This window comes from Myotis myotis, unplaced genomic scaffold, assembly GCF_014108235.1.
Source record: "Myotis myotis isolate mMyoMyo1 unplaced genomic scaffold, mMyoMyo1.p scaffold_m19_p_11, whole genome shotgun sequence".
Classification (NCBI taxonomy): domain Eukaryota; kingdom Metazoa; phylum Chordata; class Mammalia; order Chiroptera; family Vespertilionidae; genus Myotis; species Myotis myotis.
Window position 1 is genome coordinate 11,174,958 of NW_023416315.1, and position 944,886 is coordinate 12,119,843.

Below are 944,886 nucleotides of genomic sequence, written 5' to 3' on the forward strand. Positions count from 1 at the left end.
TGCATAAAGTATCACCAAGGACACCCATACAAAGGAGATGCCTGAGTCCTGCCTACAGAGCTGCTGATTTGGTAGGTTTGAGGCAGAGCCCTGGAATCTGTGTTTTTAACCAGGTTCCCCAGGTGAATGGGAGGTAAGTATTGGAAAGACTAGTTTTAGAAATACTGCTGTAGAGGGAAAGCGAACAAGAATAAAAATAATAAAAGCTGGCCCTGACCGGTTTGGCTCAGTGGATAGAGCGTCAGCCTGTGGACCGAAGGGTCCCAGGTTCGATTCCGGTCAAGGGCATGTACCTTGGTTGCAGACACATCCCCCAGAAGGGGGCGTGCAGGAGGCAGCTGATCGATGTTTCTCTCCAACTTTCTATCCCTCTCCCTTCCTCTCTGTAAAAAAACAATAAAAAATATTTTAAAAAAAATAATAAAAGCTGGTCCATAGAGGTATGAGAGGTGATGAGGTCTAGAGAAGAGGTGGTAGGATATGCATCATAAAGGAAGAATACACGTACCCCTCTAGGACAGAAGGAGAGTAGCAAGGCTGGCTATTGATTGATGCACATGCTTGTAGTTAGCACACAAAGATGAGTGAGTTTCATTCTGAAGGTTTCTTTCTCTTTGAAATAAACAATAAAATCATTTACTAAGAATATTGGCAAGGGTGAAGAGTAGACATGCAAAGACATAATTTTAAAATGGATATTTTTAGAGAGTGAGGAAGAGATGGTCATGAAGATAACAGCATTGCCAAGCAGCTGAGGTCCAGGTGAAATGAGATCCTATTAATTTGCAGCAACAATGATCTATGATGTATAAAGCTGTGACTCTTCCCTTTCTCCCTTCAGTCTGTATCTCCCATCAGGCTCTAAAGTTTCAGTTTTTGTTACAGGTGCGGCACGAAGGAGTAAGCTAATCATTCTAGTTGTCAGTTTATTGTCTCTCGGCCCCAAAACCACCCTTCAGGCCCTGCTTTGCGATACGGGGCTGTGCCTTGTAAACATGTCTCCTACCAGCTGGCACAATGTCAGGAGAGTGCTGGAGAAACACCGTAAGAGGGAAGGGATTCTCACAGTGGTGCTTTCCTCCTTTTTTTTCTTTTCTTTTCTTTTTTTTTTTTGACCTTGTTTCCCCATCTTTATTCTATTTAATATCTAAAATAGGCAGTCCTCGACCATACCAGCTACAGAGCTGATGGCATCTCATCAATGACAGTGACCGAGGGCCAGACTGCTGTTGGGAAGTGATTATCATCGCTTGCACATGGGTCAACTTGGGAATAGCAAATCATATTGTCATTTTAATAATATATCACTGATCAAAAGCATTGGCCCTTCCCTAGGCAGTTTGACTCAGTGGATAGAGCGTCAGCCCGCAGACTGAAGGGTCCGGGTTTGATTCTGGTCAAGGGCACATGCCTGGGTTGTGGGCTCAATCCCCAGTAGGGGGCGTGCAGGAGGCAGCTGATCAATGATTCTCTCTCATCATTGATGTTTCTCTCTTTCCTTTTCCCTTCCTGTCTGAAATAAAAGACGATATATATATATATATATATATATATATATATATATATATATATATATGTATGTATTTAAAAGCATTGGCCCTGAGGGGAAGAAAATTTACAAAGTAGAATCTCTCAAGGGAAGATGAAAGAAGAAATGTATTTCTCTGACCAAAAAGAAGAAATGTATTTCTCTCTCCAAGGTTTAGGGCAGGAGAGAAATTAAGGGGAACACCTACCAAGTATGAAATTGATGGGCAGGAGCCCTACATTACTAAGTATGCTACTTCTCTCATTCCGTGGACATGCATTGGAAGAGTCAAAGTCAAAGCTCAGCAACAAGTAAAGTGACTTTGCTGTTACTGCTGATGGCATGACTGGACAACTGCACCCCTGTACATTTTAGTCAACATTTTAAGGCTTCTTTAAAAGGCAATGTGAGAACTAACTGTTTCAAAACCTTCTATCTACTTCTGGTTGGCTTTTCAATGTCAGCGCCAAAGCTTGAAGAGCAAGCATCACTGGCCCGAAAGAAGCCCAGAGATGAGCGTGGACACTCTTCACACGTGAGGTAGCACCACATCTCCTGAAGCCCTCACGGCAATCTCCTGGGGGAAATATGGACGTCAACACCTCTGACTGAGGGCGGTTGAACTCTGAACGGGAAGAAGTTTTTGGAATGGTAAGCAACTTGTTTTCTTTTGAGGTAAATATGATTTTGCAGACTTAAGGGACTATATACTACTGTTAATATCTTGAAGAACAAAACACATTGAACATCCTTCCAGAAAGTCTGGGGGAGAACCTATACCCATAATAGAATTATGGCTCTCATTTCTGACAGTGACCATGAAATCAATCATTTCCTTACTTCTGGAAGGACATATTGTAATGTATGTGGTTATATGCAGTTTTTACACTAAATTTTTAAAGAACAAAAATAATGTAAACATGAGTATTATTATATATTATAAAAATCTAGGTCTAAATATGTTTTAAGAGTTCTTTCAATAAATGTAAAATAAAAGCATAAGACATTTAATTTTACAAACCATAAAAACAAGATATTATTAAATTGTAAATTCTTAATATCATAGAATCAATAAAATATGGTTTATAAAATATTCCACAAAAAGTAATGACATAAAAAATATGAGATATGAAGTGCTTTCTCTGTTCTATGAATGTGGAGCCTGTTATTACATACTAGAGGCCTGCTGCATGAAATTCATGTGTGTGGGGGGGGTGTCCCTCAGCCTGGCCTGCACCCTCTCCAATCTGGGACCCCTCGGGACCGGCAGTTGGACATCCCTCTCACAATCCGGGACCGCTGGCTCCTAACTGCTTGCCTGCCTGCCTGCTGGATCGCTGCCTAACTGCCTTCCCCTGCTGGTCTGATCGTCCACAACTGCCCTCCCCTGCCAGCCTGATCTCTCCCCTAACTGCTTGCTCCCCTGCTGGCCTGATTGCCCCTTACCACCTCTGCCTCAGCCCCCCCCCCCCCCCCCACCGTGGCTTTGTCCGGAAGAAATTTAGGTGTCCAGAAGATATCTGGTCTATCTAGCATATTACCCTTTTATTAGTATAGATTACTAGATACCAGTTAACCTTTTACCTTCAAAAGGGAATAGGTAAGCATTTTACCAAGAGCTTAGTGATGAATTTCTCTATTTCCAACCTCCCATTTCTCCATGTATATGACTTCCACACACACATTCTGTTCTTAGAAGCAGAGCAGCTAGATAGAGAAGAATCTAGTGTGGGGAGATTAATAAAATTTTGTAATTCACATCATTGCTAGAATATTCTAGGACTCTTTTTGGTAAATTTGTCACACTCTATGGAACACTTTTAAGTACAGCTTCTGTTAAATTCTGCCCTATGTCTTATTTAAGTAGCAAGCATGGAGAGAGTGAGAGTGAGAGAGAGAGGGAGTCTATTTTGTAGACTATACCCTATGAATGGGATTAGATCTTACCATAATTATGTAGCGTCCCTGCACAAAGTGGAAAAATAAAGATTTCAGTGATGCTTACAGAATATCTATGACATAATGAATACTGTATTTGCAGTGTAAGATAGGTTGCGTAGCAGATCAGTTCCTTTGGAACCAACAGTATGGCTATCAGAGAAGAAAGGCTCAGGGCACAAACCTCACAGTTTTGGTTTTCTACAGTTCCAACCTAACGTTTCATTCTTCGTCCTTGCTTATTTTATCCTCATTAGGTTCATACAGAGTTTAAATTTATTCCCCACCCAAAACCCACAGGAATCAAGCAAATGTGTTTTGATGGATTTCTGTAGTTTCCTTTCAGAACCAGATGTTGGACAGCAGCCATCTTAGTGAAAACACTTGCTAGATGAGTCAGGTCAAAAAGGGAAGGATATCTAAAGAAGAAATCAGTGATATTCAGCATAAACACAAGTCAGAAATTTAATTAATTACTAGACGTTAATAACTCAAAGATCGGAAGTCAGTAATCCCTGGAAATGACATGGACTTCCATTTGCCAAGGCTAACAGCCACAGCTAAGGACCAGTCGGCCAGCAGCAGAGATAAACCCTCGGACCCTGGTATGACACTATATTCAAGGCTGACTGTACAATGGGAACAGGAAATAATCAGATCTTTTGAAGATTAGTGGACGCTGCCTCTGACCTAACACTACTTCAGGGAGACCCGAAATGCCGCTGTGGTTCACCAGAGGAGGGACTTACGGAGGTCAGGTAAGCGATGGAGTTTTAGCTCAGGTCCATCTCACAGTGGGTCAGGTGGGTCCCTGAGCTCACCCTGTGGTAATTTCTCCAGCTCCAGAAAGCATAATTGAAATAACAGGCCTATATAACAACTAGCAGAATCCCCAGCAGTTCTCAAATGTTAGTGGCACCACAGTTGCCTGGAGGACTTGTTTAAACACGGATTGTCGTGCTTCTGGTTCAGTAGGTCAGGAGTGGAATGTAAGAATTTGTTTTTCTAACAAGTTCCCAAGTGATTCTGATTCAGCTGGTAAGGAGGCCATCTTTGAGAAGCATTCATTTAAACCATGGTGATGATTATAATAATTAAACATTTTAATTTTGTGTTGATGTCTTGCTCTAAGTATCTGAGACCAAAAAGATGCTATGTGGGGGGGGGGGGGGAGATGTTGGGAGTGTACAGATGGGTCAATATGAGTATCCAGCCAATATAAATGATGAGATGATTTGGGTTCGATATTTGTAGATACCAAACCAATGAGGGAAATATGAAAAATTCAGAAATTTTGTTAAGAGAGCCCTATTAAATTTGAAATAAAATGCAACTTCTGGCCCAGCCGACATGGCTTAGTGGTTAATTTTTTAATCCAAATTTTACCTCAATTTAAAAAAATCAAACGAATTATTTTATTGATTAGAAGTAAGAATACCAAATAGGTGCCTATAAATATAATACACTAGTGGCCTGGTGCACAGATTCATGTACATTGAAAGGAAATTAATTAGAAAGTGGCCAGTGGGGTGGGACTGGGCAAGACAGGCTAGACAAGCCCTGGAGCCAACCTCCCACGGTCCCTCCCTGGCCGGTTGCACCTGGGGTGGTGCCACAACTCGAAGGGCATCTGCGGTCATTCCAGTTCGGCAGTAAACCAGATTCGGGGCGACAGTGCCCCAGCAACAACATAACCCATGGCCAAAGGTGGAATCGTGCGGCCCAGTGAGAAATCGGGCTCCCTCCTCTCTGGTTCCAGGGTGCTTCACTCCTGCATTGAGTGTCTGCCCCCTGGTGGTCACTGTACGTCATACCTACCAGCCGGTCAGATGGTCCGATGGTCACTTAGCCATATATATATATGGCTAAGTGGATGGTATGAACTCATTTCAATAATGTATAAGTAATTGTTTTAATCTTTGTTGTCTATTCTAATATGCTACTCAATTTCTATAAGATGCTAGCAGATATTAGTACATCTAAATAATGCTTGCCTCAAACTGTGGGGGAATGAGTGAATAGGAGTTGGAATCAGAGGGTTTGGGCCCTCTGTGCCATGCCAGCTCATACCACTCACCCCTTGAGTATACATCACACCCCACAGAAGGCTCCGATGTGGATTAAAGACCTATAGCATCATCTAATAATGCCTCTCTAATGGAGATAGACATCATTCTGGTAATGCAATTTGTGCCCTTAGAGACTTGGCAAGCTTTTCCCAACACGCTTCTACCAGCACAAGCCAACCATGTGCACTAAAACACAGCACATCTGATCTCACCTTGCCAATCCATACACTTTTTTTTTTCAACTCCAAAGGTACCACCTTAGAATGGTTTGTGATTTTTGTTGCTTGTAGGTCATTTTTTAGTCTACTAGTTACACCCCGCTTCATAAATAAATATGCATATTGGGAAATTTAATTGTCATGTGGGACATTGCCCTGGTTCAATGGTAGTCTCCAAGTATTCTTTTTCTTTTCTTTTCTTTTTTTTTTTTTTTTTTTAAGAGAGAGGAAAGGGAAGGGATAGAGAGATAGAAACATCCATGAGAGAGAGACACCAATTGACTGTCTGCTGCTGCACGCCCCCTACTGGCGATCAAGCCCTCACCTTGATTCTCATTTAAGCAATATTTATAGGACGTGCCTTTCCTCTGCTGCATTAACATTCCTTGTTGACCGTGGAGCTATGAGGACCAGAATTAGGGTTGAGCAAAGGGGATAAGCAGGTAGAAGGTCCTCAGAGTTAACGTTACACACAGTTGCTCTAGCAAAGAGACACAGAGGCAAGTACTGGCCACAGCTGTGTTTCACCAATTAGGCAGATGATCAGCTACATATTTTATTTATACTTCTTGCCTTGATAAGTGGGGTCAGAATGGTGTCAATAATCAATATAAGGTCTCAAATAACTGAGTGCTTAATGTCTCGTATTCGTGCATCACAAATATCAGGTGCCTCTTGATCTTTTAATCCCTACTTACATTATCCATGATCTAACTTGTATCACAGGTTAACAACTTGCTTATCTATGTTAACGTAATTCTGCCCATGTCATGGAAGCCATTTGATTACATATTATTTATATTTAACATATTTTATGTCTCACTTGTCTGAAAACTAACTTATTTACTTTCTATGTTTAACCCAGCTACTAAATTTTATCCTTCCCATTTGGTTTTATTGTGCTCCATAGCAGAATTAAATATTCTCAGTTAATATATGAGACACATAATACATTAATGAGAAAATGACATTTTAATACCATAAGCTATGTTCAACGCATTACATTATATGTAGCTTACATATTATAAAACTCCAGGCTTTTAGCCAAAGGATACAAAAGATCAAACAGTGATAACCCACATATTACTAATGTCCTTTCCTCTTTGATACAGGACCTAGTACTATCTGTATTTGTTGTCAGGTAATTTGGCAAGTCCTTAGAGTGCTCAGATGCACTCACAAATAGTCTGCCTCATATTTGCACTGTACCTTTCTGGTGGATACAATGCGCTCATATATTTAAGGAATAGAATATACCTACCTTCAGGAAGGTATATGCTCCAACAGAGAAACTTATTTCCAATTGTCATTTGGAATTTATTTTTAAAATCGCCCCCCTCCCTCCCCCATCTCAGTGAAGTTCTAATGAGTCTGGTGTGGGAGCTAGGTAAAACCACATCTCAAGGATTCTGAGAAAGTCTGAAAATAATAGTGTCTGAGGCTGCCTTACTGGATCAAGCTCAATATTCTTTTCTTAAAATATATTTTTATTGATTTCAGAGAAGAAGGGAGAGGGAGAGAAAGATAGAAGCATCAGTGATGAGAGAGAATCATTGATCAGCTGCCTGCTGCATGCCCCACACTGGGGATCGAGCCCAAACCCAGGCATATGCCCTTGACCAGAATTGAACCCAGGACCCTTCAGTCCGCAGGCCAACACTCTGTACATTGAGCCAAACCAGCTAGGGCAAGCTCAATATTCTTGAAGCTTCCTTAAAGAATCTTTTTTGAGGCACTAAGGTCCTATTCCAATGAGTTTCTTGTGGCCCTACCCCTCTGATTCATCAACAACAAACCACATATATGTGTCAGTCTCTGAATCAAGCTGAGATACCCCACACACATACAAAAAATAAAATAATTATTATTCCATTTTTTAAAAACAAGCTTGAATGATAGGTACCATCACGGTTGAAGAACATGTAGTTCCACGGAGATAAAGAAAGTTGCTGAGTATGATAGCCCTTGCCTGGGTCTGTCATGCTCAGACCCTATTAGTCTTGTCATGCTGGAGGTTACGGCACACATAGTTATCTCAAGATGAGTAGGGATAGGAAATGCTTTGCCATCACTACTACATAACCTCTTACCCATGAAGCTAGATGGCACTTGTGGGGAAAGAAATTATTTCTGGACCCTGATTGTTAACTCCAGGTGATGGGGTTTGCACCAACGTATAATTATGCCCTTCTCTTTTCATGCTGATGGTAACAATACAAGTAATCATTAAGTTGGTGAGTGAAAATTACACAGATGATCAATCCAATATTGGTCTCATGAATTCCCTTCCATATAATCTATGAGCCTTGGCAAGCAGGAAGTGGAAATTATTGGAAGATCATAAATATTACAATGTCTATCCTATAGTCCCAGATTTCATTATATTAACTACTAGAGGCCCGGTGCATGAAATTTGTGCACAGAGGGGGTGGGGGTCCCTCGGCCTGGCCTGCACCCTCTCAAAATCCAGGACCCCTCGGGGGATGTCCGACTGACGGTTAGGCCTGATCCTGGGAACAGGCCTAAACCAGCAGTCGGACATCCCTCTCATAATCTGGGACTGCTGGCTCCTAACTGCTCTCCTGCCTGCCTGCCTGATCGCCCCTAACCACTTGCCTGCCTGATCACCCCTAACCACTCTGCCTGCCTGCCTGCCTGATCACCCCTAACCACTCTGCCTGCCTGCCTGATCGCCCCTAACCACTCTGTCTGCCTGATCACTCCTAACTGCTCTCCTGCCTGCCTGCCTAATCACCCCTAATTGCCTCTGCCTTGGCCCCCACCACCATGGCTTCATCTGGAAGGACATTTGGAATGATTTCTGGAAGGTCTTTTGGCTGTCTGGTCTAATTAGCTTATTACACTTTTATTATTATAGATAAGAGGGTGTGTCTCTAACAGAAATCTTAGCATTACAGAAGAAACTCTAAACAGTAGCCCCGTCATGAAGATCTGGATAGTTCTGGCAATTTGGAGGCTGGAAAATTATCTACTTCCTTTAAGGAAAACTTTGGACCAAGAGGCAATATTTAAGCAGATCCCTGGAACTCAAAGTCGATGGCATATTTCAGAACAATCAAATTTAATATGGTTTGCGGTTTTGCAATAAAATCTCATATGATCCTAAGCAAAGAATGCAACTCTGTAGAGTCCAGGAAAGAACTTGAACTGACAATACTAAAAAATAGGTTAAACCAAACCAGAGGAAGCAGACAGTAGGATAGGAAGCTCTGCCAACACAGGGTGGATTGGAACAGATAGTCACATACATTAACATTTTCCCAAACATCCTCTCTCCTGAAAGCCAGTGTTACCACTTGGCCTGCCAAAGGCCATGTGACCAGCCATTAATAACAAACTCAGGTCAAGCATGTCATATGAAGCTCTTAACCCTTTAATCTTATAACAGTACTTTTTAATTATTATTATTGATTTTAGAGAGGAAGGGAGATGGAGAGAGAGTTAGAAACATCAATGATGAGAGAGAATCATTGATCTGCTGCCTCCTGCACACCCTTTACTGGGGATTGAGCCTGCAACCCAACCATGTGCCCTTGACCAGAATCAGACCCAGGACCCTTCAGTCTCTGGGCCAATGCTCTATTCACTGAGCCAAACCAGTTAGGGCACAACAGTACTTTTTTGAAGATAAGGTAGCATGTTTCTGTGTTGAAGAAATTTGAAAATTTGAGACATTTGAAGAAGTTGTCTCAAAGGACATTTTCTTTCAGAAGTTATGTAGTCTTTTTCTTTGCTGAATACTATAGAAGCTGATAGTTGAAATTATGCCTAACAATTAAAATAATATTTTTTTATTTATTTTTAGAGGGAGAGGAAGAGCGAGGGAGGGAGAGAGAAACATTAATGTGAGAGAGAAACATCGATCAGCTGCCTCCTGCACACCCTCTACCAGGGATTAAGCCTGCAACCTGGGCATGTGCTCTGACTAGGAATCAAACCAGCAACCCTTCAGTGCACGGAATGCTGCCCAGCCATCTGAGCCACACTGACCAGGGCATGATTAACATTTTAAGACATTCACAATTTCTGAGAAATTATTTTCTGAGTTTGGACATTCCTCAAACAAAAAAATAATAAATATTCTATTTACACACAAGAAATAGAAATGTTATTAATTACTGAAATGCTATTTTATCCTGTAGGCAGATACTATATATGGAATTTTCATTCTCATCCTAACAATCTTCTAAGTAACTCTGCTGTGTAGAGTTGAACTTTGGAGAAACCAAGCCTTAGAAGAGCTAAAGTAATGATGCTACTCAGTTTGGGGGCTGGCTTTATGGGACTAAGGTCTCCTACCCCATCTCCCTGATTTCCATACTTTTCCTACAGAAAATACGACCAAACTTTCTCTGCAACTGAATATGTACTTCTTAATAAAACTTTTCCCCCCAAAAGTTTTATGGTAAAATACCCATAATCACCACTTAAAGGTGTACAAGTCAGTGACATTAGGTAAATTCATATTGTTATGCAATTATCACCACCCTCTATTTCCAGAACTGTTTTCATCTTGCATAACTGAAACTCTGTAACCATTAAACAATAAATCCCAAACACCATTCTAACTTTCTGTCTCTCTGACTGTGACTACACTAGTGGAATCATACAGTATTTGCCTTTTTGTGACTAGATTATTTCACTTAACATAATGTTCTCAATTTTCATCCAAATTGTAGCATATATCAGAATTCCTTCCTTTTTAAAGCTGAATAATAGTCCACTATATGCATATGTGACATTTTGCTTATCCATTCATTTGTTTATGAACACGTGGGTTGCTCCCAGGTTTTAGATATTGCAAATAATGCTGCTATGAATATGGGTATATACATATCTGTCTGAACCTCTGATTTCATTCTTTTGGATATATACCTAGAAATGCAATTGCTGGATCATATGGTAAGTCTATGTTTAAATTTTTGAAGAATGCCATTCTATTTTCTATAGCACCTGTACCATTTTACATTCCTACTGATAGTGCACAAAGGTTCCAGTTTCTACCATTCTCACCAGCACTGGTTATTTTCTGCTTTGTTTATTTTTTTAATATATTTTTATTGATTTCAGAGAGGAAGGAAGAGGGAGACAGAGATAGAAACATCAACGATGAAAGAGAATCATTGATTGGCTGCCTCCTGCGCGCCCAACACTGGGGATGGAGCCTGAAACCCGGCCATGTGCCCTGACCAAGAATCGAACTGTGACCTCCTGGTTCATAGGTTGACACTCAACCATTGAGCCATGGTGGCCAGGCTCTTCTTGTTTTTTTTAAAAAAAATAGCCATCCTAATGAGAGTGAAATGGTATCCCATGGTAATTATGATCTTCATTTCCTTAGTTATTAGTGATGTTGAACATTTTTTCATGTGCTTTAAAAGGTGAGATAAAAATGAGTTAAAAAGTATTCCCTCATCTTCAATTTCTTGGAAAATTTTGAGAAGAAATGGTCTTAGTTTTTCTTTAAATTGTAGAATCCACCAGTGAAACCATCAGATTCAGGATTATCTTCATTGGAAGATTTTTTTTTTTAAATATATTTTATTGATTTTTTACAGAGAGGAAGGGAGAGAGATAGAGAGTTAGAAACATCGATGAGAGAGAAACATCGATCAGCCGCCTCCTGCACATCTCCCACTGGGGATATGCCCGCAACCCAGGTACATGCCCCTTACCGGAATCGAACCTGGGACCCTTCAGTCCGCAGGCCGACGCTCTATCCACTGAGCCAAACCGGTTTCGGCTCATTGGAAGATTTTTAATAAGTGATTCAATCTCCTCACTCATTATAGGCCTACTCAGGTTTTCTATTTCTTTGTGATTCAGTCTTGGTATGATTTCATGTTTCTCAGAAAATGTCCATTTCATCTAGATTATCCAATTTCTGGTATATAATTCTTCATAGTATTTTCTTATGATGCATTCTATTTACGTAGCATCCATGGTAAAGTCCACAATTTAATTTCAGATTTTAGTTCCTGGAGTTTTATCTTTCTTTTTTTTGCTTAGTCAATGTAGCTAAAGTTTGGGCTCACCTTGTTTGGGACTCTACACTTCCTGTACTTATAAGTCTATTTCCTTCATCAGGTTAGGTAAGTTTTCAATCATTATTTCTTCAAATATGTTTTCAGTCCCTTGCTCTCCTTTCTCCATCTGCTACCCCTATGATATGAATGTTTGTATGCTAGATGTTGTCACAGAGGTCCCTTAAACTATCCTCATTTTTTATTTTTGCTATTCTGATGGGTGTTTTCTATTATCTTGTCTTCAATATAGCTGATTCCATCCTATATTTCATCTAATTTGCAATAAATTCCATCTAATGTATTCTTCATTTCAGTCATTGTAGTCTTCATTTATGGCTGAATCTTTTTACATGTTTTCTACATCCTTTTTTTAATGTTTCTTATCTCTTTGCTGAAGTTCGCACTGAGGTCTTATGTTCTTCCCATAAATTCATTTAGCATCCTTATAACTAGTCTTTTGAACTCATCATCTGGTAGATTGCTTGCCTCCATTTTGTTCTTTTCTGGAGTTTTAGCCTGTTCTTTCATTTGTGATATATATATATATTCTACTCATTTTGGCTGCCTCTCTGTGTTTGTTTCTATATATTAGGCAGATCTGCTTCATCTCTCATCCTTAGCAGGGTGGCCTTATTTAGTTGGTGTCCTGTGGGGTACAGTTTCATTTCACATCCTAGTTTACAAGCACACTTAGAAACTATTGTTGATCATAATTTTGTTAAAATGTATCCTCTGAGATTCTGGCATGTCAAAGCATTCTTTCTACCTCTCACTATTATTGTCATTATTTTCCTGGTTGTTATTTACCATTAATTTATAAATATTCATGGACAGGAAGTACAATGAAATAGAAAATTTCAGTAATTCTAAAAAATGGTCTCTTAAATTATCTAGTGTGATTACTAACTAACTTCAGTTTCTCTCAGCCACAATCTAGTCCTCTATCATTTTTCCAGTATTGGCCCATATTTTGAAACAGCATATAATTCAGTAGTACCAGACTTCATAATCTATTATCTAGCCTGCTAACATTTTCAACTACCTCATTTACTAATCCATTTTTCTCCCATAAAACCCAACCCTAGATCAATCCAAACGGCTATAATTGGTAATTACATACGGCTGGAGGCTAATTCCAGCATGTCATAAATGAAAGAAGTTTTATCACATACATAGACTATTAGCTCTGAATATTAAAAATAATCCACACAGATTAGTCCCCAATTCAGGGTCTCCATGGTCATTTGGGCTTATGATATTGTTTGCTATTTCCTCCACATTTCTCCAGTTAACTTTTCTAATACTCACAATAATTACTTTGTACTTCACCACTTTCATTGAGTTTCTTCCCATCACAGCCCTATTCTTTATTCATAAAAAAGAGATGCTCAGTTGACCACATTAAATGTTCTTTACAATGAAGAAAAACACAGAGAAAATTATTTCCACTTAAAACGGACAAAGAACATGACCATCCATATGACTAGCTAAGTGTTAGTTATCACCCACCAATCTACCCTGCACTGGGCATGGGAGGGGGACTTGTTTGACAAGAATGCAAAGAAATTGCTACTAACAGGAGGTGGTAGAAGTGAACAGATTTTACCAATTTGGATACATAATACCAGATTTTAAAATTTTAATTCCACTTTTAGGAATCCATCCAAAAAATTGGAAACTGGTGTTTTTTTCTTCTAATTTTATAGGAGAAAGTAGAGGTAGAATGAATATAAAGCTAAAGACTGAAGTTTGAGTAATGGTTATTTCTAGGGTCTGAGATAAATGAAATAAGCCAATCAGGACAGAAAAGAGACATTCAAGGGGGTAGATGGGAAACTGGAAAGTGCAATATCAAGTAAATCAGTTAGGAAAATAAATTCCAACAGGAAGTTAACAGTATCAACTCTATAGAGAATCAATTGGCATGATTTTCAAATGAATGAAATGGGCTGACCCATTTGAAAGCTGACATTGGAATACTATTGACACCTAATACCATTTATGGAAATTGTGAAATGCTCCTGTTGCTCACCAACTGGTTAAAGTTCCATGAGGAGTAAATACACATACATTCACTTTTGCTGCCTTTTAAAAGTCTCTTGCATTCAAATTAAACCAAGTGATCACTAGATCTAAAGTTTTCATCTCAGGTTTTCCACTAGGCAACCTTGCACTGTTAATTTGCTCCAGGCCATCAAAATAAAGACTATTTGTGAAGTTGGCGGCTCCTATAAAGGTCATCTGGAAAATCCGGGGAAGGGCCCTGAGCTGCTGGGAAAGGGAAATTGTCCTCTGGCCTATGAGCTGGTGTGTTTGTCTGCTGAGTGGCTTCAGTGGTTTCATCTGTTGCTGAAAGAGCCAAGAGGAAAGGATAAAACGGGCTGTAACCCACACCACAATGAGCACGACCAGAACAGTAACAAGTGAATGTTTTGTTTGTGTACTGCCCCTTCTGGCACATTGAGTTGCTGCATAGATTGTATGGGCTTTTCTTATTTTCATTTATTTATTTAACATATTTCTATTGATTTTAGAAAGGAAGAGAGAGGGAGGGAGGGATAGAAACATCAATGATGAGAGCGAATCATTGATTGATTCTCAAATCATTGATCGGCTGCCTCCTGCATGCCCCCTACTGGGGATGGAGCCCGCAACCTGGGCATGTGCCCTTGACTGGAATGGAACCCAGGACCCTTCAGTCCATAGGCCGATGCTCTATCCACTAAGCCAAAGCAGCGAAGGTGGCTTTTCTTATTTTTTGAATGAATGTATGGGCTTTTAATCATCATTTAAATATGAGTGATCTAAGCATAGCATTCACGTGCCAGCACATACAACTCCAAATTATGATTTTTCAATGCATAGTATCATGGCATAAAGGGTAAATAATTCCCATATTCTTGTATCTGGTGTGCATTCATTGGATGTTCACAGAGAGGAAAGACTTGATAACACCTGTAAACTGATTTTTGTTTTCAGTCAAATAATCACTGATTAAGCACTGACTCCATTTCAAATTATGAAAATAGGCTGGTGACATATCACCATTTGGATCTCTGAGGTTGAGATTGGTAGGTCAACACCAGGCATTGAAAATTCTCAATTTTCTTTTAAGGCTTTCTTTTCCTTAATCTTGAAGTGCTAAGGGAGAAAACCAAAAGAAATAAATTATAATAATATTCCACTAAAGCTATCAAACTGATTAGCAAAGATTATAAGGAACAAAACTCAATCTTTATGGACATTGTTTAAGGAAATATGAAGATGTAGACTTATTCTCTTTAGTAAGATAGAAAGTTGTCCCAAATCTTATGAATGAAAATAGGAACCCCAAGTTATAATTATTTATTTACTTAGAAATTATGTGCATAGAAATGTATCTTAAGGACCTAATAAGATGTGTCTAAATATCTAAGTATAAGAATGATTGTTGTGTCTAGTAGATTGCTTGCTTCCATTTTGTTCAGTTCTTTTTCTGGACTTTTGTTCAGTTCTTTCATTTGGGATGAGTTTCTTTGTTTCCTCATTTTGGAAGCCTCTCTGTGTTTGTTTCCATGTATTAAGTAGAACTACTATGACTCCTAGGCTTGGCAGAGTGGCCTAATGTTCTGCAGGGTCCAGTGGCACAGCCTCCTCAGTCACCAAATCTAGCACTTGAGATATGCCCCCTGTGTGGTCTGTGTGCCTCACCTATTGTAATTGAACCTTGACTGCTATTGGCACATCAATGGGAAGGATTGACTGCCAGGCCCATTAGCTGCAAGGACTAGCTGAGACCACTGACCACTGACCTCTGACCACTGTGGAGGATCAGCTGTGCAGAGGCCTATCTCATAGAGCAGGACTTACTTCAGCAGGGCTCTGGTGCCCACTGAGTCTGTCCCTTGAGTGTATCACTTGTGGAAGTGGTTGGAAGGTGGTGCTTTGAAGCTGTCCACTGGGTCTGCTGGCTCTGTGGCCCACCAGGAGGTGCAGGCCAAGTCAACCACTGCCTGTGCTTTGTCTGGGGCCACCCATTATGAGCTACAAAGCAATCTTCAGATGGCTGCTATTTGTGCTAGCCTTGGAGGTACTCCAGAGAGATCAAGCTATGAATCAAGACCAGCTGCTGCTAGTGCTGGGTCTGAGGCGACTTAGTAAGAGGTATGGGGCTTGCTGAGACCTGATGCTTCTTGTTTGAGAGGTTTTAGACAAATCTGAAGCTGGGCCAAGACAGGCTAGTTGCTTTAAAAAGCCACTGGAAATAGCATGGGTGGGTCTGAAAGTTGGGTGCAATGGAGCCTCTGGGAATCACCAGGGCAAGGCAAACAGTCTGAGCCAGGTTTATGGTGTCTCAGATATGGTGCTTGTTTGCCAGCTCTGTGGGGGGGAAAGGCACAATGGTCTCTGCCAGTACTTCTGTCTGGGACAAAGCTGCCTCTCCAGCACTCACTCTGATGCCAGACAATTTAGTTCCTCCCCTTGTGTCCCTGAAGCCTTTTGAGCTGCTTCCCCAGTGATGGAGCTTAGATGGAGCAAGCCTGAGTAAGTCCATGGATGGACCCTTTAAGAGGAACTGCCTGGGACTCCAGCAGCCTCGGTCACTCTCAGCCTCAACCCCCACTGTTTTTTACAGCCAGAAATCATGGGGACTTCTTTTCCTGGCACTGTTACCCTGAGCTGTGGGTTTTTGTGTGGGGCTGTGACCCTTTACTCTCAAGGAGGTACCTCTGCAGCCGAGATATCCCTCCCAATTATTATCTGGCACACATGGGTGTGGGGCCAGCCTGTTTTGAGTCTCCACCCCTCCTACAAGTCTCAATGTGACTTCTTCTTTAAACCCCTATTTGTAGGACTTCCATTCAGTTCAATTTCAAGCAGTTCTGAATGGTATTCTGTAGTTTAGTTGTAATTTTGATGTGGTTGTGGGAGGAGGAGATGAGTCCTGCATTTACTTACACCACCATCTTGATCCAAAGTCCCATCTATCTTTTTCAGAAATGAATTTCAAAATAAGACATCTGTTTCACTTTCCCCTTAATACTTTAGCATGCATATTATTAATTAGATTTCAATATTTGTTGTTCTTTCCTTAGGTAAAATTTACACACAATAAAACATACAAGCCTTAAGTGGGCCATTAGATGAGTTTTGACACATGTATACACCTGTGTATCCTAAAGCCCTATCAAAAGATAGAACATTACAACTACCCAAAAAAGTTCACTCTTGCCTCATCCTCACTTCCTGCCCCATTCTGCCAAAGCAACTTTGTTGATTTTTTTTTCCCCAACACCGATGAGCTTTATCTGCTTAGACCTTCATATTAGTGGACTCATACAATAGGCACTTTTTTGGGTAAAGCTTTTTTCACTCAGCACTGTTTTGTTGTGGGTGTAGGTGGTTCATTCTTTTTTGTTGCTGAGTACTGCTCCCTTGTATAAATGCACCGTAGTTCGTTTATGCATTCTCCCAGGACATCCAGGCTAGAAGATGTGTAATGTGTTTGTAAGTGAAAAGAAAAAGCCTGCAAAAGAGGCTAGGTCATATGGTTTTGTATTTCTAAAACACATGGACATTCAAATACACACACACACACACACACACACACACACACACACACACCCCTACTCACCAAGACTTATCACAATGTGATTTCTTAGATTCAGATTGTTGGAGATTTTATATATTGCAAATATCATGGAAAATGGTGGCTTAGAACCCTTATACCTTCATTTACAAACCAAAACTCTCTCTGCTGTATCTGTGGATGACCCTCAATTATGTTATTATACCATTTAAAGCATTTTTATACACATATAAAAAATCTCCAACAATCTGAATGGAGACAATAATTATATATATTTTGTATATATAATCATCTAGCTTTCTATCTAAATAACACTCAAAAAATTCTATGTAATACTCAAATGTTATTATATTTATATATAAGAACACTTTTGAGTCCTCAATAAATATATATGTACTATATACTTAATAAAAATGTATTATAGGCCCTAGCTGGTCTGGCTCAGTGGATAGAGCGTCGGCCTGTGGACTGAACGGTCCCAGGTTCGATTCCAGTCAAGGGCATGCGGGCACATCCCCAGTGGGGGCTGTGCAGGAGGCAGCTGATTGATGTTTCTCTCTCATCGATGTTTCTATCTCTCTGTCCCTCTCCCTTCCTCTCTGTAAAAAATCAATAAAATATATTTTAAAAAAGAAAAAATGTATTATATATTATGTATTTAAATCAGTTCATAGAAACACATGTGTGCCCATATAAACATATGTGTACACACACATATATGCATTGATATGTATAAAAACACCTTTGGTTACTATGTGCATAGAAAGCTATCTGAGAGGACGGTCACCAACACTATAACTGGGTTTGCTTTTAGTGGTAGAACATGGGTGATTCATTTTTTTGCTTACTTGCATTGTGGCTCTTCTGAAATTAACACTTAATAACTAACAAATCACCGCTTTAAATGAGGACACTGCCTGTGAGGGGCTGCAGGGAGCTGAGATGAAAAGAAACATGGGGCTTTAACACAAGTCTCCTTCCCTGAAACCGATGGGGAGAACAGATTGTAGCTGCGTGGCTGGCAGAGCCACGACATGATCGTCTCCCCACAGAGAGGTTTGGTTACTGTAAAGTGACTAACGTGCCGTCTGCGGAGAAACAGCTTGTGAAAAACTCTCTTGCAAAGGCCCAGACCGGAGTCCTGTGCCTGGATTAGAAAGCCACCTCATAAAATCCCCCAAAGTTATTTTTTCTCTGTAAAGAATGTGGATTAACCTTTTGTTGTTTGCTAAGGGTAAGTTTAAACAATGAAATGTTTTACTAAAAGTGATTGAGAACACAGAATGCCCACGCAGAGAAAAACCTGAGTTTGTATAACATGATAAACAATGCTAAATAAATGTGTTGCATCATATCACCTTTAAAGCCACATGAGGCTCATTGGGTAAGTTTTAGTTTCACTGGCAAAATGGAAATAGTTAGGTGATTGTGACTTCCCCAAAATCATGGAAAGTGGTAGCTTGGAACCCTGGACCTTTATTCATAAACCAGAACCCTCCCTGCTGTATCTATTGAGGAATGCCGGGCTGACCTGCAGACTCTGAACAGTGGGTGAAGGTTTACTCTAACACACATTTCTGTGAAAGAGAGGCTAAGGCACTACTTGGCTATCGCCGCCAAGTAGCCCTGTTCGCCTGCTCCCTTTGGCTTTTATTGTCATCACAGACTGAACTAAAATTAAGCTCTAGATACAATTAGCAGGGTAAGTATCCTTGAGAAAGTATATGCTTCTACAAGGTCAGGTCTTTAAAGACTAAACACAGAGATGCTAGCAAAACACCCCAGGGGATTGGAGTTGTTTGGAAAAGTCAAGGTAGGGACTGCTGCCTTCGGCAAGGTCCCCTCAGAGGCCCCGACCTTTCAGAGAATCCTCCTTACAGACATTCCAACCAAGTCCTGTGCTTCCCCACAGAGGACCCTCAATTATGTTATCGTTCTATTTAAAACTTTCTAAAATTGTTATATCTTAATTCTAGGCTCGGTGAGATTTTTTTGTCATTAAAGCCGAAAGGCAAAAGGAGTCATTTGAAATAGATAGTTATCTCACCGGTCTGCAGCAAGATCCCAAGAGGAGAAAAGAGCATCTGACTTTTGTGCTCAAGCCTTTAGGTTCTCAGAAAATGGGACAAGAGGCTGAAGAGCCAGCCCTGACCTTTTCCTCTCCCTTCTCCTACACAGGAGGGAAGTGATTCAAAAGCACAGGATTATTGGTGAGGCAGGAAGAGAACCCAGGCTTTCCTACTTGGGATTTGAGAGTCAAGCTATTGAATGAGGTTTAGCAAGGGCCTCTTGAGGGTCAACAGACACCTTGGTTTCATGGGTACTAGTCTCTCTCTGCATTTATCTCTCATTATGCAAAGAGTTTAGTGAGGTCTTTAGCTAAACCACTGTGTGAGAGCCTAAGAGAGCAGCCCTTTTGGCCACGGGAGGACCATGGGATCCTGTAGTTTCAATGAGAGTAGACAGAGCGCTGAATGTGGTATTAGAAGATGATTTTAATTCCGGCCTTACCCAGGGTTCATGGCATTTAAACACTCTAAGTGTGTTTCCTAATATGGGCGGAACATATATCAAATAAAATATGTATCCTGTTAAAGGACTTGCTATAGATCCCAGTTTTAGCATCCCCAATTAAAATAATGAATTCATATTTTTTATTAAGCACTCATTTGGTTAACACTTTTTGCTAGGCACTCACTGATGACTATGTAAGGACAAATTAATGATTGAATGATTGAAAATCTAGTCTAGAGTTGACATTCTTAATTTGAATTCCAACTTCACCACTGATTGATTATCTACAAAAGATTGGGAAATTACTTAATTTCTCTGATCAGTTTTCTTCCCCAGCTGTCTACCTGCTCTCTATCTATGAATCTGTCTCTATTTTACTTGATAGTTCAATTTGTTTATTAAATTCTCCATATCAGTGAAACCATATGGTACTTTTCTTTCTCTGACTGGCTTATTTCACTTAGCATAATCTTCTCCAGGTCCATCCAGGCTATCCCAAAGGGTAAAATTTTCTTCCTTTTTAAAGCAGAGTAGTATTCCAGACATACAGATGGCCAATAGACATATGGAAGGATGCTCAATGTCACTAATCATCAGAGAAATGCAAATTAAAACCACAATGAGATATCACCTCACACCTGTCAAAGTGGCTATTATCAATAAACCAACAAACAACAAGTGTTGGCGAGGATGTGGAGAAAAGGGAAGCTTTGTGCACGGTTGGTAGGAATGCAGATTGGTGCAGCCACTGTAGAAAACAATATGGAGTTACCTCAAAAAATTAAAAATGGAGCTTCCTTATGACCAAGTGATTCCTCTTCTGGGAATTTACCTGAAGAAACCTGAAACACTCATTCAAAAGAATATATGTACCCTGATGTTGAGAGAATATTTTTAAAGGACTCAACTGCTGTTGGTAATTCTGGTTTGGCTCAATATTTTTTGTGTTATTTGGAGGGGGGTGGGGAATGGGGGGTAGTTCAGCCCCAGATCATTGCTTTAACTGCCCTGGGGTATGGCTAGAGGCCTCAGTCAGGAAGAGCTTAGAAGTCTATGTTTTATTTATTTATTTTTGTCCATTCCAATGATCATTTAGAAATGTAGCAGTCATGTTTTGCTAAATTAGAAACATTTTCTAGAAATTTTAGCTTGGGGTTAAATGCACTACCTATGAGAAACTCTGATCTGTGAGCTGAATGAAAATATGTTTTTATGGATGACCTAGAGGTTACTATGGTAGGCGAAATAAGTCAGACAGAGAAAAACAAATACCATATAATTTCACTTACATGTCAAATCTAAAAAACAAAATAAATGAACAAATAAAATGAAAACAAACTTATACATACAGAGAACAAACTGATGGTTGCCAGATGAGAGAGGGATTGTGGGGCTAGGTGGAAAAGGTGAAGGGATTAAGAAGTGCAAATTGGTACTTGCAAAATAGTCACAGTTGTAAAGTGCAGCAAAGAAAATATAGTCAATAATATTGTAATAACCATATAAGGTGTCAGTGGGTACTACTAGACTTACAAAGAGGGTTTCTTAGTAAGTTATATAAATGTCTAACTACTATGCAGTATACTCAAAACTAATATATTGAATATTAATTATAATTTAAAATTTTTCTAATTAAAAAAATGTGGGAAAAATTTTTTAGCACATATCTCCTTTTGGTGTTAACCCAATCTGGGCATAGTATAACATGTCCATTATTTAGAACAGTGATGTTCTTTCAAGCTACTGACATGAGTTACTTACTCAGTTAACAGAATAGTCCAAATTCGAGTGAGGACACTTGTTTCAACACAAACACTGCAGTAATAATGAGTTACATTCCCCTTATAAATTAATACTGAAGGCCAACAGACACATGAAAACATGCTCAACATCACTTGTAATTAGGGGAATGCAAATTAAAAATAACGTGATACCATCTTACACCTATCAGAATGGCTACCATCAATAAATCAACAAATAACAAGTGTTGGCAAGGCCCAACAATACCACTTCTGAGTATATATTCAAAGTAAAAAAAAAAAAATCCCACTAATTTGAAAAGATATATACACACTATGTCCATTGTAGCAATTACAATAGTTGAGATATGGGAACAACCTAGGTATCCATTGATAGATGAATGACTAAAGAAGTGGTACATATATACAATGGAATATTATTTGATCATAAAAAAGAGTAACATCTTAAAAAAAAAAAAGAGTAACATCTTGCCATTTTTGACAATATGGCTGGACCTAGAGGGTATCATGCTAAGTGAAAAAAGTTAGACAGAGGAAGACAAATTACCATATGATTTCACCTATATATGGAATATAAAAAAAATGAAGAAACAAAACAGAAACAGATCCCTAAATAAAAAATAAATTTAAATTTTGTCAACAAAAGTTCCATATTTCATGTTAACAAAAGCTATATTTGAAGGCACATTCCAGTAAGTATGGTCTGACATAAATGACACCACTCATAGCAAACAGCAACAGGCCAGCTGCAGTTCTGAATCATGTCTCAGTACATAGGGCATGCATATGAACTCTGACTCCTAGGCAAAGTTTCTGCAACTCAACGATTTATATAATGGGTATGATAAGCTTATGCATCACAAACTCTAATGAAAGTGGTGTTGCCAGGCATTGTTCTTGAAACAACTTGTAATAAGAGAAAAAAAATATTTTTTTTCTTCTGTATCTCTCTTTTTCAGGAAGAAGCAAAAGACAACATAATGAATTGGAGACAATTGGAAATGGTTTATATGGGCAGAGTCCAAAGGTAAATTGACGATTATAGGAAATAGCATTGAAGTCTCCAGTTTTTCCCTTGGTTTTACCTGTCTAGGCCCTTGGTGGTAGCCATTCTTCTCATAGTCTACCTGACTGCTACAGAAGGGTTAAGAACTATGTAATTACCTAAACATTTGCTAAGCTTGCTTGTTGATTGATTAATTACTAATGATACTTACCTGAGATATTTTCCTTCAAGACCAAAAGGTAAATTATGCTAAGCGAAACAAGTCAGAGAAAGATAAGTATCACATAATCTCACTCATATGTGGAATCTAATGAATAAAATAAACTAATGAACAAAATAGATCCAGAGACATAGAAGCATGGAATAGACGGTCGAATTGCAGAGAGAAGGCAGGGGAGAGTGGGTGAGCGGGAAGAGATCCACCAAAGAACTTGTATGCATATGTGCATAACCCATGGACACAGACAATATAGTGGTAAAGGCCTGGGGTTGGGAGAGGGGGCTAAAAGAAGTCAATGTGGGGGAAAAGGGAGACATATGTAACACTTTCAACAATAAAGATTAAAAAAAAAAAAAGACCAGAAGGTATAGGTAAGAAAACAGCTAGAAAACTGCCCCAGAGCAGTTGAAACTGACCAGAGGACACTTTTATGGCCTTGGCATGAACTTTTCTACTTATACTCTCATTATAATATTAAAATATTTGCCCAAGGTGGGGCTTGTTCATCATTCTCTGTACATGAGATATATGTATAGCCACCTCTGCTTACTATGCACGCTCACCCCAAACATATCTCAATAGGCTATGATATAAGAAACTAAGCCTATAATACATTGTGGTCTTTTGTTCTTGAAGAGAGCACTACTCAGAGAATGATCCCCAGTGCACTCCCTGCTCACTGGCTTGCAATATAGTTCCTACTATCAAAATCAACTTGGAGTTCTTTTGGCTAACATCTACCAGGTGGCCAGGCCCCGTTTCATGTTGGTAACATTCTTGGTTATACGAAGGGCAAGAAAGCCTGTAGACGCCTAGTCAGGCCATCTAAAACATAAAGAGTTCTGATCAGAAATGCACACTGAAGAACTCCAAACCTTGGTATTTCTGAAAACAGACACATCCAGGTGCCACGACTGGCAGGGGTCGTGTGGGTGACAGCACAGACGGTGGTTAGTTCTGTCAAGCTACACTGATGCAGCCCTTGCTTCTAGGATGAGATTTCATTTAAGGACTTTGAGTGAGCTCTTGGAGCTGCCTAACTGACTGACATGGGAGACCCACACCAAGCAGCCAAGGCCCCAGAAGGGGATTGGGTTTAGACGTTTGGCCATCTGCTACAATCTTCACTTCATTCTGGGAAGCAGGCAAAGAGCTCACTCACTTTGCAAAGCTGAGGGAAGCTTTTCCAAGAAAACACAGGAGCCAAGGCCCAGCTTAGGTTCAGAAAGTCACTGCCCCAAAGATTCCATCAGTCCGTGCAAAGATGACAGAGGTAGTTCTGGGTCAAACTTGTTCTTAACACATGTGCAAAAGAGACCACCCAAGAGGTTCCTCTTCCTGAGGGGGGAAAAATGGCCTTTCTTCCTTCTGCCTTCCCCTGTTTGCAATTCTGGAACCAGGAGCAAGCTGATGGCATCCGTGGAGGGCCAGAAAGGACCATTCCTATTTGTTGTGGGCATCTGAGACATCAGATATCAAGAGGAATGCTATTATATGCAAAGCACTTTCAAAGGCAAAGCATAGAAAGGCTTTAACAAATGAAAACAGGCAGCTCACGAATGCATTTTTGTTTTCCTTTCACACTTGTACAATATCACAAAATCAGGCAGAGGTGCCGAGTGGTTTTGCTGTTGTATCAGTTCCTGTCTAAGCCTCCCTTTCCATATTATAACCTTAGTATTTTTTATTCTTTCTGTTATGTGACTTGCCTTTTCATTCTGTCCTCCAAATAACATCAAGTTGAGCTTAAGGCTTTGGCATCTATGAAAATACAAGGTCTCCTTCCAGTAGTAATATACTTGATTACTGTTTTCATTTAAGATGTGAAGGTCAGAGTCCTATCAGTTGGGCCCAAAATAACCTCAACCAAGTTCACCAATTTGCAAACTGCAGACTAAATCTGGCCTGCAGATATTTTGTTTGGCTGGCCCAGTGATTTTTGTTTTGTTTTGTCTTGGTTTTGTTTGGCTTTATCTTGTAATTGAATTTGAATGACTTTTGGCAGAAAAATTTTTCTCAAATTCCACAGACCCCAGCCCTCCTATTCCCATGAAATTTGCAGGCATTTGGGTTTGTGATGCCTGCCCTATATAGTAAGTGGTGACAGTAGGCATTCATGTCTTATTCCCAATCTCATAAGTGCTTTCTATAATTTACCTCTAAATATGATAAGAATCTTTCCTTGTTTGTATTTGTACTACTTGGATTTTCTTGAGATGCTCATTATCAGATAAAGAAGACCTTTCTATTCTTAGTGTACTGTACGTTATTATCATGAATGCTTGTTTAATTTTTAAAAATATGTTTCTGCCTCTATTGAGGGAGCATATAATTTTTATCTGTTAATTGCTAAATTAGATGGCTTGATTATAAATGTTAAACCAACATTATATTCTAGGAATAATTCCATCTTGGTTTTGATATATTCTTCTTTTATATACAGAGGTTGGTTATGTTTGCAGTTATTTTGTTTAGAATTTTTGCCAAACTTGAAGAGAAAGCATAGTTTTAAATTTTTCATTTTAGAAAAGAGAACGTCCTTGTTGGGTTTGGGAGGTCAAGAAAATGCTGAGCTCATTACAGAAGGTGGGTTTCCTTTTCCCTTGGGGAAAATGTAGGTTAGTTCATATTGTGGAACAGGTTTTAATTTCAAATTCATTTTCTTTAATATATATAGAACTACTTATATCTTCTTTTTCTTAATGTGATACTTTGTTAGTTTGCGTTTTTCTAGAAATTTGAGCTTTTAAAAAATGAAATTTCAAATGTATTAGAGCAGTGTTCTAAACAATAGCTTCTTATTACCTTCTTAATGCCTACATATTTCTAAGGATATTTCCTTTTTCATTTATGATATTAAGACTTGAATCTTTTCTCTATTTTTCATCAACCCTGCTAGGAATTTCTCAATGTATTTATCTTTTCTTAGAGCTATCCTTTTTTCTTTATTTTCTCTATTATATGTTTGTTTTCATTTAATACTTTTAATTTATGACAGATATGACTGCACCATGAGACATAATTAAGCATTGAGGTGTTGGCAACTATGCCTTGAATCATCATGAATGCAGTAGCTGCAGGCTCTGACAATCCAGCTGTGCAGGTGGCCCAACTACCATGAGCAACATTGCCGTCAGTGATGTGGCTTCCTGAGATGGTGAATAATATTCTAATCAAACCAAATACATTCTCCTCTCAATTTACAGTTTTTACTGAAAGATCCTATGTATATTAAAACTGAACAGGAATACTTTGTGTTAATATAAAAGAAGCTGGGCTCTATGTAGATTTTTTAAATCTATGTAAATATTCAGGGAGACAATTTGGAAGTTGTGCAAAATGTGGGACCATTATTTGATTGCAGGATACTTTATATTCCTGGCCCTTCTCACTGAGTGTCCACTGTATTTTCCAATCACTATGACAAAAGGGAAAAAAGCGTTCTAAAATTTCCAAAATGCTCTTGGGTGACTCCATCCTCCCCATTGAGGTATAACACACTTATAGAGGAAAAGTCAAATGGCAGATTGCCCTCACTTTTCTTGGTCCAAAATGGATCTTTCTTTAACTCCTCCTTCTCCCTTCTCCACTATCACTCAGGGTTGACTACTGGGCTTCACTTTACCTCTCCTGCTCAGACATGCTGTGGCTCCCTGGGGTCTGCCCTAACAGAGGCTTTCTCCAGGCGGTATTCAGTCCATTCCTACAATGTAATAGCACTCACTTGCCACCGGTACAGCGATGCTCATGCAAGGTCTGCTCTCAACTGTGCAGCAGCCTTGATTTTGGTTCCTCTAAAGCTTCTGTGGGTAGACTTCCACCCCACTTCTTCACTTGGGCCATCCTGGACTGACTTCCGTGTCGCCTGAGACCTTCATTCTAGCAGGTGGTCACCTCAGCGTAAGGCTCCCTCCTGGAGATGGCAGGGAATTTTCCAGATCCAAAATTGGCATCAGGACTGACTAGAAGCACAATAGGTCCTCACAGGATTTGGTACTCAAGGTCACTACATATTTTAGGAGCAGTGCCTAGATTATTTGTCAATTTCAAATTCCTTCACCCATGCTTCAACCTAGTTGTACTTCTGCCTCTTTAGGGCCCGAATTGCCTCCTTTCTCGGGCCAACATGGTGGTGTGTACCAATTACAAAACTGGCATTTCCTCTGCTAGTAGCAAATTCTAGGATGATGTTAACCCACCCAATTACAGGGGCTGCAGCCTCCAGTTTCATAGCTAGCTGGGATGTCCCCCATGGTGGGTCCCTGCCACTGATGCATTCGACATGTGCTTGATACTGGGCACTCAGCTCCGGGATTCCTGACACTGCTGGCATTGGGACAGTTGCCTTCCTCCAGGCACACCTGCCCAGGTTAGACATCAAATCTCTTCTGACCTTATCTTTGACACAAGCTGCTGCTTCCCTACCAAGCGACGGCAATGCAACGAGGCTCTCTGCTGCAAGGGCTGCTCACATACTGACCCGACTTGATGAAACTTTTCCCCAGTGAAACTTCTACCAGCTATGCCTCTGTAGACCCAGAGGCACCCATAGTCAAGACAGCTGCCAGGAGCCGGTCCATGCTTGCTGTTTCAAGGGACCTGGCATATATGGCATACTGTTCTTAATATGTTTGCTCACCTTCTTGGCACTATGTGTTTTAACCAAGGTCTCTGAGAAAGGTTGTTTCCCCAGGTAGGGATTTTCCCCTGAAGTTAGGGAGGGAATAAAACCTCTTAACTAGTGCCAGGTGGGTAATTAATCACTTTAACTACGAACAATCATGCTTAAGCTACATAATCTTTACTCCCTGGAATGGAGATAAGAAACGCCCTAACCTTTGTAATAGAGATTGATAGGATTGAATCAACTGGTATAAATACAGATGTAATAAGACAGCAACACACAGAACTTAGAATACGGAACCAAGAGAGACAGAACCTAGGCACAGAACCTACACAGAACGTTCTCTAGAGACAGAAGAACTTCGCTGGAGAGAACATGGCAAAAGATCCTGGACAGAAACTGGCCTCAGAACCTAGCAAGAGAACATGGCAAAAGATCCTGGACTGAACCTGACTACAGAAATGGGCAAGAGAACCTGACTAGAACCTGGTGACTGAACCTGGCTGGAGAACCTGACAGCCATGACTCCAGCTGTTCCCAGTTAACCACCAAACCAAGATTGAAAAGGAGTGTGGTTTTTGCATGAATATTGACGATTATGTTTTGTTTTGTTTTTTTTAGTTATGCTTTCTTCTTTCCTGCTGTGACCCAGCTGTAACAGTCAGAGGAGCATACGTAACCAATGTCAACATAACTAACAAATGGTCAACAAATGGTTGATCGAAACTTCCCTGAGTTTGGTGTGTTATAACAAGATAGGACAAACTTGAGGAAAGCACTTTTGGATATAAGATACTATTTAGAGCTTCCTGTATCCACATATTTTCCCATACTGTGGGATTTTTACTCCACCTCACCACTTGCCAGGATTGGCACTACTCATCATCTATCAAATTCAGACAAAGCCAAGCCATGAGCAAAGATGCACATGTCTGTTGGAAAGGTTGGCCTCATTCTAATTTTGGCCACAGGCTGACTCCTCTGTGTGTAGAATGCTCCTAAATTAGGTGCTTGAGGTAAAGGTAGTGCCAACAGCGTATTATAAAATGAGAAAACACATACAATGGACTCTGAAGGATACCAGAGCATAGACACTGACTAAAACTTTTCTTTGTAAATATTTTCTTTATAGTTAGTCACTAAAAATTATAGAGCTTCAGTCACCAAAAATGTATTTCTTATCCATAATCACTAAAACCAGAAATGTAACTTGATTATGAACTTGAAACAGAACATTTTTATTCTGGTTTTCTTCATGGGAATTGCCTGACTTTGGTAGAGTAGAAACAGAAAGTTAGAAACTTATGAAAAAGAACCAAAGAAGCCTGATGCACCAAGCACCCATTACAATGTTTGATAAATAAAATTTCATTTATAAAATTGAAACTATCTAAAGAGCATTGCATGTTAGCTTTGTAGAGAACTGGGCTATATCTGAGTTAACATTCTGTCTGCTCAAAAGCTTTCTAAAATATCTGGCCAAATACATTCATTCTCCACACAGGAGTGGTTTCAGATGCACACATGAGATCACAGTTCCAGGCCACACACACCTGCTCTCAACGCACTTGTATGTTCCCTGGCTTGGTCACCAGTGGCCACACCTATTCAAGAGGCATTATAGACAGCAGAAAGGTGCCTATTGCAGGTGCCATCTTCTGTGGCCTTTTCACACTAATATGCTGCACTGCTAATGTAGAAAAGTTTGCCATGCAAAATGAATAAAGTCCTCCTTTTAAGGAATACAAATTGGAAGATTAGGAAGGGGAATTTAAAACATACTAAGATCCCACTTCATGGAATTTTCACACATCATATTTCCTTAGTACAAAAATCTGTATTTGGGAGAGAGGGAGAAGATGGCAGCTAAATAGGCAGAACTTTCTTGCACTGCCTCCCAGGGCCAGACCGGAAATAAAACTAAGTTGGGCAGCGTTCACCTGGAATTACTAACCGGGGTCCACCTGAGGAGGAGACTTACAACAGGAAGGACGGAAAACACCTGAGGCTGGTAGAAGGGCAAGGTCATGAGAGGCCTAACTTCACAGGTGGCAGACGGAGCGGGAGGAGGATCTCTGGGCTGCAGGGGCTAGTTCTCCCTGAGAGGACTGAGGCCCGGACCCCAGGCTGTGCCCCACGTAACATGCAGCCATGAAAGGCGGCAGGGCTTCCCGCTGCCAAGGACACTGAAACAGGTTAGAGATAAAGCCACAGTTTTGTTTAAAAACAACACAGAGCCCAGGATGTTCATTTGCAGCTAATCAATCACCTGAGGCTTTGGTGGAGGGAGGGCAGTGTGGGCCATTTTTCCTCAGAGGCACTGACCCCTCTCCGAAACCACAGCTCAGGAAAAGGAAAATACCTCGCCCTAGGGATACAGCCCACCCTCCTCCCCTCCACTCCCCCACCCACCCACCCCCGCCCTCAGGAGCCCTGCCCTCCACACCCTGCCTCTCAGCCCTTGCAGAGGAGACAGCAGCAGAGGCCACGCGTGTGGGTGTGCACAGTCTCAGCGAGCATCAGTGACTGGCTTGGAAGAGGGGCCATCTGAGCCCACTGTCCTGGGAAGCTGATTGGTGCTTCCACCTACAGAGCTGATAGAAACCCCCAGTTTCCAGCGGATCCCACTGGGCTGCACTGGAGGGTCTCCATCCAGCAGAGGGCAGGGAAATATTCTGGGTCCCCCTCAGAGAAGGAGCTCTGGGACCTGGGACGGGGAAACTCACCAACACTTTCCCCCTCACGGGAGAATGGAGGTCTTATGCTCCCCATTCCACCTCAAGCCCTTCCAGAAACAGGCATTTTAGTGATTAAGATTGATAGACAGCTGGCTGGCAGGCGGGGGAGGCGGAGCCTGGGGAACCTGGGGAACCTGGGGAAGTTTGCTGACCCATTCCTGGGCCCCGTGCTGCTAACAAACTGGCCTTAGATGGCAGCGTGCCCCCTCCTGGGAGCAGCCAACCCCTGTGGAGACAGACACAGACTGTGAGTCACTTGAAGCTTCAAACAGGTTGCGGAGAGCCAAAGAGGACACTTTCTGACAGTGGCTGGCACCTACGTACCTCCCAGGAGGCCTGGAGTTGGCAGACAGAACAGTCAGCCTCAGTCAACAGAAGAGCAGGAGCCAAAGGGAGCTCCCAGGAGGCACTAAACTCTGAGATGACGTCACTTCAGGTTTTTTTTGCATTATCTTCTTTATACTTCTTCTTTATTGAATTGTTCCACTTATAATTGGAATCTAAAGAATACTGTAAGACAAAGAGACACATAAGAGAGAAAAAAAACACAGCAAAAACAAATATGCAGCTGATATTGGTTGAGTAAATGAGTCCTCCATATAACAGAATACTGTATTGTCACAGTTTTTAATGCATTAAGAACTATACTAAATCCTATTGAAAATCTTCACAAAAGAGTATCAAGCGAAAATAATAAGTTATGGAACATACCTGGTTGAACACATTTTCATAAAAATATGTTTATTCATGCAAAATCTGGATAGATAGATATCTATATATAATAATAATGGTAGTTACCTTTATCTTTATTTTTTAATATCTTTTAAAAATCTTTATTGTTGAAAATATTATATATGCCCCCATTTTCTCCCCCATTGAGCTCTTCTAACCCATCCCAACCCCCACCCCTGGCCTTCACCACCCTATTGTCTGTGTCCATGGGTTATGCATATATGCATACAAGTTCTTTGGTTAATTACCTCCCACCCACCCACCCTCCCCCAGGTGATTACCTTTAAATGGTGAGGGTTAATTTTTTTCTTTATTACTCCTATTTTTTCTACAATTGACTTGGATTGATTATATAATAATTATGCAAGTACAGTAGAAAGTATATTCTTATCGTCTCAGCCTCCAGTCAATGAAATGACTAGGAGAAATGAAAGTAGGTTCATAGCATCCTAGAGTGGCTTCATGGCCACTTTCTAATTGTTGCCTAAACTCTCAGCTTTCTTGCTTGGGAAATTTCTATTCTACGTTAATGCCAGATGGTTTGATGAAAAACCTGTGTTGGCCTTAGCTTTTACTATGAGTGAAATGGGCTCGTTTTACCGTATAATTTGAATGAGATTCACAATCTAATATGAGTGCTTATAAGAATGACATGAGGTTATGTGAACAAAAACTGCATCAAAATGGTTTACATGTTTTATTTATTCACTGCTGTTTTTAACCATAAATGACCAGAGACCAGGAAGAGAAGCCATGTCCTAGCTCAAACCATAAATGGCTGAAGTGTGGCATATTCTGTACTCTGTGTCCATTAGTGAGAGGGTTAACTTGAAACGCAGGCAGATAGGGCAGGGATCCAGTGGAAAACAAAGGCAGGTGGAACATAGGCTGGGGCAGACATGGCAGTTTGAGCAGCCTAATCACAGAAACCAACCAAGCAGAAATTATAAAATGTTTTTGGACACAGAGCAGGAGGCATGGGGAACCAAGGGAGGACCTTCAGCAGCGCAGTGCATGAATGCATAGAAACAGAGAAAGGACACACAGAAACAGGGCAAGTTCAGGTCTGTTGCTGGGCAAGAACAATGAGGGAATCAACCAGGTAACGACTCGGATAGACACAGAAGCAGCAGGCTTGTAGCAAATATATGCCCCTGGACTATGGAGCTTTAAGGGAGGGCACCCATTATTGGGCGCCCCCTCCTTGTGAGGGGGGTCTGAATCTGCTTGTAAAAATTTTCCACACTTTTGCTTAAATCTTCTGGTGGCTGGTTTGGCTCAGTGGACAGAGCATCAGCCTGCAGACTGAAGGATCCCAGGTTTGATTCCGGTCAAGGGCACACACCCAAGTTGCAGGCTCGATCCCCAGTCAGGGGCTTGCAGGAGGCAGCCAATCTATGGTTCTCTCTCATCATTGATGTCTCTATCTCTCCCTCTCCCTTCCTCTCTGAAATCAATAAAAATATATATATTTTAAAAATCTTCTGTCCATAGAGCTCATTCTTCGGGATCACAAGACACGAACCCGGGAAAAACCCTCAGCCCTGGCTCACCGTTCCAGTTATCATTAGGACTAAGACAGAACTGTGTTCTTCTAATAGTTAATTTTGTGTACCTCTTTGTTAAATTATCAAGGTATTAGGAGATTAAAACTAGTACTTGAGTCTTTCTGACACATTGCTCTACAAACCACCTTTAACTTTTAATAGAATTTGTTTTACTGTAAGAGAAAGTTTGCTCTGTAACTGTTGACTTGTTTCAGGTTTTTCTTCACAAGAGATTGAGCTGGTAGGCTAGGAGAGCACTGGCAGTGGTTTTACCGGAGGAGAAAGATGTCTAATACTCAGAGATGCCTTTACTCAAAGGCAAGTGGCACAGGCTGCTGAAGATAAGAAAGCAAATGTGAAAGCAACGATTCTTCCATGTACTGAACGTATACTATGGGCTAAGTGCTTTAGGTAGTATCTTTAAACCTGACTATAATCCTGCTTTATAGATGAGGGAACCAGAGTATGACACAGCCCAACCCAACAAGCTGAGAAATGACAGATTTTAGATCATTTTTGTCTGATTTCAAAGTCCCGCTTTCCATGAAATTATAATACCCCTATAATTCTACCATGCCTTATAGTAATGTTTAGGCTTTTCACAGTGCCAGCATGTAATAAATACTGTGGATATTTGTTGACTGGTATGACAATCAAAAGAAGTGCTTAACATTATATTCACAGATATGACTGACTAATGGACATTTTTGCAACATACAAAAATCCAAAAGACATTTAATTGTTGTTACTATAAATGTAAATTCTATCTATTCTTTCCTGAAAGGTGTTGTGATATGAAACATTTAAACTTGCTTATTGAGAATAAAAATGTCTTCTATTCAGTTTTGATCCACTTCCAAACCAAAGGAACTTTTCACTGGGGTTTGAAACAAAGTGCTGAAATGATCCATGTCCCTTTCTAGACTGTAACCGCAGTCCCTTCATTCAGATGACCTCAAGGCCTGACCAGAGAGTACTCAGCTGCTCCTTCCGGTTACCTTTTCATGCTGGCTTGTCCTTAATATAGCTAATGCTCCCCAGATGTATCAGCTGCAAGCTCTCTTTAACCCTAGCTGGTCTCGCATGCAGCGCTTACTGCTTTTCAGAGACACAGAGGGAAAAGAAATATCTAGTAATAAAGAAAATTACAGATCATTGAAGTGTCATCAAGGCATGGCAATATACCGGCAAAGCTACCAAATGCATGTTTTTATTTTAAATGTTTTACTTTGGAAAATTTCAAAACTATATTAAGAATAATATAATGGCTCATGCGCCATTATCTAGCTTCAACAAAATCATTTCATGTACACCCTTACTCACATTCGCCTTCTCAAACTATTTTGTAGCAAATTCCAGACATTTTATTTTATGAACAAGCTAGAGGCCCAGTGGGGTCCCTCGGACTGGCCTGTGGGGATCAGGCCAAAACTGGCTCTCCGACATCCCCCGAGGGGTCCCGGATTGCAAGAGGGTGCAGGCCAGGCCAAGGGACCCCACCAGTGCATGATCAGGGTGAGGAGGGACCATGGGAGGGATCCAGGGCGTGTCCAGCTGTCTTGCCCAGTCCTGATCGAGGCTAATCGGGGGCCAGCCTGCTGGGGAGTGACTGCAGGAGGTTGGCTGGCTGGGGAGGGACCATGAGAGGGCTCCAGAGTGTGTCCAGCCTGTCTCGCCCAGTCCTCATCGGCCAGACCCCAGCAGCAAGTTAAGCTACCGGTTGGAATGTCTTCCCCCTGGTGGTCAGTGCGCATTCACAGCGACTGGTGGAAAGGTCGAACGAACAGTTGGGCATTTAGCATATTAGGCTTTTATTATATAGGATATTTCAGTATGTAACTCTAAAATAAAAGGACTCTTTCTTTTTATAAACCACAATATCATGATTGTATCTCTAAAAATTAATAATATTGAATGTCATCAAATATTGGGTCAATGTTCAAATTTCCAATTATACCTTTGTTTTTTTTAATTTCAGAGAGGAAGAGAGAGATAAAAAACATCAACGGTGAGAGAAAATCACTGATTGGCTGCCTCCTGCACACCACACACTGGGGATTGAACCTGCAACCCAGTCATGTGCTGACTGGGAATCGAACTGTGACCTCCTGGTTCACAGGTCAAAGCTCAACTACTGAGCCACACCAGCTGGACTCCAATTATATCTCTAATGACACAAATTTTTCTCATGTGAGTCAGCATCCAAACAAGGCCTACATGCAATGATTGGTTAATATAGTCCTTTTAAGTCTCTTTTCACCTTTGGCTTCTTCCTCCACCACCCACTCCCCTTTGCAAGTTATTTGCTGAAGAACTCGATTATTGGTCTCATAGGATTTTACTGATTACATGCCCGTAGTATAGATTAACATGTTCCTCTTTACTCTGAATTTTCTGTAAATTTGTCATTGAATCTAGAGGACTGACCACATTCAGGTTTGAATTTCAGAAGAGTCCTTGTTAGGAGGTGCTTTGCTCCTCCATCAGGTGAGAGCTAATGTCTGGTTATCTTTCCCTTTTTTGATATTAGCAGTAATTGAAGCTCAACTTTTAAGTTAATTAGTTCATTTTAGGCTCCAAAAGGAGGATACTCCAATGCTATAATTCTTTTTTATTTATTTGCTGAAATACCACAATAAAAAGTCCTGCTCTTATCTGCTATCTGGTTATCCAGTGGTTCTTTGTTTATGAGTTTTTAAAATTATAAATTGGTTCACTAGTGTCTTCTGATTATTTATGATTTCATTAAGAACTCATGAACTTAAACTTATTTGATATATTTTAATCTTTTGAAGGTTTCTGCCCCTTTCATTTATCTTTATATTGCCTCATCTTTGACTGACTTTGCAAGTTGATTCTAAAGTCTTTGACATAAATCTAGTAATTTTTGCTAGCTTCCTTGTTATTTATGTTACAAGAATTTCCAAGATTATCGTGTACAGTTCTTGTTCAGGACCTGGAATTTAGCCATTTCTTCAAGGAGCTCTGGTTTCTTTCAGAAGGAAATTGGATTTCAACACCAGATTCTAGGTGCTGGAGGTACTCATTGCTACTGGCTGCATCAGTATTTTTATGAATTTTCAGTTGAGGAAAATTAGAAAACAGATTTTTTTTTCAAGCAAAAAATATTCTTAATTTATTTTGATACTTCAAAGTCAGGATTAAAGGTCTTTACTTAATCTTTTCTTTCTGTTTTTCCTTTCTCCCTTGCAAAGAATCTTGCTTGTGAAGGACACTGGATAATAGGATTATGATGTCACAAAATTATATTTTAATACAAAACCGTCACTATCCCTATGTTATGATTACTAAAAACTGTTTAAAATTGTTTCCAGAATGTTTAGTCCTTAGGGCGTATATTATTAGAGATGTACAGTCAAAAGGTGTTGGTTTTTTAAGTTACTTGGGTTAGTTTCTGTGTGATTATGCCAGCAACTAGTTACCCATTTAGATTCATTTATATCTTTTTTATTTCAATTTTTAGGAATGAATTTTTTGTTATATAAGGTGCTTGCATGGTTTCAAAGTCAATTCTATAAAACAATATATATTCAAAGAAGTCTACATTCCATCCCTGTTCCTTTCTATTCACTCTGTCCCTTTAGGGGAGATGTCAACATTAGGACTGGTACATATAACCATTACACACAGTATTTCTTTCTTTATTACCATTATTTATTCACAGCTCTACAATTTAGGACCAACAGTCTTAAATTGATAAATTTCAGTCACTTTAATTGTCTGAAGGTTATTCGCTAGTAGATACCTCAGGAATAACTCATGGGATATTGAGATACAATTGACTGTTCACTTGAAAAAGTTTATTTGAACTTGGCTCAGATATTATATTTTTGGTTTAACTCAGAAGCCATAAATTGTTGCTATTGAAAATTCTTGATAATTTGAATTTATTTTATTTTATTTTTTTATTTCAGAAAGGAAGGGAGAAGGAGAAAGAGATGTAAACATCAATGCTGAGAGAAGAATCATTGATCAGCCTCCTACTCCACACCCCACACTGGGAATTGAGCCCGCAACCTGGCCATATGCCCTGACCAGGAATCAAACTGTGACATTCTGGTTCATAGGTCGACACTCAACCACTGAGCCTCAGCCAGCCAAGCCACAATTTGATTTTCTTTCAGTTTTAAGTGACTTAACTTTTTGTGTAGATGTCAAAGAAGTTACTACTCATTTTCTTTATTGACCAATAATTTCATTAGACTTTTCTCAGTGTTCTCAGTCTACTTTCCGAGGCACATAGTGTGCTTTTTCAACATCTTCTCTTAGGTATACATATTCTTAATTTTGGGAAAGTTTGTTTTTAATTGTATATATTTTTTATATTCCTCTTGTTTTATTGTTTTGGTTTTCTTTTTCAGGGACTCTTATTATACATATGTTGTTTCTTCTTTTCTATCTTCCATAATGATGGATGTATCAGAGATTTCCAGATGGCTGATATCTGAATTGCAACTACCAAAAGCCAAACTGTGAGTGAAAGGTAAAATTTTAGGAAACCAAGTCCAAGGATAGACATGATTGGCAACCTTTTGAGTTGAATGCATATTGTCTGTGATTCAGACAACTCACAGGCTGCCTGTTTCCTAGTAATCATATGTCCTCTTATTTTCATAATTGGCCAAAATAAGAAATTACATCAAATTTACAATTGCATTTGAGATTATCCAGAGTTTCCAAAATAAATTTTACAAAATAGTCCCAAGGGAAATTACTTATAATTCATGGCTAGGCAAAGCTTTGTTTTCTCTAAAAGCTGTGTTTCCTTTTCTTGATGAGAGTTAAGATAACTAGACTTTTTATTTTTCCCTGACTGCTAGGAATATAAGCCAAACTGTGGCTCAGTCTTACAATAATAAACATAATTTTTCAGAGATCCTTATCACATGCATGTATTCTTTAACTTGGTCCCAATTTTTACTTTCAAGGTTTTTAAACTTTGGAGCTAAAGGACAATATTCAGTTTACAATATTTAGTTTGAATATGCAATTTTTTGCTGAGGAAGTCTTGACAGTTTATCACATTCTGATTCTAAAATGGGCCTGTGGTACAAAAAAAGTGTTAAAACTACTGCTTGCATATTAATTATTTAATTTTATTTATAAAACAGAAGATTTTGTTCTAGTTGAAAATTTAATTCTCAGTGACATATTAAAAATTGTTTATTTTTGGTATCACACTAAGATTTTTTTAGCTTCACAAAATATAATTAATAATGAACTGATGAATTTACAGGGCAGACTCCAATCACTGAAAATTGAGTCATGCCATTTATAAGCCTAGAAGGGGAAAAATACTAAGCTCTTTTTCTACAAATATTATTTAAGAGCTGATGAAAATTCTTCACCTGACTTCACTAAATTTAGAAAGAAGGCTAACATCATATGTGATCATTCTAAATAGTATCTTCCTGGAAATAGGTTGAGACATAAACCACTTCAATAACGTTATTTATTATTTCTATATACATTAGTTTCCTTTTATTTCTTCTCCAAGTTTCTCTTCTTCTTACCATTGAATTGTGTAATGGAGCAGGGAAAAATGCCTTGCAGTCTTTTGGCGAACATTTATCCAATTGGTCATAGGCTTATCACCATTCATCAGATGCCTCTGGAAAAATGCTTCTATATACTAAATCAATAGTTAAGGTCTGCAGACTGGCCGGTGTTGCTCAGTGGTTGAGCGTCAACCTATGAACCAGGAGGTCAGGGTTTGAGATTCCTGGTCTGTACACATGCCCAGGTTTGGGGCTTGATTCCCAATGGGAGGTGGGGGGCGTGGGGGTACAGAAGGCAGCAGATTGATGATTCTTATCATTATTGTTTCTATCTTTCTCTCCCTCTCCCTTGCTCTCTAAAATCAATAAAAATATATACTTTTTAAAAAGTTAAGGTCTACAGATAGTTCCCTGGATTGATGCATAAAGACAAACTATATCGTAAGATAGAGCGTGTTATAGAGTTAAAACAAATACTAAAACTACATTAATATGCTATCTATGCCAGTAGGATGAAGAGATACAACAAGGCATGCAGTATTTCTTAAATCAAAGCTGAACAAATTTAGGAGGAAAAAATTAAGCTTGTGTTTGGAAATCCCAAGTATCTCAATTAAATGTGTAATTGAATTGATTCACTTATCTAGCATGCATTCATTTTGTATTTTGCCAATGATTTATTTTTAACTATTTGTGTCAATTCTTTTTTTTTCATTAAATTTATTGGGGTGATATTGGTTATAGAATTACAAGTTTTAAGTGTACCATTCTATGATACATCATCTGTATATTGCATTGTGTTCCCATGACCCAAAAGTCAAATCTTCTTCTGTCACCATACACTTGACCCCCTTTTCCTGTTACTACCTTCTCTTCCCTCTCCTGTTAACCACCATACTGTTGTCTACGTCTATGAGCTTTTGTTCATTTGTTGCTTTTAGTTTTATATCCCACATATGAGTGAAATCATATGGTTCTTGATTTTTTTCTGTTTGACATTTTTGCTTAGCATAATATTCTCAAGATCTATCCATAATGTTGCAAATGGCAGTATTATTTATACTTTTTTAATATTTATCTTTTCTTATGGCTGAATAGTATTCCATTGCATATATGTTCCACATCTTCTTTATGCATTACCCATCGAAAGACACTTCAGTTGTTTCCATATCTTGGCCACCATGAATAATGCTGCAAAACAGCATGTTATTGTCAGAGAAATAGACACCACAAACAATGGAACAAAACCAGCATGTGTATGGGCAAAATAATTTCCAACAATGAAGAAAAGAAGGCCTCTCCAATAAATGGTTCTGGGAAGTTGGAAAGCCCCGTGTGAAAGAATTAAACTAGACTACTGGTTGTCTCCATATACAAAAATTGACACAAAATGGAATAAAGACCTAACTGTAACACCTGAAACAATAAATTACATAGAAGAAAACATAGGTACTAAACTTAAGGACCTTGGTCTTGGAGAGTATTTTTATGAGTTTGACTCCAAAGCAAGGGAAGTAAAAGCAAAAATAAATGAATGGGACTATATCAAACTAAAAAGCTTCTATACAGCAAAGAAATCACCAACAACACTAAAAGGCAACCAACTGAATGAGAGAAGATATTTGCAAACAATTCTGACAAGGGGTTAATATCCAAAATATAAAGTCCAACTTCAGTTCTTGAAAGTCTCCCATCTCAAACAATTCGATTTTTGATCAAGTTGTTCATGGGAAATGTCTCTGTTGTTGAACAAAACTTCGGTTCTCAACCAACAACCCTTTCATGCTGATACCTGTGTGATCAGTGAAGACAAACAAAGGAGAGAATGGGTGAGTATGGGTCAGTTTACCCTTAAACCTCCTATGGTTAACATCTCAGGAAATTGTGCTGTGAATATTTTCCTGTGTTTTTGTTTGTTTTTTATTTTGGGGATCTGTAATGGATTAATTCAATTTACATTATTTCCAATGGGAAAAAAGTGATTCTGTTTTCAAATGGTCTCCTGGATTGAATTGTTTAAGAACTGAGGTTCCACTGTATAAAGGACTCACATTCAAAACCAAACAAACAATCCAATTTAAAAAATGGGCAGAGGACCTGAACAGACACTTCTCCCAAGGAGACATACAAATGGCCATCAGATACAGTGGGGCCTTGACTTATGAGTTTAATACGTTCTGAGACCGAGCTTGTTAAGGAGCTCATTAACTCAAATTACTCTATCAACTCAATGCAAAAAATCCGCCAAGAGAAAGCTGGTATCTCAAAAAACTCGTTAGTCGGGACACTCTTAAGTCAAGGCCCCACTGAAAAGGTGCTCAGCTTCACTAGTTATTAGTGAAATGTAAATCACAACTACAATTAGATACCACTTCACACCTGTTAGAATGGCTATATCAACAAGATAAGTAATAACAGATGTTGGAGAGGTTGTGGCAAAAAAGGAACCCTCGTTCACTGCTGGTGGGAATGTAAACTGGTACAGCCACTATGGAAAACTGTATGAAGGTTGCTCAAAAAAATTAAGAATAAAGTTACCATATGACCCAACCATATTCTTCTGGGTATCTACCTGAAAATATTGAAAACATTTATTCACAAAATTATATGTATTCCTATGTTCATTGCAGCATTATCTGTGTCAAATTTTTATGTCTTTTTCTAGCATACAGTAAGTTTATAATCTGTGGACACTAGATTGTTATTTAAATAAAAAGAACTTTGTTCACTTGAGAAATAAAATTATCTTATTTTGAACCTATTGGAAATATGGTTGTAATTTACATTCTCCTTGCAAGTCTAAGAAGTCAGCTCTGAATAATTTGTTCCTGTTTTGCTATTCTTAGTGCAATTAGATTAAACAGTTTAAAACGTATAGACTTACACTTGACTTGACATTTTAAACTATTTAGAAAATGGCTGATGATTAAATATTGAATAACAGTAATATACATAATTTTCCATGAAATGAATAAAAACTTTTAGTGAAATTTCCCAAATCATTTGCACTTTAAGCAAATGATTACACAATTTTGGTCTGTTGAGTTATTCAATCAACAAAGAAAAGTAGTTAACTGGCAGTTTGACAGACCTGAGGTAGGAGAAAGATTTTGAGGTTGGAATTTGTTTACATGCACGTTTTTATAAATTGTGGAGTTAGCTTCGCGGCCTAAGGTGGATTCTGACACTGACGCTTTTCTTTCTTTCTGCCGATTCAATTCACAGGGACAGTGGCACTTAAGGAGCCAAATGGTTAGGTTCAAGCAGTTATTAAGATAAGCAAAGTCTCACTCGTTTCTGTGGTCAGACATGCGTTTTTAATTATGGGAGAGGTAGGTAAGCACTGATGCTCTGGTTAGATAGAAACTGGCATACTTTTTTTTCTAAGCTCATTAGAGATTATAGCTTGCCAGTTTACACATATACACACACTCAAGAGGTCTAAAATAAAGTCTAGTTCCATATTTTTTGTTTCTATATTCTACTGATCATTTTCTAAAGGGATAAATACAGCTTCAACTGTAATCCTAGATTTAAAAAGCAAAAAGTGAAAGAAAAAAAAAAAGAGAGAGAGAGAGAAACAAAAATTGACCAGCTTTCAGTTCACATTCTCTCACACCCACTCTCTAACCTCTAGGTCTCACTGGGGCCATATTACTCAGTTATTTACCCCTAAACCACACAATCCCATTTCTTGACCACGTCTTATTTTCCCTAACTGTACTCCAACACTTGCTAAAACAAAGGACTCAAACTGCATCAGAGAAAACCCCACAAAAATTTTTGTTTATCTTTCTTTCCACCCCACCTTTCATCAAATGAATTCCTTAGAAGTCACATCATGATTAATAATGCTGATTTTCAGTAGAATCGTTCTACTAATTTAACAAAAATCAGAATCGTAAAGACAGAGGATTAAACATCATTCAAATACTGTTATTTCTTCTGCATTTTATCCTATGGCTGTAAAAAACCAAGAGTGATTTCTAGTAATCTGGCATCACTACATATGAAGCACATCAGAGAAAATTTAATTTAATAAACAACTCATTTTACAGTAGCCTCACTCTTCTTACTATGGATGTTACTTTTCAATAATTTTTAACCTCAATCTCCAGTAACCTCAATTTAAACTTACGTTCTTACTAAATAGACTTTGGATGACTTTTCATTTCTGTTTTCTACTTCTCTATATTTTCTGTAAGTCCCACTATCAAAATATAAGCGTGCAAAATATAAGAATGCAAAACCTTATTTTCAAAAGGTTTTGTGACATAATCACCTCTTTAAACTGCAGAAATAACCAGGAAATATATTCTATGCCAGATTGCTTCTGAGTAACCACATACATGCACAACCAACCATCATGGAAGGGAGACTCAGGATCCTGGAGACAACAGGTTACCTGTGGCTACAGACACCATTTTAAAGATCAGACCAGCTCTGAGCTGCTATAGCCAAGCTATTAAAAATACATCAGTTCTATAGGTTTCACCTGCCATGTAGGGTTGTTTATATAGTTTTGTGTAAAAGACAGCAGTGGGAAACAACTAAACTATTATAATGGCTAAAATTAAAAGCAACAGCAGACACTTGCCAATATAACGCATGCTTATTCCCATCTTGGTATCTGTTTCCTGGAGGACTAAAAGGTGGATTTTACTGTAGGTAAACTATAGCTAAAAAAGGCATAATGCCTTTTATATAGTAACAGTTTCATAAAATGCTATTTTTGATAGACCTCAAAAGCCAGAAGTGTTGCTCCTAGGCAAAAATAACAATGAACATGATTAAGTAACAGTGAGCATGATTTACTTTTACAGCTTTAGTTAAGTAGTTGCTTAAGAATTTCAGTGTTATATTTGAATTAACTTTAAGCACTCTTTTGCCAAATTAAAGAGCTTAAGAATTTTCAATAAAGATTCAGCAGATTGATGAATTTAATAATTTAATAAAGCTTTAATGGTTTAAAATGTAATTATTTAAATAAAAATTTATGTGCGTGTGTGTGTGTGTGTGTGTGTGTGTGTGTGTGTCCCTCAGCTGACCTGAACTCTGTCCAATCCAGGAGCCCTCAGGGGATGTCCTACTGATGGCTTAGGCCCGCTCCCCGTGGTTCTCTGCTCTCTGCGGGGCCTGCCTGCTCCACCCTGCAAGGATTGCCAAAGCAGGCCATGCTGGGAGCTGCCTCTTCCCTGCTGTCAGTCTCCATGAAGGTGATGAGGTTACTTTGCATACTCACTCCTGATTGGCTGGTAGGCATTGCAAAGGTATGGTCAATTTGCATCTTTCTCTTTTATTAGTGTAGGGAGATATATATATATATATATATATATATATATATATATATATATATATATATATATATATATTTCAGAGAGGAAGGAATTGGGATAGAGAGAAAAACATCAATGATGAGAGAGAATCATTAATTGGTTGCCTCCTGTATGCCCCACACTGGGGAACAAGCCTGCAACCCAGGCAAGTGCCCTGACCGGGGATCGAGCCATGGCCTCCTGGTTCATAAGTCGACACTCAACCATTGAGCCATGCCGGCTGATCTAATAGCTCAATTTTGAAAATGAAATGTATTTTAACAAATATGCCTTTATAATGATTCAAAGTGTGTGTATATACACTTTGGGGGACACCCTATATTTTTGTTGTAATAAGTGAGTGAAACAATGTAGGGAAGTTCAAAAATGTGCAAAGTTTGTCCTGGCTAGGGTGGCTCAGTTGAATGGTAGCAGGTTTAATTCTAGGTCAGGTCACATACCAGGTTGCAGGTTTGATCCCCGGTCAGGGCATGTACAGGAGGCAACTGATCAGTGTTTCTCTCTCTCTCGCTCTCTTGCTCTCTCACTCTCTCACTCTCTTTCTCTCCCTTTCTGCTTCTAAAATCAATGAAAAACATATCCTTGGGTGAGGAGTAAAAATAAGTCAGCACAGCTAGCAATCACCTACCACAGCAGCACAAATCTTATTAACCCACCCCACTCTGACGTCAGCCCCTGAAAGTCTTATTGTGCATCTTTCTATGCCCTTATTTTTGCTCATACAAACACATATGTGTGTTACATGCTAGTTGAGTTGACTCCAATTCCTGGCTATCCTATGAGTGACCACGATAGTCTTACTCAACTCCTATAGACTCATGACTAAGGCTTCTTTTATGCAGTCAGTCCATCTCATACTTGATCTTGCTCTTTTCCTGCTGCCTTCTACCTTTCCAAGCACTATTGTCTTTTCCAAAGAACCCTGCCTTCTCATGATGCGCTCAAAGTAGGCAATGGCCACCAGGTATCAAAGTTTTGGTTTTGTCATTTTTACTTCCAGAAATATTTCAGGTTTAATTTGCTCTGGAACAACTTGTTTCTATTTCTGGCAGTCCAGGGTATCTCTAGAGCTTCCCTCCAACACCGTATTTCTAATGAATCCATTTTTGTCTCATTAGCCTTCTTCACTATCCAACTTTTGCACCGATAGCAGTAATCAGGAATACAAGGGTGTGGATGATCTTAACCTGGGTCTCTAATGACACATTTTTTGCTCTTGGAGATATTTCCTTATTCTCCCATTGCCACCCTTCGAAGTCTTAGTCTTCTCTTGATATCTTGGCTGCAGTCTGCATTCAAATTGATGACAGAACCGAAGTAAGTAAAATCATTAACAATTTCAATGTCTTCATTATCTATGTCGTGTATTTCTTCTATAGTTATGATTGTTGTCTTCTTATGTTCAAGCGCAGTCCTGCTTTGGCAGTTTCTTCTTTCACTTTCATCAGAAGTCATTTCAAATCGTTATTATTTTCACCAGTAAGATACTACTATCTGCATATCTTAACTCAATGATATTTCTTCCACCAGTATATACACATAGCCCCACACATATAGTGATAGATATATCTACACAGAGTGTGGTTTATTTCCTTTATCCTGAAAGAGAATCATGATACCCATAAATAGATACTTACTGTTTTCTATAAATTAGCAGGTAGAGATCCACCTTGTTTGAATTTCTGTAAACATACATATGCACATACAAAGCATGTCATACTATTATGTATTCCTTATTAGTAGTCTTCTTCAGACTTTGATTTTCTACATACCTCACTTCCCACTCTATTTCTTGCACTCATTGACCCTACCCTGCCCCTACATTATGTATCCTTTGTAATTTCATATACATACACATTCCACATACATTTTTGTCATTGTTTACTTTACAAAAGTGGAATATTAAATACTCTCCCCTACAGGTCATTTTTCTCATTCAACACATTTTGAAATACCACAAGTCCCAAGGCAGTTCCCATAGCTTCATTATTCTTTAATAAAAGCTGTTAATCTTGCATAATATTCACACATAATTCATTTGACCATTTTCCATTAGGATGGCATTCATCTTGCTTACACTTTATTTTTGCACGCTTTAAACAATACTGTAATAATTTTATGTTTCATATATTTCTCTTTATATATTCTGATACCCTAATACCCATAGGATACAGTCCCTGAAGCTAGACCATTGGGCTGAGTGTATGCAAATTTCTAATTTTAACAAACAATCGTATGGCATTTCTCTGAGTAATAGCCACTTGGTTGCCTTTGTTTTTGGCACAGTGATGGGAGCATGTTATGGTCACAGTAGCTTGATAAGTGACCTTCCCATCATTTTCATTTTGTGGCTCTAGGTCAGACACCCATATTGTGACTTGGTTGGTGTGGAGGCTGATGTTTTATTGTATTTTTAGGATATTTAGTCTATTTAGAAAGTTTACACAATTTTGGTTCCAGTGACTAAAGTGACTTGGACTAAAAATAAGATTGGTTTTTACAAAAATAAACCCTTCTAGCATTAGATGATGGCAGTGTGTGCCAGTGATCCTTCAGAGTTCTTAGATTTGGTGCTTAAGATTGTAAATAGGAGTGCTCAGGGATGAGAGAAAATACTTTATGTCTGTTATTTGTAAGAACAGAATGTTCCTGAAAGACAAAATGAAAAATGTGTATTTTATCATGCTGCTTGGTCTAGAGTAGAGGTGGGAAGTAAGTTTCTTTTATTTTGCCAACTCTGAAGAATTGATAGTGGCTTCCAGGAGTGCTCCGTGGAAAGAATTGGGATAGAGAGTTGGTACTCTGCTAGAAAAGATGCTAAATGTTAGTGATACTGGCAAGGATTGAGTGTGAGAGGAGAGGCAGGACGTGTAACATAGTGGATATTTCTATACTAACAGGAGGTGACAGGGGCATGGTCGAATACTCTATTCCTAGCTGGTATTTCCTGGGTAGTTTATACCATACTTCGAATCTACTGTCAGGAATCCCCTGTGGCCTGATTTTCAAAAATAAATTATAACATCTATATAAAATGCACTTTCACAGCTATTACACACATATGTGTCTATGCTTCTTAAGCACAGTGAAAAAATTTTAATTAATTAATATAATTAAATACTTTAAGAATTTTAATTCATTTTGATTAATTTTAATGTTTAGGAATTGTCCTTAAATATCTAGTTAAAATGAAAGCATATTTTGCTTAGTAGTTAAATAATATGTTAGCAATATATTTTGATGAGCTTTTAGTGAGGATTAAAATTACTGGAGAAGTATAAAGAAATTTACATAGATGAACAAAATGAATTCTACATTCAGAGTCTGAAAACCAACAAACACCTTTCCTGACTAAATGTGTATATATCTGGGTGATATGAAGTTTTAGACACTTCTCAGCTTATTACAAATTGTTTTTAAAAGATTTATATTCATGTTGTAAAGATACCTGTTCCTGACTTTTTAAAAAATGGAGGTTTTAGTTTTTCTTACTGGTCTGCAGGGTTTATTTATATATTCTGGATACTAATCCATTGTAGTTGTATGAATTCAACTATATTCCTCTAGTTTGAGAATTATATTTTTCATTTTATTTATGGTGACTTTTAAGGAAGTTATTTTTTGTTTTTTGGAATGTTACAGAATTATTATTATCATTTTACAATTTATCTTTATTACTAAAAGTATTCCAGATGTCCCCTTTTCCCTCCCATTAACCCTTTCCTCCCCTCTTGCACCCCACTCCAGGCCTTCACCACACTATTGTCTGTGTCCATGGGTTATGCATATATGCATACAAGTTCTTTGGTTAATCTCTTCCTGCCCATCCATCCCCTTCCCTCTGAGATTCGTCAGTCTTGCATGCTTCCATGTCTCTGGTTCTATTTTGTTTGTCAGTTTATTTTGTTCATTAGATTCCATATGTAAGTGACACATATGATATTTGTCTTTCTCTGACTGGCTTATTTCACTTAATATAATAATCTCCAGGTCATTCCATGTTGTCTCAAAGAGTAATAGATCCTTCTTTTTTATAACTGCATAGTGTTCCATTGTATAAATGTACCACACCTTTTTTATCCACTCATCTACTGATGAGCACTTGAGCAGATCTTAGTTGCTATGAACATACGCATACATATATTCTTTCTGGTTGGTGTTTCAAGATTCTTAGGATATATTCCTAGATGTGAGATCACTGAATCAAATTTTTAATTTCTTGAGTAAACTGTACACTTTTTTCCATAGTGGTTTACCAGATGGCATACTTCACAGATCTAGAACAAATACTCCAAAAATTTATATAGAATCAAAAAGACCCCGAATAACTGCAGCAATCTTGAAAAAGAAGAACAAAGTTGGAGGGATCACAATACCAGATATCAAACCATACTACAAAGCCATTGTAATCAAAACAGCCTGGAACTGGCACAAGTATAAGCACATAGATCAATGAAACAGAACAGAGAACCCAGAAATTGACCCGAGCCACTATGCTCAATTAATATTTGACAAAGGAGGCAAGAGCATACAATGGGTTTGACAGTGTTTTCAATAAATGGTGTTGGGAAAATTGGACAGATACAAGCAAAAAAAATGAAACTAGACCACCAACTTACACCATACACAAAAACAAACTGAAAACGGATAAAAGGTTTAAATGTCAGTCATGAAACCATAAAAATCCTAGAAGAAAACATAGGCAGTAATATCTCAGACATCTCACATAGCAGTATTTTCACTGATACATCCAAGGAAAACAAAGGAAAAAATTAACAAATGGGACTACATCAAACTAAAAAGCTTCTGCACAGCAAAAGACACCGTCAACAAAATGAAAAGGGAACCTACTCCATTGGAAACATATTTTTCAATGATACACCTGGTAAGGGTATAATTTCCAAATATACAAAGATCTCATGTACTTCAACACAAGAAAGACAAACAATACATTTTAAAAAATGGGTAGAGGACCTGAATAAACACTTCTCTCAAGAAGATACACAAATGACCAAGAGACATATGAAAAAAATGCTCAAAGTCACTAATCATCAGAGAAATGCAAACTAAAATCACAATGAGTTACCACCTCCAACTCCTGTCAGAATGGCTACCATCAATAAATCAACAAACACGCCGAGACTGGTTTGGCTCAGTGGATAGAGCATCGGCCTGCAGACTGAAGGGTCCCAGGTTCGATTCCGGTCGGGGGCATGTGCCTGGGTTGCGGGCACATCCCCAGTGGGAGATGTGCAGGAGGCAGCTGATCAATGTTTCTCTCTCATCGATGTTTCTGGCTCTCTATCTCTCTCCCTTCCTCTCTGTAAGAAATCAATAAAATATATATTTAAAAAAAAATAAATCAACAAACAAGTGCTGGTGAGGATATGGAGAGAAGGGAACCCTAGTATACTGCTGATGGGAATGCAGATTGGTACAAGACAAGAAGTTTTCAATTTTAACATATCAAACTTATTAATCACTTCCTTATGGTTTATGCTTGTTGTGTGACTTGTTTAGAATATTCTTCCCTACCCTGATGTCATAAAGATATTCTCCTGAACTCTCCCACTGGGGTAGGTATTATACTACAGATCAAGAAATATATGTGAAGATTATGCTAGCTGCTAAGTATACGGTTTCAATTTGAAATTCAAGGCTAAGAAAATGACCACTGACTGGAATCACAGACTTAGTGGATACTCTGTGAAATGTACCTGGGTCAAGATGCCTTTTATTACTTCACTTTTACATGCCCTCATCCTAAAAGGGGGACCATTTTCCTCTTTGGGTCAAGTTGGTCCCTGTGCCCAACCACCCTCAATATGTTTGGGTTTTCCCTTTGCCCCACTGGTCAATGGCTTTTATATCCTTTGAGAAAGGGCTAGGAAAATTACCACGAGTTCTGGGAAGTTGTAGGATCCTATCTTCTTGTCACCGAGCCTCTGCTTAAACCCAGTGGATCCGAGCCAGGAAAGTAAGTGTTCATCTCTTGGGCTCCTTGGAAGATTGTATTCTGTTAATACCTCCAGAGCTGCTCCTGCCTGTCACGCTAACCTGCCATAGCTGTGCTCACCTCCGATCCGATAGTTAGATTTAACCCCCTGCCCTCTGTTATTTTGGGACCATCCCCTCTCTATCTATGAGCTCAATTCCAATGACAGTTCCACGCTGAGAGAAAAAGTTTCTCAGTGATGCTGCTGCCTGTGTCCCCAACACATTCTTTTTATTGTCCTAATAAATGGAGTGTCCTCCAGGCTCTCCTGTAGAATATAGTCAGCAAATAAGTTTTTTGACCTGATATGCTATATTCACATGTGAATGTGTACTTCTGTGAACTTTTTGGTCCTTTCCTCCACTCCCTGCTGTAGCAATTTTGGTAGTTCTGTTTCACTGAGTGGGTGCTATTGTTTTTGCCAGGCATCCAAGAATGATCCTAGTAGTGTGTTAACATTGTCCCTTTGCTAAGGGATTAGACCATGTAAGGTAGAAATGTGCTTCCAAATTTTTTAAAAAAACACTCATCCAATTTTATGACCTGACCCTTAACCCAACACCTTCAAAAACTAGTTCCATGTCCTCTACCACTTCTTAAAGATAGACGTGAGTAGATCCTGTTGCTCCAGACTGCCCTCTACAGCCACTTTGGGATTTTTGTTGGAAGTTCACAGAATCTAGAGTTTAAAATAGGCGAAATTGAGTCTTTACAGTAGTGGTTCTCAACCTTCCTAATGCCGCAACTCTTTAATACAGTTCCTCATGTTGTGGTGAGCCCCAATTTCATTGTTACAAATTGAACATAATTAAAGCATAGTGATTAATCACAAAAACAATATGTAATTATATATGTGTTTTCCGATGGTCTTAGGCAAACCCGGTGAAAGGGTCTTTCAACCCCCAAAGGGGGGACAGAAACAGATTATTTCCCTCCACTTGTCTAAGTAATTCTTAATTGGCTTTACCAAAATCTCATAATTTGCTCTATTAAAGGTTTGAATGCATTTTGATAGGACTCTCCCTAGGTATGTCTATATTTTAGTTGCGCACTGAAAATATTTTGTTCCTGATATAGAAATACAACTGATTTTTATGTATTGATTTTATATAAAAAATTTGCCAATTTCTCATAGATTTTGTTCATTGATGAAAACTATACCTGCAAAAATGAAACTTTTTCTTTCCTATTGCCTTCTTTTTTCTACTCCATTGTCTCCATCGTACCAGCTAGATCTCACAGCCAATGGTTGAATAGAAGTGCTCTTAAAGGAAATGCCTTTAACATTACATCTTTAAGTTTGATGTTTACTATACATTTTTTGTTTGTGTCTTTTTATTTGTCTTTTATAAAATTAATGAATTTTCATGCTTTTCCTAATTTGATAAAATATTTTTAAAATCATACATGAATACTGAATTTTAAAAGATGCTTTTTTTTGCATCTATTAAGGTAATCATGTGTCATTCTCCCTTTAATAATGTGATAAATTATATCAATTGATTTTCTATTGTTAAACCAACATTGCGTTTCTAGGATAAACTTAATCATACTCAAGATGTATTGATTTCTTAAATATTTCTGTATACAGATGGCTAGTATTTTATTTGATTGCTAATATTTTGCATTTTTGTTCAAGAGTGTAGTTATGTAATTTTTATTTATTTGAGTATTCTGGTCAGGTTTGAACATCAAAATTCTCTATTCTCTTGAAAGAGTTTTATAAAAAACTGAAATTCTTTTTTCCTTGAATGTGTGGTAGAATTACTTTGTGAAGTTGTCTGGGTCTGATGTTTCCTTTGTGGGAAAATTGTTATTGACTTTGAATCATCTTTACTCAAGGAAAATATGTATTTCTTGGTATTTTCTGAGACACCAATTCCCTGTCAGGTGAATCATAGTACTTTTACTTTACCAAATTATACCAGCATCATTATCTATGAGGAAGGATATACTTACTGAATTACTACCAACAGTGGCTGGAGATTACTGAATATTCTGTTTCTATAGCAGAATTCCTGGCATCTCATCACAAATAACTTCACAATTTACATATAAGTAACAAAAAAAACATCAGTGTAGTGTACATATTTTAGAAATCTAGATTTGGAAAGTGGTGATCCTATATAATAAAAGGGTAATATGCAAATTGATCCTAACAGCAGAACGACCGGGAATGACTGGTCACTATGACACACACTGACCACCAGGGGGCAGACGCTCAATGCAGGAGTTGCCCTCTGGTGGTCACTGTGCTCCCACAGGGGGAGCTCTGCTCAGCCACAAGCCAGGCAGATGGCTGCCAGTAGAGCGATGGTGGCGGGAGCCTCTCCTGCCTCCTCAGCAGCGCTAAGGATGTCTGACTACAGCTTAGGCCTGCTCCCCACTGGCAAGTGGACATCCCGGGCTGCCAGAGGGATGTCTGACTGCCAGCTTAGGCCCAATCCCCCGGGGAGTGGGCCTAAGCCAGCAAGTGGACATCCCCCAAGGGGTCCCAGACTGCGAGAGGGCACAGGCTGGGCTGAGGGAACCCCCCACCCCAAGTGCACAAATTTTTGTGCACTGGGCCTCTAGTATTAAAATAAAAGATAAATTTCCTGAGTGGCAAAACTGGTGTGGCATTTATGTTTATTTAGACCAATTTTCAATCATTATTATTTGTACACTAGAGGTCTTGGTGCATGAATTTGTGACAAGTGGGCTTCTTTGGTCTGGCCTGCGGGATCAGGCAGAAACCAGCTCTCTGACATCCCCCCAGGGGTCCCAGATTGCAAGAGAGCACAGGCCACACTGAGGGACCCCACAGGTGCATGATTGGGGCTGGGGAGAGACCCGGTAGGTTGGCCAGCCAGGGAGGGACCACGTGAGGGCTCCAGGGCGTGTGCAGCTTGTCTCACCCAGTCCCAATCAGCTGGACCCCAGCAGCAAGCTAACCTACCAGTTGGAGCATCTGCGCCCTGGTGGTCAGTGCACATCATAGCAAGCAGTTGAGTGGCCTTAGCATATCATTAGCATATTACACTTTAATTGGTTGAATGGCCGACCAGACAAACAGACACTTAGCATATTAGGCTTTTATTATATAGGATGGCTTTATTTTCCTCTCACCATTCTTTGGGTATGTTCTGGATATGTTCTCTCAAGTGATGTGGCTATACTTGAACTCCATTTCTTGGTTGTGGTTAGGCTATGTCAAGACTACTGTCACCTCCCTAAATTTAAATATAAATCTATCATTCTGACTTCCAGTTTCTGGCCTGTCATGTTAAGATCTGGCAGGTCATTAGTCTTGTTCTCACAACAAGAAAGAAGGCGAACAAACTAAAAACTCAACAATTCTTCACAGGTCCACCTGGAAATTGAGGTCACAGGGCAAGCCACTGCCACAAAAACTAGAGAGAGAGAGAGGGGCAGATATTGATCATCATATTTATGGGAGAGAAGTCTGCAACTTTTAGGTAGAAACACCTAAACTATAACTGACAAATTGCTGGAGGCTCAGTGTGGTTAAACTTTACGTTTTTGTAGATTTTTACCTCCAGGTTCTCAGGCAAAGATTAGAGGGAAACCCTCTACTGTTTCTGGCAGGGAGAAGGGAAGGTAATCATTTTGAAATATATCCAGAACTCCATTCTTCTTAAGAAGGGCCTGTCTTCAGGGAAAACTATTTACCCCAGCCGAACTGACCTGCGGGAGGAAAATGCCCAGCTCCAGCCCTCTCTAGCCTTCCTGTCTCACCTAAGAACAAAGTGGTGAGTCGTAGAACTTAGAACTACTTGGGAAAGTCAGTGCAGGGCACAGGCTCACTAAAAGATTAATAAGCAATCATCGGACTAGAAAGATTCTGCACTCAACATCTTACTACCACATTGATAGGGCCCCTGCAGTCAATAACAGTCAATTACAACTTAAAAAACCGCAAAGCTCAGACCCCTTTTAAGAAGGAATCTCTATGGAAACCCAAGACAACAGGAGTCAATTAAGGTCATGATGACAGTAAAGGAAATTTCAGCCTCTGACATCTACAGCTGCCACAAACATGAAAAAGCCTAAATTTATCATTCAAATATTTCATTGAATTTGTGTGTTCACTCTAATATTGAATCAAAAGAGCAGCTTTTGACATTTTTTGCAGTTTTATTTTATTTTTATTACAATTCTATATTACATCATTTGTATATTGTATTGTGTGTTCACCACACCAAGTCAAGTCTCCTTCCATCAATACTTATTCATCATTTATCCTCGCCTACCACTCCACCCCCCTTTCCCTCTGGTAATCCAATACTGTTATCTGGGTGTTTGAGATTTTTTCAAATCCTTTCATCTTTTTCACCCAGCCCCACAAGCACCCTTCTATCTGGTAGCAGTCAGTTTGTTCTCTATATCTATGACTCTGTTTCTACTTTGTTTGTTTATTTTGTTCATTAAGTTACACATATAACTAAAATCATGTGGTATTTGTCCTTCTCTGACTGGCTTATTTCAGTAAGCATAATAATTTCCAGGTCCGTCCATGCTGTCACAGGAAATTTCTTTCTTTTTTACAGCTGCATAGTATTCCATTGTGCAAATGTACCCCTGCTTTTTTATCCAGTCATCTACTGATGGGCACTTGGGCTGCTTCCAAATCCTGACTATTGTAAATAATGATGCAATGAACCTAGGAGTGCATATATGCTTTTGAATTAGTGTTTCAGGTTTCTTCTGATATATTCCCAGAAGTGGAATCACTGGGTCATAAGGCAGGTCGATTTTTAGTTTTTTGAGGAAACTCCATACTTCTTTCTACAGTGGCTGTACCAATCCACATTCCCACCAACAGTGCATGAGGGTTCCTTTTTTTCCACATCCTTGCCAACACTTATTGTTTGTTGATTTATTGTAAAAAGGCTTGCTGAAGTTTAGATATATTGGGACAGGGTCAGTAGAGTAAGTAGAGTATATAATCAGCAGATAACAATATATAAATTCACAAGTTTAATGTGACGAAAATATATTGACTGCAACATTTGGTACATTCTGTATTTGAAAAACAACTTTTGAAAACATGACGCTAACATGTTATTCAAAATCTTTCAAATGCTTTAGGGGAAAAACCTTGTGTAAAAGCCTCTGAAGTCGTAAGTGAAATATGATATTTTGAAATATGTTCATGCAATTTTCTCCTTTTCCCTTGCTTTTCCTTGTTTATGTACTCCTCCCGTTCCATCCATTACTTAAGAGAATATTTGATGGTTGTGATGAAACATTCATAGAACAGTGCTCAGTGTTGACTTCTAAAACATGATTCAAAAGCTGCTTGAAAGAGCATAACATTTAATCGTAAGCGATGAACCAAATGTGTAAGCCAGGATATAGAGAAGGATGGAGGAGGTAGGATGGAGGATTATGAGAGGCCTTCTGGACTTGACAGAGAGGAGCAGAATCCGTACCCAAAGTCTGCTCAGCCTTTGCTCTGTTGGCACTTGCTCTGCAGTTGAGCACCCACTGCAGGTGCCTGTATTGCCCACTTATTGTACAATAAGGAAGTGCCTTATTATGCCCTAAGATTGTTGGCTTGTCTAAGTTACTCTATGTAGGCAACTACCCCCTAAGCCCAGGTACTCCTAAGCCCTCAAAGTAGAGGATGGGCCCAAGACACCCAAGGAAGCAGTGACAATATGGAAAAGTTTGGATAGTATTGTTTGGATCCATCCTAAGAACTGTATTTGCCTTTCACCTGCCCCATCTCCCAGACCCCAGAAAAAGCAGTGGTGGAGACCTTGGCCATGACAAAGGAATCATAACATTGCCATTATACTAGTACATGCTTTAAAAATATCTCTGTTATCTGTTTTCCTACCATTATATTGTGAATAAAAAAACAACACACTAATGGAATTAAAGTGGAAAAGAGTGGCAGACTAGCTAATACCAGAGAGGAAATATAATTTAGTAGAAGCAGCATTATTTAATATTTAAGAACACACATTTTGAAGCCAGAATCAACAACTTCAGTGTTCTGATTTTTAGCAAACTATTCTTCTGAACCTGTTTTCTCATTGCTTAAGAGGAGATGATATCTTCCTCAATTATTATGAGACCTAAATAGGATAGTATATACATACCCACACATATAACCACACAAAAGCCTGGTTATATCATTCTTATCTGTTAGCACTACTTTTACCCAAATTCATTGAGCACATTTTACCACTGGCTGCTGTAAATTGACTCCAATGGAGATAAAATTCTAAGAGATCATCAAACAAAGGAATGCCTTAGTGTTCCTGGATCCCTGGTATTTACATACCCAAGGGCAACTTTCTCTCACAGGAGTACAGAAAGAGGACAGTGATAATCTATTACTGGTCTGAGATCTAGATATCCATATTAAACATATGCACAGGGGATCCTTAGGTCTAAATAGCTACATGGAACCCCAACCCATCACTATTGTCACCTTGGTCTCAAGTTTTGGGTAAGGAAATGAGATTTTTGTACAAAATTCTTTGTGCAAAATATTTGATTGTGTGGTTTTCCTCTTATTTATTCTTTTACATGATGAAGGGCTGCTTTTTTGAACATGTTGCCCAGCGTGTATTAGGTATATTGCACATCAGGAGATAGAAACCACAAACACGTCCTTTGTCCTTGGGAATCTTAGAATATAGTGGGAGCCACTTACCCAGTGTTTTCCAAACCCGCATCCAGCACTGTAAAAACATGAGGTGAGACGGCTTAAATCATTAGTCAGTGTTTGATTCCTCCTTACGTGCATCTTAAATCTACATTGCCATTTTCGAAAAGGCACAATCTATAAATGTCCTTTCCTCAGTACATTTTCAAGGAAGTTGCAATAAAAGATAAAGAGAAATGTAGAAAGAAGAGTAGCCAGAACAGAGCAAACAGAACTCAAGCCTGCCTCTATAATGTATTCACCATGTGGTCGGTCAAAACCACAGCCTTGAGGGAAGAGGCAAAGAGGAAGAATGCTCTAATTTTACCAGAGCTAAAATCATGAAAGTATCTCCTTCTGAGGGGGAAAAAAAGGAAGGAAGGATGGAAGGGGGAAAGGATGGCATTATATTTGACTTGCTAATTTGTAAGTGCAATTAAGGTTAAAGTCATACTTCCCTTCACAAGAAAACATAACCGAAGGCATCATGAATGAGCAAGAGAGTTTTTGTTTGTAAAGAACTTCTCAAAATTCTGTTTTTCTCCTGGAAAAATGTGGTTTATCTAATTGATGGCTGAGGAAAACCATCTTTTTAAACTTCCCACTCAGTGAGTCACCCCGGGGTGTGTCTGCCTTGCAGCATCCTGTGAGATCCAGTAACCTAAAGTGGCATGACCGACGCAGCCCCAGCCTCATGCGTCAAGAGGAGATACCAGGAGCTGGGAAACCACATGGAGCCCAGTTTTCTAAACAGAATGGTTAACAAAATTGCATGTTAGGAAGCAGGATTTTATCCTTTAAAGGCTCAATACCTATTTTTAAAAAGAACCTGTCTAATGGTTCCTATCAACACCCAGGAGTCTACAATTGGTGAAGGCCAAATTACTCTAACTGAAGGGGAGGTATTACCGCCTTAGGGCTTCTTCATGTTTACCTTGAAGAGAATCTCCATTAAGTGGGGATGAAAATGAGGAAGTCCTTTTCCAAACACAACTGGAGACACTGACAAAGCAGAATAAATACCAAGCCAGACAACCAATGAGTAGTACTTAGAAAGTCTTTGCAATCTTGCCCTGTACCAAAACTCTTCTTTCCCAAACAAGAGATGTGTGTGAATAGGTGGCTTGGACTTTTTGGAAAAGAACAGAAAAGATAAATTGAAATAATGTCAAATAATCTTTGTTGAAAAAATTATCTACCTTATTTATTCTAGCTAGTCCAGAGTAAGCATTTCTCTAGGTGTGATAAAAAAAAAAAAAGAATGTATTTGAATAATACTTGGGGCTCTTTAAAATTCATCTAATCCAACTTCCAGAGTTAATTCTTTAGATTAAGTCGTAGAGGCTAAGATATGACCCAACAAGAAGCAAGTGTTACCTCAGACTAAAATGCCTTTACTCAGATCTTCAGGGATTAATACAAGGTGTCCCCCAAAAATGTATACACACTTTAACAGCTGATAGTTCAATTCTGAAAATGAAATATATTTTAATAAACACTGCCTTTATAATTACTCAAAGTGATTTAAACTGTCTCACCTCATGTTTTCACAGTACTGACAGCTTTATGGGAGTTCTTTTGTAAGGAACTATCTTTCTTTTGCTGCTTTTAAGATTCTCTCTGTCTTTAATCTTTGGCATTTTAATTATGATATGTCTTGGTGTGGGCCTATTTGGGTTCATCTTGATTGGGACTCTCTATGCTTCCTGAACTTCTGTGACTTATTCCTTCACCAGGTAAGAGATGTTTTCAGCTATTATTTCTTCCAACAGGTCCTCGATGCCTTACTCTCCCTCTTCTCCTTCTGGTACTTCTATGATGATGTTGTTACACTTAATGTCCCAGAGGTCCCTTAAGACCTTTCTCACTTTTTAAAATTCTCTTTTCTTTTTGATGCTCTGCACGGGTACTTAACTGTCATCTTGTCCTCTAAGTTGCTGATTTGATTCTCTGCTCATCTAACCTGCAGTTGATTCCTTCTAGTTTATTCTTCATTTATGACTAGTTCTTTTTTTAATGGTTTCTATGTTGTTGTTTCTTTGAAATATATTTTTATTGATTTCAGAGAGGAAGGGAGAGTGATAGAAAGATAAAAACATCGATGATGAGAGAGAATCATTGATTGGCTGCCTTCTGCATACCCCTTACTGGGGATCAAGCCCACAATCCGATGTGCCCCTTGACCAGAATCAAACCTGAGACCCCTCAGTTCACAGGCTGATGCTCTATCCACTGAGCTAAACCAGCTAGGTCTCTATGTCATTTTTAATGCTTACTATCTTTTTGTTTAAGTTCTCACTGAGGTCACCAATTCTTCCCCAAAAGTTTGAGCATCTTATAACCATTGTTTTAAACTCTGCATCTGGTGTTTTGGTTGCTTCCATTTCATTTAATTCTTTTTCTAGGGATTTCTCTTGCTCTTTCACTTGGGGCATATTTCTTTGTCTCCCCATTTTGTCTCTGTGTATTAGGTAGATCTCCCAAATTTTTCATGATGGCTTCATGATGAAGGTGTTTTGTTGGGCTCAGCGGCACAGTCTTCCAGATCACCTGAGCTCCATGCTCCAGGAGTGTTTCTTATGGGTAATGTGCACGTGCACTCTCCTGTTGTAGTTGAGTCTTGAATGCTGTTGGCCCTTTCATGAGTGGAGTTAATCCTTCAGGCTTGCTGACTATAAAGGTTACCTTGATCACAGTGGGTGAGACCCTGTGCAGGGGCTGCCCCCTGAGGCCCAAGTTGTTCCCAGCTTTGTCTGGTGCCTTCTGGAATTCTCCTTTGGGGGTTCCATTTGTGTGTCTAGTTGGGTTGAACTCTGGTGTGATCTGAAGCCCACTGTTGGTTGTGTTGGTTCTGGGTCCACTTGGGTGGGGTTCAGCTATTGGTAGACATCAGACAGTGTATGTAACCAGTCTTGGGCTACTTATTTGAAGCTACCATACTGTTCACTGCTTGTGGCTGTGTCTACTGGGCCTATGTGGGCATAGAAGGGGCCAATCTGTTTATTAGTCGGTTTATTCTAGCTTAGAGTTAGTGGCAGATCTGTAAAAGGACTGAGGCTCCTTGAGGTCCACCTCCCCTTGTCAGTTACTCTGCCTCCACCTGAGGTAGCCTGGTCTTCCTCCATAGCCTCCTGAAAAAAGACTGTAGAGTGGGTCCAGGCTGGCTGTGACCCACAGACCCTTCCACAGGTTGTGAGCTCAGAAGGGCAGGGCAACTGGGGTTGGAAGGACAGGGTTTATGGGCCGCTACTTGGGGGTCATGTGGTCAGACCCTCAATCTGGAGAGAGTGGCCCTTGTTCCAGAGCCAAACCTCAGTCTCTGCCAGAGTCTTCAACTCCAATGTCCTCAGGAGGGCACACTAGAGGTTCAGATAGGGTGCAGTCAGCCATCCCCTCTGCAGAAACAAACTTAGCCAGGCAGAACCACTGGGCTCAGGGGGACAGATCCAAAGAGTCTCCCATTGGGGGATGATACCAGCCCAGCCTGCAGGAGGCAGCTAAGCCCTTCATCCCAGTCCCAGACAATAGCCTCTAAGGGACTCATACTTTGAATGCTCCAGCTCTTAACCCCTCTTTCTTCTCCCTGCAGAACTGAGGAGTGGGGTACATGGGACTTGGCAGTGCTGATCCAGTCTCTCATTGAAGTGGTGCCCACAAGCCTGTAGGAGGGGGGTGGGCACTTCTTTCCCTTCCTGGCATAGCATGGGCTGAGCTTTCAGGGACAACAGGATCGGCCCTCTGCAATGTATCCACACATCTCTGCACCCACCTGTCTGGTTCCAGGACAAAAGCTTCACCAGAGACACACTTTGAAAATCCCAGCTCTGCACAGCACTCTGATCTCCCTGCATGGCCAGACTCTGCAGGATGGGCTGGCAAGTGACTCAACAGGTTGGGGAAGGGGTGTCAGCTGTGTGCTTGATGTGGGGGAGACTGGCCCTCTTTCCAAAGATACACGGTTTAGTCACTCTCTGAGTCTCTGTCAAGAGCCTCCCCAGAAATACAGGGTTCCCCAAATCACTGCTGGGTGCAGCCTGCAAAGCCCTCACCAGCAGTTGGGAACCAGGCAGTGCACTCCCAAGGCAGGTGCTATAGCAATAGGAATGCTTGTCCCTGGGAAGGTGGCATCTGAGTATCCCAAGTGGACTGAATCAACACTGATTTCCTCCATTATAGTCAATGCTGTCTCATCGTCACATCTCTGCTGCTCTGGGTAAGGGATCCCTGCATGGGATCGAGACCCCACATTCCTGTGGGGACAAAGTTTTACAGCCACAATATCCCTCTGGCTTCCCAGCCACCACACCGCAACTCTGCCCTTACCAGCCTCTATGTGGCTTCTTTGTAAATCCTTGGTTATAATATTTCAGTTCAGCTAGCCTTCAGGTGGTTATTCAGGTTGATTGTCCTATAATTTAACTTTAAATTTGGTTTGGAGTGGGGAGCAGGTGAGTGTAGCTTCCACCTACTCTGTAGCTATCTTGGAATCCACTAATGATAGATGTCTAAGTGGTTAAATTCAAGTGTGAAATGGCTGTTACTCAAAACAAAGCCATTGGAGTTTGTGTACATCTGTAGAAATAGAATACTCATAAGCTAAAATATACTTTCCTTTCATTTTGCTCAGATTTTTAAAATTAAAAAAATGCTGCCTTTATTTTTCAGGAAAAAAATCACACACGCACCATGCTATCTTTATGGTGGTTCTACAATAAACATAATTTTTTTTAAATTCTGGGTACATTCTATTCTTTAACCAATTTTAGGTAACAATTTTTATCACAAATATCAACATTAACTCAATTTATGGTGAGTTCATACATTTCCCAGAAATTTCATCCTCAGTATAGATTCTCTGTGGCTTGGGGTTTTTCTACAGTTATTTAACACCACCAGCAGAATGCTACCTCCATCCCCTCCTGGTCATTAAAAAATCTTAACCTTGAAGGTCATTAAATTTTTTACACCAAACATTAATTTTGATTAAGGCAATCCATTATTTGTTTTTATTAGCCTCAGACTATGTGCAAAACCAAAGCTTAACAATCAATGCAACTATATGATTACTGAATGTGTTATGACTAATGAAATTCTCTTTCACAAGGATGAACACCAACCAAGGCCTGGTTTGCCAGGTGAAAAATGTTTTGTTTTGTTTTTCCCACCGGAATGAAACATCATTAGTTCACTAAATATTAACTGTGGGCACTCATTATTCTTCACTCACTTCAAGTTTCTTGTATTGCCAGGGCCAGAGGGTTTTGAATTTGTTCAGGGTTCCACCAACAAGATCCACTCTTACAAGAAGGGACATGGAAGGAGCAGAAGCCATCTTTTTCCTGTGACAGCGGTTGGAGGTGTGAATTTTCAGGTGTGAGTTGTTGTTTTTAAATTAAATTTATTGGGGTGACATTGGTTAAGAATTCTATACAAGTTTCAAGTGTACAATTCTGTAATATACCATCTGCATATTGCATTGTGTGCTCACCACCCAAAGTTGAGTCTCCATCCATCACCATATATTTGGCCCTTATCTACCTAAAAAAATTGAAAACATTTACTCGTAAAGATATATGTATCCCTATGTTCACTGCAGCACTATTCACAGTAGCCAAGGTAGGTGTGAATTTTTGTAGGAGTTTAATGCCACTCGCCTTCCCGGGTGCTGTGAAGGAAGGAATCTGACATCTGCAGCAGACTGCTGGCCCTGGGCGGCAGCAACTCTTGTCTCTATAACACTAAAGCTAAAACTAGTTTTTGCTACATTAGACTTTCAATGGTGTGTTGTTTTTTTTACCTAATTCTAACCTAGAGTTTTTTATTACTAAACCGTAAACACAAGTGATCACGGGGAAAATGATGCTAAGTATTAAGTAACATTAAGTGCCAGAGAAGTAAGCCACCTAAAAGTGCAGATGGAGCTAAGGGCAGGGGGAAGCTAGCAGAAAGGGAGCGTTTAGAATCTAGAAGTCTCAGGAAAAGCTGGAATGCTGAGGAGGGTCAGTGAATTCTGATCTAAGTAGAGGGAGGTAGTTCTCTATCCATTTGTACTGCTTGCAGCGTATGGGTAGACCATGACTGTAAAAAGTAAATGGCAACAAGTAAATCCCACTTCATCCAGAGTAAATGAGAAAACTGCTTCGTTTCGCTCCTACTTCTATTAGTTCCCAGCAGATTTCCACACAGGAGCCCAGTCTCCCCCCCACCCCACCCCCACCCTCACCATCTGGCAGCATCTGTCACTTAATAAGTCACTTAATAAGCAAGTCTAAAGATTATTTCCACCATTTCACCGGAGAGGTGTGGTTATTAAATGATTGCTGGTGTGTGGAAATGCCCAGGAGAGAACAGGTCCAAAGCAGGACTCACTGGTCAGGGCAGCTAAGCAGGTCAGCTACGGAAGTTAGCCCGAGTAATTCATGCTGGCTTTTCCCGAGAATTCTACTGCTCTGAAGAATTAGGGCAGTGGTTCTCAACCTTCTGGCCCTTTAAATACCGTTCCTCATGTTGTGACCCAACCATAAAATTATTTTCGTTGCTACTTCATCACTGTAATGTTGCTACTGTTATGAATCGTAATGTAAATATCTGATATGCAGGATGGTCTTAAGCGACCCCTGTGAAAGGGTCGTTCAACCGCCAAAGGGATTGCGACCCACAGGTTGAGAACCGCTGAATTAGGGGCATTAAGGAATCCAGATCTGGCTCTTGCTACCACTTGCCACGCAGAAGGCAAGACATTGGAATCGTTCTGGCACCTAGAACTAAAATGTCACCTTTTTACTTACAGCTAAGTCTGACATGCAACCTTGCTCACTTCATTCTCATATTTACGCTGGGTCATGTTAGTCATTAAAAAATATAGCGCTAAGACCAAGTACATTCCATCCTATCTCTCCAGCTGGATGTACCCATAAAACCTGTACAGAATGTTTGGAAAGGCTATTAGAAGATTCCGAAAGTAAAAATAGGAGGCAGATTGAGGAAGACCAGAATTTCAAATACTAAAAAAACCAGTAATGAGTTTAACAGTTTTGCCCTTCAATATCCGCCAGCCCGCCTGGAGACAGCCTGTCACCCAGAGGTGGGTACTGACACAGAAAGAGAGGAGAAGTCCTCGAGTTTGGCCTCAAGATGTGAGCATGGGATCTCCAAGGGCTCCAAGAGAATGGAGAAAAATCACTCACTTTGTTATTGTTCTCACACCTCAACTCCATGGCAATGACAGTAGGGACAAGGGCAGCAGCATAGACTTGCAGGTGCCTTAAGTTCTGAGGAAGGGAATGCTTCTCTCTAATCAGAGGGCCTGTGGTTTCAAGAGACTGAAGTGAACTCCCATGGCTTTTCTATTCTCTGTCCTCTTGCCTCTCAGTTGAAAAATGGATAAACCTGTGGAAAGTGTACAGCAGAGCAGGGCTAAATGGATAAAACCTGGGGTTTCTGTCTGAAAGACTGAAGGGGAGTCACAGAAAACCCCTTTGGGCAGCAGGTAGATCATGGGCAGGAAGGAGGTTTGGTACGTGAATCCTGTGCATTTCTTTATGAACTCCTGGGCTCACTTCGAGCCCCACATACATGGATCTGATACTAAACAGCACACCAGCAGTTGTTCAGTTATGAACTATGCAAAGAGATAGACTGCCGGGGTCCAGCCCCAGCAGGTCCAGGGGTCCCCAAAGGTGTGGACGGAGTCGGCAAAGAAGGAATGACATGGAGACAGCGTTCAGTTGATCAGCAGCCTAGCCAGGATCTCTACCCAAGTTCTGGTTCGGATCTCCAAGGAAGTTCTGGTTCAGGATCTCCAGCCAAGTTCTGAGTCCATGTTCTCTTGCTAGGTTCTCCAGGTTCTCCAGCCAGGTTCTGTAGCCATGTTCCCTCGCTAGGTTCTCCAGCCAGGTTCAGTCACCAGGTTCTAGTCAGGTTCTCTTGCCAATTTCTGTAGTCAGGTTCAGTCCAGGATCTTTTGCCATGTTCTCTCCAGCGAAGTTCTTCTGTCTCTAGAGAACGTTCTGTGTAGGTTCTGTGCCTAGGTTCTGTCTCTCTTGGTTCCGTATTCTAAGTTCTGTATTCTAAGTTCTGAGTCTTACTGTCTTATTACATCTGTATTTATACCAGTTGATTCAATCCTATCGATCTCTATTACAAAGGTTAGGGCGTTTCTTATCTCCATTCCAGGGAGTAAAGATTATGTAGCTTAAGCATGATTGTTCGTAGTTAAAGTGATTAATTACCCACCTGGCACTTGGTTAAGAGGTTTTATTCCCTCCCTAACTTCAGGGGAAAATCCCTACCTGGGGAAACAACCTTTCTCAGAGACCTTGGTTAAAACACATAGTGCCAAGAAGGTGAGCAAAACATATTAAGAACAGTATGCCATATATGCCAGGTCCCTTGAAACAGCAAGCATGGACCGGCTCCCAGCAATAGACCCCTGTCCAGATCCTTCACTGGCTACTGGGTGGCACACACTTAAAACAATATTTATTATGTATATTATAGTCCAGTGATGGCGAACCTTTTGAGCTTGGCCTGTCAGCAATTTGAAAAACCCTAACTTAACTCTGGTGCTGTGTCACATATAGAAATTTTTTAATATTTGCAACCATAGTAAAACAAAGACTTATGTTTTTGATATTTATTTTATATATTTAAATGCCATTTAACAAAGAAAAAGCAACCAAAAAAATGAGTTCGCGTGTCACCTCTGACATGCGTGTCATAGGTTCGCCATCACTGTAATATAGTCCCTAACTTAGCCAATAAAGTGTCTATTCAAAGAGATGTAGTAAAAAGCACAATAGGTAATATTGAATACTAAAAGAGAATATTTGAACACCCAAAAGGAGATAGAAAAGGGGAAACAATAATAATTTATAAATGAGGAAACAAACAGAAAATAAACAAAATGACAGTACTAAATTAAAAAATCAACATTATGTTAAATATAAATAGTGTAAATGCACAAAATAAGAGAGATTACCAAAGTGGTTAAAAACATATGACCCAACTATATATGCTGTCTACAAGAACACACTGCAAATGTAATTACATGGGTAAGTTAAAAGGAAAAACATGGAAAAAATACGTATCTTTTAAACAATCCTAACTCTAATGGGCTGGTGTATCTAGTGAACAATAGCCTTCCAGGAGCCTGGGTATACGGAGAGGGAGGTGGCAGGAGTTCCAGAGGGTAAGTGGTTAGTGAGGGCCATGGTGGGAGCTGTGATCCCATAAAATTATGACCCATCACCTTATGTTCCCAACACATGGTCACATGAAGCTGGAAACTGGCTAAAATAGATGGTTTAAAGCAGCAGTTCTCAACCTGTGGGTCGCGATCCCTTTGGGGGTCGAACAATCCTTTCACAGGGGTCACCTAAGACCATCCTGCATATCAGATATTTACATTACGATTCATAACAGTAGCAAAATTACAGTTATGAAGTAGCAACGAAAATAATTTTATGGTTGGGGTCACCACAACATGAGGAACTGTATTAAAGGGTCGCAGCATTAGGAAGGTTGAGAACCACTGGTTTAGAGAATAAATCAAATTGGACTTATTCCCACCATCTCATCTTTCCAAAAGACCGCCTTCTTAAAGATTAAACAATGTTCTTTTTTTCAGAATTTGAAAAACTAGTATATCCATGGGGGGAAATGTTACTGCACCCAGCCCCTCCCATTGAGCCATCCTGAAGTCTGGCATGTGTGTTTGCCAAAGGCACTTGGTTTTCAGATGCTCTGCTTGTGCAGCGCCCACCTCTTTCCCGTTGGTTGTTGCCATGCTTTGACTCCATTTCTCTCAGGTCCTATAGAGTCAGGGTCCGATTTTTCACCCTCATATTTATACCTTTACCTTTCAAGGAAAAAAGGCTGCTTGGTATTGTTGCAAGAGGACAGGATCATCTTAGATCCTTCACCTCTTCCTCCCCAAAACCTCTAGACCTGGGTCTCGCCCAATTCCAGATATTAGGAATGATAGGCATTTTAAGCAGATCAAGGTAGAAAAACAGTATAGCTAACAGCTGGGTTACCCTTCTCCTACTCTCAAAGCGCTACTATCCCTGAAAATGCAAAAACAATCTCCTGAGGGGGGTTGGGGGAGAGAAGCCTCAGCAAGATTATGTCTAGCTCTGACTAGTCACAAGGTCCAGAACCCTTCAGACAGTCTAGGCCTCCTGGAGGGGTGGGAGTTGGGGGGGGAATAAAAGAAGGGCCACCACCAAGAAGCACTCTTAACTACCAGAATGTATCTGTAGTGGCCATTCTTTTATCTGCTGTAAGCTCAGACTTGGAAAAAGAAGATGTGATACATACATATAGTGGAATACAACTCAGCCGCAAGAAAAGATGAAATACTGCCATTTGTGACAACATGGATGGACCTTGAGAATATTAAACTAAGTGAAATAAGTCAGAAAAACCTGAGAACCATATGATTTCACTCATATTTGGAATATAAAACTGAAACTCATGAACACAGACAGCAGAGGAAAGGGGGTGGGGGTGGGGTAAGGGGTTGGAGGGGGCTTAAAATATGGTGACAGAAGATGGCTTGGCTTTGGTGGTGGGCACACAGTGCAATATGCATATCTTGTATCATACAAATGTATACTGATACCTATGTGACCCTATTAACCAAGGCCACCCCAATACATTTTTTTAAAGAATGCTTTTACTAGAGATCTGACCTTCTGTTAGGAGTTCTTAAGATTTGAACTCCAATGAAATCTTGTCAGAGATAGTGTCATAGAGACAAGAAACGAACATCAAAACAAACAAATAGCATTAGCTTGGACTATTGCCCTGGGACAGTTTTGCTAAAAGCATTGTTCATTTAGATAGGGAAGTGAACTACCTGTCCTGTCTAGTTCTTTGTGCCGTCATTATTTCATTGGAGTGTCCGGTCTCCTGGTTCAGCTTTAAGATCCTGGGCTGAACTTTTGCAGCTGGAGGACTAGTTAGTTGGAAGGAAATGGCTCATGAGGGAAAAGGTCATACTCTCAAAATTCTTCTTAATACCTCGTCAATTGCTTGCTCAATCTCTCACTGAACTCTGGAGAGAGTCTATGATCTTTAAACTGGCTTGCCCCCAAAGCAAACTGGTTTCGCTGTCCTTTAAGTAGGTCATGTCCATTTGGAACTTTGTTCTCTTATTCTGGTTTTCCTCTGTCCTTCTCCAAATCTATTCTGCTTCTTTGAAAAGTTGGTTCCTCTATGCTAGGTCACAATATTCTTGTTTGTTTGTTTGTTTGTTTGTTTGTTTGTTTGTTTTGTGGGTTTTTTTCTCATTAAACTTTGTTATTTTAATGGGTCTCAAAATTCTGTGACAGATTTTTGGTCATGTTGTTTCCATTAAAAAGTACTGATTTTAAAAACTAATAACTTAAAAACTGCCACACACACACAAAAGAACCAAATGGTCCACAAAACATTCTCCTTTCCTTCTGAAGGTTTTACGATGCATTGTAATCATTAACCAGTCTTTTACTATTAAAATTAAACGGCCAATTGAGACACACAGTTCTGAGACCATTCTTCCACCACTGATTAAGACTGGGGTGGCAGGTGTTGGAAATAATATTCATTTAGCTTCTGAGCTTTCTGGGCAGACTTGGTGGCTTTGCCAGCTCCAGCTGCCTTCTCGTCCACTGCTTTGATGGCACCCACAGCAACTGTCTGTCTCATGTCACGAACAGCGAAACGACTCAGAGGAGGGTAGTCAGAGAAGCTCTCAACACACATGGGCTTGCCAGGAATCATATCAACAATGGCAGCATCACCAGATTTCAAAAACTTGGGGCTTGTTCCCAGAACGACAATCAATCTTCTCCATCAGCTCAGCAAATTTGCAAGCAATATGAGCTGTGTGACCATCCAGCACAGGTGCATAGCCTGCACTGATCTGGCCTGGGTGGTTCAGGATAACCACCTGAGCTGTGAAGCCAGCTGCTTCCCCTGGTGGGTCATTTTTGCTGTCACCAGCTACATTACCACGGCGAACATCTTTGTCAGACACGTTCTTGACGTTGAAGCCCACATTGTCCCCAGGAAGAGCTTTACGCAAAGCTTCATGGTGCATTTCAACAGACTTCCCTTCAGTTGTAACATTGACTGGAGCAAAGGTGGCCACCATGCCAGGTTTAAGAACACCAGTCTCCACTCAGCCCACAGGGACAGTACCAACACCACCAATTTTGTAGACATCCTGGAGGGGCAGGCGCAGGGGCTTGTCAGTTGGACGAGTTCGTGGCAGGATGCAATCCAGAGCTTCAAGCAGTGTGGTTCCACTGGCATTGCCATCTTTATGGGTGACTTCCAACCCTTGAACCAAGGCATGTTAGCACTTGGCTCCAGCATGTTGTCACCGTTCCAACCAGAAATTGGCACAAAGGCTACTGTGTCAGGGTTGAAGCCAATTTTCTTAATGTAGGTGCTGACTTCTTTAACAATTTCCTCGTATCTTTTCTGGCTATAGGGTGGCTCAGTGGAATCCATTTTGTTAACACCAACCATCAGCTGTTTCACACCCAGTGTGTAGGCCAGAAGGGCATGCTCACGGGTCTGTCCATTCTTGGAGATGCCTGCTTCAAATTCACCAACACCCCCAGCAACAATCAGGACAGCACAGGCAGCCTGAGATGTGCCTGTGATCATGTATTGGATGAAGTCTCTGTGCCCTGGGGCATCAATGATGGTCACATAATACTTGGTGGTCTCGAATTTCCACAGGGAGATCTCAATGGCGATACCTCGCTCCCGTTCAACTTTCAGTTTACCCAAGACCCAGGCGTACTTAAAGGAGCCCTTCCCCATCTCAGCAGCCTCCTTCTCAAATTTCTCGATGGTTCTCTTGTCGATCCCACCACATTTGTAGATCAGATGGCCAGCAGTGGTGGACTTGCCGGAATCTACGTGACCAATGACAACGATGGTGATGTGAGTCTTTTCCTTTCCCGTCTTGGGTTTGGGCTTGAGTTTCTGGTGGTTTTCACGACACCTGTGTTCTGGCGGCAAACCCATTGCGAAAAAGCTGTGTTGTGCTGTTGTTTTTTATAGCACTTGTGTATACCTGCCAAAATAAGAGGCACAGGATGTCTAAGGTTAATGTTGTCAGTGTATATCTTGGGTCTACAAGTGGGTTTTAAATCCTTAGAAACCATGGACACTGGCTTACATTTATTTTCCTATTAATAAGACAAAGCAGTTGAAATTTATCTTAAAGTTCAAAAGTAATTGTCAGCTTATTTGCAAATCCTTTTCCTAGCCCAGGAATCATAGTTTTCCCCTGCATATTCACATTTACGCTGTGGTATGCTTATGCATTGATCAAAATACATGCTCTGTATACAAAGAAAAAGCAACCAATTTTTTTTGTTACAACATGGAATAGTTGTCTCTATGGGTGTCATGGTTAATATCTGTTTAAATGGAAAATTACAAGTACAGATAAAAAAATCTTGGTTAATAGATTTTTTATTATTAACAGATGTAAATCCTCTGATAGTAATTGGCAATAAAATCTGCTGTATTCTTGTAGGCATTTTAGGGGACAGATAATATGCTGAATACTTTGCTGCTTACTTGCGTCAGATTTGTTTTGTTACCTTGAGGTGTCCCCTGATTGCCCGTACACCCAGTTTTTTTGTTTCAGGGAAACATTTGTAACAATGAGCTTTTAATAAGAGTAGGTGCTTTAAATACAATGCTAATTATAAATTATTAGACATTATAGAGACATACAAAGAGTAAAATCATCCTACCCCTCAACCCTAGCCCCAGCAGGAACTACTATAAACAAATTGGCACAGGGGCTGGCAAACTATAGCCTGGCACCTGTTCTTGCAAATAAATTTTGTTGGAACAAGCCACACCCATTCACTTCTATATCGTCTAGGGCTTTTGCACTACAACAGTGAAACTGAGTAGTTGTGAGACTGTATGGCCAGCAAAGCCTAAAATATTTACCATCTGGCCCTTTATAGAAAGTTTGCTGACTCCTAATTTAATATGGCATATTCACTTCCAGTTTTTTTACAAATGTACAAATGTACATTTGTTTTTTTAAAAATCTTACTTATATGTGCCCTGGCCCGTGTCATTCAATGGTTAGAGTGTCAGCAGGCAGTGCCTGGGTTAAATTCTTGTTCAAGAGTACATACCTGGGTTGCAGTTCGCTCCCCACTCCCCAGTTGGGGTGGGTACGGGAGGCAACCAGTCAATGTGTATCGATATTTCTCTCTCTTTCGCTCTCTCTCTCTACCCCTCTCTTCCTTCCATTCTCTCTAAAAAGCAATGGAAAAATATCCTAAGGTGAGGATTAACAAAACAACAACAAAAATGTTACTGAAATGTACCATGCATACTAAAAATTGCATCAATGTAATTATACAGCTTGATGAATTTTCACAAAGTGAACATCCCCAAATAACCAGCACCCCATTCAACAAATAGAACATTTCTAGCAACTTAGAAGCCTTCCTCATGCTCCTTTCCTGTCACTATCATCCCTTACCGGTGACTTTATCCTGATTTTTTGTTTTGTTGGGTTTTTTTCATAGGTTACTAGAGGCCTGGTGCACAAAACTCATGCACTGGAGGAGGGGGTCCCTCAGCTCAGCCTGCGCCCTCTCGCAGTCCAGGAGCCCTCAAGGGGAAGCTCCCACCACCTCCACTGAGCTTGCTGAGTGGTTTTTGGCTGAGTGGTGATCCCCCTGTGGTAGCACACTGACCACCAGGGGGAGGCTCCTTAACTGAGCGCCTGCCCCCTGGTGGTCAGTGCACGTTATAGCAACCAGTCATTCTGTGCCGGAAGCCGGTCCATCCTTGCTGCTTGACACAGTCGCTGCAGGAAAGAAACATCTGCACAGCATATGTTTCAAGGGACCTGGCGTATATAGCATACTGTTCTTAATATGTTTGCTCCCCTTAGCGCTGTGTGTTTTAACCAAGGTCACCTCTCCAAGAAAGGTTGTTTCCCCAGGTAGGAATTTTTCCCTGAAGTCAGGGAGGGGATGAAACTCCTTAACTAAGTGCCAGGCGGGTAGTTAATCACTACAAACAATCATGCTTAAGCTACATAATCTTTACTCCCTGGAATGGAGATAAGAAACGCCCTAACCTTTGTAATAGAAATTGACAGGATTAAAATCAACTGGGATAAATACGGATGTAACAAGACAATAAACAGCAGAACTTCGCTGGAGATCCAGACCAGAACCTGGCTGGAGATCCTGGCTAGAGATCCTGGCTAGGCTGCTGATCAACTGAACGCTGTCTCTGTGTCATTCCTTCTTCGCCGACTCCATCCACACCTTTGGGGACCCCTGGACCTGCTGGGGTTGGACTCCGGCATCTGGCGCCCGAACAGGGACTACCTGGGGAAACAACCTTTCTCGGAGAGGTGACCTTGGTTAAAACACACAGCGCTAAGGGGAGCAAACATATTAAGAACAGTATGCTATATACGCCAGGTCCCTTGAAACATATGCTGTGCAGATGTTTCTTTCCTGCAGCGACTGTGTCAAGCAGCAAGGATGGACCGGCTTCCGGCAATTCTGCTGTTCATTTGATTTGCATATTAGCCTTTTACTATATAGGATTTTTGTCTGTTTTGAACTTAGAAACTAAGTACATATACATTATGTGTTCTGTGCCTAGTTTCTTTTGTTCAACATTATGTTTTAAGAATCACCCATATTGTTGCATATGAAAACACTTTATTTATTCCCATTACCTATAGCATTTAACTATGTAAACTGCCAAACTTTATCCATTCTATACTGCTCGTGGATTTTTTGTGTCATTTTCAGTTTGGGGCTATTTTGAATAATGGAGAAATAAACATTTTAAAAAATGTCCTTTGGTGAATGTATACAGGCATTTCTCAAACATCCTATTCTGTAACAACTTTCCATGCAAATCCATATAGAACTGCTTTATTTTGTTTCAACTGTATTGCATTCAACTATATGATGTTCTAAAACATATTTCCCTGTTGTTGGAAAATAGTCATTCAGTTATGTGGCAGAGACTGCTAATTGTTCCCTAAAATCCATTCTGCTTCTGTCTATGATAATAGTCCTTTTATGTTTTTAACTAGGCTCCTGGCTGCCCAGGATAAACACTGTATTTTTCAATCTCCCTTACAGGTACATAAAATAATGTGATTAAGTTCTAGACAATAGAATGTGAGTAGAAGCATCCTAAGAGATAGGATGCTTACCCCTCTGTCTTTCTACCTCCATTCCTCCATCCTACGGGCTATGAGCACATGCTGCCATCTTTATCTGTGAGGTTGACGCCAATACGATGGTGCCACAGACATATAAAATTAAGTTTTATACCTGCCCTGGACTGCCCACCTGGGATTTTACATGAGGGGAAAAATGGATATCCATCTTATTTGAGCTACAATCGTTTTTCTGCTACTTGTAACTAAAATGAATTCAACTTACACAAGTTAGTTTCCAATTTTTGTTTTACACACATATGACAGTGAACATCTTTTTATATTATTTTAAATTTTTATGTATCTATTTTATGTAAAAAAATCACTGAATTGAGCGAAGTTTTGTCCCTAAGTACATTGGGTGTCAATTTGCTCATATGTTAAAAAAAAAAAAAGAAACAATAAAATAAAAGAACCAATGACCAAACTCTAATTTTCCTTTTCATGTCTTTGTTGAGGGAAGTTGAGCAAATTTTCATTTGAAGAGTGTATTTTTTTTCTTCACGTGTGACTTTTCTGTTCAAATGCTTTGCCCACTTTTCCATTTTAAAAGCTCTTAATAATTATTTTAACCAATATTTACATATGGTTTATCTTTTAATTTTTTTGGTTAGCTTTATGTTTTTTGCTATATTCTAGGACAAGGTTTTATCATTCTTACAAAATTAAGATATTCCTACACATTTCTTTTCTAGAAGAAATTTAGAGTCAGGTACTCAAGTTCCAAAAATATAGATTTGATAATTTGATTCAAATTTTGTTAAACATATTTAGGCTGCAGGAGGCTAGGATAATTAACATATAATGATATTGTATATTCTCATTTAGTCAGATTTTTTTTTCCATTTAGTTAAGTCTCATAGTCTAAGTAATATTTTATAGATTTATACATGTGATTATACTCATGTGGTTTTTTTCTGTGTATACTAGTAATAAGATATTTTAGAGTTGTTAATATGAATTTGAAATTTTTATCTTTAAAATTTCAACTTGATTAAGGATGGTTTATGATAATTCTCTTGAGTTTCATATTATCTTATTTTAAAATACTTTTAAAATTGAGATATAATTGATATATAACATTATATTAACTTAAATTACATTAGTTACATTAGTGTTAGGTAGAATATGATGATTATATATAGTATATATACCATAATATATATATAGTGAAATAATTGCCATAATAAGTTTAGTTAACATTTATCACCTCTTATAGTTACAAAATTACTTATTTCCTTGTTGTACAAACTAAGTCTTATATTATCGTTTATCTGTCCCTAAATTCAATGCTTTTTTATTTTCTAAAAACCATATCCAGTGGCAAATAATTTATGTTCCATTCTAATATGTTTAGTCTCATTTAATACACTATTTTTTCATATAAATAAAAAGTGGTTTGGTTTTTTTTTAGAATAGTTTACTAATTTTAAATTTTTTTAGAGAGAGAGGAAGGTAGCCGAGAAGAGCACTGATATGAAAGCGTAACACTGACAGGCTGCTGCCTGCACGCTCCCTACTGGGGATCAAGCCTGCAACCCGGGCACATGCCCTGATCAGGAATTGAACCAGCAGCTCTTCAGTGCATGGATGACACCCAACCAAATGAGCCACACTGGCCAGGGCAAAAGTGGTTTGTCTTTCATTGTAACAGAATTTCTTACACTTGGGGTTGCTAAGTAAGAGAAGGGACATTTACAAAGCCTTATTTTAGCCCAGTTACTCAGCAGACTTCCTCACTTTGTTTCCTTTCCCCTGACAACCACATTCAGAATGTCATCAGTTCTTTCATTATTTTATTTTCTTCATTCCTACCACCTTAGTGAAACCTTTTATATCTTGACCATGTTGGCCACAAAGACCAATTAAAATGGTGTGAAAAATAGACATAGGTTCCCATGTCTGGCCTCTGGCATCAAAATCTAATTCAGTAGGCCCAGCGTAATGCTACCAATTGGCAAAGTGTTTCTTCCATTAAAAAAAAAAAAAAGCCTAACCCAAGTCTTTTTTTGTTTTCAAATCCTCACCAGAGGATATTTTTCCACTGAGATTGGTTGCTTCCTGCATACACCCTGACCAGGGCCCAGCTCAGGAGCCTACAACTAAGGTACGTGCCTTTGACCTTGACTGGAATTGAAGCCGGGACCCTTTGGTCCGCAGGCCGACACTCTATCCACTGAGCCAATCCAACTAGGGCCTAACCCACGTCTTGAGATAAAATTTGGAAATGATTATACTGGGATATACTGTGGAGCTCAATAATCTAGAAACTTCTGCAAGAGAAAGCAAAGTGATTTGGAAATCGCTTCACTGTCATAAAGAAAATATTTTGGCCGCTCTGAGGGACGTTCCAAGCATTAGTTTGAGTCTTACCTCAGTCACATAACCCCTTCAGGTCAGCAGAAAGGTCAAAAAACAACTGGCCAGAGTTCAGAATGAGCATGCTTTTGAGATTTGTGAGAAGGAGAATTCAGATCTCAAGTCTGCAGACACTCTGGCCATAATTCATTTGCTATTGATACCATATGATTGCAATGACATTCAATGGTGTAAGGGCAATGCTTGCTGCCAAGACAAAAAAAAAATTGCATGAAGCTTTCTGATTTTGGCTACTCATGTAACAAAGATCTAATTTTGGTTATTTTCTTTCTTTTTTTCTTTTTTTAACCCTCCAAGGACCTTGTGGTCATTCTTCGCTTCAGTCTCCAACTATTCTATTCCCAATTGGTCAAGGTCGAAATTTTTTAGGTTTGCAGAGACTATCTCCTTTAAGATTACAAGAAGATGGAAAGAAAACATCTGTCCTGTAATTTATTCCACAGGTAAAATGTTACTTCTTTCTCTTTTATAAGCAGCACCACCAGAATACAATCTTAAAGATCTAATGGGAGAGAGACTTGCCTATAAAATTTACTTTCTGCTGATGTTGGCAGTTGGGGGTGGGGGACCTCCCAACCCAGATCCATCCATTCTGGAAATGGTAGATGCTTTTATTCTCCAGAAGATGGAAGAGTAAGTTATACTCACCGCCTAAGAATAAATGAAGTTCTTAGACTTGCCTAGTTGCAATGATATACTAAATTCAGATTAGTTGAAACAAGCAATCCCTGCAACAGACACTTATGCCACCAATGGATGCTAGTGTTTTGGCTTTGCTTGGTGGATTGGTAGTCAAGTTGATCCTTACTATTCAGACTGCCTCTTATTCTTCTGAGGGCCACAATTATCTAGCTGGCTCATTTGATTTTTGTCAGAAAGATTCTAAAACTGAAGTGAATCAGTCCAAGCACAAAATCAGGAAATGAGATGGAAATAATGAAAGGTGGTCGGTAAGATTTCTACAAATAAAAAATAACATTTCAGTGTTTCTGATGTTTTCAATACAAGCGTATTAAATTGCTATTAGTTTCACTTTTTAAAAAATGTATTTTATTGATTTTTTTTACAGAGAGGAAGGGAGAGGGGTAGAAAGTTAGAAACATTGATCAGCTGCCTCCTGCACATCTCCTACTGGGGATGTGCCCGCAACCAAGGTACATGGCCTTGACCAGAATCGAATCTGGAACCTTTCAGTCCGAAGGCTGACACTCTATCCACTGAGCCAAACTGGCTAGGGCTAGTTTTACTTTTTAAAATGTCCCTGTATGTTTATAAGCTACAGTAAAAAAGTTTTTAATGTGTTGACAAAAATTTTTAAAGGTCCCAGAACAATGGTAACTTCCTCCCCTTAGGTTAATAAGATTGTTTGCACACTCTGCACAGTCATTTTTATGGTCTCTCACTCCTGAGCAAAGCAAAGATGGCCTGTGCATCTGAGCGGGGCGGGTACAATGGGGAGGGAAGCAACATGGTAGACATAACGTAGACATGGTAGACAAACTGCAAGGACCATGATTAAGTGGCTGTGAAGGCTAGGTTGAAGATCACACAGGGCAGAGCAAGAGTAAGCTCACAGTTGTGAGTACACGAAACACAGTTTGTTCTTGTATTACTATTTATTAATTATTGTTTTGCTTTCCATGTGAACAACTGTAAACCTACTTTTGCCCAAATCTGTAGTGGGTATGCTTAGCAGGGAGCAGAAATAAGTACAGAGTTGTTAGAAGAAGAAAATGTGAAAAGAACCTTGTTTTGGAGACAGACTCCAGGACAGATTTGGTTTAAGAAAATGATGGTTGTGACCTTTAGAAACAGTATGATTATTTAGGAAAGATTCAGATATGTAAAATATCTGATGTGACCGGGCACCAAAATTTGACAATTTGTGATACGGTTGGGGGACAGGCACAAAGTCTACCTTTAAAAAATGTAAAAGAGCTTCTGCATTTTCTAAATCTGGCTGGTTTCCCGCTAGTTGGTGTGGCTCAGTTGGTTGAACGTTGTTCTGTGCGCCAAAGGGTCAGGGTCACGGGTTTGATTCCCAGTCAGGGCACGTACGAGAGGTAACCTGTCCATGTTCCTCTCACATCAATGTCCCTCTTAACCCTTCTCCCTGTCTCTCTTTCCCTATCTTTCAAATCAACAAAAACATGTACTCGTGTGAGGATTTAAAAAATAATAAAAATAAATAAATCTGTCCGGTTTAGGCATGGTTATTTTTAAAAGATAAGTTGTCCTCCTGGAAGATTTGCCTCTTTAGTGACAAATGTCACCTTTCTGCATCTTAAAGAGATGCTATTTCAGAAATAAGGCTGACAAAGGCAGTTAAAAGAGGGATGCACGTCAGTGCCCCAGGGTCAGGAAAAAGGAACTTCTCCTAGGGGAGGAGTGATGATCAAGAGGGTCCAGCCAGCGGAGAGAGAAGACCATGCCTCACAGGAGGAATCAGAGCTGAGATCCCTGCCCTCCAGAGCTTCAGCTAGGAAGGCTATTGTTCTGTAGTGTGAAGAGCAGTCCTCATTCACCATATTCGTTGATGTGATTAAGTTGGATAAAGTACAGAGAATAAAAGTTCTTTATGATAGGCCAGATTCCATGAGTGGGAATTCCGGGGAGTCAAATAAGGGAGAGAATACGCCCCAATGTAAGAGACTTTCCAGTAACCTCTTCCGTTCCACTCTCCACCCCTCCCTAAATCACTCACCCAAGAAATACTTTGCTGGACGCTGAAGTGGCCACAGCTGTGGTCCTAAGAAAACATCAGGATACAAAATGAATCATTCCCTCCTTTAGTTAACTTTTTTTTTTTTTTTTGAGTATGCAGCATAAAAGACAGGTGCTATTGGAATAATAAACACCATTAAAGTGTTTGGAAGTGGTCAGTTTCCATGAACAAAAGCTTTCCAAAGAGCCATAAATTTTTGTAAGGTCAAAGAACTAAAATTTTCCCTGTATCAGTATTAAGCAAAAAGGTCATTAATGCTTCAGGGGACTGTAATGGGTCTGGAAGAGGTTGACTTAATCCTCCCCTTCTGCAGTTTATCAGATCACCCTGTGCGCCTCCTCCACTGCCAGACCCCTGGCTGGCTGGAGCAGAGCCACTGGCTGACGCCCTGCCCAGCCAGACAGGGCCTGCAGGCAGCCACCCAAACTGTCAAGGTCTTCTATGACTTATGTAGACTCATTCTCAGATGAGGATCTCCATCTCCATCCCTCCCTGCCCCTCCCATCCCCCCAAAAAACCCCGAGATCAGTCCTCTATGCTCCCAATGAAAAAGGAGAGGTACTTATAGTCTTTTAGTCTATCAGGACTGAAAAAAATGCAACTCCCAAAGCATTTAGGATTTTAGGTATAGAGACCAGGTCCTTCAGTCACAACAGGATCCTCAGAGAAAAGAGAGAGGACAGGCTTACAGATGCCACAGGTGCTTGGACTTACATGTTGCCCCCAAAAGGTGAGCTTGTCCTCTAATTCTAAAGGGGCTGGCTTTGATCATCATTTTGTCATAGACACCTTCTCTCAGGAAGCTGATAATAAACTGTAATATTTTAAACTTGTACTATGTCCAGGGCGTGTGTGTGTGTAATATTTTCTTAGTTAAATCCTACACCTCTAATGCAGAAAGTATTTCATTGCACAAATATGAAAAAGAATACTTAGTGACTTTCTCAAAGATACTGATTTTAGCTGGCTTGACTGCCAAGAGTTCCAGGCAATGAGGATCCAGTTTCCTTAAGGAAAACGATGGTTTGCTCATCTTCCAAAGCAGCTCTGATCATTGTCTAGAGACAGTCTCCGGTCTCGCAGTTCTTTGAACCCTTCCTAAGGAGACCCCAAAAACTTGCTTCTAAGCATAGCCTGAGTTTTTCATCCACAATAACTACACTCTCCCCTCCCCACTCCAGTCCATCTAATGTGAGACATCACGGACATTCCTTCAGGAAAAGAAATGCCTGGTTGCAAATCATTCCCTTCCACTGATTTGTAGACAGTTCCATTAACATCACCCAAGTTCCCATGCTGTGGTTTTCAAATAAGACCAAGTTCTCAGACAGTATTCTTCATCTATTTATCTTTAGTCTCAATAGCTATATATATATATATATATATATATATATATATATATATATATATATATATATATATTTTAGAGGCCCAATGCACAAAATTCGTGCAAGAGTAGGCCTTCCTTCCCCCGGCTGCTGGCACCAGCTTCCCTCTGTCTCCCAGGACCTGAGCTTCCCTTGAAGCCCTGGCTTTGTCCAGAAGGTTGTCCGGAAGGATGTCTGGTCTAATTAGCATATTATGCTTTTATGATTATAGATACCAATATTAAAATAACTATGCTGTCCTTTTAAGAATTTACCTTCGTTTATGAATACAAATAATGGATCAACTTATCAAAGAGACTCATTATGTAAGAATTTCATTATGAGAGCTTAATGATGGAAAACATTCATTAATGAGTTTGTACATTTCACAAAGGAAGACTGATATATTCCAAATACACATTGTTAAGTTAAATATAATTTCCACCCCAAGAGAAATATCTCCTCCCCCGCACCACCCTTTATCCTAATGTAAAATTCTGGAGTTGGCTTTCAAAGCTGTATCTTGGCTCTGAAATCTTCAACTCACCAACCTCAGGGTTCCAAAACACACCCTATCTTGCTCCCCTTGCGAAGTTACTGCCTCTGAGCGCGCACAGCTGAGCTCCATGGAGCGTTTTAGCAATCATGGGATCTAATTCCCACATCTTGCTCTGAGAGCTGAGATTTATGATCCCAATAAAGATTTCAACAGAAAAATGAGGGTAAATTGCTCTGAGGAACTCATTTTAAAATACTGCCCTAAAATTCCCCACTCACCACCCCATTTATCATGGGTTGAAATAAAAGCACATATGGGCTAATATTACAGGGTCTAACAGGGTGAAAATGTTCTGAAACTACTAACAGTCCTTTCCTAGTACTGTATTATCTCTGAAATTCCCTTTTGGAACAATGATCTTGATTGGAAATTTTTTAAAATATCAGACAAAGCTGTTAAGACATAAATGGCGGACAAAGAAAGGACACTGTTAGGAGAGACATTTACCTTTAACCATTTTAACAAGCAAACTTAAAAATGTTAATAAGTTATGCCCTAGCTGGTTTGGCTCAGAGGATAGAGAAGGGGTGGGCAAACTTTTTGACTCGAGGGCCACAATGGGTTCTTAAACTGGACCGGAGGGCCAGAACAAAAGCATGGATGGAGTGTTTGTGTGAACTAATATAAATTCAAAGTAAACATCATTACATAAAAGGGTACAGTATTTTTTTTTTTTTAGTTTTATTCATTTCAAATGGGCCGGATCCGGCCCGCGGGCCGTAGTTTGCCCACGGCTGGTAGAGCGTCAGCCTGTGGACTGAAGGGTCCCGGGTTTGATTCCCATCAAGGGCACATGCCTGGGTTGCTAACTCAATCCCCAATAAAAAGCGTGCAGGAGGTAGCCGGTCAATGATTCTCTCTCATCATTGATGTTTCTATCTCCCTCTCCTTCTCCCTTCCTCTCTGAAATCAATAAAAACTATATTAAAAAATATTAATAAGCTTCTGGTATAAGAGATGGCTGCTAGTCCCGGACAGAGCCTCACCCACCTCCCCACTGAAACACCCCTGAAAATGCAGGCAAGAATGAGAATGCATATCACCACTAAAAAGCCAAGAGTGGCAGCCAGCCTAGTGCCAGATGGGAAGGTTTCCACCTTTAAGCCGATCGGGGGCTCAGGCCAGCACAAGGAGTAAAGCTGCTGGCCTGAGAAAGGCTCACAGATGTTTTGTCTTGTTCCTCATTCCTACTGTGCAGACATTGCTCTCAGACAGTACATCCAGGATGATGTCTCCATTGTCTTTCTGATTCCCTGCTCACCTCCCATAAACAAGCACCTGCCACATATATCATATGTGTGTCCTGCTTTTCACTGCTCCATATACAGTTTGAAAAACCTAATTAAGTTAGTAATATATGCCTATTGGGGAAAACCTGGGGAATCAGAAAACTACAAAAAAGAAATAATCACTGGAGATACCTGACATCAATATTTTAGCAGACTTTACCACCTGTATGTATTCTCACGTAGCTAATCCCTTTAGCAGCGCTTGGTACTCCCAGTTCTAGCCTTGTCATCTGCCCATCCCCCTAAAAGACAGTTTCACACCCTCTTCTCTTTCCATAAACCTTAACCTCCCCTCTCTGGTTCCTACTCTCTGCTGAAGACTTCAACTCACCCAGAACAGATCTCTCTAAAAAATACACCAGACACAGGTCTTACCCCATGCACTTTGCCTTCTGTGTGCTCCTAGGACAAACCCTCCTCTTTGTACTGGGTCCCCTTCCCATCTCCTCCTCTGGGTTTTATTTCCACTCCTGGCTCACCATTTCCTCTCTCCTTTAATGGGTCATTCCCAAGGGGAAAATATACCATAGTATTTCCATTTTAGAGAAGCCTTGTCTTGACCCCATATCTCTCTCAGCTCCTGCCCATTCACAGGAAAAGTGCTTGCAAGAGTTGCCCATGGTCAGTGTTTGTTTTGTCCTCCCCTACTCCTTTCCTATACAACACAGTTCAGCCTGGGTCTCCTTTGTCCTGAAGATGCCACCCATCTTCTGGTCTGTGCCACGCCTCCACAACTTTGTTAAGCCCCAGAGCTGACAGGAATCTGCAACAGTCCCATCATCTCCACAGCTCTACTCACCTGTGGATTCAGATGAAATGCCACACGACAGGGCTTAAGGTCGGTCTTCCTGGATAGCCATTCAGGGACCCAGTGATGAGTCCTCATAACCAGGGGGAAATAGGAGTCAAGCAGAAAAGAGACAATGAACCCAGAAGGATACATGAGGAATCATCAAGACACCCTCTACCCTCTTTCTCTGTTTTTTCCTTTTTATTGCAGACTGAGGTTTGATTACATATCTGTACATAAGCATGTATATACGCCTCTTGAAGGCAAAGATCCAATCTTTTATGTTGATTGCAATATCACCAGATCTCAGACCAACATAGAAGGCACTCAATAAATATTTTTGTTAGGGAATGAATGGAGATTCAATACTCACAATTTCTCATCTTGTCCTTTTCACACAACACAATAGCTTTTGGTTTTCTTGTAGCATTGACTGCACTGTCCTTCAAAATCCAGCCCCAGCCCAAATTATCAGCCTCTTTATATGCATCTGACCATTATTAAGCCTACATTTCAGCCATCCCAAACAGACCTGAGCTTTTGTATTCTGTTGAACTTTCACTTACTGATCATTCCTATTAGTTTGTCACAAACTCCCTTTTCTGCAAGCTCCTTTTTCTCATCTTAACTTCCAATGTCTTCCCTACCTTCTTCCCCTGACAGTATGAAAAGTTATTTACTCTCTTTTCTGTTTACCCAAAAGTGCTTCACTCACTCATTTAAAAGCATCTAGACCCAGGCCAGATAGCTCAGTTGGTTAGAGCATTGTCCTGATACACCAGGCTCAATCCCTGGTGAGGGCACATACAAGAATCAGCCAATGAATGCATAAATAAGTGGAACAACAAATCTACGCCTCTCTCTCTCTCTCTCTCTCTCTCTCTCTCTCTCTCTCTCTCTCTCTCTCTCTCTTCTCCATCAGCTCCGTTTCCAAAAAAATTCCCTCTGACTAGATTCCACTGAGTTTTCCCTGAGACGGAGTGACTTGAATGTTGGCATAGAGCAGTGGTTCTCAACTTTGGCTGCACATTAGAATCACTTGGGAATCTTTTTTTAAAATCCTGATTTCTGGGCCTCATCCTCCGGAAAATCTGTTTCTTTGTTATGGGGTGGGGCCACAACATTAGTAACAAAGAAACAGAATTTCCGGAGGATGAGGCCCAGAAATCAGGATTTTAAAAAGATTCCCAGGTGATTCTAATGTGCAGCCAAGGTTGAGAAACACTGGCATAGAGGGTTTAAAAAAAGTAATCCTAATAGCTGGTTGGCTTGGTTTTGTTTGTCTGACAAAAGGATTTATATTCCTTTCAGCCTGATCTTTAGGGTCCAGGATTCTCTAAATCATTTCTGAAGCCCAGAGTCTGCATCGGGGTGTGTCCTGGGGTTGCTCCTTTGCCCCATTTGGCCCCTTCTCATGCTGCCTAGAGGGAGCTATGGAGTGACTTAAATTTGCCTCTGCTGAGAAGACTGTGAATGCTCAAATTGGAGTATATCTTAAAAAAAAAAAAAAAAGGCAAAAACACCTGCTGATCTAAGTAGTTGGATAAGGGATCTGCCCATTGGCAGGTTTATATTTCCAGCCATAGGGGTATAATTCCTCTAGGAACAAGAAATGCTCTGTGTGTATGTTCTGTTAAAAACAACTATCATCTCAGCTGCTGGCTCTTTCGTTAATTTTGCAAAGCTACTGGACAAGCCACTTGGGGTCACTCAGTCAATGAGAGCAGGGTTAGAACAGGACAGTGAGTAAAAGATAGGGCTCAGATGCTCTTAATTTAAAAAGAACGGGAATGTGGGAGCCAGGGAGAGGAGAAAAGAAAGGAGAGGCAATCATTGAAATAAATGGCCAAACAACATGGGGCAATTTCCAAGAGAATCTTGAGGAGTTTCCTTGTTCAATCTTACGATGCATTCTGTGCTGTCTGCAAACTCCTTCTATCTGCCTAAAACTGCAGCAAAGACCTTGAGTAACTTGTTTGTTTGTTTGTTTGTTTGTTTGTTTGTTTGTGGAGATAATGGAAGAAGGATAGATCTATGTCTCAATCAATGCCAAGATATGGATAATAAGAAATAACAGCAAGTGCAGGTAATGATAGAGCAATGTCTGGAAGTGACTATGAGAATATAAGTCGCTTCAAGAATAATTCACAGTGCACAAATTCTGGGTATTAAGGGGGAAAATATCCAGAAGTAGAGACACATATTTGGATTATCCAACATAGGAATTCACTATTAGGGAGTGATTATTGGATATTGCTAATGGAGGTTTGTACAAAACTGCTTGGAGTCCCAAGGATAGAATGACTACTTGAACAGAACCGAATTTTCCCAGTGTACTGTGGATTTTTTGAATGAGCACTTGCCAAGTATCGTCCATTGATGATGACTAGAACTGGGAGTTCTTGCTGGACAAACTTCCCTTCAAATTCCTTAACATAACATGGGCTGTGTACAGACTATTTAAGGAGGCTGTTGTTGGAAGTGCCCAAAGGCCCTTCTTACAGTCAGATTCTGCCCTACCTGCGCTCTCTCTTGCCCTAGAGGAGTTCAGCACTGCAGCACGTACAGTATCATCCAGGTAGACAAGCATGAGAATTTTGCTTTCAGAGAGAGTCATGAAGTATTCAAGGACCTAAAATAACTCCACTATGACCAGGAGGAAAGTCCTCAATTAGGACTGAATGAAAGCCAGCAAAAAACAAGATCACATGTCAAAGAGGATGAAGTGAGTCAAATTAGGAGGAAAAGCCTAGACTAAAAGTGAGGAAGAACTGCCCGGGAGAGATTTAGGGCATGGGACAGAGGTGATTGTCTCATAGAATTGTTGCATCCCTGACTTGCAAGTACTTGCTGTCAGCCAAGTTTTTTAGGTTTCATCTGAGTTGGTTCAACTTAAATGTATAGGTTCAGGACAAGGTGTCTCAGGGAAAGAGCTTAGAGAACTCAATGGTAGCTGAGTCTTCGTGGGAGTGCCAGAAACCAGTAGAAGTCAAAAGTTCTGGTTCATTCGCCGTATCCACAACCTAGGATTTGAGGTATAGTTGAAAGAACATCAGTTACAAAAGAAAAATGATTGATTCCCAACCCCAAATACCCACCTTGCCAGGCCATTTACGAGGACCAAATAAGTATCTATGAAAGTACCTCATGCAGTGTTCAACAAATATTAGTTTGAAGCTTTACTTCTCTCCCTCCTTTCTCCCCTCCTCTCTTTCTTCCTCTTTCTCCTGTTTATCTTTTAGACCTTAGAAGCATCGCTCTCTGACCATCAGAGCCACCGAGACTTCCAATAAAGTCTGATTTTCAGTACTCACGTAGACCCTGCCACAGTGACCTTGAAATGCATTAATCTGCTGGCTTCCTCCCACACCAGCTCAGTGAGGGTGATGCTCTATGCCCACATGGACGTAAGCAGAGGGTGATTGTAACCCTGAGTCAGGGTCCCTTAGGGAACATGAGCAGAAACCTCAGCAAATGCAAAGCATGTGTTTTATACATCAGGAGAGAGCAAGAGGGCAAACCATCTGCCAACTCTTTCCACTGCTGACTGGGGAGGTCTTGCTGAGAGCATCCCAGCAGTCACTGTTCAAGCCTCCCCAGAGGCTAGTCATTCTCCTTTTCTCTGTGGCAAATCCTTGTTCATAGTCTAAGTGACATAGATTTGATAACGTCCTCTAAAAAGAAGTTACCCGTAGAGTTACAAAACAGGGTGTAAGCAGACCATATTGATATTCATGTGACCAAATCTGTACAGTGTTTATTTTGTACACAGACGGAAAAAGGCAACTGCAGCCCAGGGGAAATGTTTGGAGGCGTCTGCAGAAGGGTGGTAGCTGAAACCATGAGATCACTCGGGGAGAGAGTGGATGCAACATTTAATGAACAGACAGAAAAATGACATTCAAAGGGCATAGCCATAGCGATAAGAATGTCTCTAAAGAATCAAAGCTAAAACTTTCAAGAAGTCAAGTTGGGTAGGGGCTAAGAGTATGGGTTGACATGCAGGTTGGAAAAGCTTCTTCGTGGTTGCCCACTCTGCCCAGGATAAGATCCTAAATTCTTCACGACGCCCACATTTCCTTCAGCCTCATCTGACACCATTCTCTCATTCTCCCACTTCCACATCTCCGTTCCAGCCTCCCTGGCTTTCTTTTAGTTCCTCTTCGGCACCATGTTCCCTTCTACCACAAGCCCTTTGTATATGCTGTTCTTCTACCTAAATTACTCTTCCCTTAAAGTGCACTTTAATTTGTCTTTCTGATCTCAGAGGAAGCATCATTTCCTCAGGGAAGCCTTTCCTGACGGATCCAGGACCAGGAAAATTTCTTAATTTTATGCTTTTGTAGAATCATGTTTCTTTCTATCCTACACTAATATTTATAATTGTGTGCTCATGTGTGTTCTTTCATAAAAATGCCTCACCCACTGGATTGTAAACTTTATGAGTGAGACTCAAGAAATTCCTAAAACAGCCATTAGGATTTTAACCCAAAAGCTATGGTTATTCAGCAGAATTAAGTCTGGTGTGAAAAGAGACCCTCTCTGCCCATTGGTGCATGCCTAAACAATTCCATCAAAATCACTTTGGTGTTTCTCCATGATTTGGCACTCAAGACACACCCTGGCACATCTCAAGCTTATGAACTTGCTGGTTCCATTAATATAGGACAATCCATAAAGCAGGTTCTCTAGCCACTAGCTCTTAAGCTTTGGAAGGGCTAAAAACGCCTTGAAGAGTTCAATGAAAGCAATGGCTATTGTTATGGGTTGATTTGTGTCCCCTCCAAAAAAAATATATTGGCATTATAACCCTTAGTATCTGTGAATGTGATATTGTTTGGAAAAGGAGTCTTTGCAGATGATCAAGTTTAAGATGAGGTCATTAGGGTGAGCCCTAATCCAACATAACTGATGTCCTAACATAAAAGGGAAATCTGGACACAGAGACCGACATGGACAGAGGGAGACAATGTGAAGACACGGCAAGAATGCCATCTTGTAGAATGGGAGAGTGCCGGAGGCAACCGGAAGCTAGGAAAGAGGCTGGGAACAGATTCTCCCCGAGAGGCCACAGAAAGCACAACACTGCTGACACCTTGATTTCTGACTCCTCGCCTCCAAATCTGTGAGGCAGTGCATTTCTATAGTTTAAGCCACCAAGTTTGTGGTACTTTGTTAAGGCAGCCCCCGGAAACTAATACAGATGCGCTCTCTCTAGAAATAAAAGCTCTTATGGACACACACAACTCTGCATGTAATTTAAGGTGTTCACAGACCCACCGCAACCCTGTTTAAAAATTCCTGAACCAAAATCCCAGAGGGTAAGGGCAAAGAAAAAAAGAGGGAGAAGAAAATGGGCATCAGCAACTGTGTGCTTGCTCCATGTCTGGCCCTTGTCTAGACACTTGACATGAATTATTTTGTGGAATCCTCATAACCACTCCATGAAGCAGATGTTAGCAGCCGCATTTCAGAGAAGAGGACATCGAGGCCCTGAGAGATTTAATACAGTGCACTAATTTGTACATCTAGAGAGTGGTGGAGCTGGGAGTACAGCCTGAGCTTGTTTTACCCTGAAACCAATGCTTTTTCCATTCTTACCCTGCTTCTGTGCATGAGTGATATGTGAGATGCAAAGCACATGGTGTGTGGTTTCCGGGGCTGTGAGGTTACAGAGAGACCAGGGTTATGCATGTGTCAGTGGCTTCGAGGGAAACAGGAGAATAGCTAATTTTTTTAAGTTAAAAAAAAAAAGTTAAAGAAAAGCCATTTCTTTGACTACTTTCCATTCATTGTATAACATTATAGCTTCTTTTGAAGAAGGATTTTGGTAGGATTTTTTTCTCTTGCTAGGCAAGGATAGAGACAACAAAGAATTAGTTGGGTTATACTGACAATAATTGTTAATAGGAATGTTAGGATTTTTAGGGATGGGAGAGTAATGTGGATGAGAAAGCAAAGCAAAAGAAAGTCTCTCACTCATCAGGAAGTATTTACTGATCATCTGCTTAATGGCAGGCTCCATGTTCTCTGGACAAAGTGTGGCCACATAGAGCCTTAAGTCTAAAGGAGGAAATCAACAGTTACATCTGTCAATACAATAAAGTAAAATGTTGTGTGAGAAGCAACAACAAAAAAGTTTACTGTACAGCAAATAGTGGGGGTAACTACCCACTTTCAGTTGGGGAGAAAGCTGGGTCTAAGTTTACTGAAGTCTGAGTAGTGTATCCTAGCACAGGGAGTAAGAGAGGGGTTGTTTCAGGCAGAGGAAACATATGCAAAGGCCCTGAGGCAGCAGAAAATATAAAACATTTGAAGACCTGAATGCAATTCACCACAACCTAAGTGTGGAATGGGAAGAGGTAAAAAAGTAATGACACTGGAGAGGTGTGCAGGAGCTAAACCATGCAGGGCCTTGTCAGTAACGGCATGAGTTTCCTCTAGAGAGCAATGAGAAGAGGTCAAGATTGGCAACAGAGGAGGGAGGACTATTGGCTGTGGGAATCAGGCAAGTGAATTCATCTCTGTGGGTCTTAATTGCTTCATGGTAAGAGAGAGTAAGAGCCACTGTGAAGACCAAATTAGACATCTCATGCAATATTCTTAGAATAGTTCCCCGGGCAGCACTGGCTCTTCTGCCCGTAATGCAGCAAGACCTGGTGGAGGCCTGCGTTACTGTCAGGTATAGTATTGGAAGCACCACACCTTCTCTCCCACCTGTCTCCTGAGAAGGGCTCCCCCGTGGCAACTGCAGGAGTGACACTTTGCCCACAGCCTCCCTGGATCATGCACAAGTTTTCAACAGAATTTACCTATTCCACCTTGGTCAGGGGCTGAGCTGTTTTCTTTCATCGTCCTCAGACCAGGTCGCAAGTCTTCCGGTCTGTCAAAGGCAGGCTGTCCAGGGCATTGCATGCAGGAGGGGCAGCAGGCAGTGTCCAGGGCATTGCATGCTGGAGGGGCAGCAGGCAGTGTCCAGGGCATTGCATGCTGGAGGGGCAGCAGGCAGTGTCCAGGGCACTGGGGCATTCAAGGGTGCACTGCTGGCAGCCCATACTCTGTCTCAGCATGGAGCTCACCAAGGCTTAACTTGTTCGGGCTTGCTGTGGGGTGGCGGAGACACCCTGGAAGCATGCATCAGAATCTTTATGCTATAGGCTGCGTTGTTTTTCAGCTTTTAAAAACCTTTAAGTATTTTGGGTTCTGCTTCAGTGAGGCCTGGGGGAGGCAATACTTAGAAACATCACTCTGCCTCACCACCACAGAAAAACTTCAGAAAATTCCGTTCATTTGAGGACTTCCCTCTTCTCTTTCATATGCAATTGTAGAGACTCGGTCAAAATACGCGTGGGTGTGAGTTACAGCTCTTCCAAACACACGGTGCCGTGGGACATGGGAATTAAGGTCACATTCGCACTATTTGCCAGCCACCAGGCCTCTGAGGATGAGGACAAAACCCATAGATATGTGGGTACCAGAAAACAGGCTATCGGGGTTCTGAGGATTTCTTCTCATTAAAGACAGAATCTCCTATATGCTGAATACCCACCATGCTCAGCGAACTATTGTAGTTGTTTGTTCAAACATTATCTTTTACTCTGTTAAACACATGAAGTGATTATTAGGATTATCATCTTTACAGCTATAGAAAATAGGGCCCACGGAAGTCTATAAATTGGACCAGAATTTCACACTTCCTGTTAGGGCCTGACCTGTGTGAATCCTAACTGTATCTCTGCCTGGCTTTGTGACCTTTGACAAGCTACTTAATCTTGCTGCGCTTCGATTCCTTAACTATAAAATAGGTAAGGAAACTATTCACCTAATAAGACCATTATGAGTTAGATGAAATATTTACAACAGTGCCTGGTGGTTAGCAAATGACTATAAACAAGTTAGCCATTACTATTATTACAACTGGAAAGACAGCAAAGTCCCAACTTCATCAGGGCAAAGTAGGATATTGCCCAAGGCTTCTGGGGTAAAAGTAAATACATCTATAACCAAATAAACGAACAAGGCAAAGAACATCCAATACCAGACTTCAGCAGCTCATTCCAAGAAATCCTTCCAAAGAAAGAAAGAAATCCACCACCTAGCCACACAGGCTGGGCATAATTTAATTTTTTTAGCTCACACTTTTGTGCCCCATACCACCCTCCAAAAAGGAAGGAAGGAAGGAAGGAAGGAAGGAAGGAAGGAAGGAAGGAAGGAAGGAAGGAAGAAAGAAAGAAAGAAAGAAAGAAAGAAAGAAAGAAAGAAAGGAAGGAAGGAAAGAAAGAAGGAAAGAAGGAAGGAAGGAAGGAAGGAAGGAAGGAAGGAAGGAAGGAGGAAGGAAGGAAGGAAGGAACCTCTAGAGCAGATACATGAGAAATGTTGGTTTTTAAAAATGGTTTTCCAGGAAGAGCTAATTCCTTTATTTACGTCTCTCACACCCCCTCCGGTTTCCCCACAACTTCATTAAGGACCTGGATGAACTGGATAATACCATCTTTGTCCCATGATTATCTGCCATTATTACTGGCATCCTCCAGTAGAACCCATCCAGAGAATTTTAGAGGAGGCTTGCCGTCATTAAAATCTTCAACCTCAAAGTTTATCCAGCTTATCCTCAGCTACAAGTAGGATAACGGAAAGACAGGGGTTTAGTGACATTCCTTAATGGGCAAAGTCTGAATCCAAAGTTGTAGCTGTGGTTATAGGCCCAGAACTTTCCATAGGCTCTTTTTCTCAGAGTTTGGTGGTCTATGAATTCAGTTCAATTAGCAAATTTATATTGATCATTGTGCAAATAACTATGAGGATTTCCAGAAAAGTTGAAGATGGGGTCTTGCTCTTGAGGACAGTAAAGTGTAGTTGGGAAACATGAACTGATCTTACATTGAAAGTAATAAGTGACTGTGGGAGGATTGCTGGGAAATTATGATGATACTGAATTATTTCTCATACACTGGCTGAAGCATGATTGAAAACATTCCATCATAATTTAATTTAAAAACATATATTTTTATTGACTTAAGAGAGGAAGGGAGAAGAGGAGAGAGAAACATCAATGATTAGAGAGAACCACCGATCGGCTGCTAAGCCCGCAACCCGGACATGCACCCTGACCTCCTGGCTCACAGGCCAACGCCCACCACTGAGCCACGCTGGCTGGGCATGATTTAATTTTTTTAACTCACACTTTTGTGCCCCATACCACCCTCCAAAAATCAGATGCTTACTTATCCACCCATGTAAGGTGGATAAGAATCAGGAGGGATATCCAGGTCCCCAGCGCAGGTCCCAGTGCCAGGAAGAGAAGTCCCCATAATCCTGGCTGTAAAAACCAGCAGGGATTGTGGTTGAGTGAGATGGAGGGTTGCTGGAGTCCCAGGTATTTTTCTTAAAGGCCTGGTGGGCATGGACATACTTCAACTCATTTGCTTTGAGCTCCAGCCCTGGGGCAGCAGCTCAAAAGTCACCAGGGACATACAAGGAGGAGCTGAATTGTCTGGTTTTGGAGTGAGAGCTGAGGGGGGCAACTTTCTCCCAGACAGAAGTGCTGGCAGAGGCCATTGATCCTTTGCCGAGCCCTCCCCACACAGAGCCAGCAGACTGGAACCATTTCTGAGTCTCCAGGAACCTGGCTAACACTGTTTTAGCCCTACCCTGGTGATTCCCTGAGACCCCACCCAACTTTTGGGACCCACCCAAGCCATTTCTAGTGACTTTTCCATACAAACATCCTCTCTAGGCCCATTATGTAGACTTTCCTAAACTCTTTCAAAGAAAAACCAACTGACCTTGGCGTACCCTGCACCTCTTTTTAAGTGGCCCAAGGCCTACCACTAGTGGGAGCCTGCTTCAGTTTGCAGCTTGGCCTATGCCAAGCACCTCCAACCCCAGCACAGGTAGCAACCATCTGCAGATCACTCTCACTTAGCAAAGCTTCTTCTAAGAAAGTAACCCTGATAATAGGGCAAATTGGGGCAGAAAGGCCCCACTGGGTCAGTGGGAGAGAAGGTAGGACAGCTCTGTCCCAGGGCTGGGCCTGCAGGGTGGAAGGTGGAAGATAATAAATACCCCAGTGCTTGCAGGGATCTTGGCAATTTGCTTTAGGAGAAGTGGGAGTTGTTCTTTCGTAGCATAAAAGCTCAGAGATACACGAGGCAGGGTAGGCGCAAAATGGCACCCATATTCTGGCCCATTGTCTGGAATACCATGGCTGCAGGTAAGTGAGACACAGGATGTTCTTCTTTATTAATATTGAAGAGCCCTTCTTCTTTCTGACGATAATGTCCACTAGAGAGGTTTACGTAAGACTGGCGACTAAGGAAACCCTCCTGCCACCAGGCCTCACTCCTCAGGCTCTGTGGTTATTGGGAAAGAGAGAGCGGTGCCAAGGGCTGAGGCTGGGAAAGGAATCGGGACACCATGCTACGGAGACTCCACTTTACTTGGAGACCGTGAGAACCACAGGAGCAGGGCACCAGCAGGTGCGTACTGAGGTCCTACCAGATGTAAAATCCCTCTGGAAGGCGGGCTTTTCACCCATTTCTGTGAAATGGCTTAACTACTGAAAAAAAGTATGTCCCTGAATAAAATAAAAGAAGTTCCTTTCTCCTTTGAGTAGGAGTGCAGATTGGGGGGGGCACAGCAAAGATCCACCCCGAAGGGGAATGAGCCCTGTGGAGAGCAGCAGGCCATCCTGTGGGTGCAGAGATAAGAAGGGGGCAAACTGTCACCGGCTTTATCAGACCGGCCCACCCTGAAGTCACTGGGAAAGTCCCCATCTGTGCGTGGCTTGGCTGGGCTTCACTCTGCCCTGTGGCTCTTCCAACCAGCATGTGCCAGGGAGCGAACAGGGTTCTCATATTGGCTTCTGACTGCCTGAATGAGCAGACGAGGGCTTCTAGAAGAAAAGACGAAGGAAAGGACCAGGGGTATGAAGGTCTTGTAAAGCTAGTGGTGCTAAGAGCATGGACCTGAATGGTAGCTCAGGGGATGGACAAGAGACTGCAGCTCTAAGAACTAGTCTGATAGGACTTGGGACACTGGTGGCCTGTGAGGACTGAAGGAGAAAAACGGGTCCAGAGTGACTCCAATACTTCTGACCCAGGCAATTGGACTTTAAGCAGAAGAGCAAGCTTTGAGAGAGGAGAAGGAATTCCATTTAGATCACATGAAGAACTTTATTCAATTGAGAAGAGTTTTAACTCCCTTATAACCAAGATAACTAATATTTGTTACCAAAGCAAATATGTCAAAGAATACTCTGAAATGCAATTAAATTTGTTTATTGAAATAATAGACACAGTGAGTAATACAGATTGTTTCAGCATAATATAGGTGTCACACATTTCTCCTGGTAATAGATAAACAGATGAGCAGAAGCAACACAATGAAAGAATAATCTAGAATAATACATTCTATTACTGGGAGGCTCCCAAGAGATCAGCAAATCCAACCCCATTAACAGATGAGGAAACTAAACATTAGAGAGGCTGGCATTCTCCACGCTACAAATTTTTAGGGCATTCACCATGTGCCAGGCACTTCCTTGCTGCTGGGCATATAAAGCTAACAGAACACGGTACCCATACTGTAGGAGCTCCTAGCCACGCTTGTGTGTGACAGTGTCCGGTCAGCAGGGCGTTAACACTCAGCCTAAATAAGCACTGTGAGAACTGCATGCTTTAGCTGCAAGGTGCACCCTATCCAGGCGTGGGGGCAGTTCTCTGAAGGTCTTGTGCGAGCTGACCTATGAGGGATGAGCAGAAGTCGGGTAGACAAAGAGGTTGTGTCCCAGGAAGGCCAAAGTGAGGGAAAGCATAGTGCATTTTGTTAATCAAAGGAATCAGAGTACAAGGGAACTCTAGTCCTGGATTTTGGAGACAATAGTCTCGGGACTCCCAGTTCAGGGCTATTTTTAGAATACTACCTGTCTCTGGAGGTCTCCTGACAGTCTCTGATGATTCCGCACAAGTATCAATACTCTTGCATAGAAAAAAGGAAGCATAGTGGCTCATGCTCACCAGGGGTAGACATTAGGGTTTTCAAACTCTCGTGTTCAAAATGTCTCTTTAGAGGAACAATTACTTTGTATTATAGCCTTTCATTTCTTTCCAGAATATTTATATTAACTGATTCATGCCATGAACCCTTAAGTCCGGAAGGGACTTTGAGGGGTTATTTTTTCAGTAGCCTAAGGAGCATGGGGTGGGGAAGGGGGAGCAGTCCCCTTCCCAGTGGAGGCATAAAGGAGACACTATCTGTGGGGAACTTAAATATTAATAATAAACGGAACAAAATTGTTCTGCTTTGTATTATCACCACGTGCCAGGAATCTGGTGATTCTCAGTCAATAATAAAGCGTTCGCTGCCGAGGCAAACTGCCCCTACTGATCTCCAGCCCCACGTAAGCCATTGCACTGCATAGACACGGGCACATGCAGAAGGCACAGCACCCAGGTCGGCTACACAAAGTCCCCGCGTTCCTCTCTTCAGCTCACATTACCACATCGTCTCCGTCCTAGCCAACATCATGTGTACAAAAAAACAAAACAAAAAACCCCACATCAATGTCTTTCTCCAAAGTAGATTCTCATCTCTCAAGCTCAAATAGGTTTTGAGCGAAGGCCGCCGGTGTCCGATGCCGTCACTCGTGCGTCCACAGGCCTACCAGGAGCAGTCCTCGCTCATCCTCTCCAGCTGGGCCGTCTGGCACGTGCTCGGGGGAACAAACACGGAGGGGTCTTTAATACCCAGCGTAATGTCGAAAAACCGCGTGGACAATATCACACTGTAATTTTGGGTGAAGGTTTCCTGGACCGGATAACAATCCTTGGCTGTATAAATGCCAATCCAAGTTTCATCTATAAGAGGAAGGAAAGTTGACTTTTAATGTAGAAGGCAGGCAAAATGCTTGCATTTTTTTGTTGCAGTAAATTATACATAAAATTTACCATCTTAACCATTTTTAAGTGCAGTTCTGTGGCATTGAGTACATTCACATTGTTGTGTGCCCATCACCACCACTCTCTCTAGTACAGTGGTTCCCAACCTTCCTAATGCCGTGGCCCTTTAATACCTCATGTTGTGGTGACCCCCAACCATAACATTATTTTTGTTGCTACTTCATAACTGTAATGTTGCTACTGTTATGAATCGTAATGTAAATATCTGATGCAGGATGTGTTTAGGTGACCCCTGGGAAAGGGTTGTTCGACCCCCAAAGGGTCGCGACCCACAGGTTGAGAACCGCTGCTCTAGTACCTGTTCATCTTTCCAATTGAAACTCTATGCCCATTAAATGCTAACTCCCCATTCCCCCTCCCCCTCGGCGCTGGCAACTACCATTTTCTTCCTGCCTCCATGAACCTGACTACTTGACACCTTATATCAAGGGAATTATACAGTATTTGTCCTTTAGTGACTGCTTATTTCATTTAGCATAATGTTCACCCATGTTTAGTATGTGTCAGCATTTCCTTCTTTTTTAAGGCTGAGTAATATTCCATTATATGAATACACCACAGTTTCTTTATCCGTTCATCTGCTGATTGGCACTTGGGTTTGTTTCCACCTTCTGACAATTATGAATAATTCTGCTATAAACATCAATGTTCCAATGTCTGAGTCATTTCTTTCAATTCTTTGGGGTATGTGATCAGAAGTGGAATTTTTGGGTCATATGGTAATTCTATGCTTATTGTTTTTGCAAACTGCCATACTGTTGTTCATAGCATAAAGGCCTGTGTTTCTGACACAGTCTTGGGCTAACCATGTTGACAGAGGAACAGAGAAGAGCTTCATGTCTTTGTCTAAAAGCGGACACTAAAAGTAATGGCAGTAAAGACTTTAGGAAGTGATATGGGGGAAGGAAAAGGAGGCATCCAACTCTAATCTGTAACATAGACAAACACCTTCCATGTCACCGGTCTGCGGAGGTGGGGTGGGGGAACATCCAATGTCAGGGTCAAGGCTAAGTCCATGAGAGGTCATGTGGCAGAAAGGTACAGGTGGGGGTAGAAGGCTGAGGTGTTTCAAGTATGATGCTTATAGCTTGGTGCTACGCAACTAGCAGAGTACATGTGGACACTTCAATGGGGGGCCGCGGGGGAGAGTACACAATCTGATAACGCTCTTAAATCTCCCTAACAGCTACCTTCCCTAGTGGGCTTAAACATATTCCCCATGATGCTCTCTGAGATGCAACCTGCCCATATTTTTCTGACCCCTTACACGATCTGGCTGACTGCCTGTCGGACCACTCCTGAACGATGATCTGCTCCTGGGGTCCCCCTATGGAGTACTGGTCCTCAAAGGTGGCGTTCTGAGGAATGTCAAGAGGGTCCCAGGAATCTGTCAGGGTGATCTTGGAACACAGCTTGGTGGCTTGTTCAATCTGAAACATCACTCCATCTTTATAGAGCAAAATATATTCAAATAACCTGAAAGACAGAGTAAAAGAGAAATTTCAGCACTTTAAGTGACAATCATCATGGCTTTTTATCAGCACATGGACCAAAAGACTTTGATATAAATTACTCTTAAAACAGAAAATAGTTTTGCTTGTAGGCAATCATTTACTTATTTATAAACACTAGACATACAATCTGAATATAAAATAAAGTTCTGAGCTCAAAATGGAATATTCACTGGACAATTACTTATCAAGCACCATATGCCAGACTCTGTGCTTAGGATACAAACATGAGAAAGACCTGAGTCTGATGAACAGATATCTGTGACCTATCTTTTAGACACAGGGTCAACAGGAGGGTTTGACCGTTGGCTTGGCTGAGCTCTCCTTACAGCACTAAGTCAAGGAATTACAGATACTGAATATAGAATGACAAGAACCTGCTGAGGACGGACCAGGCACCTCAGCCCCATTGTCTTGACTGTCAGTCATGAGTAAAGGGCTTTGGTGAGAATGGGTGCCCCTTGAATACTGGGAGGAGGCTGAGATGAATAAGGACAAAAGCTGAGGGGGACTCAGAGCGAATGGCTTCCCATGCAGTTTGTCTGCAGGCTCTCTGCCTCATCTCTCACACCCAGGTGCACACCTATACCCAGGCTATGCCTGGAGTCAGCAGACCACCCCATGATCACCTTACACGCTGTGTTGTCAACCATCCTGTGCCATTCCTTTTTTTAAAAAAAATCCTCACCAGAAGATATGTTTTATTAATTTTTAGTGAGAGAGGAAGGGACAGAGAGAGAAAGAGAGAAACCTTGATTTGAGAAGCATCTATCAGCTGCTTCCCTTATGTGCCCCCACTAGGGAGCAAACCTACCATCTAGGTATGTGCCCTGAGAGGGAATCGAACCCTGCACCATTTGGTGTATGGGAGGATGCTCAGCCACACAGCCAGGGCCCTGTGTCATTCTTAAAGCTAGAAATCTTGGATGGAGCCCACTGAGTTTCTTTTGTTTGTTTTTTTACTTTAAATATATATATTTTTCAATTACAGTTGACATACAATATTCTGTTAGTTTTGGATGTACAACCCCATGATCAGACATTATATGACTTACTAAGTGATCACCCTAGTAAACCTTGTACCCATCTGACACCATACATAGCTAGAATAGTATTGACTATTTTCCCTTTGCTCTACTTTACATCTCCATGACTATTCTGTAAAAACCAATTTGTACTTCTTAATCCCTTCACCCTTTCCACCCATCCCTCCAACCCACCTCCCATCTGGCAACCACTAAAATGTTCTCTGTATCTATGAGTCTGTTTCTGTTCTGTTTGTTTATTTATTTTGCCTTTTCGATTCCACATATAAGTGAAATCATATGCCCACTGAGTTTTTATGCGTTTGCCAATCCAAAACTCAGGCCATGCTGCGGGTTGACGGAGAGCGAGATTGCAGCCCTGACCTCAAAAAGTGACATTTGTAGCACCTGAGGGCAGAAGAGCCTAGAGAAGTGGCTTTTCCTGAGCAAATAAGGATAGTTAGCACAGCTGATCTGTGGTGTGAGACTCGCCCTCCTCCACAGTCCCCGTGGGGGATGCCTGTTCGCCATCTCAAGTCTGAGCTTACACATCATTTTCTTCAGGAAAGGGTATTACAAATGATCACTGTCTATGTGGTTAGAACAGTGTTACTGTTAGGATTATGCTTCTGTTTTCTATGAGCTGGTATAGAAATATATACATGACCTCATTTGACATATTTAGACATATCTAACCTGCTTATTACACAAAACATTTGAAATGGCTTACAAGAGTCAAGCTCCAGCACAGACCTTTAGGAATGCGAGTGCATGGAGACAGAAAAGGAACTGTTCGTTTTATGCCATACTGCTAAAAAAATGGAGTCAGCCTCTTATATGCACACAGGATTCACATCAAACTATAAGCCCTTTGGGGTTAGATTGTCACTGTTTTCTCATGCCACAGTTTTCTCATAAGGTCCCTGGTGCATGAGGGTCAAAACGTTCATGGAAGGAATGCAAAAACAGCATCAATGTCAGAGCACAGTCCGTTTGTTAACGTGGTAGGGAAGCTTGCTGAACCAGAGGTGGGCATCTGACGTAGGCAGGACAATCTGCTTCGCTCCCTCAGACATGTGGAATTGTAACAGAAGTTCTGCCATCTCTGGATCTGTCATATGTAAACACAGAAGTCATAGGAGCCTATGGCACAACATGTGGACTGAACAAGAGCGAAGCATGAACAGAGAGAAGCATGAGCAAGCTGGGATTCCCAGAGCTGATCAGTTCCCATGTGCATTTCTTTTCTGAGGCCCAGTGCCTGGAAAGTTATGATAAGTTGCCTTTGTTCTAGTAAACTTCCCTTTTTCTGCTGGAATCTCATTTCTAATATAGTGGAGGGCTCCACTGTTCCATCTAGAGTCCCAGGTAACAGCTGCCAGCACAGCTGTCTGAGAGGGGCACAGCACAGCCCGCTGCAGAACCAAGGGCCACCAACGGCTGGTCAGGCACCTGCCAGGGAAGGGAAGGAGACAGCGGGAGAAGAAGAGCCAGCTTCACTGTTTTCCTAAGGTCGGCTCTGCCTATACCAAAAAGCACAATTTGTTTTTAAAATGAGAATTCTAGGCTTAAAACAATCATTACAGAATGTTCACATTTGTTCCTTCTGGGTGGTCTGAACACAGGTGTTTATTATGGTGTTCTCTGTTCTTTTGTTTTCCAAAAAATATATATATTTTTAAACGAGTGCATAGTGTGATATTGAGTTATGTCAACAGTCCCTTAAGTAAAACAGAAAATAATCATATGATGAGAAAAAATAGAACTGTAACCATTTGCTTTGCCAAATACCATGTGCCTATACAGGAGAGTACTGCTCTGCACGAAGTTTTGGGATTTTCCTGATGCTGTAGTGGCTTGTATGTTTCTGTGAACACGTGCAGAGTTCAGTTGTCAGATTCTCCATGGCAAATAGGATACAGGGCCTGGGACCTGACAGAGCCAGAAGGTCAAAAGCAGAGGTCAGCCAAGGTTGAAATGAGTCACCGGCCTGGGAGGCTGTGCGGATAATAACTGTAGACCCGAAGAACTGACCAACTTCAACAGAAACTAGATTCTGGGAGGTGAGATCAAAGCCTGGCCCTGAAGCGAAGGAAGTTGTCAGAAACTGTACCCCTGGGGTGTAGTCAAGCAAGGTGAGGTGCTGAAATGGATTGGAGGGCAAGGCAGGCAGGCCAGCCCTGGGTCAACAACAGCATGCAAACTCCCCCTTGCTGGCCAGGCACCAAGTAAATCCGGTTCTGAGAGGCCGGCCGCTGGGTGTCAGCTGTGAGCGAGGTCAGGCTCCCCAGGTCCGGCCCCCAGTCAGCAGGCCGAGCTCCACCACAACCTCCCCCAGGGGGTGAAGTGTCCCATTTTGCTTTTGATAAAATTCTCTGCCTACATTAACAATTTCTATTGTTTCCAGAAAATTCCTTTTCCTTAGAAAACTCCTTTTCCTTAGAAAACATGCTCTACCATCCCCGTGTTTTCTAAAACACTAACGACCTGCAGCTGATCGATGTTTCTCTCTCATCGATGTTTCCAACTCTCTGTCCCTCTCCCTTCCTCTCTGTAAAAAATCAATAAAATATATTTTTTAAAAAATTGTACACCTGAACATTACGTAATGTTATTAACCAATGTTACCCCCCAATAAATTGAATTTTTAAAGTTAAATTATAAAAAATTCCGAGAAAAATAGAAGAGGAGGAGAGGCTTTGTCCTATTCCACCTCCTTCATTTCGTGTCTTTGAGCAGAGCTGGGACAGGACATATGCTTGCAGTGGAGGCAGCCACTTTTAAGTGATGAGGCAACAAGTCGGTATGCTCTTGCAACTAAGAGCCAACGTTCTAAGAATGGCATAGTAGACGGATGAAGAAGAACCTGTGGCCTGGATGAAGCTGTTGAGTCAAGCCTAAAGACACGTACCACCAGAATTTTGAGGTACAAACCAAACATCCTCATAGTTAAGCCTTTGATAGTCAGATTTACTGCAGCTGAAAGCATCTTAAATGAAATAAGTAAAAACCACTGCTTTACAAGGTATTACCTATTGGGTTCCTTACAACAAATCTACAAGTCTTTGGGAGTCTCTCTTCCAGAATAAGCAGGGCCCAAGAATGTGGCAAGTCCTAAAACCCAAAATACCAATGCCTGACCTGGGCACAAATGACCCTGAACAGCTACTGCCTTTACAGCCAAGAGCCAATTGTTTTTCTGTCCTGAATTAGGGTTGTCAGGAAAAAAAGCAAACAACAACCAAAAAAAAGAAACAACAGCTTAAGGACTAGAAAATTCAGCTCACTGACATGTTATTAGCTTTCTTTCTTCCTTCCTTCCTTCTTTCCTTTTTTAAAGAAGAGAATATATAAGGCTCAGAGCATAACTTAAGAGTAAATAATTGTGCCAGGATTCAACGCAAGGTCTTTCTCCAACCAGACTCATTCTAACTCACAACACCATGCTTCTTCCCTCCTCCCACAGGGGGAAGGAGTGATTCTTCTAGCCATGTGGAACTTCTTGGCTATCCAAGGTATATTAAATCACAGAAAAGGGAGTGGACAAATATTCTATTGTGATTACAAAAGGACTTTGGCTTTTATGAAAGAAATTGGACAAACTTTGGATTTGTTTAATATGCACTGTAATAGATTAGTAATGCATGCCGGCTCTCTGACGCTTAGCAGGAAGAATTGAGCTGCGGCCACTTGCCATTCTGGCGTAAACCAAGGCTGAGTTACACCCTACAGTAATTACCAGACACAAAAGAAAAACACTATATTGAAATGGTTGTGCTAGACACAAACTCATTGTGCAGGCTGATGCCAACCACATACAACAAAAGGAAAATTAAATTACTTGAGAATGCAGTCCTAGGAAAAGTAAAATCAAAGGGTGATTATGTGTGGAATTTAAGAAGCTGTAAGGTGATGGCTCTCCTCTACTTGGATTCTACTTCAAAAGAGGAAAACAGTGCTCAAGAAATTGAAGAGATTTTTTTTTCCAAAAATGGACCTGGGTGAATACTGGCAAGGTGTAGGCATAGATTCATTCATCTGATGGGAGATAATAAAAAACTTCTCATGCGACAATAGTTCAACATGACCTCTTTTTTTCCCCCCACCACTAAAAGGAACAACCTCATTAGCACTGAGATATCCCTGTTGCCCTGGTACACAGTGATTTCTAGAACTACATATCAGCAGATATTAAAGAGGTTGGGAGGCTACAAGAACAGTCATGTTCATAAAACCAGCACTATGCTTTTCAGTAGCAATATATAGGTTCCCTCCGTGTTGGAATATAAACACACACACACACCCTTCCAGCTAACAGTTAATGAACCTAAGATACAAATCTTATTTTTTGTATTCACTGGGACTTGGGTTATTGCTGTATTTAAGAAAAGAAAAGGAATAATGTGTGGCCACAAGGATAGCTTCCTAATGAAAAACATGATCATCAGAATAGAAGATGCAGAGGGGGCAGTGTAGCGTACATTTGGCTATGGGGAATAAAAACAGAAGCAGAGAATTTAAAGGTGTTATCCCAGAACTAGGGGGAAAGCATAAAGTGATGAAAGGCTAATAAAAAGATAAGAAATTTTGGGGACAGATGTAAGAGAACCAATACATGTAAGTAGAGAGATATTCTACAAGGAACAAAGAAAGAAAACAGTGTATTAAACCTCTAGAAATAGTAGGTAAAATTTCCCTAGAGCTAGACATAACCTGGAGATGTTAATTAATACAGTTCAAGGATAATAGAAATAACCTACAAAAACTTGGGCAGAAAAAATTATTAAAACTAAGGTAAAATTACTTTGGTATCAGACTTCACTTCTAGCACTCTAACTGCCATAAAAATTTTTAAGAAAAAGGATTATTATTATTACCTCATGAATTGTATACCCCCCAAATCATCGTTATGTAAGACAGCAATAAGTAGATATCCTCAGACATTCAAAGTCTCTGAAGAAAAATTAACTGAATATGTTCTCTAACTGGAACATGAGTCAAAACAAAGGATTCAGGTAAATAAGAATATTAGTATAAAAGAAATTACAGTAAAGAGTAAAATAATGCATGTTTCTTTTTAAAAAATTTATCTTTATTGTTGAAAGTATTACAGATTCCCCTTTTTCCCCCATTGACTCCCTTCACCCTGCTCCCACTCCCTCCCCAGCCTTGTGACAAAGCTACTTAGAAGTTTGTACAAGCACACACATTATAAAAATTCATCTGTGTTAAAACCCATGAAGAAATTGACCTTTTAGAGGTTTGACCAGCATGACAAAAGAAGGAAAGACTAAAAGCCATCCAAACACTTTAAGTTCTTTTCAATATACTGGGCAGTACTTAAAGAAACACTTGTCCTTTACCAGGAAAAACAACAACAATAACATAAGAACTGTATCCTGGCATCAGAAAAGCAGATTTCCAAGCTTCATTCTCTAACTCCCTAAGGAGAACTGAGACCTCATGAGAGTGGCTCCTCTGGGGTTCCCAGTGTAAGCCAGACAAGACCTGGAGCTGGGCAAGGAGGAGAATCACTGTCCAAAATCTAGAGGGACAGGTAGAGGGCTCAATTCAGAGAAAGAAGGCCCTCACATCCAGAGGAAACATATGAACCACACCAGAACACAGAATCTGATGTGGCATTTCAATGGATATTAAATCTGGGGTAGATTCTCTCCCCAGCATCCTTGGCTACCAGCAGTGTGAGCTGATGGATTTGTCCTCTGGTTCACAGTCCCATTTCTCCTGAAATTAGAGTTTCCCTCCTCTTGAGCTTCCTCCACATTTGCTGCCTCGGCCTCCCCACTTCCTCCAGGCCTCCCTGCCAAGAGTTCTCTTGAAGCAGCTGCCTTCTGTTTGGAGGCCATCTGTCCCAAGAGCTGCTTTCTTTGGGGGGTCTGAGAGTAACGTAGCAACCTGTTAGGGGTCTGATTTTTCAGATGACCTCTCAGTTCAAAGAGGAACCAAGAAAAGAAGAAAAGAAGACTGCTTCTGAAGGAGGCCATTGGTGCTTGGAAAACTTCCAGTGCCCATATTGGAGCAAATTCCCCAAAACTGAGATTGAGGAACAAGAGACCCACTGAGAACAGTGTTTGCTGAGAGAACGGCTAGGGAGAGGCTTGTGCATAAAAGGAATTTGGGGAATCCAGTTTGGAAGTTGCCCTCCAAGGGGTTCTCTACTACAATTCTGCTTAAAGTTTTTCAAAATATGGGTAAACGGTGTGATTTGATTTCAAAAAATTATTCTTAACCTAGGAGATATACAATGTAAAATATCAATGAATAATACACCATAAAACCATTGCAGTAATCCATGAGTGTATGGATTCGAGAAAAAGAAACAGGGGTATCAATAGACAAGGTAGAGTTGTTTAAGAGTTAGTAAGATATTCTGTACAAAATATAAATAGAATCTTAAAGAAATGGAAGATTTCATAGAAAATGTAAATAATCAAAAATAACTCAGAATGAAGCAGAAAGTTAAATGGATCAATATCCAGAGGGAAAGCCTGGCCTGTGTGGCTCAGAATGATGAAGGTTTTGGCCAAGATGATAGTAAAGTTGTGTTCAGATTCTGAATCTATACTGAAATTAGAGTCAATAGGATTTGCTTATGGATTACTTGTGGCAAGAATTAATCCTAAGCAACTTGAATTGCTATAGGCTGGGATAAAAAAAAAATTAAGAGGAAGAACTTTTGTTTGTTTATTTGCTTGAAGAACACACATTAGTTCTGGACATGTTGAGTTTGAGATGACTACTAGAGATCCAAATGAAGAACTCAGCTAACCATTTGGATATATGAGTGTAGAGTTCAGGAGAGAGCTGTAAGCTTCAGATACACACGTGGAGTTTTCCATGTAAAGATGGCATTTAAAGCCATGACCTAGATGAGATCAACAAGAGAGAAGTATAAACAGAAAAGTAAAGGGATGAGCCCTGGGGTGTTCTACTATTAATGGTCTGAGAGAAGAGGAGGAAAAAGAAAGGAGACTGAGAAGGAGAAGAAATAAGGTGGAGAGGAAACTAGAAGAGTGTAGGAATGTAGTTTCCTGAAAGCCACATGAAGAAAGTATATCAAGATGGAAGAAATGGTCAACAATAAAACAAGGACTGATAAAATATCAGTTGATTAGTAATGTGGAGCACATTGCTCTTGACCACAGCAGTTTCAGTAGAGATGGTGAAAGTTTGATTGGAGGGGGTTCAAGAGAGCATGAGAGAAAAGAAATTGAAGTTAGCATAAGATTTGCTTTCAATATAAGGGGAGAATGGGGTTCCAGCTAGTAGAATCAAGAGAAAACATTTTTTCTCTAAAGATGGGTAAAATAAATTATAAAGGGGGGAAATAGAAGATTTTTACTGGAATTGGGGAAATATAAGACTATCACATTTATTCCAGGAAAAACAAACCACTAATTGGTGGAATATTTTCAGATCTTTGGGCACTTTGCCTCTGACCATCATCTTTGAGATCAGAATCAGGAAGAAAGAGTTCAAGGTTAATGGAAAGAAGTAAATATGTTTTCAGAGCAGTATGGTGACTACCTCTGGCTTCTATTTATGTTAGTCTTACACTGGCCAGTTCCTTTACTTTCCTGGGCTTATCTTCTTTGAAACTTCTTGTTCTTCACTGTCACATTTCAACAACAGACCCATAGAATTAAGATTCTGAAAGCAAACTTTATGTGCTTCCAAGAATATCTTATTCTTGAAGAAAAGCTCAGTATTTCAAGTCAGCCTGGTTTATTTTTCAAGGATCAAAAGGCCACAAGCAGTCTGAGCTAATGAAAGAAAAGGCTGGCTCTAGCCATTAGGGATCTAGAGGAGGAATTAAAGTCTAAAGGAGCCATTCTCTTGCCTGACTAGCATAGCTCAGTGCTGAGCCTCAATCTATGAGCCAGGAGGTCATGGTTTGATTCGAGTTATCAGGTCTCATGCCCAGGTTGTGGGCTCAATCTCCAGTGTGAGGGCATGCAAAAGGCGGCCAATCAATGATTCTCTCTCATCATTGATGTTTCACTCTCTTCCTTTCCTCTCTGAAATCAATAAAAATATGTTAAAATAAATAAATAAATAAATAATAAGAGTCATTCTCCTGAATTTCTGAAAATCATAATTTCATAAAATGAAATCCCAATCCATGCAAACCTAGGTTTATGATCAAATAAATTTGTTGAGCACTTTATGTTAATTTACCTCCCTTAGCCACACAGACACATTCTCAGAATTTACAATGATGTTACCCGGAGAGATTAAAAAAGATATACAAAAAAAAAACACACACACAATGTGATCTCTATATTGCTCTCATTAAACAATTTGGAGCCATTAGACAGGGCCAAACAAGGTAGGCATCTGTTTGGTCTGTCCTGGGAGGCAGCACGCAAGCAGGGCGAGGGGACATCATGTAAAGAGAAGCATCATAGCAATGCACAATTGGTTACCTAATGCAACTGAACAATGGGAGCCAGTTTCCTCTGAAAAGGGAGTCACAAAAGTGAACTGGAGAAAACTAGAATGAACAACATGATAGTAGGTTAGAATTAGAGGCATTGGTATAAATACCTCTATGAATTAGAATTGGAAACTTAGAAATAAATGTAGATGTAAAAGTGTGTATATATGTGTGACTATGTGAGTGGTGTGTGTGTGTGTGTGTGTGTGTGTGTGTGTGTGTTCAAACCTATATTTTCTTGATTTGTCCACTGAGAAGGTTGGGAGCAGCCAACTCAATAGCCATGAGCACAACTATAGCAGAGATCATGGCTTCCAAATATTATTCTCCAGTAAAAGTAACTAGAGCTTCTTGAGAAGTAGATTATTTATTCTAAGACTCTGGCAGGGAAAGTAAAGGTGATCTTGGAATATCTTGTTTGTCTGAAAGCACCCAAAGACTAAGAGAGACATATCAAAATAACATAGAGGCCAACTTGAAGAGGGTCCCACTAGCCAAATATGGAACAATTTGAACATCAAAATAAACAATGAGAGCAAATGAAATGATAATCTTTGAGCCCATGCTGATATAAGTAAATGGATAAATCGAAAGTTTAATGAAAAATGGAATATGCACATGGTTTTAAAATATCTCCCTACAAAATACTTACTATTTATAAAGTAAAAAACTGACACTTCACACTGAGGAAATCTTCCAAACATAAGTTAATCAAATGATCCAAGTAAACATCAGAATGATATTCCTACCATAGGTGAATAACTTGAATCTGATTATGAAGATAAACCCAAACTGAAAAACATTCTTACAAAAAAACTAGACTGTAATCTTCAAAAGTACTGAAGTGCAAGAAAGACTGACAGACAGAAAAAGAACAAAAGACATAATATCTACATGCAATGCTTAAATATAAACTGGATCCTTTTGCTATAAAGAACATGAAAAGAACAACTGTCAAAACTTGAATGAGACCTTAATTTCAAATGGTAGGAATGAATCCATGTTAATTTCTTTATTTTTATGGTTGTGTTGCAGCTATGGAGGGGAAAAAGTCCTTCTTGGTAGCAAATGCACACTCAAGTATTTGGGAGTTGTGGGGATATCAAGTTGGCAACTCACTCTCAAATAGATCGGGGGGGGGGGGGGGGCGGGGTGAGGGGTGGTAGGGAATGACGGCTGTGGACTACCATTGCAACTTTTCTGAAAGTGTGAGATAGTTGCAAAAGAAAATAAAATTATTGCAACAAAAAGAAAAAATAAGGTACCTAGGAATAAATTTAACCAAGGAGGTAAAAGACCTATACTTAGAAAATTATTGAAGAAAAAAATTAAAGAAGATACAAATAAGTGAAAGCATACTCTGTGTTCATGGATTGGAAGAATTAACATAATTAAAATGTCCATACTACTCAAAGCAATCTATACATTCAATGCAATTCCTATTAAAAGACCAATGGTATAATTCACAGGTCTAGAAAAAATATTGCAAAAATGTATATGGAACCAAAAAGACCTGAATAGCCCCAGCAATTTTGAGAAAGAAGAACAAAGTTGGAGGTATCAATGCTACTTGATATCAAACTATACTAGTACAAGGGCATTGTAATTGGCATAAGAACAAGCATATAGATAAATGAAACAGAACAGAAAGCCCAGAGATACCCATGCCTTTATGGTCAATTAATAGTTGACAAATGAGGCAAGAGCATACCGTACAGTAAAGACAGTCTCTTCAATAAATGGTGTTGGAAAAATTGGACAGTACATGCAAAAAAAAGAAAGAAAGAAACTAGACCACCTACTTACACCATACACAAGAATAAAATCAATATGTACCGAGAAAAATGTTAGAATCTATTTCAAATTCATTGTATCATGACAGAAACAGAAATTAGCCTCATATCATAAAAGCACAAAATAGTGCTTTTATGGTATAATTTAAACTTATCTGTACCTAACTTAAGAAAAGAGACCTAAATATTTAGTATCAACATTGCAGGTATCATTAAATTAAATTAAAAAATGGTAAACAGTGATGTTCTGAGAAGCTAAGGACCTTGTTGTGGTGAAGCCAAGATTAGAAGCAAGGTTTGCCATCCATAACTGTCTAAATGAATGCCCATCCTCTCCTCACTACACTAGGTGATTTTTTGAGGGGAAAAAATAGATTAGAGAAAGGATAATCTGCCCTAGACAGTTTAGTTCCATGGATAGAGCTTGTGGACCAAAGGGTCCCGGGTTTGATTCCAGTCAAGGGCACGTGACTTGGTTGCAGGCTTCTACCCAGCCCAGGCCCTGGTCAGGGCATGTGCAGGAGGCAACCAATCAAAGTATTTCTCTCACATCGATGTTTCTCTCTGTCTTCCCCTCTTTCTTCCACTCTCTCTAAAAGAACAGTTGGAAAAATATCCTTGGGTGAAGAGGAACAAAATAAAAAAAGAAATGACATTCTGTTCTCTAAGAAATAAAGTGCTCTGAAAAAATTGAGGCAAACATGGACTGCTGAGATTTTGAATAAAAACCACTTGCCAATACTTATTTTTCTTTTCATCTTTTACCCCCCCCCCAAAAAAAATCCCCAAACAGATAGGATTGATTGTTTGTTTGTTTTTAATTTTTCTATTACAGCTGACATTCAATAATATATTAGTTTCAGATGTACAGCATAGTGTTTAGACATTTATGTAACTTATGAAATAATCCCCCCAATGAGTCTAGTACCCACCTGACACCACACATAGTTATTACAATATTATTGACTGTATTTCCTATGCTGTACTTTACATCCCATGACTATTCTGTAAGTACCAATTTGCACTTCTTAATCTCTTCTCCTTTTTCATCCAGGCCCTAAATCCCTTCCAATCTGGCAACCATCAAAATGTTCCCTGTATCTATGAGTTTGTTTCTGTTTGTTTGTTCGTTTTACTTTGTTTTTCAGATTCCACATGTAAGTGAAATCATATGGCATTTGTCTTCCTCAGTCTGACTTATTTCACTCAACATAATGCCCTCTAGGTCCATCCATGTCGATGCAGATGGTAAGATTTCAGTCTTTTTTATAGCGGAGTAATATTCCATTGTATATATGCACCACTTCTTTTTTATTCACTATTCTGTTGATGGGCACTTGGGTTGCTTCCATATCTTGGCTATTGTAAATAATGCTGCAATGAACATAGGGGTGCATATATCTTTAAAAAATGGTGTTTTGAATTTTTTCAGATAAATATGGTAGTTCTATTTTTAATTTTTTGAGGAATCTCATTGTTTTCCATAGTGGCTGCACCAATTTGCAATCCCACCAACAGAGCACAAGAGTTTCCTTTTTTCCACATCTTTGACAACACCTGTTGTTTGTTGATTTATTGATGATAGCCATTCAGACAGATGTGAGGTGACATATCATTGTGGTTTTACTTCGCAGCTCTCTGATGATTAGTGATACTGAGCATCTTTTCATATGTCTACTGGCCACCTGTATGTCCTCTATGGAGAAATGTCTGTTCAGGTCCTCTGCCCATTTTGGGGTTAGTTGTTGAATAGTCTTCTAAGATAGTATCACTCACTTATCAATCCATATTTTCTTAATGCTTCTCTGCTCACTCTACATGAGTAGCTTCGTCAATTGCAACACTCTAAGGCGCCATTTCATAAGTGCGAGCAGTAAGTTATGGGCAACCTAATAAATTCAGCATCTACATTGTTCCTTCCATAGAGTTCAACATGTTGACTGATTATGAAAATAATCTTGCTTTCCTTCAGTCTTTAAATGTAATACTTATGAGCTTAATCAAGGAGTCAGAAGAGACTGTGAGACAAAAAAAAATTAACAAAATAGTATCAAATACTAATATTTCCCATTCTCTGCTAAGCCTTGTCTTATCTGAAGCTTGTAAAGTTGTTTAATCTTTTCCATCCTCTCAGGGTAAAGAGAGCCTGGAAAATCCTAGTCACTCAATAGTAACTGTCAATAGTACTTTCCATAACTATCTGAATGCAAAATAAAAATCTTAAGAAGTTGATCCAATTCTAAAACGTACTTCTCAACTTACTAATAAATATGAAGAGACAACCCATCCATATTTTCTTCAAATAACATCTGGTTTCTTGGCCAGACTGCTAATACATGAAAAAGTTCCTGAGTTTCTTCCAACCAATCTACATTTAAAAAGCTTTAAAATGTATCTATGCATTAAACATTCTTTTCTACATCCGACTTAGGGCCAGAGATGGGACTGTGAGATAGAACCCTGCCAAGAAATTGGAAAGAGGGGGGAATAAAATTATCTTCTAAAAGTTAAACTGTGAAACCAGCACTTGATGGATCAGGGCAGGAAATAAGAAATCACCACATAGAACAAAAAAGCTTTCAAGCCAGCAAGACTTGGCTGTGACTCCGCTAAAGATACAACACACACACATAAAGACCATATCCGTCAGTCATGGAGTCATAGAGGAAGAAAGGTTGCTATGGCAGACCTGAGTAAGACCCGCCAAGGCTCTGTGCAGAGTGGGGGGAACCTGGACTAGCAATGAACCAGTGACAAAGCATGTCTATAGTGAAAATGAATGTACCACTTTATCTTAGCCTGATTACTCTGAGCTGGCTTGTGTTATTCGTGTTATTCGTGATGGAAAGCTCAATATTGAGCTTACAGCCTAGCCTAGAGCAGGCAATCATTAGATCCAATGAATTTGTTCCAACTCTTTGCTCACAATCTCCTGATTATAATTTGGCTCCCACGCAGTTGGGCCTACAGGGAGAGAATTCTCAATTCTTGTGGATTTGAGAATCCTGGCCCCCATGCCGACTACAGCACTCGTTGAAATATACAGTTTAGCATTTGGACTTGCTTAATCAACTCAGCTCCCAAAGGAAGGGCCCCGGGGTGCCCTGAGGGATCAGGTTTCTGAGCTCACAGGGCTGGCAATGAGTCTCTGGGCCATGGTTAACTCACCAGGATGGTGATGATAATGGTGGTGACAGGGGCAGCATGGCCATGTGCTGAGCAACCTCTGTGTCAGACACTGCACTATGTGCTTTTCACACTTGAACTCTTTTAATCCCAAAACAATCCAATAAACTAGGCGTTATTACTAATCCCATTTTATAAATGAAGAACCTAAGATTAAGAAAGCTTTAGTAACTTACCCAGAAACCCACATTAGGAATCTGGATTCAGACCCAGATTTGTCTGACTCTAAAGCGTAATCTCTTAAAATTTTAATACACGATCTCAGAGTAAACCCTATCCTTCTCTGGGCCACACTCTTCTCTGCTTCTACAGTGTGCTTTGGGCCATCCAGTTCATCTCCAACATGACTATTCATCAATACACCACTACTGTACCAGCCTTCACATCAGTGCACATGAAGAGTAGCAATCAATCCTTAACTAGAAGCTCAGAAGGTCAAACCCTACCTCAGTGAACAGCATCACCATTTATTCCATGCCATCATATGTTACCTTCAGAAGCCAAATGACGCTTCGCTCTCCATCACCACCTTAGCCACACACTGTCTAATCATTTGCATGTCCTTCAATAAACCTCTTCAACACTTCCCTATTGTGTCCACTTCTCACTGTCACCGTTGCCATTACCTGTCTTTCACCTAGACCTCTACAAAACTCTCCTAGGGCATGCTCTTGCTTCTACTCTTGCTCTCCTTCATTCTCAACCTTGCATCTAATGATCTCAATATTATCCAATCATGCCAGTCCACTGTTTAAAAATCCTTCAGTGGACCCCCAACCTCTCATCATACTCTGTGCTTCAGTCCTAACAGTGATTGGCCTGCAGTTCTTGGAATATACTCAGTCATGTCTGCTCTAGAATGACACACAAGCTGGACCTGGAATATACTCGCATCCCCCTGAACCATTGTTCCCTCCACACCTCTTCTGGTCAGCTTATACAGGGGCTTTAGGACTCACTCATGTTTCCCCTTCTCCAGGACACCTGGGTTAGGTGCCCATCTGAGGCACTCTCATCATGCAAACCATCCCGCCTCTCCCTGTATGGAAATTTTTTATGTGTGTGATTCCACCCCCAGACTGTGGCCTCCCTGAAGCCTGTTTACGCACAGTGCCCCCACACACAAACACAAATGCAGATATAATAAGTGAATAAATGAACAAACAAATGTGTAACACAGATGTAAAACTCCAGCCCTGCTCCCTCAAGTTCAGTTGTGTGACTTAAGAAAGGTGTTTTGTCTCCCTAGACCTCAGCGTCTCTATCTGTAAAATAAGTACCATAAATCCTTTACTGTCAAGGTCTTGTGAGATTTAAACCAAACCGTACAATACATGTGACGTCCTCAGCACCACGCTTGGTATGGAGCAAGTGCTCAAATGCTGGTTGTTACTATTATTGTTACTATGTCCTTGGAGACCTACCCGAAAACATTCACGTTCTCGCAAGGCCTCCCAGATATTCCCAGACCCTACGATGACTCGGCCGCTCCAGGCCTTCTAGCACTTACATTTTACATTTTATAATGCATTAGCTTGCACTCCTGAATGTACTGCTTTGAAAGGATCCCATACTTTCTCCACGATGCCTAATACTCAGCAAAAGCTTTTAGGTGAAATGGCATCCAGATTTGCTACAGATTGTATTCCCCGCTGGAGCCTTAGCCCATGGACATTCACATGGCACCTCCTGATGATGCAAATGCGACACAGAAAAGCTAGCATAACCCTGAGAGGAACACACAGAGAAATGGAAAGGCTTGGAATTGACAGGTGGTGATCCCAAAATAGAAACCAAGGCTTAAAGGGGTCATAACTAAAAGGAGGTCTCAGAAAGGGGATGTCCTTTATCACAACAGATATGGAAAGGTGAATTATAGACCAGCGGTTTAAAAGAAATTATGCCATAGCCCTTCCATGGAATTATGCAGCCCTTAAAAATAGATAGTGGGCCAACTAATAACATGGCAAATAAAAACACATAAGACCTCATGTTATATAAAAAAACATACAGATAATACAGGGTTTTGATCACAGGATGTAAAATGTAAGGGAATAAACCAAAATTTTAATATTTGTAACAAGGTGATGAATTCCTGGGCATTGTTTTTCTTCGGTCAACTCCCCACACTATTTGTAGTGTCAGATCCTTTAAAATGTAAAGACTCTCCCTGGCCAGGTGGCTCAGTTAGCTGGAGCATCGTCCTGTACCCCAAAAGGTTGTAGTTGGATTCTGGATCAGGGTACAGACGCAGGTTGCAGGTGCAAGCCTGGGTCAGGGTGCGTAGGGGAAGCAATGGATCCATCGATGTTTCTCTCTCTCCCTTCTTCTCTCTCAAAAATAATCATAACAATAAATAAGTAATCAATAAAAAACATATTCTCAGGTGGGGATTATAAAAAAAAAGGGTAAAGACTAATTCTTTAAAAATCTATGTTCTGGGTGCCTCCCTCGCAGATCGTTCCAGGAAGAAATTGGGCAGAAGACAGGCGCTAGGCCGAGGAGGGCTCCCAGAGCCTGGGGCCTGCCAGGTAGTATGATCTCGCTCCCGCCAGGCTCCCTTTTCACTGGCCCCCGCCCCTGGGGCCTCCTTTAGTGCCCTCCAGCAGGCAGCCCCCGGTGGGCCCAGTCCTCCACCCAACCCCAACCGGATCTGTGCTCCTGGCAAAGTTTCTCTTTGGTAGAAAGGAGGCGCCGTGACAGCTGGAAATCCGGCGCCAGCGAGCAGCCCCCGAAGCCTGAGCCGACCCGGCCGCCCCCGCGCCCCGCGTACCGCTTGCAGGGGATCAGCGCCTTCCTCTCGTCCAGCACCCGCACGCGCTGGTTGAGCCCGTCGTAGGAGAGCAGGGCGCGGCCGTAGCGCCCGCTGCTCTGCCGGTACAGCGCCTGGCGCCCTTCCCACTGCTGCGGCGCCCGGCACGGACGCGGCGTCCCCGGCGACCCCCAGGGCTCCGCTCGCAGCGCGCCCGCCCCGAGGCCGCCCAGGCCCCAGACCCAGACCCAGAGGCCGCCCAGCAGCCAGGCGCCCAGGGCGCCCCCGGCCCCGCGGAGGGGAGCGCGCCCCGGCATCGCGGTCCCCCAGGCTCGCCGCCCCGCCCGGGCCAGCCCGAGACCGAGGGGGCGCTACGCAGCGGGCGGCGGCAGCTGGTTCTCCGCGCTGTGCCCAGAGGCCTCTGGCCGAAGTTGCTGTTTGTCCCTGTCGCGGCCACTGCAGCTGTGGAGAGGAGATGCCGGAGAGCGGGAGCCGGCCGGCCCGGGAAGGCTGGGGGAGTCGCGCAGGAGCTGTTTCTGCCCAGGCCGCTGCCCTGGCTTTTCACTCGCTCTCTGCTGCCAACAGGAAATGCAGTGGCAGCGGTGCCACTAGCACCCTGAAGGGCATCCAAGTTTAAAAAGTGGAGGGTGGAGGGCACGGTGCAGAGGAATATGTTTCTCCGCTCATTTAAATGTTCAGCAGCCCCCCCCACACACACACACACACCCTGGGGGACAAAATCCAGGTGAGGAGCGCAGTACTGCTGCGCTTGTTGGCCCACAGGCCTTGCTCCTTTGGCTAAAATTGCCATCTCTTTCCTCCAAATGAAAAGCGGAAAGAAGAGTCCCTTGCTGATGCCTGAGGGAGCTCACTCGGGTGTCACTGTGGAGAAGAGGCAGGGCAGGCAGAAGTGGGAAGAAGGACAAGAGATGCGGTTAGACTCGCAGTGGTTCGCAACCTGTGGGTCGCGACTCCCTTGAGGGTCCAACGACCCTTTCACAGGGGTCGCCTAAGACCATCGGAAAAACACTTATATAATTACATATTGTTTTATGATTAATCACTATGCTTTAATTATGTTCAATTTGTAACAATGACATTGGGGGTCACCACAACATGAGGAGCTGTATTAAAGGGTCAGGGCATTAGGAAGGTTGAGAACCACTGCGTTAGAGGTAAAGTGGTGATAGTGGGAACGCAGAGGGTGGAACAGAGTTGGGAGCTACGGAGAAGGATTTAGACTCAGAGAGGGTTCTGGTTTGGGATTTGAATAGTCCTGAGCTAGAAAAGATAAATTCCGTTCAGAATTGATTTTGAGATGACTGTGGGATAGACCGGTAGAAACAGCCAGGCGAGTTGAATAAGCACTTTCAGAGACCAGCCAGGGCAGAGATCTGGGTGGTGAGCCATTGGCATCTAGGTACTCACTGAAGCCAGAGTAAAACAGCGGTTCTGCACCCAGAGAGGCCTGGCCCCTCCCCCCAGGGGGCAGTTGGCAGTATCTGGAAACCTTTATCAGGGGTGGGCAAACTTTTTGACTCGAGGGCCACAGTGGGTTCTTAAACTGGACTGGAGGGCCGGAACAAAAGCATGGATGGAGTGTTTGTGTGAACTAATACATGTTAACCCTGCTGCTGGTGGCGGAGCGGAGGGGAGAGCAAGAGAACCCTCCGCTCTTTCGGCTCCAAGGGCCGGATAGAACAGCCCAAGGAGCCGGATCCGGCCCGCAGGCCGTAGTTTGCCCACGGCTGGTTTAGATTGTCACAGTGGGGTGGGGACTAAGCTGCCAGTGGCATCTCGTGAGGCCAGGGATGCTACTACCCATAATGCACAGGCCAGCCTCCTCCCCCCCCCCAATAAAGAATTTTCTAGCCCTAATGTCAATAGTGCTCAAGCCAGGAAAACCTGGAGTAGCAGCAGGTGTAAAGAGCAAAAAGAGGGATGAGGGTGACGCCCCAGAGAACAGACCTTTGACGGATGGGCAGAGAAGCAGGCACTTGAGATTGAAAAGGAATCACTAGGGAGAAGCTAGTGGCCAAGGCAACGTCCTCAGTTACACAAGCTTTTAGCAAATCTAGCAAAGCAAGGCCAAGGATGGGCTAATGGATTGCGTGCTAAAGCAGAGCCTGAAGAGGGAGATGGGTTGACAGAATCCTCGTGAATCCCTCACTGCCCCCCACTGTCCTCCCTGGCCTGAAACACTAGGGACAGACTACCAGCAGACCCTCAGAGGGTAAGCCAAGAGCTTGATGGAGAAGGGCTCTTCAGTTCTCAGCCTTTCTTAAAAGACATGCCACGGAGAGCATCGAGGAAGCACCAAAATATGACTTGGGACTTGCACAGTTAAACAAATGCGGCACGTTCACACTGGCTGCGGACATATGAGCCCCCTTCAAGTTTTCCTCCTCAACCAGCTCACAGGGAAGAGGGCAGGTCAGCTTTTTCTCAAAACTGTATGTTCTTCCCTCGGAAGAACTTGGGTTGAAAATCCTTTTCACTAAGTCAGGGGTTCAGCCTCACTGGATTTTACTGCTGGAAATACCTTGAGATCTCATGGGGCTCTCTCTTTGCTTGCTATGTTGCTAGCCTGGCTTAGCATTTCTGAAGTTTGAGATCTGTCCTAGAGAAAACTGAAATACCTGTCTGGACGGGCCTGGCTGTATTTGGATGCCCGGAGCTGCCCCTAAATTCCGAGGTTCTCAACCTGTGGGTCGCGACCCCTGGAAATACATCCTGCATATCAGATATTTACATGACGATTCATAACAGTAGCAACATTACAGTTATGGAGTAGCAACGAAAATAATTTTATGGTGGGGGTCACCACAACATGAGGAACTGTATTAAAGGGCCGTGGCATTAGGAAGGTAGAAACCACTGCGCCTAAATGGAACCCAACTCCTGAGGTAAATCCTGAAATGCATTTGTCTCATTTATCCTTCAAACTTATGTGTTTAATTCATGTACCCACCCCACCCCCAATGAGATCATGCATTTAAAGCACCTGGTACCTTGCCTAGCCCATTGTAAGTGTTCAATAAATGTCGGTTGTGCTTTCTGTTCCTTGGGTATTTTAGTCCTCAGTCCTGATCAGAGTCAAAACCAAACGAATTTGGTGGTTCTAAGTTTTGGAGAGAAGAACCTGTCTGCCTTAAGTTCAGATTTCCAATGAAACTATGTCTTTAAACATTAACATTCAGAGAACATGTTTGCATATTCTAATGCCCTAAAAAAATAACATATACCAGCAAACTTACTGCCTGAAGATCTATGCAACAAAATGCCATCCTTTCCTGTGGATAGCTGAGCCAGCAGTTTGTTTTACTACCTCTTCTTAAAAATAAAAGAGAAAACAAAACATACATACTTGCTTTCCATAGTACATAGCTTCTTACTCAACTTAAACAACAGTCTCCAAGCACATCAAAAATCAAGATTTTAGGTTGCTGGGTTAGAATGACTTAGCATGCAGTGGGGAGGATAGGGGGGGATCTTTCAGACTGTGGTGCCCATAATCTTCCTTGTTTTAAGAGCTTAATGAAGCTCTTCCTGGGTTTCATTCATGTTGGAGAGAGGAATAGGGAGTTAGAAGAAGAAAGGGAAAAGTTGGTAGAAGGAAGACATTTCTCAAACTAGAAGATGCTATTGAACCTTTAGGCAGTTCTGTTACTGGAGCTGGTAGAGACCAAATGCCATTCTGGAAAAACTTGAGCCCAAACTAATGTCAATTAGCCACTACAATAACAACAAAACAAACTACATACAACGTGGGGCGGAGGGGGGTAGTTTGTTTACATCTCAGCCGACAATTACTACTGCACTCTCCCATCCCGCACACAATCTCACTACTCAGCGCTTCTCTCACCCCCTACTGGAGGAGGCAGGTTTTTTTTCCCCGAATTAAAGGGCCGCAGAAGTCCCTATTTCCCTCCAACTGTGTACATGGGGAACCTATAAGCCTTATAGTAAAGGCGCAAAGTTCAGCTTTGACTCAGAAGAGGATCTGTTTTTCTCTTGAAATCCTCTCTTGCACCCTTTGGGATCCGGTGTCCAAAAGGACAGCCAGAGGCGCTTTTTCTTGGTCCGAAGAGAAAGGACGGGCCAGACCCAAAAGGAGGGACTTTGCTGGGGGAATGTCAGATTCCAACCCAGGGCTGCGGCCCGGAGGAGATGATGTCACCGCTGCTGCCAAGAGAGGGCTGGGGGTGGAGCGGCGGAGGGGGAGCCCGCGCCGCGCCGCGCCGGCTGCTGCCAAGGGAGCGTTCCGAGCCCACGTCAGGGGAGGTGTCCTGTCGGGATAAATAGGGTCCCGCAATGGCCGTGGCTGGCTGCGCTTGGAGCTGCCGCGTCCGGGACTGGAGCTGCCAGTGCGGGTTCGCGCCCCGGAGGCCGAGGTCTGGCGCCGCTCGCGCGCTGCGCTCCAGAGGGCGGACACCCCCGGCCAGCCCCAGCGCCCCGCGTTGCTGCCCTGGGAGTCTGGGGGTCCTGTGCCCTAAAGGACTTCCTCCGCGGAAAAGGGAGAGAGAAAGATCGGGTGGGAGCCGGGGAAGAGAGGCGCCTTTCCGCCTGTCGGGGTCGCGGCGCAGGACGGCGGTGCCATGCTCCTCTCCGTCCTGGCCACGCTCTGCCTGTGGCTGCGCCTGGCGCTGGGCGTGCGCGGCGCCCCGTGCGAGGCGGTGCGCATCCCCATGTGCCGGCACATGCCCTGGAACATCACGCGGATGCCCAACCACCTGCACCACAGCACGCAGGAGAACGCCATCCTGGCCATCGAGCAGTACGAGGAGCTGGTGGACGCGAACTGCAGCGCCGTGCTGCGCTTCTTCCTCTGCGCCATGTACGCGCCCATCTGCACCCTGGAGTTCCTGCACGACCCCATCAAGCCCTGCAAGTCCGTGTGCCAGCGCGCGCGCGACGACTGCGAGCCCCTCATGAAGATGTACAACCACAGCTGGCCCGAGAGCCTGGCCTGCGACGACCTGCCCGTCTACGACCGCGGCGTGTGCATCTCGCCCGAGGCCATCGTCACTGACCTCCCGGAGGGTGAGGCCAGGGGAAGGACGGAGGGGGATGCGGACACACCCTTGGCGGTCGCTGCCCCGGGAGAACCTTCCGCCGCACCGACAGCTGCCCGCAGGTGGTCGGTCGGCCCCTCCCCCATCCTACCTCCCAGGGCAGGGCTGGTGACTTAACTTCTAGAAGAGTCTGATTTCTCGGTAGGAATTTCAGAGCGGGAAGAACACCCTGTCCCATTAAGGGGGGCGAATTTTGCTTACAAAGGGAGCCATTGGGGTTGGCTTCATTTCAGCAATAACGGGAGAGTCATAGCAGCAGCAGTCAAAAGGAATGGAGGTCTTAAGGTGGGCCTGGCCAGCGTTAAGCACCTTACATGTATCCTTTAATTTTTTAAAAAATATTTTGTTTTTGTTTTTGTTAATCCTCACCAGAGGATATTTTTCCATTGATTTTTTTTTTTTTTTTTTTTGAGAGAGAGTAGAAGAGAGAGGGAGAGAGAAACATGGATGTGAGAGAGAGACATGAATTGCTTGCCTCCTGCGCTCGCACGCCCGGACCAGGGCCAGGGATCAAACCTGCAACCGAGGTATGTGCCCTTGACCAGAATCTAACCAAACCAGGGCCCTTCAGTCCGTGGGCCGAGGCTCTATCCACTGAGCCAAGCCGGTTAGAGTTCCTTTCATCTTTAAAGCAATCCCACCAGGATTCTCCACTGAATGTTAGCTCTTGGAAAGGTCTTTCCGAAAAAGCATTTCCAAGCATCACTCCCCACAGCAGTGCACTTGTGAATTTAGTCACCCTGGAAAGTTGAGATGTCTGTCTAATGATCTTTAACCACGAGCCAACATTTGTGACATCTTAGTTCACTGGATCTCATTTTCCACTCCCTTCCTTTGTCTTGGTCATTTTGCTGTTTTCCTAGGAAGAAGGAGCAGGTTTAAGTCCACTTGTTGAAGTGAAACCTAAGAATATTTTTGCATTCTTCTTACCCCTGACCCAGCTGGCCGCACATTCAAAGAGATTATGGTGTATTGCCTCAAGTTATGCTTACCCCTCAGAGCACTGACCAAAACAGGAAGGAAGGGAAGTAAAGTGAAGTGCTTACAAAGGGAGAGAAAAAATCGAAACTCCTTTAATTCAGTTTAAGAAAAAGCTATCTTTTTTTGCTTAAATTATATAAATGACAGAGGATTATGCTTGTTTTGGATAAACAGTCCATGTAGCTATGAACTGTTTCTGCACTGCAAAATGTAAGGTGGGGATTTGGAAATACTCTGGCTATTTTGTTTAGTATAAGCTGATCAACATTTTGAAATGGGTTTGAAAAGGAATGGCGTAATTTGTCCGGGTTGGCTGTATGTATCAGAAAGTTAAATGGATGTGTGTTCACAGCATTTTGTGCTGGATAAGGCAGTCTCACCTGAAAGTCTTTCCCAAACCCAGGGATGTCTATGTGAAAGAAATAGTCCACAATCGCATGCCATTTTTACTATTTAGTATTTGTGTGTGTGTGTGTGTGTGTGTGTGTGTGTGTGTGTGTGTGTGATGCTGCATTAGTTTATGTCTCTAGATGGTTCCTTGTTCCAGCTGGGCGAACTGACCAAAATCACTGACCACACCCGTGTGACCCTGTGTGTGTTTCAGACGCGAAGTGGATAGATATCACACCAGACATGATGGTACAGGAAAGGCCTCTTGACGTCGACTGTAAACGCCTAAGCCCGGGTGAGTTCTTTGTCCTCAAGACTCAGTTTTTTTTCTCCCAGAATGACTTCTCTGAATCCTTTTCCAACATTTTGTCTCTCTCTTGCCTTCTTTAGACCGGTGCAAGTGCAAAAAAGTGAAGCCAACTCTGGCAACATATCTGAGCAAAAACTACAGTTATGGTAAGTCATCTAATGAGAACATTCACTTTGGGATTTGGCACATTCCAAAGCCAGGTCGGCTGGCCATAAAGTAAAGAAGAGGTTTGGTGATTTTTGTAGTTAACTGTATGAGTTTCAAACGGCATAATAACAACTATAAAGCTTCTTGCTTTTCTGGGTAAATCAAATAAGTACAAAGTAAATTACTCAGATGAAAACAGGGATGTGGCTCAGTTTGCAAGTTTGACATCATGATCCTATTTGACTTGGTGAGACGTCCTCCCCAGCCAGGACAGCACACTTCACTTGTTCTTTCCATAAGATTTCATTGCTGCAGGGAGGATGGGTGAGTGATCCATGGATTTTATTATCTGAAGCCTGTAGGCCCAATAATTAAGATCTGCTCATGTATCTTATCAGTAGCTATGAATATTTAAACCTTAAAGAAATCGTAGGTGCAACTGGTTTGGTTCAGTGGATAGAGCGTCAGCCTGTGGACTCAGGGTCCCAGGTTCAATTCCGGTCAAGGGTATGTACCTTGGTTGCAGGCACATCCCCAGTAGAAAGTGTGCAGGAGGCAGCTGATCGATGTTTCTCTCTCATCGATGTTTCTAAATCTCTATCCCTTTCCCTTTCTCTCTGTAAAAAATCAATAAAATATTTTTTTAAAAAAAGTTGTAGGAATATGTTAATGCCAAGACTATTGCTGTAATTATTGGCATAGCTTAAATGCCCTCTTCTCTCTTCTTTGAAAACACACACACATCATTTTCTTCAAAGAATAAGTCAATAATACTATAGTGAATGTTTTAAGTCAACTTAATTTTACTATCATCACTTGAAAGTAATTTTAATTTAAAAAATTTTTAAATATCTATTTGGGCTACTTTATGTTTCTTTGGATTTCTTAAATTATTTCTGCTGAAATAACAAAAACTATTTTAGGAAAAACTGTTCATTTTATTTGCTAAGTTTGTTTTTCATATTCAAACTGACATTGTATATTATAAGAATATATTATATACACGCATGAAGGAAAGAAGATAATGGCAACATAAAAGTCTGAAAAAATAACCTTTTTTTTAGGTTGTCAGATTTGAGAATCATATATAGCTAATGTGGGTAATTTAACCAAAAATATACACTTTCTTTTTAAGTAGGTTTTTGTTGTTTAAAACCTGTTCTATTTAGATATAGTCTTAATATGATCTACTTAGTCTGTCAGCTGAGTTATGCTCTGATGCTATTCTCTGGGTGTCTTGGCCTCGTTGCTACTTTGATGATGAAACCATTTCTATTTCAATCCTTTGGCTTCTTCATAAACCAGCTTTCTCGGATGGACTCCAAAGCAGGTCCATAGTAGGCTGATTACAATTGCATGGCCGGCAGTAATAGCAAGGGACCGAAAGAGCCAGAATTTAAAGCGTGAACAGGCACAGTAACAGAAACAACCATCTGTAATAACAGTTCTACCTTTACTCACTTCAGAACCTTGCTTTGATAGCGTGGGAAGTTAAAGGATTGAGAAAAGTGATCCTCAGAGAATCCTTCCAGTCAAAAATCTTATGACTCTAATGACTTCCTCTGGAACAGAGGAAGTTCAAGCCTCAGATGGGTAATTGAACCATACAAACTTTAAGGTGGCTTCTGATTCGGAGAATATGAGTCTCACTTCAGATCATCACAAGGCAGAGTATAAACAAATATTTGCTTATAAGAAATTTTTATTCACTACATTTCCTGATATGTTTTTGACAAAAACAAAAACAAAAAAACCCACACACCTAATTTTATAACTATAGAACTGCAGGGCTGAGAAGGATCTACAGAATTCTCTGATCAAACCCTATCTATAGCCCAAAGAGCAGTCACTGACCCAAAGGCAGAACCCAAACTAAGCCTGCTTGTCAATTTACTTTTACATCTTGAGCATGAACTTTTAAGACAATGTTGACAATATGGGAGACCTTATATTTAGCATGTGATTGTGGGCTTTTTGTCTGCATTTGGGCAACTTGGACATGACCATAATTACAGGAGTGATTCTTTAAGAGAGGCTTGGGAGTTGGCATGAATACAGCATCCTATTTTTCTCCAAAGGCTTCAACAACACTTATATCAATTTTTAAATTGCAGTCATTCATGCCAAAATAAAAGCTGTCCAGAGGAGTGGCTGTAATGAAGTAACGACAGTGGTGGATGTGAAAGAGATCTTCAAGTCCTCATCACCCATCCCTCGAACTCAAGTCCCCCTCATTACGAATTCTTCCTGCCAGTGTCCTCACATCCTGCCCCATCAAGATGTTCTCATCATGTGTTATGAGTGGCGCTCACGGTAGGCACAGAGGGGCAGAAGGAACTGAATATGGCTTAAGAAAACATGAGTCTCATTTAGTAGGTAAAAAAAAAAGGTACCAGTCTTTTAAAAAAGCAATTTTAATAGAATCTTCCTTGGGATATTATGTAACTACTAGAGGCCCGATGCACGAAATTTGTGCAAGAGTAGGTCTTCCTTCCCCCGGCTGCTGGCACAAGCTTCCCTCTGGCACCCGGGACCCGGGCTTCCCTTGCAGCCCTGGCTTCATCCAGAAGGACATCCGGAAGGACATCTGGTCTAATTAGCATATTACACTTTTATTATAATAGATAAAGTAATTCTTCACAGAATTAAGGAAAAATAAAAATATAAGTATTTGAATGGGATCTTTAAAAATCAATGGGATTCATTAAATGATTTCAAAAATGAAAAGGCAGATAAATTACTTTGGGTAAAACCAATTCATTTCAGCTTGGCTGGTGTGGTTCAGTGGTTGAGCATTGACCTATGAACCAGGAGGTCAGGGTTTGATTCCTGGTCTGAGCACATGCCCAAGTTGCAGGCTTGATCCCTACTAGGGGCATGTAGGAGGCAGCCTATTAATGATTCTCTCTTATCATAGACATTTCTATCTTTCTCTCCCTCTCCCTTTCTCTCTGAAATCAATAAAAATGCATTTTAAAAAATAAAATGCTTTAAAAAAACAATTCATTTCAAGTCATTCAAATCAATCTTACTGTGGCAAATACTGAATGTTTTAAAGTTTCTTTAATGACTTACAGGTCAAGTAAAGATGGCCATTTGAGACTACAGTTCCACACTTTTCCCTTATTATACACTTAGTTTACAATTTTTGGTATAGTATTACACACACGCATACACACACACACATTCACTCACTCACTCATATCTCCAGCTGGAAGTGTGTTCCCCAAATCTCTTTCCTTAGCAACGTTTTATGTAATTGTATATTCCTTATAACATAAAAATCAAACACTTCAGCACAGGTTCCAGGATGAGCCCCAAACTTGCTGCAATATACTTCTCCAGCAAAATTATTCATTTTTATATAACAAGTGTTCCCCTTGATTCTCTGTCATTAATGCTTATCTGTTTATTTCTTCTAGATACAGCTCAAGACTCTACTTCTTTAAAAAAAATCTTTTGAATTTGACCTCACTTGAAACTTTCTTGTTCTGTACTCTATCAGCACTTGGGCACACTCCTCAAAAAGCTGTTCTACTTATACTAGTATCGTGGCTCTCTAAAGAAGCTTTTCTTAAAGCTATTCTACTTATATCTTGCCTCTCTAAAGAAGCTGAATGAGTGAATGCCTAATGAATATTTCTAGGCTTACCTCTTACATGGTGTTTGTATCTGCTACAGTATTCGGTGCAGCTCTGGGGATGTGCCATGTTGCTAGTCATTAAATTCTATTTAGATATACGAATGGGTTATTAATTAATTAGATAAGAGTTTTCATGTCATCTTTCCCAAGTTAGTTTGTAAATTTAATGCAATTCTGATCAAAATCCCAGTAAAAATTTTGTGACAATTGGAATTTATGTGTTCATAAATAATGCTAATGATCATTTGGAAAGGTGAACTAATAAGGGCATGTTATTTTGAAAATAAGAGGGAGGAGCAGAAGTTTTCTTAATGAGACATTCAAATTGGTAGAAGGCTACACTTGTTAAAATCATGTGGTAAAAGAGTAGACATAAAGATAAATAAAGCAGAAGAAACAGATTCTAATGCATAAAAGAAACTTTATTATGTAAGAAAGAAATATGGCAAGTCAATAGGAAATAAAAATATTTAGTGAAAGCTGCAAGTATTTTTATTTGGAAAAACAGTACATATTTTCACTTCATACTCTAAAGTATATTTCAAATGGATTAAAGAGATACATTTTTAACATTACCTTTATTGTTGAATATTACAGATGTCCCTTCATCTCCCCACGACTCCCTCCACCCCCCTTCCACTCCCTCACCCGGCCTTCACAGCACTGTTGTCTGTGGCTATGAGTTATGCATATATGCATATAGGTTCTTTGGTTAATCTCTTTCCTCACCCTCACCCCTTCCCTCTGAGATTCATCAGTCTGTTCCATGCTTCCATGTCTCTAGATCTATTTTGTTTGTCAGTTTATTTTGTTCATTAGGTTCCACATATAAGTGAGATCATGTGATACTTGTCTTTCTCTTAACGGGCTTATTTCCCTTAGCATAATACTCTCCAGGTTCCTCCATGCTGTCCCAAAGGGTAAGAGATCCTTCTTTTTTAGAGCTGCATAATATTCCATTGTGTAAATGTACCCACCCTTTTTATCCACTCATCTACTGATGGACACTTGGGTTGTTTCCATATCTTAGCTATTGTAAATAGCACTGCTATGAACATAAGAATGCATACATTATTTCTGATTAGTGTTTCAGGATTCTTAGGATATATTCCTAGAAGTGGGATCACTGGGTCAAATGACAGTTCCATTTTTATCTTTTTGAGGAAACTCCATACTGTTTTCCATAGTGGCTACACCAGTCTGCATTCCCACCAGCAGTGTATTTTAAAAACTTAAAAAGGATAAAATTAAGTAAATAAATGTATGCTATCTGAATGACAAAATATTTTGTAAACATCATAGTAATGTAAAAAAAATTACAAGTAAAAATGTCAGTACACATATTTGACCACATACTAGCATGTACATAAAAATCACAAATAAAAAGGCAAATAAAAATTGAGAAAATACAACAGGTGTGACAATGAAATAGTAACCTTACTCTCTAAAGAGTTCATATAATATTTCAACATTAAGCCTGCAACATAGATATGTCTGTACCTAAATCTGTAGAGACAAGATCCAGAAGGAATACAAAGAGAAAATAAAACATTTAAAAAATTATCTCCTTAATTCTTCAATCCAAATAAAAAATATATATATATATATACATATATATGTATATATATAGAGAGAGAGAAAAATAGAATATAGAATATATTATAGATACTCATAGTAATATTATTAGGTTACTAAAATTATATTTTTGAATTCTAATTATATCATAAAATGCATACAGGGTGGGTCAAAAGTAAGTTTACAGTTGTTCATATGGAAAACAATACAATAATTAATAAATAATTATACAATAATAATAATTATTAATAATTATACAATAATAATTAATTATATAATAATAAACTGTGTTTTGCATACTCACAACTGTAAACCTATTTTTGCCCCACCCTGTCCTATATAATAAAAGCCTAATATGCTAAGTGTCCAGTCAGCCGGTCGGCCGTTCAACCAATCAAAGCATAATATGCTAATGATATGCTAAAGCCACTCAACTGCTTGCTATGACATGCACTGACCACCAGGGGACAGACACTCCTACTGGTAGGTTAGCTTGCTGCTGGGATCCGGCTGATCGGGACTGAGCGAGATGGGCCAGACACGCACTGGAGCCCTCCCGCAATCCCTCCTTCCCACATCCCTCCCTGGCCCAATCGTGCACTGGTGGGATCCCTAGACCTGGACTGTGCCCTCTGGCAATCCGGGACCCCTCGGGGATGTCAGAGAGTCGGTTTCGGCCTGATCACAGAGGCCAGGCCAAAGGACCCCACTGGTGCACAAATTCATGCACCAGGCCTCTAGTCTAATATAATTATTAAATGTACTATATGATATAAATATACAGTGTGCTCTAAAACATATATATATACACATATATGTATATGTACAAGGAAGAATGAAAGGATATATCAACAAAATATAAATGGTGGATTGTGAGGTTATTGAAGAACATTTTTTTAAATTTTTTGTATTTTTAAACTTTTTATTTTCATAAACCGAAAACGCTTATTAAGATAAATTACTCTTTTTCAGGATGATGCTTCTTGAAAATTGTTTAGTTGAAAAATGGAGAGACCAGCTTAGTAAAAGATCCATAGTAAGTATAATTAACAATATTAGGAATATGGATTTAAATGTATGTAAAGAAAATCTGTAGAATTTGGGAATTCTTCCCATTCTTTTGGATAGGTAGTTATGAGTATAGCTATTCTCACTTGGAATTTTTATCATAAATCTCTTTTCAACTTCAAAGACAATTTGGCTGCATCTAATACTGATCTACTGGTTATTTCCAGATTAAATTAATTTTTTTGGTTTCTTTATTGAATTACATGTAATTGCCTTAGCAAACAGTCAGGTACTTGAGCAGAATTTATATCTAGAGGGATTAAAACAGACATATACATGTAGAGGTGTGAATACCTAGTTCTAAAACTTATCCTATCACAGTACAAAGTGTAATCTTTTCCCCTATACTTAAAGTAATTATTTTGTATTTTGTACTATTCATGATTTTAGTGGTAATGTCGTAGAAATATTGGTAATTCAATTAGAAGAGTTAGAGTGATTTTTTGCCCAGACGTGTGAAGTCATACTAGAACTAAATAAATAAGGTCTTTGGGCCAGGCCAGTGTGGCTCAAGGGCTAATGATCGACCTATGAACCAGGAGGTCACAGTTCAATTCCTAGTCAGGGCACATGCCTGGGTTGGGTTGTGGGTTCGATCACCAATAGGGGCGATGCAGGAGGCAGCAGATCAATTATTCTCTTTTATCATTGATGTTTCTATCTCTCCTTTCCTCTCTGAAATCAATACAAACATATATTTTTTAAAAAGAAATAAGGTCTTTGGTTTGAAATTTTCAAACTATCTCTTCTTCTGAAATATGTTTAGATGTATTCAGGAGAAATTGTGTTTTAAGGTTCACAAAGGTATTGCAACTGTTTATGATTTCCTTGTTTGCATTAATAAAACACTTGGTTAAGGGGAAAGTTATATTAATACTAACTTATGTAACATAGCCTCCCCTACTCGGTATATTTTTGACTAAAAGAACAAAACACTACTGTTATATCTGAGCTAAAATCTCATCAGTTGCTCAGGAGTACACCTTAGTGTTACTGGACAGAAAATTCTGGAAGAATTAGTTATCTGGTTCCCAAGACTGCAGTAGATTAGATGCATCAATGTAGAAGGTAAGTCTACCATGAGGACCTGAAGGGGGGAAAAAGCTTTCAAGAATCAGCTGTTTGGACCATTTACTTTTGTAACAAACTTTACAATACACTTCAGTAAGAATTTGAAAATATCACCACACAGAAGCAACATACAGTAAAGAGTTTACTATTTTAGAACACCTTAGTAGGTTGTTCATTTCATTGCAATTCTTGTGCTTAGGAGAATGCCTGCCCTACGGTGGTGCTCAAACTCTTGGCTGATTGAAATATATTCTAACAAAGTTGCAACATGTGTGTTATAATAAAAAGCAAGGTCTATTTAAGTGGACTCACTTTTTCATTTTTTTTTCTTTATGCAGCTGTTTAAATAAATAGTATTTTTGTTAAAAATAGTAAGTCCTTTTCTATCAAGGAAACTTGACTGTTCAGAATGACACATTTCCCATCAGCTCTGGCTAGCCAACACCGGAGTGGATTACTAGCTGTAGGTGGTACTTCTGTCTTCTATTGGATATAAGAGAATTAAGTGAATCCATAAGTGTGGTGAGAGGCCCCTGATTTCTGGTTGGGCTGGATAAATTTCTGCTTTTAGCCAGGTGTGCCGTTTTTAGAAAGCTTTGCTGTGTAGGAATGTTGCATTAGAGGGCCTTGGGCTCTGGAGTCAGACTGGTGAACTTGAATCCTAGCTCTGGCATCTATCAGCTGTGTGGCCTTCTGCAAATAACCTTGGTGGGCTGGGTCCTGGTCATGACAATGGTGTCCACCCAGAAGGGCTGTTGTGAGTTTCAATGACATGAATGCATGTCCAAACCGCATCATGAGTCTCTGATACACGGTAAGTGCTCAACAATGGAGAGTAGCTATTACAACTATTGTCGTGATTAGTCTGTAACAACGGTGGGGGGAATGTCATTAGTTCTGATATCAGTGGAGTAGCATAACGGGGTGAGATGTGCTTGACAGTCATGTTTACCAATTGCCTCCCAGCAGTGGGAAGAGAGGCTGCAGGAACAACAGAGAACCATCCAGGACAAACAGCGAACAGCCGGGCGCACCAGTCGTAGTAATCCCCCGAAACCAAAGGGAAAGTCCGCTGCGCCCAAGCCAGCCAGCCCCAAGAAGAACATTAAAGCGAGGAGTGCCCCAAAGAGGACAAACTCGAGAAGAGTGTGAGCTGACTGCTTTCCAAAACGGAGACTTCCTCTCAGGATGAGGCCAGGCGTTGCCCAGACAGCCCGTGGAAGGCCACACACCCCTTGTCTTCACAACGAAGATACTCTTCGTAGACACATCTTGCAGCATTTTTCTTAATGATATGCTTCAGTTTTTCTTTTCACACCACTACAAGCGTAGTGGTAGGTATGCCCATTGGTACGGAAGGTATATGAAAGCTGGTCAAAAAAAAACAACACATGTTGTGTTCAGAATAGACTGTGTGCATATTCTGTGAGAGGTCCAGGTAGGGAAATACACTTTTGTTCTTTCAATTTGATCTACTGGGTGCATTGTAAAATAAATGCCACGTTGCAAAAAAAAAAAAAAAAGCATCTATTTTTTTTTTTTTACAATATGTTTTATTTCAGTTAGACTTCTGTTGTTAGAATCTTAGCAATTTAAAAAAAAATGTGATTGAAAGTAAAAGCAAGAGGAATGGATGTTTAAAAGATCTTTATGTTTATTGTTTGTGGAAGAATTTTTGTAATTAAAGGGGATTTTTAAACAATCTAGAAAAGTAGGATATGGAACATTGTAATGAGTATTTTTGTGTGCGTATTGTTTCCTTTTTTTTTTTTTTTTTTTTTTTTTACAAAGAAGCCTTTCTGCTCTGTGTTTAGCTATAAACTCTAGAAAATAAAATAATAATGATGATGATGAATAAATAAAAAGGGAAGGCAGGCAAACAACATCTGGGTCCTTGTTTTCTGGTTACCATGCCATGAGGCGGGGAGCTCTGATTTTACATTCATGCTTCTCATCAGTACCCTTTAAGTGTCACCAGAAACAGAGTTTCTTTCAGCTATTATGACTAAGGTACCAGCTAGTCAACCCCAAACATCTTACCTGTGGGTGTGGTACTTGTCTCACTCCCCAGGACACCCTAGGTTTCCTGAGGCCAAGTCTCTCTGCTGGTTGCAGGTGTTTACAAGGGCCTTGGGCCTGAGGTGGGAGGACCAGGATCCAAAACCTCGGGTTGCCAGCCTGCTATGAGACTGCTGCCACACACCAATTGTACACCTGAAAAAGGTCACTTGTCCATCCACTACTCAGGAATGTAAAAGAACAACCTGAAAGCTTAAGAGTTAAGTCTCCTCTAAAGGATGTACCATGGTCCCTGGTTTTCAGAAAAGGGATAAGGTACATGTTGCATTCACACAATATAATTAAACAAATTGTTTTATTTCATACCTATAGCCATGGGGACACAGAAGTGAGGTGTGTGGGTAAGCCAGGGGAGAGTGGAAGAATAGGACAGGCACTCATCTCCCCCCGAAACCTTGACTTTGCCTGCACTGCTACCCCAGGGCAACAGAATTAAAGGAATCCAATAGATTGACCCACAAAAGGGTAGTGTTTTTGCTGTACAAAAGCCAAATCTCATTGGCCCTTAAGGAAGCCAGGTTGGTGTTTAGCATAGCATTCAAACTAAAGAAACCTAGGAAAAGCCATTAAAAGGCATTGCTAGCCTAGTTCACCTTCTTAGCATAGTAGGAATTCTTTGGGGAAGGGGACTTAGAAATGGAACTCCATGGGGGAGGAGATAAAATGCTTATGTAAGACCTTTTTTTTTTTTCTTTTTTTTTTTGTTTTGTTTAGTGCAAAAGAAAGTAAAGAGTTTGGAGATGACTTTACAAATTTAAATACTGCTTACTTTGAATATTTAAATGATGTATTGATTATCACACAAAAATTTAACCAGGCACATTTATCAGTTTAATTGATAAAAGGTTAACAAGGCCACCATTTGTTTATTATTTTGAAAAAGTTGAAAATGAACATTAGCTCACAATATGACAAATATGGAATTGGCCTTTGTGTGAGAGTCAAAAGTTTATTTTTCTCACCTAAATATTTCTCCACCTAAATACATGTGAGAGGAGGTAAATATAAATACATGGAGAGGAAAGCTGAGGTTCTAGCTCTGAAATGGAAATTATGAGAGCTGGGTTACTTTAATTTAAAAAATAACATATTTTACTATAGGTTTATCAACACATTTTGTAATTGAAGACAACTGGAGGCACTTATTTTTAAAATAATTTTGTTGGTCTTTCAATAATATGGTAAATGTGTGTTTTCTATAAAGCATTCAATAAATACATAAAATAGAATAAAAGTAATTGAATTAAAATCCTACATAATCCCATTCACCACTATTCAGAGGCACTCACTATTAGTATTTTGGTATATAATTTTCCAGGTGTTTCCTGTGCATATTATGATTTGGAAAAAAAATAAAACCAGGAGCCTATAATGCATACTGTTTCATAACCTGCCCTCTTCACTCATAGTTCTTATGTCATTAAGCTGATGCCACTCCTTTACAATGACTGTGGCATATTCCATGGTACGTATCACTCAGCAAGTCCTTGTGGGTTGGGGGACTGGCTAGTTTCTTAACAGAACATACTGAATAGACACACATCTTGATAGCTAGTATCTGTGCCCATCCTTCAGTAGTTTTTGGAGATGTTCATTTAGGTAGCATTGCTAGGCTGAGGAATATGACCACAGGGAAAGTTCCAGATCATATTATTACATTTCCTCCAGCATGCTTGGACCATAGATGTATCAAAGCGCTGACTTTCCAACTCCTCACTGAGATTGTTTCCTCCTTCCCGTAGTTTTTATAAATTTAGCTGGGAACTGGATGTCATCTATGGTGAAGCTCCTCTCTTCATCTGTGAGCCACTCCCAACCTCCAGGCAGCTGGGAAATGAATGACTGACCACCCTGAAGTGGGTATAGAAGATAGATAAATAGATAGATAGATCGATAGATAGATAGATAAGATAGAGTTCTCAATTTCGGGGGGAAACCTATGCAACTATCTCAATTTTTTAAATGAATCTAATTTAATATAATTTATCAGCTAGAGAAACCAAAGAATTAGGATTTACCAGAAATGCCAATAGATTTTTTTCTCTTTCCAGCTTTCTTATAAGATATATGAGAACTTAAAGAAATAACCTTACTTTCTTATTTTCCAGTTCTAAACCAATGCAGTCTGACCACCCTTTCGGTTTCTGGCCTTGGATGGTTAGAAGATTGTCCACTGCAAACTTAGAGTAAAATTCTTTTACTTGAGCTAGCTCAAGGGTACTCCTGCTTGGTGGAACCAGTTCCTGAATAAAAAATAAATAAAAATTTACCACAAGTCTCTACCTGCTGTTTTCACCAATTCAGAAAGAAAAATGGTTATTTGGGAGCATGGAATGAAAAAGTCGAATGGGACGTTATAGGTCATCATCTAGCTTGTTGATGTCAGGGCTTGATTGATGTCACACATGTAGCTAGAGAAAGATCTTGGGCCCCAGAGTTACTCAACTTCACTTTAGCTGACCAAAGTGCAGTTGTTTTTCAGTAACATAAAACCGTGCTACTAGAGGGACTACTCATCTATCACGAAAGAAACAACAAGAGAACAAATTTCTGCTTCAGGTTATAATATGTGCTAATACTGACCATATTTCCTAACTGAAAATACTTTTTGAAAAAAGCATTTTATACTGCGAGATATGTTATACTGACAGACATGCCAAAAATTGTAGTTTATTGTTACCTTTGTGACTTAACTAATAAGCAAGCAGTATTGTGTTCTCAGATCAAGTACCTGGATAAGGATCTGTGTTAACATCAGTACTCCCCTCTCCAACCCCAGGAAATTCTTGACACTATGATGGCAAAGAAACATCCCCCTTTTATTATTCAAACAAAAGAGATAAAAAGAAAAACAAAAGCACCCCAAATATCAAAAGAGCGACCCCAAATGTCAAATTAGCATGTTATATGAATCCTTTCATATGTTCTCCCTGTTTGCATATATGGATTTAATAATGACACATAAATATTTTTTCCCTTTAAGAAATGCAATGGAATCTTCATTTTTCACAGCTGCAAAACATAACTGTATGAGAGTTGGTTTTGCCAATAACTTGTGAGAATAGACTTTTAAATGTGGTTCCCAGGCATGCTAGGGTAGGACACCGTTTTGTGACAATATTTTTTCTACTATTATTGAATTCTCAGGACCAGAAAAAATGGGTCATGGATAGGTTTTTTGACATTTTTTCTCATAAACATGTTGCTTTTACAATTAGAAGATACGACAAAAATGAGATGAATTTAAGCTACACAGACATGAAAACTGTTTCATTGATTATGTGTTTGTTAATCTGTGTCATCAGAGCAGCAGACACCAAGAGGGAATTAAAGTAAATGAGAAAGGATTCTATTAGAGAAAACCCCTGAGAGAGAGAATAGGCGGGAGCTGAATTGGAAAGAGGAAAGGAAGCACTTCAGATTGCCTTGATGTTAAAGACCGTTTGGCAAGTCTATCGGGAGCATCAGGGAGTCCCTCATCTCCTGGAATGGCTCTGCCTCTGTAACCTACTGCTCCGTCACTGACCGGGAGCAGCCCAGGGACAGCCTGGTCTTGATGCAAAGGTAGCACTAGATTTCAGACTGTGGTGTCCGGATACTTGGATAATTATGGCCCCTGTGGTTGGAGTCTGGACTCACATCCTCATGGCCATCACAGTATGACAGTGATAAAAATATTGAGATTTTGCCACTACATTTCAGCAAAATCTGTAAAGTGGTGGTGCCAGGCAACAAAATGCCTCTGTCGACTTTTGTAATTGTCGTCAATACCCTATTTGAATCCCTAAACCTCAAAAACTTTTATGTCTCTTATAGTTTATTTAAAATTTATTGAAGAGAAAATGTGTTGAGTATGACTACAGATTTTACGTATTTATCCTATCCAAGAAAGGTCTCTTTATACTAGAATGCAAAAACAAACAAAAAAACCACCACAAACATTTTAGAGGTATTTAATGGCAATAAGGAATGCTATGATGTGTAATTTTGCCTTTACCTGTTCGGATAGCATAAGCCTAATATACCTAGCTGCCATATTTGTAAGAGAACAGTTTTATAATTCAATAATGCTAACATATGTAGCTGCAACATCTAGTTGAGGACCATTTTATAATTAGAAGTTTGGATCACATTAGTGATATACTTTGAGAGGGAAAAAGATCATACTTTATTGACAATAAAATTTAGCTGACAGCAGACTCACAACCAGAGGGCTGAAACCAAATCTCACAAACTTGTACTAACATGAATAATACAGTACAATATAAAGAACTGACATTAAGCAGAACATGGTATTATGAATAAAATTCCATGACGGTACTGAGAAGTATCTAAAATGCTGCTGTTGAACCATACGGATGGATTTTTTTCAAGTTCATTAACATGTTTAGTCCTCCAAAAATTTCAAATATTTATTATGTCATTGAAATATTTTAGCAGCTGAATAACATGTGGAAAATGGCCCAGTAAAATTTACTTCTTTATTAAAAGCATTTAAATAACTGGCTTGGGAGGTTCGTCCAAAGTAGCCTCCAAGGGTGAACAAGTTCAGACGCAGTTCAGGCAAGCATCTGAATCAGGAGGTCCTTCCAGGGAAGAGAAAGGGCACCAAGAGAGCCCAAGAGGAGGACCCTCAGATAGAGCAGAGCCCGATTTAGGAAATGATTCCATTTTCTACAGAGCATCTGCTTACAGGGAACAGGATCCAGGGAGGGGATGTTATTAGGATCAAATCGGGAATGCTTCAGGCGCCCTATCTTGGAAAGACACCAGAGGGGCTTAGCAGGGCTCTCAAAGAAACTGGTTTCAGAGTCAAGGTGCATGTCTAAGCCTGTACTACACAATGGGGACTGTTCTGTATGGTGAACTTCATGAAGACACAGCTCTGCTTGGCTGTTGAGATAGAGGTGCTTCCCTGACAGGCATACCATTGGCCTACCTTCTGAGCCAGTGCTTGTATTGGGAGCCCATCTCCTCACTATCATGTGTTACTCATCATTCTTACAAAACTCATCTCAGAGCTCTCAGTGTGTGCCCACCAATACTGCAGTCTCCAATTGCCTCATTGACAGTAGTCCAAAACACATGTGTGGTTTTTCTGCCTGAAGTCCAGCTGAGAACCAAAATCAGCCCCTTTAGCTGGAGCCCTGACAATTTCTAGCCTTTTCTAACCTTTCTCCCAGGGCCAAGAAGATATTCCCAGGTATGATTAATCCCAGCCCCCATGTGCCTGCCTCATGCTGTGGTGTCCCACCCACTAAATTCAATACCCTCAAGACCAACATCAACAAAAACTGAAGTGTAATTGACTATATCTCTTTGATCATTATTAGATTTCTGACTAGTTACCCCAAGACTAATTCTATAATCTAAAAGAAATAACCTTTCTCAATATCTTGTTTATAAAATCTTTGTACAGACCGTACACATATATAAACAACTGAGTGAAGCCTGCCATCTGCTGGTGAGGTACATTATTAATTTTTAGAGAGCTTACTGTTTTAATGCTTTTGAAGTTCTAGACCAGGGGTGGGCAAACTTTTTGACTCGAGGGCCACAATGGATTCTTAAACTGGACCGGAGGGCCGGAACAAAAGCATGGATGGAGTGTTTGTGTGAACTAATATAAATTCAAAGTAAACATCATTACATAAAAGGGTACGGTCTTTTTTTTCAATAGTTTTATTCATTTCAAACGGGCCGGATCCGGCCTGCGTGCCGTAGTTTGCCCACGGCTGTCCTAGACCATTTAATAACAATGCACCAATTAACACAACTATATTATGGACACCCAAACACTCTCAAGCATGTATACAGTAGATAAAAGTATTTGATTTGAAGGAGAGCAGAATGTGAAGGAAGTGAGAAAGGTGAAGATTTACACGATGCTTATTCCTCTGCATAATCCAAAGAAAGCTGATAATTAATTTACCCTCGTTTTTTAAAAAATGCATTCTGAAGAAAATGCAATTTTAAAAATTTGAGAAACATCCTTACTGATAATTCAAATGTGACTAGATTTTGTACATTTTACAACACAATGTATTTCCAAAATTTTTCATCACCCTGTTCAGAAACTCTTTACCAATTAAGCAATAATTCCCAATTTCTCCCTCCCTCCCACATCTACTTCCCTTTAGTATACTTCCTGTCCCTATGAATTTGCCTATTCTAGGTACCTCGTACAAAGGGAATCATATAATGTTTGTCCTTTTGTGTCTAGATTATTTCATTTAGCATAATATTTCAAGGTCCATTCATTTTGTAGTATGTATCAATACTTTATTCATTTTTATGGCTAAGTAATAATCCATTGTATTTATATGCCATTTTTGTTCATCCATTCTTCTGTTGATGAACACTGGAGTGTTCTCTACCTTTTGGCTATTATGAATAATGCTGCTGTGAACATTGGTGTACATGTTTACATCCCTGTTTTCAACGTTCCTTGTGTCATCTTTCAGGTAGCCTCCAGACAGGTTAGAACAGAAAAACACAATAACCCTATATAATAAAAGCCTAATATGCAAATCGAACAAATGGCAGAATGACCTGTGGAACAACCGGTCACAATGATGCACACTGACCACCAGGGGGCAGACACTCAACACAGGAGCTGTCCCCAGCCCGCAGGCCCCAGGCCAGCCAAGGCATCCTGATCACCCCACAGATCGGCCCCGATTGCCGGCCAGGCCTAGGGACCCTGCCCCTGCATGAATTTCATGCACTGGGCCTCTAGTTAGTTAATAATATCTGCTCTATTCTCTTTGGCACCAAACACTGGAGTCCCATGCTGAGAACACAGGCTGTAACCTTCAAGAATGTGATCAATTTGGGGAAGTGATGGGGCAAGTAAAAATGTCACAAAGCTTTCATACCGTTTTTTAGTTGCTCCTTTATTGCTTCAGTACTCATTTGGTTACAGTAAACCTTTGATTATTTTCCAGAGCTCTGATAAAGTTTGTCCTGACAGTTTCTGCTTATGTTTTCAATGTCCCCAAGGAGGGATGGGAGTTTATAGCTGCCTACTCTATCATTTTGCTGATGTCATTTCAATGGAGCCTTCTTAGCTCTGCTACACTGAGGGCCTGACTTATTCCCAATCCAGATGCCTACTTCCCCACATGAGCAAAACAGAACTCACGGCATTTCCTTCTTTTTCTCTTTTGGGTCCCCTGTCTTGGAATGGTTGGAGCATCTCGTCAGTTACTCAAGCCAGGAAGCATTGTCTTTTCCCATTTATTTGAAAGAGTGGTGATCAATCATAAGTCCTGTGGATGCAATGCAGCCTTTTAAGGATTCTCTAATCATTCCACTTATCGCTAACTCACAATTTCTACAGATTGCTGTTATCTTCCACATTGATTACTGCAATGCCTCCTGCCCGGGTGGTTTGTATCTCATTCTCCCTCACCATCTCCTATATGCATCTGCTCAAAGCACTCCAATTTTTTTTTTATCTCCTGCTTTTTGAGTCCTGAGCTCCTTTAGAACAAGGACTGTGTGTATTCAGCCCTGTGGCAGTGTCCAGCATATAGCATGAGCTGAATAAAAGAGTCTAGCGTGTCTGAAACAGTCCCACAAGTCTATCCCTTAGAATGATATGATTTAGTATAGTAGGCATAGTAAAAGCAGCCATCAAAATGTCCTATATGTGTATAAATAGCAAGACATACCTACTTAGAAACTTTTAAAACTAAATTCGCTTTCTTGCTTCATTACTTTCGATTTTGAAAATCGTACCCTTTACTCAAGATCTATTTCATCTCTTACCTTCTCAAGCTCCTACCCATCAAAATACACACCTGTCAGTCAATTCAGCACTGTATTATACACTAATTTGAAGTCCCTGATTCTATTCATAATGCTCACCTCATCAAAAGAAAAAGAAAAAGGGAGGAATGTGCAAATGTTAGAATAGATCTATACCAGGTTGCTATTAGATGCTATAAACAGAATGTAGTTGCACTAACCTCATCAACACAAATTATTCATCACTGTCATGCTTAATAATGTACTGTCTTATGGTAGTTATGGTTAGATAGTTTTTGTGAGTTTTGTCTCCCCATTACATTTGCATCTCCCTGAACGTATCAACTTTCAACCAGTGTTTTACTAAACAAAAACCCACAGTTCAAGCAGATATACAATACATATTTTCCCAACATAAATGTTTATGGGTTGTACAATCACGCTTTAGTCTAGCTATAATAATAAAAGCATAATATGCTAATTAGACTGGACATCCTTCCGGACGTCCTCCTGGACGTCCTTCCAGATGACCTTCCAGACAAAGCTGCCACACTGGGGGCCAAGGCAGAGGCAGCCGCTGCTGTGGGGGGGGGGGGGGGGCTGAGCCCCTTGCATGAATTCCGTGCATCGGGCCTCTAGTAATTAAATAAGACTTATGGGATGAGTAGTAGTATGACAGAATCTACTTTTATTTTTGCATTTAATGTTTTGATACAATGTTCTTACATCTAGAGAAAGCCTAGACTAAATGACACTATTAAGGGAGCGATGTACTCTTCTTTCCCTCGGGAACCTGAATGGGTATGGAGGGATTGGTCCATTTCACAATGTTTTCTCATTATGTGGACGGATTCTCAATTTGGCTCATCCAGCTGAAGACAACACTGCACATGTGAAGAGTCTTTGAAAATAAAGAAGGCAAGTAAGTTTGATGGCAAAAGTCACCTATCTTACACTCCACTTCCCACAATGCCCAGGATAGAAACGTTTTCAAGTTTTCCATCAACAACTAAGCAGTTTCAATCCACATGCTCCCCAAATAAGTTGCTCTTTGCCAAGGAATAGAAATGACTGCCTTTTGCTTTATGGTTTCGAATATCCTATCATATTATCATATGTCACCCACAGATAGATAGTAGGTTCCAAGTTTCCAAACACTCAATGAATAGAGTTGAGAGCAGCCGCTTTATGAGACCTTGGCAATTTGAAGAGGAGAAATGGAGGGGAGTCAAGGAGAGGGACTTGATGAGACTGTCCTGAGAGATGGCACAAATAGTTCAGTATCAAGGCTTGCAACCCAAAGGATATCTTGCTTACTCCACTATGTCCCAGGTGCCTGCACAAGGTTTGGCTTTGAGGCTTCAAGGTTGCTATGGAGCAATGTAATATGTCTGGCAGGAAATAGTTTAAGTCAGGAACATAGGGAATGTTCTGATCGGAACAACCTTGTCCTAGACCCAGTCACTGTAACAGCCCAAGAAAAGGAAATAACAGTTATTAGAGAGGTACTGTACTTTAGTTTTCCTTGGGATTCTCGGGATTCTCAGGATCAACCTCTTCAAATATATTTTGAATTGTTTGCATTGCCTCAGTGGCATTAGATGATCCATGGACAGCATTTTTCAAAAGATTTATTCCAAATTGGGCTCGGAGAGAGTTTGGGGACAAGAACTTTGCTTCACTTGGGTCTGTGGGACCCATCAATCGCCTCCAGTCTGCAATAGCATTCCACTTGCTCAGAATCATGACCAAAGATGGACCCCTGCAAATAACAGTGCTTTCAGAAGACTTGGGCCACTTACAACTGTATAGATTGCCTACATGGCTACAGACAGAACACCACAGCTTCATCCAGAGAGCTTTTCTTTGTTCTTTGTACTTATTAGTGTGATTTAATGCTTTCTTTTTTGTTTGTTTCATTTATCCCTCTTCCAACAGGCATAGAAAAGCATTGCTAGAAAAATGCTGTAGTTTATATCTATAGATATATTCCAGGCACTGTTCCAAGTGCTTTCAATGTATCAATTATTTAGCCCTCACAACAAACCTATAGGTTAGGTCAGTGATGGCGAACCTATGACACGCGCGTCAGAGGTGATACGCGAACTCATTTTGGGAGACACCCATCGACAGAGACAAAAAAATTGCATAATTCAATGAGTTGCGCATCACTCGAGTAATATTATTACTCACGTTACTCATGATCAATAATGCAATTCTAAAACCGGATGTAAACATGTACATCGGTGTTGCATAGCAAAGATACATAGTGAAAACATCCAAGATACACTGTTCCAATATTGACATTAATATAAAAAGGTTAAGAATTGCACTATAAAGAGATTAAACTTTACTCATGACATTTTATTTTTACTCGAGTGACAAAATGCCCAATTCTGGGAACGGCCTCGTTATTGTGAACATGTGCCTCGGGTAAGCTTCCCGTGCGTTCGGGTGCATTCGGCAAATGGATGCACGTGATCGTCATGTTCGTTAGGAGACAGGAGTGAGAGGGTTAGGAAAAAGGATATACAGTGCAACAGTGCTCGACAAGACATTCTGCGTGTCGGGTAATTGATTACAGCACCATATATTTGTTGGTTATACATACTATCTTTGAATTGTTTTGCACCAGGAGTCAGTGCAACAACACTGCAAAAAGTTAATAGGTAAGAAACCTATCAACCTTTTAGGAAAAACGCCGTGATTTATATTTATTTATTTTTGCAGCCTTGTGATGGAGAATCAAAAAATTAAAAAGCAAGATTGAATGATAAAGGAAGTGGAAGTAGCAGTAGCCGACCCTTTCAAGACATATGGACCGAGATGTACAGGATTGTCGACAGAAACAACAGCTCATTGTGCATACTGTGTAATGAAACCGTAGTAAGCAGAATGTGGAATGTAAAGAGACATTTTGAAACTAATCACTGGCAGCTCTTGAAAAAAAAGTATCGATGAAAGGAAGGAATACATTTCTAGGCAGCTACACCTCTATAAAAGTCAATCAAATTGCATCATTAAATTTGTAAGATGCTCTACAAATTTAACATCAGCAAGTTACTGTATTGCTCACTCCGTAGCTCAGCATGGAAAAGCCCTCAGTGACGGAGAATTTATTAAGGAAACATTTCTAAGATGTGCACCAGCTCTGTTTCACGATATGAAAAATAAAGATGATATTATTAAAAGGATTTCTGAGTTACCACTCAGTTGAAATACTATCAAAGACAGAATAATAGATCTTAACAAAAATGTACAACATCAATTAAAAAAAGACTTAAATAGCTGTAAATATTTTTCGATTTCTCTTGATGAAACTACTGATGTCACATCAAATGCTCGGTTGGCCATTATTGCTAGATATTCTGATGGTCTCACAATGAGAGAAGAGTTGATAGAGTTAGAATCAGTGCCAAAAAGTACATCAGGAAACGAAATATGTAAGGTTGTTATAAAAACATTCAGTGACCTAAACATTAATATCTCTAAAATTGTGTCAGTCATGACAGATGTGGCACCAAATATGGTAGGAAAAAATGTGGGATTCCTGAAATTGTCTATGGAAGCTATTAGACATCCACTTGTACCTTTTCATTGCATTATCCATCAGGAGGTGTTGTGTGCCAAATCATTCTCAGAGTTGAATGAATTAATGTCAGTTGTAACAAAAATTGTGAATTTTATATCTTCTCGACCCCTTCACAGGCGAGAATTTTCTGCACTTTTACAGGAAGTTGATTCAGCCTACAGTGGACTACTGATGTTCAATAATGTGAGATAGCTGAGTCAAGGTAAAGTACTTGAGCGACTTGTGGAGTGCTTTGAAGAAATTACGGTATTTATTGAGAATAAGGACCTGGCAAACTTTCCTCAGATCAATGATCATAAGTGGGTCAGCAATTTGATGTTTTTTACAGATCTCTCTGTTCATATGAATGAACCGAACTTAAAATAACAAGGTTTTGGCAAAAATATTGACGTTATGTTTGGATACATCAAATCTTTTGAAAGTAAACTTAAAATTTTCAAGCGAGATATTGAAACTGAAACTTACAAGTATTTTCCTCGGATAAAAATGTATTTCAAGAAGGCCACTACAACGAGTGTAATGGAGTCCATACTTATGTACCAGAATATAGTAAACTCGTTATTTGAACAGTTCAGTGAAAGATTCGACCAATTTAGAAGCCTAGAACAGACCATTAAAATAATTAAGTATCCGGATGTAGTTGTTTACAGAACTTTGGAATTAAAGGATTTCCAATGGATGCAAATTGACGATTTAGAGATGCAACTTGCAGATTTTCAAGGTAGCATTTGGACTCGTGTGTTTGTCGACTTAAGGTCGAAACTTGAAAATATGGAACAAAATCATTTGAATAATGAAGAGCGCAATATGAACAAGAAATTTTGAGTGCTTGGAACAGAGTACCTGACACTTTTAGCGACATAAAAAATCTAGCGATGGCTTTGCTAACGATTTTTTCATCCACATATTTTTGTGAGACTGTTCTCAGCATTAAATAATATTGAAACGAACAAAAGAAACCGGCTAACAGATGAAGTTTGTGGCGCTTGCTTGGCCTTGAAGTGCACCAAGTATGAACCTGCAATCGAAGAATTAGCAGACAAACTTTAGCACCAAAAAAGTCACTAATTTCTAGTTTTCGTACCATTTGATTATCATTGTTTTTATTATTAATTTTTCCTAAATGTACATTGTTTTTCTGTTTTTGTTCATTTTCTACATATTTTTTGGTTGATTTTTCTTTGTTAAATGGCATTTAAATATATAAAATAAATATCAAAAATATAAATCTTTTTTTTTACTATGGTTGCAAATATCAAAAAAACATTATGGAAAAAGATGGGAGAAACCAAGATGGCGGCATAGGTTAACACCGGAGATCGCTGCCTCAAACAACCACTTCAGAGATATAACTAAAGGACAGAATGGACATCACCCAGAACCACGGGAAGGCTGGCTGAGTGGAAATTCTACAACTAGGAGGAAAGAGAATATCATACCCAGACTCAGAGGAGGCGCAGTGCTGAAGTGAAATACTCAGGTGCGGAGTGTGCGCGCGGAGCGGGCTGGCGGCGGAGGGCGCGGTTGTTGTTTTCAATCGGGAGGGAGTTTCAGACTCTGAGCTCCAGATCTGGGCGAGTCTCTGGGGACCAAGACTCAAACGGGAGAAACGGGACTGTCTGGCTTCGGTCGGAACTCGAAGGCAGCTTTCTCTCCGAGGTTTGCAGCCATTGCTGGGGCTCTGAGAGGCAGAGCCCCTAGGGAAGAAACTGAGAGTTGCCATAACTGCTTGTTCTGCCCGCCCTGTAGATCCCCGGGGACCCGCCCCGCCCAAGCCCTGCGCAGCGCCATTTGCCGGATAGCCTCAGGCAAACGCTAGATTAGCACCGCCCTAGAGATCCAGCACAGAAGCCCTCCCACTGCAGACACAGCAGACTCTCATAGCCAGTTAGCCTGGAGGTCAAATCACCCCGGTATTGCCGACATCAATCAAGGCTTAAAGGCAACAAGACTGCGGACAAAGACCACTAGGGGGTGCACCAAGAAAGCATAAAAAATGCGGAGACAAAGAAACAGGACAAAACTGTCAATGGAGGATATTGAGTTCAGAACCACACTTTTAAGGTCTCTTAAGAACTGTCTAGAAGCTGCCGATAAACTTAGTAAGGCCCTCGAAAAGACTGGTGAGACCGCCGATAAATGTAGTGAGATCCTCAAGAAATCTAATGAGACCCTCGATGTTGTGATAAAGAACCAACTAGAAATTAAGCATACACTGACTGAAATAAAGAATATTATACAGACACCCAACAGCAGACCAGAGGAGCGCAAGAATCAAGTCAAAGATTTGAAATGCGAAGAAGCAAAAAACACCCAACTGGAAAAGCAAAATGAAAAAAGAATCCGAAAATATGAAGATAGTGTAAGGAGCCTCTGGGACAGCTTCAAGCGCACCAACATCAGAATTATAGGGGTGCCAGAGGATGAGAGAGAGCAAGATATTGAAAACCTATTTAAAGAAATAATGACAGAAAACTTCCCCCACCTGGTGAAAGAAATAGACCTACAGGTCCAGGAAGCGCAGAGAACCCCAAACAAAAGGAATCCAAAGAGGACCACACCAAGACACATCATAATTAAAATGCCAAGAGCAAAAGACAAAGAGAGAATCTTAAAAGCAGCAAGAGAAAGAAACCCAGTTACCTACAAGGGAATACCCATACGACTGTCAGCTGATTTCTCAACAGAAACTTTGCAGGCCAGAAGGGAATGGCAAGAAATATTCAAAGTGATGAATACCAAGAACCTACAACCAAGATTACTTTATCCAGCAAAGCTATCATTCAGAACTGAAGGTCAGATAAAGAGCTTCACAGATAAGGAAAAGCTAAAGGAGTTCATCACCACCAAACCAGTATTATATGAAATGCTGAAAGGTATCCTTTAAGAAGAGGAAGAAGAAAAAAAAAGGTAAAGATACAAATTATGAACAACAAACATGCATCTATCAACAAGTGAATCTAAGAATCAAGTGAATAAATAATCTGGTGATCATAATAGAATCAGGGACATAGAAAGGGAATGGACTGACTATTCTTGTGGGGGGGTGGGAAGGGGTGTGGGAGATGCGGGAAGAGACTGGACAAAAATCGTGCACCTATGGAAGAGGACGGTGGGGAGTGAGGGCGGAGGGTGGGGCGGGAGCTGGGAGGAGGGGAGTTATGGGGGGAAAAAAAAGAGGAACAAATGTAATAATCTGAACAATAAAGATTTAATTAAAAAAAAAAAAAAGAAAACATTATGAATATTTCTATATGTGACACAGCACCAGAGTTAAGTTAGGGTTTTTCAAAATTTTGACAAGCTGAGCTCAAGAGGTTCGCCATCACTGGGTTAGGTACTATTATTATCCCCATTTTATACATATAAGAAAACTAAGACACAGAGAAAGTATATTGGTAAACAGGAATTTAAACCCAGATAGCCTCTAGATCTAATGTGAAGACCTAAATTTTAAAAAAAGGAAGGAAGGAGAAAGAAAGAAAAAAAGGAATAAGGAGAAGAAGGGAGGAAGGGGAGAGAGAAATATAGGAAGGAAAGGAAGGAAATAGAGGGAAAATGAACACAAAATATTAATAAGGTGTCTTTCCAGGAATGAGATTAGATGGAATGTTTTAATTAATTTTTATATTTTTCTGTTTCTACAGTGAACAGATACTACCTTATAATGCAAAGAACCATATTTCAGAAACTTACTCAGATAATACCTCCAACACACTGTTATAAAAGTCTTTCTGTGCTATTTTATAATAAATTTTGTCAGCATGCTCTTTGGTTAGCAGAATTTCCTTCATCTGTATTATATCAAATCCAGCCTCTTTAATACGGTTGAAGATCATCTCTAGAGAAAACAGATATTTGCTCATCATACAGATTGCCTCCACTTTTGCTCCATGTTCAAGTAGATTGAAATAACTAAGGATGGTAATAGCTTTATTTGCATACCGTGGTTTTAAAAGGCAAAACTATGCTCAACTAAATTGAATTTGAAAAGCACCAGACTGACATTCAGAAGAACTTTAATATGTTATTGTAGGTGTTTCATCTCTGAGATGCATCCTTCCAGAAGCCACCTGAATCATCATCGAGTGGACTATGAAAGCGGGAGAGGAGGTTACCAGCTCCTGAGCTAAATGTTAAGACATGTTTCATCTCTGCTACCAGGACCGGGAAACTTCTTGCTAGATCGAAATTGAAAGTGAGAGCCAATCTGAACTCTTCCTCCTGAAGTAGAAGGGAGCTACTGAGGGAGTTAAATAAAGTAAATCTTGTCAAAGTTTCACCCACAGCTTAAACTTGAGTGGCTATACTCTGATTATGTTCAGAACTGGCATTACTCCTTCAACTTTTCTGTAGTTTGAAAAATTTCACTAAACTTGAAGAAAATGTACACATTGGCTTTCATTTTTAAATATTTACCTCTTTGTTTGAGTGTTGCCTGAGGTTTAATCACTGCTAAAGTGTTTTGAGGAGGAAAGAAATACTGGATTTCCCTTTCGGCAGCTTCAAGTGAGTCACTTCCATACAACTGGTTGATCGGCAGGTTTTCCATTGCAAATTGTACACACAAACTTGAGAAAAGAAAACAAGTTAAAAACTATTATGGCATAGCAACATAACATAACATAGAGCACAATATAACACTGTATAAATTGTTCAAAATTATCAAACAAAAGCAACTCATCCCTGATCTAGACATAGTTAAAAAGTAATTAATTACAGAATGGTCTGGGGCATGCGACTTCATTTCAAGGATGTAATAGTCTTTAGAAAGGAAGAAATAAAGACATAAATGAAAGTAAAGGAGGGAAGGAGGGAGGGAGGGAGGGAGAGAAGGTGAAAAGGAAGGAGGGAGGGAGGGAGGAAGGAAATGGACTTTTAAATAATCCTGATAATGGAGATTGACAGATAACTGTGAATGGAGGAATGGATGCCCTAGCACAGTGACAAAGCACGGAATCCTGATCACTAAATAACCAATGGACATAAGACACTGGGGGGTAGGGGAGGCCAGGGGATTGTCAAGGGCAGGGGGGAAAAAAAGGAGACATATGTAATATTCTTTGTAATACTTTAAGCAATAATAAAAAATATATATATTAAATATAAAAAATAAAATAAAACCATTTAAAAAAAATAGTATCAAGCACTAAAGATGGCATTTGACTCTATACCAAAGATACCAAACTATAAACTTTAAATCCAGGAGAAACTGCAGTGGAAACTTCCCAGTAAGCAAGAGCAGCAACAAAGGAGGAGCCTACAGGACAATTCTGTGTATAAAGAAGCAGTACAGCCCTAGCTGGTTTGGCTCTGTAGATAGAGTGTCAGCCTGTGGACTGAAGGGTCCCAGGTTCGATTCCAGCCAAGGGCACATGCCCGGGTTTCAGGCTCAATCTCCAGTAGGGAGCATGCAGGATGCAGCTGATCAATGATTCCCTCTCATCATTGATGTTTCTATCTCTCTCTCCCTCTCCCTTCTCCTCTGAAATCAATACAAATATATTTTTTTTTAAAAGAAGAAGCAGTAGGGATGCTGATGGTCCTGGACAATTCATGTTGGGTTAGATAATTAGTCTGGTTCTGTTTCTGTACAATGGATAAATATATATCTCTTACTTGATATGAATTGTTGCTTGATGTTTTTTGTTTCCCTTTTTTTCTGTCTTTATCTGTCTATGTATGTACGTATGTATGTATGTATGTATGTATGTATCTATCTATCTATGTATATTTTAACAGAGGAGAAGCTCACTGTTCATTGTACTTTCTGCCTTTTACACGCACTTTTGAGTGTAAAATCCAGTGATGGTGAATAGTGTCCCTTCCTATTTATTGACTAGGGTGACATCACTGGAAACTTGGCTTTCTAGCTTCAGCTTCAAGACTCTCTTTGTGCCTCTTGGGTTTCAGTGACCCATTTTTGATTTATCCAACTTGACCTCCCCACTCAGGCCTTGACGATTCTCACACCCTGATTTGGAGATGCTTGTGGCCTAAGTTCCTTGGAGCCTGTGCTTGCCAGGGATGGGGAATCTGCACAATGGTTGACAAAACAGCTTAAATGATCACCAGCACTTACACCGTTCAAGGCGGAGGACTACAACCAGCCCCTCCCTTATGCTGCTAGACATGATTATTGAAAAAAGTGCGTATACATTTGTAAGTGTGAGTGTGTGCATGTGTAAGGATAGCATAGAGGGGCTACTATATTTATCTTTTACCAATGTGACCGTATTTCAGATTAAGCAATGCAGAATGCAAAATCTGCTACTTGCGTGCAGAAAAGGGACAGAGCTCTGTTGACAGTTATCTCTAAAACAACATGAACGACCTGGGTGGAACCAATGAAACTGGAAAAGGGGAACCATTCAAACAGAATGGTCAGGGTTAGTTGCAAGATAGGGGTCATTAGGGCTCTGGATGGGAATCCTCACAACAGTGGGGTGGGAGAGGCAGTCAGTCGGAGCTTCCCCTGGAGGAAACGTCTCTGTGCTGGTGTACTCCCTCCACACCTGGAACCACATTGCTAGAAGAGTGTGCCTACAGGCATAGGCTTCGTGTTGAGAGTCGTTCCTCTCTCTCTAATGCTATGCATTGAATTCTGTGCAACATTTCACTAAGAGGACCTAGGACACTCTGCTCACACTATCCACAGTGGTCAACCTACATTATCCTTGATAGTTATTTTCTGGTACAGGAGCAAAGACCTAAGTGAGCAGGGCTAAATAGGGGATAAATGGTGCCCACTCAAGACAAGTCAGGTTCAAGATATCCTGCCCAAAAGAAGATTATTTCAATATTTATGTCAATGATGCTTCATAAGTCCTGTTATTGTGTAAACAAATGTGTCTAGTTTGCTGTGCCTGATAGAGCACCTCTATTCTTGCTCACTTGAAGCAAGAGCCTTCCTTCCCTGTATTGAATCCTGCTCTGCAACTGGCACAGAGAATTCAAGCGAATTGCAATTCAGTTCGTTTCCATCAGCTCCCTCCCAAGAATGTAGATGCATGAGACACTATCCACACCCCCCGGGTGATAGCAAGCCTAACAGTTAAGGTCAAAAATATTTACAGGGTACCCCCTATGTGCCAGGTAGCATACCATGTGTTAAACTGATTGCAAAGTTTAGTTGACTAACTTAGTAACAGTTCCTGCCCAGGTAGAGACTGCATATTAAGTCAGTCATGATGGTCTTGAAATGCTTATGATCCACTAAAGAACCTGAAGCTCTCATCACACCCTTCTCAAAAGAATTTCTCCTAAATAGTGGACGGCGTTGCAATTCCTGCCAAGAGTTGGCCTTTTGCCTGGGTACCCATCACTTACTTCCCAGTTCCAAACCAAACAGCCCGCAGCCTTCTCTTGCAAAACCTTGGCAGTATTCGGGTTGGCCCTGGGCTAGGCCTCCAGCCGATAGCAGTCCACTCTGACCCAGGAAGAGCAGCTACCCTGAGAACCTCCTTTGAGCTAGAACTCTGGTTCCTATATCCCGTATCTAAAAGGGAATTAAAATGGCTCCTATGAAAACAGTTTGGGACCTATGATATGAATCCAACCTGTTCGGAAGATATCTTTTAGCTTCTCCAACAGTACTTGGTCCAATTAACTCTTTCCAGTGTTGTAAAGAATTTTCTCTCACTAAAACAAGAGCTAGAGATGGACCACTGTTAGAAAATTAAAAACAAAGTTAATAAAAGTCTGACGCAGTAGCTAATTATATAGAGATAATACAAGTATATTTGTTAAATAGACTACAAAAAGTCAAGATAACCCTTTTACCGAATCTAAAATTAATTTTCATTGGTGTATTCTTTAAAGCATATTTATAAAAGGATGAAAGCAGAGAAATGAAAGGGGAAAGGAGACCTTGGTTCTAATACAATGGTTCCTATATTGTTCCTATACTCCTGCAGATTTATATCCTCCTGCTGGATTTCAGCCCCAGGTGTTATTTCACTTACGCTTTCAGAAACCTGACAAATTTTTAGCCTCTCCTGCCTCTCCTAGATCTTTAGATTACCAAAGCCCTTGAGAGTCAATCAGTTTTCTCTGCTTGGAATTGATGATGTTGCACCCCCTGGGTTCCTGGCATTTAACTCAACTGGACTCCAGCCACTTCACCTGGGGTATTTCCATTGCTCCAATAACATTCCAGGAGGACTAGACAGGACGGACAGTTGAACAGAGAATCGACACGGGAGGCAGACTGGCTCAAAAAGCAGACTCAGCGCTTGTTTACAAAATTGAGAGGCTTGGCAACTTGAGCAGAAAGGTTAAGAGGAGATTTAAATAATTCAAAAATAAATCAGACTCTGCATTCTACACTTGAAGTTTATTTTACCTGGTCATGTTTTCTATCACCTTTTCATAATAATTTTCATTTTCATATTCCTTGCACAGTGTTCGTGCCTCTTCTTCTGATAATACCACTGGCCTTTGCATCAGTATATTAAAGCCTTCATTTTTAATAATATTCAAAACATCCTCTAAACAAAAAGTAACATGAAAAGTTTTGAATTGCTAGGTTAGTGGTTATATACACAATATAGAATATATTATCATGGGGACATATAATGCATTTTATTCTATTATGAAATTTAAAAACTTGCAAAAATAGTTCATTAGATTTTAATTTAAGGTGAACAATATTCTTAACATATTAAATTATAATGGTATTTCCAATTTTACATGACATAAGAATCATACACACACACACACACACACACACACACACACACTGAAGTATCTCATTAGCAAATATTTTCTATACTATATGCTTTCTCTCTAAGACTGGCATCAAGGCAGGGCTCTCACCTCTCACTACTTCTATTGACATCAGACTGGAAAAACTAGTTAATGAAATAACACAAGAAAAGAAAATAAAGGGTATACAGATAGGGAAGGAGAAAATAAAACTGTCTTTGTTCATAGATGATATGATTGTCTATGTAGAAACCCAAAGAAACAACAACAAAACTCCTAAAACTAATAAGAGGCTATTATAGCAAAATTGCAGGTTACTATTAATGTACAAAAGTAAATGACTTTCCTATATACTAACAATGACATTGGAATTTGACATTTAAAACAACACAATTTACATTAGTACACAAAAAATGCATCCTAGCAAGTTTGACTCAGTGGATAGAGTGTTGGCCCGTGGACCGAAGGCCGTGGGTTCAATTCTGGTTAAGGGCACGTACCTCATTTGCAAGCTCGATCCTGTGCCCCTAGCATGTGTGAGAGGCAACCAATTGATGTGTCCACAAGTTATTTTGTGGATATGGATATTGAAAAACTGATTCTAAAGTTTATATGGAAACCCAGAATAACCAACTCAACATTGAAAGACAAAAACATTTTTTGAGGACTGATAACTACCCACTTCAAGATTGACTGTAAGACTACCATAATCAGCCCTGCTGGAGTGGCTCAGTTGGTTGAGCGTCATCCCATGAACTGAAAGGTCGCCAGTTTGATTCCTGGTCAGAGTATATGCCCAGGTTGCAGGCTCGATCCTTATTTGGGAGTGTTCAAGAGGCAACTGATTGGTGTTTCCTTCTCGCATCAATGTTTCACTCACTCTCCCTCTCCCTTCCTCTCTTTCTAAAAAAATAAATTAAAAACATTTTTTAAAACTACTGTAATCAAATTAGTGAGGGATAAGCAAAAGAATACACACATAGATCAACAGAACTGAATAGAGAACCCAGAAATATACCCACATGAATATGTCAACTGAAGTGTGACAAATAAGCAAAGGTAATACAGTGGAGCAATGATAGTCTTTTCCACAAATGGTGCTGGAACAATTGGACACACACATGCAAAAAAAATCAATCTAGACATAGACCATATACCTTTCATGAAAATTAAATGAAATGGGTTATAGTCCTAAATGTAAAGTTCCAACCTATAAACTTTCTGCAAGATAACAGAGAAGAAAATACTGATAACCTTTTAGGGTTTAAATTGATTTTTTAATTTAAACACTAAAAGAGCAATAAAAATACCTGACAAGTTGGACTATATTAAAAACAGAAACTTTCCAGTAAAACACACTGTTTAAAAAAACACAGAGCCCAGCCCTGACTGGTTTGGCACAATGGATAGAGCGTCGGCCTGCAGACTGAAGGGTCCCAGGTTCGATTCCGGTCAAGGGCATGTACCTCTCTCTATCCCTCTCCCTTCCTCTCTGTATAAAAAAAAAAAATCAATAAAATATATTTTAAAAAAACAAAAAACACAGAGCCCAAAACCTAGAAAAATCTTTGCAAACTATAGATATTTAAAGAACGTGTATTCACAATATGCAAAGAACTCATAATTCAACAATAAGTAAACAAATAACTCCATTAAGAAATGGGGGAAAAAACATCTGAAGAGACATCTCACCAAAGAAGATATAGAAATAGAAGTTAGCATATGAAAAGATGCTCAGCATCATGTCATTGGGCAATTGTGAATTGAGACAACAATGAGATAGCATTACATACTTATTAGAATAGAAAAAACCTAAACCACCACCTGCACAGCAACAGAAGCTCTCACTACTTGCTGTTTAGAATTGAAAATGGTACAGCACTTTAAAAGGCATCTGACAGTTTCTTACAAAGCTACACATAGTTTAACCATTTGATCCAGTATTCAGGCTCCGAGGTATTTACCCTACTGAGGTGAAAACTTATGTCTCCACATGCAAAAAATCATGTATTAATGCCTATTTCAGCTTTATTCATAATTGCCAAAAACTGAAAGCAACAAAGATGTCCTTCAATAGGTAACTGGATAGACTTTGGTACATCCATAAAATGGCATATTATTCAGCAACAAAAGGAAATGAGCTACCAGGTCACAGAAAGACATAGCGGAATCTGAAATTCATATTAAGTAAAAGAAGAGGCTACATACTATATGATTCCAACTCTTTGACTTTCTGGAAAAGGCAAAACTATAGAGACACCAAAAAGATCAGTGGTAGCCTAAGGATAGGAGGGTGGAAGGGAGGAATGACTAGGTGACTCCATTCTGTATGATACTGTAAAGGGGATACATGATATGCATTTATCAAAACCCATAGAATGTGCAAAATAGAGAACTTTAATGTAAACTATGGATTTTAGCCAATAACAATGTGTCAATATTCATTAATTTTAAAAACATATCACAATAATATGTTAATAGGAGAAACTGTTAAGCATGCATATTGGAACTCTGTACTATATTAATTTTTCTATAATTTTATAGCTGTCCTAGTTTATAAAAATCTATTCATTTAACAAGTATGTAAATATTAAGAAATATTTTAAAAGGCAAACAAAACATTCCAAAGAAGAAAACTATAGGACCAGATAGTTTTGCTAGTAAATTCTGGTAAATATTTAAGAAAAATGTAATATCTATTATACACTGTTTCTTCCAGAAAATAAAGAAGAGTGACAACTTATTTTATGAGGCCTGCATTATGCTGACACTAAAACCAGATAAAGATATTATAAGAAAACAACAAATAATTCTCATGAGTATAAGCATGAAAGCTCTCAACAAAATATTTAAAAATCAAATCCAGAAGTATGCAAAAAGGACAATATACAACAATCAATTGTGATTTATCTGGAGAATGCAAAGCTGCTTCAACATTCAAAAATCACAGTAATTACCTTATTATCAAACTCAAGGAAAAGTAATAATCATGGTAGTAGACACAGAAAAAAATGTTTGAGAAAATGCAATATCCATTCATGATTTTTTTTAAATCCCAAACTAGGAATAAATGGAAATTTCCTTAATTTGATAAAGGATATATAGCACTAACATTATCCTTAACTAGAGACCCAATGCACAAAATTCATGCAAGAGTAGGCCTTCCTTCCTCCGGCTGCCGGCACCAGCTTCCTTCTGGCACCCAGGACCCGAGCTTCCCTCGCAGGGGAGGCCCCACCACCACCACCATTGTTCCCCCGACATGCTGGTGGCCTGGGCCTCCCTCTGTGGGGCAATCATGGGGCAATGGCTGGGCCCCCAGCCAATAGCACTGCACCCACCTTGGCTGGCCTGGAGCCAATAGTGTCATAGCGTGGTCCTGGATGGTCATCTGGATGGTGGTCCAGATGGTTGTTCCGCTGTTTGGCTGTTCAGTCGATTTGCATTTTACACTTTTATATATAGGATGGGAAAAAACTGAATGCTTTCACTATAAGGTCAGGAACAAGGCAAACTTGTCTACTCTCACCTCTCCTAGTCAACATCATACAGGAAGTTCTAGCCAGTCAGTCTAATGATGCAAGCAAAAGGAAGAATCGTATACAGATTGTCTTGATTTTCAGTGTTATTATTGTCTACATCAGTAGTTCTTGGCCAGAAATTCTATCCCCCATGAGTGCATTTGACAATGTCTGGAGACATTTTTTGTTGTCACAACAGGGCGTGGTGAGAGGGAAGATGGGGGTGCGCAGGGATGCTACATCTAATGAGCAGAGGCCAAGGGTGTTATAACCATTTTACAATGCACATGACACAGCCTCCCTCAGCCAAAAATTATCAGTTATCTAGCCCCAAATGTAAGTAGGTCTGAGGTTGAGAAATCCTGGTCTGCACAGACATTCCCTAGGAGATGACATCAAAGATTCTAACACTGAGTTCAGCAACTCAGAGAATGCAAGGTCAATATAAAGTATTGTATTTTCATATACTAGGTATGAAAAATAATTAATAGTGTGAATGTATGGTTTGTATTCTTACTCTGCATTTCACTCTGCCATGTGACTATGGGAGTAGGTTAAAAGTAATTAGCACTTTTTAAGTGTAGGCACTGTATTTATGTTTTCTTATTTTCATCTAATTTTTTTGGTTTTTTTAAAAATTTTATTTTCTTCTTTTTCAGTTAGAGTTTGCATTCAATAATATTCTCTATATTAGAAGAAAGAGACTTGATAAAGCATCTTTTTCAAATCATACTATTAATGAGAGGTTGACCCAAGCTTTGAGTTAAGGCATTTCAGAAATGAAAACTACCAATTTTTACTATATAATAATTCCTGTCACTTTAAAATATTTTCTACAACATTTATAAGCTAGAAAATACTTTGTAAACTCTTTACTGAAAATGGTTTTGTTATTGAAAATTAGTAAATTAATATTAACTAAATTTCTTACTTTAGGTGCTTTTTCTTCAAAGTTAAGTCCTAAAATAATATATTTTAATGTAATTACACTAGGGTTTATTCAAATCCATTTATGAAATAAACAATTTGTACCTTATTTCTTACCTTTCTTTTCTTGAAAGAGATCTGGTCGAAGTAATGCCAGTGTCTTTTCTAATTTCATGTTTTTAAAATCAGGGAAGAAGATATCAATAAGCTTATTAACATTATCTACATCCTCTTCAACATCACAAAACTGACGTATATTTTCTTTAACCAGATATTCTTCTAAACTGCTGAAATTCAAAATATAATTTAAGATTATAAACTGAAGTTTAATAGCCATGACAGAAAGTTAAAACTGATAATATGTTTACAAATAATTCAGAGTTTAATAAAACAAATAAAAATTTAATTTCAAGTGGCTGTTATTGGAAGTGTATACATCCAAAGACCCGGCATCCAGAGATCGGCTGCTAAGCCAGAAACACCGGATCTGGGACAGCGCGACTACGTGGACCCCTGCTTCTCCTCACGGAAAGCAGAGAGAGAACTACATAACCAAACACCTGGAGAAGAGAGATCATGAGGAGACCAAGAACCAGCCTGCATATGAAAGTAAAACAGGCATCACCAGAAAAGGAAGTAAACGAAATGGAGGCAAGCAACCTGCCAGAGAAAATTCAGAGAAATGGTCATAAGGTGGATGAAAAGAATGGAAGACAAATTCAACAATATGTGTAAGAACCAAGAGGAAATGAAGAAAAACCAAGAAGAAATGAAAAATGACATCATTGCTATAAAGAACACAATAGAAAGCATCAACAGTAGACTAGAAGAAGCAGAGGACTGCATCAGTGAGCTAGAAGACAAGGTAGGAAAAAATACCCAAGCAGAGCAGCTTCTAGAAAAAAAAAATTAAAAAGCAGGAGGAGAGCCTAAGAGAACTCTGGGACAACATGAAACGAAACAACATCCACATAATAGGGGTACCAGAAGGAGAGGAAACTGAGCAAGGAATAGAAAACCTATTTGAAAAAATAATGACAGAAAACTTTCCTGATATAGGGAAGAAAAAACTCACACAAATCCAAGAAGCTCACAGAGTCCCAAACAAAATGAACCCCAAAAGACCGACGCCAATGCACATTATAATTAAATTGGCAAACACCAATGACAAAGCAAGAATCTTAAAAGCAGCCAGAGAGAGACAGAAAGTCACCTACAAAGGAGCCCCCATCAGACTAGCGACTGATTTCTCAACAGAAACACATCAGGCAAGAAGGGAATGGAATGAAATATATAAAGTCATGCAAAGGAAGGGTCTGAATCCAAGAATACTGTACCCAGCAAGGCTATCAATCAAAATTGAGGGTGAAATCAGGTGCTTCACAGACAAAAAAGGACTTCAGGAGTTTATTACCACCAAACCAGCAATGCAAGAAATGCTAAAGGGTCTGCTGTAAAAAGAAAAAATAGGAAACGAAGAAGGAACACAGGGGTAAAGAATAAAAATGGCGACTAACAAGTATCTATCAATAATAACTTTAAATGTAAATGGATTAAATGCTCCAATCAAAAGACATAGGGTAACTGAGTGGATAAGAAAACATGACCCATATATCTGCTGTGTACAGGAAACCCACCTCAGAAAAAAAGACGCACACAGACTGATGGTGAAGGGATGGAAAAAGGTTTTTCAGGCGAATAGAAATGAAAAAAAAAGCCAGGGCAGCAATACTTATATCTGACAAATTATATCTCAAATTGAAGGACATAAAAAGAGATAAAGAAGGCCATTTCATAATACTAAAGGGAGCATTGCAACAAGAAGAAATAACTCTGGTAAACATATACGCATCCAAAATAGGAGCACCCAAATACATAAGAAATCTTCTGGAGGAGATCAAGGGAGAGATTGACAATAGAATCATAGTTGGGAGTTTAACACCTCATTATCACCATTGGACAAATCCTCTAAACAAAAAATCAGCAAAGAAACATCAATCCTAAATGACTCACTAGATCAGATGGAATTAATTGACCCCTTCAGAACATTTCACCCCAAAGCCACAGAATATACATTCTTCTGAAGTGCACATGGGTCACTTTCAAAGATAGACCATATATTGGGTCACAGACAAAGTCTCTTCAATTCAAGAAAATTGAAATCAGATCAAGCATCTTCTCAGATCATGATGGCATAAAACTGGAAATCAACTACAATAAAAACAATCCAGAAAAGTCAAACACATGGAGACTAAATAGCACGCTATTAAACAATGACTGGGTTACCAAAGAGATCAAAGAAGAAATAAAAAACATCATGGCAACAAACGACAATAAAAACACAACACTCCAAAACCTACGTGACACAGCGAAAGCAGTCTTGAGAGAGAAGTTCATAGCTCTACAAGCCTACTGCAAGAAATAAGAAACAATGAGAATAAATTACCTAACCCTACAACTCAAAGAGTTAGAAAGAGAGCAACAAGAAAAGCCCAGTGTCAGCAGAAGGAAGGAAATAATAAAGATCAGAGTGGAGATAAACGACATAGAGACAAAAAAACAATACAAAAGATCAACAAAACCAAGAGCTGGTTCTTTGAAAGGATAAACAAGATTGATGAACCTCTAGCCAGGCTCACTAAGAAACAAAGAGAGAGGACCCAAATAAACAAAAATCAGAAATGAAAGAGGAGAAATAACAACAGACCCCACAGAAATACAAAGGATTGTTAGAAAATACTACGAACAACTCTACTCCAACAAACTAGACAACCTGGAGGAAATGGACATATTCCTAGAAAAATACAACATTCTAAAACTCAATCAGGAAGAATCTAAAAATCTCAATAGGCCAATAACTATGGAAGAAATTGAAGCAGTCATCAAAAAGCTCCCAGCAAACAAAAGCCCAGGGCCAGATGGTTTCACAGGGGAGTTTTACCAAACATTCAAGGAAGAACTAAAACTTATCCTCCTCAGACTATCCCAGGTGTAGAAAGACAAGGGAAAACTTTTCCCCTTGCCAATCCTATTGATATAAACTTTCAGGGCAAGCCCCGTTTTGCTGAATAGACAGTACTTTAGATTGACTGAGAGAAATGCTTGTAGCTTTAACATGAATACTATTATGCTTGTCTTTAGATTTTGAGATATTCGGACATCACTTTTCATTACCTACTAAGACATTGCAAATCATAAATTCTTGGTCTTAAGCTACCTGTCCCACTTTTTCTTCACCAGTGAAGATGGGTCCATCTCAGGTTGACCCTCAGGTGGTTCTTGAGGTTCAGTCTCAAATTTAGATACAATTTCCTCTTCCAAGAACGGTACTTGTTCAGTGCTTCGAGATACAACTAGAACACAGCTTAGGCTATGTGTCATTAATGAGATAAACTCTTCAAAGTCAGGCTACAAAATAAAATGATAAACAGGTCAGGTTCCTGAAATGGATAGGCTAACATGGCAGCTGCCACCTAAGTCAAGTAGCATCTTCCCCTTCATGATCACTGGGCAAGGGAATGGTATCCTTATGAAGCCCCTGTTAACAGCCACATCTTTCAAGGATTAAAGCTCACAGCCAGCAGGGATTGATCTTAAAGATAGTATAATACAGTGGTTCTCAACCTTCTGCCCTTTAAATACAGTTCCTCATGTTGTGACCCAACCATAAAATTATTTTTGTTGCTACTTCATAACTGTAATGTTGCTACTGTTATGAATCATAATGTAAATATCTGATATGCAGGATAGTCTTAGGCAACCCCTGTGAAAGTGTCGTTTTGACCGCCAAAGGGGAGTCTCGACCCATGGGTTGAGAACCGTTGGTCTAATAGCTGCCCTGGCCGGTTTGGCTCAGTGGATGGAGCATCGGCCTGCGGACTCAGGGGTCCCAGGTTCGATTTGGTCGGGGGCATGTGCCTTGGTTGCGGGCACATTCCCAGTGGGGGCGGGGGGGAGTGCGGGAAGCGGCTGATCGATGTTTCTCTCTCATCAATGTTTCTGGCTCTCTATCCCTCTCCCTTCCTCTCTGTAAAAAATCAATAAGAAATAAAATTTAAAAAAGATAGTCTAATAGCTATTCTCAAACTCTAGGAATTTTCCATATCATCTGAAGGGCTTGTTATGTGAATGCAGGTTTCTGGAGCCCAATCCCAGAGTTTAGGATTCAGTAGATTTGGGGTGGGGCTCAGGAATTGGATTTTCTCAAACGCTCCCAGGTAAATGCTGATGTTGCCAGTCTAATCCTTTCTGGGGCTAATAGAGATGCTTTGAGTGGTGCATCTAGTTTACGAAGTGCTATGCAGTAGAACTTTCTCCGTGATGACAAACATGTTCTGTGCTCTCCAACATATGTGGCTAGTGCAACTAAGACTGAATTTTTATTTAATTTATCGCTTCTTGGCCTTTTGGCTAAGATCAAGTGTAGTATCTGTTCTTATCAGTTTAATTTGTACTTAACTTATTTCATGTATCTAATGGCTACCACACTGGACAGTTGATTTGTAGAAGCTATGTCTCCTCACCCCCAAGCCAGTGCACTTTCCAGTACATAGCACTGCCTGTATCATATACCGCCAAGCAAGAGAGAATTAAAAAATAGCTTGAGAGAAAGGCTTTTGGGTACAGAAAGAATTAAAGCTTTCCTGTAAAGTGTATGACAAGTAGCCTTCCACCTGGGACAAAAATCTATAGGAAATTCCTGGATATTTACTTCCAGGCTCATGCAGGGAGTGTTAGAGGACATAATATAATGAGGTCTTCATTCCAAAAGAACACAATTAGATCACCCACTTCTGGTCGACTGATGGCGATTTCTCCAGGGTCACCATCTTTGGTATTACCATGGTGTGGACACAAACAGGGAGAGCGGGAGCTTATTTGGTTGGTCACACTTATGCATTTGCTTTTCTATAATGAGGATCTAAAACGGGTAAGAAGGTAGACAACACAGTGGGGGTTTTGTTAAACTTTCTTACCTGCTCGGCTATTTGACTATAGAATTCCCTCACTTGGTTTTCAGTGAGCACTCTATTATCTTCTGCTTCTATGACGAATCCTGCGTTGACAATCTTCAATGAGAGAGCAAGGTCAGATCCAGAGGTTGTAGGACCACGTGCAAAACAAGTCAAGGACATCTGTGTCCTAGGCTTCATATACCACCCCTATTTTAATGCATTTCATGTAAAGACCTCAGCACAATCAATAGGGGACTAGATTTGAAGAGGCTCAAAAATAAATATCACAGAAAGCCCTTGTCAAGCCCTTAGTATTTAAGTTTTCAAGACTTAATCCAGAACACCACAATATTTATATTATTTATGTGAATTGCCTCAAAATGTGAAAAAACTAACAGAATCACTCGGAAAGACATAAATTTCTTAACCATCCATTTTTGAAATCACTAACTTTTTTAAGGCTTTACTTTGTTACGGTTATAGCTCATGATCTATTATATTTTAATTTTCTAACAACAAAAATAAGCGAATTATGGGGAAGGGCAGAATTTAAGATTTAGCCATGTGTTACTTGTCTTAAAGAAAATTTAATGACAAATTCAGTTTGCCTGTCACACTCAAGTATAATAAAATGTAACAAAGAGAAGTTTTTAGGCTAATATAAAAAGTCCAATGAGGAACTAAACAGTGAAATATAATAAATAATACACAGTCCGAAGTGTAACCTGGATTCAAAGCAACTTAGTAATTACATGAAATTATATCAATAATTTGACCTCAATTTGATTGGGTGTACCCAGCACCAATTCTTTCTGCTTCTATTATTAAAGCAAGCTCTGACCTGGTTCCATGGGCTGATTTGATATTGCAGAGCTATATTTACATCTTAGTGACTCCTCTCCTGACGTTCCAATTTGAAAAATTTCTAAATACTCAAATCATGTCTGTTAAGTTACTAAGTGTCTGACAAAAGAAAAAAAAATTCAAGTAACTTTTAACCTTGATAACTTCTCCTTTGTTATAGTTGAAAAATGCAGTGTGTTCATTTTCTTTTTATTAAAACATTTTTTAAACTTTTTTCTGCCCTGTGGGTTATGTAGCTTTTTACTGCATTCCAGAGAAGTGAGGTATGTAGTAGCTATTCATAATTTACATTTCTGAAATGTTGTTTAGTATGTCAAAACAAAACATTTCAGATGAAATGATGATTAATAGCATTGCCTCAACTAAAACAACTATATAATTTGAAAATCTTCACTATTGTAGCTATTAAAACATACTAGAATAAGCAACTGTAAACCATTGGTAAGGATATTATTTTTGAAAACTTTATAAAATATAAAAACAATATATGGGGCACTGAGGTACAGTCTGTGTCCCCCTTCCCACATACACACCAGAATCTGGAAAAAAGGGGGCTGGGGTTTATACTTAGAGAGAAGTATCAATTAAATCAACTCATAATTGGGAGAGAGAATATATGTGCCATGACCCGTGGATCATTAATCAGTGATAATGCTACTATAGCTAAAGAAAGAATACACAATGGGAAGTTCATCGAGAGATACCCAACCCCTTCTGACATAGCTCTCTATGTGATCTCCTCTACTGCACATGCAATATTCTTTCAAATTTCAATATAATTTTGTTGTTTCAACACAAAGTCTTTATTCAGGGGTCAGCAAACTAGAGCTTGCCGTCGAAATCTAGCCCACTGCCTATTTTTTTAAATAAAGTTTATTGGAACATAGTTTCACCCGTTTGTGTACATAGTGTCTGCTGGTGTTTTCTCCATATGATCGCAGAGTTGGGACAGGCCATGTACCCACAAACTTGAAAATAGTTACTAAATGACCCTTTAGAGAAAATGTCTGTTGACCTTTGGATTAGAATGCAATTTTCCTCTAACATTTTTTTTCTCTAAAGCAAAATATTAGATACAACCTTAAGCTATCATGTATCTAAAAAGGACCATACATTTATGACAACATATAGGGAATAAAGCAAGCTAATGTGAGCTTATAACAAGTTTTCACTCAACATGAAAAACATTTGCTGCAATCTGATAGAACGGAGTTATTTAAATAAGGATGCCTGAGTGGTTCTGGCCCTTTAAAGACAAAACATTTAAAGCCATTAGAGGCACCAGAGTTCATTATGTTCTATTTCACTCTACATGATAAGCTCATCTCTAAATTGACAACTAAGGGGTTGTTATTTTTCAGTTAATTGAAACTATTATTGTGAAATATTACTTACATTTTCTTTAATTTCCGTAGTTTTTCCAGTATTCCTAGCCTCGGGTTTGATAATAGCAATACTGTATATTCGGCCTGGGAAAAAATAAATAGAAAAATTTCATTGTCTTGGCACTAAGTCTAGATAATGAAGGTTTTAGTAATTAAAAATGTAAACTACTGATGTCCAGTGAATTTTTGTCCATTGACAGCTTTGTTCTTATTGCGGCATTTCAACTACCAAAGAGGTTCTATTTGGAATCAAAGTGCACATCCTACATTTGCATACAAGAGAAACATTCACAAGAGTTTGTAGTACAAATAATAATAGTAGTAGTTGTAAATTAATAAATACATAAATAAATAAATAAATAAACACAAAAAACAGACGAGGTAGGCACTGGTCCTGAAAGGCTCCGACATAGAGAGCAAAGACAAGGGGAAGGGAAGCAAAAGAAATTTCTTTAAAAAAATATTTTTTCGTATTGATTTCAGAGAGGAAGGGAGAGGGAGAGAGAAACAGAAACATCAGTGATGACAGAGAATCACTGATTGGCTGCCTCGCCCCACACAGGATGGAGCCCGCAACCCGGGCATGTGCCCTAACCACATGCCCTGACTGGAAATCGAACGATGACCTCCTGATTCATAGGTCGATGCTCAACCACTGAGCCACACCTGCTGGGAAAAAGAGGTTTCCTTTTAATAACTGGATCTAGTATTGCACAAATCATAATTTATCCTACCAGTTCCTTATCAATTCATACTGATGCTATTACCAGCTCTTTGCTACTTTAGGTGATGCTGTAATGAGCATCCATCTACTACAAATCCCTTGCCATTACTTTAAATTTTCTTACCCATAGTATCTTTGGATGCTGTCTTGGCAAATTCTGTACTTGAGCCTGCAAGTCCAATTTCATGATACTATGGAAGAAAAATGCAAGTAAAACAATTACATTTTAATGTGGTAGTGAGTTTTTAGAAATTTTATTTCTGATAAACATTTGTAATCGAAGGGATAAAAGGTAAAGTGGAAATGTGCCTGCATTTATCTAATACTGCTTTTCCCAAACATTCCACTAAAACAGGATAAAGAATATGTTAAATAGATAGGGTAGGGGAACTATCATAAATAATGTATATATGCTGTATGGAAATGGTTTAAAAAAAAAACTTTAAAACTTAAGAAGAGTACAAGGAACAAAATAAGAAAGAAGCATAGATTAACAAGAAAATAATAAATACATAATTATCATATTAAAAGATCAAAAGATTTGATAAGTTTCAAGATCCATTCCTGACTATTACTATTAGTAAATTAGAAACAGAAAGATAACACCTTAACTTAAAAAGAAGTCTTGCTCAAAACAATAGTTCATTGCTTACTATAGAGTGATATACTAGAATGGGTGGGGGCAGTGGTGGGGGTCTTCATTACTTGAGAAGCCCTGAAAGTGCTTCTGTGATTCTGTATATATCTATATAATAAAAGCCTAAGCAATTTTTACAGTGGAACAACCAGAACGACCAGTTGCTATGATGCACACTGACCACCAGGGGGCAGACACTCAGTGCAAGAGCTGGCCGCCTGGTGGTCAGCGCGCTCCCACAGAAGCCAGGCTCATGGCTGGCAAGTGCAGTAGCGGTGGCGGGAGCCTCTCCCTGCTCCGCTGCAGCGAGGTGTCTCAGACTGCTAGAGCCCCAAACTAAAAAGAATGATAAAGAACAAACTGAGGTCTTGGGGTGTTTAGTGCCTGCTGAGATCTCCCTTTGGGTCTTGTGCTGATGATGTATAAGGCTGGCTATTTTGTGTGCCATTCACAGGCCTCCCAGTGGGTACTTGGGTGCTAGCCAATGTCAGAAGCTGTCTATAATCGGCTCTCGGCAACCTGATCAAAGCTTCTAATGATCCACAGTTTGTATCTGCCTCTGCTGAGTTGGGCTGCACATGGGAGGGGCCAAGCAGTGCTCCAAGACCCACATGTTAGCAGCATGGGGCCCAGGAGCAGATTCCTTAGGACCTGCCGCCACCCATGTCCTGGAATATTTCCCTGACCTCAGGAGGGTGGAGCCCCTCGAAGGCAGGCCACTGGGGTCTGCTGGGAGCCGGGAGTGCCACTCAGATTCCTGGGAAAGGGAGGGAAATGGTTCCACCCCGAAGCCAGTCACCAATGCCCCCTGAGTCTGACAACCCATAGACCCGCTACTGCCTCCTCAGTGGGGGTTGAGATGCAGGGTGTGGCCAGCGGGGATTCCAGAAATGGGAGGAGCTTCCCCAGGCTGCTGCTGATGGGAGGGGCTGTGCCTGGGGGGGGGGGGGGGATGGATGCTGTGGTATCAATGGGGAGGATCAAGCACTGGAATCCTGGAAGCTTCTCTCCCATGTCTTTTCCCAGTGCATCCCACCCCAGACTCTCCTCAGGTGACTCCAGTTGCACTGCCCTCCCTCTGCCGAAGTCCAGGGTGAGTGGCTGTGAACAAAAATCTTGTGCTCTGACCCTTTAAAAAATAAGAGGATTTGTCCCCGGCACGATCCATCTCTTAGAAGCCCCAAGCCCTTCAACCCTGGGTGCTATATAGGTGGCTATTCCCAGCTCTGGTACTCTGGGATGGGAAGCTCAGATGGGGGTCCAGGCCTCACTCCTCTCAAGGGGGAAACAGACCCACCCCAGCCCGGATATCCCTCCGCACCCTTGGCCTGCTGCCCCTGGGAGCCGGGCCATCCTTTCTCATGACCCCTGCTCTTCCTACCAGTCCTGAGGTGGTTTCTGTTTTTCCTTGTTTAAAAAATCTCTTCTTTAACTAGTCTTCGGTTGCCAATTCAGAATGAACGTTCCCTAATTGCATTTTACTTCTAGCTTGGTTCCAGCAAAAGATGCAAGCAAGATCATCCTATTCCACCGCCATCTTCTCCGTTGACTAATTCCAAATCTATATATATAAAACCCTGATATGCAAATAGACCCAACAGCAGAACAACCGAACAACAAAACAACCAAAACCAAACAACCAGTTCTTATGACGTGCACTGACCACCAGAGGGCACGCGCGGGACATGGCGGGTGTCAGCTGCAGCCGGATGGTGGAGGAGGTGAGCAGGGGCACCAGACCAAGGCAGGGCACCGGTCACTGTCATCGGGGCAAGCCTCTGGTGGTTACTGAAAATTCTTTGCTCCCATGCGCCGCGGTCCTACCCAGCACTCACACCCGCAGCCGGCGTCGGAGCTGATGCTCGCACCTGCTGCTGGCCCCCAGTGCCACCAGTCCCAATCACTTGGCGCAATCAACAGGTGCAAGCGGCGGCTGCGCGCCCCGATCACACCTGAGGACTTCTCCACCTCCCCCTGCTCCTGAGGGGAAATCGGGGCAGCAGCCGCCACTCACACCACTGATGGCGCCAGCCACACTCGCACTTGTTGCTGGCACCAGCCCCTATCGCTCCACGCCGTCAGCAGGGGCGAGTGGGGCCGGTGCCATCAGTGCGTGGGAGCAGCAGCGGCAGAAGCGGGGCTGCCAGCAAACAGGGTACAGGGGCCTACGGCGGGAGGGTCTGGGTGGGGGCCTGGAGAATGGGCTGAGACCCACCCCTGTGCCCACGGTTCCTTTCAAGGTGCACGAATTTGTGCACTGGGCCCCCAGTGTTTAATAACAGACAACAATGCAATAAGCATTTTCTATATTTGTCTCATTATCTTAGGAAAATTTATTGGGAGCATAATTGCTCAAAGGATACCTGTTTTTTTTTAGGGCCTTTGATTCATATTGCCAAGATACTTCCCAGAAACTTTGCAACATTTAGATACCTAGATAGTTATAAAATTAGGGACAGTGCTTTAGGAAAACAACAAAAAAAGATGTCATAGATATTTATAAAATAATATAGCCAGGAGTACAAAGTATTACCTGAGGGCGAACGATTTCACCTGCTGCAATTTTCTTCTCATCATTCACCAAGTTAATAACTGTTTTATTAACAAGTGGTGCGTTTGCACCCTCAATCTTTGCAACAATTTTGCCATTCTATAAAGGAAAAGAAAACATGAAGGAAACATTCATTTTCAAGGTAAGTCAATAATTAACACTTCAACTAAACTAAGTAACCCCACCCTGACTCATACTTCCATCATCCCTTTCTTACAATTGTATTAGCCATTTAAAAATAAGGTCTCAGTGCCTGGCCAGTTTGGCACAGAGTGTCAACCCATGTACCAATAGGTCACTGATTCAATTCCTCTTGGTTTTAGCCTAACAGCACTGGGAAGCCTTCAGAATATTTAAACAGAGGCAGTGACCATGATTAAAACTGTTGTTTGTTAAGATCATTTCACCTACATGTAGAGAAAGGATTAGAGGGGGAGCAGGAGAAGATACACAAATTCGAAGCTACTCTAGAAGTGATGATGAGAGAGATGGCTGCTCAGTCTCTGGCGGTGATGATGGAAAACAAACAAAACAGATAGTGTGAGGAAAACTTGGGTGGTAAAATTGATAGGTCCAAGGTCTGGTGTGGATTGGGTGTGACGTAAAAGAGAAGTCGCTAAGACAACTTTCAGTTCTGGCTTGAGAAACTGGATCAATTAAGGTGTTATTTACCCAAAGAGGCAACACTAGAAGACCATGTTTTCTGCAGAGAGGGAGGATTGGATCAGTTCATTGTGAGATGCCCTTGAGACAACCAAGAGGAAATGTCAAGGCACCAGTTAGACACTCAAGTCTGGAGCTCAAGCATAGGGTTTAGCTGAAGATGTAAACTTGAGTTATTGATACATCAGAGGTGACAACTGAGACATGTGTGGAGATTTTCTGAGTAAAGTATATGGCATGATAAAGTCAATATTTAACAGCTAAGTAATGAAGGATAAGTCTGCAAAGGAGATTGGCGGGGGTGGAGGGGGAGGCCATCTGAAAAGGCAAAAGAACCAAGCCACACAAAAAAACAAAAGAAGCAAATGTTTCCAAAGGAAGACTGGTTGGTCACTGTATTCAATGCAGTTGAGAGGTACAGTATGATGAAGACCTAAAAGTATTCATTATATTTAGCAATAGGCTGGCAATTGGATACATTAGCAACAGTAAATTTGGTGGAATAATCAGACAGAAGTTAGATTGAATGGGTGTGACGTTAACGGGATGAGAAGAAATGGAGTAAAAATAGACATAAAAACTCTTCTGAGAAATGTAGCTGTGAACTAAAGGAGAGAGATGGGTGGGAGCTGGGGAAGGACATGGCATCAAAAAGAAGCATTCTGTTTTAATTGGAAAGACTTACTCATAGTCAGAGGCCAATGAGAAGGATGTAGTTGAGAAAGGCTTAAACGAAACCCGACATTCTAATTACCATTTTCTATTAAGAGGAACTTTCCAACAATTCGGTGAGCTTTCTTGAAACAGCCCTTCCTGATGAAACTTGCTGGAGAGAATATGTTGTCAGCTAAGAATGCTGGCCAATGCGATGGGCCATTGTGGGAATATTTGAATAAACTAACAATGGGCTTGATGATAGTTTTGTGGTTACAGATTGAGACTCCTAAGGCTTATGAATATGAAGCATAAGTGATAACAAAGTCGGAGGCGTAAACGCAGGCGTGATTGAATGAGGTGCACTGCAAGAAAAGTTCATTGAAAGTTAGGTGGTCAAGAATTGAGAGTCCAGTCCTGGCCAGGGGGGTGCAGTTGGTTGGAGCGTTGATCCATATGTACCTCAAAAGGTGCAGGTCCGATTCTTGGCCAGGGCACATACCTAGATTGCAGGTTCAATCCTCGGCCAGAGAGTATATGGAAGGCAACAGATCAATGTTTCTCTCTCTCTCTCTCTCTCTCTCTCTCTCTCTCTCTCTCTCTCTTTCTCTCTCTCTCCCTCCCTCTCTCTTTAAATATCAATAAAAACATATCCTTGGGTGAAGATTAAAAAAACAAATTGAGAGCCCAGGATACTGGGTAGATTGTCAGTGTAGATACTGAAGTCCAGCATGATGGCAGGACATGGGTGTGAAATGAAGACTTTAAGCCACAAGCTCAAGTCGTCAGTCATCCACACAACTGAGCCGAAGACCAGTAAATGACAGGAATAAGGTGGGGAGAATGAGTCAAATTGAGTGGGCCTCCAACAAATAAGGAAAAGATGTTCATTGTAGTGAAAAATAAAGAAACATCAATTCTACTCCTGGCCTCAAGAACAATCTGAGAAAACAGTTCTGGGCAGCAGGGAAAGTGCCCTAAGTAAGGAACCTGACTGAAGGAAAGTCAAGGAAGTGGAACAAAAGCTCAGAACCCAGGGTGAAGTTCTTAGAAGCTAGACAACTGCTTACACCAATTCCAGATGCCACATGGGAGAAGGGTTTGAAAGATGGGGGAGGACTAGAGAAATGGGCCAGAAAAAAAATTCTGAGTATTAGAAGGATGTGGTTGCAGGTAGAAGAACGTTGACTGGATGGTCCATTTAAGATCTACTGACCAGGCCTGGCTAACTTGGCAGGGGGTTGGTCATCCCAGAGCTCCAGTCTTTCTTTTTCAGTCCCATGCTCCTAACTGCTGCTGCTGCTAGAGTCTCCTCACGGTCCCATTTGCTTCAGCCCCTTCCTGCTTCAAGCAGTTACTCATTCTGATTCCCTAAACAGCTTCCGGGCCAGCGGTTAGCAAACTATGACCCAACGCAGAGCCAGTGTTTTGGCAAAGCTGAAAATACTTCGTATCCAGCCCTTCACAGAAGAAGCTGGCTGACCCCTGATCTCACTCATCAAATCCTCCATATCTAGATCTGCAATGCAACTTTAAACTCGTTGAGTCCAGTAATTCAGTTCCTTGAAGTCATGGCAAGAGTATTATTTAACAGAAGGGAAATGTTATATCCAAGAAGTGTTTTCAGGTCATTATTTTTAATGTAAAAGGTGAGAATTGAAGTGCCCAGCAGCAGAGGAGGTCCTTGCCCTCTGTGCAAGGCCTTTCCTTACCACCCTGGTTCTCTAGCAGCCACACTCTTGTCACACGAGTTAGCACTTAACTGGGCACCCTCCTCTAAGAAAACAGCACGTACTACGGTCTTCTGATTATTCAAGTTGTGTGATCACCACAGAATATTTGGAAAATATACAAAAGTATAAAGAAGAAAAATAAAATTATACATCCTTTCCCCATACATAGACAGTCTGATGAATGCACTTTCTGTCTTCATTGGCAAACACAGAGATAGAAGCAATATATATTACAAAATAGTGATCACACAGCTATTTCCTTGGATTGGTATATATGAATATTTATAACCAAATCTCTCCTCCTAGGTATCTAAGAAATTTCCAATTTTTTCACTCCTGTAAATAATAATTCATCATACAAATGTCTGATTATTTATTTTTTAAAAATATTTTTTTTATTGATTTCAGAGAGGAAGGAAGAGGGAGAGATAAAACATCAATGATGAGAGAGAATCATTGATTGGCTGCCTCCTGCACGCTTCCCATTGGGGATCACAACCCGGGCATGTGCCCTCATCCTAATTGAACCGTGACCTCCTGGCTCATAGGTCAACACTCAGCCACTGGGCCACGCTGGCTGGGCTGTCTGATTATTTCTTTAAGAAAGGTAAATACATCTGTGACCAGCTCAGTGTGTGGAAGTCTAATCTCTCAATCCATTTTTAGCCCCTAGAAGGCAGGTTATAGAAAATATACTAATAGATAAGCAAAGATGAAGTAAAAAATCTATAATGACTTTCATCAGAAAAGAGTTCTGTGGTAATTTTATAATGCTACTTGCTCTTTAACTATAAATTGGAATCTGATAATACATTCGAGAAAATAAATATTATACTTACAACACTAAAAAGAAAAATAGGTTCACAGTTATCTCTAAATGGCTGCAAAGTCGCAACGCTGTCAGCTTCAGCCTGGAAAAAATATATTAATATTTCACATGATAATATAGGAAACTATAACAAGTCATTAGCTACACCATATACAAAAAAAACCCAAACAAACACAGATACACATAAATTTTACTTTTATATTTACTCAACATTCTCTTAGTATACAGTAGTTGTTTTAAGTATCAAATTGCAAACACTGGCATGCCAGTCCTTGCATCATTTGGCCTCAACCTGACTTCTGGCTGTTCACCTTTATGGTATCCCACACCCACCCACCCCACACCACCACCCAAAAAAAGAATGAAAGAGGCTGAAAGTAATCTATCATATTAAAGACTAGAAGTCAAATATTTTATTTTAAAGTAATCAGATATCATTATTATAATGTTTATCCTATATAATAAAAGGCTAATATGCAAATTGACCAAACAGTGGAATGACCAGTTGCTATGGCATGCACTGACCACCAGGGGCAGATGCTCAACGCAGGAGCTGCCCTCTGGTGGTCAGTGTGCTCCCACAGGGGGAGTGCCGCTCAGCCACAGCTGGGCTCATGACTGGCGAACCTCTCCTGCCTCCATGGCAGCGCTAAGAATGTCCTGGACTGTGAGAGGGCACCCGCGGGGTTGAGAGAGCCCCTCCCCGAGTGCATGAATTTTATGCACCAGGCCCCTAGTATCATAACAAAGTACTAACAGGTAAAGCATTTAATCTTGCCTAATAATAGACAAACGTAAATTGACCATCCCTCTGCTACATTCACCAGCCAATCAGGGGAGTATGCAAATTAACCCCATAAAGTTGGTGGTTAATTTGCATACATAGGCGCCCAGTGGCCTGGGTCCCACAAACATCATTGGGCACCCAGGTCACTCCAAGGTAGGCCCCGTGTGGGCCCTGAGCAGCCCAGGAAGGGCCTGAGCCAGGAGGCTCCTGGGCATGGCCTGAGCCTGGGATCCGAGCCGAGGGGACCCCTGCCCAGGCCTAACTCTTCGGCCAGAGGTGTTAGGCCTGGGCAGGGGCGCAGCCCACAATGGGAGGGAGCAGGGGCAGAGCTGGCGATTGGAGGGAGCAGAGGCGGAGCTGGCAATTGGAGGGAGCTGGGGGTCCCCTACCTAGGCCTAAAGCCCTGGCCAGAGGCCTTAGGCCTGGGCAGGGGCCAAGCCAGGGATCGGTGTAAACTACAGAGGAAACACCTTTTCTGACCACTCATTGGCTAAGCTCCCTGTATGCCAATGGTAATATTCTTAGTAACTTGGGTAATAAGAATCCAATAAGGTGACCTAGGGTTTTTCTACCACACTCCTGGAGAAAAAAACGAAGGTCTGCTGCTTTAGGGCTAAGAAATGTCATATCCTGCCCTAGCCGGTTTGGCTCAGTGGATAGAGCCTCGGCCTGCCGATAGCAGGGTCTGGGTTCAATTCTGACCAAGGGCATGTACCTACATTGCAGGCTCCTCCCTGGCCTGGGCCCGGTCAGGGCTCATGCAGGAGGCAACCAATCAAAGTGTTCCTCTCACTTTGATGTTTCTCTCTGTCTTTCCCTTTCTCTTCCACATTCTCTAAAAAACAATGGAAATATATCCTTAGGTGAGGATAAAAAAAATAATAATAAAGAAAGAAATGTTATATCCTATGAAAGACACATCTTGAAAATGCCTAAAGAAAGGTGTCATTTTTTCATGGTGAAGGGACTGGAGTCCGTGTTGATGAAAACACCTTGGTGGCTGCGGTGACTGGCAGTGGCTGCAGCAGCGGGGTGATGGGGCTGGTGCCTTCCCCTGATCAGCCCGGTCACCTCCCACAAAGGGAGGCCAGGGTGCAGCTTAGGCCCGCTCCCCAAGGGGAGCAGGGAGTGGGCCTAAGCCATCAGTAGGACATCCCCTGAGGGCTCCCAGTATGTGAGAGGGGGCAGGCTGAGCTGAGGGAGCTCCCCCCACCTCAGTGCACGAATTTCATGCACCGGGTCCCTAGTAACATTATAAAAGAACAATAAATAAGTTTTACTGAATTTTATATGTATTGGTACAATGTTAGTGCAAGTCTCCCAGTCTTTTAAAAGGGAACATAACAGGGGGAAAAAAGTATATGACCATTAAACTTAGGGTGATGTAAAAGGTAATCAATGTCATAGGTCTTAATTTTGGATTTAAATTTACAAGTTCAGAAAGGTCCCCTTCCTTGGCTAGCTGCAGAAAGTAAAATATCCAGCAGAGGGCGACTGTCCATTGTTTACAATGGACATTGTAATTCATTTTCTTTACCCTTTAGGAGCAAGTCATAGAAAAACAGCATCAATCTATGTGAATATACTATTGTTGAATGCGCTCAAACATAACAGAACAGAAACCATTCAAGGACAATGCGCACATTTTTTTTTTAAAACTTAACAGATGCATGTATGGTAGTTAGGCATATTTTGTAAAGATTACTAGCACTTCCCAGTGGGATAGACAAAGTCATGGCCTGTGGAGTAGGCTGAGGAGTTCCGTCTGGTCTGGGTACTGCTGGGAGGACAGTCATAAACCCCACGCCTGTATCCTCACACAGCTCTGAGCCGTGTATGCTGAGTTAGGAGCCTAACAACACAAGATTAATAGAATTTTCTGATGATGCTTGATGGTCTGTGATCCATTTGCCAGCTGTTAGATCCTTCTGATACTGTCTTTTAACTTCTTATACCAACCCGCTTTCTATTGCATGTGCTAATTCCCTTTAGGCCCCACTCTCTGTTCTCTGAAACTAGGTTTTCCTCCCTGCCAAGGATCAACTTTAGAATCACATTCCGGCCCTATTCGGGTAGTTCTGACTCTTCAGAGTAAAGCAGGTTGTTATGGAAAGCTGCCTTTTAAAGCACTACAAGGGCCCGCCCTGGCCAGTGTGGCTCAGTTGATTGGAGCATCATCCCATGCACTGAAGAACTGTGAGCTCCATTCCCAGTCAGGACACATACCCAGGTTGCGAGTTCCATCCCTGGTTGGGGTGTGTGTGGGAGGCAACCAATCACTGTTTCTCTCTCACAATGTTTCTCTTTCTCTCTCTAAAATATATATTTTTTAAAAACTTTTCTAGACAAAAAGATTTAAGGATTGTCTATAGCCAACTACTCTCTCATTATATTTTACTTTTTTTTTCTTTTTCTTATTGGTTCTTTGCCACTTACTGTCTTGAAGATAAAAAAAGAAGAAGAAGAAGAAGAAGAAGAAGAAGAAGAAGAAGAAGAAGAAGAAGAAGAAGAAGAAGAAGAAGAAGAAGAAGAAGAGGAATTAGAATTGAGTTCCCAAGCTTGAGCTTGCTTATTTATAGAAAGGACAGTCAAACACAGGTTGAGGTCAGTAAGCAATCTCATTCCAAGGTCTGGGTTGGAAGGGGTCAAGGAAGGCCTGAAACATGCAACGTGTTGAGGTTTCATGTTTGCTTCAAGGATTATGCCTTGTAGGGGTAGGGAGTAAAGATATGTAATTAGTTATCTGCTTCTGCATCTTAGGTCTAGGTGGTTTGGACATGTTTCTGCCTAATAGAAACAGAATGTGAGCCACAGTTATACTTTTAAATTTTCTAGTAGCCACATTGAAAAACTAAAGAGAAACAGGTGAAACTAATATTATATTTAACAATACAACTTTCTTATACGATAATATATCCAAAATGTGATCATTTTAACATGTGATCAATGTAAACATTATTGAGACATTTCACATACTTTTCTTCATACTAAGTCTTCAAAATCTAGTGTGTATTTTACACTTAGGGTACTTCTCAATTTATGGGCTAAATTTCAATCATAAATAATGGTCTCTAATTTGATTTCATAAAATTTACAGTTAAAAAAAAGTAGATTCACATACCCAAGTTTTCGCAAGCAACTCTAAAAATTTTACAATAATTGAATTGAGTATAGTTTTCTAATTTAAATACATTAATTTAAAAAATTCAGTTCCTAAGTCACACTAGCATATTTCAGTGCTCAAAAGACACTTGTGCCTAGTGGCCACCATATTAGATAACAAAGCTCTCAGTAGTTAATGATTTAATGTGGATACATTGAAAAATACAATGAGTTCGGCTATAATATTTTAATCCTTTGGGTGTCAAATAAATGAGGGAAATCACTATCATTAGAAAATTGCTACCTGGTAAATGCCCAGAGTCCTTCTCAAAGCTATTCAGTAAATAGTATTTGCAGCCCTTATTCTAAGAGACACATTGCATAAGGTCAGGTGAAAAGAAATATCAATAAACAGATAACCATTTCTATACTTTTCTAATGTTCACAACCATGGTCAATAACCTCAACGTTATAGGCATGGGGTAAAAATCTCGTTTGTTCTCAGATCAGGTAGAACTAAGCATATAGTAAAACTACCCAGTAATCACTGTGGTCCATTTTGAAGAGTTGACAGGTTGTTTAAATCAAGACAATCCTTAAAGAGAACGCTTTAACACCTAAAGTAACAAGGAAACAATAGTTTTATGGAAATTAAATCCTTACTACAACAAAATGCAGAATTTCATCTTCGTTCAGCTCATTTTTCAGCTTCCTGAATAACGTCTGCATTGCTTTGCAGGGTCCGCACCAGGCTTGGTAAACATCGATCACTAGAAGATGATGATATTTATGAAAGGACAGAATCAAAGCTTCTGAAAGAGCAGCTTATCCCAGGGCTGGTGCTGGCCAAGGGCAAAGACATAGCAGGGCTTTGTGTGGAGTGGGGAGCCGTGCTCTGTGCTGGGGTGCCATGGGGTGCCCTGGGCCAAACTCCAGGTTACTGGTCAATGGGGGAGCCCCAGTACCTGTTAGGCCTTTGTTCTGCAACATCTCATCCCAGAGGCTTTGACTATTGATGACAGTCTGCAAAACGGAAGGCGCTGTAAACGGCCTTCAAGTGCCAGTGCACCAAGTAAAGAATTGCTGCTAGGTCGTGCCTACCTGTAACTGGATTTCTCGCTTTTTGCCTGCCATTTATCCACTATCGCACGAAAAAGGGGAGAAAAATAGAAAACATTTCAGAGAAATTTAAATCATGTCCTGTTTATGCGTTCAAGCAACATCTTCATGCACCGTAGACATTTCCCTTCCATGTCGGCTTATGTACCACCACCACCACCCCCCCCCCCCCCCAAGAGACTCCAGTGTTCCAAAGGCCTCTCCCTGCTGGGCGCTCTGCTAATGCTGAGGTACAGCAGCCAAACGTCTTCCTAACACAAGAAGCCTGAGCAAGGTAAGAATGTAAGGAGGTAGAGTTTCTTAAAAATATCCATCAGATGCTCAAACGTCAGAGGGAAGGTAGGGGAGGGTGGAGGTAAGGGGGAGAGATCAACCAAAGGACTTGTATGCGTGCATATAAGCATAAGCGATGGACGCAGACAACAGGGGGTGAGGGTGAGGGCAAGACTGGGGGGATGAGGGGACAATGGGGGGATAAAGACACATTTGTAATACCTTAATCAATAAAAAATTTAAAAAAATAGTTGTGTTTGTTTTCCTGGAGCATTATGTTCTCTGTTTTCATCAGCACACGTTCCCTCTGAACATGCTCATGGATCTTGCTGGAGAGCCCCCACCCTCACCCCCCCGCCCCACACCCTTCCCGGGAGACTTCATTTTTAGAACCAGGCTACTAGTTGTAGGGAGCACAGCATAAACTGTCCGCAGGTGTGCAACCAGCGAGGCCCAAATACCTGTTCAGTGCCGTCAGGGGCTTTGAGAGCGAGCGTGTCTGTGAGTGTGACAGCAAACACTAGTGTGAAACAAAGGCGTGACCCAGAGCAACCAGACTACATCCCAGCAAATCGTGTGGATTCCCCCAACAAGCCCTGCACAAAACACAGCCTCCTTTAAGCTCCACGGATGTGTTTAAACAACAGGAAGAAACACACACACACACACACACACACACCCCAGATCTAAGTCGGCCGCTTTGTCTAGGCCTGTGGCCTTTGTGGACAAGCTCCACCAGGTTGAGTACCTGGGGCCCGGCCGGCAGGGGCGGCGTGTGGCCAGGCCCTGCTGCGCTTCCTGTGGGTGCTGATGGGATAGCCCGGGGCGCAGTTGGGCGCCAACGTTTTCTGCCAGCCTTCTGGCCGCCCACGAGCCCAGGCACACCCCACCTCCCCCCACTCCCCGCCCTCCACCCCAACCGTTCAGCTTCTCCCGCCTCCACCCCTCCCCGCTCCTCCCAGCTGCACCGCAGGAGTTCCGAACTGGGCCAAGGTTACCTGCATTTGGCCTGGAAAATCGCTCCCTCTAGCGCCCCTACACTGAAGGGACTGCAAAGGCCTGTTTCCCCCTCCTCCCTCAGCTGCCTCCTCCCTGTATCGGTCTCCCCATGCAAGGCAACAGGTGAAATTAGGTTTTTAAACATTGCTTCTATTGATTGCAAAAACCTTGAATGTTGAGGCTTTGAAACATAAACTTGATGAGATTTTGATTTGGGTCTTCCTAGAATTGACTTCAAGGACAGATACACTCTGAAGATGTTAATAAGAAAATGTGTTTATATTTTATTAGAGCAAAATGTAAATTATAAATGCCAAATAGCCCAGGAAAGATATTACTCCCGAATCGGTCTGATAGTTTGTTATGCTGCTTGCATATAATTGGCATTATCTTTCAAGATTTGTTAAAAGTGTTCTTTCCTACATTGACCTGCCTTCTCTCCCCCTCCCCAGTACAACACTATCTATAGTACTTAATTATTTTCTTGGGTTACAGATTTATTAGCACCTAATTGTCTCATTCGTATATTCACTGGATCTCTAAATATCTCTGAAGTCCCAGAGAAGAAGAACTGATCTTTTTTCAAATTTACTGAATCTTTTTTAAATATATTTTTATTGATTTTAAAGAGAAAGGGAGAGGGAGAGATAGAAACATTGATGATGAGAGGGAATCATTGATTGGCTGCCTCCTGTGCGCCCTCTACTGGGGATGGAGCCTGCAACCTGGGCATGTGCCCCTGGCGGGAATTGAACCTGGGGAACCTTCAGTCCGCAGGCTGAGGCTTTACCCACTGAGCCAAACAAGCAAGGGCTGAATCTTTCTCCTTTTTTTTTCTTTCTTTCTTTCTTTTTTTTTTTTTTTTTTTTTTTTTGCCATTTCTCATGTGTTGAGTCCATCTACTGAATACTTATTTGTTATTTTATCTTTCAACTTTGCAATACCCATTTTTAATAGTTTGCATTTCTCTGTTGAGATTTCCTATCTGAAACATTCATTGACATCATATTTTCATTAATTTTCAAATACCTTTTCTTTTCTTTGAACATATTATTTTTTACAGCTGCTTTGAAATCTTTGCTAAATCTTAACAATTGGTCCCACTCAGAGGCAATTTCTATTAATGCTCTTTTCTTCTTGAGCAAAGGTCATAAGTTTCTGTTTCTTTGCAAATCTCGTAAGTGTTAGCATTGTAAAGACTCTGAGTTCTGTTGTATTGTTTTAAACATTGCTATTTAATTGTTCTAGTAGGCAATTAACTCTCTTTCCAGGACTCAAAATGCAAAACTAGAAAACCCCATAATGTGTAGCATTTAGTAAACAGATAAGCTTTATAATATAAAGGTACAGGTGAGTTGAAAGTCAACAATGGAAAAGATATAATGTAAACATCATAAGCATAAAAAGTTGACATGATTATATTAATATCAGACAAAGTGACTTTAATACAAGAATATTTTCAGAGAGACATTTCCTGATGATAAACAGTTTCATCAGGAAGACAAATATTTTAAAATGTATCTAATAAACAACAGAGCTTCAAATACATGGAGCAAAAAATATTGCCTGAATTAAATGAAAGAAAGGCATATCCATAATCATAATTGGAGATTCTAACATCACTTTCCAAATAACTGATAGAATAAGTACACACAAATCAGTAGATTATTAAAGATGTAAACAACCTTATTCATCAAATTGACCAAATTGACATGTACTGACAATTGCAGAATACACCATCTCTTCAAGTGCACTTGGACTATTTTCCACAATGAACCATATAGTAGGTAATTTAAAAAATCATAATAAATTTCAAAAATTGGAATCTTTCAGCATATTTTCTCTAATCACAATAGGAATAAACTAGAAATCAATAACAATAAAATATTTGGTAAGTTTTTGAACACCCGATAGTTAAGCAACACTCTACTAAATAACCAGTGAGTCAAATAAGAAACCAAAAGGGAAATTAGAAAATACTTCAAATTGACTGATAATTAAAACACGACATATAAAACTTTGTTGGATATTGGTAATTCAGTGGTTAAAGGGAAAGTATAATATTAAAGACATATTACAATAAGACAGGTTTTAAAATACATAATGATCTAAGTTACAACTTAAGAACTAAAAGAAATAACATATTTAAGTAAGGCGAAGAAAGAAATGAAAAAGGTTAGAATAAAAACCGAGTAAATAGAAAACAGAAAATAAGGTGATATTGACAATATCAAAAGTTGTATTTTGTAAAGATCAGTGAGATTATTAAATTCAGAGCTATAGTGATCAAGAAAAGTAGGGTAAACAATAATTACCAGCATCACAAATAAAAGATGAGACATCACTGGTGACTTCACAGCAATAAAAATGACAGGAATGGAATATTATAACAACTTTATACCATCAATTTTTTAAATGTAGATGAAATAAAAATTCTTTGAAGAATGGAACTTGCCTTTTTAAATACAATTATTATAAAATATAAATGTTTTGTGCATTTGAATACATATAAAGATATCAAATTACAGATATTCGATTACAGTGGTTTTTTATCTAGAGTGATGACAAAAAGTAGTTTCAATAAGCCATTAATTATACTGCAATATTTGGTTACTGATACTGAAAATTATCAACTATTCATTCTCCTCAGTATTTTTACAGCAGATTTTCTTTTATTGTCCATGGGTTCTTTCTCAGCTACTTTCAACTGTTTTAACTATGAAGATTAATTCTCATTTAATCTGGCTTTCCTTGCTACTTTAACATGACATTTCACTTATTTTCTGAGCATTGCTTTTTTTTCTAAGCTAATGGGTATTTTTTCAAAGACATCTTTTCCCCCCGTCATAATAGCCATTTTTACAGAAACATCTTAATACTACCCTCTTACCTTTACTAGATAGCTCAATGCCCTTCAAAAGGTACTTTCTCCCCCCTCTTTGATGTGAAAGTGCATACACTTTGGAGTTTAATAATTTAGGTTTAAACCCTGGCATTCCCTTTACCCTTAGACTAACATAGAACAAAGTATATAATCTTTTCAAACCTAATTTTTCTATCTTAAAATAGGGATTGTAGTAGCATGTTTGTGAGATTAATGGTGAAGTATGGTAGCAACCATTTCAGGTGGAAACTGTAGTTTAACTCTAACCCTATTGTTTGGCTTAACAATATAAAAGTTACTTTGATTTTCTGAATTGTATAAATCATCCTATTCGATTGAATGCCTTATCGATTGAATAACTATTCCATTGATTGTTATCATACTAGTCTTAGAGAGCACATTCTACTGTACCTGGAAACAGGACAGCACGATTTCCCTAAATTGTTTTCGTGGCCACAGGTGGTGCGTTCCAGCTGCCTCAGTGGTCCCGAGACCAGAACAGTGCTGGGAGCCGGTCCATCCTTGCTGTTTCAAGGGACCTGGCATATATGGCATACTGTTCTTAATATGTTTGCTCACCTTCTTGGCACTATGTGTTTTAACCAAGGTCAAAGGTTGTTTCCCCAGGTAGGGATTTTCCCCTGAGGTTAGGGAGGGAATAAAACCCCTTAACTAAGTGCCAGGCGGGTAATTCATCACTTTAACTACGAACAATCATGCTTAAGCTACATAATCTTTACTCCCTGGAATGGAGATAAGAAACGCCCTAACCTTTGGAATAGAGATTGATAGGATTGGAATCAACTGGTATAAATACAGATGTAACAAGACAACAGGACACAGAACCTAGACACAGAACCTACACAGAATCTAGAGACAGAAGAACTTCGCTGGAGAGAACATGGCAAAAGATCCTGGACAGAACCTGGCTGAAGAACCTAGAGGCAGAACCTGGCTACAGAACCTGGATAGAACAAGGCAAGAGAACCTGACTAGAACCTGGTGACTGAACCTGGCTGGAGAACCTGGAGAACCTAGCAAGAGAACATGGACACAGAACCTGGCTGGAGATCCTAACCAGAACTTCCCTGGAGATCCTGAACAGAACTTCGCTGGAGATCCTGACCAGAACTTGGCTGGAGATCCTGGCTAGAGATCCTGGCTAGGCTGCTGATCAACTGAACGCTGTCTCCGTGTCATTCCTTCTTCGCCGACTCCGTCCACACCTTTGGGGACCCCTGGACCTGCTGGGGTTGGACCCCAACAGAACAGCACAATTACTCTAAATTGTCCTGACAACTCAGTGGTCGGGAGACCCAAGGGCTCTAGATAATGTGTTTCTATCAATTCAGTGACCCCGAGACCCGAAACTGTAATTAACATGCTTAATTCTGCTTCTGTAATCTGTTTTTTTTTTGGGAGCCAGGTGCCACATTCCAAACCCTGGGATGTAATCAATACCTTTGTGATTTTTGCCTATATAAGTCTGGTTTTTCCACCATCTTATTGCTATGAGATTTGGGAATGACCCCTTATAGTCCCGGATTGCAATAAATGTGACTCTTTAATTCGACTTCTTGAGGCGTCCTTCTGTGATTCGAGGGGTACATTACAACAATGGTATAAATGTTGGAAAGTGCCTAACAGAGAGTGTGTTCCACAGTTGGCACGTATGTTTACTTCTCGCTCCCTGCTTTCTTTGGTTGTTTCCTTCTGAGGCAGGATCTGATGATGACTACAGAATTTTAAAAAATATAAGTTGTCTCAACTAGTACAACACTGAATTGACATTTTCTAACAAGATGTTCTTGGGTCCTAGTTTTATAAGGGCAAATTCCTAAATGCCAAAATTTATAAGAGCTCTGAGATTTTTCTCTCTTGTTACTATTATTTAATTGCTTCAGTAAAATCTAAATCAAAACTCTCCATTTTAATATATTCTGCCTATAGCTTTTATGTGAATTGTCCCTTTTCATATATTTATAAAAATAACTCACGACATCATTTACTGTCTGCACCCTTTGAATTTTATACATAACAATGTGTGAGTGGCTGCTCAAAAAGTCCCTGTGGTGGCTATTTACACTTCTGAGAAGCGCTCGCTCTGAAATCAGACACCTCTGCCCACATCCTGCCACCAAGCCCCTGAAGCCCTCCTGCCCTTGCCTATTTGGAGGACTGATTCCCTCTAATGGGGCTCAGCGTTGTCTTTCCTCTGGTCAGGCATCCTTCACCACAGTTCCAACATGACACATCCCTGCTTATAAGATACTTAAAGCTCTGGGACTCACAGCTTCCCAAGGGGTCCTGCACCTTGGTCTTTCCCAGCTTTAAAGGGTCTGTTCAGGGGTGTAAGGACTGACAATGCAGCCCGACAGCGTGGCATAGGGCAAAGCTGATGATCAAGGTGTGGCAAGGGAGCCACCCCTCACCTTCCCACTTCCAAGCAGACATCACGATCAATCACGATAATCCTTTTCTTCTCGGTCTCAGACCCATTCTCAGCAGAGCCTCAAAGGCTCCAATACACAAGCTTCTGTGGCTTTAGAGTTGCGGGCCTGTGCTTAGATCCTCCTGGAAATCCAACACGAGTCCCAGTGTTGTCCCACGTCAACTACACGGAGAGGAATACTCCCTCCAAGATTAGTCTGGGCACAGAGCAGGGTTCTCCCTCCTCTTCTCTAACACAAACCCTGCTGAGACAGGTTAGTAAGCCAATAGGGTAACAGAGACAGATAGTTAAACAGCCAAGCAGTTTACAGCCATCTAGTGAATCCCAAAATCCTATCTTCCCTAACCAAGGACACTTAAGAGTAAATGGTTTACACTTCTCAGAGCTACTTATCTAACCAGAGGGTAAAGAGCTCAAATCACCCTACTCAGGGAGATGGATAACACAAATCAATTTGTGCCAACCACACCCAAGGATGAATGAAGGCAGGGGAATAAATCTCATTTTGGTGCATCAGCATAAAGCTGCCAAATATTCTATTAAGATCCTCCCCCTAAGACCTCCCCTAGAATTCCCACCTTTGGAAAACAGACAAAAACCTTAAGACACGGGACCCAGCATGGGCGCTCCCGCTATGGAGCACAGCCCCGCCTCCCCTCTTCTCTCCCCAGCCCAGTCTCATGGAGTGTGCAGTGCTTGTGCCTTCCCCTCCTCCCTCTGTTTTCCCCCACGCATGTTACCTTTGCCTTTCTCCTAAGCTCCAAGGGCTCTTTTGCCCCTGTAACTAATTTCCTGAGCCCACACAGCCCAGCTGGCTCATCTTTTCTACTTCTGTGACTTTCTAAATCAACTTTCTCTTATAATTGGAGTCTTGGATCTGAATTCTTTCTTAGCCAGAACTCAAGTACTGAGGTTGCTGCACTGAGGTCTAACCTCTGCCACCACTACCCCCTCTACGGTGGCCCCTAAGGAGCCCAGCGTGACATTATTTTTATTAGTATCTGATACAGTCCCCTCAATCCATAACCAACTTTTCCGTCTCCCTAAATTATTTTCCAAGTTTTCTGATCTGTGATAGCACAGTGGCAATAAATAAATATTCTCTTATGCAGTCAAAATTTAACGTTTACCAGAAATGTATTTAAGATTTGATTCAAGTCAGTTATCCCCACGTGGAGTTCCCCAAAGAACCAGATTATAGTTCCAGCTTGGAAGATCTTTCTAGGAGTGGGATATACCATCTGGAGTGGGAACATAAGGCCTAGCAGAATAGGCCTAAAAGTAGTTGGGAGAAGAGAAGGAGAAAGAAAATGTAATGGTTCATGTTGATCAATTCTGCTTCCTTCAAATAAAAGCCTTTGTATTATGTTCCTGAGTCCAAACAGTATCTAAGTCTGGGAAACACGTCCCCAATCAAGGAATGCAGCCCTATGCTGGGCAGTGGGGCAGGTCGTTGTGGGATGGTGGTCATGGCAGCAAACACACCCCTCAGAGGTGGTAGGGGTAGCTACCAGCCCCACAGTGAGAGGGAAAAGGAGGAGTCAAACTCAGGGAGGAGCTTAACTCCCAGAGGAATGGAGCTGTGATAAGCACTGCGTCAAGGGGAGCTGCTGAGGCCACCAGACACTCTGAGAAGGCAGTGAGACAGCGACAGTGCATCTAGGCCTGAGTCACAAAGGGAGAAAAGTCCACAATGGAACCCAGAGGCCACCTGGCAGGGGCTGTAGCCGGAAGGGCTGAGGCCATGCTGGAACTGTGGTGACGCAGTAGGGGGGGAACAGAGAATAAATCCTGCAACCTCACTCCTCCCTGAGGATGGAATCTCCTACCGGTAACTCCCACGGCCAAACCCAACCAGTGGCCCATTAGCAAAAGATACCCATAGCTCAGCACATCTGGTGCTGTTTTGCCACTAATATAAATACTTCAGCCAAGATTTCATAGCTACTAACCAGTTTTAAATCAAAGATCTCCAGATGACTCCAAACGCTTGTATTAACTATGCTGCCTTGTAAACCAGTAAGGGCATTGTTCGGTTATTTGAGTCATTGAATTTAGTCATGAAGGCAGCATCATTATAAGCAAAGCAAAAGAGCATGTCGATTTTTCTATCAGATAACTGGAATCCAAGTTGGTTGCCTTGGTTGTTTTTGTTTCATTTAACTGATACCAGTATTGATTTTCGTTTACTCTTCACCTGAGGATATGTTTTTATTGATATTTTAGAAAGAGAGGAAGGGAGAGAGGAACATCAGTGTAAGAGCAAAACATCGATTGGTTGCTTCCCATATGCTCCCATTCTGGGGACCAAGCCTCCAACCTAGGTATGTGCCCTGATAGGGAATCGAACCTGCAACCTTTTGGTGCGTGGGACGATGCTCCCACCAATTGAGCCACCCAGCCAGGGCACCAGTGGTGATTTTAATTATGTAACACTACTTGGTCATGTAGGGTAACTTGGACAGGTTAATAACAGTCCCACAGTCTCAAGGTTTTGGGCTCTCATACAGTCTTCGAGTACGCTTAGACTACATCCAGATGTCTTCCACCTTTTACATTTTCTTTTCTTGCTTAATGGATCCATGTCTGGGAGGCATTCTCAGCTTTCTTTTTTTTTTATTGCTTAAAGTATTACAAAGGGTATTACATATGTGTCCTTCTCCCCCCCCCCTACCCCCGCCCTTGACAATCCCCTGGTCTCAGCTTTCTGATACCTACTATGTCTTAGTAAGAATCAAAGTACATCAATTTCCCTTCAATTCTGAAAGGGTTTCCTCTAAATCTCTTGCCTATCGGAGCTATTCTTTCCCTCCAAATATCACAGCCAGCAGCAGTAGATTTATTAGCTATCAGTCATTTCCATAAACATAAATTGAATGAGTTAAGATTTCTATAGAGTCACTATCTTGAGGTTCTATGGACCCCAAAGAATAGATAGTTTGGAGATGGAGGCAAAGAAGATGGTAAGATTAAAGCTCCGTGAGAGTAAATGTAAAAAGGAGAACAGCCTGGATGGTGTATAGGGAAAGCCAATAGCTGTGCTTAGCAGAAATAAATAGTGCGTGAAAAAAGAGGTAGGGGTTAAGTCTCGAAGGGATATATAGAACCAAGGACATTGAACTATGTTATATACTTAACAGAGAACAGACAAAGGTTCTCTTGAGAAGAAGGAAACAATCAATTCTCACAGTTTTTCATGGAAAAATAATTTGGTGATGACTAAGAGCAGACAATTTGAAGTCATAGTAGAATCCATTTAATTGAAACTATTTTGTTACAGTGATAGAAAACTGATTACAAAGCAAGTGACATAACATTGTTTAATGAATAACTCCACCTATGAAACACAGCATATCCAGGCAACAGAAAGTAGTTAAAGCAATAAAAATTTCATTATAAAGAACTAGCTCAGAATTTTCTGTCCCTGAATAATTTCGAATAAAGTGTACCCGGAATGCATGGTGGGGTACAAAACAGACAACTATTACTATAAGGAAAAAGAAGCTCTTGATTTGAGCTCTGAACTCTTGATGGGCCCACAGACCAGGCCTAAGAGCCTTTATCAGTTGAACGATGACACCCACCTGTATCAGAAAGAGGGTCATGACCACTGTGATCATAATGACAATCATAGAATAGTTCACCATAATGACTTTCCTGCGGTTGAGATCTTTGTAGAACTCAAAGCATTGGTATCCTGAGTAACTTGGATCTATGCCATATAGTAAAAAAAATATTGGCAGAAAAACTAGGCTACCCACCACCCAAATACAAATGCTTAAAACTACCGCATGGTACTTTTGTAACTCTTGCATTTGGAGTTTCTTAAAATAGATGAGCAATCGGAGTATGACGATGGCCACATAGAAGACGAAGGTGAGGTACATGTGACCGTATACTATGCTGCTAACCAATCTGCAGGTAAAGGATCCGAGCTCCCAGGCATTTAACGCATAATAGCTGAGGCGGAACGGAAGGCTGACCAAGAGGACTGAGTGCAGCACTATGATATTAAGAACAATAGTGGCCATCACTGATCGGCTCTTCTTTTTGAACATCAGACGGGACATCAATACCGTTCCAACAGTACCTCCAAGCAAAACCATGCCGTAGAGTATTATCAGAACCATCCTGAGGTGTGCCTTTGAGATGTTTGATGGGGTGGTTGCATTGACTGAATCCATGTTTCACCACAAAATGCTTAGAAGACCACAAACCCTTAAATGAGAAGTTTTAGGAAAGTATAATGAACACATTGAGACTTCACAGCAACTGCACATTAATAGTATTGCGTTTTGCGATCCTAGCCAATTATTTACAAACCTAAAACTGTGTATCCAATAAATACTGTCAGAGGCTCTGCTTGATTATCCAAACATATTGAATAAGCAGAGTTGAATGGGACAAAATTATGAAAATAAGTGTTTTTTTTTAATATAAAATTTGGCCGTACACTCAGGTATTCTATTACCCTATACGCCTAGGCTCAGGTATCAAAGCCGGGATCAGTCTGAGACATGTTAGCTCTAGCCTGAAATTTAAGGAAGGGCCAAAAACTCAGTCACCACAGAGAATACTATTTTAATGCAATATCTTTTAGAAATCAAAATCAATGCAAAAAAATTCATAATGGACAACATAATTTTTTTAAAAAATAAAGGCCAGGTCAGTATACCCACAGTGCGTATTCTTGTCAGATCTATAAAGGCCATCCCTCCTATTATCAGAAAACCCAGTCTGTGTAGAGAAGACAGTCTCAATCATGTGTAATTCTTTTAAGAAGATGTATCAGACGACATTTAAAAGTATTTTCTGTGAATAATTTTTGAGCAGGAATATATATTACCGACGTTCTTTTCTTCTTCCTAACCCTGAACCTTTTCCTAGACTGATGTGTGAACATTTTGGTAAAAAGTTTGGGTTTGAGAGTAGGTTCTATTGAGTTTTTATTTGAGTTTTCCGGGTACAGATGCATAAGGGGTAGTGACTGTGTAGCAGGAAGAGTGCTGGCAATCTACCGTCCTGCAAGTAAGTGCCAACCCTGCCGGTTAGCTGCTGCGGGAATGTGCATGGAGCTCTAGCTATGAAATGGGAATGGCCATACTGCTTACTTTAAAGGGCTACTGGAAAACTAAATGAGTTAGTGTGTTTGAGACAGCTTTATAACTGAAATAAAAAGCCATATAGCCCTAACTGGTTTGCTCAGTGGGTAGAGCATCGGTCTGCGGACTCAAGGGTCCCAGGTTCGATTCCGGTCAAGGGCATGTACCTTGGTTGCGGGCACCTCCCCAGTGGGGAGTGTGCAGGAGGCAGCTGATGGATGTTTCTCTCTCATCGATGTTTTTAACTCTCTATCCCTCTCCCTTCCTCTCTGTAAAAATAAATAAATAAATAAATAAATAAATAAATAAATAAAATATATATTTTTAAAAAGCCATATAAAAGTTATGATTCTTGGGGACGGGGTGGGGAAGGGGTAGAGGGTGTCAGTGGGGAGAAAGGGGGAACATCTGTAATGCTTTCAACAATAAAGATAAATTTTAAAAAGTGATGATTCTTAAGGTGAAATAATAAAAGCAAAAAGACATTATTTACCTCTTTCTCCTTACTCTACATAGGGGTAGATACACAGTTATGTTACATAAAATCGTTGTTGCATCAATAAGCATTTAACAAATATCTGACAATTAAAAGATACTTTTCAGACCTTTGAGTATGAGACCCAGGCATCAGCACAGCAGACTTTCCCCTCAGAAAGTGTCTGTGTCCATTTTCCTCATGTACCTCCTGCCCACCTGGCCGGAGCAGAATTTGAGCATTTGTACCTGAGGAAGAAGTTATTCCACAGTGAACATCTAAATATCTTAATATTTTTCTTCTGCTACAACAGAATCGTCTTAGAATAACTTGATTTTCTTTGTGAAAAATTATATTGCAACTTGCGGATTTAATACCCTCACATAAGGATTTATTGTAGCTGAAAAACACAATGTATAACTTGCATAACAACCTAAATTTATGTGCTGAAAGATACATTTTAACAAAGTACACATACGTAAAATATATAGTGCTTATACAACAAGTAAGATACTCACTTAGTTTTAACACTTTGGCAGTCCTCAGGTCTAAGCAGACAAGATTTAAGTTTGAAATTACTGTAAAGCATTGAAAACCTAAATTACTCCATTTATCAGTTCTGCACTTCGAATGGAGACACTCTGAGAAACAGGTTGCACTGTCTCTTACTAGCTGGCTAATCCTGGAACAAATACTTAACTATAAAGTTGTCTCTTCAGCTGTAAATATGAAAGTAGGGGCTCTATTCCCCAAGAATGTTGTGAGAAGTACGTTAGATTATATCTACAGAGAACATGACAGGTTCACTGACAGAGGTCATCAAAGTGTCAATGCCACTTCTCCCCTCTAATGTGCACAGAGATCGTTCACAAACATCAGACCCTTTCTTTTATAGTTGCTTCTCCGAATCCTCTTATGGATTTTTAAATGTGTAGTGGTAAATTCACAGGAAAGGGAGAAGCTGAATCTTACCCTTATGACCACCACAGCCCCAACATTATCCTTCAATAGCCTGTCATTTCTTTGCTCATTAAAACCAAGTACTAAGCTCTGGCCGGTGTGGCTCAGCTGCTTGGGTGTCGTTCCATGCACCGAAAGGTTACTGGTTCGATTCCTGGATTTCTGGTCGGAGCATGCCCGGGTTGTGGGCTCAGTCCCTAGCTGGAGGCCTGCAGGAAGCAGCCTATCCATGTTACACTCTTGTACCAATGTTGCTCTCTCTCTCTCTCTCTCTCTCTCTCTCTCTCTCTCTCTCTCTGCCTTCCTCTCTCTCTAAAAATCAATTTAAAATATTTTTTAAAAACACACAAAAAAACAAGTACTGAAATTTCTAGATCTGTTTTCTATGAAGAAACAAATTACTACCCAAACGACTTACTGTTTCTTTTCCTCTTATGATTTGCTTCTGGTGGAGGACTCAAGGCACCCGGGTCATTTGTTGGTGATCCACACCAGGGCAGGCAATAAGAGCAGTTTGTTATAATCAAGGCTCCGCTACCGACAACAGTCAAGAGAGATCTGGGACGAATGATGAGCTGGAGAATAGCTCAAGCTGTGGACAGAGGTTTCTGACGCTGAACAGTCAAGATGGAGGACCAGATAAACTGGACCACAAACGGATGTTTATTTCTATAGCTTGTGGTTAAACAGTTTCAACATTATTTCTATAAGTAACAACTTGCATTTTCTCTATCAATAACTTATCTGGAAGAATTTTTCCTATTAGTGTGAAAAAATTACAAGTTGTTTTCTTTCAAATGCTATTGTTTTGTTTTGTTTTTATCACATTTGTATGTTTTACCCCAAATGTTTCACATTCAAAATAAGAATGACCTGGAGAAGTACTTTCTATGAGACTTTCATATTCTCGGCAATAAACTAAAAATATTTCTATCTTTGCCTTTCAATTTCCAAAGACTGTCTTCCTTCATTAACTGCCATGTGGAGATATGAATCTTTCGAAGCTTGACCCTCTGGTAATGTCACTCAGTAAGAGCATTCATTTCATTTTTCTCAAAATCTTTCATTTTCTTACATCAACCTTCTCACTTCCTGCACTAACTTCATAATCATCTTTAGCTGGGCTAAGAACTCTAGCATACTTTTAAGGAAGTATTGTGTTTAGTATACATGAAGGTGTAGGAAACCAACATATCTTCAGAAGTTACAGGCAAACCCAGGCCCCAATCATATTATTGTTCAGCTACAGGAATTCCAAAGGACCACGACTCTTTCACCTGTATAGCAAGCTCACTATGGCCTGCATTAAGGTAACAACTGGTAATATTTCCATTTGCTTTGGAAAAGAATGAGAATCATCCCCATCTGAATTACTTGCTATAGAAATGTCTGGTAGTGCTTGTAGCCGCAGAGATATAAAAAAGAATCAAAACCTAATGGAGCCATATTTCAAGGAAAACTCTCAATAGAAGATGCAATTTCTAATTCTTACTATCAAAAGCAAGTTTGTACATACACACATACACAAACACACACACACACAGGGTGTCCCAAAAATATACATACACACCTTAATTGCTGATAGTGCAATTGATTTTTTTTTTCAGATTTAACCCAGTGGAATGTATAATTATTCAAAGTGTGCATACATTTTGGGGGAAAATATAATATAATATATATAATATAATTATTCAAAGTGTGTATACATTTTGGGGGATGCTATATATATATATATACATATATATCCTTATATTAATTCAAAAATAAGAAAATCTAGGTTATATTCTGGATTTGGGCATATTTTCTGGCAGGATTCATTTTACAGATATAAATAAGTTCCTGGAATCAGCGGAATAAAGCCTGTTCCCATTAAAACCAGGCAATATTTATAGATGACTAGTCTGATCGAAAACTAAACTAGGCAATGAGATAGAAGTGACCAAGAGTGGAGCATGAAAATGAAATTCAGTTATAATTTGGAACTATGGCCAGCACACAAATTAAACGTTCACATTGATTATGTAAGGATTTCAAAGTACTGAATTGTATGTATTTATATTTACAGCACAGTTAGAAGAATGCATGTATTCCATATTTTTTCCCACTATAGTCAGAATTCAGGGGTTTTTTTCCCCATAAGCAATGGCCAGATTTTAAAGAGAAATAATAAAACCTTAATATGAGAGTTAGAAGTCAACTAGTCTAGATAGTACAACCCTCTTATTGAAGAAATAAAGCCACCACAATTCAGAGTTTAGAAAACTACCATAGGCCGCAAGGGCTATGTAGGGAGCAGATAGAGGTGAAAACCACATCCCTGTTCCAAGCACTCATGTCCACTGCACCATGATGAACACATGCTGAACCTGAGGTCATGTCTGGTGATCCTTTAACAGTCTATGGCTTAATTTCCCATCTTCTTCTCTGCAATATCTGGAATCTTATTTTTGGAATGGGCCTTAATGTTTAAGTAAAACTATTTTCTGAAATCCTAGCAAATTAAAATTATTCTTTCAATATGGTTCTCTGCCCTAGCCCCGCAAAATGTTAGAATAAGGAATTAACATTGGTGATTAGACTAAAATAGTTTTCATATTTAACTTTATTTTTACATGTTTTCTGGGACCTGCTCTGCCACCAGAGGTGACCATCTGACCATCTCCCAGGTCACAACAATTGAGGCTTTACCATATTTCAAGAGTCTTGTGTTTTAGGTAATTTGTCTCCTAACAGGACAGGAGCATTTCAGAGCATGGAGAAATTCAATCAATAGTTAGGAAATATTTTATTCAACATGAACTTTTCCTACAATCTTTCTTTTAGCTTCAGATCTCTAAGTGCTTTGTATCAATCATCTTTTGGGCCTTAGAATACCAATCTGATTTCAGTATCTAAAAAGTAGGTTACTTCTTTGGAGGTTACAGTGTAATGTGGTTTAATTTATTATTATTATTATTATTATTATTATTATCATCATTGCTCTGCTTTATACTACTCGTTTATGAAAGGAAGATAATGTTTCTTCAGAACACAGAAAAAGAACAGGTTGTTTAACTAACATGACATATCACATGCTAGACTGAAGAATAAGATGTAACTCAGATGAATAGATTAAACTCAACTGCTTTCTGAAATGAGAGATGTCAAGTACTTCAATATCCAGAGGGACCTCCTGACATGGAAATCCACAGACAGAACCTTTTTCATGGTATAATAATATCCAGAAGCCGTACTAGGCCATACACATGTGTTTGTCATTGTAGTGCTTTAAAAATAACCTTCTAGAGCAGCCGTGGGCAAACTACGGCCCGAGGGCCGGATCCGGCCCGTTTGAAATGAATAAAACTAAAAAAAAAAAAAAAGACCGTACCCTTTTATGTAATGATGTTTACTTTGAATTTATATTAGTTCACACAAACACTCCATCCATGCTTTTGTTCCGGCCCTCCGGTCCAGTTTAAGAACCCATTGTGGCCCTCGAGTCAAAAAGTTTGCCCACCCCTGATCTAGAGCAATGTTTCTCAAATGTTACAGTTATGAATCACCTGGAGATTCTGATTCAGCAGGTCTGTGTAGGAGCCTGAGATTCTAACTGGCACCCAGGTGACACATAAGCTGCTGATCCATGGACCACACTTTGTGTACAAGACTTACACTGCCTTGTTCAATATGGTCGACATTTGGCACCTGTGGCCATATCAATTAATTCGAACTAAATCAACTTAACAATTCCATTAGTCATATTTCAAGTGTTCAATTACAGAAAGTTTTATTGAACAGCTTTACTAAAGAAAGCACAATTTATTAAATAATTCCTACTCCCCGTGATCTTACCTCCTCTCTTTCCTAGCGATATGCTGCCAGCTTTTATGTGAAGAATGGCAAGCACTGAATGGTTAAGCAGGTGTATTTGGAACTGGGGGGAGATGGGACAGAAAATAACCAGGAGAAGAACTGTTGAGGAATCCAAAGAATAAAGGGATTTCAAGAACGGAAAGGTCAACAGTGTCAGATGCTGCCAAGAGGACACACAAGCTAAGGTTTGAAAACTGTCCATTGACTGCAAAGGTGTGGGTAGAGTAAGAGGGCAATAGTTGGTGGAATATAGGATCAAATGAGGGTTCTTAAAGATAGAAGATTTTTGCTTATTTATATGATAAAATTTGAAAATGCCAGTCATGGGCCACAAAGGAGGCTGGCCATAGGGATATTCTGGTTTTGAATGTTGAAGTCAAAATGGGACTTGTGGCGACCTAGTTCATGCTTTAAATGTTTGAAGAACTCAAATAAATAGCACAGTCATCAAGCACTTTTGAGATCTTGTTCCAGGCATATGTCACCAGTTTGACTCAAGTAAACTCTTACAAAAAAACTGCCACAGTCATGAAAGATTTCAATTCTGAGGTGCACATCTCAAGCCTTCAAAGAAACCTCACATTTCCTTCTGGCTAAGCAGGCCAATAATTGCTTTGTCTTATTACACCAGTGACCACAGACCTCTTGGGTCTTTTGCAGGGTCTGGTTACTCAACATCTCACCTGACCTTCAAAAATAAACTGTCTTCTCCAGGAGAGGCCAAGCCGCAAAGGATTTTGTTAATCAAGATCTGATGATGCCTTGTTCAGAGTGTGGATAGCAGTTTTAACTAGGGGAGGTTACTTCTGAGCACTGAGTGATGGTGAAGTTTTGGTCTGGCTTCCCTGTGAATTTCATGGCTTTCCTTCCTCTCATAGCTACAAAATGGCAGCATTTGCTTCAGTTTTCAGATTCTCACACCAGTTTATGGAGAGACCAAAAAAGGGACTGTATCCCCCTAGGGCGGTGGTTCTCAACCTTCTGGCCCTTTAAATACAGTTCCTCATGTTGTGACCCAACCATATATTTTCGTTGCTACTTTGCAACTGTAATGTTGCTACTGTTATGAATCATAATGTAAATATCTGATATGCAGGATGGTCTCAGGCGACCCCTGTGAAAGGGTCGTTCGACCACCAAAGGGGTCGCGACCCACAGGTTGAGAACCGCTGCCCTAGTGCCTCTTTTTATCAGGGAGAAAAACATTTCTGGAAGCCCTCCAGCAGACCTGTCCATACACCTCTTTGGCCAGAATAGGATACGTGTTGACTCCACAACCCATCTTAGAACCTTACAGCCTGTGCCTGTGGAAGGGTCTCGCCCCCTGAGCCGACTGCCCTGCAGCACTGAAATGCGCTGTGCTGCAGTGCACAAGGAAGGAGTAGGGACGCCTCTCCAGGAGGCAACATTGGTTGTCTGCATCTTTCCTCTCAGTAACACAAACAAAGGTTTCTAAATGCAGGAAGCAGGTCCCTGTACAATTTACTACATAAATTCTTTATGGTCTGCCCATTATTAAATGATGGCAGTAAAGTTATGGTCAAAGAGCTAAGCTCTGAGCACTATCAATTGTATCTCCATTCATCTTCCTCTAAAACACCATGCACGCTCCCGCCCAGCCCATGCCCTCCTGTGCAGGCCCTGGGAGTCTTTGCTTTGTGTCATCTCAGCCTTTGTGTTGAGATGCACGTAGCTGCATTTCTTACTTGGGTATTTTCTCACGTTAAATTTTTGAAACCAAATATCCCTTCTTCCAACCTCCTTTTCTATTTCCATTTTGATCAAGTCTCTTCTCTGATATTGCACCTCTAACATTTTTCCTTCTGGAAGGGAAAGTGAAGGCACAGTTCTTTAAAGATGCTATAGAAAAGTAATCTGGGTTCTGTTTTTGAAATGACATGAAATCGTGAAAATCTATGCCTAATTATTTCTGTGAGTTGTGTAACTAAGAAACATATAGACTTACTGCTTGATTGACTAATGCTTCAAAAGCTTAATGTTGTTTGTACTTTAAAGTTATTTCAAGAGGATACTTACAGTAAGACTATCTTACCATGGACACAGACAATAGTTTGGTGGAGGCTTGGTACGGATAAAGGGGGTGAATGAGGAAAAAGACCCAAAGGGGACATCTGTAATACTTTCAACAATAAAGATAAATTTTTTAAAAAAGACTAATTTACTTGCCGAAACCGGTTTGGCTCAGTGGATAGAGCGTCGGCCTGCAGACTGAAAGGTCCCGGGTTCGATTCCGGTCAAGGGCGTGTACCTGGGTTGCGGGCACATCCCCAGTAGGAGATGTGCAGGAGGCGGCTGATCGATGTTTCTCTCTCATCGATGTTTCTAACTCTCTATCTCTCTCCCTTTCTCTCTGTAAAAAATCAATAAAATATATTAAAAAAAAAATAAAAAAGACTAATTTACTTGATGTTTGTATTCTTTCTTCCCTTTTTTCCCCAAAATTAAAATAAATGAAACATGATCTCAATATTAAAACAATATTATGTTTGAATGTTCAACACAGTCAAACTCCCCGAATTCCCCCACTCCCCCAACCTTCTGCCACCCCTTAAGGAAGAGGGAGAGAGAGAGAGAAACATCAATTGGCTGCCTCCTGCATGCCCCCTGCTGGGGATCAAGCCCAAAACCCAGGCATGTGCCCTGACAGGGAACCGATGACCACTAACCCACACTGGCTGGGCTATATCAACACTTTGAAGGCGTGAACTGCACCTAGCGCACTGTTTTGCACATAGCCAATGCTCAAAAATATAACTTCTACTGAACAGAATTTAGCATCCTATTGCATTGCTTCAGGCTAGCCTCTTACTTCAAATAACATCCCTTGAACCCTATGTACTTCTTTTCAGCCCCATTGAATTGGTATTGATATGCTAGTAATATTAACAAAATTTACTGAGTATATTCTCTGTGTTCATAGAGGAGCTGGGACCACATCTCTTTTATTGACCATATGTATTCAAAGACTTCTACAATGATCAAGTCATAAAAAGTGTACTATAAATATTTTTTTTAAGTACTAGGCATTTCACATATATTATCTCATATACACCACTGTAAAAATCCTGTAAGATTGGTATTATTGTACCCTTTTTTTCTTTTGGATATGAAAAATAAGACTCAGGAGGTTACAACGTGTGCCCACCATCATTTTGGGAGAGAGAAAATAACTCTGGTTCATATGGCTCTGAAATCCATACTTTCGAGATTTTATGAGATGATACAAGCAAGTATTACTGCCTTTCAAAAATTTACTTTCTGTCTCAAACTGGATCCAAATTTACTTGTAAACAGAAGGATATATTTTTCAGGAGTTGCTCAAGTAAGTGGCAAAGCAAAAACAAGAATTTAAGTCTGTCCAGCTTCAAAGCCCATGCTTTTTACAAGTGATGTACTTTCCAGTGCTAATCTCTGACAAATCTTCAAGTGCTTAGAGATTGTAAAACCACTAAAGGAGAGGGTACTTGCATGTAGGGACTGACTCATTCGTATCTTATCTGCTTGCTGTGTGCTCAGCCATTTTGTTCTTCTGCATTCCTCTCCTTCTTCTGGGCAAAACCTTTCTGCCAATTCAGATTCGGCGGGAGATGCTGTTTTCTAAATAACCCAACAGCCTAGGGTAGCCTTACCGTGCTGTCCAATCACAGCACCGCATCCCCTGGCTGTACATCATAATAACCTCAGGTGATTAAATTTGGATTTTGAGAACTTTTACTGATGAAAAAAGAAAGGCTTGCAGAAGTTATTTCCTCAAAGTCTCCCAAACAGTAAAAGGTAAATAAGGCTAGGGCTCCAATCCTGTCTTAACTCTGAAGTTAAGAACAGAAATATTGATAGTAGTCTATATGAAAATGACAATAAATTTCAATATTAGGGCATTTTAAGATTTTGCTAAATTTTTAACTGAGGTTTGGCTAGTGTGGCTCAGTGGTTGAGCATTGACCCAGGAACCAAGAGGTCATCAGTGTGATTCTGGGTCAGGGCACATGCCTGGATTACAGGTTTAATCCCCAGTGGGGGGCGTGTAGGAGGCAGCTCTCTCATTGATGTTTCTATCTCTCTCTCTTCCTCTCTCTCTAAAAATCAACAAAAACATATTTTAAAATAAAATAAAATTTTAACTGGATATCATGGTGTACAAATATGTATGAAGTAAAGAAATTATCTACAAAAATATAAAAAGTAAAATATAACTCAGATTCAAACACAAGTTAAACAAAATATGATTATTTGTGTCTTTAAGATTTTAATTTTGTGTTGTTACTTTTATGCTAAAAGCTGGGATAGAAATTTTCTATTAAAACTATTCTTTGTTCAACCAGAAAATTACCTAATACAACTGGTTTAGCTCCTGGGGGTATGTCCCAGCAGGAAGTTGGATGAACTGTTTCAAAGTTGATACAGGCAAACTCTTGGGTGAAGAAAGAATAGATTAAATAGGAAAATAGATAACAAGAACAGAGCTCATTTCCCCCAAATCTCGACCTCTCATGATGCCCAAAAAAATCTACTTAAAACATAAATTTGACCATAGTACTCTTTTGCCTTAAAAATCTAACAATGACTCTGATTACCCAGAATATTAAGTGTAAGCTCTGCCAGGTCCCCCTAACCCGCAACTCATATCACATTTCCAGGACCAGCAACATGGAAAAGATCATAGTTCCTTTCGTGCATTCCTGTGAGTACTCAGTAACTGTATTGTTTATCTCATTGCCTTTGTCTATTCTCTCTGTCAAGCTATTTCTCTTCTTCCACACCTTTACCACCTCCACTGCTGTCATCTGTCTTGCTAACAACTTCATCTTTTAAGACTCAGCTCAGAAATTCCTTCTCCAAGTAAGTTTTCCTAACTCCACAGGTTGGGCTGGGTATACCTGCTCTGAGTTCTTACTCAGAGATGCATATCCCTGTTAGCGCTCTTTCCACATTAGTAGTATAATTACTTAAATGTATGCCATGAATTCTGTGAAGATTCTTCAATTTTATTTTATTTTTTTATCAAATTGCTTGATGCTTTTTGATAGGTACTCAGAATATAACTGTTGAATCAATGAATCTAATTCAATCAAGATGTATTCGTCAAATATTTACTGAGTACCTACTAAATGCCAGGCCTAAGAGCTAAGGATCAAAACAAAGTCCTTGCCTTCATTTCCTCAAACTACATGAAGGTAATTATATTAATTTTCCTATTGCTGCTGAAACAAAATAGCACACATTTAGTAACTTGGAACAGCTCAGAGGTATTATGACACAATTCTGCAGGTCAGAAGTCCAGATAGGGTCAACTGGTTCCTCTGCAACAGGTCTCACAAGGTCAAAGTCAAGATATCAGTCAGCCTAGGCTTTTATCGGGTGGCTCTGGTGCAATAAATTCTTTTAAAGGTCATGTAGGTTGTTGGCACAATTTAGCTTCCTGTAACTGTAGAGCTAAAGTGTCTATTTTCTTGCTAACTATCAGCCAGAACACATCTCTTAGCTCTCTAAGCCCCCTGCATTTCTTGTCAAATTGTCCCCACCACCCCTACCACTCATGAATATCTATGACTACCCTCTGTCACGCTTCTACTGCTTCCAGTCTGAGAAAGTTCTCTGTTTTAATGGCTCATGTGATTTAGATTGAGCCAACCTGGATCATCCAGCGTAATTTCCCTTTCTTAACATTTGTACTCTTGAGCCATGACGCATAATGAAGAAGTCATGTGAGCCCACAGCCAGCAGGTGGCCACCTACAAGCCAAGAGAAGAGGCTTCAGAATGAAATCTACCTTCTCCAGACTTCTTGCCTGGGTCTTGTCTTTGGCCTGCCAAGTCCAGTTTTAGCAAGAATCCTGTTAAGTCAGTTTAGAGAGAATTTCCCACCTTGCTATCTTATCATCGTTGGTATCTGATCAAATCTCTCATTTCTCACCCTTAATATCTGGTCACACTGGTCTATCTCCAGCAAGAATTCTGTAAGGTCTGTTTAGTAAGAATCACCCCTACACTTAATGTCCCCTCTTAGTTATTTTCCATCCACTGACTTCTTTCACTCTGCTCACTGAATGTACATCTCCAGCTGTCTTTGCTGTATTCATGATTGAGGCTCAACTGTCTTCCCTATTACAGTATTGGCACCTACAGCCACTAGTCCTAAATGAAGTCTTCCTTATCATTTTAACAAGCCTAAAGAATAACAAGGTAAAGGAATAATTTTTCCTTTAATAATAGGGAGAAACATTTCTCCAAAACTGAAGATACTTCCATATGCCTCTAAAGTTTAATTTGTGCATATATCTTTTAACTATTGTATAGCTAAATAACATGTCTGGATTATGTACTGCAGGGGTTTGCCAGGCATTATGAAGTATAGAATCCATCCATTTGTGCCCCAAAAGCCTAGCAAGCTGGCTGTCACCTCATAATAAATAATAATAACGAGTAATAATAACAGTAATGTCAGTTTAACACTACATTTGGCAGCTCATACAATTCCTTCCTAAAAGGCTTCACATAATCTTACAGGGAGCTAAAGCTAGCACCCATGAGCCGTGTGAGTCTAGGGGGAGAGAGTAACAGTCATGGTAACCTTTTTAGTTTGCAGTCTAGTAATGACACTTTTGTGTGTTTCCTAACCTCCACTGATTTTTAAGGTCAATTCAAGAGAGTAAGGGACGCTGTTGTAACTACCCAAATTCAGTGCTGTCGCATGAAAGCTGCTTGGCATATAAAAGAATGGGCATGGCTGTGTTCTAATCAAACTTTTCTTTTTATGGACAACGAATCTGAATTTCATGTCATTGCCATGTCTCCCAAAGCATTCTTTTTCTTTCTTTTAACCACTGAGAAAAATGTAAAAACCATTCTTAGCTCACAGACGTCACACACACTCACACACACACACACACACACACACACACACACACACACACACACACACACAGCAGCGTTCTGGCTCAGTGGATATAGAGTGCGGGCCTGCGGGCTGTAGGGTCACAGGTCTGATTCCCGTCAAGGGCATGTACGGTTGCAGGCTTCTCCCCGCTGGGGCCCCGGTCTAGAAGGCAACCAATCCATGTGTTTCTCTCTGTCTTTCCCTCTCTCTTCCACTCTCCCTAAAAATCAGTAGAAAAATATCCTCGGATGAGGATTAAAAAAAAAAAAAAAAAAAAAGAGGGAGTGGGCCATATTTGCCCTAAGGGCCATCTCTAGTTTGCTGACCTGGTGTGCACAGAATGTCAGCATTAGGAACATGTAAGTGTAAGTGTGGGGCTTCCTGCGGGGCGGTGCATGCTAACTCCGCAGGCTCCCTTTCAATGAGCTAATATAGGTGCAGGCGTCTCCCAGCGGTGTTTGGTCTGGTGGCCAAGCCCGGGTAAGGTGCCGGCTCAGCGTTAGGGGCGCGGGCGCCTGCTGCTCGCCACCCCCTGGGCGGTCAGCAACCCAGCGTCCAGCTCCCAGGTCCAGACAAAACGCAGCCAGGGCCCTCAAGGACATGGGCACGGAGGCTGCGGTCAGCTGACGGGGGATGGAGGCCCAGAAACAGAAGAAAACAAACTCCCTCGCCCGCCCCCTCGTGGCGCCGCTCCAGGCGCTGGCGGGCGCGTGCCCACACGCACGCCCACTCGCACGCCGCCGCCTCGCGCTCAGTCACGCTCTACTGCGCATGTCTCCGGGCGGGGGAGGCGCGGCCGCCGAAGGGGAGGCAGAGGCCCGAGCGAATCGGAAGCGCTCCTCCCCGGGTGGGCGGGCCGACGCGGGCCGCGTGCGCGTCACTTCCGCCGGGGCGGGGCGAGGCGGAGCGGGGAGGGGTGGAGCCCGGCTGCTGCTCCCAGGTTTATGTTGGAAGCTCAGCTGATGCGAGTCGCCTGGGGTGGACGTCCGTGCAGGGAAGTGGCGCGTCGCCGCTGCCACCGAAGTAGTCGCGGCCTTCATTCGGGTGAGTGGCCGCTGGGGGCCCGAGGCGGAACGATGAGTTTGGGAAGCTGGAAGCCTGGGCGCGCCGGGCGCTTGACCGGCCCTTCTGGTCGCCTCTGTCCGCGAAGGGCGTTTCCAGAGGGAGGGCGGGGAGACTCCCAGGTTGCGGGAGGCCCCGGGACCGAGGTTCCGGAAGGCCGCCGGCCACCGGCCGGAGCTCGCGGGCGCTGAGGCTGTTGGCTGCGCGGTGCCCTTCGCCTCGCCCGCCCCCGTGCGTTTTGCTGGCTCCAGACGCGCGGGTTGTTTTGGTTCCTCTGGTCCCACCCCCACGACTCCCGGCCCAGTTACCCGGAGTCTGCTTGGCCCTCCCGGACGGTAGGTTTTCCAGCAGTTTGCTGGTCGCGGTCAACAACGGTTTTCCCGTTCTGCCGCATTCCCGAATGTCAGTGCTCCGGGTGACCCCGTGGCTTGGTACTTTTATTTATCATCCACTTATTTTTGATCGCCACCTACGTGGAGCTCTGTCCCCAGCTACGGCTGCTTACGCGGGCTCAGGTGTGTGCTTATTAAAAGGTGAAACTCTATGAATCATTACGTTGCATTGCTTCCCGTCATTGTCTTTTCTATCATCACACTGGGAGGAACCTGGTTTCTGTGCCTAATGCAATAATGTCAGAGAAAAGTGGTGACTCCTAGGAACAGCCCAGAGGTTTGGCATCGGGGACTGTGATCCTATTTAAAGTGGTGTTGTTACTTCCAGGAACAGTCCTAATGGCTGAGGTTTCAGAAGTGACAGCACTGTTTCTGTGCATCGAGGAAATGCTGTTAAAACAGTGAAATATTAAGAATGTAAAATATAAATTTTTAAAGCATGTTAAACCGTGAACTGAGAGTTTATGCCTCTGATGAGGCAGTTGTTTCAAGCCCCAATTGCAGCTATTTTGTTAAATTGTTTGTGCAAGTTAGTTGTACTTGCAGTGTAAGAACATGTTCTGACTTCATAATTTTTATTTTTAAAATATTTTTAAGTTTATCTTTATTGTTGAAAGTATTATAGATGTCCCCTTTGTTTTTTCCCCCATTGATCCCCTCTATCTTAATTTTTATTAATCAAATTTTTTCTTAAGTTGGTACTGTTTTCCATTTCTATATGAGATTTAAATGAAAATCTTGAAAGCAATGTCCTTTTAATGAGTGATGTTGAATGAAAGGATCAGTTTCACTAGGGTATATATTTACTTCCAGGAACATGCAAAGTTAAAAGTACCGCTTGTACTTTGACTTGTTTTTTTGGCTCAGGAACGACAAAGGAATTGTGCTGAGGGTACATATTGTCTCACTTGTGGGTCATATGTTTATGAAAACGTCAGAGTTAGAGTTTTGGGCCCCTCATGTCTTAGTTCTCATCTTTCCCATTTCTTATACTTTACTTTGTTCATTGTCCACCTCTCTTTAGACCTTGCTGTTGTATTCATTGCCCTGACTTTTTTCAGGCTGTCTCTCCCCCAGTGCTTTTTTGTTTTCTGGAAGATTTCCTCTTCCTAACTCTGGATGGCAGTCAAGGCTCTGCCCTGTTCTTTCTAAACCAGAGTTTTAACATTTGAAACCAAAGGAATATATTAGTAAGTCCATGAATATCCTGAAATGTCATGGAAAATGTAGTGTATATATGCAAATAAGCACTTTTCAAGGAAGTTTTTTTTTTTCAGGTCCTGTGATACCCAAATGCTCAATAATTATTACTGTAAATCCAAACATGATTTCAGCTGTCACTGTGCTGATAACTCCAAATGTACATCCACAGCCTGTGTTTCTGTAGTACTCCTACACTTGAATGTCCCACTGTAAATACAAGAGATTTTTCTTTCTTATTTAATTGGACCCCTTCCCAGTTATCTCCTATTTACAAATGACATTATTCTTGTGTCTCTGATTAAAAATCCTTAAGTTGTCTTGACACCTCCCTCTCCTTACGCCATTCTTCTCTGCCCTGCGTTGTTGTTTCCCCACTTTCAAAGTGTGGCTAAGAGTAGCCCTCTATTCCATTGTAGTACTGCTAGAGGCCCAGTGCATGAAATCTGTACACAGGTGTGGCGGGAAGGGGTGTCCCTCAGCCTGGCCTGCACTGATCGCCCCTAACCACTTGCCTGCCTGCCTGATCACCCCTAACCACTCACCTGCCTGCCTGATCGCCACTAACTGCTTGCCTGCCTGATCACCCCTAACTGCTTGCCTGCCTGCCTGATCGCCCCTAACCACTCGCCTGCCTGCCTGATCGCCCCTAACCACCTCTGTCCCCGCCACCGCGGCTTTGTCCAAAAGGACGTCCAGAATGATGTCCAGAAGGTCGTTTGGCTGTCCGGTCTAATTAGCATATTGCGCTTTTATTTTTATAGATAGATTATCTTAATTAAAATCCTTGTAACTTTATGTCTGCATTATTGCAATAACTAAGTGAAGTCCCTATAAATTCATTCTTTCTGTCCTCAGCAAAGCCTCCACTTAGAAATTCCCACATTTCTTCTTCATTCTATTTATACCTCCATTGTATTTATACAACCTGTCTTTGTATAAATAGGTAGTCTAAAGAGAAAATTTGAGACTAGAACACCCCTCCCACAATACTTTGAATAACAATGTATTACTGATGTCTTCAGTAAAGACTCATTGGTAACTGATAAAAAAAATCGTCTAATCTTCCCTGTTCTTCTCCAAGTTGATGATGGTACCTCTCACTTTACATTGTTCTCGGTATATTTTTGCAAGCTAACTTCTTTCCCAGCTGAATTTACTCTCAAAACTCTTATCTACACTTACTGGCTTTGTGATTTGGAAGCAGTTACATTAAGCTTGTTGGTTTTGTTAATAACTCTCTCTATTTAGTAATTTTTTGCTTGATAATTGTTATTTCTAATGAGGTACATTAAAATTGTTCCCCCTTTTTTGCTTTATATACTATATCTCAATGTCAGATTTATAGGCGTATTTATAATTGGTCATGAGGGTTATATCTTGTTGGAAAGAAACAATTCAGACCCCTTACTGTAGTCTGCGCTTATGTAACTCATCTTCTGCTTGACTCTTTGCGAATCTCTACCATTTTCCTTCAACCACCTTGTTGTTTTTGCTATTCTTGAATAGACGTAGTTTATTCCTGTCTCCAAAGGTTGGTTGCTTTTCCTCTGCCTTGAAAGCTTTTACCCATATACTTTCAATAATTTGCTTCCTCACTTTATTCAGTTTGTCAATAAAATGTCAACTCAGTTCTTCTCCCCTCCTCTACTAAAATAGCACTCTGTGCTCGCTCTCCCCAGTTCCCAGCTTTATTTTTCTTTATGGCACTTCTCCACCTGATATTATACATTATATTAGTTCTTTATTTGTTAATAGATTGTATTGTTCTCCAAGGCCTAAAAGACTGCTGGAGATTTAATAAATAAATGGATTATTCCTTTTACTATTATGTAGTAACCCTTTTTAAAAAATCCTTATTTCATGATTTTCCTTTAAATTTGCTTGAAAGTGCTTTCTTTTGGTTAGTATACCAGTATGCCTGGAATATTATTTTTCACATTCCATTATTTTCCATCCCATTCTTTGTCATTATGGTATAGGTGTGTCTAGTAACTACCATGTAACTGAAGTTTTCATTTCAAACATTTATTTTTCCTGTTCACTCTTTGTATAGTTCTCTCTTTTTTGTCTCATTATTTTTATTCCCTCTGTTAATATCATTGACATTGTCAATCTACTTAATTTTTTCTATTATTTCTAAATCCTGGTTCCACATTACCCTGTTTTATAGCATGTGGTAGGATTTCCTTTCTTTTTAAAGGCTGCTTGTTGTATTTCTTTGCATATTTTACTTATCTATTCATCTATCCATGGACATGGGTTGTTTCCACCTCTGCTATTGTGAATAGTGCTGCTATGAACATAGCTGTGCAAATATCTCTTTGAGACCCTGTTTTCAATTCTTTTGGTGATTCATAGGATCATATACTAGTTCTGTTTTTAATATTTTTTAGAAGCCACCATCTGTTTTTCATAGTGGCTGCACCATTTCAGTTCCACCAACAGTGCTCAATGATGTTGAGCATTTCTATAAAATAAAAGGCTAATATGCAAATAGACCAAACGGAGGAACAACCAGTCACTATGACGTGCACTGACCACCAAGGGGCAGACGCTCAACACAGGAGCTGCCCCCTAGTGGGGAGTGTTGCTCAGCCAGAAGCCAGGCTCACAGCTGGCGAGTGCAGCGGCGGTGGTGGGAGCCTCTCTAGCCTCCACGGCAGTGCTAAGGATGTCTAACTGACAGTTTAGGCCCACTCCCCGTCAGTCGGACATCCCCCAAGGGCTCTCAGACTACGAGAGGGCACAGGCCGGGCTGAGGGACCCCCTGTCCCCCGCCCCCGAGTGCATGAATTTCATGCACTGGGCCTCTAGTCTTTTCATATGCATGTTGGCCATTTGTGTATCATCTTTGGAGAGAAGTCTAGTCAAGTCCATTGCCCATTTTTATGATATTTTAAAAATATGTTTTTAGCTCTGGCCGGTTTGGCTCAGTGGATAAAGTGTCAGCCTGCAGACTCAAGGGTCCCAGGTTCGATTCCAGTCAAGGGCATGTACCTTGGTTGCGGGCACATCCCCAGTAGGGGGTGTGCAAGAGGCAGTTAATGGATGTTTCTCTCTCATCGATGTTTCTAACTCTCTATCCCTCTCCCTTCTTCTCTGCAAAAAAAATCAATAAAATATATTTTAAAAAATATGTTTTTATTGATTTCAGAAAGGAAGGGAGATGAGAGACAGAGAGAGATATCTATCAGTGATGAGAGAGAATCATCAATTGGCTGCCTCCTGCATGCCCCCTACTGGGGAACGAGCCCACAACCCCTGCATGTGCCTGGACCAGAAATCAAACCATGTCCTCCTGCCTCATAAGTTGATGCGCAACCACTGAACCATACCAGCTGGGCCCTTTGCCCATTTTTAATTGGGTTGATTTTTGTTGTTGAGTTGTAGGAATCTATAATTGGTTTTGAGCATGGCTTTTTAATCCACAAGTACTTTAATTGTATTTTATCAAATATTTCTGTGTTGGGGATTGTAGAGCTTTCATGTTATTTCAGCTTATTGCACTGACTGCAAGTCCTGAGGAGTTCAGAAGAGCCAGGTATGTTTGCTTCTTTTCTTTCCTTACCACTGTAAAATTGGTGATTTTAAAATAATATGCTCACATGCAATTTAGAAAGAGTTTTAGTTCAGGCTACCTTCTTCTGAACAGTCACAATAACTTCTTGGTTTCTGTCTTTCTCAGTTTTGTCCCATTATTCCATTCTGGCACAGATCTCCTGGAATCATCTTTTAATGTGATCCCTTTGCTTAAAATACTTTATTGATAGTTTGATTTTCAATTTCCTTGGCAAGATTTATAAGACTTTTCATGATCTGGTCCAGACTGTCTTTGTAATAGCGTCTTCTACCTCTCTCTATTTATTCTCTTCAGATCCTGGAGCGAAATTACACTACTTGCAGTTTTTGCTGATTTTGTGTATGCTTTTTTAAATGCTTTTTTGTGTTTATTTTTTCTGCATTAATTAGAATTCTCTCCTTTCCTTCTCATCTTTATCCCATGATGAATTTCTTTTTACCTTTGCCCAGTTTTTAGCATATTTTTTTCAGACTTACCTGGATATTTACTCTTCCCTTGTGTCTTCCATTCACAAGGCACCATCTATTAAAGTGCTTTAAATTGTTTGATTTTTTTAAATTATAAAAGTAATACCTGTCTCATTGTAAAAAAATCAGACATTACAAAAATAAAAAGTAAGAGTCCTTCTGTTCTCTTTTGATCCTGCTCCTCAGTTCATAAGAATACATTAACTGGTGCTAATCCTTTCAGAATCATTCTCTCTGTCTGTGTCTGTGTGTGTGTGCTTGTAGCCACAAATTTAAATTACATAAGTAGGTTTTTGTTTTCTTTTATTACATAATGTCTACATCTCCATGTCTTCATGTGTCTGTACTACATATAGTATTACAGCTTCTCTTTTTTCACTGTATTCTGTATGGAGGATATGTCAGTGTACACAGATCATCTGGTTCTCTTTAACTGGTATGGTAATTCATTCCATTGTATGTATGTACCATAATTTAACCATCCCTTGCCAGAAGACATTTAGAGTTGTTTTTCAGTGTGTTTTTTTATTGCAAGCAGTACAGCAGGGGTTGTGTGTATATACCTTTGCATTCTTATGCAAATAATTCTTAATAGGAAAATTGCTGATCACAGAATATGCACCTTTAAAATGTCATAGATTGCATTTAATATTTCATTAGATACTGTCAAATAGCCCTCTGAGTCCCATTTCCCCCATCCATTATCAGTACTGGATATTACCAATCATTTAAATTTTTACCAATTGCAAAAACAAAATATCTGTTTTAATTGGCCTTTTTCTTTGATTCAAAGGATGTTTTCATAATTTTACTGTTTGTATTTATTATTCTGTGACTGGCCTGTTTATGTTATTTGCCTGTTTTTCTAGAGGATTATTATTTCCTTTCTTATTTATATGTGTTCTTTTTCTTTTATTTTTAAATTTATTTTTTTGTATGTGTTCTTTTTATATTGTGGTTATGAACCCCTGAACTGTTAGATATTGCATATAGCTTCTTCTAGTCTGACTTCTTTAATTTAATAAGCACTTATTACTAGATAGTAAAATTCTATCTCTAGTTCTATACTAAAGTTCCTTAGTATCCTGTTTGTCTCTACGGTCTCAGCATCTAGCAACTTGTAGTATAGATTAAATATTCTATAAATGATTTGCGATGAATGAATTATAAGACCTGACTCTTGTCTTCAAAGAATGTAAAGTCTAGCATCACATAAATTTGTCAAGACTTTAACAATAAGGAAGAAAAACAGCATTGTATCTAAATTAGCATATTCAATTAAGTATTGTAGAAAAACTTACCTTTGGCCTTAGCCTGTTTGGCTCAGCGGATAGAGAATCAGCCTGTGGACCAAAGGGTCCCCGAGTTCGATTCCGGTCAAAGGCACGCACCTTGGTTGCAGACTCCTCCCAGCCAGGGACCTGGTCAGGGCTTGTGCAGGAGGCAACCAATCAATGTGTTTCTCTCACATCGATGTTTCTGTCTGTCTTTCCCTCTCTTTTCCACTCTCCCTAAAAATCAATGGAAAAATATCCTCGGGTGAGGATTAACAAAAAAAATAAAGCTGGGCTGGCATGGCTCAGCCTATGAATCAGGAGGTCACGGTTCAATTCCCAGTTAGAGCACATGCCTGAGTACCTGGCTAGATCCCACGTGCAAGAGGCAACTGATCAATGATTCTCTCTCATCATTGATGTTTCTCTCTCTCTCTCCCTCTCCCTTCCTCTCTGAAGTCAATTATAAAAAAAATATTTAATAAATGAAATAAAATAAAAACTTACCTTTGAATAGCTTTTCTAAATTAGTGCTCATGAAACATCCTACTACTCACTTCCTTTTTTCATTGACTTCTGTACTGAAAGATGAATTCTTTTCTATTAGCTTAAAAGTGAAATCTGTAAAATCATAATGGAAATACTCTTTTTTTTTTTTTTAAACAAGTTGCTGAGTTTAGTTCATGTAGTGATGTGTTTTTCTTATACCCAATTTCAATTAGCCCTTGAATCCTAATTTTTGTTTTCTTGCCATTTCAGGTAAGACCATGAATTATGGCATTTCTTAAATGAAGCATTCAGGACTGAAGTGACAGTCATAACAGATAGAAAATAAGTGATTTTTAAGTTATGTCTATTAATTTGACTATAGATATATATATTTACCTCCTTAGTAATGCCCGAAGTCTTTATGGGAAGCAGAAAAGCAAGCAACTACATTTCTTGTGCTCACCTAAACATTACTGGAAGATAAGCCACATCAGTCTACAAAGAGGTTTTCATACAAACAAAATAAGATGTAAATGGACCAAAAGTGAAGCGCATTCTTGCAGTAAGCACTGTTACTCTCCAAGCGACAATGGGTTACATGGAATTTTGAAACTTAGCACTTCTGCTCCCAAAGGACTTACAAAAGTGAGCATTCGTATGTCCCGTATAAAAAGTACTTTGAACTCTGTTTCAAAGGCTGTTTTTGGAAATCAGAATGAAATGATCTCACGTTTAGCTCAATTTAAGCCAAGTTCTGAAATATTAAGAAAAGTATCAGATGGTGGTTGGTTAAAACAGAAAAACGTTAAACAAACCATCAAATCTCTGAAAAACTATAGTGACAAATCAGAAAAGAGTTCTGTTTTAGAAAAGCAAAGTCACGTTATAGATAAAGATAAAGATAGTGGCAAACAAAGTCCTTTACCTTATACAAATAGTATAACCACGAAATTCGGAGAGTCGTTCTATTTTTTATCCAATCATATTAATTCATACTTCAAACGTGTCGAGAAAATGTCTCAAAAAAAGGAAAACAAAGATTTCCAGGACAAGTCAAAACTTGAAGATAAAAAGGGTGAAGAAGGGAAATCCACATCTGCAACTCCTGGTATGCTGACTGACAAGAAGCGAGGCTCAGAATCCTCTTCAGATACTGTGGACAAGTCCAAAAGTCCCAGTGGGACGCCTGAGGTCCTTCCAGTTTCTACTAAAAAAAGTATTGCCAATTTTCTTTCTTATCCTACTGAAGGCGTACAAGCTTTAGTAGGTGGATATATTGGTGGACTTGTCCCCAAATTCAAGTATGATTCAAAGAGTCAGTCAGAAGAACAGGAAGAAGCCACCAAGGCTGAGCAGGCTGACGGCGACGATAAAAATGCACTGGAGAAAAAGCATTTAATTCTTCAGAGAGAAAAGGCAAGTTGTTATTCATGGTGGTTTTAAGTTTTAATTTTTGTCAAATTGATGTTTTATTTTCTAATAGGACCTTAGAAACTTTAACCATTTGTTAGTACTACTAGAGCAGTTTCATTTTATAATCATATATATTTAAATATGTCTCTGTAGATTATAGCAAGAGTGAGTATTGATAACAGAACCCGGGCATTAGTTCAGGCATTAAGAAGAACAACTGACCCAAAACTCTGCATTAATAGGATTGAAGAACTGACTTTTCATCTTCTAGAATTTCCTGAAGGAAAAGGAGTGGCTGTCAAGGTAATTTTAATTTATTTACTCTGGTTTTGTTTTGGAATAAAAATACTAATAAACCTTCTAATTATTTATTTAAATATTTTTGTGGTTTTTATCATACATTTGATCTGTAATATCCAGTAATTGCCCCATTTTTTCTATGATATACGTAATTCTAAATGCTCCCTTTTATATAAATTATGCTATTGGTACTGATATCTATACTTTGAGATTAAACATTTTAAAATGGGAGATAAATCTCAGTGTGTTAGCTTCTCTTTGCCTCAGTTTTGTCAAATATAAAATAGTCAAAAGAATTTATGCCCATTTATTAAATAGTCTGTTTTCATAGAAGTACTATAAAATATGAATGCTGTGTCTGGGCTGAGTCTCTGTACATCTGCACTACTAGAATTATTTGTAATATTTAACAAACAATTTGAAAACATAGTGAATAGATGATGTTGACATTTCATTGGAGATCTGTAGTGCTTATTTTTAACTTGCCATTCAGAAAATAGTATGTATTTCTTAGAGTTCTGAAAGCTAGAAGTTCAAGATCAGGGTGCTAGCATGATCACCTGGTGAGGACCCTCCTCCTGGTTAATAGCTGGTGCCTTCTCACTGTGTCCTTGTGTCCTGGAAGGGGCAAGGGATCTCTGTGAGACCTCGTTTATAAGGGCACTAATCCCATTCATGAGAGCTCCGCTCTCATAACCTGAGCACCTCCCAAAGGCTCCACCTCCTAATAATGCCATCCTTGGGGATAAGGATTTCAACATATGAATTTTAAGAGGACATAAATAATCAGATTTCTTTGGTCTTACACATTCAGTGTCATTGTCTTACACATTTTTCATTTGATTTTTAAAACATTAATTGCTATGTCTATGGTGTTTGGGGATGGTAATTTTGTTGTTACTTTAATTTATTTTATGTATTTGTTACTGATTTCAGAGAGAGGAAGGGAGAGGGAGAGAGAGATAGAAACATCAACGAAGAAAGAAAATCATCCATCAGCTGCCTCCTACATGCCCCCTTCTGGGGAAAGAGTCCAAAACCCAGGCATGTGCCCTGACCCAGAATAGAACTGTGACCTCCTGGTTTATGGGTCGAGGCTCAAGCACTGAGCCACACCGATCAGGCTGTTATTTATTTTAATATATTTTGTTGGTAGTTATATCAGGATCAGCTCTTGGTCTTTGATCATTTGGTACTGGTTTCACATCCCATATATTTTTCTGGATGCTGGACTGTGAATTTAAAAAAATTGCTTAGGATCTAGATTATATCCAGTGATTTCTTTTTCCAGAGACAGTTTACTTATTCCTCTGCTTGAAGCATAAAGTGGGGGTACTGATGACCTCAATTGAATTTGGGTCAGAGCTGGGTCAAGGCTGCATCACAATTTGGTGAAACCTCTAGTTTGCCCTCTTTTTAGGGTGTATTTCTCTAGGGCTTGCAGCTGAGAGCCCGATGTGTTCACTATTACTACCCTCCTAAAATCTCGAGTACAAAAAATTGTACTCTCATCTCCAGAGTTTTTCAGCTTTAACTTCCCATGACACATAATGAAAGAATTCACCTTAAGGTGAAACCAGCTTTGTGGTTGAGGCCCTCAAGTCCTCAGTTTTGTGGCTCCAAACCTGCGCGACTCTAAAAGATGGACTGTTTCTTTGTCCTCCATTATGGCCCTCTTTTTGAACCAAACCCAGTTTTTCAATCTTTAGTTTCTTCTCCAACTCAGCAAATGCTTCAAGGGAAAACAAGCTGTAGTTTATGAACTCACTTTCCAGCAATTATTCCTTCTCCAGAATCTTAGCCCCTCCTGTTCTTATTGCTTCTGCAGCTCTTCAGTACATTTAAACAGATGACTTTTTTTTTTTAATCAAACTTTTTAGTTCTTACAAAGAGACTGTTCTATCCTAACTGGATTGGAAATTAACATAGTCATGCTCCACCATTGCTCAGGTTCCTCTAGTGCAGTGGTCGGCAAACTGCGGCTCGCGAGCCACATGCGGCTCTTTGGCCCTTGAGTGTGGCTCTTCCACAAAATACCGACTTCTGCGCATGGGCCACGAAGTTTCAATCGCACTGTACATGCGCGCCCGCACGTGGTATTTTGTGGAAGAGCCACACTCAAGGGGCCAAAGAGCCGCGTGTGGCTCGCGAGCCGCAGTTTGCTGACCACTGCTCTAGTGGGGCCTTTAAGCCAGAATAAATAAAGCAAAAAAATTAGAACAATAGTATGTATCTTAGATATGATTTATTATAAAAAAGAAACAAAATGAATGCTACATTGGGAAGTGATTTGATTTACTGGAGGTTACACAGCACAAGTGTAGCTGCCACTCAACTTATTCCTTTAAACTTTAAATCTGGGGTACTGACCAGGTAAGATGCTTCAGTGCACAGAACCTAGAGCAGGGGTCCTCAAACTACGGCCCGCAGGCCACATGCGGCCCGCCGAAAACACTTATCCGGCCCGCCGGGTGTTTTTGCCACCGCTGTGTGCATAGGAATTTGTTCATAGTTTTTTTTTTAAACTATAGTCCGGCCCTCCAACGGTCTGAGGGACAGTGAACTGGCCCCCTGTTTAAAAAGTTTGAGGACCCCTGACCTAGAGCGTCTTTGAGAAACTCAACATAGCACCCTAGGATTTAAGTTCTTGCCTCTGATCAACAGTATGAAGTTGAATGCTTAAAATCTTGAATTCCCAGGTTTGTTTAAGCTAATTTTTTAATTGTAATGGTCAGCTTTTGCCTTCTACCTTAATTTTATTTATATATTTCATTGTGAGGTACCCTTGTGTCCCATGTGCAGTGTACACGAGATTTTTTCTTTTAATAGCAAGTTTAATAATTACTATGAAGCAGTTTCATCTTAACTTTGGAATTTAGACAAAATATTGTATAAAATTTATAATAACCTTTTCTTGTAACATTAATAGTTTATAAATTTGTGTTAAGCAAATTACATTTTCTCTAATTCTTAAGCATTCCATTTTTTAAAAGAAATATTTGGATATAGGTTAATTTTTTACCTAGATATTAGGACAGATATATTCTAGATAGTAATTGACATTAAAATGTCAAAAATTAATGTATCATTTAAGATTACTTAGAAAATAATAAACACTTGCACCTTGATTGTGGAGGTCTACACATGTTGGTTAAAAATAGTCATACATTTTCACATTTGATTTCACAAAAGCAACAAAAAGTCTTTTTTTCTCAATCCAGGAGAAAATTATTCCATATTTATTACGATTGCGACAAATTAAGGATGAAACTCTTCAGGCTGCAGTTAGAGAAATTTTGGCCTTAATTGGCTATGTGGATCCAGTGAAAGGAAGAGGAATCCGAATTCTCACAATTGATGGTGGAGGAACAAGGTAAGAATAGAAAATTGATTTTTAAAAACTATAGCTCCAACCTGGCTGTTGTTGCTCACTGGTTAGAGCGTTGGCCTGTGCACCAAAGGGTCAGGGGTCAATGCCTGGTCAAGGTCATGTACCTAGGTTGCAGGTTCAATCCCTGGCCCTGGTCAGGGTGAGTGTGGGAAGCAACTAGTCGATGTGTCCCTCTCACATTGATGTTTCCCTCTCTGTCCCCCTTCTACTCTCTGAAATTCAATGGGAAAAAAAATCCTCATTTGAGGATCAACAAAAAAATAACACAAAAAAACTATAGTTACAATTCAGTCATAGTAATTTTTTTAAACTAATTTGGTATAATTATATCATTACAAAATCAAATTTTTTAAATAAAAGATGAAATAGTTTTTTTTTAATTTACTTCTTTATCAATCTCAGAGCTTCTTTAACATATCTGAATTTCTTTAACCTAGTATTTATATTTTTTTGGTCTTTTCAGACATTTTGGGTAGTTTAGGACAGTTTATTAACCAAGATTCTCTTAAAATCTTGGCAGTGTTTTATAATGTTTGCTTTCTTATATTTGTCTTACCCATATGTCAACTAGTCGTTTAGTAAAGTAATGTTTATAAAAGAATTTTTTAAAAATATATTTTTATTGATTTCAGAGAGGAAGGGAGAGATAAAAACATCAATGATGAAAAAGAATCATTGAACGGCTCCCTCCTGCATGCCCACATTGGGGATCCAGCCTGCAACATATACCTTGACCGGGAATAGAAGCGTGACCTCCTGCCTGGTTCATTGGTTGACGCTCAGTCACTGAGCGACACCACTGGGCTAAATATAGCATTTTTAAATAGTTTCTCCTCATTATACAAGTAAAACTTGGGAGAAAAATATATAAACAAATCATAGCTCAGAATTTCAAGATTATTTTTAATATTTTTATTTCTTCAAATATTTTTATATGATATATACGTTTTATTTCATTTTTATAAGTAATGGAGGTCACGTTATTAAATATATTTTTCTTCAGCATTATCTTTAATTCTTCATGTCTCACCCTGAATTCATAATGTGTATCTCTTATAAGCCATCTTATGTACTCATATTACTCTTCAAGTCCACATTACTTCTTGCAATTAAAAAAAAAAATCAGCATTTTTGGTTTTTTACTTGAATCTTACAATATTTTCTGGTGACTTCCTTTTCACAGTATCAAAGCACAGTTTGGCACTCCAGATTTTATTTTGTGGTGTCTGGCTACCATTGTGTTCCAGGACTTCTCTACCTCACACCTTGTGTTGGGATTATAATGCTTAATTATTTCTGTATATTCTCCTAGTATTAAGAATTATCTGCATTCTAGAGAGCATTGTGCTAAGTGAAATAAATCAGACAAAGACAAATACCATATGATTTCAATTACATGTGGAATCTAAAAAACACAATGAACACACAAAACAAGCTGATGGTTGCTGAATGGGAGGTGGTTAGGGGATGGGTGAAAAGGTAAAAGGATTTACAAGCACAAATTGGTAGTTACAAAACAGTCACAGGGATGTACAATACAGCATAGGAAATACAGTAAAAAATATTGTAATAACTGTGGTGTCAGGCAGGTTACCAGATTTATCAGGGTGAGCACTTTGTAAGTTACATAATATCTAATCACTGTTTTTACACAGGACACTAACATAATATTGTACATCAACTATAATTGAAGAATAAAATTTTTTAAAATAAAAAAAATTATCAACTTGTTACATTCACCCTGAATTTGCCTACACTTCCTAGACTATTTCATCTTTCATATTCATTATGAAGCTATTTGCCACCTTTGGCAAGAATCCAGAAATGAATAAAGTCAGTAGCATAAATTAATACATCCTTAATGTGGAGTATTGTCCTAATATTGTTAAGTTTTAAAAAATGAATAAAAGCTTAAAAAATAAGACAAAACATATAAAACAAAGCCATATAGAAGCATCAGTGACCAGCTACATTGGTGAGAGAAGAAACCAATATATGGCCTCCCAAACTGGTGAGTGGAGGCTTTAAGTATTTTCCCAGTTGGGTATATATTTTTAATCTTACATTGGCATATCTTTGTAGTATAGATACTAGTATAAATTTAAAGACGTGCAGCTATAGCACAGGTTTTGTACCATTACTTAGCTATTGGATATTCAGCCCTGGCTAGTGTGGCTCAGTTGGTTGGAGCATCCTCCCAAACACGAAATGGTGGTGGGTTTTGATTCCTGGTCAGGGCACATGCCTAAGTTTCAGGTTCAATCCCCGGTCCAAGCGTGTGTGGGAGGCAACCAGTCAATGTTTCTCTCTCACATCAATGTTTTTTCTCTCTCTCCCTTCCTCTTGCAAAGTCAATAAAAGCATATCCTCGGGTGAGGATTTAAAAAAAAAAAAGGAAATATCAGATATTCAAAAGTTACCTTAAAAACTTAAGCAACTTTTACTGATGCTAAATTATATTACTAGTTTTCAAGTTTGCATATAAGCTAGAAATGCCATTTTTAGGATTGTTTTGTTCAATAACTTAGCTTTCCTTGAAACATGAATTTTCACTTTGTCTTTATCTTTTCTGTAGGGGCTTGGTTGCTCTTCAGACACTGAGAAAATTAGTTGAGCTTACTCAGAAGCCAGTTCACCAGCTGTTTGATTACATCTGTGGTGTAAGCACAGGTAATTATCATTATGGGAATGCTACATCCCCAGCAGTGCATTAAGAAAAAGAACATTAAGCACTTATATTCAAGATCATTCTTTGAAATAATGGGTATTAATTTCATGTTTTGACGAATAATCCTTTGGTTTACCTAATTAACTTTTAAAAATATTTATTGGGAATAAATTAACATTAAGAGAATAGTTTGTACTGCGTTGTCTAATATTTTTTAAAAAGCCATAGTGACCAGTTATGAGTTATGAATTATTGCCTTATGGTATAGTCACCTTCAGTGATGAAATGTAAGGAAAGTAGGTACTTAAGTTGTACTTGAACCAATAGAATATTAAAGATGGATAAGATTGTACTTAGTTGTGAGAGGTGTCCCTCTGTGAGGCACTATTCTTAGCAGGTGGGTGCTCATGAAAGAGAATTTTAAGTCACAGGGATTTACTCATGGCATAGAATATCAGTTTATGAAATATGTACATTTCTGTTTTAACCACAATATATCTTTTCCATTGTTTTCTAGTTTATGTTAAACTTAATTTATAATACAGTACTTTTTTCCATTTTGTATATTCTAATGTAGAAATTTTGTTTCATAATTTCTGAAAAGTTAATAAATTTATACTTAATTCAAGGGTAACGTACTTACCAGTTCGATAAAATTCAGTTTTTTAAATGTCTGCTCATCTTCATAGTAGTTCTGCTTAAGAGGAAAGGAACTTAAATTTTTGGCAAGTTATTTCTTATGTTAATTACAACTTTTCCACAAATTGAAAAATAGCAATTTCTATTATATACTTATGCCATACAGTGCATGCTATCTTACCTTTATTAGAATAAGACTTTTACTGTAATAAAACATATAAAATATTTAAAATACATTATGATAATAATTTTCGGGGGGTTTTTTGTTTTGTTTTGTGTTTTTTCTTTCTTTGCAATCTCAAAGTAAGCAGTGATGCTATACAGGTCTTTGCTTTGCCCCACCCTCTTCCCATTCCCTTAACCTTTCTCCAGTTTTTTGTTAGTTCAGGAGTAGGATAATTATGTACACTAGGTGGCAGTGTGTCCTACCAATTGCAGCTAGGATATGAAATCTGCTGTTTAAAAGGACATCCCAGAGACCTAATTTCTTTAATTACATTGGTTCCCAGGACCAATCTGAAGAAGCAGTTTTTTAATGAATTGGTAAATTGTTAAGTATACTGTATTCTGTGACCAAAACTAAGGAATTTATTAAGGTTAGAAAGGATATTCTCTACCACAACATCTTAATTATATATCTTAATTAATGTAATGTAAAATAACACATTTTTATATGTTTTTAAATTGTCATTATCATCATTGGCTGCCATTTATGTATCCTTACTGAGGCCTAGTAAATAAATCCCTTTACATCTGTTATCCTAATATAAGAACTTTATAAATTTTAGTTGTTGTAATTACCCTTATTTTTTAGATGAAAAAAATAGGACTCTGATAGGTTAAGTAGTTTGTCCCAGGTGACACAGTTTGAAAGTATCAAAGGCAGAGTTTTAACCAAGTCTGTGATTCAAAATATCTTATAGTATTATATCAACACTGACAAAAACAAAAGATTTTTTCTTTCAGGTGCTATATTAGCATTCATGCTGGGATTCTTTCATATGCCCCTGGATGAATGTGAAGAACTTTATCGAAAATTAGGAACAGATGTGTTTTCACAAAATGTCATTGTTGGGACAGTCAAAATGAGTTGGAGCCATGCATTTTATGACAGTCAAACATGGGAAAATATTCTTAAGTAAGTTATAATTATTCTTTTTAAAAAACATTTTGATGATCTAGGTAACATTTGCATATTAATTTGAAAAAATGCTGAAAAATATGAAATTAAATTATTGATCCTACTAGTTAGATATAATCACTCTTAATATTTTGGTGAATCTGTTCTAGTCACTATTTTCTTGGGTTCATGCATGTGAGATTTTCATGTAAAAGTTGCAATTGCCTTTTTAAAATTTGAGACTATATTGTATATATACCATGTTTTGCATCCTATTGTTTTTACTTACCACATTAGTCTTTCTCCAGAGTCATTAACAGGTATTCTTTTAAAATATTAATTTTTAAACATTTTTTTCCTAAAACACAACAAAGCATTATACTCACTTTTCAAAAATAAAAGCCCCAGTGCAAAAGTACTTATCAAGCCTCCATTTTATTTATTTATTTATTTAAATTCAAAGTGAATTGACAGAAATACACCATAAATTCTTTTGGACACCAAAATTGTTACCTGGTAAACCGGCGTTTTGTAACAAAGTACAGAAAGCTTGGTAATATTAAATCACAGAGAACTAGAGAAAAATACTATGGCAAACTATAATGGACATGATATCCATAAAAAATTTTCCCCGTCCTTTTTGTAATGCACAGTACAACTGCTACATGGCAAACAAGTGTAGCATAGAAGTAAAAGCAAAAACAGACAAACCATAGAAAGAAAGCCACAAGTCTAAAATGGTTAGTTAACAGTTCAAACTCCATAATCAAATCTATCATTGGGTTCATTAGAACAAATCCTCCTACACTTTGCTGTGTATGATTCAACTTTTACCTTACATGAACCAAGTTTAAAATTAGTAGTAGACATTGTAAAAATTAAAAGCTTTTGCTAATGGTATGCCTGCTGATGTTCAGTTGACCAAAGCCACTCTAACTCAGGGTTATGTGGAAAGGAACTATATACAGGGATATAGATATCGGGAAGTGTGATTCATTGGGGAGCATTATTATTATAATCTGCCACACCTACTCTCTGGACTTTTTCTTTTTTTCTCTCATTATTTATTTTTATCGGTGTTTTCTGTGATTATTTTATTTAAGGGACATTTTTAGTTATAGCATCAGTAAAATCTAGAAATGTTGAAACATTTTTTGTGTTTTATCTCTGTGAAATAAACAATGTTCCTGACTTTATTTTTGAATTTATATTTATAACTTAATTCACTAAGCATTTCAGTTCAGTTAATAAATCAAGGTCTAGGGGACCCTTCCCCCTCCCTACTTGGGAGTCCATTCTGTGGGACTCTTCCCTCTCCCCACGTGGGAGTCTGTACTTGTTCTTCAATAAATCTCCACCTTTGCTATAAAAAAAATAAAAATAAAAAAATAAATCAAGGTCTAAACAAAAAGCAAATGCGAATTTTGCTTAAACTGTGAAAGCTGCTTCTAGATTTCTATGAAAAGATAAAGTGAAATACAGTGGGGCCCTGACTTACGAGTTTAATTCGTTCCGTGACGGAACTCGTAACTCAAATTACTCATATGTCAAATCAAAAAGTGAACGAGTGAGACACGTGATGCTGGGCTGAATGTTGTGGCGTTCACTGTGACATTCACTATGCCAACTAGCGGTGGGGTATCTGAAGCTGGCTCGTAACCCGAATTTTAGCTTACAACTCAAAGCAAAAAATCGGCCGAGAGACGGCTTGTATCTCGAAAAACTCGTTAGTCAGGACACTCGTAAGTCAAGGCCCCACTGTATCTATAGAAGGATAAAATTACATTGATCTTCATGCAGAAGATCATAGGTCAAGTTGAGAAAGACAAAGATCTTGTCCGTTTTAGAAAGTATTTTACTTTGATATTTTTAAAAGATTGTGAAGGGTAGGTCACTACCTAGTTTGTAAATACTACCCTTAGGTGAATTCACTAACATTCTAGTTGAAAAATATGAGTATCTTTTGAGAAAAATGTATTTGTCTTATGGAGGCAGGTTGGTAAAAAACGTAGTTTTTATATTCAACTAGAGGCCCGGTACACAAAATTCACGTGTGGGTACGGTCCCTAGGCCTGGCCTGCAGTCAGGGCCATCTTCCCCAGCTTCCTGCAGTTGGAATCACCCCTCTCCCCCATCCACCCCTGGTTTCCCCATCACCATTAGGAGATAGGTGCCTGACGGCCGGGGGAAGGGACCGAGAGGTAGGCTGTTCCCGCCCGCTCCCTGGCCCTGCCCCTGCTTCAGGTGGCCATCAGGTGATCGGAGCCTGCTGGCTGGGGAAAGGGACCAAGAGATGGTCAGTGAGCCTCATAGTGACTGGTCCAGCGGTCATTCTGGTCATTCTGCTGTTAGGGTCAATTTGCATATTACCCTTTTATTATATAGGATACAAGGGGAAAACATAATTTTTAAGTCAGGAAATAATCTGCACTGAAATAAAATTCCCCTATAATGAACTTGTAAAAATTGCTGCCCGAAGCACAATTTCTGTAATGTTGCAGTAATTCAAATGCCAACTCAGATGACTTAACAAATATTTTTTGTGGGGTGACATTGACTCTGTATTGCTAATACAAGTTTAAAGGCTGACTGTCCTGATCTGGATTTTGGACTACTCTGTAACCAGCCTACCCATTCTACAGTCCAGTCTCAGCACAGCAGCTTTATTCTGTCAGGAGGACTCTGAAAACAACAAATTGATTCTGCCTCTGTGCCTTTCCCCTCTTAGGTCCTGACTTTGAATGTGTTACTTGCCATGTTTTGGAGTCCTTTTTAAGCTACACCTCCATGCATCTTTCCCAGATGCTACAGTAGATACTTGTAGTTTGAGTAATAAATTAATAAATACTAACCACATATTGTTTCATATACATTAATTGGATGATAAGCCTCCTAGAGGAGATTCATATACTTTTTTTTTAATTTGGTTCCTCATAGCACTTCGATAAAGCCATGAGCAAACAGTGATTGCATAGCATATATTCCCTAATGTTAGGAGATAATTTTGATATAATTTATTTCTTCTCCTTTAATAAAGGGATAAAATGGGTTCTTCACTAATGATTGAAACAGCAAGAGACCCCACATGTCCTAAGGTAAGTTTCAAGTATATAATACCTCGTTGGAATTGAAGGTTAGGTGAAAATAGTTACGCTGAAGACCTTTTACTAAAGGAAAAATTTCTTAGGAACCTCTTTTTAAGGATTATATTGTTCCTTATATATTGAGTAATTCTCTGAAGATGTGGGATGTGATCATTAGACCTTTTCTTTATATAGTAAAAGTACAACAAAAGTTTAAGAACATGAAAAACTGAGACTAAAGATAAGGAAGACTTATCATAAGGGTTAATCAAATCCAGTGACTTAAGAAAAATTGTGTCATTTTCTCTCCTAGATTTTTAAAAAGAAATATATATATGTATCTTAGATATATATTATATACAAATGAAATCCCAATTTTCAAAATGTAGTTGTTACTAGAATAAGTCTCAGCATGGCTTCTCTTTTGATTTTGTTTGAAACACAGTGATCTGAGTATTGCTTAAGTTCCATGTTCTTTGATAATACTTACTTGATTAAAGAGTAGGATTTCTGCACCTAGGAATTCCATGCAGTTTGTATTTATTTTTGGATAACAAGCTGAAACCATGAAAAATCAAATACAGCTCCCTCTAGTGCTCTTTCACTCTTGCTTATTTATATTTTCTTTCATACTACTAAGTAGTATTTAATTTTTTCAAATTCCAAATATTGCTGGTTACAATGGATATTATTCACTTTTTAATTTACTAGGTAGCTGCAGTAAGTACCATAGTAAACAGAGGGGTCATACCAAAAGCTTTTGTGTTCAGAAACTATGGTCATTTTCCTGGAATCAACTCTCACTATTTGGGAGGCTGTCAGTACAAAATGTGGCAGGCCATTAGAGCCTCGTCGGCTGCCCCCGGCTACTTTGCAGAGTATGCATTGGGAAGTGATCTTCATCAGGTAAGTTGAGTCTATGGCCTATCTTGTAAACCTTTACATGACTAAAAGGAATTAGCACTTACTGAATGTCACTGACCTTATAGAGGCATCAACCGAGGAGACTTTCTTCTTTATGTCTCCGTGTGGCAGAAGATGTGCAGTAGAAGCTATTTTTAATTGTTGGTTTTTCTTTAACAAGCTGCCTGGCTTGAAGAGCATATTTTAGGAAAGATTTTTTTTTTTTTTTTCAGGATTTCATATAAAGTGATTGACATAGCTAATTATGATAGTTTTATTGTTAGAAAAAATGAAGTAGTACATCTGATTGGCTTTCTAAGTGTGGTAAAAATCACAAATGAAGCCCATCCCTGGAAATGCAGAATCCAATCTGTTTGACAGTTTGGGTGATTTTTTAAAATAACTTTTGTTTCAGTTATCATTGACATATATTAGTTTCAGGCGTAAAAGTAATTTAGTAATTTATATATAGACAACTACATAATTTACAAAATGATACCCTGATAAGTCTAAAATCCATTTGACACCATACATGGTCATGTAATATTATTGACTCTATTCCCTACGCTATACCTTACACTTAGTGGTCATATTTTGAAAGAGAGGATATAATAATATATTAATAAACACTTAAATTAGCTATGTTCCAGACACTTATGTAGTTCTTTGCATGTATTATCTCATTTAACCATCACTGCTTATGAAATAGAGTTAGTTCCATTTTACAAATTAAAAATTTGTATCTTAATAAAGGGTAAGTATCAACTAGGATCACAACCGTTAAATGACAAGATGCTTTCAGTAATTATACTGTTTTAAAATTTAGGACTAAATGATATATAAAGTTGAATATTATTTCTGTTTCTCATAATTATTTTTCTATTATATAGACTCATTTACTTTTAAATTTTTTTCTTTGTTAAGTTTTTCCCACTATGGAAATTTTAACTCATAACTTATACTAAGTATTAAGGCAATAAAAGTTTTGAGCTGATACTTCTGAAATATATATATTTTTATATATGCTTAATTTTTTATATGATATCCCACTTAATATTAGTCTCATTTGATCCAGTCTGTAGCCTTTCCTCTTTAGTCACTGATGTATGGTATGTTTTCTTTATTTGTTATTCAGATATATGTTAAGAAAAACACTAATATTTTGAAAGAATTTTCAGGTGTTATTCAAAATATCATACATAAATTATATAGTAACTATATAATTTTAATTTATATGTGTTAATGTTACAGCATTTTTATCAATTTTATCTTTTCCTATATTTTTATATTAGCTAAGTATATTTTAAAATGTTACTGTCAGCTATCTCACTTTCTATCTTTGTACTTAAGAGATTACAGTAGAATTTCTTTTGTCTTTGGAGTAAATTCAGACTTTTTTTGTCAAACCAGTCATTGTTGATTATGTAAGACACCCTTCTCGAATCCTTTCTCTTTTTTCTTTTACCCCCACTCAGGACAAAAGGTGCTAGCTATAGAGGTTTTCTCACATTGATTTCAGGCCTTATTGGTCAAAATAAAGTTTTTATTTTAATACTAAGGGCCCGGTGCACGAATTCATGCACCTTGAAAGGAACTGTGGGCCGCAAGGCTGCAATGAGCACAGGGGCAGGTCTCGGGCCATTCACCACGCGCCCGCCCAGCCCCGCCTGCTGTGGCCCTTGGTCCCCTCTCTACCAGCAGCCCTGCTCCCACCGCCACCAGCACCAGCCCCAATCACTCTGCACCATCAGCAGGTGCAAGCGGGGCTGGCTCCATCAGCAGGGGCAATTGGGGCTGGCAGCTGCCACTCACACCCGCTGATGGCACCAAGCAATCAGAACCAGCAGCTGCTGCTGCACCCATTCGCCCCTCAGGAGCAGGGGGCAGTGGAGAAGCCCTCAGGGGCATTTGGGGCTGGCAGCTGCTACTCGCACCCGCTGATGGAGCTGAGTGATCAGGACCAGCTCCAGGTGCCGGCTGCGGGTGTGAGCGGGGCTGTCACCGGCAGCAGGTGCAAGAGGCAGCTGCCAACCTGATCGCCCCTCAGGAGCCAGGGGGAGGTGGAGAACCCCTGAGGGGCATTCAGGGCTGGCAGCAGGTGCGAGTGCTGGGCGGGACCACGGCACACGGGAGCAAAGAATTTTCAGTAACCACCAGAGGCTCACCCCGATGACAGCAACCAGTGCCCTGCCTTGGTCTGGTGCCCTGGCCTACCTGCCCCACCATCCCACTGTGGCCAACACCTGCCATGTTCCGCACGCACCCTCTGGTGGTCAGCGCACATCATAGCAAGTGGTTCGGTTGTTCCACCGTTTGGTCTTTTTGCATATTAGGGTTTTATATATATAGATGTAGCTTGTTTTTTTTGTTTGTTTGTTTGTTTTTTTATAGCAAAGATGGAAATTTATTAAAGAACAAGTACAGACTCCACATAGGGAGGGGGAAAGGATCCCCAACTTGCTCTTTTTAACAACTGTTTCTCCACATTCTTGCCATGTCATAAATGAGAAGTAACAGCGTATTCAAAATGTAATAGTTAAGTCTTACAACTTTAAAATGATTGTCATGCTACAGAATTGCTGTTATGACAAATATCAGTGAAAGTCTCAAATGGTAAATCAGTGCATTTCAGGGCCATATGTTTGTTCCCAGACTTCAAAAGAAGTGACCTAATTTGCTTTCTATCTAAGAAGTAGTAGTTCTAAAGTTTAATTCAACCTTGTAGAATACACATAATAAACCAAAGTAATTTAGTAGTTCTTTTTCCATTTCAGATAGATCAGCGGTTCTCAACCTGTGGGTCGCCAATCTGTGGGTTGCAACCCCTTTGGGGGTCGAACGACCCTTTCACAGGGGTCGCCTAAGACCATCGGAAAACACATATATAATTACATATTGTTTTTGTGATTACTCACTATGCTTTAATTATGTTCAATGTGTAACAATGAAAATACATACTGCATATCAGATATTTACATTACGATTCATAACAGTAGCAAAATTACAGTTATGAAGTAGCAATGAAAATAATTTTATGGTTGGGGGTCACCACAACATGAGGAACTGTATTAAAGGGTCGCGGCATTAGGAAGGTTGAGAACCACTGAGATAGATCAATGTTATTTCTTTTCATGCTTAGCCATTTTTGTATTGATGCCCATAATCTTTGAATTTAGGTTGAAGTAACTTGTATAAATTTTATGTAAAGCACATGACTACGTGTACAAAGAATATGTTTTCATGTAAAACATTCACTTTACTTTAGAAAGATTGGCACATCGAATTTAATAAGAATATTCAAATGGAATCTAGAGTATAAACAAACCTTAAGTACATATTTTTTACTGCATATTCTCTTCCAGTATTTGAGGAAGAAATGGGGTATTTTTTTCTTCAAAAAACACTGTGTAAGGTTGATTAGCATATTCTAAGGTGTGAATGATCTTGGTTGCTTAAACAAAGAAAACATTCAAGCAAGTTTCTTTCCAATCTTTCAGTAGTTGCCAAGAAGTTTAAAACTAAAATGTGGAACTTACAATCTTCTTATTTGATAAGTTCTTAGAATATTCAGTTATTTTCATTCTCATTTTTAAAACCCCTTTTGACTGTCATGTGTGACATGTGTTTTAATGTAAATTACTTTATACCCTTTCTGGAATTAGGAGAGTGTTATAGATTAATATTCTGTGTAAGCAGTTATTGCAAGTAGGACTATAATTAAGAAGTATGAGAGGTGTGTTTTGGAAGAGCTGTGTGTGGAAAAGTAGCCCCAATGCCGAAGGAGCTGAGAGATCAAAGAACAAGGCAGATAAGTCCAGCCTTGTACGGTAAAGAGTTTAATAGGGAACCTCTGTACAGAAACACAGTCCTGGCAGTAACAAGACGAAATGGATCCCCTCAGATCATGTGCTTATAGCTCTGACACAATGAGAATGTGTGGATGAGCAAAGGTATATGGTGCTGGGAAGTTCTGGTGCCAGAGACAGACAACAAGTTACGAGATCGATAACACTGAGGGCAGCTGGTCCTGGAGAGAACTGAAATCCTGTGATCAGCCAGAGCTCTGTGTACATATTCCAGCACTCACCTGGGCCTATGGAAATGCTAGTCCAGCTTCCACCAGCATCGAGGGGAGACAAGCCACGCTCCCCTTTGATAACAGGACCTTCATTTAAAATATGTGTTGCATTATTGAATGACAATTTAAGGTTATATTTCTCTTCCTATTATTGGTTAAGACATTTCAAATTTCTTTTTCAATATACTACTATAGAATTCAGTAATGTCTTATCTTCCAGTAGAAATGGATTGTTTTCTACTCAATATGTTAGTATTATTTCAGTTAGGTTCTTAATAGAATAAATGACTCTTGGGCCATATTTTCAAGAATAAGTGGGGGTTAGTTGAGTAAAGAAGGAGGCCAGGGAAAGTGTGTTTTGAGATGACAACATGAGCAACGGCATGAAGGCCAGAGAAGGTGGCTCATTCAGAAAACTGCAAATAATTCACAAATGGCTACATTATGGGAGTAGAAGATGACCAATTCTGTGAAACTTCAAAATGCAAAATCTTAAATTAATAGGTAAAAGTTACAGAACTTGTATGCATGCATATAAGCATAACCAATGGACACAAGCCACTGGGGGGTAGGGGTGGCTGGGGGAATGTCGGGGGGAGGGGTGGGGCGGGGAGGAGACATGTGTAATACTCTTTGTAATACTTTAAGCAATAAAAAAAAAGTTACAGAGAGAAATTTGCACTACATTCTACTACATTTTTATAGTACTCTATCAGCATTTTTTATCCTCTTTTGAATTCTTCAAAATAATATTGATAATTGATAAATGCTTAGAAGTACAAAATTTGCCTGCTTTGTTTAGGTTATGTCTGCATTATAATGAATGTGATAACTTTGAAATTATACTGTTAACAAAATTTCAGCTTAAATTTCATTGAATTAATTTGGTTATATTTGACTTGTGAAAGAAGAATTAGCTTTAATTGTTTAGGAGAACCATAATTTTTTTTTATTTTTATTTCAGAGAGGAGAGGGGGGAGAGAGAGAGAGAGAGAAACGTAAATGATGAGAGAAAATCATTGATCGGTTGCCTGCAGCACACCCCATACTGGGGATCGAGCCCACAACCCCAGCATATGCCTTAATCAGGAATCTGTGACCTCCTGATTTATAGGCCGATGCTCAACCACTGAGCCACACCAGCTGGGCAGAGCCATAATTCTTTTCTTAGGTTTTAAATAGGAGCTATATTAACCATTAAACAAAGATAATATATCTTTAAAAAATAATTTAATTCATTTCAGTAGTTTTGAGCAAAATGTGTAAAGCAATCCAAGAAGTTCAAAGAACTTTCATAATAAGAAATGAAAGCTTAATAAGGCCAGTGAGGCCTGTGAGTTTTTACATGACTTCTTTGTATCTGTGGTATGTAAACTCAATTCACCTTAAAGGAACCTTTTGTTTTTAAGTAATATGTTGTTGAATTTATTATGTAATCCAGCTTTTCCTATGAGTAAATTTCAAACTGTTTAAAATATAATTTTTCTTTTCATATTTGTAAAATAGCATTTCACTTTTAAGAGTTCTGTATTATATTTTCTTAACTTATATTTTGCAGGATGGAGGTTTGCTTCTGAATAACCCTTCAGCCTTAGCAATGCATGAATGTAAATGTCTTTGGCCAGACGTCCCCCTAGAGTGTATAGTATCCTTAGGCACTGGACGTTATGAGAGTGATGTGAAAAACACCATGACATCTACAAGCTTGAAAGCCAAGCTGTCTAATGTTATCAACAGTGCAACAGATACAGAAGGTTAGTTGTTTGCTATTTTAGAGCACTTTAACTTCTAAAATTCAGCTTTTAGTAGAATATGCTCATGCTAACTGCAAAAGAGTATGTTATGTCTGTATTTGTGTAGGCTTAGGAAGCACATGGGAGCAAGTCTTCTGTTTTTATTTCTCCTCACTCATTTCTTCTAAATGACCCTAGAATAGAGGCTATTCTCTATGCGGGAGTTAGTGCTGCCTTTGCCTACTTACAGCTGGAAAAGTATCTAAACCTGGATTAGCACAAAGGCTTGGTTGGGGACTATTCTGCCAGTTGCAAAACGGAAAAGAAAAGGAGTCAGGTTGATTGAAATATACACATAACAGTGAGAAAATTAGAATATTTACAGAATTCGATTATTTAGTAATGTGGAGGCAAACTGGAATTAGAATAAGTTCTTCACTCTTCTGCCCCAATAATCTAGTCTTCATATAAAAGCTGAAGTGATTTTTTTAAAAACATAAATCATGTTTTTTACCCTGCTCAAAACCCTCCAGGCTTTCTGTCACACCTAGAACCAAATCCAGAAATATTATTCACTGAAATTTCTAGGCCTTGTAAGACCCAGCTTTTGAATATATCTATTCCTCCCTTTCCCCTCTCAAAATGTGCCCCTTTTATAAAGTGTAGCTGGCTACATTTTCATTTTTTCTGTTCCCCAAACTTGCTAGATCTCTTTATTATTTTATTTTTAAGTCTTATGTGAAGTCAGTTCAATTTTTACAAAGAATTGTTACCACTTAGCTCCTTGCTTTTGAATCTCACATTTTCCATATTACCATCTTATTAGTTAAGTCCTTAGCCTATGGAAGGATCTTAAACAACCCACTGAGGACTTTCATCTATTAAATGATAACCCAAGAAAAGCTGATATACTGGATTTTTCACTATGTGGAATTTTATTGTGAAGTCAATAAAATATTCTTACTGTAAGCAATCTGAGGGGGGAAAAAGAACTGTAATCAGTAAGTTTCATAATACTTAAACACATACTTTGTGCAAACCCTGTGATGGGCTCATTTGAAATTTTTAAGAAACATGAAATGCTGCTTTTATGTATTTATACTCTAGTTTATGAAGAATTTATATGGATATGCACAGGACCTAAAATAGCCAAGACAGTTTTTAAAAAGAACAAAGTTGCCCTAACTGGATTGGCTCAGTGGATAGAGCATCGGCCTGGGGACTGAAAGGTCCCAGGTTCGATTCCAGTCAAGGGCATGTACCTTGGTTGTGGGCACATCCCCAGTAGGAGGTGTGCAGGAGGCAGCTGATCGATGTTTCGCTCTCATCGATGTTTCTCACTATCTCTCTCCCTTCCTCTTTGTAAAAAATCAATAAAATATATTAAAAAAATAAAAAGAACAAAGTTGGAGTACTTACACCCTTTGACTTCAAAACTATACAAATACAAGGGACTGTTATTTGCATAAAGATAGGCATAGGTCAGTGGTATATAATAAGAGAATACAGAAATAGATCTATACACGTAAGCTCAAAAGACTTTTGATAAAGGTAACTCAATGAGTAAAGGATATTCTTTTCAACAAATGGTACTGGGACAGCCAGATAACTATATTCAAAAAATTGAACCTTGACCATTCTATATACAGGAATTAACTTGAATGGACCATAGACCTAATTATAACAGGTAAAACTACTAGAAAAAATACCCTGGAGAAAAATCTTAATGGCCTTGACGTACGTGAAGATTTTTTAGATAGAACACAAAAAGCATGAACCAAAAAAGAAAAATTAAGACTTTATCAAATTACAAATTTTGATATTTCAAAGACACTTTTAATAATGAAAAGACAAGCTACAGACTGAAATAAATTTTAGTAAAAATCCTGATCCATTACCAGAAATACATAATCATATCCAAAATATAGAGAGAATTCTTATCTATAAAAGAAGAAAAAAATTCAGTAAAAAAAAAAAAATGAGCTAAATATTTGAACAGGCATTCCATGAAGAAGATATACAGTGGGGCCTTGACTTACGAGTGTCCCGACTAATGAGTTTTTCGAGATACGAGCCGTCTCTCGGCCGATTTTTTGCTTTGAGTTGCGAGCTAAAATTCGGGTTACGAGCCAGCTTCAGATACCCCACCGCTAGTTGGCGCAGCGAACATCACAGTGAACGCCACATCATCAGCCCAGCATCACATGTCTCACTCGTTCACTTTTTGATTTGACATACGAGTAATTTGAGTTACGAGCTCGGTCACAGAACGAATTAAACTCGTAAGTCAAGGCCCCACTGTACAGATGAAAGACTTCTCAACATCCTGAGTCATTAGGGAAATGAATATTAAAGCCACAAGGTACCACCACACATCCTTTGGCATGGCTGAAATTAAGACTGATAATCCCAAGTTTTGGCAAAAATGTGAAATAGTGGGAACTCTGGTGTATTGATGGTTGTCATGCAAAATGGTATAGAAAATGGTTTGGAAAACAGTACTGTAGTTCTTTAAAAAACAAAGAACATACTTTTACCTTATGCCCAGCAATTTCATTCCTGGGAGAAATAGAATCATCGATCCACAAAAATAACTTAGGTATAAATATTTCTAGGAGGATTATTACTAATATCTAAAAACTGAAGAGAACTAGACAGGAGAGAACAAATTATGCTATACTAGAGGCCCGGTGTACAACATTCATGCACTAGGGGCTGGGAGTGGGGTCCCCTCATCCCAGCCTGCACCCTCTCAGTCCAAGACCCCTTGGGGGATGTCTGCCGCATTGGCAGGAGAGGTTCCCACCACCTCCACTGCACTTGCTAGCCCCTGAACCCAGCTTCTTGCTGAGCAGCACTCCCACAGGGGGAGCACACTGACCACCAGGGGGCAGCTTCTGCGTTGAGCGTCTGCCCCCTGGTGGTCAGTGCATGTCATAGTGACATTCTGATGTTTGGTTGATTTGCAGATTAGCCTTTTATTCTATAGAATTGTATAATGGAATACTAGTCAGCAGTAAAAAGAAAGGAATTATTCATATATGCTACAACATAGATGAATTTCAAAAGCATTTTGCTAAGTAAAAAAGCTTGACATACAAGGGCTATGATTTTATGTGAAATTCTAGAAGAGAGAATGGTAAGAGGAACCAACTATAAAGAAGCATGATGGAAATTTTTAAGTGATGGAGATGGTCTATGTCATGATTGTTGTGGTGGTTACATTGTATATGTGTCAGAACTTGGCTTTTTCTTAAAATTGGTGAATTTTATTGTGAGTAAATTATGCCTCAATAAAGATAACTCCAGAAATTTTTTTTAAAAAAAATGGAGGTTGATGCCGAGGCCGGTTTGGCTCAGTGGATGGAGCGTCGGCCTGCGGACTGGGGGGTCCCTGGTTCGATTCCGGTCAGGGGCATGTGCCTGGGTTGCGGGCACATCCCCAGTGGGAGATGTGCGGGGGGCAGCTGATCGATGTTTCTAGCTCTCTAGCTCTCTATCTCTCTCCCTTCCTCTCTGTAAAAAATCAATAAAATAAAAAAAATAAAAAAATGGAGGTTGAAAAGGCATTTCAGCAGTGGCTAACAGTATGACCAAAAACAGAGAGAAGAAAGTACTAGAGCAAGTATCCTAATTTAGCAGAATTATATGAAGTATTCTGATAGGTGAATTTTATTTTATAGTATATTATTACGGATTCCTTTTCTAAGGTTAATTAGCTGGAATGATAAAATAAGCAAGGCTTTATAATTTTCCTAAAAGAATAGAATTTTTTAAAAAGATAACATTGGAGCCCTGGCTGGTTTGGCTCAGTGGATAGAGTCGGCCTGTGGACTGGAAGGTCCCAGGTTCGATTCCAGTCAAGGGCATGTACCTTGGTTGTGGGCACATCTCCAGTGGGAGGTGTGTAGGAGGCAGCTGATCGATGTTTCTCTCTCATTGATGTTTCTAGCTCTCTATCCCTCTCCCTTCCTGTCTGAAAAATCAATAAAATATATTAAAAAATAAATAACATTGGATCACTGTAGAATAACTTTTCTTAACCACCCTATTGTCTCTGTTTGTTTTAACAGAAGTCCATGTAATGCTTGATGGTCTGTTACCTCCTGACACCTATTTTAGATTCAATCCTGTAATGTGTGAAAACATACCTCTAGATGAAAGTCGCAATGAAAAGCTGGATCAACTGCAGTTGGAAGGGTTGAGATACATAGAAAGAAATGAAGAAAAAATGAACAAACTTGCAAAAATTTTACGTCAAGAAAAAACAACTCTGCAGAAAATTAATGACTGGATAAAATTAAAATCTGACATGTATGAAGGCCTTTCATTCTTTTCAAAATTGTGATGAGTGTGTGTGTATATTCCCATAAATGAAGGCCTGTTCAGAAGATCCACAGACCCAGTGAGAAATCATAGGGTTCAACATGAGTTAACTTTGAAATACTTATGAATTCTGGGGAATCCTGAAAAAGATGGTGCTTGGACTAGCTTGCACAGCACAGAGGCAGAATTTATAAGGGAATTAGGTTTTTATGATGTTAATAATTAGCTATATTTTAAGAATCTTATTGTGCTAGTTGGTTGTTGTAGATATCGGTGTTATATTGTTTGATGTTTGAAAATATATTAATATATGCCAAACAACTGAAAAAATATCATACTTGATATTTTTGCTTTAGTCACCATAATCATGTTGAATTTATTTGATCATTGATTTTCTTCCATGTGGAAAAGCTAATTTCTTTTTAAATTTACATCACATGTATTCACGAGCTACATTCTGCTATCAAAATGTTGCCTTTTACTGTAATATCATTTAAACACACACAGAAAAGTGGAATTTTTTCTGTCAAAGTACTTTTACATTGGAAATATGAAAGAACCAGAAACAGTTTTCTATTCAAACTTGATTGATTCAAAATCATAGGTGAGATTACAGTCAATCACTTTTCACCCTTGAAATTTCAAGATAATGCTGTATGTTAACTTTTCTAGCTCTAGCTTATTATTCAATGTCATAAAATTAATTACTTTAATTTACTAAGAAAATATTCTTATTAACAAAAATAAACTATTGAAATAATTTGTTAAAAGGCTAAAGTCATTTTAAGATTATTTATTATTCGTAATGTAGTTCCCCATTTCTTTGTAGCATTTGATTATACCTATCAAGAGTATGCTTTAAAAAATAAGTTAGGCTTGCCCTAGCTGGTTTGGCTCAGCAGATAGAGTGTTGACCTGCAGGCTAAAGGGTCCTGGGTTCGATTCCAGTCAAGGGCACATGCCTGGGTTGCAGGCTTGATCCCCAGTAGGGGGCATGCAGGAGGCAGCCAATCAGTGATTCTCATCATTGATGTTTCTATCTTTCCCTCTACCTTCCTCTCTGAAATCAATATATATTTAAAAATATATATTTTTAAATATATATTTAAAAAAAATAAGTTAGGCTTGTTTTACCATATTAACTCCTTTAACTGGATTTCACAGAGGTTAATAACATCAACTCCGATCATTGTTTATACCAACCAAATTCATCTTTGTTTTATTATCTATCTGCCTTGTTAATCCTTATGTTTAGATTTTTCAAGAAAATGGAAAAAAAAAGGTAAGTGTCCTTTGCTTTGTATGTATAAACTAAAGCTAAAACCACAGTTTACCAGGTTGTCATGTTGTTCTTTGCTGATTCACAGGATATGGTGTGGTTCAGGGAGTGCTGAGGGGAGCTGAGAGTTTGAATGCTAATCCTGGCTCAAGCTCTAATGCAGAGAGACCCATTTGTGACCTGGAGGAGGGCAGACAGCTTCTTGGTTTCAGATACGTCATTTGTAAAGTGAGGAAAGCTAGCTCTAAAATTTTGCTTACTTTTCTTGATGGTAACCTAAAAAGTAAATTCTGAAAATGTACAAGCAAAAGATAGGAAGAGTTGTGAAAATGAATTTTCAGTCCTACACAAGTAAAATATCTGTTCTTTTGAAAGAAACCAAGAAGAGTCTGTCTTAGAAATAAAATGTGATTAAATTCTCCAACTCATCAATTATATAAAAATATAGAGTATAAAAATTGTTTTGTTGCTTAGGCCTTCTTGGATGTCTCAGATTTCTTATTTCTGTAATAAATGGCATGCTGGTGATATTTCAGTTCTGTTTTTGCTGCAGATACTATTCTTTATTAATAGTACCTCAGATAGAGTTGTCCCTAGAGGCATAGGGGCTGACTGGGATTTCCCCTGGGGGTTATAATTACACTGTGTGTTTCTTCCCCTCCCAAGCCTCATTTTATTCAGGATAAAGTAGATATCAAAGGATCTTCTGAGTGGAGAAGGATGTCACAAAATGTCTGCCTGCAGTCTGAAGGGATAGAGGAGGATCTTACAACTTTGTTTTGGTTGTATAATGGAAGGACTCCTTTCCGCTCCCGCGCCCTCCCAGCACAGTGCCTGACAACTGCCTCTCCTTTTCACTTACTATCCAGCTGCTAATTACTGAAGTAGCTAGGACCTCTAGAGTTCAAAGATCAAAATTTTACCTAACTTGCTATGCTCTAGAAATAATTCTAGTCACAGTTTTGAATAGTATACAAGTATTAGAGCTAGAAAAACTGAGAAAGACAAATATCACATAATCTCACTTATTTGTGGAATTTAATGAACAAAATGTATTGACCAACAAAATAAGATCCAAAGCATGAAGGCATGGAACAGACTGAGATACCTCGATGTGGGATTGGAGGGACAAGGAGAGTAAACCAAAGAACTCATATACATAGCCCATGGACACGGGCAATAAGGTAGTGAAGACCTGGGGGCAGGGAGATGGGGGACAGCTGTAATACTTCAACAATAAAAATATATTTTAAAAATAGTAAAAATTTTAAAAGTAATACTTGATGCAGCATTTTATTTAAATTACCTATCAAAATAATTATTAAAAACAATGCAATTAAAAACTGATACCTGGGGTGCACACCCAGCTTAAGTGACTGGGAAGACTGAGCCACCGGTCACCTACTACACAAGGCCATGCTACCAATTCCAGGAAACATAACAGCTCTGCCCTAATACATAGAAACAAACACAGGGAAGCAGCCAAAATGTGTAGACAAAGATACATGTTACAAATGAAAGATTGAAGCATGCACACCACTGGATACAGAGTTCAAGAAATGGTTTTAAGGTTACTCAGGGATCTTAATGAGATCTTCAAATGAATTAATGAGAGCATCAAGGGGTTAGTAAGACTCTCAAGGATCTTAGAATGTCAAAGACATGGAAAAGGAGCAGTCAGAAATTAAGCATACACTAACTGAAATAAAGAATATTACAGGAACTCAACAGAGTAAAGGATTCGAAAAATCAAATCAACGATTTGGAATATGAGGAAGTATAAAAACATCCAGTCAAGAGCAAAAAAAAAAAAATCCAAAAATATGAAAGTAAGGAGCTTCCGGGACAACTTCAAGTGTACCAACATTCTCATTATGGGGGTGCCAGAAAGAGAAGAGAGAGAGCAAGATACTGAAAACCTATTTGAAGAAATAATGACAGAAAACTTTCCCCTTCCAGGTGAAATAGACTTACAAGTCCAGGAAGCAGAGTCCCAAACAAGAGGAACCCATAGAGGCCCACACCAAGGCACATCATAATTAAAATGCCAAGGGTTAAAGACAAAGAGATATTAGACTTAATAGATGAATTTGGCAATGTGGCAGGATACAAAATTAACGCCAAGAAATTTATGGCATTTCTATACACCAATAGTGAACTTATAGAGAGACTAAAAAAACAATCCCATTTACCATCGCACCAAAAAAATTAAGATATCTAGGAATAAACTGAAGAGGTAAAAGACCTCTACTCAGAAAACTACAGGACGTTGAAAAAAGAGATAGAGGAAGACATAAACAGATGGAAGAACATACCATGTTCTTGGATTGGTAGAGTCAACATCATTAAAATGTCCATACTACCCAAAGCAATCTATAAGTTCAGCGCACTTCCCATTAAAATACCAACAGCATATTTCACAGACCTAGAACGAACTCTCCAAAAATTCATCTGGAATAAAAAAAGACCCCGAATAGCTGTAGCGATCCTGAGAAAGAACAAAGTAGGTGGGATCTCAATACCAGATATCACGCTGTATTACAAAGCCACTGTTCTCAAAACTGCCTGGTACTGGCACAAGAACAGACATATAGATCAATGGAATAGAATAGAGAGCCCAGAAATCGGCCCGAACCAATATGCTCAATTAATATTTGGCAAAGGAGGCAAGAACATACAATGGAGTTAAGATAGTCTCTTCAATAAATGGTGTTGGGAAAATTGGACAGATACATGCAAAAAAATGAAACTAGACCACCAACTTACACCATACGCAGAAATAAACTCAAAATGGATAAAGGACTTAAATGCACGACGGGAAACCATAAAAATACTAGAAGAATCCAAAGGCAACAAAATCTCAGACATATGCCAAAGCAATTTCTTCACCGATACAGCTCCTAGGGCATTGGAAACTAAAGAGAAAATAAACAAATGGGACTACATCAAAATAAAAAGCTTCTGCACAGCAAAAGAAACCATCAACAAAACAACAAGAAAGCCCACTGCATGGGAGAACATATTTGCCAATGTTATCACCGGTAAGGGCTTAATCTCCAACATTTATAGGGAACTCATACAACTTAACAAAAGGAAGATAAACAATCCAATCGAAAAATGGGCAAAGGACCTAAATAGACACTTTTCAAAAGAGGACATTCAGAAAGCCAAGAGACATATGAAAAAATGCTCAAAATCACTAATCATCCGAGAAATGCAAATCAAAACAACAATGAGGTACCATCTCACACCTGTCAGAATGGCTATCATCAACAAATCAACAAACGACAAGTGCTGGAGTGGATGTGGAGAAAAAGGAACCCTCGTGCACTGCTGGTGGGAATGCAGATTGGTGCAGCCACTGTGGAGAACAGTATGGAGTTTCCTCAAAAAACTAAAAATGGAACTCCCATTTGACCCCGTGATCCCACGTCTAAGAATATATCCCAAGAAAACAGAAACACCAGTCAGAAAGGATATATGTACCCCTATGTTCATAGCAGCACAATTCACCATAGCTAAGATCTGGAAACAGCCTAAGTGCCCATCAGTAGATGAATGGATTAGAAAACTGTGGTACATCTACACAATGGAATACTATGCTGCTGTAAAAAAGAAGGAATTCTGACCATTTGCAACAGCATGGATGGAACTGGAGAGCATTATGCTAAGTAAAATAAGCCAGTCAATGAAGGAAAAATACCACATTATCTCACTCATTTATGGATAATAAAGACCATTATAAACTTATGAACACAAATAGATACAGAGGCAGAACAGCCTCGAACAGACTGTCAAACTACAGCGGGAAGGCTGGGAAGGGTTGGGGGTCAGGAAGGGGGGGTGGTTAAGAGACCACCTGAAAGACTTGTATGCATGCATATAAGCATAACCAATGGACATAAGACACTGGGGGGTAGGGGAGGCCAGGGGATTATCAAGGGCGGGGGAAAAAAAAGACATATGTAATACTCTTTGTAACACTTTAAGCAATAAAACAATAAAAAAAAAAATGCCAAGGGTTAATTACAGAGATAATTTTAAAAGTAGCAAGAGAAAAGCAGTTGCCTACAAGGGAGTGCCTATATGATTATCAGCTGATTTAGAATTGAAGGTCAGATAAAGAGCTTCACAGACAAGAAAAAGCTAAAGGAGTTCACCACCAAACGAATATTACATGAAATGTTAAAGGCATTCTTTAAGAAGAAGGAGAAGCCCTAACCGGTTTGGCTCAGTGGATAGAGCGTCAGCCTGCGGACTCAAGGGTCCCAGGTTTGATTCCAGTCAAGGGCATGTACCTTGGCTGCCGGCACATCCCCAGTAGGGAGTGTGCAGGAGGCAGCTGATCAATGTTTCTTTCTCATCGATGTTTCTAACTATCCCTCTCCCTTACTCTTTGTAAAAAAAAAAAAAAAAAAATATGAACAATAAAATGGCAATAAATACATATGTCAACAAATATAAAAATCAAAATAAATGAACAAGAAATCTAATGAATAAAGTAAACTGATGAATAAAATAGAATCAGAGGCATGCAAACATGGAACAGACTGATGAATCTCAGATGGAAGGGGGTTGGGGGCGGGAAGAGATTAACCAGAGATCTTATATGCACATATGCATTACGTATGGACACAGACAATAGGGTGGTGAAGGCCTGGAGGTGGCGGGAACGGGTCGAGGGGTTAAGGGGGAATCTGTAATACTCTAAACAATAAATATTTAATTAAAAAAATAACTGACACCTGCCCAAAAAGAATATTAAAAGAAAAAAAACAAGTCGTCAAATGTTCTATGCCAAGATCCACAGTTCTTAGGACTCACTATAGCATTCTTGCAAAAGAAAGTCTCACCTTTCATTATGTTTTGTCCAATTGGATCAAATTTTTAAAAACATGTTCTAGGATAACACACATAGTCACTCCAATTATGTGTTTGTAGTAACATATATGAACAATAAGGAATTCTTAATCAGAATTTTCTCAAATAGAAAAAGTTAAAACCAGTGTAACTTATACCTCGCTTTGCCTTTCAGATTTATTTTTTAACTTTATTTTTATGATTGACACTATCACAGTTGTCCCCATCCCCCCTCCTTTGCCCACCCCCACACAGCTCCCACCCCACATTCTCCCTCCCCCTTACTTCTGGCCATCACCCCACTGTTGTCTGTGTCTGTGGGTTATGTATATATGTTCTTTGGCCAGTTCCTTCACCTTTCATCCAGTCTCTCAATTCCCCTCTCCTCTGACAGCTGTCAGTCTGTTCCATGTATCCAGGCCTCTCTTTCTATTCATCAATTTATTTTGTTAAAATCAGTGTAACTTACACTCTTCTCTGCCTTTCAGATTTGTTTTAAAAAGTTTTTATAAAACTAGCAGAATTAGTGTCTTTTAAAATAGCTTCCCCTCCCTACCCCCCCCCACCCCCACTCCTCACCCAGAGCAGTCATTAAAGCCACATTCTTATAAATCACAGGTGCTCTTATTTTGCTAATTTTAACGCATTTGGTATCAGGATACAGTTAATCCATACACATCTGAACATGCCTTCAGGCATCCATTTCCAATTTGAATTATGGGAAAAGTACCCAGTGCTGACACTCAAACACTGTAGAAGCAATGGAACTTTATAATTAGTATATAATGAAAATAATGTGTTTATATATGCATATAGAATAAAACTAATATATGCTTTAAGGTTTTGATGAAGTTTACTTAGAATTTTAATACAGGCTTTGTCAACTAATGGTCATTGGCAATTCAATACCAACAGGACTCTTCAATTTGGGGCACAGTGAAGAAAACTTTTAGTGCCAACAGCTCAATTAGGACACATGGGTATGAAAACAGCAAGGCTGAGGAACAGCTCAGTAGCATTACAACTCGATTATGAAGCAGCATGGCTGTGAAACAGCATAGCTGTGAGGCAGCCCTGGGGCGAGGCGGCCCTCTCCTGCTAGACAGCTCTGCTCTGCCCTGTGCTGCTGGTCTGTACTGCTCTCTTCCTGTGCCAGTCTGCTCCAAGATGCCTCAGCTCCGGCCAAGGATATCCAGTCGTCAGTCTTTGGGGGGAAAAGGAAAGTGCACGTTCTGAGCCAGGGGAACTTAGATAGACAGAAGTTCCTGGACCTGGTTCCTGATTGGTCTGTTCCCATGCAGCTAGGACTCCAAATCCCAGCTTGATTGGTCCAAAAGGTACTGTCCTGATTGGTCAGAATGGAACTGCTCTATTGGTCGGTGCAGATGCTGATAGGATAAAGGTGTGCAATTCCAATTGGAGGAGTGGGGGTGGGGCTGCGGGGAGGGGGATCTTCAGTCCTATTAGTTGAAAGACTATTCCAAGAATTCCTTTGTAAGAAGTGGCTCAGGTGACAGAAACACAGTGCAGTAAGGCTATTCAATGGAGGAGGCAGACAACTGCGTTGCAGGCTTCTCCCTGAGTGTGGTTTACATGAGGCCCCCGTGTAGAAATGGCTGCTAGGCTGTTTTGTTTGTTTGTTTTAAATTTTAGCACAGTTGGCACCAGAAGCCCTTCTGGGAAGGCATCTTCTTTCTCAGGGTACACAGCTATACCAGTATCATTTTTTTAGAAGCTTGGATAAGTGGCTATGTCCTGATATTCAGACAGTATCCTATGTGTCTGCAGTAGTGTGTGGAAAAGTACTCTTACATCCATCTCATCACAAGCATAATAACAAATAATAACTCAACCTCAATGCTCTTTAGAGTAATTTTCAGAGCCAGAGTTACTTTAAAAATAAGTATCTTGAATGCACTGCAATCATTTGAAAACATCTGCAAAAGTCATGATTACAATTTAAAAACACGTAGATAAAACTGTTATATGTGGTTCTTTAAGAAGCATTAGAGAAAATGAAGGAAAACAGTCATCGGGTAACAACTAATTGAAATAATGTAGCTTTCTTTATTTTATCTAATTATATTATGCATCCCCAACTCATATGCTTCTTGAGAATATAACGTCTAGCACCCTGTTAAGTGCATTATAGGTCCTTAATATTTTTCTTAAGTTAGGCTTAATTGAATGATCTGCCTTATACCATTATGGGGAGATTGGCAAAATGAAAATGCTTTAAAAGGTACTTTCTGAAACACTTTACTTTTAAAATCTGAAAAAGGGGTTTGTTCTCTATGCTGGTTGTAGAATCACGGCTGGGGTCATTTTCTTCCACGTGAGTGAGACCCTTTGCAGACAATAAAAGTTGCAGTTTACAAACCTATAATTTCATCCCACCCAGCACCTGAGCTAAACATTGTTCACACTGTTTGCATGTCTTAAGATGTTGACAGGGACTCAAACACAACCCTCTGGGCACAAAAAAGGGTTGTTGTTGTTTTTTGAAATGTGAACTTTTTCTTTTTCCTACCTCTTTCTGATCAGTAGCTGTTCATTCTAAAAGCATATTCCTTTCCCTCATAACTGCCCCCTACCTTGGGGTCTTCTTCATTTTGTCACATTGAGGCTTTTGGGGGGCTACCTTGGTGCCTAAACCCTTAAAGATACACCTTATTTTTGTAAGTTTATAGGTAAGGAACTCTGTACCTTCAATAAACAATAATTTGTATATGACACTTATTTATAGTTGCATACAGCATTTATTTACTTTCCAAAACACCTTTAAACATACTTCTTCGTTTTATTCTAACAGCCATTCTGTGGGTTTGGCAAGGCCTGCATTGTTATACCACAAGGAATATATAAAAAGCATTGCATTGAAAAATCAAAAGGCTTGTATGACCTCACCCGGTTCAATAAGATGGCTGGAGCCAGTGGATTCCCAGCCCAGGGCTCTTTCCACTGCTTTCCAAATAATAGTTTGGAGTAAGGAGATTGGATGCAATACTAGTAAGTATGTTTGATCATGGTGGTGATTTGTATTCTTTCCCAATATTGCACAAGAGTTGTATTTCCGTGAGATTTGACTTTATATTTCTAAAATGGGAGTACTTCATCATCTAAATAACATTTGTTAAGTGCCTGTTGTATCATCAACCTTCATTTGAATGACCTCTATAGGATTTCACCTCTAAAGATTCTGTGATGATCTGGATGGAATAAAAGTACAGTGAGTAATCCTATACACTTTGGAAGTACACAAATGGAACAAGATTGGAGTAGGGTTATCCCGTTTTGTATTTACTTTCTCTAAAGTCCCTGGTCATAGCCCACAGGAGGCAATAGGTTTTGTGTTTAAGATGATGATTTTTGTCAGAACTTGAATGGGTTCAAAGTAAAGTCTTAGACAAGTCACTTCACATCCCTGAGCGTGACCTCATTTGAAAAATGCACAGTTGCTGTGAGCATTAAGAATAGTGGAGGTTAAAGAACCTGGGATGTAGTAGGTAGTCAGTAAATAATAGCTGTTATTTTTGTGTTCGGGGCAATTAAAGCACTGAGGGAAGTACATTAGTTTTTACTGCAATGTATTGTTCTAAAATCAAAGTGTGTGTTTCTCAAATACAATGTCACAGTTCTAAGTTGTGCCACAGTCCTCCCCTCCAATCCTTGAAAGGAGCATGGAATCACTTGATATGACCTCTGTATTTTTCTGAATTATCTTTTATTATTGTTATATTGTACCATATGGTGCATTGCTAAAAACATTAGTACTAGTATTAAATATAAATTGAGGATATAAATGATACCCACTTTTGTCAATGTGCAGATAATGTTATAGATCTTGGAGACAAATGCTCTTGTTGCACATGAATTAATGCATTCCATGCTATTTACTTCCAAATTATTTTAAACAATTTTCAATGCCCTTGTTTCTGAAATTGATTTTAAAATAAAACAACAAGTACAAACCTAGAGTGTAAACCTTAAATGTTTTATTTATGCCTAAAAAGATATCCTATATAATAAAGATGTAATATGCAAATGGTCATTACGACGTGAAGCGTAATGACCAACCGTGTAACGACCGGATCATGGATCAGCAGGAGGGTGGGGCAGCGAGCTACAGGAAGGGGCAGGGCAGCAAGCTATGAGGGGGAGACAGGGGGAGCTACAGGAGGGCAGGGCAGCGGGCGGAGAGCTACTGGAGGACGACAGCGAGCTACTGGCCAGCTACTGATGCACAGATTCGTGCGCAGGGCTACTAGTTGTAAGATATTCGGCAAATTATATTTACCTTAGGTTGCGGAATTTACTAACTGTGCAGGTCATGCTATGTGAAATGAAACCAGTTAGCTGTGAAGAAATGCATCACAGCCTTACTGTCGTTACCACCTCAGATGGAGACTGCTGACCTCAGAGTCTACTTCCTTCCCTCAGAGACTAACTGTTCCATCAGAAAATGGGGAAGAGCAGGGCACTTCCAGCTTGGTCCACCTTACCTGGCAGGAGCTTTGGCAGGCAGGGAAGGAACAGTTTCCAGAGACCACATTGGCTTTTGTTGTCCTGGATCTGGGGATTTAATCTTCCTTTGTATCTGAAGAAAGAAGATGTACTATCTTGGTGTCTCCTGTGTTTTTAAACTCATTGTTATTTATTTTTATTTTAAAAAATACATATTTATTGACTTCAGAGAGGAAGGGAGAGGGAGAGAGAGAGAAACATCAGTGATGAGAGAGAATCATTGATCGGCTGCCTCCTGCACGCCCCACACTGGACATGTGCCCTGACCTGGAATCAAACTGTGACCTTCTGGTTCATAGGTCGACAATCAACCACTAAGCCATGCCGGCTGGGTTAAACTCACTGTTTTTTTAATAGAGTGTCCTCCTTGTGGCTCACGCTAAACACTCTCTCTCCCCTTGACATGCACATGCCATGACCATAGTTCCTGAGCCCGGTGAGTTCACTGTGCTCACATTTCATTTGTTCCTTGAGTGAATATTTATTAACCGCCTAATATGTGCCAGACATATTCAAGAAATTACAATAGAACAGTTAGGCGGAGTGGTGAAAGCACCACAGCACCAGACCATGTGCATCCAAAAGGGAGTTTCTTGGTCTTGAAAGCAGGCCAAGCTCTGCTAAGCTTTGCAGTTTTATCAGTGGTTTTCCCATTGAGACCTCCCTTGGAACTGTATTCCTGAGCCAAGACACATATATGTTTATATATATAAAATAACTATGCATATGTTTAATTTTATGTAATTTCTTTACTAACACTGTGGTGGAAATAAATGAAACTTTGAAACAAAACAAACTTGAGTTTGAGAACACACAACCTGAATTTCAGGAACTTATTTAACCCTTCCAAGTTTCGGTTTCTTCGTCTGTAAGGCGGTATTAACAATGGAAAATCATATGGTCATGAGGATTTATTTATTAGTTAATTAATCCAAAATGGATTAATCGAATGCCCATCTTACTTGACAAAAATTTACCTAGACATTTAAAAAAGTAAATAAGCCTCAATATTGCTTTTTAATCAGAAATACCTTCTAGATCCCGTAGAACTTTTGTGCACTTTCATAGACGCATGCATTGGTGAGCAAAAGTATGTTAACGTGTCCAGCATATTTCTGCCTTTAAGTTTTTCTCTTTCAAAATATGCATTTCCAAAGAGAATCATTAAAGGGCCAAAGTCCAGGAGTTCTTTAAGCAAGTACATAGTCTTTGCCTTGCCCATGTGGGCCTACCTTATTATAAGCTTGAAGGATGGTGATGTATTGTATTTCTGGACCCTCTTTTGAAGATCACCAGAATGCAAAGGCCCCTCTACTCCTGGACATGGGAGCATGAGCATTAGCAACCTCAGCTCCAAGTTTCAGTGCCAAGGCCAACCATTGCCCAGGAGCCCACCAGGTACCACGGTCTGACCTAGTGCATTCAAGTAGAAAAGGGAAGAAAAGATAATTAGAAAATAGACCAAGATTTTGATTTAAAATATTTTATTGGAAATATAAGTCTAGTCAAACTTTAGACAAATGATTTTAACCAGTTAACTGCCACGATATTTTGAATTCAATTAAAAAAAAAGTCCGCCGCTTGCGTCTATAGACGCTGATGGGGTACAAATGGTTAAAATTCCCCATATTTCTGTCACCTTAATAGAACTATTTTCATTTGCATATTGTCTTTCTCTTGTGTGCATTTTAGAGTTGCAGAAATAGTGCACATCCTATTATGTGCTCCACTGGTTTTTGGGGGTTTGTGGCCCTTTCAGAGAGTTTGGGAAAGTTGCAGCACAAGCAGAGGCTGGCTGCTGGTGGAGAACAGCCACTGAAGGAGGTTTAAGATGGTGCACTGAGTGGGTGGGGTGGAGTCTCAGGTAATCACCAGGATGGGTCCAGTGGTCTTAGCCAGGTTGATGAAGACTCAGATTGGGCACCTACATGTACCTGCCAGGAATGTGTAGAAAGGGTTCAACAAAGGATCCATGGTGCCCGCCAGCACTGCCTGGGAGAGAGCTGCCCCGCCTACCCTTGGTCTGAAGTCAGTCAGTTTAGTTCCTCCCCATATGTCCCTGGTGCTTTTTGAGCTGCTGTCCATTCACTGGCGCTCCGAGCGAGAGTTTGTGAGTGAGTGGAAATGTGCTTGGGCTGTTTAAGAGGTCACTTAGGTTCACAGCTCTCATCTCACCTGGACAGGGTCCCTGCTGGTTTTCACAACTAGATGTGGGGACTCCTCTTCCTGGTACTGGTGCTCTAGGCTGGGAAGGCTGACGTGGGGCTGGGACCCCTTGCTCCTCAGGGGGACCTCCACAGCTGAGATATTCTTAACCGCCACATGTGGGTGTGGGACCAACTCGTTTCATGTCTCCATGCCTCCTACCAGTCTGGACATGGCTCCTTTATCTCCTTAGTTATAGGTGTACTGTTAAGCTAGCCTTCAGGTGGTTCTCAAGGGTGGTTGTTCTATAATTTAGTTGTCATTTTGATATAGTCGTGGGAGGAAGTGAGCACAGTTTACCTACTTTGCTATCTTGACCGAAGAGAACTTTTAAGATGTGCTCTCTTCGGGCACCCAGTTTTGCACACTGGGAGAACAGTCTCCAGTTAGAAGAATGAGGAGGAGGCCTTTGCAGATCCTAATGGGATTCTGGGGTCCTGGGTACCCAGATGTGGTACCCAGGTGGCATGGGCTACTGGCAAACCAGAGCCGGGCTTTCTAAAGCACAAGGCCCAGGGTAGGATGGTGCTGGACTTGTGTCCTATACAAATTTGCCATTTAAAAATATTGGAAGACCTCCTAGTAAAATTTAAGTCAAGTCTTAAAAGAAAATGTAAACAGAAGTACCATGTCAGTGTCTATTTACTTAATACCTTTGTTGTTCTTTTAAAAATGTGACAAAAACAAATAAGAAAGACTTCAAGTCAACCATTCATTTAGACCTCAGAGTATTGTATCTGAGTCATTTCCTTTCTTTTCTCCACAGTGAATTCATCTCCACTGTACCTGTCATCTGTTCCCTCTTAAGCCAGAAACAAAAGGCACATAGCAAGAGTGTTGCTCAGCATCTCCGTTTTGCAGAGCAACAGTTTTCTGTCCTGGATGACCCCTACTGCACATTGACCTTGGCTAGTGTGAAATCCATTCAGCAGAATGGATTTCTATATCCTTATAGATCGAAACTGTAGGAACAGATGGAGGAATTGGCTGCAAGGAATATGCTTATTATGTTCCGCCTCCTCCCAGCTTGGTTCCTCAAGCACGGGGTGGGCAGAAGGCCCTGATGACTCATGGCTTCTAGAGAAGAAATCCACATATGGCAACCACTAAAATCACATCTCCCTCCAATGGCTTGAGCACTACATTCTTTAGATAGATGTAGGGATACTGTCTTGCTAAGAAACAGGCAAGGAATGGGTTGCAATTTTTGGTTTCTATTTGACACATGCCCAAGTGGCACCAGACAGGCACCAGAATTCTGTGGTTATTTGGCAGACAGCAAGGGGAGGCATGAGAGAACAATTGATATTTTGCATCTGTGGTAACATTCCTCTGCTCACTGGTCAGGCAATGTATGAAGCTGCACATTTTATTATTGACATGTTATCTATAACTGCACACCCTATGATTATCCATGGTGGGTATTAATCACCAACAATGAAACTTCAGGAGGTGTGGGCCAGCTGAGCCTGTGGCTGGCATCCAGAAGAAAGGAGCAGCTCTGGGTGGGCACCGCGGATGGGCAGCGCCAGGCTTGGCTGTGTGAGCGGAATATGTCTTTGGGGTTTGGAACCAGGCGCTGCTGAGGTTAACCTTGGACAGGTCATTCTGATGTCTCATCTGTTTTCCACAAGTGCTTCTTTAACCAGCACCATATCTGCATCTTATGACAACCACCATTTAATCAATTTTCTCCTTTCCCATCCAGAAAATAGATACAATTTGTGTGATCAGATGCAAATTTAGAGTTCTGAGACGCACTTACATAGCTGTATCAGTGATGGATTTAACAGCTTAAAACTAGAAACGTTAGTTATCTCCCAACACAGATGAGCTGGGTGCTCTGGCTCAGGGTCTCTCAAAAGGCTGCAGTCAGGGAGTCAGCCTGGACTGGAGTCATCTCAAGGCTCGACTGAGGGGCACTCTGCTTCCACGCTCCCTTAGGGCTGAGGCAGGATTCAGCTCCTCACGGCTGTTGAACTGAGGGCCTCTTTCCTCACAGGCCATGGGCCAGAGGCATCCCCCATTTCCGTGACGTGAGGGCCACTCATAGGGAAGCTCACAACAGGGCCGCTGGCTTCCCTCTGAGCAAGCAAAGGAGCAAGACAGGTGAAGCCAGAGTATTTTTGTAATAAAATCAGAAGTGACATCCCAGTACACTTTCCGTATTATATTCATTAGAAGTGAGTCACTAGCTCTGGTCTGTACTGAAGGGGAGGGTTAGGGAATGAACACCCAGAAGAGGGGATTGCTGGGAGCCACCTTGGAAGCTGTCCACCATAACAACTATGCCTTTTGATAACATTGGGTTATAATCAAGTCCTTTCAAATAGAAGGGTTTTAAAAATTACTGTCTTTACCACATCCCTGTCTGAAACCTAATGCATGTTGCCCAGCCATGGAATATTATCTTATTACAACAATGACAGTAATGTGAGCCACTTGTAGCAGGCAACCTTGTAATGCTTCTATAGAACATTTTTAGTGATCTACTCTTTCTTACCTAGAACTCAGCCAGTTTTCATATGAGTTTTACTACAGCAGTAAAAAAAAAAAAAAAAAAAAAGCTCTTGGTTACCACCAGAATCATAAAGTGACACAGCTAAAAAACCCAATTTTTGTTTTCACCTAGCCCAACTCCTTCCTTTCACAGTATGGAAACACTAAGAGAGGAAATAACTTGCTCATGGACACACAGCTTGGTACTAGCGTGGCTGGGTCCATGGTAGGTTTTGGTGAACTAAACATTAGTTTTAGGGCAGGGCCTTTGGCACTGCCTTCCCTGGGTGGCCTGAAACATGGATGAAGATCAAGAAAACTAGGATGGATGCCCAGCTGTCATGGCTCAGTGGTCAATCTTCAGCCCAGAAACCAAGAGATGCCTGGTTTGATTCCCAGTCGGGGCACATGCCGGGGTTGCAGGCTCAATCCTAAATAGGGGACTTGGAGGAGGCAGCTGATTGGTGATGCTTTTCGATCATCAATGTTTTTCTCTCTCTATCCCTCTGCCTTCCTCTCTCTCTAAAAATCAATTATATATTAAAGAGCTAAATTTAAAAAAGGAGAAAACAAGGTTGAGGGTTCAATTGCTGGTCAGGTCACATACCTAGGTTGTGGGTTTGATCCCCTGTTGGGGCACATACTCTCTCTCTTTCTCTTTAAAAATCAGTAAGCATGTCCTCAGAGGAGGATTAAAAATAAAATGACATAAATAAGGTGAGGGAAGAAAAAAGTGAAAGAGAAAAAGAGGAGAGGGAACATTCCGAGGAAGAAACAAACAGGGCTGCGAAAGCAGAGGAAAGGAGAAAGGCTCAAGACATATTCACTGCAGGTGCCACTGGAGGGCTCCATGACTTTCTGATACAGCAGCTTTCATGCGATGACATTCTGAGGCACCACACACACACACACACACACACACACACACACACACTGAGTGTACTGTCACAGGAAGGCGGCAGAGCACAGTGGTTAAGACTGAACTCTGGAGCCAGAATGCCCAGGCCTGCGTCCCAGCCCTGCCACTGGCTTGTGTGGCCTCTGCAAGTCACTTAACCCCTCTTTTCTTGTTTTCTAAAATGGGGGTACTACTAGTATATACTGCACAGGGTTGCCCTGGGATTAAGCGAGTTAATCAATGTAAGTGCTGACGATAGTGCTGGGCACATGGAAAATTCTTTTATTATCAACCGACGGGGAAAACAGACTAATGTTATTCTCTGCCCTAAACTGGGATTGAGGATGGAGCGAAGCTTGGAGTGGAGGACAGGTAAGGTTTAGGGATGCAATAAAGAGTGGCAATTTAGGTCAGGAGGCGTACCCATAAGTAGTCAAATCAGAATGCCATATGCATCACCAAGCAAATCAAATGCATAGTCCTTTCGCCCACTGGGGCATCTTTCTAACCCTTTTCCAGATCATTCCTCGTTCCCCTCATGCTCTCTTCTTCTCAGCTCCTCATGCAGCAGCTCTTTGGTTCTGTCACTCATCCTCTCAGGAACTAATCCCCAGCATGTAGCGCTGCAATGCAATTGGAACTACATAATAATTTTATATTATTATAAGTATCATGTAGTACCAAAATTATTTAATTTTATTTTTTGGTGCTGTCACTGGTCCCATTTCTTCTAAAGCTTTCCTCCTCTTCTTTGTTCTTTTTATTGGAGTATATATTCATATGACAAAACATCTGCTTAAACATTTTTTTTTTAAAGTAGGGAACTGAGGGAGACAAAGCCCAGGTTAAGCGGAGTGAGCGCGGAGCCCGCAGTAAATGGCCAAATGGCCAAGTCAGGGACACCTGGCAGCTGGGAGGAACCTCTGGGAGAGCAGGTTGCAGAGGAGAGTCCTGAGGACCTGAGTGCCGGGCCCAGGGTCTTGGACACCATCTAGGATCCCGTGGAGAGAAGTCTCCGGACCTGACCTATGCAGCCTGCAGTGTGTTTGCTAAAATACTACATATTTAGAAAATCTTAACTCTCTTTTTACATTTCAACTCTCCATAATGCTCTCAAAATGGAAAAAAAAAAAAAATAAAAGCAAACTTGAACTAATCCTGTTCTCTAGGACTAGGAAAGCCAATTCCTACCACGAATAGACAACATACCTTACCCTGAAGGCTCCCTTTCTGGGGGCTGTTTGGAAATAAACGCTAGCAAACAAACAAACAAAAGAAAAGGAAATCGTCCCATCTGGTGAGTTTCGAAGAAATTAAATGTTTTAGAAGAAAAGAATAATAAAAAGACCACAGACATCAAAACCCAGGAGCGTGGCATTTAAAAACCAGCCATTTAATTTCTGGAACATCTCTTGCAGCCAAATCCCAACCACTCTCATCCCCCGAACCCCCCTTGCCTCCATCCCCCGCCCCCACAACCCCCCACCGCCCGCCCCGCCACCTACAGGCTCGCGGGATGACGTTCCTGGTAGTGGCGTGGCCGCTCAGGTGAGGGGACCCCCAGCCCCCCAAGGCGCAGGCGGCCAGAGTCCACGGGCGGCTGCCACCAGCCCAGCAGGGGTGGGAGGGGTGCTGGCCGGAGGGGAAGGGGCGGGGACGCCGGGAGTGCGGGAGCCGGGAGGAGGGGAGCGACGCGGGGCGGGGGCGCGGCGAGGGCGGGAGCGGGAGCGGGAGCGGGAGCGGCGGGGGCGCGCGGGCGCGGGGCCGGCCCTGCTTCCCGGGTCGCCGGCTGGTGCGCGCCGCAGTCGGAGCCCCAGACGCGCGGGCGCAGGGACGCGGGGCGCCAGAGCGACAGCTCCCTCGCGAACGCAGGGCATCTGCGCTCCGGGCTCTGCGGCCACCGCTCCGGGCGCCGCGTACGAAGGTGAGTAGCTCGCTGCGCGTCTGGTACGACCCCCGGTCCCGCCAGGGGCAGCGGCCGAGGCGAGGGGCGCGGGCTAGTGTGTGGGCACCGGGGCGCCGGCCCGGGCGGAGCAGAGCGCTGTCCTCGGCGCCAACTCCCTGCTTCTCTTAGGCCCCGACCCCGGCGGGCGCCCGGGTGAGGGCACCGCGGGAGCACCGCATCCCCGGCTGCGCGCGCGGGCGGGCGCCCATCACCGCCTCCTGGCCGTCGCCAACTTATGCCTCCGCGCCCACGCCCCACGCGCTCCGGGAAGCCCTACCTCGCGGGCTCTCCATGGAAAGTTGGGCCTGGAGGGGCTGCTGAGCCGGACATTGGGGTTCCCGGAAAGCGGGCGCGGAGGTTTGGGGGGGTCCCGGGCCAGTGCCGGCCGGGCGGGGAGCGCCGGGGCCGGGCGGGGAGCGCCGGGGCCGGGCGGGGAGCGCGGCGGCCGGGCGGGGAGCGCGGGGGCCGGGCGGGGAGCGCGGGGGCCGGGCGGGGAGCGCCGGGGCCGGGCGGGGAGCGCGGCGGCCGGGCGGGGAGCGCGGCGGCCGGGCGGGGAGCGCGGGGGCCGGGCGGGGAGCGCGGGGGCCGGGCGGGCAGCGCGGGGGCCGGGCGGGCAGCGCCGGGGCCGGGCGGGCAGCGCCGGGGCCGGGCGGGGAGCGCCGTGGCCGGGCGGGTGCGCGTGCAGTTCCCCGCGCCCACAGCTGGGCGTGGGCTTTGTTCGGCTGCGCTCACACCTGCGCGGACCGCGGAGTTCCGGGGCGAGCCCACCTCCGCCCTCGCCGCTCTGGAGAGACCTGGGGGAGGCTGGGGACGGCAGGCGGGGGCTTTCCTGGGCTGGTGGCCCCACAGGTGCGGGCCCGGGGGTCCTGGCGCCCCGCCCAGACTCCCTGGGCTGGTACTTGTTGGGACTGGCTCGCCGGGGCGTGGAGCCGACCCAGGCTCCCAGAGCGGGTGCCTGGCAGCAGCTGGGCCGGGGAGGCTGCGTGGAGCCGCGAGTGACGGAGGGTCCGGAGCATCCTTGGCGCGGCGAGCGCCATCTGCGCCGGGCCCTGCACGCCTCGCGGGTGGGCGCCGCAGCGGGCCGGTCCTCAGCCGGTGGCCGGCTCCGCCGCTCTGGGCCCGCATCTGCCAGCGCCCAGAGCGGGGAGCCAGGGAGTCGTCTTTTCTTCCAGAGCGGTGTGCACCGGGCAGCAAGGGACGCGGGTGGGGTCCCAGGGTCCGGGGGACTGGAGAGCAAGCCAGTTGCCTTCCCTCCGGCTCGTCTCCCTGCCGCCCGCCTCCCGGTCTGCGGCTGCATCCTCTACCCGCGGCTCTCTGTGGCCGCCCCTGCGCAGCGGCGGGCGCGGAGGGAGGGTGCGGCGCTGGGAGGCGGCGTCTCATTCCCTCCCTGCCTCTCTCCTGCCTTTTGGAACCATCCGCTCCAGCCAGAGGCCTCTGGGGCTCGCAGGTGTCTGTCTGAAAAGGGGGAGCGTTCTTTTCCTGCCGAGTCCCGCGTGGTTCATGTGCAGAGGTGCGGTTCCCAAGGGCCCGGCCCTCCCTCGCCCTACACTCTGGCAAGCAGAGGTGGAAGCCAGGGTGGCGAGGCGGGCGGCTTTGGTGCAGCCCCAGGAGCTCCCCCTGGGACTTTCCTGGGAAGGAAAACGGTAGCCCCTGAATGCAGACCCAGGGAGGCTGGGCTGTTGTGCTTGGGGCTGTTTGATATTAACCATGCCCTGCTATTAAAATATTGTAATAATAGGTCACGAGTCAATGAGACCTTTCCGAAGAACTGAAATGGGTTTAGACAATTGGATGCTTTCTACTTAAATGAAAATGAGAGTCAACATTTTTTTTTTTTTTTTGAAAAGCTGCAGATTTGCTTGGTGCTGTGCAGTTTACAGGTATCATCTCATTTCCTTCCACAACGGTCCCATTTTAAAAACTGGGAGATGGACACTTAAAGAAACCAAGTAACTTTCCTAAGGCCCCATAGCGAGGAAGTGGGGGAGCAAGGGCTAGCTTCTTGCCCCTACACGTTGACATTCAAGACTGTGAACATGTGGCCCTTTGGAGGCTTAGTTTAGAGGAAGCCTGAAACCATCCGGTGTTCAAAACCAGGGACATATTATAAGCCCATTTAATTCTAACTCCTGCAGACCTCACAGTAGCGAGCAATATAGTCATTCAGCGAATCGTATTTGTAGAATAGCCTTTTATTGCCCTGTATTGCTCTTGAATTCCTTTACAAGTTCCCTTATTCTTGTTAGCTTTTAAGTACCTGGCTGTTAACCCACAATTCAAGTAGTTACAGTCACTGGACTGTGCTTAGTGGCCAGTGCCCCCCTCTCATTACAGAGACAGAGATTCCTGGCATGTCGCAATTTTTGAGAAACTTAAAAAAAATAAAATAAAGGTAAAGTTTCCATTTGGCAACGTTTCTATTTCAGGTTCCCAGCCCTGAATCCCTTTTGTAGACACTTCTGACTGCGGAAGATTTACTCTTCAAGTTGGATATTGAATTTAAATAGAACTCTAGTATAAAACCTTAAAAAAGCATTCAGTATCCTAAATATATAAGACTGTGTGGTGCGTTTACAAAAATGCTTCATATTAACTACTCGAAACAAGAATTTGAACTAAAGTGAAGTCAGCTATTCCTGGAATAGCTTTTAGCATGATTTTAATTGACTGATCACTTGGAAAAATGAGTTCTAAATTCTACTGACTCATGGTCTTCTTTCAGCCTGCTTTTACTAGTACCTTATTACAGGAAAGTTGCTGAGCATGTCACACAATCCAGGAATTTTAGAGCTGTAAGAGAACACTACGTAAACCTTTGGGTTTCCAAGTAAGTACAGTGGGGCTGGGAGAGGTTACTCAGCTCCCTAATGCAGGGAAGTGATGAGGCCATTACACCACATCATTTAAAAAAATATTTCTATTTATTTCACAAAGGAAGGGCGAGGGAGAGAGAGAGAGAAACATCAATGATGAGAGAGAATCATTGATCAGCTGCCTCCTGCATACCCACCACTGGGGATGGAGCCTGCAACCCAGGCATATGCCCTGACCAGAATTGAACCTCCTTGGTTCATAGGTTGACATTCAACCACTGAGGCACACCAGTTGGGCACCACATCATTTTTAATCATTGCATCAGTGACGATAAATAGAAAGCTCTAGAAATGATCCTTTCTGTGAGGCCGATGTGACAATGACAATAATAGTTGGGAGTGAGCGCTTCAAGAAGGAGAGAGGATATGAGAATGTATACACCTGGGCCAGGGGTCCTCAAACTTTTTAAACAGGGGGCCAGTTCACTGTCCCTCAGACCGTTGGAGGGCTGAGCTATAGTTTTAAAAAAACTATGAACAAATTCCTATGCACACTGCACATATCTTATTTTGAAGTAAAAAAAACAAAACGGGAACAAATACAATATTTGTATTTGCATGTGGCCCGCTGGCCGTAGTTTGAGGACCCCTGACCTGGGCGATAGAAAACTTCCTGAAGAGTCATTTCAAACAATGCTTTTGTGTTGGTGTAGTTTTCCTTGTGTAATTGGTTGAATATAAATTGAATCTGGGGCTATTATTTGTGTATGCACAAAGGAGTTATTTAATGGAACCCCAAGCTTTTCTGATAAAGCGATTCATTCGTTCATTCATTCGTTCACTCATTCATCACCACTTACTGAGTACATGTTCTAGGGACACAGTGTACTGGGGATACAGTGGTGAGCAAAACAGAATTCCTGCCTTATGCCACATACTTCCACATACAGATATTCTTTTTTCACATTCTGTAAATGTACAGCTTGATGAACTTGCACACCCGACTAGTGCTCAAAACAAGGAACAGAGAACATCATGAACATCAGAGAAAGCCCTCTTGTGGCTCCTACCAGTCATTACTCACCTTAAGGGTAACCCCTGAGAAACCCATGCTTTTTTCCCCTGATGTTCTCACATGAAATCAGAGTCTTTGTCCTAGTTAGCTTAGGCTGCCTTAACAAAATACATACTGGGTGGCTTAAAGAACAGACATTTATTTTCTTACACTTCTGGTGGCTGTAAGTCAGAGATCCGGATGCCAGCATGGTTGGGTTCTCTCGAGAGCTCTCTTCCCAGTTTGCAGACTGCTGTCATCTCCCTGTGTGCCCATATATCCTTTCCTTGGTGTATGCCTCTGTGTGTGTGTGTGTGTGTGTGTGTGTGTGTGTGTGTGTGAGTGTGAGAGAGAGAGAGAGAGAGAGAGAGAGAGAGAGAGAGAGGGAGGAGAGACTGCTTCCCTTCCTCTTCTTATAAGGCCACTGATCCTATTGGATTAGGACACACCCTTATTACCTTATATAACTTTAATTACTTTGAAAAGCCCTGTCTCCAGACACAGTTGTATTGGGGATTAGGACGTCAACATATGAAGTGGGGGGGAGAGGGGGGCACAGTTCAGTCCATAGGAGTCCTGATTTGCTGCCTCTGTCAGCAGCCTCTGGAATCTCATTCCCATTTACAAAGAACATTTTCCACTTGAGGAGCATGGTAACTAATAATGAATTTAACAAGAATATAGAGTTCCTAAAGTATTCTTTTTCTCTAGAACAGTGGTTCTCAACCTTCCTAATGCCGTGACCCTTTAAAACAGTTCCTCATGTTGTGGTGACCCCCAACCATAAAATTATTTTCATTGCTACTTCATAACTGTAATTTTGCTACTGTTATGACTCGTAATGTAAATATCTGATATGCAGGATGTATTTAGGCGACCCCTGTGAAAGGGTCGTTCGACCCCCAAAGGGGTCGTGACCCACAGGTTGAGAATCGCTGCTCTAGAAAGTTTTGTGTGCTTGCATACAAAGACTGCTTTAGTCTTCAATTGCTGAGATGATTAGCAAAGAGGAAAATGAATTGAAATTATTGAACATTACTAAATACTTATAGATGTATTTTCCTTTTATGCTTCATGTTTTCCCACCTGAAGGAGCCTTGGCTTTCCTGCCAGGTGAAGTCAGAGGAGGTGGTAGGGACCTCTTAGCATCTAAGCATGTCAGGGGCAAGAATCCAGTAGCTTATTTTATTTAACCTTTTGTCCACCCAGGCAAACGAAAGGCCCCTTTAGTTTAGAGTCTTTTATTGCCATCAGAGGCTAAGACTAGGAAAATGTTCCCAAGTGAACTGGTGGATGTTTATTTTTCCACTCAAAATGTGAATGAGAGGGCTACAGGAAGAAAATATGGGATGGCTCTGCCTCCAGCAATAACCCTTTCAATAGCAGGTTGTCTTTAAATGGGGGAGCCAAATGCATTATATGTATAGAAAATGGGATGTTTTTGCTAAGTTATTTCTTTATTTTGGTGAAATATATGTAACAGAATTTACTGTTTTAACTTTTTTTTTAAAATCCTTACCCGGGGATATTTTTCCATTGATTTTTAGAGTGGAAGGGAGAGTGTGAGACAGAGAGAAACATCAATGTGAGAGAGACACATTGATTGGTTGCCTCCCCCAGGCGCCCCAACCAAGGCTCAGGGCTGGCTCAGGGCTGGCTCAGGGCTGGGGATCGAGCCTGCAACCAAGGTACATGCCCTTGATTGGAACCAAACCCAGAACCCTTCAGTCTTTGGTCCGAAGTTCTATCCTCTGAGCCAAACCGGCTAGAGCTGTTTTAACTATTTTTAACTGTATAGTTTAGTGGCATTAAATACTTCACATTAAGTAACCATCACTGCTGTCCATCTTTCCAGAACTTTTCTCACCTTCCCAAACTGGAACTCTGTGTCCATTAAACATTAACCCCCCATTACCCTTCTCCTGCAACCCTGGAAAGAATCATTCTACCTTCTGTCTCTATGAGTTTGACAATTTGACTACCCTAAGTACCTTATGTGAATGAAATCCTACAGTATTTGTCCTTTTGTAACTGGCTTATTTCATTTCACTTTATAAAATAAGTATAACGTCTTCAAGGCTCATCTTTATGTCTGAATTTCCTTCCTTTTTAAAGCTGAATAATATTCCATTATATATACCAGTACATACCACTTAAAAAAAAAGTATTAACCTGTCAGTGGGCAATTGGGCTCTTTCCACTTTTTGGCACTTGTGAACAATGTTGCTATGAACATGTGTGTACAAATATTTTTTTGAGTCACTGCTTTCAGCTTTTTGGGGCAAGTAGCCAGAAGTGGGATTGCTGGATCATATGGTAATTCTATTTTAATTTTTTGAGGAGCCACCATAATGTTTTCCATAGCAGCTGCAAAATGTTACATTTCCACCAAGAGTGCACAAGGGTTCCAATTTCTCCACATCATCACCAACACTAATTTTCTGTTTTCTTAAATAATTAATAGCCATCCTATTGGGTGTCCAGAGCTATAGCAGTTACTTTTTAATTTATATATATTTTTATTGATTTCAGAGAGGATGGGAGAGGGAGATAGAAACACAATGATGAGAGAGAATCATTGATCAGCTGCCTCCTGCACACCCCACACTGGGGACCGAGCCCACAACCCGGGCATGTGCTCTTGGCCAGAATTAAACCTGGGACCCTTCAGTCCATAGGCTGACGCTTTATCCACTGAGCCAAACCAGCTAGGGCAAGTTGTTACTTTTTAAAGTTATAAATTAATATACAATGTATTGTGAAAAAGTTATTCATAATGTTTTCCAACTTATCAGTTTAACTTTTTAAAAATTATTAATTTCAGTGAGAGGAAGGGGGAGAGAGAGAGAGGCATAGAAACATCAATGATGAGAAAGAATCATTGATTGGCTGTTGGGGATGGAGCCCACAACCCAGGCATGTGCCCTAATCAGGAATCGAACCGTTACCTCCTGGTTCATAGGTCGATGTTCAACCACTGAGCAACACTGGTTGGGCTCAATTTAACTTTTTTTTTTTTAAAAAATATATTTTATTGATTTTTCACAGAGAGGAAGGAAGGGAGATAGAAAGTTAGAAACATCGATGAGAGAGAAACATCGATCAGCTGCCTCCTGCACATCTCCCACTGTGGATGTGCCCGCAACCCAGGTACATGCCCTTGACCGGAATCGAACCTGGGACCCTTCAGTCTGCAGGCTGACGCTCTATCCACTGAGCCAAACCGGTTTCGGCAATTTAACTTTTATTAATAAGGAGATGGGTGGTTTTTAAGAAGTAGTCATTGATTCTGTACTTCGCACAAAGCATGAAATAGAAGCTATATAGCATGCATATCATTGGCCAGGATAAGCCAGCATTGGGGACATACATTAATGTTATTATTTTTAAAGGTTGAATTAGAGCATATATGTCTGTAGTGCACTTGTGCTAAGTGATTTTGCTGTGAGGATAGGTTACATATTAGTATACTTTTATTTTACTGAAAAAATGACACTATTATTTTAACCCATATCAAGAGCAAATTTGCCTCATATCTAGAAATATGTAGGGATGTGCTGGAGCTGTAAATTTCAGGTCTGTGTTGGGCATTTTTCCCCACCATTGAGTCTTCGAAGATGACAGCACAAACCCTCACCACCCAATTATAATTGCTTAGCTGAGCTAATAAAAAAGATGTGGTGTCAATTTAATTGACCTGTTTTACTAGCCTACAAGATTGGAATTTCAAATTAGAAAAAGGTAATTTTTAAAAGTCTGATGGAGGATTTCCCTTAACTGTAAAAAAACAAACAAAACAAAACAACAACAACCAAAAACTAGTGAATGACTACCAATGATGAAGGGAACAAACCTACAAACATTTTTGCTCGTCTGCTGCACATACTGTCCAACTGGCTTATTCAGCTTAAAAACAGGAATGACAAGTAAATCTTAATCTTGTCTTTTGTGCTCTCTGATTTTCTTCCTTACTGCCCTGTACTAAATGGAGCATTGCTGAATTTGCATGAGGATGCAGATGACAGTTACTGTCAGATGAAAGTGATCCTTTAAAAATTCTTCTTGTTAAATGACAGAAAGGGTTGGAAAAAGTATTTTGAATATATACACACACACACACACATACACACACACACACATAAATATGCATATTTAAATGTTATAATGTGCATGGCATATTGGTTCAAAACGCACTGTAACCAGAAAAATACATTCCCAGGGCAATCTGAGGGAATCCTGTAGGAGGCCTTCTGCTGTGTGATATGCAGTGAATTTGATTTATCTTTCTCAAGTGGGCTGAGAGCATTCGGAAAATTCAGTATATGTATTCAGTGTGTAGTACTCTTTTCTCCAAATTTCGACTTTAAAGCGACTTTCATGCCACTTTTAGATGCCCTTGGCATTTGAACAGTCTGATTTACAGCATACATTTTGGGTGAACATTACAAACTCATGGAAAACCCCATTAACATATTCTCTCTCAAGGGAACGGGAAAGTACTAATGTTCCATTAATTATTCCTTAAGGTGAAAGTGGGCTGTGGAAAGGGTTCCATCCTGGAGTGTTTTGGGGCTTTGCGGAAGGACGGCTTGCGAGCGGGAGTGCGGCTGCCTTCCAAGGCCCTGTGTGCTTTTCAGTCCCTCACCTCAATAGAGAGCTGAAAGGACAAAACCGAACAAAGGAGGCCTGTTTTGCCTGCCCCACTTGCTGGGCTGTTGTCTTGGCCCCTTTTCAGTGATGGACGGAGGGGGAGCTGGGTCAAAGTTGAAGAACACTGAAAAGGAATTCAAGCTTCATGTCAAAATTTGAATTATAGCTTCAGTTTGAGCGCCGAGTAGATTAGCGTGAATTGAAATTTGTGAATCTGTGGAAGCGTAAGTGACAGATGGCGTTGGAACAACGTACACGGAGCTGGATGGTGTTCCCCAAATGTTGAGTGCCCCAGTGCGGCACTCGGTAAACACCGAGTTAACTGACAGAAGTTTGAAAACTGTAGGAAGTGCAGTTTGATGCTGTACGCTGCATGAAGACATTGGACTGTGTGAATTAAGGGGAGGCCCCTGCGTCTGGCATGCACTCAGATGCACTTGTTCCCCCTAATTGCATTGCAAATCTTCTTCTGACTGTTCAGCTATCCCGCCTCTAGTATCTGCTTGAATAAATACAGAAATGTCCAATCAGCTTCCCTTGTAAAATCTCATTGCAGTGTTTTGATATTGATCACAGATTGTTTTGAGATGTCACAAGAGAAATCTGTCATAAACAGTGACTAGCCAATGTGTTCTCCTGTATGTGTATATTTAAGAAGGGTGATTTTAGCTTTCTGCTTCCAGAGAAAACCCATCGCTGTTATATCTGTTATTGAAGTTATTAATTATGGCACGGGGTTCCCCATTCAATTTGGTAGGCGGCATCTGATTGAAAACATTTCAGAAAGAGAAGTTAGCTGAGTGTGTAACTGGAAAACTAAATGGCTACTGGAAAGTTGAGATTGCTGGAATGTAAGAGAAATGAAAAATAATTTTGGGTAATTCGAAATGCTTCCTGGGATTCCATAATACTGCAGTTGGGAAATTTTGCTTTGGTATCTTTGGCCACTTAAATGACTTGATGGCAGTAGTCTTTTGTTCTGCTATTAGTGGCACGATAGCTAAAAACCATTTTATATATATATTTAATACATTCAAATGACTATTGCTACTTTTAGAGAAATAATATTGACATGGCAAAAAAACTCTACATGAACAAAATAGTAAAGTAGAAATTTAGAGATAATTTAATATTAATTATGTAATATGAACAAAAGTGAATTTCAGAATTGATTATGCTGACTTCTATTACATGTATTTTACATAGGTAGTGATATATGCTTTGCGTGTCTCACAGATTTAAGGTAGCTTGCAATTTAATAATTGGAATAGGGTTTTTAAAACTCCATGGCTGCGTATGTATTTCTAGTGACAGTTACTTTGTTGTGAAATTAAGTGGAAGGCAAAATATATCAAGGGTTTATTACTGTCCTAGAACTATGTGGGGACTCATTAAACAGCAGGGAGTTCATGGTCAGATTGATCGTTGGGCCTGGGATTGGAAGAGTAGAGATCAGGGAGTGTGAAGGATTCAGATGGAGAGAAGGCTCAGGTGGGTAATGAGAATTGTGACATCCAGGAGAAGTGTGCTATATAGAAGGCAGAAGGAGCAAAAAGAATTTTAAATAATGAGGAGAGAGTAAAGAACAGTGCTCTGCAAAGTCAATAACTTAAAATCTGAAAGAAAAAAAAGAGAGAGGAGAGTAAGAACGTTTGTGGTAATTGCTTGGCTAATGGAGAATACTCTCCATTTCGTAGCACTCAATACTAAATATTTTAAGGAGAATTTTTGGTGGCAACTTGACATCATAAAATGGAAATAACTCATAAGGCACTCTTCAAAAATGAAATATGATAATACATTTAAGAAATGCATTGAGAAGAATTTACTAAGGGTCAAAGCTAAAGTTATTTCAGCATAAAACAGTTAAATTCTTAATCGGATTATCTCTTCTTTCAAGCTATTTTGCTTCTTTATTTACAGAATTAGATATATGAAAAAATGATATTGTCAAACGTGTTTGGGGGTGATGATTAGCATTAAACAGGATTCTTTGCTGTCATAAGGATTATGTGATGAGTGAACTCCTATAACGTTTCAAAGTTCAATTCCAGAACAGCTTTCCAGGGTTATCTACGTGGACAGGTTAATCTGTCTGCTGAATGAGCGCAGCATTATAGATACCAAGTGAAGCAAGCCCAAGCAAATCAGGCTAAAGAAAAATCAGTAAAGAGGTTAACAGGTGGCAAATGAAGACAATCACCTCAGTTTTATGAAAATATTTGATATTTTCTCTAGGGAACATTGAGAGGCCAAGTCTCTCAGGATAAAGAAAAGCAGATAATAGTCATCCAGGCAATCCAGGCACTTTTGGCCTTGTTTGTAATAGAATTCGGTTAGCTTTTCCAGGCTTCAGACTGTGGAAACCCAGTCCTTGCTCTGTTCCCTTAGCAGCCTCAGCTGCATTTCCAGGATGCATGTGGTATGTGTGCAAGAGTCCCCATATTTGATGAATGAATGAATGCAAGAATGAATGACCAAATACTTGACATTGGAAAATGTCAAATGGATCTTTTGTTGTTGTTGTTAATCCTTACCGGAGGATATTTTTCCCATTGATTTTTTTTTCTTGAGATGGTGGGAAGGAGGGAGGAAGGGGAGAGAGAGAGAGAGAGAGAGAGAGAGAGAGAGAGAGAGAGAGAGAGAGAGAGAGAGAGAGACATGGATTGTTTGCCGATGTCAAGCACCCCAACTGGGGTTGAGATCAAACCTGCAACCCAGGTACATGCCCTTGACCAGGAATCAAGCCAATGACCCTTCAGTGGGTGGCCAATGCTCTAACCACTGAGAAACACCATCCAACGCTCAAATGGACCTTTTTTTGGGGGAGAAAAGTGGGGAATTTGGCCCTCAGCCCTGGTTTGTAGACAGACAAAGTCTAGACCAATGGAAATCAGACATTCATAATTTCATGCCTGGATTCTGTATGATTGTAATTTGCTTCCTGGTTCTAATCTAGGCACTTGAGCAGGCAGGTAAAATAATTTACTCCAGAAAGTACCAGTTTTAAAATTGCTACTGTGGAGCCCTAAATGGCATCTTTGTGTCCCAAAAGAGTTCTTCTGTATCCTTTGCTCATGGAGATGATTCAGCATTTGCACGGCTTTCCTTTCCCTTCACTCTCTGAAGCTGGTGCTTGTCATTTCCCTTGGAGGTCTCTGGGTGGCTGCACGCTGACGGAGTTAAGTACTTTCTGAGGTTGCTTTCTACTCTCTGAATCTGAAGAAACCAGAAGTGAGACACACAGGACTGAGATGACAAGTGTAAAGGCTGGTGCAGCTTTGAAAACTAAATTTTCTCACCGTTTGGTTGATCATGAAGTACTCCTCTCTGCTGTTTTCTTTATTTTCCAAGCTGAGAGTTTCTATCCTGGCCTTTCCCAACTACTTAGTGGGTTATATTGGTTAGGTTCAAGGCAGTAGTGCCATGTTTTAGAGACACCTAGAGTAAAAAAATTACATGAAATTTATAATTAGCTAAATTTTGAGAAGTCATTGGTCTACAGAGACTAAGAAACCTCAGTATATGTATAGCATTGGAAAAGTAGCTTACATACTTTACCTAGAAAATGAAGATAAAACAAATTTTCTTATCATCCAAACCTATCTCACAAGAGTATGTCATTATGAAAAATGATAAAAATGAAAGTGCTGAAAGACATCAATCTATGTTCTTATTAGGTAGAATGTACCTGCCATTTTTTCACATTAGTCTGTCAAATTAGCTTCATATATATGTATCATATATCTTTAGCAACAACTTATTATACATGATTTTGAATAAATGAAGTGGTCTCATGCTGCAAATAGATTGATACTCTTTTTGATGCTGCATGATTGGACTGTTTTCAAAACTCAAACTATATATTCTTAACCTAAGTGAAAATCAGATTGAATCAATATGATTAAAAAGTTTGTAAATTCAGCAAATGCTTTTTTCCAAATGTCAGTAATAGTCTTTTCAAATCTAATTTTTTAATTTCAAACCATATCCTATTTATATTTTTCAAGAGGAGAATCAGTAATTTTTTTGTGTGTTTCAGTCACAATTAACTGGCAACCCCACAAACCAATAAAGCATGAAACAATTTTAATATATTAAATAAACTAAGCTCACAAATTTCCTATCTTTAGAGTTTTTACATAGAGAGAGACACGTGTAATGAGGCTTGTAGCAGGTTTGTGTACATGTCATTGTTTGTGTTTATTCTGTTCCTTTGCATCTATTCTGTTCCTCTGTACCTCAGAGGAGAGATAGGCACTTAAGAATAGTGGCCACATAGACACTTTGGAAAACATGAAAAACAGAACTACCATATGATCCAAGAATTATACCACTTCTGGGTATATATCCAAAGGAAGTAAAAACAGGATATTTAAGAGATATCTGCACTCCCATGTTCATTGCAGCATTATTCACAGTAGTCAAAATATGAAAACAACCTGTGTCCATCAACAAATGAATGGATAAAGAAGAGATTTCATATATATTTGTGACAACACGAATGAACCTGGAAGGCATAGAAAAAGGAAAGACCAATATTTTATGGTATTAATTATATGTGGCATCTAAAAGAAAAAGTCAAACTCAGACAGAGAGTAGAAAAGTGGTTGCAGGGGCTGGGGGATGGGGAATCAGGAAGAAGTTGGTAAAAGAGTACAAACTTCGTTATAAGATAAATAAGGTCTGAGGATCTAGTGCAAAACATGGTGATTATTTATATATATATAAGGAGCCAGGGGCCGTCACATCTGAAACAACCGAATGGACGACTGAACAGGCTGAGTGGGGCGACAAGGCCGGCAGGGGGGTTAGTGAGGGGCGACCAAACGACTGAACAGCAGGCTGTGTGGGGCAACCAGACCAGCTAGGGGGGCAGTGAGAGGCGACCAGGCCGGCAGGGGGCGCAGTTGGCGGCCAACAGGCCAGCAGGGGGGGCAGTGAGAGGCGACCAGGCCGGCAGGGGGCGCAGTTGGCGGCCAACAGGCCAGCAGGGGGGGCAGTGAGGGGCGACCAGGCCGGCAGAGGGGGACAGTTAGGGGTGACCAGGCCAGCAGGGGGAGAAGTTGGGGGTGACCAGGCCGGCAGGGGGAGAAGTTGGGGGTGACCAGGCCGGCAGGGGGGAATTTGGGGGAAACCAGGCTGGCATGGGAGCAGTTAGGGGCAACCAAGCCGGTGGGGGTGCAGTTGGGGTGACCAGGTTGGCGGGGGCGGCCGTTGGGGGCAACCAGGCCGGAAGGGGTCCTGTTAGGGGCAATCAGGCAGGCAGGCAGGTGAGCAGTTAGGAGCCAGCCATCCCGGATTGTGAGAGGATGTCCAACAGCCGGTTTAGGCGCGATCCCCAGGATTAGGCCAAAACCGGCAGTCAGACATCCCCAGAGGGGTCCCGGATTGGAGAGGGTGCAGGCTGGGCTGAGGGTACCCCCCACCTCATGCACGAATTTCGTGCACTTGGCCTCTAGTAGTTAATAACACTGTATTGTATAATTAAAATTTGTTAAGGGAATAGAACTTAAATATTCTCACCCTCCAAAAAAATAATAGGTGATGGATGTGTTAATGAACTAGATGGGAGGAATACTTTTCACAATATGATATATACCTATATCGAATTATGATGTACACTTAAATATCTTACAATTTTATTTGTCAGTTATACCTCAGTACAGCTGAAAAGTAATCATTGACCTGGGTGTAGACACAGAGCTTTAGAAATGGGCATGTGTTGTAGGTCAATAGTGTCCCCCCAAATTATGTTTAAATCCTAACCCCTAGTACCTCAGAATATGACCTTATTTGGGGATATGATATTTACAGTTAAAATGAAGTCATTAGAGTGGGCCCTAATTAAGTATAAGCAGTGTTTTCATAAAAAGAGGAAATTTGGAGACCAGCAGCGTGGGAGAAGGCCTTGTGGAGATGAAGGCAGAGATTACAAACCTAGGAACACCAGGGATTCCCAGCAAACCACTAGAAGCGAGGGAGAGGCCTGGAACAGATTCTCCCTCACAGCCCTCAGAAGGAACCAGCCCTGCTGACCCCTTTTGGACTTCTAGCCCCCAGAACTTTGTTCATATGTCTATATATCTATATCCACCAGACATATAGATATATATGTCTATATATCTATATCTACTTTGCGCATCAAAGGATTGTGCTTATATAAATCATTATTTAGAAAGTCTCTATACCTTGAATTAAAACACAGAAATACTGGGATCGGTAGGGACAGTATTCATTTTATTAACTGGACAATGTATGAGGTTGGTAGTTTAATCAACTGATTACTCTTTTTGGTTGTAATCAAGTTGACTCCAAATTGGCTGCCTTTCTCAAGTGCAAATTGTCATCACTTGGGAACTTCAAGTGGAAGATTTTGTTCAAGTCTCTGCAGGTGCCTTTGCTGCTGCTTGCCGATCAGAAGGGGTCTTTGCACTTGGAAAATGGTATGTGTGCTGATATTTCCTCATGCTGAGGAAAGTGAAAGCTTAGATGAGCTATTCAACTACTTCCCTGGGAATGCCGTGTCAGTGGGACAGGGTGAAGGATTACATTGTGGAGAATTTTGAAGCTAAATATAATCAGGCAACACCTCTGTCTTTTGAAGAAGCTGATGGCCAGGTACTTTAATCAACTTCAATATTAGTTTGAGTAAATTAAAAACCCTCACAGCATTTTGGCTGGTCTTTAATGACGTCAGCCCAGTTGGTTGAATGTCTCTTCTTCATTTCCACCAGTGACAGCCTTCTCTGTCTTAGATGGTAACCTCCTTGCTGGCAATGAGCCCACCTAGTAATGTCTTATGTATGGCATTTAATGAGCTGCCACATCCAAAGAAGGGCCTAATTGTTTTAAATACAAACAATGAGATAATTTGGTAGGGAGGTTTTTGGGATGAGCACTGAGGACTTTATACCTCTGAGTCTGTATGCTTCACTAATCCCATTTAAATATGTAAACCACTTGCTAACTTGGGGTTTCCTCCTGGTGTCAGGTCCTCCCTTGCTATGGACTCCAGTCAGGACCAAACCCACTGGCATCCAGCAGGAAGTAATTTGGAATCAGGGCTGTTTTAATTTTGCAGGTTCTTGCAGCCTCTCTTCACCTTGCAAGGCAGTGAGGTGCAAATTGATGGAATGAAATATCCAAGGCCCTAGACAAGAGAAGAATATAGGCACTGGTTTGTTTCTGAAAATCAACAGCTTGGTGTAAACTTTTTATTCGATCTTTTCATATTTGTGTTGAATGACAACTGTGTGAAGATGGCTTGGAAGATTTATGGGAACCATTGTGACATTTGGTGTTGACCGAAATTTATTCGCAAATGTACTCATATGGGGCAGCAGTGCTAGTTCTAGGATAAATTACCAGCTTTAGGTCCATTTTATTGTTTTAAATTGTTAGCCTAGATTTTGTTACATTAAACTCACATTTAAAAATTTTATGTATGAGATGACACTTTCCTTATTTCCTACTCTAGACGAGCAGAATACATCTTGGGAAAGCAGTTACTTTAGGGAGAATGGAAATGGGCTCTGCTCTGGTCATCTGAGCAGAATTTCAGCCCTCCCCAGCCCTCCTTCAATCTCCTCTACATGGTTAGGAGTGGGCCAGTGATGAATATGCATGTGCCACACACCTGTGACCGAGAGAGCCTCCATCCAGAAATGGCAGAGTATCAGTTACTTGAAACGGATGACGGGTGGCAGCTGCTGTCTGTGGCTCACCGGGCTCCCTGCCCTGTGCTGACAGCTGCACATCACATCCTGCCACCACACCACCTCTGCCACCTCCATCCCAAGAAGGGGCTGAGCCTGCTGGCATCACTTCCTGGGCAGTCTGCTCCCGAGGTAGAATGTATAAAGATGTCTCTCTGAATTTTAGAAAATAAGATCACAATGATTTTTACTTTTTGCTATTAATAAATAACAGTAGTCCACGATGTTTATTGGTTACTTAACTATATGAACATCTTACAAACATTATCTCATTTAGTCTTCATGACAATCCTTTATATCAGAGGCCAGTAAACTTTTTTTTATAAAGAGCCAGATGTAAATATTTTAGACTTTGTAGGTTATGTACTGTCTCAAAACAGGGAAAATGTGTACGTGCATGGGCATTTCCATGTTCCTGTACACTTTCTTTACAAAAATAGGTGATGGGACAAATTTGGCTCATGGGTCATAGTTTCCCAACTCCTGCTTTCTGCTATCATACCCTTTTGATAGATGAGAAAACTGAGGCCCAGGGAGTTTAAGTAAAGCAGGGGTCCTCAAACTTTTTCAACAGGGGGCCAGTTCACTGTCCCTCAGACCGTTGGAGGGCCGGACTATAGTTTAAAAAAAAAACTATGAACAAATTCCTATGCACACTGCACATATCTTATTTTGAAGTAAAAAAACAGAACGGGAACAAATACAATATTTGTATTTGCCTGTGGCCCGCGGGCCATAGTTTGAGGACCCCTGAAGTAAAGGGTCAAAATAGCACAGCTGTTAAAATGCAGAACCAAAGGAGTCTGACTTTCATTCCTTAGTCTTAACTCCTATGAGCTACAAGTTATCCTGCCATGAGAGATGACAAGAAATTGGATTTTAGTTTCTGCATGTTGTAAGTTATAGATTTTGACCCAAACTTCTAAGAGAAACCTCCAGTTCCCTTAGAAACATGGAGGGAAGTATCAGTCCATGTCTTGAAGATGCTATTTAGGTAATATAGATAATATAGGTAGTCTAATCTATAGCACATTCAAGTGATGGGACTGCATCCTGAGTAATTGAATAAGCCTTTTAAGGGACTCCAAATGCCCTGGTATTGTGGCCATTTTTGTCATTAGGATTGAAGGAGCCAAATTACCCTAATTTAAAAATATATGTAAACTATTACTTTTTAAAAAAAATATTGATTTTAGCAAGGAAGGGCGAGGGAGAGAGAGATAGAAACATCAATGATGAGAGAGAATTGGCTGACTCCTGCACGCCTCCCACTGGAGATCAAGCCTGCAACCTGGGCATGTGCTCTTGACCTGAATCAAACCCGGGACCTTTTAGTCCATAGGCCAACGCTGTACCCACTGAGCCAAACCTGCCTGGGCTAACTATTACTTTTTAAATTTGATTATACATTGGTGGTCCATGTGTTACGTAGTAAGATAACTTTGGCATATTCCCAGGAAAGATTTTTATTTTTATAAAAAATAAATTATGCTGAGGATTTTTATGTTTAATATAAAACCCTGGAGTGAGAAGTCTAAGCAGTTTTTATTTTCCAGGACGGACAATTTCTTTTGTGTTTTATTTCCATGGTAACAGTTAAGTTTTGACTTGAGAACAACAATATACATGATAACCATCCAGTTGACATTGTTGGGCATCCCCTTAGGAAATTGGTAGTGCATCATGGTATCGAGGTAGCACCTGCAGTAGAATAATACAGGCTTGTGGTTTTTTTTTTTAAAAAAAAAATATATAAAGCAAGGCTGAAGTTAGGAAACATTTAGTTTTAGGCAGCAGTTCAGCACACCCAAAATACCACGAGTGGCCAGACTTCAAAGACGTTCCGGGACACCATAAAGAGCTCCAGAACTCACAGTTCCTGACCTCAGGGTGAATGAAATTGTAGGAAGCAGGCAGCTGGCAAAATGGAGGCTTCATGTGACTAAACATTGTTGCTTGTGCTTTGTCTGAGGGAAACTCAAAATGGAGACACTCCCTGGTGGAGAAATCAGAGAGTGGAAACGCTTGTGGGGAGGTAACCCTACTCTCTTTGAAAATCTGAAGTCTTTGAATTTAAGTGAGCCTCCATTCATTCCTAAGAAAGCCGACAGAGAATAAAACCCAACTAGTGGAGAAGTTGACTGCTGTGTTCCTGTGAAGTGGTTACTGTGAATTAATTGGTGTAACAAATTATAAAGGGCATGGTCAATAAATGTAGAAAAAATTTTGTTGAATCATTTCTTAGAAAAGATAGTCTTAGGCTTAATTCATTTAATGAAAAAAAAATAACCCAAATAAAAAATGGAATTATGATACCACGGACAACCTTTTTGTTTATTTTCTTGTCGTTATTTTACATATCATATAATCTACCCATGGTAAGTATTCAACTTAGTGACTTTTAAAATAAATTTTAAAATTGTGCAACTGTGGTAAACAGATTTCTAAGATGGTCTCTACGATTCTGTTCCCTGGTGTATGAACCCTGTATATTACCTTCCCTTAATGGGCAGGACCTGTGAATGTGATGGGTTCCCATAATTAGACATTATCTGGCAAAAGGGATGGGATTTTGCATATGTAATTAAGGTCTCAAGTCAGTCAATTAAAAGTTAGTGGAGAGAACCAAGATGGCGACGTAGGTAAACGCCTGTACTCGCCGCCTCCCACAACCACATCAGAATTACAACTAAACTACAAAACAACCATCATTCAGAACCACCTGAAATCTGACTGAATGGAAGTCCTACAACTAAAGGAGTAGAGAAGAAAGAATATTGAGACAGGTAGGAGGGATGGAGGCACGGATGGGCTGGTCTGACACCCACATGTGGCGTTTTTTTAATGGGGAAGGATTTCTTGGCTGCAGAGGCCTCCGTGAGGAGCAAGGAGTCCTAGCCGAGCACCAAACCCCCAGCCAGGGTCCCAAAGGTGGGAAGAGAAGTCCCCATAACTTTGGACTGTAAAACCAGCGGGGATTGTGGCTGAGTGACATGGAGTGGCACGGAGGCTCAGACGAAGGCCCACTCCCAACTGGAAGCAAGGGCACAAATGGAGGATTTGGAAGACAAGGTTTGGATTTTTAGGCTGGGATTCTATACATAGGAATAGGTCCCTCATGGTGCAGGGAAGAAAAGGGAGCCTCCATTTGTACCCTTGCTTCCAGTTGGGAGTGGGCCTTCTTGTGGGTAACTCAGGAAAGATTTAACTGGAATCATGTTAATATTTTATATTCATATGTAATTATATTTATATGTAATTACTGTTTTTAGCTCCAGACCCAAAAGCAAAATTATTTTCCAGTTTTTTCTTTTTTTCATGCATTATTGCAGTCTGAGAAAATGCTTTTATTTCCCTTTTATTTTGCTCATTAAGTACTTGAGTATTTAGCTAACAGGTTTTCAACATATTTGTTTACTGTGTTTTTGATAATTGAGAATCTTCCATTTTTCTAGCTGGCTACTTAATTTAATGCAAAGAGGTGTCCTATGTTATTGGAAATTGATAGTCTTGTTATATAAATTATTTAAATGAAAAGAAGCATATCATCTGGCATAATTTAAAGAATTCTAATGTTATCTCTGAAGATTTAGTCACTGATTGCTGTTAGTTGTATTTTAAGTAATCCATATTAGAGGATCAATGCCATTAACCGTTCTTCATTTGTATTCTTTTTAAAAAAGACTTTTAAAAACAGTTTTAGGTTTACAACAAAATTGAGAGGGAGGTACAGAGATTTCCCATATACTTCTGCCCCCACAGATGCACAGCCTTTCTCATTATCAACATCACTCACCAGAATGGTACTTTTTTTTTTTTTTTTTTTTTTTTTTTTACCAAGGATGGACCTACTTTGACACATCAGAATTACCCAAAGTTCATATTTGACCTTAGGGTTCACTCTAGGTCATTCCATGGTGTTGTACATTCCATGGGTTTGTACTAATGCATAGTGACATTCTAATATATCATCGTAATATTATACCTATGTTAGAGGCCTGGTGCACAGATTCGTGCACTGGTGGGGTCCCTCCGCCTGGCCTGTGCCCTCTCACAATCTGGGAGCCCTCGGGGGATGTCGGACTGTGGGTTTCGGCTCAGTCCCGAGGGACCCCACTGGTGCACGAATCTGCGCACTGGGCCTCTAGTAGGCATATAAGATCTTTGGTTAATCTCTTCCTGCCCTCCCCTCCCCCTTCCCTCTGAGATTCATCAGTCTGTTCCACGTTTTTATGCTTGTGCATTGAGCATCTGCCCCCTGATGGTCAGTGTGCATCATAGCTACTGGTTGAGTGGCCGAGTGGTTGCTTAGGCTTTTATATATAGACTAGAGGCCCTGTGCACAAAAATTTGTGCACTCGGGGGGAAGGTGGGGTTCCTCAGCCCGGCCTGTGCCCTCTCGCAGTCTGGGACCCCTTGGGAGATAACGACCTGCTGGCTTAGGCCTGCTCCCGGGGGGCAGAGGGCAGGCCCAATCCCTAGGTGCAGCCCCTGGTCAGGCTCAGAGCAGGGCCGATTGAGGGGTTGGGGCACCACCCCCTGTCACACTCAAGGCAGGGTCGATGGGGAGGTTGCGGTGCAACCCCCTGTCACACACAGAGCAGGGCCAATCCGGAGGTTGGGGCACTGCCCCCTGTCACACACAGAGCAGGGCCCATTAGGGGGTTGGGGAGCTCCCTCCTGTCACGCACAGAGCAGGGCCCAACAGGGGGTTGAGGAGCTCCCCCCGTCACTCACAGAGTAGGTCCGATAGGGGAGTTGGTGCACCGTCCCCTGTCACACACAGAGCAGGGTGGATCAGTGGATTGGGGCGCCGCCTTCTATCACCCACAGAGCAGGGCCAATCAGGGGGTCGGGGCGCCGCCACTCTCACACTCAGGGCAGGGCCGATGGGGAGGTTATGGCTCTACCTCGTCGTCACACACAGAGCACGGCCGATCAGGGTGTTTGGGCGCTGCCCCCTGTCATGCTGATCCCGGTGACGGGAGGCCTTGCGGCTCCGCTGATCCCGGTGCTGGGAGGCATATTACCCTTTTACTATATAGGATAGAGGCCTGGTGCACGGGTGGGGGCCAGCTCGTTTGCCCTGAAGGGTGTCCTGGATCAGGGTGGGGGTCCCCACTGGGGTGCCTGGCCAGTCTGGGTGAGGGGCTGAGGGCTGTTTTCAGGCTGGGAGTGACTGAAGTTCCCAACCGCTCCTTTTTTCCTTTTTTTTTATTTTTTTTATTCTGGGCCAGCTTTAGCTTGAGGCTTGGCTCCAGCTCTTAGGCCTCCGCTCCTGAAAGTAGGTTTCTGGCCTTTGCATACAATGTTGCGAATCTGCTGGCTGAAGTCCCGCGGTATTTGTTAAAATGTTTCAAACTGCAGGCTCAGAGGCCTGCAGCGGCAGGCGGGGAACGTTGGTTTCCTCCGTCACTGTGGCAAGCAAGCCTCATGTTAGTTTCAAGCTGCCTGGCTGCTGGCCGCCATCTTGGCTGATAGTTAATTTGCATATCTCGCTGATTAGCCAATGAAAAGGGTAGCGGTCGTACGCCAATTACCATGTTTCTCTTTTATTAGTGTAGATTATTTTCACATTACATTATGCACATAGATGGATTAATTTAGCTTTAGATGTTAAATTGGGCTGGTAATTCTAATAGAACTCTACAGTAAAACCTTGATATAATGGACTAATTCCTGTGAGGGGGTGTCCATTACAGCCAAAAGTCTGTTATAAAATAAAGCAGGTTTTCTGAATATGTATGTTAAAAAATTGACAGATTAGTCAGTTTATCTGTTTTTACTTATGTAGACACATTTGTGTAATTAAAATTAAGGAAGTATGAAAAGTTTAATTTCACAGAAAAGTTTTCCATATGTATTACAGTAATTTTAAGTTTATACTGAATAGGTCTAGTGAGTGCGTGCATTCAGCAGTCACTGGGAATAGACACATGCACACGGCTGGGGTGTGGCTTAGCGCACTAGTCGGAATATCAGCTGCGTGCGTTAAAACTGCTGCAGAAAGTCAGCCACGTGGCAACAGAACCAATTACCTTGCTCAATGCGGAGTGATCACGTGCTAATCATTCACCAAATGTTACAAGCAGTGACTCTTGGATTTAAATATGTAAAGTATGGTTGTAGATACGTAATATTTAGTTATGTCTGTGGAATTACTACAGTGTTTTTTTCCAACATATGGCATATTCATTAAAATTTGTTTAAAATAACTGAATAACAAAAAAAACCCCTTGTTAATTTAATTATAACAAATCTTGGTTAAAAGCTTTTTAAATTAACAAGGTGTTAATTTTCACCTATGACATATGGACTCGAAATTTTTTCTGTTAAATTCCAAGACCATTCGAGGTCTGCAAAATCATAGTAGCTTGGGAGCCTGCAATCTACAGAAATTCCCTGACTTGAGTAGGTCTGGTCCTTCCCTAGACTAAGTAGGGTGGCAGAAATCAGGCTGGTGAAATTATAATTTGCAAGATCAACTATGTCTTTCTTTTTTTAAATGTTGAAAATAATAATAATCATCATCATCATCACACTGAATATTTTCAGCGCCCTAAAAATCCCCCATGCTCTGCCTATTCATCCCCACCTCTGCACCACTAATTTTTTTATTGTCTCCATACTTTTTGTCATATAGTTGGAGCCATCTAGTAGGCAGCCTTTTCAGATTGGCTTCTTTCTCTTAGTGATATGCATTTAAGTTTTCTCCATGTTTTTAAATGGCTCGATAGCTTATTTCTTTTTAGTGCTGAACAGTATTCCATTGTCCGGATGTACCAGAGTTTATTTATTCATTCACCTACTGAAGGACATCTTGGTTGCTTTCCAAGTTTTGGAAATTATGAATAAAGCTGCTGTAAACATCTGTGTGTAGGTTTTTTTGGATGGACATAAGATTTCAACTACTTTGGGTAAATACCAAGGATTGCAGTTGCTGTATTACATGGTAAGAGTATATTTCTTATTCTTTTTTAAAAATATATTTTTATTGATTTCAGAGAGGAAGGGAGAGGGAGAGAGAGTTAGAAACATTATTGATGAGAGAGAATCATTGATTGGCTGCCTCCTGCACACTGCTACCCCCCCCCCCCCCCCCCGGGTAATCAAGTCCAGAACCCTGGGCATGAGTCCTGACCGGCAATCCAGCCATGACCTCCTGGTTTATAGGTCGACACTCAACAACTGAACCACACCAGCTGGGCTTATTCTTTTTTAAAGCTTGTAGAAAACTTGGCATAGTAAACATGAGACAAAGATTAGCGGTTGAGTTGGTAAGTATTCTATAAAGACAACATATGCAAACAGTGTTCCAAACAACTCTAGCAACTGAGACCAGGGCTGTCCACTAGAATTCTGAACACCTTTCCTAGCATCATCTTCTCTGGCCTATCTCCTTCACCTCCTTACTAACTATCTGCCAAACTTTGCAGCCAGAAGTTGACTCCAAAATGGCCAGGTGAGTCAAAGAAGTGCCAGGAAAAGAAAGCAGCTTGGCTTACGGAAGCTAAGTTCCCTTTTCTTCCACCTCTTGATTTGGTTAGCATGACTCTGAATAGGCCTTTTGAAACTAACATTTGACAATACTACCTGGCTCAGATTTGGGTTATGCTTTTTATAAAAAAACCTTTAAATTTAATGCTAGTCTTGTACACTGTTCTTTTGACAGGAATTGTGAGTCATGATCAAAACCAACGACAGTCGTCAATTGTTGAGGAGTTGCTGCGGCCTATTGCCATAGTGCCACACAAAGCCTGAATTTCCCCAACACAATATGTATATAACAAAGAGGGTGCTTATGTTGGCAGCCCAGTCAGACCCTGTGGCAGTGGAAGGCACACAAGTTGGTGAAAAGAGCACTGGGCGAAGAGTCGGGAGGCTTTGGCTGGAGTTCAGTCAGCCATGAATAACATGACACGTCACACATACCAAGCCAAGCATTTTTCCCACTGACAGAAACAATACTTCCTTCTCTTCTCAGGATTATTATTGAGATAAAATAAGTCAGAGTGCCTTGAAAAAAGTGAAAAAACAGTGGCAAATATTAGTACTATTTCTTTCTTCATTTGGCAATCATATATATGCCCGGCATGCACTGTCCCATTAGTGCACTAGGAGACACCTCGCTGATCTTTGGCTTCTCGGTTAGTGGGGAGATGACCCAGCAAGCATGTCCTTACAGTGCAGTGTGGTTGGGTGTTCGAGCTTACACAGCTCCGAAATGCTGTAAGAGAACGGAACTGGCTAACTCTGCCTAGGGAGATAGTTGAAGTTGTCACAGAGGTAGTGGGTTTTGATCTGGCTCTTGGAAAATGAGAAGTTTGCCAGACTGTAAGGGAGTGAATAGGCAGAGAGGCCTGCATATTCAAAGGCATAGAGGTTAGCTGTGCATACCATTATCATCAAATTAAAATGAACCCAATTGAGAACCTACTTTCCCTCTAGGCACTGCGGAGGACTGGAGAACAACAGTCAAAAAAATGGCCACAGATCCTATGTGTTTTTGGATTTATTTGTTCATTTTATTAGTTTCCTTTGGCTTCTGTAGTAAATTACCACAAACTTGGTGGCTTAAGACAACACGAAAGTATTACTTTACAGTTCTAGAGATCAGAAGTCTTAAAACGAAGGTGTCACCCAGCTGCATTCCTTCTGGAGATTCCAGGGAAGCTCCATCTCCCTTGCCTTTTCCAGTGTTTAGAGGCTGCCTCCACTCCGTGGCTCAGGACTTCCCTTCCCTTCAGAGCTAGCAGTGTAGCATCTTCAAAATTCTCCCTCCGACTCTGGCCCTCTTGTCATTTCCTTATAAGTGACCCTCGGATCACTCGCATAATCCAGGGTAACCCCTCACCATCTCAGGACCCTTAATTTAATCACATCTGAAAATCTCTTTACTCCGTAAGGCGACATAGTCGCAGCTCCAGGAATTAGACCAGGGACATCTTCCAGGGGACCGTTATCCAGCCTACCACATTCATTCAGCCAGTAGTTTTTACTTTCCTACTATTTGTCACTAGCATAAGGTAAATGAGCTTCTTGCTCTTGTGGGTTTACATGAGTGTTTTGGATAATGGAGCAGTTATATTCACTTGTGTGGGCAGATTTAAAAAAGAAGTGTTTCATACCCAATACATCCCAAACTGACCTGCCTTCCTCCCTACACCAGATTTGCTTCATCTCAGTTGATCCTTGTAGTTTGCTTATACCAAATTTTTCAAGTTACACCCAAGTCCTTTTTTACCTTCTATATACCATATCTAATGTGTCAGGAAATCTGGTTTGTCCTAACTTTCCAAATATATTTAGAATCTAGCTACTTCTCCTCACCACCACCAGTTCTACCCAAGATCAGCCCCTGTCTGGATTACTATAGGAGCCTCCTCCTGCTCTGTTTCATGCCTGCCTGCTACAGCTTATCCTCAGCAGAGCAAACATAAGGATCCTCTTAAAATGAAAGTCAGATCATGTCACCTCTTATAACAGCCCATTCCTCTTAGAGCAAAAGCAAGATTCTCTGGGCATTGCTCCTGTTTTGGGCTTTTGCATTGGCTGTGTCTTCAGCCCTCACCCTTTTCTCCCTGGGTTTACATGCCCATTCCTTCACCTCTATCACGTCTTTGTCCAAATGTCCCCTTTTAATGAGGCTAACCTAGTTACCCTATTTAAATTGCAACTCCCTATCCCTTACTTCTGACTCCCCTTGTGTAGTTTTCCATTTTCCATAGTACTTGCCACCTTTTATATATACACTAGAGGCCCAATGCACGAAATTCATGCAAGAGTAGGCCTACCTTCCCCCGGCTGCTGGCACCGGCTTCCCTCGCAGAGGGAGGCTCTGCCCATGTGGCGCATCCCGCCAGTTGGTGGCCTGGGCCTCCCTCTGCGGGGCGATCATGGGACGATGGCTGGACCCCCAACCAATCGCATTGCACTCGCCTTGGCTGGCCTGCCACCAGTGGGTGTCATAGTGTGGTCCCGGATGGTCATCCAGATGGTTGTCCGGATGGTCGTTCCGCTGTTTGGCCGTTCGATTGATTTGCATATTATGCTTTTATTATATTACGCTTTTATAATTTGTTTAGTTATTTTGTCTCCCCCAAGAGAAATTTAAACTTCAAAAGATTAGAGATTTTTCATCTCAAGCACATAGAACCCAGTCTACATTATATTTCTAGCAAATATTTGTTGAATGAATAAATGAAAAAAGTCACAGTGTATGCCATCAAGGAACTTACCTATGTGAGGAAACATGATGGCACCTCTGAAACAATTATGCACCATCTTGGATTCTTTACAATTTTAAGTATTGTACCATCTTTAGGTGGGAGAGTCATAAAAGGTCTGCAGTGAGGGGAAGTAAAAATGAACTCAGGCCTTCTGTGTGAAGAGTGTGTATTTGAGAAAGGATCATTGGGTTAAAGAGGAGACTCCTTCATATCAACTCCCTGGTCTTGTTTTGCAATTCAGAAAGTAAATGTCATTCATTGAGTACCTGTAACATAATGCATATTTTACTAGGCCCTCTGAACAAAGCAAAGTTTCCTCTTTACAGTCTGGAGAACTGGGTCACTTGGTAATTCTTGGAACCCCTTTGAAAAATAATAAAATTTTAGGTCCAAATAGAGCAGGGGTGGGCAAACTTTTTGACTCGAGGGCCACAATGGGTTCTTAAACTGGACTGGAGGGCCGGAACAAAAGCATGGATGGAGTGTTTGTGTGAACTAATATAAATTCAAAGTAAACATCATTACATAAAAGGGTACGGTCTTTTATTTCAATAGTTTTATTCATTTCAAACGGGCCGGATCCGGCCCGCGGGCCGTAGTTTGCCCACGGCTGAAATAGAGTATCAAAATTCCAATTTTCCTTCTTACTCTTGGGTCTTTGCCAAGAATTACTATAAAATAATGTTTTTAAAAGGATAGCATGTATTCTGCCAGCCTGTCAAGAAGTGCTTCTACTCTTCTGCCAACCAAAAGGAACCGAGAGCAGGTGTAAATGAGGTGTGACAGATGAAAAAGAGTAGGAAAGATTTCAAAGCCTGAAAGGAAAGGAGTTCTAGACTGTTTTAAATATGCTTATTGGAGACTATGTAAAATTATTTACATTGATAGCAAGGAAAATATCTGTAAAAGCTATTGTTTTTACTGTATTACAAATTTGCCCCCTGAGGGATGACCCCTGTCTGCTGGGCCTGTCAATGTGTAATGATCCCTCTGCTTGTTCCTGTTCCCTTTTCGTTTCTCTTACCCTCTCTCCTCCTCTGTCTTCCTTTTGTCTAAGGATCTCAGCATCTTTTGATTTGCAGCCTTTGTGAGTTTGTTGGCAAGGACATGTAGGCTTTTAACAAGCCAAAAGGTCACATGTGCAAAGCCCTGGGGACAGTGGGTGGGGTCTACATCCATTTCTTCTTCATTAGGACATTAAAACATATGTCACATAGAAAGCAAGGAGGTCTAAAGTGGAAATGTTTGTATACTTTTATTAATATATTTGGACAAGACTGATGCAGTCTATTCGATCAATTAATTTTTATGATTCTAAATGTATTAGCCAAAAATATATTTAAAGGCCACTTTCCCTTTTCTCAACTGTGTGTAGAACAACTGAATGTTTTTTTATGTGTATGAAAGCATGGGGCTATTACTAATGTCAGTAAGATGCTTATAAATTTCATATACTTTTTCTGTGAAGTTTCAGAATGTTTTTTTGTTTGTTTTCTTTTGTTGTTGTTTTGCTTTACGGTGTCCTTTCTTTGGTTATAGCTATGTATCACATAGCCCATTTGTCTTCAATGACCCATGACCACTTTTTATTAGACATACTTGAGAAGGTCATGGAAGGTCATGGATCTTAACTCAGTTGTAAAGGAGACATTTCATCTTCCTAATTTGCAGATTGTGAGACCACCGGGGAATCTTAAAATTTGATTGATGGTTACTCACTCAAATAAGTTATGGCAGTAAAATAATTAAGAAAAAATAAATCTAGAGCAAAATCAGATTAACTGTGTTTTATAAGAGTTCTCAGGCTTTTTGTTTATTTTTAAAATTGTCATTTTCATTACTGGCTAAGAAGTTCTTCCTAACCAAAACATTGACAAGCTTTCTGTCAGTGGCCATCTCTTGTTGTTGAATAAAGGTGTCTAAGGTTCTGATCTCTTTTTTGGAAATAACTTACACATATGCAGGAAATATGGTGGAGTTCAGATATTTTGAGTGCAGTGAGAATGGTAATCATAAATTAATTGCTCTTTTTCTCTTAAAGATAAATTGGTGATACTTATAAAAATGTACAAAGCAAAGTTTCCTCTTTACAGTCTGGAGAACTGTAATATAATAAAAGCGTATGAGTAATTCTCATGAAAATGTCTCTGTCCAATTAATGACATTGTACTGAATAATAAAATCAGTTCATTCCTCAAGAAACGATTTAGAATGGAAATTTTGAGCCAAATAATAATTAAATGCAACAAATATTTACTGAATGCCTGTTATGTGCTAAATACATTTGTAAAGTAAATTACTTTACAATTTGCTTTCATATGTATTTGTTCCTCATTGTTTTCATATTATCACATTTGATCCTCATAACGGTCTCAAACAGTTGGGTAAACAGTGTTTATTAATTATCCCAACTTCACTATGAGAGAGAAAACTAAAACCATGAACTTGCCATGGCCAGATAGTTGCTAGTAACAGAACAAGTCAAGAAGCCAATTCTTCGGGCTTCCTGTCCTGTGCCTTCCCAAGTATTTAATGCTGCATTCCTTCTGCCTGTTATCACCTGCTGCTCAAGTAAGTGAACCATACCAGTGGTTCTCAAAGTGTGGGCACAGGACCCACCCATCTTCATCGTCTGGGACTTGTTAGATATGGAGATTCTCCGGCCCCACCTCTGACCAACCAACTCAGAAACTCTGGTAGGGCCCAGCCATCTGTGCCAAACAAACTCTGCAGGTGATTCTGATGCACACTCAAGTTTTGAAAACCACTGAACTCAAGAATACATTTCTTTGTCAGTAAACATGTGGGTGAGGCAGTTTATTATTTATCCATGAGAGCTGCCTTGTGGGAGGTACAGGGAGTGTTTGCCTTCTAGGAATTCATCTAGTTGAGAAGAGCAGACTAACTCAGCTGAAACAATTACATGTGCCTGGAATTGTTTCAGCTGAGTAAGTGCGAGGTTAAGGGTAGAGCTATTCATGCAGTGGGTCTTCTGGGAAGAGAGTCATCCCTGAAAGTAGCAATGATTGGAGAAGGCTTCCTGGAAGAAAAAGAAATGGAGATGGGCCTTGAGCTGTTTGTTGTAGGATTTGGAGTGAGGAGGGTAGAGAGTGGGATTCGAGAAGAAAGACAAGTTTGTGAAACAGTAAGGAATACTGGTTTGAGCAGAGCTTTTGTGCTAGGAATAGAAATAGATTGGCTGAGTAATATGGGCCAAATTGTGGTACACTTCCTTAATCAAATGTTGGTCTAGTACAGAACAATGGGGAGCAATAATCAATTTTTATTAAATAACTGATATAATAAAAGCATTTTTAAGGACCGTTAAACTGCTTTATATAACAGGATCCCCATATAACTTTAATATCTCACATTGTTTTTTGCACACTGTCTGCTCCCCCCATAAATATTTGTGGGTTTTGAAGTAAAGTCTGGTTTTATGTGTGTGTGTGTGTGTGTGTGTATTCCTCATCTGAGGACATGTTTCTTTCATTTTTTTTTTTTAAAGTAGTTTGTTTTAGAGAGGGAAGAAGGAAGAGAGACAGGAGGTAGAGATAGGGATAGAGAGATAGATAGATGATAGATGGATAGATAGATAGATAGATAGATAGATAGATAGATAGATAGATAGATAGATGTGAGAGAGAAACATCAATTGGTTGCTTCCCAAACATCCCGTACCAGGGATCAAATCTGCAACCTAGGTATGTGCCCTGACCAGCAATTGAACCCGCAAACTTTTTGGTGAATGGGATATAGCTCCAACCAACTGAGCAACCCGGCCAGGGCAATAATTACATCTTTTGATTGCCGAATGAAATAAGCTTCTGTGTCTTTTATTTGGACGAAATGGTCTTAATCTGCTGATGGAGAAAAGAAGCCAGGGTCTCCTCTGGTTAATATAGCTGGAATTGCACTTCCTCACGGGCTGTCCCATAGCAGAAGCCCCTGCTTGTGTCACCGATGTCCTTGGAGATAGCCCTGAGGGATAAAGAAAAGGTTAAATTCTGTTTAAAAAGGTCATGAGCATGGAGTGTTTTAGCAAGCTTTTCACTCAAAATAAGGTTGAGAGCTTAAAGTGATAAATCTGTTATCTGGAACACTGACTCATGCCATGGCTGAGGTGAGGTGCCACTAGATCTTGTTTCAGAGCCTCATCAATCACAATGTTCATGTTCCCACTTCTCTAGTTCCCTTTTAAAACAAGTTCAAAGGATATAGTCACATTTAAAATGACCTTTTATTTTTATCCCACCATTCTCATAATTTCCTCACTTTTATGTCTTTCTATCCTTTCCTGTCTGATTTGTGAATTTTTCCCACTTTTGTTAAGAAATCCCTACTGAGGGCTGGATTCCCGCTGAAGCCTTTCTCCCCACCCACTCCCTTGGATTTTTTTTCTTCACTTTCTCTTTTTTCTTACCTTAAACCTTTCTTATGTTTGCATTACTTCCATCCCTGACTTACTATATATATATTTTTTTCCCTCAACTACCTCTGCTCTTTGTATTTGCATATATGTAATAATTTTCATATATATGAAAAGATAAAGAATGATGGAATGAACAACACTGTCCTCTATGTTGAGCTTAAGAAGCAGAGGATCACCAATTTAGTTGAATTCCTACCCCCAACCATATCCCTCACACTTCTGCCTGGAGGTAACCACTGTCGTATATTCTATTTCACATCCTGTTCTGATTGTCCAGGGCAGGAGGAAGGATGCTGCCCCCGGTTCTCAGCCTCTCCAGTGGCATCTTCTCTTTGCTGCTGGAAGCTAAGCCTGGACTGGGGCACCAGGGCCTGAAATGAGAAGACCAGCCTACTGAAGCCAGGGGTGGGATGGGCCCGAGCAGGTGGGAAAGGGTGGCTTTCACTACAGACCTAGGCTGCATTGCTCCCCCTTTGAGAGTCATATTTTTATTCAGATGATATTTAGATGATCTTTCCTGACCTCTTTGACATATTTGAATAAGAAAATGTTCTGGGTCCAATGAACTTTCAGTAAGCACTTTCTCAAAGATTGATCGGTGCTGTGCTTAATAGGACTTTATTTATGGGGCTGTAGATTCACTTCTGTCCTTTCTTCCTATTACCCTTTTCTTTTGTATAAAGAAATTCTATTACACTTTAAAATGTATTTTTATGTCAAGAATTTTCTGTATCTTTCAATTTAAGTATATTTGTGTCAAAGCTGAGTGATGTGTATTATATGCTCTGCCTCTCAGTATGTTTGAAATATTTCACATACACTAAAGCGCTTGGGCCAGAGGCATACGGACCTGGGCTAGACCCCAGCTCAGCCACTTACTGGTTGGGTGACCTTAAGCAAGTTACTTAGGTTCTCTCAGCCTTGGTTCTTTTTTTTAATGTGGAAGAATGGAGATAAGGATAGGACTGCCTCTCAAGGCTGTTTATGAAATGAGGTAAAGCATGTAAAGTTATAAAGTGCTTATTGCAGTGCCCGGCATACAGCACTAAATGAAGGTTAGCTGTAGTAATATAGACTTTTGAGATTAAAACACTAAGCGGAGATCTAGTTAATTTGAATCCCTGATTTTAGGATAAAGTATAGCATTTGAAGGCTGTATGGTTGAAATTGCAGCTCAGAAAAGAAGCATGGGGGCGTGGGAATTATTCATAGAAAAAACATTCTTCTGACCTAAGAACTTGCGAAGTGCCCTTGGAGGAGGCATTGTCTGTGAGATACCGTGTTGCTGCAGAGGATGTTGGGACCCCCATGTCCCATAGCTGGCCCACTCTGTATGGTACGTCATAACCATACCTACAGTTTCCTGTGGGGGGGCTGCTGCCATTCTATTTGTCTGATCTTTTTCCTCATGTTAGATAGAATGTGATTAAATATACTGTATCACTAATCACCATAGGGAAGGTCGGAAGGCTCTGTAAACTCTTAAGATCCTAACAATAGCCCTGGCGGTACGGCTCAGTTGGTTGGAGCATCATCCCATACACCAAAAGGTTGCAGGTTTGATTCCCAGTCAGGGCACATACCTACGTTGCAGTTCAGTCCCTGGTCAGGTGCATAGGGAAGGCAACCAATCAGTGTTTCTCTCTTACATCCATGTTTCTCTCTCTCAAAATCAATAAAAACATGTCCTCGGGTGAGGACTAAAAGAAAAAAAAATTAACAATAGCTAGGACCACAGAATTCTCAACATGAGCTGTGCAGATTGATCAGAAAACAAGAGGATTTAACATCAAAATGACTTATTCTGTCAGCGGTTACAATCCCATTGATTTTCCTTGAGTTGCGAATAGCTTCAGTTTTCAATCTGAATGATACCACCTTTTTAAAAAAATAAATAAATGAAACAAGCCCCACAAGTGGCTCAGTAGTTGAGCGTAGACCCATAAACCAGGAGGTCACTGCTCCATTCCAGGTCAGAGCACATGTCTGGATTTTGGGCTCGATCCCCATAGGGGGCTGTGCCCGAGGCACCCGATTGATGATTCTCTCTCATCATTGATGTTTCTATCTCCCTTCCTTTCTCTGAAATCAATGAAACAATCTTTTTAAAAAAAGGAAACAGAATTGGGGTCATACTGTATATTAATTTTGTGTTCTGCTTTTTTCCTTCAAGTAATTTTTCTTTAAATTCACCAGGCAGATAATGGTAAATTATTTTTTACGTATTTTCTTGCTTCTTAATGCTGTTATAGTGATGGAAACATTCTCAACAGAAAGTATTGATATGTTTTGTTATTGATTGATAAACACTGGCTCACAATTTTGGAAATTTGATTACAAAGCTTAATATTTATTTTAAAGTCCTTTAAAATTAACATTTGTGTATTATAAACAAAATTGCAATGATCTATATTATGGAATACTTACAAATATTTGAGTAGATTATTATGAAATACATAAACATTAATGAATGGCATATGAAATTATTGTAGGCTGGACCTTAGTCTGACACAACAAAGATGAGGTTTTGTGAATGAAACCAGAGCATGCTAATATAGCTCACACTAATTTCTCTCATCATGTTTCAACCTATTCCGCTCCATCTAACACAAGTTTGTGATTCTTTCATGTTGTTTAATACACACACAACACAAAATCTTGTTTTCCCAGCACCTACCATTATGTTGAACTCATAGTGGTGGTGTAATGAATCTTTCTTAACTGTTTGTGTAGGGTTATTTTCCTGTATGTGCTATTTTAGGGTGTATGGGGGAATGGAGTTAGGTCTTTGCTTTCAAACAGTTGTGTTTTTCATTAACTCTTAGTTAACAGATAGTTTTCTTTTACCAACATGCTCTTACTATATTAAGGAGATATTTACCTTGAAAGATGCCCCCCAATTCTGAAAGATGCTTTCTTAGAGAGCTCTGAGACAGTGTCATGTAATGGAAAGAATACAAAACTAGGGGTATGGAGACATCTAGGTTATCTGGATACTTATTTGGTTTCTACTCTGGGCTGTGGGAGATTCAACAAGACCAAAGTTAGGAGACCAAACGAATATTGGGGAGAGGAGCTGTGGATACCTTAAAAAGTCAAGTCATAGCATAAATTCACATAGAACAAGTGTAAAATGAGTAGTTGGTCCATAGCTACTATTGGAGGTGGGAAATGTTTTGTGAATTGGGGAATTAATCTCATTTCTTTCTGGATAACTGAGAAACCCCTCCTACTATATAGGTCTCTAGGATTTCCTTTAAATATGTGGCCACAAGAAAGGTGGAAAAGAAGTTATCTGTATACTTATATACTTTTAAAAATCAGCAATACGTATATTCCTAACAGCTTTGCATTCATTCAAAACACACAGATTGGTTTTTCTTTTAGCCAAGTGTCGCTCACTGTTTGGGAAAGGAGATCTTCTTGGAGGTAAAGATGCATAAAGGAGATAATCAAATGTCTGCAAAGATTTATTTTGTGCATGTCCAGAAAACAGAATCTCTGCAGTAATATCTACTGAAGTAGGTATTTTTAATGATCGATGGAGAAATAAATATTGACTAAGAACAAAGAAAAACGAGATCTGTTCTTTTTCCCAGATTCCTCAATCTTGCACAGATATTATAAAAGTATATGCTTTTGTTGGTGCAAGTGACTACAAATTAAATATATATGAATTTAAAGGACTGTTTAAATACTAAGTATCAGACTTCCTGATTTGTTACTGAATAGATGGTTCTGTCATAAATAACAATGAAAAAGGAATAGATGGTTCTTGTCATAAATGAAAAGTGAGGTTCATTTACTGGCCCCAACTTTCCCCCTTTTTAAATTCTGTTCTCTTTTCTGTGGTGTTGCTACTGGAGGGACACAGTGCCCACTGTACACTCCCACCCCAATACCAAAAACTGTAAAGGATCCAACTTTTACCCATCAATGCAAAATCAAATCATTATTTGCTTGCCACGTGTTAAGCTGTATCTCTAGTTTGAGGCATAAAAAGATTTTGTCTTATCTAGAGGGATTTCCTGTATTGACCTGGGAATGGAGACATGCAACTTCCTTGTGGGGGGAAGAGGTGCCTGTGAAGTGAGAGCACTAGGTGAGCTCTCACTTCTCTGTGTCTGGGCATGTCTCGTATATCTGGAAAACATTTAATATGTATCTCAGAAATACCCTTCCCCACTCATAAAAAAGAGAGACTGAATGCTGAGGGAGCTTAGATGGGAAGAGCAGCATTTACTAGACACGCAGTTTTACTTTATTTATATTTTGAGCATTAAAATTTAAAATCCCTTGCAAGTAGTAGGTGAATGAGCAAATAGAGAGGTTGAATTATAAACAATGTAAATCATGTATCTTCTTTGAAATATGTTAAGACAAGGAGGGTGGACAGGAGAAATTTTTGAGTGTGAGCTGGGCAGGATGATGAAGAGAAGAATCGAATTGGTGATTATCTGAAAATAAAATGATTGCAGTACTCCCTGGGGAAATTAACTGCCAGATGAGAAGCATATTGTGAAAACACAATGACTAACTTATCTTTTAAAAACAGTTTGGGGGATGACAACAGTTTTTTTTTTTTAACTTAAATTAAAAAATGAACTAATGAATCTGAAAAGGGTAAAAGAAAAATCCATATGATAAGCACTAACCAAGATAGACGCACTTGAAATTATTTTGGTGAAACCAATTATATATATATATATATATATATATATATATATATATATATATACTGTGAGTGCCTCTTATTATCAAAGGGACTGTGAGATATTTTTCGAGGTTGTGGGAGAAAATAACTCCCGAAAAAAGCTCAAAGAAATGTTTAAAATTCAGAGCAGAATTTAATAATGATTTGTTTGCCACTGAATTGCTTGGAAAGTGTGTCACAATCAAATGCCACTGTACTGATGGTCAAATAAATTTTGTTTTTAAAATATTTTTTTATTTATTTTTTATTTACAGTTGATACAAAATATTATATTAGTTTCAGTTGTACAACATGATAGGCATTTATATACCCTAATAAGTCTAGTACCCGCCTGACACCAAATGTAGTTATTACACTATTATTGACTGTTCCCTATGCTGTACTTTACATCCCCATGACTATTTTTATAACTGGCAATTTGTACTTCTTAATCCCTGCACCTTTTTATACATCCCCCCCAAATAAATTTTTATACTGGAAAATAATCTAGAAAAAACCTACATGGTCATATAAAACGTTAAAATTATATTAAATGTTTTGAATCAATCACATTAAGTATTGGCCTTGACATAATGTGAAAATGAGGATGATGATGTACTTCTAAAGGTGTTTAATAAGTGTGGTCAGGCCAAGATGGCTTTCCTGGCTTAAGCTGTAGTGCAGTGATGGCGAACCTTTTGAGCTCGGCATGCCAGCATTTTGAAAAACCCTAACTTAGCCCTAGCTGGTTTGGCTCAGTGGATAGAGCGTCAGCCTGCGGACTCAAGGGTCCCAGGTTCGATTCCGGTCAAGGGCATGTACCTTGGTTGCGGGCACATCCCCAGTAGGGAGTGTGCGGGAGGCAGCTGATCGATGTTTCTCTCTCATCGATGTTTCTAACACTCTGTCCCTCTCCCTTCCTCTTTGTAAAAAATCAATAAAATATATTTTAAAAAATAAAAAATAAAAACCCTAACTTAACTCTGGTGCTGTGTCACATATAGAAATTTTTTGATATTTGCAACCATCGTAAAACAAAGACTTGTATTTTTGATATTTATTTTATATATTTAAATGCCATTTAACAAAGAAAAATCAACCAAAAAAATGAGTTCGTGTGTCACCTCTGACACGCGTGTCATAGGTTCGCCGTCACTGCTGTAGTGCTTACCGCTTCAAGATGGAGCATCACCACTTCTCCCAAATCTTACCGTCCTCGTCAGTAGAACCCTCCTCCTGAGATCACCCCAGCCATCCGTGACCCGGAGAAGCTCACCTGCATGTACGCTATGAAGGACCTGTTTTTCTTCTCAAAATATGCCGTGGCGGTGTGTGCTTCATGGAGGCATGGGCATCTTTTGTTGGGTGAGAGAATCTCTAGTTTAGAAATATAAGCCAGCAAGTCCTCTTGCACTGGCCTTGACCTCTGGGAAAGACCAACCAAGTGCAGCTCTGTGGTTCCACATCTGTCAAAGCCGTGGGTGGTGGTACCTCTCCCAGTCATGGGAGGTTGTTTCTTGTTGTGTGTCGCAGGTGTAGCTTCTGTGAATGTGACTTCTAGAGGGCCGTGCTTTTATCTCTCTGCTGACTTCAGTGTGGAGCCCATTGGCCCAGCGTTGGTGACAGCAGCTCACAGTGCTACAAGGCTGTGGTTGCTGGTCAGTGTGCGGCATGGAGAATCGCTGCCCACGTGGTGTATACACTGTTGGGAAGTCACGTTGGCTCAAGGGCTGCCATAATATCAGAAAGATGAGTAATGGGTGGCTGTCAGCTAGTGGTGTTTAACCAGACACATACAGAAGTGTCACCTCTGCCGCTTGTAAAACAAGAAAATAAAAAAACAAACAAAGAAGATTCACCTGCCTGGTGTCCAGAGATTTGGGAGTTGTGGGCTGGATGTTTGAGTAAAAAGGAAAAACATCCTATTAGTGATTGTGACATGAATTCCCCCTTGAATTGCTGGGATATTTACCTCAGTTACAAGAAAATTATTTCTTTTCTCCATTGCTAGTTTCATAGGCTGCTGTTGTTATCTTAAATGTCCCTAGAAGCACCAGTAGAAGTTCATCAAATTGTGGAAAGGATGTTATATGGCAAGAGTAGAGAGTCATGAGGCATTTAGTCAGTGACTCCTTAAGAGGAAGATGGGACATTGAAACAAATGGCCAATGACAATAATAGCAGCCCCTGCAAAGTGCTGTTCCCAAACTAGGAATCTTCTCTGGAGAATGTGTGTTTATATTGTCATTTAATTGAGCAGAAAAGTTAACCGCTTGGAGCTGAAATGGGAGGAAACTGTCATAACGCTCTTTTAAGAGTTCACAAAAGTAGATGCTATTCGATAGCAGGGCTAGCAAGATCCGTGAGGAACCTCGCTTAATTATGAATGGCAATAGTAATTAATAGGATGTGGGAGCTGTTCTGCAGGGACTGAAATGTTATTCAAGTTTCCTTTCTCTTCTGCCGGTTTCTTTCTGCTTTGTTGGAGGTCTCAGGCCTTCAACTATGCAGGCATGAAATTCAAGTGTAAAAAGTGGATTATAAAAACCCAAGATTTTCCTTGGGGTATTAATTTATCTAGTTAAGAAAGACTTTTTTATCATTAGGTGTTTCTTTTCCAAAGAGGGAGGCGATTAGATATAAATTGAAAGAGAAAAATCCCTACATGATTGCCTTCTGGGTAGAATGTGAGACCTGCTGCCATAGAAACATCTCTGTGATTATGTGATCAGAGAAATGATGACAAAGCATACTTCTGATAACGCAGAGTTCTTTGCCACAGGCCTACAGTTTTATCTTTCGTGCACTCCCCCCACGTTGTCAACCACATCAATTTTACTGGAATGTCTCAAAACATCTGTAAAATACTGATTAAAATAGACACTGTGGTACTATAAAAGACAGGGCTTGTCTTTATTGTGTCTCTGTCTTACTCCTAGAATTGCATTTGCAGTTTTATTTAAAGCAAATATGTTATCTAAATCTCTTGTGGTAATCCTTGCTAGATGAAGGTGAATATTTTGGCCACACTGAGACAGAGGAACGGGAGCGGCTGGCCCCATTCTATTGTGGAAGTGTCGTTCTTCTGGGTGCAGAAAACGAATGAAGTGTTTCTGAAATGTCTGTGGTATCAGAGGAAAAAACAAAACAAAAAAAAACTCCATGTCAGAAACATAGCCAGAGAAGGCCACAGTGAAAAACACTTGAGGAAAAGAAAAACCACATAAGAGAAACCCTATGGGAGCCACAGAGCCCTCTCATTTCCTTTTTGTGGGCAGAAATTAGGATGTGGGACAACCACTTAATTAAGAAGCTTTTATCGTCTCCTTTGTCATGCTTCTCATTGCAACATGCTCCCCATCAAAGTCCTCTGTGAGGGTGAGGCATTCTTGACCCTTACCTCCGCCCTCCACTGCATACCCACTGCCTCAGCTTTGCTGTCTTCATTAGGGTGACTCCCCAACATCCCCTCCCATCCTCTTCCCTAGCAGTTGGCTGTAGATAGATTGGATGGTTTTCATTTGTTCTGTGAATACCTTTATATTTACTAGATGCTCTATTATAAAGCACACTATAAAATAGTTCCCGTTTTCTAACCCTCTGTGCAAGTAATCCCTTCCTTACTTCCATTTTTGTTTTTCCCACCCTTCATTCTGTCTTCCTCACTTATTCTTACATGTGTAGCTGTCTTGACTCTCCAATTAGATTGTAAGGGTGTGGACAGGATGGGCTTCTTTTACGTCTTTTGTACCTCTACCCAAAGCTGCTCTAATGTGTAATGCAGTGTTTATATACATAGTAGGCTTGCCTTAGCTTGGGTTCTCTAGAAACAGAGTCTGAGGCAAAACTTACATGGAAAGGTTTTTTTGAGGAGGTGCAGTTTCAGAACAGCTGTGCCTCACTAGGGCACAGGGGAAGCAGACCAGTACAAGGTAACATGTTACCAAGCTGCCCATAGCTTCTGGCTCATGACAGAGCCTGAGCCAGACCATCACCCCTAAGGAGACTGAGACAGCTGGTGGGGTTGTAGAAAAGGTGGCAGCAGGGTCAGGGACTGCATTGGGTCCAATACAACACCCAATAAATAAATATTGGCTGAGCAAGTAAACATAATAAATATACTATATAGTAAACATTTATTCACTTCTGGTGGTTAATTGCTTCCTATGTTTTTACCTTACTCGTATTATTGGGAGATACAAAGGGTGATTTAAGAGTCAGCACAAATTAAATACATGAGTATTGAGAGATCAGAGTAGAGGAAGAATAAAAATGTGTGAGGTCAAGGGAATTGATCAAGGAAGGCTTCCTGGAGGAGGTGAGCATTGAGCTGTCTTTAGAAGGCTGCAATGGTAAGGATTTATAAATAGGATGAGAGGCCCAGTGCACAAAATTTGTGCACTCGGGGTGGGGGGCCCTCAGCCCGGCCTGTGCCCTCTCCCAGTCTGGGACCCCTTGGGGGATGTCCACCTGCTGGCTTAGGCCCGCTCCCCAGGATATCAGGCCTAAGCTGGCAGACAGCCATCCCTCTGGCAGCCCGGGAGTGCTCCCCGGGAGATCAGGCCTAAGCTGGCAGACAGCCATCCCTCTGGCAGCCCGGGAGTGCTCCCCGGGAGATTAGGCCTAAGCTGGCAGACAGCCATTCCTCTGGCAGCCCGGGAGCCCCACTTGTCAGCGGGGAGCAGGCCTATGCTGCAGTCAGACATCCTTAGTGCTGCTGAGGAGGCAGGAGAGGCTCCCGCCACCACTGCTGTGCTGGCAGCTGTCAGCTTGGCTTGTGGCTGAGAAGAGCCCCCCCTGTGGGAGTGCACTGACCACCAGGGGGCATCTCCTGCATTGAGCATCTGCCCCCTGGTGGTCAGTGTGTGTCATAGTGACCAGGCATTCCCAGTGGTTCTGCTGTTAGGGTCAATTTGCCTATTGCCCTTTTATTATATAGGATAGAGGCCTGGTGCACGGGTGGGGGCCAGCTGGGGTGCCTGGCCAGCCTGGGTGAGGGGCTGAGGGCCGTTTTCAGGCTGGCCACACCCTCTTCAGGGTGGGGGTCCTCACTGGGGTGCCTGGCCAGCCTGGTTTGTTGGTGATGAACTCCTTTAGCTTTTTCTTGTCTGTGAAGCACTTTACCTGACCTTCAATTCTGAATGATAGCTTTGCTAGGTAGAGTAATCTTGGTTGTAGGTTCTTGGTATTCATCACTTTGAATATTTCTTGCCACTCCCTTCTGGCCTGCAAAGTTTCTTTTGAGAAATCACATGACAGTTGTATGGGTACTCCCTTGTAGGTAATAACTGTTTTTCTCTTGCTGCTTTTAAGATTCTCTCTTTATCTTTTGCCCTGGGCATTTTAATTATGAGGTGTCTTGGTGTGGTCCTCTTTAGATTCCTCTTGTTTGGGGTTCTCTGCGCTTCCTGGACTTGTAAGTCTATTTCTTTCACCAGGTAAGGGAAGTTTTCTATCAGTATTTCTTCAAATATGTTTTCAATATCTTGCTCTCTCTCTTCTTCTGGCACCCCCATAATTTGGATATTGGTATGCTTGAAGTTGTCCCAGAGGCTCCTTATACTATCTTCATATTTTTGAATTCTTTTTTCTTTTTTCTTTTCCGGTTGGGTGTTTTTTGCTTCTTCATATTTCAAATTTTTTGGCTTGATTCTTGGGATCCTCTCTTCTGCTGTTGGATCTCTGTATATTGTTCTTTATTTCAGTCAGTGTATGCTTAATTTCTGATTGGTTCTTTTTTATATCCTTGAGGGTCTCACTAAATTTCTTGGAGGTTTCTAGAAGATTCTTGAGTAACCTTATAACCATGGTTTTGAACTCTATTTCCAGTATTTTGCTTTCATCCATTTCTTTCATTTGTGACTTGTTTCTTTGTCTCCACATTTTGGCTGCTTCCCTGTGTTTGTTTCTATGTACTGGGTAGCTGCTAAGTCTCCTTGAGTTAATGGAGTGGCCTTGTGTGGTTGGTGTCCTATAGGGCCCAGTAGCTCAGCCTCCCCAGTCCCCTGAGGAAGAATGAGGAATTTTTTTTATTAATTGAAGGAAAACAGATGCCAGTTACTTTAAAAAGGCCTTTTATAGGCTGAAGTAGTAGAAAGATGGGAAGGAGTATAAAAAATTAGAATATAATTCAATTCATTATACTAGTAGACGATAACATTTAATAGACTAATTCTGAAAATAAAATTTTAATTTTACTTTGTAGCTTAGCAAGTTTTGTGCAGACAATATGAAAGATTTTATACAAGCTGTTTTGTTCTAAGGATGGCATTACAAATGAGGTATTTTGTTTTCTTATTCTAACTTAAATACTGATCCTAGGTAGAACTAGTATAGAAGAAACAATCGTTTCAAAGATTTTAGGACCCCTTCTTCCATGGTCCCTGATTGGGGCTTAGATATATATGGAGCCCCTCCTTCCTCACTTGCTGTGACAGGGGCCTAATACGTCCTCCCCCCCCCCCCCCCAGGAGGTGAGCCGTTCTTTCCTTGAACAGTTCCGCTTGGTACAGAGTTCTTAGTCTTCTATTGAAGTAGAATCTACCTCTGGGGATGCTTTTCTTCTAATAGACGTTATAGTGAGCTTTAAAAATTGATGAAGGCCCTGTCCCTACCCTAGACCAATTAGGTCTCTGGGAGAAGGGCCCAAGCATCAGTGTGTTTCTCCAAGTGCCTGGGGGAGCTTCACTGGCAGAGGGGATTGCCAGCTACTGTACTCCTGGGTGCCCATCCCATTTTTAAAGAGCTCTCTCATGTTTCACCTCTATCTCTTCTCCAAGAAAACTATCCTCCAGGCTTCATGTGAAACGGCTTGTCATGTTCTAAAGGTCTATATGTTGAGTATCAATTTATACCGAAACGACTATACCAGGGCTTTCCTTTATAAAAAAATTTAGTGAAATACAGTTGTAGTGATCAGAATCACTGCACAAGAAAACAGACCAAAATTTAATCATGGGCTATTCAGTATATATACATGGGCTTATGCTTTTGTATCTATCCTTTAATGGAGTTCGTTAACTTGAAATTCAAGGTCTACTCAGTTGCAACACTGGGACTAAAATGCACTGTAAGAATATGGATTTGGGGCTTTCCTGAGTCAGAAGTCTCTGTGCTGAGCTGGCTTTTCTGAGTCTAGCTCTGTTTTTTAATGATTCAGCATTCTGCTTTTTGTAATGATTTAAAAACCAACCCAGGGCAGTGGCAAAAATAAGCAAAAGATAGGATATATACTTGGCTTGATTTAGTTGGAAATTAACCAAACACAGCTTTGTAAAAAGGACGATATAATAGAATGTGTGTGTGTGTGTGTGTGTGTGTGTGTGTGTATAATATTTTTTTTTTTTTGGTTTCAAGTTTGGTAATGAATTAGAAATTATAATATAGATAGTTTTAGAATCTAGGTTTCTTCCAAAAGTCTATGCATATTATTGTATCTTGCAAGGTAAGGTAACCATAGCTTTGTGTTCACAATTTCTATGGGCATAAGGATTGCTTTTGCCTTGGGAAATTCTGTTAAAATTGAATTTCTCACCACTGAAGTGAGGGTTCATTGCCTGTCTCTCATGAGGTGATGTTCGAACATTTAGAACAGTGTGTGGTGGAGGGAGTGGCTAAAGCATTGTGGCTCCCCCACCATAAAACTGGTTCCTGGACCCTGATCTGGGCACCGGGATGAAGATGGGTGACCTGGTCTGCAGGCATGGTGCCTAGAGACTGGGGTGATCTGAGAAATGGCATTTGGGGTGAAAATGGAATTGAAAACTAATCCAGGCAGGGGTGAGAAGAGGCTCTGAAGAGAGGCCAACAGTGGGTGTCAACAGGTGGGGAAGTTTGGGGAGGAAGTGTCAAGAGGAGCCCCAGTTTTGTTTTCTTTAAATATATTTTTTATTGATTTCAGAGAGGAAGGGAGAGGGAGCGAGAGATAGAAACATCAATGATGAGAGAGAATCAATGATTGGCTGCCTCCTGCACGCCCCCACCTGAGGATCGAGCCTGCAGCCTGGCCATGTGCCCCTGACTGGAATCAAACCTGGGACCCCTCAGTCCATAGGCCGACGCTCTATCCACTGAGTCGAACCAGCTAGGGCAGGAGCCCCAGTTTTTAGTATGAGTGTAGCCGTCTATCCTGGCTGTTAAGAGGAGGGATCAGGCATGGAGCTGAGAGAAAGTTGCAAGATGATCTGACATTTTTTTCCCCTGTAAGGGATATAAACTATTTCATCCGTTTCTACTGAGAAAAAACAAGTTCAATATTACTTAATTTTTCCTAAAATCATGATAGTGGTCAGCAGCCTGGAAATCATACCTTTTTCCAGTTGATGTTTCTCTGAATACTCTGCAGTCATGGACCCTAACCTCACTCTTGAATTCCTGCTTGATGTTCACGCATTTGTTGTGCCTAAAGCAGTTGAATTCTGCCCCTCCGCTGCATTTTCATCTGGTCAGGTGTTTGGCATCTTGCCTACCGCCAGCAGCTCCCGGGACATGCCACACCTCTCGTTCCCCACCCAGAGTGCTTCATTCATTTGTGACTTCCATTTTGTGGTGCCGTATGGAGGCCGGAGGTGACAAGGAACTGTGGCAGCCATAGTTCTGTCCCCGCGACCACACACAGTCATTCCAGTTAACTTAGACCGTTTCTTTCTGAATGAAGGCTGGTTCCATTTCTTTTCTTCTGATCCCTTTCAGAGAGTGCTCAGCTTTGGTGAGGAATGAAACCCTAGGGCCCATTTCCAGCTGGGTGCAGCTCCAAACTGCACTCAAAGCCAACACTAATTATGTTAGAAGTTTCTTATTAATAACAGAGTGAATGTGAGTGAATATTGAAGATTAATTTTCTCTAATAAGAAGGCTTGGCTATTTTGTTATGATGTGAAGCTGTCTCGGTATCTATAGATGGAACTGGCATAGAGCCTCAAATGTCAGGAGGGGGTGATGGTGCCCTCTAGCAGGCTCTTTAAAGTTTGATTAATGAGTTATTACAAATTATTAAGGCAAAATTAAAGTTTTCACTGTGTAGCACTGTTTAAAATAGCAGATTTGTTATTTGTACTTTAAAATGACAAAATCACTTCTTTAAAAATATTCTCTTACCAATCTTTTATCAGTTATGTCAATGAATTGATTAGTTTTAATTTGGGAAGATTCACGACATGGTAGATCAATGATTTTTTATATGGTAAAATATTATGCAGAAACTAAAACTTGATATTATAGGGTATTTAATAACTTGAGTGGAACCCCACTCAAGACCAGTTAAATCAGAATCTCAGGTATGGGTTTTAGGCACCTGGAGTCTTAATTTTTTAACAGCTTTATTGAGCTATAATTCACATACAACTACACATATTTAAAATGAACCAGCAGGGTTGAGAACAATTACAGTGGGATTCAGAATGATGAGCTGTTCTTCTTATCTAATATTTAATACCTAGAGGCCCAATGCACGAAATTCATGCAAGAGTAGGCCTTCCTTCCCCTGGCTGCCAGCACCGGCGTCCCTCCAGCACCTGGGACCCAGGCTTCCCTTGCAGCCCCGGCTTCGTCCGAAAGGTCGTCCGGAAGGACATCCGGTTTAATTAGCATATTACACTTTATTTATAGATAATAACACAAAAGAAAGTCGTTATTGATATTTTCACCATCTAGCCCTTTGTTTCTTTTGAGACATAGTGTGACTCTTTTTGAGGCATAATATGACCACATATGACAAAAAGAAACATTATCGTTATTTTATGCCAGGCTATCTATCAGTGTTACCCGTAAACTCTCTGTCCCAGGAAGAACTGTCTCCACACACAGTCTGAGTTTGAGGGCCAATTGGTTCATCTGTCCTGCTCTGATATGCTCATGAAAATTCAAGCTTTTAAAATAATCTGGGTTAAGGGTCAGCCAGTGCCTCTGATCATATGTAATGGAGTAGACTACTCATTGCCAAAGTACAGATGTGTGGCAACCGGGGAGGGGAGGGCTGGGATGGGGAAAGGTGGGACCAGGCAGGATGTCTGCTGGTGCTGCTCTGAGCAGGCACCCGCCTGAAACCCTCTCATTGAATAATGCTCCATATAGCAATTGTGTAAGACTTTTACTGGCTATTTTTCAGCCAGTGCTAGTAAAATAGTACATATTTAGAAAATGATATAAAAAGTTAGCCAATGAAATAGTATTAATGGCCAATATTAGAAAATTGATTAAGTGAATATGATTTTTATATGGTAAAATATTATGCAGAAACTAAAACTGATATTATAGGATATTTAATAACTTGGAGAAATGTTCATTTTATATTGTTAAGTGAGAACAGCAAGTTACTGAATCCATGCACACTGTATGATACAACTGCTACTTTCAAAAATGTGGACACAGCCCTGACCGGTTTGGCTCAGTGGATAGAGCATTGGCCTGCAGACTCAAGGGTCCCAGGTTCGATCCCGGTCAAGGGCATGTACCTTGCTTGCGGGCACATCCCCAGTAGGGAGTGTGCAGGAGGCAGCTGAATCGATGTTTCTCTCTCATCGATGTTTCTAAGTCTCTATTCCTCTCCCTTCCTCTGTGTAAAAAATCAATAAAATATATATTTTCTTAAAAAATGCAGTCACACATACATACAGGGAAAATATAACACTTGCAAGACAAACACCAAAATATTGACAATTTTTATGTTTGGTGGTGGAAGAAAACACTTGTTCTTCATTTAAAAAAATTCTGTACTTTTCATGTTTTGAAAAATAAAAACACTTTTTTTTAATCAGAGAAAAATATGAACATTATTTAAAAATAGCTTTAAAACTTCCCTCAAATAAAAATAAAACCCCGTCTAAAACAATCCAGACAGAACAAGGAACAAAAATAAATGTAATTAGCATTCCAGCTTCAAACTAGTGTGTTACCCAGTAAGCCCTCACTAAATGTTTTTTAAAGGGAGCTGAGCAAAATAAAACCCTGCTGAAATTGGAACTAGTTCAGTTGCTTTTCAGAATCATCAAACCATTTTGTTTTGTTTATCCTATCAAGTTCGAGGTTGCAAGGCATTTGTATTACAGTCGAGGTGTGATGGCCTTTCGTTTCATTTTGACCGACTCCAGCTGTTTTTCGTAAGAGGACAGGGCAGTGTGCAAATCAGCACATTTCTGCACATGGGCTGCATGTCGCATTAGCTCTTGCTGACTAATTTCAGAAGTGCTTCCATCTGAGGAGCATCCTCCCCAGGGAGAGGAGGTGAAATGAGTCTACACACTCCTTATATTGAGGTAATTGAAGTGGCTAAAGAACAGTAGGAACTCCCTAAATTACTTATGCGTGTGTCCCCTTTCACCAAGCCCCATGTACTGAGCCTTAGCGCCGTCCACTACTTTTGCCACTTGCAGCTTCAGTCTCTCCCTGTGTCTCCGTATTATATCTGTCTTCCGAACCTTCACATGCGCTCAGGTCTCCTCTGGCTTCTCATCTCTGCTGCTGCCCGGGTCACCATTCCACTTCGCTCCTTCCTTTCACTGCCAAGGAGGGGGTTAGTAGTTTACTACCTGATCGCAGCCGGAAGTGCTTTCTTCCTCCTCTGGATCCCCATGTCTTTTATCAGCCGGAGCCCAGGCAAATCCTGTCTTTGACACACTTCTCCCTCTACCTCTAAGCTTTGGGACACAGCAGGCCCTGTGGGGACTGGTTTCTGAGGCTTTGGGGCAAGAACCTGGAAAGGTTTGTAGAGGCTTCTGGCTTTTCCTGTGGAACATATGTCCATGAAGTTCCTTGTGGGCTTTTCAGTGGGCTGTTAAAAAATCCTCACCCAGGGATATTGATTTGAGGCACAGAGGAAAGGGGAAAGAGGAGAGAGAGAGAGAGAGAGAAAGAGAGAGAGAGAGAGAGAGAGAGAGAGAGAGAGAGAGAGAGAGAGAGAGAGAGAGAGAGAGAGAGAAAGAGAAACATTGATCAGGGTTGCTTCCCATATGCACCCCGACTGAAGATTAAGCCCACAACCTAGGTGTGTGCCCTGACTGGGAATTGAACCTGCAACCTTTTGGTGTACAGGATGCCTCTCCAACCAACTGAGCTACCCAGCCAGGGCAGCCTTGTGTGTTTTTTTACATATATCTCAGATCTAAACTTAACTGCCTTTCCAACATTAACAAAGTTTTATCTCTCATGTAGTGGCTCCCTCCCCTCCCCTCATACAAGATTCAAATCCCATCTCTGACATGGACAAGTTCTCTGACTTTGGGGTGTGTTACTGAACTCTGTGCCTCGATATGCTCTTAATGGAACAATGGCCACCTAAGGGGAATTATTGTAGGATTGAAAGAAGCCTTCAGCCTTATACCTGGGCCCTGAAAGTTACTCACTGAATGCATTTTTTTTTTTGAACTGGCTCCCTCTTTTCGTACCTGAAAACTGGTTCAGAGTACTACACTGAGGTGTGAGAGCCTAGCAGCCAGAAAATTGCGCGATTCAAGCTGGCGTCCCAGCAAACTGCCAAATCTTGGTTTATGAGTCTCCCGGGCAGTAACTGCAAAGTCACCAACCACAGTTATAAGTCCATGCGTGCCAAAGTCTTTTCTCTCTGCTTTGCTCAACCAGTGTGATCTGTCCAAAGAACTGGAAATTATAGAAAACATATACAGCAAGTGTTACAGCCCAGGTGAAGTCATACGCTGGAGCTCTGGGTGCTGCCAAGTCGCTCACAGTCATGGAGGAAGGAAAGGGGAAGCATCACATGTCCTCTTCTCTTGGAATTGCCACCCTCCTCTCATTTCCAGTGCCAGTGTCTTCTCACAGGATTTACAAGAGAAGAAAAGTCCCACTGTGCTGGAAATGGTAGAAAACGTTCCCAAACTTGCTTAGTGTTCTTCCTAGCAACAGACCTGGTGACTTCCTCCATGTCTCTTCCGGGTGGCACTGCTCTCCGAGTATTTATCACTTTCTTCCACGTGCTAGCCGCCCAGCCGAGGGTCATTAGCCACTTTCTGTGTCCCAGTTTTCTGCTCTATTAGATAATAGAATTGCTCACCTCATAAGATGATGAAGACCAAACATATGCCAGCCGGTTTCAAAAGTAGCTACATGCGCATGTTGCTTCGTCGTCATTCACTCTGCATAAACAGTGAATGCAACTGTGGGCTGGTGGAAGTCACGTGGACTTAGAATCACAAAGTTTGCCGCTGGGGTCCTGACTTCGGCACTTACTAGCTGTGATGAATTATTGTGAAGCCACCTAGTCTTACTGAAATGCTATCTGTAAAATGTCAAGAAAATACCTATTTTTCAGTATTAAGTGAGATTACTTCTGTGCAAAATAAACCACAAAATGCCATACAACACAACATGGTATTATTATGTCTTTTTTTAAAAAAAATCTTCATTGTTGAAAGTATTACAGATGTCCTCCTTTTTCCCCCATTGACCTCATGTAGCCCGCACCGCCCCCCCACTCCCACCCCAGGCCTTCCCCACACTTTTGTTTGTGTCCATGGGTTATGCATATATGCATATAAGTTCTTTGGTTAATCTCTTCCTTCCAACACACCAAATCCTGCCTTCCCTCTGAGATCTGACAGTCTGTTCCATGCTTCTATGTTTCTGGATCTGTTTTGTTCATCAGTTTATTTTGTTCTTTAGATTCCACATATGAGTGAGATCATGTGATACTTGTCTTTCTCTGACTGGCTTATTTCGCTTAGCACAATACTCTCCAGGTCCCTCCATACTGTCTCAAAAAGTAAGAGATCCTTCTTTTTTACTGCTGCGTAGTATTCCATGGTGAAATGTACCACAGCTTTTTTTATCCACTAATCTACTGAGGGGCACTTGGACTGTTTCCAGATCTTAGCTTTTGTAAATTATGCTGCTATGAATATAGGTGTGCATATATTCTTTCTGACTGGTGTTTCAGGTCTCTTAGAATATGTTCCTAGAAGTGGGATCACTGGGTCAAATGGCAGTTCCATATTTATTTTTTGAGGAAACTCCCTACTGCTTTCCATAATGGCTGCACCAGTCTGCATTCCTACCAGCAGTGCACTAGGATTCCCTTTTCTCCACATCCTAGCCAGCACTTGTCATTTGTTGATTTGTTGACCATAGTCATTCTGAAAGGTGTGAGGTGATACCTCATTGTCATTTTAATTTGCATCTCTCTGATAATTAGTGACTCTGAGCATTTTTCATATGTCTCTTGGCCATCTCTATGTCCACTTTGGAGAAGGGTCTGTTTAGGTCCTTTGTCCATTTTTTTAATTGGATTGCTTGACTTGCTTTTGTTAAGTTGTATGAGTTCCTTATATAAGTTGGATATTAACCTCTTATCAGATGTATCATTGCCAAATATGTTTTTCCGAACAGTGGGCACCCTTTTCATTTTGTTGATGGTTTCTTTTGCTGTGCAGAAGCTTTTAATTTTGACGTAGTCCTATTTATTTTCTCTTTTGTTTCCCTTGCCCTAGGACAGTGATGGCGAACCTGTAAGACGCGTGTCAGAGGTGACATGCAAACTTATTTTCTTTTAAATATATTTTATTGATTTTTTACAGAGAGGAAGGGAGAGGGATAGAGAGTCAGAAACATCGATGAGAGAGAAACATCGATCAGCTGCCTCTTGCACACTCCCTACTGGGTATGTGCCCGCAACCAAGGTACATGCCCTTGACCGGAATCAAACCTGGGACCCTTGAGTCCGCAGGCCGACGCTCCATCCACTGCGCCAAACCGGTCAGGGCACAAACTTATTTTTTTTGGTTGATTTTTCTTTGTTAAATGGCATTTAAATATATAAAACAAATATCAAAAATATAAGTTTTTGTTTTACTATGGTTGCAAATATCAAAAAATTTCTATATGTGACACGGCACCAGAGTTAAGTTAGGGTTTTTCAAAATGCTGACACGCCAAGCTCAAAAGGTTTGCCATCACTGCCCTAGGAGGACCACAAGTATCCAATTAGAATAGTCAAGAAGGTTTGGTTACTCCAGGCAGACTCACTGACTACCATGAGATATTGGAGTTTGACAGCCTGACAGTAATGACAGAGACAGAAAAACTAAAAAAGCAGACACGAGAACTTAAAAAGCTCTTCAGTGTGGGGCTTTTAGCTAAAAGAAGAGATCCCAGGCTAATTGAAAGGTAAATTAGACAAAGCAGTTGAGATCTTTGGGAAACAATTTCACTTTGGCAGGAGTGTACCAGATGACCTAAAATGACAGATTTTGCTAATTTCCATGATTGCCTCAGGGAAGGATGAAGCTAACTTGGCTCTGTTTTTGCAATATGCTTCTCAAACATAACTTCTTGGTCTGCTGCACAGGTAATTACTCTAACTACAAAATTCATGTTGCCAATTATCTCAACTATGGCCTAATTTTTTCTAATGATGCTGGAACCTAATTCTCCTGGGTTTTGCAATCTCTTCCAAATAAATAGTAAAACCTCGATTCAGCAAATGAATTGTTTGGACATGTCAGTTTATGTAGCTATTTATATCTTCAGGATGGTTTGCAGTCTATTTGGAGAATTGGTAATTATTAATTTTAAGTAATGACTTTGGCACTAAAATAAATTTATTTTAATTTATTGACTATTAGGTTTTCTTTTTAAAAAAATAATAGTTTATTGATTTTTCGAGAGGAAGGGGGAGGGAGAGAGAGAGAAACATTGATGTGAGAGTGCAACATTGATTGGGGATCCAGCCCGCAACCTGGGCATGTGTCCTTGACTGGGAATGGAACCAGCAAACTCCCTGTGCACAGGATGACACCCAATCAACTGAGCCACACCGGCCAGACAGTTTTCATTATTTTTATGCCACTATTTGCTCTGTGAAATAGTATCCAGTTTTTATGATAGCATGAACATTATTCTAGGAGGCCAATGCCTTATCCATTAGGCAACTGGGGCTTCTTGAACATTATTCTAGATGGCATGCTTACCTAATTTGTAGGTAACATGAAGGTGAGAGGCATAAAAAATATTTGGAAGGATAGAACTGAGAAGCCAGAGTTTTGAGCAGGTTGGAATAATGAACTCCATTCGATAAAGGTAACATATTAATGGGATGGGGTGAAAATAAACCTTCATTTTTATTTATTGATTTGAGAGAGAGAAAGAGAGAGATATGAAGAGAGAAAGAGAGAAACATCAATTTGTTGTTCCATTTATTTTTGCATTCATTGGTTGATTCTTGTATGTTGCCTGACCAGGGATTGAACCCATAACGTTGGGATATCGGGATGGTGCCCTAACCAACTAAGGCTAATAACAATACTCTAAAGAAAGGAAGTGATTTTACATAATGTAAATATAATGAGACAGCATACTGCAACAAAGATACTTCTCTAAGATTGTTTAGATGAGTGTAAGAAAGTTTGGTGAGTTTTTTCCAAATGAATTGTAAATGATGTTCCAGAGATTTTAGCTCAGCTTTTACACTCCTGTGTCATGATGGACTGAGTCAGTTAGGACAGATTTCAGTGATGACTCTTCTGATAGTTGCCTGAGCTGATTTCTCCAAAATAGCGTAATGAAATCTCAGCAAACTTTATCAATTTGGAAGTGTGTGTGTGTGTGTGTGTGTGTGTGTGTGTGTGTGTGGTGAAGAGAGAAATGTTAATCCTTTCCCAAACAAATTAGTTCTTTAATCTGAGGAAATCTGAATGCACTGGGAAGACTCCTGGATGCTTCTGTTTCCACTTTCCAATGTGAGAAAATGCATTGTGACAAAAGAAGACAAAGCGCCTACAAGGGGGGAGTAGCCTTGCCTCTAGCTGCCTGTTAACTGCATTCCCTCAAGGCAATTTATGGTTAGGAGAGAGACCAGCTCTTTATAATTCTAGTTCCACTATTTTGGAGATAGGACTAAGCTCTCTTGGCTTCAGCTTCTCTTTTATAAATTGGAGATAATAATAGTACTTAGGGCAGAGAGTTCTTGTGAGGATTAAAGCCCTTTTTTCTTAGCACAGTCTCTAGCTCATCTGAAGTGCTCAATAATTTAGCTACCAGGATTATTTTTATCCTTATTATTCCTTAAGGGGCAGCAACCCTGAGGTTAGGCTCCCTTCTGCTCACACAGCCATAGCATCCGTACCTAGTCATCAGTGTGGCTCCACCTCTTCTGATCATGCCCACCCTAGGCTGAAATAGAGTTATGTCCAGCCCAGTTCATGATCCCACTTTATCCTCCCCAGAAGACTTGATTCTGTCCTGGAGTTTGCTCAGACCTTGCACAAGTCACTGTACATCTCAGAGCCTGTCACTGCCTCTTGAAAATTGGGGAACTATTTAATTTTACTGGGATTTTAAAATTTTTGTTGTGTTTTTAATCCTCACCTGATTCTATTGATTTCTAGAGACAATGGAAGGGAGAGGGAGAGACACACAAAGAGAGAAACATCAATGTGAGAGAGACTCATCAATTGGTTGCCTCCCGCACATGGCCTGAGGCTAGGGGTCAAGCCTACAACCGAGGTATATGCGCTTCATTGGAATTGAACCCACAACCCTTCGTCCTCTGGCCAATGCTCTAACCACTGAGAAAAACTGGCTAGGACTGGGTTTTTAAATTTTGGATACTATTACTTTAAATTGAATTTGTTTTTAAAACAAACTTGAGTTATGAGGTGCAAAATATGTGGAAAAGACCATGTTAGAGCTAGATCAAAGAACATCTCTGACTTTCTCTATTTAAAAAAAAAATGACAAAAAACTATACTTGGGCTCCATCCCACCTGAAATTCTGACTTATTGGCCAAGGATTTACTTGGCCTGTGTGGGGGCCAAGCCATCAATATTTTTTGAAAGCTCTCCCTGTGGTGCGAATGTAGCCACAACATCAAGCACTTGGCAAGCCTGGGTGAGGCTGTGAGCAGTGGAGGCAGGTCCGGATCTCCTGTCTTCTGCTCTTCTCACCACAGACTAACCCCAAGTTCTGGTTTCAAAGAGACTTTCTAAACAATCCTTTCTGTGACTCTCACCCTTTTTCATTAAAGGGAGGTATTAAACAAACACACTACTCAAGCACTTCTGTTTAATTAAGGTTTCACTCTGTGTAGTTCTACTCTAACCTCATGCTTGTTTCCCTTATTCCCAGATGCCTCTTTCCCCACTGCCTTCTAAGCCACCTATAAACGTAATTGCATTGCTGAGTTCCTCTCTGGCATCGTCAACCTTGATCAAATACTTAGTTCTTCATTGTTTGTTCTTTTAAGTCTGTATTAGATTCTTCCGAGCCGTGGCCTGTGTGTTGATGTGATTATAAAGCCTGGTGTATTCCCATGAAGTATGAGAGTAGACTAAGATCAAGGGCTTCTTTTTCCTTTTTGATTTGTGTATAGCGTGTTTCCTGCTATTTATGGATCATTCAGACCAAAATGTAATTGGAATTATGTTACCTTTATTTCATTACCTGTTGCCGTTAAACTGCTTAAAGTTTCTTAATCATTGAGGTCCTTAAATACAGTAAACCTTAGTTCAAATTTAATCATGGAGTTTAATATGTATTAAGTTCTCCTTGTCAATTGTAGTAGGATAATAGAATGAAATCTCAGGTCAATAGAATAAACTAACCCCAAACAATTTTTCACTGTTCTGATTTTTTTTCTTTTTCAGGAGTCTTTGTGACACTCTTCTTCAGCAGTCCCCACCCTTGTTTGCTGAAGACTTTCACCAAAGCTGCTCTCAGCTGTTGGCATCATCCTGAGAAAAAGACAGCTTCAAAAATCAGGGAAACGTTCAGGAAACCCTTGGCCCAGCAGATCTTCCAAAGGTGAGGGCCCGTCAGTTCCCGTTTTGTGTTTAGAAATCTAAATGAGTTGTTCTGTATTCTGAAATATACCTCTTATAAAAGAGTGGATAGAGGATTAGGGTGTTGAAAATTCTCTATCCAGAATTGAGTTTTTCTTTTTTAGGAGACTGTTTTAGAAGTTATAAAGAAAATCAATTGGCTGTTTTGACCAAACAGGAATTTACTTTATTTGACATTGCAGTTCTGACCTAAGAAGACTTCTCTCTCTCTCTCTCTCTCTCTCTCTCTCTCTCTCTCTCTCTCTCTCTCTCTCTCACACACACACACACACACCTACTTTTAAAAAAATCAATAACATTTCCTTCTCAGAGAAATGTCTTATGTGTAGTAGTGCCCCCTTATCCATAGGAGAAATATTCCAAGACTCCCAGCAGATCTCTGAAACGGCAGATAGTACCAAACCCCATACTTACTATGTTTTTTTCCTATACATACGAACTTAATGGAAGTGCTTTATGACTTCTCTTTGGCATATCCGAATTGCCAGCATCACCACTCTTGCACATTGGGGTCATTATTTTTTTTTTAAATATATTTTATTGTTTTTTTACAGAGAGGAAGGGAGAGAGATAGAGAGTTAGAAACATCGATGAGAGAGAAACATCGATCAGCTGCCTCCTGCACATCTCCTACTGGGGATGTGCCCGCAACCAAGGTACATGCCCTTGACCAGAATCGAACCTGGGACATTTCAGTCCGCAGGCCGACGCTCTATCCACTGAGCCAAACCGGTTTCGGCGGGGTCATTATTAAGTAAAATAAGGGTTACTGGCTCTGACCTGTATGGCTCAGTTGGTTGGGCCTTGTCCTGTGCCCAGGGAGGTTGTTGATTCGATTCCCTGTCAAAGGCACATGCCTGGGTAGCAGGCTCCATCCCCTATAGGGAGCATGCAGGAGGCAGCCCATTGATGTTTTCTCTCTCCCTCTCCCTGCCTTGCTCTCTAAAAATCATTAAACTATTCTTAAAAGAAAAAAGGGGGGATCACTGGAACACAAGGACCGAGTTACCATGATAGTCGATCTGATAACCAAGAAGAAGACCAAATGACTAGCGGGCATGGACATGCCCGGCAAAGGGATGATTCACGTGCCCAGAGAGATGGATGGGGATGGCGTGAGATTTAAAACTTATCAGTGGTCTAGTTCTGGAATTATTTAATATTTTTGGACCATGACTGACCCTGGGTAACTGAAACTGTGGGAAGCAAAACCATGAGAGGTGGGGAAGCTACTGTATGAGCCTTCATATCTACCTTACCCTGCCTTCTAAGGATTGTTTCAAGGATCAAACAATATAAATTATATGGAAGCACTTTGCAAAGCCATGAAATTATATTTTTATAAGTAAGGAAAACAATGACTATTTCTAAACATTTATAACTCTCTACATATCCTCCCATCTATTTCCTTCCATAGTTTGATTCATTTTTAATTTGATTCAATAAACTTTGCTAGGATTTCAAGAAGCAAAGGTGATAAGCACTTACCTTTCAGGAATATCTGTCAAATTTCAAGAGACAGGCAAATAAATCAATATGCTCAACTCTAATATGATAAACGTATACTGAGAGTGCATTAAGGAATGAAAACGGCATCAAACACAGCCTGCTGTCAGAGGTTTGTGTGTGTCCAGCAGTCTGCCTGGACAAGGTGACCCTGAAATGGCCCCTGAGAGGTAAATAGGAGTGAGCCAGCTAAAGATCAGGGAGGAGGGTATTGCAGACAGGAGCAGTGGGATAGGGGTGTGAAACCCATATGTGGAAATAATAAGTTGTTCTAGGTGTGTGTGTGTGTGTGTGTGTGTGTGTGTGTATGTGTGTGTGTGTGTGTAAGCCAGCCGTGGGCAAACTATGGCCCGCGGGCCGTATTGAAATAAAAGACCGTACCCTTTTATGTAATGATGTTTACTTTGAATTTATATTAGTTCACACAAACACTCCATCCATGCTTTTGTTCCGGCCCTCCGGTCCAGTTTAAGAACCCATTGTGGCCCTCGAGTCAAAAAGTTTGCCCATCCCTGGGTAAGCACTGAGGAGTTCTAAGCTGGCAGTCATTAGCATGTTAGGTGTGTTAACTTGGAGAGGGAATAGAATAGAGAAAAAGCTGGGGGTGAGTAAGATTGAAGGGAGGAAGATTTGTTTTGTAATGATTTGGGGGAAAAGACGGGAGGGCTAGAATTAGGGTAGAAACAGTGAGGAACAGAGAAAGAGAGAAATGTGAAAGAGCTAGAATGTGCTGGGTTTGGTGATAGTTGGGGCACTGGAAGTGAGAAAATGTTAGGACTTGGGATTCTCAGGTCTCTGACTTGAGTGATTGAGAGCACGATGATGCCATAAAGCAGTGGTTCTCAACCTTCCTAGTGCCGCGACCCTTTAATACAGTTCCTCATGTTGTGGTGACCCCCAACCATAAAATTATTTTCGTTGCTACTTCATAACTGTAATTTTGCTACTGTTATGAATCGTAATGTAAATATCTGATGTGCAGAATGTATTTTCATTGTTACAATAGAACATAATTAAAGCATAGTGATTAATCACAAAAACAATATGTAATTATATATGTGTTTTCCGATGGTCTTAGGCGACCCCTCTGAAAGGGTCGTTCGACCCCCAAAGAGGTCGCGACCCACAGGTTGAGAACCGCTGCCATAAAGGGAATTTAGGAGAAAAGAGAACTTATCTTTGGGGAGAAGAAAACTTTGAGGTAAATATGTGATATTGACATAGAAATGTCCATCAGGCAGTTGCAAGTGTAATTGTTAGGGAGGGTCTAGGGCTAAAAACATTAATTTGAGAGTTACATACAATAGTTAAAAATCATTTTTTAAAATATAAATTTGATTTTGTACCTAAGCCTTCAATATTATTCAGTATTAAAAAACATCTCACTACATTCTTAATTTCCATTTCATGTTGCTGTTACCTATTATTTCATTTATATCTGTACTTGTTGGTATTATTTTCTTGGCATAATAAAAGTTAAGATTTTTCCTAGGGACTTACGTGGTAACTTTTTCTAGTTTGGTAAAAGTAAATTGAAACCAGTTTTACAAAACAGTGCAAACCCTAAAATTTAGAAGCGTTATAAGCTGGTCCATTTTCTATTTTAATTCACAGTAGTTACAAAAATTATTTTAAAAAGGTGCTTTGTCTTTCAAGATGCTGTTCTTTTTCTGTATAAATCACGGTTCCTCATCGATTCCTCACTTGCATTGCCCTGTCCAGGATTTGAACATTGCATAAGGGAGACTAAGTGGGATCCTTCTTGCATCTGTCAGTGGGGTAGTGCCAGGGTTCCCCCCCACACACTGTGGGTCTTCCAAGCATCAACCCAGAATGCCATTAAGGGGCCTGTTGTAACAAAGGCTGTACTGTTTGAGAGCAAGTCCACCCAAGTTAGACTTCTGAAATACATTACTCAGAGCCTTCTGTGAGGGCATGTCATGGGCGAAAATTTTAAATTCAAATAATACTTACAATAGTACTATTTTGAGTGAATCTTACTAGGTTAACATGACCTTACCTTACTTTTTTCTATAAGACCTTTTGGAAAATTAGAAAATGCTCCTTTTCTGTAGTCCGCTTCACTACCTACCATCTTTTCAGAAATTTTAAAGATCAGCTAATTTATCACTTTCATTTTTATACACAAGAGAATTAATGTGAATTAATTAATTTAATCAACTTATTTAATACTAACAGCTGTAGCCAGAGCCCTGGTCTGTTGAAACTCATTCTGCCCTTATCACTTCACCTTTTTTTTGTTTTGTTTTGTTAATCCTCACTCAAGGATATTTTTTCTATTGATTTTTAGAGGGAGTGGAAGGGAGGGGGAGAGACAGAGAGAGAAACATCGATGTGAGAGAAGCACATTAATTGGTGATCACACATCACTCCTGGCCAGTGATCAAGTCTGTAACCGAGGAACCTGCTCTTGACCGGAATTGAACCCTCAACCCCTCAGTCCACGGGCGGATGCTCTAACCACTACACGAACCCGCTAGGGCTCACTTCATCATTTTTTTTCTCTTATTCCAAATCTTTATTGAACTGTGAAGTTATCTGTATGTCTTAAAATAGGAAATTTAATTAAGGAAATCAGTTCATTCTGATGGCGTTTGCTTTGGCTAGTCACTCTGCATTCAACAGATTTTGCATTAATAATTTTGGCTCTGATTAAGGTTTTATTCGTTTAAACTTTTTAACAGGTATTTTCTTTTTGGCATCTTTTACTTATCTGTACTGGTTCCACTACAAAAATGAAGGATTGGGAGAGAATAAAAACCATTTGTGTTTAAAATTTAGTTGAAGAAGGACAATCATCTCAACATCCATTTTCATGCCATGTTCTCCCCCAGTAGGTACTTTCAGTAACAAAGATTAGGCACAGTCACTAACAGTGCAAGTACTGGCCTGGCTGTACAATCTAGTTTTGTGAAACATCCTATTTTTTTTTTTCAGTTTTAACCCCCTTTAGATAAAAGATAACTTTCACACATAAAAAAAGACACTCATCAATTATTATAAAACTAACACTTTTAAGCACAAGATATTTCTGACTTGCTCAAATACATTACAATACCCTATGACTTTTATGTACAGAAATTTTATGGAAATGCTGAGTTGGTGTAACTTAGAATGATGTCACATGCATGCAAGTTGTAGGTGGTCTCAAGGACAATGAATTGTTCTCTGAAATTCACAGAATGGTCAGTCATTGCTGTGAAACCAGTGGGCTGGAAATTGTCGGGGTGCGTGTACAAAACATGATTCACTCATCCCGAAAGCTGCCTATAGCAAAAGGAGTTTCCTCTCCTTTCTGTGCAAGACACGAGAAATATGTCTCCCTGATTTGGTCTCTTTCTTTTCTTCTTTTCTTTGGGGGTGGGGGTGGGGGCGTTGGGAGTGGGGCTCTTTTTCTGCCTCTTCTGTCTCTGTCTCTGGGCCTCTTTTCCTGTCTCCCTCATACTCTCTGTGTGAGAGATACATACTAATATGATGTCCCCAAAACATGAGAGCATTGGCAGCTTGTGTTTTTGGACCTGGCAGTGGAAGCAGTGATACCCCCTTCCCTTGGTAAGGGCTGAGAGCTGTGGGTGACACTGTCTGGCATGTTTGCCCTCTGGCTACGTGGGCAGAATGACGACATGCACAGGGATGGACAGATATGAAGACAGTGAGCACAGTTAGTATCAGGGCTGGTAAACAGCTTTCACTTTCATTGCTGTTTAGTGGTAGGGTCGTCTTCTGAACCGTCTGCACCGTGGCCAAAGTACAGAATGCACCAGTATGGGGTGGCTGCTCATTCCAGAGTGAGTGTTACAAGTACCATTATGCAACAAAACAACGGGTAGAGTTTATGTTGGCTTTGGAGTTGCCACTTCAAAGACTGCCCTCCTTCCCACCCTGTGGTTAAAGCACAGAATTCTGCTGAAGGAGGGTTGTTCCTGGGAAACTTCTAGCAGGAAGTAGAAGCCATAGGTGAGTTGCCAGGGTGACACTTTTGAATGGGCAGTCTTCCAACAGGCTCAAATCATATTTTACAGTGAAATGTGTTACCCTATGCCTTTCGGTCGTGTGGGATTTTAAAAAAGAAAGGGGAGAGGAAATGCTGAGCCACCAACTTTTGATACAAATGCAGTCGTATTATAGAGGTCAGAGACTACATCAGCAATTTGTGGGCCTTTTTTGGTGGAGGACAATGACAATGGATTTCTAATCAGATAATGTCCTGCTACATTTGAATTTTCACTCTCCACTGCCTTTTGTTGTTTGAGTAGCTTCGAAATTATTCTTGATTCAGGTTTATTATTAACTTTTTGAACTCTAGCTTCTACACTAATATCTTGATGCTCATGTTAAAATGAGAATGGTGACCAGAGAATTTATTTTTGCATTTGTTAATAGAATAGCAAGGCAGCATAATATGAATTAATGACTCTTCACATTTTCCCATTATATAAGCTGGATTCGTTATCCCCTGGGGATCTATTTTAAATTCATACCCAAATAAACTGTTCCTGCTAGTCGTTGCCTTTCTAGCCTTTTAAAAGATTCTAAATAATGAATAAATAGATAACTATCAAACCCTGACTGGTGTGGCTCAGTTGCGCAGATCAGATCATCATCACGTGTATCAAAAGGTTGCTGGGTTGATTCCCGGACAGGGCACATACCTAGGTTGGGGGTTCAATCCCCAGTGGGGTAGAGTACAGGAGGCAATGGATCTCTCTCTTTCTTCTCTCTCATCCTTCCCCTCTCTTTACAATCAGTAAAACATATTCTTGGGTGAGGATAAAAAAAAAAAAGATAGCGATCAATAATAAATAATTTTTATTTTAAGCTTAAAAAACATTTTTAATGTTCACGTTATAAAATGGAAAATGAAAAAGAACTTCCTTTTCATGATCAATAGTATAAATATTTGTGCTGTTGTGGGTTTTTTGTTGTTGTTGTTGTCTTTGTAGGCAAGAACCAACCTGAAGCAATTGCCTTTTTAACATGGTTTAAAAAATAAAATCTATGAGGAAGGATTGAGGAAAAAAACAAATTATTGTGGGTGCAGAACTACTAATAGGGTTTATTCATTCTTCATACTATCTTTCATTTTGAGGACATATATAGTATCATTGGCAGAACTATTCAAAAATGGCCATATCCACTTGGGTAATAATTATCTGTTAATATTTCAAATTATTCTCTTGTGTTTCCCCTCTTTGCTATCAAAGTTGTCATGTTTTGTTTAGAGTCATCATATTAGTGTGTGTTGTATCACACAGAGGACGTGACACAGAAAAGGGACAGAGACAGGTAACAAGAGAAATGAGGTGAACGGAGAGAGTCTGAAAGGCGAGATAGTCTTCATTTCCTACACATAATAAATCAAAGCAGTATTTATAGTCCCCCCCCCCCCAATCTTATTTCTTTGGCGTTAATGCTATGTGATTTCTGTAACTTGCAAACCCATAAATATGTACACAGAACATATGCTAAGTTGGGGATCAGAATAGAGTCACCATAGTTGGGCTGTGAAATCCCACCCAGATCCCTTGCCCCCTTGAGGTCTACGACACGCTTTCTCCAGCTTCTGGGAATGTTGGCAGCTGAGAACTCATAGCTGGGACCCTTCCTTTGGAGACTGCCCCAGCCTTCAGCTTAAGAGTTGCCTTACTCAAAGTTATACCACCTGCCCCAGAGCAGCAGTGTACATTCAATGACTGGTCTCTTTGGGAACACAAAGGCCCTTACCCCAATGCAGGACAACTTTGTAGGACCTGTAGGGGTGGCTGGGACTTTTGTTGTGACTGCACTACAGCCCAGCTTCTCCACGTGCCTTGCCTGGCTTTGTTCACTCTTCCATACACGTTGAACCCAAGAGCCTTCACCATTGAAATTCCTGCATGCAAATCCTCATCTGGAAATCGAAAGGTTCAGAGTGGGTTAGGGTCGCGCACCTATGACATGAGGCCATAATGTATCAAAAGATTTTTATTTCAGGCACCTGGGTGCAGGTGGGCTGAGTCCAGCAAAAAGGAGTCAGCCGAGACTGAAGGGGGAGGCAGACTTTTGTTAATCCTTGCTGGCTGCAAGCCGTTCTGCTGACGTAAGGGTCTGGTCCGTCATTGGCTCCTCCCTGTGCCAGATGTCTAGTTGTTATCTAGGCTATGCGGTGTTCAAGGCTGCAAGCTTTCTGCAAAATACTGCTAAGCAAAATAAGTTTTCTCTGCCCCATTTTATTCTCTTTAACCCTTTCAGAAACCTGACCTGCAGCAATCACCAGACATGGACCATGCCATGTATGCATGCATGAGTCTGTGACTATGCATCTTTGTAGCACTGATATGGTACTTGCTCTGAAATCATAATTTAGATCTCTAGAAATCTAGCCCAGGGAAAAATAGGGATAACACTACCCATCTCTTAGAGTTGTTGCCAGGATTTGATAGCAAGGTATTCAGTATCTGGCACAAATGAGCACTCATTTAATTATACCTTTAATTATAATTACCATTAATTACCTAAAAATAACCTATAGATAGTGCAGTAGTTCTGATCAGCGGGTTACAGTGCATAATGCATTTCAATGTCATTTGTATTACAACATCTTTTAGTAGAGTATGGAGGTTAATAAAAGATGTATCATCTGCAAATTTAAATAATTTTTCTAATTTGTGAGTCCCCTTTGATAAAGTATGTGGAGAAATTGGGCATGGTTTCATAAGAAACCTAAAGTAGTTTAAGAGATGAAAATAAGTCCTATGAGTAATAGTTAATAGATTTGCCATCTATGTTTGAGTGGAAGTATTTGGTTGGTGGGTGAGGGGAGGTTATTGGACATGTTTTGTCCCTGTTCACAAAGGCCAGAACAAGAGAAAATGGGCATACGTTAAAGGAGGAAGATATTCGGGTTTACATCAAGGGAATTTCTTTGCTCTTGGACAGTAAAACAAAGGAAAGAGCTTGTAGAATATACTTTTAAAAATCTTGAGAAAAAGAAAAGACAGTATTAAGTTCTGAATCACTGAGATGCTTCCCAGAGAATTTATGGAGAACTTGGAACTGTTGATTCTGTGATCCCAGGTTTCAGAAATGATGTTTCCAAGACACTCAAACACATATATTCTATTTTTCAAATGGAAAAAAATAGCTATTTATCCACATTTGTTTTCTTTATAACTAAATTTCTTAGAGTATATTTGAAAATGTCCATATGCACCTTGTATGTGGTTTTCTGATAATGAAACAAGTCTGTTTCACTGGAGAGGTGTCTTTCTGTACAGTTTATAATCTGATAGACATTAACACAGTTTTCAATCTCATTATATGTCATCTCTTTATAAAAATAAATTAACGTCTACCAGCATGGGCCATTTATTTGTAAATTCTCTTGAGACATTGTTAAAATACTAATGAAGGACTTTGGAACAATGGCAAGAAATCTGGAACTTTGAGTAGAACATCTTTTTCAATCAATTCAATGCTCAGAGGTAAGATTAAAGAATGGATATGGGGCTAGGTTTTTACACTAAATGCTCTTTGAAGACCTCAGTATCAGAAGACAAGAGGAAGCCACTAAGAAGTTTCTAAATTACTTTCTAGATTACTAATAAGTATGTTGGGTTTTGCATTTTCTCCTTGGCAAGTCTTGTCAAGCAGTAACAGGCCTGGAGACAGAATGTAGGTGAGAGAGCACTGGACTGGAAGCCAAAATGCCTGGCTCCGGTTCAGTCACAGCCACCAAATGATCTGTTCTTCTCTCGTAAGACTGTGTCTTTAGATAGGTTTCCTTTGAATTTCTAGTTCCAGCGTGCTATCTTAGACACTCATCACACTACAGTAGCTTCTTCAAAAGGAGCCCACAGGGCTGAGGGCTCAACCTCTGAGGAGGGTTCAGTCTGGGAGCCCCATCACACAATGACCCAGAGGAGCTCTGCTTTAATTAAAAAATAATAATATATTTTTTTTAGCATGCACAGGTAGATAGACAGGTTTTGTTTAGGATTTTAGGATCTCACTTTACTGGATCCATTGCTAGAAAAATGAGTTTTAAAGGTATCCTTACTAATACCCATGTTTTCAATATTCTCCCCGGTACATCCCATTAAAATACCTAATTTCATTTCTTCTGTTACGGCCATGCTAAAACTCTTCAAATGGCTCTATATGTCACGAGGAAAAGCATATGCAGTCCTTCCCTTGGTATTCCAGGCCTCCCTGCTTACCTCATGGGTTGAGGTGGCCTCAGCGTTCTAACATAAGATTATCTTGATCTGGTTATTGATTACAAAGCCTGACACTGGGTGTGTTATCACAAACCGCTCATTCAACTGAGCTCCCTCTCTGGTTTTGCTCAGCGTTGTTCTTAACCGTGTACTCAGCTACCTAAGTCATTCTCTTCCTCTTCTGCACACCTCAAAACCCATTGTCCTCCTCCAAAAAGCTTTCTTGATTATTCTATTTCATATTGATCTACCTCTGAATTCTTTCATGTGTTTGGGTATCTATACTAGTCCACATTGCATTTTACCCTGATGACAGTAGTGTTGTGTAGACTGCACAGAGTGTTACTATCGCCCCCTGGGAGCATCAGGGAGCACTACAGCAGTAACAGTGACCGCCACCCACCTAGGGAAATAAAAGTGCTCCAATCAACCCCAAATGTAAAATTTCAGTGTAATATATGCATTAAGACAGGAAGGTAAATGTATTTTGGAAATAAATCTCAGCAACATGGATGGAAATAGAAGTGATCTGGTCCTAATGTTACCTTAAGTAGCAACACATGGAAGCTCAGAGTACTTGCTTAACACTAGATTGCCCAAGGAAGTCGTTTTGACTGCTTTTTAATTTCAATTAGAAAAACAATTATGTATATAAGGACACAATGTCTTAGAATTTTGTGACTTTTTGTACAACATATAAATGCGTTTATTAATAATTGTAGTTACCTCCCCCCTCCTTCATTTCCGGTATATATATATGTGTTATACCTATATTGCCCAAAAGCAGTCATTTTGACTGCTTGGGGGGGGGGGGAATTTTAAATAATCAAATGACTCTTATTATTGAATTGAGTAAATTTCTTATATGACCAGTTCGGCTCTGTATTGAAATAACAGTTTTCATTTTTTTTCGATTACCATCACATGATAACATACAAGTACATGATAAATTGTCGATACTTGATAAGTTGCAGTTGCTCAGTAAGCTAAACTAGTACTTGTTATTCGAATCTTTATGCAGTGATACTTGTTCTAATAAGTTGTTTACTTTATTTCTTTTGCGCCCTAAATTCATGAAAGAAATGTCGAATAGAAGTGAGTTATTGGAAAAGCTAAGGAACATAAGTGAAGAGTGCTCCGATATTATTCTTTCACAATGCAGTCATTTTGATTGCTTTTGGGCAATATAGGTATGTACTAAGTTTCAGTCTTTCTAGTGTTAAAATCGGGCGATACAGGTTTTAAGCCTAATGCTGCCTTTCACTTTGGGTCTGTCAGCAGGTCATTTTATCCTTTATGATTTTCTTTTTAATAACCGTGATAATACTCCTGTTCTTTGTTCTTTGCACGACACAAAGCACTTTTTCATGTTGTTTAACTTTAGCTTCACAGTGACCCAGGAGGTCACTAGGGCAAGAGAGTATCTGTCAAATAGGAAAACTGAGCTGAGGGACACGCCCCAAATCCTAATGGGTTAATTCGACAGGGGGCACTAAAACTCAAATCTCCTGGCTCCTATTTTGTGTTCTACACCCATATTTCTAAAAGTGTGGTCTATAGTCCAGCTGCATAGGCGTCAGCCGGGCGCTGGCTAAAAATGCAGAAGCTCAGGCTCCACCCGAGACCTGCTTAAGCAGAATCTGCGTTTTAACAAGACGCCCAGGGATTTATATGTTCCGTACATTTGGAGAAGTTCTGTAATTTACAGAAAGTGTAAACCTCTGAGGTACAAACATGAAAAGGTTTTATTTTTGTTCCTATCGCTGCCATCACATCTTCTCTGTCAAATCTTTCCTCCCTTTAAAGCGGTCTCTAACAGATCTGATAGATTTTTGAGGTTACTTTCTGGTTTTTAAAAGTTTAGTCCACTTTTAAAATTTCAAACTCTGTGGAAGTAAAAGCCCTCAGCCCAGGTGTGCCCTTCAACATTTTTTTTCCTATTTATCAACCAGCTTTTAAACCACATATGTGAAACCACTTCAGTGAAACTCAGAGGTAAAAACCAAGCACACATATCCAATATAAAATAACTAAGAAATTTCAGTCTTTATTCATTATATTTCACCAGGTTATTGGACCAAGGAAGACATAATGGTTTGGCCAATGAAGGTGATGAAGTATGAGACCATACTTCATTAGGGAGAAACATTTGTTAATCTCTTGTTTTTAATTTTTATTTAAAATTTTTAATATTCCTTGGCTAGCAAGCCAAGAGTTAGATCTATTCACCATGAGCCAAATGATTGCCCTTAGATGTACAAGAGCTCCATTAAAGTTCCTGGGGGCTGTGTTCATTAGAATTCTTAGGGGCTGTGTATCACCCAATTCCAGCCGTGTATTATCTCCAACCTCGCTAACTCCTTGTCTTCACCCATGTAATGAAGCTTTGTATCGGCTCTCCTGCTCCCTCCTCCGTGCCTTGTTTGTTTTCATTTCAACGTGACAAGAAAAGGCAGCTTTTGTCTTTGTTCCTGATTGGCAGACTTTGTAAATATTCATAGCAGGTTCACTTTCCAGCTACTATTTTGTAATTTGTCATTTTTAAATGAAATCTAAAGTGAACAATAACTCCCAGTTCTCATTTAAATACATTTGGGTTGTTAATCTTGATTTTGGAGGTCATGAGCTAGACAGGAATGACTTTTTGAAGACTTTTCCTAGGCTACATCATTCTGAAAAGCAAGGTTGTGTGTGTGTGTGGGGGAGGGACGGGGCAGGGCGGAGTGGTGGCGGTAGGGGGCTGTGACACAGTAGGTGAGCAAATGGATAAGTGAGTAAATGCAAGGAATATTTCCAGAGCATCTGCAGCGGCACTGAGCTAGGCAGTACACCCACTGTCCCACCATATCTTCACAAGGGCACTGTGAGGCAGGTGAAATTATATCCATCTTACAAGCTGGCAGCCGAAGCTTAGGAAAAGTTAGCGGTTTGCTCCAATTCACCAAGCTAGTCCGTGAAGGAGCCAGGAGTCAGAAGTTGTTGAAAGTGAGTCTTCCACAGTGCTCTTCTGGTCGTGCGGTGGAAGTTCACAGTGGCTAAGGTTGGAGTGATTACCTTTAGAGAGTCTGTGTGCTTTTTATTTGAGTAGATTAACTTGTTAAGGAAAAAACATTAATAGACCTGGGCTACTTGGAATAGAGCCTGCCGTTCCTGCCCTCGCTTCAGCCTGAGGCTGGGAGCTAGCTCTTAGCCAGGGGATTGACCCAGTATTCCTTTGGGCTGCCCTTTCAGTTAGTGTTGTCTTTACTGGAGAATACTACCAGCCTCTGCCGTGATCTGCCTGGACGGAGTTTTTCCCACCATCAAGAGAGCTCTGCTCTGCAGAAATGCGTTCCTTTCCCCTCCTCTGGAAAACTCAGCAGACCTAACTCTTAAGTGACTCCCTGGCTCAGCACCACACAATTAGCAGTTGCCATGCACCCCCTTTGCAGACCTCCCCTGCTTCCTGAATGACAGCAGGAAACTCGCACTCCCATGTAAGGACTGCTTTTCTAAACTTGCTAGTCAGGCAGCTAATCTCTTTGAATTGTGAGTCTTTTTTCTTGATTTTTGCATAAAATTCCGTGTCTCTCCGTTTTCAGCCTGGCAGCTGTGGACAGAGGGCTCCCCACACCGCCCCCCCCCCCACCACCACCCAGGCACCTTTCTGCCTTGGATAGGTGGGGGATTGTCGCAAAGTCACAGAGGTGCATGCGGAGGCAAGCCTGAAGCAACTCTTTACCAGCCTCTTAAAAATTTTTGCCAAAATTTGAAACACTATTTGCCTCTGGATATAAAATGAAGGCCCTTGTTTTTGAACTCAGTAACACTCATAGTTGTCTATTATCTGCCAGAAAGTTGTAATTAGTCTTCCTATGCAATTTACCATGTGATTTAGGATATGTAGTTTTTTTTAAAAAAGCCAAGGGCAGGGGTATTTTTAAATACCGTTGATTTTTGTCCCCTGAGTATAAAAGTAACACATAGTCTTTACAGACAATTTATAAAATGAAAAAAAAAATGTGAAGAGAATAAAAGAACAGGTAAAATGATTCTTAATTTTTGATGCATATTTCTTGTTACATTCACCCACATGTATGGATGCACAATGTTTGTTGCAAAGCATTTTAAATGGTATTAATCCTTGGGACTTTAATCCAACCATTTTTTTCCTTTTCAGTTCTTTCTTTTTAGCTTCAGAATGGAGGATTACATAATATATACAAAAGAGGGAAAATAAGTCAGTGTTCAGGACCATTTACTATGGAAACACACTGCCTAGGTTCTGGTCTTGGCCCTATCGCTTGCTAGGCTTGGAACCTTTATAAAGTTACTTAACAATTCTATGCCTCAGTTTTCCCGTATATAAAATTGGGGATAAAACAGTACTTATATCATTCATAGGATTATTAGAATTAAATAATAAACTGTTAGCTCTTATTATTTTAAAAAATTAGTATAGCATATGTAAGGTGAGGAGAATAAAAACAAGCACAACCAACATAGGAAATCTAATATCATTTTGGTGGTGTTTTATTCCTTGATCACATCCCTTTCCCTTCTCTCCCAGAGGTAAGCATTACCCTAAATTATTGTTTGTCTTTACACATTTTGAACTTCACATAATTACTGACATACTAATTTTTACTTAACATTATGTTTGTGAGATTTCTTCAAGGTGACTTTTTTACAATACCAATAGTGTGTGTGTGTGTGTGTGTGTATCACTAGCTTTTTTTTTTAAAATATATTTTATTGATTTTTTACAGAGAGGAAGAGAGAGGGATAGAGAGTTAGAAACATCGATGAGAGAGAAACATCGATCAGCTGCCTCCTGCACACCCCCCACTGGGGTTGTGCCTGCAACCAAGGTATATGCCCTTGACTGGAATCGAACCCAGGACCCTTCAGTCCGCAGGCCGACGCTCTATCCACTGAGCCAAACCGGTCAGGACTATATCACTATCTTAATATGTGAGCTTAAGTGTGATTTCCATTAAGAATAATTGTGATTTCCATGACCCATCCCATGTAACATCATTAAACATCCCCCAGTCCTGCAGTAACATAGAAAGTTATCATTCAGTTAACCCAAGTCCAAATGCATGTGGCCTACCCACTTCCATCCCAGTAGGAAGCTTCATGGTTCACAAGTCCTGCCCTCCTGTTATTATCTGGGCAATCTGCAGTGCCTATGGATAAGGTAGTAACATATGCAATGGCTTTTCTGGGTGCCTAGTGCTGGATTTTCTGGTACAACAAGTGATTTTTGCTTGTCACTTTCACCTTATCAGCCCATTGTGGGAAGAGCAGCTGCACCTCATGGTAGATTTGGGTCTTCAGTTGAAAGGAAGAGGTGGCAGCAGCTCCCCTGTCCTCTGAACAGGTCCCGGAGCACAGCACAGAGGGTTCTGTTCACATCAATGTCTTTGGGCCTCTTTTTGAAGAAGATTTTTTATGTTTTACCAGAAAATTCATTAACAAGTTCCTTAAAGAGGGAGACTGCTTGTTGTATTTAAACTGTGACTTTTAAATGCTTTTGTTTATATGGTGGTTTTCTTGGCCCTAAAAGCCTTTGTTGTTGTTGTCATTTTGCATTTAGAATGAGCCGTTCTTTCCCCAGCCTGTCTAAAGCACATGGCTTCTGTCAGAGCACTTTCTCCATCTCATCCGTGTAGCATATTCATGGAGCTTTTACTCTGGCTTCATAAACTCCTGGAAAAAGTGGGTGGTGGCTTATTCATCTGTATATCCATAGTGGCCTTTGTAGCACCTTACATCAGAGGTGTTCAGGAAGTAGTTATTAATCATTTACAAAAATATGTTCACTTACCCTAAACTTCTGAGAATGCTTTTATGGCATCAAGTTTTCTTGAACCAACAAAGGGAATATATCACTTCCCTGGGACACCTGTGTGCATTAGCGTGCCCTCTGTGCCCCGGCACCCCGTGTTGCTTTCCGGATGGTCATGTGGCTGTTTTGCCTGCTGGTCACATTTATCACTTTGCAGAAGAGCAAAAATATTGTTTCCTTGGTCAGAGTAGGGGATGGAATACTATTAGATGGTTATGTCTGGCACTCAGGAATGCTTGAATATAGCCTTGGCATCCTGTGAGATTCCCAAGGGCTGTCTCAGCTCCAGAAACAAACAGAAAAAAGTCCTACTCTAGTGTGAAAAGCTGGGCTTGTGATGATAAACTAATGCAGAAGGTCCTAGTAAATTGGACCAGCGTGTATGATTTAGGCCCAAGGCCTACGTGGGGCTCTTGCTTCAAATTTTACCACCCAGGAGCCAAGAATTAAAACAGCAAAGTTCCTCTTCCCACTTTCTCAAGAAGTACCCAAGGAAATAAATTTTAGCTCAAATTTTCCCTTTCCTCATTACCTTTGTACCCCAACTATTCCATGAAGGCATTTTTACGACCAATAGATTCAGTGTCTAACACAGCCGTGGGCAAACTACGGCCCTCGGGCCGATCCAGCCCATTTGAAATGAATAAAACTAAAAAAAAAAAAAAAAAAAAAAAAAAGACCGTACCCTTTTATGTAATGATGTTTACTTTGAATTTATATTAGTTCACACAAACACTCTATCCATGCTTTTGTTCCAGCCCTCCAGTCCAGTTTAAGAACCCATTGTGGCCCTCGAGTCAAAAAGTTTGCCCACCCCTGGTCTAACATCTACTAGGTAAAATTGATTCTCATCTTAAACTTGTTTGCTTAAGGCCTCAGAGTGTCTGCAAAAAGAAATAGATCTGAATTATCCTTAGTTGTAATTTTAATCTGAACAAAACAAATTTGTCTTTATAGGAGGCAGTAGGAAATTCTATTTTGTTTAGTCTATAGTCTGTGACAGATTTCTCAGTTTTTTAAGAAGGAAATCTAATTCCGGTGAATAACATCAGTGCATAAATACCAACCAAACGTTGAAGGCTGATATAAGCAGAAGGTGGTTTGAAGAATATCATTAGCATGATTGAAAGCATATATGGATTTTATATGGTGTGAAGTAGTTATGAAAGATGTTATATTTTAAGCCTGGAAATGTGGGTGGACTGCCATCTTGACTAGATTTAAAATTAACCACAGTCTTGAGGCTTTCACATATATATATAATGTGGGAGATGTGTTACAGAAATAGATATAGCAAATGTTGGAGTTTTATCCATCCTACTTTCACTGCTACTTTGTGGCATATAGAAAGAGCTATTTATTGTAATATCAAGGAAATAGAAATATTACAAGAAAATAGTGAATGAAATATTTAGTTATCTGAACAAGTTATGGTTTTATTAATGTGTGTAGAAGTGACATGATGATTACTAATGTATTGTCCCAGAAAGTTTTGACATTTCCTTCTCAATATTTGCTTAATCACTCTTATCAAAATATATATTTTTTGCTATTCATGTCTGATCTTTGGATATGATAATTTTACAGTGGGACTGGAGAACAGTGGGAACCTGTATGCCATATGTGAAAACATATTCTGTTGCCTTACTCTCTGATTTTATTTCTGAGGGCTCTGAGACACTTGACGTAGCAAGTGAGATGGAAAAAAGCCCTCCCAGTACAAAATAATGTACTCCGAGCCCAGATTGTCTAGGACCGCTTTAACTAGGAACTTTGGAAGACATTGGTTCAAGGTTGGATCTTTCCCAAGATTTCAGGATTATATTTAATTCCTTCCAGTAATTATTTGCATCAATTATATCATATCTTTGGGGCACTTTTGGATTTTAGAAAATAATTATATCATATCTTTGGAGAACTTTTTCTGATTTTAGAAAAATATAAGAAATATGATTGAATTCTTTTTTTTTTTTAATATATTTTATTGATTTTTTACAGAGAGGAAGGGAGAGAGATAGAGAGTTAGAAACATCGATGAGAGAGAAACATCGATCAGCTGCCTCCTGCACATCTCCTACTGGGGATATGCCCGCAACCCAGGTACATGCCCTTGACCGGAATCGAACCTGGGACCTTTCAGTCCGCAGGCCGACGCTCTATCCACTGAGCCAAACCGGTTTTGGCATGATTGAATTCTTTACCAAGTCTATAAAATAAATCAGAAGTCCCACCAGAATGAATGATTCTATTTCTCAATATTCTCAGACAGCTGGGATGACTTTTTTTTTTTTTTTTTTTTTTTTTGGTAAGGCCCAGTTTATTATTTAAAAATTTTTTTTCTTTTAAAATTTTTATTAGTTTATTGGGGTGACATTGGTTAACACAATTATATATGTTTCAAGTGTACAATTTTATAATACATCATCTGTTTATTGTATTGTGTGTTCACCATCCAAAGTCAAGTCTCCTTTCATCACTATTTATTTCTCCTTTAACCTCTTCTACCTCTCCCCAAGCCCCTTTCCCTCTGGTAATGTTGTCTGTATCTATGAGTTTTTGTTTTTGTTTTTTGCTTAGTCTATTAATAAACCTAAAAAAAAAAAATCTTAGTTTTTATTACTATAAAATTATCAGTTAAGATTGATATTTTGCTTATCAGATAGCATTTTCTCCAAATTATGCTAAAGGTCAGCTTCAACACTTGGAAATATTATATATCCTTTAAATTTTTTGTTTGTTTCCTAAACACCAGCATTAGGGATGCAAAGGGAAAATTTAGTTTGAGTTTATATGTTAAAGCTAATCAGCAACATATTTTATGATAAGAAAATAGGTTAATTAATGTGGGAGAATTCAAAGATGGATAATTCATTCAACAAACATTTTAGGTAGGGCACAATAATGTTTTGCTCTCAGGAATTCTTAGTCTACTAGGGGGAGAAAAACTTGTCCCTAAGTAAAATTACCCAAAATTTGGGGAAAAAACACACACAAATTCTATAAGCATCATATGAATAAATAACTAAGAAACTACTTGGGAACAAAAAATATTTGAAGAGGAGAAACATAATGAGCTAATAATAACATCTGTTGACATTTCTTTAGGAACAAAATTTCATTAAATCAATTACAATTTTTGTTTATATTTTTAAGGAAAATGCTTTCAAAGTCTTTTCAGTAGATACTTCATAAATACTTTTAGAATTTCAAGAAAATATCATTAGTAATTGATTCTATATTTTGATAAATGTACTAATGTAAATAGTCAAGAACAGTGGTGATGGTGGGGTGGGGAGGTGGTGGAGGTAGAAGAGGGCATAGAGGGGATAAATGGTGGTGGAAAAATAAAATAAAATAATTGTAAATTAGTGTCAAAAATTTATGCTTGTGGGCAGATCAGTAGATAGACTAGTAATTATAAGCCTATGTGTATAAAATTACTTATATAATTAGAATTAATTGGAATATGCTTATAGCCTTTGAAAATTCTGTAACTTGTTAACATGAATTACATTATAAATGTGTAGGTTAAACAATTAAAATAAAGTTAAAATTATGTTAATTGTCTCCATGACAATCTTCTGTTTTATTGAAGAATCTTTAATTTGGCTTCACAAAGGGGGAAATATATGGAATCCATTTAGTATTTTTAATATGGTTTATGTTTTTGGTACTTTTAAAGTACAATGCACAAGGCATGGAGGCATGGAACGGAATGACATACCTCGATGTGGGGTTGGGGGGACAAGAAGAATTATAAACCAAATAACGTATATGTATAACCCATAGACACGGGCAACAGGGTAGTGAAGACCTAGGGGGTGGGGGGTGAGTAGGGCCTGGAAGGAGGTGGGTAAAGGGGGAGAAAATGGGAGATATCTGTACTACTGTCAACAATAAAAAATATTTAAAATACAATGCAAATCAGGACCAAACTGTCTGTTAAATGCCCCCCTTTTAGTTGATCACAGGACAATTCAATAGATTTATTGAATCAATTACAATTTTGTACTGTCCTAAACAGGTCATCTTCAGTGTACTGTTGAGAGGTTTGTATCATAGGTTGCCTGTGTGAGAGTGTATCCCTAAAGTTCCACCAACTTTATCAACACTTTTGGAGAGTGAATCTTTCAGAATTATATGGTTTCTTATGGTATTTGCTTTGCTTCGTGTTTGTTTTGTTTCTGGTTTGAGGAATCTGGTCAGCAGCATGTTTGTTAGGTCAGCTGGCCCTCAGCACTGCAGTGATACAAAGTCAGGCAAACAGATGGAGAAATTTAATTTTCAGTTAGGAAAGGGTTCCATAGCAACATCGGAGTGAAATATGTGTCTGGTTACATTTACGGGGCAACTGTTGTTGCAAACCAAACATACACATACATGTGATCTGGAGAAGGACATTTAAAATACATGTGGTTCATCTATTCCCTTAATGGATTTTTTCTCTTTTTCAATGGATACTTTAAAAAAAAAATTTATTTCAGAAATATTGAGAGAGAGTGTGTGTTTGTATGTGTGTGTGTGTATACTTAGCAAGTCAGATGGCTTTTGACAAGACTTAAACTTCATTTGGTAAATTAAAAAATGTTCCCCCCTTATTGCTATGCATAGAAATTATTCTTTCAGAAACCATGTTTAGATTATATATTCAGCAGAAGTGAGTGGGTGTGAAAGCGCGATTCCATGTGGCCGAGGCTGCTGCAGGAAGAGCTGGTGCTAAATATACCACAGTGGGATCTAGGCAGCTCATCAAAGCCTGGTGAGGAGCGTGATAAAAATAACAGCCCTGTCCAGCCCCCTCTATCTGAGAGAGAGTCAACCTCAAAGCTCAAATAATTAGTGCATTTTCATCCTCACACTATATTCAGTGATGATGAAAGGGCACAATAGTGATACTGAGGCATGATAAGATACTGGACTACTCAAAGCATGAAAAAAAAAATTGAACTCTACAATACGTTAATGCTTGGGTCTTTTCTATATAATTATTGACACTGATAGATAAGCAATGTGTGGTTTATATGGTAACTTTTAGAGATACTTTTAACTGAATTTTCTTATTTCCCAACCATTTTCATAAATGGATATTTATGAGACACCTCATATTTGTATGATCACTTTTTTTAACTCCTCAAAATATTTTTACTTAAAAAATGTGATCTTTCACACAGTTCTTTGTTAAGAATTTCCTTTAGATATATAAGAAAAGAAAGTTGATTTTAGAAACAAGATCATGCTTTGCAAAAACATTAAATATGAAAAATTCCAGCAAATTGCCAAAGCCTAGATATAGATAGGCTTTCAGTATAGATAATTATTTTACTGAGCAAACAATGGATTCATTTGAAAAACAAAACAAAATACACCTTAGTCATGCTATAGGAACCCTATAAATAGAACCTCAGTTTTTAATTTTGGAATTAATCAATCTTAAAAACCATGTTTTGTAAGATGCCACATGATAAGTCAAATAGCTTTTTAAAGTTTAAATCGGGAATAAATTCAAAATGAAAATGCCATATATATAATTTCTATCTAATACAATTATCCAATATTATGTGTAAAAAAAGATGAACCTGGAATTTTAACAGAATAGTATTTCAAGACAATTGCTTTATGGATATAGTGTTTACAGTGGTTTATTCTAGTCAAGTAAGCACCTTTTTTTACAGACATCTTCAGTGTCACAGTCTGTGTGACTTCCATGCCCATCATTGGTTGAGGCAGCCACATTCACTCCTATTCCCATTTAGTTAAAGTAGTTCTGCCATAGAATTGAGTAAATTTTATTCTAACATTTGAGATTAGGTGTATGATACTGTCACCAAAATCATTTCAACAGTTCCTTTTTTTTTAATAGAAATGTACCATTTTATTACAAAGATTCTCACACACCCACCCACACACACACCCACACACACACACTCGCCAAAAATAGCATCTCAAAAAGGAAACTACCAATTCTCACCTGCAGAATGGGGGAGCAAGAGGGGTGAGAGGTCAGAGAGTGTGGGTTTCTTAACTCACTTGGGGCCAGTGGGAAGGTATAACAGAACCAATCTAGATGTAGCTGATGTTACTACCTTAAGGTGCCTGTAAAGAACAGGGGGTTCCTGAAGACCCAGCCATTCCTAGAATGCTCAATATAGGCATCTTTCCAAAGCCACTAGGCAGGAATTTGGCATTTCGGAATTTTGTTCTATGGATGTTTAAGAGAATAGAATCCCTTGCACCCAGAACTGGCACCCTTTATGGTTCAAAATTAAGAACTGGGGAAGGAGGGCAGGGCAGCTATTATAAGAGCGTGCCTAGCACGTGTGCCCTGGGCTCATGGCCTGGTTCCTGTCTAGGCCCTGGGGATATTTATATTTAATATATTTTTATATAAATACACAGAAATATACAATATAAAACCTGAGGGGTTAGAGGAGGAAGGTGGGGCACTTTGCAAGAAGCCAGAACTGGAGAGGACTGCTCAGGCCAATTTGACCTCCTCTTTAACCCCTTTGGCTTCTTGCTTGTCCTCCTTGGTTTTCTCCTCTTCTGTGACTTCTTTCTTCTCTTCTGGGTCTTTCTCTTTTTCATCCTCAGTTTTGACTCTCTTGGCTTTTTTGAAGTTGGAAGAGTTCTTGAGACCACCTTCTCCCTTCTCATCAGAGTCGGAGAACTCTTCCTCACAGGCAATTTGTTTGTCAGAGGGACAGATCGAAATGCGCTTGTCAGGGTCTTCCTCATCCTCATCACCACTCTCCTCTGGAAAGGCGTCCTCAGGAATCGCCTGCGTTTGGACCCCAGGGGCATGGGGCAGCATTCTCAGGTTCTCAGGCAGCCGCTGTTTGATCTTCTCCAGGTACTCATTTGTGTTCTGCTTAGTCATATTGGAAGGACTGATGTGAAGTTTGAAATCTGGCCCAAAGTATTCAAAGTAGTCGTTGTATGGAAGCTCATTAGGAATCTCTGTGTCCAGGGCGACAGCTGTTTCATATGCCCAGCATCGGGCAACATAACGAATGGTGTAGCCACCTCCTCCCAGCATGAGCTTAGGCAGGTCAAAGCTCTTCACAAACTCCACACACTTGGCGTGCCTTTGATGGCCACATTGAAGCAACCTAACCGAGCCCCAGACAGGGAGTCAGAGCCACCCTGTAAGACGACTGCACTGGGTTGAAACATCTCCATCACTTTGGATATGACCGGCTTGAAAATGGCCTCATAGGACTCGTCATCAATCCCATCTCGAAGCGGGTAGTTAACAGCATAATACTTGCCTTTGCCAGCCCCAATATCCCGTAGATCTGCAGTTCCTGGGAAGTACTCTCCATATTTATGAAAAGACACAGTCATGGCCCGGTCTGTGGTATAGAAGGCCTCTTCCACGCCATCGCCATGGTGAATATCAATGTCAATATACAGCACCCTCTGGTGATACTTTAGCAATTCCAGGATGGCCAAGACGATATCGTTGACGTAACAGAAGCCAGATGCCTCAGACTTCTTTGCATGGTGCAGGCCCCCAGCCCAATTCACAGCGATGTCCGTCTGCTGCTTATTAACTTTCACAGCACTTGCCACAGAGCCACCAGTAGATAGCTGACAGAACTCAAACAGGCCATCAAATACCGGACAGTCTTCACCAACGTTGAATCTCTGCATATGCTTGCTGTATTCAGACATGTTATCTGGGCGGATGGAGCACAAGAATTTTATGCAATCATCGCTGTGATACTTGGTCATCTCCTCAGCATTGGATTTGTGAGGACGATAGATTTCCATGTTTCGGTAGAGACCATAGTTAAGTAGCAAATTGTGAGTCATGCGGATTCGGTGAGGTTTCATTGGGTGGCCTTGTCCATAATAGTAACTTCCAACCTCCCCGTCGTCGTCGTAGTAACAGACTTTCCTCCGGGTGCCCTGAGTCTGCGCCATCTTGCTCGCCTGCTGTCGCTCCGGCCCGTCCGTCGGTCTCAACAGTTCCTTCTTATTTATCTTTGGATACAGTTGTTCCCAGTATAAAAATGCTACGGAAGAGAACGCATTTTGACCTCGAATAGTGAAATCTTTAGCCTCTTGACGAAGGTTTACTTAGTGATCTCCCAGGCTTCATGCTAAGACAACAAAGGATCTTTATGGTTTAGTTTGGTGTGATCCAATGAATGGAGTCAGATAGGTCTTGGTTTGAATTCCAGCTCTGTAACTGTTTAGTTAAATCCAGCTATTTAGTTTTAGGAAACTAAAATTTGGAGAATAATAAGTAACTTTAATAAGTAACTTGACCGAAGAGGTAGAGCTAAGATTTAAATTCAGATTATCTGAGTGTGGCACTGGCAAAACTTGGTTTAGAAAGCATATGTATTCATATATAACTTTTAAAAATAAGCAGATATTCAGAATATGTGATTTTGCAACACATTTACATTAGTGACTTAAAGGCAGGGTTATAAAACTTATATGTAAATTGTCTAAAATATAACTCTGTCTATTCTTTTAGTAACCAGGAAATTAGACAAAATCCTGAATCTGATATGTATATGCTTAAAATCTTTGTACATTATTTAAACATCCAAAAATGAAAAGCACAATTTTATCCCCTCCCCCCAAAAGACACCCCACAAATAACCAAAGAAAGTATGTTGTCACGAAAGAAAATTAAATCATCTTTGAATTGGGAAAATGAGATATTTAAATTTGAAACGATTATAATTTTTGGAGCACTCTTTTATCCACAGCTTCAGTATTCAGGCCTTTCGTTTCTATAACTGAGAAGATGCTATTTGTATGATTTAGCTGTTTGATTTTTCATTCTGAATATGTATTTGTCTGAGTACAAAAAAAGAAGAATAAATTAATAATTCATAAGCTAAAAAGCATTTTTATATTATCCAATTTGATCCTAAAGACAACTCTATGAGATAAGTAGGACAGTGGTGAGAAATCTAACATTTGAGAGGTTGAGGTACCGGGAAATGTAATGGTCTAGAGCTGGCCGTTGAATGAGTCAACCTAATTTTAAATCTAACGTTTGCCACAGTTCTTTAAAATGCAAATAATCTTTAAAACTTTAAAATGTAGCTAATAATACCTGCTTCTTGACTTGATTATGAGGATTACATAAAATAATATATGTCAGATGGTAAGTTTTCAGGCAGTCACAAGGGCAGTATGTGTAGGGTCTCTTCACAGATTCCAGGGGTGGGGAACCTCTTTTCTGTTAAGGGCCATTTGGATATTTATAACATCATTCAAGGGCCATACAAAATTATGAACTTAAAAATTAGCCTGCTATATTTGGTCAAACAGTTAATTCACTCACTCCTAATGCTTGGCAAGGCCAGACCAAATGACTTCATGGGCTTTATATGGCCCATGGGCCAGACGTTCCCCACCCCAGGATTACACCCTCCAGCACCATAAGCACCGAGGTACATAGTTACTGCTTTTAGCTCAGGGCGACCGAGGGACTGGCTTCTTTCACTTAGCATAATGTTTTCAAGGCTCATTCATGTTGTAACATGTATTAACTACATGACTAAATAATATGCCATTGTGTGGGTCACCACACAACGTTTATTCATTCATTGGTTGATGGATATTTGGGTTGGTTTCACATTTTAGCTATGATTTGAATAATGTTCCTCTGAACATTTGTGGGCAGGTTTTTGTGTGGATATGTATTTTTAATTCTCTTGGTCTTTACCTAGGAGGGGAATTTCTGGATTACATGGTTATTCTATGTTTAACATTTTGAAGAACAACCAAACTCTGTATCAAAGTGGCCTCATTATTTTACAGTTCAACCAGCAATGTATGATGATTCTAATGTCCACTTTCCTCATCAACACTTGTTATTGCCTGTCTTTTATTACAGCCATCCTAAGTAGATGTGAAGTGCTATCTCACTGCGATTTTGATTTGCGTTTCCCTAATGACTAATGATGTTGAGCATCTTTTCATGTGCTCATTGCCATTTGTGTAAAGTTTTTGGAAAAATGTCTATTCAAATCCTTTGCCCACTTAAAAAGTTTTTATTCATTTAAACAGTGTTAGATTTACAGAAAAATGGCTCGGATTTTGCAGAGAATTCCCTTAAACACCACAACCAGTTTCCCTATTATTAACATCTCACATAAGTATGGTACTCAAGTTACAATTAATGAGCCAATATTGATGCACTATTATTAACTTTATACTTATTTAGATTTTTGGGGGATTTTTACCTGATGTTGCCTTTCTGTCCAGGATCTCATCTCGGATATCACACCACATGTAGTCGTCATATCTCTTTAGGCTCCTCTGTACTGTGACAGTTTCTTAAACTTTTCTTGTTTTTAATGATTTTAACAGTTTTGAGGAGTACTGGTCAGAAATTTTATTAAATGCCATTCTTCTGGAATATTTTGGATGTTTTTCCCATGATCAGACTGGAGTTACGGTTTTTTGGGTGGAAGATCACAGTGCATTAATTAGTATGATTTTCATAATATATCAAGGGTACATACTATCAACGTGTCTAATATGTTGATGTTGACCTTGGACACCTGATGTGGTAGTGTTTGCCAGGTTTCTCCATTATAAAGTCACTCTTTCCGCACCCTTTCCATAGTCTAATAGCCACTATGAGAAAACTCATCTTTAAGAAGTAGGGAGATAGGCTCCATCTCCTCGAGAGTGGAGCACCTTCATAAATTAATTGGAATCCGTCTGCAAAGAGATTTGTCTCTTTCTATTCATTTAAAAATTTTTTCAATTATTTATTTATATTGGTATGTGATATTTATTTTACACTTTGGGCTATAATCTAATAATACTTTATCTTATTCCAGTTTGGGCTATTGGGAGCTCTTACATTTGGTTCCTGTGTCCCTTTGAGATGGGTCTATCATGGTGGCTTTTTATTTATTTATTTATTTATTTTTTTATTTTATTGATTTTTTACAGAGAGGAAGGGAGAGAGATAGTCAGAAACATCGATGAGAGAGAAACATCGATCAGCTGCCTCCTGCACATCCCCCACTGGGGAAGTGCCCACAACCCAAGCACATGCCCTTGACCGGAATCGAACCCGGGGACCCTTCAGTCCACAGGCCGACGCTCCATCCACTGAGCCAAACCGGTTTCGGCCATGGTGGCTTTTTATAACCACTTCCTTCCTTTCTGGCACCACTGGTCCTCCAGGCTCATCTTATATATTTCCTTCCCCAGTCCTAGCATCAGCCATTTTCCAAGGAGTACTGGTCCCTTTTATTAGAAAATGACATTAGAAACCAAGCTGTGGTCACGAGGTGTGCTCATTGCTAGTAGGGTGTCCTTGCTTCTAGGCCTGACAGAGCAAGGAAGTATATAGCACATATAATAACCTGTGTTATACACATACACATATTCCTGTACATAGAGGGATATGTAACCATCTGTATCTATATTAAGCTAAACATGAGTTCATACTAATGTCTCCCACTCAAATCCATTACCACAGATCACTCTAGTCTCCTTCTCCTTGCTTATCTGTAAACTTACACCTATGGCTTCTATCATCAACTATCCATTTACTTAATTGTCTAAGTCATATATATATATCAGATATAACTTTCTCAGTAGTATAGTACTAATGTACAGTTTCTTTTGCCTTTAGTTTGATAGGCGCCACTTGTTTCCAGAGTCAGTTTAGCTTAGCACCCTTTTTCTGCTCCCACGTCAGTGCGGTTGTTTTACACATTTGTAATGCCGTTGTATTGTTTTGTCATATTCTGCATTTCATTCTAGAATTCACCTGACTTCCTAAATGATTTTTTAAAATTTGCATATGTTAAGATTCAGTCTTTATAAAATAAAGTTTAGTGGGTTTTGACAAATGAATAATGTCATGTATGCTAACTACAATTACAGTATCATAGAAAATAGCTTTACTAACCTAAAAAGGTTCTTGTGTTTTACTTATTCAACCCTTTTGCTTCTTCTCAAACTCTTGGCATCTATTGATCTTTTTGGCCCTCTAGTTTTGCCTTTAGAGAATGTCATACAATTGCAATGTAGGTAGCCTCTTCACACTGGCTTCTTTCACTTAGCAATATGCATTTTAAATTCATCCCTTTTCATAGCTTAATAGTTTATTTCTTTTTATCACTAAATACTATTCTATTGTATAGGATTTGCTTATCTAGTGATATTGAAGGATACCTTGATTGCTTCCAGTTTTTGATGATTATGAATACATCTGCTATAAACATCTGTATGCAGGTTTTTATGTTGGCGTAAGTATTCAGCTCAATTGCATAATACCTAGCAGCATGATTGCTGAATCACATGGTAAGACTATGTTTAGCTTTGTAAAAACCTGCCAAACTGTCATTTTGCATTCTCATTAGCAACGAGTGAGAGTCTTTGTTGTTCTGCATCTTCACCAGCATTTGGTACTCTCAACGTTTTGGATTTCAGTTATGCTAATAGGTATATATAGTATCTTATTATAGTTATAATTTGCAATTCTCCAGCAACAAATAATGTTGAACATTTTTTATGTCTACTTTATATCTGTATGTTTTCTTTGGTGAGTGACTGGTCAGATCTTTTGCTCATTTTAAAATTGGGTTATTTGTCTTATTGTTGTTAAGTTGTAACAGGTATTTATATATTCTGGATGTAAGGCCCTTGTCAGATATATGATTTACAAATATTTTTTCTATTGTGTGAGTCTTTCACTTTTTGATTTTGTCCTTTGAAACACAAACATTTTTACTATTGATGAACTCCAATTGTTTTACTTTTGTCACTTGTAATTTTGGGATCATATCTAAGAAAGTACTTTCTAATCTATATTTTATCCTAATAGTCTTATAGTTTGAGCTCTTAGGTGTGTTATCCATTTTGAATTAATTTTTGTATATGGCTTGAAGTAGGAGTCCAACTTCATTCTTTTGCAATGCATGTGTTCGCTTACCCCCGCACCATTTGTTAAAAAGGCTATTCTTTCCCCCGCTGAATTGTTCTGGTACCCTTGTCAAAAGTCAGTTGATCATAAATGTAAGGGTTTGTTTCTGGACTCTCAGTTCTGTTTCATCAATCTATATGTCTGTCTTCATGCTAGTATCACTGTTTTAATTATTGCAACTTGGTAATACATTTTGAAATCAGCTATATGAGTTATTCACCTTTGTTCTGCCTTTCTTTTTTTTTTTTTTAAATATATTTTATTGATTTTTTACAGAGAGGAAGGGAGAGAGATAGAGAGTTAGAAACATCGATGAGAGAGCAACATTGATCAGCTGCCTCCTGCACACCTCCTACTGGGGATGTGCCCGCAACCCAGGTACATGCCCTTGACCGGAATCGAACCTGGGACCTTTCAGTCCGCAAGCCGACGCTCTATCCACTGAGCCAAACCGGTTTTGGCTGTTCTGCCTTTCAACAATTGTTTTGGCTATTCTAGATCCCTTGCATTTCCATGTGAGATTTACAAATATTTTAATCTTTGAAATTTATATTTTAATTGTTTTCTTCTCTTCTACCCTTCCATGCAGCGTTAATGTATGTTTGCGCCTGCCCTTTCTTCCCAATGACTTACGTGGGCCCCTTTCTGTGGACCAATCAACTAGCTGTTAATTAATCCTATTGGAAATATCAGCTGAGGTTCCTCACGGATCTTGCTAGCCCTGCTATCAAATAGCACCTACTATTGGAAATATCAGCTGATTGAATTTGGGCCTTGCAGTGATTTTACCCAGCGAGGATTTGTTTATAATGATATTTGGCTTTTTTTTCTTCCCCACTTTTCCTTCTCTAATTAGTGGAAAGTCTGTAGCCGTCCACCTACCCCAATATCATTTTAATTCAATTTCTTCATACATTTCTATAGATCCCACTTCCCTCAAATATGCTGCTAAAATTATTTCCCTATGTTCAGAAAATTCTATACATTAGGGCAAGATTAATTATCCAAAGTATAGTTATGATCATCTTATTTTTCCTGCTTAAAAAGGTTTTGAGACATGGATGAATCTCAGAAACAGTATGTTGAGTGAAAGAAGGCACACACAAAAGAGTACCTATTGAATGATTGCATTTTCATGAAGTCCAAGACAAGGCAAAGCTAGTCAATGGGAATAAAATTCAAAACATTGGTTGCCACTGGGAGGATAGGAAGGGAATAAACTTGAATGAGACAAGAGGGAATTTTCTAGGGTGATTGGGTTATGTGTTACATGGGTCTAGACTTTTGTCACAACTCATTGAACTGGACAGTGAAGATCTGTGCATTCTCTGTATAGAATTATATACTTCAATTTTTCTAAAGTAAAAGATAAAATATAAACTTTTAACGACTCCCCATTGCCTTTAGCTCAAACACCTTCATTTGTCATTTAGGGTCTTTTAAAATACAATGTCTACCTAATTTTCCAAGTTTCTCTTCCAGGCCCTGTGACCCAGCAAAATAGAATTGTCTCTCTTCTTCACATGCACTGTGTTTTTCCACTTTTGTGTCATTGCTCTCACTTTACCCTCAGTAATGAATGTCGTGCAATAGCTCATTGCCAATCACCATTGGCAAAATTATCTTTCCTCAAATTCCATGTCAAAAGCCATCCCTTTTCTAAATACCTACCCTCATAGCACTTTGTATTTCTCTTATGGCATTCTTGACTTTTCCTTGATTTTAGTGTAATTATTTATATTGCTATGCTTATAGGTGCCTGACACTGTTTATGAACATCCTATTCCTACTTAGCCTATAAGTTCCATGAAAGGCAAGACTTACATTTGCCTCATTACATAATCCATAGGACCTAGAAAAACATTTATTGAATAGATGGAGATGGATTGATAGATAGAAAGATGGATGGATGAGCTAATTGGAGGGGATGGACAGTGGTGAATATTGGGAAGGAGTAGCCATCTCAGCATCTTTCAAAACCTCTAACATATCCTGTGACCTACTTGTCAGGTATAATGAATGAGATGAAATATGACAAAAGATAAATAAAATTTTGGTAGCTCTCAGCCAAGTCCTGAGCTTATAAACGTATCCATGCAAATATGGAAAACATGACAGCTCCTGGAATGATTTTTAAACAGTTTTGTGCAGTCATTTTCTCCATTATAATCCTCCAGCTCCTAGGGGTTATGATGTCCTCATCCTGGCAGTGCCTTCAGACTTTGTCCTCAGGCAGTAATTCCCAACCAAGGCATCTGGCACATTGATGGGCCCAGAGGCGACACTTAGTTGGTTTTGCTAATAAGGTAAACAAGCTCCCCTTGACAAGAGGCAGTGATTTACAATGCTCAGGGAGTTTGCTGAAGCTGAAGCAAGCAAAGATCTGGCGGTTATACAGTCATTGGACATGAAAGCCTGGCTCAGGCTTAAGAGATGCAAGCTTTCAGGAGGGGCTGGTGCATTATGGGTCCTGGGAATCTGTATGTGAGTGGGAATGCAACATCACCTGACACTGGCAAACCTTGCATACGAAACTTAACAAACCAAAGCCAACATCTTCCTCCTTCCCCTTTAAAACTGTGTTTCATGACCCTGGCCAGTGTGGCTCAGTTCACCTGTTTGATTCCTGGTCAAGGCATATACCCAGGTTGCGTGTTTGATGCATGAGAGAGGCAACCAGTTAATGTTTCTCTCCCACATCGATGTTTCTCTCTCTCCCCCCCTCCCTCTAAAATCAATTAAAATTTATTTTATGAAGGAATCTGGGAAAGGTGGTGGGAAGCTTTTAAATCCTTTAAAAGAAAGAGTAGCCGAAGAATATTTTGCCGAAAAAGGAATATTTGTGATTTTCATCATGAGCTTATAGAGATTTCATTTATAAAATTCTTTCCTGAGATTTTACATATAGTCTCTCAAAGGTAAGCCAGTTCTTTATGGCTTCCCCACCATCTCCTGCCATACTTATTTTTTCCACGGATCAGGAGGACCTTGATAGCAAAAGGAATAATGTTTTAGCTTCATTCTTTCCCTTCCCAAATTGGCCACATTAGCAGGGGGAGGGAAAAACTAGAGAAATTTGAATGTTTGTTCAAAATCTCAGAATACTTGTATCTGATTTAATCAATAGAGGAGGTGCATTTACTGACAGCAAATCATAATGTCTAAGGGAGGAACACATATTTTCTTTTTTAAAAAAATTTTTTATTTGTTATCTCGGACAGGAAGGGAGAGGGAGAAAGAGCTAGAAACATCAATGATGAGAATTATTGACTGGTTGCCTCCGGCACGCCCCCTACTGGGGATGGAGCCTATAACCCAGGCATGTGCCCTGGCCTCTTGGATCATAAGTCAAGGCTCCCCCACGATCCATGCAGGCCGGGCAGGAGGAACAGATATTTTCCCAAGGAGAAACAAGAGTTGATCATTAATAAAAATTGCTGCCATTATGCTCAATCTTTGGATTATATTCTGAGCCTCGTTGCTTTCTTCTCTTCTGATGAGCCAAAATATTTTTAATTTGCATAAATAAGTAAACTTTATTTAACTTTACTTAAAAATAAGTATAAAATATAAGTAGCTATATTTTTGACAAGTCAATCTCCTCTTTTTATTTTCAGTGATTGTTTTTATAATATGAAGCCATTGCATACTTTGTAAAGTACATTTTTTTACTAAAAGAAAACACATGTAAGGTAAACATGTGCATCATGAATTACCATTACCCTACCTAAGCACTGTGAATGTGAATCGTGTTTACTGTTGGCACCTGTCAAGTAAAACATTGTTATGAAAACTTCCACAAAATATATAAAGCTATTTCTATATGTGGTTATTTTTTGTAGTAATTCCTGAAAATGTCACATAGAAATTTATTTCCTCCATAAAACTGTATGTATGAAACACATGTCACAGGCAGAGCAGCCATTCTGACGTTCAGGCAAACCTGATGTGCTGCATGTACTTTCTTCAGTAGTTCTTCTGATACTGCCCGACCAGCACCACCTTTGAAGGAAAATTCTTTTTGACTTTAACACAGAGCACCGTTCAGTACCTCTTTGATTGGATTATGCATAACATTTATATGTGTGTCACTTACTGGAGATTAAGTAATTAAGATGCTCTTAATATTACAGGGGAAACATTACAATTCTCGTTATTTTAATGGACTGTTGGACTCCAGGGGTTTGATAATAGGATGCAATGTCTTGCATTCTAAGTTAGCAAAATTCACAAATTTGAGTGTTTGGCAATCTAAATTTGCAAGGCTTTTGATGATCTGTGTAGAAAGACATGGTCTCAGATCAAATCTTAGAGGATAGACCATTCTTACAAATAATAACAGTAATTCATGTAATGGTGGTTGTATTATTAGTGCCATTCAAGCACTAATGACTCCACAGCCAGGGAGTGAGTGGTCTTTTAATCTTTGCTTTGAGAGGGGTCCTGGGGGCCCTGAGGCACTCTGAGGGCTGCAGCACAGCTGTCTCCACTTTATGTGACATTGTCTGTGAGGGCCTCCCTATGGATGACTAATAGGTCTATACAACCCAGTAATTACACTTGTGTTTGTGCTGGAAATACAAAAAGACAAATATTTTCTTTTGTTAAACGTAGATGCCATCTTGTTCCAAAAATAACCTCAATTGGCTGATTAAAAAACAAAAAGTATGATCTGCTCTGCAATCTTGGGTGCAATTTCTGATTCATCTCTATAAAATAAGTCTTTCATTGATTGGTTAAGCAGGAAGTTCGGTATCTCCCTCCACAGGGTGACCTCTTTGTAAAAAACTAAAGTGACACAAATAGGAGCACTCCAGTTCTGAAGTGTATCCAGAATTCTCTGTGGAGTGAGCCTTGCTCTAACCCAGCGGTTCTCAACCTGTGGGTCGCGACCCCTTTGGCGGTCGAACGACCCTTTCACAGGGGTCGCCTAAGACCATCCTGCATATCAGATATTTACATTACGATTCATAACAGTAGCAACATTACAGTTATGAAGTAGCAACGAAAATCATTTTATCGTTGGGTCACAACATGAGGAACTGTATTTAAAGGGCCAGAAGGTTGAGAACCACTGCTCTAACCAATCCAATAAGTCTGTAGCTTCTTGCAGCTACCAGCACTGCCTCTTGGTCCTCCACAGTCCAATGATGATCCTAGTCTACCCTTGAAGGGACCTTGATGTTCCATTCCCCTGGGGATGAGTTGTGGCTCTTGAAGGGAGGCAACACTGTCCCCTCAATGCCACACTTGATGCAGCATCGATTCTGTGTGAGGCACTTTCCGAAAAGCATCGATTCTGTGTGAGGCACTTTCCAGTATACAGGAATACAGTGGAGGATGGAGAATGAAAAGCAAAACAGACACACTTCTGCAGGTAGCATGTATTCTATTGGGAATTCCAACCAACAAGTAACTGATAAGCAATCTGTTTTATGTAATACCATGAAAAGAAAGATGCTATTGATAAGGTCTCTTGTATAGGGACCCCCCAAAATGGAGGCTGCCTCAGTCAAATCTAAGCCCAAGTCAGCATGCTCTTACGGAAAAACACCTGTCAAAGACACCTGACGAACATCAGTCACAATCCTCCAACTCAGTGTAGCTCGCTTACCTTACCCTAGAAAATAAGGAAATCACCACCTGCCCAGCCAATCCTGCCCTGTTTTTGTGTGGCCTCTTCTCATGTTCTAAAAAACCCCCTCTTGCCCCAGGAGGCTCAGAGCAATAATAAAAATAAAATACAACCAACCTAAAACCTTGGCAAGTCTCTAGGCCATAAAGTAACATTCAATTATTTATCAGCCCAATTGTGAATTTTCTGGAAAAAATAATGTAGATTGTACTTAGGTTTTGGGACCTCAGGATTTTTGCCCATCACATGACATAACTCCCAAATCCCCTTTTTGCCAACAAAGTGCTCCCATCAGATCTACTCCTTGGCTGCCCCTAAAGACTTTTCTTCCCAGTTCTAAATTTCTGTAAACCCTGCCCACAATATCAAGCCCAAGGTGCCTTTTCCCCTCATTCGTTACCCCAGTAGATTCTTAATTGCTCTTTTTTTCTTTGACCCTCTCTCAGCACACAGTACACTTTTCCTTAAAATACTCCTTTTATCCTGTCAGTCCCCTGAATGAAATCTTCTGAGGCTCTTAATTCCTTGCCTAAGGACAGCAATCTCCTTAGTTTCTAGATAAGTCTTATCTCCCACTCCTTCACAACCCTCATCCTTAGCTTAACAGAGCTTGTCATGAACATACCTTCTTGCTACCCCTTTGGATTTTTGCTCTTTCTCTTCCCCTACTCTGGAATTTTACATTGTGTCACACACACACACACACACACACACACACACACACACACCATCTCTTCCTACCAAAAAAATTACATCGCCAGTCTTTTCCTTAAAGCCTTTCCTATAATTGGTGCAGCTCAGCAGCGGGAATATAGAAGATTATAAAATAGTATAGTTACACGTATGAGCCAAGCGTTTAGTCCTTGAATGCCTACTTCATACCAACTTCTCTACTTAGTGTACAAAGATGAATGCTCCTAGTCTCAAGGAGCTCAGTCCTGTGGGAGAGATGAATGCAGAAATATACCCTGTAGCACATAGTGAGTGTGATGATTGAGATATGAACAGGGGTTAGGGTTGGGGGTGTTCGGGCAGAGCAGATAAGGTAGGACCAAAGTAGAGGGGCTCAGCTGGCAGGCACAGAGAGCCCAGACAGCAAAGATCTCAGTACCAAGGAGAGCGCCTTGTGCATCCAGCCTTGGATTCCTCGCATTTTTGGAAGCAGCTCAAAACTTCCTGTTAGGCTCTATCCTCACAAGCAAGTTTCTGGCTAAAGGGAACCCTCAGACATATCCTGGGCCTCTTTGCTTAAGGAAAGTACTTGCAAGGTGTGAGGATTGAAGGTTATTTGAGGAATTTATAGCCTTAGAGGGCCCTTTTTAATCGAATCCTCAGAGGATAGTTTTCATTCTAGAATCTGAGATGGAACCCAGGACTCTTATTTTATTGAGATTTTCTTTCTCAGACTTTGGGGGATTGGAGCTGATTCCTAACTAAATAGACAGAATGTATCTCTCCAGTCTCTTATACCATGTACCTGGCAGCTATGATGTTGTTTATGAATGTCATATTTCCTCAAAATATGTTGTAAATTTCTAGAGTAGCACAGTACAATTGAAATATAATGAGCACATATGTAATTTAAAAATAATTTTAATAGCCACATTAGAAAAGTAAAAAAAGAAACAGGTGAAATGAATCTGTTTTATCTAACCCAGTAAATCTAAAATGTTATTTCAACATGTAATGAATATTAAATAATTGGTAAGATATCTCACATTGTGTTTTCCATATCAACTCTTTATAATTCAGTGTATACATGTCCTCATACAGCACATTTCCGTGCAGACAGCCCACATTTCAGGGGCTCAGTTGCCACTGACTCTGGGTGTTAGACTATCTGTATTCCCACACCAGCCTTTTTGACATTTCCTTTCCCCAAACCTCATGTATATTGGCGAGAAAAACACCATCACTGTAAGAGGTGATATCAAACCAAGCGTGTTTTGTCCTCTGTTTACAACTGAGTAGAAGGGGGGAGGAAGGAATGTTTAAGTTTCAAAATAAATTTGTGTATTTTTCAAAATCAGCCTAATAGGATAAACCAGCCAGTTGACTGTGTAATGGTTAGGAAAATGGATTAATGAATGATGACAAAATACTTAGTCTCTACAGATATGTTTCATAATGAGGAAAACTAATGCCAAGAAGGATAATATACTATTTTTCTCCTGAAAAACATTTTTAGAGTGTTAAAAATATGTACCCTGGTGGTGGGAAGAAAAGAGCACTGGAGGTCAAGAGACTTTAATTTTAGTGTTGTTGTTTTTTTATTAATCCTGATATTTTTTCCATTGATTTTTAGAGAGAGTGGAAGGGAGGGCGGGGGGGGGGGGGTGCGGGAGCGGGGAGGAGATAAAGAGAAAGAAACATCGATATAGGAGACACATTGGTTGGTTGCCTCCCATACTTGCCCCAACCTGGGCTGAGGATTGAACCTGCAACCCAGGTATGAGCCCTTTAAAAAAAATTAAATCTTTATTGTTGAAATTATTACACATGTCCCTTCCCAGGTACAAGCCCTTGGTTGGGAATTGAACCTGAGACCCTTTGGTGCACAGGTTGGCACTCTAACCACGGAGTCACACTGACCAGAGCTTTTTTTTGTACTGCCCCTAAGTAGTTAAATTTAAATTCTCAAATAAGTAAATTAATCTGTCCAGCCTTAAGTTTCCTTATGTGTAAAATAAAGAGATTGGGTCAGATTTCTCCCCACTCCTCATTGACTTGGCCTCTTAAGTAAATTTCACAGCCATTGTCTTCTCTTTACTCCTACGGCATAATTTCTTACCTGAACTACCACAGCTAGTCTCCCTAGCAATTTCTCAAATCTATCCTGTTCTCTACCAAACATGTCAAACTCGCAGCCTGCAGGCCGCATGAAGTTGGCCTCGAGTTTGACATGCTTGCCACTGAAGGACTGAAACCTTTCTAAAGAAAAATCTCATTATCTTGTGCATAATGTCATCAGTGGTTCCTAGAACCCATGGAAGTTGGCACGACCTGCTTTTATCTGCTCCCCAGCTTCAACACCTGGGCTCCCCCAGATATATACACTGTCCTAGCTTCTCTAGGCTGGCGCTGCCAGGGTGAGACATAAGATTTGGAGACTGGCTTCGTCAGTTCAGGCTGCTATAGCAAAATATCATAGACTGGGTGGCTTAAACAACAGAACTTTATTTCCCATAGTTTTGGAAGTTGGAAGTCCAAAAATCAAGTTGTTGGCTGATTTGGTGCCTGGTGAACGACTTCCAGGTTTGCAGATGGCTACTTTCTTGCTGTATCCCACAGGCCAGGAGAGAGAGAATCTCTCATGTCTCTTCTTATAAAGGCACTGATCCCACTCATGAAGGCTCCATCCTCAGGACCTAATGACTTCCCGACTTCCCTTAAAGCCCCACTTGCAAGTAGCATCCCATTGGTGACCAGAGTTCAACATATGAATTTGGGAGGACAAAGCATTCTCTTCATAGCAAGGAGCCAATGGATCATCATCATGCAAGGAAATTGTGGGAGTACTTAGATCAATCCTAAATTATCAGTTGCTATTATAAAAATTCAACATATAATTTACTATTTTATAATCTACACTAATAAAAGAGAAAGATGTAAATTGACCGTCCCTCTGTGACACTCACCAGCCAACCAGGAGTGAGTATGCAAATTAACCCAACAAAGATGGCGGTTTAATTTGCATACACAGGGGCGGGGCGGCCGCTTGCGTCCCGGGGTCAGGTGTCCTTGGGAGCCAGGCCGCTCTGAGCCTGTAGGCCCGCGTGTAGGCCCGGAGTGACTGGGGTCCCAGAATGCCCCCAGCCACTCTGGGCCTACTCTCGCAGGTGCTGAGTGGCTGGGGGCGGGGCGGGAACATCCCCAGGATCCAGGTGCTCTGAGCCAGCATGCGTGCAAGCAGCCGGGGGCAAGGTGGAAATGTCCCCCGCATCTAGTGAGCAGACAGCAGGGCCCTACTTGCCCCTGGCTGTGGCAGCGAGGGGTAAGCAGTCCCCCGCAGGGTCCCCACAGAGAGCAGATACCAGGGCTCTGCTTGCCCCTGCGGCGACGAGCCCAAGAGCAGACAGCAGGGCCCTGCTTGCCCCTGGCCCTGGCGGGGAAGGGCAAGCAGGCCCCTACAGAGAGCAGACACCAGGGCCTGTGGTGGCGTCAAGCAGGCAGATCCGCAGAGAGCAGAGAACCACGGAGAGCAGGCCTAAGCTGTCAATAGGACATCCCCTGAGGGCTCCCAGATTGGAGGGGGTGCAGGTCGGCCTGAGGGACCCAACCGTGCCCTCCCACCCCCCATGCACTAATTTTGTGCACCTGGCCCCTAGTGTGCTATTATAAAACAGTAAATTATATGCATGTCATTTTTGAAAAGCTTCAAAACTTAGGCAAGTTTTTCTTGTTTTGTTTTTTTTTAATATGTTTTTATTGATTTCAGAGAAGAAGGAAGAGGGAGAGAGAGATAGAAACATCCTGCATGCCCCACACTGGGGATAGAGCCCGCAACTCTGGTCACATGCCCTGACCGGGAATCAAACCATGACCTCCTGGTTCATAGGTCAATGCTCAATCACCGAGCCACACTGACTGGGCACGTTTTCCTTATTTTGAAACAAAACTCTTTCCATGGTATTTTGGGAATTTTGTGCTAGTTTTAGTTTTTATAATTACCAAATCAAACACCTCACTGATTAATTGAAGAAACTTCTACCTAGTAAGGTAGAGTAACTTGCCAGCATCACACAGCTCACCAAGGTTCATGGCTGAATCTTGAATCTAGACATTGATACTCTCATCCTAGTCCCCCTTTATGTCCTATAGAATATAATCAGTAAAAGAATCAGGTTCCCATTTGAATTCAGTCTTTATTCCAATTTTTTCTTCTTTATAAACAGTCAAATCTATCAGGGGACCCACATCTCTCTTCCCCAGTTCATCAGATACTGCTAGTTTGTTTCACTGAAATTTGCATAGATTGAGTCTGATCCCACTCTCTGGATAGAGTCAAAATCAAGCCTTACTTCTTGTCTTCTCCCCTTTCTTTACCCTTGACTTTCATATAATTAAAGGCAGCAAGAACGATGCCCTGATTTCTAAATTGTACTTACCTTGCTTTTTTCAACTATAAAATGAGAAATGCAAGATAAATAATTTCTATGGCTTCTTCCACTGTAAAATTTCTATTAATACAACATCATTCAAAAGGTACATTTCACACACTAGTCATTTCATAAATATATAGAGAATTAGTATTTCATGAAACAAAATTTTGGGAGTACTAAAGTGTATGAATAATTCCTTGAATTTTACTGTTAAGTGGCCTGAATCCCTGCCACTTTAGAACATGGTATGCTATGACTTTCCATAGCAGCAAAAATGAGTTATGGGAACATTAAATATGTTGACCACACTATAACTTATCTGAAAAGCCCATCTTAGGAATTTTATATCTTATTTAGTTACTATAACTAAAATCATATCTTAATTAAGAAAAGAATCTATTTAACTGTTTGTAATTATTTGTAGTTATTTAAGAGATATGAAAACTATTGTTTTTTGGGTAAAAATGATACTATGTTCAATTCTTGACTTGAATTTTCAATGTAGCTGGAAAAAATTTTAAGATATAGTAAGGTGATGAGAGAGCTTAAGTTCAGTGGGTGTGCATAGAGTCAGGTTGGGTTTCCTCATGTAAAATCCTTTCAAACATTTTTAAGCTTCTAGTGGACCTTAGAAGGATCCATCTGGGAAATTGTGTGATTGGATAGCACAATAGTGAGGATAGGGAAGGCAAATCAGGAAAATCTTATAAGCTCTAACACATTTGCAATCAAAACCCAGATTTAATAAACATAATATTGTTGAAAGGCTAATAGTTTTAGCTGTTAATTCCTACAGATAATTTTAAATCAGCCAATCTCTCTAGTTGGCATCCTTTTAAAAGCCTTCTATGCTTTTCATTATTATATTTTTGTAAACACTGCATCCATTCTTCTGGAAACATACGAGTGGATACAAACATACCAAATGACAGACACCCCACCACAAAAAGCTTCAAATTGGATTAGACAGCCGGAAACCGGCACTTGGAGGGTGGATTGCCTGCTTATGTAAATGAGTTGGATAGTATTATACAACCCTTTAAATATGAGTAATTAACTATAGAAAATAAGGTCAGCAAAACTTTCAACTGGAGAGAGATCGTTTGGATGAAGCAGGGGTCGCGGACTGCAAGCAATTCATGCAGACCAGAACAAAGTGGGTCTGTGGGGTTCCATTTGTGTGTGAAGTCATTTCAAATCAAGTAAACGAGGGGCAATTTCAGAATTAGTGTTTTGATTAGGATAGGTAATTGAAAATATGTTTTTGTTCCAGATACTAATCCCCATCAATGATAACCCTTTCTGCTGCTTGTGGAAAATAGAAAGAGGGAAAAAGAGTTAAGCAACAAAGGGAGACCGGGGACCATTAATGGAGGGATGTTGAATCATGCACAGCCACATGTGTGAGCAGTGACCTTTCCCAGGAATGGAATTTGAGGTGTCGGAGGACGCTGCAGTCAGTTTGTAGCAATACTAAGATTTCTGTGCTCTGGCTGGAGGAAAAAAATTAATCCGAAAACCACGAAAGAGCATTTTTTATTTATTTTTTTTACTCCACCACTTTGGAATTAGCTTTGAAGGAACAAAATCCTGCCGGGATCTTTGGAGACTTCTGTGTGAGATAAGTAGCTAAGCACTTCCTGAATCTAAAGGATGGGAGAGAGATTAAAATAGTTAAATCTGAACTCACCCAAGCATTCTCAAAATTACTTTTTCCTATTTGGCAGCCAACCAGCCAGCCCCTTGTCTTTGCAGTGAAAGCTAAAAAAAAAAAGAAAAAAAAAAAAGCAGCAGCAGCAGTTGACAGAACAGATTCACAGGGCGTGAACCAGAATCAGCTAGGTGAGGAATTGAAAGTGGAAGTATCCACTCCCTTGTCCTTTTTAAAAAAATGTTATCAGGGAAAAAAGGGGGATGGGGGTTCTATATGTCTGGTGAAGGAAAATACATCATTAGTGGCAGAAGCATGTACCGTTTCATAGAGCCAGTTGTGAGTCATGATTTGAATGGCTTGGTCATTTCGAAGTTTAATACACATTCTGATGTGATACCTGTGGTCTGAAGAAATGCACATGAGCCACTTACACTAAGGTTTGTACACTGACAAATTCCAGCTCCACGGTTTTCTTGCTGTGTGGCTTAGGCTGGGTATGTAACCTCTTTGACCATCTAGATATCTTCTGTAAAATGGCAGCAGTCACTGGAAACACATCATCATATTATTGTGAGGGTTAAATTAGTTACTAGGTGTACTTATGCCTAAAACAGTGGTAGACAGACTCAGCACATGCCATCTTTTATTACATCACTATTGTCAGATTTCCCCATTGCTCCTTCCTCATCTTACATATAATATTAAATATATCAAGGGCTCCCATTTTATTATTCCTTAATTACTACATACTGTTTTATATATATTTTAAAATCATTGAACGAAATCCAGTGGGGAGGGTGGCTTTTGCTAGCAAACCCTCTTTCAGGTGTGTGAGTCAGTCACAGGCGCAAGCTGCCCAGTGGGTCATGCCTCTGAGTCAGGTTTCTCGCCTCAGGCAGGACTGTGATATGATCATGTATTTCGCCAGCGACAAAGCCCCATATCAATGAGCTCTTTCCGGGTCAGGCCAGATCTGGTCTTTCTGTCCCTTCCTCACCTTTGCTCCTATTCTTTTAATCTAGGAGGACCTCCCCTATCCTTTCCCAGAGATGGTCACACATCTTGTCATTTTTCTGTTTCCTCTATGGATATTTTAATACCATAAAAAGGATGGCTTTGTACAGTAGTGAGTTTTAGAAATGCCAACTATAAATACATTATATTTGGGAATATGGTTATGAATAAAAGGAGTTAAAGAAGTGTGTAAGCTTTGCAGTAATGACTATATATACACACATATATGTATATATATATACACACATGTGTATATGCATACATATATACACATATATATACATACACACACACACAAGCAAACACACATATGAAATAGAAGGTATGCAATGAACTTGGAAAGAAAAAAGGTAATGGAAAGCCCTGGATAAAGAAGATATAGGAAAATAAAATTGCTTCCAATTATTCTATTCTGTTAATAATTTCATTACAGTTTTTCTTTACTAATTAATTACTTATTTCCATTTTCTTTTTCAACTAATAATGAAGAAAGGGAAGAAAAGGTAGGGAGGAATTGTATGATAAATAGTTGGAAAATAAGAATGATTGGGAGAAATGACAAAATTTTAAAATAAACAATTTATAAAACAGGCAGATTGATAAAAGTAAATTAACATTAAGCATTTATAAATAAATAAGATGATGTTTTGCATATATTGGAAGGTTTTTTCCTTGAGCCTTGTTGAGGTAGGTTACTATTAGGGCCACTTACACATGGAAAAAAATGAAATTTGAAGAGGCAAAATGGCCTAAGGTTACAAACTGGTAAAGGGACAAAGCCAGAGTTTGAACCCAGGACTGTCTGCCCCCAAAGTTCTTAACCACTAGGTCCCTCTGTGAATGTATAGAATAAATGATCTGAAAAAGAAATGGAAAGATGACATAATAACTGAGGAAGAAGTAAGCTTTAGGAAAAAAGAAATATATTGACATCTGAATTGGTGGAAATGAGGGAATGATTGAAAGATATTAAAGGAAAGACAGGAGGTACAGAAGAACAGGAAGTGACAACATGCAAGAAAAGGCATACAGGCAAGAACTAATTATTCATGCTAGTGGATATGTGAGGAGGTGAGGAAGGTTGTATTTGAATGTATTTATCTCAAATTATATATGAGTTCATATTCAGAGTCATATGCAGGAAAGCATAGCCATACTTAGACATTCACTGATTGGTCTAACAGTTAACAGGGACCTACTGTGTTCAAAGCACAATGCTTGGTGTTAGAGTTAATAGAAATAGCTTATAAAATTGGGAAGAAGAGACAATTGCATTTTTTAAAAAGTAAGTAAAAAAATAGATAGGAAATATAAGTGCTAGATGATAAAGTCTAAGGACAGGGAGGCAGTTCCCTGATGACTGCATACCTCTGTCAAATTGTCGTGGGGGCAAATGGATTTGACCTCTGTGTTGATGGAAGGGAGAGATTTAAACAAAGGGAGAGGAGTGAGGAGCACCTTCCAAGGGTGATGTCTGCCAACAGTCAACACACGTGGTCAAAGCTGGAGTGGGCGGGGACCATACACCTGTTCATATGGAAGAGCCTGTGTGTACTTAAGACACATGGAATAACATCTTGGAGTCATGGGTAGGGGCTGGATAAAGGATTTTGAATTACAGTCTAAGTACTATATAGGTCAGTGATGGCGAACCTTTTGAGCTCGGCGTGTCAGCATTTTGAAAAACCCTAACGTAACTCTGGTGCCGTGTCACATATAGAAATTTTTTGATATTTGCAACCATAGTAAAACAGAGTCTTATATTTTTGATATTTATTTTATATATTTAAATGCCATTTAACAAAGAAAAATCAATCAAAAAAATGAGTTCGCATGTCACCTCTGACACGCGTGTCATAGGTTCGCCATCACTGATATAGGTAATGGAAATCTCTTCAACATCCCAATAATACATGCTTAATTTGGGAACATTAATATGTCTTTACACCTATTGAACTGGCCAAAATATTTTAAGGTAAGTTCCAGTACTACAACATGTTAAGGTAACCACAATACACTTCTGGTTGCACTGAAATAATGCAACCATTTAAAAATAATGTGGAATGGTGAATCCATAAAGATTATTTATTTATTATTATTTGAAGAAAAGTTTTTCAAAAGTCCTTGGAGTCTGGTGATAAAAATTGTGGCACAGTATTACGGTGGGATATTGGGTGTTCATTTGAAATTATAATTCTCAATACTATTAGCAATATGAAAAATATTTATGATATAATGTCAATTTTAAAAATTAAAAATGTCAACATTGCAACTGTGTTAAATCATACACACATACACATTCAGACAAGAACTGTAAGGAAACTCTGATACACTGGAGATGGAGGATATTGAAGAATTTTATTGTTTTCTATAGTGTTGTCTAAGGAAAAAAAGATGAGTAGAATGAATTGTGACAGAAAAGGAAAACTCAATTAAAAGAGTTGCATTGATCTTTTAGGGACTCTTAACCTGGATTCTTGAACTTCCTATTGTATGTGTTTAGGGGTTTCTGAATTTTCTTGAGTTAGCATTTCATACTTTCAATACATCCTTCAAGTCATTCATGACTCATCTATTGCTTGGACTACTAAAATAAATCTAAGGGAGTCTGATTTGTAATGTGTCCCACAAACATCCTTGTAACAATTGAGAAATGAAAGAGAATCCATTCATTGAGAATTTTTCTTAGAGCAGTTGGTAGATTTTACAATTCAGAAAAGATTTGAAAATGTGTGATTAAAAAGATCTCTTCCAGCTTGGGTGATTTTGGTGAATTTTGTTAGAGTAGAATTGTCAAACCTATTTTTATGAATGAATTGCTTCTGTATTATTCAAACAAGATTTCAGATGTCACAAGTAAACTCATTTTGAAAAAAAAATGAACTTAAATGTATTCTTATACAGAGATATATTCAGGGAAGATTAATTCTAGAAAAGGTGTGTGTGTGTGTGTGTGTGTGTGTGTGTGTGTGTGTGTAAGTGTATAATTAAAAAGAGGTAGGAAAAATTACTTCACCACTCAGTCACACTTCAGCAATGTCTTGGTTGTTCGAGGTCATTGATTACATCAACTGAACTTCCAGAAAATGGCTATAAATCTTGTTTTACACCTATAAAAGCAATGGGAATTATTTGCTCTGGGAACCTGGGCTGTATTTCTGTTAAATAATTTGGATATTACTGGAGATGGGAAGTCCCAGGCAAGTAGTTAGGTTGAATCTTATGAAATTATTGATGCTTGACCTTTTTTGACCTATCAAATGGCCATTTCGTATGGTGTGATACCTAATATATTTTCTATTCCTTACAACCTCCTTCTTTACTCTCCTCACTTCTACCCCTGTTTGGACTACCTTATTGCTGTTCTATTCTTTAAATTATCTGATACATTTTCATGTATATAAAGATAATTCTAAGATTTTAAATGCAATGCAGTTAGACATGTTTTAAATCTAGTGCATATTGTTTAATATATTGATAAATACATGAATTACCATAAAGGAACTCTATATAAAGTGTTACAAAGATATAGTGTTCAAGAAATTCTGGTCCATTTTAGTATTCTTGTTAAGGATGTGCAGTGTTCTGATAAATTTTATTTGAAAAATTCTTTTCTTTTTTTTTTTTTTTTTTTTAAAGTTTATAGTTTATTAAATCTCTCATGAAAAATCTGCACAACCATCACAGATAAAGTCACCGAAGAATCTTTACTCCTTCTGTAGTTCAATCTCCAGCTCACTTTTTGCCAGCACCAACGTTGGCCTTTGCAGTCCCCCTAACTTTCTTCATTCTGTTCTTGCGTTCCTTTCTCTGTTTTCTTGAGGTCTTCTTCTTCTCATATAGGCCATGTCTTGCAAGTCTGTGTTTGGGTTCATTTTTCTTTGCGTAGTCCAAGGAATCATAAATCATGCCAAAGCCAGTGGTCTTGCCACCACCAAAGTGGGTTCTGAATCCAAACACAAAGATGACATCCGGTGTGGTCTTATACATTTTGGCTAGTTTTTCCCGGATTTCTGTCTTGGGTACTGTTGCCTTCCCAGGGTGAAGGACATCAATGACCATTTGCTTCCGCTGAAGTAGTCTGTTGGTCATGAACTTCCTGGTCCGGATGGTTACTGTGTCATTCATGATGAAGGTTGGTCTTCAAGCAGCCAGGGAGGAAAAAAAAAAGCGAAAAATTATTTTCTTACAGAATCATTCTTAATTGTAATAATACCAGAATTTTTTTCAAAAAATAAATATATATTTATTATATTTAAAATATATATAATATTTTTTTACAAACCATTCTAAATAAATATATATACTCTAAATAAGGTGGGCCAGGAGAAGTGAGAGGGATATGGCAATTGAGAAAAAGAAAAGGAGCTGAGAAGTAATGAATGTTTTGATAGTGCACAGATTCAGAAAGAAAATAAATCTCTGCTGTTCTCTTGCAATATTTAAAAGTGTACCAATTCTTTTTTTGAGAGGGCAGAGATAATTCATATTTTATTTTTAAAAGATATGATCTACCAGAAACGTATAATGACCACAATTTTCTATGGCGTTAGCAACCATCTTTGAATTATATAAACAAAATCTGAAAGATTTGTGAACCATCGTAGTAGAGGATTTTAGCTTACATCTACTAGAAAAATAACAGATCAAGTAGACAAACCTAAAAACGTAGATGAAGAACAAATAATAAGCTCCATTATAAATATAAATATAAAATTTTATAGTCAACAATGAGGTGATATAAATGCTTTTCAAACATCTAACATACGCATTTTCGGTGGAGATGATATCACTCTTTGAGAAGTGAAAATTAGGTCTGAGAGGTACAAAAAAAAATGAGATATTGCAATAGTTTTTACCATCCCCTCCCCTCCAAGCTCAACTTTACCTTAAAAGATATCTTCTTGCTTTTTTTATTAGGGAGAAATTACATTAAATTTAAATTTATTTAATTAAAATCATATTGCTTAGTATTTCATTTCTTAGGGAGAAATTAAACTTAACATTTTCTCTCAATCTCCCTCCTTAACTCAGCATCACAATGCCTTTAGAATCTCGGCACTTTGCCTACCAGTAAATTATGAAAAAACAATAGGATGTCAGTCTTATGTGCCATCATATTATCTGTGGGGTTCCTGGGTCTCTGTACTGTTTTCAGAAACAGATGGCTCTTGTGACACTTTCACCAAATGCCCTGGCGCTTACCATGTCTCTACCATGCAGATCTGCATCTTTGAGAAACATGCCCATTAATGCCCGTGAACTTGTGGGTAGCATAGTATTTCACTAATTAATTCCTTTTTCCCACTCAGTTTAGAGGTACTTTAGCAAAATGTTTTATCTCACATGCAACCAGCTAATTGGCATCCTTTTTTCTCCCTGTAAGGGAACTCAAAAGAAAAGCATTCATCATTTCTGCGCTGGGAATACTTTAAAAATGTTGCAGAAAATTGACAATGAATGTGAACTTGGGCAAATATAAAAGCCTGTTAACTAATGACAAAAATAAAGGTCATGAAGGTAAATTAATAGTTCAGGGTAGAATACTTCCATTCTAGAAGAATGCCTGAAAGAATCATTGCTCATTTTCTAATTCATAGATGGTATTTATTTTTATTTATTTAATATAAATATGTAGCATCTCCTCTGTGCCAGGAACTGTTCTAAGTGATTTACAAATATAACTAATGTAATCCTCCTGGCAACTTTATGATAATGGTTCTGCATTACCCTCATTTTACAGATGAGGAGCCTGAGGCACAGAGGTTGAATATTCTACGCATGCATTATGGTATTTAGAACTATACAATTTGGAGAGAAAGTAACTGTTTCGAAACTGAAAATTTCTGGTTGTATCTATTTTAATAAAAGTCTATTTTCATAATTTTAGATTTAAATGAAGAATTGTATCTGTTAAGAGAACGCATTTGATTTTATTATGTATTTAAATTAAGGTGGGTACCAGGTCATAGCATGTAGAAAATCAGTTACACGTCAGACATGGATAAGCCTGTGCAGTCTGAAAGACTGCATATGGGAAACAAAAAGAAGATACATTTTGGTGCCGTATGTTGCCTCACCTGGTCCCCAACATGGACCTACCTATTTGAGAAGGATGTGTTAAGCAGAATGATGAGTTAATAGTCTGAGGAGTTTAAAATGAAATATCCAAAATTAAATTTTTGAAGACAAAGCAGCTTTTGTGGAAGGAGTAATAGCTGTCAACTTCAACTTTTCTTCATGAAAATATATTGCGAGGTGAAAGAATTACTTCAAAGGGCCCTCTTCTGCAGGGCAGTCCCAGTGGCACTGCTTTAAAGTGGACAATGCCCATTCTTGTCATAAAATGACAGATTTTATTATGGATTTTGAGGAGCCTAGGAAACCCAGCACCTCTGTTTGTCAGAAAATGTTTTGAGTAGTTACCACTGAGTAACTACTGTTGAAAAGTAACAGGTCACAGTGGGAGACAGAGCAAGAAATGGGCCTGCAGAAGCGTTTAGCGTTTAATGGGCCTGTGGCCGCAGTGAAGCAGTGTGCTGAAATAATTCTGATTAGGCTCGGTCAGGCAGGCTGTATAATCAGACGCGGCTCTCCTCCATTCAGCCCTTGCTGTTCAGAGCACAATCACAGTTTAAAGCACCATTTGAAGTAGTCCTTACACTGTTCTTTAAAATGCAGCCTTCTTTCCAATTCCTGCATGAGCCTTTCTGATACTTGTGGGAATAGCTAACTAGGAAAAGATAAGGTTATGTTAACATATTAACAGAAAAACATAGCCACATTCTACTTTCCAATGGGAATGTTTAGATTTATAAAATTCACTCCCAAGAAATGGTTGGAAAATACCAAAAGGGGTAACAGGTAGAAATCCTACTCTCCAACCAGCTTCTGGGACCACCAGTGTGTGGGATATTGGTGACTTGGGCAGCTGATTATTTGGGCTCCCTATCAGCTGGCACCACTAATAACACATACATAGAGCAGCAGATATGCCAGGAGGAAATATCTTTCAAGGCTTTCCCCCATATGCATATATTTTTTTTAAGTAAAAAAAAAAATCAGAAAATTATTTTATGATTTTCAAGTTTTTGTCAGCTAATGTAAAGCTAATTTGAATATGGTAAGCATGGGAGCAGCTGTGCAGAGGTAGGACCCAGGGAGGATCCTGATGTCTCTCCTGGGTTGGGCTTTAGAGGTCATGTGGCTGTGGTTGTTGTTGATCCCCCTGACAATATGCTTTGAGGGAGATTGTGTTACATTTTGGTTGTGCTTTTGTGAAGAAAAGCATTATTCTAAGCAGGTCTTTAGAAGTGCTGAAAAGAGCTTCAAAGAAATATCTCCACCCATTGTTCATGACAATTGCTATAATCAACGGGGAACAGATTTTTAGATTTGTTCTTAGGAAATGAATAACTGTAATAGAAAATATAGTAAATGGACACTTTCGTGGCCCGTGAATGACTTGTAAACCTGCTTTTTCTCAAAGTTTTTCCAGGAAACCTTAAAGCTTGAAAAATAATCATTAGAAACTCAAGCAAAAGCAGGTGGCTTAAGGATTCATGGCTCTGTCAATATTACTTTCTTTAGGTCTTTTTAACATGAAATATAACTCTGACGTATATATAGGACTCTAATGAAAATACTTGTTAACTATTTTTGTTTGTGTACTTATATATCAGTAATATATGACTTACAAGAATAATAATAATAATCAACATTTAACATTTTTTTACAGTTTGATAGGTAAATACAATAGAGACTAGAGAAGCCTAAAGGAGGAATGAAATTGAGAAATAAATAGGTAGGAGAAAAGAGAGAAATAAAAAGTTATATTTATTTAATTAGATCTCACATTCATTAATTAAAGCAAATAGAGTCTCTAGGCTACCACGGAAGGACAAAGGTAGAACTTATTGTTGTGAGTTATATGGATGGCAAGTAGATGTGTATGAGAAGTAAGTCTTGATGCTGAAATAAACAATTCGGTCTCAAGCAGTTACTGTGTCCTGTAAAGAAAAAAAATCTTTACACATGACCAGATAGGAATTCTAAAATGCTATTTTGATTTAATACTAGGTTTAAAACAAAGGAGAAATTATATAATGCTTTACATTTTCCCCCTAGAGGCGAAAATAAGGTGGTTTCTTTCTTAAAACAATGATACTACCAAACCAGAGCCTGTGTGTATTTTGCTAAATAATTTTGAGCAACTAAGCAGATTTTTCTAGCTTCTGAATGGAGACGAGGAAATGTTTAACCCCCATTGTATTGCCACAAAGCCAGGCTGATCGCCCTGGGAGGCCCCAGAGGTCTGAGGAGCTTTGGATTGGCTGCCAGAGGACTTTAACATTTCCCTGCACATGGTCAGGCCACAGCAGGTTCAGTTGCCAACGTTTTATCTGCAGAAATGTGCCGGGATGGGCACTTCGTTGAAGAGTTTTCTCTTGCGACTGGAGGGAGCGGGAGGCAGTAAGATAACTTCGTTTGTAAGGTAATATCTGTGCTTGTTTCTGTGCAGAGGGAAGTGATGTTTGACTCCTAACTGGGACTGATTGATTTTTGTTCCCACTCTCAGGTATCATTTTAATGATTTGTTTAAAACTGAAGCCAAAATCAGAGGTGTATTCCCACTGTAAAGGCTTGCTTGAAACATGTTCTCTGTTCATTGATTTGTTTTTATTTAGCGTGCTGATCTGGTTAGTGGAGTTGGAATAGAAGGTCAGTATCTCTCACAGAGCTTGTTAAACACTTAAAACAAGAACTTGGGCAAGGCAATAACAGATTTAGTTTCAAGTATTGTACTAATAAAATAAAAACACGGTGTAAAGAAAAATAAATGCTAGTAGGTTTGTGTTTGCTATAAGGGCACACCAATAGGGTGTGTTAACATGTAATTGCAATGTATTTTTGTCACTCTGTGTATACATATTTGTTCATAGTGTTATCATGGGCCATTTTTTTATATTATCCGAAGACAATTTCCCAGCCAGACGTATTCTCTCTTATCTGCTGCATTCCTGTTTGTTTGTTTGTTTTTATTATTACAATGCAGTACCTTCGTGCCCAAGCTTTATCCATTTGTCTTTTTAATTTAAAAAAGAATTACATTGTAATTCTTTCTGCACTAGTTTGAGAGTTTCCCCTCAGTTTCCTGTGTTAATTTTCCTGTGTTCCAGAGAATTCAGTGATCAAGAGGATGAGAAAAAGATTAGGGGCAAGTTTTTTTTTTATAAATGCTGTAATTGGATTTGTTAGCTTTAGCTCATGAAGTACCTTCAAAGATCACCTGTAAGATTATATGCACTATCTCAGTTTTTTGAATCATGAAATAAAACATCGTGTAATTATAGTAATGCAACAAAGTTCTGCATCTTTGAAAACACCCCTAACAATCTCCAATATCTGAATTTTTTTACAGCTGGACAATAGAGCAAGTGTATAGAAGACATTCTGCTATTTTCTTTTTCTATTCATATTTTCCGCTGACAGTAGTAAAGTAGCATTAAAATCACTGTAAAATTAACTTACATTTGTATATAGTGCTTTTCAGTATGCATTATCTAGTTTGATCCTCTTAACTATCTTCTGCAGAAAGGGCAGGTCTCCTTATTCCCGTCTTCAGGATGAGAAAACTGAGGTTCAGGAAGATTCAGAGCTGCACCCCAAGCAGAGCTGAATTCTGACTCAGGCGTTCTGGCCCGTGCTCTTTCCAAAACACCGTGTTGGCCCCCCGTACTGGCTGTTTGCTTTAAAGATCAGACTGTTTGAACTAAGCCCTATAATAGGAAGGCTCTGGCAACAGCTGGCGTTAGGTGGATTAAAAATAAAATCAAAGCCTTGGCTGGAAAGTGGAGTAATCAAGAGAGTGAGAGAAAAGGGAGAAAAGACACTAAAGCAGCCAAGAGATGTTTAAAGAATTGTGGGATACGGGCAACGTGATTCATGAGGTCCATGCTTCCTTTTCTCTCATCTAAACAAGTCTCCATCCCTCCAGCGCTTCTTTCCCTTGTCTCCTGTTTTGCGAAATTGGCCACGCTTCGTGACTCCAAGGGCACATTCCATTCCCAGAAAATACACTATCCAATCTATAAATCCTCCCTATATATGACACATGGCCCCAGGTCTCTTGTTTACCTGAATTACATTGGGAACAATATTTATTTCAAGTTGCATTCACTTGCCAGGTCTGCTTTCTTTTCATTCTGAATTTCCTTACTCTTTAAATAACTGTGCTGTGATGGTCTAACTCTACAACTTTGTCAACCCACTTCTCTCTGACTTTCCTGACTGCACTCTGGTTTTCATGGTTTCTTTCATTTTTTTCTCAGGAAATCTCATTATGGATACTAAATTGTATTATAGCCTCACTCTGAAATTCAGAGGAAAACTGAAATACTTTTCAAGCCTTGGCCCCAACTGAAATACTTGCCACCATGTTGTTAGTACAAATAAAGTTTTGCAGTGTTCAAAATATCCTGATGATTGGGAAGTCTTCATCTACTTTGGTACTGGCCAGATCTGTTAATCCTGTTACCTGTGAGGTCTGTGAGCACTAGAAAAGTAGAAGAGTAATCAGATGTGTCTTTTTGTATTAACTTTGAATGCCTCATCAAAAAACATTGTATATGTTTACATGTAGATTTTTATACATATTATATTGTTAACTAATTTTACATGAACATTTAGTGTTTTTTTTTTTTACAATTGAAGATTATAAAAAGAATTTAAAACCCATAATTTGCCCAGCTAGTGTGGCTCAGTGGTTGAGCATCAACCTATGAACTGGGAGGTCACAGTTCGATTCTCAGATTGTGGGCTAGTAGAGAGGCGTGAAGGAGGCAGCCAATCAATGACTCTGTCTTATCACTTATGTTTCTATTTCTCTCTCCCTCTCCCTTCCTCTCTCTGAAATCAATAAAAACATATTTTTTTAAATGGCCCATAATTCATATCATCCGGATATCTCTTAGTAATAATAAAGACATTCTAGTGATCTTAAGATGTGGATAGTACGTTCAGCTCTGAAATGATACGTAAATTTCCCCCTTGAGTCTTCCCTAAAACTAAATACTATTATCAGTCTCTTGTGTATCCTTCCAGGTATCTCTCTATGCATGTGCTAGCCAAAATTGACCTTTTAAGTATAACATTTCAAGTTAAGATTATTATCTGATCACTCTAATTCATTCGGTAGACATTTATTCATGTTCTCCATGTGCTAGACATTGTTTTAGGCACTGGGAATATAGCACGAACAAAAGCAGACAAAAATCTCTGTACGCATAAAAACAGCAAACAGAATAAATCAATAAAATTCGTAATATGTTAGATGGTGATTAGTGCTAAGGAGAAAGATAAAGCAGGGAAATGGGATATGGGGTTGGGTGTAGATTGCCATTTTGGACAAGGCCAGCCACAGAGGGTCTCACTGAGAAGGTGACATTGAGGAAGGCCCCGAAGCAGATGCAGGAACAGGAAATGGAAATGCTTGAAGGAACTAGGGCTCAAGGGTAGACCTCAAGTTCAGGAAAAAAACCACAATTTTTTCTAAATGTTAAGAGGTATTTTTCTCTGGTCAATCAGCCAAAATGAAGAAAAGAGAGATCATTTATTTAAAGTAATAATCCATTAATAAATGTCATGTTATTTCATTTATAGAATGGAAGTTCTCATTCCTGTTTATTCTGCAAAAAAAATGAGACTCAGTTAAAAAGTAAGAGTACCCCCAGCTACCTAGAGGAGCTGCCACAGAATTTCAAGAGCTCTCTGCTTGCACGTTCTTCCTTCACCGTTGGTCCTGAAGTTGCTAAGAACTTTTCCTCTGGGTTGGCTGTAAAGACGAACGTGTTTTCTTCCTTTTTGCACCAGGACAGTGGCCACTGTCACTTCCTTCCTAGAGTACAATGGAACTGCGCTCCAGTGTGGCCACCTCCTTTCTGTTCGTGAAGGGAATGTCTGCCCTTATTGTTTCGTGGGAATCAGGGCTTAACACTTAGGCTTGCCCGGTACCTGGAGTCTAATGAAAGTGGTCCTGGCTAAAGATATTTTTTAAAGCACTAAGTGTTACACACAGTTAAAAGGCAGTAAGCCTTTCTTTGGTTCATATGGACATAAGAGCATAGAAAAACAGGGTAATACTTTGCTTCAAAAACTGTTTTTGTGCATTCCTAGTGGGACTCAGCATGCAAGCAGATTTGTAGAGGTTCCTGAAAATCGAAGCTGTTGGCCTCTTCCTGGACTTCTGTGCCCAATGCAATCGCTCCTCACCCCACCCACCCCCACTTCAGGGGTGGGGCTTTCGCTCCACAGTCTGTGCTGTGGTGCAGTGCCAGTTGAAGAGTGGCAGGTGTCTTTACTGAGAACCTTGATAGAACCCTATCAAGCCACTTGTGCTTTTGGAGAGCAGTGTTCAAAACAAGACAACAGACCCAAAATGGAGTCACTTATGTTAATAAGACTTAACTTACAGTTTCAGCTCTCCTAGAAATGGAACCTTAAACCAGTCAATCAGGAATCGCTTTATCAGCAATAGTTAGGTAATCTGCCTGATAGACTCTTGCCATCCCCTAAAAGAAAGTAATCTAGTAACCAGCTGGCTTTTTTGCCTTGTTCCCAACTTCCTTCTGCCTATAAAAGTATTTCATTTTATATAGCTCCTCAGAGTTCCTTTGTATCTGTTAGATTGGATGCTGTCTGATTCAAATAGAGTTTTCCTCAAATAAACTCTTACAATTGTGTAATATGCCTCCATTTATCTTTTAACAGAGTTCACTTGCTGATTTGACTACATCCAAATGTGGCATGTTCTGATCCTTTCTAAGATGGTCTGATAGAGGGAAAATATTATTATTGACAGGAAGGGAATGGAAGGGAAGGTGTTAAAGAAAAAATACCTGCTGAGAAGTAATCCAAGTAAGAAACCACAGCTAGATGAAGAAGGATGATATTAATAATTAAAAGCCTAATGTGCCACCCTCATGGATCAAGCCACAAATATCTGCTCTGAACTGTTGTAATAGCCTTCTATGTGCCCTCCTGTCTCAGCTTACTCCCCTTCAGCCTATCTCAGCACAGTTGTTCAAACTGCCTGGAACCCTCACCTTACCTGCAAAGCTCTTTCCCAATGGCTCTCACCCTCAAGTCCCTCACATCTTTCCTCAAGGCACACCTTCTCAAGGAGGTTTATCACTGACCACCATATCTAAAATTGTAGCCTTTCCCTATCTTTGCACTCTCATCCTCTCACCATGCCTTATTTTTTCATTCCAACATATTATATTTACTTGCTTACTTGTTTTGCTTACCATTTGTTTCCACCCCACTAGAATATAGTAAGCCATGGGAGAGCAGGACTTCCTGCCTTCTTTATTACTGCTGTCTCCAGCACCTAGGACAGTGCCTGGGACCTAACAGCCATGGGCAAACTACGGCCCGCCGGCTGGATCCGGCCCGTTTGAAATGAATAAAACTAAAAAAAAAAAAGACCGTACCCTTTTATGTAATGATGTTTACTTTGAATTTATATTAGTTCACACAAACACTCCATCCATGCTTTTGTTCCAGCTCTCCGGTCCAGTTTAAGAACCCATTGTGGCCCTTGAGTCAAAAAGTTTGCCCACCCCTGTACCAGGACTAGGTCCTCAGTAGTAACTATTTGTCAAATACATGAATGAATCATGGAAATTTAACTGAGGAAGAGAATTTATATTCTCTAAAAGTAATGAAAGTCATGGATCACACACTTAAAAAAAAAAAACTTAAAATGAAAGAAGTAGACTGCCTACGCAGCCCATGTCTACTGATAGGCGTGTTTCCTGGGTATGCCAGAGAGTTGATTCAGAAAGGAAGGCCTTGGATTCTCCAATGTCATACTTTAATGCAAATGATGCTGGGAGTATCAATGCGAATAACGAAGAAAAAAAAAAGTGGTGGACATCGCAAATGGTTGTTTTGCTTCCAAAGTAATGATTTTCAAAGCAAAGGAATTCTGTCTCTGAAAATGCAGACTTCATTTACATTCTGATCTGTGCAGTTTGTCAAGCTCAGTGATCCAAGGTCAGAGGGCTCTTGTATTTGCATAGACCTTGCTTTGTTAATTTACCTCCTACTAAACCTCTGAATTCCTTTTTATGATGGTGGCATTCTGATGACAATAAAACCAATCTCTCATAACACCAGCAACATTTATACAGCACTTAGACAATTCCTAAGCGAATTGTCTCCAGAGACCTTGAGAGATAGGTCGGGATTATTAACCCCATTTTGTACTCAGAGGGGAAGTAATTTGCTGAATGTCACCTGGTAAGCTATTGAATTCATAATTTAACTGCTTTATTTAGAAATAATGGCTAGTTTAATACAGGTCAGGTTGCATTAAAGATGACCTCTTTTTAAATGGACAGCTTCATATTCGGACTTAACTTTAGTTAGTGACCTGGAACTAATAGTATTTCAGATTTCTGTAAGACCAGGGTTTCCAATTCTCTAGTTGGGAGACGGATCTAGAGAACAGGGAGATTTGAGACTCCCAAAGCCATTATGGTAATGACCAGGAATAGACCCCTCGACCCAGACACTACTACAGAGAAACTTGTAATGGTAGGCTTAGGTATGATTGGGGGTCCTCCCAAGCCATAATTTAAAGTCCTGTTTGAATTCCTGTGCTTTTATCTTTTTAAGTTAATAAAGTTCCCCTTGGTTCAAAAAACCCAGTGTAACTAAAATTGACAATCCGTGCTTGCATAGATAACCAAGAAATGAAGACAGAATCCTCATTTGGAGGTCCCAGGTGCCAGTCATTATCATGGGAAACGCAGGATCGACATTGCTTAAGCTACATTAGAGTTGTGTTTGGAACCCATTTTATTTTGTTTCTGTGGTGGTTCATTTCTTTTTCCTTCCAGAGTATTATGAAAAGACCTCAAATTCAGTTCAATGAACATGCAAACTAATCAGGAAGTTGTGAGGGAAAATAAAAGTGAGAGGACTACTTGTGAGTTCATGTCTGTAGCAAACTAGAGCATCTGAAGAGATTTGCCAACTTTGAAAACTAATAGTAAAAAAAGAGAAATGTCTAGTCTTTACCCAAATGTTTAAAAGTTTTTCAAACCGCTTTCATCTTTATAGTGATATTTGTTTAGTGCCAACAACAACAACAAATGTACAACCAAATTATATGTTTAATTTTAAAAAAATATTTTTTCTCCCTTCCTTTTATGGGAAATGCATTCATTCTTCTTTACTGCTCCTAAATCTGATTTACTGTATATTTATCCCTTTCTTTCCAATCTGACTTATTATTTGTAATACCTGCTAGGAATATGAACTACAGTTTTGGTAACAGTGGGTGGTTTAGTTGGGCCTTTAAAACTTTGCATTAAAAATCAGAAGAATTTTGCACATGAAATTTAAAAACGTTTTGTATCCAAAGTATATTAAATTGCTCAGACCAAAGTATAAATTGATAGAGCAATAAAATTGCTAGCTTTAAATCAACTCATATTAAACTTTACAATTAAGATCTTTGTGAAGCTTAAATTTCACAAAGTGATGGTAGTAGAGGCCTCTGCAAATGAGCTTTAATTCCCAGGACCTATGAAATCAAGGAGGCTTTGGTGGTTTATAATAAAATATAGCTAAAACATCCTTGGAAGCATTCTTCTGGCAATATGCATTGCCTTCTTAAGGTAATTTAAGCAGAACAACAAATTCACAGATCTCAGTTGTATTTGGTGAAAAGGTGAATTGTACAAATTATGTGGGTCAACTTTTCTGAAGTTTGAGAGATAGTTTGGAATCTATTTTGTTGTTCAGAGGTCAGATTAGCCTTTGACAAAAATCAAGTTTGCTCTTTCCTACCAGAATTTGAAACACAGAAATATCTGCCACCTACTATTGAATTTTTAAATCTGCTTAAAATAAAATAGTAAGTATGTGACTAACTTGATTATATATGAAAGGTGGAGTTTCCTTATTCTTTGCATACAGCAGTATGCCAGGCTGAATTTTTTCCCGCTCAACAGTAAATATTAGCATTGATACCATACTTTAAAGGAAGAAATACTATCTCTGGGTTGGATTCTCTGTTCAAGTTCTTAAATATTAATCAAATTGATGCAACATTTAGTTAAATGTCCATTGTCATCTTATGCTTTGTTTTAGTTTTACTTTGCTTTTGAATTTATTGGGGTGACATTGGTAAATAAAATTATATGGGTTTCAGTTATACAATTCTATAGTACATCATCTGTATATGATGCTGTGTGTTCACCACCCCAAGTCAAATCCATTATCATCTTTTGTTAATGAAAGATGCTTAAGTAATCATATTTTGTGATGCTTAATACACTTTCCTGTTTTATAAAATAGTATCGCTGTTTGTTTCCCTGACCCCCACCCCCAAAGTATCCACTTTAAACAGTATTAATCAAGTGTGAGCAACTTAATTTACCAGGCTTACAAATTCAGGTGTCTCACTGTTAATCAAATTCAGCTTTATTAGTAGATTATATAATAGAACTTAAAGAGATTCTATGTTTTGATAAACTCTAGAGAATTAAAAATTGGAGTGATGTTTATAGTTTCTTATTTGATCATGATAATTCTTTGATATGTTAATAACTATCTTTCATCTGAAAGCTTCAAAGAATTTCACCTACTTTTATAATTGTATAGGAATTTACTTGTAGTTCTTGTCCTCATTTTCAGTTGGTCATTTTTAGATTGTTAGAGCAGCAAAGTAAGTATTATTTTTGATCAAGTGATTCCTTCTTCCCTGTACTCGCCCCCCCCACCCCCCAGCCTCCTTAAAGTACATCAGTGGGTCCCACTGCCCTTAGAATAAATAAAGACTGAAAGATCTGTGAGGTGCTTGCTATGTGGCCAGAACCCCACCTGCTTCTTCAGCCTCATCAGGACCACTCTCCCTTCCCCTCTGCTCTGTCCACACTCTCCCTTCCCAACCTTGTTCATCAGATCTCAGCTCAGTCATCATTTAGAAAGACCAACCTCCTTGACTAAGCCAATTCCCATCACCACACACTCTGGGAGCTCCACACGTCTCTGCTTTGATGACTTCAAAGTTGATATTTCAGATTAATTTCTGTGATTAGTTGGTCAATATCCATCTCCTGCAGTCAACTCTAATCTTCATGAAGGCAAAGAAGGGTCTGGTTTGCTAAGGTTTTCATTGTTATTTTTTTACTGTTGTATTTCTGGTGCCCAGCATAGAGATTGGTAAGTGATGGACATTTAAAAAATATTTGTTGAGTATATGAGGGAATGAATAAATAAATGCTATATCAGGGCAGGACTTTTTTTATTCTGTTCATTACTGTACCTTCAGAGCCTAGAACAATGTCTGGGCCATAGTAGTTGCTCATTATATATTTGTTGAGTGAATTAATTTTTCCTGACTTTTCAAAAGCATAGAAAGTATTGATGGGATAGTGTAGGATGTCAGTTGATTTTTTTCCCACCTGTAAATATCCTATTATTCATTAACTTACAAAGTTAGAACATTCATAGCCACATTTTTTTTATTGTGGTAAAATATATTTAACACATGAATTACCATTTTAACCATTAAGTGTGCAGTTCAGTTGTTTTAAGTACATTCACATTGTTATGTGGCTATAACCAGCATCCATCTCCAGAAATTTGTCATTATCCCAGACTGAAACTACCCATTAAACAGTAAGTCCCCATAGAGCCATGTGATTTTATAAGACATTTTTGTTTGCTCTAGAATCTTTTTCCCCAGCACTTTACATGGAAGTTCAATATGTAAATATGTAAAGTTTAACTGTTTTTGCTTCTTTTTAAAAAAAAAACATATGTTATTGTTTTTTTACTGAGAGGAAGGGAGAGGGATAGAGAGTTAGAAACAGTGATGAGAGAGAAACATTGATCAGATGCCTCCTGCACACTCCCTACTGGGGATGTGCCCACAACCAAGGTACATGCCCTTGACCGGAATTGAACCTGGGACCCTTCAGTCCACAGGCCGACGCTCTATCCACTGAGCCAAACCGGTTAGGGCTGCTTTTGCTTCTTGAATAAGGTTGGGTGCCTACCCTTCCTGCGTTTCATTCTGTATCTTGGTTGGTGACATTATCTGGAGACTGTGTTTCAGGACAGGGACACCCAGGGGAGATTGGGGAACCTGGGGTTATGCTGGGGGACATCTTCCCACCCAGGCATGAGATCTCATCTCCCTAGTTCAAACCCAGAAGTCATCTTTGTTTCTTCCTTCCCCTCTTCACCAGTACTCTCTCTCTCTCTCTCTCTCTCTCTCTCTCTCTCTCTCTCTCTCTCTCTCTCTCTCCCTCTCTCTCTCTCTCCCCCCCCCCCCCCCCTCTCTTTCTCACACACATTTGTGGTATATCTCTCCTAAGACTTTGAGCTGCTTAATGATTGGGATCATATCTTACTTGTCTAGATTCCCAGAGCTCTGTAATGTTTGTTGACAGAGTGTTTTCCACCCTGTGGATGAAAACCTTTCCCAATTTTGCTTTCTTCCTGGAAGGAAATTGACAACATCACAAAGTGGTGTATTCACTGTTAAAGCATCATTACCCTCGAGGTGTTCTTCACCTTGTTGCTCACTATGGGTCCCATGACCACCTGCATCAGACCCCCTGGGCTTTCTGTTAGTAGGGTGGGTTTCCAGGCCCTGCCTACCCCTACTGAACCAGATTCTCAGAAACTTTCAGTCTTCCCCATGTTCTAGGTCCCGTGCTATTTTATATTGTATCATGTAAATCTTCTCTATTTGTATGGTTTATTTTAATGATTGTTGAAAAATATTTTCTCATTATCTGCTATAAAAATTCTTAGGACCTTCATATATTTACTGATAATGTAGCCTTCTTTAAACTTTTTCTTCCCTAGGAGAGATAAACATTGTTACTTTAATTATCTTTAATCAGACTTATTTAATATCCTTTTATTGCTTTTGCTCTACTGCTCTGAGTACACTAATATTTTAAAATTAAATATGTTTCTGTTAGATTATAGACACAGAGAAAGGACCAATGAAGAATAGATTCAATTTAAGCTTTCTATTATGTTTATGACATGCTGACTCTACTAGATAGGGCAGAGGTAGCCAGTCTAATAAACCCCCAAATTGTAGAAACTTCACTGGGTTAGAGTTCTGTTCCTTGAACAGTCTAGTGCTCGTAATGTAGATCATTTGTGTGAAGGGAAGGATCCCTGCTCCTCACCCTAGGGACCTATGCTGGCAGAGGCCAGGCCCTGGGACTTCCGGTCACACTGAGCATTGACACCCAGCCCGCAGTGGAGAGATAAGAGGGGTGGGAAAGACATACTTGCTTTTTAAGCATCTAGGGGAAGAAGTGGTACACATTAGCTCTCTGACATCTCACAGTCTCACCCAGATGCAGGGGGGACTGGAAATGTAGACCCTGGACAGGAGCCTCTTCCCCACAAGCACTCTCCATGTGACAGCTAACTATGCCTGCACACTGGACTTCCAGGTTTCTGTGTGTACTTACAGTAATTCCTCCAATAAAGCCACAAACGTGTGCCAATTATAATGTACCATGAAATGGCACAGCAATGTATGTGACAGTGTGCACTGGCAGATTTAAGATGGCGTATGTCCAACCTGACACAGATCAATGCAATTTGCCCTCTATTGGATGTTGCCCACCAGTCTCCAAGGTAGCAAATGATGACTCACTTGAAGCAGTCAAAGCTTCTGGACGTGGTCAGTCTTCAGTCTGTTTAATTTGGTTCACCAAGGGCTCAGTGGTTTCCTTTCCCTGGAAGGGTGAAGCAGGATGCACTTTGGTTCACTTGCAAGTTTCCCATCAGAACGGATCCCATCAGCCTTGCTCCTATCCTGACATGTAAGAGGTCATGGAGTTGGTCCCAAGTCCCAAAGAATTTATTAGCCTTTCAAGAGGCTAAAATTGGGGCTAGAAGCCAGGATCTTGTGTTCCTGGAACACCAGCCAGCCAGGGGGTGGTAGAGTTTGGCCCCTCTGGGCACCGTCTGGTTGAGGTACTAGTTGGAGAACCTGCTTTATTTCAGACCATGCTCTATGCCTTTTGGAATGGACTAGTTCTGTAGCCTGCTGAAATGGAGAGAACTGTGTTTCAAGATGATTTTGGCAGTTTCTCACGCCAAGTTGAATTAAGCTGCTGGACGACAGACATACCCCAGAGAAACCAAAGACAAATGCCAATTTTAATAGGGTTGTTTATCCTTTTCTCTCCAGTTAATAAGTATGAATGGACCCCAAATTCAGTCAAAAGATCATGTCAAAAACAGGAAGTTAAGAAAAAATAAGTGTTTCTGGGTTAGTCCATGATTTTGATACTACTGAAGTTTTGTTAAGACCAAAGATTAAAAAATAAATTTGTAAATTGCCATAATTTTAAAGTGATAAAAGCACAAAATAATTTTGCATGCTTACAGAAATATGTAATAGTGTAGGGGCATAAATATATTGTTACATGTAAGGTTTTCAAAATTGATATTCCAAAAAGTATTTCTTAGCTATGTTTACTTTTAAAGAGCATAAATAGGAAATAATTTTCACAGATGAAAACAGAGTGTGAGGGATCAGATACTTGATATTTTAATATAATCTGCCCTTTGCTATATCATCAATAAGGCCAATTTTTAGAAATTAACCTCACAGGAACCAAAGAATATGTATGTTTAAGATCCTTATAGTTATTCCAGAGAGTATAAACCAAATGAGATATTGAGGGTTAGTGCTTGATGATCATTTGTACCAACTAGTTTTTACAATAACAGATTTTCAGTTGTATTAAATGTTTTGGATTCTAACATTTAAAAAATTAAAAACAAAAATAATTTCTGCAATATTTTCTTGTGCATCAATAATCCAGTCTACTTTGGAAAGATTAAGGGAGGGTCAATATTTTATTTTTCTATGAGTGGCTAAGGCAAGTACTCACTTTCTTGGATTATTGAATTTTTATGTGATACTTATGCGCCATTGAATTACTTTCATTGTAATTGGTTCATCATGTGTACTGTAGCCTTTGGGTTTACATTTTCCACCTAGATGTTACTCATCTTTTCTGAAGGCTACTTTTAAATTACATCAGATCTCATCTTGACCTTTTGATTTAGGATAAGTTGATTATATTTTGGTTAAAAAAAAGTAAACTCTTACTTGGTTATTGGAAAAATAACCCTTAGCAATGATGTATTACTCTATTCCATCAATCTAAATGTGTTTTAGAGTGATGAAAACCCATTGACACAGTTGTCAAAGCAAGAGTAATGAATGTAACAAAAATTCATTCCCTAGAAATGTTTGGCATACTTGCTGACATGGCAACACAATTAATACATAGTCTTCTGGTGGTCTTTGTAAAGCTTGAGGGTTTAAATCATCACAGGGCGGTTAAAACTGAAGCAGTGCTCTCTCAATAATAGCTAGGATGAAATAATGTTTCTACATAATGCCCATGGGAAACCATACCTATGCAAAACTACATCTGTTCTTCTCAAGGTGGGGTGCGCTGAATTGAATTATACTAACAACTATTCAAACTAATCAAAAGAACCACATTGACTCTTCTTTAAAATTTATGTTCAAAAACATCTTCTTCCACACCATTCCTAGTAGTATTTCTATTCCTGCTACTTTTGTAAAACATTATTAATAAAAAAAATATACTTTGCAGAGGGGCATAGAAATGATAGTGCAGTTAGATGTCACTAACAGCTGGAAATCACAGTCGCTGGAGAGGTAGTGATAGTTACCAGCTCAAGCTGCGGGGACTTCCCACTGACAGCTGCTGAGGTCTCCCCATTTGGGTCCTTCCTGCAGGTCCTTCCTGCAGGTCCCCCCTTCTCCCCTCCTGATCCTCTTAGTTCTTGGCTTCCTCAATACCTCTCTCTCAGTCTGATCACTCTTTCTGACAACTTCTGCCCTCCCCTTAAATCTCAGTGGCACCCCAACTCTAAGTTTATTATGTCCTCTCTCAAAAGCCATAGGGTAAAGATGAAAAAACTGCAAGTTTTATATTTAGACAGAAGCAGTATTGTATTACAGATATATAGGGTCATTTACTTAACCTCTCAGTGCTTCCGTTTCTGCCTCTGTGTTGAAGCAATAGGATAATTACAGAATTGGTGCATCACCTGCAATATGTATGCAGGGTCTGGGACATAGTAGTAGTCTATTATCTCTTCTAGGTAAAAATTACAGTAAATGTATTTTTATTGACATGTGTTTTTGATTGTTTCATTTCTCTATATTTAGCTGTGGCCTCTGGTCATCTGTCGAACAGATTTTCAGCAATTGCTCCACAGCAATGTGGTGTAGGCTCTTCATTCACAGTGAAGGTGCCAAATAATTAGGGTGAAGATTCCCCTAAAGGGCTTGGGTCAGCAAACTAAAGCACTCTGTACGTTTCTATTGATTTTACCATACACAGAAATTTGTTTTAGATGGACTTGAAGAAGGAAGGAATAGGCTACCCTTTTGAGTTGCATATACATCTTACCATGAATTTTTAGAGATGAAGGATTGTAGTATGCTTTGGCCAGGATTATTATTAGCTGAGGCTTGGTCTTGAGTCTCAGTAGGCAAGAGGAGGTGACAAGTTCTTTACCCTAATGAGGTTGGCTTGAATGACCTGAATGTAAACTACTCCATTAGGCAGGCTCTGATTCTCTTAAGCCCAAACCAGTGTCAGACATGAACATTGCAAGATGAAGAGAAAGATGGATCCAAGGCCGACATCCAGCAATAGGGAAAGAGGACACAGAGCAGTGTTTCTCGACTGTAAAGTATGGCACTGGGCTAATCTACCTGCCTCAGGTCCTGGGCAGGCCCCAAAACAGAGCTGAGTTGCCCTAAAGAGAGAGATGGTGGGAAGATGGAGAGATGGCTAGGTGGAGAGAAGAAAAATGAGACCACAGCCACATGCTGACCTAATAAAATTCTACCTACAAGATGCACTCACATATTGGGACAACAGAAAATCACAAAATTATTCCATTGATAAAGTAAAAAATGTGCGATACTATCAGCTGTCATGGCCAAATCAGTGTTCTTACCCCTAAATCGGTGTTCCATCTGTATATTCTGATTCTTCTTGGGAAGAGGCAAATGTGGGCTTAGGGAGGAGGCAGTTGTTACCCCGAGAAGCCAATAATCTTGTATGCTGGTAACTGAAACACCCCCTAAACAGTCTCCCTTTCCAATCTCTGCCCTCTCAGTCAGTTACAGTACTGACAAGTTTTCTTTCATCTTTCCTAAAATCTTCATTAGGTCTACATTGCTATCACGTTCAAGTCCAGACTCATAAATTAGGAGGTGCTCAAGAGGCCCTTTACACTCGGTTCCAGGTGACCTCTGCAGCATCCCCTTTTTGCCATATTCCCTGCCCCCACTCCCCTTCATCACTCTGCCTGTAGCTTCATTGCTCTACTAGATGACATCACCCATTTCATCATTGTAGTTACTTTGCTCCTGCCCTTCCTCTATTCAGAATGCCCTTTCTACCCACCTTTAAGGTCCAACTCTTCTGTTATCTCCTGTAGAAAGCCTTCTTTGATGCCCCCTTCTTTTGTGGTCTCATAATGTTCTATAAACAGTGCATTTTATGGTGATTGGTAGTAGTTCCGTTTTTCCCGCTAGCATCTGTACTGAGATCCATTATGGTAGGAAGCATGTCTTATTTACATTTTATTCTTTTTTCCTTATTCATGTTTAATACATTGACAGCTACATAGTAAGTGTTCAGTATGTTTGTGGAATTGCATTATTATTGTGGACGTAGCTTCAAATCCTTGTGGACTCTTTCCTGTATGCTTCTAGAGAGTTTTTTTTAAGTTGGAACTTTTAAAAATGGCTTTTAATTCCAAGGAAGAGCCACTAACCTTCACAACATTAATGTTTTGTTCTGATAAAATATCATTGCATCAAACCCAATGAACATCTCTATTAAGATTGGTTTTACATGTAATTAAGATAAACCTTTTTGCAGTTTAATACAGAAAATACTCTATAACACATGCATAAACTAAAACATCTGAGCTGATTACAGATCTTTTATTTTATTAAAGGAATCATTTGAGATTCATAGTTGTCTTAATATTTGAGTGCAGCCAGGAGTTCCTGAATTGACACTTGTTTCTTGTCTCTGAAGGATTTTTCAGAGGTTGATAGTATGACTTCTGTTTCCAAAAATTCAATGTCCAAAAAGCCACAGATCCTCCTTTAGAAAACCGTGATGTCACTGACTTGGTTGTCTAAAAAACCAACCAGTGAAACCTAATGCCCTCCGCTGTGATTGTACTCCATGCTGTCTTTTTCTGGCTCATTCTCAGCTGGAATATTTGCAAAGGAAACATTTAGGCTGAGGAGACAAGAGTTGGAGAGGACCAAGCTCTGGAGCTGTCCATAGCTGAGCCTTTGTCCTAGCCCAGGTGTGCTGCTCCTCTCTTGTCTATTCCCATCATTTACTTAGGACCCTCATTGAAAACTTGGGGCCTTTCAAAAACAGTCAAAAGAATTCCAGCTCTACTAAATGAACATTTTAAATAATTATGATGATAGTAATAATAATAACAACAAGCAGCCCACAGCAAGAAAGTATTTTCGCCACACTGTATAAAGCATTACGAAAACCTCTATTCCCCTAAACTGAAAAGAGAAAATAGACGTGACTCTTTGGGATGAGATCCATTAAGGGGATAGCCACCACAATTTTAGTTACCTCTCTGCTGTCACTTCTGATTGAAGCCAGCAGTGAAGTGTTTTGCCAAATCTATTCATAATTCCCTTACCGGGGTCCCCCTATAATTGTCTTTCCCATTAGGGAATCACTTGGAATTAATGTATTGACAATCTGCTGTGATTGATGACAAATGGCTTATTAACATTTTCCCCTACTCTTCAGCCCACAGAGCAATACTGAGAAGACACTTGGTTTTAAGTATTAAAAAGAAGAACAAAGTGTTCAGACCTTCAAAGGTAGGAGTTTATCTTCTTAAAACAATGGCTGGTTTGGCTCAGTGGATAGAGTGTCAGCCTGCGGACTGAAGGGTCCTGGGTTTGATTCCGGTCAAGGGCACAGGCCTGGGTGCGGGCTCGATCCCCAGTAGGAGGCATGCAGGATGTTTGAAACATCTCTCATCATTGATGTTTCTAGCTCTCTCTCCCTCTCCCTTCCTCTCTGAAATCAATAAAAATATTTTTAAAAAATAAGGGAATTATACCATAAAATGATTTGATTATATAATATTATTGCCTTATTTAATATGTTTTAATCCAGAGAGTATAATAAAATACAGAGTAGGACTATACATGCAAAAGCTTCTTGTCAAAAAGGATGGACCAAATACATAGAATACACAGTGAAGAAAACCAACCCTTCGTGTCCTTTCATAGTAAAACAACTTTGTTTTACTAAGTTATGAGTCATAAACTTCAGGAAATGGACAGTAGAATAAAAGCCTTGCTAGTAAACAATATTTTCTGAAAGAATTAAAGATTTAAAATGACAAGAAATCATTTACAAGAAAAAGCTTTCTTTTTGATTTAATCGTTTATCAAAAATCTCCCAAGAACATACCATCTGTACGTGATTTTTCTTGTTGCACAGTGAAGTCCAAGTAATACAAAAGTCCTTTTGGAAAGTTTGAATAGTAATTACTTTGATATGTGTGTTCTGCTTTGTAAATCCCCCCACCCCCTTTTCCTACCCCCACTGCTCACTCCGTTTTCATTTATTTAGTCACTTAGAATTATCAACTTTAGAATGGACTCTACCAGGCCTATGATGCCTTCTGAAAGGCCATTATTATAGTATTGAACTTCATGAAAAATATCTTACTTGGAGATCTGGAACACAGTTCAGAGAACCATATCTCAACCAATAATGGCTTTCTTAAAATTTTTATGAGAGCATGATTGTTCAGACATTTAGTCCTATACCTCCTAGGTTTCATTTGGCAAATAAACTTTCATGGACTTTAATTAAGAAAAGAAGATTGTATGCAAGATTTTGAGGTAGTAAAATATTCTAAACATGTCCCTTGTCCTGGAGAATTCTTTAATTGATCCATTCAGATGTTGTTTTGTATTTAAGAGGAAATGATTCATGCCTTATTTGAACTTGCTTACATTGTCTTGTATTGAAACTGATTTTATATAACTAGTTCTTATGCTGTTTCAGAGTACCACCAGAAATTCCCAAGTCGGTAATCTGTGAACTAAGAATGCTGCTTTGTAAATCAAATAACACACACTTTGCTTTGCTTGAAGAGTTCTTGAGAAGTAAAAATTAGTGAAGACTAACAAAATTGCTGAATTGAGTATGACAAATACCAAAAGAGCCTTAAAATCTGTATAAATCGCTGTTTTAATAGAAAGCTTTCTTATTTAATGTAAAATGTCTTCTTTTATAATGTTTTGATACATCTTTACATACCCCTCCAACAAGTGTCCATATTTCATAAAATAAAGAACACCTGTGAAGTAAAGCAATGTAATATGGTAAGACCCATCTGTCTGACAGGGACATGAAAGTCTGTAGTCACCAAATCACAGTTGTTAGGAACTAGGAATTAATAGTAATGATGTTAAGTAGAGTGACCCATCAATAAAACATTACTATCAGTAATAAGTTATTGCAAGTCCTTCTGTAGGTAATATATTGTGTGACCCTAGGAGAGGTAGAAAGATGGCAAGGCCAGGAACTTATCTGTAAATGGTTGTTTCTAGTAAAAGGAGAAAATACATGAAGACAAGGGCCAGGGAAGGGACCACCAGAAAGGAATACATCCGGCCCTTTTATGGGGACAGAGATGGGGCTCAATAAAGGGTGCTGTCCCACTTTTGAGGGTGCTCTCAGCTGGTTTCTGAGGGAGTTTACCTGGCAGTTTCTATTGTTTTCTATTTTATTCCTTGTGTGAGAGTTATTTGACTTAAAGTCTCTGTCTTCTAGACTAAGTCATAGTGAAAAGGTTCAATTCTACATTCTTCTCATTGATCTTTTTGGCCAGTCTTTTGTTAAATGAATGAAGTGAATTTTTAGTTGTCATGCACTACCGAAGCCACTAAAATATCTCATTTTATCTTTGTAAATGATTTAATCGGGTTGAAACTAAATACTGAGTTGTCTTCCCCATTTCTTTCCCTGGCCTCACAAAGACTCCCTAAAACTTCCCGAATTTCTAAAGCACACTTGTATTCAGAAGTCCCCAGGCTATTCAAGAATTCGGCCTCTGACATTAGAATCAGAAAGTTTTTTGTGGCTCCTCTTTTGAGTAGTCTTTCCCACGTTCACTGGTGTGCGTGTTCTGTTCTCTGAAAGATTTGAGCAGCCAGAACTGTGGTGTGTGAACGCCCACTCCTATCCCCACAGCCTTCTCTCTGGAAAGTGCTACTACCTCTTCCAGTTTTCAGTTTACATATAAAAACTGTGTTCACATTCATCATTAATGCTAATGTGTAAATTCTCTCCAAGGAAAATCTGCCTTCCACCTGGCTTGAAAACCCTGAATTAAAATGCAAGAGAGCAATGGTGGAGTTGCAGTAGCAACCAGAGCCAGGAGAAGGGACACCCCCAAATCATTCCATATAATGACTGGTTTTCTTGTCTGGCTGCATTTGTATAAGTTTGGTTCTGGTTGTAACTATGAGTCTGAAGAAGAATCTTGGCCATGCTGTACCTTAAAGCATACCCTTTTTGGCAAGCTATATAAAAATAAATCTCTGACAAGTTATTAGAGTTCTTTAATGATTGTTTTTGGTTAACGACTTGAAAGTTGTTCTTTCCCCTGGACTCTTAGTACTAGCTTTTTAAAATGATGCATATATCTCAGGAGAATGGTAGTGATAGTTGACCCTTGAGCAATGCAGAGGTTAGAAGCCCTGAGCCCTCATACAGAAAAAAATTTGTGTATGACTTTTGACTCCCCCAAACCTTAAGTTATCCTGCGGTATATACATGGGATTATTTCTAAAACCTCCTCCAGATACCAAAATCGGAGGATGCTCAAATCCCCTATATAAAATAGCGTAGATCAATGTACTAGTGTACAGTTGCCCCTCCACATCCACAGACTCCTAACCACTGTTCAAAAACAGTACAGGCATTTCTTGAAAAAAACAAAATCCTGATATAAGTGGACCCACATAGTTAAAACCTGTGTTGTTCAAGGGTCAACTGCAGGTATTGAATAGATAATAGTCAAACTGATAACAGTAAAAAGACTATCTTATAATTAAGTTGATTTGTAAATGTGAATCAGTATTTTATTACAAAGCCCAAATGGGACTACTGTTTTTAATACTATTTAAGAGTAAAGAGATCTATCAGAATTTTGTCCTACAGCATCATTTTAAATCTGAGGACGTTTTTATCCGTGTCATGTGACAGCAGACAAATCCAGGGGACTCGGATCACCCACAAAAGGAATACTTACCTCATGAAACTAGAGTTGAAAAGCCCATGAATAAAGTAGTTACCCCAGGAAGCCTAGAACTTACAAAAACCAAGCCAGGGGTCTAAATCTACACAAAGGATAGTCACCGCTTTATTTATTTATTTATTTATTTATTTATTTATTTATTTATTGAATTTATGGGGGTGACAGTGGTTAGTGAAATTATATAGGTTTCAGGAGTATTTATACTAATAAAAGGGTAATATGCTAATTAGACTGGATAGACCAGACATCTTCCGGACAAAGCCACGTGGCAGGGGCTGAGGCAGACGTGGTTTGGGGCGATCAGGCCAGCAGGGGAGAGCGGTTAGGAGCGATCAGGCAGGCCGAGGGGTTAGGGGTGATCAGGCAGGCAGAGGGGTTAGGGGCAATCAGGCAGGCAAGCAGAGGGGTTAGGGGCAATCAGGCAGGCAAGCAGAGGGGTTAGGGGTGATCAGGCAGGCAGGCAGGTGAGTGGTTAGGAGCCAGTGATCCTGAATTGCAAGAGGGATGTCTAAGTCGGACATCCCCCGAGGGGTCCCGGATTGGAGAGGGTGTAGGTTGGGCTGAGGGATTCCCCCTCTCCCCCCCCCGCCCCTTGTGCACAAATTTCATGCACCAGGCCTCTAGTAGTTCTATAACACATCATCTGTATATTGTAGTATGTGCTCACCTCCCCAAGTCAAGTCTCCTTCCATCACCATTTATCCCCCCAATACCCTCTTCTACCTCCCCCCTGGGAGGCTGTGTGCAAAAGGTGAAGGGATTAAGCAAAACAAAAAAAAATACCAAAAACCCACAGACAACAGTATGGTGATTATCTTTATTGTTTTAAATCGATGAGGTATGTAGTCAACTTAAAAACCAGAATGATAATTTCTTATCCTTACTAACTTCCTTTTTGTCCTGATATATGATAAGTGACCACATCTCTTGAATATTAACACCCTTGGGCAGTCCCTCTACCGTGACTGTGGCAAATTCTTCTCTGAGTGACTGCTCCTCACCAGAGCTGAGCATTCCTGGAAACTCAAAGAGAGAGAGAACATTTTGTTCTTCCATCCTCATGCACTGTCCAGCTTTCCATTTCTATGTGGAGTATGAGTAACACCCTCTGACCTGAGGTCAGATGGAAGAATATTAAACCACGTATACAGTGATTCTGTAGGGAGGTTGAATTATAATACACTTCCTGATATTTAGCTTTGAGTTATAGCATCCATGATTGGGATGCCTTTATTGACTAAGTCCTCATAATTCTTTTTTTTAAAAAAAATTTCTATTTATTTCAGAAAGGAAGGGAGAGGGAGAGAGAGAGAGAAACTTCAATGATGAGAGAATCATCGATTGGCTGCCTTTTGCGTGCCCCCTACTAGGGATCAGGCCTACAACCCGGGCATGTGCCCTTGATCGGAATCAAACCTGGGACCCTTCAGTCCGCAGGCTGACGCTCTATCCACTGAGCCAAACCAGCTAGGGCCTATCCTCATAATTCGTTTTTTCTCTGGAAACTCACCATATTCCCCTCCCACTCCTCTGATCTGCTCAGTTTGTTAGCTGTCATTGAAGGCTCAGAAAGAGCAGTTGAAAGGTATCTGAAGAAAGACACCAGCATACTCTCTTAGGAGAGGGTGAGAGGTGGGTGATCGTATAAGGGTGAGAGAGTGAGGAGAATGGTGGCATTATGTTTTTGTGGCAGCGACAATTAATGCTAGCAGTCATTAAAGGAATCCTGTAACTTTCAAGCATTCTTCCCCTCTATTCCCACTGTGGTCTAGGGGAGAGAAATATCTGCTTTGAAATTGGGATGAGAAAATCGCCTGAGTCACTACACTCCAGAAGAGGAAACGTGTAGCAACTTAGCATTTATACACCAAAAGGCTGATGCAATGACCTTTGCAAATAGCTATTTGCAGATACTCACTGGGTTAGATTTTTTTTCCTTGCTGCACTTTTGGCTTGCAGTTTTTAAATGTTTTCTAGTGTCATCAGAGTTAGAGCTGGTGATGAGATAAGGCTAATTCAACGGGTCATGGGCTTTCATGTGGGGGCTCACTGAAATTACTAGAACTCTGCCCCCAGAGAAGGGAGTCGCTGTCCTGCGACCCGTGTTCCCAACAAGTACCTCTGCTGAAATAACTCTGCTCCTGAGAGGAAGCTTATTTAAAATAATAATTATAAATGGTATCTCTTATTCATTCAGAATGATGATCTTTATGTTCAGCCTTCTCATGCCAAAGTCAATAGTTATTGAATTTCGTGCACCATAACCTACTGAGGGAGATACTCTGAGTGTTGGTAATACTGGAAAGCCTTAAGTGTCCAGGCCCAGGAACCTTGTACACTCAAAGGTAGAAATGTGTGCCTGAGTTCTGCGGGGATTTTATCAGAACCCTTCCTTCCAGCATCTGGACATTTCATCCCTGGCTGCTTTTGGAGGGAGTCAAATCCTGACAGGAGGGTTATCTAGGGAACTACCCAGGAGGAAAATGAAGCCCAGTGTGGAGCAGGCGGCCAGACCCAGGCCCCTGCTGGCAATGCAGGATGTTGCTGTCACATTTGACTGCATACACAAATAGATGCTTGCACTCTTTTTTTCTTCTTGCTTTGTTTTGTTTTGTTTTGTTTTGCCTTTTATTACAGCGTTCGTTTTTGTAAAGCAAAGGAAAAAATCTCTTGGAAGGACTCAAGTTTTCATATCTGCAGAAGGCGTTTCTATAGCTTTTGTCAAATTTAGCTGGTCTGTAAAGTGTCTTTGTTTCTGGTTGACTGTGGTAGAAAGCAAGTCCATAAACTAGTGCAAATACAGGAGAGAATGATTTCTATGGAAAGTGTCCTTGGGTAGGATGTGGTGCCTGGGGCCGATCCCGAGGGGCTTTGTTTCTTGCAGCATGGTGGAAATTCACATTCATATTGCTGCCTCCAGTTCGTTAGCATGCATGGCTAAACAATGGGGCATGCCAGCTGACGTGGCAGCGTTGATTAATGCATTCCTTGAATGTGTTGATTAATGTGTTCCTTCGATGCCTCCTTAAGCCGCCTCTGCACCTGAGGTGTGCGGGATGTGCCTCCTCACCCGCTGCTGCGTCGCTCACACGAGCCCATTTGCACATGGGTCTTCTGTGTGTATATTTTACACCAGTGCCTTTGTAAACAAAACAAACCATAGATCTAGGAGGTTGTTTTTTAAAAAATATATTTTATTGATTTTTTTACAGAGAGGAAGGGAGAGGGAGAGAGAGTTAGAAACATCGATGAGAGAGAAACATCGATCAGCCGCCTCCTGCACACCCCCTACTGGGGATGTGCCCGTAACCAAGGTACATGCCCTTGACCGGAATCGAACCTGAGACCCTTCAGTCCGCAGGCTGACTGAGCCAAATCAGTTAGGGCAGATCTAGGAGGTTTTTTTTACAGAAATATTCTCCTCTCACAAAAGTACTCTACGCTGTAATGTAGAGTGACTCAGTACACTATGAAATTCATAGAAGGGATTATCTTATAGCTAAAGGCATATACCCTTGGTGCCATCTGTCTGTCCTGGGCATGATGCTGCCCTGATTTTCATTTTTGTTATCAAAGTTTTTGTAAACAGAAAAAGCTGAAAATACCTGTGGAGTGCAGTTTTCACTGGAGTGAAACAGGAAGAGAGATGCAGGTGGACTGTCCATTAGACACTTGGTGAACTTGGCATCTTAGCTGGCAGCCCATTCTTCCCAGAGGCAGGGGTTCCCATCAGCCCGGCCAGGATAGTTCTGTCTCCAGTCAGCTTCGTTCAGGGTAGTGACTTTTCTTGCTGTATTATGAATCCCCATTAACCTGCGTATGTTTTCATGTCTTGTTTCCAAAACCTCTCATGTGGACGGGGTTCTGCCTAGCCAATGGTTTCAGAGAAATGAGTGATTGAGAGTTTTTATTTGTTTAGTATCATTTACTTGTTATTTACATAAGAATTCTACTTCTACTTTTTAAACTTTCTGACCCTAGAATTCTCAGCAAGCTGACAAAAATAATGAGAAAGCTATGTTCTAAAATGCTGAGAGACGGCCCAAGCATAGAAGAAGTGATTCAGTAGTGGTGGGGTGATGGTGTTGCCCACTGTGTCTTAGGCTCTAACTGTAACATTTTAGCAGCGGAAACCATCAGTTCTATTCAGAAAAACGTCTTTTAACACTGGGAAAAGCAGAGCAAACAAGTTCCTTCTGAGCAAGAGGGAACTTTTTTTCCTTTTTAAAAAATTATACCAATTTATATTCCCAGTACCAGTCATATCTTTTGTTTTTTAAAGATATTTTTATTGATTTCAGAGAGGAAGAGAGAGGGAGAGAGAGATAGAAACATCAGTGATGAGAGAGAATCACCCATTGGCTGCCTGACGCACGCCCCCCATCATGGATCGAGCCCACAACCCTGGCATGTGCCCCCAACTGGAATCGAACTCAGGACCCTTCAGTCTGCAGGTCGATGCTCTATCCCAGGGGTGGGCAAACTTTTTGACTCGAGGGCCACAATGGGTTCTTAAACTGGACCGGAGGGCCGGAACAAAAGCATGGATGGAGTGTTTGTGTGAACTAATATAAATTCAAAGTAAACATCATTACATAAAAGGGTACGGTCTTTTTTTTTTAGTTTTATTCATTTCAAATGGGCCGGATCTGGCCCGCGGGCCGTAGTTTGTCCACGGCTGCTCTTTCCACTGAGCAAAACCAGCCAGGACCAAGAGGGAACTTTTATATATTAGGGAATTATGAAACTACTACAGGTCTGGTGCACAAAATTCGTGCATGGGTAGGGTCCCTAGGCCTGGCCAGCAATCAGGGCTGATTGGGGCCTTCCTTCGTTCCATGCTGCCCCCGATGGTCAGCACATGTCACAGCGAGCCATCAAACTCCCAGTTTCCCGGTCAAACTCCCAAGGGGACACTTTGCATATTAGCCTTTAATATATATATATAGATTATATAAAGAAGTCACCAATATTTAAGCCATTTAATTATTGTATGAAATTAATGGTGGAGGATGGTATTCTGATCTTTTCAAGAATAAGACTTGAATGAAAATTCCTTATTCCACCTACACTTAGCAATAATAAGACCATTCAAAGGTCTACTTTGGAAATTCATAGACTACATGACTTTTGTTATTTGCTTAAGGACATTGAAACCCATTATTTTTAAATGCTTATGTGTGCCTGTATCACAGGGGATATTAATGGAAAATTAAAAAGTAAAATATTTAATTACTTCCTTGGCATTTGAATACATAAGCATTTTTTGGAACTCGGTATACAGAGTATGTGTTTAAATCATTATAATACATATTTGATGTGAAAGACATATTTGGGAAAATTAAGTTTACTTGATTTTCAGAGGATCTTTCATTACATGATATGTTTAAAAGAGAATTGCACCAAAATGACTATCTAAGTGGGAATTCACATTTGTGATTAGACATGCATTTTCTTGGTTTGCTTGAATTCTACAATAACCGAAGGGGTAAACAAAGAGAAGCAGCGAACGTGATTAATCCGTTTTCCTGCAAAGCTTTTCATACTGTCCTGAATAGAAGGCTTGCTGACAGAAGCTGTTAGCTTGGTGAAGGAAAGGCCCAAGGAACAGGTTATGAAAGGAGAGAATGGAAGGCAGAGAACAATCCACGTGAAGGAGCACAGGGGAAATGGTTTCTGAAAGTTCCTATTTATTTTTTTGTGTCAGTAAGCACAGAGAGCATGTAGTTAATTCAGTTTCCTAAATGGCTTTGTTCCCTAGGGTAACGCCCCCCCCCCCAAAAAAAAAAACCCACAAAGAAAGAATTTGACAAATATAACTGGACAAAACTACCATATTAAAATTATTCAAATGACCTAAAAATATATCTATCAAGTTCCAAGTGTGCTATAAAATATTTCTTCGCTGTGTAACATTTCAGACTTATAGAGAATCTAACTATAAATATGCTTCAATACAAAAAAAAGGTCTTTGAATTGATATGTTGTACAAAATAACTTATTTGACTGGGGTACATTTTCAAAGGCCCTTAAAAAGCTTTCTTGCCATAGAGGAGTGGGGAAAAATAAGTGTGTCTTAGGCAGCCTCTTGCACCATCCTGGGTACTTAGTTCATTCTCTGAACTATTCGTTAAATTGAAATGAATATTGTTATGTACCCAAACCAGAAGTCATCCCTTGGGAAAACCTTCCCACTAATTTTCTCTGGGTCTTTCCATGTGTTGCTGACGGTTGTCAGAGCACCTTCATGGTAAATTAATAGACATTTTCATTTTCCTAAAAACAAAGTTTGAATACTAGGGTGAACATTCCCCAAGTACAGTGATGAAGTAGATTTCAAACATTTACATATAATGGACTTGCTGAACCTGACCAAATTACTTTTATTACTAAAATGTAGCTGCTTTGACCCAGTAAGTGATCCAGTAGACATAGAAAAGGCATGGAAAGAGCTTTATTATAAAGAGTAAACAATTAAAAGACTTTCTTTCATAAGTGTATTCAGTAATCACTGAATGACTTATGGGACCATTGCTCATACTGGAAACTAGACTCTCACTACTTTACTGACAATAAATCAGAGTTTATTCTGGAGTTATTGGGGTCTTATTAATATGAATAAAATACTAACTTATGGGACTTGCATGCACTTCCTATATGGTGACCATCTTCATTAATAAACATTGTTGATGGCTTCTTTCCATATAAGGAACTGTGAAAGGTTCTAACAGTGCACTCTGAATTAAAAGACATGGCTCTTGCCCTTCAGTGACACACTCACTAGCTATAGTATACACATACAGATTGACTGTTCCCATTCTATGGAAGCCTTGGAGTTGATATACTTTGAGTGTATTGCTGTGACTGAAGGGGGAGAAGTTGGAGGTGCTGTGAAGGCAGGTGGGAAAGTGTTGTCTGGGCCAGGAGTTTGGGACAGGTGTGAGATTCTTCCTAAGGATTTTGAATAGAGGAGTCACATAATGAGATCCTGTGAGCTGTATGCAGAATAAATGGATGAAATTGGAAGCCAGAATCCAGCAGTAGGCAAAAGATGATAAGAAGCAAGAGTGCCTGACCCAGGGTCCTACCAGAAGGGCAGAGGAGACAGTTTAAAAATTCAGCGGTTCTCAACCTGTGGGTCGTGACCCCTTTGGGGGGTCGAACGACCCTTTCACAGGGGTCGCCTAAGACCATCCTGCATATCAGATATTTACATTATGATTCATAACAGTAGCAAAATTACAGTTATGAAGTAGCAACAAAAATAATTTTATAGTTGGGGGTCACAACATAAGGAACTGTATTTGAAGGGCCAGAAGTTTGAGAACCACTGGTTTAAATTATATTTCAGTGGACCTATATGCCCATTGAAAATGAAGAATGGGGAAAAGCAAGGCTTGACCTCTGACTAGGTGGATGGATGGCGGTGTTACTGACGAGAATACAAAATGCAGAAGGCTGCTCTTGAGAGGAAGGTAGAAAGGCTGTTATAAATATGTTGAGTCTGAAATGTGTCCGATTGTGAATCTATTGTACTGAGTTTGAATCATGTTTGATCTTGAACCCATTTAGTTCTTGATTGTGAAATGATGTGTGCCCACCGTTGTTTTGAAAAGGTTAATTTGGCTTCCATATTTCATCTTCAATGAAAGCACATTGAAGATGAGGGAAGCAGTTACTACGAGGCCAGCAGAAACTATTACTGTTGTAGATGCATGAGAACTTACATCGCACAACTAGAGAGGCTGTAGGAATGATAAGTGGAGATGCCAGGCATCAAACAAGTTGTAGCTGGAGAACAGAGGCCCCTTACCTTTCCTCATTTTATGTAAATTTAGCTGAGCTTTTGATTGATTATTTCATGAATAGTTGAGCCATCTCTGCCTTAGTTGAGTTCCACCTCTGAAACTCAGAGAACTGAGTTGGCAGCATGATAACTAGTCATCCCAGGTTGTCCTTGGAATTAGTACAGTTTTTTTGAAGTGGGGGCTTTCCCATGGACCACATGTGAGGAGAATTAATGCCATCAATCATCCCAGAGAAGAACTGGCTGTAGAAACCAAAAGGTCAAAAACTCTTATTAACCTAAGGACCTAGAATGTACACAATTTAGACTGAAATGACTTTCTCAAATTGTGATCTAAACAAAGAAATTTTGCCAAGGGCATAGCATTCCCAAGAGTCACTGGGAAAAAATTTTAGAGCAATAACATGGGATAATATGTCATTATTACTAAGCAGACAAATTTGAATCCAATGTAAGAAGAAAGAGCTGCATTGTTTGTTTCTGTTGTTATGTTTGTGGCTATTGTTTTTTTGTCTGGTGGTCACTATTTAGAAAAGATGATCAGAGAGACACATGTTATTTGGCATGTGTCTAACTGATCATGTTTGATGTTAGTACCCAAGGTGGTATTAACATTAAACATTTCCATTTCAATAATTCTTTCAGATTTCTAGGTGAAAGACAGCTTAATCCTAGGGTATGTGCTAAGATGAATCACAAGTCTCAAAAATAGTGTCCTAATGTGATACGTTAGCTGCAGAGGGAATTCATGTGTACTTATGGACAAATTCTGGCATAAAAAATGCCCCAAATAATAATTTTAAGTCATAATTTATATTCAGAAATTTTTCATTTTGAGCTCTTAGGTATTTTATAATCAAAACTCATATCACTGCCCGTTCATCTTCTATGTAATCAATCAAAAGGAAAAGAACTATCGTGTTTTTTTTTTAAGAATAAAAAATTACTTAATTTCCCTTCTACTTCTCATGTACATAAGATAAGCAGAAAAAAAATCTCCACACTTGACCTGGTACTTTTTTCATTTATCCCCGGAAACATGGGATGGAATAAGAAACAGTCATGTGGTTCATGCCAGGGGCACCCAGCTTGCTTCCTTCTGCAGTTAAGTCTTACTGTTACTAATGACCTCCCAAGTGCCTGGTACCAATTCTTCATTAGTTCCTCTTGTCTTAGTAATCATATTGGTGATCCATGTGGACCATGGAGCCTATTTTCTGGAGAACTATCTAATACTTACTTTAATTTATATAAATTTTATTTATGGAAAAGTCCTTCTGGGTTTTTCTTTTTCTTTCCATATTTGACTTGGATTGTTTTGAATCTGGCTGACATATAATATACTTGGGCATCTGTAATGAAATTACATTTATCATCTTTCAATAATTTGCTTCCTGATAAAAGGAGTGGGACTTATTTATTAGAATATATAATAGCACTATTTTTAAATTGTTCAAATTGTGTAGAATTCCTTGTAAATGATATTAAAGATTTCACTACAATTTAAATTCATTTTAATATCAAAATTATCCTTTCTCTTTTTGGTGTTATATATCTGTGCCTTGTATACTTCTTCAGTATAATTAAATGTTTTACCTCTATTTAGAGGTTATAGAGAATCTTGTGTATTTTCCTTTTTTAATTTTATAAAGAATTATTTATAATGAGAATTTATGAATCACTGAAATCTAGCTCTATTGAAATACACATTCAATAAAAGTAAAAATTTTTTCCTGAATAAATGTAAAGTAAAACAATTTATTTTTAAAAGGGTTTTTTTTTGTTGCTGAGTTGATAGTATATTATTTTTATCAAAAGTATTTGAATTAAAAAATATTGTTTTTCATGGTTGAGCTTCTGTTGATGCATAAAACATTTAGTGCCACAAAATCAACACCATAAATTTAATCTTATAATAAATTAGGAAAGAAATTCTAGGTTGTAAAATCAGACCTGATACAAATTTTTCTTGGTCCCTTTATTATTAACATATTTTCTCCTCGTTATATGCCTGCATCAGGGTAGACATTTGCCATTCTTCTTTAGAACTGCTCATTTGACCTGCTCCTGTTTCATAGTTTAGCACAACATAGAGGCAAGTTATTTTTCTCAACTTACCCAGGGATATATTTGACTTATGCTTCTCTGTTTTGTTGGCCTATATGTATGACATGATGGCCTTTTAGAAAATAGATGTTTGTTGTAAAAATAGCACCTGGGATCCTCTAAGGCTATATTCCATAAAGACAAATTAGTTTAATTTCATATAATATATTTTAATGCCTTCCCAATGGTGATGGCCCTTCTTCAATATTTAATAAGGTAAAATTAACACAGTGTAACAATAACAATTGAGAATAATCAAAATATGCCCTAAGCAGTATTTTATTTTTACTATCAGGTTTTTCTTACCATTTTTCATTTTTCTTTTTTTTTTTTTTTAGTCCATGCCTATAAAAAAGTCAACAGAAGTTTTGGAAAGGATTAAATTTTTATATAGACAGTAATACAATAATAGTGGAATTTAATATTCCCAGTAGTAACTGCTCTGAAAGCCATTTTGTTCTATTGTAATAGCAGTCACCCTTTATGAGGCTTACTATGTACTAGACATGTTCTAAGTATGTTTTATCCCATGTTATCCTCACAGTAACCTATTAACATCCTCATTTTATAGATGAAGAAACTGAGATACAGAGTTACATGCATTGCCCATAGACACACAGCTAGTAAGTCATAGAGCAGGGATTCAGACCAAGTCAGTCTAATTCCAGGGCACATATGCTTCACCATCACAGCTCTGCCAGGGCAAGAGATATGCCCACCAGATGCTTAAGTCATTAATAAGGGAAGCTATTGGCTTTGGGAGTTCTGGTCAATGTGCTATGTGTGCATGACAAATAAGGTCTCATGTTGTTACCGTAGGCAGCCCTCAGTCGGAGCAGGGGCCTGGCTGGCCACTTCAGAGGAGTGGGCTTTGGGGGGGCTGTGCAGAGGATGTGGATGTGGATGCACCAGGAGGCAGGGGGTGCCTCAGGACTCCAACCGGCTCTTGTGGATGTGTGGGCACCATGTCCAGTCTCAGCTGCTGCATCCCCAGACTTCCTGATGGCGGGTGCTGCTCCCCCCGCTCCCCACTGCAGTGGACAGGGAGCACCGTGAATCTCCCCCATTGGCCAAGATGGCACACAGGGGAGATTCTTAAACCCAAGGTGCCAAAGGCTAGAAAGATGAATGGATGGGCCGAGGGTGTGGAAAGCTAGGAAGATATGGATAGAAAAAAGCCCACCCCTCCCAATCTCTGTAAGAACCTTGGGCTTGAGCAGGAATGGGGAGCCTTTGAGAAGGGAGTCCACCATGCTCCCAAGTCCTGGCTTTCCTTGGGGCAGGCAGCTGAACCTGCGTTTTTGGTTACAATATGGAAGTCAAAGCTATTACCCTACTGCCCATTCACATAATATAATAAATCCAAAGGCTGTCGAGGTTGTTACCTGCACCTGTGGTTCTAAATATCCATTTCGTGTCTGTGCACATTGCGTGGAATAAAGGGGGGCTACAGAATGAGAAGAAAAACTCTAGGCCAAAAAATGTAATACAGTTAAGAATGCTTGCCTGCTACAAGGTGGTGTGACATCGGTGTTAGCCATTTTTCTTATCCCTTGTGAGGCTGATTATATCTAAAAAAAAAAGTTCTTGGAATTTTAGTGTCAGTGTGATTTGCTCACAGGTATGGCATTTTGTTCACATTCATAGAAATAGTCATAATTAAAGCTTGCTTTTTGTACCTTATCACAATCTTCCCATCTCACCTCTTCCTCCTAGAGAGAGCAGTGGTTCTCAACCTTGGCTGCACATCAGAATCACATGGGAATCTTTGTAAAATCCTGATTTCTGGGGATGAGGTCCAGAAATCAGGGTTTTACCAAGATTCCCAGGTGATTCTGATGTGCAGCCAAGGTTGAGAACCACTGTCCTAGAGCTCTTCCACAGGAACCCAAGGCATGATTTATTCACACAGGATTATCAAAGGAAGCTGGCTGCCTGCTGCTTCTCACCTGATAACTGCTTTAGGAGTGACTTCCTGCTCTTTTCTCTGCCTCCTTTCTATGCTAACCCAGTGTTTGTGTTTTAATCGAAGAATCTGGAAAATAAATGGTCTTGAAGATCTAAAGGAAGGAAAAATTAAATCCTATCATTAAAGTAGTAGGATTCACAGTAGAGGGTTTATCTCTTTGGATGGGGAGCCCTGTCCCACAAATCTCTTAAACCACCACACAGTAAAACTATGTACTCACAAATCCCCCACCTACTTAGATTATAATAATTTCAGTGATGTCTTTTAGACAATGATCATGATTAATATGTACTTTTTTCTTTAAATATGATCATCTATACTAGTAAAAGGGTAATATGCTAATTAGACCTTCCAGACAAAGCCATGGTGGCAGAGCCGAGGCAGAGGCGGTTAGGGGAGATCAGGCTGGCAGAGGGGGGCAGTTGGGGGTGAGCAGCTGGTGGGGGGGGCACTTGGGGGCAAGCAGGCCGGCAGGCAGAGTGGTTAGGGGCAATCAGGCAGGCAGGTAGATGAGCAGTTAGGAGCCAGTGGTCCCGGATTGTGAGAGGGATGTCCGACTGCCGGATCAGACCTGAACCGGCAGTTGGACATCCCCGAAGAGTCCCAGATTGGAGAGGGTGCAGGCCAGGCTGAGGGGCACCCCCCCACTCCTGCATGAATTTTGTGCACCAGGCCACTAGTTAGTAATAATTGCTTTGCAACATGCATTTTATTTAAACTTGTATTTTTTTATGGATGATCTTCTTATCAAGTGTTTTGTTGTGGATATTACTTTTTCCTTATCCTAATTAAGTGTCTACAAAGCCAAAGCCCATATCCTCACTGCCCTGCTGTTTGCCCAGCTCTGCTGTCAGTACATGGGCCTCCTTAATATCCCTTGAACAAGTCAGGCACACTCTCAACCTCAGGGCCTTCACACTATGGTTTCCTCTGTCTCGAACACTCTTCCTGCATATGTTCCAATTGCTTGCCGCCTCTTCTTCATGTCAAATCTCAAATATCACTTTTTTTTGGTGAGCTATTTCCTGATCCTGTGGTAAGTGTGCTTATGCATGTACACACACACACACACACACAAAACAAAACAAAAAAAAACCTTGAAACCCCTACCTCCTTCTCTAGTTCTCTAGTTTTATTTTTTTCTCCATTATACTTATCACCTAAAAAACTATATCATTAACTGTTGTTTTGTTATTCTCTGTCTCCCTTCAGTAGAGTATAAGGCTCATGAGGGCAGGAATGTTTGTCTGTTGTGTTTATTAATGTATCCCAGCACCAGAAATGCTGCCTGGCACACAAAGGGTGCTTAATTTACTCTATGAAGGATCCAATGAATGAATCAACGCAGAGTTATGAAAATTTTAAGTTTCAGCACTTTGTCAGATAATATCATTAGCTTCATAAATTCTACCTCACTTTTGTATAACATTCTGACCTTCCAAGGTTTAGAAATGTCATAATTCAGATCTCAGCTTACTCACAAATTCCACCAGCAGTAGGAAAGGGTACTATGGTTTCCCATTGTTAAATGCGGAGGTAGAGTTGGAAAACAATCAAAAGAAATGTTCCTCTCATTTTTCGGAACAAATGAACAAATCCAGCATTTGTTGTTGAGAGAACAAATGCTCTTCGCAAAGAACTGAAACTGTTCCCGAAATCTTTGAAGTGTGTCATTGATCGTTTAACCAGTAGCTGGAAAAGCAAGTATACCAGGAACAAACATGGGCTTTGTTGGGATGAAAGCTAATCATAAGTTTACAAAGACTGATTGGGCATTTGGTTTGTGACTAATTCCTGGCAGTGACACAGAGGAGGCTCTTAACTGGCCCAGCCAATGTATTTTAAGTAAAGACTCTTGTCTTCAAATAAATTAGATTTTTTGCCTAGCACTCTCAATTAGATTAAAATAGTGCATTGCTCAAGCTATAAATAACATTAAGAATTCTACCAAAGTCACAGCAGTTTCTATGATGGTAGAGGGAAACATATTTATTACTCAGGGATGGGGATTATCATTATTTGTTTCCTAAAGGTTCTTTTTTTTCTTCAATAATTCATTTAACTTGCTGTTACAAAGCCACAATGAATCAGAAAAATGTCCCTAATGGTCTTCCAACTTATGGGTCTGTTTTCTGGCACAAATATTGAGGCCAGCCTGTTTCCTATCAACAATAAAAATCTTTATCAGCCCCAAGGCCTGCCCTTGATGCTGCATTCATGTGGTGATTTCAGGATGCTCGGAGCCCCGCCTGGCCTGCTGGCTGGTACATAAACTTCTGCTAGGGCTTGGTTTCCTTAATTCAATTCTATATTTATTGAGCTGCTACCATTTCAATCATATATCAGACATGGGATTAGCACCAAGTCACCTGTATTCTCTTTCACATGCCAGGGATTTTAAGCTTTAATCCTTGCCAACATGAAACCTCTGAGACCTCATCCACATGTAATGCTTTAGTGGCTCCATATTTCAGCTCTTTCCAGGGAAAGATATCAGGATACTGGCACAGAACTGGCAAGTACAATAGAGAAACTGTCCCAGCTTTAACACTGTATAGAGGCCCATCCTTGTCCACAAGCCATAGGGATACAATGCCAATTGCTTGAAAACCTTTGGTTCTCTGAGTAAGTTGCCTGTTTCTTCTATCCTTCTTAAGACCATAAAGTGTGTGTAAGTGCAGCAGGCAGAAGGGCAGATTTCCATCTGTAACCATGTGGGACTAAGAAGTAGCCTTGGCTTCTTGCAGACAACCTCTGGGATCTCTGCACTAGCCCAGGTGCACTCCTTCAGCAGGTTCAGTGGAGTTCTTTCCAAATAAAGTCACATGTGGAATCGCAGTACATATAACACAGAGAAGAGCTGAGCTGTTCTGTAGCCCCTCCTGTTAAGCCTTTCCTCCGTGCCCTGAAGAGGCTCTGCCGATGACACTGGCTCTGGCGTAGGGTACTGACCACAGAGGTACTTTGGTAGTTGTCACAAATGCTATTGTCCATCCACAGAAACAGGGCCAGTTTAGTGTTGTTTTCAAGTGTACAGACTCAGGAGTCAGACAACCTAATTAGACAACATGAGTCCTGGCTTTGCCAATAATAAGTAAGGAACATGGAGAAGTAACTTGACCACTATGGGCCTCACTTTCCTCATCTGTGAAATGGGAAAATGTTTGGTTTTGAAGAGGTGGAGAAGAGTTAACATAAGCAAAGGACGTAGTACAGAGTAAGCCCTTAGTAAAAAGTAGTAGTTGTGGTAAAAATAAACAAAACTCAATCCCAAATGATATGGAATGCTTCAATTTTAGGGGAGAAAAAATAAGCTCAGTAGCTTTAATAAGGGCTGAAAAAATTTGACACTCTAGCAATCATTTAATCACTATTTCCCACTCTTAATCCATGTTATAATGAATAGTTCTATCTCAAATTATATATATGTAGTAATTGTGCTCCTTTTTGCTGTAAACAAAAAGTTTCTGATGTATGGTGATGCAAATGTGGATTTAAGGGATGCTAATATTATAATGAGCCAGAAATTAATGAACAGGAAACTGAACAAGAATGGGGCAGACAACTTGGCACCAGAGATGGCTTCAGGGCAGGAAGTAAAAACCAAGCATGTCCAGGAAGGGGGAGCGATTTGGAAGACCATAGGGGTGAGCTGGATGAGGGGCTGCGTCTGGCCTGGCTTTGGACAGATTTGACTGCCTGCTGTAGGGAAAACACAAGTGCAAGTCCCACTCCTTGCACCAAGCAAATAGAGTTTGTGATGAAGTGCCCATGTACTTTCCCATCGCACATATAGTCTGCATGCCATTTACTTCAGCCCTTGAATATATCTACTGTGTCTCATTTACTCTTGGCTCAAATGTATTAGTTCTATTACACAGACAGCTTATAGATTTCTTCAGGGCAGGGACAATGTCTTCTGCTTTATATATTTTCAACAATATATTTTCTTGATTTCAGAGAGGAAGGGAGAGGGAAAGAGAACTAAAAAAACATCAATGATGAAAGAGAATCATTGATCTGCTGCCTCCTTCATGCCACTTACCAGGGATCAAGACCACAACTCAGGCATGTGCCCTGACCAGGAATGGAACCGTGACCTCCTGGTTCATAGATCGATGCTCAACCACTGAGCAACACCAGCCAGGCGTCTTTTGCTTTGTAGACCTCTTCCAAAGCGTTTCCACATAGCAGGTATATTTGTATAAGGCAAGGTATAGGAAAAAACAAAAGACATTTTAGGTGTTTAGAAAGGCTGGAGCTCCAAAAAATTAGAGAGAGTGGAGGAGGAGGGAGAGGGGTGTTGGAGGAGCAAAAAGGAAGAAGAGGTGATACCTATATCAGAAGCAACTAATGTCCCTGAGCTGGAACCAGTGAACTTGCTTTAGCTGTTACAAGTGGGTTGGAGACACATGCATTTGACTGTGGATCTGCTCAGGAGGTGCTGTGTCAAACAGGGTTGGGACCAATAAAACATTGCTGGTCCTTCCTGGGCTGCTGGGGTCAAGAATCACACCAGCCCCACTGCTACTGTAGCAACTACCATCACCTGAGTCAGAACCAAAAATCTTGTCTTTACCCTTCTTTCATGTTGCCCACCAGTACCTCCAGTTAGCAGAACCAAATGGAAAGACAATAGGGGAAAAGAGTGTGGAAATTTAATTTGCAAACTCCTAGCTGCAGTAGTACAAAGTATAGTGGGACAAGTATGGAACTGAAAGACAACAGACACATAACTATAGTGGAAAGAGCATTCTATTTAAAATCAGAAGACCTGAAACCAAGCCCATATGTAACACTTAGTAATCATGTGATCCTGTACAAATTACCCGACCTCACTGAGCCTCAGCTTTCTTGCTAGTAAAATGAGGATAATAATGATACTACCCCAAAGAGTTGTTTGGATGACTAAATGAGATAATGCATATGGAAATCATTTAGAAATGAGTATTAGTTACATCACATGGACCTGTTATGAGATAATCATAAGGACTTTTTTTTCCTGCCCATCTTGCATGCACTTAGCCTTTCTTTATGATACAGGAGAACATTACTAAATTGGAGGAGATGTGAGATCAGTGGTATTTGTCAGTTTAGCAGATTAGAAATTTTTTTTTAACAATTCTCTTTTGATGGGTCACATCCCAAGATAAGCAGCTGAGCCCTCTTAGCAGGAAGGAAGGGCGGCTAGCCTTGGGTTACACAAATGAACTTATTAAGGGGATTTATAAAGCCATCTAGTTAATCAGAAAGGAGGAGAGTGAAAAGAGCCTTTCTTAGCTAAGCCATGTCTGCCCGCTGGACAATTAGAAGCACAGTTTTCATTATACTGTTGTAGTCCTCGGTTGGGGTCAGGCATATGAGCTAGGATACAGCTGGTGGTGCATGCAGCAAGGCTGTTAATTAATCACAAGGGGGTGGAAACCGAGGATGAGGCGTTCACACCCTTTGATTTCCAATGGCCCCTGTTCCACTGCATTGACCCTCGTTTCCTAAGTTGACCTCTGTTAGATTTCTATGAACTGTGGCATGTTAGGTCCTCATTTACAAGTTGCCAGTGGAGTTGTTTAGGCAAACCATCGACTTTGGCCTTGATTGGATGAAGATTAGGTTTTGTTTGTTTTTTAGATAGTCTAGACTAGAGTAAAATGCTGGTTTAACCAGTGTGGCAGATTTGGCAGATTTAGCTATTGCTGTGTTTTTACATGAGTAGTAATAACAGCTAATTCTTTCCTGATGCTTTTTCTGTGTCAGACGCCATTCTAAGCACTACTAAAAATTCACTGAACCTTCATAATATCCCTCTGAGGTAGGAACTGTGATCCCCGTTTTTACACATGAGGAAATTGAGGCACAGAGATCTTACTCAACTTATGTAAGACAGTTAGTAAGTGGGGGAATAGGCTTTGAACCCAGGCCAGGCTGGCTCCAGTGTGTGTTCTTGACCCGTAGGAAACACTGTCTCTCAAAAATGGAAGCTTCTTTTACGTCTCTTCTTGTTTGGTGATTGTTCAATTAATTAGACGTGGCACATTTAACACCAGAAACTTCTGTAGATAGAACATACTCCTGAGTTAGCAATCAAGTCCCTGGAGGACATTGTTTCAGCATTTTGTGATTGTCCTTTCAGACTTTGATGTTACATATCTCAATACTCTAACTTACTGAGAATTAAAGTTTCTAAACAGGTTCTTTACAAGTAAAGAAATGTATTGCATAAAAGCACCAGAACCAGCATCTGAGGCCAAGGGAAATGTGGACATGAGTTCTTCAGATAAGGAACCAGTTTCAAGGAGACACATAGCTACTTAGAAGCAGCACAGAGTCAGGCAGCAGCTGGCCATGGCTGTATTTACTTATCCTGGAGCCACATAGCACTTTTATATGAGTTGCTACTACTTCAAAATTAGTTAATTTCATTATCAATGTGAATGTCTGGTTTAAAAAGAAAAAATGTGGTCTGGCAACACTGGGTTTTTATTTCACTGACCACAGTCAGCTTGAGCTGAGTAGCGACAGGCCCTTACCTGCCCAGTAAGCAAGGCTTGAGTCTTCATTCCTCCACTATGCACATTCATTCTTTAATTTTTTTTAATATATTTTTTATTGATTAAGATATTACATATGTGTCCTTGTCCCCATGTTACCCTCTACCCCCCCCCCCGCTCATGCGCTCACAAACTCCCCCCCCCCCCCCCATTGTCCGTGTCCATTGGTTAGGCCTATATGCCTGCATGTAAGTCCTTTGGTTGATCTTTCCCCCTTACCCCCACCCTCCCCTACCCTCCCTCCAAAGCCCGACAGTCCAATCAATGCCTCTCTGTCTCTGGATCAGTCCTTGTTCATCAGCTTATGTTGTTCATTATATTCCACAAATGAGTGAGATCATGTGGTATTTATCCGCTCTCCAGTTCCATCCATGCTGTGGCAAATGGTAAGAGTTCCTTTTTCTTCTTCCTCTTCTTAAAGAATACCTTTCAGCATTTCATATAATGCTGGTTTGGTGGTGATGAACTCCTTTAGCTTTTTCTTATCCGTGAAGCTCTTTATCTGACCTTCTATTCTGAATGATAGCTTTGCTGGATAAAGTAATCTTGGTTGCAGGTTCTTGCTATTCATCACTTTGAATATTTCTTGCCACTCTCTTCTGGCCTGCGTGGTTTCTGTTGAGAAATCAGCTGACAGTCATATGGGTACTCCCTTGTAGGTAACTGTGTTTCTTTCTCTTGCTGCCTTTAAGATTCTCTCTTTGTCTTTTGCTCTTGGCATTTTAATTATGATGTGTCTTGGTGTGGTCCTCTTTGGATTCCTTTTGTTTGGGGTTCTCTGCGCTTCCTGGACTTGTAAGTCTATTTCTTTCACCAGGTGGGGGAAGTTTTCTGTCATTATTTCTTCAAATAGGTTTTCAATATCTTGCCCTCTCTCTTCTTCTGGTACCCCTATAATTCTGATGTTGGTACGCTTGAAGTTGTCCCAGAGGTTCCTTACACTATCTTCATATTTTTGGAATCTCTTTTCTTTTTTCTTTTTCGGTTGGGTATTTTTTGTTTCTTTGTATTTCAAATCTTTGACTTGATTCTTGGGATCCTCTTGTCTGCTGTTGGATCTCTGTAAATTATTCTTTATTTCAGTCAGTGTATGCTTAATTTCTAGTTGGTCCTTTTTCATGTCCTCCAGGGTCTCACTATACTTATTGAGGGACTCATTAAATTTATCGGCGGTTTCCATAAAATTCTTGAAAAACCTTATAAACGTGGCCTTGAACTCTGGCCTTGAAACGTGGCCAGTCATTTGCTTTCCTCCATTTCTGCCATTTGTGACCTGTTTCTTTGTCTCTGCATTTTGGCTGCTTCCCTGTGTTGATAGAGTGGCTTTGTGTGCTAGGTGTCCTGTAGGGCCCAGTGGCTCAGCCTCCCCAGTTACCTGAGGTAGCTATGCCCTGGTTGTTGTAGGATCACTGGTAGGAATTGACCTCCAGGCCAATTGGCAGTGAGAATCATCTGTGTCTGCAGTGGGAGAACTTCTGTGCTGGAGACACCCTTCTGGGGCAAGACTTGCTTCAGTGGGGCTTTGGTGCTCATTGAGTCTGCGCCCTGAGTGTGTCCCTTATGGATCTGAGGAGTTGTGATCTGGATGGTCTCCCTCTGACCACTGGGTACAGTGGCTCTTGGATCTAAGGAGGTGCTAATTTAGCCTCTGCCTGAGGTTACACAGCAGGAACTATGAAGAGAACTGCAGATTCTCCTTCCTTTTTTGGCCCTGATGAGGCTCAGCTGTGAAGCACTGCAAGCCGCTGTGGGGCCTTGGGCCTTCTCTTGGAAGTTCTGGGTCTGTCTGGCCAGGCTGCAGTTAGGTAATTACAGATTGCAAAGGGCCGGGGCATTCATATGCAAAAGCCTCTGCCGCAGCCTGGGTGGGGTGGGGTCTCAAGGAATCAAAGGGCGGAGCAAGCAGCTATGGCGGAGCCTCAGCCCTGCCCTAAGGAGTCGCGAGTCTCAGTGTCCCGGTAACGGCTGCAAGCACCTCTGAGGGAAAGCCGCCCTCAAGTTCGCCTGCTGCCAAACAGTCCAGTTTCTCCCCGTATGAGTCCTGGGTCCCCAGAGACTGCCCGGAACCGGAGTTCAGAGCCGTCGGGAGCTTGTGACTCCCTCCGGGTTCAAAATGATAGCCGCGTCCTCAGGTGCCAGCCCTTTTCCGGGCGCGTGAGCCCCCGTACCTCTGCACTTTACTTCCGCAGCTCCTCTGGCTCTCAGTGTGCTTTTCTTTCCTTCTAGTTGTAGAATTTACACTCAGCCATCCTTCCTGTAGTTCTGGATGATGTCCGTTTTGTGTTTTTGACGTATTTCAATTGTTGTGGGAGGCAGCAATTTCCCCGTGTTTATCTATGCCGCCATCTTAGTTTCTCTCCTCATTCTTTAATTTTAACTGCTTGGCACCCCATAAGCATTTTAGTTTGAGACCACTAGTTTGGGACAAAGACCTCCTGATACCAATAAAGTCTTTTTACACCACCACATAGTTATTTCTGTAAATGATGGCTATTTATAATTCAGATACTTAAAAAATGTTTTAGTTTAAGATTATAGTCAGCATTCAACTTCTCTTATGGGGTGATAAAGTTGTGTCTTTTCTCTCCTTCCCTTTTCTCCCCTTCTTCCCTTTCCCTCCCCTCTCCAAGAATCTGTAGGGGTATAGTACTTTTAGGCAAGATCAAAAGAAACATTTACATGCAATAAATATTTACATATACATTTTAAAACTGGTGACGCACCAAAGAAGATATATAGATAGTGAATAAATATATGAAAAGATGCTTTAAAACATGTCATCAGGAAAATGAAAATGAAAGCAACAAGGATTGTATGGAATTACAAAACAGCCCGATAGCCAAACCAACCTTGAGAAGAAGGAACAAAGCTGGAGTATTCATGCTCCTTGATTTCATACTATATTACAAAGCTTTAGTAGTCAAAATAGTATGGTATTGGTATAAAAATAGTCACATAATAATGGAACAGAATAAAGAATCCAGGAATATGTGGTCAATTAACATACAACAAAGGAACCAAGAATATACGATGGGGAAAAGACAACGTTTCAATAAATGGTGGTGTGAAAACTGGACAACATGCAGAAGCGTGAAACTGGACTAGTACTTAAACCATACACACAAATTAACTCAAAATGGATGAAAGACTTGAATGTAAGACCTAAAACCATAAAACTCCTATAAGAAAACATAGGTGTTAAGTTATGGATTTGACACTGAAAGCAAAGGCAACAAAAGCAAAAATACACAAATGGACTACATCAAACTAGAAAGCTTCTGCACAGCAAAGGAAACCATCAAGAAAAATGAGAAGAAAACCTACATAACGGGAGAAAGTATTTGCAAATAATATATCTGATAAGGGGTTAATATCCAAAGCATAGAAAGAACTCATACTATTTGCCCTGGCTGGGTGGCTCAGTTGGTTGCAGAGTTGTCCCATGCACTGAAAAGTTGTGGATTCGATTCCCGGTCAAGGCATATACCTACGTTGTGAGTTTGATCTCCAGGTCAAGATGCATATGGGAGGCAACTGATGTCTGTCTGTCTCTCTCTCTCCTTCTCCCCCTTTTCTGTCTCTAAAAACTAATAAAAAAAATATCCTCAGGTGAGGATTTTTTAAAAATCTCATACAATTCAATAGCAAAAGCCTCTCAAACAATTCAAATAAAGTTCTTAAAAAAAATTTTTAAACCAAAACACGGGTGATGCTGTCATTAGTCTTTATGACCCATATTTAGCTGTCAAGAAAGACACATTTGAGAGAACAAACAATTGGGAATCGACTTGTCTTTCTCTATATTGTTATGACAGTCATTAAATTGTATTAATTTCTCGTTTTCTAATTATGTATCATCAGGTTTTATGACCTCTAAGTATTTGCTTGCTATCTGGCTATTTTTAATTCAAAAAGAAATTGCATAATGAAACTAATTATATTTTCCATTGAGATAATGCATTTTTAATTACTCAGAAGGGAGTCAAATTAAGTAGTATTTACCCAAAGTAAATGCGGGAGATAATAAAATATCTTGGCATGTTTAATTCAAAACAGTCCCATATACAGATTAATTTGGTGTTGGATTAGAGGTACCTGGAGGAAGAGGTTGCCCAGAAACACAGCTCTTTTCTTTTGATCTTCTATATTTTATCTGCCAACAGTTAAACGAATAGATTCTGGATTTGCCAGTTTCTTTTCCTGTGGAACCACTGGAAATGTGACTAATCCCGGGTGGTTTTGTTCCTGCTCATGTCCAGATTGGTCTCTGAAAGTGACTAGATGTGAGCACTGTAACTCCAGCTTTGTAATGCCGTTTATCTGGCGACAGAAGCCCTATTGCAGTAGTTAACTGTCTTTTTTTTACATTTGCCATGGTCCAGTGGTGTTGCAGAGCTCTGTGGCTTCAGTAGCTAGTTGATGACAATCAGCAGATTCTAAAGCCTTTACAGAACTCTGAAAGAATAGACACTGATAGTGTGCAAAGCTGAAATGAGGAAAGGAATAATGGACATTCAAATGTTGAAGCTTCCAGAAACTTGATTACAGTTCATTTTCTTTGATTAGCTTTTCAGGTTTTGACTTTAATTTTTCATTGTTTAACTTCTGTAAAATGACATTGAGAAAAACATTGCCACATGAAATCTGTCAGAAATGTTTAGACAGTTGTAACCACAAAGAGTGAGCTGCCTGCTTTGTTCTGTACTGTGGCCCTGTTCTGTCCTACCCTGGGAGTTGCTGATTCAAATTTTTAAGGGTGTAAATGATTCCTTTTTGAATGCTTGAGGGAAATGGCGTTTAGCTTTTGTGTGAGATAGGAATGGTGTTCAGCTGACAGAAACTTGAAAAAGAGTGAGTTAAATGAAGTAATAATCTTTTTACTCAGGACAAAGAAGTCTAGCATTTCGAGGCTCAGAAAAACATGGTGCTCCACAGATTATGATCAAGACACAAGCCCCTTCTTGCTTCTGCTCTTCCGTCCTTGTCCTCATTCTTTGAATTTGACGGCTGTGAATGCCCACATTTCCCGCAGCAAGAGAGGGCAGGGCAAAGAGGATGAACGCCTCATGACAGTATTATTTTTCCACCTGACAAATTTATTGGATTTAGGACTGAATGTTGACCTTTGAGACTCTGCGATGAAATGGAGCCTTCAGAATCCGATGAGACTAATGTTTAAGCCTGTCTATGATCTAAAAATGTCTAAGTTCATGTTTAGTGGCCCCATAGGTTTGCCCCAAGGAAAGCTGGGACCCCCTATTATTAGTTTGATTATAGAGGTTGTCATGCTTTAGTGTGTATCAAAATCACCTGAAGGATTTAATGTCATACAGATTCTAATCCCTCTTCTACGGTTTCTGATTCAGAATTTGACTTTCTAACAAGCTTCCAGGCGATACTGATGCCAGTGGTCTGGAGACCACATTTTGAGAACCACTGAGTTAGAAGACTTCTGTCTACAGCAAGTCAAAATTCCTGCAAGTGAGGAACTCCCAGATAAGGCTCTGAAGCCTTGATGTCTGTTGATTCAATTTAATTCAACAACCATTTCTTGGTGTACCTGGCCCTGACAGACACTGCTAGTCATGAGAAGAGAAACAAAGATGAGGTGTCCAAAGATTTAAAAAGCTTACAAACATATGTCAAGTACCTGCATAACTACTGAGAGGCAGAGAATCTGTACTTTTTCTGTTTATACTGTTGGCAGTGTATGTAAGATTTTTAATGGAATGCCAAGTGTCTTTGATCATACTATTCCAATTATTCCAATGATTTGTCTGCATTTTTATTTAAAACAGGGAGTGATGTCCTGTGATCACCCTGAGCCCTAGATAACTTTTGTTTTGGGAAATCCCAGCCCAGTTCACTGCATGTGCTATTCCAAACAGGCCTGTCTTCACTACCCTTTATCATTTCTCCCTAAAATGGAAATGGAGAAGAGCCAATCCTATATAATAAAACCCTAATATACAAATTGATTGAATGGTGGAATGGCTGGTTGCTATGAACTGACCACCAGGGAGCAGATGCTCAACATAGGAGCTGCCTGGTGGTCAGTGTGCTCCCACAGGGGGAGCGCCACTCAGCCAGAAGCTGGGCTCACAGCTGGTGAGTGCAGTGGCGGTGGCGGGAGCCTCTGCAGCAGCACTAAGGAGCAGTGAGCCGGGCGGTAGGAAGCAGCAAGCAGGCGGGCAGTAAGGAATAAGGGGTCCCGGACTGCGAGAGAGCACAGGCCAGGCTGAGCGGACCCCCTCACCCCCGTGCACGAATTTCGTGCACCAGGCCTCTAGTGTAAGTAATAACAGAGAGTCAAGGTCTAAATAAACTTTGGCTGAAGAAATAACTCATATCTCTTCCTGCAGAAGGTAAATTACACCTGCAACCAAAGATAAAAATAAGCAACTTCAGTAGTGATAGCCCATATAGTTAGTTATATGGTTTCTTTCTAGTGAGGGAAACACCTTCTCAACTGTTATTCTTCATCTACGTACTAGTATGTACTTCCTCCTCCCCTCCCTGGTCCCTGCGGATTGCTGAGAAGCATGTAGAGAGTGGAGGTCGTGGTGGGGAAAGATTCTAATGTAATTTAAAGTGTCTACCAACCTGAGGAAGGATTCATGTCTCCAATAAAACAAAACTGTTAAGCAAAGATAGGGAATGTGTGAATCCATGTAAAGTGAGTAATACCCACTTCACAGGATTTGGGAGGATGAAATAAAATAAGGTACATAAAGCACTGAGAAGAATGTTTGATGATATTAATCACTCAATAAATACTTTCTCTTCCACCTCCAATCTTTCCTTTTTCCCCTCTTCCTCCTCCTGTCTTCTTCGTCTTTTCTCCTTTTTCCTCCCTTCTCCTCCTTTCTCCTCCTCCTCCTTCTTTTTCCTGGACTGGCTTCCTCGTCCTCTTATTTCCATTGCTTGATTTGTCTCAGTGAGGACTTCCCTGCTCAAAGAATCTTCTCATTGAATTTATATCATCATTTCCTTTTTAAAAAAATATTTCTATTGATTTCAAAGAGGAAGGGAGAGGAAGAGAGAGAGAGAGAAAAACAAAACATCAATGACGAGAGAGAATCGTTGAATGGCTGCCTCCTGCAGGGCCCACACTGGGGATCAAGCCCCCATCCTGGGCATGTGCCCTGACCTGGAATCGAACCATGACCTCCTGATTCATAGGCCGATGCTCAACCACTGAGCCATGCTGTCTGGGCTCTATCATCATGTTCACCTGTGAGGTTGACTTTGATTTCTGAAATGGTCAAATGTCATTTACAAACAACACTATGGATAAGGCTGGTGAGCATTTGCTGAGCAATGGTCTACAAACTACTGCCACTGCAAATTCGGCCCTCTATCTGTTTTGTATTGCCTGTGAGTTACACATGATTTTTACATTTTTGAATATTGGAAAAAATCAGACTCTCAGGACAGAGAGTTGGAGTGAACTGGATCTGAGTGCAAACAAGGCATTCTGGGACAATTCTATGGCCAAGCTTGGTGGAAACCCTTCTTCTCTTATTTCCTAAAAAAAAGAAAAGAAAGAAAAAAAAATCAGAAGACTATTTCATAGCATATGAAATTCAAATTTCATTGTCCGTAAAGTTTTATTGAAACCCTACTATGAAAAACAGACTACTTTTACACAATGATGCCAGAGTTGAGTTATTGCATCAGAGAATATATGGCAGCCGTGGGCAAACTACGGATCCGGCCCATTTGAAATGAATAAAACTAAAAAAAAAAAGACCGTATACCCTTTTATGTAATGATGTTTACTTTGAATTTATATTAGTTCACACAAACACTCCATCCATGCTTTTGTTCCGGCCCTCCGGTCCAGTTTAAGAACCCATTGTGGCCCTCGAGTCAAAAAGTTTGCCCACCCCTGGTATATGGCCACAAAGCCTAAAATATTTATTATCTGACCCTTAACAGAAAAAGTTTGGCGATTCGTTCTAAAGGAACGGGACAGGTCTGAATTTTAATTTGGTGCTGAAACCAGTTCTGAAAGGGGAGCTTCGTGGTAAGAGCGGCTGCCACAGGGTTAGAGTGAGGATTAAGCTTCTTGGGTGACTATGTGGAAGAGAGCATTCAAGGAGATAGATGGTGGAGTTTCTGATAGAATTGCCTGCACAGAGACAAAGATCCATCTCTCTGCTCTTATTCTGTTAACTCTGACAGAATTCATTGAATGATAAGCATATACAAAGCAGTTCTGTTACTAGCTCCTCCGTGTTTTAGACCATTTTATCTATGAAGCAATCAGGGCACTAGTCTGGGGGAGACCAGTATAGTAGGGCCTCACGGAAACAATCCCTAGGAATGGTTTGGATCTGCATTTCAGAAGATATCCAATGACAATGTAAATCCCTCCCTTTCTCCCAATTAGTTTGTTATCCTTGGGAAATCCATTGTTTCCTTGAGCAAGCTGGGAATTCTATTGTATCTCTTTAGGTCAGGAGAAGGACTGACCAGATCAAATAACCACCTTGAAACCCATTGTAAAGGTTTTTTTAGAAACAGATTGAAATTAATCACATATTCCTTGATAGTACCCCAGATGGAGCCAGTACTTGCATTTGTGAACAAATGTGTATTGTTTTTGTTTTCAGTTAAATGCAAACAGCTATTCCTGGGAGGGTTAGTGGTATAGTGTTTTACTCTAAAGAAATGGAACTGGGTGAATAGGAACGGGTGGGAGGTAGTCTTTTTCCTACAGCCATGTCGAAGACACGATGTGATATGGTCTCCAATGCCTGAGACTGAGAGAGAAGACAGAGGAATAAAGCCTTAGGTGGACTTAAAGCTCAGGTGGTTGAACTAGACAAGCCAGTGAATTTAATAAGTTAATGAATGCCATCTGTCAATTGCATTGGTGCTCCTGCCTTTTCATAGAGGCATCCATTCCTCACTTCTCTCCAAGTCTCATCCCAGCCTATTGTTCACGTTGCTGCTTGAGTCATTCAGTGAGTAGATGAATGAGCCCTTCTCCCACACAACTCTGATTAGCGAGTCACTCATTCAGTGGAGTGCTAATTATGTGCCAGGCATAGTGCTAAGTGCATGGGACACAAAGCAGAACAAGAAGTGTTTCCTGCTCTCCCCAGTGAGGCTCTCACAGGCTCCCAGCGGAGACAGACTTGTAAACAAGTGTAGTGAAGTGGAGTGGGCTCCTAGTAGATGTCTGTGGGAGGAAACATCTCGCCTTGGGGACAGACAAGTAAACTAACAGTTACAGCTCAGTATGAACCACAAGTTGGGCAGAGATGAACATCTGACTCAGAGCAAGAATCTCCAAAGATTTCCAGGGACCTGGCCTGGTGACTCAGTTGGTTGGAGCATTGTCCTGTACACCAAAAAGGTTGTTCCATTTCTGGTCAGGTCACATACATAGCTTGTGGGTTCAATCCCCAGTTGAGTCAGGTACAGGAGGCAAACAATTGATGTTTCTCTCTCTCTCTCTTCTCTATTCCCCTTCCCCTCTTCTTTCTCTAAAAAATCAATAAAGATATCCGGGGGTGAGGATTTTAAAGAACACAAAGATTTCCCAGGGTGAGAATTTTAAAGAACACAAAGATTTGCAGGGAGAGGATTGAGACTCGAGGAATGAGAAGGGAAGAGTGTGAGGCAGGCGGGAAAAACCACATTTAGGAAGGAGAAGCCATATTTATGAAGGCATACCGATTTGAAACAACTGCAGGCAGGTTGAAATGGCTAGAACTGCAGTGTGTATGGGAGGGAATCGCATTAGAAGTGGGCAAGTGTCAAATCATAAGGGGCCGATGTGCCAGGTAGGCAGTCTGAACACTAACCTTGGAATCCTGGGGACCCGAGTAGGAGTCATGTGATCAGGATTTTGTAACGATGCGTTGGAAGCCATGCGGAGAATAGAGTAGGATGTATTGATGCTGGAAGCTGGAAGCCTAGTGAGCATGATTAGTGTATTTAGAGAGGATGAAACAGAGATTGAGGAGAAAGACTCAACTAAACAACATGACTTCTTAAAGTGGGGGAGAAGGAGAACGAGGAGTAGCTGGCATATAGGTTCCAGCTTGAAGTCCAAGCACACAAAAGTTGTTTAAACACTGTACTATTATTGTATGAGAAATTTATACAGGATAGCGTAGGATTCAGGGACAATAATTTTTTAAGAAATGCGATAGAAATTTGGGAATGAATGATATATAGGATGAGTGGAGGAAGAAATGTCTAAAGGGGCCGGGAAAAGGACATCAGAGAGGTAGAAAATGAAGGACATTGTGGATCCTGAGGGAAAAGAGTGCATGCAGGCGGCCAGCAAGTGGACAACAGTGCCACACACTGCAGGAAGCTCTAGTAAGACCACAGCAGAGATTGTCATTCACACCCCAAGAACCTCAGACTTAGACATACAGGATTATCCCAGCAGTGCTTCAACCTTCTCTTCTGGGTGTATCACCTTTTACTTCTTTTCGCTTCTGCCAAATTGAACTGCCAAATTCTGTTTCCTGGGTGTGTTCGTCCATTAACATCTCCTGCTTTTTTTAAAAAAAGGAAAGAGCAGGATATGTTCATTGATTTAGAGAGAGAGAGAGAGAGAGAGGGAAAGAGAGAGAGAGAGAGAGAGAGAGAGAGAGAGAGAGAGAGAGAGAATGGAGAAACATCGTTTGGTGGCCTCCCTGACACACCTGCTTCAATTCTAGCAAGCCTGCTTCAATCAGCTGTAGTTTAATAGCATCATTTTCGGCCAATGAGCAAGAACTTCAAAAATAATTTCCCTCTTATGTTCTATTGTTTCTTGAAGAGTTTTACTAGCTCTTCAGCAGTGTTTGTACTGGTAAACTGTTCTTTACTGGACTCAAAGTTCTGCTAAATTGCCAAGTGCATCGAGACACATTTCTGTAAGAGCTGCATTTTGGCAGTGGATGCCCAGTAATTTCACGAAGGTGAAATTATCAGCGCCCATACTGACAAGCTGAGCTCGGAAAGAATTGTTCTCATGGCTGTAGTTCTTCAGCATGCCACAGAAGACAGTCAAGAGCTTCTCATAGGTGGGATCGGTTACACTGCACAGTGGCCTTAGATGGCCAGTTACAATCTGCACCACCTGCTGGGTCAGCTGCACCTCTGCCCTCATGGCTATCCTATACTTCCTAGAGCAGTGATGGCGAACCTCTGACACGTGTGTCAGAGGTGACACGCGAACTCATTTTTTTGGTTGATTTTTTCTTTGTTAAATGGCATTTAAATATATAAAATAAATATCAAAAATATAAGTCTTTGTGTTACTATGGTTGCAAATATCAAAAAAATTCTATATGTGGCACGGCACCAGAGTTAAGTTAGGGTTTTTCAAAATGCTGACACGCCGAGCTCAAAAGGTTCGCCATCACTGTCCTAGAGCCCTGCCCTTTGAAGCAGCACTTCGTGGTCTTTGCTGTTTAGTAGCCAGCCACACCAGTGGCGAAATCAGTCCAGCACCCACACATGGAATTTGTATAAATTCACTTTTGGCTACTTCTGCTATGGTGTTAGCTACTTTGGCTGAACAGGAAGACTGTGGAATCGACAACCTTGCAAACAGTTGAAGTATTCCACTTCCTTGGATTTTTTCACTTGTCTCCATGTTACTCTGAGCCAGGGCTTGAAGCAGACAATCCAAGCATCCTTCTAAACTACCTTCAGTTCTGTCAACAGTTGTCATTTTCATCTGCTTCAGGTATCACTAAGATTATCCATGCTCCTCCTGAGGGTGAGCAGCTGGCAGGACGGGCGAAGGTCTCTGGTGCAGCCAGGGAAGGACCTACCAGGGAGGGGTGGAGCGCCTGGGAGAAGCAGCCCCTGAAGCTGCAAGCAGCCAAACCAGGGCTGAGAGGAGCGGCAGGGGGGCAGGGGCACGGGTGGGCGGGTGCAGCACCGAGGCAGCCTGAGAAGCACCCTCCCCCACCGCCCCCCAGGGAGCTTTAAAACAGCTACACTGGGGTAAGATCAACCAAAGGACTTGTATGCATGCATATAAGCCTAACCAATGGACACAAACACTAGGGGGTGAGGGCATGTGTGGGGGGTGGGTGGGCAGGGAGGAGGGGGAGGTCAATGGGGAGAAAAGGAAACATATGTACTACTATTTGTAATACTTTAAACAATAATAACAATAAAATAAAACCGGTACAATGATGCCTAGGTTCCACCCCAGAGCTTCTGGCTTAGTTGGTAAGTATTGCCTGGGCATTGGGAGTCCTCCCATCATCTCAGGTGGCTCTCCTGAGCAGCAGAGTTTGAGAACCATTGTTTCTCAAGTTCTCATCTTTGACTGGTGATGACTCATTGTTCCTACATTGAAGTCTGCCTGTAGTTATAAACCAGAAATTTGTTTCTAACGGTAATATATTCTCTCCCTCTCCCTCTTTCTCCTTCTTCTCCCTGCTCCCAACTCATGAGCGAACAATCCTGAAAGCATGACTAACAGGTTTTCTCTCTGTCAGGAGAAAAATGCCAATCTCCACTATAGATGCATTGCTTTGGCCACTTGCCAATGAAGAACAAAACCTTGAATATATAAAAATATTTTATACTGAAATTTTGAGGTGCGTTAATGTCATTAATGGTATAAGGCCCCATATGAGCTTTGTTCTTAATACGTCCCAGTGAAACAGAAATATCTAATACAAATGGTGGGTGCTGCTGTCCAAGTTTTATATATCTGTAGTAATCATGTCTCAGGAAAAAAGCATCTGCAAAGATTTTGGATTGTTGTTGTTGTTTTTTTTTAAGAGAAATGAAAGAGAATGACAGAGAAGCAATCAGGTATCAATCGGTTCATTTCAGACATTAGTAAAGTACACCTGAACAAAAATAGATACAGAGGCAGAGCAACATCGGACAGACTGTCAAACTACAGTGGGAAGGCCGGGGAGGGTTGGGGGAGTGGGTAAGAGATCAACTGAAGGACTTGTGTGTATGCATATAAGCATAACCAGTGGACACAAGACACTGGGGGGTATGGGAGGCTAGGGGAGGGTCAAGGGGAGAAAAAAAAAGGAGACATATATAATACTCTTTGTAATACTTTAAGTCTACCAGACCTGAGGCTCTGAACCTAACTGTCCCCTATACCTGGGCTCCTGAGCATTAAAGAGAAAAAGCAACTTTAAGCAATAAAACAATTTAAAAAAATAAAAAGTAAAGTACGCCTGCTTGTGTTTCATAGGAGAAATGATTTCCTGCTTACCTTCTCTGTTAAAAGTCATAATTTTGGTCATTTCATTAGAAACATTGTAGTAATATCTTTTATTCGTTACGATATATCTTGCTGTACTACTAAGTTTGTGTATATATTTACTCTTTATAAAGAGCTAGGTTTATTTAAAAATACTAAGTAAATGATCATACATGGCTGCTGGAGTTTATTTTATTGTTAAGATATTTAATATTTTATAACAATTATGTCAAAGAAGCAGGACCGCAATGCCACAGTGACTTTATCTTTCTCACGGCTGCCTCCACACACCTGCTCTGTGGGGCCAGTTCTCCTCCTGGAAGAAATCTCCAGCTTTATCCACTCACTTGTGTTTAATCAAAAGTCTTCCACACACTTGAATCCCCGAAACACTCGCAGTCCTGTCATTACTATGTCCAGTGTAGTTCATTCATCAAAGCTGCCAACTTCATTCAAAACCGAAGCTTTGCCCCTCCCTCAGCTCCAGCCTGCCAGTGTGGGTAGAGCAGCCCCCCAGCTGGCAGTCATTTCACATCGTCTCCCCTGAGTTCTCCAGAGACACCCCTGCCCACCTCACAACTGCTACTCGGGCTCTTCCACTAGTACCTGCCTTTTCTGGCGGGTGGATTGTACCCCCTCCTCCAGCCTCTGGGCAGCTGGACACCTCCAGCATCCTTTCAAAAACTTGCCAAGATTTAAATCAAAACTTCCTGCCCCCCATCCATCCCTTTTGGATTCATAATCTCAAGATAACTTGCCTTTCTCTGAACTCTCACAGAATGCCTTGCTACTCCTAAACCATTCATCCCTTTATTCCTTGCATTACAGTTATTTATGATACAGCCTCCTGTCTTATCTCCCCTACTATAGTCAAAGCTCCTTAAGAACTTTCATCATTCATTTTTTATTGCCCACCATGTACAGGATACAAAAATAAAATATTAATAAAAATAAAGGCATTTATAAAAGGTGTAGTTAGGTTATTATCATATGAAGTTAATATTATATACATAAACAAGTGTATAATTGAACACCTAGGGAAATTTCTCTAGTTCTTAATTTTGTTCATTTCATCTGATTAAGGAAATAAAGTCAATTTATGTTTTCATAGTTTTTTTTCACATATTTTAAAATGGAAATATGCAATCATTTAGTTAAATTTATCTAAAATATTTTAAGTTGTTCCATGAAGTAATTATCATAGTTATTGTGTTACACCAAAGAGCAGATAGCAAATTACTTATTTCCTTTAGCAAAAAACTCATTTCTAAAGACTGCTGGGATTTTAGAAGGACAGGTTTTTCATCATTTAATCTTTAAGTGTATTTAATGCCTCTATTTTAAGAGCTTTTAGCATAATAGGCCCATTGCTTCCCTGTCTACCTTCCCTGCCTTCATGAGAAAGATAATTTATCATTTTATCTTTTTTTTGACCTAGTGTTAGTGAACAGACTAAAACAGCTTATTAAATATTTTAAGAAATCATATTAAGGTGGCATTTGTGTCTTTACAACAGCTGCTAGCCATACTGCCAGATTTTTTATTTCATTATGTAAAATGCAATGCCATTGTTATTCCCATCCATCCAGTTAAACATGGACAAGGCTCCAACTGTTTCCAGTAGCACCAAAGGGACTACATGTAAGAGTTCTAGATTGACTTCATCCTAATTTTTGAGACAGGTCATTGAAAAACATGATGCTGAGATTCAGATTTGTGTGCATTTGTTATTGTTCAGTGGGAGGGCTCTATTCCAACTCTTACCATTCTGTGATTTCAATAGTTCTTTTTAAAAGGTGGTCATATCACAAGTGGCTGGGATGGGCTGCCATGGTAGCTCCCAGGCATCCCACTGATTCTCCTTGGCAAGAAAAGAGGCTTTTATACCGCAAGCCTAACTATCTCATTTCTTCCTCACATTTGGCACTCTGGCCTCTTCCTGCTTTTTCAGATTGACCTTCATTCTGGTGAAAGGCGCCAGAATTGCAGAAGCTTCAGTGTTTGATAGCTGGTAGAAAGAATAACTTTATTTTGAACTACCAAAGGAAAGATCATGCTGAATCCACTGAAGTTGAAAAGAGGTCAGCCCTGACCCCAGAGGATCCCATTGTTGTCTTTTCATCCTGATCTTTTAAAATTATATTTACTATTAAGTTGTTTGGATATAGAAATTGCCTGATGAGGTCTCAGACTTTGGATTTTGATAGTAAATGTTAGCACTGTTGCTGCTGAAAATGTGAAATGCCAGTTTTTCTGATGCCTCGGTGCCCAGATTACCCGACTTTAAAACACATTCTGCCCATAGTTATCTTGCTGCCAAATTACAAATAAAACCCAACTCCTTTAGGAAGCATTAAAATGATGGTGCAAACATCTTCCTATTTCCCCCAAATTCCTAGACAGAAAAATATAACATTTTTATATAGTTACTAGAGACCCAGTGCACAAATTCGTGCATGGGTGGGGTTCCTCGGCCTGGCTGGTGATCGGGCCTGATCAGGGCCATCTCATCCAGTCCCGATTGAGGCTGGAGACTGGAGGGAGGTACTGCGGGAGGGTGGCCGCGGGAGGTTGGCTGTGGGAGCACACTGATCACCAGGGGGCAGCTCCTACATTGAGCATCTGCCTCCTGGTGGTCAGTGCATGTATAGCGACCAGTCATAACAGTTGCTTGGCCTTTTATATACATACTAGAGGCCCGGTGCACAAAAATTTGTGCACTCAGCAGGGCGGGAGGGTCCCTCAGCCCAGCCTGTGCCCTCTCGCAGTCTGGGACCCCTTGGGAGATAACGACCTGCTGGCTTAGGCCTGCTCCTGGGTGGCAGAGGGTAGGCCCAATCCCTAGGTGCAGCCCCTGGTTGGGCTCAGAGCAGGGCCGATTGGGGAGTTGGGGCACCGCCCCCTGTCATGCACAGAGCAGGGTGGGTCGGGAGGTTGCGATGCCACCCTCAGTCACGCTCAGGGTAGGGCCGATTGGGGGTTTGGGGCACTGCCCCCTGTCACACTCAAGGCAGGGTCGATGGGGAGGTTGCGGCGCCACCCCCTGTCACGCACAGAGCAGGGTCGATCAGAGGGTTGGGGAGCTCCCTCCTGTCACACACAGAGCAGGGCCGATCAGGGGGTTGAGGAGCTCCCCCCCGTCACTCACAGAGTAGGGCCGATAGGGGAGTTGGGGCACCGCCCCCTGTCACACACAGAGCAGGGCCCGTGGGGGGCGGTTGGGGCACCGCCTTCTATCACACACAGAGCAGGGCCGATCAGGGGGTTGGGGCGCTGCCACTGTCACACTCAGGGCAGGGCCGATGGGGAGGTTATGGCTCTACCCTGTCACACACAGAGCAGGGCCCATTGCAGGTGGGTTGGGGCGTTGCACCCTGTCACACACAGAGCTGCAGGGTGATCAGGGGGTTGGGGAGCTCCCCTGTCAGGCACAGAGCAGGGCTGATCAGGGGGTTGGGGTGCCTTCACCTGTCACGAACAGAGCAGGGTGGATAGGGAGGTTGTGGCCCCCGCCCCCTGTCACACACAGAGCCGCAGGGCGATCAGGGGGTTTGGGCGCTGCCCCCTGTCACGCTGATCCCAGTGCCGGGAGGCCTCGCGGCTCCGCTGATCCCGGTGCTGGGAGGCATATTACCCTTTTACTATATAGGATAGAGGCCTGGTGCATGGGTGGGAGCCGGTTGGTTTGCCCTGAAGGGTGTCCTGGGTCAGGGTGGGGGTCCCGCTTGGGTGCCTGGCCAGCCTGGGTGAGGGACTGAGGGCTGTTTTCAGGCTGGCGGGTGACTGATGCTCCCAACTGCTCCTTTTTTTCTTTTTTTTTAATTCTGGGCCAGCTTTAGCTCTGGCTCCAGCTCTGAGGCCTCTGCTGCTGAAAGCAGGTATCTGGTTTGTTTGGGTTCTATAATCAAAACACTGTTTCAACTCCAGCTCTGAGATCCCGGCTGGCTGAAAGCAGGTTTCTGGGGTTTTGTTTAGCTTCTGTATTTGTAACAATGTTTCAAACTGCAAGCTCAGAGGCCAGCAGCGGCAGGCGGGGAACATTGGTTTCCTCCATCACTGAAGCAAGCCTCATGTTCGCTTCAAGTTGCCTGGCTGACAGCTGCCATCTTGGCTGGCAGTTAATTTGCATATCGCCCTGATTAGCCAATGGGAAGGGTAGCGGAGGTATGGCTAATTACCATGTTTCTCTTTTATTAGATAGGACTAGAGGCCCGGTGCATGAAATTCGTGCACTTGGGGGTTCCCTCAGCCTGGCCTGTGCCCTCTTGCAGTCCAGGAGCCCTCAGGGGATGTACAACTGATGACTTAGGCCCGCCTCCCCGTGGGAAGCGGGCCTAAGCCGGCAGTCAGACATCTTTGGCACTGCTGCGGAGGTGGGAGAGGCTCCCGCCACTGCTGCTGTGCTCACCAGCAGTGAGCCCAGCTCAGGGCTTCTGGGTGAGTGGCGCTCTCCCTGTGGGGGAGCACTAACCACCAGGGGGCAGCTCCTGTGTTGAGCATCTGCCTCCTGGTGGTCAGTACACATCATAGCGACCGGTTGTTCTGCCATTCTGTTTATTTGCATATTAGCCTTTTATTATATAGGTTATGTAGGCATATATGTGTATATATATATGTATATATATATATATATATATATACACACACACACATATATATGTAGGTGTATATATAGATATATATATATCTATATATACAACATATACAATATATTTTTATTATTTTAAGAACATCAGGGTTTTAAAACCTGTAAAACAAACTATAACAATTGTGAAACATAAGCCAGGGTTCTATTTGATTTGTGAGTATGTAAATTTTTCATGAAGATAGGAAATAGAAAATAAAATGGGTAAAAACTGAAAATCCTACCCACACTCATGTAATCAGTGTCTGTCCTGCTACACTTAGGCCAGGAGGCCCACCAAGATAGCACCGATCACCAGTCTCTTACCTTACACTTCCCTATTGTCTGGTATAATAGACCGTGGACAGGTGTTATAAGCAGGCCACCCTCTTTCAGTACCCCTCTGCCTCTCGCTCCCTAAGCCTGTTTCTTCATCTGTAAAATGAGAACATAATTTCATGATTCTTTTTCTGGACTCTTGGGGCCAGATGAGTTTTAGAATTCAGGGTTTTCTTAGAATTTTTATTTTAGAAAAATAACACAGTGTAAATAAATACAAATGTTATAAAGCAGCCCCATCAGGGTCTGGAGCAGCATTGTATAATCAAACACGTTAGTAATTCTGCAGTAACTGTGTAGCTAGTCACACTTAGTGAGATAGAATGTATACACATGGGTCAAAGTTGACACCAAAACTTGTATTTTTCAGATTTTTTTAAATATAATCGAACCTGTACTAATCCCTTCTTTGAGAATGTAAATATTTATTGTTTTTATTAGAATTAATGGCAGATAATGTGGATTTAATCTCTTATAGAAATTGGAATGTGAATAAAAGAATTCTACTCACCGTACACCTCATTCCCATTGAATTTCATTAAAGGCCATTATACTAGTTTTAAAAATGGTGGTGAACTTCACTCTTCAAGGAAATATTCACAAGAGGGCATAAGTGCTTCTTCAGTAATTTTAGATCTAGATACGTTACTCTGCTCTGACATGATTGATAAGATCAGAATTATAGATTTAGAACAGGAAATGAGAATTCTATTACATACAGTTAAAATTAGCACCAGCACATTTCCAGCTTTTTCTTTTTTGCCATAATTCTTACTTGAGGGGATAAAATCAATCACTTCCCTAGTTCAGCCAGCATCTGAACATTCTAAGTGACTTATCTTTATCCAGGCTAACTTGCTGGCTTATGCTTGATGTGCCCTTAGACCAGCAGTTTTCAACTCACTCGTGTACCAGGATTAATGTGAGGTGTCTCATAAGAAATTTTACCAATAATAGTATACCAGAGTTTATAAATTATTTAATTAAAACGAAATGAGTTGCTATTTCAGGTTACCCTGTGCCTATGATAATGTCCTTCTCACTTTCCTAGATTCTAATATACTTCCTTAAATGGAAGAGAAAGGGGAGGGCATTGTGCAGGAGTATGAATGGCAGGAGAATTTTTCTTTCTTTTGAGGACTTTTTTTCTAGCATATCTGCCTATTAAAGTATGTAGATTTTATTTTTTAATCCTCACCTGAGGATATGTTTTTAATTATTTGAGAAAGAGAGAGGAAGGGAGAGAGGGAGAGCAGAAACGTCGATAGGTTGCCTCCTGTACAAGCCCAAACTGTGGGTTGAACCCACAGCCTGAGCATGTGCTCTGACAGGGAATCAAACCCCTCAGTGTGAAGGACGATGCTCCAACCAACTGAGCCATACCTGCCACTCATGTTGATTCTGCAGTCTCAGACCCTTCCTTTTTATTCATGTAAACGCACTTAAAAAAAAAAGACAATATAATTCTCTTATTTCTTTGGCAAAGGTATTGTGTTTATTCTCTAATAGTATAAAGAATAAATAGGAAAAAAAAATCCTAAAGTAAAAACATGAGATTCATTGTGAATTAATTTTACTTACTGAAGATATTTATGTGAAAATGGCTAAATGCAAGTTTCAATTTAAGGAGCCAACTCTGATATGCACTAATTTATTTTATAAGACTGGGCAACTGTGTGAGGTAAGCAGTAATTTAATTATCTATACAGAAGTCTGGTTAATGGGTAATATTTTTGCTAAAGTAGATTCTATGTATGAACATAATAAGAAAATAATGTTATACCATGGAGGAAATGAGCTTTGTCTCCAAGTAAATAAATAGAGTCTTTCCTATTCTTTCCCCAAGCCTTTGAATTAACAATTTATTGAAAGGACTACTGGATTGGAATTAACATTCTCCTTTGATGAGATATCTTCATATTCTGTCTGAGATTACTAGTATATGTACATGTAAGTATCTTTCTGTCTTTTATAAAGAACCCAAGTAAGCTAAACTTAAATGCAGTGTTTTAATTCAAATAATCAAGTATTAAGAAATGGAATTGTTTCCCTTTAAGGGTGAATGGGTCACACTTACTAAAACTTTGTTAAATTTAGAGCATTTGTATTGAAACCCTAGATAACTCTTTAAATTGATTAGAATGGCCTTGATATGGATAAACGTGGCCAAAACTCATTATTTATATTTACACTAGAGGCCCGGTGCATGAAGTTCGTGCACGGGGGGGGGGGGGGAGAGAAAGAGGGTGTCCCTCAGCCTGGCCTGCACTCTCTTGCAGTCCAGGAGCCCTCGGGGGATGTCCGACTGCCGCAGAGGTGGGAGAGGCTCCTGCCACCACGGCTGCACTCGCCAGTTGTGAGCCCAGAAGTGTAGGAGATTGTCTTTTCATGAAGACTTTGTATACCCAGGGGCAAAAAGGGTGCTGGATCTGATTTGGACTTCATCTCTTTTGGCTCAGATTCTCAAGAAAAACATTATCTAAATTTACGTGGAGAACGTGCCATGTGCAATGGCTGCTTGCTCTGAGAGACAGTGGATAAGCATAACCTCACCATATAACGCCTCATTTTGCCGTCATTCCCAGGCTTCACCATGCCAGGAATCCAACGTCTACATTGTGATGAGTTTTGGCAATAACATTTCTTCATAACTGCCTTCCTAGTATGGACATGCCTCTAAGTCAGTGGTTCTCAACCTTCCCAATGCCACGACCCTTTAATACAGTTCCTCATGTGGTGACCCCCAACCATAAAATTATTTTCATTGCTACTTCATAACTGTAATTTTGCTACTGTTCTGAAGCATAATGTAAATATCTGATATGCAGGATGTATGTTCATTGTTACAAATTGAACATCATTAAAGCATAGTGATTAATCACAAAAACAATATGTAATTATATTGTGTTTTCTGATGGTCTTAGGCGACCCCCGTGAAAGGGTCGTTCGACCCCAAAGGGGTCGCGACCCACAGGTTGAGAACCGCTGCTCTAAGAAATGGTTCTGATAGACTAAACGGAAGTGTCTTGTACTTCACCCAAAGTGGTTGCGGCCATGCCATCATGAATAGGGTAGCCAGCATGTAGCCTTTCTGTTACCTGTTAACTCATCAGAAAGAATGGGAAGGGATTTTGACATGCCATTCAGGTGAAGGCCCAAACTGTCAATTTCTATGTGTTTGGGCATAAAATGATGGAAGAGATAAAAGGACTTCTCCTTAGAGTGATAATAACAAATTATAGAGGAACCCTCCATTGTTGCTCAGTGATTAGAGTGCCATCCCATGCACCAAAGGGTCACAGGTTCGATTACTGGTCAGGGCACATACCCAGGTTGTGGGCTGGATCCCTGGTCAGTGCACATGTGTGAGGCAACCAAACGATGTTTCTCTCTCTCTCTCTCCCTCACCCTTCCTCTCTCTCTAGAGTCAATGAAAAAAATGTCCTCCTGTGAGTATTAAAAAATATATATAGAGAGAGGAGTCTTCATGATTTTGTTGTTCACAAGCAGCTGAAGAGGCTTTTTCTCTGTAACTAATTGAGGTTGGCCAACAAGTGGCAGTGGTGCTGCCATTCCTCGCATCTGTGCCAATGTGGCCATGGCTGGTCCATCCTGGCCGTCTCTCTGATAGCACCAGACCCCAGCCTCCAGCTTCTCCACCCAGATCCTCCATGAAGCCACTGACAATGGACTCATGATGGTCAGGGAGTCTAAATCTACTTGTTCCCTTTCTGTAGATGCTTATGAAGGCTCAATATATTTGAGAATCATAATGCCCCATTGAAACGATGTTGTGGGGAAATCTTACAAAGAACACTGTGAAATGACACTTCTTATCCATAGAGAAAATATTTAAACACACACACAATGTTAAGAATTAAAAAATGAAAATTTTCAAGAGAAGTCAGATTGGATGCATGAGAGGAATATTTAGAATGATTTCAACAATTCAGAATTATTCAAAATGCTGAATGTCATTCCAGCACTTTCATGACCACTGTTTTTCTTATTCACCAGTTTTCTCCACTGACAGGTACGCTTTCATTGACTAAACATCAGTGGTGTATTTTAGTGTAAAAGACTGCAAATAAGAAATGCATGGTTTGATGAGAACTTCCCTAATCAGGATACAAATATGCCAGTTAATTCTTGAATCTTGTAGTTTTTTGTGAATCCTTCTAACTATCTTTGAAACTTTATATTTCGAAGCTTTTATCTGTTATTTGTAAGCTAACTCTGAGAACTGCTGTGAAGATTAAATAAGGTAATGATTGCAAATTTCTCAGCACAGACAAAGCCTGACACATAGGAAATGCTCAGTAAGTGTTTAAAACATGAGTATTAAAGATATTAGGGGTTTCCAGAAGGAAGCCAAATTCTGCTGTGCAATTTGGAAAGTACAAAATAGAAGTCAAATGTGAATTTGTTTCTTAGAAGGTGATGAGGAAATAAAACAAAGACTCTGCCTGCTTGCAAAACTGGGTCAAATTGGGATAGGTCTCAACATAGGTATGCTGTGCAGTCATCTATGTCTCACAGAGGGACATTGGGATCCATCTACAAGGTGACCTACCATTACCACTGACCAAGGGCGTGGTCACTGGTAAGACCTTCCACCCGGGGCAGGGATAGTCCAGGGTTGACAGCAGGATCCAGAAGAGCTGTGCAGAGCACCAGAGTTACACAGATGTTAAAGGAAGGGCCAGCCGGGAGTGTCCTGGGTATTATCACACAGGTTTACTTTCTAAATGCAGCTATGTCCCCTGAAGCCCTGAGTGAACCTTAGCTGCTGCACTGTCAGCTCTGAACATCATTCAGAAGGTGGGGCTGAAATGAACCATCAGCTGTCAGAAGTAACACAGGTGCCACCATTGCCCCAGAGGAACCTGGTGGAGCTTAAGGCTCAGATATATCAGTCCCTCTTGCAAACGTAAGGTTAATGTTCACTACCGATCTGGTAGGAGATCATCATTGTTTATCTGCTCTGGGAGGGAAGAGGAGGTGTTTGTTGCTTTCTCATTAAACCTTGCCTTGGGGGAAAGAATAACTCCCCACCCCCAATTCCATAGAATTAGTAACCAACCTAGAAACTGAATGAGGGCTTGGTCCAATTAATCAGACTCTAATTTCTAATTAAAGAGGACAGCTCAGGGAAAGAGAGTCACACATGTCTGTCATAGGAACAATGGCCTTTGGTTTTTGTCCTAACTCTGGAGAAGACCATAAAAAACAATGGGTTGCCTTTAGGAGGCTCATAAAGACAGCTGCTGTAAAGCGATTGATGCCAATTACAGTTGCATGTGGTGTTACTCAGTATGGAGCATGAATCTGTCTCTGAAATACCAGTTTGTTGCCGTGGTTGGACCATTTTTAGAGTGATCATTTCAAGTAAAGGGAGAGGAGTAGTCCTAGTTTTGCTGACACCTAATGACCTTAAGATCCTTGTGATTTCTCCAAGAGTCCCAGTTGTGCATTATCTTTTAAAATTAAACCAAAATAAAAAACACCGAACATGTAAATCAGCTTGCAGAGAATATAAGCATAACTAAAAATGAAATAATGCAGCATTAAATGTCCAGCATTAAAGGGCTTTGCACAGGAAATAGAAAAGAAGATGCTAATCCATGTTATATTTTCAAATACATAGCATTAAATGTAGCAGTAATATTATGGTATGTTTTAGAAACAGCAGGCAATGGAATGTGGAAAGACTGCATCAGGGAAGACCTGCATGGATTATAAGGTAAATAAAGTTGAGGAAATCTCTGGGCCGCTGGGCTGCTATGAGGCCTGGCCCAGGTCACTTTCCGCTGTCTAACATGTGTTCCTCACTCATGGAACCCACCCAACGTGAAAATGAGCTTTTCTGATTAAGCCATCCCATAAGCCTGGGAGCCGAGCTCTGTGGAATAGGTCATTCGTGGAGATGAATGACTTCTCGTCTCCTAAGTGGTTTCTGTGTGACAGTTGTGCTCATGGCAGGGGTAAGAGCTTCCGAGAAACACCCCATGTTTGGTGGCAATTACTCAGCCCAGCTCATGGCTGGGAAATGCCAGCACCTGCCAGATGGTACTGCCAGGAAGTGGGCACCAGGATGAGGAAGCTCCGAGTTGGGGCAATGAACTGCAGTTGGCTCCTCTGCCACTTTGCGCCTGTTAGTGACGAGGCCAGACTATTGTGTCATTCATACGCAGAGGATCTTTCTTCCTGACTTTAAGAGTTAGTGTTATCCTCACCTCCACACTGGGGGACAAAGAGCTTCAGCTCTCATTTCCATCAAAAAAAAGTGGGGGCAAGGAAAGTAATGAAATTCTCTTCTGTGAAGACATTGAGTGAACAGAGTGAAATGAGGCAAACAGATAAAATAATATGATTTGGCTCTTTCTCCTGGCGTCTAGAGTCTGAGAGGAAATTTGGAGTTTGCTGCCACAGGGCATCCAGACGGTTCTTGAGGGAGCCACAGAGAAAAGGTTGTTGCTCTAACTGAGCACCTTGGAAATGGAGGGTTGGTTTGATGGTCTCCCAGACTATGTTATGTTCAATTTTCATTTCAGTGTGCCCCATGTCAAGCTGGTAGCCAAGCTTGAGGAGAAGTTAACGATGTCTGAAAAATGCCTCTCCAAGCTGTGGCTAATGCGTTCTTGCATAGAACGAATTTGCACCCAGGGAGATTGTAGTGGTGCTTCCAATGAGGCAAAGGTGAATAAACAGCTAAGCCAGTGGAAGAATGTGATGTAAAAGGAGAGGAAAATGGGGGCGGGGGGAATTCTAGGCATTGAAGCAGAATGAGTTTTCACATTGTGAGAGTCATTATGAGCCACTGGGACACATTGTGCTCCCTGCAGCGGTGGAGGAGAACCAAATGCAGAGTCCAAGAAATGACCCCGCAAAAAGGGTGAAACTGCATGTCTAGAGATACATGCCTTGTATAAAGCTTGTCCTGCAGATCCTCAGGGGATAAATGTGGAAGGAAACGGATGCTCAAAATTTGTAGTAATAAGGACTTGTCTACTCTTAGCATGCCATGGGAAGATTATGGGCTTTGAACCCACAGGATTGGTTCAAATTCTCACTGTGAGATCTTGGATGAGTTATCTGGCCTCTGCGAATCTGTTTCCACATTGTATAAAGAAGGTAATAAGAAAACTAAAATAAAGCTGGGCACATACGTGCTCAAAAATGGCCATTTCTGTTTTCCCTTGGGGAGAAGATAAAAATCAGTGCTGTTGAGGAGTCCTTATGTTGGGGGGTGGGTACCCCAAGAGATCAGTAGTGAATGTGGTAATTCTGGAGCATGAATCTGTAGCATGAGACTTTGCAAATCCAGTCTAAGACTGCACCCACTTATCTTAGCCTAGCGTCTCTCAAAGTGAGAGACCAAACTTCTGCATAGGTACTTTGTTTGGAAATGTCATCTCAGGGAGCAGAAATATAGGACAGGGGGAGGGAAACAGAGAAAGGGGGAAAGCCAACACAGGATACATGATTGCACTGGCTGTTTCATTCCCCCAGGACCTGTGAGGGGATTATGAAATGCATCTCAAAACTGCCGGGGGATGAAAGTGGAATAAATCATGCATTTATTCACTGGTCAAGTGTGGCCCCACAGAACTAACTCCCCAGTCCTGCTGGGCTCAGCATGCCTGAATGCAGAGTGAATTCCTGGGACACTTGAGCTACAGAGTAGAGGTTAACTAGGGCTGGAAGCGATCCTTTATGAGGAACAAGGTGAGGCTGCGGTCTTGGTGCTCCTGTATACTAGTAAAACTTCTCAAAGTCTGCAGAGGAATAAGACCCTAACAGCAGTGGCTGAAATACAAGGAACAACTGGCATGTTTTTGCGGTGGTGCAGAAGAGGGGTGAACACACCAGCTCTCAGGAAAGGCCCTTTTTGTTTTTCTCCCTAGAAGGGAGGTGCTGAAATAAATAATTTCTTGGAGTGTCTTTAGCCTTTAAAGTCTATGATTAATGAGGATAAAAATATTGCTAAAAATGTATTGATTAATAAAATGTGAATGGACCCAGCAGATCACAGCAATAGTAACTATTCTCCAAAAGATATCTGCCAGCTGTGGACAAGGTATGCAGCAAAATAGAGCTCTATCCAGTGTCTACGTAGAAACCTGAGTAGGCAGTTGTGCTATCCCTTGAAAACAGAGAAATTAGTGTCTGGGCTCTGAGGAAAATCTGGTGAAAAGTCAAGTTTATTGGCTCTTAGTACCGTGACCATTACCTGGGCCTTAAGTGTTTTTTATGATTTAGGAAAGCTTGTTAAAGGTGAAACTTTGGAAGGAGTGCCAGGGTTGTTTTATTAACCTGAAATTTAAGGAGAGGACATGGGGAACCTTTTGAAATTTTCTTGACTGCAGGCAATATTATAAAGTGGATCAGGTTTGTTTTCAGCTCTTCTCTGTCCACCAGTTCCCCTTAACACACTCACTATCTCAGCATCACATACACCCTTTGGGGACCTAGAACCCCACTGGACTGCTCAGATGCCTCTGCTGTCAACTATTCTTTTAAAGATTTTTAGAGAGAGAGAGGAAAGGATGGGAAGAGAAATATCAATGTGAGTGTATAACATCTGTCTGCTGCTCCCTGCACATCTGGCACTGGGGATTGAACCTACAACCCGGGTATATGCCCTGACCAGGAATTGAACCAGGGACCTCTTGGTTCATGGGTCGACGCTCAACCAGTGAGCAACACTGCCAGGATCAACCAGTCATTTTTTATTGACACCTTGTACCTAGAACCTTGCTGGGAGTCAAGTGTGGGAACACGGAACACTGTAAACCTTCCCCAAATGTCTTATCCTCTGGTGTCCATGATGACTAGGTCATTTGAAAGATAAATTTGTATACATGTGGCAGACATCTTTTATGCTCCTCTTCAGAGCCTGTTGACCTTCCCTCCTTTTGTTCCAGCTTTGCCTGGGCTCTGACCAACTTTGCACCCATACACTTCTCATCTCCAGCTCCAGGCTCCTGTGTTGACACCACCGCGGGACCTACTAGGTGCCCATGCCTTGGAATGCACAACCCAGAGGTGACCAAGTAGAGCCAGGGATAAATTCTTCCTCATTTTCTCACTTCATCTAAGGGATGTTTCATAACTGACATTTATATTGCTCCTTGGAGCTCTGGTCTGTGAACTGAACAGTCATGCTCAGCAGCTCAATATACTTCTCCATATTCGTTCTCAGCTTCATTTCCCTAGTACTTCATTCCTCCATAAGAGTGTGTTCCCTGATAAAGTGGTAGCACATCCATTCCTTCAACAAATATTGTAAGGTACATACTATGAGCCAGATACTCTCCAAGACACTGCACGTACAGAGATATTTATATTCAATGACTTATCTGGCATCAGACATTTTCCCAGAAGCCACATCATTTAATTAATTACCTTTGTAGGAAGCCAAGAAATCCTGGCCACGTGGTGTAGAGCTGGATTTGCCCCAATGGGTTAGGACCCAGAGTGGCCAGAAACAAATGTAATCTCACAAAAGAACACAATGAGAGGCAGAGGAGGGACGCCAGGGAAAGGGCATTAAGAGCAAGATAAAGCAGCTGATCTGGGAAGACGCACATCAGAGAAGAGACAAGAAGTCAGGAGTCAAGGAGGTCCAGGGCCTCCAGACAAAAGATTAAAAAAAAAAAAGCTTTTAAATAAATTATTCAATAACTCCTTTAGCAAACTCTTACTGATTGGGGTGGTACTTCAGACAGCTCACAGTTCATAGAGAAAAACAACTGGTCATGAATCAACAATCAAAACATGAAATAACGAGTGCTTTATAAAAGTACACATGGGTTCTTGGGTCGAAGATCAGCAAAGACATTTTTTCCCCTAGAGCTGCTCTGCCTAACCGAACTTGCTGTGATGATGAAAATGAGTTCTGTTCGGCAATGTCCAACACAGCAGCCACTAGCCAGCCACAAGTGGCTATTGGGCACTTGAAATGTGGTTAGTGAGACTGAGGAACTGAATTTTCAATTATATTTCATTTTAAGTAACTTAAATCTGAATAGTCATATGTGGTTAGTGGCTACTGGTTGGGACTGCACCATTCTAGAGGACGACATCTAGCTGAGTCTTGGGGAATGAGGAGGCATTATCCAGGCCACAGGGAGGGTGAGGATCAAGTACAGAGAGGAGAAAGTGTTCCAATCAGAGGGAACAGCAGTGGAAGGCAGAGGGATCTGTGTGTTTGCTTATTAGGCTTGTGATAGAGCAAGCGACAAAAAAAGGAGTCTAGAAAGGTATACGGAGGCTGGGCGTGGCAGGCCTTGTCACATTGGCTAAGTCACCATTTACTAAGGGTGCACCGAGCTCCGGGCATGTTGCTGTGTGCGTTACATACTCATCTCATCCTCTACAGCCCTGGAGCTGGGGTAATGCACCCCATGTTATTGGCGAGGAGACTGAGGCACAGGGAGTTGCTTTAACATAACCAATGCAACACAGCTTCTAAGTGGCAGAGCAGGGTTTAAAGAAAGGTCTGACTCCACAGCCCATCTTCTTTCCACTTTATCTCTTTACCCCATTATGCGTGCCACGCGGGCAGTTTGGGCGTTTGTTTGGTCATTATAGGTAAGACTGTTCTGCATTGGCATTTTTCCTAGGCAGGCATGATGTAAAAGCAAGGAGACAAAGGAATAGAGAGGACTGGGCAGAAGGATGAAGGGTGGTCCATAATGCCCAGGCTGGAAGGAGAAGGAAGTATATATAAGAGAGGACAATGAATGGAGATAGTGGGATAATTAAGAGAACTGAAGGCGAGCACATTGTGGTCAGAGAGGATAATTGCTGGTTTGTTGGCTTTCAGCCAGAGGACTACAGGAGTATTCACAGCCCTGGAGATGGGGGCGTTAATTGGTGGGGACAGCCTTTGGCAAAGTTCCCAACCAGCACATAGACAACCTCTTTTTTTCCCTCCAACAGGCAGAGGCCCAGGCTCCTCCTCTGTGTGAGTTTCAGAATTTTCATTTTTTTAATCTCTATTTTGGTGCCTTATTTTTGCTTAGTGACGGAAATAAATAGCATTGACTTTTAAAAATGTTTGTAACTCTCAGCACACTAAGCAACATGGAGCTGGGGAGGAGGTGGCAGGGATGTAAAGACGGGGGCATGTGCCCTCACCCGCGACTCTTGAGGACACAGACCCTCTCTGCCTGACATATGTTCTAAGAGGTCACGTGACTTAGGTGAGGCGGAAGTGAATGTGAGGTTAAATGTATTTTCTGTTTAAAATCAAAAGTTATGTAGACGCGAGTCTTAATATATCATAAAAATAATTCGGAGAAATACTGAAAAATGTCCTGAACTCTTACTAAGGAAACTGATTTGCACATGGTGATAGAAACATTTTTTTTTGAAAATGGCAAATGTAGCTTAGTTTCGTTGGCATTATCTATTTTAGTTAGAATAGCTCCCGTCTCTAGATTGTTCTCTTAAAATGACTCCTTCAGTAATTCAGTTAGACTCATCAACTAACAGACTGTTTGCCATTTCTCTCAGTATTGCTTACTTTTCTTTTCCAGAAATAAATAAATATATATTTAACTTGTACTGGGGCTAGAGTAAGTATTATATGTGAGAGCACATACCAGGGGAAATAAGGCCGTAAATGTATCCTCTGGCCCTGGCCCATGTGGCTCAGTGGGTTGGAGCATCGTCGGGTCCACCAGAAGGTCGGTGATTTGATTCCGCGTCAGGGCACACACCCAGGGTTTGGAGCCCTGAGACCTCACTGCCGTCCTCTGTGCCTGGAGGACTTGGTTACTCTTCCAGAGCAGAGAGCAGCCCTCACCTCCTGCAGCCTTTCCTGGGGAAGTCTCTCCTCCTGAGCAGAGTCGGTGGCATCATCCTACTCCCTGCTCCCCTCGGCTCGGGACCTGCAGCTACTGCAGCCCTTACCATCTTGTTTTATATTTAGTTCGTGTAGAGCTTGCCTCCCTTCCAGAGCCCAGATTTGAGCACTTTAAGGGCATGAATTATGTCAGATTCACTTTTGAAATCCCCCAGAGTAGCTGAAACTTATAGGAACACAATGAATATTTTAAGTAAAATGTTTGAAACCAGTCCTACAAAGAAGTCTATCTAAGTGCACTTAGACACGCTCTAATGCTGCAAGATTAAAGCTTCTCCCATTAAGCTCTGTCGCTTTAGAAGTGCCCAGGCCTGGCCGCGCCCTCAGGCCTCGTTGCTTCGGTGCCACTAGCGTGAGCTTTCTTCTCAGTTGTGTGGCCTTGCCCTCCGGTGAGAATTTTCAGCACAGATTATTGTCATTTGCTTCCCCTCTGGAGCAAAATTAATTCAGAAATGTGTACAGATGACTTGTCTCCACTTAAACCCTTGCTCACAATAGAAACCCAAAGTACATCTTTCAAACATGACTGACTGTTGCTTTCTGCTTCTTGCTTGTCTACCTGAGAGCTTAGCACAATCTGAGAAGTCTGTACATAAGAGCCAGGTTCTTGAACTAGTTAAATGTATGAGGAAAAAACTGAAAATGTAAATATCATGTTCTTGTAATCAACTTGGATGAGAAATCAGAAGTTAACACTGAGCTGCTGCTCAGTACAGCAGTATCTTCCTAGAAGGGTACTTAGCGTTCCAAAAACATACACAACTTTCTTTTCTACAGGGCTTGTGAGAGGACTTTGGGAGACCTGAAATTAATGTTTTGTACTCTAGCAACTGCCTAGAACAGCGGTCGCCAACTGGTGGTCTGTGAGGTCCGAAAGGTTGGCGACCGCTGGCCTAGAACACTCTTATTTTACATATTAAAGGAAACAAAAACCTAAACTTTGAAAACCTTCCTCAGACAGACTTGGTGGACACATTTAAGATGCTGCCCTTGGCCCGGTGAAGTCTGGCAAGAGTGACCCCATTGTTTACTGACTTAATCCCGAGCCTGCTGGCCTGGCAGGGAGGGGACCTCCCAAACTCCTCATTCCCCATGGAAGCCCCCATGTAGTCATTCTTTTCAGCTCCAGGAATGTCTCCCACATCCCTTGGTCTTAAACTTTGTACCAGGTAGTCTCCCTTGGGATGCTTTCTGCTGCCTCTTACCTGGACTGTGTTCTTTATCCAGCCCTTTCACTTCCAGGCTCTGTTGGCCGCTCTGCCAGGCTTTTGAATTGTCTTCCCCACAAGAGGTTTCCTCATGTTTTGCCCAAGTTGGCCTCACTGGACACTGAGATCCAGCAGGTGATGCCCAAACCCAGAAACCACTGCTGAGCCTCAGCCAAGAGCCCCAAGCCCACTCCTCTCTGAGAACGCACTGAGCGCTGACTTGCCTTACCTGCTCACATCATGCTGCCCCTGGTTAAGACAGTAACATGTGGCTGATACTCATTTTTCATTCCTGCCTTGCCTATGTTCGTCAGATCCAGTAACCAGCAGCCTCACAGAATCTGGTGCCTAATTCTCTGTTTTTCAATTCAGGTCTTAGTGTTTTGCTTCTGCTGTGGCATCTCAATGGCTGTACTATATTTATTGATGGCTGCCGTATTTGGCTCCACTTCCCTGTTAGCAGATGCGGCTCTCATAATTCAGAGTAGAGCTGGAGGAGACCTTGCAGGCCCTTACAGAGGTGCTCCTACGCAAACATTTTCCTTGAAATCTTTGTGATTCCTTTCATATGCTAAAAAATTTTCCATAGGTATTTTTCTACTAAGTTTCTTTGTGAATTAAAGTTTCCGAATCCCCAAAAAGGGATGATGATAATAATATTAATAATGTAACTTTGAACATTTCTCCGCATCTGTAACATTTCTTTCATTCCTTTCTCTTCGTCCTCTATCACTTTCCCTTCTTGCTTCCCAGCTCTTTCCAGAAAGGCGCAAATATTTGTCTTTAGGAAATAAATGCTCAGCTTGCCCATAAACGTTTTTTCCATGAAAACTCAATGGAAGAAACAAGGAGGCAGTAATCCTGGGCTTATTGTTTCTATCAACCTACTTTGCCAAAGACCTCTTAGGGGCTTTTCTGTCCTGATTCTTCCAGAGAGATGGACACTTGGACCCAGAATATGTCCTTCCTGACGGTCGGTATTCCTAACTGGCTCTTTGAGTTGCCATTTCTTTCACACCAAAGCCCTGGAATATATTCTTTCTATGGGGTCCATTTAAGTAGGAATAGAAATAGAACAAGATCTTCTTGTAGGAAAAAGAGGTTCCTGAGAAGCCAGTGTCAATTAGCTCACACAGCAGACTACTCTAAAGCTTTGCCGGTCAGGCTGATTAAATCTCACATTGCAGGGAACATCGTTTTTAACGTGCACACTTTTGTATTCGTAGCTTTCATAGAGAATATGGGCCCCTGAGGAACTAATATTTAACTTTCTGGAAACCAAATTATATTCGAGATGCTCAAGAGGAGGATGTTCTTTGGAGTAACTCTGATAAATTATTTTGGAAGCAAATGGTCACTCACCGATTCATATTTTTGGATGTTCACATGGCCTGTTTAAAAAAAATTAAATGCACCTGGGGCTAAATAGTATTTCATGCATTACAACCCCGTTTTGATGATAAATCCTTTGTAGTACAAAATGCCTATCAGCAAGTGACTCAGATTTGTTCTTTATATAAAATAACCTCTAGGTGGAATGAAAGCTTTTTGGCTATTTAATTTATGATAACATAACCTCCCCAGCACTGATAACCAGTGGAAAACACAATTCTTCATGCCATGTCCGTCTCCATTTCTCATTTTCATGGTCCTGTTGTGATTATACAGAGCCTGGATAACTTAGCAAAATATATTTTGAAATGTTACTGTGAAGATTATAGTAATTTATGACATGGAAGGAGTGATGTCCCTTGGATTCGATAAATCTGGGCCTTCTGCTTCCTCACTCCTGCACCCAGGCCCATGTTTGGGGGAAGCCAACTTATAGGAAAGAGCGATTCAGAAATGCAGTTGGGAGGTGGGCAAAGGAGGTGGCTGCAGCCAACCAACACCCACACAGCCTTGCTCACCACCATCACCCCTCTTCCTGATCCCTGAGGTGAGACGTAAGGCAGCATGAGGTATGAACTGCTGTGCTAAACACTGAGACCTCTGGCTTCATTTCTCACCTCAGTGTAGGCTCATTCTCTTACATGTTCTCTCTTCCCCCCAAACTCCCTCCAGCCCTATGGGGGGGAGCACACATTGACATTTTGACCCAAGCCCTGCATCTCCACCCTGAATGGCTCATAACAGTTTGTAAGTCCTGGCTTCTTATATTTGAAATGTGACAATTTCTTTAAATAACTAGCCTACTATTAAATGGTGCCATTTTGCCATGTGTTGTTTACTTGGCAGATGAATGAGAGGTAGCCCTTTTAATATACTAATATCCCATATGCCCATTTTTGCTGAAGGTTTTAACAAACCTCACATCTTTTCACTGATATTGGTGGAAATCTCAATTTTAGAAAGATAGAGTCAATGATTCAACAAATGTTTCCAAATATATTACTATCAAGACCCATAGTCAGAATTAAATTTCTATTTCTCAGACGTCACCTTTAGAGCAGTTCCCTACCTTTCATTTTGAAAGATTAGAACATTTTTGTTTTATAATTGGAAGGAAACCAACTGGGAAGCAGGCCTTCTGATGAAAGAATAGGCCAGTTTCTAGCTTAATTTTTGCTTTTATGCATTAGAAATAAATTGCTGTAATGCCTAAGACTCTCAATTAGGAATTATCCACAATTATTTTAGTGTGAGCAAATTCATTAGACATCAGTGATAACTGTCTTCTATTTATTCTGCATATAAGTTTTGTGTAAGAAATGTAACTTTTCTGTGCCTTTTGGCTGCACCAACAGATATTTAAGGAACTATATCTAGGAAAAAGCAAAATGATACACCACTTTAGAGGGAAAACCTGTCTGACCATACTGTTTATTTAGAATTCCTGTGGTTCCAATCCTGCTCTTGTATTTGAATCATTAAGGATTCTCTTAAATGTGCATAGTAGGGTCTTTCTGTCACAAGCAAGAGCCAGTCTCCATTTATCTTAATTAATTGTTTCACATATCTGTGCTATATAACAAATCACCACCATAATTGGTGGCTTCAGACAACAATAATTTATTATTTATCATCATTCTGAGGGCTTGTTAACCCTCAGATGGCTAACATCTGGCTCTTCCGCTCTCAGATGATTCTTCTGTTGCATGTGTATTAACAAGCCTTCAGTTGGGAGCTCAGTTGGGAGCTCAGTTGGGACCAGAAAATCGGAAGTAGTCATTCACGTGCCCGGGTCTCTATCCATTAGTCTCTTGTCATTTCGTAGTCTGCTCAGACTTCCCAGAGGGAACATTACAAGAGGATGAGCCCCAGTGTGCCAGTGTTCAGCGCACCCCTGCTTGCATAGTTCTTGCTAAAATCCCATCGGTCAAAGTATGTCACATGGCCAAGCCCAAAGTCATGTGAGAGGGGACTCCCCATGGGTATGGATGCTGGGGGGAGTCCTTCCTGAGGCCACCGATGTAGCAGCTCACCCGCCATGTTAATGGAGGCTTGTTTTAGAATTCGCAGAATGAAGACAATCACAACCACTATTCCGGCAAACTTCATACAGAATTGGAGCATCATGTTAGAGTTTCAGAGGCCTGGTTGCCATAGTGCAACAGGAGCAGACACTTGTTGTCACCTGTCAGGTGCTCCACGGATGCCGTGTCATTCAGTGACTCTGTCTCTATTTCTGTTGATCTTGTTGCTGTTTACTGGCTTCATTCCACTCTTGGTTATGTCATATCCTCTGCTTACGCATGGTTTCTCATGCTGTCTTGCCTCTGGGTGATCTTTGACCTTTATTCCTGCTCTAAACTGTTGACTCACTTTCTCTTTCAGCCTCATGTTCACCCTCCCCACGAGAAAGGAATGTCTTACCACTTCATCAGTCATTCTTCAGCCATCTACAACAGCCAAGTCATCTCACAGGCTCTGTGTGGCTGCTGCCTTCGGTCAGACCCCCCAACCCCTAATTCTTCTAGCCGTGGTCAGGATGGTGGGGTCAGTGACGAAAGTCAGACTCTGAGCATGGCTTGCCTTCAGAATGGAATAGGCTTCTCTCCATTCTGTTTAGCTAATTGTAATTGGATTTGAAGGTGGAAGTGAGCAAGGCTTCTTTTGAGAAACACTATGATCTTTCTGTCTTATTCTATCATTCCTTCTTTTTCTAATCAGCTCTCTCATTCCTGAGGCTGGTGCTGACAACTGTCAACAGATAACTGGCTGGACACGTATAGAACAGGTGCCATCCTTGGTCAGGGTCACTATTAGTCTTACACATAGGGACTTTCATTAAGCATTCTTTATCCCTTTGTCTCAGATCTCTTAATTATATCACTATCTACTATTTCCTTCCTTGTAGTTTCTGTGCTTAATAAAGGAGGTGTGGAAAAGCCAGTATCAAAATAATTTCGTGTGGCAGGTAATTAGATTCCATTGAAAGACATTGATATTTTTGATTGTTTAACACCAGTCAAAAGGCTTTAAATTTTTTTCTAAATCCGAGAGGTCCTTAAAACATTGTTTTATGCCGGGAGCCGGTCCATCCTTGCTGTTTCAAAGAACCTGGCATATATGGCATACTGTTCTTAATATGTTTGCTCACCTTCTTGGCACTATGTGTTTTAACCAAGGTCTCTGAGAAAGGTTGTTTCCCCAGGTAGGGATTTTCCCCTGAAGTTAGGGAGGGAATAAAACCCCTCAACTAAGTGCCAGGCGGGTAATTAATCACTTTAACTACGAACAATCATGCTTAAGCTACATAATCTTTACTCCCTGGAATGGAGATAAGAAACGCCCTAACCTTTGTAATAGAGATTGATAGGATTGAATCAACTGGTATAAATACAGATGTAACAAGACAGCAAGAGTCAGAACTTAGAATACAGAGCTTAGAACACAGAACTAAGAAGACAGAACTTAGAATACGGAACCAAGAGAGACAGAACCTACACAGAACGTTCTCTAGAGACAGAAGAACTTCGCTGGAGAGAACATGGCAAAAGTTCCTGGACAGAAACTGGCCTCAGAACCTAGAGACAGAACCTAGCGAGAGAACATGGCAAAAGATCCTGGACTGAACCTGACTACAGAAATTGGCAAGAGAACCTGACTAGAACCTGGTAACTGAACCTGGCTGGAGAACCTGGACAGAACCTGGCTGGAGAACCTAGCGAGGGAACTTGGCTACAGAACCTGGCTGGAGAACCTGGAGAACCTGGCTGGAGAACCTAGCGAGACAACATGGACACAGAACCTGGCTGGAGATCCTAACCAGAACTTCGTTGGAGATCCACAGCAGAACCTCTCTGGAGATCCAGACCAGAACTTGGCTGGAGATCCTGGCTGGAGATCCTGGATAGGCTGCTGATCAACTGAACACTGTCTCCGTATCATTCCTTCTTCGCCGACTCCGTCCACACCTTTGGGGACCCCTGGACCTGCTGGGGTTGGACCCCGGCAGTTTTATATATTTTTATACTTCTTTATGCAACAAATATCTCCAGAAGGATTTATAAAACTTGGTAATAGTAACACTCACAAGGGGAGAACCTTGGTTTCTGGCTTGCTTACTTTGAATTATATGGTCTTTTGTACCTTATGAATATTGTAATATGTACATATATTGCCTACTTTTAAGTTAACTTTTAAAGTGTGTCTTATCTACATTATCCTGACTTGCGGTTCCTTTAAAAGTCCAGGGCCAGCACTTGGTACAATCCCAGCTGGCACCATTCTCATAGACTCCAGCATGAAGAGGCCCCTGAAGTTGTGCTATTGGCAACACTGGAGATCTGTTGATATTCAGAAACCATTCATGCTTTTTTTATTTTTAAACACCAGTGCCTACCTTGGTCATTCTGTTTGCAAATTGACTAAACGTAAAATAAGAGGATATGAGAGGGAGGGAAATGCTAGGGGCTTCTCAGGGTGTGACAATGTGAGATAACTGAAAGCTCCAGAACTTTTCAGAACTGGAGCTCTAGGTCTGGAGCTTCTCTTACTGTATGTCCTTAGGCACATGACATTACCACCTTGCATTTTGGGTTCTGTATCAGGAAATTGGAGCATGTAATAGAATTTACCTTTAGGGATTATTGACAAGATGAGGTAAATTAAAGCAGGGAGTGGATTCAGTGTGACTCCTGGCACATGGAAGGTTCTTGGTGAATAATAGCCGTCCACTGTGATTGGTTTTTTTCTCCTCATCTATTAAGTGCATATAATACCTGCTTTCCTATTTCCTGGAGCTTTTATGAATATCAAATAAGTTATACTGCTCAGAGGAGTGGAGATTTGAGCTATTTTCAAGTTGTATTCCATTATCTGTTATTGGGGTAAAAAATAAAAGAATCGGTTAATTGTTAACCTTTCCTTCAGTACTACTCCAGGTTCTAGCTACCAGATTCCTTGTAGAAACTCTACTATGGGACATCACTTTGGGCTAGGAGGAAATTAGAAACTTGTTCCTTGGTACTTCATAAAGTTTGCCTTGACAATCTCTGTAGTCACATCTCAAACTACTGTTTTCTGAGGCGCACTCATCGTAGTGTTGTTGCGTAGATTTAAGGGTGACTTTGTTGATGTGTTAATTATGTGAAGTCATTGTCCATTCTCTCTAACCGTCCTTCCATAGTCTCAGACCCAAAAACTGTGATTGAAAAGCACAGGTATGGGCTAGAAATGGGCATTCATGTGCTTATTGGTAAATACAGAACAAAATATAAAAAGTAACCATCCTCAGGTTCATTGCTGAAAAATGCCTTTCACGGTGAAGATAATGTCCCACGCAGTTAGCTATCCAGTCAGTGAGGCCAGCCACTGATGAGTCAGGAGAGCAATGATGAGTGTGCCAAGGAGCATCCAGTCACAAGTTTATTGGCTCAGAGAGTGGGTCATCTTACGTTGTGCAGTCAGCATTAAACCATCCATGCTGGGATGCTCAAAAGTACAGATTAGAAGTAATGCTTGGCCTCCCAGTTTCTTAATTAAACTAATTTTATCTTTCACTTGAAAGAAAAATATTTTATTTTCTTTCTAATGACAAGACTTTTTAAGTAAACAACACAAGAGCTATGTTTCTTGGGCTTAATAACAGCTTTAGGTTTTTAAATATATATATATGTGTACCGAAATAATGCAGGGGAATATTTGCTGTATGGTTTAATATGAATTTTTGGGCTAAAAGAAGTAAGGGACCCTTGAATTGTATATCTTTTCTAATGATGAAAAGTTTACTGAGGAAAGGAGGTAAGAGGTTCTGGAGTTCAAGTGTGAAAAATTGCTTTGAATGGCATTAAATAAAATATTAAAAGGCTTTTTTGTTTATCATTAGTCTGGGTCATTTTAACAATATTTGTGGTTTCAACTATCAGGGTGATTTATATTCCAAAGATGAACCTACCATTTCTTTCATTCCAGCATGCTTTAAAATGTCTGTGGCAAATATATTTTTTTTCCAAATTACAAGCTATATTGTGCTCACATACTCTTTAGCTTTGACTACACATGACTTGCTGTTTCATATTGGGGTTTTATTTATTCGAATGTCATTGTATGAAAAATTTAGTTTTTGTTCACGGTTCTCATGTACGAGAGAATGACCATCATTTTTCAAGGTAAACTACAAGGCTGATGGGCTCCTGGCAGGGCAGGGCGTCGACATCAATATTGAGTGCAGAAGCAGTGGCGTTTCTTTGTGAGACGTGCAGCACACATTACTCTTGCAGAGAGCAAGCGTCATTTCTTTTAGCTGGATTGGATTTGCACTTTGACTGAGTGCTGGGGACTTAATGCTGTCCTTGGGCATTGGGTTTTTCACCTATGACAGCATACGTAGGAGGAGTGAGTGAATTTCCAGGGGCAGGCTTCAGAGGATGGGCTGAGCCTTTGCTTTGTCCTCCTCAAACAGAACCTATCCTGGACACAATTTCGTGGCTACTGGTGCAGTAAAACTTACAACTTCTTGGAAGAGAGACCACATTTTCAATTGTCATAGTTCATGCCTCTCTCATTGTGAGGATTTACTCCTGGCTCTTTAAGTAAGTGCTTTCTCAATTTTTCTTAATTTTTTTTCTTTATGCAACACTGTGATTTAAAATGCGATATTTTGTTCCATATATATACTCTTAAAAGGTAAAGCAGGTTGAATGATACTTACTTTTAGTTGAAGTTGTCTAATGGTTTTCTTGATTTTGAAGGATGACTAGTTAAGGCATCCAGGAAAAATAAATAATAAATGAAGAACTTAAAACAGAAATTGTATGTGGTTGCTTAAGATCTTATGAGCATTATAACGTATTAGTACACCTTTGAGAAAGTGTTTCAGTTCTCCAGCACCTATTCAGAGAGCAAGGCACTTAAGTCGAATAAACTCAATTACTCTGACACATAAATCAGGCAGGTGTGCCATTTGTTTTCTCAGTGTTTGATTCTGTGGTTATCTCTGAATATGTGTAGTATGTACATCAACTTGTTTTAGTGCCATTTATGCTAGGTATTGTCATTTTTCCTGAAGCTTATGAGCAAATTCAAAGTTAGCAATTTAACAGAAGGTCATGAGAGACATAAATAAGTTTGGCTAATTGATGTACACACACAGAAAGACAGTCTGGTTTGTATTTGGGTTAGAAATGGTTGTGTGAGCTTCTATACCTGCCTCTCAATGCTAAGTGGGCCTGATTGTTTATATATTATATTATGGAAAGCCAATTTTCTAGTTCTTAAATGAAACTACACAATATGGATGTTTCATTCACAAAATATTTATATATGTATAGTATCTATATTTAGCACAGTAAATTCTTTTATTTATTTATTTATTTATTTATTTATTTATTTATTTAGCAAGAAGTGTCCAATTACAATAGTAATTAGGTTTATATGAGAACTCAGTTGCTAGCAAAACACGTCTGTATTCTGTGTTTGTGCTCATGTTCTCCTGTGGACAGTAAACAGTTAATCTGCAAGGCACACTAGGTGACATGAAGGGAGAGGGATACAAAGATGGGAGAGGCCTGAAGGAGTAGGGTAGAGAGCATGAATGCAAAAAAAATCTATTTGATTCTCTATCTATCTATCTATCTATCTATCTATCTATCTAACATGTGATGATTAAAGTAAGGAATTTCAGGATTTTTTAGGGGGAAAATGACTTCTAGTTTTAATGATCAGCTAATGTTTCAATTTTAACAGATCTATACAGAAATAAATTGGATCTATACAGAAATAAGGAAATATGGTGGAATGGGCACTCCAGGGAGAAGGAATAGAATAGATAAGACAAAAAAGGTGGAAAAATTCAAGGTATTGACCTAAGAAAGAAACAGACCATCAAACAAACAAAACAAAAAAGTTATGTGGAAATAGGAACAGATAAGGTTGGTAGGATAAAATGTAGCCAAATTATTAAGGGTTTTTTAAATTACCTGTTTAAGGATATATTGAACTCTATTTGGTAGATCCCATACGGCTACTCCCGATATTTAACCACAGAAGACCCTTTAGAAAGAATTAACAGTGCTCGGGAGGGTGACTTCAGTGAGGAAGGCCTGGAGCGCAGAGCCCAGGCGCATCTGCTGCCCGAGTCTAAGCGAAAGATGGGAAGGCCTGAATTGTCAGTAGTTCAGCTGGTAAATCAGTGTGGGGTTTGAAGCAAATTTGCAGCAATGCCCTGGAGTGTCCCAGAAATAATCTCTAGAACGGAGTAGCCAATAGGCCTCCCCGCTAACGTCACACTTCTTAACTGACTTACAAGTCAAGTTTGTGTGAACGGCATGGCAGGCTCTGATGTGAATGCAGATATTTAAAATGGAAATGAATTGACCAAAAAAATGTGAAGCACAGAGACATGGAACAGACTGACATATCTCAACATGGGGTTGGGGGGACCAGAAGAGAGAAACTAAGAAACTTATAATCTTACACGCATAGCCCATGGACACAGTTAATAGGGTAGGGAAGACCCTGAGGGGTAGGTAGGGGCTGGGAGGAGGGAGGTAAGGGGGGGGGGGGGCGGGAATGGGAGATTGCTGTAATACCATCAACAATAAAAAATTATTATAAAAAAATAAGTAAAAAATAAAATGGAAAAATAAAGATAGCAGAGTAGACAGATTTTTGCTTAGCATCACTACCAATATTTCTGACCTGATTTCAGCTGCTTTATGAATAAATGATTATTCTAGTCCCGAGAGTTAAATATTTAAAAATTAGCTCGCTTTTAGAGTTCATGTATAATCCAGGACTGATTTTCTTTGCTGCCGGTTTCCGCTCTTCATTTCCTTCTTTTTAATACACTATAATTTTTATTCTGTCCTTTTTCAGTTTCCTGCATGAAAATTATTTAGACATTGCACACACATCTTTTGTGAGAGAAGAAAAGGAAATTCAGCTTGTGGGTCTCAGCAGGAGTTAAGCTAATGCAGCTGGAAATAATGCCGAAAAAGAAGCGCTTATCTGCAGGCAGAGTGCCCCTGATTCTCTTCCTGTGCCAGATGATTAGTGCACTGGATGTGCCTCTCGATTGTAAGTATTAACGTTTTAAAGCTTTTAGGCCCGGGAGTCAAAACCTCCCCAGCATTTACCGTTACTCTGAACTGTGTGAATGGAGAAGGTGTCTGTGTGATACTGAAAAGCTAATCAAAATTAATTTCGCTTTTACCTTCAGCACCTGGTGTTCATAAAGAACCGCACCAGAGAAATGGCCATTGAAACGATCAGACACATTGCACCCGCCCTATCATTATCTTTCTGCGCCCCCAGGTGCCTTTTGTATACCAGGGGGTAGGGGCTGGCCTGAGAAGGAGTGAATTGCGGGCTGCCCTGATCCTCCCCACAGGGGACTCTTTATAGAAGAAGTCCTGCAAGAAAACTATATGAATTACTTTAAAATGATCGTGGAGACCTCCCCGCTTACACCCGCCCCCCCCCCCACTTCTCCACCCTCTCATATACTGAGTGCTCTAGAAAAGATGGGGGGTAGTCTCTCGGCCAACCCCACACCACTTTTACATCCCCAAACTATGCATAATTCATTTCTCTTCAGGCAAGACAAAATTCACCTTTGATTGTTGAATCTTAAATATTAATTTAGATATAGGAAATGCGTCTTATCTAAAGCATTCTTTGTTTAAAAAACAAAGACCAAGATTTAATTTTTCTTTTTATATATAATTTATTGATTTCAGAGAGGAAGGGAGAGGGAGAGAGAGAGAGAAACATCAGTGATGAGAGAGAAACATCATCGGCTGCCTCCTGCATGCCCTCTACTGGGGATCAAGCCCGAAACTGCAGCATGTGCCCTGGCCAGGAATTGAACCATGACCTCCTGGTTCATAGGTCACTGCTCAACCACTGAGCCACACTGCCAGGCTCAAGATGTAAATTTTGAAAATACAACAAGTCATCTGCAAAAACACTGTTTAAAATAGAGCAAGAACAGCTACTGTATTAGCCTCCTCTTTTCCTAGTAGTTAAGTATATGCTGGACTCTCCCTGGTCTGTGTGGTCTATTTATGAAAAATGAAGACAACGCTTGGTTTCAACTGATCACTTTTCCTGCACTGAAATTAGAATTTCAAATCTGGACAATTACTAAACTTCAGAATTGATTTATTCTTTAAATCTGCATGATTTCTTTAAATCCATTAGCTTCCTGAATAGAACATCCGTTTGGCAAGCTTTCCAAGGTGCAAGGAAGATAGTACTTTCCCGGGGCTATTCGATTGTTGGGATGTCATTTTTTTGCCAAAGAGGTTGCAACTGCCAGTGGAAACACACTTTGTTGAATTCCTTTGCTGTGCCTCTATAGTCTAAAGTACAAAAAAATATAATATTTTGCTTATTTTCAAAACATTCTTTCAATTACCTTAATTTCAATAAAAAAAAAAAAAGGATCACTTAGGCTCATTGGAGTTGGATTGCTGAAGTAAGCATTTGCCCTAAGAGGTATGTAGGAGAGAGATAAAAGCACTGGAGAGAAATGTTTTATTCCCCCTTAATCTGACTGTTCAATCTAACAATCAGAAGGAAATAGTCACCTACGGCTCACTCAATTATTGCTGCTGATGGAGAAGAGGCATAACCGTGATGAAAAGAAAGTCGAGGACAACCAGGGGCTCCTTCATTAACCTTTGCAAGTGCTAGTGCCAGGCAGCCCTGCAGAATCATTTGAATTGCGTACTCATGTGATTGCTTCCCTGCCCCTATTCCTTACATCCCTTCTACCTGAGATGCTCCTTGGTGCGGCTACTGACAATCCCTGGGTGATGGAGGAATTCTGAAAGCAGAAATATGCTGACCATCTGAAAAGTTTATTACAGATATGGGTATTAACCATAGAAATATAAAAACCTGAAATCAGTGTTGGATTTGTCTTGGATGGAACATTGTCATTGTGGCCATGTTCCCATTGTTCAGTGTTATTATCATGTGCATAGTGATGTCTCGGATGGTGGGATCAGACACTACACAGTGTGTGACAACTCAGAATAATTGTAGACTTCAGCTGTTTCCCAAATTGAACATAATTACTTGTCCAGCACAACATGGATGGAATGGAAATAGCCATTCTTATTCTTGGAAGAATTATGTTTTTGTTCTTCCGTGTGTGATATGGGATAACTGCTACAGGAATAAACAAACGAATGGGAGCTTCTTTCTCCTACCACTTCACAACTTCAAGCTCTGCTATACTAGTTTTTTAGGTCAAATCATGTCAAGATGCCCCTTTTATCTTCAGGGTTCTAACGTTCTTATTACTAACATCTGGTTTTCTTTAATCCTGTTTGCCCACTCAACTGCTGATATTGATGGGGAAAAAGCAAAACTTCTTGAAGACTGTAAGTGTCTTTTGGCAATTACTAGGCAATGCGAAAATTTGGCCATGTCTTTGTTTTTGAATGAATAGTGTGAATTAAATGCACAATTTTATGTTTTGTGACTAACGTGTTTTTAAGCATGTGTATTTATTGTGGCTAAATGTTAAAATACCAAGAAGCAAGTTTAATATATCTCCTGCATGAATTCTGAAGACTCAGGTATTACTATATTTCATTTACCAATACTATGTTCTACTAATGTCTGTGCTTTATTCACTTCTGATGTAACTCAATGAGAAAATTCATTAAATTTACAGAAAATGACTATCTGGTTCTAAATGCTTTTTGGAATGCTGGAATACAGACATGTCTTTTGGTACCTTTTAGAAATTGGATGCATGCAGACGCTTCATCCAGTTGGCATCTATATACCCTCTTATCCTTCTTCAGCTTGAGGACCGTGTAGTGAGGTGTTTCCAGGTGCCATTGGTATAATGGCCTGGAGAATTTGAATATTGTTTTGAAGTGTGAAAAAGGCACTAAACAGCCCTCCCTCACAGCATTTCCAAGTGGCCTGCTCTAAGCAAAAACTTCTGCTGCCCCTCGGCACCAGTTGAACAGCATCTATCATCTGCCTAAAAAAAGAGTTTTCAGGCAAATGAAAAATCCTTTGATGTTGGATTAACCAGGAAAATTATGTGAAACCACCTTTTTTACATATTACTTCAAAACATGTGTTAGTTGCTAGGTGATCTAAGCACTGTTCAAATAGGTAGGTCTAGATGGTAAACTCCTTAAGGGTGACATCTAAGCCAATTCTATTGCAAACACATGAGTAGAAGTTCTGGGTCTGATACCACTAGTCATCCACCTCTACCACTTGCAGAAAAGAAGGAGGAATTGGGCTGAGTCACTCCTAAGAATTCCCTCACCTACCACCTATGTTCACTGTTCCCTGGGTGTGAAATTCCAGGTTTCTTTCCATCATCCCAAACTCTATACCCCCAGAGCATACAGAATCACTCAAAGGTGAAGCTGGTCCAAATAGAAATGATTGTGATAATAATGTAAATATAGCTAACATTACTGAACCTTATAGTATTGGCATATACAAATAATTTTACACAGATTGTTTTATTTAATCCTCTAGTGACTCTAGGAATTAGATACTACTTTGAAACCCCATTTTCTCTCTAAGGAAACTAGGTCTTACAGAAGTTAAAAAATTTGCTTGAGGTCTCAAAACTGGTAAGAAAGAAACACACTAGTTCTTATCCACCAGACCAAACTGCTAGCCAACATCGGGAGCTGACAGGGCTGGAAGAATGAGGTTTCTGTGTCATGGTGGAGGCTGCGAAGAGCAGCTGGCTCATCAGGAGGCCAAGGAGGGGGACAGATCTTACTAAAGGGAGGAGAAATTGATACTGTCCAGTATCCTGCATTTAATAGGTGCACAATAAAAAAAAGAGACAGCAATGGGTTCATCTTTTGACCTGTTTTTAGGTGTCATTTGGATATTTAGTAAAAGATGTCTGGTGGACAGCGCAAGGCTGGAGACCAAGCAACACAAGAGATCCATATTTGCAGGTTTATAAGACATTCGATGTGAAAATGATAAATTTAGCTCTGGCCACAATTCGCCACAGTAAAGAAAGGCAAGAGCAGAGCGCAGTTATTAAGCTTAGGGAAACACTTGGGTGGCAGTGGAAGAGTTTCCCAAAGCAAGCACAGAGCATGGGCAAAGGAAAGGGTAGATGGAGAATATGAAAAACTTCAATGATTGAGATAACTCTTTGTTCAGGAGGGGGGCACTATATATTGTAAAATGTTTAGCAGCACCCCGGCCTCTGCAATAACAGATGCCAGTACCACCCCTGGTCTCAGAGGTGACAACCAAAATCATCTCTAGATATGGCCAAATGTCCCCCCAAGGGGTAGGGACAAACTGCCCTGGTTGAGGAACTCTGGTCCATATGAATGGCTCTCCATGGAGGTATGCAAGTCAGTGGTTTCTACCCGGAGAGTTTGGCTCTTTTCTCTGCTGTGTGCCTTCCTAGTCAAGCCTAGTTGCTGCCCTAAGCAAAACAATAAGCTGAAATCAATACTTGCTCTAGTCCTCCCCTGTTCTAACACTCCTGATTCTGATTTCACAAAAAGAACATGGTAATTTTAGAGTGAATTGAGTGTTGGATGTCCAGAAACCAGCATTCTTCAGATTAAATTGCTCTGGGTCAATAACAGTTTTGCACCATGATTTGATAATAAATAATCACGTAACACTTTGAAGAGTGGAATGAAAATATTATCTCCTGTAACAGAGAACTTCCAAATCTATTTATCTTCTAAATAAGACTTTTACCTTTGTTCCTACTAGCCACCTAAATCCTGGTTCTAATAAGACATGTCCAGTCTCTAACTTAATCATCTTTTAAACATTCAGTTCTCAAATTTATTTGTTCCCAACATACCTGGTGGGGCAAAAGTAGGTTTACAGTTGTGAGTATGCGAAACACAAAGTTTATTCTTGTATTATTATTTATTAACTATTGTATAATATTCCATATAAACAGCTGTAGACCTACTTTTGCCCCACTCTGTATATTAACATACATCAGCTCACGAATGAGCATAAGTCAGTTACTCTTTACTAAGAAATGCAAATTAGCATCATCACTTAAATTTCATTGAAAGGCCTGTTTGAACCAAAGGAATTAGAGCAAATTCTCATTGTTACATCAGAAAAGAAACTGTCCTAATATTAAACTTGTATTGGTAATTATTTTCCCAATCTTTTAGTGGGGGAAAATGGGCTTTGTGAGTGCAGATGGGTTACCAAAGGAAGTTATTCCTTGACTTCCAAGTTTTAGGAGACTGCTGGTTAGAATCGACTGGGGCAGGTGCTGCCACCATAGACATTACTAAAAGCATTTGGAGCATATTTAGTCTGGGGTAAGTGATTTGCTATAGAAAAAAATGATGGCTATTATGATATTAAGTGATGTATTTCTTTACATTGTTCTTCTTTCTACAATTAAGTGGTACAACCTCCAACCATCACTCAACAGTCTCCAAAAGATTACATTGTTGACCCTCGAGAGAATATTGTAATCCAGTGTGAGGCCCAAGGCAAGCCTCCGCCCAGGTGGGTGTCACGGTACTGAGCGTAAGCACTGGCACTAACATGAGCTTCATTTCAGGTCCTGCACATCTTCCAAGTATCGTTAGTAGGTTCACCGTTTTGTCCCTCTACTTACAGTCTGTCCTTTTTTGGAAACCCAGGTAGCATTTCTGTATTCATGCCCTTCTGTAAAATGCGCTAAAAACTGTGGGGAGATGTGGAAAGAGCGTGCTAGTGGCTCTCATGGCCTTAGGACATAGGCAGATCCCTCTTTTCTGGGCCTCAGTATCTGTATTTGTAAAATAAAGAACTTGAATTTGATGATTTCTCAGATCCTTCCTATCTCTAGAGAGGACTATGAAATAGCTGTAAGTAGGTTTACTAACTTGGCTGGGTTCAGTAACTCAAGATTTTCCAAATGGATCTTGCAATGAGCACTGCATGAGTTGGGAGAGATGCTAGAGATTATCTGGTCCAATGAATGTATTTTATAGGTGGGAAACTGATCCCTAGTAATTCTAGATATCTTACCCATGACCCCACAGTTAATTAGTGGATGCTTGATAACTTGTCCGGTAATATATAGGAACTTGGGAGAGTTAGGTTATTATTATGAAAATGTAATGTGGATTTTTAATAATAAAAAGTGAAAATTTCTAAATTTTTTCTTTCTTTTTTTAACAAAAAATATCCTTTAGTTATATACCGTAAAATTTACCCATTGTAAGTGTTTGCTTATTTTTAACCAATTGGCTATTGTGCAACAACCACCACTCAGTTTTAGAACTTTTCCTTTGTCCCCAAAGTTCCCTTATGCTCTTTTGCAGTAAATCTCCCCACTACCCTGAGCCTCAGGCCCTAATATAATTTCTTTCTCCATAGATTTCATCTAAATTGAATATAACATGTACTCTTCTGTACATTTGGCATCTTTCAGTTGGCATAATGTTTGGCTATTATGAATGATACTGCAGTGAACATTCTGTGCAAGTCTTTGTGTAGGCATTTGGTTTTATTTTTCTTGAGTAGATACTTCAGAGTGTAATTTCTGGGTTTTATGATAAATATATGTTTAACTTTTTAAGAAACTACCAAACCATTTTCCAAAGTGGCTCTCCCATTCTACGTCCCCATCAGCAATGTATAAATGTTCCTATTTCTCCCCATCCTCTCCAACACTTGTTATTGTCTATCTTGATTTTAGCTATTCTAGTGAGTATGAAAAGATGTTAATTTGCATTTCTCTAATGAGTAACAATGTGAAACACCTTTTCATATGCTTATTAAATATTTCTATATCTTTTTTGGTGAAATATCTATTTAAATAATTTGCTCATTTATTGAGTTATTTGTCTTCTAATTATTGAGTTGTGAGAGTTCTTTATATATTCTAGATACAAGTGCTATATTAGATACATGATTTGCAATTTTTTTAAAAATCTCTTTTTTAAAATTTATTTATTTTCTTTTTTCATCACCATTTATCCCCCCTATGCCTTCTTCCACCTCCCCCCACCCCAATCACCACACTGTTGTCTATGTCCATGAGTTCTTTCTTTCTTTTTATTATTTGCTCAATTCCTTCATCACCACCTCCCCTCACCAGAGGTATCTGCCTGCTCTCTATCTATGAGTCTGTTTCTGTTTTGCTTGTTAGTTCAGTTTGTTCATTAAATTCCACATGAGTGAAATCATATGGTATTTGTCTTTTTCTAACTGGCTTATTTCACTTAGCATAATGTTTTCCAAGTCAATCTATTCTATGCTGTCGCAAAGGGTAAAATTTTCTTCCATTTTACAGCTGAATAGTATTCCATTGAGTGAATGTAACATAGCTGTTTTATTCAGTCGTTACTGATAGACACTTGGGCTGCTTCCAAATCTTGGCTATTGTAAATAGCATTGAAGTGAACATAGGGGTGCGCATATTCTTTTGAATTAGTGTTTTGGGGTTGTTGTTTTGTTTTGTTTTTTAGATAATTGCAAGAAGTCAAATTACTGAGTCAAAGGCAGTTCCGTTTTTAATTTTTTGAGGTAACTCCATACTGCTTTCCACAATGTCTGTACCAATCTGCATTCCCACCAACAGTGCACAAGGGTTCAATTTTCTCTACCTCACCAACACTTGTCATTTGTTGATTTGTTGATGGTAGCCACTCTGACAGGTGTGAGGTGATACCTCATTGTTGTTTTAATGTGCATCTCTCTGATGATCAATGACTTTGAGCATCTTTTCATAGGTCTATTGGCCATCCATATGTCCTCTTTGGAGAAGTGTCTATTCAGGTCCTTTGCCCATTTTTTAATTGGATTGTTCTTTGGGTTTTTTTGATGTTGAGTTGCATGAGTTCTTTATAAACTTTGGATATTAACCCCTTATCAGATGTATCAGCAAATATGTTCTCCCATTTAGTGGAATGTCTGAGATTTTACTTCTATGTTTTCTTCTAAAATTTTTATGGTTTCCAGTCTAACATTTAACTCTTTTATCCATTTTGAGTTTGCTATTCTTATGTATGGTGTAAGAAGGTCCACAGGGTGGTATGGGAGCACTTCCAATTGTTGGAGCTATTGCTTCCCCCCAGGCTGATGCTGCATGGAGGGGAATGTTTTGCCTGAGAAAGATGGCTTCTGCCGCGTAGGGGAATGACTCAGCACAGGGATCCTGGTGGCTGACCTCTCAGCTCTCTTCCCAGTGCCACCAACCCCAGACTGTGCTCACACAGCTCTAGTCCACTCTGCCCTCCCTCCACTTGATCCCAGGATGAGTGACTACAAATTAAATTTTGTGCCTTGGCCCTTTAAGAGGGTGCCCGCATTTCTAGCCATCTCTCCCTAGGGACAGAAACCTCCTGCTTTTCCCAGCCAGATGTTATTGTAGGCTTCTTTCCGAGTTCTGGCACTCTTGCCTGGAGAGTCTGGCTTGGGGTTTAGACCCCACACTTCTCAAGGGGAACCCTTGCACAGCTGAGATATCCTTCTAGAACTTCAGCTGCTGCCTGTGAGTGCCCTGCCATCCCTCTGGGACCTCCATACCTCCTACCAGTTTCCATGTGTCCTCCTCTCCAAGTCCTTGGCTGTAAGACCTCTCTCCAGCTAGTCTTCCGCTGGTTCTTTGGGGTGATTTTCCTATACTTTAGTTAAAACTCCAGTTTGGTCCTGGGAGGAGGTGAGTATAGCGTCCATCTAATCTGCCACCGTCTTGAATCTCAAATATTTTATTTCTGAATTTGTCTATTGCTGGCCTTACAAAACTAGCACAGACTAGCACCTGAGGGAAAAATAAATGTATACTAAATACTGAGGTATATAAAAATCTTTCATCAAAGGCTTGCTTCAAAACAATATAGTCTGACATATTAGAAACACTCTAACACTCAAGCCCTAACATGATATAATTTGGTGGAGTTCCCTTTAGTTTTACCTGTACTTTATCTCAGCACTATTGATATTGTGGACAGATAATTTTTTGTTGTGGGAATGGGGGGCTGTCTTGGGCATTGTAGGTTATTTAGCAGCATCTCCAACCTGTACTGAGTATATGCCAGTGGCACCCACCATACTGCCTCCCACCCTAGCAGTTGTCACAACTCTTACTACAAGGAGAGCAGTGAGAAGGGAAATCCAAGCGGTCCTGGAAAACAGTGAAGTTTAGACAAGTATCCCTTTGTGTGAGCATGGCCCTTGTGACTAGTTATAAAGTGTTTAGTTACACGAGCACTGTGACTTTTATATAAGAAAATCTTCTATATAAATAAAACTGAGAAAGAAGAATTTCAGTTGATAATTTGAAATACTGCCTATGGAATTTATAGAAATTATCTCTAGAATTAAACATTTCTCAAAATACATTAATATAGATTTACCACTTTTAATAACCAACATTTAAAACGCCACTGAACTAGTATTTCTTCCCATCCTACACTTTGCACTTTGGCAATTTGAAACTTGTCTGATTACTTTGAAGGCCTTCCTTGTCACATTTCAGCCCAGAGCAAATTGTTGTAGATAGGTCAACTCTATGAACAATGGAGTTGACAATGAAAATGCTAATGAAGCGTTAAGATAGTGTGCCTAGGAAGCCTCCTTTCTGTATTTCTTTGAAAACTGACAGGCAATTTGTGTGCATGATTTCTTTATTGAGTCAGATTTTTGGGTAGTTCTAATAAAGACATGTACCTTAAAATGTGTGGCCAGCACTCTTTTGTAAGTCATGATTCAATGAAACGTTTTAGGTGTGAAGCCTATTGCACTTTTACGGAATATCAAAATCTAATAACTATTTCTGAAAACGCATAAACTACTAGGAACTTGTTAAAGAGTACGTAATCCTGTTTTTATGTCTTGGGCAGCTTCTCCTGGACCCAAAATGGGACTCATTTTGACATAGATAAAGACCCTCTCGTCACCATGAAGGCTGGCTCGGGAACCCTCATAATTAACATTATGAGCGAAGGGAAAGCAGAGACCTACGAAGGAGTCTATCAGTGCACAGCCAGGAACGAACGTGGAGCTGCAATTTCTAACAACATTGTTGTTCGTCCGTCCAGTAAGTGGGACCTGTCCACCAACAGGTGGCTCTTTTTAAAGCATGGCTCTGAGACTCAGCATCTATTATGTCATCCAAATACTATTACGAGTATATACTAGTAATAGCATTGATTCCAATAATCTGACTTTGTTTTGCATAAAAATTATTGCTCCTTTCCACTTTACCCTAAGTTCCTCAGCCTAATTCTTTGTCAGTCTAGCATGTCTTTTATACAGGTCCAGAATAATAATAAAAAAAAAACACCCGGGGTAAGAAAAGTGTTTCTTTCCCAAATTGATCTAATTATTGATTTTTTATGTATTGTATGTATGAACAAACTTCCTACAGCCAGATGGAATAAATTCAGTATGAAATGGGTGATGAGGTGTGTTATCTTTTTAAAACATTCTTGTTTCAAAATTCAGGTAGAAATAGAGTGGCCTCACTACCTTGCTATTACGTGGCTGTTTTTGCAGTGTTCTATACCCAAATCCTCTCAACAGCGCAAGAGCATGTATTTCAAGAAAAATGACCATTGGCAGTTCTAGTCATTTTAAAAGCTTTTTTAATTACATATGTAATATATGTTCATTACATAAAAAATTAATTCCAAATAAAAAATAAATTTAAAAGTTACTCATGAATTCTTCCATTCAAGAAAATAATTATTGCTTTTTTTCCTAGATATGTTTGTATGTGTTTAAAATGAGCTCATTCTGAAGTACTATTTTATAACCTTTTCTGACTTAACTACGATATGTATATTCTCACATCAGTTTTATCAATAAGTATACTTATATAATACTGTATGATATTAAAAGGTGTAGGTGTATAGTTATGTTATTTGTTTTACAAGTCTTTGGCCGTTTAAGCGTTTTCCATTCTTTTGTAAAGAACATGCTTGTAATGAAATTATTAGGTATCTTCTTAATGATTTATTTAATATAAGCTCTTAGGCTTGGAATCACTGACTCAGAATTTATACTAATAATGGCAGAGAATGAAAATTGTCTTTCTCTCTTTTTTTTTTTTTTTTTACTTTCAACACTGTATTTAAAATTTATTTTCTTGTTATCTTAATGTACACAAATGCGGAGTTACAATTTTCCCAAAAGTTTAGCTTGTCTTTCTAGTGCTCTTTTTCTTTTTCAATCCAGAAATAACTTAGAAGTTGTTATTTCATATCATAGGGTCACCATTGTGGACCAAAGAAAAACTTGAACCAATCACACTTCGAAGTGGCCAGTCTTTGGTACTTCCCTGCAGACCTCCAATTGGATTACCACCAGCTATAATATTCTGGATGGATAATTGTAAGTTTTAATAATATGAATTTCTTTCTTCGAGAGTCTGACAATTATTTGTTGTCAAAGTAAATTATTATCTCTTGTGATTCATAAAATGTTTATAAAATGTTTTAGAGATGCCCAGGAAAATAAATGCTCATTGAAATAAATGTCATTTCATTCATTCATTTGATTTTGGTGAGCACCTACTATGTTCCAGGCACTGCTCTAAATAAACCAAACAAATTTCCTCCTCTCCCCGAGCTTATATTCTATGCTGTAGGAATAGATGGGCGTGGAGAAGGAAGCAGACAATAAATGCCTGTTGAAAGTATGTGTCAGCAATCAGTACTAAGGAAAATCAGCAGAGTTTTAAGCAGAGAATTAATGGAATGAGAGCAAAACAGGCCCCTAAATATTTGGTTGCAAAGGAAAAACCTGGCATAAGCCTCTAAGGCAGGAGCACCCTGGTGTGTGTAAAAGGCAGCAGGGAGGCCAGTGGGGCCAGACTCAGTGAGTCCGAGGGGAGAGTGATAGGAAAGCTGCTTAACTTAATTAGGGTACTCCTAAGGCTTAGGAAGAGCCACACTCAAGGGGCCAAAAAGCTGCATGTGGCTCGCGAGCCCCAGTTTGCCGACCATGGGGTTAGCATGTTACCTTACAGATGGGCCCCACATGGTTCTGCTGGGAAACCAGGAAATCAGGACTTTAAACGTGAGAAATCAGGACTTTAAACATGAGACGCTAATGAGACGCCCAGCGGGAGATGCCCAGCAGGAGTCAGAGCTATAAGAGTCAGAAAAAGATTCAGAGCTCCAGTCAACAGTGTTTGCCTTAGGAGTTTCTTAGAGTCAGAAGCTGGAGGAGAGCAGGGCGGGAGGGAGAGAGTGCAGGTGGTAAGAGCAACGCCTGGAGGACTGAGAACAGGCACCCTCCGGGAACCAAGAATTTAGGGAGAAACCAGCAAAATAGACTAGAAGGAGCTGTCACTGTGGTAAGATGAGAACAAAGAGAGAGCAAAGAAAGAGTATTAAGAAGACAGAACAAGACAAGACAGAACAAGACGGATTAACCAAAGAATTTATATGCATAACCCGTGGACACAGACAGTAGTGTGATGAGGGCCTCGGGAGGGGGCAGGAGCAGGGCGGAGGGGGGCAATGGTGGTGGTAGGGGGATTTCTTTAATACTTTCAACAATAAAAATAATATTTTTTAAAAAGACAGAACAATCAACTGTTTCAAATGCGGCTGGTAAATCATATAACTTCTGATCTGACTGAGAAATGACTACTGAATTTGGGCAACATGGAGGTTCCTGTTGACCTTGACAGGAGTCCTCTAGGTGTAAGGGTGGCAATGCAAGCGAAATATTTGTTGGGAATATATTTTATTCTCAATGACATGATTTCTTCTGAAGTCATGTGCTGTACATATTACCAAAAATAAAATTTAGCTCTAACATCTAATTTCCATTTTGACTCTTATTTGAAAGCACTCAGAGAAAGTATCATGAAGAAATGGAAAATAAACATATACATGAGTAAATGAGCAAACATATCTTTCCCATTATTGCTTTTACTGATTTTGAAAGAATAAGCAATAAATCAAATGTAAATGTCTGGTGTATGACATTGAGAATAACAGTATCTAAATGTCACTGTCAAGGGAGGCCAGTATTTGGTCCTTGGTTCTTATTCAGAAATGATGACCTTTTCACTTAGTAAAGATACATGTATAGTTTCAGAATCATATGAATAAATAACTAATTTTTTTTCCATATTGCACTGCTCGCTATGTCATTTACATACATTTTAGACTGTTGGCATATCATCTGGATCTTTCAAATAAAATTACATCTGGAATATGAGAAAAATTCAGACCTGGATAGCATCCTTCTTGCAAGATGACATTATCAAGTTATTCTATCTGCATACATTTTTTTAAATGTAACGCAAAGGAATTCAGTGGGCACTTTAATTTGATCTACTGACCACCGTCAGCAATAAAATACAGCAGGAGAAATGGAAGAGAATAAATGCATGCTTATCTTTGACTCTCTGTATTCACTAAATAAATGTACATTATTTTTATGAGTTATTTTTAAAACAATTCTTTCTCTAGGGATTAGTGACTCAAAACCATGAATTTACAATCACCAGCCAAATTTGCGTCTTGACCAGAAACTTTATTAACATGGGTAACCAGCCCTGTTTCTGGCTCTGGCTCCACATTTCTCTGCCATGTTTTCTGCCCAAGGGAGCTGCAGGCTTTGAACCATAAGTTTGCCTTTTGTGAAATGTTAGATAGGGCACCTGCTGCAGGAGGAACACAGCGGTGACTCTGACTGGAGAAATCCTCTGGTCCCATACAACCTGGCCCAGGGCCTGGGATGTGCAATTTTTCCTAGTTCTTTCACTTCAAAGCTGAAGAATTTTCCCAGTCTAGACTCTGTGGACTGAGTCAGAAGCTTCAGGATGCATGTTAGCCAGCCCAGTGTAAATTCACGCCCACATCAGTGGTCTCACCTCCCTGCATCCTTCATCAACTTAGAAAAGCTTCCCTTCATGCCTGAAGCTAGACAGTTTCTCAACTGGACCTGAGAGGAAGTAAATGGTTAAACACGAAGCTGACAGTTGCTGATTTAATTAGGGAGCTCCTATGCAGGGCAAGGTGCAGCTTCAGTGCTACATCGGTAGACATGCGGGCGGTAGTCTCTGTCCCCCTGGAACTTGAATTCTGGCACGGGGAGACAGGCAGTAAGCTATGGATATGACAGATGCAATATGTTGTATGTTAGAAGGTGCTACGTAACTCAGAAAAGGAAAAGTAGAGGAGGTAAGGAAGGCTGGGTGAGGTGGGCTTCTGAGGGGCATGTCTGCAGTATTAAATAGTGTCATTATTGCACCCTGTTGTTAATTGCCCTTTTGCTTGCCTGATTCTTCAGTTAGACAAGCTCAGACAGGGTAAGGATCCTGTTATGCCGACACCTGCACAGGGCCTAGTTCACAGGTAGGTGCTCTCACAGTATTTGATGTCTGGCCATTTGTGAAGATGAAACTCAGGTTAATATCCTTATAAGCTTACTTAATGCATATTCTAAGGCATGTGTGTATATATGCATATTTAGGGATTACCTTAAATATTACGAAAAGTCACACAAACTCTTTTTTTTCTGGTTTACGCTTGCTAAATAAAACACTTCACTGTACAACTCTAATCTCATCTCTGTCCTAATCCAGAGAAATTGAGGTCCACAGGTACAATTGGAGATTTAATAATACATAGAACTAGTGGTAGATACATTTGTCTTGCTAATTTGGAAAGTGGTCGCTTTAATGATAGAATGGTCTGGCTGTCTCTCTGCCTTTCCCCAGCCTTTCAAAGACTTCCACAGAGTGAGAGGGTTTCCCAGGGTCTGAATGGAGACCTTTATTTTTCCAATGTTCTCCCAGAGGATTCCCGCGAAGACTATATCTGTTACGCCAGATTTAACCACACTCAAACCATACAGCAGAAGCAACCTATTTCTGTGAAGGTGATTTTAGGTAAGTGTTTAGCTCCCTGAATCTGTCTTTCAATGATGTGTAAAACATATTAACCATTAAGTACTACTGACTTAAGTAAACGGATTCATTGATCAGGGAACTACCTGTGAATATAGTGACTAAAGTGCTGCCGTATGTATTATAAAGAGCATGCATATATGCCCTAAATACTCTGCAATTTTTGCTATCATTAACGTTACTGTTTTCCTGATAGCTTTGTGAATTCACTTGAAGTTCTGCGCATTTGCGTGTGATTTATGCCCCATGAGGCCTTCAGTGGGCAAACCTACAGCTTCAGTTATATGTTCACATAATGCTGGTTAGGGGTGACTGAGTAAATTAATGAGTTAGTCATGTACAATGTAAAGCACTGTTTTTAGTTCGTAGGGATGGCACTTGGTCAGCATAGCTGGATGTGTTTGCTTTCATTGCCCAATATTTTTTCTTGCAATACCTTCTCCCCTACTTTTTACATTCTTCATAATATTCTGTTTATTTCAGTGGATGAATTGAATGACACTATAGCTGCTAATTTGAGTGACACTGAGGTTTATGGTGGTGAGTTATGGTGATTGTAACTGATAATCTCTCCTTCATTGTAGAATTTAGTTCACTAACTTCACCTCCATGGCTATTTAACCTTATTTCTTTATGAAATTCCTAGTTACCACTAGAATAAATGTATGTTTCTTGTGAAATTTAGCTATAAGCTTGCAAACATGCCACTCAAACATTTTCCATGTTGTATGTATAATAATGAAAATTATTATAGCTGTTTTCATGCAAAGAATCATTTCACATAATTTGGAAAAAATGTTCATGTGTGTTCAGAATTAGATTTTTCATTTTTTGTCTTGTTCATAAATTTTTCTCATGAACTAAATAATTGGCAAAGTGCATTAACCTGCTTGAATACTAACTCTTCACCGTCTTAGTAACCTTTAGCAACTAACAGTAAGTGGGTTTTGATTGCAAGTCATCACACTTCCCATCTGTTTTCACATGACATTATGAATATTGTATAATTAGCAACAGTATTTCTCTTAATTTTGTTTAAAACCCAGTCATTATCTTCAGTAGAAGTAATTTTTTACAAAATAGAGCATTTAACTTCATTCTTTCGAAAAGAAAAGAATTTGATTTCCTTAAGGGAAATGTGGATTTCAGGTACAGAATTGATCATTGAAAATTAGGAATTCTGGATATGGGGTGTTCTTAATTATCTAGAAGGCAGAATTTCTGCTGCATTATTTTTTTTACCTTTGAGTATGAAGTAAAAAACATTAAGGTTCTATTAATCAGCAGAATAGACATGCCACAGCTCCTGTTTTATTTTATTTTTAGTGTAATAAACTCCTGAAAGATATAGGCCTCAAAACCATGCCCAAAGTGATTTCAGAGGAGTAAGATTGCCTCTAACTTTAAAATCTTAGGAAAACTATAATTTTACAGTATTCAGTTTTTGTGAGCATCAAATAGTTAATGCATTAAAGTTTTGAAAACTGTAAAGGGCTACAGAATCAGAATATGGTTTGCTTTCTACATTAAGTTTTTCTCAAAGTTCACCAGAGTATAAGACCACATTTAGGCAATATCCCCATGAGAAGGAAGGTGGCCTGTATACATCTCCCAGAGATCTCTGATTTGAGCCCTCTTTATATTTTCATTGAGGAAACCAATTTCAATTTCTTTAACTCCATTATTAGTCTTAATTCGTGGCGAAACTTGCCAGACCTCTATTAGTAACTTTCTAATTTTGTTTTGTGTTGTGTTGTTTTCTATAAGCCTTGCAGTTTGAGGACTTTGACATATTAGACATCTACCACAGATTTATCTCCATAATTAATCAATGGAATTGAGTGTAATGTTGTCCCTGGTGGAAACCAGAATAGCCCTTCCACAGTCATACCCTCAGAAAAATCTAACATCTTCTAGGAAGTAGACAGCTAATTTTGCTTTGAGCACTAATTTTACGTGATGTTTAGTTTGAGAATATGATTTTCCTTTCTATGTCTGCATTGTGAAAATTTACCTATACACAAAAAATTCCTTTAAAATATTACAAATTAAGAAAATATATGAAAGGAGACTAGTTCTTACTATTAGTGTTTATGCAACCAAAATTTTTCCTATTCCTGGATGGCTAAGTGAGCAATGGCTATTTGTAAGGCAAAGAGTGTGCATGTGTATTTTAACAAATTTTACAATGTTAAATAGTTTTGAAAAGGGATTAGATTTTTAGGCAGTGAACTGTGTTTCTAGAAATACATATTCATAACTTTTAATGCATATTGATTTTCTCGTTTGCAGCTAAATCAAGTAGAGAGAGGCCACCAACATTTTTAACTCCACAAGGCAATGCAAGTAACAAAGAGGAATTAAGAGGGAATGTTCTTTCGTTAGAGTGCATTGCAGAAGGACTGTGAGTTAATACTTTGTGTCTTGGTGTACATTTCTTGTAAAAACAGAATCGATTGGTAGAGAAGTATTAACATCATAGGAAGAGTCACTGTCTTATATAATTCCATTAAGCATCAAGAAATATCTGAGAATTATTTCCAAAATAGGCCATATAATCTCATATTATTAAAACATTTTTAATATAATAGTGTTCCTCATGAAATAAGTATCAGTTATCACCTTATGATTGCTACAATTATAATTAGGGTGTATTATTTTGCTACTGTGTGTAACAGACCACCTCAAAACTTAATGGCTTAAAAACAATAGCTATTTATCATTAATCATTTTTCTGCAGGTCTGCAGGGAGGTTGTGCTAGAATGGGCTAATCCAGCTGATTTAGGTTGAGCCTGCTCATGTGTCTACTAGGTGGCTCAGCTATGGGTTCACAGTTCTGAGGCTGTAGTGCTGGCTGTCAGCTGCACAGCTGAGCTCTCGGCCTTGAATTTCTCACATCCCTCTAGCAGCCCAGCCCAGGCTAATTCTAACAATAGAAGCACACACAGCCTTTTAGGGGCTAGCCTCAGAACTGGCACAGTGTTCCTTGCACTATTTCTTACTATAAAGTCACAAGCCCAGCTTCTTTGCAAATGTCTCGTCAAAATCGATGTCACCCCTAGAACCGATGTGCCCTTGGCAGGAGTTGCAGGAAGGCCTCGCTCAGATATAAGAACAACTGTTACATTAGGTACACATTAGAGACAAACTTCTATCTAGTCCCTTCTGATACATGGCACAGAGCAAGTACCATTGATAGGGGCACATATGCTGAAAGCATTGAATAGACTCTCAGAAACATGTTGTGATCACATGTTTGATCTGAGCTGATAACTCAGCAGTCTCCTTCCCAGAACCAGCCTTTAGGAATGAATGGAGGCCTCTGCTGGCCGTGGCAGGAAAGCACACTACACACTACTTGGTTTCTCAAGTACCTGAAAACTAGCAAAGCCCTCATTTAAAGATCCATTAAGTATATATCTTCCCCAGTAGAATAAAAAAACAAACACAAAAAACAAAACCCTTGCAATTTTCTTCACCATTGTGTTAAAAAGTGGTTTAATCTACCAACCTTCAACCTTTTGGGAGCAGACAGACCCATTCTCACAATTTAGTGATTCTCCTTCCCACATGTGATATATTATATAAAAATCTAAAATATGGTTGGTATTTGGAAATTGCATCAAACTTCCAAATTTTTTTAAAGCTTGGAATGCTGTAAAACTAAGATTGAAGCTCTATCACTTATAAATCAATAAACATGAGACTCATAGAATAAAAATATTTCTAATTCTTAACACCTGCCCCGTGGAGTAGCAGGCCTCCAGAGCAGTTCATGACATAGCAAAGCTGTGATCTCATTCTTCTACTCCCACTGCCCTCTCACCTCCAGATCATAGGAGATGCAGATTAATCTGACTGTAAGGAAACACCATAGTGTGCTATCCGATTCCACATGTGCATGGTAGCTTCAGCTTTTCAAAATGATTTCACATTTTTGCCTCTTTTTATATTCACATCATGCCTTATTTTAGAAACCGTTTCATCAAATATATGTGTGTGTTAAATTATTTTTATTTAACCAAATATATCAAAATCAATTTTTAAAATAATCAATTAATCCCACTTGCATTTCTAATGACAAATATTGTGATCTTCCTGAGGGCCTGGATCATTCTTTCTTCATCTTTATCTTCCCAACACACAACTCAATGCTTGGTCTCTAGTTCCGTGCCTAGTAAATGTTTGCGTCGAGTGGATTTTTATTTTACCCTCATGAAAAGCTTCTAAAGCCACTTGATCGAGTTAGGCATTATTATCCCCAGTAAGGCAGCTAAGGAAACTGAAGTCCAAAGAGGCCAAGGAGCCAAGGTCAGAGAACAATTTAGGAACAGGGCTGGCACTTGAAAGCAGATCTTTAACTCTAAGCCTGTGTTCTGGCTTTTCATTGGTCTTTATACTTCATAATTAAATAAGAAACACCGTGAGAAATGGTGTAATACATGAGTTTAATCTCTTCTTGTCAACTGGTATAATATTTTAAAATCTCTATATATACAAAAGCCTAAGTGACCTTTACGGCCGGCTGGTAGCTATGATGCGACTGACCACCAGGGGGCAGGTGTTCAATGCAGGAGCTGCCCCCTGGTAGTGTGCTCCCATAGCCAACCTCCCTCAGCCAGCCAACTTCCCACGGTCCCTCCCCCCCGGCCGGCTGGCCCGATCAGCACCGACCAGGACTGAATGAGATGGGCCCCAATCAGCCCTGATTGCCAGCCAGGCCGAGGGACCCCACCCATGCACGAATTCGTGCACCGGGCCTCTAGTAAATAATAATGACATTAAGGAAAGAGCACCATCTCTCTAATTACTTCATTTACATTACCAGATAGCCTTCTTTGAAATAAAAAAGTTCTTCCATTTGATGTGGAAATGTGTGTAAAAAAAATTCCTGGGCACAATTATGTGTATCATCTCTTTCTCTGTGCATCTCTAACTCTAGCTGATAAAAAAAAAAAATCTAACTCAGTATCATTAATTTCACGGTAATTCTTTTGATTGGCATAGTACCTTTTGATTGGCATGTAAAATTTTCCAAGAGTGCCTCATTGACGAGAACTTGGAAGAAAACATTTAGGTCCCGTCAGTAAAGTAACTCGTGCTGGCATACTCACCGCACCACTGCAGTCAAAGTTTATGGTGTGCCACAAAGTAGCTTAGTTCTGCTTATGTGAAAATGGTAGCTGATAGCCTTAAACATAAGGTTCTGAGCATTATTTATAAAAGTGTGATGCTAGTTAAAGTACCTATATGCTTCTCATTAGCTTTATATAAAGCATTTATTATAAACTTGCATGAAATTTCACCCTCAAAAGCAGTTAGGTAACTTCTTTTTTTGTGTCATCATCCTTTATTTATCTTATCAGGCCTACCCCAATTATTTACTGGATAAAAGAAGATGGAACACTACCCATCAACCGGACATTTTATAGGAATTTTCAGAAAACTCTGCAGATCACTCAGGTTTCAGAAGCAGACTCGGGGAAGTACCAGTGTATAGCCAAAAATGCATTAGGAGTCATCCATCACACCATTTCTGTCACAGTGAAAGGTACATACCATTGTTTAAAATGTATTGCTCTTGCATTCATGCGAGGCCCTAAATCTCCAATTCGTATGCCTTCCATTATATTCTTCAATAATAATAAATGTAAATTTATATCAACATTCATGATACTGTGAATCTCTTCTCATTGCTGTTTATACTTATTGTGCATCTAAATAAGATTAAAAATAGCTTCCTCAAATCTTCCTTACAAAAGAATCCCAACTAATAAATGTAGAAAGAGTGAAGGAAATGGAAAATCACCATTAGAATCCCACCATTACAATTGCTGCAGGCAGGAGCCAGTGATGAGTGCTAAAATTAGTGGATGAAACCTTAAGGAGAAGGAGGATATTTGTATAGCCTCAAGGTATTTATCCCGCCACAAAAGAAAATAATTTACTGAGGCAGTTTTAATAGATGTCTTCACATTCTTTATACTCCTCCCTTAAGGAGATGGAGCTTATGTTCCCTCCCCTTGAATGTGGGCTGAACTCAGTGCCTCACTAAGTAAATAGAGTATGGAAAGCAGGAAAATACTAACTTTACAGTGGAGAAACCTGGCAAACGTCACCTTAACCAGGAGATCAAGATTAACACAACCAGTAATATGTTGATATCACGTGCTCCCTGATATGATGTAATCAGAAGAGCCATCACCCAAAACCTCAGTCTAATTGTGAGAAAACAGACAAATCCAAGTCGAAAGGCGTTCTACAAAATAACTGATCAGTGTTCTTCAAAAGTCTAAACGTCATGAAAGACACCAAAGACCAAGAAATTCTCAGATTGGAGGAAACTAAGGAAATATGACAAATAAATACGATGTGGTGTCCAGGGTCCTGGGACAGAAATAAGACGGTGGGAAAACTGGGGAAGTTCTAATAAAGTGTGTTGTTTAGTTAATGGCGCTGCACCAATGTTAATTTCTTGTTTTGATGACTATACCGTGGTTATATAAGATACTAACATTAGAGATGGCTGGGTGAAGGGCTTCTGGGAACACTATATATTAACCTTGCAACTTTTCACAATTGCAAAGTTTTAAAAATTGCTTCCTAATTTTATAATGACATATATTCTGTGAGGCTCCGCATTTAAATTCATATTTTTTCAGTCCTATCTGCACCTGTAAATTGCTCTAACCCTTGGATAAATCTGTGGCTTGTTTGATGTATGATTAATTAATGTAAAACAGATGATAATTATATCAAAAAGATTTAGAAATAATAACTAGATATCAGTGAGTCTTTTTAAACATTCTTTTGAAAACCTGAAGTATTATTGGAAGCATCACTGATAAACCTACTCACTCTAAAAAATAAAACTAACAAATGTTTTGCAAAATGCTTTTTATTAAAATAGGTCATTATACTAAATTAGCTAGAATTCTTATTTGACTCACATTTTTGTGTGTTTTTTTTCTTTCCTCAATCAAGCGGCTCCATACTGGATCATGGCACCTCAAAATCTTGTGCTGTCCCCAGGAGAGGACGGGGCCCTGATCTGCAGAGCTAACGGCAACCCCAAACCCAGAATTAGCTGGTTGTCGAACGGAGTCCCAATAGAAAGTAAGTTTCCTTGACTGGCTCCCGTGGTGGTATATTTTCAGGGCATAGGTACATGTCAACAGGGAACAAATAGTGATAAAATAATGTGGGTTAAGGAAGGAAGTCATGTATAAGGTAAACAGATTACCTTTATATTTTTATCTTTCTACCTTAGATATTTATTCAGATGGAGTATTTGTACTATCATGGCATGTGTTGATTGGGACTTGGGGATAGTTCCTTTGTTGTTTGTTTGTTTGTTTACAAGCATCATAGGAAGAAGGGCAGGGTCAAAATTAAACTTCACGGAGAAGCTCAGTTTATCTTCTTTGTTCAGAATGTGAAGTGGTTTACAGAAACATCATAAGAGTCAGAGGAGGTGGGGTGGGAGGCTTGGGGATAGAGCCAGTGGCTGGAGGAATAAGAAACATAGCTGTCTTAATTTAAAGAGTTTTTAATACCTAAATATAGCCCAGAAGTCCCCAAGTTCTCAAGGCTTCAGGGGTCACTATTCCACTTAATAGCCAAAGAACACACCCTCTCACCCGGGCCAATGCAGGACACTCAACCTTGACCAGTTTCCCTTCCCGGGGATAGCGGAGATCGTCCTTGAGCAGTTCTCACACAGTCCTGGCTGCAGCTGTCACCTCTCCTGGCACTTTCCCTGGACCACTCCCGAAGTTTTTCTCAGCCAACTGGTCCAGGCTGCCATTCTGCTGCCTTGGACAGACCCTCAAGTGTGGCCACAGGCCTTCCCTTCCATTAATTTCCTAAATCATAGCAAACACCAGTTTTATAAAACTTTGTTAAAGGCTTGAGGATAGAAGGGGATTGTAGCAAACGAAAAGAAAACTGAAAACAAGTATTGCACCTCTCTGCCCCCCATCCTGAGCCATGGCATCCACAGAGAGCCCACCGAGACTCCCTTTTCTCAACCCCACCCACCACCACTGCCACCCGCCGGAGCATCTGGGAACATTTCCCCTTCTTGGAGTTCAGGCCTTCCCTTAGACCCAGACAGAGAGAAAATCCGTTTCTGTTTAAAACCCAGCCTCAGGGAGCCAGGGAATGCTGCTTGGCAGCCAGAATGCGACACAAGAACAAGGGGAGATTAAATTACGAAGCTGATCTTTCTTCCTAATTCGCTCAACATATTGTCATACCAAACCCAGGACAGGCAGTGTCTCTCAGGGAACCTTGTAACCCTGGTTGTATTAAGAGCTTTGAAATGCACTCATAGACATTCCTCTTTAAGTGAAACGTTTGGGGGAAGGATCAACTATGGAAGGCCTTCTTGGGGTGGGGAGGTTGGCTCAGAGCAGTAGTCCCAGGAGATAAGGTAGGGCCTTCTACTATAACCCCAAATTATCTGATTAGGTCCAGAGGAGAAAGAGGAAAAAAAAAGCTGTCAAGTCAGGTTCCATATGAGTTCATTTCTTCCATCGCAAAAGTATTTAAGTCCCCACGGGAAGGAAAACAGGAAGTTGAGTGAAGGTAGGATGAGAATTCCACATGCCTACAGGTCCAGGGTCCCTGACCTCTGCTGTGCCTCAGAGCAGTCACTCTGGTGGACAAGCAAGGAGAGAACCACCATGGCATGGCCGCAGACAAGGATTCTGGCCCACGAGGCTGCCCCATGGTGCTGGGAGCAGGTGCCGCATGTTTACACGGCAGTGATATAAAGCATCCCTACAAGGTGTCTTTCTCCACAGTTGGTGGCCAAACTAAACATGTATGGATTGCTATTTGGAATCTCATAACTAAAAGGCAAAGAGCTGAGACACCTGGTGGGGACCCTCGTAGCTCTCTGCAGGATGATACTGCAGGCTCACGGCTGTTCTCTGCTCCCACCCTCAGCATCTGGACCATCTACTGAGTTCACAGTCAGCCTACATGCCTCACCTTGGGTTTACCTACCCTGATACAACACAAGGAGTAAATGGGGAAGAAAACTGTCAAAAATTCATGGAATTTCAAGGAGCTTTGTGCTTCTCCACTCTGCTGGATGGTTGCCCTCTGAATTTAGAGGCTCCTAAGCAGAATTGCCTTTGAGGTTTGGGACTGTTCTGGAAACAGGGGCTTGGGACTTGTTTCTCATCTGCAGTTTGCTGAATGGTGCACCCCCACTGCTGCATCCAGCAATGATGGGTCCTGGGGAAAGGTTGGCAGAAAGGCAGCGGTAGGCAAGAAAGAGCGAAGCCTGCTGCAGCATACAGTGGCACACAATAGGCATGGTAGGCATTTATAACCTTCAAGAGGGCCTAGACTGGGCCTCGTAAGTTTGCTGGGAGCACAAGCTGATTTGCTGACACACCTTTCACCAAAGAGGCTGCAGAAACCTTGGGTAGATCAGCTGCCAAGGGTGAGGGGCAGGGGACAGCTGTGCCTCTGCAGCGTTATCATGCAGGGAGCTGCGTAGCATCTCTGCCAGGTGCCTGGAGTCCCCACCAGGTGCCACACAGCAGAGGCACTCTCAGGGGACCATACTCCCAGATACACAGCCTCCCCATACCTGGCTTGTAGGCAGTCATCCAAGGACATTGACACTCCTCCTCCCTCTGCAGGCCCTGGCTGCCAAGTGCACATAATTTCTGTGAAGGAGTAATAGGATCAGGAGGATAGAGGGGGATTTTGCTAGCAAAATAGTGTTATTGATTTGTGACTATGCATTTCAGACCTGGGACCTGTTTTACAAAACTGGAAGAATTAACTCAAAAACTGTCTGGAATCTAATCTCAATGTCTTCCAAAACTCTGTCCCCCGAGACTGGCCAGGTTACTTTAAACTTTTCTTGTAGCAAAAATAATAATAATAATAATAATAATAATAATAATAATAATAGACTGCATGATATGGAATTTCCCCCCAAATCACCTAAAATATTCTTTAAACAACCTACAGAAGTCAGGAGAAAGAACACAGCTGCAGAGAACTTTAATCTTATCATGTGACCTGCAGTGTCTGGGAAGGTGTGGAAGTAGAATCCTTCCAGAAAGAAAATGTCCAAGGCCAGGGTCGTGGGCACCACAGTCCCTATCCCTGTCCTGGGAGGCAGCAGGAAGCCTAACATTTGTCAGTCTGTAACCGTGTTCCATGTGAGTTGTGGTCGGCCTCAGATTCTCTCGCATGGAGCATATATAACATCACACCACCATTATGTCAAAAGGTTTCTTTTCTCTAAGACATGAGGAGGGCAGGGAATGAAGAGAGAGAGAGAATGCATAGATCTCCTGCCACAATTATATATATCACTGACATTGCAGGAGAGACTGAAAACCAGTAAGATATGATAAGCAGCCAAGGGAATGGAGGAAGGGACCAGGATATTCCCAAGATTCCACCAACCTTCTTCCTTTCCTCAAAAGGAAAATCCTTCTAGTGGATGAAATAAGCAACTGAAGAGGAAAATCCACCTCTTCACCTAGAGACTTGGTCTACGTTATTCCCAAATGTTCAGATTTCTGGAGATGTTTATGAAGCAGACTAACCCAGAAAAGCTGAGCATTGATCTCATGGTAAACAAACCATTAAGTGCTCCAGGCTCGAGTGCATCTGATAGCTAGTTAACCTAGTTCACAAAGTTATTTTTAAAATAAAATTATGCAATAGACACAGTATTTTTAAAATAATGCTATACATGTAAGCATTCTTCTTCTTCTCATTATCTAAACGTTGGAAGCATTTATAATTCAGGCTGTCATGTCAGGGGAGTTAGATAAAAGAAAGTATTATTGGAAGCCTATCATCCAAGTTCAGAGCCTTACCTTTGGGGCTTTAAGTTCTATGCAGTGATTCTGTGCTCTTAGATTTCTTCCTCCAATGTTCATTATTAGCAAATGAAATTAATTGTTTCTAGACTCAATTATTATTCCTTTGGATAACTTAGCTTTGCACTGGAGAGCTACTCCCACCCAGTAGCCAGCCCAGAGTCCAAAGGCTTCATTCAGGTATCTCTGTACAGTTTCATTCTTTGTCCAAATACCAGCTGAGCCACGGACAGTTCCTGGGTTTGTTTGCATTTCATTGGTAAGTGCTTAAGGAAAATGTAGACCAAGCCCCATGGAGAGAGACCTGCTTGTTCTTTACCTAAAGGGTTTATTTTATTCCTGAAAATCTTGCCAAACATATTCAAAGACTGCTCCACTTAACAGAAATAAGGCACGGACAGTTGGATGCCTTTCATGTAAAGAATAACATCAAAAGGTGCAACTGGGCTGCATAAAACCTTTTTAAAACAGTTTATTTTATGATGTGACTAATGAGTCCCCACTGGAGGAAGACTGTCCTGCTGGCTTTGTTCATTGAGCTGGTCTTCCATGTTCATGGTGCTATAACCTTTTTTATTGTGGTTAAGAAACTCCACATGATATAAAATTTACCATCTTAACCATTTTTAAGTATACGGTCCAGTAGTGTTAAATATATTCACATTATTGTGAAAGAGACGTCCAGAACTTTTCCATCTTGCAAAACTGGAACTCTATACCATTAAGCAACACAGGATGGTATAACTTCTAAAAGCACAACATACTCAAGGAATGTGAGGAGCTCTTCTCACTTAGTCTGCCACCCATCCAGATGAATAAGGCCCAGAGTCTCCGCGGGCCTCATCACTGTCAAATGCCCGTCACTCACTCCCGGCCCTCCACTCCGTGGCATGTCCACAGAGGTGCAGTCCGAATGGACATGTAGGGGTGCCGAGAGTCCCCTGAGGAATCCCAACAGTGAGTGCGCGAGTGCTGGGTCCAGATTTGTTATTCAGCTCTGCTCCAGCACGCCTTGCTGAGGCAGTGGATGGACATCACTGAGAGCATGTGAGTCAAAAGATCCTGAAGATACTAGACTTGGATGTGGAACAAGGAACACGGCTGCCCTGAGGTATACTGCATTCTCAGGGTACCTGGATGCCTGGTCACAGCTGTAGTTCACTTCCTTCATTACTGTGACATTCTGTTCTCTCCTGTAGTTTATTGATAAAACTTATACCCTGTTAAAGGAGTTCAAACTTGTTATTGTCTTCTGGTTAGAAGAACATGTTTCCTAAGGCAATTTTTAAAATATCAGACTCATAAACAGCAGGTATGAGCTAAGAAGCTGACTCAAGTGCCTTGATACAACCTGATCACTAGTTGAACTAACTGGAGTATTTAAGATAATTTCACAAATTACCTATTGATTGTGATCTGAGTGTTGAACATCTACATACAAATCTGTATAATAGTAAAGTTGTGTGGTTTTAAGCCACTAAGTTTGTAATAATTTGTGATAGCAGTAGAAAACTAATGCAGAAAGTATGAGCACATTGAATATGTGTGGTAGAACAAAGATTAATAACTATATTTTGGCTTACTTCTATTAAAGTGAATTAATCACAGATGAACCCAATATTTGAAATTTTAAAGCGATAAAGGAGTCTGAATGCAGTGATAATCATGTCTTAGATGCACATTCATTTCCTGTTATCAAAGGGGAAAATGGTGTGTAGACTGAAAGCCAAGTCTACTTAAGTGGCTCAAGTTGCAAGAGCAGTTGGAGAGAAAGGTGGCTGTGACTCGGTTTTGCTTTGGGTCAGCACGCCGAGGCAGATGCCTGTTAGCCCTTGCAGTGTCCTTTTAAAGCAACGGAAGGCCCCGCCTAGGCTTTAGCATTCACACGAAGGGATTTAGCTCAGGAATGCAGCACCTCCAAATTGTTGGGCATGCCCTGGACATAATTCTCACGTATTACATTACCCGACCAGTGTCATTCCACGTCAGTAAGGACCAATCCCGGTCTTAACATTTTTTTAAGTACTTGAGAGGTTTAGCTGAAAATACTACCTTTCAAAGAATTTTTACACAATGTATTTCTATGCCAGGAATTTCCAAAACAGGAAAAGAAGTATCTTTACATTTGATTATTAGTTCGTTCTTTCTTTCATTCTTTCTTTCTTTCCTTTCTTTCTTTCTTTCTTTCTTTCTTTCTTTCTTTCTTTCTTTCTTTCTTTCTTTCTTTCTTTCTTTCCCTCCCTCCCTCCCTCCCTCCCTCCCTCCCTCCCTCCCTCCCTCCCTCCCTCCCTTCCTTCCTTCCTTCCTTCCTTCCTTCCTTCCTTTCTTTCTTTCCTTTTCAAAAAGAGGCTCTTAAAAGATAGATTTGGATGAGCTAGAGGGATCCTATATTGTTTTTGACTAGTTTTTGCTGTCCATGATTTCTTTGTGAACAAGGAAATATTTTCCTAAATTTGTATTGCAGTTTTCACCTAACTTGTGCTTTTCTGTTCCTGCATCTCTCAAAATAATATTCAGTCAGTCCACTTAAAACTAGGTGAATATCCAGCATACACCCATGCTAAGTGATAACTAAGTTCTGAGGAAGGAAAATTGTGGCTTCTGCCTCAGTTCTTGGTCTTGTCCTTCGTACTGGATATACCTAGATCAGTCTGTATTTGTTCTGCTTACTATAATGTAGACCTCAGCTTTACATCTTCTAAGCAAAGAGGAATAAATGTATACTTTTTTATTTTTACACCCAAACAGTTGCCCCTGATGACCCCAGCAGAAAAATAAATGGAGATACCATTATTTTCTCAAGCGTTCAAGAAAGATCCAGTGCCGTGTATCAGTGCAATGCCTCTAATGAATACGGATATTTGCTGGGAAATGCATTTGTAAATGTGCTGGGTAAGCTCTTCCTCTATTGAAGACATGGCAGGTTAAATTCAGGACTCCTGTTGTTTTCCAGTCATTTTGCAAAAATGCATTAAGCAGCTACTATGTGCAATGCTGGGTTCTTGGAACTAACAGGGATAAAGAAAGCTGAATACGATACAAACCTTGCTCTAAAGGGTATTGCAGTCTACTCTTAATGTTCTTTCATAACACAGTGTTTGTCATGGGCTATTCTTCATTGTACAAATAACCAAATGGTCAGGCTGCTCTGTTCACAGATGGTTAGACCAGCTATCAAACCCCTCAATAGGAAAATGGCATTGAGTTGCCATTAGTAACAGAATGTTACTGCTGTTCCATCCTACAAACAGACAACTTGAGTAACAGTTCTGATTTTTTTAAAAATAAGTCATTAATCATAACAGTTGGCCTCTATCTAAGTCACAGGTGTGCATTTAATTCATAGTAATACATTTTTGAAAACTATGACATATTCAAACATATTCTGAAATGGTTGGTTATGTGAACATTGTTTTCCTTGTAATGGACGAAACTACCAAAATACCAAACTTGTTAAAAGTTTGCGTGAGAATTGTTTTCATGGTGCCAGGGAATTATATTTCAAGTCTTGCTAAGGGTGGTGGGCTCCCTTTCACACAAAATTAGTTAGGAAGCCAACCGACACTTCATATTTCCCCTTTATGCTTGGAATGGAGGTCAGTAAATCAAAGGAAGAGCTGAGCAGTGAGATATTGGTGGATGTTTGGGAAGCAGCTTTGATCTCTGGTTCTGTTTTTTAATCATCAGTGCTGTGCTCTTTTCTGCCGGCTCTGCTCCCACCCACCCACCCCACTATAACTCAGGGGTTATGATGGGCCAGTCACTCAACAAAAATGTACTTAGTCATGATTTTTGTGCCAGACACTGTGCTAGTTCCTGGGGAAAACTAGCACATTCCCTACCTTCAAGGGATTCGCAGTGGAGTAGAAGATATAGATAAATAAATCAATTATTAAAACCCTATGCCTGGTAATATGTGGGGCATGAGGCAGAGGGAGAAGACTTATTTTTCCTCCTTGAGTGTCTGGTAGTGTTATGCCTGATAGAGAATGTATGGGCAGAGGCATATTGGTTGTGCTTTTCCATAAACTCTAATGGCCTTAAAACAAAATGCAATAAAATAGATGGTGGCTCTGGATGTTTATTTTATATTTACTTTACCTTTTCTAAACGTTTCTAGCTGAGCCACCACGCATCCTTACATCTGAAAACACACTCTATCAGGTCATTGCAAACAGGCCCGCTCTACTAGACTGTGCCTTCTTTGGGTCTCCTCTACCTACCATTGAGTGGTAAGTATTGGCCCTATTTCTTTTTAATGTTTCCATTTGCTAACACCTTCAAATTTCTCAATATGTTGGGTTTTAGTCAGAGAACATATAGGGGAAAGGCAGTGCAGAATCCATCATATTATTAATTATTAAATGTATGCGCAAATATTTATTAACTACGTGTTCTGTGCTAAATACTTTCACGTGTCTAATCTGTTTAACAGCACGCATTGTCAACCACAGAGATATATGTAAATGTTTTTTATAAAACTTAAGGTTGTTGCATTTTACAGTGCCATGGACATTACCTGGGACTTCATGAATGGTGGCTAGAAGCGTTGGTTGGGGGACATTCCTTGAAAATCAAATATCATTTGGGGTGGGAAAGAGATTCTATAAGCTCAAAATCAGAATTTGTTATTACTAGTGTTTACCTTTATTACCTCCCCCACCTGAATTTCCTGACTTGGATCCAGCCAAGCTCTACTGTGTCCCTTTACCTCCCACTTTAGCCCTTCCTCTTCCCTATAACACTCCTGACACAAGTTCTGCTCATCACCTAGCTTGCTCACTGTAGCACGAGCTAAAAGAAACAAGGCTAGCATAAGCACAGCTCAGAAAGAATGAGTGAAAGAAAATTGGAGCATTCATTTATTGGTCATCTGTGAGATGCCAGACATTGTGCTGGGCTCCTCCTGCTGATGTGAAATGAAAGCCAGGTGTAAGATGAAAGGATAATCTCACCATATCCCCCACTTCAACCACAGAGGCATGGATGCTTGTGCACACGATTTCCTAGTGAAGGGGGCAGGGTCACACTTAGTCCTGGTTGATTTAGCCTTTTCATCCACCCTTACTTCTGTCTGACACGAGCCAGGAAGCTGAAAGGTACATATGTATGCTTTATCTTTTTTCTACCCTGAATATTTTTCTAGTCATACTTTCAGAAGTACAAACCTTATAGTCTTGAAATCAAAATCTCTTTAGAATGAAGTTACAATACTTCACAATAGGAGGGAAATGTCAAAAAGAGCAGTGTTCATTGGGCCTATTTTATCACTTATTTAGAGATAGAGTCTATAGTAATGTGTTTATAAAATTATAAATCTATCCTTTTGAAAATTACAATTTAAGTATCGTGTATTGTCACCCTAATTCTTCAAGCACCACTGATCATTGAATTCTCCAGTTTTACATCCTGTCTTTACATTGATCCCGCTGACGTGCAAGTTTGCAATATGCTGTGCAGATTCCAAACATCTCTGAACTTGAATCTATAACGCGTATCATGATGTATTGACCTTGAATGTGGCATTTTATGTCTGACTTCAAATTGTGATGTGTTTTGCTTCTCATTGTGATTATTTCCATGAAGGTTCAAAGGAACTAAAGGGAGTGCTCTTCGTGAAGACACTTATGTTTTACATGAAAATGGAACTTTGGAAATTCCTGTGGCCCAAAAGGACAGCACAGGAACTTATACATGTGTTGCAAGGAATAAGTTAGGGATGGCAAAGAATGAAGTTCACTTAGAAATCAAAGGTGAGGCAGAGGTGGCAAATTTTTTTTTCAAGAATTATGTGACTGTGAGCAAATTCCCCAGCTTGGGCAATCGATAACAATAACTTTAAATTTTAGATCCAACAAGGATCATTAAACAGCCTGAATATGCAGTTGTGCAAAGAGGGAGCACAGTGTCCTTTGAATGCAAAGTGAAACATGATCATACCTTGATCCCTACTGTCATCTGGCTGAAGGACAACGGTGAGCTGCCCAGTGACGGAAGGTATTTGAAGATGATCACTTTCCTTTCTCTTGCTTCTGTCTTTAAGCTGCTGTTGACTAAAGGTTTATTGTATAATGACTTAACCATGATATTTAAAAGTTTCTGAAGTCTGCTTTGTCCAAAATAGATACACAGGTTCTTCCTGCTGTAAAATGTCTGTACCTAATCAGGTTATTGAAACAAGACCCTGAGAATGTTTGTCTGTCATTGTGTGTTGGTCTCCTGTGTAATTCAGGAGGAGAAAAACTTTCCAGGCTTTGGACAATGTCCATTGTTTCCTGCCTTGTACAGTGAAGTCTCAACAGATGTTTTCATTACCAGCCTACAAATAAGCAGAAGTATGATCTCTTTAATCACCAGAGTGTGCCTGAAACCTTGTAATTTTTTGTTATTGTTAATCCTCACCCGCGGATATTTTTTCCACTGATTTTTAGAGAGAGTGGAAAGGAGAAGAGAGACAGAGAGAAACATCGATGTAAGAGAGACACATTGATTGGTTGCCTCCCACACATGCCCTTTCCCGGGGCTGAGGACCGAGCCTACAACCCAGGTATGTGCCCTTGATCGGAATGGAACCCATGACCCTTCAGTCCAAGGGCCGACTATCTTACCCAGGGGTCCTCAAACTATGGCCTGCGGGCCACATGCAAATACAAATATTGTATTTGTTCCCATTTTGTTTATTTACTTCAAAATAAGATATGTGCAGTGTGCATAGGAATTTGTTCATAGTTTTTTTTTTTAAACTATAGTCCGGCCCTCCAGCGGTCTGAGGGACAGTGAACTGGCCCCCTGTTTAAAAAGTTTGAGGACCCCTGATCTTACCACTAAGCCAAACTGGCTAGGGCAGAATCTAAAACATTTCAAAGAGCCTAAGCATATTGCAGCCCTTTAGCTTAGAATGGAAAAAAAAATGTATCTATTTTTCAAGTAAGGCCCTCAATTTGACTAAGTACGGAGCTGAAGGTGTGAATTTTAGCTACAAGCATCACCCCTGTTGGAAGGAATGCTGGGGCTGGTGGGAACAGTTTCTGTGGTTTGCCTGCCAGGTGCCGATATGGTGCCCTGTTGTTGTTAATGGCACCTAGAAGAACTATGTAGCCTGCTCCTTTCTATGCCCGGAGTTTCCATCTAGTTCTAGGTTCCAACGGGTCAGTTTTATTTGTGGAATCTGAGTGATAAAGATGAGAAGGAAACATGAAGTAATGACCTTTATTTTAAGTTGGCTAAAGCTTTAACTTGGAAATTCCCTGCGAAGATAGTTGATTTATACAGCCTTGTTAAAACCTTGCATGAATCCTGCCCTGGCCATTGTGACCCAGTTGATTGGAATGCCGTCACATACACCCAAAAGGTGGCAGGTTCAATTCCAGGTCAGGGCACATGCCTAGGTTGTGGTTCGATCCCCAGTCAGGGCATGTGGGAGGCAACCAATCGATGTTTCTCTCACATTGATATTTCTCTCTCTCTCTCTCTAATCAATAAACATATCCTTGGGTGAGAATTTGTTTTTAATCTGCAATAATCCTATTTACATGGATTTGTGTGTTTTTTTACCTACTGAGCAATTTTTCATGCCCACAGTAACCTCCAGAAGACTCTTCGTGGTGATTGCTGATCTAAATCTTCCTGTTTCTAGTGAAAAAGCTGGTCCTGTTTTTTGCATTTACTTTCTCCTATGAGAGTTTATGCATGTAGTAAAAGTAACACAAAATTTCTGCAGTAACTTCTAAATTACTTTAAAATATGCACTTTGTGCCCTGGCTGGGTAGCTCAGTTGGTTGGAGCTTTATCCCATACACCAAAAGTTTGCAGGTTCATTCCAGTCAGGTCACATACGTAGGTTGAGGGTTCGATCTTCAGATAGGCATGTATGAGAGGCAACCGATTGATGTTTCTTTCTTTCTCTCTCTCTCTCTCTCTCTCTCTCTCTCCCCCCCCCTCTAAAATCAATAGAAACATATCCTTGGGTGAGGATAAAAATTAATAATAATAAATAAAATATACACTTTGCTAGAAATTGAGCTGGATGAGTAGTGTTGAAAGGTTTCTTAGCAGCAGAAGCCCTAGGAAACCCTCTAGTAAGGTAACTGGAGCTGCCCCACCTCACCTCTGGATGTCCCTGGTCTCTAAGGAGCTCCTAAAACTCCAGGGACATGGTTGAGCGCCATTGGACATGTGCCTCGATAGCCCTCATAACCCGAGGTTACAATTCATTCTAATTGTTTTCCAACTATAATCATTATCAAAGTGATACCTATTGTATAAGATTTTAGCTTAAATGTGCTACAAATTTTCATCATCTTTCTCTTTTACCAAATTCAGTTTCATGCCAGTAAAACAATCATCAAATGTGGTTAGATGTCCATTTCAGTTGCTCAAAATGTGTTTTATTCACAGGTTCACTGTTGACAAGGACCAGTTGGTGGTAGCTGATGTAAGTGACAATGATGGTGGGACCTACACATGTTTGGCCAACACAACTCTGGACAACGTTTCCGCCAGTGCTGTGCTTAGCGTTGTCGGTAAGAACTGAACACTCACAGCACAACTGTTTTAGGTAGGAAGGAAAGGTTGTCTGCAGTAACTGTTTACTTGTTAGAGTTTTACAATTTTATTGGTGAGTTAAATACTCGTTTTTCTTCTTTGGGAGATACCCAAGAAGCTATAATTTCAGTGTAACTATACTCTGTAGCAGCACTGGAATAAAATGGTGGTTATGCGTATGAGTGATATTTGCATAAGAAAATTGGGGAATATAATCTACTTTTATTTAAAATGGAAGGTTCCCCTCCCTCTCCCACTAAATTGGTAACGCATGTTTATCAATGCCATGGCTCATAGTGAAGCATAAGGCTTCGTTTTATAATCTTAATCATGTTCAATCTTTGTCGTCTTGTGCTATCGTATATCTTTCCATTACTAATTGTGATTAAAATCCTTTATATTAATGTCCTTTCTAGCTCCTACTCCAACTCCAGCTCCCATTTACGGTAAACTAATGAGTCTTCTTTCTCTATTTTCTGTCAAACAATTTCACATTTGCGGAAAAATTAATTTTCTCTGTCACACCTTGTGTTTCTTTAAGGAAAGGGCTGTCACCCCTTCTGTTGTGTTGCTCCTTTACTGCTGTGCATCATTTCTTCATTAGAACTCTGGAACCTTTCACTGAATATATTGCCACTCTCTTCTAAACATTTCATGTGTTATTTTAAAGTCATTTCATGTTATAAATGTCCCTCTTTGATATAATGTCCCTATAAAAAAGCATAGTGTTTGCTCAAAAGCTATCCTCCACATTTTACAGAATGAAAAAGCTATTTTAAATATCATTCCACAAAAATCAGGCTTTTATAGATGTCTATTAGTTTTTTTGGAAAAGTAAATATTTTGAGATTCCATTTTCAAGAAAATTATGTAGGAAAGCCATGGATGTTTAGAACAACATTTGACCTTTGTATCTGAGAAAACCAACTCACTGTGTGTTAACAAAAGATAAACCACTAAAGAAAGACAAGAAAAGGGCAGCTTACAGTTGTGTGATTTTTCTGAGTTTGGAAAATAAGTCAGAAATTATTTCCAGAAATATTTTTGATTAAGGAACCCTCATCTTTATTTAACATGTAAATACATAAATTAATTTTGTGGCATAAACTCAGCCAGATTTATGCTACAGAAGACCTTTCCTTTGTAGGCCTTTATTGCTTCTTTACTGATAGGAAATAAGTGCCCATATTTTTATACGGTCTCTGCTCCTCCAAGAGCCAAAGTTACCCCAGGAGCAAGGTCAGGAAAAGTCCCAAAGAGGAACATGAACTCTCTGGATCTCAGAATCACCATTAGGAGAGGCAGACATGCTTCTGGGATACCTTCATTCTAAAAGGTGTCTGCACCCGTGTGTCCTCCAAGAGTAAACATACCGTCCCATGTGACTGTTGTGCGGAATATCTGCATACGGTGTTCATGCTGAGAGCTACTTCTAGAGCATCAATTTTAGAATGCCCTTAAAAACATAAATATTCTTCAGGAGCCCCCCAAATCCATAACTTAGCCTAGCATGTTTCAGGGAGAACATTTGAGTCTTCTTTGAACGGTACATGTACTTGCTTGTATTTGTTTTTCAGCATTTACTATTCTGTTTCTCATTTATTAGAAATTAAGTTTCTATATCATTTTCTCTGTCTTTGCTCGTTCATGCTCATGAGAAGACACACACTGAGAGTGCTGGTGAACCACCCACACCCACTTCACTGGTTTTGGTTACAAGTAATTTAGTTTCATTTGAGAAAGAAGCAAGCAGAACTCACTGATGGGTTGTCTTGGGTGTGCTGTGTGTTCCCAGCAACCTCGGCTGTTTCCATTTCATTTCAGTTGCATGCTCATTGGCCATTCAGTATGCTGTGCCTTTAATACATCCCTCTATGAATAGTATCACAAGGACAACCTCATAAGGATGGATGGTTAATTATGATGTGTGTTTGGTCTACAGATGTCCCAAATCCTCCCTTTGATTTAGAATTGACAGATCAACTCGACAAAAGTGTTCAGCTGTCATGGACCCCAGGCGATGACAACAACAGCCCCATTACAAGTATGTGGTGCCATTCGCTTCATCGCTGATGCAAATAATGACCATTTTTGAATCACTTTATCATATGCAATTGAAATTCCTTAGAGATATTTGATGGCATTCTCTGCTTCATTACTAACAGAACAAAAACATTTATTTATGGCTTTCTTCTCTTCCGAGCTAGAGTTATTTCTGGTTTATCTTCTGATACGGGACACTAATTGATTGCTGAAGATGTTAATTAACCAAACACACTATCATTTTGTGTTTAAGATCCATAGGAATACTTTAGATTTCTACCACTGTAAGAAGATGTGTTGTAAGTTATTCATTTTACCCATTAATGGGGGAGTAAAGGGTAAGAGGTGCTATAATGCCTAGCCTATATATTGGGAAATTGAGACTTAGAGAATATAGTGGCTTTTCAAACCCACGACTGGTAACAGAATTGTGTGTTAACCTCAGGTCTGTTAACTTCCAGACCCAGGTCTCTTTCTTCTAATTATCCTTTACTGCAAAGTGGCAGCAGCATCAGCATTGTCAACTCCTCACCTTGATGACGTAAGTTTAGGGAATAAAATCAGGTGAGGGACCATACCAGAAAGGTACTTGAAGAGCTTAATAAAATTAGCCTATAGGTAAGTTTAGAAATTTTAAAACCATGAAGGTACTTGATTGTAGACACATGCCTATAATATATTGTTATCTTCAGGTATATACTGCAGAAAGACTAATGAACTGAGCTGCCACTTAACTCAATGCATTAGCTGTTTAGGTTGCTTGGAGACTCTTTTTACCTAGGATACAATGATAGTATTAGAGATCAAGGCATTGCTACTCATTCCTTCATTCCCCTTCATCCAATAGGTATTTATTCAATGACTATTATTTATCAAGCCTTGTTCTAAAATAAAACAATAAAAATTATCTGCCCATATGGCACTTTATTTTAGTTTGAGGATACAAATAAGGTAAAATTACTAATATTGTTATTATAAATAATGTTATTATATATTTGTATACATGTATGTGGGTAACGTGCGCACACACACACGCACACACACACACACATCTCAGGGCTCCCCTCAAGAGAGAACCTGCTGCCAGGAGTGTTAACAGCAGGTCCATCAGCTGCACCTTCCCCAAAGACCTGCTGCAGTGCTCTCTCTTCCTGAGCTGCTCCATTATCTTCCTGAGCCATTCCAGTGACTGAGCACAGCGAGGGTCCTAGAGCTTAGCCGCACCCAGCACGGAACTTGGCTTGGGCTCCTCATTGCCCTGGCTCGGGCTGTAACTGCAGTCTGAGGCTTTTCCTACACACTGCTCCTTCCTCCCCCCATCCAATCACGGACAGCAGACCTTCATCATAGTCTGAAGATCTTCCCTGCCTACTCCTGCTCTCTCTCTTTTATCTTCCATGATTATTCCCCCCCCCCCACCGCCCCCCAGAGTTTCTTGCACTTCTAATTCTGTCTCAGCATCTGCTTTTTAAAGGACTCAAACACATATATATCTATATGCCTGTCTGTGGCATGGGTATATATGTTGTGCATTTGTGGTATATGTTTAGGTCATGCAGAAAAAATAAAGCATGAGAAGGAAGTTAACGAGGACAGGGGTCAGGGCTGTAATTATGAATAGGGTGGTCAGGAAAGGCCACATTAAGGAGGTAACATTTGAATATGTCAATAAAGACAAGAGAAGGGAGAAAGTGAACACACTATGCAGTTTCGGGGGGCGGGGGGGGGGATCTTTCCCAAGAGAGCAAGAAAAAGAGCAAAGCCCTAGAACAGGGGCGTGTCTGCTAGGAGGCCAGTGTGGCTGGAGTGACATGCACAGGAGGAGGTGAAGCAGGGAGAGAAGGTTGAAGAGGTAGAGTTGGTGAGTGGGGGTAGGGTGTGAACTTGCAGGCCTTGTAGGCCCATATAAGGGTTTGGGAGTTATTGGAGGGATTTAAGTAGAGGAGTGATTCATGGATCACTGTGGTTATTCCATTGAAAACAGTCTCTTGGGTCTCAAACTGCATTGAAGTACCCTGTGGAACCTCAGCCAACTCATAGGCTCATAGGGGTGCTTCAGGGCATTTTTTAAGTTTTCAATTTTTAAATTTTGGTATTTGAAAAATAGTGACATCTATAAGGCACCACATGAAATGTTGGCTTGAGGCAGTTTATGGCTTTAATCTGATATTGCTACATCATATTATAATGTTGTCATATCTCTACAAAGCCTTTGCTGTGATAAAAGGCAAGGACCCCGTGAAAATCACTGCGGAACAGGAAATGAGTAAGATGGTGTCCAATCTGTTTACAAGGTTTCAGGAGTTATGTGGTACCCAATAGTAATACATGAATAGTTATTAAGTTATATGAACCTAACTACTTACATGGATGTGTTAATTATTTCTTTTGTCCTAAGGGAGCCATCAAAAAAATTACCGGAACACTAAATGCACCATGAACTGAGAAAGTTTAAGTTCTTGTGAGTTAGTAGGTTATGCAATAATTCAGGCAAGAAATTATGGAGGCTTGAAATTGGCTGAGAGAGATGGAGGTGCTGAAAAATGGTCATATTTGCATGTATTTTAAAGTAGGGCCAATGGGACTGTTGAGAGTATGAAAGAGTAAGGGGGCTAAGAAAGACTTCAAGGTTTTGACCTGAGTTGTCACTATGAATTTGGAGAGGGAAGTGGAGATCAGTTTTGGCCATATCCAATCTGAGATGCTGTCATAGACAAACAAGTGGAGTTGTTGGGCAGGCAGTTAACTGTACAAGTCTGCATTTCAAGGGCTGCAGACATAAATCTGAAAGTGATCAGTTTATGAGACTGGAGATCATCACTTCCAAATTAGTGTGGATTGAAAGGACCAAGCACTGCAACACATGATGTTTCTAATTCACCTTTGTATCTACAATTCATATCATTGCACATGGCAAATAGCAGGCAATTGATGGGTACCTATTTTATAAGGGTAAAACATGTACATACCACAAAATTTCGGTAGATGCAGAGGGTATGAACTAAAATGTGAGTCTTCCTCCCACCCCTGGTTCCCAGCTCCTCCAGTGACACCAATGGTATGTATGTATCTTCTGAGAGGTAATACATGTACATGCAAGCATATTGGAATGTGTATGTGTCAGAGTAAATCTTTTTACTTTTACACAAGTGTAGTACTCGGTACACGGTGTTCTATATCCTACTTGGTTTGGCTTAACAATATACTTTAGAAATTACTTCTTTTTAGTACATATGGAGCAGTTCCATTCATTTTTTATAGCAGCAGAATATTCCATTGTGAGGATGCACCATAATTTATTTAATGAGTGTCCTATTGGTGAACATTTAGGTTGTTTGCAATTAGGTTCTTTCAACTGCAAACCATGCTGCAATGTGGGTTCTTTATCATGTGTATTTGAGCATATGTATAAGCGCGTATATTCTAAATAAATTGCTAGAAGCACAATTTCTCAAGCAGAGGGTGTCTGAGTTAAATATTTTAGGTGTTCTAAATTACCCTCTATAGAAGTTGTACCACTTCACACTTCCCACCAAGTATGAGAATACTTGTTTCCCTGAGTCATAGTCAACGTCAAGGAAGTATGTTCAACTTTTGATTGTTGCCAGTCTGTTTAGTGGAAAATGGTTTTTCACTGTATTTAACTTAACTTCTATAATGAAAAATATTGACCATCTTTTCATATATTTAAACTTTCCTAGGGCCATGTGCGGATCCCGTCTAAAGAGTTTTCAGTAACTACACTCAGCACGCTAGAAAAATATTATTGAGTATTCTTAGGTATTGAAGAGGATGCTAGAACTCTGAAATCAAAATATCTTAATGAAATATTTCTTGAAAGTGAAATAATTCATGTTTGACTACTCATGTTAAATTGTTATTCATTATTCTAGCAACCTACCCTTGAATGACTGAATTCACTGTCTTGCATTTGTTGCGTGTGTATGTTGTGTCCAGAATTCATCATTGAATATGAAGATGCAATGCACGAGGCGGGGCTGTGGCACCACCAAACGGAAGTCCCGGGGACGCAGACCACAGCCCAGCTGAAGCTGTCTCCATATGTGAACTACTCCTTCCGCGTGATGGCAGAGAACAGCCTGGGGAGGAGCTTGCCCAGCGAGGCGTCTGAACAGTATTTGACCAAAGCTGCAGGTAAAGCTGGACTTTTGTGGCATGAAATAAAAAAGAAAAGTTTTCCACTGTTTGAAAAAGACCAAAGCTTACATGTGTGTGGCTGCTTAACTTCTAGAACCAGATAAAAATCCCATGACTGTGGAAGGACTAGGATCAGAGCCCGATAATTTGGTGATTACGTGGCAGGTGAGCTATGTATAAAGCCTTCAACTTTCCTCTGTACACTTTATAATGAAAAAAACTAATTTTAAAATAATACCTGTATTAAAATCCCATTTTACCCATTTTGAAGGAAAATGTACATTGCATATCTTTATTTAATGTATTGTGTAGTAGTTAAAATCTTGATCCTTGGAGCAAAAATGAATGCGTGCAAATTCCAGCTTTGCCACTTACTATGTGACTTTAAGCCAGTTGTTTAACATATCCATTATGTATTTGTATGATTGGAATAATAATAGGACCAACTTCATATAATGCCTACAGCAGTGCCTAGCACATACATGTGCTCAATAAATGCTAGCTAGTAGTATCACCATTGTATAGAACCATCTAGAAGACATGTACCAAGTTATTCCTAATAGTCAACTTCTTTTCTTTCTTTTTCTTTTTGCTTATCTGTATTTTCTGGACTTGGAAAATTAACATATAATTTAAAAACTTCAGATAGCTCTGTTCATGCATGCTCATACTAGTATACTTTTTGTACATACTTACGTATATATGTACATGTAGAAGCATAATAGATGCAGTTCACAAGTTTCAGCCTCCAAGTGAAACAGACAATGATGTACTGTCACACAAACAGGAAGATGTAGAGGCACCTACGTAACTGAATGTTTTAAGTCACCCATCCTTGACTGTGGAGCCAGAGTTTGAGAGGCTTATATGGTATATACTAAAAGATAGAAATGAACAATCTTTGAAATGTGGGCACTAAAAAAGCTTTGAATGTCATCAAAAATGAAAGAAAGAAAAAAGGTCCCTGGAGAATATGTTAGCAGCTTATATTTTAGTGTTTCAGTGCTCACTTTAAGTCTGGGAATTGGTTTTGTTGTTCTGTAAAAGGTTGTGCAGTCGATCTGTGTTATAAGCTCTGATTATTTGGCTTTTCTTGTAGCCCTTGAATGGTTTCGAATCAAATGGGCCAGGCCTTCAGTACAAAGTGAGCTGGCGCCAGAAAGATGGTGATGATGAATGGACGTCTGTGGTGGTAGCAAATGTATCCAAATATATTGTCTCGGGCACGCCAACCTTTGTTCCATACCTGATCAAAGTCCAGGCTCTGAATGATGTGGGGTTTGCTCCAGAGCCAGCTGTCATTATGGGACATTCTGGAGAAGACCGTAAGTGGCTGACACTGTTTTGTTTACACTTTTTCTCAGCAAAACAGACTTAACAAAGTGCAAGCCAAGTCTATTCCCAGACGTGTTTAGAATGGGAGGAAGAGAGGCAGCAATGATTTTGTTCAACATTTCTGAATTTAAACAGCCTACTATATAGAAAATAGGTTCAGAATGTTAAAAGTTATTACTTTTTAAAAAATGTTATTCTTTTCGGGGGAGGGGGTTAATCCTCACTGGAGGATATTTTTTTCATTGATTTTAGAAAGAGTAGAAAGGAGGGGAAGGGCAAAGAGGGAGATAAGAGAGAGAGAGAGATATCGATGTGAGAGAGCCATGTCAATTGGTTGTCTCCAGCATGTGCCCCAACTGGGAATTGAACCCACAACCCTAGGATTCACAGGCAGATGATACTAACCACTGAGCAGCTCTGGCCAGGGCAAGATATATTATTCTTTCAAAGTCTACTCTCAGTCCTTGATCATTTATAGCAGTGGTTCTCAACCTTCTGGCCCTTTAAATACAGTTCCTCATGTTGTGACCCAACCATAGAATTATTTTCATTGCTACTTCATAACTGTAATGTTGCTACTATTATGAATTGTAATGTAAATATCTGATATGCAGGATGGTCTTAGGTGACCCCTATGAAAGGGTCGTTCAACCGCCAACGGGGTCGCGACCCACAGGTTGAGAACCGCTGATTTATAGAATAGGTCTGGAGCATTGCTTCAATAAAGCCAAAATTATTAGACAGTGACTTTTTTTTTGCATGAAATTCAAAATAACATTGGCCCTTCTATCCTCCCTCCCTCTCTTTCCCTAGTCCCCATGGTGGCTCCTGGGAATGTGCATGTGACCGTGGTGAACAGTACCTTAGCTGAGGTGCACTGGGACCCAGTGCCTCTGAAAAGTGTGCGAGGACACCTGCAAGGCTATCGGGTAAGTGAAGGGAGACCTTCCCTGTTCTTTCCTTAGGAACAGCCCATCAGTGAAGGCCAGATGCACTTTTCTTGGCTGGAGAAGTTGTTCTTGAGAGTTCATCTGGTTTATCGCCTCGGGCAGGCCACATCTAAACAACCCCAGCTGAAACTGAATCAAGATTTCACTGTATCCAAAAGTGAGGGGGGGAAATGTTTTCTCCATTTTTCACACAGATAACCTAAGATTTTGCCAACTAAGCAATTAACATACGCACAAAAGATGTAAAACTGATGTTTGAAAAATCAGATATAACAAAATGCACCTAGCTTAAAAACTATACCGACCACATGTGAATACACAAATTATCCTGAAAATAATGTAGACATTAAAAAAAATAAAAGATCATATAGTACCAACTGGGTCATTCTTATGAATATCAACCATCTTCATTCTTGGGAAGCACAGAAAGAAGGGGTTTTTTTTTAATTGATAGTCATCTGTTTTTACATTCACCATAAAGAGTCCCTCCTTTGATTTGTCAACCCTGACCCCTAGAGGTCACTATTTGCACGGCATCATGTTCAATTTTATTTTTTTCTCTCTAACATTATTCAATTCTGTATATGTTGACTTCTCTTTAAAAAAATGTCTGCTAAGAAGAATTTAAAAAGACTTAATAAACAACAATTCTGGACTTTTAACCAAAGTTAATCAACACTTTGTTAATCAACTACAATATAATACAAAAAATAAGAGCGAGAGCCCCAGACTTAGAGTCACTCCTGATTGTCCTATGCCCTGTACAAGTCACTTGGTAACCCAAAGGCTCATCTGTACTGTAGAAATAATAATAATAAACGCTTCACTGTGGGTTTTAGGACTAAACTAAATGACATATTGTACATGAAGTTCTATTAACTCTGGAAAAAGTATCTAAATATTGGCCAGTAATTTTTACTTTTAGAATATTTTACATGTCAGACACTGAAATCCTTCTATTGGCTTTTAGAGAGAACTGAATGGGTGTTGTGCTATTTCATTTATTTCACTTATATTCCTCCAACAAAATAGGATAGCCCAGCTTTATCAGATATTCTTAATTTGACTTTCCTCAATATCTGTGGGCTTCTGACTCTCCTGCCTCAGAATCAGTATTTTTCAGTTTTGCCAGTAAGCTTCCAAAATGCACCAATTATGGGAATTTTCTGGGGAAAAGCCCATAAAACTTTAATCTTGGTTGCCTCCTTATACATCCCCAACTTTTGTTCTTGCTGCTTCAGATTTACTACTGGACGGACCAGAATTCATCAAAAAGAAACAGACGCCACATTGAGAAAAAGATCCTCACTTTCCAGGGCAGCAAGACCCACGGCATGTTGCCGGGGCTGGAGCCCTTCAGCCACTACACACTGAACGTCCGCGTGGTCAATGGGAAGGGGGAGGGCCCGGCCAGCCCCGACAGAGTCTTTCATACGCCGGAAGGAGGTATGAGGTGGACGTGTCTCTGAGACCCTAGCAACATGTGGCACATGCTGAGAGGCTATGTGTGGCAGAAGGGCCCCCAAATAAAGTGTATTCTGGAAGCCGAAGGTGATTTCCCACAGATGAACACAGCACGCACGAGCTGGCTCATTTTCAATACTGGCTTGAGGCCCTTACGTGGACGGAGGGGATGAAGGCGTCACACCACAGAATGCTGCCCTAAAATCTCCTCTCCCTTGGCTTAAATTTTTGTCCACCCTTCGTCACACTGTCAGAAACCGTGCTAACTTGATGTTTATTTGGGTCATTAGGAAGCAAGTTGTATAGCTTCTATAAGCCCAGTTACCTAATCGGAAGTGTGGGAACTAAATGTGATACCCTAAAACCATCTACAAAAGACAATAATCTACAAGTCACAGTTCATTTCTTTCTCAGGGCACCTGCATAGTTTATTCTATACATGAGCTGAGTTAGAGGTTGGAAGTCTTGATAAAATGGGTTAGGAAGCGAAGGAAAAAGTCATTGCAAGTGTAGCCCACTGCAAGAGGAAGAGGAAGAGAGGCCCACATCTTCGTGATGTGGGAGTGAGGACAGGAAGAGTTTGGACATGGGAGCCTACTGGATGAGGGGGAGAGGCCATACGTGAGAAGGATAGGGGTTCGAAAAGGTACTGAAAATCAGCCTTGCCTCTTTTAAATTTTGCCTCAAGCCAGTATTGAAAATGAGCCGGGTAACGTCTATGGATTCATTAGTTCTTTTAGGTAAAAGCAGTTCACAGACAAATTCTGTCCTGGCTCCTGGTTGAAGGGCTCATGATGTCAACAACTTTCCAACAGTCTCTGAAGTCATTCTGTGTCCCGGCTCCCATCTCATCATGACTGCTGGTCCTCCGTCTCATCGCTCCTTAGAGGTTAAGGGCTCCTTCCACTCCAGGCTTTCCCTAGAGAGACTCCACACTGGTCCTGGATAGTTCAGGGGAAGGTGTCATACAAGAGATGAAAGGATAAAGAAGAGAGGGAGTAGCCCAAACTGGTTTGGCTCAGTTGATAGAGCGTCGGCCTGCGGACTCAAGGGTCCCAGGTTCGATTCCGGTCAAGGGCATGTACCTTGGTTGCAGGCATATCCCCAGCAGGGAGTGTGCAGGAGGCAGCTGATTGATGTTTCTCTCTCATCGATGTTTCTAACTCTCTATCCCTCTTCCTTCCTCTCTGTAAAAAAATCAATAAAATATATTAAAAAAAAAAGAAGAAGAAGAAGAACGGGAGTAGCATGCTCAAAGACACAATGGTGTGAAACAGCATGGCTCCTTTGGGGAACTGCAATTTGTGTAGCCGGGAATGGTGAGAAAAGAGGGGAAGGTCAGCTAGGGAGGACCCATATGGATGGTCTTAAATCCTGTGATATTAAGCCGGAGGCTCTTAACCTGGGGACTGTAGTGTCTCATGGGGAATCAATGAATACCAGTATCATGGAAAAAGGTGTGTATTTTTCTAGGGAGTATTTAGGGCTGTCATCAGATTCTCAAAGGGGTCAGTGATCTTCCAGAGTTAGGAACCACTCATTGGTTTGGGGGAAGCTTAGAACTGTGCCGAGCCAGCTTGGCCAAGGGTTTGAAAGCCTGAGTGAGAGTGGTGAAAGGATGAAGAAATGACAGAGAGAATAAGCTGGGTCTAGATGGGTCTTCCTGTGCCTGGCTGAGGCCACAGAGAGAGATCCAGAGGCGAGCTGAGCCTTTATTTTATAGCCAGAGGTAAACAAGGTAGTGGTCACCATAGTTACAATGTTCTTGTGAGTTTCACTTGTTTTGGCAGCACTTGCTGCACCTACCACAGCCCATTAGCTACCTAGGAAGGATCTAGGGCAGGGGTGGGCAAACTTTTTGACTCGAGGGCCACAATGGGTTCTTAAACTGGACCGGAGGGCCAAAACAAAAGCATGGATAGAGTGTTTGTGTGAACTAATATAAATTCAAAGTAAACATCATTACATAAAAGGGTACGGTCTTTTTTTTTTTTTAGTTTTATTCATTTCAAACGGGCCGGATCCGGCCCATAGGCCGTAGTTTGCCCACGGCTGATCTAGGGAGTGTCATAAGGTCAAACCTAATTATGCTAAGAGGACTGTGCCTTCTAAGCTGGGACTTGTTTGTGGCTTTGCCAACAGGTCAGTCCGAGGCTTAACCCTATAGCTGCACCCTACATAGAACTATGAGCCAGGTGTGTTGTAGACAGGCAAAAGCCACAGAGGCACTGAAATGGGGTGGTGGCAGAGAGCAGAGGAGGGAACGAGGTGGAATTCACGGGATTTAGTGTCCCAGGAGATGGTGGGAATGAGGCAGAGGGGGTAATTCAGGATGGCTCCCTGGTTTCTGGCCAGAGTGACAGGCAGAACAGTGGTGCCATCAGTGGGTCTAGGGCAGCCGTGGGCAAACTACAGCCCGCGGGCCAGATCCGGCCCGTTTGAAATGAATAAAACTAAAAAAAAAAGACCGTACCCTTTTATGTAATGATGTTTACTTTGAATTTATATTAGTTCACACAAACACTCCATCCATGCTTTTGTTCCGGCTCTCTGGTCCAGTTTAAGAACCCATTGTGGCCCTCAAATCAAAAAGTTTGCCCACTCCTGGTCTAGGGAATGTGGTAGGTCGGGTAGAGGAGGTCATGATCAGGAGGGAGGGCTGCCACCATCCATCATCCTCTTGAAGGAGCCATAAAAGAAGTCTGGGCATGTCTCCTCTGGCCATTTGCCAACCTCTGCCACAGAGAACCTAACACCTGCAGGCCTGCCCCAGTGCCAGGGTTTGCCAGCAGTGGGGCTTTTGTCCATCACCACGAGATTCTGGGCATCTGTCAGCTTCCGGATGAGACCTGCTCTGTGCCTGGGCAGGCTGGCTCATGCCAGGAGCCCAGCAGGCAGGTTGTTTGGAGACACCTGGTTTGTTGGGGAAAACAGCCCTTAATAGCCCAACACACAGCAGCTTCTACTCAGAGACCCGGTCAGAATAGTTTCACTTAGTCACTAGTTTGCTCGTATTTTCATTTTATTTTTTTAGTTCCAGTAGACTTTCATTATACAAACGCTAAAGTAAGTTCTTTTTTTTATTGTTGCCAGTATTACAGATGTCCCACATTGCCCCTTCTTTACCCCTTCCACCCAGCCCCCACTCCACCCCAGGCCTTTCCCACTCTATTGTCTGTGTCCATGGGCTATGCATATATGTCTACCTATATGTTCTTTGGTTAATTTCTTCCTGTCATCCCCACCCCTCTTCCCTCCGAAATCTGTCTGTCTGTTCTATGCTTTTATGTCTCTGAACCTATTTTGTTTGTCAGTTTATTTTGTTCATTAGATTCCACACGTAAGTGAGATCATGTGATATTTGTCTTTCTCTGACTGGCTTATTAACTTAGAAAATACTCCTTTTTATTTTATTTTTTTATTGGGGGGGGGGGCGGCTGGGAGAGAGAGACCTATTGCTTTGTTGTTCCATTTATGCATTCATTGGTGGCTTCTTGTATGTGCCCTGACCAGGTGTCAAACCCACAGGTGTCAAACCCACAACCTTGGGGTATCAGGACAACACTCTAACCAACTGAGTTAGCCAGCCAGGGCCACTAGTTTGCTTTTATTAAAACATCATTCATTAAACAAATAAGTACAGTATCTTTTTAAATTTTTATTAAATTTATTGTCTTTTTTAAATTTTTTGGTTTCAATCCATATAAAGTCAAAGTCTGTATTTTGAGAGATGGTTTTCATTAATCTAAATGGAAATGGTGAGAAAAAAAGAGAAAGAGAATGGGTAAATGGGTACTTGTCACAGGTTTTTATCAATGTATTTTCAGCTGAATCAGGAACAAGAATGTGTTAAAACAAACAAACAAACAAACAAAAAAACCTTAATGATTGTGTGAACATGGTGAAATATGTCATTTTAATACATTTTGAAACATTGAAAAACCTTTATGTTGACTGTGTTCTCATTATAAGTTCCCAGTGCCCCGTCCTCCTTGAAGATTGTTAACCCAACGCTAGACTCTCTCACTTTGGAATGGGATCCGCCAAGCCACCCAAATGGCATTTTGACTGAGTACACCTTAAAATATCAGCCAAGTAAGTTATTGGGAGAAGGGAAAATGGAAAATATCATTAAAAAGGAAAAAGAAAACTGTTATCTTAAAATACCAACTGGTTATTCTTTATAGCTTTAGAATATGTACATATACCTTCAAGTGTTATTCCAAAAGGAACTTCAAATCATACTTTTTAAAAGAAAAATTACATATATGGTATTGAAAATTAAGTATTCTGTAGATTAATACAGACCTTTGAGCATGAGGTTTAGGTAGGTGCTATCATTAGACATTATCTGTAACTAGAAAATAGTAACCCTCATTCATTTGGCACAAGACCTCTGAACATGAGGTTTGGGATTATTTAACAATACATGACTCCACCTGCCAAATCCCTGAGATGAGAAATGCTGTCGTGATTCAACTATAAAATTCCCTTAGCTTAGGAGCCAGTAGAGACTCTATTTCCCCCTCTTATGCCATATTATAGGAACTGTAAGAGGTTATCAGTTATGCCAGGCAAAAAAAAGTCAGCGTAATCCAAACTTGACATTTTTGGTGGACACATTTATTTATAATAGTATTGCTATAACAATTAATGGGAAATGCTCTTTTTTCTTCTTGACAGTTAACAGCACCCATGAATTAGGCCCACTGGTAGATTTGAAAATTCCTGCCAACAAGACACGTTGGACTTTAAAAAATTTAAATTTCAGCACTCGGTATAAGTTTTATTTCTATGCACAAACATCAGCGGGATCAGGAAGTCAAATAACAGAGGAAGCAGTAACAACAGTGGATGAAGGTAAGATGGGTATGTATAAAATCCATAAAACTATAAGTATTGTGAAACAAAGCTCCTTTACTTCAATGTGTACTTTCTCCTTCCTTCTGACCATGGAATATTCATCTTACCCAATTAATATAAACACTTATGTGTAATTTCTCATCCAGATATATAAAATCAATTATTTAATTCTTATTAGAATATTACTTGATGTTTTCCAAGTCCATGTGAAAATTTTAAACTTATATTAATATATTGAGGTGAGAGTGGGAAATTACAATATTTTGCCACACTTGAATTTGAAGTTCGAGGCACTGTTTTTTCCTTTCTACAACTTTACATATATGCATACACATATACGTACACATGTATGTAATACAAATATATATGCACACACAGACATGCATACATATACTCAAGTAAATATAAGTAATTCAGGTTCTGGTCTTGGTTCACCAGAAAGTAGTTTACTAGTCCACATACTGATTTAGGTTTTCTAGCGATGAAATTAAATAGTGCGTTTATCAAATGAGCGTGGGACTCTGTACCTTGGTAGGCCATCTGGTACAGAGAAAGCGAAGTAGCTCCATTAAAGTATCTAGAAATGAAATTAATACTTTCTTTCATATTTTTTAAAATTATTTTGAAAACCTTTAGATTCAATAAAAATATTGTAAAAGATTTCCTCTTTTTGCATGTCTCTAAATTGTAGAATTGCTTAAGGATTATTGATTTGATTATCTTCCATAGCATAAGAAATTGACAGTGCTACTCCAAAATTGGTTTGAGATATCCTAAGCCTTCTTATATAATAGGCAAGCATGAATAATGTACCTTAAATGTGGATTTGAATACTGCATAAGTTTGGGGACACAAATATGTCTTTGTCCCCTGAACTGGATATGGTGCACTTCATTCTTCTTGCATGCTTTAGCACTGTAATAAGTGTTTTTATATAGCTTTACATGCTCATGGGTGTGTTACATTTAACTATATAGTGTCCTATTTCTGTTTCCCTTCATTAAAGCTGGTATTCTTCCACCTGATGTAGGTGCAGGCAAAGGTAAAATAATTCATCTGCATGACTTTATACATGTGTGAAATTTGCAATGTTAAACATGGGGAAGTGCAGCATGGGTTAAAAGAGAAAATAAAATAAGCTTTGAAACAACAAAAGAAAGAGAAGATCTTGGCAGATCTTGGCTTTAACATTAATATTTAGTCTTTATACAAACAGAAAGCCACACATTACATTTTTCTAAGATTTCTCTCAAGCCTTATCCCTGGTGCAAATCCTAATCTTACCTTTTAGTTATATGATTGTGGCTGGATCAGACAGGACCAAAACTGTGGATTTGTCGCAGGTCCTGTCTATGGCCACGCCACGTATTAAAGAAATATTAGTCATGTGATGAAAATAGACTGTGAGAAATCAGATCAACAGTTTTCCATTCTGATTTAGCTAGACCCCTCATAGACACAGTGTACACTTTGCTGCATTACACTACACTGTCCATTTGAACTTTTGGCTTAGCGGTCAATGCCCTCTATTTATCCTGGGACTAGAAGTCTGTCCACCAGGATCCCCAAGAAGCAAGTCTTTCCGTCTGCCTGCATGCTCTACTCAGTTGTGTTACTCCATCCTGTCGTCACCAAACTTCTCAAGTCTCCTCCTCCTGGGTAATAAATAGTCAATCATCACAATGGATTACTTTTGTTCTTTATCTTGCACAGCACTCTGGGTGAGAAAGATTGGTTGGGAGAATGGTGCTTGAATAAGTTGTAGTATGTCTTCCACGTGAGGCAGTCCCAAAGATCCCCAGTCTTTCACCCTTGGCTGTGGTGGGTCTGTTAGCCTTGGACATGTTTTCTTGGGGAGAACCTGGGGTCAGGGGTTTTCTTAGGCTTTGACAGACTGAATGAGTACAAATAGAAATGAAAAAAAGACCGAGAGAAATCAGTGCTTTGTCCCAAATTATTCAAATCTTGTGAGCTTAGGTCTGATACACATCTTCTGTTTTCTTAGAAATCTGCTTATAGTCAGAGTCTTGGTAAATTATAAAATGTAGATTAGATAGATTTTAGGGTGATTGAATAAGAACCGTAGCCATTTTTGCCCATCTTGATATGTTACCCATGTGTTTTTAGACTTGAACAAAGTTGTAAAACTTCAAAATTTCCAAAATATTGTAAAAAGATGTAAACCTCTCTTTTATATGTATTCTTCTTTCCTGGGACAATTAGATAGCAATTAAAATCCTCGGTAGTTTTACAGTCATTTACTGCCAGGTCCCCTCATAACCTCATTGAAGCAGTCCAGAGAAAACCTGGCCTCGCTCCCTGTGCAAAGGATGCCTGGAGTTAAGAGCAGAATAATTGTGTTGCCACGGGACTGCCTGTGAAGTGAATCTGAGTTTTCCATGGAATTGTCATGTTAGAATAGGACATGCAATCCACTGGGAAAAAATACATCACCTGCTTATTTTAATGAATTAAAACTAACTAAAATAAATCTTTATTAAGATAGTTTAGGTTTTATCGTTTAATGTTACTCAGTTGAATTGCGAATTGCTTATGATTATAGAGATAAGTAAAAATGGAGTGTCAGAAGGTTCTTGAAGCCCCCAGGGTTGAAATCTGATGGATCTCATATAAGAAGAGAAATAGAATTTAAAATTTAAGAGAAAGCTAAATCTGTCCTCATTGTCTATATTGTTTCTTTTAATGGTGCACCAGTAATTAAACATTGCTTGCATAAAATGATGACACTTTACTGATAAGAATTTAAGCTGATCAAAAAGAAATTGCTGTCCTGGATTTCCCTCCCTTAAAAAATATTTCTTTATTTCAATCTAAGAATAAATTTTATCTTCTCTGTTTTTCTTCTCCAGGTGGGGTTTAGATACTCCCTGAGAGAGGAGAATGAAAGTGTCCCACAGTCCTCTCGAAATTTTAATACTCTTATGTATCTTTTATATTTTAATTTAAAGCAGCATGAAAGAGAATAAAGAAGAGATAAATCATTGAGGAAAAACATGTGTGATAGACTCAGCTATAGCAGCACCAGCCTCTAGTGATTTTAACTAACTTCTGGTGGAAGAGGGGAAAAGCGATGCATCTAAGTTTAATTTTTTAGTTTTCTGGAAGATTTTAAGCGATGTTGGTGAAACCCAAGCTTACACATATATAATTACTTAAGCCACGAAGAAGCCAGGATAATTAATTTACCTGTATTATGCCTACTTTCCCTTTTCCTTACCACTCTCCTCAATTTGATCGTGAAAATACTCCTGAGATCTTCAGGAGTAACTTACTTTGATCCATGTCCTTCTTTTGTTTTCAATATCTCTGTAAGAATTGTAGTTGTTTGGATGCATTTGTTCAATTTCTGTGTCCTTTTAAATACAGGGTGTCCCCCCAAAAAAAGTTCTAGTATACACACTAACAGCTGATGATAGCTCAATGGACATTTCTTTCTTTTCAGATTTAACCCATTAGAATTAATAACGGCAGCCAAAGTTTGTATACATTCTTGGGAGACACCTTGTAGTTTTGTGTCTGGTACTCTAGGAAATAGACCTGTGAAGGCATCTGTAAAAATGAACCGAAGCACGCAGTTAATGGATTTCAGTTAAGGTCTCAGTATTGCTGATGGATGGACACTGCCTATGATAGCTTTTACTTTCTCACCCTTGGGACCAGTCTTCAGAACATGGTTGCTAAGTGACTATTTAGGGCCCAGGAATAGGAAGAAACTAATTGGCAAGTCAGAAACTGAACCTGGTTCTTGACCTAATTAGCAGCTGACAATTAATTAAGAGGAGGGCACTGAGGAGCTGGTGACATCCTCTCTGTGGTCAGGCTCTCACTATATAATTATGTCAGAGTTGGTCCCACTGCTACCAGTTAGGTCAAGACACAGGAAAACCTAAGGAGCCAGTAAATTAAAATCAAGTTTAAAGTCTACAGTTTTATTTCACCTGAACAACAACAAAAGACTATATAGAGCAGTGGTTCTCAACCTTGGCTGCACATTAGAATCACCTTGGAATCTTTTTAAAATCCTGATTTCTGGGCCTCATCCTCAGGAAATTCTGTTTCTTTGTTACTAATGTTGTGGCCCCACCCCATAACAAAGAAACAGAATTTCCAAAGGATGAGGCCCAGAAATCAGAATTTTGAATAGATTCCCAGGTGATTCTAGTGTGCAGCCAGGGTTGAGAACCACTGATACAGAGGGTTCAATCAATTTCAACATCTAACGTCTACCTGGCAGGTAAAGTGCAATAGCCTTTTATAAGACACTGTCTATCTAGATGGTAAAACACAGCCAGTTAAGACCAACATACGAAAAAGAGTAAACATAGATGCTGAACTAGTTATTTAACAAAATTGTATATGAACATAGAGGAGTGAACCATTTATTTTGCCAAACAAGATCAGGAAAAACATCACAAAGAAAGTAATAACCAATTTGGCCTTGAGACAAATACAGAATTTTGGCAGATGAGTCAAAGAGGGGGTGTGTATAAATTATTGGTAAGGCAATAAGCAAAAGCATGGGTTTGAAAGCCTACAGGACATTTGGGTTACACCCAAAAGTCCAGTTTGGCCCAAATGTAGAGGGCCTGGGAAAGACCCTGAGGTGTGACTGACGAGGTAGGTGAGGACACATGATTAACGGCCATGCTTGCCTGGCGAAGGAATTTGTGTTTACCTATCAGTAGAGGTCAGTCATCTCCACATTCTAAACAGAAATGTCAGGATTGGACTTGTAGTTTAGAAGCTAAAATATACAAAGACACAGTAGGAAGAGAGACTAGAGTGGACTCCTGAGAAAGCCCAGCTGAGAGAGGACACTAGCACGTTCCAGGAGACAATGTCCGACATATCATAGGTGCTCAGTGAGTGAGTGTTCAGTAAGAAGGTGGATGAGTGAGGAGTCAGAGCCAGGAGAGTTAGAATTCTCTGACAAAAGTGGCCAAACGGACAACCTCAGAAAATCGCAATATCTTCTCTGGGTGTCTTTAAGAATAAGTGAAATGTTCTTCTGTTAGAAATATTTCACTATGGTTCTGCCTTCAACATTTTCCATAATTACAGCAGATTAAGTTCCTCAGTTCCATGATCCCAAAAGTTTTTAAAGAAAATTAATGTTTTGCCTGGGTTCTTTGCCACTGATGTTTTACACACATGTTCATATTCACAGTCTCTGTTTATTGATCATATTCCTATCGTTATCTATTTCTTCAGGTGCAAAATCAATTAGGTCCACGCAATTCAATAATCAATTTTTCTCTCTCTGCTGTTTCCCACCCTTAGCACGAAGGGGCACACAGTATACGTGTGATGGTGAACTCTATCTCAGAAGTCAAGTGCATTATTTAATTTCTTAATATACTTCTCTTTCAGATCTAAGAAGTGCAATTTCATCACATTTTAGATTTATAAGAGGTCTTTAGCTTCTAAATTAGATAACATAATTTGGAATTTAATTTTAGAGTCTGAGTAACCCTTCTGATTTCCTATCCTAGGATGTTTTCTCTGGGATAATAAACTGGTCTTATCACTTTTAACTACCCAAGTTAATATATCTGTAAATATGTTACTTTAAGTTTAGGCACTTGCAGTAAAGCTAGTATAATTGTCAGCTTCAGATGCCCAAATAACACCTTTAATAACTATAGGTGCCATCTTTACTCGTAGCAAGTAACCTCCGTAATTTGGTGTTTTAAGATGCTACGTAGGTTGCAGCATGATTTTTCAGAGCAGGATATGTAATGAGCACTTAGAAGGTAAGATTGTCTTGCTCTCTGGGATGTCAAGTGACATAGTTCTTTTATTTCTTCTTTCTTAACTTTAGATAAAAGCACATTTGGTGACTCTTTCTGCAGCTTTTCTTCCAGAGTACCCACTCCTCCAACACCTCCCAGCTGGTGTTCCTCACCTAGGTCCCTGAACTTAAAGAAGTTTCTGACTCAAATGAGGTCAAAAGCTACTACTGTGAGGAGCATCCTTTCTCACCCCAACACAAATTCTTTAAAGACCCACACTGACATGATAAACAGAATTGGAAGTAGCCACCTAGTATTTGCAGTCTGTGACCTCTGCCCCCAGCATCGTTCAGCAATCCCACATCCCGTCATATATCAGTAAACGAAGGCTATGGTGTTTCCTGGGACTGTATCTAATGGACAACAGTTCACATTATGCAGAACCCGTATAATAGAACTCATAGATTTTTAACCTTGTGCATCAATCACTATTTCTAATTATTGACTTATTTCCTAAGGCTGTAGTTTAAAAAATGAAAAACCTGTCTGTAATAAAAGTGAAGTATGCGTGAACCCTAAATGTCAGCAGTAAATCCTAATTCAGTTTTATTTGCACAGTTTCAGAGTACTTAGAATTATTTATATTTGTGTGCATGGTGTTGCAATTTGATTGTCTGTCTGTTTTATTTTTCTATTGTATATTTATTTCAAGCAGTAAATCCCAGGATCAGCAAACTTACTGTCGCAGCTGCTGAGACCTGTGCCAATATCAGTTGGGAATATGAGGGACCAGAGCATGTCAACTTTTATGTTGAATATGGTGTAGCCGGCAGTAAGAAACAACTTCATTACCCGGTTTTTAATGTGGGGGATACATTTAAAGAGATTAAGAACATTTTAAAGGATTTACTATGGATCATCTTAAAAAATAACTTGATCCAAGTAAATGAGTCAGATTTATCTAAAAAACATTGTAGTGAACCATTAACCTATATATGTTACGCATAACAAAAAATCTGTCTTGTTCCTGTTATCTAAAACGAGGGATGTAAGTTCCATTGCATATGTTATTTTCATATCATGGTACTTAAAACTGTTCTATACCCACAACATGTAAACAAGGGTAATAATGAATTATTATATATGTAAGTACAATAGAAAAGAGGAAAAGTTTGTTCAAGATGGACCTTGAAGTAGCAGAAATCAAGCAGACTTTAAGTAGTCATTTTGCATACACTACTCAACAGAAATTTATCAGAGACTGAAGAAAATTACCACTTGTATTTCAATGTTAATATATTCCTGAATCAGGCTCCCTACTTACATCCTGGCCACTTCTACCAGGAGATGGGGCAGCTCTAATGTTCAGCAGTTTATGAAAACCCCTTGTCCTCTCCTAATGCAGTGTGCTCCGCACATAATAAGCTGGGTGGCCATGGAATGTTTGTATGAAATGTTGAACGTAGTCCAACTTTCTGTTTAAGTCTTAATCAGGCAAATAAATATTTAGTCCTTTAGGAAAATTAATGTGTGGGAAAAGTTGAATTTATAATTTGGATAAATTTGAAGGCATTTATGTTTACTAAAAGATTCATCTTGTTAATCTTAAAAGCAAGTCTTCCAATGCTCATTTAAACTATGTAATATGTAACAGTTCTTTGTATACACATTAGTAGAAAAAGTCAGTAGTGTTTTAAGACAAGGTGTAGGTGAAGAAGCCTCCTTTGTATTAAAAAGAAGATTTAAAACAATGGGCACCTATGCAGTCTTGCAACCTGAACATCAATTGTCATGTAGTTCTTCATTTTAATTGATTTATTTGACTCGACCTAAAATGATATACATAAACATCCTACATTTTGTCTTTTACTTATAAAGAATTTTCCTTTCTTGAAGCATTTAAGTGACTTCTGGTCCCTTAAAATATTATAATTTGTTGTTTTTGCAAAATTTCCATAGGCAAAGAAGAATGGAGGAAAGAAATTGTAAATGGTTCTCGGAGCTTCTTTGGGTTAAAGGGTCTAATGCCAGGAACAGCATACAAAGTTCGAGTTGGTGCTGAGGGGGACTCTGGTTTTGTGAGTTCAGAGGATGTGTTTGAGACAGGCCCAGGTGAGGTGCACACCACGCCAGTTCTGCGCATGCTCAGAGGTGCAGCCACTGGGCACTCCCGCTGGAGATGGGGGCAAGTGGTGCTGCTATGGATAGGACTGTGAATGTCTTTCTGTGGGGTCCTGTTGGGTTGGGAGTTGGTCTTTTAATTGTCTTTGGCTCTTTATATGAAATCAAACAGAATTGAGCAAATCATCTTTTAATGACATTATTGCCAAAAGCAGAGCTAAATATGATTCTTAACTTTCATTATTTAGGTAACTCAATCTTTCACATCATTTACATAAATAAATTGTCCTGCGGAGTTAGAATGGAATTTTTGAAATGCTTTTGAAGCTGAAATAACTCATTGATAAAGTCACATTTTTCCTGTCAAAATGGACTATAGCCCTGCAGAACCTTGCAGTTTGGTTAGACAACTGATGCAAATATTGTTAAATTTGTATAGAACAAGAAATTGTTCAATTTATATATTTCATTGTAATTATATTTAACTGCCTGTATATATTTTAGTTATTTGAACATTATCAAAACACATAAGTAATATTAAAGTCTCTAAAATAAAGAAAAATGTTCATATAAGAGTCAAAAATATTCATATTTGTTCACAAGATGGGAAACAATCCCTGCTTACTTAAATTTAAAGAAGGGCTGTGTGGTATGTGTTCATTTTGTGATTCATATATGTTATGTTCAGTCATTTCATGCATTCTTAAGGAAATGTTGCATTTCCTGTAGAATCTATAGGCAACATGTATTTCTGTGTCTTTAATTACCTAAGCATTATGATTTTAAAGTCACTTCTTATAATTTAGAAAGTATACAATCAAGAGTGAATTCTAAGAGAGAGAGAGAGAGAGAGAGAGAGAGAGAGAGAGAAACCAAAGGTAATAATTTACTAAACTACATTTTTAAGTATTTATGTGCTAGATTCATAATATATAAAGACAAAAATTTTCTGTTATTCTGTTCTTTGTATTTTCATATCCATTTGTGTACAAAGTTCTAGGAAAATACTGTATTATACTTAAATGAAAAATATCAATTGACAGTATTACAAGATGTTTGTTATTATTGATAACTTTTAATTTCAAAATACTAAAAGTTCAAGTAGATATTCTGTCCATTTACAGCGAGAATACTCGCAGTAACAACAGCATTCGCATTTAATCAGCTTTCATCTATTTCAGGCGAATGGTTTTCATGGCTTTTCTCATTCAGTCCTTACAACAATCCTATGAAGTGGGCAGTTATTGCCCACTTATACAGTATGCCAGTGACATGTAATGAGAGATGGAATGCCTGCCTGTCACCCAGTTAGAATGTGGGGGAGCTGAGGTTAGAGTCTCAGCCTTCCAATACTGGAGTAGAGACTCTCACGACCCCACACACAGGGTCCCACAGGTCCACGCTCGAGGAGAACAAGCGGTCTCAGAAATAATCGCTTAGTCTTCCCAGCTCTTATGGGCCCAGGGTCCAGTGAACTCCCAGCTTGCAGATCCAGCTAGAATGAGATTCCACCCATAAAATCAAGGTGTGGCCTTTTATGTCCTTTTATAGGACAGATGGCAAACCCTTTAGAAAAAAAAATGTCTTCAGTGTTGCTATATCTACAGTTCCAGCTGCAGCTGACAGGTGGCTCAATTGAGCCATCACAATGAGTGGACCATTCTTGTGTGCTAGCGATGGAGAAATAGGACAAGGCTACAACCAGTTATTGTCACCTTTTACATATAAATGTAACTATTAAAAAGAGTAAATATTGAATAAACCCTAGACCTTAGTTAGTATATTACCTCCTGGAGCAAATATGTATTGTAAATCCAACTTCCTATTTTCCCAGCTTCACTGCTCTGTCCTGTCGGGCCACTGGGTTAACTCCAGTGTGAAAGCATTGTCTTCTACAGCTCTTGCTTCTCCTCTCCTCCATGCTACGTTCTGAGATTGAATGTCAGTGCTGGGCATGGAAGCATACCGTTCTGGCTAATTTTTTAGCTTTGCATTAATGAGCTACTTTCTGAGTTCTTCTAATTTCAGGAACTAGACTCAACTTTCACCTACACTTGTCTCATGAATCTTGTTAATCTGACACTTTCCCTGCCTTTGATAGTCTGAGCATTTAAGATGTATTTCTCCGTTTTTTCCTGTGACACCAAAGTTGAAAACCAAATCAACCAGGACTACCGGCAGGGTCCTGATGCTGTACCTCTTACCCACACTCCTGTTAGGCCCTCACCTCCTCTTCCTGCTTTCTCATCTCTTTCCCTCAATTACCCTATCTCTTCTTCTCAAATCACAAAGGATATAAAGCAGATTGTTTTTTCTGAGGCCTGTCAGCTGCCTCCAAACTTTAGCCAAGGTAATTTTCCCCCTTTCTATACATTTCTAACTATTTTCATGGAACAGGGCATTTTTATATATAATGGATTTTTAAATTTTTTATTGATTTCAGAGAGGAAGAGAAAGGGAGAGAGAGATAGAAACATCAATGATGAGAGAGAATCGTTGATCGGCTGCCTTCTGCAAGTCTCCCACTGGGGATCCATCCCACAACCCGGGCTGACCAGGAATCAAAATGCAACTTCCTGGTTTCTAGGTTGACGCTCAAACACTGAGCCATGCTGGCTGGGCTATAATGGATTCTTTATAGACATTTATCCCACTGTGTCTTCCGTGCTCATTTTATTAGTCTAAGTAGAACATTTTCCTCAGACATCTACTAGCACAGAGCACAGATTATCCACAAAACACCAAGCAATGCCATGCAGAAGACTGTTGTTAAAACTAACTTCTAGGAAACAAAGTGAATTTCATTCCTCTGGCTTATTTTCTTCTTTCACATTCTTGATATTTGTCTATTTGTTTAATTTAATGGCTTTCTGGATTACCCAAGTAATAACATAACATAATTTTTATAAAGGTTTTAGATAAATTGAAAATCCTCTTTCTCTCTTCAACTCAGTCTTACTAATAACCCACCCATTGAAAATCAGGTTCAATAAGAAAAATCCCCATGGCTTCATTCTGTGTGTGTGTGTGTGTGTGTGTGTGTGTGTGTGTGTGTGTGATGCATAACTTGGGTTTGTAAAATCATCTGTAGTTAAGATGATTTTAGAGTGTCCTGGGAAGACTTGAAGCCTTTTTAGTCATTGTGGACTTTAGATCCATTCTTACATGGATAGGAAGCCAATAAAAGTTATTTTAACATATAGTTTTTGTTTCATATCAACTTCTGGTGCACTTGTGTGTGCATGTATGTATGTGAGTATAAGCACACATATTCACCTGTTAACATTCTGTGTCTGCCTAATTTTAAATAATGAATGGGGTAGTGAAATATTTGGCACTTTTTTCTTCAGACATAGAGGAGGCAATAATTTAAGGTGAATTTGGGTGTTCCTTTATGAACTGTCAAAGAAACATTTCCACTTTTTGCATAGTAGCAAGCTGCCAGTTCAATTTGACAGTCACCATCTTTACAAGACAATGTTTGTGCTAGTTTTTTAGAATCTTACTGCATTTTGCCTTTATCAGTTGCATTTAATTAGTGGAAAATGTAAATACAGACACTATTTATGACAAAGCTGTAAATCATGAAGTATACTAAAAACTCTTTAACTTCAATCAAATGTTCAATAGATTTACACCGGTTGGTTTGGGGTTCAGTTTTGAAGAAAAAGCACACAAAGACCACGTGAGAATTGACAGAAATACACTGCCAAAGAGTATGTAGTGATGGACTTCTAAACTATTTTTACCTTTCTCAGAATACAAAGTCCCTACAACATTTTATTCTTGTAAAGACTTCTGCAGATTTGATGGCTGGGCATGTTTTCAGGAAGGCATCACAATGTTAGAGCATAATGGCTACTACCATGTACCCTGGAGTCAGACAGGCTTGGGTCAAACTCCAGCTCTTGAGCAAGTTCTTTACCCTCTCTGGGCATGGATCTATTTCCCATGCTTATCTCAAAGGATTGTTGTGAAGATTAAATGAGATTTTTTTTTTTCCCTTCCAGCACAGTGCCTTGCAGATAGTAAGAGTTTCACAATGTAAGCTCTCATTATGACCATGTTCATCATCATCACCGTCATTATTGTTGTACCTGTGTGGAAGGGGAGCACTGTCTATACTGGTGCTTATGTTGTATCAAGTTATGATACAACTCAGATCCCCTCTAACCCATGAGGCACAAGGGGAAAGGCTGCTAGCATTTGATTTGTAGCCTTTATTAAATACATTATATTCCAGATAATGTATTTCTCGTTTGATTTCTTTAACACACATCCACATATTTTTCACATTCCTCTTCACACTTGATTTTAAGCGTTTCCTTTTTCTCCCTGCATTTTGTGTGGAGAAAGAAAGGCAATGTGGTGCCACTTTTGTACAGATATCAGAACCTAGGATACATGTAGTCATGCTTATTTCTGCATCCAGAGACCACATACACCTAAGCCAATATTGTTAAATGTATTCAAAAGAAATTCAATCAAATTAAAAGCATGACAGAGGCATGCTTATGAATCTAAAGAAGAAACCTTTTTATCTTTATTATGGCCAAAAGAGAAAAAGGCCTTTTAAAAAGTTTTATACCAATTTATTTAAACAAATTCTCATGGGCATGTCTGAATAGCCATTGATGCTGCACTTTGTCCCATTTGATTGACACTCTTGAATAATATTAGAAATGCTAATTATTCCATGTTTTTCTTAGGAGATTTGGTTGAAAAAGAGGCTTCACATTTATTGACTCAAACAGAATAGATGAAGACTTAAAGAACATGTATACATGTGAATGAGTATTTTCTGTCTTAACTGGTCACTATTCCAGTAATGATGCCTCTGATCAAGATATACTCCAAAGTCTTTTAATATATTTGTATTGATTTCATAGAGGAAGGAAGAGGGAGAGAAAGATTGAAACATCAATGATGAGAGAATCATTGATTGGCTGCCTCCTGCACATCCCCCACTGGGGATTGAGCCTGCAACCCAGGAATGTGCCCTGACTGGGAATCAAACCGTGACCTCCTGGTTCATAGATTGGCGCTCAACCACTGAGCCATGCCGGTTGGGCTCCAAGGTCTTTTAAATGGATCCTAAGCAATATTGATCTTTTGAGGGTAAATTGGATTTTTTAGAAATTTGCAAAAGTTTTTCAGATCCATCTTTTATAAATAAGATGAATAGCAAAGGAGATAAATAACAAAACTAAGTAATGTTTTGAGTGAAAATTGAGATATAAAATAAGGCTGGTTCCAGTCTTATATGGACAGTTTTCTTATGTGCAAAGTTTTCTTTTTTAACAGATTTCCAAAACATTTTGAAAAATGGCAGCATCATTGCAATATTTTAGCCTCCAAAGTGCTGCCTTTGAAGGAAAAATACTCCATTAGATGTATACATTCTGTTCTGCTTAAAATTCAGTCTTATATTCTTACCATGGTACTTACTGAACAATTTTCTTATAAACAGTAAATCTGTTCATTTGTTTCTCGTACTTGAAATAACTCTGAACATAATGTTCAGCAGGGTTTGTTGGCATTTAATGGTATTATCATTCAGATTTCTCTATTTGAATTGTTTTAATTAAGATTTTTCAAAGTGAAGTACTTATGCCTGGTTGGTAACTGACAGATTCCAATTTGGGGCCACATGTAAAACATATACAAGTGTATATACTATAGCAATTTGTTATACAAGAGACTCCAACATCTCTCTCTTAACCCTTTCCCACTGATGCCATCCATTTGCTTTCCAGCAATGGCAAGCCGACAGGTGGACATTGCGACTCAAGGCTGGTTCATTGGTCTCATGTGTGCTGTCGCTCTCCTTATCTTAATTTTGTTGATCGTTTGCTTCATCAGAAGAAACAAGGGTGGTAAATATCCAGGTAAGAAACAAAGATTAAAATTGCCTTATAATGCTGCCTAATCATCCACTGCGTAAAAAGAAATCATGAGTGTAAATCATGCAGCTTGCAATAAGTATATCTTTACAGAGCCATAAACTTGGACTTCCTGGTAAACCATTTTCTATCTTTTTTTATCTAATGGGAGCCTGCACATTGTTGAGGGTCAGAAGACATCTGGTGGGAGTACATTAATCTGTTCTTTGAAGATATTAGTGACTCTGTTTCCTTAGGCTCCACATAAGTCATAGGGGCCAAAATAGCACCTTACAACCAACAGCAGAGGGTGAAGGTACCAGAAGTCTCCCCGAGGAAATAATGCATGAACGGCGCCCTTATGTCATGATGTTGAACATTGCTTTCCTTATAGGGTTAATGTTATATAACCCATATGGTTGTGTAGAAGTGTTTTCTTTCCACTGTTGTGTATCATAAAGAGTGCACTGGTAAAACCTTTGAATAAGGAAACACAAGGTCTATAGATAAGAATGTCATTTTGAAAATTTCAGTTAAAGAAAAAGAAGACGCCCACCCTGATCCCGAAATCCAGCCCATGAAGGAAGACGATGGCACTTTTGGGGAATACAGGTGAGCCTCTTCTCCCCAGCCCGCACCTTCCCGGTGCTGCGGTCTCCGCACTGGTCCCCAGGGATAGGGTCGCAACCTGGAACAGCTCTCCCTGCTGTTTCATATTTTCTTCAAATATTCGTTCATCAACACTTCCATGTCTAAATGTGTACACCTCCCTCGCAGTTAAAATAGTCACTCGCTTTCATTAAAGAACAAATTTCCAGTTTAGTCACAGGTTTAAGGTGGAGTGTCGTCCACTCTGTAGTATTACCCAGAGGCCTTTGCTGTATTGATCAACCTAGCACAGTGGTTGTGTTACAAGAAGAGTTAAAACAACAATAAAGACCCCACAACCCTGCCTTGTAAAGAAAACTATATCTGTTACCTTTTTTTTTTTTACCTGTTACCTTCTAAATGGTGCTTTTAAAAATCAGTGTTAGTCTTTAGTCTTGGATTAGACTTTTTTTTCCAAAACAAAAACCTGTAATTCTGCCCCTTAATCATGAAATGATGACTAGTTTGTTTTAGAGGCTGTTCTTGTTAGTTTTAGATAGCAGTGTTGTGCTAGATTCATAAAATGATTAAAGGAGTGATTCCTCTGACATGTCAAACTTTATCATGTCCAAACATCTAGTAAGGGTAGTTCTATCCTTCCTGTTTCTCAGACCAAAAATCTTGGCATTGTCTTTCTTCTCTATTATTCCATATCTAATTCATCAGAAAACTCTGTCTGTGCTACATTCAAAATATGTCCATAATCTCACTCCTGGATGATTGCCATGGGCCCGCTGCCTTCCAAGAGCAGGGGGCAGCAAACTTTTCCTGGAAAGGGCCTGATAGCAAATATCTGACTTTACAGGGCGCACAGTCCCTGCTTCAACTCTACGCTTCTGCTATTGCAGGGCAGAAGCTGTCACAGGTAATAGGTAATAAACGGGCATGGCCAAATTTTGCTGTTTGCCAACCACTTCTCTCCAGGGGAGGCTGTTCTCAACACTGATGACTGTAATCCTTTTAAAATGTAAGATCGTGTCACTCATCCATTGGAAACCCTCCAGTAGCTTCCCATCTCACCACCAGTTAAAGACAGAATCCTTACAATGTCCTACAAGGAAGGCCCTGATCCAGTCAGCTGTCTAGCCCTATCTCCTCCCTTTTACTTTCACTCATTCCCCATCCTCCATTTCTCTCTCTCTCTCTCTCTCTCTCTCTCTCATTCAGCTCCAGCCACACAAGCTCTTCTCTGTTCCTAGAACATTCTAGGCTTGCCTCCACCTCCGGGCATTTGTACTGCTTGTTACTCCTGCTGGAGTCTCTCTGCCTCCAGCTATCCACCTGGATAAGTCATCTCTTTCAAGTCTTTGATCAGGTGTCACTTCTTAATGAGGCCTTCCCTGGACATCCTAATCCTATTTACATGTCAACCTTTCACACCCTCCCCTGGCACCTCCCATTCTCCCTGCTCAGATCTCTGTTTTCCATGGCACTAATTACCTTCTGATATATTATACAACTACCCTTTTAAATATGTTGATTGTTTATGTTTTCCCTACTAGAAGTAGCTCCATGAGATCAGGGCTTCAGTCTATTTTGTTTGCATCCCCACTGACTAGAACGTTATCTGTCCTACAATAGGCACTCAATAAACATTTATTCGCTAATGAATGGCGGCATGGATGGATCAAAGAAATGCCATAGACCAGCCGTGGGCAAACTACGGTTTGAAATGAATAAAACTAAAAAAAAAAAAAAGACCGTACCCTTTTATGTAATGATGTTTACTTTGAATTTATATTAGTTCACACAAACACTCCATCCATGCTTTTGTTCCGGCCCTCCGGTCCAGTTTAAGAACCCATTGTGGCCCTCGAGTCAAAAAGTTTGCCCACCCCTGCCATAGACTAGAATTTCCTGTATATTACTTGGAACACTAGTTCCACAGAGCAGAATAAGATGAAGAGTTAGAATCCAGGTGACAGAATTCTCATTATTGAACTCTTCAGGGAAATTAAGTGTCTCATCAAGTCATGAGCAATACTTCACAGGAAATATTCAAGCAAAGCCTATAAGTTAATGACCAAAGATGTGCAAGTTATTCTTGCAGCAAGTTGGAGAATGGATGCTATGTCTCCTGAAGTGTCCCAAACACAGGCCACCCCAAGGTTCTGTGATACTTTCCCAGTTGTTTATTAGTAGTGGTGATAACATGATTTATTCAGTTTATGACAAAAACTGTTTTATTTGAAATAGGTAGTTTTCAATAGCACATGTGAACGTCTTATTAAGCTACTACTTTTTCCAATCTTAAGGTCTTATTCTTGGAGAAAAATTGAAAACACTAGTAGGAACTATTGGCAAAATACCCAGAATATTTGTGCATCTTAAAATATTTGTATCTCGGCTAGAAGTGAAAGTCACTCTCAAAAACAAATGGAGCAATAAAGTCCTTGTACAAATTGGTGGGTGAAATTCATCTAAGGCAACCTCTCTTTTTACATTAAGCCTTTTTATTTTTTACTAATTTTGTTTATGTTTTTTTATTTTGCCTGTATTTTTGTTCTTTGAAAGAAAGAAAAATGTTGTCATTGCCTTTCTTTCTTTTTTTTTTTAAGCCAAATGTTACCAGTTAAAGAATAGGTCAATGTGCATATGTAGTTACATGACCATATGAGTGGATGTTCTAAACATAATGATTACTCTTCCCCTTCCAGAGGTTCAACAGAGAAATAAAGGGTAAATGGGTCTTATATAAATATTTATTAAATTACCCTCCCTAGATTCCCATCTGACATGGATAGGCTGCGTGCCACACTTGGGAGAGGAGGAGAGGGGTAAAGAGGATACAAGAAATGCTTGCTTTCGCATTTTTGGAATCACTCACGCTCTAGAATATATTGACATGCCATTAGTAGCACACACATAGTTCTCTTAAGTTAAATTGCGTCTCTTTCAAAAATAATAAATCTTTACCCATTAACTAAAATTCTTACAGAAAGAAATACTATATACTATCAGTATAAGAATTTTGCTTTTCTTCTTAGGCTATTTTCATTTGTTTCTTCTGCATCCTTTTAATGGAATTTGTAGGTCTCTTGAAAGGTAAGGTTAAAGTTTACAAGTCTGGCCTGCACTCAATAATAAAATTATTTGAAATGCAGGATTTTGCTGTTGCTTCTTGCTCAGAAAAAAAAAAATCCGTATTTCACACTTAACCAAAATCATTCTTCATTCATATCCAAGGAATCAGAGATACTACACTGTTTAACATACTAACTTCTCTACTTACCATAATCTTTACCCCCTTTGGAATTCAAAATAGTGATGATTTTTATCTTTCTTCCGTTCATCCTTTTTTAATGCTTGTGATTATTTCTGAACTGTTTCTAAATCAGGAGCCTGAATCTGACATTGATAGACATGCACAATAAGAAGCCATCCACCTACTGAAGATTTCATGATTAAGCCATTTCTGTGCCTGATTTTCATTCCAGCCACACGCCAGTCATTGGAGTCAGCCTGATGATTAGATTTGGCTAGAGAAGCTTGGGACTCCGTATGCTTTATCATAATCGGCATGCATGATCTTTCAGAACAAACTATTTTATCAAAATACCAGTCTTGACGAAAATTTCTTTTTCTTCCAGTGATGCAGAAGACCACAAGCCTTTGAAAAAAGGCAGCCGAACACCTTCAGACAGGACCGTGAAGAAAGAAGACAGTGATGATAGCCTTGTTGACTATGGAGAGGGAGTGAATGGCCAGTTCAATGAGGATGGCTCCTTCATTGGACAATACAGTGGTAAGAAAGAGAAAGAGCCAGCTGAAGGAAACGAAAGCTCAGAGGCACCTTCTCCGGTCAACGCCATGAATTCCTTTGTTTAATTTGTAAGCTCTTTGCCAATATCCCATTCCTCTTAGAAGGTTTATCTTAAGCACTTGTCAGTCAGCCTTCTCATACTGTGAACATAGAGGCAGAAAGTACACATTCTACTGTATGTTAGCACTATGAGAACAGTTAGAGCAAGAACATAACTCAGTCAAATGATATGTGAATGTGAACTGCAGTGCAAAGGGCATACTTTTTCATTCAAAATAGGCATTCTTGATTTTCTCAGAACTGAGAAAAATAATACACAGATCATGTTATTCCCTCTTCAGGATACAGTTCAATATGATGCATGAAAAATGCTGCACAGTTAAAGGACAGACCTGTGTGTGCTATGAAAACATGGTTTGATACTTTGTTTATACTGTTCTCAGCTGAACCCCCTAAATATGAATTCCGTTTTCATTGTCAAGAGTGTTACTGTAGTATTCTCTAGAACTTCAATGTCTTTGTGGACATTGTGGTGAAATTGGTGACTCTGTGTCTAGCTGTTAGTCTTTTTGGGAGACTGTTAGGAACAGGATGTACAGTGTATACTTGCTAAATGAGTTAATCACGACCGTCGCATTTGCTGATGCTTACTGAGACTCTGTTACCTGCTCTTTGCTCTTGTTACCTCGTAGCCTTCTTAATCTTCCAGGTATTACAGCAGTACAGTGTTCTACTTTTTACATCATCTCTATGTTCAGTTGTTTTTAGGCATAAACAAGGTGTATTGCAATGCATTTTGGCATTAGTGCCAGACAAAAAGAACCACAGACGAATCACTCCCATTCAATTTCAAAACGTATTCCAGAAAGCACAGGGCAAGACACATGCAGTGCCTTCAGACAAGCATTCCATAACACATGGCCTTCTGCATCGAAGGTACAGTTGACTCAGAGTCCTAGATTACTGTCATGGTCTAAAAGTAACTTTTAAACAGCAGAGATCATGAAAACTTGCAATGCTGGAAAAAAAGGAAATGTGAAAAATAAAATTAGTAAGACAACTTATTTTAAGGAGCATTTCCCCATCACATAAAAAGAGAAACGTTATTACCAACTGTATACATGATGATTTTGGGGGGAGAAGAGGTCTTTTATAGTTTCTACTAAAACAAGTCCCATTCAGTAAGAAAGATGTCAACTTGGTGTAAATTTTTAAAAACCACAAGTTATTCCAAAACTAAAAGCATACAACAGCATGCCACCAGGAATATATTCTTCTTTAAGTCTTTACCTATGTGGCAACTTTTGAAACTCTCTGCATTAAAAGACCTGTTTGCAAACTGCTGTGGACACATTTCAGAATCTACAAAACCGGGTAAGTGCTCTGGGTAAGGCCCAGAGTCAAGCGGATTCCTATCTGCAGCTTCAAAACACCCATATATATGCTACCGTATTTATGAACAATATCTATCAAATGGTTTGCCTCCACATAGGAAATTCTATAACAACCTATGGTTGAAGGAATGCTCAGTTTCATTTGCCAATAAATTGGTTTCTCATAACTTGCATCAAGTTTAATTTTAAGTAAAGCTTTTTATATGTAGATATTTTGTTGAATTTGTACATACACTTAAAATGTAGATGCTATATGCTTATAGGTGTCACATACAAATAAACATGCAAACAGTGTTTATGTTGTACTGTATAAGAAGTTAGCTAATTAATACAGTGCATGGGATCGGAAAGCATTTCGATACCTTTGGGTTTTTAGTTTCCTCTTTTGCTGTGAAGCTGAACTAGTGAACTATCCGACCCATGGACAGCAAGTTTCTAGATGAACTCCTCTGAGCTTTGCCTGTGGGGCTCAGTAACCTAGTCACGTGGCATCTTTGATACGTGTGGGTAAAGCACAGTTTGAAGCAATCCCAGGTAAAGATGGCCCTAAATGCTTGTGTGTCTCCCCCTCTGCTTTTCACAGACCAGCCTTCCTAATGGAACCAGGCTTGCCTTGGTATCAGAGAGCACAAAGATAAAAGTTACTTTAAATCTGCCAGTGTTTGGGGGGAACAGTAAGAGTACAGGTTTTACTCTTCCCTAACGGTAGATGCTAAATTTATCTGTGCATGAAGGGGTCACTTCTGTAATAGTGCAACAGATTTTGTATTAAAAGTTAAATGTGGTTTTAAAAGTCCCTCTCTTTTGTAATATATCACGTTCCTAGTGGAGTATGAGTGTCCGATGGTATATGTAATGGTACAGGCAGGTACGGCTGGTTTTCCATCAAAAAAGTAACTATTAAACAGTTTTGATCTCTTTGTGATTTTTAACTTTTTCAAACATATATTTCCTAATGTTTTAAAAATAAGGAAAATTTTTATTTTTACTTTTTAAAGCGCACTATATGCAGAGAAAATCAAACACAAAACTGGACACATTATAACACAGGGGTAATAACCTAGGGCTTATCAAAAAAATGTCGATGAAAAGCAGGAGTAGCTATTTCCAGCCTTTGAGACATAGTCTGAGAAATCAGGGACTGCTTCCTTTCCTGGAGCCTGCCCCCCACAGGCCTGGTTCCAGGCCTTGCCAGCCTGGCTTCCGCTGGCCGAGATCGCCACTCTCCAGCCACAGACACCTGCAATGCCTCACCCTTTCCTTCTCAATGAGACAGCTTGGGCATTTACAGATGTTACGGGTATGTCATCCACTTGCTTCTCCTCGGCCCTATTCCTTCCATCATCTCGAACCTGTCTAGCTCTGTGAACTGCCAACCTCCCGTTTGTCCCGCTGTTCCACTACCTGCCCTTATTCACCTGTGCCCTGGTCCCAGCTTTCCACCCACAAGACCTCCTGCTGGCACAGAGCTCCCCCTAACAGTTATTTGGATAACAGCATGTTACAGTAGTCACCCGCTTATCCACGCAGGATATGTCCCGGAACCCCAGTGGGCGCTTAAAACCTTGGGTAGTACCAAACCTTATACATACTATGTTTTTTCATATACATACATATCTATGATAAAATTTAATTTATCATTAGGCACAGTAAGAAATGAATAACAATAACTAATGGTAAAATAGAACAATTATAGCAGTGATGGCGAACCTATGACACACGTGTCAGAGGTGACACGCGAACTCATTTTTTTGGTTGATTTTTCTTTGTTAAATGGCATTTAAATATATAAAATAAATACCAAAAATATATCTTTGTTTTACTATTGTTGCAAAGATCAAAAAATTTCTATATGTGACACGGCGTCAGAGTTAAGTTAGGGTTTTTCAAAATGCTGACACGCCGAGCTCAAAAGGTTCGCCATCACTGAATTATAGCAATATACTATAATGAAAGTTATGTGCATGGCTTTGGGACCATTATGAAGTAAAATAATAACTAGAATACAAACACTGTGAGACCAGACTGTCGATCTGATAACCACGACACCATTAAGTGATGAATGGGCGGGAGCATCTACAGCGTAGAGACAAGGGACAGAGGGATGATTCACACCTCATGCTGGACGGAGCAGGTTGATGCCTGGTGGTTTGCCGTTTAAAACTCATGACTTGTTTATTTCTGGAATTCTCCAATTAATAGTTTTGGACAACCATTGACCGTGGGTAACTGAAACAGCAAAAAGCAAACTTGCGGATAAGGGGAACTGCTGAATGTCAGTCGACGGTAAAATGCTCTACAAACCTTAGGATTTCTGGCACAGAGAGCATTCCCTTCGGAACAGAAGGTTGGGCCCTGCACTTCACACTGTGGGCCCGACGCACAGTCCCCATCCTGAGGACACTCATCAGGCACAGCTCTGCTTAGCCGCAGGGGCTGGCAACCCGGAAGCCTGACCACAGAAAGCGTGGGTCCACTGACACCTTCTGGTTCAGATGGTCTATAATGGGCCTGGCTTACTGTTCATGGCGGGCTTTGGAAATGGCCTGTGGAGGCAAGAGGTATACAAAGAACTGAATTCTCACCCACCCAAACTCAGCAAATCTCTCCCTCTCACAGATATTTCTACACGTGACCACCAGGGGGCTCCCGTGCGTCACTCAGTGCAAAAGAAACTGGGGAAGGGAAGGCTCTGGAGAAACTGTGCAAACTGCCTTTGATCATCAGACTGTGGTCTGACAGCAGAGAGTGATTGCCTGCTGCCACCCGGGAAATGCGTTTGTCACTTCCCCCGATGGGTTCACAGCTTCCAGGGAGTGGCCGCTGTGAGCCTTGTTAATCCTCCTGCTCACGGTGGCCAGGTGGCTGGGCTGGTCAGCAGGAGAGGGAAGAGGAGAGTGCCTCCTGGCTCTCACTAGGCACTCCTCACTGCTGCAAGTGGTGTGTGTGTGGGGGGGGGGGGGGGGGGGAGCGTGTCCTTAATATGTCCCCCCTTTCTCTAGAGCATGCCATTTTGACTGCCACCAGTGCTTTGATGTTGTGTGATTGATTGGCCAGCACAAAAAACACAGTTTGCACACACACCGCTTTTATTTCTACACTTTTTTTTTAAAGCAGGAGAGGATGAGAATACTACCACAGTGTTTACATTGAGAAAACAAACAAATAGTTCCCAGGTTGAGATAGGAAGAGACCAGAACATACATTCCAACTCTGCCATCAGCTAACTGTGTAACCATGTGTAAATGAAACCCCCTTATCTCCCATCTCTAAGTCTCCATTTCTTCAGAAAACAGATGATTTCTAATACCCCTTTCTGCTTAAATCCCATGGTTCTAAACCGCCCCCCCCCAAAAAAAACACACACACACACAAAAAAAAAACACCCCAAACTTATTTAGAGCACCTATGACAGGTATTTGCTAAGTGGGGAGGACACAAGATGAGCTAAACCAGATGTGGTTTCTGCTCTCATGGTGCCTGGAGTCGGTTGTGTGAAGACAGACATTACTCAAATAACCAGTTAAACGAATGTGTAAATGCAAACTGAGCTAAGCCCTATGAAGGGAAGGCACGCTGTTCTGTGAGAGCACAATGGAGGAGGCTGACCTGTGCAGAGTGATCAGGAGCTCCCTGAGAAAGAGCGAGCTGAGAGCTGGGGGACAAGTGGGAGAAGAGAAGGAGAGACGAAGGCCCATGTACTAGGGGCAGACTCTGGGGCCAGGCCATGCTGGAACCTGAGGACTACAGGACAGGTTTTTATATTTATTCAAGGAGCAGTGGAAAGTGGGGAGTAATTATAGCCGTTGAAGGGAGGAGTTCTACGATCAGATCTGTGTTTGGGGAGGAGGCAGGATTCCTGGGATTCAGTGTGGAGAACGGGTTGGAGTGGAGCCAGAAGACTGACAGGAGGGCACCAAGAAGCTTCGCAGCAATGTAGTCAAGAGATGGTACAGTTAGGATCTGGGTGGTAACGAGAGAGGAGGAGAGAAGTGGTGGATTCTAAAGATATTCAGGAAGCAAATTGATGGGAGTAAGAGATAGGCTATGGGAAGTTGAGGGTAAGGGAGGCTCTTAGATTTCTGATTTGTGTAACCAGATAGGAGGTTCGCTGAGGTAGGAACATCAGAAAAGAACCAGAATCGGGGTAAGTTATGAGTTCAAGTTATTAAGTGAGGAGTTTGAAAAGCCTCTGAAACAGCCAAGTAGAAATGACTAGTAGGAATTGGACATATGGGCTTAATGCTCAAAAGAAACATGTAAGCTGATGAGCGGTTATTGAAGCCATGAAGCACTGATGCAGTTTCCGAGAGAGAAAATAGTTACAGACAGGGCTGAGGCGTACACCCTATTAAGAAAGGCGTGTGTATAGATGGAACTCTAAAGGAGATGAATAAACGAGCCAGAGAGGTTGAAAAGAAATGACTTGTGTCGTCTTGGAAGCAAGTGAAAGAGACCATTTCAAGACCAGAGAATGGTTTACAGTGTCACATGACGCTGAAAAATCAAGCAAAATAGGATTGGAAAATACTTTCTAGATTTGAAGACATGGAGGCCATCTGATACCTCGGTAAAAGCTGTTGGGTGGACTGTGGTCACATACTGGAGTGAGTTGAGGAGTGAGTAGAAGATGAGGAAATGGAGACGATGAGATTTGCCATTACCACATGGACGACCCATCTGTCCCTGGCTCAGTTCTTTGACATCTCTACCTCCATATTATAACCTAAACATCCCACTCTCCACCGAAAATCTCTCCAACTTATGTCCCCTCCACTTTCTCTCAATCCTTTACCTGATTTCTTTTTTCCAGCATGGATTTTATGATTCATTATTTTTTTTTTATTTTTCAATTACAGTTTACATTCATATAGTTCATTATTTTTGAAATGCTCTTGCTTTACCCCAAAGTCTTTTGCCCTCTGTCTTTTCTAAATACCTGGGGAGGTATTGTGTTACTCAGGATGCTGTCTACTGTCTGCTTTCTACTGCCTGCCCCTAGGAGCTGAAAGAGAGAACTGATGTCAGCATCATTATAAAGTCATAAATATTTTCAAATGGTTCAACTCTTCACACTGCACAGTAGACCAGCTAATTTTTCTCAGGTTAACTTACATTCTAACACTCAGTAATGACTTTTCTACTCTCCTCAAACATTCAACCCTGCCCCTTCTCCCAGCCAGCCTTACACATCACCCTCAAACAAAATGATTTTACATCATAATGAGCTAAAACAAGAAAAAGAAAGGCAGAGATGGGAATTCCCTCATCTTCTACCAGTAAACAAAAATGTCTGCCTCAATATGCTTCCATCTTCAACTGCAACTAGAACCAAGGGTCAGCTGCCTGCTGCCATAAAAGCCAAACTCGTGAGGCAGGTGCTGGTGAAAAGGAAGGTGGTTTATTCAAGTGCCAGTCACCTGAAAAGATGGGGGGCTCTTGTCCACATCTCTACATCTCAGTGCAGGAGAGGTTTTTATAAGGCGAGGAATGGAAAGCAGAACAAAGAGATCAAGGAGAGGGGGTTGAAAAATTCTGTACATGCAGGTCAGCATAGTCCATTCCGATAATGATCTCAATACTGGGCAAGTGATGGTCTGGCGGGCATCATCCTGGTCTTCGTCGTCCTGGTTCTACATCATCCTTGTTCTACAGTTGAAGGTCAACAAATCTCCCAGAACTGGAATGACTGAAGGTCGGCATCTGCATCTTCTGAAGTTAATTTCTAGGATTCTTATGCAAACATGCTGTTTATTTACAAGCTGCATATTAGCCAGAGTCAGCATTTACAGAGACAGTGTAAAGAGAATGGTGGGGACGTTCCAGTTCCCCAGGATTACACTATCTCTTGTGAAAATGGAGGAGCTGTCCTTCCTCTTGTCATGGATCAGTCCTTCTTGGGTCTGAAAATCTTTCTCCCCCTGGGTGGATTCTCACCCATCAGTCACCCCTTCTTCTGTTCAACTGGATTTTCTATTGACATTTAAACACACTTGAAGTTTCTCGATTCTAAAACAAAAAGACCCCTTTGAAACCTTTGATTCCCCACAAATACACTCCCTTCAGTCATCATGTTCTCTCCTCCACTTCATGGTCAAAAATGTTGAAAAGTTGAAATAATAACCAGGAAAAATAAATGAGAATAAGCATAGAAGCTACTGTTTGCCAGACAGTGCATTCTTTGTTTCTGCTATAGCCTTAAAACGTCTCAAGTTTCACGTCACTTGTCCTATAGACACTGTCTTTCTTCAGCTGTAACCATGCAGCCATTATCTCAGTGAATGACTCAACCTTCTTTGTAAAAAGCCAGAGGTTCTCAGCCAGCACATTGAAATCACCTGGAGCTCTTTAACGTCCTAATGCTTGCCCACGCACCCGTCAATTGTAATTGTCTGACACATGGCTTGGCATCAGCTCCCCAGAGGATTCTAATGTGCAGCCAAGACTGAAACCAATGTAAAGCTCTTGTGTGTGCACTTAAAGTAGCTAATAAACAAAATTTTTAATACATTTCTTTACACATATTAATCTCAAATTCTCTTGTATTGCCTCCTAAAAAACAAAACAAAAAATGAGGGGAAATAGAGCATACATTGTTGGTGGGGGTATCAAATGGTATAGCACTTTGTAAAACAGCTTGGCAGTTTCTTAAAATGTTAAACATAAATTTACCATATGAGTCTGAAATTTCACTCCTAGGTATATATCCAAAAGATATGAAAAAAATGTCTACATAAAGGCTTGTATGCAAATGTGCAAATGTTCATAGAAGCATTCATCATCAGGGCCAAAAATATTATTCAAATATCCATGAACTGATGAATAAATTAACAAAATGTGGTCTATTCATACAACTAAATGGTAAATCCATGCAATTAAATGGAATACTATTTGGTAATTTTTTAAAGTACTAACACATGCTACAACATAGATGACCTTCAGTAACATTAAGCTAAATTAAAGGAGCCATACACAAATACCCTATTTCATAATTCCATCTATTTGAAATATCCGGAAAACCAAATCTATAAAGACTGAAAGTATCTTGTTGGTTGTCCGAGACTGGGAATGGGAACAAGGATTAACTGTAAATTAGCAGTTGGGTTGTTACCAGAGTGATAGAAATGTTCTAAAACTGGATTGTGGTGATGATTGCACATCTCGGTAAATTTACTAAAAATCATTGAACTGTATACCTACAACAAGTGATGTGATGTGTAAGTTATACCCCAATAAAGCTGTTAAGATCAACCATCCCTGGGCTTCTATGTGTCTGAGAAGTGCTCAAGGTTGTGTATAGATGAGGCTTATGAGTGCGGCAACATATAGGCCACTCCATGTCCCGTGCTCTTGTTTCCACAAGACCAGTGGTTCTCAAAGTATGGGCCCCAAACAGCAGCATCCACCCAATGTGTTAGAAATGCACGTTATCGGTTCATCCCACATCTCCTGAGTCAGAAGCTCTGGGAATGGACCAGCATCTGTGTTTTACCAAGTGCTCCGGGCGATTCCAATGATGCTAATGGGTGAGAAACACTGCACACAATCTACATGCCAGGCTCTCTCCTCTCCCACCTGCGGGAATAGGAGTGATTTATCTGTTGAGATTAAAAGAATAAGCGAGGCTCTTTTCATAAGACCAAAGACGCTGAAATAACCCAAATGTCCATCAATAGGTAATGGATGAACAAACTTTGGTATATCACACCAGTATTTATACCAATGAAATAATAATCTGCATTTTTTTTAAAAAAGGAATAAACTACTGATAACAGTAAATCATTCTGCTGAGTGAAAGAAGCCAAACACAAAAATATTATTTTTATGGGACAGGCAAAACTTAATTCATGACAGAAAGCACCAGCCGTTGCCCAGGGCCGAGGGAACTTTGGGGGCTGATGGAAATGGTCTATATTTTTATTATGGTGCTGTTTACAGGGTTGTATTCGTTGGTCAGAACTCAAAACTACATTCTTAAAATAGGTATGTTTTATTGTACATAGTTCTATCTCAATAAATTTGGTTTTAAAAGGAAGAAAAAAAAAGAAACTGGGTCTAAGTGACTCTCTCTCCGTTCCTTCTCTCTGGTCTTCCTACCCAAAGAGGGGGCCCGGGCAGGGGACGTGGGGCAGGAGGCCTTTGTCTCTGCTCCTGTTTGCATGTGGTAAATGCAAGTAGTCCGGACCCAGGCCTGCCTCCCGGAGAAAGATCTGCCAAAAGCCAGCTCTCCCCTGCCTCCCCCAGTGCTGGGTTCCATGGGGAGGCTCTCCGTGGGCATCTGAGTATGCATATCCGCTCTAATCCACACCCACAGCTCCCTGGGGAGGGCCTCCAGGTCTGGGAGACAGCCCCTTCCTAATTTATGTCTCCCTGTGACAAGGTGGCCATCCTGGGGCTTTTCTGAAACCCTAGCTCCTTGCTGTCTCCAGCTTGGCGCTTCATGCCATCCCTTCTCTGTTCTTTATTTTTCTTTCTCAGGTTTTTCCCTGTCTTCCTTACTCCTTGCTGGTGCCTCTCTCAGTTTTGCTCTCCTGGGCCTAAACAGCATCGTATTTCCTAGCTTTCGATTCTCCATCCAAAGGAGGTCTAATTGTCATTTCAGAAGTAACCTATTCAAATATAAATATTCAGTTTTATACTCTGCAACTCTTCCCTTCCCCAGTGTACCCAACTCAGTAAATGATACCACATCGGCTCCGGGTACCAGTGACCCTAGGAGTCACTGTTTTTCCTCCCCCACCCCAACAAAGCCAACAGCCACTTCTCTATGTTTTTTCCAAAATGTATTGGATACATCCAGATAAAGATCTCCAGTCTCCCAACTATCTCCTCTGGCCCACCTGCAAGCCACCACCACACAATAGAGCAGGGTTGGCAAACTTTTTCTTTAAAGGACCAGATAGCAAATAATTGAGGCTTTGCAGGCCATATGGTCTCTGTAGCAAGTACTCGGCTCAGCTGCTATAGAGCGTAAGCAGCCTCAGACTTAAGGCTTATGGCATGTAAGATACTTAGACAAATGGGTGTGGCTGTTCCAATAAAACTTTATTTATAGTAATAGCTGTGTTTTGTGCTGGTCTCAGCTTATCGATAGTGAGGCTATCGGCTAGAAATGCCTGGGGCAAGAGTTCCATCCATTTCAGGAACTCTTGCCTGAAACTTACGGAGTGCCTCTTTAAGACAATCGTTAGGACGCTCAATGAGGCCAGCCAGCTGGGAACGTTTACCTGGGTGGAAGTTCCAAAGATAGAAGTTGGAGGGTCTGCTGTTGAGTCTCCTCAGAGGTGAAGTGTTGCCCTGGTCAGAGTCAATGTCTGTCTACCCAAAGGGAACAAGAATAAATGCAGTAAGGAAAGAGATGACCTGTTCTGAAGAGGAATTCCAGGAGGAGTCCCCTGTAAGTATCCATGATCCTGGGGCTCTATCTGGAAGCCCAGCAAAGGGGACAGCTGGCCGATGAAATGGAAGAAATCCCTCTGCGGGAGAGAGTGTGGTGGGCCTTCTCGGGAGTGTGTCCCCTTCTGGATAGCCTCTGTCGTTTGGTTTGGGAGCAGAGAGTGTACTTGTCTACCAGAACCTTGGCTGCCAAAGAGGGATTCCCCTGGCATGAGCCCAAGCTGTTCAGGGGTGAATTCCCTGATGGCGAGAGGTTGCATGGCCCATTTTTCAAGTTGGTGAGAAGGTCTGTACTCTGAGGCGTCTGTACTTGGCTGCGTGTGGAGGGCTAAGCGAGGGAGTCCGCGATAGTGTTGAAAACAGCGTCTGGTGTGGAGCAGTTCGTGTGGACAGAAACATAAGTAGCAACGATAGGAACTGGGGACCCTAATCATGTCTTCCCTGACTGGCTGCCCCAGGTGGGTTTGCCTTGTATGAGGAAATTGTCCTCAGCGGTTGGCGAGAGCAAACCTCAAGGCCTAGCAATGGCCCAGGAGCTTGAAAATGTAACTGCCTGAGGAAGACCCCTTTTTAGGGCGTCCCTGAGGGCACTCTGCCACTAGCAAGGAGTCTGAGGCGGTGGGATGCCCGGCCACCAGCGCTGCACCGCATACAGTGGTGGTATGCCATCGGTGAGGAATCTGACTCCCTGTTCTAGCTCAGGCTGCTGCCCTGCCCCCTCGCCCTTGCCCGGGGCTTCCCAAGTGGCCAGAGGGGAGGGAGCAGGGAGCATTGCTGCATCCTCGCAGGCTCTCAGCGAGGGGCTGAGCTTGGGGGAAGCCACATTCTCCTGTCATTTGAAAGGCCTTTGACATCAGAGTTACCCTCTCCTGAAGGTACCATTTCTACTTCACCATTTCTATTTCTCTATCCCAGCGCCTATAGGAACTTGGGTACAGAGTGGTACTGGGTGGGGGCTGATTATGGCCTCTGTTTCTAAAAGAGCCTAACAGGATGCCAAAGCTGGCGTCTGAGGGGAGAGTTTCAGGCTGCTGCTGGGGCTGGGGGCGGAAGCTTAGTCCAAACCCACATAGGAAGTCAGATAGACTCATGTTTGGTCCAGAACTCCAGGAGGCACAGTCGGGTGTGGCCACGGACTCAACTCGGACTGTGGAGCCAGCGGGACAAAGGTAAGGCTCGTTGGGCTGCCTGTTGGGCAGTTTCTAAAGCCCACTCTCGGGCTTTATCCCAATGGGAGCTGGCAGACCTGCGTGTGGCTGCAGAAATAGGGCGCAGAATCAGTGAGAGATGAGGAATGTGTTCCTGAAGGACATGAGAAGACCCTGGGATGTGATTGACGGTTGACTGTTGGGGGAATTTCTCGGCCCTGAGACGATGCCCAGAAACTTGATGGTGGAGGCGGCGCCTTGAATCTTGTGGAGGGCAGTTGCCCAGCCGTGTTGGTGTGGGTGGTCTGTGCGGGTGAGCGCATCTGCCTGTATGGCCTCCTCAGAGGGACCCCTGCACGTAGGTCATCAATATAATGCAAGATGGCACTTTCCAATTGGCGGCAGAGTTTATGTGCAATTGCAGGACTGTTTCAGCACCTCGTTGGGAGCCTCGTAAATGAATATATACTGAGCCCCTCCCAGAGTGAAAGCAGGTTGGGCCTGGGATTCCTCCATGGTAAGCACAGACTAGAGCATACGGGCTAATTCAAAAGTTGGAAGGATGCTCCTCAGCCATGGTATGTCCTCAGTCAGTTGTGCGTATAATTTAGGAATTAGAACCTTCACCACGGGAATCTGAGCACTGAGGTGTCAGTAAGCAGTGACAGGTCTCCAGCCAAACGGGGTGTTGAAAGGGGAGGTTGTGGGCTCAATGACCCCATGTCAGGTTTGCTGTTAATCACGGGGCATAAGCCTTCAGTGCCCTGATTCAATGAGTGTTTACCGTCCTGACCTCAGGAGGGAGACTCACCGCGGGTGTCCATTTGGTGAGTCTCACCAGGAAGACCAAGAAAATTGGGCTTGTAACACGGGGCACGGGCACGCCTCCGTGTCTCCATGTCTACAATAAGGAAGGAACCAGCGGGGCCACCAGATGAAGCTCTTTGGTGTGAATGGTCCCAATAGTTACATCTGAATGGGTTTGTAACCTTTGATGGTTTCACCAGCAATGCCCTGTAGGTAGAAGGGCTTCCTGTTTGGAAATCTAGAGGGATGGCCTGGAATCACAGTGCCTGAGCCCTGGGTCCAATAGGGCCACAAAGAACTGTGCATGTTTATTTTCCCAGTGGACCACCAGCATGGCGCAGGGTGATGGTCCCTGGAGGTGGGACAAGACCTGGGAGCTGCCAGCACCCTAAGGTGGGGACTTTGGTGGCTGCCAGTCCTGGAGGCGTGGGAAGGGGGTAGTGGGAGTAGCGGGGACTGGCTGGGCCTGAGGGTTACAGGGCAGCTGTGTGGTCAGAGGCTGGATGACAGAAGGATGCTGGTAGCTGGGACAATGCTGGTTTCAGGGCCTGGAGCTTAGAGTCTGTCGGCCCAGAGATTAAGTGGCCAAGAACCCTGAGCGGTTGTAACTCCCAGGAGAGGTTTGCCTGTGCGTGCCAACTGGGGCAAAATTAGGTGGGGGTCTTACTGGGGAGGGAGTGGGTAGCCCTTTCCATTGAGGGGATTTTGGAGAGGATGAGACTGAAGCATCTGGGCGTCTGCGAGGGACTCCCTCCCTGTCCCGCAGTCGTGTCAGCACCCTCCAGTGCCCTTCGGATGGTTTGTAGCCCAATAAAATGTGGCAGCTCTGTCTTGTAATTAAGGGGAGCTCCTGTAAAAGGGATTCTCTGGATTCAGAATCAAATGGAGTCTCTTCAGGGGTGGAAGTAAAGATGGAGTCTCTCTCTCTCCCTCCCTCCTTCCCTTCCACTCTCTTTAAAAACCAATGGGGAAAATATCCTCGGGTAAGGATTAACAATGAGAGAGAGAGAGAGAGAGAGAGAGAGAGAGAGAGAGAGAGATGCCAGAGAGTTTGCTCACCTGCGCTCCCCACCCACAAGTGAGGACAGAGAGAAGGTGGCCATCTACCAACCAGGAAGCAGGATCTCACCAGGAGCCAGTAGGCTGGGGCCTGGATCCTGGCCTCTGGCCTCCTGGGGGAGAATGTGCCTCTGTTGGTTAAGCTGCCCATTCTCTGGCCTTTTGTTGTGGCAGCCTGAGCTGACAAAGGCATATCCTTTGCAAATTACTTTATATTCATTCACATTCTGTCCCCCCCCCCACCACCACCACCGTGCAAACAATCTTTGTGGTGTTTTTCTACTTCATATGTGTTTTCAGCATCTAATTCTCTGTAGTAAGCAAGAATTTGTGGTGTTACAATGAGGACAGAGAAGAAAATAACTAAGCTGTCTTTAATGCCTACCGAATGCCAGGTACTATCCGAAGTATTGTAGGGACACCATTCCCATTTCAGTCTCGTCATTCCTGTGAGGCGGCGCCCCCTTTTCTTTCCAAATATCGCACAGCAGTAGAACTCTTGCATGTGAACTCAACTGTGTCTGACTCCAAAATATGAGCTCTTTCCTCTGTGAAATTATTTACCCTTACACCTAAAGTACACAAAATAAAACTCTGATGTTCCAATGGGGGGAGAGTGGGCCTAGAGATAGAGGTATATCTTACAGTGAAAGATTAATATGCAAAAATGAAATCAAAGCCTGCTGTACAGTTTAAAGGTCAGTACGTTCTCAGCCCAAAAGCTGTAAGAGGAAAACACACAGCTATCTGCCCAGAATGCACGTTCATGCAAGAACAGAGGCCCACATCTTACTCTTCAGATTTTAGCCTGCAGAGCACAACTTCGGGGCGCCAGTTTTCAAGACTCATCCTGCTCTGCTGGTTAAGAGGCTGCCAGATGCTCTGGAGGGCAGAACCCATACTTGCAAGTGCCTCATAAAGTCCCTAAGACATTGTTGGGACTCGTCTGAGGTTGTCAGGGGTGTGTGCTGATGGTTATTTTCCATAGAGATGGGAAGGACACCGTGAAAATCTGAAAGTCACACCTAACTGCTTACCAGCTCTACTCTGGGTAGCAGACTCATGAGCAGACACTGATTTGGGGATCTCAGCTCTCTACTCAGCCCACCTCAGTCCCACCTCTGACACAAGTAACCAAAGGGAGGAGGTGGAGGGCAAGTTTGGAGGTCTGGACCTGCTGCTTTGCGCAATATAGTCATGGTTACTCCAAGTAATAATGGGTCATTCCATCTGTGGGTGCACGGGCAGTGTTTCAGGGGAGCCAGCGGAGTGTAACAATAGTCCCGGTACTCAAAGCACCTTCAGATCAATTAGAGAAAAAGGTGCCCTCGTGTCCAACAACTAGGGATCTAGGGCCAGGCGCTGGGATAGTATGTCGTTACAAAGACAGATGTGGTTGTGGGCTGAGGTAAGGAGTCCCGGAGAGGACCTTGAGAGATGAATGGAACTGGGAGAGGATAAGGACGGCAGGAGGTGTGGTGCTCCGAGATGTCGTGTCCTCATCTCTGTAACCTATGAATATGTAAAATGGTAAAAATGGGACTAAATTGAGGATATTGAGATGGGGACATTTCCCTGGGTTATCTGAAGGTGCCCAATATAATCACAGGGTCCTTATAAGAGGGAGGCAGGAGAATCAGCGAGAAGAGAGGAGAGAGGAGATAGGACAACAGAAGCAAGAGATGGGAGTGGAGCAAGGAAGGGACAATGGAATGCAGGCATCCCTCTCCGAGCCAACAAAGGCAAGGAAATGGATTCTCCCCTCAGAGCCTCCCAAGAAGAAACCAGACCTGCTGACACCTTGACTTTAGCTAATGAGACTGATTTTGAACTTTGACCCCCATAACAGTGAGATAATAAACTTGTGGTAATTTGTTACAACGGCAATAGGAAACTAATGGGGGGAGAGGTGATTCAATTTGGAAAAGCAGCAAGATGAACAGCCCAAAAGGCAGTGACTCTGCGTGACAATGAACCCCCAGTCCCAATACTGGAGAAGGATGAAGTGTGATGCCATGACCTGTTAGTTTGCTAGGGCTGCATACCAAAGCACTACAGATGGAACAGCTGCAACAACAGAAACGCACTGTCGTACAGTCCGGGAGGCTACAAGTCCAAGTTCAAGTTGGCAGGGACGTGCCTCCTCTGAAGGCAGTGGAGAAGCCCCCAGTCCAGGATAAGTAGGTAAATGGAAAACTGAGAAAGGTACTCCCAGAGGTTGTGCCGACCCCTTAGCCCTGCCCAGATTGGGAGGGTAGTTAAAGCTGGCCAGCCCTCCAAAGACGTTAAGCCTGTGCTCTCATCCCCGCATTCTACCTTCGCAGAGCTCAGTCACCATGTGGGCCGAGGCAAGCTGGTTTTCCTACCTCTACCTCCACTGTGTCCTTGATCATTTCCTTTCAAGGGAACTAAAAGAATAGTGATTTATGTCATTTTATTTTTAAAAATAGGTTGCCTCGATTTGTTGTTTTAACCCCCCAAAATAAAAATAGATTGATAGTCAATTACTAAATACTTATTCAGAGTGCTCTGATACTCAAATGCCCTTGTTATCCAGTACAGGATAAAAGACGCATTCATTAAATAAAAACTGAGAGCGGGTTGTGTGCCAGGCACTGTATTAGGCACTGGGAACCCAGCAAGGATGAACTAGTCATAATCCATGTCCTCAAGAGATTTCCAGACTAGGTATGAAGGCATAAGAAGAGTCAACACTCACCACACAGATGGCAGATGCTACAGTGGACACACCTACAGGGTGTTTCATGTGTCCCCTGAGGGACCCAACCTGGATGGAGCGTTAGGAAGTGTCCTGGAGCAGATACTGGGACATTAGTGGCATTAAACAGATTAAGGAAGTCTTAGTCCATTCAGACTGTCATAACAAAGTACCACAGACTGGGTGGCTTATAAATAACAGCACTTTATTTCTCACAATTCTGCAAGCTGGGAGTCCAAGAGCAGGGTGCCAGCATGGCTGGGTTCTGGTGAAAATGCTCCTTCCCGCTTCAGACTGGAGGGATCTCTGTGGGGGCTCTTTTATGAGGGCACTAATCCCATTCATGAAGGTCCCACCCTCTTGACCTGAGCACCTCCCAAAGGCCCCACCTCCTAATGCCATCATCTTTGGAGCTAGGATTGCAACGTATGAACTTGGAGATAACCCAGAAATTCAGATCACAGCGATGGGTTAACAGACTTCTCCCAAGAAGGGCCAGATGGTGACTGTTCTTGGCCTTGCAGGTGGCCTGTTCTCTTTCCCAGGTTCTCAGCTGTCATTGTAGTGTAGTCCTGGCAACTGTAGACGATATGCAAATGATCAATGTGGATATTTCAACTAAACATTATTCATAAACACTGAAATGTACACTTTATATCATTGTCATGTGTCACAAAATATTATTTTTAAAAAAAAATATTTTTTATATGTTTTAACCTTAAAAGCCAGTCTTAGCTGGTCGGCCATTACTAAAGCAGGTGGTGGGACAGACTGGGCCCGTGTCTTGGACATTGCTGAGCCCTGAGCTAGATGGGGAAGTGAGGAAAGCCAGAGTGAAGAGGAAACAGCTCGGGAGAGAGGCACATAGGCAAATTCAGGAACTACAAGCAGTTGTTAAAGATTAATTTTTTTAAAGTTGAAATCATGAGTCTTATGCAAATATAAGCAAACATGTGCCAAAGATTTAATTTTTTAAATTTTTTTTTTTGAAAAGGGTTATAACATATGATGGCAGGTACCAACTCCCTAATGGGTATAAGGAAAGATGCCAGACAACCCATTCCATCTAGGAGCTGGGGAGGGTACGTATCTGACCTGGGCATTAGAGGGGCGGGGTGCACTCACTACCCTCAGCAGTGATCAAGACCAGCAGCTTCTCTCTGAGAACTCTGCACCAGGAAGACAACTGTCAGGCTGTATCTCTAGTCTCGGGCAAAGATTTTACTTAACTTATTAATGAATGAGAGAACCAGTAGAACATAACTCCTCTGAAGGAAACGTTTTAAGACACACACATATAAGCTATTAGAAATGCTGGGGTCAGTTGGTCGATGTCTGTAAGGCAATGGCCAATTGTGTCTCCACAGGACACAGCGTGCATTTCTGTGGACAAGAGTCCTTTGCATTATCATCAGTGTTCTAAGACTTAGAGTGCGACATAGCTGAAAGAGCGAGATAACCAGGAAGATGCACTGCACAGGAAGCCAGTCTTTTTTTTCTCTCATTTCAAAGACTTTCACAGTTTTCCTGGCACAGTTCAGCTGATTGGAGGGAAGGGCTCTGGGAGGATTGTTGTATGGTAGGTATCAAAACCTGGTCTAATTTATTATTTCTGCTTCTTCCTTATGAAATCAGCTTATTTCAGGGAAATTAGAGGAACTACTAATGTCTGTGTAACCATGGGCAAGTTACTTAACTTCTCTGTGCCTTCGTTTCCTCAGCTGCAAGATGAGAATAACTTGGCACCTACCTCACAAGGCGGATGGGGGAATTAAATGAGGGAGTATGCCCCGCTTGCTACAGAATACTTCCATTTCTCTGGACTCACTGACACCTCAAAGTGTGCTAGCGTGACAGTGCCACAAAAGTGCCACAGCAAAGAATGAAACACCAGAAATGTGGCCAGGCATCATGGGCTGTTAGAGTGGCAAAGAGGCAGGATGCTGTGGAGCCACGGGTGGTTTGAGCTGAATCATTTCACTGTAGGATTTGGTTTCCTCAACTTGAGGGCAAAGAGAACTATAATTATCCATGACTCTTTGTTAACAGTTTTTACTTAGAAATGACACAGCTTGCCCAGCCGGTGTGGCTCAGTGGTTGAGCGCTGACCTCTAAACCAGGAGGTCATGGTTCGATTCCTGGTCAGGGCATATGCCTGGGTTGTGGGCTTGATCCCCAGTGTGGGGTGTGCCAGGAAGCCTCAGGCCCCAGTCCCTCTGGCTGTATGAATTGTGCCAGCCTCCTCTGTAAGGAAAGGTACTAGGAAAGTTGGTTATAAAGGAAACTGAAGGGTAAAGCGACCAGAGCTCTCTCCAGGTGCCAGTGGGCTCTGCCTGGGGTCGCTCTGACGTAACACAGGGCAGCTGACCGAGCCTGCAGGGAGGGCTTTGCAGGCAGGCCCACGCCCACCAGCCCTTGCAGCTTTGACAGCAGGTGTCAGCTCAGCGAGCACTGATCGTAGGTCACTCAGGTTCCCCGAATCTTCTTAATGGCTGGTTGGCTGTGCTTCGTGACCCTCCACGCACCCCGTCAGGACTTGCCAGCCCCCTGGTGCCCCGTGAAGACTGCTGAGCTCTCGTGAAATCTCCTGGAGTCCGGACAAGCCTCGGTGGGTGCTGCTTCCTCAGCCCGGCCGTTAGGTGGACCCCCGAGGGGGGCGGGCCCGGGGTCACAGCTGGACTAGGGTCACCAAGGAATTCTGGTTGAGATAAGGCTGCCATCTCTTGTTTTCTTTTCCAACAAGAAAACAGCTTGATTGCTTTTCCTGAACGATAATAAATGCTCATTTCTTCCCAGGCTGCCTACGTAGGGGTAAGAAACGCTCACTTCTCCCATATTTGAGCTCAACTAAATGCATGGAAGTGTGCTCTTAAAACAAGTGGATTTTAAAATAATAATAATAATAATAGAAAGGAAGAAAAAGTGGACTTATGGTATGTAAATTACACCTAAAGGAATTTGCCGGTTTTGTGACTAAGAAGTGGAGCTGGGACTCCATACTGCTGACCCGGGGCCTGGGCCTGCCTTCCTCTCTTCCTCAGAAGAGGGAGAAAGCAAGAACAAGAGTGAGTGAAGGAGGGATCGGGAACGATGTCCACAGAAAGACTGTAGGCTTTCAGGTGATTTTTATTTTCTTCATGTAAATGAGCATTTATTATCATTCAGGAAAAGCAATAAAGCTCTTTTCTTCTTGGAAAAGAAAACAAGTGATGCCAAGACCTCTGTTAAGAAGAGCTCGCCCAAGCTGGTTTGGCTCAGTGGACAGGGCGTCGGCGTGCGGACTGAAGGGTCCCGGGTCCGATTCCGGTCAAGAGCACATACTCTCTAGCCCTGGTCCTGGTGTGTGCGGGAGGCAACCAATCGATGTGTCTCCCTCACACCAATGCTGCTCCCTTTCTGTCTCTCCTCCTCCCTTCCACTCTCTCTGCAAATCAATGGGAAAATATCCTCCGGTGTGTTAGATTTCATCAAATAATTGAATCGACACCCCTTCCCCTGGGAACTGAGCTTTGGGCCACTTCACGATGGACATTCCCTTTCGCTTAGAGTCTAGGCCAGTGATGGCGAACCTATGACACGCGAACTCATTTTTTTGGTTGATTTTTCTTTGTTAAATGGCATTTAAATATATAAAATAGATATCAAAAATATAAGTCTTTGTTTTACTATGGTTGCAAATATCAAAAAATTTCTATATGTGACACGGCACCAGAGTTAAGTTAGGGTTTTTCAAAATGCTGACACGCCGAGCTCAAAAGGTTCGCTGTCACTGGTCTAAGCCTAAGGCCATTATCTCTCCCATGCGGACCTTCCCAGGGTCTGGACCTGCACAGAGAATTCTCTGCCCAGAAAAGCCCACCTAGAGTCCTTTAAAAACCTCTGACTCCCCATCTTTGGGTGCTGGCGCCATTTGGGGGCTCAGCCCATCTGGTATCCAGATGACCTAATAAATTTATAATCCCTTACCATTTTGGCCTCGTGCGTTCCTCCTTTGGTGATCCTACAGGGGTGAGGATTAACAACAAAAAAGAGCTATCCTGAGGGACTGCTTCAAATTAACTGGCAGACTAACTTTTTGATTTAATGGACAAATTATTGTTCTTAAAAAATACCTCCTCTCTGACAACACTCTAACCATAAACTTAATCCTAAGAGGTAAATAATTAAGCCATTATGAGATGAAGGCATATATCCTAAGAATATGCCATCAATTAACAGGAAAAAAGCCATAGTCACCTATACATGGTTATTTGAAGGCAAATTTCTGAAATTTGAACAGTGTTGTCACTTTAATTATAACTTTTAATTATAATTTTTATTATAAAATTGGAGATACAGATATCAGGAAGAAACCCCTCAAGATATAATAAAACCACTCAAAAAATACAGCAAGCCTTTTAAATGTATACATTTAAATAATGTCTTTTATGAAATTCCAATGTTTGAGATAACTTTAAATACATGCAAATATTTAGTGTGTAGGGTTTTATATTTTGCATCATAATTTAAAAGGCTTCACGGGACATAGTATTAGATTAATAAAGCAGATCACAAACCAATCAAATAACAAACTGAAAAGTCCCTCCATTAAGTCCCTCCGTTTTGCTTAAGCTCCCCATTGGAATTCCTACCTAAAAACCAAATGCTACTCTTTGGTCTCCTGCCACCTGGTGCTGTACGGAAGCTGGTGGTTTGTAAAAAGAAATGAAACAAGTGAGTTCAGCTGATACTGACTGCAGCGTCCTCTCTGCTCAGCCCTGCAATGGGAAAGAGATGATGCCAGTCCTCTAGGAGTTTGCTGTCCAGTGCGCCTGCAGGGAACAAAATTAAAACCAACCGTGGCATCAATTTAAGATATAGCAATAAATAAAAACATGCAATTATATAACAAGTAAGAACCTTTGAAAAAACACTTCAGAAAGAGCTGAAAAGTCTATAAAATTAGCGTTTGGGGAACATTTGTTGAATCTATTCCCTAATCTGATACATACCTAGGTTGTGGGTTCAATTCCCAGCTAGGGCATATAGGGGAGGCAACTGATCAGTCTCTCTCTCTCTCTCTCTCTCTCTCTCTCTCTCTCATCAATAAAAACATATCTTTGTGTGAGGATTAAAAAAGAGAGAGAGAGCCTGGCCAGCGTGGCTCAGTGGTTGAGCGTCCACCTATGAACCAGGAGATCACAGTTTGATTCCCAGTCAGGGCACATGCCTGGGTTTCTGGCTTGATCCCCAGTATGGGGTGTGCAGGAGGCAGCCTATCAATTATTCTCTCCATCACTGATGTTTCTATCTCTCTCTCTTTCCCTCTCCAAAATCAATAAAAAAATTTTTTTTTTTTAAAAAAAAGAGAGAATGGTGTATTCAGGGACTGAATATGTAGAGCACAGCTCTCATGGAGAGTGTGGGAGAGATGTTGCAGCCAGATTATAAACAGGTTTTGTTATGCACACTAAGAAAATCACGGCCTGTAAGTGAAAGGGAGCCAGTGAAGGTTTGTAAGCAAAACAGTTTCACAAGTATAAGTGTGTGTTCCCTGGTGACAATGAGGAGAATAGCTCAGAAGAAACCAGGACAAGATTTAGAAGGCAGCTAGAGTCTTCCTTAGCACAGACAATAGAGTTGTGCAGGCCTGAGGCAGGGGGCAGGGACTACTAGAAGAGGTCCATGGGGGGTGGGGGTGGGAAAGTGGGTATATGTTATCTTTTCCACAATAAAGATTTTTAAAAAGTAAAAAAAAGAAAAAAAAAGAAATGATGGCAGCCCCAACAGACACGTTGATGTAAGGCTGCAGAACACAGAGCAAGTGGAGTGAAAAGGCTGACTTAGGGTTCAGAAGCTGGGGGATTGCCTTCATAGCAGCATTTGATGATCTCATCTTGGGAAAGCTAAGTTAAGAGTCAATCTGAAAATGTAATGACTTAAAACGTTCTGCTTTAAGTAATTGGGGTAATACAACTTTTTGGTCATCAAGACCCGGCCACAAAATACTAAATTTGTTTTTTCTAAGCAAAATAAAACAGTTCAGTCAATACTATTTAGCTTCTTTCTCCAACCTCCTCTCTTCCTCCGCGCCAGCCCACCCCCTACTGTTCCTGAAAGGATCCTAAGCTTAAACAGGCCAGTGAAAGGCGAGACCTTCTGACTAACAAACAATCTTGAGTAGAAACGGTGAGAATCAGGTGCTGTTTCCAACAGAAGGGAACAAAGAAGGAAGCACCAGGAGGACTGAGGCTTTACCTCTCTCCGTTGGGTGATGCTTGGAGACCCAGGCTGAGCCCAGCAGCTTCTTTCTGAAAGGACACGATGGTCCTTTAGGTGGGGTACTCTCCGTGTCCCCCCTGCTGCTGGTGGAGGTGGCTTCCTGGGATGCCGTTGGAATAAGAATTTCTGGCCGAAACCGGTTTGGCTCAGTGGATAGAGCGTCGGCCTGCGGACTGAGAGGTCCCAGGTTCGATTCCGGTCAAGGGCATGTACCTGGGTTGCGGGCATATCCCCGGTGGGAGATGTGCAGGAGGCGGCTGATCGATGATTCTCTCTCATCGATGTTTCTAACTCTCTATCTCTCTCCCTTCCTCTCTGTAAAAAAATCAATAAAATATATTTAAAAAAAAAAAAGAATTTCTGGAAGCCCCACGGGAGGGTGAGGTATCATGGAAAGTTTTATTTCTGTGGATTTAAACCCATGAATTTCCAAGGTCACCTCCTCCTCCGCCCAGTCCAGGAAAAAGTCCCATTTTTGTCTTCAGCGCAGCTAGACACAAAGCCACTGCCCAGAGTTTCCACTCCTTATTCGCACAGCTCAGTCCAGCATCTGGGTAGCTTAGCTTGTGTTCCCAGCTGCAGCCCATGTGTGTGGGGTCTGCATGGCCAAAGGCCATGTGGCTTCTAAGTCCGCATGGCTATGGAGGGAACACAGGAGTGCAAGGAGGGAGCAAAGCGAGGGAGAGGGAGAGGGAGAGGGAGAGGGAGAGGGAGAGGGAGAGGGAGAGGGAGAGGGAGAGGGAGAGGGAGAGGGAGAGGGAGAGGGAGAGGGAGAGGGAGAGGGAGAGGGAGAGGGAGAGGGAGAGGGAGAGGGAGAGGGAGAGGGAGAGGGAGAGGGAGAGGGAGAGGGAGAGGGAGAGGGAGAGGGAGAGGGAGAGGGAGAGGGAGAGGGAGAGGGAGAGGGAGAGGGAGAGGGAGAGGGAGAGGGAGAGGGAGAGGGAGAGGGAGAGGGAGAGGGAGAGGGAGAGGGAGAGGGAGAGGGAGAGGGAGAGGGAGAGGGAGAGAATGCCTTTGTCCAGGGATTTTGTGTTTCCAAGTTTTCACAGGCTCGCATGGGCTCCAGGCCTCCGGCAATTTTCTTTGTTCCCAGGTTAGACTGACAGACAAGCGCCTTCTCTACGTCACCCCACCTTTACTGCGTGTGTCCATCTTCCCCTTTGTTGGGCCTCTTCCCCCAGTGGTTTGCAGGAATTGCAGTGGTTCCCTGGGGAGTGAAAAGTTTCAGCTTCCTGGTGAAGCTGCCCAGTTGACTATGCTTATAATGTCTGGCCTTCCCTTTGCTTTCTTCCTAATATTAATATTAAGAACTGGCTAATTACAATGTGACACCAGTTCCAGCAAGCCACGGTCAAAGGAAAGTCCCTAATACCGCACGAAGCACCAGCCTATGCTGGGAAGAACACAGGGACTTTGGGGGAAGCAGCCGAAGAAATAGTCAAGGCCACTTCCCCCTTTGTCACTGAACCCCATCAATGGTTTAGGGAGGCCAGGCTCAGAGATTTTGATTGTGTGCCTCAGGGGAATGAGAGGGGAAGAGAGAGATTAAGCATAGCTGAGGTCCCTGAATTGAGCAAACGAGTGGGTAAAGATGTCATGAACTGAGATGGTATGGAAATGAGGGAGATGGACAGGTTGGAACGACTGTGAACAGTGTATGCTTGAGGTGCTAGTGAGTCATCCGGATAGAGATTCAATCAGCAGTTGAAACATGAAATCAAAGTTCAGGAAGCAGGTGGGGTTAGAGTTGGAGAAAGAAGTGGTTTAAGTTATTAAATTACCCAACTGAGTTGCCTGAGGAATACACACAGAAAGAGAAGGAGATGTTCAGGTGACAGCTGAGGAAACACCAATGCTCACGGGGAAGGTAGAAGAAGAGAGTATTTTCTGCTTCATCTCCGTGGTATCGGAAAATATAAACAACTTTGTTTGCTTGGTGACTTTCTGATATATTCGAATCCAATTAAATAATGGAGAAATAAAACCTATCACCCCAATCTAGTAAGTACCTAATAGTATCGTTTCCAGAACTTCACATTATAGCTTGCACTACCAAAGTATCCGGGTAATGGTGAAAATGGAGAGACGTTTTCCAAGACTGAGTGAATCCTGAAAGACTGGCCTTTTCCATCCTGAGTACGAACCCATGTTGTGCTGCAGCAACAATTATAGGCAAGGACTGCAGCGTCCTTGGCCCAGCCACGACCTAGCCTCTGGAACTTCTCATTTCTTTCTTTCTTCGTCTTTTCTGTTTGGTATGAGCCATTTCTCCCTTCTTGGCAGATGCCGATATAAATCAATGAAACAAGTTAGTTAATGTTGTCTTAATGTTGTCTCTGTAGAGATGTTTACCGCTCACATTCTAGAAGCCAACATATGCCATGGACTGTCTCGCTCTTCCTCTGTAAGTTTCATCAGACACAAGCTGCCTTTCTGAAGGTAAAGCTGGATGATCAAGCAAAAGACTCTACAGGTTAGTGAATCATGAAAATGCCTGCATTTATCACTCTTTTCCAGGTTGAGAGTGTGCTTTATAAAAGTATTATTATTGCAAGTAGGAAGGAAAATGTGTTTGAATAGGCCCATAATTTTCACCCACGTGAACTTAGAGCATCTCCCCAAACAATTCATTCCTTGAGAGGGCGTTGCACCTCTGTGGCTTTTGTGAGCACAATGTAAGCTTTGATTCTCTGCGAGTCTTCCTCCTGAATTTCACACTGTAGGAGCAACAAATCACTTAAATCTTGGTTATATATTTGGCAGGAATGTTGCAATTTGGGGCTGTGGTCCCTGATTGCAACTCCCCGTAGTCATTTTCAGAAGTTTGGCACATAAATACCGTTTGCTGTAAAATCGAGCCCTCTTTACGTGTGTGTGTGTGTGTGTGTGTGTGTGTGTGTAAGTCAGTCAAAACCTAAGGCAAGTAACTTTATAAATCACCTTTTTTGGCAAGTTTTGGAATACCTCTCTCTTTTTTCCCTACCCTCAGATGCCTCAGGGAAAACATTTTCTACTTAAATTGACTCTCACTTTCAGGTGTGCCTTTACATGCCCTGCCTGCTGCCTGCGCCTCTCAACAGACTCTCAAATCCTGGTAAGTCTCACCTTCGATCTCACTGGCAAGTTGGCATTTTTTTGGGTTAAGTGAAGGTATCAGCAAGCTCAGAATTTGTTGGGTATGTGGGGAAGCAGCATAGAATATAATATATCAGAGCATAGAGTATAATCATTGTTTTTACAGAAGGATCAATAATCAGACATGCATATATCATACAATACCCAATGGGAAGAGTAGAAGCTTAGTGCACAGTGGGATGCAGCCAATGACCTGAAGTTCTCTGTTCCTTGAGGGAAGCATGAAATGAAATGTTGAGCTGCACCATTTAAAATTGTGTATTAGGTAAATGCTTATTTCACGATGGTGATACAACTTGTGACAAGTTAGAAAAAAATTCAAATTCTATAGAACTGTACGTGTCTTCAAAATGTTTCTGTTAATACCCTAGGTGTGTGTAAATACTGTGTTAAAAAAAAAAAACCAAAAACAAAAACACGTACTTTCTGCTGTAATTGAAAGGAAATAAGCTTTATAGCTTCCAGTTCTGCATTCCTCTCTGTGATGCAATTTAGGCAACACAGCTGAAATATCTAATGATTCCTGATGCAAAGTGGGAAAAGATATTACACAAATAAGGGAAAGTTAAACATAACTTCGTTGACTGAGCACAGCCTGCAAGTGAGGGCAGATGAAGTAATGATAGTGAATAATCAGTAAATTAAAATCAATTAGCAACGCCAGAAAGTTAGATATTTTATTGTCTATTGCCACCCTTCATACATTCTGAGACCTTTATTGCCTCACAATATATTTTAAGACCTGTGTCCTCCAGCACCATTCATTAAACCAGGGGTCCTCAAGCTACGGCCCGTGGGCCACATGCAAATACCAAATATTGTATTTGTTCCCGTTTTGCTTTTTTACTTCAAAATAAGTTATGTGCAGTGTGCATAGGAATTTGTTCATAGTTTTTTTTAAAAACTATAGTCCTGCCCTCCAACGGTCTGAGGGACAGTGAACTGGCCCCCTGTTTAAAAAGTTTGAGGACCCCTGCATTAAACAATGACCAAAGTACATCCACATGCTTCTCATCCAAAGAGAAGGTAATAGTATATTTATTCACCCCAATTACTTTCAAAGGCGTCACTTAAACTCACCAGTACAGTTAGCAAGAAAACATTTCACGCAGCCCCTGTGAGGCTTTGCAAATGTCAGCTCTGATAAACCAGCCTGAAAAGCAGCACCAACTAAACGGGCAGCTCGAGGAAGGATGGTGTGGAGGGGATTACCACGGCAGCTCGCCGGTGCGGCATGTGCCGCTGTGGGCTCCATAATGCCTGTGTAGGTGACTTCAGATAACAGAACTCCTAAAAGCTGCCAGACTTACCATAAGACTCATGTAGTTTGGGGCTCAGCAAACCTGAAATGGGAAACAGAAAACAGGGAGTGAGACCAGAGCTGAGCAATTTATAGAAACAGAGGGTGGGATGCCAGGCCCTGGCTCAGGGCGCGGAAGCCACCTGCAGTTTCTCAGACTCAGCACGGTTGATATTTGGGGCGGGATAATTCTGTGTCACGGGGCTGGGGTTGTCCTATGCATTGGAAGATATTGATTTCGGGGCATCCCTAGCCCCTGCCCACTAGGTGTCAACGGTATCCCTCTCCCCTGTTGTGACAGCCAGACGTGTCTGCAGGTGTTGCCAAATGTTCTCTGCAAGGCAAACCAACCCATTGAAAACCAGTGCACACCACTTTTCTGAGAAGCAGAAAAGCTGATCTGGGCCTAGGATTTGCAGCGTAATTACAGGGATCAGCCATAATCCACATTCACTGAGAAAGAAGGCAAGGGTTTATTTGCAGTGGGACGTAGAAAAGTAAGAAAAGCGGGCATGAGTTAAATCGCTTTACCACATTTTACTGGATCATTTCAGGAAGAATACTTTTAGCAGCCTGAATTAACCAGAATTAACCCACCTCTTCAGCTGCTGTGCCTCAGGCTTTCAGAGATAGCTGGATTAAAGGATTTGAAATCCCAATGTTCAATGGGGCCACTCGCATTCTTTAGGGGAAGGAAGAAAGCTAGGGACCCCAGCGCTTCCCACCTTCTTCTAAATGGGCCCTGCAGAAGTCCCTGGTGTGAACGCTTTGGACCACAGGCCAGTGCGTCTGACTTGGAAGCTGTGATTCCTTCACAGGATGTGGTTCAGGATCTTTGCAGAAAGCCTAGTTCTAAGTGAAGACAATACGGGGAATGAAGCCCACCATAGAATGTCTTCCAGCTATGATATAAAAAAATTAGGACTATTGATGGGTGATTATCTCTATAACCCTCTTTGCCTCCCAAGCAATTTCTATTACAATATTTAAATTTTCAGATTTAAAGACAGCCCAGTTTCACACTGGGGCTCTGGAAAGCAAATATATGAATGAAATAGGGAAAATGTTAAGGACTAAAAGCCAGAAACTAGGCCATGGGGGAAGAGGCAGGTAAAAGGTCAGCACCAGGGAACAACCAGGACTGGCAATTGATGCCGGGATCTCAAAATCAAGGTTACAACAACCCGGCAGGAAAAGGAGCCTCCAGGGCATAGCTGAGACTTTCAAGTGGGGGTGGATGAAGTGAGGTTAGTGGAATAGCCAGTAAATAAAAGTCAAGCTAGAATGCTATGCTGCAATTGGTGTCAAGGTTAGACACTGGTGTATTTTAACGCGCACACACACACACACACAAATGCAAACCACAATTAATTCAAGTCATATGTTTTTTAAATATTTTTCTAAGTACTTATTTAAAAATATATTTATTGTTAAGAGTATTATGGATATCCCCCTTTTTCTCCCATTGCCCCCTCCATCTGGTTCCCACCCCACCCGAGGCCTTCACCACCCTATTGTTTATGTCCGTAGGTAATGCATATATGCTTTTTTTTTGTTACTCTCTTCCCACCCACCCTTCCCCTTTCCCTCTGAGATGTGTCAGTCTGTTCCATGTTTCCATGCCTCTGGTTCTATTTAATTCATCAGTTCATTTTATTTATTAGATTCCTTGTTCATTTATTTTGATTTTTATATTCAATTGTCGATAGATATTTTTATTGCCAATTTTTGTCCATATTTCTTTTCCTCCTCCTCCTCCTCCTCTGCCTCCTCCTCCTCCTCCTCCTCCTCCTCCTTCTCTTCTTCTTCTCTTCTTCTTCTCCTCCTCTCTCCTCTCTTCTTCTTCTTCTTCTTCTTCTTCTTCTTCTTCAAGAATACCCTTCAACATTTCATGTAATACTAGTTTGGTGGTGATGAACTCCTTTAGCTTTTTGTTTGTTTGTTTTGTTTTGTTAATACTCACCCACGGTTATTTTTCCATTGATTTTTAGGGCAAGTGGAAGAGAGGGAAAGACAGAGAGAAACATAGATGATGAGAGAAACACATTGATTGGTTGCCGCCCACATAAGCCTGACCAGGGCCTAGGCCAGGGAGGAGCCTGCAACCAAGGCATGTGCCCTTAACTTGAATTGAACCCAGAGCCCTTTGCTCTGCAGTCCAATGCTCTATCCACTGAGCCAAACCGGCTAGGGCTCCCTTTAGCTTTTTCTTGTCTGTGAAGCTCTTTATCTGACCTTCAATTTTAAATAATAGCTTTGCTGGGTAGAGTAATCTTGGATGTAGGTCCTTGCTATTCATCACTTTGAATATTTCTTGCCACTCCCTCTGGCCTGCAAAGTTTCTGTTGAGAAATTGGCTGACAGTTGTATGGGCTCTTCCTTAGAGGTAACTAACTGCTTCTCTCTTGCTGCTTTTAAGATTCTCTCTCTTTGTCTTTAACCCTTGGCATTTTCATTATGGTGTGTCTTGGTGTGGCCTCTTTGAATTCCCCTTTGTTTGGGGTTCTCTATACTTCCTGGACTTGTAAACTATTTCTTTCACCAGGTAGGGGAAGTTCTCTGTCATTATTTCTTCAAATAGGTTTTCAATATCTTGCTCTATCTCTTCTCCTCTGGCACCCATATAATGTGAAAGTAGGTTGGAAGAAGGGGAGGATCAAATCAGCAATTTAGAAAACAAGATTAAAAAAAACAAACAATCAGAGCAGCAAAGAGAAAAAATAATTTTAAAAAATGAGGATAGTTTAAGGAAAATTTTGGATAAATAACATCTGTGTCATAGGGGTACCAGAAGGAGAAGAGAGAGAGCAAGGAATAGAGAACTTATTTGAAGAACTAGTGAGTAAAATCTTCCTTAACCTGGTGAAAGACACAGAAGGTAAAAGACACACAAGTCCAGGAAGCACAGAGTCCCAAACAAGATGGACCCAAAGAGGCCCACATCAAGACACATCATAATTAAAATATCCAAGGTTTTTTTTATCAAAAATAGACCCAGAGACATAGAAGCAGGAACAGATTGTTGAACCTCAGAGGGAAGGCAGGGCAGGGTGGGTGGGAAGAGGTCAACCAGTGAACTTGTATGCATATATGCATAACATGTGGACACAGACAATGGGGTGTTGAGGGCCTGGGGGGCAGGGAGGTGATGGGAGCAGGCTGGAAGAGGTTAATAAGGGGGGAAAGGTGGACCTATGTAATGCTTTCAACAATAAAGATTTTTTTAAAAATTAAAATAAAAAATAAACATATTAAATGCCCAAGGTTAAAGATAATGTGAGAATCTTAAAAGCAAGAGAAAGTCAGTTAGTAACTTATAAGAGAGCTTCCATAATACTGTCACCTGAATTTTCAACAGAAACATTTCAGGCTAGAAGGGATTAGCATGAAATATTTAAAGTGATGAAAAGCAATGACCTATGACCAAGGCTATTTTACCCACCAAGGCTCTCATTTAAAATTGAAAGAGAAATAAAGAACTTTCCAGACAAAGAAAAAATGATAGTAGTTTGTTATCATCAAATCAGTATTATAAGAAATGTTAAAGGGCTTGGAAAAAGGAGAAGAGGAGGAGGCGGAGGAGGCGGAGGAGGAGGAGAAGGAGGAGGAGGAAGAGGAGGAGGAGGAGGAGGAGGAGGAGGAGGAGAAACAAATAGAGGAACATAGTTAAAAAAATAAAATGGCAATAAGTACATATCTATCAGTAAATCATTTTAAATTGTAAATGGCTTAAATGCTCCAATCAAAAGACATAGGTAGCTGAAAGGATAAGAAAACAAGGCCCATATATATGCTTTCTGCAAGAGACCCACCTCAGAATGAAAGATACACACAGACTAAAAGTAAAGTGATGGAAAAATATATTTTATGAAAATAAGAAAAAAAGAAAGCTGGAGTTTGGTAATTTGCATTTTTTTTAAAAAAAAAAAAACAACTTTATTGTTGAAAGTATTACATACGTCTCCCCCCCCCCCCCCCCGCCCCTTCAGCCCATCCCCACCCCCTGGGTTTATCTCTTCCCACCCACCTACCCCCACCTCCTCTCTGAGACCCTACAGTCTGTTCCATGCTTCTGTGTCTCTGGATCTATTTTGTCCATCAGTTTATTTTGTTCATTAGATCCTACATATGAATCCAGGACAACATCAGGATCATTTGCATTTCTAACAAGTTCCCAGGTGACTCTGCTGCTGCTGGTCCCGTCGGGGGACCAATCTCTGTGTTTGCCCAGGACTCAGGGAGATTCCCAGGACCCGGGAACTGTCCAACCAAAAACATTCAAGAAAAAATGTGTCACCTTACTAAGTCCATGAGTCACACTTTAAGAAACATTGAGACAAGAACAAATTTAGATGTGAAGGGTGAGAGGAGGAGGAATAAAAAATGACCCTCAAGTTTCTGGCCTGAGCACATTGATCCACAGTAATGACAGTGGATTCCCAAACTTTGTTACAGATGGAATCACCTGGAATCTCTAGAACATACTGATGCCAGGACTTCACGTCCAGGTATTCTGATTTAATTGGTATGAATGTACCTGGGCAGCAGGGTGTTTAAATCTCCCCGGGTGATTCTAATGTGCAGCAAAGTTTGGGAACCACTGGATTATGCTCTTCCCTTAGAATGGAATCCAGGAGAAGAGCAGGCATATTGGACAAGTTAATGAGGTTTAGGTGTTTGTGAGCCATCGGTGGTTCTCAACCCTGGCTACACATTAGAATCCTCTGGGGAGCATCTTAAACACATTGACACTTGGGTCCCACCCCCAGCGATACTGATTGAATTGATCTGGGATGGGCCCGAGCATTGGTAGTTGAAAAATCTCCCCAGGTACATAGCATAAAATATTATTCAACTCTAACAAGGAAGGCATAAAGCATGCAGGCAGGAGTTCTGAATCCAGAACAACATCAGGATTTGAGATTTCATGCTACCAAATGTATAGCTGGGCCATTGACCAAAGCCATATGCTCTGACTGAGGAAAAGGCAACAAGAATCTGCCACCTAGAAAAAGGGCTCAGGGTCAGGTGTCCCACACAGAGCGGACTTCCTAAGGCTCCATTCTGGACTCCCTATAGGTCTTCACTAGGTTTTGTATGCGGTTATTATACCAAAGTCGCAGATTTTTAGAACAGATAGAGCTCACTTTCAGCTGGAGATGCTTCCGGAGGGCTGCTTCTCACTCAGTCATTGTCTTATGACATTGGACATCTAGAATGCCCCCCAGGCTGTGTAAACTTGGATCACCGAGTGGGAAATTCATCTAAAATGGGGCATTTCAAAATACTGTCTAAAGGACTTCATAAGGAGTCAGGCATTTGAGTTTAGGAGGGTGGCATTCAAGGCAAAGGGCATGAGAGGAGGGTGCAACAAGCAGAAAGTGGTGTCCTCATGCTAGAGTTCAGGGAATGTGAGGTTAGAGGGATAAAGATGTGGGATTAATAAGATAAACAATTTATTAGGACAGGCCTTGAAGGCTAGAATGTTAAAAATATTTCTCACACGTAAATACATGAAAAATATTTTTATACTCACTACCATTCATATAAATACATTAAAATAATAATGATAAGGTATAATTTTTTGCTTTTTAAATTGATAAATATTTAAAAATTCATAATACTCAATATTGGTAAGGGCTCAGGTCAACAGCTGTTCCCATAGGCTGTTGATGAGAATCTAAAATGGGACAAACTTTCTGGACAAACAAACTGAATGGCAGTTTGAACATCCAAAGCTGTACATACACCACACACACACACACACACACACGTATGTACACATGTATATATGCATATGTGTGTGTACTCTTTATGTATGCATATATATATATCTGTATCCACACATGCTGTTTGATTCATTATTTCCACTCCATTTAATATATGCTGGGGAATAATTACGGATATAAACAAAGACTTAGCAAAAATATTTATAACAGGAAAATATTGGAAGCAAGGTACACATCAACCAGTAGGGGATTTGTTAAAGAAATTTTGATTCAGAGGAATACTATTCAGTCATTTAAAACCAACGCAGAAGAACATTTTACCTTCTCTCCTTCCAACCCACTGAGATGCACGTACACTTTCATCCGTGTCAGGGCCCCCACAACAGTGACTTGGGGAGCCCTCTGTCCAGAGGGGCCTGGCTGAATCCACCAAGGGGTTACCGGTTTGGTTGGTGGAAGCCCCCAGGTGATTCTGATGCCCCGCTAGGCTGAAAATTGCTTATGTGAAAATATATTGCTGGTACAAAAAGATGTGTAGGTTATATTGATTGAAAGACGCATATGATGTGATATCATTTTGAGAAAACATTTATATGCAAGGAAAAAAGTATGGAAGAACATGTAGCAAGATATTAACCACTTTTCTCTAGGTGGTAGGGCTATGGATAATAATTCTTTCATTTTGACTGTCTGAATTTTCTGTTTTCAATAATGAATGCATATTTTTTTTTTATTGCTTAAAGTATTACAAAGGGTATTACATATGTGTCCATTTTATCCCCCCGCCCTAGACAGTCCCCTAGCCTCCCCTATCCCCCAATGTCTTATGTCCACTGGTTATGCTTATATGCATGTATACAAGTCCTTTAGTTGATCTCTTACCCCCCTACCTCCTGCCCCCCAACCCTCCCCGGCCTTCCTGCTGCAGTTTGACAATCTGTTTGAGGCAGCTCTGCCTCTGTATCTATTATTGTTCAAAAGTTTCTAATGGTCTCTATTATCCATGAATGAGTGAGATCATGTGGTATTTTTCCTTCATTGACTGGCTTATTTCACTTAGCATAATGCTCTCCAGTTCCATCCGTGACGTTGCAAATGGTAAGAGTTCCTTCCTTTTTAGAGCAGCATAGTATTCCATCGTGTAGATGTACCACAGTTTTCTAATCCAATGAATGCATATTAATCGCATAATTTTTTTAAATAATAAGATGGGCAAAGGAAATTATATTTGTTCCATATTATTTCCCACAAATGATTGCATTTTGTGATTTCAAAATAGAAAACAAATATTTGTAAAAGTTGTATGTATTCTTTTTTGTTGTTGTTAATCCTCACCTGAGGATATTTTTCCATTGATTTTTAGAGAGTAGAAGGAAGGGGGAGAGATAGAGAGAAACATTGATGTGAGAGAGACGTATCAATTGGCTGCCTCCCACATGCCCTGATCAGGGCCAGGTATCGCCCTTGACCAGAATTGAACCCAGGACCCTTCGGTCTGCAGACCAACACTCTATCCACTGAGCCAAACTGGCTAGGGCTATATACTCTTATTTTTTAACATCTTGGGCACTATAGGTATTTTGTGTCCCTAAAGGATAAGAACCATCAGACAATTTTTCAAATCATTTATAATTGATGCAATTAATTGAGTTTATCAGTGACTGATTTAACCTCCTTTTTTTTTTTTTTAACTCAGCAGAATTGGATTTAATCATTTCCTGACAAAAGAATGCAATTTCAACTGACCTTTCTTTTGCACCTTGGTGAGTATTGCCAAAAATCAGTGTTCAGCTTGCATTAAATTGTTCTAAAATATTTAATGGAAATGGTTTTTAAACATATTCACCTTTTTTCTATACTGCTATATATTTGCATAGCTCTTCTGTTGTATAATTGTCAAGCAACTAAAAAATTTCTCTCAAATATGTTTAGTATCCACACATAGTTATTTCTATCACTCTTTCATGGAAGATTAGCCTCAGCAGATAAAGTAAGATATTATTAAAGAAAGCAAAATACTTTCAGATTCATAATTTGCAACTACAATGCATTTCAATTTTTAAAAATAGCTCTGCTTTGAATGTAGCACTTGTCCCAGTAATGTGGTCTCATGAAGAGCTTATAGGCAAGATCCCCTCTTCTGAATAAGCAACAGCTCTGAGCTAAAAGGCCAAATTCTCTATGTCTGTGCTATTTTTAATACGCTGAGAATAATTTACATTAGTCATAGAAAAGATGTTTCCAACAATTTCTCTCTTTGATCTGGACTTTTCTGTCTATAACAGACCTGCTTTTGGTTCCTGAGTACTAACTAACTTGCTTAGAATCTTTTCTTGAAAGATTCATAGTGAATCTCTTCATGGCAGCAAAGTTTAAGAATCTTGTCTTTTGATTGGGTTGTTTATCTTTCTTTTGTTAAGTTGTTTGAGTTCCCCGTAAATGTTGGAGATTAAACCCTTATCAGTGATAACATTGGCAAATATGTTCTCCCATGCAGTGGGCTTTCTTGTTGTTTTGTTGATGGTTTCTTTTGCTGTGCAGAAGCTTTTTATTTTGATGTAGTCCCATTTGTTTATTTTTTCATTAGTTTCCATTGCCCTAGGACAGCGGTTCTCAACCTGTGGGTCGTGACCCCTTTGGGTGTCGAACGACCCTTTCACAGGGGTCCCCTAAGACCATCAGAAAACACATATATAATTACATATTGTTTTGTGATTAATCACTATGCTTTAATTATTTTCAATTTGTAACAATGAAATTGGGGGTCACCACAACATGAGGAACTGTATTAAAGGGTCGCGGCATTAGGAAGGTTGAGAACCACTGCTCTAGGAGCTGTATCGGTGAAGAAATTGCTTTGGTATATGTCTGAGATTTTGCTGCCTGTGGATTCCTCTAGTATTTTTAAGTCCTTTATCCATTTTGAGTTGATTTTTGTGTATGGTGTGAGTTGGTGGTCTAGTTTCATTTTTTTTGCATGTATCTGTCCAATTTTCCCAACACCATTTATTGAAGAGACTGTCTTGACTCCATTGTATGTTCATGCCTCCTTTGTCAAATATTAATTGAGCATAGTGGTTTGGGTTGATTTCTGGGTTTTCTATTCTATTCCATTGGTCTATATGTCTGTTCTTGTGCCAGTACCAGACTGTTTTGAGAACGGTGGCTTTGTAATACAGCTTGATATCTGGTATTGAGATTCCACTTACTTTGTTCTTCTTTCTCAGGATTGCTGCAGCTATTCAGGGTCCTTTTTTATTCCAGATGAATTTTTGAAAAGTTCGTTCTAGGTCTGTGAAATATGCCATTGGTATTTGAATGGGGAGTTCATTGAATCTACAGATTGCTTTGGGTAGTATGGACATTTTAATGATGTTGATTCTACCAATCCATGAACACAGTATGTTCTTCCATCTGTTTATGTCTTCCTCTATCTCTTTTTTCAGTGTCCTGTAGTTTTCCGCACATAGGTCTTTTACCTCCTCAGTTAAGTTTATTCCTAGGTATCTTAATTTTTTTTGGTGCAATGGTAAATATATAGTAAATAGTTACCTTTCGAAAGAAGACATAAGGAAGGCCAAGAGACATATGAAAACATGCTCAAAGTCACTAATTATCCAAGAGATGCAAATCAAAATGACAATGAGGTACCATCTCACACCTGTCAGAATGGCTATCATCAACAAATCAACAAATGACAAGTGCTGGCGAGGATGCGGAGAAAAAGGAACCCTCGTGCACTGCTGGTGGGAATGTAGACTGGTGCAGCCACTGTGGAAAACAGTATGGAGTTTCCTCAAAAAAACTAAAAATGGAACTCCCATTTGACCCAGTGACCCGACTTCTAGGAATATATCCCAAGAAACCAGAAACACTAATCAGAAAGGGTAATAAAGCGGCATAATTCACCATAGCTAAGATTTGGAAACAGCCTAAGTGCCCATCAGCAGATGAGTGGATTAAAACACTGTGGTACATCTACACAATGGAATACTACGCTGCAGTAAAAAAGAAGGAATTCTTACCATTTGCAATAGCATGGATATACCTGGAGAGCATTATGCTAAGCGAAATAAGCCAGTCAGAGAAAGATAAATATCACATGATCTCACTCATTTATGGAATATAATGAACAACATAAACTGATGAACAAAAACAGATTCAGAGACAGAGAAGCATCAATCAGACTGTCAAACCTCAGAGGGAAAGTAGGAGAGGGTAGGGGTAAGGGGGAGAGATCAACCAAAGGACTTGTATGCATGAATATAAGCCTATCCAAAGGACACAGACAACAGGGGAGTAAGGGCATGAGTGGGGGTGGGGGTGGGGGAGTAATGGGATAAGAACACATATGTGATATCTTAATCCAGTGGTTCTCAACCTTCTGGCCCTTTAAATACAGTTCCTCATGTTGTGACCCAACCATAAAATTATTTTCATTGCTATTTCATAACTGTAATGTTGCTACTGTTATGAATTGTAATGTAAATATCTGATATGCAGGATGGTCTTAGGCGACCCCTGTGAAAGGGTCGTTTGACCGCCAAAGGGGTCGCGACCCACAGGTTGAGAACCGCTGCCTTAATAAATTTTAAAAAAACAAGAATTTTTAAAAAAGAATCTTGTCTTTTAATTTTGCAATTTTTAAACCCCAAGTCAATTTCCCAATTAGATTTCCTGATTATGGAGGAAAGACTAGCTCTAGAAGGGAAATGCTAGTTTGTTCTCTGTTGAAAATTCCCTGCCTCAGAGAGGTGAGTCACAAGCCAGTGGGAAGGAACAAGGTGTGTTCGGCTGCACCCCCAGGACTCTAAAGCTCAGACCTGGCCTCAGGTAGTCAGAGAAGAGTTGTCTCATCGACAGCTGGCTTCGATGTTCTCTTTGGGATGAAACCACCATTCAAAATGAGAAGCAACCACTGAAGATGACTGTGCCTCCTCCCCAGCCTCGATAGTGTGTGATTTACACCTTGCTCAGAGTCCTCCACAAGGAGCTTCCCCTCTCTGGAGGAAAAGTCTTCAAAACTAAATTAGCATAATGCTCTCCAGTTCCATCCATGCTGTGGCAAATGGTAAGAGTTCCTTCTTTTTTACAGCAGCGTAGTATTCCATCGTGTAGATGTACCACAGTTTTCTAATCCATTCATCTCTTGATGGGCACTTAGGCTGTTTTCAAATCTTAGCTATGGTAAATTGTGCTGCTATGAACATAGGGATGCATATATCCATAGTCAGAGAAGGATAAATACCACATGATCTCACTCATTTGTGGAATATAATGAACAACATAAACTGATGAACAAGGACTGATCCAGAGACGGAGAGGCATTGATTGGACTGCGGGCCTTGGAGGGAAGGTAGGGGAGGATGGGGGTAGGGGGAGAGATCAATCAAAGGACTTATATGCAAGCATATAGGCCTAACCAATGGACACGGACAACGGGGGGAGAGGGGGGGGAGGGCATGAATGGGGGGGAGGGGGAGAGGGGATAACGTGGGGATAAGGACACATATGTAATATCTTAATCAATAAAAAATGTATTTTTTAAAAAAACTAAATTAGCAGAAAAGTCTGAGCTGCAATACATCCTGGATTTCTAAATCCAAGATTCCCTGATCTAACCCAAATGTCTAGGTTTGCCTGTGGTCAAACCACAAACCAGGGTAACCCCACATCATCAGCTGGGGCACTTTCTGGTTTGACCCCAGGCATTCATATAAACACCGAGCCTATCTGAACACTTTGTCTTGCATTCTGACTAAGGAAAACAAGAAGAAAAGCATCCTAAAACATGCACTGGCCCAGGTTTGGGGAACGGGATGCAAAGTGCAAACCTCATCTAACGTGCATTCTTTGGACTTTTCCTTACCCATATAAATAATGCGGGTGAGTACACCAATGTATGTTTACAGCCTCTGAAACTCTGAAGTGCACTCCAAGGAACATGAAAAATCTTACATGTTTCCGAAAATTATAGCAATATACAAAATTACTGAGAGATTATATAATAATGGTTATTTCTGCAAAGTGATCCTTTGTGTTACAGAAAATTTGCTGTGCATTTTCTTTAAATGACCAGCTCTACATTCATTGTTAGTAAGTTTCTATCTTTAAGTTGTGTGCCATTTTTTGAGGAAAATGTTGATTTTCTAAAGACATAAACATCTTTATTCTTCGTCTTTGTTGAATTAGTTCCAGTGTAATAATTACCAATGTAATAATCTGGCAGCTGGAATCTCTAGCCCAGGGAGGATATTGCTCAGTTTATCTTCAGGCATGAAGCCTTAACTACTTATGTTTCAGGCCACTTTTTGCCAAGTATTTAGACCATAAGTTCATATTTGCACTAAGCATATTACATGAATAATGGTTAACTAAGTCCCAGAATACGCTTATTTCAGAAAAGTACACATCTGAATAAGACAAGTTTGGCCAAGTTAGGTTATAAAAGCAGGTTAAATCTCTAAGGCAACGATTCCAATAAAAGACTTCAGGATGGAACTTGTCTAAAGAATAAAACCCTGAAGGGAAGTCTTAGTTAATCCACATGTAGCATTAGCAGAGATTTTATGCCTGACCTTGTTTCAAAAAGCTTCTATCTATTGGAATCCCAAATTCTAATTAGTTATTTGTGCTGGATGCCAATTCTAGGAATAAATGGAGATCTCCCTTTGGATTATTGGGTGAATAAAAGGTAAATTCATGTTAAAAAATCTAAGATCATTTATCATACAATGAAATAAAAACTGCATGATGGACTGTTTCTTCACGCATCTATCTCAAAGGAAGAGAAAGAAATGTTGGGCCTTTGTTTTAGAAGAATAATCTTTGCCATGAGATTGAAGATAGAAAATATCCTATTCAAACTGGCATTTGGTAACCTGTGGGAAAGTAGATATGATGTATCATATTCTTAACTGTGGAACTATGACCTATGTATGTTTACAGACTGATAATAATAATAACAACAAATATCCAGATTAAAAGAATGCTTCATGTGGGAAATGTATGCATAAGAGAAATAACATTATTTTTCAGAAGTCTGTATTTTTGGAGGAAAAGTTGAAGGAAAGAAACCCATTAGATATAAAACAAATAAATAAAAAATTATTTATTTTTACAATTGAGAAAACTGAGAAGAAACCAGCTTAGTTCATAGTACGGTAATTTTTTTTTTTTTCATTTTAGGCCAATCCTCTCACTCCTGTCTATTGAAATCAGGTCTTGGCATAAAAGGTCTCAGGGGAAAAGTGCATAAGAGCAGCTGGGACAGGGGTTTACTTGATTCACCATCCAGAGGCCAGTGGGGTAATTTTGAGGAAAGAGAGAATTGTTTGGACTTTTTACTTTTCATTTTGAGATCATTGCCGGTTCTCATGCAGCTGTAAGAAATAATACAGAGATATCCCACATACCTTTCACCCAATTTCCCCTGTCTTGCATAACTGTCGTACAATATCCCAACCAGAAAATTGACATTGATATATAGTCCATTGACCTTATTCAAATTTCACCAGTTTTACATACACTCGTGTGTGTGTGTGTGTGTGTGTGTGTGTGTGTATGCGTGTGTGTGTGTGTGTTTATCACATGTGTAGGTTCCTGTATTCACCACCAGAGTTAAGATACCAAACAGTTCCATCCTCTTAAGGATCCCTAGTGTTACCCCTTTATCTCCACCCCCACATCCCTCCCTGCCTCCCCAAACCCCTGACAATCTACTCTCCATCTCTACAATTTTGTCATTCAAGAAATTGAATTATGGAGTATAGAACCATCTGAGATTGGCCTTTTTCACTCAATGTAACTCCTTTGATATTTGCCCACACTGTTGCATATTTCAGTGATTTTCACTCCTTTTTTATTGCTAAGTACTCTTCCATTGTATGGATATACCACAGTTTGCTTAACCATTTACCTATTGAAGTAAATCTGGGTTGTTTCCAGTTTTGTTTTTTTTTACTATTATAAGCAAAGATGCCAGGGATATTTGTATGTAGTTTTTTGTGTAAACATAAATGTTCATTTCTCTGGGAGTGCAACTGCTGGACTGTATGATAAGCACATGCTTAACTTTATAAGAAACCTCCATACTTCCCCCCAAATGGCTGTGCCATTTTACATTCCCACTAGCAGTGTATGAGTCAGCCAGTTTTTCCACATCCTCTCCAGCATCTAGTGTTACTGCTACTTTTTTTATTTTACCTTCATTCTGATAGGTATGTAGTGCTATCTTATTGTGGCTTTGATTTGCATTTCCCTAATGGCTAATAAGGTTGAACATCTTTTAGGGCGTATTTGCCATCTGTTTATCTTCTTCAGTGAAATGTCTACTTGTGCCACTTGCCATTTTCTAGTTGGTTGGTTTCCTAATGTTGAATTTGGAGAGCACTTTACATATTCTAGATCAGCACCTTTGTCAGATTTGTGATTTGCAATTATATTCTCCCAGTCTGCAGCTTGACTTTTTACTTCATGAAGTTTCTAATTTTGATGAGGTCCAATCTATCGATTTTTCTCTACATGGATCATGGTTTTGTTGTCAATTCTAATAATTATTTGCCTAAGCCTCAAAGATTTTCTCTTACATGCCATAGAAGTTTTGTAGCTTTATAGATTTACTAGAAGCCCAGTGCATGGGATTTGTGTACTGGTGGGGGGCGTGGCCTGCGGGAATCAGCCCGCTGTGGGAGCGCCACTCATCCTGGTCAGCCCAGTGGCTGTAGACCCACCTTCTGAGTGGCAGCTCCCACTGTGGGAGCACACTGACCACCAGGGGGCAGCTCCTGCATTGAGCGTCTGACTCCTGGTGGTCAGTGCGCATCATAGTGACTGGTCAACTGGTCACTCTGGTTGTTCCGCCGTTCAGTCACTGGACTTTTATTATACAGGATATTTTACACTTAAATCCATGATCCATTTCGTGTTAATATTTGTATAAGTCATGAGGTTTGGGTTACAGTTTATTTTTTGCCTATGAGTGCCCAATATTCATCACTATCTGTTGAAAAGGTTATCCTTCCTTCATTAATTACCTTTGCACCTCAAAAATCAGTTCAGCCTTTTTGTGTGGATCTATTTCTGGATTATCTGTTCTGTTGATCTATGGGCCTATTCCTCCACCAATATTACTCTCTTGTTTACTGTAGCTTTAATATCAAGTAATTCTGGGTCCTGTGTCTTCCATCTATTTTATTCCTTCCAAATTATCATGTCTATAATTTAAACTGTCGTCAGGAGAAAACTAGTGCCTGGGTTTGGGCCTTGAGACTCAAAACAGAATTTTAACCCTTTCATTAAATTTAAAAAGAGTGTCTTGTTCAAATATACTTTTAAAAGAAAAAATAGAACTATGTCTATAAATAGCTATCAATAAAATATTACAGTCGACTCACATTGGATTTGCATTTAACTTTATATGTGTGTTAACCTTAGAACTTAGCCCCAGGGAGATTCTACTTTGTTTTCTTCAGTCTTCCCAACAATAAACTAATCTATTCATATGTATGGGTTACAAAAGTGTAACTTGAACATAATAGAGCAAACCCTGGGCGAGAACCATACAGGCAGGAAAGAGTTAGGATTACCCTACCCACCCCTCATTTACATGGAGAGATTTAACAGTTACTTTAACTCGAAATTTAACATTTGAAACAAATAGAACTTTAAAAATAGTTTGTAAACTGATAATTAAGAATGTTATCTCAGAGGCTGTGCATGAAAAGTAGAGACTTGAGGTGACAATTGAGATAGAGTTGCTCTTGCAGTCATCTTGTATCTCTTGTGACCAAATGCCTTCCAGACAGATCTGTTGGACAGCAGGTCTGAAGGCCTGCGTGGGCTATACAGACTGAAACCCAAGGGGCATCAATTGTTCCGGGGCTCGTCTGAGCACAACAATCCATGTTATTAAAAGGATCAATTGGCCCTGGCCAGTTTGGCTCAGTGGATAGAGTGTCAGCCTGTGGACTGAAGGGCCCTGGGTTCGATTCTGGTCAGGGCACATGCCCAGGTTGCAGGCTCGATCCCCAGTGGGAGGCATGCAGGAGGCAGCCAATCAATGATCCTCTCTCATCATTGATGTTTCTATCTCTCCCTCTCCCTTCCTCTCTAAAATAAATAAAAAAATATATATTTTTTAAAAAAGATCTGTTAAACTTACACACATTTTAGGAGAAAATTCTTTTCCAAGGATTTCTTAAACTCTCTGGTTGATTTGGTACAGGTTGAAACAACAGGTGTAAGAGGCAGAATTAGGATTCTCTCTCCTCATGTCTGCTTTTGCCCCACAATGACACATGGAGAATTCCCAGTCCAGAGAAGCTGTCCCAGATCGGCTTCTTAGAAGCAGAGCCTGAGAGGGGGATTTGTGTGGACGTGGTTTACTGAGGGATGCTCAGAGGAGTAAGGGAGAGGGAAGTGCAGTCGGATATGGTCCCAGCTGCAGGCAGGCTCCAGCCTCCTCCCAGCGAGAGGTTCTGAGCATAATTTGCACAGTGAAGTGCAATGGAGCCAGCCTTCGAAGTAAGCATTTATCATTCATTGGCTGCGGGAATGGCCCAGGTGGGGACATGAATGCAGGTGGTATAACCCCACAGGCTAAGAGATTTCCATCAGATGAGGGCCCCAACAACATACAGGACAAGGGTCTTAATGGTCAACAGAACTGGTACTAAAAATAGATTAACTTTTCCAACTTAGCCAGTTGCTTCTTTAAGTCTTCTGCTACCCTTTCTAAGTAGCTGTTTCTGTTGTGTTCAAGGGTGGCTCAGTCATGCAAAAGCTGAAGATAAATGCAACAGGGGTGCCTGTCATCCCCCCACCGGCAATCTCCTAGTGGGACGCAGCACACAGCTCACGGCTTCGTCTACCTGTGGGCTGGATGGAGCCCAGAAATACTGCATCCTCAGCTACCTGGAGGTGGGTTGGTTCTTTGTTTATTTGTTGGGCCGCTATTTAATCAATGATGTAGATTCTTCCAGGTGCCTCTGGGGCTGCTCAGACAACAGTGTAAGAGACACCATTCCTTTCAGAACATCAGAGAGACAGGAGACACAACTCAAAGCCAGGAAACCTTGATAGATTAGAAAATAGGGAAGATCTGCTTCATCTATTTCTTGTAACCTGTAGGATTAGACAGAAATGTCTTTTCAGTTCAGTCTTTGAAGGGAATTACTATGCAACGTGGCTGCCTTAGTGACCCCGGGGAGTAAGCATAATTGACTTACGCAGTGAAGCTTGAGGACCTCTCAGGGCCTCAAGGCCATTTTGCTAAACATGAGCTCTCATGGCCGGGCCCTAGAGATAGCGGGGCGCAGCTTGGAATTCCCTGTGCAGTCTCACAAGCCTCTTGGAAACTGCCTTGCCTATAGTATCCCTCTGTGAATGTATTTGGGGCCTTTTTTTTCTTCTCTTAGAGACCAGTTTATTAAAAGGACAAGTTGCCTTGCAGTTCTTTTCCTCCCTGTGTTCTGGGAGCAGCGCAAGTATCCAAGGTCATCTACGCCTCGTACCTGCTGAAAAGCCCGCGGCCGTCACGTCAGGCCTTCAGTGAGAGGACGTTCAGGAAGGAAGTTGGACCCAGGCCGAATGTCGATGGCCCAGGCTTTTCCTCGCATTGTTCTTTAAGGCATCTCCTGGAGGCCTCTGGGAAATGCTTTGTATTCTAATTGGTTTCTAGTAAAAGAGGGTGATTATAAATAAGTGGAGACACTACCTGAGGGCTTAGCGCTGTTCTAAGTTTGGGAAGTGCTTGTGTCAGAAAGCAAATTCTCTACATGTGCGAGGAAATGACCCTGGGGACGTGCTGCTCAACTCTAGGCCAGGTGGGACGGATGACTCTTTAAGTAACTTTACGAGTCCAGGGCCTGTGGACAAAGAAGTGGTTCTCAGCTCTAATATTAGAAACTTTCCAACCCAGACACCAGCCATCTTGTTCTTCTGCCACTGGCATTTACTTACTATGGTCATAGCCAACTCATGATATACTCAGACAATAACCAGAAAGTCATATTCCTACCTCTTCATTTCACTCAACCAAAAACAGAGAGAAATAAAAAAAAATCAAACTTCAGACGCTTTTTTTTTCCTTGGCCTAGAGCAGTGGTCGGCAAACTGCGGCTCGCGAGCCACATGCGGCTATTTGGCCCCTTAAGTGTGGCTCTTCCACAAAATACCACGTGCGGGCGCGCATGTACAGTGCGATTGAAACTTCGTGGCCCATGCGCAGAAGTCGGTATTTTGTGGAAGAGCCACACTCAAGGGGCCAAAGCGTCGCATGTGGCTCACGAGCCCCAGTTTGCCAACCACTGGCCTAGAGAATCACAGAAATCTTAAAAATCTTAGAGCTAGAAAGAAATCTCTGGATATCTCTAGGCTGACAAAGTATCACAGGCGGGGCTGTTCTCCCATCTATTATCTGGCAAGTTGCTGCCAAGCAGAGCACCCTCTCCAAAACCTGCAAGTCATCATGGACCCACAGTGCTACCCAAGCGGGCCCCCCACTTCGTCACCACAACGAAACATCCCCTGCAGCCAGTCTCAGCAAAGACTAGGCTCCTGAAATGTTTACAGGAAGAGTAGCCCGCAAGCCCTGAGTATAAACGTCTCCCCGGTAATCTGTGTAGTATTACTGGAAATACTTTGAAGCCTTGACATCTTTCAGTGGAATCGCAGGACTTCTGCTGCTCTTTTAGCCTCCCCATAAGCAGACTTGATCTAGTTTCCATTGTCCCACGATTTCCCAAGTGCATTTTTGGTTTTCTCCTAGTAGAAGGTTTATGATGGCCAGTGATTCTAAAAAGGTGATATGGATCTCCTGAAAGGCTGGTTTATTTTTAGAGACTACAGATGAAACAGTCAGTAAAATCATTATGCATTAGCCCTGGCCAGTAGCTCTGTTGGTTAGAGCATTGTCCGATATGCTACGGTTGTGAGTTTGATCCCAGATCGGGGCACATGCAGGAATCAACCAATGGGTGCATGAATGGGTAGAGAGGAAGGTTGATGTTTCTCTCTCTCTCTCTCTCTCTCTCTCTCTCTCTCTCTCTCTCTCCCTTCCTCTCTCTAAAATCAATTTTTTAAAAAGATATTTTTAAAAAATCATCAGGCCGAAACCGGTTTGGCTCAGTAGATAGAGCATCGGCCTGTGGACTGAAAGGTCCTAGGTTCGATTCCGGTCAAGGGCATGTACCTGGGTTGCGGGCACATCCCCAGTAGGAGATGTGCAGGAGGCGGCTGATCGATGTTTCTCTCTCATCGATGTTTCTAACTCTCTATCTCTCTCCTTTCCTCTCTGTAAAAAATCAATAAAATATATTTTTTAAAAAATCATCAGGCATTCATTCAATAAATTTTATTGAACATCTGCTATGTTCCAGACACTATAGTAGGTAAGGAGAATACAGCCATAACCAAAGTCCTTGCCCTCATTCATCTTAAAGTCTAATGATGGCAACAGACAGTATTCCAATGACTATACAATATAGTCTCAAATAGTGATAAGCGCTTAGAGAATATTGCAGAGCAGGATAAGGATAGACACTAGCGGAGGCCATAGGGTGGGAGGAGGTGGAATTCTAGAAGTCAAGGAAAATCTCTCTGACCTGAGAACAGCTTGTGTTAAGCTGTGAATATTCCAAGGCAGGAGAGTTCTTGGAAAGCTCAAGGAAAAGCAAGAAGTGCGCACAGCTAGGGCTGAGTGCATCAGGGAAGACAAGCAAGAAGGTGGCCCTGGTGAGGTCATGTAGGCCCTTGTAAGCCATGTCAGGACATAAGCTCAATGTTCACTAGCGCATTCGCTGTTGTAGGCAATTTCCACCACAGGGGATTGTGATAACCAGCTCCTGCTCCCTGAAAGCTTTGCAAAAATGCTCCTCCAGGGCCCCACATATCAGCCAGGAACAACTGTGCGGGTCATTGGCATCGTTCAGAAATCCCTGGAGATTTCCTTAGGAGTTTTAAGTGAGTGTAGCTACAAGCAGACATGAAGTTAAGCAAACTCCAAGGCCAGTCTCGGCAGTATAGCCTTTGAAAATATATCTCAAGCAAAACTAGTTCCAGTTCCCAAAAAGACCTTCTAGCCTGTGAGACAAGAGGTGGGGCTCTCTGATGTGAGTTTATAAAAATCTTTTACAAAATCCACAAGTGTAATACAAAGATTTTGGCATTGGAAGCTTTTCTACCAAAAACTGTCTGAGAGAGAGAGGATGATGATTGCAGATAGCCTAGTGATCCACTGCTTTATTAGTTTCATAGCAAATATTCTTATTTTTTTTACTAAAGGAAATAATTCCACTGAAAGAGTATATTCTAATTACTTCTCTGTAGTTTAAAATAATCTCCAGATCATCTGCCTCTTGTATGAGAAGAAAATTAGTTCCACATGTTTGCATTTTTGCTCCAACTATGTAAATTTATAAAAATTCTTTCATATTTTAAATTCATTTGTTATTGTATTTAAGCACCTATTGATGGAAAAATTGATGTCTTGTTATTTCCTCTGCTGTTTATTTTTAGCCAGATTGAATGACAAATATAGTAAGTACAGCTTGTTTTTAAGTTTAGGTCAACAATAAGTAATTACAATTCTTTATTTTAAATTTTAATGGTGACATTTTCCAGGGGGAACAAAAATGCTTCATTTGTGACTCCAGATTTCCATACGATCCGCACACCCATCCCAACAGCCACACTATTGAGAATGTGATTACAAGTTTTGAACCAAATAGAGAAAAGAAATGGTGGCAATCTGAAAACGGTATGAATAAGATCCTGTCCAATTTTTTCTTCGTATTTTTAATAAAGTGTCTTTCTGTATGATTTTAACAGTGTCAGGCAAGGAGTTTTTTTGGAATGGAACCGTATCCATCAGAATGTAGAGCCCTGTATAAGAACAAATTTCCTTTTCATTTTAAGAAAGATTATTTTTTTCTAGAGAAATAGAAGTGTATTTTAAGCACATAGCTCAGAATGTTTCACTCTTTCCATGTATGAGAAGAAAATATCTCTGCATTCTTTTGTTCTTTGTAAAAAAAAATAATGAGGAAATTTATGAGGTGTTGGTAAATAAAGGCTAATATAAAACACAGTAAGTGGAATTAATAATTCCAGGAGAAGTCTCAGAGTTCACGCCATGTGCTTCTCCTTCTTCAACACATGAAGAAAGAGAGAAAAATGACACTTTGCTTCTTCCTGTAAGCCAAAGGTTTTAATATAAAAATTGAATTGAAAGGATAGTTGGCTATTGACTGAAGTTCTCTCCCTTCTGGATTTATGCCCTTCTCTGGTCACAATCAACTATGATATTGAACCTCACACTGGCCCTGACTATTCTAAGTTTGAACCTGACTGAGGATTCCTCATGTCCCCACCCAGCTTTGGGCCTTATGTGCTTAAATCAATGTAGACTGGCTCACTCATGATGGCTCCTCTTCAACATGGTGCCAGTTTTGCTTTATAACTGTCTAGACTCCCATGCCAGCGTTTGTCCCACATCTCCTCTCAGAAGGAACCCCCTCTGTCAGGGCTGATTACATAGAACCAGGGTTCTCACCCAAGCATTTTAGAGAGGAAACGGAGATCTCCTTCCTGGAAAGGGTGAGGAGCCCATGACAGAGCCTGGGATGTGGCTGCCCGCTCAGCAGCAAACCCTGCCCCAGCCGCTCACCGGAAGGTAAGCTGCCCGCCGTTCATGGCAGCCCAGCCGCTGTGCTGTGAGCTGTGCTGTCCAGTATCGGGGCCCTGGCCACATTGCTCCTGAGCACGTAACACATGGCTAATTCAAACTGAGATGTGCTAGACGTAGAAAACCATCCCAGATTTCTAACACTTAGTTTGGGGTGAAAATGTGTGAGAAAACATTGCTAATTTTTGAAACATTGATGGCATGTTCAAATGAGAATATTTTTTATTTATTGGGTCAAATGTATTAAAAATAATTGCACCTGCTGAAATGTGGCTGCCAGAAAAATTTAAATGACACCAGCGACTCATATTTCTGTTGGACGGCGCACTTTAGCGAGATCAGAGCTTCCACTGGGTCCAGATTAGGGCCAGCCCTCCGTGTCCATGATGAGGTGATGGCAGCAAATAGCCTTCGTGCAAAGTCCTGGCCAGGACAGCTCCGTCTTCTCAGCCACAGAGGAGCCCACAGAGCCTCACCCCAGAGGAAGGCTCTAAGCTGTGTTTTATGCTGACTGACAATAAAACTGGTACAAATGATTGTTAGCAGCTGTTGGAAGGACAGGGTGTGTCGATTGTGCCATGCCCTGGCTTGCTAGCTCACACTGTGGGTACTCAAGATGTGAGTTCAAGGACATGAGCCCCGTTGTTCCACCTATGGGAACTGTCCCGGAACTCCTTTGGTGGTATGTAATACTGCCACACGGTGGCCATGGGCATGGATGTGGGCACGGTCTGGGTAAATCCCATATTGCTCTCCCATAGACCTTCTCCTGGGCATGGAATGGCATGGAAACCACTCCAACAGACTAGGAAAGAGTGTTGATCACCAGCCATGGGCTTTCAAAAGGCTTTCTTATAGACAAGCCACAGTGAGGGGTTAACATGATAAACAGGGGTCTCCCAAAATCACTGATTTTCTCCTTTCTGGATTTTTCTTTAGGTCTCGATCATGTCAGCATCAGATTGGACCTAGAGGCATTGTTTCAGTTCAGCCACCTTATCCTGACCTTTAAGGTAGAGATGTGTAGGTCTGCTGCCCCTTTTATCTACTTACCGATGCTGGGCTTACCTGAAAGTTTGTTTCCCCGCTTCCTTGCAGAGAACGAAAAGCTGTGTATCCCAGACTCCAGCTTTGTCACTGGGGTTTTTGTTCTTGAATTGAATCAAATGCCACCGCTCATTAATTAGTAACTTACATGGTCAACGAGAACAAATGTCAAGCACTAGGGGATAGAGACCACAGAACAAGAAAGGTACTTTCAGGCAAAAAGGGCAAGAACTGGAAATTACTTAAGGAAATATGGAAAGATTGTGATCAAAAAAGGAAGAAAAATTAAAGGGTCTTTGTTAAGGTTGCTGAGGTACCAGAGAAAATCCTGTGCTATAGTCATTCTCTAATCATGCATCAAAATTCGAATTTTGATGTCAGGCTGGTGCTAAGTTGTTGTTATAAAAAAATGAATATAAAATAAAAATTTGCTTTTTAAAAAAACATTAGCCTTTGCCCCCAAAGAGCTCACAATCTAGTCATGGATACAAATTTATATATTTATATATTTATATATAAAGCACATATATAAATTTAAAATCATAATACGGGGTGATAAGTGCATAGACATATTAGAATGGTGGGGAGTTCGTTGACAACACTAAATCTGCTCTGGGGAGCCCAGATAAGCTTCATGGTAGATTTTCAAGGATATAAGGGTTTGCCAGAGGAAAAGCATCCTAGCCGCTGCCCCCCCCCCCCAAAAAAAGAAGAAAAAAACCCATGCACAATGCTGTATAAAATATCCATTACATTAGCTTTTCAAAAATTAATATGCCATCTTTCTCCAATTAATAAATCACATGGCCATAAACATTTTTAAATGGAATTAGATTTTAGGGCAAAATATGTGCTTATAAATACTTGCCCACTTTTGGAAAGAGACTTGGTATGTTCACTGTATAGAGCAGGAGTCCTCAAACTTTTTAAACAGGGGGCCAGTTCACTGTCCCTCAGACCGTTGGAGGGCCGGACTATAGTTTAAAAAAAAAAACTATAAACAAATTCCTGTGCACACTGCACATATCTTACTTTGAAGTAAAAAAACAAAACGGGAACAAATACAATATTTGTATTTGCATGCGGCCCGCGGGCCGTAGTTTGAGGACCCCTGGTATAGAGATTTTAAGGGATACAAATAAAGTTTGAAAACAGAATTAGAAAATATAAATGTTTACTGTGAAGCGGTAATTAAATCTCCCATTGTGAAGTATTACAAGTTTAACTCGTTTTTCCATAGACTTTTCGGCCTGCTGCAATGTTAGTTGAACGTTCCACAGACTATGGACACACCTGGAAAGTGTTTAAATATTTTGCAAAAGACTGTGCTACTTCCTTTCCCAGCATCACATCTGGCCAGGCCCAGGGCGTGGGAGACCTTGTTTGTGACTCTAAATATTCGGATATTGAACCCTCAACTGGCGGTGAGGTAGCATTTCCTTTCTTGGATTCCTTTGCTGTAAAATAACCCTGTTGTGGTTGTTGTGAATGTGGTTGATTTAGATGAAAGCAGTGCTGGCTGAAAAATAACTTGAGCTGTTGGGTTGTAAGAATAACAGTTTAAGTTGAAATGAGTCCTGAATCCATCTCACATTCAGATAGATAATAAATACCTTCTAAGAAGCAGTCCTGCACTGCGTCCAGCTGAAGGTGAGCGGGGACCAGCATCCAGGCTGGGCACCAGGGCCTGGGGGATTCAGAGGCAGGAGCATCTGTTTCGAACCCTTGCAAGGGAGCATGTAGGCAAGTGCAGCCCTGGACTAGTTGTCTCATCTCATCTTAATCTACAAACCACCACGCAGGTGGAATCTGCCAGGAATCTCCCCCTGAACAACGCTGGTAACTGGCAGAGGGTCAGGGTGGGAGTGGGGTTGGCAGGTATTATGTATCAGGTGTCGTAGAAAGAATTGGTGGTCGGCAGTAGCTCCAGAATTCCCTGCCAAATCCAAATTGGTCATGACTTGCTGACCAGTGACCCCATCACTCCACCCAACCCAGAACAGGAGCCCTTCTTGCGAATGGTGTCACAACGGCTCCCGCGAAGACTGTTTGTAACTTTCATTTTCCTTCCTGGTACTTCTACATATTCATATGAAAACCCAATGATAGCCGTATCCTGTGCTAGTTGGGAGGCAATGGCTCGGCCTGCGGGTAAGATCAGGATCTCTTATATAAGAGCATACCCTTTAACAATCAAGTTCTTGGGTGAAATACTTACATTTGCCTACATTTGTTTTACAGGTTGTTTTTAAAGCTTTGGATCCCAGCTTTGAAATAGAAAACCCCTACAGCCCCCACATCCAGGGTAGGAATTGCTTTATATTTTTTCACATCCATTACTTTTCTAAAAATCTCATGTTAGAAGTGTCCTTGTCATTACATTTCTAGAGGACATTAAGGGGATGTCGGTCAAGAAGGGCGCATTGAAACAATACAACCTAAAGGCACTTTGGTTCATTGTTTTTATTATGATTTTCCTTTCTCTAGACCTTGTTACATTAACAAACCTGAGGATAAACTTCACCAAGCTCCACACCCTTGGAGATACTTTGCTTGGAAGGAGGCACAATGACTCCCTTGATAAGTACTACTATGCTGTCTACGAGATGGTGGTCCGTGGCAGCTGCTTCTGCAATGGCCACGCTAGCGAATGCGGCCCCATGGAGACGGTGCCGGGGGATGTGTTCAGCCCTCCGGGAATGGTGAGCCACGCAGCCAGGAGACCAGCTGGCTCCCCTACCCTTCTGTCCTGTCCCGGTGCTCCATGGAGATCGGACTTTCCACCTGGGGATCCACACAGTGCCAGCCTTGTGTCGGGGCAGGTCTGGTTCAGCCTGGCCTGGCAAAGCCTTGTGGATTCTGCTGCTCACGGGCATTGTTGAGCTCATGACCAGCATGTCTAACTATGACTTTAAGGCAGCCCATCTTGCTCTCTCTTGGCTATTTGTTTCTTTAGGGAATGGCGATTTGGTGAGGAGGACCCATAAGTTCACATGCGTTCCCTCACACAAACTTATGGACGGTCTGCTGTAGCCAGTGCCGTGGTGTTTGAATAATAGCTGCTATTGTAAGGATGGTCACCCAAGTAGCAACCTTACACTATGATGACTGTGTCCTCCTAGTGCCAATCTCTCCCCTTCTTGGGACTAGTCTGAGGGAGTGATGTAGTAGAAGAATTGTATTGTCATGCAGAGTGCTTGGGGTGAATCTACTAAATAATTTAAACTAATCATAACCAGACCAGGCATCAGACAAGGCTTGAGACTGAGGCTATTGTACCTTCTTACTCAGCTCTCTCCATGTTTCAGTGGCAATAGAATTTCTCCCTTTGAACTTGGTCATTTAGGGCATTTTATGGAGAATCACACACCTTTCTCCAGTTTCTTTCTGTTTTCTAATTTGCTCTTTCCCTTATGCTTCTAAACCACCCTGGACACACATGCACGTGTACACACACACACACACACACACACACACTACACACATCATCCCTGCAATGTGCTGCCCTGACACTAGCATTCAGAAATACCAAAAAATTTATTGTAAATGTTTACCAAACATCTTAAATTTTTTAATTGTAAAAGTTATTGCATCTAAATAAAAAAAGGCCCTGACCAGTTTGGCTCAGTGGATAGAGCGTCGGCCTGTGGACTGAAGGGTCCCAGGTTCGATTCCGGTCGAGGGCATGTACCTTGGTTGCGGGCACATACCCAGTGGGGGGTGTGCTGGAGGCAGCTGATCGATGTTTCTCTCTCATCGATGTTTCTGACTCTCTCTCCCTCTCCCTTTCTCTCTGTAAAAAAATCAATAAAATATTTAAGAAAAAAAATTTTAAATAAAAAAAGATAGTATAGGTTGGTATTGTAACTACCATATGAGAAACTAAACTTCAAAGAGGCCCATGGTCTGGTATTTCATTTTCCATTTAAAGAACTGCAGCAATGCTTGGCCAGTGTGGCTAAATGGTTAAGCATCGACCTATGAACCTGGAGGTCATGGTTTGATTCCCAGTCAGGGCACATGGCTGTGTTATAGGCTCGATCCACAGTGTGGGGCAGGCAGGAGGCAGCTGATTAATGATTCTCTCTCATCATTGATGTTTCTATCTCTCGCTCCTTCTCCCTTCCTCTCTGGAATCAATAAAAGTATATTTAAAAAAAATAATAATAAAGAACTGCAGCATCCTCAAAGATGAGCCCTCCTTTAACACTGCTTGCTTGTCACAATGCAGGTCCAGGGCCGGTGTGTCTGCCAGCACAATACAGGTGGCACGCACTGCGAGCGGTGCCAGGACTTCTTCCAGGATGCGCCGTGGAGGCCAGCCACGGGCCCCGAGAACAACACTTGCAGAGGTGAGTGGGGAAGAGTCCTCAGCACAGACTGAGGACATTTTTTTGTTCGTTTGGAAGGTGGTGAACCGGGGCTCCCAGCTCCAGCTGCGCGATCTGCTGATGTCTCCCGTTATCTCACCTGGAAAAATCACCACCGTATCAAACCTTCACACCAAAAATTAGCATGAATTTGAAAAATGAAACAATGTGATTGTTGGGTGAGCCCTTTCCAGGGGAGGGACAGAGCCCTGTAATAATATCAGTGGGGATGGTATCAACCCAGGAATTGGGTGAGGACTAGATTCAGTACCAAGATCCCTACTATTGTCCTGAATCACCAGACATTCCATGAATGTGACCTTAATCTCAGATGTCAGATAATAGGAGAAATGAGGTCTGGGTTGAGTTTGACTGGTTATTATACGTTTTATAAATTGCTTAGGCTGATAAAGTGCAGGTTTTTTTGTGATGTACTTGCTGCCTCTAAATTTTGATAAACTTCCGAACGAACTTGTTATTGTTTCTGTTCCCAGATTTGGGGGAAATAAGATTTAGCGGGGAAGAGGTCACGAGGAGAGCTCGCGGAAAAGCCCCATCCGTGCGTCACGCATACATGGCCCAGCACATGTTTATGCCACTTATGGGGGAAACAAACACGAACAGCACAGACACTGCCACGAAGACAGACAAACTCCCCCAAGCAGACTGTCTTTCCCTGTCGCCTGGCGCCACCCCAGGTGGGTGGAAGGCCCCCGGCCACCCTCCCAGCGCTCGGCCCCCGGAGAAGGAGAGGCGGCAGGCTCGGTTTTAACATCTCCCCTGAGAAGCCCAGGGCCTACAGAACACGCGGTGTAAAAAATTCAGACTTACAACTTACAAAGTGAAAGTATTCTTTACCAAACGACAATAAAAATATTGCACTTTCGGGCTTCTGGATCACCCAAAGGATTTACTTTTGTTTACTTGATTTAAAACAACAACAACACACACACACACACACACACACACCCCTAAATATTAACGTTTTGGGGACACATTTCAGAGAGAGTATATGGGCAGAATAAGAGTCCTGGACAGACCTTGGAAAGCACCTAGTTTAACTGTTTGTATACGTGTGTCCATAAAAGAAGGTGGAGGCTGAAGAAAGAGGAGGGGGGTGCAGGGTTCCTGTGCGGGATGCCAGCCAGGCTGCTCCCCAGACCCGGTGAGCCTCGCAGTGACTCTCTCCTTCCCCAGCCTGTAGGTGTAACGGCCACTCGGACCGCTGTCACTTCGACATGAGCGTGTACCTGGCGAGCGGCGGGGCCAGCGGGGGCGTGTGCGAGGACTGCCAGCACCACACCGAGGGCCAGCACTGCCATCGCTGCCGGCCCCTTTTCTACAGGGACCCCCTCAAGGCCGTCTCGGACCCGTACGCGTGCCTGCGTGAGTCCCCGGCCTCTGACCGCTTGCTCCCTTCCACTGGTTTGAGCAAATGCTGATGGAGCAGGCCTCATTTGGCTTAGCGGCACCTCCAAATGGCCCTCTTAGGGGCAGTGAGAGTTTGCAAAACCACGTGAACGCTAAGAGCGTTTCTTTCTCTTCGCAAATTGGGCCAGATAACTCGGGTCCCTCGTGGTAGTCTTGCAGCAGTGGCTTATACTAGAGAATCAGGAAACTTCTGGATTCAACCAGGAGGCGGCAGATGGTTTCAGAGGATGCCTAGACACCTGGACTTTCCCAGAGGTCAGCCCCAGCCAGGAGCTGGCTGCTGACATTAGCTACATTTTACTGCGGTAGGCCATTCAACTATGTTGTTAAGATGCATGAGCTAACTATTATTACCTTTTTTTAAAAATATATTTTATTGATTTTTTTACAGAGAGGAAGGAAGAGGGATAGAGAGCTAGAAACATCGATGAGAGAGAAACATCGATCAGCTGCCTCCTGCACACCCCCCACCGGGGATGTGCCCACAACCAAGGTACATGCCCTTGACCGGAATCAAACCTGGGACCCTTCAGTCTGCAGGCCGACGCTCTATCCACTGAGCCAAACCGGTTACGGCCCTTGCTTCTTTTTTTAACCTTAACATTTTTTTCCTTTTATTTCTAATCTCCGCTTCAAAAAATAAAATATTTCAAATATATACAAAATAACAGAATAATATAGTAAACACCCTTATAACCACCAGCAGCTTTGTCAAAACAGAATGCCTTACCCTATCATCTTCAAGACTTTAATAAAACAGGACAACAGGACAGGTACTATGATGTCCTAGGTGCACATCTGTCCCACTATGTTTGGTAGTTATCACCATACTATTTTCACATATGTTTTATCTACAAACTATATATATCTGCATATTTTCAAACTTTAGATAAATTATATTATGTTGTGTGTATCCTTGAGTATTTCATTAAACACTATATGTTTAAGATTTTTGCTTATCAGGTGGCCCTAGTTTTCCAATTTTAATTCCTTCCTTCCTATAAATGCAACAAAATCTATTTGTCCATTTTTCTTCTGATGCTACAATACCGTATACGTGGCCTTGTGCACATGCACAAAGACTATCCTTAAGAGTCATACCCAGGAGTAGAGTTACTTGGACATAATATGAACTCTTTCAAATTAATTAGATAATGCTGATTGTCCCCTAAGAGGGTATACCAATTAACAGCCCAACCAACAGTGTATGAGAGTGCATGTCGCTCTACATTCTGGCCAACACTTGGTTTGATCACACCTTAATTTTTGCTACTCAAATAGTATCTCACCAGTACTTTAATTTACATTTCCTTGCAGGAATGAGACTAGAATGATGCAAACAAAGCACCTAGGCCCCCAAATTTAAGGAAGCACCATTCTCAGAGTCATGTAAGCATAGGGTTGCCACTTGCATTAACCTGACAGTGAGTGCCTCCTTAAATGTTGTGCCCTGGGCACCTTGCTTTCCTCTCTCTAATACCAGCACTGCTCTCAATTATTGCATAGATAAATACTCCAACCTGATTTCAAACACACGGTGCCAGTTACAGATAACTCTACTGTAAACTAACAAGTTAGCCCACTATTATTTCATGGATGCTGGTGGAGGACATGAAACTCCTGGGTCAAAGACAAAGGACTTTATTACTCACAGCACAGCAAGCAACAAGATGCTTGTGTTGGTCTGAGTTCCCAAGTCCCCAAGCCCCAACTCCCATGGGACAACTCAAAGGATACCAGATGGTTCCTGTACACCTAATGGGTTTACCTCATAGCCAAGGAACACTGGAAGAGGATTCATTGCTTTTATAGCAGTGGAAGCAAGCTCATTCTTTGTCTGGGAGGAAAGGTTTCCTCGTTCCTCAAGGTAGCTGGCTGCAAACACAATCTTGAGCTATGGCCTGGATAAAGAGCAGTTGGGCCTTGCGTTGTTGGCACACTCAGCAAAAATGTTCAGGTGCCCAGTACCCAGAAATCCTGCTTCTTAGGCTATCTCATCAATAGGATGTTATATTGGATGGGGGACTTGCTATGAAACTACAATTTCAAACTATATTAATCACAATACCTAAAATGAAGTCTTACACAGAAGTAATTCAGTAGCTACCTGAATACATACAATATTCTAGATTTCAAACTTTAAACCATCTCAATGTATAAAAAGCAGACATGATGTTTTTTTTCTCAGATTACTTAGTTGGTACCTAACTGCATGAAATTTTACCTTACATGGCCTGTTTAAAATTGATACAAAGAACTGGATTCTCAGGAAAAACATTTTTTTAATCTCTTTCCTAAGTATCCTACATTTTTTTAACCAGAATCTGTAATTACACACACACACACACACACACACACACACACACACACACACACACACAACTTAAAAGAAAATAAAATTGCTCTCCTAGGTACAATCAGTAAAATATAATGATTTGAAACAGGTAATCCAACAGTATGGAAAGAGATTGGGAATAACTAAACCAAGTGTTTTGAACACATTGAACAAAGTCTTGTTCCTTCAGAACCATATCAACTAGATGGTGCTTTTGAAGGAAACCGAGGGAAGAAAACGAGTCCCCCGATATGAAATTAAAAAGCCGTGCTTTGTAAATAAGTTGTTTCTCGAGGAAAGGCAGATGAGGAGCTTGTAAAAACTACCATCATGAGACTCCCAGCTTCTCCCACTTTACCTAAACACATGTTTATGTGTGTGTGTGTGTGTCTGTGCAAATGACGTGTTTTAAGACTGACTAGCAGCAATCTCATATAAATTTTCTCTAAGTTGTTTTTGTTTGACTCTAAATATTTACATAATCTGACTCCACGCATAAGAGTTGACTAATTTTAAGTCTTCCATGAGTAAAATACAGTCAAATGTGATACAGGAAAACACACACACACACACACACACACACACACAAAGATTTGGTAGACTCAGCCACTAATAATAAAGTTTGTTAGAATTAAGTTGTGTAACACCAAGAGGTTTTATGGAAATTCTATTTTAAGGGCCCTGACATAGGGTTATTTCAAAGTAAAGTTACTACTCTCTCACCCACATCCCCCAAAGGCTGCTTCTGCACATAATTAAATTATACTCTGAAACTCAGCGCTGACCCTTTGGAGAGTCTCCCAAATAAAGCTGAGCCTTTTCCTTTTGGCAACTTCTAAAATGAATCCAGTTTGTTCCTTCCTTTCTAGACGCAACTGGCTTTAATTACAAAAGAATTGTGGTTTTTCCAAACTAAACAGAACCCAATGCTGTTTTTCCATAGTAAGATTTTCTCACCAGTCACAATCCAATAGCAAACAATTGAAATCCAAAGATTCTGTCAGACAACCAAGTGATTCAATGACGCCAAGCAATGGGTTTGACTAGACTTTATCACTATAACCTAAATGGTAGTTATGTAAACATAGCCTTAGACCTGAGGGTGTTATTTTTATTAATCTAAAGCAAACATGTATAAATGTGAATAGAATTGGTCCTTAGAATCAGGATATTTATTTTAAAAAAATTTTTTTGCATTCCTTAAATGTGGAATTCCTTGAAAACACAGCACCACAAAGATATAAGAGACCATGGTGGTCATCTGATGTCTCCAACTTGTCCTCTAAACCAAACACCTCTCTGCTGATGAAGGGGTCACTGCTCTCTTGGGCAGTCCTAACCATTAGTTCTTTCTTATACTCAGTTAGGCTCTCCCTTTTGTAACTTCCACCCTCTGGAATCATTCACACTAACAGCATCCTTTATCCTGTGACATTCCTTCCTTCAGTTGTTCAACTGTCTGGGGAAAAAAGCAGGGAAGGGGAAGTTGTACATTAGTTGCTCCTTCGCTACAGGTGACGGTTTATCTCATTTTCCAGAATCTCTTCCAGGTTTTGCCCCAGTAGCAGGCATCCCACAAGAAAACAGGATATGAACATTTCTTGCTCCTGCCCCTTTGTTTCTTGCAGGTGCTCCTCCCAGGAGCAATTCAGAGGCACAGTATTGTACAACCACCACCTCTGCTCCAAAACGTTTTGAGGCCCCCATAGTAATCAATCTGTTTTTAATGTTCAGTTCTCACAGTAGCCATCTTCCTCTGGTCCTCTTACTTTAGAATCACTTAAAAGTCTTTTTTTTTTTTTTTAATGGATGGAATTTTTCAACATTTTCCAAGACCAGAGATCTAAGAGATATTTCTGAGCAGCCCTTATCCACTTGTCTAATTATTTAGACATATTTAATGACTTTAAAAAAGTAAAATAGTTATATGATGAGTAAAATGCTATGCTTACGTTTCAGACTTCCCACAATTTGCCGTTAACTAAGAGAATGCATGTCTGTGTCCCCAGCTTGTGAATGTGACCCAGATGGGACCATATCGGGTGGCATTTGTGAGAGCCACTCTGACCCTGCCTTGGGATCTGTGGCTGGCCAGTGCCTGTGCAAGGAGAATGTGGAAGGAGCCAAGTGCGACCAGTGCAAGCCCAACCACTACGGACTGAGCGCCACTGACCCTCTGGGCTGTCAGCGTAAGTCGACAGCGGCTGGGCAACCAGTCTGGATGTTTTAAAGCGTGGGGCTGCCTGTCAGCTTTAAAATCTGGTCATTGCGCCCTAACCGATTTGGCTCAATGGATAGAGCGTCGGCCTGCGGACTCAAGGGTCCCAGGTTCGATTCCGGTCAAGGGCATGCACCTTGGTTGCGGGCACATCCCCAGTAAGGGGTGTGCTGGAGGCAGCTGATCAATGTTTCTCTCTCATCGATGTTTCTAACTCTCTATCCCTCTCCCTTCCTCTCTATAAAAAAATCAATAAAATATAAAATCTGGTCATGCATTGTGGTGGTTGCCAGAGGGAAGAGGGTAGGGTATGAAGGGGGTCCTAATAAATGGAGATGGGAAATTTGACTTTGGGTGGTGGGCACATGGGGCAATATTCAGATCCTGTAACAGAAAGCCACACCTGAAACCTGTATGATTATATTAACCAATGTCACCTCAAGACATTTATATTTTTAAAAAAAGAAAGAAATTAAAATTTGATCATTGTAAATACCTAAGAGTCCTGCCAGCCTTTCAGGGTCTTTTTGTTTTGTTTTGTTTTTTGCTTGCTTGTTTTTGGCTACCATAGTTCTTTTATGCCTTTTCCCTTTTTATTAAGTTTACTGGGGTGACACTGGTTAACAAAATTATACAGGTTTCAGGTGCACAATTCTACAGCACATCATCTGTGCGCTGTATTGCGTGTTCACTACCCCAAATCAGGTCTCGATTCATGATCATTTATGCCCCCATACCCTCCTCCACCTTCTCCGAACCCCTTCCCCCAGAAATCACCACATTGTGTCCAGAGCCTCTCAGACTTTTAAAAGGGACACAGAAACTCCCATGAATTTTATTCAGTTCTTGGTGGTTTGCCAAGTTTGTCATAAGGGACCAGCAGGGGGTGCTCACATTTTTTCTGCTGGAGCAAACAGTGGAAAATGCCAGGAATTTAATGCCAAGTTGTGAAACCTTTAGAAAAACAGCCTCCACTAGGACTCTCCTACACAGATTTGTTAAATCACATTATGGGTTTCTGTAAAGACTGATGACTTCTTGAGCAATTTTCATACGATGGTTTCTTTTGATTTTTTTAAAAAATATATTTTATTGACTTTTTACAGAGAGGAAGGGAGAGGAATAGAGAGTTAGAAATGTCGATGAGAGAGAAACATCGATCAGCTGCCTCCTGCACACCTCCTACTGGGGATGTGCCCACAACCAAGGTACATGCCCTTGACCGGAATCGAATCTGGGACCTTTCAACCCGCAGGTCAACACTCTATCCACTGAGCCAAACCGGTTAGGGCTCTTTTGATTTTTTAAAACTACTTTTCCCTTTTCTTCTCACGTCCCTCCTAGTATTTTTATGTTCTCTGACAAAGAAAAGAAAAAGTTAAAAAGCCAGGAGAGGAGCTACAGGGAAATAGAAAGAACCGCAGAGTTTTCTGGGGCCAAATGAAAAGACCCTTGGCTTTAGGATCACACACATTTACAGCTGCCTGGGGTCTCAAACAGCCGTAGCATCTTCAGGGAATCCGGGTAAATAAGGTCCCTTCTGTCACAGCATCACACTCCACATTTTTCCCACATAAAGAACTGTATATTATTTGTATATTTTGAGAGCACTTGCTGAATCTTAGTGTGATAAAATTTTCTTCTTGAGTTTAATAGCAAAATTCAATTTCAGGAGAATGAATTACATGTCAAACCAATTTCCCATCACACTTTGCAGAAACCAGACCTTTCCCCTAGCTCACTGACTGACTTTATGCCCTCAGAGAACAGGCCAAATAGTGGTTTTTGTTTTGTTTTTTTCTTTTGTAACAGCTTTAGTGGGGGTTTAATTCACATACCATGCAATTCACCTTTTAAAGTGTACAGTTCAATGACTTAGTATACTCAGAGTTGTGTAACTGTCACTATAATCAATTTCAGAATGTTTTCTTTATCCCGGAATGAAACCCCATACCCTTCTTCTGGCTATATACCCAAAAGATTGAAAGCACAGTCTGGAAGAGATATGTGCACTCGTATCCATAGCAGCATGTTCACAGTGACCCAAAGGAGGATGCAACTCAATGTGCACCCATGAATGGGTAGATAAACACAATGTGGTGTGTACTACGATGGAATATTATTCAGCCTTAGAAAGGAAGGAAATTGGCGCATGCTACAACATGAATGAACCTTGAAAACATCATGCTAAATGAAATCAGCCAGATAAAAAAGGACAAATATTTTATAATTCCACTTACATGAAGTACCTAGACTAGTCAAATCTATACAAACAGAATAAAGAACGATGATTGCCAAGTGCTGGCGGGGGGAGGGAGAAATGGGGAGAGATGGTGTTTAATGGGTAGAGAGCGTCAGTGTTGCAAGGTGAAGAGTTCTGGAGATTGGTTGCGCAGCAATGTGAGTGTACTAACCCTACTGAACTGTAAAATGGTAAAGATGGTCAATTGTATGTTAAATGTATTCTCGCACACAAAAAAGAAAAGAAAACCCACATTCTTTAGCTACTTAAATGGCAAAGATGGTAATTTTTTAAAAATATATTTTTATTGATTTCAGAGAGGAAGGGAGAGGGAGGGAGAGAGAGGTAGACACATCAATGATGAGAGAGAATCATTGATTGGCTGCCTCTGCACACCCCCTACTGGGGATCAAGCCTGCAACCTGCAACCTGGGCATGTGCCCTTGATCAGAATCGAACCCAGGACCCTTCAGTCCATAGGCTGATGCTCTATCCATTGAGTCAAACCGACTAGCAGTGATGGCGAACCTTTTGAGCTCGGTGTGTCAGCATTTTGAAAAACCCTAACTTAACTCTGGTGCCGTGTCACATATAGAAATTTTTTGATATTTGCAACCATAGTAAAACAAAGACTTATGTTTCTGATATTTATTTTATATATTTAAATGCCATTTAACAAAGAAAAATCAACCAAAATAATGAGTTTGCGTGTCACCTCTGACACGCATGTCATAGGTTCGCCATCACTGGACTAGTGCAAGATGGTAAATTTATGTTAAATGTATTCTGCTACAAAAAAAAAAAAATACAAACAACTCATACTCTTTATCTACTACCACCCTATTATCCCATTCCCCAGGCCTCAGTAACACTAATCAACTTTCTGATTCTACTTATTTGTGAACATTCCATAAACTGGAATCCTATCATTTGTAGTCTTTTATGACTGGCTTCTTTCGTTTAGCAGGGTTTATAAAGCTCATCCATGTTATACCATGAATCAGTACTTCACTTCTTTTTATTGCTGGATAATATCCCATTGTATGAATATATCACACTTCATTTACCCATTCATCAGTTGATGAACCTTGGGTTTTCCCATGAACACTGGTTTTTCCTGCATGGGAAAGATACATATCTTGTTCTGGTAGCATAATTTCTTAGTCTTCATAACATAAGCAGGACTCAGAAATGTCTATGTGCGGAAGAGAAAGGGGAGAGGAGGATGAAATGTAACAAGGCAGTAAGAGAGGGAGGAAAGAGATAGGGAAACAATAGGTGCATCTGCCAGAGCGGGAGCCGTCGGTAATTACTGTGACACTCAGACACCCTTGCGCCGAATCCACGGCCCAGCCAGCATCACTCAGGGTAACAGTGCCAGGCACTCAGCTTGCATGACTTCCTCCACTTTCTTGTCTCCTCCTAACGGCCATCCAGTAGGTCTACACGAGGGCTCTGGGAGTGTCTGGCACTGGATCTCCTGTGCAGGGTTGTGTGCCAGACAGTAATCATGCAGCCAGGCAGACAATGAGCTTGGCAGGCCTGGCTGCTCTGTGCTCTTGTGGCCACGTGTTTTGCTCAGTGTGGGCTACTAAGGACATTCACAAACGTGGGGAAATAGAAGTGAATGATTGTGTACCTGTGCTTTCAGCCTGCAACTGCAACCCTTTGGGGAGTCTGCCGCTCTCGACCTGTGATGTGGACACAGGCCAGTGCCTGTGCCGGCCCTTTGCCACCGGCCCACGCTGTGAGGAGTGCACTGTACGTATTTGCCTACGATTTTCCTTGTAGGTTGGGATGCAGATTTCTATGCCATTGCCGAGGAGAGACTTGGTCTTGTTCATTGCTTTCCTTGTCCTATTGTATTTCTGTATTTACACTACAGAAATCAGCAAACAGTAGGAATCGGCCCCCACTCTCCCGCAGAGAGCTGGTTGTTAAACATTCACCAGCACGCCAACATTTACCAGATAGAACTGAACAGGCCCAGCCACCATGTCAATATTTTGTTGTTTTCATTTTTGTTTGTTTCATTTTTATTGTGTTTTGCTTTATTGAGTTTCACAGATGTTCCTGGCTTTTAAAATTTTATTTTTAATTATACTTGCCATTAGTTTCAGGTATACACAAAATAGTGATTAGACATTTATATCCTTTACAAAATGATCACGATTAGTACAGCAGAAGGAATATAGCTCATGTCGATAGCTTTATTCTTTGTTCACCTACCTAAAGTGCCAAGCGGTAGACTATTCGAGCATTTATCTGCCCCCTCCTTCAGGCTCACCAGACCATTGGGCCTCCTCTTCTGTCTTCTGTCCCCAGTCACTTCACCACCCCGGCCACTTCTTGCCTAAAAATACTTTGGATGAGCTCATTAGAAAAACCAGACCAGAAAAAAAAACCAACTTGGATTTAACTGTATTGTAGATTCCTGTGGGAAATAAACTCTTGGTTTTGTTTTTTGTTTTTTTCAGACTCCACTAAACATATGAGCATGTATGTCTAAAATTAGTCAAATACGGCATTTTTACTCCATAAGCAACATGTTATGCAATTAGGGAGTTCAAACCCCACTCGTTTCTTTGTTCTCTGATCTTGGCAGCCCGTCCTGACATTTTAGAGAAAGAAAAAACAAAAACTTAACCTAGTAAAGGAACAGTGACCTTGACGTGTCTGAAGAAATGTAGCTGATAAATATGAAACATGTGCCTATTAGGACATAGTTTTGTGCTAACATGTTAAGTAATTTTACTGAAAACATATGAGGATGGAGCAGAGGAGGCGGGGAAAGAAAGCATGGAAGTAGGGATGCAGACGGCACTGTACATGGCCAGGGCACGTCATCTCCAAGCTTTACTCAGCCACGTGAGCCACGCCAAGCGCGGTGACCACGTGTGGACAGCACGAAGAAGCATGCAGAGCTGTCTACCAGGATCCATGAAGACACTAGGTCGGGGCCTTCCCATAAACCTTAGACTCAGGCTGACGTTTTTGATGGGCAGGTTAACGGCCAGTTTGCAATTAACCCGATTGTATTTGCAGAAGGAAAATAACAGAGAAGTGGGCACTTGTCCACTGTGACTGAGCCCATGCATCTGCCAGGTGCCCCATCCACATCTGTCCCGTGGTGCCCTGGACCTGCGCAGAGGCGGCCACAGGACAGCATACCCTGCCCGGAGGGAGTTTCACAACCGCATCCTGAGTGAAGCAGTCCCTTTCACATTGTTTGCGCCTAAACGGAAATTTGGTCTGGGGAAACTTATCAAAAGTCCTTTGCTGCATTTTGTAACAAATGATAACAACTTTGAATGTTTAAAATAAATATTTTTGAGTAAAATTGGCCATAAAATTTTACCAAGATAAAAAAAAAAAGTGCGGGTATTTAATAAACCCACTTCAAACAATAGTTCCATGCCTAGTAAGAGCTTAATTTTATCTGAGCATGTTAAATGGAGATTTGAGGGGAAGTATTTTTCTGAGCATTCTATAGTAAATCTTACCAGATTTAAGAAATAGTTGTTGGTTTTTCACCAGTTGTTTATACTGACTAAAGGTCAAGATGTTGCAATGATGAAAAGTCTTAAATAACAGAGCTGACTCTCTCAGGGAGAGAGATTATGCCAAAACTACTTTATTTATAAACAAGTGATTCTACTAAACGATGATATTGATATAAGAGTTCAAAATCGGTTTGATTGATTGTTTTACCCCAAAACGTTTCAGTATTGTGTAAGTGAAAACCCCTAGGGATTTGCAGTAAGGGCATCTGTTGGTTTTATAAAAGCAGTTGCAAACAGGCTAGCTGAAGGACTTCTCCTGACTGGCCTTAACCCAGCTTGAGGCTAAATTGGTTCTGTAGGAGGAACTGTGTGGTTTCCATTGCATTTCCACTTGATCCAATACATAGACATCTTGCCTGTCCCCTGCATTTCAAGACCTTGGAATGGGAGCTCTGTGTCCTTGAAGGTCATTACCAAGTGCACAGGCAAAAAGGGCTCCCATGAGATTGTTCAGGCTGTGTGGCCATTTGACAGGCATCAATTGAACTGTAGTGCATTCAATATTATAAGCCAAAGCAGCAAATATCTTCACACCGGAATCAACTGAGCACTTTCTCTTTGTAGGTGGGATACTGGGGACTGGGAAGTCATCTCCATGGATGTTCTCCCTGTGACTGTGATATTGGAGGCGCTTATTCTAATGTGTAAGTCGGGAAAATGAATGACAACACTTCGTGACAATATTCCTCACTCAAAAAAAAATCACATAAAAGCACATTTTTTCTGATATGCTCATCGTCAAAGGTGAAGGAGTTTATTTCATGACAAGCAAAGGGCATTGAAAAGCGATGATCTCGAGACATGAACCAGAGCCCAGTTGACTTATTTTACTTGAAATATTTTTAAGGCTGAGATGACAGTTCTACTGCCCGGGTCTCCCGTGAGAAGATGGGCTAGATGCCTGCAAACATGTGATCTGACCGGCCTAAAACACTAACTTTTTACCGCCCTGTAAAGAGACCCTAAGGTCTCCTTTTCCTGGTTTTAGAGCAGAATCGGCCACTGAGGAAAGAAGTGGCTACTTGGTTTCATGGATCTGGATTGACTGTTCAAGACCAGACTTGTAGAGCCCATGGCCTCTCCTCCCCCTCCCTAGGAAAGTGGATTGATCAATTCAAAAATGGATCCAAACGTGGGGTACAGTTTGCTCGGCACCCCCATGCCTTCATTTTCTGTGTCCCTTCCACGTTTTTTCAGATGGATTTGTTTTTCCCCAGGTGCTCTCCCAAGGATGGGCAGTGTGAATGTCGCCCGCATGTCACTGGCCGCAGCTGCACTGAACCGGCCCCCGGCTACTTCTTTGCTTCTTTGAATTACTATCTGTATGAGGCCGAGGAAGCCATGCCGCTCCAAGGACTGGCCCCTTTGGTGCGTATTACATTTCCTTTCAGTACAGACTTCATTTGGTGGAATGTCAGTAAATACATACAGCAGGCCCTTGAGATCATGGGTAAGGTTCCTGGGAAAGCGCGGTTTTGCCCACAAATGCAGATCAGAGTAGAATTTATTCTATTGTGGAACTGCAGATTAGAGAGACTCTTGAAGGCAGAGTCTGTATTTCATTGATCCGTCTACCCCAGTTCTAGCCTAGAGCCTGGGACATAAGGGCAAAGTGGATTAAGTTGTGATAAAACAGACTTGACTTTTGTTCTTTCATCAGATAGAATGTGTTTATTGAGCATGTACTTGTCTATCTCCCCCACGACACTATGTGGATCCCATTCACCATTGTGGCACCAGAGCCTGTCACATGGGAGGAACTTGATAGATCTTTGCTGATGAATGAATGAATGAATGAATGAATGAATGAATGAATGAATGAATGAATAAGGTACATGAAAGCAGTGTAAACGTGCTCTCACCTCCTGAAGTTGCTCCGGGATTAGCCGTTGTCATTGAAGTCAGCAATGGTCACAGGAGTGTGTGATCGCAAGTGTCACTTTATCTCCTACAAGTCACATTCCTGTGGGATATGTCAACATAAGAAACATCCAAACCTGTAAGAATTTTTATCAGTTTATTTGAGCCAAACTGATGACAGTTGCCGGGAAGCAGAATCTCAATGGATTGAGGAAATGCTCCAGGAAATGGCAGTTTTACCACTTATTTTATACATTACAATCAAAGGAGAAGACACAAGGGGGTGACATGAAATTCATTGGTGATAGATGAGGGAGGTGGGAGCAAGCAAAGTGGGAGAAATCTCTGGGACTGGATAAAATGTAAAACAAATAGACACATACTTCTTTTCCATGGGTGGGTATAGCATAGTTAACAGTTAACGATTAACACGGTAACATTAACTAGGAGGGCTTCCCGTGGTTGTGCTCTCTGGTGAGAGACTGTACCCTGAGGGGTTTGGAAAAAGAGGGTTTCTCAGACATTCCAAAGGTGTGTTGTCGTAGATGCAAAAAGACTACAGACAGGCTCAGGGAAGGTACAGATTGACCTTTGTCAGGGAAGATGCCAGCCTAGGACATGACTACCTGCCGTGACCTGCTTCTAGTTAGAAACTTTAAATTCAGACCATCCTATGTGTTATGTGAGTTTGTAAGGCCGCCATGCAGGCCTCCCCTGAACTTGTCAGGTTTACTATGTGGCCCCTTTTTCATCCACAGATATTTTCCCTAAAAATACTTTTCTTCAAGTCTTGTTAGAAGCACAGGTTCACACATGTAAAACGATGAGAGAAAATACAAATTAGACGCCCATGCCATTCTTCAGCATGTGACTCCAGCCATGTAAGGGCTTATGACAAAGGGAAATGTAATGTGAGGTGAAAGGTAAGGTCTTGAAGGAGAGAAATCATGCGAAAGTTCATTCTGAAGACAGGATTTGGACAGGAAGCTGGAAACTCATTCCAGCTTCCAGGGACTAGGTCATTTCCTGATGTCCCTTCCTTATCTGGACACTGATAGAAATTCAAAGACATAAAATTCATAAGAGATAAGAAAGGCTACTAAGAGTCTTGGAATTTTCTCTTTTAGCGACTGGAATTAGGGCAGCTACAGGAGGCTTTTATTGTCCCCACATAGACTTACACCTGAGGTGGGTGAAATGGAAATGAAATAATTCAATGTCTGCATTCTTCCTGATGGTTTTTAACATTACATCTTTATAATGGTGATGAAAAAAGACTTTTGGAAAGGAATGTTGGTATTTATTTTTAGGCTATACCAAATAATAGAGAAATCTCTATAATAATAAAAGCGTAATATGCTAATTAGACAGGACAGCAGAATGACCTTCCGGACGTCATTCCGGACGTCCTTCCAGACGAAGCTGCAGCAGTGGGGGTCAAGGCAGAGGCAGTTAGGGTCAATCAGGCAGGCAGGCAAGCGGATAGAGGCAATGAGGCAGACAGGCGAGTGGTTTAGGGACAATCAAGCAGGCAGGCAGAGGCAGTTAGGGGCTATCAGGCAGGCAGGTGAGCAGTTAGGGGTGATCAGGCAGGCAGGCAGAGGTGTTAGGGTGATCAGGCAGGCAGGCAGAGGTGTTAGGGTGATCAGGCAGGCAATCAGGCAGGCAGGCAGGCTAGTGGTTAGGAGCCAGCAGTCCCAGATTGCGAGAGGGTTGTCCAGCAGTCAGACATCTCCTGAGGGGTCCCGGATTGCGAGAGGGTGCAGGCCAGGCTGAGGGGACCGTCCCCCCCCCCCCCCCCCGCACAAATTTCATGCACTGGGCCTCTATAGTTGCCTTGGCCTGGCTCCTGACACAGAGTGCCTACATCCTTTGGAATTCCTGAGTAGTAAGAGCACTTAGGAACATCTTTTGTTCTAATATTTGGTCTTTGGCCTGACTCCTGCTGCAGAGCACCTAAATCCTTTGGAACTTCCTGAGTGATAAGAGGAGGTAGGAGTGTCCTTTGTTCTAGTGAGGCAACTCTTGATGGGGTCCTGGATTGCTTCGGAAGGGGGCTGTCACCAGAAAGACCAAGCCATTTCATTAAAAGCTTGAAACTTCCAGCCCCACCCCCATCCTCCAGGAAGGGGAGAGGGCTGGATATTGAGTTAATACCTGGATAATTATGCCTCCATAAAAATCCCAGAAGTACTGGATTCAGAGAGCTTCCACACTGGGGAGCACATTCATGTGCCGGGAGCATAGAGCACCCCAACTCCAAGGGGACAGATGCTCTTCTGTCTGGGACCCTTCCAATCCTCACCCTATATATCTCTTCATCTGACTGTTTATCTGTATATTTTATCATATCCTTTATTATATAATAAAGCAGCAATTGTAGTATTTCCCTGAGTTATGTGAGCTATGCTAGCAAGTTGTTAAACCCCAGGAGGGGGTCACAGGTAACAGCCTCTACTGCTGATTGGCATCTAAGGGGGGAGGCAGTCACATGGGACTGATCTCATGCTAATGTTATCAGTGGAAATGGAGTTCCTGGGGTGCCTCAGGGAAAAGAATTTCCTGAGACCCCCACAGGAGAAGAGGGTCTCATGGAAAGCTTTATTGATGATGTGAAATTAAGGGGGTTCCCCTCCAAGATCCCATCTCTGTCTGTCCCGCCATGGAATCTTGTCTTCAGCAGGGCTAGAATTAAGGCCACTGTCCAGAGTTTCTGTTCCATATGAAAGTACAGTACAGTACAGCATCTGGCTGGCTTACCTGTGTTCCCAGCTGCAGTCCATTGCGTGTGGGGCCCACACAGCCATGGGCCATGTGGCTGCTTAAGACCCTAGGACAAGTGAGCATACAGAGCGAGTACAGGTCATGGAGCAAGTGAGAGCAAGAAGAGGGATGGGATTTTAACTTTCCAAGATGTTGAGCATTTGCAGTGGCTTCACGCCACCCCCTAGCCAATGATCTTTTTCCCAGGCCTTACTGACAGGCAAGCGCCTTCTCTATGTCACCCCCACTTCACTGCACATGCACCCAAATCTTTTGTTTGATCCCTTCCCCAGTGATCTGCAGGGAATGGACTGGTGGTTCCCTGGAGAGCATGAAGCTGTAGCTTCCTGGTGAAGCTGCCCAGGTGATCATGCTTATAACGTCTGACCTCCCCTTTGCTCTCTTCCTACTATTAATATTAACAAACTAGCAAACTAGTTAATTATGACGATAACACTAACTCCAGGTAGATAGTGTCAGAACTGAATTAAATTGTAGGACAACCAGCTGGTGTCAGAGACTTGGGTATGGGAATAGCCCCACACCTCTGGTGTTGTGAGTGTGGTAATAGCGTGAGAGTAGAGGGAAAACACAAGAGTATATATATATGGCTAAGCGATCATCCAACCAGCCTGTAGGTATGATGTGCACTGACCACCAGGGGGCAGATGCTCAGCGCAGGAGCTGCTGAGCTGTGGTGACTTGGCAGCGGTGGTTCTCCGGTGATGCATACCAGAACTAGAGAAGAGGGAGCCCTATTCCTCACAGGGCTGCGTGATTCCACCTTTGGCCATGGGTTATGTTGTTGCTGGGGCATGTCGCCCCGAATCTGGTTTACTGCTGAGCTGCAGTGACCACAGATGCTCTTAGAGCCTCGGCACTGCCCCAGATGCGATTGGCAGGGAGGGACCACAGGAGGTTGGCTCCAGGGCATATCCAGCCCATCTCGCCCAGCCCCACCCCACTAATTAATTTCCTTCTAATTAATCTCCTTTCAATGTGAACGAATCTGTGCACCAGGCCACTAGTACAACTATAAATACGATACTTCCCATTTTTTAGGTAAGAAGACACAAAACAAACATGATTATCTGAAATAGATGGACTGTCACTTAACATTTATTCAGTATGCACCATATGGTGGGTGCTGACAAGCAATTAAATAAGATGATATCACATATACTAATATAGCTCCAAACTGTGAATATAATGATTAAGATGAATCCTTACTCTTCTCTTCACGGCTTAAAGAAAAAGATGGGGAATACAGAATGGGTTTAAAGGGCGAGGAAAATTGCTTAAAGAATTGGAAAGTAATAAATATGACAGAGGAAAGGAAATTAAATGTTAAGTGTTTAAAGGTTAATGACATGAGTAATTTTCCTCACCACTAAGAAAATGATTTTTAATTATAGTATAAAGGATTTAAGTTAGCTACCATTTAATTATTTGTGCATTCATTTAACAAAGTTTATGTGTGCTGTTATATAAATAATACTTCCACTGATTTAATGCTCTGTGCTTTACACTTTATATACATTATCTTATTCTACTTTCCAAATATCCGACATATTATCATCTGTAATTTCCAGATGAGGGGAAACATTAGAGTGGTTAAGTAACTTGCCCAAAGTCACACGGCTGGTGGACAGTGGGTCCTGGATTAAAAGCCAAGTGTATCTGCTTTCAAAATGTGCTCTGAATCCACCAATATATTGCCCATCCACATACATTATGCTGAGCTTCAAGCTTAGGGTGGCATTGAAAGGGATTAGTTGGAGACCCTGCCCTCCTGGAGTTTTTAACTATAGCAACTATATTTACATAGCTAGCTCAGGATTGGGGCAGTGCCATAGGAAAGGGAGAATCAAAAAGTGCACTAGGATTTTGGAGCCTGAGTGACCCTTTATGAACAAGCTTAACACACAGGTAGAATAATCTGGCCTGAGACTTGCAAACAATAAGGGTTTCAATTAGTAGACTAGATGAGAAGACAGTGCAGCCAGGTAATGGCTCAGAGTAAAAACAATGCAGTTGTATTCAGTACAGGTAGAACAGGAAGTTTATATAGGGAAGAAGTATTGAAAAGGAACGTTAGGCTAAATTTATTCTCTGGATAATGAGAACTCCTTGAAGCTTTCTGAGCAAGGGAATGGTGTGATGAAGACTATCCTCAGTGTTCTTATAAATGCAGTCTCACCCAAGAGAAGTCTGGGATGGAGGGAGAGCCGTCTGCACCAGTCCAGACGGGAATAAAGGTCTAAGTTGAGAGGTAACAGAACAAAGACAAAGGATGGAGATGGAGATATGAAAGGGCATGAATTCCAGATCACATCTATGAGCAATTGTCAGGATACTCAAATTGGAGAACTCAGGATGACAATTAACTCTCTTCAAAAGGTTATATACGGCATGCCTCAGAATGTTGCGGGTTTGGTTCCAGACAATAGCAATAAAGCAAGTCATAATATTTTTGTTGGCAGAGGGTCTTGCCTTCGACTGTAAAAACAAACAAACAAACAAACAAACAAACAAACAAAAGCAACATCTGAAAAGCACAAAGTGAAGCACAATAGCACAATAAAACAAGGTATGCCTATATATATAGGGTGTCTCCAAAAAAGTAGACACACACTTTGAATAATCATAAAGGCAGTGTTTATTAAAATACATTTTATTGAGCTATCAGCTGTTAAAGTGTGTATACATTTTTGGGACACTCCCCAAAAAAATATTTGTCTTAGCCCACTTGGGCTGCTTTAACAAAAACCATAGGCCAGTGGCTTGTAAGCAACAGACATTTATTTCTCACAGCTCTGGAGGCTAGAAGTCCCAGATCAAGGCACCAGCAGGTTCAGTGTCCTGTGAGAGCCCTCTGCCTGGTTCACAGACACCTGTCTTCTGCTGACGCCTCACAGGGCAGAAGGGGCAGAAGGGCTCCCAGAGGCCGCTTTTATAAGAGCACTAATCCCACTCGTGAAGGCTCCACCTTCATGACCTAATCACCTCCCGAAGGCCCACTTTCAGATACATCACATTGAGAGTTAGGTTCCAGCATATGCATTCTCAGGGGAGGACACAAACATTCTGTCTGTGCCAACATCCTTGCTGCTCAAACTGTGGTCTGTAGAGCGTCGATACTGTCATCACCTGGGAGTCCATTGGACTGGGAGAATCTCAAGCCCCACCCCAGACCCACTGGATGAGGTCTGCGGCTTAACAAGATCCCAGGCAGGTTCCTGTGCAGCTTGGGAAGCACTGGTTTGTTTTCTTATAGAAACTGCCTGTGGTCACCGCAGTTAATACTGATTGCATTTGCCATAGTATAGAATGTGCTATAGTATGTAGATAGTTAATTCCATGATGTGTTTTCTGTATAGAATTGGTCCAACAGTGTATAATTTTGTGTTATGAGAGGAACACAATTGTTAAGGAAAAGAAAAAATAGATGAGGACCAATTAACATAATCTCAGTGTGTCTCGTCCAAAGGGTTCTCCTCACAGAAAAGTGCAGGAGCAGCCAGTCAGGCACAGTGAGGCTCTGAACAGCAAACACTAGAATAAGAGCATCTTAAAGTGGCCACCGCTGACCTCAGAGCTGCCTGCCCATCATGAGCCGCCTGTGAAATTAAAAACCTGGTTTATGCCGAACCGGTTTGGCTCAGTGGATAGAGCGTCAGCCTGCGGACTCAAGGGTCCCGGGTTCGATTCCGGTCAAGGGCATGTACTGTGGTTGCAGGCACGTCCCCACTGGGGGGCGTGCAGGAGGCAGCTGATGGATCTCTCTCATCGATGTTTCTGACTTTCTGTCCCTCTCCCTTCTTCTCTGTAAAAAATCAATAAAAAATATATTAAAAAAAAAAAAAAAAAAAAAAAAAAACCTGGTTTATGCCCAGCCAGTGTGGCTCAGTGGTTGAGCATCCACCCATGAACCAGGACGTCAGGGTTCGATTCCCAGTCAGGGCACATGCCCGGTTGCAGGCTCGATCCCCGGTAAGGGGCATGCAGGAGGCAGTTGATCCATGATTCTCATCGTTGATAATTCTCTCTCCCTCTCTCCAAAACCAATAAAAATATATTTTTTAAAAATCTTGTTTATGAAACCAACAATGAAACATCAAGCAAATACCAATGTCCAGGGTACAGTGAAATTTTGGAAATGAGCAATTGGAGATTGTAACTGCGCTGGCAGCTGAATGACTAAGGAGAAGATATAGAAAAGGAGCCCACAAAACCAGGATTTTAAGGAAACTGGAGTTGCATGAATGCAATCCCTCTGCTTCAGGCTGGCTGGTGCAATTTGGCTATCCTGGTATAACCCCGCCGTGGGAACTTACAAGGCCAAATCCCACAAACTGTAAGAACTAAGAGGAATTGGTCTGGAGTGTGTCAAAAGTTACAATAGCTAATTAATCTTTGATCTTTGTACCATGCCTATTGTTGATTTTCTACAGCTTTCTTCTTGAGATTTTATGTTAAAACATAGCATTTTTGTACTTTTTCTTAAACACCATGAGACCAGTAGATAAGAATAAATATTTTCCCAGTTCAGAATTTCACTAGTATAGGAGCCCTTAAAAAGAAAACCCAATAATCTTTGGACCACCCAAAACTCTCTGTTTTCACAGAAAAACAAAAAATTATAAACTGCCTCCAATGACTGCTTCCTGAGGCTATTAAATGAGGATCATAATTACCTTTTAAATTATGGTATAATTTGAAATTCTTCAACTATGGTATAATTGGGTCTTTTGTTGCTTACTTAAGCTGTCATTTCTTTTCTTTTTAAGATATTAGCAACAGCTTTGCCTACATGTGATGTGTATTTGCAGCAACAAGGAAGCTATTTCATAATTGACAAAGGAAATATAATACTGAAGAGAAATCAGGAACAGAGCGTCCATGCTGACCAGCAGAGCGAGGTAAGCCATTTCTTCATGGCCATTTCTGTGGTGCCTTCAACCACTAACCCAGATGCACCCAGAGCTGTGCCTGGTCCGTGTGAGTCCCCAGTCAGTGTGAGCTCTATTATCCTCAAGAATAGAGTGGGGGGAAGGAAGAAGCAAGCCCCAAGTAGTTAGAGCCCCTGTGCAAAAACTTCGATCGCTTTATTTCTTTTCACAACAAAAATTCCTGGAAAGCTGGATTCTGAAGAGTTAGAGACTCGGGTACTGTGAATTCACAATTTCTTGTCATTTTAGTATGAAAAAGGTACAGTTCTGAGAAATGGCTCTCCTCCTAATTTGAGAAATGAAACATGCTGATGTCCCTGGGGTGATGGTGCATGGCTTGGCCCTCGATTCCAAGGCGGTTGTAATCGGCCAGTGCTGGCGTGAGGGCCAGGACGATGCCACCTCCCCGGGGCCCTGCTCCAATGGCTTCAGAAGGCTGGAGGGGGCCTGACGACCTCGCAGCCAGCCAACCACTATCAACTCAAAGGTGGGACTGCTTCAGGCCCATGTCCTTCGTTCAGTCGTTACACCGGGATCTTTACTGAGAGTCCCCTGTGCATGTGCGTGAATGGGCATGTTGCAAAAGCAAAGGAAAACAGACGTTGGCTGTCTTGTTTACAAACCTAGCGCCTGAAACGGTTCATTTCATATAAGAGACCTTCTTATGTGAATGAAGTGGTTGAATGAATGGCGACAGAAATATGTAGCCATGGAACCTGTCTAAGATTATTGTTGGGAAATGAGCCATGTGCACAAATGACTGACGTGTGCCAGGCGGGCCAAGTACACAAAGGAGGTGCGCATACGTGACGTGGACTTCAGTTTAGGGAGATCTGGCTCCTGCTGACGGGGTCCATGAAGGCTGGGTAGTGGTGTTCCTCCCTGTGCGTGCCTACGTGCCAGTGGTGGCGGCCTGGCTCTCTCCTGCTTCCGTGGCCCTGCCGCATGCCCAGGAAGCCTTCTCTGGCTTCTCAATCGGAAGTCCTCCTGAATGAGAAGGGCGGGGAAGCCGTCACTGCCCCCTCCCAGGGCTCCCTGTGACAAAGACCAGTCAGCCTCAAGTTTTACTGTGTGCAACTATGACCCTGGGAGTTCGTTTCGAATGCATGTTGTAGGGCAGTGATGGCGAACCTATGACACGCGTGTCAGAGGTGACACGCGAACTCATTTTTTTGGTTGATTTTTCTTTGTTAAATGGCATTTAAATGTATAAAATAAATATTAAAAATATAAGTCTTTGTTTTACTATGGTTGCAAATATCAAAAAATTTCTGTATGTGACAAGGCACCAGAGTTAAGTTAGGGTTTTTCAAAATGCTGACACGCCGAGCTCAAAAGGTTCGCCATCACTGTTCTAGGGCCTTCCCCTTGAGATGCTGAGTCTGAGGATGATCAATAAATCTGCCTCTTTGCCAAGCACCCCAAGGTGATTCTGATTTTGAAGACCTCAATTTAATAGACTCCTGATTTAATAGACAAAACTTCTCATCCAGTACTTGTCATATGTGAAAAGTAACACCCTAATTTTAAAATTCTTTTAACCAAGATTTGTTTTCAGTTAAATTAATAGGTTATTTTTTTGTTATTAGTTCATTGTTATTTTTAACAAATTTTAGCAAATAGGCCATATGTTGGAAGAAACACTATAGTAATTTCATCGATATAAATAAATATTACATATCTACAACTATAGTCTACGTACATATTTAAACCTGAGTTACTACTCGCAAACAATGTTCCCCGAATAATTAGCATGTGGTCACACTGCATCACACATGCTAGCGGATTCTCTTGTCACATGGCGTGACTTTCTGCAGAAGTTTGAACACATGCTGGCCTATGTTCCGACCTGCGCTAAGCCCCGCCCCTCCGTGTGCATTTGTTTGTTCCCAGTGACTGGTGAATGCATGCATTTACTAGACCTATTCAGTATACATTTAAAATTACAGTAATGCATATAGAAAATTTTACTGCAAACTTAAACTTTTCATACATACTTAATTTTAATTACACAAAACGTGTCTACATAAGTAAAAACAGATAAACTAATTTGTTAATTTTTTAACATACACATTCGGAAAACCCACTTTATTATATAACTAGAGGTCCGGTGCACAACATTCGTGCACTGAGGGGGGGGGGTGGTCCCTCAGCCTTGCCTGCGCCCTCTCACAGTCCAGGACCCCTCGGGGGATGTCCGACTGCTGGTTTAGGCCCAGGCCTGAACCGGCAGTCGGACATCCCTCTTGCAATCCGGGACTGCTAGCTCCTAACCACTGCCTGCCTGCCTGATTGCCCCTAACTCCTATGTCTGCCTGCTTGATCACCCCTAACCACTTGCCTGCCTGCCTGATCACCCCTAACTGCTCACCTGCCTGCCTCATCACCCCTAACCAATCTGCCTGCTTTCCTGATTGCCCCTAACTGCTCACCTACCTGCCTGTCTGATCATCCCTAACCACTCGCCTACCTGACTGATCACCCCTAACTGCAGCTTCATCCAGAAGGATGTCCGGAATGACATCTGGAAGGTCGTTCACCTGTCTGGTCTAATTAGCATATTACACACTTTTATTATTATAAATTCCTCCATATCTCTCAATGCCAGAAATATTACTCATGCCAGTGCCTTCCCTTCCCCTTTGGGCTGCCCCAGCTCTCCGGAGATGGCAGTGTTAGCAGTTGCTCTGCTACTGCACCCCAGGGATCATCAGTTGAACTCACGGGGGTTCTCACTGCCGGATGAACAGTACATGAGCCACCTCCAGAACGGCATCTGAGTCAGTCCACTTTTAGGGAAACTGGTACCAACCGTCTCAGGTCAGAAGCCGTGGAAACAGAGCCTAATACTGAATTCTGGTACAAATGATTTATTTAAAAAGTGTTTTTAAGAGAAACTCTTTTTAAAAAAAAAAAAATTGATTTCAGAGAGAGAAAGATCCATTGCTCCACTTCATTTATGTATTCATTGGTAGATTCCTGTGCCCTGACCGGGGATCAACCCCGTAACCTTGGTCTATTGGGACAACACTCTAACCAACTGAGCTACCTGGCCAGGGCTCCAGGAAAACTCTTTGAGAGAGCGAGGAAAACAAGATAGAGAAGGGGAAAGGGTAAGATGTGGTCTCAGGTGAAACAAGCCTTGATCCACAGGGCGCTCAGAAGTGAACACTGCAGACAAAGCTGTCCCGCTCCTTGAGACAACCAGGCCAACAGCCTTGGCTGCGAGCTGTCTTGGGGGGGGTAGGAGGGCAGTTCTCCAGAGAAGAGGAGGCAACACACACACAGCAAGTGGGTGATGGTGCACCAGCCGGGTAAGGGGATCCCAGAGAGGTACCTACAGCGTCTACTGCAATTGTGAGAGTGTTTCTGCAATGTTTGAAAATGTTACATGTGGATGAGTTTACATACACCCCTGTCTATTGAAACCTAGGGGTATAGTTTCTCATTCCCATGTCTGTCTCCAGTGCAAGATTCTAAACTGCTCTGTGGCAGGAACTCTGTCCTACTCATCTTAGCATTCCTAATTCAGAGGCTGACACTGAATTGTTACTAAGCAAATGTGTGTCAAGTGAAGAGAAGTTTGAGGTAGATCACAGAGCAACTTGAACTCCAGGCTAAGTAATTTGGGCGTGATTCTGTTGGCAGTTAGAGTTTGAAATGCTTGTTGGCAGTGATGTGTAATACGTATTGGACTTGGGAGAAAATGGAGAGAACAGCCAAGAGATGGTTGCAGCAATACAGGCAAAAGCAACAAGAGGGAGGATTCCCGTGGAGGCTGTGAGTATGGAGAGGCAGATGCAAAAGCCATTAAAGAAAAATTATCTACAGGATCCAGATGGCCCCAGGCTGACATCTAGGACAGAGCCTTTTGGGGATGTTAATCAATCAAGTGAGTTAGTTTTGTGCTTATCTGCCTCCAAGCAGACAGAAGACCATTTCTCATGTTTGCATGGAAGAAATAGCTAAATAATAAGCACATGTGAGTTTTCTCATTGTCATCAGACATTTAGGCAAAATCCATGAACTAGGCATGGGAATCTTTTCTTTCTTTCCGTTTTTTGGCCGGGATCCTACAGCTGTATCTGAGAAAGCCCAAGGTCATCCATGTGGAATGTGCTGAATTCATTAGCACATGGAGTACTTAAAATTAAGGTGGTTTCCAGTGACGCTGCTTTCAAATCAATCATTCTGTACGTAACATATGTCCCAAAGCTGCAGATTGAGCACGCTATTCTCAGCTGTACTCTGGCCTGGATCCTGGGTGGAATAATTTATCCGTGACTCAGATGGATCATATATGGAAATATGTGGGTTTCTTTCCTTTTTTCTCTCCGAACTCTTCCAGGCCTTGACTAACAAAGGCAAAGCTTATGTACACTTCTCTCTGATTTTAGGGCTCAGTGACTTTTGGCCGGGTGCCTGCCGTTCACGTTGTTTTCCGAGAGCCCGTTCCCGGGATGCCCGTTACGTGGACGGGGCCTGGATTTGCCAGGGTTCTCCCTGGGGCTGGCTTAAGATTTGCTGTCAACAACATTCCCTCTCCCATGGACTTCACCGTGGCCATTCGCTATGAAACTCAGGTATCCTTTAAGTCCAACGGCTTCGAATGGTGAAAAATTGGAATACATTCTTGCACTAAATGTTTCCATCCCAGTCTTGCTAGATATGTTTATCATCAAAGTATTTGCAGAAGAAGGAGAACATCTGGAGAGCATTATACACCAAAGGGTTTCCTAAAGATGCTAAAGCAACATAGCGAGCCACATGCACACATGCTTTATTCCAGGGAGAGAAGCTAAAGTTGGAGTTATATATTTAAGGCCCTCGATCTAAGGAAGTGGTGATGGAATGTTTGTATAAGAATAATAAATAACTAAAATAACATAAACCCTGCCTCTCCTGGGACTTTTTTTCTAAAAAACTTAATAAACTAACATACATGCAGAGATTCAGACTCCAGGGTTGCAGCAGAAGCATTTATTTGCATTTGGATTTCCCCTGAAAGAAGAGAAAAGCTAAAAGCAGGCTGCTCTCTTGTCTCCCATTGCCTTACTACACTTCCTGGCCTTTTAAGAAGTATCTAAACAGAATAGGGAACAAATTAGGAAAATACTTGATTTAAAGCAATAGTTTCTAACCATTTCTTTATATAAACTTTTCTTTGATAATCTGAAACCCCACAGACCATCTCCCCTGAAAAATATTTTCTATGGCGGTGGCAGCGGGGGGGAGGGGGGAACAACGATGGTTCCAAAGTCGCTCTACGGACCACACTCTGGAAGCGCTCACTGTGTGCTTATGGCCAGAGCTGCTGATCCGTTTTGAAAATCTTGATATGACATAATTCTCTGTTTCCCATTTACACTCAAAAGCCAAGGGACTTCAATGAACTTTGACCTAGTGAGTATGACAAGAAAGTTTTAAACATATCTATATATAAATTTTTCCATTGAGAAGACACATCTCTAACAGCTTTAAAATGCTTTTCCAAATTGTAAGGCTTTCAGAGGATAGCTAATTGGCATATAAACAAATATAAATACATCTAGTAATAAAATAACTAAATCATATAATTTATATACTAATATTTACATAATAACGTGAAAAAAATGCATCTCCTTTTGTGGTGCATTCCACACTGTTATTTTTGTTCTGTGATTTATGAACATGATGAGTTAACTGCTGCTTGGAAGGCAGGGGTTAAAGGGAAGACGTGTTGGGAATACAGGGTTCTCTCAGGCTCATGAACTATGTCGCTATGGCCAGAAACAATATTCCTCTACCTGGGTCACAATTCAGACACCAGCGAGGTGGGCCTGAGAGTGAACCTCTAAGACTTTTTTCAACTAGAAAATTCTATTTGCCAAAAGGGCCCTGGGTTACAATTCAATTCCATGCAGTCTTCATCAGGTATATGTTTGTGCATGCAAAACAGGCTCCCACATCCTCACCGTGACATGCTTTTATGTCCTGCCCATCTAGTCCGCAGCTGACTGGGCTGTCCAGGTTGTGGTTAACCCCCCTGGAGGGAGCGAGCACTGTACACGCAAGATCCCACCGCAGAAGCCTCCGTCTTTCGCCTTACCCGCAACCTCAAGGTATGCTCCGGACCTGTCCTCAAACACTGCAGGTTTCCTAGCATTTTGTTCATCTGTCAGTAACATGTATTCAGGAACTATGGGAGAAGAGGTGTAATAACCCTTTCCCATTCTCTCAATGGCTTTGAGATGTGAGAAAGTGAAATGCTACAAGAATAAGAGTATAATATTCAGTTGAGTTCTCTCAGCTGAGAGTCTGTGAGGTAAAAAGCTACTAACTTTGCCTCATCAGAGATTTGTGGCAAAATAAACCAGAGGCCCTGTTGGTATTAGCATGGCAGGTAGGATGGAGGTTGTTTGTATTATCTTTTCCCCACCGCAGTCATGACAACCCATGGCCAATAGTTTCTAAGGCTTTGCTCTCTGGCACAACCTGTGGAAGAGCCACAGAGATTCTGCATTTACTGTCCATCTGGACCTCGCCGCCACCCCACAGTGAAACCCACATCACGGCATAGGTGGAGCACTACCAAATACCGGGGTCACTTCCGTTACATAACTGTACTTTTGTCGTTGAATTGTTGCTTTATTTCTCCTAATACAGAGTCGTGCTGCTTCCCACACCCATCTGTTTAGAACCAGATGTACAATATTCTATAGACGTCTATTTTTCCCAGCCCTTGGAAGGAGGGTCCCACGCTCATTCACACATCCTTGTTGACTCTGTAAGTATCACAGAGCTTGGTGGGTGCTGCCTTCCAAACTGAGCTCCATTAAAATCCCACGTTTAGACTCTCTGGTGAAATGTTTCTTGAGACGTGTGGATGTATTTGTTTCCTTCCAAAAATCACCTATTCTCTCTAAAAGTCACCTAATAACAATTGCAAATCTTACAGAACAGGAAGTGCCTGTAATGGTTTGAAGTGCATCTTGCTCATATTCTATCATTTACTCATATAGAGTCAACACCCTATAAGGTCAGTACTAAGATTTTTCTCATCTGTAGACGACAGGACTAGTTCAGAGTCACACAGGTAGTAGTGAGGAGTCTGGAGTCAGAGTCAGACTATCTGATTCCAGAGCCTCTGCCCTGAGCCAGGACAGCATTACTGAGTTTCGGGGGAAATCCTACCACTTTAAAATTAGCATCTTGCAAGCTCCCATGTATACATAGTCTGCTTTTATGTTGTAATCAGAGTGCTCATACAAGTATGGGTGTGGACATTGTTCACTTCGAATTATACCATAAGCATTTTTTACTATGTTTATGTAGTTTTATTTCTAGAAACAATGCATAGTATTTCTTTGAGTGACTGTTTTTAAATTGTATTTTTCAATTACAGTTTAATATTTTTTATATTAGTTTCAGGTGTACAGCATAGAGGTTAGATAGTCATACACTTTACAAAGTGCTCTCTGCACGTACTTACTATAATAGTATGGACTCTATTCCCTATGCCGTGCTTTACAGCCCTGTGACTATTCAGTAACTACCAAGGTGTACTTCTTAATCCCTTCACCTTTTTCACCCAGACCACCAACACCCCTCCCACCCAGCAGCTATCAGTCTGTTCTCGGTGTCTATGAGTCTGTTTCTACTTTGTTTGTTGTTGTTTTTTGTTTTGTTTATTTTGAGTGACTCCTTTCAGCATCTTTCCCCCACAGAGTAGGACCACAGATGGTCCTTCTAAACCTCCACTCTGTGCACTGCAGACCCAGGCTTGTCGCTGGGCACAGTTTGGCATTGAGTGAATTTATGTAATTTACTTATCTAGTCCCCTACTTGTGGAATAGTTTCTTCTATTTTTCAGTATGTATAGTTGGTACGTATTTTTCAGTGTTTTAAAATATAATCCTATTTATCTAAGGTTTTATGGCTCTTGAAATAACTTATCAAATTAATTTCTGGAGCTATACTTCAACTAATTTTCAGGATTCCCAGTGAAAGTACCAGTTTCATCCATCTTCAGCAAAATTGTATAGAATTGTTGGGGGATTTTTAAAAGTAATTTTGTGTATAAAAATCCAATTGCTTTGCTTAAATTGTATTTTTAAATATTTGTAAGAATCTTCTAATATCTTGATTTAATTGGCAAAATGCAACCTGCAAATTATATTAGAACACAGCCATGCCCTTGTTTTTAAGTATTATCTATGGCTGCTTTCAAGCTACAAAGTCAGAGCTGAGTACTCATTACAGAGACCTTAGGGCAGTGGTTCTCAACCTTCCTAATGCCGCAACCCTTTAATATAGTTCCTCATGTTGTGGTGACCCCCGATTTCATTGTTACAAATTGAACATAATTAAAGCATAGTGAGTAATCACAAAAACAATATGTAATTATATATGTGTTTTCCGATGGTCTTAGGCGACCCCTGTGAAAGGGTCGCTCGACCCCCAAAGGGGTCGCGACCCACACGTTGAGAACTGCTGTCTTAGGGCCTCAAAGCCAAAAATATTTACTACCTGGCCTTTTATAGGAAGAAGTTTGTTGATCCCTGATTTAATTAGATGTATCCATAGTTTGTGAAATGTGTCTTCAGTTTTTTGCCATTGAACATTTTAAATTTATATCCTCAAACTTTGTTATTTCATCATCTACTATAAAATTCAATATGAATCAGGTATATCTTGGATTTTATTCAACAAGCTCATCTATTATGGCATCAAAAAAACAATTGTTTTAAGATTATTTTACCAATGGTAGATTGTAAGATTTAGCAAAAAAGGAAAGGAAAGAAGGAAGGAGTGAACATGTCTTCTTTTCCTGTTATTTTAAAAGCTTGGTCTTCTTCCCCAAATCGACGCATTGGAGGATTTCTACAGCAAGCAGGATGTAGATGGACATCAGCTGCACTCCTGTGTTGAAATTGCCTCAGAACCAGGAGCTCAGGAGCTCCCTGGTGCATATGAAAGGTTTACAGTGAGCATGTCCGCCAGGCTACACAATGGAGCAGTGGGTGAGTATCCCTGAGTAGGCTCTCCTGAAGCACTGCTACTTGTAAAAATGCTTTTTGGAACATGAGTGAATCAACTTAATTTATTTTAGCATCTATTCCAAACAACCAATCTTGCCTGATGATTAGATGCACAGATCAATCTACTGATGTGTTGGAATCAGAATGTGCAGTACAGGAGCTGTATAGAAAGAGGAGCCTTGCAGTAGTAGCATTAAGATGCTAGATTGCAGGAACAATCGTCCTAAAAGTATATTTCTTTAGAAGCCTGGGATTTTAGGACTGAAATGAACTCTAAACAACTTCTTTCATCCGCAAACCGTCACTGAATAAATGAGACCATTAGGGTCTAAAAACATTACTTGCCCATTGCACTAAGTTTAGAGCAGGTTTCTCACCCTCACTAGTTTCCAAATTTTGGCCTTGTTGTGGGGAGGGGGTGAGGTCTGTCCTGTGCATTATAAGATGTTTAGCAACATCCCTGTCGTCGACGTACCTGATACCAGTAGCACCCTTACCCTGGTTGTGACATCCAAAAATGTCTGCAAACTGTGGCATATGTCCCTTGGGGGCAAAATTCCCCCCCCCCCCCCAGTTGAGAACTACTGCTATAGAGTGACAGCTGTAGTGATACCCTGGTCTTCCTAAGTTCCAGGCATTTGCTTTTTTTAAAATATGTTTTTCTTGATTTCAGAGAGAGGAAGGCAAAGGGAGAGAGGGATAGAAACATCAATGATGAGTGAGAATCATTGATTGGCTATCTCCTGCACACCCCCTACTGGGGATCAAGCCCGTAACCTAGGCATGTGCCTTGACTGGGAGTTGAACCGTGACCTCCTGGTTCATAGGTTGATGCTCAACCACTGACCCACACTGGCCAGGCCCAGGCAAATGCTTTTTCTTTCATACTGAAGGGCTACCCATAATCTCACAAGAAGTATGGAATAAGAAAATTCAAAGGTATAGTCCAGCACTAACATAAATCATCGGGAACTGAAGTAATAATAATATCAATAATAATAACTAAATTGGAGCAATTAATGACTAAAACATTTTAAGCCTTTCATTAACTTGAGTAATGTTTATTGTTGTTATATTTAAGTAATGTTTATTGAGCATTTATTAGATGCCAAACACTGTTCTAAGTACTCCATAAACATTGTTACCTTTAATCCGTATAATCCTACATTATCCCCCTTTCACAGAGAAGGGATTAAGGCCTAGAGAGGTACATGAAAGAGAGGAAAACCAAAGCCACTAGGAGCATGAGGTGCTTCTCGGTCACTTCCTTCACCTCTAACAGCCTTCTTTCGTTGCCTGCAGCCTGCCAGTGTCACCCCCAGGGCTCAGTCGGGACCGGCTGCAGCCCACTTGGAGGCCAGTGCCCGTGTAAGCCTCACGTGGCCGGGCGCCGCTGTGACAGGTGCTCACCAGGAAGCTACGGTCTGGGGCATCACGGCTGTCACTGTAGGTAACAGAAAACAGAGACGCTCTTGTTCACAACCTTGGAGTTTCGAAGGGAGGAAAATTGATGTGTGGAGTCTAAAAGGGGAGCAGAGTGGGAATTGACTACATTATTCAGGCTGTCTATGTAGATAAAATGTACTGTAATTTTTTTCTACTGTCCTTTCTATCTATCCATTCACTGGGCACTGAGTGTGCAGAGCTCTGTAAGGAAGTGTGAGTGATGAGAAAACCACGGTTCATGCTTCTGGGAGTTTGCAGTCTATGTCAAATAGAGGGTAGTCCGGGTAGGCTGTGGGACACCATGAAGGGAGTTGGCTGTGCAAACCCAGCTGTGTGATTTGGTCCGTAAGCCAGTGGCTGGAAAGGCTAAAACAATGATGAGATTGGGAAGTGGAGAAAGGGGCCAACACTGCGACCAGGATATGATGCTTCCTGATTCTGGGGTTGCAAAGATCTGAACTCATTTTATAATCTGCCCGTTAGTAAGGACTTGGATGGGGCTTCACCCACAGTAGTAAATTCAGTTATCCTACACATCAACGTATGTAGTTCTCTATTCTACAATGTAAACTATTAGTGAAATACTGTTCCCCACAGAAACCTGCCTTAGGAACCATGAAAACCACCAGGTACATCAATTCTCCTTTCAGGTAGGGAAACATCTTGTCAGTCACGATTCAGAGAGATGGCACACCTTCCTGGTCATTGCCTGTCCAGCAAACTGCCCATAAAACAGCTTGGGTCCATCACCACCTTTTTTTAAATTTTTTAAATTGATTTTAGAGAGGAAGGGAGAGGGATAGAGAGATAGAAACATCAATGATGAAAGAGAATCATTGATCGGCTGCCTCCTGCATGCCCGCTACTGGGGATGGAGCTCAAAACCCAGGCATGTGCCCTGATGGGAAATGAAAACTTGACCTCCTGGTTCATAGGTCGACACTCAACCATTGAGCCATGCCAGCTGGATCATCACTGCTCTTTTTTCCCTTTTCTTTAAAAGAATGAATTGCTTGAGATACACAAAGGAATATATATTTTTTCCATGTAGCACCCTGTAAACCAAACAGGCATCACAATTTTTTATAGGAAAGATGAGCTCAAGTAATTCAACAATTTAGCAGAAAAGGGTTGAGCCTTTACTATCTTGTCCAGGACAAAGAAAAACCTGACGGTTTTGAGAGGTGTGTTCTTATATTTTTTATAGTCTTAAAGTTTGACTCCCAAGATATATGGAAGTTCAAGTCATTAAAAGCACATTACTTGGCTGGGGCTTTTTTCTGGTTCAGGGAGCACTGCCTCCCCACCCCCACCCCCACCCCCACCCCTACCCTTTTAGAAAAAATTTTTAAAAAAGCACATTACTTGTTCAGTTCCTCTGCATAAACATTTATCAGACCCAGTTGTTCACAGCTTACCGTTTGTTGGTGAATTGGTGAATTGTTATTTAACCAGCAGTCACCTGGTGCTCGCTCTATGCCAGGCTCTGCTCTGGGCACTTTAGAGACTCCCTCTCTTCACCTTGATTGGGGTGAGCTGGTAAGTTAGGGACTGCAAAACCAGGCCTGGACCTCTTTCACCAGCACACCATTGCCCCCCACCCCACCGTGTTCTCTTTGCTTTATCTAGTGTGTCACTGCCACCCTCAAGGCTCAACGAGCGCTGTGTGTGACCAAATAACCGGACAGTGCCCCTGCCAGGAAGCGGTGGCCGGCCGCAGCTGTGACGGGTGCCTGCAGGGCCATTTTGGATTTCCCAACTGCCACGCCTGCCTCTGTAATTCGTTCGCTGAGCTTTGTGATCCAGAAACAGGATCATGCTTCAATTGTGGGGGGTTTACAACTGGAAGAAACTGTGAAAGGTATGGAATTCATATGTACTTTTATTTTATTTTTTTTAAATATATTTTTATTGATTTCAGAGAGGAAGGGACAGGGAGAGAGAGATAGAAACATCAGTGATGACAGAATCATTGATCGGCTGCCTCCTACACACCCCACACTGGGGATCGAGCCTGCAACCTGGGCATGTGCCCTGATCAGGTATCGAACCATGACCTCCTGGTTCTTAGGTCAACGCTCAACCTCTGAGCCATGCTGGCTGGGCTGGACTTTTATTTTTAAAATTTTTTTTGTTCTGATCTCACAACACTCCCCAAAGGGCCACTGAGTAGAAACTAACAGTATTGAAGTGTAGAATGGTTGTTCTGGGTGGGAAGATAATGTCATTCCGTCGTCATTCAAAATCTTGTTATAAACCAGACAGTGTCTGATTAAATTAATAACAGGCATTTGCCTGGCACCTTGCTTTTTATATTCCTGAAGTAAGACATGTAAATTGAGTGCTATTATATGGAGCTTAATGACTATACCATGGGACTTTCAACAGCAAAAAGTCCTCATACAGAGCATGAAAAATGAGTTTTCGGAGCTGCACGGTCCTAATGTGTAGCAAATGCACACTGGCTAACATGTAAGCTTTTCCTGGGAACATTCTGGTGAAAATAAATTGCCTTGACAGATGCATCGATGGTTACTATGGAAATCCTTCTTCAGGACAGCCCTGCCGTCCTTGCCCATGTCCAGATGTTCCCTCGAGCAATCAGTTCTTTGCCCATTCCTGTTATCGGAATCCTTGGAACTCAGATGTAATCTGCAATTGTGCTCAAGGTTATGCAGGTAGGCAGGAGGCTTTATGATGGTTGTTTTGCTTCTATTTCACATGGCTATCTGAAAAGTAATCACATATTAATAATTTATCTATCTTGACCAAATGAATGTTGCAGGATATAAGTTAATGGTAAGAAGACACAATGTGGTAAATTGCTGCTTTATAAACAAAGAATTTGAATGATTCAAAAACCAGTGACTATTTAAAATTCATCCCACTGAGCTATAAATGTTAATGCTGTTCTGGAAAACTAACTGACCAAAAGGAGTTCAAATCAAATTAATTTATTTAAAATAAAATCATCACATGTTAAGATATATATGTGATAAAAATAAACATATGTGATATATATTACATATAACATAAGCAATTAAAAAGTAAAAAAAAAATAATAATAATAACCAATCCAATGCTTTCTTTGTATAATTCTGACCAATCAATTTGACTGGCATTTCACAGATACAAATAATTTTTCCAGAAGTCTGGAAGCACTGATTTGGGCATGGAATGGAGACTGCATAAGTTAATTCAATATTTGTATCTGTTGCTCAAAAATTTTATTTTGCATAGATTAAGCATGAGTGTAAACATGTTATGTAAACAAGGAAGAAAACTTACAAAGTCCACTTGATTTAATCACACTTAGAAATATGGTGCTCGTATTTTCTTCAGTGATAATTACCATAACGATAATAAATTACATGGATAATATTTTTATTATCCCTATGGTTACACATCTCTTGTTAATTGCCTTTTCTCTTACAGTCTCTTCTCCCTGTACATTTTGGCTTGGTTGACCATTTTTTAAAATATGTATATTTTTTATTGATTTCAGAGAGGAAGGGAGAGAGAGAGAGAGAGAGAGAGAGAAAGAGAGAGAGAGAGAAACATTAATGATGAGAATCATTGATTGGCTGCCTCCTGCACGCCCCCTACTGGGGATCGAGCCCACAACCCAGGCATGTGCCCTTGACTGGAATCAAACCCGGGACCCTTCAGTCCGCAGGCCAACGTTCTATCCACTGAGCCAAACAGCCAGGGCTTGGTTGGCCATTTTTTAAGAACTGAGCCCATGGTTGGGCTCCCAGAGCATTTCTAAATGGGATGAACCAAAATGTGGCAAGTAGACCCACAGTTTGGACACCTAAGCAAGTGCAGTTGCCTCATGGTTGGAAGGACAAAGAGTGTCAGAGAGAAGGGATGGTTTCTCCATGCAGTGCTCAGTAAGAACAGCCTCTTGGACTCATACATTGAGGAAACTGCTCTCAGCCATCTTCACTGCTAGACACATATCTCAGGCTGCTGCTGCTTCACCTCCAGGCCCGGATGGGGTGGGCCCCGGGGAGAAGAAGGGCTGACATGAACTTTGGGCCTGGGGTACACTGTTTTGACCCTGGTTCTATAAGGATCCAGGGGTCCTGTGCCCACAACTCTTAGGTTTTAAGAAAGACTAGAATCCATTCTTCATCAAAGACGTTTTAGCCCTGGATAATCATTTTGCCCTCCGAATGAATAATAAGCTAAAATGAATGTTTTGTTTTAAATTAGAACACTTTTCCTTATTCATCCTCAATGTGTTACCTCTCATTATCTCTAGAGGTGCCCAATTATTCTCTATTTATACCAATCTCCATCCCCCCTCTCCCAACACACACACACACACACACACACACACACACACACACACACACCTCTGTCACCTCATTCCCTTTTTCTCTCTCCATCTTTCAGGTAAGCAGTGTGAAGAATGCTCTGCTGGTTTCTATGGAAATCCCAGAATTTCTGGAGCACCTTGCCGGCCCTGTGCCTGCAACAACAACATTGATGTCACTGATCCAGAGGCCTGCAGCCGAGTAACAGGGGAGTGCCTTAAATGCCTGCACAACACTCAGGGGCCCAACTGCCAGCTTTGCAAACCCGGTCACTTCGGATCAGCCCTCAATCAAACCTGCAAAAGTAAGCCTGCAAGGCTCCTGGGGGGAGGGGCGGGGGGGGTGGCAGCAGAGTGGCAGCTCACGAGTGTTGTAGCAGCTCTCCCATGCCCGCTTCAGCTAGGCCAGGGGCGTCAGCACCCCCTGGGTGGTGGGCTGGGGCACTGAACTCATCAGCAGAAACGGGTGCAGCTATCATATACTCGCTGGTGTCATTAGTTTGCCTTTTCTGACTATTGCTCTAAGTGCAGTGGTTCTCAACCTTGGCTGCACATTAGAATCACCTGGGAATCTTTTTAAAATCCTGATTTCTGGGCCTCATCCTCTGAAAATTCTGTTTGTTTGTTACTAATGTTGTGACCTCACCCCATAACAAAGAAACAGAATTTCTGGAGGATGAGGCCCAGAAATCAGGATTTTAAAAAGATTCCCAGGTGACTCTAATGTGCAGCCAAGGTTGAGAACCACTGCTCTAGTGGATTTTTAGCATTATTCCTCGGAGTATGGTCCAATGTGCACTGAGCCAGAGTCTTCTAGGGGTGGGGATGAGGCATTAAAATGCAAATTCCTGAGCTGTACCTCAGACCACAGAATTGACACTCTGGGAGTGAGACCCACAAATATGCATTGTGACAAGCTCATCAAGTGACTTTAATGTATAAGTATGAGAACCATTGATGTAGACGAGGACATAGGTTTAATTCTAGGATAAAGAAAGAGGAGAAATAAACTTCTCTTTTTTAGGAGATATCAGTTGGGTGATATTTCAGTTCACCCAATTTAGTAAACCATTTGGTTTCAGATCTCTCACATAAATGGAACTTTGGTGCATGTCATAAGGGAAAAAGTGAGACTTGCAGTCTTTCTCACAGTCTACTATGTGAGCCCTTCGAACATCGTAGGCACAACCAGATGAAACTGCTGTTCTGGGGGACCAACAACAGTTGAATGGGTTCAACCTACTTAATTCTTTGATAAATTCTGTACTATTGTAAGATATTGAGCTGTTTGGAGAAATGATCCATTTCTCCATGTTTGCATGGGTTGTTGACAGCCATTGTTTTCACTGACTTTACCTCCTGTTATCTCAGGATGCTCCTGTCATCCTTCTGGCGTGAATACCTCTGAGTGTCCCCCTAATCGGGGAGCTTGCATTTGTGACCCAGACTCTGGCACATGCCCCTGTCTGCCCCACGTCACAGGGCGGACCTGTGACCATTGCGCTGATGGATACTGGAACCTCATCCCTGGCCGGGGATGCCAGCCATGTGACTGTGACCCCCAGACCTCTCATGGGAGCCACTGTGACCAGGCAAGATACTTTAAAGTTACTAAGCTCATCTTGTCTATTTCCTGCCCCTTTTCTAGAATGGGCCATTTCTTCAGGGGTGCTGTTTCCTTTTGTTGGAGAATGGTACTAGAAACCAAGGTCTGGGCACCAGATGACCATGTCTGTTTTATGGGCTCCCCTCCACTCCTCACACCCGCAACCGCCAAACGTGGAACAAACTGGTAGATCGCCACATGACGGCTTGGCTTCCTAATTCGTGAGGAACTCCTAATGTTCGTGACATCACTCTCTGACATGCTTCTTAGGCCTTTGGGGAAGCATATTTGTAGCAGCTCAACCAGGAGTGCAGTTCAGTCATGGAGATTGGGGGGAGCCTGAGCAGCTGGAAATCAGATGGCGCTGGTTTAACCCGAGAGCCCCTGACAGCAAGAAGATTTGGGGTTGTCTGACCCAAAGGGAATGCCTAGGCCCTAGGGGAAGGCTGCTCTTCACAGGGAGAAAACTTTCACTCGAGCACAGAGGACACATATGAATGTTTAGATCCTCAGCTGTTTAAACACTGTGATAAATGTCTCTCTCTCAGCCAGTAGGCGGTCCCCAGGGCATTCTTGCAGAGAGATCCGAACGTGCCGGCCAGTATTTTCATCAACAGTTTAAGACGGAGCCGGAGAAACAGGCTTATGAGATTTGTGGATATTGCAAAGTTGTAAGCTAATGTGATAAAGACAGAACAAGAGACAAGATATCCTAACAGGCTGCCTTATTGTCTGGAAACCAGATGAGATATTAAGAGGATACAAGTCAAGTTTTGCAATTGTGTTTTTAAAATTTGCATATCTGTTGGGTGGGAGTGATACCTTGGCACCAGCTCATGCGAAAAAAAACATTTGAGGATTTTCACTGTGTGCTTCAAGGGAGCCAGCTGTGTGGATGGGCTATTAAGGAGGCGATGCCCATTCAGCCTGGAGTCGGAGGGGGGGCGGGGGAGGGAACCATACCCAGGTTCAGAGCAGTCCTTGTCCCACTGTCCTCTCTACGAGCCAAACGGCTCCATGAGCACAGTTGTCATTTCTGAGTGCCACATTGTAAACCTTATATTAGCAAACTAATATGTGTCCAAAAGAAGACCACCAGGATAGTGGAGTAGAACCATGCTACCCTCTGGCAAAGGCTTGAAGGAATTAGGGGTGCTCAGCCTGAAGAAGAGCAGCAAACACAAGTTGCGAATGACTGTAGTTGGGAAGAGGGCTATAAGAGGAAAGAGGGAGGCTGCCAGTTTTGTGCAACCCATTAGGCCTCAGAACAATGGGGGCACGCTACAAGGAGCAGATTATACACCAGTGTAATAAAGCACTGCCCAACAATCAAGGGCAACCAGCAATATGACAGCCTTCATGAGCAACAGGAGCCCCTTACCTCTCTACATTTGAACAGAAGCTAGTGGTTACTCCAAAGATGGGTAGCAACGTAGTCGATGCCGTCACTTTTGTAATCATGCTGCGTATTCACGGGAAGATACTGGGAGAGGTGTTGTTTAAGCAGATTTGGTCAAGTATAACCAAGGGCCACTCTACTAGTGATTTGCTTCTATGTTTTTCTCTTGTTAATTTTGCAACCTCCTCAGTTTTCAAAAAAGCTGCTCAAGAATCCAGTGGGGATGGTACAAAAAAATTCAACCCTCTTCCCCAAACGCAATTAAATAACTATTATTAAATGATCAAATTTCAAGTGCAGAGAAAAAAAAATGTTTGTTGAGCAAAACACTGGCCCAATTGGGGGAAACTCCATCGGACATTCCATTATGGAAACATTATTTGCCAAATTAATTGATGAATGTTAGTCCAGGCCTTTAGCCTCTCTGTGTTTTGGGGAAACTCCCATAACTGTAGGGGAAAAGAATGTGGCCCGTTTCCCATTATGTGTTTTGTTTTCATTTACATCTGTGTATGTTTCCCAGTTTGGGGCCACCTGTCCTTGAACAGCTGGAAGCAGGCGGTATATTCAAGCGCCCTGAGCCAAAACACATTGACTCCTGATCCTTGGGATTGTCGGGGGTGGTGGCTGGCCGTGGGAATCATCCCTCCTCTGACTTTGCACAGCTGTATGTTCTAAATCACTGGAGGGAAAACTGTTTTGTATTAAATGCATTTTTTTTTAGATCAGAAAGCTTGTCAATTCCTCACCCATGAATGTTCTCACAGGTCACAGGCCAGTGTCCGTGTAAATTAGGCTACAGTGGGACACGCTGCAGTGAGTGCCAGGAAAATTATTATAGTGATCCACTCGGGCGATGCATTCGTAAGTATTGCTATTTCTAAAAACATGAGTATAGTCAACCGGGTCCTACCACAAGCATGCTATGAACCAACTGACATCCCAACTCCTTTATTTTCTAGAAAACTCCAAAAGTTTAATTCCAGTTTTGAAAATAATATTTTTTGTAGCCCTATAAAAAAAGATTTTCTTCTTCTGTACTAAAACTTTAGGCGTATGAAATATTAGCCTTAGATTCAAACTTGTAGCCTATCTTAACATTCCTCAAAGTCATTAAAATGGAACAGGCCTGTGAGATCATAAGTTGTAGCCAGTTTTCTGCTAGTTGGAAGCATGTTGACAAAAGCAGCTACTCTGGAGTGAATTACAGGCTGGGAGACGGCTCAGAGGAGGCCAGCAGAGGCTTCCTCAACGTGGTTCTCATGCCTCTGGGTTTATCACATAGTCACTTACTCATTGACTCTACAACACACCTAGAGTGCCTACTGAGAGCTCTAGGAAGTGAACATGGAAGACAAGGCCCTGACCTCATGGAGCTTGTGTTCTAGTGCCTCTCCTGCCCTGCCTCAGCACCCGAAGGACTTAGAGATGTGCAGCCAATAGAACTTCCTGCAGAGGTGGAAGTGGTCTACGTCTGCACTGCTCGGTGCAGGAGCCACTAGCCACGCATAGCTTTTGCGCATTTGCAACGCGGCTAGTGAGAAAAATAATGGTTTATTTTATTGACTTTGTTGAAATCTCTCAATAGCCCCATGTGGTTAGTAGCTACCATATTGGACAGGACAGATTTAATGTCTGGATTAGGTCCTAGACCAGTGATGGTGAACCTTTTGAGCTCGGCGTGTCAGCATTTTGAAAAACCCTAACTTAACTCTGGTGCTGTGTCACATATAGAAATTTTTTGATATTTGCAACCATAGTAAAACAAAGATTTATATTTTTGATATTTATTTTATATATTTAAATGTCATTTAACAAAGAAAAATCAACCAAAAAAATGAGTTCACATGTCATCTCTGACACGCGTGTCATAGGTTCGCCATCACTGTCCTAGGAGAAAGGATTTTTTGTATCTCTATTTAAAGTCAGCTTCCAAAAAAAGTCAATTCAAAGAAATAACAGATGTGATGGGCTTATCATCATGTCACCTCTACTTATATTGTAACTCTTTCCTCCTTTCCATTCTTTCATAAATGTGCTTTTGCGACAAAAAAAAAAAAAAAAGACCTGCATTTTCTTGTCCCACTCAAATATATATTCTGACTGGTTTTCTCCAGTACCACGCAATTTAAGTGGAATTACTACTTTAAAAACCAGGGAGAAATTTTGGTTCTTGGAAAATCTGTCTTCCAGAGTGCCTTTCCTTGTGTCCCTTTAATATTTCAATAATCTCATTTTATAAAAATGCTTTCATCTCTTATAGAGGAAACGTTGCAAGTGGTCAACTAAAGCCACTGACCCCACTAAAGCTCCTGGAGAATAACGGTTAGCGAGGGAGAACCTTGGCTTCCAGCTGGGGAGGTGACTTAGTGCCACCCCCAGGCCTCTGGACCAAAGCAAACCTGCCAGACAGATGTCTAATTGAGGGGCCTAATACGTTCATCAGTTTTTATCCATAATTGGCATTCCTTTATTCAACCTGGCAAACGCATTTTTAAATCGCTTGTTCCTTGCAGTTAGTCCAATTACATAGGCTAGTGATTCCCTGGCCTTTTGGAAATTGAAGTAACTTCAGTAGCTCTCTCATCCTCCATCCTTAGGCTTAATAAAAAGAAATCTAGTTAACCAAAGTGCATGTAGCATAGGGTGTGTGTTTTTTTAATTAAGACAAATTAAATTTATTTTTCTTCCTTTTTAAAAAATACATTTTTTATTGATTTCAGAGAGGGATATATATATAAATGAGGAGAGAGAATCATTAATAGGCTGCCTCCTGCATGCCCCACACTGGGGATCGAACCCACAATCCAGGCATGTGCCTAGACATGTGCCCTGATGGGGAATCGAACCGTGACCTCCTGGTTCATAGGTCAGCATTCAACCACTGAGCCATGTTGGCTGGTCTAATTTTCTCCCTTTTTTAAAAAAACCATTTTTAGAGAAATTTTAGGTTCACAGCAAAATTGAAAGGAAGGTACAGAGATTTCCCATATACTTTCTGCCCCCACAGATGCACAGCCTACCCCACAGTCAACATCCCCAAGAGAGTGGGTATTATAATTCATGAACCTACATTGAACATTATAATCACCACAGTCCATAATTTGCATATGCCCACTCTTGGCATTGTCCATTCTGTGCATTTAGACAAATGTATAATGGCATGTATCCATCACTACAGTGTCATGCAGAGTATTTTCACTATCCTAAAATTCCCCCGTGCTCTGCCTATTCTGCCTACCCCCATCCCTAGCAACCATAAATCTTTTTATTGTCTCAATAGTTTTGCCTTTTCTAGAATGTCCTACAGTTGGAATCTTACAGTAATTAGTCTTTTCAAATTGGCTTATTTCACTTAGCATTTAAGTTTCCTCCACATCTTTTCATGACTTGAAGCTCTTTAGTGTTTAACACTGAATAGTATTTTTATTGTGTAATTGTACCACAGTTTATTTATCCGTTCACCTACTGAAGGACATCTTGGTTACCTTCAAGTTTTGGCAATTGTGAATAAAGTTGCTATAAGCATTTGTGTACAGATTTCTGTGTGGACATAAGTTTTCAGCCCCTTTGAGTAAATACTAAGGAGTGATCCTCCACCCTTTTTTTGAGAATGGGAAGTTCTCCTTATGAAATGGAAGACAGCATAAGTCAGCACACCCAGACTGGATTACACTGAGAAAAGGTGTGGTTATGGGAATTCTTAGAGTCTTTGACATGCCTGAGTCACCCTTGTGGACACGAGCAGTAGTCACTAGTACGCTGTCAACCATTAGACCCATGTCCCTCATTGAAATAGGTAAAGAACTCACACACACTCACACTCACAGTAAAAAAAAAAAAAAAAACAACACCTAATTTTCCTATATAATAAAAGCCCAGCAACCGAAACGGCAGAATGATCGGAGATCAGAACTACCAGCCCCTTGCCCAGGCTGGCCCCACCCCCCAGTGGGGACACCCTCCCTGATTGGGGGTATGGCCAGCCTGCAACCTGTCCATGGCCCCTCACCCAGGCTGGCCCCGCCCCCCAGCGGGGACCCCCCAGCCCGATCCGGGGGCCCCATCAGGGCAGGCCAGCCAGCCAGCCTCCACTTGTGCACCAGGCCTCTACCCTATGTAATAAAAGGGTAATATATAAATTGACCCTAACAGTGGAAGGACCAGAATGACCGCTGGACCAGTCACTATGAGGTGCACTGACCACCTCTCAGTCCCTTTCCCTGGCCGTCAGGCTCCGATCGCCTGATGGCGAATGGGGAACCGGGGTTGGGTGGCAGGGAATGTGGGTGGTGTCAGGCCAAGGCCCCCACCCCGCCGGTCACCCCACACACAGAGGGCGACCTGTGGTGGGGGCAGGGTCGGAGAGCGGGTGGTAACAGCTGACCTTTTGGTCCCTTCCCTGGCCGTCAGGCACCAATCATCCAATGGTGAATGGGGAACCAGGGGTGTGTGGCGGTGGGGGAGGGGGAGGGGGGAGGGGGGGGGCCGGCTGCAGGCAGCCAGGGAAGATGGCCCTGATTGCAGGCCAGGCCTAGGGACCATACCCATGCATGGATTTCATGCACCAGGCCTCTAGTTTCTATATAAAAACCATAAACTGATTCATTGGTGGAATGAAAAGAAGAATGCTGTATTTTAATGACCATTGCACGGATCTCTGAAATTTTAAATGTTCACCCTAGAAACGGGAGTTGGGGAGATTCTCAAGGTCTTTATTCTTGAGCTAGTTATAAGCAAAAGACCAGGTGATGACATCTCTGCTCCTTCTCTCTCTCTTTAGCATGTGACTGCAACAGGGAAGGTACCCAGAAGCCCATCTGTGACCGGGACACTGGCATGTGTCACTGCCGGGAAGGTGTCAGCGGCCAACGGTGTGATCACTGCGCACGGGGTCATGGCCAGGAATTCCCTGCTTGTCTTCGGTGTCACTCATGCTTTGATCAATGGGACCACGCCATTTCTTTCCTCTCCAGCGCAGTGCAAGGGTTAATTAGGCTGGCTGCTAACATGCAAGATAAAAGAGAGACCCTGCCTGTCTGTGGGGCTGACTTCAAAGGCCTTGGAGAGAACATGTCTGAAATAGAAAGGATTTTAAAACATCCTGTTTTCTCATCTGGGGAATTCTTAAAAGTCAAGGATTATCATGACTCTGTTCGGTAAGATTTGTGCTCAAGCAATAGATAGTGAAGTTCCTGATTTATCTTAACTTCTACTTTAACAGCCTTCGGTTTAAAAATGTACTTAAATGTGTGTTGACACTAGAGAAATAGGATAGTAAATCCACTTAATAGACTGGTGATTATGTTTATCTGTCTCTTTTTTAAAAATAATTTTTATTTTTAAATTACAGTTGGCATATAATATTAATTTAGTTTCAGGTGTATAACACAGTGATTAGACACTCATATAACTTATTAAGTGATCTAGTACCCATTTGACACCATACATAGTAATTACAATATTATTGACTATCTTATCTATACTGTACTTTACATCCTCATGATTCTATAACTACCAATTTGTACTTCTTAATCTCTTCACCTTTTTCACACATACCCCAACTCTATTCTACGTGGCAACCATCAAAATGTCCTCTGTATACTAGTAAGTCTGTTTCTGATCTGCATGTTTATTTATTTTGTTTTTCAGATTCCACATATAAGTGAAATCAAATGATATTTTTCTTTCTCCATATCATGTATTTCACTCAGCACAACACCCTTTAGGTTCATCCATGTTGTTGCAGGTGGCAAAATTTCATTTTTTTATGGCTGAGACATATTTCATTGTATATATGTACCACTTCTTCTTTATCCATTCATCTAATGGATACTTAGGTTGCTTCCATGTATTGGCTATTGTAAATAATGCTGCAATGAACATATGAATGCATATGTCTTTTCAATTTAGTGTTTTTGATTTCTTCAGATAAATAACCAGAAGTGGAATTGCTGGGTCATTGGCTGTCTCTTGTTATAGCCTTGTTTTAAAGTCTATTTTGTCTGGTATAAATATTGCTACCCCAACTTTTTTTCATTTTCATTTTCATTCAATATCCTTTTCCATCCCTTTTTTTTCAGTCTGTGTTTGTATTTCAATCTAAAGTGAGTCTCTTGTAGACAACATATGTAAGGGTCTTATTTTGTTATCCATTCAGCCATGGTATATCTTTTGATTGGAACATTTAATCCATTTACACTTAAAGTAGTTATTGTCATTTTATTATTCATATTTTTTATCTTTTCTTTTTCTTCTTCTTAAAGAAGACCCTTTATTATTTTTCACCAGAGACCTGGTGCATGAATTTGTGCATGGGTGGGGTCCAGCCAGCCCGCCCTGATCGGGGCCAATCGGGCCAGGCTGGCTAGGGGGAGGGGCCCTGGGTAGTTGAACTCCTGGTCGAGGGGACAATTTGCATATTACCCTTTTATTCTGTAGGACTAGAGGCCCAATGCACGAAATTCATGCAAGAGTAGGCCTTCGCAGCCATGGCTGCAGCCCTGGCTTCATCCCAGAAGGACATCAGGAAGGACGTCCGGTCTGATTAGCATATTACGCTTTTATTATTATAGATAATACTGTTTGGTGGTGATTAATTCCTTTAGCTTTCTTTTTGTCTTGGAAGCTCTTTTTATGTCCTTCAATTCTAAATTATAGCTTTGCTGGGTAAAGTAATCTTGGTTGGAGGTCCTTACTTTTCATTACTTCAAGTATTTCATGCCAGTCCCTTTTCGCCTCCAAAATTTCTGTTGAAATATCAGCTCACGGTCATATGGGAGCTCTCTTGCAGGTAACGGACCGCTTTTCTCTTGTTGATTTGTCTTTAACCTTTTGCATTTTAATTATGATGTGTCTTGGTGTGGGCCTCTTTGGGTTCATCTTAGTTTGCAGCATCAGAGAAGAAGGTGATGGCAAATGCAAACACACAAGGTACACTCACCAACAAGGAACCTCCTTGTCACCTGTGATCATTAAAAGTTAAGACCATGTACAGAAGTAGCACTAAAAGGAACCCTGCTAGAAGCAGATTTATTCTAAATGAAGAACTGATCTTTCCCCTAGGCTGGGCAGAGGTTGTATGTTGAGAGCTGAATGTAGATTGGCTCTCTTAGACTGATTTAAATGAGCCATGTCTGAATACATGTTTTTGAAAACCCAAAGCAAAGGGAGACAGAGAGATGATAAACAGTTGATACTGAAAGATTCAAAAACCTTTTTATTCTAGACCTTGGGTGCTGATCATTTTTTAAGTGAATGATGAAGTATTCCAGTTAACAAGAAAGAGATAAGTCATAAACTGAATTAGAAATTGCCAAATGAAAAATAGGGGGTGAGGAAATACATTCTAATTTTGAGGTAATTGCCCTAATAATGAGGGCAATCTATCAAATGTCATACAAGCTTCACTATGTTTACTCTCATTTTCCCCTGTAGGAAACAAATCATGCAGCTAGGTGAGCAACTGAAAACAGTATATGAATTTCAAGATGTGGAGGAAACAATATTGAAAATGAGGAATGAATCAGACCTCTTACTTGAAAATCTCCAGGAAGAAATTGATTTGTACTCCAGTGCCCGTAATGCAAGCATCATGGGTAAGAGAGAAAATGCACTTCAACTGTCTGTTTCTAGACAAATGTTTATAAAATCCATAGTACATCCCATTAGTGAGTCACCCTGTGCTTACTGCCATAGCACCCCAGCACTTCAGAACATGAAAACACACCCATTAAAGACATTATTTGTATATGAATATTTCAACTTTTTAAACATTGCAGAGCCTAGATAGTATTTGCTCAACATAACGAATGTTTGATACTAAACAAATACCAAAGAAACCTTCTAGAGCCAAACCATGCAAGTGGTCTTGTGAAATCAGCAACTTAGAAATGCTAACATGCATAAGGAAATAAGAAAGATATGTTTCTACAGTATGTCATCCTGAGTATAAGCCACTCCACGTCCAGCAACCAAAAATGCAAAGGAATATGAAGCAAAAAGGACTTTCTCGTAAGGACTTTGCAGGGGTGTGGAGTCATGTAACATACTAGAAGCCCACAATTCACATGGCATAGTTCTCAAAAATGAATGGGCGCTGTGTCGAAGCCAAGATCAACTTGGAGGAGAAATGGAACTCTGAAGCAAACCTTGGATTAGCTCTTCTCCTGATCTCTGATGAGATCTCTGTTATACTTGGAAATGGACAACTTGATACTACCAGGGAGGCAGCACTGAACTTGTTCACACCTAACCCATCTAATTGGGAGGTGAAGCGAAAATATGCATGAAACTCACCTCAAAGGCCATAACACTGTCTGCTTTTCTCTGCCCTAAGTGTATGCTCCTGTTTTTCATCGGATCTTGACTTTAAAGAGAAAAAATACATGACAATTATGACCCTAAAGGAAGACTTAATTTAGTGAAATAACCATCGATGATACTCAATAAATCCTATGTCAAGAATAAGGAATTTGCTCTGATTCCTAACCTGGAAGAAGGTGCCCACTGAAACAAGCCAGGTCGAAGAATGGAAAACTGCCCTCAGGCGAAGCCTCTCAAACTTGCAGTCCAATAGCAGTTCCTGAGGTTTTTCTCAATGTCTGACACTGTGCTGGGGAGATGAATACTCAAAGTCCTTGTCCTTAAGTTATTCCAATCTAGTGGGAAGACAGGCATATAAACAATTGCAAATAAAAGGACTAAATTAGGGCATCTTCAATTGCTTCCAGGACAGAACAGTGAAAATGAAATTCCTTCTGAGTTTATTGGAAAAGGCTTCAGGGAGTAGGTGACAATTGAATTGGGCTTCACAGACTGAAGATAAATTTGCCAGAAAAAGGAAGAAAATCATTCCAAATAATAGGAACATGGTTTTGTTTTATGTTAAAAGAAAATCACGTATGTTAAGAATATGTTAGTGTAACAACCAGGAAGGTTTAAAAGATAAGGTATGGTTGGTGCCTGGATTCTGGTTATGTAGGGTGCAAAGAGTAGGACCGTGGGCCTCTGTTTCCTAAAATATGGAGTTATAGATATAGCCCTAATTTACCATCATTTACATTTAAAAATACCATATTATTTTTATGGATTTGCATTTTAATAACAATATGGAAAATATAGAGAAGTGCTTAAGGACATTGGCTCCATAGTCGAACCACCTGGCTTCAAATCCTGGCTTTGCCTCTTACTAGCAGTGAGACCTCAGGCAAATAGATTACTTCATCAGAGCCTCATTCCTCACTTAGAAGGCGAGGGTGGTCACAGTAATAAATGCCTCACCGTGCTTTGAGAAGGTTAAGGAAGAGCATGGATAGGAAGTGCAGGCCTATAGAAAGCACTCTACAAATGCGAGCTATTGTTGTCAGACTCAACATCAGAGGTGAGCAAAAGACAGCCTGCCAGCAAACCCTACCCACAGCCTGTCTTTGTGAATAAATTTTCATTAGAAGACAACCTCCCCTATTTATTTACTATTGTCTGCTGCTGCTTTCACACAACAATGGCAGGGTTGAGTCATTGTGACAGAAGCACTATGGCCGGGAAACCTACTAATACACTTATCCCCTGACTCTTTGCAGAACAAGTTTGTCCACTCCCACTCTATTTAATTAGGTGAATTTAGTTGGATTATCTCATTAGGGTTCATAGTTAATGCATAATTAATACATCTGTGGAACACTTCACAAAGTATTTTCATAACTCACTCAATCCTCACAAATTACTATCACCAATGTACAGATAAGGAAACTCAATCTAAGAGATTAAACAATTTGATCAAGGACCTAGCCAGACAGTAAAAGGTGAACCAACACTCAAACCCATGTCTGCAGATTTGAATCTTAATGTTCTACATCTATCATATCTATCTATATGTATATATATAAAATACTACATCTAATCCTTCCTCATAGAAGTGTACATTCAAGGAAGAGAATGTTGACTTTTTGTACTGTCATTAAGACAAAGATAGTGGCCAAATTGTGAAATAAGTATCTTAATAGTCAATGTATAATTTCATTTGTTTTCAAAAAATTTATCTTACTTCGATTTATGTTGATGTAGATTTCTCAGAGAACATCAAGAAGTATTATCACAGATCATCATCTGCTGAAAAAAGAATTAGTGAAACTACTTCCATCACAAATAACTCTGAGAAAACCAGGATTGACTTACTTACCATCTTAGATACATTAACCTCAAAAGAAAACTTGTCATTGGAAAAATTAAAACAGATTAAGATACCAGATATCCAAATACTGAAGGAGAAGGTAAATATTCATACAGTGAGTAAAAATGTTTGTGGTTTCTACTTGGTCTCTTCAATTATATTTTCCTGTCTTGCATCTTATTTATTTTTTATTTATTTTATAAAGTATAAATATGTATTACATATATAAATGCTCTGTTAACAATGTATAAATAATATAAATATATTTATTCTTTAAGTCAAAGTTTAAGAACAATCAAAGAGTAAAAATTGTGCCTTCAGTTTATTATTTTACATTATTTACTATTTCCCAAAAGGTACAGATTTCTCCTCCTGCCTCATTATAAGTAAAAGGTAATTTTTATTTATTTAAAGGAAATTAACAGGGAAATGCTAGACATTTGACAATTTTCCCCAAAAACTGTAAGTATAAAAGTGGCACGGATTGGCACAATGCTGATAACAAATAATTTAGATACTGAATCAGTTCCCTAGGAAACATGTAATGGGTCACTTCTGTACACTAAGCATGAACAGCTATTGAAGAAACACGTACGAGCAGAGCAGTGCCTTGCCTCCATGAACCTGGATGGCATTCAAAATAAATCTGTCCGCGGCTGGCTTTCTCACAGAAGTCATTTCTCCGTCAGGTGTGTGGAGAACGAGGGGACACGCCCTGTGTGCTCTCGTCATGTGGTGGCCCAAGCTGTCATGACCCCCTGACCCTCTCGAGGAACGCCCTTCAGAAAGCTCAGGAAGCAGAGTCCATGATTAAGAATCTGAGCAGCCAGGCTCCAGGTCTGAAAAATCAGGTAAATGATGTCTTCAGTTGCTTTATTTGTAAAGCTGTAGCAATAAAGAAAGGGCACTATTTGGAATTTTAAAAACTGCCATTTAGCTTTTAAGCAGATGGATGATTCTAGATATTAGGTATTTTTATGCCTGGAAATACAGGGTAAAACTATAGATGTCTATATAAATGTAGATTTAGAAGTAGATGTGAATATTGACATATTTTCTATTTCTATAATATTTCTATTACTATGTGTTTGTAGGACATAGACTTGTGTAGATATATTTCTTTTATAGCAAACACGACATAGAAATATGAAGACTCCTAGCTTTGAAGCTCTGAAAACTATAGATCTCCCAAAGTATAGAATAATTTTTTATCAATTCAAGGGTATATATGAAATTCTACCAAATATATACAGTTTAATGTTAGAATTTAAGTTAATGTTAGGAAATATTTTAACAGGAATATACCCTTATGCCTTGAATTCCTTCTCTAATAATTTTAAAATATTTCATTTTCTGGTCACATTGATGAGTATACTTTTTAATTACCTCGTTTTCTTTAGCGTTTTGTGAATACATTATATTCTTTTTAAAAGGTGAACACAATTTCAGGTATTCTGTGAATAATGCATTGTATTCATCTTGGGAACAAGATGATGAAGTGCCCCCTAGCTTTGCTCCTTTTTTGACAATCTACGTAGAGCCTTTGATGAAAAAAAAAGTTCTTAAAGCACTGAGGTGTTTTAACCAATGTAAGTTAAATATGATATCAGTCAGCATTCTTGTTTGCAAGTAACAGAAACCAATTCCTAAACAAAAAGGAAATGTACGCAGAGACATCTCAAATGGAGAGGAGGATAGAGGGTCAAGCTTGGGAAAGGGTTGAGAACCACCGATGATACATGTGTGAGCACCTACACACCAGTACGTGTGCATACACACACACACACACACACACACACACACACACACACACACACACGAGCAACAGTTTCCTCCAGGAGCTCACCTCCATGATTCTGAGGCCCACCTGGTCCTGTGTCCTTGCTCCACACGCCCCAGAACCCAAGGATGGAGCGAGCCTCTGAGAAGCCAAGCTGGAGAAAATCCCTTGCACATAGGAAATGTTGAGACATTTTATTTGCATAGTCATAATTCTGTATTGCTACATAGTTTTTCACTTACGTTAGTCTTCATTACTCTAATAAATATTCATGAGGACTACTCTGTGCCAGACATTTATCTAGATGTTGGAAATACAGCAGTGAACATCACAAATGCAAATCCTGATCTTGCATCCTGGTGTTTAAAACAATCCTTAATTGTTTAATAGAATTTTAAATTATTATATTGACCCTTCTTTAAAAAAAAAACAAACAGAAACTGCACACAATTTAAACAAGCCCCATTAAACTATACTTTTAAAAGACAGCCCCTGAGGTAGGTGTTAGCAGAATCTGGCTTAATCAGCACATTAGAGAACTGGAACAGGGTGGGGGTTGTCACGCTGATAAAATGGTGAGCTATTTTCCCCTTGCTTAGAAGGGGAAGCGTGCCAGAGAGATTGTGAGAGAATTCTCAGGAGTCAATTGTGACAGAGGATGGATTGCAGAGAGATGTTTTAAGAGTGAAGTAATTTAGCAATCTCTTTCTTTCTGAATATGGCATCGACTAATCTCCGCTGAGATTTCGTCTGTATAATTTGGCACTTTTCTATCCGGAGTATTTATTTCTGTAATTCTTACTTTACTGTTATACATTCTTACTTGCCACTACCCACTTTTTTATATTGAGATATAATTGGCGTAATATTGTACTCGCTTTAGATGTACAACGTAATGACTTGATATTACTAAATGATTCGCACAATAAATTTAGTTAGCATCACCACGCAGTTACATTTTTTCCTTGTGAGAACTTTTTGAGATCTACTCTCTTAGCAATTGCTATCTACTTTAAAGTTTAAAAAATTCTAGAGAATCAAGGAACAACTCAAAAAATTCAGATACGTATTTTTAATCAGGTAAATATTTTTTGTTCCATCATTTGCCAAGGATATAATTGAATCCTTTTTCACAAAATATGTATGGCTCAATTAAGCTGGCTTCATTGTGGGGCAATAATGGGAGGACCCCCCCGCCCCAATCTGTTTGGTCCTAATTAGCCCAACTTCTGTCACAACCTATTCAACACAGCTCAGCTGGTGGGTGATATTGTCCTTTGGCTTCATGTTTTTACTTTTCCTCAAATTTGCTGGAGTCCCAAGAAAAAGCCCATGACCTTTCTCAAATCACACATTTAAGGATTTACATTTCTAGGCTGCAAGCCTTTTAGTCCTATCGTTCCTCTGTCAAATGTGCAAAGTGTTTGGGATTTATCTTTGCGGCCTGCATTGAGTTCAAACTCATTTCTTAATACAGGGGATGCATTCTTTTAAGCTTTCAAAGAAAAGTGCATTATTTGAATTTGAGGAAGGCTTAGAAAAATAACTATTTTAACTTACATAAAAGAAAACACTCTCTCAACTTATGAGACATAATGGCCCCTTGAAGTAAGTAGTCCTAAGTAATTTCTATGAAATTTGTTGATATTATGGAATGCTAAAGTCTCATTAAAGTAAAACTTGTGTCAGGAAAAGTCATTAGTATTAGGTCAATATTGTTTTCAAATGATGATTTTGAATACTAATAACGTTGTAGGAGATAAATTTACATTATTAAGAAAACACGTAATGAAAACAATATCTTTTTAAGAGTCTTTTCAAATGTTTTAAAGTTGTTTAATTATCTACACTTCTTTTTCATTTTTGGTGACAGTTTTATTTGGTCCAGCTAAGCAATTAAACAGCACAGAATGTACCTAATCATTGTGTGTTTTTCTTATTCCAGATAAAAAATATAAGTAAACTGGCAGAAGTCTCCAAAAACAATTCCTTACAGTTACATGAGAAACTGTGGAATATGAAAAACCAAAGTGAATCTGAAGAAGAAAACATGAATCTTTTAATCAAAAAACTGAAAAAGTTTCTGTTAGGTAATTTTTTTTAAATATTAGGACTAGTTTTTGTTTTTTTAATGTATACTCAAACATCACAACCAATTTTAAATGACATTAATTGGGAATGACATGCCTAAATCAGGAACATAATACACCCTTTGATTTAAAATTTCTTAATGAAAATAATCCCAAAATATTAACTCAGTACCAAAAAAATTGACTCTCTTTTTGAGATTAATTAGTACTAAATACTAGAATTTATTAAAAAAAAAAAATTTCCAAAAATAAACTTAATGTTTAAAGTTATTTTACTTTCTTTTAAAAAGGAAAGTCCAACATAAAGTTTATATCAGATTCCCTGATGTTAGGATTTTATCATCTTCTCTGCTACCAGTGTACATAAGATCAAGGTATGATAAATTTTGGTTAGTATCAAATATCATAGTTAGGTAGCATCTAAAAATATTGGTTATTAACTATTATTGTCTATTTCCCAAGTCTCTTATTGGCTCTCTATGATTGGCCCAAAGGAACTATTTAATTCATTATTGTTATGAATTATTATTATTATAGTTATTATTGGTTAAAGATAAAAATTTTAAAATACAGCTGGATGCCTGGTTTGTAGACTCCATCCCCAGTGAGGGGTGTACAAGAGGCAGTTTATCAATGATTCTCTCTCATCATTGATGTTTCTACCTCTTTCTCCCGCTCCCTTCCTCTCTGAAATTAATTTTAAAAAAGAAGTTATGCCAAAACCGGTTTGGCTCAGTGGATAGAGCGTCGGCCTGCGGACTGAGGGGTCCCGGGTTCGATTCCGGTCAAGGGCGTGTACCTGGGTTGCGGGCACGTCTCCCGTGGGAGATGTGCAGGAGGCAGCTGATTGATGTTTCTCTCTCATCGATGTTTCTGACTCTCTGTCTCTTTCCCTTCCTCTCTGTAAAAAATCAATGAAATATATATTTAAAAAAAAAAAAGAAGTTATATACTTATATGCATAGCCATGGGCAATAGGACAGTGAAGACCTGGGGAGGGGGGCACTTGGGGAGAGGCTGGGAGGAAGGAGGGAAATGGGGGAAATGGGAGACATCTGTAATACTATCAACAATACAAAATATATCTACACTAATAAAAGAGAAAAATGGTAATTGGCGTACGACGCTACCCTTTTCATTGGCTAATCAGGGCTATATGCAAATTAACTGCCAACTAAGATTGGCAGTTAACTGCCAACAAGATGGCGGTTAATTTGCATATGTAGGCACAATGCAGGGAGGCGAAAGGGAAAGCAGGAAGAAGCCCCCTGCCACTGACAGTGATCGGAAACCCAGGGGGGAGCTAAGAGCTGGGGCCGCCTTTGCCCTGCCCCCCAGCCATGATCGGAGAATCAGGTGCCTTTTCCGCCCTGGCCAGTGATAGCAGGAAGTAGGGGTGGAGCCAGCGATGGGAGCTGGGCACGGTCGAAGCTGGCAGTCCCAGGAGCTAGGGGTCCCTTGCCTGGGCCTAAAGCAGAGCCCACGATCACGGGGCCGCTGCAGTTGCGGGTCCCCGCTGCCTGGGCCGGACACCTCGGCCAGAGGCGTTAGTCCTGGGCAGGGGCGGAGCCTGCAACCGCGGGGAGCTGGGGGTCCCCTGCCCAGGCCTGACACCTCTGCCGGAGGCCTCAGGCCTGGTCAAGGGGCCGATCCGGTGATTGGTGATCGGAGGGTGATGAGGCATCAGGCCTCGGCCAGAGGCATCAGGCCTGGGTGGGGGGGCGGAGCCGGGGATTGGGGGGATATGATGGTCCCCTTGCCCAGGCCTGAAGCCTGGGTCAGAGACGTCAGGCTTGGGCGGGGGGTGGAGTAAGCGATCAGAGGGAGATGGGGGTCCCCTGCCCAGGCATGATTCCTGGGCCAGAGGCCTCAGGCCTGGGCAGGGGCCAGAGCCAGTGACCGGGGGGAGATGGGGGTCCCCTGTCCAAGCCTGACACCTCTGGCGGAGGCGTCAGGCCTGGGCAAGGGGCCGATCAGGCGATCGGAGGGTGATGGGGGTCTACGCCTCTGGCCGAGGCATCAGGCCTGGGCAAGGGGCAGAGCCAGCAATCGGAGGGGTCTGGGGGTCCCCTGCCCAGGCCTGATGCCTGGGCCAGAGGCATCAGGCCTGGGCTGGGGACAGAACCAGTGATGGGGGGAAATGAGGGTCCCCTGCCCAGGCCTGACGCCTCTGTCAGAGGCGTCAGGCCTGGGCAAGGGGCCGATCCTGTGATTGGAGGGTGATGGGGGTCAACGCCTGAGGGCTCCCAGTATGTGAGAGGGGGCAGGCTGGGCTGAGGGACGCTCCCCCCCCCACACACACACCCAGTGCATGAATTTCGTGCACCAGGCCCCTAGTTAAAAAATAATAAAGAAAAGGAAAGAAAAAATTTTAAATGGGTTAGTAAAGCAGTCCAAGAAAATTATTTTAAAAAAATACAGCTGGAAATTGATATGGAACCTCATTCTCAAATGATGCAGTTTGGGCACAACACTGTGGAATTAATTTCAAGAGGCTTTGTGTTTCATAGTTCCCTTCCAAATTCAATAATTTAACACTCTACACATGAATTAATTGACAGTTGGGATATCTGTTACAATCTGGGCAATCACTTTATGAATCTGTTTAATATTTATAAAAAAACCCTATGGCCAACCAAGTATATTTTCCAACCTCATGTTTCTAGAAATTATATTAGCAGCTTCTAATCCTGATTTTCAAGATAAGGAAAAATTAGGCAGTAAAAAGAATTAATAAAAATGATCAAAATAATCAGTAAAAATGAATGGGGGTGGAATTAGTCTACTGGACATTTTGTTTGTTCAAAAGCAAATTTTCAATGAGTTAAGAACTCAACTGAGATGGAGGAACACGTTAGCTCTCTCTACAGACACCCGTTTATTTAGCACAAATCGAAACCACCAGACCAATTGTGTGAAAATGGTGGCATACGGTCCCAAGCCCCAGCAATGGTTCAGAAAGTAGGTTCTTGCTTTTCACTTAGTTCACTGGGTCATAGAGCTTATTCCTATATTAGTCCTATTTCTTATTGCTGCTGAAAAAAATACATTAACCTGAAAAATTGAAAAAACTGTTTCCAGATTGTTACAACAAATATTAGACTAGACAAAGAGAAAAATCCTATTCTATAAAAGAAAATTCTCTTTTCTGAGTCACAGGAAGCGGTGCCTTTCGCCCACCTGTTACTTCTCTTTTCCTTGCTAGAAAGCCCAAATAAAATTATTAGACTGTGTGGTGGCCCACTATTCAGTTCTTCTTTGACCATTTTATTTTCCTTGTGATCTGAATTCCTTCTGAACTAAGCTATGTGTCGTTTCTCCTAAAAGTCCCATCTAAAAATTTGAGCTTATGATCTCATAATAAATATCAATAAATGTTTGATGACTGAAATTGTGGTTAAATTAAAACACTCTTTATTATAACATTTTCACGATGAGAATTACCATTTTTAAAGAGCCAACTCCCTGATTCCATTTAAAATATGGTTTTAGTTTATTCATAAACATGCTTATCACATTTTTTTTCCAGAAACATTACAGGGAGTAAAATATTTCTTTTATATTAAACAAAATAGCTAAAGCAAAAGTGATTGCAAAAAGGATATATACTCCTGTCACGTCATTCAAATACGAAAATCCCCTATGGCTCCCACTGCTTCCCGAACGAAGTCCAAGTTACTTCAGGGACTTCTGCGGTCTGCTCCCCATCTCTGACTTCCATTCCTCCAATTTTATTTATTTATTTTTTAAATATATTTTATTGATTTTTTTACAGAGAGGAAGGGAGAGAGAGAGAGAGTTAGAAACATTGATGAGAGAGAAACATCGATCAGCTGCCTCCTGCACACCCCCTACTGGGGATGTGCCCGCAACCAAGGTACATGCCCTTGACCGGAATCGAACCTGGGGCCTTTCAGTCTGCAGGCCGACGCTCTATCCACTGAGCTAAACTGGTTAGGGCCCATTCCTCCAATTTTAGACACCCCACTCTCCCCCGCTACGCCACCCCCACCCCCCAGCTCCAAGAAGGAGCTGTGAACCTGTTTCTTTTATTCTGTGGTTCCCTCAGCTTGGAATGCCCTTTACCCCTCCCCTCACCCTGCGTCTTCACAACCCTCATCTCTGCTGTCCTCCAAAGCCAGGTTTAAAGGTCTTTTTGAAATTCTTCCTGAAGTATTTGCTCCTCCTTCTGGATCCCACATCATTTTGTCTTATATTCTTCTCTTCTGTTCTGTATGATGAGTATTTATATAGGATGACTTCTGTTTCCCCACCTGATGCGAAACCCCTTGAGCAGCGGTTCTCAACCTGTGGGTCTTCGAACCCTTTGGGGACGAATGACCCTTTCACAGGGGTCGCCTAAATACATCCTGCATATCAGATATTTACATTATGATTCAGAACAGTAGCAAAACTACAGTTATGAAGTAGCAACTAAAATAATTTTATGGTTGGGGTCACCACAACACGAGGAACTGTATTAAAGGGTCGCGGCATTCGGAAGGTTGAGAACCACTGGCCTTAAGGATCAGATCTGTTTCTAATTCATCTCTAACTACCCCTGTTGTGCCTCACTGAGGAGCCGGACAGTGACAAAGAGTTATCACTCCACACACTAACAGTCCACCTTCCACTTCAGTTCCCAAAGAGGGCAATTTTATTTTCCTGAAGAGCAAAGCATAGGTGTTCTTAAATGTTTCCTTATTATATGTTATTCACATGGTACTTTCTATATTGTCACAGTCCCTTCTCAAGACAGGCCTTTAAGGAGTAGCATCAGTTATAATTACCCAGTTATACAAATGAGCAAAAATTCTGAGCCTTCTTAATGTCATGAAGGATTAGAATCAAGTTTTATGGGGTCCAAACGCAAGGCTTCTCCATTCTCATTCATTGTGTTTGAATCGTGATGACAGGTATCTAAGCACTTTAACTGCTTTTGTTTTCGTGCTCATAGTAACCTATTTTTTGGGAGGACATTTTGTAGAACATAGGCAATGTCCCAAATTGGTAGTTTTTTACTTTTCCAACAGCATTAGTGTAGCATGTATACAGCCCTACAGTAGCAGCGTTTCTTTCAGGGCAAAGGGAAAATGAAGCATGAGGAAGAACCTATGGGACATAGACAGTCTAATCCCTGAGTTTTGGGGACACCCAATCAAATGCAAGGAGTTCATTGTAGCTACCCTTAAAAGATAGTGTTTGATAAAGAGACATAATGACCTAAAACCCACCTATTTATTTCAGAGGAAAATGTGCCTCCAGAGGACATAGAAAAGGTTGCGAATCATGTACTTGACATCCACCTGCCAATAACATCACAAAATATAACCCATGCACTTGACAACATACAGAAACTTATGCGACTCTGTGAGGACTACAGGACAGATGAGGACAAGCTAAATAAAGCAGCAGATAGAGCCCAAAAGATTTTGGTGAAGGCAAAAGCAGCTGAGTAAGTACAGTTTTAATATTCTCATCTTGCCCTGGCCGGGTGGCTCAGTTGGTTGAAGCACTGTCCTGTACAACAAAAAGGTTGCGGGTTCATTTCCTAGTCAGGGGTTCGATCCCTGGTTGGAATGCATACGGTCAGGGTGCATACAGGAGGCAACCAATCAATGTTTCTCTCTCTCTCTCTCTCTCTCTCTCTCTCTCTCTCTCTCTCTCTCTCTCTCTTCCTTCCTTCCCCTCTCTCTCAAATCAATTACATTTCCTCAGGTGAGGATTAAAAAAAGCCTGTTAGAGCAAAAATGCTAGAATATGCCAGTATTTTAAAAGGTGGTAGGATCACTGGTAAATTTTTCCCTTCCTGATTTTTTTCTTCTTCCTTCTTCTCCTGCTCTCTCTTCCTCCTCCTACTCCTTCTTTATCACGTTGTACTTTCTAACTTTACTATAATGAGCAGTATATTGAAATCTAAAGAAAAAAGAACTACAAAAAAAATGTATGGTGTGTGTGTGTGTGTGTGTGTGTGTGTGTGTGTGTGTGTGTAGGGTGTTATGAGAAAGGAAGGCTCCTGAACTCCCACTGTAACAATAGGGGGAAAAGTATAGACAGGAAGGCCTCATCCTGTATGATTCCAATTACAGGACATTCTGGAAAAGGCAAAGCTATAGGGAGAGTAAAAAAGATCAGTCGTTGCCAGGGGTTGAGGGGAGGGATGAATAGGCAGAGCACGGGGGAATGTTAGGACAGTGAAAACACTCCGTATGGCTCTATAGTGATGGATACATGTCCTTATCCATTTGTCCAAATACATAGAATGTACCCCAGGAGTGAACCCTAATGTGAACTGTGAGCTCTGGGTGATTATGATGTGTCAGCGTGGGTTCATCAGTTGTAACAAATGTGCCCTCTGGTGAGGCAGGTTGATAGCGGGAGGAGGGATATGCCTGTGTGTATCGGAGGGGGGGGGGGGGGGGTAACAGGAAATCTCTGTACCTTCCTCTCAATTTTGCTGCAAACCTACAACTGCTCTTAAAAGAAAAGTCTTTCTTTTTTTTTTTCAAAGGAGAGGATGGGTTGGATGGGGAATGGGGTGTTTTGCAATTGAGCTGTTTTTGCCCCGGGCACAATCATTTCTAATTACGCCTCTGCAACATTTGTCTGATACTTCACTCACTTGGTACATTCTTCCTAAGGTGTTTGTGAGCCCATAGATCTAAGTAGCTGGTGAATGTTCACTTGAGGTGAGCTCATTTCCGTAACATCGCCTATCACTTGGAATGCTTGTGATTTTAACCCCTGGCTGGGGCCCTGGGCGGCTGGAATGTCAGTGAAGCTTAAATAAACCAGAATAAACAGCCCGAAAATGCAGGCCTGTAGTTCTCTCTTTGCTCTCTGCGGAGCCTCTTGACTCTCTCACCCCCACTCCAACAAAGATTTAGAACCTGTTGCTTAAGTTTGAGAAATGACAGAACTGGAATTGGCAGAGAATAGTTTTTTGTTTAAAACTTGGCAGTTATAGCCCCAACCCTCTCTGTTTGTGACAAATTAAGAAGAAATCCGAGCTTATATTTGATGTTCGTATCTGGTGGAATCTGTTTCTGCACATGCATATATGTGTGTTTTTATTGGCATTCCATATGCCTGTTTCTCAAAATGAAGACTCTAGCACTTTGCCTTACTTAAGAGTTTACTTTATAAATTTACTTTATAAATAATTCAGTAAATTTTTTGGTTGAGTTGAATGAATTCTCCAAGTGAAATATATGAATAATTGTATAATATTTTACATTAGAAAAGCAGCAAGGGTTCTACAGACTTCTGACCAAATGTTGAATAAGTGGCAACAAGTTGAAATCACTCAAGGACCGGCAAATTCTAACATCGCACAGCTGACTGCCGAGATAACAAAAATAAAAAAGAGTGCACTGCAGGTATTTCTCTATTTTCCTTGAAACTAACCTGAAATAGATTTTGAGTGTGGAAACAGCCCAGGTTTTACAAATGCCAATGTCACGCCTGACTTGCCTGTCTGATGGGATTTGTAAGGATAAAATAAGACTATGGTAACATTATGCATTTACTGTTCTACAGACTTCTCCCAGCATCACTTCATTTCGTTGTGGACCAATCCTGGGGGATAAAACAGGTGCTGCCACCAGCTTATAAATGAGAAAATTAAAACTCAGGGAGGTTAAGTGACTTGCCTAAGGCCACACAGATAATTAAAATAGATTTGAGGTCAGAGTTTATCCCTTCTGGTACCAGGGAGAGTAAGAGACTCTTTATTTTTTTTGTTGTTATTTTTAATCTTCACCCAAGGATATGTTTGTTTTTTAATTATTTTCGAGAGAGAAAAAACAAGGGGGCGAGGGGTAGTGAACCATTGATGTGAAGGAAAACATTGCTGGTTGCCTCCCGTACGTGCACCAACCAGGCATTGAGCCCACAATCTTTTGGTGTAGGGGACAATGCTCCCACCAACTGAGTCAGCAGCCAGGGCATAGACTCTTTAAAGCTCACAACCCAAAGAAATAAAGTGTATTTGTTGCCAGCTGTTTGTAACTAAATGTGCATAAAATCTCATCGGAGTATCCTAAGGCTGACAGAATATCTTACTCAAAAGTAAGGGTTCCATCCAGAGTTCAGAGAGAGCAAGACCATGGTTTAGCACATGTGATGGATCCAGGAAAGGAAGCCTGGCAACTAGAGGACAGGGCAGGACCTAGACCCAGGCTGTGTGAAGTCTCTTTCTCCCAGCTCCATTCTAGCACACCCCCTGCCCAGAGGTCCCTGTTCTTCAGCTGTGTTTGCTTGCTCTAAATACATGCATCCTGAAAAGAGAAGCAGAAAGCAACAGAACAAGGAGTCGCGCACCAGGAAGTCAAAGGGTTGCAGATGGAGAGGTCGCGTACACAGGGAAACAAAAGAACTAAGCATGCCTCCGGGTTTCCTCCTTCTAGGAATATTCTCTACAACAGGAGTTGACAAAATATAGCTCCTGGGCCAAACAGGCCCACCAACTGCCTCTGTCTCCAAAGTCACAGTGTTTTATTGGCCTCCAGCCACATGTTGTCTGTGGCTATTTTTGTGCTACAGTGGCTCAGAGTTGAATAGTTGCAAAAGAGACTGTGTGGATTAGGAAGTGTAAAATACTCACTATCTGGCCCTTTATTAAAAACGAGTTGCAGATACCTGCTCCAGGAAAACTCTGACACATGCTCAAAGGCACAGGAAGGGACTTCTAGCTCTAAAAATCTGGTGGACCAGTACTCCAATGAGAAAGAGAACACAATACAGACACTTGCCTCTTGCTCTGGGTAGAGGAGGAAAGTCCTCACTAAGAATTGCTAACCACAAGCTGGATCTTCTAGGAGTTTGGGGCAAGGATTCACACTACCTGGGTGGCCCCAACAACCAAAGCTAAAAGTGTCATTAAAAGTGGTCCTGGATTGGTAGTTCCCTCAGATGCCTGACAGAGACAAACAGAAAATCCCCCCCCGCCCCCCCTCCCTTGCAAAGAAATGCACCTTAAAACCAAACCTCAAAGAATTCCGTGGATATGTTTCCCCAAAATATATTGCCTCAAACAAGATAGCAAACAACAGGATCAAAATGCAACAGACTGTGGCTCTTACCATTATTGGATAGGAATGTTTACTATGTTTAACAAAATAAAAAAAAAGGTATAACCAAAGAATAAGAGACAAGAGATAACACATGACCAGTTAGATTTGAGAAATATTTAAATAGGACTTCTTTAAAATAAATAAATAAATAAATAAATAGGACTTCTTGATATGACAAGTATAGTCATTGAAATAAGAAACAAATATAACATGTTCAGTATTTTTTGTAAGGGGGTAGGGAATTAGAAGCCACATGTATCAAGTGAAAAGTAAAAATAGAATAAAATAATGATATATTTGCATAAAGTTAAAAATATGGAACACTGCATATTGTTAGAAATACTGCATAGGCATACAGTTAAAGGCATCAAGAAGAACAAGGAGCCAAAACCGGTTTGGCTCAGTGGATAGAGCGTCGGCTTGCGGACTGAAAGGTCCTAGGTTCGATTCTGGTCAAGGGCATGTACCTGGGTTGCGGGCACATCCCCAATGGGAGATGTGCAGGAGGCAGCTGATCGATGTTTCTAACTCTCTATCTCTCTCCCTTCCTCTCTGTAAAAAATCAATAAAATATATTTTTTAAAAAAAGAAGAACAAGGAATGATAAATATTAGATTCTGGTTAGTGGTTGCCTTTAGGTGGGGAGGTGATATGAGGGGGAGCGGTGCACTGGGACCTTGGCTCACTGGCCATGCTTTTTTTAAAATATATTTTTACTGATTTCAGAGAGGAAGGGAGAGGGAGAGAGAGAGAGAGAAACATCAATGATGAGAGAGAATCATTGATCGGCTGCCTCCTGCACGCCCCCCTACTGGGGATCGAGCCTACAACCCAGGCATGTGCCCTTGACTGGAATCAAACCTGGGACCCTTCAGTCCGCAGGCCAGCGCTCTATCCACTGAGCCAAGCCAGCGAGGGCATCACTGGCCGTGCTTTATTCTCACACTGGCTGGTGGGTGCATGGATATGTTTCATATTTTCTTTTAGACTCTCATAGGTCTGAAATATTTTATCATAACGTTTTTCTTTTGTAAATTGAACTGAAAATTCAAAGGACTGCTTTTCTTTCCCTTCACAGCTGGCTTATTTTCTGAAGGGTAATTACATCATTTCTTTTGTTGTTGTTGTTTGTTTGCTTCTTGTTACATAAAGAATCTCCCTTTTCTCTGTTCTTTAAACCAACAGCAGACGGAAAATAAAGCCCAGGAGACTGAGAATGAACTGGACTTGGCAAAGCAGCAGTCAGCCCTGGAGGATGGACTGTCCCGGCTGCGGGTCAAGTGGCAAAGGAATCAGGAGCAAGCCATCCACGTGGGAGCTCAGGCTGAGTCGGCCCAGCGCCAGGCTGGGGGCCTCCAGGAGGTCATTAGTCCCACCCCTGCCACCAAGAGCATACGGTGCTTCTCTGAAGGCTGATCCTTCACCCCCAGGTTTTGGGGCCATTCATCAGCATTTCCTGTAGTGCTGGTCCGTGCTCAGTGGTGTAGGTTTGTAGGGATCCCAGTGGGCGTGACGGTGGTGGAGGGCTGTCTTTGGAGAAGCAGAAGTCCTCTGGCCAAATCCCCTTGGAGGGTTTACTCCCCACCCGCTCGTCCCAGGATTCTTAATGATCTAGTCACATTTGTCCTGAACTTCCAAACTCTCGCAGTTTATGCCACTATATTGTACGTGTTTGCCCTTTACTCTAATTAAGTCACATAACATATAAGGGAAACAAGAAGTGAAAGTCACCTGCCGGAGAATAGATGAAGTTACAAAAATCAGAGTGAGTTAATGGAACAGTTGTGGAAAGTGGCCCGCTAATTTAGGGTGCTGAAAGGACCTATCAACTCGTTTTCTTAGCAGGATATCTTCGCTTGGTAGCATTAATATAGTAGCTTGAACAAAAGAAAAATGTTAAGGTGTTTTTACAATTGGTCTTTTATCTTGCTTTCAAGCCCTAATGCTCTGGGTAAAGTTTCCACTGACGGGAGCTGAGAACATTTTCTATGGAACAGAGGTTGAGAAAGGCTTCTTGCCCCCTCCCTATCCCCCTTCCATATTCCGTTCCTGAGTCCGGCCTTTATTCATCTATTTAACATCCTAAATTGTCAACCACATAGGCTGACCCCAAAGATTTCCATTCTAGTTCTGAGGGAGATCTTCATACTAACACTTCTGCTTCCCTGCCTGCCTCCCTTTCCACCTCATTTCTGTCCCATCTTTTTGCCAACCAAACGATGTGTCCTTGCTGTGTCGATCTTCCCTGCTGGCTCTGCCCTGCATGGGGCACTGCAGCTGTTTGACATAACTGAGGAGTGTGCAAGGGCAGGACTGGGTCATTCTGTCCTGTGTGTCTCTCACCTTCACGTAGGTCAGGACAAACAATTGGTCCTTCATAAACATTTGCCTTCACATGGAGCAATGATTCATATGTCGTAACAAAGTTTTATTCTTAACTAGCTAAAGCTGATATTTTTTTCAACCTGAAAAAAATGCAATGAAAAGCCATGTTGGAAATATCAGAGTAATTCAAGTATATTGACTGGGTTATGGTTTCCTCTTATTCCTTTTATGAGCAGTATCGGGCAAATGCCATGTATGTGTACATGCTTTATCAATATTTTCTGATGATGGGAGTGTTGCTCTGTTACAGGACTTTGTTGAGCTGAAAAATCAATACGCTCTTCTTCAACATAAGACCAGCGCAACAGGACTGACAAAGGAAACATTAGGAAAAGTGAAACAGCTAAAAGATGCAGCAGCAAAATTGGCTGGAGATACAGAGGACAAGATAAGAAGAATAGCAGGTATCTTTTCTTTTCTCCCACTTTACTGAGCTATAATTGACAAATAGACTTGTATATATTTAAACTGTACAATGTGCCAATTTGTTCGATGTTACATGGTGAAATTATTACCACAATTAAGTTAATTAACAGATCTATCTCCTCACATGGTTACCTTTTTCTTTTTGGTGCCTTTGAGAATGCTTAAGGTCTACTAACGTGCACAATACACTGTTATTAACTACTAGTGGCCTGGTGCATGAAATTCGTGCACATTAAAAAAGGATTAATTAGAGGAAATATTTTTAAAGTGCTATTTGCCCTTTCTCTATAATAGAAGTGTCAGAGATGAAAGAAAATTAGTAAAATGTATATGAAAATCTTTCTCCTGTCAGAGTCTGGGGCACGCCCCGGGACCCAGAGTCAAGTCCCCGCCCACGCGTGTAAGACCCAGACCTAGACCCAGCCAGCCTCACCCTTATTGGGTGAGATCCAGATCCGGCCGGCCCCACCCTTGTCAAGCCCTGCCGGGTGGGGGAGCACAGCCTCAGGTCCCCTGGCCTGGCGCCAGGCAGGGAGTGCAGCCTCAGGTCCCCCATCAAGCCCCGCCAGGCAGGGGGCACAGCCACAGGTCCCTGTTGATTGCTTGTTAAGGCTCATTACAGGAACTCAGCCTCTGCTGTGGGTGCAGCCACCTTGTGTTACAGAATCCCTGCTTCTGCTGTGGGCGCAGCCATCTTGACCATTACAGTGGTGGTCAATTTGCATATTCCCTCTTTATTAGATAAGATAATCAGCGACATAAGTACAGTAGATCCTCAGAACTTACTCATCTTCTAACTGAAAATTTGTACCCTTTGACAAATATCTCCCCATTCCACCCTTTCCCAACCCCTGGCAGCCATCATTCCATTCCACTCTGTTTCTATGAGTGCAACTCTTTTTTTTTTTAATTCTACACATGGATGGAATGAGTAAGATCATACAGTATTTGTCTTTTTCTGTCTGGCTCAGCTGTCGCCAACCTTTTGGACCTCAGGGACCACCAGTGGTCCACGGACCATCGGTTGGCGACCACTGGTCTGGCTTATTTCACTTACCATAATGTCTCCAGGTTCATTATGTTGTAGCGAATTACTAGTGTATATATATACTAGAGGCCCAATGCACAAGATTCATGCAAGAGTAGGCCTTCCTTCCCCCGGCTGCCAGCACCGGCTTCCCTCTGGCACCCAGGACCCAGGTTTCCCTCCAGCCACCAGCAGTCACCTGGGACCCGGGCTTCCCTTGCAGACCCGGCTTCGTCCGGAAGGACGTCTGGTCTAATTAGCATATTGTGCTTTTTATATTTATAATTTTCTTAGTCCATCCATCCACAGACAGAGACTCAGGTTGTTTCCATACCTTGTCTATTGTGAATAATGCTGCAGTGAGCCTGAGAATGCATATACCTCTTTAAGATACAGATTCCGTTTCTTTTGAATCTACACCCAGAAGTGAGATTGCTGGATCATATGGTAGTTCTATCCTTTTCCCCACGCCATCAATTTGACGTACTCCATCATGAGGTAGCATTTTTACCAATTTCAATGTATCATGGACACAATTTAACCACATATGAGTCCTCTGAGGAGAAAGAAGTAGGAGCTGGGTTTGTGCTTTGGGAACTTGCAAAGCCAGTCCTGGTTTGGGGGAAAAGGATAAATAGACAGGAATTAAGGGAAACAAACAAGGGCCTGGAGGTTCTGGGTGACGGCAGCAGGGCGAAGCCAGCAGCGACCTGTGCCTGAAGGAGCAGGGGAGCAGATGGATGAATGCTGTGAAGTAGGCCTGTGGATGCTGGGACAGAAGGGAAGAGGCCATGGTTTTACTTAAAAGCGTACTTCCGGGGCCGCTGTGGCCCAGTGGTTACAGCGTTGGCCCATGCACCAAAGGGTCACAGGTTTCCCAGTCAAAGGCTCATACCTGGGTTGCTAGTTTGATCCCTGGACCCAGTCCGGTCGGGGCAAGTGTGCAAGACAGCCAATCAATCTCTCTCTCTCTCTCTCTCTCTCTCTCTCTCTCTCTCACTCACTCTCTCTCTCTCTTTCTCTCTCTACCTCTCCCTCTCTACCTCTCTCTCTCTCTCTCAATCCTCTCCCTCCTTCCCTCTCCCTCCCTTCCTCTCTCCCATTGTCTCTAAAAATCAATGGGGGATATATATTCTAGGGTGAGGATGAACAACAGCCACAAAAGGGTATTAATTAGCATTCACTCTGTGTTAATCAGAACAAACTGAGATTTACCTTTGGTCACCTTGAAATATCCTTTTCTTAACCCAGTGGTTCTCAACTGGGGTGATTATATCCCCTCCTCTGGAGACAAAAATGTCTAAAGACATTTCTGCTTGTCACAATTAAGGGGGTACAACTAGCATCTAAGGGATGGAGGCCAGGGATGTTGCTAAAGATCCTATAATGCACGGGATACCACCCCCAAACCCCAACAAACAATTCTTCTGCCCAAAGTATCAATGGTACTGAGATTGAAAAACCCTGTCTGAACCTATGCTGCTCATTTTCTCCCCTTGTGCAAATCACTCTTTTAGAATAAGGTGTGATCTAGACTCTAGGGAACCAGGTCACCTAGCAAGGCCAGTAGGTAGCAACCCAGAAGGAATCATATTCTGGACAAGGATTTTGGCCAAAATGGAGATCTTGATGCACACAAAGTGTACACACCTAGAAGGCAAACAATCAGAAAGTTCATTAGGATTTTTGCTTTCCACAAATAATACTCATGATGTTTCTGGGCAATCATCATGTCCTTGACTACCTCTACGAAATATCAAATGATGAGTGGTTTACTTTTTTTTGTTTGTATGTATTATCTCCGAAAGTTTTAAAACAACAATATTCATTTGTAATATAAGTAACTCTCAAAGTTCTAAAATAACCCCAAATCCTCACTTAAAAAATGCATATTATCACTATGACATGAAAAAAAAAGAAAATGCAACATTAGTGTGGGCCAAAGCAAAGAAAAACACATACCAAACGGTTAACATTAGTTATCTCTGGGACGCGGCCCAGGGCGGGGGCGGGGCAGTGAAGAGGAAACCGCACTCTTTACATTGATATAATTGTTTTCTTCTGGACACTTTTTTCCATGTTCAGTATTTTCCTAATAATTTTTAAAAAGAGATACTCGGAAAGATTTAAAAGGACAGACATAATGTTTTTTACTTTATACTCTGTCACACAGGCAATACCATGAATATCAGTTTCTCTTATTCTTAATCCTTCCAAAAGAGCAAAATCATGGAGAGCATATTTTCTGTCTTATATTTGATGTCAGGATCCAAATGGTTTCCACTTATCCCTGGAGACTAAAGCCTTCACATGGTTCTTTTTTTTTTTTTTTTTTTTCTTCACACGGTTCTTGCATTTGGTTGGGAGAGAAGTTTAAGCTGGGGGACTTCTCCTCAGAGAGGTCTAACACAACACATTCCACTTTGCCAATTTTCATGGTAAGACTGCTTTCACAGCTCAACAAGATAGGAAAGACAGACATGGGTTAGGCCACCTTCCTGACTCCGCCGCTGGAGAAGGCGCTGAGCCACAAGGGAAGAGATGCCTGTGGGATCCCAAAAAGCAGCCCTGACTTACCTTGGCAGGTAACTCTCTTACGTTGAGAGAGTCGAAAATGGGCCCCAGTCTGCAGCCAGGGTCCCTCCATAGGACTTTGTCAGCCAGGGTCCCAGAAAGAAATAGGAAGCATGGATGTGGTTCTGGATCACGTATTTATAAACAGAGTTGTCCCCGTTATCTACCCAAGCAGCTGCATGTGGCTGATGGGTCAGCGGGCAGGCCTGCCGGGGGCCAGCCTCGGCTAAGGGGCTGGGCTTCTCTCTGTGGGGTCTTTCATCCCAGGCTGCTTTGCAGCATGGTTGTTTGAAGATTCCATGAGAATAAGTACAGAAGCTGTGAGTCTCTTGAGGTCCTGCAACATCATCTCTTCCGCTTTCTATTGGTCAAAATACCTTGCAAAGCCGACCTGGTTTGGGGGGAAAGGGTACATAGACTCTTCCTTCCTGATGGGAGAAACTACAAAGAATGTGCAAGAATTTGGGGGGGGAGCAAGGGCCTGGGGGTTCTGGGTGACGGCAGCAGTGAGAAGCCATCAGCGTCCCGAGCCTGAAGGAGCAGGGGAGCAGGACGTGAATGCTGTGAAGTAGGCCTGTGGGCGCTGGAACGGACGGGAAGAGGCCAGCCTTGGGAGCTGGAGCTGAGCTGTGAGAACTGACAGAACCTGCTGCTCATCAGGGAGGAGTGTGCTCGCTCTCCCCAGCACCTCTCAGATCCCACAGTGGCCAAGTGTGCCTGACAGCCAGAGGTCAGCGAGCCAGGTGATGTCATCCATGGGGCCAGCTTTCCAGGACACAGAGCGGGGTGGAGACTGGGTCTGGTGGGGCAAACAGAAAGGAGCCAGCACAGTCTTGTTAACGTATGGAGTAGAAACATGGGGGGCTTGTCTTGTTTTTAATAATACACTTTCAAAGCCGAATCCCCTTTTCAATCCCAAATGACCTGTATTTGAAAGTTTCCAGTGACAGAATGTTGACCGCCTTTCATAGTAGCTCTTTAGTCTTTGAGCAGCTGTGACTACTAGAAAGTTCTTTATATCCAGACAAAATCTTTAGGGAGCTTTCACCTGCTGGTTGCATTCTATTTCCTCAGGCTGACCAAAGAAAAAGAAAACAAACAAACAAACAAAAGCCCACATACTTACTCTGCTTTTCTGGCCCTCAAATACTTAAAAACAGCTATGGCACATGTCTTCTTTCCTTTATATGAAAATTGCCAGTGAACTCCATTTTTGTTCACAGGACAGTTTCAGATTTTTTTCATAATCCAGTTCCCTAGGATGTAGGCTACAGGCTAGTTTGAAAGTTCCCCCAAACCAACTGAATGGCCAGGTGTGATCTGACCAAGTGAAGTAGAACATTTACCTTCCTTCTTTGAGAAGTTCCACTTCAACCCAAAGCCAGTGTCTTTTCTAAAGGCCACCTCATTGTCAACCATAGCTCCTCATACCTCTTCCATCCACTATTCTATGGACTCCTTCTTACGGTTTAATATAATTCCCAGATATTTGTTGGTTGAAGAGTGGATGGATGGATGGATGGATGGATGGACAGATGGGAGTGAAGCCAAGAAAGGCATCATGTTGCTTTTACTCTTCAAGGACTTCAATGTTAGAAGGAGAATATGAGGTGAAAATGTCAGTTCTTTTTACTGAAAGACTGGGAAACCCTAAAGTGAAAGATACATGTTAAAAAGAATAGTTAATATAGAAAGAACAGCCCAGTCGGTGTGGCTCAGTGGTTGAGCATCAACCTATGAACCAGGAGGTCACAGTTCAATTCCCAGTCGGGGCACATGCCCGGGATTCAGCTCGATCCCCAGTGGGGGGCATGCAGGAGGCAGCCGATCAATGATTCTCTCTCATCATTGATGTTTCTCTCTCCCTTCCTCTCTGAAATCAATAAAAATATATTTGGAAGGAAGGAAGGAAGGAAGGAAGGAAGGAAGGAAGGAAGGAAGGAAGGAAGGAAGGAAGGAAGGAAGGAAGGAAGGAAGGAAGGAAGAAGAAAAGAAGAAAAGAAAAGGAAAGGAAAAAGGAAAGGAAAGAAAAGAAAAGAAAGAAGGAAAGAAAGAATCTCTGGAAATATAGCACTTCACCAGATCCAATCAATGCTTATCTTCTGTCTCTTCATTTCTAGTCAACTTGAACTAGGTTCAGATTCACATTGATAAATGCCTTTAGGTAGAAAATACTTTTAGACAAATGTATCAGTTTGTCTACTCTGACTTACATGAAAACCTTGAGAAGTCTGGTGAAAATAGTGTTTTATCTAATGAATCAAAACACCAAACTAAATGTATCTTTATGCGATACATAAATCCCACAGGTTTGGTGTCACTTGGGCACCCAGGAGGAATTTATCAAATGGAAATATATAATTCATTTCATTTTCTTTTTTAGATTTAGAAAAGAAGATTCAAGATTTGAATCTTAGTAGACAAAAAAAAGCTGATCAACTGAAACAGTTGGAGGATCAAGTCATTGCCATTAAAAATGAGATTGTTGAGCAAGAAAATAAATATTTAAGCTGCTAGCGTTAGGCAGAGCTGAAGTGCAAAAGCCAGCGCCTTTGTTTCTGGTTCCTGAGGAGCAGCCCGAGGAGCTGTGCTGAACCTGGGAAGCACAAATGAGCAGCCTCTTCGCCTTCCTCCCGCTGGAGCCCTCCCCCTCGGCAGCTCTGCTCAGTGCTGGGGAGTGACACCGGCCCAGGAAACGCCTCTTCCTCTTCCCGTAGCACAGGAGGGAGAAGTAAAGAGGTTGTCTCTGGTTTCAGAAACCTTTCCTCTTGCCTTTCCTAACTTAAAAATAATTAGTTACATATGACAAGTACAAATCAAAATAAGATTCTGTTTACTAATACTAATGCTAACTATTCAAGTGTCCAGGCAAGGGGTGGTAGAGAATGGGGAATTACTAACCAACGGGCATAAAGTTTCAGTTAAGCAAGATGAATACGTTTCCAGAGATCTGCTGTATGTTATATGTGTAGTTAACAATAATGTTTGTCCATTTAGGAATGTATTGAAAGCGTGGATCTCATATTAAATGCTCTTACCATGCTACAATAAAATAAAAATAAATTTAAACAAATTAAATTAAAATCAATTATATCTCGAATACTAGAATGGAATGAATATGGGTGGTATATACTAGTGTTTCTGTATTTTATTTGGATTTGCTTTATCTGTAAAACCATTACTCTATTCTGAATAAAGTGCATGTAACTCAAAATGTAACTTGTTTTTGCACCCCCTTTCCTACATATTTATTCTCTCAGCCAAAGGATTTTCTTTTCCCCAAATGGCACTTGAACAGTATTCAAAGACTACTTTTCATAATTTGTCTGCAAGCATTTCTGCTGACAATCTGCCGGCTTTGAAGATGGAAGGATGTAAGGGGCCCCAAGAAGACGGAAAAAAGAAGAAAACGGATTCTCTTCCACTGCTTCCGGAAAGGAACATAGCCACGCAACGCCTTGATACCTTGATTTTAGCCAGGGAGACCTGTACTAGACTCCTAACCTACAGAACAGTAAGATGAAGCTGTGTTGTTTTAAGCCACTGTATTTGTCATAATTGGTTACAGCTGTAAAAGGAACCTAAGCTACCCTCCATTTGTTTTTTTCCCCTTCAATTGGGCGAGAATATGGTGAGCCAGCTGTAACCACGTAGATGATGAGAATACTGGTGAAACAAGATAGAAGAAATCTAGGTCCCTGGTTGACTGTACAATGAGGTGAGGACGTGAGCTGGGACAGTTTATTAAGGGGACTGTTTTCAAAGATGTGGACAGGGTGGAGGAAAGTCATAGAGGACAGTGCAGCATCCCAGAGCCAGCACTCGGCAGGGGGCCATCACCACCCTTAGACAGGGACAACTGCATTCTGTGTGGTTGAGTGTCCCGACTAACGAGTTTTTTGAGACACCAGCTGTCTCTCCGCGGATTTTTTGCATTGAGTTGATAGAGTAATTTGAGTTAACGAGCTCCTTAATAAGCTCGGTCTCGGAATGAATTAAACTCGTAAGTCCAGGCCCCACTGTAAACCTGGTTCCTTGGTTCAGCAAATAGGAAGCACTCCCGAGAAATTGGACAGGGAAGGAGAGTGACATCAGGGTGTTTATATCCCCAGATCCTCTGCAGGGCTGTCCCCGCGGGCTGCATCCCTTGACCAGAGATCATGGTTCCTCGTAGGTGGCCCTCCTACACAAAATGCAGTAAGTCAAGGCCCCACTGTATATTCCTACTAGAGGCTCAGTGCAGGAATTCAAAATGGGCTCTCTGACATCCCACAAGGGGTCCTGGATTGTGAGAGGGCGCAGGCCAGGCCAAGGGACTCCACCAGTGCAGGATCGGGCCAGGGAGAGACAGGGGAGGTTGGTCAGCTGGGGAGGGACCACAGAAGAGCCCCAGGGCATGTCCAGCCCATGTTGCTCAGTCCCAATCGGCTGGACCCCAGCAGCAAGCTAACCTACTGGTCAGAGCGTCTGCCCCCTGGTGGTCCATGTACATCATAGCGAGTGGTTGAGTGGTCTTTAGCATATCATTAGCATATTTTTTGATTAGTTGAATGGCCTACCGGACACTTAGCTTATTAGGCTTTTATTATATAGGATGTAGGTCAGCCTCCTGGGGCACAGAAGAAGGGCAAGTTGATCGGGAGAGGCACAATGACCTTTGGGTTAAAGCTGTCTGTGCCTGACTCCCCTGGACTAACTGGTCCAGGCAGTCCTTGGAACATCACCAAATTACAATTTTTTCAAACATGACATGAAACCAGATCACCATATGGTTTCATCCCCTCTAAAAATGTATTTGAGCCCTAGCTGGTTTGGCTCATTGGATAGAGCGTCGGCCTGGGGACTAAAGGGTCCCAGGTTCGATTCCGGTCAAGGGCATATACCTTGGTTGCAGGCACATCCCCAGTAGGGGGTGTGCAGGAGGCAGCTGATCAATGCTTCTCTCTCATCGATGTTTCTAACTCTCTATCCCTTTCCCTTCCTCTCTGTAAAAAATCAATAAACTATATTTAAAAAAAAATGTATTTGAGAACAAGTCAAATATTTGCCTTAATATTTAGAGGGAAAATGTCAGAAAGGACTAGAATACGTGCACGGACAAAAATCTTTCCCCCCATCTCTCCCACTCTCAGTAACTACCATGCTCTATAGCAGCTGCTGAAAATCCTCTCCTCTTGCTGCAAACTCCTCCCCACTAACAACTCCCCCAAAGCAGGGAGTTGTTCTCACACAACTCTTCATTCTCTTGGGCTCCCTCTTTCCTTTTCCCTCAGATCTAGCCTCTCCCCTTTGTCCTTGGTCACTCTCGCTTTTCCCTGCCATGTGTGTTTGTTTACAAGACTTGATACTTTCCAAGTCAGGCAGCCCTGCATTGGGGTGAGCCACTCCCACATGGAGGCTGAGGCCTCACAGATGGGCAGCAGCTATACTTCCAGGCAGAGCTCACCCAGCCACCCTGAAGGGAAGCCTTTCCTTCTCATCCAAGTAGGCGTTGTCTAGGAACAAGCAATTGCATTAAGTGGCTAAGCCTACAACATTAAAGGACACATTTGAAAACATTTTATGTGTATAAAGGCATGTGTTTATATGCACTTAAGATGTATGCAAAATTTATATAAATGCAACTATAATGTGTAGGCTTCGCAGTAATCCTTAGCCATTAAACAAATTAGCTTAATTAAACCCTCCTGCATACAAACCTGGGCACATGCACACCCACTCTTCCTCCCTCACACCCTATGCTCCTGCCTCGCCAAAACCAAGCTTGAATAGAACTTTTTTTTTTTCATTTACTTTATGCTTCTAAACAAAAATTCTTTCCCGGCCCTGATTCTGGTGCTTCAGACAAGTGAAGAATCTAAAAACTTTGGTCAAAGAGTCCTCACAGGCTTTTTCCACTATAAGCTTTAAGGTCGTTAGCACCAAGCTGCCTGCCGTCAGGCCTGTTTCTTCCAGCTCCTGCGATAGGATGGAAGGAGGAGCTTCCCCCCTCTCCCTCCAACATAAAGCAGCCGAAGCAGAACCTTTCTAACCACCTGCTCAGCACTTAGCTTCTCTGCGGGGGCATCACTTGAACCTACACCTGACCTTCAGCTGCACTCATTACAGCTAAAGACTGGCCACTCCTTCTAGAAGGCTTCTACTGCTCTCCCACCCTGCCTCGGACTCAGCCTGCCAACTGAGTGAGGTGTTAGACAAAGCAAGTTTCCCACAATTTATATCAAACATTTTAATCAGAACATACAGGGTTTTTTAATAGAAATGTAGTGTTTTCTTCATGTTCATATAAATTGTGTACTTTTTAACAGTCAAGTCATAGATTCATAGGTTGTGGGCTCAGTCCCCAGTAGGGGGCATGCAGGAGGCAGCTGATTGATGTTTCTCTCCCTCTTCCTTATCTCTCTAAAATCAATAAAGACATATTTTTAAAATATACTGTATATATAACATATATATTTTTTATAATTGGAGCCCACTTTCCCCCATTATACCATAGAAATAGGCCTTATCTTTTTAGACAACTGTTTAGTATTCCATTACAGGGGTCTAGCTTATTTACTTACCTAATCCCCTATTGATGATTACTGAAGTTATTTCCAGTTTTCCTCTTGTTATGAACAGTAGTGTAAACATCTTTATAGGCATTATTTGGCATGTTTTTCCAGGGTTAAAGTTATATCTATTGTAAACTAATACATTTCAGATTGCTCTTTAGAAAGGCACAATTGTACCTTCCCAGTGATCACTTAGGCTCCTGCCTTCATGAACCTCATTCCGTTTGACGTCACAAGGCTTGGGGGCCATTTACTGACCATTATATCATTACCACCTTGCAGCTTCTCACATGATTGTGAAAGTGCAGTTTACTTCTTGGTAATCCTCATGCATATTACAGTACCAAGCAGTCCCTGGCAAGTTGGTTAACACTGTATATATCAGTATCTCGTGTATCTAAATCACAGAAAACCCTTTTTATATTTCCCATGAGATAAATTAAACATGCTATCTGCTTTTTTAGAGTACTGGTGTGTATTGGGGATGGCTCATTCCGGCTAAAGAAGTACCTGTGAGTGTTTTCTCTCCAGAGAGCACAATGAGCATAGTTCCCGGCATTTGCTAAAAGAATGCATTCAGCAAATATCTGATGGGCTCTGTGTTCGGTGCTAGGGAAATTAGGATGCTCTCAAGGTACTTACAACTTAGCACATTTGAAAAATATATTAATATTCATTGCACAACTACAATTTTTTTAAATATATTTTACAGAGAGGAAGGGAGAGGGATAGAGAGTTAGAAACATCGATGAGAGAGAAACATCGATCAGCTGCCTCCTGCACACCTCCTACTGGGGATGTGCCTGCAACCAAGGTACATGCCCTTGACCGGAATCGAACCTGGGACCTTTCAGTCTGCAGGCCGACACTCTATCCACTGAGCCAAACCGGTTAGGGCATACACCTACAATTTTTAAATGATTTTATTAATTTGTGTGTGTGAGAGAGAGAGAGAATAACAAATATTTATACTTCAAAATGACTTTTGGTTGGAATTTTTATTTTTAGTTACACCAGTTGTAGACAAATACATTCTCCTTATTTAAACAAAGTTTAAACATTACAGATAAGGCAAGAGTCCCCTTTAACCCCCATCCCAAACAAAATTCCTGTACTTTCCCTTAAAGTACCCACTCTATTATCCACTTCCATGCCTCCTCCTAAAACTTTATCATTGTTATTCATGTATTTATACATTTATGTTTATATAGAAACAGAAAATTATAATGTTCTTCCTTTATCCTAAACCAGTGGTTCTCAACCTGTGGGTCGCGACCCCTTTGGGGGTCGAACAACCCTTTCACAGGGGTTGCCTAAGACCATCGGAAAACACATATATAATTACATATTGTTTTTGTGAGTAATCACTATGCTTTAATTATGTTTAATTTGTAACAATGACATTGGGGGTCACCACAACATGAGGAACTGTATTAAAGGGCCGCGGCATTAGGAAGGTTGAGAACCGCTGTCCTAGACTTTAACTCTGTTGAACTTTAACAGTAGTATATACATTTAAGATAACCCTGGCCTTCTCTAAATGTCGGGTATAAACCATTTGACCACAGTAGTGCTCAGCACATAGTAAATGCCCAAGAAACGTTAAAGAAGGAGAGAGAGATGCTGCTGCTAAAGCTTAAGGTACTCATTGGGTAGATAGGTGGAGTTCCCAAGGTCAAAGGTCAACCAGAGAATGGTGATTACCACCACTTGGGATATCCGAATAGATGGCTGAATTGTCAGCTCCATATTCCATGATTTCTAAACAGGGTCACCAAGAAATCATTTAATCGCAGAGGTTAATAGCAGCATTTCATTAGCCATCTTGAAAAGAGCAAACACATCCTACAGAATCTCTGTCTGGCAAACATATTGTCTGGCAATATGTAAAACAGCACGTAATCCTGGAGTGAACCCAGTGCTGACTTGTTTCTGGCGTGATAACACTGCACCGGCTCTGGGTGGGCTGGCGTTCATAAACCTGATTAGCAACCTTGGCAGCAGCAAGTGCAGCTGCTGTGGTCAAAGAAATTATCTCCTTCAGTAGAGCAGTCTTATGCTTTTAGAGCAGTGGTTCTCAACTTTGGCTGCACATTAGAATCACCTGGAATCTTTTTAAAATCCTGATTTCTGGGCCTCATCCTCCGGAAATTCTGTTTCTTTGTTATGGGGTGGGGCCAAAACATTAGTAACAAAGAAACAATTTCGGAGGATGAGGCCCAGAAATCAGGATTTTTAAAAAAATATATATATTTTATTGATTTTTTACAGAGAGGAAGGGAGAGGAATAGAGAGTTAGAAACATCGATGAGAAAGAAACATCCATTAGTTGCCTCTTGCACACCTCCCACTGGGGATGTGCCCACAACCAAGGTACATACCCTTGACCAGAATCGAACCTGGGACCTTTCAGTCCACAGGCCGATGCTCTATCCACTGAGCCAAACCGGTCCTGGCCCAGAAATCAGGATTTTAAAAAGATTCCAGGTGATTCTAATGTGCAGCCAAGGTTGAGAACCACTGTTCTAGATTTAGAAGGCCAAGGGCATCATGGTTGGGGTAGATGAGGCAGAACTACTGATATTTGAGAGGAGATGGCTTTTACCAGCATTTCCATCACTTCTGATCAAAGAACCCATTCTCCCATGGTAAAAATACTGGATTGAGAATTAGGATCCACTCTCAGTACAAGCCATAAATAGTAGTGGGTGCTTAGCTTGCTAATTAAAGCCAGTTTTCTGGATCACCCTAGGTAATAATTAACAAGCCAGAACTATGGTTTGCAGCAAGAGAGTAGATAAGACTATCACTTCAAGCCTCTGGTACAAAGATATTGCCTAGGTTCAAAATATAGGTTGAGTAAGGAATACTTTTTTATTCAATAAATATATCCATATACCCAAAGGACCTACTATGTGCTAGAAACTCATGTGGAGCTGTGTCAAGGACTGAACTTGAACTTTCAAATGGAGAAAGACAGAATCTGGATAAAAAAGCAGAGTAAAGAACGATTTTTAAAATTTAAAATATTGGAATACAGGAAGTTCTTTTTCCTCCTCTGGCTATTACTGGATTTCAGCATCCGTACAAAGCTGAGGAAAGTAACACCATCAGCCAAAATAAAACTTTCAAAATAATAAGAGATGAACTGAGCTTAATTAAGAAAAGTTTTCCTAAAACTTAACTATCAACCACTGAGTGTAGCTGCCTACTCAATTTGACATTGGTAATTTTCAATAAACATTTTAAAAGAAAAAGCAGTCTTAACACACCTCAAATTTTCGATGCTGATGTATTTTGTCCAAACATTTAGCTTAGATTAAAAAAAAAAAAGAACTTTTTAAATATTTCTATAGTAAACTGTAATAATTTCTTAAACTTCTAATTATACAAATTTTTAAAGTTTGTGAATATAACTATTATAGGTGACAACAACTGACCAGAGAAACAAACAAAAACTCTTATTTTTAAAGGCCTTAAATTTTATTATCTGTGAACTGAAAAGTATTTGTACTTTTTAAAATTCTTATGCTCTTCCTTCTTTAGGTAAGGCACTCATAAAGGAAGGTAAAGATATACCAGAAAAATGAAACTTTGGTTCATGACTAGTATTCAAATCCTAAGGTGTTTAATTGACTACATTTAAGTTAATCCTGCTATGAGTATGATAAAATGTTTAAAGAGCTTTCTTAAAACTTTCTTGTCTTACTTCAAACATTAATCTCTTTCCTATTCATTTTTGAAGTGCCAGGTTAGCAACCAAATACAAAAATTCATCAAGTATAAATAGTGAATTGAAAAAACTCGTCCCACTTTGAGTATTAAACATAGATCAGAAAAATTTTTAAAAATGGTTTGGAATTCTTGGGCATAGATGGGTAGAAAGAGTCATTCTATTTATAGTACCATCCATAGTACTATCTTGAATCAACAGTACCATCTTGCCACCTTTGAATCTAAGTACCATCTTGCCATCTTTTGGGAAGGTGAAATGCAATAGGTATGCAATCTTGCAAAAGGCCTGGAAAGATCATGGTTGAGACCTTCTAACACCTATTTTGGTGACTATCTTAAAACACTACAATACAGTGATATGTCTTTGAGATGTTTAAGAATAGACAGATGACCATTTTTTAAGACAGTGCTGATAAAGACCTGCCTGAATCAGTCCGAATAAACTAGATTATATTGCAGTTTCAAACAAACAAAAATCCCTCCCAAATCACAGGCAAGAACAACAAAGATTTATAACTTCCTCATGCTACACATCCAGACAAATTAAGGGAATGTATGCTTGTTTCAGGCATAGCTGGATCAAGATACTCCAAGGTGGTCCTTCAGGATCTGCCCTCTGGCTCTCCTCAGTTCTGTTTTCCTCTGTGCTGACCCCCCGTCTCAAGCAGTCACCCCCAGCTTCAGGCTGACATCCATATAACTCCAAGTCTAGGAGGAAAGAAAGGTTTTATTCCCGCTCATGAAAATCCCAGTAATTCCCATAAAAGTCCCAGAAGTCACCTAACTGAAACAACTGAGTTGCATACCCATCCCTGAACCAATTGCTGGGAAAAAGGAGATGGAAATGCATTGATTAGCCTGGAGCCCATGGAGGGATTAGCCCCATCTGAATTATGTGGGTTGACAATGTGAAAGGATGAGTCCCCTCAAAAAAATCTAGGTACTGCCCTAGCCGTCTTGGCTCAATGGATAGAGCGTCAGCCTGTGAACTGAAGGGTCCCGAGTTCAATTCTGATCAAGGGCATATGCCTGGGTTGTGGGCTCGATCGCCAGTAGGGGGTGTGCAGGAGGCGGCCAATCAATGATTCTCTCTCATCTTTGATGTTTCTCTCTCCCTCTCCCTCTCCCTTCCTCCCTGAAATCAATAAAAATATATTTAAAAAAAAAATCTAGGTGCTGTTACTAGATGAAGGGATGTTAATTGCAAGTGGTATCTATTGCATGGTCCAAGGCTGAAAATGCCATGACTCCCTGCCTAATTCAGTCCCTGATGGAGTCCATACTATAGAGAGTGACAGTAAAGACCCTTATGTTCCCCCTAATGGTTATAAGGAAGGGTTATTCAGTTTTATTGGTTCAACAAGTAGATATTGAGTGTATATAGTACACCAGAAACTTTGCCACCTGATGGAAATACAAATTCCAATAAAATACAATCCTTGCCCTCAAAGAGCTCCTGGGGGCAAGAACATTAACACAAAACTACAAGTTATTGTCCTACATATTCTAAAAGAGGTATGTAGAAAGTGCTGTGTAACATTTGTCTTGAATTATACTGGTCATTGAATGTACTTTTCTAGATCAATTCTACACTTTTCTAGATAAATTCTGAACTCACAAAGTACACTTAAATCTATTTCAAAATAGAAAAAACCTAGTCTTTTTTCATGAGAATTATATTAAATAAACAGCCAGGTTTTAGGACCTAAAGTTCAAAGTCTATACTGTCACATCCTTGTTTCACTGTCAATCATCATTTAAGATGAGATGCATGAATGGCATTCTAAGACTGTGTGAAAGGTGACCTTGAAAGTAGTTCTTTTTTTTTCTTCTCCAAACAAAATAATAAATGCCTCAGGGAGATAACTGTCACAGTCTTTGCCACAAACAGCCAACAATTTGCAATCCCATCTGCCATTCAAAATTCTACAGAACTCCCCAGGAAAGACTCCAGGTAGTGCCAGGTAAGTACAAGTGGGGAGCAGAGGGTCGTGTCAGCAGAAGTAAAAGCCTGGATGGACTTTACTAACAAAAGTGATTCATTCCCCCTAAATGTGTAACACCTTCAGAAAGCATAGGAAGTCGAATGAAATATAATAAAAAAAAAAGAGGACTTTGTTCATGAGTGAAATTTGAGAGTATTCCTAACATGAACTCAAATCTGTTTTCTTTTTCCCCTGGACTAGAAATTCATGCAAGGTAGAAAGTGAACATTTAAGAAAGTTTTTTAAAACATGGAAACTACTCTTTACTTTCATTCAAGAAACACTTATTGAGTACCTACAGTGTGCCCCATGTCACATCAGGCAATGTTTATGCACAAATGAATGTTTCACAGTACTTGTCCTTGCCTCACTGTCTATGGGGGGAGATAAGGACATAAAAAAAATAGTTACCGCATTATGTCATTCATGCTACAACAGGCTTTTGCAATGTGCTGGTAGAAAGAGGGAGGAGGGTTGTGTTTAAGTGGAGGCTTCAAAGGTGCCTTGTAGTTTACTATGTTGATGAGGTCAAGGAGGGTTCGTTCCGCAGAGGGAAAGAAATGAAGGTATGAAGAGTATGTCATGAATAGGGAACTTCAGGAAGCTCACAGGGGCAGAGGGAAGTCATTGACAGCTTTTGAACAAGGGAGTGACCTGATCAAAAGTTGTGCCTCTGAAAAAATCCTTCTGGCGATGTTATGGAGGGTTAGACTGGAGAAGGGAAGAGTTTGGAAGTAGGAACACCAGCGAGGGAACTCCTGTGGCCTTTGGGACATGAGGAGAGACTAAACGAAGGCAATGAGGCTGGAGCAATGAGGGCATGGCGATTAGTTGCTAATACAGCAGAAATGACTGGGCCTGGGGATGGGTGGAACGAGGTGAAGGAGAGGGAAATGTCGGGCATGATTCCCAAGCTGGGCTGGCTTCAAAAGGCATGTGATCTGTGCAGTCTCCCAGGGTTCTACTGACGCCATAGCGAAATCATTAATTTTTGAACAATGGGTCCCCTATACTCAATTTCATTTTGCACTGTGCCCTACAAATCCTATAGCCAGTCCTGTTTCCAGGTTCCTGTCTTGAGCTAAGCAGTGGATCGCAGTGCCAATAATTGAAATTGGAAACAGATGAACACATTCTGTTTCATGAGGGGTGAATGAAGAGATGAGTTCCATTTTATAACACATGTCCTATGGGTCCTCAAAGTAGGGGTATTCAGTAGGCTGTTAGAAATTGAATGTAAATTCCAAGCAAGGTACAAGCTAGAGCTACAGATGGGGGGAGGACCAAGGCCAAGGGGGTGCAGACCCTGGAAGTGGATGCAAGTGTGCAGAGGGAAAAGAAGCTGGAGAGAGAACCCCGGGGAGCAGCAAAGTTTGAGGGATCAGAGAGAAGGGAAAGAGAAATGGAAGAGGAGGAGTCAGAGTCCTGTGGGAATTGTGTCCTGGAAGCCAAGGAAAAAGGACTCTCGGGAAGGAGGGAGTGACCCCGTAAAACATTCGCCCTAAAGGGATCCAAGAGGATAATGCCTATTGCATTTGACAACTACTGAAACCACTGGTGAGCTGGAAGGCATTCGAATAGGAAGAAGGAAAAAGCAGAGACAACAGTAAGTGCAGATGATTCTTCCAAGAACCTGGCTCTGAAGGCATAGGGAGGAAAGGAGGAGAGTAGAAGGTATGTAGGATAAAGACAGGTTTGTGTGTGAGGACACTATTCTTCGGTGAGATGAGGGCACACACGTCCAGGACAGAAGCCCAAAAGATAAAGGTGGGGGTAAAGATGGACAAATTCATAGATGGAGTGGGCAGAAGGTGAATGTCATACATACTCCCCTCTGCACATATACATGCAAAAACAACAACGAAAACCAACACATCTCATTTTCTTAGCAGTGTTGTTTACTACTGAGTGAGGTCAGAGGGGCTTTAGCCGAGTGTTGAAGGTGAGGAACTCTTGACCCTTTGGAGAGGACACTGACCAGGGCCAGGAATAACTGCCATGTAGCCAGGAGGGCTCAGCTGCTGTGAGAGCTGAGCGAGGCCAGTCTGGGGAAGGAGGCAGAGCCATGCTTGCAATCTGTATGGATGAAAACCTGGACAGGGGGGAAAGTTTTGCCCTTTAATATTTTTCTTTTCATGAAGCTCTGAAGACCCGGCATTGCAACCTTAGAACCCCCACAACAGCACCTGCTTTCTAGGCGCTCTTGGGGCTGCCCAGCCAGCACCTAGGATCCTGAGCAAGTCAGAGGCTGCAGCAGGGCAAGTGCTGATTTGGTGAATAATTAATGCATCGCCGAGACCTGAGGCTCCTGCCTCCCTTGGTGGAAAGCATGTTTATAAACTCATAAAGTAGCTTACTGTATGGTCTAATGATTAAACTTTCCTGGGCCCTATTTCATTACAGCTAAGTTAAAAACTGACCAGCTGGCCACATAAACCTTCCTGGGGTGATTAATTAGAAAACAAGCAAAATCTCCTAACAGTTAGGAACTAACTGGACTAACAACTCATTCCAAGCACTTTTGCCCAGGGCAGGGGGCGCGGGGGGGGGGGGGGGGGGGGGGGGGGGGGGTCAAGAAACCTTAAGCCTTGACTCCATCCATGAAGGCAGCAGAATTGGGCTAATTCAGGGAAAAGGTACCTCTCTTCCCTCTCCAACCCCCAGGCGATGAGTGAGCTTCCATTTACCCCTGTTTAAACAGACCGGTCACACGTGGTGTCATTTGAGAGCCTTCATTAAAGGCCCTCTCCCACCTCATCATGGCCCACGTGATGCTTTAGTTAAAACTGTGGGGAAGTGCGTCTCCTGAGAGACCTCCAGCTCCGTGGCTGAATCATCCGTGTCAAGGTGAGATGGATAAAGGCGTCGCTTAACAAAAGTGTCCTTGGAGAAATCTGAGAGCCATCGTCTAGATATAGGTAAGGAGTACATTTTAAAAAAAACCGAACCAGATGGGTGGCCACCTGGGCAGGTCCTGGGTAAATGTGTGCGCAAAGGCAGCGTCGTGAAGGGCAGTTTCCTTCCCTCGTACGAAGACAGATATCCCGCCTGGCCCCAGCTCAGTGACACCAACACCAGACGGTTCTCTTCTTTCTCAGGAATTAGCCTGACAAGTTGACCCTTTCCAAAGGTTTAACCCGCCTTTCCCCAAAGCTCAGTGCCAGAGTTAGTAGCCTTGGGCACCTTTAGTGACTCACTCCTTACAAATGTAAATTGCACAAGTGCGCGGGAGGTCCCGACCACCTCCCCTCCCCCCCAGCCTGGCGACCTGAACACCCACCGCCGGGACCAGCCCGCGCGCGGCGCACCCCCTGCGCACCCCCGGGGCGCACCCCCGGCGGCAGTCCCGTCGCCCCTCACAGGGCACTGGACGGGCCCAAATCCTGCAGCGACCGCAGGCGCGTCCTTTAAAACAAAAGCGCCCCGAAGGGTGGGACCGCACCCCCTCCTGGCCCAGCAGTGGCCTCCCGCTGCCCGCCCCCTCCGCGGGTCGCAAATTGCGCATGAGCACAGGCGCCTCCCTCGGTTCCTCCCGACGCTAAACTTTCTAATTCCCTTCTTTGGCTGAGGCTGCCGGCCGCCGGGAGAGCGCTCGCACCGCCGGGTGAGCTGAACAAAGTGGCTGCGCGATTTCCCCCTCCCCACCCGCTACCCCCCGCCCCCCGCTTCCGTGGGAGAGGCAGGAAATGGAAGGGCCCCTCTCCTCTGTCTGAACGTTTGCCTTTCCCCCCACTCCACCTCTCCATAAAGGACCACGGAAGACAGGGCAGGCGGCTCGGTGATCGCTCCTCCGCCGGGTCCCCTCGGCTCAAGGGACTGGACATGGGGCTGCTCCAGGTGCTCGCTTTCGGTGTCTTAGGTAATTCCGAGGAAACGGTGGGGGAAGGGGTGGGCTTGGAGGTGGGCGACGAACACCCCATGGCCGTTTGACCCAGCTCCCAGGGCGCCTGGGGGATCGGGAGGGGCTGGAGTGGAAATCAACCCCTAGCCCAGGGTTAAATGCCAGCGCCCTCGGCGGCGGCTGAAGACGGCGCACGAGGATCATCGCCGACCCGCATCCCCTGGGCTCGGGGTCCCGGGCTGCAGGTCCCGTGGCCGCTGCGCGGGACTTTACACCTTCTGCGCGTCCCTGCTGGGGCTCTCCACCGCGGTGCAGGCTCCCCGGGGTGGCAGGGCCAGCAGCGGAGGGCTCCCCGGGAACCCATTTCCCAGGAAAGTGCCCCAGCTGAGCGCAGGCTTCATCCTGGGAACAGATTGGGGCCATGTGGCTTTCATTACCGGCGCTGTCTGCCCCCGGATGGCGCCAGGAACAGCTGGAAGCGGAGCTTCCCTGGAATGGCGAAGCGTTGAAGCCGCTCCAAAGCCTCAGGGATTGTCCGCTCGCCCCTTGCTGGGGGACAGCGGGGTCCCCCGCGAGCCTGTCACCTCGCCCCTCAAACCAGGGGTCTTTGCGCATGCACGCACACACAGGCACACACTCTTCTGTGACCCCACGATCACAGATTTCCGCGCGCGCACACTCGCACTCACTGCGAGGATGCACGGACTGCCACGTGCACGCGGGTTCACACACACTCCAGCGCAGATGCCCCCTTCTCTGTGCCTAAGTCCAGTCACATCGAAGTGGTGGGTTTGCACATCTATCTTTTGTGCCCGGGGCAGGTCAGGGTGGGCGCGATGCCCTTGGCCGCTGGACAAACCTGGGACCGTGTGTGTTTTATGCGACTCCGCCTTCCCCACGCTCACCTCTCCATTGTGTCTTTTCTGTGCATTCTGCTTTCATCTAAACCTACTCTATCTCTGCCCCTGCTTGTTCCTTTTGCTCGGGCTCGCTGCCTACTCCGAAATCCCCCACCCTATCTCTCCGCCCCCTCATCTGCCCCTTCCGCAGCCGTGTTCGGAATCCGAGTGCGCGCTCAAGAACCGGAGTTTAGCTACGGCTGCGCGGAGGGCAGTTGCTACCCAGCCACCGGCGACCTTCTCATCGGCAGGGCACAGCGGCTTTCGGTGACCTCGACGTGCGGGCTGCACACGCCCGAGCCTTACTGCATCGTTAGCCACCTCCAGGTGAGGGCGGAGAGCCGCCTCCAGTCCAGACCAAAGGGGCTGGCCTGGGGACTCCACATCCTGCCAGCGGTCCAGATAGGAAGCCCGGCCAGCCCGGGAGGCCCGGATTCGGCTGGTAGCTCAGCCTTCAGCCCCATCTCAGTTTGCACAGTTGCATCCGCCAAACATTTCCTGCCGCCACCGCTGCGGGCACAGGCATGATAGAAAGGCAGAGCTGCAGACAGACCTGGCCCCTGCCCCGCGCCCTAAACCCAGGGGTTCCAGGAGTGAGTGAGTGGTTTAATCTTTCCCCTTTGGAAAATGTGCATAAAAAGTGGTTTACCCTCTTCTTTTCTTTCTGCTTTTTTTAAATAATGAGTAGTGATTTGGGATTTTCTATTTTTCAAACCTTGCACTTGTGTGAAGGATAGTCCAGCACTTGACAGACACCTTGTAAGGTCTCTTCAGTCATCGGCCCTGTTTTCCTCGCCTCATTTGGCGCTGTTCTCCCACCTACCTTTATTAGCTATCAGGTTCAGATGCTTTCTTTTTCAAAATGCGCTGGTTGCCATGGTACCGTGAGGACCTACATGAAATTTCGGGGTGTTTTCTGTTTCTAAAAGTAGAACCAGATTTTAGATGTCAGAAGTCACATTTTTACAAAATCAAAACCAATTTTTAAAAGGAGACAAAGTGTAAACTGTCCAGAATGAGAATCCCTTTCCTCGATTTTTAAAAAGGAGACTGATAGCTTTGGTCTCTGGAGCAAGCAGAAAGTGAGTCTCACAGGTGGGGCCAGTTCCAAGTCAATTGCTCTAATTTTGGTCGCTCCACCCACCTGTACACCGGCCCTCCAGGAGCAGGACAGAGGGTGGCATGCCTTACACCTTAGATTCCTTAGGCTGGAGCCGCCTTTCCACAGCAGAGGAGAGCCCATTCTGGAGACCTGATAAATTAAACCAAAGGAATGTGGTAAAGTGGATTCCACTCTGCTTCCAGGTTTGTGCAGAGATGTCTAGACTGCTTCCTCCTGATTAAAAGGGAGGCTATAATTAACCTTTTTGTAAGTTCTGGTAATTGTTCTTCAGTATTCGTGTCCTTGACTACAAGTTAATGAAGGCAAATGTTACTTTTTCTATTATTGGCATATCAATTTTACCTAGAATCTTATGCCAACATTTATCTCAGAGGCCTGGACATCCTGTACGTGAATCCCCCGATTCTGAGACCAGCTTTGACCAGAAGGAGAATTGGACCATTTGTGTGGAAAGCAAGTAGCGCTGGACTCTGGTTCACATGACTACCCAAGAAATGGTGGCGCGCTCTCCACATATCAGAGCCCAAAGAAAGAGCCTGGGTGTGCACTTTTCTCAGGCATCTAGTGGGCGTCAACTTACATGAGTCAGGAAGCTTATGTGTTTTGTTCAGGGTCTTATTGCATTCCTCACTTCTGCTCTCCGTAAGTTAGTTCATTAGTGCATCTTGCCAGGCTCTAAATCCTTTTGGGAGGAAGGAGATAAATTGTAAAAGTACAGTCCGTTGATATTGTCCTCATAGGAACATCACCCTTGCTTAAATGTTATTTGTAAGATGTGTGTGTGGGTCTCTATAGATTTCAGTCTCGGCATCATTTCCAGACTTAAGGTTAATTTGCATTTCAGAAAACTTAGGTAGAGAGCAGAGCCCCATGTGGAGAAGGGAACGATTAAGTTTGGCTCTTGATGATTTGCGGTGCTGGAGGACAAAGAGGGGATTTTTGAACTTTCCTGACCCAATGCCAGAGTGGCTGTGGCCCCCATTTTAGGGAGAAGGAAAGTGAGAAGAGAGCAGTTGAAAGCTACTCTAAAACCTAAAGTATGCCTCAATTCCAGTCCAGGTCCACTTTGGTGTTCTTTGAGTTGGTCACAATTTATAGTCCTCCCAACACAGTAGGGCAGCCTGGTCCCCCCTCCCCAGATATCCTGAGAAGTTGGTAGTCTGCAGGCCACCGCTACTGGTTCACAGCTTGGGCAGAGTAGAAGCTAAGAAATCTTATTCTGTAGTTCCTAAAGCTTCTTCAATACCTCTGCCTAATACTTGGTTTCTGCCTGATGTAGGTTTTAGGAAATAAGGGCCAAATTGTGTGTTTTTCCCCCCTTTCATTTTCTGTTTGCTTTATGTTAGCAAAAATTCTCTGAGACCTCTTCTGCATTTTCCTTGAAGACTAAGCCCCTCTAGCTATTTACTGAGATTAAGCCTTAAGCCTAGAAATTTCATTTTAATTACATTAATAGCTGGTGGGAACAATGCTTTCTTTTACTTTTGACCTTGAATTTGCAAGAGAGGAGGACATTTTCAGGAGAATTTCATACTCAGTAAATTAAAGTGAAAGGCATGTGATATGTCATTTAAGTAATTGTGGCACATTCATTTTTCTGGAAGCGAGCAGGTTTGATTTTTGTATTGTGGGCTTGATTTTTATTGTGTCAGAGAGAGAGAGAGAGAGAGAGAGAGAGAGAGAGAGATTGTTTCCTAGACTCATGAAACTCACTTTGCTTTCAGGAGGACAAAAAATGCTTCATTTGCAATTCTCAAGATCCTTATCATGAGACCCTCAATCCTGACAGTCATCTCATTGAAAATGTGGTCACTACATTTGCTCCAAACCGCCTTAAGATTTGGTGGCAATCTGAAAATGGTATGTGGCTGGTGTGGGAACAAGTCCGTGGAATGTGGTTGAAAGGGGTTTACAGACTCCTGGGTGTTTATAATGACGATGGTTCCTCTGTCCTGTGAGCACGGCCTTTGACAGATGTACTGCCCGAAGCAACTTCTCATGCACTTCCTACCAGAAAGTAGTCTTTCATGCTAGACCAAAGAAATTCACAGTCCTCATTCTGAGGGGGCCTTTGGGGCGTGTGTGCAGGTGCTGAGGAGGGCGTGGGAAGGCCCTGTACTATCGCAGGCCCTTCTTCTTCCACAAAAATGTAGCATCTTTCATTTTGATCAATCCCAAGCCCCCACCACTATCACCACCTTCCTTCTATCGAAAGAAAACTTAATAGTGCTATGAATAAGCATTGGGTGTGGTTTTTCAAAGACTTGGTCGACATGAATATACCCAAGTCAGTTTCCCCAGTGAGTGTGTCCCTTTCAATCCTTTGTCCCTTCTTTGCCTTTTGGATTTTGGTTTAATAAATTCATCAAATATACTGTTATTATTGCTGTGGAATTAAGCCAAAATTAGTTTTGCATTTGTTTCAAGCTTGAATGTGAACTTTGGGGAATAGAGGTAGAGTTATGATGTTCGTAATTCATTAGATTTAAAAAAAAAAATTATGAGAGCCCTAACCGGTTTGGCTCAGCCGATAGAGCGTCGGCCTGCGGACTGAAGGGTCCCAGGTTCGATTCAGGTCAAGGGCCATGTACCTTGGTTGCGGGCACATCCCCAGTAGGGAGTGTTCAGGAGGCAGCTGATCGATGTTTCTAACTCTCTATCCCTTTCCCTTCCTCTCTGTAAAAAATCAATAAAATATATATTTTTTAAAAATATGAGAAAGGGCTTTCAGAAATGAACCTGAGCCTGGCCATAGAAAGCATGGACACTACTAGATCTCATTATCACATGCCCTACACCTGAGAAGTTTGTGGATGCTGGCAGTCATTCATCATTCTGTAAAGAAGAACTCTTAGTAGACTTCTTCATTATCCACTATAAAATCCCACATGCATTCTAGAAGATTGTTGGTTTCGGAGGAGGGTTGGCTATTCACTGGTTGGCCTTAGGACGCCATTGGTTACCAGCTTGATTGAGATAGACTGGTCCGCAGAGAGCATGCATCAGTCAGAGCCTCGTTAATTCTGATGGGAGGATGTCTTGGTTGATAGATCAGGGTGAAAGAAGTTTCTGGAAATCTGTTCCTGAATCACAAAGGACTTCTGGAATAGCACAAGCTCATGAGTAGACTCTGAGCATTTCCTGACTGCTCTCGTTCTTCCAGTGAAATGGAGAGACAGAGGAAGGATGCCTGAGCTTTAGAATGGGGACCGTTCCCATTTTAGGTAATAGACAGTAAAATAGTTCATCAAGGTCAGCAAAGGTCTCCTTTGCTAACATTCCATCTGACAGGAAATGCCCAGAACAGGTGCTGTAGTTCTAGAGGAGGGGTTTTTCTTGGTAACATCAGGAGTTTAAAAATTTCTAGTTTTTAATTTGTGTGGCAAGAGAGGCCAAATGCCACAGAGGAGATGTTTCTCAATTAGATTCCTCTGTCGCTCTGACACAAGGTTAGATGACACGAGACTGATGGAACGTGGTCTTTAGAAAGCCAGACTGTTGTTCCTGTGCCCTGTCATCTCTCTGTTGTCTGATAGTTGACAATTAAGGACTTTCTTTGTAAATGTGATTTTTATCTGTTTTCTGTCCAAAATGAGCTTTACATGAAGGCATTAAATGATCAGTTCTCAGGCATAGAATCAGGCTCGGCCTATACAGCTACTTTTAACTTGCCCTCCAAGGTGATCCATTCCCAGGTCTGACAGAAAGCAGATACGCTGTGGAAGATGACCTTGTTTCTTTTCTCCATGGATTTTTCTTCCCATATTAAAAAAACAAAACAAAACAGCTGTAGTGCTTTATTCGGTTATAAATCTAAAATGGAATGTGCTTTTAGGCCACACATTGCAGCACATGGTCTTATGTTGCAGAAATGGCACCAGCCCTGTTGGTATTTATGTTATTTCGTTATCTCTTCACTTTGAACAAATATTGCGAGTTTTTAAAAGCCTGGGAGAGGGGAGACATGTAGTTACTTGGCTAACATTTCATCTGAAAGGAAATGTCCAGAACAGGTTTATAATGTTCTTTTTAAGAATTTAGATAAAGTTAGTATAACTATCATGTTTTTCTTTAACCTCCCAACTAACGCATATCCATCCCAGTGAGCACTTTCCCCTCCCCCCAGTTGACATGGTAGAGTTTCAGCATGAGAGTTTATTTCAAACGTCCTGCTGGTTTCCTGAAAATACACCAGTGCCATGATTCATTCTGACACATTCCTGTCTTCTTGCACTTAAGGCTTCTTTTGCTCTGGAAGGTGGACCCCCCAAAGCTCTCTGAAGTGTAGGAAAGCTGGAAAGGTCTCCTTTCCCAAACAGGCAGGGTCCTAGGGCTGGGGTGGCAGGCCTTTTCCATCTCTGGAATTCCAGTGGTTTTTCAGTGTGTGAAAGCCGCTCTGATGGACCCTCGGGGCCTGGTGCAAAGGCTCATGTGTTTGTGCAGGCTCTCCCCTGGAAAGGGGCGATGTTAGTATTTGTCTGGGCTCGTTTGTTTACTGGACGGACCCTTTGTGTCTTTGGCATTGTTTTCCAGCCGTGGAAACGCATCCAAAGCCTTCTCCATCAGGGCCGGGCTTTTCTAAGTGGGAGTATGACTAACATATGTGGTAGACTCATTTCTTTTCCTTGCTGCTACGTAGAGAAAAGGGAGCATTTGTGTTTCTTCTGAAGGCGGGTTGTGCCCTTGCACTTTAGACTGCAAGCCCAGTCCCTGCTGTGCACAGGAAGCGCCCCTCTCCTTCCCCTTGGAGAGCCTCTTGGCTTAGAGGGCTGGGGAGATGTTTCCTAAGAAAAGATGTCCTTGATGCAGCAGGAGGCACTCTGCCAGATGCCTTATTCCCCGGAACAGATTCCACATGCTGAGCTCCAGAAGGGTGTGTGGGAGACGAGGATCCTTGGACTTGGGCTTTACCACCTGAATTTTTTTTAAAAGAAAAAATTTTTTATTCATTTCAGAGAGGAAGGGAGAGGGAGAGAGAGGTAGAAATATCAATGATGAGAGAGAATCACTGATCGGCTGCCTCCTGCATGCCACCTACTGGGGATCGAGCCCACAACTCGGGCATGTGCCCTGACCGGGAATCGAACCGTGACCTCCTCCTGGTTCATAGGTTGATGCTCAACCACTGAGCCACGCCAGCCGGGCGGGGCAGAGGCGTATTTTCGTCTTGTCTGCACCTTCAGGTTAAGGTAGAAGGCAAAGAGGCTTTCTGTGAGAAGCATAAAGATAACTTAATGGACCCTGGCTGGTTTGGCTCAGTGGATAGAGCGTCAGCCTGTGGACTGAAGGGTCCCAGGTTCGATTCCAGTCAAGGGCATGTACCTTGGTTGTGGGCACATCCCCAGTAGGAGGGTGTGCAGGAGGCAGCTGATCGATGTTTCTCTTTCATCGATGTTTCTGACTCTCTATCCCTCTCCCTTCCTCTCTGTAAAAAATCAATAAATTGTATTTAAAAAAAATAACTTAATGGTCTCAATTGTTCACAGATGTGCCTGTTTACCTTGCTCTTTCCTTTTTATTTAAAAATATCTATAGGTGTGGAAAATGTAACCATCCAACTGGATTTGGAAGCAGAATTCCATTTTACTCATCTCATAATGACCTTCAAGGTAAGGAATCCATAACTTTCTCACAAATGACACGTGAAAGCACCGTATACTCCCACTTTCAAAACAGATGCCTGTTGCGAATTGACCTAAATGGGCACTTAAATATGATTGTTGCTATAAATTGGGATAGTTGAGCAGGTTTTTAAACACGGGCATGAATAATTATGCTTAAATACTCTACACAGCAATAAGTAGAGAAAGCCACTATTCTAAGGTGCTCCCGCCGTAAACTTTTAAGTTGGTATCTTTTTCTTTCCCCGGGGAGAGAGAGGCAGCTCTGACTCTCCCAACCGCAATAAAACATCTGGAGAGTAACTCCCTGATCGCTTGTGTTGATGATTTAGTGCTGACTTTGGTAACTGGAAAGGAAGTGTATTATCTTTCCTTTCCAAGGTTTTGCAGAATTTGTGGGAACAGTGCACAGTTCCTCACGAAATGTGCAGGCCTTCTTAAGCGCGGATTTTCTCATTCTTTTTCTTTTCGAGATGTAAAATGACTCCGGGACCAGGGAATGCCTCTGTACAAAGTCCCTTTGTTTCCTCCTCAGCAGCTGCCTGGAAATGACAGACTTCACATGGCTTAGAGTACATGTTGGTTCACACAAAACCCATAATTTACTTATTACTTCTCCGATTAAAATCACCTGTGAACAGTTTTCAGTGGGAGTCGGGGGCCTTATCTACCCCCTCTCGGGTTCGGAGAAGGTGCCAGGGTAGATTGACCATGTGGGCAGGTGGCCATGAAAGTCTCGCTTGTGTCCTCTACTGAAGCCGGGGAGGCGGGGGCAGGGGTGGGCGAGGAGGTCAGAATGTGACCGGGAGGTACTGGGCTGCTCATTCGCTGCTGTTACTGCTGACCGTTCACACTGTGACACCTGATACCGCGAGGGTGGGGAGGGCTTCCACTAAACACCTTCTTCACTTACTCCTCGTCCCTTCATTGATCGCACATTCAACCTGGCAGTTGAAATGAACACTCAGCTACGCATGAGGGTATTGCCTTCATGTTATGTGACACCTGAATATACTCAGTTATCTTTATTAATGTTTATGGTCCTATCTTTTACTTTGGAAGAGGCTTCTGTTTACATACATGGGTAGCTCTGAGATTTTTTTTGTTATCTAAAAGTCCTTGGGGCACGTATTCTGTAGTTGAAACTCATTCAAGTGAACCCAGTGGGCCAAGGATGAAATTCTGCACCACAGTGCAGAACGTCAAATGGAGAAGGTGGTGATTTAATAACTGAGATGTGAAGAATGGGTACAAGTTGTCAGACATTATGAGAGAGAACTCATCCTTTTGGTTCTAGCTCATGTGTAAACAGCAACATCTATGTGGCATTGGACAAACTTGGGTGTGAATCCCCATTCTGCCCCTTCCTGGCATGTGTGGCCAGAGCTTTGGCTTCCCCCTTGGTAAAGTGGAACAGTAACAACACCTGTGTTAGGAGGTTGTGTGACATACCCCTCTGTTCTGGTTATGGGGTAATCTTGCTACCCGGGCCCATAGTGGAAATGTGATCATTTGCATATATGCTAATGCTTGGCACATAATTGCTCTAATTTACTGATAAGTGAATAAGTAAATGAAACCAGCCATCTTGTGTTTGTGAGAAACTGGTCCAGGCTTCATGGGATTTTGAAAAAAAAAAAAAAAAATTTTTTTAATTGATTTTTAGAGAGAGAGAGGAAGAGAGAGGGAGAAAGAGAGAGAAACACTGACATGAGAGTGAAACATCGAGCAACTGCCTCCTACACAACATCTACTGTAGATGGAGATCTGAAACCCGGGCATGTGCCCTGACCAGGAATCGAACTGGCACCCTTTCAGTGCACGGGCTGATGCCCAGCCAACTGAGCCATCCTGGCCAGGGCTTTATAAAGATAGAGGAGTTACTGCCTACCCAGAGCTTCCAGGCTTCTAGGGAAGAAACATACTTACAAATAACTTCTAATACAAGACAGAATATGCCAGCTGCCATAGCAGAAGTTCAGATCATGTACATTAGCATGGAGGCGTGGGAGAGTAACTTGAGCCTGGGATAGGAGAGAAAGCCTCATGGGGAGAGGACTAGGGCTGCCCTGGACCTGGGCCAGGGGGAATGAGCAGGATTTCAGTGGGAGGAGGTGGAAGCAAAGCCCTTCTGGGCAGAGGAAACAGCCTGAGAACAAGGCCCTGCTGGTGGGACTCTCCTGGCAAAGCTTGTTCAGCACGTACAGTGTCGATTTGCTGTGGGCCGTGAGGGGAGGAAGGGAAATAAGATGACAGAAGGACCTTGACTCCTTGCTGAGGAATGTGAACTTCATAGGAAATAGGGAACAATTGACAAGGAATTGAGACCTGTGTTTCAGGGAGGGAGTCAAGCGGAAATGGCGAAGGAGAGCCTGGGACAATCTTGGGGGCTTCTTGTTGAGGTCAGTGTCGAGGAAGGGCTGACTGACGAGATGGCTGGTGTCCACACACAGGCTGTCTGTGACCCTCAGGTAGGAGGGAGCCGCCTCCTGCAGCCCAGAGGTCCTGCAGCCCAGAGGTCTTGGGAAGCATTATGGGAAGCTTTCCTGATCACACATATCCCGTTGCCCCTGCTACTCCTGCCTCTGAGAATCATCGCCCAGAGGTGGAGCCCGTTTTCTAAGAAAGTCGGTTGGACCCCCTAGAATCAAAGTTCACTCAAACCATGACTTGGAGAAAGATGAGCTGAGCAGTGGAAGGAAAGGTAAGGAAAGGGCTGAATCAAAGCTTACTTAGATGTCGAAGCTGAGTAACTAGAGGGTAGTGACACTGTTAACAATGGTGAGGACAGGAAGCGGGTGAGGATGGAGAATACACGTCACTCTTAATCGTGTTTGCCATGGAGATGGCCGGTTGCTAAGCGGATTGCTAGCAAAATTTATTTAGCATATACTCGGTGTGTTTTTGCCTATAGCCAGATGTTTTCAAACGCACAGCTCTTTTATTTAGTATAAATTCAGAGGCAGCTGTGCAGCAGTGTGAGGCCTGAAGAGGTTGGTGACTAAGCAGAGAGCGTGGAAAGGCTTCCGTTCTGTAGGTAAAATGTGTTGTTCTCGTTTCCAGCAGCTTCTTAACTCCACAGGAAATTGGATAATCCGTCGGTGGCCCTTTGGGACTCAGAAATTTCCAGAAGGGAGGGAGAAGGAAGCCTCGCCAGGACTGGCTGTGAGGCTTTTCCTTTCTGCTCCCTTATGACACAGACATCAGGCTGGTCTGTCCCCACACATCACCACCCAGAAGCTGTTCTCATGGGGAGTGTGCCCTGGTTCAGTTAGCCATTGGGGTTTCCCCCCTTACTTTAAAATTCTAATAAAGTATCATTTTTTTAATATTCCTGAATAGGTTAAAATAAAAAAAAAAAAAGGACTTGAACAACTAGTAGTTGAATAAATCAAAAACTGTCAAAATGTGACCTTCGTTATCGGACACTTGTCTCCTCTTATCCATGGAAAAGACCATCAGGATTAAGAGAGGCAAGAGGAGGTCTGGGAATGTGCCTTTAGTTGTCGCCCAGATTTCTGTTGGGCATTGGTTTTAATTCAGAAGTGTCTGTCTGCAAGGTCCGCTTCACTTTCTTGATCTTCCTCCATTGGAATCTGACTTCACGTCCCAGAATGCGCTTACATCAGTGTTGAAGCCTTTGCCTGCTTTCAATGCTCATTCTAATTCACCTCTTGTTTCCGGTTGACCTTGTTCACCACACCCCCCTAAACCTCTGTCCTGCCTCAGTTTCCAGGATTTCTATCTTCTCGTTCCTTCTTCTCTGACACCCATTTTCAGTCTTCTATTATGCCGTTAGCTACGGAGGCAGAAAGATAGGTTTGGTCTTCATTCAGCTTGGATTTGAATCTAAGCTCTGCCGATAGCTAGCAAGTCAGTTGATATCTCTGAGCCTCAGTTTCCTCATCCGTAAGACAAATGTGTCGTGAGGCCAAAGGAGTTCCCTAGGGCTGCCATCCAAAGCACCACACACTGGGTGGCTTAGACCAGAGGTCGCCAACCGCTGGTCTGTGGACCACTGTGGTCCGTGAGGTCCGAAAGATTGGCAACCGCTATCTTAGACAATAGTCCCAGGTCAAGGTGTCGGCAGAGTTGCTTTCTTCTGTGGCCTTTTCTTTCCTTGACTTACAGACGGCTGTCTTCTCCTTGTGTCTGCACATGGTCTTCCCTCTATACATGTCTGTAGCCTAGTTTCTTCTTAGAAAGAACACCAGTCGTGGTGGATGAGGGCCCACTGTAATGGCCTCATTTCACGTTACTTATGCCTTTAAAGACCGTACCTCCAAGTACAGTCACAGCCTGAGATCCTGGGGGTTAGGTCTTCAACATAAGAATTTTGGGACCACACAATTCAGTCCATAACAGAAGGTTAAATGAAATAATATAATTAAAGTTCAGGGCACCACTCTCCTTCCTTGTCTAGCCCTTTGCTGATGGATTTTCCTGGAGCACTGACTGGCTCTCTTTTATCTTGCCCATTTTTGTTGTTGTTGTTGTTTTGTTTTTAGAGGGAGAGAGAGAAACATCGATATGAGAAACATGAACTGGCTGCCCCCTTCATTTATCTTGGCCCCCCCACCCCCCGCCCCAGGCATCGAGCCTACAACCAGGCATGTGCCCTGACCAGGAATTCAACCAGTGACCTTTTGGTGCACGGGATGGCACTCAACCAACTGAGCCACACCGGCCAGGGCTTGCCCATTGCTTTGTGGGGAGAAGTTATTTATGTGGAGGTTTCAAATATTGTATGTATACAGTGTTCCCAAATCCATGTTTCACGCTCCATCCTTGCAGACCACTGTTTTCAATTGTCCAGTGGGCGTCGTCATGTGGATGCCTCACACGTCATTCGTCCAAAACGAAATGCCTTCACAGCTCTTCTGTGTCTTTGTTATTAGCAGCACAGTCCCCACAGCTACCCAAGCTCAGGTGCCTGCGTTTCTTTCCTCTCCCTCCCTTTGCACTGAAACCTAATTGAGCCCCAAGTGCAATTCAGTATATTTTACTTTCACTACTTTTTCAGTAGTCAATCCCATCCCTTTATCTGTATTCAGACTGTAAGGCTTGAGTTAAGACCTTCATCTTTTTTCTGTCTCTTGGTTTCCTTGTCTCATTTTTTTTCCGTGTCCAGTATCACTGCCACAGAGTTATTTTTCTGAAGTGCAATCTGACCAGTTCATTTTGTCCAGTTAAATCTGTTGCCCTTTCATTGCATAAAGATAAAGGAAACCCCTTAGCATGGCAAACAAATTCCTTCCTACTCTGCCCTCTTCACCCCTTTGAAGTGTACAGTTCAGTAGCATTAGGTATAGTCACAACCTTGTGTAACTATCACCACTATCTATTTCCAGAATTTTTCATCACCCCAAATAGAAACTCTACCCATTAAGCAGTAACTCCTTATTGACCCCTCCCTACAACCCCTGGAAACCTCTAACCTATTTCTGTGTACTTGCCTATTTAAGACATTTCATGTAAGTAAAATATTTGTTCTTTTGTGCCTGGCTAACTTCACTTACTATAATGTTTTCAAGGCTCATTTGTGCTGTAGGAAATATCAGAATTTCAGTCCTTTTAATGGCCGAACAATATTCCATTGTATGTATATTGTTTTTATTTATTCATTTGTTGGTGGACATTTGAGTTGTTTCTACTTTTTGGCTGTTGTGAATAATGCTGCTATGAACGTTCATGTACACACACCGGTCCAAGTCCCTGTTTTCAGTTCTTTTGGGTGTACAGCTAAGGAGTGGATTCCCCAGATTCCTGAGTTAGTAATTCCTTCCTCATGTTTTCCCGAAGCACACCACATGTGACTCTACTGTGGTGTTTGATGTATTGTGTTGTAAATGATTTATATCTATATTGGTACCTCATTGGACTGTCTACAGCATATAGACCGGTGTGTGGTACTGAGCAGTAGTCATTACACAGCTGTTGAATAATTAAATGAAAGGTGGAAAGAATGAGCACTCATACTAACCAGTCATCTTATGGGCCTGGTGACTAAATGTATCAAAACTTGTTGGCTATTAAGGCCTGTTTATAATCAGCTTCTAAAGAGAAACAGCTTACTAGTCTTTGATAGGGTGGGAGAAAGTGCAAAATTTAGAGGATAGACACTTTCCTTGCAAGAAGAGGTTCCGTGGAACAGCTTGAAGTACTTGAAGTCCAGCTATTGTCTGCAATACCAGCCACAAGCATTCATGGTGTGGCACACAGTTAAGTGTTATTTTCATTTGAGATTAAAAAAAAACAACAGAAAAACATCAAATGAGTCTTTCCCACCCTGCCTTTAGACATTCCGCCCAGCCGCGATGCTGATAGAACGATCGTCGGACTTTGGGAAAACCTGGGGCGTGTACAGATACTTCGCTTATGACTGTGAGAGCTCATTTCCAGGCATTTCCACTGGCCCCATGAAGAATGTCGATGATATAATTTGTGATTCCCGATATTCTGACATTGAACCCTCAACAGAAGGAGAGGTTTGTTTGCCTTTTTTTGTATTACATTCTACTTGCAAATCTAGTTTTTGATCATTGCAGAAATACCAATTACTCTTCTCTCTATTTTTAGGTGATATTTCGGGCTTTAGATCCTGCGTTCAAAATAGATGATCCTTATAGTCCAAGGATACAGAGTAAGCTTGTTTTCAGATAAAAGTTTGATGGAAAATAGCAATCATGGAAGAACTCTTAGCCAGAGCACTGCTACCCAGAATCTAAATATACAGTGCTAAATCCACCCTCTTCATTTCTTTTCTTCTCTGCACAACCCTACCAGAAACTCGAAATTGGCAGTAATCAAAGTCCTCGTTGATGGGTAATACATTTTGATAAGAGTGAAAGACTGATGTCATAATACTCAAGCAGTTATGCTTGTCCTAATACCTTATTTATTTTGCTCAGTATAATATATGTTTACTAGTATGTGTGTATAAGCACACACACACACTCACATTAAGTTGCTGTAACGAAGTGTCCCAAAAAATACAGTGGCTCAAGTAAATGGAAGGTTATTTCTCTCTGACAAAACCACCCAGAGGGATTTTCAGAGAAGAGGTGCTCAATTGCCACATGTAGGCTCACTACATAAAAGACAGACTGACATCCGGTTAAATCTGACTTGCAGATAAACAGTGAATTATTTTTTTCGTATAACTATGTCCTATGTAATATTTGTGACTAGCACAAGTATACCCCATAGTATAACTATGTCCCATGTGATATTTGGGACATATTTATTCTAAAAAATGATGGTTTGTCTGAAATTCAATTTAACTGAGCATCTTGTGTCTTTATTGCTAAATCTGGGAACCCTAGCCAGTAGGTCACCCAGGTTCCCAGGCGCCTTCTGTCTTATTCTATTTGTCCGCATGGTTAGAACTGAACCAATGGCTTTGTCCCAACCTGTGGGAGGGGAGGAAGTGATGGGCAAGTGACACAGAAGCTATTATCACTTCTGTTCACATCTCATTGGCCACAATTGGTCACATGACTATACTGCAGGCTATGCTGCAGAACAACTCTAGCTAGATGGCCATGCGCTCTCACACTCTTGACTAGGGCCCTTATGTCAAAGGAAGAAAAGAAAATAGTGAGCAAAATCAGAAGTCTCAGCCACGTTCAATATGTTCAGTGAGGTGAGGGTTGTATTTCCATTTTACAGCTGAGTAAACTGAAGCTCAGAGAGAGAGGTGACATTAATGTCAGATCCTAAACCCCTAAGTTAGGACTCTCAGTTCAGAGCTCTATGCGGCATTCAGTAACCATGCTTACAATTTTTTCAGAATTACCTTAAGATCTTTTGGGAGGCAGAATAGGCACTAATTACAAGGATGGGCTTTGGAATGAGGCAGATTTGGGTTTCAGTCCCAGTGCCTGTGTATTATAGCTTTGTGACCTAGGGCAAGTCATTTGCTTAAAACTTTTTAAAGCTTCTGTTTTTTTCATCTGTAAATGGAGAGAGTAATATTGACTTTAGGGTTATTAGGGAGGGAAAATGAGTTCATGTACATAAATCACCTACCAACATGCCTGACGCATAGAAAGTGTTCGGTAGGTTGAAGCTGCGCTGCTACTGTTGTTGCTGTCAGCGGTGGCTTAGGTCTTGTGTAGACCTGGTCCCTGGTCAGCATGAAAGGGGCGGGGGGCTCCCCCCTTCCCCCTCCCCCCACTGCTGAGCTGCATACAGGCAGGTAGTGGGGCAGGGCAATCCTTATCTCCCAGCTGGGCATGGCCTGTTTAACCACGGCCGCGCCCCACGGAGCCCCCAGCCTGAAGCACGAAGGAGAATGGAAGAAGTCCAGGGGACATTGCCAGGAGACTGTTGTTTCCCCACTTAACTTAATTTCACTGTGGCCCAGACTGTCTCTGATCTGCAATTTGGTCTTTCATTCTGTTGTAAAACAAATATTTAGTGGCACGTCCAGCCCTGTGCGATTTCTGAGTGAGCTCTGTGGGGCCTGCCCTCCCTGCTCTCAAAGTCCAGCTGTGAGAAATGTCCGCCTGGGCTCCTATGACCCCTCACCCCCACCCCCAGGCCCCAATGCCATGTCCCTAGAAGGACTCACGGTCTACTCCTTTTTAGGTGAAACTTGTGGGACTTGGGGATCGTGTTGCCATTATAATTCTGTTGTCTCCTGTTGTGAAATGGCATCAGAAAACCTGTTTCTAGATCGAAGAAGCATCCATTTTAGCTGTTCATGCTTTTGATTTACTTTGTAATCAAGGGAACAATCGCTCTTTGGTTGTTTCTATTGTTGAGACCTTTGAGACTCACTTCACAAGTGATTTTTGCCTCTTGGAACAGCAGTCAGTGCGAGACTCAGTTGTTGTAAAATATGGCAGGAGAGTGGAGGGGAGTGTATTTGCTCTTCTGAGGGCTTCCACAAAGATCAGTTCAAGGGTTTCTAAATACTCCAGCTGCTCTTCAAGTTTGTTGTTTGGCCTCGTCAATGGGCGCTTGTGCTCTTTCTACGTAGGAGGAAATGTTGGCATTCATAAATTCCATTCGGTTCCTCTGTTTAGTTTTTGATTTTACAAAGAGCCCAACTTTAATGCATGGAGTCATGGACTTTCTCTTTCCACCCACGGCTCCTCTATGTCTCTATTGAAAGCTATGCATATATTATAAGTATTTAAAATTGTACTTAAGCTTTGAAAGTATCTGACGAGCTGGGCCAATTCCCTGTCGCCTTGTGTTGTAAATTAGAAGCCTGGGGACGGGGAAATAAGGCTGCATCAGCAGAAATGAAAGTAAAGCTTAGGAGCAGTTTCAGGCTACAGAGCTAAGAGGGGGGCAGATGGAACAATCAATCTGGTGGTGTCCACTGTAGCAAGAGCAACTTAGTAATTAATGAAAACACTGATCAGAAGGTGGAATGGCTCTTGGTTTATAAAGTTACTGTAGAATGCAACTGGCTGCCCAGCTTCTGTAATCAGCATAGATCTATAGACCCAGGAAAAAGAAGATGAAATAAGAGAGATTGAGAAAAAAACCATTTGCCCCATCATGCTAATACTAAGCTCCTTTATCCTTCTGCCACTGTATTTTGTTGGTAAGTTTGTATTGTAAAACTAGGACAAAGAAACTTATAGATCGTCATGTTGCTTCAAAACTTGGTTGAGATATTCTGTACCTGGAGTGTGGTTATCCTATAGTGTTAAATCTATTTTAGTAACTTGGAATACATCTAAATGGTGGGGAATTTCAGATAGTATTTACCTCTCCAGAAATAAATACAGAAATACAGGGTACGGGAAAAGTAGGTTTACAGTTGTGAGTACGCAAAACACAGAGTTTATACTTGTATTGTTATTTATTAACTAGAGGCCCAGTGCACAAATTCATGCCCGGGTGGGGTCCCTCGGCCTGGCTGGCGATCCAGGCTGGCCAGGGGGAGGGACCGTGGGAGGTTGACTGGCATGGGAAGTTGGCTGTGGGAGAGCACTGATCACCAGGGGGCAGCTCCTGTGTTGAGCGTCTGCCCTGTGGTGGTCAGTGTGCATCATAGCAACTGGTCGTTTGGTCAACCGGTTGTAAAGGTCACTTTAGGCTTTTATATATATATAGATTATTGTATTATTTCCTATATCAACAACTGCAAACCTACTTTTGCCCCACCCTGTATGTTTCTTCCTAACTATCTTACACTGATGTCAATGAGAATTTGGGTGCTTTGATAAATCCTTTCCCACCTGGATGGAATTTTCTGATTTCGAGACTGGCACTGGTTGCTACAGGAACCAGATGGCATTGCAGTAGTTAGATTACTGTGTGCCCGTGGGTTCTGACAGTCATGCCACCTCAGTCATAAATGTCTCCGCTTTTCCATTCTTCCCGAAACATCAATCTGCACACAAATCCATCACAGAGTAAACGTTCTCATTAAACTAATGGGAAGGCTGTAGCCTGTCTGTCTTCCAGAGACTGTCCCATCGTGTTACACTTTACTATCATGATCATCGAGATCAGACAAGGAGGGTAAACTTGACACAAGCCATTTTAGTTTGTCATGCCTTGTGGTGAAGAGAAACGATGTATAGCTGCAAAAGAAATCTTGCCTGTTTGATCAGACGTTTCATCTGCTTGGTGTCCTTCATAGATCTCTTAAAAATCACCAACTTGAGAATCAAGTTTGTGAAACTGCATACTTTGGGAGATAACCTTTTGGATTCCAGAATGGAAATCCGGGAGAAGTACTACTATGCAGTTTATGATATGGTGGTTCGAGGAAATTGCTTCTGCTACGGCCATGCCAGCGAATGTGCCCCTGTGGATGGAGTCGACGAAGAGGTGGAAGGAATGGTAAGCAAATGCTCCGCGCAGCTTTCTGCTTACACAGGTGAATCTGAAGAAAATGGAAGCTGGACTTCCCATGAGCCTTTCACGTTTTCTAGGGGTTTTATTTTTCCAGACTTACAGTGAGGCCTTTGCAGCGTAGTTGATTTTCCCTTTGCTGACTTTCTTGGACTTTGAGGATGTGAGGACTGCTCATAGACACTGCATTCATTTTTGGAGATTGTTGCTACGGGCTGATACTGCAGTAGATACTTTAATCAACAAATATTAAAATGTTCTCTAAATAACAATACATCTTCCTTTACTTTAGGGGAGGTTAAAAATCACAAGCATTCCAGTCTTTATGCTAGAAGGCAGAAATTGATCCCAGTCTAAAGAAACTGGAAATTTGAACCTAGAACCACAGAATATCATTTAGGAATTAAATGGACTTTGTTTCTTTATATCTTCTAGTTTCATCCTTTTCCCCTGTGTTCTTAAATCATGTTCTTTTAAAAACTGGGGATTTGGGTGATTTGCAAAATGGATTAAGATAGAGTGTTTCACCAGTTTTCTAAGTACAATGATAATTCTTGTAGACCCAGATGATGTTAAAGCCAGACAGGATTTATTAAACCAACCGTCCTTATTAGAAGAGACCGGGCATTGAGTTTGCCAGAGGGCCCGACATAAGTATGTGACAGATGGAGATTCAAACCGAGTCTGCCCCAGGGTTCCTTCCTCTGGACCGCGGGCCTTCCTTCCCGATGAAGGCTGGGTCTTGACGGCTTGCTGTTTGCCTTCTAAAAGCTTATTAGTCCCATCGAAGAAGGTGCAGGGTTGAGTGCACTTGACCGTCTAAAACTTGTCTTCCCTTCACTCTCGTGAGAAGTTGTTGCATAAAGTTGACTTTTTAACGGAGCTTAGAGGGAGGACTTATCCTAATCTTGTTGCGACATCAGAGAACCCTGTCAAGATTATATTTACTTTCGCTGTACCTTTTGGGTGTGTAGCTAATGTCTTGCAGTCATGTCACTATCATGCATCTCACAATGCATTGGACTGTTTGTTCAGAAACTGTAGAGTCCTGTGGTATGTACTTTGGAGCTATTTTTCAGTCTATGTGAAACCACCTTGTAATGACATGATATTAGTCTTCTGCTAACTGCATTCCTGTCAGAGTGGGTGCAGGGTGGACCTGTCTGTCCTGTTCCCGAATTCCATTCTGCAGAGACTAGTGTTAAGGTGAGATGCCTGCATACATGCCATTTGGTAGGCTGGGAGAACTTACGGTTTATGTGCCTTGCAGTGACACAATGCAAAATAGTGCATCATGGGCCCTCATAAAGCAAAATAATGTGTATGTTTTTTCTGAGTTTTTATATTTCCTTTCTTAAAGGAAAAAAAAAATTGTAAAAGGTAGAATGTAAATGTAAAATAATTGGTTGAAAAAAAATTTAAGTGCTGTGCCAGAAGTGGAAAAAACAAAACAAGCAAACAAATACCTTTCATATGGCATAAGTGGCAAAACTTGCAGTAATGTAAGTTGTTCCCAAGTGGTGTGTATAATTTAATTCTCCATTACAACTTTTGTTGATTTCTATCATAATACATTTTTTTTAACTCATAAGTAACTAGTTTTATGGTTTTTAAAATATTCCTAAGTTACTATTTTCTTTCATCTGGGTTCTCTCCATTGATACTTTAATAAAATATGTATTGAGTTTCCATTATATAGTAGGAACAGTTCCTAGAGATGAGTGCTATAGCCATCAACAAAATAGATGGAACTCACCGTGGGGAGGAACCAAATAAAAACAAACCCGCACTGTGGTGCACTAGAGCTTAGAACTGGTATGAAAAGGGGTTTATATTTTCCATTGATCGTGGAAAAATCTAGCCATTGGCATACCTCTTACTCTGCTCTTTCCTGTTTTTACAACTTTCAAGGTTCATGGCCACTGCATGTGCAGGCATAATACCAAGGGCTTGAACTGTGAACTGTGCATGGACTTCTACCATGATTTACCGTGGAGACCAGCCGAAGGTCGAAACAGCCATGCCTGCAAAAGTAAGTCTCAGCCGGAGGGACATTTTGAGTCAATTCGGACACCAGTATCTATCTATTGGTAAGAGAGAAGGTGATAGTACACTATTTTGAAAAAAGAAAAGTTACTACCCTTTTCCCAGCTTTACCCTGATACTCTTAGGAGACCAATATTCACCCAGTTAAATTAATAAATTACTATTTACTGAGCAGCACGTAGGTGTTTAGCAAATTCAGTAGAAGACGAAGATGTTGTCCCTGACATTGTACCTGTTTTGAAGGCAAGACGCCCAGGAGAGAAAAATGAAAGAAAAGCATGGCCTGGTAGATGATTAAGGTTGGGCTATGGAGTAGAATGTTTGGCCTTGTTTCTTTGCCAGCCCAGCTGCAGCCTCTGGTTTCCTTCCATCCATCCATCCCAGTGGGATTCTTGGGCAGAGGTGTTTGCACACCACCACCCTTCTAACCCCACACGCAGTGATTCCCATATACTGTCCTCCCCTCCGGAGCGTGTCTGCCTCTGCCCCCACTGAGAAGGGCTATTCTAGAAGTTCGGAAAGCAGTGCGGGCTGGAGTGGTCCAGGTTTTGTTAGTAATACACCCCAGCTGTCCCTGGGTGAATAGTTAGATTGTTTAGATCAGTGGTTCTCAACCTTGGCTGCACATTAGAATTACCTGGGAATCTTTTTAAAATCCTGATTTCTGGGCCTCATCCTCCAGAAATTCTGTTTCTTTGTTAAGCGGGTGGGGCCACAACATTAGTAACAAAGAAACAGTTTCCGGAGGATGAGGCCCAGGAATCAGGATTTTTTAAAAAAAATTCCCAGGTGATTCTAATGTGCAGCCAAGGTTGAGAACCACTGGTTTCGATAACTCCCTCCCACCTTCTCCTCTCCCCTTCTTCTTGTTAAGATAAGGAGAACAACATTTAGCTCAAGGCCCCAGGGACATCTGGTGACCACCACAGCATCTAGGCTGGGAAATGATTCGAAGGTTTTATTCAACCAATGTATCAAGGGCAACATTCTGCTGGGCACGGAGCAGACATCAGCGGATAAGACACATTCTCTGTCTCCAGGACATGTTGTGTGACGAGGAGAGATGAGGCTGTAAAGCCCCGTGAGGGCCACGCTGAGTTAAGCTTCACTGTGAGATGATAAGAGGGATCCAGGGGGATTGTTGATCGTGAGAGTGAGAAGATTATGATGAAAGCTGGCTTGGACCAGGATGACTGCCGAGTAGGCTAGAGGAGGAACAGACTGCCCTGAAGCCGGCTAGCTGGCTGCTCAGCAGACCTCAGTTCTCACTAAGGAGCCTGGCCTGGTGTGGGGGTGGGAGTGGGGAGGAAGTGAATCAGGCCTTCAGACCATGTTCCTCAAAGCTGGCAGCCCGCACAGGCTGTGCCAGGAACACGTTGCCTAGAAAATCCTCTGGGCGATTGATGTCTTCCCATCCCCCCCGAGCGGGACCCAAAGGGGCCCTCCAGGCAGTGACAGCCTTCCTGCCAAGAAGCCCCCACGGGGACTTTCCCCCAAAGGTTTTCAACGTTTTGTAGCCCATTGTCTTCCAAGGAGGGCAGGTTGTTGAGTTTCTTTCCTAAAGTCAACACTTTGAAGGTTCCAGCTTGACACGGGATTTCAGGTGACGCAGTGGTGGGTATGTCCTTTCCACCACAGTGCCTTCTGGCTCGTTGCTGTTTTGCCTGAACTTCATCCCTAGTTTCCACAATGAGGTTCCTTCCTGCCACCCCCACCCTCCATTGGTCAACAGACTTCAAAAGGCTTCACTTGACATTGGTCTTGTCACACAGAGTGTAACTGCAACGAACATTCCAGCTCATGCCACTTTGACATGGCAGTCTTCTTGGCCACCGGGAACGTCAGTGGAGGAGTGTGTGACGACTGTCAGCACAACACAATGGGGCGAAGCTGTGAGCAGTGCAAACCCTTTTACTATCAGCACCCGGAGAGAGACGTCCGAGATCCTAACTTCTGTGAACGTAAGTGGGGACAGGCCACGGGGTGGGGCCTGTCGGGCTCGGTTTGAACAGTGTGGTAGTCACCATCCTTCTGTAGGAACTCATCGTATGGGCATGAGACTCAGCCTTACTTTATCTGCTGCATAGGATGCCAGGAGCGGAATTTACTTGGTAGTAAAGTAAAGCCTTCTTTAGTCTATTTTTGTGACATTTGAAGGACAAGGGGAATATATGTACTTATACAAACACACGTTGTGTAACCTGGTGCTTTTCATTCTTGCTAGAATGTACCTGTGACCCAGCTGGCTCTCAGAATGAGGGAATCTGTGACAGTTACACGGATTTTTCTGCGGGGCTCATTGCTGGTCAGTGTCGGTGTAAATTATACGTGGAAGGAGAACATTGTGATATTTGCAAAGAAGGCTTCTATGGCTTAAGTGCCGAAGATCCATTTGGTTGCCAATGTAAGTACATTCGTTTAAAAGTTTGGGAGTTCTCATGTGTGCATAAGTCCCAGACTCCTTTGCAATTCTAAATCCAGACTCCTGCTTCAGACTCGCTTGGTTTATGTTTCTTTACTTCGTTTTATCTTCAATAAAGCTTGCGCTTGCAATCCTCTGGGAACAATCCCTGGCGCGAATCCTTGTGACTCTGAGAGTGGTTACTGCTACTGTAAGCGTCTGGTGACGGGACAGCATTGTGACCAGTGTGTGGTAGGTAAAGCCTCATCGCATTGGGTGGGTAGTTTGTGAATATGACATGTTTTAATAGAGAATGCTTTTCCCTATTGTAGATTCTGTCATCACCCTTATATGTAAAGGTTACATGAGTAGATACTTCACAAAAGAGGAACTACTAAGGAATAAATTTTTTTTAATCCTCACCTGAGGAACATCAATGTGAGAGAGACACATTGACTACGAAGGAATAATTTTGACAAGCTGTTCACCGTCACTCTCGGAATTGTAAAAGAAAACCTCAGTGAAATGCCATTTTTACAGACAAAATTAATACAAGTTTTAAAAAATGGGAATGCTGACTAACACAGACAAAATGAAGGGCTGGTACTCATATGCTGCTGATAGAAATGCAAATTGGCTATAATTTTTGAAAATTTGGAGCTAAGTATCAATAGCCTGTAGAAATGCACATATTCTTTGACCCAGTAATCACACTTCTGGGTATTGATCCTAAAGAAAGAATTAGAAAATTGGACAAAGAGGGATTCACCAGAGGACTCATAGTATCTTTAAGATTATTTTTCTATTACAGTTGACATACAATATTATATTCATTTCAGGTGTATAACATAGTGATTAGATATTATGTATCTAATGAAGTGATCATCCAATAAATCATTGCATCTTTCATTAATCACAGCAAAAAACTTAGAAGCAACAGTGGGGAGAAATAGTTAAGTAAATTTGGGGGCTTCCATACAGTGTGATATTTGGTAGCCACTGAAAGTAACAGCAACATGAGGAAATGCTTATGGTGGTATAAAAATAAAACAAAACAAAACCTCATGATATGAGTGGTATCTTGATTATGTAGAAAACAATTCATCAAGGAAAACAAAATCTGGCAGGAAATATACCCAAAAGTTCATCATCCTGAATTCCAGGTGGAATAATTATGAGAGTAATTTTTAAAAATTATCCTATATCTCTTACAACATTTTTGTGATTGCTTTTATAATTTGGGAGAAGAAATACTACTGAACCCAAACTATATGATCACTAAATATGCATATTGCATATATCCTAGCATATTCTTAAAGTGAATTTCTGGAAGTCTGAATTAAATGGTGAGCCCGGTTTTTATCTGCTCATTAGGAAACATGCATATGTTGAGGCATAAAAGTTCTTTACCCCTCTATGGAGTCTGTCCCATTTCTTTCCATCTCCGGTGGTTCCCGGACTCTGGGATCGCCTCACCTTTCAGTTGTGAAAATAGTCCTTGCTTTTTAGGCTATGTTTCCACATAAACAAATCCTTGAAAAACTTTCTTTATGGAGTTTATGACAGACCGAACTTAAGAAAAATTTAAAGGCCTGCCAAACATTTGCCAAAACTCTCTTACTGCCAGAGTAATTCTATTGAAGAAAATTGGCATCTTTGCTACCTTCTCATGGTGATTGGCTATTTGCAGGGCAAAGAAACTACTCTCATCTGGGGTTATCGTGTGATTATGGGTAACCCTCTCTGACCCCTGAACCTGCAGCCTGGGTGTCCTTATTTCAGAATACTTGTACTCCTTTCTTTCGTAGACTTTCTTCTTTCCCGGTGCAAATGAACGCTTGGCGGAACAGCCCAAACACGCCATAACTTGTTTCTTGCTGAGTCTATTGTGTAATTACAGGAACCCACCTTTAGATGTCTAATCTTTTGTTCTGCAGCCAGAGCATTGGGGCTTGAGCAACGATTTGGATGGATGTCGACCTTGTGACTGTGACTTTGGGGGAGCCCTGAACAGTAGGTGAGTGGTGCTTCACTTACATGTTCGTACTCAGTCACCCAGGGAAGCCCTCCTGATCCCTAGGAGGAGTGACATCATTCTCTGAAGGAGATACTCAAGAATGTGTTCACCTTTGGTTTGAATGCCTGATCATTACTTTCCCTGTGGTCTCAATGCTTTCAAAGACGTATTCGTTCCAAGAGTTAGCTTTGAAACCTTATAATATGTTTATGTTTCTTGGTTTGAACAGTGTTGATGTTCCTTGTTTTTGTGCTTTCCCTTTACAGTATTTTTTAAATTATGGAAACAGTGTATGCCCACTATACTAATAAAAGGGCAATGTGCTAATTAGACCAGATAGACCAGATGTCTTCTGGACGTCCTTCCAGACAAAGCCGCAGTGGTGGAGGCCGAGGCAGAGGCAGTTAGGGGCAATCAGGCAGGCAGGTAGACAGGCAGGCGAGTAGTTAGGAGCCAGTGGTCCTGGATTGCGAGAGGGATGTCCTACTGCCAGTTTAGGCCCAATCCCTGCACAAGGATTGGAGAGGGTGCAGGCCGAGCTGGGGGACCCCCCCCCACCCCAATGCACAAATTTCATGCACTGGGCCTCTAGTAGTTCTAAAAAATTCAAACAATTCTGACAGCTATCCTGTCCTTTCTCTCCTCAAGTTCCATTACCTAGTAGTGCCACTGTTAACAGTTTCTTGTATTTCTGTAGACATCAATAATAGTGCTCAGAATATGTGTTAAAAATTACAATTTCTTTCTTATTTCTTTTAAAATAACGTTAGGTTTTGTTTTTTTTAAAAGAGACAAGTACAAAGAAAAAAAGCCCATGATTTCCCACTTCACGTTACTGACATTTTTTGAAAATCAAAGCAATAGATGTTATGTACACAATTGCACAACTTGCTTTTTTATCTAGAGATCTTTTTTCATATCAGCATGTGTTTATCTACCCCCATCATGTGAAAGTGCGATGATTTATTTACTTCCAGTCTTTTTGCTTTTTAAGTATGTTTCAGTGAATATTCTTGTAGATATATTTTGATGAATGTAGATATAGCTATAGATTAGGTTCCTAATGATGGAACTTCGAAGTCAATGTGGATGTACATTTTTTATTTTAATAGAATGTCAGGTTGTTCTGCAGACAGATTGTGCTGATTTATTTTTCTACAAACCAGTTACAAAAGTACCCTTTTCTCTATTCCCACCAGCAGTTGGCATCATCATTTTATTTTTCACCAATCCATAAGATGAAAAATGAACTCCCATTTTGATTTGTGTAAAGAATTATTTCATTTTATTTTATTCAGCTTCCAAGCCTATTAATGAAAATGACATGTAATACCTTTTAGTTACTTGAATACATTGGTATTCCTTGAATAGAGGAGACATGAAGCTCTATCAGAAATTAATCATAATACACATTTGGCAAGATGTTGAATTTCTGGGCGTTTAATGAACCACCTTGGAGTCGAAGAGAGTTTTGGTCTCCGTTGGTTACAGGATCAGATTCAGAACATCTGGTAAAGATAGGGTGAGTGGCTGCTGAGAGGACAGGCAGATGTTTCCTTGGCCCTGAACTTTCCCAGAGAGAACATGCTGAATTCATTGAGCAAGCTTTATGTACTCATAAATTGACTCTTTTACAAGATTATTTCTCAACACCATGGAAGTCTGCTGGGAGGGAATGGGATTCCAGGCAGCAAGAGCGTGTTCTGTTTGGCCTGTGTTTGGGTCTGTCCTATTCCAGAACACGTAGCAAACTGAGCACAGCGTGTATATAGCCCTCTGGAACTCCAGTACTGAATGTCTATTCTTCGAAAACCTCCAGAGGGGAGGAAGCGAGGAGAATTCCATAAAAGCTGGAAGGAAAGACCAACTACTTGCCTGCTTATGGAACCACTTCTCTGGCTTTCCTTTGTGACTCCCAGAACATGCACTGATTCCTTTCGTGACTTATTCCTCAGTTCCAAACTGTCCTCACACCTCGAACTCTCCTCGAGTAGGTGCAAATGGCACCCATAATTTTCCAAATTGTGTCATAAACTCAGGAATGTCCTATGTTCCTTTACCCTAAATGGTTTCTATTACTTCCACTCCCTTCCTCTTTTTCTCTATTGTACACACGTTTCCTGTCTCTGAATCCACCCCTACACAACCCCTGCGCTGCCCCTCCTGTCTCCTGCAAAAAGAATGTATACCAGTGAAAACCAGAGAGTGCTAATCGAGAGAGTCTGTGACGCAGGTGTGTTAGTGAAAGTTCTACGGCAGGACATTCGATCGCTAACGTGATTGATGAGACACTCTCTTTTGGCATGAGTGATGGGAAAAGGAACCTGTCGCGTTGCCTCTGGTCCTGTGCCTCTGCAGTGTTTTGTCCAGATCCTTTTCCAAGTTGGCCCCCAGGGGACTTTCTCTAAGGACCCCCGTGGGAGTGGTTGAGGCCCAGTCTCTGAAGCACCGGTTCCACTGGGAGAATGCTCGGGGCATAGCAGATTCTCAGGAAATACTTGCGAAATGAATGGTTTGTTGCAACCACTCATCAGCATCTGCTCTCTGATAATATTCCTTTACCTCGCCTTGGACACATAGTAGGTATTGATTAAATGTCGATTGACTTAAAGAATTTGAGAAACAAAATATTTTTAAAATATAAAAACTATGTGCCCCTGAGAAGAAGGCAGTATCTGAATGTGATCCCAAACATGCCTTAGTTACTTTGGCCAGGGACTGAACTAAGTGTAAAAATCATGTGAAGTGGAAAAACTTTTAAAATGTTTTGTATAATGAGCCAAATGGATTTTTGGAGAACAATAAAAGCTTAGTAATTCGGGTCTATTATATTGACAGCTAATCTGGACTTTTGAATATTTTTAAGCAGTAAGACCTAATTAATGTGAATAATATAACCTAAGCCAGATTAACGAAGTTTTGTCTACCAGATAACCTGCTTTAATGGATAAATAAGAATGGTTGCTAGGTAAATACTACTTATAAATGCTTTAAAAAAACTTTTAAAAATGTAAACACCTTTGTATCCTTCCTCAAAATCATTTCATCAATTAATTTATGACTGATATCTGGCTTGAAGACTTCTAACTCCTAGACCAAAGTCCCCTGCCCTCACTTGATCATTCAACAACACATTACTTCTGCATCTCTTTTCGCACTTATTTTAGTTGGCTATGTATTATAGCTGTTTGTATTCGAAAGGTCTCTTTAGACAGGAATTGTGTCTTACTTGTTCTTGAATCTCCCTTTGTACCCAGCACAGAGGGCCTTGCAGGTGCTCAATAAATGAGGAAATGAACTTGCTTATACTTTGAAACAAGAGCAGAAATTAATATATGTTTTCATCAATATATTGAGTGGGCATCTAACCCTTTGTTAATTGTAGGTAGTTGGACATAAAAGTATCGCAGAGGACAGCTCCTTCCCCTTAAAGTATCCTGCTTTGGATAAAATGAGTAGTGCTGACTGCTAATCAATGTAGAACCAACTCTTATTTGTAATCAGAATGATGGAGGAGAAATCAGTGTTGAACCGTGGTGGTTCTTATGAATGATCTTGTTATCCTTTCACTTTTCTCCCAGTTTCTCAGTAATAGAAAAAAGTTAAAACTGTACAGTCTTTGCTCTGCTCCACACTATTTAAATGAAATAGAATGTTCCTTCCAATTAAACAAGTTGCTAATTTCTGTATTTATGAGAAACTTTTGTTGACTAAAATGAAGATTTCGGTAGGGCTGTGTTCCTATCTTAAGGCTCTAAAGGAAAATGTGTTTCCTGCTGACCGGAGTTGTTGGCAGAATTCAGTTGCTTTGGGTTGAGGGATGAGGTTTCGTTTTCCTGCTGGCTCCCAGCTCCCAGGGGCTGCCCACATCCCTTGACTCATGGCCTTCTCCTTTCGTCCTCAAAGCCAACAACTGTGAGTCAAATGATTCTCATGTCACAACGTTTACCCGCTTTTCTGCTTTCTTCTTCCACTTGGAAGAACTCATATGATTAGATTGGGCCCATCCCAACATCCTTAACCTTTATCACATCAGCAAAGTCCCTTGAGCTCTGTGAGGTAACATACCCACAGATTCTGGGGATCAGGCCATGGACATCTTTTGGGGTCATTAATCTCCTACCATAAGTCCTGACTTATTTTGTCTTATCTTACATCCTTATTCTATCTTACTGATCCAAATGAATTAAATCTGTATCTAGTTACAGGGAAATTTGTGGGATTAACATACTTTTATTTATTTATTTTTTAAAATATATTTTATTGATTTTTTACAGGGAGGAAGGGAGAGGGATAGAGAGTTAGAAACATCGATGAGAGAGAAACATCAATCAGCTGCCTCCTGCACACTCCCTACTGGGGATGTGCATGCAACCCAGGTACATGCCCTTGACTGGAATCGAATCTGGACCCTTCAGTCCGCAGGCCGACGCTCTATCCACTGAGCCAAACCGGCCAGGGCAACATACTTTTAAATGTACCATTTCTATCCAATATGATTTTTCCTTGAACACAGGAAAGGATAATTACACGTAATAAATCTTTTGTCTCACTATGGAGGAGATAGCATTTGAGCTTGGCTTTTTTTTTTTAATTTTTTATTAAGTTATTACATATGTGCCCTTATCCCCCCATCCCCCCCATCTCCCCCCGCCCATTCTGAGCTTGGCTTTTTAAAAAATGAGTGAGATTTGAGGGGTGTAACAAGTGGGCAGGAAAGCCTTCTAGCTGCGAGGAAGAAGACTGCTGAAGGCATGGAGAGGGAGTGAGTGTGGCAAGGTCCAGATCTGGTCTGATCTTGACTATCTCTGCTCACATTCCTCCGTTAGCCTCTTTGCTCCTGTCGTTCTTGTCCTCTCTGTCTGTCAAGATCCTCTGCGACCTTCAGAGCCGCCTCTTTCATGATGCTGCCCTTAATCAGATGAGCAGTGCCTGCCTCTAAGCCCACAGTACTTAGCTTGTAGCTCTATATAGGTACTTAGAGCGTTTTTATTTGCTGTATTGGTCAATTGCTTTATTTTTTTAGTCTCCCACATTAAATGGTAATTTCTTTAAGGACAAGGACCATCCCCCCTCCCTCCCCATTTTCCTTTCTCATTATTTAGCCAGAAATAATGGACTTTACCAAGGAAGTAAGGATTGATTCAGAAGAACGTTGACAATGGACCAAAATGTGAGCGTATTAACACCAGCAAGCATAGCCTCCAGGACCAATATTTGCTCAGTAAATATTTGTGGAAGAGTATGAGGAGTGTGGCTGATCTGAAATTAAAGGGCGGGCACCAGAGAAAGAAGCGTGGGTTGTAGAGGCTGCTGGAAACCAGGCAGGGGCCTCGTGATTTGATATAAGATGAGTAGAAACAATCGTGGATTTTTGTGAAAGGCTGAAAGCAATGCTGTGGGAAGGTTGGTTTGGCAGTGTAGACAGGATGGGCTGGGCAGGGGCAGAGAAGAGCTTAAGAGGTCAGTGTGGAAGGTTGCTAGAGTAGCAGGTATAGAAAGATGACATACTGGGCTAGGAGAGTGGCAGTGACAATGAGCAGAAACTGAGCAGAGAAACATCTTGAAATAAGACTTGGATATTGGGGATAAAGAAAAGGGAAGGTTATGTCTCACCTAAAACATCAGAAGAATTTTAAATCTGCTGACAGAAATAGCAGAGCTGAATGTAAGAAATCAGTGGGAGAGGCGACGAGCAGGTGGGGACAAGATGAATTAGAGATGACCGCTGGGCAAACCATGGAAATGTCCCATTCGTGGCTGGACGTGTACACCCAGAGCACGGCTGAATGAGTGCCGAGAGCTGTAGGTGTGAGGGCCATCTGCTCAGAAGCAGGTAAAGCCACAAGAGTGAGGTCGCTAAGGAGTGAGTGTGGGATGGGAGTCGTGCCGCGCAGTGGCAGCAGTTCAGGTCTGTGGACACAAAGAGGAGTGAGTGCCAGGGCTGCTGTTGAGGGAATTCCTTTCACCTGGTCGGGTTCTCCTGCGCTGTTTCTTCTTTAGAACTGGGCTGCAGGTACGAGGCCACGCCAGGGGGCTGCCCACTGGCCTGTCCTCAGCTTTAGTTGCTTATTTTCTAGTGATGGCATTGAAGACTCAAGTTCTTTTCTTCGGGGGTTCGTGTTTTGGACATATGTTCCCTTGGTAATCATCTGGGCAGGAGCTAAAGATTTTCTTTTGTCCATAGGATGTAGCGTTCGGTGCCTGGGTTTTTGGCAATGGCTTTTGTTGGTGGACTGGGCCAAAAGAGGGCTAGGTCCTAATTGGAACAAGCTTTCTCCTCCGGGAATCGGCTACGGGACGTTAAGTGTTCATATTCCCGCAGGGTAAAAACGACTCACGTGATATACAGAAGAAGACTTCGTTTGGACTTAGAGACTTGGTTTAAAATGAACTTTGGGATGAGAAAAAAAAAATAATGACGTCTGGGAATGGGTTTAAAGTAATCGTTTCAAACCACATGACTTTAATGAAGTAAAAATGAATGTGTAGAATTTGGTTTTACCATGTACACAAAGTCATGATACTAAGGAAAAAGACAGACGTAGGCTGAGAACAAAATAAATTATAGTTCATCCCGAGGCCTTTATTACCTAAAAGAGTAATGGACTAATTTTTTTAAAATTGTATTATTACAGTAAATCTATTCTTTTTCCGTTTGTTTGTTTTTAAAACTCAGAACTCCTGTCCTTCATGCATTTGTCTGTTGAGCAGGTGTTTGAGTGTACTCAGCCCTGGGCCAGGCCCTGCGGGGTGACTGGGGTGAATAAGGCACAGCCCGGGCCCTCAAGGAGTTTGCAGTCCAGGAGGGGATTAAATAGGTCTGCCAATAATTATACTACAGAGAGAAGGCCATAAATGCCTTAACGGTACAGCTAAGGAATAATGGAAGCCTCAGGAAGCACCAGTGGAGAATGTAGGAGGAGGGAACCAAACGAAACTTCATGAAAGTTGAGCTGGGCTTTGAAAAATAAGTAGGATTTGAAGACACAGGGCCTCAACTTTAATGAACACCTGCCGTGTCACAGCTTTGTTGTAGAGGTTGTAGATACATCCTTCCTTCTGCAAGGAGGTGGTGGCATGAAAGAGAAGGTGTTGCATTTGATGGAGTGGGATGAGGGTCAGGGAGTGCCACGGCAGGGAGCCCTTGGTGAATCTGGAAAGAGTAGGTGGACCTTTGCCGATGAGTCAGGGAGGAGAAGGGCGTCCCAGGCTGTAAGAACAGCATAAGCAAAGGCAGGAGGTCCCGAGTCCCCCGGCACATTTGAGAGGTTGTAAGCAGCTCAGGATGGGGGAGCGGAGGGGAGAGATGAGGCTGGAAAGGTAGAGATGGCAGATTGTGGAAGTCCTGTCGCACCTCCCAAGGCCACTGTAGCCAGGAAGTGGCAGCAGTTCATGCATGTTGGAGAGGTGCACTTGGGCAGCTCTGGGGCAGTGGCTTAGGTTGGGAAGTGGGAAGATTGGCAGCAAGGATACCAGTTAGAAGACCGTATTTGCTTTTCCTGTGAGTGAGAGAAGGAAGAAAGGCATGGCGCAGCCCGTGGAAAGGGGAAGAGACGCACCAGATGCGGGAGGCGAATTCGCAGAGGCTGGTTCCTGACTGATATGAAGAAGGAATCCAGAGAGTAGTTTCCAGGTCTCTGACTTGGTTGACTCAGTGGTGGTGTTTCCCCGAGTAGAGAGCGTGGGAGGCATTGAGTGCTGTCCTTGTGAGTGCTGCTAGTCTCTGGGACAGCTAAGTCAGAACTGTCCTCCTAGGAGTTGGGTCTAAGGCCCAGGAGAGGGGTTGCAGCTGAAAATTAGGCAAGCAATCTAAGCAGCAAGAGAAGAAAAAAAAAAATCTAAACAGGAACATTTGTTATATCTTATAGAAAACCCCAAGATGGTGTGGACAGGGCATAGTGAAGACAGGGCAGGGGAGGTAAACGTGGAAGACCAGGTCATGCGGAGCTTGGGATTAACCCTGGAAGATGGTTTTTCCAAGTACTTATTTTCCAAAGGAAATAAGAAAATCCCACCTGAATCCCGCACCCCATTTAGTGTTTAATGGCAGATGTGCAACCACATCCAGTGGTTCCTCTATAAGAGGCGAGCGCGCTGACCCGCTCTGCTCCTTCCCAGCTGCTCCACGGAGTCGGGCCAGTGCATGTGTCGGCCCCACATGATCGGACGTCAGTGCAACGAAGTGGAGTCAGGCTACTACTTTACCACCCTGGATCACTACATCTACGAAGCAGAAGAAGCCAACTTTGGGCCCGTAAGTAGCGGGGTGCTTGGCAGGTCGGTAAAGCGGCGTTTGGAAGCAGTGACGGCATGTACACATTTTGTAAACAAACCAGAATTTTTTCGGTGAGCCCAAAGTAAGGATCAGGCCCTTACGAACTTGGGAACAGTCATGTTTAAAGCCAAGTAAATAGGTGGCTCGCAGACACCCCGAGACATTCACTAGTAAGGCCTTTGGTGTCTGCGGGTGATTTTGTGTGCTTTTTCTTCTTCCCATCTTCTTTCCACTTACGCTGCACAGTTGTTGTTGATCTGCTGTATGAGTACTCAGAGAGGACGTTGTTTCCTTTTTCTGTTGCTGTGGAATAAGCCGTTAGCATGTTGTGGCTTAGCCGTGTGTCTGGCACTTCGGCCTGAGTGGCTGAAGCCGCTGGTGGCTGGCTGGGCGATTTTCTCTGCATGACCTCTCCATGCAGCTGTCTCGCGCCTCCTCACAGCACGATGGAGGCAGGATAGTGAGACTTCTTACATGGCGCCTGGCTTCCAAGGAGGAGGAAACAGAACTATCAGGTCTCTTAAAGCCTGGGCCCCGAAGACTCAGAGTGTCATTTTCTTGCCTTTTTTTGATCACCTGATAAGTCTAGACCAGATCTGAGGGTGCGATAACGTAGCTCCTACCTCTTCCTGAGTAAAGCCACACACACACACACACACACACACACACACACACACACACACGGAATGCAGGACTTCTTTGGAGGTGACTAATCACAGGCACCATGTCACCCTGTGAACAAATCCAAATGTGTGTTGAGTTAAGCAGCTCAACTTGGTCAGTTCTCAGCCTCAGTGAACGCATCTGTAGTGAGCATTCCTGATTCTCTTGTTTCCTCACTTGTCCTTGGTGCTTGAAACAAATGTCAATGAGAAAGACAAATAGAAATAAAAAATATTGGACTGACGCAGAAAATTTGGGAAATGCCTTGTGACGCCTAGACTGGCTCACAGCAACATGTAGGATGTTCTCTTTCCTTCCTTTATGCTCATCCCACTGGTTATATCACAGAAGGTCTGTCTTAGGCCTTTGAGTCCCGCCTCCAATATCCCAAGACTACCCCAACCACAAAACTAAAAAGCCAATTTGCTGTTTATATATTAAAAACATTTTACAGGCTACTGGGAAAATGTGACTACAAAAAATAGGCATAATAATACAGTTTTGCACCTTTGGGTGACTTCAGATTACTTTGTTATATTCCATTGAACTGCACTGCAAGTAAAGCATAAAGACTGTCTGCTTGTCCCCAGGGGGTCACCATCGTGGAGCGGCAGTACGTGCAGGACCGGATTCCCTCCTGGACCGGAGCAGGCTTCGTCCAAGTGCCTGAAGGGGCTTATTTGGAGTTTGTCATTGACAACATACCGTACTCCATGGAGTATGAAATCCTAATTCGCTACGAGCCACAGGTAAACCCCCCATGAATTATTGGGGATGGGGAGGATATTGGTAGAGAAGTCTTTCCTCTAATGGACACTGTTTTTGTGAAATTCGGAGGTTACACTGGAATAGAGGAGAACTTCTCTCTGACGTTCTAGCCTCCAGGGAAGTGAAAATGTCCAGTTTTCTTGAATTCAATTTCTGGAGCATTTAGCAATCTCTTGTCAGGCACCTAACCTTGCTGAGAGCTGAGGTGGCGGCAAGAATGTACCAGGTCCTGTCCTTGGCCTCGGGGCCTGCACTTCCCAGGCACAGACACAGGCCCCTAACTGCAAGATCAGAATGAAAGCCTGTCAGCTGGAGGCTGGGCCAGGGCTGCCTAGAAACAGATGCAGGCCTTGCCTTCAACATAGATGACATTTTGACACGAGGAAGTCAGGAATAGCGTGAGCAGCGGAGAGGAGAGTGTTTTGAGAGCCATCCCACATAGCTGGGTGTGCGGGAAACGGTCAGGCATGCTGCTAGGAAAGATGCTAGGACCAGTGAGTGAACTTGGGCTCTCTATGAAGGGGAAGCTATTGAAGGTTTTGAGCAGGGGATTGCCATGATCTGACCCATGTTTTAACGTGGGGGGGAAGGGACGCTGGGAGATGCAGGGAGAGCAGTTGGGGAGCTGTTTCAGGTCCAGGTGAGAAGGGATTAGGGCTGGAACTGGGGTGATAGCAGAGGAAGTGGTAAAGAGGGAAGAGGAACGCAAGCAAGAGTTCTCCAGTGAAACTTGGCAGAGGTCTGTATAAACAGGAGCAGTGGGCCAGTGACGATGGTCCTTTTGATTGGTTGTTTCTCCTTCTAGCTCCCCGACCAATGGGAAAAGGCTGTCATCACGGTGCAGCGACCCGGGAAGATTCCAACCAGCAGCCGATGTGGTAACACAGTTCCTGATGACGACAACCAGGTGGTGTCCTTGTCGCCTGGGTCGAGGTCAGTGTGACAGCGGTTTGCAGCTCAATAGAACCAATATGCAAATTAAATATTTTCTCTATTTTTCGGTGTCTTGCCTTGTGCGTTGTACAGTTACCATGCCAGGGCCAAAGGCAAACACTGACTGTTGACTTGCTTGCTTCGGAAAGAGCTGCGTAGCGCTCTGATTGACCGACTGGATACTTAAAGGTTGACTTTTGCTGTTGTCTTTTGATCTGGGGCAGGTACGTCGTCCTCCCGCGCCCCGTGTGCTTTGAGAAGGGCGTGAACTACACAGTCAGGCTGGAGCTGCCCCAGTACACCACCTCCGACAGCGGTGTGGAGAGTCCCTACACGTTTATCGATTCAGTAAGTGCAGGGCTGTTTCCGACGCGCGCAGGGAAGGCTGGGCGGGAAGTGCTCATCTTCCCCGAGGGTTTGTGGAGGGGTCGTGCTGAGAGCCTAGGCAGTCATCTTTCTACCCCCAAGGGTGCTTTGCCTATTTATTTTAGTAACACCCCTCCTCTGGCCCTAGCTGAGTGGCTCAGTTGTCTCGGCATCGTCCTGTGCACCCAAAGGTTGCTGGTTCGATTCCCCGTCAGGGCATGTACCTGACTTGCAGGTTTGATCCCAATCGGAGCACATGTGGAAGGCAACAGATCGGTGTTTCTCTCTCCCTTTCTCCCTTCCTCTCTCTAAGCATGTCCTCAAGTGAGGATTTAAAACAAAACAAAAACTCCACCCTCTGATTCTTTCTGAAAATATGAAATGTCTTAAAAATGACACTTCAGCCCTAACCGGTCTGGCTCAGTGGATAGAGCGTTAGCCTGCGGACTGAAGGGTCCCGGGTTCGATTCCGGTGGGGGGCATGTACCTTGGTTGCGGGGACACCCTCAGTGGGGGGTGAGCAGGAGGCAGCTGATCGATGTTTCTAGCTCTCTATCCCTCTCCCTTCCTCTCTGTAAAAAATCAATAAAATATATTTTTTAAAAAAAATGACACTTCAAAAACCATCAATCTAAACTCTTTCTGGCAGGAAGATTTTAAGAATGGGAAGGCTTATGAAAAGAATGGAACTTTTTCTTTTCAAGAGTCAAAGAAGCATCTGGGTTTTTACGTTTACGTGCTTCCATTGTGGACACGGGGCACCAGTGTAAGAACACTTTGCTGATCTCGTTTCTTCACAGCTTGTCCTCATGCCGTTCTGTCAGTCACTGGACATCTTCACCGTGGGCGGTTCAGGGGATGGGCCTGTCACCAACGGCGCCTGGGAAATCTTTCAGAGATACCGATGTCTGGAGAACAGCAGAAGCGTTGTGAAAACGCCGATGACTGACGTTTGCAGGAACATAATCTTTAGCATTTCTGCGCTGATACACCAGACAGGCTTGGGTAGGTGTTAGCACAGCTGCTTCTGCCCTTTTTTCTTGAGAGCCAAGAGTACACCTGGCATCGTGAGGTACGTGGGAAAGCAGGCCGTATAGATAGCTGTTAGGCAGTCAGCACAGGAAAAATCGTGTCTCAACATTTGTTTGCCTTTAGCCCTAGCCGGTTTGGCTCCCTGGCCTGGTTGGGGCACGTGCGGGAGGCAACCAATCGATGTGTCTCTCACATCGTTGTTTCTCTCTCTGTGTCTGTCCCCCTCCCTTCCTTGGTTGAGGATGAACAATAAAAAATAGTTGTCTTTTTTTTTTTTAAAGAATATTTCAGTGATAAAGCCCCATTGCAAATGCAATCAATATTCAAGACACACATGTGGGCGGCAGGAGGCGGCAGCGTGTCCAGGGCAGGATGGGCCGCTGGGACGGGGGTCAGAGGAGCAGTGCAGAACTGAAATTTGGTTTTCTCTTTGAAAGGTCGGACCATCTCCCAGAGGTCCCTGGGCCTTTGTCTTAAGGTCCTGTGATGTTTAAGCTTTGAAGGAGAGAAAACCTTAATGGCCTCTTCCTAGAAAAACTACTTGTATCTGCCAACTCTGTGTGTCCTGTGGCTTCCCTCCTGCTCATCACAGGGATGAGATTGGTTTCCGTGGGAATTCTGAATCAGCCCAGGGAGTCAGGGAGGAAGGACTAGAGAGAGCCCCAGGGAAGGGACAGGCCGGGTCGGAGCCGGGGGTGACAAGCTGCCCTCCTTTGTGGGAGGAGCCGCCGCTGTATCCCAGGTGGTGACCTCGTTTTCCCCTGCAGCTTGTGAGTGCGACCCGCAGGGCTCCTTAAGCTCCGTCTGCGACCCCAACGGGGGCCAGTGCCAGTGCCGGCCGAACGTGGTTGGAAGAACCTGCGACCGATGTGCTCCTGGAACCTTCGGCTTTGGCCCCAGTGGCTGCAAACGTAGGTTAACCTGACCGTAAGGTGCTCGTCCAGATGACCTGGCAAACCCTGGCGTGGTTGCCCCCGCCTGGGGGGCACTGCTTACCTCTGGGAGTCGGTCCCGGGCGCCCGTGGGCATCCTCGGGAGCCGACACGAGGGGTGTGTTGGCACGGGATGAGTTTCTCAGGGTGGCTCCCCGCTTGCGTGTCTCTCCAGCGTGCGACTGCCACCTGCAGGGGTCTGTCAGTGCTTTCTGCGACCCCGTCACTGGCCAGTGCCACTGCTTCCAGGGGGTGTACGCGCGGCAGTGTGACCGGTGCCTGCCCGGGTACTGGGGCTTCCCGAGCTGCCAGCCCTGCCAGTGCAACGGCCACGCCGACGACTGCGACGCGGTGACGGGGGAGTGCCTGAGCTGCCAGGACTACACCACGGGTCATCACTGCGAGAGGTACGTGGGCGCGCCGCTGGGAAGTAAAGGGAACAGAGATCATGTTTGGCCGAGTCAGCATCTTCGGGAAACCACAGAAGGAACCTCACCGGGCTCCAGATGGCTCGGTCGTTTCTGACCACGTCAGGATTTTCTAGGAACTCAGTCATTCGCCGAGTGCCTCTCTGGCTTACACCTTCTGTGTGCCAGGCAGGCATTGTTCCGGGCTGGGACGTGGCCGGCGGGCATCTGCCCTCTTGGAGGGGCGCCCTGGAGGCCGCCGTAGATCTGTGCGGAAATCACCTCTGTCCCAGCAGATTCTGGCGGAGGATGAGAATTGTGAAATGTTGATGCCTAACTTCAGGCAGACTGGAAACCCAATCCAAATGGGATGAGTCATTTTAAATAGCTTGTGTTGTGTGTGTGTTTTTAAAACATTTTATGTAGCTATAGTTTCCAGGAGACCGGCCCACATAAAATGTGCGAAAGTAGATCTGCTCTGCAGTCAGCAGATGTGAATGGGAGAGTTGTTACGGATGCAAAGCACCGCACTGGGTGTAATAAGCATGGGACGTAGAACGTGCTTCTAATAACATTACAGCCCTGCTCGCTCGATAAGAAATAGTCCCTATGAGAGAATGACATGCTGACTTCACTATTCATCACTAATTAAGAGAGGCAGACGTGCTATTAGAACCTGCCTTTTTTTTAGTACTGGTCTTCACCCTCCATGTCAATAAATTTTCTCTTTTAATATCCGTCCACTCTATATGGGATTTTTGTTTTTAAAATTTCAGCAAGTTGCCTCAGTCGGTGCAAAAGTCGCTCATCACATGAAAGAGAAATTGTTAGTAAAAATGAATATGTGATTAACTTATGGCATGAAGGTGTGCATGGAAGCCAGTGTGTGGCTCTTGGCTCTGTACTAGAGGATATTCAAGAATTGGTTCTAGCGATTACTTCTTTGAGTAAAAATTACTCCTTCCAACCACAAAACTGTGTTGTAAAAGGCTGTAAGGAAAGAATTATACAAGATTGGAAGACAGAAATTAGTATATTGGTGTCCTCTCTTGTTTTCTGCATTAAATTTCCTATTATTTTTTCAATGGGAGATAGAAAATGAATTAGAGAAAATGAGACAGATGAGAAAATCTGATTACGAGGGGAGCACAGTCAACAAAGGTGGTGTCCACATGCCGATTCGCAATCAGCACACTGTGTAATGTCTTTGCAAGAGCATCCCGTGAGAATGGCTTGGTTTATATTTCCGACTGTTCTTGGATTTACTTGTAAAGCGTTTTGATTTCTTGCTGGACAACGAGAGAGTGTAGGAGGAGGAAAGATATTTAGCCCTAGTTTGGATGACAAAACTTTATTAAGTAATTTACTTCTTGCTTAAGCCGATTTCTCATCATTCTTTTCCTCTTCCAAGATAATTAGTATCAAGCCCATGAATTTAAAAAGAAGCTCCAGGCTCAGATTGTCCCCGACGTGGGAAGTGGAGGGGGAGCCAGGAAATGGACACTCAGTTTCTGTCATTATGCATTTGGGTTTATTTCACCTAGAAAGCTTTCTCAGAACCCAGTGTATGAAATTGCTAACCACCACCAGTTCCACCAGGACATGGTTGTTTTCCTTTGAACAACTTTTCCCTTCTATTTCTTCATCTTCCTCCACTCCCATTTAAAAAATAGTACCTCTGCCTCAAAAAAAGAAAAAAATATATATATATGAAAAACAGACTGAATCGGAAATCATTAGACCTGAGTTCCAGGCCCTGTCCTGCCTCTGACCTGCTTTATTATCTTGGAGGAGTGATCTCACTTTTCCAAGTATCCAGCTTTCTGTTCGTGAATAACTAGGTTGGATTGGATGATCTTCAAATTCCTTTACGCTCTTAGGTTATAGGAACTAAGCAAGTAACCTAAACACCATTCATATTGAGAAGCAGCATGACATAGTCCAAGAATTCTTGCTGAAAGTCAGAAGGCTGGATTCAAATCCTGGCTCGTTACTAACGAGTTGTGTAAGCCTTGCAAATCAGTTAACCGCCAAGGGCTCCTTATCTGCGAGGAGAGGAGATGGGACGTAGCAGTTGATAAATAACATTCCTCACCCCTGACCAACTTTGAAACCACCTGAGAGGTAGATGCAAAAGAGTCGTGCAGCTAGAGCGCTTCCTTATCAGCTCTGTTTCTGGTAAAGGCTGGGTTGCAGAACCTCCACGGTGGGCTAGCTAGCATGTCACCCTCTCAAGCAGAGGCAGAGGCAGACAACCACAGGTCCCCCCACCCCTTCCCCAGACTCGGTGCAAGGAGGGAGCCGACCAGAATGCTCAGGGCAGGCGGGCAGCTGACAGGACAGCGGGGTGCACATGGGGAAATATACCTCTTTCCCGGGGAAGGAGGTAGGGAGGGTCCCGGTGAGGCCAGGGGTGGCACCCTAATGCAATGGCCCTGCAAGTGTGAAACCAGACCAGCAGTGTTGGGCATTACCTGGGACCACCTGAGTCAGAAACGGGAGAAGCCCAGCAGTCTGAGTTATAACAAGCCCTTCCGGGGGATTCTGATTAGAACTAACATTTGAGAACCACTGTTCCATTGGGAAGTGTGTTTCCAAACAGAGAATGCAGCTTCTAAGACGTTTTCTTGTAGCAGGTTTCTTACAAGTCTGGTTCAGGGCCCTCTCTCTTTTGTGACTGATGCAGGTGCTTGGCGGGTTACTATGGCGACCCCATCATTGGGTCAGGAGATCACTGCCGCCCTTGTCCCTGCCCAGACGGTCCTGACAGCGGACGCCAGTTTGCCAGTAGCTGCTATCAAGATCCTGCCACTTTACAGCTCGAGTGTGTCTGTAACCCTGGGTACATTGGTAAGTAATGTAGAAACTCCTGAAGGAAGAGAGGTGTCTTCTATGAGTTAGTTGTTAATGAAGGAAATAGATGAAGAATGAGCCCATCCTTCATTACCAGGGAAGGGAATCTGAAAAGATACTCTTTTCTTGTTTGGCACGTGCGATAGAGTTGTTCTTGAGTCTCGATGATGATAATGTTACAGTATCGAGCGGGAGAGCAAGCTCATTTGAATCCATAAACAAATCCCTGTGAACACTTTTAATTTACATTTGACCTCTCCCTTCCCTTGGCCAGCTCCAAGCAGAAGACTCTCAAAGGAGTGATGTGGCCAATGGACGGACAGAAGGAAGAAAAGAATATCATGTAGGGGGTCCCCAGGGCACCGAGTCAGCCAGCGCTAGATACCTTCTTCTTGTTGGTTATACTTACATTATCTGTCAACACTCAAGGAGTGTAGCGAGTTGTGAAAATAAACTCCCTTTTATTTCACACTTGATCCCATGCTTTCAAATACTAGTTACCCTTATCCACAGCTCAGTAAACATTTACCTGTGGTTTCGGGATTTCTTAGGGAATTTGGTCGTCATGAAGGACCCCATTTTTCAGGTTGCTCAGGCAGGAGCAGTGATTTTTCAGGCAATACAACCCTTGGATTAGGATTTAACACCAAGCTTAGTGTTACCCATTAGATCATTAATTTAGCTCCTAAGCTGCTCGATTCCTGGGCCGTGAGAAGCTAACGGCCCCTGTGCTGGAACTCCTCCAGGTGTCCATGCCCCCTGTGGCCTCTGAGCCAGGCTGCAGCAGTGTTACTTACAGAAGCTGGATTTCCCCCCCTAGGATGTGGGAGGGACCCCCGAGCTGGGTGATTAATGCGGCAAGGAGCACAGCCTGGCTGACTCCCGGTAGGAATGTGGATGGATTGGGCCTTTGTGTCCACAGGCTAAAGTATTGCGCTTGGTTTCATTGAACAATAGGCTCCAGATGCGAGGACTGTGCCCCGGGCTTCTTTGGCAATCCCTCTGATGTTGGAGGGGCGTGTCGGCCTTGCCACTGTCACCACAACATTGACACGACCGACCCAGACGCCTGTGACAAGGAGACTGGGAGGTGCCTCAGGTGCCTGTACCACACGGAAGGAGAGCACTGCCAGCGCTGCCGCTTCGGCTACTATGGGGACGCCCTCCAGCAGGACTGTCGGAGTAAGATGTGTATTCGTTGTGTCGCTTATTGGGAGGGTTTCCGCTTTCTTCTTCCTGGGGGATCCCCTTCTTCTGGTATTTCTTTGCTTTGGGAATACACTTGTCCCTTGTTCAGAGAGGTAAAAGTCCTCTTTTGGCAAAAGAAAGATGAGCCTGATCTTTTTTTTCTTTCTATCTTTTCTTTATACCCTCATTTTCTAGCAGAACTGAAGTCTCAAGGTATGTCTCAGTGCCTGAGAGAGACAACCAAAAGGAAAAACTGTGTAGCTGATCCATGCCATCCAATAAAGTGTATTGATTTTATCCAGGTGCTGCCCAGGAAGCTGCTGGTTGGCTAGGACTTGGAGATCCTTGATGCCCACTCTGGTCCATGCCTTGTCTGCCATGGATGGACAGAGCCTCCGGGGTTGAGGAAAAGAAAGAACCACCTCTAACGCCTCTCTTTCAGAACTTTCTTATTTCTCTCTTACCGAGATCAGGGAGCATTGCCTGCTGTTCCTGTGCACAGCCCCAGGCCCCGTCTTTGTTTATGCAAACACGTGTGGAATGTTGAGGACCTGCAGGGCTGGATTCCTTCAAGTCTTACTAGCTTAAGGGCTCCTATCTGCTGTCTCACACATCCATTACTGCCAGCTCCCTGCCAAGAGTTTGAAATCATTAAATGTCTCAGTTCCCACGGCATATTTTTTTATTATTTCTAGTTAAATCCTCAATTTAACAATGGTTCACCAGCAGCTTATTAAATGTGCATAGTATTTTGAAAATTCTGCTAGACAGAGCGTGCCGTGGTGCACGTCTGCCTGGGGAACGTCAGGACTGTGCAGAATAGAACATCCTCAGAACCTCTGAAGAGCAATAGCTGGAATTCCTTGTGTGTTTGTGGTGTTTCTGGTTTTTTTACCACCTCCATTCTTTTCACTGCTTCTTTGCATTTCCAGGTTGCAGCCTGGAGAGGGAACGTCTTAGCCCTTGGGAGGTGGCTAGCTCACTTGCGTTGCCTGTGGAGTTTATGAACGTGACTGTGTGAGTCAGTCTGGTCGTGCTCTTTTCCAGAGTGTGTCTGCAACTCCCTGGGCACCGTGCAGGACTACTGTAACAGCTCTGACTGCCAGTGCGACAAAACCACCGGCCAGTGCCCGTGTCTTCCCAATGTGGTCGGGCAGAACTGTGACCGCTGTGCCCCCAATACCTGGCAGCTGGCCACCGGGACTGGGTGCGACCCATGCAACTGTGATGCGGCTCATTCCTTCGGGCCGTCCTGTAATGAGGTGAGGTGCTGTGGGGGGCGGGAGGGGGGGGGGGTTGCGGCGGGGAGGCCTCAGGGCTGAGGAAAGATGCCTTTATGAATCCAGGGGACCGCTGTTTGGTGCCTTTGTCCCAGTTAGAGAGAGGAAGGCTCCTTCCCAGTGGCCCTGGCCTTTCTTGTCGCAGGACCCACAGCTTGGCAAACACAGCACCGACTGCATGTCAGCCGTCACTTGTTCCCCTCGGCTGGGGCATCACCATACCTGGAGGCCCCATCCGATGCAGCCGTAGCCTTTTAATAGAGGGGGTCCCCCCACCCCCGACCCACATTAGAAGGTCCCTGGCTGCTGGATCAGACTGCTTCCTTAGCCATGTAGCCCTGGCAGCGCTGTCAGAGCTGCTCAGGGACACACCCTCGGGAAGGAAAGGAGGGCTGCCCCGGCAGGTGAGCCCAGGGGCCTGTCCGTGAGGTGAAGAAGCATGTAAATGAGATGTGATGTGCTCGGCACAGGAGCAGCTAGCTGCTAGCCCCTGGCACCCAGGACAGAAGTAGGACTCCCTCTCCAGTCAGGGTGTGGAGGCCTCGGGCCAGCTGCTCAGTCCCATTCCCCTAACTGGCAGCCGGGAAAGAGAGTGTGAGCGTGTGCCCTACAGCCGGCTGACGGTGACCTGTTTCTGGCTGCAGTTCACAGGGCAGTGCCAGTGCATGCCTGGCTTTGGGGGACGCACCTGCAGCGAGTGCCAGGAGCTCTTCTGGGGAGACCCCAACGTGGAGTGCCGAGGTAAGGCCGTGGCGTCCCGGGCTGGCGTTTGCTCAGAGTGGAGGGAACAGCTTTGTGTAAACTCTAAAGTGCAGTGCAAATTAAGTTGTCTATACAAACTCTATGTTTAATGACAAAATGAATCCATGCTCATTGGTTTAAAAATCTAACAACCTGGCCCTGTGGAAGTGTGGGTAGTGAAAAATGGACCTGCTGTGTTCCTCCTTAAAATGCTTGTTTGTCTCTGCACAGACTCACACACATACACACACACACACACACACACACACACACAGGTATCACAGATACACAAAATTGCTTCTTAAAATGCTTTTCTGCGAAATGCTTATAGCAGCCGTGTATTTCGATAAACTGGTAAACCCTTGGCATTTGTACCATGTGCAGCGTCCCCGCGACGGGAACTGCAGGGCACAGTCACGGGCGCCTTCTTGCACAGCAAGGCAAACAGGACAGGAGCTCCAGGTCTGTCGATGTGAATAAAGCCCAGACTCCTACCGAAGCTTCTGGGAGAATAGGACTGGGAGAGAGAACCTGACATTTTGTTAAGAACAGAAACCTGTTAAAGTCCTATGAATCATTAGGCTTGCTCAAGTCTTATGCTGTAGCAATATATATTTTTTTGACCTGCCAGATTACTTTTCAGATACGGGAGTAAAAACATTTACAGAGAAGATTTTAAAAGATTGTGTCTGTTCTGTTTTCCTATTTGCTTTTCTTCCCTGTGTTTTAAGTTTACAACTACAGATAACAATCTTCTGTAGTTTCATACTTGTTCTTTGATATCTTTTCTTTGTTACATATCTGAAACTCTAGGTCCCTGTTGGACTCTAAATTTAAAAATTATCTTTTTCTTTCTTTTTTTGTAATTTACAGAATACTTTATTGGTTTCTGTAATCAAACCCAGGTAGATTAAGACCTTACATATTTAATACAGTGTATTATCCCTGTACAAGTGGAAAAAAAATTGTGTTTAACGTATCAACTTTTTCTTTTTTGGGTGCAACCGTAGTGAGAAAGTTAGCAGTCCGTTCAGTTTCCTCCTACCAAAGGTCACAAGCCCAGATACTGTGTCTTCTTTAAGTCACCCATGGTTCCTGAACAGCAGGGACATTTCAAACAGTGGACAAGACCAGAACAAAGGGCATATGACTTGTTTCTCCAATTGAGGCTTAGCCAGAAGGACTTGGACCAACATCTTAGGTTAGGTGAGGGTTTGTTCCACAGAGGACATGATGTTTGCCGTGTCAACAAACAAGTGCTTTTCCGTTCCTCGGTCCTCGGCCCAGATGTTGGTTTTAATGGGAGCTGGTTCTCTCACTACCATTCAATGCCCAGGACGTGCCGTGCACCACGTGCGCCAAGATATCTCCTGCAAGGAAAACCCTGCCTGGAATCTGGTTTCCCCAGAGTTCTAACTGCTATTCTGCTACACCCCTCAATCTTGTAATGGCCCTAAGGTCCCAGCGGCTTGATTTCCCCCAGATAATGGCTCTGTCATTGCTCATAGCCCGATTCTATTAGCATGTGTCACTGGGAAAATTGCGTTGGCTGCCAAAGCGTTCTGACCTTTCGCTCCATCTCAGCTCAGTTCACATAAAAAGCCTGTGACCGGAGCCGGAGTCCACCAGAGAATGGTCCATTTAGTACTTGGATCTTTACCCTTTATCTTTAAAGTCTTGGCTCTCAATCTGCCAGAAAAATGGTGGCGTAGGAACAGTATCAGTTTTATTTGGGTCAAAAGTTGATCATGCTTTGGAAACTTTGCAAAGAGCGAAAGCAACGAACTGTTTGCCAAACTCGTTGTCTTACCCAGAAAAAAGGTCAGTCCGTTACATAAGAAACTTGGGGCCCAGATGCCTCTGACACCCTGTGGAGGAAGCTCTTGGTTCACAAAGCGTCCAGCGGGAGTGAGAAGTGACCTAACCCCGGGCAGGCCCCGCCGCTGCAGAGCCGTGTGCCGGGAGGCAGTAGGAGCAGGACCAGGGCAGGGGCCAAAAATGCAGAAGCGGATGGAGTCGGGGCTCTCCGTGCGCTGGGATGTCGTCACAAATGGTAATGGGAGGACAAGAACTTGAAGGGACTGGCCCCCCAGTGATCGGCAGGGACCAGAACGGTTATCGTTGGAAATCAGAGGGAACTATGAGAGAAGAATGCGACCCCTTTTCTCACATTACGTAGTGAATCGCCGAGTTGTCTTCAACTGCAGATCTTCCAGTCGAACAGGGCACGGATTTAGACTCTGGGGTGCCACCTCAGTCACAATAACCTTCTAGAAAGCGGAGGCCCTCGCTAAGCATTCTCCTCGCGGGGAAGAAATGCCGTGACGTAAAAGACAAATCAGTAGAGGCTCCAACATATAAATTGTTGAATGTTCCTATTGTCTGGGCGGGTTGAGGCGCTTGGCCGATCGCGCTGTCTGAACAAGCCCGCCACTGTGCTGGGGTGGAGGGAACGCGCCCGCCCCCGCTGACCATGTCTGAGACGGCCTCAGCCTGCAGCTCTGCGCGGCCCCTCGGAGTCCACGGGTCACACGAGGCATCTCTCTGTGGACTCGGAGAGAGCAAAGAGTCGCGCGTCTTGGGGAAGGCCAGTGTTCCTTTACCCGGGCACGCGGGAAATGTGGGCCAGAAGCGGGACGCTCTGGGCAGTGGCCGTCATGTTTGTTGCTCATTTCACATGGTTTTAGTAGAAAAATTAAGTCCGTTTCTGTGGCCGGGCATAAATTTTTAGAATGCTTGTATTCCTTTCTCAGCCTGGGATTCATTTACAACCCCTTTATTCTTTATTTATTGTCAGTGTGACTCGGGAAATCAGATTTAATTCGGCTCTTTAGAGAATCACCATACTCTTGTTAGTGGAGGGAAGGGTTGCCTTACATAATTCTGGTCACAGGGCATGGTCCCTGAAGAGCTGGGCTGTGCCAGAGGCAGGCAAACCATGGCCATGTGCCAAGTACAGCTAACTGTCTGTCAGTCAGGTTTCATTGGGCAGAGCTGTGCCCGGGTGTGACGAGTTGTCCAGCGCTGCCTTCACGCCGCAATGCCAGAGCTGAATAGTGTGACGGAGACCAACTGGCCTGCAAAGCCTAAATATTTACTATCTGGGCCTTGATAGAAAAAGTTTGCTTACCCCTGGACCAGACGGCCAGCTTCTTTCTGCAGGTGAAGTCGTAGTCAGACTCCAATTTTCATTCCAAAACCGAAGTTATATTACTGAGGCTAAAAAGGAGGCGGGGCTGAGGGAGGGAGAGGATGTAAAGCAAAAAACAAGACATTTAAGAGATTAAAAGTTTTAGATTTCCTGCCCTTACAGTAGAATGGAAATGCCAAGGTAAAGTGTCAGTAAACCTTTGGGCATGATACCGGGAGTCCCATGTCACTTTGGGACAAGGTTGCTGGCAGAAAAGAATGGACCTGTTTCCTGGTGTTTGTATGTAGCACCTTCCCTGGCCCTGGTGGGTTTGTTTCAGAAGGAAAGGTCGAGAACCAACACAGCCCTGAGCGCGGCCCACTGGGCCTGCAGGGCGTGGACACACGAGATAGGCTGCCACCTGAACGGGAGGCGCTTGCAGGCTCTCTGGGGAAACGGGGTAAAATAGTGTAATGGCAGGAGCAAGAAACCTGTGGCGGAGACCTTTTTACCTGTCAGAGAGGCAAGACCAGCAGGAGCTAAAGTCGTTGGGCAAGGTTTCATAGAAAAGGTCAGCTCTAGTCATTTACGGAGCATTTGCCGTGTGCTGAGCACTTTTAGGGATATGGGATGCAAATTCTTGATTTTATCCTTAAAACAATTTGTGAGTGAAGTGTAATCTCCGTTTCACAGTCTAGAGCTCTCTCAGGCTCAGAGAGGTTAAGTGATTTGCCCAAAGACAAATGCAAGTGAGGACCTGCTGTGATATTTAGAGAGAGAATTGTTGTTCTGGCTAAAGGACCGTAGGACAGCATGTAGCAGCAAGCCTGGGGTGGGAGGGGTGCCCTCAGGAAACGGTTTCACTGGACAGAGTCATGGAGAGATTCGGTTTCACCGGACTGTGAAAAGCCTTGTATACCAAGCCACTGAGGCGACTTCCTTCAGTGGGCAGAGGAGGGCTGGAGAAGTGAGGAAGGATATAAAAAGCAGAAAGATTATACCTACTGACAAAGAGGTCCATTGGTTGTTTCCCATTCTCGCATTGACTTACTAGGGGCTTTTTCCCCCCAGGCCTCAGTATCTATTAAATGGTGCAATACTCTTCATTTACCTACCTTTCAGAGAGCCTGTTTGAAATGATAAGAAAACTTAGTAAAAGTGGAGGAAATCTACTGACCCCACCACCAAGAATATATTTACAGAGGAAGGTGGAATTCTTATGGCCCATTAAAAAGGACTGTCTCATTTTCGAAGTGCTGTTCTTCATCATCCTGCTTTGTTCACTTTTGCTATACACTCTCTCCTTCTTTCCAAGAGGAAGTTTTTGATCCTCTGCCCCCAAACCCCATTTCTTAAAGCAAGGCTGAGCTCCAGGTCCACCTGGTCGCCTCTCCCTTTCCCTCGAGAGGAGAAAATCCGCTGGAGCTCATCCGAGATGGTCTGCACTGCTGCAATGTTATAGGTGCCCGTGAGTGTAAGGGATGATTGGAGGGTCTCCTTCATAGTTTGTGTCCGTGAAGTTTTAAATTGTCAGGTGAGAACCAACCTTTCCACTTCAGTCAAAAAATACTCTTGGGGCGACTTTTTACCCGGTTGGAGAAGCAATTCTGGAACAACAGGCAGGGAAGGAAGCACATGTCCTCAGGGGCGTTAGCCGTTTCCCAGCAGCAATTTGAAATTAAAACCTTATGCATGTTAGACATTTGGTATCTTTTCAGAGAGAGATCAGAATCAGTTCTTCATTGATGAAACTGCAGTCCAGCCGTCTGTGAAATTTGACTCTCTACTTTTCAATTGAAGGAAAGGAATGTTGGTCAGTTCAGCCGAACTGGTCCTTGCCTACTGGAAATAGCTGAATTCCTGCCGGCCCTTCAGAATACTGCTCTTAAAGGGACAGGATCCAGAGATCGGCAGGAACAAGAATAGGTGTCACCCCAAATTAGGTGGGGTATGGGAAAAGAACGTGGCTGCTTTTTTCAAGTTATGTAGTTAATTGCCAAAAATGTCCAGTGAAATCATTTGTTGAACAGAATTTTAGACCTCCTGTTGCCACCTTGTTAGCAATAGACTTAAACCATAGCCAGGTATCCTCCTTATGGGGGGAAAAAAACATGGTTATGTAAAAGACAAATGAGGAAAACCTTAATGGGAGTGCACTTGCCTTTTCTTTATTTTTTTAAATCTTCACCCAAGGATATGTATGTCTTTTTTTTTTTTAATTGATTTTTAAAGAGACAGGAAAAGAGAAACATCAAAGTGAGAAACATTAATCAGTTGCCTCCCTTACACGCCCCAACCGGGGATCTAGTCCGCAACCTAGGTATGTTCCCTGACCAGGAGCAGAACTCGCAGCCTTTTGGTGCCCGGGGCCAACACTCTAACCACTGAGCAACAGCGGCCAGGGCTATGACCACTCTTTTTTCTCCTCATCCAATGGAAATGTGATCAAGCAACACCTTGAGCAGGAGACCACCTGGTGCTTACATGGACACTGAAAGTAATAGTAATAAAAGGCATTTACTGAGTGCCTACTGTGAGTCAGCCCTCCCCTGAGGCACTTTAGAATTAAGTTATTTCATCCTGAAAGCAATCCTATGAGTTAGGTATACTCATGGCTCCTTTTTTACAGATAAAGAAACTGTGACTCAGTTTCCTTGCCACCCAGGGTCACATTGCTGGGGTGTGGGGATGGCAGGGTTCACAACCAGGCAGTGGAGCCCACAGGCTGTGCTCTGGCCACGACACTGTACTGCGCAAACTTGCCACTCCAGCACTTGGGTGTGGTTGGCTAAAAAGGCAATGAAAACAACCAATAATATAAGGCAGGATGTAGGGAGAGTCAGATGCAAGGTCCCAGGCCGCAAACACATCTCTCTGGGTTTGGAGGATAGAGGTGCTGTGAGCAGCTCTCAGGACGTCAGTGAGACTGGGTCTAGACCAGTGATGGTGAACCTATGACACGCGTGTCACCTCTGACACGCGAACTCATTTTTTTGGTTGATTTTTCTTTGTTAAATGGCATTTAAATATATAAAATAAATATTAAAAATATAAGTTTTTGTTTTACTATGGTTGCAAATATCAAAAAATTTCTATATATGACACGGCACCAAAGTTAAGTTAGGGTTTTTCAAAATGCTGATACACCGAGCTCAAAAGGTTCGCCATCACTGGTCTAGACACTAGGCAGTGGTTCTCAACCTGTGGGTCGCGACCATCGGAAAACACACATATAGCATATCAGATATTTGCATTACGATTCATAACAGTAGCAAAATTATAGTTATGAAGTAGCAGCGAAAATAATTTTATGGTTGGGGGTCACCACAACATGAGGAACTGTATTAAGGGTCGCGGCATTAGGAAGGTTGAGAACCACTGCTAGAGGATGTTTCAATTAGGGAGTCTTTCAGAGGCAAGTCATAGCATTGGCCCAAGAAGATTTTATAAAGGCATCTGAGAGAGTATGGGTCTGTTGTGCTGTGGTCACCTGCCGGGAGCCGGTCCATGCTTGCTGTTTCAAGGGACCTGGCATATATGGCATACTGTTCTTAATATGTTTGCTCACCCTCTTGGCACTATGTGTTTTAACCAAGGTCTCTGAGAAAGGTTGTTTCCCCTGGTAGGGATTTTCCCCTGAAGTTAGGGAGGGAATAAAACCTCTTAGCTAGTGCCAGGTGGGTAATTAATCACTTTAACTACGAACAATCATACTTAAGCTACATAATCTTTACTCCCTGGAGTGGAGATAAGAAACGCCCTAACCTTTGTAATAGAGATTGATAGGATTGAATCAACTGGTATAAATACAGATGTAATAAGACAGTAAGACACAGAACTTAGAATACGGAACCAAGAGAGACGGAACCTAGGCACAGAACCTACACAGAACGTTCTCTAGAGACAGAAGAACTTCGCTGGAGAGAACATGGCAAAAGATACTGGACAGAAACTGGCCTCAGAACCTAGAGACAGAACCTAGCGAGAGAACATGGCAAAAGATCCTGGACTGAACCTGACTACAGAAATTGGCAAGGGAACCTGACTAGAACCTCGTGACTGAACCTGGCTGGAGAACCTAGCGAGGGAACATGGCTACAGAACCTGGCTGGAGAACCTGGAGAACCTAGCAAGAGAACATGGACACAGAACCTGGCTGGAGATCCTAAGCAGAACCTCTCTGGAGATCCAGACCAGAACTTGGCTGGAGATCCTGGCTGGAGATCCTGGCTAGGCTGCTGATCAACTGAACACTGTCTCCGTGTCCTTCCTTCTTCACCGACTCCGTCTACACCTTTGGGGAACCCCTGGACCTGCTGGGGTTGGACCCCGGCAGTCACCGTTGACATTTTAGGAGGATTATTTTCTTTTATAGAAGCGTGTAAATGTCCCTCGAATGCCTGTACCAGAAATGAGGTCAGGGCCTCATTTGGCAAAGACAACAACTCCAGTTTGCAAGTTAACCCTGTGCTCGGTGCTGAGAATGGAAATAGGGCCCTGGAATCCTGTCTAGTTATGGAAATAACACATTCGGGTTGCTTTTCATTAATCCACACCTTTTCCCAGAAAGGATTTAAGGCAGAAATCAGATGTGTGCACAGGTTTTTTGTTATTTAAATTCTATACAAATACTCAGAAATGTCAAGTGTTGACACAAAAATGTTTCACCTGAGATTTGAGACTGTAAGCCAGGGGTCAGTGGCACAGGCATTGTGATGAGTAATCTCAGCCACCTTCCACTGGCCAGGCCCGCCAGTCTTCCTCGGCACCATCAGGCTCTGCCTAAGGTGCAGCCCTCCCAGCCAGGGAGAGGGTGGGACTGGAGTGGCTTCCATCACTGACCTCTCGAGAGCCTGTGCTGTGAGCAGTCATCACAGTGGCAGCTCCACAAGTTAGATTGTACTTAGTAGAAAGCCTGTGAACTAGATTCTTAGGACTCCAGTGACTTGTTTCGGATTTAGTTTCCTTTTTATCGAGTTCATTGCATTTCGCCAAGTATTCACCATTCTGTTTCGTGACCAGGTAGGGCGAGGTGTTAGCTGCTCTTCCGTGTTGTATCTTAGGCCAGATGCCTCCTGGCATCAGGAAGTCACCTGACTTGTCTGTCCTGATAGGGTCTAAGGAAAGTCCCAGTAAGAGGGAGGCAGAGGCAGGACAGAGCTTAAGAGCACAGACTCTTGAGTTGCAAAGGGCTAAATCTGAACCCCAGTTCAGCCATTTCCTTGCTGTAAGACCTGAGGCAGGTCACCCATCCCACAGGGTTATTGTGAGGGTTCAGTGAGACGATGCATATAAACCATTTCTACAGAGCCCGCACAGTAAGCATAACCTTAAAAAATGTGCACTATATGGCAGCAAACCCGCTGCAAAAAAGCCATAATCTACTTTAAAAACTTCTCCACAGAGGGACCCATTTCAAATTATCATGGGAGAGGGCAAAGAAGTGATTCAACATAGTGCACCAAGGCCTACCAGGGGTGGAAAGCATGGTCACTACCCCCCACTGCATACACAGCTACAATTCATTGGGCATAACTGTCCTTTTTAAATACAGCTTCCGCCCGGCCGGTGTAGCTCCGTGGTTGAGCGTTGATCTAATCACATGCCTGGATTACGGACTTGATCCCCAGTAGGGGTCTTGCAGGAGGCAACCAATCAATGATTCTCTCTCATTGATGTCTCTATCTCCCTCCCTCTCTGAAACCAATAAAAGTATATTTAATACTAAAGGCAAAAAAAGGTGCACTATTTAGTTATGTTACAAAGTGGTCAGCAAGGACTGAGGTAATGCAGGTTTTGGGGGATGCCGCTGCGGTCTCTCCAGGAAAGCTGTGGTCATGGATGATTGTCACCTTGCCACTGTGACGGGGACTGAGGGGACTGAGGGTTCTGAATGCCAAACCTCGTCCCTGGGGTTTGTGACCTAGTAGATCAGCTAGCACTGTTCTTTCCCTTCTAGCCTGTGACTGTGACCCCCGGGGTATTGAGACGCCACAGTGTGACCAGTCCACCGGCCAGTGTGTCTGCGTCGAGGGTGTCGAGGGTCTGCGCTGTGACAAGTGCACTCGAGGGTACTCGGGGGTCTTCCCTGACTGCACACCCTGCCACCAGTGCTTTGCTGTTTGGGACGTGATCATCGCTGAGTTGACCAATAGGACCCAGAAGTTCCTGGAGAAAGCCAAGGCCTTGAAGATCAGTGGTGTGATCGGGCCTTACCAGGAGACTGTGGACTCGGTGGAGAAGAAAGTCAATGAGATCAGAGACATCCTGGCCCAGAACCCAGCTGCGGAGCCGCTGAAAAACATTGGCAGTCTCTTTGAGGAAGCAGAGTAAGTAGTGAATGAGCGTGCGTGAGAGGTCAGTGTTGTTTCAGAGCTGGCTTGGCGTGGGGCTTCCATCAAAGGCATGGCTAGTCCTGTGAGTGAAAGCAGATGCTGGGCCATTCATTTCCCGGCAGTCTCTACTCTGGGCCTTGGGTGTGTGCACGTTGGCACATCACTGGGGACCCAAACTGTGGAAGCTGCAGTATAGAACGTGCATGTGATACTCAGCGTTCCTCCTTGCAAATGGTGCTCTAAGGCAGCTGCACGGCAAGAACACTGGTTTCGGAGACAAAGGACCCCTGAGGAGTCAGCCCGGTTACTTGCTAGGCTGTGAATTTGAATGACTCACCTATTCCTGAGCTGCTTTTCTCCCCTGTGGAGGAGGGAAGAATAATGTTTGCCTTTACCTTACAGAGTAGCAAAAAGAGTGATCTCTGAAATGGTTAATGTAATTGCAGAAATCATTATAAATATACATCATTTTATATGTTTTGCAACTACCAGGGAAATTCCATTACCACAGATAAGACTGTTATTTCCGCTGCTCAGCCTTTGGTCCCCTGGAACAGTGCTTCATTCATCCAATTATAACAATTCCCTGCAGTGAAAGATCCTCCTCATAGCTCTCTCTGGGTAATCACCTCTCTGACGGGGAGTTTATTTTGCCGGTGGAAGCAGAGAGCTGAGTGGTGCCAACTCCACAGGGTCCATGCTTCTCCTCGCCATCTCTCTCCCGCTCTGAAACGTTCCAACTACCTCTGCCAAAAAGGACCCCCAAAACCAGCACAATAAGATCTAGGCTGAGGAACAAAACAGGAAAGGGCAGGAAGCATTTGTTTCCCCAAATGCTGTGTTGTTTTTTACTGCAGATTTCACCATTTGGTGTGAGCAAAGGGAATGTTTCATAGCTAAATCCTATACATTGAAGTGATTTTACATTAGGACAAAACGACAGTAACATTTTTTTATGGGACTTTAATCAGCATCTCTAAGAAGCCAGATGGACTTTTCATCTCGCCGCTACCTGTGAGTAGCAGGCAGGGAACAGCTGACGTTAGCTCATGTACCTGGTAGAAGGTCCTTCCTAGGCCTTCTACATTCAAAGTCCCTTGATGTCAAACCTCAGGTTTTGTGTCCAAGACCATGTGGTTGACGGGCTGTCAGGAAATGTCCGTGTGGGCGATAATGCCTTTACTGAGGAGTTTTGCCTCGTGAAGAGGCTGGAGCAGCCCAGCCTCCTGACGTAGCGATGGGTTTTAGAAGGCTGTGTGCTGAGTGCACGCCCATTTAGGAAATGATTCTTGGCCTTGGTCTCATGCAGCTAAGGAAGAACGAAAAACTGTGGTGCCCTTCAGCCTGTCGGAGGAGCGTTTACATTCCCGAAGCAGCTGTGTTACCCTCACTAGTCAATTCACAGATAGATTGTAAGCACCTCAGAGAAACTGGTTTCATGAATCTTTTCTCAACACAATATACAAGATGCAAGTTTCAGGTTCCAAAGTGGCATTATTTAAAAATGTGCAATGTTAGATTTTTGTCACATAGTATGAGACTTACGAAATGAAAGCCTTCTGCCAGTCAGCAGATTGGTAGTAAGAGCAAAGACTGAAAAACTATAATAGCCTGGGGAAAACAATCATTGGGCTTATAAAATGTAATTGAACCTAACAAATCCTTTTAAGTGCTTTTTCTCTGAATTGGGCTATGGCATCTCAGGCTTAAATTCCATTATTTTCTAATGGCCCCCGACCTTTCAGCATCTCTACATTTTCCCAGTTTTTTATACTATTATATCCCTGAAAAGACAATTATATTCAGTTGGTGACTCAGTAATACCCAGCGCTAAGCTCGTCTCCTCAAAGATTACCTTTTTTGTGATGTATGTGCACGTACACTGTATAGATAAGTAAGTGCGTCACGCACAGCTTTGAAGATATGAAGATACAGAACGAAGTGCAGTTGGGTTTAGATCCCAGTGAAATGCTGTGAAAGCTAAATGTTGATCATATTTCATTCTCCGTAGATACTGCCTTCTTTCTCCTGTCAAATGAAAGGGTTGCTTGTTGGTGGAAGGAGGAGGCTCCTTCGCTGGGCCCTTGCCTAAGGGGGGACCGTGTGGAAGGCAGGGTGGCTCCTGCTGTCTCCTTTCGGGCTCTGGGGCTTTTGTCCTGCATGTCCCATCCTGAAGGAGGTCCCTGAGGTTGGATCAGAGCATTTCCGGTGGTTGGCTGGAGGCATACTTCTACGCTTGGAGTCGCTTAGTCTCTCGAGTTTGAGAGACTGTATGGACTTGAAGCTGCTCACCCACTGAACTGGGACTCCTCACTCTGGGCATGTGCTCATGTTACAACAGAGGTTCGGCACCCTTCACATGGCCCACCCGCCACCGCACAGCTCAGCGGTGCTTCTGTTTTCCTTCAAAGTCCTTGAAGAAAGAAAACTGTTGGATGTCATACAGTCTCATAATGATAAGGGGAATAAAACCAGAATTTAGAAATAAATTGTTACCAACTCCTGACCTGGTTTGAAGTCACCGTATTAGAAAATGTAAAAAGGTTTATTTTACTTGGATAAACTTACCCTTCTCTTTGCAGGAAACTAACCAAAGATGTTACGGAAAAGATGGCTCAAGTAGAAGTGAAATTATCTGACACAGATTCACAAAGAAACAGCACAGCCCAAGAACTGGACACTCTCCAGGCAGAAGCAGAGAGCCTGGACACCACAGTGAAAGAACTTGCTGAGCAACTGGAATTCATCAAAAACTCAGATATTCGAGGTGAGAGTTTTCCGTGCAAGCACTCAATCCTGGACATGGATTAAACCCTCTGTGCAACCTCTTTCATACAGTACTTTCAGAAAAAAAAGAAAAATTAAGCGCCTCCTAACAATGTTAAAGCTTTTCCTCATTGTCTCTGAACCAAGTGAGGACTGAAGTCTCCATTTTACAAATGTGGGACCAGGGCCACAGAGAGACTGAGGCCCAGCAGAGGTCCCAGGAGTGCACAGCGGTCGCTTCATTAGAATGGCATTCGTTTCCTGATTTTTCCGCTAGTGGTTTAACCTCCTGGGCTTCTCTCGGAAGGAGGCTCTGGAGTAGTTAAGAAATTAAGTTGCTACTTAAGAATGTTGGTTAGTCAGGAGATAATTTTGGCCAGTCCTTCATTTACTGTTGTCATAGTATGGTCTAAATAGGACCACCCCCAAAAAGCAAAAGGAAGTAGAAATATGTCAAGTCACACTATCCATGCTGTTTAATACGTGATCACTTATTGTTGGGCTGGGTCCTTAAAGCCACGACAGCCCGCTGCTTTATGTATACAGGACTAGCCCTGCGAGTGCATCTGACTGAGGAAGGGGGAAATTAGTGGGAAACGTAGTCTGCAGGCTGCCTGGCGCCAGCTGTTTAGAAAGACCTGGATGCTGCCTGTATAGAAGCAATTCAGCAGGGTGACTTAATTTTTCATTCAGATGTTCAGCGTCCTCCAGAGCCAGAGTAGGAGGCTTAATGAAACAGTCCATTCATTGACCATGACAGAAAAGTTATCTTTCTCAATGAAGATTTTATTTCTTGCATTTTATAACAAACCATACAGTACCTTTAGGCTGGAAGACACCACAGATAGACATTGCTTAATGAGACTGAGTACAAGGGGATTCACTGTGGGCAATTGGATTTCGTGCCCTAGGCGCCCTGGATAGCATCACCAAGTATTTCCAGATGTCCCTAGAGGCAGAGAAGAGGGTGAATGCCTCCACCACAGACCCCAGCAGCACGGTGGAGCAGTCGGAGCTCACCAGAGAAAGCGTGGAACACTTGATGATGGAGCAGGAGTCCCAGTTCCGGGACAAACAAGAGGAGCAGGCCCGTCTTCTGGACGAACTGGCAGGCAAACTGCAAAGTCTAGACCTTTCAGCCGCTGCCGAAATGGTAAGGGTTAGGGGGCGTGGCCTCGAAGCTGTGGTGCTATAGGAGGAGGAAAACTCCCTGCTTAGTCTTTAATATTGTTCTCTTTGCAAAGGAACCAGGAGTGGTCCCATCTCTGAACACCGATGTGGGTGCCATGACTGAACCAGATTAAAAACAAGGCTCTGTGCTTCGAATCTTCCTTCTCTCCAAGGGGTCTCTCTGGAACACCCAGAGAACCATGCCTGCTCTCACGTACTGTGACTTATTTAAACTTGATCCTTTTCATGCTGTGGGCATTTCTTTTTTACTTGGTTCTGATTTGAAGTGCAAACTCCATTTCGGTAGAGCAATTCAGAATCATTCTGGGATTTCCTAAAAAAAAAAAATTAGAGAGAGCTAAAGAATTTTTTCCATGGGTGTTCATTAAAATGTTCCTTTGTTCCAGTAACTTTACCTGGTGAAGATTAACCCTGAGACCCGCCTAGAAAGATTGCATTTTCCAGAAGCTTTTAAACAGTAACTCTGGAGCCAAATGAAATTGAGTAGTGACTTTGATGAAAATCAGGCTGAAGGCCAAAAAAAGCCAAAGGGAGCCTGTTTCTTCCTCCTGATTCCTTATTGTTTTTCATGGATGAGTAGCTAAGAGAATTTGGAGGGTACTTTTTGTACAGACTTTTATTTCCTAAGGCTTATGCTCTCTTAGCTTAGAAATAGGGTCAGTGGAGAGAGGAAGGTAAGTGCCTCGAAAGCTGTGAGAGCTCAGACCATTTGTTTTGTCTTAGTGATGGTCCCCTTTCCTCCCTGCCTGTCCCCACCGTCCTCCCTTTCTCTGAAATGGACAAAAACACTGTCTGTGCTGTAGTGTGCCTAATTTAATTGATGTCTACAATATATACTCATTATTTCATCTAGTGCAAACAGGGACTAAGTAATCCTGTCACTATTTAATAGAAAACGGAGGCCTAGAGCAATGTGTAAATTGCACCTAGTGGGAGACAAAGTTGTTATACGTAAGCATGAAATGCCAGTTCTTTCGATCTTCTTTGCTTTCAGTATTCCTTAAAAAGTCTAATAAAAACCCATGAATCACAAAAAATCCGCAAACTAAAATGAAAAGCAGCTAAGCATGCTAAAGGATGTTTGCTTTGCATCAGAGAAAGTTTCTTGGGAGTGGGTGGCGGTGGCAGGCTCCTCTGGCCATCTGAATGGGCACCCTTCCCTGTGCTGGCTTTTCCATGTGGTGAGCTAGCTACCTAGGGATTAGCCAGCCTCTTCTGGTCTCTCATGGTATGTGTTGGTCTTAGTTAATTATTCTATGAGAACTCCATACCGCCACTTCCTGTCCAGGGAGGTTTTTGTCCCTTTGTGTTTTTTCAAGTGCCTTCAGTTCTTTGTCTTTGTGTCTATTTAGCTAGACCCGTGCTGGTTTTTCCATGCCTGCCCTGTCTGTTGAAATAAAACAGATCTAATGTGCTGTCAGATTGTTTTTAGAAAGCATCTCTGAGATCTTATGCTGCTCCGATTAAAGCTGTGCTCTGTAGCACACAGAATAAATTTTATTTCTGCAGTTTTTTATGTACTGTAAACCAGATACATGAAAGATTCATTTTGAGAGACAATGGGGTTGTAATTATCACAAAATTATTAGTCTAAAGAGTTGATTTTATTTATCAAAAAAATACTTTTTTACCTCTTAAAAAGAATACTTTCTGCCCTGGGCAGTGTGGCTCAGTTGGTTGGAGCGTCCTCCCATACACTGAAAGGTCACGGGTTTGATTCCCAGTCAGGGCACATACCTAGGTTGCGGGTTCAATCCCCTGTGAAGGTGTGCATGAGAGACAACTGAAACATTCGTTTCCCACATCAATGTTTCTCTCCGACTCCTCCCTCTCACCTCCCCTCTATCTTTAAAATTAATTTCCTTGTTTGGGAATATTCTGTTAACTGCTTTTCCCTGCAGTAATTCTTTTGCTTCTTTTTAGTACAAGCATTTTCTACAAAAGCTCTAAATACAATGTTATTCCTGCTCAGCCCTTTACATCATATAGCAAACTTGTAATTTACCAAGTTGCCATGTCTATGCCATGACCAAGCTCTGATCTTTGGAGATTTTTGGTAGATAAGGAAGGAGGAAAGTCTATGGAGTGTTGCTTATTTGGAAAAGTTACATCCATCTTGGTTTCTAGTTTTCTCTCCCTCTCACATCTGGAATGTTCCCCCATGTCCCCTGCTCAAATCCCACCAGCCAATATCCTTCCCCAACCACAACTACTATAGTCCTCGGTAGTCTCTCCTCTGTCTGCTGTCCTTCGTACTTAACTGCATCTGACCTATTCTTGGCTGCTTTATGATCCTGTCTTCCTAACTAGATGAGAAGCTACTAAAAGGCTAGATAACCGGCCTTTCGTGTCAACCTATTCACCAAGACATTTAACATGGCACGAGTTTACAGAAGGTTCTCAATACCTGGGTTTTTGTGTGCTCTTTTTTTAATCAAAACTAGTTAGAGTACAGGGGTAGCATTCTGTGGCTCTTGGATTGGCAGGCTTCAATCTGAGAGAGCAGATAATGTTTGCACCCTGCACAGAGCCCAGCTGGTATTCCAGTTCATTAGGGCAGAAGGTACTGATGAGGGTCGTACATTTTTGTTGTTTCCTTGCAAAAAAAGCAGGTTAGTTTGTTCCCTAAACTCTCTGTTCCTCTCTCCATCCTGCACCCTCGCTGAGGACCACCTACACACTCTCTGGGGCCACCCAGGCCCTGCCCAGCTGTTACGCTGCAGCACACTCACTGTCTGAACCTCACTCTCTTGGCTTGCTGCAGACCTGTGGCACGCCTCCAGGGGCCTCCTGCTCCGAGACGGAATGTGGTGGCCCCAACTGCAGAACTGACGAAGGACAGAAGAAGTGCGGGGGGCCTGGCTGTGGTGGTCTGGTCACTGCTGCGCACAGCGCCTGGCAGAAGGCCATGGACTTTGACCGAGACATCCTGAGTGCCCTGGCTGAGGTGGAACAGCTCTCCAAGATGGTAATTCAGCGGACAGCCTCATCTTTACTGTTTGTTTGCTTTCAGTGTGGAGTGGAAGGTCTGAAAAGGAGAAACCAATTCAAAGTGCTGACTATTAAAAAAAAAAAAAAAAAAGGGCATTTCACACCATGTATGAAAGTGCAAGTTTTTGCGAGATCAGGGAAATAGATATTTAAGAATTTGCTTTCTTCTCATGACAATAATTTGAGATAACCATATTACTTACCATGGGTGCAGGGTTATGAATACATCCAGCTGCACTACAAAAATTCTCTACTAAGCAACCAAGCATTTATTCTTCTGAAGTGATGCATGAAGTCTTAAGTTCATATCAACTGAAGTATGTATGTGGGTACCTGAGAAAAAGACTAAGGAACATTTATAGGCCACCAAATATTTTGAAGGAGTTAAAAACAACTAGGAAAAAATTAAGATGCTGGCCCTACCTACATGAGAATACTATATAGGAATCTTATACTGAATACTTTCAGTCTATAAAGGAATGTAATATGGTTAAATGGGAGATACTTGTTTCAAAAAGTCATGATTCCAAATGCTAGTTTTTCAACATCATTTTTTGGACCGTTTATAAAATTCTAGTTTGCTTAGAAAGAATGAAGTTGTTCCCTGGGTAATTTATTCCTCATGTTTAGGTCTCTGAAGCGAAACTAAGGGCAGATGAGGCAAAACAGAATGCTCAAGATGTTCTGTTGAAAACCAATGCTACCAAAGAAAAAGTGGACCAGAGCAATGAGGACCTGCGAAATCTGATCAAGCAGATCAGAGACTTTTTGATGCGTAAGGAATTTTTTCATTTTACTTATAGATATTTCTTCCTATCTTGGAATATAAAAGTATTCTATAAGAGTATGTGTTTGGGAGGCCATAATTCAAATCTGCAGAGAAAATCAGTTTCTGGTGGGAAATAAGATTTCCAAATTTAAAAATGTTTCCATTTCTTAAGTTTATCTATGTGTATGTCAGTAATCTTGTCTGATTTTAGGCAGATACAGACACACCTGATACCCAAGTAGCAAATCAAAAAGTGAGAGCAAATCATACACTGTAAGAACTGAGTTTGAAAATTGTTAGAGATTACATATAATGTCATTAGAACCTTAACTTGAAATAGTTTATTTTGGCATTGCCCCCAAAGCCTTGTAATGCTTTTATTTACAGGATATTAGACCTATGGTTAGACAGTTCTGTACCTTAAGTGTTTTGTAAAGAAAATCTTGAGAATTTGTGGTCTAGCACGTAAGTATTGCTGTCAATTTGAGGGTTATCAGTAAGTATAGTTTTGGCTACAAGTTACAGAAAACTCTCAACGGAAATGGAATAAAAAAAGATGTATAACATAACTTCAATAGTAGGATAGCTCTATGGTTCAAAGACCCATGTACTTTTCATCTTTTCTGCTCTACCATTTTAAGCACATCAGCTTTGTTCTCAGCCTCGCTGCTCATGGTTACAAGGTGGCTGCCAAAGTTCCAGCCTTCATATAAAGACACTGTGATATCTAATGGAAGACAAGACCACCTGTCCCTTTTGTAGCATCTTTTTTAAAGGAATGGAGTATTCACCAGAACCCTCTGAGCAGTCATCTCCATAAATCTCACTGGCCAGAAATGAGTCCCATGCATAATGGTCACTGGCAAATGGAATGGAACTACCATATTTGTTTGGCAGACTCATTAGAATTTATGTGAACATGGCTCACTCATAGGGTTGCCAGGCATTGGAACCAACGGAAGGGCACGAAACACACACAATCAGGATTTAATAACTCTGACTTGATAAGCTTACCTTACCTTAGAGGTAGGTGCCCGAACCAAATCAGTATTTTGTTAGCAAGGAAGAAGGGGAAATGGCTAATAAAGAAAGCTAACAGTACTTACTAAAGATACCGCATGGAATATTCTGTGGAAGTTTTCATTCAATGACATATTTTCCTATACTTAAAATCTTAGGGGTCCATTTTTATGTTGAGTTTTTTAAAAGGGTTAAAGCTTAACCTGTTGTTGTTTTTACCTCTTTTCACATTTGACATTCCTTGGCTTCTGATAGATATGCCAGCCTGATTCTCTTGCTTCTTTGTCTGGATTTTTTTCTTTCTGTAGTTTCCTGAATCCACATCATTTACAAGGAATAGCAACTATTTATATTTGCATGTATAGTAGTTTCCTACCTAATCTTTCACCCTCAATTGAAATTTTTCATTGCCTGTTAGGATCAAGTCCCAGCTTTCTACCCTGGCCTCTGTCTCTTCTACAATCTTCATCATTCACACCACTCAACTTTCACATCACTCTGCCCACACTGTCTCTCCACTCAGAGATGTCCTTTCTTCTTTCAAATACTGTTATCCTCCAAAACCTGATGGGCTCCTCAATCTCCACAGAGACCTCCCTGACTCCCAGACCGCAGCACATTCGTTATCCTTTGTTGTCTGCATTACTTTCTCACGTGTACAGATCTGATCTCCCTACACAAAGAGATGATAAAATCTTAAACAGGAAGTTTTGTCTTGGTGTAACCACACTGTGCTAGTACCATAGTAGATGACCATTAAGTGGTTGAATAAGTGAACCATATATGATTTTCATCTCTTTACGGGAACATCTTTGCTTTTAACAGAGGATGGTGCTGATTTGGACAGCATTGAAGCAGTTGCTAATGAAGTATTGAAAATGGAGATGCCTAGCACCCCAGAGCAGTTACAGAACTTGACTGAAGATATTCGTGAACGAGTTGAAAGCCTTTCTCAAGTGGAGGTTATTCTACAGCAAAGTGCTGCTGACGTTGCCAGGGCTGAGATGCTGCTAGAAGAAGCTAAAAGAGCCAGGTATCTGAAGACACTAACAGCATTTGGGGCGGCTTACTCTGTGTATCTAGGCTGGAGTAAAAGAAGTAATTAACCAACAGAAATTTCTGAGTCTCTCTGGGTCATTTCAGGAAGGCTGCTCTTTAAATGTTTTTTTCTGAAAGAAGTACTCTTTTCATGTTCACATATAATACACTGTCTCATTCTTTTACTCAGCAAAAGTGCAACAAGTGTTAAAGTCACTGCAGACATGGTAAAGGAAGCTCTGGAAGAAGCAGAAAAGGCCCAGATCGCAGCAGAGAAGGCAATTAAACAAGCAGATGAAGACATCCAAGGAACCCAGAACCTGCTAACTTCGGTAAGATATTAGTCATTATTATATGTAGGTGAAAGCACTCGCATATACTCTTTTATCCAAAAGGGCCTTTGATACTTAGGAAATCCTTATAATTGAACATTAAGGATTCCTTTCACTTGAATAAAAATCTGAACTATTTCCTTAGCACAGATGCTAACAGTGACGTGTTTTCAAAGACGAAAAAGGACTCTGACAACACTGGAACATTAAGCCTCCCTTCATATTCACTTCCCCAAAAAGCTTAAAATAAGTTTCCTGTTCCTTCAAGAGATCCCATAGAGTCCATTCCGCAGTATGAAGTATGGTATTAATTTCAAGGTCCATTGTTAGAAAACCCCTGCTATTATGAAGCAGCCCCAAAGCAACTACATGGTTAACACCCCTGTCTTAAGATTTATGAGGTGATCATTAGTAAAATTCTACTAGTTTTGAAAAGGACTGGAAAGCAACAAAGTGTCAAAATGACAGTTTCCAATGTCCATTCTAGAGGAACCTAAGAGATCTTAACATAAACAATCTTGTGTTCAAAATGCATGGGAAACATGTTTTATAAGTAAAACTAGAGGCCTGGTGCACGAAATTCATGTGTGTGTGGGGGGGGTCCCCTCAGCATGGCCTGTGCCTTCTCCCTCTTGCAGTCTGGGACCCCTGGGGGGGGGGAGGGGATCGGGCCAGCAGACGTCCCCCATGTAGTCTCGAGGCTCTTGCAGTCCGGGACCCTTCGCTCCCTACCACCCGCCGCTGCACTCACCAGCCGTGAGCCCGGCTTCTGGCTGAGCAGCACTGCCCCTGTGGGAGTGCATTGACCACCAGGGGGCAGCTCCTACTTTGAGCATCTGCCCCCTGGTGGTCATTGCACATCATAGTAACTGGTCGTTACGCTGTTTGATCAATTTTCATGTTAGGGTTTTATTATATACAATACGCTTAGAGACAACCAGATAACAAAGAATTTTCACGTGCATTTAATGCTTTATTGTAAAAATCCTCTCAAAGTAATACAAACATAGTTCTTTTTTAATCAGTTCTCTAAGCAAATTTTTCCTTCCAATTTTAGGAATGTTCATTTTTTATAAAACTAGGTGAAGGAAGTTGGTGACTCGCCTAATCCTTCCCCATTTTTAAGATTAGATGCTCCTAGTACTACCAGCCATCTCAGGCTAACCGCCCTTAATGACTAGTAATACCTGGGAGATGGTTTATTCAAACTGCCTTCCTGCCATTAGTTGATACAAACCTCTATTGCTCTCAGTTTAGACAGGCCCGGCAGTTTAGCCGCCACTTCCTCTTAAACTGTGAGCACCAATAAAGCCTTTTCTTGAGGCTACATGTTCAAATTTAGAAAATTATGTTCTAACACTATAATTATTTTTCAGTATGCTAACATGAACAGTATTTCAATATTTTTTTAAATTACTGTTTTGAAAAGCAAGTTAAAGTATTAATCAAATTTTAGGTGAGGTGTATTTGCCTTAATGATGCATGTTAATAATGGTCTGTTTCTCAGGGAATGGGGGGGACAATAAGTGTTTTAGGTTAGTGACAAGAAATTAAGACAACTAAGTATGCTAATGAAAAGCTTGTCAGAACCAATTCACTCATCCATCTATGTGAGGCTAATGTGCTGAGTGTCCAAACGTCCGACCGGTCACTATGAGGTGCAATGACCACCAGAGGGCAGATGCTCAGCACAGGAGCTGCTGAGCTGCAGTGGTTCTTGGGTGACGCACCCCAGAACCAGAGAGGAGGGATCCCAATTCCTCACCGGGTTGCGCGATTCCACCTTCGGCTGTGGGTTATGTTGTTGCTGAGGCACTGTCGGCCCCGAATCTGGTTTACTGCACACTTGCATTTGCGTTCCACACCCTGTACGACAGCAACTTTGCAGAGTGCCCTCTCGCACTCCAGGACCCCTCGGGGGGTGTCAGAGTTGGTTTCAGCCCATAACCCCAGGTCAGGCGGAGGGACCCTACCGGCCGGAGTGACCCTGCTCACTCCGCAGACACTGGGGAGGGACCACGAGAGGTTGGCTCCAAGGCGTGTCCAACCTGTCTTGCCCAGTCGCACCAGCCACCTTGTAATTAATTTTCTTTCAATGTGCAGGAATCTGTGCACCGGGTCGCTAATAAAACTATTAAGCTTATCTCCTATGAATTATAACTACTCTAAGAATTTTTCTTTTTTATTTTTTTAGCTTTTTAAAAAAAATAATCCTTTATTGTTCAGATTATTACAGTTGTTCCTCTTTTTTACCCCCCCATAGCTCCCCTTCACCCGGTTCCCACCCATTGTCCTCATCCATAGGTGTAAGACTTTTGTCCAATCTCTTTCTCTACCCCCCACACCCTTTCCCCCCGCCCCCCCGAGAATTGTCAGTCCACTCCCTTTCTATGCCCCTGATTCTATTTACCAGTTTATTCCGTTCTTCAGATTTTTTATTCGATTTTTAGATTCACTTGTTGATATGTATTTGTTGTCACTTTGTTGTTCATAATTTTTATCTTTACCTTTTTCTTCCTCTTCTTAGAGAATACCCTTCAGCATTTCATATAATACTGGTTTGGTGGTGATAAACTCCGTTAGCTTTTTCTTGTCTGTGAAGCTCTTTATCATTCAGAATTGAAGGTCAGATAGCTTTGCTGGGTAGAGTAATCTTGGTTGTAGGTTCTTGCTATTCATCACTTTGACTATTTCTTGCCACTCCCTTCTGGCCTGCATAGTTTCTGTTGAGGAATCAGCTGATAGTCGTATGGGTACTCCCTTGTAGGTAATTAACTGTTTTTCTCTTGCTGCTTTTAATATTGTCTTTTGCCCTTGGCATTTTAATTATGATGTGTCTTGGTGTGGTCCTCTTTAGATTCCTCTTGTTTGGGGTTCTCTGCGCTTTCTGGACTTGTAGGTCTATTTCTTTCACCAGGTAGGGGCAGTTTTCTGTCATTATTTCTTCAAATAGGTTTTCAATATCTTGCTCTCTCTCTTCTTCTGGCACCCCCATAATTCAGATGTTGGTACGCTTGAAGTGGTCCCAGAGGCTCCTTACACTATCTTCACATTTTTGGATTTTTTTTTCTTTTTGTTTTTCCGGTTGGTTGTTTTTTGCTTCCTTATATTTCAAATCTTTCGACTTGATCCTCTCTTCTGCTGTTGGATCTCTGTATATTATTCTTTATTTCAGTCACTGTATGCTTAATTTCTGATTGGCCCTTTTTCATATCCCTGAGGGTCTCACTAAATTTCTCAGAGGTTTCTAGAAGATTCTTGAGTAACCTTAAACCGTGGTTTTGAACTCTATATCCAGTATTTTGCTTTCATCCATTTCTTTCATTTGTGACTTCTTTGTTGCTGCATTTTGGCTGCTTCCCTGTGTTTGTTTCTATGTACTGGTTAGCTGCTAAGTCTCCTTGAGTTGATAGAGTAGCCTTGTGTGGTTGGTGTTCTATAGGGCCCAGTGGCTCAGCCTCCCCAGTCACCTGAGGTGGATGCTCTTGGTGCACCCCTTTGTGGGATGTTTGCGCAGTCCTGTTGTAGTTAACCCTTGATTGCTGTTGGTATCACTGGGAGGAATTTACCTCCAGGCCAACTGGATGTGGTGACCAGCTGTGTCTACACTGGAAGATCTGTTGTGCAGGAAACACCCTCATGGGGCAGGACTTGCTTCAGTAGGGCTTTGGTGCTGAGTCTGCCCCTTGAGTGTGTCTCTTATGGATGTGAAGAGTTGTAATCCATTATCATCTCCAAGGAGGTGCAAGGTCAGCCACTGTCTGGGGCCACCCAGCAGGAGCTACAGAGACATCTGCAGATTCCTCCTTTTTGTATGGGGTTTGGAAGTGCCCAGACGAGGCCCAGCTGTGAAGAAAGGCCGTTGCTGCTGCCAGGTAGTGGGCCTTCTTTTGGAATCTCTAGAGTTCTCTGACCCAGCTGCAGTTTGTTTTAGGCGAAAGGACAGGCTATTCATATGCAAAAGCCAATGCGCACAGCTTGGGTGGGTTGTAAATTGGGTGGGGTCTCTGGGAATCACCAGGGCAGAGCGCAAACAGCAATGGCTGCCCTGAACCGGAGAAGTCCCTGGTTCTCCGCGCCCCACGCAGGAACAATGATTACTGCAAGCACCTCTAAGAGTAAGCCGCCCTCACGTTTCTGTCCTAATGCCAGACAGTCTAGTTTCTCCCCGTGTGTCTGGGTCCCCCCAAGTCTCGCCTGTAACTGGAGTTCAAAGCAAGCGGGAGCTTGTATCTCCCTCCCAGTTTAAAGAACAGCACATCCGCCCTAACAGGTTTGGCTCAGTGGATAGAGCGTCGGCCTGCGGACTGAAGAGTCCCAGGTTCGATTCCGGTAAAGGGCATGTACCTTGGTTGCGGGCACATCCCCAGTAGGGGGTGTGCAGCAGGCAGCTGATAGATGTTTCTCTCTCATCGATGTTTCTAACTTCTCTATCCCTCTCCCTTCCTCTCTGTAAAAAAATAAATTTTAAAAAATAAAAAAAAATAAAAATAATACAATAAAGAACACCACATCCAGTGCCGGGGTCCTGCCCCAGCAGGTCCAGGGGTCCCCAAAGGCGTGGACGGAGTCGGTGAAGAAGGAAGGACACGGAGACAGTGTTCAGTTGATCAGCAGTCTAGCCAGGATCTCTAGCCAGGATCTCCAGCCAAGTTCTGGTCTGGATCTCCAGCGAAGTTCTGCTTCAGATCTCCAGCCAGGTTCTGTGTCCATGTTCTCTTGCTAGGTTCTCCAGGTTCTCCAGCCAGGTTCTGTAGCCATGTTCCCTCGCTAGGTTCTCCAGCCAGGTTCTGTAGCCATGTTCCCTCGCTAGGTTCTCCAGCCAAGTTCTGTCCAGGTTCTCCAGCCAGGTTCAGTCACCAGGTTCTAGTCAGGTTCTCTTGCCAATTTCTGTAGTCAGGTTCAGTCCAGGATCTTTTGCCATGTTCTCTCGCTAGGTTCTGTCTCTAGGTTCTGAGGCCAGTTTCTGTCCAGGATCTTTTGCCATGTTCTCTCCAGCGAAGTTCTTCTGTCTCTAGAGAACGTTCTGTGTAGGCTCTGTGCCTAGGTTCCGTCTCTCCTAGTTCTGTGTTCTAAGCTCTGTATTCTAAGTTCTGTGTCTTGCTGTCTTATTACATCTGTATTTATACCAGTTGATTCAATCCTATCAATCTCTATTCCAAAGGTTAGGGCGTTTCTTATCTCCATTCCAGGGAGTAAAGATTATGTAGCTTAAGCATGATTGTTCGTAGTTAAAGTGATTAATTACCCGCCTGGCACTTAGTTAAGAGGTTTTATTCCCTCCCTAACTTCAGGGGAAAATCCCTACCTGGGGAAACAACCTTTCTCAGAGAGGAGACCTTGGTTAAAACACATAGTGCCAAGAGGGTGAGCAAACATATTAAGAACAGTATGCCATATATGCCAGGTCCCTTGAAACAGCAAGCATGGACCGGCTCCCGGCAATCCAGGTGCCAGCACTTTCTTCGTCTCTGCACCTCTTACCGGTCTCAATGCACTTTCTTCACTTCTCTAGTTGTAGAATTTCCACTCAGCCAGCTTTCCCGCGGTTCTGGGTGGTAGTTGTTCTGCCGTTTAGTTGTAATTTTGATGTGGTTGTGAGAGGCAGCATATATAGGTGATTACCTATGCCGCCATCTTGGTTTATCCGCCTCTAAGAATTTTTCTAAGTTAATTAGTAGATGAACTTTTAGGTTAAGAATCATTTGGTTTGAAATACAAATTTTAGTTTCACTATGGCATTATTATTACTCAGAGATAATCCTATGGAAATAGACCCATCCTTAAGAATCATTTCTAAGAAAAAGGGAGTGCTGAGTGAAACTGGTTTTTCTATCTATCATGAGCCAGATTGCTTACTTTGGCTAGTCTTAAAAAAAAATTTAGCCGAAGCCGGTTTGGCTCAGTGGATAGAGCGTTGGCCTGCGGACTGAGGGGTCCCGGGTTCGATTCCAGCCAGGGGCGTGTACCTGGGTTGCGGGCACATCCCCAGTGGGAGATGTGCAGGAGGCAGCTGATCGATGTTACTCTCTCATCGATGTTTCTAACTATCTCTCTCCCTTCCTCTCTGTAAAAAAAATCAATGTTTATTCATTATACTTTGAAAAGAAATCAAATGTGGATTTTTCGCTAGTTGCCCAGATGATGTGTTTCCCCTAACTTTATTTACAGCTCCCATTTCCCAATCCTATCAGTAATTGTGCAGTCTTAACATTCCTGGTCTCTATGTCCTCAGTAATTAACTTTACAGGTAGTTTCTGAAGTGCCATAAACTCCATTACTAGAGTTTCCTTTCAAGTTGATAGAAAAAAATAAAGGTGACTGGAAGTTATAATTTTCCCACAAACATCTGGCAGTTTATGTGGAAATCCCCCTTCTCACATCTGTTTATTTGTGCTCATTGGCCAACATTTGCAGATGTCCTTAAAGTGCTTCTCAACACATCAAGCTGCCTGGGGTGGTTCTTACCCTAAGGAGAAACTTCATGTGCATTTCAGCCTAGATCACCAGAAGTACCAAAAGAATATAGCTAACACACTGTATGCGGGAAACGTATTTATACGTTTTACGTTGACTGGTAGTAGAGCGCGGGACACGTATTAATACGTTTTTTATAGACTAGCGGTAGAATGCGGGTAACGTATAAATACGTTTATTTTTATACTTTTTTATTGCTCTAAAGGGATGGTAACATGCAGATATACGAATTCCAAAGGACAAAATTTGGGTCTCTAACACATACAATGGTAAATTATGTATGTACTTCCAGGTATAACGGTAATCAATCTATTCAACTGCAAAAATGGCCCGCGCCACCTGTTAGCACGCGATAAAAACTACCCGCAAACAATGTGTTAACATGAGATATGTCAAACACCATTTAAAGTTGGGCACTTTACTATGCTTCCTTGAATTTATATTTTCTTTTTAATAATTACTTCTTTTCGTCTAGAAAAAAATGGCATAGCAGTCTTTTAAATCTTCCTAGTAACTTATGTTCATAGCACTTCCTACCACCTCTTAGGTTAATGGCTTGCTGAATGACTGACACTATATTTTTAGATTGAGTCTGAAACAGCAGCTTCTGAGGAAACCTTATTCAACGCCTCCCAGCGCATCAGCGAGCTGGAAAGGAATATGGAGGAACTTAAGCGGAAGGCAGCGCAGAACTCTGGGGAGGCAGGATATATTGAAAAAGTAGTCTATGCTGTGAAACAAAGTGCCGAAGACGTTAAAAAGGCAAGTACATCTCTGTCACTTCATGGCTGTGTTGGTCAAGGAGCAACTAGTCTCACTGCCTTCCTTGGGATTAAGGAACACGGCCCTAATATGGTTAGTTATCAGAAACTTCCAAATGACATGTCCCGACAAAGCAGTCTTTAAAGACACAGATGGAAAAGAATGGAAGTGGATATGAAAAGTATCCAATAAGCATGACCTAGATCCTCAAATCCAAACGTAGACAGGGTTTGGAAAAATGAAATTAAGTTAGGGGTGGAAGTCTTAAAACAAGCATATTGAGCATCTATTTCTGTATTTCAATCAGGAAGATCTTTAGGCATACAGTATTACCTGGCCACTTGAGGAATCATTAAAGAGTTCACAACAGAGACCAGCTAGTAGGAGGGGAACCAACATCTCACCCCTTCCACACTCATTTTGAATTAAACCCCCCTTCTCGTGCTTCTCACTGGAAGGTACTCTAATTTTGCAGAGAAAATCTCACATGATGCAATTTTTTCACCAAGAAGCCAAGTAATTTATTTCTAAATTGTCTGGGTTTTATTTCCAAGGAACCCTTTTAAACTTTTGGGGAGAATGTTCACACTGTAGGGAGTTATAACTAAAATTAATTTCAAGACTTTTCTTGAAATTACTTTGGCTTTGGGGTGGGAACTTGTATCTCCCTCCCAGTTTAAAGAAGAGCACATCCAGGTGCCAGCTCTTACCGGTCTCAATGCTCTTCCTTCACTTCTCTAGTTGTAGAATTTACACTCTACCCTATACCTCTTGGGTCAGGGAAAAGAACAAAACAATAAGAAAATTTCACTTCCACGTCTTTTCCACTCATTTCCTGCAGTTCTGAGAGCATAAATTTCCCAAATAATCTTCTTACAGATCATTTTGCATACATGACATTGATTACAATAAATAGGAACAAAACCCCTTGACATGAAATTCCTATTAACAATGGCTATTGTTCAAAGTGTTTCTCAAAAGAATCACTTGTAACCATCTTTCCAAACCTACACCAATTTCTCCTCTTAACCACCCACATATGCTATCATCTCACCCTTCCTTTAATTAAACCTGTCTTTTCCCCAATTTCTTAGTAACAAGTCTCTACAAACCCTAAATTAGTCAAGAATCCAGATGGCCCTCCTTCCATTTCTTCAAAATGAGCCCTTTTTGAAATTTAAATGTTTAGATCTCAGCACATCTACTTTTGAGAAACTCCTACTCTCTCTACAATGTCTCCATGGAAAAGTGCTAATCAGCAGGAGAGGGCTTAGCCCTAGAGACCTGTTAAAACTCCAAAATGTTTTTAAAAGTTATATCAATATTGTATGTAATTCCACTGTTTCAAGATTGTTTTCAATTGTTTACCACTGAATAGCTTGAAGCCTGAGCCCCCTTGATAGGGGCCCTTAATCCAGAATGCTTGCTGTCCAAGTTAATACCTATGTGACCCAAGCTTGCCACAATTATACTACTGTTCTTATATGTAATTACTGACACTAACATTATCACTTCGTTGTGTCTAAATGTGGGACTGTAGACTCTGGATGGTGAACTTGATGAAAAATATAAGAAAGTAGAAAATTTAATTGCCAAAAAAACCGAAGAGTCAGCTGATGCCAGAAGGAAAGCTGAAATGCTACAAAATGAAGCAAAAACACTTTTGGCTCAAGCAAACAGCAAGCTTCAGCTCCTGAAAGGTAGGTCTGTTCACCTAGGTTCATGCTTTCACAAAGCATTTTTAAATAAATACATTAATAGTTTTTTATTTAAAAGGTGAAAATCCATTCACTTTGTCTCAGGCACTTAATAAAACCTTATAAGCAAAGATAATTATTAGGTTTTGAGATCATCACAGTATAAATTGCTCAGACTTTTTCTTTTTCTCTCTCACAGATTTAGAAAGAAAATATGAGGACAATCAAAAATATTTAGAAGATAAAGCTCAAGAATTAGAAAGACTGGAAGGAGAAGTCCGTTCACTCCTGAAGGATATAAGCCAGAAAGTTACTATTTACAGCACCTGCTTGTAATGAAGGAGGAAGGGCTATAAGACAGCTGAGGTGACCAAAGTAAAATAACTACATTTAAAAACTGACTTACTGATCTTCAAAGTAAAACTCATGGCCTATTTAATGTTCTTAATCACCATACATTTTGTATGGAGTTTAATAAAGTATAGTGCTTTTGTATAAATATGTTTAGTATATTTCTTAAATTGTTACTTTTACTGATTTTAGTGTTCATGAATCCCTTGAACAAAGAATGTTATTTTCACTGTAAAGATGGATTTATAAACCAGTTGATTGCCTCCATGGAGCCCAATGTCTGTTGTCTATAAACAAGCTATTATTCATCTCTTTGCTAAGTCAATATCCTCCATAAATCCACCCCAAACCACGTCCCAGGCTAGACCTGGAGCTACTTGCACAATTTCAGTAGCTGCTTAGCTGCTCCAATCTCCAAAACTCCCACAGTATTCCTTGCTCTAGGAAAAAGAACAAAAAGCAATTTTTAGAAAACTGTGGCTTTTAGGTATTACCACCTAGAACACGTTCGGGGTTGCTCTGGGGAAGGTTTAAATTAAAGTGGGCCAGAGTTTAGAAAGTACAGAATGAGACCGTAATTTCTCAGCTTTTATATTATATTTTAACTCACAAACTACAGATTCTTTGCTAAGATCTGTAGGTGAGGCCAAAACAATCATATGACAAAGAAAATAACGGGAATACAATTGCCAAGCCTGTGCCAACTTTATAGCTGAGCTGGCTGGGTAGCAGGCCAAGCCCTGGTTTTCTCACACATTCTTCAGCAACCATTCTGTGTACTACTTACCCACCCACACATCTAACACAGCTGCATTTGAAGCTGGGCCTGAACAAAAGTTATGTAAACAGCTGTAATTTAAACAATAAGGCAACTTCCCTCTGGTTCGAGGCAGTTATTTGTCACTTTAAGAAAGTGGTCCTACCGCATCACCTACTAGAGAAACTATTTTTTCCCCTATGTATTACACTGTCACTACTTCCCCACTCCCATACAGCTAACCAACCAAAGATCTCACATTGAAACTACGAATTTTAATCAGCTTAATGAACTGGACAATGAGCTCAGCCCCACCTTTCACAAGCCAAGAAAGTATTTCAAACTTATAAAACAAATTTTAAATCTTCACTTACTGTTTACTCAGGCCCACCCCAATAAATTTGCATTCCTATATTGAATGGGAATCTTTAAAGTTGAATTTAACTATTACTTTGTGTCTCTCTATAGCTAGGACTTCGTATTAAATTGTATTTCAGTATTCTCTAATTAGAAACTTTTTCCCTAGAGTTTGAGGTTTAAATAAACTAGCACTTCACATAATATTGGGATTTCAAAAAAATGGCAAATAGCATATATCTGACCAACACTCTTGCTGATAACTGCAAACTGTACACAAAATGTGTTTTCCCCCCCTAAAGATATTAGAGATTAACCAAGCAGGCAGAGGGGAGTTGACACTGAAGAAAGATCAACACTGTATGAAATTCCCATTTTTAACAATTTTTCACTTGAGGGGAGATCCCAATAAGTGGCAACTTTTAGGCAGAAGCCAAGTTTTACTGGTTCAAGACTAGGAGGACAGAATTTAGGGCAACCAAAGTAGTTGAAATATGAAGGAGGGAAACACCAGAAAAGCAAGAGGCACAGGAGAGGACCCCCAAATTGTGCCCAATCTCTGGTTGACCAGATAACTATACATGCAATGAACAGACAATCAGGTGAAGGTAAAATACCCGAATAGAGATCTCGGCAGCTGTCCCCCACAAAGAAGTTAACTGCCCACTGAAACAAAAAATCACTATTTTTAAGTATGTAACGAAATCCAGAATCTTTACATAGTATCATTCATAAGAATCATGTACAATCCAGGATTACTGGACATAAGAAAAAGGAAAATATGACCCATATATAATATGATTAAAACCTGAAAAATACTGCCGAAGCCGGTTTGGCTCAGTGGATGGAGCGTCCGTCGGCCCGCGGACTGAAAGGTCCCGGGTTCGATTCCAGTCAAGGGCATGTACCTGGGTTGCGGGCACATCCCCAGTGGGGGATGTGCGGGAGGCAGCAGATCGATGTTTCTCTCTCATCGATGTTTCTGACTCTCTATCTCTCTCCCTTCCTCTCTGTAAAAAATCAATAAAATATGAAAACAAAACAAAACAAAAACCTGAAAAATACTAAAGATTCTCTTTTTAGCTGATCAACTGATGGTATTACATTCTATACAGCTTTCTGCTGATAAATTATATTCTCCCAACGTTTCCTTAAGACTAATATAACCTTTAAATTTTAATCAAATGAATATCTAGTTTGCCTATTCCTAGTATTTGAAGACAGCTTATTTTCCTCTTTAAATTCATGCTATCCCAAATTGGAGAACTATTTAATCTAAAATGATTCTTAAATTTAGTTAATACATGCAAAAGCCTATTTGTCATTTAACACCATTAAATATTTCAAGAAAGGCCATCTTAAATATTTACCAATAAATAAAATTTTTTGTATAACTTTAAAGAAATATAACTTTAAAGAAACAGTTTACACTTTAAAGAAACAGTCATTTACCCAGCCAAGAACACAATGAAAATCTACATAGGAAAAGACACATTAAAGATTCGCTTACATTGTTTCTCCAAAAGTACAAGCTAAACAGTTTGTAGGTATCACCAAAACAGGTGGAAGGGTAATGACCTTTTAAATGTCTTAATACTACAATGTGGAAGAAAGGTACATCAAGTTTGTAAGAGCTACTAGTGGCCCGGTGCATGAAATTTGTGCGGCGGGGGGGGGGGGGGGGGGGGGGGGGGAGGTGTCCCTCAGCCCGGCCTGCACCCTCTCCAATCTGGGACCCCTCAGGGGATGTCTGACTGCCGGTTTAGGGATCAGGCCTAAACCGACAGTTGGACATCCCTCTTGCAATCCGGGACTGCTGTCTCCTAACCACTCTGCCTGCTGGCCTGATCACCCCCAACTGCCCCCCGCACCAGCCTGCTTGCCCTCAACTGCAACCCCCTGCTGGCCTGCTCGCCCCTAACTGCACCTCCTACTGGCCTGTTCGCCCCCAACTGCCCCTCCTCCGTCGGCCTGCTTACCCCCAACTCCCCCCACCCTGCTGACCTGCTCACCCCTAACAGCCCCCCCTTGCCGGCCTGATTGCCCCCAATTGCCACCCCCTCCACCAGCCTGATCGCCCCCAACTGCCACCCCTTCTAGCCAGCCTGCTCGGCCCTAACCACCACCATGGCTTTGTCCAGAAGGTCTCCCAGTCTAATTAGCATATTACCCCTTTATTAGTATAGATAATAAAGAAAATAAGCCCTGGTCAGGTGACGCAGTCAGTTGGAGTGTTGTCATATATACCAAAATATTGCCAGTTTGATTCCCTGACAGGGCACATACCTAGATCGCGGGTTCAATCCCAGGTCAGGGTGCATATTGGAGGCAACTGATCAATGTTTCCTTCTCTCTCTCTTTTCCTCTCTCTAAAAATAAAAAATTACAAACATATCCTTGGGTGAGAATTTAAAACAAAAAATTGAGCTTACAATGTAATACAGTATGGATGGACCTGGAGATTATTATGCTAAGCAAAATAAGCCAGTCGGAGAAAGACAAGTATCACATGATCTCACTTATATGTGGAATCTAATGAACAAAATAAACTGATGAACTAAATAGGTCCAGAGACATGAAAGTATGGAACAGACTGACAGAACTCAGAGTCAAGGGGTGATGGGGATGGAAAGAGGTAAGCAAAGAAATTACATGCATAGTCCATGGACATAAACAATAGTGCAGTGAAGGCCCAGGGTGGGGCAGGAGCCAGGTGGAGGGGGGTAAAGGTTAGGGAGAGAGGGAATGGAAGACATCTATAATACTCTCAACAATAAAAATAAATTTTTTAAAAAAGTAATAAGAATGCACAAGTAGTCATAAAAGAACTCAGATTATCTTGATATCCACTCAATAAATGAATATTTAAGAAATGTTTATTTTCATATCTTCATTCCCCATTATAATACATGAGTGGCTATTTAACATTTGAATACCTCCTAAATGTGGTTAACTATATACTTCAGACTACAGACTTTGATGGTAGTTTAAAAATCTAAACACGTAAATTCTACCTCTAAACTGCAAGAATTTCGGTATTAAATAAACCAAGTGAGAGACAATCATTTTTTATTTACATGAGTTCAGTTTATACATATTTAAATCTTATTTTAATGACTGACTCTTATGTCCAATACTGAAAACCAAGTTTAAAATAACTTGATCACCTTGCTTCAAACATACTTTCACATACCATACTCCAGCTCCATCCATGTAATAAGTAAATCCAACTTTACTATACCAGGGATAAAAGCTAGTTAACAAATTCACTGAGGTTGAACCTTATACAAACAGCATGGAAATATGCGTTAAAAAATTTTCCAGAGTGCTACTATAAGTAGCATTTCTTTTGCAATATTAATGTACTAAAACAAAATATTAAATTTATTTAAAATGTAGCTATGACATTATTCCATTCTGTTCCAACCTGTTAAATACCTTCCAAAAGTTTCATAATTCAGTCCTAGAATTTCTTGGAGCTGTGAGCATATCCTGTTCAGAAATGTGATCTCTTAAACACTCTCAGGAAATTTCAGAAAAATATAATCTTCAAATTTAAAAGTTGATTGGTTTGCCAAATGATGCAGCCAGGTTTGCTTCTCTAAAAGCTTCTGATAAGGTCTGCAAGAGGAGAAATTTAATATTAAAAATCAAGGACTTGTGTCAGAAGAAAAGAGAGTAGCTATTAATTCTGTTATGTTGTTAATAATTACCGGATGTGCATGACAGACTCTAGCTATATCTTCACAGGATGCTCCATATTCCAATGCAAGAGCAGCTTCATTTACCATTTCACCAGCACCCTTTAAAATAGTAAGCCAAAAAGTAATTTTATTTCCATGGCAAAAACAACTACACACTAAAGGAAGATTAGTTGTAAGAGCAGTTAACTAACTTCTTCCACTCACTCAGGAAAAGCTTAATAGAAAAAGGTGGCACAGAAGTCAAGAACTTGGACTGTGGATTCAAATTATATCACTTACTACCTCAACTACTCACAGACTACTTCATTATATTTATTTGCCTCAAAAATGGGAATAGCAAATTCCTACCTCATAGAGTTACGAAAATTAAAGTTAATGCATTTATTTAGGAAAGATTACAGAGTAGGAATTCAAATGTTCTACTTTCATTACTGTTACATCAGATACCTAGGGCGAGGGCATGCTTCAGATTTAGTGGTAGGGAAAGGCTTCTCTTAAAAGGTAACACGAGCTGAGACGCAAACAATAAAGGAGCCAATCACACAAAGTAGAGGCAGAGCATTCTAAGCAAAGGGTATTACTATAAACACAAAGGTTCTAACCAGGAAAAAAATTTGACCTCTTATGAAATCGAGAGAAAGTCCAAAAAGGAAAAGTAGAAAGAGATGAAGCAGAAAGGTAGGCAGGACCAGATTCGGGGAGGATTTGTAAGTCTTCAGTTGAAAAGAAACTTGGTGAGTGTGAAGCAGGCATATGGTGCATGTTTTAAAAGAATAATTAGCCCAGCCAGCATGGCTCAGTGGTTGAGTGTTGACCTATGAACCAGGAAGTCACAGTTCGATTCCCGGTCAGGGCACATGCTCAAGTTGCTGGCTCGATCCCCAGTGTGGGATGTGCAGGAGGCAGTAGATCAATGATTCTCTCTCATCCTTGATGTCTCTATCTCTCTCTCCCTCTCCCTTCCTCTCTGACATCAATAAAAATATATTTTTAAAAGAAAGACTGTTCTAAAAGAATAATCATGGCTGCAGTGTGGAAAGTATATGATACAGTGGGCAAAACTGAGGGTGATGCTGGTACCTTGCTAGAAATGGTGCACAAAGCAGCCATATTCAAACTTTACTGGTAAATATAACCTCAGAATGTAAATACTTGGTGGTTTTAAATCAATCTACTAAATAGCAATGCTTTCCAAAAACCCTCATGAAATTTCTGGTTTTACAATACTCACTGGTCCTAGAATATGTGCTCCCAATACTCTGTCTGTTGATTTGTGCCCAAGAATCTTCACCATGCCATCTGTGTCAGCATTTGTCTTAGCTCTGCTGTTAGCAGCAAATGGGAATTTCCCAATTTTGTACTCAATACCCTGTGAAAGACAGAAAAATGACAACCTACATAAACTCTGAAAAAGTTTATTCCCATTGGTGAAACCATCCGCCATTTGTTCAGAAAATAAATGCCAAGAAAGTAATTCTTCACAGAACATACAGAAGGAAATACCAAAAGACTTGTTAATGAGATATATTTTGGTATAAACACAAACAAATGCCAATTTCAATCCATCTGTGTATATGTCAAAGCCAAAATGAAAAGCTCTAGAATTAGTTTTGGAATGCAGGCAAGTGAATGATCTCCTTCATGACACTAAGGGAAAAATATATAAACTAAAAGTATAATGTTCTACATAGTAATTAAAACACATTAATATATTAATAACTCTCAGCCGCCAGTATCATAACTCAATTCACACACATTGGAGTATAGCTACCCTAGTGCACCATTACCTCTTCCTTCAACTGCTCTTCTGATTTGCCAACCCAAGCCACTTCAGGGTGTGTGTAAATCACTGATGGTACACAATTGTAGTCAATGTGCACAGCACCACCAGCCATTCCTTCAACACAGATAATGCCTTCATCCTCTGCTTTGTGAGCCAGCATTGGACCAGCCACCACATCACCAATAGCATAGATACTACAACACAGATCAAAAGAAAGAGTAAACTTCTGAAAGCACAGATACTCATCTTCAGTTATGCCATGTTCCCAAAATCTTAGGTTCTAGTTATTAAGTCACCCAAAAATATATTAAATTCAGCTCTTTAAATATCAAAGTTTGGGTTCTAATTTTCAGTAATGAAATTAACTATTTTGCTTTCACATATAATTTACTATTTTTCCCCAAAGCCAATGCAATTTTAAAAAATGTATTTTATTGATTTTTTTACAGAGAGGAAGGGAGAGGGACAGAGAGTTAGAAACATCGATGAGAGAGAAACATCGATCAGCTGCCTCCTGCACACCCCCCACTGGGGATGTGCCCACAACCAAGGTACATGCTCCTGACCTGAATCGAACCTGGGACCCCTCGGTCCACAGGCCGACGCTCTATCCACTGAGCCAAATCAGCATTTTTAAGCATGACAGAAGTCTTATTTTCAAAGTAGTGTTTGACATAAACTTCAAAATTATTGAAAATGCAGTTAATTATGCAACTTACTTTGGAATTTTAGTCTGGAATCTGGAATTGATTGGAATTCTACCTCTAGGGTCTAGTTCGATGCCAAGCTCTTCTAGACCCAAATTCTGCGTAAAAGGTCGTCGGCCAATGCAAACCAAGAGGACATCACAAGTGATAACTTCAGCTTTACCACCAGCAGCAGCTTCAATACTAGATAATGAACAGTGTTACAACTGTTAAACACACTTCTACATAAATAGCTGATAGACTTGGAAATTTTAAGACCAGACAGTTCTCAAGTATTGATGACACTTCTAATAGTGTAAGTTTATTTTATTAGAATTATAACATAGGGTCAGACGATGAAAAAATATACATATTCCCTTGAGGTCTATCATTAAAATCTTAAAAAAAAAAACAGACAGTATAACACAGGTTAAGAAAATAGGTCTTATAGTAAAAAAGATCCAAGTATAAGTAGTGACTCTGACACTAATTGTGTGACCATAGGCAAGTTAATAAGTTATAAAAGTGTTTAATAAATAGAGTGCCAGGCACATAGTAAATCTAGTTAATAATACTGATTTCCCTACATACCAGTCTAAAAATATTGAATTCATTTTACTGAGTCTTGTGAGCTTAAATTTTCTGAATGTATACTATGAAAAAGAAACTACACTAATCATTGTAACAATGATTACAATGAGAACACTGAATTACTTTTTCTACCATCTTCTTAATTATGAATTTCAATAGACTGATTTAACAATACTGAGTTATACTAAGCAATAAAATGGTTTTATATTATAAAATAACCTAAAATTATAAAATACTGAAAGGCTGATAATTTTTCTTAAAGAAAAAGATGAGGATATCATCAAAATCAAATGTAGCATACTTACGAAACATCAATGTTTCCATCTGACTTCTTGGTAGCCCCAGTAACTTTTGTATTCAATTTAAATTTAAATCCTTGCTTTTGAAGGATGCGTTGAAAGTTTTTAGATATCTCCATATCAATTCCAATTCCACCAACATGACCCAAAAACTCAACTGCTGTCACATCTGCACCAAGTCTTTGCCAAACCGAACCCTGCAAATAACAATAAAAAAATCATGAATCAAGATTTCTAGAGCAACTGTTTACTGAATTATCTTAAATAATTTATTACAACATTATTTTCTTTGTTATTATGTTCCTATTAGAGGCTCTGAGCTTTAACACTGTGGTATTTATAACTTTATATATTTATTCACTCTATTCACTCAACGTTTATTGAGCACCTACCATATGCTAGGCTTATATCCCAGTAGAGAAAAATAAATAAAATTCATAAAGAAGATGGTAAAGTGCTATGAGAAAAATAAAGCAGGAAGTAGAGCTAGGACTATTGAAAGGAAAGGAATTGCAATTTTAAATAGTATGACTGGAGAAGGCTTCACTAGCAGTGACATTTGCCCAAAGACTGGAAGAGAAGGAATGAACTATACAGGCAACTGGTCCAGAGAAGAACAAGTGGGAAGAAAGGCCCCATGAGGGGGAAGAAGTACCTCTTAATGCTACTAATTTCTAACGCTTGAGAAATATTAATACTACCTCTTAATGCTATTAATTTCTAACACTTAAAAAATATTTTATTTTCTCAACAGAGAAATGTTTACTTTTTCATTGAAGTTATAATTTAAACTGAATGCTGGTTTTTTAAAGAAAATTTTAAGCCCTAACCTGTTTCACCCAGTGAATAGAGCGTTGGCCTGTGGACTGAAAGGTCCCAGGTTCAATTCCAGTCAAGGGCACATGCCCGGGTTGCAGGCTTGATCCCCAGTAGGGGGCATGCAGGAGGCAGCCAATCAATGATTCTCCATCATCATTAATGTTTTTCTCTCTCTCTCTCCTCCCCTCCCTTCCTCTCTGAAATCAATAAAAATATCTACACTAATAAAAGAGAAACATGCAAATTGGTGTCACTCTGCTTCGCCCACCAGCCAATCAGGATGAGTATGCAAATTAACCCAACAAAGATGGCAGTTAATTTGTATACGAAGGCTCAGAGCGAAGACTGAAGACAACTGAAGACTAAAGAGGCTTGGCTTCTCTGCTGCGGCCGGAGCAAAGGCCTGGGTCCCAGAGGAAAACCAGTGCCAGCAGCCAGGGGAAGGAAGGCCTATTGCACGAATCTCTTTGTGCAACGGGCCTCTAGTTATTTTATAAAAAGAACATTTTAACAATTGTAACTTCTGAATAATTATATGTAAAACAAGCAAGAGGATGTAAATAACAAGCATATATAACAATTAACTCAAAATGGATCAGGAACCTAAGTGTAAAACATAGAACTATAAAACTTCTAGTTTGTGATCTTGAGTAACACTAATACTTCTTAGCTACTACAACAAAAGCACAATCCATAAAAGGGAAAAAATGTATAGAAAGTAACATCTTACAAAATTAAAAACTCTTCAAAAGACAATATTAAGAACACAAAAGAGGACAATGACATCAGCATCACAGAGTGAGAAGACCCTTGGTTTTTGCCCTTAAAGTTACAAGTTGGACAACTATAATTCAACAAATGATTGATTCCCTGCTCAACACACAAACATGTCTGAGAGATCCATGCATCAAGCCAATGAAGGTGGATGTAGTAGAACGAGCATGGAAGGTAGAAGGGAGAAAAACAGACTGGGCTGCAGATGCAGTTGAGTGTCTGCCACAGCCCCAGCTTATGCAGCAGAAGTCAGGCTGCAGCCCTAGCACGGTAGTCCATAGGGCCGGGGGGGCAGAAGCACCATCCTGGCCTGAGTGGCCAGCACCCATTGCAGTTTAACCTGGCGACAAGGGTGGACATGCAGTGCAGCGGTGTGACAGCAGTAGACTAGTGCCCACCATTACTATCAAGCCGCGCCCCCCCAACCCATCATGGCAGAACCCAATAGAGGCAGCAGAGATGCCTCAGCACAGCTTGGTTGACAGCCTCTAGTTACAAGGAGCCAGCACTGGGAACTCGAGGCCCAGAGCCCCATCACCAGCCATACCCCATTACAGTGATAATACCCTAAGGCCAAGGCAACCTGGACAGAGAGAGGATACCTACCTCCAGAGGTAATACTAGTACAAGGCATTTTTCTAGACCAAGACCACACCAACCCACCAAGATCTCTGAGGTGCCAGGTAAGGTAAGAAAAAATAAAAACCACTATAGCACCATCTACTGGACAATAAAAGACAGACCTCAACCTGTTAAATTGTTAAGAACAGAACAGTATCTAAAAAAGAAAATTCACTACCGCAAATGACCAGGCAGAGAAGCAATCCATCAAGTACCATAAATATCAAGGTAACAGGGTAGGTCAGAATGAAAATGAGAAGTCCCCAGAAACCAAACTCAGAGACATGGAAGACTGTGATTTAAATGACAGAATTCAAGACTGCAGTTATGAAAAAAACTAAGTAAGAAACAAGAAAACATAGAAAAGCACTTCAATGAGCTCAGGAATAAAATCAACAACAAAAAAGGGGTACTGAAATAAGAGAGTGAAACTATCTATACCAATGGTTCTCAACCTTCCTGATGCCGTGAACCTTTAATACAGTTCCTCATGTTGTGGTGACCCCCAACCATAAATTATTTTTGTTGCTACTTCATAACTGTAATTTTGCTAGTTATGAATCGTAATGTAAATATCTGATATGCAGGATGTATTTAGGCGACTCTTGTGAAAGGGTCATTTGATCCCCAAAGGGGCCGCGACCCACAGGTTGAGAACCCCTGATCTATACTAATAAAAGGGTAATATGCTAATTAGACCGGGAGACCTTCTGGACAAAGCCATGGTGGCAGGGCTGAGGCAGAGGCAGTTGGAGCGATCAGGCCAGAAGAGCATGGCAGTTGGGGGTGATCAGGCCAGTTGGGGGGGGAGGGGGCGGTTGTGGGGGGCCTGATCACCCCCCAACTAATAGGGGGCAAGCAGGCCAGCAGAGGGGCAGGGAGTTGGGGACGAGCAGCCTGGCAGGCAGAGGGTTAGGGGCAATCAGGCAGGCAAGCAGGTGAGCAGTTATGAGCCCGTGGTCCCAGACTGTGAGAGGGATGTCTGACTGCCGGTTTAGGCCTGATCCCACAGGGCCTAAACCGGCAATCAGACATCCCCCAAGGGGTCCCAGATTTGAGGGGGTGCAGGCTGGGCTGAGGGATACCCCCCCCCATGCACGAATTTCATGCACCAGGCCACTAGTCCTATATAATAAAAGGGTAATATGCAAATAGACCAAATGGCAGGACAACCAACCAACCAAAGGGTAATATGCTAATGATATGGTAAGGCTGCTTAACCGCTCACTATGACGTGCACTGACCACCAGGGGATAGATGCTCCAAACGGTAGGTTAGCTTGCTGCTGGGGTCTGGCCAATCAGGATTGAGCAAGATGGGCCGGACATGCCCTGGAGCTCTCCTGCAGTCCCTCCCCGGCCTAAACATGCACTAGTGGGGTCCTTCAGCCTGGACTGCACCCTCTCACGATCCAGGACCCCTTGGGGAATGTCGGAGAGCCAGTTTCAGCCTGATCCCACAGGCCACTCCCCTTGGGAGGGTGTCAGATGCAGGGCTCATGGCTGGCGAGCGCTGCTGTGGCAGCACGAGCCTCTTGTGATCGGGACTGATTGGCACAAGCCCACAGCAGGCACAGTGGGGCTGGGGTAAGCAGGAGTAGCAGGTAGGTGCTCCAGGTGGTGTTGGACTGCGGGTTTTGGCCCGATCCCTACAGGCCACCAAGAGGGACCCCACCTGTGCATGAATTTGTGCAACGGGCCTCTGGTAAAAAATAACCAAACAGAAATTCTGGAGCTGAAGAACTCAATAACTGAGACAAAAAATGTTTTAGCCTGGAAGATGGTGGCATAGGTAAACACCTGAAATTGCTGCCTTGCACAACCACTTCAAAAATACAACTAAAAGACAAAATGGACATCATCCAGAACCACAGGAAGGCTGGCTGAGTGGAAATTCTAAGAGAAAAGCACACTGAGATTCAGAGAAGGTGCAGAAGTGCAGAGGTACGGAGTCACGTGCGGAAAGGGCTGGCAACTGAGGATGCGGTTGTCTTTTTCAATCGGGAGGGAGACACACGCTCCCAACTGCTCTGAACTCCAGTTCCGGCTGAGTCTCTGGGGACCCAGACTCATACGGGGAGAAACTGGACTGTCTGGCATTGGGCAGAACTCGAGGGCGGCTTTCTCTCGGAGGTGCTTGCAGCAATTACCGGGACACTGAGACTTGGGGCCCCTTAGGGTAGGACTGAGGATCAGCCATAGCTGTTTGCTCTGCCCTGTTGATTCCCTGAGACCCCACTCCACCCAAGCTGTGCGCAGAGGCTTCTGCATATGAATGACCTGGCCCTTTGCAATCTGAAAATTACCTAACAAACTGCAGCTGGGTCAGGGAAAACCAGACCATACAAAAGAAGGCCCAAGGCCCCACAGCAGCTTGCACTGCTTCACAACTGAGCCTCATCTGGCACCTCCATACCCCAAACAAAGTGGAATCTGCAGATCTCTGTGTAGCTCCTGCTTGGTAGCCTCATGCAGAGGCTAAATTAGCACCCCCTTAGAGATCCAAAAGCCAGTGTACCCAGTGGTCAGAGTGGGACCATCCAGATTACAACTCCTCAGATCCATTAGGGACACACTCGGGGCAGACTCAGTGAGCACCAAAGCCCCACTGAAGCAAGTCTTAACCCAGAAGGGTGTCTCCAGCACAGAAGTTATCCCACCATAGACACAGCTGATTCTCACAGCCAATTGGCCTGGAAGTCAATTCCTCCCAGTGATACCAACAACAATCAAGGCTTAACTACAACAAGACTGTGCACAAACCCCACAAAGGGGTGCATCAAGAGTGTCCACCTCAGGAAATTGGGGAGGCTGAGCCACTGGGCCCTATAGGACACCTAGCACACAAAGCCACTCTATCAACACAGGCATGCAGCCAAAATGCGGAGACAAAGAAGTCACAAATGACAGAAATGGAGGAAAGGAAACTACTGGATATAGAGTTCAAAACCATGGTTATAAGGTTACTCAAGAATTTTCTAGAAACCACCGATAAATTTAGTAAAACCCTCAAGGATATGAAAAAGGACCAGTGAAAAATTATTAAGCATACACTGACTGAAATAAAGAATAATATACAAAGATCAAACAGCAGACAAGAGGATCCCAAGAGTCAAGTCAAAGATTTGAAATACAAAGAAGCAAAAAACACCTAACTGGAAAAACAAAAAGAAAAAAAAATCCAAAAATATGAAGATAGTGTAAGGAGCCTCTGGGACAGCTTCAAGCGTACCAACATCCAAACTATAAGGGTGCCAGAAGAAGAGAGAGAGCAAGATAATGAAAACATATTTGAAGAAGTAATGACAGAAAACTGCCCCCACCTGGTGAAAGAAATAGACTTACAAGTCCAAGAAGCGCAGAGAACCCCAAACAAAAGGAATCCAAAGAGGACCACAGCAAGACACATCATAATTAAAATGCCAAGAGCAAAAGATAAAGAGAGAATCTTAAAAGCAGCAAGAGAAAAACAGTTACCTACAAGGGAGTACTCATACAATTGTCAGCTGATTTCTCAAAAGAAACTTTGCAGGCCAGAAGGAAATGGCAAGAAATATTCAAAGTGATGAATACCAAGAACCTACAACCAAGATTACTTTATCCAGCAAAGCTATCATTCAGAATTGAAGGTCAGATAAAGAGCTTCACAGATAAGAAAAAGGTAAAAGAGTTCAACACCAACAAACCAGTATTATATGAAATGCTGAAAGGTATCCTTTAAGAAGAGGAAGAAGAAGAAAAAGGTAAAGATAAAAATTATGAACAACAAATACATATCTATCAAGAAGTGAATCTAAAAATCAAGTGAATAAAAAAATCTGACGAACAGAATAAACTGGTGAATAAAATAGAAACAGGGGCATAGAAAGGGAGTGGACTGACAATTCTTGGGGGGAAAGGGGTGTGGGGGCGTGCGGGAAGAGATTGGACAAAAATCACACATATGGATGAGGACGGGAGGTGGGGGTAAGGGTAGGGGGGGTGGGAACTGGGTGGAGGGGAGCTATGGTGGGAAAAAGCGGAACGACTGTAATAATCTGAACAATGAAGATTTATTTTTAAAAAAATAAAATAAAAAAATGTTTTAGCCTGGAAAACAACAGACCAGATGGAAGAGAGAATTAGCAAGCTTGAAGACAGAAACCTAGAAATGACTCAGGTGGAAGAAGAGAGAGAAGTGAAAGTTTAAAAAAAAAATCAAAGAGCAATATGAGAACTACCTGACTCCATTAAAAAGATCAACATAAGAATAATAGGTATACCAGAAGGAGAATCGAGGGAGAAGGAAACAGCGAGCCTATCCAAACAAACAATAAGAACTCCCCAAACCTATCTATGGAAAGAGCTGGACCCTCCAATTCAACAAGCTAAAAGAACACCTAATTATCTCAATGCAAAAAGGCCTTCTCCAGGACACATTATATAAAAACTGTCAAAAGTTAACGACAAAATTTTTAAGGCAGCCAGGGGAAAAAAGACTGCAACCTACAAAGGAAACCACATTAAATTATTATGAACTAGAGGCTCAGTGCACCAAATTTGTGCACAGGTAGAGTCCCTAGGCCTGGCCTGCAATCAGGGCCAATCTTCCCCAGCTGCCGGCAGCCGGCCCCATCCCCTGCCGCTGCCGCCGCCACCACCACCACCAGTCACTCTCTGTGTGTGGTATGACCTGTGGAGCGATGCGGCCCCGGCGCTGCACATGTCAGCCACCACACCCCTCCTCCGGGTTCCTGGTTCCCCACTGGGCGATCAGAGTCTGCTGGCCGGGGGGAGGAACCGAGAGGTTGACTGGCAGGCCCGAATTGAGGCCTACGGGTTGGGGGTAGCTCTTGGATTGAGTGCCCCCAGTAGTCAGTGCACATCATAGCCAACCAGTCGCTCCACTGTCTGGTCGGTTTGCATATTATCTAGATTTTTCAACAGAAACCTACAAACCAGGAGAGAATGGAATGAATTATTCAAATATAGAAAGAAAGAAACCTCAAGCCAAGAATAAGATGCCCAGCAAAGTTATCCTTTAGATCTGGAGGACAAATAAAGGCTATCCCAAGCAAACCAAACCAGAGGGAATTTACCAAAAACCTACAGTATAAAGTGACATAAGCCAGTCAATGAAGGAAAAACACCACATGATCTCACTCACTCATGGATAATAAAGACCATTATAAACTTATGAATAAAAATAGATACAGAGGCAGAGCTGCCTCGAACAGACTGTCAAACTACAGCGGGAAAGCCGGGGAGGGTTGAGGGGCAGGGGGTGGGGGGTGGGGGGTAAGATATCAACCGAAGGACTTGTATGCATGCATATAAGCATAACCAATGGACATAAGACACTGGGGGGTAGGGGAGGCCGGGGGATTGTTAAGGGCAGGAAAAAAAGGAGACATATGTAATACTCTTTGTAATACTTTAAGCAATAAAACAATTTAAAAAAAGACCTACAGTATAAGGAGCTAGCTCTTTGTTGAAAGCTCTTTTACCTGAAACAAACAAAAAAAAGTATAGAAAACTTTAAGATGCCAGATAGAAGCAGGAAATTACAACTCTATTTCAGAATACAATATTAAACACCTAATTTTAACATAAAGATTAAAGGGGTGGATTTTTAAAGGACTATAAAACTTCTGCAATTTGGAAACAAACGCACAGCACAAAAAGGGAAAATTTATGACAACAAAAACATAAAAGGAAAGGGGGAAAGGACTGAACTTGTACAGGTGAATAAAGATTAAGATGCAATTAGAAGGAAAAGGACTACTGTATGTATGAAACATTTTTACATAAACTTAATGGTAACCACAAAACAAAAATCTAGAGCTGAGACACCTAACAGGGGAATACAGATTAGAAAAAGATGAAAGAAACCAGAAAGACCAGGACAAGACATGATGCTGCCCTGAACAGGGACTCTAAGTAAGTACGTGAATAGAGGATAGTCCTGGCTGGGTGGCTCAGTTGGTTGGAGCATTGTCCCATACACCAAAAAGGTTGCAGGTTCAACCCCTGGTCAGGGTATGTGCATGAGGCAACAGACCATGTTTCTCTCTCTCCCTCTCTCTCTGTCTCTCATCCTCTCCCTCTAAAATTCAATAGAAATATATCCTCGGGTGAGGATAAAAAAGAAAAAGAAGAGCATATATTCATGAGATCTCTACTAGGTAGTATCGCATTAGGAGCCAGTAACTCAATATGGAGCACGAAGGCATGGGAGAAGTCATGTATAATTCCCAAACTTCTTGCTTAGGTCTCTAGAGGGATGGCAGTACCACTTGTTGAGATGGGAAATTTTAAAAAAGGTTTTGTTTTGCTTGTTTAGGGTGGAAGAAGAAGGAGGGTAAGGTTAAGGGTAAGTTACACATTTCTGAAATGAGGACCTGCTGACAGGCATTCAGATATAAAGTTTAGAGGCAAGGAGAAAAAATTAGGTTGCAAATATTTATAAGTCCTTAGGTAACTGATACAGGAGTGAAGGGAATGTTCTATGGAAAGACAAAAAAGGGTTTGGAATAGAACCCTGAGACAGAATCCAGAGTAATATTAACAATTCAAGGGAAGACTGAGAAAGGGAAAGCTGCATAGAAAATAAAGAAGTCAGTTCAAAGGATGGACAGAAAGCCAACAGATGTAGAATCAGAGAAGCTAGGGGAAGAGTTTCAAACACAAGAAAATCGGCACTGCTGCTACCAAATACAACAGTGAAGAAAACAGTTCACTAGACTAAGTAACAAATCCATTCATGTCCTGTCAAGAGCAATTCGATGGCACCAGAAGCCATGGACTTAAGGAGTGAGTGGAGTTGGTGAAATAGAGTATGGACAACTCTTTCAAAGAAGTTTGGCTGTGAAAAGGTGAGAGGGAGATTAATAACTGCAGGAGGATGTGGGATCAAGAGAGGTTTATTTATATGTACACAGCCTGTGTCTGAGTGCAAATGCATCTGAGCATGTGTAAATGGCACATAGGTGCCCACAGAGAGGGATGTTTAGACGTAAATAGGAAGGAAGCAAGAGGGGATAGTTTGAAGATTTAAAAAACGCACAAATAAAAATCACAAAGCCAAGATCCTGAGAAGGCAGGAGATGATGCAATACTAAGCAGAGGTGAAGGGCTCCATGTTAGGAAAAATTGCATTTCCAGTTATAGAAGATCAAGAGAATTGGTGTAACAATAGATAAAAACATTTTTCAAATCTGGGTTATCAAATTAAGGGAGTTTTCATCTGATGGTTTCTTTCTCTTTTATGTGATACTAGAGGCCCGGTGCACAAATTCATGCACAGGTGGGATCCCTCGGCCTGGCCAATTGGGGCTGTCTCACCCAGTCCCGATCGGGGCCGACTGGGGGCACTGGCTGGGGGGAGAGACGGTGGGAGGTTGGCTGGCTGCAGGAGGTTGGCTATGGGAGCGCATTGATCACCAGAGGGCAGCTCCTGCATTGAGCATCTGCCCCCTGGTCGTCAGTGCACATCATAGCAACTGGTCGACCAGTCGTAATGGTTGCTTAGGCTTTTATATATATACTAGAGGCCTGTTGCATGAAGAGATTCGTGCAATAGGCCTTCCCTTCCCTTGGCTGCTGGCACTGGTTTGCCTCTGGCACTCGGGACCCAGGCCTTCGCTCTGGCCAGGCTCTGGCTGGAGCCGGCCCTGGGGCCGTCAGGCTTTGTTGCTCCAGCCCCAGGGCCATCAGGCTTTGCTCTGCCGCTTGGAGTCTATGTATGCAAATTAACCACCATCTTTGTTGGGGTAATTTGCATACTCCTGATTGGCTGGTTAGCGTAGTGAAGGTATGGTCAATTTACATGTTTGTCTATTATTAGGTAGATAGATTTAGAGGACAAGGTCATCTGCAGGCAGGGAAAGACAGTATACTGGCAACAGTTTGAGACAAGTGAGAAATGAAACAGGAAAGTGTACCAACTAGGACAATAATGGGGATTGTCAGCAGGTTTAATCCTATTGAGATTTGAGATTTATGACCAAGAATTTATACAAGCATTAATCTGCAGGGTTTGTGTTTTTCTCCTGGTGTAGTCAATAGCCTGGATATAGCATAAAGAAGGCAGGACCAGAGTTTTGTCAAGCAGGTATGACAGAAAGGCAAAGGACTCAAGAACAGCTGTAAGAAATAGTTAAAGTGATATACTATGGAATCTTAAGCTGAGCTTGAAAGCAGTCAAAACAGGAAAGGGAAGATAGCAAAAATGAAGAGGGATCTATGGACTAGAAAACCTGATAGAGTCAAAATGCCTGTTTACTAGGAATAGCAGAGTAAGAGAGGAAAGGAGGTTATGGTTAGAGAATAAAATGTCTAATTTGTGATTTTTAGAAGTAAAGCAATTCTTGATGATTACAAAGTAAAACGGCCATGGAAAAGAAAACTGAAACTGAGGGAAGAGATCACTAGAAATATAAGAAAGTTGCCAGATGGACAAAAGGGAGAACAATGCAGAAGGTATGAAACTTCATGGTATTCAGAGAACTGCAAGTAGTTTGACATTTCTAACACGGAAGTGTAGAGGGACTGAGATGAGGATGGAGAGGAAGGAAAGAGCCAGATCATGTAAGTCACAGTCTTTGTCTGAAATACAATTTTCTCAGAATAAGAGCTGCCTTCTCAAAGGCTGAATGGCCTGAAGGGCTGTCAGATTTAAATGGCTGAAGGATTGTCAAGATTTTTTAACAATTAGTCAAATTTTAGGAAATAGGAAGGGTGGAAGATACAGGGAAACAAATCTCAAAATAAAAGAGAATGTTCTAATGACTAACGATTACATTACAATAAGTTGTCTTGAAAACTCTTTACAACTAGAAGTATTTAAGTAAATTTCAATGCCGATCTGTCTGCGACATTATACAAAGAATCAAATAGGAGACCTTTAAGTCGCTTCCAACACCATGAGATAATATGAGACAGAAAAGACATCACTTACCAATTCTACACCAATTACTCCTGCACCAATGACTACCATCTTCTCTGGAACTTTTTTTAAAGATAAAGCACCTGTAGATGACACTATTGTATCTTCATCAATCTATATTTAAAAAAAAGATACAATCAAAATTATTTGGAAAACTTAAGAGATTTATAAACTGTGATCTCACACAATATAATCACTAAAAATACTAAGTCATTTATTTGTTTCAAGGTATCTTGACTTCTAACCATATACTCAATTAAAAATTAAAATACTTAAATCTTATCATTCAGCATGTCAAAACAAAATGATCTACTTTAACTTAAGACTGAATTCAAATATATCTTAATGTAAAGTGTTCTATTTCTGGTCAAAATCACTGCAGAATAAAGACAGGCAACTTCCCAAAATTGAATGACTATCAACAAACAGTATTTCAGTAAGAAATCTCTCAAAGTTCATAAATAGCATGAATAAGGTAGTTTATAAAATATACTTCCAAAGGAAGGTTTTGACAATTGTAAGAAACAAATACCGTGATTCCAGGGAAAGGAGTAACTTCTGAACCTGTGGCTATAAGAATGTTCTTTGTGTCAATAACTTGAGTGCTGCCATCAGCTTTCGTAGCAGTGACCTGGTTCTTGCCAGTTATTTTTCCATATCCATTTACATGAACAACCTTTATAAAATATATATAAATTCACAAAGTTTAAAATAAATTTTTTGACAAAAAAACATGATTAACAGCAAAAAATTATTCTATTAAATAATTTATACAATACAAAATGCTTCCTTACTTAGGAATGCTACACATGGAGCAGAAAAAAATTTGTTATGCATTTCAGGTTAGCATATTGTTTTAAATTAAGTAACTATCTTCCAGCAGCCAAGTTCTAATAGTATCACTCTGTCAGCATAAAGCAATGTTTAATGTGTATATAAAATAAAGCAAAAATGCGATATTCAACACACTGACCTTGTTCTGTTTAAATAAGTGGGCAATTCCACCTGTTAAAGCTTTTACTGCAGTACTCTTCTGCTCCATCATCTTCTCTAAATTCAAGCGTACTTCAGACACTGTAATTTGTTAAATAAATCTTTAGTACTTAGCTAAATTTTGAAGCAACATATGATATTTTTCACTAATCATGGTATGGAAAACTTCAACCTAATGCTTATAAAACTGTATGTAAGGCAGTATTAACATTTTAAAATTTAATAACTGATATAATAGTCCTAGCTGGCAAAAGGCTAACAGCATCATATCATAGTAACATAACTTATCAAATACTATAAAAAAATCTGCCTTTGGGGAAAATGCAGTCCAAAATAAAATATTTCCCACTGTGACAACATATTCTCCAAACACCTTATGATCATCATAAGTCTGGAAGAGATTTAAGTCGAAATGGCATAGGAAAACATTACCTGAAATCCTATAAGCTTAATATGCAAATCGACTGAACGGCAGAACGACCAGTCATTATGACGCGCACTGGCCACTAAGGGGCAGATGCTCAATGCAGAAGCTGTCCCCTGCTGGTCAGTGCACTCCCACAGGGGGAACACTGGTCAGCCAGAAGCTGGGCTCACAGCTGGTGAGTAGGCAGGCGGTAAGGAGCAAGGGGTTCTGGACCGTGAGAGCCACAGACTGCAAGAGGTATTGGGCCTAAGCCAGGAGGTGGACATCCCCTGAGGGCTCCTGGACTGCGAGAGGGCACAGGCCGGGCACAGGGACCCCCCCACCCCCCACCTCCAGGGAACAAATCTCAAGCACTGGGCCTCTAGTTCTAAATAAAAGGAAATGCTAAATTTCATGAAACAAAAACTAATAAAAACATACACGAGAAAACTTCAAATATAGATAGCTTAATATAAAAGTTCAATCACTCATTTAATTCGGAAGAGAACTCTGAAAAGCAACAATGTAAGAGGATAAAGAGAAGCTCAACTCATAGAACTTTAGAAGGCTATCTTTAAAATGAGCTCATGCAACCAACATATACTAGAGATGAGAAAGCAAAGACCCTGAGAGATTTGATTTACCTAAGGTCACAGAGCTAGAACATGAATCTTTGTCTACAATGCACGTCTCTTGACTAACCCTGTCTCTTCTTTTCTTAGTGGGTAAGGAAAATGGGTTTTGATTCCACTTTTCATCTAGTTTAATACAGTATTTGCTCTAATGTATATTCACCACCTCTAAACCCAAGGGATTGCCTATGTTATATCCCATTCTTTCAAAAGCCTACTGCTACAAAGAAACGAAGGAAAAAACAGTCCTCCAATGTGTGTTTAAGCCCTTTCTAAAACAGACTACCCTTTTGATGTATCTGTCAACAACAATAATTGGAGAGAAAGAATGAAATAACAGACCCAAAACAATGGCAGAAGAAAAACCACATTAAAATTTTATGAAATGTCCTTTTCCACTATGCCACCATCCCTCCCTCTCCTCTGCTCTTCCAATACTAACAATTAAGGTAGACCTTTCTTCTTTCACCTGCCCATAGCACTCAGGAATCCAGCGGCCACCACCGTGACTTCCAGGTTTCAGAAAAATGAAAACTGACTCTTCACACACACACTTATTCACACACATACTGAATGGGCTGCTTGCAAAAGTTAACAGAGGAACAGAAGATGTCATTGCAGATATCTGGATTAAGCCGTCTTTCATAAGTAAATCTTTCTATATTTTTTTAGATCTTTTTCTCACTCTTCCCTCCCTAAACATTTATTACACATGTATCGAACACACATAAGTCTTTAGTCAGAAAAGTCATGTATGGTTGCTAATATCACTAAATATGGAAAGTATACTTACCTTCAATTCCCCTAGATGCAAAATCTTTTCCATGGGCCATGTGGTAATAATGAGAGTTATTTAATAAAGCCTAAAGGATATAAGACAAAATTATCAAAATTTCAAAAGCAGAATAAAAAAGCACTTATGAAATGACAGTCTGTACAAGAAGTAGTACACCAAGTCAATTTCTATAATTAATCTAAGACAAACAATAATGACATGAAAAATGTTTAACAAATAAGAATAAAAAACAAATTACTTTCTTTAGAAGCAAAGGCATTAAATACACATTTCAGGGTGTTTGCTCCGTTTCATGACATGAAAAGTACAGGCTTGTTTACTAAATACATAAAGTAACTAAAAGAATTTACTACCTACTATCTGTTTCATTGGTAAAGGAAAGCTAAAGAGGAAAAAAAAGTAACTTAAGCCTGATTGATTGGAAAGGCTAGGTATTCTGAGACAAGGAAGCTATTTCAAGAATGTATGGCAGACTGGTAACAGCACTCTAAATTTACAACTAAAAAAAGTGGTTTTTATCACCCATGGACTGTTTATTTTTTAATGACTAATATTCTAGTCTAAACATATCTAATTGGTGGCCAATGAAGAAAATTTCTGCTCTGTACAAAAATGTATGCTCACCTTAGAAGGAATACAACCAACATTCAAGCATGTTCCACCAAGTGTTTCATTTTTCTCAATGCAGACTGTCTACAACCAAAAAAAACACATTACGTATTTAACAGCATATAAGCTGCAATGTTCCATTTTCCTAAAATTCCAAGTATATCTCTCTTCCTCCTTCTACAAAACAAGCTACTCAAGCTGTGTTTGTGAGAATAAAATATATTCTTTTATAACTTATCATTTGAATACCAAACTCAAGCTAACCCACCAGAAGTGAATTATTCTTAGAGACATTTTTGTTTAATATTACTAAATACATGCTTCTAGCTCTATTACTGTATCTTTCAAAGCGTGATTAAAAGCCAAAATGAAAAGTATTGGGGGAAGGGAAAAAATAATGGACTTCACTTTCCAGCCCTCATGAGAATACTCCAACTAATGAACCCTCTCTCCATTAGTCTCAGGTTAAAAATAATGTACAGAATTAAGAAATTATTTACCATTATTAGCTACCTGGAAAGTTTTTAAAAAAATATTTTTATTGATTTCAGAGAGGAAGGGAGAGAGAGAGATAGATAGAAACATTAATAATGAGAGAGAATCATTGATCGGCTGCCTCCTATACGCCCCATACAGGGGATTGAGCTCACAACCCAGGCATGGACCCTGACGGGGAAGTGAACCATGACCTCCTGATTCACAAGTCGACGCTCAACCACTGAGCCATGCCATTTGGGCTGCAAAGTATTTTGTGAATATGATCGACTATTCCCAAATAAAAATGAATCAAAACCCAGTTTTAGTATAACCCTTACCTTGAAGCCTAACTGGGCAGCTTTAATAGCAGCAACGTATCCTCCAGGACCAGAACCTACCACTGTTACATCAGCTTCAACTACAATAAAAGCAAATTGATATAAAACAGTAAATTGCTTAATGTTGACCAAAATCAGTGCATAAAAAAACAACAACCTGATATTTTAAACCTCCAAGAAAGTATAAATAATCAGCATTTTCTACACAGTACTATTTTATTCCCAGGTACTTGGTGTTCCTTGATGTAACTGAAAATAGCATAGATTTTTATATTTCATTTTCCATTTGTTCATTATGAATTTTGTATCTACTGACTTTGCTAAATTCCACACTTTTATTTCATGATAATGAGCCGGCATTAAGTGACACTGGAATACACACATCTATGTAAAGAGCCTGAACTTTGGAATCTGACATAACTGTCTTCGAATCTCAGCTCTGACACTTATTAATTGTGTGACCAAGTGACTTAATTTTTCTGTAATAAACAACAGTGCCTTAAATTATTGATGTTAGGATTGAATAAGGTAATACCTTAGTACTGTCAATAAATATAAGACTGATTATCCCTTTCAGGTTCTTAACTTCTGAGATATCAGGGAAGAGAGAATCAGCTTTCCTATAACACATAGCAAATGTTTTAAACTGAATTTGAATACTGAAAATTTTTACATAGTTTAAGATAATAAGCTAACCAGAGCATTCAATTAACTTTTCTGGATATTTACCAAATAAAGATAAAAAATTAAGAATTAACTCTGAGCAGCAGCCGTAGGAATTTAATAATTGTAATACAAATGTACAAAGTAAGTCCAATTATCCCCATTCTCCTCAATCCAACTTTTAAAAGTTAGGAGAGTCTCCCTCCCTTCTCCCCTTCCACTAATCTTACAACCCCAATTACTGTAGCACTTAGCAGTTTTTATTTTTTTTAATAACATGCTTTCACATATATTAACTCTCAGAACTTCCTATGAGGAAGGTAAGGATGACATATATCTAACACTTCACAGACAAAGAAGCACAAGGTTCAGAAGTCAATTGCCCAAAATCATCTAGCAAGCAAGGGACAGAGACAAAATTAAGCTTTTTGTCTCTACTTCCAATGGTCTTTCCACTACTCAATACTATGCCTTTCCTCAGTTTCAAGGATCATAAACTAAAATCCCCATGAGCAATATCAAGCTTTAGAATTACTAGCTATTTTCCTCATCTGCAAAATAAAGACCACAAAATATCTACCTCATAGGGTCAGAACACAGAATAATGTATGTCACAGGTTAGAATAGACCTGGAAGATAAATAAAAAGCATTCCCTACATTGTAGCTATATTTTGACCTACAAAGAAGGCAATTTTAATGTCTTACCATCCCCTTCTCCTACAAAACATACAACCCTGAGGGGGTAGGAGTGCTATGATCATTCAAAAAACCTTAGCTGGCCCTGAACAGAATCATAGAACCTGTGTTGGAAGATTAACTGATTAGCTATCAATTCTAGCAAAGGACAACTGCAGGGTGGGACACGGTCCTCAGGGTGACCTTTCCTACCCGAGCATATCAGTGGTCCTGCAATTTGGACACTCTGACCTTCCTTCCCTAGGGATAACATGTAGGTCTCAGTTGTATTTCAGCCCCAGGCCCAGAAAAGCAGCAAAACCAGACCAGCAAAGCCAAGGCTGACCAGGTCCTGAGGTCAGTCTTGGCTTTGCTGGTCTGGTTTTGCATTCAATAATGACCCACTGCCCTTGTGCTGACCAACCAATCAGTGAAGACCCTGACCCAGTAAAGACACACCTGGAAAGCTGCCGAATAGTCTAAAGCAGCGGTCGCCAACCAGTGGTCCACGGACTGGTGTGCGTGAGGTCTGAAGGTTGGCGATGGCTGGTCTCAAGATCTCCACCCTTAAAACCCGTAGGATACAGGAGCCAGCAGCTCCCTCCCTCCCCTCTCCTCCAGACTCATGCCTTCCCCATACTCCCTCCACTTCCCCTCCCCTTGACCTTTCTCACTTCTAAGCTATAAGAGCCCTTCCTTCCTTTGCCTTTATAACTTATTTCCTAAGTCCATTTCTTCTACGAAATTACTTCTTCTACCTCTTTGATTTTATAAATAAACTAGAAGCCCAGTGCATGAAATTCATGTACAGGTGTGGTCCCTAGGCCTGGCTGGTGATAGAAGTGCAAGCGTCCAGCATGGAAGGGCAGGTCCCAGAGGACCTCTGGGCAGCACCTGGGCCCCCGTGCACCCCCCTCTGCCTGAGTCACGGTGCCCGAGTCCCCATGCAGAGATGCAGTGAGTGCGGCCAGACTCCGTGGGCCAGGGCACAGCGTAAGCCTCTGGGCCGCCCAGCAGCGTCGCACAGGAAGCCGACTGGGGCAGCACGCTCTCTCCCAGCCGACCACCCAGACCGGCTCCTGCGCGAACTGACGGGGAGCCTGACCAGCCCCTGCAGACCCGGCAGCTGCGGTCCAGCTCACCCAGAAGAGGCCGCGCGGGTGCGGGGCGGGCTCCTCGCTGGTGCCCAGCACCTTAGTGCGGGGACTTCCCTAGCACGCTAGCCCTGGCGTCCCGGGGGAGGGTAGCAGGAGCAATGAGAGCAAGCTTGGCAGACACCCCACATTCTCACCTCCATCCCCATCACCCCCACCCCCGGGGAGCCGGTGACAGGTGATCAGGGCCTGCCAGCCACTGGTCACCCTCTGCAGAGTGATCGGTAGGGGCCGGGTCCCCCGCTATCTGTGGGACGATCGATCGATTGAGGCTGGGCTGCTGGGCTCCCTCAGTGCCTGGGAGCCAGGCAGCGCCCCGCTTCCCCACTGGTCACCCTCTGCAGGGCGATCAGTGGGGCAATTGCTCCGCCTTGGCCTGGCGCCACCTGCTCACCTGCTCCACCATCACCCCCCCCAACTCTATCCACTGAGCCAAACCGGCTAAAGCAAGGAAGCTTCTTCACTTTCAGAAAGAAATCAATAAATAGTTATAAATGTCTACCCTATGTGAAAACATCACTACCTTCAATAACCTTACATTATAATTAGGAGAAACAGGCACATATCAAAGTGTAGATAAATCAAAATTATTTTTAAAAAGAAAATAGAAATAGAAAGAGATATCATAAGGCAGTAAACATTAATTACCAAATTCACTAAATGAGTATAAAGCAACTTGGTAAGGTTAATTTGTTGTTGTATTGCAGAGGGAGGGTTTCTGTTTTTAAATTGCCAATGCCCTTAATCTTTAGTCTATTTCAGTCTATACTTGTCACCACCCAAAATTGCTCTAAAATCCTGAATTCTATACTTCATTTTCCGATCAAAACCCTACAACCGCCTCGACAATAAAGGAGAAATACAGTAAATGAAAAAAAGGATTTGAAGTAAACTGAAGTTCAAATATGAGCTCTACCACCTCTTAATTTCTTAGGCAGATTATTTAATCTCTCTGGGTTTTGATGTAACATAGGGCTAATAATGACAGTTAATACCAGCATCCCAGGCTTGTAAGATCAGAGATAATGCATGTCAAGACCCTTGGAGGATGCCAGGCTTATTACAATAAATGTTTCTTCCCTTCTTAGGTCCACCTCCCAACTTTAGTCTCGGAGCCTCCACTGTCATTCCCACCATCCATAACACCCCACACACCACTATTCCAGTGTTACTCCCTGCTAAAACCCAATTTGGACCTTATTCTCCTACTTTTTCATTAGTTTCCCTGTCTCTTGTTGGATAAGGTCCAAGTTCCTAAATACAGCATACAAATTTCTTCAGGAACTATTTCTCCAGCCTCATCTTCCATCACATTCTGCTTACCCACTAATACCAAGCAGTTGAAGCTTGAGCAACAGTGAATTACTGATAGTGTACGCCCACGGAATTAAGCTGGTTCACCTACCTATATTCTATCCCAGCTACCTTGAAATAAGTCCTGACAGCATGCATTTCACATTACAAACAGTACTCTAAGCTCTTGGCCTGCCTATAAACTACATAGCCACGGTTCTTACAGTCTAACTAGTGGCCCAGTGCACAATATTAGTGCACGCGGGAGGGTGGGGGTGGGGGGGGTCCCTCAGCCTGGCCTGCATCCTGGTGGTCAGACCATGTCATAGTGAGTGGTCAAACTCCCAGTGGAATGACCACCTGAGGGAACCGGCAGTCAGACATCTCTCTCACAATCCGGGACAGCCGGCTCCTAACTGCTCACCTGCCTGCCTACCTGATTGCCCCTAACCACTCTGCCTGCCAGCCTGCTCGCGCCCCCCCCCCCCCCACCGGCCTTCTCACCCCCAACCAGAACCCCCGCCCGCTGGCCTGCTTTACCCCAACTGCCCACCCCCGCCAACCTGATAGCCCCCAACTGCCCCCCCTGCCGGCCTGCTCGCCCCCAACTTCCCCTCCCCACTGACCTGATTGCCCCCCCGCCCCCCCCCCCCGCCAGCCTGCTTGCTCCCAACTGCCCCCCCTTTGGCCTGCAAGCCCCCAACTGCCCCCCCTGCCAGCCTGATCACCCCCAACTGTCCCCCCCCCCTCCTGGCTTGATCACCCCTAACTGCCTCTGCCTCGGCCCCACCACCATGGCTTTGTCCAGAAGGACATCTGCAAGGTCTCCAGGTCTAATTATCATATTACACTTTTATTAGTATAGATCAGCGGTTCTCAACCTGTGGGTCGCGACCCCTTTTGCGGTCGAACGACCCTTTCACAGGGATCACCTAATACCATCCTGCGTATCAGATATTTACATTATGATTGATAACAGTAACATTACAGTTATGAAGTAGCAACGAAAATAATTTTATTGTTGGTTCACAACACGAGGAACTGTATTTAAAGGGCCAGAAGGCTGAGAACCACTGGTACAGATGAAAGAAAAAGAATTATTATAAACACTCCAATCTGCAACCAGAATGATCTTTAAAAACAAATCTAATCATATTATTCCCCTGCTTAAAACATGTCAGTGACTTCCAAATACTTAAAGAGTTAGGATCTTTCATAATCTGGAAAAATCAACTCACCAACATTTTCAACATATTTCAGCCACACGGGCCCTTTTCAAGTTCCTCAAATGCTCTATGTTCCTCACATCAAAATATTCCAACATGCTGCTCCTTCTTCCTGGAACACCCCCTCCCACACCCACGACCACCTTTTCAGATACCAAAATTATTTCCTTAGGAAAGAATTCTGTGAACATTCCCAATCCATATGTAGATTTCATAGCTTCCTATGCTTAGCCTGTAGAGTCCTTATCACAAGTATAATTAATTAATTATCTGTTGGATGTTTGTCTTCCGCAAATAGATTGGAAACTACAAAAGCTGCATCTTGCCTGTCTTGTTCAATGCTATATTCCAGCAACTGGCCCAAACAACTAGCACAGAGTACATTTCAATTTGTTGAAATAACAAATAAATAAGTACTGAGTTATATACTATACCATTTTAAGTCCTAAACAAAGGGTCACAGTCCTTGCCATTAAATAAATACTCCAGATGAATAGAAATATGTAAGTAAAAATGCTTGTTACTTCATCCAATCAAAGATTTATACATGTATCCATGCAGGTACTAAGGGATTTATCATTTACTCAATGTCGAGAGATCACTAAACTGATTCATGAGGGCTCAGTTACCCCATTCCATTAAAATCTAAGTTCCTGCTCCCAACTGCCTGGTAAATAGAAGACACTGAATAATCTTCTTGTTGAATGATTCCAAGAGTGCAGAATTAGCCATGAAGTCTTTAATTGCATGCTTTGGAAATAAAAAACCTAGCATTTCTACTGATGTATGCGTATAAAATAAGTAATACTCCCACTTAACAAAAGAGACAAAGGGTGTATGCCAATTATAACTCAAAAAAACTGAAAGAAAAAAAAAAAAGGACAAAGGGAATAATGGTCAAACCTATTTTCCCACCATCAAATTAGTATTTTTTAAAGGATTTCTTGACCTGTTCAAAACTAGGATAAATTACACACTGTTGGTTACTGATGACAGAATCCTCCCCCTGCTCATTCTTCTAGGAATAAAATCTCCAAAATGATAACAATTTGATAACAGTTAAGGATACAGAATAAAGTTATTTTACAGAATACAGCGAGACTGATGGTCACAGTTTCCCTCAGCTAATGATTGTACAATGAAGCTCTAAGACATGATGTACAAGCTTACTTATAATCATATGGGTGAGTCCAGTAAATGTCAAAACAGATTAATTTCAAATAATCAATATCCTTGGTACTCAGAGACCCATTAGCTTCCTGTTTTAAATGCTTTAAAAAAATAAAATACATATCCTTTATAGAAACTTCAAAAATATAAAAAAGTATAAAGAAAATACTCATAACCCACAGCTTCCTTTCAGGCACATCCTCCTAGTCTTTAAAATGTGCTTTTAATAAGACCATCAAGATTTTCATTCAGGATTTGAAAAAAGTCATCTCACCATTCTAAACAGTGTTAAATAATCAACACAATCTGACCACTGGACAGAATGAACTTTTAAATGTAAATATATAAAACTAGAGGCCCAGTGCACAAATTCGTGCACCAGTGGAGTCCCTCGGCCTGGCCTGTGGGATCAGGCCCAAACCGGCTCTCCAACATCCCCCTAGGGGTCCCAGATTGTGAGAGGGTGCAGGCCAGGCCGAAGGACCCCACAGGTGCACGATTGGGGCCAGGGAGGGATGCAGGAGGTTGGCCAACCAGGGAGGAGCCGTAGGAGGGCTCCACGGCGTGTCCAGCCCACCTTGCTCAGTCCCGGTCAGCCGGACCCCAGCAGGAAGCTAACCTACCAGTCCAAGCGTCTGCCCCCTGGTGGTCAATGCACGTAATAGCAACTTGTCGACTGGACACAGCATATTAAGCTTTTATTATATAGGATCACACCCTCCCCCCAGTTCAAAACCTTTCAGTGGTTTCCCATCACACTTGGAGTAAAATCCAAACTCCTTGGCCTGGCTTACAAAACCCTCCATGATTTAATCTCTACCTACCTCTCTGATTTTACAATCTATGGGTCTGTGCTCCTGCCTTCTTGCAAATCCTTAAACCTCACAATCGAATTCTCACCTGAGACCCTTTGCCTGAAATAATGTTCTCACTCCCTCACTTCACTAGGGCACTTGCTCAGACATATCTCCTCAGAAAAGCCTGACACCTCATCTAAAATAGTCTCTTTTCCTCCCAATTACCTGCTTTAATCTTCCATCACTTCCCAAAATATTTATGTCACTTGTGTATTATTTATATCTCATGGAACTGGACTGTAAGTTTCATAAGAACAGACCTTTGTCTTGTTCACCACCTAGAACACTCTAGGCGCTCAGAAAACATTTAAGTGAATAAATCTATGAACAATTTTGAGGGGAAACTGTTTGACTAAGTACTTACGTGGCTGATCTGCATAAGTTCTCAGAGGCACTACAGAAACTCCCTGTAGGCCGTGAGGTATTCGACTGAAATGGCCTCTCTGGAAGAAAAAAAGAAAATGTCCCTATTATGCAAGCAAAGAACTACTGAAGGTCGATGAAAAATGATTTCAAGCAAATGTATTTATTAATGTATCTTCCATTGCCACCCAGAGATTACTTACCAATTTCTCTTCTTTGATAAAAGCAATTATTTAAAGTCCTCAGCCTCAGCTTACCACATTATCTTTGTATTGTCAATATTCGAACAGCTCATGTTTAGCCTAATAAAAAACGTTACTCAAGTGTTACTTTTTACTAAAGTTTCAGAAAGCATGGCTCACTTATGTCAGGGACCATTTTCAGGTGAATATTAAAGTTCTTAAAGCTCTAACCTCAGTATTTGCATAATCTACGTGATGGCAATCCTTTTGCTTGTAACTACTGCTTCCTAACTCAAATCTACCATGTACCATCTATGGAGATGTTCCCGAACCGTCAGCTAAAAACAGAAAATTAGATGCGGTGATTTCGGAAAACGTACCAAGTAGCGCATTCGCCTTCAAGAGCTCCTGCAGTCTTACAAACGTCACCATAATCTCCACAACCATCTCTAAATGGGGATGCCTACTGTTTCCTAGAAAGAGTGAAGCGCCAAGAAACAAACCCAATACCTCCCAGCACAGCAGGCAAACCGCGGCCGTGCCAAAACCTACACGGAACCTCGTGATGCTCCCTATTCCGAGGCCATTCTCGCACCTGTGGTCAGGAAGGCGGCCCAGAGGGCAGCCTAGGCGTCAGCCGGGCCCTGGCCCCCACGGAGTGTCTGACTCCCAGCGTGTTAACTTTCGGGGAACACAGGCTACTCGGGGTCTCCATCACAGCACTCAGCCACGACCCCACACGTACACAATCTGGCTGTGCGGGTACGAGGATGAAAAGGGAAAGCTGTCGCGGCGACAACCTGCTGCAATTAAGAATACGCCCCTAGACGGCAAAGAACATGAATCCGCTGAAAGCTGCAAGCACGGAAGAGACTTCGGAGGCATTCCTGGGGTACCCCAAGTCTGACTGGCGCCCAGGTAACCTGACCACTGCGGAGAGCTGCGCCACCGGGAGCCGAGGTTAGGGAAGGGTAGGAGATGGGACGGGCCAGACCGACCGACCGTAAGGCACAAGGGCACGTTCCTCCTCCAAGGTGCAGAGGCCTTTGTGCAACCGTATGCCCCACGGCCCTGGCCTGGGAGCGGAGAGCATGTGACTGCGGACTGTCCGACAGCCGGCGGGGCCTCAGCCTCCGGGGTGGGGTGGGGCCGCCGGGACAGAACCAGTTCGGGGCCGGGTGGCAGGGGGGGTCCCACTCAGGCCGCCCGCCTCCCCCGCTCCCAACGGTTAGGCGGCGTCTCGGCCCCGTCAGCGCGCCCCTCGGTGCCTCTGGCTCAGCACGACGCCACCCAGCGGGCCCTCACCTTGGCCAAGGAACAGTATACCCGGCTCCAGCTCTGCATTTTGCCGCCGTACTTTTCCTTCCGCCACCGCTTTCACCTCCGCCAAGCCCCTCCGCCGCCTCGCCAAGGTCTCCCCGCCCTGCGCATGCACGAGCGCGGTGACGTCATTGGCTGGGAGCCGCGCGATTGGCCAGCGCGGCCGGACCCACGGGAACAGCCGTTTCCTTCAGGCTCGGCGTGCGACACTGTCGTAAGGAGCGTAGTGCTTTGTGGCTACGGGAATCAGTGGGGGGCGGGGATAAAAAGTGTGGGCAATTGCAATGCGATCTGCTGGGAAGGCGAGATAAATACACGGGCGAGACCGACCTTTGTCTGACAAGCTCCTGATTGTGTCCGGCGAGGGAATCTGAGCACTCTCCAGGCATTCCCGCTCTTCATCTTCACACCACAATGCATCGGTTTTCGACCTTTTCCATCTCATGGCACACGCAAACTCATAAAATTCTGCAACTCGCCAGAAATTAACTATAGTGTTTATTCATTCACGCTGGACCACTGTTGTTGTGTTCGCTGTTGTCATTTAAAAAAAAAAAATTTGACAATCTAAGGGAAAAGAGGTCAGTGCCCCTAAGTAGTCAGGTGCTACGTGTTTTAAAAGTGAGGGCACACCGGTTGAAAATCACTGACATAACTGCGAGTGTTTCGACTTCTTGGGTGAGGCCCGGAGAGTTTTTAAACAATACCCCTGAGATCTCTCAAGGGAGAGAAGACTGTAGTTTTGAGGTCAAAGCCTTCGGTCTGAACCACAGCTTTATAACGCCCCCTCCCCGCCCCCAGCCCCACATCCAATGCCACGTGAGGGATGTGGCCACAGCCTGGCTTCCCCAGCCTCTGGCTCTGAGCACGCTAACCGGCGATCTGTAGAAAACCTGCCCCCTCAGCTGGCAAACACAACGCCCTGGTGGAGTAAGGAAGAATGGGTGGGGTGGTTGATGGGATTTTAGGTTTTCATAAGAAAGAAAAACGTTGTGTTCAAGAGGTCTAAGGTCCGATTCTTGCTTTGCGTGAACTGTACAGTGTGGGTAAAAGTTACTTCTACATTTCTGGAAGGTTAGTGCCCCGGCACTGTGGATTTAAACACTAATTCAAACTTACTCCTTACCTAACTACGCCCAGTTTTAGGGGAAAAGACGTGAATGACATCCAGTGTCCATGCTCCCTGCTCTTTCCTCAGTACACAGCATGTTGGTCATCACAACCATTTTCATGACTTTAGCACCTGTCTGTATGTACGGATAGCTCCTAGTTTCTCATCTCCGGTCTCTACTTCTCTCCTGATCTCCAATTCCATATTTCCAACTGTCTGCTGTACTCGTCCAATGGGTGGTTCTGTCGGCACTTCCGTTTCAAATATCTGATTGGTCCCTGTTTTTGTTGACTGTTCCTAAAAGCAGACACACAGACAGCATTTGAGTGTCAATGAGTTTTTCCAGGAGACAAACTAGTTCAAATGGTCTCAGAGTTATTGCTATACAGACCTCTCCCTTGGATGTTTTGTGGTTTTAATGAAGAAAGTACTTCATTTCCTAATCATCTCCTTTGTTCGTGTTAAATTGCATATTCTTAAGTGACGCTTAAACAACACCAAAATTGCATCAAAATGCTAATCAAACATTTGTGGTTGATTGAGTAGGTAATAGTGAGTAACAGTATAAGTAAACTGAGAGTCAAAAGCCACCAGTACTACCTGCCCTGAAGGAGGACAGTGTTCTCTCATGTCGTTCATTCTGGTAACTTCTGAAAATGCAGGAAACTTCAAGAAGGAAATGCATATGTTGGGGCAGAGATGAAGGAATTTACCATTAATGCTTCAAAAAATGATTCCAGATACAAGCCACAACCCAAGCATGTGTCCTGACCAGGAATGGAACCAGTGATCTCTTGGCTCCTGGGTCAATGCTCAACCACTGAACCACATCAGTTGGGCTGGACCTTGTTTTTTTTTTATTTTATTTTTTTTTACAGAGAGGAAGGGAAAGGGACAGAGAGCCAGAAACATCAATAAGAGAGAAACATCGATCAGCCGCCTCCTGCATACCCCCCAGTGGGGATGTGCCCGCAACCAAGGCACATGCCCCTAACCGGAATCAAACCCGGGACCCTCCAGTCCGCAGGCCAAAGCTCAATCCACTGGGCCAAACCGGTCAGGGGTGGACCTTGTTCTGACCATGACAGGGTGTGAAAAGGGACAGCGAGGCAGGGTTACAAATTCACTTATGTAATGGGATTAGGTGAAGCGTGGATGAGAGAGATGTTACTTCTGTTGAAATATAGATATCCCTATGATTAAGCGGGTTCTCTGTTATACAAAAGAACATAATCCTCGTCTGCACAAATCAGGCATTTCTTTGATTCCTGTCCACAGGCCAATCAGTATTTTCTTCATTTATTTATTAGAGTCAAAAAGAAAGACGCTCAGAGGTAATTTCTGCAATTCATCCTTTCTGCATTTCCTAAAGAACTGCAAAATTTCCCTGTGTCGAAGGTATTACACTTTGTTATTTTTCTAACAAAAATGAGCCTTAGTTGTTAGCTAAAACATGCTTCCATCAAACATTTTTCTGGAAGGATGTGCAGCCAGTTCTTTTAAATTCATATTTTTTCAAAGACAATAACAAAACTCCTAAAAATGCCAAAATTCCATCCCAATGTAGCAATTAATCAACAAATCAAGCAGTACCCACAGTTGTATACAATGCTGTAAGAAATAGAAAAACTCATTATTATTTTTAATTTTCATGGAAAATTTTAAACACACAAAATAAAAATGTATATAGTATAATGAATTCCATATGTCCATCACCCAGCTTCAACAATTATCAACTCATGACTAATATTGTTTCACCCATATCACTACCCACTTCCCTCCTCCTGTTTTATTTTTAAGCAAAACGCCAGTAGTCATATTTTTTCATCCATGACTATTTTAGTATGTATCTCTAAAATATAAAGATTTTTAAAAATAAGAATTTAAAAAAATGGAACATAAAATGAACTCCTCAAATATCCAGTCACTGTTTAAATTTCCATTTAGGATTTGTCATTATGAACAGTGTTATTTGCAGAGGTCTCCATACATGTCAGTTACTGTGCCAAACATTTTATAAACAGGTGCAACTTAATCTTCATGATGCCACCATGAAGCAGCTAACATTATGCTACATTTCACAGCTGAAAAACTAAGGCGTTAACAATTTGGCTCTTGTCTACTGCCTTCAGAAGGTGTATAAGAATAGTGATAGAAACAACCTGCAAAAACAGAAAGCAGGAACAATTACAATAATTACTGACAGATTACTGACATGTGACCTAAGGTTTTAAAAAAGAGGAAATCTGTGTGTCCTGAAGAGGGCTGAAAAACAAACAAACACACAAACATCCTGGTAAACATAGGTCTGAGAATCCATAATACAAACTATTAAGACTTTCTGGCCACTTTGTAAAGTATCTGATTATCGAGCCACTATGCTGTACAGCTGAAACGAATAAAAAATAATATTGAGACTGCAGACACAGCTGATTCTCACAGCCACTTGGCCTGGAGGTCAAACCCTCCCTGGTATTAGCTACAACAATCAAGGCTTAACTACAAGACTGCGCACAAAGACCACTAGGGGGTGCACCAAGAAAGCATAACAAAATGCGGAGACAAAGAAATAGGACAAAATTGTCAATGGAAGATATAGAGTTCAGAACCACACTTTTAAGGTCTCTCAAGAACTGTTTAGAAGCCGCCGATAAACTTAATGAGATCTACAAGAAAACTAATGAGACTCTCGATGTTATGTTGGGGAACCAACTAGAAATTAAGCATACACGGACTGAAATAACGAATATTATACAGACTCCCGACAGCAGACCAGAGGAGCGCAAGAATCAAGTCAATGATTTGAAATGCGAGGAAGCAAAAAACACCCAACCGGAGGGGCGGAATGAAAAAAGAATCCAAAAATGCGAGGATAGTGTAAGGAGCCTCTGGGATAGCTTCAAGCGTACCAACATCAGAATTATAGGGGTGCCAGAAGATGAGAGAGAGCAAGATATTGAAAACCTATTTGAAGAAATAATGACAGAAAACTTCCCCCACCTGGTGAAAGAAATGGACTTACAGGTCCAAGAAGCGCGGAGAACCCCAAACAAAAGGAATCCAAAGAGGACCACACCAAGACACATCATAATTAAAATGCCAAGAGCAAAAGATAAAGAGAGAATCTTAAAAACAGCAAGAGAAAGAAACTCAGTTACCTACAAGGGAATACCCATACGACTGTCAGCTGATTTCTCAACAGAAACTTTGCAGGCCAGAAGGGAGTGGCAAGAAATATTCAAAGTGATGAATACCAAGAACCTACAACCAAGATTACTTTATCCAGCAAAGCTATCATTCAGAACTGAAGGTCAGATAAAGAGCTTCACAGATAAGGAAAAGCTAAAGGAGTTCATCACCACCAAACCAGGATTATATGAAATGCTGAAAGGTATCCTTTAAGAAGAGGAAGAAGAAGAAAAAGGTAAAGATACAAATTATGAACAACAAACATGCATCTATCAACAAGTGAATCTAAGAATCAAGTGAATAAATAATCTGATGAACAGGATGAACTGGTGATTATAATAGAATCAAGGACATAGAAAGGGAATGGACTGACTATTCTTGGGGGGGAAAGGGGTGTGGGAGATGCGGGAAGAGACTGGACAAAAATCGTGCACCTATGGATGAGGACAGTGGGTGGGGAGTGAGGGCGGAGGGTGGGGCGGGAACTGGGAGGAGGGGAGTTATGGGGGGAAAAAAGAGGAACAAATGTAATAATCTGAACAATAAAGATTTAATTAAAAAAAATAATATTGAACATAAACTGTAATTTAAAAAAGTAAAAAGGAACAGCTGAAATTAATTTTAGTATTAAATTTTATTTAGCATTCCCCCGACATCCACCCACCAAAAGGGTTACTGAGCTCTGGTAGAAAGGTGAATTCCAAAGGAAAATTATCTCAAGATACAGTTGAGGTGTGTCACCAAGAAATTTCAAGGGCTTGCAAATGACCAAAACCCGTTGGGTTTATGTGGCTGCAAAATGTGCTACAACCAACAGGTGGCAGCAACATGCAAACAATATTAAACGTCACTAATTCTCTGCTTGATCTCAACAGTGACAACCCTGTCTTCAATTCTCAATTGCTCAAATAGGTTTCAGCAGATCTCTCCTTCCTCCTGCCATTATAACTGTGATTTGGGGAACACAGAAGAAATAAAAGAGCCTGTAGAACAGTGTTTCTCAAAATATGTTTTGGAGATGCCCCTCCGCGCCTTTTACGTTGGCATCACCAGAAGCCTTGCTAAAATGCTGATTTTAAAGACAGTACCAGAAAAGTGTGTAAAAGATTTTATTAATAATATCTTGTATTGATTAATGTTGAAATAATAATAACCTGGATATACTGGATTAACTTTTTAAAATGTGGCGACTAGAACATTTAAAGTTACATGTGTAGCTTACATCTCTCTCATATTTGTGACTCCCATAATGGTTTATATTTTTATAGAACTTCTCTGCTTCAAAGGCTAAAAATACAGCATGTGACTCAAGTCTGACCAATCAGAGCAATACATTTCCGGGCAATAGTGATTGGTTCAGGGACTTAGGACAAATTAGAAAGCAAAACAAACTCTTGATTGCTCCTTTTTTTTTTTTTTTTTTTTTTTTATTATTATTATTCAACCAGTTTGTCTGCTCTATCCCCAGAGCCTAGAACAGTGCCTGGTGTGAGAAAATGTTCACCTGTCCGAATTCAAAGGATGGACTCGGAGACAGAAATATGGTGAAAACAAGACTTTTAATAATAGTCTCAAGAGTGGTGTCCTTTGTTGCAAGCACACTGGAATTAGCTAGCAAGGCACTATTTATCCCAAGCATGTCAAACCTGCGGCCTGGGGAGCTGCATGCCTTGTTTATTTGGCCCGCGTTAGCCTTTGAGTTTGCACAGGAATCCCTCCTCCAGTTCCTCATTGGCTGAGTACTATGGAGTTTACAACCTGTCCCGAATGCCACCTAGGTTTTATTGTCTCCTACTGGGTTATTTTAAAAACCTGGGCTGAGGCTTTTTTTAGTTGCCTCCACCTCTCTTTGTCTAGGGCAGCGGTTCTCAACCTGTGGGTCGAGACCCCTTTGGGGTCGAATGACCCTTTCACAGGGGTCGCCTAAGACCATCGGAAAACACATATAATTACATATTGTTTTTGTGATTAATCACTATGCTTTAATTATGTTCAATTTGTAACAATGAAAATATATCCTGCATATCAGATATTTACATTACGATTCATAACAGTAGCAAAATTACAGTTAAGAAGTAGCAACGAAAATAATTTTATGGTTGGGGTCACCACAACATGAGGAACTGTATTAAAGGGTCGCGGCATTAGGAAGGTTGAGAACCACTGGTCTAGGGCAGTGGTCAGCAAACTCATTAGTCAACAGAGCCAAATATCAACAGTATAACGATTGAAATTTCTTTTGAGAGCAAAATTTTTTAAACGTAAACTATATAGGTAGGTACCTTGTTATTAACTTACTTAGTGTACTCCTAAGGCTTATTAGGAAGAGCCACACTCAAGGGGCCAAAGAGCTGCATGTGGCTCGCGAGCTGAAGTTTGCCGACCACGGGTGGAATCTTCCTGGAACATGTGCTATCAAGCCACCTGCACAGGCTCTCATACCCTCTCCGCACCTCCCACATCCTGTTTGCTCTGAGGAAATTCAGTAATGACTGGCCACATGCTGTTTCTTTTCTATGAAGATGAATCATAGAGCATGTCTTCTACACTGGCATATAATAGACACTCAATACATGTTACTTGACCAAGTGAATAATGAAAGCTAAGAGCTAAACATTTTGTGTGTATAGTATTTCAGAAATACTCTTTAAGCTTTTTTTAGGTAGTGTTCCCTCCCCTCCCTCTTCCTCATCGCTTCCACTCACGTTCCTCCTTTCTGTCATTTCTTCCTTTTCTGCTTTCAAGGAAAAAAATTAAATCAGATTAATTTAGAGTGGTTCCCAACTAGGAAACAGGAAGAAATGGAAGTGACATCCAGAATCACTTATACCCCTTTATATCTGTCCACTGTAATTAGAAAAAAAATTTCCAGATCTGTGGAAAGAGAATAAAAGTCAAGAGTCAAGAAAAGACCAGAGATTAAAAGTTACATAAGGTATAGCACCTTATGTAAAACTACTATGAAAATGTAGTTTTATGCTTACTACGAAGTTTATATTTTGTTAAAAAAGGATCAATAAGTATTCATCCAAAAGTATAATTATTGTCCTATCATACATTTAAATACACAAAGTCTTAATAGGAAAAAAAAAACACAAACCCACAAAGATGTTTTTAAAAGAAGCAAGAGTCCTGAATTTTTTCCTTCTGAGTCAATCTTGGCTAAAGGATATTCAAAACAAATGAGAAATTTCTGTACTTTTCCCAGTGAAAACTCAAGAATGGGCTTAGAAAACAGATGAGCAAACGGGCAATCCTTGGACCACACCCAGCCCATAGAGTTGTTTTCCAAAAATCCAAATTTTGAGATTCTTTTCAGTCTACATTTCCCAAGGCAGCAGTCAGCTGGAGCTAAGTTGTTCCTCTCTTCTGGGAGTGATTGTTGAACTTTAAAATCTGACTAGGTCTCACTGGTTTATATTTGTCTTACCCTCAGCCCCCTTCCTTTATTTGTATCATTTGCTTGGTTCTTGTTAAGTTTTCAAGTTTGAAATCCCAGTCTTAAGCCAGAAATCAAAATTTCCTAGTTTAATACCACACCGAAGTCAGGCCTGTATTCAGCCAGGACATAGTAGGGTAGATATATCTATTGTTTATGCCATACCGAATTTTTGGACTGGAACCAGGATTCTTTGTCCTCAGGAATCAAAGAACGAGTCCACGGACAGAAAGTGGTATAGCAAAGATGGAGATTTACTGAAGAACAAGTACAGACTCCCACGTAGGGAAGGGGGAAGAGTCCCACAGAAGGGACTCCCAAGTAGGGAGCGGGAAAAGGGTCCCACTGAGTTCTTTTTCACCATAGTTTATAAAGGCTGCAGTTCCTGTGTCCTGATATCCCCTCTGATTGGTCAATATTCCCCTTTGAATTGGTTACTATAGCGATTCCTAAGCTCAAAGGTCAAACCTCACATGGAACATGTGAGGCTCTCCTCCCTCATTGTTCTCCTAATTCCTTCTGGGCTTTCTTCCTCCTTCTTTTTTTTTTTTTTAAGGTTTATCTTCTTTTTTTAAAAAAATATATTTTATTGATTTTTTACAGAGAGGAAGGGAGAAGGAGAGGAATACAGAGTTAGAAACATCGATGAGAAACATCGATTCAGCTGCCTCTTGCACACCCGCTACTGGGGATGTGCCCTGCAACCCAGGTACATGCCCTTGACCGGAATCGAACCTGGGACCCTTCAGTCCGCAGGCCTACACTCTATCCGCTGAGCCAAACCGGTTAGGGCTCTTCCTCCTTCTTTATTTTGTAAATATAGACCTTCCTTGGCTACTTCCAGTTCCCTTGTCTTATGGAAGTATACCTGTTGCTGCTTCCTTGTCTTATGGAGATGTAACTGCACCTGGCTTCCTTGTGTTATGGAAATGTACCTTCTCCCAGAATGCAGCCCCACACTTTCCCATGGACCCCAATTCTAAGAAATCCCTAAGCCTGCCTATGTTACCCCAAAATTCCTGCTTCACAATCATCATTCAGATTTGATAGTGCCCATATTGTACCTGTTGTTAAATATTTTAAATAGAATTCTTGCATAAAATTCTACTGATCAAATTCTTAAGTCAGAAATACATATATATTTTTTAACTTGACAGTTATTTCAGTTGGTATTATGGATATTCAAGTAAATTAAAAACGTTTTTATATAATGGAGACAAAGAATTCAGACTTATAGGCAAAGAGTTTGAATCCTGTTAGATTTGGCTAAAAAAAACCAAACAAACTGTGAATGAGTAAAATATATTTATTAAATGGAAAAATGTGAATAGCAATACCAGCCCTCCAATTGCTTGAGCCCAACCTAGAGATAGTCTTGATCCCTTATTACCTCTCTACTTTTAATCCTTCAGAATGCCTTGATAAATCCAGCTCCAACCATAACTCAATTCACTCACCAACCAGGCCCACCTTAAGCCATTCTCCCTCACTTCTTACCTGGAGTGCTATAAAGACTACCATATATTCTCTATGCTTCCATTCTTCTCCCCTCTCCAATTCATTCATAAATCAGCACCAAGAATGACTTTCTTCAAACACAAATTAGATCAGATTAGTCCTTTGCATAAAAATCCTTCCCTGGTTTCCCATTGTCCTTAGAATAAAGTCAATGTCAGATTATTTACTGTGGCCCTGAATGATCTCACCCAAACATTTCAGACCTCTGCCATTCACTCAACACTCTTCAACTCTTTGTCTCCTTTCATTTCCTCAACAAGCCCATTCCTGCTCAAGGGTCTTTGCACAGGCTGTGGCCTCTAGCTGGAACTCTCTTTCCCCCACTGTTACCATGGCTGACTTAAATACTTCCAGGCTTGGCTTAAATACTTTCTCAGAGGAGCTTTCCCTGATCACCACCCTTTGAAAAGTATGATTCCCTATTGCACTGTATTGCAGGCATCCTGTTTTCTCTGTAGAATGTGTGCCAATTTGCAGTTATTATATTTGTAGGTTTCCTTGTTTCTCTCTGTCTTATTCACTTAACTGTAAGCTCCAAGAGTCTTGGACCTTAACTATCTTGTTCATCTCTTCAACTTCTAGTTCAAGACCTGGCTCATAGAAAGCACTCATTAAGTGGACAAATAAATGAAAGCCTGTTAACTCCTCTGCATCCCCTTTCTGCCCAGGAGATTGTAAACTCTTTTAGGGTGGCAACTCTAACTTGTTATCAATACTTCTATCCCAGAGCTTAGGCTATAATACCCAATAGATAGTTGCTGAATTAAAATAAAACATAGGAAAATATGAGAAGAATCTATATGGGAGGCAATGGAGAATGAACTACAAAGGTGGAAGGGAGAGTAAAAAGTGGAGGGCACAGGCCATTACTTAATTACTAGGGAACTCCCCTTGTATTGCTTTTGCCTTTCCTGGGCACTATTAGGTATTAGCTTATAAGTGCTCCCAGATCCACACAAAACTAGCAGAGTGACAGACTCGGGGAGGCTACGTGGACATTTATTGCAGTTAACATTTTTTAGAATAATTTTTACAACAGATCTCAATGAAAAGATGATCCCATAGAGCTAAAAACCTGGGCTAATTCTAGAACATGAAAACCTACAGCACCTTATCAAAGAGAAGACTTGTGGAAGCACAGATTTCTCTTGGTAACTGTGACAATTGTTTCTTTCAACTTTAAGGCCCTGTGACGTTTGCCCTACACTTTGTAAACTCAGATCTTCACCGAGGCAGGAACAACTTAAACTTCCCGAACTCTCCCAACCTCCTACTTCCATGCGATTATTCTTTTTAGTTTAGAAAAGGTCTCCAGCCTACGGGGAGATCTCTAGGTGTTTTACCTATTTAAATATCTAGTTCAATTTCATTTGCATAAATGTACAAAGATGTATGTTCAAGAATACTCTCTGAAGTGTTGCATTTAATAGCAATCCTCTCAATGTACACAGAGAGGGCTGGTGCATCCATATTATGTTAAACCAGGGCACATCATGTGGTAGCAGGCTCACTACCCAATGGGGGCTGTACTGGAGGCAGCCAATCAATGATTCTCTCTCATCATTGATATGTCTATCTCTCTCTTCCTCTCCCTTCCTGTCTGAAATCAATAGAAACATATATATCAAAAAGATTCTCTGTTTTTCTTTAACCTTTGCCATTTTAATTATGATGTGTCCTGGTGTAGGTCTCTTTGGATTCATCTTGCTTAGGACTCTATGCACTTCCTGGACATGTGAGTCTTTTTCCTTCACCAGGTTAGGGAAGTTTTTCAGTCATTATTTCTTCAGATAGGTTCTTGATTCCTTGCTCTTTCTCTTCTCCTTCTGGTACCTATATGATGTAGACATTGTTTTACTTCATGTTGTCCCAAAGGTCCCTTAACACATTAAGTGCCCTGTCAGTCACCGGTGACGGGCACTATACTTCCATCCAGAAGACAAAACAGGCTGGGCGCTTAATGTGTTAAATTATCCTCATTATTTAATTTTTTTTTTCTTCTTGCTGTGCTGAATGGGTGTTTTTTTCTGCCTTGTCTTCCAAATCACTGATGCAGTTCTTTGCTTCATCCAACCTATTGTTTATTCTTTCCGGTGTATTCTTCATTTCAGATATCGTATTTTTTTTTTTATCTAACTAGTTCTTTTTACGGTTTCTATGTCCTTTTTCAAGCTGTTTTAGTTCTCACTAAGTTCCTTGTAGCTCTCACTAATTTCCTTGAACATCCTTATTACCATTTTTGATAAGTTCCTTGCTCTTATAAGTTCATTTAGCTCTTTTTCTGGAGATTTCTCTTGCTCTTTTATTTTGGGCATATTCTTTGTCTCCCTATTTTTGCTTCCTCTTTGTATTTATTTCTATGTATTAAGTAGATTTCTGTGACTCCCGGTTTGAATAGGGTGGCCTTATGTGAGGCAGTCTCCTTTTTCACCTGTGCAGGTTGCTCCAGGAGTGTTCCTTGTGTAGGTCATGTGGGCCATCCTGTTGTAATTGAATCTTTTTTTTTAACATATATTTTTATTGACATTTTATAGAGAGGAAAGGAGAGAGAGAGTTAAAAACATGGTTGAGAGAGAAACATCGATCAGCTGCCTCCTGCATACCCCATACTGGGGATGTGCCCCCAACCAAGGTACATGCCCTTGACCGGAATCGAACCTGGGACCGTTCAGTCTGCAGGCCAATGCTCCATCCACTGAGCCAAACCGGTTAGGACTGTAATTGAATCTTTATTACTATTGGCCCATTTGTGTGTTGGATCTTCCCTTGGGCTGGGTGACCTTGAGGCTTAACCCCAACCACAGCATGCTAGCTGCTGTGCTAGCTGCCTCAGCAGGGTCTGGTGCCTGCCAAGATCTTCCCTTCAATATGCTGCTTTTGAAGGTTATTGGATCCTGCTCTGATGTTGCCCAAAGCTGGCCACTAGGTGTGTTGATTCTGGGCCTCTGGGAGGGACTCTGGTGCAGGCCAATGTCAGATGCTGCCTGTGACTTGCCCTGGACAATTTGTTTGGAGCTATAAAGTGATCTTCAGTTTTTGACAGCCTCTGCTGGGACTGTGTATGTGAAGGAAGGACCAAGGTGTGCACCAAAGCTGGCTATTACCAGCACCAGGCCAAAGGGTAAGTCAGCAAAAGTTCCAAATTACCCTGAGATTCACCTCCAGCTGCCGGCTGCCTTTTAGGCTAAATCGCTGAATGAGCTTCTGCCAGTATTCAAGTTGCATGAGGTAAGTTCTCAGTGAGTAACCAGGTGGGGTGAGTGGTGCTCATCAGATTAATACAGGTTCAAATTCAGTGCCAGTGCTGGGTCTGAGTCCACTCAACAAAAGTCCCAGGTTATACCAAGACTAGCTGCCACACAACTTTGGAAGCTCGCACAACTTTGTGGTGAGGCAAGGTCTCAGGGTGAGGTCAGTTGAGTTTATTAGGTCCAATCAGACCAAGATTTGGCCGTGTGAAGGGAGGGCTCTGCGTGCGGAAATGGCCCCTATCCTAGAGCCACACAACTCAGTCTTTCCCAGATTCTGCTGGGAGGAGCTCTAGCTCAGCAGGGTGGGGCCTCAGGGAGTAGAGAGGATAGGGCTAATGGATATTCCATGAGGGGGAGCTGCTGGTCAGGCTTTGGGGTAGGTTGGGTGTGTAGCCCCTGCCCCAGGGCCACACAACTCAGTCTATTCCACTTCAGAGCTTTTTTAAAAAAGCTGGTGCTTGGGCCCAACCCCCAGTGAGTCAATCAGTCATCTGGTGCCTGGGCATTGATATTTTTAAATCTCTGTAGGTCAGGGGTTCTCAACCTTGGCTGCACCTTAGAATCACCTGGGAATCTTTTTAAAATCCTGATTTCTGGGCCTCGTCCTCCGGAAATTCTGTTACTGATGTTGTGGTCCCACCCCAAACAAAGAAACAGAATTTCCGGAGGACGAGGCCCAGAAATCAGGATTTTAAAAAGATTCCCAGGTGATTCTAAGGTGCAGCCAAGGTTGAGAACCACTGCTGTGGGTGATGCAATACTAGTAAGTTCAAATTGTCTGGGGATACATTTTGCAGCTGATGGCTCCAGGGTCTATCAAAATGCCACCCTTCTCTGAAGCAAACATTCCCCCTAGCCTTCTCAAGATCCTCTAATGTCCCTCGTTGGTCTGGCCAGAACTGTCTCTCCTATGCTTAATGACACCAAAGTCTGGGCCTCTAGCTGAGAGCTTGCTTGGGCATTTGAACAGATTCCAGTCGGCTTCTTTTTTTTTTTTTTCCCAGTCGGCTTCTTTTTTTTTCTTCTTTTTTTTAAAATATATTTTATTGATTTTTACAGAGAGGAAGGGAGAGAGATAGAGAGTCAGAAACATCGATGAGAGAGAAACATCGAACAGCTGCCTCCTGCACACTCCCCACTGGGGATGTGCCCGCAACCAAGGTACATGCCCTTGACCGGAATCGAACCTGGGACCTTTCAGTCCGCCGGCCGACGCTCTATCCACTGAGCCAAACCGGTTTCGGCTCCAGTCGGCTTCTTAATAAATCACTAGCCCTGCCTGTGTCCTCCTATTATGCCTTTGTATGATGTGGCAAGACTCCAGATCCGGGCAAGAATTCTTTCTATTTAAACTTACCCTCTTGGCAGGCCTGGAATTTTCATTCAATAATGAATCCAGGTGGGTCTACATTCAATCAGTAACAACATTTCTAACGTCAGGATCTGCTAAGGAATATAGCCTCGAACAGTGCACTCTCCAGTGTCCAGCAAAAGTCTGACTGATATTTTAATCAAAGTTCGAGGCCTTTATGCAAACCCACCCTCTCATCTAGATTCCATAGCTCTAGATGCTATCCCTGCTTGAAGCGATCAGAGAGTGCCACACCTGCTCTCCGTTACTTTAGGTTTCTATACAAACGTCACTATGATGGTAACATTTAATAAGATGGCCTTGGAGTTTTCTGGCGAGTTAGTGAAAGGCATGGCTACAGGAATTCCTGCTCTCAATTTTCAGTGAAACTGCATTTGAAGACAATAACATTATCTTTTTCTCGGTGGACAACGTACCAACTATTTTGCTCATTTTACTCGATCAGAAAACGTTCATTAAGCACCTCCTTTGGACACATAGGTACTGGCCATACATAGATAAATCAGGTAAGTGTCTACATTTCCAAGAATTCACAGACTATGTATAGAAAACAAACATAAGGCCCAAACCGGTGTGGCTCAGTGGATAGAGCGTCGGCCTGCGGACTGAAAGGTCCCGGGTTCGATTCCGGTCCAGGGCATGTACCTTGGTTGCGGGCACATCCCCAGTGGGGAGTGTGCAGGAGGCAGCTGATCGATGTTTCTCTCTCATCGATGTTTCTAGCTCTCTATCTCTCTCCCTTCCTCTCTGTAAAAACTCAATAAAATATATTTTAAAAAAAAAAGAAAAGAAAACAAACATAAGCAAAAGAAAAAAAAAGCAGGGGGTGGGGGTGGGGTTGGCGGGGGAGAAAACAAACATAAACAAATCATTGCAATAGAAGAGTTTAGTGCAAGGTGCAAAAAGAGGTCCAATTTCAGCTTGGGCTGGCAATTGGAGAAGGAGGCCTGAAGGCATGAGACAGGTTAAGCATGGTCTCTCCCAGCAGAAGGTTCCCATTTAAATTTTAGAAAACTCATTCTGAAAGCAGCAAGGAGGTAAATTTGTTTAACAAGACATCGAATAGCACTCAAGATGACCCAAGCACTGTTCTTGGTGTTTACATGGAGTAACTCGTTTAATTCCCATAACAATTCTTAGAGATAGAAACTATTGCAGTCCTTGATTTACACACACGGAAATAAATACACAGAGATTCTGCAGCTTGACTGAAGTTGTATGGCTGTTAAGGAACAAAGCCAAGATTTAGACCCAGACCATTTGGCTCCAGAGTCCATGCACTTTGCCATTCTGCTACACTGCCTCAGGGACAGAGAGGGGAGGCAGGCGGACCAGTTGTAAAGCTGATGTAATAGTCTGGGTCAGTGGTTCTCAACCTTCCTAATGCTGCCAACCTTTAATACAGCTCCTCATGTTGTGGTGACCCCCAATTTCATTGTTACAAATTGAACATAATTAAAGCATAGTGATTCATCACAAAAACAATATGTAATTATATATGTGCTGGGTTCTGGGGACAGACATGAGTGAAGTCTAGTCTGTCCTCAGACAATTTACAGTCTAGAAGAGGGGACAGGGGAATGAGTGGCAGGTCATGACGTGGTGTCACTAGTGTGGAGGCGGGGTGGACCAGACGTCTATGCGAGCCCAGAAGAGAAGCCATAACTAGGGATGAGAAAGGGATGGGTACTGCTTCTGGGGAAAGCCAGAACTGAGAGGGTCTTCAAGGACGAATAGAAACTAGTCACATATAACAGTCAGAATCTTAACTGCAAGCAACAGAAACAGATTCTGGCCAGAACCTGTGGAGGGGACATCAGTGGCCACACAGTTTTGGGAAGGGTAAAGAACAATTTGGAGAAGTTCTGCCCATGTGTTGTGGCTGCTGTTTGTGGTGTGGCGTTGCAGATGCCCCCAGGGAACGGTATGCTGGTGCCCTCACCAGTGTCAACACCAGAAGGGAGTCCTCCCTTCCCTGCTTCTTGGTAGCATTGCTTCCAGATTCCACCTTCCAAACAGGGGCAGCTGATGGGCCAAGATGAGGTTACTGCCCACGTCTTAGGTGCCAGGAAAGCTGGCAAATTGAGTGTTGGGTCCTTTCACCTTTTGTAACAGAAGACAAGTGCTGTTTCCCAACAAGATGCGTAAGGTGAGCAATGTCCTCACACATGCGAAAAGGGTTCAGAGACAGTGAGTCAAAATAGGCCAAGTGTTTTTCTGTGTTTTATTATTTTTTATGTTTTTTTAGTCCTCACCTGAGGATATTTTTCCATTGATTTTCAGAGAGAGTGGAAGGGAGAGAGAGAAACACTCACAGAGAGAGACATCGACTGGCTGCCGTCCCACACACCCCGATCAGGGCAAGGGCTAGAGCCTGCAACCGAGGTACATGCCCTTGACCAGAATCAAACCTGGGACCCTTCAGTCTGCAGGCCGATGCTCTTTCCACTGAGCCAAACTGGCGAGGGCCAAATGTTTTCTACAGCAGGTGAAGCAGAGAAGAAAGGCCATTGGGGCAGAGGAGTCAATATGGGTGAAGGCCTGACCTGGGTTGAGAGACAGCATTTGGAGGATTCAGGTACTTCCGCTCTACTGGAGCATGGAGTGGAGAGGAAGAGTCTAAGTCAAAGGAAAGCCCGTTATGTTCCATGTCTGCTAGGGAGCTTGCTCTTTATCTTGTGAATGAATGTACGATAAGGTTTTAAGTTTGGGGTGGGGAACAGGGGAACCGAGGTGGGACAAGGACTAATTAGGGAAGATCTGATTTTTGAAGTTTGAAAATGTATACTCAAGAGTCTTATCAAAGAATATATTTTTTCTGTGTTTAAATCTTTTTTTAAAAATATATTTTATTGATTTTTTTTTTTTTTTTTTTTTTTTTTTTTTTTTTTTTTTTTTTTTTACAGAGAGGAAGGGAGAGGGATAGAGAGTTAGAAACATCGATGAGAGAGAAACATCGATCAGCTGCCTCCTGCACACTACCCACTGGGTATGTGCCCGAAACCAAGGCACATGCCCTTGGCCAGAACTGAACCTGGGATCCTTGAGTCCGCAGGCTGGCGCTCTATCCACTGAGCCAAACCGGTTAGGGCTAAATCTTTTTTTATTGTGGTAAAAGATTGTTCTACAGGATTATATGTATTTCAGGTGTAGAACACTATAATTCAATACTTGTATCCACTACACAGTGTTCACTACTATAAGTCTAGTTACCATCCATCACCATACAACTGATCCCCTTCATCCATTTTGCCCTCCCCCAAACCACCAATCTGGAGAATGTCTTCTTTACCGTGTTAGGTCAGGGACGTGTATTCAGCTTTTCTGGGCATCTTTCCAACCACAGCTTTCCATTCAGCTTTTCTGTGTCATAAGTTAGATACACTTTTCCCAGATTGCAAAGAGGTAATTTCTGGGCTGTAAATTCTAATTACATTTGAGGGAAGTGTGGACACCAGCAGGTAGAAACTGGCCAGGATTGCAAGCATGGTATTTGGTTAGGTCCAGTACAGCCAAGGTCTCCACTAAAGCTGACTTCCCAAGGGTACAAACACTGTGCTAGACCACGGAGACAACGCACTGAAAATGGACATCCTGTTGGTCTCCTAACCCAGAGGAGACGTTGTCTGCAAGTTTCACATGAGAAATTGGGGGTGTGGTGATACTCTGGTTGATTTGGGGCTGAAAATCTGATGGAATTGTAGACTAGTGTGGAAATTTGGAAGAAGGAAAGGAATTTCTTGGCATCTACGTAAAGTGTCACAGCTGTCTGGCTTTTGGGCCAGGAAAAACCACAAGGATGAATAAAGTCCAGGGGGTGTTCATCGCAGCATTATTCACTATAGCCAAAAGGTGGGGACAGCCCAAATGGCCGTCAAGGGATGAGCGGACAAACAGAATGTGGTAGATACATACAATGAATATTATTTGGCTGAAAAAAGGAAATTGACACATGCTACAATAAGGGTGAACCTTGAAGACATTATGCTAAGTGAAATAAGCCAGATACAAAAGGAAAATTTATATAATTCCACTTATATGAGGTACCTAGAGAAATCAAATCCACAGAAACAGAAAGTAGAATGGTGGCTGCTGGAGGTAGAGGGACAGGGGAATGGAGAGCTGTTATTCAATGAGTGTTTGGGATGATGAAAGAGTTCTGGGGATGGACAACAATGGCCAGACAATGATGTGAATGTACTTAATGCCATTGAATCATACACTTGAAAATGGTTAAACGGCAAATCTTGTTAGTTATATCTTACCAAGTTTAAACAGAATAAAACTGAGTCTCAAGAGAAAAGATCCCCAGCCTACTGGCCCTTTTTCTGTTGTTCAAGACCACCTGGCGTTTTCTTAGTCCAGGGTCTTTGTAATAGCTCCTCTTTCCTCCCAGAAAGCTCTTTACCTGCGCTTCCACTTCCAGATGTCACTCAAATTTCTCCGTCGCCAGGCTGTATCGCTTTTTCCTGTTATTATTTATTTATTTATTATCTGTGTGTCTCTCCTAGAATATAAGCTTCCAAGAAAATTCCTTCCGTTTTGTTATCCATTACTTGAAACAGTCTTTGGCCCAGCCAGCATGGCTCAGTGGTTGAGTGTCAACCTATGAACCAGGCGGTAATGGTTCGATTCCCGGTCAGGGCACATGCCCAGGTTGTGGGCTCAGTCCCCAATGTGGGGCATGCAGGAGGCAGCTGGTCAATGATTCTCTCTCATCATTACTGTTTCTATCTCTTTCTCCCTCTCCCTTCCGCTCTGAAATAAAAAATATATATATATTAAAAAGCAAATCAGAGTCTTACCCTAAATTGGTGCTCCAAAAATATTTGTTAGTGACTGAAGGACTGCACCAGTGGGCTCTGGCACTTACAGGGTCAGTGTATGTTCTCTATAAATAGACCTTATTTGAAGTCAAGGCCACAAACTAGGGCTGTGCTGTTTTCTGGAGGACACATCGTTATACTCTCTTTTCTTATCCATTTTCCACTCCCAATTTTCCAAACCCTAATTCCAGTTTAATGTCTTTAAGTGAGTAATACTGAGCCCCTGGACATTTACCTCACCCGTGTGAAAGTCCATTTTGTCCACACCCTTCCTGCTGCCCTGCCCATAAACGGAGAGGCTGGGGCTCTGAAGTGGGGAAGTGATTTGAAAGGTGGCAAAGTCAAACGTCACAGTACCTGGGGCCTGTGGGACAATTCTGGAGTGAAAAGAAGCAAATCTTCCTCCCATAGTCACATTTTATTACAGTCCTGAACTGGTGCAAGGCTGGCTCCTAGCTGTGATAGGCTGAGGAAGTCACTGGGTAGGAAATCCCGGGAGCCATCGGAACGAGTCTCCACTCTAGATTCTGCTGCCACACAACGAGGCCTTCAACACTGACATGCTTGTGCCACCGAGCCGTGCATGACCCCCCCAGGGCTCCACTGCCCCAGAGGCACCTGGGAGCTGGACGCTGGCTCTGGGAGACCTGGGGGATCAAAGAGCTCTCTGTTATTGGGAAATATTTTTGTCCATTGGTCTTAGCCCTTTAAGTTTTACTGGCAGAAAGTTGCTGTTATTAATCCAAATGGTCACAATCCTCAGGTAGCCTTTGTAAGGTCAAAGACATAGATCCAGTCTGGCATCTGTGATAAGGGGCAGGCGAGATGAGTGAGAAATAACATTTATTTTGTACAGTATACCTTTTTCTTAGCAAGGGGCTTTACTTGACCTCATTTAATTTACGTATGATCTTTACTTACTTCTTTAACCACAGACTACAAATCATCTCTAGGGAGTCATTGGGGGAAATAGAATTCAAGTGCATCACTCTTGGAAAAACTACTCAAGGTACAGTTTGAAAGAACAAGTTGACAACAAAATCTATATATCTTTATTAGAGTAATAAAAGAATGGCACATGAAGAAAATACGATGTATTTTTGGATGATTTTGCCCTCGGGTGTGGGCAAAATGAATGAATTTACGCACCTATGCCTCTTCCCATAACTGCCTCCTCTCATCCCTGCCTCTTCTTGGTTTTCTCCATTAATCAGGTTGCTGTGACTCTTAAAAGAAGTAGGAACTCCTTGGAAGTTTTGCTAAAGTAGTTGAAGAGAGCAAAAACAATCTAATATGCTGAACATAAAGGCAAGCATTGCTATACCTCCTCACTACTCCAACTGAGAGGGAAAGAGAGACAGAAACATCAATGACGAGAGAAATATCATTGAACGGCTGCCTGCTGCACACCCCCTATTGGGGATCGAGCCCGCAACCTGGGCATGTGCCCCAACTGGGAATTGACCTGTGACTTCCTAGTTCATAGGTTGACGCTCAACCACTGAGCCACACCTGCTGGGCACACGCTGCTAATTTTAAATATTTTGTCTCCTTGTCCTCAAAAGTCACCCAAATGTCCCAGAAATTCTAATGTTTCTTTAAATCGTGGATAAAATAAAATACACAGGAGTCTCCTCAAATCTTCTATCATATCATATTTCCTTATTTGGGATTCAGAAAATATGACCCATGTACCACTGTGCCACTTAGCCCCTCAGACAAGTCATGGAGATTTGATGTCTATTGTATCTGTTCAATTTCACCCTTCCCAGATAAGCGGGCTTATGTAGCATTAAGTGAAGGGTAGGTTGGGTCATAGTTCTGGCCATTTGATCAGAAGGACGCCTCAAACTGCATGACAACTCCAGATGCACAATTTAGAAGACAGGGAAGGACATTCCATTTGTGTCCAGAGCTACATGATTGTCATTTTAGAGACCCCCAAACAGCACAGCTGAGTTCTGAAGCTCCCAGGATCTTCTCCCCAGTCGTGGGTATTTATGTGTCATGATGATCCATGATGTCAAATTCCAGTCTCTGGGGCAGTGTGATTTACCCAAGTTGGTCTGACCCTGAGCCCTGCAGCTGGAGCAGCCTAGGGTATCACCTGCCAGGCTGGCATCCATACCTACTACAAACCAGGCCAGCGTTGAGGATGACTGGAGACAGAAGCAGGGACTGCTGGCTCCTTCCATAAAGTTTAAGTGGAACCAAATTATGTCTATTGTGCATTAGAACATAGTGGTGATCTGTGTGTGCTCACAATATCCTCGCCCCGCGCAGTGCCACGAAGTGAACAAAAACGCCTCTTAAAGAGGAAAGAATCAGGTTTGATCAATACATTATGCAAGACCTTCTCACAGTCAGTAAATTATTAATTAATAAGTTAAAGCTTTTCCTAATGTGGATGCAATTTAAAAAGATAATTTTTTACTTAAACCATAGTCCAAGATTCAAATATTGATTTCTTCCCTGGTAGTTACAGGCCAAAAGTTTAAACTGCAGGCTTAAATTAATTAATCCTCCTTAATCAAAACCACTGTCTGCACCGAACAACATTTCTTACTCAGGGTTTTCTTAACCATATGTCATTATTTTTTTTTTTTGTAGGAGACACTGCTATTCCCTCTGTCTGGATCACTCCTCCCCTAAATACTCATGGCTTACTCCTTCACCTCCCTAGGGAGGTAGGTGGCTCAAAGTTCACCATATCGATAGGTTTACCCCTGACCACCCAATTTAACATTATATCCATCATTCTCCCCACCCCATACTCTGCATTCAACTTTTCTCCAGAGCACTTATCTCTACCTGCAACTCTCTAAATATTACTTGTCTTATTTATTGCATGTCTCCTTACAAGAATATAAGCTCAAAGAGAACAGAAATTGTTACTTTTTATTTACTACTAGTGGCCCAGCACACAAAATTCGTGCACTGGTAGGGGCCCTAGCGGCTGCCGGCGGGGGGCCTCCCTCCCTTCCCCTGGCTGGCCCCGCCCCCTGGTTGAACCCACAGACAAACTCCAGGTCGAGGGGACAATTTGCATACTATGCTTTTATTATATAGAATTATATCCTCAGGGTCTGGAATAGTGCCTGACACATAGTAGGTGATCAATAAATATATGTTAGATGAATATTAGATAGATTCATGTAATTTATAATATTAACATCCCATTTCCCTGTGGACAGTATATGTTTGTTTTCTCAGTTGGAGGTTCTTGGCACATGGGGGTTCTTGACTCAGGAGCTGTAAGCCAGAGGGCATAAGGGATCTTACATTTCTGTGTACTTGAACTATGGGCACTCACCAGACATTTCTCTGGATTTCTCAGCATAAACAAAGTAAGTCTCAGTTGGAGGCTACATAAGGGAAAGACCATTGTCCTGGAGCTGTGGTGTCAGGCAAGCCACTTAACCGCTGAGTCTCAATTGGTTCAAGTATTTGCTCTGCCTACCTCATCAGACTGAAGAGGGTGAAATGAGAACCTTCGCCTCCCCGCCCCCACTTCCCATGACTCACTGCTTACCTTACCCTCTTGGCCCTCTTCTATTGGAGAAATCTGATAAAATAACCAGAGATAATGTATTAATGGGATAATGTGCCTAGATTTTAAAAAATTATTTTGAATGGAGGCTTTAAGAAGTCCATGGCTTTGCCTAGCCGGTGTTGCTCAGTGGTTGAATGTAGACCTATGAACCAAGAGGTCATGGTTCGATTCTGATCAGGGCACACATCCAGGTTGCAGGCTTGATCCCTAGGGTGGGGTGTGCAGGAGGCAGCAGGTCAATGATTCTCTCATCATTGATACTTCTATCTCTCTCTTCCTTTCCCTTCCTTTTGGAAATCAATAAAAATATATTCTTTTTTTAAAAAGTCCATGGCTTTAATCTGGAAGAACAATTTCAGATTGAACCAAAAAGGGACATTTTTCAAATAGGGTGCAGGGTGGTGTTTCAGGACCATTTGGGCACACCCTAAATTAGACTTCAAAATGATTCAGAGTGAGCACCAAAGCCCCATTGAAGCAAGTCTAGCCCCAGAGGGGTGTCTCCAGCACAGAAGTTCTCCCACTGCAGACACAGCTGATTCTCACAGCCAATTGGCCTGGAGGTCAATTCCTCACAGTGATAACTACAACAATCAAGGCTTAACTACAACAAGACTGTGCACAGAGACCAGAAGGGGGTGCACCAAGAGTGTCTACCTCAGGTAATTGGGACACTTAGCACAGAAAGGAACTCTATCGACACAGCGAAGCATAAAAAATGCCGAGACAAAGAAACAGGACACAAATGACAGAATGGGAGGAAAGCAAACTGCTGGATATAGAGTTCAAAACCACACTTTTAAGGTCTTTAAAGAACTGTCTAGAAGCCGCCGATAAACTTAATAAGGCCCTCGAAAAGACTGGTGAGACCGCCGATAAATGTAGTGAGAACTTCAAGAAGACTGGTGAGACCGCCGATAAATGTAGTGAGATCCTCAAGAAATCTAATGAGACCCTCGATGTTGTGGTAAAGGACCAACTAGAAATTAAGCATACTCTGACTGAAATAAAGAACATTATACAGACTCCCAACAACAGACCAGAGGATTGCAAGAATCAAGTCAAAGATTTGAAATACGAAGAAACAAAAAACACCCAACCGGAAAAGCAAAATGAAAAAAGAATCCAAAAATACGAAGATAGTGTAAGGAGCCTCTGGGACAGCTTCAAGCGTACCAACATCAGAATTATAGGGGTGCCAGAAGATGAGAGAGAGCAAGATATTGAAAACCTATTTGAAGAAATAATGACAGAAAACTTCCCCTACCTGGTGAAAGAAATAGACTTACAAGTCCAGGAAGCGCAGAGAACCCCAAACAAAAGGAATCTAAAGAGGACCACACCAAGACACATCATAATTAAAATGCCAAGAGCAAAAGACAAAGAGAGAATCCTAAAAGCAGCAAGAGAAAGAAAATCAGTTACCTACAAGGGAGTACCCATACGACTGTCAGCTGATTTCTCAACAGAAACTTTGCAGGCCAGAAGGGAGTGGCAAGAAATATTCAAAGTGATGAATACCAAGAACCTACAACCAAGACTACTTTATCCAGCAAAACTATCATTCAGAAGTGAAGGCCAGATAAAGAGCTTCACTGATAAGAAAAAGCTAAAGGAGTTCATCACCACCAAACCAGTATTATATGAAATGCTGAAAGGTATCCTTTAAGAAGAGGAAGAAGAAGAAAAAAGATACAAATTATGAAAACAAATACACATCTATTAACAAGTGAATCTAAAAATCAAGGGAATAAATAATCTGTTGAACAGTATGAACTGGCGATTGTAATAGAATCAGGGACATAGAAAGGGAATGGACTATTCTTGGGGGGCGGCGGGGGAAGGGGTGTGGGGTGAGGGAAGAGATTGGACAATAATCGTGCACCTATGGATGAGGACAGTGGGTGGGGAGTGAGGGCGGAGGGTGGGGTGGGAACTGGGTGGAGGGGAGTTATGGTGGGAAAAAAGAGTAACTAATGTAATAATCTGAACAATAAAGACTTAATTTAAAAAAAATGATTCAGAAAACAGTAGCTGCAGGCTCTGGAGAATTATTTATTGGATTCTGCAATTCACAACATATCCTGAGCACCTTTATGTACCTGGAATTCTGTGAACAAAAGGCTTTGCCGAGTTATCCTACCTTAGCTGTACGTGTGAATTTGGGCCATGTCCTAGGGTTTACAATCTAGTGTTTTCTGCTGAAAAGTAGCAAATCACAGGACTCCTAGGGAGAAGACCCCTTCCCTGCCCTCAGCAAACCCTTAGCATGATCTTTAAATTGATAGACAGTCTTCCAATCCTGGGGAATGTCACTATTGTCCTCATACATCTGAAGATACAGTGGCTAAAATTTGCTTAAGCTTCAACATTCTTTTTATATACATATATTTTTATAGATTTCAGAGAGGGAGAGAGAGAGAGAAATATCAATGGTGAGAATCATTGATCAGCTGCCTCCTGCACGTCCCCCTACTGGGGATTGAGCTCGCAACCCGGGCATGTGCCCTTGACTGGAATCCAACTGGGGACCCTTAAGTCCACAGGCCAGCGCTCTATCCACTGACCCAAACCAGCCAGGGCAAGCTTCAACATTCTAATATTTTATGTCATTCCTCTTTCCTACTGTGTGTTTTTCTCCTCATGTGTTTGAATCTAGGTTGGTGGTTGATTTATGCTGGGAAGAGTGAGTTGGGCTTTATTAATCCTTCACTAGTTGGGACCAAATTTGCCAAGACTTCTCCTGAGAGAAAGGTTTAGGGGGAAAAAAAATTATCTCCTCTCTGGACTTCTAAGACTTTGCTTTGGGAGAAAAAAATTTCTTTTAGCTGTAAACCTCCTTCTATGCAGACTTTCTGGCTGGTGCACACACTCACAAATGTAATCTTAATATACAGAGCCTCAAAAGCCAAGTTCTTTCATCCATTCAACAAAAGTTAATTGAGGTCTTTCTATACACCTGCAGATAAGAGTGAATAAGACAGAACAAAGGCCAGGATGGGGAGAGTTGTGGCTGGAGTGGGCAGAACAGGGTCAGGTGGGGCTGTGTAGGCAGACTCTCCAAATCTCGCCCCCCCCCCCCCATTGACTTCCTCCCAGTGCTTTTAGGCAAAGGCAGGTGTAATAGGACACGGAGGAAGCCCCACCCCCATTTTTTTTTAGGACAACATTGATCTCTCCCTCCAAATAAAGTTCCCCAAGCTAACTCATTGATTTGGTGAAGATAAAGGAGTACAGGGCACAGGAATATGAGAGATGTACAAGAGGCATTTTGATGTATAAAGCCGCTTCCTTGGTTCAATTCCAATTTAATCCCATTTAAACCAAAAATGCAAAAGTAGTGATCCACACTTGAGGCCACTATGTATCACCTGGATTGTCCCCTTTCTGCTCTCCTCTGCTCATTCCACACCTCCAACAAATACATTTCTCTCTGACTAGATCTTATCTCTAATTGTGGTGTCAGGAGTACATGTAGAAATTGGTGTTCCTTGCTGAGATCAAAGCCCTAAAGACATGACAATCCTTCCCTCTCTTCTTCCACGTGACAGTGGGATATCACCAGGAGAGAAGCAGAAACCAACTTTAAGAGAGAGGAGATGTCCCCCATCTGGGTGGCAGAAATATAAGAGTGACTGCGTAACACCCTGCCATCTCCCACACCAAGTCTGCACTTGGCCGGTGTTAGCAAGCCTCCTCCCTGGAGTTTATCTCCAGAGTACGGTCACAGGATTCCTCACACACCCTTGGGCAGCTTAGGGTTCCACGTATACGGTGGAAGAGGCAAATATTTAGCAATAATGTTTCATTAGTAATTTCAAGTCAGCTGTCAAGTGACCTAGACAGCAATTCTTGAAGGATAATGCAGAACACAGTAAACACTTTATAAAGGTAGCCTCATCCTGATAAAGTCAATGTGATTAACACATTGCTGCATTTATGGCAGATTTGATTTCTCCTGTTCATCCATTCCAAGGTGGGCAAAAGATTTTCTCCACGGTTGGCTTGGTATTTGACCTTAACCTCTAGCTATCGAAAACAGTAGCAACTATGTATTGACTGCTAAGCATGAGTCACAGCCTGGGCCAACCACTTTATCTCCTCTAATCATCTGATCCGATCCTCACAGCACCCCTAGGTGGTCAGTTCTATCTCCATCTCTATTTTAGGGATGAGAAAAATGAGGCAAGGAGAAGATATGAAACTTGTATAATTTATAACTCTAATAAGTGATGAGTGTGGGAATCAAACTCAGATATTTTGATGCCAGACCCATCTGCTCATCTCCCTTAAACTATTTCGCATCACCTACCTTTGCTGGCACCAGAGGGGATCTGTCATGGTTTCTTCCAGTCCCCTGAGCAGGGCAGTAGACAGCAAATGGAAAATCACAGTAGAGTAGAGGTAATCTGGAGGCTGTGAGAAGAAGGTGGAGGGGGTAGGGTGGGAGAGGGACGACTTTTGTGCTCCTCCTATTGCAGGAATAAAGTTGCCATGCAGAGCTCTCTACATTCATTCAGGGATGCTTCTCCATTCAGGATGTATTCCTGCCCAATTTTTTACTTTTGGTTTGTGAGAATTGTGCTAAATATGAAAAGTATGGCTTTAAAAAAATAATAAGGTTTGGTTTAATGCAGCTTAATGAATTTTGTGAAAAATTAGTGTGTTCTGGCCAGGTAGCTCATTTGGTTAGACTCTAACCATTAGAGCATCCTCCTGGAATGCCAAGTTTGTGGGTGCCATCCCCAGACAGGGCACATACAAGAATCAACCAATGAATGTATAAATAAGTGGAACAATGAATTGATGTTTCTCTCTCTCCCTTCCCCTCTTTCTCTAAAATCAATCAATAAAAATTTTTATTTATGTTTTTAAAATACATTTTTACTAATTTTTAGAGAGAGAGGAAGGAGAAGAATAGAGATATAGAAACGTTGATGAGAGAGGAATGTCATCAATTGGCTGACTCCGGCATAGTCCCTACGGGGGATCAAGCCTGCAACCCAGGCTTGTGCCCTGACTGGGGAGTGAACCTGAGACCCTCTTGGTTCCTGGGTCAAGGCTCAGCGGTTAAGCCACACTGGCCAGGCAATAAAAAATTGTTTTAAAAAAGAGAACCTCTTGCCACAACCAGTTTGGCTCAGTGGATAGAGCATCGGCCTATGGACCAAAGGGTCCCGGGTACAATTCAGTCAAGGGCACTTACCTTGGTTGCAGGCTCCTCCCTAGCCTGGGCCCTGGTCTGGGCTCTAGAAGGAGGCAACCAATCGATGTGTTCTCTCACATTGATGTTTCTCTCTGTCTTTCCCTCTCTCTTCCACTCTCCCTAAAAGTCAATGGGAAAATATCCTTGGGTGAGGATTAACCAAAAATAAATAAATCCTCTTGTTTAGAAAAAGAAAAGGAAGTGTGTGTGTGGTGTGTGTGGTGTGTGTGTGTGTGTGTGTGTGTGTGTGTGTGTGTGTGTGTGTGTGTGTGTGTGTATGTGTGGTATATGCCACCATTATTTAGGAAAGATAAAAATATTTGCCTCACTCTTTTACTTCATGTTCTGCACTCCAAAGGATGAACACTGAGTGACTTCCCAGTTGTTGAGCTTTACCAGTATTCTGTCCTCTTAGATCTCTCTTGGTTGTTGCTTTAATCAGCATACCAGGCATATGCCACACCCATGCTCCACAGGTCTTGAGCTTTGGAAGCTGTTGCAAAATTAACCCTGAAACTGCTAGACCATTTGTAACTACTCTTAAGATAACATTGGAAAAGAGCAACCTATTAAAATCTTCCTCCCAGGAGGTGCTCCATCTGTATGTCCCAGAACCCAAAGAGACCAACCTATGTATGGGGAGTTGGGAGGTCCTGGTCCAAGTGGACTTGGATGTGGCCTCATGGAGAAGGTTCTTCTACCTTTGGCTCCATCTGGGGCATCTGAGGATTTGAGACAAGGGAAGGTGGTTCACAGTTTATGAGGGTCTCCACAGGCCAGGCGCTGGGCTAGGAGCTTTTTTAAAAAAACTATATTTTTATTGATTTCATAGAGAAAGGGAGAGATAGAAACATCAATGATGAGAGAGAATCATTGATTGGCTGACTGCTGCACGCCCCCCTACTGGGGATTGAGCCCACAACCCAGGCATGTGCCCTTGACCAGAATCAAACCTGGGACCCTTCAGTCCGCAGGCCAACGCTCTATCCACTGAGCCAAACTGGCTAGGGCTGGGCTAGGAGCTTTTACAAATAGTTTACAATCTAATTATTACAATTTATAGCTAATAGTTAACATTATCAAGCACACTTTTTTAAGTGCTTCACAGGTATTAGGTCATTCAAGAGTCACAACATCTAGATAAAGCAGATTTTTTTATTATACCACCTTAAAACACCAGGAAACGGAGTCATTAGGGGTTAACAAACTTTCGCAAGGCCATGCAGCTGGCATATGTCAAAATCAGGTTTTAAACCTAGCCCCAGAAACGTGGTTCTTCACCTCTCTACCAAGCTCTCTCTCAGGAGGAGGGAAATGAAGCTCAGAGGGGTGACCTGACTCAAGGTCACATGAATAGAATGGCAGAGCCAGGGCTCAGAGCCCAGGTTTGTCTGGCATCAAAATACATGCTTCCTACTTCACCTCACTTAATCTTGTGATCGCTGAAATATTTTATCCTACCCTTCAGGAACAAACTCAGATAAACTTGCTTTTCTGTTTCTGCCTTCTCTCTCTTTCCATTTCTCGCTCGACTCTTCCCTCTCCCCTTTTCTCTCCCTCTCCTGTCTTCTTTTCTTTCCTTCTTTCCTCCTCCTTCGCTCATGCCTCAAGTCTGTCAGAAACCCTCAGAAAGGGCAATGAGAGTGCAAGAGGTTCCTGAGCGCTGGCCTCATTCATTTAAGCATGAGGTACATAGCTTAAGAGTCATTGCCAATCTAACAAGAAGCCTGTTAATAATTGAAAAATTAAATGCTTATCTCAAGGAATGTCTACATGATAAATTGGTGCAACTTTTTCAAAGGGGCATTTTGATTTTCATTATGGTCAGCCTATTGACCAATTAGATTGGATCATTAAGTGCTCACGAGATTAATTGTTTAATAATTTGATCAAGGGTTTGGCTGTTGACGTGGGTGTTCGGGTTAACCAAATTACAAGGCCTTATCCTTACACTGGATCCTAGCAAGCCGACATGCACAGAAGTGTAGGCCGTCAACCAAGTTCCCAGTTGTTAGCTTGGGACAACTTGAGTTTCTAAGAGATCCAAAATTCTTTCAGATAAAGGCGTTGACAGAAGTCATAGACCAGAATACTTACTCATGTCTACAACGCTTTTGGTACACTGCACAGTTCGTATATCTCCTATTCAAGCACGAGTACTGTCAGTACTGTCCACGGCTCTGATCTTGAGTCTCTTCTCTTATCTTTCTGTCTACTCATCGTCTTTCATAGCTTCAAGTCCCATCTCTTGCCGATGATGTCCAGATTTGTGTGTCTAGACTCTCAACCAATATTTCTAACATCTCCCCAAAGTTTCTACTTGGCTATCCCTCAGGCATCTTAAATTCAATTAGCACTATATCCCTAGATCTTTCTCTATACAATTCTGTGAGTGGTATTTCTCAGCCACACAAGCTAATAAAATTCTTGCTTCATCCTTGCGACTTCCCTCTCCTACACTCCATAATTGTAGATCTCCAAGTTCTGTTAGTGTATATACCCAGGAGATGTCTTCCAAATATCTTTATTTCTCTATCGCTCCCGCAACTGCCTTGGTCTACCATCTCTTACAGGATTATGGCCACAGCCTTATAACAAACCTCTGGGACAAATTACACATGTGCCTCCATGTTTATTTCTCCCTCTTAGTCACTCAGCTACTGAAGGTCAAGAACTGTCTTATTCATCTTTAAATACAGTTACTAGCAGAACTGAGCTGGTCTCACGGCTCTTTTGTCCACTATTCATGTTGCTGCAGAACTTCATTCTCTACCAATCAGCCATCCCTATATTTCCAATAGTTCCCTATCACTTACAGAACAAAGCTGTGTCACACATTAATGCTTCACAGTTTGGCCACAATTTAATTCTCTACCTCCTTATTTCCACCATTCTTCTTCATGCTCCAGCTGAAACCAGATGTTTTGGCTTCCTGAACACACCATGCTCTGGATGTCCCCATGCCTTTCCATGTGCTGCTGTTTCAGCCAAGAATGATGTCCCCACACACTGTCCTTAGCCTCGCCTGGAAAATGGTTGCTTATCTTTCAAACCCAGTCCAATGTCTCCTCCTCTGGCACACCGTCCCAAACACCGCCCAGGCAGCTCTTTCAAATACACCACCTTGATTTTTATCTTCATGTACGATACTGTTTTGCAAGGACTTATTTACTGCATCATTGTCTGTATTTGTTTCCTGTGGCTGCTGTAACAAATGACCACAGACTGGATGGTTTAAAACAATAGAAGCTGACTCTCTCACAGCTCTGGGGGCCAGAAGTCCAAAGTCAGCATCACTGGGCTCATATCAAAATGTCAGCAGGGCCACACCCCCTCCGGAAGTTCTAGGGAGAATCTGCTCCTCGCCTCGTCCAGCTTCTGGTGGCTGCCGGCATTTCTCGGCAACCAATATCTTCCTCCGTCGTCACATCACCTTATCTTCTCTGTGTTGTAAAGGCTACCTTTTATAAGAATACATATAATGGCTTCTGAGTTTTCAAAAGTCAAAACAAAGCTCCTAAGCACTCTCCCATGCCTTACCTGAAATTGTTTGTAAACAATTTGTGAATTGAAGAGCAAGAAACTACTACAGAAAAGATCCAGTCTTCAGCAGACACCCTGCCAAGACTCCACTCCCCGGAGGGGACCCAGCTCCATCCCAAGGAGAAAGCCTTCTCAAGTGAGATAGGGGAGTTGCTGACCCTTCCACCACAGAAATGTATTTGTGTCATTGGCACCAGCTTCCCCCATCGCTGTTACCATTATGGGAATCCTCTCCAAAGGAGACTGTAGCAAGTAAGGCATAGAGGACACTTACTCCTTTCTTAAAAAATTGAATTCATTGGGGTGCCGAAACCGGTTTGGCTCAGTGGATAGAGCGTCGGCCTGCGGACTGAAAGGTCCCAGGTTCGATTCTGGTCAAGGGCATGTACCTGGGTTGCGGGCACATCCCCAGTAGGAGATGTGCAGGAGGCAGCTGATCGATGTTTCTCTCTCATCGATGTTCCTAACTCTCTATCTCTCTCCCTTCCTCTCTGTAAAAAATCAATAAAATATATTTTAAAAAAAATTGAATTCATTGGGGTACAGGTTTCAAGTGCACAGTTCATTAAAACACCATCTGTGCTCTAGCCTGTTTGCTCAGTGGATAGAGCCTCGACCTTCGAACCGAAGGGTCTTGGGTTCGATACCTCGGTTGGGGTGCATGCAGGAGGCAACCAATGGATGTGTGTCTCTCACATCAATATTGCTCTCTGTCTTTCCCTCTCTCTTCCATTCCCTCTCTAAAAATCAATGGAAAAATATCCTCGGGTGAGAATTAAAAAAAAAAAAAGCAAAGCATCATCTGCACACGCATTGTGCCCCATTGCCCCAAGCAAAGTCTCTCTTCAGACCCATTCCCCTGCCCCTTTGCCTACCTCCACCTACCCTTTAACTTGCTAGTATACCTTAGTGGTGGCGGTCAAGCTAAGTGTGAAAATGCCTTTGGCATTTTTTAAAAAGTGCAATCTATAAAGCAGAGTTCTGTCAAGAATGAGTAAGTTAACAACCAGCGACAGACACTGTGCAGACATTGCAAAATAGATGGAATTACTACAGCAAAATGAGCTCAATGTATTTACCTGCTCACAACTCTAGGAGACATGTTTGCTAGTAAGCTGCTCATCACAAAACCACCAGACGCTGGCAACTTGCATTCCCTCTGAAAGACTTGTGTGTGTGTGCTCTGTGACATGCATAAAACTTATACTTTGCCGTGCGTGTTTCTGCAATTGATATCGTGTGAAACTGTTATGCCCAGATTTCAAGATCCCCAAAAGACCACCCCAGGGAGCCAGCCAGTCCGATGCAAAAGCAGAGGGTCCTTCATTTGAGCTAGCTCGACTCCCCCTCCTGGCCGACGCAGCGACAGGAAGCAGAGTGAGTCTGCCGTGGGAAAAACAGGGTTTTAATAGGGGGTGGAGTGAGGGGAGGGGCGCTGACTGTGGGCCCTGCCGATTGGCCAGGCGCAAGTCGGGTCTTGTTACACAGGATGTGGTCATCTTTATGGCGCGCACGTCCCTTGATTGTCATTGGTTAGTTTAAAGAAATCCCGGGCATGGCCAGCAGAGGTCTGGGCTTCCAGGAAGAAGGTACTTTCTTAAGCACATGGCGGCTGCCCCAACATGGAGGGTACGGGGCAAGATGGAGGGCATAGCCCTCGCCCTTTCAAAACCTGAAAGGGTGGTCTTTGAGTGTTCTCAGGGGCGAATGGTAATTTTTGGGTTGGGGAGCCAGCTTGGGATGTGAAGTTTCACGTGGGCCTTTGCTATTTAACTGTATAAACACCTGTATCTCTATGTCCCGGTCTGGAGCACAGGAGGAATCTGCCAAATACCATCAGTCTTACTTCATCTTCCCATACTGCACAAAGGTTCAAAATGTAAAGAGCTTTCTTGGATTGCAGTAGCTCGTTGGTTGTTCATACATTTACATAAAATGGTCTCCAAACTTTTTTAAAAAATGAAAACATATAATGACATTTATGACTCACCTGGATAATCCAAGTAATGTTCCCTTCTCAAGATCCTATTTGCAAAGACAGATATGGGATGTGTTTTATTCATATTTTTATTCCCAGTACTTAACACCAATAGGCATTCAACAAATGTTTAAAGGGTGGTTGGGTAACAAATTGAATTAAACACTCTCATCTTGCGATATTGTTTGTTTATTCATTCCACAAACATTTATTGATCATTATTATGTATCAGAAACTGCACTGTCATCATAGGATGTACAAGAACAAAACAAACACAGCTTTGCCCTCATGGAACTTGAATTCTAGTGAAATAATCAGGCATAACAAAGGGCACATATAAATAAACGTATAACTACAGTGTGATAAGGGTCAGCAAAGGAAAGAGCCAGGATCGATGAGAAAGAATAAACAGGTAGAGATCAGCAAAGGCCTCTGTGTGGGAGTGACATTGTACGCTGAGAGCTGAAGGATGAATTACAGGTAAGTGAAGGGTGGGTGGATTATTCCAGGGGGCAATAAATGCACAGTCCATAAGGCAATAAAGAGATTAGTGAGTTCATGAAATGAAAGGAGTCCAGAGAAGATGGAGTGTAATGGTCTAGTGGGATCTGGGAGGGGTACTGGCAGGACAAATAATGAGGCTTTGGCATCACATTGTTGATTTGAATTTTATCCTTGACACTATAGAAATTTAAGGATATCTTTGGTGGGCTGTTATCCAACCTACAACAGTACTATTACAAAAATAGAATGGCCGAACCGGTTTGGCTCAGTGGATAGAGCGTCGGCCTGCAGACTCAAGGGTCCCGGGTTCGATTCCGGTCAAGGGCATGTACCTTGGTTGCAGGCACGTCCCACTGGGGGACTTGCAGGAGGCAGCTGATCAATCTCTCTCATCGATGTTTCTGACTTTCCATCCCTCTCCCTTCTTCTCTGTAAAAAATCAATAAAAATATATTAAAAAAAAAAAAATAGAATGACCGCCCTTGCCCTGTGGCTCAGTTGGTTGGAGCATCGTTCCATACACCAAACGGTTTTGGGTTCAATTCATGGTCTGGGCACATATCAAGGCTGCAGGTTCAATCCCCAGTCAAGGCAGGCATGGGAGGCAACCGATCAGTGTTTCTCTCACATCGATGTTCCTCTCTCTCTCTCTCTCTCTCTCTCTCTCTCTCTCTCCTTCCCTCTCTCTCTCTAAAATTAATAAACATATCCTCAGTTGAGGATAAAAAATAGACTTACCCTCAGAAATCCATTAAAAGGGTCTCAGGGACCCCAGAGATTCTAGTGGGCTGCTCTATAAAGATCCAGAATAATAGTAACTTAAACAAAACAGGAATCTTTTTTTTCCCTATATAGAGTTAAACATCAGCAGTTCAAGGCTACCATGGCAGTTTCACAGTGTCAGACACCCAGAATCCTTTCTCTGTGTTCTGCCTTAATTTGTAGGATTCAAGTTGGGTTTGTCTTCAAAAGAGTTACCTTTACCTGTATAATTACATGTCCCAAGTCTATTCAAGGGGAAGAAGGAAAAGGTGGGAGGAGTGCATGCCTCGTCATTCTAAGAATAAGACTCGGAAATTGCATTCATGTCTTCTGCTCCTATCCTATTGACCAGCTCTGGTCATGTGGTCACACCCAGCTGCAAGGGTGCTTAAAAAGGTAGACTTTCGCTGGGCCATCATGGATTCAGCTAAAAATTCTTCTGGAATCAAGTAGTCTCACCTCAGTTCTCATTTAAAAAAAAAAAAATCTAATCTGATTATAGAGATCACTAAGGCCAGCAGAGCCAAGAAATTCTCAAAGGAATGAAGCCAGACCAAATCTTACCCAAAGCCTTTTTTTAAATATTAAAATCTATTTGATTTGGGATTTCAGTTACTTGCAGCCAAAAGCTACCTGGTTCAGTAATGATACAGTATTTCCCCAACCCCAAAGTGAGAATACTGGATTTTACAAGTTCATATGCATAAAGGGAAGGATTTAAAACTGGAGCCCTGACAAATAAATTAGGGGGAAATGGTCACTAGTTTTAATACAAGCTTCTTATTACTGAAAATTCAATCATCAAAAAAAATTTTAGAAGCCTTGAGCACTATGTATTAATGAGTCTGACTTTACCTGGACAAGCCATTAGGTATAATTCAACACAAAACTAAAAATGTCTTACCGGCACAGAGTCTTCATAGTATCAGGAACCTTAGCTCCTTCCATCTTGTTCTACTTTTCCTAGAGTGGTTGCCTGTATCCACATGATCCCAAATAACTTGCCGCCACATCTGAAGTCTCCTCAGCAGGAAAAAAATGAAAGAAAGATCATTTCATGGTCCTCTAAGGGAAATAACCAAGAAAAATAATCTATTACTAATCCCTTGGGTTTTACTAAAAAGAAGAAAAAAGAAAAGAAACAAGGGTAATTGTTTACATAATTTATATTGAATTTCAAAACAATCTTTTATTCCCAAAGCTATGAAATAAAACATTGAATTATCGTAGGGTTTGGGAAAAAGTTGAGGTGGACACACATTTTAGCAACCAATGTTGAATGTATAGACAAGAGAAAAATCCCAGCAAATTTCTTAGGAAATCACATAAAAATGTGAGATGCTAATTTCTGTTATAAGAACCAGGGATCTTACAATCAGTATCTTAAAGCTTCAAATAGATAGGGAAATGTCCAATTCACACTCTTGGATGTCAAATTTTCACAGAAAAAAACATCTAAGAACTTGAATGTGAGGAAATGATTTTTTCAAATTAACAGGAAAGAAGGGATAAGGACAAAAATGAACACTGGCAAGCAGGTGTTCAAGGGGGTCTCAGGCTACATTGCTGAGCCTGGTCTACTAATATCTTAATAGCATGCTTTGGAAGAGGAACTGTATAGTCAAATCTCTATTTACCACAACATTGCTTTGGTTGGTGAATGAAAAGACTAGCCAATGTGTGACACTGGGGATGTGAGAGCCGCCCACCTCGCCTGCAGAATCAGGCCTACTCTCCTCTTGCCCTCGCTGCCTCTTGCAAGAAACAGATATTTGCTGTTAGAAACAGGCAGTTTCCCTTTTACCCCTACACACACACACACACACACACACACACACACACACACACACCAGGGTTGAGAACCTTATGGATGGCAAGAAGATAAGAGGCTGCTGAAACTGAGAGCAAATATTAAAAATGACCCACAGGACTCCCCCCCCCCCCCCCTCCCGCCCTCCACTTCCACCCCCCACATCTACAATGAGGATGAAGACCATCTTCAGCAATCAGACTGTTGACATTCCAGAAAATGTCAATCTCACTCTGGAGGGAAGCACAGTTACTGTGAAGTGCCCCAGAGGCACCCAGAGGAGGGACTTCAATCACATCAACATAGAACTCAGTTTCCTTGGAAAGAAAAAGAAGATGCTACGGATTGACAAATCGTGGGAAAATAGCAAGGAACTGGCTGCCATTCGCATCCTCTGTAGTCATGTACAGAACATGATCAAGGGTGTTACACTGGACTTCCGTACAGAATGAGGCCTGTGTATGCTCATTCCCTATCAGGAGAATTGTTCTCTTGTTGAAATCAGAAATAACTTGGGTGAAAAATACACCTGCAAGGGTTTGGATGAGGTGAGGCATTGCCTGTTCAGTATATCAAGCCCACAAAGATGAGTTAATGCTTGAAGGAAATGACATTGAACTTGGATTCAGCTGTTTTGATTCAGCAAGCCATGGCAGTTAAAAACGAGGATACCAGAAAATTTGGGGAGGGTATCTATGTTTCTAAAAAAGGAACAGTCAGCAGGCTGATAAATAAGCTCTAAGTTGTCCAGCTACAGAAACAGCAAGAGGCCAGATGATTCCTCAGATTATTTGTGATATTTTAAAGATGTAATATAAGCTGTGTGTTGGAAAAAAAAAAAAAGTTCCACAGGGGAGAAAGAAAAAATAAGCCCATGGATGGAACACTCTTTGGAGATTTATAGAGCTTTTTCAGAGCTCTATAAATGTGCAAGAAGTAGAAGATAACATGTAGGGTTGGTAAGCAATTTAATTAAATTTAAAATAATGAGTTTTTGAGCTAGCAATTAGGTTTTTAAAGTATGTAGAATTCACAATAGCCTGTCACTTAATCTTGGCTGCCTTTTCTTGCTGAGTTAGCTTGAATCAGATAGGTGTTGTAGTAAAATATCTTTTAATGTTTCTGGAAGCTTAGAGAATAGTCAATGACAATCCTGTTTCCTTTTGTTTGTTTTTTCTAATAGAGCAATGAGCACTAACTGCAAATACCTAAAAGTCAATTATTAATTCATTTTAGTGAATTTTGTCAAGAAAACTCCTCCTTTTTCAAGAAAGGGAGTCATTTTTCTTTCCCTTTCATACCCAACTGCCCATGACTTACGTGTTCTCCCCACTCTGTTCCTCACATTTTGATTATATGGTATTAAAGTTGGCAGTACTAACCTAGTCTCTTCATAATGAATTCAACAAAGATCCGATGATTACAAATAATAATACTAGTACAAGGAGTTCTTAAACTTACAATACATTGACTTACTCAAAAAGGTATAATAAATCAAAAGATTGTGAATCAAATCTGATTTTCTCATAGGAACAATGCTGCAATAACAGGGTTATACTTTTTCTTTCTAGAACTGACCACAGCATCGCATAAACAATTCTAAATTATACGCCTACATACTATACAATAATGCACTTTCTAATGTGTACATAAATCAATTGCCAATGCAGTCTAATGGTCAAAATATAAGAATTGCATTTATTTAAGAGGGCCTATGGAGAATTTTGGCGAGATGAGCAGTGAGGCACTGAGGGAACAGTTGAGCACTCCAAGAAATGATTGTGCCCGGGGCTCAGGAGACAGAGTGGTTCTTGGGAAATGATCTCTGTCAAGTGAGATAAGATAAGTTCACCATTCAGCTTCACACACCAGAATGGGGAGGGCCTGAGGGCTGGTCATGAGGAAAGAAATGAGAATCTGAGGTCTTAAGTGCCTAGTTGAACCAGATGGTACCTCCTTTTATCCAAGCTTTCGTTGGTTCTGGGAACCTTTTATGCAAGGCGTATCTGCTGTGCTCATTTAAACTACTATTTGCTTCTAGTTTCTCTGTTTTTGGCAATTGGAATAGCAGCGTCTGCCCATCCTAAGAGCACATACAGAAGAAAAGTGGAATTGTTGCCTTGTTCCCACCAAAACCTTTAAAAATCTTCAAAGGTCAGTGTTTTTAAACAGATACAAAATGGTAAAAAAGTTATTATCGTTTTTCTTCTTAACCAAATCTATTGACAAAACCAAAAATTTTATCTTAATTACTTATTGATTAGCCTTGTTTGTTGACAAGTAACATTGGAGTAATAAAAGGGGACTTCATTATTCTGTATATTTCCATAAAATATAATACTTTTTTTTTTTTACAATAAACATATGTAACTTTTGTGCCAAAAGAAGTAAAAATGGAATGTGAACAAGGTAGCCTGGATGTTGTTGCTGCTATTGTTTGCAGGGGTTCGGTCAAGATGGCTAAATAGGTAAACATGGTACTCAGAACCTCCCTCTATCACATCAAAATTACAATAAAATTACAGAATAACCACCATTCAGAACTGCCTGACAACTAGCTGAAGAGAAGTCCTATAATGAAGGATAAATAGAAGAAACCATATTGAGACTGATAGGAGTGGTCGAGACTCAGAACAAGCTGGTTCCACACTCACGTGTGGCAATTAAAAACCGGGAGATATATCTCTAACACAAAGGTGCCCCTGAGGAACAGTGGGTCCTGGCTGCACATCAAAACCCCTAGTCCAGGGTTCCAGTGCCAAGCAGAGAAGTCTCCAAAACTTCTGCCTTTAAAGACCAGCCAAGATAGTGGCTGAGTGAGACAGAGTGCTGCTAGAGTTTCAGGTGTTCCTCTCCAAAGGCCCACACGTAGACTTAGTCAGACTCTCTCCCTCTGAGCTACAGCGCTGGGGCAGCAGCTTGAAAGGCACCAGGGACAAAGGGGGCGGAACTTAATTGTCTGACATCAGGACAGGGCTGGAGGGGCAGCTTTCTCTCAGAGAGAAGTGCTGGCTGAGGCCACTCACTGTTCCTTTTCTGAGTCCTCACCCCGCAGAGCTAGCAGGTGGGCACCATATCTGAGTCTCCATCAACCTGTCTAACACTGTTTGCCTTGCCCTGCTAATTCCCTGAAACCCTGCCCCACCCAACTTACAGCTGTTTTCATAGCTTTTCCTTACAAATGACCTCTCTTGGCTCATGCTGTGGATTTTCATAAAAATCTCTCAAACAAGCAGCATTTGGCCTCTGTGTACCCCATACCTCTTGCTAAGTGGCCTAGGCCTTGCACTAATGGCAACCAGCCTTAGTTCACAGCTCGGCCTCGCCTGGGCACCTCCAAGCCCAGCACTAGTAGCAGCCACCTGCAGATCATGCTGTAGCTCATGCCAAGTGGCCCCAGGCAGGGCACAGGTGGTGGCTGACTTTGCACTTCCTGGGAGGCCCGAAAGCTAGTGTACTGGGTGGACAGCTTCAGACATCACCAATAAGCATGTGTAACTTTTGTGCCAAAAGTTACAGCCCAATTACCTCCATGAGTGACGTATTCAAGGGACCAACTCAGTGGGCACCAAAGTTTCACTGAAGCAAAGCCTGCTCTGTGGGGTCAGCCTCTGCATAGCAGCTCTTGTGCTATAGTTGCAGACAATTTTTGCAGCTGATGGGCCTGGAGACCAGTCCCTCTCAGTGACATGCCAACAACAATCAAGGATCAACTACAACAGGAGGGTGCACACGACCCACACAGGGGTTGCACCTGGAGTGCCCAATTTGGGTGACTCAGGAGGCTGTGCCACTGGGCCCTACAGGACACTTACTACTTAAGGGCACTCTACCAAATCTGGGAGACATCACAGCTCTAACTAATACATAGAAACAAACACAGGGAAGCAGCTGAAATAAGGAGACAAAAAAAGAATAGTTCCCAAGTAAAAGAATAGGAGAAATTGCCAGAAAAAAACGAAATGAAATGAAGGCAAGCAAACTACCAGATACAGAGCCCAAAACAATGTTTATAAGGATGCTCAAGGCACTTAGTGAGAACTTCAACAGCGTAAGGACGCAGAAACCATAAAAAGAATCAGTCAGTAATGAAAGATACACTAACCAAAATGAAGAATAAGTTACAGGGAATCACAGTAGAGTAGATGAAGCAGAGAATCAAATCCATAATTATAAATATAAGGAAGCAAAAAATACCCAATCAGAACAGAAAAAAAAAAATATCCAAAAATTTTAGGATAGTGTAAGGAGCCTCTGGGACAACTTCAAGTGTACCAATATTTGCCTCATGGGGGTGCTGGAAAGAGAAGAGAGTGAACAAGGAATTGAAAACCTACTTGAAAAATAATGCTGGAAATTTTACCTAACCTGGGGAAGGAAATAGACATACAAATCCAGGAAGCACAGGGTCCCAAGCAAGATGAACCGAAAGAGGCCCACACCAAGACACATCATAATTAAAATGCAAAAGATTAAAGATAAAAAGAGAATCACGAAAGTAGCAAGAGAAAAGCAGTTAGTTCCCCATAAGACTGTCAGCAGATTTCTCAGCAGACACTTTGCAGGCCAGAGGGAATTGACACGGAATATTAAAAGTGAAGAAAAGCAAGGACCTACAACCAAGATTACTACCCGGTAAGGCAATCATTTAGAATCAAAGCACGGATAAAGAGCTTCCCTGACAACAGCAACAACAACAAAAGCTAAAAGAGTTCATCATCACCAAGCAAGCATTACAAAAAATGTTAAAGGGTCTTCTTTAAGGAGAAAAAACATATCAAAAGAATGAAAAACAAAATGTTAAGAAATACATGTCTATCAATGATTACGTTAAATACAAATGGACTTAATGTGCCAATCAAAAGACATACAATAACTGAATGGATAATAAAACAAGACCTTTCTATATGCCATCTATAAGAGATTCACTTTAGATCAAAAGACACACACACAGGTGGAATGTAAAGGAATGAAAAATATATTTCATGAAAATGGAAACAAAGTGAAAAGCTCAGGTGGCAAACAAAATAGACTTTGAAACTAACTCTGCTTCTGGGTATTTATCTGAAGAAACCCAAGCCACCAAATCAAAAAGAAGTATACATCCCTATGTTTACTGCAGCATTATTTACAATAGCCGAGATGTGGGAGCAACCTAAGTGCTCATACATACGTGAATGGGTAAAGAGGACGTGATGCATTTATACAATGGAATATGATTCCACCATAAAAAATAATGAAATCTTGCCATCCGCAACAACATGGATGGACCTAGGGCATATTATGCTAAGTGAAATAAGTCAGACAGAGAAAGACAAATGCCAGACGATTTCACTTATACGGTATGTGGAATCTAAAAAACAAAATAAGCAAACAAGCAGAAAAGAAATAGACTATAGATACAGAGAATATTTTTATGGTTGCCAGATGGGAGAGGGATTAAGGAATGGGTGAAAAAGGTGAAGGGACTACAAGGAAGGAAGGACATATTGGTAGTTACAGAATAGTCATGGGAATGTAAAGTACAGCATAAGGAATATAGTCAATAATCTTATATAATAAAGAGCTAATATGCTAATTAGACCAAACAGCAGAACAACTGTCCAGACAACCTTCTGGACGAAGCCCCTTGCATGAATTTTGTGCATCGGGCCTCTAGTCTATAATAGTAAAAGCATAATATGCTAATTAGACCGGACATCCTTCTGGACGACCTTCCAGACAAAGCTGAGGCTGTGAGGGAAGCCTGGGTCCGGGTGCCAGAGGGAAGCTGGTGCCAGCACCTGGGGGAAGGAAGGCCCACTCTTGCAGAAATTTTGTGCATTAGGCCTCTAGTATTCTAGTGACTATGCATGGTGTCAGAGAGGTACTAGATTTATCAAGGCGATAACTTCGTAAGTTATATAAATGTCTAATCACAGGGTTGTACACCTAAAACTAATATAATATTGTATGTCAACTGTAATTTTAAAAGGGAAAATGTTTTTTAGAAACATTGCTGCAATGCAAATTCTTGTATGCATCTTTTAACATATTTGTGAACATGTATCTCTAAGATAAATTCTTAGAGAAGTAGAAGATTAGGCCAAATAGTAAAGATTGTTAAATTTTAATAAATGTCTTTTAAGTGTTGATAAACATTGCCAAATAAATGATGTATACTAGTAAACACCTGTATTCACAGAACACAAGGGACCCTCTCATTAGAACAAATATTTTCAAACTGTTTCATCTTGCAAGACTGACAGATGGATAATGTTACTGTCTTACAATTTTAAGTTGATGCATGAAATTTTAGACATTCTGAGTTTGAGGAGCCCCAGGGTAGCTTAAAGGGAGCATTCTTGTGGGTGGTTAAAAGTATACGGTCTGCATTTGAATGAAGGGGAGGAGTAGAGATGCTGATTTTGGAATTATGACCATAAAGAGAAGCAAGGTCTCTCAAAGAGTGAATGTAGAAGTAGAAAAGCAGAACAAAACTGAGTCCTTGGGACAGAAGTGATGGCAAGAAGAAGAACCTGCTATATGGAGACTGATAAAAGACCAAGAATCAAAAATAGTCAATTAAAATTATAGGCAGAAAAGAATGAGAGTTCCAGGAAGGAAGCAAAAAGTGTAACATGTTGCATTAAGAACTATAAAAATAGCCAACAGAGACCCTTTAGTTTGGCAGAGACATAAAAATGGATTAATTCAGTCTTATTATTATCCAGATGTTAGAACTCTTGTGGACAATATCTATGTTGGAAACCTTTACTGTTTACTAGAAAATTCTACCATGATAAGGCTGGTGCAAAACCCAGCCAGCTCTTTAAACTCCCTCAAAATGGATTTGACTCAGTTCCAAAATGTTAAGTAATGTTGGCAATAAAGTGAAAGGTAGTTTCAAATGACCGGTCTGGCCATCCCATCCCAATGTACAGCCACACCCATGATTTTCCTGGGAGTCCTAACTCTAAAATGAAGGCTAGCAATAGGAGGGAGGCCAGGAATGATGAGGACCAAAGATTATAATGTTAAATTTAAATATAAAATGCAATTCTTCATTATTGCTATAGGAAGGTTTTTTGTTTTTTATATCCTCACCAGATGATTATTTTTCCATTGAGCTTTTTATTTTAGAGAGAGCAGAGGGAAAGGAAGAGGGGGAGAGAGAGCGAGAGAAGCATCAATGTGAGAGAGACATATCAATTGGTTGCCTCATGCACTTGCCTCAGCTGGGTCTGGGGATCCAGCCTGCAACCAAGGTATGTGCCCTTGACTGGGAATCCAACTCACAACCCTTCTGTCCTTGGGTGACCCTCTAACCACTAAGAAAACTGGCCAGGGCTATAAGAAGTTTTATCATACAACTACATACAATAAAACAAAAAAAAACACACAACAACAATAAGCAATAAAAGAAATGTAATTTATGCTTGGAACAAGAGTCATGGGCCCCAGGTGACTGTTTTCAAGTTTGTACAAAGTGTACTTCCTGTAAATGTTTCAGCATTACCATCCACTCCCTTCCTCAACTACCCCTCACCCCCAGATACATCTGAGGATGACTTTGACTCCACTAGATCCCTCTAGTCCAAGAGTTTCTCTTAGATTATATTCTCTAGGATTGTTTCTTCTTTTTCCTTCTCTACTCTTTTCTAAGTCATCTCAAGTTTGATCAAAATAAAAGACATCAGAAAGTTTAATTTGCTTTTGATTGGTGATTACTGGTTGGTTTTACTCTTTTCTCTCCATTCTGAAATTTGAGTTTCCATCTGGTGTCTGGTCTCATCTTGACACTAAGAGGGGTTAATTGAAACTCATATTAAACTGGGAATTATCTTAGATGGACTGGAATCCTTTTGGGGTCAGCCTTTATGAAGTACAAAAGGGTAACTGCCTCATTTCCTAACTCCTTAAGGAAACAGAAAAAGATACTCTGTGTGGACAAGTTGAGCCTTTGAAAAGGGAGCCTGGGCTCCAATAGAAAACTCAGTGTGATTTTAAGTGTAGACATAACAGTAAATCTAGGGGAGGTGAAGTTTTGTTTTTCTCTCTATGGCAAGAAATTTGCCTCCTGGTGTAATTTCTGCCCATTTTGTCAATGAAGTCTGGGGATGCACCTGCACTATGCCAGGAAATTGGTTTTGATCTTTTCAACCACTTTAAAGGCCAACTCAGAAGAAGAAAAATCAAGTTAATTCTTTAAATGAGTCCTGTAATGGTTATACACAAATTGACATCACTGACAAATCAGGGTAGCCAAAATATTAACTGTTTACTCTGTATTTTTTCCTATTTCTTGATTTTTGAAAATCTGATGGAAACTATGGACCATATTTCCTGAAAATTTCACACTTTCACATCACACACACACACACACACACACACACATTTTTGCAGAGCTTTAACAGAGTCCCTGATTTCTAACCACAGATTCTTTGCACCCAGATAGGCACTTCTGTTACATTTAAATTAAATTTGACTCATGGAAATTTTATCCAGAGGCTCTTACTTGGAGCAAATATCTTGCCCAGTCTGGACAAGATCATTTAAACTTCCCTTTATGATATGCACATTTTTGTGATTTGTATAAGAAATACTGCTATTCCAAGGCTATAATGGAATTCTTTTTTCTTCTAAAAGTTGTAAATCTTTGCTTTTTACATTTAGGTCTCTAGGCAACTTGAAAAAAAAATTGTGTGTATGGTGTGAAGTTGGGATCTAAATTTTACTTGTTCCATGTGGCTAGCCAGTTGTCTCAGCACCATTTACTGAATTGTTAGTTCATCCTTTCTCTCCTGTAATGTAGCAGAAATGGAGCACTGTCATAATTACTAAAGCTTTGTAATAAGTCTGTATACCTGACAGAGTAAGTCTCCCCATTATTAGGTTTTTATTGCAATAGCATTTAATATATTAGATTAATCTGAGGGAATGTCTTTATGATATTGAGCCCTCACATCTATGAAGATGTACTAGTACGGCTGTATGTTTTCCTTTTCATCCTTTCAACATTTCATATAATACTGGTTTGGTGGTGATGAACTCCTTTAGCTTTTCCTTATCTGTGAAGCTCTTTATCTGACCTTCAATTCTGAATGATAGCTTTGCTGGATAAAGTAATCTTGGTTGTAGGTTCTTGGTATTCATCACTTTGAATATTTCTTGCCACTCCCTTCTGGCCTACAAAGTTTCTGTTGAGAAATCAGCTGACAGTCGTATGGGTATTCCCTTGTAGGTAACTGAGTTTCTTTCTCTTGCTGCTTTTAAGATTCTCTCTTTGTCTTTTGCTCTTGGCATTTTAATTATGATGTGTCTTGGTGTGGTCCTCTTTGGATTCCTTTTGTTTGGGGTTCTCTGCGCTTCCTGGATCTGTAAGTCTATTTCTTTCACCAGGTGGGGGAAGTTTTCTGTCATTATTTCTTCAAATAGGTTTTCAATATCTTGCTCACTCTCTTCTTCTGGCACCCCTATAATTCTGATGTTGGTACGCTTGAAGCTGTCCCAGAGGCTCCTTACACTGTCTTCGTATTTTTGGATTCTTTTTTCATTTTGCTTTTCTGGTTGGGTGTTATTTGCTTCTTCACATTTCAAATCTTTGCCTTGATTCTTGCGCTCCTCTGGTCTGCTGTTGGGAGTCTGTATAGTATTTCAGTCCGTGTATGCTTAATTTCTAGTTGGTTCTTTATCATAACATTGAGGGTCTCATTAGATTTCTTGACAATCTCACTACATTTATCGGCGGCTTCTAGACAGTTCTTAAGAGACCTTAAAAGTGTGGTTCTGAATAATAGATACAGAGGCAGAGCTGCCTCAAACAGATTGTCAAACTGCAGCAGGAAGGCCGGGGAGGGTTGCGGGGCAGGAGGTAGGGGGGTAAGAGATCAACTAAAGGACTTGTATGCATGCATAGAAGCATAACCAGTGGACATAAGACATTGGGGGATAGGGGAGGCTAGGGGACTGTCTAGGGCGGGGGGATAAAATGGACACATATGTAATACCCTTTGTAATACTTTAAGCAATAAAAAAAAAATAAATAAATAAAAAAAAAAAGAAAGAAAAAAAAAAAAAAAAAAAAAAAGAAAAAAAAAAAAAAAAAAAAAAAAAGTGTGGTTCTGAACTCAATATCCTCCATTGACAGTTTTGTCCTGTTTCTTTGTCTCCCCATTTTTTATGCTTTCTTGGTGCACCCCCTAGTGGTCTTTGTGCGCAGTCTTGTTGTAGTTCAGCCTTGATTGTTGTCGGCAATACCGGGGGTGATTTGACCTCCAGGCTAACTGGCTATGACCTTTTCATCCTTAATGATGTTTTGCAGTTTTCTCCATAAAGTTCTAGTATGTCTTTGGAAAAGATTTATTCCGACTTATCTTTGGAGGTTTTGTTGCTATTCCCAATGCTATCTTTCTTTCTATTACATTTTCCATTTGGTTATTGTTAGTATATAGGAACGCTTTTGATTTGTCTTTGTTCCTCTTGTAGTCTACTAACTTTGCAAAACTTTTTTATGTGTCCTAAAATAAATCACTTGTAATCTGATGAGTGATTCTGATATTCTATCTTATATACATTATTTTCCAGTTCTTTCAGCAACCAAGCCTAAAAAATACAATTTGATCAATGCACAGTAGTTCTGAATAAATGTTGTACATTTGTTAAAATAATTAAAAGCAATATTCTATGCTTTAAATGATGCCACAGCTAGCTAATTCAATTACACACTTGGTTTAAGCTGGAGCTAGATTTAATCATACAAGTTAGATTATTTTAGAACAAACTAGTTTCTTGTCTAAATTCTTTTGGAATTGTGTTCTATCGAATGTAATTCATTCATGTAACTGTCATTCGACCAGTTCTGTAATAGAGTCATTCTTGGTACTGGGTATACAGGATTGGATAAGACAAGCAAGGTCCCTGCTTATCCGGAGCTTTCATTCTAGCAAGGGAGCCAACCACTAAACAGGTAGTTAAAAAAATAATAGCTTATTTTGAAATTATGATGCTATGTTAGAAAAGTAGAGGGTGTTATGAGGGAATACCACAAGAGGAGCTCATTTAGATTTGGGGATCGGAGGAAGTGAGACTAAAACTAAGTAAGAGCCAGAAAGAGAGGGAAGGAGAAGAGCCTTTCAGCAGAGGACACACTGCCTGAACGGAGCTGGCAAAGTCAGAGGGCTCCAAAGCAGCACAGGGGCTGGAGCGGAGAAAACAATGGGGAGGAAGGGGCCAGCTGAGGTAGGAGAGGTGGGCAGGGGGATCTCATGCAAGACTTTGGAGGCCTTGTATTGTAAGGGTGAACACTGGCTCCATGAAGAGGACTAGCATGAAAAGATCATTCAGACTATGAGATGGTGAAGAGACTGGAAGGGTTAGAAGAGGAAGCAGGAAATTCGGCAAGAGGCTATTGTGAGAGATGGTAGTGGCTTAGGCTAGGGAGGCAAGATTGGAGATGAAAAACAGTGGCTTTGTAGTATGTTTTGGAGGTAGATTCAACAGGACTTGGTGATGATGGATTGGCTGGGGTGGGCAGAGTGTTCGTAAGTGGAAGTGCAAGGATGATTCCCAGGTCTCTGACATGCCAAGAGGCCGGCATTTTGTACCAGGATGACAACAACTAGAACTGACACATATTTGGGGCAAAAGATCAAAAGTTCAGATTTGGATGTGTCAAGATTGAGATGCCTCTGGAGCATCTACGCCATTCACTATGTGAGTCTAGTCTGGAGGGCTGGAGTTAGAGACTTGAAGGTCACTGGGAGCCAATGGACTCCTACCTACAGCATGAGGGTAGAAAGAGAGGAGAGAAGCAAGTCCAGGTTTGGATAGAGGAAGAATTGGTGGAGAAGCACAGGGTGAAAAATAAAGAGAAGTGTGGTAAAAAATTTTTAAAAAATATTTCCAAGAAGTGTTCTCAGCAGGTTAAATGCTAAGAGGGTAATAAGAGATGAGGATGCAGTATTCATTGGCTCAAGTAGCAAAAGGTTCACTGCTCTTAGAGGGGATAGTGGGAGGCTGAGGGGCAGAAATTAGAGTCCAAACAGAGGCTTGTTGCCTGGAGTTGGGAGAGCTTCCTAGCAAGGGCCTTTATCATACCAGGAGTTAGCCTGCACAGCATTCTCGTGCAGCTCGAGAGAGATCGTGGAGTCATCCGCCAAGAAGCAACATCTCTGAAATCCCTCCTACACTGGTAGGGAAAATGTCAGAAAGATAAGCTTTGCTGAGATTTTCTTTTTACTTCCACATGCACATCTGCTGTACAAATCTCTGCAAACCAATGAAACACACACGTGCGATGAGTGGTATAAAGCTCACAAGGAACTTGAGGAAGCTGTTATCATCCCTGCTGCCGATCATAGTCTCAAAGGTCAAGACCACACTCTTTCCATTGTTGTAAAAGTTAATGAAAGTTAGTTATTAAAGCTGACAGAAAGGTAATTCCCCACTGACTGACATATTCTATATATAGACATCCTTGTACATATGGATGCACTCAGAGGCTATAGATCTAAGTGAATGGACACTCGCCCTTAGAGTGGGGTTACTTTATCTCAGAAGTCGTCCACTGTTGTGGGAGTGCTTCACTGACTGTGTGTCAGGTAGGAACCAAATTTATGATCATTTTACTCAAACTGGTTGTCTGTTTCTTGAAAATGGTATATTTTCTGATCAAAACCTATTTAGAACAATAGGCTAAAAATGTACGTATGTAATTACTTCACTTAGCAAAGTGAAGTAAATATTTGAGTAGAATTTGATTTGACCAAGGAAATGAGTGAATGTGTTAAGGCTTTAATAGCTTTTTTTAAAAGATAGCAGAGGTTTTTGCCTTAAGTGTTCACATAATTTCTTTAATTCTGCACCCAAGTCTGACTTTATAGTAGATCATTTGTTCCGAGGCTTGGCAAATAGACCAAACTTTTAGGAAAGGTTCTTCCAGTAAATAGAATAATCTGTTAGAAGGTTTTGAGAAGAGCCTTTTGGTCCAGAAGTGAGGGATTTATCTGCCAGACACCCCAGAAAGTCCAAGAAGGAAAAGGGTAGGAGGAGAAAAGGGAATAGAAGCAAGTAGGATAGACAGTGAAAAAGAAAAGAAAGCGAAAAAATGTCATTGGAAAGTAGCAGAGTGCCATATGCCACGAGTAATATTACAGTTGACCCTTGAACAATACAGGTTTGAATTGTGAAGGTCCACTTTCTATGTGAATTTTTTCAATAAATACTGTAAATACATTTTCTTTTTCTTATTATTCTCATAATAACATTGTCCTTTCTCTAGCTTACTTTATTATAAGAATATAGTTTATAATACATACCCAAAATATGTGTTAATTGACTTTATGTTAATGGTAAGGCTCCTGGTGAACAGTAGTGTATTAGTAGTTAAGTTTGGGGGAACCAAAGTTATACACAGATTTCAGGCCGTTAACCCTCATGTTGTTCAAGGGTCAACTGTATATCGTGCAGAGGTATTTATCTCACAGATTACCAGTCCTAATAAGATGAAATTTATTTCATTCTTTCAAATGTCAGGAAAAGATCACACAACATACTTTAAATGTGAAAGTGAGAGAAAAAAACTTATTAAATCATTGGAATGTATCATTATTTTTCCCCCAAAGTAAATTTGTCATTCAGAGAAACAGTGTAGTGAATGTGGGCCACATAAAGATCATTTCTACTAAGAAATTAAGAAACAACTATTTGATTTCAGAAACAAGTAGTTTACAGTGGATTAATAAACGCCTTGCCTGCTCCATCTGGATAAATAAGTATATAAATAAATGAATAGATGTATCAATACCTACTAACTCCTAGTCGAGTAGGAAACAAAGCAATTAAAAAATGAGAATGTGTATTTTTAAATTACTACAATAACTAAGTAATAACTTAGTCCAGCTTCTCTCCGTAGTGGAAGTCTTTGGTTCTCTAAAGAAAAAAGAAGAGCCTCCTCCAGCCTCTGTTTCACTTTGTTAGGGACCGAAGGGGAGAATGAGCTCATGTACTTCAAGAAGACTGAGCTCCCAGCTACCCAGGCTCACATTTTGTTCATGGGATGTGACTAGTACGGGCGTGGGGGGCGGGCTCTTATGCTCAAGGGCAAGGGCACTGAGGTGCCTCACTGGAGTTCTGTTCTCTTGCCTTGTCACTCTTGGGATCAGATTAGGGCTAACACACACACACACACACACACATTGACATGGCAGAAAAGAATGTATATTTGAGAGAATCAGTCACAAGAACTAGCTCATTGTCCCAGTTCTGTCCCTTACTAACTGTGCAACTTGGGAAAGGTATTTGTCAATTCTGATCTCAATTTCTTCATCTGTAAATTGAGATAACAATGCCTACCTTCTCTGTCTATTGCACATGCCCTGACTGAGGCCAGGAATAGAACATGCAACCCAAGTAGTTGCCCTTGACAGAGAATCAAACCCTGGACCCTTAATTAGTGGGCCAATGCTTTAACCACTGAGAACACTGGCCAGGGAAGCAAACTTTCTAAAATAATAATAGAAAGTATAGTTTAATGCCCTAGCAGGTGGCTCAGTTGGTGGGAGTGTCACCCCATAAACCAAAATGTTGCGGGTTTGATTCTCAGTCAGGGCACATACCTAGTTTGATCAATTCCCAGTCGGGGGTGTGTACAGGAGGCAACCGGTTGATGTTTCTCTCTCACATCAATGTCTCTCTCTCTCTCTCTCTCTCTCTCTCTCTCTCTCTCTCTCTCTCTCTCTTCCCCCTTTCTCTTTCTCTAAAAAATCAATAAAAACATATCCTCAAGTGAAGATTTAAAAGGAAGTATAGTATAGTGAATATATAAACCAGTATCATCAGCATTATCAAGTTTTATGTGCTGCACATAATTGCATGTGCTATACTTCTATACAATGAGCATTAGGTTTGTTTATACCAGCATCACCACAAACATGTGAGTAAATGCATTGTGCTACAACATTAAGGCCATGACATCACTAGACAATAGGAATTTTTCAGGTCTATTATAACTTTACTAGAGGCCTGGTGCACAGATTCATGCACCAGTGGGGTCCCTTGGCCTGGCCGGCGGGGATCGGGCCGAAACCGGCTCTCTGACATCCCCCGAGGGGTCCTGGATTGAGAGAGGGCAGTTCTCAGTTCTCAGGTGATGCACCCTGGAATCAGGCTTCCTCCTCTCTAGTTCTGGGTGCATCACCTGAGAACTGCAGCTGCCAAGTCACCGCAACTTGGCAGCTTCTGCATTGAGTGTCTGCCCCCTGGTGGTCATTGCACATCATAGCTACTGGTCGAATGGTTGGATGGTCACTTAGGCTTTTATATATGTAGATGGGACCATTATTGTACATGCATTCCATCATTGACCTAAACATTGTTATGTGGTGTATGACAGTCCAAGATACACATAGAAAAAATAGTTAACTCTTCTTGAAGGATCCCACAAAGACTTCATAGCATCTTCTTATCTTATACAACTACTAGAGGCCTGGTGCACAAAATTCATGTACTCGGGGGAAGGGGCATCCCTCAGTCCGGCCTGTGCCCTCTTGCATTCCAGGAGCCCTTGGGAGATGTCTGACTGATGGCTTAGCGCTGCCATGGAGGCGGGAGAGACTCCCGCCACCACCGCTGCGCTTCCCAGCTGTGAGCCCGACTTCTGGGAGTGCACTGACCACCAGGGGGCAGCTCCTGCATTGAGCGTCTACCCCCTGGTGGTCAGTGCATGTCATAGCGATCAGTCATTCTACCATTCGGTCTATTTGCATATTAGCCTTTTATTATATAGGATATTAGGAAAGAGTTCCTGACAAACAATAGGCCAATAAATGCTTGTTGAAGGAACAAATCATCGTCAGGGACAGCTGAGTGTTTTTCAGGATGAACTGGAATTTCCCAGGTATTGGAGGAGAAGAACATAGATGAAGGAAGCAGTGTGTGCAAAGGCATGGAGATGTTAAAGGCATGGTGTGCTAGGAAACTGCTCTAATTGCAAAGGAGGAGGAGGAGTGGAAGCTCGTAAGATAGGCCAGAGCCAAAATATCAAAGGCTTTGTATGCCATAGATAGGTAAATACTTTATAATTAAAGTAAAATAAATGGGTGAGAATGGAAAAGTGCTAATTCTGGAAGAGCTCAGAATAAACAGGAAGTCACAGAAAAGGTTGCAACACTACCATAGTCCGACAGGTTCCAATTGACTTTTGTCATATAAGTACAGTTGTAAATTGGGTTTGCACTAAGTCAATATTCAACTCAAATCTGAGGCCTTTACCCATGAAATGAAAGCTAAGTAGTCTCTCCTTACATACTTCCTTTCAGTCTTGACAACAGCCCTACAGCGAAGGGAATGGCATCTCCTTTTACCATTAGATAAACTCAAGTTTGAAGTGCTTGCCCACAGCAACACAGTTAAGCAATGGCAAAGCCAGGTTGTGAAGCCAGGTCTCCTTGGCTGCCATAGTCTCACTCTTTTCTGCTGTACCTCCTAAGTAAATTAGGTATGGCTTAGTTTTTCAGCAGCATGGCCAATAATAATAATTGCCAATAAAAACAATTGTTGCCTGGCCAGTGTTGTTCAGTGGTTGAGCATTGACCTATGAACTAGGAGGTCACAGCTCGATTCCCGGCCAGGGCACATGACCAGGTTGTGGGATCAATCCCCTGTAGGGAGCGTGCAGGGGGCAGCTGATCAATGATTGTCTCTCATCATTGATGTTTCTATCTCTCTCTCCCTCTCCCTTCCTCTCTGAAATCAATTTTTAGAAATTGACAATAATAATAATGTTTAGTGTCTGAACTAAGATAAAGCTAAAACTAAGTTTCTAGAAGATGTTATAAGACCATTGCAAATTAAGTCACATAGACAGACTTCTTGAATAAGCGATGCAAGACACATGTCACATTCTTGCCCACTATGGACACTGAACTAGAGTTGTGTGAATTATCCATATGATTTTGGTTTTAAAAAAATCCAAACCTTTTCCTTTAGTTATCCTGCCTTGGGACTCTCTGGGGGAACTGCCTCTACTACACCCTCAGGATCCTCACCTCAGTCTCATCACCTTTAATCACCTTCCATGTCAGCTTCTCCCCTTTCTCCAGGGAAAGACTATGGTTTCAGAAACCACTTGGAAGGATTTGTGAGATGATGACTGTTCTCAAAGGATCACCACTAAAGGACAGGGGGAAATAGCATGTTTTTTATGTTCTAAATGACAATTTATTCTTCCCAAGAAAATAGCTACTCAGTTCAGGTTTACATCTATAACATAGCTTAATTAATTACTTCCCCTGCTGTGTTTCAAAAGTGACTGAGGCACACTGGAATCACAGGATTTAATTAAGAAAGTATTGCCTGCCCCAGCCCTGACCCCTTCTGACCGCTCTTCATCCACATCTACACTGATATCCTTTTCACCCACTTCACCCCTAGCCCAGTTACTCCTCATCACCCCCTGGCCCTCTACAGTTTTGCTTCCTCTGCTTCCATCCTGCTGGACATCAACCAGAATGTGGTGTTTATGCGCTCTTGATTTCTGGTTTCCCATCAGCTGCCGATTGGGGTTCCTCTCAAGGTGCTCACTGGAGCAATTATTCTGCTTATTTTCCTACCTTTCTTCCAAGTATAGCTAGCAAGACTGCATGGATGGACCTGGAGAGTATTAAGCTAAGCAAAATAAGCCAGTCAGAGAAAGATAAGTATCCCACGATCTCACTCATATGTGGAATCTAATTAACAAAATAAGCAGATGAACAAAACTAGAACCAGAGACAGAAGCATGAACAGTCTGTTCAAACTCAGAGGGAAGGCCGGGGAGGGTGAGGGGAAAGAGATCAACCAATGAATTTGTATGCATATATGCATAACCTATGGACACAGACAATAGGGTGATGAGGGAGGGCCTGGGGGGATGGGGGTGGGATGGACGCGGACTGGAAGAGATCAATGGGGTAAAAGGGGGGACTTGTATAATATTTTCAACAATAAAGATTAAAAAATAAAATAAAATGTGATGTCTGAAAAAAACAACAACATTGATGTATTTTCCATTCCCCACGGACCAACTTATGACATACGGCTGGCTTACTTCTGGTTTTCCACTGACTGGCACAGGGGAATTTTTCAGTCCTACTGAGGGGTAGGGTAACTGAGTGAGAGTGGTAACTGAGTGAGAGGGGTACCTGAGTGAGAGTGGTAACTGAGTGAGAGGGGTACCTGAGTGAGAGTGGCGGAGGTTACTTGTGTGACTGGGGATGGGTTGGGAAATACCTGCTTGCCTCCTGGTTTCAAATGACCACTAGTGAAAGGAAAATGCCAGCACTGCTCCTGAGCTTCTTGGCTCAAAGTTGTTGTCCAGCAGAAAGGGGGGAGGGGGGGCTCTGAAAGACTAGAACACTGAGCAGATCAATGCTGAGCAGTGGACAGGTAAGGGCCAAACGATGCTTCTCAGTGGAGGGGGGCAGCAGAGCGGAGATAGCTAGGAGCCAGGCAGTGTTCGCCTACTGGTTGGCCTGCAGGTTGGAGACGGGTGGAACTGGAGGTGGGTGGAACTGCACATGACCATCTTAATTGCTGGGAATATCAACTTATTCATAAACCAGAATAGTTAAATTGGGAAAATATGAACTTCATAAACTAATCCCAGGATTCGATTTCTGTGCAGAAAAAAAAAGACAAATGTGTAAGACTAAGCCCCAGGACCAAGATTTTATAAAATGAAGGCAAAAAAATTAAAAAGAACACAGATAGGAACAACATAGACTGATGAACAGGGACAGATCCAAAGACAGAGAAACAGCGGATCAGACTATCAATCCCCAGAGGGAAAGTAGGGGAGGGTTGGGGGTTAATGGGGGGATGAGGACAAATTTGTAATACCTTAACCAATAAAGAAAAAAGAAAAAAAGAACACAGCTAGGAAAGGAAATAATAGTGGAAATCTATACAGTGGGGCCTTGACTTAGGAGGGTCTCAACTAATGAGTTTTTTGAGATTCCAGCTGTCTCTCGGCCGATTTTTTTGCATTGAGTTGACAGAGTAATTTGAGTTAACAAGCTCCTTAATGAGCTCGGTCTCGGAACTCGTAAGTCAAGGCCCCACTGTACAAACAAAGCTTAGAATTCTACAATTATTAGAAGGAAAAGTCCCTGAGAACGAGTTTCAATCCTCCAAAAGCCACTAACACCGTAAGGAACCCAGAGAGAAATTTGAGGCACAAAGATAAAACAGAACATGAAAAGGTATACATTAATATGAAACTGGAATTGTGATTCTAGGAACCAAGAAACATTTTTTCAAGAATTTCTGGAGAAAAGGTAACTTGTTCAGGTTTGTTTGGTTTTTTTAAGTTAAGAAATTCATTTTTTTGACTGGCTTGTGTGGCTCAGTGGTCGAGTGTTGACTTAGAACCAGGAGGTCACCATTCGATTCCTGGTCAGGGCACATGCCTGGGTTGCAGGTTTGATCCCCAGGAGGGGGCATGCAGGAGGCAGCAGATCAATGATTCTCACTCATCATTAAGTTTCTATCTCTCTTTCTCTCTCCTTTCCTCTCTCTGAAATCAATACAAACATATTATTTAAAAAGGAAATTCACTTTTGAATTCCTAAGTAATGTAGGTCATTCTCAAGAATCCGTGAAAGGATGAAATGGAGAATGACACTAATTTGTGGCTCCCTGTAGGTCCTCTCAGCAGGGCCACCATTGGGTGGTTGATTCAGTAGCTCAGATTGTCGATTACATGTGGAATATGAGGCAGCAGCTTTGGGGAACAAGATTGGCAACAGGGGGAAAATCCACAAGACTGGAATGTGGCCATTAAGCTCTCTCTCTCTCTCTCTCTCTCTCTCTCTCTCTCTCTCTCTCTCTCTCTCTCTCTCTTCTGAAAAGATTTTGTAAGCTGCCCTGATTCCTGTCCTGAGCACTCACCTTTATTGAGCTGTTGGTGTGAGGAGGAGGCATTTTGCAGTCTGGCAGGATGCCAGCTGGAGGTATGATGGGGCCCACTGCAGAGCCCGCCTCAGTCATCCTCAGGGAAGGAAGCCTAATAGGAATGCAGTTGCTTCTGCCATCACTGTCATTGGCTAAAGCATTAGACCATGACTTAGAAGAGAGAAAACATGCAGCAGCAAAAGGAAGAAAAGAAGTACCTTCAGGGTCTTTCTTCAGGAAGAGAACTCATTTTCATAAACAACTTAGTGAAAATGAGTAAAGCAACAGAATAGTGGAAGCTTTTTTTTTTTTCTCCTGTTTATGGCAGCATCTAACAGAAATAAAATGCACAGTACCTGAGTTTTCGTCATCTTAAGGTTGTCTAGGTTGGATACCTCAGAAGATTAAAGCTGTTCTTGAAAGACACTCCGGACAACCTTGCAAGAGAGCTTAGGTGTCAAGAGTCATTAACATGGATTAGATCTTAATGCCCCGACCATATTGTTGGTAATTGGCAAATCGGGGCAAAAATCTGCGCTATGCACAGCAGTAGTAAGCCAACTCTATCTCATGGACAAGGTTTTCTGACAAACTGGGGGTGAAGAGATGGGAGAGGAGATAGAGATAAGAAGCAGGGAGAACAAGCAGCTTAGGGTGGGAGGAGGGTCAGAAAGAAGAGGTAAGGGAGTTTAACAGTCATAACAAAGCTCAAAGGGACTCAAGTTCTGGAAGTCAAGCCAGAGGGTGAGCAAGACATTCTATATTGTGGTCAGAGAAGGTCAGTAGAGAGGACTTTAAAAGAGGCTAGGGAATGGGGTGGGGGAGAGAAATGGGTGGTCAAAGAGAGGTCAGATGGGGCCAGAAGTTGAGGCTCGCATCTGATTCCTGGTTATAACTTGAGCTCTGCAAACATGCTGAAATCCCTGAGCTATGAGAAAGCACCGTGTAACAAGGTACAATCTAATTTGAGATAATTATCCTGGCCAGTGTGGCTCAGCGGTTCTATGAACCAGGAGGAGTTCATGGTTCCATTCCCAGTCAGGGTACATGCTCAGGTTGGGGGCTCCATTCCCAGCAGAGGGCGTGCAGGAAGCAGCCGATCAGTGATTCTCTCTCACCATTGATGTTTCTATCCCTTTCTCCCTCTCCCTTTCTCTCTGAAATCAATAAAAATATTTTTTAAAAATAATAATAATTTGAGATAATTAAATAAATCATTGTGATCATGTCAGGGAAGAAAACTCTGGGTAGTAATAGATAACCAAGATAAGAGGGGGGAAAATGTGAAGAGTTCATCAGAATGTTCTTTAATTATGTCCACATTAGACAGTAGAGAAGCAGAATGTAGAAGAAGAAAAAGCAAAGAAGTCTGAAAACAGAAGCCACATTTTGACACTACTAGCTGTATGGCCTGAGAAAAAGCACTTAGATTTTTGTGGGGAGGAGTATGCTATTATTCTTTCATTTGCAAGAAGAGAACAATAATAATAATAATTGTAAGTGCCTCAAAGAATTGTGAGGGCTAATTAGGTAATATGCATTAAAAGGTTTTGCAAAATTGATCTTTTAAATTAAATATCATCGATTGAGATAAGAACAAAAAAAATTAAACATCTTGTGCAGAAAATGCAAATAGTTAGAATAATTACTTTCATTTATTAAATGCCTATTGTGTGCTAGGAACCAGATGCTTTGAAAACATTCTCATTCAATATTCAAAAATCTCCCTGAAACTTGAGTTTTATTATCCCAATTACATAGCTAAGACCTGGAGAGGTTTGGTAAATTGCCCAAGATCTTTCCTAAAAAGATCTCATCACTGGTGAACTAAGTAACCAAGTAATACTTTGTGCCAGTTTACAACTATAAATTGTAAAACTATTTAACCCTCAGAAACAATAGAAAAATAACTTGAATGGGCAATATTCTTGAATTTCACACATTAAAAGCATTTTCTAAGGAATTATAAAAATTCTGAATGGTAAAATGGAGCAGCCTTGACTGGAGTTAGGGGCTATGAGTAGACTTTAAATCTAATCTGTCCCAGCAATCCAAAGCCGTAGCTTTGGCAACTCTTCTATGAAAAAAAAAAAAAATTCTTCTTCTTGAGGAGATCTTACTTTACAAGTATAAAATGTACTCACTGATTAGTAAACTGAGTCAATTCTATTGATTTTTGGTGGTCTTTTAAAAATAAGTAAACAAGAGATCTTGTTTACTTACCCAAAGAAGCCGTGTCCAACTCATTGGAATATCACTGTCGCAAAACACAATCCAGGTCCCTTAATCCTGCTTCTTTTGATCTCAAAAGGTGGTAACATTCAGTCCAGAGCTCACTCATCTGTAAATTGCATCACATTATCTCCAAGTTATTTAAGAAGCAAGCTCCGTTTGGTTTCTGGCATTTTAACCTGTTAAAGGCAAGGAGAGCGTTTGCCACACCGTTCCAAAGGTCTCCCACTAACCACAGCCTTCAGAGGAAGCAAAATGATCGAACACATTGGGAATCGGTACATTGAGAACAGGCCGGTGTATTCTGCAAATGCCTTTCAGGAAGAACATAAGAAGAAACACAGATATCATAAGACATTTCTGGATCATCTCAAAGTGTGCTGTAGGTAAGGTATTTTTAAAGACACTGGCACTAGAAATAAAGGAAACGCTTTCTCCTACATTTTCAAACTTTCATGCTCTCCTTCCTGGCTCTGGCCCAGAGCTTTCAGAGCCTTCTTATCTTTGGTTTCCAAACTCCGCTGCCAGAGCTGAAAAGGTCGACTCTGAAATGAACACCTCTCAGCTCTCAACACAGTCTCTCCATATCAGAGGACTAATAGACGGGGACAGAGGAACATTCTCAGTTGAAATGCAGGACAGTTCAAGCTGAGGATGACAAATAAGCTCTATTATGGCTAAAGAAAAGCAGCATTTTTCTTTTTCAAAATCCTTTGGTGGTGGCCCAGGGGCAGTTGATATGGGCAAGGAGGTGGCTGTTGGTGGGAAAGTTAGTGAAAGTGCTAGTTTCTTCTTGAATACACTATCGCCTTTACCACTTTTCCACCTACAAGGAGGTACTGAACTTAAAATTTGATTTTAACTGACCTGTGGCTTTCAATTTTTTCAGCTGTTCCACACAAAAGGCCAAGAGAATTGCCCTCTCTTTACTCCCCATAGCATCTTGGTTACCAGCCTACCGGGTAAAGGAATGGCTACTCAGTGACATTGTTTCTGGAATCAGCACAGGGCTGGTGTGTGTACTGCAAGGTAAAACTTTTTTTGATATGTAATTCATCTATCACAAAATTCATTCTTTTAATGTGTACAATTCAGTGTCTCTTGGTATATTCACAAGGTCATGCAACCACCATATCTAACTCCAGAATATTTTCACCCCCCAAATCTCTTGCTCATTAGCAGTCACTTCCCATTCCCCCCTCCCTTCATCCCTTTGCAACAACTTTCTGTCTCGATGGATTTGCCTATTCTGGGCGTTTCCTATAAATAGATTTTTCTGTACCTGGCTTCTTTCACTTCACATAATGTTCTCAAGATTCATCCATGTTTCAGCATGTACGGGCATTTCATTCCTTTTAATGGATGAATAATATTCTATTGTATGGAAAAACCACATTTTGTTTATGCATTCATGGGCTGATGGACATTTGGGTTGTTTTTGTTTCTACTTTGTGGCTATTAGGAATGATCTCTGTGTACAAGTTTTTGTAAAAACAATTCTCTTAGGCATATAACTGCTGTGTCATATGGTAGAACACTAGCAATATCTGAGGGTTCAAATTTCTTCATATCCTTGTGAACACTGGTTATTGTCTGCCTTTTTAATTTTAACTGTCCTAATGAGTATAAAATGGTATCTTAGCCCAGCCAGTGTAGCTCAGTGGTTGAGCATTGACCTATGAACCACGAGGTTACAGTTAAATTCCCAGTTAGGCACATGTCCAGGTTGTGGGCTCGGTCCCCAGTAGGGGGCGTGCAGGAGCCAGCCAATCAATGATTCTCTCTCATCATTGATGTTTCTCTCTTTCCCTTTCCCTTCCTCTTTGAAATCAATAAAAGTATATTTTTAAATTAAATGGTATCTCATTGTGGTTCTGATTTGTATTTCCTAAGTGGCTAATGGTGGAACATCTTTTCATGTGCTTATTGGAGACTTGTATATCTTTTGTGAGATATATATTTAAATCTTTTGCACATTTTAGAATTAGGTTGTCTTTTTATTGTTGAGTTACAAGGGTCATTTATATACTCTAGATACTAAGCCCTTATTCATGATATGATTTGCAGATAATTTCTCCCATTTTATTGGTTGTCATTTCATTTTCTTTGAAGCGCACATTTAAAATTTTTGATGAAGCCCATTTTATCTGTTTTTAATTTGATTGCTTATGCCGTCGATGTCGTTTCTAAGAAACCATTGCCTAATCCAAGATCACAAAGGTTTACAATTAGGTTTTTTTCCTGAGTTTTATAGTTTTAGCTCTTACATTTACATCTTTGCTACATTTGAGTTAGTAAAGTAACTTATATTTAGGGTCTAAATTTAAATATTTAAAGAATCTAATGAGAACTTCTGCGATTCCCCTTGCATGAAATATAAACCCTGATGTTTGTGTATTTACAGGTTTAGCATATGCTCTACTGGTCAACATCCCTCCAAGCTATGGGTTATATGCAGCCTTTTTCCCAATCATAACCTACTTTTTCTTGGGCACTTCTAGACACATAGCTGTGGGTAAGTGAATTTCTGGGCTAATTCATGCTCACGCTGCCTTTCCTTTATGAATTTCATTAGCCACACATTGTATCAATTTCAAATTGTGCCTAATTCAGAAGAAGAATCAGTTTCTTGTAAGAATTGGGACTAAAAGACAATTGTGCTTTAGGGAAACATTTATTCACCACAATTCACCCTCTGTTAATTAGGTCCATTTCCAGTTCTGAGTATCATGGTGGGAGCGACAGTTATGAGACTAAGCTCAATGGACAATTCAGATGCTATGGATTCTTATAATAGTTCAATGAGTAATAACTCGTCACAAGATAACTACAGGGTGATGGTGGCCGCCACAGTCACAGTTCTTTCTGGAATCATCCAGGTGAGTGCTTTCTCATATAATCTACCCTCCCAATCTGCTTGTCCTGATCTGTACACGTTTTTCTGATTTTCCTCCTTCTTGCCAGCCCTCCCACTTCCCATTTGATTTGTAGCCCTGTTTCCATAGCCTATAGGAAATAATTGTAAAAGGGCCACTCACCACAGAGGTGAGAGGCAGACCCACACTGCAAAGATGGGTGACCGTGGGTCTAGAGAGAAAGAACAGTGGGAACAGGAAGGGGTGAGTGAAATGCTGAACTCAATAAAATATAGTCACTAAACATAGCTATGTGCAAGCAATAGTGAAACTGGGAGCTTTGGAACTTTTTTCTTTCTGACTGTTCAGGGACTGTAATCTAGTTGGAAGGGGTTGTGGTTTCAGACTTTGAATTGTCCATTTCAAAGATTTGGGAAAAGCTGAAGAGGTTAATGGAGGGGCCTAAAGCCTCTCTCCCAAGTAAAAATGTCATGGACTCCTCACAATGTTGCCTAAGTTTGTGAATAGTGATACCATTGGTTAAAACCTTTTCTAAAAGAAAGAGTCAATGTATACAAACACATAAGTGGTGTGTCCTATTGACAAACAGCTTGGTCAGGTCTTTCTAAGACATTTCTGAACCCAGTGTCCACAGCTCTGGCTCCATTCCAAGGACATGAATGGAAAGGCAGGCCAGGTATCCAAGGGAAGGAAAAATCCATCCAGTCACCTGATTGCAAAATACTGGTTCTGTGGGGGCAATTTACCATTTTTGCCCTCAGTTAAAACCGAGCAATTCATATGTCCAATACACAGTTATGTAATTCCTACAAAAGTCAAGCAACTTGTTTGAGGGAATATGAATGGATGCTCATCTATGCATGCTACAGAAGCTAGAATGTGTAACTTAAAATTACATAAGAAAACTTGAGGCCCAGGGCACAAATTCGTGCACAGGTGGGGTCCGGCCAGCCTGGCCCCAAATGGGGGCGGATCAGGGCTGGGCCAATTGGAAACAGGAGATGGTGGGAGGTTGGCCAGCCAGCCTGCCCTGATCGGGCTGATCAGGGCCAAGCTGGCTGGGGAAGGGGCCATGGGCGATTGGCCAGCAGGCCCCACCCCTGATTGGGGTTGGGGGGCCAATTTGGGGAGGGGCTGGCCATGGGGAGGGGCTGTGGGCAATGGGACAACTGGCCCCACCCTTGAATGGGGTGCGGGGGCAATCAGGGGTGGGGCCGGCTGGGGGGGAAGGGCTGCGGGAGGTTGGCCAACCAGCCCCGCCCCTATTGGGGTGCGGGGTGCAATCAGGGGCGGGGCTGGCAGGGGGCTGCGGGCCTATGGTGGTGGGGCAGGCTGATTGGGGGCAGGGCTGGTTGGGGGGGTGGGAGGGGGTGTTTGGCTGGAGGCCAACTCTTGATTGGGTGGGAGAGTCTGATCAAGGAAGGGCTGGCAGAGGGGAGGGGCTTCGAGGTTGGTTGGCCAGCCCCACCCCCTGATCGGTGGTTCGCTGGCCACAGTGGGTGTCATAGCGACTGGTTGTTATGGCCGTTATGGCTGCTGGCTTTTTATATATATAGATTGATGAAGGCTGATGCTAGATAAGATTCTGCTATGTAAGGATTTATAGGTGAGTCTTCTAAAGATACTGCACCTTGCCATAGCTGGTTTGGCTCAGTGGATAGAACGTCAGCCTGCAGACGAAAGGGTCCTGGGTTCGATTCCAGTCAAGGACACGTGCCTGGGTTGTGGGCTCTATCCCCAGTGTGGGGCATGAAGGAGGCAGCTGATCAATGATTCTCTCTCGTCATTGATGTTTCTCTCTCTCTCCCTCTCCCTTCTTCTCTGGAATTTATATATATACACATAGTGGGGCCTTGACTTACGAGTGTCCCGACTAACGAGTTTTTTGAGATATCAGCTGTCTCTCAGCCGATTTTTTTCATTGAGTTGATAGAGTAATTTGAGTTAACGAGCTCCTTAACGAGCTCGGTCTTGGAACGAATTAAATTCGTAAGTCAAGGCGCCACTGTATATATATATATATATATATATATATATATATATATATATATATATATATATAAAGATACTGCACCTTTAAAAAGGGGGGCAGATAAGCCTGTTACTTTGGAGTGAGCTAGACCTGCATGTTACTGAACAGCATGTAACATTCCACCTTGGGGTGTGGGGTGGGGAAAGGGGAGGTGTTCCAGGAGGCAGGGACTCGTGCTACTTTAAGGCTTATAAGTACAGGCTGAACCTTTACATTTTGATCATCTCAGTCGCTGTTACTTCAGGTTGCTGAGGTGTGTACTCCTAATCTGCACTAACAGAGGCCTTTGCCCTTCTCCTTCCAGTTGCTCATGGGGGCTCTGCAGGTTGGATTCATGGTGATCTATCTGTCTGAATCCCTCATCAGTGGCTTCACCACAGCTGCTGCTGTTCATGTTCTGGTTTCCCAACTCAAATTTATGCTACAATTGAGTGTCCCGTCACACACTGATCCTTTCTCACTTTTCAAAGTAAGTATGACTTTTGCTTTAAAAATGTTTAAATACATGTAATTCACTATCGTGTTTCTGGGAGAGCTTCGCTTTAATGCCGTGGGTCTTGCCTACAACATCCAAGAAACAAATGGGTTGTGAAATGTATTCACATTAAGAAAAACTTAATCGGTTTGGCTCAGTGGATAGAGCGTCAGCCTGCGGACTGAAGGGTCCCAGGTTTGATTCCGGTCAAGAGCATGTACTGTGGTTGCGGGCACATCCCCAGTAGGGGTTGTGCAGGAGGCAGCTGATCAATGTTTCTCTCTCATTGATGTTTCTAACTCTCTATCCCTCTCCCTTCCTCTCTGTAAAAAATCAATAAAATATATTATATATATATATATATATATATATATATATATATAAAGTTAGTGACAAGGAGAACAACATTGAAAATCAACCACACCTACTGTGCAGCTAATGGGAACAACAGAAAAAAAGTGCCACTTCTCTTATATTTGGCTGCTAAGTATTATTACAAAGAAAATAATCTACATACATTATTAAAAGCTTTAATATTTTGACCCAAATTTTTAAAATTTTTCAAAATCTTATTTTGAAAGAAATGTGCTAATTGAGTGAGAATGCTTCCCCATTTCTAAAAAGCAGGTCTCATTCTTTTAGAGTTGAAGTTCTTCTTACTCTTTTATGCATCTCTGTTTATAAAGCAAAAGGAAATTGGCCAATATGTAAATAGGACAGTGGTTCTTCCTCCTACAGAGGATGTACTATAGAACAGTATTCTTTTTTGTTTTTTAATCTTTTCCCATCACCATGTATTCCCCTATACCAGCCGTGGGCAAACTAAGGCCCACGGGCCGCCCGGTGAAACGAATAAAACTATTAAAAAAAAAAGACCGTACCCTTTTATGTAATGATGTTTACTTTGAATTTATATTAGTTCACACAAACACTCCATCCATGCTTTTGTTCCGGCCCTCCGGTCCAGTTTAAGAACCCATTGTAGCCTCGAGTCAAAAAGTTTGCCCACCCCTGCCCTATACCCTCTTCAATCTCCACCCATGTCCCTTCCTCCCATAATCACTGCACTGTTGTTAGTGTCCATGAATGAGTTCTTCCTCTTTTTTTTTCTTTTTTTTCTCAATCCCTCCACCCACCTCCATCCTCCCCCACCTCCATTCACAGTTGTCTACCTGCTCTCTGTCTATGAGTCTGTTTCTATTTTGCTTGGTAGCTCAATTTGTTCGTTAGATTCCACATATAAGTGAAATCATGTGGTACTTGTTTTTGTCTGACTGGCTTTTTTCCCTTAGTATAATGTTATCCAGGTCCATTCAAAGGGTTGAAAAGGGTAAAATTTTCTTTCTTTTTACAGCCAAGTAGTATATCATTGTGTAAATGTACCATATCTGTTTTATCCATTCATCTACTGATGGACAATTGGGCTGCTTCCAAATCTTGGCTATCCTATATAATAAAGAGCTAATATGCTAATTAGACCAGAGGGCAGAACGACCTTCTGGAACGACCAGTGGGCGGGGGGTTGGGCCAGCAAGCCTGCGCCGCCAGGCCAGCCACAGTGGTCCCAGCACCCCCTCTTCCACAGAGGCGGCAGGAGAGGTGGTGGCATGGGCCTGGTCCTAGTGCCACACCTTCCGCAGAGGCAGCCTCAGGGGAGTGGGCCTAAGCCACAGTTGGACATCCCCCGAGGACTCCCGGGCTGCCAGAAGGATGTCTGACTGCCAGCTTAGGCCTGATCCCCTAGGGAGCGGGCCTAAGCTGGCAGGTGGACATCCTCCAAGTGGTCCCAGACTGCAAGAGGATGCAGGCCGGGCTGAGGGCCCCCTCGAGTGCACGAATTTGTGTGCACCAGGCCTCTAATTGTAAATAATGCTGCAATGAACATAGGGGTACATTTACCCTTTCAAATTAGTGTTTTGAGTTTCTTTGGATAAATTCCAGAAGAAGAATTACTGGTCATAAGGCAATTCCATTTTTTTGAAGTAGCTTCATACTATTTTCCACAGTGACTACACCAATCTGCATTCCCACCAACAGTGCACAAGGGTTCCCTTTTCTCCACAACCTCACCAATATTTGTTATTTGTCGATTTATTGATGCTAGCCATTCTATCTGACAGGTGTGAGGTGATAGCTAATTGGTTTTAATTTGCGTTTCTCTGATGATTAGTGATGCTGAGCATCATTTCATATGTCTATTGGCCATCTCTATGCCCTCTTTTGAGAAGTTTCTATTAAGGTCTTTGGCCCATTTTTTAATTGGATTGTTTGGTGGTGGTGTTGTTTGGGTGTTGAGTTGTATAAATTCTTAATACATTTTAGATATTAATTATCCTCTTATCTGATGTATTGGTGAATATTTCTCCTATTCAATATGTTTGTCTTTTCATTTTGTTGATGGTTTCCTTTGCTGTGCAAAAACTTTTTAGTTTGATGTAATCCCATTTATTTGTTCTTTTGTTTCCCTTGCCTGAGGAGATATATCACAAAAATACTGCTACAAGAAATGCTGAGATTTTACTTCTAGGGTTTTTATGGTTTCAAGTCTAACATTTAAGTCTTTAATCCATTTTGAGTTTATTCTTCTGTGCAATTTAAGAAAGTGGTCCAGTTTCATTTTTTTGCACATATCTGTCCAATTTTCCCCAAACCGTTTACTGAATAGACTATATTTAGCCCATTGTATGTTTTTGCCTCCTTTGTCAAATATAAAGACGTGGGTTTATTTCTGGGCTCTCTATTCTGTTCAATATAGAGAACAATAAAGATTCCATAAAAAGACTACTAGAACTGATCAATGAAAGCAGGATACAAAATAAATATCCAGAAATCAATTGCATTTTTATACACAAATAATGAACTGCCAGAAAGGAAAACTTAAAAAAAAAAATCCCATTCACAATTGCTTCAAAAAAAATGAAATACCTAGGAATAAACTTAACCAAGGATGTAAAAGACCTGTGCTGGGAAAATTCCAAGACACTGAAGAAAGAAATTGAAGAAGATACAAATAAGTGGAAGTATATACCATGTTCATGAATAGGAAGAATTTACCATCATTAAAATGTCCATACTACCCAAAACAATCTGCAAATTCAATGCAATTCCTATCAAGATACCAATTTTGTATTTCACAGAAGTAGAACAAATATTCCAAAAATTTATATGGAACCACAAAAGACCTCGAATAGCAACAGCAGTGTTGAGAAAGAAAAACAAGGTTGAAACAATCATGCTACCGGATATCAAACTATATACTACAGGGGCATACTAATCAAAACAGCATAGTACTGCCCTGGCTGGTGTGCTCAGTGGTTAGAGTGTCGGTCTGCACACTGAAGGGTCGCAGGTTAGATTCCCCGTCAAGGGCATGTACCTGATCTGGGTTACAGGTTTGATCCCTGGCCCCAGTCAGGGTGCATGTGGGAGGCAACCAAGCAATGTCTCTTTCACTCGCTATCAATCTATGTCAGTTCTTTTGCTTCAAATCTTATTTTTATGTATTTGGAAATAATTGAGTGTCATAATCAAATTATACATTAATATAGCACTTGGGTGTTTTTGTTTTTATAATTTTAGATACTAATTTCCATATTCACACAAATAGAGAAGACTAATATTGCAGACCTTGTGACCTCCTTGATTATCCTCTTCATTTTATTTGTGGTTAAAGAAATAAACCAGCGCTACAAAGCCAAACTTCCAGTGCCCATCCCAATTGAACTCATCATGGTAATTAATCATCTTAAGACTTTCTCTCATAACTCATGAGTCTCACAGTTGTATGTTGAAAGCCTTCACCATCTGTAGATCAGGAGGTTTTAGTGGGGCAGATGCCATCTCTGCAGTTTCTGGGCCTAATGTTTAGTACAGTTTTATCTTTATTCAGAATTAAGAATTCTCTCTTTTGATTTTGGGTTTATTCTGTCCATTTAAGTCAAGACAAGGCTGGTGCAGAAGGCAAGATCTCTAAGGAGTTGATAGATGCATTTGAATTAATGTCTCAACTCTGGTGGGACATTAGAATGGCCTCAGGACTTCTTCTTAAAAAGTAGCAAAGCCTGGGCTTGAGATTCGTATCTAAGAGGTCAAGGGATGGTTTTTGGCATTTTTTGTAAAGCAAGACTCTTAGGTATGTCTCACGTTTCTAACTTGGGCAATTTGCAACTTTGCAGACTGTGATCGCAACAGGGGTATCCTATGGCTTTGACTTCGAAAGAAGGTTTAATGTGACAGTGATTGGGAACATGCCAAGTGGGTAAGTGTGTCTTTTGGGATGACATCTCCAAGCACTCATTAGAGAGTAAGCAGAAGTTACTAAAGACAGCCAGCTGAAGGGCATTAATCCAGGCTAGAATCCTCTCTGGCATTTATGAGGGAGACTCACTTGCTCTCCTTCTAGGGAGGAGCCACAAAGGACATTTGGGTCTGCAGTTCCTAATATCAGGAAATGTCTCCTTGTGGAAGAACTCCCAAACCAGACAAACAGGGACTCAAACACAAGTAAAAATGAAGTAGTAAAAGCAGAAAAATAGGCACTTCAACCTGCTTCCCCTCATAAAAAAGAGAAAGGAAGAAAGAAAACCAAGTGAAACCAGATTTCCTTGTCCATAAATTACTACAAACAATATGTAGTGTTTTGCTTGTGTTACTGGAGCCAAGAGCCGACAGTTCAAAAGAGACACTGAAGGAATACCTGGCACAGTGCATGAGCAATCCAGTTAGGCACACCCTGTCCTTTCTCGTGATCAAATTCAAAACAAGGCCAGAGCAACTCTTGCCGCTGCTGAAGGATGGGGGTCCAATTCGTACGAGGAATTTGAAAATGTATCTGCTTGCATTTATTGGATTGAGAAGAAAGATCCAGATTTGTGCTCTCTTTCCTTTTGCTGCCCTCTGACCATAACAGCAATTTCTTCCAACAGGCTTACAATGATAGGCTGTATTCCTGTTTAAAAACAAAATAAAACAAAACAAAACAAAAACATGCTTAAGGTGTACTTGAGAATTCCAGGAATCAGCATTTATATGCATTGCTGATTTAAAAACAGCCAACTTCTTTTAAAAGTGTATATATATATATAATGATTTCTCTCCACTCTGCAGTTTTCAAGTAATTACATTTTAATAAATGAACGATCTTGTCAGAGGGTTTTAGAAATAAAAGATAAACTTAACATCACTGAGTTGCAATCTTAGAGACTTTACTTTGTGACTATATTTCAGATGCCAATGGACCTCTCTCCTCAGGGTGTGTGGGGTGGGGAAGGGAGGAATTCACATGCATTAATTGTTACATTCTACAGTGAGGCAGTGTAGCTTAGTAGGCAAGCTCAGGTGTTCTAGAGGCACGGTGCCTGGGGTTTAGTTCTGACTCACTTTGCGTGGCCTTGGGCTCAGGGAGCTAAATAAATAATAGAGCCAAGAAATGAACTTACGTCTTCGGACCACTCTGTCTACGGTGTTTATTAGAGGCTAGAACAAAAGATTAATAGCTGGCTTCTGGTTATTTTGATATACAATGCAAATTTTACTTGTATCACTGATTTTAGATTTATTTAATGAATAAATAATATTCCAAGGTAACTTTCTGATTCGTGATAGCTGCAGAATGTGAGATAATGGTACTTCTTCAAATTAGAGCTGAAAAATTTTTAACATATTCACAAATAATTAAGAAAGAGTTGAATGGAGCCTAACCCACCGCCAGTAAGTTTTAGATGTTTATAGGAGCTGGGCATTTGAGTATATTGCTGTTGAGTTTGAGATATTTGTACTGTTTAGAATACAGTTAGTAAATAGCATTTAACTGCTCTAAGTTCATGAGGCATAAGCACAAAAGTATCCTCTGTGAGATGAGCGTTTTCCTGACATGACATCAGTCTAGATGGAAACCCTCTGTCTGCTTCGGGGCCATAATTGGCTCTAGCAGTTCTGTGGAGCCCTGGACAGAGTCCAAGGCCCATCTGTTTGCTAAGGGTTTTCCATGAAAGGCTATGTTATCAATGGAAAGAAGACTTTCTTGCTGGCCTTGCCTCAGAATTGTGTTTCCTCAAAAGCCTCTATCCATGGGTAACTAGTGGAAGCATTGTAGGGGATGCTTTGCACCCTTTGCAACAATACAAGTGGGACCTAAGATGTTTTGCATGAAGCTTATGGGGATATAAATATACGTTATAATATGCTTATACCAGCAAGATCATCTCTGATGTACCACTGCTATTGGGCTGTGTGTACAATCTTGTATCAAATTCAAGCAGCACTGCTTTTCAACAATAATATAACAGATTCCAAAGTTTGCAAGGATACTAAATTCTTGCTAGTCATGCTCCAAAGTGAGGCAGCATTCATCCTAGATTGCATTTATTCATTGATTTGCCCCAAATTATGGACCACCTGATATATGCCATGAAGACTGGTCAGTTCTGGTCACAGAATAGTGAACCAGTCACAGTTTCTGCTCAGTATCTGGGGTGGGGAGGTATCAAGATTTATGGAAACACAGAGAATCTCTCCTAACCCTTGATGGTGAGGGAAGACGTGCTAGAACAAACATGTCAAACTCAAAGGCTAACATGAGCCAAATAAACAAGGTTTAAGTTGTTGTGGGCCACAGAAAAACAAAAGCTTCAATTTCCATAGAAATGTAAGATTTATTTCAATAGAGGCATGCTGAATAAAAAGGGCTGACATAAATGAGTAATCATTAATATAAAATAATAGAACATTTTAATAAAAATTAATTTTTTTCTTCAACATTAACTTACTAGACACTGAATAACTGCACAAATTAATAAGCATGCCGCAAATAAACCTATTTTTTGTTCTCCGAAGGCAAAATATTTCCTGTTGCGCACATCGAACAAGTCAATCCAAGACTAATGACATGGCAATCAGCTGCTAAAATATTCACTGCTAGTATCAGTGGAGAGAAATGGTGCACCTGCGTGTAAGGGAAATGAATGCAACACGATTATAGTAATCAGTCATTAGCAAATGTTGTAGTTCGTTATTAACACTTTAAGTGCCCAGTCAGTCACTGGTGACTGACACTATACTTTCCATCTGGAAGACAAAACAGGCTGGGCGCTTAGAGTAACTAGAGGCCTGGTGCACAAAATTCATGCACGGGTAGGGTCCCTAGGCCTGGCAATCAGGGCCGATCTGTGGGGCGACCAGCGGGGCAATCATGGGGCCCCTGCTGGCACCCACCTTGGCTGGCCTGGGGCCTGTGGGCTGGGGGCAGCTGCTGTGTTGAGCATCTCCCTCCTGGTGGTCAGTGCGCATCATAGGGACCGGTCGTTTCACCGGTCATTCTGCTGTTCGGTCGATTTGCATATTAGGCTTTTATTATATAGGATAATGTATAACAGTATATTGTAAAAATTAAGTTATGAAATTTTTATTAAAATGTTTCTTACATAACATTATATTGGCTGGGCCGCAAAAATATTCGTTGTGGGCCGCATGGGGCGATGGGCCAAGAGTTTAACATGCTTGTGCTAGAAGGATAGGGATGAGGGGAATGGTTCAGGCACAGGGAACAACAAATTAGAAGCTTCCAAGATGAGAGAATGGGTGGCGCCTTTAAGAAGCAAACAAACAAAAAACGCTGGGTATGGTTGGAGCATAAATTCTGGGAAAGTGTAGCAATTAAGCAGGAATGGAGGGAGGAGGAAGATGGGGGGCCTTGCTAAGGAATTTGGACTTTTTCGGAGCGCAAATGGATGCCACTGAAGGTGTCTAAGCAGGCTGGTGACCTTCAGACTTGTTTACTTTAAATTCAGATTTGAGCCACCTATCACGTATGACTTGGAGGTTATCAAAGGAACCATCGGAGACAGCTTCAGCATTGCAATCGTTGGCTTCGCAGTGGCCTTTTCGGTTGCCAGCGTTTATTCCCTCAAACACGATTATGCGATTGATGGCAATCAGGTAAGTGTACACCGATGCTGGGTCTAATTCAGCGTCTTTAAATAATGTTTCACGTACACAATACCCATGGCGCTGCTCCTAATGAAGATCCCTTCTTGTCCTCTTGTCAGGAGTTAATAGCCTTGGGAGTGAGTAACATATTCACTGGATCATTCAAAGGATTTGCCGCAAGTACCGCCCTCTCCAGATCTGCAATTCAAGAAAGTACTGGAGGCAAAACGCAGGTATTTCTGGACCTTTGCGTGGAAGGCCATCCTAGCTTAGTCCCCGGGGAATGCCAGACGGCGGGAAAAGTTGATTTTGTGGTGGGAATGTTTTCATCTACACAGGTTGCTGGGATTCTCTCTGCTCTCATCGTGCTGATTTTCATTGAAAACCTGGGATTTCTTCTGGCGCCACTACAAAAGGTACCAACCCTCCCTCTTTGGATGCTCTCTCTCTCCTGGGGGACCCTGGTTCCTAAACTCTCGAAACATAAACCAAACGGGAATATGAGGTAACTGCAAACTCTCGAGCACTCTTCTCAGCCAGTACTCTGCGGGCCGTAAGTATTTCTTTTTCCCCTGGTAGCATTTTGTGAATGCTAGGAATGCACATGCCCAAAACACCGTATCTACTCTACTCTTCCCATGTTCGTAGCCCGGAATATACTTGATGTTTAGACAGAAAGACACCCTGGCACAGCGGCTTCAATATGAATTGACTGAGGTGAAGATTTTCTTAAAGGTTAAGGTAATCGGGGCGTCGATCTAAGTCAGAGAATGGTGCTGCCAGACACACAACCTGTTCTCGGGCGTCCGCCCTGCAGCTCCCAGGGTTTGGCTGGACTCCAAGACCAAAGCTGCCAGATTGCAGGACGGGCGCAAACAGCCCAATACGCTGGGGAGGGCGCCTCGCGCTCCTCTGTCCAGCTCTCCTGAACTGGACATTTTGAGGCTTTCGCTGGAGCCTTTGTAAACGACTGCAGCGCCCAGATGGAAAACAGAACAGCGGACTCCGGAAAGCACGGGCTCTCTAGGAAGCCAGACAATGGTAAACAGGCAGTTCTTTATGGTGTGTATAGGATTGTGAGGGAGTGTATGGCACACTGGCTCTAGAGTCCTGTAGACCTGCTTCTAATCCTGGCTCTGCCACTTGTTGTCTGTGTGCTTCGGGGAAAATTACTTCTCTCAACCTCAAGTTCCCCCCAAAATATCCTCGGGTGAGGATTAACAAAAATACTAAATAAATAAATGCACACACAGCCCCTGCATAGAGAATTCTGCCCTATTGTGCTTCTTCCGGGTGCATTCTTGAGCTTTCCCTCACCCACATCAACTTGGAAAATTAAAGAAACAATTGCCACATAAAACCATAGATAGCTCTCCAGTGAATAAGCAATGTCCAAAGACATTGTCCAGGATTAATCAGAACTCCTGCTATCAAGGATTCACGTGGCGAGTTCTTAGACCATTGTGTCTATAATGTCCTTGTTTCACACGAGTAGCTGCTTTGCTTCTTTTTCTCACGGGAGGACAAAATAACCCACAATGATAGCTAATAATGAATGTTTCTTGGGTGCTTACTAAGTATCGACAGAATTTTATGCATTTTACGTGTATTTCGTCCTTTTTATCAATGACACTGTGGATACCAAATAAAACTCCTCCCTACAGCTCCTCAGTACTCTGCAGGCTTTGTTATTTAAGGGCACTATTGTGTATGTAATTCATTTCAAATGGTTTTCCCTTGGAATTCTGACCAGGTGGGAAATAATGCCTAATGAAAAGACAACTATGTCTCTTCTGCAGATGGCACTGTACATGCTTAATGCTAAAGTCCCCCAAACAATAAGCAGGAGGCTTATTACAGAGAGTCTTATGGAACCCTCCCCCAGCTACCATGGTGATGACAACTTTTGTCCCCTAAATATATCTTTATTGATTTCAGAGAGGAAGGGAGAAGGAGAGATAGAAACATCAATGATGAGAGAGAACCATTGATCGGCTGCCTCCTGCACGCCCCACACAGGGGATCAACCCACAACCCAGGCATGTGCCCTAACCGGGAATCAAACCATGACCTCCTGGTTGGTAGGTCGACGTCAGCATGCAAATTCCATAGCCCATTCGGAATGGAACAGCTTGAATTGGGGGTGAAGGCTAGGGGCACACACCTACCATTGTGTTAAAATGTAAATAAGAGTCCGACCAGCATGGCTCAGTGGTTGAGCGACGTCGACCTATGAACCAGGAAGTCATGGTTCAATTCCCGGTCAGGGCACATGCCCAGGTTGCAGGCTCCATCCCCAGTTGGGGGTGTGCAGGAGACAGCCGGTCAATGATTCTCTCTCATTGTAGATGTTTCTATATCTCTCTCCCTTCCTCTCTGAAATCAATAAAATACATGTAAAGAAAAAACCTAAGAAAGGGAGCAAGCTTGGCTAGTCGGCATTTTTCACCTTAACTGGCATCATTCCCTGTAAGACGAGTGATCTCACTTGAGCATTCGAAGGAAGGATCAGGAGCCTGAAGTGCTACTGTAGCAGAGCTGAGTTTTCTACCCAGATCCCTTAGCAAATGTACTCTTCAGTGGTACCTGCATCAGGACTGTTTAAAAGAGGCCGTGTTACTGGGTGGCTGGTCCTGGCTTTGGAAATAGTAATTCATTAGCTCATCCGCTCACTCACTGAATAATTATTAAGCCCCTCCTGGATATATTCACCATGGTTGGTTCTGGGGATACAGCTGGGAACACGAGAGATGTGGCACACGCTGTTCCAGGGAGTCTGCCTCAAAGACTTGTTCACCTCTGCAGCCTTCAGCTTCCTGTTTCAAAATGGCACGATTGCTGAGCATCGTCGACGTTTTGAATTCTTATTCCAGGACCTCAAGCTCCCCAAACTTGTTTTTAAACGAAGAGCAACTCCCTCTCCCACGTTCAATAAGTAGACACACAGTAGCCTCTCGCTGATGGAGAAGAATTTATATCCGTCATAGGTCTTAGGACCTGCCTTTCTCTGTCCCAAGGTATAGGCTGGTATGTGCTGTCAGGTCATCGAAGCCACTGTCACTGTGGTGCGGAAGGGCTGGTGTGTCTTGCATGGCACTGCACAAGGGTGTACGCTTTGCTTTGAGGCCCTTTAAAGGACTCACTTATCTACAGCCTTCACCTTTGCTTCAGTGTGGCTTATTTAGTTATCTGAAAGTACATCTGTCGTTTATGTCTCTCACAGTCTGTCCTGGCAGCTCTAGCACTTGGGAACTTAAAGGGAATGCTGATGCAGTTTACAGAAATACGAAGGCTGTGGCGAAAGGATAAGTATGATTGTGTAAGTAGAGGCAATGGCATTTGAGAGAAAAATCGGGTGGCACTTAATGCTGATGCAAAATGCCTACTTATATTGTAAACTCTGAGACATTTTGTTCCTATATATACCTGTTAAAATGACTTTAGTTTGTGTTATTTACTATCTTTAAACAGCCTACTCTAATGATCATTCTCTGGGATTTTCATTTAAAAGGATGAGCTTCTTGCAAGTAGGAAATGCTCCAGGAAACACTAGTAGATAACTTCCTTAGATCTGCCCTTAAAATCCCCGCAGTCCTCCCAAATGCCACAGAAACTCTCTGAAGTTCAGGGTATGCATTGCTTTTGTTCTTCATTACATCATATGTTAGTTCCCAGAGGATCTGTGAAAAACTTAAATTCTGAACAATCTTTTGGAAGTGCTCTATAAAAGCTCCCCTTGCTCTCAGCATGCCTTGTGAGAAGCAGAGCCCATAATTATATCAGGGTCAAAGTCTGTGGCATAAAAACGCTTAACATATCCTCTAGTACTTTACAAGCAGAAGGTAATAAACTACACCTGGTTTACTTTTTTTTTTTTTTTTTTGCTAATCTTCTCTGTATCATTCCAATTTTAGTATATGTGCTGACGAAGCAAGCACTACACTTGGTTTACTTTTGTTCCAGCTAGATAATTGTTGGGGATTTTCATAGCCCTTTGGCATACTGATTCTCTTTTTCTTTATTGATTTAAGAGAGGAAGGGAGAGATAGATAGATAGATAGATAGATAGATGATAGATAGATAGATAGAAACATCAATGATGAGAGAGAATAATTGATCCGCTGCCTCCTGCACACCCCACACTGGGGATCAAGCCCACCTGGGCATGTGCCCTGACCGGGAATCGAACCATGACCTCCTGGTTCATAGGTCGACGCTCAACCACTGAGCCACGCTGGCGGGGCCATGCTGAGATTCTTGTAGAGATCATCACTATGAATAAAACCAGCAGACCAAAAGTATAATATGCCCACTAATCTGCTCATTTTAAGGAACAGCAGCTGGTTCTGGAATTTTAGCTGTGACTGATAGACTCAATCATTTCCTTGACCAGGCCAGGGATGGGATTAGCAGTGGATACACTCTCTTGGGATTTTTAAAAATATCTGCTTGTGTTTTCTGTGGTTCAGAAGCTGAGCCAGTAGAAATGACCTCTGGAGGCAGGTCCCTTCTCCTGTATACTTCCAACTTCTGCTGTGTTCCCTGGAAGTTCATGCTTTCTCGTAGCAATGAACCTACCAGGTAACACACTGTACTTGAATCAGAGTCAATTGTAGTGTCTGGTGTACATGCCGCCTTCCTTTTGCAGCTCATTTGGATCATGACCTTCATCTTTGTCACTGTCCTGGGACTTGCGTTAGGCCTGGCAGCTAGCGTGGCATTTCAGCTCCTCACCATCGTGTTCAGGACCCAATTGTGAGTGATTGTCGCACTCTGTGTCCTCGCAGACTTTGGCCTGCCAGTGTCGGGAGAAAAAAACTTGTCGCTGATTAAGGGGAGACTGGTTTAATGAATAGGCATGCAAATCTATCAGGACTGGCCAGTCTGTTCTTCCTCAGGTGGCTCACCCCAAAGGGCAGTAGAATGGCCCAAATTAAAGCATTGGCCGAGGTCTCTCCAGCTGTTGGTCTGCTCCCTGCCTGCACTCAAATGCAAAGAAATCATAGAAATCTATATGCCTTAGACCAGTGGTTCTCACCCTTGGCTGCACATGAGAATCACCTGGGAATCTTTTTAAAATCCTGATTTCTGGGCCCCATCCTCCGGAAATTCTGTTTCTTTGTTATGGGGTGAGATCACAACATTAATAACAAAGAAACAGAATTTCTGGAGCATGAGGCCCAGAAATCAGGATTTTAAAAAGATTCCCAGGTGATTCTCATGTGCAGCCAAGGGTGACAACCACTGCCTTAGACTATTTAAATTGGGGAAATGTGTTCCTGAGAAGATGGTGAGATTCTCCATGTCTAGTGGAGAATTCTTCCTCTTATAGGCTGTTAGATTGCACTCCCACCTGAAAAGCATGGAGCTGACCTAAGAGAATTTCTGAAAGGCCCCGCTCATCCTAGAATGCCACAAACACAACAACACTTAGAATGATTGATGCTTAATGGTCATCCAGTCCAAACACCTTTTTTATTCCACTCAGCCTAAGTTGGATTACATTGTGACAGAGATATAACACTTCTTAGCAGCTAAGCAGTTCCATATCACAGTGTTATCACAGTTTAAGTTAATCCTTGACTGATGGAATGCATTTATATTGCAATGTTCCTGCACTCATTGATTCATTTATATTTTCATTCATTTCTTGGGGACTCAGCAAACATAGAAACAAACTGAGTGGTCATAGGCAAATCATCATACTTCCCCATGTCCACATCTGTACAACTGGGTAAACAGGTCTGTCTTTTTCACCAAATAACTGTGATATTCAGAATCAAAACAGCAAACACAAACAGAAGCTTTTTGTGAGCTGGAGTATGGTAGGTGGGAGGTACTGTCTTAGGAGCTATGGCAGAATAAGGAAAACCAGGTGTTGGCCCTCCATGGTCTCTAAGGGCATAGTGAGTCTTTTACATTTTTAAAATGAGCCTGCTTTGGGATGCTAGCAAAACATCACTGTTAGCCTTCTAGGCCTCCCAAATATGTATGCATGATTTATGTGGCGTTCATCTTCCCGACAGTCCGAAATGCAGCACACTGGCTAGTGTTGGACGGAGCAACATCTACAAGAATAAGAAAGATTACTCTGACGTAAGGAAGACTCATTTTTTACTTTGATTTGCTAAATTATATTAATATGAATCCACTGGGCACCATCTAATATTACTTCTCTGCCTTACAGATTTATGAACCAGAAGGAGTGAAAATTTTCAGATGTCCATCTCCTATTTACTTTGCAAACATTAGTTTCTTTAAGCAGAAACTTATTGATGCTGTAAGTTTAGGGGTTATTAATTTTTTTTGTAATTCCACCAAATATCTAGAAATGAAATGTTTGTTTTGTAACAAGAGGAGGTCATTGACTTCACCTACGTTGAGGCTGGGTTTTGTTAATGTTTTTGTATCCCATATTTTCCAATATGTTGGAAAATAAGATTTTTTGAACGACTTCCAATATACAGTCACCTTTTATTAAATTCTGATGCAGAGTAAAAAGATCACAATGAGATTTGGGGCTACTGATTTTTCATAGATATTGTCCTACAGATTTTCCTGAGGAATCAACTTCAGAAAGAGAAAAAGAGTGATATTTAATATTTGGCTGTATCATTGAAGAGATTCAGAATAGCAAACAAATATTTATAATATAAATGAAATTAATAAATATAACACAAATGAATATTTAATACGAAATAACAACTGAGTGCCCTGGGGGCCTGTAGAGAAGATGGCAAAGAAGCAGTCTTTAAGGTTAAGAAACAAACGCTCAGCATTTACTCTTGAACCTGCCTTTTGATCTACTCTGTACTTTGCATAGAGTTTCTGCCTTAGCCCTAATGATTATTATTAGACTAGAGGCCCTCGCAGCAGCAGCCCCAGAAGGACGTCCAGAAGGACATCTGGACTAATTAGCATATTATGCTTTTATTATTATAGATTGGTGTGCATCAAATATTTTTCTACCAAATTTTTTTACAATAATGGATCATATTGTGGATATGGCTTTATATACTGTCCTTTTCACTTAATCTAGTAGCTTTCCATCCAACTACATTTTTTGGCCAACTTTTTAAAAAAAATTACATAATTTGACTCTCCTTACCTATTACTCTGGAGCTATATGTTGCCACAATAAAAACACATTTGTTTTGAAAAGGGGAAAATGAAGGTTATCCTCTGGTTATTATAAAATAATAAAATTATAAGATAAATAAATGATAAAATCACATAATAATAGATATTATAAAATGTAATCATATGCATTTTAATAGAATAAAATTAAATAGAAGCAGAATACTAATTAGATGCCACCCATATTCATTAAATAGAAAATCCTATATAATAAAAGGGTAATATGCAAACTGACCCTAACAGCAGAACAATTGGGAATGACTGGTCACTATGACACACTGACCACCAGGGGGCAGATGCTCAATGCAGGAGCTGCTCCCTGGTGGTCAGTGAACTCCCACAGGGGGAGCTCTGCTCTGCCACAAACCAGGCTGATGGCTGCCAGTACAGCGATGGTGGTGGGAGCCTCTCCTGCCTCCTCAGCAGTGCTAAGGATGTCCAACTGCAGCTTAGTCCTGCTCACCTCTGGCAAGTGGACATCCCCCAAGGGCTGCCGGGCTGCCAGAGGGATGTCTGACTGCCAGCTTGGGCCTGATCCCCCAGGGAGCGGGCCTAAGCCAGCAGGTGGACATCTTCCGAGGGGTCCCAGACTGCAAGAGGGCATAGGCCGGGCTGAGGGACCCCCCTGAGTGCACAGATTTTTGTGCACCAGGCCTCTAGTAAATAAAATAAAATCCCTTAAGAGTTGTGTGGACCAAAAATACAAACAGATTCAAATTAGAGTTTAGACCCATTCATGGATCATTTATGGACGTATCCTGGATGGTACACAGGTTTTTAAACATTAACCATTGCATACAGGCTGAGCAGACCATCAGTCTGACACAATACTCTCACTGATGTTGTTTGAACCACTTACATTTTATTACCAATATATGTCTCAATTTCTTAACCTACCCTACTTAAAATCATTAGAAACATGCTATATAAGTAGCAGAATATTCAATACTGTTGTAACACAACAATGGGTTTTTCAGGTTGGCTTTAGTCCACTTCGAATTCTACGCAAGCGCAATAAAGCTTTGAAGAAAATCAGAAAACTGCAGAAGCAAGGCCTGCTACAAGTGACACCAGTAAGTTCCTTGACCGCATTTCTGTGTATTATAGCTAAAAGCTTAGTAAAATGTAGGTCAAGATGTTGGTTCCATTCTTTTTATATAAAATGCCAGATAAACAAGGTATTTCATGTGTCAATTAATGTGGTATTTTTAAATAGCATCTTTGAGGCTCTCCTTCCAATTTTATCCTCCTAGGACAATTTGTATTATCCAAAGAAAAGAGTTTACAATCTCATTGGCTTGACCCAACTTTAAATCTGTGCTTCAGCCAGTCACTGGCCATCTTTGACACACAGAAGGCATTTCTCCATCGGAATTTCCATGCATATTACTATCCTCTCTTGCAGAAAGGATTGATATGCACCGTGGATGGCTTGAAAGATTCCGATGAAGAGCTGGACAACAATCAAGTAGAAGAACTGAACCAGCCAGTCAATACCACAGACCTGCCCTTCCAGATAGACTGGAATGCTAGCCTTCCTCTCAACATTGCGGTCCCTAAAATTGAACTGCACAGCCTCATCCTGGATTTCTCAGCGGTGTCATTTCTTGATGTGTCTTCAATGAGGGGCCTCAAATCGGTAATTCCTTTTTCCTTAATGGAAATAACCAATCAGGGACTGAAGGGGAAAAACTGTATTTGTTTAAGGAAGCTCCTTTAGACAATACACATTTAAATAGAAGCAAATTATAATCTTAGAATATTCCATGGAGGGAGTGGGAGGGCAGGTGGGGCACGTTCAGTGAACTCTTTCAGAGTGCATTTCCCATGAGACTGGCATAAAATTTTGAAGGCAACCAAACCTACATTTCTAATCTATGTTGATCCTGCTGGGAGACAACTCTGCTCTCACTCCTATGAAATTTCAGGCCTGTGGCACCTTCCTATCTTTATGGACATTGTATCTAAATTGTCCTAAAATACAGATGATTTGAAAAGTTCTTGGGAAATAGGGCTCCTCTTGTCTTGATCTGATATAAGCTGATGGAATTTCACTTGGCTAAATAACAATCTTTTTTAAGAAGGAGATGTGTGAAAGAATAAATATGGCAAGCGATTTGGGATTTAAAAGCAGGACTGAAACAATCCAGTTGCTCTCTGTTTTCTTGCCATGGTTTGGTGGGCATTTCTAAAATAAATTTGTTTCTAACAGAAATGCAGAAATAGGTAAAGGAAATTTAAGAAATTCCACATTTCCCTCTTCTTTTGCTTGGTTTTTCACAAAAATCTGCCTACATAAGAACAGAGCTAAGATAAGATCTATTAAGTAGGGTGAACGTAGACAAAATTAAAAATAGGATAATTTCATTGTGTTCAAACTTCTCTTAAAAAAATCTTAAGTCTGCAGACTGCTTGCTCTTTCTTTGCTTTTTATTTTTTGTGTGTGTATTTGTTTGTGTCAGTTTTGAAGCAAAAAATAAACACATATCACATTGATTTTTTTTATCCTAGCATACTGATTTTTTTTTTTTTTTTAGGATAGCACAAAGGACAGGGACTCTGCCTTACGTTCATTAAAGCCCAACTTCTTAGCTCAGTGTCTCATTGATCAACCGTATACACTACTTCTCTCACCTTATATCAGCGGTTCTCAACCTGTGGGTCGCAACCCTTTGGGGGTCGAACGACCCTTTCACAGGGGTCGCCTAAGACCATCGGAAAACACATATATAATTACATATTGTTTTTGTGATTAATCACTATGCTTTAATTATGTTCAATTTGTAACAATGAAATTGGGGGTCACCACAACATGAGGAACTGTATTAAAGGGTCGCGGCATTAGGAAGGTTGAGAACCACTGCCTTATATGATCTTAATGATATCTCTACTGGTATTTGCTCGTAGCCTAGAGACAAGAAATTGCATAAAGATTTGTTGGTTCTGGACACATCTAGTTACTGGGGACAGGAACAATGAACAACTTAGGTGTGTGTAAATAGAAGGCTCTAGCTGATAGCATCTCATAGAAAAAAAACCTTTTAAATTAGGGAATGACATCAGCATCATGGCATATTGAAAAGACTCCTGCCAAAGCCGGTTTGGCTCAGTGGATAGAGCGTCGGCCTGCGGACTGAAGGGTCCCGGGTTCGGTTCCGGTCAAGGGCATGTACCTGGGTTGCGGGCATATCCCCAGCGGGGGATGTGCAGGAGGCGGCTGATCGATGTTTCTCTCTCATCGATGTTTCTAACTCTCTATCTCTCTCCCTTCCTCTCTGTAAAAAATCAATAAAATATATTAAAAAAAAAAAAAAAAAAAAAAAAAAAAAAGAAAAGACTCCTTTGTTTCTCCCTGAATTTAACATTAAATCAGAGGTTACCTGGTGAGTTAAAGCACAACGTTTACCCATCACACTTCCCAGAAGAATGATCACTTTTAACTCCCTCCTTCCGGGGAGAATTCTTTCCTTGGGATTTATCTCCTTCTGCCACCGAGCCCTGTTTTGAACTTTAGTGTCTCTTGATACTATTCTCTCTTTTCAAAATGTAACAGGTTCTGAAAGCATGTCGTCACCCATACACTATAATTATGACAGTTTTCTTTACGTTTCTAACAAGTGAAACTGTTCCCCAAGGAAGCTCTACTTTCTTTTTAACAGATTTTGCAAGATTTCATCAGGATCAAAGTAGATGTGTATATTGTTGGAACGGATGGTAAGTTGTTTTATTTTTAAATTCTGACAATCAAGGCCATCAGGGTGGAGAGCCCTGGGTGCCTAGTAATGGGCAAAACTGCCCCCAGGGAGGCCTTCCCTTCCCTGTAATATTGCTGATAATGAGGTTTAGACTGCCTTCCCTGGCACTGACCTGTTATTAGAGAACATGACCCTTAAAAGGGACATCTGGGAAAGCTGATGAAAATTCTATTGAGATCTTCCCCTGAGACCTCTGTTAAATCTGCACCTTTCGAAAGTAAATAAAATCACTCAAGATAAAGAAAAAAAAAAAAAAAAAAAAAATTCTGACAATCACTTCAGGTTCATTGCCAACTCTTGATCTCTCCAATAACAGCTATTTTTTTTATGATCACCAAGAAGGAAGTCTAATTTTTTAAAAAATATATTTTATTTATTTTTTACAGAGAGGAAGGGAGAGGGATAGAGAGTTAGAAACATCGATGAGAGAGAAACATCGATCAGCTGCCTCCTGCACACTCCCAACTGGGGATGTGCCTGCAACCAAGGTATATGCCCCCAACCAGAATCGAACCTGGGACCCTCCAGTCCCCAGGCCGACGCTCTATCCACCGAGCCAAGCCGGCCAGGGCAGGAAGTCTAATTTTCAGCTGAGCCTATAGAAACCCCTCTGGAAATCGCATCTTTATGTTTCAGTTCTGTCATATGCAATTAAATTAACTTTGTAATTTGAATCCTAGTTTAATAGGCAGCAAAAAAGAAGTGGCTATGTAACCATTTTTTACTCTACTCTTCTTGGAAAAGTAGGTTTGTTTTCTCTTTTCTTGCCTCCCTTGATTCCGCAGCCCATAATAACCTGGTTTCTGCTTCACCTCACTGATGAGGTCGTCAGTAATCCAGGTTGTCAAGATCAACTGCCTCCTTCCTAGCCTCATTTTCATGTAGCTTACTTTAGCATTTGGCCCTTTCTTTAGCATTTGTCTTTTCTTTTCTTTTTTTTTTTAAATTGATTTCAGAGAGGAAAGGAGAGGGAGAGAGAGATAGAAACATCAGTGATGAGAGAGAATCATTACCAGCTGCCTCCTACATGCCCCACACTGGGGATCAAGCCCGCAACCTGATCATGTACCCTGACGGAATCAAACCGTGACCTCCTGGTTCATAGATTGATGCTCAACCACTGAGCCATGCCGGCCAGGCAGTATTTGTCTTTGAAACTCTCTCCGTGACTTCTGCAAGACCCTTCTTCTGATTCACTTCTCACCCCTCTCAGAGTGCCTCAGTGTCTGACACTGGCTCCTCTCCCACTTTTGACAGCCAGTCTTTCCCAGTCTTCACCCTTAACCCTATAGGTCTAATTCCAAGACTGCAAGTGTATCTTGTTAATGAATTCCCAAACTACACCTCCAGCCCAGACCTTTCTTCTGAGCTGCAGATCCATGTATGCAATTGTTCAAAACTAAATATATTATCCTCCTTCCCAAAACCACTCCTTCTCTTCCCGTCTCAGTCACTCCATCACCACTCACTCAGTTGCCCAAAGTAGAAACCCTGGAGCCACCCTTAATTTCTCCTCCTCCCCTTCCCTCTGCATTCAGCGAATCACCTGTAGGTAACTCCTCCTGAATCAGTCTCTTGCTCTTCACTTCCACAGCCTCAGTCCACACCTCTATCATTTCTCATCTAGGCTCTAGGAAAGAAGTTTCTAGCTAGTGTCCTGTCTCTAGAATGTTCTCCTACCCCATTTTCTGACTAGGAAACTCTTTCATGGCCCTAGCCCAGCTGTGGGCAAACTACGGCCCGCGGGCCGGATCAGACCCGTTTGAAAAGAATACAACTAAAAAAAAAAAAAGACCGTACCCTTTTATATAATGATGTGTACTTTGAATTTATATTAGTTCACACAAACACTCGATCCATGCTTTTGTTCCAGCCCTCCGGTCCAGTTTAAGAACCCATTGTGGCCCTCGAGTCAAAAAGTTTGCCCACCCCTGCTAGCCTGTTTTGCTCAGTGGATAGAGCGCTGGCCTTCAGACTGAAGGGTTTTGGGTTCAATTCCGGGCAAGGACACGTACCTTGGTTGTAGGCTCAGTTCCTGGCCCTGGTGAGGGCACATGCAGAAGGCAACCAATCAGTATGTCTCTCTCACATTGATGTTTATCTCTGCTCTCTCCCTCTCCCTTCCACTTTCTCTAAAAATCAATGGAAAAATATTCTCCAGTGAGGATTAACCACAACAAAGAATTTATCCCTCAGGCCCTGGCCAACATTCTCAGTGGTTAGAGCATTGACCTGAGCACTGAAGGGTCATGGGTTTGATTCCCAGTGAAGGGCACGTACCTGGGTGCAGGTTGATCCCCAGTGTAGAGGTGATGTGGGGTGGTCAGAAAAGATGTTTTCTGATGGAACCCAGCAGCTTTGGGGAAATGGGCTACAGTAAATAACTGGTAAATAATAGGTCTGGCCATCCAGAACTACAGCATGTCATTGGTCCATGAGCAGATGCTCTATTTTGGCAGAATCACAGTTTGTAAAAAGAAGCCACACTTGATGCATCAACCATTTACTGGGGAGATTAACTCACTAGGCTCCTGCCTAAAAGAAAGTGGATTGATTTTCTTCTAAGAACTACTAAAAGTTTTTCTAATTTTGTTGTTGTTGTTGTTAATCCTCACCCTAAGATTTCCACCCCCCCATTGATTTTTAGAGAGAGTGGAAGGGAGGGGGAGAGACAGAGAGAGAGGAACGTCGATGTGAGAGAGACACATCAATTGACTCTGCAACTGGGGATTGAGCCTGCAACCGGGACCAGAATCGAATCCGCAACCCTTCAGTCCATGGTCCGACGCTCTAACCACTGAGAAAAACCAGCTAGGGCAGTTTTACTCATTTAAACCTTTTCCTTCAGTCTTTTTACCTTAGGGCATTAAATATGTACTTTTATTAGAAAGGTATCCTCTAGTTCCAGAAGACACTGTGTTTACTGATGGTACGCTGGTGTCATACCGTTGCAAACCCTAAACACTTAACCAAACACCTATGAAATGTAAGTAAAATTTAAAATTAATTTACACTAAAATTTAAAGTTATTCTTTCTTCTCTCTCCTCAGATGATTTCATTGAGAAGCTTGCCCGGTGTGAGTTTTTTGACGATGAAGTCAAGGACTCAATATTCTTCTTAACAATCCATGATGCTGTTTTGCATATTTTGATGAAAAAGGATTACAGTGCTTCAAAGTTTCATTTCAATCAGGTACCAGCTCTTCGGGGACTCTTGCATTTGTAGAACCAATCAGAGAGCCTCGCCAGCAACCCTCTGCCCGGGAGCTGGATTGAGAATTGTCACCAAGTTTTCCAGGGTAAAGTATAGGGACAGAATTTAAACCTGGTGCCTGATCAAAGCCTTAGAGCCAACAGAATGCAGTCAGCACCATCTTATACCCGTTTATCTGTATTTACAAAAAGAAACATTCAACGTCAGCTCCTTGCATTAGAGCAGTGGTTCTCAACCTTCCTAATGCTGCAACCCCTTAATACAGCTCCTCATGTTGTGGTGACCCCCAATGTCATTGTTACAAATTGAACATAATGAAAGCATAGCGATTAACCACAAAAACAATATGTAATTACATATGTGTTTTCCGATGGTCTTAGGCGACCCCTGTGAAAGGGTCGTTTGACCCCCAAAGGGGTCGCGACCCCAAATTGAGAACCGCTGCATTAGAGTCAGGGGTAGGCCTCCTGGGGTGACTTATGTAAAAGCTGAGTGTACTTGTTCAACAAACACACATAGCCCCTTGAAGTTTGTGTGCCCCCTGAAACAAATGTGAAGAAATACATTTACAAGTTGTATTGTTACTTTAAGTTAAATCAGGCTTTTGAAAGATAGTTATGTTACTACCTGGTGTCACATGGTTTTACGTTAACCAAGTAGCAATGAAAGGTTTTTATTAACATTCAAGACAAAAAATGTGATGATTCTGTCAAATTCTAGGTCCAATCCTAACCCTAAGTTTATAAGATTGACTACATTTTAAATACAAGACATGATTATTGAAAGGGATAGAACTTAAGTTGGTTTTAAAAAAGAACTTTTTGTCTTCCAGGTACCAGTTGAAACGAAATTCTAACCAAAATATGATCCAGAGGGATACACATCTGACCGTCACACACAGAACAACTTTATACCCAGAAAGTTATTGATGTATTCATACATTGTATGAAGAATATTGTTATTTGACACAATTATGTTTCAAACTTTGGAACAAGATTGTTCTAGCTTGGTATATTTTTTCACATATGTTGTATAAAATGATGTAAATACTCTTAATTTTATAAGCTTGTAGATTTATCAAAGGAAGAAATTGTGTTTATATGTATTTTTATAGCACTGACAGATTTCTATCCAAACTACTTTCATGCATGTTTTATTACACCAATGCTTTGAATCTTGTAATTTATACTATTCATACAGTATGTAATTAATACAGCTCCACTTAACAAAATCAATTTGTACAGTAGGTGTGTCATTTTATTAAATTTGTTTGCTTTCTGAAATACGCTTGTTGCGAGTCCCCTTTATGGTGGTCTGGCTGGAAGCTTGCTACACGAGAATCTTCTAAACCCCCCGTAATGAGACTTCTTTGTCCAGATTTTATGATTATCACTGTAGCTTTTTAAAGCATCCAGCCTCCTATCCGGATTTAGACACAATCTTTTCATAACTAGCTTTTGAAGCAAATCCTTATTTTTTGCCCACCTCTTAAAATGAAAATTGTGTCAGCTAATGGAAGATAAACACTGAAAAGGCAAGAAGGTAAAAAGGAAAGAGAAAACTTGATGGGTAGCCCCTCCTTCCTGATCTTCCTGGGAGGAAAGAAAAGATAGCAGAGGAAAGTCTGACTCTCTCTTCACTGCTGGTCATTTTTTTGGAACTCACAGGGCAGAATAACAGCTCTGCAGCTCCGTTTAGCTGGTGAATGAGAGTCAGCACACACATACTTCTCTTTTTCACTGGCACTGTTCTTGGTGCAAACAATAGTATTTATGTAACAGTGAGAAATTAAACATCAGCACCAACAGAAAAAAGATGCAGTGCCCTCTGTTCAACATCAAACCACTTTGTCAATGGGAGATGTGGTCTCAGTTGTTTTAGGTCTCGCCTTTAAATATTTGCTTTCAAAGTAACTTCCATCCTTTATTAGTGTCTTTACTGCATGAGCTTGTCTATTGGAGTTTAAAACCAATTACAGAAAGGTAAAAATAAAGGTTTATTTATATAGCTACTCTTTAAAAACTAGAATATCAACACTTTTTATAACAACGTTTCTTAAATTCTGAGTCATGGACACCAGAGCCTCATGCACCCTTCGGGCTTTAGGAAAAAAGATAAACATACACATATACATTTATATATGATGCCCAATGAATCTCAGGCTAAGAGCTCTTTATAAAGGCAGGAATAAAATAAAAACATGGGCCTATTTACTTGATCATCTGGCTTGGGAATGGGGCAAGAGCCTTATTTATATAGGACTGTCACTGATGCCTGCATCTTCTCAAGCAAAGGTGCCCTCTGTACTCTTATTGCCAAACAAAATATCATACGGTGGAGCTGGAACAAGCACGCCCACTGGCATGCTCCCATCACAGGCCATTCAACCTTAACAACATTCGCTTATCCTCACCCTTACATGTCTTTTTGTGTGAGGCCTCTAAGATGGATATGCATTGAGTAATGGAAATACATGGGACTGAGCCTCTATTTGCCTGGCTCAGAACAAATACTGGGAAAAAATTTTTTTGACTAGTCCAAAAATCTGATCCCTGATTTAGGAAGAGGCCAAGAGACCATGTTGAAAGATGAAAAATGAAACATACATAACCCAGAGCAAGATGGAAGGGGAGAGGAGATCCAGTAATTCAACTTGGAGACAGAAAAGCTTGTGAAGAGACAGACACAGTACTGAAATTAAGGAAGCTTGAAGCTAATACATGTTAAGCAGTTTATCTTTAAAATCATTTTCTCTAAATATTTTAACTGTGAATTTATGTACATTTTAAGTTTATTTGCTGAACATATGAAAATAAAAAATAACATGAATTAAAGTGGAAAATAACACTTTAAAAATATCATTTTCTAATAATTTAAGCATTTGATACCTTAAGCACAGTAACTTACCACAGACATGTAAATGAATGTTTTAAATGCAAGCCTGACTTTACGCTGCATAAACTAGAACAGAAAAGTGGAATATTTCATTCACTTTTCTGCCATCTTCATCTGGACGTCTACATGTCAAAAGTGGCCTATGCTCTTCTCCCCTAATCTGCCCTGCCAGTGCCTTTTCCACCTGTTAGTGCCAAATCCATCTTTCCAGATGCTCAGGCTAAGAATTCTGTGAGGAAATTCTACTGCCCCCACCTTTAAAGTATATCTAGGATCAATTCATTTGATTCTCAAAATAGGCCCCATAAGATGGGTACTATGTTTATCCTCGCTTTTTAGAAAAGCAAAATGAATCAAGACTCAAAGAGGATAAGTAATTGATCTAAGTTATATAGTTACAGGTATTAGAGCCAGAATTCAGTCTAAACAGACCGACTCCAGAGCCCAGGCTCTGAACCATTAGAAACATTACCTCCCAAAAGAAATTAAAACCTGCCTAAAAAAGAAAAAGAAATTAAAATCTGACTAAAGCTGACCTAGTACAAGGCAGGACTAAACTCAGGAACAATATAGGTGCATTCTACAGATTTGTTCCAAAGTCACTAATTTAGCATTGTACAAGTGTACCCAGAAAAGCTATTAGGAAACATATTAATGCCCAGAATTAATAATTTCCTCTCATTATAGTGTGTGTTGGTAATACATTTTAAAAATATTTTTTTTCTGGCTACTATACTTTGAAAGAGAATATAAACATTTTTAGTGGAAATTTAGGGATGACTACCACAAATAATTCCTAGATAAGTTAGAATGTAAGCTCCTAACGAGCAAGGACTACACCTATTTTTGTTCATTATATATCCATGTCTAGCATCTTCTATATATATAAAAGCCTAAGCAACTGTTATGACCAGACAACTGGCTGGTCGCTATGACACACACTGACCACCAGGGGGCAGACACTCAATGCAGGAGCTGCCCCCTGGTGGTTAGTGCGCTCCCACAGTCAACCTCTCACAGCCAGCCAACCTCCCACGGTCGTTCCTTCCCCCAGCCCCTAGCCAGCAGCCCAATCAGGACTGAGCTAGACGGCCCCGATCAGCCCCGTTCGCTGGCCAGGCCAAGGGACCCCACCCGTGCACAAATTCGTGCATTGGGCCCCTAGTATATACATAATTTACATTTCACATATTTTCTTATATATTTATACAATTCACATATATATACTGCGCCCTCTCGCAATCCAGGACCCCTCGGGGGATGTCGGACTGCTGGTTTTGGTCCGATCCCCGAGAGATGTAGCAGTGCCAAAGTGGCAGGCAGCTGGGGAGGAGCCCGAGCCGGGGCTGGGCACCCCGCCACTCCTGCTCCCCGCTGCACCTGCCGCTGCCACCGCCTGCTGCTGCCGCCGCTGAGTAGCACTGCTGCGGAGATGGAAGAGGCTCTTGCTGCCCAGCTTCTGACTGAGCAACGCTCCCGCTGTGGAAGCACACTGACCACCAGGGGTCAGCTCCTGTGCTGAGCTTCTGACCCCTGGTGGTCAGTGTGTCATAGTGACCAGTAGTTCCGGTCAACTGGTCATAAGTCGCTTGGGCTTTTATTTATATATATATGTATATGTATATATATGTATATATATCTGTACGTATACATATACATCCTTCCACCGGTCACCCACTTCTTGATACCTACAATGCTAGTCTTGTGTAAATTCTTAAAGCAAACTTTTGACTGACCTCTTTGTCTCCCTCATCTTTTCTCAACAAAAGACAAAATACTTTTATTTTTTATTTTTTAAAATATATTTTTATTGATTTCAGAGAGGAAGCGAGAGGGAGAAATAGAAACATCAATGATGAGAATCATTGATCAGTTGCCTCCTGTGCGGCCCCTACTGGGGATCAAACCTGCAACCCAGGCATGTGCCCTAGACTGGAATCAAACCCAGGACCCTTCATAGATGACTTTGCATCTGATTATCCAGTCCACAGGCTAATGCTCTATCCAGAGCTAAAACAGCTAGGGTGAAATGAGTACAAATTTTAAAACAAACAATTAGAGGTTTTGAAAGTAACACCAAAAGAGAGCAGGATTTTTCATCTGAAGGCAAAGGAAAAACAATTTTTAAATAGATTAATAAGAAATGGACTTAAATGCAGTATGAGACTTGGTGCCTACTACTACTTAGAATAGAAATGGGATATTCTGGGGTAATAGATTAACATTTCAAAACACTAGATTTTTAAAGACATGGTCCTGTCCAATTGTGAGAGCTAAACCCATGACCTATCACTGTTTACTTCAATCCTGATCCTATAATGCCTAAAAATTCTTAAAGCGAGGACAATAAAACTTTAACACTAAATTGTTCCTTTAAGAATTCTACTTTAACACTCTCCCTCAATGATGGAAGAAACAATAAAATGTTCCTTTAAGAATTCTACTTTAACAACTTTTCCCTCAATGCTGGGAAATTAAAAGGAGCATAAATCAAAACAAAATCCACATGTTCTTATTAGTATCACTACCAAGTATTTTAACTGGCTTACCCCCCTCTCCCCTTAAGTCTAAATATCCAATAATACTTTATTAGATTGTGCATAAATTGCAATAAGTAAATTCTGCTTGGTTTCAAGGCCACAAGAGATTATTCTTACAAACCAGTGAAAAATTCATCCACTTCAGAAAATGTTTGAATGTGATTATGTCATACTTCAACATCAATATATCAATTTGATGGCTTAACTAATAATTAGAATGCATACCTTTGTTTTAGATATTTGTGAGTTTTTTCCATGTATTTATAGGACTTTCACAAAATTTTTCATGATAGGACTACAGAGCTTTTCCAAAAAGGTGTATGAAAGACACTCGTCTAGTACAAAGCCTAAAGCAGCTCTGTATACTATACTTCACATGGTAAGTTCCCTACGTGAGCTTAAAATTATGTGCAAGTATCTTTTCCATTTATATTTCAGTGTTACCTAGTTAGTATTTACACAATAATTTTGAGTCAGTGGTTTTTACAGGGAAAAATAGAGTCTCTTTTTTTATGGCCTTTGAAACTACTTCCCCAAATACTATATAATATCCTGAACAAACATGCCACTGAAGAAATTTAACATTCAACTTCTGGTTTGGATCTCTAAAAGTGAATCTAATTTTACTAAAAAAGTTTATCAATGAAAACATGAAAAATTCTGCATTTTCCCAAATGTGTCATCATTAGGTAAAAACTCATTTAGGCAAAATAGTATTTATGCTTCCATTTTATTGTTTTTAAGAATTAAACTGCCACCTCAGTAGTCTTAAGAGCAATATAATGAAACATACATACATTTAATTTAGAACTATGTCCATTATAGTTTCAAAGGCTTCCCTGAAATAAAGCTGGAATTCACATCTTTTTTAAGGAAAGAAATACTAACAGTAATTTTGTTATCCTTCTACTACAGCGCCCCCCCACCCCACCCCCCGTTCAAACAATAACTGGATGAATTCAAGTCTAACACATTTAAAATTTGTCTGCTACGACACATTCATCTGATCTGCCTCCCTGCATAACTTATATTTCTTAAATCTAACTGAAAATAATCACTTTTAAACGCCTATGAGAATTCTTAACATGTGTACTTTTATCATGATACTAATTTTTTTGTCCAATACATAGGCTAAGTGGTTTCATAACCACATTCAGCTCTAGTGAATTTCAATAAAACAGAAGAGTTCTTCATAAATAATCGAGATTATTCTCAAAAAATTTGGATATTCTCTTATTACATGAAACAAATATAGGATTTTTAACGGCTACTAAATAGAGGCTTGAAAGGGTATCAAGTTTGCACCAGTCCAAGTACCTACAGTAATATGACAGAAGTACTTCCCACCACCTTTTCACACTATTTCACTCCCATGCTTCTAGTAACAAAATTTTCTCACTAGAAATATCACATTAACTTGGACTCTCTAATTGATAGGTGTGGAAAGTCAGTTAAAAGAAAGTGTATTCGTTATTTTCAACTGGTCATGGTTGAAATGGCCATTTGTATTATTTCTAACTTCAACTCTTAAGTTCATAGATGACTTTGCATCTGATTATCCAAAATGAGAAACTGTTTTGCCTGTACCTGACTGAATTAAGTGGTAAATAGCAATTAGTTCACCCTTTGTCAAAAAGAAATGTTCTAAATGTATACACTACAAACTATTCAATAAATGGTATCTGCACACTACATAGTTCATGTTTATATTATGCACCATTTTAGGGGGAAGGAAATACTTCACAGGGGTTTACTCATAGGATATATAATAATATATCCTAAGAATAATGAAGTGTACATGAGTTCTGTAGAAACTGAGTGGTTATCTTAGCTGGACTATAACAAGCCCCTACAATGCAAAGGCTGACTCTAAAGGCACCTTATAAAGCACTGAAATTCACAATTTAGTTATTATTTTTCTCCAATACAAAGTCATCTGGTAGTCTTCATGTTGACTCCATGCTAAAATATCCCAAGTTTTAGACCACTTAACCAATAAAAGAAAAAGAAAATCATTAATAGTTTTTAAATTTCAAGTTAGAGAAAGAAACCTTATCACACAGTACTGAAACCTGAGCAATGTAAGTTTGTGACTACAAGAATGTCCTTCAGTAATACAGTATTCAAATTCCTCCATGGCATTCAAATTGTGATTTAAACCCCAATAAACAAGACCACACTTAAGCACAGGATCAAACTCTAACATGAACTGAGGAATTACATAAAGCCTATTCAACCCTAAATATTTAAAGACAATGAGCAGAGTAAAACACCCTTCATCTAAAGAACACCATTTAGACAGTTATATAGTTACTTAAGATTAAAAAGTGTGATGAATTATGTGATTCCAACCACTCAGTAAAAAGCATTAATGAATAACAGCATCCCCTAACAGTTTGGAGACTGTAGTCAGTTACTTTGGCCATATCTTTCCAAATAAGTAGTAATGCCTTTAATATTTCAAACATAAATATATCTCTGGAATTTCAACATATTTTGGTACCCCTGAATTGCCTAAAATGAAAAGGCATCCAAGTGAAGTGCATTATATACTTAATATACCTCAAAATTTCAGTGCCTACATTGTGAAGTAATTCTCTATCATTTAACAGTCTGCCTTACAGTAAATTCTAGTAGATTTTTACTTTTAGGATTTTATTGTAACTTGGGAAATTAGTGGTAAAACATATGGTTTTAAAAAACAGTATGTGGTTGCACTTAAATTCACATAAAAATAGCATTTTTACAACCATATTGAAATTTAATCCTTTTACACAGGTTAACAAAATGTATCACAAGAAAAACAAAACTGGGTTTAACAAAAGCAACACCTTTCAAAGTGGAATAAAAATTTTCAATTTTTTTACAAATGGTCACCTGTGGGTCAATTTACCACACTAGGGGAACAAAGTTGTTAAAATATAGCTGTGCTCCACTGAGCCACTTATCTGCACTACAGTATAGTATTTGAAATCAATCCTAAGATGAAGATTAAAACCATTTTATAAGACCCTAAGTGTTTCATAGCCACCTCAATAAGAGGTGTTTTCCTTCCCAGAACAGTCAAAGCTTAATTAAAAGATTGACTACACATAAGTTTTTTTCATATCTTCAGTTCAAAATACTCTTATCATTGATAATATGGTCTATATCTTGTCTGATCTGGATGATGTGGTCCAGGAAGTGGGGTTTGAGAAGGTGGACCCTGCATTCGTGGAGGTGGTGGTGGCCCTCTTGGTGCAGGCCATATACCAGGACTCATTCCCCCTGGTTGTGTAAATGGAGGGCTCAGAGTTCCTTGATCTTCAGTGAACTGGGGTAAAGAGTTAGGATTATAATGATGAGGAGGGGGTGCAGTAACAGGTGGACCACCATGTTGAGGTGGGGGAGGTCCTGGAGGAGGATGATTCATATAAGGTGGCATCTGGGCAATGATGTGTCCAGGGGGAGGGGTTATTGGTGGTGGAGCAGAGGTCATTGGAGGAGGAGGAGCTTGGCTATAAACCAAGTGAGGAGTGCCTGCAGCCTGGGGAGGATGTGGCATTGGATGGCTTATTGGTGGTGGAGGAGGTGGGGGTGGTGCATAATGTTGCTGTGGAGGCATAATATGATGAGGGTGCGATACCACTGGTTGACCCTGATATTCAGGATGATGGTGAGCAGGTGCTGGGGCAGGAGGTGGTGGTTCTCTAGCACCTGAACTTGAGTCATCCTGAATAGGGACAGTTATTAAATTGCTGTGTTTTCTTGTTGAAATACGAAAGGTTTCCTGACTGACCGAACGAGGTGGAGGTGGAGCCATGGGCAATTCTGCTGGAGGTGCACGAATATCCTCATGTGGCTGATTATAGTGCTCATGTGAAACATGCTGCAAAGGAGGTGGTGGCATCATGATGTGCTGCTTTGGCGGAATATGGCTCATACTGTGGTGCTTGTCTGGCGGCATTATAAAACGATCAGGGATTTCAGCTGGTGGTGGGGCAATAGGAGGGTGAACATTTTCAAGTGAAGCTCGGGTAACAGGTTTTCCAGCTCTCATATGGCGGTGGTTGATATGAGCCTGTAAGTCTCTCTGAGACAAATACGTTCTCTTGCACCCTTGAACAATGCTACACATGAAGAGAGAACCACGTGTACACTGCTCAATTCGCTGCACAGGATCACTACATCTAAATGAGAAGAAAAAAACTGATTTACTAAAGGACTTTAAAAATAATGCACTTAATTTCAAAGATATGCTTATTTTTTAATTTATGGGAAATTTTCAGAAGTTCACAATTAAAAATTATACTGTAAGTGAACTTTTAACCTTTCCCACTTTGTTTTTTGTTCACTATTAAGCATCAGCATTTCTATCAACTTCAGAACTCTCAATACAAGAAAAAATTGAACGTGTATCAAATAGAATATGTTTTAAGAAAAGACCTGCCCTAACCGGTTTGGCTCAGTGGATAGAGCATCGGCCTGCGGACTCAAGGGTCCCAGGTTCGATTCCGGTCAAGAGCATGTACCTGGGTTGCGGGCACATCCCCAGTAGGGAGTGTGCAGGAGGCAGCTGACCGATGTTTCTCTCTCATCGATGTTTCAAACTCTCTATCCCTATCCCTTCCTCTCTGTAAAAAATCAATAAAATATATGTAAAAAAAAAGAAGAAAAAAAAGAAAAGACCTTATTCTGCCCAAGACCTAGAATTTATCTGATTTTCTCTAACAAGTCTATGCTTTCTATCCACTTATTAAAAAAGGGAGTGGGGAGGGACACAAACCAAATGCCATAATCATATATTCAAACTTATACCATATTTACTGAGCAACAAGAATTTGCTGAGGAAATAACACTAAGTGGAAGATGCTACAAGGACTACAAAAACAAGTAAGATCATCTTAATTATCAGGGTTCTTAACATTAATCAACACAAAATTTAAATTCAAACCCTGGCTATCAAGTCTCTTAAGGAAGGGATCTTTCTGGATGGTCAGTCAAATTTACTACTAAAGAGTTATTGCATACTCCTGCCTTTCTAAATTGTAAGCCCTTTCTAAATTGTAATTTAAACTCAGTATTTTAACAACTCGGGGTCAAAATTATAACTATTCTTCATTCTCTATATTTAACCCACTCTTGCCTTTAGAGTCTTCTGAAATAGTGGAGAGAGGACTAAACTAGGAATTAGAAGAACTGGGATCTAGCACTGGCTCTGTAGTTTTGGAGAAGTCATTTAATGTCTGTTTCTTCATCTATAAAATGGGTTAAAGCATCTATTCTACCTAACTCAATGTTTTTATATCTACTTCATCTGAGATATCCTTAAGATCAATGGAACAATGAAAATGACAGTATTTAATCACTGAACACTATGTAATTATAAGCTATTATTGAATATGTATGCCAGGTAATTTGACATTCTATTACATGGTTTTATATTCTTGATTTTTGAGTTGAGTCTATTATTTCCATACTTGCTGTAAGGCTAGCACTCCTTGATACTATTAGGCTTCCATTTAATGGTCTTTTGACACACTTCTCAGATCTGGGTCTGTTCATCTAGATAGGCTTATGTTCTAAGTAGCTAAGGGCTAACCGGTAAGGTGCTTACTGGAGTTACATTATGCACTTTTAATTGTATAATTCTTCTGAATTATAATTCTAGGGAAGAAATATTCTTTACACTCATACTACAGATTTTGCAATCTGTGAGTTTAAAGAGCTAATAGAAATATGCCAAGAAAATCAGTTTTAATGACTTGTCAATGAATCATCCTTTCTCTCTCAGTGATGCCAAACTGCCTACACCATAAAAGGAAATCATCCCTTACAACTGTCTAGGGCTTTGCTATCAACCAAAAAGAAGTATAACTCTTGGGACAGCTTCTAACACATTTAGAAGGAATCTAGGACAAGGAAGTTCCTCTCAAAGCTTTCCTCAATTCCTCAAGCCTTCTATCAGGGATTCCATATTAATATCAAATTCCTAATTTAATCTGGACCCTTCAACGCCATTCCAGTATAAACCATTCATAGATCAGTATGAACCAATACCTGTAGCTGTTTATAACTTAGATCTGAGTCTATGTCATGTTGGTGTTCTAAGATACACTCAAGACATAATAATCAGATTTGAAGGTAATAAATATGAGCTTATACTTACATATGTACTTACTATGTGCTAGGTACCATATATATATACTCACTTAATTCTAATAATAATCCAAGGACACAGGTGCTATTATTAGCTCCATTTTATAGATAAAGAAACAGTCTATATCACATAACTAACAAATGGCAGAAAATGAATTTGAACCCAAGAATTCTAATTCCAAAGTCTTTGCTACTCTCAATTGCTACTATGCAATACTACCTCTAGTGTCCCATCAAAACAATAAAATAACTATTTTTGGCTTATAACAAATTTTGTGATGACAAATATATTTTGTCATTTTGGCCAATCTGAATTAATTGATAACAGCTACCTAGCCCTATCCTAAGGAGAAGGCTAAGGCCAACTCTGGGCTCACAGAGAAAGAGTAGCCATCTGATATCCTGCCATTGACCTTTAATCAAGATTATAAATTTACAGCACAAGCTTTATTATTTAAAAATTTAATGATGATCTTACCCTGGACACATCTTATCTCCCTTTTTTTCATGTAAAATAGCACAGTCATAGCAAAAAACATGCTTGCATGGAATCTGTAAACAGAAATATAGTGACACATTTTAGAACAAATTAAAATATTTTAAAAAATAACAGTAAGAATAGTAACCTAGACATAGACACTTGAGAACTGTTTGTTAAAGTGAGCATTTATTAAGTACTAATTATATAAAAACAACAGCCTTTTTCAGTCACAAGTCCTTTGAGAATGAGATGAAAACTCTGGCCCAATAAATGTATACATGCACATTCACTTATACTTCCTGAAGGTATAAACCCTATGAATTTCATCATGGTCCCTATGGGTTAAAAGCTCCTGAAAAGTAATGTTGTAACCATGTTTTACCTTATCCTGTTCCTCTTGAAATTATTCCAAAGCACTAAGATAACGAATATCTCCTACATTTAACATAAGTAGCAGTTTTCCCAGTTAGCCTTACTGTAATAAATTTATAAAAATCTAGTAGATGTAGAAAAACGATGTTAGACTATTTTAAAACGCACAGCCCATTACGGTTATTTAGCTATGTCATACAGCAAAGCAACAGTGCACAATCAATGCTCTCTACCATCACAAATATATTATTGAATTCAATTTTTTTTCCCAAACACAAATGTAAAACTACCTTTTTAAAAAGGAGAATATGTCAAAAATACTATAAAATTACAGTCAGGGTTATAACTTATTTTAATTATTAAATTCTCAAAAATAAAAATATAATTGATTCAGTTTTACATTAAAAATTACAGCCTTCCGAAATGAGTAACTGATTTCATTGTATCAAAGAAGAAAAAAAAAGCATTTTTCCTTAATAAACAGAATAAATATAAACTAATAGGTATCAAACAGTCTAAAGAAATTATTTCATTTTCAGAAGTTAGTTCCCTTAATTAGTACTTTACAAGCAATTCTAGAGTTTGTCAAGATAATTATATTAAAATGCATTATTATCCCAAAATTTCCCTTAGCTATTTCACTTTTTTAAAAATTATTTTATTTTATTGATTTTAGAGAGTGAGGAAAAGAAAGGGAGGTAGTGGGAGGGGGAGTTGGGGGGGGGGGAAGGAAAGACAGGAGGGGGAGGAAGAGAGAGAAAAATATCGATTTGTTGTTCCACTTATTCATGCATTCATTGGTTGTTTCTTGTATGTGCCCTGACCTGACTGGGTATCAAACCCACAACCTTGACATATCAGGACAACACTCTAACCAACTGAGCTACCCAGCCAGAACCTCACATTTATTTTAAATGTCACAAACTAAGTCATTAAATAGTGAAAAACCTATCTACTTAAATTTCAGAATCTTACCTCTACAAAAATGTTCACATTTATAAAATAGAATTCAATTTAATTATACTTACCATTCGCCCATAGATCTTAATAGGCAATCCACATTTGTCACAGAAATGAACTGGTGTATCATCCTTTTCACCTAGGATGTTTATCTGTTGAAATGATATAATTACAATTTCCTTTTTAAGCATTTCCTTTTTAATTTATTTACACAATGAATTTAAATTGTATAAGTGCTGTTAAAACAATTAGAAATAAAAGTTTCTTGATATCCTCACATATTCCGCACTATTGGCTGTGCTACCAGTTTTTTGTTGTTTCTTTTTTCTTAAATAGTGTTAACATGTTTTTTGTTTTTTTTATTTTACTTGGCTTAAGTAAAAATTGTTTCAAATTATTTTTTGAAATGGTGGTAATAGGACATTAATAAATGAGTTGTGTGTGCTCAAAGATACAGCTATAATAAAAGTTCATGCCATTCTTTACGTATCCTCCATTGCTCTAATAAAATAGTTAAAATATCTTATTGTTCTAATAAATGCTTTTATTTTAGTCATACCTGAAAGTCCCAAAAAAGGTGTCCAGGAAATCTTCGTTGATTTCCAAACAGGTCGCCCCCTTTACAGTCATACCGTTCTTTTTCATTATAATCAAATCCTTCTGAGAAAAGAAAGGGTTATTTATTAACTTTTCATATCTCAAAATTTCATTACAAGGTAAAATAGACCTGTTCCCTGATTCTTTTCAAAGCTCTTCTATGAACAAGATAATCAAGACTAGTTTTAACATCCGCTAGGAATTATCTTAGTGATCATATAGTCCAACTTTCTCACTTCATAATAGGAAATATTGTAGTAAGGGGACTGTAACAACACAGAGAAGATAAGTGGCAGAGCTAGGAACAGACCTCAGATCTCTTCATTCCCATTCAAGTGCTCTTATTACTGACCCAACTATCCCATATAATAAAGAGCTAATATGCAAATGGTTGTCATACCCTCACACCAGGCCGGGGGACCTGAGGCTGCGTCCCCTGCCCCAGTGCCAGGGGACCTAAGGCCATGCCCTCCACCCTGGGGGACCTGAAACCGTGCCGCCCCATCCCAGCGTCAGGGCTGGGGGACCTGAGGCAGGGCCACCTGAGGCTGTGCCCCCAACCTGGCAGGGCTTGATGGGGGTGGGGCTGGCCAGGTCTGGGTCTGGTGTGATTTCGAGGCACACATGGGTGGGTGGGGACTTGACTCTGGGTCCCACAGCACGCCCCAGACTCTGACAGGAGAGAGATTTTCATATACATTTTACTAATTTTCTTTCATCTCTGACACTTCTATTATAGAGAAAGGGCAAATAGCAATATTAAAATATTTCCTCTAATTAATTCCCTTTTAATGTGCACGAATTTCATGCACATGCACATTTCTAGTTTTATACTAGAAATAAACTTTAGTTTCTAGTATAAAACTTTACTAATTACTGTCATCGTTTCTTACACAAATTTTCAAGATATACTAGTATATCATTTACTTTAACCTACTACAAAAGTATCATGCTGCAAGAAGCTAAGATATAATGAAACACAAAAATTCTGCACATTTTCATCTTATTATTTAGTAAATTAGATATCTTCTTCTTCAGCATTAAACTGAGCCTGATTTTAGAAACATCAACATATTGATACCTCATCCTTTAAATTAAAATGACTCCTTGGCCCTGGCCTGTTTGGCTCAGTGGATAGAGCGTCAGCCTGCGGACTGAAAGGTCCCAGGTTCAATTCCAGTGAAAGGCATGTACCTTGGTTGCGGGCACATCCCCAGTTGGGGGTGTGCAGGAGGCAGCTGATGGATGTTTCTCTCTCATCAATGTTTCTAACTCTCTATCCCTCTCCCTTCCTCTCTGTAAAAAAATCAATAAAATATATATATAAAAAAAAAATGACTCCTTGGTTCATCACCCAAACAGAAAAGGTCGTATCGTATCTATTCACAAGTATACTCTCCTATACTGCATAGCAATATGAAGATTGCATGAACTTAATTTTTCTGACCTATTGAAAAGGTTGATGGTAATCCTCTCATCTCATACAAAAGAACCAAGTGAACAGTCTGATAGGGAGTCTAGGTAGAATCCAATTAACTAAAGTAAAACTGAGAAGACAAATCTATCCCTCCAAAATGCTAGGCTTCTCACAACTCTTTTGGCCCTAGAACTGGTAAACAGAATAGGGAGACACACACGTTTTTAACTTTACCCAAATGGCTAAATTACAGCACCTGTATACAAACACACAAGCACAAACCAGGACAGGACAGACAGATGGACACAGACACACACACACACATAGCAATGCAAAGATTTTTTAAAGCTAATATAGACACTCCAGTGTACTGCTATCTAATTATCTCCAACCAAATGTAAAGTTCAAAGAGTGTCCCTGAAAGTTACAACTGAGTGAACTTAGGCTCTTATATGGCCCATTTGTATCTTATAAAAACCAGTGTCATCTAAAACTCAAAATAAAAAAAATCAATTTTTCTTATTTATCTGAAACTCAAAAAATTATTGAGAACAACAGCCAATGAAATTATAGGAGTACATTATCATTTTTCAGAGTAGTTCAACCAACACTGCCATCTATCATTAAACCATATATATATTTGTATATTTGTACCATACTGGCACCCAGACCTCCATATTTTGAACAATGCCTGGGAGGGCGTGGGGAGGGGACAATGAACAATTTTTACCCTAAATAGGTGAATTGAATGTATCCAAAAATTATCTTCAGCCTCAGTCTGCTCTATTAAGAGAGAGACTGGTAATGGTAGTACCCCCTAAAAAGGGGTGTGGGCTCGGGTGGAGAGGAAAAGATGAAGGGATACCTGACAGGAAAAGGGTAGAAGGGAGATTTTAGCTTTTCTGTATTGTCTGGATTATTACAAGATATGTACATTACTGTGTAGTTTTTAAGAAACAAAAAGGCCAAAGGGGGAGAATCTAGTTACTGATAATGCAGCAGCAGCCCTAAGTTCTACTACCCGGATTTATAACATCTGACTTCAAATACTTGCTCAGATAGGGAGAGAAATTCTATAATAAAAGGAACCATAATATAAGGTACAATTAAAACAATTTGATTCTAAAAAAGGAATAGACAGATGTCTAGAATAGAAAATCTAGAAATAGATACAAATACTAATAGAACTTTAACATATGATAATAGTGGGATTCCAATTCAACAAGATAGATTTTTTTAATAGTTGGGACACATAGCTGGCTGTTTTATAGAAAAACTAAATAAACCCAGGTTCCACTTTTTTAAATAACAAAATACATATCATCCATAATATTCCAAAGCAGGGGTCAGCAAACTTTCTGTAAAATTCCATATAATTAAATACTTATATATGCAATTACTCAGCTATGTCAATATACTGTGAAAGCAGCCATAAACGATACTTAAATGAATGGGCATGGCTATGTTCCAATAAAACTTTATTTGGCCCACAGGCCATAGTTTGCTGACCCTGTATAAGGGTAAGTTGGGAAAACTGTTTTATATTCATGGAATATGGGAAAAGCCTTTCTAAGAATGTCATAAAACCTAAAAGTCATAACAGAAAAGACTAGATATCTGCTACCTAGAATCTTCTTTAACAAAAATCTATATATATAAAAGCCTAAGCAACTGTCCAACCGGTAGCTATGATGCACAACCCAGGAGCTGCCGAACGATAGCAACTTTGCAGAGTGCCCTCTCGCACTCCAGAACCCCTCAGGGGATATCAGACTGCCGGTTTCGGCCCGATCCCTGCAGGCCTGGCCGAGAGACCCCACCTGCTGGAGGGACCCCACCTGCTGGAGGGACCCCACCTGCTGGAGGGACCCCACCTGCTGGAGGGACCCCGCTCACTCCGCAAACACCCTTCGAGTCCCAGTGCTGCCCCAGGTGCCGCTGGCCCAGGAGGGACCACAGGAGGTTGGCTCCAAGGCGTGTCCAGCCTGTCTCGCCCAGTCCCACCCCACTGGCCACCTTCTAATTAATTTACTTTCAATGTGCACGAATCCATGCACTGGGCCTCTAGTTTTATATATGAAATTCAAGACAAATGGGGAATATACGTAATATATGACAAAGGGCCAATTTTATTAATTTACAATGAACTCATAAAAATCAAGAGAAAGGCAATCAAACAGAAAATAAAATTGGAAAAGGATATAAACAGGTAAATTTCCTAGGTAAAAGAAATGACCAATACTATGAAAAATATACAATCCCACTGATAATTTTAAAAATGCATAAAAAAACAATTTTTGAAAGGTTAATAGTATGTACTAATATTGGTGTATGAAAGCATAAAATGATGTACTGGTTTTGAAAAGCCACTTGATAATATATATGTGAAGTTCTAAAATGCACAGTATCCACCAAGTTCTAAAATGCCCAAATCATGCAAAGTTTAAATTCTACAAAGTATACATACTAAGGTATATGTACAAGGATAATCACAGAAACACTGTTTTTAACAGCAAAAATTTGGAAAAATTATTACATAAGTTATTGATAAATGAAATATCTAAACCTATTTTGTATATCTGTATGTACTAAGAAGGCAAAATAATATAAAAAAAGAGCAGTTCTACATGAAAAAATATAAAAATGGCATAGCCAATCATTTTGGAGGAGACAAGTTATGGGAGAGACTAGTTGTGGGGGAGAGAGGGGACAATTTTACTTTTAATATTACTTTACTTTTATTTTATTATTTATTAATTATTGCATTATTTTCAATACAAACAATCATAAATCATAGACTTACTTTTGCCCCACCTGTATTTATAAAGGGACAGAAAAATACAAAATGCCACAATGAGACATCAGTAAAACTGAGGAATGAAGAGAGTATGTAAGATTTTTAAAAGGTATGTATAAACAAGCAAAATCACATGAATTATTTGGTGGAAATGGATACAACAAAAAGACTTCTGGACCTGTTAGTTTGACCAAATTACCTTCATCACCAGGTGGAGCCTTTGCAGGCATTCTGTTTATAGTCCTTGGTGTGCGAGGTGCAGCTTTGGCTTTGTTCCCTTGTTTGGAGATGAGCTTTATAGGAATTCTTCTTCGAACATCAAGACCACCCAATGATCCAGAACTATTAGTGCCTTGTAACTCATTGTCTATGTTAGGGGGGAAAAAGTTGTAATTTCTGTTAGTTTTTCTTTTTGAAGATTCTTCTATTGCAGGTATTAAAGCAGCATACCCATCATTATCAAGGTTTGAATATCTGGGTTCAGATTTTAAATACTTTGTTATGTAAGTTTAAGTGCTAATTTTCTCTATTTTGGATAAACCCTTTAAAGAAGTGCTTTTTGAGACATGGAACCTTTCAAAACGTTGACAAAAGTTATAAAACTCTTCCTAAAAATGTAGACAAAATTTTTCATGTAATTCCAGAGGGGTTTATAGAAACATAAAACCCTTCATAAGCCCAAGATAAGCATTTCTGTCTTAAAGTAACTTGAGAGATATTTTAAAGGAAAAAGTAAGAGAAAGGAGGAGAAATAGAAAGAAAAGCATCCCCATCTCCATCAAACATGCAAAGTAGGCACTCAATAAAGTTAGTAAACTGAATCTACATCAGGGCAATCAATAAAGCTGAAAACACAAAACAGCTTTGTGTTTTCATTGACAATGGTAAAAGTAAATAATGCATCGACCTGAAGTTTGGTTTAAGGAAGATGATTATTACCTTAAGTGTAAAATAGTTTTTCTAAAACGCATATGGAAACATAGTAAAAATTGTCATACCATTTACTAGTAGAAAGATGCAATAAGGTATCCATGCCATAACATTTCTGTATGTTCACATATGACTCTTATTCTTAATCAGCATTGTAATGGAAAATTAGTTTAGGAAGATGCAAGGTTTCTGCACTTCCACTACATCTAAACAACTGACACGTTCTAAGTCCCTACTTGTTATTGACTAAGAAATAAATTAACTCATCCCATGAGTAACAGTAGCATTATTTCATAGAACTGACTCCATTTGAAGCGTAAAAGTCACCTTTTCAAGTCTATGACAAGCTATTACAACAAAATACCTTTGCCTAACTAAAGACATGAAGGGAAGTACCACAAAGTAGGAAATGAAACTAAAAATAGTTTTTTAAAATAGCAATGTTTATAACATGACAAATTATTGAACAGGCTGTTTAACTGCCACTGTAGGAGATAGTACAATCAAAATTGACAGCCAAGCTGAGGACATTACATTCAGTAAAGCCAAATTTAGAAATAACTAATGACCTACAAGGCTAGTAGGATTACAAATTAAATTCACAATAATGATTTATACTCTTTCTGAAAATATGTAGAACAAAATTCAAAAGAGGTCCTTAATAATTTAAATATCTTTCATTCTCATTTCTACTATTACTTACAAAATTCATGGAAAAGGAATTACATGGACAGCTAAAATCTTGAGTTCAGATAAACCCAACTTGATCAACTTTCAACACTTCACTAAATGTGTTGAGTTGAATAATGTTATTTCATCTGCTTTCACATTAGCTGCTTATTTAAGTATAACTACCTACAAGCAATGTAATTGCCAAAAGACAGATATGACAGACGAATTTTTTTTCTTTTGCTCAAAGGTATTCCTAATTTTCCAATAATTAAAAAGCAAGTTGTAGACAGAGAGTTAACAGTTCAAATTTTCCCTTCAGATATTTAAAGGATTCTTAATGGTTTTACCTTGGTGAATGATCAAAATGCCAACATTCCAAGTCCTTTTGACATCATCACCCTGAACACTTGAAGTCACTACTGATACTTGCTTAGTCTACCAATACTTTCAAGAGCCTGCTGCCTCTTAATATATCACTGCCTGCTCATTCTGGGTCTGTCGTGGGTTTTTTGGTTTAAGAATCAGAACATACAGAACAATTTCCTTTTGAATATGACAACTAAAAACACAAAGCCCATAATAACAAAGTCTTTGGATATTACAAAGAAAGTGAGAACTAAGGATATAACTGGCCATTTTAGGTAAACCCACTTTAACAAGTAATAACACTTTTATATTATATAGGTGGGTTTTTTTTTTAAGTATATTTAGAATTTTAAAGGAACCAAGAAATACTTTACAAAATTTAGGCTAGTTACAACTAAGTGCTAATTCTTAGAATGAGCAAAGAATGAATCGAGTGTTAACTAGAAGTTTCTGAGAGTAATTTTACCAGCAAAATTCTATTAGGGCACCACAGGGTAGCCTTCATTATATGTTTGACTTTTTCAGCGTGATCATAAAATCTCATTTCTGTATAAATTCTAGGGTTTCATCAATTTCAAGGGCATCTCTTAATCCTTTATTATTAAAATCATTCTTCTGAGATGCCTACCATGTCATAATGTCTTCAATTAATTGGCTAACAGGTATTTCCTCACTTGCCAATGACTTTATTTGTGACTCAAATAGTTTATGAATTTCATGAAAACCTGATTCTTTCGTAAGCTTTGTAATCACAATCTATATAAGCATTTGATACTGCTGCCTGGTATGAAACATAAAGGATATAACAATATTAACTACAAGAATAGAAAAGAAGCTAGTGTTAAGCAGCAGGGATTATCTAGTAGGAACTAATTTTTTAAGTAGTCAGCTCATCGGTGAATATTTTCATGTTAGGATGACATTCACTTTCTTAAGCAACTTTTTATTTTGCTAACCTTCGATGTTTACTACTCTATAACATCAAGATTCCAGACTTTCAAGTCTGTATTTTCAAACTAGTATGAGAGTTCCTTAGAGCCCCGAAATACTGACTGAATCTACCCATTTCCATTTTCACTAAACAGAGCCACCTTTACTAAGCCAAGCCTCCCTTCTAGTTTGCTGCAATCACCTCCTAAATTGTCTATTTTCTATTATTCTTACCTCCCTCTCTTATACCATTCTCCATAAAACCTATTATACTTTTAAAAGATTATGTTTCTCCTCACTTCTGTTCAATGGCTTCATATTGCACTTAAAATTCAAATCTTTGCAATGGCCTTCAAAGTCTTGCACAGGCTGACTCCAACCCTCCTTTCCAATCTCAGCCTAGAGCTCTTTCCCTCTTGCTAATAACTAAGCTGCAGCAAACTGGTCTTCTCTATTTTTTTCCTATTTGTCTTTGTACTTGCTGTCCTCCAGATTTATTCCACAGCTGGCTTCGTCATCAAATTATAAACGTAACCCTTACAGAAAGACCTTCTGAAGGGCCCTCCCAGTTAGTCTTCACTACAGCATCCGCTTATTGTCTTCAAAGAACTTACGATCTGTAAAATTGGGGGGTCTTTAAAGTTTGTAATAGAATGTAATCCCTATGACAGCAATAACTTACTCCGTCTTGTTTACCATTCTACCATTCCATCTCCAGGCCTACAGGTAGCTGGCATATAAATATATTTGTTTGATCACTGAAGACATCCCACCCAACACTTCGTACAGGGAAAAGCCCATTTTCCCTCCTTGCCACATGATTGACACAACTATATGGAGCGCTTTTTAACTCCAAGCCAAATGCCACAAGGAAGCAAAAGCAAAAACAAAACAAAACAAAAAAAACATAACGAAGAGTGGAGCCATTACGTGGAGAAAGGGATGTGAACGTCTTGACTTTAAGCTCTCCTTTGTAAATGTACCCAAATGATGAGTAAGGACCACAGCCGATGCACGGAGCACGCTTGGGGTCTGGGTGGAAAAGCTGGCCCGAGTATCACTCCGAAAGCCACCTCCGATTCCCTTCTCCCACCTCCAGTCCACGAAGGACCGGGGATGCACTTCACCACCGGTGGAGACCGCGGGAGCAGCCGCGCAAAGCGGGCGGAGACAGCAGGAAGTCTCCGGCGCCCGCTCGCGCATCGACTCCCCAGCACCCCGAGGCTTCCCCGACTCCGAGATGGCAATCTACCCGCCAGTCCCCAGAAGGCAAGGCAGGGCAGGGCCCGCGCCGCCCGCAGCTCGGGCTCGGAGCTCAGCGGAACCTTAGAGCAGCAGCGGCTACTGCCGGCACCGAGGCTGTGGGTACCACACCGGAGGGTAGGCCGGGAAGCAGCAGGCGCTGGCCGGGCACGGGGCGGGTTCCGTGAGATTCCTCTCTCGCCGCCACACCCCAGCGCTGCAGGCCGAGCACAACCCCCCTGTGCCCGCTAGGCGACCAGTCCCAGGCCGGTCAAGGGGGCTTGGTACCGGGACCCCCCACTGCCTCCGCCTCCTTACCAGTGTGATCCATGATTCGGCTCGCGGAGCACAGTGGGAGCGGAAGTCAACTGCGCCGGAGTCGCCGGGAGCGCGTGCGCTCTACCTTCCGGAGCCCGGGAGGCGGAAGTGGGACCCGGGGGCCCCGGCCTCGGCTTCCGAGGGCTGCGCGCTCTCGCGTACCCTACCCGACTCCGGTAAGGGAGTCAGGCATAGTTCGGGCGAGGAAGAGCGAGCGAGGACGCGAAGAGCTTCGAGGCTGAGGTCGCTACGGCTCCTGCTCACGTGCTTCGAGAGGAAGTAGCCTTTCACTGCGGAAAGGAGGCCGGCGGGAGCGGGGGAGGGGGAGAGCGGTCGTAGCCGGTGGGCTGAGCTCGCGGCAGGTAAGGCGGAAGCCCGCCCCCGCGGTGCGTTGCATTCTGGGACTCCGAGTACGCCGGCGCCCTTGCGCCACCAGGCCCACTGCGCAGGCTCGGCCGTTGGGCTGGCCCCGCCCCGCCCCGTGGGTGGAGCAACGGTTAGGAATCCCCCCGGGGTCCTGGAGCGCCTGTCTCCTCCCCCAGGTCGGGGAAGAGTGTAAACACGCGCGCCTTGGACGGCGCCCTCCGCGGGGAGGTCGCTGCCCCGAGGATGGCTGCGCTGCGTGCGGCGCGCAGCTGGAGAGAAAGGCTCCAAGCTTACTGTCTAAAGGCCGCTTTGTCGTGAGAAGCTGCACAGACCCGGTTCCCACCTCTTACGTTCCTAACCATTGCAACACATTCGTAATGCGCGACTAGCATTCATTTTCCAGCGAAAAACGCTCGCGCCGCTAGGAAGCCCCCGAGCGCGCATCCTAAGGACCGGACGCGGGCTCGGGCTCGGGCTCAGGCTAAAGGCGCGCGCAGCGCAGCCGCCCGGGGGACACCCCGCAGTGAGTGCGGGGGGCGGTGGGGGCAGCGTGTCGGGCTGGCGGGAAGGGGGAGGCTGAAAAGGAAAGGCCTGAACAGAGGAAGAGAGAGTTGCCACAACTGGCAGTACCTAGTTCCAGCTCTTGGTCCCGGGGGCTGACGGTGGCCGCCGCTTTCATGGTTCTCGGCCAGAACAAAGGGCAGCGCCGACGCGCGGCTCCCGGGGAACTTGAGCGCAGCCTCCACCTCGCGGGCCCGGCTTATGGGCGCCCGCTCCCTGCTCCAGCCCTGGACACCTGCTGCCCTTGAGCGAGCAGAAAGGAAGGAGCACAATTAGTGGGAAACACAAGCTGGGGAGTCGAGGGATTTGGGTTCTATTCGTGTCCTCCCTGGGTGACGACATCGTTCCTGGGCTATGCACGCTTTCGGTGCCGGGGTTCCTAGGTAAAGAGGAGGTGATGTCGGCCTCTTTACAGAAATGCTTTCCGCGGCCGGGAACTCCGGAGAGCGTGTGTGCAGCAGTGAGCTCGATCGGTGCGGTTAGCAACAGCCTCCGATGACAGCATCAGCGCTCTGCCACTCCGTCCTGCCTGCAGCCTGATGAACAAGTTCAGTACACTCACAAGAAAGGGCGATGAGGGATCAAAGTTACCTCTGCCTACAGGTAACTTTTAAAATGTAAGTTTCTGAATTACTGAGTGGTTTTCAAGATGCTTTCAATGGCTGGGCTAATTTTTTGTTTTGGAGATGATGCAGTACTGATGTGATCAGACATTTCACCAATTTGGGGTATAAAAGAAGGGAGTTTTCACCGAGAAAGAGCCCTTTTAATTTTTTTTCTATTCTCATAGTTAGCCTACGGGCCATGCTTCAGATGGATGCAAATCCAGGTTCTGAATGATATATCACTGTCCGCTGATGCTAATATTTATTTTTATTTTTTAATATATTTTATTGATTTTTTTTTTACAGAGAGGAACGGAGAGGGAGAGAGAGTTAGAAACATCGATCAGCTGCTTCCTGCACAGCCCAAACTGGGTACATGCCCTTGACCGGAATCGAACCTGGGTCCTTTCAGTCTGCAGGCCGACGCTCTATCCACTGAGCCAAACCGGTTAGGGCTGATGCTAATATTTAAAGAATTACAATGAAAAAGAACCTTCATACTGTATTTTACATAATCAGTAAATCAGAAGTTTTGTCAGCGTTGTATGGTCCATCAAGTTATGAAAGTTTACTGAGGGAAGACTCACTTATTTTAGATTTCCTGTAGATAAAATGTTAGATAAACATTTGTTGACTTAACTTGATTTGGCATCTGTTGTTTTCATGCATTGCTTTAGCATCTGTGCTTTATATTCATTTCTCCCTTAATTCTAGTTGCCTCACTTACCAGTGCAGTAATAGTGAGACAAAGTATTCTCTTTACCTAAATTGATAAGTGAAACTATATACAGACTTATATTTTACTGCTACACCCTGGTATCTGTTGTTGGTGACCTGCATGCTGTAATCCGTCGCAGTTGCTTTATTGAAAGTTGACATTCACATTTATTTTATAGCAGGGTACTATCCTAAGCTTTCAAAAACAAAACAACATCATGATAGACAATCTGAAGCACTGAGGTGCATATTTTCATCTCAGTGACAGACCTGATATCTTATGAATTACAAGCCAGTGTTCTTCAGGATGTTTTGCTAGCTTTCCTTTCACGTAGCACTATTTATGCCAGGATTAATAGAGGATGGCATCAGAGAGCTTGTTTTCCCAAGAACTCGTTCAAAACTCCTCAATACACCGTCAGGACATTCACCTTCATCTCCTTAATGCTGTTTCAGTTGTGTCACTCTGTAGTGCCTAAGACTGCAGAAAGTAAGAACTGTATAAATAATAGTCCCTAACTCAAGTACCACACAGGCTAGCATTTGTAGAAATAATTAAAAACATAATTAAATTCTGTGTGTTTTGAGGGAATGCAGTGCTACCTACCTACATTCAGAGAAAATGAGGAGCAGTAGGACTGAGGATAGTTAAGTAAGCTTTATGGGGGGATTTAAGCCGAGCCTTGGTTAACAGGTAGGATTTAAAGAGGAGAGCACTGAAGGAGGCATCTCAAACAGGAGAGAGTAACAGCACAGACAGGAAAGCTGTTACAGCTTCTATAGAGGACATCGATCAGCTTGAGTTGTACTGCTGATCCATGCTTTGAAGTACTGAAAAATAGAAGAAGGTTTAATTGTAAAGAACCTTGAAAAGTAAGATTTCAAAGTAACAGTTAAGGAACATATGAACAAATTCTAGCATGATATATAAATGACATAATTTTGAGTGATATATTAAAAAGCAATGAGCAAATCTTAAATGGGGGGGGGGTGAATTAATACTGTTAGATGTAAGAGAAAAACAATTGACTGAAAAGCCAGAGTTCCCTTCATTTTGTTTATGTAATGTATCACGTTTATTGATTTGCAGATACTATACAAGCCTTGCATCCTGGAATAAATCCTACTTGGCCATGGTATATTATCTCTTTAATGTATTGCTGGATCTGATTTGCTAATATTCTACTGAGGGATACAGGCCTGTAACTTTCTTTGTAGTTTCTTTGTCTGGTCTTGGAATTAGAATAATGCTGGCTTGTAAAAAGACCTTGGAAGTCTTCCCTCCTCTTGAATTTTTGTAGTAGGTTGAGAAGGATAGGTATTAGTTCTTCTTGGAATGTTTGATAAAACTCACCTGTGAAGCCATTTGTTGCAGGACTTTTGTTTGTTTGCTGGGAGTCTTTTGATTTCTGCTTCCATTTCATTAGTTGTTATCAGCCTGTTCAGGTTTTCTGATTCTTCTTGATTGAGTTTTGGAAGATTGATTGTTTCAAGGAATTTGTCCATTTCACCCAGGTTGTCCAGTTTGTTGTCATATAGTTGTTCCTACTATTTTCTTACAATCCTTTGTATTTCTGTGACATCAGTTGTTACTTCTCTTTCATTTCTGATTTTATTTGTATGGGTCTTCTCTCTTTGTTTCTTAGTGAGTGTGGTTGAAGGTTCATCATTGATCTTTTATATTGTTCTTTTAGTCTCTATGTCACTTATTTCCACTCTGATCTTTATTAATTCCTTCCGTCTACTTAACTCTGGACTTTTCTTGTTGTTCCCTTTCTAATTCTTTTAGTTGTAGGGTTAGCTTGTTTATTTGAGATTTTTCTTGTTTCTTAAGGTAGGTCTTTAATGCTATGAACTTCATTCTCAGGACTCCTTTACTGTGTCCAATAGATTTTGTGCTCATTTTCATTTATTTCCAGGAAGTTTTTATTTCTTCACTGATCTCATTGTTAACCCATTCATTGTTTAATAACATGCTAGTTAGCCTCTGGGTGTTTGAATGTTTTTCAATTTTCTAATTGTAGTTGATTTCTAGTTTCAGACCAATGTGATCAGAGAAGATGCTTGATATGATTTCAGTCTTCAGGAATTTATTAAGACTTACGTTGTGTCCTAACACATATGGTTTATCTTCAAGAATGTTCCATGTGTGCTTGAGAAGAATGTATATTCTGCTCCTTTGAGATGAAATGTTCTGTAAATATCAATTATATTCATCTGATCCAGTGTAGTGTTTAAGGTTGCTGTTCCCTCTAGATTTTTTTGTGTCTGGAAGATCTCTCCATTGGCATCAGTGAAGTGTTAAAATCCCCTACTGTGATTATATTGTTGTGATCTCTCAGTGTCCATATGTCCATGAATATTTTCTTCATATATTTAGCGCTTCTATGTTGAGTGCATATGTGTACAAGAGTCATATCCTCTTGTTGGATCAATCCCTTTAGTGTTATGTAGTGACCTTTTCTGTGTCTTGTTATGGCCTTAAGAGTCTCTCTTTGTCTTTAACCTTTGGTATTTTAATTATGATGTGTCTTGGTGTGGGTGTCTTCTTGATTGGGACTCTGTGCTTCCTGAATTTGTGTGCCTTTTTCCTTCACCAGGTTAGGGAAGTTTTCGGCCATTATTTCTTCAAACAGGTACTCTGTGCCTTGCTTACTCTGGTCTTCTTCTGGTACCCCTGTGATGTGGATGTTGCCACTTTTTAAAAAATATATTTTTTTATTGATTTCAGAGAGAAAGGGTATTGTAGCTGAGATATCCCTCAAGCTTCTCACCTCTCACATGTGGGTTCTGGGGCCAGTCCTTTCTGCATCTCCACCCTTCTTACCAGTGTCTATGTGGCTTCTTCTGTAAATCCTTATATTTCATTTCAGCTAGCTTTCAGTTGGTTATTCAAGTTGATTGCTCTATAATTTAGCTGTAAATCCAGTTTGGAACTGGAGCAGGTGAGTGTAGCTTCCACCTATTCTGCAGCCATCTTGGATTCTCCCCAAAACAATTTCTTGATAGTAGATTTAATACCCATCAGTCCCTCAGTTGAGGAAAATACCAGGCATGGATTTGTGATTCCCATCTTAAACCTACCTATCGAACAAGACACTTGTTCATATGCCACTTTCTCCATCAAGCCTTCTCTAACTCATTCTTCCAACAAGTAATATATATAGTAGAGAAAGAGCTTTGGAATTAGGCAGAACTGGGTTCAAATGTCAGCTTTTTCTGTGTGATAATTTGTCAATTACTTAAGCTTAATTTTTGTATCAATAAAATGGGGATAATGATAACTTTCCTTACAGAGTTGTCCTGATGATCAAAGGCAATAATGTCTGTGAAAGCTCTTTATTGCTTGCCAAATAACAGGTTTTTAATAAATATTTGCTTCATTCTTCTTAGTAATTATTCCTCCTTTAGAACATCCACGCACTGTGTTTCTTTGAAGACATCACACTCTATATTGTGGCAATATACTTATTCTATCTACTGTACAAGACAGGCTCCATAAGGATAGTGTTCATTGGCCATCTATATATATATATATATATATACACACACATACATACACACACATATATATAAAAGCCTAAGCGATCATTACGACTGGTCAACCAGTCTCTATGATGCGCACCGATCACCAGGGGGCAGACACTCAACGCAGGAGCTGCCTCCTGGTGGTCAGTGCACTCCCACAGGGGGAGCGCCGCTCAGCCAGAGGCTGGGCTCACAGTTGGCGAGCGCAGCTGTGGCTGCAGGAGCTCTCCCGACTCAGCAGCAGTGCTTCTGTGCACCGGGCCTCTACTATTTCTATGATCCATACTTTTTAGCAGACGGTTCTCACAAAATACTTGGTGACTTACTGAAGAATATCATCAGAGATACTAGTAATATGGCCCTATCAAAATAAAAATTTAACTTTTGCTCACAAATAAATGTGGCAAATGAATAAAAGCTCACAATAAAAAATAGCTAATTGGCCTACCAACATGGCTTAGTGGTTGAGTGTTGACCTATGAACCAGGAGGTCATGGTTCAATTCCTGCCTGATCAGGGCATATACCTGGATTGTGGGCTCTATCCACAGTGTGGGGTATACAGGAGGTGGTGGATCAATGATGTTTCTATTTCTCTCTCCCTCTCCCTTCCTCTCTGAAGTCAATAAAAATATGTTTTTTAAAAAACTAGCTAATTAGCCCTGGCTGGTGTGGATCAGTTGGTTGGAGCATTGTCCCATAAACTGAAAGGTGGCAGGTTCAATTCCTGATCAGGGCACACAGTTGGGTGCAAGTGGGAGGCAGACAATCATTGCTTCTCACATCAATGTTTCTCTCTCTCTTTCCCAATTCCGCTCTCTAAAATCATTTTGTTAAAGCTACTTATGATAGGAAGGCACTGACCACTAGGATTATAAAGAATTAGTGACCATTTATTACACCAATATTCAGAGTTCACTAGATAAAATGAGAAAAGATTATCTAATGCCAGAAGATAACAGTCAACGTCTTCAAACAGAAGGAACTCAAGCAGCATGGCATGTCCGAGCTTTTCTTGAGGGAGAAAAAACCCTACAGTGTGTGTGTGTTTATTCATATACACATATACAACAGAGAAATCCAGCCAATTAGAAGAGAAATTAAAATTTTAAAGTAAGAGTGAATAACCGTGGTAAATAATTTATTCAACAAGTACTTAGCAGTGCCACATACTCTTCTGATCATTTTAATATACCAGTGAACAGAGCAAATAACCCATCTTGCCTGGTAAACTTACATTCTAGTGAAATATAACTGGTTTAGATATATAACTTTATCAATACTAAACAATTATGGTTACAGAACAAAATGTGAATGATATAAACCTGAACAAAATAAATATGCAATGAAAAACTATGGAGAGGTGACAGAAAGCACGTGAGTATTAATTTTTCATGGGTTGTCTACCTTTAATGCCTAAAATTAAAAAGTAATTTAAAATATTAATAACTCCTGAAAGTTTTCATAATTTCTTAACCTAGAAAGAGTTCTTACAAAGTAATATTCCTCATATTAAAGAAAAATATTTTCTTTTGTTATATCAAATTCAAGTAAAATGAATTAAAATTAGACTATTTCTATTAAAATAGCATCTATCATAGAGCATTGTACTAAACCAGCCGTGGGCAAACTACGGCCCGCAGGCTGGATCCAGCCGTTTAAAGTGAATAAAACTAAAAAAAAAAAGACCGTGCCTTTTTATGTAATGATGTTTACTTTGAATTTATATTAGTTCACACAAACACTCCATCCATGCTTTTGTTCCGGCCCTCCGGTCCAGTTTAAGAACCCATTGTGGCCCTCGAGTCAAAAAGTTTGCCGACCCCTGCACTAAACCATGGATAGAATTGACTCAGTGTTTTATGTTAATGAAGGGCTCTGGAACTTTAACTCTGAGTGACCTTAGGCAACTCAAGGTTTCCTTGTCTCACTTAACATATTCTGCAAAGTAGTTATAGTTGTTCCCACCTCCTAGTGTTGTTTTGGAGGTTAAGTTAGACAATGAATTTAAATAGATTAACCTGACATCTAACACAATGCCTAATAAATAGTAAGCACTTAATGAATGTTAGTCACCTTCTTCATCTTGATCACCAGGCAGAGAAAAAAATCCTGGACTCCTGTTTAGGAGATGATGTCCACTAGGTGGCACCAGCTCCCACTTAATATGGTATGCTGTATTCCACCAGAAATTTGGAAGTCATATGAAGAGGCAGAAATAGAACTGCAGTGGTAACAAGACAGTGTGCATATATAGACATAAATATATGTGACCCACAAACTAAGCATTTGATCCATAATAATTACCAAAAGCATATCTAAAACAACTACAAGTCAAACGTGTTCTGGTTTGATTCCCAGACTGGAGTAGATTTCTCTGCAGAGAGACTTTGAGAAGCCCTCCTGTTTAGTATTGGGGTGTGGTGGCGTGATGCTTGGTCAGGTTTGACTAACAACTGGGGCTTTTGTTTCCCAGAAATGTGTTCCTCCAACTTTGTTTTGCCGAGCAGGGTGTGACTTGGAGAAGGTCCTGTGGAAGGCTAGAGATTTTTGTGTGCTATTGGAGGAAACTTGCAAGGATGGACAGAGAAACAGACAGCTGACAGAGAGACAGAAACTTGGTTCGAAGTGCAGAAAAGTTCAGATAGGGAGGGGTTTAGCAAGTTTTTTATGTGGTAAGGAAAAGCAATAATGTTTTTGCTATTAGATAGGCTTTTCTGACATCTGAGAAAATAATCTTAAGATAGAGCAGGAACAGAACGGGCTGGACATTTCAATACTTTTTTTTTTACTTTTCTTTCTTGTCATCCATTTCTATTATCCCTAAATCTTCAAATAAAATCTTGTTTAGCCCAGCCAGCATGGTTCAGTGGTTGAGCATCGACCTATGAACCAGGAGGTCACGGTTTGATTCCCAGTCAGGGCACATGCCAAGGTTGTGGGCTAGATCCCCACTGTGGGGCATACAGAAGGCAGCCAATCAATGATTCTCTCTCATCATTGATGTTTTTCTCTCTCTTTCCCTCTCCCTTTTTCTCTAAAATCAATAAAAAAAAATTTTTTTAAATCTTGTTTAAAATATATTCTATTTTAGGGAGTTACAGGAGAAGTTTGTGTCCATCTTTGGGCTGGATTATTACACCAATTGGAACCATATTACAGAAGTAAGGTGATGAAGTGTGTGAAATGTGAGAATATTCTATGGGAATCCTCGTTAATACTTAGAAAAATCAGATAAAAGCCTGGAAATCCTACAATTTCACAGGATGGAAGACTTTGTCATTTGGTATTAAAGGACAGGGTAGTTCCAGAAGACTGGCCATGTTAATACACTAGTCCAGAGAAGGTAGGGGCTGCAGGTGGATCCAGAACAGGGAGTAGTTGACAGACAAAGCATACCGTCAAAAGTGAAGCTGGGAAGGAACAAACATGAAGCAGAATTAAGTTGGTTAAGAGGAGAAATTGAAAAGAACAATTACTTCTGAGCTTTCTGTTTAGAAAGAAAATAACGGCCAGTGGCAAGCCCATTCCTTCAGCTTCCTACCCCCCACCCCAACCTATCCTTACTTCCTTGCTATCCCAGAGGAAAGGGAATTCTTTGTCTTATATGTGCTAACTTTGCTCTTGTCTGCACACCATCCGTTATCTATTCCCTCCCATACATGTTCCATTCTTTCATTACTGGTTCTATTCTCATGAAATATATATATAAAAGTTGAAGTTGCTACCTTTTAAAACAAAACAAAACTCTCGTCATTTTGCATCTTGTAATTACTGTCCTTTTCTTTTTTCCCTTCGCAACCAAGCTTCTAGAAAGAGCAGTCTCCCTGGCTACACTTCCTCTCTTCTCTTCCTATTCCCTCCCTGCACTCTGGCCATTTTGCCAATACCCAACTGCAAACGGCCCCCCTGAGGTTACCAGTGAACTTCTCCATGTTAAACTCGTGTGATTTTCAGCCTGAACCTAAGCTCTCTGCAGCATGTGCAAGTGTTAATGTTTATTCAGTAATTATTGAGCACCCACTTTGTGTTTGACACCGTTCTAGGCACTTCTATGTGTTTGACACTGTCCTAAGGCACTGTGACGTATAGATAGAGGAGGTCCTGCCTCAAAGGTGTAGCCAGGTTATGACATCAGAGTAAACTGGCCTGGGGCCAGAGCAAGGGGGATGCTGAGCCCCACAGCTTTGGTGGGGCAGCAAGCACTTACAAAAATGCCAACCTTTGATTAGCTTCCCTGCTTGCACTGCAATTGAATTTCAGACCGCTTGCTCAAATGTTACTTACATCATATTATTAACAACTCTGCTACCAACATACTATCTCACAATTGCTGAAAATGTAATACTTTAGGAGGAAATGACCACTCCTTACGCTCCTAAATGCCACCTCTCCCCCAATTAAGCTTTCCTTATATCCTCTTGTAGCTTTTTTGTAGTGGGGTGGAGACTCACAGTGTACTTTCAAGGAACCTCTCACAGATCCCTTGCCCCCTTCCACCATGTAAAGACATAGTGAAAATGCATCTTCTGTGAGCCAGACAGTAGATCCTCACTAGATACCCAATCTGTCAGAGCCATAGTCTGACTTTCCAGCCTCCATAACTGTGAAAAATAAATGTTTGTTGTGTATAAGCCACTGAGCTTATGGCATTTTTTAAATAGCAGCCTGAATGGACTAAGACAAGCACCCATGGCACCAGGTGGGGATGGAGAACTGCTTTACATAGTGTGATCAAAGAAGGCCTCTTTGGTAAGATGACATTTAAGCTGAGACTTACAAAGAGTTAATTGTTAGAAAACTTGGGGGAAAGCCTGCCAGGCAGAAGGAAGAGTAAGTGCAAAGGCACTGAAGGACTTGGGATGTTGGAGTCATGAAAGGACATCCGTGTGCCTAAAACTTTGTAATGTGACAGTGTTTAGAAAGGCCACCCAGGAGAAAGGAACTGACAACAAAAGGGGCAGGATCCAGAGCACAAGGACAGGGGTTTGCTTTGATCAGAGCAGAAACACATAGCGTTTAAAGCTCTTTTCCCTTAGTTTTAACAATTTCACTCTCTCTCTTAATTCTCCCCCTTCCTCTCTCTTCCTCTTCAGTCTGCTTTTTAGAACCCCTCCCCTTAATTTTGGTTGTCAGCAGGGTTCTGTCCACAACTGCCTTCTAATTATCCTTTCCACATTTTCTTATCCCTAACCACCAGGCTGGACCACTCTTGGGCTTCACATTCTCATATCCAACTGTAGATATGCATTTAGTCTCCCAGATTAAATCTCCAGCCCAGGCCTGGCCTCTGACTTTCTGATTTAACTACTTATTTGACACTCCACTTAGATTGAAGTATCTTGACTTTGACATATCTGAACTTGGGATTTTTTAACTCCACCTCCCCCAACATACAAAACACAACATGAATGGAAGCAGGGCAGGCAGAGGGGTTTGCTTATTGGTGGCCCAAGTTCCACCTCTGTTCATAATTTCAGCCCCATTCTTTGATACAGACTTGAAGGTTTTTTTACATTTTATTTTTTAAAATTGATTTTAGGGAGGGAGGGAGCAAGAGAGAGAGAGAGAGAGAGAGAGAGAGAGAGAGAGAGAGAGGGAATGAATCATCAACATAAGAGAGAAACACCAATGGGTTGACTCCCACATGTGCAGCCTTTTGGTGTATGGAAGAGCGCTTCAACCAACTGAGCCACACCAGCCAGTACTGAAGTTTTTAATTTTTAAAAAAATTTAAATTTTTTATTGTTGAAAGTATTACATATGTCTCCTTTTCCCCCAATTGACCTCTCCCCAGCCACTCCCACCACCCCCGCACATCTGTCAGAATGGCTATCATCAACAAATCAACAAACGTGTACTGGTGAGGATGTAGAATAAAAGGAACCCTCATGCACTGCTGGTGGGAATGCAGACTGGTTCAGCCACTGTGGAAAGCAGTATGGCGTTTCCTCAAAAAATTAAAAATGGAACTCCCATTTGACCCAGTAATCCCACTTCTAGGAATATATCCCAAGATACCAGAAACACCAATCAGAAAGGATTTATACACCCCTATGTTCATAGCAGCACAATTTACAATAGCTAAGATTTGGAAACAGCTCAAGTGCCTGTCAGCAGATGAGTGGATTAAAATACCGTGGTACATCTACACAATGGAATACTACATGGTTGTAAAAAGAAAGAACTCTTACTATTCGAAACAGCATGGATGGACCTAGAGAGCATTGTGCTAAGTGAAATAAGCTAGTCAGAGAAGGATAAGTATATGTGATTTCATTTATTTGTGGAATATAATGAACAGCCTAAACTGATGAACGAAAATAGATCCAGAGACATAGAAACATTGAACAGACCATCAAATCTCAGAGGGAAGGCAGCTGAGGGCGAGGGGGGATAAGAGAGCAACCAAAGGACTTGTATGCATGCATATAAGCATAACAATGGACACAGACAGTAGGGAGGTAAGGGCATGACTTTTTTTTATGTAAAATAGCATTGTAAACATTGGAGCTTACCAATACTTTCAGCACTTCTTTTGACCTAGACATTTGAGAGGACTTTGTCCACATCCTTGAAGTTAGGCATGGCTATGGCACTTACTTTAGCCTCTGAAATATGAGTGAAAGTTACACATTGCTTCTGGATGGAAATATCTAAGAGAAGGCACACAATTCTCCTTCTTACATTTTTTTTTTTTTCCTTTTACTTTCTGTATTCCAGGTTATCATTTGTTGAGGTGTAGATGTCTAAGATAAAAGAGCCTGGAATGCTGAGCCATCATGTGGAAGAAAACTGCCCAGAGAGTCATTAGACCTACAGCAAACCCTGAGCAAGGAAGAAAATAGAAGAAAAAGTGCTGGAAGCCGGTCCATCCTTGCTGCTTGACACAGTCGCTGCAGGGAAGAAACATCTGCACAACATATGTTTCAAGGGACCTGGCGTATATAGCATACTGTTCTTAATATGTTTGTTCCCCTTCTTGGCGCTATGTGTTTTAACCAAGGTCACCTCTCCGAGAAAGGTTGTTTCCCCAGGTAGGGTTTTTCCCTGAAGTTAGGGAGGGAATAAAACCCCTTAACTAAGTGCCAGGCGGGTAGTTAATCACTTTAACTATGAACAATCACGCTTAAGCTACATAATCTTTACTCCCTGGAATGGAGATAAGAAACGCCCTAACCTTTGGAATAGAAATTGATAGGATTAAAATCAACTGGTATAAATACAGATGTAACAAGACAATAAAACACAGAACTTGGAACCTTCTCCAGAACAGGGTGTCTTGGGAACTCACCTGGCTGGAGAGACTTCTGGAAGAGACTGCAACCACACATCAAGGCTTGATCCTTGAGCTGACCTCTTCCTATTTTTCCTACTACGGAAAGCCCTGGATCTGCTCATTAGGTGAGTGCACGATTGCCCATTTGCACTATTTTAAAGAGAAACAGCAGCCGCAGCGGCCCCAGAGAAGAACGAGAGGGCGAGCGAGCGTGGTGCTCCCGGGCGGCCTGGCCCCCTCTCCTCATCATCGCCAGCCCTCTGCCGCCTTTCTCCGCTTCCACCTTTTCTCCTCTCCCTCCAAGTGGAGGCCCCCTCTGGGGCGGGCAGGACCGGGAGTGAATTCCCCTAACTCCTTCACCCTCTCCCTGTACCTGGCCCCATTGTGAGGAGAAGGCCCGGCCCTGTCCGGCCCGAGTCCTGTGTGAGGAGCACCCGGGCCAGCCCACAGTTGTCTTGGGCCTGGTCCAGCTCGGCTGGTGTGTGAGGACTGGAGCCCCGGCCAGGCGCCGCCACCGCCACCGCCACAATGGCCAGCTCCCAGAAGGCCCTGATGCTGGAGCTCAAGTCCCTGCAGGAGGAGCCGGTGGAGGGTTCCCGGATCACCCTGGTGGATGAGTCTGACCTCTACAACTGGGAGGTTGCCATCTTCGGACCCCCCAACACCCTCTACGAAGGCGGCTACTTCAAGGCGCATATTAAATTTCCTATTGACTACCCATATTCACCACCTACCTTCAGATTCTTGACCAAAATGTGGCACCCCAACATTTATGAGAGTGGGCATGTATGCATTTCAATTCTTCATCCACCCGTAGATGCCCCACAGAGTGGTCAACTGAACTCCGAAAGGTGGAATCCTACTCAGAATGTCAGGACTATCCTGTTAAGTGTCATCTCATTGCTTAATGAGCCCAACATCTTCTCCGCAGCCAATGCGGATGCTTCAGTTATGTTCAGGAAATGGAGGGACAGTAAAGGAAAAGACAAAGAATATGCTGAAATCATTAGAAAACAGGTTTCAGCCACTAAAGCCGAAGCAGAAAAGGATGGAGTGAAAGTACCCACGACCCTGGCAGAATATTGCATCAAAACGAAAGTGCCTTCCAATGACAACAGCTCAGATTGGCTTTATGACGACTTGTACGACCTTGACATTGAGGATGAAGAGGAGGAGGAGGAGGAAGATGCTGACTGTGATGACCATGATGATTCTGGGAATGAGGAGTCGTGACCTGCTCCTTCGAAGCCCCTGTACTGCCCTGCCATCTCAGGCCAAGGGAGAGGAGCAAGTGGGGACCTAGCAGTGGCCCCTCAGCAAAACCCCATCACGGGGGGTGGGGAAAACAAACATGGCTCCTGCTGACTCCCCTTGTGGATCTCAGTTGGCTCCTTTTTATGGACCTCTTAATGGAGGGAAGGTAATTGTGAACGAAAGGGGCCACATGCTGACCTGACAAGCTGAGGGGAGGCCTGCATGGCAGTCTGAGAGACCTAAAGTAACCACAAAGGATGGTCTGAAATTAAACTTTAACTCAGAGCAGTTATGGTGGGCAGTTACGTCCTAGACCGGTATCTTCACTGACAAGGTCATCCTTTACCTTAACTGAGCCTATCTGTCTTTTTGCATCTATGATAACACACCCTTGAAATGTCTGGGTAACTTGTAACTTCCCTTTTTCTGGAGCCCCTGGGGCACAACCAAATGTGCTGGGTGCCAGGACAGATACCACAAACCCCTTCATTATCATGTTAATTGATCCTGCACCCACCTAAGTGTGTGTCCATGATTTTACTTTTATCCAATCCCAGGGGTTTCCCTGCTTTGCTTTATCCCTCCTCAATCTATCACCAATGAATTTCATGTAACCCACTTATGTCCCTCCTTTGATTGAAAATGTATAAATACAAATGTAACCCCGCCATTCTCCGGAGCATTATCTCAATTCCTTGAGGTTCTGTTTCCTGGCATATGTTGACAGTTTGGCTCAAATAAACTCACAAAAATTCTAAAAAAAATAAAATAAAATAAAAAATAAAAAAACAGAACTTGGCTGGAGATTGTGTCTAGAACCTGGCTAGAGAACCTGGCTAGGCTGCTGATCAACTGAACGCCGTCTTCGTGTCATTCCTTCTTCGCCGACTCCGTCCACACTTTTGGGAACCCCTGGACCTGCTGGGGTTGGACCCCAACAATTGGCGCCCAAACAGGGTCCCCCTAGGTAAGCCCTCCCGCACTCGGGATGGATAGGACTGCACCGTAGGGCGCTGCAGACCCCCTTATAGAGGATAAGTAGGGTAAGAGGGTGGATAGTACAGAACTTGGATTGAGGAGATGGGTCATACTGAGTCTAAAGAGAAAATACTGTATTAATCTTTTAACACATATGCTTACTAGCAGAGGAGTTAAGGTTACTCCCAGACAGAAAGTTTTTTTTTTTTAAATATATTTTATTTATTTTTTACAGAGAGAAAGGGAGAGAGAGAGTTAGAAACATCGATGAGAGAGAAACATCGATCAGCTGCCTCCTGCACATCTCCCACTGGGGATATGCCCGCAACCCAGGTACATGCCCTTGACCGGAATCGAACCTGGGACCCTTCAGTCCGCAGGCCGACGCTCTATCCACTGAGCCAAACCGGTTTCGGCGACAGAAAGTTTTATACAAGAAGTATGTCCATGGCTTTCTGAAGAGGAACTGTTAATTTAGAAACTTCGCCTAAAGTAGGAGAGCAATTAAAGAATTATTACAGATACCATAGATCTGAGAAGGTCCCGGCAGATACCCTTTCCCTCTAGAATTTAATTCGTGACACCTTGGCACCAGAGGCAGAAATGGTTGAACTTTCTCAAACTTTAGTCCCTCGGCTCCACCTAGAGGGGACACATCATTATTGTCTCCAGCTCAATCTAAGAGCAATTTAGCTATGCCTACTGATCGGAAGGAGAATAAATATCATAAACATGACCCTTGGTCCTTTCCAGTCAGTAGAGAGGAAAAAAGCCCTCCCATTCAAAACAGGCTCCCTAAATTAGAAAGGAAGCCTAAACCAGGTCCTCTGGCTCCTATGAGCTCCATGTCTAAATTTCAAAGGGCGGTAAGAGAAGCTGAAGCTAATGGAGATCTTGAATTCTCACTCTGCTTCCCAGTCATGTATGAGAGTGAGGGGGACGAAAACCCCACCTGGGAGCCTATACCTTACAAAATACAGAATTAAAATTGGCCTGCTCTGAATATGGACCTCTAGCTCCTTACACACAAACCTTGGTAGAAGCCCTGGCCAGTAAATGGATGACTCCTTATGATTGGTCACAGGTTTGTAAATCCTGTCTCTCAGGAGGCGATTACTTATTATGGAAAACTGAATATGATGATCTTGCTAAGAGAGCTGTAGCCACTAGCAAAAATTCCATAGGAGGAATAACCCTAGACATGATATTAGGAGGTGATTTTATCACAGCTCAGGAGCAAATGTATATGCCCAAAGAGGCACTTATTAAAATAACCAGTTCTGCAGTAAATGCCTGGAAATCTCCACCTTGTGCAGTAGGAAAAACAACCACCCTTCAGAGGTTAAACAGAAGGTCGAGGAACCGTATCAGGATTTCCTTTCTGGCCTTGTACAGGCAGTCAAGAGAGTAATCAATAACAAAGAGGCAGCCGATATTCTAATCAAACAACTGGCTTTTGAAAATGCTAATAATACCTATCAGGCTTTATTAAGGCCGATTTGCAGAACAGGAACTATAAATGAATTTATAAAACAGTGTGCCAATGTAAGTCCAGCATTTATACAGGGTGTAGCTATAGCTGTAGCCCTCAAGGGGTAGACATACCCTCAATATGTACAGGGCATAGGACAAGCCAGCAATAATACAGGTAATAAAAGAAATATGAACTGCTACTCTTGTGGCTTATCTGGGCACTTTAGCAGAGAATGCCCAAATAAAAATAATAGGCCAGATGGCAAGCTCCTCGGCAGCCTGGAAATACATCAGGGAATAATATTAATCCTCCAAAAACTGTCCCCGATGTCAGAAAGGATTCCATTGGGCAAAGGAATGTAGATCAAAATACCATAAAAATGGTCAGCCTTTAAATTCTACAAACCGCTCCCAGGGGTTCTATCCCATCACCTCAATTGGGAAACATGAGGGGGCCAGCCCCAGGCCCCTGCAATAATAGGGGCATCAACCCTCAACCCCTCTGCAAATTTCAATCAGTCAATGACCTCTTCAGGGCAACCCCAGGCAGTGCAGGATTGGACCTCCACTCAACCACCCATGCAATACTAACCCCAGACTCGCCAGTAGCAGCCATTCCTACAGGAGTGTCTGGGCCGCTGCCTGAGGGAACTGTAGGTTTAATATTAGGACGGAGCTCCACCTCATTACAGGGGATCTTAGTCATCCCAGGAGTTGTTGATGCAGACTACACAGGAGAAATACAGATTTTACTTTCCCCACCCACCACAACTATACAGATTCAGCCCAACCAGAGAATTGCCCAATTAATCCTGTTACCAATACATAAAATAGGGACAGCTGTTACCCAGGAAGCTAGAGGGGCCGGAGGCTTTGGATCTAGTGATGCAGCATTTTGGATACAAGAAATCCATGCTACTAGACCTACAAAAATTTTACAAATTCAGGGAAAACCAATTGAAGGTCTATTGGATACAGGAGCAGATGTTTCCTGCATAGCAGGGAAGGATTGGCCCTCTTCATGGCCCAGGCACACCACCTCCACTTCCCTAGTAGGACTAGGCAAGGCATCTAATGTAAAAAAGAGTTCTCAGATTTTAACTTGGGCTGATGAAGATCAATATTCAGTGTGGGGAGCCAGCACGGCCATGGCATACTCAGCCCCAGGGCGCCTTATATGCCATGCCAGCTCAGCCCGGTTCAGTGACCCTGAATGGGGAGGGTGAAAGGATTGAGAAAGGACAGACAAGAGAATGAAAGCTGGGTCTTGGTGGGACGCTGCTCCCTGATGAGGAGACAGCGCCAGCGCCCACAAGCCGTGTCTTTATTTTATAGCAGATGCCATGAGGCAAAGTAGGGGCGTGATCAAGTTGTTTACAGCATTCTCGTGAGTTTCAACCTCACTCGACTATATGCACCCGAACTCTATCACACGTGGGGCCACGTGTTCGGACCATAGGTTCAAGCTTACAACCACAGCCGTTGGCTATAATAGTGCTGGGAAGGCCCTGCCCTCCAGCTGGGACTTGCACATGGCAATGAGAGGACCCTGTCCTTTCATTGGTCCAAGGCTTGAACCTGGCCAAAACACTGTAGTCGTGCCCCACAATTCAGGAACATTCTGTCCCTATGTAATTACAACTATTCCCTTTACATTATGGGGAAGAGGTATCTTGTCTCAAATGGGACTTCTATTATATAGCCCTAGTGGTGTTTGATTTACTCCTGTTACAAAAAATTACAAGAAAGTGAGTTTAAATATTCCTCTCCTCATTATGTTCTACAACATACTCTATTTGTAATATACTAAATGTAGATTCTGAAGAAATTCCCCAATGTACAGACATTGGAACCCTGATCTAACTAAACCTAAAGCCCTCATCAAATGGAGAGACTTGCTTACAGGAACCTGGAAGGGACCTGATGTACTTTTAACCTAGGGGAGAGGATATGCTTGTATATTTCCACAGGACGCAGACTCACCTGTGTGGATTCCAGACCATCTAGTCCGGCCTTAAGTCTCACCGCCCTCCATCTCCGCCTCACCCTAGCACACCTGACCAGTGCCCGTCTGCAGCAGATGTGCAGCCCTGAGCTGGAACAACCTGTCCATTGGGAGGATCACATGTGCCTCCTTTTTGTCCGTCCATATGTCCCAGATCTGCCCCACATAATCTGACTACTTGTTTGCTGGTTCTTTGGCCTTTCTCCTTCTCTCCTGAACACAGCCTTTTCTAGAATCTCCCTACCCTACTGTTCCAGGAAGGGCACCTCCCTTTTCTGCCGTGACTAGCGGGTGTCTGGTATATGCCCCATATGTGGAGTTGTCTTGTGCCAAGAGCCTGACATCCTGGGCTGAGAAAGCCCTGTCCCAGAACTACATGCTGACAGGTCGTTCCTCCCTTGTCCTGTATTGGCCCCTCTTGCCCTTGTGTCAAGAGGGACCCTCTTCTCACAGTCCATTTGCAGGCGAGGGGAGCCCAAGGCAGGTGCTGGGCGTGGAGGCCATGGGGGCATAGGCTATCAAGGAGACAGAACTGAACCTCTTGCAGGGGGGCGCTGCCCCTCCCTCATTTGCACATCTCACATCACCCTTCTTGGCCCCGGAGGATGTCTGGTTAGCCAGAGATGGGTAAGATTCCTCAGGGAAGGAACAACCTAAGACAGGCACAGTCACAGAGGGGCCATCAGGAGACAATTTGGGGGTCAACAGAGGTGGGGCACAGACCCTCACCCCCCCAACTTTGCAGAGACCCAAACCCTCACTCCTTCTGAGGGAGGTCTCCTGCCCCCATGGCTGCTTTGCTTCCCATGCCCAGCTCAGATCGGGACCCAGGTAAAGACAGAGACTGACTGACAGCAGCTGCCCTGCCCTCTCACTGCAACAGGACTTGTTTCCTATTTCTACCTTGGACCACAGGGAAAGGGGCAGCTGAAGGAAAGGGCTGTGTCAGGATGCTGCTTTCTTCCCTTTCTTCTCCCTCTTTTTTCTAAACACTTCCATGCCTTGTAGTTCTTTTGCTTTCTCTTCTTTTTCTTTCTACTACCCTCCATCCCCGCCTCCTCCACCTCCTCCCCGGTATCATCCATATCGGCCAACCCAAAGGGCACAGCTGACTCCTCCCCGGACATCGACACCACCGTCAAGCACGGCCCTGATGGACCCATGATCAGGCCTTCAACGTGCTGACGCTTCGGGAAGCCCGTCGCCAATGACGCTGACCGCTAGCCAAATCAACAAGGACAACCAAACCACCGACTTGAGGACAGCTGAAATCCCTTGACTGAAGAGGCCAGCAACCTTCTATAGGAACAAGGCTCCTTGTGCACTCCATCCATTATGTTTATAGCTATACTCACTATCACTGCTTGTCAGTCTTCTTCCAAGTCATAAACAACCCAATCTGAGAGGTGGCTGCACAGAATATGTTTCAAGGGACCTGGCGTATGTGGCATACTGTTCTTAATATGTTTGTTCCCCTTCTTGGTGCTATGTGTTTTAACCAAGGTCACCTCTCCGAGAAAGGTTGTTTCCCCAGGTAGGGTTTTTCCCTGAAGTTAGGGAGGGAATAAAACCCCTTAACTAAGGGCCAGGCGGGTAGTTAATCACTTTAACTACGAACAATCATGCTTAAGCTACATAATCTTTACTCCCTGGAATGGAGATAAGAAACGCCCTAACCTTTGGAATAGAAATTGATAGGATTAAAATCAACTGGTATAAATACAGATGTAACAAGACAATAAAACACAGAACTTGGCTGGAGATCCTGTCTAGAGAACCTGGCTAGGCTGCTGATCAACTGAACGCTGTCTCCGTGTCATTCCTTCTTCGCCAACTCCGTCCACACCTTTGGGAACCCCTGGACCTGCTGGGGTTGGACCCCAACAAAAAAGAGCTTTGTTTTATAAGTCACTGAGGCTTTGCTTTTTCAGTTTTCCGGTGTGTGTATTTTTGGTTAGTGTAGTGTAATCAAACGCTATGCAATTAGATATTTAAGACAAATCTCTTCTGGCTCTTACTTACAAGTAGCTGGTTACCTCTAAGCCTCAACTAAATAGAAATTCTGGAGCTGCCAGGGCCCCCAAACAGTCCCTTTTCAAGTGCCGGGGTCCAACCCCAGCAGGTCCAGGGGTCCCCAAAGGTGTGGATGGAGTCGGCGAAGAAGGAATGACACAGAGACAGCGTTCAGTTGATCAGCAGCCTAGCCAGGATCTCTAGCCAGGATCTCCAGCCAAGTTCTGGTCTGGATCTCCAGCGAAGTTCTGCTGTTTATTGTCTTGTTACATCCGTATTTATCCCAGTTGATTTTAATCCTGTCAATTTCTATTACAAAGGTTAGGGCGTTTCTTATCTCCATTCCAGGGAGTAAAGATTATGTAGCTTAAGCATGATTGTTTGTAGTGATTAACTACCCGCCTGGCATTTAGTTAAGGAGTTTCATCCCCTCCCTGACTTCAGGGAAAAATTCCTACCTGGGGAAACAACCTTTCTAGGAGAGGCATCCCCTCCCTGACTTCAGGGAAAAATTCCTACCTGGGGAAACAACCTTTCTCGGAGAGGTGACCTTGGTTAAAACAGCGCTAAGGGGAGCAAACATATTAAGAACAGTATGCTATATACACCAGGTCCCTTGAAACATATGCTGTGCAGATGTTTCTTTCCTGCAGCGACTGTGTCAAGCAGCAAGGATGGACCGGCTTCCGGCATCCCATATGTTTCATGAGAACAGAGATTGTCTGTTTTGTTTACCACTCATTGGATAGCCAGCTCTTAGTTCTGTGCCTATCAGAAAATAGGTGCACTGTTACCAATGAATGAATAAGGAACTGATGGGAAAACTTATGTCCTAAAAAGGGGTAGGGGTAGGGCGAGGGTGTGTGCAAATGATACTAAAAAGAGAAGCTAGCCTGACTGGCATGGCTCAGTGATTGAGTGTTGACCTGTGACCCAGGAGGTCATGGTTCAATTCCCAGTCAGAGCACATGCCTGGGTTGCAGGCTCGATCCCCAGTGTAGGATGTGCAGGAGGTGGCCAAACAAAGATTCTCTCTCATCATTTTTATCTCTCCCTCTCCCTTCTTGTCTGAAATCAATTTTTAAAAATGTTTTTAAAGAGAGAAACTAGCCTTAGCTATTTAAGCAGGCAATTTGGTCTTCATGTGGTTTCTCCCCTGAGTACAGATTTTTACCCTGAGCTTCCTCACACTGTGTGGCTGACTGTGTCTCTGTTTAGGCCAACCACTGACTGTAGAGAGGAAGGAGCTGCAGTAAATAAGAGCGCAGCGTCACTCCCTAGGGCAGGAGTGGGCAACCCCTGGCACGCGTGCCAAACATGGCACGCCAGTAACTTTCGCTGGCACACGAAACCCTCTCTTATAATCTTCCATTTACAATTTTTTTTCTTAATATCGACTTTTTTATTTTTCAGATAAATTCAGTGTAGGTGCATCTTAGATAAATAAATAATTTTACATAACAAGTTATCTTAAAGACCATAGACATGGATTGACGAGAGAGGGGAAGAGCAATTTCTATGCCTCTGCCTTAACTCTCCCTGCCTTCCTAGATCCGACCAGTGTTTTGGTTTCATCCACATACGCTTGTGAATCTTTGTTCTCAGTGATGAATTTTGTTAAGTCTCGTAATAGGAGTAGCCTGACGGATGAAAGTAGTAGCTTGTGCAGATCTTTGAAGGTCACGAAATATAAACCTGATGTAAAACCTCTGTCATCAGTGATGCAGCAGCAAAAGTTCTGATAATATCAAACGGAGTCATAAAGTTTTCTGTCGGACTATCAGTGTACATGTATACATTAAAAAATAAATGTATTTTTCATCATCATATACTGTGTTTTTGTGACTCGAATGAATTTTATTATTTCTTCAAGGTTCTTCACATACGTACACCTTAAGAGATATCAAGTAGGCATAACATGTTCTCAAAAAATTAGGGTTGGCATGCAGAAGAATTTTGAGTCAGAGATTTTGCTGGTTTTGGCACGCACTCACAAAAGGTTGCCCACCCCTGCCCTAGGGTTCAAGACCTTGAATTCGTTGGGAGAAAGTGACAGCAAAGGGCTTTCCTTTGCCAGACCTTGTATTTTGTCACAGACATTTAATAACTGGTTTAAACAGAAATATTAAGAAATCACTTCTTCCATTGTTTTCAGAACCAAAAATTCTTTTTGTTTACAAGCAAATAAAACCAGAGAAGACAATGACTCTTACATAGAAACAGCAGCATGTTTATAAGGAAATGTTAACTCTACAATGTCAAATCAGTATCTGTTTCTGCCCTAAGTGCTTTAATATAACACATATTTTTCTAATTATGAAAGTAATGCCTCATATCATTATAGATAATAGAATATTAAAATTGTATTTAAAAGGATAAAACTAGGGAAATAAAATCACATCCAGGGAATAGGCTTGTTTTTTCTAAATCACAAAAGCTAATATGTCCATGTCCATCTGTTACTCTCTCCTTGGAAACTAAACAACAAAAGCTTCATTCATTTCTACTTTAATTACACCTTCTGAATTTATTTCTAGGTATCCAGGTCAGTTGACTGGATTAGCTAAGTAATGTAACCCAGCCATTTTGCCCTTATCTCTTACCAGAGTTGAGGATAAAATTCAAGATCCTTAATGTGGTATACAAGGCCCCTCATAATCTGGCTCCAGTCCACCTCCCAGCCTCATTTCTCACCACTTCCTTCCCTTCCCCACTTAATTAGGAGCTTACTAGAGAAAGGTCATGAGCTCCCCAGTGTGTTCGAATGGTCCAGACCTCTCTATTCACCTCGGTAGTTCTCTGCAGGGGATAGAAGGATGACCAGGCCTCCTTCGTGTATGGTATAAGCGTGGGGGAATGGGTTACAGGATCCTGATGTGCCTGATTTACCACAAATTGATGAGCTGGGAAGTGAATTCACCTGGATGGGATAAGGTTGACTACTTTGATCAGCTCGCAGAGATCAGAGTCTGTCCTCATGTGCGGCAGTGCCACCTAGATCACAGGTGTCTTGAAGAGAGCAGCAATGACTCAAATGTGTCCCCTTCCAAAATGTCTACGTCAAAATCATAATCCCAAAGTGATGGTGTTTGGAGGTGGGGTGAATAGAAGAGTGGAGCCCTCATGATGGGATTAGTGCTCTTATAAGAAGAGGCCAGAGAGCCAGCTATGTGAGAACACGGCAAGAACACAGCCCTCTCAAACCAGGAGGAGGGCACTCACCAACAGCTGACTTGTAGTCTCCAGAACTGAGAGGAATAAATGTGTGTTGTTTCAGCCCGCAGTCTTTGGTGATGTGTTACAGCAGCGGGAACGAAGACAAATGCCATGCCTGGTCTCCCTTCCAAAGAGTCTCCACCAACTTGCAGGGCTGGTTGTCAAGAACTTGTGTCTTTCTTTTTCTCTGAAGGGTGACCTTCAGATGCTCCTCCTGAATGGCCGAGAGCCCCTCCGTGACTGGGCTGGTAATGAATACAAGTGCAAATCACAAACAAATTCTAAAATAGAAGAGTAGGTGTTCAACTTATCCTGGCCATAGGAAGTATTATCTGAGAGGCGCTCCTCCAGCTCCAGCCATAAGTCTGGGATGCTGGGATGTGAACAGGTGTATCTGTCCTCGCAGTGCTTTTTAAAAAGGGCCCTCAGAAGGAGTCTTGTGCTGATGGTACAGTTAAGCATCTTGATTGTGGTGGTGTTTACATGAAACTATAGTTGGTGTAAAATTACATAGACACACACACACACAAATGAGTATATGTGTAACTGGTGAAATATGAATAAGATCTATGGTGTGTACCAGTGCCAATTCCCTGGGTTTTATGTTGCACTGCAGTTATGCCAGATGTTAATATCGGGGGAGGCTGGGTGAAGGGTGAATGGGAATCTTGCTGTACAGTTCTTTGCAAATTCCTGTGAATCTGTGTTTCAAAATATAAAGTTTTTTAAGGGGGGAGGGACTCAGAATACTGGAGTACTTGATCTAAGATATAAAATAGTGCATTAGAGATGGCCTTGAAGCTAGAAGATCCTGTTCCTCTGTGTCCGGGTCCAAAGATGTTCCTGAAGAAAAGCATGTAGTGGGCAACTTAGCAGATTCACAATGAACAGTCTGGGAGTGCTAGGGTAGGCCTGAGAAGCCCAGGAAACTCTGAATGTCTTCTTCGCTCAGGTGACTGCCATCCACTAACTATGTTGGCCTTATTTAGCATCACTGCAGCTTATTTCGGTCTTCCAACAGTATTTATTAAGCACCTACTGTGTGCCTGGCACTCTTCACTCTTCTAGTGCTTCGTGTATGTCCAAGAATAAAACAAAGAACCCTGCCCTGGTGAAGCCTAAGTTCTAGCATAGGGGAGGAGGCCTGGAAAGAAAATAAACAGTAATAAGTGAATTCTAGAGCATTCTAGCAGGTGATAACTACTATGTGGGAAGAAAATAGAGCCAGGTAAGGGGGACCAAGAATCACAAGATAGTATGGGAGGAGTGTTGCTAAATTATCTGAGTTCTTAAATGATTGTATTGAAATTTAATCCTCTATTTGAATTTCTTTGCCCACAACCAAATTCTATTTTTCCTATTTCTTCCTGACTTCTTCTCTCCATCTTTTATTTAAACCCTCCTTTTTTCTGTTTCTTCAATTAATTCCTTTTTTATTTCTCTCCCTTCCTTAACGCCATCAGTGGGTTTTTTTTGCCTGAGTGATAAGTGTAATTGCAAACTTAAAATTTAACATTTTTCATTATATTTAATAGTTTTGTTCAGAAGGGACACAGTAGAGTATTTAAAAGATAACTTTACATTTAATTTAAGAAATATGTGCAGTAATTTCCAAATGTACAATTTGATATCTTTATTTATTGAAATTCATATACAACACTGGACTCTTATATAGGTTAAAAACATAACAAAAAACAATTTTAATTTCAAGTAAATTTTCCATTGGCAATACAGAATTAAAATATGTATATTATTTAAAAATGCATGGAAGAGACAGTATTCCTATTGCTTGGGAAACTAGTCAAATACCCTGGTCTTATATAGTCACAAATGGAACCAGGATTTCACAAAACTCTAGCCTTATTGTAAAGGATTACTTTGGTTATTTCCTTCGACTAATAAAAAAAATAAGCAGTGCATATTTCCTCTATTGAACAGAGGTATTCATCCATTTTCTGCAAGACTTTTATATTCACTCTTTAGAGATATGATTTGTTGCCATTATAAGCAGGTATTACTGTGAAAATGAGATAGCATAATCCTGGTTATACTGTACTCAGCATGGGGAGAAATCTGTTCTAAGTCAATTAAAGACAGAATAACCCATGAGCATGAAAGAATATTGTAACATCACAATCCATTACAACTAATTCAAATTCCAATGTGCAGAATAGGGGTGGGGGTGGCGATGATGATTCTTTTAACCAATTTGGTATGATCACTGATGATATTCCTTCAGAAGTAGAGACCTGTTTCTCATTTATATAAGAAAAAACAGAGGTAAGACATGCTGCCCTTGGATTTGGGAATTTCCCACATCTGTGCCAAAGGAAGGATATAATTCTCAACCATGTAAGACATTGTGTCCGTTGGGGACCTGAGTGTTTATTTTTCCCTAGAAATGAAGTACAACTTCATTTACTTGAGCATGAAATGTAGGGTGTCCCCCCAAAATGTATACACACACTTTGAATAATTATAAAGGCAGTGTTTATTAAAATACATTTCATTTTCAAAATTGAACTATCAGCTGTTAAAGTGTGTATACATTTTGGGGGGACACCCTGAATATAGGAATAGTCCCCGGAACCACAGCTTATGTATTATATATAATGCCTAGGAAATTGTTGGCAGTCAGAAAAGATTAAGTAAAATTAACATGTTTTCTGGCTCAAAATATGGATTTTTAAAAACCTAAACATTTTCAATGTAAATATTCCAAACCACTTTTTTCTTTTGCTATTGAGTTCAGGTAGACTGTTCTGTCTTAAAAAACTCATTTTAAACATAGAGTTATATCCAAATTATTTACTTTTTAGATTTTTTTGAAAGGTGGTCAGAATTCAGTTAAAGATGACTTACTTTACATATTGCTAAATTTTAGAGAAAAACATAAACTTATTTTAATCACCACAGTCTTACAAACATATCAAAATTGTTTTTTGTTCAAAATAACACAATTTTTGTAGTAGGTTTTAAATAGACCATACCGCTATGTAACTCTACACAATGATTATTTCTATAAACTAAGTTAAAATTGCATTTTTAAGGCAGAGATAGTCTTTCATATGTTTTATTTGATCCTAATTGTGATCCATGATTATCATATCAAAAGGTGATTTTGATAAACCACAATAATCTTCTTACTGCTTCACCTCTCTAAATCAATGCTTTTAAAATATATCAGTTTAGTTCTGCAGCTTTGAAGTGGACCTTGATTCTGAATTCTGGTTACATATATGGTCACTGTAACATTCATAATTAAGTAATAACCCAATTTGCATTTTAAAAACTCTTCGACGTGTTTACCAAAAGTGATTTTTGAAGGCCTTTATTGATAAATGCATTAACAATTCTATATCAGCATTTACTCGGTGGGCCCTCACCCTGTGATTCAGTGCAGCTCATGGGGATGCAGGCCGGTCAGAAATGGAATGTTTTCATGATGATCATTCCTGGCTCAACTGCCCACAGGAGCTGTGGGGTCACACTTATCCCGACTGAACAGAGGTAACCAGTTCTCACACGAACAGTGTTAGCCAACGTGTCAGAGGAACAGCAGCATGGCATAAGCAGGTGCTAGCTAGACATTGTTACATTGCCAGGGTAATTCTCCTCACCATTTTACACATTTTGGAGGTAAGCTATTTATTTTATAAATAAAGCCTAGAAACAATTTTAAATCTCTTTCTTTCGATGGTTAAGATGTTTAAAAAACACACACAAAGGTTTTTAAAAAATCTAATGGGCCCAACTGGTGTGGCTCAGTGGTTGAGCATCCACCTATGAAGTGGAGGTCTTGGTTCAATTCCCGGTTGGGGCACATGCCCGGGTTTCGGGCTCAATCCCCAGTGTGGGGCAGCTAATCGATGGTTCTCTCTCATCATTGGTGTTTCTATCTCTCTCTCCCTCTCTCTTCTTCTTCTCTGAAATCAATAAAAATATGTACATTTTAAAAATCGAATGGAAAATGAGTGTTTCAAGTCCAAAGAAGTAGTCGATGCAGAAAACGCTTGCATAGAATGACATTGGTGGTTGAACTCTGCCTTGCAGTCCTTGCTTATTGTGGCCCCTGAGCCCGCTTTCAGGAAGCAAGGCTACGCATAGCCTGTGGAAACAAAGGGGAAACCAAGTGTTAATACAACTGAATTCTCCTTCAGTCTTTTTACAAATATGTAAATGTTAGTGTTGGTTGCTTGCATTTGCTCATCTTAGTTATATATTGTCATGATAAAAATAGGGTAAAAACTTAATTTGTAACTCATCATCATTTAATTAGATTTATTTAAAAGCAATAATTACTAATTATTGAGCACTTAATACACATCCTTTAATTTCCACAATTCCTTGAGGAATTAATATTCCTATTTTACATGAAGACAGGTAAGTAATTTGTCCTGGGCTACATAGCCAGTAAGTAGTAGAATCAAGGTTTGCACTCAAATCCATCTGGCTCTATAGTCCATGTCCTTAAAACCACTCTGCATACTGCCTCACTCTCTACAGGAATTCTACCTGAATGATCTTGTTATATGGCAATCAAAAATACTTCTAAGCATGGAACATACTGACGAATCTCAGAGGGAAGTGAGGAGGGGGGGCCAGAAGAGATTAACCAAAGCATTATATGCATATATGCATAACCCATGGACACATACAATAGTGTGGGGAAAGGGGGAGGGGAGGGAAGGGGCAGGGTGGTAGAAGAGGTCAATGGGGGAAAGGGAGACATCTGTAATACTTTTAATAATAAGGATAAATTTTTAAAAATACTTCTATATAATGTGGAATTTTTTTAAGTACCAATTTTGATATATGAGTTTGTACTCAACTAAGTTGGCCCTCTATCCATAGTCATAAACTACTACCCAGAGATTTTATTCCTGGGCTCACTAAGCTGATGGGCTAAGATGCAGGACCTCCAGTTTTCACCCTAGCAGTGTATTTCCTCCGCAAAAGTCTTCTCAGCCTGTCACCCTCCCTGCCTGATTTTACCATAGGGGTTTGAATATTATGCTTCTCAACATTTTTATCAGGACCTGGAATAAGGCAGAGAAGGCATGCTTATCAGATTTGCATATGACACCAGTGGGGGTGCGTAATTAATATGCTGGATGATAGATTCAGCATTCAAAAGTATGTTTTTAAATGGAACAGGCAAGATATAATCTATCAGAAATGTGTAGTCCTGCACCAGGAGGTCAAGAACCAATTACATAAATATAAACGGGAAACCCAGCTGGATGACAATTTATGTGAAAATGCCCAAGTCTTTAGTTGAGCCCTGCTCAACAAAAGCAAAGATTTTGATGTAGTTATTATGAAAATAAACACATTTTTTAAGTCATAGTAATAGAAATATCTTGAGGAGACCAAGGTAAGTCATGGTTGCATAATCTCCATGCTGGCCTAACCCTATCTATGGTGTTGTGTCCCCTTCTTTGCCAGAGAAGCCATGCCAAATTGTGTGTCTATCAGGAATGGTAAAGGGAACTGGAGGAGTCCCACCTGGAGCAGAGTCTGGTGGAGACCTCAAAGATACTCTCAAATATTTAAGGGCTGTTCGTGGGAGGGTTTGTATCGCTGGAAAAGGCAGATCTCAGCCACCCGTTATCAGAGAAAGGCCAAATTTAGTTTTGCAAGCACAATGAACACTTGTAACAAATTCCCTGGAAAGCTATTAGTTGCTGCCCAGTCAGTGTTGAGTGTTGACCTGTGAACCAGGAGGTCATGGTTCAATTCCTGGTCAGGGCACATGCCTGGGTTGCGGACTCAATCGATCTCCAGGGTGGGTCGTGCAGGAGGCAGACGAGTAATGATTCTCTCTCATCACTGATGTTTCTATCTCCCTTCCTCTCTGAAATCAATAAAATATATATATATATATATTTTTTTAAAAAGCTACTAGTTCCCAATGTCTGGAAACGTTCACACAAAAGCTGAGTGAACATCCGTAGGCGTGGTGTAGAGGGATTTCTGTGTGAGCACTACTTGAGTTCTAAGACATGGTTCAACTTTCAATTTCTCTGATCTTCTTTGTTAGGCCAGTGGTGGAGCCACAGTGTTCACTCAGATAACAGGTTGCAGTCAGATGTCCTAGGGATCGACTGATGTCCCCAAGGGCAGAAATACGCAGACTCAGTCTTTTCTAAGTCATTGTCATGAGGTTCCTGTTCCTCACATACTATCTCTGAAGCTTATGAAACTCCTGGGTTAGAAATGCGCTCTAATCACCTTTCCTCTACTGAAATCTCTGGAAGAAAAAGTATCGGAGGCTTAGGCATAAAATCAGGACCAGTGTGTCGGCAGCTTCCAGTTGCAGATCCTATATGTCTGGGGGCAGAAGGTCCCCAAGTTCTTAATGTCTTCAAGGGAAAATTCTTGTTTTCCATTTTCCCCTTTCTCATAAGCCATCCTTTGGGTCTTTCCACCCCGCCTTTGGGTCTTGGTTTAAAAAATGTTTTCTCTAGTTTGTATCAGACATAGTCACTATATGTATTACTCTATTCAAGATTTAATCCAAATTATTTTCTTTGAAAGGAAATAATGCTCATACCTCATCCTCGACATTAAGTTCTTCTTCAATCAGCTCTGCTTCCATTAATTCAAGAGGATCTTTATGGTCCTGGATGAGGGAGATCTTGACAAAGAGAACAGAAAATATTTATGAGAAAAATAATAGCATCATCCCACCTGATACTCCACTGAAAATGACCTGAAGCGCTGCTGGTGCTTCTCATTTATAATAATCTACATACTTCAAAATCTTTTTCAGCTCTCTTGCCCTTTTGTATTTCTTGCTTCTAATTTTCCCTGTACCATGTTTTCACATTCAAGTGTGAACTGGCATAGTTCTCCATGGCTAGCCTCCGTTTCCACTCTCTTCCCCAGCCTCTGAAGTGCCTGCCTCTTAGGAGTCACAGTGCCTGCCTGAGTGATCCAGCAGTCAATCGTGTCTTTATTTCAAGGGCTAAACTAAGAGCATTTAGTACAGCATTGAGCACGCACTGAATGGGCTCATGACTGACGACAATAAACAGTCCCAAGTTAAATTGGATGGGTATTAATTTCATTAGAGATGGAAGCCAATGTCTATGGATGAAGTTGGTTGTTCAGGAAAGTTCTGCGTCTTAGCAGTAATCAATAACAGAGGAAACCAATAAAAGTTTGGACTTTGTCTTGTGCATAAAGGATATTCCCAAAGCAATTCCAGATGTTTATCAAGATAAGAGTGACATTTCACTTTTAGCTACTTTTCACCCACAAATCAATAATCCAATCTCTTTGCTAGTGTGGAAATGAATTAGAGACTTCAGTCCCTGTGCAGATAGTTGGACATAATGGATAGGTGTAACTACAAGTTGGGACTCTCTTTGGATAGTCCTTGTGTTTGTCATATGAAGGGATAGGGAGAGGGTCATATCACTGCATCCACAATATGCCTGAAATACAAATTATTCTTCCTGAAGAAAAGGAAAGTGCCACAGGCAGGCTTATCATCATTTACTATCCATCTGCCATATCCAGGGCTTTGTGCTAGATACTGAGGGGACACAGAAGTGTAAGTTCCTGACCTGAGAAGCTACCACTAGTGCTCAGCCCATCATCCAGTGAACCAGTAAGTACATAAGCACCCAATTATAACCCTGACATTTGTTCAGGGTCAAAAAATCCATCCCAGCCACTCACAATGCCTCCCTGATTACAAGCAATCTTGAGTCTAACACTGGTGGGGCACTGTTGGTTAGTGGCTTTTGTGGCATTTGTGGGATCTGAGATCTTGGGTAAGAACAAATAACAAAATAACTTTTCATGTTGAGAAAGAACTTGAAATTTTAAAAATTAATCCTCACCCAAGGATATGCTTTCATTGATGAGAGAGAGAGAGAGAGAGAGAGAGAGAGAGAGAGAGAGAAACATTAATCAGTTGCCTCCGGTACAGCCCCAACCCAGGATCAAACCGCAGCCTTTTGGTGTACAGGACAACGCGCCAACAAACTGAGCCACCTGGCCAGGGCAATTCTATTTTACTTTTAATGAGGGACCTTTTTTAGATACTTTACATGATCCTGCTTTGTTGTTTTTACCCATGGGTTAGAAAATTCTAAGTTAGATAGAAAAAGGCTTATGAGTTTTCAAAGACAAGCATTTTGCATGTAGCTTTTTTTTTTAGATTTGTGGTTTTGCTACTTGTTTTACTTTTTCGTATTCACTGTCCAGATCTTGGTACTTAGGACTAGTATTTTCTCCAGCAGCATTAAGCAGAGCAATCTCTCCACTAACTATATCTTAAAAGAATAATATGCTATTATTTTCTAACTTAGTTTTTTTACTTCAGACATTAACTTCCAGTTTACAATAAGAATCTACCCTAATTTTAGGGGGTAGGGGAGAAGCAATTTAAAATATAGTAGACTATCACTGGAATAATTATGAATGTTATTTTTATAGATATTGTTTTCATTTCCCAAATTCGTCTGTGAGAGGAGAGGTTCTTGTACCAGAATGCCCACCAGGTATTGGATAAGAGGACGACAAAATAAGGAGTCCTCAGGAAATGGGGGTTTATTCTATTTCATGGGGCTAATTCATGGCTTTTAATTTTTTTCATTTTCAAAGATCACTTATGACCTAATGGATCCTATGTAAAGACATTTATCATCAAGAGTTTCTAGAGTGCTGAGAATTTAAACTGCATTTGTATGTACAAGTTCCAGAAGCTCCGAGATTCAGTGCCTATATTCTAAAAAGGCACTCCAGCTAGAGTCTACCTTCATTAGTAAACCTGCACATTATAGAACTAATATGTATGAGGTGCTCCCAGGTACTTTCCTATAAACTATCATATTCAGTCTTCATATCTGCCCAGCAAAGTAAATGTTTTTACTCCCATTTTACTGGTGAGAAAATTGAGGCTCTGAGAAGTTTACCAGATGGCTTAACACTAGACTGAGACTCAAAGCTAAATTTGTGGAATTTTTGCCATTTATAGAAATCATGATAGTTCAGGAAAGATACATATGTCAAAAGGTGACATGTTTACCGTTTCTAAAATGGAATCTTGAATTTCTTGAGATTTAACCCGGTTCTGTACGTGGAGAACGGCGTCATGGACAGTCAAAAAGAATATATCCTTCCTGTTATCGTTAAAGAAACCACATTTCTCCAGCTTTTCTATTACGTGATCTTCAAAAGAAAGAAAGAATGTTTAGTTAATCGCTAGGAAAAGATATTTTATAACATCAACCAATACTAAGTTTTGGCAGCTCCTCCTTTTAATTCTTTCTTCTCAGTTCCAAAATCTGACCCTGCTCTACACCAAGTTTCTTTTCCAGTAGCACATGGCATGGCTATACCACAACTGGTTGTATGTAGTAGATGGCCTTGGTTCCTGATCAGGTCCCCTTTGCCAGTGTCCCCATCCTCCAGCTGCTGTGATTCTGGCTGCTAATGGTTCATAGCTATGGCCTTCTCTGCAGACCTTTCCTGGGCCAATGGGAACCCTCTCACCTGAAAAGGCCTGGGAGGTTACACCTCCATCCTTGCATGGCCTGCAGCCACTGACAGACTAACATGGGGGTGGGGGTTAATAGGCCAGCTCCCTGGCCTCGAGGAAGAATAGTCCTTGGGTGCTTTTCCTGCTGTGTGCTTCTTGTGAAATTAAGCTAAGGAAGACTTAAAAAAAATTTTTTAAATCTTTATTGTTGAAAGTATTAGATATGTGCCCCTTCCCCCGCCCCCGCCCCCAATAGTCCCTTCTAGCCCATCCCCCTCCCTCCACTCCTGCCCTAGGCCTTCACCACCCTATTGCCTGTGTCCATGGGTTATAAGTTCTTTGGTTGATCTCTTCCCACCCACCCACCCTCCCCCACCTTCCCTCTGAGATTCTGCAGTCTAATCTATGTTTCTATGTCTCTGGATCTATTTGTTCACCAGTTTATTTTGTTCATTAGATTACACATTTGAGCAAGATCATGTGACACTTGTCTTTTTTTGACTGGCTTATTTCATGTAGCATAATACTCTCCAGGTCCTTCCATGTAAGGTAGACTTTTGCAACGATATCTTTGTCCAGCTTCTTTTCCTGCCCTATCCCGCTCCTCTCATTCTTTCATGAATTTTTCCAGGTGTACTATCTCAGTAAATCACTTGTGCAAGAATCCTTACCTCAGTCTCTGTTTCTAGAGAACTCAGCCTAAGCATCAGTATCTTCCTACACACATACTTCCTTACATTCACAGACAGACTCATACCCTGGAGAGTCTTCTAGTTTTAAGGGGCCTAAGTCATCTCCAGCTCTGCTCTTCCTAGGACAAAGTTTCCATGGTGATCTGGCACTGCTGTGAGGACATTATAGTCTCCTTGCATTACAGCTTTAAGGCACAAATTGGAAGTAATATCTCCCTCGGTTGAAAAAGGCCCTCAGTGTGAGTGCTTAATGGGTAGAGTTTTGGTTCATGGCGATGAGAAGTTTTGGAAATAGATAGTTGCGATGGTTGCACAACATTGTAAATGTATTTAATACCACTGAATTAAATGCCACTTGAATGTGACTAAAATAACAAATGTTGTTATACATTTTTTATCACAATAAAAAATCATTTTTTAAGGCGTTTGGTCATGATGTAGCCACATTCCAAGATAGGAGAACGTCTTATAGATAGATATGTACTGTATATGCATTTACCTTGAAGCGATGCAAAGTACACATTTACATCAATTCTTTGGAATTCCTTGACAACCTAAAAATTTAAAAAGGAGAATTTGAGTAACTTTACCTGCCCATAATTCAGTAGCACTCAATCACTTGCTCAGGAGAAACTTCAATACTTTCATGATTAAACAAGACTTTGAGGAAAGCTCATTATTGGGAAACCACAGAGGTTTTCAACCTACAGTGATGATATGATTGGGGATGACAAGACCTGTCTCAAGAGGTAGCCACATCCAGTGCTCAACAGCACAGCACTCGACAGCGGATGTGCTTAATAAATATTTGTGGAAGGAAGAAAAGAAGGGAGTTCAGGCGCTTCCTAATACAGCCCCTGCAGGTGGGAGACATGAGCATGAGTTTATATCCCTGAGTGGAAGATATACGGGGTTAGAAATGCGGCCACCAGAGTCTGAATGTAAAAACTGACCTAAAAACCAAGGGCTCTGTATTTTGACAGTGTCAGTCTTAGTATCCTGATTGTGATTTTAGACAATAGTTTTGCAAGATGTTAGCACTGGGAGAAACTGGGTAAGGGGTACAAAGGATCTCTCTGTATAATTTCTTACAACTTTATGGGAATCTGCAATGATCTCAAAATGCAAAGCTTAATTTAAAAAATTAAGATGCAAGACCTATGGGCAATAGTAAAATAGAACATGAAATTTCTGGGGAGAAGAACAAGACCTCTATGCAAGTATACAGTTTGGATTTTTTCACAATTGTCTTTATAGCATTTGAAAGCAATTATTTGTTAGGTGTGTAAAATATTCTGGCATTAAATAAAGACTCTTCCCCAAAGTAACTCCTTAAACCCTTTGCCCAACACAATTTCTACAATGCACTTGAGCCAGTGCCTAGAGTAAAATGCACAATGAAGAACAAAAGTATGCTCTCAAATGAGCTAATGATCAGGTCTGCTAAGAGAACTGGAAGAGAAGCTCTTAGCATTTTCTCACTTTTTTTTTTTTTTTTTTTTTTTTTGTGTGAAGTATAATCAGTTTTCTACCTTCCTGCCTAGTACCTGCAACCCTTGAATAATTTCCTGGCCTTGCAGAAGTAGCCAAGAAGCCCCAGCAAAGATAAACCTCAGTTGAGAGTCAGTTTCATATTATTACATCTGATTATTGGTGTCTTTAACCTGCTTACTTTTCTGCCTGACTTGTCGGATACCTACCTGAAACTTTCCTTGAACTTGACACTCCTGATCAAGTTGAGACCCAGTTTGTCTGCCTTGGAACACTTAGTACAGTTGTTATTTAAAAGGTTACTTATTGTTTGCCTTCCCATCTAGACTGCTTAGTCCTGTGAGGATAGGGACTATGACTACTTCATCATTTGTCTCTCGTGCCTGGCTGAGTGCTTGGCACATATTAGGCACTTCACATCTCTTTGTTGAAAGAATGAACTCGACCTTGCATAAGTGGTGTCTGATATCATGAATGTTCCTGTCCTACATGTTCCTCAGCCCTTTGACTTCCTAGATGCCTGACCTGCTTCCTGCTCTAACCTTTTAATAATGCCTCGCTTCTCCAGTCCTACCATGTACCCCGCATTCCCCATTCTACTGCTGTTCACATAACAAATAAAAACACAATACTTAACATTGAACTTCCTTCTTTTCATATCCCTTTTCCTATTCATTCTCAGAAAACACAATAAATGTTAATATTTGCTGAGGGGTGGCTATATGCCAGATACTGTTCTAAACCATAAATAACCATATATATGCTTATTTAATTTTCATAAAAGCCATGTGTAATGGGCGCTGTCATTATCCTCATAACTGAGATACAGACAGATTAAGCAACTTGCCTCTAGTCCCACTGCAGCAAGTGGTAGAGCCAGGATTCAACCCCAGGTAGTCTGGCCCCATAGCCTGTGCTTTAAAATATTACACTATTACAAAAGCATTCCTCTAGAAAAAGTACAGAGCCTATACAATCAATCGTCCTTTTGTAAGAATGGGCAACCCATATGGTTTTACTACTGCCAAAGCTCCTAATCTATAATTCAAAACACTTCGCCTTACCACTCGCAGTGACCTCACTCCAACAACATCCAAGAAAGATACAGCTCCACAATCAAGCACGAGGCTGTGGATTGGCACTTTGGGAACATTCACTTTCACTGGAATCTCAGAATTCCAATCCACTTGAATCTCTATTTCCTTGGTTGGGATATCAAGTTCTTCTGGGTCTTCAATATCTTCATCGGGCTCAAAAGCATTATTTGATGAACCAGCACCACTTATAATGCCATTCTAAACAAAGAAAATACAACTTCATTGCCAATGATTTGGGATATTTTTCAACCAATTATTCCAAATTAATTAAAAATCCTACACATTGTTCCTTGGCAAGCAAAACATGGAGGGAATGAACTCTTAAGAAATGAGGTTCACCTCAGTCTCAATGTTGATGTTCTCTAGGAAGAAAAGTGGAAAAGCAGAAGAGCCCGGAAACTTGATTCTGGAAGACTGTGGAAGTGGCCAGGAGATACACTGGCAGGACAATAGAAAGGAAGAGCTCTAAAAGTTAATGAGCGTATTGCCTTCTATTATAACTTTATGGCATTGAATGGCATTATTTTGTTCCTCTCAGTAAAAATAAGGGTTAACTTTACAATGGAAAAAGAAGTCATACCCTATGTTTTTTCTTGCTTATTTAATTTTATTTCCCCCCATGCCCTCTTGCCTACAAGAACAACTCAGCTGGTGTCTGACATATGTATGTACACATCTGGGTACCAAAGGGGGTAGATTTAACTTTAGACAATCTAGTTGCTTTCATTTTCACTGAGAAATATAAGAATTTAAGAGGGGGAAAGAACGATGTTGTCTCACCTTAGTTGCTCTTAATTGCCCTTTTTTGATGAGTTTCTGTATTTTCCTCAGTGCTTTCAGCCTCTTGTTATACACTCTCATGGCATCAAATCCAACCTTTGAAAATAAAAGTCAAGTTACTTAAAGCATCTGGTTCCTCATGCTCATTAATGGCAATTGTTATCTGGAAAGGTTATTTCTCCAGTGGCATTATGACTTGAGACATCCTGCCAAATAGAAATTCTTGCGGTTTCCATGGTTTCCACTACTAGGCCATCTATGCCACCCACCGAGAGACTCCGTAGCATATTAAAGACTCCAAGACAATAGGAAACAAAACAGCAAAAAATAACTACTTTAGCTTTAAATCTGTGTTTTACAAATTTCCTTAACATTAAAGAGCCCTTTTATTATTGCAAAATCTATGTATGTTCCTCTGAACCAGCAGTTCACCCCAGAACTCACGTAGTAAAACACTGATCTAGAGATAAAACCTAACTTTGAAGCATAGCATGGAATTCAAGACCAGAATTTCCTGCTTCCATATTCTATACTTTCTAACCCTTTACTCCAACTGGGCAGCCCTCCTCGCAATGTTCCCCCACCTTTTCCTCTCAGTTCTCAGAGTTCCCAAACACCTGATAAAATCTCCCTCCTGCCCACACAAAGCCTGATAAGTTCCAACTAACAGGGACCACGCCCTTCCACGAACTCTTAGCATGTACCGTCTCTATTACTCATTTGGAAGTTACTCCAGTTCTGCCTGGAGACAACTCTGTGTTTTTGTCCAGCAGAGTTACTGCTACCTGGATTTTAAGATATATGTTATCGTTGTTTGTTTTTCCTATCCCCAATAGAGCTTTAGTTATTTGAAGGCAAGGATGTTATAATTCTTAATGTCATACCCAAAGGGGATAGGGTATAATAGGGCCTTCTGCCTAGTTTGAGCCCAATAAATACCTGTAGAATGAATGAAGTCTTAAAGCAGGAGTTCTCAACCTGTGGGTCTCGACCCCTTTGGGGATTCGAACAACCCTTTCACAGGGGTCGCCTAAGACCATCGGAAAACACATATATAATTACATATGGTTTTTGTGATTAATCACTATGCTTTAATTATGTTCAATTTGTAACAATGAAAATACATCCTGCATATCAGATATTTATATTACGATTCATAACTGTAGCAAAATTACAGTTATGAAGTAGCAACGAAAATAATTTTATGGTTGGGGGTCACCACAACATGAGGAACTATATTAAAGGGTCGCGGCATTAGGAAGGTTGAGAACCACTGTCTTAAAGGAACTTAGCAACCAAATTTCTAGGGATAAAATACTTACTGTAGACTTGATACATTTTTTAAAACCATCGACATTGCCATAAAAAATAGGACTAGAAAACCTAAGAATCTTCATTCCTTCCGGTTCTTCAACCTAGCATTAAAAAAAATAAATAAATCTGAGATTAAACAATATCAGGCCTCAAATATTCAATTAAATTCTGGCTATTTAGTTAGAAGCTGAGTTACAATTGTTGAAAGGGGCTGGGTAGCATCACTCAACTATCCTTAAGTAGGGGCCTCATCACAGTTGGGAGGCAACAGGTTACCCAAACTCCTGAACCTCCATAGTCCCACAGAAGGTCTACTAGAAAGGGCCTTAGAAAGCAATTATTCAACCCTCTGATTTCTGGATGAAAAAAACAAGCTCAGAACAATGACATGAGTTGCCTCAAGTTCATGCCACTGCTCCCTTTTTTTACCCCCAAATTCTTTTAAAATAAAAAATAAAAGTAGCAAAATCAAAGGGGATCTGCACAAGGTGAGGCTTATGATGTCTTTTTTTTTTAAAAAAAAATAATCCTCACCTAAGGATATGTTCACTGATTTTTTTTTTTTTTTTTTTTTTTTAGAGAGAAGGGAAGGTGAGGAGAAAGAGAGAAACATCGATGTGAAAGAGTAACATCAACTGTTGCCTTCCATAAGCACCCCAACCAGGGATCAAGCCTGAAACCTACCTATGTGCCTTGACTGGGAATTGAACCCGCAACCTTTTGGTGTACAGGATGACACTCCAACCAACTGAACCATCCAGCCGGGGTAATGCTGTTATCTGCTTGTTCTTACCCTGACACAGAGTGGCCAGATGAAAAGTAAAACCCACAGAATTACAGGCTTGAATAGTCTTTAGGAATCACAACAATTATAGTCCAACTGCATCAAAGAAGAAAACAGAAGCCTTCAGAGGTTGAGTGACTCGGGCAAGGTCTCTAGAAGCTGGAGCCTAGAATTCAGAACTCAGAACCCAAAGCCAAGAGATTCTCTAGAATCATTTTTAGCTCTCAATGGCACCTGGCTCAATATAACTGAGGAAAATTGTGAAAATAAATTGAGTAGCAGCTACTGGAGTTCCAGATTCAGTGTCCAACCTTTTTTTTAAAAAAAATGTTAAGGTAAAACTAGACTACAGCCAGGTGTGGCTCAGTTGGTTGGGCATCCTCCCGTGCACTGAAAGGTCACAGGCTCAATTCCTGGTCAGGGCACGTGCCCAGGTTATGGGTGTGATCCCCAGTCGGGTGTGTGCAGGAGGCGGCCTGTGGATGTTTCTCACATCGATGTTTCTCCCTCCCTTTCTCTCTCTCTGAAATTAATAAAAACATATTTTTTTAAATTAGACTACAACTTCCTAGGGTTCATATTTTTTAATTTAAAAAAACCATTTTTTGCTAAATTAGTGTTTTCTTCATTTTCTTTCTGTGCTTTTTCATCTTTGTTTTCCCTTCTGGTCACTAAGCAATCTTATATGCAGGAATCAAAAGCCCAGCAGTAAGATGTTTATTTTCTTTGTTTTTTATTTCCTGTATTTTAAATTATTTCTTCCAATTCCAAGGATAGAGCACAATGTCAAATAGGTTCTTGGTGACAGAGAACATGAAAATCTCTTATTAGAAACGAATGAAATAAATTTTTCAAGAATTTTAGACAATTTTATAGAAGATACGGATTACATAGCAGAGAAATAGAATTTTTCTTCCTCTTACTGCTTTACATTTTTGTTAATGCCTTGCCTTTCAGCGGTATTCGTGTATGTGTCTAGGTCTGGGCCTTTGTGTGTACAGCAATTGCATTCCGTGGACATTTTGGATTTGAATGTGATGTTTTTCATCAATTTGGGGGAAATTTTGATATTTATTCAAATGTTATATCTGCCTTTTTTCTCGTTCCTCCTCTTTTGGGACTGTCATTATACATATGTCAATATGTTTTATTTTGTTCTAGAGTCTCCAAGGCTCTGTCCATATTTATTTTTTATTGCGGTATAATTCACATATAACATGATATTAGTTTTAGGTTTACAACATAATTTGATATTTGTATATATTGCTAATGATCATTACTACAAGTCTAGTTAGCATCTGTCACCATACATAATTATAACATTTTCCTTGTGATGAGAATTGTTAAGACCTATCCTCTTAGCAACTTTCAAATATGTAATACAGTATTATTAACTATGGTCAGCATGCTGCACAGTATAGCCCCGTGACTTATTTGTTGTAGATCTAGAAATGTGGACCTTTTGACCCCATTTATCCAGAGAAATAGAATTTGATTCAACGTCTGGAAACAACTGAATTACCTATATTTAAAAATTCTTCTTATAATGGTTTGACATTAAAATGACCTTCAACTAGCATGGATGAAATTCATGTAAACCATGGATGTCAGAGGGCACAATGAGTAAGAAGTTTTCATGACACCCAGTGGGCTTCTGGAATTTCCTGACAGAAGCCCCCGACCTGTGTCTACCTTGTCCCTAACATACGAGGAGAGAAATAGCAATCCCTGAAAATCCAGGCTCGCAAACCAAGTCCAGCAAATGTCTCACAAAGGCACTCACGTTTTTGTAGTCCTTGGTACTCTTGTAGATGTCTGTGCTAGGGATGCTTCCAAGACCGTTCCAGGAGGGACTAAAAGAAAAATTAAGGTCAGGATTTTTGGGGTGTGTGTGTGTGTGTGTGTGTGTGTGTGTGTGTGTGTGTGTGTTGGGGGGGGGGGAGGGAATAGGCATATTTTGTTATAAAAAATTAGGAGAAATAACAGCTACTAAAGAGCCCATCATTCAGCCCTAACTGGTTTGGCTCAGTTGGATAGAGCGTTGGCCTGTGGAGTGAAGGGTCCCAGGTTCGATTCCAGTGAAGGGCATGTACCTTGGTTATGGGCACACCCCCAGTGGGGGGTGTGCAGGAAACAACTGATCGATGTTTCTCTCTCATGGATGTTTCTAGCTCTCTATCCCTCTCCCTTCTTCTCTGTGAAAAATCAATAAAATATATATATTTTTAAAACGATCCCATCATTCTGATGCTTTGGGACAGATGACATGTTTCCATAGATAACGCTGAAGTGAACAGCTGGTGTTTGTGTGCCTTTGGAGGAGGAGGGGGGACCCTGATGCTTTTCTGAGGCTGAGAGGAATAATGAGCATCACACTAATATTTTAAAGGCTAAGCAAAGAGCTTTCACGCCTGTTTTATCTTATTTAAGTCCCACCAGAACGCTGAAAGGTCAGCAGTATTATCCTCATTTTTATTGGTGAGTAAACTGAGACTCAGAGAAGTTCGAAAAGGCCGGAAGGCAGGAGCAGCCCAGCCCTGATCTTTAACCCATTGGTCTTCAGAGCCTGGAACAGTGCCTGGGCCTGGAACTTACTTGCCACTCATCACAATTTTCTGATGAAGTATGGAGAGTCTGCAGTGATCAAATTAGCCTCCTTTTATACAAACAGGAACCCGGGAGGACCAGAAACCAGCCCTTTCCATTTCCTGTTCCTGCTGCAATCAAATCGATTCCATGAATCTTCAAGTGCGACTGGGGACATATGCTAAATAGATAATTCCTGAAGAAAGAGTGTCCGCCTGGGGTACTTTCAGCAATGTGCTCTCTGGACCAGCCTTATAATTACTGGAAATTGAATACTGTGGAGGATACTGCATTCTGTTGGCTAAAAGCCTAGACAAACCTACTCAGCAGCTAAACTGTGCCACCCATTTCTCCTCGGCTAACTGCGCTGTGCTGAGTTTTAACTTCAAGCTCATAAATGATACAGCCTCTCTCCACAAAACCCTCTCTCCCACCCACAGCCACCCAGAAGTAAACGCTGAGGCGTACAGAGGAGAGGCAGCCCGTGGTAAGGACAGCTCCTGAGTTACCACGCAGAAGCAAGCAGGGCACTTTGGGAGCTTTGAACTCTTGGGGGCCCTTAGGCACCATGTAAGGGCACCAAGGCAGTAAACAGCCTTTGGCAGGTTCCAACATGCCAGTGGAGGAAGAAGGGAGAGAACTGGTTGGTGGAACAGGAAAGTGGACTTAGGCTAAACTGAAAACGTCTGTGATGATGGTTTTCCAGGATTTTTATTCCTTCGCCACCCAAGCACAGGCAGAGAAGGGGCCAGAAGTCTAGAAAGATAACGTGGGAGGAGGGAGAGAAGCTGTTTCCCCGCTCTCTTCAGACAATTTCATAGACCCAGGAGCGCTCACACCAAATAACTCTCAAGAGTCAAAACAAAACCAACAATAATCATGCCCCTTGAGGTGGCCTCCCATGTGATTTCCCATTAAACTGTGTCTCTGCCGCTTTCACTCTGAAGATGATCTAATTATGTTTTCTTCATATAATTGTGTGGCTTACTGGGTACAGATCTGAATACATTTTGGCTGCAATGAACTGTTTTAAAGTCTCCTGGGTTACATAACGCTGGGTTGCAAGCTTCAAAAGAAACGAATTAAAGTACATGGAGCAGCTATCCTGTCCTGTCCCCTGAGCCTGAGCCCAGTGCCTCACAGACTTCATCTCACTTTAAAAAGAAACTGCAAAGCAACCTCAGTCTTTTGCTGAATCGATTGCCTTTTGGCCTTACCATGACTAAGAGGAGAGCACCAGCGTTAGAGCTGGTGACTGAGTGTATGGGTTACGGGGTGAGATCCACCTGGGTTCAAGTCCTGGTTCTGCCTCTTACTACCTATGAGATCTTAAGGAACGTTCTTAACCTTGCTGAGCTTCAACTTTCTCACCTGTGGGATGAAAATAATATCACCTAGGCACAGGACTTTTTTGAAGATTAAATATAATAATATGTGTAGAGCACTCACTATGTGCTTGCACACACTCTATAGTAACTATTATAAAAGGGAGTCGTTTTACTATCTTTATCAAAATGGTATAAGAAATCTCAGGGTGGGTTGTTCTTTATATAGGTAGCCTGGGTCGTATATTACTCACAACTGAATTCTCAGGACCACCGTCAGTAATCCAAATACAAGGCCAGCTAGTAAACCGAGGTCCAGCCCCAGGATGATGGACACTATGCATGTAAACACCCAGATCACCTAGAAAAAATAGAAATAAAAAGGACTATATTAATTTATCATGTACCATCAGGTGAGGGATTACATGTAGAAATAATGAGATCAGTAATACGTTAACCAATAAAGAAATTAAAAAAAAATAATGAGATCAATTGTCCATGAATAAATTATAGTTGACCCTTAAACAACACAGGTTTGAACTGCGTGGGTCCACTGTACATGTGTTGTTGCTTTTTTGTGTGTGTTTTTTTCAGTAAGACCTATAAATGTATTTTTCTTATGCTTTTATTCATAATATTTTCTTTTCTCTAGCTTACTTTATTGTCAGAGTACATATATAATACATATAGTATACAAACTTTGTGTTAATCAACTATTTATGTTATTGGTAATGCTGGTCAGCAGTAAGCTATTAGTAGTTAAGTTTTGCGGGGGGGTGGAGAAGGGAGGGGGTGAAAAGTTATATGTGGAGCCTGGCTGGCATGGCTCAGTGGTTGAGCATCAACCTATGAACAGGAGGTCATGGTTCACTTCCTGGTCAGGGCACATGCCTGGGTTGTGGGCTCGATCCCCAGTGGGGGCGTGTGGGGGACAGCCAATCAATGGTTCTCTCTCATTATTGATGTTTCTATCTCTCTCTCCCTTCCCCTCTCCCTCCCTGTCTGAAATCAATAAAATATGCATGTATATATATATATTAAAGTTACATGTGGAATTTTGACTGAGTAGGGGGCCAGTGCCCCAACCCTCACATTGTTCAAGGGTCAACTGTACAGCTTTTTTTGATATTCTGATTTCATTTCATATTTTTTTTTTTTTTATTTTTTTTTTAAAAATATATTTTATTGATTTTTTACAGAGAGGAAGGGAGAGGGATAGAGTTAGAAACATCGATCAGCTTTCTCCTGCACACCCCCTACTGGGGAGGTGCCTGCAACTAAGGTACATGCCCTTAACCGGAATCGAACCTGGGACCCTTCAGTCCCTAGGCTGACGCTCTATCCACTGAGCCAAACCAGTTAGGGCTCATATTTAATTGGAAGTAGAAATGAAAACTGGCATATAGACCAACTCTCCTATTTAAATTTTTAAATTTCATTTTAGAATAGGTAATATATTAACATGTTCAAAATGACATTAATATAAGGAGCGTGTAGTAAAAAATCTTATTTGCACACATCTCCCCTCTCCACCCATGTCCATCCTCCCTCCCTGTTTGTATTCTCGTTTATTTCTCTCTCTGAGTGTCTGGGTGTGTACAACACACATGCACACTTTTCACCAGCATGTCTTTTTGAAAGTACAAGTAAATATGACTATAAAGCATGCTTTGTTTTTCCCATCTTTTAATGTGTTATATATACTTTTCTATTCTGCACTGGTCATTTTTTTCACTTAACAATTTGCTTTGGAGGTCTTTCCATATTGATATATAGAGGGTTTTCTCATTCCTTTCATCTGTTCTGGTTTAAATTAGAGCATAACTCTAAAGAATTTTATTTCTGATTTTTTCTCATCCCTCAGAACAGTTGTGAAGGTTACTTTGGTCAGAATTATTATCAACATGGGTTTTTGTATTTTTTTCTTTGTTTTTACTTTGCTTCATGCTTTGTTTTGTTTGTCCTTCTAAATTAGAGGGTTTGTTGTTTGTTTGGTTGGTTGGTTTTGGGTTTTAGAAGGCAAACTGTATATGAATGGGATTCTTGCTGGAAATGGATCTTCCCAGAGATACAGGACCTTAAAAAACACAGTTCAGGTGGAAGATGTCAAAGCTTTGGTTATCTGCCCAATTTTAACTACTGCCCTCGGGCTCCCAAAATGCAAGTAAGACTTAGGAGATAAGGGGACATAATGATATGGCAGGAAGCAAATAAGAACCAAATCTTTTTTTTTTTTTAAAGAACCAAATCTTATTTCAGAGAAAAGTGGGCGACTTACAGCATCAATCTTGTTCTGCCTCCATAGACGAGGAACATCACACACTTGCATAAACATCCCTTTCAGGTTGGCAATTACAACAGCTGCCAAGACCGACTGCCAAGAGAGACAGAGAGGGCTGTGTTACTCAGGGGAATGGTTTTCCATGTGATGATTTATAAATCTCCTGTGATTTATCTGGTGGCAGAGCAGAGAAGTTATGCAATCAGTGTACTGAGAAGCAGGGTTATACCTTCTGCAAGGGTTCCAGCAGCTTCCCCAAGGCAAGGATGGCGATCATCACAACCCCAGCCGAGATGATGCCAGCAATCTGAAAGACACACATCTCCCATCAGCAGCGTTCTCCCTCCTCCCTCATGTCTCCCAGCATGCTGGCTGTGTGCATCATAGAGCCCATTCCCACGTGCACTTGATGCTCCTGACCTCCCCCTTCTGCTCATACTATTGAGAGAAATAAGAATTACTTGCTAAAACTCTACAAGACTGAAGAGAAATGGAAATCATATATATCTATAGCAGCTATGGCAGGGAAATGAAAGAAACAGTGGAGACGGAGTCTGCTAAATAAAGCCTGTTTGACCTGGATTTCATCTGGATATATTAGACCTCTAGTTTTAGGATCAATTCAGGAGGCCAAACTTCTAATTATTTGCCCTCTCAGGAAACAGAGACCATTCTCCTTCTCAACAATAGATTATGGTGATGTTTTGGGGAAGTAAATTCTCAGGGAATTTACTGATTCTTCTGCATTATTGAATCAGCAGCCATAATAAAAAGCCTGTTAACATCGTACCTGTAGCACGTCTTTGCCACCAAAGTTTCAGACAAGATAAATTTGCCTGTCTTATTGCAAACTCAAAATGCAACACGGCCCAGCCGGTGTGGCTCCGTGGTTGAGCATCAACCTATGAACCAGGAGGTCATGGTTCGATTGCCGGTCAAAGCATATGATTTCCTCTCATCATTGATGTTTCTCTCTCTCTCCCTCTCCCTTCCTCTTTGAAATAAATTATATATATGTTTTAATTTATTTATTTTTTAATGCCACAGGAGCCTACTGAGAGGTGGGACCATGTCTCCTGCTTTCTCTAACGGTTTTGCAGATGGAGGCTCAGAACTTTGCATCCCAGAGTGATGACGGGCGATAGCAGGGGTAAAGAAAGCTTCAGAAACTTTACCTTTGCTGGCAAAAATCGCTCTCCTAAGATCCATAAATAGTTAGGAGAGAGGATGAGGGGGTGGGACCTATTCTCTGGTTTGATCAGATGACCACTGAATTCTCTGTTCAGCTGGGGCATGGCCAAGGTGAAGACTAGAAGCTCTGAAAGGAGAAAAGGAGACAGGAAACCAGAAAGCAAAGCAATCAGAGAGGACGCAACAGGAAAGGTTGTGTTGGGCACAAGTACTGCCTAGTGTAAGATGTTTGAGTTAAAGGAGACAGATACAAAACTTAAGGAAATTTCACAGTCATATTTATTCATATCACCTAGCAAATTGATCATTCATATTCAGAATATAGCTAGGTCAGCCTGAGGCAATATTATGTATATGATGGTACTAATCACACCTCCAGATTCCTAGTACCTTGGGGAGCTTTCCTATCTCCTATCTAAGCAGAGAAGCTAATATCCTCCATTCCTCCCATTCTCCCTTCCCTTTTTCCATGCAATTACTTAACCAATATTTATTGTCTTATCATGAGCAACTTGCATCTCATTGTGGATGTAGGGCTCTGTGAATTGGTGAGAGATATGGAGGTTGGGGGACAGGGACTACAGCCAGCTGCCCAACTAATGCCAGGTGGGTGGCCACTTACTCACCAACTATATGTAATAATAAGGCCCTAATTATGGGGATCAAGACTAATTTGATTACTACATTAAAATTTGTGAGGGGGCCCATTACTTGTACTTAATTTAATTGAGGTTGTTTTGTGGGAAATGCTGTAGATTTTGGATCTATGAGCAGATTCAATTATTAGAAAATGAATTATTCTGTTAAGTGAGAAGGTAGTCAGAGCTAGAAACAGTTTGTAATTAGATTCCTTTTTTGTGTGAATCAGTAGGAATCACAAGGGGGTGACAGAAAGAACAGGTTGCAATGTTGAGCTCTTCTGCAATCTGTAGATGTACGGAAACAGTTAATGTCCCCTAACACTCATTCTTCTGTTCATTCATTCAGCAAATATATGCTGGGTGCTTCTTCTGTGACAGGATAATAATATGTATCATAAGTACTAAGACACTGTTCTTATCTTGAGGAGTTAATGACTGGAACCATGAGCATTTACAAGTACATATGTGCCAGGACTCTTCAAACATTTCCCCATTTAATCCTCACAGCATCCCTACGTGGTAGATATAATAATTGTGCCCATTGTATAGATGCTGAAACTGAGGCTCAAATGTAAAAGACAACATGAGAAGCCACACAAAGGAAGACTTGCTGGTGTATTTGGTCATGAGTCCCTGGATTTCAGTCCAGGCACTTAGACTTTTAACCCCAGAACTTAGCTTACATTTCAGTAATTAAATATCAAGACATTTCTATGCTTGTTTCATTCTTCAATACTGAAATGCTGGCATCCTTTTCTTCTAAATGTAATACACACCCATGTGTGGCAGGGGGGCATTAGCTTACCAAAACACCATTATCCCCAAACCCTCTGCCAAGGAGTCATTTTACATGGGCATTCTTCCTGGGCAGCCGGCCTGTATCTCCTCTGAACCAGGAGGTAACAGCAGGACAGAGGACATCAGCAGTTGGGCATCTGCCTATACCTGCTTACAGCCATGTGACTGGAGAGCTTGTCAACGCCCCATCTCGAATGAAAGCAGCAGAGGCTCTTGCTGCTGACAGCTCCCCACTGAACATGGGTGTGGCTTTGGAAATCACCTCTGACCTCTTCCCCTTTGGCCCCCTGGCTACACCCCAGGTAGGAGCTGTCTTGTTTTACTTGCTTCCTCAGAGCTAGAAATGTTTGCAAAAAAAAAAAAAAAGTTAACTAAATTTTACCAAGAAAATTATAAAAATTAAAATTGCTCAACAAGAGCCAAGAAATTGGAAGAGGCCCATTCTTCCAACCCTGTCACAACGACCCATTATAAATGGGTAAGGGGCATCACAGGCACCTTGGGGACAATTGACACTCTCCCTGGGCAAGCCACTGGTGGAGTCATTCGTTTTATCAGTTATTCTCTCTTATGCTTATTTGCGGTGTCTCCGCCTTAATAAAACCCTCTGTGGAGACTCTGTGGGTGTGTGCGTGTGCATGTGTATGTGTGTGTACCATTCACTTTGGATTTGTTGTTCTCCTTTACAGTCTCAATGTACTCTTTACTCTTAAATAAGAGCTCTTTCTGTGCTGGGAGGAGAAAACCCTCCAGGCATAACAGAAGCACAATTCCTGAGCCTGCCCCTGGCCCCCAACCACTGGATTTGGCATCTCTGACTCCATGTTTGGCGGGAAGGGATGGCCTTTGAGAATGGCTCCTCAGTTTTCGGGACAATTAAAGGAGGGGCGGGCCAGAGATGAACTGGGATGCAGGTTTTGGGGTCACCTTGTGAAGGCAACAACTTAAGAACACATATAAAAGGCAAGATTAAATCCACATTCAGAACTTCAGGGAAGAACATCTTACTCAGGGAGAAATGTCAGAATGTTTCAGCAAAAATATTCTTGGCTGTCAACCTGTCATTCCCTGGGACCAAAGGCCGCTGGAGGAAGTCCTGATCCTTGTGGAGGAAAGGTCAACAAACACTTCTAATTTTTCTGAAAATATAATAACTCCCTAAGCCATGAATGTGCTTTGACTAGACCTTCTCTTTCTCCAGATAGCACATTGATAAGAATCAGCATTCCTCCTTACTGGTCCTTTGTCAATTGTTGTTGAAAAGCCGGTAAGTGTAACTGTCTGCCAGTTGAGCACTGACGCGAAGAGATTGGGGAATGGCTGCTCAGAAAACCACAAATGTTGTTGTTTGAAAGGTTTTTGGTGAGGGGGTGAACAAGGCAGCCCGGCATAATCAGATCAGGAAGCACTGCCTCTCTCCTCTCAAAGGCTAATTGTCCTGCTCAGTTCTTGTGCAAGCTGTTCTGAGCCGCGGTTCCAGAGCATTCTTTGCGGTGGATGGATATTTCCACGCTGTCCTTCCCTACCTGTGTCTTTCCTCCTGTGCTCTCCTGGACAGCTGTGCGGGACAGGGCGGTGGTAGCCACGAAACACGAGAAGAACCCGGAGAAGATGTTGCTAATCCCAAAGGCAATGAATTCCTAAGGGAAAGAACAGATGACAGTGATGCCGCAGATATAATCTTTTCGAGCCCCAAAGCCATTTAAGGAAGAAGATTAAGAAAGCAAATTTGCAAACCCATCCTGCCTGATAGTCCCAATTTAATTGTTGCCATGGAAGGTGCTTAGGGGCCGGAACAACATCAGGAGTTTGGGGTCCTTAGAGCCTAAAAGAGGCCTCACTGCTCTCATCATTTTTAAGGCTGATGAGAAGCAGTAACTGATGTTTTGCTAAAATGCTTATTTCACTGCCTGGTGAGTGGCATATCTGCTATAACTCTCACAGAAAACATTTTTCTGCTCTCACATAAAGTGTTATTTCTGTGGATGAATACTTGCTATGAAGCATATTATGGCTAGGAGAGCTATTATTCTGCTTGATTACTAATCTTTTAACTGCTGTAATTGCTATGCTGTGTTTTCAGGAACATACCATAACTGAGGATTTGTGAGCTCACCTGGCAATGTATCAGATGCCTACAAAAATTGTCCTGTGTACATTAATTAACAGTGAACCATCTCAATTTAAAGTGGCCACAGCTATTATTAAAAGTGTTTGTTGCACTGTTTTGCCACCAATAAAAAAATATTACCAGGAGATGTGGGACTACATGACAAATTCTTATTCTGACCTAATATGTTAACTTTGAATGATATTTAGGACCTGACAGAATGAACTCTTTTAGAATTCTGATTACTTCAACTGATTTCTTAAAACTAAAGTGATGCAGTATGCATATTTTTAAAGTCATTTCAAATTAGCACGCACAAGAGGGAATCCAACTCAATATAAGACTGGTAGAAGAAACCAATCTCTTCTTTAGCAGACAACAAAATCTTTCCCATTTATTTATTTTTCTTATTTTCAGCCCTAGAAAACCAATTCAGGCCTGGCCAGTGTGGTTCAGTAGTTGAGCATCAACCTATGAACCAGTAGGTCAAAGTTCTCATTCAGGTCACATGCCTGGGGTTGCAGGCTCCATCTCCAGTAGGGGGCATGCAGGAGGCAGCTGATCAATGATTCTCTCTCATCAATGACATTTCTATCTCTCTCTCCCTCTCCCTTCCTTTCTGAAATCAATTATACATATAACCAGTTCAGCAAAAGAGTGACCATACCTGGTTCCCATCGATGGCGTAATCATACTTGATGGCATATACTTTTCCTACAGACACTGCAATAGCGTAAGCCACCACAGCAATGGAAAACGATGCAGCCAGCATCTCAGAAAACAAGTTCACAGGTGGCAGTGCAGGAGGCAAGAACCTAGTGAGAAAGTGCGGTGAATATTTGACCGTAATTCTCTCTTCCCACCTTGACAAATGCTGATCAACCCAGCCACAAACTAGACAAGAAAGTACTTGATCCAAGAGGGCAAAAGCACATGAGTATAAGTGGTAGCATCCGCTTTTATAATTTTTAGTCAGAAGTTGGTGTCATCTCATTGGCTGATTTCTTTGTCCCCAATTGAGAGTCTACAAATGCCACCTTACCTATACCTCTGATATGAAAAAATCTGTCATTGTTGGTTCTTTAATATCATACAATCCTATGCCATGCTTTCACACATTAGTGTTTCTCCTTACACAATTTCACCTTAAAGATCTTTGCATTTCAACAATATATACTAGCCATGAAATGAGATTTACCCTGTGGGGAGGGATGTTTATTAAAGAAATAAAGAATATAAGAATAAAGTGGAAAATCCATATCTTAAGAGCCATGATATTTAAAATCTTTTTGAGTTCAAAAAAGAGTAAATGTATGTAATTATCAGAATGCTTCGTAGTCACAATGACTAACATATCCCAATGATCGTGGTGAGGTCAAATGACTACTGTTTTACACAACCAGAGCTTTTCTACAAATCATATAAAGAGAAAAACCCACAAGTTTATAATCATGTGGGTATTTCCAAATATGAAAATTTGGGTGATGACCTTCATGGACCTATCTCTTGATGACTGTTCACATGGTATAATTCCAGAGATCCTAGAAAGAAAAACCTCCCCTACCTATTTCGCTATGCCTGAGGTTCCTTTAATAGGAAATTACATTTTCCCTCTATAATTAGGGGGATGTGGCAAAGTGAAAATAAGATTCTCATAGACATAAGGCTCTTATGTGGATTTACTGGGGACCAAGTGGTCCTAACGTACGGTTGATCCTCAACAGGATAAAAGAAAACTGCCGACAGAGGCCTCACTTTTACTCCCTTGTTGGAGGATTGACGGGGGCCTGAAGAACAAGGGGGTTGGCCTGACCTTTCTTTTTGCTGTCATCATACTCATCTTTAACGCTCTACTTCTTCTGCTCTTTTCCAACCTCTTCACTCCACCCTTTCTTTTTCAGTTTTGTTAATGTCTTTAGACTTGCTTCTGTGCAATCCTGTTAGATCAGGCAACAATGTCCTTTCTGGTGGCTTGTTTAAAACAGCATACGCTTGGGTATTTTATTCCTTTAGCAAATATTTTCTGGAATCCTCCTAGGAGGTAGGTGCTGTGCTAGGAAGACAGAGTAAGACAAATGGGCTCACTGCCTTGAGGAGGAGCCTGCAGTCCGTGGGGCCAGGCAGGCTGGGTTACCTAACCACTCACTCCGGGTGGTCTGTTAGAGGACTCTCGTGACGAAACCCAAGAGCAAGAGACTAGAGATCCATTTTCAGGGGGAGAGCAGCCAGGAAGGCTCTGGATAGGGTAGGAAAGGATGACTTAGGGCCGTGGTCGGCAAACTGCGGCTCGCGAGCTACATGCGGCTCTTTGGCCCCTTGAGTGTGGCTCTTCCTAAGCCTTAGGAGTACCTTAATTAAGTTAATAACAATGTACCCACCTATATAGTTTAAGTTTAAAAAATTTGGTTCTCAAATGAAATTTCAATTGTTGTACTGTTGATATTTGGCTCTGTTGACGAATGAGTTTGCCGACCACTGGTAGGGCAACAGAAATGAGTTCCCCATATTAATTCATGAAACGGGGGTTTATGGGTTGAGGGATTTTCTGTGGACCCCCTCTAAGTGTTTCATCTTGGGAAGTCCGACAAAAGGGATCTATAATATATTTTTATGTGGTTGTTTTTAACTACTTAAACAATCTAATTGTTCTGGTAAAAATGCTCTAACTCAAGTAGCCACACTGTATCTTCTATTTCATTCCGTTCAGCGCTAGGATTTACTATCAACATGTTGATACTCTAAGGTAGAGCTTCCCAAATATAGCTGGTCATAAGAATCACTGGACGTGCCTTTGAAAAACATCGATTCCGAGGCCCCTTCTCTGGAAAGCCTGATTTAATACGTTTGGGGTGGGAACCAGGAATCTTTGTTAACAAGGATCTCACGTGATTCTCGCAAAAAGGTAAGTCTGAGAAACATTAGAATGGAAAATATGTTAATTAAGCCCATTGTAGCCAGTTGTAATTTTTCAAATATTTTTTAAACAGATATTAGAAGGAAAACGAGATGATCAAATGAAAAGGCAGCAGTCCCCTGTGGAACAAGCGCTGGGACTCCGCTAGCCCGAGAACTTTCTATTAAGAGCATGGAGACACACAGACTGGGACAAGGGCCCTCAGCTAGCACTAAGGGGACTTAGTGGTTATATAAGAGGAAGTCTAGTCACAAATGCTATAAGTTAATGTTCCAAATCTAATAAACATTTGGGCTTCTTTTTTAAAATGCCATATGATAAAATTATAGGCCCTTGGTCCACTCTTCGAATTTTATGAGAGATCTCATTAGCATTTCACAACAAGCTCGAGGTGAAGTTTCAGTAGTTGTCATTACCCTTGTTTTATAGAAGAACACCCCCCCCCCCCACCCCCGCTCCCCTGCCCCCAGGGCTATGAACTAGTTGGTGTTAGAGATGGACAAAAGATCTTAGTTTTTTCCTTTTCTAATTCACCAAACATAGATAAAACTTCCTTTGCAGATTATGCATTTTATTGAAAGAACCAAATGACATAATTATTACCTAAAATTGATTAAATGAAATGGTAGAGAATTTAGATCAGATGTCCCTGATTCCTTAAGCAGACTGTCCTCAGTTCAAAAAAAAAAATAGAACGTTACTATTCATGATTCTATTTATATTATACATATGAGTTTAAATCAGGAGTCTGGTGGTAACTGTACACGTCTTACCACTTTTTAAGAATACGAAGGACAAAGAGAGACCATAATTCAGGCTGCTTTTAAACAAATGGACTGAACTTTATCTATATATATATTGTTTATCTGATAGTTTGCACAAATGGGTATTTCTTTAAGATCATACACAAATAGGACTATTGAAGGAGCACCAATGAAATGAAGCTTGTAATAAAAGGTTTCATTTAAATAGAAAATACTGCCTTAATAAGTTAGTATTGCCTAAGAGGAATGCCATACTCACCCCCTTGGGATGGATTTAACAATGCCAGCATTGTATTTTTTTTCCAGGTTGGCTCCATATGAAATGGCAGTAGCAATTATTGTCTGAAATAAAACAAGAGGTTTTAAAAAAAATCCATTTGTTTTAGCAATTCCTTTCTTGTCAAACCAACTAATGCTGAATTTTCTAATTACATATTCTACTTACCACAATTACTTCAATAGGAATAGGGATCGGGATTTTGTGTCTAAATCGATCATTTAATTCCTTAACTGCCATACAGATGATAATGGTGAGTAATCCAGCAATGAAATCAGCAAGATTGGTGTTACCAATATTTTGAAAAGTGTCAACCAGAGTCTGTAAAAAAAAAAATGATTTTATAGAGTACTCTTATGAAAAAATTATGATATCAAATAGCACTTAAATTATGTAAAATTATAAAAATATGTTGACTAATACAAAGACCATTAAATATATCTCAAGTTATTAATGATGGTTTACTTGGAGTAATAAAGCTATGGATGATTTCTACTTTCTTATTTTTTGCTATCTGTGTTTTTTACAATAAAATGAGATCTCTTAAAAGAAAAAAAATGTCTTTTACTTGCAGGAAAACTTTTAAAGTTTGCATCTTAAAGTGGTTTTACAGTTGCTATTAACTGGCCTAAGTTTTGCCATGTTGATATGGTACTGTTGAAACTAATGACTGATAAATCCAACAGTCCCAATTAGCTAGTATTTTAGGTAAAGCTCTTTCCTAAACCTGAATGATACAGGTGATAATAAAATGCCTAAAATACTTTATATGTAATTACATATGGACTGGCCTATTCATTATGGCCAAGAAAATCATCGAACTGATATATAGGTTAAGTACAAATTTTTGGAAATTAATTTGGTATTTAGTTCAAACTTTAAGTGACTTAAATAAAAGTAACTCTTTCCAAGTGGAGAGATAAGCTAGCTCAAGAAAAACTAGTTTTACTTTGTAAATAGAAGGTTTCTGGGACTATAGGGATGTTAGCAAGGGAGAATCCCAGGAAAGAACACTAATATCTTTGTTAGAGCAATTTCAGTCCTGAAGAAGGCTTGACTTAACAAGGCATTCATCAATTCTTTGAGACAAATAATCTTCCAGTGAAGATAAAGGGATGGAACATCTCATAGTTTATAACATGAACCTTATTTATTTTTATAGGTGAACTATACTTAAACGAATTATAATGACAATCTGACAGCAATTCCCTATTATGAACATTAAGTAATCTAGGAGTCATTTTTCCAGCAACTTCAACTCTCTGGAATACATTCAAGAGTAAAGGAGCACTGGCTGGTGTGTTCAGTGGTTAGAACACTGCCTCAGACACCAACCGGTTCCAGGTTCGATTCCCTGTCAAGGGCACATACCTGGGTTCTGGGTTCAATCCCATCCCAGTCAGAGTGCACGTGGGTGGCAACCAATCGATGTGAGAGAGATGTGTTTCTCTCTCTCTTCCTCCCCCTTCCTTCCTCTCTTTCACTCTCTCTAAAAAATAAAAAATAAAAATCAATGGAAAATGTCCTCCAGTGAGGATTAACAACAGCCAAAAAAAGGGAAGGAATTGGTTGTCAGAGAATAGTCATGGGGATGTAAAGTACAGCATAGAGACTATAGTCAGTAATATTCTAGAGACTAGGGGAGGTGCAGTATGAATGCAGGATTTCTGGCGTGGTCACTTAAGTTTATATAATGTCTGGCCACTGGGTTGTACACCTGAAACTAATATAATGATGTATGTCAACTGTAATTGAAAATAAAAAATGATTTTTAAAAAGTAAAAAAAAAGGAGAAAGTAAAGCAACGCGGGGAGAAGCTGTAGTACAAGCAAAATACCTTCCACCAAGTGCTTGAATTAGAGTGCAAGCATTTGACCTGGAGCAAGCCTCTTGGACTTTCTCTCAGAGTATTTTACTCTTGCTTTAAACTCAATACTAACAAGTTTACTTTGTTTTCCAGAGTCAGTAAAAGAGACAGAAACACTGATAATAACAAAGTGAGGCAAATGATAGCAGATTGAAAAAGGAAAAATGGAGAAACTTCCAACAAGCAGACACAATAACTCAAGAACTTAGAGCATCTACCATAGGCGTAAACAGCCCTAAGTCCTGAAGGTATTGCCTTCTGGCTCTTTACATAAGAATTTTCTGATGACGAATGACCTGCATGAATTCATGAGCTCGATAGAATATGCTGATTAATTGTCTATATAATAAAGGTCTACTTTTGACTCAAGATGGAAAAATTCAAACTCAAAAACAATCAGGGTAATTATTCCAATCATACAAACATTTTCACCTTACAAAAATGATCACAAGACACATTTAATCTAGGAGAGTCACTTAGGCCTTTGAATAAAAAGCATCTCTGGTGTATTAACAATGCAATACAAGTTCCAAAAACCCAAATCAGTTTATATTACACAATTGCGTCAAATAAGGCATGTGGATATATGTGTCACCTATACAGTCAGAATCTCTTATGAAAAGTTCTATAATAGAAAGTTTAACCTACGTGGAAATAAAATTCACCCATGTAAACCAAAGTAGTCAGATTGTGCCCAAAGATATAGAAGTGATGCTCTAAGAAAGCACCCGTGGTTAGAACGTCACCCTAGGCACCAAAGGGTCCCAGGTTCAATTCCCTGCCAGCGGCACCCTGGCGGGTGTGCTCAGCAGTTAGAGTGTTGGCCCATGAAAGGAAGGGTCATGGTTTCATTTCCCAGTCAAGGGCATGTACCTTGGAACTGACTGGGGTGCGTGCGGGAGGTAACCAATTGATGTGTCTCTTTCACACCAAAGCTTCTCTTTCTCACTCTCTCCCTCTTTCTCCCTCCCTTCCACTCTCTAAAAATCAATAGAAAAAATATTCTCCAGTGAGGATTAAAAAAAAAGAAAAATAAAGAAAGCATTGAAAATTAAATCTAATTTAGTTGGCTATTAAAATACTATCTAAAATATGTTTAAATATGGGTACACATATAATTCCATATCCCACCTAGTATTCCAAATAATTCAAATCATGAAAATGAGCTTTTCAGTAATGGATAATATTTTACCACATTTTCTACCATATTTGGAGAATTTTAGGACCATTTCATTTAGATAAGTTCTTCATTCTTACCTAGCATTACCTGTGTGTATGAAGTAATAAAAAAATTATACCTAATATTACATATGAGGAAATTGTTTCAGTTAACTTTTGGAGCCAAATTTATTTCCAGAAATATCACAGACCTTTCATAATTACCCCTTGCCTTGCCATCAGGCATTTCTTGCTATCAGAACTTGATATATATATATCTATATATATATCTATATATATATCTATATATATATCTATATATCTATATATAGATATATATATAGATATATATATATATCTCAACCCTTAAAGTGTTACTTTCTTTTTATCATAATGTCTTAAATTTTACATACTTAAGTAGATTCAAAGTAATGAATCTGACTAAACTTAGGGGTGGCTTTCAAAACTCCCGCCATCTAGGCAAAGTTTATCAATGTGGTCTTTCTCTTTGTTAGGAGAAAAATGGGGCAGGTAGCAGCCATTTAGTAAGTGTAAAGAAAGTCTCCCTTTGTCAATTAAGACAAACCATTCAGAGTGAATGGTAGGAAAACATAGCCTCTCTTAAATGGACTCTGATTTACTTAGCTAACTGAGTAGCTGCATGGTAGCATGAAGAGTATTACTAATTCTGAATAAGTTTTCTGCATCCTATACCCTATTCTGAATACTCTTTTCAGCATCTCTGGCATTTGTAAATTAATGTTAATATATATTTTTTCTTTCCCAATATTTCATCCTCCATTTTTTTTTGTATGCATTATTTCTTGGTGTGTGGGTTTGTGTTTTTGGTTTTTTTTGTTTGTTTGTTTTGTTTTTGTGTGTGTGGGGGGAGTCAATCCAAAATACAACCTTATAACAAAAGGACTGTTAACTACATCCTAAAGAAAGCATCTTCAACAATCTTAGTCTTTCTTGGAGGATTCCACTACCACTCTGCATTTGTGGAAGGATTCTTTCATGAATGATTACAATTGGTAATGTCATAAGCAAAATTCTCTGTTCACGTACTGAGTGGCTCTTTCAACCCTTATGCAATCATTTCCCGACGTACTCATTCTTTTTTATCCAAAGAGGAGGCTTATAGTCACCATCACACAGGGATGGTTGAAATATCTTCATCCAACTTGGCTGACCTGGGAGGGATTCTTCAAAATTCTATGACAGGTTGTAACCTGAGACTTCAAAAATGGTGTTCAAAAGAACATGTCAACTAATGATTGTGGTTGGACTGAAAACTTTTTTGACCTTGTTCTAGTGCTTCCTGATTACTTTTGTCCCTGTTGATAGCGGGATCCTTGGCATCAAGCTTCATCTTAAACAGAGTCCTAGGAGACCAGTTCCCTGTCTACAGAGGTCCAGCATGGCCAGGGTTAACCATTGGCCTAGGCCTCCTGTGATCTGTGTGGATGCAGACCTAGCAATGTTCATACAAGGCAGTGAGTACACTCAATAAGGAGTACCTGGGTGGATTCAGTGGGTTTGCATAGGGAATGAACGATGCCTGGCATATGGTAGGTAGTCAATAAATACTTATTGATTGAATTAATGACAAAGAAGGAATAAGTGAACGGTTGATGGGGAAAATGTGAGAGCAAGACAAAGCAGGCTGTCTCAGGGACTGCAAAAGTGAGCCTGTCAGAGGTTTCAAATCAAACCAAGGACTTGGTAGGAAAAAAAGCAACAATGACAAAAATAATCCTGAATCAAAAAACAGCCTGCTAAAGCGTTCTAATAGACTGAAAGCCTGGGGAGTGGACAGTAAGCTCCCTGAGGCCTATTATTTTCATGATAATGAAAATAATATTACTATGAGTTTTTACTATGTGCCAGATATTTTGCTAAGTGCTATACACAATTTTTCTTTTTTAATCCTCACAACTTTAATAGGTACTATTCTTCCCATTTTACAATAGAGGACACTGAGGCTTAGAGAAATATAACATGCCCAAACTTACATGAGTAATAGGTGGTAGAACCAAGACTACAACCCAGGCTTATTGAAGTTCAACATCCATGATCTTAACTACTGTTATATTTCCTCCTCTATCACTGCTTAGCATAGTAACTGACCATAATAGGCACTGGATAATATTTGTTGAATGGATGGAGTAATGTGGGATGCTGGCACTATTGTGAAATTGAGCAAATTCCTGACCACCTCACTAGTTTTTAGATATATACGCATGGCCTTACATTGTTTTAGAAGCTAATACATGGATCATTAAAGGACTCCATTCTTAATGTTGACATGTTATTTTTGCATATCATTTCCCCCCAAGCCAGGGTGACATCATGTTACTATTATCATCACTTTCAAGCATCAAAAACATGTCTCACATAGAACATATATTTAGATACAAGAACTTTTCAATCTAATTAGTGTGCTCTACATCCTTCTTTTGCATCTCTTTTGCATGTTGAATCATCTCTGAATCTAATGTTCCTTTTTATCTATAATTGCTCAGACATTTACATTATACATTTTATGGACTCTCGGAGTTAAAAAGGGCTTTAGAGATGCATGTCCAATTGTTTCATTTTACAAATAAAAAAATAAAAGAGCCTTGAGATGTGAAATAATAATTTCAAAGTAACGACTTTTATCGAGTACTTGTTCTGTGCCGGCCTCTGGGCCAAAATGCTCCTCATTTATCTTTATTTAACTTAGTTGGTAGATACTATCAGCCATTATCCTACATTATGTACCAGAGGGCACTTAGCTTGTCGGAGGCAAAGATGAAACTGGAACTCGTCTGTTGCCCCCCTGAGCAGTCCTAGCTTCACTATACCACTTTGTTTTCATCAGTATTTTTAAGCGCACTGACACTTCTGAAACCATTTTGACCAACTGAGAATAACGATTTGAAAAATCTGCCTTTTTCGATGTTACTCGTGACTTTATTGCTTTTTTCAGAGAAGGATGCTTTCGGTGACTCCCAAAGTATGGCATGGAGGAACATACGCTCTACAGACTCAGGTTAAAGAGGAAAAGAGCACATTCTCAGTGAGCCATCCCTAGAGTAAGAAGAAACACTTACATAGATAATGGAGAGAACTCCATTATAGTTCTTGGTTGAAACATTAAGAATGATCTTTAGCTGGGAGACCAACACTTGGAAGGCAGCAGCTGTTGTGAATCCGCCAATCAAAGGGTCAGCCAAGTACCTCACTATGAATCCAATTTGCAAACCCCCAAACACCAACTAGAACAAGAAAAGGAAGAATGTTTAATTAAATGTTTGCCTAGGAGAAGAATCTACTCGCTTGAACTATTAACAAATTAAACTTAACACCAATTTAAACTCTGGTAACCTGCCTATAACAAAAATACTTGTAGGAAACAAATCTGAATTTCTTAATGCCCCACCTCTCCTCTCCCCCCCCCCCCCATCACTCTAAAATGTGAAAAAAGTGAGTAATATTAACCTTGAAGTATTTCTAGATATGTACTAAGAAGACCAAAAAATATGCACCTATTCCTGTGATCTTTTGCAAAATAACAAGAAATGAGTTATTCTGACTACTGGACTGAAAACTAAAAGAATTGTTTAGAATGAACGACACTATGTTATGTTATCTGCACCAATAGAAATGCCTTCCTTCTATTGATATAATTGTTCCCCTCCCCTTTTTCATAAATACCCATTGCCTTCATCTCCTAATTGGAACATTAACTGGGCTTTTGCCTGAGTCAATGCTTTTGGAATAGCTATTCTTATTGATCTCAGTAAATGATTGTTGCTTCTCACTTTGAAGGGCCTTTTATTTTTAGGTCATCAACAGTTAATTACTTCAAATAAAAATCATGCCAATCTATATTTTACTTGTAAATCCATTACCTGAATGATTCCAACCAAAAGAGTAAGGGTGCTTGCAATCAATATTCTTGCTGCATCTCTAGCCCCATTGTCTATCATGGTAGCATTTGATATAGTTCCATTACTGCTGGGTATGAGAAATTTTTCATCCGGGGCCAGGCTCAGAACAACAGATCCCACCATCAAACTGACCACTGGGAAAGGTCCTGGGAGAGAAAGTCTCTATCAATTAATAATTATTAATTACAAGTATTTAGGTTCAACATGTCATGTCTACATAGGATTAGAAAGATGTGTGAGATAATTAGCTGTGATTGGGAAAAATCTATATTGTTTGTTCATAAAAGAAGCTATAAAGCAAATGTTTTAAGGCATTCAGGATCCAGAAATGAGCAAGAGAGAGACATGTAGGTAGATAATTACAATACAGCTTTCTACATGTACAGAAAGGGTGTCTAACCTATCCTTGTGTGATCTCCATTGGTGGTGGTGCGGGGATGGGAAGGGGGAGAGTTGTCAGGTAAAGTTTCCTGGCAGAGATGGCATAGAAGCTGAGTCTTTACTTGTTCCATCTTACTTTTGTTCCTAGAGCATCCAGGGTTCTATTCTGTGGAGCTGAGTACCTTGATCAATACCACAGGGCTCAAGTTAGAATAGACACAGTACAGGGAAGGTATAGTTTCCCTTTTTCTCTTTTCAAGACAAATTATTTTTTTTCATATATCAAATGCCAGTCTGTAAGAGTCTATGTTTAAAAAGTACTCCTTTTCTTCCAGCAACTTCTCCACTTACTGCTGATATGTTTGTCCATGATGATGTTGACCCTACCCTTTAATCGTGGAAGGCTTTAACAACTGGGAGGGCCCAGTACCAAAATCCAGTAACCTGAAATGTCTACATGGGTAGAATACAAAAGAGAAAAAAATCAGCTTCTATGTTTCTTATCTCATCAAGCATTTGGTATTGATCAGTTCTCCCAGGTGAGGAAATTCTTTCAATCACTAAAACCTCTTCCTAACCTCCTTACAGAGACAAAGCAATATGCCAGATACTGGGGGACATCAAATTAAGGACAAGGATATGGTTTGGGGATATAGTGGACAGTTGTCTTTGTTTCATGACATGTAGACATGTCTGGTATGCTGATGGATGTATGTGCAAAATTACCTCAAGGGTAAACATCAAAGTAGTAGAGTAGCATTAAAACATTTACTTAGTAGAACATTCTAGCAAAAGAAAATTCAAATTTTAGGTACTGCAGGAAATAAACCTATTTTGAACCATAGTAAGAAGGAAAGCCAAGCTTAGTTTCAAAATTGTTTTGGCACGATTCTGCCAGTCTTCCAATCTTACTGACTTAAAAATAAGTATGCTCTTTAATGAAATAATGAATATGTATTTGATGAACATAATTTAGTAAATGCTAAGCCAGTCTGGTAAAACAGTAAGTTCAAAGACCTCTTGAAGATTTTTATGGTCATTTTTTGTTATGGAAGAGAACGCTTTCAAAATATGGAGTCAAATCCTATCCTATATAATAAAAGGCTAATATGCAAATTGTCTCCTCAGGAGTTTGACAGGGAGTTCAACCACTCGCTATGACATACGCTGACCACCAGGGGGCAGCACAGAACGAAGGAAGGCCCCAACCAGCAGCATGAAGGCTCCGATCAGCCCTGATCACCAGCCAGACCTAGGGACCCTACCCATGCATGAATTTCATGCACCGGGCCTCTAGTTTATTATAATAAAAAAAACTAAACCATGCCAAAATATGAAGGTAGGCTGTCATTTTAACCATTTTTCAATTTCTCTGCTTCATGAAAAAAGAGTTAACTATAAAGTAAACTGAAGGCAAAGTATTCTGAAAGCTAAGAAGAACCATTTGCATCTCTGAATAGAAAAAGCAGGCAGAGCACTAAAGGCCTATTTCCCTGGAAAACATTAACAAAGATATGGAAGCAAAATACACACAATATGGCCAAACATATTAAACAGGAATAATACAAATTGTAGTATATGCTTATAATTACCAACTGAGATGTGTCTTGATGTTCCGAAGATAAAGTATGTCAGGATAGGGAAAAAAGCAGAGTAGAGACCATATCCAACAGGAACTGCAGCTAATAAAGCGTACGCCATACCTGAAAGAATATCCAAAGGGATTGAATTCGCAAACAAAAGGGACAGTATATTTCTACTGTACAAAGAAAGGCCTTTCATAGAGTTCCCCAATTTGCAGCTTGTCCTGAGCTTTCCTTTACTGTGCATGCAGTCTGTGGCTAGGCTAGTTTGCAGACCATGATTGAAATCTGCTGGGATAATGATTGCATCTACACCAATCAACGGCTCTAAAGAACTGACTCAACTGATCAGTAATTGAATCACTCACTGATTACAGAAGTGGAAAAAGGAATCAAGTCAGAGCTAATGATTAAAAACTTCGTCATTCTGTTCAATGGTTTATACTACCAGTTGTGCATTTAGGTAGTTTCACCTGAATTCCGTGTTTCCCTGTGTTCTGAGGAACACAGTCATTGTTGCTCTGCCCTATCTTGTTGGGGAACAGAAATTAGATTCAAACAAAGAAAAAAAATGACTATTGTACAAAGTGGTAGGCAAGACAATGCCCCTGGGCTCTCCACTCAGACACCAACTTCTCTAGTACACTAACCCAAGCAGTTCTGGGGGCATGAATGTCTTCTGGTCCGAAGAAATCTCAACCTATCCATGTACATGAGGGGTAGAAGATGATAATGATGTGCTCTTTTCCTTGGTTTAAATACTTCGTACATAGTCAGCACATTTTAGTCCATATTACCTTCCCATATTTCATTCACTTAAAGTGAGAAAAAAATAAAGCCCTTTATAAGAGTAAGGAAAAAAAGTGTGGGTACAACCTAAATATTCTGGCCCATAGGTGCCCCAAAATTATGTTTTGGATGAATACCTCAAAATAAGGAAGTAGTTAACTAAATTATACTTTATAAACTATTATTCACTGAAATAAAATTTATGTGATGTATAGAAATACATTTACATGGACATATGTAAAGTACAAAAAAAGAGAAAAAGTAGAATTCAAGATAGTGCATATATATGCTCCCACTTTTGTAAAAATAAGCATGCACATCATATGCATAAAAATAATATGTCCCCAGCTGGGTGGCTAAGTCCTTCTTAAACTTTCACTTCCCGAAACTTGGCTCAGCTGTTCTTACAGGCCTGAAAACGGGAACTCTTTCAGTTTTCATATAGTGTCCTACTTAGGCACAACTGCTACTTAGATATACCCTAATCATCTTTATTATAAAAGGATTTGGTAAGCCCAGCTGCTGTGGTTCAGTGGTTGAGCATCCACCCATGCACCAAGAGGTTGCCAGTTCAATTTCTGATCAGGTCACATCCTTCCTATCCCCCGGGAGTCAAAGGATGTGTCCATCTCACACCTATGAGTCCACTGTGCACACAAGAACTTGTCCTCATTTAACTTAGGAAATGCACAGCCCCATCCCAGATTCCCAACCACCTCTGAGATTTAAAACATGGTTTACCAGGCCTGACCGGGCAGCTCAGCTGGTTAGAACATTATCCTGATAAGCCAAGATTTCAGGTTTGATCCCCAGTCAGGGCACAAACAAGATTCAGCCAATGCCCTAGCTGGTTTGGCTCAGTGGATAGAGCATCAGCCTGCGGACTGAAGGGTCCCAGGTCAAGGGCACATGCCTGGGTTGTGGGCTCAGTCCCCAGTAGGGGGCATGCAGGAAGTAGCTGACCATTGATTCTCTCTCATCAGTGATATTTCTATCTCTCTCTCCCTCTCTCTTCTTCTCTGAAATCAATAAAAAATATATTTTTTTAAAAAAAGAATCAACCAATGCCCTCGCCAGTGTGGCTCAATGGTTGTGCATCACCCCCAACACTGGTCAGGACACATGCCTTGGTTATGGGCTCGCTCCCTGGTAAGGGGTGTGCAGGAGGAAGCCCATTGATGTTCTGCTTTCACATGGATGTTTCTCTTTCTCTCTCCCTCTCCCTCTCTAAAAATTAAATTTAAAAAATCAACCAATGAATGCATAAATAAGTGGAACAACAAATTGATCTCTCTCTCTCTCTCTCTCTCCCTCTCCCTCAAATTAATAAAAAACCAAAACCAAAAAACCATGATTGACCAGACTGATACTCCACACTGGGACCACAGAACAACCTCCTTCTCTATGGGAATCTACCTGGCCTGCCCTGAGTAATCTTAAGAGCTTCACAAGCAAATTTTGGCTCATGAATTGCTCAACAACTATTTCTAATTTCTGAAAAAGACAATTACTAAGCCATCTTTCTACATTCTTCCCCACCCCACCCCACCCCACTTCCCTCATGAGGCAAACTCAGACTTAACCTTTAGGGAAACACACCTCTGACAACCTACAGAAAGCCATTCCCAATCCCCTGAAGGCTGGGTTGAGTGCACCTGTGTGCACTCCCTTAGCAGGCAATGGTACTTATCCCTACCACAGCCTTTACACCCAGTTGTTATCTATTTTTCCACTGAACTATGAGCTCCTTGTAAGCAAGTGGTGTATTTTATTCATGCCAGCATACCTAGTGCCTGGCATATAGTAGATGCTCCAGAAAGTTATAATAAATAGATGAGATTTCTGTGTTCATGATCCCAGGGCTTTGTAGAATTGGGGGGAGGGCAGAAGCAAGGTTGGGGCTGGGAGACAGGAGAATGTTATTCACCAACTAGGCAATGGATTTGCAAGATGCTCATGGAAATGTTATATAAAGCCAGTTTTTTTGTTGTTGTTTTTTTTTTTAAAAAAAGGAATAACCACCTATGCTGGGACATTTTGCCAGAGATTAAAATAAGGGGATGGATTAAAAGGAGGGGGAGGGGAACAGAAAAAAACACTTATGTGTAGTTCAGGCTAAAATACGTCCTCCACTTTCCTTTAAGCCAGTTTCAAAGGGCAGGGTCAAGACCATGTGTGAGATGTAAAGTAACTTTACGGGCTGTAATTATCATTTAAAAATATATGGAAGCATAATAAAACAAGACAATAGAAAATCTCAGAGTGCATCACTTGTAGTGAGATATTATTTAACAAAAGGAGCTATATGTGCACAGATTGTGATGTAATACATATTTGTTACTGTGAATTATGGTCAATAAAAGTTGGGAAGCCACTGCTTAGGAAATAGGGCTGTAGTTGGGGCCATGCAGGGTGGGGAACATCCTGAGAAACCATTTGGTCTGGCCCTGCCAAGGTATTAGGGGTGAGTTAATTAACTGTTTGACCAAATATAGCAGGCTAATTTTTAAGAGGATAATTTTGTATGGCCCGTGAATGATGTTATAAATATCCAAATGGCCCTTGGCAGAAAAGAGGTTTCCCCACCCCTGAGAGAAACAGCATAGTTTCCCAGAAAGAGAACTCTAAGGAAGAGGAGGAAGAAAGATGCAACTTCCTCCACTAAGAAGCTCTGGGGGAAAGATGACGCCTTCGAAGGTGAGCAAGCTCTTGGTACAGACCCATGGGAGCTGGGGGAAGGGGGGGGGGGAATCGGGGGCGGGGGGATGTGGGGAGGGTCATGAACTGCTTCTGGAGACTGATTCACAACCACTGGGGCCAGTCCACCAACACCTTACCTTGCAGGGTACCCACTAGCCCAGTGCTAACTCCCGAGATGATGTCACTGAGCAGCCACTCCTTGACTCGGTATTTGGGGAGCCAGTCCAAGATGGGCAAGAGAGTCTTCAGCACACCAACGGCTCTTTTTCTTGAACAGCTGTCAAAAAGCAAGAAAACTGGGTTTCCAATCTCATCTCAGCCGCAAGCAATCACAAAGTTTTGAACTGAGCCCTTCATGGTTTCTAAATGTTTACAACTATTTAGAAAGAGAATGAGAACCGCAAATATCAACACTGAAGTACTGACCATGCTTTTGCCAAGAACTCTACCCTTTTAAACGCACCCTGGTAAGAAACACAGGATTAAGTGTCCCCCACCCCCACCTTCTTAATCCTCTGAGAAAATATCCCTACACAAGAACCCATTTTCTGGTCCAGCCATACATTGATCAATGGGGAGTCTCTAAATGGAGATTAATTTTCAGACTTCTATCCCCAGGCGCCTTCTTCTACTTCTCTTTTTCTTTTAAGAAAAATAAACATGCTCTGTATATTTTGGCAATTCAAGCTTGGAACCAGTTTTACAAAACTCTTAGCATGATAAATGCACACCTTGCTGTATCTTGCTAGTTAGTATTTTTTAAATTCAACAACCAAGAGATAAAAGAAAACAATATTAACAGTAAGTGAACATTCTTTGACTCCTGATAATGGAATTGTGAATATATATATATATATATATATATATATATATATATATATATATATATATATAAACTTACATGTACTGGATATATATTTTTAAATATATATATATATAATATATACATGTATGCATGGTGGGGCAAAAGTAGGTGGAGCAAAAGCATACACACACACAGGGGTTTGGGGCAAAAGGAGGTTCACAGTTGTGAGTATGAGAAGCACAAAGTTCATTCTTGCATTATTATCCATTAATTATTATATTATTTTCCATACAAACAACTGTAAGCCTACTTTTGCCCCAACATATATATGGAGAGAGAAAAAGAGAAACAGGGTTGGGGGGAGTGGCAAGTGGGTGTCAATAGATGAAAGAAGATTAACTTGGAGTAGATCATCATTGAAGCTGGATGATGGATAAAAACATGGAGACGAGGTTCATTATACTACTCTTTACTTTTATATGTATTTTAAATGTTCTATTTTTTTTTAAGGTTTTTAAAGAGAGAATCCGGCAGCAATCTCTAATTCTGTGTCTGGGATATCTAATAACAGGCGGCCGGTTTGGGTGCAGAGACGGACGGAGGCTTCCCGGGGTCCCCCGCCTGATGGGAAGGCCGCGGGGCACTGCGCTCTCCCGCGTCTGGCCGTCACTCCCGTCTCTGGGTGGCATCCTGCCTGAAGGAGCTTGGGCTTTGGACTCCTCCTGGTCAGGTGATGCCTTCACCCATCATCTCTTTTTAATCGAGCCCCTTTCTTCCCCACTCTCCTCAGCCGGGCCATCACCACAAAGCAGTGGGGACCCGCTGGATCCCCAAGGAGCGCTCCAGATGTCCCCCAAAGAGGAAGAGAGACGGGACTCCCGGGACACCCTCTCCCCAGAGAGAAGTTCTGAGACTAGAGTCAACTTCCAAAGGAGAACGAGGAGCCTCCCTCCCACCGGGACGGACGCGTGGCGGGCGGCTGACCTGCAGCTCCGGGCCAGGCGCTCCCGCAGCGTCCTGCGCTCCTGCAGGCGCCGCTCGTACCGCCGCTGGAAGGCGAGCTCGCTGTACACCGGCCTCGACACCACGTAGCTGCCGCTGTACTCGGGGAGCTGCGGCGGCTCCAACCTGCGGCCGGGCGCTTCCATGACCTTCGAGGAGGAGGAGGACGAGGAAGGAGGCGAGGGAACCGGGAAGGAGAAGAAACGGTGAAGAGGACGGGACAGGGCGAGGCGACCGGCGGCCAGCGGGCCCTGGAGAGCCTGGACCGCCCGGGCGCGCCGCCACCTGCGGGGGCCACCTGAAGACCCCCGGTTGCGCAGCCCGCACCTGCTCCCCGGGGCTCCCCAACTCTGAGAGGAGTGAGCCCCGCGTTCGGGGCGTCGGGAGCTGGACCCAGTCGGTCCCCGCAGGCGGGCAGCCAGGGCACTGGCCGCGTTCTGAAATCTCCCCAAACTCGGGCTGGAACCCGGGCAAGGGCCAGGCTGGAACGGGACCTCGGGAGCGTCGCCCTCGCCCCCCGCCCCCCGCCCCTGAGCCGGGGCACAGCCTCAGGCGCGCACTAGAGAGACGCGCAGCCCCGCGCCAGGCGAGGGACCCTCCGGCCGCGCGCCCGGGTCCGAGGCCGTGCGCTCTGCAGGCAGGCTCCCCGTGCAGGTCGCCGCTCCCCGGGGGACATAACTTGGGGCGGGTGGGGCAGATCTCTCCTCCGGCCTGTCTCCCAGCTTTCTCCTCACTCTCAGCTTCTCAGAAAGAAAGCTGTCCCGCGCCCGCCCGCCCGCTCCAGGCCCCCACACGGGTCCCATCTCCAACCAGCGACTCTTCCTAGGAGTCCAGCCGGGCTGGGTGGCGAGGGCGACACCTGCAGCGGCGATCTCACCTGTTGCGGCTCCGCTCGTGCCCCGCCCGGAATGCCCCGGGCCCGGCCGTTCCGCTGCCTTTATAGAGCTCGCAGAAGGCAGGGACGCGTTTTATTTATGGAGCAATAGAGACACCTAAGTTGAAAAGAGGGACACACAGGCATCTGTCTTTCCCCATCTGTCCTGCCGGGAAGTAAATCCTACCCCTCCCGCATTCTTTCTCTGTCCAGAATCTTACTGGCCGTCACTCACTAATGGAGACAGGGAAGCCAGGGGCCAGGCAGCCCGGGAGGACTTGTTGTGGCAGTTCAGGGCCCCACATAGGTGTCAGCGATCGCTGGCCTTGCCCGGGTTGTGCGAACCAGGAACTCCACAGTCTGACGCACCGCTCTCACACCAGGTGAGAAGGGGCAGTGGCCGGGTTGGTACTTAGAAATACAGGCTTTGGACTTCTAGGAAGTCTTTCTTTAGAAGCACCCAGTGAGTGGTGGCTACAGAGAATTCATGATTTGTTCATAAATTTAAGATACATAGTTTCTCTCTCTCTCTCTCTCTCTCTCTCTCTCTCTCTCTCATTCACAATCAGATCAAGTGTCCAGGTGGCCCCTTTCTTACCTGGCTGACTCTTTGGTTCTATCTTCTCATTTATCCGCACCATCCAGGAGGGAATATGCTGGACTAGACAGGAATCTAGACCAAAAGAGAGTGAGAGGAGGTCGGATCTATCCTACCTCAACAGTGTTGTGTTTTCTTCTGGGAGGACTCTTGTTTAAACGGACGTGCAGGTTGACAGAAGGGAGAGTGAGTTCGGTGAACAGGATGATTCTCTCCTGATTACCAGTGTTCTGCAGTAAACACAGAGTGGCTCTGGACACCAGCCTTGGGGTACCCACCCAGCTGGGAAGCACAGACCAGACAGTTCCCTACGCGCCCAGAGACAGAACGCAAATGCCAAGTCCTGACATTGCACTGGACATGATGCGCACAGGAGCTTTTTCTGAGGAATGAATGAGCCACCAGCTTTCAACAGATCTTCAAAAGCTTTCTTGATCCAACAAGGTTATAAACCTTGAAGAAGGGACCTAAAAAGAAAATCCAAATCATGAACTTTGGAATTCTTACTGGATAAGAATTAAGAACTAATTCTTAATTCTTAGGCCTGGTTCATAACTGAGGACTATTTTGTCCTCCAGGAAACATTTGGCAATGTCCAGAGACATTTTTGGTTGTCATCCCTGGGGGGAATGTTACTGAGATCTAGTGAAGAGAGGCCAGGAATGCTACTAACATCCTATGATGGAGTTTGCAGTCTCCTTTAAGATTCTGTAAGTTATTAAAATGTACGTTTAGCCCTAGCCGGTTGGCTCAGTGGATAGAGTGTCTGCCCCCGGACTGAAGGGTCCCGGGTTTGATTCCAGTCAAGGGCACATTCCTTAGTTGCAGGCTAGATCCCTGGCCTTGGTCGGAGTGCAAGAGTGGGAGGCAACCAATTGATGTGTCTCTCTCTCACATCCATGATTCTCTCTTTGTCTCTCCCTCTCCCTTCCACTCTCTCTAAAAATCAATGGAAAAATATCCTCGGTGAGGATTTTTTAAAATACATTTATTAATAAATTGATATGTGACACTAAACATATATATATATATGTTATATATATTATACATTACACACACACACACACACACACACACACACACACAGTAGAGGCCTGGTGCACAGGATTCATGCACTCGATGGTGGAGGACTCAGCCGGCCTGCGCCCTCTTGCAGTCCGGGAGCCCTCAGGAGCGCTGCCATGGAGGCAGGAGAGGCTGCCTCCACTGCTATTGTGCTCACCAGCTGTGAGCCCAGCTTCTGGGCTTCCGGCTGAGCAGTGTTCCCCCTGTGGGAGCGCACTGACCACCAGGGGGCAGCTCCCGCATTGAGCATCTGCCCCCTGGTGGTAAGTGCGCATCATAGTACCCTTTTCTTATATAGGATACGGAGACATATATAGTACGCAGCTATCCATAGTGTACATGCATTTCTATAAGCACATTGTTGTTGTATGTGGAACTCAACTACACTGAAAGGGTTTGTTTAAAATATCTTTTTATTAACATCAGAGAGGGAGAGAGAAACATCAATGATGACAAAGAATCACTGATGGGTTGCCTCCTGCACGCCCCCTACTGGGGATCAAGTCCACAACGTGGGCATGTGCCCTTGACCAGAATCAAACCCGGGACCCTTCAGTGAGCAAGGCAACACTCTACCCACTGAGCGAAACCAGCGAGGGTGAGGAGAGGATGTTTTTTTTAAGTGGATTCTGACTGTACCCACTCTGTAAACCCTCACACACATCTTTACAGCCCAGTTAAGAACATTCCTTGATGCTTTCATTCAGATTAAATTTATTTCTTTTCTGGATTCTCTTGGTACCTTATCAGATTCTCTCTTTTTTGTTGTTGTTTACCCTCACCTGAGGACATTTTTTTGCCATTGCTTTTCAGAGAGAGTAGAAGAGAGGGGAGAGGGAAGAAGGGGGGAAAGGGAGAGAGGAGAGAGGAGAGAGAGAGAGAGAGAGAGAGGAGAGCTGATCCTCTTTTAAACTGTCTTTTACTATCCATCTTAGTATCATAATTTTATTTACATACAAGTCTTATCTCCCTCACTAGACAAAATCTTCTTGAGGACACTTTGACTCCCTTCAACCATTAATGCTTTCTAACAGATATATTTATAGCCCAAAGATTTTTAAAATAGTTTATTGATTTTTACAGAGAGAGGAAATAGAGTGAGTGAGAGAGAAACATCCGTGCAGAGTGAATCTGATCCAACCAAACTTGGGGCATGCACCCTGACCTGGCATCCAACCAGCAGCCTTTCAGTACACAGGAGGAGGCCCAAGCACCGGAGCCTCACCGGCCAGGACGAGCCCACAGATTCTCTTTAAAAAACTAAAAATACAATACATATTGGTGTGCAACTTTTTAAAAAAATTAAGGCTATGTCACAAATATCTGTCTAGGTGAGTTCATATGAATTTTTGTTAACTTTGTCAACAGCTGCCTGGACCCAATACTATTAACTCATTCATACTGAGGTCCACAGTAACTCAGCTGGAGGATTCACAATGCTTCCTTGAGTTCTTAAGAGGCATCCTGTGCAAATATAAATATGACTCTTATCCCCTTCTGATAGCCATTTTTGCTCCCTGTTACTCCTATTTTGACACTTTTGGTCTGGTCCAGTCGGTTCCGTGGACCACTTTGGACCAGAACTGGGTGATGATTTGATGGTGGTGGTGGTGGTGATTCCAAGGAATGAGGAGGGTGGTAGAAGTGTCAGAAGGCAGAGGAAAGAATAGGCTTTCAAATAACACCAGGAGTCAAGTGTGTCACTTCCCTTGGAGAACAGACAGAATTCTTCTTTGAACAGCATCGTTCTATGTGGGAATTCTATTTCATAATTACCGCACTGTAATAATAAGTCCTGCATGGACTTAGGTGAAGAGTCTGCTTTCTTCTGTTAAATGCATGGACAGAATGACATCTCCCTCACAGGTTTCTATAAAAGTATAGAACTGCTTTTCTCCTAGATCTGAATTTGGCTGTCTTTTAAAAACAGAGAAGAGTAGGAGGTGAAAACAGCTTGCTTTCCCCACCCAATTTACTTGTTATATCAAACACCTCAAATTACTCACTTAAGCTTTACAAATCAAGTTCTGCCTGTTTCCCATGGAGGTGGGCAGTTCTTTCTTTCTTTCTCTCTTTCTTTCTTTCTTTCTTTCTTTCTTTCTTTTTTAATGATAATTTAATCATTTCCAGGACTTCTTTTCAAGGAGATATATATCACTTCAAAATAAATTGTTACTTTCCAGCACATACTTAGCAGTTAGTGCTGATTTTAAATGTGTTTTTTAATTTATCACTTAGGCACTTTGTGTGTAAGGCAAACTTCACTATTAGATCTACACGTGCATTCAAAGATTTATTAAGAGTTTATTAGTGCTGGCCATGGTACAATAATGAACAAAGGAAGCATAGACCATGGTCTCATATATGTGGGTGCAACAAATATTCATCAAATGGTCACAAAATCTATGCCCTATTTCACTGATTCTAAAATACACATTTTTCACATTTTATCAGGACTCATAATTGATGGTACGCTGTGGTTCAATTGGCAGCGTTTTTTCTTTCTTAGTGGTTCAGAAAATAATTGTGAGTTTTACAATTAATGGCATACTAGAACTGATAAACTGTGGATATCTACACTAATAAAAGAGAAACATGCAAATTGGTGTCACTCCACTATGCCCACCAGCCAATCAGATGAGTATGCAAAGATGGTGGTTAATTTGCATACACAGGCACTCGGAGCGAAGACTGAAGACAATGTAGAAGGAAGCCAAGCACTGCAGAAGGGAGCGAAGCTGCAGAGAAGAAAGCTTCAGGACACAGGAAGCCCTATTCTTGCAGAAATCTTCCTGCAAGGGTCCTCTAGTATATGTATAAGATATAAGTTTTTGAGTGACTCTGTGTGTCACAGGAATGGTTTAATTGAGTCCTGTGTTAATTTAAATTTAGAGCAAGTAGTCAGTCTTGCTTCTTTTTTCTGGTCCAAGGGGCAGATTTTTACTTTCTTTTTTTTCTTCCTTTTAAAAAATATAATTTAAAAAGTTATCTAATCAGAAGAATTTCAAGTAAGTAAAATTACAAGTCTTCTTTTGTTTCCAGGATACCTTGCCAGTATACCTTGGCAAATTATGACAATGTAATAGGTACTAGAAAAAAACTTGTTAAATTATTGATTATTTAATGATGAGATCTTAAGAAATCATCAAGTAGAAAGGAAACTAGTTTATTTGTTTATTTATTTTAGGAAACTAGTCTTAAAAGATGAGAATCCATTCTTTAAAAAAAACACTAAACAAGAGAATTCTTTCTAAACCTATGTGGCAATCTATTCCAAGTTTAAAGCAAATTTCAGTGTCAATAAATATTTATTTTTATATACTATAATTCAATAAATGTCTCAGATAGTAGAGGGAATACCACAATCTTTAATATTAATTCAAATTTGATATTTGGTTGAATAAATTTGTTACTCACTAGCATGAAATAATGGCACCGTTTTCTGAACAAAGAATAATTTGAGGGTCTGAAACTTAAATAATAAGTTTTTGAAGTTATCCTTGCATACTTTATCCCAGGAACTCTATGGTTTGTTCATCGAGAGCGAAGAGGGACACTTGAGGAATGTTCCAAGTAAATAGTGATGGGCTGTGTTATCCTGAGTTGCATGTTTAAGTATTTCATTCATTCATTCATTCACTCATCCATACATTTATTTACTCAGTATTAACGTAAAAAAAACCATTGAAACCTGTAAAGAATTTTTGTGAATTTATTTGAGCCAAACTGTCGACATATGCCCGGAAGCAGGACCTCAACGAATTGAGATAATGCTCCGGAGAATGGTGGGTTACATTTGTATTTATACATTTGCAATCAAAGGAGGGACATAAGTGGGTTACATGAAATTCATTGGTGATAGATGAAGGAGGAGGGATAAAGCAAAGCAGGGAAACCCCTGGGATTGGATAAAAGTAAAATCATGGACACACACTTAGGTGGGTGCAGGATCAATTAACATGATAATGAAGGGGTTTGTGGTATCTGTCCTGGCACCCAGCACATTTGGTTGTGCCCCAGGGGCTCCAGAAAAAGGGAAGTTACAAGTTACCCAGACATTTCAAGGATGTGTTATCATAGATGCAAAAAGACAGATAGGCTCAGTTAAGGTAAAGGATGACCTTGTCAGTGAAGATACCGGTCTAGGACGTAACTGCCCACCATAACTGCTCTGAGTTAAAGTTTAATTTCAGACTATCCTTTGTGGTTACTTTAGGTCTCTCAGACTGCCATGCAGGCCTCCCCTGAGCTTGTCAGGTCAGCATGTGGCCCCTTTCGTTCACAATTACCTTCCCTCCATTAAGAGGTCAATAAAAAGGAGCCAACTGAGATCCACAAGGGGAGTCAACAGGAGCCATGTTTGTTTTCCCCACCCCCCGTGATAGGGTTTTGCTGAGGGGCCACTGCTAGGTCCCCACTTGCTCCTCTCCCTTTGGCCTGAGATGGCAGGGCAGTACAGGGGCTTCGAAGGAGCAGGTCACGACTCCTCATTCCCAGAATCATCATGGTCATCACAGTCAGCATCTTCCTCCTCGTCCTCCTCTTCATCCTCAATGTCAAGGTCGTACAAGTCGTCATAAAGCCAATCTGAGCTGTTGTCATTGGAAGGCACTTTCGTTTTGATGCAATATTCTGCCAGGGTCGTGGGTACTTTCACTCCATCCTTTTCTGCTTCGGCTTTAGTGGCTGAAACCTGTTTTCTAATGATTTCAGCATATTCTTTGTCTTTTCCTTTACTGTCCCTCCATTTCCTGAACATAACTGAAGCATCCGCATTGGCTGCGGAGAAGATGTTGGGCTCATTAAGCAATGAGATGACACTTAACAGGATAGTCCTGACATTCTGAGTAGGATTCCACCTTTCGGAGTTCAGTTGACCACTCTGTGGGGCATCTACGGGTGGATGAAGAATTGAAATGCATACATGTCCACTCTCATAAATGTTGGGGTGCCACATTTTGGTCAAGAATCTGAAGGTAGGTGGTGAATATGGGTAGTCAATAGGAAATTTAATATGCGCCTTGAAGTAGCCGCCTTCGTAGAGGGTGTTGGGGGGTCCGAAGATGGCAACCTCCCAGTTGTAGAGGTCGGACTCATCCACCAGGGTGATCCGGGAACCCTCCACCGGCTCCTCCTGCAGGGACTTGAGCTCCAGCATCAGGGCCTTCTGGGAGCTGGCCATTGTGGCGGTGGCGGTGGCGGCGCCTGGCCGGGGCTCCAGTCCTCACACACCAGCCGAGCTGGACCAGGCCCAAGACAACTGTGGGCTGGCCCGGGTGGTCCTCACACACGACGCGGGCTGGACAGGGCCGGGCCTTCTCCTCACAAGGGGGCCAGGTACAGGGAGAGGGTGAAGGAGTTAGGGGAATTCACTCCTGGTCCTGCCCGCCCCGGAGGGGGCCTCCACTTGGGGGGGAGAGGAGAACAGGCAGAAGCGGAGAAAGGCGGCAGAGGGCTGGCGATGATGAGGAGAGGGGGCCAGGCCGGCCCGGGAGCACAGCACTCGCTCACCCTCTCGTTCTTCTCTGGGGCCACCGCAGCCGCTGTTTCTCTTTAGAATAGTGCAAATGGGCAATCGTGCACTCACCTAATGAGCACATCCAGGGCTTTCCGTAGCAGGAAAAATAGGAAGACGTCAGCTCAAGGATCAAGCCTTGATGTGTGGTTGCAGTCTTCCAGAAGTCTCCCCAGCCAGGTGAGTTCCCAAGACACCCTGTTCTGGAGAAGGTTCCAAGTTCTGTGTTTTATTGTCTTGTTACATCTGTATTTATACCAGTTGATTTTAATCCTGTCAATTTCTATTCCAAAGGTTAGGGCGTTTCTTATCTCCATTCCAGGGAGTAAAGATTATGTAGCTTAAGCGTGATTGTTCATAGTTAAAGTGATTAACTACCCGCCTGGCACTTAGTTAAGGGGTTTTATTCCCTCCCTAACTTCAGGGAAAAATCCCTACTTGGGGAAACAACCTTTCTGGGAGAGGTGACCTTGGTTAAAACACATAGCGCCAAGAAGGGGAGCAAACATATTAAGAACAGTATGCCATATATGCCAGGTCCCTTGAAACGTATGCTGTGCAGATGTTTCTTCCCTGCAGCGACTATGACAAGCAGCAAGGATGGACCAGCTTCCAGCACTTTTTCTTCTATTTTCTTCCTTGCTCAGAGTTTGCTGTAGATCTAATGACTCTCTGGGCAGTTTTCTTCCACATGATGGCTCAGCATTCCAGGCTCTTTTATCTTAGACATCTACACCTCAACAAATGATAACCTGGAATACAGAAAGTAAAAAAAAAAAAAAAAAAAAAAAAAAGGTAACAAGGAGAATTGTGTGCCTTCTCTTAGATATTTCCATCCAGAAGCAATGTGTAACTTTCACTCATATTTCAGAGGCTAAAGTAAGTGCCATAGTCATGCCTAACTTCAAGGATGTGGACAAAGTCCTCTCAAATGTCTAGGTCAGAAAGAAGTGCTGAAAGTATTGGTAAGCTCCAATGTTTACAATGCTATTTTACATAAAAAAAGTCATGCCCTCATCTCCCTACTGTCTGTGTCCATTGTTATACTTATATGCATGCATACAAGTCCTTTGGTTGCTCTCTTATCCCCCCTCGCCCTAAGCTGCCTTCCCTCTGAGATTTGATGGTCTGTTCAATGTTTCTATGTCTCTGGATCTATTTTTGTTCATCAGTTTAGGTTGTTCATTATACTCCACAAATAAGTGAAATCACATATGCTTATCCTTCTCTGACTAGCTTATTTCACTTAGCACAATGCTCTCTAGGTCCATCCATGCTGTTTCGAATAGTAAGAGTTCTTTCTTTTTACAGCCATGTAGTATTCCATTGTGTAGATGTACCACAGTATTTTAATCCACTCATTTGCTTGGAAAACAAAACAGCAAAGGCAAAAGCTCTGAGTCAGGACAGAGCTTGATGGGCTTGAAAAACAAAAAGGAAAGCAGGGTGGTTGAAATCCAGGTAAGTCAGATCCAGAGATAACGAACATGGAGTCCTCAGGAGCTTGTGGCCATTAAAACCAGGCATTTAGCTTTTAGGGCAAGACCTTTGCTTAGAGTACCTGGTGTTTGCTTTCAGTCAAGATTCCAAATAACTTCATTTGGGGAAAGGAGAGGAGCCGCCTCATCTTTTTGTCAAAGTAATTACAGGAAGCCCTGAGCATGGGCAGGTCTATTAAGACAGTGTGGTGCTTGGACCTAGAAGGCCCAGAGAATGTTTCAGAATGTATGAGACAAAAAAAAGGAACTAAAATTATACTTAGGCTTTCTCATCCTCAGAGTTGGCTTTCTAATTGTGTAGCTGAACAGAAAACACAGTCCACAAGAACCTAGATGTTGTTTTTAAGATCCATTTCTAATATATTTATGAATTATAATAAAGGTGATTATATACCTAAAAAATAGTAAAACTAAGCATTTAGGGAGTGGAAGCAGGAGAACTTAAAAAGGGAAGCAACTAGCCCTTGAGACATCACAGGAGGATGATAAGGGGCTCCTTTTCTTCTGTAAAATGCTTGAACTCACGTGAAGAGAAAAAATAAAAAATACTTTAAACTCTTTGAAGAACAATTTATCCTCTGAATAAAATTGGACAGTATGCTTTTTAATGACACCTGTAAAAGAAAATTCTTAGTATTTAGAATTTATTCAATAGTTTCTAACTATTGCATGGGGAATTAGTTACCTTATTTTTCTGATACTCGGGGTGTCAGACACTCAGAAAGTTCTCCTCAGTCAAGGTGACTCATGGGGACCTGAGCAGAAGTTGATTCAGGCAAGAAAACTAACCACTTTTGGTAGAAGGCAGCAGCAGGTCACTCGAGGCAGCTTGTCTTCTCTTTTTGCTGGCTAACAATTCCTTGGCTTTAAAGAAAATGCTTTTAAAATTCATCCGTACCTCTTCTATTGAACTATACATTAGTAAACACACAATTACCCCTAGAATCTACTGTCTAATTCTTCATTTAAAAATGAATCTTAAATCTCAATAGAGAAAAAAACCTATCATGCACAATGGAACAGATGGGTGAGATAAGCAGAGAAGAAAGAGTAAAAGAAGAAGCTGAGGGGAACTCAGGAGAAAGAACTGAAGGATCGGGAATGGGGAGAGAGACCCAGATGGAGGCTCATAGCATATTCACTGGGATGTACCATGTTGCCCAGTGGGGCCTGACTTGAAAGTTGACTTGAAAACTAAACTACCTTTGAGCACAAGTATTACCTTGAGATGAATATTGTTATTCCCATTCTACAGATGAGGACATGCACACAGAAAGGTTAAGTAATTTGCCCAAGGTCACACAGTAGGGCTGAGCTGGAATATGAACCCAAGCAGTTTGATTCCAAAGCCCATTCTCTTAACTTCTGTAAAAGTATCTGGGGTTTTAGCAACCTCAGTTCACCTCACCACTATTTCAGAACTTCTAGTCAATTTTATTACTCATGGGTAATCTTACTACTTATTACCCAGGCCTCAGGGTCCCTCTGCTAAGTTCAGCTTTTAACTCTCTTTCTATATGATACATGAAAACATGATATCCATAGAAAATGGGATACTAACTAAGTGAATTGTCATATATGGACATGGGAAGAAACCTCAAGTCTGTTATAGATGAAAAAATGGTAAGGTGCAAAACAATATGCATAATAGTATAATATGCTCATATTTGTATATAGAAGGGAATATGAATTTGTGTATTATATTAATCAGAGTCCTAGTAAACAATAGATAACACACCAAGATAAAGTTAATGAAGAGACTCTTTATAAAAGTGTGGAAAGGGCCAACGAAAACCAACAAGGCACGGTGGAGCACCTCAGGGCGAGCTGCAGGGAGCTTTCAGCTGTCTAGTCACCTCACATCAGAGAAGAGGGCTGTCAGCAATCCTAGCAGGAGGGGCAGAGGGAGGGAGCTGTTACCAGAACCCAGCGTGCTGATGAAGAGGGCTGCCCAACAGGAACTGTGCCCTTCAGTAGAAGAATGGAACTGCTGGTAATTCCAGGAAGGAGCTGGGAAAATAAATACCCCTGCTTTCTTCCTCCAACCTCTGATCTGCTGGTAGGTACTTCCCCGTTCTCCATTGCCCAAACTCCACAGGAAGAAGCCTGCAAGCAAAGGCGCTTGATTGCCCTTAAAGCCAGTCTTCAGGCACAGAGCAGAGAGGAAAGGGAGGGGTGAGTGGAGACTATCTCCACAGATAAAGTATTTCTGGAAAGATTCACAAGACACTAGGTTCTGCTGGAAACAAGTAAAAAAATTTATTTTTAGGGCAGTTTCATAGAAAAATTGAGAAGATAGTACAAACCATTCACATATACCTCATACCCAGTTTCCTCTACTAAGGAGCATCTTAAACTTGTATGGTATATTTGCCACAATTTAATAAACAACAACAGTGATACATGATTATTCACTAAAGTCAACAGTTTGTTCCAATTTCCTTAGTTTTTACCTGATATCACTTCTCAATACATTTATTGGCAGAGGTTGTTCCTCACATGCCCTCATTATCCTTTTTAAGGGAGAAGTCACAAATTGTCAATATCAGGACTGAAAGAGAGGACTACGGATCCTAAAAAGTTGTACAATCAATGTATCCTGCGTTCCAGGATACCACATCACATTTACTTGTCATATTTTCTTAGGTTCCTCTCGGCTGTGACAATTTCTCAGACTTCCTTTGTTTTGATGATCATGACAGTTTTGAGAAGTACCGGCCAAATATTTTTTAGGATGTTTCTTTATGAGAATGTGTCTGGTTTTACTCATAGTTAAACTAGCGTTATGGGTTTCTGGGAGGGACAGCACAGAGGCATTTCCATTACCTCATACGAGGGATGCAGAGGATCAGCATGACTTATCATTGCCGACGTTGACCTGGATCCTCTGGCTGAGGTAGTGTTTGTGAGGTTTCTCCTCTAGAAAGTGACTCTCCCCAACTCCCACCCCCTTTTCTATACTGTACTCTTCGGAAGGAAGTCACTCTATGTAGCCCATACTTGAAAAGTGGGGCGTTAAACTCCACCTCCTTGAGGGCAGAGTATCTACATAAGTTACTTGAAATTCTCCAAGAGAGATTTGTCTCCCCTGCTCCCCACTTATTTGTTTGTTCAATCATTTAGGTCATATGAAATTACGAGTATTTATTTTATATTTTGCATCATGACCCAATACTATTTCATTTTGTTGATCAAATCGTTCTAGCTTTGGCCATTAGGGAGCTTCTTTGTTTGGCTCCTGAGCCCTTGTGACCAGCCCTCATCAATGTATGGCAGTTTTGCTGTTTGTTCTGGGTGCACTTCCTTCCTTTCTGGCACTACAAGATGCTCCAGGCTTATTTTATATATTGTCTGTGCCAGTCCTTGAATCAACCATTTCTCCAAGGAACCCTGTTTCTTTTATTGGAGAATTTTGCTAGGAATCAAGATGCGGGTATGCTCTTTGCTATTGGAATGCCATTGCTTCTAGGCCCTATCCGCTGATAGGGCAAAGAAATACATGTGTGTATGTTATGAAATAATTTTATGTAATTGCTTATATAATATAAAATGAAATAAGTACATAAACATAATATTACTATATGGAACCATCATATCTTTTTTTAAAAATTCTCACCTGAGGACACGCTTAGAGAGAGGAAGGGAGAGACAGAGAAACATTGATGTGAGAGAGAAACATCCATTGGTTGCCTTCCATACAGCTGGGTACGAAACCCGAAACTCAGGCCTGTGCCCTGACCCAGAATCAAACTGGTAGCCCTTCAGTGCACAGGCGGATGCTCAACCAACTGATCCACTCCAGCTGGGCTCCATCTTATAGCTATTAAGTTAAACGTAAGTTCATATTAATGAGGAGACCTACTTTATTGTACAGTATTTCGTACTGTTCGAGTTTATTATTTTACTAGGTCCATATGTTAGTTTTTCTATTATTTAAAAATGTCCTAGTGATAAAAATAAAATGTGTACATGGATGTCTTGATAGTTGTGGATAACTAGAAGCAAAAAAAAAAAAAAAGTTCTATTGGAAACATTTTATGAGTCAAACTTTTAAAAATACATTAGGAGAACTAGGTGATTAAAATAACTCACATGAGTTATTCTTTTATAAAATAATGACCCCCCTATGTATTTGTGTGTTGCATAAGTACCTCAATACAGTCAAAATGGAATTATGTTCTTTCAATTACATTATTTTTTTTTTGTTTTTTGTTAATCCTCACCCAAGCATATTTTCAGTCTGAGGGCCAATGCTCTAACCATTGAGCAACTGGCTAGGGCTCAATTACATTCTTGAACCTGTTTCCTGGATTTCCCCTCTTGGTGAATGGCATCTCATCCATCCAGCTGGCCAAGGCAGAAATGTAGAATCCAGCCTTGATTCTGACTTCTTCGTTGCCTTTGATCCTTCTGTCATGTCTGCTCTGTGAATAGCTCTCCAGTGCCTCTGCTTCTGTCCATTCCCACTGCTGCTGCCTTGGTTTACACCTTACGCCCAAGGCCATAGCCTCTTAACAAATGTCCCTGCTTCTTTTTTTACTTTATTCACAAGCCATTCTCCAAACCAGCCACGACCAGTTTAGGAAATGCAAACCACGTCTCCTTAGCTTCAAGTCTTCCAAAGTGGCTCTCCATTGCATTAGTCCTCTCCTTCCAAGCACCCGTGGGACCGAGCTCCCTGTTATCGCTGGAACTCTTGCCCCCTTTCCCCATCCTGAGCTTCTGCTTTGGTTTAGCTGCCCCTTTCATTGACCTTGACAGCCAAAGGCAAGGTTAGATGGTCTTCCTAGTAGATCCTTAGCACTTTCATTATGTATACTTACCAACCTGAAGGGTACTTGTCTGAATCCACTACTGTATTAGGGTATAAACTCCTTCAAGGTAAGGACTTTATCAAGAGCGTAGTAGTCATCTTGTCTGAGTTTCAGGCCTGGCTCTGTCATTTTCTATCTTTTTGACCTTGGGAAGCTATTTAGCATCCCTTTGATTCAATTTCATCATGTACAAATATTAAGAGTATGTGATAATAAGTACCTAACTCATATTACTGGTGTTAGATTTAAGTGTAATGCCTGGCACGTAGTAAGCATTTGAAAAATCTTAGCTATAAAAATAATAATAATAAGTTAACTATTATGGTTGAATTTTGGAGCATTGGGGAGCAGTTTGAGTGAGATCTTGATATATTTTGAACTTCACTTCAAAAAAAGGTACATGAGTGTATGTATATATGTTATTCGATTCTGACAGAAATAGCTAATTTTATCTGTCAAAATTTCTTTCTAGCACGCTCTTTTGAGTCACGGATTTTGGCTTTTAAGTAAGCTAAAGGTTGTTAGTTGGGAGAACGGCCAGGAAAACTTATCCACGGCTTTTGAATCACATGTTGAACAAATCTGGCAACACAAGCGTCAAGCTGCCTTCTGTTTCTAATCATTTTTCTTTCTAATTTAGTTTCTCCCACCAAAAGGGATTATAATTGATTTTCACTGCAGAGTCCATGGAAGATGTCACAAGATGTAAAGGCAATTATTTCCAAGTAGATGGAACCCGTATTGCTGTCACCATTGAGCTAATCCCAGGTGCTAAGCAGTAGCAATACTTCCTTAGACAGAGACGATGTGCCACTGAGCTGAAGGAACTGCAGAAGTCTCGGCTGAGCCCTGGGCCGATGTAGCTCGATTGAGTGTCTTGAGTGTCGTCCTTCACATCAAAAGGTCACTGGTTTGATTCTGTTCAGGGCACATGCCTCGCCTGGGTGCAGACTCCATCTCCAGGAGGGGGCATGCAGGAGGCAGCCAGTTGAACTGATTGGTGGTTTCGATGTTTCTCTCCCTTCCTCTCTCTCTAAAATCAATAAAAACACAAATATTTGTAATTACCATCTTAAAAAGTCTTGGCTGAGAGAAACCTTTCTTCTCACCGACACCTCTGAAATTATTATTTTAAAGAAGAGTGGCAGCAGCATCTTATTCATGAAAATCTCGCCAAGACCATACAGGTCAGTGGGCTGGGCCTCAAAGCCTTGGAATCCAAGTCCTCTCTGAAAAGACTCTCATCAAAGAATTTCACTTTCTTTTCTGAACTCTAAGTTTTCTTTCCTGCCAGGCTGGTCTGGCTCAGTCTTTAAATTTTTTAAAATACATTTTTTAAGTTGATTTTAGAGAGGAAGGGGGAGGGAGAGATAGAAACATGAATAATAAAAGAGAATCTCATTGATTGGCTGCCTCCTGCACACCCCACACTGGGGGTTAAGTCTGAAACCTGCATGTGCCTTGACTGTGAATCAAACTGTGACCTCCTGGTTCATAGGTGAACTCTCAACCACTGAACCACACCAGCTGGGCAATATAAATATATTTAAAATTTTCTTTCCTTTCATCCCTTCATTTCCCAATATTTACCCCCTCATTCCTTTTGTCTAACCTCAAAAAAGCAACCTCCCTCCTATTGAGTGCCCATATTCTGCTTTTCCATACACATGCCTTATCCTTTTCTAAGCTTAGGCATTTGTCCCTGCTTTGAAATTTCTATAAAAAGAGGGGAATATAGAAATGATTTTTTGTGTGTGTCTGAACAGGAAAGCCAATATTTTGTAAAATAATAAACATTTACAAAAAGAGAAAAAGTTGCAAGTACAGCCAAGAACAATAACCAGGAACAATGCTGCTCACCCCTCCTCTTTGTCTATCCAAATGGACACATCAAGCCTGGGAAGTCTCACCAGCACATCTCTTAGCATGAATGTTCTTCCCTTGGAGATCTTACTAAACTGTTACTTCTGCTACTCATTTGATTATCATCTGTAGTTATGTCAGTCCCTGTTGCTCTGTTAACTCCCTGGAGAAATAAGTTTCTTGATTCTTATCTCTGTAATTCTGTTGCAAGTCTCCTAACTTCTCTCATACGTATAAGGAAACAATAATCACTCATAACATTGTTGTGATAACTAAATACAGTGGCAGAACTTTCTAGACTATAGTAAAGTCCTCACTAATTCATTCATTTCTTTCTCTTCTTTGCTTTTGTGGTCTCCTCTATAGGTTTCATCTTCTGTTCCGCCATTTCCTAAGAAATTCAGGAAACATAATTGTTTTCTCCACACCTCATTTTCCTTGTCTGCACATTGGGTATTTACCTCATAGCATTCTGCAATAATTAAATGAGGAGTGGGTGGAATAATTAGAACCTTGCACACAGTGAGTACTGGACTGTTGGCTGTTATTATCATACTGCTTAGTGTAGAGTGGGTGCCTAAAAATACTTAAAATAAATTGGAAGAAAATTCATAGCGTAGTCCTTCTAATAAACAGATCTGCTGTGGTAACCTTGATCACTGCTTTCTACCCAATGGTTGTCTTCTTTTCTATTTAGTTTGCCAATTTATCTTACACCTGGACCTTGTAAACCATTTGCTGGACCAGTTCAAACTTCATTCATGTAATAGAAATCAAGAATTGTTTGGAAGACAAAAGCCAGAAGGAATTAATAAGTGGAATTATAATCAAATAGGAAAGGTGTTTATCAAGGGTGAATGAGATAGTCCCACCAGCATACTTACTGAAAATCTTAATTAGAGTCTGGAAAAGGCAAAGTCATATGTTAACATAATGTTAACATGATTACATTAGGAACAAATGGGAATGCTAATATGAGCTGAGGGCCAATATAAAGAAAACTTAACATGGCTTTTTATTCCCTTTCCAAAAGCTCATAATGTATTATAAACAGCTCTTTAATGTGACCAGTATTACCAGAAAAATAAAATAAAATACCTAACTCAGCAATACTGCTTTCTTTTTTAAAATTTTCATTGTATCACTGTTATAATTTAAGGAATCAAATAGTTCCCTGTGGGCGAATAAAATATGTAGCCATTGTAAGCCCCTTCCTGCTTTTTCCTGTCCTAAGGGCAACCACTTTCAAATGATTCTCTGATATGTATGCCCATATCTCTAAATAATGTCCATGCAGTTCTGTGTCATGTTTCAGTTTTCTTACTATGTGAGATGAGGATGTAGTTCTCTTTTCTGTGTTCCCACCCCTGCAACACCTCTGCACGCTCCCCATTTCTCCATCTCCTGATACAAGGTAATCATTTTGGTTAGATAAATAATGAGTATTCACATTATTATAATTCTGTTTTCTGTTCATAATGGAGCTATGTGGCAAGTTACTATTAATTTTTATTTCCTGGACTTGTGTGTGTGTGTGTGTGGTGTGGTGTGTATGTGTGTGTGTGGGGGGGGATGTTCTTTTGAGTCTTGTCTCTTGTTTGTTTGTTTACCTTGTGATATTTGCTTAGTTTTCTATGACCACTGATATTTATCACTAAGTACAAACTCTCCTCCGGCATCATCAAAGTTCCCTTCCAATACTTTCATTTTGTATAATATGTTCATTTGCATATTAGCTTCATCCTCTTGAAAACGCCTCTCCCAGAGTTGTCTGAGTTGCTTCACAGTGAGAAGTTTCCCTTTACCTCATCCTGTGGATTCCTCTATCCTGGGCCCCCGTCTTTTTCTTTCTGGCTTACTCATCCTTTAGGTGGAGCACATCCTCTATCTACCAGCTCCGTAAGGACAGTGTAGGGCGGTAACATTTTTTGAAAACTTGCAAGCCTGAAAATGTCTATTCTTCAGGCATACTTGGTCTATAACTTGAGTGAGCATAGATTACCTGGTTGCAAACATTTTTCCCTCATAAATTTGAAAGTATTCTTCATTGTCTTCTATCTCCTTTTGAGAAATCTGAATTCATTTGGATCCCTTAACCTTTTTGTGTTGTGTGTTCTCTCTGGGAACATATAGAACCTTCTTTCTGAACCTAGCTCATTGTTGAGGGTCTATTTTAAGGCACTGTACTGGGTATTGGTGCCCCGCCTTCAATGTTTCCTAAGGACTTTTTATTTTCTGGAAAAAAAATGTTACTTTGATTTCTGATTTCACAGGTATAGTAAAATAGGAATCCATGACTTCTCTGCAGACATTAAGAGTTTAGTTGCTGTTATTTTTTAATGTACTTTTCTACTTCCTGCATACTTTCTATTTGTATCACAGGTTTTCCCGGTTGTTTTTTAGTCTCTATTTTTTCATATCCTCATGTTTGCTTGCCTGCTCATATTTAAAAGTGGAGGCCTTGAGAGCTGTTTGGAAGCTCTGAGTGAGTGAGTGAGATATCCTACCTGTAGGGTGAGTTGTCAGGAAATCTGTTGGGGGAACCTCCGATCAACACCATGTCAGTGTCTTGAGTCTCCCTAGAAAAAACACTTGTCTAGTCTTCTGCCTGGAAGTAAGGGACTGGTTGTTGTCATTGTGGGTTGAGGAAGAAGTTCTGCAATTAGTATGCACAAACCATTCACTTAACTCCTCTGTTCATTAAACAGACCCTCTGCTTTATTCTCTTCAAAGAGGACACTGTTTCCTGCTGGGGTGAGGAAGGGCATTGCCCAGCAGTCTGGAGAAAGAGAGGAACATCTAGGAATCTAACTGCTGCTCAAACAGTTTTCAACCAGCTCTTCTTATGTGAACACGTAACCCCCCACCCCCACCCCCTTGCCACCAGAAGGAGCTGGTGCCACCCAATCCTGAGCCACGATTACTTGGCAGTTTAAATGGACTTTGCTCTTGACTTTCCCCCCTGAGGAAAGATAAATCATTCTTCATCAGGTCTACTATGTCAGGACCTCTTGTTCTTCCATTTCACAGCTCCCAAAAAGTTGATGCTGTCTCTTCTCGTGTACACTGGATCCTTGTAGGTTTATGCCTTTGAACTCCTTTCACTATGGTTTTAGTGCAGGTTAGGAGAGAATAGAAAGTGTGCGTCCGACCAGCCGTCTTTTACAATTCTGTTTTCTTAAAGCGAAAATCCTACATCTGATATTTCCCAGTGTTGGGCGAGTTGTGCAGCTGCCTTTAATTAGAAAAAAAACAAACAGTCATTATGACTACCAGACTGATGACTACTGGACTGAAAATTTAAAATATTATTTAGAATTAACATCACTGTGCTATCTGCACCAACTAAATACCTCACTTCTACTGATGTAATTGTTCCCCTTCCCCTTCTCATAAATACCCACTGCCTTTGCCTGCTAATTGGAACATTATTTGGGCTTCTGCCTGAATCAGTGCTTCCAAAATAGCAATTCTTACTGACCTCAGTAAATGCTTATTGCCTCTCTCTCACTTCAAAAGGCCTATGGAGTGATTTTAAAAAATATTTTTGATGATTTCAGAGAGGAAGGGAGAGGGACAGAGGGGAAAAAAAACATTGATGATGAGAAAGAATCATGAATCAGCTGCCTCCTCACACCCCACACTGGGAATCAAGCCCACAACCCAGGCATGTTCCCTGACTGGGAATCGAACCGTGACCTCCTGGTTCATAGGTCAATTCTCAACCACTGAGCCATGCCAGCCGGGCTATAATATTTATTGATGTGAGGAGAATAAAAACAGAAATATATATACATTATATATATATATATATATTTTTTTTTTGGTAAATATTTCTATATGTATAAGAACATTAACCACACTGCAAACTTCAAACTTCAAATTTTTTCTGTAACTTCTAAATCATCTATATATCAATTTTGTCTCAAGACACACACACAAAAAACACCCCATGCTTTTCAGGAAGTAAACCCCCATGGAGGGTTATTTCAGGAAGCCCTTGGCTGATAAGTGGACGTCTAGAAGTCATTTGTGCTTCGGGAAATTGTCAGCCCTTGGAAGAATGAGAAAAGTTCTTTGCCATTGCTCATGCTTCCGAGAGAACCAAGATTTCTGAAGGAGCAATAAAATCTCTGGAGAAACCTGGCTGACCAGAAAGGCATCTGGTTTGTGGGAGCAAACCAAAACTTCAATTATATTCATTGCCCACATTTAAGAAAAGTAGTGATCATTGAGAACAAAACCCTTAAAGACGTACTTTTTCTAATTTTGTCACAAGTACACCTCAAGCTCTCATGCACTATGTGTGTATACATGATATAAACAAAGGCTCTTGTGTTTGTTCTTGAGGCAAAAGTCACAGTAAAGCAAAGGAAGGAGAAGACATCAGGGGTCTTCTCTGATAAGCACTAATGGTGAGAAATGCATGTAGATGGGCACACTGCATGTTGCAGATATAAAAACTGAAAGTGCAGAGTAAGTAGAGGATATACTATACAATCATGATCCTAACATAAAAGCAGGGAAGGCCCTGGCTGGTGTGCTCAGTGGTTAGAGTGTCAGCCTGGACACCAAAGGGTTGAGGCTTCGATTCCCCGTCAAGGGTACGTACCTGGGTTGCAGGTTCAATCCACTGCCCAGATTGAACCGTGTTTGGGAGGCAACTAATTGATGTGTCTCTCTCACATTGATGTTTCTCTCTCTCTCTCTTTCTCCCTCCTTTCCACTCTCTCTAAAAATCAATGGGAAAATATCCTCAGGTGAGGATTAGCAAAACAAAACAAAAGGCAGGGAAGATGAGATCCTACAAGTAGGAAGGGAGGTAGGCCGATGGTTTTGTGCTATATAGGACAAACAAATTTTTGGCTTTTTTAAAAAATTTTTTTAAAAATATATTTTATTGATTTTCACAGAGTGGAAGGGAGAGGGATAGAGAGTCAGAAACATCGATGAGAGAGAAACATCGATCAGCTGCCTCCTGCACACCCCACACTAGGGATGTGCCCACAACCAAAGTACATGCCCTTGACTGGAATCGAACCTGGGACCTTTCAGCCCACAGGCTGATGCTCTATCCACTGAGCCAAACCAGTCAGGGCAATTTTTGGCTTTTTATTCCTGTGTAGGCCAGTAAGAGAAATAATGCATTAAGGATATCTGGTGTCATTCATTTATTCAACTGTTTACTGAGAAGCAATTCAGGAGAGGTATTGTATTCTGCAGTGTCAGATATGCATCATTCTATCTTGTTGATTTAGCTTTCATGGTCTCAATCTCATGATCTAAAATAGCAGTGTCTGTGTTTCAGGCAGCAGAATAAAGAAAACAAAAGCAAGGACCAGCATGTGACATTCCTTCCTATTTCTGCCTGTAATGAAATGGGGAATATTGTCTTTATGCTTGCCAGCTGGGTATAAAAATATCAGGGTGTCTATTACCACAGATGAAAGAATGGATATTGGGGGACAACTAGTACCCTGTATCACAAGCATTTCTTCCAGGGTATCTCAACCTTGGCAATATTGACATTTAGGGTCAGATAATTTTGGGGGAACATTCTGTGCATTGTAGAGTAAGTTTAGCACCACCTCTGGCCTTTACCCACCAAAAGCATCCCCTTAGTAGTGGCAACCAAAAAAACATCTCTAGACATTGCTAAATGTCTCTCAGGAACATGTTCCCCACTCCCTGTTGAGAAACCTCTACTGTGTACAGAAATTGCATAGTCACTGGGCAGGAAACAAAACCAAACCATAAATGAGATAATTTTGGACTGTGACAAGTGTTTCAGAAAGATAGGGTGCAGGATGTACTATGTATGCAAAAGCCCTAAGAGGGGAAAGGACTTGGCTTGTTCTAGGAAAAATCTGACTACAGGTGTGGTTGGCAGGCAAAGTGGACTGAGATGAGGCTGTAGGGTAGGTGGGAGCCTGTGACGTTTGGGGAGTTTGGTACTGAGTGCAATGGGAAATAGTTGGAAGGCTTTAAGCAGTGGATGACATGACTTATGACAGCATGTACATAGGAGAGGAATGAGAGAGTAAGCAGGAGACCAGTAGGAAGTTGTCCTGGTAGTCCAGTGAGAAATGACAATGGCTTGAGAACCAAGATGGAGGTGTAGGAAAACGCCAGTACTTGCCTCCTCCTTACAACCACATCAAAATGACAACTAAAGTTCAGAACCACCAGAAAGATGGCAGAATGGAAGTTCTACAAATAGAGAAAGAAGAAAGTACATTGAGATGGTAGGAGGGGTGGTGTGGGAAGCTGCCTATTGTCTCCACTAGCAGAGAGATGTGGACAAGGAACCCGGAGGGCTGGTGATCCTTGAAGCCCTGGCAAAGGTCAGAGCTGTGCACCCACTGTTAGTCCAGACAATGGTAGCTGAAGCAACGTTCCCATTTATTATTATGTAAATCCTTGCTGTTGGCTAGTCTGCCTGTTACTGGAAATTGCCTGCCTAAGAGATATGGGTGTATCCCAAACCAAGAAAAGGTTGGCGAGGCCTGAGCACTAGTGGAAGTCCTTCCCCTTGAGTTGGACTTGCCCGCTTGGCCCCCAGTATTTCCAAATTATCTCGTCTCTTCTCTTTCATTTGTGTGCGGCTCCTCTTCCAGATCCTGAACCCTGAACCACGCGGGACATGGGGGAACAAACATTACACAGGGTGGAGGTGCAGAAAGAGCTGGTCTGATACCCATGTGTGGTGTGTTTTTAATTGGGAGGGATAACTCCACTGCGGAGGCCTCCCATGAGGAGCAAGGGGGTCCCAGCTCCACACCAAACCTCCAACCCAGGGTTCCAGAGCTGGGAAGAGAAGTCCCCGTAATTTCGGGCTGTAAAAGCCAGGAGGGACTGTGGCTGAGTGACACAGAGGCTGCTGGAGACCCAGGTGTTACTCTTAAAGAGCTGGCCCATG

At 41.2% G+C, this 944,886-nt stretch overlaps 15 protein-coding genes, 2 long non-coding RNA genes and 4 pseudogenes across 62 annotated transcripts; 10 read left to right on the forward strand and 11 right to left on the reverse strand.

The window, feature by feature from the left end:
- Positions 1-67,463: 67,463 nt before the first annotated feature.
- LOC118666557 lies at positions 67,464-69,047 on the reverse strand (annotated as a pseudogene).
- Positions 69,048-92,627: 23,580 nt separating this feature from the next.
- EPDR1 (ependymin related 1) lies at positions 92,628-113,642 on the reverse strand. Its single transcript, XM_036327458.1, has 3 exons — positions 113,070-113,642; positions 95,591-95,799; positions 92,628-94,221 (listed from the first exon to the last, which is right to left on the reverse strand). The coding sequence occupies exons 1-3, from the start codon at positions 113,363-113,365 to the stop codon at positions 94,025-94,027; spliced, it is 702 nt and encodes a 233-aa protein (XP_036183351.1). The 5' UTR covers positions 113,366-113,642; the 3' UTR covers positions 92,628-94,024.
- Positions 113,643-117,362: 3,720 nt separating this feature from the next.
- Positions 117,363-128,831, forward strand: SFRP4 (secreted frizzled related protein 4). The gene is given in 9 exon segments (XM_036327459.1): positions 117,363-117,435; positions 117,438-117,515; positions 117,518-117,590; positions 117,592-118,091; positions 119,709-119,789; positions 119,885-119,950; positions 122,066-122,264; positions 126,142-126,205; positions 128,275-128,831. Coding segments are annotated over 9 exon segments (1,320 nt in total). The 3' UTR covers positions 128,461-128,831.
- Positions 128,832-137,807: 8,976 nt separating this feature from the next.
- NME8 (NME/NM23 family member 8) lies at positions 137,808-173,532 on the reverse strand. Its single transcript, XM_036327460.1, has 14 exons — positions 173,433-173,532; positions 168,891-168,962; positions 164,984-165,100; positions 161,938-162,004; positions 161,100-161,173; positions 158,862-158,954; positions 157,103-157,293; positions 154,003-154,172; positions 149,076-149,220; positions 148,291-148,398; positions 145,151-145,302; positions 144,428-144,572; positions 138,654-138,901; positions 137,808-138,040 (listed from the first exon to the last, which is right to left on the reverse strand). The coding sequence occupies exons 1-13, from the start codon at positions 173,496-173,498 to the stop codon at positions 138,655-138,657; spliced, it is 1,647 nt and encodes a 548-aa protein (XP_036183353.1). The 5' UTR covers positions 173,499-173,532; the 3' UTR covers positions 137,808-138,040; position 138,654.
- Positions 158,276-158,373, forward strand: LOC118666713 (annotated as a pseudogene).
- Positions 173,533-183,729: 10,197 nt separating the features above from the next.
- On the reverse strand, positions 183,730-187,803 carry LOC118665979. Its single transcript, XR_004970791.1, has 3 exons — positions 187,452-187,803; positions 186,204-186,321; positions 183,730-184,714 (listed from the first exon to the last, which is right to left on the reverse strand). It is a non-coding gene; the product is annotated as an uncharacterized LOC118665979 (long non-coding RNA).
- A 10,880-nt stretch (positions 187,804-198,683) lies between these two features.
- Positions 198,684-230,676, forward strand: PNPLA8 (patatin like phospholipase domain containing 8). Of its 9 annotated transcripts, none has more exons than XM_036327463.1 (10): positions 198,684-198,829; positions 206,523-207,668; positions 207,819-207,968; positions 211,187-211,338; positions 213,932-214,026; positions 215,630-215,801; positions 218,821-218,878; positions 219,578-219,772; positions 225,406-225,601; positions 229,654-230,676. In XM_036327463.1, exons 2-10 carry the CDS (start codon positions 206,613-206,615, stop codon positions 229,926-229,928), a joined length of 2,349 nt encoding a protein of 782 aa, XP_036183356.1. In that variant the 5' UTR covers positions 198,684-198,829; positions 206,523-206,612; the 3' UTR covers positions 229,929-230,676. The 9 variants fall into 9 exon arrangements, with proteins under 9 accessions (XP_036183356.1, XP_036183361.1, XP_036183363.1 ...); XM_036327468.1 differs by having other exon boundaries at positions 219,578-219,586; XM_036327470.1 differs by having other exon boundaries at positions 206,657-207,668.
- A 17,238-nt stretch (positions 230,677-247,914) lies between these two features.
- NRCAM (neuronal cell adhesion molecule) lies at positions 247,915-503,225 on the forward strand. 25 transcript variants are annotated; one of them, XM_036327473.1, is made up of 34 exons: positions 247,915-248,095; positions 302,294-302,450; positions 369,297-369,370; positions 411,278-411,381; positions 430,364-430,493; positions 432,778-432,978; positions 435,276-435,293; positions 438,309-438,414; positions 442,743-442,939; positions 444,112-444,234; positions 447,584-447,754; positions 448,256-448,312; positions 450,065-450,176; positions 453,140-453,324; positions 454,758-454,889; positions 461,384-461,527; positions 462,756-462,867; positions 464,222-464,388; positions 464,485-464,632; positions 467,033-467,157; positions 467,596-467,625; positions 469,122-469,223; positions 473,180-473,377; positions 473,475-473,545; positions 474,480-474,705; positions 475,529-475,644; positions 476,907-477,111; positions 481,102-481,224; positions 481,813-481,989; positions 488,461-488,577; positions 489,705-489,857; positions 495,623-495,754; positions 496,282-496,360; positions 499,987-503,225. In XM_036327473.1, the coding sequence occupies exons 6-34, from the start codon at positions 432,873-432,875 to the stop codon at positions 500,222-500,224; spliced, it is 3,870 nt and encodes a 1,289-aa protein (XP_036183366.1). In that variant the 5' UTR covers positions 247,915-248,095; positions 302,294-302,450; positions 369,297-369,370; positions 411,278-411,381; positions 430,364-430,493; positions 432,778-432,872; the 3' UTR covers positions 500,225-503,225. The 25 variants fall into 25 exon arrangements, with proteins under 25 accessions (XP_036183366.1, XP_036183391.1, XP_036183365.1 ...); XM_036327498.1 differs by lacking the exon at positions 411,278-411,381 and adding an exon at positions 482,999-483,034 and having other exon boundaries at positions 488,452-488,577; XM_036327472.1 differs by lacking the exon at positions 411,278-411,381.
- On the reverse strand, positions 324,461-325,997 carry LOC118665982 (histone deacetylase 1-like). Its single transcript, XM_036327499.1, is given in 2 exon segments — positions 324,461-325,132; positions 325,135-325,997. Coding segments are annotated over 2 exon segments (1,449 nt in total). The 5' UTR covers positions 325,973-325,997; the 3' UTR covers positions 324,461-324,521.
- On the reverse strand, positions 347,989-348,547 carry LOC118665983 (40S ribosomal protein S24-like). Its single transcript, XM_036327500.1, has one exon. It carries the CDS (start codon positions 348,499-348,501, stop codon positions 348,109-348,111), a length of 393 nt encoding a protein of 130 aa, XP_036183393.1. The 5' UTR covers positions 348,502-348,547; the 3' UTR covers positions 347,989-348,108.
- A 21,519-nt stretch (positions 503,226-524,744) lies between the features above and the next one.
- On the forward strand, positions 524,745-627,185 carry LAMB4 (laminin subunit beta 4). Of its 2 annotated transcripts, XM_036327503.1 has the most exons (37): positions 524,745-524,941; positions 525,283-525,413; positions 525,977-526,034; positions 534,804-534,867; positions 543,867-544,024; positions 547,727-547,862; positions 549,729-549,802; positions 551,077-551,265; positions 552,078-552,141; positions 552,324-552,538; positions 554,068-554,188; positions 555,404-555,592; positions 559,982-560,161; positions 564,084-564,193; positions 566,560-566,639; positions 567,213-567,363; positions 575,409-575,540; positions 579,968-580,153; positions 581,556-581,671; positions 582,216-582,336; positions 584,395-584,572; positions 585,893-586,036; positions 587,666-587,897; positions 588,557-588,714; positions 590,438-590,662; positions 591,729-591,949; positions 594,130-594,226; positions 598,146-598,521; positions 600,800-600,960; positions 603,428-603,633; positions 604,223-604,384; positions 607,259-607,403; positions 612,651-612,858; positions 614,644-614,782; positions 617,663-617,839; positions 619,113-619,266; positions 625,273-626,102. In XM_036327503.1, exons 4-37 carry the CDS (start codon positions 534,834-534,836, stop codon positions 625,404-625,406), a joined length of 5,373 nt encoding a protein of 1,790 aa, XP_036183396.1. In that variant the 5' UTR covers positions 524,745-524,941; positions 525,283-525,413; positions 525,977-526,034; positions 534,804-534,833; the 3' UTR covers positions 625,407-626,102. The 2 variants fall into 2 exon arrangements, with proteins under 2 accessions (XP_036183396.1, XP_036183394.1); XM_036327501.1 differs by lacking the exons at positions 524,745-524,941; positions 525,283-525,413; positions 625,273-626,102 and adding an exon at positions 626,150-627,185 and having other exon boundaries at positions 525,927-526,034.
- Positions 627,186-637,987: 10,802 nt separating this feature from the next.
- On the forward strand, positions 637,988-712,498 carry LAMB1 (laminin subunit beta 1). 6 transcript variants are annotated; one of them, XM_036327505.1, is made up of 34 exons: positions 637,988-638,081; positions 638,914-639,022; positions 640,055-640,230; positions 642,751-642,886; positions 646,562-646,635; positions 652,947-653,135; positions 653,227-653,290; positions 657,257-657,459; positions 659,383-659,503; positions 661,290-661,478; positions 661,742-661,921; positions 662,058-662,170; positions 663,856-663,935; positions 672,057-672,192; positions 673,467-673,625; positions 674,450-674,577; positions 674,802-674,925; positions 675,744-675,948; positions 676,743-676,886; positions 677,083-677,314; positions 680,001-680,164; positions 681,125-681,349; positions 682,403-682,617; positions 683,280-683,376; positions 692,466-692,835; positions 695,424-695,608; positions 696,519-696,760; positions 699,563-699,766; positions 700,420-700,564; positions 702,404-702,611; positions 702,807-702,948; positions 710,011-710,187; positions 711,728-711,887; positions 712,084-712,226. In XM_036327505.1, the coding sequence occupies exons 2-34, from the start codon at positions 638,986-638,988 to the stop codon at positions 712,218-712,220; spliced, it is 5,361 nt and encodes a 1,786-aa protein (XP_036183398.1). In that variant the 5' UTR covers positions 637,988-638,081; positions 638,914-638,985; the 3' UTR covers positions 712,221-712,226. The 6 variants fall into 6 exon arrangements, with proteins under 6 accessions (XP_036183398.1, XP_036183402.1, XP_036183397.1 ...); XM_036327504.1 differs by lacking the exon at positions 637,988-638,081 and adding an exon at positions 638,640-638,767; XM_036327507.1 differs by lacking the exons at positions 637,988-638,081; positions 710,011-710,187 and adding an exon at positions 638,640-638,767 and having other exon boundaries at positions 712,084-712,498.
- A 3,709-nt stretch (positions 712,499-716,207) lies between these two features.
- Positions 716,208-744,839, reverse strand: DLD (dihydrolipoamide dehydrogenase). 2 transcript variants are annotated; one of them, XM_036327510.1, is made up of 14 exons: positions 744,692-744,838; positions 743,206-743,284; positions 735,803-735,882; positions 735,003-735,071; positions 734,376-734,445; positions 732,525-732,625; positions 732,084-732,227; positions 731,564-731,665; positions 720,419-720,609; positions 719,556-719,726; positions 718,841-719,030; positions 718,285-718,422; positions 717,063-717,152; positions 716,208-716,970 (listed from the first exon to the last, which is right to left on the reverse strand). In XM_036327510.1, the coding sequence occupies exons 1-14, from the start codon at positions 744,728-744,730 to the stop codon at positions 716,905-716,907; spliced, it is 1,530 nt and encodes a 509-aa protein (XP_036183403.1). In that variant the 5' UTR covers positions 744,731-744,838; the 3' UTR covers positions 716,208-716,904. The 2 variants fall into 2 exon arrangements, with proteins under 2 accessions (XP_036183403.1, XP_036183404.1); XM_036327511.1 differs by lacking the exon at positions 718,285-718,422 and having other exon boundaries at positions 744,692-744,839.
- A 36,105-nt stretch (positions 744,840-780,944) lies between these two features.
- Positions 780,945-781,510, forward strand: LOC118666558 (annotated as a pseudogene).
- A 21,656-nt stretch (positions 781,511-803,166) lies between these two features.
- On the forward strand, positions 803,167-831,609 carry SLC26A3 (solute carrier family 26 member 3). The gene is made up of 19 exons (XM_036328980.1): positions 803,167-803,297; positions 803,801-803,940; positions 805,316-805,426; positions 805,618-805,790; positions 808,124-808,288; positions 811,874-812,026; positions 812,470-812,552; positions 816,082-816,229; positions 816,340-816,453; positions 816,559-816,636; positions 819,444-819,539; positions 820,869-820,975; positions 822,247-822,316; positions 822,408-822,500; positions 824,335-824,430; positions 824,763-824,996; positions 827,017-827,071; positions 830,163-830,305; positions 831,159-831,609. Exons 1-19 carry the CDS (start codon positions 803,167-803,169, stop codon positions 831,180-831,182), a joined length of 2,214 nt encoding a protein of 737 aa, XP_036184873.1. The 3' UTR covers positions 831,183-831,609.
- LOC118666667 lies at positions 820,103-820,158 on the reverse strand (annotated as a pseudogene).
- A 5,630-nt stretch (positions 831,610-837,239) lies between the features above and the next one.
- Positions 837,240-854,327, reverse strand: CBLL1 (Cbl proto-oncogene like 1). 6 transcript variants are annotated; one of them, XM_036327513.1, is made up of 6 exons: positions 853,978-854,327; positions 848,723-848,890; positions 844,272-844,369; positions 843,781-843,864; positions 842,378-842,451; positions 837,240-839,930 (listed from the first exon to the last, which is right to left on the reverse strand). In XM_036327513.1, exons 1-6 carry the CDS (start codon positions 854,024-854,026, stop codon positions 838,892-838,894), a joined length of 1,512 nt encoding a protein of 503 aa, XP_036183406.1. In that variant the 5' UTR covers positions 854,027-854,327; the 3' UTR covers positions 837,240-838,891. The 6 variants fall into 6 exon arrangements, with proteins under 6 accessions (XP_036183406.1, XP_036183405.1, XP_036183408.1 ...); XM_036327512.1 differs by having other exon boundaries at positions 844,272-844,372; XM_036327515.1 differs by lacking the exon at positions 853,978-854,327 and adding an exon at positions 852,982-853,121.
- LOC118665989 lies at positions 853,204-865,717 on the forward strand. Its single transcript, XR_004970792.1, has 3 exons — positions 853,204-853,343; positions 854,324-854,525; positions 865,481-865,717. It is a non-coding gene; the product is annotated as an uncharacterized LOC118665989 (long non-coding RNA).
- A 171-nt stretch (positions 865,718-865,888) lies between these two features.
- Positions 865,889-867,591, forward strand: LOC118665990 (ubiquitin-conjugating enzyme E2 R2-like). Its single transcript, XM_036327519.1, has one exon. It carries the CDS (start codon positions 866,565-866,567, stop codon positions 867,267-867,269), a length of 705 nt encoding a protein of 234 aa, XP_036183412.1. The 5' UTR covers positions 865,889-866,564; the 3' UTR covers positions 867,270-867,591.
- Positions 867,592-880,809: 13,218 nt separating this feature from the next.
- SLC26A4 (solute carrier family 26 member 4) lies at positions 880,810-922,749 on the reverse strand. Of its 2 annotated transcripts, XM_036327520.1 has the most exons (21): positions 922,617-922,749; positions 921,722-921,888; positions 920,070-920,209; positions 916,453-916,563; positions 914,441-914,625; positions 913,640-913,804; positions 907,685-907,837; positions 907,499-907,581; positions 904,229-904,376; positions 902,978-903,091; positions 899,051-899,128; positions 898,819-898,914; positions 896,795-896,901; positions 894,413-894,482; positions 891,854-891,946; positions 890,532-890,627; positions 889,719-889,949; positions 887,663-887,717; positions 886,019-886,161; positions 883,532-883,615; positions 880,810-881,083 (listed from the first exon to the last, which is right to left on the reverse strand). In XM_036327520.1, exons 2-21 carry the CDS (start codon positions 921,883-921,885, stop codon positions 881,060-881,062), a joined length of 2,340 nt encoding a protein of 779 aa, XP_036183413.1. In that variant the 5' UTR covers positions 921,886-921,888; positions 922,617-922,749; the 3' UTR covers positions 880,810-881,059. The 2 variants fall into 2 exon arrangements, with proteins under 2 accessions (XP_036183413.1, XP_036183414.1); XM_036327521.1 differs by lacking the exon at positions 883,532-883,615.
- A 5,972-nt stretch (positions 922,750-928,721) lies between these two features.
- On the reverse strand, positions 928,722-929,927 carry LOC118665992 (ubiquitin-conjugating enzyme E2 R2-like). The gene has a single exon (XM_036327522.1). The coding sequence runs from the start codon at positions 929,456-929,458 to the stop codon at positions 928,754-928,756; it is 705 nt and encodes a 234-aa protein (XP_036183415.1). The 5' UTR covers positions 929,459-929,927; the 3' UTR covers positions 928,722-928,753.
- Between the last annotated feature and the right edge of the window lie 14,959 nt (positions 929,928-944,886).

Excerpts from the sequence above, each read along its gene's own strand:
- EPDR1 (XM_036327458.1), bottom strand. The coding sequence starts at position 113,365 with ATGCCGGGGCGCGCTCCCCTCCGCGGGGCCGGGGGCGCCCTGGGCGCC. Across the intron at positions 95,800-113,069 it reads GCGCTGATCCCCTGCAAGCG|GTTATTTGAATATATTTTGC; the intron begins GTACGCGGGGCG and ends TCTGTCTTTCAG. Across the intron at positions 94,222-95,590 it reads CAGGCAGTCAGCCAGATCGT|ATGAAACTTGGATTGGCATT; the intron begins GTAAGGGGTCAG and ends TTCCTCTTATAG.
- NME8 (XM_036327460.1), bottom strand. The coding sequence starts at position 173,498 with ATGCAGACGTTATTCAGGAAGCTGAAAAATGAGCTGAACGAAGATGAA. Across the intron at positions 165,101-168,890 it reads CTATTTTTCTTTTTAGTGTT|AATGGCAAAATTGTTGCAAA; the intron begins GTAAGTATAATA and ends TTTCCTTTATAG. Across the intron at positions 148,399-149,075 it reads GTGATAGAAAACATGACCAG|TGGTCCATCTCTAGCTCTTG; the intron begins GTAAAATAAACT and ends ATTTTCTAACAG.
- PNPLA8 (XM_036327463.1), top strand. The coding sequence starts at position 206,613 with ATGTCTATTAATTTGACTATAGATATATATATTTACCTCCTTAGTAAT. Across the intron at positions 219,773-225,405 it reads TGGGAAGTGATCTTCATCAG|GATGGAGGTTTGCTTCTGAA; the intron begins GTAAGTTGAGTC and ends TATATTTTGCAG. Across the intron at positions 225,602-229,653 it reads CAGTGCAACAGATACAGAAG|AAGTCCATGTAATGCTTGAT; the intron begins GTTAGTTGTTTG and ends TTGTTTTAACAG.
- LOC118665983 (XM_036327500.1), bottom strand. The coding sequence starts at position 348,501 with ATGAATGACACAGTAACCATCCGGACCAGGAAGTTCATGACCAACAGA.
- NRCAM (XM_036327498.1), top strand. The coding sequence starts at position 432,873 with ATGCAGCTGGAAATAATGCCGAAAAAGAAGCGCTTATCTGCAGGCAGA. Across the intron at positions 464,389-464,484 it reads AGTTCACTTAGAAATCAAAG|ATCCAACAAGGATCATTAAA; the intron begins GTGAGGCAGAGG and ends TTTAAATTTTAG. Across the intron at positions 473,546-474,479 it reads ATTTGGTGATTACGTGGCAG|CCCTTGAATGGTTTCGAATC; the intron begins GTGAGCTATGTA and ends CTTTTCTTGTAG.
- LAMB4 (XM_036327501.1), top strand. The coding sequence starts at position 534,834 with ATGCAATTTCAACTGACCTTTCTTTTGCACCTTG. Across the intron at positions 544,025-547,726 it reads GCATCCTCAGCTACCTGGAG|GGGGAACAAAAATGCTTCAT; the intron begins GTGGGTTGGTTC and ends GACATTTTCCAG. Across the intron at positions 603,634-604,222 it reads TCCAAATACTGAAGGAGAAG|GTGTGTGGAGAACGAGGGGA; the intron begins GTAAATATTCAT and ends TTTCTCCGTCAG.
- LAMB1 (XM_036327505.1), top strand. The coding sequence starts at position 638,986 with ATGGGGCTGCTCCAGGTGCTCGCTTTCGGTGTCTTAG. Across the intron at positions 661,922-662,057 it reads AGATCCATTTGGTTGCCAAT|CTTGCGCTTGCAATCCTCTG; the intron begins GTAAGTACATTC and ends TCTTCAATAAAG. Across the intron at positions 674,926-675,743 it reads CCTACACGTTTATCGATTCA|CTTGTCCTCATGCCGTTCTG; the intron begins GTAAGTGCAGGG and ends GTTTCTTCACAG.
- DLD (XM_036327510.1), bottom strand. The coding sequence starts at position 744,730 with ATGCAGAGCTGGAGCCGGGTATACTGTTCCTTGGCCAAG. Across the intron at positions 732,228-732,524 it reads ACTTATTTAAACAGAACAAG|GTTGTTCATGTAAATGGATA; the intron begins GTCAGTGTGTTG and ends TATTTTATAAAG. Across the intron at positions 716,971-717,062 it reads GAGTCTGTCATGCACATCCG|ACCTTATCAGAAGCTTTTAG; the intron begins GTAATTATTAAC and ends CTCCTCTTGCAG.
- SLC26A3 (XM_036328980.1), top strand. The coding sequence starts at position 803,167 with ATGATCGAACACATTGGGAATCGGTACATTGAGAACAGGCCGGTGTAT. Across the intron at positions 812,027-812,469 it reads TCCCAATTGAACTCATCATG|ACTGTGATCGCAACAGGGGT; the intron begins GTAATTAATCAT and ends GCAACTTTGCAG. Across the intron at positions 820,976-822,246 it reads ATCGTGTTCAGGACCCAATT|TCCGAAATGCAGCACACTGG; the intron begins GTGAGTGATTGT and ends TCTTCCCGACAG.
- CBLL1 (XM_036327512.1), bottom strand. The coding sequence starts at position 854,026 with ATGAAAGCGGCGGCCACCGTCAGCCCCCGGGACCAAGAGCTGGAACTA. Across the intron at positions 843,865-844,271 it reads ACCTTTTTTGGGACTTTCAG|ATAAACATCCTAGGTGAAAA; the intron begins GTATGACTAAAA and ends TCATTTCAACAG. Across the intron at positions 842,452-843,780 it reads TTAAGATCTATGGGCGAATG|ATTCCATGCAAGCATGTTTT; the intron begins GTAAGTATAATT and ends TTCTGTTTACAG.
- LOC118665990 (XM_036327519.1), top strand. The coding sequence starts at position 866,565 with ATGGCCAGCTCCCAGAAGGCCCTGATGCTGGAGCTCAAGTCCCTGCAG.
- SLC26A4 (XM_036327520.1), bottom strand. The coding sequence starts at position 921,885 with ATGGAAGCGCCCGGCCGCAGGTTGGAGCCGCCGCAGCTCCCCGAGTAC. Across the intron at positions 904,377-907,498 it reads GTTAAATCCATCCCAAGGGG|GTTCTTGCCTCCTGCACTGC; the intron begins GTGAGTATGGCA and ends CTTTCTCACTAG. Across the intron at positions 898,915-899,050 it reads TGCTGGAACCCTTGCAGAAG|TCGGTCTTGGCAGCTGTTGT; the intron begins GTATAACCCTGC and ends CTCTCTTGGCAG.
- LOC118665992 (XM_036327522.1), bottom strand. The coding sequence starts at position 929,458 with ATGGCCAGCTCCCAGAAGGCCCTGATGCTGGAGCTCAAGTCCCTGCAG.